Raw genomic sequence first — 1088364 nt, 5'->3', positions numbered from 1 at the left:
GGAAAACGCAGGATAACAAGGCAATCGCGTGCTAAGCCATGAAACCACCACTGCAATTTCAACGCAAAGCGTCTGCTCCGGCTTGCTGCCTCCCCAGCTTGCCGAAAAAGCAGCGCGCCAGAGAGCGGTGCTGCCACCTGGCGGCTGTATTGCATACCATTTCCCCTCGGCCGGCCCGTTCACGACACTAGGAGAAATATTCTAGGCACTCTAGTAGAGGTCCGTTCGATTCACCTGCACAGGTCGGAACCGGTTCACGGCTGTGCACGCGAAGTTCACAAATTGTGCAGCGTGAGTTCAGCGGTGCAGGCAGAGCACGACACCCGAAACAAATGACAATGTGCCGACAAGGTGTTGGCCTTATTTCTTTTCGGTTAATTTACACCGTTCATCAGACACTGACCTATTGCGAAACGCACATGCGGACAGTTTATGAGGCGCAAACATCTTGAAAATACACAGCGCGTTTGTAGAGGCAGGTACGGCGCCTAAGCCACCTACGTCTAAGTGCTGCGTCGTCTGCTCAGCTGCACGCGCGGCTGCACCTAGGAGGATATATATAAAAAAAATGCTGGAGTGGAAGCCGCCCATACTTACCCATAGAGCACAGTGAAGCCGGCGGCGGCCATCTTGTGGTGGGCAGGAAGGCGGCCGCGTAGCATATAGTGCACTTCCGCGGCCGTTTTTTTTTCGCAAATGATTGCTGCTAGAGAAGTAAAAACGTGCTCACATAGTCGCCGATACACTGGCAGTATTTAAAGAGACTACAGAACGGTTCGTTTTTCATGTGTTAAAATTTTATTTGTACAGCTTTCTCAGCCTTTAGCCAACATGAACGTTATGGCAAAGTTGTTTCACTGATTCCTAAAAATGACGAGTCTTGAAAGCAAAGACCTAACTTTGTCTTTCACGAGTTCCCGGCTTCGTTCCTTTGTCATGTGGTGCAGCCTGATCTTGATGTACAGCTCCAATACTTGCTTGCTCAAGTTGTAAATATGGTTGTCCAACACGTCGACGTCAAAAAGATGTTGTTCCAATTGTGAAAACCACCTCTTTTCCAGTGATTGACTCAAAATCTCCAGGACTAGTTGTTTGGTATTGGCATGTATGTTCTTAAGGCATTGAGTGGAAGCCTGCAGTCGACGCAGCCCCTTTTCCGCTGTTTCGCACAGTGACACAACGTCTTCGGAAGGGTAAAAGAGTCCACCTCGATTTTTTTGTCTCACCAATAGAGATGTATCCGCTCCATGAAGAGCTTCTATGCACAACTCACAGGTGTTTGTAGTAGCGATTTTGCGAGCGACAAAGCCTGCAATGTAAGGCACGACAGAGCAAACGAATGTGGAGAGGCTCTCTGGATAGTCAATTCGGTCTGTGTAATCGTGGTCCTCTGGTTGTAGGATGGCACACCTTCGCGATGTGACCTCAGTGGTTGCACAAAATGTAGTGGCAGAGGCAGATGCACCCAGAATAGAAACAATATCTTGCGAACAGTTGCCTGAGGTGGACGATCTCACTTCTGTCTGGACCAATAGACGCTTGTAAGCTGCCATGAATTGGGCAGCTGTAGGGTTGTTGTTGAACCCCCCACGTCCTCGCACACAGCCAAAGAAAGTTTCTGCGTGATCTTGACTCATCTTGTGCGTGAGCAGATAGTTAAGTTGACCTTCATGAACGAGTTCCTTGAAGATACTTTCTGTGCTCTGTATACACACAAGAAAACCCACAAATCCTGTCCTCTTTGTTCCCTGCAAAAGTGGTCGACCGAATGGGTCTTTTAAAGCACATATGTACTCTCGAGCGTCGGCAAAAAATGGTTTCCAACAAGGCTCATTTTGCTTTCGAAGGGGGGCTTTGTATGATTTTGCAAACGCATTTCTGGAGTTTAGCAAATCGAAGAGATGATCAAATACCCTCACAAATTTTGCCGTGGCACTAGCACCTCTAAACTGTGGCAGCTTCAGCGTTTGCTCGCAAAATTCAAGAGCGTCTGCGACTGAAGCGCTGAGTGCCTGAACTGCGAGCCGTACCTTCATCTTTTGCTTCTCCCACTGCATATGCACCTTAGTTAGCTTATTGCCAAGGCGGAGCCCTTCCTCGCGCTGTAAAGCCTCCAGTGCCTTTATGTAAGCCCATTTTATGTGGTTTCCATCAACATCAGTGATGTAACACATTGTTGCCAGTGAATTTCTAATCAACTTAATCATGTGGCATGGGTCAAGCAGGATATGCACATCCCTTGACTCATCAACTGGGTTTTTAAAGGATGTGGAGAACTCGACAGGATCAGGCTTCAGTTCTGCACCAAGGCATTTTGCCATAGTGAAATTTGATGACGCACCATCAAATGTTAGACTGACAACTTGAACTTTCACAGATTCCAGTCGTTCAATGCATTGTTTTGTTAGTTCAGCCCTCTCAGAACCAGTGAGCGAGTGGATAAGAAAGTAGCCGACTGGAATTTTCAGCCTCATGTTTATGCCAACAACAATATAAACACAAACATTTGTGGCTTCAGGAAGGCTGTCATCATCAAGAGATGCTCCAAAATCAACGTAGCCAACTACCCTGTCTCCGACAAGTTCAACATGTTTCCTAATCGACATATCATCGACAATCAGAGCGCAGTAAAGAGTTTCAGAGCGACCTTGAACCAACTTCTCCAAGAAAGAAAATGCTTCACCTGTAAAGCCTGGTTGGCCATCAACAGACCTATACCATTCTCTGATTGTGCGCTGCGAAGGGAGGGCGTCATTAAACTTTGATCGCACAAATTCGTAGGCTGCTGGTGAGTAGAAATGTAAAGTTAGTGCAAACGTTCGCAGCTCTGGAGGGTATTTACCTCCACTTTCTGTCCGTGCCCGGTGAAGCAGCTGTTGTATGTCAGGAGAAAATGCTGCATCGAACATCTTGGAGCCCTCTTCTGACAAAAGCTTTTGTTCTTCGATGCCTCTAATAATTTCTTCAGCGGTGATTTTCTTTTGTGTCAGCCTTCGTTTGCTCTGCTGCAACGTTTTAATTTTTTTCTTCAAGTGCAATCTTTCGTCTTCTGTTTCCTGCAACTTCGTCTTGTACCACTGCTTTGATGGTGATACAGTGACATGATCTTCAGTATTTAAGGCCTCTTGCTGCTGAGCAGGACTGCATCCTCGAGGTTTTGGTGCTGGCCGCTTCCTTTTCACCTGAAATAAGCACATAGTGGAAATTAACTACTTTTAGAATGATATATATACTTCAATTATTGCTCATAACATGAATATATGTATTCACGAAAGCATGTTCGGGAACATTCGACAATGATCATGCGCTAATCGTGTGTTGAGCGATATTGTAAACGAGCGAACGGGACGAAAAGCTCGCGAGGAAACACGCAGCAATGCAGTCACGTCGACAAAACACGACAGAAGAGATATGTCTACGTCATTCCAACCTCCTTGATGTCAGAGCACTATATCTGCGAAGTTCCGATGCTTACCGGTGCCTGGAGGTGGGCAGGAAAAGCAGCGAACGAAGTCGGCACACTTCCCGCTTTCAACCTTGTTGTTTGTCCGGTCCGGTCAAAACACGCCGGATCAAAGTGCGCAGAGCAAAGGCGATCTTTATCTGTCGGTTTCCAGTGTTCACGACGCACAGCTCGCTCCCATAGGTTCCGTGTCTCAGCATCTTTTGGAAACCTGCCAATAATTTCCAAATATTAATTCCTTAAGCCTACCAATGAAAAACACGAGTCAGCCGTATTAGACCGCGTAAGCACTACGTGCTTTCAGTACGCACCTGTGAAATGTGATCTTGGAAGCAGGAATCGCGCGATTTGTGCACCCATACGCTACGCAGGATTGTACCATGCTCGCTTGAATCGAGCCGCACGCATTCGAATGCACTGCAGAGACACACTTGTCAAGGAAAGACAGGCGCACGAACCGCAATCCACCGTCGCTGCAGGTGAACTGGCAGCGCTGGCCGCCACCGAGCCAGCCGAGCCGAGCTTTCTGCCCACCACAACATGGCGGCGCTGGCTTCACTTGAAGAGCGCTCCCTCCACTCCAGCAATTTTTGTATATATATCCTCCTAGGGCTGCACCAAGGAGGATACATAAAACTTGCTGGAGTGGAAGGGACGCTGTGCGAGTGAAGCCAGCCACCGCCATCTTGCCAGTGGCAAAAAGCGTGCTCAGCGCCCTCGCGAGCTGCTGATTTCGTCCGTTCTTGTTTCACCTTGTCGGCTTGTAAAGACAAATGGTTTACAATGGTTGCCTCTTGCGTCATTTACGGATGTGCCAACAGGTTGAAAAAAGGTTGTGACCTCACATTTCACCTGTACGTACACGAAAACGTCTTCGACATAGCCATTCCGTGCTCGTTACTAAAGGGAGCTATAGCTGACGCGATCTAAGCGTGCAAAACATAACAGTCCGGATTTGTTTTACAGATTTACTAAAAATCCCGTAACGCGGAGCCTCTCGGAGTGGGCCGTGAGAAGTAGAATGCGAAAGACGGAGATCACTTCGCTCTGTGCACTTCGCGCCAGAGTGCTTTGACCACCTCTTTGACATTGAAGGGAAGCATGTGAAATGGGGTTATGAAGTGGCATTGAAGGCACTTCAACGTGAAGAAGGGTTGTGGCTCGGAAACAAACTTACGAAAGTCCACGTCCAATGGGAAAAGCAAGAAAATAAGGGTGTGATATGCTGTACAACTGAACGAGTGCCTCAGTTGCCGACGCTTTGGACTTCTGCGAACAAAAGCTAAAGCTGCCGCAATTCAAGGGTGCCAGCACAAGATCTACGTTTATTAGAACTTTTGGTGGCTTGTTTGACATCTTAAACTCCAGGAACCCGCTGGATGGATGGATGGATGGATGTGGCTGTACCCTTTAGATCGGGCGGCGGCTAACGCTACCTAGCCATAATACTTAGTGAACTAACCATTACATTTATCTTTTTTTTTCTCTTTAAATAATGAAGTTGAGGATTCGTACTTCGCAGTGAAGGGTTTAATTTTCACTCGTGCCTTGACTTCAGCCACCAATCAGATAACCTCCTTCTAGTTAAGTCTACCCGCTTAAAGTCTATTTTGCCCTCGCTGTCCCTAAATCTCAGTGCTTTGAAAAACTCTGCGCCATCATCCTGAACTATAGGGTGAAGCCCTTTACAGAACATTATCAAGTGTTCGGCAGTTTCTTCTTCCTCTCCACACGCACTGCATACTGTGTCGACCCCTTCGTATTTGGCCCGATATGTCTTGGTTCGCAGTACTCCCGTCCTGGCCTCAAACAGTAGAGAACTACCCCGAGTATTATCCTTGGCAATTTCCTGCTTAAAAGTTCGATAGATCTTTAGTGCGGACTTCTTAATCATGCCCATTCTCCACATATCGGTGTCGGCTTCCTTCACCTTCATTTTAACCGATAATTCTTTTTGGTTTGGCCCCCTGCTGTTTTCTAAGTATTTACCAGTCAACTTCCTGGTTCGCTTCCTCCATTTTGTATCGACATTCTTCATGTACAAGTAGCTGAAAACCTTCCTAGCCCAACGCTCTTCCCCCATTTCTCTCAATCGCTTCTCAAATTTTATCTTGCAGCTAGCTTCCCTGCCCTCAAATGATGTCCATCCCATATCGCCTTGTACTCCCTGATTTGGTGTATTCCCGTGAGCTCCTAAAGCAAGCCTACCTATTCCACGTTTCTTAATTTCTAACCTTGCTTGAACTTCTGATCTCATGCACAAGACCGCATTGCTGAACGTCAGCCCAGGAACCATGACCCCTTTCCATATTCCTCTCAAAACATCATACCTATTGTAATTCCACAGTGCCCTAATTTTCATGACTGCTGCATTCCTGTTACCTTTAGTCGTCACGTATATTTCGTGTTCCCTCAGGTACTCGGTCCCATTGCTTATCCATACGCCCAGATATTTGTATTTATCTGTTATCTCTAGCGTGACCTCCTGTATTCTAAGCTCACTACCTTCGTTATAATTGAAAATCGTGACTGCTGATTTTCCCCTACTGAATCTAAAATATAACCTATCTCCCTCATTACCGCAGATGTCCATCAATCTCTGCAAATCTTCCTTGTTGTTGGCCATTAGCACTATATCATCTGCGTACATTATAGCTGGTAGTGCCTGATCAATAAGTTTTCCTTGTTTGAATAAAGAGAGGTCGAAGCCCAGTCCACTTCCCTCTAATTTTGCCTCTAATCCTTGTAGGTACATCATGAATAATAAGGGTGACAGGGGGCACCCCTGCCTAAGCCCCCGTTTTACCTCTGCAGGCTTGGATACCTGTTTTTCCCACTTTATAACTACCTTGTTACCTTTATAGACACCCTTTAAAAGATTAGTGACTACATGTTCCACGTCTAGTGTGTCCAGTGTTCCCCACAATTCCTCTTGAACCACGCTATCGTACGCTCCCTTGATATCCAAAAATGCTAGCCACAGGGGCCTGTGTTCTTTTTCCGCTATTTCGATGCACTGCGTCAGTAAGAACAGATTGTCTTCCAACCTCCTGTGTTTCCGAAACCCATTCTGCAGTTCCCCCAGCACCCCCTCATCCTCTATCCACGCCTTCAGTCTTTCCTTTATAATCTGCATCGCCAGCCTGTAGACCACTGATGTCACTGTTATAGGACGGTAGTTGTTTATGTCAGCTTTGTCCCCCTTTCCTTTATAGATGATGCTCATCCTGCTAAGTTTCCATCCATCGGGAACTTCACCATCGATTATTATTGTACTCACTGCCTCTCTCAAAGCCTGCTTAGACTTCGGACCTAATGTTTTTATCAGCCTAATTGGAATGCCATCTGGGCCTGTTGATGTACTACTAGGAACCCTTTTCTCAGCCCTTTCCCACTCTTGTTGTGAAAATGGAGCCATTGCACCACTTGATTCGTCTTTGTCTATTGTGGTACATAAAGTACTTCTTTGTTGAAATTTTTCTGTCACCCTTGTTCTTATATATTCAATAGCTTCGTCCCCTTCTAGCCTAGCACCTTGGGCTGTAGTTATAAAGTTCTGCTCTAGGCTCGTCTCATTTCTTAGGGAGTTTAGATGGTTCCAAAATTTCGCAGCTGCCTTTCTATCTTTTTTATGTACTTCTGCCAGCCACTGAGCTCCCTTCCTTCTAATCTTTTCATTGATCAGAAGGGATGCATCCCTTCTACAGCTTAGAAAGGTTGCCCATTTTCTTTCCACATCATCTGTCGGTTCACCCCGCTGCTTAGCATGTCTGTGTTCCCTAGAGGCTTCCTGACGTTTTGCTATGGCTCTCTTAACTTCCTCATGCCACCAACTTTTGGGTTTGTGTCTTCTTTTCCGGGGTGACTTGTCACGCGTCTTAGCAAGCTCTATCTCAAAGAGTCTAATTAGATTTGTGTATGTCCACACTGTCTTATTATCCTCCATGATTACTTTCTCAATTTGTTTAGTGGCTATTTCAATTTGCCTTTCTGGATAAAAATTTTCCTGTAGTTGCTCATCTTGTCTCCTTCCCACTTTCACTGCTCTTCCAAAACTTAGCTTGATACGTTTGTGATCGCTACCCAGACTTCTGGAGCCACCTTCATCTATGTGCATTTCCCTGAGCTTATCATACATCCTATGTGACATCAGTGCATAATCTATCGTCGACTGAAGCCTTCCTACCTCCCATGTTATTTGCCCTTCACACTTCTCGGTACTGTTGCAAATGATCAAATCAAGCCTTTCACACATATCCATGATCATTTTGCCTGTCGGGTCGGTATACCCATCTATATCTTCTATGTGCGCATTCATGTCTCCTAGTATAATTATCTCGCACTCTCTTCCTAACTCCTGAATGTCCTTTGATATACACTCTACCATTGCCTGGTTTTCCTCTCTGGCCTTTGCCCCCGTCCACAAGTACACGAAACCAAGGAGTGTCATTTGACCTGCCACTTTCCCTTTTAGCCATAAATGTTCCTTGCACTCCTGCTTGACCCTTTGCCAGTCTGTACTTTTATGAATGAATGCCCCAATACCACCCCCCTTTCTGCTGCCTTCTGTTCTATTACAATACTCCCACGCGTAGTCCGGATTGTTCGGAGGTTGTTCCATGTCCCTGAGATGTGTTTCTACAAAACCGTATACCATCGGCCTCTCTTCCCTTAGCTGTTCTTCTATCTCTTCCCACTTCAGCCTGTTCCTACCACCCTGCATGTTAATATACCCTATGTCTGAATTGGCTCGGCGCTCGTGGCTACGTCTATTTATGCCCCGGACTCTACGTATCTTAGATATTGGTGCCACTTTGGAATCGTATCTGTCCATACCACCTGTCGAAGAGTCTCCCTGGTTGTTTTCCTCGTTACTAGCTATCCTGCACCCCGAAGGGCTCGCTTGCCCCCCAAAAAAGCTACTGCGCGTCCTGCAAGTCGCCAACCCACCTCATGACCTAGCCGCCCATCGAAGTGAATTCTGTCTCGTTGAAAACCCCCCCACCTCTGCACCTCTCTGTTTATTTCCACCACCTCAAAGCCTTTCTCTCGACTCATCCGCCATATCTCTTGGTTTGCGTTGACCACCGCTCTTTGCAGGTTGCTATCACGCACCGGTACCTCCGGTATCGTGCATATCACTACCTGCACCTTAGGAGAAGTGGCGCGCATGTCATCGACGCCTTTCGCCAGTGTGGCTGCTAGTCCTGCTGCATCTTCATTAAGGACATCGTTTAAACCTCAGAAGAATGGTAAGTTGGGCTAGTTGGTACTGATCCATAAGGTATGTAACTGCGCAAAAAACTGACGGAAACAAGAAGGAGAGAAACAAGAAGGCGCTTGTCTGTCCTTTTTCTCTCCTTCTTGTTTCCGTCAGTTTTTTGCGCAGTTACATACCTTATGGATCAGTACCAACTAGCCCAACTTACCATTCTTCTGAAGTTCATTTCTTGTACATCGGGCTCTTTTCCTTGTGTTAATTTTCCTGTTAATGACCCGGCCGTTCTGACCTCGCTCATCGCCGTCGGTGTTGTGAAGGCTCGCACGGCTTCTTGGCACATCAGACATGGCACGTGCCCTACCGAGCTTCAAGCCTGGTGTGGGTGGATGCAGCCGTCCCCAGGCCACTCGAGGCGGCTTTGCCGCATCTTGCGCTCGGAGTGGTGGCGTCAGGTCCGGTACTACAAGGATTGCCTGAGTGTATGGTGTAGAGTAAGGAGTGGTACGCCGACCCACCAGTTCTACAGGAATCGACTCCACAGACATTGGTGTGCTACCGCCGACCTTGCTACTGAGGCGCTCTGGAATTTAGTCCGCCCGACATTGCCTCCTCGTGAAAGGACTTCTGCTTCAAAAGGACACGTTGTTACGTTGGGGAATGTGCATCTTCCGGACCAACACAGGCAGGTTCTTGAGCTAGGTCCTAAGTTTGCTTTCGAGCCTCGTCTGTCGAATGTTGAAAAGGTCAGTCTGGTGCACGATATTTCCCGCCATGTACCGGAGTGTGAAAAACAACGTTGTATTGGAGACTGCATGGATGCTATGGGTGTGCCGCCAGGCAGGCCTATAGGGCCGACTTTCAACTGGAAAGGAATGGTTGATTTTATAGCTAACAACGAACTTAGATTACTTGTTTCTGACAAAGAAGGTCAGTTCGTTGTTCTGCCGGAAGGCATGTATTGCGAGAAGGCATTACAAGCTGTGCAAAAGAATTTCCGGACCACGTCAGTCAAGCCAGCGGAAAGGAAAAAACAAGCTGTAGCCTTGTTGCTCGATATGAACCTGCAGAAACTTGCGCAGTCTGTAAAAAAGGCGGATAAATTGCAGCTTGAAGTATTTTACACTGCAAAAACGCATAAGATTGGGATGCCTTTTCGCGCAATAATCACGGAACGCGACACGTGGCAGTATTGTGTGTCTGGTTTCTTGCAAACATGCTTAACGTCTCTATATATAGACGACCCGTACATTGCACCTAATTCGGAAACGATTGTCCAGTTCCTACGTGATGACAACCCCGTTGATTGTGACGCTGTGAGCATTGACGTAGAGGACCTTTTTTATTCTCTACCCCATAATCACCTTTTGACCGCAGTGAAAGAATGCATTACGTATCACAATGATGAACCTGCCTTCATAGGTTTAAGTGGTATGTCAGTTGAATCTTTCACGGAACTTTTGTTCTTTTACCTGGGGTCTTTATTCATTTTTTTCCAAGGTGAGGTGTACCTGCAGAGGAAGGGTGTTTGTATAGGGTCTAGGGTGGCACCGGTTTTAAGTGATATTTTTCTAAGTAGAGTTGATCGGGCGCTCCAACCGGTCTTGCAGGCTTCTGTAATCAGAGTTTTTCGTTATGTCGATGACTACATTGTGTTTTTCCGTAAGGGAACTGAAGATATGTCGGCAGGTATTCTAAAGAGGTTTGAGCAGTGTGGTCTTGGCCTGAAGTTTACTTCAGAATACCTAAAGGACCAGTGTATCCAATTTTTGGATCTGCAGCTGCAGTTCTCGCCCACCCATGTGTGTTGGTGCTATGCCCCTAGGTCCGTAAAACCTGTGCTGAACTACAAATCCGGCCATACGAAACTGGTTAAAAATGCCATTGCACTCTCATGTTTTAGCTCTGCACTGAAGAAATCCTGCACTCATTTAGTCGGTAACAGTTTTTCTGGGCAGGTGCAAAAACTGAGACAGGCAGGATATCCACGGGACTTATTGGTAAAGGTCTGCGAGAAGTTGATTAAGAAGTATAAAGGAGGTCCAGGTAATGGTTGTGACCTGGATGAGAAGGCGCAGCATAAAATTTTTGCTGTTCTTCCTTATATTCATGGTTTTACCCACCGCCTGAAAAAGGTTGCATCAAGATATGATGTCCAAGTGGTTATTTCTGCCAGGAACAAGTTATCCACTTTATGTGCCAAAGTAGATAGACGAGTCGCGAATCAGCGAAATGTCCAGCAACACACATGCAATGTTAGTCATATTCATAATTATGTATCTTGTATCACCGGTGTTGTCTACTCCATACCCTTGTCATGCGGTCGTGTGTACGTGGGACAAACAGGTCGCTGTCTAAATGTTAGACTTCGAGAACATTTTAATTCTTTAAAAGGCCACTCCGGCCTTCATCTGGCAGCCCACTGTAAGAAATGCGGCTGCGCTCCGCTGTTCGGTGATACTTCTGTGTTGTTCCGGCATAAGAACCAAAGAGTGCGCGAACTTATTGAGGCTGCGCATATTCACAAGAAATCTGTGTCTTGTGTTAGTGTTCCCTCTGTGGCCATACATGATAAGGAGTTAAGCTATCTTGGTTTTGTATGACGGGTGTGCTATGCTTGATGTGCCTAAGTTTGGTGATTTGGTCCCTCGTGTTTTTTTCTCCTCCCCCTTTGCCCCCTCTTGCTTTTTTCTGCCTATTATATATATTGCCTCGTTCTTGCAATAAAGCGTCAGTTGATAGTCTGCGCTTGTCTGTCCTTTTTCTCTCCTTCTTGTTTCCGTCAGTTTTTTGCGCAGTTACATACCTTATGGATCGTTTAAACCGCCTGAAGTTATCACGAGGTTGCGTCTATCAGCTGTCGTTTTGAGCTTTGCGCTCGCTTGCTTCATGACTGCTTCCAGCTTGCGTCCTGGGAACGCCCCTACTGCAACCCTCTTGTCACCTCTTACCCTCTCTTTGATGGCTTCTGTGCATCGATTTAAGTTTGAGTCCCCGGCGATTATCACATGCTGTGACTTTTCCGCTGGAGCGTTCTGCACCTGGGGGCTACTTGCACCTGTGACGCCGGCTCTTTTGTTCCCTTCCTGCCCCACCACTACCTCGCTGAAGCTGGGCCTTGCGACAGTTAAACCGGCTAAACCTGTTTTTTCCAAGCTTGCTTGCTTTTCCTTCTCCACCGTTCTGGTTGCCGGTTCCCTACTGTTCTCTCGGTAGGTCGTTTCTTTGTTCAGCTTCGCTAGCACTTATTCGGCGGACTTCAGTCTTTCTCCCATTGCCCTCGTTTTTTCTTGCTCTGTCGCCAACGCAGTCTCGAGTTTGGCGATTCTCATCAGCTGTTCACTCTGGGCAACCATCATTTTCTCCATTTTTTCCTCGACTTCACATTGCCTACACTTCGAATCAGCCTCTTCTCCATCCGCTTCTACGCTTGGGTCCACTTTCAAACCCACTCCACATCCTGAACACTTTACAGTCTTTTTAACCATGCCTTTCTGACACCAATTGTCCCTATACTCGATAATTACTAAACTCGAGCCCTGCACTACGAAAAAAAAGAAAGTCCAAGCTCTACTACAAAAATTTGCGTGTTCAATGTACGCGCACCTCCCCAATGGGGTGGCAAAAGAAAAAGAAAACAACAACAAAAAATTCAAACACACACACCCGCACTAACTAATAAATACCTGGTGACTGGCCCCCGAAAAAGCCGTACCATAAAATAAGTGCTACGAAGATTTCAATCGCTGCCTTATAATTATAGAGACAAGCTCAAAACATGCAACAACACTTATCTGCGCAGTCGATCCGGAGCGCTCAAAGAACACGTCCATCCACCTTGACAGCCTGAACTGAACTCTCAAGGTCGTACAAAGCGCCTTTTCGGCAAGGGAACGAATCATTCTGGAAGTCGTTTTTTTTTGTGTGTGGAGACTCGAACGTACATAAACGGGCTGAGAGATCCGGCAGTGACAGAAGGACTGAAAAAAATGGATTCATTGGTTTTTGGATATGCATGGCAAGCACCGAAAGAATGTTTGACAGACTTGTCAGCCAGGGTCAGCTGAAATACTTACTGACACATAAACTCAGTCAAGACTATGCCGAAAACTTCTTTGAATCAATACGTGGATGAGGCGGCCATAACAACAACCCAACAGCTTCGCAGTTTATGGCTGCATACAAGCGTCTATTGGTTCAGACGGAAGTCACGTCTTCAAGTTCTGGACACTGCTCCCAAGATGTTCTCTCCGTATTGAATGCAACGACTCCTGCAGCCATGGTACATCCAAAAAGCAATCTCACTGACATGCGCTAGGCCCCAGTCCTGCAGCTCGATGACCACGACAATACGCATCGCATTGACTAGCCCGAAAGCTTTTCTGCTTTTGTCAATTCCGTGGTGCCATACATAGCAGGCTTCATTGTTCGAAAGGTCGAACTGCAACTACCTGTGAAGAGTGCATAGCAGCCATGCACTCAGATGAGCTGACACCTTTAATTAAATGTAAGAGGCGAGGTGGTCTTGTTTTACCGCCGCGAGATGTCATTAGCCCCTGTAAAGAAGTCGAGGACTGAGGTGGCTACAGGCTGAATGTGATTCCATCACAACAGTGAAGTCTAGAGCAAGACACCTCATCCTGAAAAATCTATGAGCTTCCTCCGAGAAAAACTGGTTCTATAAACTAGAGCAGCACGTCCTAGACTTTGATACGCTTGATAATCAGGTTTACAGTTTGTGCAGGCAAATCGCTGAACAATACGTAAAAGTGAGGATACAACACATGACGAAGGAAGAAAAAAACTGAGAATCGGTCAAAAGTAAGGTGGGACCACTTTTGACAAGGGCAATAATTTTCAACCACCAGTAGGGCACCTATGTTTTCGATTATATGTTTGCTTTAGGCATCGCGATTTGATGCATATGCACTTTAATTGAGTTCTCTACATGCCACTTGGCTGCGTGCAGGTCGCAATAAACATTTACAACCAGAGTTACTTGTTTTCGTTGCTTTATAAACACACGAGCCACTTCACCCGCAGCGCGGTGAAGCATTAAATTTGAAGCGCTCGGCTCTTTTCTGCCACTGGCAACATGGCCGCCGCATGCTCGGCGCGGCTTCACTCTCTCCCGTAGCGGCGCATAGGCGGCTTCCACTCCAGCAAGTTTTATGTATCCTCCTTGGGTACGGCGCTGTAGTCGAATAGAGAAATGGGGGAGGAGCGTTGGAAGGTTTTCAGCCATAGAGTTTCTCAAAATTAACTAGAGGGCACTCTGGCGCTGCGATCGTTCCCTGACCAAAACCCACCGGAGAGATATGGAGGAGCCACCAGTGATGGATGATTACGTATGGGTTGGGTGCAACAGGGCAGCGGGAGAAAGGAAAGGTGGAGGCGTGGGCATGTTGATTAGGCGAGGAGGGAATTGGCAGAGGGAAAATCAGGGCTGTAAGGAGCACTTATGGGTTAGTGGAACGGTGGGGGGAAAAAGACACGGTTGGGAGTGGCCTATCTGTGGACAGGGAATGACGCCAGAGAACAAAATAAAGAGTCGGTGGACTGCCTCAGGAAGAACATAAAAAAATTTAAAGAATCTGGCGAGGTGATATTAGTAGGAGATTTAAATGCCCACATTCAGGATCTAGATGGATATACAGACTATAACGGTGCAATGGTTATCGATATGTGTGAAAAACAGCAACTGGTAATAGTTAACCGGGAACATAAATGCGACGGGCAGATAACGTGGCAAAGCGGCAGTAGACAATCTTGCATAGACTACGGCCTGGTCTCAGAGCACACGTACAAGCGGTTGAACCAAATGACGATAGATGAAGAAGGAGAAAACAGTCTGGGCAGTGACCACAGGCGTATAATCCTGAAATTTGACAGTGGGGGGGGGGGGGCTAGGAAGAAAACACAGGAGGTTGGGCTCCCGAAAGTAAGCGAAAAGAAGATAGCAGACATCGTCAATAGCATCGAAAGAGAATTAGAAGCACAGCCAACAAAGGTGTGAGAATATGATGAGGTTGTTAGTTGTATACAAAAGGAAACAAACAAAGTAAGGAAAAAAACCGCTGGAGGGGTAAACGGAAACCACGAAGCTGGTGGAACAAGGAAATTAAACTGGCTATTGAAGAGCAACGACGGGCCTCTAGACTGCACAGAAAAGCAAAGCAAATGGGATATCAGGATGATGAGGTGCAGTTACGGTGGAGCCGGTACCGAGAAAAGAAATTTGAGGTGCAGAAACTAGTACAAGCGAAGATTAAAGCCACGAGTGAGAAATGGGTATCAGACATACGTAAGAAGGATAAGAGCGCCCCCAAAAAATTCTGGAACCATTTAAAAGCATTGGGAACGACGACTAAAGAGATGCAGACTCAGATACAGGACGGGGACGGTAACGTTCTCCTGGGGGACAGCGCATTAGAATACCTACATGGAGTCATAGGAAATACTTTCGGTCAAGCACACGAGAGGTCGGCTAACTGGACACAGGTGGCAAATAAAAGAGTGGCAGATGAAAAATTTAATATCAAATTCTTGGACTGGAAAAAGGCAGAACACAGTGTTCCCAAAAGTACGGCAACAGGACCGGATGGAATCCCGCTAGAGATTATCAACCATTTGGGACCAGCGGGACAGGCGCACTTGTATGGAGCCATCGAGCGCGCTATAAAATCCAAGAGGATTCCTTCGCACTGGCGCGAAAGTAGAATGAGTTTGATCTACAAAGGCAAGGGAGAAAGGGACAAGGCGAGCTCTTACAGGCCGATTACAGTCACGTCAGTGCTCTATAGATTAGCTATACAAGCCATCAAAGCCGAGTTGTTGAAGTGGGTTGAAAGTAACGGTATTTTAGGGGAACTACAAAATGAATTCAGGCCGGGTCGACGCTTGGAAGACAATCTTTTCGTCATAACCCAGACCATTGAAATTTCGGCAGCACAGGGCAGACCAACATGGCTACTGTTTCTGGACATAAAGGGTGCCTATGACAACGTGGACAGTGGATCGCTGTGGCATATACTGGAAGAGGAGGGGATTGGGTCGGAATTTGTAGGGCTGCTAAGGGCAATATATGAGGATAACAAGGCACACATTACATGGGAAGGGCGTACATACACAGAGCCCGTGTACATTCGAAGAGGTTTAAAACAGGGGTGCCCTCTTTCGCCATTGCTGTCCACACTGTACATTAGAGGAATGGAAAGACGACTAGAGGAGAGTGGATTGGGCTTTGATTTGTCACACCGAAGCAATGGAGTGTTAGTGGAGCAACGGATTCCGGGATTGATGTACGCAGACGATATAGTGCTGCTGGCGGATAATGCGGAAGAACTTCAAAAACTGGCTTACATTTGTGGTGATGAGGCAACGTACCTAGGCCTACATTTTAACCCACAGAAATCTGGAGTCATGGTGTTCAACGAGGAAGCTCAGTAGCACCAATAAGGATACAGCAGGAAGCCATACCATTAGTAAATAAGTACAAATACTTGGGGATCTGGCTTAATGAAGGAAAAGGCTACCTGAATGCTCATGAAGAACACCTCAAACTGAAAGGGCGACGAAATGCAGCAGTAATGAAACATAGAGCACTTTGGGGATACAATAAGTACGAGGTAGTACGAGGCATCTGGAAAGGGGTAATGGTGCCAGCGCTCACGTTCTCTAATGCCGTATTATGCTTAAAGTCAGACATCCTGTCGGGGCTGGAAGTTAACCAAAAGGCAGTCGGCAGGTTAGCTCTGGGATCTGACAGTAAGACTACAAACGAGGCTGTACAAGGCGATATGGGTTGGGCTTCATTTGAGGCGAGGGAAGCACAAAGTAAAATACGGTTTGAGGAGCGACTTAGACATTTAGATGAGAAGAACTGGGCAGCCAGAGTGCACAGATACATGTACCTGAAAAGTGTGGACACCCAATGGCGGAAGAGGACGTGAAAGCTGGCGACTAAATATAACTTGACCGCGGCAAATAAGCAAAGGGGGCCAGTTAAAAAGCAAGTGAGGGAAACAGAGACGCTCATGTGGAAAGAGAGGATGGAAAAGAAGGGATCGCTGGGAATCTACAAGGCAAGCAAACAAGAGATCCGGAAAGAGAACTTTTATGACAACAAAAAAGGTAGTGGGTTGCTCTTTGAGGCGCGGGCTGGCTGCTTGAGAACTCTAACTTACAGGAGCAAATATTCGTCACAGGATGAGACATGTGTTAGATGTGGCATAAATAAAGAAACAATCGACCACATAGTCATGGAATGCCAAAAGATTCAGCCGGATAGAAATGGGGGAAGGTCACACTTCCTGAGGCGCTGGTCTTCGCGGTTGATGGAAGCATTAACTGGTCAGCAGTAGGTATTACTAAGCAGCGGCTGGAGTATTGTGGAGGAAAAGCAGAGAAGTCGATAAAATAACATCCCAGCCAAGAGTAGCGGCTGGGAAAAATTAAAAAGACATCCGAGTTGAGGGACAAAATTTAAACTCGAACTATTAAGGTAGGCTAGATGGCGCATGCCGTCACCCCGATTCAAAGAGGAGGCCTTTCATCATCATCATCATCATCATCGTTCAGCGACCATGGAATTGATGGGTAGTACCAACGCCTCCTCTAGAAGATGCCTGCCACATGAGAAGAAAAACGGCTGCCACACCCTTCCCCTCCTTTATTTTAGAATGATGATGATGATGATTAAAGCACTCCTCTTTGAATCGGGGTGACAGCATGCGCCATCTAGTCTACCTTAATAGTTCGAGTTTAAATTTTGTCCCTCAACTCGGATGTCTTTTTAATTTTGCCCAGCTGCTACTCTTGGCTGGGATGTTATTTTATCGACTACTCAGCTTTTCCTCCACCAATACTCCAGCCGCTGCTTAGTAATACCTACTGCTGGCCAGTTAATGCTTCCATCAACCTCGAAGCCCAGCGCCTCAGGAAGTGTGCCTTTCCCTCCATTTCTATCCTGCTGAATCTTTTGGCATTCCATGACTATGTGGTAGATTGTTTCTTTATTTATGCCACATCCAACACATGTCTCATCCTGTGACGAATATTTGCTCCCGTAAGTTAGAGTTCTCAAGCAGCCAGCCCGCGCCTCAAAGAGCAACGCACTACCTTTATTGTTGTCATAAAAGTTCTCTTTCCGGATTTCTTGTTTGCTTGCCTTGTAGATTCCCAGCGATCCCTTCTTTTCCATACTCTCTTTCCACATGAGCGTCTCTGTTTCCCTCACTTGCTTTTTGACTGGCCCCTTTTGTTTATTTGCCGCGGTCAAGTTATATTTAGTCGCCAGCTTTCGCGTCCTCTTCCGCCATTGGGTGTCCACACTTTTCAGGTACAGGTACCTGTGCACTCTGGCTGCCCAGTTCTTCTCATCTAAATGTCTAAGTCGCTCCTCAAACCGTATTTTACTTTGTGCTTCCCTCGCCTCAAATGAAGCCCAACCCATATCGCCTTGTACAGCCTCGTTTGTAGTCTTACTGTCAGCTCCCAGAGCTAACCTGCCGACTGCCTTTTGGTTAACCTCCAGCCCCGACAGGATGTCTGACTTTAAGCATAATACGGCATTAGAGAACGTGAGCGCCGGCACCATTACCCCTTTCCAGATGCCTCGTACTACCTCGTATTTATTGTATCCCCAAAGTGCTCTATGTTTCATTACTGCTGCATTTCGTCTCCCTTTCAGTTTGAGGTGTTCTTCATGAGAATTCAGGTAGCCTTTTCCTTCATTAAGCCAGATCCCCAAGTATTTGTACTTATTTACTAATAGTATGGCTTCCTGCTGTATCCTTATTGGTGCTACATGAGCTTCCTCGTTGAACACCATGACTCCAGATTTCTGTGGGTTAAAATGTAGGCCTAGGTACGTTGCCTCATCACCACAAATGTCAGCCAGTTTTTGAAGTTCTTCCGCATTATCCGCCAGCAGCACTATATCGTCTGCGTACATCAATCCCGGAATCCGTTGCTCCACTAACACTCCATTGCTTCGGTGTGACAAATCAAAGCCCAATCCACTCTCCTCTAGTCGTCTTTCCATTCCTGTAATGTACAGTGTGGACAGCAATGGCGAAAGAGGGCACCCCTGTTATAAACCTCTTCGAATGTACACGGGCTCTGTGTATGTACGCCCTTCCCATGTAATGTGTGCCTTGTTATCCTCATATATTGCCCTTAGCAGCCCCACAAATTCCGACCCAATCCCTTCCTCTTCCAGTATATGCCACAGCAATCCCCTGTCCACGTTGTCATAGGCACCCTTTATGTCCAGAAACAGTAGCCATGTTGGTCTGCCCTGTGCTGCCGAAATTTCGATGGTCTGGGTTATGACGAAAAGATTGTCTTCCAAGCGTCGACCCGGCCTAAATCCATTTTTTAGTTCCCCTAAAATACCGTTACTTTCAACCCACTTCAACAACTCGGCTTTGATGGCTTGTATAGCTAATCTATAGAGCACTGACGTGACTGTAATCGGCCTGTAAGAGCTCGCCTTGTCCCTTTCTCCCTTGCCTTTGTAGATTAAACTCATTCTACTTTCGCGCCAGTGCGAAGGAATCCTCTTGGATTTTATAGCGCGCTCGATGGCTCCATACAAGTGCGCCTGTCCCGCTGGTCCCAAATGGTTGATAATCTCTATCGGGATTCTATCCGGTCCTGTTGCCGTACTTTTGGGAACACTGTGTTCTGCCTTTTTCCAGTCCAAGAATTTGATATTAAATTTTTCATCTGCCACTCTTTTATTTGCCACCTGTGTCCAGTTAGCCGACCTCTCGTGTGCTTGACCGAAAGTATTTCCTATGACTCCATGTAGGTATTCTAATGCGCTGTCCCCCAGGAGAACGTTACCGTCCCCGTCCTGTATCTGAGTCTGCATCTCTTTGGTCGTCGTTCCCAATGCTTTTAAATGGTTCCAGAATTTTTGGCGGGCGCTCTTATCCTTCTTACGTATGTCTGATACCCATTTCTCACTCGCGGCTTTAATCTTCGCTTGTACTAGTTTCTGCACCTCAAATTTCTTTTCTCAGTACCGGCTCCACTGTAGCTGCACCTCATCATCCTCATATCCCATTTGAACCGAGAATGTTCTCGGTTGCTAGCGTCACCTGTGGCGGGCGGTGCAACAACGCAACACTTTGCATAGCCTCCGAAATAGCAATGTACAGTTGCAGGTCTCGAAAAACTCTCGACTGACGCGCCCCTATGGGCCACTGGTGATTACGATTAGCAGACGACGTTCGCGCAGTGCGCAGAAAAAAAGCGCGGGGCGTGCGGTTCCGCTTGATAATTACTGCATATGAACAAGCAAATAACTCGTATTATAGCAAAATTGGACGCAGGAATGATAAATAATAAGTTTTCAGACAGTGGAAAGTATTTTACATCGTCTTTTCAACTGTTTTGTCGTTTCGTGCGAGAAATCATGACAGCTAGCAGACGTACATTGCATTGCAGCGCGAGTGCTAGGGGTGCGCACTGCGCACGCTTGCATTACTGGTAGTACTTGCACTTTTTTTATTTTGAAAGGTTTGTGCCTACTACTTGTGTGGTGCGTGCGTCCGGTCCAACCATATACACTCGGACATGCACTATTGTTGCATGCCAAAGTGCAGGTCTGCTCAGCAGCGAAAACAAGATGGCGTATCTTTTCATGAGATACCGGCTGAGAGCACTTCACGCGAGCGATGGTTAACGGCCATTTCAAGAGAAGAGTGGGTGCCAAGCAGTACCTCATACTACTCAGTGGTATGTAGTCTGCACTTTCTTCCGTCTGACTTCAAAGACGGTTGCACAAGACGACTTCTAAAACCGGGTGCTGTTCCAAGCGTGTTTGACGACCCGACTGGTGAGACTGTGGACATCTAAAGGGTCGCAGTAAAGCGGGATAGAAGAATACGGAAAAGAAAGCGTGAGCCTTCTCCGAGCAACGCCGGCAGCCACGACGACAATGATACCGCAGCCTTGTCGACAGGAGGAAGTGAGATGGAGGCAAGTTGTCCTAAAGTTAACGAGTCTCCAACAAGCGAGAACACGAACCTGAGTGAACACGTGCAAGAAAGTACCAGTTTATTGAGTGGCAACCACGACGTAGGTTTGCTCGCCATGACAGGGCCTGCAGTGGTGACGAATTTAACCTGCACCCAGGATGCAAACAATCAAGATGTGCTTGTCGTGGTTAGCACAAGAAAGAGCGCCATAAAAAAAGTGACCCTGCCCTACAAGCGCTCTGTGAAGACTCAAACAGCCCCAAGCGCGCCTTCATCGCATTTTTTTTTTGTTCAGCGCAAGCGATGGCGCGAAAAGGAGCGCACTCTGAAAGCTAAAATTGAAAGGCTGCAAAAAACTGTGAATGCCTACAAGAACGAGCTCCAAAAACTTAAAAAAGAGTGCTCTGTAAGCGCATTTTTGGAAGTTGTGGCCGATGCCGAGGAGGGAAGCACAAAAGATGTGTTACTGTTAGGTCAAATGAAGAATTATAAAAAGAAGAGACCGTTGTGGTCAGAAACAACGATTAGACACTGCATTGTCATTCGACATTTTTCTACCAAAGCATATGAATACATTAGGTCCGAGAAATTACTAACTTTGCCATGTCGCACTGCTCTTCAAAAATATATTGGCAGAAGCTCTGGAGAAGTCGGTTTCAGCGAGCTCGTTCGCCTGCGCCTCCAAACAGAACTGGAACGTTTAGACACGCCCCAGTCAAAGGTTTTCAGCCTCATTGTTGATGAGATGAGGATACAGCAAAAACTGCTGTATCACAAGCAGCGGGATGACTTTGTTGGCGACGTGGATATGGGTCCTGGATTGGAACAACTAACTCCTAAATCAGGAGAGTATCTGGCCAACTCGCTTTTGTGTTTCCTTCTTTGTGGCCTATGCGCCAGGTTCAAGATACCAGTAGGGTATTTTTTTACAAAGGGCTGCACCGGTCAGCAACTTGCTCTTGTCATAAGCCACGTGCTAAAAAAGACAGCAGACGCTGGTATTGACGTTGTCCGCCTTGTGACAGATAATCACAAGATAAACGTGGCAGCCATGGGCATCATGTGCGATGGCGAAGCAGCTATAAGAGCTCCACATCCCGCCGATTCTTCAAAAGAAATCTACCTCTCCTATGACCAGAGACATATCATAAATAAATGTCAAATCTCAGTTCTTGGCAAAGGACTTCGGTAGAATTAAGCAGGCGTCATCAAAACAATTGTATAGGGTGCAGAAGCATTCTTCAATGAGGCCGCTGAGATTTTTAACCCGCAAGCATGTCTACCCTTCAAATATCGAGAAAATGAGCGTTAGGCCTGCTGTGCAGTTGTTCTCGGCAGCAGTGACCGCAGCTGTCAGCTATCTTAAAAACCAGGCTGGACACACCTGTGACTTGGAATTCGCGTCAGCGGGCCCTACCATCGAGTTAATGAAAATGATGCGAAAATGGTTCGCCCTCATTGACTTGAGCAACTTCCAAAAGTATATTCACTGCAACAACGAAGACTCTCGGCCGTTCACAGACGTCGAAGACCCGAGGCTTGAATGGTTGGAAACTGTCTTCCTCGATTACATCGAATATTTGAAGAATGAAAGTTTGACAGGAAACTTTTTTCAGTAAAGAGACGTATCATGCCATTGTCTTCGCAACTAAATCAAACGTGGACTGCATACGCCATTTGCTCGCCGTGAAGCATTTTAAGTTTGTGCTCACGCGAAAGTTGTCAAGTGATCCAATCGAGTCACTTTTTGGCTTTTTACGGCGAAGTGCCGGCCGCAACGACATGTTGGACGGGAAGAGCACTGTGTGCGGTCTAGAGAAAATGTTGAAAACTGGCACCGTAGCTGCTTCCAAAGAAAGCAACGTTCAAAGCTCGACGTCCTTTGCATCGAGACAACTTCTTCCTTCTCAATTAAGTCCTACTACCAACCCGGGTGCTGCTGAAAAGATCTTAGACATGGCACCTGGTTGCCGCATTAAAGGAGCACTGCCTTTCGGAAGGACCATGTCATTCAAATCCCGATGTTGCAAGCGTGGCAATGGCGGGAGGGTTTATTGTCCGAGCTGCAAGCGAGAGTATTTCCTGTCAGAATTGTGTCGCACTGCAGCAAGGGCCCAAAGCCAACACTCCCCTTCTTGGGCTTATCGCGCATCAGGACCATGGTGGACTGCTATATCCAAGCCAAGAACTCTTGAAGCTTTTAGTAGGGCTCAGCAAGTTTGTAGACTGTGTTTTGGCGCACAGAAGAGACATCACAAAGCCCCTTGAAGTTTGCGTGAAGTGCACTGTTGAACTACTTGTGGTACTTCCAGTTCTGAGTTGTGGGAACGCAGACGTCGACCACCGAAAGCAGCTCTTCGAGCTCATTTCAAAAAAGTTCATAAAGCCAGTGCTCAGTAATTATGCACTCGGTGTGACTGACAGAAATGCTGCTGTGAGAATCTTGGAGAACAAGCCTCTCTCTCGAAAAGTGCTGAAGTTGTAACACAGCTTGACTCATTACCTGTGCGTGTTAATTTATTTTGCTGCTTGTGTTCCGATTTCTGAACATTCTTATAAAAATCATTGCTTTCGTTTTTGAAGCTGTTTATTGAATCTACTCAAATTTCACCCGGTGTAACAACTGAAAAACATAGGCACAAATACGTTCACTCTGATGTTCATTTCAAAGCAACGTATGAAGGCATTTCGAAACGAAACCTTTTGTCAGTGATGCTGAAAATACCAGCGTGGTCGCCCTGTTCTGCACGTATAGTTCAGTGCTTTTCTGGAAGTTGCGTTGACTGTCGCTACATGTAATATTTCACCACGACCGAGTGCTTGCTGCTCACAGCATGCCATTGCTTCTCCAGAGACAATTAAGCAACATTTAAAAAACGCGCTCATACAATCGTGAAGAGCATAGCGCGTGGCTGAACGTCAGCAGCAGCCGACGCGGTGTGGTACCGCCCGCTGCCGTGATAATTGATGGATGAATGGATGAATGAATATGGCTTTACCCTTTAGATTGGGTGGTGGCTAGCGCCACCAAGCCGTAATACTTACTGAACCAAAAACTAGATTTATTTTTTTCCCTTAAAAAGTGAGTATGAGGATTCGTACTTTGCAGTGAAGGTTTAATTTTCACTCGTGCCCTGACTTTAGCCACCAATCAGATAACCTTCTTCTAGTTAAGTCTACCCACTTAAAGTCTGCTTTGCCCTCCCGGTCCCTAAACCCCAGTGCTTTGAAAAACTCAGTGCCATCATCCTGAACTATAGGGTGAAGCCCTTTACAGAACATTATCAAGTGTTCGGCAGTTTCTTCTTCCTCTCCACATGCACTGCATATGGTGTCTACCCCTTCGTATTTGGCCCGATATGTCTTGGTTCGCAGTACTCCCGTCCTGGCCTCAAACAGTAGAGGACTACCCCGAGTATTATCATAGATCCTTTCCTTGGCAATTTCCTGCTTAAAGGTTTGCTAGGTTTCTAGTGCGGACTTCTTAATCATGCCCGTTCTCCACATGTCAGTCTCAGTTTCCTTCACTTTTTTCTTAACCGATAGTTCTTTTTGGTTTGGCCACCTGCTGTTTTCCAAGTATTTACCAGTCAATTTCCTGGTTCGCTTCCTCCATTTTGTATCGACATTCCTCATGTACAAGTAGCTGAAAACCTTCCCAGCCCAACGCTCCTCCCCCATTTCTCTCAATCGCTTCTAAAATTTTATCTTGCTGCTAGCTTCCCTGCCCTCAAATGATGTCCATCCCATATCACCTTGTACTCCCTGATTTGGTGTATTCCCGTGAGCTCCTAAACCAAGCCTACCTATTCCACGTTGCTTAATTTCAAATCTTCCTTGAACATCTGATCTCATGCACAAGACCGCATTGCCGAACGTAAGCCCAGGAACCATGGTCCCTTTCCATATTCCTCTCACAACATCATACCTATTGTAATTCCACAGTGCCCTATTTTTCATCACTGCTGCATTCCTGTTACCTTTAGTCGTCACGTACGTATATTTCGTGTTCCCTCAGGTACTCGGTCCCATTGCTTATCCATACGCCCAGATATTTGTATTTATCTGTTATCTCTAGCGTGACCTCCTGTATTCTAAGCTCACTACCTTCGTTATAATTGAAAATCGTGACTGCTGATTTTTCCTTACTGAATCTGAACTCTAACCTATCTCCCTCATTACTGCAGATGTCCATCAATATCTGCAAATCTTCCTTGTTGTTGGCCATTAGCACTATATCATCTGCATACATTAATGCTGGTGGTGCCTGATCAATGAGTTTTCCTTGTTAGACTAAAGAGAGGTTGAAGCCCAGTCCACTTCCCTCTAATTTGGCCTCTAATCCTTGTAGGTACATAATGAATAGTAAGGGTGACAGGGGACACCCCTGCCTAAGCCCCCGTTTTACCTCTGCAGGCTTGGATACCTGTTTTTCCCACGTTATAACTACCTTGTTACCTTTATAGATATCCTTTAAAAGATTAGTGACTACATGGTCCACGCCTAGTGCGTCCAGTATTCCCCACAATTCCTCTTGAACCATGCTATCGTACGCTCTCTTGATATCCAAAAATGCTAGCCACAGGGGCCTGTGTTCCTTTTCTGCTATTTCTATGCACTGCGTCATTGAGAACAGATTGTCTTCCAGCCTCCTGTATTTCCGAAACCCATTCTGCAGTTCTCCCAGCACCCCCTCATCCTCTATCCATGCCTGCAGTCTTTCCTTTATAATCTGCATCGCCAGCCTGTAGACCACTGATGTGACTGTTATGGGACGGTAGTTGTTTATGTCAGCTTTGTCCCCCTTTCCTTTATAGATCATGCTCATGCTGCTAAGTTTCCATCCTTCGGAAACTTCCCCATTGATTATTAGTTTGCTCACTGCCTCTCTCAAAGCCTGCTTGGACTTCGGACCTAATGTCTTTATCACTATAATTAAAATGCCATCTGGACCTGTTGATGTACTACTCGGAACCCTTTTCTCAGCCCTTCCCCACTCACGTTGTGAAAATGGAGCCATTGCACCACTTGGTTCGTTCTTGTCTATTGTGGTGCATAAAGCACTTCTTTGTTGAAATTTTTCTGTCACCCTTGTTCTTAAATATTCAATAGCTTCGTCCCCTTCTATCCTAGTACCTTGGGCTGCAGTTATAAACCTCTGCTCTCGGCTCGTCTCATTTCTTAGGGAGTTTAGATGGTTCCAAAATTTCGCAGTTGCCTTTCTATCTTTTTTATGTACTTCTGCCAGCCACTGAGCTCCTTTTCTTCTAATCTTTTCATTGATCAGAAGGGATGAATTCCTTCTACAGCTTAGAAAGGTTTCCCATTTTCTTTCAACATACTCTGTCAGTTCACCCCGCTGCTTAGCATGTATGTGTTCCCTAGAGGCTTCCTGATGTTTTGCTATGACTCAAATAACTTCCTCATCCCACCAACTTTTGGGTTTGTATCTTCTTTTCTGGGGTGACTTGTCACGCGTCTTATGTTGAATTCCAATGGCGGAGTGGGTGCAGCCGACCGACTCCGCGAGCGAGCACTCGACTCTGGCGTAGAGCAAATCCTCCAAATCCGCCATCGGAACACAACCCACCCTGCTGGAGCAAGGCGGAAGCTGCCGCGTTACCCAGGATACCTTGCGCGTGGTCTTTTCCGCTGTCTGTTTACCACGTGGCTTACCAGCATCGCCGCATCGTTCGTTTGCTTGTTCAGCGCTATTCACCTGTGTGAAATGGATATCACGCCAAGCGTGCAGCAGCTATTGTCCACGATGTCTGCGATGGTGACCACACAGTATGCGGAGCAACATGGTAAGTGTCTCCTCAATTTCAACACTGTGCTGTAATTGTAAGTTGAATGCAACACACGTGTTGGGTCGAGCGATTGTCTGCACGCGCTATGTTCATGTTGCAACGTTGCTCTACTGCTGATGCGATCATGTCACTGAAACGCATCGCATGCGTCATACCGTTGTTCGTTTGCCTGTGTCCGTAGAGAACGAAAACCTTCACCGCATTGATTGCACAAACACCGCTGTAAATATACAGCAAAAAGTAAACGTGTGCGCGATGCCGCTGTTCTTGCACGGAACGGCGTCATTAGTAAGAAGTGACTTCATATCACTTAAGAATGTAGCCATACGAATAGAAACGAACCGCGTTGGTGACAAGCGTGTTTGGTATAAGGGCAATTGGACCGATCATCCAAAACAATTGTTTTCTGCCCCCTACTCCGCTCCCGCGGCGAATCTCCCGATTTCAGAAGTCTCTAGGTTGGCAGGTACGCATTTGCGGCGAGATACCTCCAAAGTAACCCCCAGGAAATTTTAGCTGCAGAGGTAGCAGCGTGTGTGCATGTTCTGCTATCTAATGGGTTGGCAATGTTACCAAGTTCAGGACATTGAGCACATCCAAATTAGGAATCGGTCTCAGTCCACAGAAATTACGTTGCTTTTCCTGGAGTGTCACTGCCTGTTTCAGGCCTGAAAGATCCTGCTTCATTTTGATGAACAGTCAGCTGATCAGAAACTCTGTGCATCATGATGAGAGTGGGTAATTCAATCAAGAATGTGCACAATGTGTTGAGCTATTGTTGAAGAACTTGCATGCCACCATGTATGCTTACGTGAAATTGTTATTCAAAATTTTGTGTCATGATGAGATAGCATAGCTAACATAGAGTTACTGTTTTGTGAAGCTGTGTTAGGAAGCCTCACATGGCTTAGCTTAAGTGCATACATAGTTGCATGAAATTCACATGGTGCTTCAATGTACAGCAATTTGTGTCACAGAACACAAATCGGTCGTTATGTCGCTTCATGTATACCAGCTGTATGAATAACAATGCATTTGGTTTTTCCATTCACAGTGCCAGAACACAGCCAAATCAGCGAGCAACGCAGTGAGTCCATTTATTTATTTATTTAGAGAAAACTGCAGGCCCATTTAGAGGCCCTAGCAGGAGAGGATACAAATGCATTCAAGTAATGAATTATACATGATATATACAGTTAGATCAGTGCAAAGAACACCAAGCACTGTAACGACAAAAATCAAAGTAGAAAAATCGATATCAAGACAAACTAAAACAGGTTGGTGCTTATATATGCCTATAAGCTCTACATTAATACCAACACAGCAGAATACCACAACTCTCTAACAACTGTGTCGGGTGACGTGCAACTGGTAACGTCTGTACAAATGTCTCAAGCACTTTTTTTTTCAGGTACAGGCTGTGAGTGGACGGCGGGAGAAACAAAGCTGTTGCTCGAGTACTACCAGCAGTATTTTTCCCAAATAGGGCCGATGAAGAAATTAAAAAATAAAAAGGCAATGTTTGCCAAAATAGCGGCCGACATTACAGAGGCTGTCGGGGTCCCTAAAACAGGTGACCAGTGCTGCAGCCGCTACAAAACAGTCATGCGACGAAAAAGAAGCGCTGCAGCACATAACAGCAAATCGGGAAATTCTCCTTGCGACGTTCCTTTTGAAGATGACATAGCCAAAATACGCTGGCTAGATGACAGCCTTCAGCCAGAAGAGCTCAGGGACAGCTCTGGAATAGTCTCTATAAAAAGACCGCCCAGACAAGCGTCGACGAGCCAATCGTCGACAAGCCAAGCATCGGGGAGCCAGGAGCTGACAAGCCAAGGTTGTGCTGGTAGCCAGGAGTCTACCAGCACAACGAAGGAGCCTGAGCCCAAAGAGCCGAAACCCTCGGCTTCTAGATTACTGGAAATGAATCACTTCTTTGATGAAATGAGGAAAATTCAGGAAGAAAAAGAAAAAAAAACGAACTGAACGCGAGAAATAAAGAAGGAAGCGTCATGAAGAGAGGCAAGAGCAGAAGGTGCGCATTCGGCAAGAAAAAGCAAAACAGCACGAAGAAAAAATGAAGCTTTTGAGCCGCTTTTTTGGCCTAGACAATAAATAATTTCAGTGGCCTAAAATACTATTAGCTAGTTGAAATAAAATGTGCAGTGCAAAACATGTGTTTGTGTATATAAAGGGGGCTGCGCATTGGTGCACACACACAGCCTCCAAACTACTGTGGGGAACTAAAGGGCCAGTTCAGACAAAACAGAGAATTTCTTTTATTCACATACTGCAGCCCATTAAGTGCTATGGCAGGAGTGGATGAAAAAAAAAAACAGAGCAGAGAATTACAAAAGTACCACTTCCGGGAACACACTACAAAATAACACACGAACAAAATACAATATACATGGCAATTCCATTCAGTACAAAAATAAACATCCAATGAATGGGCACTGCAGGGCGTACATATTAATAGAACAAAGCAAGGAACTATTGGTTAGATACGACTTCTAAGAGAAGGCAGGAATTGAATTGAATTATTTGAATTATGGTGTTATTTCCCACAATCACTTTGCAGGAGCTTGGTCAATACTTTTGCACGCTTAATTTCGCCAAGCTTGTGCAAAGCTCGCTCCTCATCAGTTTTATCACTGTGGTTATCTGTGCAGTTCTCCCACTGAATAGCATTGGGTGCTCCATCATCATCATTATCATCATCTGGCTCTTCATCACCGTAATGGATGCACAAGTTATGAAGGATACAGCAGCTTATAATAAACTTATTGAGCCAGTGGATAGTGTGCAACTCCAGGTACATGAGCTGCCTGAAGCGCTTCTTGAGTGTGCTGAATGCATTTTCGATGAGCACTCGTGTGCCTGAAAACTTAAAATTGAAGCTTTTTTGTTGCTTATTCATTGCACCGTAATCCCTGTATGGTGTCAACAGGTACTCCCGCAGCGGATATGTTGCGTCCCCTAATATATGATAACGGCCCTGACATACTGAAGCTATGTTCTTTGAAAGAGGCGATAAGCTAAAGACATGAGAATCATGCATTTTACTGGAGGTTCCAGTGAACGCATCGAGGAAGCGCCTCTTGTGGTCACAGACGGCTTGCAGCGTTAGTGAAAGGTAATGGTGCCTGTTGCAGTATGTGGAGGCAACCTTGTTGGCTGGGCACTGTATCTTGACATACGATCCATCTATACAGCCAATAACAGCAGGCATTCCAGACACCTGCAAGCAAGTTGTACCCTTCTAATGAGTGATTTCATCCATGCCTGAGCAAGAAATGAGCATTTGCGAGGAGTTTTAACAGGAAATACTGGTGATCAAGCCCATTAACTCACAATCACAGCATACGCTTCATGACTCAGCACAATATATTTTATGGTAAAGATTCAAAATGCAAACCAAATTCAACTTTAAGAACTATTTAAGATAACATACATTGCTGTCCACACCATATACTACACGTTTTCTTGCTATCCACCTCTCTTTTTACAATAGTAAATTGGGAGAGAAAACAAAACAAAGCCTGCATATGTTTTTTTCCTAAAGGGAGTTGAAGTACGTAATTGCAATTTAATTCTTAAATTTAAAACCAAACCTCATCCATATTGTATCGTACATCTGAACAGAAATGACAAAGCATGCAGCATCATCCGCATGCAAGGAATCGACTGTGACTGCAGGAGAGACATAAGTTGAATGTTTCGAACACAACTGGATGAAGCTCGTTATTATCATCACGACCTATCACATTTTTGTTAAAGTCCCACCTCAGCGTAAAATTGAGCTTGAAATAACCCACACTCGTGTTTGTGATATGATCAACATAGCTTGGCCGGCCAATATTATTGGTCCTCACAATAAATAAAATCAAAACAAACCTTCTCAAAACTGCTAGTGAGGTTCTCCAAGTCTGCGGGAAACTTGATCACCGATGGTCCCAGCGTCATCAGGAACTGCGCTACTCTCTGAAGAACTCTGTACACGGTGCTTTCTGACATGTCGAAACGGCTTGCCACGTCTCGCATGCAGGTTTTGTTGGCCGCGTACCTGCGCAGGGGGATTACAGGTACCCGAAAGAAAAAAAAAACAGCTTCAGATCACACTGCACTGTAAGCAACAGGCTCATAGTCAAATGCGGTCTTGTGCAGGCATCGTACAAAGAAAAAGAAAGGGGGGGGGGGGGTGGAGGTGGGGAGGTGTAACTAACCAGATAAATGTCAAGACATGCGTTTCCGCGGATTTCGCTTGAACTCCTCCGTGTGTGCTCGAAGGGCACATTGACGAGACAGCAAACTCCGCGACCAACTTTTCGGCCACAGGTCGAGCCAGCCTAAAGTGCCTCCGGAACTGCTCAAGAAAAGAAACAAACGAAAACACCACAACGTGTTAAACCTTGAGCATAATGCTTTCCTTCTTTTTTTCTATTTCTTTACCTTGTGGTCCGAGTACTGCCGAACGACGTCCTCGATGAAACCGACGACTTTGGGCCTCTTCGCGGGAATGCGGAACAACTTGTTGAATTCCCGCTCGTAAGCGCAAGCTTTAGCGTCGCTGTCACTGTCCGACGAATCACTCGTGTCAGTACTTGAGCTTTCCGACTCAGAGCTGTCGCTATCGAGTAGCAGAAGCATTGCCGCGCGCTTTGCCGAGGTAGCCGAGCCGTCCATGCCGTCCGCAATTATCAACACAACTCGCGCCGCGCCAGCCGCGCCCCCACGCAGGCAAACGTGTTAAAGGAAATGCGTCACGCTGAGTTCCGGTCCACTCCACCGATTTCGGCGGAGCAGTTTTTCCTGCTCCACGGAGGGACTCCCGCTCTGAATCCACTCCGGCTTTCTCATTGGAACATTTGACTCTCGCTCTCACTCTGTCAATGGAACACACTTGCTCTGAAAGGAGCAGAAAAACTTGCTCCGACTCCGCCATTGGAATTCAACATTAGCAAGCTCTAGCTCAAACAGTCTAATTAGGTTCATGTATGTCCACACTGTCTTATTATCCTCCGTGATTACTTTCTCAATTTGTTTAGCGGCTATTTCAATTTGCCTTTCTGAATAACAATTTTCGTGTAGTTGCTCATCTTGTCTCCTTCTCACTTTCACTGCCCTTCCAAAACTTAGCTTGATACGTTTGTGATCACTACCCAGACTTTTGGAGCCACCTTCATCTATGTGCATTCCCCTGAGCTTATCATACATCCTATGTGACATCAGTGCATAATCTATCGTCGACTGCAGCTTTCCTATCTCTCATGATATTTGCCCTTCACACTTCTCGGTACTGTTGCAAATGATCAAGTCAAGCCTTTCACACATATCCATGATCATTTTGCTTGTCGGGTCCGTATACCCATCTATATCTTCTATGTGTGCATTCATGTCTCCTAGTATAATTATCTCGCACTCTCTTCCTAACTCTTGAATGTCCTTTGGTATACACTCTACCATTGCCTGGTTTTCCTCTCTCGCCTTTGCTCCCGTCCACAAGTACACGAAACCAAGGAGTGTCGTTTGACCTGCCACTTTCTCTTTTAGCCATAGATGTTCCTTGCACTCCTGCTTGACCCTTTGCCAGTCGGTACTTTTATGAATGAATGCCCCAATACCACCCCCCTTTCTGCTGCCTTCTGTTTTATTACAATATTCCCACGCGTAGTCCGGATTGTTCGGAGGTTGTTCCATGTCCCTGAGATGTGTTTCTACAAAACCGTATACCATCGGCCTCTCTTCCCTTAGCTGTTTTTCTATCTCTTCCCACTTCAGCCTGTTCCTACCACCCTGCATGTTATATACCCTATGTCTGAATTGGCTCGGCGCTCGTGGCTACGTCTATTTATGCCCCGGACTCTACTTATCTTAGATATTGGTGCCACTTTGGAATCGTATCTGTCCATACCACCTGTCGAAGAGTCTCCCTGGTTGCTTTCCTCGTTACTAGCTATCCTGCACCCCGAAGGGCTCGCTTGTCCCCCAAAAAAGCTACTGCGCGCCCTGCAAGTCGCCAACCCACCTCATGACCAAGCCGCCCATCGAAGTGAATTCTGTCTCGTTGAAAACCACCCAACCTATGCACCTCTCTGTTTAATAGTCTCGGTCGCGATCGCCACCGCGCGGCGCTTGCGCAAAACTGAAGGCAGGCCAAATCCACCGAGAGCGCGAGCCATTCCCATTCCCCAGGCATTGTTTAAAGGAGGCGTTGGTAGTACACACACTTGCCTATTCCTCGTACTTGCGGCTTCGTTTATGGCTGTGTTTCAGTTTTGTTTTTAAGAAAAAAAACAAAACTTTTGAACTTAGGGATTTGATTCCAAATAATAATCTTAAAATAATAAGGTTATGAAGTGCAAACAATAAACATTTGCTAACTCATGTTTTCATAAAAAAAACAGCTCTAAGCCACACGAACACACACGGAGCCAGATGCAGGCCAAAAGTACGAAAAATAAACAATTGTATGTACTACCCAAGGAGGATATAAAAACTTGCTGGAGTGGAAGCGACGCCCGTCAGGTGACGCCAGCGGCAGCCATCTTGCCGGAGGCAGAAAGCGCGCTGCCGGTGTGTCGCCTCCACGCTTCGTTGCTGGTGCACGCTGTTCTCTTCAACGTTTTCAATGAGTGCAAGTCTTGCTCTGGGATAATGGTTACCTCCTGCGTTGCCTACGGATGCACAAACAGGCTGAAGAAAGGTTCTGGCCTCACATTTCACCTGTAAGTACATGAAATTTAGCGTGTTCTACTCGCGGTCATTTCAGCCGCATTGTAGTTGCTTGCAGGCCCGCGCATGAAAGAGCAGCAAAATGGCATTGTGTGTACGTGTGCCGCAGTTGATTGTCGTATATTTCTTGACAGGTTTCCAAAGAATGCAGAAGTTCGGAGTCTTTGGGAGCGGGCAGTTCGCCGTGAAGGCTGGCGCGCTAAGGATGGAGACCGCCTGTGCTCTGTACATTTCACTCCTGAGTGCTTTGACCACACTGGGCAAACGACGCGACTGCGGGTGGGAAGTGTGCCCACGTCGTTTCCAGCTTTTCCGCCTCATCTGCAGAAACCTGTGAGTATTACTGCCATCGTTGGACGAGAAGCGTAATGTTTAGCGTGCATAATGCTTGTGGCGTTACGGCCGCTACATAATACTTGTTCCACGAAATGTTGTTGCGGGTATACGTGGCATTGATTGCGTGCCGAGAATTGGTGGTAGTGTGGAGGAGTAGCTGTAGTTTTAGCATATCGTTACCGTGTTTGCGTTACCGTTTACCGCATTACCGGACGCCGCCGGCGAAGGTGAAGTTACCGGTAATGGTAACTGCTTCACCTTCGCCTTAACTGGTGATCAAGATACATATTTATTTATTTATTACTGCTGACCTGTTTACCAGGTCTTAAGCAGGAATGGGCATGCAGCAATGTTTACTGCAAAAACATTATTGACATCCACAGCATACTGACAGTGGTTACAATTCAATACTTAAAGGCACATCCGGCGAATGGAAAGTATTACCAGAGTGGGTGCATGTCCTTTTTGCTGGCATACAATGTCTCGTGCACGATTATGAAAAAGCTTGTTGCTTAATACATTTATTATTTCTTCAAAGAAAATGTGTAGCTTAATTGTACCCACATTATACGTGTGAGGTTTCATTTAGTTTTTGCGCTTGCTGCCTTTTTAGCTCGTCTGAGAAAACGTATGCTTTCAAACCCAGGTCAAACGGAAGCGTCCCGACCCCAAGTCTCGAGATTTCCCGGCCCCGCCTGGTCCTGAGTGTTCTGGGTTGTGCGACCTGCCTGGAGCTGAAAATTTTCCTGAAGACTCGCCAACCAAACAGTTCTACAAAGACAAGGTCCTTTCCTCACAAGAAGAGATAACCCAGTTGAAGAAGAAGGTCAAAACACTGCAACAAACTAAACGAAGGCTGGTCAAGAGAAATGAAAGCGCCCAAGAAATCATCAAAGAAATTAGAGAGCAAAAACTCTTGTCAGAAGAAGGCTCACATGTGTTTTCATCTGTTTTCTCGGATGACATTCAGCAACTACTTTGCAGGGTGGGCAATGAGCAGAAGGGCAAGTACCCACCTGAGCTGCGAGCATTTGCACTGACTTTGCATTTTTACAGTCCAGCCGCGTACGAGTATGTACGATCCAAGTTCAACGAAGCCCTCCCATCCCAGCGAACACTAAGGGGCTGGTACAAGTCGATTCAAGGAGCTCCTGGCTTCACAGCCGAAGCATTTGCTTTCCTTGAGAAGTTTGCGGAAGCACGTGATGAACCCTTCTACTGCGCTCCAATTGTAGACGACATGGCCATCAGGAAACACGTAGAGCTAGTTGGAGATAAGATAGTAGGGTATGTTGACTTCGGAACTGGGCTTGACGATGACGGTCTTCCTGAAGCTGCAAATGCGTGTGTCTTCATGATCGTTGGAATCAACGTCAGATTTAAGATGCCAGTTGGATACTTCTCAATAGACTCACTCACAGGAGCAGAGAGGGCCGAGCTGGCCAAACAGTGCATTGAGAAGCTTGCGTCGGTGAAGGCTGAAGTAGTCTCTCTCACATTTGACGGAGCCTCGTCGAATTTCACTATGGCCAGGTGTTTAGGTGCTCAACTTCGTGTTGACTGTGAGCAAATTTCTTCAAGCTTTGTGAACCCAGCCGACGATGCTAAGAATGTTTACATTATCCTAGACGCCTGCCACATGATTAAGCTTATTCGCAATTCCTTGGCGAACTTAAGCTACATTGTTGATGCTGAAGGAAAGCACATAAAGTAGGCCTACATAGTGGCATTGGAGGCATTGCAGCGTTCCGAAGGGCTGCGGCTGGGCAACAAACTCACGAAAGTCCACGTGCAATGGGAAAAACAAAAGATGAAGGTGCGATATGCTGCGCAAGCATTGAGTTCCTCTGTGGCTGACGCCTTGGACTTCTGTGAAAATGTGCTGAAGCTACCCCAGTTCCGGGGCGCCAGTGCAACATCGAAGTTCGTGAGGGTCTTCGATCACCTGTTCGACCTTTTTAATTCTAGGAACCCTTTTGCAAGGTCGTACAAGGCTCCTCTGCGGAAGCAGAATGAAGCCTGCTGGAAGCCATTCTTTGCCTACACCCAAGCGTATATAAAGGGATTGAGAGATCCGGCTGGGCGGCCAGTTTTAGAAGGCTTGAAAAAAACTGGTTTTGTGGGCTTCTTGATCTGCATGGCGAGCACTGAAAAAATGTTCGACGAGCTTGTTGGCCAGGGTAAGCTGAAGTACTTGTTGACGCACAAACTGAGTCAGGATCACGCTGAAAACTTCTTCGGATCTGTTCGTGGCCGAGGTGGGTATAACAACAACCCAACCACTGCTCAGTTCATGGCAACATACAAGCGTTTGCTGGTGCAAACAGAAGTGACGTCTTCTAGCTCGAGAAACTGCACCAAAGACATGGTTTCCATCCTGAATGCCACTACTGTTGTCGCCCAGGTAGACGCAACAAGTGCGCTCACAGACATGCGCAGGTCCTCGATCTTGGAGCCTCACGATGACCACGACTACACGCACCCTGAAAACCTTTCTGCCGTAGTTGTTGCGGTAGTGCCTTATATCGCAGGCTTCGTTGTACGCCAAGTGTGCAAGACAACAACATGCGAAGAGTGCATTGCAGCCCTGTACTCAGATGAGCTAGTTCCCCTAGTTGAGCAGAAAAACAGAGGTGGGCTTGTGTCCCCGTCCAAGGATGTCATTGGCTTGTGTGAAGCCGTTGAAAAGGGGCTGCGACGGCTACAGATTGAGTGTGGAACACTTCAAGCAGTTAACTCCCAGTCAAAGCATCTCGTTTTGGAAGTGCTACGACTGTCTGTAGAGGAAAAATGGTTTCAGAAGCTAGAGCAGCACATTCTTGACCTTGATCCCCTCGACAATCATATCTACAGCTTGTGCAAAAAAGTTGCGGAGCTGTATGTGAAAATCCGCATCCACCATATGACAAAAGAAAGAAACCGCGAGATCATCAAGGACAGGGTCAGGCCAGTTCTTTCAAGAATGATCATTTTCAAACATCAGTGAGTCTCCCCGCACTGCTCGTTTCGGCTATACTGTTCGCATATATTTTTAATGTTTGTGTGATTGTGTTTTTTCTGCCATTTTCGAGTTTCTCAAAGCGTTATCGTAGGCCATTTCGTCACCAAAAAGCAAAGAATAAATGCTTACAACCTGACACAACTGTTTTTATTGCTTTGAAGACGCGAGAAACTGCACCTGCTGCTTAGATAAGCGCGAGCGCAGCTGTACCCGGCTGTTTCTTGCCTCTGCCAAGATGGCCGCTGGCGGCTGGGCGCGGCTTCACCCCCTCCCATGGGTAAGCATAGGCGGCTTCCACTCCAGCAGGTTTTTATATCCTCCTTGGTCAGCGCCCATGCGCCGCCGCAGGGAAAGCGATTCGTCGTTTCATGACACGGCCGCGGTAGCCGGGGTGGCGCTCCGGCCAGCTCTTCGATGCCTACACCCATAGCCGCAAGAGTCGAGGAAGAAGTAGGCGAAATACCAGGCAAGGACTGGGAGTATAGTGAGCTGTTACATCTAATGACGAAGGAGATAGGGAAAGAGAAGAAAACTGTTTGCTGGAAAGGAAAAAGGAAGCCAAAAAGTTGGTGGAACAAGGAAATCCGGGAGGCGATCGAGAAGCGACGCGAAGCATCACGGGAGCATAGAAAGGCAAAAAAGGAGAAGCGGCCGCAGGACGAAGTCAAAAAATATGGGAAATATATTTGGAGAAAAAATCCCTTGTACAGAAATTGGTAGAGGCAAAAATTAAAGGTGAAAGTGAACGCTGGATGACAGAGATACATGAAAAAAAGGAGGCCGCGCCTAGGATTTTTTGGAGCCACATAAAGGCGCTAGGTAGGAAGTCTGTCACAACGCAACAACATATTCTAGATGAAGGAGGAAATCAATTGGAAGGGTACGAAGCGCTAGGTTACATCCAAAAGGTAACAGCCGATTCGTTTCAAAAGAGCGTCCAGGGGATCTCCCCGGTGAGTAAAAGTGTGGCGGAGAAAGCAACAGAGGAAGAGCTAGTACTTGATAATTTCAACTGGAAAAAGGCCGAAGGAAAAATTCCAAAGCGCACTGCCGCGGGTTTAGATGGGATTCCCGTTAGCCTCATTAACGAACTAGGACATAACACTAAAGAAGCATTGTTAAAAGCAGTAGAAAAAAGCTTAAAGGACGGACAAATACCGGACAGTTGGCGACAAAGTAGAATGAACTTAATCTATAAAGGCAAGGGAGAAAAGGACAAGATTCGCTCGTATAGACCACTAACCATTACATCGGTACTATACAGGATGGCGATGCAAGCAGTAAAAATGAAAATAGAAACATGGGCCGAACATAACGATATTTTGGGAGAACTTCAGAACGGATTTCGAGTCGACAGGCGGTTAGACGATAACCTGTTTGTTCTCACTCAGTGTATAGAAATATCCAAAATAGAGAATAGGCCCTTGTACGTGGCTTTTCTAGACATCACTGGGGCATACGACAACGTTAATCAGGAAATTTTGTGGGATATATTGAAAGGAATGGGCATGGGCGACGACTGTATACAGCTTTTGAGGGAGATATACCGAGAAAATACAGTTTGCATAGAGTGGGAAGGAATGCGTAGCAAAGAGAACGTTGAGGTTAGCAGGGGTCTGAGACAGGGATGTCCTTTGTCCCCGCTGTTATTCATGCTGTACATGGTGAGTATGGAAAAAGCGCTAGAAGGTAGCAACATTGGTTTTAATCTGTCACACAAACAGGGCGGCATGATGATTGAGCAGAAACTTCCAGGTTTATTTTATGTGGACGATATCGTCTTATTTGCGGACAGTCGACATGATATACAGCAGCTGGCGAATATATGCGGAAGGGAAGGTGAAGCTCTTGGACTAGGATTCAGTGTAACGAAGTGTGGATTGATGGTATTCAATGATCCCTGTGATCAGACGGTGTCCATACAAGGCCAAGAAATACCGAGGGTAAGTGAATACAAGTACCTTGGAGTATGGGTAAATGAGAGTGATAGATACATGGAGGTACAGGAAAAAGCCTCGGCAGCAAAAGGAAAGAGGAATGCGGCAATAATGAAGCACAGAGCGTTGTGGGGATACAATAGGTATGAGGTGCTTCGAGGTCTGTGGAAGGGTGTAATGGTTCCAGGGCTTACTTTTGGGAACTCAGTGGTGTGCATGAGGGCAGAGGTGCAAGCGGGAATGGATGTAAATCAAAGGACTGTGGGACGCCTCGCGTTGGGTGCTCACGGGAAGACGACAAACGAGGCTGTAAAGGGCGATATGGGGTGGGCAGGTTTTGAGGCGAGGGAAGCGCAGAGCAAAATAAGGTTCGAAGAAAGGCTAAGAAATATGAAGGAGAGTAGATGGGCAGAGAAGGTGTTCCGTTATTTGTATAGGAAGAGCGTGGACACACAGTGGAGAAAAAGAACTAGAAGACTCACTAGTAAGTATACGGCTGGTATTGTAAGCCGTATGTCAACAAAGAGCGTTAAGGGAAAAGTCAGGGAGGCGGAGAGGATTTACTGGATGGCAGCTATGGAGAAAAAACCGGCTTTGAGTAACTACCGAAAGGGCAAAAATGAAATAAGGAGGGAGGCATTTTACGATAATTCAAGGGGAAGCGCTTTACTGTTTGAAGCGAGATCGGGTTGCCTTAGAACGCGTAGTTATAAAGCAAGATTCAGTAAAGAAGAAGAACAATGCACATGCTGCGGGAAAGATAAGGAAACGGCGGAGCATGTTCTGATTGAATGTGGAGATATCCACCCAGGTGTACGTTTGGGCACGAGCCTACAGGAAGCCTTGGGTTTTCGGGACAACAATGGAAAGCTGAACACACCCGCGATTGAAATAAGTAAGAGACGGTTAGAGTATTGGTGGCAGAAAATTAGAGAGAAAGGACAAAAATAAATATTGGAAAAATAAAATATGGACAGTGTGCCGTAAATGGCAGAGAACTTAAGCTGAAAATTTACCTTTTTTTCCATTAAGATAGAATTTATCGAAGTAGAGGCATTAGGCCAACATAAAAAAAAAAGGTTTTTTTTTCTTTCGAGCCTGGTGGCATACTTGCCACCACCCCGTTATAAAGGGGACGCTCATAGCATCCATCCATCCATCGATGCCTGCCGAAAGCGAAGCGAGGGGGTTGGCGCTGTTTCTTCCGTGGTTTGTTTACCGTTTCGCGCACGTGTTTCTTTGTTCCTTACAGGCTGAGTTCGTCGCTTTTTGTGTGACAAGTATGTCGCACAAACTTATTTCCAGTCAGTACTGAGTGCGGTGATCTAAAGCGCAATGAGCTCTGGCGTGAAACGGAAAGCGTCGCAGACGCACTGCTTCGCGCCCGGCTGTTCTTCGGGCTACGTCTCTGCGAGGAAGTCCGGTCGGCAAGTGTCGTTGTTTTCTGTGCCCAAAGACCCTGAACGCTTCAAAGCCTGGCATCGAGCAGTGCCACGTGCGGACAAACCACTGGAAGCAACCTCACTTCTCTGTGAGCTGCATTTCGACGAACAGTACCTCGTGCGGTTTTTCACCCACACTATCAACGGTGAGACAGTGCGAATTCCTCGTGACCGACCTAAGCTTACGGATAATGCAATCCCCACCGTTTATCTGAACGTCCCTGCGTATTTATCGAAGAAACCGCCCCAGAAAAGAACGTCGAGGACGTCTACGGGGGGCCTACCTGCAAAGATTCCGCGGTGTGAAGGAAGCGCCTATGTGCACGACAACGCTGCCAACTCCCATGAAGACGGAAGCTTTTCCAACTCTCCAACCGCGCTTGATATCGCGAGTTGTGAACCACCAAGTGCCTATTGGGTGAAGCACAGGATCGCTAGGGCGGACAGTGCTACAGCATTCACAGTTTGTGCCATGAATAACGGTAACCTCGCCTTAGAAAAAGTCGTTCTCTTCACTGCAAACGAGTGCAGCGTTCAAGCGAAAGTTTCCGTTCAAGCCCCGGTAGTGAAGAACGTACAGGTCAGTAGCACTGCAATGGCGCAAGAGCTGCTTGCGGAAGCGAATTCTCTGATACCGTGCAAAGGATTCGGCGAAAAGGGCGAGTTCGCTGCTAATCCCAAACGCCAAGAAAATACCTGTGGTGGGAAGACTTTCAGCATGTCTTGCCCCGGAGTGGCACAAGAACTAGGCAAAGCCTGCCCAAAGTGTAGATACCTAAGGAAGCTACTGCTCAACCAGGCCTCCTACAAACGAAGGAAGGCACATGCTTGCACCCGGCCCGATTCATAAAAGCTGAAGATTCGGAGCATGCAACTGAAGAGGATGAAATCGAAAATTCTGAGAGTGAAGTTGAACATCGAGAAACTAAAAAGGAAAAATGCAAGCGAAGATTCCTCGGTGTTTGTGGATGCCATCAAATCCCTGCCCTCAAAACAGCAGCAGCAGGTAAGAGCATGCCTAGCAGCGGCGAAGCACAAAAGCACCAAAGGAATGAAATATGACTCTGAATGGGTGCTTGAGTGTGCAGTCATGTGCATGAAGAGTCCACGGCTCTATGAGCACATAAGAAAGCATAAGATGATGGTTCTTCCATCACGTACGTGTCTTCGGCGCTACTTGAAAAAGTTCAGAAGTGGCTTTGGCCTCAGCAGCAAAGTTTTTGCTGCTGTAAAAGAAGATGAAGATGCTAAAAGAAGGGGAAGATGCTAAAATTAAGAAGAGTGCTGTGAATTGAGTGGATTAGTTGCTTTTCCTAACTCTACTTTCAATGCAGCCTTTGTATCAGTTTTGAAAATATGTTCAAAAGTGATCACCATAGTTGAAAATGTATGAACATGACTGACTTTTTTTTTGTCGTCGAGATGAATAGGTGCCATACTCAAATGCAAACGTTTTTACTGTAATTGTGCATGTTTTCAATGAAGTGAAGCGCTTTTACCTTTTCCCCCAATTGCAGACTTCATGTTTTTATTCTGCTTTCAGTAAAATGTGTTCTAAATACTTAAAAACTGAACAGTCTTTCTTTTATTAGTTAAAGTGATGTGCTGCAGTCGCAGATACAGACGCTTTCTGTTTACGTGCAGTTATTGATTTCTTGTCAGTTGTTCGGATTGGAAAAAATAAATCGTTTTTTATTCTTTGTGCACTCATGCAAACAGCGGGTATGGTCTCTTCCTTGTATTTTATCGAAACTAACGTCGAGTGCAAAATGGGAAGTGTGGAGTAAAGCATGGAAGTCGGAAGCGAGGGATCAGTGCCGTTCGGGATTGCATCGGTCATGCGTATCGGAATAGAACACTTCGACGTGCTCAGTACGAGTTCCGAAGTATATGCCACTTAAGGCCACTTGCGTGCTTAGTAAAATTAGACTTGCGCGTGCGGCGAACTTCTAATTTGCGCTTCCTCCGCGCGCCCAGCCGTAGAGCGAGTGGCCGAGCGGGCATCGATGGATGGATGGATGGATGGATGTGGCCGTACCCTTTAGATCGGGCGGTGGCTAACGCCACCTAGCCGTGATACTTAGTGAACTAACCATTCCATTTATCTTTTTTTCCCTTTAAATAATGAAGTTGAGGATTCGTACTTCGCAGTGAAGGGTTTAATTTTCACTCGTGCCTTGACTTTAGCCACCAATCAGATAACCTCCTTCTAGTTAAGTCTACCCGCTTAAAGTCTATTTTGCCCTCGCTGTCCCTAAATCCCAGTGCTTTGAAAAAGTCTGCGCCATCATCCTGAACTATAGGGTGAAGCCCTTTACAGAACATTATCAAGTGTTCGGCAGTTTCTTCTTCCTCTCCACACGCACTGCATACTGTGTCGACCCCTTCGTATTTGGCCCGATATGTCTTGGTTCGCCGTACTCCCGTCCTGGCCTCAAACAGTAGAGAACTACCCCGAGTATTATCATAGATCCTTTCCTCGGCAATTTCCTGCTTGAAAGTTCGATAGATCTCTAGTGCGGACTTCTTAATCATGCCCATTCTCCACATGTCAGTCTCCGTTTCCTTCACTTTTTTCTTAACCGATAGTTCCTTTTGGTTTGGCCACCTGCTGTTTTCTAAGTATTTACCAGTCAACTTCCTGGTTCGCTTCCTCCATTTTGTATCGACATTCTTCATGTACAAGTAGCTGAAAACCTTCCTAGCCCAACGCTCTTCCCCCATTTCTCTCAATCGCTTCTCAAATTTTATCTTTCTGCTAGCTTCCCTGCCCTCAAATGATGTCCATCCCATATCACCTTGTACTCCCTGATTTGGTGTATTCCCGTGAGCTCCTAAAGCAAGCCTACCTATTCCACGTTGCTTAATTTCTAATCTTGCTTGAACTTCTGATCTCATGCACAAGACCGCATTGCTGAACGTCAGCCCAGGAACCATGACCCCTTTCCATATTCCTCTCACAACATCATACCATCATATTCCTCTCACAACATCATAAGTTCGGCGGCCCCTGCATGAAATGACAAATTCGACGAATTAAGAAAAAATAAATGTATTATTGTGTAGTTCTTCACCTAACGTGCTGCATTTGTGCTGCACTGCTACCACTTCATTTCTTCTGTGTATACGCCCTGTTTAGGGCACGATCATAAGCTGCCATCTTGGACTGATGATGATGCCGTTTTACATCCATATGAATATTATATATACGTTGATGGTAGCATCTTGGAAGCTTGATGGGAGCTTGTGAGAGCTGGTTCAGAGCGTCTCGGTGCTCGTGCTTTACGCCCTGGTCTTCCAAAAATTCTCTGCAGGAGAAAACAATGAACAGTTTGCAAGTATAGGCAGCTTTTCTGTACGGTTAGTTTTTCAACCAAGAACTCTCGTTCACAGGCTGCTTTTCTCACTCAATTCGTTTTTGCCATTCCTTATTTTTATATCCTGTTGTGCTCGCGTGCCTTCGCTAGAATTTGGAGAGGTGACATTTTGTTGAACTCGCGTGCTCAAAATGAGAAATAAAAGCAGTCTGTGAACGAGATGAACGAGAGTTTTTCGTTGGAAAACAAACCTTACAGGAAAGCCGCCTTGCAGATCACTGTAAACTGACAGACTGCATGTCCATTCAGTTCAGGGCAGTTCGAAAAAATTGTCGTCTCTTCATCTCTGTCCGCCACGGGGAGGGGGGAGGGGGGGTACTGGTTAGAAGAAGGCGCCTAATTTCTGCAGCCCAGCAGGGAGCGCAGGGCGCAGCGAATAAGGATTAAAAAATCGAGAGAGGGAGAAAGAGAGAGAAAGTCAAACACTGCCTTCTTTTCAACCCAGGAAAGAGAGAAGGTGCATGTTCATTTGGTCACACGGCGAGAGAGAAACATAACGTAAGTCACAGTGCAATAATACGCACAACACACCACAGTGCAATAACATTGTATCGCATGCTCAGAATAGGGTCTGCAGCGCTAGGCATGCTAGGGCTTGTGAGAATGGAAGATTTGCAAGCACCACAGAGTGTGGGAAACATACCTGACCAGGAATCCCAAGCTCTCGGCTAATTGTTCAGCGCGTCTCGTGGCACGTGGAACAAATCAAGCAGCCTCGATTTCAAACAGCTCTTCCTAGGTCGTCAGTCAGTCAGGCGTGTCCAAAGAGTTTTTGACGAGGGGAGCCAACAGCCCTAAAGAATTCGAAGTATGACTTTTGTGTTATCGCCACTTTTGGCAAACATCGAGAGCGTTGACCCAGAACAAATCAGGGTAGGCTTAGCTGCAATCGTCCCCCGCGTCCAAGCAGCGCCCAGCCAGTGAGGCCGATCTTAACATCTTCTACAGACACATGCACATAAGCACGCACAATTTCGCTCCAAGAGGGAATTGGTAGTGTTCGCATTGACGTACGTAACGTGTATCTACTATAAAAAGGCGTGCAGTGTATGCGATAGCTTTTTTTTTCGAAAGTCTTGTAATTCTAGTTTATTTTCATTATATAGCTGAGGTATGAGGCGGTTGTTACTCGCATATATTTGGGTTAAAGTACTACAAATATTTATTCGCCGCGCATGACTTCTAGAAATGATACTCCGAGAAAAAGGAAATCGCTCCAACATTTTCGAAACTAAGTTTGCTCGTGGGAGTACTTGTTCTCTGTCTGCGCTTTTCCGTGGTTCATGAGTGTTAAGCCCCGCTGCCGCTTTTATAGAATGGTGTACAATAAGCCGTATCAACGCAGTTACAGGAATTTCTACAGATTTCCAAGCATACGATCACCAGGCATTTTCCCTCCGGTATATTTTGATTAAAAGAAGCGACATATTTTTGCTGAAAACCCGATTTATGCACTGGGGCCCGGTGCACAGATGTTGCATGTTGCAACTCTTGATAATGGCGAGTGCGAAGACGGCAAGCAAGGGTCTCTATGCTATTGTCTGTGCGTCCGGTGTAACGAAAACATCCAGTCTTGAGAGTGTTGGGTTAAACCATGCACTTTGCCCATTGCTATTTTTCATCATGGCGTTTCTGAATAAAATTTTTGAGTGGTGCTATGTGGAGTACGCGGCAGTAGTGCCGTTGTGCTATTTGGTGCTGGTAAAAAGAGAAAACTAGCTTGTATCTCTTTCAATGAGTCCTTGAATTAACCTTATTCTAGGGGGCTGCATAGAAGATGCCTGACACACTTGGAAAAGTAAAGCACATTATAAGAGACCACTTCTGCTAATTGAAGGACTTGTATACCATCACCATCTAGACTGTGGTGTTCTGCAGAAACATGTTGAGCCAAGGACGTGCCGCATTAGGTTCTAAATTTAACATTGATGTGTCCAGACAGAAATATACTCAGCGCATTCGTTAGCAGCCTGCCCTGTGCACCGACTGTAAGTTTTTTTTTACAAAAAAGCTTTTTTGTTGTTTTTAGTGAGTTAAATAACTTTGAATTGGCGTTCTACTGATCCCAGTCCTCGAACGTGTTTAAATGAAGGTGGTTGGTTGATACCTTAAGCAATGCGTCCTAGCATTAAGTGCAAGCTCAGCAGATACGAGAAATATCTAGACAGCATATCCAGCTGTCTAAGAACTTATTCAAGTTATTTCCGTGCAAGTATTAGCTTAGTCAATGAGGAATTCAAATACTTTTGGAGTGCACCACGTGGACATCTTGTGACACTCCGAAAGGATACCGACGTGTCAAGCTCCTCGTTAATTACACCCGCAGATTTATGAATATATACAGCACAACGATCATGCAAAGAATCCACGAAAATAAAAAAAGGTATGCTTCGCGGCGGATAAGTTGCACTTATAAACCAACACATGATTAACTGGTTAATTAAACATGGTCCCTCAAATACTATTCAGTTAGTTCATAACTGTGACTTCTCTGTCATGCAACATTTTTTTTATTTATGGATTCTTTGCTTTTGTCGCACAGGTTGTTATCACTTCCCGGTAAGCGGAGAGCTGCACTTTGTGTAAATGCACCTGGGTAGGGTTCGCATTTATTGTTGACTAAAGCGATAATAATGGGGCACTCGAAATGCCGAAAATTAAAATGACGAACTTTTGGAATGCTGAAATTTAGAACACCGAACAATCAAAAGATACCGAAAGTGTAAAATATAAAAAAATCAAAACATCTAACTATCCAAACGCCGAAATATCAAAAAGTCTGTGTCACCTAGCTATACCGAAAGGTGAAGTATCTAGCTAAATTAGAGGTTACGCCAGCACACTCGTTCACCCTCATTTCCAGTTGTCCTTTTACATTTATCTTAAGCCTTCATAAAAATAGCAAACTGTAAATTTTTCCACCTCCAATCGCACATCAGAGCGATTTCTTGCTTATCGCAAAGAGTTTGCTCTGTAAGCAGTGGGGTTGTCGCGCCCTTGACGATGTCTTCAAGTCTGGCTTGCTTCCTCTTCATGGTAGCAATAAACCAAAATTGCAGGGCTGTCGTAGATCACTTTCTTCGATATTGTCATGCGAGTACCTTCTACAGGAAGGTCGGTAGTCACTCTGGCGTTGCAGTCTCTTCACTTCTCGCACCTCCAATAGTGCCTAGAATACACCTTGTCAACAACATAAGCATAACCACAACTGCAAGAAAGTATTGGTTTTCCTTTTTGGTAACACACACCGCCACATCTTCGTCCATTTCCCTCCGAATCGGGGGTATTCGCGTGCGTGGTTCAAGGAATTTTCGACGATACGTCTTTCATTTCATTTCATTTCATTTCATTTATTTACTTTCAGGGCCCGAGGGCATTACAGAAAGGAGTGGGGTTTCATAACTAAAACGCGCAACAATGCATTCAAAGCACTTCTTGGTGGGTGGTGACCTTGAAGTTATTTACATCTGTGATGGAGGCGATGGCGGCAGCCAGGTGGTTTCAGTCCCTGCTTGTTCGTGGAATGAAAGAGTCATAATAAAGATTAGTTCGACTAGATGGCACACCAACTTTGAAACCATGATCCAAGCGGGATGAAATGTAGGAGGGGTTTGTGAAAAGCTGTTCTTTTAAAATGGGGTTGTGATGAAATATTTTGTGAAAAAGTGAAAGCCGAGAACATTTACGACGCAACGACAGATCGGGCAAGTTTAGCGACATCTTCATTGCAGTTACGCTAGAATGGCGGGAGTAGTTAGAAAATACAAAACGAGCTGCGCGGTTTTGAATCGATTCGAGGGCGAGGATTAGAGTATGTTTGGAAGGATCCCAGATGGTGCATGCGTATTCTAATTTCGGACGTACTAGCGTTTTGTAAAGAGTTAGTTTTAGTGATGAAGGTGCAGATGAAAAATTGCGACGTAAATATCCAAGCATGCGGTTAGAGTTGTTAGTTACATAGTCAACATGCATCTGCCAAGACAGATTATTTGTGATATGAAGACCGAGGTATTTATATGAATGGACGTGTGATAAAGAAGCAGCATGAAGACTATACGTGCACGTGTTAGCAGTATTATCACGACGCGAAATTCGCATGTATTTGCATTTGGACACGTTAAGACGCATGAGCCATTTATTGCACCACTCGGATAGGTTGTTAAGATCGGTTTGAAGTTTCAAGGTGTCAGCTGGGGTAGAAATTTTCAGATACAATACACAATCATCAGCAAAGAGTTTAATGGTTGAAAAAGTGATGCAGGCGGGAAGATCGTTAATGTAAATAAGAAAGAGCAACGGCCCCAGTACTGACCCTTGAGGTACGCCAGACGTTACAGCACAAGAGGGGGATAAACAGTCATTAGCGGTTACGTACTGGGTTCGGTTAGAAAGAAAGTCTTTAATCCAAGAGAGAACATTAGGGTCAATGTTGAGTTTGGTAAGCTTCAGAATTAGTAAGTCGTGAGATACAGTGTCAAAAGCTTTCGCAAAATCAAGAAAAATGCAGTCAGTATCGAAACCTTGATCAGCGTTAACACACAGGTCGTTAGTAAAAGACAAAAGCTGGGTGTCGCATGACACCATCTTCCTGAAGCCATGTTGACAGTTGTTGAAAAAGGAATTTTCTTCGAGAAAACTAAATGTGAATATATTATGTGCTCTAACATTCTACATGGAATGCTTGTCAATGAAATGGGACGGTAGTTCTCCGGTGAATTAGTGTTACCTGATTTGTGAACCGGAACCACCTTGCCCTTTTTCCAGTCGCCAGGTAGAGATGAACACTGCAAAAACTGATGAAAAATCTTCGAGAAAATTAGTGATGAGTACAACTCTGTACATTTCAATATTTTGGAATTTATGGCATCAGGACCCGCAGAAGAAGACATATTCAAGTTGTTGGTCAGTTTTCTAACTCCTACCCAATCTATTACAATATAGTCCATAGGAAAAAAATTATGGCTAGGGGCTGTTGGAACAGAAGACGAAAAACTGCGCAGAAAAACTGAACAAAATGCATTGTTTAAAAGCTTGCAACATTCATTATTTGGAACAGGTTCGCCACAGTGTGTTAATTGCACTATCTTGTTTTTGTTACCGTTCACAAGAGACCAAAATTTTCGTGGATTGTTTTGTAGATTAGAGGGAAGAGTAACGTTAAAGTAAGCATTTTTTCCATTAGCAACTTCATGGAGGTATTCGGCGTTAGCGTTTTGGTACTCTCTTGGCAGAGCGAAACAATCGCTTCTTTTTGTTGCGTAAGCGTCGAAGTGTAGCATTGAACCATGGCGAACGGGGATTAGTGCGGAAATTTCTTTGGGGAACGTAACGGTCAGCTAAATATAAAAGTTTATTTCTAAAAATAGACCAGTTTTCTTCTATTGATCGTTCTTCAAAGTTCGCCATGAATTCATCGACGAATCGCTCCATTTCTTCTGTTATTGACCTGATGTCTGCTCTAGAGTAATCCCGGATGGTTTTAACACTTTTGTTAGAAGAAACACGTGCCTTTAGAATAAAGTGTAACATGGAATGATCACTTATTCCTTGAAGGTAACTAAGGGAAGTAACCAAGTCTGGCTTGTTTGTTAGGATCAAGTCTAAGGTGTTGGAACAAGTAGCTGTAGTGCGTGTGGGTTTGTGTACGAGTTGGGTTAGATTGAAGTCAGAACATACGTTTATGAATTCAACACACTCAGACGAATTTTGAGTAAGGGTTACAATATCGCTTCGCCACTTTATGTTTGGTAGGTTGAAGTCTCCCAAAAGAAATAAGGGCAAATTCGGGTAACTAATAACGACACTGTTTAAAACATCATGTAGCTCGGCAGAAAACGATGGTGAGGCGGTGGGCGACCGGTAACATGCGCAAAGAATGAAATCTTGGCTTGGCAGACAGATTCGTACACAGATAATTTCTAGGCCGGAAGATACATTAACCACATAAGATTTCAGAGCAGCATTTTCAGATATCAGATATCAACATTTTGATTTTCTAGCATTCGTTGTTTTAGGTGTTTTGATTCTATGGCATTTAAATTTTTCAGCTTTTTGACATTCCACCTTTTAATACATCGGCGTCTTGATTTTTGACATTTTGATAGGGACCCAAGCTAATACTCCCTAATAAATCACTTCAATTAACCTGAACAAAGCTTAATTTGTTCTATAAATGCTCCTCGCTTCCACAAAGCTTGTATTTCATGCTAGGATCCATTGATAGAAGGTATGAACACGTGCAAGTACACAGATAACTTAGATAAGCCAAAGATAACTAGTGAATAATTTTCTAACCTGAAACAAAAAGTAAACAAAAACTTTCAGTCGCTACGCAATGAAAATCACTACTATATCGACTGTTCAGTATATTTTACCTGGTACACGTCAATGTAAACTTACCACCACTTATGAGCAAAAAAAAAGCTTTCTTTTTAGCAAAATTTGACGCCAGTTGTCCACACTATTTTGCATTACGTACGTTTAAAATTATTATTCGCTTACAGGAAAACTACTTGACAATTCGTTGATACAATATATTTTATGTCACTATTATCTGTCTATGGAAAAAATCTCTAATATGGGCCATATTTTTCTTCCTTAAGGCAGCAATAAACACCCATGAAAGGGTTCGTAAAAGGTATTTAAAGTTAAAGGGACACCTTTGTTCAATTGGACAAACTCTTCTTTATTTCAACATTGGAGTGAGTTAGTGAAAATATTATTGAGAATGTAGAACAGATTTTTTGGCAATACATTTTACGAGTCAAGCTTCAAGCTTTCCGAAAACAATTCGCATGCGTCTTACGGTACTGAAAAATGTATGTCAAGAAACATTTCAGGGGAAAATCCCTTGCTCTATAAATAGATGAACCTCAATTTTTTAAACCCAATCTCTAATGGTCGAGCGCCAAGGTTTGGTGAGATGGCGTGGAATAGCCCAGTGATAACACTTGCCACATAAAGCTGTTTGCTTTAGATTGAGGTATAAAGTTAATTTTCACTTGGAGCCCCATGTGGTGTAAATTTCGTCTTAATGTAGACCCAAATTACAATTTTCTTAAGCCCGTATTTTTTTTCACACAAAAAAAAAAACGTTAGTCTCCTAAAAATATAGGCACAATATACTCTCCCCAGAGCAAGCATTTTCTTACTCTGGTATTTATGCATAGCGCAACAACACAAAGAAATAAATCAGGGTCAGCGTCAGGATTATTTCACTGTTGAGGGGGCACTTATGATAAGTGAGTTCCTTAAGGGTGAGCAGGGAGGCAGGGAACTTAGCCATTGTGTAGTGACTATGTTCTATCTTGCGGGGGGGGGGGCAGTGGGGGCGAGTGAATATTGAGTGAGGGGGAGAAGCTCCAGCTCCCCCACGCGCAGCCCTTGCGCCGCTACTTGGAAAAAAATGTTAACAGAACATTTCGGCAAAATTTCTGGATGCTTGTACGACAAAAAAATAGCAGCAATATTGTTCAGCTTTTAACACCTGGCACAAACAATTTTGCTTAACATATGAAAACGAAATTCGCCATTCAAACGAGCAAGGTTATAGTAAATTTCGCAAACAACACTCGGACTACACTCTGCGAAATACGGAATGATCCCACGTATGGCATAGGTTGGCAAAATAAATAGAACTCAGCCAGACTAACTCAATAACCATATATAAAAATATTTTGCTTTGGGCTCACTCGAACTGAGACTAATGAAATTTCTCTCTATTTAAACTCACTCAGGCTCAGACTCACCGATGTTTTTGTCAGCTGAATCCACTAATATTTTCCTCAAATATATCCACTCATACTCAGACTGATTAAAATGTTCCTCCAGTGGACTTACTCGGACTCATAGACTCGCCAAGTGTTTCTAAAACAGACGCATTTGGACTAAAAGTGAGCGATATTTGACTTGGTCCGGCTCATAAAATAAACGTTGAAGGAGCACCATTAAAAACACATGTGAAAGAATTGCAATGGCCAAGCAACCTAGAAATATATACATATATATATATATATATATATAAATAAATATATATATATATATATATATATATATATATATATATATATATATATATATATATATAATAGCTTATAGCTTTCAACATACAAAAACAAGTTATTTCCACTGCCTCTAAATAGATAATAATAATATTTGAGAGAAACTTGACATTACATACAATTTCCGCGACAGGCACATGCGCGCTGGTAGCACTAAATACAATAAGTACCATATGAATTGGCCGCTGTAAATACCTGTGCTATTTTGAAATTTGGTGATACTATGCTGGTATATACCTTCGCCCACGCTTGTAATTTGGTCATTGTGCGGAATGCTGTTATATAAAATTTTTGTCAGCAGAAAATCTGAGAACCATGATTTAACAGGGTTGCGTTCTTTAAAAAGTCTGTTACCTGCCCCGAGTTTCGTATCAGGTAAGGTACATTCATGGTTCATTATTCATCAAGTCTTCCTGCAAAACACTACAAAAAAAAAACTTGTCTTCATTGGATCCACTGGTGTTAGTGCACATGTACGTGTTATCCTACATAAGCTGAGTTTTTCAACAATAACTCATCAGTTGCAATACAGCGCCTGTGTTTGCGTGTTTTAGGTATGCATGATTGTGTTGTATGCTGCTTCCTCAAAAGGAAAATAATGACTATGTCGTAAGCTACCTGCTGCAACAAATAAAAAAACAATATGCAACATTTTTTTTTCTTTCAGTACTCCTTTTCAGTACCTCCCCCCCCCCCCCCCGCACATACACGCACACCAGAGCTATAAGCGTCCAAGAAGGAAGAGGGGCTGTTTACGGTTGCGCACCTGTCATTGCTTCTCTAAATGTTTCTGTGTGAGGGGGTTTGTCGAAGCAGCGAGGATATAATGTACCACAGGAATCAAAGGTGAACATTCGACATAAGCCTGTCTGTTTTGAATAGAAACTGAAGGAATGAGAACTCCAACCACAATATATTTAAGGGGAAAAAAAGAACCTATGTTTCGAAGCTGGTCCGGCTTCTTCTTCAGGGGTGAGAGATTGGCTTCAAAATGTCGTTTTTTTTTAATATGTTTTGGTTGGACTTTTCTCATTACTTCAATGTACAAATAGAAGTGGGGATGGTGGTAAAAGAAAGGGTTGCCCTAGTGGCTTTCGCAATATTTCATTAGGCAAAATATCTTCTCTTTTCATCTTGCTGTGTAATCTAGCCTTCTCATGACTCTCGGCTAAGCTTTGTATTGTGATCGGTAGCTCAGGGTGAGGTGAGTTTCCGCGAACCTTACCTGCCTTTCAAACCAGTTACTGAATGCAAGCTTCCCCTGAATGGATGAATCTGTGGTTGAAGAAAAGGAAAAAAAAGACGCTATCTTTTCTTGCGAGAGCAGGGCTCAGTGGCTTGAAGGAAGGGGGGGGGGTGGATATAATAGTTTAGAAGTAGGAAGGAGCAGAAGGTTTTGAAGAACGTGACGGCCATCGCTGCCAGAGCAGAAAGAGAATATGGGTCGTTGGCAGGGCAGTCCCAGTCGTACGACTTGGAAATGTGGAGCTACAACCACGTACGCACATACCTAGGGCCATTCCCACAAGAAAAAAAATGTCCTAGATCACCTTTCTTGGGCAAGAATGCAGAAAACTAGCTAAACAAGAAAACTAAAATAAATAAAACCGATAATCCAACCACCGATTGTCACCACAGCTGCGGAAGGAAGGAAAAACGTAATCCGAGACCGGGGCAGCAGCGGCTACACAGAGGCATTTATTCGCAGAACACTGTGTATAAGAAAAGATACGGGAAACACGACACCAATGGCACTGCAACGACGCCCCATGTTGACCCAACTTGATCGCAGGGAACAGCGAACGGAGCACAATGGCAGAACACTGCGACACCACTCGCAACATGTTTGCCCTATACCAGTCCCGAAGGCACGGTGTAAAGCTCGTTGAGTTTGGTAGTCTTTCTGCATTCCTTGAAGAGCACAAAGAGCGCGAAAGATTGGGTACGAGAAACTTGAGCGTGGAAAACGACTTTGCCATCAAGCCTTTTGCAGTGTGGACTGAGAAAACGCAATGATGGGTGAGGTACGACAGGAAGTTCTTACGCGGAGTGGCTATGAAAAGAGAAAAGAAGAGAAAAGCGAGCCCCGTTATTGTCTGCTTCAATGAGCGACACCGCCACAGTAGCTCACGAGGGATGGGGGTGAGGAGGGATAAAAAGGATAGGAGTAAAGATGTGGGAAAGCCGAAGAAGGAGAAGAGAAGAAGAGACGTGTGGTAAGCCACAGCGAGCGAGGACAAATCGAGGGGATAGAAGAGATAGGAAAGATTGAGCACGGTCACTGGAGTCCGAGGACGGGGCGCACCTGCGAGAGCTCCTTTCGGCGTCGGTGGATGGCGTAGAACAAGTCCAGTAAATCAGAGCTGCACTGTCGTCGGAGGTGGGAGGTCGTCGGCGGCAGGAGATGACGTAGGGCGAGTCCAGTCCGCCAGAGCCACGCTGACGCGGGAGATCGCAAGCGCGCGGAGCGCGCGAGCGCACGACCGGTCAGCTCGAAATCCAGCAAGCGAGTCCGAAGTTCTTACGTGCTTCAAAGATGACTATGAATGGAAAAGTGTTTAGATGAGAATGAAAAAAAAAATCTGAAAAAAAAACATAATCATAAATCAAGCTCAATGTAAATTCCGATGTCACGCAATAAAGATGATCTGGAGTGGCACATGTGTCACAACAAGCTGCAGAACCCAATTCCATGCCTTCGTACCGTCATGCTCGTTTAATGCAAACGTTTGTAGATTGTATTACAGAAACAACATTAAAAGACCGCGAAATATTTAGTTCCTCCGTTCGTTAGTAACGCACTTCGTTATGTATTCTTCTGTTCTATGGGAGCAGATCACGTGAGTTTTGTAGCATGAATTAAAATAAAAAGCTGTTTCTATTTCACCACAGTCAGCGAATGGTGTACTCTATACAAACACATCTCCTACATTAAACTTCGTGCTAACACAATGCATACAATCCTCAATTACATCGCCAAAAAAAAAAATACGGGTTTCACGGAAAGAATTTTCTAATGTTTCGTTATATATTAAAACGTCAAATTTAAAAATAGCACCAACATGAACGGGATTAACTCCATAGCCAAATTTCACTGCAAAAAGCGCTCGAATAACTACACCTTCCAGGTATGCTATATACATTGCTTGAGGTTTTAGAGGTGTGGTGACATCATTAGTTCAGGTTACATTGTTTTATCGTAGAATTAGCTTTTTAGACACGTTTGCTATGCTTTTTAATGTTAATATTTCACCTCATCGGTCATTTAGTGACGGTCATTCAATTTTCACATCCTTAAAAGAGAGTTATGAATAGTTGATATCCAAGCATTTTTTAAAGATATATGACTGCTGTTTATCAAAGGACCTAGAATGAGTTCCGGGGGGGGGGGGGAGATATGAACAGTTTTATCATTTGAAAAATAAAGTTTTTGGCTTTACAAGCCGGAAGGTCAATACGACAACAAGGCACGCCATAGTAGGAGGTTTTAAATATTCGGAACCATAGGTCGGCAAAATAAATGGAGCCTATACGATCTCGCTCAGTAAATGTGCTTTTATCTTAGGACTCGATATAGGGCCCAGCCTATATACGGTATTTTGGTCACATATACAGGTGACCAAAAACATTTTTTTCTGCAAAACAATTTCGCAATATACTGCTTTCATGGAGTAAATCAGCCCGACATTTTTCGAATACACCTGAGGTAGTCACCAAAACGCCTTGGACGTTTGGCGTGGAATGACCGATCAAACTTCACGTCGATACCTATCACTTTTCGTCTCCACTGTCTCTTTCCTAGTTCGTGTACTTCCTTTCTTAACATTCAACTTCACAGTAATTTAACAAATCTGCATTATATTGTTTCTATAGAAGAAAATAGCTTGTGGTATACGCATCCTAAATAAAACTTGGCCGTGTACTCACGCCCCATCTCACTGTTTTGTATCAATCATTTCACCGTTCTCATCTCACCATATTGCCACGTGGTTGCGACGACAAAGAATATGATACTTGGGTTGCTCAAGACCACACTTTTTATTTCGTGAACGTGTGCCAAGAAAAGTACAAAGTACTAGAAATTCACGCTTTACGCAGATAGCGGTAATTAGAGCATTGGTAGACGGTATCATGGTCTGCGTGAAGGTACGTCGCTTCATATACCCGTGGCACCGAACATCATCAGTATTGTAGGTGTCTCAAGCTTATCAGAAGATTCTAAAATAATCCAGAATTTTCGCAGACACCCAAGCGTGCTCTGCGCAAGGCGAATGATGAATATGTGGTGTTTAACGTTTCAAAACCACCATATGATTATGAGAGATGCCGAAGTGGAAGACTCCAGAAATTATGACAACCTGGGGTTCTTTAACATGCACCCAAATCTGAACACATGGGCCTACAGCATTTTCGCCTCTATCGAAAATGCAGCCGCCACAGGCGGGATTCGATCGCGCGACCTGCGGGTCAGCAGTCGAGTACCTCAGTTACTGAACCACAATGACGGTGCCTTTGCGCTAGGCAGTGACATAAAAATACAAGCGAAGTGGCAGTATAATAATGTTGCGATAAAATTTCAGCAGATGTGACAGGTTCCACTGTGGATGCTATTTTCATACAGAACCGTCAGCGGGTAGCCACACGTTGCTAGGTGGATCGAAGTCTTTGGGTATTTTGAGTAGGCTAAGTTTCTACCTAAAACATACGGCGTGACGACAGCACTCACGTTGACTGTGAATTTTAGCGAAACGAAGTGCACGCTTTGGTTGGATGATATGCATGATGTTACGGGGAATAAAGTATACACTGGTGAGCAAATGCGTACTGGCGAATATACTGGCGAGCTAATGCGTACGACGTTGCTGCAGTCCGAGCACGTTCCCGTTCAGCACTTCGTCGTCGTCATCCTCGGGCATCTACTTAGCTCGTGACATTACCCGCCGACGGCAGAAGCACCGTCCCGGTGCGATCAATTCTCGAGGCGTGAGAAGTATGGTTTAAGCCGTGAGACGTGTACTATATCGGTCGGGACTGAAGCTGGTACTGACGTGGTATGGAGTGGAGCTATCTCATAGGTCACGCTGGTGACCTTGCGTATGACGTGGTAGGGGCCAACGTAACGGGACATTAGTTTTTCGCTGAGACCAACATGACGTGATGGTAACCACAGGAAGACGAGTGACCCCGGAGAGTACTGTACGTCCCGGTGCCGGCGATCGTAAGCACTCTTTTGGTTAAGCTGCGAGGCACATAAACGATCCCGGGCGACTTGGCGGGCGATGTCAGCTCGGGCCAGGGCATCACGAGCATAAGCAGTCGATGAGGGGGCGTCAGATTGGAGCATGGTGTCCATGGGCAAAGGCGGGTCATAACAGAACAGTAGGTAAAAAGGGGAAAATCCAGCTGTATCATGACGTGAACTGTTGTATGCGAAGGTAACGAAAGGTAAGTGGATGTCCCAATCTTTGTGACTGGCGAATATACTGGCGAGCTAATGCGTACGACGCTGCTGCAGTCCGAGCACGTTCTCGTTCAGCACTTCGTCGTCGTCATCCTCAGGCATCTACTTAGCCCGTGACAATATTATTAAGAAGCTGTTGTGTATTTCTCAAAGGTCGAGATCATCAATGGTCGAGCAAACCTTCACTATCACGTGCTGAATGAAAGGAGTATATCTATGTAATGTTTACAGCCAGCCTATAGACCGCAACCACAACTGACGGTGTGGGCCGACATCACTCCTGTAAGTCTATATATTTAGGGTTGTATCCGTTACAGTAAAGATAACTAAATACGTTACTCTAATAAAAAAGGGAACGTTTCACGGCTCCACGTTATATATATATATATTTATATATAATTATATATATATATATATATATATATATATATATATATATATATATATATATATATATATATATATATATATATATATATATATATATATATATATATATATATATATATATATATATATATATATATATATATATATATATATATATATATATATATATATATATATATATATATATATATATATATATATATATATATATATATATGTATATATATATACATAAAAAAGGTAACGCATTACCATTCCCGTAACCGAAAAAACATAACCAATGTTACCTCTGCCGTAGCTCCGGAATCATCAGTTTTAATCAATGTGTCTTTGCTGCAGAAACCCACAATAAGAATTTTTAAATTTCAAATTTATGCTTCACACATACTAAACCAAGCAAGGATTATACTCAATGTTCAATTAACCAGAATTATTTGTACAAATGTGCTGAACCTTAGCAATGTTATATAGAGGCCTAACGACGCCTGCCCTTGTGATGGCTTCTGACTCTGCAGTGACCCAGGGTGAAACCATTTTTTTTTCATTGGAGCATTATACACAAAGTGAGGTTCGATTATCTATGGTATTCACAAAGAAGCTATCATTGAACTCTAAAGAAATTTACAACAATCGGCCTTTTCTTGATCCTTCAGCACCTTCAATAAAGCATGTCGAAATCGGTACTGTTGGTCCTAGCAACCGAAATGGCCCGCCGTGCACCAGTAGACCATCACGCAGGCCTACGGAGGCCTACATTGGTGCCTTTTTATTGGGAAGGGGGTATTGGGAGATGTCGTGGGGAGGAGGTGGGGCACTTGCAAGTTTGTGACACCAGATGTGGCTTGCAGACGCGTAAGTCTAGAAAAATCACGAAGGGGGACACACATCTTGCAATAGCAGCCATTTTGTTTTAATATTTTGCAGGTTTTGTTTTTGTTTATGTAAGAATTAAAATCATGCCTAGAAATCAAATAGACAAACGAACATAGGTACCCAGCACTCGTAATTGCTTTCTTTTATTGAGTCTTTTCCGGAACCAGTCGAGAGTGGCAGTTGTGATTTTAATTGTCGCACACACCTGATGGGCATTGAGCACGTGTACACGCTACAAAAAAGCATTGAAAAGTTGAATGCTTTATACATACTTATCAAGCATTCTTATTTGTGACGTTTTCAAGAGAAATTTTAATGGGGCCCACTTGCAAGGGGTGTTCCCCTCCCCCTGCCGAGCACAAAAAGGTTGGGGAGTCAACGTTTTCTGCAGGCGTGGTCAACGGGCCTCCAGGTCGTGACCAGTGTGGACTGTGTATCTGAACAAATATTGCATTTGCTCTCATCTGCAAATATGGCCATCGACAGGTTTTTGTCTTGGGGGTAAGCAAACCCTTCTTTCAACTTGCGGCTGAAGGAGGGGCTCGTGTTGGTGTCGTTAGAGTGGGTAGCACGTGCTGGTGCGGCTTGAAGGGGTCAAGTGCCCCTTTTGCACCACCCGCCTCGCCCACGCCCATGTCTACACTTCATTTATTGAACACTGCGGTGAGGAATAGTTGACTAGATGCACAGATTTGTTTTTTTTTCGCATCTTATACCGCTACATAAAACATTCTCATATTGTGAAAAGTAGGTGTATCGATTCGTTTGAAGGAAAGTAACATTCAAGGCATGACAGATACTCAAAAGAGCGGTTTCCTGCAATCGCAATAAGAAAACTCGTAGCAGAGGTGCTTCTTTTTTCGTGACGCGTACAATGTAAAAGTGAGATCTGATTCGGAAAAAGGGAAGAGAGTGACGTGCGTGGTGCTTCCTCAATGTTCAATGAAAGAAAGTTTCTTGAAGTATGACGTAGCCAACAAAATAAACAAACTGCTGCATCCTAAATAAAAAAACAAGCAAAGGTCTACGTATTCGTGGTAGAACATGGACATATATTGAAATACGCGTATTTTATTATGAAAGCGAAATAAAAACTATTTTACAAAATGCTTTGCATTCATCGTGATGTCGACACATCTGTGTAGTGTCATTAGTGTTATTTGGATGAAAATCTCTGAATTTCAACTAATTCAGTAACCTGTGGCAGAAGAGCCTTTCAAATTTTAAGTTTTGGTTTCCGCGTCACCGGCGCCGCCGATGAAAATTGGCCGCGCGCCGCCGCCGATGAAATAACCGGCGTGCGCCGACGCCGCCGCCGCCGCCAACTCTGGACGACTCTCACGCCGCCGCCGGTCTAAATCGCCTCGGCGCACGCCTCTAGTTCTACCCACAGAGGTGTTATGGTGGCTAGAAGGGAGAGGTGACGCCAAGGGCCGGTCAAAAGCGATGCGCCGTTTCATTCCTGGCAAACGGTGGCGCTGCTTGTCGTAGCTCGATTCAGTTCAGGCGGTCAAGGTGGATGGACGTGTTTTTTGAGCGCTCCGGATCGACTGCGCAGATAAGTGTTTTTGCATGTTTTGAGCTTGTCTCTATAATTATAAGGCAGCGGTTGAAATCTTCGTAGCACTTATTTTATGATACGGCTTTTTCGGGGGCCAGTCACCAGGTATTTATTAGTTAGTGCGGGTGTGTGTGTTTAATTTTTTTCTTGTTTTTTTTCTTTTGCCACCCCGTTGGGGAGTTGCGCGTACATTGAACACGCAAATTTTTGTAGTAGAGCTTGGACTTTCTTTTTTTTCGTAGTGCAGGGCTCGAGTTTAGTAATTATCGTGTATAGGGACAATTGGTGTCAGAAAGGCATGGTTAAAAAGACTGTAAAGTGTTCAGGATGTGGAGTGGGTTTGAAAGTGGACCCAAGCGTAGAAGCGGATGGAGAAGAGGCTGACGCGAAGTGTAGGCAATGTGAGGTCGAGGAAAAAATGGAGAAAAGGATGGTTGCCCAGAGTGAACTGCTGATGAGAATCGCCAAACTCGAGACTGCGTTGGCGACAGAGCAAGAAAAAACGAGGGCAATGGGAGAAAAACTGAAGTCCGCCGAGGAAGTGCTAGCGAAGCTGAACAAAGAAGCGACCTACCGAGAGAACAGTAGGGAACCGGCAACCAGAACGGTGGAGAAGGAAAAGCAAGCAAGCTTGAAAAAAAAACAGGTTTAGCCGGTTCAACTGTCGCAAGGCCCAGCTTCAGCGAGGTAGTGGTGGGGCAGGAAGGGAACAAAAGAGCCGGCGACACAGGTGCAAGTAGCCCCCAGGTGCAGAACGCTCCAGCGGAAAAGTCACAGCGTGTGATAATCGCCGGGGACTCAAATTTAAATCGATGCACAGAAGCCATCAAAGAGAGGGTAAGAGGTGACAAGAGAGTTGCAATAGGGGCGTTCCCAGGACGCAAGCTGGAAGCAGTCATGAAGCAAGCGAGCGCAAAGCTAAAAACGACAGCTGATAGACGCAACCTCGTGATAATTTCAGGTGGTTTAAACGATGTCCTAAATGAAGATGCAGCAGGACTAGCAGCCACACTGGCGAAAGGCGTCGATGACATGCGCGCCACTTCTCCTAAGGTACAGGTAGTGATATGCACGATACCGGAGGTACCGGTGCGTGATAGCAATTTGCAAAGAGCGGTGGTCAACGCAAACCAAGAGATATGGCGGATGAGTCGAGAGAAAGGCTTTGAGGTGGTGGAAATAAACAGAGAGGTGCATAGGTGGGGGGGTTTTCAACGAGACAGAATTCACTTCGATGGGCGGCTAGGTCATGAGGTGGGTTGGCGACTTGCAGGACGCGCAGTAGCTTTTTTGGGGGGCAAGTAAGCCCTTCGGGGTGCAGGATAGCTAGTAACGAGGAAAACAACCAGGGAGACTCTTCGACAGGTGGTATGGACCGATACGATTCCAAAGTGGCACCAATATCTAAGATACGTAGAGTCCGGGGCATAAATAGACGTAGCCACGAGCGCCGAGCCAATTCAGACATAGGGTATATTAACATGCAGGGTGGTAGGAACAGGCTGAAGTGGGAAGAGATAGAAGAACAGCTAAGGGAAGAGAGGCCGATGGTATACGGTTTTGTAGAAACACATCTCAGGGACATGGAACAACCTCCGAACAATCCGGACTACGTGTGGGAGTATTGTAATAGAACAGAAGGCAGCAGAAAGGGGGGTGGTATTGGGGCATTCATTCATAAAAGTACAGACTGGCAAAGGGTCAAGCAGGAGTGCAAGGAACATTTATGGCTAAAAGGGAAAGTGGCAGGTCAAATGACACTCCCTGGTTTCGTGTACTTGTGGACGGGAGCAAAGGCCAGAGAGGAAAACCAGGCAATGGTAGAGTGTATATCAAAGGACATTCAGGAGTTAGGAAGAGAGTGCGAGATAATTATACTAGGAGACATGAATGCGCACATAGAAGATATAGATGGGTATACCGACCCGACAGGCAAAATGATCATGGATATGTGTGAAAGGCTTGATTTGATCATTTGCAACAGTACCGAGAAGTGTGAAGGGCAAATAACATGGGAGGTAGGAAGGCTTCAGTCGACGATAGATTATGCACTGATGTCACATAGGATGTATGATGTCACATAGGAGGCTAAGGGAAATGCACATAGATGAAGGTGGCTCCAGAAGTCTGGGTAGCGATCACAAACGTATCAAGCTAAGTTTTGGAAGAGCAGTGAAAATGGGAAGGAGACAAGATGAGCAACTACAGGAAAATTTTTATCCAGAAAGGCAAATTGAAATAGCCACTAAACAAATTGAGAAAGTAATCACGGAGGATAATAAGACAGTGTGGACATACACGAATCTAATTAGACTCTTTGAGATAGAGCTTGCTAAGACGCGTGACAAGTCACCCCGGAAAAGAAGACACAAACCCAAAAGTTGGTGGGATGAGGAAGTTAAGAGAGCCATAGCAAAACGTCAGGAAGCCTCTAGGGAACACAGACATGCTAAGCAGCGGGGTGAACCGACAGATGATGTGAAAAGAAAATGGGCAACCTTTCTAAGCTGAAGAAGGGATGCATCCCTTCTGATCAATGAAAAGATTAGAAGGAAGGGAGCTCAGTGGCTGGCAGAAGTACATAAAAAAAGATAGAAAGGCAGCTGCGAAATTTTGGAACCATCTAAACTCCCTAAGAAATGAGACGAGCCTAAAGCAGAACTTTATAACTACAGCCCAAGGTGCTAGGATAGAAGGGGACGAAGCTATTGAATATATAAGAATAAGGGTGACAGAAAAATTTCAACAAAGAAGTACTTTATGCACCACAATAGACAAAGACGAATCAAGTGGTGCAATGGCTCCATTTTCACAACAAGAGTGGGAAAGGGCTGAAAAAAAGTTTCCTAGTAGTACATCAACAGGCCCAGATGGCATTCCGATTAGGCTGATAAAAACATTAGGTCCGAAGTCTAAGCAGGCTCTGAGAGAGGCAGTGAGTACAATAATAATCGATGGTGAAGTTCCCGATGGATGGAAACTTAGCAGGATGAGCATGATCTATAAAGGAAAGGGGGACAAAGCTGACATAAACAACTACCGTCCTATAACAGTGACATCAGTGGTCTACAGGCTGGCGATGCAGATTATAAAGGAAAGATTGCAGGCGTGGATAGAGGATGAGGGGGTGCTGGGGGAACTGCAAAATGGGTTTCGGAAACACAGGAGGTTGCAAGACAATCTGTTCTCACTGACGCAGTGCATCGAAATAGCAGAAAAAGAACACAGGCCCCTGTGGCTAGCATTTTTGGATATCAAGGGAGCGTATGATAGCGTGGTTCAAGAGGAATTGTGGGGAATACTGGACACACTAGGCGTGGAACATGTAGTCACTAATCTTTTAAAGGGTGTCTATAAAGGTAACAAGGTAGTTATAAAGTGGGAAAAACAGGTATCCAAGCCTGCAGAGGTAAAACGGGGGCTTAGGCAGGGGTGCCCCCTGTCACCTTTATTATTCATGATGTACCTACAAGGATTAGAGGCAAAATTAGAGGGAAGTGGACTGGGCTTCGACCTCTCTTTAGTCAAACAAGGAAAACTTATTGATCAGGCACTACCAGCATTAATGTACGCAGATGATATAGTGCTAATGGCCAACAACAAGGAAGATTTGCAGAGATTGATGGACATCTGCGGTAATGAGGGAGATAGGTTAGATTTTAGATTCAGTAGGGAAAAATCAGCAGTCATGATTTTCAATGACAACGAAGGTAGTGAGCTTAGAATACAGGAGGTCACGCTAGAGATAACAGATAAATACAAATATTTGGGCGTATGGATAAGCAATGGGACCGAGTATCTGAGGGAACACGAAATATACGTGACGACTAAAGGTAACAGGAATGCAGCAGTCATGAAAAATAGGGCACTGTGGAATTACAATAGGTATGATGTTGTGAGAGGAATATGGAAAGGGGTCATGGTTCCTGGGCTGACGTTCAGCAATGCGGTCTTGTGCATGAGATCAGAAGTTCAAGCAAGATTAGAAATTAAGCAACGTGGAATAGGTAGGCTTGCTTTAGGAGCTCACGGGAATACACCAAATCAGGGAGTACAAGGTGATATGAGATGGACATCATTTGAGGGCAGGGAAGCTAGCAGCAAGATAAAATTTGAGAAGCGATTGAGAGAAATGGGGGAATAGCGTTGGGCTAGGAAGGTTTTCAGCTACTTGTACATGAAGAATGTCGATACAAAATGGAGGAAGCGAACCAGGAAGTTGACTGGTGAATACTTAGAAAACAGCAGGTGGCCAAACCAAAAGGAACTATCGGTTAAGAAAAAAGTGAAGGAAACGGAGACTGACATGTGGAGAATGGGCATGATTAAGAAGTCCGCACTAGAGATCTATCGAACTTTTAAGCAGGAAATTGCCGAGGAAAGGATCTATGATAATACTCGGGGTAGTTCTCTACTGTTTGAGGCCAGGACGGGAGTACTGCGAACCAAGACATATCGGGCCAAATACGAAGGGGTCGACACAGTATGCAGTGCGTGTGGAGAGGAAGAAGAAACTGCCGAACACTTGATAATGTTCTGTAAAGGGCTTCACCCTATAGTTCAGGATGATGGCGCAGAGTTTTTCAAAGCACTAAGATTTAGGGACAGCGAGGGCAAAATAGACTTTAAGCGGGTAGACTTAACTAGAAGGAGGTTATCTGATTGGTGGCTAAAGTCAAGGCACGAGTGAAAATTAAACCCTTCACTGCGAAGTACGAATCCTCAACTTCATTATTTAAAGGGAAAAAAAAGATAAATGGAATGGTTAGTTCACTAAGTATCACGGCTAGGTGGCGTTAGCCACCGCCCGATCTAAAGGGTACGGCCACATCCATCCATCCATCCATCCATCCATCGATGCCCGCTCGGCCACTCGCTCTACGGCTGGGCGCGCGGAGGAAGCGCAAATTAGAAGTTCGCCGCACGCGCAAGTCTAATTTTACTAAGCACGCAAGTGGCCTTAAGTGGCATATACTTCGGAACTCGTACTGAGCACGTCGAAGTGTTCTATTCCGATACGCATGACCGATGCAATCCCGAACGGCACTGATCCCTCGCTTCCGACTTCCATGCTTTACTCCACACTTCGCATTTTGCACTCGACATTAGTTTCGATAAAATACAAGGAAGAGACCATACCCGCTGTTTGCATGAGTGCACAAAGAATAAAAAACGATTTATTTTTTCCAATCCGAACAACTGACAATAAATCAATAACTGCACGTAAACAGAAAGCGTCTGTATCTGCGACTGCAGCACATCACTTTAACTAATAAAAGAAAGACTGTTCAGTTTTTAAGTATTTAGAACACATTTTACTGAAAGCAGAATAAAAACATGAAGTCTGCAATTGGGGGAAAAGGTAAAAGCGCTTCACTTCATTGAAAACATGCACAATTACAGTAAAAACGTTTGCATTTGAGTATGGCACCTATTCATCTCGACGACAAAAAAAAAAGTCAGTCATGTTCATACATTTTCAACTATGGTGATCACTTTTGAACATATTTACAAAACTGATACAAAGGCTGCATTGAAAGTAGAGTGAGGAAAAGCAACTAATCCACTCAATTCACAGCACTCTTCTTAATTTTAGCATCTTCCCCTTCTTTTAGCATCTTCATCTTCTTTTACAGCAGCAAAAACTTTGCTGCTGAGGCCAAAGCCACTTCTGAACTTTTTCAAGTAGCGCCGAAGACACGTACGTGATGGAATAACCATGATCTTATGCTTTCTTATGTGCTCATAGAGCCGTGGACTCTTCATGCACATGACTGCACACTCAAGCACCCATTCAGAGTCATATTTCATTCCTTTGGTGCTTTTGTGCTTTGCCGCTGCTAGGCATGCTCTTACCTGCTGCTGCTGTTTTGAGGGCAGGGATTTGATGGCATCCACAAACACCGAGGAATCTTCGCTTGCATTTTTCCTTTTTAGTTTCTCGATGTTCAACTTCACTCTCAGAATTTTCGATTTCATCCTCTTCAGTTGCATGCTCCGAATCTTCAGCTTTTATGAATCGGGCCGGGTGCAAGCATGTGCCTTCCTTCGTTTGTAGGAGGCCTGGTTGAGCAGTAGCTTCCTTAGGTATCTACACTTTGGGCAGGCTTTGCCTAGTTCTTGTGCCACTCCGGGGCAAGACATGCTGAAAGTCTTCCCACCACAGGTATTTTCTTGGCGTTTGGGATTAGCAGCGAACTCGCCCTTTTCGCCGAATCCTTTGCACGGTATCAGAGAATCCGCTTCCGCAAGCAGCTCTTGCGCCATTGCAGTGCTACTGACCTGTACGTTCTTCACTACCGGGGCTTGAACGGAAACTTTCGCTTGAACGCTGCACTCGTTTGCAGTGAAGAGAACGACTTTTCCTAAGGCGAGGTTACCGTTATTCATGGCACAAACTGTGAATGCTGTAGCACTGTCCGCCCCAGCGATCCTGTGCTTCACCCAATAGGCACTTGGTGGTTCACAACTCGCGATATCAAGCGCGGTTGGAGAGTTGGAAAAGCTTCCGTCTTCATGGGAGTTGGCAGCGTTGTCGTGCACAGAGGCGCTTCCTTCACACCGCGGAATCTTTGCAGGTAGGCCCCCCGTAGACGTCCTCGACGTTCTTTTCTGGGGCGGTTTCTTCGATAAATACGCAGGGACGTTCAGATAAACGGTGGGGATTGCATTATCCGTAAGCTTAGGTCGGTCACGAGGAATTCGCACTGTCTCACCGTTGATAGTGTGGGTGAAAAACCGCACGAGGTACTGTTCGTCGAAATGCAGCTCACAGAGAAGTGAGGTTGCTTCCAGTGGTTTGTCCGCACGTGGCACTGCTCGCTGCCAGGCTTTGAAGCGTTCAGGGTCTTTGGGCACAGAAAACAACGACACTTGCCGACCGGACTTCCTCGCAGAGACGTAGCCCGAAGAACAGCCGGGCGCGAAGCAGTGCGTCTGCGACGCTTTCCGTTTCACGCCGCCCCGCCGCGGTGGTCTAGTGGCTAAGGCAATCGGCTGCTGACCCGCAGGTCGCGGGTTCGATTCCCGGCTGCGGCGGCTGCATTTCCGATGGAGGCGGAAATGTTGGAGGCCCGTGTACTCAGATTTGGGTGCACGTTAAAGAACCCCAGGTGGTCAAAATTTCCGGAGCCCTCCACTACGGCGTCTCTCATAATCAAATGGTGGTTTTGGGACGTTAAACCCCACAGATCAATCAATCCGTTTCACGCCAGAGCTCATTGCGCTTTAGATCACCGCACTCAGTACTGACTGGAAATAAGTTTGTGCGACATACTTGTCACACAAAAAGCGACGAACTCAGCCTGTAAGGAACAAAGAAACACGTGCGCGAAACGGTAAACAAACCACGGAAGAAACAGCGCCAACCCCCTCGCTTCGCTTTCGACAGGCAACGAAGGGCTGGCCGGAGCGCCACCCCGGCTACCGCGGCCGTGTCATGAAACGACGAATCGCTTTCCCTGCGGCGGCGCATGGGCGCTGACCAAGGAGGATATAAAAACCTGCTGGAGTGGAAGCCGCCTAGGCTTACCCATGGGAGGGGGTGAAGCCGCGCCCAGCCGCCAGCGGCCATCTTGGCAGAGGCAAGAAACAGCCGAGTACAGCTGCGCTCGCGCTTATCTAAGCAGCAGGTGCAGTTTCTCGCGTCTTCAAAGCAATAAAAACAGTTGTGTCAGGTTGTAAGCATTTATTCTTTGCTTTTTGGTGACGAAATGGCCTACGATAACGCTTTGAGAAACTCGAAAATGGCAGAAAAAACACAATCACACAAACATTAAAAATATATGCGAACAGTATAGCCGAAACGAGCAGTGCGGGGAGACTCACTGATGTTTGAAAATGATCATTCTTGAAAGAACTGGCCTGACCCTGTCCTTGATGATCTCGCGGTTTTTTCTTTTGTCATATGGTGGATGCGGATTTTCACATACAGCTCCGCAACTTTTTTGCACAAGCTGTAGATATGATTGTCGAGGGGATCAAGGTCAAGAATGTGCTGCTCTAGCTTCTGAAACCATTTTTCCTCTACAGACAGTCGTAGCACTTCCAAAACGAGATGCTTTGACTGGGAGTTAACTGCTTGAAGTGTTCCACACTCAATCTGTAGCCGTCGCAGCCCCTTTTCAACGGCTTCACACAAGCCAATGACATCCTTGGACGGGGACACAAGCCCACCTCTGTTTCTCTGCTCAACTAGGGGAACTAGCTCATCTGAGTACAGGGCTGCAATGCACTCTTCGTATGTTGTTGTCTTGCACACTTGGCGTACAACGAAGCCTGCGATATAAGGCACCACCGCAACAACTACGGCAGAAAGGTTTTCAGGATGCGTGTAGTCGTGGTCATCGTGAGGCTCCAAGATCGAGGACCTGCGCATGCCTGTGAGCGCGCTTGTTGCGTCTACCTGGGCGACAACAGTAGTGGCATTCAGGATGGAAACCATGTCTTTGGTGCAGTTTCCCGAGCTAGAAGACGTCACTTCTGTTTGCACCAGCAAACGCTTGTATGCTGCCATGAACTGAGCAGCGGTTGGGTTGTTGTTATACCCACCTCGGCCACGAACAGATCCGAAGAAGTTCTCAGCGTGATCCCGGCTCAGTTTGTGCGTCAACAAGTACTTCAGCTTACCCTGGCCAACAAGCTCGTCGAACATTTTTTCAGTGCTCGCCATGCAGATCAAGAAGCCCACAAAACCAGTTTTTTTCAAGCCTTCTAAAACTGGCCGCCCAGCCGGATCTCTCAATCCCTTTATATACGCTTGGGTGTAGGCAAAGAATGGCTTCCAGCAGGCTTCATTCTGCTTCCGCAGAGGAGCCTTGTACGACCTTGCAAAAGGGTTCCTAGAATTAAAAAGGTCGAACAGGTGATCGAAGACCCTCACGAACTTCGATGTTGCACTGGCGCCCCGGAACTGGGGTAGCTTCAGCACATTTTCACAGAAGTCCAAGGCGTCAGCCACAGAGGAACTCAATGCTTGCGCAGCATATCGCACCTTCATCTTTTGTTTTTCCCATTGCACGTGGACTTTCGTGAGTTTGTTGCCCAGCCGCAGCCCTTCGGAACGCTGCAATGCCTCCAATGCCACTATGTAGGCCCACTTTATGTGCTTTCCTTCAGCATCAACAATGTAGCTTAAGTTCGCCAAGGAATTGCGAATAAGCTTAATCATGTGGCAGGCGTCTAGGATAATGTAAACATTCTTAGCATCGTCGGCTGGGTTCACAAAGCTTGAAGAAATTTGCTCACAGTCAACACGAAGTTGAGCACCTAAACACCTGGCCATAGTGAAATTCGACGAGGCTCCGTCAAATGTGAGAGAGACTACTTCAGCCTTCACCGACGCAAGCTTCTCAATGCACTGTTTGGCCAGCTCGGCCCTCTCTGCTCCTGTGAGTGAGTCTATTGAGAAGTATCCAACTGGCATCTTAAATCTGACGTTGATTCCAACGATCATGAAGACACACGCATTTGCAGCTTCAGGAAGACCGTCATCGTCAAGCCCAGTTCCGAAGTCAACATACCCTACTATCTTATCTCCAACTAGCTCTACGTGTTTCCTGATGGCCATGTCGTCTACAATGAGAGCGCAGTAGAAGGGTTCATCACGTGCTTCCGCAAACTTCTCAAGGAAAGCAAACGCTTCGGCTGTAAAGCCAGGAGCTCCTTGAATCGACTTGTACCAGCCCCTTAGTGTTCGCTGGGATGGGAGGGCTTCGTTGAATTTGGATCGTACATAGTCGTACGCGGCTGGACTGTAAAAATGCAAAGTCAGTGCAAATGCTCGCAGCTCAGGTGGGTACTTGCCCTTCTGCTCATTGCCCACCCTGCAAAGTAGTTGCTGAATGTCATCCGAGAAAACAGATGAAAACACATGTGAGCCTTCTTCTGACAAGAGTTTTTGCTCTCTGATTTCTTTGATGATTTCTTGGGCGGTTTCATTTCCCTTGACCAGCCTTCGTTTAGTTTGTTGCAGTGTTTTCACCTTCTTCTGCAACTGGGTTATATCTTCTTGTGAGGAAAGGACCTTGTCTTTGTAGAACAGTTTGGTTGGCGAGTCTTCAGGAAAATTTTCAGCTCCAGGCAGGTCGCACAACCCAGAACACTCAGGACCAGGCGGGGCCGGGAAATCTCGAGACTTGGGGTCGGGACGCTTCTGTTTGACCTGGGTTTGAAAGCATACGTTTTCTCAGACGAGCTAAAAAGGCAGCAAGCGCAAAAACTAAATGAAACCTCACACGTACAATGTGGGTACAATTAAGCTACACATTTTCTTTGAAGAAATAATAAATGTATTAAGTAACAAGCTTTTTCATAATCGTGCACGAGACATTGTATGCCAGCAAAAAGGACATGCACCCGCTCTGGTATAACTTTCCATTCGCCGGATGTGCCTTTAAGTATTGAATTGTAACCACTGTCAGTATGCTGTGGATGTCAATGATGTTTTTGTAGTAAACATTGCTGTATGCCCATTCCTGCTTAAGACCTGGTAAACAGGTCAGCAGTAATAAATAAATAAATATGTATCTTGATCACCAGTTAAGGCGAAGGTGAAGCAGTTACCATTACCGGTAACTTCACCTTCGCCGGCGGCGTCCGGTAATGCGGTAAACGGTAACGCAAACATGGTAACGATATGCTAAAACTACAGCTACTCCTCCACAGTACCGCCAATTCTCGGCACGCAATCAATGCCACGTATACCCGCAACAACATTTCGTGGAACAAGTATTATGTAGCGGCCGTAACGCCACAAGCGTTATGCACGCTAAACAGTACGCTTCTCGTCCAACGATGGCAGTAATACTCACAGGTTTCTGCAGATGAGGCGGAAAAGCTGGAAACAACGTGGGCACACTTCCCACCCGCAGTCGCGTCGTTTGCCCAGTGCGATCAAAGCACTCAGGACTGAAATGTACAGAGCACAGGCGGTCTCCATCCTTAGCGCGCCAGCCTTCACGGCGAACTGCCAGCTCCCAAAGACTCCGAACTTCTGCATTCTTTGGAAACCTGTCAAGAAATATACGACAATCAACTGCGGCACACGTACACACAATGCCATTTTGCTGCTCTTTCATGCGCGGGCCTGCAAGCAACTACAATGCGGCTGAAATGACCGCGAGTAGAACACGCTAAATTTCATGTACTTACAGGTGAAATGTGAGGCCAGAACCTTTCTTCAGCCTGTTTGTGCATCCGTAGGCAACGCAGGAGGTAACCATTATCCAAGAGCAAGACTTGCACTCATTGAAAACTTTGAAGAGAACAGCGTGCACCAGCAACGAAGCGTGGAGGCGACACACCGGCAGCGCGCTTTCTGCCTCCGGCAAGATGGCTGCCGCTGGCGTCACCTGACGGGCGTCGCTTCCACTCCAGCAAGTTTTTATATCCTCCTTGGCGCTGACGCCACCTCCCCTTTTAGCCACCATAGAGGTGTGCACCGAGGCGATTTCGACCAGCGGCGGCGTGGGGATCGTCCAGTGTCGGCGGCGGCGGCGTTGTCGGCGCGCGGCCAATTTTTATCTTCGGCGGCGGCGCAGAAACCGAAACTAAAAATTCACAAGGTTCTTCTGCCACAGGTTACTCAATTAGTTGAAATTCAGGGATTTTCATCCAAATAGCACTAATGACACTACACATATGTGTCGACATCACGTTGAATGCAAAGCGTTTTGTAAAATAGTTTTTATTTCGCTTTTATATTAAAATACGCGTATTTCAATTTATGTCCATGTTCTACCACGAATGTGCAGCACTTTGCTTGTTTTTTTTTTCAAACTTAAGATGCAGCAGTTTGTTTCTGTTGTTGGCTACGCCATACATCATGAAACCTTCTTTCATTGAACATTGAGCAAGCACCGACGCACGTCACTCAGTTCGCTTTTTCCGAATCGGATCTCACTTTTACATTGTACGCTTCACGAAAAAAGAAGCACCTCTGCTATGAGTTTTCTTATTGCGATTGCAGGAAACCGCTCTTTTGAGTATCTGTCATGCCTTGAATGTTACTTTCCTTCAAACAAATCGATATACCTACTTTTCATAATATGAGATTGTTTTATGTAGCGGTATAAGATGCGAAAGAAAACAAATCTGCGCATCTAGTCAACTAGTCCTCACCGCAGTGTTCAATGAATGAAGTATAGACATTGGCGTGGGCGAGGCGGGTGGTGCAAAAGGGGCACTTGACCCCTTCAAGCCGCACCAGCACTTGCTACCCACTCTAACGACACCAACACGACCCTCTCCTTCAGCCATGATGCAAGTTGAAAGAAGGGTTTGCTTACCCCCAAGACAAAAACCTGTCGATGGCCATATGTGCAGATGAGAGCAAATGCAATATTTGCTCAGATACACAGTCCACACTGGTCACGACCTGGAGTCCCGTTGACCATGCAGAGAACGTTGACTCCCCGACACCTTTGTGCTTGGTCAGGGGAGGGGAACACCCCTTGCAATAGGGCCCCATTAAAATTTCTCTTAAAAACGTCACAAATAAGAATGCTTGATAAGTATGTATAAAACATTCAACTTTTTAATGCTTTTTGTAACGTGTACATGTACGTGCTCAATACCCATCAGGTGTGCGAGACAATTGAAATCGCAACTGCCACTCTCGACTGGATCCGGAAAAGACTCAATAGAAGAATGCAATTACGAGTGCTGTGAACTTACGTTCGTTTGTCAATTTTATTTCTAGATATGATTTTAATTCTTATATGAACAAAAATAAAACCTGCAAAATATTAAAACAAAATGTCTGCTATTGCAGGATGTGTGCCCCCCTTCGTGATTTTTCTAGACTTACGCGTCTGCAAGCCACATCCGGTGTCACAAACTTGCAAGTGCCCCACCTCCTCCACACGACATCTCCCAATACCCCCCTCCCCAATAAAAAGGCGCGAATGTAGTCCTCCGTAGGCCTCCGTGATTGCCTACTGGCGCACGGCGGGCCATTTCGGTTGCTAGGACCAACAGTATCGATTTCGACATGCTTTATTGAAGGTGCTGAAGGATCACGAAAAGGCCGGTTGTTGTAAACTTTTTGAGAGTTAAATGATAGCTTCTTTGTGAATACCGTATATTATTGAACCTCACCTTGTGTATAATGCTCCAATAAAAAAAATGGTTTCACGCTGTGTCACTGCAGAGTCAGAAGCCATCACATGGGCAGGCATCATTAAGCCTCTATAAACATTGCTAAGGTTCAGCACACTTTTAAAAAAATTCTCGTTATTGAACATTGAGTATATTCCTTGCTTGGGTTAGTATGTGTGAAACATAAATTTGAAATTTAAAAATTCTCATTGTGGGTTTCTGCAGCAAAGACACATTGCTTAAAACTGATGATTCCGGAGCTACGGCAGAGGTAACATTCGTTATGTTTTTTCGGTTACGGTAATGGTAATGCGTTACCTTTTTTATGTATATATATAACGTGAAGCCGTGAAACGTTCCCTTTTTTTATTGCAGTAACGAGTAACGTATTTAGTTACTTTTTACTGTAACGGATACAACCCTAAATATATAGACTTACAGGAGTGATGTCGGCCCACACCGTCAGTTGTGGTTGCGGTCTATAGGCTGGCTGTAAACATTACATAGATATATTCCTTTCATACAGCACGTGATAGTGAAGGTTTGCTCGACCATTGATGATCTCGACCTTTGAGGAATACACCACAGCTTTTTAATAATATGCATATCATCCAACCGAAGCGTGCACTTCGTTTCGCTAAAATTTACAGTCAACGTGAGTGCTGTCGTCACGCCGTATGTTTTAGGTAGAAACTTAGCCTACTCGAAATACCCAAAGACGTTGATCCACCTAGCAACGCGTGGCTACCCGCTGACGGTTCTGTATGAAAATAGCATCCACAGTGGAACCTGTCGCATCTGCTGAAATTTTGTCGCAACATTATTATACTGCCACTTCGCTTGTATTTTTATGTCTCTGTCTTGCGCAAAGACACCGCCATTGTGGTTCAGTAGAGAAGGTACTCGGCTGCTGACCTGCAGGTCGCGTGATCAAATCCCGCCTGTGGCGGCAGCATTTTCGATAGAGGCGAAAATGCTGTAGGCCCATGTGTTCAGATTTGGGTGCATGTTAAAGATGAAAAAAGAACATATTTTGCCCAATGAAGTATTGCAAAAGCCACTGGGGCAACCCTTTCCTTTACCACCATCCCCACTTCTATTCGTACATTGAAGTAATGAGAAAAGTCTAATCGAAAAATATTAAAAAAACGGCGTTTTGAAGCGAATCTCTCACCCCTGAAGAAGAAGCCGGACCAGCTTCGAAACATCGGAGTTTTTTTTCCTAAATATATTTTGGTTAGAGTTCTCATTCCTTCAGTTTCTATCTAAAACAGACAGGCTTATGTCGAATGTTCACCTTTGATTCCTGTCGTACATTATATCCTCGCTGCTCCGACAACTCCCCTCACACCAAAACATTTAGAGAAGTGATGACAGGTGTGCAACCGTAAACAGCCCCTCTTCCTTCTTGGACGCTTATAGCTCTGGTGTGCGTGTGTGTGCGGGGGGTGGGGGGGAGTAGAAAGAAGAGTACTGAAAGAAAAAAAAATGTTGCATCTTGTTTTTTTATTTGTTGCAGCAGGTAGCTAACGACCTAGTCATTGTTTTCTTTTTGAGGAAACAGCATACAATACAACACAATCATGCATACCTAAAAAGACGCAAATACAGGCGCTGCATTGCAACTGATGAGTTATTGTCGAAAGACTCAGCTTAGGTAGCACTGCACTTCAGGTGTCGAAGATTGGCTCGTTCATTATGAGTTCGTGCCATGCACAACCAGTGGGACGACGCAGACAAACTGCGGCACGTCCATTTGAGTCTTTTGGACGGCGCACTTGTATGGTATGAGAACCGGGCAGGTATTCTTACATCGTGGGAAGACTTCAAACGCCGACTTCTCGGGACATATTCCAGCCCTGACCGGCGGGAGAGAGCTGAGCGCGATCTGCAGTCCCGCATACAACTGCCGAATGAAGGGGTTGCGATGTATGTCGAGGACATGACGGGTCTTTTCCACCGAGCTGACCCCGGCATGCCAGAAGAAAAGAACGTACGGTACCTCATGCGCGGAGTGAAAGAACAGCTTTTCGGTGGGCTTGTGCGCAGTCCTCCCAAGACTGTGTCCGAATTTCTCAGAGAAGCCGTGACCATCGAAAGCGCTCTTAGGCCCCGGGCCCCGTCATACGAACGGCACGTCAACGCTTCAACTACGGACTACTTGGGAGCTTTCGGTGGTCAAATGGATTTCTTCCGAGAGATCATACGTTCAGTCATCTGCGAAGAACTCCAGAAGCTGTCTATGCCCTCGCAGCCCACTATGTCTTCGTTGTCCAGCGTAGTGCGAGATGAAGTCCAGCGTGCCTTAAGAGAACCTCCTTTCAAGCGGGATTATCAACCACCCAGTGACTTCCCCCGCATGTCATATGCTCAAGCTTTGCGGCAACCTGTTACACCCGCAATCCCGCATCCCACCGTGGCCCCAGCCATGCTGCAGACGGTCCAAGCGGCGCCATATTACAGCGCACCTCGCTCGCCTGATTTCGCGGAAGTCAGACATCTGGCGTGCGCCAGATAGACGTCCTCTCTGCTTCCACTGTGGCGAAGCTGGGCATCTTTACTGACACTGTTCTTACCGGCAACTTGGACTACGCGGATTTCCGACGAACTCACCGCCACCCAGGTTCGATCAGCGGCCCCCTGAAAGTGAAGAGTATGCGGCTCAGCAGCGCGGAACTTCATCGTCCTTGCACCAGCCACGCTCCCCGTCACCGCGGCGATTTTCTCCTAATCGCCGTACCTATTCGAGCGTGGCGCAGGGTCGGTCACCCAGTCCACGCCGGGAAAACTAACCACAGCGACCTTCGGGGGCGAGGCCGCTCATACTGGACAAGCTCAAGGCCTCCTGCTGACGCTTCCGCAAACTGACGATACCCCGACGACGACGACACCAGATGGTTCCGCAAAGATTTCATTAGACATTCCAGTGCTGCTCGACGGTCGCAAAGTCAGTGCTTTAGTTGACACGGGTGCGGATTTTTCTATAATAAGTGAAAAACAAGCTGCTCTCCTGAAGAAAGTCACGATGCCTTGGAACCTCAGGCAAATTCGTACTGCTGGCGGGCACATCGTCACGCCACTCGGCGTTTGCACAGCACGAATACAGATTCGTGGTTCTACGTTTGTTGTCAGCTTGAGTGTTCTCCGTCAGTGTTCTCGAGACCTGATCATTGGCATGGACTTCCTGAGGGAGCATGGTGCTATCATCGACATTCGACAACGCCTCGTCACATTTTCAACAAAAAGCGCCACACCAGAGCATAATCCCAGCCACGATCGAGTATGTCTGCGTGTAATTGACGATGATGTTATGATACCACCGCGCTCAAGTGTTATGGTTCGAGTGGCGTGTAAAGAATCAGCACACGCTGAAATGGTGGCGGAGAGGAATCGATCCCTACTCTTTTTCCAGGGTATCTGCGTAGCACGAAGCCTAGTAGACCTCCAGGCTGGCCACTGTGAGGTTCTTGTTACAAACCTCAGCTACGAGCACCGACACCTATGCCTACCCAGTAACCAATGTGACTGAGTGGTTTGCTTCCAAGGCGACCGATAATGCCGAAGCACCTCTCCAGTGTGTCGACGTAAATCCAACGCTTTCTGACGAAAACAAACGAAGGCTTAACGACTTGTTGATAGAATTCCACGCCTGTTTTGCTCGTTCATCAAGAATCCGTCAGACATCGATTATCAAACACCGTATTATCACCTACGGCGACGCGCACCCTATACGGCAACAGCCTTACCGAGTTTCACCAACTGAACGACGCGTGATTCAAAAGCAAGTGAAGGAAATGCTTCAAGACGGTGTAATACAGCCATCAAGCAGTACTTTGTCATCGCCAGTGGTCCTTGTAAAGAAGAAGGATGGTAGACTTCGCTTTTATGTCGATTATAGGAAGCTGAATAACGTCACAAAGAAAGACGTGTACCTGTTGCCTCGAGTGGATGATTCTCTCGACAGGCTGAGGCGAGCAAAGTACTTTTCCTCAATCGACCTCAAAAGTGGTTACTGGCAAATCGAAGTTGATGAACGTGACCGCGAAAAAAACTGATTTTGTAACTCCTGATGGTCTGTATGAATTCCGAGTGCTCCCATTCGGTCTCTGTTCTGCTCCGGCCACATTCCAACGAATGATGGATACCGTTCTCGCTGACCTCAAGTGGAAAAGTTGCCTCGTCTATCTAGTTGATGTCGTTGTCTTTTCAAAAACGTTTGACGAGCACCTTCATCGCATTCGGAGTGTTCTTGAAGCTATACGATCCGCTGACCTTACCCTCAAGCCTGAGAAGTGCCATTTCGGCTACAAAGAACTGAAGTTCCTGGGTCATGTTGTGAGCGCTGCAGACGTTCAGCCCGATCCCGAGAAGACTGCCGCTGTGGCCGCTTTTCCAGCTCCGACAGACAAGAAAAGTCTTCGACGATTTCTGGGGCTCTGCGCATACTATCGCCGCTTTATCGAAAACTTCTCTGAGATTGCGGAGCCACTCATCAGACTTACGCGTGACGACACCCCATTTCTGTGGACTGACGAACAAGCGACCGCCTTTGCGGAACTGCAATATCGATTGTCTTCCCCTCCTGTGCTTGGTCATTTCGATGAGAACACTGACACAGAGGTGCGCACTGACGCAAGCAACATTGGTCTTGGAGCTGTCTTGGTGCAAACACAAGATGGTACCGAACGTGTGATCGCCTATGCGAGCCGCACTTTATCGTGTGCCGAAAACAACTATTCAACGTCAGAGAAGGAATGTCTCGCGGTAATATGGGCGATTACAAAGTTCAGGCCTTATCTCTATGGGCGCCCATTTAAAGTTGTGACTGATAACCACGCTTTATGTTGGTTGGCTAACCTCCGAGACCCCTCTGGACATTAGCACGATGGAGTCTGCGACTTCAGGAGTTTGATGTCACCATCGTGTACAAGTCGGGTAGAAAGCATGAAGACGCCGACACGCTATCACGAGCACCTCTAGAATCCGACCATACAGCTGTAGAAGATGACAGTGCCTTCCTGGGGACTCTCAGTGGGGCGGACCTACACAGTAAGCAACGAGTAGACCCCCAGTTAAGGCCCATCATCGACCATTTAGAAGGCAGCACCGTGTCGGTTCCTCGACAACTTTCCCGTACGTGGCCGTCATTTTGCTTACGACAGGGCATATTATACAAGAAAAACACCGGTGCCGGCAGCAAATCTTATCTTCTAGTCGTTCCTCAAGACCTTCGTGAGGATATCCTACTAGCCTGCCACGATGAGCCGACATGCGGCCATCTGGGATACTCACGGACGCTCGGGTGGGTACGACAGCTATATTTCTGGCCAAAACTTGCAGCTTGTGTGAAACGCTACGTGAAAGGATGCCGCGAATGTCAGCGTCGCAAGTCACCACCTGTAAAGCCTGCAGGCCTCCTACAACCCATCGACCCACCGCGTACGCTGTTTGACCAAGTTGGAATGGACCTTTTTGGACCGTTTCCTTTGTCTCACTCTGGAAACAAGTGGATCATCGTCGCAACTGATTATTTGACGCGTCACGCTGAAACTAAGCCACTGCCACGCGGCACAGCATCTGAAGTCACCCAGTTTTTCATGCACCACATAGTGCTTCGTCATGGCGCCCCGTCAGTCATCATCACTGACCGAGGGACAGCGTTTACGGCAAAACTGTTAGACGACATCTTCAAACTCAGTTACACGAACCACCGTAAGACAACCGCATACCACCCCCAGTGTAACGGCTTGACAGAAAGGCTAAACAAAACACTGGCTGACATGATTTCTATGTACGTGGATGTGCAGCATAAAACGTGGGACGAGATCCTGTTATACGTAACGTTTGCGTATAACACCGCAACCCAGGAAACGACAAGGTTCGCACCCTTCCGCCTCGTTTACGGTCGAGACGTGCAAACCATGCAAGACGCCATGATTCTTTGTGACATCGACCAGCACGAGCTGCTAACTCCTGATGTCGAGAATTACATTCAGCGAACAGAGGAAGCACGTCAATTAGCCCGCGTGCACATAAGATCGCAGCAATGTAAAGACTCCCGAAGGTACAACATCCACCATCGACGAGTTACCTATCAACCTGGCGACCAAGTGTGGGTTTGGACTCCTGTTAGACGGCGAGGTCTCAGCGAGAAACTCCTGAGCATGTACTTCGGACCCTACAAAGTATTACGGCGGTTGAACGAGGTCAACTACGAAGTCATTCCAGACGGAGGCTCGGCAACGACCCATCGCCACTCACCACGAACAGAGATTGTGCATGTCGTCCGCTTAAAACCTTTTTTTTACGCAGTAATACTCGCCTTATTGTGCCAGGGCAGCAAACGTTTCTTTTTCGTTGTCCATAGGGTCTCGGAAGAACTTTGAACTGTATTAATGTTTTTTTTTCTTATGACCAACCACATACATTTTTCTTTTTTTTTTGCACCTGCATATGCCCTGTGCACTATAAGTATTGTTTCTCCCTTTCTTTTTATTCCCTTATGGGCCCTGCTGTCACCTTGTGTATGAGCATCGAGTCGATGCTGTAATGGGAGGGGGAATAATGCCACCTAGAGTTGTGAGCCGGCAAGCCCTAGCGAGCAGAAAAGGGAAAAGAGAACAAAGAAGAAGTGTGTGTTAGCGCTTCGTTTAAAGATACACACGCTTGTGTCTTTCTGCCCCGCTGTTCCTGTCTTGTCTTCACGGCTCTTGGTGCATGACAATATATATATATATATATATATATATATATATATATATATATATATATATATATATATATATATATATATATATATATTTCTAGGTTGCTTGGCAATTGCAATTCTTCCACATGTGTTTTTTGGTGCTCCTTCGACGTTTATTGTAATAGCCGGACCAAGTCGAATATCGCTCATTTTCAGTCAAAGTGCGTCTGTTTTAGAAACATTTGGCGAGTCTATGAGTCCGAGTAAGTCCGCTGGAGGAACGTTTTGATCAGTCTTAGTATAAGTGGGTATATTTGAGGAAAATATTTGTGGATCCGGCTGACACAAACATCGGTGAGTCTGAGTCTGAGTGAGTGTAAATAGAGAGAAATTTCGTTAGTCTCAGTCCGAGTGAGTCCAAAGCAAAATATTTTATATATGGTAATTGAGTTAGCCTGACTGAGTTCTATTTTTTTGCCAACCTATGCCGTACGTGGGATCTTTCCGTATTTCGCAGAGTGTAGTCCGAGTGTTGTTTGCAAAATTTACTATCACCTTGCTCGTTTTAATGGCGAATTTGGTTTTCATGTTAAGCAAGATCGTTTGTTCCAGGTGTTAAAAGCTGAACAATATTGCTGCTATTTTTTTGTCATACAAGCAACCAGAAGTCTTGCCAAAATCTTCTGTTTGCATTTTTTCCAAGTAGCGGCGCAAGGGGTGGGCATGGGGGAGCTGGAGCTTCTCCCCCCCCCTCAATTTTTACACGACCCCCCTGCCCCCCCCCCCAAGAAAGAACATAGTCACAACGCAATGGCTAAGTTCCCTGCCTCCCTGCTCACCCTTAAGGAACTCACCTATCATGAGTGCCCCACCAGTAAAATAATCCTGACGCTGCCCCTGATTTATTTCTTCGTGTTGTTGCGCTATGAATAAATACCTGAGTAAGAAAATGCTTGCTCTGGGGAGAGTATATTATGTCTATACTTTCAGGAGACTAATGTTCTTTTTTTTGTGATAAAAAAAATACCGGCCTAAGAAAATCATAATTTGGGTACACATTGAGACGAAATTTACACCACATGGGGCTCCAAGTGAAAATTAACTTTATACCTCAATCTAGAGCAAACAGCTTTATGTGGCAAGTGTTATCACTGGGCTATTCCACATCATCTCTCCAAACCTTGGCGCTCGATCATTAGAGATTAGCTTTAAAAAATTGAGAATCATCTATTTATAGAGCAAGAGATTTTCCCCTGAAATGTTTCTTGACATACATTTTTCAGTACCGTAAGACGCATGCAAATTGTTTTCGGAAAGCTTGAAGCTTGACTCGTAAATTGTATTGCCAAAAAATCTGTTCTACATTCTCAATAATATTTTCACCAAGTCACTCCTATATTAATATAAAGAAAAGTTTGTCCATTTGAACAGGGGTGCCCTTTTAACTTGAAATAATTTTTACGAACTCTTTTATGGGTGTTTATTGCTGCCTTAAGGAAGAGAAACATGGCCCATACTGGAGATTTTTTCCATAGACAGATAATAGTGACATGAAATAGATTGTATTAACGAATTGTCAAGTAGTTTTCCTGTAGGCGAAAAATAATTTTAAACGTACGTAATGCAAAATAGTGTGGACAACTGGCGTCGAATTTTGCTAAAAAAAGCGTTTTTTTTGCTCATAAGTGGTGGTAAGTTTACATTGACGTGTACCAGGTAAAATATACTGAACAGTCGATATAGTAGTGATTTTCACTGCGTAGCGACTGAAAGTTTTTGTTTACTTTTTTTTAGGTGAGAAAATCATTAACTAGTTATCTCCGGCTTATCTAAGTTATCTGCGTACTTGCACGAGTTCATACATTCTAACAATGGATCCTAGCATGAAATACAAGCTGTGTGGAAGCGAAGAGCATTTAGAGAACATATTAAGCTTTGTTCAGGGGAATTGAAGTGATTCATTAGGGAGTACTAGCTTGGGTCTCTATCAAAATGTCAAAAATCAAGACGCCGATGTATTAAAAGGTGGAATGTCAAAAAGCTGAAAAATTTAAATGCCATAGAATCAAAACACCTAAAACAACGAATGCTAGAAAATCAAAATGCTGAAAAGAGGTATCGCCGAAAATTCCTTGAATCATGCACACGAACACTCCCGATTCGGAGGGAAATGGACGAAGATGTGGCGGTGTGTGTTACCAAAAATGAAAACCAATACTTTGTTGCAGTTGTGGTTATGTTTATGTTGTTGACAAGAAGGTGTATTCTAGGCACTACTGGAGGTGCGAGAAGTGAAGAGACTGCAACACCAGAGTGACTACAAACCTTCCTGTAGAAGGTACTCGCATGACAATCTAAAAGAAAGTGATCTACGACAGCCATGATATTTCAGTTTATTACTACCATGAAGAGGAAGCAAGCCAGACTTGAAGACATCGTCAAGGGAGCGACAACCCCACTGCTTACAGAGCAAACTGTTTGCGATAAGCAAGAAATCACTCTGATGTGCGATTGGAGATGGAAAAATTTATAGTTTGCTATTTTTATGAAGGCTTGAGATAAATGTAAAGGTACAACTGGAAATGAGGGCGAACGAGTGCACTGGTTTAACCTCTAATTTAGCTAGATACTTCATCTTCCAGTATAGATAGGTGACGCAGACATTTTGATATTTCGGCGTTTGGATAGTTGGGTGTTTTGATTTTTTTACATTTTACACTTTCGGTATCTTGTATAATCGGCTTTTCGATTTTTCAATGTTCTAAATTTCGGCATTCCAAAAGTTCGTAATTTTTATTTTTGGCATTTCGAGTGCCACATTATTGTAGCTTTAGTCAACAATAAATGCGAACCCTACGCAGGTGCATTTAAACCACGTGCAGCTCTCCGCTTACCGGAAAGTGATAACAACCTGTGCGACATAAGCAAAGAATCCATAAAATTAAAAAAAAAATGTTGCATGACAGAGAAGTCACAGTTATGAACTAACTGAATAGTATTTGAGGGACCACGTTTAATTAACCAGTAATAGTGTGTTGGTTTATAATTGCAACTTATCCACCGCGAAGCATACCCTTTTTTTATTTTCGCGGATTCTTTGCATGATTGTTGTGCTGTATCAATTTATAAATCTTCGGGTGTAATTAACGAGGAGCTTGACACGTCGGTATCCTTTCACAGTGTCACAAGATGTCCACGTGGTGCACTCTAAAGGCATTCGTATTCCTCGTCGACGAAGGCTAATACTTGCACGGAAAAAATTTGAATAAGTACTTAAAGAGATGGATATGCTGTCTAGATGTTTGTCGCATCTGGTGAACTTGCCCGTAATGCTAGGACGCATTGCTTAAGGTATTAACCAACCACCTTCATTTAAACACATGTGAGGACTGGGATCAGTAGAACGCCAATTCAAAGTTATTTAACACACTAAAAACAAAACAAGCTTTTTTGAAAAAAACTTACAGTCGGTACACAGGGCAGGCTGCTAGCAAATGCGCTGAGTATATTTCTTTCTGGACACATCAATGGTAAATTCAGAACCTAAGGCGGCGCGTCATTGGCTTAACATCTTTCTGCAGAACACCACAGTCTAGATGGTGATGGTATACAAGTCCTTCAATTAGCAGAAGTGGTCTCTTATAATGTGCCTTACTTTTCCAAGTGTGTCAGGTGTATAGTCTTCTATGCAGCCCCCTAGAATAGGGTTAATTGAAGGACACATTGAAGAAGAGATACAAGCTAGTTTTTTATTTGTACCAGCACCAAATAGCACATCGGCACTACTGCCACGTGCTCCACATAGCACCACTCAAAAAATTTATTCAGAAACGCCATGATGAAAAATAGGGCAAAGTGCATGGTTTAACCCAACACTCTCAAGACTGGATGTTTTCGTTACACCGGACGCACAGACAATAGCATAGAGACCCTTGCTTGCCGTCTTCGCACTCGCCATTATCAAGAGTTGCAACATGCAACATCTGTGCACCGGGCCCCAGTGCATAAATCGGGTTTTCAGCAAAAATATGTCGCTTCTTTTAATTAAAATATGCTGGAGGGAAAATGCCTGGTGATCGTATGCTTTGTAGTCTGTAGAAATTCCTGTAACTGCGTTGATACGGCTTATTGTACACCATTCTATAGAAGTGGCAGCGGGGCTTAACACTCATGAACCATAGAAAAGCGCAGACAGAGAACAAGTACTCCCACAAGGAAACTTAGTTTTAAAAATGTTGAAGCGATTTCCTTTTTCTCGGAGTATCATTTCTAGAAGTCATGCGCGGCAAATAAATATTTGTAGTACTTTAACCCAAGTATATGCGGCTAACAACCGCCTCTTACCTCAGCTATAAAAGGAATATGTACTAAAATTACAAGACTTTCAAAGGAAAGAAGCTATGGCATACACTGCACGCCTTTTTATAGTAGATGCACGTTACGTACGTCATTGCAATTACTACCAATTCCCTCTTGGAGTGAAAGTGTGTGTGCTTATGTGCGTGTGTCTGTAAAAGATGTTAAGATCGGCCTCCCTGGCTAGGCGCCGCTTGGACGCGGGGGTCGATTGCAGCTAAGTCTACCCTGATTTGTTCCGGATCAACGCTCTCGAGGTGCGCCAAAAGCGGCGACAACACGAAAGTCATTCTTCGAATTCTTTAGGGCTGTTGGCTCCCCTCGTCAAAAACTCATTGAACACGCCTGACTGACTGACGGCCTAGGAAGAGCTGTTTGAAATCGAGGCTGCTTGATTTGTTCGACGTGCCACGAGACGCGCTGAACAATTGGCTGAGAGCTTGGGATTCCTGGTCAGGTATGTTTCCCACACTCTGTGGTGCTTGCAAATCTTCCATTCTCACAAGCCCTAGCATGCCTAGCGCTGCAGACCCTATTCTGAGCATGCGATACAATGTTATTGCACTGTGGTGTGTTGTGCGTATTATTGCACTGTGACTTACGTTATGTTTCTCTCTCGCCGTGTGACCAACTGAACATGCACCTTCTCTCTTTCCTGGGTTGAAAAGAAGGCAGTGTTTGACTTTCTCTCTCTTTCTCCCTCTCTCGATTTTTTAATCCTTATTCGCTGCGCCCTGCGCTCCCTGCTGGGCTGCAGAAATTAGGCGCCTTCTTCTAACCAGTACCCCCCTCTCCCCCCTCCCCGTGGCGGACAGAGATGAAGAGACAACAATTTTTTCGAACTGCCCTGAACTGAATGGACATGCAGTCTGTCAGTTTACAGTGATCTGCAAGGCGGCTTTCCTGTAAGGTTTGTTTTTCAACCAACAACTCTCGTTCACAGACTGCTTTTATTTCTTATTTTGAGCACGCGAGGACAACAAAATGTCACCTCTCTAAATTCCAGCGAAGGCACGCGAGCACAACAAGATCTCAAAAAAAAGGAATGGTAAAAACGAAATGAGTGAGAAAAGCAGCCTGTGAACGAGTTCTTGGTGGAAAAACTAACCTTACAGAAAAGCTGCCTAGCAGATTATTGCGAACTGTCCATTGTTTTCTCCTGCAGAGAATTTTTGGAAGACCAGGGAGTAAAGCGCGAGCACCGAGACGCTCTGAACCAGCTCTCAGACGCTCCCATCAAGTTTCCATGATGCTACTATCAACGTATATATAATATTCATATGGATGTAAAACGGCATCATCATCAGTCCAAGATGGCAGCCTATGATCATGCCCGAAACAGGGCGTATTCCGCGTATACACAGAAGAAATGAAGTGGTAGCAGTGCAGCACAAATGCAGCACGTTAGGTGAAGAACTACACAATATTACATTTATTTTTTCTTAATTCGTCGAATTTGTCATTTCATGCAGAACCGCCGAACTTGTGCCGCTGTTCATAGTGGTACTCTCGGTATCTGAAGCTGGATTAAGATAACTAAGAAGCCTGCTTTTTACTGGCTACATAAAATGTGAAACGAAGCTATAAATCAAGATGAAAAAGAAACAGACAAATCTGTGAAAAGTCAGTACTGGCGCATAAATGGCGCGCAGATTGCGCTAATGAAAAACGGCGGCGGCGGCGGCGCGCCGATCAGTTCGCGTCAGCGGCGGCGGCGCGGCGAAAACTCTCGGGGGCGACGCGCCGACCAGTCGGCGCACACCTCTAACTACCCATCATTCCCATGCTCGTTTAAGCGCCGTGTGTTGCAACTCCCATAGACACTAGCACCAGAGTTCCCTCTAGTAAGTATTGTGGGAAACTCTATGTTTTCAGCTACTTGTACATGCAGAATGTCGATACAAATTGGAGAAAGCGAACCAGGAAATTGACTGGTAAATACTTAGAAAACAGCAGGTGGCCAAACCAAAAATAACTATCGGTTAAGAAGAAAGTGAAGGAAACGGAGACTGAAATGTGGAGAATCGGCATGATTAAGAAGTCCACACTAGAGATCAATCGAACTTATAAGCAGGAAACTGCCAAGGAAAGCATCTATGATAATACTCGGGGTAGTTCTCTACTGTTTGAGGCCAGGACGGGAGTATTGCGAACCAAGACATAACGGGCCAAATACGAAGGGGAAGACACAGTATGCAGTGCGTGTGGAGAGGAAGAAGAAACTGCCGAACACTTGATAATGTTCTGTAAAGGACTTCACCCTACAGTTCAGGACGATGGCGCACAGTTCTTCAAAGCACTGGGGTTTAGGGACAGGGAGGGCAAGATAGACTTTAAGCGGGTAGCCTTAACTAGAAGGAGGTTATCTGATTGGTTATCTGATTGAGTCAAGGCACGAGTCAAAATTAAATCCTTCACTGCAAAGTACGAATCCTCTACCTCAATATTTAAAGGAAAAAAAGATAAATATAATTGCTGAAATACGTGGTGCAAGGTTGACAAAGAGAAAAAAAGACGAGACAGAAAGAGCGCCAACTCACAACTAGGTTTATTTTCATGAAGAATTCGCAATATATAGGCTCTTGGAGGACATGCGGAGACCATTTCATTCACCGCACGTGCAGGCATGAACATTTTTATGATGTAATAACCGATAATTGCAATCATGAAATCTGGGAAGCACCAACAAACAGATATGCCTAATGTCAAGACGTTGAAAAAACCAAACACACCCAAGCCTGCGCAAAAAAAAATGCGAGGAAAAATCAGCAAAAAAGGACTGACAGACACTTCGTAGCACCCAACTAAAGTACATCTAGATCCAACAGTTGGAATTCACTGTTACGCAACACAACTGAAGGCACGCTGACGCACGAGTCACCTTTCTTCATCATGTGAAAGGCTTCGAGTAACTCCCGCGTCAGCGCATCCCGGCTCCTTCCAAGTACTCGCGTGCGATTGAACTGCGGCGTGCAGCCACACGAAGCACAGTGAAAGGGCAAATGAGACCCTGTTCCATTCCTAATTGATAAGGCATGCTCCCTTAGACGGTCATTTGTACAGCGCCCTGTCTGGCATATATAGACCTTGCCACAGCTCAGGGGAATTTCATAAACAGTGCCCACAGCACAACGCAGGAACAGCTTTACGTGCTGCTTAACGCACACCACCTTGGCACCTCTTGAAGAAATGCGGGCACAGAGCCTTGAAAGCTTATTTGAAGCAGATAAAACCACTGGCACATGGTGCCGATTTGCAACCTTTTTCAAGTTGTGGGAAATTTTGTGCATGTATGGTACAACATGCGGTCTTTTCCTCTGTCCTTGCAATGTCTCTGGCCTCCTGCGTTCCCCCTTCAGCCTCTGCAGCATTGTTTCAGACATACTGACTAAGACCGAATAAGGAAACCCGGCTGCAGTGAGCCGCGATACCTGAATGAAAAAAACGATAAAACACTGTGTGCTGGCATGACTTAAACAGCGCAGAACGAAAACACATAGCAGCTATAGACATCTTCACCACCTTAGAATGTGCAGAATCATAAGAAAGACGTCCTTTTCTCGTTCTAGGGCTGAACTTCCAGCAGACATGACCCTCGCCCAGAGTCAGGTTAATATCTAAAAACTGCAAGCTCTCGTCTATGGGCAGTTCATACGTAAAAATCAAGCCTTTTTCATGTTGTCGGAACAGGTTCAAAACCAAATCTACCTCGCCAGAGTGCGTTACAGGGTTAGTTGAGGTTAACACCACGAGAAAATCATCCACATATCTAAAAATCTTAGGGACTTTTCCTGGATCAACGGCATTTTCTAAAGCACGATCAATAGACGCCAAAAAAATGCTACAAAGGAGAGGTGCAACGCAGGAGCCAATACAAATGCCCTTTTGTTGAATGAACAACCCACTATTAAAAGAGACAAAGGTGCTACGAAGGTGAAATTCACTGCCACCAGAGTACTGGTGGCAGTGCGTCTTGGTTCGACTTCCAAAGTCTCTGACCAGACGACCAATGCCGGACAATTGAAGAGTTCTTGGGAACGTGGTTCTTCCTGAGAAGGTTGCTTTGGTGCTCAAGTATGGACCAAAGTTCAGCGTTGTTCCTAAGGTATCAGCCCACGAATTGCTTGCCCTGAACCGAGGCATTTCGCGCAGTGCTGACGAGGAAAATCGCGAGCGCTGCCTGCTTGAGGGTGTGGACACACTTTTGCGGATGACCGTCCCAAGTTGACCACAGGCGGAGTTGTCTCGTACTTCAAGGAGCATGAACTTTCCCTTCTTCAGGCAGACAAAGAAGGCGGATTTGTGGTGATGTCTACTTCCAGTTTCCAGGACAATACCAGTTCTGCTATTATGAAGAATTTTGAGTCTACAATTGTGGAAGCCTCAAAGGTAAAACGTCGTGCTGTTGAATTGTGCAAAAGTTTTAATTTAGCCAATCTGGCTAAAACAGTTCTTGAATACAAGAAAACTTCCTTTCAATGTAAAAACGCACAAAGTTGACATGCCGTTTAGGTCAATTGTGACAAAAATTGGTACTTGGCAGCTGCAAGTGAGTCGCTATCTGTTGAAAAATTTAAATACGTTAGCGTTTGTACATCCTTTTGCAACAAAAAGCTCCTATGACGTCATAGATTTCTTGAAAAGCAGTAGTGACATCAGTTATCGTTTTTTCTATTGACGTTGAGGATCTTTTTTATTCAGTGCCTCATAATGAACTTTTATCTTGTGTAAGGGACTGTATCGAGGAACATGGGGGCACAACTTTTATCAATACCTCTGGCGTATCTGTTTCCAACTTCATGTCACTTTTAGAATTTTACCTTCGTTACACCTTTGTCTCTTTTAATAATGGGTTGTTTATTCAACGAAAGGGCATTTGTATTGGCTCCAGCGTTGCACCTGTCCTTTGTAGCATTTTTTTTGGCGTCTATTGATCGTGCTTTAGAAAATGCCGTTGATTCAGGGAAAGTCCCTAAGATTTTCAGATATGTGGACGATTTCCTCGTGGTGTTAACTTCTACTAACCCTGTAACGCACTCTGGCGAGGTAGATTTGGTTGTGAACCTGTTCCGACAACATGAACAAGGCTTGATTTTTACGTATGAACTGCCCATAGACGAGAGCTTGCAGTTTTTAGATATTAACCTGACTCTGGGCGAGGGTCATGTCTGCTGGAAGTTCAGCCCTAGAACGAGAAAAGGACGTCTTTCTTATGATTCTGCACATTCTAAGGTGGTGAAGATGTCTATAGCTGCTATGTGTTTTCGTTCTGCGCTGTTTAAGTCATGCCAGCACACAGTGTTTGATCGTTTTTCCATTCAGGTATTGCGGCTCACTGCAGCCGGGTTTCCTTATTCGGTCTTAGTCAGTGTGTCTGAAACAATGCTGCAGAGGCTGAAGGGGGAACGCCGGAGGCCAGAGACATTGCAAGGACAGAGGAAAAGACCACATGTTGTACCATACATGCACAAAGTTTCCCACAACTTGAAAAAGGTTGCAAATCGGCACCATGTGCCAGTGGTTTTATCTGCTTCAAATAAGCTTTCAAGGCTCTGTGCCCGCATTTCTTCAAGAGGTGCCAAGGTGGTGTGCGTTAAGCAGCACGTAAAGCTGTTCCTGCGTTGTGCTGTGGGCACTGTTTATGAAATTCCCCTGAGCTGTGGCAAGGTCTATATAGGCCAGACAGGGCGCTGTACAAATGACCGTCTAAGGGAGCATGCCTTATCAATTAGGAATGGAACAGGGTCTCATTTGCCCTTTCACTGTGCTTCGTGTGGCTGCACGCCGCAGTTCAATCGCACGCGAGTACTTGGAAGGAGCCGGGATGCGCTGGCGCGGGAGTTACTCGAAGCCTTTCACATGATGAAGAAAGGTGACTCGTGCGTCAGCGTGCCTTCAGTTGTGTTGCGTAACAGTGAATTCCAACTGTTGGATCTAGATGTACTTTAGTTGGGTGCTACGAAGTGTCTGTCAGTCCTTTTTTGTTGGTTTTTCCTCGCATTTTTTTTTTTGCGCAGGCTTGGGTGTGTTTGGTTTTTTCGACGTCTTCACATTAGGCATATCTGTTTGTTGGTGGTTCCAAGATTTTATGATTGCAAATATCGGTTATTACATCATAAAAATGTTCATGCCTGCACGTGCGGTGAATGAAATGGTCTGCGCACGGTCCTCCAAGAGCCTATATATTGCGAATGATTCATGAAAATAAACTTAGTTGTGAGTTGGCACTCTTTCTGTCTCGTCTTTTTTTCTCTTTGTCAACCTTGCGCCACGTATTTCAGCCTAATACGTACCAACTAGCCCAACATAACGTACTGATATATATAATGGTTAGTTTACTTAGTATTACGGCTAGGTGGCGTTAGCCGCCGCCCAATCTAAAGGGTACAGCCACACCCATCCATAAATACTTAAAGAGCCACGCACTGCATGCACGAACTTCTTTGCGCTTCGGCTCCTCCATCGCACTTTCTTGGTGCAGATTTCTTCGTACCTGCCCATTATTCATGTCGAGCACATGATGCCATAACCCTCGAAGTATGGCACGCCAATTTACTGAACTTGAGCTCCATAAAAGCCCTTGTGAGAGATCGAAAGTGATTTAGAAAGGGTATGTCTTACACTAATTTCTTTTCTCTTAGCTCTTTCTTCGTTGGTTAGGCGACTACAATACTAATAATAACTGAGCCGATTTATTGAAAATTAGCTATGCTCAGAAAGCTATGATATTAAAAAACAAATACTGTGTCACACGCACGCAGAACCAGAAAGCAATAAGTAAAGAGGAGAGAGAGGAAGAAAATCTGAACCCTCTACACCACAATAAGTTTTCGAAATTTAACTTTTCAGGGTATACTAAAATATTTAAACGTATTCACAGCGATCACCAGGTGCCAAAGTTAGCCGTTCTACTGCACACCCTATCACCTAAAAAAAATAAATCTGTCATGGGTAGCCCTGCACCAATAGTGTATAGTTGGCGAAGCTGAATATAGCATGTAGATTGCACAATGTAGATTTATTCTTTTCGACCGTATGAGGTCTCAACCAGTTCAAGTCTAACGTTGTCGGACGAGAAATGCACCGCCTACCGCCTAAAAGTAGTAGCTATGTTAAGAATATATGTGTATATATATATATATATATATATATATATATATATATATATATATATATATATATATATATATATATATATATATATATATATATATATATATATATATATATATAATGCCACGTTCCATTTCCCAAGTTTTTGTTATCGTCCCAAAACACCACACGATTCTCAACGCAAACCGCGCCTGCAGTTTTCGAGAAGGTTACGGACTGTAGTAGATCATTTCGATAAGATCACGCCCACTGTGCGAACGGTACAGATTGTTCTGGAACCTACGCCACCACCAGCGATAACGCTAGAACATTCGACGGCAAGAGTATAAACGCCGACACGCTTCGCCGCTTGTCAGTTGTTGATCGAAGGCCGACGCTGCGTTCGCCGCTATCAGTCCGAGACTGCTATCTGTGCAAGACTGACGCTGTCATTGGACTTTCCGTTTACCGGGCACAGGTTCGCCCAAATAAACATTTAAGTCCCAACACGAAGTCTCCTGTCTTCGGCCACGTCCCGACTCCGTGACAACTGGTGGAGGTGCTGCTTCGTTCATGTACCGGACGCCCACGTCGCGGAGAAGACACCGACGCCAACCAAGAGCAGCGAACAAGCCGCCGACAGCAAGGTCTCCCACTGGAGTACGGCCTTCTACAAGACAAGGCGCGGAAGACCAAGACCATGACCTCGACTGCAGCGACAATGGCAACCAGAGCGTCACAGCCCGCGATCGTCATTCATCAACCCAGGGAACCACCAACATTCCATGGGTTATCGTTTGAAGACCCGGAAACCTGGCTAGAAACATACGACCGTGTGGCCGCCCTCAACCACTGGGACCACGAAGAAAAGCTCCGTCGTGTGTACTTCTACCTGGAAGACACCGCAAGGACCTGGCCGAGAGAATCGGGTGTCCACGCTCCGAACGTGGGATGTCTTCTGCGGCGCTATTCTAAAAACGTTCGCAAGCGTCGCTCGCAAAGAGAGGGCCGCTGCTCTACTAGAGACCCGGGTTCAGCTACCAAATGAAAAGGTTGGAATTTTCACAGAGGAGATGACCCGCCTATTCCGTCACGCTGACCCAAACATGCCTGAGGAGAAGAAAGTTCGTTTCCTCATGCGAGGGGTCAAACAGGAGCTCTTCGCGGGACTAATGAGGAATCCACCGAACACCGTCCAAGAATTGGTATCCGAGGCGACCACCATCGAAAAAACCCTGGACATGCGCACCAGACAGTATAATCTTTGCCTGACTCCAGAATGCGCTGCTGCTCAAGCCAGTGACTCCGAAGACCTGCGTGAAACGATTCGAGCGATCGTGCGGGAAGAGCTGCGCAAACTGTTGCCTTCGGCACAGCCTCAAGTGGATTCGATCGCCGACATTGTGCGAGAAGAAGTCGGGCAATCGCTTCGAATTCCCCAAACACCGCTGCCCGAGCCAGAAACTATGAGCTACGCAACTGCAGTGCGCCACAACGCTCCTCCCCGTCCACGCCAAAACGCCGCCCCGTCGCACTTCCGTCGCCAGACGCCACCGCCGCCACCACCCCCACCGACGTCCTACCGTTCCCCAGCGGGCCAGCGCAGTGCGCCGAGAAAAACGGACTTTTGGCGTGCACCGCTCTGCTACCACTGCGGCTAGGCCGGGCACACATACCACCGTTGTTAGTACCGACAGATGGGACTGCGTGGCTTCGCCGTCTATGCACCGCATCCGCAGCCAGGAGATCGGCCACGTGACATCGCCGACTACCTGTCAGGAACTCAATGGACACGACGAAGTCCTTCCCGTTCGCCGTCGCCCAGCCGCCGCATGTCACCGCACCCCCGGCAGTAGTCTGGCCCAACGCGGGGCTGGTCTCCTAGCCCGTATCCGGGAAACTAAGGGCAGCAACCGATGGAGGTGCGGTTGCTGTGCGACGAACTACCGAAGATCCTCCGACGACGACGACGCCGCGACGTAGCTTTCCGAACACAACGCCAACCAGGCAAAGCCCTGACGGCGAAAGCTCACTACCGAAGGTGGCCTGACGACGCAACATGGAAGCAGCGGAACAAGCCGACGCAGCCGTGACCCGACGCCACGCCCTAACTGTAATGCGAGACGGCGAACTAGCGACCTTGACGTTCTTATTGACGGCCACAGTGTGACCGCTCTTGTCGATACTGGAGCCGACTATTCTGTCATCAGTGGGTCGTTCGCCGCGAAGTTAAAGAAAGTTAGGACAGCTTGGAAAGGCCCTGAAATCCGCACAGCCGGAGGTCACCTCGTAACGCCTGCAGGAATCTGCACAGCGAGAGTCACCATTAACGGCCGTATTTATTCTACAGACTTCGTAGTCCTACAGCGTTGCTCGAGAGATGTCATCCTTGGCATGGACTTCTTATGCCTCCATGGTGCTGTCATCAACCTAAAAACAAAGTCGATAACTTTATCCACAGAAGAAGCACTACCGCCGCGCACATCGTGAGGACACCATGCCTTGAATGTGCTGGAAGAACAAGTCACCATTCCGCCTCGCTCAAGCGTCATTATTTCAGTCGGCGCTCCTAAATCACCTGACTTGGAAGGCGTCGTTGAAGGCAGTCAGCATCTGTTGGTCACCCGAAATATTTGCGTCGCAAGAGTAATAGCAGAGCTGCGGGAAGGCAAAGCAACGGTTATGCTCACGAATTTCAGCAATGAGTACAAACATGTGAACAAAGGAACAACGGTCGCATACATCGAAGAAATTGTCGAAGCCACCAGTGCTTTCACCCTCGCCGATTCTGCGGAACCTGCCCAGAGGAACCAAGCCCCTCCCATAGCTTTCGACGTCAATCCCAGACTTCCGAACGATAAGCAAGAACAGCTCAAGGCTCCTGCAATACGAAGATTGCTTTTCGTCGTCATCGAAAATTCGGCAGAACCCAATCACGAAACATCGCACCATAACCGAAGAAAATGCCAGACCACTCCGTCAGAGTACGTACAGGGTTTGGATGCGAGAACGAGAGGCCATGAAGAGACAAGTTGATGAGATGCTGCGGGATGACATCATCCAGCCGTCCAAGAGTCCATGGGCGTCCCCCGTGGTGCTAGTGAAGGAAAAGGATGGGACCCTACGCTTCTGCGTCGATTATCGCCGCCGGAACAAAATCACAAGAAAGGACGTGTATCCTCTCCCACGAATAGACGACGCACTTGATCGGCTCCATAACGCCAAGTACTTTTCATATGAACCTCAAGACTGGCTATTGGCAAATCGAAGTCGACGAAAGAGACTGAGAGAAGACGGCATTTAAAACACCAGACGGCCTCTTCTAGTTTAAGGTGATGCCCTTCGGCCTTTGCTCAGCGCCTGCAACTTTTCAACGCGTTATGGATACAGTACTGGCAGGATTGAAGTGGCAGACTTGCCTTGTGTACTTGGACGATGTCGTCGTGTTTTCCTCGAGTTTCGACGAGCATCTTCGGCGCCTTGAAGGAGTACTTCAAGCCATCAAGACTTCCGGACTCACACTGAAGCCAGAAAAGTGCAGATTTGCGTATGAAGAGCTCTTGTTTCTGGGGCACGTTATCAGCAAGTCTGGAGTTCGTCCCGATCCACGGAAAACAGCCGCCATCGCCAACTTCCCGCAGCCCACTGACAAGAAATCCGCGCGCTGATTTCTGGGCCTGTGTGCCTATTATAGGCGGTTCGTGAAAAACTTCGCCCGCATCGCCGATCTTCTCACTAACCTTACCAAGGCCGACGTGGAGTTTAAGTGGGAAACGCCGCAGGAACACGCTTTCCAGGAGCTTAAACATCGCCTCCAGACGCCTCCGTTACATGCCCATTTTGACGAATTCGCCGAGACAGAAATACATACTGGCGCAAGCAGTGTAGGTCTTGGCGCCGTTCTTGTGCAGAGGGCTGACGGACTTGAAAGGGTTATTAGTTACGCCAGCCGATCGCTATCCAAAGCAGAAGCAAATTTTTCCACAACAGAAAAGGAGTGCCTCCCATCATATGGGCTACGTCGAAATTTCGCCCCTACCTCTACGGCAGGCCCCTCAAAGTGTTGAGCGACCACCACGCATTGTTTTGGCTAGCCACCTTGAAGGACCCTTCAGGTTGCCTCGCACGATGGAGTCTGAGACTTCAAACTTATGACATTACTGTCATTTACAAGTCCGGAAAATAATACTCCGACGGCGACTGTCTCTCTCGTGCGCCTGTCAACCAACCGCTACCCGACGACCCGCATGACGACTACTTCTTAGGAACGATAACTACCGACGACTTCCCTGAACGACAGCGGGCCGATCCGGAACTTAAGGCCCTAATAGAATACCTCGAAGGCAGGACCGCCGAAGTCCCGAAGGTATTCAAGCGCGCACTTGCGTCGTTCTTTCTACGAAACGGTCTTCTACAAAAGAAAAACTTTTCACCACTTCGAGCTAAGTACCTCCTTGTGGTGCCTTCAGCTCTGCGACCACAACTCCTGCAGGCCCTGCACGACGATCCGACGGCAGGGCACCTCGGTGTTTCTCGCACGCTCGCGAGGATACAAGAAAGGTACTACTGGCCAAATCTTACCACCGAAGTCACTCGTTATGTGAGACCATGCCGGGACTGTCAGCGACGCAAGACACCACCGACAAGGCCAGCGGGACTTCTGCAGCCAATTGATCCACCTTGCTGACCTTTCCAGCAGATTGGTATGGACCTACTGGGGCCGTTCCCGACGTCGGCTTTCGGAAACAAGTGGATTGTGGAAGCTACCGACTACCTCACCCGCTACGCCGAGACAAAAGCCCTGCCAAAAGGCAGTGCATTCGAGGTAGCTAAGTTATTCGTCGAAAATATCGTCCTACGTCACGGCGCCCCGGAGGTCCTTATCACCGACAGAGGCACGGCATTCACTGTCGACTTAAATCAAGCGATCTTGGCATACAGCCAAACAAAGCACCGCCGGACGACAGCGTACCACCCACAGACCTACGGCCTCACCGAGCGGCTTAACAAGACGATCGCCGACATGCTGTCAATGTACGTCGATGTCGAACACAAGACGTGGGACGCCATTCTTCCGTATCTGACCTTCGCATACAACACGGCGGTGCAGGAGACGACGCAGATATCTCCATACAAATTGGTCTACGGATGGAGCCCAGCAACGACGCTCGACGCCATGTTACCCAACGTCACCGACGAAGAAAACCTCGATGTGAGCGAGTACCTTCAACGCGCCAAAGAAGCCCGACAACTTGCGCGTCTCCGTATCAAGAATCAACAGACGACCGACAGCCACCGTTACAACCTACAACGACGCTTCGTGGAATACCAGCCCGGTGAACGTGTTTGGGTGTGGACGCCGATACGCCGACGTGGACTAAGTGAAAAACTTCTGCGACGGTACTTCGGACCGTACAGGGTGGTTCGACGTCTCGGCCCCCTTGATTACGAGGTTGTCCCCGACGGCATCACGAACTCTCAACGACGCCGATCGCGACCTGAAGTCGTCCATGTCTCGCGCCTCAAGCCGTTTCATGCGCGTTAACAAACTGAACTACTGTTTTTTTTATTATTGTTGTATCGTAATTTAGTCATTGTACTTTCTTGCATTATTATTGTACTTTCATCTTTAGTTAAAGCATCGGGACGATGCCTTTTTTCAGAGGGGGTCAATGCCACGTTCCATTTCCCATGTTTTTGTTATCGTCCCAAAACCCCACACGATTCTCAGCGCAAACCGCGCCTGCAGTTTTCGAGAAGGTTCCGGACTGTAGTAGATCATTTCGATAAGATCACGCCCACTGTGCGAAGGGTACAGATTGTTCTGGAACCTACGCCACCACCAGCGATAACGCTAGAATATTCGACGGCAAGAGTATAAATGCCGACGCGCTTCGCCGCTTGTCAGTTGTTTATCGAAGGCCGACGCTGCCTTCACCGCTATCAGTCCGAGACTGCTATCTGTGCAAGACTGCTGCTGTAATTGGACTTTCCGTTTTCCGGGCACAGGTTCGCCCAAATAAGCAGTTAAATCCCAACACGAAGTCTCCTGTCTTCGGCCACGTCACGACTCCATGACAATATATATATATATATATATATATATATATATATATATATATATATATATATATATATATATATATATATATATATATATATATATATATATATATATATATATATATATATATATATATATATATATATAAAGTAATGAAGGGTATACTTAAGGGCTCGTTTTTCCGTGTCATTATTATTGTGTCAAAACACAGATAAACAAGCCTTTAGGTATACACTTCTTTCCCTTATTCATTAACGAGGGTCTCGTACTGGCAGACTTGGGTGTCATTAGGTTGTATACGAGGGACTATTGGTCAGCTACCCGCTCGTAATAAGTTCACGTGCTACGTGACGCCACACATTCGCATAAAAGGGTGTTTCACACTCGCCCCTGATGCTGACTGACACTCCTACTCGGTTCGGACTGTCACGGTGGACGGACGTGTTTTTGAGCGCTCCCGATCGACTGCGCAGATAAGTTGTTTTGCATGTTTTGAGCTTGTATTTATAAGTGTAAGGCAGCACTTAAAATCACTGTAGCACCTATTTTATCGTACGGCTTTTTCGTGGGTCAGTCACCAGGTATTTAGTTTGTGTGTGTGTGTGTGTTTTATTATTATATTGTTTTTTTCTTTTTCCACCCCGCGGGGAAGGTGAACATGCAAATCTTTGTAGAAGAGCTTAGACTTTCTCTTTTTCGAAGGGCAGTGCTCGAGTTTCGTAATTATCAAGTGAGACAAGTCATAGGGACAATTGGTGTCGGAAAGACATGGTTTGAAAGACCGTAAAGTGTTCAAGATGTGGAGTGGCTTTGAAAGTGGACCCAAGTGTAGAAGCGGAAGGAGGAGAGGCTGACGCGAAGTGTAGGCAATGTGAGGTCGAGGAAAAAAATGGAGAAAATGGTGGTTGCCCAGAGTGACCTGCTGATGAAAATCACCGAACTCGAGATTGCGTTGACGACAGAGCAAGAGAAAACGAGGGCTATGGGAGAAAGGCTGAAGTCCGCCGAGGAAGCACTAGCCAAGGGGAACAGAGGAGTGGTCTACGGAGAAAACAGTAGGGAACCGGCAACCAGAACTGTGGAGAAGAAAGATCAAGCAAGTTCGGAAAAAACAGGTTCAGCCGGTTCAATTGTCGCAAGGCCCAGCTTCAGTGAAGTAGGTGGGGGGGTGCTGGGAGGGGACAAAGCAGTTGGCGTCACAGGTGCAAGTAACCCCCAGGTGCAGGATGCTCCCGCTGAAATGTCACAGCATGTGATAATCACCGGGGACTCGAATTTAAATCGATGCATAGAAGCCATCAAAGCGAGGGTAAAAGGTGACAAGAGGGTTGCAGTAGGGACGTTCCCAGAACGCAAGCCAGAAGCAGTCATGAGGCAAGCGAGCAGAAAACTCAAAAGTACAGCTGATAGACGAAACCTCGTGATCCTTTCAGGTTGTTTAAACGATGTCTTTAAATGAAGATACAGCAGGACTAGCAACCACACTGGCGAAAAGCGTCGATGACATGCGCGCCACTTTTCTTCGGGTACAGGTAGTGATATGCACGATACCGGAGGTACCTGTGCGTGATAGCAACCTGCAAATAGCGGTTGTCAACGCAAACCAAGAGATATGGCAGATGAGCCGAGAAAAAGGCTTTGAGGCGGTTGAAATAAACAAAGAGGTGCATAGGTGTGGTGGTTTTCAACGAGACAGAATTCACTTCGATGGGCGGCTAGGTCATAAGGTGGGTTGGTGACTTGCAGGACGCACAGTAGCTTTTTTGGGGGGCAAACAGGCCCTTAGGGGTGCAGGATAGCTAGTAACGAGGAAAACAACCAGGGAGACTCTTTGACAGGTGGTATGGACAGATACAATTCCAAAGTGGCGCCAGTATCTATTATAGGTAGAGTCCGGGGCAGAAATGGACGTAGCCAAGAGCGCCGAGCCAATTCAGACATCGGGTATATTAACATGCAGGGTGGTAGGAACAGGCTGAAGTGGGAAGAGATAGAAGAACAGCCAAGGAAGGAGAGGCTGATGGTATACGGTTTTGTAGAAACACATCTCAGGGACATGGAACAACCTCCTAACAATGCAAACTACGCGTGGGAATATTGTAATAGAACAGAAGGCAGCAGAAAGGGGGGTGGTATTGGGGTATTCATTCGTAAAAATACAGACTGGCAAAGGGTCAAGCAGGAGTGCAAGGAACATTTATGGCTGAAAGGGATAGTGGCAGGGCAAATGATTATCCTTGGTTTCGTGTACTTGTGGACGGGAGTTAAGGCCAGAGAGGAAAATCAGGCAATGGTAGAGTGTATATTTTTTTTTTTTTTTTATTGATTTAATTTCAGACAACCCGTGTACACAGTTTGCCTAGGGGATCGGCGTAAAGGCAAAGAAAGCCTGACAAAGCGCCAACCCCCTATGTACACACATACATAAACAGGTTATATATAGCAGTACAAAAATTGAGAAATTGAGAATATCAAATGATATTCAGGAGTTAGGAGGATAGTGCGAGATAATTATACTAGGAGATATGAATGCGCACATAGAAGATATAGAGGGGTATACCGACCCGGCAGGCAAAATGATCATGAATATCTGTGAAAGGCTTGATTTGATTATTTGCAACAGTACTGAGAAGTGTGAAGGGCAAATAACATGGGAGGTAGGAAATTAGCTGCAGTCGACAATAGATTACGCACTGATGTCACATAGGATGTATGATAAGCTCAGGGGAATGCACATAGATGAAGGTGGCTACAAAAGTCTGGGTAGTGATCACAAACGTATCAAGCTAAGTTATGGAAGGGCAGTGAAAGTGGGAAGGAGACAAGATGAGCAACTACAGGAAAATTTTTATTCAGAAAGGCAAATTGAAATAGCCGCTAAACAAATAGAGAAAGTAATCACTGAGGATAATAAAACAGTGTGGACATACACGAATCTAATTAGACTGTTTGAGCTAGAGCTTGCTAAGGCACGTGACAAGTCACCCCGGAAATGAAGACACAAACCCAAAAGTTGGTGGGATGAGGAAGTTTAGAGAGCCATAGCAAAACGTCAGGGAGCCTCTAGGGGACACAGACATGCTAAGCAGCGGGGTGAACCGACAGATGATGTTGAAAGAAAATGGGAAATATTTCTAAGCTGTAGAAGAATTCATCCCTTCTTATCAATGAAAAGATTAGAAGAAAGGGAACTCAGTGACTGGCAGAAGTTTATAAAAAATAGAAAGGCAGCTGCGAAATTTTGGAACCATCTAAACTACCTAAGAAATGAGACGAGCCTTGCGTAGAGGTTTATAACTACAGCTCAAGGTCCTAGGCTCTAAGGAGACGAAGCTATTGAATATATAAGAACAAGGGTGACAGAAAAGTTTCAACAAAGAAGTGCTTTATGGACCACAATAGACAATGATGAATCAAGTGGCGCAGTGGCTCCATTTTCACAACGAGAGTGAAAAAGGGCTGAGAAAAGGGTTCATAGTAGTACATCAACAGGCCCAGAAGGCATTACACTTATGCTCATCAAAGACATTAGGTCCGAAGCCTAAGCAGGTTTTGAGAGAGGTAGTGAGCAAACTAATAATCAACGGGGAAGTTTCCGAAGGATGGAAACTTAGCAGCATGAGCATGATCTATAAAGGAAAGGGGGACAAATCTGACATGAACATCTACCGTCCTAAAACAGTGACATCAGTGATCTACAGGCTGGCGATGCAGATTATAAAGGAAAGACTGCAGGCATGAATAGAGGATGAGAGGGTGCTGTGGATGAGAGGATGAGAGGATGAGAGAATAGAGGATGAGAGGATGAGGGTGCTGTGGGAACGGCAGAATGGATTTCGGAAACACAGGAGGTTGGAAGACAATCTGTTCTCACTGACGCAGTGCATCGAAATAGCAGAAAAGGAACACAGTCCCCTGTGGCTAGCATTTTTGGATATCAAGAAAGTGTACGATAGCGTGGTTCAAGAGGAATTGTGGGGAATACTGGATACACTAGGCAAGGAAGATGTAGTCACTAATTTTTTAATGGATATCATTAAAGGTTACAAGGTAGTTATAAAGTGGGAAAAATAGGTATCCAAGTCTGCAGAGGTAAATGGGGGCTTATGCAGGAGTGTCCTCTGTCACCTTTATTATTCATGATGTACCTACAAGGATTAGAGGCCAAACTAGAGGAAAGATGACTAGGCTTCCACCTCTCTTTCGTCAAACAAGGAAAACTCATTGAACAGGCACTACCAGTATTGATGTACGCAGATGAAATAGTGCTAATGGCCGACAACAAGGAAGATTTGCAGAGATTGGTGGACATCTGCGGTAATGAGGGAGATAGGTTAGATTTCAGATTCAGTAAGAAAAAATCAGCAGTCATGATTTTTATTGACAATCAAGGTAGTGAGCTTAGAATACAGGAGGCCACGCTAGAGATAACAGGTAAATACAAATATTTGGCCATATGGATAAGCAATGGGGCCGAGTACCTAAAGGAATACAGAACATACGTGACGACTAAAGGTAACAGAAATGGAGCGGTAATGAAAAACAGGGCACTGTGGAATTACAATAGGTATGATGTTGTGAGAGGAATATGAAAAGGGGTCATGGTTCCTGGGCTGACGTTCGGCAATGCGGTCTTGTGCCTGAGATCAGAAGTTCAAGCAAGACTAGAAATTAAGCAACGTGCAATAGGTAGGCTTGCCTTAGGAGCTCACGGGAATACACCAAATCAGGGAGTACAAGGTGATATGGGATGGACGTAATTTGAGGGCAGGGAAGCGAGCAGCAAGATAAAATTTGAGAAGCGATTGAGAGAAATGGGAGAGGAGGGATGGGCTAGGAAGGTTTTCAGCTACTTGTACATGAAGAATGTCAATACAAAATAGAGGAAGCGATCCAGGCAATTGACTGGTAAATACTTAGAAAACAGCAGGGGGCCAAACCAAAAAAAATTATCGGTTAAGAAGATGGTGAAGAAAGCTGAGACCGACATGTGGAGAAATGGCATGATTAAGAAGTCCGCACTAGAGATCTACCGAACTTTTAAGCACGAAATCGCCAAGAAAAGGATCTATGATAATACTCGGGGTAGTTCTCTACTATTTGAGGTCAGGACGGGAGTATTGCGAACCAAGACATATCAGGCCAAATACGAAGGGGTAGACACGGTATGCAGTGCGTGTGGAGAGGAAGAAGAACCGCCGAACACTTGATAATGTTGTGTAAAAAGCTTCACCCTATAGTTCAGGATGACGGTGTAGAGTTCTTCAAAACACTGGGGTTTAGGGACAGGGAGGGCAAAATAGACTTTAAGCGGGTAGAATTAACTAGAAGGAGGTTATCTGATTGGTGGATAAAGTCAAGGCATGAGTGAAAATTAAACCCTTTAGTGCAAATTACGAATCCTCAACCTCACTATTTAAAGGGAAAAAATAAATCTAGTTTTTGGTTCATTAGGTATTACGGCTTGGTGGCAATAGCCACCGCCCGAGCTAAAGAGTACAGCCACATCCATCCATCCATCCAACCCAACGTAGAATTAGCCGAGAAGCGGTGCGGTCGCCTAGTTCACTCCACTGCACCCTTCTAGTACACTGTACTTTCACTACTGTTGCTACGCCAATGACTAGAGCCAGCGTTTGCCAGATCAGTGCTGCCAACCTGCGGAGCCTCTCTGGAGTGAAAAAAATGTTCTAGATTTCTCTAGATTTTCATGGAAAGCACTTTTTTGAAGATTAATATGTGTTTGTGCTGTGGAGAACGATTTCCAAGATCACTTTTATATTACATATGCGCATTTGTTTGAAAATATTTACTAAAACCACCGTGCTGAAGGTATTAAAATGTTGCCGTACAAATTGAAAAGCTTTCAACACGGAGGAAAGAAAGGTAGGAGAGGCCCTGACGCACCTTTCCTTCCTCTGTGCCCTGAAATCACTCGTTGTGAAGCCGCGTGTGAAGCCGCTATACAGTGTACTAAAACTTCTAATACGCTGTAGCCGCGATGAAGCCGGAAGTCAGCCATATTGACTGGGCAAATTCTCCTTTCTTATTTACATCGAAATGTAAAGCCGAAGGCGCGACTCTCTCTCCGGCTCGGAAAGCACGTGAGCTGCGCAGCGCGCATGTCGTGACGATCCGAAACTAATGTAACGGGGCTCAACACTCTGGGTCAGTGCAACAACTTCGGCGAAATCATTTCGTCCGAGTATTAACAGCAAGTAACAGCTCACCCACATCGAAGCAAGTACAAGAGAACGCACGCTAGAGCCACTGACGACGGTGAGTGTTTTCACGTCATTAATTCAGCAACTGTACAGACAACACGATCGGTCGTGCGCCTTCTACGCTTGCAATCCGCCACGCGGCCGACGCAGCGTCCGGCCACTGTGTCCAAGCTCCACGTGGAACTCACTGACGTCAGCATTCCGTGACCGTGGTGACTTTGAGCGTGGTGCAAGTGACACTTGAACGCGGTTGCTGTTACGTTGAGATTACATGCAATGCTTGGGGAGAGTATACGAAACGGAACAGAAAAGGTGTTTTAATACGCACATGCAAGTTGTTACTGTACACACAACATGAAACTACGTATATGCACATGGTCCTCATTGCGTCTTGCTGGGCTCAACAGCATCGTCCGTTGTCACAAGCACAGGAGCACTGCTTAACCGTCACTGACCTGCAAGGCGTTCGTCGTCGTTCCGCTTCGTCATGGTGCCCAACGCAATTTCGCTAAACACTAATTGCTTCATCTGCGTCATCCGCCACACGACATGTGGATATGCACAAGTTCTACGCACCTTTAAAACCCTATGATGGACAACAAGATTTGTAAACATTGCTAAGAGAACAGTAACTCCCGGGAGAACACTGCGTAAACAATAACGTGGCGCAGAGCACGGATATTGTCCGCCACGGCTCAGCACGAGACCTGGGGAGGCACACATGCCAGCCGCTCACTGCTAGACCAGCTCCAATGTATGGTGGCTAGATAGCCACCATATCCAATGTGCAACACGTAACCATAACAACGCCGCCATTGTGCCTAGTGCATATGGCCGCCATGATGTCATTTCCTCCACACTTTTCACGCCGCACGCCGGCTGGGCATGCCCTCTCCTACCTTTCCCTTTTCCGTGGCATTGAACAACATTTCATCCCATGAAATCGGTAAGCGGTCATCTCATTTAGGGAAGGGGGGAGACATGTAGTATCGCATTATTTTGTACAGGTCACCAAGAAAAAGGCAATGCATAAAGGTCAAAGAATAAATAAATTATCAAAATAATTCTTAGGAACACTGCTTGCTGTTCAATGCAAAACACGGAAATTTTACACTACAATACAGTGCGGTTGTATTAGCATGCAAGTTACAAATTAATATTAATAATAAGAATATGAATAATAATAATAACTAGAACGAGCATATAAAGTGCAGTACGTGAAATATTCTGGCGAGCTAGGTTTCAAAAATGAATCATCAATTCTGTTATTTTGCAACTCTCCTACAGAAAATGTTTGGTGGTGTTCATATAAAACATGAAGTGATGCACGCTTATTTATATATAAACAATGTCTTGAAAAATGTCCCTCTCAATCTTTGTCATACTTGATGAAGGACAATGTGACAAAAAATAGTTTTAACCATGAAAGCATATTATGCCGTGTGGCAGTCCATCCCTCGCAACCTGCTGAATGGTAACAAAAAGATATGTTTATGGCAGCGTCTCCTGCGCTGCGTGGCGCAGCAGCCATCCCCACACAGAAGTGGCTTCTGCGCCGCACGAAAGTGACGTCACTTTAAAAAAAGTTAACGTAAAGCTGGTCAAATGTGCAAATTATTACATTTTAATACAATAAACTTACAAAATGTCATTAAACAAGTGTGTAACGTGTTTTAATGTGCATAAAATAATTATTAACGCAATGTTTAAAAATGTTTTTTGTATAGTGTTTTTGTAAAATTAGTATATATTGCTCAGTTAAACAACCGAATAAATTATTTGTTAGTTTGTAAGTATTATTAAAAGGAAAATAAGTTGATTGTTTGTTCAGTGCTCGGGGGTGCAGCGGGTTTGCCCCTGGTTTCGGTTTGGAGCGTATTTTGATCCTACGACTACCCTAATACAGTACATGTGTACAGTATTGTACACATACAGTACACATACGTACAGTATCGCACACAATATTGTACAGTACATGTGTACGTTCTACATCGCGATGTGCCATGTCAACAGCATTCGCCGAACACCGTGTGATAAATCTGCATCGCAACGTCAACAGAGTGTTTCTTTGGTAGACCGAGAGGAAATCGGTGGTCTGGTGTCAAATTAATGGGCATCCTTGCCTTTCGTTCGCAAAATCTATGCGTCCAGTGACGCTGTTCTGGTACCACGTCTACTGCGGCGCGTTTTTCTGTCATCAGAGCCTCAATGAATAGCGCGAACAGCATTGCTTACCCAGTGGTGGAGGAAACGATGCAGTCAGCTGCGTCGTTTTCGCTTACGGGCCGGGGGTTCTGTGTGTCCTTGTACGTCTCGGCAAGAAAGTGCATAGATTGTTGAACAAGCGTATAAATGTCCAATTCTGCGAGGATAATCAAACATTCGAAATCAAAGGAGGCGGCATTCAGGAAGATCAGTCCAATATGTGCTTAGGAGAAACTTGTTAGCTTGTGTCGCAGACAGCATATTATTGTTATTGATTTCAGCAGTGCTCTGAGGGACGAGGATCTTTCAGTGCGCTGCTGAAATCAAGAATGCGTTCCAACTTGCGTATGCAATTTTCAGTTTTCATGCAGCACATTATTGATCACCTTATATGAAAAAGTTAACAAAAAAGTCACTTATGTACGTGCTATGCATGCCACGTTAAGCTTCTGTGCTAACTATATCCTTGCACTGGATATTAAAATGTTTACATGCTTACGCTCTGAGGAAGAGATGGTCCGCTCATTTCTTTTAAACATATCTGGAATGTTGGTCATGTTGTCGCTTGTGCCTCTAGACCAGGTAGTCGTGTCTGGACCACCAAGCAAACTAGCTTGACCTCCCTCATGCCCAGGTTCACACATCTTAATTCATGCGGCTACGATGTGCTGCTGCACTTCCACTAAGTGTGAGTTGAATATGTTCGCAAGTAGACTGCCATATAAAGCACTTGCAGGTGCTCTTCGGTTTTCTTTTCTTTTTTTTATTCCATTACAGTGCAGCGATTGGTTCGCAGGTAGGACTTGCAAAACTTGTACGGCTATGGACAGGGCTGACTATTGTAGCTTCGTATGCATGTAGAAACATTTTCCAAGTAGAAAGGTTATTATCATCAACATAAGAGAAAGGTATACAAGCTCTTTTCATCCAACCTTTCTTCTCAAATGAGATAAAATTGACTAACCCATTACTACTTGAATTACTAGCCAAACTGTACAGGTTACCATCAATTTAATCAATGCAACACCCAACCTTAAAACCACACTAATTCATTAATTTCACCTGTGATGGCAATGTTAGTACAGTCAGCATTAGGCTGGCAATCCTGGCACTGCACGAGAGCCTCTTTCAATGTTGCCTATAGCAGCTAGATTACAAAAGCACTACAATTTTGTCGAAAAACTCACATGATCAACAAGACTTCACGTCTTGCTATTGAGGTGACCAGGGCATGGTTGGAAGTGCTGCGATCATATGTCTCACTAAGGAGCTGAAGTGCTTGCTGCATGTGTGATGCCTGTATTGCGTTGATTTGCTTGCATCGGATCCATGCATTAATTGTGCACGATGACCTAAACTGATACGACACATGACCTTAATCTCTCATAACATAGACAGATTAAGAGATGCCCTTCTTGGCTACTTAGTCCATAACTGAAGCTCAACAGTGGCAGGACAAAAACATGTGGGTCTAAAGGACCGGGCAAAATCCTCCTGACCTTATATGATGGTCTACTGACAAATTTTGTCGCCTCCTCACCTACGCCAAATTTAGTGTTAGTTATAAACGTTCGGCGATTTTAAACTTCCAGGCTTCAGTTTTGTCACTTTATCTATCTTGGCTAGTGATAAGGTAGCCCATGCCTTACTATAAAAGCTTGTTAAGACTTTCGCCTAACTCAGTTTATCACGAAGCCTATACAAATTGTAGGTTCTGATTTTGATGAGATAAACCTTGAAACTTCTTTTTCTGAGAGCCTTTTAGCTCTATGTTCTCCCCATTTTTTTAAACAAAATTAGACGCCGTTCAAAACTACCCGAACTCATGATACGACACATACCTGTTACAAAAGTACGGTGTAGTAGTAAATGTGCATTTTTGCCTCAAAGAGCCAATAAAAAGAAGAAACAAAAATGTCTGTGTAGGTCTACACTGTACCCTATTGGTCTTTGGGAATTCAACAGCAAGTGATACGGATTACAGAAAAATGCTCAAAGCCTCAAGCCGTCAGTTGAGGTGCTGTCCACTATCATCATCATCATCAGCCTGACTACGTCCACTGCAGGACAAAGGCCTCTCCCATGTTCCGCCAGTTAACTCGGTGCTGTGCTTGCTGCTGCCACTTTACACCCACAAACTTCTTAATCTCATCTGCCCACCTAACCTTCTGTCTCCCCCTAACTCTCATACCTTCTCTGGGAATCCAGTTAGTTACCCTTAACGACCAGCAATTGTCCTGTCTACGCACTACATGCCCAGCCCATGTCCATTTCCTCCTCTTGATTTCAACTATGATATGCTTAACCCCGTTTTGTTCCCTGATCCACTCTGCTCTCTTCTTGTCTCTTAAAGTTACACCTACCATTTTTCTTTCCATTGCTCGCTGCGTCATCCTATATTCAAGCTGAACCCTCTTTGTAAGTCTTCAGGTTTCTGCTCCATAGCTAAGTACCGGCAAGATACAGCTGTTATATACCTCCCTCTTGAGGGATAGTGGCAATCTACCTGTCATAATTTGAGAGTGCTTGCCAAATGTGATCCACCCCATTCTTATTCTTCCAGTTACTTCAATCTCTTGGTTTGGCTCCGCGGTTATTACCTGCACTAAGTAGACATAGTCTTTTACTACAAACTGGCGCTCAGCTTGACGACTTAACTCATCGCCGCAGAACTGCCCGCCTTTCGCTTCTCCACAAACTCTATCATCACCCATACTGCTGTATTGGGGGCTGGCTGGTCCCGACGAAGCAGAAGAAGAAGACGCCCGACGGAGACGTACGCGGCCGGCGGGGACACCGACCAGCCCGAACACGGGGGTTGGCGCGAAGAGCCGAAAGAAAGCACAACCACCGCACTCCACGGTTACCCAACCCACACTGTTTATTTTACAGTCGCCTTGAAATCCTAGATGCCAGAGCGGCGCCCCCTGGCATCCTCACATGTCAATCCGAAACCGAAACCCAGAACACAACACATACCTTCACCGCATTTTCGAAGCACCAACAGTCATCTTTCCATGCACAGACCATATCTTCAAGATAAAACGTATAACTTGTCGCTCAGCTCATTACGCTAATTCCTTCATTCCTTGAACAATAGTTGCATGGAATAACTTGCCATCCCACATTGCCACTCAAGCAGATTTCACAACATTTCACGAACTTTTACTCAACATTTCCGACTAGATATCCACCACGCGTACTTTCATTAGGCTTCTTCATATGTACATCAGTGTTTAATTTTCTTGTTATCATGTGTTAATGTTTTTCACGACCATTGTACACACTTGATTTGTATTATTTATGCGTTAATTGCGAACTTTTGTATCTCAAAATCATGCCATCGTTTGAGCTTTTTTTCCTTGCATACTGTATTTGTTAGTGTCCTTAATTTATGTTTCCAGTATTCAATATTCTATCTCTACCTATTTTTCGTTTTTTCATAGTATCTGATTTTTGTTGTTGTTGCTTTTTGTATTTAGCTCGCTTTCATTATTTTGTATAATCTCGTTTTTAGATTCCATAAGCATACAAAGATTTGTTTCATGTCTCCGTTCCCCTATGTAATACCCCTTCGGGGGCCTTTAGGGGTATTATGAAATAAAAATAAATAAACAACTTGAAGTGCACTATTACCTATCTCGAAGCACTGCTCTCTTCCGAGGTTGTTGTGCATTACTTTCGTTTTCTGCAGAATAATTCTAAGACTCCCCTTTCTGCTCTCCTTGTCTAATTCTTTAATCATGAGTTGTAATTAGTCCCCTGAGTTACTCAGCAATGAAATATCATCGGCGAAGCGCAGGTTACTAAGGTATTCTCTATTAACTCTTATCCCTAACTGTTCCCATTCTAGGCCTCTGAAAACCTCCTGTAAGCACGCGGTAAATAGCATGGAGGAGATTGTATCCCCCTGCCTTACACCCTTCTTGATTGTTATTTTGTTGCCTTCTTTGTGGGTCCGGCAGCACGCTAACGATGGCCCGTGCTAACGTTCCTCGCTTCTTCCTGGTGCAGTTTCTCGGACTCTGGAGTTTGCAGCTACTGGAGTCTTCCGGCCCCCGTACCCCGTTCCCACCATCTGCTGTTAGGCCATGGCCGAACGCGACGCCTCTGCTGCCCGAGGATCATGCGGTGGGACTGTTCTGGTCCTCAAATCAACCTGTCTTCGGAGCATCCCGGTCTGCGCACTTCGTGCCCGGCCGTCGACCGTATCAACAAGCGTCGTGGCTTTCAGTCGGCCATTTGAACACCGGAACCTCCGCTGCACATTCCACGCATGCGTGGGATTTGGTTAAAAAGCAAGCTCAGAGCAACACTCCTTTCAGTGGGTCCGGCAGCACGCTAACGATGGCCCGTGCTAACGTTCCTCGCTTCTTCCTGGTGCAGTTTCTCGGACTCTGGAGTTTGCAGCTACTGGAGCCTTCCGGCCCCCGTACCCCGTTCTCACCATCTGCTGTTAGGCCATGGCCGAACGCGACGCCTCTGCTGCCCGAGGATCATGCGGTGGGACTAATCTGGTCCTCAAATCAACCTGTCTTCGGAGCATCCCGGTCTGCGCACTTCGTGCCCGGCCGTCGACCGTATCAACAAGCATCGTGGCTTTCAGTCGGCCATTTGAACACCGGAACCTCCCCTGCACATTCCACGCATGCGTGGGATTTGGTTAAAAAGCAAGCTCAGAGCAACACTCCTTTCAGTGGGTCCGGCAGCACGCTAACGATGGCCCGTGCTAACGTTCCTCGCTTCTTCCTGGTGCAGTTTCTCGGACTCTGGAGTTTGCAGCTACTGGAGCCTTCCGGCCCCCGTACCCCGTTCCCACCATCTGCTGTTAGGCCATGGCCGAACGCGATGCCTCTGCTGCCCGAGGACCATGCGGTGGGACTGTTCTGGTACTCAAATCAACCTGTCTTCGGAGCATCCCGGTCTGCGCACTTCGTGCTCGGCCGTCAACCGTATCAACAAGCATCGTGGCTTTCAGTCGGCCATTCGAACACCGGAACCTCCCCTGCACATTCCACGCATGCGTGGGATTTGGTTAAAAAGCAAGCTCAGAGCAACACTCCTTTCAGTGGGTCCGGCAGCACGCTAACAATGGCCCGTGCTAACGTTCCTCGCTTCTTCCTGGTGCAGTTTCTCGGACTCTGGAGTTTGCAGCTACTGGAGCCTTCCGGCCCCCGTACCCCGTTCCCACCATCTGCTGTTAGGCCATGGCCGAACGCGACGCCTCTGCTGCCCGAGGATCATGCGGTGGGACTGTTCTGGTCCTCAAATCAAACTGTCTTCGGAGCATCCCGGTCTGCGCACTTCGTGCCCGGCCGTCGACCGTATCAACAAGCATCGTGGTTTTCAGTCGGCCATTTGAACACCGGAACCTCCCCTGCACATTCCACGCATGCGTGGGATTTGGTTAAAAAGCAAGCTCAGAGCAACACTCCTTTCAGTGGGTCCAGCACGCTAACGATGGCCCGTGCTAACGTTCCTCGCTTCTTCCTGGTGCAGTTTCTCGGACTCTGGAGTTTGCAGCTACTGGAGCCTTCCGGCCCCCATACCCCGTTCCCACCATCTGCTGTTAGGCCATGGCCGAACGCGACGCCTCTGCTGCCCGAGGATCATGCAGTGGGACTGTTCTGGTCCTCAAATCAACCTGTCTTCGGAGCATCCCGGTCTGCGCACTTCGTGCCCGGCCGTCAACCATATCAACAAGCATCGTGGCTTTCAGTCGGCCATTCGAACACCGGAACCTCCCCTGCACATTCCACGCATGCGTGGGATTTGGTTAAAAAGCAAGCTCAGAGCAACACTCCTTTCAGTGGGTCCGGCAGCACGCTAACGATGGCCCGTGCTAACGTTCCTCGCTTCTTCCTGGTGCAGTTTCTCGGACTCTGGAGTTTGCAGCTACTGGAGCCTTCCGGCCCCCATACCCCGTCCCCACCATCTGCTGTTAGGCCATGGCCGAACGCGACGCCTCTGCTGCCCGAGGATCATGCAGTGGGATTGTTCTGGTCCTCAAATCAACCTGTCTTCGGAGCATCCCGGTATGCGCACTTCGTGCCCGGCCGTCGACCGTATAAACAAGCATCGTGGCTTTCAGTCGCCCATTCGAACACCGGAACCTCCCCTGCACATTCCACGCATGCGTGGGATTTGGTTAAAAAGCAAGCTCAGAGCAACACTCCTTTCAGTGGGTCCGGCAGCACGCTAATGATGGCCCGTGCTAACGTCCCTAGCAAAAATTCTGATAGAAAAACTGATAGGCTATCAGGTTGTTGACAGTTGTATCAGTCTATAAATGTATCAGTCTATGGGTGTATCAGTCTATGGGTGTATCAGTCTATGGGTGTATCAGTATATCAGTGTACCAGTCTATCAGTGCACCAGTCTATCAGTGTACCAGTACTCGTGTGCCAGCCTAGAAGTGTAGCATTCTACCCTGATCGGCCCACAAGCGAATCGGTGCTTAGCCAACTGGCAGGGGCACCGCTACATCAGAGCAAGCAGGACACAAATATGAACACAAAAATCAAACAAAATATTTTATTTGATGTGCCGTTCCTTGGTTAATCTTTTGATTTCATAAAGTCATTAATTTTGTTTGCCAAAGCTTTATTGAGGAGCTTCTTCATTTGCTCAACCTCTCCAATCAGAACGGTGTGCTTCAAAAAAATGGTTGAAGAAATCTGCATGATCAAAAGCAAAGCAAGTTACAGGCACTTATTAAGCGACAATTATGTGCACTCTAAACAGAGGAGTCATTATGACAAGGAAATAAGTAGGAGTTATATTAGAGAGGCAGACTACCAGTCTGCCTCTCTAATATTGTTTAAAATTAGTTTGTGGATTCTTGCATAAAAGCACCCAGCTCCAGTGGGCAAAAGCTACACTTGAAGCTTTGGTAAGTAATTATAACACAAGTTGGCAGTGAAACCTCGGCTGATTACATGCGAAAACGGAGCCACCAACTTCCATGAATTTTGGTCAGATTGCAAAATTTCACCTACCTGAAAACACGGCATATGTTTCTTTCTCCTAGGGAGATTTCGCCTCCCCTTCAGACCGATTCGAGGCTGGGCCAGTAACACTTCTACCGACTTGGCCTGCTGTATAAAAAATGGCAACGGCCGCCTCACGAACAAAACGGGTCTGTCTTTTCATGCCCATGGGGTGATTGTACAACCTCTTGGGAACGGCAATTCCTTTGCTCCGATGCACCTATAAAACAAGTCAAAGATGATGTGCACACATTAGTTTGTCAATGCACATTTTCTCATTAAAGCAAAGCAATATATCTTCAAGACAAAGCATACTAAAGTTTTATGATACCTCTCTGTCAGTGGGCACATAATTGATAAGTGGTACAGCCTCCATCTCACTTGAGTGGGCTACTTCAGGGCTGTCCGTGGTGGCTGTGGTGGTTCCAGCGTCGCAGCACATAGTGGTGGCAAAGGTGCAAGTCGTTTCTGTTTTTGAGGCTTGCGGCTGCAACACCCGCAAAGGACAAGGTTCCTTGCTACAATGAAAAGGTAGAGTGTGCAGAAATAAAGTATATTGCACCCTTAATTGTCGCGGTACCATTCTAGGTGTGCATGGTCAAATAATATATATGATAAACATAGCATGCAGTTGAGATATGCAATTAAAGTGTAATGATACGTTGCATGTCACGTCTCAAAACCACGGTGTGATTATAGGGGATGCCGTAGTGGAGGGCTCAGGAAATTTTGACCAAGTGGCGTTCTTTTTAATATCCACTACACTGTGAAAGTTGTAAAAGAACATTTTCAAGTGATTAGAAAAACATGCATGCATCCATGCCACCCATGAGCTTACATATCATTCTGCTTTTCAGCAAAATTGCACGCTATAAGAATAGAGCAACTTGCTGCTGCATACAACCCTAGCAGCAGTGCGTTACAACAGCTTATGAAGAAATGATAAACCTGTTTGGAAATTTTTGCTGCGAAGGGCATTTTCAAGTAGGCTTATTCTTTCTAATGCTTTTGTATTTTGAGCCCTGAGCATATATATTCACTTCTTTCTGAAGCTCTTTCTCTGTTGCCCCGCCGCGGTGGTCTAGTGGCTAAGGTACTCGGCTGCTGACCCGCAGGGCGCGGGTTCGAATCCCGGCTGCGGCGGCTGCATTTCCGATGGAGGCGGAAATGTTGTAGGCCCGTGTACTCAGATTTGGGTGCACGTTAAAGAACCCCAGGTGGTCAAAATTTCCGGAGCCCTCCACTACGGCGTCTCTCATAATCATATAGTGGTTTTGGGACGTTAAACCCCACATATCAATCAAATCTTTCTCTGTTCTTTTTTTCAGCATTAGCAAACAGCAGGCCTCCCTGCTGCTTCTTAAAACGGTTGCTGACATGCTTTGTCTTCTGCTTAACAGCAGCTTGACGTCGTGTTTCTTACAACTGCAGACAACCCAACACACAAATTTCACTGCTAGTTTGCAAGCACAGACAGGGCGTATATTTGCACAAGCAAAAATAATTTTAAACCAGTCAATGGTACAAAAAAATGTGACTAAGCTGCGCTCATACCACGATAGAATAAAACAGCGCTTAAGCATACTGCAACTTTACTAACACCTTCAATACGACGTTCCGGCACCTGCGCAGTAGTGGAGCAGCAATACTCTGATATATTTGCTAAGGGGGCGGGGAGTATATCAGAGCATTGCTGCTTCATGTGTGACACGGCACCAGTTGCACAGCAAAATTGGCTGTCGATTGTAAATGCGCCACAGTAGCACATCAGCCGCAATGTCAATAGCCAAACTTCGCTGTCGGTAATAATTACGCTACAAGTAGCATATCAGCTGCAGTGTCACCAATTTCAACTTACTTTTTTAAACGACTCATTGTCCACTTCATTTGAAGTGCAGCTATCGGAGGAGTCTCGACCGGGTCTGCGAAATGGATGGTCGTTTTTCTGTTGCATTCCTTGCATCATCCTCGGTACCTAAGAAAATATGACCAGTAAATAACTTCAGAACGACTGCTTCTTACTCTTTGTTTTCGTATTGGGAATACAAGAGGCGCGGACTTACCGTAAAGCTTAATCACTTGAGCGTGATAGTGGCCGCAGTGTGTGTTATCCTTCCAGAACACCCGGTACCACTTGTGAGGATCAAAATTGCCTGTATATTTCAGATTGATGTACTTACATGCACTTACCGGGACTAATACTTTTTAATTATCATCGCGAAACCAAACATCTTGGAGAATTGCGAGTGTACAGGCGCGATACTGAGCAATTAAGAGACGCAACAATGTTCACATAGCGTGTACTAGAACTTTTGAGGGGCGCGACCGAAACACTCTCCCCTTGCTTTCTCCATCCCCAACTTGCGGCGAAAGTAGCGGCGGCGCTGCCATCGCCCAATCTTCCCACTTGGTTTACTCGGCTGGCTCGGCGGCATGGCCGGCATCTCGGTTTTAGTCGCGAAATGACGAAGAAGCAGCGTCTAAATCATTGTTATGCGCCAGGTTGCACAACTGGATATCCGCGTGTGCGACAAAGTCGGAAGTTTTCGCTTTTTAAGGCCCCGAAAGACGAAGAACGACGACTTTTTTGGGAGCGGAACCTCCATCGGCTTGACAAGCCGCTTGACGCCGATTGTGGTGTGTGCGAGTTACATTTCGAACCGCATTTCATTGTGAGAGACTACGTACATGTAATCAATGGTGTTCAAGTCCGAATTCCTAGGGGAACGCCGACCCTTGCACCCGATGCAGTCCCGACGATCTTGCCCAACCTGCCTGCATATTTGACGCTCAAAACTCCGGCTCCGTAGACCCAAACAAAGCGGCGGCATCAGTGTGTGCCGGCTGAGAATGGCAACAGAAAACGGCGACGCATTAGCACTCCTGCACAGCTCCTTGTGGATACCAACGGTGCAACTTCTTCAGATGGCGACGAAGCTGACGAGGCAAGCTCAAGTCCCTCGTCTGACGCGTTTGTCACTCTCGGTGATCTTCGTGGTCTTGTCCTACCATCAAAGTCATGGGCGCTGCACGAGTTTCCTAGATTTGCCGGCGTGTCGTACGTAGCGTGCTCACTGAATCCTAGCACTCGTGAACTTTGCATTCAACGAGCCGTATACTTCACCTGTGCAGACAATGGAAGCGTGCAATGTGAAGCGTTCGTGCAAGAGAAACTAATCAGCAAGTCCAGTTTAGTAACTGTTCGAGAAGCCTCAGATGCTCTGCAGCTTGTTGCAAGCATCCCACTCTGTTGTGGAGCAGCAGAAACTTCATTTTTGCCACCATCGGACCTTACCCACGGTCTATACGCGCAAATGAAGTCAAGAGGAGAAATCTTCTACAGTGTCAAAAGCGCACAGCAGCAATTAAAATTGAGTAGGCTAATAATTGCTACAGTGGCGTAAAAAAGGATGTCATTTTTCGTGCATATTTTTTTACACTCTTAATTTTTTGGCGGTGCACCAAGAAGAAAAACAGTTTTTCTTAGAAGAGGCTTGTAAGCGAGAGAACGTGCAAATAATGACGCGAAATCTCAAAATAAATCTTTTATCTTGAATCTTTTTGTATCTAACCTGTGATGGTAAATTTAGCAGCATTAGGGATCTCGGTGCATAATTCACCGATCTAAACCAATTCATTGTTGCGCTTCAGCGTCCCTTCAAACGATCTTTCGACCATAACATCTTTTTTTATTTAAATGCATTTTGGAAAGACAACCTGAACTCTGTCGTTCTGTTTGCTTTGTTTTATGTGATCTTTTGTATCCTGGCTCTATATTTTACGTTTTTTTACAATTTACCTGATTGCAAATGTATTGTTTTATAAATATGTAGACCTTGCATTTTTATGTTATCAATTATGATGATCATTAGTTACGGCTCTGCTTTGCAGTGTTGTTGCATTTTTAAACTCTCAAAATCTTCCAGTACTATGTTTCATTTAAGACATTCTTGTGCAGTATTACGTATTTGCATTTCTGTGGGTCCTACAACAATGAATCTGTTCTCATATTTCAAAACCAAAGGAAGGTTTGGAAAAATTCTGCCGTTCTTCAATCAATATCAATAAAGTCTACTTTTTTGTCGTGTGCACAGGCAGCCACAAGCAACGAGCCTTTTATTTGAGTCTGCAGCTTTGGTGTTTTACGTGGAATGGACCAAGAGTTCTTCGTTTTGTGTGCAGCATATTCCTTTTTTTTTTGGGGGGGGGGGGGCGCTTCCGGCCAGCTGGTTGCTCGTCTAAAATGTGTACACTTTAAAGATTAAAAAAAGAACGCACTCGTTATATCGTACAATGTGCTATGCTGCTTCGGGCTGCAGTGTGGTCAGCAGCAACTTCAATAACAATAATGTCAAATAACCTTTATTTGCGCGAAAAAGGGGAAATATGTGAATAAGAAAAAAAATAGGGAGATCATCTTCACACTAGGCGCGACGGAGAGGTACCAACAGGTACGCGGAACGCCTGCCAGCCATCCGCCCGGGAAGATTGGTCGACGCGAGCGCCACCGCATCATTCCACGCCGAAATGGCCGCTCCCAAGCAGCCACTCGCGCCACTCAAAAGCTTCTAGTACACTCTAGTTCACATGCACTACACACGCACCAAGGCCGCCACGAACTTGCTATTGATGACGATGGCAGTGCCATTGCTGGATCTCCCAAGTAGTTTATGCAACCACGAGTCCACGACTTCTTCCTCAACACAACGCAATTTAGTTTTTGAAAACAAAAATATTTATTTGCAAAACATTTATTTCATGTTTTTACAACCTTAGAGGGTAGTTTTTTTAGAGCTCACAGCAAATAATATATAAACAATGAATGCAATTACTGTAAAATGGTGACGCTGTGCATAGCCTTCGAGATGGCAAACGCGCAATGACGGGCGCGCAGCGGCAAATTTAGAGGTCATGCGCTGTGTCGCCATATTCGCGTTGGTTAGGCTAGGTGGCGTTAGCCGCCGCCCAATTTAAAGGGTACAGTCATATCAATCCATTCATCCACTTATCTATCAAATTAATATGGCTACAATCATCTAGCCATAATGGCAGTCAGCGACCACCATGGCGACGATAGAGTGTACCAGAAGCTTCTAGTACACTCTAGCGACGACCACCTTCCTCCGTGGCGACCACAGTACAATACACCTTCACCACGCGAGGGATTCTGTAGAGTCACTACCTCGCGCCGTAATCTCGCGGCACATGTCATAGTTTTCGGCGAAATCCGCGCCGCATGCTTAACATTCAAGGCACAGCAAGCAGGTTGTGAATGTGAAGCCTTGGTCGATGTAATCGATCTTTACCCGTTCACTTATTATCAGTCCCGCAGCCTCACTTTGCGTGGACACCATCAAGCGCGCTATTTGAAGTTTGTGTCAAGTTCGACGAGAGATGGATTCAACTCAACTTCAAGCTCGATCAAAAAGAAGAAAAAAAAAACGCTATTTGGAGCCTGGATCGCAATATGTAGTACCTCGGACAAGGAGTGGTGGAGGCGCAGTCGGCCAACCAGCTACACTCAGCAAGAGCATTCCTCAGTCTTTAGCTGGTAATTGATGTTCTGGAGTAGCGGCCTTCGACACGTGAAGTCTGAGCGATGCGCATGGTGACAGCAATGAAAATCCTGATCCCGACGACACTTACGGCTTCGAGGAAAACTCGCTCAGCGATTCCGATCAGACTGCAGATGCTGCTCGCGACAATGTTGGCATGAGCGACACTTTTTAAATGCAACAATGGCATGTAATTTACACTGGTGCATGCCAATAAACTGCCAGGCTCTGTGTGTGTGCAAGGCTTACATCAAAACTATTCGAGAACTCATCTCACATTGGTATTTGCTCAGAAACAGAGAAAAAAAGTTGTGCTTGAAGGATGTGGCCAGTGTGTTTGCACATGAAAGTTGGATGTGTTTTCTATGTTGCTGATGTACCAAACTTGTTTAAAACTTGTGACATATATAGCCAGTCTAATATGAGTTTAGCAAGGTAGGACAACTAAATGTTGGCTCGATCCTTTCTATTGTTGTTCTCTTCACAACTGAACTTTTCTCATGGTAGGCAGTTTCTTGTGTGTGTGTGTGTGCGTGTGTGTGTTCGTGTTGTGTTTTGCAGTCAAATGCTTTAGCCTTAATTAGTACATGGTTTTTGATTTATCAATCTTGTGAGGATTACAGGCAAGTAATATAGCAGGTCTGTGCCACCGCTTGGGCTTTGTGAAAAGACACACCTGTGAATAACAGATGCTGCTATCAACATGTCAGCCAAATCTTGCAGCTGCAAGTGACTTTTTTCATATAGATGACTGTGCTCACTTTGAATTTTTGGATGCCTGTATGTGGTGTAAAACAACTGAAAGCATGCTATTGACCTATAGCCAAAATAAATCAAGAGCAGCGTTTTAATCGAATGTGCTTCTTGCCACAGTGTGCTGCCACATGCTGGCACTGCTGTCCAAAATCTTCTAACATTGCATAGTCACACTCGCACCTGGGAATGACAACACGAAAAAGCTACTGTGTTTCTTCAAGCATGCTCTAGCTCATAATGTGTGCTTACATATCGCACTTCTTTACTACCATTCCTCCCTGTAGTTTTCGGCGCAGCTAGTTGGGACCGACGAGAAAAAAAAGAAAGCGGTTGAAGTGCGCAATAAACCCCTCAACTTGCTTTGAAATATTTCTGGCAGTGGATTTGCGAGGCATTAAGTTTTGATGATGAGGTCAATTAATGATTACTCAAAGAATCATTTCATTGTTTATTTAAATTATCTCATCGAGTATGGATTGGGACACTAATGTAGTGGCTCGTCATTAAAGGCAAAGCACTATGTGGGAGAGACAGCTGGGGTTGGCTTGTGTTGTGAAAGGGAAAAACTGCAGCACCACCCGAGGCTTTCCAATCCACGCCGTTTGGAAAAATTATTGTATCAGCAAGCTCATTTCACAGTAGTGGACTGATTATTAAGTTATCTCCCTTGGAATGTTTACTGGCCCTATAAATTAAAATTTAGAAATTATGTTAATATTGCTCTGTGATGAGAAGTTTTGTTTGTATTGTTTCAAGTTATGTTTATACTGTCATCTGATAAGCTTTGGATACTAGTATCTTGAAATTTCTAGACGTCATCTATCATTGTCAGCATTAACTGTGTTGCTATCTGGCACCTGCAATCCCATTTGTACACAGAATAAAGCGTTCATCTAGGCTGAAAGATGCTTTGCATATTTAAAGCTCAGTTTGTCAATTATGCACCACCATGAAACATTGTACATTTTATTCTACGCATCCAAAAGCTGCCAGTTGCACTCTTTGAGTCATCATAATATTTCACACAATAGTCGTCAAGTGTTCAATAAAAACACTGATACACTAATATACATGCAGAAATGACCAATGACATATATGTGAGCAGTATGTTCAAAAAAAGAAGTACCGTTAAAATGACAGTAACGCATCTTGAAGATCCGATAAATGAACAAAAGACTAAAAACCTTAAGACTAATATATGCCATTGAAATTACCAATCAAACTTATTCAAAAGCTGATAGCACTGGTAAGACTGTGTATCAGTCTGATATGAGACTGGTAGCACTGGTAAGAAAATGTATCACACTGATATGAATGTCTATAAGAACTGCTAAGACTTTGTATCTGTCTAGTACAAGACTGGTACAACTTATAGGAAACTGTATCAGACTGATTCAGACCTCTATCAGAAATTTGGCTAGGGGTTCCTCGCTTCTTCCTGGTGCAGTTTCTTGGACTCTGGAGTTTGCAGCTACTGGAGCCTTCCGGCCCCCGTACCCCGTTCCCACCATCTGCTGTTAGGCCATGGCCGAACGCGACGCCTCTGCTGCCCGAGGATCATGCGGTGGGACTGTTCTGGTCCTCAAATCAACCTGTCTTCGGAGCATCCCGGTCTGCGCACTTCGTGCCCGGCCGTCGACCGTATCAACAAGCATCGTGGCTTTCAGTCGGCCATTTGAACACCGGAACCTCTCCTGCACATTCCACGCATGCGTGGGATTTGGTTAAAAAGCAAGCTTAGAGCAACACTCCTTTCAGTGGGTCCGGCAGCACGCTAACGATGGCCCGTGCTAACGTTCCTCGCTTCTTCCTGGTGCAGTTTCTCGGACTCTGGAGTTTGCAGCTACTGGAGCCTTCCGGCCCCCGTACCCCGTTCCCACCATCTGCTGTTAGGCCATGGCCGAACGCGACGCCTCTGCTGCCCGAGGATCATGCGGTGGGACTGTTCTGGTCCTCAAATCAACCTGTCTTCGGAGCATCCCGGTCTGCGCACTTCGTGCCCGGCCGTCGACCGTATCAACAAGCATCGTGGCTTTCAGTCGGCCATTTGAACACCGCAACCTCCCCTGCACATTCCACGCATGCGTGGGATTTGGTTAAAAAGCAAGCTCAGAGCAACACTCCTTTCAGTGGGTCCGGCAGCATGCTAACGATGGCCCGTGCTAACGTTCCTCGCTTCTTCCTGGTGCAGGTAATGAACTCTTATTGCCTTTACGCAAAACCAACTAGTCACCGAGCACTCCTGGTGCTGCCGGGCCCACGGCGTTTTTGTTCCATTGTGAGTGACTGTTCTCATATATTACTAAGCCTTGTCTTGCTAGGTGGTGATGTTGAATCTAATCCCGGCCCCGACAAAGAAATTCTGAAAGTTTTGAATGAACTGCAATCCGGGCAGACGGTGATGCTGGCGCAGCTAAAGTCGATCGAAAAGAAATTGGCTGATCATGATAGAACTTTCAGTGAAATAAAGCACGGCTGGACAAAATCAAGACATCTTGTTCTAGTATCGACGACATGCAGGCTAAATTAGTTAAAGTGAATGAGACATGTACCGAAAATACGGCACAGATAAATGCACTGTCTACCCGGATGAATGAGGCTGAAAATAGATCTAGAAGAAATAACCTTGTTTTCTATGGCATAGAAGATAAACCTAAGGAAACATGGCTTGATTCCGAAAAAATTGTCATCGAGCATTGTAAACAAATCCTAGACATACAGGTAGAACCGCGCGATATCGAGCGTGCACACCGCATCGGGTCTTACCAAACTGGGAAACGCAGGCCTATAATCGTGAAATTCGCTCACTTTAAAGGTAAAGAGCGCATCTTGTTTTCGGGGCGCAAATTCAAAGATACAGGCTATGCCGTCGCGCAAGACCTCTCCCCCAACACGAGCCTTGCCCATAAACGCCTCTCCGAGTTTGGAAGGGCCCAGAACATGCGATACAGGTTACGTCATGAAAAGCTTATCACGAATGATAAAACCTATTATTACGACCACATTACTAATAGGGTAGTTGAAGAACGCCGATAGCCATCATTGAGATCTCGAAATAAACCTTCTTCACGGAATCAGCCCCTCTCATTCTTAGTGGCTAACACTCGTAGTGTAATCCCTAAACGCGATGCACTGTGCAGCTTAATAGGCTCATCTTCATGCGATGTCTTACTATTAACAGAAACGTGGCTTAACACATTCGTCGATAATTCTGAGATTCTCCCCTTTCTTTCACACTTTGACGTATTCCGAAAAGATAGAGCCGATTACTCGCGCGGTGGCGGTGTATTAATAGCCACTAACCGGAATCTGCATTGTTCACTTGTAAACCTTCCTTCACCATTGGAAATGGTTTGGCTTCGATGCACAGCCACACACCCGCACATCCTCATTGGTGTCTGCTATCGGCCCCCTAATTCCGACAGTTCATTCACGCCTTTATTTCATGAAGGTCTGAACACATTATTAAACAATTACCCTAATAGCCCTGTCCTTTTGTTCAGCGATTTTAATGTCCATTGACTGGTGTGATCCCGCTTCTTCACGATCTAACAGCAACTCGGCAAGCGATTTCCTAAACACATGCATAACATTCGGCTTAACGCAGCTCGTCACTGATCCCATGCGCATCACTGATCACTCGTCCAACGTTTTGGACCTTGTGTTAACAACAGATCCTGATAACTTCACGCCTATCACCCTTTTGCGCGGCTTGAGTGATCATCTAACAGTGCATGCCTCGTTTTATTGCAACGTACTAAAGAACCAAAAAATTCGAAAAACACTTACCCTCTACGATAAAGGAGACTACGTTAGTATAAACCGAGAATTAACAGAATACTTTGACACTTTTTCCGCTAATTTTCCGCTAAATTCTCTCGAGTCGAATTGGTTGCTTTTCAAAGCAGAGATGCATCGTCTTATACGTATTTATATTCCTACCATCACAATAACAGAGAAAATGAATTCCCCATGGTTCAATGTATCCCTCAAACGACTAAATAATAAGAAAAAACGCCTATTTCGAGCTGCCAAACGAGCTAACTGCGCTTCCACATGGCAGAATTATTACGCAGTGGAGAAAGAATATTATAAACTAACCATCGAAACTAGGCACAAGTTCTATTCTAACACCCTACCAGCTATGCTGCAAAATAACCCGAAGCGATTTTGGAAAACAATTAATCCCTCTCAATGTAGTGAGATTTCACTTAATAATAGCTTTGGCCTTCCTATTTCTGAGAATGAAATTGCTTATTCTCTTAACACAGTATTTAGTTCTGTTTTTACTAATGAGCCACCTGACAGTTTACCCGATCTTCCATTTTCCGCATATCCGCTGATGCAAAACATCACATTTGATTCATGCGGCATAGTCAAAGTCATTGAATCATTGAATAACTCATCATCCACGGCAGTAGACGGCATCAATGCTAAAGTGCTAAAAAATACTGAACATATGTGTAGCCTGTTTTTGTCGCTCATATTTCAGGAATCACTCGACAGCGGTTCAGTTCCACATGACTGGCAGGTGGGCAAGGTCATCCCGGTCTTCAAAAAAGGAAGCCGAGCATCGCCGAGTAACTACCGTCCGATCTCTATAACAAGCATCTCTTGTAAAGTAATGGAGCATATCATATATTCGCATGCTGCTAACTTCTTAACATCTGTAAATTTCTTTCACCCAAGTCAGCATGGTTTTCGCAAACATTACTCCTGTGACACTCAACTTGCTCTTTTTCTGCATAATTTACACGTAAACCTAGACCGTAACATTCCGACTGACACAATATTCTTAGACTTCGAAAAGGCATTCGACAAGGTCCCCCATGGTAGTCTTTTATTAAAATTATCCCCTCTTAACATCCACCCCTGTGTTTTAAACTGGATACGAGGATTTTTAACCAACCGTCAGCAATTTGTTTATGCTAACTCACGCTCTTCATCTCTAACACCCGTTCTTTCAGGCGTACCGCAAGGTACCGTACTTGGTCCCCTCCTCTTCTTGATATACATTAATGACCTCCCCTGTAATATTTCTTCTCACATCCGTCTATTCGCAGATGATTGTGTTGTTTACCGCGCAATTATAACCCCTCTGATCATTCCATACTACAATGTGACCTCACCCGCATACAGAACTCGTGTAACACTTGGCTCATGTCCTTGAATGTAACTAAAACTGTGTTAATGTTTATTCACCGTCTTCAACATCAAGTTGTTTATAACTACAGCATCAATAACAACCAGATTACTACAGTCGATTCATTTAAATATCTTGGTGTGTACATCTCGCGTGACCTAACTTGGACGTGTCATATTAACCACATAATCAATTCTGCTAATCGTACTCTAGGAAATATACGCTGTAACCTTTCGCTCGCTCCTCCTTTTATTAAAAAAGTTGCCTTCGAAACCTTTGTCCGGCCAAAGCTAGAATGTGCTAACGCGACTTTTGACCCTCACCACATTAACCTCACTTACGCCCTCAAATCTGTCCAGAACCGTGCGGCACGGTTTATACTGTCTAACTATTCATACACAACAAGCATCTCTGCACTAAAAGCAGAGATTAACTTATCCGATCTGGCTAAGCACTGCAAAATCGCACGTCTTAACCTTTATCATAAATTCTTCCATTCTTTGCCTTTAGATAACCCATACATCAGAAGAGCCCACCGTATTTCCCGCAACAGTCACTGTAACGCAGTATATCCACCACAAGCCCATACTGTGACCTTTCATCAATCGTTTTTTCTGCGCAAAGCCCAAGACTGGAATGACCTGCCCACTGAAGTCACCACCATCATCGACACCCAAGCATTTAAACGGCTCATCGAAACTATCCCATCATAACTACCATTATATTGGTAGCCTTTGTAATACCCACTCCCTTATGTAAAATACCAACCGGGACCTTTGAGGTAATAAAATGAATGAATGAATGAAAGCATTATGGCAGCAGTTGATCCCCTGTAGATGTATTCCAGGATGTTTGTATATGCTTCATCGACATCCTGATTCCGCAGTGTCTGCATGACTGATGATATTTCTACTGAATAAAACGCCTTCTCGTAATCTATGAAGGGTGTGAATAGCGGTTGGTTATATTATGAGCATTTCTCTATTATTTGATTGATAGTATGAATGTGGCCGATTGTTGAGTAGCCTGTTCGAAATCCTGCTTGTTCCTTTGGTTGATCGAATTCTAATGTTTTATTAACTCTCTTAGCAAGTACCTTTGTAAATAACTTGTATACTACGGAGAGCAACCTGGTCGGCCTGTGATTCTTTTAGTCCTTGTCATCTCCTTTCTTATGTATCAAGATGATGTTAGCATTCTTCCAAGACTCCAATACTCTTCCCATCAGGAGACACCTCGTAAATAGGGTGGCTAGTTTTTCTAACACAATTTGTTCTCTATCTTTCAGCAGATCTGAGGTTACCTGATCCTCACCAGCAGCTTTGCCTCTTTGCATGCTCTCTAAAGCTTTTCTGACTCCTATCATTACTGGTGGGATGTCATCTGGGTTACTGCAAGTTCTTATAGTATTAAGGTCGTGGTTGTCCTGGCTACTGTACAGATCTCTGTAAAACTCCTCCGTTATTTTAACTATCCTATCCATATTGGTAGTTATTTTGATATTCTTTGTCCCTTAGTGCATATATCCAATTTTTCCCTATTTCAAATTTCCTCTTCACTGTTTTGACGCTTTCTCCGTTTTTCAGAGCGTGTTCAATTCTCTCCATGCTATACCTTCTTACATCTCATACTTTACGCCTATTAATCAACTTCGAAAGCTCTGCCAGTTCTATTTTGTCTGTTGTACTTGACACTTTCATGCTTTGACGCTTCTTAATTAGGTTCTTCGTTTCCTGGGAAAACTTGCCAGTGTCCTGTCTAACTACCCTGCCTCCAATTTCCACTGCACACTCCGTAATGATACTCGTTAGATTATCATTCAGTGTATCTATGCTAAGGTTCGTTTCCTCACTAAGAGCCGAGTACCTGTTCTGCAGCGACATTCTGAATACCTGTACTTTCCCTCTCAGTGATAGCTCATTGATTGGCTTCTTGTGTATCAGTTTCTGTCGTTCCTTCTTCAAGTCTAGGTGAATTCGAGACCGTACCATTCTATGGTCACTGCATCATACCCTGCCAACCACTTCCACATCCTGCACGATGCCTGGGTGTGCACTCATTATAAAGTGTATTCCGTTCTTACTTTCCCCATTAGGGCTCCTCCATGTCCACTTACGGTTTCCTTGCTTTCGGCAGAAGGTATTCAAAATCCGTAAATTATTGCGTTCTGCAAATTCTACTAGTAGCTCTCCTTTGGCATTTCTAGTACCGATGCCATAATCTCCTACTGCCTGGTCTCCAGCCTGCCTTTTCCCTATCTTTGCATTAAAGTCTGCCATCAGTATAGTATAGTGTGTTTTTACCTTACTCATTGCCGATTCCACGTCCGTCTTCATAGAAGCTTTCAACTGATGCGTCATCGTGGCTGGATGTAGGCGCGTAAGGTTGTATCACCTTCATCTTGTATCTCTTATTGAGTTTTATTACGATACCTACCACCCTTTCATTAATGCTATAGTATTCCTATATGTTGCCAGCTATGTTTCTGTGAATTAGGAACCCCACTCCCAGTTCTCTTCTGTCAGCCAAGCCTCGATAGCAAAGGACGTGCCCATTCTATAGCACCGTATAGGCCTCATCTGTCCTCCTAACCTCACTGAGTTCTATTATATCCCATTTAACACCCTCTAGCTCCTCGAATAGTACAGCTAGGCTTCCCTCACTAGATAAGGTTCTAGTGTTAAACGTTGCCAAGTTCAGGTTCCAATGGCGGCCTGTCGGGATCCAGAGATTCTTAGCACCCTCGGCTGCGTTGCAGATCTGACCGCCACCGTGGTCAGTTGCTTTGCAGCTGCTGGGGATTGAGGGTCGTGAGTTAATTGACGTATGCATGTGGGAGGTAGTGGCCAGATACTGCACCAGGGTGGCCAATCCATTTCTGGTGAAAAACCACCCCCCTTAGCTCGGGTCCGTGGTGTCACTACACACCAAACGCCTGCTTACGCAGATGCCCCTGCGTGTCCACTATTTATTTATTTATTTATTTATACAATACTGCAGACCAATTTAATGGTCCAAGCAGGACAGGCAGAAAAAAAGAATGTTCATGCACATACAATGCAATGCAAAAAAAAAAACAATGAAGCAACAAAACGCAGAATTCACTTAGAACTACAAAATAAACAAGCCAGGGTGAAACCGACTTTTCGCACAAACATAGCAGGGTTTCCAATCCAAATAAAACTAGAAAATCACGCACAACTTCAAGTAACATTGCTAAAAACCCGATCGTCAGTAATTAAAAGTTTCTAAAATGATCGTGTAGGGCTGTCATAAAATTTCCACCAAAAATTCTTTCTGGCAATTTATTCCAGTCATCTACCGTGCGTGGAATATATGAAAACTTAAAGGTATTTGTTCGGGCAAAGAATGGGGATAAACTGTGGCTATGTGTGTGTCGTGTTTTCCTCGTGGTGGACGGACTAGTGAATGGAGTGGGTGATAATCCAGTCTTACACTTAATTAGGGATTCCATAAAAGCTAAGCGGGCAATTTGGCGTCTAATGTGTAGTGGTTGGATTTTATTGAGTGTCATGATACCTGACGGAGAATCACTTCTTTTATATTTATTATAAATAAAACGGACAGCCCTCCTCTGAACCTTCTCCAATTCGTTAATGTTTTTGTTTGTGTACGGGTCCCAAACAACCGCTGCATACTCCAGTTTAGGCCTAATTATGGAATTATACGCTAAAAGCTTAACGTTACTAGGTGTACCTCGAAGTTTATGCCGTAAAAGACCAAGTTTTTTTAGCGCTGAAGAAGTTACCTGCTGAATGTGGTCGTTCCAATCTAATCTGGAGTTCAATACGATACCTAGGTATTTAAACTTACTAACCTCCTCGATTAAGGTGTTTTTATTTTTGTACCGGAAAGTTATGGGGTTTCGTTTCCTGGTTATACGTAAAAGAACTGTTTTTGTAGTGCTAATTTTCATGCCCCATTTGTCGCACCAAGATGATATGTCACATAAAGCCCTATCTAGCCGATGTTGATCAGAAGCAGACTGCACTTCAGTATAAATCATGATATCATCCGCGAACATTCCAATATTCACAGTATCACCAACCACAGACACTAAATCATTAACATACAACAAAAAAAGCAGGGGCCCCAGCACACTTCCCTGGGGCACACCTGATGTCACTGTTAGAGAAGAGGAACAAGTACCATCGATGTCTACAAATTGCGTTCGATCTTTCAAATATGAATTAACCCAATTTACAAGTGTAGAAGGAATTCCTGCTTGTTTAAGTTTTAAAAGAATGCTACCGTGAGGAACCCTGTCGAATGCCTTGCTTAAGTCTAAAAACAAAACATCAATTTGCCCGGAGTGATCTAAGATTGAACTAAAACTATGAACGGCGGTGACCAACTGCGTAACGGTAGAAAATCCCCTTCTAAAACCATGTTGGAAGGGACTCAATGTTTTATTTTTTTCCAGTACATTAAGAATATGGTTAGCTACAATATGTTCTATCATCTTGCAACAACAGCACGTTAAGGAAATTGGTCGATAATTGTAAACATGGAAACGGTCTCCTTTTTTAAAAACTGGAATTACCCTAGCCATAAGCCAATCATGGGGCAGCACGGACGTCCGAAAAGACTCACGAAAAATCACTGTCAAAAACCGAGCTAAAGATTCTGCATAGCGACGCAGAAAGGCGTTCGGGATTTCATCCGGGCCAGTAGTGCACTTAGGATCTAATCGCAGAAGCATTTCAAAAACTCCTTCAAAAGAAACAAGCTCGATCTGTTCCGAATGAGCCTCCATATAAAATTCATCACCTAGATCGTTTGAAAATACAGAATGAAAAAAGGAATTGAAAGCATTAGCAATGGAGAGACGAGATGTTTCCATCTTGCCATCAACCAATAATTGATCGACCGATTTACGTGCACTGCGGATGTGATTCCAGAACTTTCCTGGATCGTTTAAAATGAACTGAGGCAAACTTTCGCAAAAATACCGTTTCCTTGCGGAGTTTACGCTGCTCGAAAGTTTGGAGACTAACCTATTTAAGACATCACAATCGGGACTGCGACTCTTCTTGATACGTTTAATTCGCCGTTTTAGGTGAATAATATCTCGGTTAATCCATGGATTGACCCTTTTGGTTCGTTTTTTCTTATCAGGTATAAAAGACTTTAAACAAAATTTGCAATGCTCTTTAAACATTTCCCACAAATGCCGCACATCATTACCCTGAAAGCTTTCGTAAGCTATGTCAAGGTAATCCAAAACAGACTCATCCCTCTCCCTGGAGTAGTCTTTGACATATGTATGCTTAACTCCCGCTAAACGTTTTTTAGGTTCTAGAAAGACATTGGTAACTACAACCTTGTGATCAGAAATCCCGTCACTTACATGTAATGAATAATCAGAAAAACTGCGATCTAAGAACACAAGATCGAGTACGGACCTAGCTGTACCGCAAATTCTGGTGGGCTCAAGAACAACCTGGTTTAAATTATGAGTTAGCATAATGTCGGATAGAATATCAGAGTGCTCTGCGGCTCCGACACATCCAGTAGGCCAATCAATACCTGGTAGATTGATATCGCCAACAAGCATAAGCCTGGTTTTGCGGAAACTAAACAAATGATCTTGGAGCTTTCGCAAATAAGAAGAATCAGAACTGGGAGATCTGTACAGCGCACATAGGACGAAAGTAAAACTAGAAAATGTTATCTTGAGAAGTAGGCTTTCGTGGTCTTCTATTTGATTTAAAACCACAGCTTTCACATTTTTCTTTAACAGAACAGCCACACCCCCCCCCCCCTCGTGACCCACGTTCACGTCTGAAGACCGAAAACGATAAAGGAAAGACGCAGTCGTCAGTGATATCGCTGGTTAACCAAGTCTCAGTTATTACTGCTACGTCGGGGTTGTGCACAAGTAATGCAATTTCCAGCGATTGGGATTTATTGACAACACTTTGGGCATTCATATTCAATACAACGAGCCTGTTGCGATAAGAATCGCTGCCGGGATCATGTCACTTCGACTGCGACTGCGCGGGGGACAATATGAGCTCCATTCGTCTACCTGTTAAATCATCCCAAACATATGTTTCGTCATTAATTTTAAGTTTATCGTCATAAAGTTTTGGATCCAGCCCTTCATCCTTATCCTTGCGTGCCGACTCCCAGAGAAGTTTTCGCTTGCGGAGAGTTTCTTTGGAATAATCATTCTGAATGTAAATTTTTGAGCCTTTCAGCTTCTCAACGTTACTGAAAACAGCCATCTTTTCATTGAAGTCTTGGAAGTACCAGATTACTGGTCGTGTTTTTTGCTCGCCTCTACCGCTATCATTTTCACTGTTACCGGTCTTCTTGATGCGTTTTCCCAGTCTGTGGATACGCCCAACGGATGCAACCTTCACACCAAGCCGTTTATCAAAGATGTTGCCGATAACCTTCTCCTTCAGTTCATTTTCAGATTCTGATTTAGCCTCGGGTACACCAAAAACAAGCAAATTTGACCGCCGGCTGTAATCTTCGAGATTCACTACCTTTTGCTGTTGCGAAATAACCGATTTATGGAGCGACTGCAGATGTTGTTCGATTGGTGCTATAGGCTGCAGGGAAGTTTGAAAACCTGTCACATGTTTTTCGATCTGTTCAAGTCTAGCCATTACACTGCAAAGCGAAGCATCAAGCTTGCATTGCAAGGCTTTCATTTCGGATATATCGTTCTGCATTGACTCCTGGGATTTTATAATCTTATCTAAAGATTTCTGGATATCTGGACCAGGGTTACTCTCAACATCGCCACACAACAATATTTTGAATACAGAAAAACACTCGTACGCAATGCAAAGGCAGCGCCGAGGGCACGGCAGAACCACTAGTAGCATGTCATCACTTCGACAAGAAGAATCATGACCAACCGGGGTAAGCAAAACGGGTGGCATGCTTAGAGCCAAGTTCGACAGCGGTTCGCCGTGCCCAGTGAAGACGAAGCGATGCAGCTCTTCTTTTATACCCGGTGGCCCTGGTGACGTCACACCTCCAGCGAAGTGGCCGATAGGCGGACAGTCAGGCACCGGTGCGTCATGCCAAGATGTCACGTTCGTAGTTGATACCGGTGGATTGCCGAAGTTGCAGAGCACGTTGTTGAAACCAGCGAAACCAAGAAGAACCTGGATAAGCAAAACGGGTGGCATGCTTAGAGCCAAGTTCGACAGCGGTTCGCCGTGCCCAGTGAAAACGAAGCGATGCAGCTCTTCTTTTATACCCGGTGGCCCTGGTGACGTCACACCTCCAGCGAAGTGGCCGATAGGCGGACAGTCAGGCACCGGTGCGTCATGCCAAGATGTCACGTTCGTAGTTGATACCGGTGGATTGCCGAAGTTGCAGAGCACGTTGTTGAAACCAGCGAAACCAAGAAGAACCTGGATAAGCAAAACGGGTGGCATGCTTAGAGCCAAGTTCGACAGCGGTTCGCCGTGCCCAGTGAAGACGAAGCGATGCAGCTCTTCTTTTATACCCGGTGGCCCTGGTGACGTCACACCTCCAGCGAAGTGGCCGATAGGCGGACAGTCAGGCACCGGTGCGTCATGCCAAGATGTCACGTTCGTAGTTGATACCGGTGGATTGCCGAAGTTGCAGAGCACGTTGTTGAAACCAGCGAAACCAAGAAGAACCTGGATAAGCAAAACGGGTGGCATGCTTAGAGCCAAGTTCGACAGCGGTTCGCCGTGCCCAGTGAAAACGAAGCGATGCAGCTCTTCTTTTATACCCGGTGGCCCTGGTGACGTCACACCTCCAGCGAAGTGGCCGATAGGCGGACAGTCAGGCACCGGTGCGTCATGCCAAGATGTCACGTTCGTAGTTGATACCGGTGGATTGCCGAAGTTGCAGAGCACGTTGTTGAAACCAGCGAAACCAAGAAGAACCTGGATAAGCAAAACGGGTGGCATGCTTAGAGCCAAGTTCGACAGCGGTTCGCCGTGCCCAGTGAAAACGAAGCGATGCAGCTCTTCTTTTATACCCGGTGGCCCTGGTGACGTCACACCTCCAGCGAAGTGGCCGATAGGCGGACAGTCAGGCACCGGTGCGTCATGCCAAGATGTCACGTTCGTAGTTGATACCGGTGGATTGCCGAAGTTGCAGAGCACGTTGTTGAAACCAGCGAAACCAAGAAGAACCTGGATAAGCAAAACGGGTGGCATGCTTAGAGCCAAGTTCGACAGCGGTTCGCCGTGCCCAGTGAAAACGAAGCGATGCAGCTCTTCTTTTATACCCGGTGGCCCTGGTGACGTCACACCTCCAGCGAAGTGGCCGATAGGCGGACAGTCAGGCACCGGTGCGTCATGCCAAGATGTCACGTTCGTAGTTGATACCGGTGGATTGCCGAAGTTGCAGAGCACGTTGTTGAAACCAGCGAAACCAAGAAGAACCTGGATAAGCAAAACGGGTGGCATGCTTAGAGCCAAGTTCGACAGCGGTTCGCCGTGCCCAGTGAAGACGAAGCGATGCAGCTCTTCTTTTATACCCGGTGGCCCTGGTGACGTCACACCTCCAGCGAAGTGGCCGATAGGCGGACAGTCAGGCACCGGTGCGTCATGCCAAGATGTCACGTTCGTAGTTGATACCGGTGGATTGCCGAAGTTGCAGAGCACGTTGTTGAAACCAGCGAAACCAAGAAGAACCTGGATAAGCAAAACGGGTGGCATGCTTAGAGCCAAGTTCGACAGCGGTTCGCCGTGCCCAGTCATGCCCCATTACTATGCCTACTATGCTCTATTACTATGCTATGTAATAAACCCTGGAGACTTTGGAACGTGATATAAGCCACATTTATGTCCTGATGCATCTGAACATTGACTAGCTGAATGGCGTCTATTCTGCCTATCTTATTATAAAAGCGTTCTCATCTGTTTTCACTCTTGAAATGGTTACTCCTTTTCGAATCTTTAGTTCATTTCATGATTTCTCTATTCTATGCAATAAATTTGTAGTCATCAGTAAAGATGGTATTTTTTCTTTATTTACAAACAATAAAAACGCTGCAAGTATGGATCTCCTTGTTTTTAGCCACGATATATTAAAAATATATTTGGGAGTGTTTTTGAAGCCTTTACTGCACTGTTTTTATTGATCATTATCCTTTTGCTGCATTCCTCATGACTGGTGTGAAGCCAAGGTATGCAATGTTCTAATCAGGCACCTGCCCTGATTTTCGAAACTACAGACCCATTCCTTTCACTTACACCTTTTCCAAGCTCCTCGAAGGCATCATTCAAACTCAAATAAATAATTATTTCAAAGATTACATCATGTTTGAATGGCACAGTTTCTGTGAGGAATTTCCTTGCGATCATCAGCTGACATAATTTACTCATGGCTTATTAGTAGACACTGGCTTTAAAGTTGAAACCTTGTTTCCCAGTTTTTTCGATGCACTGATTGGGTCTCCGACCATAGGCCTGTATTCACTAACCATCCTCGGTGTTACCTCAAGTTTTTTTATCGGTTGTAAGCCTTTATTGCGCATGATGTACAAAGTTGGCCAGTATTCGTGAACCAGTCTTGTTGTAGTTTTTTACCTCCTTACCTTTTTTGTGCCTTTATAACACAAGTAGAGGGTACAGAAGCTTGAGGAGAACTCGAGGAAAGGCCCAAGGTTGGTTTGTGAATACGGACCATAGACTCTGTAGTTAACACAACTGAACATTCACACACACATCTTAGTATACAAGGGTTCCTCTGATATCGCAGTCAATAGGCAATATGCGAAATTAACAGCGCCATCTAGTGAACGCAGCAGATACCCTATCCGCCATTTTGATGCTGGCGAGGCTCGACCACTACGCACGGGCGACCCGCATGCGAGCGTACCACGGAACGTACGCGCTTCGACTGTCGCAGTCAGATTTTTTTTTGCTGGCGAAATGCCAGTACACTGCTGTGTACCGCTGTGCAAGCAGCGCGGAGTCACAGACAGCGATGGGAGAAAGGTATGTGGCATGAATTACGTTTTTGCAATGATCATTTAAACGCAAAACAGGGTATGGCGTGCAGAAGATTTATGGGCACATTCTAGGTTGCATGAATCTCCGCGGTGCACGGGCTTCACGAGAGCAATGCAGGACTAACCATTTTTCTGTGTTACTCAGACAGGCCGTTTTTTTATAGGTTTGTCAGCTTTGCGGCTAGGTGTTTTCACTATGTCGGCCCTCTCCACGACAGTGGTGCTCTTCGATTTACCGTCTCGGACTCGCCGAGAAGCTGTCCGGCATTCGAATTTCCCTATGGCTTCGGGGAATCCTCGGACTACCCGCGGTGAGTCCGAGATGGTAAATCGAAGAGCCCCGGTGATTCTCTGCAGTCGAGTGGAGAGTGCGCCGCTGCTGTTGGGGTAACTAGTGTGGTAGAACCGAATTCTTAGGACGGGCTGTTTTGTGACGAGATTACACCATGTAGGTAGACGACGTATAAATGTTATTTTTGAAGGTGATTGCGCACAGAGACGTGTAGTGCTTCCACTACTCCGAGTAACATACCGTACACGCATCCTAGAAAGGCAACTCGGTTGCTTGTCCGCGTTCAGACTCCGTTGTGTCCCCAAGTACGGTCACCGCGCAGCAATAAAACTGTCATTCGGAAGATGAGGGCTATGCCCACTTTCGAACAGAAAAGTATCTGCTCAGGCGCTTAACTTCAGTTACCCCAACGTGCGCGGACGCAACTTTTCCATTCAGTCCTCTCTCACCGATATTCCTTTACCAACGAAATAAAATTGAAAAGATAGCGGGGCGCGCTGCCGTAGGTTTGGAAAACTGGCACCATGAGTATCGCCAGGGCTTGACTGAATGACGTTCTGCATGAGTTCAGAGCGCGGCAGTTCCATTTATTCGTGAGACGGGATTCATTCTCTGCATTTTAGTCTCTTCGGCTCAGTTGTGTTGCAGCTGTTTGGTTGTGTTGCAACTCACCTCAACTAAAAAATGTTTCATGTTGCATTATCAAACATACAGCTGTGGAGGCAGCCATTACTTAGTTGTACGGGATTCTGCCTTTTGGCTGTCTTAGACTCGCAGATCACAGAAACCTTTGAAGCTACCTGGAGATAAAAAATAACTGATTTAAATTCCCCCCAGTGTCCACAAGTGACTAATGCCTCTTAAGGCTTGCTGTGAAGGGCCATATCTAGGAAAGGCTGCTAGAAAAGGGGAGTGTGCGCAGAAAAAACTGAGGGGGGTGGGTCACATTACAAGTGCATCATTAGTCCTGCAATGCACGTATTAGTGTGGCCTCTATTCTTTGTGAGATGAATTTGTGATAGTGCCTGTGTTTGTAAACAACAATCAAACAGCTAAGAGAAACCTAGCTTATGACGTCGCACTGAATGTTTGTTTGCTTATATCTTGTAGGTATCCTTCCACCGCTTTCCGAAAGATGCAATGATATACAAGAAGTGGATTGTTGCGATCAAGAGGGATGAAGGCCCGGAATTTCAAGTCGGCAAGTCAACGAAGGTCTGCTCGAAGCATTTTAGGTCATCGGACTTTATACCTAGCGTTGTGAGTGGCCGCAGCCTCCTTCGGGACTCGGCAGTTCCGTCAGTTTTTGCTTTTTCCAAGGAAAAGAAAGAACGGAAGCCCCCAAAGCCACGTGCTTCACCACAAGTAAGAAGCCAAAACCCGGTTCTAGGCCCAGGAGTGCTAGGCGATGAGCTTATGCATAGCCCAGATGAAGGGAAGGCAGCACCGATAGGTCTAGAGGAACCCACTAGGCTCAACAGCTCACTTGAAGGTGAAAATGCACGTTTGGCCGAAACGATAAAACAGAAAAACAACGAAATCGCGCGGCTCCGAGACGAGCTTTGCCAAATCAAGGAGCAGCTTGTTGCTGCAAAAGGAATCATCGGGCAACTGGGCTTCGAAAAGGAGTCCTTGAGTTGCCAACTTGCTGCTGAAAGAGAACGAACGGCTCCCTTCACAGTGGAACGGTTCAAGGACTGCGACGAAGACATGCTATTTTACACTGGGCTGCCAAGCTACAACCATTTCAAGAAACTTCTGGTCTACTTGAACCCCGGTGATGATGGGTGCAACGTTCTACGTTCAGAACGTACAGAAAGCAGTGAACCCAGATCATCGCGAGGGCGGAAGAGAAAACTAAGCACGGAAAATGAGCTGTTTTTGGTGCTAGTCCGACTGCACCTCGGCCTTTTTGAAGATGATTTGGCTCACAGGTTCTGCATTGCCCAGTCAACTGTGTCCCGAATATGCACATCGTGGATTAACTTCCTGTATGCCAAACTAGGCCTGTTACCTCTGTGGGCTCCTAGAAGAATTGTAGATGCTACAATGCCACCCGAGTTTAAGGAAAAGTATTCATCGACTCGAGTAATCCTGGACGCCACGGAAATACAGTGCGAGGTGCCATCATCCTTGTCCCTACAGTCTACAACGTACTCCCCATACAAGTCGAGCAACACATTCAAGGGACTCATCGGCGTCCTGTCTAATGGCCTTGTCGCCTTTGTGTCAGAGCTTTTCACGGGATCCAGCTCAGACAGAGAGTGTGTGATTAGGAGTGGTTTTTTAGACTTGCAGTTTGACGACGAAGATGCTGTTATGACAGAAAAGGGCTTTCGCATCGAAGATCTCTTGGAAAAGAATGGAGTGAAATTGAACCTGCCGCCGTTCCTGAAGGGTGGCACATTCTCACCTGAGGAAGTGAAATCTACAAAGGAGATTGCTGCTTTGCGGATACACGTGGAGCGGCAGATACAGCGGATAAAGGCATTCCACATTTTTGATAGACCCATACCGTTAACCTTGGCTCCACTGATTAACCAAATTTGGACTGTGACGGCAATCGTGAGCAACTTCCAGTCTTCTCTCATGCAACAGTCAAGTGGCAAACCGCAACAAGAGCCTTAGATGTGGCAAGCTAAAAAATTACGCCCTTTCCCACGAGGGGATTCCTGCAAAGGATGCGGAGCGTAACGGGGCTCCATCTGAACAGCACTTTGCGACTTATCACAAAGTATATATTTTTGCAATGCAGCAATGAAGTGCAAGAGTTTTTTTTTCAGCGCACGCACTTGCTTTCACGAGACGAGCCCGCTTCCACTTTAAAAGCTCTGAAGCGACAGTGTTGCTGGTGTCCTCCCGGGCCGGCACGAGCCCCGACCATGAGATGGCTCCTGGAGCGACAGTGTTGCCGGCGTCCTCCTGGGCGCAAGCGCAGGTGGCGTGCGGACGACGGACTATGGAGGGACAGAGCCCAAGCCTAAGATGCATTCGCAGATACGCTCCGCATCTAAAAGAACACACAGCACCTGGCACGTTTTAATGCACCGACGACTGATGATTGACTGGTTGTGAGGTGTAACGTGCCGACGCTACACAGGCGATGAAGCGCGCCGTAGTGGAGGGCTCCGGAGTAATTCTGATCACCTGGGGGTCTTTAACGTGCACTGAAATCTCAAACACGCAGGCAATTTCACTTTCCGCCTCAGTCCGAAAAGCGGCTGCTCCGGCCAGGAAACGAGCCCACAAATGGAGGATGACTGCAGGATCAAAAGGGAGATGACAGCACGGACCGTGAAACTGGTAATCTGCAGCTGTGTGACTTGAGCACTCAGGGGCGCCACGTGCGCGAACAAAAAGCCTTGAGCAAGAAGGCAATGTTGTGCGCTGTTAAGTTGTTGCTCACTGTGTGATTCGTTCAAAGACGTAACCACCAAACGTGTACTCACCGTGTAAATACTTGTGCAATTTTTTTTCCTGGTCATCTCCGGACACTATTCACGCTACCAAAAGGCTCCCGAACCTGGATTCACAGCAGTACTTTGTCAAGCTCTATTATTATTTCTTCGCTCATTTGTAATCCTTCCTTATTGTTCATATACTGTGTTGTGTTTGTTAACCTACCTCAAGTTGACTCTCATTGTAACAAATCTTGCAAAGATTGACTATAAACTGGTTTTGTTTTGTCCATGTGCAGCTCAATGGCAGAAGATGTGGTTGTGTCCAGTCATGACATGCTTTCGGTTACCACAGACTAAATTTTAAGTAATCTAGTCCAAAAAATGCTCACAAAGGGATTGAGTGGTGCTAGCATGTACATTATAACTTATTTGGATGAGATAAGAATTTAATTCGCAGCATTGCAATGTGGCCCACAATCATAGCTTTTCTCCCCCCCCCCTTTAGGCATGTTTCGTTGCCTTTTTTGCTTTTTTTGAGGCCGTAGCACTTCTGTGTATTGCTGTGTATCACATGTTAAAACATGTGGAGCTGTCCACCTTGAATGGCTTGAAAGGTGCACTCTCTGCGTGCGGAGTATTTCTCTATTTCAAAAAAAAGTGCAGGAACACAAAAGTACATGTCCCTTGTGACTCTGTAGCATGTGGTTAAGAAAACTGCTACGTTGTGTTTGCGTCTCTTCCTGCAATATCACTCAAACTGATGCGTTACAAAGCATCACTATGTCTGAAAAATGGTGTTTTTCTGAACTTTCATCGGCGAGATTTTAAATTATTCAAGATTAAATCGAGCGAGTGTGAGCTCACGTACAATATCTATATTCTCTTAGACGTATCCAAAACTTTTAAGGGCTCACTAAGTTCTGTATGAATACAAGCAACTGGATGCTGCAAGTATGTACTAAGATTCATTAAACACTGCTTAAAAAACCTTGGATGGGAGTCTAATAATAATAGGTATGGCATGCAATCTTTTATCTTTACCCAAAATATGATGCATGAGATTTTTCATTTCCTTATTGTGGTCTCCACAACTTGTGCTGTGGCAATGTGAAGTCTAGTGAAAAAAGTGAATCTGAAAAAATTCTTGCACGAAATCAGCCTGTGTATGTTTGGTTCACAATAAAGCAGCCAATGTTTTTATTTCCACATGTCCGCAAAAGGAAAATTTTTTGTCTCAAGGTATTATGTTGTGTTGCCTTCTCTGCGTTGAGATTTTGGTGCACGTTAAGATGCCCAGGCAGCCACGACAATTTGCAACCATCCATTACAGGGCACAGTATTGCCCAGATGCACAAATGGCAAGTAAAGCTCGGAGCGTTATTTTTTTAGTATTGAAAAATCCTCTGGCACGAAGGTAGCACCGAGTTACCTCTTGGCTAGGGTGTGCAGGTATTGTGCACGCCTCATAGGTTAGGTGTAGCTTTGGCGCACTAATCAGCCGAAATCTGCAAGCTTTACTGATTACCGCCTGGCAAGATGGGGCAGCATTTGCTCAAAGAAGAAGGCATCAAGCTTTTTGCGCATATCCTCCCACTCGTTCCTGTCGAACCAAATGCGCTCAATGCCAATCCACTTTTCCGAACACACGACAAAATCGCCCCACAAGCAGCCAGTGAGGGCCATCTGCCTGTGATATGTGTCGTGCGCGAAGCTTCAAAGTGCGCGCCATTCAAAGTGCGCGCCATACAAAGTGCGCGCTTGAAGCAGACAACGACGAAGGTAGCACGAGCGCTGAGTAGCGTGGCGGCGAAGGTACGAGAAGGAACGAGGAAGACGGGGCTCTCGACTCGGCCGTTGGGTTCCGGACTCGAGCCTAGTAACAGTCGAGCCCGGCCTACCTGCCACGTTCTACCTGCCACGGCCGTGCGTCGCTGACGTGCTGCGGCTTCAAGGCATCCTGTGCTTGAGGACACGCGGAGCTGTCGGGCTACGGGCACGAGTTCCAGCAGAGGTGTCCGGCCGGGACGCGGCCGGTGGTAGTGCCTGGTCTACCGCGCCAACTGGTCCACCTGGTCTACCGTGCGAGCAACGCGGAGCTGTCGGGCTACGGGCACGAGTTCCAGCAGAGGTGTCCGGCCGGGACGCGGCCGGTGGTAGTGCCTGGTCTACCGCGCCAACTGGTCCACCTGGTCTACCGTGCGAGCAACGCGGAGCTGTCGGGCTACGGGCACGAGTTCCAGCGGAGGTGTCCGGCCTGTACGTGGTCGGTGGTGGTGCGTATACCCTTCAAGTTGCCGCCTCGTCTACCGTGCGAGCAACGCGGAGCTGTCGGGCTACGGGCACGAGCTCCAGCAGATGTGTCCAGCTGCGACGTGGCTGCGGGGGCGGAGCCTACCCATCAACTAGTCGCCTGGTTGACCGTGCGGACAACGCGAGCCAGCTCAAGACGTAGCAACGAACCTCGGTGAGACCGACCTCATGTCTTGTGTCCATGTTTAAAAGGAGGGACGGTTAGTTTAGGACTTTGATAGTTCACAGAGACAGTGAAGGATTCTTTAAATAGCCTGTCCATGTTATGTGTGTTCGTTTTTCGTGTGTATAAAGTGTGGCGTACAAACGGCCTCGTCTTTTCGTGGGAGTCTGGGGCGACGGCTCGGACACCCATTAACTAAGAACCTGCACGTTGCTATAACACCCACTGCAATGTAACACTGCCCAAGCACCTGAGCATAATACTCATGGTCTCTGTCCAGCTGCGGTTCACCATTTTCCCCGAACACCAAGGAAATCTTTCTTTTCTTCGCTTCCTCTGGCTCAGAGTCTTTCAGAGAATGGGGGCACTTGACCTCCAACACACCATATGAAAGTTCTTCCGGGTCGTACACGAGTCCGTCTGGTGTTGCACCCAACTAAGGGCACACAGGGTCTACCACAAGGCCGCAATGCTGCACTGACACATTGTGCCCGTAGCTGTTCATGACAGCTATATGCCTATCTTTGGCCATGTTCTCATTCCTTATGCCATATTGCACCGGACGGACGTGCGTGAGGTCCTTCGGCTCAATGAGGTTACGGAGGCCCTTCTCCGTCCATGCCTGCCGCCTGACGACGCGGCCGAAAGTTGACGCTGTCAGTCGATTGGCCCGTGCCTGTCGCCAGCGTTCACTGAGCCGCTGCTGCCTTGAGTTCAGCTCGAGGTCCCGAGCTTCTTCTTGTGACAGCTGGATCTCCTGCACAATGTGGAAGTAAATATAGCATGAGAAAGCGCTAGAAACTTTTAACGGCTCAGAGCTTGCATACACTGTACTTTGATTACTAGCAAGACCCAATCAGCTTTCCTGCAGCCTAGCTGGTATGCCAATGTTTGTTTTTGGTACCGTGCTGCACTAAGATTAATAGCCAGTCATCAAAAGACAGATTTAGGAGCCACTTTTAGGAGAGTCAATGGCATGAATGGCAGAACAGCAGCAGCAATGAAATTGTGCTTTTTAATAAGAACAGGCAAGAGAGGAGCACAGTTCCCGGTTTTTTAAGCAAAGCTTGGATAGCTAGGGTTCCATATATTTTTTGCATTTGGATATAGAAGCTCATGAGGCTGCAAATGTTTTCAAAGCGCAATACAATAAAAAGAAGTCACACGTGTGTCCCCTCATGTTTAAAATGGCATATGCAGTGGATGGTGACCGCGCACAGAAAAAAAAACAACGGGGTGTTTGTCGTCCTCGCAAAAGTAGCTAGAGATTTGGGCTTGAGAGTGGCACACACCCCAACCGAGGCATCGGTGTTTGCACCACAGAATGAATGCGCACCTGAGTCGGGCTCCACCACCTGCCGCCGCAGCGTTAGCGCCCGGTCATCCCTATTCTAAAACTCTATTGTTATAATGCAGGTTTGACAAAATCAGAGGACATGCAATCGACAGTGGCCCCAAGTTCGATTAAGTGTAAGTCTTGGTTTACATTACACTGATGCATTGAAATGAATCAAAATACGGATATTGGGTGGTAAAGCTAGCAAATAGCAAATGTTAGCCTGTAGAAGCACATATGAGTGAGACTGTTTAATAACCACACAGCTTAACATCCTTCAAAGCGTAGAATATAAAGCAATGATCTGCACTGATAAAATAAAGCACAGCATTAGTGCTGGGTTTGCCTGTAGTTTAAAGTTGCTTAACCACTATCATCACTGGGGCCATTGTCTTGGCATTTGTAACATTTGGTGGAAGCAAATAGGGCATTCATAATTTTCTCGTTTTCTCTTTTTACAGAGGACTGCATAAGAATATTTCTAGGCTGCTTGTGCTCTACTTCTAGGTCCACCTAATCAGTTAAAAGCATCAATGGTACACATTCCACCAGTGCAGAGAGAAGTATCTTTTCTATACTGCACTTACAGTCAACACCCTCCATTCTTCAGCCGTGAATCTGCCGGGCAAGGGTGGCTGTGAGGCTCCGTCACTAAATAGAGTCAAAGCTGGCACTGGTGTCACGGTGGCTGCCCCTTGCGAAATGCTGGGTGACATCCACGTAGTGAAGCCTGCAGGGAGTTTTGCCTGCTGGTACGACAGTGCAGACCCCGCAGGCGCAGGCCCAAGCTTTGTGTCCACTGACGGCCCTCTAGCAGCAAGGAGAATGGCAGCAAAGTCGAAGGTCCCGAGGCTCTGGAGGTCCTCTCCCAGGCTATGGATCGCTTCAAGGTGTTGCTGCTCATTTTGCTCCTCAGCCCGCGCATCAAAAAGTCGCACGGGCATTGGCATGCCCATGCCACCCTCACGTGGACTCCGCCAGTCCACGTTCTGCACGGCCATAGGCCTGATGCTTTGTCGTCGGGGGCGCCTCCATTGCGGCGGCAACTCGGTGCATGAAAGCTCTGGTGGTGCCTCTTTGAAGCCCTTCTGCTTCAGCAGAACAAGGAGGCGCAGAGCCGCAAGAATGTGGCTGCAGGCACCACCAGCCCCAGCGGGGCACTCACAAGTGGAATCTGCCACTGCTCCACTGTCGCTTTTCAAAGCCAAGCTGACTTTGTACGGCCACCCACTCTTCTTCTGGCTTCGGTAGCACGTGGCACGTGCATAGACAATCCCGAGACTGTAAGAGCAACAACAACAACAAAAAAAGAACTTTGTAAGCTGCACACAGTCAAGTTTGTCATCTTTTTACCGAGTGCCATATCACAAGTACGAATAAAGCTGTCGTGGCACTTGCCATGACAGCTTTATGCAAAGCAACAAGGTTATGCAACCTACTCTCCACAAAGTAATGACTATGTCATTCGGGAAAACCCCTGCGCAGCTGACGTTACAGTGCAATAATACAAAACCTGCATGAAGTGCTTCGATGTGAACAACCTCTAGTGGAACATAAAAAAACACTGCTTTTTATTGACGAGTTGGAAAACCACATGCCAATGCTGCTGAAAAATCTCCCAACCAACATGCACTGAATGAATCAGGTTTTTAAGGAGTCCCACTCTTAACTTACGTTGACACTTGCGGTGGATCAGTTCCGTTCTTTCTAGCTGTCCGTGTAGAGCCGTTTAGTCTAAATGTTTAGTGAACAAATTAGCGTACGTCGTGTTTTATACAAAGCAGCATGCGCACTCGTAAAGGCAGCACATTATTATTAGACCAGTAATGCATACGTGCGGACGCGAGATTTGTTTGCGCAAAAAACTGTTTTCATAGTACGAGCGATGTCCTTCAAGGCATGCACACTGCACCACCGGAACAGCTGCGAAGTTCGTGTGCGACCACGCCTGCTGATCGGACGTGCTAAAAATAAACACCAAACCATAGCCTCCTCTTGCCAAGCCATAATGACAAGTTATCCAAGCACGTGAGCACGCGTAGTGAAAGAAACACGCAGTGACATGACCGACCTCGCCGAGAACGCCTGCACGACGTTAACATCGGCGGCACTATTTGTACGTTGCTCCAAAAGGAAAAGCACTGCATGCTTTCAGAAGGTCACACAAAACGTCGCTTACCTACCTTGTGTCACAGGTGTTGGTCACAACCGACGACGGCAAGGTGTACGCTTCCACGGCGAAGGCATAAGATTTTGTTTGCTGCTTGGATGACGTCGGCGCCTGGTTTATTAGGTCCGCTACAGTGTCGTTCGATATATGCGGCAAGTTTTCTAAACAGTTTGTCCACATCACATGTTCGGGCACTGGGAAACGTCTTGCTGTGGCCATCGCAGTAGCTCAGCGCAGTGAAGCGGGTGTTCAGAAGTCGTACGGCCGTACTAGCGAACGCGTTTCTGTCGACCGCTCGCCCACATTAAAATGGCGGCGGGGTCGAAGTGCACAGTGTTGCCAGAGCAAAAAGCAATTTCGCATATGGTCTATTCACCTCTGTTAATGGTTCTAACTCTTCGACGGCTCAAGTAACGTCTGGCACTCCGCGGGAAGTTTCCTTGGTGCCCTGTTCTTTTCTAATATTTAATAATGATTTGCCCAAATGTATTTTTTCTCAAACTAGACTTTTTCACTGATGACCACATTTGTAGTGTACTGAGCCATGAAAAGTAACTCTGGCTATCAGTTATTATAAAGCAACCTCTGTTCAATTACAACTTGGTGCTCATCATGGCTACATTTATAAATAAGTGTAAGGCTAAACTTGTCACGTGTACAAAAAGTTTCATGCTGCTTTCTGAACTTCACATACTCCTAATGACATAAATGTTGATTCAGCTTCCACTGACAACTATGTTCATTCTATGTTTGACCTGACATGGAACCGTCATACCTATTTCACTTTGTAGTTGCCACTACCTCTCTGCCTCTCAAATTGTAATCTACAACATGCTCCTGCACAGGTGCATAAACTCACCGACTTTACTTCAATTCATCCTAAAATATAGAGGATACTTCATAGATGTGGCACCTGGATTAGGCCTACTTCATAGGTAACATCGATCTCTCCAGAAAAATGCAACAGATTTTCTTTTTTTTTTCTGATTACTACCATTTCATTGGTGTGTCAGTCCTAAAGGCTTGTGCTGGTCTTGATAACCTTTACCATCATTGTACACTAGTTTGTTTACTTCTTTTTTGTAAAACATACTGCCACTGATTACTTCATTTTTTTTCAATCATATTTCCACATCACCATCGTCCTTTCAAATTAAACACATAGCTTGCTGTACTTCCAACTTTGCTAAATCATTCAACCCCAAAAACATTATCGAGTTGAACTGGCTGCCTCCTTATATTGCAACTGAAATGAATAGACTTAAATTTAAGAAACCTATTAAAAATATTAGCCATTTGTAGGCTGTCTCACTAGAGCTTTTATATTTTCAGAATTGCATTTTTGTATAGTTTGTTTGTTATGTCACACTTTTTTAGGTGTTTGTTCGATGAGTATTGTTATTCTGCTTTTTATTGATGCTACAGCTTATCTGTTTTTCCCTCCTCTTTATGTATTATATCCCTACAAGTAAGGGCCTTGAGGCATTTCTTGCAATAAAATCAGTAAATGACAACTCTAATGTACCGAAGTCTCCTTCCCTTTTAAATGAAACTGCTTTATCAATTTTTAGGTTGGTTAGTCATTACCAATAAAGTTTGTGAATGTCTTTTTTATGCCATTTCTAAGCCTGAAGAAAAATATAGGAAGTAAATACTTTAGCCACAAAAAAATCATTTTTTATTCAAGAGAAGCGATTGCATGTATTGGCTAGTGTACATGTATGCACTTATATTTTCAGAGGTGGTGCCGCTTCAGTGGATCATACATTACTCGCCTACTCGCCCAATAGATGCAGCTTTGATTAATCCAGGCACCACGGTTGCATTTCTGTAGAAGTGAAATCCTAGAGAACCACGTCAGGTGGAATACTAGGGCACAATAAAGAGCCTAATGGGGTTCAAATTGTCTGGAGGCTTCCAATACATTGTCTCGAAAAGGTCGTACTACTTTGTTAAAGTCTGTAAACCTAAATTTAGAGGCAAAACTCCAAAGTAAATCATAACAGTACACTGATGAAGTCATGCAATAAAAGTTTGGACACAGCATGGTAGAGTTGACGTGTCAGAATTAATGGTGTGAAAGTACTTGAAAAGTGCAAGTAATATTGTGCAGTACCATTCAATTTGGTATTTTGTTTAAATAACTCTAGGGGAATATTTTTTGATTGTTTAAAATTACAGCAAAATCTCAATAGTATCAAACAAACACGAGATAAAGGTATGATAAATATAATCCAAAATGCCAGAATTTGTCAGATATAGACAGCAATCACTTATACTTTTTAAGGAGAGTCACGAGATATTTTAGGCCCATGGCAAAGTAGCTCCAGAGCGTTACATGCCACAAAAGTGCTACTGACATTTTTTTGGGCCCCAAATCTGAATGAAACATCGTAAATAGTGTAGTGCACGTGTGTGAGTGCATGTGTTATGTATTTATCACTGCATATACCATAGTTATCACCCAGTATCTGGAGTAACATGTCAGGCGAAAAGCCAGACAAACATCTCCAACTCTCCACTAAAATGATTCTCACTCTCCAACAGCTTTTTGCAAAATCTGGCTTAAAAATCACCACATTTTTCTTTGTGTTTAAAACTTGCTCTGCTTGCTAATTTCTGTAGACGAAAATTTTCCTGCCTGTTCATGAAGTTTATAGCTTTTCGCCGACTCAGCTAGAGAGTATCAAACAACAATTTTCATTCAAAGGATGTCTATAGGATGTACTCGATAAAATGGTGTTTATGGCAAGCTAATGAGATAATGTATTTATAAATAAATAACTTTTTTATGTATATAAACTCATTAAGAAATTTTGGCACGAGCCAAACTGAATAAATTTGTGAAAATCGATATTCACTGTAGAAGAATGTCAAAATAAAATGGCACAAATAATATGTCATAGCAGCCTGTTCAACATGCTATGAAGTAAAAATGATTAAGGTGCTCAAGATATATCGTATGAAAAATAAATTCCAATTTCGCTTTTTTTTTAGAAAAAAGCTCAGTGTTCATTGAAAACCAACATTGCTTGTCACTTAGTGGACTAAAAGTATTCATAAAGTTATATATATTAGCTAAAGCTATGTGAAGTTACAGGGAAGTATTGTTTTTTGAACTCGAGAAATGCTTTTTTTTTCAATTTTGTAACACTGTAAGCTTTTTGACGATGTAATGCAAGTGGCAACACGCGTTCGCAACAGCAGCCTTCAGCCCAAGCCCACTGATCTGGGATGTAGGCAGTAAACTTGGCACTGTCTATGAATGAAATGGGGTTATCATTGGCGTTTTATTGCCAACAGAGGCAATACAAGCAATGTGGTCAGAGAGTGACAACATCCCAATGAGCCATCCAGCCACTACAGATTTACGATCATAGCATGCTACTTTCTTCAGAGGGTTCTGCAAATTAAATAGGTGTGTTTTGTATATTTATATAATAATAAATTAAATAATATGCATTTAATAAGCCAGATAGAGCACTGGGGCCATTCACGCAATATACTAATAAAAGCTGACCTTTTACAATTGTTTAACTTCAAATGCGATGCATTTCTTAGTGAACTTCTGTGACTTTGAATCAATGAATCATACAATCAAACAATCTCTCTCTCTCTCTCTCTCCACACACACACACACACACACACACACACACACACACACACACATATATATATATATATATATATATATATATATATATATATATATATATATATATATATATATATATATATATATATATATATAAGGGAAAGAAGTGTATACCTAAGGGCTCGTTTTTCCGTGTTTTTAACACAATAATAATGAGATATAACAGACAGTAATGCCAAGGAATGTACAGGGGAAGTTAACATATATATATATTATTAACATATATATATATATATATATATATATATATATATATATATATTGTTAAGGCGTTTATTAGCCGGCAACGAGCGAGAATACACAATGGCGACCGTCACAGCCAAGCACGGGCCCTCAGCGCGAGCGGCGTCCTTGTTGGGTAGCCCCACTAGAAGGTACTCAAGAGTTCGACCAATTTCATAGTTCGGAGGCTTCGCTACAATTACCCCGGGGTCGAAGAGGGAGCCGCCTGGCGACCTAACAGCTTGTTATTATGAGCGGGTCATAATAAGGCTTCCGGCGCTCCACGTTGACGATGTCTCGCCCACGGCGGCGCATGTCCGAAGATTGTTCAACGGGTTCGATCAGATAGTTGACGGGTGAGGTGCGCTCGATGACACGGTAGGGGCCTTCGTATTTGGGACGTAGTTTGGAAGAGAGGCCAGCGGCAGAGGTCGGGATCGAGAGCCATACAAGCGCACCAGGAAGGAACGTGGGCTCAGAAGTGGTGGAGCCATCCCGGATACTCTTCTGCCGCTCTTGTTCTTGCGTCGTAAAAGTCTTGGCAAGCTCGCGACACTCTTCAGCAAGCCTGGCTGTCTCGGAAATAGGTGTACACTCAGATGGATCCGGCGTGTACGGGAGTATCGTGTCCATGGTGTGCGACGGGTGCCTTCCGTACAGCAAGTAGAAAGGTGAAAAACCAGTTGTGCTCTGAGGGGCGGTGTTGTAGGCGTAGGTGACGAAGGGCAGTATATAATCCCAATTATTGTGGTTGGCAGCGACGTACATAGAAAGCATGTCGCCGAGGGTGCGGTTAAAGCGTTCGGTGAGGCCATTCGTCTGTGGGTGGTAAGCAGTAGTTTTGCGGTGGACAGAATGGCACTCCGTCAGAATGGCTTCGACGACTTCCGACAAGAAGACACGGCCTCGATCGCTGAGAAGCTCTTGGGGTGGTCCGTGGCGCAGTATAAATCGATGCAGCAGGAAGGACGCAACATCGCGCGCAGCAGCCGCAGGGAGAGCGGTGGTTTCGGCGTATCGCGTTAAATGGTCAACGGCAACGATGGCCCAGCGGTTACCAGCCGACGTCAGAGGAAGTGGTCCACACAAATCGATACCTACGCGCCCAAAGGGACGGTCAGGGCAAGGTAACGGTTGTACACTGGCGTGTGACATGTGGGCTGACGGTTTACGGCGTTGGCAAGTGAGGCAAGAGCGAGCGAACTGCTGCACATAGCGGTACATCCCGCGCCAGAAGTAGCGTTGTCGAATGCGATGGTAGGTTTTGAATACCCCAGAGTGCGTGCATTGCGGATCAGAATGGAAGGATTCACATATCTCTGACCGCAGACTGCGGGGTATCACGAGTAACCACTGCCGGCCGTCGGCGTCGTAATTGCGTCGGTGTAGGAGGCCGTCACGAATGGCGAAATGGCGAGCTTGACGACGCAATGCACGCGTGGATGGCGTTGCGGATGGATCAGAGAGCATGTCGATGAGCGGGCCGATCCAATGATCCTTTCGCTGTTCGGTAGCGATGATATCAACATCAATGGCAGAAACAGCAGCCGAGGATACTGAGCAGAGCACATCACCTTCAGGCAGAGGGGAGCGTGAGAGGGCGTCGGCGTCAGCATGCTGGCGTCCGTTGCGGTACAGCACGTGGATATCGTAGTCTTGTAAGCGAAGAGCCCAACGGGCGAGACGGCCTGAGGGATCCTTCAATGATGAAAGCCAGCATAGTGCATGATGGTCGGTGACGATATCGAATGGGCGACCATACAAATAAGGTCGAAACTTTGTAAGAGCCCAGACGATCGCCAGGCACTCTTTCTCCGTGACGGTGTAGTTTTTCTCGGCTCTCGTGAGCGTACGGCTTGCATATGCTACGACATATTCAGGGAATCCGGGTTTTCGCTGCGCCAGGACAGCGCCGAGGCCTACTCCACTGGCGTCCGTGTGCACCTCCGTTGGGGCTGTAGGGTCGTAGTGGCGTAGAATGGGAGGCGACGTCAACAAATGGCGGAGCTTCGCGAACGCGTCGTCGCACTCGGATGACCACGAATTGAAGGGCCCGTTGCTTCCATGGAGCTTCGTCAGCGGTGATATGATCGTGGCGAAATTTCGTATGAAGCGTCGGAAGTATGAGCACAGGCCCACGAAACTACGCAGTTCTTTGACAGGCGCAGGTTTGGGGAATTCGGCCAGGGGCCTGAAGCTTGGCAGGATCAGGAAGAATGCCGTCTTTGGACACGACGTACCCCAGTATGGTGAGTTGCCGCGCTGCAAAGCGGCACTTTTTCAGATTTAGTTGTAAGCCAGCATTGCTCACACGTGCGAAAACTTCTTTCAGACGTTGGAGATGCGTGGAGAAATCCGGAGCAAAGACAATGACATCGTCGAGGTAACACAAGCACGTGTACCATTTCAAGTTGCGCAAAACGGTGTCCATCATGCGCTCAAAGGTCGCAGGTGCATTACATAGACCAAACGGCATGACGTTAAACTCGTACAAGCCGTCTGGCGTGACGAAAGCGGTCTTTGGTCGAGCGTCGTCAGCCATGGGTACTTGCCAGTACCCCGAGCGCAGATCGAGAGAAGAAAAAAAAATCGGCTCCATGAAGGCTGTCAATCGCGTCATCGATGCGTGGCAGTGGATAAACATCCTTGCGAGTGATCTTATTGAGCCGTCTGTAGTCCACACAGAACCGCACAGAACCATCTTTCTTCGCAACAAGAACAACAGGAGACGCCCATGGACTGTCGGAGGGCCGAATAACGTCGCGTCGGAGCATATCGTCAACCTGATCATTAATTACTCGACGTTCAGCAGGCGACACGCGATATGGACGTTGCCGTAAAGGTGGATGGGCACCAGCGTCAATGCGGTGCGTAACAACGGACGTGCGACCGAGAGAACTTCGCCCGACATCGAAAGAAGAACGATATTCTTGTAACAGGTCCAGAAGTTGGGAACGCTGTACGGCCGTAAGGTTGTCAGCGATGGAGGGGCCAAATACATCAGCAGACGACGAATCAGAAGTGGAAACAGCATTGATGGTACACGACCTGGGAGCGCGCGTGTCATCGGGTACGTCCAGGACTTGTGCGTCGTCGACTGGTTCCACTCTGCCGAGACATTCCCCTCGAAGCAAGGTAACAGCGTACGGGAACTGGTTGGTTACAAAAATAGCAGTGTTGCCCTGGTTGACCTGCACGGTCGCGAAAGGTACTAGCAACCCTTTCCTGCTGCAAGCGCGGTCAGATGGCGAAACAAGTCCAATGGTGTCGGAGAGACCAGCGCAGTAGACAGACACAGCCGTCGTCGAGTTTGGAGGCACTGTTGTATCGTCTTTCGTTAGAATCTTGCTCAGTGTCGGGGGACTGTCTTCTGGCGTCAAATGCGAGAAGGGTGAGAGCTCAATTTCGGCGGCGGCACAATGGATGACGGCGTCATGGCGAGAGAGAAAGTCCCATCCCAGGATGACGTCATGAGAGCATGCCTGAAGGACGATGAACTGGGCGACATACAGAACGTCCTGGATGACAACGCGAGCTGTGCACCCTGCTGTAGGATGAATCCGGTGCAAACTTGCAGTACGGAGGAATAACCCAGAAAGTGGCGTCGTCACTTTTCGAAGTAAGCGGCAGAGTTTTTCGTCCATAACTGATACGGCAGCTCCAGTGTCAATAAGAGCCGATGCACAAACACCGTCCACAAGCACGTCAATGACATTCGAGGGGCTGCTCTGGGGGCTTTCACATTGCGATAGCGTCGCAGTCCTTGCCTCAGGGACTGCGACGACTAGTTTTCCCGCTCATGAGCTGCCGCACTTGGCCGCATGGGAGACAGGGAACGGCGTCGTGGAGACGGTGATCTTCGAGATGGACCTGGGCGAGATCGAGGTGGTATAGACGGCGGCTCTTCGCAAGAAGGACGGCTGAGTTGGCCAGCAACAGGTGAAGAAATTGGAGCCGGCTGTACGCGATGGCAATAACGGGCCACGTGACCGGCGTAACCGCAGGCAAAGCAGATGGGCCGGTTGTCGGGTGTGCGCCATCTGTTCACCGGGGTAGGTCCCACCCATGTCACAAGGGCTGATGGACGGAACGGTGGCTGCATGGTGGACTGAAGCTGAGGCTGAGGGGTTACGTCAACATACGTAGCGGGCATACCCGCTGCAACGGAAGGAGGTCGTGCAGCAGCTTCAGCGTAGGTCAGAGGGGTGGGTGCTTGAACGACTTGGGGTGGCCTGGCGACCACTTGCGCGTAACTCAGGGACGCAGGAGCCGGAGGCTGTTGGGGGTGGTAAGCAGGCATTACCTCCGCTATTTCCTGTTCAATCGCTCGGCGGATGGGAGGGAGAAGGGTAGTAGCCGATTGTTGAACAGCAGGTTGGTGGGAAAAGGGCAGGAGGGAGAACTGTCGCGCGATTTCCTCACGGATAAAGGACTTCAGTTCTGCCATCAACGCCACTTGGTCACAACTAGCCTCCAAGCCAGCAAGCGTTGCAGCTCGTGGTGGGGAGCGTCGGGTCATCGAACGCTGCCGGCGGAGCTCCTCGTAGCTCTGGCACAGTGTGATGACCTCAGCCACCGTGCCGGGGTTTTTGGCGAGCAGCATCGTGAAGGCATCATCGTCGATGCCTTTCATGATGTTTCGGATCTTGTCAGACTCAAACATGGTGTGATTGGATTTGTTACATAGGTCGAGGACATCTTCAATATAGCTGGTGAATGACTCACCAGCGTTCTGAGCACGTTCACGCAAGCGCTGCTCGGCTTGCAGCTTGCGAACAGCAGGGCGGCCGAAGACGTGGACGATTGCGGTCTTGAAATCGGACCAGGTGGCAAAATCGGACGCGTGGTTGTTGTACCACAAACTGGCGACACCGGCAAGGTAAAACACCAAGTTGGTCAGCTTGCCGTCCTCGTCCCATTTGTTGGGGACGCTCACGCGGTCGTAAATGGCGAGCCAGTCCTCCACGTCAGTGCCATCAGCGCCAGTGAAGATGGGTGGATCGCGGATTCTGGGGACACCGGGACAAGGGGGTGGCATTGGAGGAGGCGTTTGCTGAGAAGCGTCTTGGTACATAGTAGATGGCAGGGTACGTGATCGTAGCTCCAAAGGCATAGACAGGGATCGCAGCACTCTCCACCAAATTGTTAAGGCGTTTATTAGCCGGCAACGAGCGAGAATACACAATGGCGACAGTCACAGCCAAGCACGGGCCCTCAGCGCGAGCGGCGTCCTTGTTGGGTAGCCCCACTAGAAGGTACTCAAGAGTTCGACCCATTTCATAGTTCGGAGGCTTCGCTACAATATATATATATATGGGAAGTTATTAGAACCAATGGAATGTAAATAAGAAGAAATAAAGAAAAGTGGATGAAAAAATTACCAGCTGTGAGCAGGAATCGAACCTACGACCTTCGAATAACGCGTTCGATGCTCTAACCACTGAGCTATCCCAGCGGCCGTCCCTCCATCCACTTTCTGGGGTTTATATGTGAATTTAGAAGTAGGAGTGACAGTCAGCGCCATCTATAAGCCAACGAACGAGTGTGAAAACACTCTTATTCCCATGTTTGGCGTCACGTAGCACGTGAACTTATTATGAGCGGGCAGCTGATTAATTGTCCCTCTTATACAACCTAAACACACCAAGTCTGCCAGTACGAGACCCTCGTTCAATGAAAATAAGGGAGAGAAGTGTATACCTAAGGGCTCGTATTTCCGTGTTTTAACACAATATTAATGAGATATAACAGACAGTAATGCCAAGGAATGTACAGGGGAAGTTATTAGAACCAACGGAACGTAAATAAGAAGAAAGAAGAAAGAAAAGTGGATGAAAAAATTACCAGCTGTGAGCAGGAATCGAATCTACGACCTTCGAATAACGCGTTCGATGCTCTAACCACTGAGCTATCACAGCGGCCGTCCCTCCGTCCACTTTCTGGAGTTTATATGTGAATTTAGAAGTAGGAGTGACAGTCAGCGCCATCTATAAGCCAACGAACGAGTGTGAAAACACTCTTATTCGCATGTTTGGCGTCACGTAGCACGTGAACTTATTATGAGCGGGCAGCTGATTAATTGTCCCTCTTATACAACCTAAACACACCAAGTCTGCCAGTACGAGACCCTCGTTCAATGAAAATAAGGGAGAGAAGTGTATACCTAAGGGCTCGTATTTCCGTGTTTTAACACAATATTAATGAGATATAACAGACAGTAACGCCAAGGAATGTACAGGGGAAGTTATTAGAACCAATGGAACGTAAATAAGAAGAAAGAAGAAAGAAAAGTGGATGAAAAAATTACCAGCTGTGAGCAGGAATCGAATCTACGACCTTCGAATAACGCGTTCGATGCTCTAACCACTGAGCTATCACAGCGGCCGTCCCTCCGTCCACTTTCTGGAGTTTATATGTGAATTTAGAAGTAGGAGTGACAGTCAGCGCCATCTATAAGCCAACGAACGAGTGTGAAAACACTCTTATTCGCATGTTTGGCGTCACGTAGCACGTGAACTTATTATGAGCGGGCAGCTGATTAATTGTCCCTCTTATACAACCTAAACACACCAAGTCTGCCAGTACGAGACCCTCGTTCAATGAAAATAAGGGAGAGAAGTGTATACCTAAGGGCTCGTATTTCCGTGTTTTAACACAATATTAATGAGATATAACAGACAGTAATGCCAAGGAATGTACAGGGGAAGTTATTAGAACCAATGGAACGTAAATAAGAAGAAAGAAGAAAGAAAAGTGGATGAAAAAATTACCAGCTGTGAGCAGGAATCGAATCTACGACCTTCGAATAACGCGTTCGATGCTCTAACCACTGAGCTATCACAGCGGCCGTCCCTCCGTCCACTTTCTGGAGTTTATATGTGAATTTAGAAGTAGGAGTGACAGTCAGCGCCATCTATAAGCCCACGAACGAGTGTGAAAACACTCTTATTCCCATGTTTGGCGTCACGTAGCACGTGAACTTATTATGAGCGGGCAGCTGATTAATTGTCCCTCTTATACAACCTAAACACACCAAGTCTGCCAGTACGGGACCCTCGTTCAATGAAAATAAGGGAGAGAAGTGTATACCTAAGGGCTCGTATTTCCGTGTTTTAACACAGTATTAATGAGATATAACAGACAGTAACGCCAAGGAATGTACAGGGGAAGTTATTGGAACCAATGGAATGTAAATAAGAAGAAAGAAGAAAGAAAAGTGGATGAAAAATTTACCAGATGTGAGCAGGAATCGAACCTACGACCTTCGAATAACGGGTTCGATGCTCTAACCACTGAGCTATCACAGCGGCTGTCCCTCCGTCCACTTTCTGGAGTTTATATGTGAATTTAGAAGTAGGAGTGACAGTCAGCGCCATCTATAAGCCCACGAACGAGTGTGAAAACACTCTTATTCGCATGTTTGGCGTCACGTAGCACGTGAACTTATTATGAGCGGGCAGCTGATTAATTGTCCCTCTTATACAACCTAAACACACCAAGTCTGCCAGTACGAGACCCTCGTTCAATGAAAATAAGGGAGAGAAGTGTATACCTAAGGGCTCGTATTTCCGTGTTTTAACACAATATTAATGAGATATAACAGACAGTAATGCCAAGGAATGTACAGGGGAAGTTATTAGAATGTACAGGGGAAGTTATAGCTCAGTGGTTAGAGCATCGAGCGCGTTATTCGAAGGTCGTAGGTTCGATTCCTGCTCACAGCTGGTAATTTTTTCATCCACTTTTCTTTCTTCTTTCTTCTTACTTACATTCCATTGGTTCTAATAACTTCCCCTGTACATTCCTTGGCATTACTGTCTGTTATATCTCATTAATATTGTGTTACAACACGGAAATACGAGCCCTTTGGTATACACTTCTCTCCCTTATATATATATATATATATACATACATATATATATAGCCGCCTACGACCTCGTGCACTCCTTAGCATATCATTAAAGGGATGTACACCCCAAAATTGGTATGCATACCGTTATACATTGATTGGTACACTTGCAGCCATTTTATTATATAGATGTATGCCAAATATTATATGACGAGATATTTTGTACAAATAACATAAATTAAGGGTGTGGTAATGGGAAAACCATGACATGCATGTCACGAATGGGCTCACATGCATGTCACGTTCATGGTGTGATTGCGGTTATTTTGCTATAGCTTGGTTTATACCAAAATTAATATGACGTGACCATAGGTCAGCAAGACTTATGCAGCTCATTCAGACTGAGGCTCACGGCTTGATCTGAGCTTGATTGAGTCGACTCGTGGGTGAGTTCGTCAACCTATGGACGTGACTGCAGGATGAACATAAAGAGCAAATGGTAACATGTAAGTTATGACATACAATCATGCACCACGTGATTTACATGCCCGGCTCTTGGTGTGCTTGCGGCAATTTCGCTAGCTTAATATACAGTGAAGTTCGCATTGCATACCACTGTATGATGACCATAAATGACATTTCCTAACATGCGAATCGTAATATCCACATGTTAATTGTACAGCATGGTTTCCTCCTTTCTGGCTGCTTCGCATTATGCATCGATTCCTGTATACTGTGCATGGGATCTGCCTTTTCTTTTTCTTTTCAAGAAGAGCATCCTGCTCCTTGAAAGCCAAAGAATGTCATAAAACTAAAATATAGTCTAGCCTTATGACGCTGTTGTTTATGTTACAGTAACATGATGCACTGAGAGTGTCAACGAAAGCTACTGTGCATGCTCCTCACAGCAGCCAACCCATGAGTGGGGCCATGTGTATGTGTCAGGTTGTTAGAATGGCGTGTATGAATTGCTGTGTGAATATATATATAACAACTATATATATATATATGCACCTGCAGCAATGTTTTTCAGTGTTCTGCTGTAACAATGCTTCAGAAACAGGCGGGAACTCTGGATTAGTGTCCACCGTGTAAATTTACAGAAGATTTTATGGGCACATTTATAAAGTATACGTAGCTATAGTTCGTAGTATGCTCCATGTAAATTAACTGATATTTTTAATGTGCTGAACCGGATGGCAGCCGGTAATGTGATCTAGAGTCTGCAGTCTACATTTCTTTGGCGGAAAATCTTCGACTGCAGATCCAGCAATTTTCTCTCGTACACTGGGGCCATTTTAGATGCCAAGCATGTTATGGTCGAGTTCAATGCTGTGTGCGGCGAGACCACCCTTGCTGCGCATGCGCGTCCCCTCCCCGTCTCTCTTCTCTCATACACTCCCCCCTCTCTCGACTCGCACCACCGACGCAAGCAGCACCTGATAGCGAGTTCCTTGATAAAAAAATGACTGCTAGCGCTGCACAACCGTTCACTGGCCACCCCGCATTAGGCACTGGATATTGACCTCCAAGGTAGTGCTGGTGATAGATTTCTCTTCTGCGTTGTTGAACAATGAAAATGAGCAGAGTGCGCCTTATACTTAGTTAAAAGTGTACTGAGGGTCTCTGCATTTAATAAGAGCCTTGTGTCTCTCACCCATTAGCAGTGATTGGCATGTTACAGTAAGAAACACCGGTCCATCACTGCGTGCTTAGCGCCTCGTCCCCAGGTTGATCTCCTGCGCAACGCCGCGATGAGAGCCAGCGTCAACGGCCCCACCGGTGTAAGCGTTAGCGCCCGCTGCTTCACACGTATGCATGGTTCCCTTTAGTGGGAGAGAGTAATTTTTCTTCCACCATCAGCTTGTCTATCGGCGCAGATCGCAGACTGCGCAGCTCGTAAGCAGGAGCCGTACATTAGGAATAAGCCCTGCATGCCTGACCAAATGCATCGCGTACCACGATATTTTAAATATTTATTCCCCATCTGCAGCAGTTAACCTAAACAGCACTGCGCGCGCAATCAAAGCCACACCACGTCAATCTATCTATATAACTCTGTGACAGCTAAGACATCATGTGCAAAGATGGCACGTGGCTAAGTAACTCAAGGACTCATGCAAATTCAATTTGCAATCAACCAGCTATAGTTGCCAAAGTTAGCAATTAAAGAAATGTAACAGCTATTATCACATCAGGTATTGCCTCTCACTCACATAATAGCCTGCCAAATGTGAGCAGCTTTAAAACACCAACAGGTGGGTACGATGAATAAGGCATATATCCTTTGATTGCTGCACAATATTTACTTATAGGCTTTACCGCAATGCTTTCGCAATGCAGTGAAGCTTAATTATCTTTTGGTAATTGTCTTTTTGTCTGTTTAAAAAGGACACGCCAAGATGCATATTTGGCCTGAGCAGTCGCAAATGCTTATATTTGTTTGATGCACAAGTGGCCTGTGCATGCGTTCATTTCGTATCATGTTCGTATCATGTAATGCTCTTCTGCTCACGCTGGCTTTACCGCAGTGCTTTTGCGATGCAGTGAAGCTTAATCATATATTAGTATTTGTCCTTTTGTTTACCTGAAACGGACGTGCCAAGATGCATATTTGGCCTGAGCAGTCGCAAATGCTTTTATTTATTTGATGCACAAGTGGCCTGTGCATGCGTTCATTTCATATCATGTAATGCTCTTCTGCTCACGCTGGCTTTACCGCAGTGCTTCTTTGATGAAGGGAAGCTTGATCATCATATTGATGATGATCTCCACCGCCATGGCTCGTACCCACTCAGGGGGATCGCAGTGGAGGCAACGTCGTCTTCCTTCTCTGCCCACGCTTCCCTTGTTTTTCCTGGTAGTGATACTTTGTATCATTCCTCCTCTCTCAGACGAAGCCCTCTGGGCGAGTCATTCTTGCATCCTTCGTGTAAACGGCTTCAGGCGGGCAACATGCGTCACCTCTGTCTTGCATGAACGTCGGCCACTAGTGGTGACACGTGCAATTTCATAGTTGACCTCGCTGACACGACGGAGTATCACAAAAGGACCGGCATAGTGTGCCAGTAGCTTTTGGCTCAAGCCACGTCTGCGTATTGGGGTCCACACCCACACTAGATCACCGGGGGCATAGGTTACATGCCTGTGTTGACTGTCGTAGCGGGTTTTGGAGGACACTTGCGCTGCCAGTGTACGTAAGCAGGCAAGTCGACGGGTCTCTCCCGCACGATACAAGGTTTCCGCAATTGTTAAATCGTCATGGATGACAAAAGGAAATATAGTATCCAGCGTATGTCGAGGTGAGTGAGCGTAGAGCAGATAGAAAGGGCTGTAGCCTGTCGTTTCGTGTTTCGACGGGTTGAAGGCGTACGTGACTAATGGTAATACTTCATCCCAGTTTTTGTGGTCAGAGGCGACGTACATTGACAACATGTTGATCAACGTTCGGTTTGTGTGCTCGGTGAGACCGTTAGTTTGCGGATGATACGCAGTTGAGTGTCGGAACTTGGAGGCACACAAACGAGGTAATGATTCGACAATATCAGCGGTAAATTGTCGCCCACGGTCACTTCATATCACGCGAGAAGATCCGTGTCGGAGGATGATTGAATGCAACAGAAACTCCGAAACCTGGACTGCCGTGGCGGAGCATAAGGCAGCCGTCTCGCAGTACCGCGTCAGGTAGTTGGCGCATACAATTATCCACCAGTTACCTTTTGAGGAGCGTGGAAATGGTCCCATCAGATCAATGCCAACCTTTTCAAAAGGGGAACCGGGAGGCTTTACCGGTTGCAGGTGACCAACTTGACCCGAGGAGGGCCGCTTGTGGCTCTGGCACTGCGTACAGCTGGCCACGTAGTTTTGAATTGTTTTGCTCATTTTCGGCCAATAGAACCGCTCTTTCGTGCGACTAAGTGTTTGTGCGGTGCCTAGATGGCCAGAGGTGGGGTCATCATGCGTGAGACGCAGAACAGACGTTTGGAGGGACGCAGGAACAACCAGCAGAAAGCGGGCGCCCGTCGTGGACAAGTTTCTCTGGTAAAGAAGACCATTTCGGACGCAGAATCGGCCTTCGCCTAATGAATTTCTCGCTCCAGGAAAGAGAGGTTTTAAGCTTGGGTCATTACGCTGCTCAGCGGCGAAAGTCACGGCATCGGGAAAGCCAGACGACAGAGAAGCGATAAGGTGGTCAAAGTTATGGGCTTCACAATCTGTCGATGGTAGCGGCATTCTGGAGAAGCAACCCGCATCAACGTGTAGACGGCCAGTCTTGTATGAGATGGTGAAGACATGTTCTTGCAAACGAATGGCCCATCGTGCGAGGCGGCCGGATGGGTCACGAAGGTTGATCAGCCAACACAGGGAATGGCGATCTGTGACGATAGTGAACGGGCGACCATAGATGTATGAGCGAAACCGTTGCACGGCAAAGACTACCGCTAGGCATTCCTGTTCGGTCACTGTGTAGTTGCGTTCAGGCTTGCTTAAAGAACGACTTGCATACGCCACAATTAACGTGTTCCTTCTTGCCAGAACGCTGAACGAGAACGTACCGATACCGATGCCACTTGCATCTGTGTGAATTTCCGTGGGCGACAAAGGATTGAAGTGCCAAAGTATTGGCTGCGAAGTCAACAAACACTTCAGCTTGTGAAAAGCGGCATCACACTCGGAGGTCCGCTGAAACAGACTGTTCTTGCGTAGAAGGCTCGTCAAGGGGTGAACCACATCCGCAAACGTGGGTACGAACCGGCGGAAATACGAGCAGAGCCCGATGAAGCTACGCAGTTGTTTCACAGATTTAGGACGCTCGAACGATTCAACGGCCGCTGTCTTTTGTGGGTCAGGTCTAATGCCATCTTTGTCGACGAGATGTCCTAACACCAATGCCTGTCGCTCGCCAAAGTGGCACTTTTTTGAATTCAATACAAGGCCAGCTTTTTCAATGCAGCTTAGCACGAGGTCTAGGCGAGTGTTGTGCTCCTCAAACGTACGTCCAAAAATTACGACATCATCAAGGTAACACATGCATATATGCCATTTTAAACCACGCAATATGGAGTCCATAAATATTTCGAATGTCGCAGGAGCATTGCATAATCCGAATCGCATAACGTTGAACTCGTAAAGTCCGTCGGTCGTAACGAATGCCGTCTTTTATTTGTCAGCTGCGTGCATCGGAATTTGCCAGTAACCTGATCTCAGGTCGACAGATGAAAGTTAGGACGCGGAATGCAGGCAGTCTAGAGCGTCATCGATGCGCGGCAGTGGATAAACGTCTTTCTTGGTAACAGAATTCAGTCGGCGGTAGTCAACGCAAAATTTCCACGTACCATCCTTTTTCCTCACCAGAATGACAGGAGCAGCCCACGAACTTGCCGATTCCTGTATTATTCCCTTTTCCAGCATTTCTTGGACTTGCTCGTTGATGATCTTGCGCTCCGATGGTGCCACTCGATAAGGTTTCGGCCTAATGGGATGCGCAGACTCGGTGTGGATCTGATGACGTATCCGTGACGCTGAGACTAAGGGCTTTTGGCTATTTTTAGAAAAATCGAACACTTTCGAGTGCTTGGATAGAACGTCGAGCAGTGTATGACGTTTGCTTTGGTCAAGTGACTTGCTGACGATTTGTAGCAATTGGGCATCTTCTGAACCTTCAAAGCCTACATGTTCATTTTGGCTTGTAGCATCAAGAAGCGTAACCAGCGTCGTACATGATTCGGGTCTAAATACTGCAAGTTTCATGCCGCCTGGCAGAATTGCAGGCTCCATGGAACTGTTCATTGTCCACACACCTGCCCGTCCATCAACGACTGGCACTATACAATGGGGAATGAGAATGTTCTTTTTCAGGCATGCCAAGGGAATCGGTTCGAGCATAGCGCCAAACGTGCCACAGTTGTTGCTAGAACATGTCACGGGAACACACACAGCAGAAAATGCAGGAACGACTGTGTCCACGGAGACGAAAAAGATGCATTCCTCCGGACGGGAATTTTCCAAGAGCGCCGTTGGGAAAGTACCGTGTATAGAAAGATGCCCACTTCTGCAGGGCATCTTTCTATACGTTGCCCCACACTCATACAAAAAATCAATACCCAAGATAACGTCATGAGTAGATTGCGGAATAACCGCAAACTCTGTGCAAAACACCTTGCCACACAGCGAGACGTCCACATTACAATATCCCACCGGACACAACACGTCACCACTTACACCACGAAATGTCACCCCACGGTTCAGGCAAAACATCACTTTTGGTCCCAGCAGGTTTTTAAAATTTACACTCATCACCGAGACTGTCACGCCTGTATCCACAAGTGCCATAGTAGCCACTCCATCTTCAACTACATGAACTTTGTTCTTCAACATAAACGCTGACGGGGGTATATCTGTAGATAGCACCTGTGATCTCGCGGCCTCACCCCCACTGGCCGCACCGACTAGTTTTTCCGGCGGCGGTGTACGTGCGCGTCGCCGTGGCGATGACGATCGTGGAGCACGGGGAGCTGGTGGTGGTGTCAAACTTCGATCAGAGGCCGGCGAGGGGTAGCGTGATCCGGCAGGTGCGCGTGGTTTCCGTGACGTGGAGAGCGGATGGTCGAAAGGTTGGTGAGACATGTGCCAAGACTGTCGCTGATGTGGGCGGTGGTCACAAAAACGTGCGATGTAACCCGGGACACCACAGTTGTAGCATACCGGACTTGGTCGAGGGGCACGTTGTTGCTCAGAGTAACGACTCCTCTCGGAAGGCATGGGATAGTGGTACCATCCTTCGGGGGCCCTGTAGGGAGGCGATGTTGGGTAAATAGGTGGGCGAAAACTTCGTTAGTAGTTACGATGTGGTTGACGAGGGAATCCAGCCTGCCGTGTGCCTTGATATTCATAAGCGTCTGTTGCGTTGATCGATGGTTGCCATGGTGGAAGAGAAACAAGAGTCTGCACACGTTCTGGTTCGCTTACGTACCCATCCTGAAAATCGCTGGGGCGATGATAGCTCTGCTGACATCGAAGCAGCTCTTCTCTGACGATCTGTCGTATGGTCAAAGCAAGGTCGTTAGGCGGCACTGTTTCAACACTAGCCACAGTGGGGACGTCGGACAGGCGGCCGAATTTCGGAGAAATTCGTCGCATCTTGAGGGATTCAAAGGTACGACAGTGCTTCATCACGTCGGACACGGAGTTCAAGCAGTCTTTCCCAATTAAGAAATTGTACACGTTTTCGGCTATACCCTTGAGAACGTGTCCAACCTTGTCTTCTTCAGACATCCTCCCATTCACGATCTTGCACAGCTTCAATATTTCTTCAATGTATGTCGTACATGTTTCTGCTGGAAGCTGTGCCCTCTGAGACAATGTCTGCTCCGCGCGTTTCTTCTTTGCGTCCGAATCACCGAAGCACTTCTGCACTTCTTCAACAAAACGTTCCCAAGTCGTGAACATGTCCTCGTGGTTCTCGTACCACATAAGGGCGGTGTCAGTTAACGAGAATACGACATGATTGAGCTGTTCGTTCGAGTCCCAGCCATTGCTTCTGCTCACCCGCTTGTAGTTCTTGAGCCACACGTCGACGTCTTCTCCTGAGCTCCCGCAGAAGTTTGGTGGCACTCTGTAGTACGGCACGGAACCCATCGGAGTTGGCCTCGAAGCGTTGGATGGCTGCTCTTGGGCCATTACGATCGGCGAAGGTGGAAGTCCGGCGAGGCGGCGGCTGCGACAAAGTCTGGTAGTGAAGCTCCCGTCTTTGGGTTCGTCCTACCCAGCACCTCCACCAAATTGTTACACAAAGTAAGGTAACTTAATAAGGGGGGGGGGGGGAGTCCGCGATCACAGTATATTGATGATGATCTCCACCGCCATGGCTCGTACCCACTAAGGGGGATCGCAGTGGAGGCAACGTCGTCTTCCTTCTCTGCCCACGCTTTCCTTGTTTTTCCTGGTAGTGATACTTTGTATCAATATTTTAGTATTTGTCCTTTTGTTTGCCTGAAACGGACGTGCCAAGATGCATATTTGGCCTGGGCAGTCGCAAATGCTTATATTTGTTCGATGCACAAGTGGCCTATGCATGCGTTCATTTCGTATCATGTAATGCTCTTCTGCTCACGCTGGCTTTACCGCAGTGCTTTTGTGATGCAGTGAAGCTTGATCATATTTTAGTATTTGTCCTTTTGTTTGCCTGAAACGGACGTGCCAAGACGCATATTTGGCCTGAGCAGTTGCAAATGCTTTTATTTGTTTATGCACAAGTGGCCTGTGCATGCGTTCATTTCGTATCATGTAACGCTCTTCTGCTCATGCTGGCTTTATCGCAGTGCTTTCGTGATGCAGTGAAGCTTAATCAACTTTTGGTAATTGTTTTTTTTTTGTCTCCCTGAAACGGACGTGCCAAGATGCATATTTGTCCTGAGCAGTCGCAAATGCTTATATTTGTTTGATGCACAAGTGGCCTGTGCATGCGTTCATTTCGTATCATGTAATGCTCTTCTGCTCACGCTGGCTTTACCGCAGTGCTTTCACAAGGCAGTGAAGCTTGACCATACTTGCTTTTATGTGTATTGCGATTTATCAAAGTTTTGTAATAGCTCAACTGTTGACGCTAGAAGTGATGCATTCTATTTGAAAGTTTTATACCTAACTTCGGGGATTCATGTTTTCATAAACTTTTCACAATATTTCAGTAAGGTCGAGTTGGAAACTATGCATTCTTGGAAAACGGCCACGAACACGACGGAGACACGAGATGAGAAAGACTCAGTACTTCGCCTTTGTCTTGTGCCTCCGTCGTTTTCACGTTCATTTTCAAAGTATCCATCAAAATGCTGACAACGCTGTTGCACTGCCAGCAATCTTTGGCGCGCAAGAAAGGGAGCTAAATTTTCTCTCAGCCTGTAAACCAAGCAATCGCGGCTACTTGATGTGCGATAAATAAAAGACCAAAATTAAGAATGACCAGCTGATATTGATAACAGGTGCTCATAGCAGAACTTTTTTTGCTGTGCACTGGAATTCCTGTCTTATGTAATGTTATGGTCCGTGAATACACAATGACACTACTACAATCAAGAAAAATTTTACTAACATTTATTTGTAAAATAACTGCTACAAAATAGAATTATGATCCCCTTCTTAGTAGTTGCATAATTTAGCTGGAAGAAGACAGCATCATCCAACTTCCTGACGACTTGGCAACAGGGTGAGTCCACAATGTACTGGACCTGTACAAGATGAAGAAAACAGACGAAAAAAACAACACATAAATCAGAGTTTAAAAAATGGCACCTGAAACTTTCAACTTGCTCACCACAGCAGTGAAAAGACTCCTGTTGTCATATGTATTTTCTGCCTGTTGGTCCGCGGGCACAAGTGCCAGTTTTGTTTATTAATAGAAGCTGCTTAGCATCACTTCATTGCAAGACTTTTCTCTATCCGCCACCCGAGAACGCGCTCTGTAGCGCTCAGGCTCTGCCTAGAGACTTGTGGCAGTGTGACGTTAATGTGGGCAATATATACACAAACTTTGGTTGCTTAATTTGTAGCAAACTCATTGTGAGCAAATTTCATAATTGAATTCATAAAATAATTGAATGTAATATAACACCAAAATGCTGAGGCTTTAGAACATTACAAACTCAGCCTGCCTACATTAACAATCCCAGTGCCACAGGCATGCAAGAACTACTTGCATAATCATGAATCAACTAAACCATTTTGATATATTGGCAGGTTTTCAAAAATGACTATTTTTGAAAATTTGATATTCATATTTTTCTCCTAAAGGGCAAGTTACTGTTGCTGAAAAGAAAAAAAAGCAAATCATATACAATATCTGCTACTTTTTTTTTGCAGTTTACAGCTGCACATGGTAAAAGGCTGCATGCATGAGTGTTTTTTAAGTGCCTTTCATGGTATTATTTCCGAAATTCTTATTCAGTTGACATTTAGCGATCAGCCTATGAATTTTCTTGTTTTTTTTATTTTTCATTCCGTGCATTAGATATGAATATATTTTAGTTCAGGAAAATTTACTCAACCAAGGGAAGTTTTTCTACTTTTGGCAAAAAAACAAAACAAAGCAAGAACTAGTTCTAAACTTTTATGGAAGAGACAGGTTTGAGGTTTGACGTGATGAGAAGTCAATAAAGAGGGAATGCCACAGAAAGGATTGCCTCAACGAAGGAATTTGGTTTGTCGGGGTAACATACATTTGGCAATGTTTTTATGTACTTCTAGTTAACGCTTCACCACTAGCTTACAACAAGGGAGAAAAATTAGGTGGTGCATGCAGAAAGTTAACTCATCACATAACGTGAAAATTTGACCCAGAACAAGAGAAGGAACAAAGACGAGTGCTCACCTCCAACAAGATTTTTCTTGAAGAGCAAACATATATAGTCTTGAAATGCAAAAAACAGACAAATCATTCAAAAAGCCCACAACTGCCATGCACGAAAACCTTACATCCTCAGGAAAGACAATTCGTTTTGACAAATCCTTAGAGAGAGAGAGTGAGAAAAAGTGCTGATGCAGTTCAGCTCTAGTCTACAAATCTTTTTTGCCACGACAATTTCTCTTGTAGTTTTTTTCCAGTGATAATGGTGTCACATAAAAGTGGTTTGGAGCCACACCTGCTGCAGTGCAAGGCCAAGAAACTATTGCGACCATTCTTGAGGTTACAAGCGTGTTCATTGCAGCACGTGTGGCTGCAAAATGATTTTGCACGACACCATTATTGCGGGAAGAAAAAACAACAAATAAAATGACAAGAGAAATTATCGAGGCAAAGAGGATTTGTAGACTAGAGCTGAACTGCGTCAGCACTCTGTCTCGGGCTTTGTCAAAACAAATTGTCTTTTTTGAAAATGTAAGATATTTGCGCATGGCAGTTGTGGGCGTATTGAATGATTTGCCTCATTTTCACCTTTCAGGAGTATATATGTGTTTGCTCTTCAAGATAAATCTTCTTGGAAGTGGGCACTCGTGTTTGTTCTTTCTCTTGTCCTAGGTCAAATTTTTGTGCTATGTGATCAGTTATGCATTACCAACATGCCTAACTTTATACTTTCGCTCCCTGAAGTCAGTGCTTAAAGGGCCACTCACCAGGTCCCATAACAAATTTTAGTTAGACTGTGGAAGTTGTTGTGTATCTAACGGAGAGTATTATACCACAAAAAGTTTTTCGATCGGTTCATTACGAGCTGAGAAAACAGTTTCTTCTTTTTTTAACAGCAGGAAACAAGGATGAAAGAAGGCAAGCTCAAAACCCTTGCCACTCCCCCGTGTAGCCTTCACAAGCCAAATCTCAATCCTACCCTCTCCAGCATCCAACCAAGAGGTCACGTGCACATGACGTGCTCAAACAAGCCCAACCCTCGAGCGCGCGAGCGGTGTTGTTTTGTTGACCAGCATTGTTTTGTGTCTACTGCCTGTTTTTGCGAGATTGTTTGGAAACGCTGGCTTTTATGCGGTTGAAAAGATGAGCATAATGAGTGCTCGAATGCGCAGGACCATTAATTTCTTTTCCAGGACAGACGTCTGCTTGATGCAGTAACTGCGGAGACATGAACGCATGCCAAACGCCAGCATATTAGCTCGGCATCTCGTTGCAATTCACGGGGAAAAAATGAAAAAGACAAACAAATTCTCCTATTGCATCTCAATATGTATCCCAAGTTTTATTAATCTCTTCAAGCACAAATTACATTAACTAAGCATGTCACGCTAAATTATTTCCGCCATGTCACGTGCCACTGTTGGCAGCGTCAGAGCACAGTCGTCTACATAGAGGACCAACGTGACTGCACTGCTGTGTATGTAGGGCAATTCATACGTGCCCATCATACCCTCCTTTTCTGGGGGCGCGACCCGTAAAAAAAGGGAGAGAAGCGTTCGTCTTGAAATTTGACCCATTTCCGCGGCGCATAGAGTTGCAATGTTTGGCAGACGTGACCATAAACTCCCGATGTACGCATTGCACTTGTCAGCTCAAAATCGTCAAACCCGGTGAGTGGCCCTTTAAAGAAAAAGCAAAAGTTAGAGGAGGAGACATGAAGAATGGTTCGAAATTTTGCCATATGACTACACCAAAATGGAATGCTATTATTAATTAGGAGAATGTATCTTTTTCTTGGCAACCAGCAAATATGATTTAGAACACATGAATACTTTTTTGTCCAAGTTAGCTGCTAAAGAGCCGAGACAAGCTCCGTGAAATCCTCTTGAACAACCTGCACAAGTAACGTCCAATACTACCCCACTATATTGTGGTTGCCGGCAGACACAATGTAACTTGTAAATACTATCTCTTGGCTGCACGCGAGCAGCCAAGGAGTTTAAGAGGGGAAAGTCTTCGATCATACCATTCTGTATGCATTGCAGCAAATGTTTGCGTAGCATAACTTGGTTAAGGTTCAAAGTTTCTGGTTTTCTGCCTGACGCTATATAATACATGTTAGCAATTGCAAACAAGCCACAGTCAAGTGTGTTGCACTGGTTTTGTGCGTTCATTGTTTGAATGGTTAATGTTGGCGATTGTAATTTTAGAATACGACAGATTTGCCTAACAGCACCAGGAGGGGTATCTTGATCTATTGAATCATATATGAAGACTGTGTTTTTGTCCGCACCAAAACTTGTTACTGTAAGCCAATGATTGGGGTTCTGAACATGCAAGATTTGAACGAAAGGGCCTTTGATTTGAGTGAATTGTAAACATCGGCCCAGTAAGACATCTTGAAAGCCGACACAAGTAGGACATTTTTTCTGAATTAAATACTGTGCGACATTGATTACGCTATCTGATATAGAGGTGCCCTGTACGAGAACATTTTGGCAGCAGTGGTTGCGGCTAGAGGACGGCGCTCTAATTCCCTGCTTCTGCGCGATACAGGTTGGTGACAGCCAGCTCGTTTCAAGGACGATCACCTATCCGCCGGTCGATAACGTTCATTCAGCTGCCTGCTGATCGCAACTGCACGGTCACTACACGTGTCTGGGAAACCTGCGTCATCTGCGCTTGGTTACCCTCACCACCGACGGAAAAGACGTCACTGGACAGCTTGGCCTGCCACCCATAGGCGCCTTGGACCCTACATAAGGATTCCCTCTAGTCCTGGCTCGTCACTTTGGCAGCAGTGGTTGCGGCTAGAGGACGGCGCTCTAATTCCCTGCTTCTGCGCGATACAGGTTGGTGACAGCCAGCTCGTTTCAAGGACGATCACCTATCCGCCGGTCGATAACGTTCATTCAGCTGCCTGCTGATCGCAACTGCACGGTCACTACACGTGTCTGGGAAACCTGCGTCATCTGCGCTTGGTTACCCTCACCACCGACGGAAAAGACGTCACTGGACAGCTTGGCCTGCCACCCATAGGCGCCTTGGACCCTACATAAGGATTCCCTCTAGTCCTGGCTCGTCACTTTGGCAGCAGTGGTTGCGGCTAGAGGACGGCGCTCTAATTCCCTGCTTCTGCGCGATACAGGTTGGTTCCTTACTTATTGTTTTGTCTTGGAACTCCTTGCCGCTCCCACTGCTGCCAGCAGTTTTTGTAGTTTTTAGCGTTGTCTTTATTATACTCTTTTTTAGTGTTTTCTACTATTGCTGATGATTATTAGTGTTCTAAGCATTGCATCATGCCAACCACGGCCGAGCTTTCGAGGCAAATTGAGCTACTTCGTGCTGACCTTGCAGAAATGAAGAATAGCTTGCAAGTGCATAGCCAACTCTACGAGTCCGTTAAGAGCAGAAATGAAGAATTGTCCAAAGAAAACAAAGAACTCAGGGACGAGAGTAAACAACTATGTAATCGTCTGGCTGCCTTGGAGCAATACTCACGCTTAAACAATGTTGAGATAAAGGGTATCCCTGACACGAAAGGTGAAAACTGCCTTGCTATAATGCAGGCAATTGGTGAGAAAGTTGGGTGCCCCGTTGAGCCGACAGACATCGATGTCGTCCACCGTGTCCCGGCGAAAAATGGATCGAACATTATAGCGAGATTTTGCTCCAGGACAAAGAAAGCAGACTTTGCTTCCAAAGCACGGAAAGCACGAATCACGACAGGTGTCATTGGCTTTCGTAAAGAGACGGAAAAACCGGTGTTTGTTAACGATCACCTAACCCCTGAAAACAAGAGATTGTTTGCTCAGGCTTTGGAACTAAAAAAGGCGAAAAATTGGAAGCATCTATGGACAGATTCCTGCGTAATAAAGGCCAGAAAAAGTGATGACAGCCGCGTCTTTCGTATACGTGAAGCAGGCCATCTATCTGTCTTTCAGTAGATGGCTGCCTCTAAGATATCTGGAACAACCATGGATTCCTCTGTTTTGTCTTATCAGCAAACTAAAACATTTCTCAAGAATAAACCCCCAGCTTTATCATTGATTCATTTCAATGTCCGCAGCCTCAGAAAGCATCATAATGACCTCATACACTTCCTGACAGCAATCAATCACACGTTTTCAGTCATATGCCTCTCTGAGACATGGTTAACAAATAACGATGGTAATCTATATGGCATGTCGAACTATACCTCTGAGTACTGCAACCGCGATTCAGCCCGTGGTGGTGGTTCTGCGGTCTTTATTGATTCGTCATTGTCATATAGGCGTCGTCACGATCTTTCTTTTACTAACCTAAACTGTGAATCGGTCTGGCTTGAATTTGACCAAACGGTTTTTTCACTGAACGGCAGAAACACCATCATTGCATCAATCTACCGCTCTCCGTCTTCATCTATTGTTCATTTTTGCTCGCAACTTGAATCCCTTCTAAACCTTCTCGTTTTTGAAAACAAAAACGTCATCATATGCGGCGACATTAACATTAACATACTTGACCTTTACAGTCATTCATGCTCGGATTATGTTCGCGTTTTTCAAAGTTTTGGCTTCTCTTCGTTAATCACAGCTCCTACTAGGTGCGATCCATCAGGCACGAATACACTGATTGACCACATTTTGTCCAGTTTGACAACGAGCGCCTCTGCGGCTGTAATAGACTATCAGTTTAGTGACCATTATCCTGTTTTTCTCAGAATAGAATCCGCTCTCTTGCCCCGTGCCACAAATCATAAACAAGTCATGAAAGCGGTGTTTAACACAGAAACATTTGTTTCCTTGATTAACCAACTAGACTGGACTGATGTCACACAAAACGAATCTGCTGAGCAAGCCTACGACTCATTTTCTGCTCTAATAGCAAACTGCATAACACAGAGCACATCGCATGTCCCTATTTCTTGGCGGTTTAAAGAGCGAAGAAACCCATGGATCACCAACGGATTATTGCACTCAATTTCAAAAAAAGATAAAATGCATAAGAAGCTTAAGGACCAACCATTTAACACAGTGCTACAAATTCGCTATAAAAAATATTCGAATACGCTTGGTGCAATTTTGAAACGTGCTAAACGTGACTATTTTCAAACGCGCATATTGCTTAATGGAACTGATACTAAACGAAACTGGCAGCTAATTAAAAAGTTTCTGAACAAAACCGATTCCCATGCACGGTTAACGAAAATAAGTACTGCATCCTGCACATTCACTGAGCCAATTGACATTGCCAATGCTTTTAACGACCATTTTGCCAACACTGAAAACAATCAACACCGGCCATCACTTTCCCACTTATCGCGCTGTCCGCAATCTTTTTACTTATATCCTACTTCTAGCGCTGAAGTTCGCTCTGTCATATCATCGTTAAAAACAACCGGGGCGGGTTTAGACTCCATTCACCCTTCACGAGTTAAGCTGATAGTCGACTATGTTTCACCTGTTCTTGCTAACATCATCAACAAAATGTTCAAGGATGGCACATTTCCAACCTCCCTAAAAAACGGCAAGATAACTCCCGTCTTCAAGAAAGGTGACCGTGAATGCATTAACAATTACCGTCCTATTTGCATTCTTCCTTTTTTTAGTAAAGTAATCGAAAAGATTTTGTACAAACGCCTCATGTCATATTTCAAAAAATTCGACTTGCTCTCTCCCCATCAGTTTGGTTTCCGTCCAGGTTTCTCAACCGAACTGGCGCTCATTAGTTTCACGGACAAAATCAAACTAGCCATTGATGACGGTTCACTATTTGGTGCAGTCTTTGTTGATCTTACTAAAGCTTTTGACACTATTAATCATTCCATTCTTTTTCACAAGCTCGCATCTTACGGCATTACAGGACCAGCCTTGAGCCTTATTAAGAATTACCTAAAAAACAGGTCGCAAGTTGTACAAATCGACGGTAGTGTTTCCTCTCCCAAGGTTACTAATACAGGAGTGCCTCAAGGATCTATTCTAGGCCCGCTGCTTTTTCTACTCTTCATCAACGATTTGCCCCTAACACTTCGCCATACTGACTGCTTGTTATATGCGGACGATACAACCATATATTCATCTCATAAAAGCATCGCCGTACTGTTACAAAATCTAAATGTTGACTTAAAAAATGTAAGTGATTGGTGCAGTCGTAACTGCCTGCACATTAACCCCACTAAAACTACATTTGTAATATTTCATTCTCCATTATCAAAAGTGCCACCCGTGGTGCTCACGATGGGGGACAATGAAATACCCGTTACTAACAGCGCCAGGTTTCTGGGTGTGACATTAGATGAGCACCTAAAATATAATATTCATGTTCATTCACTAATGCATAAAGTTTCTTTTGGCATACACGTAATCATTAAATCACGTAATTATTTCGAAAGGCCCATTATTCGTTCACTTTATCACTCTTTCATTCATAGCCATCTGTCTTACTGTGTATCATCTTGGGCTAATACTTACTTTTGTCACCTCGATTCCCTTCAACGCCTGCAAAACCAAGCTATACGACTAATGACCTTCAGTAATGTTTTTACCCCCTCTAAACCGCTATACCAAAATCTAAATATTCTGCCACTCTCAGAACTACTTAAACAAAAACTATCTCTATTTATTTTTCGGCTAAAGAGATGTGGCACCTCCATTCCGGCTTACTCAAATGAATTTTTTGTCAACACTAACATTACGAGGTTCTCTTCAAACGACAATCTACTTCTTCCCGCCGCTCGAACAAATTACGCGAAACTAACAGCCCTTTTTTCAGGCATATCCATTTGGAATTCGTTACCATACGAAATTAAATCAGCATCCTCTGTACATACATTTCAAAGCCTTCACAAAAAATTACTGTCTCGGCAAATTATGTGGGCAGGCACACTAACTCAGGGATCTGCCATTTTTTTTTTTTTTTTTTTTTTTTCGCGCATGCTTGATTTGCTTCCATTACCGCTGAATATTTTGCTATCATTTGCTGAATATTTTGCTATCATTTGCTGAATATTTGCTATTATTACCGATATGAATTAATCTTGCTTTTGTTTTGTAGCCGTAATTATTATAGCGTTTGGTATTCACTATTTTATATGCTGCTATTGTGTTAAAACTTACTATGTTCACTTTGTTTTGATGAATTCATGACGCCTGTGTCATGAAGATTTCCCTTATAACTGTGTTTTTATTTTCCAGCGTATATTACAGTCATAGACTTAAATACCATGCCAGTTTTTTTGTTGCTTTTTGTCTTTTTTTTTTTTTTTTTGTTCATTTCTTGCTTTTACTCTTCTTATGTAGCTCCTTTAGCTTTCCTGTAAATTTTATACATGTATTTTTTTTTTTTTTGCTATCAGAGCACGCTTTTTTCATGCTGCCCACGTTATTCAACTTACACATGTTCTAGTATTAGGAGGTCCCCCCGTCAGTTCCTGAAACTATGGGACCTCCGAATGTATTACTTACTACTAAAGATGTTACATTGTATCCAAAGAAGCTGAATAAATTGATTGATTGAAATTGATTGATTGATTTAAATCTGCATCTGAAAGAGAATACCGTTTGTAGACATTTAGCATGTCTACTTTAACCGTCGCAAGGCCTACCTTTTTTACTTGATTTGGGAAAAATTTACGCTTGACAGCTCTCACTTTTTTTGGCCGCCCCCTTCTTGCTTTAACCAAAGGCACCACAAGATTTGTACTGTTAGAATGCCCAAGATAACTTGTGGCAGTAGTTTGTGCTAACTGAGCTGGTGCAGCCCTTATGGCTGCTGAAGTTTGGTTACGAGGGAATGTGGCTAAATTTCTGAAGAAAGCCTCGCAGGACAAAAGTTTTTCCATTAACTCCTTCTCACCACAATTAGATAATACGTTAGCCATGGTTTTCGACATTTCGCAAGGACTTCTATAAGCATAAGTATACTTCTTTTGTGCAGTGTCAAGCTTCACACAGGGTGGTGACTGAATGCTGCTTGTTACCACTGGTGTGGCACTAGTGGTTGTGCAGCTGTCACTCAGGAAATGATCCTTGCACCACCTGTCTGGTATGCAAGCCTTGTCGAAAAGATCTTGCTTAGTAAAGTCCCGCACTGCTAAAATATGTGCGCAAGGCAGAGTGTACTGGTTATAAAAAGCACATGTGCAAGAAGTCAAGCATAAGAAAACACTGTACTGTGATCTTGGTGAAACTACAACATAAGAATTAGGAGTGGAAGTGACTTGATAACTTACATTTTAAACTTCTCATACTGCTCTAATACTTTACTTGTAGTCTCAGAAGTGCAATTACAGGACAATTCTAGCTGAAATGGGTCATTGAAATCATTTATGTTTAGGTTCAGCTTCATTTCTTTAAGCTTAGAGAACTGTAGAGATAAAGAATCATTATCAATGTAACCTACCAATGCTTCTATTGCTTGAACCAAATGCACGCTTGAAGAGAGATAATTTTTAATCTTTTGATTGTGGCACTCAATACGATTATTAGTATTATTACCAAATGTAGGAAGGGCTTGCCGATATGCATGTACCCACATTTCCTTACACAAGTGCCAGTTCTGCATATAGTAAGAAATGAAATCTGTGCAAGTCATAGCTTGGAGGTCAGCAAGCTTATCGAAGTAGTCTTGCTCAGTGGGGAAATAAACTAAGCTTTTCAAGAGAGGAAGCAACTGATCACGTTGCTGTCTAGCTTTTTCATTAACCTTTTGCTGGAAACAATGCAACACATGCCACGTACACAAAAATATGTTAGAATTAGGAAGAATACTGGTTAAAATGTGCAGTTCATTGAGATCTTTATCAATCATCACTACTTTGCAAGCAGACACAACAAATGGGTTGAAATCTACAAACTTTGTGAACATGGGCTCAACAATTTCAGTCGTCTCATTTCGTAAGAAGGCATAACACACAGGTCTCCCACGACCACGACCATCTTGAACTAATATAGAGTAAAGAATACAACCCTCAATATTCACTTTATACGTTCCATCAATAAATAAAATCTCTGGATACTTTTCTAAAATCTCACGCATGTGCGTTGTTTGAAGAAGTATGAATAGCAGGTTATTATTTTGATTCATTTCATAGTGAATAACCCAGTTTGGATTATTTTTTTAGCAAGGTCTCTACCTTCTCTAAAACCATTTCACCGTGAGCCTGCTCATTGCGGATAGGAATAGAAAATCGTTGCTTGTAATTATTAATGTCCTTTGTAGTGAACTTCTTACCAGTTTTCTGCTCGACCAAGTTTTTAAAATCCTTTGCGCCAATATTACATTTAGCTTAGTCAAAGAATTCTTCTTTTTCTCCATAATTCAGGAACCTCTTCTGAGGATAAAAATTAAAATAATCTGTGGGATGGTTATGCTTAGCTTGTAGTTTAGTTATCTTGTAGTGCAGAGTAGGCGATTTACATAGGCTTACCGATACTGTCATTTCACAGCCAGTACCATTGTAAGCTTGCTTTGGTCGCTTTCCTATCTCCCTGGGCTTTATTGTACGACCGTGAATGCAGCTATATTTATTCCTAATATACTCGAAGTCCTTATCTTCTGATGTAAATGGACTTTTATTACTCTTATTTATCATGACTACATGCCTGCCTTCCCTGCACCACTCATCAAAGCTTTTCTTAAAAGAAGGAAAGTTATCAAATGTTGCATTTAAATAAACTTTGCTACCCCCCCCCCATATAGTGTATTTACTGGGTTATTGAGGACAGCTGGGTTGGCACCAGTGTTTACACAAATAGCCTGGGCACCAGGGCTAGCAGGCTTGCTTCTGGATGTCAAAGCAGCCTCACAATACTTGTACTGCACAGCTGCAGTGCACCCAGCTTCCATAGGGTCACCAGCCTCTGTGCCAGGATCACGCTCAAATCGCATGCAATCCCGAGTAAATGCTGGTAGATGGCTTTTGCAGACAGAAACCTCGTTCACAGCGTCATTCGTGACAAATTCACACTGAGTCGCGGAACTGACTGAGCAGTCTTTCAACAGCTTGCTAGGAAACACGCTGCACCTTTTTAAAACTATCACGAATGACGTTGTGCGCGACAATGGCTCGTCCTTCAGGCTTTCTACAACAGACAGCGGAAGAAGCAGACTGAATCTGTTTCTGGCTCACAACTGCTGTCATAAGTAAAGTGGACCTGATGGACTTGGCAGCTGTCACAGCAAGAACTTTGCCTTCACTGTCTCCACACAGTTTAGAGCTCTGTTCTTGCTTGTGCAGTGCCGCAGCCTTCCGCCGGCTTTTATTTGACTGCACCAGTTTCCACTCACTGTCACCACACTGGCCGACAGCCTGTGGCACAGCTGCTTTTCCAGCACTGGCCTCCTCTTCCCCCGCAAAAGAGCGCACAGGAGCACTCTCATGCTCCTGTGAGGCTCTCCTTATTTTCCTGTCACGAGTTGCGCTTGAACCTCGGCTATGGATCATTGACTGAACAGGCCTCTCCCCAGTGTTTCCCTTGCATGGTGCACTTGTGCCATGGAAAACGGGGGAAGGCAGGCTGTCCCAGGTCCACCAAGCCTTGCTTGCCTTGCAGCGAACGTGGACACCGCCAACGAGTGTAAAGCCAATACCATGAATGGTACTGGCCAGTTGGTCAGTGTCGTGTCTCTGCATGAGAGCACTGCTGGTTTTCCAGACAGGAGCTGGTGCAGCGGAAGGTCTACCTACTGCTGGAGAATATTGAACTGCATGCATACCAAGTGCAGGAAAATCGACTTCCAAGTTGATGGCAAAGTGCTCCTGCCGAGCCCACCCACTCCATGCAGATGCCTTAGACTCCTTGTAGGACTGTTGGATGCGTCTCCTCTCTAGATGGATGGACAAGGCACAGGCCTCCTGGTGCAGGAAGTCTGCCAGCACCTTGTTGTCAAGCTGGCTGGGGTGGACACCATCCCTGCTCAGGAATCGAGGCCAGCTGTCCACAAGACTATCCAGGATAGTGAAGCCCCTCTCCAGGCAAAGCTGTGTGAGTGCGGCATTCACATTCCTGTAGTGGTCATTCAAATTACAAACATCAGACAACTGTTCCCTTTCACGGTACCAATTCCGCCCCCGAGAAAGAATGGCAGAAAAAGCTACATGCAACGTGGGATTGCTTTCGATGATTCCCTGAGCGAGCTGGCGATATTTGTCCATGCACATGTTGACACTGTCAAAAGTGTTGTTCGTGCCAACATGTACAATGACAGCATCAAACTTGAACTGGTATAGCGCATTACGGGGAAGAAGAAACGGCCGAGCAGACCGACACAAGAGGACAGAGCGCTAACTTCCAACTGAGCTTTATTGTCAAATTGCATCAAATAAGTAGACCGGCGCAAGCATACAAAACCACCCTAACGCAACGACAAGATAACACACAACATCACACATCACATATCACACATTCATAGGCGGTTACCCTGATTAAGGAAGGCCACTTCATGTACAGATAAACCCAAAGAAGGGGCGCTAATACACGTGCTGCCAGCTCTTGCTATACAATGCGCTTCTATAATTTCTCGAGTTAATTGTGACGGGTGCTTTTTTATCACTTCACACTGGTCAAACATGGGGGTACATCCACAATCGCGGCAGTGAATTCCAATGTGGCCCTGGATTGCTTTGTGAGCATTATAATGGTGCTCTTTTAGCCTTTCATTAAGGCATCGCCCCGTTTGGCCGAAATACCACATACCACACGAGAATGGAATCGCGTAAACAACCACCACTACACACGGCACAAACCGAGTTTTGTGCTTAGTTGCGCAACCAGTGGTGTGTGATTTGAGAGGGTTGACAGCTTTGCAAAGCCGCTGTAACTAATCCGGCGCTGAAAACACCACTTTGACGCTGCATTTCTCCCCTATCTTTTTTAGCCGGTGGGAAATGTCATGCACGTAGGGTAAAACTACGGGTCTTTTTCGGTCGTTAGATTTCGGCTGGGCCTCGGAGTTGCATCCTTTCTTTATCTGTTTTAATAGCTTTTCAGCTATAGATGCCAGTAGGATAGCTGGGTACCCAGCACTCAAAAGCCTTTCAGCTTGAGCAGCAAAGCTGCGATGCATGACATGATGCACTGCCCCAGAAAGCACTGGAGCACTGCCCCAGAAAGTGGCCGCCATGATGTCATTTCCGCCACATTTTTCACGCCGAGTGCCGGCTGTGCATGCCCTCTCCTTACCTTTTCTTCCTCCGTGGCCGTCATGATGTCATTTCACATCGCCGGAATCTGGACTCTGTCGCGAATAGATGACGTCACTGCCACGTCTTTCACATGTGACGTCATTTGAATAATTTTTTAAATTACTTTTTACTTTCCTCTGTATCGTCACGGAGTGCCTAGTATGTCACGTGCTTGATGAATTTCATTCCTAGTGTCATCTTCACTACCAACGCCTCCTAGATTTCTTGTGCCTGCCAGATTAGCGCGAAACGTCGGTCATTTATGGTGACGCTGCCTATGTAAAGGTAAAGGTCTTTATACTCGGCCTTTAAGATCGGGCAGTTTTGGCGTTTGCTACTAATTTTAGAGGATGCCTTGTAATAAAAAAAGTTATTTGCTGAATGACGGCGTCACTTACGTAGTGTTAATTATACTTACGTTTAACATTTTTTAAATCTTCTTTACGTTATTTTTGTTGCATATAAGATCCAAAAACGTAAAAACGTCTTTAAAGACACCCATATTTGAGCAGCGCCACCACCTTAGTTCTGACGATCGCCACTTCCCAAGTGACCGCCGATAATCCGGCAGGCACAGGAAATCTAGGAGGCGTTGTCACTACAGTCCCTGAAAAATAAACTAAAGTAGCGCCATTCGTGTCAATGTGCAGCCTCCTCTCTCCTCGCGTGCATTGCAGATAGTAAACGATGCTAGTTGAGGGGCTGTATGGCTCCTCGCCGCAAAGATGAGCTTGTGCTCATGTTTCCGTTAGAGCGCATCTGGGCGCTGCGGTTGTAGGCGATGCACCGAAAGAGTGATTGATAAAGAAAAAAAAGTAACGTTAAATACGACTATGTGACGTGTATATAAGCAAGTGGCATGCAGTGGCAAAAGACATCACCACAAGCACGCAATACTCAACGCGATAGCCCACCGTTTGCATGCAGACGCGCTCAGCGGTGACGCTCTCAATGGCAGCGCCACTGCTGTCCGTGTAATAAACTCGGCGGTGCTAAGAATCTGCAGCATGACGCACTAGACTTTGTGAAGGTATCGCAAACGCCATTTTGTTTGTCCACTTTCGCGGTGTTTGTGGCTAGGCGTGCGCTTGGTATTGTTGTGTAGCCGAAGTTCGACCACGCGTGAGTGTGTGCACGGTAATCCTGCACGATTCGGGATGTCGACCTGCTGTGCCAGCGGCTGCAAAAGCAGGTACAGCAGAGGAAAGAAGCTATTTTCGCTTCCGCGAGGAAAAGACAATGCCGCTCGGCAAGAAGTGTGGCTCCAGCGTATCGGAAGGACTGACTTGGACCCTGTATCGTCGCGGCTTTGTGAGGTGAGTACCGGCGAGCTAAACTCTATCGTTTCGCTTGTATTCGTGTTTACAGTGTTGCGGTACTGTCAAGCTCGAGCATCACACAAAGAGAACAACCGCGTCGATGGTAAACGTGCATGCCAGTTGAAACGCGTGCCGCATTTAGTGCCGTGTAAACGTTGCGTCTCTGGCTTGATCCATGGCGACCGCGGCGGCTGCATTTTCGATTGAGGCGGAAATGTTGGGGCCTGTGTACTTAGCATTATATGCACGTTATTGAATACCGGGTGGTTAAAATTTCCGTAGCCCTCCAAAAGGGCGTCCCTCATAATCAAATTATATGCACGTTATTGAATACCGGGTGGTCGAAATTTCCGTAGCCCTCCAAAAGGGCGTCCCTCATAATCAAATTGTGGTTATGGAACGTTAAACGTAAAATATTATTATTATTATTATTATTATTATTACTCGTTTGATCCAGAAATAATTGTCGATTATGTTACAAAGTAAATGTAATGGATACATTCAAGTGCTAAACTAAACTTTGTTTATTGGCCGACGTAGTTAAATGACTCCCGCGTGTATGTGTGTATGGGTGTAAGGACTTTATGTATAAAGGCGTGGGCAGCGACCTGAATGTCGCGTCATTTCGTTTAAGCATGTGCTCCAGCGCACTCAGTATTCAGAAGCACTGTGGTTAAAATAAGGACACGCAAGGCTAAATGATGCGTATTTCTACATACTGTATGCACCGTGTGCTAGTCTGGTGGGAAGAGAATGTGGCAAACAGTGCGTAGTCGTGTACGTGTTGACACTAAACATTATTTTAGTTTCTTTTAGAGCGCGCTGTTTCATTGTGTAACAGTAGCCGCGAATATTTCCTTACCTAGGACCACTTCACTGCGGACCGATTCGAGCCGATACTGCTGCGCAAGTTTGGCACTGAAAAGTTGAAGAGAGACGCGGAGCCTACGATCTTCAGTCGAGAGCATTTGCAAACGTCAGGTAAGCCGATCGCGTTAAAAAACTGGAGAATGTTTAGTCCGTCCTCATTGTTTTCTGCATCACCCATAATTACTTCTCAGCCTTTCACTAACCTGAAACATGCCGTCTTGCATATAGGTGTTGTGCACTGTTTGTGTATAGCTAATGGCTTTTCTTTGGTATAATTAATGCATTTTTTTTTCATTCTCCAGAATGAAATGATTCAGCCCGCTCATCTTGTGGCCTTAATCTACTACTAACAGTAGCTGCTCTTGTTGATAGTGAGTTGACGGTTAAGCACATCTCACGCCTTTTCCCTCTTCGTTATCATTATTACATGTTTGGATTATGCAGAAGCCAAAGAGACACACTGCCCATCAGCTACGAATGTGCTTCTGACACCAGCTGCAGTTGATGGTGCATTTATCACTTACCGTAATTACAAACATGCTTTATGCCTTCATTGAAGTTTTATAATTTGCAGGCTATGGAGCCAACAGTGATGCCACTCAAGCAGGGTTAGGTTCTTCACAAGGTAACGTAGCTAACATACATGCTGCATGTAGTCGAAGCATTGTAACTTGTATCCATTGGTTTATATATTTTACAGTCATGTCTGTAGGGGTGTGCTGCAGATCCACAACATTTTGCTCCGCAGTATGGTGTTCAGCACATTGCAAGCATTGAAAGCATTGTCGCTTGGGTTTTGGCATGCATTCTTAATACTAAAAAATTGTAATGCACCTGTGCGTATTGTAAATGCTTCAAGTAGTGTTGATGCTTGTTTGCCAAAATGCGATGTAACAGAGATGATGGTCTTCTTCAATTTGTCTTTATCTTTTTTAGGTCAGACTGCCACTGATTCAGCACCATCGGATTTTCCAGAAGGTAATGGCACTTACATGTTGCTTTGAAATTTCACATAATTTATTGTTGATATCATGTTGCAGATGCACCTTCAAGTTCCGATTGTGACGCACTGCCAGCTTGTTCAACAACTTGTTCAGCAGGTGAGTGCTACTTTTCGTGATTTGTATAGGCATGTGTCTGCCAGATGGTTTTGTTGGTTCCAACTATCATATGTGCGCAGGTGTGGAAACCACTTATGAATCGAGCTGCCAGCCATTTCAAGCTTTGACGGTGCCTGTTGAGTGTGAGTGAAATTTCTGTTCAGTATCATATACATTTTTTAATTTTAGTCACTGGCCATCCCTCATTGCCTGTGCTGCAACTGTGCTAATTTAAAACTTTGGTGACTGTACCGGTCTTCAGTACTACTAATAAAATTATCCGTCATTTACAGCTCAGCAGAACTTTTGTGCTGCCTGTGGAGGATTTCTGTCTGCTGAGGGCACAGCTGATGTCACCGGTAAGTGTTCAGTGCTACTGTTCTCACACACTATGCAATATACACTTGAGCGTGACATATCGCCGCCTACAGGAAATTACATGCACGCTCATAACAGATTGATATATTGGTGCATTTAATAGTGCGGATGCGGTCCAAGTACTGGTACCCTGTTTTGTTTCTTTTGCTGGTAGGCTCATTCTTGTAAAGCGAGAGTATTCGCACACAACGTAAGTTTATTGGAGGAACATGTAAGCTGTGTTTTATGTACAGTAATGCATAGCACACTGCTACACACTGCGCAACATCATCACACTATCACTTGTGACACGCAATCAGCTGCCGTCTTGTAGCAACTCTGTCAAAAAAAGCTACAACAGTGGAACCATGGCACTCTCCCCACTTTGTTTGAAATAGCCACCGCCATTGATAACCTTACGTCATAACCGAGATTACGTGCCATATATTTATGTCTTTACTCATTACTAACTATTGGCATAGCTAGGAAGTGGTACACCGGACACTTGCTGCTCCCAAAATGTCTTTCTGCCTTCACACGCAGAGTACAAAATGAGACGTGACCACACTTGACTGTCCTGCCCCTATTTCAGATCAAGGACACGCCCCCACCAATAAAATAGTTCAGCTGCATGCATTGCGGGTTCTGCGCAGCTCCATATGTCCCTCTTCATTGAGCAACAGTGTCAGCTTATGCTGTTTGTTAAAACCACTGTTGTGTTCTCAAAAATTTACGCTTACACTTTTCTGCTGAATAATATAAAGTGGCACTGATTTTTTTTGTTTCTTTAAATATTTATAGTTCTCCCTCACATGCTAGCCTGGGTTAAATAGTGAAATTTTCAAACTCTTGTCACTTCCTGCCCAATCTGTGCTTTGCAGGCTCCAGTTCAAGTAGTTTGGATGCTGATCAAGCAGTAGTAGCTGCCCTTCACAAAAGAATAGCTACATTGGAAGAGTGCTTGAACAACATGAAGCGGAAAGTTGCTACACTGCAACAACAGAAAAGCAGAGCAAACCGTAGAAACCATGAACTCACGCGAAACATCAAGAAGTACCTGTCACCAGATCAACTGCAAGGCATGTGGACTTCTAGTATGCGAGGGAAGCAATGGTCTACAGAGACTATACAGAAAGGCCTCAAGCTCCGTTTGGCATGTGGATCCAGAGGCTGCAATGCGGTAAGGGAGCTTGCTGTACTCCTTCCGAGTGAAAGAACTTTACAACGTCGTGTTGAAAACTACAAGTTCTCACCAGGAATTCTACATGAGGTTTGAAGTCCCTTGCTTTAAAGGTGAAAGGATGGTGTAGCTGAATATATGTGTTACATTTATTCTCGTGAGCATCTCTTTCAGCAGTACACCTTGAGCAAAAGGTGAAACCTTTTCCAGAGCCTTCCACTATGGCATGTCTCATGATCGTATCATAGTTTTCGCACGTAAACCCTAATATTTATTAAGCTTACATGTGTTGCTAGTGCCAGTGTTAGTGCCTGTCACTGCGCTCTTTGTAGTGCACGTTTTAGCGGCCATTCATAAAGTTTCCACAACATATTCTCACCTTTCCTTCACTTTTGACTTCAGGTTTTCTAACTAGGCACAATTCCACATAAATTTCAATAGGTGATAATCTTCATGCATGCAAACATCGAAATACAACTTGCACTGTGCACTGCCTGTTTATTCTTGAAAACCATTGTATTTTAAATGTCTTTATTAATGCCTTTGTTGCCTAATGCATGTTGCATATTTCAGATAACCACCATGGAGGAGCATGAAAAGCATACAGTTCTGATGCTCGATGAAATTCAGTTGAGCTCAGGGCTTGCGTTTGACCAAACGACTGGCACTGTTATTGGAAGGCCAACTTTACCTTTGGCCGACGGTTCTCTGCCACATGCTGCAGTGGCAACGCATGGACTTGTTTTCATGCTGGGTGGGGTTACAGAAAGATGGAAGCAGACAGTTGCTTATCCTCTTACTGGAAACTCGTTTAGCAGTGCTGCAGTTCAAGAACAGTTGATTGAAATTATTCAGGAATGTGAAACAATCGAGGTTCGTATAGATGCAGTCGTTAGCGGCATGGGTGGTGGGAATATGGCGCTCTGGAGAGAATTTGGCATAGTTGTGGGAAAGCATTCTGTGTCAAGAGTTTCTTGTTGTCATCCTGTTGACCGAAATCGCAAGCTTTATTTTATGGCAGACACCGCACATTTGCTAAAGAACTTGAGGAACCATTTCACAAGTGGTCAATCGATTTTCCTTCCCGAAAATGTGGTCGAAAAGCACAAGCTGCCTTCGAATGAGGTTAACCTTGTGCCGATTCAGAAGCTGGTAGAAATAGACTCTGAACTGCAATTAAACATAGCACCGCACTTGAAACCATCCTTCTTGGACCCAGGACACTATGAGAAAATGAAAGTGGGGCCTGCATTTTCGTCGCTAAATCACGATACCGCAGCTGCACTACGTTTCCTGGTCCAAAGGGGAGGTTTGCCCCAAGAAGCCTTGACAACAGCATGGTTCATAGAAACCATTTATAGGTGGTTCAAAGTACTGACATCACATACAACGAAGCTTGGCATCAGCAAGTTAAATGATCAAAAATATGAGGACTCACTGATTTTTTTAAAGGATATGGTAACTCTTTTTACAGATCTGAAGATAGGCTCTCCATTGAAACACGTGTGGAAGCCTGTGCAGACGGGCATAATTTTGGTGTGTAAAGTTGCATTGGAACTGCAGCATTATTATCTTAATGAGAAGGGCTTCTTTTTTGTTTTGCTCAGCCGATTTGCCCAAGATGCTCTTGAGAATTTGTTCTCCACTCTGAGGGCGAAGAATGCAGTACCAAAAGCTTTTCAATTTCGTAGTGCTATTCGAGCTGCTACTTTGGCACAGTTCTTTCGGCCCAGTAGAAGTGGAAGCTATGCTATCGACGATGCTCCTTCCCTAGTTGGCATCGAAAATTGCCACGCAAGAGCTCCTAACAGCAATGATACAGAAGCTGTTGAATATCCCAGTAATCTTCTCGACATAAGCATGATGGAGCATGAGTCTTTTATTTACCTTGCTGGGTTTGTGGTAAAGAGTGTTGCAAAGCACACAAGGATTTGTGAGCAGTGCAATACTGCCACAGTGTCGAACGAAGCTAGTGTGCTCACAAAGTTAAAATCCTACACTGATGACAGCAAGCTCGTATCACCAGGGCCAGCAGTACTTCATTTGCTCGAAACAGCTGAGAATATGTTTAGAGTGAATAGCAACAAGCTTCTGTGCAATGAAATTACGATAGGGCAACTCGTGGCCACCACTAATGTGCAAGCTGTCAATTGTTTTTCACCTTGCCACAACACTCAGGAGAGGTTGCTGAGAGCATTTTTTAAAACCAGAATTAACATTCTTCTGCGGAAAGAATATGCGTTTGGCAGCTGATGAAGCTAAAGATGGAAAAACTGGTAGTCGTTGCATTGGAAAGCAGGCTGCTACAACCAATGTAAAATAGTGTGTATGCCTCATTTCTTTCGTGTTTTCTTTCCGTTTTTCTATGATGCATATGTGGTATGGCCTCTTAACCTAGTCTGTAGGTACAGTACTCACGGATTGAAATGCAGGAATTATGGTCTCAGTAACGCACATACTTTTGTTGACACTGCGTTAAGTTCGGGTCATATTGGCGTAATTTCGACTAGAACGTGTATATCAGAGCCAAAATTATTCTTAGAGACTATATTTATCACGACATGACGTGGTTATTTCGAGCAGGTGTGCATACCAGTTATCCCAAAAAAATTGATGTTGCGTTTGAATCCCCAAGTACCGTACATGAGGAACTGCAGTGTTTTGTCCTATTGTGATTTCATTTCAACAGTAATTACTTATCTTTGATGCGTACAGTTCAGAGCAGATGTTTTCAGTTGCCGTCATAATGTCATTGAAATTTCTAACACGTTTGCCCTGTTTGTTTCAGTGTGTACATTTTGGTCCTTTATAAGCAGTTTTCTTTAAATAGCTTGGGTGGTGTCTCGATCTCATTTACGTTGTAATTCTCTGTGACTTGAGTTCTTGATGAGAAGCTTTGTTAACTTAGCTAAACCTATTTTTAATATTCTGTGTCAAGTGTCCCCGTTTTTCATTATGTTTCTCGTCACTCGGGAAATTTCGCTTACTTTCTGCCTTGGTGGTTTACCGCCTTAAATTTCTGCTTCAGTTGTCAGTGTAGTACTGATTTTGTTCATTGCCTCTGTGTCTGTTTTCTCGTTTTTCCTCTCTTTGCTTTGCATTTTTTGCCAAACGCAATTCCAAGCTCGTGTATTTTTATTTTGACTTCTGCTAGGTTGGCCTGTGGCTGATTTTCCTCTTGTTGTCTTGAGGCTGAAGCTATTGTTGCCTTACGATTTTACAGCTTTGCACTTGTTGTTGAGGGCAATTATAAGCTCGTGTGTTTTTATTCCAACTACATCTGAGTTAACCTCTATTTTAGTGGCTAATTTTACTCTTCTTCTCTTCAGATAGAGCTGTTGTTACCCTCACTAGTCTATGATTAGGTCCGTGGTTTTGCTGTGCCTATTACATCTGTTTTATTATGTCTTTTACGTGTATGTCCTGTTTCATGCCTACATATCTGCATAATATGTTTTGCATATCTCCAGTAGGGGCTTTCTATATCTACTTCCTATTCCTGTGCTTTCAAAGGTTCAATATGTGTACTTCATTTCATTCGCTGAATTTCACATGTGGAGTGTTAATCTTGATAAAGGTGTTTGGCACAAATTGCATCCACTTGTCGCTAGTTGTGAGTGCACCACGAATGCCATCGCTTTTCTTTACTCTTGTCATTGTGATGTGCACGTATAGCAACAAGTCACCGTTAACACATATTTCATGTCATTTATTGTGTACACTGCATAATTACCATGTAGTATTGAGGCAGTCCTGCATTCTCATGAAATGTTGAATAAATGTCATGTTTTGTGCCCTTCATTCAGTTTTTGCATAGAATCAACTGTACTTGAACTTTGGTGTTTATCAATAAAGTGACATTATGGAATAGGGTTTCCTAATGAATACCAGGCCCTTTTGTTCGCTCGACACATTGCATGCTATTATGATGGCATATGCATAAACATGTCATGCCATGAACATCCCAAGTATACGTGTGTACTCAATGCTGCCTTTTTAGATGCAGTCATTCTTATGTATTCATGCTAGGGAAGACCGAGGTGTGATGGATGTTGAGTGGCCTAGAGCCGGTATGTAAGTGTAAAACATTATTTCAAGAGAGATGTATTCTGCTTAAACAATGGGGACAATCATATGTGCAAAGAAGGAACTTCATGTAACACTGGACATAAACGGTATGGACCTCACCAGAACACAGATGATAAACATTATGCACATCATCGCACTACCCCAACCTCTGTCCTTGTGAAATGCGAGCTGTTCGTACCTTATAATAATAACAAAGTAGCTTGAGATGCGTTATTGTTTATGGAGCAAGCTATGCTTACTCATTTTTATTGATTGTATTTTAACACACCTATTAAAAGAATAAAGGCATGGACGAGAACATAGGTAGAAAATTTCATTGGACACATGCTGGACTAACAACTGAGAGTCACCAATTAGAATATGTTTTATAGCAATCGCAAATGTTAGTATGGTCGGGCTGCATGCACCCCTTGTATGCAGATTTTTAGATCCTGTCGAGGAAGTTAAACTCTCAAACACGTTGGCAGATAGAAGAGAAATGCAGGGAAAAAAGGACCAAGTTCAGTCTTCATATATGTTTTATTTGTTGGGTTGCACATTCAGCTGCTGGAGAGAGATGCTAAAAAGCACTATGCATGCGCGAACGCTATCTTTTTTTGTACTCTTCAGATAGTATTTCGTTTGTTTACCGCCTGTCTTACGTAATACTTCTATGGGCTCTATTGCCTCCTCAGCTGCGCTTTCTTTTTTTTCCAATATGAGCGAACTCACCCAGTTTTACACTAGTTTACATATCAATATACCTTCTATGCGGACTGTAACAAGCCACGTCTGTCAATATACGCGCACGATGGGTAGTAGTTGTTTAAATTACTGTACATCGAATAATGTGAGCAGCATATACCCTCGCAGACCGAAGAAAGAATCAGCATGACCATGTGACCTGATTTTGTCAGCACTTGCCAGTAGTATCACATGGCCTAATTCGCCCACGCAGTCGCTTCATGCAATTGACGGTGAACTCGAACTGGTCGGCCCCGCGCCGACAACGTATATCTGAGTCTTTCCTTCGGCTGCGCATGGCGCTGTATTAAATATTGCTGCGGCGACCTTTTAAAGCTTTCGGTACCGACGGTGCAAGAAGAGCGTGCCAAAGTCATAGTTGCTTTTGTAGTTTTTTCTACAGTAGAAAGGTTGGCTTCTTCGCACAAAACGCTTGCTTTGAAAACGTAGAACGATCCATTGCCTGTTTTGCGAGGGGTAGCTAGCTTTCTATTCTATAACGAGTAATGTCACCACACTAACGATACAAAGAACTGTTCAGCGACGAATGAAAAGCAAAGGAAGTGTACCGAATACGAAATACTGGCAACGTCGCACACACGCTGGGGCAGCGATGAAGAATCTCGGAACGATGACCGCCGTAGACTTTGCTTCTGTGAAGCGAGCGCGCGCTCCCCGAACAGACGCCACCGGCGTACCCTTTCAGCATACCCGAGGCACGGCCGCTCGATGAAAAACGCACGGCGCAGCAGTGCCCGAGCTGCCCAAGCGTCTGGCACATCTAGTGCGCCCACGTGCTTTCGCATTCGTAGTTTCCTGGTGGACACTCTAGAGGCGCTGCTGTGGCTCCTGGGAGAAGAGGTAGAGGCAAAGGGGTGCGGTTGGTGCTACTTTAGTTTATTTTTTAGGGACTTTAGTTGTCACTACTCACGGGCACGGTGCAAGAATTTTCTCACGGGTATGGTAGCTCCCCCTCACCCCTACCCTCGTTTTTTGTTCTAGTCACTCACTTGTACCACCCCTCATGTAATGCCTCCTTCTAGGAGGCCCTTGAGGTATGAAAATAAATAAATAAATAAATAAATAAAAGGGGAGGTGGGAGCATCGCGCGCTGCGGAGGTTGGCGGAGAGGGTGTCAGTTGTTCATGCCGACGAGCGGTGGCGCGCGTGTCGTTTTTTAGATGCCCCTCTGGGCCAGGTGTTCTGTGTCTGGGCCGAAGCGGAGCACGTGCGTTTCCGCGGCTTGTGTTCGCACTGTTCGCACGATGCTCGAAGTTTTGAAGCCTCTTCACACCGCATATCGTGATGGCTAAACCAGTGAAGCGCCAGACTCACTGCTTCGAGCCCGGATGCTCTACCGGGTACGTTTCAGCCCGAAAGGCAGGTGTAAAAAGGTCTGTTTTTGCCGTACCGAACGATGAGGACCGGCTGAAAGCATGGCAGCGGTACGTTCCACGTGGTGACAAACTGCTCGACCAAACTGCAGTCCTGTGCGAGTTACACTTCGAGCAACGGTTTATTGTGAGAGATTACACCCACATCGTGAATGGTGAAGTTGTGAAGATTCCTCGCGGCCGCCTGTGCCTTACCGACGATGCAATACCGTCGATCTTCCCAAACACGCCGAGTTATCTCTCTAAAAAGCTTCCTCAGAAGCGCAGCTCCCGAACATCGACAGGAAAAGTGCTCGGCAAAAAAAAGAAAAGTGAACGATGAAAATGAACTTCCTTCGATGGAGCACGATTCTTCCTTAGACGTGACAACGAATGGTGAACGTGTTCCCGGCGCGTCGTGTACAGTGGAAAAACTGGAGCATATGAAAGATGAGAAGCTTCTAAGCAAATACTGGTCGATGTGCCTACTTGCGGATGCCCCGAACGCTGTTGCGTTTACTGTTTGTGCTCAAGATGGTGATAGTGTGTGCTTCAAGAAACTGGTGTTGTGCTCTGCTGAGGATACTTGCTATCATTGTGTAGTGTTTGTGCAAGGGAAAGTTGTAAAAAAAGTGGACGTGTTTGATGTGAATGCTGTGGAAAGCCTTCTCCACTCCATCAACGAGATGGTTGTGTGCTCCGGTTTTGAGCAAGGTGCTATTCCACTGGAGCGGCTTAACAGTTCCAATCAATCAAAATACAGAACGCATGGAAACAAGTTGTACAGCAAAAGTTGCTCAGGCATGTCTCAAGACTAAAGGCCTTGTATACACTGCAGGTATATAAGGAAACTGCTTTTGAACCAAGCATCCTATAAGAAGAGAAAAGCTAGAGTGGCTGCTGGTTACCGTGCTTCGAAGAAACTAATTATGCGGGGAAGACAGTTGAGGCGAGAAAAGGCAAAAGTCAGTGAACTAAAGCAAATGCTTGCGAAAATGAAGCAAAGTAATTCTGCCCTCTCTGAATCAAACCTTCAGGAGAGTCTGTCTAAGCTGCCTGAGAAACAGCGGCAGCAGGTACAAACATGCTTTGAAGCAGCGAAGAGGAAAGGAACACAGGGGATGAAGTACAGCGATGAATGGCTTCTGGACTGCATATAATGCGCATGAAAAGCCCAAAGCTGTATGAGCATATTCGAAAGCATAAAATAATGGTCTTGCCCAGCAAGAGTTGTTTGAAAAAGTATGTAAGAAATTATAAGAGCAACTTTGGGTTCAATGATGATGTTTTTGCTGCCATCGAAGAAAAAACCAAAAGTATAGATGAGTTTCACAGGCACGGAGGTCTCTTAATTGACGAGCTGAAGCTCTCGGAGAGCCTCAAAGTGACAAGCAGTGGACTCATCGAAGGTTTCGTTGACTTGGGCAAATACACTTCTCTAGATCAAAGCACACAAACGTGTGATCACGGTCTAGCAGTATTGTACCAGTTATTTTCAGGCAACTTTCAGCAAATCTTGGGGGTTTTCGGCTCCCATGGAAATGTCAAGGCAGATGTGCTTGCAAAAATCATTGTCGATGCAACACTAACTGCCGAGAAGTTAGGGCTTTTTGTGGATTTTGTGACCACAGATGGTGCATCCTGGAACAGGAGTATGTGGCGAAAATTTGGCATCAAGGGTTCTTCGAAGTCAGTTGTTTGCAAAGTGAAGCACCCTGCAGATCACAGCAGAAGTCTGGACTTCTTATCAGACTTTCCGCATCTTGTGAAGTGCGCCCGCAACAGCATTGTGTCGACGGGTCTCCAGGTGCCCGAAGGAAGGGTCAGGATAGATGTTGTGAAAGAGGCATGGAAGTGTGACAATAGGGACATTGTGCGGCTTAAAGCAATGCCTCGTGTCACAAGAGTCGTCATCGATCCGAACGGATTTGAAAAAATGAAAGTGAACTATGCCTTCACTTTTTTCAGTGATGAGATGGTCAGGGGTTTGTATGCTCATAAGGAAGAGATCGAGAGAGTATGGGGCGTTGGCTCTAGTGATGCAACAGTGTCATTTATCAGAAGAATGGCTAGGCTGATTGCAGCCATGACTTCCCGCTGCAGCCGCGGTGCCATGCGTCCCAACTCGCCAGTCCTGGCTGAAGTGGAGAAATTTATTGCATATCTAGATGCGTGGAAAGGAAACGTTGGAAAGCTGGGCTTCTTCAGCCAGGGTACTGCCGAAGGGCTTCGCGTTACTCTTAAAAGCACCATGTCGATTTTCGAATATCTCACAAAAGAGCTTAGTTACAAGTACTTGCTGACATCAAGACTAAGCCAGGATCCTCTGGAGAATGTGTTCGGAATCTTGCGGCAAATGTCGGGAAGCAACCGGACGCCAACCCAGTTTCTGCTTTCGGCAAATTGTCTGTCGTTCTGCAGTTTGGCGAAGGCACCTGCTAACGAAAATGTGTCACCGTCAGTGCTGAAGAGCCTCATACATGGCAGCCACAAAGACCGGAGAGAGTTCCAGACGAAGCTTGACGAGCTCATAGACATAGGGTGTCTCAATGAAGTACATGAAATCCTTGAATCGTCTGGCATCCCAACAGATCACTGCGCAATGGTTTCGGTAAAAAGCAACTCCCGAGTTATGCATTACGTTGCTGGATATGTCGCCCGAAGGATGCTGAGCCAAACCAAGTGCCCTGAATGTGCAAAAGCCCATATCCGACCACGCGATTCTGATATGCCCGCAGATGCCTGCCTAATCAGAGAAGTTCACCCATCTGATGAACTGCAGGCTTTTATCGAAAACATGAACTACTCATTCGCGCGCTGCTTTAGCTTCAGCAAGCTTAAAGCAAATAGCATAATGGACTTCATTTCTGCGTTGACAAGAAACCGGCTAACTCATCTTTGCTGCGAAAAACATTCCAGAGATGTTACTAACAGGCTCATCAAGTTTTATACAATGACAAGGCTGCACTTCATTGTAAAAGCGGAAAACAAGGCACGGGAGGGCAAGCGACGGCAGCGAATGCACTATTTGAAGCTTCGTCGCGAAACGTGAATATGCGTGGAGTTGCGCTTTCATGTGATTGTAATTTAGAGCTGCTTGCTGTATGAGATTGGCGATGTACAAAAATAAAGATGCAGGCTGTTAATTCCCTGAACGTTGCGCATGTATACAATTTTTATTAAAATCTCCTTGATTGAATATACGTCACTCGGTGTGTAGAAAATTCACCAGACACGAAACTCATCGAAAAAGTGAACAGCTGCGAAAACTACAATATGATAAAATCGTTAAAGGTTACGCATTGAAATGTAAAGGGAGGTACCAAACGTTGCGATTGTGAGCGTATGATCGTTTTACACTGACGTTTCAAATGGTATTTGAACTTATACGCACGGTCTTATCGTGGAGTACGCCGTCTTGCCTTTTGGGTGCTACCGCGTATGTTTGCATGCCATTAGAGGTAGTTCGTTGCCTTAATCTCGGTATACATTCCGTGCTTAAATTTTCGTTCAAAACACCCCATTGCTAGTGCACACAGCTGCATTCCAGTTATTACATGGAGGTCGCAAGCTCTGCAAAGTGCGCATACCTTCTCGTGCAGCGCCTGGCCTGTTTGGCCGTCAAGGACGCTCGCCCCCACCGACCGATCTAAAAAACTACAGCAGCGCCACCACTGCCGCCATGATCTGTTGCTACACTCCGCAGCTGGTGATGCTCCCACCTCCCCCTTCTAGCCACCATGTCACGGGGCAACGATGGCATGCCGTGGGTAATTGGATTCCAATGCCGCACGAAAATCTACAAATACAGGTGCTCGCAACTATGCCCGTTCTTGTTCACTCTGCTTTGGAATGGCGCAGGTCAACTGTGATAGAGCTGTCACTGACGACGAAAGCCGTCGTTGCGAGATTTGCAGTATGTCGTTCACCAAGAGAAAAAACCTGCTTCGGCATGTCAGGGACGTCCATAAAGTAACCCCAGAAGTCTATACGCGCGTGAAATGTGATGTTTGTGGCATCGGCCTGTCTTCACTGAAAGGGTATGTGAGGCACCACATCGCAACGCACATATGCTTCGCCGAGTACGTGCAGCGCACGTTACTCAACGAGTGACCCATGCTTTAACCGGTTGATAGTTGTTAGAAAAAGCAATTCTAGTACTATATTATCATCTTTTGTGGTACGGCTGTACAGCACATGATCGCTTGCACGTGTATTAACTGAGCCAGCTAGGTAATTGTCGTGTACTTGTCGCGTGAAAAATAAAAGAATGCACAGAAGGGCTAATTGCTGCTTGCGGTCGCACTGGAAGTACTGCGGCTTGCGTCACTTATTGTTTTTCTCTCTAAGCTCACATGCCTTTTTGGTGTTGGACAGGACGCACGTGCCCCTGTGAATAATACCGTCGATTTGATGGCGTCATTCTGGCAAATGTTTGAAAGCATTGATTGGGGCTTGATTGAGCTCTTGTGGTGCGCCATACTTCACCGGTGATTTTGCGTCAAGGCAATGAGAAAATAACGTTTTTATGAAGTATTCCGGCGGGGAACAATAGACAGGCTTAAGCAGCCAAGCGAAGGAAAAATGCGCTTGCCTCTTTAACGCAATGTAATATTAATCGGTCATTTGAGTCAAATATTTAGTAAGCTCGAGCGCAGTTCAAATCATAGTATGGTGTACTTAATATTTTTTTAACCAATTTGTGGGTTCAGCTGTACTTTCTGCATGTTAACTGGAGATATATTAGCATTATATTTAAAAAGCAAAACATTCCGTGAAGAACTTATCATATACCTGCTTCCACTACTTAAAAAAATGCAGAGCAAATATATTCGATAGACTTATGATGTATTGAAACTGGTGAGCACACCAGACCGGGACATCGAAAACGATACACAAAGGGCTGCTTCCAACTAACATTTATTGCAACTGAAACACACCATATATGTAGTTCCTACACTCATCACGTGGTAACATCCGAGTGCTTCAGAACATGAGCATGAAAGAAACTTTTCTTTTGTTCCTCAAGCTTTTTTACTCGCCGAAAATTACAGGAGTCAACATAGCCATGGAAACTAAGAGAAAAAAAATGCTTAAAAGGGCCCTGCGACACTTTTGCAACTGCCTTTTTTAAGACTGGAATGCGTGTAGTAATGTAAGCCCAGGTGAACTTAAAAAGAATGATGCAGGTTGTTGCACTAAAAGCAAAGCTAGTTCTCAAAACTCGTGCATGCGACGACAAGATACGTTCCATCTCGCATTTCACTCTCCCGCTGACGTTAGTGTCAGTTTCCAATCACTGCGTGCCTCTTACAGAGGCAAACCGGAAGACTCGCCTCGCAGTGGCTGTTGTGCAGCACTTGTAGCATAATTTTTTTAATGTTTTCAAGTTAGTATGTAAAAGAACAACTCCTTTTGTATTCAATGAAATATAAGGAATGCTTCTTAATTTTTCATGCACAATTGTGTGGCATATCTAAATCCTTATGAATATTACATGAGACTTATTACGTTCAACCAATCAAAATGCACAGTGTCGTCACTTCCGATCATGAATATAGCCACTGTGTGTGTTGCTGTATTTCAAATACAACATGGTTTCTCTGTTGAAATAAAACTATAACTGCTTTGTGTTTCGTGTTGTCACTCTCGCAACGATATGTGTGCAATCCACAGTTCTACAGGAAGTGGTGAAAACTACCCGCTTAATTTGTGTCACAGGTACCCTTTAATACCATACCAGAGAAGTTGCTGACCGAGTTCATGGATGTGCTATTAAGAAAATAATTCCGGCAAATCCCATGCACTGTAAGAATTGATGCAATGTGAAGCAGCCAGCAAAGGGATGTATACATCGCCTTGTATGTCTTTTGGCAAATGAAGTCATCCATGTCATGACATTTAGTTTCTTTGTCATGCACGCATCAGTGTACAATCTTTTAATACCATTCTAGCCAAACGTATACTCTAGCACGTACAATGTCATTATGTTCATCAAGCACTTATGTCATGACATCCATATTTTCACGTTAACACCTGTATTTTATGTTCCTCGTACAATAGCGTTCTGCAATACTAATTTTGGTGTGTCAAACTAGCGAGACGACCACCAGAAAATTCATGAAGGTTTCTCAAAAAGAAAGCCTCTTATTTGCCAAAAAATTTGTCTTGGTCTAAGTTGGAACTCGGGACCAATGCCTTTTCGGGGCGGTCACTCTATCATCTGCGCTAACTAGGAAGCTAACAGATGGCCGCGTGAAAATGAATTCATTGACAACTCGATGCTCAGGGGCACAAAGTGAAGCTTGGACCAGGACCAATTTTTTTTGGCATCTAAGAGGCTTTCTTTCTGAAAAATCCACGTAGATTTTCTTGTGGCTTTGTGCTAAAAACAGATGGTTGTTTGTTTTCCTTTTCTTGAACCCCCGTCCCACTGCCTTGCAGGATTCCGCAAAACTCATTTCCATTACTTTGATTTAATTTTTCTCTGTAGTACTGTGTCTTATTTGTATTAAGAATTCAGTGAGTGGAAAGCTAAGGAAGAAGCCAACGAGAACTGTTGGTTTGTACGTCGCACGGGTCCCAAAAAGCTAGCCAGTGGGCAAACAAGAACCCACGACTACTGTAATAGATCAGGAGTGGCTAGACCAAAAGAAGGTCATGGTAAACGTCGACAGAAAAGTCGGGGCACCTGCAAGTCCGGTAAGATATGTCTTTCATTTCTCATTGTGACAATGCACGAGAACACTCAGAGTCCAGCAGCTGAAGATATCTGCATAAATGTTAAGTACCAAAAGAAGTACTACGGCCATCAAGTAGAAATTCAGCACTTGATGATAACTGACAAAGAAAAGGCCAACATAGCAGAGCACCTGGAACGCGGTGTGCCCATGAAAACTGTATTGAAAAGTATAAGAACATCTGTTGCTAGCAAGTTAAGACCAGCACATTTGGCAGAGCGCGTAACTCTGCATAACATCAAGCGGCAGTTTCACATTGCTGCTCCTGAACAGTGTTACCCTAATGATGCTGTTAGCGTAGATATGTGGGTGCAAGCAATGCGAGACAAAGGTGAAACGCTTGTCTGCCTGTATAAGGCACAGGGTGCAGTGGACCCAAATGGTACTTTTGGTGCGACTGATTTTGCCCTTGCTCTGATGACAGAGCCACAAAAAGAGTGGTTGGAAGAATTGGGCACGGGAACTGTGTGTCTCGACTCAACACATGGAACTACAGGGTACCAGTTTGAGCTGACCACCCATCTTGTGCTAGATAAAGTGGGATCAGGTATACCAATAGCCTATTTCATCTGCAATAAGATGAATGAGGAATACTCAGCAGCTTTTTTCAGGTCCCTTGAGTTCACCATCAGCAAAAAAGTGGAGGCTAAAACATTTGTCTGATAACGCCTCACAATCTTATAAGGCATGGTCATCAGTTATGGGTGCTCCTCAACAGAAACTTCTTTGCGCCTGGCATGTGAATAGGAATTGGCAGGAAAAAAATACATGAGTGCGTTGAAAAGCAGCTGAGGCCGGACGTCTACCACAACGTGAGACTCCTTTTAGAGTTCCTTGACCAGCAAAAATTTAAAGAGTATCTTCAGTCATTTCGTGACATTCAAGAAGGAAAACTCAGGAATTTTCTGAAGTACTTCAAGGATAACTATGCTGTTAGACCTCAAGAGTGGGCCTACTGCTTTAGGACTAGGGCAGGTATCAACACCAATATGCACCTTGAGAGTATGCACAGGACGTTGAAGCACAGCATGTTGGAGGGAAGGAAGAATAAGCATGTTGATAAACTGACTTCTGCCCTAATGGATTTGACATATCATTTTTTGTTGAAGAGGGCAATCCAGATGATCAAAGGAGCAAAGGACAAAAAGTTGAGTGCAATCGAAAGATACCGCAGGTCTGGCACTGAAATGGTAGGCTGTGCAAAATTAAACGAACATGGCATGTGGACACTGCCTTCTTAGTGTACTAAAGGGCACTTTTATACCGTGATGAAATTTATGGGTGACGCTTGCTGTTGCTTGAGATGCAAGGAATGTGCAGTGTGTGTGCATATCTACAGGTGTACTTGCTATGTGCACCTGATACATTTCAGTGTGCAAGCACATTCACTGTGTCGTCATTGCTAATACACCATCAAGCAGTGACAAAAATAACTATGAGAACCCATCTGAAACAGCAAGTGAAATGAGCCAGGCATTGCACATAATGGAAAGCATTACGAAACTAGACGCAGCCACAAAAGTGTCAAGTGCAGCATTATTCAAAGCGAAGATGGAGTCTGTCAAACAAGCAATAGTGAATGGGGAAGTGTCGGAGGAAGTGGTTGAGAAGGCGAATAAGTTGTTTGAGCCAGTTTATCAGCTTGTTGAAGACAAGAAGAAAAGAAAAAAAGTGCCGCCATATCCACGAAGTGAATGATGATGAGTGGGCGAAGATCCGGAGGTAAACCTGGTAAACCATGAATCCTCTGTACATTTTGCCCACTCGATTTTATTACATCGCTCCCCCTAGCGTACGTCGCCGCACTAAATCGAACAATTGCCTTCAACCAATGACACGCGCCATAGGTGACATCATTCCTATTTTATAAGATCTCACGTCTTTCATCAACTACAAGTACCGCTTTCTGGTTTATAACATCTTGCATCTTTTCATCATCAGCTACAAGTACCACCATCTAGTAAACACTACAAGAACTAAACGAGAGGTGGCTACATACAGGAGACGGTACCGCCATCTAGTGAACACAGCAAGAACTAAACTAGAGGTGGCTACATACAGGGGACGGTACCGCCATCTAGTGAACACTGCAAGAACTAAACTAGAGGTGGCTACATACAGGGGACGCACAGCCCACGCCCTAAGGAGCTTCGCCCCTAAAATGCCAGACCAATCTAATGAACCAGCAAACAAGAAAGTCGAGCATCAGGTCAGATTCTATTCTACAAACAGGCCTAGATCATCTCAACTTTCATCAAGTCTTTCAAAGCCTATCGAAGCTCAAAAAGAAGTTCTGAAACAAGTTCTGAAACAGCAGCTCATGGACAGAAATGTGGAGTCTGCACAGATAATCACATCAGCAGGGCATGACTACAGTTAGCAAAAGAAGCTCTCAAAATGGTGAAGTGCTCAACCAATATTGGGTTACTAGGACTTATGAATAATGAAGCAAGTTGAGTGCTTGTCCACTAGCAAGCTTATCACGACAGCCATTCTCTTATCACCAGTGGTTTCCCTCCTTTGTGGTCGTGTTCAGCCGTACATAACAGCTGGATGGTACGTGTGTTAGAGCACGAGAGGTGTCTCCATGCTTGTTGTATGAGCTGTTGGTAAGTGTATAGTGAATAGATACAATCTCAGAATCCATAGCTTTGGTGTGCAGCCATACATAACAGCTGGATAGTACGTGTGTTAGAGCACGAGATGTGCCTCCAAGCTCGTTGTATGAGCTGCTGATAAGTATTCCTGTAAGCAGTGTAAGTGCATTTGATGGTGTATGTAGTTATATATATTCTAACGTGTTTTGTTGCTTATAAACGTGAGTAAAGTCCCTGTGGTTGCACAGTCGCTGTGCAGCCACACCACAGTGGCTGTGGTGTGGTTGAACAATGTGCTACATAGCTTAAGCTTGTGGTTCAATTCCGGGCTTAACAAGTCTATTCTGATGGGACATAAATGCACAACTGCTTGTGTATAGGAATTCCTAACAGTTCTAACATACGAGGCAGAAACTATGGAAGAAGAAAACTCTAGAAGAATGAAAGAAAATGGAAGAAACTCTGGAAGAATGAAAAATCGATGCGTCAATCTAAAAGATGGGATGACAGCAAAATGTATCTGGGAACACACAGGAGCAACCAATATCCTATTATATCTTAAGAGAGTACAAAGCGGACCTGGGCAGTTCGCAACATAAGGAAAGACTGTTGATTGGAGCCAAAAAATGTATACCAAAAGATGGGAAGGGCAGAAAACTGCAAAAAGCAATTCAGAAATAGAGGATTGAAACTTCAATCTGTTTGTTTGTTTGTGTTTGTTCCTCCCCTACTTCCCCAAATTTTTTTAGTTTTGCATGTGTATATACGCCCACACATACAAAGGTATGCACGAACATAAAAAAAAGCATTGACACGTGCGGTTCTTTTGGCTTACGAAGAAATCCGCTATCACTTTCCAGTGACACGCGCGCTCGTTGTGATTGTTTGCGGGGAGCATTGTTATCACTTTCTGTTAAGCGCAACGCAGGCCGCGTTTATCTTGCATGCCACTCTGGAACCGTGTGGATCATTCTTGAAACTTTGCATGCTTGACGCGCACATTCTAGTAACTTCTGGAGCTCCAGAAATAAATCGAGAACGCGATATGACGCGTGTATAAAAAGCCGGCGCAGTGCGCCACTAGTCAGTCTTTTTCCGTCGACCGACGACTGTTCACGCCGCTGTTGCTGTGAGTTGTGTTTGGCCTCGTTTTGCTGGGCACAAGTTCGCCCAATAAACAGTTCGCCCGACATCGCCCTGACTCCTGTGTGCTTCCTCTCAAGTGCTGCGTGTGTCACAACCGCGTGACATCTGGTGGAGGTGCTTCTCGGTCCATGTACCGTACGCCCCCGTCCAGCCGTGAGCCAAGCCCAAGCCGCCAAGAGGACGACGCCAACCCGGTCGTTCGAGTGAGCCGAAGACAACAAGGACTACCACCCGAATACCTGCCGCTTCCCGACAAGGACAAGAAAACAAAGGCTGCTACGAAGCCGGCATCCACGATGACGGAAGCAAGGTCTTCGGCAACCGTGGTCGTCAACCAGCCCAGAGAGCCGCCTACCTTCCGCGGATCGACCTACGAAGACCCGGAAAGCTGGCTTGACATTTACGACCGCGTCGCAGCCCTCAATAAGTGGGACCAGGACGACAAGCTGCGTCATGTGTATTTTTACCTGAAAGACGCCGCAGGGACTTGGTTCGAGAACCGCGAGTCAACGCTTCGAACCTGGGACGACTTCCGCGTTGCTTTCCTGCGCACCTTTGCAAGCGTCGTGCGGAAGGAAAGAGCCGCATCACTGCTTGAAACTCGGGTGCAGCTCCCCAACGAAAACGTAACGATCTTCACGGAGGAGATGACGCGACTTTTCCGCCACGCCGACGCCGACATGTCTGAGGACAAGAAGGTTCGCCTGCTTATGCGGGGAGTGAAGCAGGAGCTCTTCGCCGGACTGATTAGAAACCCGCCAAAGACGGTACAAGAATTCCTCTCCGAGGCTACCACCATCGAGAAGACTCTTGAAATGCGGACCCGCCAATACGATCGGCGCATGTCGCCAGACGTCGCAGAAGTCCGAGGACTCTGCCCCGACGACCTGCGCGAGACCGTACGCGCTATTGTTCGTGAAGAACTGCGCCGCACGTTGCCATCGTCTCAGCCCCAAGTCGCCTCTCTCGAAGACGTAGTCCGCGAGGAACTACAGCGCTCACTGAGCGTGCCTGAACGGCCACAGCCCCAACCGGAGGCGATGACCTACGCCGCTACTGCACCTGTCGCCGCTCCTCGCCAACGCCAGGACCCAACGTCTCCGCAGTTTCGTCGCCAACCACCGCCGCCACCCCCGACGCCTTCCCGCTCGCCAGTAATCCAGCGCTCGCCGAGGAAAACTGACGTTTGGCGCACCCCGAACCACCGCCCACTATGCTACCACTGCGGCGAAGCCGGGCACACCTACCGCTACTGCCAGTACCGTGAGATGGGACTGCGTGGCTTCGACGTGAACGCGCCGCGTCCGCGCCCAGGTGAGCGACCTCGCGACATCGCCGACTACATCGCCGGATCGCAGTGGCAACGACGACGACCATCCCGTTCACCTTCGCCTGGCCGCTACGCCTCTCCGGATCGCCGCCAGTACACCGGCCCTAACCGGGGCCGATCCCCAAGCCCCTACCCGGGAAACTAAAGGCAGCAACCGATGGAGGTACGGTTGCTGCACGACGCAATGCCGAAGATCCTCCTCCACCGCCGCCGCCGCTGCCGATGACGACGACCACGACGCACGAACTTTCCCGACGTAGTCGCAGTACGCCGCCTGAGCAGAGTCTTCACGACAGAGCCTCGCCGCCGACGCGACATAGCAGCGCCGGACCAAGGCGACGCAGCCGTGATCCAACGCCCCGACCTAACCGGAACGCCAGACGACGAACCACCGACCTCGACGTGATCATCGACGGCCACAGCGTCACCGCCCTAGTCGATACCGGCGCCGACTACTCTGTCCTCAGTGGTCTCTTCGCCGCTAAGCTCAAGAAGGTAAAGACTGCATGGGAAGGACCGGATATCCGAACAGCAGGGGGCCACCTTATAACACCGACTGGAACCTGCACGGCAAGAGTCACGATTCACAGCCAGACGTATTCTGTGAGTTTTGTGGTCCTGCAGCAATGCTCGCGAGACGTCATTTTAGGCATGGATTTCCTGGACCAGCAAGGCGCAGTCATCGACCTAAGATCCAGGTCAATCACGCTGTCCACGGATAATGCAACGGCGTCAGACTGCAACGTCGCTCACAATGCCTTGAATGTAACAGAAGAGCAGGTAACCATCCCGCCACTGTCGAGCGTCATCATTTCCGTCGGCACCAAAGCGTCTACCAACTTACAAGGTGTCATCGAAGGCGACCAGCACCTGCTCCTAGACCGTCAGATGTGCGTCGCAAGAGGCATAGCCAAGCTTCATAACGGCGAAGCCAAGGTAATGGTGACGAACTTCAGCAACGAATATAGGCACTTGAATAGGGGCACGACAGTAGCACATCTAAGCGAATTTGTGGAAACGAGCAATGCCTTCGCCCTCACCGATTCTCAGGGAGCCGCAACGTCGACAGCAGTTTCCGCGCCCGCCTTCGACGTAAGTCAAGGCCCTTCCAGGCAGCAACAAAAGGAGCTCAAAGCCTTACTCCACCAATACAAGGACTGCTTCTCGTCGTCATCGAGGCTTCGTCAGACCCCTTTCGCGAAACATCGCATCATAACCGACGAATATGCCCGTCCGCTCCGTCAGAGCCCCTACCGAGTTTCTGCACGGGAACGCGAGGCCATCAAGCAACAAGTCGATGAAATGCTGCGTGACGACATCATTCAGCCGTCTACGAGCCCGTGGGCATCACCCGTGGTGTTAGTGAGGAAGAAGGACGGAACCCTACGTTTTTGCGTCGATTATCGTCGCCTGAACAAGATCACGAAGAAAGACGTGTATCCCCTCCCACGGGTAGACGATGCTCTGGACAGACTCTACAACGCCAAGTATTTTTCGTCGATGGACCTCAAAACCGGCTACTGGCAAATCGAAGTAGACGAGAGAGACCGAGAGAAGACTGCCTTCATAACACCAGACGGCCTGTTCGAGTTTAAGGTCATGCCCTTTGGTCTTTGCTCGGCGCCCGCGACGTTCCAACGGGTTATGGACACAGTACTCGCAGGCTTGAAGTGGCAGACTTGCCTCGTCTACTTGGACGACGTAGTCGTATTTTCTTCCAACTTCGACGAGCACCTCCGGCGCCTTGAAGCTGTTCTTCGGGTAATCAAAGCCTCGGGACTTACCCTGAAGCCAGAAAAGTGCCGCTTCGCCTACGAGGAGCTATTGTTCCTTGGCCACGTTATCAGCAAGTCGGGAGTGCTCCCTGATCCACAGAAAACAGCTGCGATCGCCGACTTTCCTGCACCCACCGACAAGAAAGCAGTACGCCGATTTCTTGGCCTCTGCGCTTATTACAGGCGCTTCGTGAACAACTTTTCGCGGATCGCCGAGCCGCTGACGTACCTCACGAAGGCCGACGTCGACTTCAAATGGGAAACGCCGCAAGTCGAGGCATTTCAAGAATTGAAGCGACGCCTGCAAACGCCGCCAATACTGGCGCACTTCGACGAAGAAGCTGACACCGAAATTCACACGGACGCAAGCAGCACAGGGCTCGGCGCCGTGCTCGTGCAGAGGACCGACGGACTTGAAAGGGTCATCAGTTACGCTAGCCGGTCACTTTCGAAGGCAGAAGCCAATTATTCCACGACAGAAAAGGAATGCCTTGCCATCATCTGGGCTACATCAAAGTTCCGCCCCTACCTGTACGGCAGGCCTTTCAAAGTCGTGAGTGACCACCACGCCTTGTGTTGGCTAGCTAACTTGAAGGATCCATAAGGGCGCCTCGCACGGTGGAGTCTCAGACTACAAGAATTTGACATCACCGTCGTCTACAAGAGCGGACGAAAGCACTCCGACGCCGACTGCTTGTCTCGCGCCCCTGTCGATCCGCCGCCCCAGGACGACCGGGACGACGACTCTTTCCTGGGACCCATAAGTACCGACGACTTCGCGGAACGCCAACGAGCTGACCCAGAGCTCAAGATCCTCATGGACTACCTGCAAGGCAAGACCGCCGACATGCCGAAAGTATTCCGCCGAGGACTGGCTTCGTTTTTCCTGCGGAACAACGTCCTCCTGAAGAAGAACTTCTCGCCGCTCCGCGCCGACCACCTCCTCGCGGTGCCTTCAGCGTTACGTCCAGAGGTTCTGGAAGCATTACACGACGACCCGACAGCCGGACATCTTGGTGTTTCCCGCACACTGTCACGAATACAAGAGAAGTACTATTGGCCTCGCCTCACTGCCGACGTCGCCCACTACGTAAAGACATGCAGAGACTGTCAGCGACGCAAGACGCCGACAACTAGGCCAGCCGGACTTCTGCAACCCATCGAACCACCTCGACGGCCATTCCAACAAATCGGCATGGACTTACTGGGGCCGTTCCCGACGTCAACTTCTGGCAACAAATAGATTGTCGTAGCGACTGACTGCCTCACCCGCTATGCCGAAACAAGGGCCTTGCCCAAGGGCACTGCCGCCGAGGTTGCCAAGTTCTTCATTGAGAACATCGTCCTCCGCCACGGAGCCCCCGAGGTCCTCATCACCGACAGAGGTACGGCCTTTACGGCTGACCTAACGGAGGCGATCTTGAGATACAGTTAGACAAGCCACCGCCGAACCACCGCGTACCACCCACAGACGAATGGCCTCACCGAGCGTCTAAATAAGACCATCGCCGACATGCTGGCCATGTACGTGGACGTCGAACACAAGACGTGGGACGCCATACTCCCGTATGTAACCTTCGCGTACAACACGGCCGTGCAGGAAACGACGCAGTTTGCTCCATACAAGCTCGTCTACGGACGGAGCCCAACAACGACGCTTGACGCCATGCTACCGGTCGGCACCGACGAAGAAGACCTCGACGTCGCCAGCTACCTGGATCGCGCTGAAGAAGCTCGACAGCTAGCCCGCCTGCGTATCAAGAGCCAACAGACGGTCGACAGGCGCCACTACAACCTTCGACGACGCCACACCGAATACCAACCCGGCGACCTTGTCTGGGTCTGGACGCCGATACGACGACGGGGATTGTCTGAGAAGCTCTTGCGACGCTACTTTGGACCCTACAAGGTAGTCCGACGTCGTGGTGAACTGGACTATGAGGTCGTGCCCGATGGCTTAACGTCATCCCAACGACGCCGTGCACGACCCGAAGTCGTACACGTGGTGCGACTTAAACCTTATTATGCGCGCTGATTAGCTGTGGCGCATTGTTAACGTAATTTATTGCATGTACTCTCTCTTATGTTCTGTCTTAAGCATCGGGACGATGTTTTTTTTTCAGGGGGGGGGGGTAGTGACACGTGCGGTTCTTTTGGCTTACGAAGAAATCCGCTATCACTTTCCAGTGACACGCGCGCTCGTTGTGATTGTTTGCGGGGAGCATTGTTATCACTTTCTGTTAAGCGCAACGCAGGCCGCGTTTATCTTGCATGCCACTCTGGAACCGTGTGGATCATTCTTGAAACTTAGCATGCTTGACGCGCACATTCTAGTAACTTCTGGAGCTCCAGAAATAAATCGAGAACGCGATATGACGCGTGTATAAAAAGCCGGCGCAGTGCGCCACTAGTCAGTCTTTTTCCGTCGACCGACGACTGTTCACGCCGCTGTTGCTGTGAGTTGTGTTTGGCCTCGTTTTGCTGGGCACAAGTTCGCCCAATAAACAGTTCACCCGACATCGCCCTGACTCCTGTGTGCTTCCTCTCAAGTGCTGCGTGTGTCACAACCGCGTGACAGTATGGTAAAATTCCTCCCGAAAAAAAAATTCTGGCTACGCTCCTGCACGCAAGGGTCGGCACACCGATCATGAACAGGAAGTCTGCGAGCTTGTTTGCAGAGAACAAAACAGAGATGTCACTGTCCTTGCCAAAGCCATCCAGGCGAAAGCAATGGAAGAATGGAGATTACCCGTACAGCGTTTGCGACAGTGATCGGAACATTGCCACAACATGCATTTCAGACACATGGAAGCGGATTAAGGTCGACATTGCCATTAGGTCGTCTAAAAAGTGACCAAGGATGATCTCCTGTGGGACACCGAGAGTGGCGGCTCAGATGGTGCGTCAGACACAAGTGGTGCAACAGACTTGAACGGCAGTGCTAGTACTACCTCACAGCGAGTTCACGAAGTGCACTTTTTTTTACAGCAAAATCTGTTAACAGATCACAACTGCAGTGGCAGTGGGGCTTTTGCAGCCGCCGCCACGCGTAGCCACAATCGCATGAAATACGAAAAATGAAAAAAAATTTCTAGGAACGTAAGAAACATGAGGTGAGTAGTCAAAGTGTGCTCCAGAGTTTTACAAGTACTTGGTAGTTTTTAATGTTATTTTCCGAACCTTGTTTGTGAATTGGTATCACATTGGCACATCTCCAATCTGTCAGAACATCACCGGAGTGAAGTGACTTTGTAAATACTATGTCCAAAAGAAAAATGAACACCACTCGGCATATCGCCTTAGGAAGGTGTTGGTAATTTGATCAGGTCCTGGGCATTTTTTTTCTCATCTATTATAAGGAGCAGATCCAGAATGCCTTCTTGTGTTACAGTTAGCTCAGCTAGACTTTGTTCACAAGAAAATTGCCCTTGCGGGGTTGAGCCATCTTCCCAAATGACATTTGGTACAAAGTCAGTTTTCTTTTAAAAAGTAATGACTCCAATTTCGAATACATTTGGGTTGTTGCTCTAGATCAGGGGTCAGTAACCTTTTGAAGTGGAGGGTCAAGTCGCACGAAGTATACACTGTGGGGGCTTGCATGGCAAACTGGAGGGGAGTTGAATTTGCAGTAAAATAGGAAATAGGCGGAATAAAAATAATGATCTACGAAACCTGAATGGAAATCAAGTCGAAACTATATAAGCCAAAGGTGTTCACCAAACAGACACAGAAAGTTGTATAGTCGCTCATTGGTTACTTGGTTACCACATTGGTTACCACAACCTGTGTTGACTTGTCGGGATAATGTCTCTTGCAATCAGGCTGGCTTGCAGATGCTGAGGAATGCTAACTTTAAAACCAGAGTTAAATATCTTATACATGTTGTCTTGCTCCGGTGTGTGGAGAATGCTGACTGTGCTCACCATGGAAACAAAACAAAAAAATATGTCCCTACTGGGACATTACTGGGAAATTTAGTTGCACAGGAGTCTGCAAAGAACACGAAGCCAGGAGAATTTTTCGAATGTGTGCCGTAACAATATTGCTACATGCATTTGGTGATTTACAAGAATCTTTTTCAAGTTTTGCTTTTCCCTTCGCTATGCTTTGTTTATCGATTTGTCTCTTCCTCACCATGCAAGGACAAAGAGCAGTGAGCACAATTAACTGCGAGCAAACAAGTTCTTTCCGTGAATTACATGAGCAGACAAAAATGTTTATGTCTCAATAAATGCTCAGGATCCCCAAAAGGCTTGTAGAAGAGAAGAGACTATTTCTTCTTAAAATTTGCGGCGTGGTCATCGCTCTGTGGCGTCACATCCGGCATTGTTGATCGCAATGGCATCCTGAGTGCGATGCCCGCTTAGTTGAAATGTAAAAAATTATCGAAGGCAGTTTAGGGGTCTTTTAAAGAGGGTGAATGAAATATCCAATGTTATGGGCAGGCGCCAGAGAAGGAAATTTTTTTTGTTAGATCAAGAACTTTGTCAAATCTGATATCGTTAGATAAAGTATTAAATGTTAATATTTTACAGACCTTGCTGGTAGAGTAAATTCTAAAACACAGAGGCATTTTTATATTGATGACCCAATAATGACGACAGTGAAAAGGATGCCTAGCATCTACCCACTTCATACAATGCATCTGGCATCAAGCAAAGTTGTGCACGTGCTGCACCAAGCAAGAGGTGCATGAAGAGTAAATTTTAGAACCAAATGGAAGACTAAGGTGAATCAAATGCCATTTGAGTAGTTTTTGAGCAGCGAGGCGACTGTTTTTGATTGATATGTAGGGTTTAACGTCCCGAAACCGCCATATGATTTTGAGAGACGCCGTAGTGGAGGGCTCCGGAAATTTCAGCCACCTGGGGTTCTTTAACGTTCACCCAAATCTGGACACATGGGTCTAAAACAATTCTGCCTACATCGGAAATGCAGCTGCCACAGTCGGGATTTGATCCCGTGACCTGCGGGGCAGCAGCCGAGTACCTTAGCCAATAGACCACCGCGGCGGGGCAAGGCGACTGTTTTTGAAGAAGCACTAAAATGGTTATTATAACCATTTGCTAAATAGCCTAAGAATTTGACATTTTACTCGACACAATTATTCACAGAGAAGGATTATGTTTACTTATAGGCGATAAAAGCATACGAAAACTATGTAAAGTGAGGCAAAGTTGTATACAGCCGCAACTAAAACCATGGACATATTTTGTAACTGCATGTTGGAATACTGCAGTAGCTACAAGGTGGCACCTTGGCAACAGCTTTTAAATAAAACTGGCATATAAATATCAAACAACATTGTTATGTAGCCGTGACGTGTACGAAGGCAGCAGTCGGCAGGTTGAGAACAAATGTTTTATTTGGCGAACTTGTGCCGAGAAACAAAAATCACACTACAGCAATGCTCGCTGTGCTCTGATGGCAGCAAACAGAGCAACTTCCGTCAATAAACCGGCAAGCGGTAACGCGCGTCTGCTTTTATACGTGAACCATCGAAGCTTCCAGTGTTATCGCTGGTGGCTGCGTAATCACTCAATGAAGATGGACTATTCGCGGCCAGCATGCGATTTTAACGAATTTATGCGAACTCATGACTAAAATTCTCTGTATAACCAAGTAGTCCAACTATCAGTACTGCCCATAAAATTATATTGTATAAAAAATATTGTTGAAACGTAATAAAACCTTTGGCCAGTGCAACGATTACACCGAAATAAATTAGATATTCCTAAAAATACATTTTCCAACAATGGTGTTTTTGATCTATGCAGCCACTACTGTGTATGCCTATACGAACTTTCCTGCATCTTGTTGTAGCTGCAGTAGCTGTTCATAGTTATACGCTTACTGAAATTTCTTGAAAAAAAGAGGCATATAGTAAGGCTATTGCAAGGAAACTAGGGATGGAGGGATAATGTAAAATGCTTACATTATAAACAATATTCATCCTTATTTTGACAGAAAACTATCCCTGGCCAGGCAAGCCGACCAGGAAATCTCTAGAGAGCGTAACGGTTGGAAACATTCGAACCCGCGACCCGTGTGCTCAGATTTGGGTGCACGTTAAAGAACCCCAGGTGGTCAAAAATTTCCGGAGCCCTCCACTACGGCGTCTCTCATAATCATATGGTGGTTTTGGGACGTTAAACCCCACAAATCAATCAATCAATTCGAACCCGCCGGACAACAAATGAGTGGCCCTGAAAAGGGCCGTTTGATCAAAGTTCAGTGAGGTTGAAAGTTGGGCTGGGCAAATTGGTGACAGAGCATCTTAACGTGTGAAGATGCACAGAGAAATCAGACGTAAGGAAGAATATGAGTTGACAGGCCAACCACTGCACTTGCATCCAGCTTATTTTGAAGGAAAAAAAAGGTGGAGGTAAAACACATTTGCACAAGTACACCACTTGCAACAAAGAGCTTTGCTGATAACAATGCATAAAGTTGTTACATGTGGTGCACTTCTGCATGTGAGTGTTACCACTTCCCTTTTCCCCTTCAAAATAACCTAGTTGCAAGTAGGGTTGGCCTGTCGAATCATATTCTCCCTTACATGTCTGGTTTCTGTGCGCTGCTTCACACGTTAAGATAGTCTAAAGCTGACTTGGTTCATGACGAGAGGGCAGGTGAAGGAATTCGGAACAGTCCCAGGATTTGTGGCCTTTAGTGTTGCAGTGGCTGCACTTCAGCACCCTGTAGCGGGCACCTGGCTCGTGCGCCCATGCGACTGGATTCCGAGTCTAAAGTCTTGAACAAGAGAAGCCTCGATGATTTAGGCGAGCTGATTGATGCCCCGGGCTCTGTCTACATGGTAGCCGTCAAATGTGAAAAGCGCACCTCGTGGATCTTTTGAATAGTTCAGAAAGAGATGCTGTGGGAGCAAAAGATTACTGTGATCAGGAAAAATGTGATGCATTAAGGCAAGAAAGAAATCATAGGTCAACTTAAGTTGATGCGCACACACACACACTCACACACACACAAAAAAAGGTAGTGAACATAGGGCCACAGCATAGTTTTGTAATATAAGGGAGTATGCAAAACTTCTTGGTGGTACATTAAATTTCCTAACAGTGCAAGAAAGGACTAGCACAGCGCTTGTTTGTGTTTCCTTCTCGTCCTTTTTTGTGCTGTTAATCAATATAAGGGAGAAATTTGGCAACATGATGCTACTATACTCGGCCGCAGAAGAAATGTGAACGGAGCTTTCTCGGGCTATGTAATTATTATCGTGACTACGTGCCGATTTACTCTACGTTAGTGCTACCGCTAAACAATTTGACAGGGCGCCGGGTCCCACTGCTAATACCGTGGAGCAATGCCGCGCAAAAAGCGTTTGAAGCCATTAAGGAACAGTTAAGAGTGCCGACACTTCATGCTGCCAGCATAATCAAGGCTTACATACTGGCAACAGATGCATCCGACGTAGCTTTAGGAGGATGCATTGCTCAAATTGATGAAAATGGCAGAAAATTGCCAGTGGCTTTTCTCAGCAAGAAGCTAACACCAACCAAAACCCACTGGGCCACGACAGAGAGAGAAGCTTATGCTGTCATATGCGCATTACAGTGTCTTGAGACGTGGCTTTTTGGTGCAAATGTCACAGTGGCGACTGACCATAATCCTCCAAAGTTCCCCACTTTGACGTCTGCTCAGAGTGCATGGCTGATGTGCTGGGCACTGGCACCACAGAAGTTTGATCTCACAGTAATGCACAGAAGGGGTAGACTTAATGTGAATGTGGACGCATTGTCTCGGCTGGCAAGCCCGCACTCGTTGGGGCGGAATATGAATGCATGGATAGGAATTATACTGGTCATGGTACTGTGGGCTTTTAGTTTTCGTTTCTGCTACTTCGGCTGGTTGGTATTGCACTTAAAAGAAATATACTTTCTTAGCGCGCAGATAGGAAAGAGCACTTTTAGAGAGTGACACATCCCTACTTTGCACTTCCTCTGTGATTCAAGTGCATTATTCAGCCTCTACAGGAAGCAACAAATGCGGACGTCGTACATAGGTCAGTTGCATCACGAGATGTTTATGCAACACAGTGGCAGCACAGCAGTCATGGACACGTTACCAGCAAAAAAGTAACAATGTTACAGTTAGTTACCGTGAAAAATTAATGTCATTACTTTTTCATTACCACATAAAATAAGTAATTGCTTGCATACAAAATTATAGAATATGTTTAATAAAAACATACGAAGAGGAACGAGGAGTGCATAACCAGTAGAGCCGGCGTCCATTAAGTCTATTCCCTATGTTGTTCATTGTGTGTCAGAGGCTGTTCAGAGAGCTTTGCGTCCGCTGGGCATACAAACCGCTCTTAAGCCCCGCTATAACTTGGGACACGTGTTCGCGAAACCCAAGGACCGCACACCTGGAAACGATCAGTACGGAATCATCTACAAGTACGATGCGGGGATTGCGAAACGGTGAAATTGCGAACGATGAAACGACCAGCAAAGCACAAGGGAAGGACCATGGAAGTACCAGGAAGGCAAAGGTTGATAAAGTCGACCATACAACGCCGCGTTCTTGGATGGAGCTTGTTGAACACTGCTGGACAGGGTGTATGTAGCTTTGACCTAAACAATGCGATCACGCTGGCTCATGAGCAAAAGTGAGGGAGGGGAATTTCTTAAAAAGTCATTCATTTCCCACGATGAATCGGCTTGCAATAGCAACCGCGGCCCCTTGCCGGATGTTTGCAAGGAGATGAGTGACTGATGAACTGATTAAGTCCGCTAATTTTTTCCTCTTTCTTGTTTTTGTTGCCAGTGTATACTGAAGATGCCACCTGCATAGGAGGCGGAACATCTGTCAATATCTGAATTGTTGCATTAAGCTGGAGTAGACCTTTACAGTCAGCCACAAAGAAGCTTAAAAAAATTAAAACCACAGTATCTCAGTTGGTAGAGCATTGGACGCGTTATTCGAAAAGTGCAAGTTTGGTCCCTGCCAGCGGGAAGTTATCTCTTCGCCCGTTTTTTTTTTACTTTCTTGGCATTTTCATTATATTGACTACAAATAACATTCCCTATATTTTTCTTGGCTTATCTGTTTGTTGTAATGAATTATCTGTCTAACAAAAGAAGAGCCTTTAAAATTCTCCTTTTTTGTTTATTCGCTAGTTCATGGCACATCAGACTTTCAGCCGTTTCAAGCTGCCATTTTCTAGCCACCTGTCTGTCAAACACGATTAGCTCGAAGCCTCGGAAGGAGGCTCCCCTGGCACAAGAGAGCTAGCAGCTCAAGACTCAAAAAGAATATATATGCCCCCCCCCCCCCCTGAAAAGTGAAACGTGAACTTGGCAAGCTGTTCAATTGCAACAATATTGATGTACGACATGTAATTGACAAGTAAATTCCAAATACGGTCTTCTGCAGCGAACATATTCCTCTCTTACAATAACAGAAAGCTGAGCTAGTTGGTACGTATTCATTCTACAAAAAACAAGGCATACGACAACCACAAAGAAGAAAGAGTAGACATCACAAACGCCGACTATCAACTGAGGAAGCGCACAAAATGCTTGCAACAAATTAGTGGTAGCACATGCGAGATAAGTGATAGCGCATGCATAAGCCAACCATCAATTGCAAAAAGAGGAAATAAAATGTGTTAACAATTATCTTTCACGTAGTTTGCCACGTATGCCGGATCGATAGTGTAGCCTTGCACATGGACATGCGGAGATAAGTTTTTCGTGTCTTCTTTTTTTTTTCGTCTTTTGTGTGCTTCCTCAATTGCTAGTCGGCGTTTGTGGCGCCTACTCTTCCTTCTTGTGTCCTTGTCGTACGCCCTGTTTTTGTAGAATGAATATTCCTTTCAGCGACTTCTTCTTAACTATAAGTGAGCCCTCATTGGAAAGCTAAAACATGGAGAAAATGTGGTGAAGAAAGTTCGAAAAAGTCAAAAGCACTTAACATTGGCCTCTAATGAGTGTTCCTGCTAAATAATTTTTACAAAATTAAAAAAGTAACTAACGGTACATTCCGCTACTGTTACTGCGTAAAAAGTAACAGTGTTACAGTTACATGTTCCTCTAACTTAAAGGTAACTAGTTACCGTTGGAAAATACTGGAAAAAGTGACTAGTTACCGGTAACACATTACAAGCAACTAGTAATTACTGCCCAAGACTGTAGCAAAGTTGTCGGGTTGAATGACGCGGTGCCTGCGACTGGGATAAAAAAAAGTGATTTGATTGATTTGTGGGGTGTAACGTCCCAAAACCACCATATGATTATGAGAGACGCCGTACTGCAGGGCTCCGGAAATTTCAACCACCTGGGGTTCTTTAACGTGCACCCAAATCCGAGCACACGGGCCTACAACATTTCCGCCGCCATCGGAAATGCAGCCGCCGCCGCCGGGATTCGATCCCGCAACCTGCGGGTCAGCAGCCGAGTACCTTAGCCGAGTACCTTAGACCACCGCGGCGGGGCAAAAAAAATAGTGAGCAGTGGGAGAATGCTAAGGGGAAGCACCGTGTACCGTGAAAGTGACCCTCACGAGACCTCTGCGAATGAACTTAAGACCCTCGTGCAGCAGTGTTTTTAACAGACCCAAGAGGAGGCACCGTGCTGGGACCGTGAGAACGTGACCCTCATACGAGACCTTCGTGAATGAACTGGAAAAAACTCTGCGCAGCAGTTTTTTTAACAGACTCGAGGGGAGGGTCCGGGAGAGATGGATTTCAAAATGCGCCGGGTGCGCATCACGAATAAATGAACTAAATACTCAGTCTAAGTCCCCTCATCAGCGACATACGAGGGCCAGCATTCTCGGTTCACACTAGACAAAAGGGCACACGAACCTAACTGTGACCATATCCGCTTCCCACTAGATGATTGCGCAACTCTTCGAAGCTCATTTCAAAAACCAAGGCCATTCAGATTGACAGATTTTCTCCTTCATGACAGATTTTCTCCTTCATGATTGATGGTGCAGTATGTCCGCCAAAGACGCGAGATGTCTCGAATGGAGCAATTCAAACTTTCGATAGTGAGCTATCGAAGCCCTGTGGATGCAGTACAGAAAGAGTTAAGTGGGCATATGAGGTGGTTGCTGGCAGCGTGTAAGGCTTGCAAGGCTGCAGTAATGCTTGACAGAGCTAAAAAGTGGTCGGCTGAACACAGCATGGCCGGACGGACAGTCAGTTGCGAAAGAATACCTAAGGCCTGATACCGGCTCCCCCTTTGTATTAGCTGTGTCGAACATTCACCTCAAACTGGGGCTCAGTACGAAGCACAAAAAGAATTCTGCGTTGGAGACAAGAAAACGAAAGACGCCCAGGGACTGGTGGAATGAGAATGACAGTCTCCAGGCCACAGTGAAACACAGCCATAGTTTATAGCGCAAATATTGCAACACTGAGATGGTCACCGATCGACCAAAGACGCTTTATGACCTAATTTGTGAGTATTTAGCGTCATCCTGTCAAGCCCAAGATGTCAACCTCTGAGGCTGAGAAGGCACAGACATCTCAGAAGACGTCCTTTACTGCATCATGTAGGCCACATGAGAATGAAGCTGAAGCAGACGGCATAATCCGCAACCTTGTTCGTGCTCTAGCGTACATTGGCATGCAACTGAGGAATGAGCCTCCAGCGGCTTGAGGAGGCTTTGGCGAAGCAACGGAGAAAAGGAGCCGACGATCCGTCTGACAGGCTCGGAGACACCCGAGTAACTGTCGCCTAGTCGGAGCACAACATCTTCGAGGTCTAGGCTCTAAGGTTATCGGACCCTAATAGCTGTAGTCTTAAGATAGGGAACATCCGCGCCCTGCGAGGTCAGGGACTTCCTACACGCCGGATGTATATATAAATGTTATTTCTCTCTCTCTCTAGGGGACTTCACACACAAATACTATAAGGCCACGAAAACCATGCCATGAGGACGACTTCGGGAGATATCTAAAAGGTGCTTTTGACAAAGACAAGGTGAAAATCTACATTGATAGTGCGAGTCACGAGTGACCGGGTAGTGCCAGGCTTGCGGCGATAAGAAAAGGAACGCAAGATAGATGAGGATTATTGTTATGGGGCAAAAATAAGCCCTTATAAATTTATCTTTTTTTAGAAAGTATACTTAAGCAGACCATATACAATCCATCTTGATGACTGAAGGGTAGCAACTAATTGCTTCTGGGACTGAAAAAACTGTCCCGCTCACGCACTCAGCGATTCTCCCCGAAGGCAGGGTCACCAGCTGCGCGGCTCTTGAGGTAAGTCTAGAGCAGGGGACCGCAACCTTTTTCAAGTGTAGGGCTGCAGTATGGCATGAAGCTAGCTGAGACAGGGACCACACGTCTGAGCGAAGAGAGGGGGTGGTTGGAGAGGGGAAGGGAGTATGCTATGCACGTAAGGAGAAAAACATTTTGCAAATTGACAATAATGTAATGATGTCCAAAAGTGGAATAGAAGTCATGTTTATTTTCAGCACTCACCTCACAGGTTTCAAGTTATAAACACAGGTTACAAAAAAAAACTCATTTATCGCGACTTTAGATTCAGAACATTGTTAGCCAACTCGCGAATGCTATCTATATCAAGGTCGTGTGAGCAACAGATTGAACAATGTGGAAGTGATCCTAAGTTAGTAGAAGAGCAGGAAGGGGTGAGGGGGAGGGAAGGAGAGGTCCGCATTTGTGCCGGGGGCCGCATGTGGCCTGCTGGTTGCCGACCCCTAATCTAGAGTATCTACCTTCGACGAAGTGCTGCATGCTTCTAAAATTGTATCCAACAATAAGGACCGAGCATCACACTTGCACGGTCAACACTTGCGTGAATCGGATGTGCTTAATATAGTTACATCAGGATGTGCATTGCTTCCACTTTGCAGATTTCTCTGCCCATTTTGTGCATGTCCGCTGAGTCTGGCTACAGCCATGTCTTTCACATCTTACAGTCCAAGAGCCTTGCTGATTGAACTGGCCATTGCTTATCTGTTCGAAGCATTTACTCTGTTAACGTTGACCAAAACAACCTGATTCTCTCTCTGTTTTTACTGTAGTAGCACTGGACTGTGTCGATAGAAACTACGGCGATACCCGGGACGCGATACCCGGTCACCAAAGGCATACGAGCTGTCAGCGCGACGTAGGATGCTTGATAGGAAAGTGACCAGCGCAGTCTTTTCAAAAAAAGAAACGCGAGCAAGCCAGATGACGATTATTGTTGTCGGACAAAAAGACACCTTTTTTACTTGATATTATTTCAGATTGCAGTATCTGCAAGTGACATGTCGCCTTGAATGACGACAGCAACAAAGTGCGCGCGCAACTGCCTTACAGCTGTGGCACATGCGCGGGCCTTGCATTGAATGCAAGCTGGCAGTGACTTGAATGTCTGAGCTATGACTGTTAACTTGTTCTTTCCTGTAGTTGATTCAGAAATTTCACTGAGTCAGTGATTACGCCACTGCGCTCAAGACGCTAGCGGCAGAATGCAACTTGGGGACAAGCACAGACACTACGGCAGAGATTACACAACGTAATGCTGCGTCATCATTTCATTTGTGGTCTTCAGAATGAGCAGGGCCAGCAACGGCTGTTTGCAGAAAAGGATTTGACAGTCAAGAAAGTTCTTGGATTGTCAAGTTCTTGGATTGTCAAGTTCTTGGATTGTCAAGTTCTTGGATTGTCAAGTTCATGGTAAGTTCTTGGATTTTGAAGTCGTCTCGGGTGCAGCCTGCACACTCATCAGTGAGGCCACGTTCAACGCCACATGAACAGATGACCCATCACAGCTTCAGACTGACAACATTCTCTTACGCATATGGTCAGGACAGTCTCTTCGAGTTCTCAGGATGCTGAATTTCTACGACAGATTCCTGAAGAACAGGGCAACAGTTGCCAGCTGTCTCTACCAGCTCCTTCAAAAGGACGTCACGTGGAGATAGGAGCATTTGACAAGCTTAAGACAATTGCTTCTCAGTCAGACTGTACTGGCAGACTACAAAGAACAGAAGGAGCTTCTTGTCTCATGTGACCCTTCACCATACGGCATAGGAGCTGTTCTGTCTCAATGCAACGACCAGAATAGAGAGGCCCCAATCTCTTTTGAATCTTGGACTCTAAAGCCGGCCGAACGCAATTACGCTCAGTTGGACAGAGAAGGCCTTGCTATGGTGTTTGCAGCTCACAGGTATATTGAGGGTAGAAAGGTGACTTTCGCCACTGACCATCAACCACTGCTCGGTATATGGGTCCACGAAAGCCAACGGCTCAAGTCCTTTCTCCACGAATGACCAGATGGTGCATCAAGTTATCGACGTATGACTACAGCATCATCCACAGGCATGGCAAGAACCATCAGAACACCGATGCATTAAGCTGATTGCCATTACAATCACAGGTCTTTTTAAGAAATGAAACGCGAGCAAGCCGGAGGACCATTATTGTTGTTGGACAAAAAGACCCTTCTTACTCTATATTTTTTTAGATTGCAGTAAATGCAAGTATAGTGATCAACTCAACATTGTGATTTTAGCACTAAGCGCTTGCTCTTACTCTTACATAAGTTCATTTATTTAGCACTAAAATCATGATAAGTTCCCACCAACTCTTCCAAAAACAAGTTCTTACATAGTGGTCAAGTTCTTACATAGTGGTCAAGACATGCTAACGAGCTGTAGCTGAAGTACACTCAAAGTTGCTGCTTTCAATGGCCTTTTCGAGCCTGATGAAGGGAAGGCAATATCTGTAATCTCAATTACATGGCAAAGCTTTTACAAAGCAATTGTTGTCATAGAAATATGGAGCTCACGAACGAAACTTTCTCGAAACCCACATGACAGCATCGAAGTAAAGCTCTTCAACTGACACTCTCCAAAAAAGAAGTAATGTGAAGGCAATTCTGGTAAAACGCAAGCTCAGTATACTTTTAGATGTCCACGAAATGCTTGAAAGCCAATACTTCTGATGTCCAGTTTGACCACCTTGTAAATATTAAGCTGCCACAGGTGGTGGGCTTTTACAGACAACTGGTAAAAGCTGCTTTGTGTATATAACTCAAGGGCCGTGCCACGTAAGTAAAATAACTTTTTCAATTCCGCGCGGCATGGCTTTCGCAAAGGTTTGTCGTGCGAGACTCAACTGGCTATGTTTTCGCACGACTTGCATATTAACTTGGATTCTAACGTACAGACTGATGCCATATTCCTGGACTTTGCGAAAGCATTCGATAAAGCACCCCATAAACGCCTTCTGTTGAAACTTTCCCGCTCAAACCTACACCCCGACGTCCTAAAGTGGATCCGTGAATTTTTAAGTAACCGCACTCAAGCTGTCTTTGTTAACCATGCTACCTCTACTTCACTTCCGGTAACATCTGGTGTCTCGCAGGGGTCGGTTCCGGGCCCGATTTTATTCCTGATATTTATTAACGATCTCCCAACTCATGTATCCTGTAAAATCCAAATGTTTGCCGACGATTGTGTTATTTACCACACTGTTTGTAACGCTTCTGATCAATTAGCTCTACAGAGTGATCTTAACAATGTAAAACAATGGTGGGATGATTGGCTAATGGAACTTAACCCTCACAAATGCAAAGCCTTATCCTTCACCCGCCGCCGTTCTCCACTTGTTTTTCCATATTCCATCAGTAATGTTCCAGTTGAAGCTGTTAATTCTTTTAAATATCTGGGGGTCACACTCTGCAACGATCTTTCATGGGGTTTGCATATCACGAAAGTCATATCATCGGCAAACAAAACATTGGGATTCTTGCGACGTCATCTACGTACGTAACGCACCTAGAAATGTAAAATTATTAGCTTACAAAAGCCTTGTTAGAACTAAACTTGAATATGCTTCCCCAATCTGGAGCCCGCAACAGGCCTATCTTGAAGACGCCCTTGAGTGTATTCAAAACCGTGCCGCTAGGTTTATCAATAATTCTTACTCCCATGACGTCAGCGTATCTTCACTAAAGGCAGAACTTCAACTGCCCCTCCTTTCCCTCCGCCGCCGTATCGCCAGTCTTTCGTTATTTCATAAGTTTTTTCACAGCTCGATATGCATGCCACCTTATTTTGTTCCCCCAGCGTACATCTCTCAACGAACTAATCATCCTCTTCAAGTCGCACGCCCACGTGCACGCACCGTTACTTTTTCAACATCATTTTTTCCTCGCACAGCAGTTGCCTGGAATGGCCTTTCAGGCGACATTCCTGCCATTACTTGTACTTCTACCTTCACAACCAGTATCACTAATCATCTTTCACTTTAGGACAAACGATTGTTTTCTGCTCAATTTTTATGTACCCACCCCTTATGTAATGCCCCGCAAGGGGTCTTTAAGGAACTAAAATGAAATGAAATGAAAAATGAAACGTGTGAGTAAAACCATCTGCACTAAACTCTCCACAGATTGATATATGCTACACTGTTAAATGTAACGTCTCAAACAAAGGTGAAAACCAGCTAACATTATGGATATTGCCAGCAGTCTTGAATCCGTTGCAAAAGACTTCTCTGCTGAGCCAATTATTATATGACTACTGACGTACCTTCGTTTGGTGACTGAAGACATGAATTCACTTAAACAAAAGTAAAATGAACTACCTTAGTTATGCTATTTGCGCTAGAATGTTTTGGTTTCCCGTGCAACACAAATAGCACAAACCGGCTCTCCCAACACGAGACGCGTATAAATGAGACTCTGTCTAAGAGCATGTCCAATGTTGTTACCATTATCGTCTTCAGGGTTTGACGTGCTTTGTACCAGTACCTTCATTTCGCTATTTTACACTCCACTTTATTCGGGTCTGTTGGCAGTGCCGGTCGTGATCCACATGTCGGCATTTTAATCCTAAAGACCTCTATTACATCATTTTACCGCAAACAATGAGCGACTAGCACGGCTAAATAGTTTTTTCAAAGCTGCGTGCCGACCACAACGGTAAGGCATTTTCACGCCGGTGCAAGCTTACCTTGGCGTTCAAGATGAGAACACATGGCTAGCGCTTTAGCGTAGCCGTCAGCTTGCGGTTCAGCAAGCGCGCTTTCTTTTTGTTGCGCTCCGCATCGGCGTTTTCGGGGTTGAAGCAGCGTGGGAGCACCTTGAAGACGTAGACAATAGGGGCCACGTCGTACTGCAGTTGTAAAACTAACTTCTGAAATGTAAAAAAATGCAACCTTGAGCAACTCACGTCAAGCATAAAATACTAATACGTACCCCAATATTGTCGCATATCTCCCGAGGCTCGACGTTGACGTTGGCAAGGTCGTTGCCTCCAATGTATAAAATGGCAAAGTTCACACGCTGGAAGTGCATCGCACTGACAGCCTCGGCCGTGGGCACAGCGTCATAGCCAGCGAAACTGAATGTGCAGGTCTTGACGGAGGCCTTCACGGGTGTATCGTACACGTGGTGCAAGATATGCGCATGAACTGTGTAGAGATGTACCTGATACACACGCATTCAGCGCATATAACCAGCTGACGTTCAATAAACCGGGTTCTTTGCCCCACCGGCTACCAGGCGTATCATGTCAACGATACATGGTGTCAGAAGTGGGACTGCAAGCATGTGAATGCCTTCAGCTGGTTTCACGCCCAGTGCACAGCGTGGAAAAAAGCACAGCGGAAGGCGCAGTGGAGGATTTTCGGCACCTTTTAAGTGGCACGGGATGCGTCAAGCGCCATTACCACATGGTACTCTGCGACGACGCAGTTCTGGGGGTCCAACCAGCACGGCGGATTCCACTAGCCTAGCGAGAACCACTGCTTGAAGAACTGGAGCGTATGGATCGAGGTGGCAGCATTGCAAGGGTGACAGAGCCTACAGATTGGGTGAGTCCTCTCGTGATAGTACGTAAAAAGGATGGAAAGCTTCGAGTGTGCATGGATCTGAGGAAGATTAACCAATGCATAAAAAGGGAGCACTATCAATTGCTGACGCGAGAGGACATAGAAGCGGAACTAGCCGGCGCAAAAGTGTTCACTCACCCCGATTCTACTGCTGGTTTCCACCAGATACCATTGGATGGAGAAACTTCAAACATTTGCACGTTTGCAATGCCTTTTGGTCGATACCGCTTCTTCAGGCTACCGTTCGGCATTTCTTCAGCTCCAGAGGTGTTCCAAAAAGCCTTGAATGAAGTGTTTGAGAATCTGCCAGGGGTAAAGGCATACATTGACGACGTGATAATCTGGGGCTCTTCATTGATAATCTGAGGCTCTTCATTGAAGGAGCATGATGAACGACTCAAGTCTGCCTTGCAACGAGCAGAACGAGCTGGCCTAACTTTTAATGCGACTAAGTGTGCAGTGCATGTAAACGAAATAGAATTCCTAGGTGACGTGATTAGTCATGAGGGCATCAGACCCAATCCTAATCAGGTGAAGTGCATGACTCAGATGCCAGAACCAAAGGACAAGCATGCAGTTCAAAGGATGCTGGATGTCGCAAACTACTTCAACAAGTTCTTGCCGTCCTTGGCTCAGAAATCGGTACTGCTCTGGAGTTTATTAAAGCACGACAGACATTTTGAATGGACTAATGACCTCGGTAAAGAATGGCAGATTTTATGTGATAGCATGTGTCGCCAGTCCTTGCTATCACTTTTTTGATCCAAAAAAGGAAACCAAAGTTCCACGTGATGCATCGCAAAGCGGAGTAGGTGCTGCCTTGTTACAGTGTGAAAATGGCACGTGGAAGCCTGTGGCATGCGCGTCTAAATCGCTCACCGAATCTCAACAAAGGTATTTGCAAATCGAAAAGGAAGCCATGGCAATAGTGTATGGGTGCGAAAGATTCAACCTTTTCACATATGGTCGTAAGATTATCGTGGAAACAGACCAACGCCCACTGATAGCGATTTCTCAGAAAGCAATCGGAGACATACCATCAAGGCTGCAACGTTTTTTTTTTCGGCTGCTTCGATACGACTTGGAAATTACGATTATTCCAGGGAAACACCTCCTGCTGGCCGATATGCTGTCCCGGGCGACTGTCAACTGCAACAACGATTTCACCGACGACAATGCGGAGGTACACGCCGTGAGTGTGCTTTCATCCCGTATCAGCAACAGGACCCAGCAACGACTGGCCAATGAGACAAGTAAGGACAAATACCTGGCAAACGTTCTAGAAAGCTTAAGCAAAAACACACCTATTGATGGCCAGCTAAAAGTGTTTGACGGAGAGCTCTCACACGTGCAAGGTGTGTTGTTGAAAGGGTGCAAGATTGTGATTCCTGCTAGCATGAAGCATGAAATACTAGAAAAAATCCACCAAGGGCATTTAGACATCACGAAGTGCAAGTCCAGGGCACGTGATAGCGTTTTCTGGCCTGGAATGAGTCGTGACATTGAAGACTTTGTACAAAAGTGTTCAGTTTGCAGGAAATTTGCCTACAGCCAGCCCCGTGAACCATTGCAGATGCGCCTGATACCTGAGCAAGCATGGAGCCGAGTAGGCATAGACCTTTTCCACTACGGCGGCCAAATGTACCTATGCGTCTACGATGCATTTTAGAACTTTCCCAAAGTAGAAATGCTCAAAGGTGTATCGGCTGTCACAGTTATCCAAGCGACAAGTGCAATTTTTGCCAGATATAGTATACCAATGGAAGTGTGTTCCGACAATGGGCCACCTTTTTCGATCAAGTCTTTTGCCGCGTTCGCACGAAAGTATGATTTTCAACATGTCACTTCTAGCTCTGGCTACCCACAATCGAACATGTTGTGTTCTGGGTTTCGGTTTCGGAATGACATGTGAGGATGCCAGGGAGCGCCGCTCTGGCATTCAGGGTTTCAAGGCGACTGTAAAATAAAATCGGTGTGCGTTGGGTAACCGTAGAGTGCGGCTCATAGAGAAATAAAAAAAAAAAGTTAAGAGTGGACACTCCCGTAGACCCCAGCGGCCCAATCGACCCTAGCACACCTGGTGGTTGGTGAGAGCAAGTGGCGTGCTTCCTGTTTCGGTTTCACTGGCGCAAATTTTGAATTACTTTACGTAACCGACGTTTGGCTATGACGAAAGTTCATGATTTGAGACCACTTTTCATCGCCCAAATGGATAGTTTTTGTAGGTAGTTTTGATTTAGCGATTCCCTGTTTTGTTTTGTTCAGTGGCTCGTGCGAATCGGTCGTGACATAATTTTTATTTCGATTAAGTTATAATAAACAGAGATGCAGGTAATAATAATTCACTACGGTTTTATTCATCGCGCTTGTGTTTTTCTTTTGGAACAAGTGATCAATGTATATATCAGTCAAAGAGACATAGTATCCGCAATGTTTTATTCAAAGGCAAGGTAGAGTCTGAGAATATAAAAAGCACAATATGGCAAAGGTAGACAACAAATGCATCTCTCCTTACAAATAAATTATAACAAATATTGTAACAAATACAGAGAGAACACAGACAACGCACACATCGCTAGAGTTGGCAGAAGCCGAGAAGCTGGTGAAGTATGACACACCGGGCCAGTGGGTAAGTAAGGATCTATGGCAAAAAAACAGCGCACAATGCTGATGAAGAAGGAAGAAGTGACATATACACAGCAAAGAAGTCGCGAATCACGCTTGGGGTGATCCGAAATAATGCATAGAAAAAAAAAAGAGCGCACAGGAACCACACAACACAATATAGCAGAAAGGCAAAGGTGCATTGTGCTGGCTGTGCTTAAGAACAGCTAGCCCAAAATGAAAAAAAAAACGCAGACTTGATGCCTGCTTGTCCTCAGAAAGGTAGGGCTTTGCAGCTTGCTCACTACGTGAAAGACAAACTTTATGCTACAACACTGGCAGGTCTTGTGACTCTTCTTATGCGTCGCTTTCATCAAAAACTTAAGATTCCAAGTGATTTGCGTCTGGGTGTTGCTGTGATGCTTGCGAGCTAAAATAGATTATAGTCATAACTTATCCAGAATTGTGGACCTTAATTGGTGCTACGAGAGCGGTATTACAGGGCTAATAAATAGCAGAAAGAAACCACTTTGGCTCATTATTTTTCACAAAGGCTCTACATCGTACATTATCACTCACAAGCTATATAAAAATAAAATGGCAGCGTCCGCAGCCCCATCAAACGCTACAAGCTTGGGTATTCTTTTAAAAATTTTGATGGACGAGATGAGGAGGTTGATGAGAAGCTAAAATACGAAAAGCGTGACAACGTGAACTGTGCCCATTTCATACTGTGTTCCTTACCCGCTCGAAGACATTTCAACAAGCGGTTTTGTTATCGATATATTACTTGAGCTGGAGAGACAAAGCATACACAGTGACCAAGCGACCCACAGTAAAGTGTACAGTTCGCCCGCATTTGCTAGAAAAATACAGACAGGATACCCAACATTCTTTTTAAGGTAATGCAAATCACTTCGAGCGAATACACAGTGTCCCTACTCCTCATAGCGGGTAACCAAAACAATGTATGCAACGAAGGAGTGGTTAGTCCAGTTGAACTGAATATAAGCATGTAAGACCATAATGAAGTCTGCTGTAACGAAGTGATAACACAACAAAGCTATTGCAGGATTCGGCTCAACTCGAATACTTTAGTGTAAACCCGCCGCTAATTGCTAATCTTTGAACTTGTCAAGCTGTATGCCTGAGATTGAAAACTGGAATCTAACCCTATTTAAGTTTCGGTTCACAAAACGCACATGCCAACATAAACGAACCCGGGAAAACATTTTCAGAAACTTCGCGCGACACCCAGCAGAGCAGAAATGAAAATCGCCAACACTTGACAGATGGTGATACAAAACATCGCACACTTTCAGGTGATGTGCAATGGCCCCAATTATGGCAATAAAGTGAGATTCAAGTTGTTGTACGTATGCAAAAGCTGCTTCTGATGACACAGTGAGATTCCCAAAAGGTTTGCTGGGGACGTGGTATGCTTTGAGCATTGTGAAATACTGGTGGGTACCCTTAAGCGTCTCACTGTCGTCTTTCAGTAACTGTGGGAAACTGCAACCGTCACATGCATTCCGAAGGAAGTGTTTGATGAGAAAACCAGCTACATAATATGCAGCGGAGTCATCAATAATATGGGAGTGAATGTTGGTCGCAAGTTCAGAGAGATCGTCTAGAGCGGGAAAGTCGTCAGGCTGTGGCTGTGCACACTCCTCAGTATCCACAAGAGATGCACTGGTGAGGGAGAATGGCGAGAGCTGCTCCTGCAGGAGGTCACATTCATCATCCTCGACATTTCCGTATTCTGACAGCTTGAAGAGTTTTCTTATGCAGATGTGCTTCAGGCCACAAATAAATTGTGCTACACTGGGATTGGTGTTGCAACCCTGTTTTTGCCTAATGTGGCCAAATATGTTCTCCAGGGGATCTTGTTGAAGCCTGCGTGTTAACAGGTATTCAAAATTGTAATTTTTGGAGAGGTCGTCCCATAGTTGACAAATAGCCTGAATTGTAATTTGCCAACCTACGATCGTTTGTGGTTGACGTCTGCCAACAAACTGCCATGATGCAATCCAGGGAAGCTGGCCTCGGAGGAAGTCAATCAGCTCTGAATCATTTTTTATGATTGCATGCCGCAGCTTTTGCGGAGTTCTTTTTTACTCGAGCTGTTCAAGGCATCGAAAATCCTGTCCATACGATCACAAAATTGAGCTGTAGTGATGGCCGAGGCAGGCGGCACCTTCGCATACACCATTGCTGTGATAGCAATCGAAACTGATGCACTGAGGACCTGAGTTGCTCTGCTGACCTTCACATTAGAAAAAGGTTTCTGATGAACGTGCTGTTCAGTCAACTTTGGAGCCAATCGCAACCGCAACTCATGTGAGGATTGGTAAAGGCTTACAAAATGTGACCAGTTAACGATGCCATCCCCAATGTATAACTTGTGTGCTTGGACATTATTGTGCGTTGTTATAATTAAATGCGCAACATCAAAAATGTAATACACCCGCTCACCATTAACTTTAAAAAAAGGCTTTGCTACAGTCACTCTTAGCTGTTTAGCGAGACTTACATTTGAACTGCCCTGGTCACAAATGACTGCTTTCACTGCAATATTAATGCTCCTAAGCTCCAAAATGAGTGACACCAGCAAGTTATGTATAACAGATGATGGTGTTGATGTGTGCCCTATAGTAAAAGCAACCAGTTGAACTCACTTTCTCGAAACACCAACAAGAAGAAAAGCCAGAGCTCGATCAGCAATGGTTGAAGTGCGATGAGTGCCATCATCTGTAAAACCCCGGACAATGTCTCTTGCAGCATCATAGTACAATTTTTTTTTAGTGCTATTTCGTCGAAAACTAAAGCGCATACTCGGTCCCGTTCATTCCAAGCTTGAGTATTTGTTGCAATGAAAGAATGGATTCCTGGAATTATGCCTGAAGTCATCTTTACATTAGCTAGCCACCTCCTTAATGAACGCCGGGAGGGCAAAGAAAAATATCGAGCCAGAAATCGGTATGCTCGCAGACCTCGGAAAATTAAGTGAAGAGCGAATTTCTTGAACCACACGGGAAGCCGCTTGCCCTTGCGTTTGGGCCTCAAGCGAAAATGTGCAGAAAGAAGTTTAAAAACCTCCTCGGTGACGTGCGGTCGGATAACTCCAAGGGCCTTTGAAGTCGATGACGGTGCTTGGTGAGGCTGTCTCCGCAGTCTTTTGATAGTTTTCCGCTGTGCTGCTACTTTGGCTTGCAGATGTTTAATGGTTTGCTTGTACTTCATTAATGGAGACATTGTCGCTGGCACACAGGAACGCACTGCAATAAACAAAAAAAATGGATGTAAAAGCGAAGAACAACTAATTCGATACGAGCACTTTCCTCGCTCTTTCAGACCCAAGGTGCACAACTTTCTGTGGTGCGAAGTTTTCGATTCCACTACCTAAAAACAAACCATTCACAATGTTGACAATGCAAAAAAAATTAAAATCACTGAGAGCCCACCCTTACATTTTGTAAGTGCACACGTAGTGTCCTTTTGAGGATAGTTTCCTCAGAATGTTCTAAACATAAAATAGCACATTAAAACAGCTACAATGAAAGCATAGTCACCATTTTCTCTAGGGCACTCAGGCGTGGAGCTGTTGGCGGAGACGTCTTCTGGAGGGTCTTGTGAAGCTTGTTCAGTGCCTGGGACAGTGCTGTCGGAACAATCTTGCGAGCGGCCAGCGGAAGTCTCTATATCAATCCACTCTGGTGTTGAAGTGAACATACAAGTTACCGGCCACACAAGTTCCTTTTGTGACAGCTGAACGACTGGTTAAGCTTTTCTTCGGCAAGACGAAGTCAGCAGAAATTCTTTCACCAGCTACAAGGGAGCTGCTACCTGCAGAGGTTTCGTCACTAGTCTATTTCGGTAAAAAAAAAAAAGAAATCGCGACACTGAACGCACCCTGCTCATAGGGGCACCTCAATGTGTGGGAGCCGCTTTTTGAAGCCTCTACCGCAGGTCCTGAAGAAATGAAATTACGACAATGTGTCAGTAAGAGGCTTAAAATAACACAAACTGAAGCTCATCCGCACCTTGCAGTGCAGCTTCTGCAGTCATGTCGCAGTCACTATTTGAAGCGATGTTCAGAGAACCTGCATATATGTGCAGTTGGTACAAGTTACAAAGCTTGTAGCATGGGGAAACTTAAACAGCTCTTTCAAACGCATAAATTGGTCGAACGTGGAAGAAAAGAGAAGGCACTAACTAGGAAAAGTGTAATTTGTGAGTTTTGGAATTATCAACAGTGCCAGCTTTCACTGACGAAAGGTATATGTACATGTGCACTCAGGCTTGAAGATAACGTGAAATAGCCCTTTAAAGTCTTTCAAAACAAGTTGCGCAGGTCAAGAGCATCAAAAAAACGACAGAAATGTAAAGCTGCTGTTAGTAAGGTAATAGCTCACAATTCACAAAATTTAAGACTTTCCAAGTGTTGCTTCTATAGTGAGGTTTCTCCATCGGCTACAAAGATCTTCGCGGTTGACTGTCGCCACTGATTCAATACAAGTGACTGCTAATGCACATATTTGAGTTTCAGTCAATCACTTACATGGTGCAGCTGGTTGCACACTGGGAACAGCCATTCTTGTAAGCCTTGTTTGCCCAGGGTCCATGAAACTTTGAGCAGTAAAAATGGTCGCTACAAACCCTGTACGTTGCGTACAATAGGCTGGCCGGCTTACTCAGGAGATCATCGCGTCTAGCATACTGCATCCATGCTTTCATCCTGCACTGACAATGAACTATCAGCTGAAAGGGGAAGTGCTTAAATAGTGATTTTTTATTGTTACCCTCACTGAGCAAGTACGAACAGTAAGCCTAAAGACATGCAAACCATACAAAAACTTAAACACACCTGCCGTCCCGTGGTATGCGGAAGAAACTCGTCCCAGGCTTCTTGTGGGTTCTGCCATTGTTGAAGCACCACGATACACAGCAGTAGCTGCCGTAGCTTGAACCGTCGGACGGCGTGGCATCAGCGCGGTCTGAAAATGTTAGTAAGTGGATGCTTCGCTGTCAAATTACGAAAAAGATATGTGCACGTCATAAGTGTACCAGCAAACCCCTTTGAATGATTAGCTAATCAATGCACAATACAAAACCAGTGATACATCTCTTGCCCATAAAACTCACTTACAAAGATAGACGTCAAGACCACGTACAAAGATCTTCAGAAGTTTCCAGGCCGCTATCCTTTGCAATGCAATGGTATCGCAGCCTGGGAACTTTAGAACACCTTCATGCGTACGCAGTATCAGCAGTACATTGGGAAGAAAAATCGTAGTTGAAATTTGTGCGGTAAAATTATATTGGAAACGTCAAAAAAAAATTGTGGGCAGCTTGCACTAGTGGCACAAGGCTAGCGAAGAAACGAAGATGATGACCACTTGGCTAGTCCAGATTTGTCTCCGGCACACCAAGAATTATTCGTGTTCCGAGCCTTCGGGAAACGCGTCGTGAAGCATGCAAGGCCCAGCGAACGCTTCTCAGTGTTTTGCACCGAGCCACCGAGCCTATGACCTAGCTGCCCAGCTATAGGGGAGACCCGCTCAAGCTTGCCCGGCGACGCCAGCGCTTGCCTTTCCCCTGCCAGAAAAAGCGCACAACAGTAGAGCCTTCCGACCCTTCCGCTCCCTTTGGCTTCCACGCATTTGCGAAGCACGCGCTGCACGTGAAACGTCTCTCGTTCTGTGATGTCACCCCAACAGAAAAGGGGGTGACATCGCTGCGTCGTCAACTGTCACAATAACCATGCAAACACGAAGAGGTCGACTCCACCAGTGAAATTCTACTGATTCCCAAACCGATGGTACGAAACAAGCAGGCGACAGAAATGAATTAAAGCAGTGCGCCGAAAAAAGTATGTAAACAATTGTTTTTCATAAACATTATAACGCGCACAATACATTCAAAATTACGTGTGTTAATTCCAGCGTCACCGTTTCTCTAATCTATCGAGTTACTGGGAGATGCACGTCCCCATCTTAAAAGTATAGATTTTAAACGCCCGTCTTTAGAGCACTGTTAAAAAATAGTGAATAAATATTTTATGCTGCTACTATTATTCGATATTGTTGGGGACGTAGTAGTTGAAGCTGTGTGCACATGTGGTATTGGTAATGTGTTGTTATATATTTTTAAATCTACGTAGCACCGACGGAAGTGTGTGGTTGCCAAAAGCTTGGACAACTATGAAAAAAAGAAAAAAATGCATTAGCCGTTGTTGCACGTCCGTTGGCAGATACAGTGAACTAGTTGTTACTGAGTGTGCAGGGGCAGCCCGAACAACACGGTGCATTTTCGATACGTGACCAAGATAAAATGCCTTCATAGCAATGCGCTCTTCCCCTGCAGATTAGACACACACAAAAAAGTTTCTCTGAAAGCTGGGCGCTCATCATGATGGTACGCACGCTGTTCGTGAACTCAAAGTACCCGCGATGAGAACGGTGATAATGCAAGGAAAGACACGCGAGATAGATGTCAATTATTGTTGTGGGTTACAAAGAAGCCCCAAATAGACCATTTATTTTTGAAGTGTTGTGTATACACCGCACGATAACATGGGTAGGTGCTAGTAAATTAAGGTATCCCAACTAATAGCAGTCACAGCGCAAGAACCGCTTAACCTAAAGCACGAGAAGCGGCCTTACACCCCTGTCACACGGCCACCACTAAACTCCGTTGAACACCTTCAACGTAAATCTCCCCTAGGTGGTTCGACGGAGAAGGAGTTGTGGCAGTGCCACACGGCAATGAAAAGGTTGTAACAGTTGGCGCGAGGGGGCTCAGCTGGCGCTGTTTGATTTTTGGAAAAGTATTCTAATTTCATCTATATTGATTTTTTTGTGAATCCTCGTTATGGGGTTTTTACAAAAAACGCTATTAAGGAGGTAAGAGGCTAACAAACCATAACAATATTTTCAAATAAAAACGAATTTGCTAATTGTAGCGATGCTGCTAGTGACGCTGGCCACATTGTGCTTTTAGTTGTTTTGTTGCCTGTGTTCATGCCCGTGTGCGAAAGTTCTTGTGCTTCCTTGCCTCGTGAGCGCACATTTCGTGTTCTTCAGCCATGAGTGACACAGCGACGACCACAACCACACGCATGGACGAAATATTTTTCAATGGCGCCAGCCGGCCCGACTCGCGAGGCGCGGAGTGTAGAGCATCGGTGTTGAGAGTAAGTGAACTCTGCCGGGCGTAAATATATGTAAAGAAGCACGCGTTGTGAATGAGTAGTACAACGAAAAAACGTTTTAAGATTGCCAAAATGTATTATTCTTTCACTGCGGCCACTTAGTGCTTGAAATTTTTCTCTGACCTCTAGACTGCTGGGGACGAGAGTACCTCGTTTCGCTGCGAAGGGAGATCGTTGAACGTCCTTTGCGAAACGCTCCGTTTACCTTCGTTTGCGTAAGGGTGGCCGTGTGACACGGATCGCATTTTCGTAGTCGTAAGGACGAGGGAGTTATACCCCGGTCACACGGACACCCGTGAAGACCGTTTAACACCCTCGTCTTTACGACAACGAAGATGCGGTTGGTGTCACACGGCCACCCTTACGCCAACGAAGGTGAACGGAGCATTTCGCAAAGGACGTTCAACGATCTCCCTTCGCAGCGAAACGAGGTACTCTCGTCCTCAGCAGTCTAGAGGTCAGAGAAAAATTTCGAGCACTAAGTGGCCGCAGTGAAAGAATAATACATTTTAGCAACATTAAACGTTCTTTTGTTGTAGTACTCATTCACAACGCGTGTTTGTTCACAATATTTACGCCCACCAGAGTTCACTTACTCTCAACACCGATGCCCCACACGACGTGCCTCGCGACTCGCGAGTCGGGCCGGCCGGCGCCAGCCGATCAACGTCATTACTAGCGCAATATCGCACCACTTCCTCACGTCATCCGCTGTGTCACTCATGGCTGACGAACACAAAATGTGCGCTCACGAGGCAAAGAATCATAAGAACTTTCGTATTGGGAATGTACACAGGCAACAAAACAACTAAAAGCACAATGTGGCCAGCGTCACCAGCAGCATTGCTACATTTAGCAAATGCGTTTTTATTTGAAATTATTTTTAATGGTTTGTTAGTCGCATACCTACTTTATAGTGCTTTTTTGTAAAAACCGCATAACGAGGATTCACAAAAAATCAATAGGGATCAAATTAGAATACTTTTCCGAAAATCAAACAACGCCAGCTGAGCCCCCTCGCGGCAACTGTTACACCCTTGTCATTGCCGTGTGACACTGCCACAACTCCTTCTCCGTCGAACCCCCTAGGGGAGATTTACGTTGACGGTGTTCAACGGAGTTTGGTGGTGGCCGTGTGACAGGGGTATAAACGGTCTTCGCGGGTGCCCGTGTGACAGGGGTATTACCCATCCATCCAGGAACAAACATAGTGCATAGTACACAGACTAAACCAAATAAAACAAGTATATAATAATGAACGTACAGAAAGTTTTATTCACCTCTAACGTCGTAAACAGCGTCGTCTTTCACTTGCGAAACACACTTTGCTCTGACGAGGACGGCGTCGTCTGCTACAACTCGCTTCGCTGCCATTTTACTAAATTGCTGCCGCGAAAAAAAATCCTCCATTGCGGCATCCTAATAAATGCGGACAGAGCGCACCGCACGCGACGCGAAACTCTCAAAAACACGTGCAGAACGCGTGCAGCGCGCGAGCAAAGAAACGCGTTTTCAAGGCAGGTTGAATGGGACAGCGGAGGGGCGAAGACTCGAGTAACCAGTTTTCTCCCCGCACAGTTTTCTCCCCGCATTGACTGACAGCGCCACGCTCCGCAGAGCCTCCCTCGGCGTGGGTCTCCCCTATGCTCAGCGCACAGACGCTCGCGTCCGTGGCATACACAGCACGCGTCGCCTCGGCTTGACGCCATGCCGCCTTTGCTATACTGCATACGTTGCACAATGTTCCCGTCTAGCCACCGCATAGAGCCGCAAACTTTCTTTTTAGCGAACCTCCCCGTCCTTACAAGCTCCAGAAAAAGGTTACGACTGCGTGAATGAGACGCCACGTAAGAAACAAACTCGCACACACGAAGCACAACGTGTGTGTGTGCATCTTTCTATGTTTGTTGCATGGTGTCTTATTCGCGCAGGTGTAACCGTTTTCTAAAAAAAATGACCCAACAAGCCCAACAACATGTCATTCAACAAGCTTCGCTTGAAAACGTGCCTCACCTGTTATCTCACGCACGCAAACGCCGACGCAGCCGACGTTGACGAAAGCACAGAACACTTTGTCGCCTGGTGGATGGTGCTTATGACAGTATGGCTGAAGAAAAATAATCGCGTAAGGGGTGTTGAATAAATTTTTTTATGTATAAAGAACATACCAGATTTTGGCGTATAATTGTTATTTTGTAAAAACAATTCTGTTGCATTGATTATAACTGTTTTGTTTTTGCGCTTGCGTCCTCTGACGTTTGGTGAGAGCACTAGTTCGTTACGTAGTCGTGACGCACTTCCTGAGGCCAGGTTTCGCGGAGCATAGCCTCCTCTATAACTTTGTGCCCGAGCGGTCGGTCCCTCAGCGCCGTCCCCCGAGCTATTATGGGATGCGAGCGCTCCTGGCGGAGCGCCGAGGCGCAAAACGAGAGAATGGATGGCAGCTATGGAGAAAAAACCGGCTTTGAGTAACTACCGAAAGGGCAAAAATGAAATAAGGAGGGAGGCATTTTACGATAATTCAAGGGGAAGCGCTTTACTGTTTGAAGCGAGATCGGGTTGCCTTAGAACGCGTAGTTATAAAGCAAGATTCAGTAAAGAAGAAGAACAATGCACATGCTGCGGGAAAGATAAGGAAACGGCGGAGCATGTTCTGATTGAATGTGGAGATATCCACCCAGGTGTACTCCTGTATCCGTCAACTGAGCTCGTAATGGTTCTAAATTCTCTAAAGAATTACGCGGAAGTTTTCCTCGCAAGAGCGAGAAAGATGAATCAGCCACTGAAGGCTGCCGTTGACAACGCCGCGCAAATACTACAGAAACGTGACAAACTCAAGTGCTCGACCCCGGGACATCATAAAAAACTTTTGGAGGTTGTGCTCGTGAAGTTTCTCCGCCCACTTTTTCTGAACTTCGCGACGAGTGTGACTGACAAACACGACTTGGCAAAAGATTTTCATGTCAAACCATTGTCTCGAAAAGTGCTCAAGCTTTGAGCGCGAAATCAAATAACAAAGCTCACATTGCATTCTGCATACAGTGCTTGTGTTAAAAATTTGGTGTGTGCGCACTTCTTAACGTATACGCATAAACCAATGCAATGTAGACGGTTTCTAGACCGTCATAAACGCAAGCGTGCATAGGCCGCGTCGTCTGCTGTTATTATGGGATCGGTGCGGCGTCTGGCGGCGAGCGCCAAAACTATAAGGGACGGATGGCGCGTATGTATTTAGCGCTAATGCGCGGGCACAAAAAAATATAGGAGGCTATGCGCGGAGTGTCTTCTCTTGTCTTTTTCTTTCTCTATGTGCGGTTGTTGTTCTTTCTTTCGGCATTTCGCCGTAGGTGTTCTGTGGTTTCGCGCCAACCCGCGTGTTCGGGCTGGTCGGCGTCCCCGCCGGCCGCGTACGTCGGCCGTCTGCTTCTTCTGCTTCGTCGGGACCAGCCAGCCCCCAACACAGCAATGGCGACGAGGACCTGTAAGAACCCATTTGCTCTTTTCGATGAGCATTTTAAAGATGTCTCGTGCGATTATCTCGCACGCGTAAAATTCCAAGAAAGGCGACAATTGCCCGTCGCCGAGTTCATTACTTCTCTTCGAACGCTCGCCACGTCGTGCGGCTTCGGCCGTTACCCCCGGAAAGCTTCCGGGGGTGACGCTTCGGCGCGCTCGAGGACGATATGATCCGCCATCAGCTTTTCACCGGGGTAGCCTCGCAAAACGTCCGCTGCCGCATGCTTCAAAAAGGCTCCTCGATTTCATTATCCGAAGCCCTCTCGATTGCGCGAGAGGACGAGCTTATTCGCTCCCAGTTGGAGCAATTCGCTCCGCATTCAGTGCAGCAACTTTCTGCTGCGGGGGGCCAAGGCGGCGGCTTTGTTTCACGGGACGCGTCAACATGGCGGCCCTTCGTCGTCTCGGCGCGGCGGCCAACATGGACGCCCCTCTGCACAGTCCTTCCGTGGCGGCCTTTCTGCGTCGCGGGGGCGAGGAAGCCGGCAGTATGGCGACCCCATTCCGCCAAATTCTGGTTTTCAGGAACAGCACCGAGCTCCTAACTCGTGTTCGCAATTTACTTCTTCAAGCGCAACCACGCATTGCTTTCGTTGCGGATCGGCTCGGCATTTAGCCAATTTTTCGCAGTGTCCCGCGAGAAACCGCACTTGTCGTGCGTGCGGAAAAATCGGACATTTTCAGTCCGTATGCAATTCCCGTTCAGCAAATCTTCCGGAACCAGTTTCTTCGTCTGCTCCTTCGAGCACTGCACAAACCAATACGGTCACTGTTTTAAATGTGGATGGCCTCCACACTACGTCCGAGCCCAGCATCGTAGTTTCAGTGGGCCGTGTGCCCTTGTCATTTCTCGTGGACACTGGTGCCTCACTCTCTTTAATCAGTGCCGCTGACTTTCATAGTCATTTTTCCAACATTCGGCTTTTGCCTTCACACGTCGTTCTACAAACATATTCCAAGGAAACGATTGATAATTTAGGTCATTTTACAGCTCAAGTCTCCTATCGCAGTCGCACTGCTTCCATTACTTTTTATGTAACTGCCAATGGCAGCTCGCTTTTGGGACGTGATGCCATCAGGGCTTTGTCCATCAACATCGTCAGTGCGTCTATGACGTGTGCTCAAGTCGACGTCCAAGATAATCTTCCGGCCAACGTGCCTTCTGAATTCCACCACCTGTTCACCCGTGAGCTGGGTTGTGTGCGCGGTTTTGTGCATAAAGTGATGTGTCGACCAGGTGTGTGCCCTGTGCGTGCCAAGCTGCGCCGCATTCCTCTTCTTCTCCGTGAGCAAGTCTCTGCGGAACTGTCTCGCCTTCAAGCCAGCGGAATCATCGAGCCTGTCTCTGCTTCGGACGGGGTTTCACTACTGGTCGTCGTCAAGAAAAAAGATGGATCCCTTCGACTATGCATCGACTTACGAGAACCGAACAAGGCGATCGTCGTAGACGGGTTTCCACTTCCTCAATTGAAGAACTGCTTCATCAGCTCTCCAGAGCGGTATGTTTCTCCACGCTGGACCTCGCGTCCGCTTATCACCAAGTTGAACTTTCTGAGTGCAGTAGAGATTTAACCACATTTGTATCGCACGAAGGCTTGTTTCGGTTTTGCCGCGTGTGTTTCGGGCTTGCATCTGCCCCTGCAGTGTTTCAGAAAATGATGTCAATTATTCTTAAGGGCTGTAATGGCACCCCTTGTTACTTGGATGACATTTTGGTGTGATGACGTACTCGCGAAGAGCACGATGCTAACTTGCATACTGTTCTCAACCACATCAGTGAATGTGGTATGAAACTTAATAACAGGTGCATTTTTTTCTGTGAATGAGTTACAATTTCTAGGACATAATGTCAGTTCCCGTGGCTTGACACCTGTTGAATCTAAAGTTCAGGCCATTGTCAATGCCCCAAGGCCTACTGATGCCAAAACCTTGCAATCTTTTTTAGGTCTTATTGGTTATTATGCCAAGTTTGTTCCTCACTATACTGATGTTGTTGAACCACTGCGCACTCTACTCCGTCAAGCACAGCCTTTTAACTGGTCAGCTGAAGCTGAGCAGAGCTTCATTCGAGTTAAGTCAATAGTGGCTTCAAAGCCAGCTGTTAGTATTTTCAATGAGAAGCTTCCCATCGTCATCACGACGGATGCGTCCGATGTTGGACTGGGAGCAGTGTTTCAACAACTAAGAGGTGATCAGCTGATCACTATCGCTTTTGCATCTCGTACATTGACCCCTGCTGAACGCAGATATTCAGTAGGAGAGCGTGAAGCTCTAGCGTGTCTTTTTGCCTGTGAGAAATGGCATGTTTTCTTGTGGGGCCGGCACTTCACATTACGTACAGATCACCAAGCACTAGTTGCTCTTCTTTCTGCAGGATCCGAAGGCCGCCGTTGCATTCGCATTTCCCGTTGGTGTGCCAAACTCATGTATTGTAATTTCAGTGTTCAATATTGCAAAGGTTCTAATAACGTGGTTGCTGATGCACTGTCGCGCCTTCCTCTTCAGATACCGGTTACTGAAGAATGGGATGAGGAAGTTTTCTCATTAGTTACTTCTGCATTACTAAAGCTGAGCTTCAGGCAGCTACAGCTGCAGATTCCACTTTGTATCAAGTTCTCAAATATTTACGTGAAGGATGGCCTTTCAAATGTGCTCTTGCTTCTGAATTCTTGCCTTACTTCGCAGCCCGACAGGAACTGTCTTGTGTCGAGGACTTGCTTTTCCGCGATGAACGCGTGATTCCCGCTGCTTCTTTCCGTAACAAGCTAATACAGCTTGCCCATGAGGCCCATCCAGGCATTGTCCGCACCAAACAGAATCTTCGAGACAGGTACTGGTGGCCAGCCCTAGACAAGCAGGTCGAGCATGCTGTTTACAACTGCCATATATGTCGGGCAGCTGACAAGTCTGCCAAACCTGTATTTTCTCCGTTGCAGCCAGTCCAGTGACCTGATCGGCCTTGGCAGAAACTCGGCATGGACATCATCGGTCCTTTGCATAATGTTCCGCAAAATGCCCGGTTCATTGTTTCTCTCATCGACTACCATTCCAAATGGCCAGCAATTTGTTTCACACATACGGTTACTTCTGAGGTCATCATTGAGTTTCTGTCTTCAATCTTCAGCCGGGAAGGTTTTCCTGATGCCATAGTTACGGACAATGGTCCACAGTTTCAATCCCAACATTTCGAGGCTTTTCTTTCACAACGAGGAATTCAGCTCTTGTGGTCATCAGTTTTCTATCCCTAATCAAATGGGCAAATCGAGCGCTTTAATCGCGTTCTGAAGGAACATATCCAGATCGCCCAATTAGAGCACCGTCCCCTCAAGCAAGTCTTGACTGATTGTTTAGCTTCGTACAGGTTCACACCACAAGGCACCACTAAAGTGTCTCCTGCTCAACTTCTCCACAATAGGCAACCGCGAGTTGCTCTCGACATAGTCTCTTTGCCTCGTAACATAGCAGTGTCTTCCCCTGATCAAATCCGTACCAGGGTTTTTTCTCGTCAACAAGCAAGGAAAAAGTATGTCGACACCCGTCGAGGTGCAAAGCAGTCCAAAGTTCGCACTGGTGATCTAATCAAGGTTCGTGTGCCAGGCAAGCGCCCGAAGTATCAGGGTCCTTACGAAGTCTTGGGCCAGGTTAGCCCCACTTCTTTTCGCTTAAGTGATGGTAACATCTGAAATGCTTCGCGCCTTGTTATTTTTCATACGGATTCGCCTTCAACACCTAAAAGTCTTCCCCATCACGTTCCGTCCGCGCCTTTCAACTATCCATCAGATTATTACATGTGGCCTCCATGTACAGGCATTTCTTCAAGGGGGGAGGAGTTACCAGTGGGTGTCGCTGGTTCAAGTACACCAAGTCATACGGTTCACTTCGAACCTTCAAATACGGCTGAGACCGTTGAACCGGACTTCGGTCCGCAAAATTCTTCCGAAGCTCATGCTGCGAGCTCTGATGAGACCACGAATTTTAACGCTCGTTTAGAGCCTTCACAATCTTCCACTGCTCTTGATGTGTGACATCAGAGCACAAGTGACCAAGGTGGAGACACACCTGATTCTACACCCAAAAGGGCCCGCCCTAAGTGGAAGCGGCAGCCCCGCCGCGGTGGTCTAGTGGCTGAGGTACTCGGCTGCTGACCCGCAGGGCGCGGGTTCGAATCCCGGCTGCATTTCCGATGGAGGCGGAAATGTTGTAGGCCCGTGTGCTCTGATTTGGGTGCATGTTAAAGAACCCCGGTGGTCTAAATTTCCGGAGCCCTCCACTACAGCGTCTCTCATAATCATATAGTGGTTTTGGGACGTTAAACCCAATATATCTATCAATTAAGCGGAAGCGGCAGAAGCCGCGTCGGTTCGAAGACTATGTGATGTAAAACTCTTGTTCCGAACAGTTGTGTACATTTTTTTGTTTGTCAGTGCATTTTCAGGACTCGTAGTGTGTCAGTTTGGTGTGCCGTGCTCCGAATTTTCATGTTTTAACGTACATACCTTGTATATACTTTTGTATCGATCATGTATAAATATAAACTGTGTATAGATGAACTTTTTTCGAGGAGGGGATGGTTGTTGTGTTCTGGGTTTCGGTTTCGGAATGACATGTGAGGGTGCCAGGGGGCGCTGCTCGGGCATCCAGGGTTTCAAGGCGACTGTAAAATAAAATCAGTGTGCGTTGGGTAACCGAGGAGTGCGGTTGTTGTTCTTTCTTTCGGCGTTTCGCGCCAACCCGCGTGTTCGGCTGGTCGGCGTCCCCGCCGGCCGCGTACCTCGGCCGTCTGCTTCTTCTGCTTCGTCGGGACCAGCCAGCCCCCAACACAGCAGAACGGTCTAGGAGAACAGGGGGTACAAGTAGTGAAACGGATTTTAAAGAAAACTGATGAAGCAAAACACGACTTTTGGCTTGATTTGCTTGCCTACAGGAAAGCACCCCTGGAAGGCAGCGCGGCACCAGCGGAGCTTCTCCAGGGCAGAAAATTGAGAACAAGCATACCGGACTTCGGAGGTGATCCATGTCTCCGCATCATCAAGCATCGTCAGGCAGATAGCTAGAGGCGTACCCTGCCAGCTCTGAAGCGCAGTGATGTGGTGCGTCTGAAGAAGCAATCGTGGGACACAAAAGCGCGGGTGGTGGAGCACTGCACACAATCTAGATCTTACAAAGTGGTCACAGAAGAGGGGAGGACCCTACGACATAACAGGAGAGATTTGTTGCGAACCAGATAACATTTTGTTAGTGATTTTTCAGATGACAGCGAGGACGACAATGAGGACGAGCCACTCGACAGCAGTGGAGGTGCATCAGCACAAGAACAGTTGCTATCAACTGGGGCATCAGTAACAAACGCTCAAACACTCCGAAGATCACAGAGGCGACGTAGACCACCAAATCGTTTAAGATATGACAGAAACATTGAAGAAGTTCCAGAAGCGTGCTTTTTGGTGCATGCCACTACCAGTGTACAAACACTTCACTAACAATGTACTAAATCACTTATTCAAAAGTAATTCTTCACACAATGGGCATGTTTCAAAATCTAGTTGCATAACCACATGTAGTGACATGGCTTTCATATGTGCACTTTTGTGTGCAATATGTGCAATCTTTCCTTTTTTTTGCTAACAGTTGTAAGTATAGCGCGTCGTCGTTTGTTTTCTTGAGGTTGTCGGTTTATTTTTTTTTTTGCGCTAATATGCGTCTCAGTCTGTTATGCACCACCAACCATAGTGTCCTAATTTTAGGAAACTCTATGCCACCAACCAGCCCAGCAACTCATGTTTTTAGAGACACGTAGTCTTTTACAACACATTACACTTTCAGCATGCCAGACAACCCTTAATTGAGCAGACTTACCCTTTATAGAAATCATCTTGATCCATTTTTCACGGACCTCAGTCACTGGAAACTCATGAAAAGTCGCATCAGGAGTCTTCCCTTTGCTTGATTCGCAGAAAGGCATGCAGCGCACCACCATTGTGATGGTTAATTTGCACCAAGAAACCTCGCTTCGCTGGTGTACAAACCGCACCTACCTTCACGCTTCTGTCGCAGCTCGGCACGAGCAGACGGTAGCAAAAGATCGCCATTATACTTGTACGTTTATTCAAAAAGAGGCTTTTATTCATTTTAATCGTCCAAAGTGTATGCACGCATAAACATCGCTGCTTTTCTTCAAACGTTGCGCGAGCAGACGACAAAAAAAGCGTGGTGGTCGATGTTTTGGTCGCCAGCAACAGGTGTGGTTGAGGTAAGTTGCAGTGCCACAGGGCGCATATGGCAGGCGACAATACCAGAAAGGGCGTGCTGGCGCTTTGCTCGCTGGGCAGGTCAGTAAAATACAGTAGGTCGTGCACAAGGCATCAGTTATGTAGTCTCTTCGAATCGTTAATAAATCAGCTATTTGTCGTTCAATCAGTCGTGTCATCGTATGCATGAACCCCTGACATGGCGACGAGGACTTAACAACGAACCTATGGCCGACGTAGAACAGAAGACGAAGCGAAACGGTAACACTGTACGTACCGAGGCCTAGCAACAGCAAGTGCAGCCAGCGACAACGACCAGTATGGAGACCGACCACACCGAAGTGAAAAACTCCACGCTGATCGTAGACGAAGCGGTTTTCAGCACGAACGAGCTGAAGCTTGCGACGCCTCAAGGCGTCGTAAGCTTCGAAGACAACATCTCTCCAACTCGCTTGACACGCACGGACACCATCGAAAACCGAATACGCCGAACGAAAACGCAAACGGAGCTCGCGATGCTCAACACTACATTGCAAATGGTAGCGCGACTTCTCGAAAGACAGTTGGGAACACCGCCAGACACATCGAACGACAACGCCACCAGCGCTCAGCTGCAAATAACTACGACACCAGATCTCACGAGAACGCTGCCGACCTATTCGGGAACTGAATAAGACAACTTCGCTCAGTGGAAGATTGTCATAGAATCAATGCACGAGCGGTGCGCATGGACTTAGACAGCAACAATCAACGCAGTAATCTCGCGACTTAAGGGCCGTGCAGTCGCTTGGCACATGCATGCCGACTGGACATCATGGGTGCCCGTATTGAAAACTGAATTTGACAAGCCTCTCCTTTTCTGTCAATGGGTCGCCTACGTCGACGCAAGAGCGCAACGAGAGAACAAAACTATGACAGACTATATGTATGCACGCCTTCAACGCATCAGACGAGCCTCATATAAACTGTCCGACGACGATGTGGTCGACTGGCTCATACAGGGAGTACGGTAAACAAGCGTAAAACCCATGTTAGCAGCTTTTCACGACCTGCGACGCGAACAATTACCGAGTTCTTGCACTAAGCCCAACAGCTGGATTGACGAGATGTTGGAAGCGGCGACGAAAAAAAGCCTCTGGCAGTCAGCAAATCATTAAAGCTCAGCGAGAGAAATGCAGCTGAACCAACGACCACAACGACACCAAAGTATGCACGCTTGCCAACTGAAACGTGTGCACATTGCGAAAGGAAAGGACACAGAGAGATTGACTACCCTGATCCAGACACACGCACAGAAGATGAAAAAGCAGCAGCTGTGCGACGTCGCCAAGCGAAAAGCTCACCACAGGGCATCAATAGGATAATACTACTAATACTACAATAGGATAATACTAATACTACTAATACTACAATAGGATAATACTACGCCATCGCAGAGACGAGTGGGCGTAGGATAATACTACTACAGGCCAGTGTAAATGACATCACGTCACAAGCACTTCGGGACACAGGCTCTGTGGTAACACTTATCGACGAGCAGTTTGCACAAAAGCACCATTTCGAGATTGCTACTGACGGGGTCTGTGTATTGGGTGGTCTATTTGGCAACTTGTGCAAACCAACCAGAGTGCCTCAAGCGAGGATCACCATTGGTGATGCCTGTGCTACAGGCATCACTTACAGGCATGACTGGAGACAGGCCATTCCGTTTGACTATATTGAACGCTACGATAATGGCATTCACACTATTGAGTTCATACAAAAACTGAAAAAGAGTGCGTACATCAACCAGCAGTGACTCGGACACACAACCGTCTTTGTCAAACTTTCGTGACAGAACTGAGCACGGCCAACCTCGTAAAGAGCGAAAGTATCAAATACTCCAAAAAAATGTCCAGCCAACCAGAAGTCCACTCAACAGACGTCATCGAAGTGTGTGGAGCCATTGATGCGAAGACAACAGTGACACGTGAAGTGCCCCAATTACTATCAGTGGAAGAAATCGCCCAATTAATTCAATATAAACCTGTTCCCGAAGATTTCACAGAGAGTCAAACAAAAATGTTGAAAGCGTGTCTGCTGAACAACGTTATTGTCTTCACCCACCCTAACAATGACCTGGGTCTGTGGACACACGTCGAACATGCAATCAAGCTCACTGACCAAAAGCCCTTCAGGATGCAGCTCTACAGCACAAGCGATGCCAACAGGAGATTCATCCAGGAAGAAACACAAGAGTGGATCAGAAGAGGTATCATCCGCCCTTCGAACTCCACCTATGCCTCACCCATAATCGTAGCCGACCAACCACACCATGAGACTACACTGAAACGATTGTGTGTGGACTATCAATTTTTGAACGCGAAGATGGTCAAGCGAGCCTACCTGATGCCAAAAGTTGACACACTCATTCGGAAAGTGGCCAGATCACGATATCTGTCAAAGCTGGATGTCAATAAAGCCTTCTTGAACATACCACTACTCGAAGAAGACAATTCTAAAGCTGCTTTCGTGACAGAACATGGACATTTTGAACAACTACAAATGGTTTTTGGCCTATGCACAGCACCCGCAACAATGCAGAGCGTCATGAATGAAGGTCTTCAAGAACTCATCAACAGTGATGATGACGGGTATTATGGGTGATAAGCCGCCCACTACTGTGAAGGAACTAGTTAAGGCCTTGTCAGATTTTTCTGCTAGAATTGATACCAAACATGATGAGCTAAAGAAAGACATCACAAAGGTTATTGAAGGCGAACTACAAACTCTTAGACAGTCAATCAACTTCATGAATGAGCAATTTGAGCAATTCAGGGTGGAACTTGGCGAAACAAAGAAAGAACTTGCTGCGGTGCGAGCAGAAAACCACGCGATTAAAAGCGAAAACAGTCGCCTCGTCAAGAATATTAAGGAAATAAAACAGGAACTCACTGCTCAGCAACAATATAGTAGACAGAATAACCTAGAAATAAAGGGAGTTCCTGTGATGGAGGGGGAAAACTTGGTCTCCACAATGCAACAGCTTGCCAGCTACCTGAAAGTTGAAATCAAAGAAACAGATATAGACGTCGTGCACCGAGTGCCATCAAGGAACGCGTCAACACCTAACATCATAGTTAGGTTTCTTTCGAGAGCTGTGAAAGATAATGTTCTGAAGACTGCTAAGAAGCAACGACTTAACACGACAGCTTTAGGTTTTCAGGGCATCGCATCTCCAGTGTACATAAATGAGCACTTGTGTCCGGCAAACAAGGAATTGCTAACAGCCGCTCTAAAGACAAAGCGGGAAAAAAAGTGGAAGTACACCTGGGTAACTGGTGGAAAGATTTTGATGCGGAAGGCGGATAATTCACGTGTGCTTCACGTCACATGTGCTGAGGATCTTTCCAAAGTTGTTTGAGGATTGCCTGCTTGTTTCTGTAACCTGGAGTTTCCTATACTTTTAAATGGCGTTTTCTTTTTCTGAGGTTGAAAACATATGGCTGCAGCAGGATCATTTCGCAGTATTACATTGTAATATTCGCAGCATAAAAAAGAACTTCGATCATCTGCTTTCGTACTTATCACAGCACTCGTTTAAATATGATGTCATCGCTATAACTGAAACTTGGCTTCGAGAAAGCGAATCAGTTCATTTACCCGGCTACGTCATGCTTTCGCAAGCTAGAAACAGTGCTACACGAGGAGGGGGTGTGGCGCTATTTATCAAAGACTGCTTTAGTTTCGTTCACCTTAGCAATAGCTCATGCTGCAGTTCATCGGCAGAGACTCTTTTTATTCATCTTCAGAATGGTGTCATCATCGGTGTAATATATCGTCCACCAATTTCCAGTGTGGCTGATTTCATTACTGTGATGGAAAGTACCATGATACCCATTGTGGCCTCTAAAGCACCTATTATTGTCTGCGGTGATATTAACATAGACGTGTCTGGAGATACATGTGATGATTACGTGTTTTTGCTACAATCAGTTAATCTGAGAAATGTTATTTCATCACCCACTCGCATAACAGACCACTCGGAGTCGATTATTGATCACGTGTTGTGTAACGCTGACCTGGATGTATCGGCAGGCGTATACGCTGTTGCTATTGCGGATCACAATCCCACCTTTCTATTTTTACCCCAGAAATACATTTGTGCTCCTGCCATACCTGCCATTAAACGAACAACACGTGTCGACTATAATTCCGTGCAAAAACTACTACAAGGAACGAATTTTGATGCCCTCTATGATGAAGACGTGGACGTCGAGTGTGATAACATTGTAAAATGCATTATGGATGTCATTGAACGATCAACGCGTAGCTGTTCGCACCGAAATTATGACCATGCCATATGTCCATGGATGAATAGAAATATACTTGAGGTTTTGAAGCTGAAAGATTTTTACTACGACAAATGGAAAAATAACAGGAGCAAAGAATACTACCATCAAAATTTTAAGCTTTACAGAAACAAGTCAGTAGCAATGATAAGAAAATCCAAGAAGTGCTACTATACCAACCTAGTGAAAAAAAATGATGGTAACACGAAGAAAATATGGCAGATTGTTAAAGACGTCACTGGCATGGGTAGCAAAGAACGCATTACACCTGATAATCCAACTCGTGAAGTGGCCGACAACTTTAACGATTACTTTACTAATATTGGTCTCAGCCTTGCGAGGAAGTTCCCTACTCATATGCAGAATTTAAATGCACCCTGTACTGTTACCAATAATTTTGATTTATGTGATGTAACTGAGGATGACATCTGACAAGTAATTAATAAGTTACCAGGGAACAAGGCAGCTGGACATGACGCCATATCATCAAGGATTTTAAAGGAGAATATTGATGTATTGTGTGGTCCCTTATGCCATATATTTAATCATGCATTTTCCTCTAAAACTTATCCTAGTATACTTAAGACCGCCAAAGTAATACCAGTGTACAAATCTGGTGATCGGAATCTTCCGGACAGCTACAGACCAATATCTGTTCTGAGTAGTATTAACACTACGCTTGAAAAACTAATTTCGTCGCAATTAAGGCGCTTCCTGGGTGAACAGAATGTACTTTGTCCCCAGCAACACGGCTTTGTTGCAAACAGGTCCACTTCAACTGCTGTTTCGATGCTTACGCAATATATTAATTCCGCGCTACATGAAAACAACATAGCAATAGCAGTATTTTTAGACATACGAAAGGCATTTGATGCTATTAGTCATTCCATTTTACTGGAAAAAATGCATTCTTATGGGATAAAAGGTAACTCGCTTGATTTTTTTTCTAGTTATCTATCGGCACGCAAACAAAAGGTAGTCATTGGTGACATCAAATCATCCTACGGTTATATTAAATGCGGGGTGCCACAGGGTTCAGTTTTGGGCCCTATATTGTTCTCTCTTTATATTAATGATGTCCCGCGATCCCTACAAAGGTCAAGGGCACTGATGTACGCGGACGACACTGTTTTAGTTTTCACAGGACACTCCTTAGCAGATTTACAAAATGACGCGATGACCGATTTATCGAACATTTCGGAATGGTTTGCCAGGAATCAGCTGACAGTTAACTGTACTAAAACAAAGTATATGGTGTTTCACTCTCGTAGGAAACATATTGACGCTGAATCTCTTAACCTAACAATAAACAACACTCCTATTCAACAAGTTCCTTGTTTTAAATATTTAGGCGTCACTTTTGATGAACACTTACACTGGCATGAGCAAGTACAAAGTGTGTGCGCAAAGCTAGCCTATGGCTGCTATTCTCTAATAAAAGCTCGCCAATATTTTCCACAAGCTATACTCCGCACACTCTACTTTTCATTGTGTCATTGTCACATAGGTTACTGTCTGGAATCGTGGGGTGTGACGTACAACAGTTATCTAAAAACTCTTGAACGACTTCAAAAGCGTACACTGAAAATCATAAGCCAAGGTGAATCAGTAAGTAATATTTTCCAATCACAACGCATTCTCTCGGTTCCGATGTTGCGTGACTACAAAATTGCTGTTTCAGTAAATAACATAATTAATAGAAATTCACCTTTGCCTGCTGATCTTTTTTCAATTCCTAAACGCAATACGCGACATGCTTCGAATGGTAATTTCAATCTGCCCAAATGCTTTAATGTTTACGGAGAAAGACTGATACAGTTTAGTGGAACAAAAATATGGAACACGGTCCCCCTAGAGATTAAAACGGCACGTAATTTCAGCATGGCATGTAAATCATTTTTTCTGTGCAGTCAAGACATGTAAGCATGTGTGTGTGATTCGATTTTCATTGTATGTTTTTAATAAGTGCCTATGTATAGAAACTAGCTGCAAGCTAATAAGTATGCATATCTGCAAGAAAAAATGTATTACTGTGTTATCTGTATCACATGATTGTTTTTTTTTATGTTGTTACCTCAGAGCTGACCTGTACACTTTTTTATGTTGCACATTGTATTGGACCGTCCACTAGCCACTTTAGGCTATCGGTCCAAATAATCCCTGTAATTGCATATATCTATTTATGAAAATAAAGCTTCATTGATTGATTGATTGATTGATTGAACAGTGGTCATGTGATCGTCTACATTGATGATGTGTGCATCTTCACTGACACTATTGAGGAACACATTGAAGTGCTTGACAAGGTACTGAAGGCTCTTCATGACTTACGACTGCGCGTCGTATACAGCAAGTGTATGTTTGCAGAAAAGCAGATACCATTCCTTGGATTTCTGATATCTCAAGAAGGAGTGACGATCGACCCTCAACGCATTGCAGCGATAGAGAACTACACGGCGCCGAAAACAAAACGCGAAGTGAGATCATTCCTTGGTCTCGCATCACATTACCGCAAGTACATAAAGGACTTCGCAAAAATTGCTCGACCACTGACACTTCTCACGAAAAAAGATTCCATCGTTCAGTGGATGCCTGAATGTCAAGGTGCCATGGACACGCTGAAGGAACGACTGACGGAGCCACCTATCTTGGCGACGTTCAACCCAAACCTGCCGACACAAGTACATGTCGACGCCTCCCACATAGCGCTCGGAGCAGTCCTTACGCAGACACACGGTGACACCACACGGGTAGTGGAATATGCAAGCAAAAAGGTCTCTGACAGCGACAGCCATAAACATTCGACGGAACTTGAGGCAGTCGCAGCTCACTGGGCCATAACCGAACGTTTCCACTGTTACCTGCAAGGACTATAATATTTCGAGCTCATAACAGACAACTGGGCTGTTACGCACATTATGTCCAAAAAGAATCCCAACAGGCGATTTGCACGCATGGTCTTAGACCTGTCCACACACCATTTCACTGTGTGTCACCATCTGGCAAGACAAATACCGTGGCAGACACACTATCGAGAATGATGAACGTAGTGTTTGTGCTGAGGGCAAAGGATTCACGTCTGTGAAGTCCAGCACAAAGATGCAAAACTGGTCACTATTATCAAAGACATTGAAGCTGCCACTGAAACGGGAAACCAAAGCAAAACTGGCAAAAGCTACCAGATCGTTAATGGCATGCTCATGCACAGTATAACCCAACATGGGAAGACAATACAACGGGTTGTCGTGCCCAAATCGCTACAATCTGCTCTAATGCAAACTCACCACGATCATGCTGGTCACGGAGACGCCCTGCAAACGAAGTCCAATCTATATATCCAATTGTTACTACTGGCAGAATATGGACAAGGACGTTGCACAGTATGCGAGAGAGTGCCGGGTGTTTCCGCAGCACAACCACGCAACGGATGTACAACCAGGAACTCTCAACCCAAGGGAGATGCCACAAACACCCTTCCACACAGTGGCCATCGACCATGTTGGGCCACTCAACACAGCTGATGAGAACAAATATATCATAACAGCTGTAGACTCAGCTACGAGGTTCATTGTCACATGGGCAGGGCTGAGCAAGTGTGCATCACATGTGATCCAATTCATTGAAGAAGAGATTGTCATTAAATTCGGAGTTACAAGAACCATAATCAGTGACAATGACAGCGCGTTCACGTCCATGACAATGAATGACTATCTACATCATCATCACATTGAACACACGCTCACAGTGCCGTACGCACCACGGACAAACGAACTTGTTGAGAAAGCCAACGGTCGAATTCTCCCACCTTTACGCAAGTATGTTAATGGAGACGTCGACCACTGGAGTGAATACCTTGCCAAAACCATCTTCGAAGTAAATGCACAGTTCCATGCTGGACTCAAGATTTCACCATTCGAACTGTTGTTTAATTACACACCTCGAAGGATAACTGACAACCAGCTGCAGATAGACATCCACGAGCCCCAACAAGACATCGAGACGGTCCGGCAAGAAGCATTTGACAACATAACAGCCTACCCAAATGGTATAAAAACCAAACACAATCGAAAGCATCCGCCAGCACCCTATGAAGTAGGTGATCAAGTCTGGTACGAGAGATCATCCAAAGCCGGGAAGTTTGATCTTTGGTACGACGGACCATACACGATTACTGACCGCGACAAGGAAACTTTCACAATCACAAGAACGAAGAACAATCGTACAGAAACAAGGCTGGTCAGCACAACACAGTTAAAGTGCTTTCATGAGAAAACACAAGACACAACTCCACAACTGCACGATGACTCCGCGCAATCCACTAAAGCACCGTTCGCTACTGATTACCGGCGCAGACTGAGAAAACAACCACGCTGGCTTCAAGATTTCGTCACGGATTAATAATGCGAGGACGCATTACTTAGGAGTGCGGGTGTGTTAGGCAATTACATCCACCACGGACAGCTAGCGCCACCTATCGTGATGTGCAACTATTAGCGGTTGAGGAGAGCTGCCGCAAGGAGGACGACGGAGATGGTTGGGGCGAGCGCGAAGCGGTGCACAAGGCATCAGTTATGTAGTTAGTCTCTTGAAATCGTTATTAAATCAGTTTTTTGTCGTTTTTGTCATCGTATGCATCATTAAATCAGTTTTTTGTCGTTTTTGTCATCGTATGCATCAACCTCTGACAGAATGCTGACGCCCCTGGTAAAGTTGTTTGCGCCGCGTTGCACACATATTTTGAGCAGCAGAAGTCGTACTTCGAGGTCACAACTAATGAACGGTAAGTGGCGTTGTGTTCACGAGCGTGACCACCGCTATCATCATCATGTTTGTTAGAGCGGTAGCACCGGCGGTGACCCCTGGTGGCAGGCAAGCCTTGGTGACGGCAGAGAGAGTTGAGCGAGTCTCTTCGGCTGATGGCGGTTGGCGTGAACGGTTGTCTCTAGCGTGGGTATGCGGGTTGTCTGCGGTGGGCCCTCATGGTAAGCCAAACGTTGGCGACACCGCCTTGGGTGTGTTATTGTGTTTGCTATGTTGTTGAGTGTTGTATAATTTTGTTTAATGTTGTTTGGCGTGTGACGATATCGTCGATTAAACAGCAGTTTAAAAAATTGGCCCGAATCTACATGTTACACTGTAAATGTCGTCGAAAGTCTGGAGAGACTGAACAAAACGTTTACTTGATGTTCTGCGCAAGAAAATCGGTTAATGGTATTCTGAAGACGCTGCGTTAGAGTGCCTCGAGCATGTAGCGGAGACGAACAAGCACATCTAGGATGAATGGATGGATGAATATGGCTGTACCCTTTAGATCGGGCTGCAGCTGGCGCCACCAAGCCGTAATACTTAATGAACCAAAAACTAGATTTATTTTTTTTCCTTAATAAGTAAGTTTGAGGATTCGTACTTTGCAGTGAAGGGTTTAATTTTCCCTCGTGCCTTGACTTTAGCCACCAATCAGACAACCTCCTTCTAGTTATGTCTACCCGCTTAGTCTATTTTGCCCTCCCGGTCCCTAAACCCCAGTGCTTTGAAAAACTCAGCGCCATCATCCTGAACTATAGGGTGAAGCCCTTTACAGAACATTATCAAGTGTTCGGCAGTTTCTTCTTCCTCTCCACACGCACTGCATACTGTGTCTACCCCTTCGTATTTGGCCCAGTATGTCTTGGTTCGCAGTACTCCCGTCCTGGCCTCAAACAGTAGAAAACTACCCCAGTATTATCATAGATCCTTTCTTTGGCAATTTCCTGCTTAAAAGTTCGATAGATCTCTAGTGTGGACTTCTTAATCATGCCCATCCTCCACATGTCACTCTCCGTTTCCTTCACTTTCTTCTTAACCGATAGTTCTTTTTGGTTTGGCCACCTGCTGTTTTCTAAGTATTTACCAGTCAATTTTCTGGTTCGCTTCCTCCATTTTGTATCGACATTCTTCAAGTACAAGTAGCTGAAAACCTTCCTAGCCCAACGCTCCTCCTTCATTTCTCTCAATCGCTTCTCAAAGTTTATCTTGCTGCTAGCTTCCCTGCCCTCAAATGATGTCCATCCCATATCACCTTGTACTCCCTGATTTGGTGTATTCCCGTGAGCTCCTAAAGCAAGCCTACCTATTCCACGTTGCTTAATTTCTAATCTTGCTTGAACTTCTGATCTCATGCACAAGACCGCATTGCCGAACGTCAGCCCAGGAACCATGACCCCTTTTCATATTCCTCTCACAACATCATACCTATTGTAATTCCACAGTTCCCTATTTTTCATCACTGCTGCATTCCTGTTACCTTTAGTCATCACGTATATTTCATGTTTCCTCAGGTACTCTGTCCCATTGCTTATCCATACGCCTAGATATTTGTATTTATCTGTTATCTCAAGCGTGACCTCCTGTATTCTAAGCTCACTACCTTCGTTGTCATTGAAAATCATGACTGCTGATTTTTCCTTACTGAATCTAAAATCTAACCTATCTCGCTCATTACCGCAGATGTCCATCAATCTGTGCAAATCTTCCTTGTTGTTGGCCATTAGCACTATATCATCTGCCTACATCAGGCACGTTGGACACGAGCGCCATCTGGCAGTTATCTTTCTCCGCGCAACCGCGGAGAAAGATGCGCGCCAGGCTCGGGAGGTGATAAGGTGTAGAATTCAAAGCGATGGCAGGTGCCACCACCGTGTCGTCGTAGCAAAGCGTTGTAAACACTTTCTTGAGAATCGCGTTGCACTCTCAGCGCAGCGCGATAAACGCTACAGTCCTTAGAGTTCCTTGTGTGTGCTTCTTCTAGTATAAAAGCAGGCATACAAAACATAGACGTGTTGTTATGGCGCCTCAGATATGCGCAATATTTGTTTTTTTTTTAATTGACAATCGCTCAACTATGAACGCTAAACCTTGAGCAATATTGGTGAGCGCTGCGGATGGGGTTGACCGTTTGGTGCCGTTTGAGGTATCGTTAGGGCGGACAAACAGACAAATGGACAGACAGACAGACCAAAATTTTTCTGTCTAAGGTCCTCAAGAAAGACTATCGTCTTTAATAGATATGTGTTTGGTTTGGACCAACCGCGCCTGCCATGTTCGTTCACTTCAATATGTGTTTGGTTTGGACCGACCGCGTCTGCTGTGTTCGTTCACTCCAAGAGCGTGAGGCTCGCCAATTCGAGACCCCACAAAGCGAAACGGGCAGATTCGTATCTGCGGGGACTTCAAGGTCACGGTGAACACAGTGAGCATACAGGAGAATTGCCCCATACCCCGTGTTGAGGACCTGTTTGCCAAGCTAAGCGGTGGGGAGAAATTCAGCAAACTTCACCTGAAGGATGCAAAGTTCCACTTGCTGAGGAGTCAACTAAGCTGTTGACAAACAACCCACCAAGAGGTCTGTACCAGTGCACCCGCTTACCCTTCGGTACAACTTCAGCACCTTCGATATTCCAGAAGGAAATGGACGACCTTCTGCAGGGGCTGAGACACATTGTGTATTTCTATGATGTGTTTGTGACTGGGCGCATCGACCAGGATCACGTGGGAAACCTGGCCTGAGTGCAAGGTACTCTGAAGGATGTTAAACTAAAGCTGAAACTGAACAAGTGTGTGTTTGTTGCCCCACAAGGTCGAATACATTGGCCGTGTCGTTAATTCTGCGGGTTTCCTTCCAAATCCAAAGAAAACTGAGGCTGTGCTAAAAGCGCCCAGACCAAGTGATGACGATTCCTTGCAGACCTACCTGGGGCTAGTGAACTTTTATCGGCGGTTCCTATACCCGACTTGTCCAGCGTGTTGCATCCTCTAAATCAGCTCCTCCGAAGCAAGGCACCATGGGTGTGGAGAGATGGCCAAGAACAAGCTTTTCAACAAAGCAAGAATCTACTCGCATCGGCAGCTGTTCTGGTACACTATGATCCCTAGAAGCCTCTGGTGCTTATCTGCGACGCGTCATCGTATGGTGTGGGTGCTGTGCTGGCTCATCGCGATGAATATGGCAACGAACGGCCGATTGCATTGCGATGAGGAGTCTCGCACCTGCTACAGTCATCTAGACAAAGAGGCTCTTGCCCTTGTGTGTGGAGTGACCAAGTTTCGGCAGTATGTTTGGGGCCGAGAGTTCGAGGTGGTCACCGATCACAAAGCCTCTGCTTGGTTTGCTTGCCCCTGAAAAACTTGTGCCTGAGACATGCTCACCGAAAGTGCTGTGCTGATCACTGATGCTGGTGGCTTACAGCTACAAGCTGAAATACAGACCTGAATCGAGCATTGCGAACGCCGACTGTTTGAGTCAACTGCCGCTGCCTGTTTTTTTAACACACTGTCGAGTGGCCGGAAGACGTGTTCATGCACGAGACTGTGTACACAAGGTCATGACGCCGTCTGTTGTGGCTGAGGCGGCCTCCAAAGATCCTGTTTTGGCAAAGGTTCGGGAAGCACTGTGTGCTAGAAAAGAGCTGTGGAAACCCACGCTGAAACTTTATGCTCATCGAAGTACGCAAGTAAGTTTGCAAAAAAACTGCGATCTGCTAGGTTCGCGCATTGTGATTCCTTCTACACTACAACCGCAAGTGCTGCACCTGCTCTATGAAGGCCATCCTGGTATTTCAAAAATGAAAGCGGTGGCTCGTAGCCATGTGGGGTGGTCTACCCTGCCTAATATCGCTAATACGGTACGTCAATGCCGCGTGCGCCAGGAGAACCAGAGAACCGCGCCGCCAGTGGTAATGATGCCGTGGCCTTTCGCAGAGACGCCGTGGTCGCGAATTCGCTTTGACTTTGCCGGACGGCTCAAGAATCGGTACTTGTTGATTTTCACCGATGCCTACTCAAAAGGGATATAAGTCGCTCCTGCGACCACACCATCGACAGAGGTCACCATTCCATACTTGCGCACCTTGTTTAGCACCCATGAGTCACCCGACGTAATCGTATCGGTAATGATTCAGCCTTCGTGAGGGCCAGATTCAAGGAATTCCTCCAACGAAATGGCATTAAGGATGTGCTTACACCTCCATATAATCCCGCTTCGAATGATGCTGCAGAGTGTGCAGTTCAAACAATCAAGGAAAAGCTGAAGAAGGCAGTGGGTGGAAGCTTCGCATGCCAGCCCGCACGAATCCTACTAAACTACAGATCAACGCCGCATGAGCCTATGGGATGCTCACCGGCTGAGTTGATGATGGTACGGAAGCTGTAAACAGCTTTGACTCTCTTACACCCCGAAATGAGGTCCAGAGTCCTGACAAAGCAGCTCGTGCAAAAGGTAGCGCATGAGAAGACCGTCCACCTCATGTCGATTGCGCAACCAGGGGATGCTGCCTATGCAAGGAATTTTCGAGACGGTCCACCCTGGGTTCCTGCAACAGTTACGGTACTTCCCTGTTGGGCGACCAGATTGCTGATGTCACATGCGAGATGGTCGACTCTAAAGGCGACACCGGAAGCATTTGTGCCCCGACTTCGCCACACCTGACGCGCCCTCGGATGCCACCGTAGAGGCTCTGGACTTTCCACATAATATGAGTTCACATGACGAACAGAAATGGTATCGGACAACCTTATCTAGACGCCGACGGTCGGGATGAAGCTCAACCTGGGGAAGGTTCAGAAGATGTGCCAGTCGCTTCATCCCTCTCCACGTCTGAGCCACAAACTCCACCTATTCGCTATTCGAAGAAGCTCAAGAGCAAGACGTGCCGTGGAACTCTATTTGCCGTAAACGCCCTGAACTCGGTTTTTCCAGTGTGGGTGGGGAGGAGTGTGAGGTCTCGCCATGCATCTGGCTGAGGAGCACAACAGATGGCGCCACCGCACCGAGGGAAGAGCTCGCGTTTCGGCGGCGCAGTTCGCGGAGCACGCAGCGGAAATGAAAGAGCACTCAAAAACACGTTGAAAGTGCTCTTTTCGGAGCCGACGTGTTTCGAGTGGTCGAACAGGTGCAGGAGCACTGTCATCCATTGGTAGAGTGAGAGTGCTTTTGCTGCGCCAAGAGCAGCCAGGAGCAGTTTGCAGTGCTCTCGCCTGAAAAGTGGAGTAGGCGCAGTACGAAGAGTCACGTGGCCCTTGAAGATCAGCCTCCGAATTTTTTTTCTGCGGTAAGTGCGGCGGCAATGATAAGAACAATGCGTAGTTTGACACCGCTGTTTTGTTCGGGCTGGACGTCCGCCTAATGCGTCGTTAGCGGCATTGCACTAACATACTAGGTATTAAAATAGTACTACAAATACCTTGGTGTGGCACTGACTTCTAACTTATCTTGGAATCTCCATACTAATAATGTTTGTTAATCTGCTTTAGAAGTGCTCCCACTACTATTAAACTATTTTGTTACACTGCCTTTGTGCGACCGAAACTAGAGTACGCGAGCATAGTATACATGGGACCCTTATACACAACGTAATATATATCCTCTTGAGCGTATTCAAGGAAAAGCTGTTAGATTTATATTCAAGAAGTACTCCAAGTTAGACTCGCCCTCAGATTTAATGTTAGCAGATAACATTACCTTTAAGGTAGACTAGAATTTCTTGATCAACTTTTGAACGAAAAACTAGCTCTAGACCCATCTCCGTATTTGACACCCCAAGTAGCCGGCCCACCCGACACCACCGAAAAGCCTTGATCACAAAGTTTGCTTGCACCGACCTACTTAAGTTTTCGTACTTCCAAAGAACCATATGTGAACGGCCTTACATGTGATGAATGAATTGCCTTACTAGACAACCTTCTTCGCCCTTTATTGTTTCAGTTCTGCAATTGATATTTTGTTTACATCTGTATTTTATTTTATTTATATCTGTATTAACCACCCTGCTTGGGCCTTGAGTCTGCAGTATTGAATAAATAAATAAATAAAACATTCACCCGATACCCTCACCACTCTATGACGCATTTACTCCAGCTCGTTGTGTGGGAAGATGTGGGTGGCTTTTTTGTTGCTTCACGTGTTTCAAAGTATGCCTTGGAAACGTGGGCAGCCAGGCTGCACTACAGTGGACAGACAGGCGTTCACCACCAAACAGGCACGCTCATTCCATACACACTAACGCGCGTTCTATTGCCGCTACTGGCCGCGACACAGCTAAAACATGTGGTGATTTGTCGAAGAAGTTTGGACCGGACGTGGTGGATGCCCTGCAACAAATCGTACAGGAAAATCCATCCTTCATGCTGGAACAAATAAAGAGGGCTCTCAAAGAAGAGATTCCTAATATTGAAATGATCTTGTCGACCATTGATTGGCTTCTCGATGGCCATAGCTATTCGGTGAAGCTACCGACCCAGAAGCCAGTACATCGAGATCGCGCCAAAACGAAGCAGATGCAGCGCCGATATGTCCAGTGGCTTCAGAGCAAGTGAACTACACTAACACGAAACTACATCGACGAGACTAACTTCAACGTATGGTGCTCGAGCAGTTCCGGAAGGACGAAACGAGGTGCTCCAGCGTGCCGTTTGTCAACTAGCGCGAAAGGGGCGAACGTAAGTGTTATAGCCTGCATGTCGGTGAACGGCATTCTCCATTGGACAATTGCGGACAAGGTCCACTGGGCTGTCTTCAACGACTTTCTCGCAGAAGTGTCAAGAAACGGTACTCAGCAGGAACCGGGAATACAGGCAGTATTCCTGTTTGACAATGCACCAGCGCATCGCCGCACCGAACAGGCTGTCCTCGCGGCAAGCTACTACACCGTCAAATGGCTACCTCCATACAGCCCATTCTTCAATCCAATTGAAGAGCTTTTCTCAAATATTAAGGCAGGTGTGAAGGACTTCCTAAGCGAGCGTAGTGATGATCTCCTCACGACAACGGGAGGTATCTCCAAGAAAGAACATCGCCACGCTCTGCTGGTTGTTGGCCGCATGGCGCTCTATGAAGCACATCCAACGTGTGAACTGTGCCGCTTATGATATGCACAACTACACTTTTGTACAAGCTGCCCTCGACTGCCTTGATGTAAAACACTGCTCAGCAGCACAAGTATGATTGCGTGTTTATGAAAACTGCTTTGTCTGCATAATAATAAATTTAGTTTTCCATGCACTTGCCCTGGTTCTCTTTCTTAACCTATTTTATTACCGGTTTAACAAGCTCGACATTATAGGAACAACGATTGTTTCTTAAGGCCGGGTGGGTATTTTACCCAGGCATTGTCTTCGCGCTTTGTCATTGCGATAATATGCTAGGTAAGTCATAGCACTGTATATACATTATCAAGCATAGGACGCACAATCTGCCTGTTTCAAAACATGCTACAAAAAGATTTCAACCACTCCTTCGACTCAAATAATATTTGATCTGGTTATACTGTGAAACAAATCCATTGGCAGTCTCCATACTTGAAATACATACTAATGCTGCAAGTGACCAGTTGCTGATGCGCCGTTGAACGCTGTGCCTGACTCGTGCCTTTCTTTATACCTTCTACGCCACGCCGTTTCTTATAGGTTAGTATGCTTGGAATAAGCGTGCCTGTTTGATGGTGAACGCCTGTCTGTTCATTGTAGTGTAGCCTGGCTGCCCACGTTTCCAAGGCATACTTCGAAACACGAGAAGCAACAAAAAAGCCGCTCACATCTTTCCACACGATGGGCTGCAGTGAAAGCGTCACAAAGTAGTGATGGTATGGGAAAAATGCTGCGTATTTGAGTATAGTTTGGAAATGCTTATTCTTATTTCCCCTTTATTATTCTTATTTGTTGAATGACGGAGAAGCGTTGCCTTCAGAGAGTGGTGGGACGCTGATGTTGGGTTGTACCCCACTATTGGTTGAAGGTACTGTTGCTTCCATCGCATCTACTCGAGTCAAACAGAAGCCATGTAAAGACGCCCTTCACTGAATTCCAAACGCGCGGTGCAGTGCCTACATATACGGGTTGACCGATGAATGGCTGTGCAGCGCAAGAAGTTAGTTTTCTACTTGCAGACGCTGCCTGCAACAGCCTTCAAGTTATTACTTCAAAGCGCCGTTTGGTTTGATATGCATGAAGGCAGGTTAGAGTGTGTTTGCGTGGGTGTCAGGCGTGATGACGTCATGCGAGTCACTGGTACCTATATGGCACCTGGATTAAACTGACTGGTGCCTAGATTAATTTGACTGGCGCTTGGATTGAATTGAGTGGGAAAACCTGTAGTAACTCATTAATTGTTTTTTCCTCTTAAATTCACTCCAAAGCTATTCACTCCACACGTCCCCAAAAATTCTGTGTCGCTTTGAAGTCACGATGTCGTCAGGATTAAATTTGCTAGCGTCTGCATTAAATTGGCTGGCATAGGAATTAATTTCAGTGGCACATGGATTAAAATTAATGGCACTTAGATTAATTTGAGTGGTGGCTGGATTAAATTGACTGGTACCTAAATTAATTTTGCTGGTGCTTGGATTGAATTGAGAGGGAAAACCTGTAGTAACTCATTCATTGTTTTTCCCTCTTAAATTCACCCCAAAGCTATTCACTCCACACGTTCCCAAAAATTCTGGGTCGCTTTGAAGTCAAGATATCGTCAGGATTAAATTTGCTAGCGTCTGTATTAAATTGGCTGGCATCAAGATTAATTTCAGTGGCACTTGGATTAAAATTAAAGGCACTTAGATTAATTTGAGTGGCGGCTGGATTAAATTGACTGGTACCTAAACTAATTTGGCTGGCGCTAGGATTAAATTGAGAGGGAAAACCTGCAGAAGACAAATCAGAGGGGAGTCGACTTGGATTCAGCCTCTCTTTTGCCAAGGAAGGAAAACAAATTGAACATTAAGTACCAGCATTGATGTATGCAGATGATATAGTACTAATAGCCGACAACAAGAAAGATCTGCAGGGATTGATAAACATCTCTGGTAATGAGGTAGATAGGTTAAACTTAAAGTTCAACAGGGAAAGAAAGGCATTCATGATTTTTCATGATAACAAAGGCAATGAGCATAAGATACGGAAAGTCACGCTAGAAATAGTCGATCAATGCAAATACTTGGGCGTATGGATAAATAACGGGGCTGAGTATCTAAGGGAGCACGAAAGATACGTAATGACTAAGGGCACCAGGAATGCAGCTGTAATGAAAATCAGGGCACTGTGAAACTACGATAGGTATAACGCTGTAAGAGGAATTTGGAAAGGTGTCATGGCCCCGGTTTGACGTTTGGCAATGCAGTCTTGTGCATGAAATTAGAAGTTCAAGCAAGATTGGAAATTAAACAACGTGGCTTAGGTAGACTTGCTTTCGGAGCACATGGGAACACTCCATATCAGGGGGTACAGGGAGACATGGGATGGACATCGTTTGAGTGCAGGGAAGCTAGCAGCAAGACAGAATTTGAAGAGCGATTGAGAAAAGTGGAAGAGGAGTGTTGGGCTAGGAAAGTTTTCAGTTACTTCTACATGAAGAATGTCAGTACTAAAAGGAGGAGACGAACTCGAAAACTGTTAAGCAAGTATTTAGACAAACAGACTACCAAGCCAAAAGGAAACATCGGTTAAGAAGAAGGTGAAGGAAACAGAGAGGGACATGTGGAAGATGGGAATGCCTATGAAATCATCACTGGAGACCCACCAAACTTTTAAGCAGAAAACTGCAAGGGAAAAGATCTACGACGATTCTCGGGGTAGTTCTCTGCTCTTCGAGGCTACATCGGGAGTATTGCGGACTAAGACGTACCGAGCAAAATATGAAGGACCAGACACGGTATGTAGTGCGTGTGTAGAGGAGGAGGAAACGGCTGAACATTTGATAGCGTTCTGTAAAGGGCTCCATCCTATAGTCGTAGGTAATGGCGCCAAAGTTTTCAAAGCACTGCGGTTTAGAGACAGTGAAGGCAAAATAGACTCTATAAAAACGGGTAGAAATAACCAGGAGGAGGCTAACTGATTGGTGGCTACAATAAGGTGCGAGTGAAATTCAATCCTTAAACACACAGTGATAGTACTAGGTGGCGTGATTCACCACCTGATGTAAAGGGCACAGCCGCATACATATATCTATACGCTGTTTGCACGCTCCCAGCCACGGAGGGAGGAAATGTGCTTCCAGCTGTTTTGTCGAGCGCATTCAACCTTTTTTTTTTTATTGTGGAGGCACCCTCATGACCTGTCATGGCGCGAAACTGTCATGGCACCTGTCATGGCAAACTGTCATGGTACTGTAATGGCACCCTCATGTACTGTCACGGCGCGTCATGACATGTACTGTCATGGCGCGAAAAAAAATAAAGAAATTTGGCTTCGTCCCGTGTTGCGCTGCAGGCTACAAGTCAGGTTCGGCGTTCCGAAGGACGAAGCTCTGCGCAGTGGTGCAAAGCGATACCGCACGCTGACAAGCTGCTTCAAGAAAACTTGGCTGTGTGGGAGCTGCACTTCAACGAGTCCTACATCTCCCGGCAGCGACATTACATTCCAGCACCGTTGGATGGATGGATGGATGGACGGATATGGCTGTACCCTTTAGATCGGGCGGTGGTTAGCGCCACCAAGCCGTAATACCTAATGAACCAAAAACTAGATTTATTTATTTTTTTCTTTAAAAAGTGAGTTTGAGGATTCGTACTTTGTAGTGAAGGGTTTAATTTTCACTCGTGCCTTGACTTTAGCCACCAATCAGATAACCTCCTTCTAGTTAAGTCTACCCGCTTAAAGTCTATTTTGCCCTCCCGGTCCCTAAACCCCAGTGCTTTGAAAAACTCTGCGCCATCATCCTGAACTATAGGATGAAGCCCATTACAGAACATTATGAAGTGTTCGGCAGTTTCTTCTTCGTCTCCACACGCACTGCATACTGCGTCTACCCCTTCGTATTTGGCCCGATATGTCTTGGTTCGCAGTACTCCCGTCCTGGCCTCAAACAGTAGAGAACTACCCTGAGTATTATCATAGACCCTTTTCTTGGCAATTTCCTGCTTAAAAGTTCGATAGATCTCTAGTGCGCACATCTTAATCATGCCCATTCTCCACATGTCAGTCTCCGTTTCCTTCACTTTCTTCTTAACCGATAGTTCTTTTTGGTTTGGCCACCTGCTGTTTTCTAAGTATTTACCTGTCAATTTCCTGGTTTGCTTCCTCCATTTTGTATCGACAATCTTCATGTACAAGTAGCTGAAAACCTTCCTAGTCCAACGTTCCTTCCCCATTTCTCTCAATCGCTTCTCAAATTTTATCTTGCTGCTAGCTTCCCTGCCCTCAAATGATGTCCATCCCATATCACCTTGTACTCCCTGATTTGGTGTATTCCCGTGAGCTCCTAAGGCAAGCCTACCTATTCCAATTTGCTTAATTTCTAATCTTGCTTGAACTTCTGATCTCATGCGCAAGACCGCATTGCCGAACGTCAGCCCAGGAACTATGACCCCTTTTCATATTCCTTTCACAACATCAGACCTACTGTAATTCCACAGTGCCCTATTTTTCATCACTGCTGCATTTCTGTTACCTTTAGTCGTCACGTATATTTCGTGTTCCCTCAGGTACTCGGTCCCATTGCTTATCAATACGCCCAGATATTTGTATTTATCTGTTATCTCTAGCGTGACCTCATGTATTATAAGCTCACTACCTTCGTTGTCATTGAAAATCATGACTGCTGATTTTTCCTTACTGAATCTAAAATCTAGCCTATCTCCCTCATTACCGCAGATGTCCATCAATCTCTGCAACTCTTCCTTGTTGTTGGCCATTAGCACTATATCATCTGCATACATTATTGCTGGTAGTGCCTGATCAATGAGTTTTCCTTGTTTGACTAAAGAGAGGTTGAAGCCCAGTCCACTTCCCTCTAATTTGTCCTCTAATCCTTGTAGGTACATCATGAATAATAAGGGTGACAGGGGACACCCCTGCCTAAGCCCCCGTTTTACCTCTGCAGGCTTGGATACCTGTTTTTCCCACTTTATAACTACCTTGTTACCCTTATAGATATCCTTTAAAAGATTAGTGACTACATGTTCCACGCCTAGTGTGTCCAGTCATCCCCACAATTCCTCTTGAACCACGCTATCGTACGCTCCCTTGATATCCAAAAATGCTAGCCACAGAGGCCTGTGTTCCTTTTTTGCTATTTCGATGCACTGCGTCAGTGAGAACAGATTGTCTTCCAACCTCCTGTGTTTCCGAAACCCATTCTGCAGTTCCCCCAGCACTCCGTCATCCTCTATCCATGCCTGCAGTCTTTCCTTTATAATCTGCATCACCAGCCTGTAGACCACTGATGTCACTGTTATAGGACAGTAGTTGTTTATGTCAGCTTTGTCCCCCTTTCCTTTATAGATCATGCTCATCCTGCTAAGTTTCCATTCATCGGGAACTTCACCATTGATTATTATTTTGCTCACTGCCCCTCTCAAAGCCTGCTTAGACTTCGGACCTAATGACTTTATCAGCATAATTGGAATGCCATCTGGGCCTGTTGATGTACTGCTGGGAACCCTTTTCTCAGCCCTTTCCCACTCTCGTTGTGAAAATGGAGCCATTGCACCACTTGATTCGTCCTTGTCTATTGTGGTGCATAAAGTACTTCTTTGTTGAAGTTTTTCTGTCACCCTTGTTCTTATATACTCAATAGCTTCGTCCCCTTCTAGCCTAGCACCTTGGGCTGTAGTTATAAAACTCTGCTCTAGGCCCGTCTCATTTCTTAGGGAGTTTAGATGGTTCCGAAATTTCGCAGCTGCCTTTTGCATCTTTTTTATGTACTTCTGCCAGCCACTGAGCTCCCTTTCTTCTAATCTTTTCATTGATCAGAAGGGATGCATCCCTTCTACAGCTTAGAAAAGTTCCCCATTTTCTTTCAACATCATCTGTCGGTTCACCCCGCTGCTTAGCATGTCTGTGTCCCCTAGAGACATCTTGACGTTTTGCTATGGCTCTCTTAACTTCCTCATCCCACCAACTTTTGGGTTTTTGTCTTCTTTTCCGGGGTGACTTGTCACGCGTCTTAGCAAGCTCTAGCTCAAAGAGTCTAAATAGATTCGTGTATGTCCACACTGTCTTATTATCCTCCGTGATTACTTTCTCAATTTGTTTAGTGGCTATTTCAATTTGCCTTTCTGTATAAAAATTTTCCTGTAGTTGCTCATCTTGTCTCCTTCCCACTTTCACTGCTCTTCCAAAACTTAGCTTGATACGTTTGTGATCACTACCCAGAGTTCTGGAGTCACCTTCATCTATGTGCATTCCCCTGAGCTTATCATACATCCTATGTGACATCAGTGCATAATCTATTGTCGACTGCAGCCTTCCTACCTCCCATGTTATTTGCCCTTCACACTTCTCGGTACTGTTGCAAATGATCAAATCAAGCCTTTCACACATATCCATGATCATTTTGCCTGTCGGGTCGGTATACCCATCTATGTCTTCTATGTGCGCATTCATGTCTCCTAGTATAATTATATCGCACTCTCTTTCTTAACTCCTGAATGTCCTTTGATATACACTCTACCAATGCCTGGTTTTTCTCTCTGGCCTTTGCTCCCGTCCACAAGTACACGAAACCAAGGAGTGTCATTTTTCCTGCCACTTTCCCTTTTAGCCATAAATGTTCCTTGCACTCCTGCTTGACCCTTTGCCAGTCTGTACATTTATGAATGAATGCCCCAATACCACCCCCCTTTCTGCTGTCTGCTGCCTTCTGTTCTATTACAATATTCCCACGCGTAGTCCGCATTGTTCGGATGTTGTTCCATGTCCCTGAGATGTGTTTCTACAAAACCGTATACCATCGGCCTCTCTTCCCTTAGCTGTTCTTCTATCTCTTCCAACTTCAGCTTGTTCTACCACCCTGCATATTAAATACCCTATGTCTGAATTGGCTCGGCGCTCGTGGCTACGTCTATTTGTGCCCCGGACTCTACCTATCTTAGATATTGGTGCCACTTTGGAATCGTATCTGCCCATACCACCTGTCGAAGAGTCTTCCTGGTTGTTTTCCTCGTTACTAGCTATCCTGCACCCCGAAGGGCTCGCTTATCCCCAAAAAAGCTACTGCGCGCCCTGCAAGTCGCCAACCCACCTCATGACCTAGCCGCCCATCGAAGTGAATTCTGTCTCGTTGAAAACCACCCCACCTATGCACCTCTCTGTTTATTTCCACCACCTCAAAGCCTTTCTCTCGACTCATCCACCATATCTCTTGGTTTGCATTGACAACCGCTCTTTGCAGGTTGCTATCACGCACCGGTACCTCCGGTATCGTGCATATCACTACCTGTACCTTAGGAGAAGTGGCGCGCATGTCATCGACGCCTTTCGCCAGTGTGGTTGCTAGTCCTGCTGTATCTTCATTTAAGACATTGTTTAAACCGCCTGAAATTATCACGAGGTTTCGTCTATCAGCTGTAGTTTTGAGTTTTGCGCTCGCTTGCCTCATGACTGCTTCAAGCTTACGTCCTGAGAACGCCCCTACTGCAACCCTCTAGTCACCTCTTACCCTCTCTTTGATGGCTTCTGTGCATCGATTTAAATTCGAGTCCCCGGCGATTATCACATGCTGTGACTTTTCAGCTGGACTGTCCTGCACCTGGGGGCTACTTTCACCTGTGACGCCGGCTGCTTTGTCCCCTCCCAGCCCCACCACTACCTCGCTGAAGCTGGGCCTTGTGACAATTGAACCGGCTGAACCTGTTTTTTCCAAACTTGCTTGCTTTTCCTTCTCCACCGTTCTGGTTGCCGGTTTCCTACTGTTCTCTCTGTAGGCCGCTTCTTTGTTCAGCTTCGCTAGTGCTTCGTCGGCGGACTTCGTCTTTCTCCCATTGCCCTCGTTTTCTCTTGCTCTGTCGCCAACGCAGTCTCGAGCTCGGCGATTCTCATCAGCAGTTCACTCTGGGCAACCATCATTTTTTCCATTTTTTCCTCGACCTCACATTGCCTACACTTCACGTCAGCCTCTTCTCCATCTGCTTCTACGCTTGGGTCATCTTTCAAACCCACTCCACATGCTGAACTTTTACAGTCTTTTTAACCATGTCTTTCTGACACCAATTGTCCCTATACTCCATAATTACTAAACTCGAGCCCTGCACTATGAAAAAAAAGAAAGTCTAAGCTCTACTACAAAAATTTGCAGACAGTGACTGCAGCACCAAGGCGAGTCATGGCGCGAACTAATACGAGTGGCAGCTGGTAGGTGTTCTGTGGAGTGGCCGCGCCCTAGGTGCTTTTCTGGCGACCGCACGCTGCCTAGGCACCTAAATCGCGCGAACATCCTTAGGCACTTTAGTCTTTAGCGGTGAGCCGACGTCGACTGTCAGAGTTTCGACTAGTTTGGTCCTGGTTGATTTTGGTATTTTGCGGCGGGGTGTATGGATTACGGTATTATTCCTTGCGAATCTGGTGATGTAGCAGTGATTATCGGCCAACCGATCCTTCAAAAGGTGGGAGATCGAGAGCCGTGGGTGTTTCGAGCAAGCGGTAGCGTTGAATGACCAACATCCCGCGCCGATGTGATATGCTCAAGTGCTGGCTGTCTTGTGTGTGATGTGTGGTGGTTTGTTTGACAAATTTAGTTTCCTGCTCATTTGATGATACGTTAGTGTTGGCTGGTTTATGCAAGCCGTAGCGTTGAATTACACCCGCGTAGGCGTGATCATGTTCGTGAAGACATATTTCCAAATGAAAATTAAGGTCTGACACCCTGTACTGACGACACGACTGTCACACGGGTTCTTGTTTGCTATGTCGTACCCTTATATATTGCAGTTAGATGACGGCTGCACCGTATTTGATCCGATTAGTTTGGGCAGTTAGTGGTGACTAATACTGGTGTCACTCGAATACTTTTGATCGAGATCGACAGGTCTGTCGCTGCTGCGCCGGATAGATTTGGCGCAGACGCCCTAGCTGATTGCAATCAAAAGTGCCCGTGTGACACCGGTATGATCGCACGTGCGAATGCTCAAACCCTTTCTGTGCGCTCTTGTGGTCTCTAGCTTCTTGGCTGCTGGTTGCGTCAGTAGACGAGCATGCAAGAAAAACAGTTTACTACATATACAAAGCTATTCTATCGAAATTATGCAGAAAAGGTGCATCACACTGGGTAGCTAGGTATGTAATAATGGGACTTCCGCAAGTAAACACATGTACACAGAAGGACTAAAAGCTGGGCCAGTTGGTGACAGTACTTTAACATATTTTAACACTGGCACCACTATGCGGGCACAAGAGCGATTTGTCCCTCTCTAGTGTCTGTGTAGTCCTGCCCTGTGTTAAAATATGTTCAAGCACATGTATGTGTTCGGTCTTGCTAAATCAAATATCACATGTAAAATTGAAGGACATTTCATTCTTTAGGAAGTACAATGTCATTTTGGGTCTTATTACTAGTTTTCCTGCTTGTTATTTTTTAATCAAAAGGATGTGATGTTTACTTCACTATCAGATTAGCACATTTGTCCCTGCTTAGTAGTCGGTGCACGATACAAGCTTTTGGTCTTCGTTGGTACGTGTGCGCAATATTAAATAGCATCAAGTTACATTTCTCGGCTCCTCTATATTATACATAACTTCATTTCTTGGGATAGGCACAATGATAAAGTAATATGGTTCCTGTATTGAATGAAATTTCTCAAAATTTTGTTGGGCCTTGTAAAAGACAAGTCCACTTGTCAAAACGTCGTCTCCAGCACCCACCCCTGTTTACAAAATTTTTATGGCTCCCAAATGTGTAATTTTTACTAATAAATAATAATAAAACTCTATCTAGCAAAACCATCTTACGAAGTTTCTAATTTAGTGAAGAATTTCCATTCACCAGGAAAAATCTGTAGGATGTAATGTTGCCTTCAGACCGATTTAAAGTTTTTTTAAAATGACTATGTAAAAAAACAGTGTTTTTTTGATAATTTTTCTGCAACAGATTTGAGTATAAGCTCTGACACTACCACATCGAAGCATTTATGTGCCCTCGCTTTACTTTTATGGAGCTGCATGCCGTAAGTCTGTGCAGAAGAACAATGAATGCAGCCTTCGGTAGTGCTTTTACGTTCCAGATGGTGGCAGAGGTAACGGTGGTTGCTTTTGTTATTTCATGGCTTATGCGACAGAAGGCACTGGTCACTCTTAGCCTTTTTCTGGCTTGGAATGCTCGCACAATCACTGCATTCATTCTCCTTGTCATTGCATATCGATAACTTGTCATAGCCTCATGTCTCCCTACTCTGCATCACCTAGACACGGTGCCCCTCTCTGTGAAATTTGCCCCTACGAATTTTTAAGACACAAAGGTTAGGCGAGAAGTAATCTTTGCTATTCTAATCGGTCCATGTTCTTGTAGAAGCCACAAAGATGTGGCTGTTTTTAATAACCAAATAATGACAAAAGGGGTCTAGGGGAGTTTAAAGTTTTGACAGTTTATTCATCATATCCTGCTTCAAAATTTATAGGCACACATGTGTGGAGTAAGCTAGGCTTACATTGAGAGCATACTAACTAATCACAATCTGTGAACTTGTTCTCTACCTACCCGAAAGACAAAGTATCACTGATACCTAATGAACCTGGTGATTTTATACAGAATGCATCCATGCACTCTCGAGTAGTTGTGTCGCTGCTTCTGCCAATAATCCAAACCTTATCCAGGTGCGGCTCACACTTATCAGAATCGCAATGTGTCAGCAAATGTGCCCCATCTTTATCTTTTAACAAAAGCTCACGTTTCTGTGCATGCTCATTCACGCATATTCTTGCCCGGCCAACGTTCATCTTTTGCCGTAGAATAGTGCAAATTCATAAACGACCACGTTGACACATTTTGTGCATGATTGGCGTGCCTTTGTTGCTTCCATCAGACAGTATACATGAGAAAGCTGAGATGATTTTTGTGGCGCAGAAAAAAGAATCGGCATACCATCTCTGTTTGCAACCATTTTTAGGTCGTGCGCAGCTCGGTGCATACATGGTACAACCTCAGGTCTCGCTGTTCTGTGCTCTTGCTCTACCCCAGTACCGTGGTGTTCTCTCTTCATAGTCTGGTGGAGCAACTCAGCTACAGCGTTAAGGAGCATGCGAAGGAAACCGACCACAGACAACCTGTCCAATCGATTTTGAAAAGTCTTCTGCATAACTTGTGAGCACATGCACATGCATACTCTGGGCATTGTTCAGCTATGGCCCTTTTCACAGTTTTGGAATGCATCAACTCGTATGGAAGCAATTTTTCAACACATCTAGACAAAAAAGCCAACAGCCGTGACGACTCTGCAAGGTAATGCGCTAAGCCAAAAACTGCAAAAAGACACAAGCCTTCAACTCATGTGTAAACACCAATCCTTTTTCAGTCTGCAAAAGCCTGCTAGCAAAAGCCTGCTAGCAAAAGCCTGCTGAACATTGTTAACAATGGGCGAATATGTGATGGTGGTTAGTTTCTTTAAAATAAAAAAATTATCATCATGCGTAAGAGCTTCCAAAACCTCCCACAAATTAAAATTTTGGTGGAACATGACAAAAGCAGTTACGGTCAAACATAAGAAATTGCGCAACACAGGAGCAACATACGAGCTACCTTTAAAATAAAACTTGAGACGTGCCATAAAAGCTTATACTGCCATGCCCGCGGCATTTCTGAAGGCAACCACACCACTCTCATCTGTGCAACTTATGTAAAAAAACAATTCACCGTGCAGGACAGAATAAAATACGTCCTCAACATCAACCAATAACAAGTATCCATCGAAGAATTCTTTGAAGAAAGTGGATGATGCATTGGAAATTCTCAGTTTAAAATGGGTCTCTCATGACAACCGAGTCTAGCCGCTTTAATAAAAACTGACTAATCACGTTCTGCCAGATACCTCAATCACTCACAATTGTCCTGAATGAAACACCCGGCTTATGCGTCTTGGCCGTAAAGAACACAGACAAAGTGTTGTTTTTGCTAGCTGCAGTATGCAAGAGACTCTGCTAGTTGTGCAAGTTCCAAGTCCTTACTCAGAGCCACTGCCTTGCTTTCCAAACTCTTGTTTTTATTACTTTTAACTACACGAAGTTCATGTAGACTGCTTGTCTTGCCTTGAAGTTACACAAATCTACATCAATTGCTACGGAGCCACTACTTTTATCTTCTTAAAATGTACACAAATTGTTGCACTTGAAGACTGACAACACCCACCAATGTGTCCTCCTGACGATCACGAGGGTTTTTTCTCTGTTCTTGCTAGAGCTTAGACGCCGTCTTGTAAGCAATATAGTCCCTAACTGCGACATGTCTTTTGCCGCAACTCGTTGGTGCAGTGCCAGTAATTAGTGAGCCAGCAACAGAGGTTCGTGGCTAAATTTTGGGCCTTTGTTGAGTACATAGCGTACACTTTCTGCAATGTGAACATTTCCCAGCCCAGTGAGGCCTTCCTGGGTCATGCGAGCAGGCTTCTTCAGTATGAAACAGCAGGCATGCCTCCTCTTCAGGTTCCAGTTTGCCTCAGTGATGTGGGCTGCTGAACACTTGGCATCGCAAAACTTCTTCAGTGCCAGCCATTTCAGGTTTAAACTGAACCAAATAGAACAAAGCAGGTAAAGAAAGCACACCTGCTGCCACAAATTATGATTTCACATACTTTCGTAACATCACCAAATGAAGGTGCAACTTCCCCCAAAAGAGCACTCACTTCTTGTAGAACATGGCATTTCCGGGAAGTCATGCCTTCGTTTGCTTGTGTTAGCAAATATGTAAAATTTTAAAATCAGAAGTGTGGTGGCAGGCACGCTTATTTTTTTACCTCCTTCATGCAATGTGCTTTAGTTTAGAACTGGAGTGGTTGGTGCTAAAAAAGTTTTGCAATGCCAACCGTATCATACTTGACCAGGCACAATAACAAGTGTCTAGTCAGGCATGTATTATCAGTCGAAACGCGTCATCTCTCAGAATTCACATGCTGAAAGCACCCTGAGGAACCATGCATCTACGGTTAAACAGGCACACCTTTTAATGTGGTCACTCTTGTTCAAAGCAGCCCTGCAAGTGTATTAGGTCACGCGTGCTCCTGGGCACACCACGTCGGAGCCCACAACTTCTGCAAGGTACCACGGATTAAGCCTGGCTGCAGATGCACTGTACAGAGTCGAAGACATGGCTGTACATGGTTCTGGTAAATCTTCCAGATATGTTTCAACGTTGCTAGAAACATGTCGAAAAGCAATTGGTAGTACAACTACAATACGTAAGCAGTAGCAAAATGCGAGTTGAATAACCTGTTGGTATTGAAACCAACATGCGATGTGCAACAGCTCGATAACGCATGCTCTTCTTGTATATCAGCCTTTTTTTATGTCCAATGCTTTACAAAGGCTTCTCCCAATTACCTACAAGTTTCCCAACCCTGTTCAAGCTTATTCGATCTCATGCATGCAAATCCCATCTAGCCTTCTGCCTTTCTCAGTTATTTTTCCCATATTTTCATAGCCACACAATCTCTCTAATTGGTAATTTCTCTTTCCCTCACATTGCTTGAGCTGTCCAGGTCCACCCTTTTCTTTTTCTTAATGTCAGCTAGAATGTCATCTAGCCCTGTTTGTTCTCTATCGAGCTCTGCTTTTTTAATATCTCTATGTTATGCTAACCATTTTCTGTTTCTATTTTGCATAGTTCTTAATCTGTTCTGAACCCTTTTTTCTTCTTTTTTTACTATCATTCAAGTTTCTGCACCATATGTTAGTACTCAAAGCATATAATAGTTGACCACTTTCTGCTTTAAAGACAGTTGCAAATTGCCTTCTAAGATTTGAGAATGCCTGCCATTAAAGCTTTAGCCCATCCATATTGTTTGGTGAATTTCCTTTTCATGAGTAGTGTGTCCTGTGAATATCTGACTTAAATACATATATATTGTAAGGATTCTAGTGTGCCGTTGCGAACTCTCGCTCTCTTGTTTGGCCTTCTAACATAAGATCCTCGTCTTTTACTTATTTATCTGTAACCCTACTTGAATTTCTCGGTTTGGACCCTCAGCTCATTGTAGTTCAACGGCACCACCGCTAAAAAGCAAAATGTCATTTGCAAAGCGCAAGTACCGAGATAGTCCTTGTAAATGTTCATTCGTGTTTCTTATCAACTTGGTGGCTCAAATACTTCTGCTAAGCAAGCTGTAAATATTGCTCAGATTTCGTCTCCTTGCCAGATCCACTTCACGAATAAAACTTTTCTGCTCTGCGACAGCTCCTCCCCCATAAAGAGACTTTTGTAGTCGCCCCTCAAGACCTTAATAAAGTTCATTGTCTGTCTGTCTGTCTGCTGTGGACTCTCTGTAGCTGTTGGCTAGGGTATTTATGCATGCATTATTCACTAGCTACTCTAAGACTGCTGGTATCTCTACCAAGTCGAATGCCTTTTATTAGTTTCTGCTAGCTAAGTAAATGAATGTATTCCGTTTCGCAGATTTTTCAGTTTGACAGCGCATGACCATGATCCACAGTGGGACATCTGTTGATCTGTGTATAATTCTTCAAATCTTTCATTTCTTTTTTTTCTGTATTTGTTTGGTAATGGCATATTTACAGTTTGGTTGTACATTTGATTCGCCAGTACATGAGGCATTGTGCAGAAAGTGTCACAAGCTTGTTAAACACGAGATCTCCATCTTTGTTCGGGTCAACAATTTCGCTGCAGGATTTTTCGTTGGTCATGTTTGGTAGGGCTCTATTCCATTCTCTTAGGATAGGGTATCCAAGGAGATTCGTTCCTGGTTGAGCTTCTGATTCTATGTTTCTTTCTAACTTAGTTTATATTTACTCATGGAGTTTAAGTGTTTTGTTGAACTTTGGCTTGTTTCTTTGTTAGGTGGCTTATTCGTGAGCTTTAGTAAAAGTCTTCTGCCACCTTACTATAGATGTTGAGACTGCTGTTTATGTTACTCTCCTTGTTGGAGTGTGCATTCGCAATTAGTTTCCTGTTGTCATGCTCTGGCCTTTCTGTGAATTCTTCATCTAATTCTTTGGTGCTATAAATCCCCATGTCGGCAATTTTATTTTTGTTATTCAGCCTCTTTAGCTCAGTTAATTCAACTTTAGATCTTGAGTGGGTAGCTCTTGTAGATTGTTGTTTCTTTTTTCTATTTATTTTGTCATTTGGGAGAGTTTGCTTACTTCTTGCCCTAGTGCTTTAACCTAACTGCAGTTGTGTTTTAGAAATCAATGTAGTTAAGGTTTTGTTCATTGCCTCTATGTCATAATTTTTTTCTTGTTAAGGCCTCGCATACGAGTGTTCTAGAGCAGTGCTGAAAATGCGCGTGACTGTGGCTCTGCTCCATTTTCAGAGGAGCTTTGCAATTTCTCTGCAAGTTAATAATAATAATAATAGTAATAATAATAATAACAATAATAGCATTTTTGGGTGCCTTAATGTTCTGTATTCAATTTTCGCGGGCTTACTGATGATGATGACTATGGTATTCAAGCATGTGAAGAGATCGTTTTCGTCAAACATATGAAATCAAAGATTAAAAACAAAAACGTATTAAGCACGAATCGCCGGTCATCACTGCTGTATTTGAGATGGTAGCTGCATTGAACTTTGTTTGCTACAACTTAGGCTTATGTTAGGTCCGTTCGATTCAGCTGCACCATTTGGAACCAGTTCACGACTGTGCACGTGAAGTTCAGAAATTGTGCAGCGTGAGTTCAGCGGCGCAGGCACAGCGCGACCCCCGAAACGAATGACGATGAGCCAACTGTGTGCAGGCCTTATTTCTCTTCGCCTAATTTACGCCGTACAGCTAACACTGAACGATGGCGAACCACACATGTGGACAGTTTATGAGGCGCAAACATATTGGCAAAACACACCGAGTTTGTAGAGGCGGGTATGAAGCCTAAGCCACCTACTCTAAAGTGCTGCATCGTCTGCTCAGCTGCACATGCGGCTGCACCAAGCCAGCACCGTCAGCGTAGGTGGTGCAGGAAAATCTTGAACCAGTGCTGCCCCTCTTCTGCACCTTTTGAAATGAATGACAGAGTTCAAAGGTCGTCAATACTGCACCGCTGAAACGAATGGCAAAGTGCAGCACCCTGTGAACTGGTTCACGTGGTGCAGGTGAATCGAACGGACCTGTTGGCTCGTTGGCACTGCGTGTGTTTCCTCTGAGGAAAAGTGTCATGGCAACTTCCAGTTTTGTCACTGGGCCAGTGCAAAGTTCAAGCTACGTGTTTATTTGCGGCAAGCACTCTTCCTCGCGATAAATCTACTCTTGAGTGACGACAGTGATGAACACAAATGTACACAGGTTCATAGTGCACCTCGTGTCAAGGCTGGGTAAGCTGTCAACCTCTAACTAATCTCCTGGTGAACGCGCTTTCGTACCATTAATTTCGTGGCAGTGGTGGTAATGCTGCTCTGTGGTAATGTACCTAAATTCGAAAACGTTCTCACTGCGCAAGTTGCTGGGTTTGTACAGCAACCTGATGAGATTATCGTAAAGACTGATACAGTTCTTGACAATAAAGGTAAGACTTTCATTGTTTACCGTGCTTCCACCATACGTATTGCGCACTTCTCTTGTTGCAATACGTGTACTCATGATGTAAATTTATTGCGTGTGTAATTTAAACACGTTGCTGGTTTTAGGATCACGTGTCACTTTTCTGCTGTGCCCGATCTACAGCGGGAGCGTTTCGACCAGGTAAAATCGGCTGCGCTGACACTGAGTGACGGACGACTCAGCTGCTCAGTGCTGCATAACAAATTAGGGTGATATGTCACATTTGGCCCACTTTTCGAATTGTTATGCTACTTAAATTATTGAACCACTGAAAAAGAAATTGCAGATTAGCGTCGGCGGGGGGGGGGGGGGATGTTTTTCACCTTCGCCCAGGAACAAACTCTTCATTGGTAAGACAGCACTCATGCCTCCGGCACTTGACATGCTGGTAATAAAATAAAAAGACACAATTACTAAATATCCCAATTTTGGTGCTACCGTGTAAAAACATCATTCTTTTTGTTTCTTCCATATTTTCAGTCTTAGTATAGTACGTACTAGTCTGTAGACGCAAGATCGCAGAAAATAAACGAAGAAGAGCAATCGTTGTTTCACTAACTCAGTCAAACGATTGCTCTTAAGAAACCAAGACAATGGGCGCATTGAAAATCTACCAAAATACAGACAAAAATGAGCTATTATTAACATGGACTATACAAGGCAGTACCAATTTTAATATTTTTAAAAATCAGAAGTGTCATGTTATGAAACCAAAAACACAGAAGTTGTGAGGAAGACAAGCTTGAAGAGATGAAACATTTGAGAACACAGGTTGTTGCTAGGGGCATCGTCTCAACATGCGGACTTCTTCAAGGCTGCCACTGCCGACCTATCTGAATTGTGTAGGGCAGATTTATCAAGATGAAGGGAATGTGGGATACACTGGTGCTATCAACTGGTAGCCTCTCACCACGTCCACTTTGTGTTCGGTTTTAGCTGTTTAACAACTAACCGGGTGCACCGATCCTGTTCAGAACAGCTGCCACGCCGTTCACATGGTCAACGTCACTGCAATGTTGCCCGTGTCCTACACCCACAGTATTCGCAGTATTCGCAACACAAGTTATTGATTGGGAGAGAAAAAAAATGGTGTTCACAAACACGAACAAATAAAAGAAAACTTATCTCTCGTTGCGCGCTGCTCCTGCACCAACCAATCTGCTCGACCTTGCACGGCCTTGCAGACCCTTTTCATAAATGCAGTGACGTTGGATGGATGAATGGATGGATATAGCTGTACCCTTTAGATCAGGCAGTGGCTAGCGCCACCAAGCCGTCATACTTAATGAACCAAAAGCTAGAATTTTTTTCCCTTAAAATAGTGACGTTGCGGATTCGTACTTTGCAGTGAAGGGTTTAATTTCCACTCATGCCTTGACTTTAGCTACCAATTAGATAACCTCCTTCTAGTTAATTCTACCCACTTAAAGTCTATTTTGCCCTCCAAGTACCTAAACCCCAGTGCTTTGAAAAACTCTGCGCCATCATCCTGAACTATAGGGTGAAGCCCTTTACAGAACATTATCAAGTGTTCAGTAGCTTCTTCTTCCTCTCCACACGCACTGCCTACTGTGTCTACCCCTTCGTATTTGGCCCGATATGTCTTGGTTCGCAACCCTCCCGTCCTGGCCTCAAACAGTAGAGAACTACCCCGAGTATTATCATAGATCCTTTCCTTGGCAATTTCCTGCTTAAAAGTTCGATAGATCTCTAGTGCGGACTTCTTAATCATGCCAATTCTCCACATGTCGGTCTCCGTTTCCTTCACTTTCTTCTTAACCGATGGTTCTTTTTGGTCTGGCCACCTGCTGTTTTCTAAGTATTTACCATTAAATTTTCTGGTTCCCTTCCTTCATTTTGTATCGACATTCTTCAAGTACAAGTAGCTGAAAACCTTCCTAGCCCAACGCTCCTCCCCCATTTCTCTCAATCGCTTCTCAAAGTTTATCTTGCTGCTAGCTTCCCTGCCCTCAAATAATGTCCATCCCATATCACCTTGTACTCCCTGATTTGGTGTATTCCCGTGAGCTCCTAAGGCAAGCCTACCTATTCCACTTTGCTTAATTTCTAATCTTGCTTGAACTTCTGATCTCATGCACAAGACCGCAATGCCGAACGTCAGCCCAGGAACCATGACTGCTTTTCATATTCCTTTCACAACATCATACCTATTGTAATTCCTCAGTGCCCTATTTTTCATCACTGCTGCATTTCTGTTACCTTTAGTCATCACGTATATTTCATGTTCCCTCAGGTACTGGGTCCCATTGCTTATCCATACGCCCAAATATTTGTATTTATCTGTTATCTCTAGCGTGACCTTCTGTATTCTAAGCTCACTACCTTCGTTGTCATCGAAAATCATGACTGCTGATTTTTCCTTACTGAATCTAAAATCTAGCCTATCTCCCTCATTACCGCAGATGTCCATCAATCTCTGCAACTCTTCCTTGTTGTTGGCCATTAGCACTATATCATCTGCATACATTATTGCTGGTAGTGCCTGATCAATGAGTTTTCCTTGTTTGACTAAAGAGAGGTTGAAGCCCAGTCCACTTCCCTCTAATTTGTCCTCTAGTCCTTGTAGGTACATCATGAATAATAAGGGTGACAGGGGACACCCCTGTCTAAGCCCCCGTTTTACCTCTGCAGGCTTGGATACCTGTTTTTCCCATTTTATAAATATTTTGTTACCTTTATAGATATCCTGTAAAAGATTAGTGACTACATGTTCCACGCCTACTGTGTCCAGTATTCCCCACCATTCCTCTTGAACCAAGCTATCGTACGCTCCCTTGATATCCAAAAATGCTAGCCACAGGGGCCTGTGTTCCTTTTCTGCTATTTCGATGCACTGCGTAAGTGAAAACAGATTGTCTTCCAACCTCCTGTATTTCCGAAACCCATTCTGCAGTTCCCCCAGCACCCCCTCATCCTCTATCCATGCCTGCAGTCTTTCTTTTATAATCTGCATCGCCAGCCTGTAGACCACTGATGTCACTGTTATAGAACAGTAGTTGTTTATGTCAGCTTTGTCCCCCTTTCCTTTATTGATCATGCTCATCCTGCTAAGTTTCTATCCATCGAGAACTTCACTATCGATTATAAGTTTGGTCACTGCCTCTCTCAAAACCTGCTTAGACTACGGACCTAATGTCTTTATCAGCTTAATTGGAATGCCATCTGGACCTGTTTATGTACTACTAGGAACCCCTATCTCAGCCCTTTTCCACTCTCGTTGTGAAAATTGAGCCATTGCACCACTTAATTCATCTTTGTCTATTGTGGTGCATAAAGAACTTCTTTGTTGAAATTTTTCTGTCATCCTTGTTCTTATATATTCAATAGCTTCGTCCCCTTCTAGCCTAGCACCTTGGGCTGTAGTTATAAACCTCTGCTCTAGGCTCGTCTCATTTCTTAGGGAGTTTAGATGGTTCCAAAATTTCGCATTTACCTTTCTATCTTTTTTTTTGTACTTCTGCCAGCCACTGAGCTCCCTTTCTTCTAATCTTTTCATTGATCAGAAAGGATGCATCCCTTCTACAGCTTAGAAAGGTTTCCCATTTCTTTTCAACATAATCTGTCGGTTCACCCTGCTGCTTACCATGTCTGTGTTCCCTAGAGGCTTCCTGACGTTTTGCTATGGTTCTCTTAACTTCCTCATCCCACCAACTTTTGGGTTTGTGTCTTCTTTGCCGGGGTGACTTGTCACGCGTCTTAGCAAGCTTTAGCTCAAACAGTCTAATTGTTGGATTCGTGTATGTCCACACTGTTTTATTATCCTCCGTGATGACTTTCTCAATTTGTTTAGTAGCTATTTCAATTTGCCTTTCTGAATAAAAATTTTTCTGTAGTTGCTGAATGCGAGCACTGAAAAGTTACTAGAACTTGGACTGCACAACTCACTCGACGAGTTAATTGAGGCCCATGTCGTTTCACAAAACGAACGCTTGTCGGGGTCTAAGACGGGTCGACACATCCTCGAGTCACTTGGCATCCGGTACCACACTCAGCAGGGAGAAAAAGCGGATGTTCCTGCCTCGGTTTGCGACCGCCTAATTGTTCCGCCGCTTCCTAAGAATATGCACCCGACGCACCACGTCGGGCGCCGTAACCAGCGAGCTAGTGACCTTCAAAAGAAGTACGGCACTAGCGCCGAAGTTGTGTACGTAGATGCCGCGAGATATGGTGACGGGAGACACGCACACGCCGCTGCGGTCGTTGACCGTGCGGGCAAATGCCTCGTGAGCGCCACGCTGACCACGGGACATACGGAGGCGGCCGAAGAAGCCGCGATAGCCCTAGCAATCGCCACGGTGCCGAACGCTACGATCGTAATCAGCGACTCGCAGGCAGCAATCCGCGGCTTCGCGCGCGGCCGCGGGAAGCGGCCCGCATCCTTAAGAGGTGCGGTGATGGTGACTCAGCGTCGCGATCGCCACAACAAAATTTAACAGTCTTCCTCCTTTGGACCCCGGCACACACCGATGTCCCGCTTCCGGGCAACGAGGCGGCCCATGCCGCGGCTCGAGGTCTCACTCGCCGAGCTGTGGCACATTCCGTGGCCGCCGCCTCCGCTCCCGAGAACGGGGCTTCTGATCTGCCGGATCGAGACACCTTGACAGACACGCAGCGACAACACAGACCACAATGGTCGTGAGGTGATCGTCTCATCACGTTCCGAGATATTACGCAACACTACAGACTGGAAAGGCGAAAGTTCCCGCCACCGCATGACAAATTAAACAGACACGATGCCGTAAGCTATCGCTTACTACAAACCCACTCTAACCCCAGCCCGGTCGTCTTACGCCACTGCTACCCGCACTTACACATTACCGATCTATGTAAAGCATGATGGCACAGAGCAACGCTGCGCCACATGCTCTGGGAATGCGCCGATAACAATGGTCGAGAAACGGCCGCCGTTCGCGATGCGCCTATGGCGGCTGCCAATACCAGGCAACAGGAAGCCTCGAGCTCACTCGTTCCCGCCGCCGTCCCGTCTGCGGGTGCCGCGGGGGACCTTCTCCGTCGGCGACGCCGCCGCTGGGAGGCGGCGCTCAGAAGCTCGGAGCTCAACGACCAGCTCTGGGCTGTCCGGCAGGCCGAAGATGCCGCCCGAGTTCAGGGACTCAGCGCCGCCATCTGAGGCCACCAAGACCAAGCTGCCGGCCAAGTTCTAATAAAGTTTCCTCTCTCTCTGTAGTTGCTCATCTTGTCTCCTTCCCATTTTCACTGCCCTTCCAAAACTTAGCTTGATACGTTTGTGATCCCTACCCAGACTTCTGGAGCCACCTTCATCTATGTGCATTCCCCTGAGCTTATCATACATCCTATGTGACATCAGCGCATAATCTATTGTCGACTGCAGCTAATTTCCTACCTCCCACATTGTTTGCCCTTCACACTTCTCGGTACTGTTGCAAATGATCAAATCAAGCATTTCACACATATCCGTGATCATTTTGCCTGTCGGGTCGGTATGTCCATCTATATCTTCTATGTGCGCATTCATGTCTCCTAGTATAATTATCTCGCACTCTTCCTAACTCCTGGATGTCCTTTGATATACACTGTACCATTGCCTGGTTTTCCTCTCTGGCCTTTGCTCCCGTCCAGAAGTACACGAAACCAAGGAGTGTCATTTGACCTGCCAATTTCCCTTTTAGCCATAAATGTTCCTTGCACTCCTGCTTGACCCTTTGCCAGTCGGTACTTTTATGAATGAATGCCCCAATACCACCCCCCTTTCTGCTGCCTTCTGTTTTATTACAATATTCCCACGCGTAGTCCGGATTGTTCGGAGGTTGTTCCATGTCCCTTAGATGTGTTTCTACAAAACCGTATACCATCGGCCTCTCTTCCCTTAGCTGTTTTTCTATCTCTTCCCACTTCAGCCTGTTCCTACCACCCTGCATGTTATATACCCTATGTCTGAATTGGCTCGGCGCTCGTGGCTACGTCTATTTATGCCCCGGACTCTACTTATCTTAGATATTGGTGCCACTTTGGAATCGTATCTGTCCATACCACCTGTCGAAGAGTCTCCCTGGTTGCTTTCCTCGTTACTAGCTATCCTGCACCCCGAAGGGCTCGCTTGTCCCCCAACAAAGCTACTGCGCGCCCTGCAAGTCGCCAACCCACCTCATGACCTAGCCGCCCATCGAAGTGAATTCTGTCTCATTGAAAACCACCCCACCTATGCACCTCTGTGTTTATTTCCACCACCTCAAAGCCTTTCTCTCGACTCATCCACCATATCTCTTGGTTTGCATTGACAACCGCTCTTTGCAGGTTGCTATCACGCACCGGTACCTCCGGTATCGTGCATATCACTACCTGTACCTTAGGAGAAGTGGCGCGCATGTCATCGACGCCTTTCGCCAGTGTGGTTGCTAGTCCTGCTGTATCTTCATTTAAGACATTGTTTAAACCGCCTGAAATTATCACGAGGTTTCGTCTATCAGCTGTAGTTTTGAGTTTCACACACACACACACACACACACACACACACACACACACACACACACACATATTTATGAGATCTAACAGACAATAATGCCAAGGAATGTATAGGGGAAGGTATTAGAACCAATGTAATGTAAATAGGAAGAAAGAAAAGTAGGTGAATTAATAACTTGCTGTGAGAAGGAATCGAACCTACGACCTTCGAATAACACGTTCGATGCTCCTGAGCATCGAACGCGTAGTTACTTTACAGTACAGTAGTTACTTTACAATACAGTAGTTACCTTATATAAGACTTCCAAGCAATTCCTAGACTTAGCTCATGAACTGACTGTTTTGTGATAGCATACTTAAGCCGTATTTTCGGCGATTTTTAAAATGGAGTGTGCTGATTCCATTTTTTTTCAGCTGGTTGCGGAGAGATGCACCTAGAGGGTCCCTGCATTGATTAACTGAAGCTGCATTAGCATTTCTGCTACAGCCCAATGCAATAATAAGCACCATAAATTCAGGTATTCACCTTGCATATAGACTGCTAGGAGCTACAAGCTTTCTAGCAGCGCTTTTCCTCCTGATCCAATCGAGCATGCAACTGTCACTAGTGCACTGTTGAGCTGTAGCTAATTGTCAACATTATACTTGAATTTTTTGCTGCAACAACACTATGTATATCGGCCACTTAAATTTTCTCCAGTGCACTGATAAACAGTAAGCACTAAGAAGTATTTAGAGAAGTTAATCGAGACCATAAGCAATAAAAATTGTAGTAGTATCTTTGAAGGTAAAATAATGGCTGCACATGAGTGGATGCTGACACTTCTTTGATATCCCAGTGCTCACTCTACTGATTGGCCTCAACAACTCCTCTCGAAGGTTGCCTGGCATTAGCACTGATCATTAGATTTGTTGCAAGATAAAATGCAAGAAGGGCAGTCTACGAAGTTCAAGCACACTAAAAAGTATTACTTCATTCATGTCAGCTGAAAAAAAAAAAATCGGAGGCTATCTGGTAGGCTATCTGGTAGGCTATCTGGTATTGAGGAAATAGGGGCGAAAGGAAACCTTTCATTGGTGGGTCTGGCTTTTTGTTCTATTTCTCAAGTTTGGTTGTCGCCCAAAACACTACACGATTCTCAGCGCAATACGCGCCTGCAGTTTTCGAGAAGCTTCCGGACTTTAGTAGATCATTTCGATAAGATCACGCCCACTCTGCGAACTGTACAGATTATTCTGGAACCTACGCCACCACCAGCGATAACGCTAGAACATTCGATGGCAAGAGTATAAATGCCGACGCACTTCGCCGCTTGTGAGGAGTTGATCGACGGCCGGTGCTCCTTTCGCCGCTATCAGTCCAAGACTGCTACTGTATTCGGATTTTCCGTTTACCGGTCACAGTTTCGCCCAAATAAACAGTTAAATTCCAACACAAAGTCTCCTGTCTTTGGCCACGTCACGACCCCGTGACATTTGGTGGAGGTGCTGCTTCTTTGATGTTCCGGACGCCCCCTTCAAGCCGCGACCCCAGGCCAAGCGGCAAAGAAGACACGGACGCTAACCCTGAACATCGAACAAGCCGCCGGCAGTGGGGACTACAACCAGAGTACGGGCCCCTTCCTGAAGCAGCCAGGCAGACCCGGATCCCGACATCAACTACTGCAACCATGACCGCCCCCGTGCACCCTGCACCACTCCTGCTCCGACAACCCAAAGAGCCGCCAACTTTCTCCGGTTCGCCACTGGAAGACCCGAAAAGCTGGATCAAAAGGTTCGATCGCGTCACCGCCTTCAATGACTGGACAGACGATGACAAGCTCCGGCATGTGTATTTCGCCTTAGAAGATTCTGCTCGGACCTGGTTCGAGAATCAAGAGCGAAGCCTTACAACGTGGGACGTCTTTCGCGCCAGGTTCCTCACCACTTTCGCAAGTGTGGTGCGCAAGGAAAAGGCCGCAGCTCTTCTCGAAACCCGCATGCAGAAGCCAAACAAAAACGTGGCGCTATTCACGGAAGACATGATAAAACTTTTCCGCCACGCTGACTCCGACATGTCCGAGGAGAAGAAGGTCCATCTGCTCATGCGAGGAGTAAAGCAGGAACCCGCCAAAGACGGTCGCCGAATTCATTTCAGACGCATCTACGATAGAGAAGACGCTCGAGATGCGCACGCGGCAATATAACCGTAGCTTCTCGTCTACAAGCTACGCCGGCATTCAAGGGTTTGGAACCACCGACTTGCGTGAGACGATCCGAGCGATCGTGCAAGAAGAGCTGCGAAAATTACTTCCTTCAGCGCAGCCTCACGTGGAATCCATCGCGGACGTCGTACACCAGGAGATCCAGCAATCGCTGGGCGTTCCTCAGTCTCAAGAGCCTCAGCTGCAAGCCATGAGCTATGCTGTTGCAGCCCGCCGCCACGCCCCTCCTCCACGCGCACGCCAAAACGCCACCCCATCGCACTTCGTTCGCCCGACGCCACCGCCGCCACCACCCCACCGACGTCCTACCGTTCGCCAGCGGCCCAGTGCAGTGCGCCAAGGAAAACTGACTTCTGGCGCAACCCTTACCACCCCCCGCTCTGCTACCACTGCGGCGAGGCCGGACACACATACTGCCGTTGCCAGTACCGACAGATGAGACTGCGTGGCTTCGTCGTCAATGCACTGCGTCCACAGCCAGGAGAACGGCCACGTAACGTCGCCGACTACCTGACAGGAACTCAATGGACACCATGAAGTCCTTCCCGTTCGCCGTCGCCCAGCTGCCGCATGTCGTCGCACCAACGGTAGTACTCTGGCCCAACGCGGGGCTGGTCTCCTAGCCCGTATCCAGGAAACTAAGGGCAGCAACCGATGGAGGTGCGGTTGCTGTGCGACGAACTACCGAAAATCCTCCGACGACGACGACGCCGCGACGGAGCTTTCCGAACACAACGCCAACCAGGCAAAGCCCTGATGGCGAAAGCTCACTTACTGAAGGTGGCCTGATGACGCAAAATGGAAGCAGCGGAACAAGCCGACGCAGCCGTGACTCGACGCCACCCCCTAACTTTATTGCGAGACAGCGAACTAGCGACCTCGACGTTCTTATCGACGGCCACAGTGTGACCGCTCTCGTCGATACTGAAGCCGACTATTCCGTCATCAGTGGGTCGTTCACTGCAAAGTTAAAGAAAGTTAGGACAGCTTGGGAAGGCCCTGAAATCCATACAGCCAGAGGTCATCTCGTAACGCCTGCAGGAATCTGATCAGCAAGAGTCACCATTAACAGCTGTATTTATCCTGCAGACTTCGTAGTCTTACAGCGTTGCTCGAGAGATGTCATCCTTGGTATGGACTTCTTATGCCTCCATGGTGCTGTCATCAACCTAAGAACAAAGTCGATAACATTATCCACAGAAGAAGCACTACCGCCGCGCACGCCATTAGAAAACCATGCCTTGAATGTGCTGGAAGAACAAGTCACCATTCTGCCTCGCTCCAGCGTCATTATTTCAGTCGGCGCTCCTAAATTCACCCGACTTGGAAGGCGTCGTTGAAGGCAGTCAGCACCTGTTGGTCACCCGAAATATTTGCGTCGCAAGAGGAATTGCAGAGCTGCGGCGAGGCAAAGCAACGGTTATGCTCAAGAATTTCAGCAATGAGTACAAACATGTGAACAAAGGAACAACGGTCGCACACATCGAAGAAATTGTGGACGCCACCAGTGCTTTCGCCCTCACCGATTCTGCGGAACCTGCTCAGAGGAACCAAGCCTCTCCCACAGCTTTCGACGTCAATCCCGGACTTCCGAACCATAAGCAAGAACAGCTCAAGGCCCTGCTCCTGCAATACGAAGGTTGCTTTTCCTCGTCATCAAAAATTCGGCAGACCCCAATCACGAAACATCGCATCATAACCGAAGAAAATGCCAGACCACTTCGTCAGAGTCCGTACAGGGTTTGGACGCGAGAACGAGAGGCCATGAAGAGACAAGTTGATGAGATGCTGCGGGATGACATCATCCAGCCATCCAAGAGTCCATGGGCGTCCCCCGTGGTGCTAGTGAAGGAAAAGGATGGGACCCTACGCTTCTGCATCGATTATCGCCGCCTGAACAAAATCACAAGAAAGGACGTGTATCCTCTCCCACAAATAGACGACGCACTTGTACGGCTCCATAACGCCAAGTACTTTTCATCAATGAACCTCAAGACTGGCTATTGGCAAATCGAAGTCGACGAAAGAGACCGAGAGAAGACGGCATTTATAACACCGGACGGCCTCTTTGAGTTCAAGGTGATGCCCTTCGGTCTTTGCTCAGCGCCTGCAACTTTTCGACGCGTTATAGATACAGTACTGGCAGGATTGAAATGGCAGACTTGTCTTGTGTACTTGGACGACGTCGTCGTGTTTTCCTCGAGTTTGGACGAGCATCTTTGGCGCCTTGAAGCTGTACTTAAAGCCATCAAGACGTCCGGACTCACACTGAAGCCAGAAAAGTGCAGATTTGCGTACGAGAAGCTCTTGTTTCTGGGGCACGTTGCTAGCAAGTCTGGAGTTCGTCCCAATCCACGGAAAACAGCCGCCATCGCCGACTTCCCGCCCCCGACTAACAAGAAGGCGGTGCGCCGATTTCTGGGCCTGTGCGCCTATTATAGGCGGTTCGTGAAAAACTTCGCCCGCATCGCCGATCCTCTCACTAACCTTACCAAGGCCGAGGTGGAGTTCAAGTGGGAAACGCCGCAGGAAGACGCTTTCCAGGAGCTTAGACATCGCCTCCAGACACCTTCATTACTTGCCCATTTCGACGAATTTGCCGAGACAAAAATACACACTGACGCAAGCAGCGTAGGTCTTGGCGCCGTTCTTGTGCAGAGGGCTGACGGACTTGAAAGGATTATTCGTTACGCCAGCCGATCGCTATCCAAAGCAGAAGCCAATTATTCTACAACAGAAAAGGAGTGCCTTGCCATCATCTGGGCTACGTCGAAATTTCGCCCCTACCTCTACGGCAGGTGCTTCAACCTTGTGAGCGACCACCACGCCTCGTGTTGGCTAGCCACCTTGAAGGACCCTTCAGATCGCCTCGCACGATGGAGCCTGAGACTTCAAGAATATGACATTACCTTCGTTTACGAGTCCGGCAAAAAACACTCCGTCGCGGACTGTCTCTTTCGTGCGCCTGTCGACCAACCACCACCCGACGACGCGGGTGACGACTACTTCTTGGGAAAAATAACTACCGACGACTTCGCTGAACGACACCGGGCTGACCCGGAACTTGAGGCCCTAATAGAATACCTCGAAGGCAGGACCACCGAAGTCCCGAAAATATTCAAGCGCACACTTGCGTCGTTCTTCCTGCGAAACGGTATTCTCCAAAAGAAAAACTTTTCACCGCTTCAAACCAAGTACCTCCTTGTGGTGCCTTCAGGTCTGCGACCAGAATTCCTGCAGGCCCTGCACGACGATCCGACAGCAGGGCACCTTGGTGTTTCTCGCATGCTCGCGAGGATACTAGAAAAGTACTATTGGCCACGTCTTACCACCGACGTCATTCGTTATAAGAGGACATGCCGGGAATGTCAGCGACGCAAGACACCACCGACAAGGCCAGCGGGACTTTTGCAGCCAATTGAACCACCTCGCTGACCTTTCCAGCAGATTGGTATGAACCTACTCGGGCCGTTCCCGACGTCAGCTTTCGAAAACAAATGGATCGTGGTAGCTACCGACTACCTCACCCGCTACGCCGAGACAAAAGCCCTGCCAAAAGGCAGTGCATCCGAGGTAGCTAAGTTCTTCGACGAAAATATCGTCCTACGTCACGCCGCCCCGGAGGTCCATATCACCAACAGAGGAACGGCATTTACTGCCGACTTAACTCAAGCGATCTTGGCATACAGCCACACAAACCACCGCCGGCCGACAGCGTACCACCCACAGACCAACGGCCTCACCGAGCGGCTAGACATGCTGACATGCTGCCGACATGCTGGCAATGTACGTTGATGTCGAACACAAGACGTGGGACGCCATTCTTCCGTACGTGACCTTTGCATACAACACGGCGGTGCAGGAGACGACGCAGATATCTCCATACAAATTGGTCTACGGAAGGAGCCCGGCAATGACGCTCGATGCCATGTTACCCAACGTCACCGACGAAGAAAACCTCGATGTGAGTGAGTACCTTCAACGCACCGAAGAAGCCCGACAACTCGCGCATCTTCGTATCAAGAATCAACAGACGACCGACAGCCGCCGTTACAATCTTCGACGACGCTTCGTGGAATACCAGCCGGGTGAACATGTTTGGGTGTGGACGCCGATACGCCGACGTGGACTGAGTGAAAAGCTTTTGCGACGGTACTTCGGACCGTACAGGTTGGTTCGACGTCTCGGCCCACTTGATTACGAGGTTGTTCCCGACGGCATCACGAACTCTCAACGACGCTGATCGCGACCTGAAGTTGTCCATGTCGTGCACCTCAAGCCGTTTCATGCGCGTTAACAAACTGAAACAGTGTTTTTTTGCATTATTATTGTATCGTAATTTATTCATTGTACTTCCTTGCATTATTGTTGTACCTTCATCTTAGTTAAAGCATCGGGACGATGCCTTTTTCGGAGGGGGGAAATGCCACGTTCTATTTCTCAAGTTTTGTTGTTGCCCAAAACACTACACAATTCTCAGCGCAAACGGCGCCTGCAGTTTTCGAGAAGCTTCCGGACTTTAGTAGATCATTTCGATAAGATCACGCCCACTCTGCGAACTGTACAGATTATTCTGGGACCACGCCACCGCCAGCGATAATGCTAGAACATTCGATGGCAAGAGTACAAATGCCGATCACTTCGCTGCTTGTGAGGAGTTGATTGACGACCGACGCTCCGTTCCCCGCTATCAGTCCAAGACTGCTACTGTAATCGGATTTTCCGTTTTCCGTTTACGACCCCCTGACAATACTTTCTGTTGCATTGTGAAATGCTCCCTCCCTAATTTTTCCTTATGAAGCGTGGAAACTTAGGCAAGTTGGTAGGAAATAACTGAATGTAGGAACAGCGCAAGCTAGAAGTAGTTGCTTCATAACTACGGAAGCGAGAAAACAGGGACGAAAAGAGCGCTCTTTTCTGTCCTTGTTTTCTTGGTTCCATAGTTACGAAGTAACCACTTCTAGGTTGCGCTGTTTCTAGATTCGATTTTCACCCACATGCTAAGCAACGCAACACTTTTTACAGGCAACATAATCACTGAGGCAAAAACCTCTTCACAGTTACATTACAATTACTTTAATAACATTCCCTATACTTTCGTTGGCATAATTTTCAGTCAATTCTCATTAATATTGTCTAACAAAGAAGCCCTTGAATATGTCCTTTTTTTTATTATTCATACCGAGGGTCTCATTCTGGTAGACTTAATGCCAGGGAATATTAGTGAGCTGCCAGCCATAAGAACATCACCTGCTACATGACGCCTACAGGCAAAAAATGAGTGACCCACGCTCGTCGCAGTGGCAACAGGCAGCGCTGACTGACACTCCTAGCTTGAAATAAGTAAAATGAGCGGACATGTAATCTGAGGGTTGTAGGTTTGGTTAGTGCAGGTACAAAGTTGTCTTTTCATCTTTGTTTTTTTTTTCACACTGATGTCACAATTACTATTAAAGTACCAATAAAAGAAATAAAATAAAATACATGTCAAAGCAATGAAGGTGCTGCAACGCTTTTTCGAAGAAACAAAGATTTGTGACCACTACTGAGCGAACTATACTTAAAAGTGAGCGTGGCGGCTACGCATTTGTTCTCCCCATATGAGAACTTTTGAACTCATCTATGTAGGTCTGTGTTTATATGTGTATATGTTATATTGTTTTTTTTACTTTTTATTTCTAACAATCAAGTGGAAAGGGGTAGCCGGCACCTAGTAACGGTGACAACTACTTCGTTAATTTTCTAGTTTAATAAAAAAAAGTACAATTAACATTTTCTATACATTTCCTGGCTTCTGTATCAGCTAGTTTTCAATAATTTCACATAAGGAGACTTGAAGGTGACCCCTACTTTCTGTAATGTCACCACGGCAGAGGAGCTTTTACCTGGTGCAGCTAGTAATGACAGTTCAAAAAAGGGGTGCGCATATGGTAAGCAGTGTTGACTGTTAATTGAAGAGACACACTTATAACAAACTGTGGCACTCCAGATAGCAAGCAATGGCCAGGTAATAGCTAAAAGGAAAAAGCTTCTCCTAAACAAGCGTGCAATAAATATACGCTAAAAGCAGAACCTGAAGGGAAATATAATAATATAACCATGCCACAGCATGCGCGCTTCTCATGTTTGTGGCCGCCACAAGCTGCAATAGATTACATTTTTATTGTCACAAGAATCCTCCCCCTTCAAGTTTGGATTACCACTCATAAGGTAGGTTGACCGACCATCCAGTAAATACGGTAATTACTTTTATCTAGAAATGTGTCCTGACATCATAGTGACTTTGTCTCTCTTCACCATGCAGGATATGTTGAAGAGCTGTTGGAGCACGCTATGGACCTCCACAAACTTTCATCATACAGGGAGAGCTTTACAAGCAACGAGGCAGCAAAGCCGGGCCATATGTCCTTCACCTATAACCGGAGGAGCTCATTGCTCAGAGGCGCACACACTTTCTAACACCATCGATCTCGAATAAGTGACATACATTTGTTCATATGATGCTGGTTTGGGTTCATGTCCCAAAACAGTGATGCAATAATGAGGGACGTTATAGTGGAGCGTGCCAAGAATTCCGGTCACATGGTGTTCTTCATATGCCCCTAAATCATTTGGTCACATGGTGTTCTTCAACATGCCCCTAAATCTAAGTACAGGACTTCAACCATTTTAGCCTCCACTGAAAATGCAGCCGCCATGATCAGGTTCGATTCAGCGTCCTTCGGGTTATCAGTTCAGTACCAAAACAACTAGACCACCGTGGCGGGTAGTCACCAATACTTAGCACAGCATCAAAAGCCTACCGTCAAACTGGCATCAAATCTATTTTCACGTGTGTGTGCTTCGGCTGGCAGCACAAAGACAGCCACTGTGTGAATCTCGCGAGAGAGCTACACTGAATCGAAGCAATTGCTAAGCATAACGTCAAAAGCTCAGTGAAATAGATAGGATGAAACCAAAGAGACGACACAGCTGAAGGCTTCTGACACTGGTGAATGAGGCAACGTCGAAAGCTCATTGAAGCAGAGAGAATGCAGCCATAGCGACGACGCAGCTTAAGTCTTCTGACACAAGCGCAATGCAACGAACCTTCTTGGCAGTTGGGCAACCATGCAACCATGACTGATTTGTGGAAAGTGCCGTCAAATGTTATTTTCACATGTGCGCTATACGGCTGGCAGCACACAGAGGGTCACTGGGTGAATCGAGAGAGAGAGAGCCACATTTTATTGAAGAAACTGCCTTCCTGGCAGTCGGGCAACGATACAGCCATGATTGCTTTTTATGAAGTGCCGTGAAATGTTACTTTTACATGTGAGCTACGGCTAGCAGCACACAGGGAACCACTGTGTGAATCAAGCGAGAGAGCTACATCTTATTCTCCAGTCTGTGTGCTACGGGAGGCAGCCCAAAAAGAGTTCAATTTACTTGAGATGGCATAACAAGTTTGACAGAGTGACTAGATAGGAGTATTTGGGAAATGATTCTCGTTTCTTGCTTACATGAGTCCTGGAAAGAAATGTCAATCAGTTCCTTTGTATAATGCTTTTGTTTGTTAATCGTGCCTCTACTTTTAAACTGTTGACTATAAAAATAGTCTGTGATTATCATCATAAGCGGTAAATGCAATGAGCAAGATATAAATATTACTCTCTTAAACAACTATTTTGGAGCAAAAGATTGAATAACAAGTCTACTGGAAAAAACAAACCTGCACAAAACAGGTCAACCTAAAGAAAAAAATAAAAATAAATGCTGAAATCATTGATGTGAAGTTGATTGCATGGGCAGCTTGCAGTTTAATTTCAAGTTAAGATATGAAACACTTTCACGCGCTCACAGAGATGGACATCGAAAGCCCACGTAGTTGGCTGACGGGAACTGCTTCCGAATGGCGGTGACTGCGCACGCAGGTAATATAACTCTGCCACGTCGCTCAATCTTCTTCCAAATACATTGCCTGAAAAAGCGATTCGCCGAAAAGCGACATTTTCTAGAAGAAAACATATGATGACGTTGCTGGAACTGCAACTTCAAAATGTTTTTTTTATTACACTATTACCTGTGCACTTTTCCTTCAACCGCGACACCGTTCTCCTGCAGCTCACAATAGAGGGCACGCAGCACCGTGGAGCTCAGGCACACACTTCGAAACTCTTCGTGCCTAGTTATGCAGTAGTTCGGACTTTCGCGAGCAACTTGCGGTATGTCGCGACAGCAGACTAGTTCAAGGGCAATTGGCATTGCTCTACTAAGCTCGCAGTCACATTTGCATTCGCGAAAGTTGGCCTAAGTCATCGTTATTGTGGACGCCGTACGAACACCACGGAATGAAAGACAGTGTCATGACGAAATCGTTTGTATGCTTGTGATTATGCAGCACAACGTACAAGTTACACGCGAGACACAGCAAGCGTGGCAGCTACGCGAGGACGAACAAGTATCGAACAAAAAAAGCTACTTATAACATTTACCCTTACCCGTAGTCGTTGCTTTTGTTATGGAAATCCGGTGAGTCAAGTGGTGGTGGATCACTGCTGTCATCCTCGGCACGAAGCACAGCATTGCAAAATGATGTGCGACTGCAAGGTTCAAAACCCATTTCATCGCTAATTTGGCGCAAACGCTCTTCAAGCCCAGGATTCATAGTTGGCAGTGGTTCAAAGTGCCATGAAACGAAACACAGGCTTCTCGCATTGAACGCACAAACAGACGATCAACCCAGCAGCGGTCCAGCGCCTGACCACCGGTGGCTCCTGCTCTGGCTTCGACTAACGGGAAGTACACGGGACGTCACGCAAGTGCTCTCTCACGTCACATTGTGACGCAGGTCCTGTGAAGGCGAAGCTTAGCCCTGAGCGCTCGATGGAAGAGTTGAGGGCAGTTCAGAGTGAAAGGCTTCGACTATGACCCTTGACTATGAATGCAATAGAGTTTGCTACACCTGAAGAATGGTAATTATTATGTGGACAAGAATCAGTGACATAAATCAGAGTCTTGTTTTGAATAATTATTGTTTACATCAGCAACACAGTGCATGCCAGCACCGCGAAAAGTCACATGAATTATCATCAAGCACTACTGCACAGTGAGGTAAGAGCTCTGTACAAGCAGTTCAGCAAGGAGAGTCATTCCCTGATTACCAGACAGTACTCTCTCAAGGCAGAGACACATGAAAAAACACAGCACTAGACTGCCTGTATTGTGTTCTTCCCTATGTCTCCATCTTGAATGCACACTCTCCAGTAATAACACACCAACTTGCCCAGTTTTCTGCTTTGTCAGGTCATTTCCACTGAGCAAGCAGCATATGCCATAAATGAGCCCACCAAAATGGCACGCAGCATTTACGGCACATTTGCAAAATATCATACTCTTCTGATTATTACACTACAATAACAAAGTATTTCAGGCATGATCTCACAACATACTGAGAAACACTACATTTCATTTTTTACCGTGTAGAGTGCTTGCTAGGGAAACAGAAGTTGCATAACAATGGTAAAGGAAAACAAAGTAGCCAGACTTCATGAATACTGCTCCTGATAAGGAATGTGCAGCTGAAAAGATAGTTCTCAGATGTACAAAGAATATCTTCACATGCAGATTTTGGAAGAAGCCAAATTCTTTCAATACACAAATTCACGTGTGTACATCCCCACCACCACTGTGTTGCAGTGCGTGCCATGTGGCATTTATTGCTCACGGCAGCATGCCCAACTGTGACTAGGTGATGAGCCCGGAGCAATTATTTCAGGTTGCTCATACTTTAAAAGTTGTCGCACCACAATATATTACACAAGTAATGCCACAGTTTCAAAAGTTAGGAACTATCAATAAATATTTGTCAGTCTTTCTTTGGCCATGGGGTGGCTGTGCCCCAGGCTGCCAGGCGCCCCAGTAACTCAGTCCGCACTGTCGCCGTCACCTTGGTGGTCAGGCTAGCAGCAGCTGCAGCCACAAACACCACGTTGTACGTGAGCACCAGTGGAAAGCTGGCAAGCCACTTGATACGACCAAAGTCACCCAACAAGTCAAAGTTTGTGATGCCTGCAAAATTATAAGAATTCCCTATAACCTGACCTTGTTACCTACACAATTAAGAATGGTAATGGTGCACTAAAAACACAAAGAAGGCCCACACACACAGATACATAGCACAACTTTCAGCAGTTTTATTTTGCGATACCAAGGCTACTTACCAAAAATACAATAAATATGCGCCCATCTGTTGCACGGTAGAACAGGATTGTTACTAGGCGTCAAGACGAACACTAAAAAAATCAAATTATTTTCTTGTTAGTGCAATAGAGCACATGCTAATATGCTAATACAATTGTTACCCACCTCTCTATCTCCCTAGCTTCTTTGATTTCATGTGCAAGCTGATTTCTGTTTCGTGCCAAAATTCTGCATTTGTCAAACAAAAGAAAACAACCACACTTCTTACAGTGCACTGCTAAGAAACCACCTGCCACGTTTCTAACATTGTATTGGTGTTCACGCAGCACTTAATTTAGGCAACGACCAGTTTGACCAAATAAACCCCGACCACAAGATAGCAGCAGGCAATACACTACACACAGAGTGCAACCCACTAAGTTGTTTTTGTGCTTTATTTGGCACCCCCTCCTTTCATTTGCATTTCTCGCTGTGATCTTGCACAACCGTTCCAACTTACTTGGTACAGAAAAAAGCGCACGCGATTTGGCCCGCTGCGCAATCTTTTTCAGATTATGGGAAACCACGTGTACCTAAGGTATTAGCCTTCTGCGATTCCCTTGCTCAATTGTTGTCACAACAGGACAGGCTTCGTTTTTCCAGTCCTTCAAGATACATTCGGCCATGGAAACTAGCAAAGCCCTGCATCCAGCAGCCTGTTTCATTGCTGGTTGAAACTCAACTGGACCATATGGTGACACGACATCTTTAGGGCACTCTTAAAGCCAAGCTTAGCGATCCCTCTTTTCACTAGTTTTGAATGCACTGAGTGGTAGGAGAGAGTAGCGGTTTACTTGCACGTGGTTCATATTGCCAACAGGAGTGATCCCCGCAGAGCGACAACCAAAGGTCTGGAAACCTCACGATGCCATTCTGTGGAAGCTCATGCGTCATCTCTAATGGCACAAGACACCCTTTGATTACTGGCAAAGGACGTTGAACTCAATCTCTAGCTGGTCGAAAGGACAATTCATAAAGAACAGAAAATCATCCACATATCTAAAAGTTTTTTCAACTCTTGTACCCAGTAATCCTTCCAAAAGCTTCACACAAAGCTGAGCTAAAAATAGGTCACTGAGTCGGGGAGCGAGGCATCAACCAATACAGATGCCCCGTGACATTAAAGAAAGTGGAGCAGAAATCTGATTCTGGTGAAACAGGTGATCAATATATGCAACCAATTATCAGTTTTTTGTTGTCGTTATTGAGGAAGTTATACGTCAGTTCAATCCAGATATTCTTGCAAATAACCACGCTTAGAGTAAAATCAATCCTCTTATACGAAACATTGGAACAGGTGAAAAGTGCTGCTCCACCTTGGCTACTCGATGAATGATTATTGTGTTCAGCAACAAAATTAGGAAAGCAAAGGAGATGCTTATCGTGGTCATTCAACCAAGTTTCCGATATACCAATTACCAAGAGTGGAAAGATAATGCAGATAGGAAGTTCGAAAAATCATCGAAGTGCTTGCACAGGCTGCACGCATTGTAATGCAAAATGAATCGTTGATTGTTTGACAAAAGATTGTTTAGCTGATTGATACAGGAGTATGACGAAATCGTGATAGTTGCCCACTGGCACACAGTGAGCAAGCTCAGATGTAAAGTTAATCCTGGATATATCGAACTCGAAGGGGATTCCAAAATAGTTCGGTATATCGATGAATTAAACTACATGATATGCATATTTAAGGCTTAAATTAAAGAATTAGGCCACGGAAGCCAATATAACAAGCTAGTTACAAGTTAACAATATAACAAGCAAGTTACAAGCGCTAATATAACGATTCGCTCACAGTATTATAAAAAACAGGGTGGAAACTAGAAGTTACTGCACTTTATTTCGCATGAAGATAGTCCATAAACTTTTCTTGCTTCTTGCGCACCATAAAGTTTCATTTACTCTCAATATCACCGAAGCTTTTCAAGTAAGCACATTCAGATCCTTCGGCCACAACAGCATTGATTGACACAGAACGCCAATGAAACCTTTGTAGCTCGGTTAGTGGTTAGTTGGTTAGTGGCAGCAGCAAAGGCGTTGGCATATTCGTAGCCACAAGAGAACACTTCCACGGCACTGGCAACGGCAGCCATGATCTCAGTGTCGATGCAGTCAGAAACAGCTGCGTCGTCATATGCATCGATGAAGTAGCTCGTTGTCCAATATGGTACCCGGAAATGCTGATTAGTTGCAGAATTCACAACTCCTCTGCGAGTTACGGGGCCCTGCCTTTATTAACAAGCCGATGTATATATCTTCTTGCGAATAATAAATTAAATGAAATTCACTGAGGCACCGTTGTCCGTGGATGCAACTGAAGTTGTCACCTGGCCTAAGAGTATGCGATGCTATGCTGTAGGTCATTTCAAGTGCCAGTCATAATTTTTATCGCTATGTGTGGGTCAATGCTCAGTTCAACTCTCGAATGAGGATTTACCAGGAACGAGGCGAGAAGAAAGTTCAGTCTACATGTTGGTGATATCGATGCCACTTGTGGCTTCATAGCTGGCAGCTGCTGCTTCGAGCCAAAAGCTAGAAAAAGCGTAGTTTCCAAGACATGCGTTTTAAAATCAAAAACACCAAAAATATGTCATGAAGTTGCCCATCTCGATGGCCATGCTTTACAATCGCGCATGTCATAGTGCACTAACCATGGTGCCATGTTAAAGGGAATGGGAACATTGCAACAAGATCGAGGAATAACTGTGCGTTCTAATTTGGGTATCCTCAGCAATCAGTCTTTTTGAAAACCACCATGCTCACGCGTTAAGACCTGCAGATCCCACATCAAGCATACCAATACACTCGCAAGCACTGAACAAGGAACCAGGTAAGCTCGATAGAATAACACCGCCTTTTCGTCACCATGTAAAAGGATCGGAGCTTGTTGGAACGTGGCCAAAAATTATTCAATATTTACTAGGAAAAAGGCCCTTTACCGGCTTTGGCGTGCCACAGCGTTCCACATATGAGTGTGCACTGGTTCCATACATTTGCATGGGAAAATCAAGATTTCTAGACTGTTCGATACAGCCAATAATTCAATGTATACGAGTTTCATGTATCCGAGATTGACTGCATATCATTATCCATTCTCAGCATATTGTGCGCTGTTTATGAGGTAAAAATAGTCGCAAGCTGAGACTGTCTTCATGGCAACTAGTGAAACTTCACACAATGGTGAGCACGTGGAGTGCACACATGAGCAGAAAACTGGCACACAGACACCACCTCTGTTAGCAGCATTTCTGATGCATATGCGCGTTACAGTTGCCCCACATAGAAAAATTTCGATTACAAATGTTTCACTATGTTTTCCTCACTACTCCAATTGGTAAGCTTTCAGTTGCTCAAAAGAGAGCATCTACCATAAAAAATTGGCAGATCCCACGTACAGTGGGAATCGATGATATGCGAAGCACAAATGAGAAATGTTGATATGTCACTTTAAAATCATCGCAACGTTACGAGGTGGAGATAAATGATACCGTACATGACTTCCGTGTAATGATTATCACGTTTAGATGTGTCGTTTACCTTCTACATTTATTCACGTCACGTGATACCAAATTTAGTAAATGTGCAACTAGCAAAATCGTCTCAATACCGACATAGTGTGCGAAATAATCTGTTCAACTGTTTGCTGCGACAGAGACACAGAGAAATAGCCGAGAATGTCCACGTCAGCTGGGTCAAATGGCTTGTGAAGAGGGTCAATGGGTTGAAGCAACCAAATTGGCTTATTGAATAGTGTCTTCTAGTGCTGGCATTCCTGGCAGAACTTGATTTACTGCTTGATACTCGCCGAAAGTTTGGGCCAATAGTACATTTCGCCTCCTTTTGCAAGCATTTGTGAGAACCATTGGTGGCCAGATTTGGGCTCCTCATGGCAAATGAAGAAGACATCATCTTGATATTTCTCAGAATCACAAGGAGGTAAGTGCAGCTCATAGAATGTATTTTTCTGATATAGAACTCTTGTCTCAAAGGCAAGAGGATGTCAACACGTGGGACAGAGTTGTGGTATAACTCTGCTCTGACACTCTAAGCGCACGATTATCTGGCAAATTTGTGCATCTTCATGCTGTCACGTAATAAAGTGGGATGCAATAATGGTGCGCAAAAAGCCACCATCATCATCTCCTTCCTGACTAGCAGATTTGATGGCTGTGCAAGACAGTGTATCAGCTTCTTCATGCTTCTGGTGAGACTTAGACAAAAGTTATATCAAATTCTTGTAGGTACAAGTTCTGAGGTGTCTAGCCAAGCATGGCAGTCAAGCCAACAATGCACAGGTGCGCAAAACAAATCAAAGACAGGCATTTCAATCTGCTCATGACCTATCAGAACCAGCCATGCATCAATTAACATGTGGCAATAATCATCGCTCATCCCAGAAAACTTGTCTGCTTGAGGAGTACAGTAAACTGGGCAAGTTGGCAATCATTCATTATGTTACAGTGCAAACAGAATGAGGAATGAAAAACCTTACAGACGTAGCACTGTGTCTGTCTTATCTGTGTCTTAGTAATTAAATTTTCTTGTTCTTTCGGCCCTGTAACAATTATTGGTTTCCTGCTCCTTCTCGCATGATCCACACAACACAATAGTTGGCGATGAATATGCGATTCAAAGGTATTCTTAAACTTGCAAGGGAAGTGTTTTCGATATTGGCTCAGTAAAAAAAAAAAACAGTTTTTTGCAGCGTGCAACTGCAGTTCCTGTTATTAATAGCAAACTGAGGCAGTGGTGATGCACTTCGCCAGGCAACTAGGCGAGCTGAAACCCTTCGATCTGCCAGCAACTGCATTTCATATGAAGACCTGCTTATACCATTATAGCTTGTCAATGCTGTACAAGGCAACAAATAGGTGCACATCTTTTTGTGAACCTATGCGTTGTTAAAGTCAATGACAGCTCCAGTTTCAAGTAAAAAAAGTCTTGAGCAACCACCTGTCCCGCGCTGTCCTTTTCAGCCTCTTCTGTCCGTCTGTTTTTTAGTACACTTACTTCAACAAAATTTTCAAGTATCTCCCTGAAGCCCTCTACGACGGGAGAGTTTTACTAGAGGTGTCAAGAAGAAGGTGAGTCCTTATCTCGCTGAGCTTTGTAAACTGCTGCAAACGTGCTGGTTTGAAAGCAAGGTTCGCGAGTTCCTATGGAACCACTTCATGTGCAGCTTGCTGCGACAAGAAATTCACCAAACGCTTATCACAAAAGCCAAAGTACCAAAATGCAGTGGAGTGGGCTTTGGGCGTGAAAGCAGCCAAGAAGACTGCTGCTAAAGGATGTGGCAGCGATGCAGCAATTAGCAATGTGCTCAAGGTGCAAACCGTGCATCAGAAAAAAATGGAAAGGTTGCTTTTGCTGCAGTTCACCTCAGGAATGAAGCGTGCCCGCACTTGTATGCAATCTGTTTACGGTAACAAAAAAAGGACATAAATAGACAGTTTGCCGAAGTGGTGTTGGGACATTGTCTTGAAAAAAGCCCTTCTAAAAAAGGGAAGTGGTGATGAGAAAGCTCAGTCTCAATTGTATGCCAGTTGTTAAGCTTAGTTTGAAGATTAAAACACACAATATACGCAAGAAGCCATGATGCACTCTTACTAAGCTCGACGCATGCAGATGACTGTCGTCGGCATCATGGGAGTGGCTGTTTTGGTCAGGTCATTCCTTTCTGTGTTCCCCTTGACCGTCGTTTTGCGTGGCCTGTACAAGAGCTTAGCAATGAGTAGCTCTTTCCTTTGGCTGTACTGGTACAAACGCACTGGTACAACCCCATGGGGGGGTTCTTTTCGGAAAATGTGCAGGAGTGCAACAATCAAATTAATTTGGAGTGAGTAATTTTTGAAGCAGCAAGCCTTTAGAGCAGTAAAAGCCGAATTCGGACCAGGAAAAAAAAAACACGGCGGAAGAAACATTTAGGAGGTACAACTTTGCTGCTTGAGGCAAGCAAATAATGTCGTATTGCCGGAGAGCCAAATCATACTGCCAAGGTCTTGCGGCAGAAAAGGGAATTTTGTCGGCCTTTCGATTTCCAAACTAACTGGTCGCATGCATTGCTCGCGTTTTCCACAGTCACAGAGCAGGGACACTGAGCACGTTCGGCTGGTAGCGTTTATTCCTTTTCTTTTTTTTTTTTCGGTTGCAGCTTTGCGTAAGGCGCCGCCAACTGAAATCTCCCCCTTTGAGCGAGCATGCTATTTTTGTATTTATAAGACATTTTCTAGACGCCTGTGAATGCCTGTTCTAAAGAGAGCTTCACCTCCTAAATTTTTTTCCTTCGTGAAAAAAGTACTTTATCATAAAAGCAGTGGCGCACTCACAAAGGGGGGGGAGGGGCTCTACTTAACTCTTTCATTATGATGCCTACTCAATCATCGGTGATATATGCTTTGAACCATGAATTTCGGCATCTGAAATTTGTTTTTCGTGCATCTAGCAATTTCTAGCAGTTTATGCAGCCACTCAACTTTCAGAATCAATTTAAATTTGCCCATTTTGGCTACATACTGATTCTTGACAGATTTTCGCGCAAACTAATATGCGTGTGTTGTTGGCAAAATGCACTTGGCTGGCTAACTTGACAAAAGTGTGTGCCTCTCGAGGTTATGCTATAGTATCATCAAAGTTCTGTATTAAGAAAAACCTCTGCTAGTCAAATATCAAATTGATGTGCCAGCTTCGCAACATGGCAGTGCTCAAGAGTACTAATTGCCAGAAATTTATGCCAGCTAGTCAACAGAAAGCTGTAGATGGAACTCAGGGAAAGCTTACTCTACAAAATTATTTCTGATGGTTTGCCGCATGTATAAAGTGTGAAAGTGGCCTCCTCAACCACTTTCAAGCAGTTTTTGTGTTGCTTGTATCGTTATATCAGACGCAGGGCTACATCTAGTGTCACTAATCGCTCATATGGCAGCGGCATCATCTGCGCATGAGTGCGCACCTGTGCTGAAAAAAACAGGCACCGCTCGAAACTGTCTTGCAAACATACTTGAATTGAGTCAGGACGAACATAAAGCCCAAGGATGACAGCTCCTCAGCTTCAAGTTTTATGGGGATGGTGCTTTGTATCAACCAGAAACATCTGCAGCCATTCATGTGTTTGATTTGTTCACGGCCTCAAGTTCCCTTCTCCGCTGCAAGTGCATAGCTTCTGACCTTTGTGCACAATTTTATAGCTACTCTAGTTACCTGCGACGTCCATACCTCGCTGAGGCATAATGCGCTGGCGCCGGCTGCAGAGCTTCTCCTTATGACAAGAAGACCTGGAGCGCATTTTGGCCCTCACTTCAGAGCAGTGCGATGCGTTTTAGAACTGTGCGTGATGTTGTTTGTTTCTTTAATATGATGTGCAAATAAGCTAATAAATATGCTTTGATGCATTCAGTGAAATGCCAACCTCTGCAGAGTGAGGTCGCTCATGGAAAGAAGGTATGCTAGACGAAAAAGTGAAGTTATTGGACATCAGATTTATAGAAAATCATTCACATAATGGACATCCATATATATTGGAAGACATGCAGGCTCTTATCACAAAAAAACAAAAATTTATTGAGAAAAGTGTACAACTACACTTGTGTCTCGTGAAAAACCAAGCAATGCTTTACCACATGGCACGAGCAATGAAGCAGCACCTCGGTTCCCATTTTCTTTGTCTGCGTCAACAGAAACATTTTGTACACTTATTACTTTTTTAAATAACATTTTTTTGGTTATTTATCTCAAAGTGTATATTCTTAATTTTCTTTTCTTTGAGTATTTTTGCATATCTAGTGTTTTCATTGCACTGCTACCAGCTGGCAACCAAAAGTTACACACTTCATTCCAAAATATTTATGTTGCTCTGCAACATATATTTAAACAAACTCACGCGACAGTTCTGAAGGCAACTAGCTCTGAAGCATCAGTTCTAAAGATGCCTGGCAATATCTTAAGGTTTTGCCCCTAATGATGATTCCCAGACCTAGAGCTTATTCTTGCTGATCCACGGCTGTTGCTTCAGTTGTTGGTCACCGGTGATTTCCCTGGATGGTGTCTAGCGCTGTGTGTCTCTCTCTTTGTGTCCTTGTCGTGCTGCGCTATACCCATATAAATGATGAACCACAACCAACTAGCCCGGCAACAGGCCTGGATGATAGCTACAGGCTGTTGCCCCCTGGGTTTGGTACGAAATATGCGGAAAAGCCGACACAAACTCGAGACAGACATTTACTGCCATCCGAATGAGCCCAGATCGTCCAGATAGCTCGCTATTCCTTTATTCGAACGGGCTCACGAGCATGAGGGCTGGCCGCCAGAAGGCCACAGTGAATGGACGCGTTTCACACAGGCTCCCGTTTCAATTGTCCTTTTTGAGTGACAGTCAAGTGCAGCATTCGACCCATGTGCAAAGTTTGGCGTTCCGATTTACAGGATCTCCCGAGTAGTTCTGCGGACACTATGAGTCTATTTCTAGCGGATTCACACACCTTCAGAATCCCCCTGTAAAGCTTAACAGAGCTGGTGTCGGTACCAAGGCGCAGCAATGCCAATGCATGCCGCTTGCAGTGGCCAGGGTTCTATGTCGCGCTCTTGGAGACAGCCACCATTACCTTGAACGCAGGCAGCGTCTAAGATCACTGTCGCTATTATGCGCCGTTTTTGATAGCGACTGCGAGCAAACAATGCCAATGATGCTCAGCGATGCCGAGAAGACGCTCACTGACACCGACAAGGTAAATGCTTTCGGGGGCATTGTCCAACCCCCGACGCTACTAGCCTTTTTAACAAAGCACATGAAAATGACCAGAAGCTTGAAGAAGGCATGAACGAAAGTTCCACCACTTTCACTATCGTCCCAAACACAGTAAAAGAGGATTTTTTAAATTTATTTACAAATACTACAGGCCCTACACGAGCCCAAGCAGGAGTGGGAATATCATTAAGAACAATGTCAACAATAATTCTTAGAACTATTGACAACTTAAGTAGTAAACCATAATTAACAAGCAAAAGAAAATGAATAAATAAATATGCTTTGCAATAACAAACACGCAACATTATAAATGATAAATTATGCACATACAATATTTCAACACATGAGATGAACACTATGCATAAAGAAGTGAACGTGAGAATCAACCACACAAAGCTGTTCAGCGTAAACAGAACTTTACATATCAAACGGAAGGTTATTTAAAAACTGAACAAACGATTCAGCTGTATTAGCGTTTACTACTTCTTTGGGTAATTTATTCCCTTTTGATACAGCATGTGAAGAAAGGGAATACTGATGTTGATTAAGATTACTAAACGCCTGCTTGATCGTTTTGTTGTGGTTTGTACGACAAGACCGCATGGGGGCTCAGTTATGTAGTTTTTCACATGGTATTTTGTAGGGACTGTGGTACAGCTGATACAAAAACTTCAAGCGAGTTACAGTTCTGCGATGAGCTAGTTTTTTCCATTTGGCCCTGTCGGGAAGAACTGACGCACTAAAAAAACGCGAGTAGGTAGTGTATATAAACCCCAAGGTGAAAGTTTTGCACTCTTTCTAATTTCCTGATCAAGTACTCTTGGTGCGGGCTTCAGATCAGATCCGCATATTCTAATTTCGGTCTGACGAGAGCTTTGTATGCAGTTAACTTTACGGGCGATGAAGTACGACGTAATTTTCGTTTTGAAAATGCAAGTTTTTTTAGCGCACTGCTGGAAATGTTTTCTATGTGGATTTCCTAAGTTAAACTGTTTGTAACTGTAAGACCTAAATACTTTATTTGATCGGATTTTTTCAATGTGAGCATTATTAATAGAATAAGAAAATTCTCGCGTTTTTTTTTCTGTTGCTAAATGTAATAAATTCCATCTTCGAAGTATTGAGCTTCGATCCCCATGTTTCACACCATACGCCAATTGAGTGCAATGTATCATTGAGTTGAACTTGGTCGGAATGGTTAGTCACATTAGCATACACAACACAGTCATCGGCAAACAGTTGGATCTTCACAGGCGAATGAACAAATAGATATTTTATATAACCTAAGAACAATAAAGGGCCAAGTGCCGTACCTTGCGGTACTCCTGAGTGAGCATCCAATGTATCGGAAATACAATCACTAACGGCAACATACTGTTTGCTTGAGTACAAATAACATTCTATCCAACGAATGATGTTGTGTTTAATGTCCCCATAGAATGTAATTTGGTTACCAAATCAGCATGCGGAACAACATCAAACGCTTTGGAGAAGTCCAAAAATACTGCATCAATTTGACCCTTCACTTAAAAAGTCATTCATTACCTCAGCTAACTGTGTTATTGTAGATAAACCAGACCTAAAACCATGTTGACTTGCATGAATTAAATCATTATCCTCGAGATGTGTTATAATTGCTTCAAATAAAATATGTTCAAGCAGTTTACAAGTTGTGGATGTTAAAGAAACTGGTCTGTAATTATTGAATTCTAAAGGGGACCCAGACTTGTGAATTGGAACTATTCTTGTAGAGCGCCAGTCATCAGGTATCACGCATGATTCTAACGACTTTTTGTGAATTATATATAAGTACTCTGCTACTCAGATTTCATACCTGTTGAGAAAAACGTTCGATATTTCGTCCGGACATGGTGATTTTTTAAAATTACGCAAAAGATTCAAAATGCTGTTCTTGCTTAAATTTATTTCCGACATTGAGTTACAAAGTGTGTAACGTTGCAAGTGTGTATGCGATGCTGTCAAAGTAAAAACATACCGAAAGAACACATTGAACTCATTGGCAATGGTAAAAGGATCGTCAATGCTTATGTCAGACATTCTGATCTCTGTGATGCCACCTTTATCTTTAGATAAATATCGCCAAAATTTTCTTGGTTGTACCGACATAAAAGAGGTCAAGGTGCAAGAAAAGAACTGGTCTCTTGCAGCACGCACGTTATCCTGAAAAGTGCAAACTCAACTTGCAAGTTCCCTCCTATCACCACGTTTTCGAAATCGCTTTATCTTGCGTTTCAGATGTATAAGATCACAATTCATCCACGGGTATTCTCTGTTCACACACTTCTTTTTTAAAAGGAACGTATGTGTTTTCGCAATGATGACCATGTATTTAAAATTGGACCACAGCTGGTTAACATAATTTAACTCAGTAAAAGAAGGGAATAAGGATTCCATGCAACCAATGACCCCATCATCATCCGCATGCGTATAGTCTCTGACGAATGTGTCGGTAGATTTAACATAGGACCGCACACCAGTAATAGGACTCTCTAGAACAATCAACTGATGATCAGGTATGCCACCCGTAACACTGACAAAGCAATCTTGAAGCAAGCCACTTGCAAATACAAGATCAAGTAAAGAAAAACTGGAAATTCTTGTGCCATCAGAAACCAACTGGATTAAGGGAAATGTAAATGCCATTTGGAGTAAGGATTCAGCACTTTTGAAATCTTTGCAGTCATGAGAAAGGCTGCACCAGTTAATACCAGGAAGGTTGAAATTGCCTGTTACAAGAACATTGGAGTGTGAATTCGTATTTTGAAGCAAATAATAATATTATGTATCTAAGTATTCCGGAGGGGCATTTGGGAGACAATAACACCTCCCAGAAATATAGCTTTACCAAAAAACATTAACTTACATAATATGCTTTCGTGATCACTGATGTGATTTAAGCGAGTGAATTCAATGTTATTCATAATTGCGATTGCAACTCCACCACCCCTTGATCCTCTGTCTCTACATATGGGCATGTACGAAGGAGGCACTATTTCTGAATTTTGAACATGTGAATGCAACTAGGTTTCAGTGATCACTACGACACGCGTTTGATAAGTCAAAATTATATCTTCGGGGCGCTGTATCTTAATCAGTACGTACACTGCGAGCATTTAACGAAACAAGCCAGAGCGTCTTAATGGATTCTCGTCATTTGTTATCACGTTTACGTGTGGTCATACGCATAGAAGGATAAGAGGATTGTTCAGGTAGCGCAGGCGCAGTGGAATCCAACAATGCCACTCTCCAATCGCATATTGCATCCCATGTGTACAGCGTGCCATCAGCTATAAGTTTATCAGAATGAAGAGAAACCTTGGAACCATCGCTTCTTTCCTCAGCGGCGAAGCACCATAACTTTGATCGAACGTCCTGAACTTTCTTGAAAAATCTTTGGATATGGCTATATCCGTGCCTTTTAAGGGGGGACGCGGCTTTGGGATCGCAAAAAATGGCAAAAAAATCGATTTTTTGAAACTCAAGTTTTCAGTTTCTGGAACCCTTTTTCTATCTGGTTCTAAAATATCTACACTGAAAACCGCGCAGAAGTGCTTCGGAAAATTCGTTTCACCCACCTAGGTAGCAAAAATTTTTCTGGAAATGGCGAGAAAACGGCGATTTTCGAAAACTAATAGCTTCGGTATGCTTGGGCCGGGAGCCGGCTTCTTGGGCTCATCGGAAAGAGCATTTCTCCGTGTTTAACTTTCCCGCCTCAGCTGGCTCCTCCCTTTAACAACAAGCGAGTAAAAAGCAAATGTTTGAAGGTCGTTTTGAGGCCCTTGATTGGCCGTGGCCGCCATGTTGCCTCAGCTCGCCTCGCCATTGGCCCGATGTTCGCTCCGGGAGATCGTCGTCTGCTGCTTGTGCGTCGCGAGGACATGGCTCTCGAAAATCGCCACTTCGTGACGTGTTCATGGCTTGATAATCACTTAAGATATAACTACGCTTTAGTTACGAGCAGTAAGCGGATGCGCGATCAGGTTACTACGAGCGCCGCGCGTCATTGAAGTCGTCTTTAGCCCTAACTCCGCCGACTGCGGGCAGGAACGACGCGCTGGCGCATTCGTGGCGACGTGCTTCTTCGCAAGCAACGAAGCTGTAAGCGGCGGCACGATCTGATTACTACGAGTGGCCGCACCGGATGCACGATCAGATTACTACGAGCGGCCGCACCGGATGCACGATCAGATTACTACGAGCGGGCGCGCGGTGGTCTACGAGTGCGGCGCGTCATCGGAGTGGGCTTTAGGCATAACTCCGCTGACAGCGAGACTGCGGGCAGGAACGATGCGCAAGCGCACTCTCGGTGACGTGCTTCTTCGCAAGGAATGTACCACATCACTCGCTAGCTCCTCTGGATATTGTAGGGGCATTTTACGCATCGGCAGCGGACAACACAGTCAAGCTCGTCACCCCCCCCCCCCCCCTCCCCCTTCACTGCCAAGGATCGCTCGGAACAGCGGCTAGCAGTTTCGCGCGTCGTCATTCGAAAATGCAATGCCAAGTGCAGTGCGTGTCGATTTTTTGTCTTCGTAGTTACACATTTCGCGCATCGTCATCGAACGCCGCCGGCAAGTACATTACGCGCCGGCTGCATTGTCCACGCGGCCGCGCACCCCACGGTCGTATGGAGCGCCGTCAGTAAGCTTTTGTGATGCGATTCAGACGTGCTTGGAGCCGAGCTTGGTATCGCCAAGAACGTCTAAGAATATTCCCTGGTTAATAAATTGCTGTAGATTAGAGTTTCCGCGAGCGGCTGTATGATGATGCGTTTCACGGCTAGAGCGGCGAAAGAGCATGTGTGAATCAGGGGCACGAATTTTTATATGCCCGTTTCGTGTCATTGATTATACTGCTGGAAAATTCCCGTGCCACCGGTCTTCTGCCCATAACTTTGTTATTTAGAAAAAAGGCATAGGCCGTCATGGTGTGATCCATTTTTCTGATGCAATAAACTTCTCCCCAAATAAAAAAAAAGTTCAGTGAATATTTGTAATCAAGTACTTAATTACGCTAATTACAACTTCAGCACAAAAAAAAAGTATGTTTAATAATTTCAGTATATGGTTTCATTCAATTACAATCTTTTCTGTCATACCTATCACACCACTCCTTCATACAAAGAACTTGGTTTGAAATGCATACTTGTTCTTTGTAACTCATGAAATGGAGTAAATCATGAAAAGAAGTCAAATATCACAAGAAAAACCTGAGATCACAATTTTTAGGTGTCTTAGAGACGTAAAGAAAAGTTGAAACTTTAAACGCAGCTTTCTCAATACTGTTTTTTTTTTTTTTTTTTTTGACATTATGCTTAGCCCCTCCACATGGTTCAATGAAGAAATAATTTGTTTCTCGTAAAGTATTCGTGGTATCGCTTCAAAATTTTTATAGAAGCACTCTGCGGTTATTCTTCGTGTCTGTGCCAATTTTCATCAATATCCAACGAGAAACAAAAAAGTTCATTGAAAAAAAGCCTGTCGAAAACTTCGACAGGCTTTTTCTCACAAGTGTGTTTTGGACATTGTGCATTGCTCGTGGAAAGAGTAGCACGAGAATGACTGGACCGATTTTGATTCTGTTTTTTTTTTCCTGAATCCCTGAACACTGCTTGTGGGTACAGCAATTTTCAATTTCTGTTTTGTGGCCCTGTTATTTTTCTAGACGATGATTTGTCCGTGCCATTGTTTCTGACAATGTGTGTCGGCAGCCATGATGATCTCTAAAAAAAAAACGAGAACTTATTAAAAATTCCGAGAGTGTCATACCCTGTAGCTTTCTTTTGAGTAAAGATCAACATCATTCGCAGCTTCCTGGCATGTTTTGTTGCAGCGCTAGGCTTTCCACGAGCAGACCATGTAATTGGATGGTGTAGCATTATGTAACTTGAACACTACTGAAGCTATCATGATGAAACTGCATATTTCCCTATTCTAGACACTTATGAGTATGCATGCCAAATTTCATTGCTGTAGGTCAACAAATAAAAAAGTTTTTTTTCAAAGCCACCTCCCCCCTTAATTTGAAGCAGGCTGACATAACCTTAGTTTTGTCTATATAGCTGAAAAATTTCTAAATAATAGGACGATGTCACTGTTTACGTTTTCGTCCGATTCGGTGGATACGCTCTATAGAGTTAACTTTAACACCTATAGTTTTTTTGAAAATTTCTTCGTTAACTTTTCCCTCCAGTTCTTTCAAGTCTTTTCTTTGGTCTTCCTTTACTCCATTAACAACAATGTTGTTGCAATGACTTCTATTTTAGAAATCACCTACCTTTCCGGCTAACTCGATAACTAGTTTATCTGTTCACACTACTGCAAGCTTCATCTGTTTTCTGCAACCTTTGCTCACACTTCTCAATTCGGCACACATCTTTCTCTATATTTGTAATCCTGGTTTGAATATTTTCGACTGCCGATTCTAGATGTTTCAAATTGGTAATCAATGAAATGAGGGCCTTATTTGTTTTTGTTTGCTCTTTCAAAAATTTCTGAAGTAATTGACTGTTTAACTGTGTCTCAGACTGAGTCAAAAGAGAGACCAGGGTTCATCTCTATGTCGCCGGATGTTAGTAGCAATATATAGCCTTATCACATGCAGACAGTAACACAATAGACCAAGCAAATACTGTGGGCCTGGCAACACCATCAATGTGACAGAATTATTTCTAATAGAAGAAATTAGATACTTGTCGCCAGTCGAGACAAACGTCCGCATCCGGTGTCACCAAGCCCACTGAAAGAATTTTGCAAGGGGCTTCCGTACTTATGCTTGAAATGGGCGATATTTGATGATGTCACCGTGCTGCTACACTGATAAGTTTCCTTCACATGGAACGTAGTTTCTTGAAAAATTCATGGCACTGGCTGCATGATAGCAAAGTCAGCCGGTGCACGCTTGTCTGAGGTTCGCTTGAATGTCGGGTGAGTTGATCCCATGGCGAAATGCGCCTGTCAGACAATCTGAACAAAAAGAATCGGAGTCAGCATCCGTCCGCATCAAGTGTCAGCAAGCCCACTGAAAGGCTCTTGCAAGGGGTTTATATATTTATGCTGGGAATGGGCGATATCTGATGATGTCACTGTGCTGCTACGCTGATAAGTTTCGTGCACGTGGAACGTAGTTTCTTGAAGAATCCATGGCGGTGGCTGCATGATGGCCAAGTCAGCTGGCGCACGCTTGTCTGAGGTTCACTTGAATGTCGAGTGAGTTGATCCCACGGCAAAATGCGCCTGCCTGGCAATCTGGACAAAAAGAATCAGAATAAGCATCCGTCCGCATCCTATGCGGACAGAAGCCTATGTGTACAATAGTGCTTGCCCGCTGAAAGGTGGTTTGCAACAAGTGACGTGACCACAACGGCGCAGCTCTTGAAGCAGCGTCGCCACTCCCAACTGACTTGGAGAACTCTCAGGCCAAGCCAACGCCAAGTGCGGCAAAGCTCCTGCCTCCTCTTCCATTCAGAGATGAAAAGGTTGTCCTGCATCCTCTTGGAGGCCTCAGATTGAATCTACGGCCCAGACCAACCTTGGCCGCTTTGGGCCGACGCCAGAGTGAGTCTGAATGACGCCCTCCCGAAGGTCTAAAAGCCGTCACACGGCTAACGCACCTACCCTGTATCTGCATATCTGGCAGCCCCCGACGATTCGAGCAAAGGTATTGTTCCGGGGCTGGAACTAGGTACCACTTCATACACGCTGGTAGAGGAAGCGCAAGCGACAGGAATATAAATACTACAGGCTTAGATGATGGGTCAGACGAATATTGCACTGGTGACATTTAAAGGCCATTGTGTGCCTCGCTTCGTCTGTGTTGTATTGTTGCCAGGTGCACCGTCCAGCAGAAACGATGGGCCAGTCAGCACCGGACCGCTCTAAGGAACGTCACGCTGGGCCGAGATCAGGGAGGGGTCTCTTTATACAGAGAGTGCGCGTCAGCGCTTAGCAATGGTTACACAATATAGTCATTGTGTGGCGCTATGCGACACATCCTGCGAAATCGAAACTAATTGGAGGTCCATGGCTCCAAGATTGTCAACGAGAAAAGGATTGTTGCCTTGATCAACTTGAACAGTAATCTTCAGCGGCGAAGGACAGCTGGAGCATTCATCAATGTTTAGAATTGTAACTGTGTTTGTTACAGCAGTATCTTGTCCTTCAGCTACGTTCTGTTGAGACGTGCTGACATTTGATGAGAAACATACAGCTTGGTCGTGACCTCGTTTCCTGCAGGCAGAACAAGTGCGGCTGAGGGGTGAACAATTAAGAAAACTCGCGTAGTGTTGATGAGATCCGCATCTGTAGCAGACACCCGATTCAGATCGGTATGGTCCATCCTGGTGGCTTGAAAAATTTGATGTGGTAGGGCGGGAGTCATGATGCCTGCGGCCATGTTGGCTTCTTGCCGAGTTCTGTAAGGGAGGCTGTCGGCCATACTTTTGTTCTTGGCAGCTATGTTGTGGACCTGGATGTAATCTAATATTCTCAACCTGTGCGTTCACGAATTCCTGCATCTCGAGTTCGGTACGCACCTCTTCCTTCGCAATTTAAAATTGTGTGCTGTAAAATAAGGGTAGGACCCTGTTGCAAGAATTGTCTTCGCACATTTTGTGCGGCTAATCCACTGAACAGCTGATTGCGGATCATAAAATTGGCAGAGGTGCCAAAGTTGCATTTGCTCACTATTTTCTGTAAAGCAATAACGTAACTGATTCCTCTAGTATTTGCTTGCACATTTTGAAGTAGTGACGCTCAAGGACTTCATTGCTTGGAGCCTTGAAATGGTTCTCTTATTCATCCTACGTGCTTTCGTCCCGAGTCCCGTCTCCGCTTTCCGCCTAATCCTGTGCAGTTCGTAGTGTACAGAAGACATCAAGGCCCCCAGCAAATAAGGCATTCACCAGCAGTCCTTATTTTTGTCCTTTTCAGCAGCATCTCTACCTCTCACTAAAAACCAGTCTCACTCGTCTGCCTCCTCTGCTGTGTTTTTCGCGTGAGGAACACTTGCGCTGCACAGCGCTCAAGTTTGCAGGCTGTCCACTGGTCTTGCCACACTAGCCAGCTGCATTCTGTGACACTCAGTGCCGGAATGCGTGGCTGGCTGAGGAAAGATAGATGTTCGGTCACGAGCATAATACAATGAAGAACAGCAGTTGATTTCAGGCACCAGTGCAGCAACAGATGCATATAGGCAAGGCAGACGCACCCGTACTCCTGCCTGGCTACTTCCCCTCACGATGATGATGGCGTCCCTTAACCAGCAGCAAATCATGGTATGGCGATGCAACAGCCGGGAATGCCATTATAAGGAAACATCGCTGCAACAGTACATTGCTATGATCACCGACCCCCAGATGTATTTCCCCTACAGGAGGTGAACTGCTCACCTATCTGGTTTCAACTCTTCTGCGGGTAACCCTCCACTCATTGGAGCCTTAGCTTCAAAAAACATCACATGCAACACCCACACTACAAGCATCAATATTCTTCATTAAATCTTTGAAATAATCACCCAGGGTAAGAAAAGTTAAAAGTTGCGGTTTCTACATACTCAGTGTGTATAGTTCTTCTAACTCATGCATGCATTCATGTCATTAACTCCTCATTGAATTTGGGCGTCTTGGATGCACCTGTTTTGTGTGCGGAGATCACAACACTACGCACAGAGTTTGGGGTAGCTCGAATCTGTAGCCAAGAGAACTAGGCTCTGAGATGACATATGCAACTTGCTATACACATTACATACAGATGCCAGACACCCTACCTGCATAGGGAAGAGTGTCTCAAGAGAAACATGCTCCGACTTGACTTTTTTCAAAAACACTGGACCAGTAATAGCACCTGGCCCTCTTGACGAACATCTAGGCAGTGAACACTATATTGTGACCACAATACTGTCACGGGGTTGTGACATGACTGAAGGCAGGAGACTGGATCGTCAAATCAAACTGTTTATTTGGGCGAACCTGTGCCTGGCAAACGAAAAGTCGGGTTACAGTAGCAGACTTGCACTTAGAGTGGCGAACGGAGGATCGGCCATCGATAAACTGACAAGCAGTGAAGCGCGTCGGCATTTATACACTTGCCATCGAATGTTCTAGCGTTATTGCTAGCGGTGACATAGGTTCTAGAATAAACAGTAGAGTTCCCGAAGTGGGCGCGATTTTATCCAAATGATCTACTACAGTCTTGAAACTTCTTGAAAACTGCAGGCGCGGTTTGCGCTGAGAATTGCAGATTGTATTGGGAAGATAACAAACCTTGAGAAAAAGAACGTGGCATTGCCCCCCTTTGAAAAAAACATCGTCCCGACGCTTTATACAGAAGGTGAAAGTACAATAATAATGCAAAAAAGTACAAAGAATAAATTACGATACAGCAATCATACAACAAAAAATACTGTTTCAGTATGTTAACGCGCATGAAAAGGCTTGAGACGCGCAACATGGACGACTTCAGGTCGTGATCGGCGTTGTTGAGAGTTCGTGATACCGTCAAGGACAACCTCGTAATTGAGTGGGCCGAGACATCAAACCACCCTGTACGATCCAAAGTACCGTCGCAGAAGCTTTTCACTGAGTCCACGTCGGCATATCGGCGTTCGCACCCAAACACGTTCACAGGGTTGGTATTCCACGAAGCGTCGTCGAAGATTGTAACGGCGGCTGTTGGTTCTTGATACAGAGGCGCGCGAGTTGTGGGGCTTCTTCAGCGCACTGCAGGTACTCACTCACATTGAGGCTTTCTTCATCGGTGACGTTGGGTAACATGGCATCGAGCATCAATGCCAAGCTCCTTCCATAGACCAATTTGTATGGAGATATCTGCGTCATCTCCTACACCGCAGTGTTGTATGCGATGGGCACGTACGAAAGAATGGCGTTCCACGTCTTGTGTTCGACATCGAAATACATTGCCAGCATGTCGACGATAGTCTTGTTTAGCCGCTCGGTGAGGCCGTTGGTCTGTGGGTGGTACGCTGCCGTCTGGCGGTGGTTTGTCTGGCCGTATGCCAAGATCGCTTGAGTTAGGTCAGCAGTAAATGCCGTTCCTCTGTTGGTGATATGGACCTCCGGGGCGGCGTGACGTAGGACGATATTTTCGTCGAAGAACTTAGCTACCTCGGATGCACTGCCTTTTGGCAGGGCTTTTGTCTCGGCGTAGCGGGTGAGGTAGTCGGTAGCTACCACGATCCATTTGTTTCCGAAAGCTGACGTCGGGAACGGCCCGAGTAGGTTCATACCAATCTGCTGGAAAGGTCAGCGAGGTGGTTCAATTGGCTGCAAAAGTCCCGCTGGCCTTGTCGGTGGTGTCTTGCGTCGCTGACATTCCCGGCATGTCCTCTTATAACGAATGACGTCGGTGGTAAGACGTGGCCAATAGTACTTTTCTAGTATCCTCGCGAGCATGCGAGAAACACCAAGGTGCCCTGCTGTCGGATCGTCGTGCAGGGCCTGCAGGAATTCTGGTCGCAGACCTGAAGGCACCACAAGGAGGTACTTGGTTTGAAGCGGTGAAAAGTTTTTCTTTTGGAGAATACCGTTTCGCAGGAAGAACGACGCAAGTGCGCGCTTGAATACCTTCGGCACTTCGGTGATCCTGTCTTCGAGGTATTCAATTAGGGCCCTAAGATATGGGTCGGCCCACTGTCATTCAGCGAAGTCGTCGGCAGTTATCGTTTCCAAAAAGTAGTCGTGATCCGGGTCGTTGGGAGGTGGTTGGTCGACAGGCGCACGAGAGAGAGAGTCGGCGTCGGAGTGTTTCTTGCTGGACTTGTAAACGACGGTAATGCCATATTCTTAAAATCTCAGAATACATCGTGCGAGGCGACCTGAAGGGTCCTTCAAGGTAGCTAGCCAACACAAGGCGTGGTGGTCGCTTGCAACTTTGAAGGGCCTGCTGTAGAAATAGGGGAGCAACTTTGACGTGGGCCAGATAATGGCCAGGCATTCCTTTTTTGTTTAGGAATAATTGGCTTCTGCATTGGATATCAATCGGCTGGCGAAACTAATAACCTTTTCCAATCCGTCAGCCCTCTGCGCAAGAACGACGCCGAGACCTATGCTGCTTATGTCAGTGTGTATTTTTTCTCGACAAATTCGTCGAAATGGACAAGTAATGGAAGCGTCTGGAGGCAATAATTTAGCTCCTAGAAAGCATGTTCCTGCAGCGTTTCCCACTTGAACTCCACGTTGACCCTGGTAAAATGAGTGGATTGTCGATGCTGGTTTTTGACGAACCGCCTATAATAGGTGCACAGGCCCAGAAATCAGCGCACCGCCTTCTTGTCATTGGGCAGCGAGAAGTCGGCGATGTCGATTGTTTTCCGCAAATCGAGACGGACTCCAAACTTGCTAATCACGTGTGCCAGGAACAAGAGCTCCTCGTATGCAAATCTGCATCTTTTTGGCTTCAGGGTGTGTCCGGACGTCTTGATGGCTTGGAGTACAGCTTCAAGGCGCCGAAGATGTTCGTTGAAACTCTAGAAAAACATGATGTCGTCGAAGTACACAAGGCAAGTCTGCCACTTCAATCCTGCCAGTACTGTATCCATAACGCGTTGAAAAGTGGCAAGCGCTGAGCAAAGACCGAAGAGCATCACTTTAAACTCGAAGAGGCCGTCCGGTGTTATAAATGCCGTCTTCTCTCGGTCTCTTTCGCCGACTTCGATTTGCCAATAGCCAGTCTTGAGGTTCATTGATGAAAAGTACTTGGCGTTATGGAGCCGATCAAGCACGTCGTCTATTCGTGGGAGAGGATACACGGCGGTAGTGATTCTTCAGTGGATATTGTTATTGACTTTGTTCTTAGGTTGATGACTGCACCATGGAGGCTTAAGAAGTCCATGCAAATGACTTCCGGCTGTGCGGATTTCGGGGCGTTCCCAAGCTGTCCTAACTTTCTTCAACTTCGCGGCGAACGACCCACTGATGATGGAATAGTTGGCTCCAGTATCGACGAGAGCGGTCACACAGTGGCCATGGATAAGAACCTCGAGGTCGCCAGTTCGTCATCTCGCATTGAAGTTAGGCCGTGGCATCGGGTCACGGCTGTGTCAGCTTGTTCCGCTGCTTCCATGTTGCATCGTCAGGTCACATTCGATAAGTGAGGTTTTGTCGTCAGGACTTTGCCTGTTTGGCGTCGTGTTGAGAAAGCTCCGTCGCGGCGACATTGTCGTCGGAGGATCTTTGGTAGTTAATCGCACAGCAACCGCACCCTCCATGAGTTGCTGCCCTTAGTTTCCCGGATACGGTCTGAGAGACCGGGCCCGCGTTGGGCCAGAGTACTGCCGGTGTTGCAGTGACAGGCGGCGGCTGGACGACGGCGAACAGGAAGGACTTCGTGATGTCCACTGAGTTCCTGTCAGGTAGTCGGTAATGTCACGTGGCCATTCTCCTTGCTGCAGACGTGGTGCATTGGCAGCGAAGCCACGCAGTCCAATCTGTCACTACTGGCAACGGCCGTAAGTGTGCCTGGCCTTACCACAGTGGTAGCAGGGCGGGCGGTTGTCAGGTGCACTCTAAACGTCGGTTTTCTTCGGTTCGCGCTGGCCCGCTGGCGAACAGTAGGACGTCAGTGGGGGTGGTAGCGGCGGTGGTGTCTGGTGACGGACGTGTGATGGGGCAGCATTTTGGCGTGGACAGGAAGGAGTGTTGTGGCGCACTGCAGCGGCATAGCTCATAGCTTCCGGCTCGGAAAGCGGTGCTTGGTGCTTGGGGAATTCGAAGCGATTGCCGAACTTCTTGCACAATGTCAGCGATCGAATCCACTTGAGGCTGCTCCGAAGGCAACAGCTTGCGCAGCTCTTCCCGCACGATCACTAGAATATTTTAATACAGGTCTTCGGAGTCAATGGCTTCAGCAGCTGCACAGTCTGGAGTCAGGCGACGATTATACTGTGTGGTGAGCATGTCCAGGGTCTTTTCGATAGCGGTCGCCTCCGATACAAATTCTTGAATGGTGTTCGGTGGATTCCTTATCAGTCCCTTGAAAAGCTCCTGTTTGACTCCTCGCATGAAGAACCGGGCTTTCTTTTCTTCTGGTATTTCTGGGTCTGCATGGCGGAAGAGTTTAGTCATTTCTTCTGTAAAGAGCATGACCTTTCGTTGGGTAGCTGGGCGCGAGTTTCGAGCAGAGTTTCAGCCCTCTTTTTGCAGATGGCACTTGTGAAAGTGGCCAAGAACCTGGAGCGGAAAATGTCCCACGTAGTCAAGGTTGACTCATGGTTCTCAAACCATGTCCTGGCGACACCTTGCAAGGCAAAATAGACATGCCACAACTTGACATTGTAGCATCACGCTAGATTTGGCCAGCTGGCCACATCGTAGAAGAAGCGAGCTGCGTGGCTCGTGATGCGTGAGCCACTAGGAATTTCAGGACGACCTAGCTTCGGTTAACCTGGCTGGACACTGCAGCAGCGACTCCGCCTACGCCTGCATCCCAAATAAAGCTGTGACCTCGGCACAGGCTCGTTGCCGCTGTCTCACCTCTTCTTCCTCAACATATGACGACCACGGACCAACGAATAAGTGACCGGCGCTGCACCATTGCTATTGAGCTTCGCAACCATGTTCCAGCCAGCTCAAGAATCACAGCCGCACTTTTACCCGCCTCTATCACCATTCCACACCACCGAAATCAAGTCATGGTTTTAAGAGTTCGAGGTAACCTTGGAGCTCAACAGCATCTGGTTCCGAGAAATTCATGTTCGAGGTCCTGGAGTATGTTCTTCCACCCGACATCAAGCGACGCCTCACCTATTTATCTTGGAGCACCCACCCATATGACGGACTACAGGACGTCGTCCTACGGGTTTGCAGCGCTAAACATCGCCTCCAACAAGATACGGACCAAACACAAGGTCTGCCAACCGCAATATAGCCTTCGCAGATAGAAGCTCCCAAAAGCGACAGCATGGTGTTGACTACGCCTCCCACACCATGGTCCGCCCAGACTATTGCCCTGCCAACAACCACCGGCTACACAAGTGACGGAGATCACCCTGTCACTTCAAATGGCCCATCGATTGAAAGGCCCGCCACCCAGTGTCTCCGCTTCCCGTTTCCAAGGTGTTGGTTCTGCCACCAGAGCCACTTCCCCCTCTTTCTTTGGCACATTCGACGCCAGCTACAACTTCAGATTCTTCGCAAAATCCTGTCCTGCCGCACAGGCTCCCTGATCGCCAACGACAGATGAGCCAGCTGAGCCGCCTGGTGGCTTCTCGAGCACAACTGCCGAGCCCCCCCACTAGGACGGTGACGACAGGGTACAACGCACTGGGTCGGCCAGGTTTGGAACCGCCCGCGCATGCTACAACAGACACACAAGCAGTCAATGGGCATGCTCCCGTGCCCGAATGCTGCTCGTCACTAGACTCTCAACGAAATACTTCGACCACAGGTTCAAAGTCTAGTTTACCGCAGGGTCTGAACCTCCTTTGCGTGACATCCTCCTGGACGAGACCCGGGCATGCCAGTGGCCAGGCTCCAAAATGCAAGCGCCCCAGCTCCTAATGCACCAACACCCAGCCACGACCTCACACGTCACCAAGTTGTGACTCAAACACAGCGACGTTATCGTACCCAGAGGGAAACGTGCGGGCAGCTTTCCACCCATCCTTCCAAGTTACCCCAGGGTACAGGCATCCACCACAAGAAGGCGGAACTACGGCAAAGGCACCCTCTGACACGCCGTGAAATGCGGAAGACAGGCAGGTATCAGTGCTCCACACATCAGCAGTTGGCATCGCACCGACGACGTCGTGCGCAGCACCAGCAGAACCAGCAACATAAACACCACACTTCCAACGCTGCCTCGCCATTTCAGGTGCAGCCCACAACCTACAGTGGGTGTCGTGGGAACATTACAATGCCACGGTGCAGCAGTCGTCGGCCTGTGTTCGCACGCCTGCAGCATAGATGCTACGCAACGCGCTATTTGGTGTCAGTTCATCACCGAAAGCCACGCCTGCGTCGCAGGTATGCGACTTGCGCTACCCGCCCATACGGATGACCACCCTTGCTTCCAGCAGACGTCTCTTGCAATCCTTGCCCGCTGCGATTCTCCCAGAGTCGCCCCCTGGAGACCCACTGATTACTGACGGCCACTCCAGGTTGGCAACCTGGACTTCCCAATGGACACCTTAAGAATTGCCGTTCACGTATATAGTATTTGTCGTTCTCTTTTTTTTGTAATATGTTTTAGATTGTGCAAAGTGCTAGGGGGGGAGCCTATGTAGTGGCATGCTTGATTTGGCCAGCTGGCCGCGTCGAAGAAGCGAGCCGCGGGGCTCGTGATGCGGAATTTCAGAATGGCCTAGCTTCGGAACCTGGCTGGATGCTGCAGCGGCAAAACCGCCTATGCCTGCGTCCCAATAAAGCTGTTACCTCGGTACAGGCTCATTGCCACCGTCTTGCCTCTCGTTCCTCAACATCATCTTCGGTCCAATCATTGAAAAGGGAGACTCGGTCGAACCTTTCAATCTAGCTTTCCAGGTCTTTGAGTGGCAACTTGCGGAAAGTGGGCGGCTCCTTGAGATGCAGGAGCAAGATCGATGCCGGTGGTACAAGCGCTGTCATTGTTGCTGCGGTTGACACCAAAGGCTTGGTATTCTGAGTCTTGTCGGGTAGAAGCCCATACTTCGGTGGCAACCCTTGTTTCCTAGAGCTAACTCGCTGTTTGTGGGTTGCATCGGTGTTCGTGGTGTGGGCTTGGTTCACGGCTTGACAGAGGTGTCCAATACATCAAGAAAGCAGCACCTTCACCACATATCACGGGGTCGTGACGTGGCTGAAGGCAGGAGACTGGATTGTCAGATCAAACTGTTTATTTGGGCGTACCTGTACCAGTAAATGAAAAGTCGGGTTACAGTAGCGGACTAGCACAGATAGCGGCGAACGGAGCGTCGGCCGTCGATCAACTGACAAGCAGCGAAGCGCGTCGGCATTTATACACTTGCCATCGAATGTTCTAGCGTTATCACTAGTGGTGACGTAGGTTCCAGAATAAGCTGTATAGTTAGCAGAGTGGGCATGGTCTTATAGAAATGATTTATTACAGTCCTGAAGCTTCTCAAAGACTGTAGGCGCGGTTTGCACTGAGAATTGCGTAGTGTATTGGGGCGATAACGAACTTGAGAAAAAGAATGTGGCAATACTAACGCTACACAATGCACGCTGTCCTGAGCAGAAGGTGCTTATCACGAACTTCGTGCAGTTGAGAGAGCATTGACAGAACCTTCTCGAACAGAGTTCGAGAAATGGCTAAAGTCCCTTTCTGATGACCTAGATGCATGTACGCGCAGTCGTTACCCCAACCACGAACCTGGACGTGGACCCACATTTCTCAATCTGTGAGAAGTGCATAGAGGGCTCACACGGCATTGGTAGCGCCGCCACTTCAATCGCAAGCTTCGCTGGCGTATTGACCAACTTTCGCACGAGGCACAAGAATATGCACAGAACCTCGTCCGAAACAACTGGTGCTGTTTCTGCAAGCATCTTTCAGGCACCATGAGCACTGTGAAAACATAGTTGACACTTCGCCCCCTCATAAATCCATACGCTACCTGTTGTGTAGTGTGACTGTGGCCGCTAGGTTTGGCGGCAACAGGAGAGACAGCTACGAACATGAGTTGTGTCGCCGCTCCACCTGGTGGCGTTGAAGTGGTCCTGAGTTGTTTTTGATACGCATGTTCTCAGTTGGTGTTTCCCGGCGGAGTGTGGCCTGGCGTAAATAAACGTTAGTGTTCCTCAACCCACAATCTGTAACACTGGCGACGAGGATGGGATAAGTCGGCATGACGTCCAGCGCGGCAATGGAGGACGGGCGGAACCCCGGACAACGGGAGGCCTCCAGCAATGGCTCCCTCGAGCAATTCAACTTGTCACAGCCGGACGAGTGGGAAGACTATGCTCAGCGGTTCGAATTCTTTCTGGAGGCGCAGGGCATTACGGACGCTGGAAAGAAAAGGTCGACGTTTCTCAGCCGTTGCGGGGCCGCGACGTTCCAGTTGGCTAAGGCCCTCGTCGCGCCGGACCAGCTGAAAGATACGCCGTACGAGGATATCATCGCTGCCCTTCGAAATCATCTTTCGCCGAAACCACCGGAATTGGCGCGGCGATACGAGTTCCATCGCAGAGAGCAAGGAACCGGTGAGTCCGTCGCTGCATACCTCGCGGCTCTGCGAACGACTGCACAGCACTGCAACTTCGTTGACCTTGATAAGGCACTCCGAGACCGTTTCGTTTTTGGCCTGAGGAACGATAAAGCTAAACGGCGCATTTTGGCGAAAAAAGAAGTGTCGCTCGCCTGCGCCGTCGAGGAAGCTACCGCCGCTGAGGCCATCGACCGTGAGGCCAGCCAGTCGCGACTAAACGCAACCGCGCCGCGTACCGAGCCAGTGCACCAGGGAACGGTCGCCGACTGTGGAGAGGACCAGGACGGCCTCGAGGAATGTGTTCGTCAGTTACGTGCAGACACCAGTCAACGCAGGGACGCAGGACTGGGGGGCGGATCTTGTGCCGGTTGTGGGGGGCCGCACGAGCGCCGGTTGTGTCGTTTCCGTGATGCCCAATGCCGAGGTTGCGGAAAAACAGGGCACATAGCCAAGGTCTGCCGGTCTCAACGGAAGCGGGACCGCCGTGCAAATTTTGAGACAAACGGCAGGACGGACAATTCGCGGACCACTCCGCGTGCGAGTACCTCGTACTGCGACAACCTCACGAAGACCGCCATCCACGATGTGCCCCAGCCCGGGACAAAGAAGATTCACGTTGCTGTTGAAATCGAAGGTGTGGAATGCGAGATGGAGGTGGACTCGGGATCCACATTTTCGCTCATCTCCGAGGCTACGGCCAGGCAAATCTTCTCGAATGGGTGCATCCCGAAGTTGAAGCAACTCGACCTCGTTATGAAGGACTATCAGGGAAACTGCATAGCAGTGCAAGGGATGGCCACAGTTACAGTAAAATTCAGGGGTTTTGCTGGCCCACTGAAACTTGTCATTGTCAAAGGGCAGCGTCAAAGCCTCCTTGGACTAGACTGGTTTCCAGAATTAGGAATTAAGGTCACCGGAGTACATCGCATGGACGAACTGGCCACAGCATTTGACAAGCTGTTTGAGGAGTTTGCTGTTGTCTTTGACGGAAGACTGGGGTGCTACAAGGGACCACCTGTGAAGTTGGCCTTGAACCCGGAGGTGGTGCCAGTCCGCCTAAAGGCAAGGAGGGTGCCCTTTGCACTGCGCCAAAAGATCGATGCCGAGCTTGACAAGCTGCTACAGCAGGGTGTTCTGGAGCCAGTGGACTGCACGGAATGGGAAACCCCTATTGTCACACCATTGAAGGGAAATGGAGACATCCGCATCTGTGCAGACTACAAGTGTACCATTAACAAGGCCCTCCAGCAGCATGCATATCCGGTGCCGGTGGTCAGCCACGTATTGGCTTCTCTCTCAGGCGGAACCATTTTTGCAAAGCTCAACTTGGCCCAGGCTTACCAGCAGCTGCCTGTCACCGATGAGTCTGCAGCAGCACAGACCATCGTAACGCATCGTGGGGCGTTCAGGGTACGCCGATTGCAGTTTGGTGTCAGTGTCGCACCTGGCATCTTTCAAAATCTAATGGAAACCCTCCTACGTGGAATACCAGGTGTAATTCCATATTTTGATGATGTGCTAATTGCAGGGGCGTCAGGTCAAGAATTGCTCTCTCGCCTTCGCGAGGTCCTTCGCCGTTTCCAGGATGCTGGGCTGAAGGTAAAAAGAGAGAAGTGCCAGCTGGGTGTCGCCCAAGTCGAGTTCTTGGGGTTTCGAATAGACGCCGAGGGCATCCATCCGACCCCAGAAAAAACACAGGCCATTCTTGGTGCACCTCGCCCGTCAAACAAGACCGAACTCCAGGCATTCCTGGGACTGGTGAACTTCTATCATGCGTTCTTGCCACACAAGGCCACTGTTGCGGAACCACTACACCGACTTTTGGACAAGAAGGCCACCTTTGTGTGGGGCCAAACACAACAAAGAGCGTTTGAAAGCGTGAAAGAACTCTTGGCATCCAATCATGTCTTGACGCATTATGATGAGAAGCAACCTCTCATCCTTGCCTGTGATGCGTCCCCATACGGAATAGGAGCTGTGTTGAGCCACCGATTGCCCGGCGGCACAGAAGCACCGGTCGCCTTTTATTCAAGGACCCTGTCGAGTGCAGAGCGAAACTATGCACAGATCGATAAGGAGGCACTTGCCGTGGTTGCAGGCGTCAAAAAGTTTCACGACTACCTGTTTGGCCGGCCTTTTCAGATCCAGACGGACCACAAGCCACTGCTCGGGTTGTTCACGTCTGACCGCCAAACACCTCAGATGCTGTCTCTGCGGATGCTGCGCTGGTCTATCTTCCTGAATGGATACCAACATACGCTGCTCCACCGGGCTGGGAGGCACTTGGGCCATGCGGACGGCCTCAGCAGACTGCCCTTACAGCACCAGTGCCACGATGACCCCTCTCCTGCAGAGGTTGTCATGCTCCTGGATGCGCTGCCAGAACCACCCCTCCATGCAGCAGACATTCCCACCCACTGTGCCAAAGATCGCACCCTTTCACGTGTTCTTAACTGGGTCTGGAAGGGGTGGCCAAGGGGCAGCATGGGCCCAGAGTTTTCTGCCTTCACATCAAGGCAGCACGAACTGACTGCCCACAAGGGTTGCCTACTCTGGAGTGACCGTGTGGTGATTCCACAAAAGCTGCGGTTCCGGGTGCTGGAAGCACTGCATTCTGGGCACCCTGGTATTATCCGGATGAAGGCACTTGCCCGCAGCTATGTGTGGTGGCCAGGCATGGATGCTGCTATCGAAGAATGGGTCCGATGCTGCTCCTCTTGTCAGGAGACGCGGCCAGAATTGCCTCGAGCACCCGTCCACCCTTGGGAGGCGTCTCGGAACCCATGGTCCCGCCTCCATATGGATTTTGCCGGTCCCTTTCAAGGGCAGACCTTCTTAATCGTCGTGGATTCGTATTCAAAGTGGCTGGAGGTCATCCCAACATCCTCTATGACGTCACAGACAGTAATCAGTGCATTACGGAAACTGTTTGCCACGCATGGTCTCCCAGACATCATTGTCTCAGACAACGGAGCTCAGTTTAAGTCCACAGAGTTTCGAGAGTTCCTGGACAGCAATCTGATCCGCCAGGTAACTTCGGCACCATTCCACCCATCTACGAATGGCCAGGCAGAAAGGATGGTACGCACTACCAAGGAAGGCCTATCTCGCATCATCCAGAAGAACTGGGCACGGCGCCTGGCAGATTTCACACTGCAGCAGCACGTAACCCCACACATGACTACGGGGCAATCCCTGGCCGAGCTCCTGATGGGCCGCAAGTTGTCAACGATGTTGGACCGCCTGCACCCTGATCGGGCCCCAGAGAAGTCCACACGGTTGGCAGATTCCCCGTCCAAACCACGCACGTTTAAGCCTGAAGACCCTGTCTTCGCACGTAACTATGCTCAGGGGCCTCTGTGGATTCCAGCAGTGATCTCCCGTGCAACCGGACCAATATCTTATGAGGTCACGGCCCCTGATGGTCGAGTACTGCGCAGGCATGTGGACCAACTTCGTCGCCGGACGGTCGGGCCTACCCAAACGGCGGGTGCAGAACTGGAAAGACCGCAGCCTGAAAGACGACCGATGTCAACGTCTACCCCTGAAGGCTCGAGTTCTGTCCCGGTGGCCCCTGAAGGCTCGAGTTCAGCCCCTGTGGAGCCAGACGCACCTGGGGAGCAGCCGACTCCTGTGATTAGCAGTGTGCCCCCACAGGAGGGCGGAACAGTTCCACTGACTGTCCCAGTGGAGGCAAATGGCGAGCCTTTAGTGCCACCACTGTGCCTTCGTCGCTCGCAGCGTGCTCGGGGAACCCCGCACCATCTAAGAGACTACGTACTGGCCCTGGCTGACTGCTGAGTTCAAACTTGGAGGGGAGGGGTGTTGTGTAGTGTGACTGTGGCCGCTAGGTTTGGCGGCAACAGGAAAGACAGCTACGAACATGTGATGTGTGGCCGCTCCACCTGGCGGCGTTGAAGTGGTCCTGAGTTGTTTTTGATACGCATGTTCTCAGTTGGTGTTTGCCGGCGAAGTGTGGCCTGGCGTAAATAAACGTTCGAGTTCCTCAACCCACAATCTGTAACACTACCAAAGCGCAAACTTTTCACCAACTACACTGCTTGACACATATGTACAATAACAATCCATCCAGCCTCCTCAAAAAGTTTGAACGTTTCATTGTTACCGGCCCCATGACAAAGCATCCCGACTGCCCACATGAGGCAGAATATAATGAGAAACTTGACGCAGACATAACAGTTGATAAAGTTTGCATAGTTCTTCAAGATCTCTAGGAGCTGATTGCATTCGATATTCTGCCATTTGCAAGCTCAGTGACTCCATATGTCAATCGTTTAACGAATATTTTCAAAGACTATATTTGTGGTAGTGCCTTAGCCAAGAGTCTGCCGTTCTTGTGCTGACCACACTTACAATCCTGATAAAAATGTGGGCGTCAACATCCTTCGTTAAAGCATAGCCACCACTAAGTTATAGGAACATGATGGTGTTGACCTCCTCAAATTTTTCAACAGCATATTTTTGACTTGCATAAGCTTGAAAACTGACAAATTTTTTTTTCTTTACAAGACTGACAAGACTTGTTTATTGCTAGGTATCCAGTCTGGTAAGCCACACAAAAGCCACATCTGCAATGAAAAGTGTCACCTTCTTCTCAGACCATGAATGTTGTTCACAGCACTGTGCATTAATTTCCGTGACAACTTCAAGGGCGATCCTGAGCTCAGTATGCTTCCTGAGCATGCTGTAGTGAAAGAAAAAAAAAAAAAAACTATTAACCATCTTCCCGAAGGGAACCCTGATGGGATGCAAAGCAGCAGCGGTGCGCACGATTGAAACAGGCGTCCATGCCGGTGCTGGAAGAATGGTTTGAAGCGAAACTTGGTGTAGCATTTACTCGAGTAAACGTTTGTTTGAAATGCAAGGACACAGGAGGCAGAACGTGCTGAAAATGCTTGCGCTCAGCTTCCTTAGCTTGTGTCGCGTCAGTACTACCCGCGCGCCGTCTGTATTCTCAAACGCGATCATTGTTTTTGACTCGCACCTCAGTGTCGCTGGTCTTCCACTGCCGACACTTGCAATCGGCTTTCCTGGCTCAGGCCATGTCAATGTTGACGTCGATATTTCTGAACGCGATCGGCTTCGCTAATCCTTGCAACGCTGGCAGCAGCTAGAAAAGGTACGCGCACACTAGGGGGAAACATGCCGCAACGGCGTCCCGCCCGCCGGCCCGGTCGCGCGGCAAGCAGCGACACACTGTCCATTGTCGGCGCCACAAGATTTTTCAGGCGCACACAGCGCATGCACCCGCTGGCTCGCGGCTTCTCGCTGACAGATGGAGAGAAGTGGTGCGGGTGAGATGATGCCCACCAGAGGAGTGAGCTCGAGCATTTCGAACGGTGGAAAGGGTGAAGCGAGAGACAGCTGACACGCGGTGAGCGTGCAGCAGGCGAGAGAGAGACACGTCACTGCGTACTGCTAGGAGGGCGTGAGCTACCTGGCACCACTCCAGCACTTGCGGTGAGGAGAGTGGTGCGGATGAAGGGACAGCGTTACACAGGCTAGTCATAGTACTGCTTCGCATCTAAAAACCTAGATAGACATATATTTATTATAGAAACGTTCAACTTTATTGGTGTTATAGAACATGAAGCCCTGACATGAGAAAATTTAGAATATAAAAAAAAAATCCGACGGCAAGTATGACTTTGCTGCATCAAGGCACAACAAACAAATGCTAGTGGCACTGGCATGCACACGCACATCTTTCAGTATATAATGCAAAAATATTGCATATTCTTGAGCATGCTAAAAAATGTTTGTGGTAAGATACTTGAATTCAGAACAGCCATTCAGGTGAGCTAAGCACAGGACCGTCCTGTGCTTTGTCCCTTGTTCTTTGTTCAATTGTTAAAAACAATTGACGCCCGATCATTGAAATGGCAAAACATTTTGAGGAAGAAAATTCCCATTGAGAAGACTTACCCAGTGTCCTGGCAAGTACAGGCAGTGCAGAACTGAGCACAAGCAGGATGGCACAGTTGCCGATGATTTGCGTCACAGTGGCTGATGATGGCTTCAGTTGTAGCCGACAGAAGACAGGCAGTGAGAAGAAACCCACCACAGATGCCAGCCACAGGTAGCTGGTAGAGCTCAGGAATTATTCTTCAGAGAAACAGCATGGTTTTAACTTTGGGCATTTTTTATTACCTAAGATCACCAGGTTTCAAAATCGATTAGAGACTAGTTTTGGGTGGTGATATACATAAAAACATGTTGCAGTGCACTTCGCAGACGCTCACTGCGGGTGCTTGAATTCAATGCATGCACTAATACCATTTCCCCACCCACTCGTATTCAAGGTAACTGCGAAACTTTACTCGACATTTTTATTACAAATATTGATGCACAAAACATTGAATCAGGTGTCATCACGGCTCCGGCCTGCAACCACTTGCTTATATTTTTTATTGCGAATTCATCTGTGTTGCCCTCACATCACTCCACAGATCAGCATTAGACATTTCGAGATATTAACCCATTCGCACTTGATAAATTTTGCAGCAAAATTTTGCGCATAAGCTGGCAAGAAGTGTACGACGAAAGAGACCGCGATAAAGCATACGAGTTGTTCTTATCGGCTTTTACAAGCGCTTATGCAAAGTCATTTAAGCGTAAAACAATAGAAGCCATAAAAGCAACAAAACCATAGATTAATGACACTACGTTGAAATTATTAAAGCAAAAAGATGCTCTTTTTAAATGGTTCTTAAGCACAAGAGATGCAGCAGATTTAGCCACAGAAAAAAAACTCTAAAATAAAGTGAATGGGTTCCTAAGGGCAGCAAAGACACAGTACTTCGAGAAGCTGTTGCCTGCTGAAACGATAATGTGAACCGATGTCATATTGAAAAATCTAAATAGTTTACTGCATGGAAACCAACAGCCAGATAATCTACAGGAATTAACAGTAAACAGTGCGCTCATATAAGGCACGGCATTAGCTGATGCCTTTAACAACTATTTTGTGTCATTTGCAAATAGTTCCTATGATTCCCAACGCACAGAATGTTTAAAACCGAAAATCGTTCAAAGTGCATTCCTAAACCTGACTGACACTTAAGAGATACAAAGCGTGTTTCGCAGTATTCGAAATAGTAAAAACTGCGACATTGATGATCTGCAGATTCGTCCACCAAAACATGTACTAGATCTAGTCCTGTTTTGGAGCATGTGTACAATCTTTTGCTAGCGAATGGCACATTTCCAAAGTGCATGCAAATCGCGAAGGTAATGGCACTTATCAAATCCGACGACAGAAACAAGTTTTCCAACTATAAACCAATATCAATCCTGCCTGTTTTTTAAAATGTCTTGAAAAGGTGTTACATGTAAGGATAACGTCATTAGCACAATCTAATTACAGATTTTCAATTTGGAGTTTGAAAAGTTTGCTCGACTGAATTAACATTACTAACTCAAAAAAGAACTAATTCTGCGAGGCTTTGAAGAAAATTTGGTTACCTTCGGCATATTCATAGATACTTCAAAGGCCTTCAATACCATAAATCACAGCATTTTACTAAAAAAACTTGGTATCTACAGTTTTAGAGGTACATTTCTTAACTTCATCAAAAGTTATCTGCTGTATAGGTATCAAACTGTTGTTATAAGCAATCACTATTCAAAAATTTTATCAGTACGTTCTGGTGTTTCGCAAGGAAGCATTCTAGGACCACTATTGTTTAACATTTATATAAACGATTTAACAAATATCAACACTATGGCGTGATTTGTTATATATTCGGACGACACCAGTCTATTTCCGACTTCCAGAAACATTGGAGAGCTAGTCAGTACTGCCAATAATACTCTAGAGCAAATAAACAAGGGGAGTTATCAAACTATTACTGCAACCAAAAAAGCAAGTGTGCTTTTTTAACCAAAAAACAAAAAACAAATGACTCATGGATGTCTTTAAATAGGAACCTCTGTGATAGAAGTAGTGCCTTCAATCAAAAGTCTAGGTGTCATTTTTCAGGAAAACATGTTATGCAATGAACATGTCAACTATATTGCTAACAAGCTTGCTCGAGTTAGAGGTGTACTAGTAAGATTATGCTGCTTGTTTGCATTAAAAGAGAAGCTATTACTTTATTAACTCTTTTTTTCTATCCTATATCTTTTTCTATCCTATATCAACTACTGCCATCTCGTATGGGGCAACACAACCAGCTCAAACACAAACATTTTATTCATGTTGCAAAAGAAAGCCGTTCAAACGATTTTAAATGCTTCGTTCGATGGACACACTGATCCCATTTTTGACCAATTACATATCATGCTAATAAAGTCAGTGTACAATAAAATTCTGAAAAAATAGATTTTGATAGAAAGGAAAAATAGCATGGGTTTTCTACAGCATCTGTCACGGCTAACATTAAATTCAAGCACATTCAGTACATGACACAAAGAAACCTGGTTTGTCCCACATTGTTGAACAAATTATGGAAAACAAATGCTACGTCATGTCTTACCATCTTTACTTAACTCTTTTCTTTAACTGCCATACTTTCTCTTGCAAAGGATGTGGATGTGTTGATCACCCAGCTCATTGATTTTAATGAACATGCATTTTATATTTAAAGTATACGGTGATATGTTTGAACATTTTTTATAATTATTAGTGAATATTTATTATGCTTGTATATTTATAATGAATGTTATTTGTTTATTATGTTGAAAGTGTGTAGCGACGCGTTGCAAACTTTGTATACGAATCAGTTCGATGTTTCAGATACAAGCGTTTTTTTTTATGCATTGTACTACTTTTGATTTTGCCTGTCCACTGTTTCTTGCCAAAAAAAAAGGGATGCAGACCTTTTCAAGCCGTTATGTGACTTTTTGTCTGTGAAACCTTGCAGTTGCATTATTATTAACGTGAGGAGAGTATCAGTTAGGCTCACATGTATTCTAAGTACACATTAGCCTAACCTTTGAACTGTCACATGTAAAGCACCAGAAGCCTCGAAAATATTAATCCTCAGCTTATGCATAATCCTTCAACAGCATACCCGTCACAACCTCTTCCTTGTCCTAGTCGACCTTTTGATCGCGTCAGCATTGACATTTACGAACCCCTACCATACCCTCTAGTTGGTAATCGCTGGATTATTGTTACGATAGACCATCTCACACGCTATGCCAAAACAGCCGCACTGCTGACTGCTACAGCCCGTGACGTTGAAACGTTTCTCTCTTGTGACGTTTCGTTCTGTGTCATGATGCCCCTCGCGAGCTCTTAAGTGACAGAGGTCGTGCCTTCCTTCGTGATGCTTTGGAGGCATTACTCAACGAAGGCCGAATCATGGAGCGCACAAGTACAACGTACCACCCTCAGACGAATGACATGACAGAGCGCTTCAACTGTACTCTTGGCGATATGCTGTCGATGTACGTCGCCTCTGATCATTCAAATCGAGACCAAGTACTCTCGTTCGTCACCTATGGGTATAATACTGCCATACAAGCTACTACTGGGTTTTTGCAATACTTTCTTTTATATGGACGAGAACCTTCCAATAAAGTAGACACTACTCTTCCATAAAAGCCTGATGAGTTTGAAAGTACTACTTTGTCCGAAGCTACCCGACATGCTGAAGAATGCTGCCAGCTTGCCCACTCTTTTTCTACCCAGGACCAGCGGCAGCAGCAATCCCGTCAACCTGGGGACTGTTCGGCTCCAAACTTTCGACATAATTCATTGGTATGGCTTTAGGTACCTGCTACTGCACCTGGCCACTCCAAAAAACTTGTTCCCAAATACCTCGGACCATACCGCATTGTAGACCAAATGTCACTCGTTAAATACATCGTGGAGCCCATCATGCAATCTACAGACCTACGCTACTACGGCTGTGACATTGTCCACGTCTCTCACCTCAAGCCATACTATGACTCATTAGTTGTTTTTTCTCCCTAAGCTGCCAGGATGGTGCCTCTTTCTGAGGAGGGCAATTGTAGTGAAGAAGCGTGGCCTCATTGGCAGTGCTTTGCACCTCAGGGGCTGACTGCTTCTCCTTCTGCTTTGCCAATAAACCCCTTAACAATATGGACATTCCCAACTGGTTTTTGCCGCTGCCAGGGGCATAGGAAGAAATATTTTTCTTCTTTAGGGGGGAGTGGGGGGTGGACGTGAACAGTCTAAATTGATAACCTCCTCCCCTGCATCGTGTTTTACACGTGGCTAGCAGAGATGAAAAGAGCCGACTTATCTTCTTTGCACAGAGGACCGATGCGATAACATCACCCCACAGGGCAGGCCTGCCATCGATTGTTACTGAAGCAGAGAGCAACGTGCTGGCCGTCTTCAAGAAGCAGGAACGAACAAAGAGCGGGGGCGTTGTTATATGAATTTTGACTTCACAGGTGTGATCACTGGGACACTTGCTAATGCACCCTTCTACCTTGCACTCTCAACTTGAACTGACTGGGCTAAAGTGCCTCACTTTCTGGAGCGGCCATAGAGGGTTGTGTACTGAGACTTGATTGCAAGGTGCCCAAATCATAGTTGTGCCATTTTGGAGGTCCACTCATAAGTGTCATTCGCCGTTCACAGAATCACGCTTATCTAGAGCAGTGGAGCACATGCCTGTTGAGGCTGTTGTTGGCCATGGCTTCTATCTCACATTAGCTACAAGTTTTCGTTCAGTCATCCAAGTCGTTGTACGAATACTGAACACTGCGCGTGGAGCAAGATTTAAGTATGTGCGTGCGACGATTACGCGGACCTCCAAAATGGCAACCCTGCCACTAGTGCTGCTTGCGGATGATGCAAAGCCTTAATATATGGTATAACAATACAAGTTATTGGTATTGCATACACTGCTAAGAGTTTAAAAGAAACTAACAAATTGTACATTTTGGACCGAATGTTGCATAACTGAACAGAATGCTAGCTGAAGGGACAATGAGCACTTCAGTTACCGAAGTGGTTTTCGTGCTATCAGTTATCTCAATGTGAAGCAGAGGTTAGTGGCAGAAAAAGTTTATGAGCACTCTCGTTATGCCTCTAAAAAGAGCGCGTGCTAGCGATTATGCCCTATGACTGATGCAGCTTCCCCACCCCCACCCCTACAAAAAACGAAGCAATGATTGCGAAGCCATGATGTTCATTTTTTAACCCGTACGCAAGTGACCTTGGAAAGCGAAGGGTGTTTGTATAACATGGCGTAGCTGCTTTACAGTGGGCCTTACGACACCAGAGCCATTAGCGATGGCCCCACTACTGAAAGCTGCGTGTATTAAAACTGAATTTTGGCTGCTCTGACCAGGAGGCATGTTTTCATTCATAAGATGACATTTTTAAAAATGCATGTGAAAATTTTGTACTCGGTTGCTAGCAATCTCGAGTTCAAAAGAGCAGGGTCTTTTGGGGGTTGTTACTGCAACAGTGATTACAAACACGGATGTGCTAGTGAAAGGCATTACGAAAAGTTCTTCTGAATGAATATCCAGGAATAAAGTATATTAGAGAAAAAGTGTCAATGTGTTCCCACCGTTCATGTGACCGACATTCCGGCGGCATGCATGAAGTTAAAAGTGAAAATTGCTTCAATTATGTGGCACGCAAATCTTTAGCAGCGTTCAACAGCATTCCTGGAAAGGACGTCTGCCGATGAATTGCCGCCATAGTTTTACGCTACCAATTGGATTAGAGGTCACGAGTGCCCGCGGAGAATGCTTTTCTCTGTTAAGTGGATTTGCACAACAGAAGTTGCGTTAGCACCAAGGCGTAGCATCGTGCATTACTTAGGAGGCACACAGCACCGCTGTTTATTCAGCGGAATAATATTAAATACATGATTGTGACATTAGTGGACTAAAAAAAAAAGTGCACATGTTTGATGTGCCGGCGTGGCCATTGCCGGTGATAGGTGCTTCCGAAACCAAATTTGGCGCAGTTTGGCCCAATTTCGATTGATGTTATCAGAATAGCACAGTGAATCTGATTTGACACACTTTGGTGATGTTGGCAAAGGAGTGGGGTCACCGACAAGGGCACTAGACAGCTTTCACTGATAAATTGGGATTTTCAAAGTAGGCTTTTCAGAAATTCTTGCCATGTAATAAAAGGGGGTACTGACACAAAAGTTTTCACTTATCCTTTTCTTGAGCCAAATGATAGGCCGAGCTCCTGAGAGTGTAGAGTATGTACCGGTAAGTGTAAGTGCACCCTGAAAAATTAATTACAGCATGTCTTTCAAAGCTAGTTACAGCTCCTGCTGTACCCTGATATCACGACATGGTATGAGCAGCGCAAGTTTTTGTGACGTATCTCCATCCGCGCATCGCTTATTTGACCGCCTGCTTCTGCTGTGCACCGCACGTGTGGCAACTGTCGCAACAGGGGGCAGAATATTGGGATAGCATCACGTTTAACGTGCAGGTTTTCGTTGACCATACAAAGTCGCCCAGCAACTGAATGTTGCATGTGTGAAGTGCAACGACAGAGTAAAATCCGCTTGATTAGCGTCCAGTCTATGCCTCGTCTAGGTGCACGAAGTCGACCCAAGCTTGTCTCGGTGCTTGATCAGACGAACTTGCACCTATTGTCTCCCGTTTCACTGGCTCAAAACTTGACAGGGCAAAATAATGGCCCCATGATGACTTGATCAGACGAACTTGCACTCATCGTCGCCCGTTTCACTGGCTCAAAACTTGACATGGCAAAATAATGGCCCCATGACGACAAGTTTGAAATTAAAGGCTTATTTTGCCCTCTCATCGCGTGTACGTAAACTATTCCATGCTCTGCTAGCTCACTTCACAGGTACGCTGGATGACAGTGACCTAACGATCACACGGCACAAGCAGACAATCGACAAGAAGATGCGCAAGCTGCCTTTTCTAGTATTTTGGTAATTGATGTCGTACAACTAGCCAAACTACCGCTTCAAGTCACCAGGATTAGTGCCTGACGAGCAGCCTGATGTCAAACTAGTGTTGATGTCGGTAGGTATGCCGTGAGAAAATTGACTTCAATATCGAAATAAAATATCTTACCAGCATTTACTGAGTGTCACACTTGCTAAGAGCCGTCTCTGTTTACAGGAGATTTGCATGGCAGAGTTAACATGCCTACGAAAAAAGTTGTCGGTACCCCTTTAAAGTCGATGCTTTAAAGTTAAAATAAAGGCATTTACATGCAGAAATCGGTGATATGTATTGGTTATGGGGTAGAGTAGCTCCAGTTCTTAGTGATTTATATCTTAGCAAAACGAACAAATGTTTGGAAGGCACCTTAAATATTTGTTTCATAAAAAAAAACACTTTATTCAGCCAGACTCAAGATAAAATCACATTGATGATGATATCTATAAAGAATAAAGAGTCATTCACTTGTCCCACTCACACTTATTCTCTTATGTGATGGAAGTGGCTGCTTGAGAGTATTATGAAGTGTGTTGCAAATAAGGCTTTAAGCGAGATACGTGCACTATCTCTGTCCCACAAAAATGATGATCTGGAGGAATGCTAAGAGAAGAAATGAGTTAATTAGGAGGAAATGTCTGTTTGACCACTGCGTACGGCCCAGTAAAGAAACCGATGATTTTGTCGCATAAACCAGAGACGTGCAGCAGAATACATACAAGAACTTGATCTCCAAGGGTGAAAATCACGTGTTGAGATGAGTTGTAGGGATACTCTAGTTTTCTGGGACAGGCCGGTGTTAACAGGGGCCAGTAGCAGAGCGTAAGGCGAGAGGAAAATTCGTAGGAGAGAGCAGTTGTCAAGGCTGAAATACAATAAGACGTCCAGAGTGATGAGAGGCCATGAATGAGGAAAAAAGAAGAAAAGCCAGTAGTGCATTGAGCAGCCATGTTGTAAGCGAATATCACAAAGGATAGGATCACATACCAGTTCGTGTGGTCGGGGTGACTATACATTGCGATCATGTCTGGGAGAGTTTGATGAAAGCATTCTGTCAATCTGTTGGTCTGCGGAAGGCAACTAGAGTTGATGTGTTCGCTGAGGAGAATGCATGGGGCTTGATGGCTTAAAAAGATGTTGCAGAGAAAAAAATCGGCGACTTCAGTGGCAGTCCCAGATTGCACAGAAACCATTTGTATAATGGGAAAGGTGGTCGATGGCTTGACAATCCAACGACTTCCATTTGATGTTGTAAGAACAGGGCCACAGGGGTCAATTTCGATGACTTCAAAAGGCCAAGTGGGAGAAAGAAGAGGCTGTATCAATTCAGACGATGCAGTTGTGGGTCGCTTTCGCTATTGGCAATGGACACACGAGATGACGTACTTGACAATGGCTGAAGACAGGCCAAGCCAGGAGCAATGACTTCATATTTTGTTGCAAGTTTTGTGATAGCCAAAATTACCAGCAGTTGGATCATCATAAAAAGCTTCAAGAACTTTACACTGCAGAGAACTTGGTATGATGGACACCCACTTGTTTCTATCGACATGGCAAATATAGTGGTATAAAGCGCTACCGTGAAGCTAAAACTGTCTAAGTTGTAGATAGAGTCTGGCGCTTCAAGAAAGAGAAGAGCCATTCATGCTTTCAAAAACGGTGCTGTAGTATGCGTTGACGCGTTGTTGTGAAACGAAGATGGATTGGGTGCTGAATGATAGCGTACTTGGCCCTGTGATTGGAGAGGCAGCATCGTTTTGGAGATCCAACAGCAAGTTATCATTGTCGCATTATTATAAAGTTATCAGCTAGAGAGAACTCACCATCGATGGCGAATCATCATTTAGAGGGCAGAGTGCTGTATAGGCATCTTGGTGCTTCTTTTCGGATGTGTAGGCGACGTCGAAATCGTACTTCCGAAAGCAAAGCACCCAGCGACCGAGGAGACTTGGTAAGTTTTTCAGCCATGAATGCCAGCAAAGTGTGTTATGGTCGGTAATAAAGTGGAAGTTGTAGAGATATGGGCAAATTCTCTGCACTGTCCAAATAACAGCAAGGCACTCTGGTTTGTTGATGATGCAGTTATTTTTTTGCAGTGGTAAGAGAATGGCTAACAGAAGCATTGATGGGCAAAGGTATTGTGCTGCAAAAGTATCTCACGTAAGCCATGAGCGTCACTGTGAAGGATGGTGGGTATGCATGGATCGAAGTCACACAATACTGAATTGGACATAAGGGCTTGCTTCAACATCGTGAAAGTGCTTTCTTAATCTTTGGACCAAACAAAGGGCGCATTACTTGCAGCGAGTTGATAGAGTAGAGAAACAAGTTCTGTGAAGCTGCTTAGAAAGCGTCAGAAGTGAAGTTGACCTAGAAAAGCTGAGCAGTTTTTTTTTTTTGAAGTAGTAAAAGAGAAAAGTTGAGGAAAGTGGCAAACTTCTTGGGGTCTGGCCAAATCTTTTCTTTGCCGACTAAGTGGCTGAGAACATTGATTGTGTTGGTTGAGAAGGTACATTTTTTTTGTATTAAGCTGTAGACCGGCTTTCACAAGGCATGCAAGGACTTCGTCAAGATGTCGCAGATGTTGCGAGAACGTAGATGAAAACTCTACCCTGTCATTGTGATAGCACAGACATGTTTTCGTTTCAAACCCCACAATACGCTGTCTATAGATGTCAAACTCTAGAGTTTTGTAGAGAAGTAGCATGATTTGTCAGAGCAGTTTTGGATAGTACAAAGTATGACTACCTTGCACAGTTTGCTGAGAAAACAAGTGCAACTAGCGAGTTCAAAACAATGAGCCAATAATTAGGTGTGTTTAAGCATTGAACACCCAGAAAAAAAGCTACAAACTTCTTTCTGCTTGTCGGACGTGCAACTAAACCGCAATGAAATGCTTGCTAGATTGCTTGCCCGAATGATGGCGAAAGCAGATGCAACAGTTCCACGCGCTAGAAAGAAAGGCCTCAGATGACACTACTGTTACATTGTGAATTACCACATGCCTAAAGAACTTAAGTTTTACCAATTTCCATAGCTGTTGCAGGAACCAGTACCACACGAAGAGATGGGCAGCAGTAAGGTGTAGTCACTTTTCAAATGTGGGAACAAAAATCACCACGAATAATCGAAACAGTAGTGACAGTGTCTACAAGAGCCTCGATGCGTACACTTTCTATAAACACTACTAGTATCAAGTTCTTTGGTCGCTCGGGAGGAATTGTTGGTCCCCACTGCATAGTCTCTGGCCTGTCTTTTTCCTATTTCGGCAATAAAGTTGCCCATCAGAATAGTATACTGTGACTTTACAGGCAAATTCTACGTCTTCATAAAAGCGTTCAACCAAATGATCATCATGGCTTAATGTAGGCGTGTGGGCTTGTACCACTTTCATCTTGTACTTTTGTTAAACTTAATTATGATACTTGCCACCCTCTCACTGATACTATAGTACTCTTCTATGTTGCTCGTGATATTCTTAAGTATGAGAAACCCCACCCCTAGTTCTTTTCTGTCAATTAATCTACGGTAGCATAAGATGTGTCCGTTCTTCAGCACTGTATAAGCCTCACGTGTCTTCCTAACTTCCCTAAGCCCTATTATATCCCATTCAACACCTTCTAATTCCTCGAATCGGACAAGCCTTACTAGATAACGTTCTAGCGTTGAAGGTAGCCAAGTTCAGATTTCAATGGCGGCCTGTCTAAACCCAGAGATTTTTAGCACCTTCTGCTGTGTCACAGGTCTGACTACCGCATTGTACAGTTGCTTCGCAGCCGCTAGGGACAGAGGGCCTAGAGTTAATTGCTGTAGTCATGGGAGGTACAGTGGCCAAGTACTGCACCACAGTGGCCAATCCTGCTCTGGTGATGAAGTGCATTACTGGAAAGACGTCCCCAGTGAGGCTGCACCCCACACTTCTTATTTCTTTAAACAATTCTTTTATAATGCTTTTTAATTAAATATACCGAACAGGAATGTTCTCGCATCTGTATTTGATTTAAATTTTGTCATTCCATGCTAGGTTGCTGCGCTATCTCTAAGCAGGGGTTCTATTGAACTTTCTTGGCACAGTAGAACACCACCTGACCACCCATCAGCTCTCAACTTCATCTCAGTGGCCTTCTTTTCTTAACTGTTTAAAGGTAAAAAAAAAAAAACACCTCGTGTAGTTTTGAACTTCTGACCTTGCGATCTTAGGCCGGCTTAGTGTCCTGAATTACCCTCCTTCTCATGCCTTTATTCTTTCCTAACTTCTTCTAAACTCATTCAATTTTGACATTACAGTCGAATCTCGATAATTCGAGCTCAAAGGGGCCCAAAAATTTGTACGAATTAATGAAAGTTAAGTAAACGGAGGGTTCCCCATGCAGTGGCACATGTACACTGAGCTAACACACGAGGGGGTAGTTTCAGAAGACTTACATTTATTTACGAATTACAGGACATACACCATTAATTAAAGTAATTGGTTATGCACATCTCAACACGTTTGCCTTGCAACGAGTCAATCAATTCTGCACGCAGCTTGCAAAGTAAGTCTACTTCGGCTTCAGCATTCTCCTGGCAAGAAAACTTGCGCGCGACAATGTCTAGCGCCGACACTCTCTAAAGACGACGACAACGACTGCATCTCCGCTACTACCCTCTGCGCCAAAGCCGCAGCAGGGCCAGCACGTGACGAGAAAGGAGGAGCAGAGAGAAGCATATCGGAATTAAAGAGAGAAGCAACACTCTACGGCAGCTTTTTTTTAAAGACGATAGTCTTTCTTGGGGACCTTCGTTGCAAAAATTTTGATCTGTCTGTCTGTACATTTATCTCTTTGTCCATCCTTAATGGTACCGGGTACTCGAAATGAGACCAGCCGATACCCCTAACGGCAGACCCCATCCGCAGCGCCCACCAATGTTGCTCAAGCTTCAGCATTCATACTCATACGATTGTCAATTAAAAAAGCAATTATTACACATATCTGAGGCACAATAACAACACATACGTATTCTGCATGTGCGTCTTTTACTAGAAAAGGCATACATAAGTAATTCTCAGAACAGTAGCGTTTATCATGCTGCGCTGACCACGCAACGCTTGCTTGAAAAGGCGAGTGTTTCCAATGCTTTGCTAAGACAACATGGTGTACCCGTCGCCTTGCGTTCTACACCTTATCACCTCTGAGACAGGCGCACGCTCGTCTCGGAGCCATGCGCTTCGTTTTTCAAAAACACTGCCAGATAGCACTCATGTCTCACGTGTAACGTGACTTGTGTGCTCGTTCGCCTCCGCTGCATGCTAGGCACTCTAACGCAGCGTCTCCAGAATACCATTCACCGATTTTTTTGCGCAGAATATAAAATAAATGTTTTGTTCACTCTCTCCACATGTAAGACTATCGTCTTTCGATGACGTTTGCAGATTAACATGCAAATACAACACAGATTTTTTTTTTTGCTCTCTTTGTGCACGTTGTTGAAAGGAGAAGGGTTACCTGGCAGGAATGGGAAAGGGCGAAGTGTGGAACCAGCGCGTGAGAGAGAGCCACACTCCCCGACAGCTTTTTTTTTTTTCTTCTCTGTCTTTGCGCGCGGCGTAGCAAAGAGAAGGGTCTTTTGTGCCAGGGGCGGAAAAGAAAAAGCGTGGCACAGGCGCGCAGCAGATCGGCATTTGAGAAAGAGAAAACGTTCTACTGCAGCCTTTTCTTTTCTTTTCCTTTTCTTCGCGTGCAGCATTGAGGCGTCGGAGGTGCCGCCCCAGAATTGGGCGGGGTGCTGTGACCATTTTCAGAGCGCGGTATCTTCGAATTAACTGTCGCAAGTGCTTGCGCATTCGAATTACTGGGCATTTAAGCCCACTGGAATACACAAAGCTTTACCGGGACCTCATTGTGAGTTCGAATTACCCGGAAGTTCGAATTAAGCATGTTCAAATTAATTAGATTTGAGTGTATTAGCAAATGTCCACAATGTCGCAGTTTTGCTGATTTCGAGCGGTCGCACTTCTATTGCGACGTTTCCTGTCAACTGAGGAGTTGCGCGCACCTGTTTTGCAAACAAATTGGCTACTTCCATATCATTATTACGATGATCGTACACGTCCCGGGCAGGTGGAGCACATGAAAATTAAATGCAAAAAGTTTCTAACTGCTAAAGAATGGACAGGCACTGCCTTTAAGGGTGTATCTTATTTTATTAGCATTATGGAGTAAAAACTGAAACTATGATAAATACATATTGAAGATGACAGTGACCCTCAGTCGGAAAGCCAGATATACGTACTAGCAATTACATCTACAGCTAGTTTAATAACGTTAAATAGTGAATGAAAGGGTAAGGAGTGAATTATTTCTAGTTTCAGAGAGCGACAAAAGGCAAGGAAGTTCGTACGAAAGTAATGACTTGTTTGCGTCACTCACCGCAAAGCGTTGGCTTGAATTGCTAGACCCGAACAACTCTCGGCACCATATTCACACACAACAATAAGTCCACACGACACGTGCAGCTCGTAGGTGCTCCTAGGTAATAGACACCTAGATAGATAGACGACTTTGATTGTCCTACGTTTGGGCAACACAACTGGTGCTGGTGGACAGCAATGCTTTAGGGCCAATATTTTACATTTGCCTGTTTTTTTAGACAGTGCACAATTATATTAGGTGCGGGATGTAACTTAGCAAAGGACTTTTAGGCAAACGGTAATAAAAAAAATTATGTCTACTTACGTAACACCACCTCGTTAAACAGGTGCACGGCAAAGAGAAAAGAACAGTGTGCAAAAGAACCATTGCAACCTCTAAGTGTCTGCAATCTTACATAGTAAAAAGGTCACAAAAGATAGTAAATGACAAAGAAAGTTAGTAACAGCTCCTGTTCCTAAATCCATGGTTGTGGTTACAAGCTTTCTAGGATTTTTTTTGAGTGGTTACTTCAGGTACGGTGATTCAGCCGTGAACAGACATGAATTTGCTCAAATACAGCTAAAGTTTAGTGAGTGCCTCAAAACGAAACAGTGCAGGCCGCACCAGTCAACCTATGTTGCGGGTGAATTAAAATGCCAGCTCGGACGTCACGCAGCGGGCTGCATAAACACCTTCACGTAAATTCAAACTTTGTGAGCATTACGTAAGACAAAGCAACATACTGCAGCACGCAATGACTCGGGTACTGTGAGAACTGAAAAAGAAGAGCCGGAACCGATCGTCTGGCTACGTCAAAGGTGCATGGAAACTGAACGAGCCAGCGCCCGCGGCTCGTGCCCGCCGCCCCTTCTTCTTTATTTGTAACACACTCCCGCAGCCGGCAAATTAGCACACGTTTTAAGAAAGCTTTCAGTGAGTCTGCCAGGAGGTGTTACACAGAGATGATGAAGGGCTTCGGCGACGACGATGAAACTTGGGGAGGCGATGGCTTGTCTTGAGGGGGAAGCTCTCCATTCAAGCTACAGTATTTAGATGACTTTGCGGTGGCATTGTTTGATAACCTTAATGTTCCGTATCGAGACTTGGTGCGCTTGGTTCTCTGCTTGGCGCAGCTGATAGCGTCAACATGATGCCGAAATTCACGCTGGTGGCTTTTGTGCTCCTTGCGTTGCCTCTTGTAATAGGATGAGTCTGACTTTAGTCTGCTTTTGTAGACTCTGAAGACTTCCTGATAAGCAGCATTATCCTTTCATGTGAAGCCTCGGCAATTTTTCTTCCTCGCTCGACAAGGACAACGATACCACTGATAGATCGTGGTTCCCTTGCGTGGCTACTTCGCCAAGGATGGGAATCGCAGCCCCTTTAGAGGGCAGCGGAGATTCGTCCACGTGTTCTGTTGCTGGTAGCACATTGTCGATGTCCAGTATGGCATCTTGGACGACGACGTTCCATGAGCTTACATTTACGGGTGCGAGATTCTCAGCCATGGTGGCGTATTTGGTAGTATCATTGCAGAAGTTCCCCGACGACTTGGCGATCAGACTTGTCCCGCTTCGCGAGTGTCCTTGTTTGTGCCAGGTCCCTGTATGATACCCATGGCATAGTGTTGGAGCTGTGATGTGGCGCTTGTACATCCAGCGCAGGTATCTGGTGCCAGGCAACATCTCACGACGTGTGGTAGCATCGTAGATGGCCATAGTGTACACATACTTGGTTCAGCGTGGCTCGTAGCAGCACTGCTGCTCGCACTCCCTGTCCTTGACTTGCTTAAACTTAAGGAGAGACAAACTGGAGACTTTACTGCCAGGATCGGGCTTGAAGAGCCTGTAGGGAGAGTTGTACGACTCCACGTATTGTTGCTTATGGGGCAAGTCCTGAAGGCACATGGTGCCACATGACGAATGGCACATGTGTTCGCCGTCTGGGTCACGAGCGCCAATCAGCGGCTCAGGTTGTGGGAAGCCGCATCTTTGGAGTCGATGCGCATGGTGCACCTGGGGTTTTCCTGGGCGATCGAACTCTCCATGGCGCACCTTCTGAATGAGTCTTTACTCTGCCGCTTCTCACGCCGTGGATCACGTGAGAAGCGGCAGGTTTTTCGACGTGTGCTCAAAACTCATTCGACTTGTAGTTGGCGCTGAAGTCAGGAGGCCATTGGAAGGCGAAGTCATCGCTTGCTTCAACGTTGATGCGGAAGCAGTTCTGAGGCCAGTCGAAAGCGAAGTCGCAGTCTGCGGCGACGTCGAGGCAAGAGGAGCCGTGGGGCCAGTCGCAAGCGAAGTCGAGGCCTGCTGCGACGTCGAAGCGAGAGGGTTCGAGAAGCCGATCGAAAGCAAAGTTGTGGCCCGAAAAGGGGTGGTGCTGGACCCTGGTGCGTGATCTTGTCGTACCAAGGCGTTGTTGGTACGCTGCAAGCAGTTCGTTATGTTGTTGATGTCACACAGCGAAGTTAAATGTCGTACCGCGCATCAGCGACAATGCAGGATTTTGGCAGTGCGGCAATCAGTGGCCAAATGGTTGCGTTTGGCACAGCGAAAGCATAGCTTTTCTGCGTGAAGCCTCTTCTGCATCTCTTCCAGAGGAAGACGTTCAGAGCAATCCTGGATAGTGTGTTCGGGAGAGGTGCACAGGACGCAGGGGTGAGAGTACGGAGATCGAAGTTCTGCTGATAGAGCCGCTGCGAAAAGCAAGGGTGGCTGACAGGTTGGCAAATCTCGCTGACGAAGCCGTCGGCTAGTCAGCTGTGAACAACAGGCGCTCCCCAATGTCGCGACGGCTGGCATCCACTTTGAAACCGCGCGGTTTATCGAGCTCGGAGACAGTTCTCCATCGCTCGCCCGCGCCGCTAGTGAACCGACAGCTTCCTTTGAAGCGGGCGCACAGACACTGCTGCAAAATTCCACCCAAATGATTCAGGCGCTCACGGGGGCAGTCCAAACGCTTTCGGCCGTTCCGAAACGCCCTCATCCTGCTGTCATGTTGGCCGTTCCGACCTACAGCGGGTATGGTGATTTGCAAAGTGCAAGAGATTACCTGGACTCCCTCACACGTTATCAGAGAGCCATGGGTATAGACGACCAGGAAGTGCTCGGACGCGTCATCCCGGCTGCACTGACTTACACGGCAGCCAGGTGGCATCGGCTTTCCGGCCACCGAGCAGCAACCTTCGATGAGTTCCGTGCGGCCTTCCTGCACAAATTCTTACCCGCTGACTACGAGAGTAGGATGCGGTCCGAGCTCGGGCTCCACACACAAGCTCCTGATAAGTCGCTTCAGGAGTACGTACGCACGATGGAAGACCTTTTTTTTATCGCTGAGCCCAGAGCCTCGAACGAGGAGCGCGTCGAATGGGTGATTAGGAAGGCACACCCGACCTTTTCGGCATACCTGCACGGCAGTCGCTTCCGTGATTTAGAGGAATCGGCCGTTGAGGCAAAGCGCATCCAAGGTGACATTCTCGCCGCGCGTTCCTATTGCCCGCCACCGCCAGCCAGCGAGGCCCTCGAACCGCGCTGCGCGTGGGGAGGGGCCAGGACCCTTCCTCAGCGGCAACAGCCTGCCGGAACTGCCTTTGCGATTACCGCTACAGGTAGGCGCATGTGGGAGATAAGCAATCCAGCTTTAAATCCCTACACGTACGGGAGGCATGCAGCCGGTGCTGCATCGCAACTTGACGCGCGTGAGCAGGGACGAAATCCGACCCAGCGCATCACCGGTGGTAACGGTCGTCAGAGCGGTTCCTTTGATCGCGCGGCGAACCGACCCCTGCAGCTCGAAGCTGCTCCGTCTCGGGAAAGGGACCGCGATGGAGTGCGCTGCTTCCGCTGCCGCCAACGAGGGCACATAGCGAGGGAGTGCTCCGCGTTTGTGCCTCCTGTGAGGCAGGGAAACGGGGGCGCGGGCCGTTCGTGATGGCACGAGCGGCCGAACCCTTGCTTCTCGGATCTGCGTACCGGGCAAGCAGTCTTGCTGGTGCGCACACGCCGTTTATTTCGGTCATCATTGTCGGTCGCAAATTCTTGGCGTTGCTGGACACGGGCGCAAGCGCTTCGTTGTTTGGCGAACAGGTGTTGTCCCACTTGCAAAAGCGCTCGTTGCGCTTGCGGGACAGCCGAATGACATTCACCCTCGCGAAAGGCGTGGCCCAGTCGGCGGTGCCGCGAGGTTGACTGTCAGATGGGGAGGCCGAATGAGACGCACGCGTTTCGTTCATCTTCCAGGGCTCAGTTTTCCTGTGCTTCTCGGTCGGGAGTTTCCCAAAGGGGACGCCGACGAAGAAAAACACGTGCTTACCCGGCGCTGACCACCGAGAAGAAACCGCTCCCTCAGTGCGCGCGTACCGCGTGCCGTGCCCGCACGTGGCGCCATCTGTCGCGACGTGGTGTTAGCAGAGCAGAAAAGCAAAAGAGTGTGGCCGTGTGGCGGAATGCCCGCGAAATGGTCGCGGGTGCGCCTCAGATCCCCACACAGCTTACACGCTTTAGGCAAGGTCAACGTTTACAGCTAACAAACGCCGTCTTTGCCCAACGATTATTTAACCAAAATCTATAGCAGGTGCGGCCTCCTTCCAACACCACTGACGTCTGAGGTGAGCGCCACTACAACTCAGTTCAACTCCTCCGTCAAATAAAAGCTCACGTGCACGCTATGCATGTGAAGCTTTATTTTAATGGAGAAAAAAAAAAAAAGCTCTCCTGTGCTTAACTGTGCACAGCATTGCCTATATCTTAATGGAATGATACACACAACTCCCATACCATAGTCCAGCACACATAGGCCAGCTTAGCGCTCTGATAACCCTCTTTTTCACGCTTTTATTCTCTCCCAACTTCTTTTTATCTCACTCAGTTCTGACATTGTTGATATATATATATATATATGTATGTATATACACCAGATTTTTTGAACGTCGTTTACACTGGACCCGACGTATTGTATGCAAGAAGGAGACGACGAAACTTTCACGGAAGCGTCTTTACGTAACGTTTTCAGCTGGTGGACCAGCCTTCGTCAGAGTAATGAGACAAGAATTCATACATAGTTTTAAAAGCTCCTTTCAATAACAGGTGAGCGCCATCTGCGCTGGTTAGCATTACAATGCGCATCATAAAATGTCATGTGCTTCCGAAAAAGAAAAAACAAAAAGACAAAAATGGGAAAACCAGAAGGGCACACACATACTGAAAACACGGTGAAAGATTCCCTTGCGTGTACTGTGACATGATACCATGCTTATACGTAGTCAAGAGATGTAGAAGCACAGTGGTGTCATGACATTGCATGGCAGTATAAAAACATTCTTAGTGATATGTGAATGTATAATGGAAGCCACTGTGAAATGATTTACGATAAATTTTAAGTAAGGAAAAAAAAAAGGGGCAGACGTAGAAGGCGTAATTTAGGCGGTACAATGTGAAACCAGTGCATCATCACTCTTAATCTAGTGAAAGACAGGTCAGTTTTCCTTTGTTTTCGCTGATTCCAGCGGAAAAAGAGTTAAATTTATGAATGAGATATGATTCGCGTAGTTCACGATCATGGCTCGCGCGGAATCCCGATTCTAGTATCGTGACTTTGAGCTTACTAAATGAGTGGCCGGGCATAATCAGATGTTTTGATAATGGAAGGTTTGGTCGGGTTTCAGCATGCGATCTGTGATTGTTGAAACGTATTCTGAATAGGGTTTCAGTGTGGCCTATGTATTGCATGTGGCAGGTGCCACACTCAAGCAAATACACTGCATTGGATGAATCACAATTAAAGCTGCCCTTAATTGTGAAAATGAATTGGTTATATGTGCTGGTGGCTCTTAATGATGGTTCTTTATGAGGACAAACTTTACAACCAGTACGGTTAGTGGTAGCAATTTTAGATGACATCAGGATGTCACCTATGTTTTTTGAGCACTTATACACTACTCGAGGGGGCTCAGGAAATACCGCTTTTAGTCTGTCGCTTTGGGTGAGGATGTTGAAACGGTTACGCAGTATACCTTGAACTTTGGGGATGGACGCTGACTGTGTTAGTACCAAATTGACTGACTGCAGCCCATTGCTTTTTATGCTACCTTTTAAACAGTCCATCCAGTCGCGTCCTCTGGCTCGGTGTATCTCGTCGTCAATAATTTTTTACAAATATTTTCGCTTAAGAAGCTTCTTTTTCAGATCATGGCAGCAGGAATTAAAATCTTGATCTTCAGAGCATATGCGCCTAAAGCGCTGTGCCTGGCTATATGGAATTCCAGTCTTCCAATGGTGCACGTGGCTACTTTCAAAATGAAGAAACTGGTGATTATCGGTCGGCTTTTTAGAAAGCTCCATAATTAGGCGTCCATGGAAAATGGTAATTGTGGCGCTGAGAAAGGCTACAGACAAGGGTGAGTAAGTATAGGAGAGTGTTATGGCGGGATGTACCTGGTTGAATTTCGCTATAAAGTTTAGAAGTTCTGTTTCACCATGTGTCCAAATAAAAAATATGTCATCGATCTAGAATTTGAAATGCACAGGCTTTAGTGGCACACTCTTAAGGAACGAGTCTTCGAGCTCTCCGATGAAGATGTTTGCGTATGTAGGGCCTATCTTTGTACCCATCGATGTTCCACTGATCTTTACGTAATGAGAGCCATTGAATCCGAAGCTATTCAACTTGAGAATTAGCTTCAACAGTGTTTCGAGAGTTTCATTTCATTTCATTTATTTTGCCCTCAATCGCACATATCTTTACAAAGAAGGAGTGGGGTACAAAAAATAATAAACTATAAACAAGAGCAAACATAGTAGCATCAAAATAATAAAGATTACAAGACATGTAAATTTGATTAGGCAATACACTGAATGTATGTGTAAGTACCATCATAAACATGGGGGAAACAGGGTACAATAATATAAATGCACAATATACACTTCACGCGTCATCACGTAAGTACTCCTGTAATGTAGAAGAAAACAAGTTATGATTTGACATGGAAACCATGTCCGAGGGAAGGTGGTTCCAGTCGTTATATGTGCGTGAGAGGAAGGAATGATGGAAAGTGTTAGTGCAGCAGCTAATGACGTGTACCTTATGTTGATGATCTAAACGAGCTGAGTAATAGGCAGGAGTGGTAATGAACTGAGCTTTCAAAAGTGGATGATTGAACATCTTGTGAAAAAGTATGAGACGAGATGCTTTGCGACGCGATTCAACTGACTGTAGTGAAAGGCTGTGTTTCATTGAGGTAACACTGCTAGTGCGACGGTAGTTAGATAGAATGAAGCGTGTTGCGTTATTCTGTACCATTTCAAGCGAGTGAGTTAGGTTCAGTTGAAAAGCGTCCCAAATGGAGCATACATTTTTGGAGTTTTGGAAGAACTAGTGTTTTATACATTGTTAGTTTCACGGCTTGAGGGGCACGGCTAAAGTTGCGTTGTAGGTACCCTAGCATACGGTTGCTATTGTTAATAACATAGGTAATATGATGTTTCCAGTTCAAGTCAGATATTATATGAATCCCCAAGTATTTATACGAAGTTACAGACTCTAGATCAACGTCATTTAAGATGTAGTAAGCAGGGAGTCTTGTAGTTCGTGAGATATGTAAAACTTTACATTTGTTAGTGTTGAGGTCTATGTGCCAAGTTCTACACCAGCTGGCAATATTATTAATGTCACTTTGCAAAGAACTGGTGTCAGAGTTAGATAAAATTTCTCGGTAAACAACGCAGTCGTCAGCGAAAAAGTGAATCGAAGAAGTTACAACATCGGGTAAATCATTAATATAAATAAGGAATAGTAAAGGGCCCAACACAGAACCCTGGGGCACACCAGAAGTAACGGGAGAAGAGGGTGAGCTGTAGTTGTTAGCAACAACGAATTGTGAGCGATTAATTAAGAAAAACTCGATCCAAGCAAGAATGCTGCCATCAATATTAAGGGTCCTAAGCTTATATAGTTGTAGGTGATGATTAATCTTGTCAAAAGCCTTCGAAAACTCTAACAAAATGCAGTCGACCAGTGAACTCTGATCTAGAATGATATGTAAGAAATGGGTAAAACAAAGCAACTACGTTTCACATGAGAATGACTTCCTAAATCCATGCTGTGACGTGCTAAAGAACGAATTTGATTCTAGAAAGGTGACCAAGTTAGAGAAGATGATGTGCTCCAAAAGTTTGCATGGTATAGAAGTAAGTGAAATAGGTCGGTAATTAGTAACAGAATGCTTGTTTCCTGATTTGTGTAGCGGAACCACCTTTGCCTCTTTCCAAACGCGTGGCACGACACCTTCATTCAAAGACTGTTGGAATATTTTACACAGGAATATAAATGAGGCATGCTTAGTTTCTTTAAGGATTCTTGCGTTTATATTGTCAACACCACAAGCAGAGCACACTCGGAGTGATTCAATTAGTTTTACCTCCGTCACTATATGGGCCTCAGTCACTATAACAGACGTTGATGGATAGTTGCGCGCTGGTACAGAGATGGTAGCACAAGTGGATGATACTGAAAAGTTCCGGACAAAATTTTCGTTCAGACGTGCTGCACACATCTCGGAAGATACGGGAAGGCCATCCGAGTCAACAAGTACAATTTCACTGTCGTTGGTATTTGTAATAGTTTTCCAAAACTTTCTAGGGTTGCTGACAAGCATTGATGGCAGAGTGTTCGATAGAAAGTTAGCCTTAGCATCCGAAACTGCTGACGAGTAAACTCGCGCAGCACTCTCGTAGGAGCGCCAGCGTTCCTCCGTACTCTGGAGTTTCGCAGCACGAAACAAGCGTTTCTTTTTGTTAGAAAGTCGCTTTAAGTATGTATTGTACCAGGGTGAGCAAGAGCTCACAGGTATAGACTCTAAGGAAACAAAGGTGCGAGTAAGTTCATAGATTTTGTTAACGAATAGATCCCAGTTCTCCTGCACGGTTCTATTATCAAAGTCATGTAGATGAGCGTCGCAAAATAGAGAGAGTTCGTGGTTCATTGCTTCAAAGTTTGCAGCATCGTAGTTATAGATAACCTTGCGTTTCTTAGTAGCAGTTGGCATGCTGTTGCGTATGTAAAAATGTAGCAGACAGTGATCGCTGAGACCAGGAAGTGAGTTTAGTACATGAATGTTGTCGGGCATTGTTGTAAGAATCAAGTCAAGAATGTGCGATGAAGAATTGGTGACGCGAGTTGGGTTATTCACCACCTGCGTAAAATTGAACAGGTTGCAAGTATAGAGAAAACATTGGGCATTTGAAGAAAATGATACGACGTCTGGTAACGATGACGCCCACATTATGGTAGGATAGTTGAAGTCGCCGAGAACAGTTATCGAAGAAGATGGGTATCGCATTGTAATTTCATTAATGTTATCGTGAAACTCCTGAACAAAGCTGATATCCGTATCTAGAGGGCGGTAACAGACGCCAAGAACAAGCGTTTTATTATTCACAACCAACCCGCACCATCCATATCACTTTCAATGTAGACGTCACGTTTATAAGAAAGGACTTGAAACGCTTCGAAATGGCAAGTAAAGTACCACCGCCTTGTCTTCCATCTCTATCACGGCGGTAAATGTTCAACAATTCGGAAATAGTAAAAATTTCGTTATAGCAAACATGAGCATTCAACCATGTCTCGGTCATGGCAATAGACGTGTCAATTAGCTTGTCAGATTCAGAGTCGTCATATGAATCTAAAACAGCCTGTATACCGTCCTTATGGGGTATGTTAGTGTAGAGGGAGGTGACGTCCATCGTCACCAGAAGCGAACCATCAGGTACTGTTAGGTGTGATATTCCATTGAGAAAATCGTTGGTATCCTTAACAAAAGAAGCGAATGTGGGCGAAAGAAATTTTATCAAACTCTAAGCGTAACGAGATATGTTTTCTGATACTGTTCGAATGCCCGAAACAATGCGACGGCCTGGATTTCCTAACTTGTGTATCTTTGGGAGCAGGTAAAATCTTCCGACAACAGGGCTAAGCAGAATAAGGCTGCGTGCTGTCTTATCGTCGACCCTTTTCTTTTTTACCAATGTTTTAATGGTGTCTTTTATGATGACAAGAAAGTGAGTGGTAGAATCAGCGGAAAGTTGTTTGTAAAAAGCAGTGTCAGATAACTGTCATATGGCTTCTTTTATGTAACTTTCTTTGTCCATTATCACAATCGAGTTGCCCTTGTCTGCTGGTTTTATGATAATATCATCATGTGCATTCAAACTTCTCAGAGCGTCGAATTCACTGGCAGAAAGATTTTTTTGGAACGGGCTACGCGTTTTGTAAGCGTTGAGCACGTCACGCGAGACAGCTTTGATGTAAAGGTCTAGGCATTTATCCCTTTGCGAGGCGGGCGTCCATTGTGTCGTGGACAGTACAGCCGGGCGAGCTCCCTTGTTGCTAGCATGGTCGTGAAAATACTCTTGAAACCTGAGATTCCGAGCGAAATTATCTATATCCTTCATCAACTTAAATTCGTCAAACCCACCAGAAGTTGGACAGAAATTCAGGCCTTTTGAAAGAACCATTTCCTCTGCGGGTAGGATTGTAACGTCAGAAAGATTGACTATATTGGCGTCCTGTTGGCTTATCTCAGGCAGTGTTTCAGGTGTTCGAAATGAAGCAATTGGCGAACTCCTGATTTTTTTCATGTTGGGTGCTGCTGGAACATCGTCCTGCAATAGTTTCCGAGCTTTTATTTTGCCTAGGGCGTTTACCTTTCTTTCCTCATGTACACTCAGCAAATGTGCTTTGTGAGGGACGAGCTGCCTAGATAGGGTAGTTCCTTCTTTCAAAAGCTTACCAATTGACATTTCATAGTGATTTATGATAATGCGAATAAGCTCAAGTGAAGCATTGGTAAGCACACCCCGCCACCTAAACTTATTTCCAGTTGACAGTTCAGAGGCAGCGGGGTTCACATAAAGCCTAAGACCTTTGGAAATTTTGGAAGCATTTACATATTCTTTGAGGCACGCAACATGCAGTTCCGCACGAATGCGTTTTTCAGTCACCTTCCGGAACTTCAAAAAACATGCAGAAGCAGTACCTAAATTTTGATTATTAGAGAAGTCCTGGAGTCACTGGCTACTTGCGGCTAGGTTGTTCGGAGACTTGCAGTCCTGAACGTAGGTTGACACTCTGTCTCTTTATCTTGAACTCTGTTTTGGGGAGCTTGGGGGCTGTTCTGTCGAGTGGTAACAGCAGTACGACGTGGCGACAAGAATTTTCCTGGCGGAAAAGCTGGCAGGCAATTCTTGAGAATTCTTGACGCCACGTCGTCCTGGTGTGACCACTCGACAGAACAGCCACAAGCTCTTCTGGTGACGATAAACGTCACCTCCCTTTACACTAACATACCCCACAAGGACGGTATACAGGCTGTTTTAAACTCATATGACCACTCCGAATCTGACAAGCTGATTGACACGTCAACTCTTGAAACACTGCTGAAGCTTATTCTCGAGTTGAATAGCTTCGGATTCAATGGCTCTCATTACGTAAAGATCAGTGGAACATCGATGGGTACAAAGATAGGCCCTACTTACGCAAACATCTTCATAGGAGAGCTCGAAGACTCGTTCCTTAAGAGTGTGCCACTAAAGCCAGTGCATTTCAAATTCTAGATCGATGACATATTTTTTATTTGGACACATGGTGAAACAGAACTTCTAAACTTTATAGCGAAATTCAACCAGGTACATCCCGCCATACCACTCTCCTATACTTACTCACCCTTGTCTGTAGCCTTTCTCGGCGCCACAATTACCATTTTCCATGGACGCCTAATTATGGAGCTTTCTAAAAAGCCGACCGATAATCACCAGTTTCTTCATTTTGAAAGTAGCCACGTGCACCATTGGAAGACTGGAATTCCATATAGCCAGGCACAGCGCTTTAGGCGCATATGCTCTGAAGATCAAGATTTTAATTCCTGCTGCCATGATCTGAAAAAGAAGCTTCTTAAGCGAAAATATCCATAAAAAATTATTGACGACGCGATACACCGAGCCAGAGGACGCGACTGGATGGACTGTTTAAAAGGTAGCATAAAAAGCAATGGGCTGCAGTCAGTCGATTTGGTACTAACACAGTCAGCGTCCATCCCCAAAGTTCAAGGTATACTGCGTAACCGTTTCAACATCCTCACCCAAAGCGACAAACTAAAAGCGGTATTTCCTGAGCCCCCTCGAGTAGTGTATAAGTGCTCAAAAAACATAGGTGACATCCTGATGTCATCTAAAATTGCTACCACTAACCGTACTGGTTGTAAAGTTTGTCCTCATATAGAACCATCATTAACCGCCACCAGCACATATAACCAATTCATTTTCACAATTAAGGGCAGCTTTAATTGTGATTCATCCAATGCAGTGTATTTGCTTGAGTGTGGCATCTGCCACATGCAATACATAGGCCACACTGAAACCCCATTCAGAATATGTTTCAACAATCACAGATCGCATGCTGAAACCTAGATTAAGAGTGATGATGCACTGAAGAGTGATGATGCAGTGATTAAGAGTGATGATGCACTGGTTTCACATTGTACCGCCTAAATTACGCCTTCTACGTCTGCCCCTTTTTCTTTTTCTTATTAAGATTTATCTTCAACATTTCACAGTGGCTTCCATTATACATTCACATATCACTAAGAATGTTTTTATACTGCCATGCAATGTCATGACACCACTGCGCTTCTACATCTCTTGACTACGTATAAGCATGGTATCATGTCACAGTACATGCAAGGGAATCTTCAACCGTGTCTTCAGTATTTGTGTGCCCTTCTGGTTTTCCCATTTGTCTTTTTTGTTTTTCTTTTTCTGAAGCACTGAAGATTTTATGATGGGCATTGTAACGCTAACCAGCGCAGATGGTGCTGACCTGTTATTGAAAGCAGCTTTTAAAGCCATGTATGAATTCTTGTCACATTACTCTGACGAAGGCTGGTCCACCAGCTGGAAACGTTAAGTAAAGATGCTTCCGTAAAAGTTTCGTCGTCTCCTTCTTGCATACAATACGTCGGGTCCAGTGTGAACGACGTTCAAAAAATCTGTTTATATATATATATATATATATATATATATATATATATATATATATATGTATATATATATATATATATATATATATATACACATATACACAGACACGCACGCAATGTGCACTCAAAAATAAGCATTTCAAGTAGAGTCAGTGCAATATATGTGTGTGTTCTTTGTCGACGTTCAGTTGTGCTGTTAAAATTTATTATGATTGTCAACCAACAAGCTCAACACTGCATTATAGCCTTCTTTTAGACACTCATTTTTAGCGTATAGTAATTCCTATAAGTGTTCTACAAGTGAAGCAGCCCATAGACGGTAAGTATTTTAATGCATGATCTGCCAGCCATAGAAACCTACATTCAAGTGTTGCGTTTTGCTGCATACTGATAACACACACACACAAAAAAAAGAACACACCCACACACCTTTGATAAGGATACAGGATGAGCACAATCTCCAACGATGAGCCAACCACACCTAATGCTGAAAGGGAGCTGATACCCAATGAGAATTTCTGTAACAAATACAATGGGACAACTTGAACCATACTGAAAAGAATTAAGCATCTTAGTTATCATTACACATAGCCCTACTGTGATTAAAATTTAAGCCATACACTAATCAGATAGAATGCACTTCTAAAGCTGGTGTGTGAGCATTTCTCAAAATTTAAAAAAATACAGAATACTCATCATTGACTATCTTCTCAGTGAATCAAATTTGGAACTTAAATGTTGGCTATCAGTCCTAGCGCTTACAATACCTAACACCAAATTACCAACCAATGATGTAATAAAAAAAATACAGTAGATCTCGCACAATGCAGTAATCAGTTTCATGCAAAGCTGTTAGCAAGAACCTGTTATGCAGATAATGCAGCAGGTACCTGTTATGCAGATGTTATGCAGCAGGTACCTGTTACGCAGATAAGCATTACGAAAGAAGTACACTCGAACCTCATTGTACCGTAGCTGGATATAACGAAATATTGGACAAAATGAAGTAAACAAAATTCCCCTTGAAAGCTCCATTAGGAACCATGCATTTTAAGCCTTGTTGTAACGAAGTAAAGTTGACCGGTAGATGGGTACGAGCTGAATTAGTCTATTAACTAGACTATTAAAAAAAACCGATCGTAGTGTGTTAAGTATATCGTTTTCTGCGAAGTCTGACGCTGGTTCAGCACGGCTCTTTCAAAACTCCCACCCCGACCTCGCAGCCACGCCACGCGGGGCCGAGAGAGCCGCGCGTTGCAACTTCGTTAGAACGAGGTTTGTGTGTACATCGATGTGTATAAGATAAATGAAGTAGAGTGGAACCTCGCTGTACTGTTCCTTCCTAGATGCTGCAATTTCCAGGCTGTTATGCAGCTTTCTTCTGGCCGGATCCGACATAGCTCTTTTGGGATAAAGATTCTTAAAAATCCCAAGGCTATGTTGCAACTGTGGGACAGTTATCATGCAATACACAGCGTAGTGCCCACTGGGCCAGCTGAGTGACCACAGAAGAGAGCAGCGACATTGACGCAGCTTGGCCTGATTTGATTATCAGACTAGCCGCAAGCGTGCACAAGTGACTAAGCACCACGCACAACAAAACGTGTCCGAGCCTGCTTTACATCAGCTGCTTCAAGCTGTATAGTCCCTCCGGTGGGCATAGCAGCCCTTAAATATCCACTTCTCTAGTTATCTAACATTTCACCTATTTTCAGTGCTTCATATGGGCACAATGCATGATATTTTATTATAGTCGAATCTCATCAATTCGAACTCACGATGAGGTCCCGTCAAAGCTATGTGTATTTCAATGGGCGAAAACGCCCGGTAATTCGAACGCACAAGCACTTGCGACGATTATTTCGAACATACCGCACTCCGAAAATGCTCTCAGTGCCCCTTTTAATCCCGCCGTGGCACCTGCGACACTGCAATGCTGCCCGCAAAGGAAATGAAAAGGAAAGAAAAGGCTGCGATGCAATGTTTGCTCTCTCTCAAATGCCAATCTGCGACGCACCCATGTCCCGCTTCTCCCTTTTCTGTGCCTGCCATGTAAAGACCCTTCTCCTTCATTCCTTCCATTGCAGCATGCGAAGACAGAGAGCAAGAAAAAAAAGAAAGCTGTCGCTGGGTTGAATGAATGTGTGGTTGAAAGAAAGAAAAAAGGCACTATCTTCTGCAGCCCTTGCCCCTTGCGGGAGCACAGCTATGCGCTTTGAGGGAGGGGAAGGGGATTTCTAGCGCTGGTGCCACCCTTCCCTCTTTTCATTCCCTGCCACGTAACCCTTCTCCTTTCAAAGACGCGCGCGAAGAGAGCAAAAAAGAAAAGGCTGCCGTGCAGTGTTGGTTTTCTCTCAAACGCCAATCTGCTTCTCTCCGCGTCAAGACGCTCCTCCTTTTTCGTCACGTGCTGGCCGTGCTGGGGCTGCGTATCAGAGAGCGGGAGGCTCCGCTACGTAGTCGTTGTTGTCGTTGTCTTTAGAAAGTGTTGGCGCTGGACATTTTCCTGTGCAACTTCTCTTGCCAGGAGAATGCTGAATCTTGCCAGGAGAATGCTGAAATCGAAGTAGAAATGCTTTGCAAGCTGCGCACAAAATTGATTGTCTTGCTGCAAGGCAAATGTGTACAGATGTGCGCTACCGATAAATTCAATTAATAATGGATGTCCTGTGATTTGGGAAAAAATGTAAGTCTTCTGAAACTTCCCCCTCGTGTGTTTGCTCAATGCACATGCGCCACTGCATGGAGAGCCCTCCGTTTATTTAGCTTTCATTATTTCGAACTTCTTTTCATTCAAACTAATTTTCCGGCCCCTTCGAGTTCGAATTATCAAGATTCGACTGTATTAGTACGTACGCACAAGGTGTGCGTTGTTATATATACTTGATGAAAATATAATGTAGTGAAACCGAAAAACAAAATAGAACTTTCAGACGAATGCACTTACCCAAGTGATTGTTCAGCTTTTAAAAACTCTATAGAGCATTTAATAATTTAGCTGCTCATGTTTGTCATACATGCGCGTGAAAACTTTTGCAGCACTTTTTCGGGTTCACTACATTTGCCTTCAGCCAAAATATATATATTTTTTTTATATGGCCGAATTTTTCATATAGCTTTATCCTGTACTGTAGTGCGAGCGTTGTACTTTCATGCGCTTCTCCTTCATTTTTGCCAAAGAATAAAAAAAATTTGTTGCTCCACCGGCTTTGGAGATGGCAAAATTCCAAACTGCAAATCTGTCAGCATTCTGGCGCACAGAATAGTCACACCTTTGGCGTGCATGTCCTGTACCCCAAAGCGCAGCGTCTGACCCAAAGCATGTTTGCCGAGCTTTCTTATTTTCGTAGATGGCATTCCTCTCCATGCACACTAACACAAAGTACACGTATAACCACGTGGAATGCCAAGGAAGCTGACAAGCTCTCATCGCAGTGGCCTACACCCTCGCGTCTCCCTCATGTTCACGGGCAGCGCCTCTGACAATCATGCCATGTTTTGGCATAGCAGAGAGATCGCGCGAGGCGGTGCCTCCGGGCAAGAAAAACACGACTCTCATTTCACAACCCTTTATTCTGGCCACCCTACCCATGCCGTCGCCGGTCGAAACCGTCATGGGGCACACCTCTACTGCACATATGCACGACCCTGCCAACTAGCAGTACACACGGTGTTTCAGATTGGAATAGTCTGCCCGAGTTTGTTTGAGGTGCAGACATTTTTGATGAAGTTATTCAACATTATCTGCCATGATGAATATTGAATCGCTGAGACTGTTATATGTAATTGTGTTATATTATGTTATCGCGAGATTGTTATATTATATTAGTGCTGTCTTTTATTTATTTATTAATCACTTTAAAGAAAAAGTGATATATTGCATGTGAATCTAGTATTGTTATCAATTTTTCTCTACTGTTCTCCTTGATTTTGTAAACCTACTCCTGCTTGGGCCATGCTGGCCTGCAGTATCGTGAAATAAATAAATATTTTTTTAAAAATCGTAGGTAGAAAAAAAAACATCACAGCATATCTACCGAGTGAATGATGAGGAGTGGAGCGAAGCGTCCATCCGCCCATCTGTCCGTGAGTGGGTCCATGCGTGCGTTGGCGTTCGAGAATGCAGACGGTGCACGGGTAACACCGATGACACGCGAGCCAAAAAAGCCGAAAGCCGAGCGCAAGCATCTACAGCGTGCCCGCCGCTCTGCTTTGTCCACGCCCACCCAACGATACACCATGATGCACGGCAACTATCCAGGAGACTGAGAGAGGCACTCGTTCTCTGAGCACTCTGGCAAAGCGCGCGCAGCAGCCAATTGAAGAGTAGCGGCACAGTAACGCCATCTAGGAAATGGCTTGTGAACAAGGGACCTGTACGGGTCCCGAAACGTCATTGTTTTGTTTGACATTGGTCAGTGACCTGTTTTTTCAACAATGCCTTTACCTGACCAGACGGCATTCCGTCGAACTCTCGACTACATCTAGGAAATATGAAAATTGGTCATTCATTTCTTCTGCCTTCTTTTCTTTCTCGTCTGTTCTCTCAGTTACATGTGACCAGTCACAAGGTTAGACTAAGAAGAGCTTCGCCCCTAAAAATCATGTCGCTTTAAAATCTTAGCGGCCAGGAAACTGCATGCACACTTTCATGAGCAGGCAGACTGTTGTTCAAGATGCGCTGATGGGCATGGGATTATTACATCATGTGAAGAAGGTGTCACTTTAATCCATACTACTAATGCAGCCCTATATGTACATTTTTATGCAGTATTATATCTTCTACTATACACAAGCAAACGATATTTTGTGAATTGTTGACCAAGTAAACTTTTTTATGGGGACATGACAGGGCACATTAGATTATCGAAGTTCTGCCATCAGGTGGCACCACAGGTATTTTTGTTATCTTTAATCAAAAAATAAAATATAATTCCACTTTTTACTAGAAAAACAGGGTTGATTTGAGTCAATATAAGAGACAATCTTTCCATTCAAGCGGTCATCTTATTTATTATTCTGGGCAGTTGTCGGTTCTTTTAAGTTATGCCTTTAAGAGCTAGACACGATAGTGATGTCCTGTCCGTAGTGTGTACTTCAATCCCTTAGTGTATACTTTTAATTGCATGATGGTACTCAAGAAGTTTAAATTATGAATTACTGCAATATAATCGATAAACATGAAAGTGGCTTGTGTCAGTGAAGCTTTCGAATATGGCTGCGTTCTGTGTAATGGGTAACATGCTTTGAACCACGAGTAATGATGTACGTGAAGTCTTTTCCAGCTTGCTATGCATCTACTACGTGGTCTTCGGGCAATCCACGCACTAACATATGTGCTTTTTGTAATAGCTGCCTATCTTTAAACCACAAAATCATTATCACAATTATATGTTCTAACATCCAATGACAATGTACAATTGTACTATGCGATATTACATGTTGTATTGTAGAGCCTGTATACAGAACGCATGTATTCGTGATGTGTGAACGGTAATTTTGCTGTATTTTCAAGCACAGGAAGTTATTTTAACTGTATTTCCTATCAGAGGCTTACACCTGCTTGCCATTAAAGTTTGCTCTGCTTTGATACTTACTCAGACCTGGAATTTTTATTATTTTTTTACTTTTATCTTTGATGATTATTCGGTCATGTGTAAGATAGTGATTCTTCGCTCACAACCAACGATGCCCGTGCTGACGCCGACACTTATGCTAGAATTTCTGTGGAACGAGCTTTTGATGACTGTTGCTTTAAAGGGGTATTGACACAAAAACTTTGGCCTTGTGTTTTTTTGCTGCTATGTATTTCTCGGGGCCTGTTAGTCATAACACCACACATCGTTTGCTGTAGCATGCAGCAGATATTTAATTACAGGCCCATCATTATTGACCAGTCTCTGTTCGAGAGAGCTTGAAAAACGAGAAGTCGTCGGGTGCAACTATCGCCACCTAGTGTGCACAGCTTTCAACCATGCCAGCATGCAAAACTGTGACACACTTTCGCATGGTCTGCGTCAAGAATCACTTTAGAATGGTAAAGGGGACTGCGGTGTCGCCAAAAAAACTTTCAAAACGTGTGCCATGGCCACGTACTCGCGACCAACTTCATAAAACCTGTTCAGTTTGGAAACTCGGCGGTGTTGCGTGACGCCACCGCAAGCGGTGGCTGGAAGTGGTGCTGTGGTCGCAAAAGGCTTTAGCCAGTCCAGCAACTCCCGCCAGATAGAGTGTGTGTTTGGTTGCACTGTGTCCTCATATTGCAGCACACAGACTGAAGACGTTTTACGTGGTGTTGTGTTCTATGTAGCCTGCATGTTTATTCGTCTGCTGCCGTCTTGTTGTGTGCCTCCTTGCACAAGCAGCTATAACACTACCAAATGCCCCTTCTGGCCTCCACGTGATCCGACTCTCCAACCAGCACGGTATCGCACTATTCTTCCGTTTTGACAAAAGCTGTTGCGTTGGATAAATTGCGAGCTTGCGATGTGCCTTTTCATTTCGAGGACACCTTGAAAAGTTACAGCCGCATTGAAGAAAAAAATGTCAAAAACGCTTCTATGAGGAACTGTGCCTCAAGTTTTTCTTAACCTGCCGTGGTACCTTCGAAGCCGCAAAAAAAAATTCTAGATCGAGGGCGGATGGTTGAAGAAAAATCTTTGAAAGTGTGTTAAATCACCACGGGAGCCTGGAAACTGTGCAGATATGGCAAGAGGTGCACTCACTTTGAGTGATATTGAAAGTGTGCGGTTAATTTACCGTCTGCGAGTCGGCACAGCACTGACAGCTTTGTTATAAACAGTCATTTTGTGACTTTTAGTGCAATAAGGACTGAAGAGCACACACTAGTCAGTGAAAAATGCGTGAGCGAAGCTGAAGATATGTCAGTCAGTGTTAGTGCGCAAGAGCATGTTGCAGACATTCAAATCTGACACTATCGCTGGAATGAAGGGAACTCAGTGACATTTGTTGCACTGCAAAATACCGCCTTGTCTTGTCTATTATGTAGCTCCTGGGTTTCCGTGATGGGCCTAACACTGTTCCCTTCACGTTTTCTGTCCGTACCCAGACTTGTCCTACAGGAAGCTATATTTGATATCTGGCCTATGACGCTGATTGTAGCTCTTTTCCTGTTTTATTTGGTATGATGCATTTCTCAATGCTACTGTGCCTTTCGATGGCACGTTTGGATGCAGCAATTCTTCCTTCTTGGGGACTTTGGTCTTTAGCCAATGACCCATCAGAAGCTGAGCCGGGCTATGCCTGGGTAGCACAGGAGAGCCATGTAAAGGTTCTTTGCCTTGGTGAAGAGGTTTTTGTCTGTTCTGGTTATTCTCTCTACTTTTCCATTTATCTGGGCGTAGTGGGAACTGCTTGTCGTATGGACAAAGCCATACGAGGAAGTGAAGGTTGCAAAATCTCATGACAAGAGTGACGGCCATTGTCAGACCGAATTTTAGTATCCCATGGTGGGCAAATATGTTCTTTAGAACATACTCTTCAAAGTTATCACTTTGGGTACCTTGAGTAGCAATCAACTACTACCAGGAGGAAAGTTTGTCTACAGAAGTGAAACAGGTCCATACCGGAAAGCCGCCATGGACGATCTGGGAGAGGTTCGGTAGTGCCTCAGCGAATGTAACTCGTGTGAGAGGGTAAGTCTCGCAGTGTAACCAGAAAGGTAATGTCGATGGAGATTCTGGGCCACTATATCGAATCTCGCGCCAAGGCTTTGCTTTTGTTACATACAGCCTTTATGTCCATCGTAAAAAAGTGCCAAAAGTTGAGACCGAAGTGACAATGGGATCACCAAACAAGGTACCTTTGAGCAGCATGCCGTCGCAAACTGAAAGTTGATCGATCATCGAGGAATACTTGGAGATGTGCAACGGCAGCTTGTTTTTCCGAGGCCACCCCCACTGACAGAAGGAGATCAATGTAGAGCATTCGTGATTCGAAGTTTGTGCTCAATGCACCTCTTGCACATTTAGGGTCAAAACTTCAAATTTAGCAGCCACTGTTTCTGCAAGTCCTATCACATCAAAGGGTGTGCGAGCCAGAATATGAGCTGCACATCATTCATAGGAGATTCATTCGGGTTGTTTATGTGAGAGAGAGTATCTGCTGTAGCCAAAAGCTCACAAGGCACATGAATTACCTTAAATTAGTAAGGCATTGCTTTGATCTACAGCCTTTGTATTTTTGGAGGCAACATATTGAGCTCCATCTTACCAAAAAGGAGAGAAGAGGGGTAGGTGCACGAGAGTTGCTATGCGAGCTTGTTGGTAGTTCATCTTCAGTAAGTTTTCTTGTAGCGCACGTAAACAACAGGCATGTGCCCTCATTTCTTCCTGTTATTTACGTGTGCTACAAAGAAACTTACTGAAGAGGGGTGAATGGTCTGTCTCAATTTCGAGTGGGATGCCACGCACTAATTCGTCGAACCTCCAGAGAGCCCAGGTTATAGCTAATGCTTCCATTTACGTAGTTTGGCTATATCTCTGCTCCGTCTTTGTCATTGCTCTCAAAGCAAAAGCGACAGGACGGTGCTCTCCTGATGGCTACGTCTGAATCAGGACTGCCCCAAGTGCGAACGAACAAGCATCAGCTGAGACAGTGGTGGCATACAACGGATTGTACTTGGCCATACATCTATTGGATTTATCTCCTTCACTATGACAAATTCTGCATCTTGTTCATGCTGCCGAGTCCAAGTTGAAGCCTTGTTGAGGAGGGCTCTGATTGGAGCGTTATTTCAGAGATGTATGGCAAGAACCTGGCTAGATGATTGATCATTTCGAGAAGACGCCTGACAGCTTCAACGTCTTTTGGAGCTTCCATGGTCTTGAAGGCTGCAACTTTGGCTGCGTGCAGCCTGCTGCCTTGTGCAGACACTATTACTCCAAAGAACGACACCTTCAACACGACGAATAAGCATTTGTTATCATTTAGTGTGACCCCAGCCTTGGCAAGATGGGATAGAACCTGGTTCAGTTGGGCATCATGTTCCTCTTGAGTGTTTCTGATAACAAGTATATGGTCGATCGTATTTGCCAGTCCTCCCCGTCCTTCAAGAATTCTGGCCATCCGCTTTTGAAAGTACTCAAGTGCTGAGGCGATGCCAAATAGAAGGTGGCCGAACCAGCATTGACCAAAGGTATTTATGAAGTTCACCAAAGATGCGATGCGGGCTTGTTGGTAGCTCGTTTTCAGTAAGTTTCCTTATAGCGAGCATAAAAAACAAAAAGAAATGATGGCACATATAGACAGGCTGTCTATATGTGCCTTCATTTCTTCCTGTTTTTACGTGCACTACGAAGAAACTGACTGAAAAGGAGTTTCGCTGTGGCGTTTAGCTCGTAACAGACCATTGTGTCTCCGATAAGACCGAAGACTTGAGTTCAAGTGTTGGGAGAATGTGGTGTTCTTGAAGTATCACTTGATTTAGCCAGGTTAAGTCAACACAAAGGCAATTATCTCCCGACGCTTTAGGAACCACCACCAGTCTGGAACACCATGAAGTTGGACTGTTCACTCCGTCTTTTCACTCCGTCTCACTCCGTCTTTTTCTCGAGATTGTTGAGCTCAAGCCTCACAGTTTCAGTACTCAAGTGAATGGAGCCGACTTGTTGTTTCAATTCCTGCAAGCGACAAATATCTGCGAAGTGCCCCTTTTTACAAAAGTTGCAGAGCGAGATGCGGGCTAGTCATGGCGTTCGAAGATACAACGCGCGGCCACACAATCCGCAGGTTGGCATCTCTACATTGTGATGGGGAAAGAAGGCTTCGTGTTCTGGTAGTGTCGATCAGACTTCTTCCTTTTTGTAGCATTCATTTGCAAAGTTGCAACTTCTGCCAGCTTGCGAATGCCTGTTTTCATTTTCTGCGTCTTCCGCCTGGTTCGCTTACACCCAAGCACCCTTCAGAGTGAGTTTAGCGTTTCGGAAGAGCTGGTCTGAAAGACGCGACTCACGCAAGCCGATTACGAATCTGTCGCATACTAACCTTTCTTCTATTTGCACTGAAGGGTAGGTGCAGCGATTACCATCCTGCATAACTCTTCATAGTATCGGTCAATGCTCTCGCCTGGCGGCTGTACGCATCTGTGAAAACGAGATGACTCGTAAAGTTCATTGCTTGTATGCACTAAATGCTCTGTGAAACGGTCTGCCACGGTGTTGTAGGTTGTGAGGGACGCTCCATCAAACGAAAACTTAGCGAGGAGTGGACGCACTTCAGGGCTCATGCAGCGTAAGAGCGAGCATGCCTGTGTTTCCTCCGGTGCATTCTTGAGACCCGAAATGGCTGCGTAGTCCTCGAAGCTGCTTTTCCATGTCCACCAGGTCTCAGCGTTGGCAAAGTCGAACCGCTCTGTTGTCTGAAGGTTGATGCCCATCCACTTCGCTCTAACTGGTTCATGGCACGGACGATGGGTAAGTGTGACGTCAGTGCTCGATTTCACTTCTGACACCTTCTAGTGGTACCGGAGACCGTCATTGCACGAGCGTCCCGTGGTAGGTTGACCAGTTTACACTGAACCCAAACAACAACTCCCCTATATTCAGCATTGCATGAATGCATTACAGCTACGAGGGAGTGCCACTCTCTGACACAATTGTAGCAACCTCTACACTACAGGCATGAGAAGCGAGCATGCACAGTGGGGGTGTTCACGGCACCGCCAATGCCAGATTCGCGACATCGGATCACAGCATCAGAAAGTTCATGCTGATTTCTGCCGTTTCTTTCGCAGCACGTCACACAATGCACATAACAGTCGCACTTTTAAAGACGATAGTCTTTCACTTCACTTTCACTTTATTACCTTAAAGACCCCCTAAAGGGGGTATTACAAAAGGGGTTCGAAACATACAACAAATGTAATACATATGCAGGATGGATATAAGTATGAACAGTGGTAACCAATACAGAAATAAAATAATACATGTACAGGATCAGTATAGATATTATCAGACGTAACACAAAATGAGAAGACAAAGCGAGGACCAGTGGCACGAAAAGGAACAATGTAATGTATTCAAATTGAAAAGAAACGAGTAACATTTTGTGTAAATGTTGAGTGGCACATTATGGTGGCGAGATCAGTGAAAAGACCATTCCAGTCGGAAGCTGCACGAAAAAAGAAGGAGGAGGAAAATGCCGTGGTACGGGCACGTGGCCAGCCGACGTGAAAGGAATGAGTGGTGCGGTGAGATGTGCGGGCAGGAGGCAAGATATAGGACTGGTGGCCGAGCTGACTGTGATAGAGCTTGTGGAACAAAGCGACAAATGTTAAGGTTTGAAAGATTAGATTCTCGTTTAAGAGATGAAACACTCACATTATACGAATACGAGGAATGAATGAATCCAGCTGCTAGACTCTGGAGTGATTCTAGTGCTTCAGTTAAGTACGCTTGATGAGGGCTCCAGATAGGCGACGCGTATTCAAGTTGGGTGTGAATCAAAGATTTATAAACTTGCAGTTTTACAGGAGGGGGAGCATGACTTAAGTGCCGCTTTAAGAATCCAAGCGATCTGTTAGCTGATGATATGATATTGGTAATATGGACGTGCCATGATGAATCGTTACTCAAAGTGACTCATAAGTACTTGTAAGTGATGACATTTTCCAATGCAACTTTATCGATTTGATAAGAATAGGTGAGGGGGCTGCGCCGATAGTGAAACGAGAGGGACTTGCATTTATTAGGGTTTAGTGTCATTAGCCAATGATTGCACCAGTTAAGCACATAGGGTAGTTAATGTCATCTTGCAATGCAACTTGGGCTGATGTGTTAGTAATAGTACGGTATATTACGCAATCGTCTGCAAACATACGAATACCTTCGATGGAAAAATTTTGGTCTGTCTGTCTGTCTGTCTGTACATTTGTCTGTTTGTATGCCCTAACGATACCTCAAACAGCATAAAAACGGCCAACCCTATCCGCTGCGCCCACTAATATTGCTCAAGGTTTAGCGTTCACAGTTGTGCAATTGTCAATTAAAAAGCTATTATTGTGCATATCTGAGGCTCCACAACAACACTTCGTTGTTTTGTATGTCTGCCTTTATACTAGAAGAGGCACACACACAAGTAACTCTAAGGAATGTAATGTTTATCACGCTGCACTGACAGTGAAACGCGATGCTCAAAAAGGTGTTTCCTACGCTTTGCTACAATGTCGCGGTGGTGGCACCTGCCCGTCGTTTTGCGTTCTACACCTTATCACCTCCAAGACTGGCGCGCATCTTTCTCCGCGGGCTGCACGCCTTCATTTTCAAAGATGACAGCCAGATGGCACATGTGTCTAACGTGCCTCGATGCACTTGTTCGCCTCCGCTACACGCTCGAGGCACTCTAACACAGCGCCTCCAGAATACCATTCACCGATTTTCTTGCACAGAACATCAAATAAACGTTTTGCTCTCTCTCTCCAGACGCAAGACTATCGTATTTTGACGACATTTGCGGTGTAACATGCAGATTTGGAACCAATTTTTTGTTCGGCAGTGTTCACACACATGTATGAAAGCGAGGCCAACCTTAACTCCTTAATTCAAAATCACAGATAATCTTTTTGCTTTTCGCTCATTCACACAATTATTCTACTCTGCCAAATAACTTGGCAAGTTATTTGGATGAGTTTTGTCAAAGTAATGCTAGAATTTAACTTCTGCTCTTTATGCAGTGATTGGGCACAGCGGCAAGTGTTGTCAGATTTGCTCAAGAAGAATACTTCACTATTTTAGTGGTAGTTGTGCAAAATTAGCACATGAGTCATTTGAGTAGCTTTAAATAGTTACAAAGTCACTTGCCAACTCATTGTGTGTCATTTGACCCACTAAGCGAGTTACCGGCAAGAGTGTTTTGACTCCCTCAGCAGTGGCAATATGATCATTCAGATAAAGGTCCCTGCACTCTTCAGAATGAATGCGAAAGCAGCGCCTTTACAATTTGTCAATAATGCGATGATGAATAAACATTTTTTACGAGGTTAGCGTTTGCCAATTCGTGCTTCAGTTTCAATTTTCCAGCAACGCTACATTCGCCAAGGCAAGACATAAGCCTTCGTAAATTTTTTTTTTTGTCCTTTATAGTTCAGTTCCCACAGAGAGTGTTTTGTAGATAAAAGGCATAAAAATGTACATGAGCATTGACTTCGTGTTCCACCTCTTTGCCTGCGTAGAAGCTGCCTCTTCAAAATAAGTTCACCAGAAAACACATGCCACAATCTCGGGAAAAAATTAGTTCTGTGGCGCAGATAGCAACTAAACTTGATGAGCGTTATCTATAATGAACGAGCAATTGAAACTTTTGAATTTGAATTGTGCGAAAATTTGAATGTGCATGCTTTGTGCTATTTTATCCTCACACTGCCGTTAGGTGCTTTTTCTATGAATTCCATACATTTTAACGAACAAGAAGGCGAGAACCCAGTCTTGTAATAGGCACACGCTGTGCACCTATGAAGGGGCAACTGAATCACTTCACGACTTTTTAACGCCGTAAGCACCATGCTGTAAACGCCGTACTATATCTGCGCCTCCAATTTATTTTTAATAAACAAAAGCCATTAGATTTATTTAGTACGTCGTGGTGTTCTGCACGCTTTTCTGATATTTTTTGCCGCTGCACCTTGAATATATCAATATTGTTAGGGCTTACAGAAACTTCATTTGAAAGCGACATATTTTGCCTTCAGCTGTGCAGACAAAGCCTGCAATCAGCAAACAATCTCCCTTGATATGTGACTGCATCACTCGTATTATGGGAGCTCGTAAAAAGATGCGCAAAGCATTCTCAACTCGTCAATAGACCATTTCAGTTGGGTACAGAATTAGCACGTACTTTATCCAGTAAGATCTGGTCAACAGTGGTCTAGTCAGAATTGCTGAGAGACAGGTCTAAATGTGAATTATTATCCTGGATGCCGTCACCGCCCTCCAAAGTGCATTGTCCTCAGTTCAGTCCAGTGCGTTTGAATACCCTATTTTCTTCAAATTATTCTTGAAAATGCTAGAAGAAACTAGGTGCCATGAGAGGCGATACCGAAAGACGTAATTGCTCGCACATATGTGAAAAAGTCTTTTTAAATGGCAGGAAACGTGTACTAGCAAGTGTGCACTCTTCTGCTTTTTCACGTACTGATTGCGTCGATAACCACACATTGAAGAAAGGCAGAAGTGCTTGGCAGCGGCACGGTTCCCATTTGCTTTGGCAACCTTTACAACAGCGAGCTTTTATTCTGCCATATATATGTTTATTGTAGCCCATCGTATTGGAACAATAAAACCGTGACTAAAGAATGGCAAAACCAAAACTTCCGAAATCAACCAAGCATGCATTGAAGCGTGGACGTTGAGAACGAAGGGAACAGTTGGCACGACAAGGTGACAGGCCCTCGCACGCATCCAATACAAAAACTTGTCCAAGGCGTGACGTAAACAAGCATTCCATAGCATGGCACATTCACTCATGAATATATTCACTCACACTCATTTGAACGTGGTGAGTGTGAGTGAGCTCTCATGAGTGTGAGTGGAAGTGAATGTGAATTAGAGTGAGAACTAATTAGCGCGAGCAGTTGTGAGTATGAACGTGGGAGAGTACTCATAAGTGTGAGTGCAAGGGAATGTGAATATGAGTGAAAACTCGTGAGTGTAAATGCATGTGAACGTGAGTGAGGACTCGTGTGTTAGTACTCATGAGTATGAACCTGAGTGAGTACCCATTGGTGTGAGTCAACGTGAGTGACTTGAATGTGAGTGGACGTGAGCAAAACATGAAGGAGCATCAATGAAGTTGGGTAGCATGTGTATAAACAAGAGTGAGTACCCGTGAGTGTGAGTGGACGAGAGTGAGCACTTAGAGTATGAGAAGTTATCAGTGTAAACGTGATTGGGGACACATGAGGGTGATCGGGCAGGCGTGAGTATGAATGTGAGCGAGTACACATGAGTGTGAGTAGGCACGAGTGTGAGTGAATACTTATGGGTGTGAGTAGTTGTGAGTGTAAATGAGAGTGTGTACTCATGAGCGCGAGTCAGCATGCTGCAAAAAAAAAATGTGGCGACACACACAGTGAGTGGTTGTGCTGAGGAAGGGCGGAGCCATAATAGTGCTTATGTTGTTTTCTAGCAGCAGTTGACTAGACAAGCGGTATGAGGTCCTCCCAAAAAATTTTATTGTGATATCGTGTTAGCTAAATAACAGAGGTTTAGAGTTGAAAGAAAACAGGAATGGAATTAGCAGTCAAAAAAATGAGATTCAACTTTTCTTCGAGAAATAGCTGTCACTCGTGCAGTGCATCGCGTTCAACTAGCATGTCCAAAAAGTGTGCCGGATACGCCAAACATTACATGGCTGGCATTCTGATACTTGCCGTTTTGTATGCTATGTGTCCTAGCACCACGGCGCACCATTTCGTCAGAGCGCCTGTAGCAGCGCGGCGATGATTGCGGCGACGGCATCTGCGCTCTGTCTCTCAAAGTACGCTGCTTGTTTGTTATTACCGGGTTCAAGAAAGAGTTTTGAAAAGTTACGAAAATACAGAACACAGGTGCGGTACGGGACTAAGCTACTGCTCCTACACTCTCGCTCGTTGTGCTTTCACCACTCCTAACTCTAGTAAAAGCACTCAAATCCACAAAGGCCTTTTAAAGATTACTGAGCAAGGTGCCACGCCTTATTGTTGCCTGTCAGCCAATGCGTTGTTTATTATTCACCTGTTGATCGGGGTAGGTACTTTAATAAAATACAACATGAGCACTCGTATACTCATCTTGTTTTCGCGTATCTCATTTTTTTGCGGTCAAACCTGTTTGAGGACGCACTTTAAAAACAAGCTGGAGAGGAAAAGCACCACCACAGTCCTGTGTAGCATTTACGTACCGCATTTCATAACGTGCAGTGGCGTAGCCGAGGTGTAGCTTGCTGTGCCCCCTCCATTCCCCCCTTTTCTGAATTTTTTTTGCCATGGAATAAAGAGAAAAATAACAATTTTAAGGGGTGCTTTTTCTCAGAAAAAAATTCCACCAATGGGCCTGGTAACGTGCTTTAACCCTCTGACCTGCACATCTTCGGCATATACATGGAGCTGCAGACACAATGTGCACCCAGAAATGATCTACACGTATGTCTGTTGATCCATTGGCAGCCTATGCACACAAGGCTTTTGCAGACACCCAACTAAAATGGTCTATTGACGAGTTGAGAATGCTTTGCGTGTCTTTTTACGAGCTCCCATAATATGAGTGATGCAGTCACATATCAAGGGGGATTGTTTGCTGATTGCAGACTTTGTCTGCACAGCTGAAGGCAAAATATGTCGCTTTCAAATGAAGTTTTCTGTAAGCCCTAACAATATTGATATATTCAAGGTGCAGCGGCAAAAAATATCAGAAAAGCATGCAGAACACCACGACGTACTAAATAAATCTAATGGCTTTTCTTTATTAAAAATAAATTGGAGGCGCAGATATAGTACGGCGTTTACAGCATGGTGCTTACGGCGTTAAAAAGTCGTGAAGTGATTCAGTTGCCCCTTCATAGGTGCACAGCGTGTGCCTATTACAAGACTGGGTTCTCGCCTTCTTGTTCGTTAAAATGTATGGAATTCATAGAAAAAGCACCTAACGAGAGTGTGAGAATAAAATAGCACAAAGCATGCACATTCAAATTGTAGTTAGTTTCAATTGCTCGTTCATTATAGATAACGCTCATCAAGTTTAGTTGCTATCTGCGCCACAGAACTAATTTTTTCCCGAGATTGTGGCATGTGTTTTCTGGTGAACTTATTTTGAAGAGGCAGCTTCTACGCAGGCAAAGAGGTGGAACACGAAGTCAATGCTCATGTACATTTTTATGCCTTTTATCTACAAAACACTCTCTGTGGGAACTGAACTATAAAGGACAAAAAAAAAAATTTACGAAGGCTTATGTCTTGCCTTGGCGAATGTAGCGTTGCTGGAAAATTGAAACTGAAGCACGAATTGGCAAACGCTAACCTCGTAAAAAATGTTTATTCATCATCGCATTATTGACAAATTGTAAAGGCGCTGCTTTCGCATTCATTCTGAAGAGTGCAGGGACCTTTATCTGAATGATCATATTGCCACTGCTGAGGGAGTCAAAACACTCTTGCCGGTAACTCGCTTAGTGGGTCAAATGACACACAATGAGTTGGCAAGTGACTTTGTAACTATTTAAAGCTACTCAAATGACTCATGTGCTAATTTTGCACAACTACCACTAAAATAGTGAAGTATTCTTCTTGAGCAAATCTGACAACACTTGCCGCTGTGCCCAATCACTGCATAAAGAGCAGAAGTTAAATTCTAGCATTACTTTGACAAAACTCATCCAAATAACTTGCCAAGTTATTTGGCAGAGTAGAATAATTGTGTGAATGAGCGAAAAGCAAAAAGATTATCTGTGATTTTGAATTAAGGAGTTAAGGTTGGCCTCGCTTTCATACATGTGTGTGAACACTGCCGAACAAAAAATTGGTTCCAAATCTGCATGTTACACCGCAAATGTCGTCAAAATACGATAGTCTTGCGTCTGGAGAGAGAGAGCAAAACGTTTATTTGATGTTCTGTGCAAGAAAATCGGTGAATGGTATTCTGGAGGCGCTGTGTTAGAGTGCCTCGAGCGTGTAGCGGAGGCGAACAAGTGCATCGAGGCACGTTAGACACATGTGCCATCTGGCTGTCATCTTTGAAAATGAAGGCGTGCAGCCCGCGGAGAAAGATGCGCGCCAGTCTTGGAGGTGATAAGGTGTAGAACGCAAAACGACGGGCAGGTGCCACCACCGCGACATTGTAGCAAAGCGTAGGAAACACCTTTTTGAGCATCGCGTTTCACTGTCAGTGCAGCGTGATAAACATTACATTCCTTAGAGTTACTTGTGTGTGTGCCTCTTCTAGTATAAAGGCAGACATACAAAACAACGAAGTGTTGTTGTGGAGCCTCAGATATGCACAATAATAGCTTTTTAATTGACAATTGCACAACTGTGAACGCTAAACCTTGAGCAATATTAGTGGGCGCAGCGGATAGGGTTGGCCGTTTTTATGCTGTTTGAGGTATCGTTAAGGCATACAAACAGACAAATGTACAGACAGACAGACAGACAGACCAAAATTTTTCCATCGAAGGTATTCGTATGTTTGCAGACGATTGCGTAATATACCGTACTATTACTAACACATCAGCCCAAGTTGCATTGCAAGATGACATTAACTACCCTATGTGCTTAACTGGTGCAATCATTGGCTAATGACACTAAACCCTAATAAATGCAAGTCCCTCTCGTTTCACTATCGGCGCAGCCCCCTCACCTATTCTTATCAAATCGATAAAGTTGCATTGGAAAATGTCATCACTTACAAGTACTTATGAGTCACTTTGAGTAACGATTCATCATGGCACGTCCATATTACCAATATCATATCATCAGCTAACAGATCGCTTGGATTCTTAAAGCGGCACTTAAGTCATGCTCCCCCTCCTGTAAAACTGCAAGTTTATAAATCTTTGATTCACACCCAACTTGAATACGCGTCGCCTATCTGGAGCCCTCATCAAGCGTACTTAACTGAAGCACTAGAATCACTCCAGAGTCTAGCAGCTGGATTCATTCATTCCTCGTATTCGTATAATGTGAGTGTTTCATCTCTTAAACGAGAATCTAATCTTTCAAACCTTAACATTTGTCGCTTTGTTCCACAAGCTCTATCACAGTCAGCTCGGCCACCAGTCCTATATCTTGCCTCCTGCCCGCACATCTCACCGCACCACTCATTCCTTTCACGTCGGCTGGCCACGTGCCCGTACCACGGCATTTTCCTCCTCCTTCTTTTTTCGTGCAGCTTCCGACTGGAATGGTCTTTTCACTGATCTCGCCACCATAATGTGCCACTCAACATTTACACAAAATGTTACTCGTTTCTTTTCAATTTGAATACATTACATTGTTCCTTTTCGTGCCACTGGTCCTCGCTTTGTCTTCTCATTTTGTGTTACGTCTGATAATATCTATACTGATCCTGTACATGTATTATTTTATTTCTGTATTGGTTACCACTGTTCATACTTATATCCATCCTGCATATGTATTACATTTGTTGTATGTTTCGAACCCCTTTTGTAATACCCCCTTTAGGGGGTCTTTAAGGTAATAAAGTGAAAGTGAAGTGAAAGACTATCGTCTTTAAAAGTGCGACTGTTATGTGCATTGTGTGACGTGCTGCGAAAGAAACGGCAGAAATCAGCATGAACTTTCTGATGCTGTGATCCGATGTCGCGAATCTGGCATTGGCGGTGCCGTGAACACCCCCACTGTGCATGCTCGCTTCTCATGCCTGTAGTGTAGAGGTTGCTACAATTGTGTCAGAGAGTGGCACTCCCTCGTAGCTGTAATGCATTCATGCAATGCTGAATATAGGGGAGTTGTTGTTTGGGTTCAGTGTAAACTGGTCAACCTACCACGGGACGCTCGTGCAATGACGGTCTCCGGTACCACTAGAAGGTGTCAGAAGTGAAATCGAGCACTGACGTCACACTTACCCATCGTCCGTGCCATGAACCAGTTAGAGCGAAGTGGATGGGCATCAACCTTCAGACAACAGAGCGGTTCGACTTTGCCAACACTGAGACCTGGTGGACATGGAAAAGCAGCTTCGAGGACTACGCAGCCATTTCGGGTCTCAAGAATGCACCGGAGGAAACACAGGCATGCTCGCTCTTACGCTGCATGAGCCCTGAAGTGCGTCCACTCCTCGCTAAGTTTTCGTTTGATGGAGCGTCCCTCACAACCTACAACACCGTGGCAGACCGTTTCACAGAGCATTTAGTGCATACAAGCAATGAACTTTACGAGTCATCTCGCTTTCACAGATGCGTACAGCCGCCAGGCGAGAGCATTGACCGATACTATGAAGAGTTATGCAGGATGGTAATCGCTGCACCTACCCTTCAGTGCAAATAGAAGAAAGGTTAGTATGCGACAGATTCGTAATCGGCTTGCGTGAGTCGCGTCTTTCAGACCAGCTCTTCCGAAACGCTAAACTCACTCTGAAGGGTGCTTGGGTGTAAGCGAACCAGGCGGAAGACGCAGAAAATGAAAACAGGCATTCGCAAGCTGGCAGAAGTTGCAACTTTGCAAATGAATGCTACAAAAAGGAAGAAGTCTGATCGACACTACCAGAACACGAAGCCTTCTTTCCCCATCACAATGTAGAGATGCCAACCTGCGGATTGTGTGGCCGCGCGTTGTATCTTCGAACGCCATGACTAGCCCGCATCTCGCTCTGCAACTTTTGTAAAAAGGGGCACTTCGCAGATATTTGTCGCTTGCAGGAATTGAAACAAAAAGTCGGCTCCATTCACTTGAGTACTGAAACTGTGAGGCTTGAGCTCAACAATCTCGAGAAAAAGACGGAGTGAGACGGAGTGAAAAGACGGAGTGAACAGTCCAACTTCATGGTGTTCCAGACTGGTGGTGGTTCCTAAAGCGTCGGGAGATAATTGCCTTTGTGTTGACTTAACCTGGCTAAATCAAGTGATACTTCAAGAACACCACATTCTCCCAACACTTGAACTCAAGTCTTCGGTCTTATCGGAGACACAATGGTCTGTTACGAGCTAAACGCCACAGCGAAACTCCTTTTCAGTCAGTTTCTTCGTAGTGCACGTAAAAACAGGAAGAAATGAAGGCACATATAGACAGCCTGTCTATATGTGCCATCATTTCTTTTTGTTTTTTATGCTCGCTATAAGAAAACTTACTGAAAACGAGCTACCAACAAGCCCGCATCGCATCTTTGGTGAACTTCATAAATACCTTTGGTCAATGCTGGTTCGGCCACCTTCTATTTGGCATCGCCTCAGCACTTGAGTACTTTCAAAAGCGGATGGCCAGAATTCTTGAAGGACGGGGAGGACTGGCAAATACGATCGACCATATACTTGTTATCAGAAACACTCAAGAGGAACATGATGCCCAACTGAACCAGGTTCTATCCCATCTTGCCAAGGCTGGGGTCACACTAAATGATAACAAATGCTTATTCGTCGTGTTGAAGGTGTCGTTCTTTGGAGTAATAGTGTCTGCACAAGGCAGCAGGCTGCACGCAGCCAAAGTTGCAGCCTTCAAGACCATGGAAGCTCCAAAAGACGTTGAAGCTGTCAGGCGTCTTCTCGAAATGATCAATCATCTAGCCAGGTTCTTGCCATACATCTCTGAAATAACGCTCCAATCAGAGCCCTCCTCAACAAGGCTTCAACTTGGACTCGGCAGCATGAACAAGATGCAGAATTTGTCATAGTGAAGGAGATAAATCCAATAGATGTATGGCCAAGTACAATCCGTTGTATGCCACCACTGTCTCAGCTGATGCTTGTTCGTTCGCACTTGGGGCAGTCCTGATTCAGACGTAGCCATCAGGAGAGCACCGTCCTGTCGCTTTTGCTTTGAGAGCAATGACAAAGACGGAGCAGAGATATAGCCAAACTACGTAAATGGAAGCATTAGCTATAACCTGGGCTCTCTGGAGGTTCGACGAATTAGTGCGTGGCATCCCACTCGAAATTGAGACAGACCATTCACCCCTCTTCAGTAAGTTTCTTTGTAGCACACGTAAATAACAGGAAGAAATGAGGGCACATGCCTGTTGTTTACGTGCGCTACAAGAAAACTTACTGAAGATGAACTACCAACAAGCTCGCATAGCAACTCTCGTGCACCTACCCCTCGTCTCTCCTTTTTGGTAAGATGGAGCTCAATATGTTGCCTCCAAAAATACAAAGGCTGTAGATCAAAGCAATGCCTTACTAATTTAAGGTAATTCATGTGCCTTGTGAGCTTTTGGCTACAGCAGATACTCTCTCTCACATAAACAACCCGAATGAATCTCCTATGAATGATGTGCAGCTCATATTCTGGCTCGCACACCCTTTGATGTGATAGGACTTGCAGAAACAGTGGCTGCTAAATTTGAAGTTTTGACCCTAAATGTGCAAGAGGTGCATTGAGCACAAACTTCGAATCACGAATGCTCTACATTGATCTCCTTCTGTCAGTGGGGGTGGCCTCGGAAAAACAAGCTGCCGTTGCACATCTCCAAGTATTCCTCGATGATCGATCAACTTTCAGTTTGCGACGGCATGCTGCTCAAAGGTACCTTGTTTGGTGATCCCATTGTCACTTCGGTCTCAACTTTTGGCACTTTTTTACGATGGACATAAAGGCTGTATGTAACAAAAGCAAAGCCTTGGCGCGAGATTCGATATAGTGGCCCAGAATCTCCATCGACATTACCTTTCTGGTTACACTGCGAGACTTACCCTCTCACACGAGTTACATTCGCTGAGGCACTACCGAACCTCTCCCAGATCGTCCATGGCGGCTTTCCGGTATGGACCTGTTTCACTTCTGTAGACAAACTTTCCTCCTGGTAGTAGTTGATTGCTACTCAAGGTACCCAAAGTGATAACTTTGAAGAGTATGTTCTAAAGAACATATTTGCCCACCATGGGATACTAAAATTCGGTCTGACAATGGCCGTCACTCTTGTCATGAGATTTTGCAACCTTCACTTCCTCGTATGGCTTTGTCCATACGACAAGCAGTTCCCACTACGCCCAGATAAATGGAAAAGTAGAGAGAATAACCAGAACAGACAAAAACCTCTTCACCAAGGCAAAGAACCTTTACATGGCTCTCCTGTGCTACCCAGGCATAGCCCGGCTCAGCTTCTGATGGGTCATTGGCTAAAGACCAAAGTCCCCAAGAAGGAAGAATTGCTGCATCCAAACGTGCCATCGAAAGGCACAGTAGCATTGAGAAATGCATCATACCAAATAAAACAGGAAAAGAGCTACAATCAGCGTCATTGGGCCAGATATCAAATATAGCTTCCTGTAGGACAAGTCTGGGTACGGACAGAAAACGTGAAGGGAACAGTGTTAGGCCCATCACGGAAACCCAGGAGCTACATAATAGACAAGACAAGGCGGTATTTTGCAGTGCAACAAATGTCACTGAGTTCCCTTCATTCCAGCGATAGTGTCAGATTTGAATGTCTGCAACATGCTCTTGCGCACTAACACTGACTGACATATCTTCAGCTTCGCTCACGCATTTTTCACTGACTAGTGTGTGCTCTTCAGTCCTTATTGCACTAAAAGTCACAAAATGACTGTTTATAACAAAGCTGTCAGTGCTGTGCCGACTCGCAGACGGTAAATTAACCGCACACTTTCAATATCACTCAAAGTGAGTGCACCTCTTGCCATATCTGCACAGTTTCCAGGCTCCCGTGGTGATTTAACACACTTTCAAAGATTTTTCTTCAACCATCCGCCCTCGATCTAGAATTTTTTTTTGCGGCTTCGAAGGTACCACGGCAGGTTAAGAAAAACTTGAGGCACAGTTCCTCATAGAAGCGTTTTTGACATTTTTTTCTTCAATGCGGCTGTAACTTTTCAAGGTGTCCTCGAAATGAAAAGGCACATCGCAAGCTCGCAATTTATCCAACGCAACAGCTTTTGTCAAAACGGAAGAATAGTGCGATACCGTGCTGGTTGGAGAGTCGGATCACGTGGAGGCCAGAAGGGGCATTTGGTAGTGTTATAGCTGCTTGTGCAAGGAGGCACACAACAAGACGGCAGCAGACGAATAAACATGCAGGCTACATAGAACACAACACCACGTAAAACGTCTTCAGTCTGTGTGCTGCAATATGAGGACACAGTGCAACCAAACACACACTCTATCTGGCGGGAGTTGCTGGACTGGCTAAAGCCTTTTGCGACCACAGCACCACTTCCAGCCACCGCTTGCGGTGGCGTCACGCAACACCGCCGAGTTTCCAAACTGAACAGGTTTTATGAAGTTGGTCGCGAGTACGTGGCCATGGCACACGTTTTGAAAGTTTTTTTGGCGACACCGCAGTCCCCTTTACCATTCTAAAGTGATTCTTGACGCAGACCATGCGAAAGTGTGTCACAGTTTTGCATGCTGGCATGGTTGAAAGCTGTGCACACTAGGTGGCGATAGTTGCACCCGACGACTTCTCGTTTTTCAAGCTCTCTCGAACAGAGACTGGTCAATAATGATGGGCCTGTAATTAAATATCTGCTGCATGCTACAGCAAACGATGTGTGGTGTTATGACTAACAGGCCCCGAGAAATACATAGCAGCAAAAAAACACAAGGCCAAAGTTTTTGTGTCAATACCCCTTTAAAGCAACAGTCATCAAAAGCTCGTTCCACAGAAATTCTAGCATGAGTGTCGGCGTCAGCACGGGCATCGTTGGTTGTGAGCGAAGAATCACTATCTTACACATGACCGAATAATCATCAAAGATAAAAGTAAAAAAATAATAAAAATTCCAGGTCTGAGTAAGTATCAAAGCAGAGCAAACTTTAATGGCAAGCAGGTGTAAGCCTCTGATAGGAAATACAGTTAAAATAACTTCCTGTGCTTGAAAATACAGCAAAATTACCGTTCACACATCACGAATACATGCGTTCTGTATACAGGCTCTACAATACAACATGTAATATCGCATAGTACAATTGTACATTGTCATTGGATGTTAGAACATATGATTGTGATAATGATTTTGTGGTTTAAAGATAGGCAGCTATTACAAAAAGCACATATGTTAGTGCGTGGATTGCCCGAAGACCACGTAGTAGATGCATAGCAAGCTGGAAAAGACTTCACGTACATCATTACTCGTGGTTCAAAGCATGTTACCCATTACACAGAACGCAGCCATATTCGAAAGCTTCACTGACACAAGCCACTTTCATGTTTATCGATTATATTGCAGTAATTCATAATTTAAACTTCTTGAGTACCATCATGCAATTAAAAGTATACACTAAGGGATTGAAGTACACACTACGGACAGGACATCACTATCGTGTCTAGCTCTTAAAGGCATAACTTAAAAGAACCGACAACTGCCCAGAATAATAAATAAGATGACCGCTTGAATGGAAAGATTGTCTCTTATATTGACTCAAATCAACCCTGTTTTTCTAGTAAAAAGTGGAATTATATTTTATTTTTTGATTAAAGATAACAAAAATACCTGTGGTGCCACCTGATGGCAGAACTTCGATAATCTAATGTGCCCTGTCATGTCCCCATAAAAAAGTTTACTTGGTCAACAATTCACAAAATATCGTTTGCTTGTGTATAGTAGAAGATATAATACTGCATAAAAATGTACATATAGGGCTGCATTAGTAGTATGGATTAAAGTGACACCTTCTTCACATGATGTAATAATCCCATGCCCATCAGCGCATCTTGAACAACAGTCTGCCTGCTCATGAAAGTGTGCATGCAGTTTCCTGGCCGCTAAGATTTTAAAGCGACATGATTTTTAGGGGCGAAGCTCTTCTTAGTCTAACCTTGTGACTGGTCACATGTAACTGAGAGAACAGACGAGAAAGAAAAGAAGGCAGAAGAAATGAATGACCAATTTTCATATTTCCTAGATGTAGTCGAGAGTTCGACGGAATGCCGTCTGGTCAGGTAAAGGCATTGTTGAAAAAACAGGTCACTGACCAATGTCAAACAAAACAATGACGTTTCGGGACCCGTACAGGTCCCTTGTTCACAAGCCATTTCCTAGATGGCGTTACTGTGCCGCTACTCTTCAATTGGCTGCTGCGCGTGCTTTGCCAGAGTGCTCAGAGAACGAGTGCCTCTCTCAGTCTCCTGGATAGTTGCCGTGCATCATGGTGTATCGTTGGGTGGGCGTGGACAAAGCAGAGCGGCGGGCACGCTGTAGATGCTTGCGCTCGGCTTTCGGCTTTTTTGGCTCGCGTGTCATCGGTGTTACCCGTGCACCGTCTGCATTCTCGAACGCCAACGCACGCATGGACCCACTCACGGACAGATGGGCGGATGGACGCTTCGCTCCACTCCTCATCATTCACTCGGTAGATATGCTGTGATGTTTTTTTTTCTACCTACGATTTTTAAAAAAATATTTATTTATTTCACGATACTGCAGGCCAGCATGGCCCAAGCAGGAGTAGGTTTACAAAATCAAGGAGAACAGTAGAGAAAAATTGATAACAATACTAGATTCACATGCAATATATCACTTTTTCTTTAAAGTGATTAATAAATAAATAAAAGACAGCACTAATATAATATAACAATCTCGCGATAACATAATATAACACAATTACATATAACAGTCTCAGCGATTCAATATTCATCATGGCAGATAATGTTGAATAACTTCATCAAAAATGTCTGCACTTCAAACAAACTCGGGCAGACTATTCCAATCTGAAACACCGTGTGTACTGCTAGTTGGCAGGGTCGTGCATATGTGCAGTAGAGGTGTGCCCCATGACGGTTTCGACCGGCGACGGCATGGGTAGGGTGGCCAGAATAAAGGGTTGTGAAATGAGAGTCGTGTTTTTCTTGCCCGGAGGCACCGCCTCGCGCGATCTCTCTGCTATGCCAAAACATGGCATGATTGTCAGAGGCGCTGCCCGTGAACATGAGGGAGACGCGAGGGTGTAGGCCACTGCGATGAGAGCTTGTCAGCTTCCTTGGCATTCCACGTGGTTATACGTGTACTTTGTGTTAGTGTGCATGGAGAGGAATGCCATCTACGAAAATAAGAAAGCTCGGCAAACATGCTTTGGGTCAGACGCTGCACTTTGGGGTACAGGACATGCACGCCAAAGGTGTGACTATTCTGTGCGCCAGAATGCTGACAGATTTGCAGTTTGGAATTTTGCCATCTCCAAAGCCGGTGGAGCAACAAATTTTTTTTATTCTTTGGCAAAAATGAAGGAGAAGCGCATGAAAGTACAACGCTCGCACTACAGTACAGGATAAAGCTATATGAAAAATTCGGCCATATAAAAAAAATATATATATTTTGGCTGAAGGCAAATGTAGTGAACCCGAAAAAGTGCTGCAAAAGTTTTCACGCGCATGTATGACAAACATGAGCAGCTAAATTATTAAATGCTCTATAGAGTTTTTAAAAGCTGAACAATCACTTGGGTAAGTGCATTCGTCTGAAAGTTCTATTTTGTTTTTCGGTTTCACTACATTATATTTTCATCAAGTATATATAACAACGCACACCTTGTGCGTACGTACTAATACAGTCGAATCTTGATAATTCGAACTCGAAGGGGCCGGAAAATTAGTTTGAATGAAAAGAAGTTCGAAATAATGAAAGCTAAATAAACGGAGGGCTCTCCATGCAGTGGCGCATGTGCATTGAGCAAACACACGAGGGGGAAGTTTCAGAAGACTTACATTTTTTCCCAAATCACAGGACATCCATTATTAATTGAATTTATCGGTAGCGCACATCTGTACACATTTGCCTTGCAGCAAGACAATCAATTTTGTGCGCAGCTTGCAAAGCATTTCTACTTCGATTTCAGCATTCTCCTGGCAAGATTCAGCATTCTCCTGGCAAGAGAAGTTGCACAGGAAAATGTCCAGCGCCAACACTTTCTAAAGACAACGACAACAACGACTACGTAGCGGAGCCTCCCGCTCTCTGATACGCAGCCCCAGCACGGCCAGCACGTGACGAAAAAGGAGGAGCGTCTTGACGCGGAGAGAAGCAGATTGGCGTTTGAGAGAAAACCAACACTGCACGGCAGCCTTTTCTTTTTTGCTCTCTTCGCGCGCGTCTTTGAAAGGAGAAGGGTTACGTGGCAGGGAATGAAAAGAGGGAAGGGTGGCACCAGCGCTAGAAATCCCCTTCCCCTCCCTCAAAGCGCATAGCTGTGCTCCCGCAAGGGGCAAGGGCTGCAGAAGATAGTGCCTTTTTTCTTTCTTTCAACCACACATTCATTCAACCCAGCGACAGCTTTCTTTTTTTTCTTGCTCTCTGTCTTCGCATGCTGCAATGGAAGGAATGAAGGAGAAGGGTCTTTACATGGCAGGCACAGAAAAGGGAGAAGCGGGACATGGGTGCGTCGCAGATTGGCATTTGAGAGAGAGCAAACATTGCATCGCAGCCTTTTCTTTCCTTTTCATTTCCTTTGCGGGCAGCATTGCAGTGTCGCAGGTGCCACGGCGGGATTAAAAGGGGCACTGAGAGCATTTTCGGAGTGCGGTATGTTCGAAATAATCGTCGCAAGTGCTTGTGCGTTCGAATTACCGGGCGTTTTCGCCCATTGAAATACACATAGCTTTGACGGGACCTCATCGTGAGTTCGAATTGATGAGATTCGACTATAATAAAATATCATGCATTGTGCCCATATGAAGCACTGAAAATAGGTGAAATGTTAGATAACTAGAGAAGTGGATATTTAAGGGCTGCTATGCCCACCGGAGGGACTATACAGCTTGAAGCAGCTGATGTAAAGCAGGCTCAGACACGTTTTCTGCAAATTTTACCAGCACTCGAAGATAGTAGAAAGCTTGTTGTATACCTTATACCTCAATAAACAACGTATTATAGATTTTAGCTTCGTCGTACATAAGCAATTGGGAGAATTCATAGTAAAATTCGTTTGCATCATCATCCAGAAATTATTTTCTTTGATTGAGAATTTATCCCAGGCGTAAGCAAAACGAACATCTGCCAGTGTACTTGATCATAACATGGCACTAATTAAAAATGTTTGAAGCCATGAAACTAGTTACTACCACTCTTCCTATACAAATTTGAGAGCATCCTGGTCCGTGACAGTACAGCCTCAAGCGTAATTCAAGTTCAGCATTTATTAAAGGGCAAGGAACGAATAGACAAGGATACTCGTGCTATCAAGGTACAATTAATAGTACGAGACAATGCAATTTACAAAGGGACATAGCGGTGATAATGCAAGAATTCTAGAAAACTGTCGACTTTATATATTGTCTAGCATAAAGAAGTTTTCTTTTTGCTCCATAAATGTGTAGATAAATGTTATTAAGATGAAGATCATTTTGCCTTCACCAAACATGTAAACAGTAGCTCATTCAAGATAACACTTGATCAAAGAATGGTTGTACTACAAACCATTGAGTTATGTCCGATTTTTCGGGAAAATAGCGCTAACTTGGGACATACAGAAGCGACAAGCCACAAGCTGTGTTTCTGACGATACAGTACTCACCAACAAGCCTGCATCAATTGACGCCCTATTTATGTCTGCCTGTCTGACTGCCTAAAGATTCACACTAATGCCGTCAATTATTTTCCAGTGTGGCATAAGTGCATTGTAAATTCATAAAGTTTTTTATCATGTTGATAAAGCTCTTTCAGTGGTGAGAATCTAGCAACAACCGAAGCGAGTGCATGCGCTTCAGCAGAGGGAGAGGAGCGCTGTATAAAAGGCACTTGTGACCCCCCCTCCCCGCCAGGCAACATGCGCCAACAGGGTGTTGCACAACACCCTGTTTTCGACTTCCCGGTGTGTTGTGCACAAGCGCACTTTGCCCCCCCCCCCCCCCCCCTCTCTACAAATAAGGAAGCCTTCCAATGCCCGAGCAAGCTGGCAGAGCCTCCGACTACAACGCTACCGCTGCGAGATCGCAAATGAAAGCCAGCTTGGCGCAGCCGGTTTTCGCAAGTGGCGCTGTTCCTGCAGGCTCTGGGAACTAGCGCATAAAGTTTCGTAAAATTAACTAAAGAGAACTCTGGCGCTGGGGTCGTTCAGCGACCATGGGAATGATGGGCAGTACAGTAATTTGCGTAGTCTTCGTAATTGCTGGTGCAAATCGCACTTGTGGCTTCGTTTATTGCAGTGTTTCAGCTTTGTTTCGAAGAAAAAGACAAACTTTTTTGAACTCCGTGAGCTGATTTGAAATGGTAAGCATAAAAGAATAAGGTGGTGAAACACAAGCACTGAACACTTGCAGATTTTTGTTTTGTAAGAAAGCAGCTTCAAGCCACACGAACACACAGAGCTAGAAGTACGAAGATTACACAAACCCGTGTACTACACATCATTTCCATGCTCGCTGCAGTGCCGTGTGAGCATTGACGTTTTTGGTAACTTGGCTTGGGTCGTGTCTCGAGAGAGTAATGACCACAAGCCATCCACGACACAGGCGCAACAACCTTGAGAGCAGGCGCACCCAACACTGTACAAATACAGAGAAGTTGTATAAAGCCACATCGTCTTATTATAACGGCTTGTTATTTTCAAAATTAATTGTAAAGTTTAGAATAAATATTGTTAAGCATATCTTATTATAACGGCTTGTTATTTTCAAAAATAATTGTAAAGTTTAGAATAAATATTGTTAAGCATACAGGAACTTCTGCGAAAGCAGAACAACGGCATGCAGAAGTCGCTAGAAGGGCTACCGGCATCGCTATCAATTCTCAGCATTGCTGGATGAAAGGACTTATTTGTGCCAGAGCCTTTGTTGATAGTGGAAGTTTATGACTGGAGAGATTCGGCGTTGCTCTGCCAACAGCGACTTGGTCTCCCTTGGTTCTACCTTAGGATGGATGTTCCAAGGACCACTCTCTTTCAGAACATCGGTCAACTTAGCCACCCCAGTCAGCGTACTACGTGTGAACACTTTGACTGAAACAATTGACAAGGTTCTATGAAAGTTTTGGGAACTTGAGAGCATTGGAATCCTACCAGAGGACGACAGCGTAGACCAACAAGATTTTACGAAAGTTCTAAAAACTTGAGACCATTGAAATCCTACAAAAGAATGACAGTGAAGCCAAACTCAATGCATCAGTCCTGGAAGAGTTTCGAGAAAACTCGCATTTGTCGATGGTCGCTTTGAGATCAGTCTCCTATGGAAAGACGAAAGTACAAAACTTGACAGCAATCGAGTGGAAGCTTTAAAGAGATTATTATCACTCGGAAAGAAAATGAAGCGAAATCGAAATTTCACAGGGGAATATGTGTCGACTGTAACCAATCATATGAAGATGGGACACGCTGAACGGGCAACTAGCGAACCTGACGAAAGTTACAAGGTATTATTTAGGACTTATTATATGCCGCATCATGCCGTGGTACAAAGTGAATCTACGAATACAAAAGTACGTGTGGTATTCGATGCGTCAGCACACGAACCTGAATATTCTTCACTGAGCGACTGCTTATAAAAAGGTCCCAATCTGCCAACTTACATGGCGGCTTTTCTCAAATGGTTCAGGGTGAATCCAATTGCTTTAACAGCCAATATAGAAAAAGCCTTTCTACAGATCAGCATCATAAAAGAAGATAGAGATGCTCTGCGGTTTTCCCGGTTCAAGGACATTCCAACTACAGATGACCCAGAACCTGAGATAGAACAATGAAGGATGACCAGAGTTCCCTTTGGGACCACAGCGAGTCCCTTTCTTATAAATGCCACTTTGCGACAACACCTGATGTTTGTAAAGGCCAAACTATAGTCCACAGCCAAAGGAGTAGCTAAATCTTTTTACGTAGACGATTTTCTCATTGGACCTCGAACAGAGACAGATGCGCAACAAATCTACAGAGAAGCCAACCTCATGATGAAGTCTGCAGGTATGCGTCTAAAGAAATGGGTGTCAAACTCGACAGCTGCACGTCAACTGTTTTCCGAGACCGAACAACCTGACATTTTTTTGGGCTCCGTCAAAGTGCTAGGATTTATATGGAACCCATGCACAGTTGTTATGACAGTTGCTTCAAAGTCAGCACTTAGATATTCGCAGACAGAAAGAAATCCGTGCAAGAGGTCTGTGTTACAGACGGTTTCAAGGATATTCGAGCCTATGGGGATGATATCACCTTTCATGATCCAAGCGAAGATACTTTTCAAGAGCTGTGGAAAAGAAAATATGATTGGGATGATGAGCTAGCAGAAGATATTGATATACAGTGGAGTAACTGGTGCTCTAAATGACCACGTACTCGAGAGACGGCTATCAACCGTTGGGTGGATGCTTTGACAAGAACTGCACAACTACATTTGTTTTGTGATGCCAGTCAGAAATTTTAAGGAGCCTGCGCTTATTTGAGATATGTGGGACAGAAAAAAGACGTCGCTAGGGCCCTTCTCATGGCCCTTTACAGACAGAGTTGCCCCTTTACAGACAGTTACGCTACCCAGACTCAAACTCCTTGTTGCTGTGCTTGCAACTAGACTGGCGACGTTCCTTATTAAGACCCTCAAGACATTTCAACAGAACATAAACGTGACCTTCTGGACTGATTCTACCATCACCCTACATTGGATCCGAGGATTGACATCATAACGGCAACAGTTTGTAGGCAACAGGGTGTCAGAAATTCGACGTAGCTTTGACAAAAATCGATGGTGACATTGTCCTGGGACTGATAACCCCGCAGACTATCTTACACGGGGCACATCATTGCAATCACTGAGCCGCGACCAACTATGGCGGCAGGGTCTATCATGGTTAAGAGAAGAGGAAGAAGCATGGCCGACGAACACACTGAATGCGCCAGGTGGAGAAACCGACTTCCGCGATCCGAGCATCGTGCAAGCTCTACATGTGAAAACGTTTTCTCCAATATTCGACCTGGGAAGATACTCTATTTTTGCACGAGCCCTGCGAATCACAGCGTGGGTCTTTATATTCATGGAAAGTTGTAGGAACTCACCTATTCGGGAGAAATCATCGAGCATAACAGACAAAGACATGAATAAGGCTGAGTACTATTGGATTAAGGTAATGCAAGAAGAAGTATACTTGCAAGAGATTAACGAACTCGACAAGGGGAAATTGTGAAACCCACGTTCCTGTGTCAAGACACTCCATTTTTCTCTGGATGTGGAAAGGCGACTGCATATAAGAGGCAGGCTACAACTAGCACAAGAAACTGAAACGGTGAAACATCCTGTTCTTTTGCCTCTGCATCATGACTTCACTAAGCTTCTCGTCCGTGACTGTCATCAGCACATTCCTCATGGAAGTGTACAAGGCACGCTAACTGAAATTAGGAAAAACTTTTGGATACCCCGAGGTTGACAATTTGTGAAGAAAATTATTGGGGGACGAAACACATGTGCAAAGTACAGAGCCGAACCAGTGAGCGCCTCTGTGGCACGGTCACCACGAAAGTGTGTCGTTCCCATCCTTTTCAAACTGTGGGAATAGATTTTGCCAATCGGCTGTACGTGAAAAACAACAATTCATCTTCAAAAAGTTACATAGCTCTGTTCACGTGCGGGTTCACAAGAGCTATACACCTAGAGTTGATCTCGGATGTATCAACAGTTTCATGCTGGCTTTTCGTAGGTTCAGCTCCCGCTATGGATTGCCAAGTGTTATATTCACCGACAATGCACAAACCTTCAGGAAAACTTCGAAGCAAACTGCATCCTTATCAACTATGTTATTCAACGGTAAATTTCAAGAATACTGCCCTCAAAGAAGGCTCGAATGGAAGTTCATTGCAGAAAAGGCAGCGGGGTAGGGTGGCTTCTGGGAAAGAATGGTCAGGACAGTGAAGTCTACTCTACAAAGATTCTCGGCCAGCAAAGGCTCAGGTATGAAGAGCTGACCACTGTGCTATACGATGTAGAAGCCGTGGTAAATTCAAGGCCCCTTACTTATTTATCATCGTCAACAGAAGAATTGAAGTACTGACACCAGCTTATTTCTTGACTGGGAAAAGAATCAATGATAATCCTTACAACCAACAAGACGTCAACCTTTCAAGCACGAAAGCCTCACTTACAAGAAGATGGATGCATCGCCCATGGTTAATTGAACACTTTTAGAGAATACGGAGAAAAGAGTATCTGCTGAGCCTCCGTTCTACGCACCATGCCAGTATTCAAGCTCGAGATTCGAACTGTCTTAAAGAAGGAGAACTAGCGCTTGTCTAGGAAGATAAAGCACCGCAGCAACTTTGGAGGACGGGAAGGATCATAGAGCTACACCAAGGATGAGATGGGATCATCAGAGCCTGTTTAGTGAAGCTAGCCAACGGATCTGTCATACAAACAGCTGTCTAGCATCTCTACCACATTGAGCCTTTGGCTGTCTTAGAAGATTTGAACTGCGCGCCTTTTCGGGTGCGGAGAATGTTAATTATTTCTTTAGTGCGCAAAGACCTGAGCTCGTGCATGGACACCAGAGAAGACGACGAAGACCAGCGACAGCGTTTGCCACGAACACTATGGCAGCAATTAGTCTGTGCTGTAAATATCATCTTTAACTCTCAACTGGTGTGGTTTATTCTACAGCCTTTCAAATGGTAAAGTACTGCTTATAATATGACTATGTGCTTTTGGGATTAACTACTGCAGCTATGAACACTACGAAGGGTAAGCTTTCTGTCGCACTGGAAAACACTGGGTTGAAAAAAATCAGTTGTCAGTCCCTTTAGAGCTTAAGGATACCCCAATTTTCGCTTTGAAGCTTAGACTTAATGAAACTACTGCACAGCTCGTTAGGTAGTCCATGAGCAGCGAGAAGTCCCAGCGGCAGGGCCACTCAATGCTTGTTACTGTATGATTTGCGAACTAAAGGTAGCCTGGAAAGGAAGATTTGCAAGCTGAGTCAACTTTCTTTGAACTTTTTTTTTTAGTGATTGACAAAAACACTGATACTAGGAATGGGCTTTACACAACAGAGTACTTGTTCTCCATTTGCGACTGACTGCATGGCTCACTTCGACAAGCGCTGGCTTTTCCTGCGTTCTTGATCACGATGATATGCATGATTAATGCTGGGATGTGAGTGAGCAGTAGTTGCACCACATTGTGTGAACTCGCTCAACGTGGGCATTTAGGCTTAGCTTAACGATAGGCATACTGAAGGATGTTGCATAGCGTAACGAAAAGGCATCTACCTTTATTGCGTAACATCAAACTTTTGTACTGCCAAATGTTCATTTGCGAGAAGAAGTCGCAGGTAGTGCTGATAGGTGTTGCAGCTTGGCTGCAGTGCCGATATTGCCGTACGCAGAGTGACTTGTAAGCAATAAAAATCACTTTTCTGCATGTTCCCTAACAAATAAAATAACCTATACTGATGGCATGCTGCCTTTCAACAAAGAAGGCATACGCGGCAGTTCAGACTTTTGTTAGGCTGAATATAATGACAAAAATTACATCGCTAGAATGGATAGAGGGGCATCGAGGTCATTATGAAAAAAAAAAAATGCTCTAGGAGTGTTTGTTTCCACCAAAAATACTTTATGAGCCCAAAATGGTCTGATATCATGTAAAAAAAGTGGACTGGTGAACTTTGGCACAGTTGGCACAAACTGTATGTGTGCAACAAGGCACAGAAATATAGAAATGTAGCGAAATGGCGCAATTTCCGCAGTTGGACCATCATTGGTCAACAACCATTTCATTAAATGTCCTTGGCGTCGGGACTATGCATTCGTTCTAGACACAGCCTCCTAGATTTTACAGCAAAAACTGTTATGAGATAAGAACATAGGTCATGTGTGGCGCCGTAGATGCCTCCGCCGATGTCTGTAACGGATATCGGAAGAAATAAGAAAAAAAAAAACTTAGTAAATAAAAAACATCAAGGACACATTGGCATATGAATCCGAATCTGTTGCTTGCCAGCTCAGTATTCTACCGCTGAGCCACACCGGCACTTGAAACTCATTTCGAAACTGGCCTTAGGCAGGCTTGATGTCGCGAAAGAAATTGCGCTAATACAAGTAAAAGCGTTTTAGAAAATCTAGGTGCCGCACAATGCTGATTGCGTAATGACTGGGTCGTCCGATGATCCAACTCATTACAAATGCTTGTTCGTTTTCATCTATCAATTGTGGCGCATACACACTCCTGGCATAATTCTTCATCATCGTCAGCCACAGCATAAAAATATTGAACAATATTCCTAGCAAATGTGTAGCGAATACCACGCTTCTTTAAAAAATGATGAAGTACAGCATAGTGAATGCCAGTCTACTACACAAAAATTAAGATTATCTATGGCATAGTGGGTATCCAGGAAGCGTGCTTGTAGGATTTACCAAATGAGAGTTAAAAAGAAAGCTCTTAAAGACCGCTCTTCGAGCTTTCACTACAGTGTCTAGAAAAATTTTCCTAGTGCCGTGAACACGAGCTTTCCACAGTGGCAGCGGAGAAACTGGATTCTATTTACCATGCGGCAGCACTGTTCATTTCTGGCGTGTTGGGGATTGGAGGCTAACAGCAGGGTGCAGCCGGCATGGTAGCGCCACAGCGTCATTGTCTCAAAAATGATACCCAATACACTTACTTTAGAAGGAGATTTCATACTCACTGTTATCTCCTAGACTGATTAACGAGAGAGACAGAAAAATTTCAACTTTTTTTTTACGGGTCATATGAAATGTCATCTCGAGATCCACATATGCAGGCGCTGACTGACCGTCGTATTTCTCGCTATGCACGTAATTTTAGCTGTTTTGACATGGCATTTTTCTCGCAATGCATTTTAGATGTGCAGCATTTCTTTGAAGTGCTCAAATTGCAAACAAATGCAATTTGACCGTTTATATCTCTCACTAATCACCTATGTTTGAGTGCAGTAGTTGCCTTCTCCCTAACCTGGTATAAAGAGGTGATGCTAGATGAAATAGGGAAGTTCATTGGACACTTAATTTATAAAGGGATAATTCATATCATGGGTATTCATCTATATTCAAACACCTGGAGACTCTTATCACAAGACAACGAAAATTTTCTGAGAAAAGATTATGAGTACACTTGTGTCTCACGAAAAATTATGCAATGCTTCACCACGTGGCACGAGCAATGGAACAGCGCCTCGATTCTGATTTTCTTTATCTATGTGAAGAGGAACATATTGTACAACATTCATTATTTTTTACATTGTTCCTGCATCATTTATCTATAAAATTTATATGCTGAATTTTCTTTGTTTTGAATATTTTTGCATACATAGTGTTTTTTATTGCACTGTTTACATCTGGCAACTGAAAATTCCCCACTTAGCACATTTTTATTCATTCTAAAATATTTTTGTTGCTCTACAGCATATATTTATTGAAAAGAGCATTTGATTGTGCAAAGCTTGGTACATATGCTGTGATGAGTGCTGGAGTACTTTTTAAACTGGCAAAGACGATCTTCCTGAGACATATAAAAAAAAACCATTTTCACATGGTAACGAAAGAGTTAACATGCGATTGAAGAGTACGATTGCATATGTGAACCTAAAAGCATTCATAGTGTGCATCGACGAAATTACGTTTCCTAAAGCATACTAGGGTGCAAAATGCATGAGCTAGCAGTTAGCAGACCATTACAATTACAGTAAAAAAATGTTCTTGTAAAAAATGCTAAGGAATGAAAGTAGACCGCGAGTGTCACTGTCACCTGGAAGGCTTTTCGTGGACTAGCAGCTGCCCAGGACTTGAGAACTGCAGGGTCTTTTGGGGCTCTCAAGAAGTGCCGCCAATCGCAAGTGTTTTCATCAGAGGCATAGCCACTTCGACAGCCTAGCATGTTTATTTATGTGAAATGGCTAATTCACTCAAGCCTGCTTGATCGTTATGTCACATTTAAAATACATTTTGTGAAAAAACTTTTCAACATGAAAGTTATTTAAGTACTCTTCGTGTGTCATCTATTGCACTACGTTCTATTATTTCTTGAATTTTTCTTCCTTCACTTTCAAAGCCTTTCTCATAACTGCTCGGAAAATTTTGGTTACAATCCAAGGACTTTGTGTACGAAAGGCATCTTTGCATTAAAATTATATAATTTATGTCAGCTGTGCCAACTGTGAGCCCTACTAGCTCACTGATATAGAGCACAGCAGGGTTGGGGCACTAATTCGTGCACGACTGTCAGTGTGGCCTGTCCATTTTTTCTTAGCTATTCAAGAAGAAGCACAACCATTTCTAAAGCACGCAACTCATACGGTTTGTAACTATAACCGGCTCGTTCACTTAGAATCATCCACAACCTGAAGGCCCAGATGAACGCCATTTATTGCCAAGGCACAGGCAGAAATTTTTCGGAAGCTAGGGGCACCACCTTGATCAGAAGTGGGTGCCAGACAGGCAAGTGTGGTAAACTGTCACTTTTTGCTCTGTAAATAATAGCGGAAAATATTTTGGTGGGGGAAGGGGTAGGGGAGGAACGGCACAGGCCTGGTGTGCCACCCCCTGACCACCCCACTAATTCATTGCAGACACAGATGTAGTGTTACTCTTTTTAGGTACAGGCGCGGCCCTTATCTATCACAAAGTAGTTTTCATTCGGCCGTCATCTAGCTGCTTTGGCCGAAATCCGCGTATTCGGAAACAAATTTCCAGCTGTTTCACATTAAGACGTGGCAGATGATGCTCCTTCACTGATCCTAAAGCAGAAGCAGCGCCGGATATGGGAGGGGACGGCTCCTCGCTACTGCGAACGTGCAGGCTTATGCAACTGACAATATCTAAAAACGTTGATACAAGCGCACATAGTCGCAAACTTTCAAGCAGCGTGCCTTACACCTATATGTAAGCTGCAATCCCATCAAAAGATTCACTAACGACCACTTCAAATTGCTAAATTGACAATACAGTAACATAATGACGCATGTCTACATGTGGACGATAACGATGATGGGGCATTTAGTGGGCATGAGGTAATGGGCCTCTAGCTTCTCTCGAGGCTGAAAAAGACGATCTTGTGACTGAGCTGTCGAGGACACGCTGCTTTCGTCGTCCCTAGGTGTATCTGTGTTTTATTCGCGTTGTACCGCGACACTGGTGGAGGTGCTGGGCCGCAACCCTGTCTGATGCTCCACACGCCCGCTGGGAGCCGCTCATCGAGTCCAAACTCATTGTCACCTGTAGAAACACCGGTGCATCGCTCCAGTCGACGGTTGCGAGGCCTCGCGCCAGAGCTGACTCACTCACCGGAACCTGCTAGGCACCGCACAGCTCAACCAATGGCCAACGCAAGCTCGCAAACGGTGCCCCAAGGCAGCTTTCCAACGCACCCACCTCAGGTGACCCTGTTTCAACCCCTCGTTCCCGATCCCTTTAGTGGCGGTGCCCATGAAGACGTTCACGACTGGCTTGACCACTATGAGCGTGTTGCCAAGGCAAATCATTGGTCGGAACAGGAAAAGCTTTAACGCGCCTATTTCTACCTTGACGACGGTGCTCGTACTTGGTATGAGAATAGAGAAGGCAATCTGTCAGCTTGGCCCGACTTTCGAGAGAAGTTCGTCGATACCTTCGCCAATATCGATAGAAGAGACCGTGCGCAGCAGTTATTGGAGCTACGGGTTCAAAAACCCAACGAAACCGTTGCAATGTTTGCCGAGGACATGACTCGTCTCTTTCAACGAGCTAACCCGCACATGACGGAAGATAAAAAGTTGAGTTACCTCATGCGCGGTGTCAAGGAGCAGCTTTTTGCCGGGCTACTGCGCAACCCTCCGACTACCGTGGCTGACTTCATTAAGGAGGCTACGGCTATCGAGCGGGCCCTTCATCAACGCTGCAGGCAATATGACCACATGTCCTGCAATGTCCCAATCAATGCTATCGCCATGACATCTGAGAGTCAGGGCTGCTTGCGAGACTTGATTAGGGAGATAGTTCGCGAGGAACTGCAGAAGTTGCGGAATCCTGTTGCCGAAAATCCCATCGCATCGATCGCTGAAGTCGTACGCGATGAAATCCACCAAGCGTTGTCTACGGCTAGTCCTGATGCTCAGCAGCGTCGTATGAGCTACGCTGCCGCTCTCCGACGTCCACCTCCCGCTATGCCGACGCCGTACCACCAAGTGCCGATGGCCCCTTCGTATCCGCCGCAAGAGCAGACACTGCATCAACCACCTACGCTACAGCCATACAACCAGCCATCCACAGCCACCCCATGGGCATCGACGCGTCCACCGACCCGGAAAACAGATGCATGGCGCACCGTGGACAGGCGTCCACTATGCTTTCACTGCGGAGGTGCAGGACATATTGCCCGTCATTGCTGGCATCGAAGTGATTCATTCCGTCCTCAACGACCTTGGTTTGACGGTCGACGTGTCAATGACGAATACACTCCGCGCCGTGACGACACCTCTTTCTATGGAGCCCGTTATCACTTTGATGACGGCTCTACAACTGCAGAGAAGGCAATGCCTGCTCACCCTCCTGGTCCGAGACGTCAGTCCCGCTCTCCGTCCCCCGCGCGTTCGCCTTTGTCGCACCACCGCACCTATGCGAACCTTAATACAAGAAGGTCACCGAGCCCGCACCGGGGAAACTGAGAGCGGCGACCTCTGGGGGCAAGGTTGCAGGCCATAAAGATAATGACAAGAAGCCCCCACAGCACGACGCCATACAGCCGATAAGCCGTGAAAACGATGAAATTGTGACTGCTGACCTTAGTGTTCTTCTCGACGGCCAGAAAGTGACAGCTTTAGTCGACACTGGTGCCGACTTCTCCATTATCAGTCAGGACCTCGCCGACAGCCTCAAAAAAGTGAAGACGCCGTGGACGGGCCCTCATATAAGAACAGCAGGAGGCCAGTTATTGATGCCCTCGGGAAGATGTACCGCAAGAATTGACATCGGAGGTTTTCCTTTCACAGCGTCGTTCGTCGTTATCGCCGCATGCTGCAGAGACGTAATTCTCGGCATGGACTTTTTACGGGAATATGGTGCCGTCATCAACATACCAGAGAGCTTGATTACGTTTTGCAACAGTTTGGGCTTACCCGATTCCCCAGAGGCGCGACCAAACCAACTGCGTCTTACTGATGACGATGTGGTTCTCTCTCCGAGGTCATGCACGCTTGTTTCTGTGGCCGCCGCTGCTCAGTTTGACGCCGAAGGAGTTGCGGACCGAATTAGCTCGCTGCTCTTCACCCACGGTATTTCTGTCGCACGAGGTATCGTCAGAGTTGCTGCTGGACGCACGGACTTGCTGCTGACCAATTTTAGTGCTGAGCGCCGGCATCTTCCTAAAGGCACGGCTGTCGCTTACTTCGACGATGTCATAGATGCCGAAGGCTGCTTGGCGGTAGTCGACGAGTCGCTAAACCTTGATTCAGCGCCTGTCCTAGACGTTAGCATTACTTTGCCAAAAGACGACCGACGCAGACTCCTTGAGTTACTGGCCGAATTTCAAGACTGCTTTTCGACAACATCAAGAGTTGGCCGCACGACAACATCAAGAGTTTATTCGCGTTGTACCGCGACAATATAAAGGCATTTGTGCTCTTTAATACTTTTAGGTTGTTTTTTTTTTACAAATGAGCACCAACGTAAAAATTTTTTAAGGACAATCCTACGTGGGTGCCGCCACTGCTTTAGTTACGCCGACGGCTGCTTCCCTTGTATTCCCCGATAATCCAGCAGGCGAAAAAAAATCTAGGAGGCTGTGTTTGAGACTACGCATTCGGTCTGAATTGAACACGAATATAATTCATGCACTCATTCAACCAGAAAAATCATTTTCATCTAATGGCATTGGTTAAACCATGTGACATCAAACAAATGATATTATGAACTAATGCGGTTCGTCGTAAATGACAGATTTGCTGTGTTACAGTGATGCGAGTTGTGGGAGTGCTAACACACCTTGTAAAGTTGTTTCTGCCTCAATGGAGCATGTGTCTCGTGCATAGGTCGCATTCAGAGGTCACCACCACCATCATGATCATCATGGTTAGAATGGATGGATGGATGAATGAATGAATGGTGGATATGGCTATACCCTTTAGATCAGGCGGTGGCTCGCGCCACCAAGCCGTAATACTTAATGAACCAAAACCTAGATTGATTTTTTCCCTTAAATAGTGAGGTTGAGGATTCGTACTTTACAGTGAAGGGTTTAATTTTCACTCGTGCCTTGACTTTAGCTACCAATCAGATAACCTCCTTCTAGTTAATTCTACCCACCTAAAGTCTATTTTGCCCTCACTGTCCCTAAACCACAGTGCTTTGAAAAACTCTGCGTCATCATCCTGAACTATAGGGTGAAGCCCTTTACAGAACATTATCAAGTGTTCAGCAGTTTCTTCTTCCTCTCCACACGCATGGAAAGGGAGAAGGGGTAGACACGCACCATGTCTACCCCTTGTATTTGGCCCAATATGTCTTGGTTCACAATACTTCCGTCCTGGCCTCAAACAGTAGAGAACTACCCCCCCCCCCCCCCCCCCCCGAGTATTATCATAGATTCTTTTCTTGGCAATTTCCTGTTTAAAAGTTCGATAGATCTCTAATGCGGACTTCTTAATCATGCCAATTCTCCACATAATGGTCTCAGCCTGCTTCACCTTCTTAAGGGGAGATGCTACTCGAAAAACGATTTTCTTTAATAAGAGTCTGAATTTAACACAAATTGGCATGCTAATAGAGTTTTTTCTCCTCTTTTCAAATATGTCATTTATTTTCACGTAGATTGCTTGGTTTTCTTTCTGCAGGCCAAATACTGCAAAATTATGGCCATTGTTATGCAACAATTCTGACCTATAAAAATTTGAGATAAAGCATGCAGATATATTGATTGATTGATATGTGGGGTTTAACGTCCCAAAACCACTGATGATTATGAGAGACGCCGTAGTGGAGGGCTCCGGAAATTTCGACCACCTGGGGTTCTTTAACGTGCACCCAAATCTGAGTACATGGGCCTACAACATTTCCGCCTCCATCGGAAATGCAGCCGCCGCAGCCAGGATTCGAAAAGCATGCAGATATAGCTGACTATGATCCTTTGGAACTGTAGAGTGCAAAAAACTATATAAATTTTGTGTGTAAAAAGGTGAAATACAATAATAAAATAGAAAAATTTACTATGGTTCTAGTTGCCAAGGGCTTTAAATGTTATGTAATTTTTGAAAAACATAATCAAGCAGCACTGACAATCTGAATAGATACTTGCACTCTATGGGCCTTCATCATGCTATGTGCAAAATGACAATTCTAAGTATACGAACTAGCGTGTATAAGAAGCACAGATCACACAAAACTGCAAAAGGAGAAAAACGCATTTGAAAATTTGAAACCTTTTTTTTTTATCACAGAGTTGTTAGAAATGCATAATCTTTGGCCATAATGTTCAACAGGACTTTGAAAGCACTGCAAGGTACTAGAACTGTTCTGCAGCATAGGTTGTGCCCTCACGGTCCTTGCGAGCACTCTCTTCTAGCCAAGCCCTTTTCACTCCACGACGACGGTGGGCCCTTGCTTCTGCTGTCAGACGCTCGGACATTCTCTTGATGCGCCTCGCATCGCAGGAATCACTGAAAGTATGTTGAGCTCTTCCAGGGTGTGCTCGAAAGTAGCATGACCCTTGTTGAACCACAGGATTGCCATAGCTGCGGCAGTCTCGACAACCGTTCAGGAGACAAACTTAAGTCTTGGGGCAAAGTAGCCAAATTTTGCTGTTCAGGGATTCCGATGCGTTCTGGGTTTTCCCTTTGATGCATCGAGCAAGGAGCTTCTCATCCGTTAGCCGCTTATAAATGGGCAAAACAGCCAATCCCTGTGCTTTTGTCAGGAGAGGTGTGTGGCGTGGTGCAGGTTCACCAAGTGCTTCAGCGCGTTGATGTTTGCACCACGACTCTGTTCCTGCAGGGCAAAACTTGTGGCTGCCAGCATTGTCAGTAGAGCATGAGTGGAAGTACGAAGCCCATACTGCAGTGTACATATCCCGTACACTTTCCCTGTTGCTTGTTATGGCAATCTGATAGTATGTTTGGAGCTTCTGAATGGCTGGCTCTTTCACTTTCTGCCCTCGTGGTAATGGCACATGCAGCTTCCGTAGCGCGGTGCCATGTCTCTTGGCCACATGATTAGTGCAGTCTTCTTTTTCTATATTGACAGCACCATAGACTTTTGACTCTGCAACTGCACTAAATGCTTTGCTGTCACCGTCACTCAAGAATGTCATGAAATGCAGTGGGGTGTCATAAGTCAATGTTCTCTGCCAAATGCGCATTGCAGCCTCCGTTTCCATGGCATGGGAGGAACAGTCTGCATTTTTTTCACAGACTGGGCCATGGAATGCCTGCCACATTTCCTCGTCTGGGCCCATATCCTTGTGCCTACTGCAGGTCAGGCAGTAATTTCATATGACCTCGAAGTCTAAGCAGAGGCCAGTCAGTATCTAAGGAGATAACTGCGCCAATCCCGTTGTGGCTTTTGTGGCCCCTCTTCTGCCAAGTGCCGTCGAACATAACAGCCACATCAGTTTCGCCTGCTACTTCTTTCGTCAACTCTCTGGATCGGCGCAAGTTTTCACTCACAGCTGCCATGGCAGCGGTGTGCACCTTCTTTGCTATAGAAAAAAATCCTCGGTGGTGCATTAGCTTTGGAAGTCCAATAATGGAGCAAAATATCGACAGTTGCTCTCATGCCCAATGCCGACAACGCGTGCAGCCACCACCGCCTTCACATTTACAATGAAACTATCTCGGGAGCTCCCACTGTCGTACCGTTGGCTCACTTGGCTGCTGCCGTCCGCCGTAACACGCAGTGACGTATAGGAGCACAAAAAAACAGTCGCTGAGCATTCGCTGTTTTCGCAATGAAGTTCGAGGAGCGACGAAAGTCCCTTGCGCTTTTCTGCCGGCTCCCGAACGGCAAGTTTTTGAATACCGCAAGCAGGGCATGCCGCACCTGCCACAAGTGCCGTCAGCAAGAGGGTGTCGCACAAAACTGTCGTTGCACAAACCTCATCGCGCTGTCTTTCGTCTTTTTCGAAGAAGCCGAGCTTCTTTTCCGAAGCACTGACGAAAGAAAGCGCAGCGTCAATCCCTTCATCGCAGCCACTGTCGCTCGCGCACTCGTCGATGCCGCCGTCAGGCCTAGCACACGTAGGCGCATTCTCGTTCGTCGCCGTCGTTCGGGGCACTTTACGCCACCTTCCCTTGAACTTGTGCTTTATTCGAAACATCTGCGGTCTCACGTTGCACTTTTTCGGGCTTGTCATTGCGGAAATATGCGTAGATGCGCAGAAAAGCAGACGGACCAAATGCCGATGGTCGCCACCAACACAGCTGACCGAGTCGGTAGCCAATGGCGATGCGGCTTAGGGTGCCACGCGTTTCAAACCGCTCAAACCACGTGATAAAAAGGCCTCGTTTGTTATTTATTTTTTGCCCACGTACGAAACTGGCGGTCGTCGGAGCTGTAAGAAGAAGGCCGGACGCAACTTTCCCAACCGATCGCGATGGCGGGCGGCACTGCGACGGAAAGCAGCGCTTAGTCAAAGATGGCCAATATCGGCGCAAATTCACGAAATTTTGAGCCACCGCGATGCCTTCATACACATTTTTTTTTGCATTTTGCGGTTCGAATTTAGTTTTGAAATTTTCACAGATGAAAGAAGAAGGTTTGAAGATTACAATGCAATAAAAATCAGAAATACCAGAAATTTCGCTAAAAAACGCGATTTTTCGACTCGCATCTCCCCTTAACCGATTGTTCTATTCGGTTTGGCCCCCTGCTGTTTTCTAAGTATTTACCAGTCAATTTTCTAGTTTGCTTCCTCCACTTTGTATCGACATTCTTCATGTAAAAGTAGCTGAATACCTTCCTAGCCCAACGCTCCTCCTCCATTTCTCTCAATCGCTTCTCAAATTTTATCTTGCTGCTAGCTTCCCTGCCTTCAAATGATGTCCATCCCATATCACCTTGTACTCCCTGAAGGGGTCATGGTTCCCTGATGTCAGAGGAACCATGACCCCTTTCCATATTCCTCTGACAACATCATACCTATTGTAATTCACAGTGCCCTGTTTTTCATTACCGCTGCATTCCTGTTGCCTTCAGTCGACACGTATATTTCGTGTTCCCTTAGGTACACGGCCCCATTGTTTATCCATACGCCCAGATATTTGTATTTATCTGTTATCTCTAGCGTGACCTCTTGTATTCTAAGCTCACTACCTTCATTGTCATTAAAAATCATGACTGCTGATTTTTCTTTGCTGAATCCGATATCTAACCTATCTCCCTCATTACCGCAGATGTCCACCAATCTCTGCAAATCTCCCTTGTTGTCGGCCATTAGCACTATATCATCTGCATACATCAATGCTGGTAGTGCCTGTGCAATGAGTGTTTCTTGTTTGACGAAAGAGAGGCTGAAGCCCAGTTCATTTCCCTCTAATCTGGCCTCTAATCCTTGTAGGTGCATCATGATTAATGAGGGTGACAGGGGACACCCCTGCCTAAGCCCCCGTTTTACCTCTGCAGGCTTGGATACCTGTTTTTCTCATTTTATAATTACCTTGTTACCTTTATAGATATCCTTTAAAAGATTAGCGACTACATCTTCCACGCCAAGTGTGTCCAGTATTCCCCACAATTCCTCTTGAACCATGCCATTGTACGCTCCCTTGATATCCAAAAATGCTAGCCACAGGGGCCTGTGTTTCTTTTCTGCTATTTCGATGCACTGCGTCAGTGAGAATAGATTGTATTCCAACCTCCTGTGTTTCCGAAACCCATTCTGCAGTTCCCCCAGCACCCCCTCATCCTCTATCCATGCCTGCAGTCTTTCCTTTATAATCTGCATCGCCAGCCTGTAGACCACTGATGTCACTGTTATAGGACGGTAGTTGTTTATGTCAGCTTTGTCCCCCTTTCCTTTATAGATCATGCTCATCCTGCCAAGTTTCCATCCATCGGGAACTTCTCCATTGATTATTATTTTGCTCACTGCCTCTCTCATTGCCTGCTTAGACGTCAAACCAAATGTCTTATCAGCATAATTGGAATTCCATCTGGGCCTGCTGATGTACTACTAGGAATCCTTTGCTCAGACCTTTCCCACTCTTGTTGTGAAAATGGAGCCATTGTGCCACTTGATTCATCCTTGTATACTGTGGTGCATAAAGCACTTCTTCGTTGAAATTTTTTTTGTCACCCTTGTTCTTATATATTCAATAGCTTCGTCCCCTTCTAGCCTAGCACCTTGAGCTGTAGTTATAAACCTCTGCTCTAGGCTCGTCCCAATTTTTAGGGAGTTTAGATGGTTCCAAAATTTCGAAGCAGCCTTTCTATCCTTTTGATGTACTTCTGCCAGCCACTGAGCCTCCTTTCTTCTGATCTTTTTATTGATCAGAAGGGATGCTTCCCTCCTACAGTTTAGAAAGATGTCCCACTTTTTTTTCAACATCATGTGTCGGTTCACCCCGCTGCTTTAGCATGTCTGTGTTCTCTAGAGGCTTCCTGACGTTTTGTTATGGCTCTCTTGACCTCCTTATTTTCCTTCCTTCCTTCCTTATTTATTTGTTCCTTCCTTATTTGTGTCTTCTTTCTCGGGGTGACATGTCACGTACCTTATCAAGCTCTAGCTCAAACAGTCTAATTCGATTCGTGTATGTCCACACTGTTTTATTATCCTCAGTGATTACTTTCTCAATTTGTTTAGTGGCTATTTCAATTTGCCTTTCTGAATAAAAATTTTCCTGTAGTTGCTCATGTTGTCTCCTTCCCACTTTCACTGCTGTTCCAAAGCTTAGCTTGATACGTTTGTGATCACTACCCAGACTTCTGGAGCCACCTTCATCAATGTGCATTCCCCTGAACTTATCATACATCCTATGTGACATCAGTGCGTAATCTATCGTCGACTGCAGCCTTCCTACCTCCCATGTTATTTGCCCTTCACACTTCTCGGTACTGTTTCAAATGATCAAATCAAGCCTTTCACACATATCCATGATCATTTTGCCTGTCAGGTTGGTATATCCATCTATATCTTCTATGTGCACATTCATATCTCCTAGTATGATTATCTCACACTCTCCTCCTAACTTCTGAATGTCATTTGATATACACTCTACCATTGCCTGGTTTTCCTCTCTAGCCTTTGCTCCCGTCCACAAGCACACGAAACCAAGGAGTGTCATTTGCCCTGCCACTTTCCCTTTTAGCCATAAATGTTCCTTGCATTCCTGCTTGACCCTTTGCCAGTCTGTACTTTTATGAATGAATGCCCCATTACCACCCCCCTTTCTGCTGCCTTCTGTTATATTACAATAAATATTCCCACGCGTAGTCCACATTGTTAGGAGGTTGTTCCATGTCCCTGAGATGTATTTCTATAAAACCGTATACCATCGGCCTCTCCTCCCTTAGCTGTTCTTCTATCTCTTCCCACTTCAGCCTGTTCCTGCCACCCTGCATGTTAATATACCCTATGTCTGAATTGGCTCGGCGCTCGTGGCTACGTCTATTTCTGCCCCGGACTCTACCTATCTTAGATACTGGTGCCACTTTGGAAACGTATCTGTGCATACCACCTGTCGAAGAGTCTCCCTGGTTGTTTTCCTCATTACTAGCTATCCTGCACCCCGAAGGGCCCGTTTGCCCCCCAAAAAAGCTACTGTGCGTCTTGCAAGTCGCCAACCCACCTCATGACCTAGCCGCCAATCGAAGTGAATTCTGTGTCGCTGAAAACCACCCCACCTATGCACCTCTCTGTTTATTTTCACCACCTCAAAGCCTTTCTCTCGACTCATCCGCCATATCTCTTGGTTTGCGTTGACAACCGCTCTTTGCAGGTTGCTATCCCGCACCGGTACCTCCGGTATCGTGCATATCGCTACCTGTACCTGAGGAGAAGTGGCGCGCATGTCATCGACGCTTTTCGCCAGTCTGGTTGCTAGTCCAGCTGTATCTTCGTTTAACACATCGTTTAAACCGCCTGAAATTATCAAGAGCTTTCGTCTATCAGCTGTAGTTTTGAGTTTTGCGCTCGTTTGCCTCATGACTGCTTCCAGCTTGCGTCCTGGGAACGCCCCTACTGCAGCCCTCTTGTCACCTTTTATCCTCTCTTTGATGGCTTCTGTGCATCGATTTAAATTCGAGTCCCGGGCAATTATCACATGCTGTGACTTTTCAGCTGGAGCGTCCTACACCTGGGGGTTACTCGCGCCTGTGACGCCGGCTGCTTTGTCCCCTCCCAGCCCCACCACTACTTCGCTGAAGCTGGGCCTTGCGACAATTGAACCGGCTGAACCTTTCCAAACTTGCTTGCTCTTTCTTCTCTGCCGTTCTCATTGCCGTTCTCATTGCCGTTTCCCTACTGTTGTCTCTGTAGGACGTTCCTCTTTTCACCTTGGCTAGTGCTTCCTCGGCGGACTTCAGCCTTTCTCCCATTGCCCTCGTTTTCTCTTGCTCTGTCACCAACAAGTCTCGAGCTCGGTGATTCTCATCAGCAGGTCACACTGGGTAATCATCATTTTCTCCATTTTTTCCTCGACCTCACATTGCCTACACTTCGCGTCAGCCTCTTCTCCTTCCGCTTGTACACTTGGGTCCACTTTCAAACCAACCCCACATCCTGAACACTTTACAGTCTTTTTAACAATGTCTATCCGACACCAATTGTCCCTATGACTTGTCTCACTCGATAATTACAAAACTCGAGCCCTGCCCTACGAAAAAGAGAAAGTCTAAGCTCTACTACAATAATTTGCGTGTTCAATGTACGCGCACTTCCCCCCCGGGGTGGCAAAAACAACAATAAAAAAACAAAACATCAAACACACACACAAGCACAATCTAATAAATACCTGGTGACTGACCCCCGAAAAAGCCGTACAATAAAATAGGTTCTACAGGGATTTTAACTGCTGCCTTATAATTATAAAGACAAGCTCAAAACATGCAAAACAACTTATCTGCGCAGTCGATCGGGAGAGCTAAAAAAACACGTCCATCCACCGTGACAGTCCGAACCGAACCGAAAAAGTTCGGTGGCCCCAGCAGTGACACCTGGCAGCAAGCCTTGGTGGCGGCACAGGAGAGATGAGAATGTAGTGGCGCTAACACCCCCTGTAAATTTATTTCCCCCTCATGGTGCATGTGTCTCGTGCATAGGCCGCATTCAGAGGTCACAACTATAGAGCCGTAGGTGGCTTTGTTCTTGCGAGCATTTACCACCACCATAATCATCATGGTTAGAACAGTGGCGCCGGCAGTGACATCTGGCAACAAACCTTGGTGGTGGCACTAGAGAGAGGAGAATGTGGGGGTGCTAACACCCCCTGTAAAGTTATTTCCCCCTCATGATGCAAGTGTTTCGCGCATAGGCCGCATTCAGAGGTCACAACTATACAGCGGTAGGTGGCATTCTCACGAGCGTTTACCACCACCACCTCATCATCATGATTAGAAAGGTGGCACCGGCAGTGATGCCTGGCGGCAAGCCTTGGTGGTGGCACGGCAGAGATGAGCGGATCTCTTTTGGCGGGTGGCGGTGGACACGAACAGTTGTCTCTCGCGATGGGTCCCCCGATGCATGGTACCACGGGTCGGCTGCCTGGGACCCTCGTGGCGAGTCAGGCATTGGCGAAGTCGCCTTGTGTGTGTTATTGTGTTTGCTATGTTTTTGAGTGTTGTGTAATTTTGTGTAAGGCTGTGTTAGCGTGTGGATATCAGAACTGATGTATAATAATTCGGCTGATGATATCGTCGATCTAAAAGTAGTTAATTAAATGTGTGTTTGGTTTAATGGACTGCGTTTGCTGTGTCCGTTCCCACTAAACGCGAGGGCGCTCTCCACTACGAGACCCCACAAAGTCAGGACTAGAAGGACAACATTTAACAAGTGAAACTACTAAACTTGTACCAAGGCACCACACTAGACTGATAAGGAGGAGGGTGAAGCCTGCTTTCACAGTTCAGAGAAATGAGGCATTAAGCAGGTGCTCCTTTTTCACCATGAAAATTAAGTGTTTTATGCTAGAGTACCAAGGCTTCACTCACGTACCACACTTACTTGCATAATTTGCGCACCCCTGATGTTATTCCACCTTCACATATTTTGCGCTCCCCGACCACCTCAAGCCAGCTTACCAGCGCGCGCACAAAGAAAGTTTAGACCTTTGGTTGTTTTGGACGGGTGCACTGGGCTGGCACTTCGTCAAGCGGGCTGCGAGCGCGAAATCTCTTCATTTCGAGGACTTTCCCCTAACTAGACTCCCACGATTACTTTACACGAAGTATACCTTGACACTGAAACCTATTGACGAATCACCGGCACAGCTCAAACGTTTCCTTCCCTCTATCTGGCCATATAGATGGTAGACCACCACAACAATGCATGGTGAGAATGCACACTCGCGTCACGGCATGGACAACTTTCTGCATTGGAGACGTGCAAGGGCCTATCGTGCTGACTGTTTCCTTCATTCTCTGCGTCTGTATCGCAATGCGCGCTTTGTTGATTTTGAACATTTAGGTTTTGCCATTCATCCGTCACTATTTTATTGTTCTCTTGCGATGGTTTACAATGATTATATACATGTACCCACAAAATTTAAGCTCGTTGTTATAAAGCAAATGGGAAATGTGCTGCTACCAAGCACTTCAGGGTGTTCTTTAACGTGTAACGATCAGTGCGTTCGGAACATAAAAAAACAGAAAACGGTTATTAATACAAGTTTTTTACCGTAGAAGCCTTTTCAATTATGTGCAAATGCGTATGGTCCTCTGGCATTGCCGTGTCATAGAAACTAGTTTCTCGCAGATTTGTTGAGAAGAGTTTCCTGAAAATGAGGCATTTGAACACAATCAATAGAACTAAGGACAATGCGCTTTGGGACGGCAGTGACAGCGGCTGCAACGATGATTTACAATCGGACCTCTCGATCAGTGATTCCAACTAGCAACGATGATTTACAATCGGACCTCTCGATCAGTGATTCCAACTAGACCACGCGGGACCGGATCTGACTGGTTCAAGTGCGAGCTAATTTTGGTAAATTAACAAGTGTACTTCGTTTGTTCTCCAATTTTTTTTAATGCGAGTACTGCACACATTAGGACCATTACACATGATTTTGAATACATTCATGAAACTCTCACATAATTTGCACACCCTGTTTAACGAGCCCCAAATTCAAAAAAAAAAGGGAGCATGGTATGCGAGCAAATATGGTATTTCTGTCATAGATATGATGTTAAAAGGTACAGAACACAATAAAAAAAAAACAAAAAAAAAACACCAGTCCTGCACTGAAGGTGCAGCACAGTCACAGTGAAAGCTACAAGAGGAGTGTTTCAGAGCCTTTCAAAACACTTATTGGGTAACTACTGCAAGCACACTTGCTTGATACCCACTAGGGCATTAATAATAAAATTTTTCGGTAGTATTCCCTATGCTATCTTTCGTCATTCTTCTGGGAAGCGTGGTATTTGCTAAACACTTGCAAAGAATTTTGTGCCAATTGTTCATGCAGTGGCTGACGACAATGAGGAATTATGGCTGAAGTGAGTATGCGCCACAGTTAATTGGAAAACAAGCACAAGCTTTTGTAATGGGTTGGAGCATTCGAGGACTCACTCGTAACACTATTCGCATTGTGCGACGACTGGTTGTTCTTTTGCTGTTTTAAAACACTTTATAAGTCGTATTAACGCGATTGCTTTTCCGACATCAAGCCTGCCTAAGACAAGTTTGCCAACAAGTCACAAGCACTGGTGTGGCTCAGTGGTTGAATACTGGGCTGGCACCCAGCAGACCCGGTTTCGAGCTCCACTGTGTCACTGGTGCTAGGTATTTTTCTAATTTCACGCAATGTGGTAATGGACACCGAAAGCGGCGGCGGACGACTGTGTGTGACCCGAGTTGTGATTTCATAACACCTTTCGCTGTAAAAAAAAGTTAGGAGAACTCCGAAGACCCGATAATTGAATTTGCAACCTCTCAGTCCGCAGTGACAGAAAGCAGGCACTTAGCCGACTGAGCCATCAGGCGCTTGTATCTCTAAAAAAATTCAAACGAATGCACAAAGAAACATTGATAGCTAAACTGGGACGAAAACTTCACACATTTTTCGCACACTCACTGTGCTTTTCCGGTTGCGACAGTACGCCTGTCTGAGTTTGACAAATTCACAAACATGGTGGCGAAAATCTTTTTAACACGAAAGTGTTTTATGCTGTGGTCCACCATGGCTCCATTGAAGTATTTCCATCCCGGATACGACGTAAATTATATACTAACAGATTGCAAAAAAAAAGGAAAGATTCTGTTGCACGGTGCCGTACCAGCAATCTCTCTATTCACCGCGCGCAGTACTAACCACTATGTCAGGAAGTGAACTGTTGTGTTGCTAGTTTCTGTTTCATTGTGTAGTGTAGCAACATTGGATGTGCTGTTGTGTTATATATATGGGTGTTCTAAAATAAAGTGCCATTCGCTTTGTCCTGTTATGAAAGCTTGTCCGCTCTCTTCTTCGTGGCCCCAGGCCACGACACCACATTGGTGATGAGCTTTAATGAAAGTTTTACCTCACCTGTCGCCCCGCTATGAGCTTCTTCGGCCTCCCCCTACTGCCACCCTTTCTGCCCACACAGGGCCGTTTACCAGTTCTGTGACTGCAATAGTTTCGCATGTTTGAAACCTTTTTTTTTGGCCTCCCGGGCACTGGCTAACCTGTTGCTGCATTAACGCAGCATTTTGTCTGTACAAGCAATGTTGTCATGGAACGCCACTGCTTCTGCCGCCGCACCAAGCAGCCAGGAGAGTCATACAGGAGTATGTCGCCGCTTTACGGGAGCTTGCTGCTTAATCGTCTTTCGTCGCCACGAACGACTCACTCAGCGACCAGTTTATAGAAAGAATCTTGTAAGAGAATTTACGTGAACCTCTGCTTTTAGAAAGCCATCACCCCCTTTCGCATGCAGTACTCCCAGCACAGCAACTCAAGCAGGCCGCTCAGTAAGTTTATGAGCTTGTTCTCGGGTACGTTCTGCTTAGCGAGGCGGTCGTTTTTCACAAGGTTCAATGCCACTTCTTTACGCTTTGCGAGTGATGCTGGTCGAGTACTCTAAGTGCCGCATTCCCGTACTTGGTTGTTTTTTCATCCTCAACCGATCTCATCTACGTTGTGGCGCAAGGTAAATCCATCCACGGAATGGATGCTATCAGAGTTTTGGGCATGCACATTGAAAGCTCGTCCCTGCATTGCTTTGAGACGTCAGCCATGCCAGCGACACTCAACGCTGCTCAGCTGTCAGGCTCGTGCCAAGTTATGCCAGCCAACCCCTTTCTGAAAACCTTGTCCAGCGCGTTCGGCTCTCTCTTCGACCCTGGCCTTGTGTTTGCCAAAGGCTTTGTTCATCACATGGAGAATCGACTTGAGGTGCTTCCTGTGACATTGAAACTTCGGCACCTTCCACTGACACTCCGACCACAAAGTTTCAGAAGAGCTCCGTAGATTGGAAAAACTAGATGTTATCGAGTGCATTAATGCCTCTGTGTGGGTGTCCCCCATCGATCCAGTAAGAAAGAAGGATGGTGGCATTCGACTCTGTGTTGACCTTTGGGAACCTAACAAAGCTGTTATCGCTGATAGTTTTCCGCTTCTTTACACAGACGAGCTCTTGAACAGCCGAGCCGGTTTCAAGCACGTACGCTTTTGGCTGGCGTCTGCCCCTGCAACCTTCCAGCAGGTGATGAAACAGATTCTCCAAGAATCTTAGGGTGTTTTGTTTTACATAGACGATATTATTCTGTTTGGCCGCACCGAAGAAGAGCACTTAATAAATTTAGCCGCAGTTCTCCAGACCATTCCAGACCATCAAGGCCGCTGGGCTCAAGCTCAACCACAAGTTCACCTTTTGTGTCAAAGAATTGTCTTTCTTAGGACTCAGGGTCACAGCCAAAGGCATTTCACCACTGCCTAAATAAAGTGTGCTCAACAGTGCACGCCCTTTCCTGCTGGTAATGATGCTGCTGGTCTGCGTTCGTTTCTCACCTTAGTTGAGCACTACGCCAAGTTTGTTCCATGCCTTGCTGAAGTTGTGGATTTGATGAGTGCTCTGCTCCGCACGAACCTTTACGTGGAGTGATGCCGTTGACGCTACTTTCCGGAAGGTCAAGTTCTTGCTGTTACCCAGCAGAGTACTTTTGATGTTTGATCCCACACTTCCAGTAGTTGTCTCCAGGGATGTGTCTGACTGTGGCCAGGGCCGTACTTCATCAAGTGGATGGGCACCAGCCATGCACAGTTGCATTTGCATCTCGCACTGTATCCTCAACAGTATGCAGTTGGTGAATGGCAAGCACTTGCCTGCATCTGGGCCTGCAAGTGTTGGCACACATACCTTTGAAAACGGCGCTTCATACTTTGTACAGACCACCAAGCCTCGGTTTCCCTTCTGTCATCTCAACTGATAGCATAAGATGCTGCTACAACATTAGAGCAATGTTTAAAATGTTGTGTCACAATGTAACCACTATTTCTGACCATTATCTCTACCATTCTGCCACCAATACTCTAACTATCTCTTACATGCTTCTATCGCGGATGTGTTCGGCTTTCCCTGGTTAGACGAGCAGCCGTCTTGGCACCTGCATCGTATTGAAGTGCAGTTCGTTGACAGTAAGCGTGGCAGCGCTGCCGTTGCAGTGAATTGGTGGGATTTATACTGGTATGCTGGTATTGCATGTGTTCGCATGTAGCATTCAGCTGTTAGAAGCATTGGCTCGTAATGTGTGCATGCCCACTGCTACTATTTGTCTCTGTGTAGTGCTGTGCTGTGGTAAGAGCCTTGAATGCGGAAATGAGTGAGTGCGAACTTCAACATGACTAAAGCTAGGCTTTGACATTGCTACGTGCTGGGATGCTGAACAGGCTATGCCAACCTCAAACCAGAAAGGAAGCTGTTGCTTTTTAGCATTCCAAAAGATGAATAGAAAAAAAATCTGGGAAAGAAACCTCCATCGCAGCAACAAAGCTGTTGAGGAAAACTGCGCGGTGTGCAAGCGCTACTCCTAGGATCGCTGCATACTGTGTGACTACATTCACTTCATTGACAGCAAAGAAGTGAAAATCACCCTCGGTGTACCCGCGCTGATTCCAAACGCACTGCTCATAATCTTGCCCAACGCTCTGAGACATTTGACCATGAAAGTGCCTCCTAAATACGCCCCTCGTAAATGGGAAGCACCTATCGTGCCGGGATCCCAGAATAGCAAGAAAGCCTGCACAAACACGCCTGTTGACGAGGACATCGAAAGTCAAGGCGACCTTCACAATGTACCAACAGCATCGGTAAAACTAGAAATTTTGCCACAACTGAGGACTTTGTCTAATTCAATGGTTCTCAAATGGGGGTACACAGATCCTAGGAGGTCCGCGAGGCCAAATCTGTGATCCGGGAAACCCTCACCCACTTTTTTTTTACATTTGAAAAAAAAATTTACATATGCAACTCTGTTAAAGCGCGACTGTGACATGTATTAATGAGCTGTCCAAAATGAGTGATATGGCATGTTTGTTTAATGTTTTTGGTAGCAATAAAAGGCACCTGTTTCACGCTCCAGTTGTGTTACTTTACCTAAATCCCTACCGTCCCCTGCAAGGGGTCCCCCATTACTTCCACCAGTCCACAAGTGGTCCTTGACAAATACATGGCTGAGAACCACTGGTCTAGTTATTGGGCGTTGCACCAGTTTCCTGGTTATGAAGGGGCTGTTTATACACTATCAAAGTAGAAAGCATGCTCTGGCCCTGTTACTTCAGAAAGAGCAGTTCTTTTTCATATGAGCATGATCGAGCAGATACAAAACCTTTATAAATGAAAAGATAATTGCTGAGGGACTTGTAAAAACTGTATTGCAGGCAGAGAAAGCCCTTCTTCAAGCATCTAGGTTTCTGAAATGCCCAGATGCACTCAGATTTTCGTCTATTACCAAAGGGGATTTAATGGCATAGCTGCTCGGCCAAACAACTATGTTAGACGACAATTCTACATCAAGAAACACGCAGGAACGACGGATGCTGAAGGTAAAATTTTAATCAAAGTCGCATGCGAAGTGTTTCTTTGAAATGCAACAACCTTAGCATGCTTTTCGAAATGTGAATGCTTCACGTAGCTTAACAGATTTTCATTTAATTTCAGCACAAATATAGATAGAAAGACATTTGTGTTCATTTTTGTGTACAGCCTCTTGACATGCTCAAAATATCTAAATCAGACTGACCCTTGCATATGCTCATGCTAACTTGGTATAGTTTTTACTGCATACGTATGTAATGTGATAAGCTGCCCGTTCACTATAATAGGGCTTATTTGTAATGAAAAAGCACTACTCACTTGTTCGAATACATCTGGGATACAATATGTATTTCTGTTATAGAGACTGCATGCAATCTGTGGTTCTAGTCTAGGTTTTGTTGCATTGCATACCAAATGATGGTGTTCTGCTTTGTTGTGACCATAACCACTTACAGGAAAATCCAGATGTTCTAGGTATGCACAGTAACAAGGAATTTTTTGACATGTCTATAATGTTGTCCACGGGCAAAGTGAGGGCAATTTGTAACACGTTGCTTGTTCAGGAGCACCATGCCTGCCATGTCGCTACCTACACAAGTCCCTGCTGATGCATCTGAGGAATCGTCATTGCAAACAAGCTATCACAGCAGCGCAAAAGCTTAGATGTGCATTACAATGGCAAAGACCCTCGTGTCGGCAACTGTTGAGCTTACATGGCCAGATAGAAAGAATGAAGGCTCAAAATAAAAATGGTAGCACTACAAAAGAAGATAGCCACGCCACCAGACACATAACAAGAGAGTGTGCTTTGCTGCCTCAAAACGTGAGATTACTAGGGGCATGTAGTTCACGAAGGAATGAATGCTTGAATGCATGCTGATGAAGATCGAGAGCACCAAGCTTCATAGGCATATCAAGAAACGAAATATGCTAGTACTTCCCAACAACTTCACACTGAAAAGTACACAGCGGCATTTAAGACAGGCTTGCACAAAAATGTTAGATACCCTAAAAGCAAGAACAAGCTCAGACGACACCTTCAAACGTCATGATGAACTTCTAATTGATGGAATGAAGTTGTTGGAACACCTGTCTGTTGAGAAAACTGGTAAGCTGCATGGCTTAGTAAATTTAGAACCATTCACACCTGCCGAGGAAGATGATCTTCCATGGCACCATGGAAAGGTTGTGATGTTTGTACCGTTTGCAGGAAAGTTTCCCAAATTCAGAGAGTGTTTGCCGCAAATAGAAATAGGAAAGGAGAGCTTCTGAGTGAAATTCTCGTGGAGGCGACAATTCTGGTAGAGAAAGCAGGACTCTTTGTACACTTTGTGATGGGGCCACGTGGAAAATATGGACACTAATGGACATACAAGGATCTGCCAGCATGATTTTGTGTAAAGTCAAACACCCTGTTGATGCAAAAAGAGACCTTCACTTTCTTTCTGACTTTCCACATCTAATCATGTGCCTCAGTGATGAAGGGCGGTTTCAACACACCAGATGGACGGCTCTCTTTTGTTTTTCAGAGGAGTTAACCTTTAACTTGCTTTTCAGCTGTTTGGTGACTATGTGTGGCGTGGTCTGCACCACTAGAAAGCAGCAATAAAGTCAAGTTATAGAAAAGGAGCCATAGATGCAACAGAAGCATTCTTCAGGTATTGTGGTTGATTCTGTCACCAGAATTATAACCTGCTCAACTGCCATAGGGTGCTATAGTTACCTTGTTTTCCCAATCATAATACTTATAAAAATGTCATGTTGCTTTATGCGATCCACTTTTTTCAGAATGATCAATAAGCTGATCAAGGTTATGACGTCCCGCTTTAAATCTGAAGCACTGAGGCCAAACTCAAGAGGAGCTGTCGCATTATAAAACTTTCTCCAGTGCATTACAAAGTGGGACCAGCATGTTGTGAACGGTGTTCGATTTATCAGCTAATCAACAGCTGTTGGCTTCCGGGTGACGCTGTCTAGTATGCTGTCATTGCTGCAGTATGTCACGAAAGAGCTTCAGTACCAGTACCTGATGATAGCAAGCCAAGATTCAGAGGAGAACCTGTTCGGGATTGTACGGCAGTCATCCGGCTGCAATGATCACCCATCGCCAGAGCAGTTCTTGATTACGGTCAATTGCCTCAGTAGTATAGCAAGACCAGTAAGTGGCAGTAATGTGGAGCCACTGGTGTTGACTGCAGTTTTGGACACGGGGGATGCACAACTGCAACAAGCAAGCTTGAAAGAAACAGTTGAGCAGCACATTGCACTAGGCAAAATTGACAGCCACCTGCCAGGAGCCAATTCTCCTCATTGAGCATCACAGTCTCATGCAAAAAAATAGCAATTCCTGTCTAGTTTCACTTATTATGATCAGTGCACAAAAAGGAAAAGAATGTGCATGACACAAGCACTAGTTAGTGAAGTCCAGGTTAACACACTGAAAAGAGTGCGTTGAACTAGTGATGAATTAAAGTAACAAATTGGGTTAGTTGGAACATACTCATCACAATCAGTGCACAAAAAGAACAAAAAACATTATGGCGGAGTATGTTGCCAAGAAGGGTGCGGAGAAGACTGGATGTGACACACGTCACACCCTCCTGCTTGTTCCCGTGTCAGAAGGCAGAGTGGATACACAGTCTGCTTTTACAAACTTTTGGGACAGAGATGAATACTATAGGAAGGTTGCACAAGGGCGTGGCCCACGAGATGGCACCAGTGTCGAAGAGATAGCATATCCATCTTTGTGGTCTCTTTCTCAGCCACCGCCGGCAAGCAGTTGCAGAACGTACACTTACGGGCGTTCGTGCGAGATTCCTGTGGTCATAATAGTGAACTGTGCCGTATTTGGTTGCTACAACCATTCGAGTAAGAAGCCTGGTCGTGAGAATGCATCTGACGTCAGCTTTTTTTCCATACATAAAGTGATTGTAAACCAATCGAAAAGGTTTGTTGGATGGCTCACCATACACTATATTACGTGTGCATTAAACATTTAATTTCCAGTAAGTGTTCAGAACCTACGCAACATCATAGCAGTTTGCTTCTCTGGCTAAAACCTTAGGTTTTCGCGAGTGCATTCTCGTTCACCAATGCTTTGACGAGGGCGCACTGCGTGGCTGACTGTTTAAGAGAATGGTCAGCAAAGTTCATAAACGGTGATATCACATTAACGTCGATCAGTCACAATCGAGACCGTATGTGATCTCTGAATGCATAACTGTTCGATGCGCCTCATTGGATCCTGAAGCAAAGAGCATTTTTGATTGCAAGCGGCTTGGGCTACACCAAGAAACAAACTATGCCAATTGTATCACTTCGTGCTTTTGCAAACAGTAAAGCCCTTTCACACAGAGAATTTGTGAAGCGACACCCCTGCGGTGACAAAAATTATACGTCCAAGCAATGAGAAAGGGGAACCAGTCACGCATCCGACAATGACGAGGCGGCCGTCTCCGAGGTATCTAACTCGGTGCTATTGGACTCATCCGCTAGTCACATAGTTGTGGGTGCCCATCAATTTGTAGGCTTCAACCTTGTCCCTTGTGGCAAAGCTTGTGCCACGAACAAGGTGGTCCTCAATGTCCGTGAGCTTGACACTTCACATCACACACAGCTTCATCGCTGCTGAAGTCGTATGCGTCGAAATCGGCCGCAAAGATGAACCTTATGTTCGTAGCGAAGTTTCCCCGGACCTCGGGAATCACACACGTAAAAACTCAGTCGCATTTCACCATGTTGTTACCTTATGTGGCAGTTCGCACACAACCTCTCACTGCCGCTCGCCGCTTCAAGACCACTGACATGGCGCCAGACCACTGACATGGCGGTAGAGGCAAACGCCGCTAGCTCCTCAAGCGGGTGCCGTCACATGTAACCCTCCTATATCTGTGTAAAGAGCTGTTTGAATTCATCAGCTACCTAGAAGAAATCTTCAAGGGCTGCATTAGCATAAAGCGCCTGCAAGCCGACAACATTTTGTACGTGCTGTCACTTGTGAAGGGCAAGGACAGAACTATTGGCTGTGCTGTGCATGAAGCCGAAGTGAAAGCAAAGTTTTTGCACTTATACATTGTTATTCATCTGCACTTCCTAATAGAAGGTCTAAACAGGGCAAAGAAAGAAAGCTGTAACTTGGTACAGCTTTTTTAAGTACACAGGTGCACATGACATTCTGAGTGCAATAAGATTTGATTCTTGCAAATAAACACACTGAGCTGCAGTTTCTTGTTCTGTTCAGACAAATGGTCACAAGTTTTGTATACTTTGTTCAGAGCCAATGCATGTGGGCCTTGCTGTTGTAAATCCGGACACTTACTCACTTTCTCTTAATTGATGCAATTACAGCAATCTTAAAAACCATCATTGTGAGCCTTAAATTTTTTTGAAGCATTCTTCTTGATTTTTCATTCCCAGTGTGCACTCCCCCCTTTGGTAGCCTACATCACTGTGTTTATTATAAAAATTAAGCTTTACATTAATTTAAAGCCTTGTTAAAAGCGCTGAATTATTCTTAAAATGTCCCTGGTAGTTCGTTTCTGTGTAGCGTTTTTTCCGCATACCTGAGTAATCTTGCATGTGACCGCAGAATGCTCAAATAAGGTAAGTAATTGCAGCAATGAAAAGAATACAAAACTATCACGACCATTCTGAATAGTGCGCGAAAAGCTGCGCAAAAGCGGTACGGCAAACCAATGACTGGCGCTGAGAACTTCCATGATACAAATCGTAGCGCACCTACGCCGCATTCACTTCTAAATAACGGTTGCCACCCTGGCACCCTCAAATGCTGCATTTCGTAGAAAAATATGACCGAATCAGTCATTCAGTATCATTGACGCATTGCTGTCCTTGTTCTAGAAGATACACACAAAAAAAAAATACAGGCCACATTTTAGTTTGAGAGGCTTAAATGTCACTTTGAATTTACAGTCAAACTCTGCTACAACGAACGCCGCTTCAACGAAATTTCTGCTACAAGAAAAAATTCACGATTCCCCGTCAGCCGTCCGTAGGAGTGAATACACAGATATTGTGGCCAACACAAACACTCTTTCTTTGATCGTCCCACTTCAACGAAATTTTACGGCCAAATTCCAGGCTCAGATACTTATTGCTATGCCGTAAACTCAATCTTTAACATTTAGATGCATTTTCAGAGCCTGAAAATGCATCAAAATGCATCAAAATGCATTTTCAGAGCCTGAAAATGCATTAACGAAGTCTAAAACACGCGTTGGTACCACCAGAAACCACCGCTACACTGCTGCTGTTCAGCAAGCAAGGGCGCCGCCATTGCTCGATAGCGATGGCAATAGGACTGCCCTGCTTTTGTTTTGCCACTGGCCTGCTTTTGAGCTGCAGACGATCTGAAGCTGAAGCTCAGTTGCTCAGTCCATGTACAGTGGCTAGAATAGGGAAGTGTGATGAACGCGCCGGCTAGGGCATAACACCTTGGGAGAAAACCGCCAGGTGGCACTGGCACATGTTTGCATGTGCCAGTGCCACCTGGCGTTTAGTAATTATCGAGTATCGGGACAATTGGTGTCAGAAAGGCATGGTTAAAAAGACTGTAAAGTGTTCAGGATGTGGAGTGGGTTTGAAAGTGGACCCAAGCGTAGAAGTGGATGGAGAAGAGGCTGACGCGAAGTGTAGGCAATGTGAGGTCGAGGAAAAAATGGAGAAAATGATGGTTGCCCAGAGTGAACTGCTGATGAGAATCGCCAAACTCGAGACTGCGTTGGCGACAGAGCAAGAAAAAACGAGGGCAATGGGAGAAAGACTGAAGTCCGCCGAGGAAGTGCTAGCGAAGCTGAACAAAGAAGCGACCTACCGAGAGAACAGTAGCGAACCGGCAACCAGAACGGTGGAGAAGGAAAAGCAAGCAAGCTTGGAAAAAACAGGTTTAGCCGGTTCAACTGTCGCAAGGCCCAGCTTCAGCGAGGTAGTGGTGGGGCAGGAAGGGAACAAAGCAGCCAGCGTCACAGGTGCAAGTAGCCCCCAGGTGCAGAACGCTCCAGCGGAAAAGCCACAGCATGTGATAATCGCCGGGGACTCAAATTTAAATCGATGCACAGAAGCCATCAAAGAGAGGGTAAGAGGTGACAAGAGGGTTGCAGTAGGGGTGTTCCCAGGACGCAAGCTGGAAGCAGTCATGAAGCAAGCGAGCGCAAAGCTCAAAACGACAGCTGATAGACGCAACCTCGTGATAATTTCAGGCGGTTTAAACGATGTCCTAAATGAAGATGCAGCAGGACTAGCAGCCACACTGGCGAAAGGCGTCGATGACATGCGCGCCACTTCTCCTAAGGTGCAGGTAGTGATATGCACGATACCGGAGGTACCGGTGCGCGATAGCAACCTGCAAAGAGCGGTGGTCAACGCAAACCAAGAGATATGGCGGATGAGTCGAGAGAAAGGCTTTGAGGTGGTGGAAATAAACAGAGAGGTGCATAGGTGAGGGGGTTTTCAACGAGACAGAATTCACTTCGATGGGCGGCTAGGTCATGAGGTGGGTTGGCGACTTGCAGGACGCGCAGTAGCTTTTTTGGGGGGCAAGCGAGCCCTTCGGGGTGCAGGATAGCTAGTAACGAGGAAAACAACCAGGGAGACTCTTCGACAGGTGGTATGGACAGATACAATTCCAAAGTGGCACCAATATCTAAGATACGTAGAATCCGGGGCATAAATAGACGTAGCCACGAGCGCCGAGCCAATTCAGACATAGGGTATATTAACATGCAGGGTGGTAGGAACAGGCTGAAGTGGGAAGAGATAGAAGAACAGCTAAAAGAAGAGAGGCCGATGGTATACGGTTTTGTAGAAACACATCTCAGGGACATGGAACAACCTCCGAACAATCCGGACTACGCGTGGGAGTATTGTAATAGAACAGAAGGCAGCAGAAAGGGGGGTGGTATTGGGGCATTCATTCATAAAAGTACAGACTGGCAAAGGGTCAAGCAGGAGTGCAAGGAACATTTATGGCTAAAAGGGAAAGTGGCAGGTCAAGTGACACTCCTTGGTTTCGTGTACTTGTGGACGGGAGCAGAGGCCAGCGAGGAAAACCAGGCAATGGGAGAGTGTATATCAAAGGACATTCAGGAGTTAGGAAGAGAGTGCGAGATAATTATACTAGGAGACATGAATGCGCACATAGAAGATATAGATGGGTATACCGACCCGACAGGCAAAATGATCATGGATATGTGTGAAAGGCTTGATTTGATCATTTGCAACAGTACCGAGAAGTGTGAAGGGCAAATAACATGGGAGGTAGGAAGGCTTCAGTCGACGATAGATTATGCACTGATGTCGCATAGGATGTATGATAAGCTCAGGGAAATGCACATAGATGAAGGTGGCTCCAGAAGTCTGGGTAGCGATCACAAACGTATCAAGCTAAGTTTTGGAAGAGCAGTGAAAGTGGAAAGGAGACAAGATGAGCAACTACAGGAAAAGTTTTATCCAGAAAGGCAAATTGAAATAGCCACTAAACAAATTGAGAAAGTAATCACGGAGGATAATAAGACAGTGTGGACATACACGAATCTAATTAGACTCTTTGAGATAGAGCTTGCTAAGACGCGTGACAAGTCACCCCGGAAAAGAAGACACAAACCCAAAAGTTGGTGGGATGAGGAAGTTAAGAGAGCCATAGCAAAACGCCAGGAAGCCTCTAGGGAACACAGACATGCTAAGCAGCGGGGTGAACCGACAGATGATGTGGAAAGAAAATGGGCAAACTTTCTAAGCTGTAGAAGGGATGCATCCCTTCTGATCAATGAAAAGATTAGAAGGAAGGGAGCTCAGTGGCTGGCAGAAGTACATAAAAAAGATAGAAAGGCAGCTGCGAAATTTTGGAACCATCTAAACTCCCTAAGAAATGAGACGAGCCTAGAGCAGAACTTTATAACTACAGCCCAAGGTGCTAGGCTAGAAGGGGACGAAGCTATTGAATATATAAGAACAAGGGTGACAGAAAAATTTCAACAAAGAAGTACTTTATGCACCACAATAGACAAAGACGAATCAAGTGGTGCAATGGCTCCATTTTCACAACAAGAGTGGGAAAGGGCTGAGAAAAGGGTTCCTAGTAGTACATCAACAGGCCCAGATGGCATTCCAATTAGGCTGATAAAAACATTAGGTCCGAAGTCTAAGCAGGCTTTGAGAGAGGCAGTGAGTACAATAATAATCGATGGTGAAGTTCCCGATGGATGGAAACTTAGCAGGATGAGCATGATCTATAAAGGAAAGGGGGACAAAGCTGACATAAACAACTACCGTCCTATAACAGTGACATCAGTGGTCTACAGGCTGGCGATGCAGATTATAAAGGAAAGACTGCAGGCGTGGATAGAGGATGAGGGGGTGCTGGGGGAACTGCAGAATGGGTTTCGGAAACACAGGAGGTTGGAAGACAATCTGTTCTCACTGACGCAGTGCATCGAAATAGCAGAAAAAGAACACAGGCCCCTGTGGCTAGCATTTTTGGATATCAAGGGAGCGTACGATAGCGTGGTTCAAGAGGAATTGTGGGGAATACTGGACACACTAGGCGTGGAACATGTAGTCACTAATCTTTTAAAGGGTGTCTATAAAGGTAACAAGGTAGTTATAAAGTGGAAAAAACAGGTATCCAAGCCTGCAGAGGTAAAACGGGGGCTTAGGCAGGGGTGCCCCCTGTCACCGTTATTATTCATGATGTACCTACAAGGATTAGAGGCAAAATTAGAGGGAAGTGGACTGGGCTTCAACCTCTCTTTAGTCAAACAAGGAAAACTTATTGATCAGGCACTACCAGCATTAATGTACGCAGATGATATAGTGCTAATGGCCAACAACAAGGAAGATTTGCAGAGATTGATGGACATCTGTGGTAATGAGGGAGATAGGTTAGATTTTAGATTCAGTAGGGAAAAATCAGCAGTCATGATTTTCAATGACAACGAAGGTAGTGAGCTTAGAATACAGGAGGTCACGCTAGAGATAACAGATAAATACAAATATCTGGGCGTATGGATAAGCAATGGGACCGAGTATCTGAGGGAACACGAAATATACGTGACGACTAAAGAAACAGGAATGCAGCAGTCATGAAAAATAGGGCACTGTGGAATTACAATAGGTATGATGTTGTGAGAGGAATATGGAAAGGGGTCATGGTTCCTGGGCTGACGTTCAGCAATGCGGTCTTGTGCATGAGATCAGAAGTTCAAGCAAGATTAGAAATTAAGCAACGTGGAATAGGTAGGCTTGCTTTAGGAGCTCACGGGAATACACCAAATCAGGGAGTACAAGGTGATATGGAATGGATATCATTTGAGGGCAGGGAAGCTAGCAGCAAGATAAAATTTGAGAAGCGATTGAGAGAAATGGGGGAAGAGCGTTGGGCTAGGAAGGTTTTCAGCTACTTGTACATGAAGAATGTCGATACAAAATGGAGGAAGCGAACCAGGAAGTTGACTGGTAAATACTTAGAAAACAGCAGGTGGCCAAACCAAAAAGAACTATCGGTTAAGAAAAAAGTGAAGGAAACGGAGACTGACATGTGGAGAATGGGCATGATTAAGAAGTCCGCACTAGAGATCTATCGAACTTTTAAGCAGGAAATTGCCAAGGAAAGGATCTATGATAATACTCGGGGTAGTTCTCTACTGTTTGAGGCCAGGACGGGAGTACTGCGAACCAAGACATATCGGGCCAAATACGAAGGAGTCGACACAGTATGCAGTGCGTGTGGAGAGGAAGAAGAAACTGCCGAACACTTGATAATGTTCTGTAAAGGGCTTCACCCTATAGTTCAGGATGATGGCGCAGAGTTTTTCAAAGCACTGGGATTTAGGGACAGCGAGGGCAAAATAGACTTTAAGCGGGTAGACTTAACTAGAAGGAGGTTATCTGATTGGTGGCTAAAGTCAAGGCACGAGTGAAAATTAAACCCCTCACTGTGAAGTGCGAATCCTCAACTTCATTATTTAAAGGAAAAAAAAAAGATAAATGTAATGGTTAGTTCACTAAGTATTACGGCTAGGTGGCGTTAGCCGCCGCCCGATCTAAAGGGTACAGCCACATCCATCCATCCATCCATCCATCCATGTTGCAGAAGGCAGCAGAAAAGGGGGTGGTATTGGGGCATTCATTCATAAAAGTACAGACTGGCAAAGGGTCAAGCAGGAGTGCAAAGTACATTTATGGCTAAAAGGAAAAGTGGCAGGGCAAATGACACTTTTTGGTTTGGTGTACTTGTGAATGGGAGCAAAGGCCCGAGAGGAAAACAAGGCAATGGTAGAGTGTATATCAAAAGACAATGAGGAGTTAGGAGGAGAGATCGAGATATTTATACAAGGAGATATGAATGCGCACATAGATATAGATGCATGTACCGACCCAACAGGCAAAATGATCATGGATATGTGTGAAACACATGATTTGATCATTTGCAACAGTAACAAGAAGTGTGAAGGGCAAATAACATGTGAGGTAGGAAGGCTGCAGTAGACGATAGATTACGCACTGATGTCGCATTGGATGTATAATAAGCTCAGGGGAATGCACATAGATGAAGGTGGCTCCAGAGGTCTGGGTAGTGATCACAAACGTATCAAGCGAAGTTTTGGAAGAGCAGTGAAAGTGGGAAGGAGACAAGATGAGCAATTACAGGAAAATTTTTATTCAGAAAGGCAAATTGAAATAGCTACTAAACAAATTAAGAAAGCAATCACTGAGGATAATAAAACAGTGTGGACATACACGAATCTAAATAGACTGTTTGATCTAGAGCTTGCTAAGGCACGTGACAAGTCACCCCGGAAAAGAAGACACAAACCCAAGAGTTGGTGGAATGAGGAAGTTAAGAGAGCCATAGCAAAACGCCAGGAAGCCTCTAGGGAACACAGACATGCTAAGCAGCGGGGTGAACCGAAAAATAGATGTTGAAAGAAAATGGGAAATCTTTTTAAGCTGTAGAAGGAATGCATCCCTTCTGATCAACGAAAAGATTAGAAGAAAGGGAACTCAGTGGCTGGAAGAAGTACATAAAAAAGATAGAAAGGTAGCTGCGAAATTTTGGAACCATCTAAACTCCCTAAGAAATGGGACGAGCCTAGAGCAGAGGTTTATAACTACAGCTCAAGGTGCTAGGCTAGAAGGGGACGAAGCTATTGAATATATAAAAACAAGGGTGACAGAAAAATTTCAAAGAAGTGCTTTATGCACCACAGCATACAAGGATGAATCAAGTGGCGCAATGGCTCCATTTTCACAAGAGTGGGAAAGGGCTGAGAAGAGGGTTGGTTCCTGGTAGTACACCAACAGGCCCAGATGGCATTCCAATTATGCTGATAAAGACATTAGGTCCGAAGTCTAAGCAGGCTTTGAGAGATGCAGTGAGCAAAATAATAATCGATGGAGAAGCCCCTGATGGATAAAACCTTAGCAGGATGAGCATGATCTATAAAGAAAAGGGGGACAAAGCTGACATAAACAACTACCGTCCTATAACAGTGACATCAGATGTCTACAGGCTGGCGATACAGGTTATAAAGGAAAGACTGCAGACATGGATGGAGGATGAGGGGGTGCTGGGGGAACTGCAGAATGGGTTTCGGAAACATGGGAGGTTGGAGGCTGGTGATACATATTATAAAGAAAAGACTGCAGGCATGGATAGAGGATAAGGGGGTGCTGAGGGAACTGCAGAATGGGTTTCGGAAACACAGGAGGGTGGAAAACAATCTGTTCTCACTGACGAAGTGCATCGAAATAACAGAAAAGAAACGCAGGCCCCTGTGGCTGGAATTTTGTAGATCAAAAGAGCATACGATAGCGTGGTTCAAGAGGACTTGAGGGGAATACTGGACACACTAGGTGTGGAAAATAGAGTCACTAATTTAAAAAAAAATATCTATAAAGGTAACAAGGCAGTTATGAAGTGGGAAAGACAGGTATCCAAGCCAACAGAGGTAAAACGGGGGCTTAGGCAGGGGTGTCCTCTGTCACCCTTGTTATTCATGATGTACCTACAAGGATTAGAGGCCAAATTAGAGGGAAGTGGACTGGGCTTGAACCTCTCTTTCGCCAAACAAGGAAAACTCAATGAACAGGCACTACCACCATTGATGTACGCAGATTATATAGTGCTAATGGCCGACAACAAGGAAGATTTGCAGAGATTGGTGGACATCTGCGGTAATGAGGGAGACAGGTTAGATTTCTGATTCAGTAAGGAAAAATCAGCAATCATAAAAAAAGAAAGAAAAAGATAAATCTAGTTATTGGTTCACTAAGTATTATGGCTAGGGGTGGTTAGCCACAGCCCGATCTAAAGGGTACAGCTATATCAATCCATCCATCCACTCATGCGGCGGCTTCACGAATATGATGTCATGGCCTCCATAAACCAGTGGCTCGGCCATATCCGAGCCACTGGTTCATGCGCTGGGGGCCAGGGGGCGCCACAATCTATCGGAACGCCATGACCACGAAGCACGCATTATCGGCGGGGAGCGGCCTTCTATGGGGACGGCAGACTAGTGAGTATATTCTAGGAACTGTAGTTCAGTGTTTCCTTCTCACAGCTGCTGGGTGCAACCGCGGCACGATGCCTTTTCCGATTCCAATGCTTATGATTATGTTCGCGCTTGGCCAGTGTGGTAACTAGTCAGAGCAGCTGTGCGTCCGTATTATCAACAAAATCAGCTAGCCGCAAGTGATGGATGATAAGAATGGCATAGAATAATGCAAAGGTCGCCGCTCCACAATACCTTGCCTCCATCTCGGCGTTGTCGGATACTTTTGACAGCTGCTGGTGTTAACATGTTAGTGCCACTGTCTGGTTCGTTCAGGAAAGCGGTTTTAGGGGTTCTTTCAGCGTGTTTTTCATTATGACTCGCTATGCTTGGGTGAGAATCCAGTCATGACGCTGCTGGGAAAGAATAGGAAGCAGCGGACGTTTCTTGAATTTCGAGACTAAACATTCCTATGGTTTGCTTGCTCAAATCAGGTATACTTTTTTTGTCTCACTACAATGAAATTTTCCCTTCAACAAAATTTTTTTGCACCCTGTCAGTTTTGTTTTAGCGGGGTTCGACAGTATTCTTGCTCTCTCCTGTCCTAATGTGTGTTGCTGTAAATAAAAAAATCGGTCAAAACGTAACAATATGCAGCCGGTGCACTCGGTTGCGACTAATCCACTTCGTCGGCAGCACGTCCTTATCAGTCAACGAGCGCCACCTCAGCAAGAGAGCTCCGTACGTCCCACTAGATGATTCTAGTACACTCTACCATAGTTGCCCCTAAAACCAAAAGCCTCATGAAGCGCCACTTCTGGCAAATGTTGCAACTGACGTGAAACAACTTGATGATTTTTTTTCACAAATGGCACCATTATAAAAACACATTTTGCAAGATTTATTTTTTCTGAATATCTTTTCTTTCCAGCACTGCTTCATAAAGTAAGTGAGTAATGTAATTAGAAGAAAATGTATGGCTTTGGTAATGTGAAATTTGTTGTGAATCAGCCTTCAAAAAAAAAAAAATGCCAATTTGCACGAACATGGCAAGCAAAAAAATCAGCTGACTTCACTGCTGTTTTGCAAATTTTCCAATTAACTTACGAGAATTTTCTCTTCATAGAAAGATAGAAAAGAGCTTGCTATTTGAATATTGAAGATTTCAGAGTTTTAGCTTAAGATAACTTCGTCCCTTCGTCTGCAATACCTGAACAAGTATAAATTGCCAAATTCAAGCAGTAATATTTCAAGAACTGTTTATCAGAACATAAAACAACTTCTCGTAGCCATAAAGTACATTGTAGAAAGAAAACTCATTCAATATGGTTCTTCTACACTGAAAAAAAGTTATTAATTCAAACTTTCACTATTCTGTCAATTTTTTTATTAAAGCCTGCATAAATTGATTTCTAATGATTTTACTGGCATCTCTTGATATAAACCTCGCATAATGCTCCAATAAAAGGCTCAGCGAATTTCATGTCATTATGTGTAACAGTTTTGCCGCACAGAAAAAAGACATTGTTTTCTGCTCACTGTTTTCCTTGGCAGACTGGGGGACAATAACAGTTGTCATTACAAAGCAGAGAACGTGAGTTTTCTACTGCAGTAAAATTCACCTATATCTGATGAATGCAGTCACCATAGTGCATGAGCAAACAATGACAAAATTGCTGAACGGGTGCTGCCAGAGTGGGACCGCCACCTTAAAGTGCCTTTGGTTAGGTAAGAATTGCTCCGCATTTAAAAAGATCTATCTGGCATCTCGTTACGACCATCGTAGAGCATGACTGAAAGAGTTCATATTTTTCATGAAACTTGGTGCAAAATCTGTACAATAATTAAACAAAGTAAAGGCTTTACAGAATCTCAGGATAGTTGTTGGTTGTAGTACATTCTCTGAACCTGTAGATTTTCGCTGTGTTCTTGGCAAATGATTCAGCATTTACATCTAAAAGCAATACTCTTGCCATGCAGGCCTCCTGAGTATTCAAGTGCACTTACATAAACTTTACCTTGTTTTACAACAGAACACCTACCTCAACCTGAGGAGAGATTGGCAGAGCTTTGATACCAATCAGAAGCTGCAGCATGTTGTGGATTACCATCAAGAGAGAGATGATCTAGGGGAAGAAAGACAGGTAAGAGGCATTAAACCCAAGCAGACATTTGGTCTAGGTCAACCTTTTGTCAGGTTCTAGGTAAAGACCACAAGCAACATAGATCCATTCTCAGAGGCTAACTATGATCTTCGCACAGGAGCACTTGCAATCCTGTACACATTCTACAGGATGCTTTCTCTATTTTACACAACAAAAAATTTAATAAAAATTATATGACAGTAATGTTCTTCTTGTTTTTGAACACAAATTCAGCATTATGCTGAAGCAGGAATACTTTGCCACTGTTGAGACCAATTACCATAAAATTCCAAGCAAGCACCCCCACCTAAACAACAAGCGAGTGTTTATTCTGTTAGATACATTTGAAATATGTGCCAATATGACCCAGCAAGCCCCCTTCCACCCTATCTCATTACTCAAGTGTTATGAAATACAGCATAGACCACTCATAACGTAAGTCGCCGGAGATACAGACATCTGTATGCTAATGAACGCTGCAAATTTAACATTTAACACAAGAACAGAAGAAAACTGTTACACATCACGCAACGACTGCAAGGCTTCTGGCTACTAGATACAACTATGGCTTGCTGACTGAAGAACTCTTCCTCGACAGCATCATTGTGGAACAAAAAAACCAGCTCTAGCTACGAAAATTGCCCCCCCCCCCCTCCCAATCCCATCGGGCCAACTAGTCTTTCATATTTGGTCAAGCACGTTTCGCTACAATCATGCTGAAAAAGGGAGAGGAAGTTGGGGGAGGGTGGCATGGGAGCTATGGGTTTAAAACCAAAAAAAGTTACACGAAGCCCACATAAGCAGCGCTAACACCGGAATGTATTGCCCAGAGATATAAAAAAAAAGAAAGAAAAAAAAGAAAAAAGCATACGTGACATCACAGCACCAGCAAAGCCAAACGCACCTACTATCGGGTTCTTCGCCCCTACACCTGCTTCTTTTGTAACTTTTAGCCCTGTTCATGCTGGCTGTTTCACATTCAGTACGTACAAACTGGTTCGCTAACCAGCTGCGTTGCACGACTCAGACCCCTCGCCCTACCCCCCCCCCCACCCCCCAAAGGAAGTCTCTAGGGGCCCCCATTTTGAAAAATGCCCTCGCCAAATTTTCAGTGTCACCACATACGGTTATAACTTGTGTACGCTGGTGAACTGCATTTTTCATCGTATTTCACGTGCAATTAAAAAATGATAACATTGACTTTCTACAAGCACGTGCAAAGCAATTATCGAACATGATTTTTAAAAGGACGGCAATGAGGTTAAAACACGAACTTACAAACACGTGATAAGCAAGTGTTTTTAAGTTTATTAAGAGATTAAGGTGGCCTAGTTATTATGAAATTATTCTAACGAGAAAAAAAAAATGTTCTGACTTCATCCCAGTCTTTTTTGTGCCATGCCTAGTTACCTCAAGTAATGAACCAACCAGCTCAAGAACATGCCTTTCTGATCTTTTCTACTACTTTGATGGGGTAAAATTTGTTACCACACAGAAGTAAGCGCACTTCTAACACTTAAGCACCACACGTGCGTGTGTCAATACGTGCACAGACACAGATTGAAAACTGTCCGCATAGTTTGAGACCGCACTTGAAATGAAGTCGTCCGATTTCACTTTACTGTGTGAAAAATCTAGACACATTAGCACCACACCATCAGCAGCTGAAAGAATGTAATGAATATAGTTCTATAATTGAGATCTCAGGGTTTGCATGTGCACGTGAATTAGTATTCAAATAAAGCTTTTGACTAAAATTATTCGTGAGAAAATGTATGGATGAATACTGCCCTGAAATATATTAAGGTTTTTTATCGACCAATGGCAAAATCTTTTACCAAGGAGGCATACATTGAAATTGGCCCCTGAATTAACGTTGCATATAAGGAAGTGTTCCCCTAATGACGAACGGTTATCCTGTCTATGCGCTACATGCCCGTTCCATGTCCATTTCTTTTTCTTGATTTCAACTATTACATCCTAAACCCCTGTTTTCTCCCTAATCAACTCTGCTCTCTTTTGTCTCTTAAGGTTACACCTACTATTTTCCTTTCAATTGCTCGCAGCATCATCCTCAATTTAAGCTGAAACCTTTTTGTAAGCCTCCAGGTTTCTGCTCTGTAGCTAAGTACCAGCAAGATGCACCTGTTATATACCTATACTCTTGAGGGATAGTGGCAATCTACCTGTCATGATTGGAGAATGCTAGCCAAATATGCTCCACGCCATTCTTATTACTCTAGTTACTTCAATCTCGTGGTTTGGCTCCACGGTTATTACCTGTCTGAAGTAGACATTATCTTTTACGACTTCAAGTGCACTATTACCTATTTCGAAGCGCTGCTCTCTTCCGAGGTTGTTGTACATTACTTTTGTTTTCTGCAGATTAATTTTAAGACGTACCTTTCCGCTCTCCTTGTCTAACTACGTAATCATGAGTTGTAATTCGTCCCCTCTGTTACTCACCAACGCATTGTCATCGGCGAAGCGCAGGCTACTAAGGTACTCACCATGAACTCTTATCTCCAACTGTTCCCATTATGGTAGCAGTTGATCCCCTGTAGATTTTTTCCAACATGTTTATATACGCTTTATCGAAGCCCTGATTCCGCAGTGTCTGCATGACTGTGGATATTTCTACTGAATCAAACGCCTCCTCGTAATCAATGAAGGTCATGTATAGGGTTTGGCTGTATTCTAAGCATTTCTCTATTACCTGATTGGTAGTATGAATACGATCAATTGTTGAGTAGCCTGTTTGAAATGCTGGTTGTTCCTTTGATTTATTGAATAATAATGTTTTCTCGACTCTGTTTGCAATTACCTTTGTAAATAGCTTGTATACTACCGAGAGCAAGCTAATCGGCCTATAATTCTTCGAGTCCTTGTCATCTCCTTTCTTATGTATTAACATTATGTTAGCGTTCTTCCAAGACTCTGGTACTCTTCCCGTCAGGAGACACCTCGTAAACAGGGTAGCTAGTTTTTCTAACACAATCTGTCCTCCATCTTTCAGCAGATCTGATGTTACCTGATCCTCACCAGCAGTTTTGCCTCTTTGCATGCTTTCCAAGGCTTTTCTGACTTTTTCTATCATTAGTGATGGGGTGTCATCTGGGTTACTGCTAGTTCTTGTAGTATTAAAGTTATGCTTGTCCCGGCAACTGTACAGATCTCTGAAAAACTCCTCCGCTATTTTAACTATCCTATCCATATTGGCAGCTATTTTGCCTTCCTTGTTCTTTAGGGCATACATCCGATTTTTGCCTATCCCAAGTTTCCTCTTCACTGCTTTGACGCTTACTTTGTTCTTCAGAGCGTGTTCAATTCTCACCATGTTATACATTCTTACATCGGATACCTTATGTTAATTAATCGACTTACAAAGCTGTGCCAACTCTATTTTGTCTGTTGTACTGGAGGCTTTCATGCTTTGACACTGAGATTCTTCGTTTCCTGGGACAGCTTGCCAGTGTCCTGTCTAACTACTGTACCTCGAACTTCCACTGCACACTCCATAGTGATACTCGTCGGTTAGGGAAAGACAGAAAGTTAGGTGGGCAGATGAGATTAAGAAGTTTGCAGGTATAAATTGGCAGTAGCAAGCACAGAACCGAGTTGACTGGCGGCACATGGGAGAAGCCTTTGTCCTGCAGTGGACGTAGTCAGGCTGATGATGATGATGATGATGATAATTATAGAGTGTAAATATTATAGTAACGTTGACATCTGGTGGCCATCTAATGCGAGTCAGTCATACTATTGAAGGCCCTCCTTTGAGGCAGGAAAGTACCTGTGCTAGTGATTTTGGTTATTCATTGCCATAGCATGAACTAACCCAGACAATACTCTATGTCATGACGATAGTTATAACGAGAGAACACAATGACGACACAGAAACAAGAAGGACACGAAAGACACGAGCTTTCGTGTCCTTCTTGTCTCTGTGTCGTCGTTTTGTTTTCGCGCTATAACTATCGTAATGCTGTACCAACTAACCCAAGCTGCCACACTTCTAAGATACTCTATGTCCTGAGGTCATCCTCATATGGTACAATCATCCTCACACAGTTCTCATTGACCTTAGTACTTACTGAGGATGACACAAGCTGGTTTGACCCGGAAACGTTTTTTGGGGTGCTTTCCGAAGGCAACAATTGGTCCCAAAAAGGTCCTGCCAAGGATATTTTGGGGATGACAAAAGCATTGCACTGAGCACTTAGATATACTTCCTCAAGACCTTTGCGCACCAAGTAGATGCATTTCATAAGTGAAAACTTTCTCCACATGTTCGTTTAATACAGCCATAAAGTTATTGTATATTTTTGCCTTGTTTCTTTTTTTGGCAGAAAATTTTCTAGTTATGTGTTTCATTTAATGAGACACACATAATTAATTGGCTTGGGTATCGAACCTGGTATTGCGAAATGTCCATTTGAAAGTGTGTTCTTAAATGTCAGAGCCTTAAATTAGTCATTATACGCTGCTGTAGCACATAATAACAAACTAGCAGCTGGCAACCGTTGACCATGCGACACCATTTTGGATAGTCAACTAGCCAAGCCATTCCAAGTCAGCTGACTGTCAAAATGAAGTCTGTCAGGGAAAGTGCTGGGTACTAGTGGAGGTTCGCGTCCTTTGTTGTTTGTGTGCATGGTTAAAAGTAGGATATGTGTGTGAGTACGTCGCAGGTGGCGACGGGAGCTAAATTGCCGTGTTGATGGGTGCACTGGGCTGCTCAACGTTCACACTGATCATGAATGTATTGTCACCAGCCGACTGCGGCAAGGTGTGGTTCGAAGCAGCCTGGAACACTAGCCTATCACGATCAATTGTGCTTCGAAGCAGCCTGGTCTCAACGTGAAAGGATCGACTTCTGCATCTGGCTTGACTTGCCCATCCTCAGGCAAGTCAAGTCAAAGCCCATGTCGAGTATACTGGTAAGCTGTCATAGCGGAGCCTCTAACACTAGTAAGTGCATTGGGCACGATACACGTGGTGATGAGGACACTGTGTCAAACTTTTGAGGAAGATTATAAATGTGGTTGATTGAGCTGTGTTGACTGCCTTGATACTGCTTTTCTTTTTTCAGACTATACATGGACTCGGATGCCTGACAAAGCTGTCAGTTGGGATTATTTCCGTTAAATAAATTTTAGTCAACAAGCTTGTTTGTTTTGTCACCTCTCTGTTTATTGATACAGTATATGTACACGAGACCTCGCAGGTGGTTTTCTTTTGATGGATGAAAATATAATGAAAACAAGTAAATCCTAAGTAGTATCACTGCCCACAGTACCGAACCGGCCACGCAATCGTTGTTCTGAAAAGATACTGAAAAAGTCCAGAAGTGTTGTTTTGAGGATGTGCTGAGGTTGTTATGTGTATGGACAAGGAGACAGAATTAGTGTCATTCTAGTACCATAAGAGGACATTCTGAGGGCGTCATATTGTCCTCACGGAGGCATACTGAGGACGTTCTGAGCTTGTGTTTGTGTTGTCTGGGAAGAAGAGAATGTAGGCTATTCAGTCGGCGATACTTCGCGCCACAAATCATACGTGCAGCATTAGCACGACACCATAGAATCAATTTCATATTTCCACGAGTGTACCAATCCATGTATAGCTGCTTTTTGCAGGTTATATGCGACAGGCATTGAAGTGCCTAATGCTCCATCTCATTACCATATATATAATGTATTCCATATTGGTATATGTCATTGCTATAGCGTGAAGAAGCTAATGAACAAATCTACTTGTAATAATTAGTATGAGTAATTTCATTCATGAGTTTTTTCAGACTTACCTTCCCAAAACAACCCAAACTTCTCAACAGTGAGGCTTTCCAACCTACACCTAAGTCTAAGTACAGGGGTCAAATTTTTTCTTCCATCAGTAATGCGGTCGCGCAGCTGGAATTCGATGCCTTGATCTGCGGGTCAACAATAAAGCATAATAGCCGCACTACCACCATGATGTATAACAAAACTACTCTGAGGCGTGCATGCCTAATGTTCTGGCAATGAAACCCGTACATAAGATGCTTGACGTATGTATCAATCAGATCAATAAACAGAATTTTGGTAATGCTCGCCTCGATCCAATCCTAATAATTGTATGTGAAGAAGGCTTGCATTATTTCATCCATAAAATACGTACCTGTGTCGCTGACAAATAATTATGGAGTGTGCAACAAGGCAATATAACAGACTGAAGAAAGACGAGAAGGTATTTCAACATGGTAGATAAAATCCAGCAATCAATTCAGCGAACATTGCTCCAAGAGCGGCAACAAGACAAAAAAAAAAAAGGCACAATACTGCTTGAGAAAGCTTTCAGCCAACGATTCTTACACAGCAGCCTGACGGCTAGCTCGGTCCAACGTTACCAGTGGAAGTTATCGGCTAAGCAAATATCTGGGAAAGTATGGCGGAACAGTAGGAAACTAGGCGCCATGTTGCCAGAGAAAGTCACTGGCTAGGTCGATGTTGGTGGAAGACGACAACATGGCGGCAAACTTGACCCAATATTGCGGTGAAAGTTATTGGCTAAGCCAATATCAGCAAAAGTACTGCGGAACGGCGGCAAAATCAGCCCATTGTTGCCTGTGAAAGCCCAGCATTCACTGAAACACGGCTAAACCGGCCCAATATTTCTAGTGGAAGTCAACGACTTCCTCGATATCGGTGCCACGCCGGCCTGAGCTTGGGCCACACAAAGCTGCCCTAGAACCAATATTGGCCCGACACGAAGTACTGCTTGGGTACTTGCTGTGGCTCGTACCCACTACAAGGGATTGGCCATTAAACCGGCAGTTAATGTAATGGGGAATCAAGTTTTCATGAAGAATAACCATTTATTCAATCATCTAGGGAATATAAAATTGGACAATCATAAGGTTACCTATGAAAAAAGTGGGTAAAAACTATTAGTTGAGATGAATAAAGAAATTTCATTAGTAAAAGCTAACAACAAGCAAGCCTTCGTGTGTCTCTAAGAAATTTGCAAATAGCTATGCAGATGCTCCTGTTGCTGCAGCGGAGAGAAGAAACCCCAAGAAAAAGGATATTTTCAGAATAAAAATTAATGAATAATTTTCTGTTTCTTTTCAATGTGCCACTCTCCTTTATAATGCCTCTGGCCCTGGGGGTAATTACAGATAAATAAATAAATAAATAAATAAATAAATAAGTACACCTTTTTACTGAAGGCTCTCTGGGTGCTGCCATAAGCCTCTCTGGGCTGGTGCTGACATGTGTGACCCCCCAAAAAATGCAGGGCTGAAGCTGTGACATCAGTTTTTGTGCTCCCGTGTAACAGCTCAGAAAGGAGGGGATCCTCCTCGCTGTTAAAAAAGGTCTATAATTTCCAAAATGTTTCTTCATATTGCTTGTCTGCCATCATTCCAATTACCTTTTGTTCCTCCTCACCTGACTACCAGTTTATGTCCCAAGGGTGTCGTGCGAGAACAAGAAAAGTGTGTCACAATTGCTATAGCAATAAAAAAAAAGTGGTTCCTCCCACTCATCCTCCAACAGCTCCTTCCTACTGCTGTACAGGTGCACTGCAAATGGTTCATGCTCACATTCCGTGAAGGTTGTCCACTGCTACGGAAATTTGTAGGACTGTCATTGTCGAGCAGTTACTCTACTTCTAAAAAGAAAGCTCCAGAGCACAAAAGGCCTAGTTTTAAATAAAGCCCTTCAGCTAATTTCAAGCATTGCCGCAGGTGTATCACTCTCTAGCTTGGCGTTAGCCAATTCAAAGTGTCGGGTGAAGTTACTTTTTTCAGAACAAATAGATTAAAAAAAAGAGAACAAAATACACGTGCCACAAATGTGTTTTTTCCCTTCTGCATCGTTTGCCAGTGATGCTACCAAGGTCTTATTTGGAGAAATATTTGCAGCAGCAGATTTTTCATTTTGGAGTACTTTAAAGCAGCGAAAATTTCCTATTTTAGAGCACTTTGAAGCAGGTAATTCGGCATCTGGAAGCACTGGAAAGCAGATAACTTCACATCCTAGAGTACACTGCAGTGATTGAAGTGACATTTCACTTTTTATAGCAAGTTCCGAAGCAGAATAAAATGGTGTTTTGGGGAAGCTTCAAGTGTTTCTGGAGAGAAAACACGCCGACTTGGAGCAGCTATTGGTATTTTAGGAGCAGATGGCAAAATTTTTTTTAACGGCTCCTGCACATAATGCATCATCTAAACATGTCATAAACAGTAAAACTTGCGTTGGGTCTAGTTGGTACATAGCACAAAAAAAGAAGTTAACTTCTTTGGCGCAAACAATACGGAAAAAAGGAAAAAAGAAGGCGAGGACACTTGCAATCCTGCATTGGATGTTCGCCACGGTTTCATGATACGATGATTCTGGGCAGGAGCAGGAATGAAGATGCAAGACTTGCTTTGGAGGCTTATCATATTAAGAAAAGCGGAGCTGACTGTATCAGTGATACTTCCGTTTCTTTGCATGCCATCGAATATGAATTTTTGCGTACACATCTTGGTTAAGATATCGTGTTCTACAAGTGTAATATGACAACACGCGTGTACATTCAGGTGTGTGGTGTGATGTGTTAAGGTTTAGGAATTTTTCGTTTTTACGTATACGATACGAAGCTGTGCGTGCGCATGCAATGTATGTGGTTTCGGCATATATATGCGTTGCTGTGTGAAGAATAAAGTAGTTGTTAGTTTGGCGTCAATCTGTTTCTTTCCTCGCCTTCTTTTTTCCTTTTTTCCGTATTGTTTGCGCCAAAGAAGTTAACTTCTTTTTTTGTGATGTCATAAACATTAATACTTATTAACAAACGTATAACATGTACAATATTTAGAGCTAATTGTAAAAGAAACGATTAGGCAGATTGATGGACAATGAACACAAAATAAAATGAGCGACATATATATTTAAATGCCAGTACATGTGGTATAAATGACATAAAAGTGATAGAAGTTAAGCAATGAAACTAGGCACGATTACATGCAGCTATCGCCAAAGCAAATGTTTAAAATTGGTACGAGATCAAAAGAGTATGGGATTCTCACATGTACAAAAAATAGCCAGCCTTGAAAATTGTACGACAGCTATTTACATAAAATGCCAGTTCTTGTGACATAAATGAGATCGAATCTGACAACAATAAATGTGATCAGCCACACATCAAACAGACACACTTCCTAACACATACTGCTGAAGTTTACTTCTCGTTACTTTAATGAGTCATTATGCTCAATTATTTTGAATTTATTTGTCCTACTCCCTACAATGTTTGGGCATTGGTATGAGAACTCTCTTTGTGCCAACATACGCCAACATTTTTATCGGACACTTAGAATCATAACTGTTGAAAGCATCTCCAGTAAAGCCTTCCACCTATTTCCGCTTCATAGACGACATATTTATTATGAACTGGGCTTGTATTAGCGCGGCACATATGAAAAAAAGGAAAAAGACGACAGAGACGTCTAGAAAAGTAGGCGCTAAACTTCCAACTGTTTATTTCATGCCCTTGACATCCGTCTTATACATGTGTTAAAAACACAACCCATCTTGCACATGATGTCATTCCAAGAAACACCATTTCTTTATCCATCGGTGCAATTGATGGTGAACTCATACACAAGTTTTCAATTTCTGCTATAGCTTCAGCTTCTTTAACTTTACGTGACTGCAAGACCGGTTGATAACGATACAGCTGTACAGATCAGGGGAGCACCCACAAACTTTGCAGTGCGCGGCTCGGAACCCTCCCGCTTAAATTTCATTTCTTACGATGCAGTGATTTTCATGTAGTCTATCATAAAGACACCGCTTGGTCTGCCCTATATAATACTTTTCACACGATAACAAAAAACGCCAGGCCTGCACCTACGAGGCGCAGCACAGTCACAGCGAAAGCTAGAAGAGCAGCTTTTCAGAGCCTTCCCTTCATTTTCACTCATTGGGTAACTACTGCAAACAGACTTGCTTGATACCCACTACAGCATTATTATTGCAATTTTTTCGTAGTATGTCAGCATTTGCTATGCTATTTTTCGTCATTTTCTGAGAAGTGTGGTATTCACTAAACACTTGCAAGGAATTTGGTGCCAATGGTTCATGCAGTGACTGACGATGATAAGGAATTATGGCTGATTGATTGATTGATATGTGGGGTTGAACGTCTCAAAACCACCATATGATTACGAGAGATGCTGTGGTAGAGGGCTCCGGAAATTTCGACCACCTTTAACGTGCACGCAAATTTGAGCACACGAGCCTACAAGAAGTTATGGCTGAAGTGGGTATGTGCCACAGGTAATAAAAAACAGGAACAAGCTTTTTTAATGAATTGGAGCATTGGATGACCCACTCGTTACGCTATTTGCATTGTGCGATGACTGATTGCTCTTTTGCTGTTTTGAAACGCTTTATAAGTCATATGAACACGATTGCTTTCCATACATCAACCTGCCTAAGGCTTGTTTGCCAAAAAGTCCCAAGCGTCATGGTGGCTCAGTGATAGAATACAGGGCTGGCAACCAGCGGACCCGGGTTCGTGCCACACTGTGTCATTGGTGCTAGTTTTTTTATTGTAATTTCCGCGATGTGGTCATAGACACCGGCGACGGTGGCAAACTACGGTGGTGCGTGACCCTAGCTGTGATCTCATAACAACTTTAGCTGTAAAAGTCACAGCTTTGCCACAAAGGCTAAGCAATGAACGCGATAGCAACAAACTGGAAGGTCACGCGCAGAATGGCAAGCAGATCGAAACGTGCCCCCCGTTTCTCACGCACAAATGGCGCACGAAATGTACTCACAGGTACAGATGAACGCGAATAAGCGTCTCAGTTGTTATTTCACTGCGTCTGAAAAGTGCATCCTTTTCGGAAATGGAGACTGTACAAGCATTGGGGTGACCTTCGTACAGCCGGTAACTACAACAGAATCGTTCCGGTGAAAGCCCAAGTCTGGCCGGGACGAACGATTGTACCCACCGCGAGGTAAGCGCGCGTATTAGCGTCCACCCTACTCCTTCTCCGCCGGCCAAAATATGCGTGCAAGATGAGAGCGCGCCGCCCCGTCGTGACGATGTGGCGACGCACGCTCATTACGCCATCTTGGTCGTAATGCTGAAAACACGAGAGTTCCCCCCCGAGAAGCCGGTCACCAGCGGTAACTGGTAGATATAAATGGCTTGCCGTTTGAAAGTTGCAGGAGGTGCTCCTTCGTGGCTCAGTGGTTAACCCCTCGCACTCACACTTCAAAAGTTCAAGGTTTATTCCAGGCACCGGAGTCTATTTCTGCATTATTTTTCTTTCTTCCGTTTTCATATAGATACGCATACATATATGATGGGTAAGTTTGCAATAGCGTACTGGTTGGGGTATCAGCCTCGCGTGCAAGAGGTCTGTGGCTCGAGCCCCCGTGCCACGCAACTCCCAACCAGATTGAAAAATATATCCGTGTGACGGAATTGCATTAATAGGCTTGGGGTGTGGCCTCACTAGTCATCGACTCTGGTAACGCACTCCCTCTCTAGAGAAGGATTGGTTACCGTCGTGCAGTATCTGGCAACTACCTCCTACATGCATACGCCAATTAACACACGCCCCTCAATCCCCAGCGGCTCCGAAACAGCTTACCCCGGCGGCGGTCAGATCTGCAACGCAGCAGAGGGTGCTAAGAATTTCTGGGTTCGAACAGGCCGGCATTAGAACCTACACTTGGCAACATGTAGCGCAAGAACCTTACCTCGTGAGGCAAGTCTAGCTGTACTATTTGAGGAGCTAGAGGGTGTTAAATGAGATGTAAGTGCTCAGTGAACTTAGGAGGACAGATGAGGCTTATACAGTGCTACAGAATGGACACATCCTTTGCTATCGTGGCTTGGCTGACAGAAGAGAGCTCGGCGTGGGGTTCCTTATCCACAGAAATATAGCCGGTAACATAGAGGAATACTATGGTAATAATGAAAGAGTGGTAGGTATCGCAATTAAACTCTAAGCGATACAAGATGATGGTGCTACAGGCTTACGCGCCTACATCCAGCCATGATGACACACTAGCTGAAAGCTTTCATGATGACGCCGAATATGCTTTGGGTAAGGTAAAAAACGCCAGGCCTGCGCAATAGGTGCAACACAGTTACAGGGAAAGCTAGAAGAGCAGCCTTTCAGACCTTTTTCAAAACACTCATTGGGTAACTACTGCAAGCACACTTGCTTGGTACCCACTAGGACAGTAATAATAAACTTTTGAGTAATAGGCCGGCATTTGCTATGCTATTTTTCGTCATTCTTTTAAGAAGCGTGGTATCCGCTAAACACTTGCTATAAATTTTGTGCCAATTGTCCATGCAGTGGCTGACGACGATGGGGAATTATGGCTGAAGTGGGCATGCGCCACAGTTAATAAGAAAACAAGAACAAGCTTTTGTAATGGGTTGGAGCATTGGACGGCCCACTCGTTACGCTAATCGCACTGTACGACGACTGGTTGTTCTTTCGCTGTTGTAAAATGCTTTATAAGTCATATTAACGCGATTGATTTCCCAACATCAAGCCTGCCTAAGGTAAGTTTGACAACAAGTCACAAGCACCGGAGTAGCTCAGTGGTAGAATACTGGGCTGTCACCCAGCGGACCCATGTTTGAGCCCCACTGTGCCATTTGTGCTAAGTCATGCCTGCCTAAGGAAAGTTTGACAACAAGTTACAAGCACCTGCGTAACTCAGTGGTAAAATATTGGGCTGGTATGCAGCGGACCCAGGTTCAAGCCCCAGTGTGTCATTAGAGCATGGTTTTTTTTAATATCGCGCGGTGTGGTTTCAGACACCTGCGGCGGCTGACAACATGCAACTGCGCGCGACGCACGTTGTGATCTCATAACAGCTTTTGCTGTAAAACATGTACACAACGCAGCACACACAGTCTACATATCTTAACTGGTGTCTCTATTCACAGACCAAGTGAATGACATTATTTGGGCAGGTCAACTTGCAAAGCTCTCCTGGTTTTTGGGGGGCTGAACACACCACGCGTACGTTAGCCCACTGGGCCACTTTCTTCAAGTTAAGAGAGATAGTGTGCATATACAGTAATTAAGCTATTCTGCTGCTCAAATACTCCAACACTTGTTGCTTGTCTCTGTGGGAAACTTTCAGGATGCATTCAGCTACACAAACCTGCAGCAGAACTGGGTACCCTGCTTCGGTGAGATGCTTTCTCTGAGTCTCGAAACTGGACGCCATTTTGTGGTGACACAATTTGGTCAGGGCTATTTCTAAAACACAACTTTTTTTTCTATATCTGCCCCAATTTTTTTTTTCATTTGTGCTGCCATCATCATCATCATCATCATCAGCCTGACTACGTCCACTGCAGGACAAAGGCCTCTCCCATGTTCCGCCAGTTAACCCGGTCCTGTGCTTGCTGCTGCCAATTTATACCCGCAAACTTCTTAATCTCATCTGCCCACCTAACCTTCTGTCTCCCCCTAACCCGCTTCCCTTCTCTGGGAATCCAGTCAGTTACCCTTAATGACCAGCGGTTATCCTGTCTACGCGCTACATGCCCTGCCCATGTCCATTTCTTCATCTTGATTTCAGCTATGATATCCTTAACCCCCGTTTGTTCCCTAATCCACTCTGCTCTCTTCTTGTCTCTTAAGGTTACACCTACCATTTTTCTTTCCATTGCTCGCTGCGTCGTCCTCAATTTAAGCTGAACCCTCTTTGTAAGTCTCCAGGTTTCTGCTCCGTAGCTAAGTACCGGCAAGATACAGCTGTTATATACCTTCCTCTTGAGGGATAGTGGCAATCTACCTGTCATAATTTGAGTGCTTGCCGAATGTGCTCCACCCCATTCTTATTCTTCTAGTTACTTCAATCTCGTGGTTCGGCTCTGCGGTTATTACCTGCCCTAAGTAGACATAGTCTTTTACAACTTCAAGTGCACTATTACCTATCTCGAAGCGCTGCTCCTTGCCGAGGTTGTTGTACATTACTTTCGTTTTCTGCAGATTAATTTTAAGACCCACCTTTCTGCTCTCCTTGTCTAACTCCGTAATCATGAGTTGCAATTCGTCCCCCGAGTTACTCAGCAATGCAATGTCATCGGCGAAGCGCAGGTTACTAAGGTATTCTCCATTGACTCTTATCCCTAACTGCTCCCATTCTAGGCTTCTGAAAACCTTGTGTAAGCACGCGGTAAATAGCATTGGGGAAATTGTGTCCCCCTGCCTTACACCCTTCTTGATTGGTATTCTGTTGCTTTCTTTATGAAGCACTATGGTAGCAGTTGATCCCCTGTAGATTTCTTCCAGAATGTTTATATATACTTCATCTACGCCCTGATTCCGCAGTGTTTGCATGACGGCTGATATTTCTACTGAATCAAACGCCTTCTCATAGTCTATGAAGGCTATGTATAGTGGTTGGTTATACTCTGAGCATTTCTCTATTACCTGATTGATAGTATGAATGTGGTCAATTGTTGAGTAGCCTGTTCGAAATCCTGCTTGTTCCTTTGGTTGATTGAATTCTAATGTTTTCTTTACTCTGTTAGCAATTACCTTTGTAAATAGCTTGTATACTACAGAGAGCAAGCTGATCGGCCTGTAATTCTTCAAGTCCTTGTCATCTCCTTTCTTATGTATTAAGATGATGTTAGCGTTCTTCCAAGACTCTGGTACTCTTCCCGTCAGGAGACACCTCGTAAACAGGGTGGCTAGTTTTTCTAACACAATCTGTCCTCCATCTTTCAGCAAATCTGATGTTACCTGATCCTCACCAGCAGCTTTGCCCCTTTGCATGCTCTCCAAAGCTTTTCTGACTTCTTCTATCATTACTGGTGGAGTGTAATCTGGGTTACTGCTAGTTCTTATAGTATTAAGGTTGTGGTTGTCTCGGCTACTGCACAGATCTGTGTAAAACTCCTCCGCTATTTTAACTATCCTATCCATATTGGTAGTTATTTTGCCTTCTTTGTCCCTTAGTGCATACATCCGACTTTTGCCTATCCCAAGTTTCCTCTTCAATGCTTTGACACTTCCTCCGTTTTTCAGAGCGTGTTCAATTCTCTCCATGTTATACCTTCTTACATCGCATACCTTACGTCTATTAATCAACTTCGAAAGCTCTGCCAGTTCTATTTTGTCTGTTGTACTTGACACTTTCATGATTTGACGCTTCTTAATTAGGTTCTTCGTTTCTTGGGAAAGCTTGCCAGTGTCCTGTCTAACTACCCGGCCTCCAACTTCCACTGCACACTCCGTAATGATACTCGTCAGATTATCATTCATTGTATCTACGCTAAGGTTGGTTTCCTCACTAAGAGCCGAATACCTGTTCTGCAGCGACACTCTGAATTCCTGTACTTTCCCTCTCAGTGCTAGCTGATTGATTGGCTTCTTGCGTATCAGTTTCTGTCGTTCCTTCTTTAAGTCTAGGCGAATTCGAGACCGTACCATTCTATGGTCACTGCATCGTACCTTGCCAATCACTTCCACATCCTTAACGATTCCAGGGTGTGCACTCATTATAAAGTCTATTTCGTTCTTATTTTCGCCATTAGGGCTCCTCCATGTCCACTTGCGGTTTTCTCGTTTTCGGTAGAAGGTATTCAAAATCCGTAAATTATTGCGTTCTGCGAATTCTACTAGTAGCTCTCCTCTGGCGTTGCTAGTACCGATGCCATAATCTCCTACTGCCTGGTCTCCAGCCTGCTTCTTCCCTACCTTTGCATTAAAATCGCCCATCACCATAGTATACTGTGTTTTTACCTTACTCATTGCCGATTCCACGTCTTCATAGAAGCTTTCAACTGAAGCGTCATCATGGCTGGATGTAGGCGCGTAAGCCTGTACTACCTTCATTTTGTATCTTTTATTCAGTTTAATTACGATACCTGCCACCCTTTCATTAATGCTATAGTATTCCTCTATGTTGCCAGCTATGTTTCTGTGAATTAGGAACCCCACTCCCAGTTCTCTTCTGTCTGCCAAGCCCCTGTAGCAAAGGACGTGCCCATTCTGTAGCACCGTATAGGCCTCATCTGTCCTCCTAACCTCACTGAGCCCTATTATATCCCATTTAACACCCTCTAGCTCCTCGAATAGTACAGCTAGACTTCCCTCACTAGATAAGGTTCTAGCGTTAAACGTTGCCAAGTTCAGGTTCCAATGGCGGCCTGTCCGGATCCAGAGATTCTTAGCACCCTCTGCTGCGTTGCAGATCTGACCGCCGCCGTGGTCAGTTGCTTCGCAGCTGCTGGGGACTGAGGGCCATGAGTTATTTGACGTAAGCATGTGGGAGGTAGTGGCCAGATACTGCACCAGGGTGGCCAATCCTGCTCTGGTGAGGGAGTGCGTTCTCGGCGGTGTTTGCCGGTGAGGCCGCACCCCAGGCCTCCTAATGCAGTTCCATCAACACGCGGATTTTTTTTTTTTTTTAATCCGGTTGGGAACTGCGCGGTACCGGGATTTGAACCACGGACCTCTTGCATGCGAGGCGGATGCTCTAACCACTACGCCATCGCTGGATGACACTACGCCATCGCTGGATGACTGTGCTGCCATAATACAAGCTAAGTTCATGGATAACCAACTTGCCCGAGCCACAACACTTTTGACATTTTTTATTATATGGGAATGTGGCATAAGCGCACTAAACGCATTTACTGATTGCCGTAAGAAGTTTTATTCTAGTATATTAAATTTAGCATGCACCATTCTCCCAATGCAGTTAACTTCCTAGACATGACAGCATCTATTAAAACACTTTACAAAAAGCTGACAGAAAGCCAGGAATACCTAGATTACACTAGTCACCACCTGCGACACTGCTAACAAGAGAGTTTTTTCAAAGAAGTGAGGCTCTAAGAAGAATCTGTAACGTAAACGGTGAATACATGCTTAAGTAACCTAAAGAAAATACTAGTGGAAAGAAATTACCCACAAGACACCCAAAAAGGGGTCTACAACGAAGCATGTAAACTACATAATAAAACAACTCTAGCAAAAAAAAAAAAAAAAAACACCTGTAGCACAACAAGACCAGTTCCCTGCATTTATGACCAGATACTCAGAAATGCTCCCAAATATAAGTAATATATTGTTACGGTTGAATGAAAGGATATGTGGCTTTATTTACAGGGTGAGGATGAAGTTCGGCAGTCACGGTAAAGATGGAGTCCTCAGGCAGCACCAGACAACGTCGTCTTCCTCTTCTACCTACCCGGCACATACTACAACCCGGCTCATACCGTAGCAATTCCCGGTTCACAGACGAAGCCCGCTGGGCGAGTTTAAGTCACTGGAGGGATGAAATTTCTTGAGGCGAGCCACGTGCACCAACTACATTCGATTTGACCGACGAGAAGGTGTCGTCAAGCGTGCCACAACGTACGTCAAGTCAGTCAAGCGATCTACAATGACGTAGGGGCCTGTGTACTGTGGTAAAAACTTCTGACATAAACCAGGTTTTCGTTGGGGGGTCCACAACCACACGAATTCACCTTTTCGGAATGAAGTGGCATCATGGCGTTGATCGTACCGTTGCTTGGAGCGATCTTGTGATGCCAGTGTGCGCAAGCAAGCAATTTGGCGGGCTTCTTCAGCCCGGCACAATGTTTCGGCCACGGACTCATCGGTATGAAGCTTAAATGGGAGGATTGTATCAAGGAAGCTGCGTGGTGATCGAGCGTAGAGCAGGTAGAAGGGAGTGAAGTCCGTGGTCTCGTGCTTCGCTGTATTGTATGCGTAAGTAATAAATGGTAATATCTCATCCCAGTTTTTGTGATTGGATGCGACGTACATAGCGAGCATGTTAGTAAGAGTTCGATTGGTGCGTTCTACAGGACCATTCGTCTGGGGATGGTATGGTGTCGAATTCAGTTCAGTTCAGTTCAGTTTTATTTCCTTAAAGGCCCCCATTCAGGGGGTGTTACATAAGGGGTGGGATTACAATTCAAAACAGCGGAGATTCAATTAACATTGCAAACAAAAAATTGAATTAACATGGCAGATGATCGGTGAGGCGTTCCAGGAAGGTAGATGATGAGGCAATTGTGACAATGTCGTAGGGCAGGCCGTTCCAGTCTGAAGCTGCTCTGAGGAAAAACGATGCAGCAAACGTAGTGGTGCGTGATGGCGGGCGGGCAACTTGAAGTGAATGACTGGTGCGGTGGGAAATGCGTGAGGCGGCTGTTATATAAGGAGCTTGATTGAGTGAAGAATAAAAAAACTTATGATAAAGAGTTAGGCTAGCAATGCGGCGACGATAAGAAAGGAGTGATAGGCCAGATTCATGTTTCAATGGTGAAATGCTGATGTCATATGAATATGAGGAATGGATGAAACAGGTGGCCCGATTTTGAGCACCTTCCAAGGCAGTGATTAGGTATGCTTGATGGGGGCTCCAGATGGCAGATGCGTATTCTAATTTTGGTCTTATAAGCGATTTATACGCGAGTAATCTAACATGTGGTGGGGAAAGGCGAAGGTGGCGTTTAAGAAAACCCAGTGTTTTGTTCGATGCTGAAATGATGTTTGTAATATGGGCGCGCCATGATAAATTAGAACAAAGGGTGACTCCTAGATATTTATACGATTCTACTAATTCGATACATGATTTAGAAATAGAATACTGAAAGCGAGAGGGATTGTGACGACGAGAGAAGGACAAGAGTTTGCATTTAGTGGGGTTGAGAGTCATTAGCCAAATATTACACCAGTTTATTATATTGTTAAGGTTGCTCTGAAGGATGTGATGGTCATGACAATTAGTAATAGTATGATAGATTACGCAATCGTCAGCGAACATGCGAATGTTACAGGAAACATGCAATGGTAAGTCATTAATATATATTAGGAATAGGAGAGGACCGAGAACAGACCCTTGTGGGACGCCTGAGGTGACTGGGAGTGGTTTAGACAGGTGGCCGTTAAGATAGACAGATTGCGAGCGGTTAGTTAGAAACTCCTCAAGCCACCTGAAGATGTTAGGATGCAAGTTTAGTTTTGAAAGTTTCAGTAACAGACGCTGGTGAGGAACCTTGTCGAAAGCTTTTGCAAAATCAAGGAATATTGAGTCGGTTTGGATATTACAGTCGAGATTAGTCTGTAGGTCATGAACGAATTGTGCTAATTGGGTTTCGCAAGAAAGGCCCTTTCGAAATCCGTGCTGTGAAGGATGAAAAAATTCGTTGGAGTCCAAAAAATTGAAGATTTGTGAGTAGATGACGTGTTCCATGATCTTACAAGGCACGCTGGTTAATGAAATGGGGCGGTAGTTCAAGGGCGAGTTTCTGTTACCTGATTTGTAGACTGGAACGACCTTGCCCGTTTTCCAATCATCCGGCATGATTCCTGAGGTGAGTGACTGTGAGAAGATAAGACATAAGTATGCTGCGCAAGTCGATTTCACATTCTTGAGGAGTTTGGAGTTGATGGAATCCATACCAGCTGATGAAGAAAGTTTTAATTTGTGGATTATAGATGAAATGCCTTCTTCGAAGAAGGTAACAGCAGGCATGAAAGTTTCTACGCTAAATGATGGCGACTGTGAGGGCATGTCAAGTTCAGTAGTGAAGACAGATGCAATGCTTCGTTGAATATTTCTGCGCAATCATGGTCAGTCACTGTCTCGTGTGAATCATTCGTTAGTTTAATATCGGAAGGATGTGTGGGGTTTAGAACTTGCCAGAATTGCTTGGGGTTCCTGATTAAGAGATTAGGTAAGTCTATATGGTAAAACGAGTATTTAGCTTTACGAACAGATAGCAAATATGATTTTTCAGCTTCGATGTATTTTTGCCATGCAGTAGGCTTGCCGTTGCGTTTGGCGGTACGAAAAAGTCGTTTCTTTTTGTTTTCAAGTTTTTTTAAATGCCGAGAAAACCATGGTTTATTGCGGTTAGTTTGAAAAGTAATCTTCGGGATAAACATATCAGAGAGGTGATTTACTTTGTCCTTAAAGATCAACCAGTTGTCATGAACTGAGCGCGTGTGAAATGTAGATTCATACTGATTAAAAGAGTTACTGAGATCTTCAGATATTGCACTATAGTTACCCTTATCATAAAGAACAATTGTTTTATTAGTCGTCTGTTTTTTGGTCGAGGTAAATGAAAATAAAGCATGTATGACCTTGTGGTCGCTGATCTCAGGAAGGTAAGTAATAGATAATAGGTTCTCAGGGCTATTGGTTAATATCAGGTCGAGAATATTTGCTGATCCTCGTGTGACACGGGTTGGTTGGGCGACTAATTGTGTAAGGTTAAAGTTGAGACATACATCGAGGAAGTTTTTCGCCTCTGCGTGACATGATAATGTAGAAGTAACTATGTTTTGCCAGTCAATATTAGGGTAGTTAAAATCACCGAACAGAAGAATGCGAGCCTTTGGGTAAGCGGAAGTAAGTTTTTGAATGGAATTGTTCAGATGACATGGAAAATTTGGATCCGTTTGCGGGGGCCTGTAGCAGACGCCAAGTAGGACAGTTACGGTGTTAGTACGACAAATTAGCCACAGGGATTCGGTATCGTAATCGACGTTAACAACGGAGCAAGATATGCCCCGATGAACTGCGATAAGTACTCCGCCCCCCCGTGAGCCATTTCGGTCATTTCGGTACACGTGAAAGTCCTGTAAGTCAGTTAATATTTCCGCATCCGTTATATCGCTGGTAAGCCACGTTTCTGTTAATACGAGTATGTTGCTTTTTGATGACGAGATAATGTTGGATATGAGTTCACGTTTTGGAAGAAGGCTACGTATGTTAGTGAATATTACGGAAAACGAGAGAACATGACATGGGGAAGCCGTTTGGCGTTTTATTGCTCTTTGTTGGCGGGGTAACCGCTATGCAATTTCCTTAACCATGTGTGATGATGCGTCAAATATATAGCGCTTCGACCCGACGTGCAGTGTTTTGAACCGCAAGGAGAACTTGTCCGAACGTGCTTTTGCAAATGCAAGTAATTGCTTGCGCGCATATTGAACGGGGCGGGAAAAGTCCTCCCCGATGCTGTAGTTAGTGTTCTTCAGTTTCCTGCCGTTTGATAAAAGTGCATCTCTGGTTTTGTATGATGAAAATTTCACAATTATGGGACGATTTCGGTTTAGTGAATGAATACCGAGACGATGTGCGCGTTCTATGTCGTTAGGCTGCACTGTTAGTCCAAGGTTATTGTTGCAGATATCGATTATCATTTTTTCAGATTCAGCCCACGTTTCATTCCTAGTGGGGTCAGGGATGCCGTAGAATAGAAGGTTATTCCGGCGCGACCTGTTTTCAGCGTCATCCAGGGAAGTTTCTAGCTCTTGAATTTTTTTAGTCATGTTGATTACGTTAGCCTGTGTTTTTTCGATATCATTTCTGAGGGGAAGAAGAGTTTGGTAATGTGTTTCGAGATCGCCCATTCGTTTGTTTAAGTCTGTTATTCTTTTATCCGTTGTGCTTAGTTGAGATTTCAAACTCTGAACTTCGGCAATCAGCTGGGCCTGGCCGGCACTTAGCTTTTGTAGCTCAGTAAGAATAGCAGCGTTTCCGTTAGGGCCAGGATTAGTTTCGACGTCACCCGATAAGATCAGCAACGAGTGAATCATATGAGCACACTCAACAGCAATAGCAACACAGCAGTGGGGGCTCGGGAACTGCACCAGGAAGTAATTACTCGACTTTTTAGCGAAGAGGACATACGATTTACTAACCTGCATTGCAAAGGTAAGTGGATTAGATGGCTGCATTGTGGTGCAGTCACCGAGCCCACGAAGTGGCGTCAGCGGGTGATGTTCCTTTATACTTGATGATGCTGTGGTTGATGACGATGCGGCCTTCCATAGCACGGTGATTTCCGGTGATAGTAGTTCCTCCGACGTAATATCCGGTGGGGACGAGCAGTTGGTGCGTAGTAGGCGGCAGGAGCCTGGCTCGCTTTCGGAGCCCGGCAGCACCAACATAGATGACGCCCCCGAGGATAGGCCTATCATGTTCGACAGCTGCAGGCCGGCAAACACAAGTATGGTCGTCTGCATTGCAAAGGTAAGTGGATTAGATGGCTGCATTGTGGTGCAGTCACCGAGCCCACGAAGTGGCGTCAGCGGGTGATGTTCCTTTATACTTGATGATGCTGTGGTTGATGACGATGCGGCCTTCCATAGCACGGTGATTTCCGGTGATAGTAGTTCCTCCGACGTAATATCCGGTGGGGACGAGCAGTTGGTGCGTAGTAGGCGGCAGGAGCCTGGCTCGCTTTCGGAGCCCGGCAGCACCAACATAGATGACGCCCCCGAGGATAGGCCTATCATGTTCGACAGCTGCAGGCTGGCAAACACAAGTATGGTCGTCTGCATTGCAAAGGTAAGTGGATTAGATGGCTGCATTGTGGTGCAGTCACCGAGCCCACCGAGTTCAGAATGTCTGAACTGTGAAGTGCAGAGGCGAAGCAATTCTTCCACAGCGTCCGCGATGGATTGGCGACTACGGTCACTGATGATTACTTGAGGTGGACCATGGCGAAGAACAACGGAGCATAACAAAAAGGCAGCGATGCCATCAGCTGTAGAAGATGGTATCGCAGCGGTTTCGGCGTATCTGGTAAGGTGATCGACGCACACTATTATCCAGCGGTTGTTGTTTGAAGATCGTGGAAACGGGCCCAATAAGTTGATGCCCACTTGTTCGAAAGGTGTAGTAGGCGGTTCTACGGGGTGAAGAAGGCCGTGCGGTGCACTGGTAGGTCGTTTGTGACGCTGGCAGTTCTCGCAGCTCGAGACATTGTTTCGTAATATCTCGTATTCGAGGCCAGTAAAAACGCTGCTGCACTCGATGCAGGGTGCAAATGAACCCAAGATGTCCTGACGTTGGATCATCGTGCATAGTACGGAGAACGTCGCATCGAAGACTTTGAGGTACAACCAGTAAATAACGTGCGCCGGTTGCTGAGTAATTCGTTTTGCACAACAGTCCATCACGAATGCCAAAGCGACCACTGCCTTTGAGATTCCGAGCGTCAACGAACAAAGGCTCTAAAGATAAATCATTCAATTGTTCCCGTTTGAAGATATTGACGTAAGGAAACGTGTGAGAGATCGCAGCAAAACAGATGTCGAGGGTATCTGCACTGTCCTCCGTCGTGTTCATAGGCAGGCGAGAAAGGCAATCAGCGTCCGAATGACGTCGTCCACTTCTGTACGAAATGCTGAAGTCAAATTCTTGTAGGCGTAAAGCCCATCGAGCAAGGCGGCCAGAAGGGTCTCGGAGGGTAACAAGCCAACATAATGAATGATGGTCTGTCACAATCGTGAATGGACGACCGTAGAGGTAACATCGAAACTTCTGAATGGCGAATACAGCCGCTAAAGATTCTTGCTCTGTCACCGTATAATTAATTTCAGCCTTGCTTAGAGATCGACTCGTATAAGCAACAACATGCTCTGCATTATCATGGCGCTGAACAAGCACACCTCCGATGCCAATTCCACTTGCGTCACTGTGCACTTCTGTAGGAGCAGGAGGATCGAAATGACGAAGAATAGGCTCAGATGTCAGTAGAAGTTTCAGTTCAGAAAATGCGGTATCACAATCAGGTGTCCATTCAAATGGGCTGTGTTTTCGCAACAAGCTCGTCAGTGGGTGTACTACGTCCGCGAATCGGGGCACAAAGCAGCGAAAGTTGGAACATAGGCCCAAGAGGCTGCAAAGTTCCTTCAGTGTCTGGTGTGGTTTGAATAAGCCGACTGCTTCGATTTTGCGGGGATCCCACCTGACACCATCCTTGTCAACTAGGTGACCGAGGACTAAAGCTTGTCGTTCACTAAACCGGCACTTCTTAGAGTTCAAAATCAAGTCAGCCTTTCCAACACAGTCTAAAACAAGGCTTAAACGGACGTTGTGCCTTCAAAGGTATGCCCAAAAATGACGACGTCATCCAAGTGGCATAAGCACACTTCCCATTTAAGACCACGATGGACAGAGTCCATAAACCTTTCAAAAGTGGCGGGAGCGTTGCAAAGCCCAAACGGCATCACATTGAATTGGTACAATCCATCAGGCGTCACGAATGCGGTCTTCTCCTTGTCTGAAGGGTGCATAGGTATCTGTCAATATCCTGATTGTAGGTCAATTGAAGAAAAGTACGAAGCCGAGTGTAAGCAGTCAATAACATCGTCAATCCTAGGCAGTGGATATACATATTTTTTGGTCACGGCGTTGAGTCTTCTGTAATCAACGCAGAACCGCCAGGCACCATCTTTCTTCTTAACCAAGATGACCGGTGCTGCCCACGGGCTACACGACTCTTCAATGACACCCTTCTTCAGCGTTTCCTGAACCTGGTCGGCAATAACTTTTCGTTCTAATGACGACACTCGGTAAGGCTTTTGTCAGATCGGATGGGCAGTGCTGGTGTCAATCCTATGATGAGCGCGAGAACATGGTAAAGGTAGTGGCTTCTCCTCTTGGCAAAAGTCAAACACAGGAGCATGTCGCCTCAACAGATGGCATAATGTCTGCTGCTCGTGTGACCGCAAAGTGGCGCTAATCATGCTTAGGATCTGCGACTCGTAAGAGCTACTTCGCTTTCCAGAGACTGTATCTTTCTCGCTTCCATCGTTGTTAACGACCGCTACAGAACCTTCAGTGGAATCATCGAAGACGCCAAGCTTCATTCCTCGAGGGAGCATAACCGGCATTGGCGAACAGTTTAGTGCCCACAGAAAGGTTGCTCCTTCATCAACAGATACCAAAAAACGAGGGACGAGTATGCCTTTCTTAGCACATTGAACGATGGCAGGTTCAACGATGGCGTCAAAAGATGTGGCAGATTCTGGGGCGAACACCGCAACTGACCTCATTGACCATGGCGGCACTGTCAGCTCGTCGGAAACAATCACAGCATCCTTCGCGGCCTGCGGCGCCTCATTGACGGGGGCAGGAACAATGTCACCGCTGACGGAAAGTTCACCGCTTCCACAATAGACGAAAGCGCCACATCCTTGGAGAAAGTCAAGACCGAGAATCACATCGTGGGTACAACGTTGCAGCACAAGAAACTCTGTTGGGAACACCTTTCCTGCCAATAAGACATTGACGGCACAAACTCCGACAGGATGAAGTACTTCCCCACCAACACCACGAAACCTTGTTGATTCGCCTTAAGAAAACATAACTTTGCGGCCAATGCGACTTTTGAAAGAAAGACTCATAACTGATATCGTAGCACCAGTGTCCACCAAAGCACTTGTACAAAAGCCATCTATTTCCACACGTATCTTGTTCTTCGACATTATAACTGGCGGAGGCATCTGAGGCAAATCCTGTTGTGCGACCTCACCTCCATCGGTCGCGCTGGCTAGTTTCCCGGCGGCGGCGGTGATGACAGGCGTCGTCCCGGCGAAGGGGAACGATGCAGTCGGCCAGATGGAGGCGTCAAACTACGGTCCAAAGTGTGAGAACTGCCACGGTGATTTCCCCGCCGTGAGGTACTCCTGGAATAGGCGGCCAATGACCGTTGTTGTGACCAGTGCCGGTTGGCGGAAACTCTGATGGGGAATGATATCAGGATGTCGGCCCTCTCTCTCGACGACAGAACCGAGTTATATGCCCGGCAATACCGCAATGGTAGCACACAAGGGCTTGGCGGTATGCATTGTACTCCTGGAAGGCATTGCGCTGACGTGGTGGTGATACAGGTACATCTTCCTTTGGGTCGTAATAGGTGTTGGCTGGCTGAGGAGGGTAACTGATGCGGTCTTCGTACCTCGGCAGCGGGTAGTTATTGCGCTGTGACCTCGGTGGTGAGGGTGGCCTGTAGTTGCAGTCATCGATGCCTGCTGCTGCAATTGACACGGGAGGGCGAGAGGGAGGCGGTGCGGGTGTAGCTTCGTACGGCGTCGGGCGAGCGTGTCAAGTGAGCTCTTCTCGAACGATCTGACGTAATGTCGATGAGAGATCAAGCAGCGTGTATTCGTCAACACTTGCCACGGTGGTTACATTCGGTAGGCGACCGAACTTGGGGGTGATACGTCACATCTTCAGCGTCTCGAATGTACGACAGTGGTTTATGACGTCGGTTACCGTAGCAAGGCTGTTTTTGCTGATGAGGAACTGATACACATTCTCGGCAATGCCCTTCAACAGGTGGCCAACTTTGTCTTCCTCTGACATAGAAGGGCTGACAATCTTGCAGAGTTTCAAGATTGCCTCGACGTAGGTCGTGCACGTCTCTCCTGTGATCTGAGCTCTCTGCAGTAACGTTTGTTCGGCCTGCTTTCTCTTAGCTACGGAGTCTCCAAAGCACGCTCTTATTTCGAAAACGAAGCGATCCCATGACGTGAGGGTATCTTCGGGGTTGTCGTACCACACGAGTGCTGTGTCCGTTAAGAAAAATACTACATTGGTCAGCTGGGTTGCCGCGTCCCACTGGTAGTATTTGCTCACCCGTTTGTAGTGTGTGAGCCAGGCGTCCATGTCCTCGCCAGATTTGCCACCGAATGTGCGAGGCACTATCAGATCCTGACGCAACGACCAGCCGCACGCGAACCTGGCACTAGCGGTGCTGCTGGGACTGGTAGAAGGTCTGCAGCTGTGGGGATCCGGTTTCCTTCTTCGCCGTAAGACATCTCAGCTGCCAGTGGTAACGGGGGAAGTCCAGCAAGGCGGCGGCTTCGTCGTAGATCAGGCGCTTGAAGCGTCGTGTTGCTTGGTTGATTACCCAGCACCTCCACCACAAAACTGTTACGGTTGAATTAAAGGATATGTGGATTTATTTACAGGGTGAGGATGAAGTTCGGCAGTCGCGGTAAAGATGGAGTCCTCAGGCCGCACCAGACAACGTCGTCTTCCTCTTCTACCTACCCGGCACATACTACAGCCCGGCTCATACCGTAGCAATATTCTTCGTAAGCATTATTCAATACGGCACGGGTGGAACAGAGTACATGTGTTTCAGAGCAGTCAAGGGAGCAGGCAAAAGTACTTTTTGTAGCAGGCTTGGAGTAGCCAAAAAGATGTTTTGGAGCATACTTGGAGCAGGCAGAAATGCCTTTTGGAGTGACTTTAAAGCAGTAAGAACGTTCAGAGCAGTTTTAACCGCATTAAAAGCACTTCTGTAATTTTTCAAACACTCAGCTAAATTGTACGATAGCCTCAATATTATGGCAGAAATTATATGGACATTCTCGACCGGTTTTTGCCGTTGCTGTCATGCCCCATATAACTTCCAAATTCATAACATACCTCACACACCCTATTTTCTGTCCGCGAGTAGAACCGCGCTAGCGGGAATGACGGACGCGGTTGAAGCATAGATCAAACAATTCGACCCATCTCCGCCGCTCGAAAAGGGCGTGCAATAACATCCGATAGCCCCCCCCCCCCCCGGGAGGCCTCTAGTCGAAGTAGGAAGGAGGCACTCTGCCCGTCTTGAAAGAGTACGAAAAAAAGTCACGGTTTCACCGCAAGGGCAAACCAATGAATGCATAAGCAACACATTAAAATATCACACAAAGAATGGCAAGCAAAACAAAACGTGCTGAGCCCTGTTCACGCACTAATGATGCACAAAACATATTCGTAGGTACAGATAATTGTGAAATAACAAGTTTCACAGTTATTACTTTGCTATGTTTGAAAAGTGCTACCTTTTCGCAAACGGGCAGTGTGCAGCGAGCGAAGGGACCTTTGTGCACCCACAAACTACAGGACCATTGCCCCGGTGAAAGCCCAAGGCATACAATTCTCCTCCACAACAAGATAAGGGTGCGCACGCACAAGCGTCTACCCCTCCCCCCTCCCCTCCTTCCAGGTGAGAAAAGTATGTATGGGAGAGATCCGTATGAGAAATTGAATAGGAAATAGAAAGTACGTATGGGAGAGATCCGTATGGAGTGGGGTGTCGAGCGTGCGCTTTCTGCCATCTCATTGGTGACACTGAAAACTTGCTATTTCCCCCGAGATCAGCACCGCCAGAAGTAAGTGGTGAAAGCGTTAAAGGACATGTGCCTTCGTGGCTCAGTGGCTATCAATGATTAATGCCGCACACTCAGGAGGGAGAGGTTGCACATTTGATTCCTCGCGCCGAAAAACATCTGATTTGTTTTTCTTTGTTGCTTTTCTCTCTATATATAGACATATATACATATACAAGGCATGACGGAAGCGAGAGATGGCAATGCCGACGGCAAAAACCAGCAGAGTGTCCATTTATTTGCTATCGCAATAAAAAAATGAGAGAGAGGGGCAGGTGCCGCTCGAGCAGCAACTACGTACAATGCGCTTCTAAGGGCTTGGTTGTGCACGCTAGCTCAGTAGCCATCAGTGGGCGACTCAGATACATTTCTATGTGCTGCACTCTCATTGTGAAAAGACTGTGCAAAAAGTGTTGCCATCCTTGAATTGACCGTATTATCATATACCAGCAAACACCAGCGTGAGATGGAATCGAAATGAGTTAACTGCCAGCATCACTTCGCATAACAATTCAATTTGCTGCTATCGCATTCATTGCTTGTCCTTTGTGGTACATTCATGACTTCCTTAATTAAGTACAGCTGCCCACGTTTCTTCTGTTTTTTTACCTGAGCGCAACAGCGTCATCTGCCGAATTGATAAGCGCGAAGTACAGCGGCCGAATAATCGATAATACGTGCATATGCTCAATGAGCACTCATGTGCACTTGTCTTAAGGTATTCGCGGAAACAAACACCAGCCCCCTTTTTTAAGTACCTCTACTGCCATAATTTATGTTTTTTCCAAGCCCTGCCATAATGTTATAAAAAAGACAGTTTCATGGAAATAGGGAAGCAATGAATGTGATAGCATGGCCTCTGCGATGACGGGCCCGTGGCAGGTTTCTCTCCGGCTGTCCCAATCACACGGAGAGAGCATGTTTCTAGAGATGGGCGTGGCCAGCTTTTTTCTCTGCATTGCGACACTGCTTTATAGTGTAGAAAAGGCTGCCGCACTGTTGGAGAAGCTTGCATGTGGTGAGAAAAAAATGGTGTTGCGCTTTCCTTTGCACTCATTTGGGAATGTCAAGCCAAGGTGTGCGAGAGGCAAAGTCAATGCTCGGGAGTATATATTTTAAAATGAACTTCTTTTGCTGTAGGTTTGCACCACTCATATTAGAGCACTAACAATTGCGATGCCTGAGGAAGGGATCCGCATGTGCTGGAAACTTACTGTACTTGACAGCCCGATCAACAAGCTAAGTGAGAAGAGCACCGTATTCTACGCTCACAGGTTACACTCGATTTCATTGAAACGTCATTTCAAGAATTTTGCCATCGAGCCGCAGAAGCAGGATAATGGAAGGAGGGTGCAGGCGGTCGCCATGCGTCTAGACTGAATGTCGCTAGTTCTGCAACGACCACTGGCTGGTTACAAGCACGTTTTTGTCACTTATAGTTGCAGATTCGCACTGTAAATTTTACAGTGTTTAGTGGATACGTTGGGTAGTGCAAGAACGAACATAGAAATGTTTTGCTTGTTCAAAAAGTACGCTACACGCAGTTAGATTTTGATATACCTGGTATGAAACACTGCGGTATTACATAGCAGTGACAATTTGCTCTTTTTTTAACTGCTGTATGCAATATAATATAATAGTAAAATTATAAGTCCCAATAGGAAAGTAATACGATTCAATGGGCATAATTTGCCCAGTTTTCCCCATACAAGTCTAATAGATGAAAGAGGAAATACTAAAATGCCTCTATACTTCTCAAATTAAGGTATTTTGGCACGGAGACAAAATGAACTGTAATAAAAAAAAACGCAATACTGCCACAGACGAATTGATACCTCCTTACAATTATAGTCGAATCTCATTAATTCAAACACGCATAATTCGAAAGTCCGGTTAAGGGGAGATGCGGGTCGAAAAACGAGTTTTTTTCAAAATCACCGATTTTTTATTTTTGCCTGTTTTGATAAGATTAGTATCTCTACTGTTATGAAAAAAATACTACAGGTCGAGACTTAACTGGAAATGCTTTAAAATTACATCTAAAGAGCACAAGGTGTCTGTTGAAAGGTCGAAAGTGTGCAGTCTTCGAGCACCTTGCCGCCGATAATGCGCCGCCCCTGGCCATTGTTGATCGCATGAGTCAAAGAGTCAAGCCTCACTCTTCAAATAACAACAGTTTCTCTCGCTGATGCAGCGCAAGAAATAATAAAAAGCACTTTTCTGCGCATTTTTCGAGCACCGTGACTGGCTTATCACAAGGTTTGTATCGGGGACCGCCATTGGCCGCTGCGTGCCTGTATGTGCTGTGAAGCCTATTTGTCGGGTCCATGTCTTGTCGAGCAGCGCAGCTGAACAATGCTTTTCTCGTGTAATTATCTCCGTTATGAATGAAAAAACGGCATTGCTCGCAAGTGAAAGCCGTTGTGCTGCGCGCTCTGTAGGAATAGGCTACGAGCAGCTGGTCCGATTTGCGGCAGTTGTTGGCTTGCAAAAGCCAATGAATTAGAAGTCATTCACACCCGTCAGCCGGAAAGTTCGTGATGCGGCAATGGATGACGTCAGCGTCAATCTTGAGAGGTCTAAACAGCTCGCAGTGAGAGAACTTAGCAGGGACGACATTGCCATTATGTACGACGGTATGTGGCACAAACATGACTGCAAAATGGCATGACACTGGACTTTGTTTCGATTTCGCAGTCCTGTCGAACTTCTTCCTAGCTTGTAGTTGGCACAAGGCTCTGCCAGATAGAGTCGAAGTTTGGGAAGCGTTTCATGGCCCTGTCTGTGAGCGAAATGTCTGTGAGGAGTCGGCTCGAAAAAGCCGAGAGGGACCAACTCATGGTGCTGGCGTATTTTAGTCGCAGTAGCCACTACAAGAACGATTCTTCTTTTTGATGTGCGAATTTAATCTGATTTAATGATATCATCATAAATAAAACTTAATTTTTATTTCAACACTCGTTTTCCTCAAAACACAAATTTTGCCATTTTTTCCAAAGTGTCCCTCCTTTTTAGAGCACTTCTAGTGCTCGGATCTGTATGAAATTTTGCCCAACTTGTTTCCGAAGTAGGACAAATGCAATTATCTAGTTTAAATTTCAATATTTTATTGTATAATAAAAAATTACATGTATACCTTTATTAGGATAGGTGAAATGTGGACATTTTTCTGTCTACTAATTTTCACACCTATTGTATATTTTGTATGTGCTTTCTAATTAGTTATTTGCACTCTACACTTTATTTGAAGCATTATGAATTATGAATGGTAAAAAATTACAGAAATTTAGGGATGAAAAGAGGGGGGCAAAAGGGTTAAGGTTTTCACTTTGTCATGTTGCAAAGTTAAAAGTATGTAACTTGCAAGAAAACTGATTATATATTTGAAATCAGCATAAAAAGTTCCATTAACATCTCAAGTTTCATTGCTCTAGGGTGAATATTAAAAAAAAGTGTCTTTGAGTAGCATCTACCCCTAATTCGAACACAACTATGTGTATTCCAATGGGTGAAAACGCCCGGTAATTCGAACGCCCAAGGACTTGCGGTGGGTAATTCGAACATACCGCACTCTGAAAATGGTCTCAGCACCATGCCCAATATCGCGCCTGCACTTCCGACACCTTAACGTAGCGCGCAAAGAAAATGAAAAGGAAAGAAAAGGTTGCGGTGGAATGTTTGCTCTCTCTCAAATGCCGCTCTGCGACACACCTGTGTCGCGCTTCTATCTTTTCCATGTCTGCCACCCCGCAAAAACCCTTCTCCTTCCAACGCCCCGTGCGAAGAGAGAAAGTAAAAAAAAAATTGACCCAAATCTACATGTTACAGTGTAAATGTCGTTGAAAGACAATAATCTTGCACCTGGAGAGAGTGAAAAAAACGTTTATTTCATGTTCTGCGCAATAAAATTGGTGAGTGGTATTTTGAAGGTGCTGCGTTAGAGTGCCTCGAGAGTGTAACAGATGTAAACAAGCACACTTAAGCACATTAGGCACAAGCGCCATCGGGCAGTTCGAAAAGGGAGGCGTGCGCGACCGGGAAGAAAGATGCGCGCCAGTCACGGAGGTGATAAGATGTAGAATGCAAAGCGACGGGCAGATGCCACCACCGTGCCGTCGTAGCAAAGCATTGGAAACACCTTCTTGAGCATCGCGTTGCACTGTCAGCACAGCGCGTTAAACGCTACAGCCCTTAGAGTTACTTGTGTGTGCCTCTTCTAGTATAAATGCAGACATACAAAACATAGACATGCTGTTATGGCGCCTCAGATATGTGCAATATTTGCTTTTTTAATTGACAATCGCACAACTATGAACGCTAAACCTTGAGCAATATTGGTGGGCGCTGCGGGTGGGGTCAACCGTTTGATGCCGTTTGAGGTATTGTTAAGGCGGACAAACAGACAAACATTCAGACAGACAGACAGACCAAAATTTTTCCGTCGAAGGTCCCCAAGAAAGACGATCGTCTTTAAAAAAGAAAGCTTTTTCTGGGTTGAATGAGTGTGTGGTTAAAGGAAAAGAAAAAAGCACTATCAAAGGCACTGTTTTCTGCCGCCCTTGCTCCTTGCGGGAGCACGGCTCTGCGCCTTGAGGAGGGGGTCTCTCAAGCGTTGGTGCCACGCTTCCCCCTCTCCCATCCCTGCCACGTAACCCTCTCCTTTCAACGACGTGCGCGAAGAGAGCAAAAAAAAAAAAAAAAGCTGCCGTGAAGTGTTCGTTTTCTCTTAAATGCTGATCTCCTTCTCTCCGCATGGAGACCCTCCTCCTGTCTCGTCACGTGCTAGCCTTGCTGTGGCTGCCTCCGCTACGCAGTCATTGTTGTCGTCGTCTTTAGAAAGTGTCGGTGCTGGAAATTTCTGTTCCAACATTTCCGTGCGCAACTTGCGAGCTTGCAAAGCAGAAATGCTTTGCAAGCTCGCTGCAAGGCAAACGTGTGCAGACGCACATCACCGATTACTTCAATTAATAACAAATGTCCTGTGATTAGTGAACAAATGTGAGTCTTCCTAATCGTCCCCCTCATGTGGTAGCTCAATGCACATGCGCCACTACATGGAGAGCCTTCAGTTTATTTAGCTTTCATTATTTCAAACTTCTTTTAATTCGAACAAATTTTCGGGCCCCTTAAATTTCGAATTATCGAGGTTTGACTGTACCTATCACGAAAATGCAGCTGTTTCCATGCTTTTTTTTTTTTTTTTTTTTGCAAATTGGGCCAAAATGAATGTAGTAACCGGAAAAAAACGCTTTTCTTCAGTTAAGCCAGACGATCCTGGTGGCGATTCCTGCTTGTAGGTGAAAAAAAAAAGAAACCATGTGCACAGTGGAATCCCGTGCACACTGTTGTATGCCATGGTCTCACTCGTCGAAACCCTTACTCAATGTGCCCTCTTGTAATAGCCAGGCACATGAGACGAAGAAAGTGCTTAACAGCGCAAACGACAGAAGGAGATAGAAGAGACGAGAGCAGAGTGCTGATACCCATTGGTTTTGCTGGGGAGTGCAGCGATTGGGACGGTCATATGAAACCCGTTGCACGTCCACCATCTCAGAAGCCATCGTGATAATAACAAATTGTAAAGCGGAGGCCAACTCTTCTGGACCTGATATTGCATCACTCTACAAAACGCTGGTGTAAGAGAATATAGCCATGCCAGAGAAAAATGCTTCACTCACAGTTTCTTCATGTTGAGAGTGCAGCACGTAGACGAATGCATGAGCTATTTGCGCTTATGCCTGCTGTGATCATGCGCGTATATAGCGATCACAACCACGCCCTTTGAATCAAAGTTCACGGCTGCTCTTGGAACGATCACAGCATTAATGAAAGCGAAGCAAACTATAACTGTTTCGATGAAAAGAAAACGACAATGTTTCAGCCACGTTTCTGGGTATGACGCTTGATGGCTTTTGTACTTTGCGGCTAAATTCTGGTGCTGCAGTGCAGTATGGCGCTGATAGAGTTTTGCACAGCAGGGTGGTTCGGCGCAAAATGGTGCAGGTAAGCAACTTTGATGCACAATGGCGCAAATGACGCAGCTGTTCCACCCCTGAATACTGGCAAGCAACGAGCGCCTTAGACAAGCGTTTCCCAAAGTAACAAAAGCTGTATATCGCCGCAGTAGGAATTTTAAGGCAGGCTAGAGCATGCAAAAGTCAACGCTTACTTCGCTGCTCACATAACACCTGGCTCCAGTCCACCTTGCAAACAAATTCAAGATGACACGATATTCAAAAGCACCGGAAGTAACTATGTCCATCATATAAAATCTAATTTTACCTGCACTAGGAAAAACGCTATCTACATAATCTTCTTATGCTCTTCTTCTGATCTGTACATTATCATCCGTCTGGCTCTCTGTCCTCATCTTCACAGCATGTTTTCGCCGCCATCACTCCTTTTCGCCGATCCCCTAGACAAATTCTACCTTTATTTTTTTTATTTTTGCATGAAATAAACTTCTACAACTTCTACTTCCTCTGCTGCTTCTACCATCATCGTGTGTGTACGTGCTCCACCTAAGGTTGTCTGTACACTGCAGAGCCCTCAGGCTGAATAAATGCTATCTAAACCCAGACGTCATACATGATGGAGGTGTATTTTAGGTTCTCAGTCCTCTAACAGTTACCCCTACTCATTGGAGCTTCATTCAGGCCATGCTTGTACTCACTGTCGGCCAGCATGTCGCAGAACAAGCCTGACGGCGTTGCTGACGTTTCCACCATGTCATCGCAAGCCTCACCTCCTGCTTTTGTACACGGCCACCACCGTGATCCCCCTCCCTTCGCAGGGAAAACATGGAGGACTGGCTTGACAAATACGGCCACATGAATGCTGCCAATCTCTTGGACGAGAGTTCCAAGTTGCATTACGTCTCTCTCTATTTGATCCCCGTCACGGAGACCTGGTACTTAAACCACATCGTCGGCTTACCCAACAGGACAACCTTCAAACAGCAACTTTGTCATTTTTTTTGGCACACCAGCCATTCAGTGAGCAGTCACGAAGATAACTCTTAATACTCGCCAACAACATCACGGTGAGTCGTACATTGAGGACGTTCTTGCGCTCTGCCAGCGTGTCAATTCGTCTATGCCAAAGTCCGACAAGGTACGCCACATTTTGAAAGGTATAGGCCCTGTTGTTTTAATGCTCTGGCTGCTCAGCACCTGGCTACTGTCACCGACGTTGTCGCGACATGTCAGTGCCTCGATGCACTGAATTCGGTTCGTCTACAACCAGACGCTGGCCAACATAGGCATCTTCGTAACCTCATAAGGGATATCATTTAGGAAGAATTTGTCTTTCTCACCTCCTCCACCATGTTCCACAACTGTGTGGCCTTGTGTGATATCAACATAGAGGAACTCGCATATATGACCGTTCCTGCGCACGTTCAGTTACCTGCGTCTTGACCCATGTGAAACTACGTGCAAGTCACTGCCACCCCTCCTAGCAATGTAAACATGACATTGCAGCTACCAATGTATGCGCCAGTCACTGCCGCGCTTCCAGGTCAACTTCTTTTTGGTATTGTCTGTTCTGTCCACCTGACTACCCTCTCTCCACGTGCTCCGAATGCCTTCTACTCGCCACGCTGGTGCTCATCTCGCCCATTATGCTTTTACTGCGGTTATCACAGCCACATTTCTTGTTTCTGCCATAAACGCCAGCAGGACAATGTCACGATTACAACGTGCAAACAGGATTCTTTCTCTGGTGTCTTTTATCAAGGTCAGTATCCTTCGCCACCTCCACCCCGGTTTCTATCTCCACCCACATCAAGTGCACTACGGAACAACCGGAAAGGCAGACGCCACTCTCCTTCACCCTTTCACCACCCCTTCTCTCCATTTCGGCTTGCCTCATTCACCACTGACATCAATTGAGAAAACTAAGTGATGTAGTTTCTGGAGGAAAAAACTGTATTCCAAATTAGGACTGATATTTCTACATCGGGCTCGTGCAACATCGATGCTCTTGTGGACATGGATGCTGCATTTTCTGTTATGCATGCAGATTTGGGCCAACGTCTGATGAAAGCGATGACACCTTACGATGAACCCACGTTGGTTGCTGCCCAGGGGAACACCATTCACCTTTCCGCTTCCTGTATAGCACGTGTTTTTCTTGATAGTAACTGACATCATATTGCCACATTTCTTCATTGAGTTTTGTCATCACCAAATTACACTGTTAGTGATTCTCAGTGCAAACCAAGCTTGCAGTGTTTGAGAAGCTTCAAAACTGTAGTAAATTGTTTTGTTCAAATTACGTCCACTTCTTGAACATTACAGAGTATTCTGGAACCTGCGTGGCCATTTGCAATTATGCGAAAATATTCAACGGCATGTGTATAAATGCTGCCGTGCTTTGCCATTTGTCAGTTGATCGCCGGCACATGCTTTGCTGCTCGCTGCTATCAATGCCCGCTGCTTTTACGCGGGCTTTGCCACCTTTTCTGCCGTTCTCATGTCTCGACATGTCTCCCCTCCTCCGCTGTCTGCTGTGCTGGGAGAGCGGAGTGACATTTAACCCCCTCACCCTGTAGCGGATGTTGACTGTGGCGCCGCGCACTGAGTCTCCCGAGAGGTATTGCGCACGTGCGTCGGGAGCAGGCAGATACTCTCCCGGACAGCTGACGGTGAGCCACGAAATCTTATCTGTCTGTCGACTGCCGTCACTCGGGGCTTGTCGGACTTCGCTGACGGCGCCTCACGCTTGAGGCGAACGCTCAGTTTTTGTTGACCCTCTGCGTACACTCAGCTGAAGGTTGGTACAGTGTCCTAGTGCGTGGCCAGGCTACGCCGACCCGTATCCCTCTGAAGCAAACGCGAGCCCCTTTGCCCTCGCTCGAGCAACCGGGCCTTGGGCCCAGTGTCTTCCGTGAATCACCTTCACCACAAAGACGTGCTCGTGGCACCCTGTGTAGTACTTTTATGCTCGAGGTGTGGATAAGCCTATTTGCTTTCCCGCCACGCCTTTGCAACAGGCTGTATTGTGTTTGGTGTTGCTACAGACAATAAAGTGTTGCGATCTTGAGCAGTATCGTGTTCTCGCCACGGCGACGGTCAACGCGTGCCCTGCAGCTCGCTAAGACCGGACCCACGCTAGTGGCTGTATTCCTTCGGGATCCGTGTCACTACACTGGTGCCCATTGGGGTATCAAAAGCTCTAAGCTTTTGACTGCTCTTAGCGAGCCAGTTTGCCTGCGCGATTCGGGCTCGTCGCAAATGGCTGCTTCGCGGGACTTTTGTCCGCGCTGTCTCTGTTAGTGAATGCCGCGTTGCACAAGGAGGCCATTGCATCTATTGATGGGAACCGTTCGGCACCCCTTTTTGTGGTGACGACACGAGGTGTCTAGCCGCTCCCTTTGGAGATGACGTGTCGTTTCGCAATGGGCCTCTTGCCCTACCCGAACGGTACGCACAAGCACCTCTGACTGCTAATGTGCCCTTCGGCATGCATGGCAGTTCGTCGGCACAACGCTCGCAGTTGGTTCCCTGCGGAATTGATGGGGCGCAGGCTTTGGCCCTCGCCGACTTTTGCCCGCCATCAGCCGTGCAATTGACACTTCGAACGCACGCTGAGCAGGCGCCTGAATGGTCGATAGCCGCACCAAGTGCGCATTTTGTTCGACAACAGGCTAATCCCACAAGGAGCCTCTTTTGTTCTGGGAGTGGCGCGCAAGGCGGTGGTTCGTTAGAAAGCGCCCCACTGATCGAGCTGGGCGACTGCTCACCTTCGCTCGATCGCGCCGGTAATGCACCAACAGCTTCCTACGAAGCCGGTGCGACGACGCAGACGTTTCTGCAAAACACCGTGCAGATGATCCAACCACTCTCGGGAGCTGTGCAAACGCTTTCGGCTGGTCCGAAAAGCGGTCACCCGGCTGTTATGTTGCCTTAGCCAACCTACAGCGGATTCGGTGATCAGCTCACCGCCCGAGATTACCTCGACTCTCTGTCATGTTATCAGGGAGCAATGGGTTTGGATGATCAGGTGGTGCTCGAACGTGTTGTTCCAGCTGGACTGACTGACACGGAGGCGAGATGGTATCAGCTTACCGGTTATCGTGCAGCAACCCTCTAGGAGTTTCTTGCGGGCTTTTTGCACGAATTCCTACCCGCTGACTACGAAAGTAGGAAGCGACGAGAGCTCGAGCTCCGTACACAAGCTCCTGACGAGTCTTTATAGGAGTATGTATGTGCAATGGATAAACTTATTTCTATCGCTGAGCCCAGAGCCTCGAACGAGGAATGCGTCGAAAGGGTGATATGGCAAGCACATCTGACTTTTTCGGCATGCCTGCGCGGCGGCCACTTCGTGACTTGGAGGAGTTGGCGGCCGAAGCGAAGCGCATTCAAGGCGACATTCTCGCCGCGCGTGCCTATCGCCCGCCGCCGCCAGCCAGCGATACCCTTGAGCCGCGCTGCACTTGGAGAGGGGCAATAACCCTTCCCCAACAGCAACAGCATCTCTGTGCCGCCTTTGCGGCTGCAACAAGCTGTGCGTGAGAGTTGGGCGATCACGCTCTTGACCCCTTTACGCATGAAAAACGGGCAGCCTGCGCTGCTCCACCTGAAACCTCCACACAGGCACGCTTTCTGACCTAACACAATGTGGGAGGTGCGGCTCCCAGAAACGTATCCTGCGATAACGTAGCGAGCCGATCACGACAGCTAGAGGCTGCTCCCTCTGGGAAAACAGAGCGTGATGGAGTGCGCTGTTACCGCTGCCGTGAACGAGGGCACATAGCAAGGGAATGCACCGGATCCAGGCCTTCTGCGAGGCAGGGAAACGGGTTTACGGGTCATTTGTGAATGCACGAGCGACCCAACCTTGGCTTCTTCGCTCTGCATGCAGGGCAAGCGCTTTTATTGCTGATAGGCACGCGCCATTCATTCTGGTCACCGTGGCTGGTCGTGAATTTTCGGCTTTGCTGGACATGGATGCTAGCGCTTCGTTGTTCGGCGAACAAGTGTTGTCCCAGTTGCAGAAGCACTCAGTGCGTTTGCAGGACAGCCAAACGACATTCACCCTGCGAAAGGCGTGGCCCATTCTGCAGGCACTGCAAGGTTGACTGTCACATGGGGAGATCGAATTAGACGCTGCCGTCTTGTTCATCTTCCAGGGCTCAATGTTACAGTGATTCTCGGTCGGGACTTTCTCCTTAACACCGATATCATTGTGGACATAGCGAATGGCGGCTATCGTGATGTCCCTTTTTGCCAACTGAAGCCGTTCATCAGCCCGCCGGCGCTTACTGTTGCCTTTGCCGCAGAAGCATCAAAAACGTGCCCTGCGCAGAGTCCGGGGCCAAGCCCCTGCTCACCACATTTGCCCTCTCCTAGTCCCCTTTGGAAACGAGAGGCGCGGCATGAACGGTGTCGTGTGCCAACTTCGGGGTCATACCCTGGCATTCTGTGCTCGTTGGCTAGAAACATCTGTGTGGATCAACCGACATGACACGAAGAGGCACTACATTCTTTTGCGCGACTAAGTTAGATGATCCACAGAAGGCTCCTCTGTCGACAGTGTTACGTCAGTACGACGAGCTCTTCACCGACCAACAAGGCTGCACCGATTTAGTGAGCCATGTGATCGAAACTAGTGACGCGCTTTCTTTGAAGTGTAACCCCAGGCCCGTCAGTCTTGCCAAAAGGCAGATTATTGATGGGTTGCTAGACGACATGCTTACGGCTGGCGTTATTCGCCACTCCTCTAGCTCCTGGGCGTCTCCAATTGTCCTGGTGCCTAAAAAAGATGGCAGTCATCGCCGTTGCGTAGACTATTGCCGTCTGAATGGAGTGACTCATAAGGATGCCTATCCGCTGCCCACGATAAACTCCATCGTAAGTAACCTGGGTGATGCACGGTACTTTACCACGCTTGACGCCTCTAAAGATTACCTACAGGTGCGGATGGGTAACCGTGACCAGTGTAAAACTGCGTTCACGTCCCACAGAGGGTTGTTCGAGTTTACTCGTATGCCCTTGGGTCTTTGCAATGCTCCTGCGACGTTTCAAAGACTTATGAACCGCGTCCTCGGGGAAGCAAAGTGGTCATACTGCATGTGCTACCTCGACATCGTGATTTATTCACGAACGTTCGAAGAGCACTTGGCTCATGTTGCCGATGTACTCAAGAGGGTGAGGACCGCCGGGATGACACTAAGTCCCGCTAAGGTCCAATTAGCGCAGACCCGTGTTCAGTTACTCGGGTTTATGCTGGGTGAAGGCTCCACAGAGCCAGATCGGGAGAAACTTCGAGCTATTCTCGATTTTTCCCGTGCCCAAGGACGTATGTGGCCTTTGCCGCTTTTTCGGAATGGTCAGCTTTTAACGTTCCTTCATTCCGTTCTGTGCCCGACTGCAGGCACCCTTGAGCAAACTCTTGGGTAAGTCTGCTGAGTGGCAATGGGGACTTGTGCAGTACGAGGCGTTTTGCTGACTGTCTAACACCATAGCGGAGACAGCGCAGCTCAAGCTCCCCGACCTGACCAGACCGTTTTACAAACTGATGCGAGCGATCTGTGTTTAGGAGCTGTTCTCCTACAAGAATACGATGGCATGTTGCAGCCGTTGGCCTTTGCCAGGCGCTCCTTGTTCTCTGTGGAGAAAAATTATTCCGTGACGGAAAAGGAGTGCCTCGCCATCGTGTTTGCACTGCGGAAGTTTGTTGTCTACCTTGATGGGATGAAATTCGTGGTGCAAACGGATCACAGTGCGCTCAGCTGGCTGATGCGGCTCCGTGAGCCTGCCGGCAGGCTGGCGCGCTGGGCTTTCCTGATACGGCACTATGAGTTTTCAGAGCAGTATCAAAAGGGGAGCACCAACGTGGTAGCTGACGTGCTATCTTGTGCCCCATTGTCTGCCGAGGACCTTGATCCTGGTGCAACAGTCGCTAGCCGTGCCTTAGCACATGCAAGCATCGGGGGCGAAACAGCAGCTGCGCCGCCATTCGGCGAGAAGAGTGAGTCCCCATGCGGACAAACCTTGGCTGCTAACCAGGTAAGCGGCGCACCACGAAGCGGCCGAGCGGGGAAGCTTTCTGAAGGCCACGAGGTCGAGAGCGAACCCGTAATGCCGACTCAAGCGGTTGTTGCTGCGGTCCTGAGTGGGCATGATACCAGACACCCTCATTTTGATAAAATGGCAATCGCTTCCAGCAGAGAAGAGCTTCTGAGGGCCCAGCAAAGTGATCCATTTTGTCGCGAAATGTGCGACGGTCTCGGAAAAATAGAGCGCTGTGACGCTGCTTGCCCTGCAGTGGGTGCGAATAGGGGGCTCAAACCAGCGTGTGTCGCTCAGCCCCCGGCGGATTCACATTTTCTGGACCATGACGGGCTCCTGCTGAAGTATATAGCCCTGACGAGTCCATTGACCCGTTTAAGGTGGTTATGCCCAAAAGTCTGAGAGCCGCACTGTTGCGATCCTCTCATGACGAACCCATGGCCGGTCACCTGAGTGTCTCGAAAGTTTTTGCAAAACTGAGGCGCATTGTGACCTGGCCCGGCATGAAGCGAGACACTTTTCGCTAATGCCGTTCTTGCCGCGTCTCTCAAACGGTGAAATCAAGGGGTGGCAAACCACCTGGTTTCATGAAACCGATTGTCAGTGAGCGTCCGTGGCAAGGGGACACTTGCGATCTAATGGGACCATTTCCCAGAAGTAAACAGGGGTTCATTCACCTGATGGCAGTCGTTGATTACTTTTAGAAATCGGTGGAATTGTTCCCTCTTCAGAAGATGACAGCACGAGCGGTGCTTAAGAAGCTGCACTAAGTGTTTTGCCGGTTCGGCTTTCCGGAAAGGCTCATCACGGACAATGCTTGGTATTTCACCGCTCGGGTGTTCGGTGTCACGTGCCGTTCCCTCGGAATTGATCACTGCACCACTTCGCCCTACCATCCCTAGTGCAATTTGATGGAGCGCATCAATCGTACGCTCAAACTAATGTTTGTGGCCTTTGCCGAAAGTCAAAGGGACTGGGAGGCCATTTGAGTGAGCTCACGTTCGCTATTCGAACATCCGAGAGTCGCTCAACTGGTTTCTCGCCTGCCTTTTTAAGATTTAGAAGAGTGTTGGCAAATCCGGTGACCAGCGTCACTCAATGCCAGCTCGAGAACAAGTAGACGCCGGCAGACTGCGCTCCTTACGTGTCGACACTTCGGGACAGGCTTTGTCGAGCTTTCTGCAAAAGCAAGGCAAAGTTTGGCGTCGGCCAGGGCTCAGCAGAAGGCCCAATATGATCGCAAGGATCGTGACCTAGTTTTTGAGGTGGGCGACCTTGTCCTGAAGCGTAACCACGCTCTTAGCGATGCCAGTAAGGGGTTCTCAACCTCGCTCACTCCTAAGTAGCTTGGTCCCTATCGAGTGGAGAAAGCTTGCACTCCATTCACGTACTTGCTGAAAGATCCCCATTCAGGAAAATTCAGCTGCGCCCGTATCACAGACCTGAAACCCTTCGTAACACGGTCTGACGAGCTTCCGCCAGAGCCCTGCGGCACTTCGTGCAAGCAACGGGCACACCTGGAGTGGCGGACCGCATTCGAACCTCGCACCGGTATAATCTGAGAAAGCGGTCACCTTTGCGATTTCGTGCCAGACGGCGGACTTCTACGCAACAGAAGGCCCTCAGTTTACTGTCTAGCCTCAGTATAGGTTGGCTTCTTTACGGCCTTTTCTCGTAAAGAAGTTGAAACAGCCCAGTCTACTGCTAGTGTTTCTTTTTTTTAAGTGTTTTTGTGTATTTTATGTTTCTTTTGTCTAATAGTGAGTGTTATTTGTATTTTATGTTTTTATTTTATTTTGGCCAGAGATTAGGTGTCATTTTGCTCCGTTTTACTTTTTTTTGTGTTTATTCCGTCTACCGTGAAGGGAGTCGTTACCTTGAGTATCGGTGTGTATGCGTGGAGATACAGAAGAAGGACGCTTTGCGCCTACGCTCGCGCAGCCGTCGGAGGTGTGTGTGCGTGCTTCTGTGCATGTGTAAATGCATCACGCTTCAACGCGTGCCCGTGAAGAGTGCGCGTCGTGGCTTCGCCCCATTGACGTGGACACTAGAGCTGCCCGGGGCCCTGACTTACTGACGCGGTGCTCTGCTCTCGGCTGTCAACGAGAAGCCCTGCTGCCTTTTTCACCATGGCTCCTGTGCGAGGCCAGCTGTAAGCAGCTATATGCTGCCGGCTAATGCCAGGGTGCCTCGCAGCCAATTCCGGTTCGGCCTTTCTGATACCTGGAGAGGCCCGGCTTCCCGCAACGTCCCAGCTACGTCATCGAGCCAGGAATGCGGGGCCTCCAAACCACAACTGAAGCGACATCCGTCGGACTCTCGCGGCTAATCAAGAGCAGCAACGAGCCATCAGAGAGCCCCCTTTCATACCTCTGACCTCGCACTCGGGCATCGCAACCAGTGGACACTGTCACACTCTTCCGCCCCTCCACGCGGTGAACGCTATCCTTCTTAAGCACCACGAACACTAGTCCCACTTTCCTGTGCTCCCATTCGCAATCATTTTTATAGTGTCGTGTGTTTATTTTGTTAATAATGTTTTTTTCTCCTTTGTCATCATTTTTTAGCAGCAGTTACAGGGCTGGAATGAGGATAGCTGTCGCTGATAGCAGTGTCATTTTAACTGCATGGGTGACGTCCGGCTGCCTTTGCAGACCGGTAAAGGGCAAATTTAGGAGAGGGGGATGTGGGAACTGAGGCTAGCTCGCTGCCTTTGAGCGGACTTTGCCACCTTTTCTGCCGTTCTCATGTCCCGACATGTCTCCCCTCCTCCACTGTCTGCCACGCTGGGAGAGTGGAGTGACATTTAACCCCATCACCCAGTAGCGGATGTTGACTGTGGCGCTGCGCGCAAAGTCTCCCGAGAGGTTTCGCGCGCGTGCCTCTGGAGTGGGCAGATACTCTCCGGGACAGCTGACGGTGAGCCACGCAATCTTTTCCGTTCGTCGACTCCCGTCGCTCGGGGCTCTTCGGACTTCGCTGACGGCGCTTCGCGCTAGGGGCGAACGCTCACCTTTTATTGCCCCTATGCGTACACTCAGCCGAAGGGCGGTACGGCGTCCTAGTACCTTGCCTTGACATGCACATTTGGGAAACGCAAAGACCGCACACCTACGGACATTCAGTGCTAAAGTCAACACCATACGATGCACTCTTGCACAGCTTGAACACTTCTGAACAGGGCCTAGTTATGACCTGAATGACAAAAGGACACGGGCCCATGAATAAAAGCGAGAAGGGAGGGAGGACTTTTGGAAACGTGGTTTATTCTATACAACCCATCGGCTTGCAACAGCAATGAGGTTTGTGATCTTTGAGGATGCTACCTGCAAACGGGGTGAGAAGTCTAATTTTGCGAAGTCAGAGTAGATTTTAAACCATCAGAAATTCTGGCACTTTCATGTGTTAGTCATTTCGCATTGCAGTTTCCCAGCCACCGTTCAAGCACAACTAGCTCGGAGGCTCAGATAAAGGAATGCTCCACCGAAACATCAAGAACAGAGCTGAAAGATCAAGAAACAAAAAAAAAATATAATGCTCACCATAGCTACCCCTCCCAAAAGAAAAAGGCCTAGCTATCTGTCAACTAGGAACATGACTGATTTACAGCATGTAGTTTACAAGTGAACTCTGAACACGGTCTTCTGCAGAGAACAAATTTGGCAGCGTCTCCTGCGCCGCGCGGCCCAGCAGCCAGTCCCACACAGAAGTGGTTCCTGCACCGCAGTGATGTAAGTGATGGAAGTGATGTACGTCACTTTTAAAAATGAGCTTAAAGCTATTGAAATAAATGAATTTTGTATATAATGTATTAAACCTACCAAAATGTTACTAAATAAGTGTTTGACAAGTCAGTTAACGTTTATTTGTTAGATAAACACATAACACAAGCATTTTAAATCTACGGGGCACCGTGGGGCGGTGCGGCTGTGAAAGGTAACCTTGGCAATGATGGTAGCTGTGATGTGTGGTGGTGATAACTTTATTGAAAACTGGCAAATTCGTGGCCTGGGACTAGGCCACCCCTGAGGAGGAGCAGAGAGACTGTCTCCTCGCTGCCTAATGGGCTTGCTGAACGGCCCACAGTTGATCCTGGACATTGGAGTTACACAGCGCGGCTGTCCACTGCACCACAGCTTCATCTGGGCGTGCTTCATGAAGTTTCTAAATATGAATTATCGATTATTGCTGATGGACGTACTGAACATTCTAGATTGCAATGTCAAGACATTGTGTTGTCGCAGGTGAAAGTGTCCTTGCTGCCGAGTGCCTCATTTTGCTTGTCGTGAAGGGCAAGGTCGACGATGAAATGAATGTTTTGCACAGATCACGTGTGAATGTCCAGACACACATGAAACCCCAGTGTAGCTGCAAAGCGTTCTTATGAAGCTTGTGGTCTCTGAAGGCCAAAGCTCCTACATTGCAGGCTCTTTTGCTAAGGGCGAACACGAACGGCTGTTCACATCATTTGGTAGATAAATGCTGCCGTGCTGTCACAGACCATGCATGTTATTCAACAAGGTGAACTGTTAGGCACTGTTTTCTAGGTAAGTGGACTAACGTAGCCGGCAGTTGCCCTTGGGCATCATTTATGAAGTACTTATCGCCTAGAGCATTACTGTGGCAAGTCAGTATATTGAAGCAGCCTGCCGATTTCCTTGTGAGGTGGTGATGGTACGCTGAGCGGCATAAAAAAAGGTTTGCTGTAGCACATACAGCGTAGCTACGGTCCGGTGCACATTTGTCATCAGAACTCCAATAAACCGAGCAGATCAACATTGTTGACGTGTGTACCGGAGAAACCGATGCAGCCAGCTGCATTTGAATATAGTGCGTTCTTCTGCATCTCGCCCATGAAGACAATCAACTGGCAAAACAGTTTATTATAATAATATAGCCAATTTTGTGAGGGTCATCAAGGGCTTGCAGACAAAGTAGCGGGGGAAATTGGAGAGGTGTATCTCATCAACAAAACTGGTGATTCATGTGTCGCAAAACCCTCCGTGATGTTACTTGCCACTGAGGAAGCTTTTTTGGAAGCATATCACTAATACAACCTGTTCGCTCATCTAATCATCTTCTTTCACTGCACGTGTTCTCATAACTGCATATATATGTCTGTTTTCTCCTACTATGTTTCAGTTGTTAGTGAGCACCGTGTCCAGGTGTCTTCTTTCTGTACTTGAATTTTTTCACGCAACTAAGTTAAAATGAGGTTTTACGGCTTCTATCGTTATGTCTAGACGTAACACTAGACACTCCGACTATTCAAACGAAGCGCCTAATCGGAAAAGTGCATGAGGTCACTGCTGTGCGGTGCAGCAGCCGTTTCTGTGTGAAGATGGCTCGTGCGCTGCGCAGTGCAGCACTCTCGGTGTCCTCTTCTTCTAAACTGCGATGGGAGCTCTATTGTAGAGAATTGTAAGGTGGGGAGAATATGATACCATAGAAAATTGGAAAAAAAAAAGAAAAAAGTGTTTAACATCATCTTTGAACGAGTGTTGTCATTGAATTATTTGCTATAAAAACAGAAGTAACTGAAACAGTTTTTTCGGTTACACTAACTACTGAGTAAAAAGTAACAGTGTTCCAGTTACACGTTACTCGAACTGAAAAGTAACAAGTTACAAATACGAGTTACTCAAAAAAGTAACTAGATACCGGCAAAGTGTTACTACTACTACTCAAGATTGATTGAACATGAATGTTTGGCACTAGTTTGGGCATTCCGGAAATTTTGTCCCCATTTGTACGGCAAGGCCGTTAACAGTTATCACTGATCACCATGCTTTGTGCTGGCCTTCGTCCCTGAAAGACCCTTCAGGCCGCTTTGGCCATTAAGCGCTGTACCTTCAAGAATTCGACTACTCAGTCTTGTACACAACCAGCCCCTTCCATCAAGTTGCCGACTGCTTTTAGCGATATACTGTTGACCCACCAGATAATGACTCACCTGCATTCATTTAGTTTATCATCATCCCTCGGGACCTCAAGTGTCCCGAGAGATGTTAGAAGAGGGGTGAGCAAAAAAACATGATAAATAAAACAAAAGAAAGCAAAGCAGCACTAACAATAAAAACAAAATAAATAAACAGTAGTAGATCATTGCAAAGATAAAATACGGCTTTTTACGGCTGTTTCAAACTGGGGCAAACTGAGATGACATGGCAATGTGGGTGGGAAAGTTGTTTCAGTCTTGCGCTGTATGAAGGAAAAATTAATTCTGGAAGGTCTTTGTTTTTGGGCGTACAAGATATACAGCGTTAAGGTGAGAATGGCGCGATGTCTGATGTGCAGGTCTGATGAATGCCCTGCCTGGTGGCAAGGAATGAAAGAAGTTATGATACAGGCACAAACGTGAAACCTTACGGCAAGAGGCAAGATAAGAAAAATTATGGTGAGATTTGACTGCTGACACACTTATGTTAGTCGAGTAATTTGAGATAATGAATCTGGTAGCGTGGTTCTGGATGGATTTGAGCATAGTGGAAAGGTTAGCTTGATGAGGATAAAAAATGACATTAGCGTACTCAAGTTTAGGCTCCACGAGCGTTTTATAAGCTATTAGTTTAGTAGCAGCAGGTGCCAAGGCAAAGTTGCGACGAAGGTATCCAAGAACTCAATTAGAGTTAGCGATCATCATTTATATGGATATAGCGCACCACGACAAGGACATACAAAGAGAGAGACACACACACAGCGCTAACTTGCCACTAATATTTTATTTGCTGATGAACCCCAACCCCAACCCGACAAACCCAATGATAAAACCCAACCAACTAGCCCGGCAACGTGCCTTAGCAAGTTAATGATGCTAATGATGTGTAATGTCCATGTTCAATAAGATGAGATATGAACACCTAAGTGTTTGGTAGTGTTGGCAGCAGCTACGGGGTAGTTTTGTAGAGTGTAAGTGTTAGCGATGTAGTCTTTACGTCGATAAAAAGTCATTAGAAAAATCTGGTTAAGCCACCCTATCTGCCAATATTCTCTCTCTATCCACTTTTCACGACATTGAAATCGAGCATCGGCGGGATACTTTTTTGCACAGTATTATCTAAAGGCTAACATTAGTGATGCCCGGCTCTTCCCTTCAAATGTTTGAGGACATGATGGTGTACTTTATCACTGCAATATGCTTCCTGAGCGCCCCAACAGACAACTCATCGTTCCCTTTCAATTGTATCAGACTGTTTTCGCTCAGCTTCATAATGCCAATAGCCAGTCACCTCCGCGTGTGACGGACCTACGACAGAGACCGTCGGTGCTTCTTCTAGCCTGACATGTACTGCGACATCTGCCATTATGTTGCAGCCTCCGGTCTTTGTCAGCGACGGAACCAACCAAATACCACTCCTGCTGGATGCCTTGAATGATTCAACATCTCACCAGGCCCATTCTATCGCATTGGTGTTGACCTACTTTACCCTTTTCCTACTTGAGCTACGGGAAATTGGTGGATCGCAATAGCAACCGAATGTGTTACCCAATAAGCTGTGCGTGCCCCTCCAACTAGCTGTGCAACTGATGTTGCCAATTTCCTCTTGAAGAACGTCATTCTACACCACGGCACTCCTGAGCAGCTCCTTACCGACGGAGGCATTTCCAAAGTGGTTGACGACCTCCTCTGCTCCTGCACAACTAAACACAAGCTTTCGATTGTTTCTCAAACGAATGGCCAAACAAAACGCCTTAATCCCACTCTTACTGATGTGCCCTCCATGCATGTCTCCACCGACCACTACAACTGGGACATTACGGTTTCTTTCATTTGCCTACAATTCTTCTCACCACTAGGCTCTCTCCATATTTTTTGTTGTTCAACCAGGACACTGTGCTACCATGTGACACGCTCCTGCTGACTGGACTAAATGACACATCTGAGTACGCATGGGACACAATAATGAAGGCCTAAGGGACGGCTAAGTGGCCAGACGACGAATAGTGAACTCCCAGGACAATCACAAGCATGTATATGGCGCCCACCATCGTGACATATACTTCGCAGCTAGTAATTTCGTCCTGCTTTGGTCCCTCTTGCGCCACGTTGAACTTTCGGAGATGTTACTCCCACGCTATTCAGGCCCTTACTGCATATTACGCCACCCCTACGAACCCCGCCATCGCCCACCCCTCGTACTAACATAGCGCATGCTATGCAACTCAAGCCATATAACTTGGGTGCCTCCTGATTAGCATTGAGTCGACGCTCTTGCCACCAGGAAACCATGTAACAGGCAGACAAGAATGATGAAGAGGACAGAGAAGACGACGGTGTTGATAGACCTTGCAAGCTTGGCCCCATCTTGTCCGTCACCGAGTTAATTTTGTGTGTCTAACAAGTGAACATGTTCTCCCCGCAACAATATTGTCACGGGGTCGTGATGCGGATGAAGGGAGCAGACTGGATGTTCAAATAAGACTGTTTGATTGGCCAAACTTGTGGCTACGTAAAAGGCAAATCAGATTACAGCAAGACACTGGCACTAAAAGCGGTGAACAGAGTGTCGGCCGTCAATCAATTGACAAGCGGTGAAGCACGTCGACGTTTATATGTGAGCCATTGAATATTACAGTGCTATCGTTAGTGGGCATGTAGGTTTGAGAGCAATTTGTAATGTTCGTCTCGTGAGCTCAATTTTGACAAAACGATCTACAACAGTCCCGAAGCTTCCCAAACACTGCAGGTCTAATTTATGCTGAGAATTACTTACAGTGTAACGAGGCAATAAAATTACTTCAGGAAGAAATGTGGCAATATGTAACAAACATAAAAAACACCTTTATTGAGCAGGATGAACATGAGCCCTGCTATTTAAATAAAAGCAGTATTCCAAATTACACCACTGAGAACAATGACTTTGTCGTGCCTGTCGAATCCTTCAACAGACTCAGTGAATTCCAATGTGCCTCTGCCAAACTAGCTTCCTTGAAATTCGAGAGATTCATAAAACCGAGAAACAGGAGTGTTGAAAAAAAAAAAAAGAGCACAATTTTTGTTATTTTTTTCAGGGCAGCAGAAATTGCCAGCAAATGGCAATTATTCACTGCTTGAAATGATTGCCAGCAACTTTTTTCTTTAAGTGTGAGCGATTACACTAGTACTCACAATTATCCAAAGTAACCACGAATATCCACTGGCTGTCCATTCTGAATACAAATGTCTGGTCGTATAAATATCCAACAAGGTTAGCCAATGGACGTAGTGTGAAAACCCATGTCCCGTGTGGCTGTTTTCTGGACGTCTGAATTAAATGTCAGATAAGACTTCAAGTTTTGAACATTGACTGGCTGTCCATATAAGGGCATGCCAAGGATATGTGCATTTGCTCATCAATTGTTATAAAATTAGAATGTAGTGAAAATATATATAAATCTGCGGAATCCCAGGCGACAGTCTCGTAAAATTTAATTAAAAAGGCTACTATAAATTTCATTCCGATTTCGGCACACGCATTTGATCCTAGGATGCCAAATAATTTTGCTTCCTGAGGCAAAACAATCTGGTTGATTCAATATGTATATCGTATGTCGTAAGAAAGAATGCATTTAGTACTATTATTATCGCATGCGAACTCATAAAAATGCGGATCGAGTGCATCATAACTGTCATCATGTAGGCAAACTTCCATGCGCCAGCCTTGACACTTCTCAACAAGTGGTGCACCACAGTTGCTCAGATTCCTCGAAGTACACGTCATGCTAGTTGTGCCCTTCTGAATGTGTTGGGAGAAAATGTGCACCATTGTGTCTATTGTCCCGAAACCTGCTTGACCAGCGACGTGAACTGAGGGAAGGAGCATGAGAAAGAAGGGTGTTCATGTTGCATCAAACGTATGTATGCTGAGTTGGTCTCTGAGCAGCAGAAGGCAGATATTTTTTTTTCAAGTGGACATCAGCAGCAACATGTGAAGTTACAAACAATGACTTTTATGCAAGAAACACCGAAACGTGGCACGAGCCCACCAATGTTTTCGGCAGAGATTACTGCGGCAAGCAGCAGCAACTGCACTCACTCGCATAAGGCCACTTGCTACATATCTGTTCTTCAGGTCTCATATCGGAGATTTATTTGTTCTTATCATGTGTTAACTGATGTCCATCATTTGTATAAGCTCTGCTAATATGTGGCATGTTTCTAGCTCTTCACTTGCTCGCGTATTCCTTGATATTAACCCATTTAAGATGAGCCCGTGGTCAGTGCTTGTACACTTTCTTTAGAAGCATGTGCCTATTAGGTTTTCTCCTGTGCTTGTACGTATTGCGGTTACTAGAATAACTGCCATGAACACCTGCGAGTTAGGGTTTGTTGTTAATAACTTAATTTAATGAACTCGTAAAGAAGCAATTGCTGCAGCCCGAAAAGTAATCGCAGTTGAAGGCGTAAAGGCATTTAACACTGAAATCTTGTAAGACTGCTACATACATACTTTCACGATCGTGGCTGCAGACTGTGATTGATGTGTTTCTTATTCTTAGCCTTGATCATAATTTTAAAAAAATAATTAAGGTGTGGACACTCCGCCCGACGACACGTCCACATAATGTTCGCCTCTTTCCTTCTCTTGGCCCCCATGTCGCAGCGCCTGCCACGCAACCGTGGCTGGTGCATGTTCTGTAGAAGACGACCTGCGTGCGTAGCGTAGGTAATGGCGTTGCACTTGTGAAAAGTCAGCGAGCAGAAGGACTGCTATCGCGCTTCTAAGAAGTATAATCATCTTTTTTTCCAACGCCGTGCAGCTAATTCCGACGTTTGCCGCTCGTCGCATTTTTCAGTCGCGAGCACTGTCGCAAGAAATGCGGTATGCATTCCTTGCTCTAGTTGCTAGCCTCTAGTTGCTAGCCTCATCGCAATAGGTTTCTTAAGCCCCCATGTCGCAGCACCCTGCATGAAACTGCGGCCAGCGCATGTATTAAAGGCGAACATTATCTGGACGCGCTCTCGTTCGCGGAGGGCGGACAGTGTTCACACCTAAATTACTTTTCTTAAACCGTGGCCTTGATACATGTTGACAATAAAGGTTCGATTGTTTGTGAAAGCTCGCTTGGACTCTACTTTCTTTTTTAAGAATTCATTTGCAGCAGAAAAGCTCCCGCGGAAAAAAGACGGACTTTCGAGTCAGTAGTGTGGGCATGTTGTCACATGAAAGATTTTTCTTGAATATGCATTAACTATATACACACAGATTATATATATATATATATCTTTTGAAGGGCCCGTCAAGGCCCATGTTGGCTGTCCTGAAGGGAAGTCGAGCAAACGCATAAGTTTGTTACCTTTGTACATCTGACGTATGTCCATCGAATGCACAGTGTAAATTCGTGGACAGTTGATGAATGTCCGGAGTAGCTGAAATATACGTTTTGTCTTATGCCTCCCGGATATCCGTGGTTACTTGAGATCTGGCGCATACGCTTATGAGTAATTGAACAAAATGTGCCGTGTTCAGTGACTAGTGCTAACGGTCACTCGCAAATTACATTGTTATGGGGAAAAGGCATCTGAGAAATATATTTACTACAGATAAACAGGCAGGCATACAAGATGGAACCCAGTCTGCATAAGAGCTCAAACATCGTCTTCTTCCCTATTGAGTTCATCTGTGGCGCACTTAGCATCACCCTCGGTGGCGAAGGCGCCGTCTCGGTGCTCGATTGGTTCGAGTGGTATCACTTCAGCCGAGTGACGTGAACAACGTGAGAACACGAGCGTGCGCTGGTGCTGTGAAGTGGTTCAATTTCATAGGTCACGTCAGTGACTTGGCGCACGACACGGTGCGGACCTGAGTACAGCGAAGTCAGCTTTTCACACAGGCCAACTCGCCATGATAGCGTGCGGAGAAGGACCGTGTCCCCACATTAGAAGTTGACATCCGGTGGCGGGCACTATAGAGCAGTCGTTGGCAATCTTGCGAATCACTAAGATGAAGGCGAGCAATCTAACGTGCCTGTGGATCTCTAGAGATAACATCGCAAGCGTAGTACAATGTGTGGGCACCGGCAGGAAGAAGCGTGTCAAAAGGTAGCGTGGGTTCTCGTCCGTACATGAGAAAAAAAATGGCGAGAAACCTGCAGTATCATGCCGGGACGTATTGTAGGCAAATGTCACAAATGGGAGGGCTGCATTCCAGTTACGATGGTCGGAGGAAATGTACATGGGGAGCATTTTTGTGACAGTTTGACTTAGCCGTTCTGTGGGCCTGTTGGTTTGAGGATGATATGCTGTTGTGAGCTTGTGTTTTGTAGTGCAAGAATGCAATATGTTTTGAATAACCTGGGATAAGAAGAAGCGACCCTGGTCGGTAAGTAGTGGTCGAAGAGCGCCGTGGTGTAGTATGATTTTTTTGAGCAGAAAGTCAGCGACGTCGGTTGCACAACTGGTAGAAAGGACCCGCGTGATGGCATACGAAGTGGTGTAGTCCGCGGCGACTGCTATCCACTTGTTCCCACTGACAGATAAAAAGAAACCCTATAAAATGGTCTCGATGGTATCTGAATGAGCTGAAGGAGTCCCGCTGGAAGGATTGCTGGTTTTTTGTAGTGATGACAGGGTTTGGAAGAAGCGACGTAACAGTAGATGGGTCAGTACATAACAGGCCAAAAGAAGCGACGTCGAACGCGATCATAACTTCTTGAGACTTCCGAGTGACCAGCTATTAGAATGTCATGCAACTGCGCCAAGACAGTCTGACGCATATGTTGGGGTATGACCAGCAACAGCGTAGGTTCGCCAGAATGCATGCTGTAGCGATATAAGACGCCATCTTAGAGCAGCAACACACAGAGAGACGGAGGAGTCATGAGACCAGCCGGCCGAAGGATATCTCTCAAGTGAGGATCCCGACGTTGCTCATCTCTGATGTTTTCAAATGTTCAAAGTGACAACAGGCAAGTAGACTCGTCACTCTCAGTGGAACGTCCAGTGGGTCGACCAAATGACGCCACAAGCAGTCGGCATCTTCATAGTGGCAGCCCAATTTATAGACAACTGTGTATGAACATTCTTGTAGCTGCAGAGCCCACTGGCCCACATGTCCACTCGAGTCTTTTAAGGACATTCTTTAAAGTGATGGTAAGTGACAACTGTGAATGACCATTCATACAAATATGACCGAAATTTACCCACTGCCCAGACGAGCATGAGGCATCTACATTCAGTGATTGAGTAATTTCGTTCTGCTGGCGATAAAAGACGGCTAGCGTATGTGATGATGCGCTCACAGCCATGCTGTCTTTGTGCCAAAAGTGCTCCGATTTTGTGGCCACTTGCGTCAGTGCGCACTTTGGCTGGAGTGGACTTATCATAGTGGCCGAGAATCGATGGCATTGTAAGTCTGGTAGTCAGTTGAGTGAATGCTCTAGCTTGTTCAGGTCCCCGCACAAAAGTCACGTCTTCAATCAATAGTTCCGCGAGTGGGCGCGCAACGTCAGCAAAATGCTGCACAAATCTGCGAAAGTAGAAGCAGAGGCTAATAAAGCTTTGAACGTTGTTCGCGGACGTCAGCAGAGGGAAACCAATCTTTGACTGCATGGATTTTCTCAGGGCTCAGACGAACACCAGAAGAATCAAAAGAGTGACCGAGGAGAGTGAGTTCGGGGCGGCTGAAGCGACATTTCAACAAGTTTAGCTAAAGCCATGCCTTGCAGAAAACAGAGAGAATGGTCGAAATGCGCTCGAGATGGGTTTCGAAAGCCGGCGAGAAGACAACGAGCACATCAAGATAGCACAAGCAGATTGACCATTTAAAGCCGTGAAGGACAGCGTCCATCATTCTTTCGAATGCAGTTGGGGCATTGCATAACTTGAACAGCATTACTTTAAACTGGTAGAGTCCGTTGGGAGTTATAAATGTTGTCTTTTCATGGTCCATGTCATCAACTGCTATCTGCCAGTAGCTGGAACGAAGGTTGATAGAAGAAAAATAATTTGCTCCATTAAGGCAGTCAAGGGCATCATCTATGCGTGGCAGGGGATACACATCTTTTTCTGTTACCTTGATAACATTGCGGTAGTCGACACACAAACGCCAGCTGTTATCTTTCTTTTTGATGAGGATGACAGGGGAAGCCCAAGGGCTTTTAGAAGGCTCGATGTTGTTCCGAGCAAGCATCTTGTCGACTTCTTTCTGGATAATATGGAGTTCGGTGAAGAATATTAGATAAGGCCGCCATTACCGGGGATTTGCATCCCAGGTATTATTCTGATGCTTTATGACGGTCGTTTGGCTTAATGGTCGTGAAGATCACAGATGTCTTCATACGAGACGCAAGAAGGCCCAAAGCGAATTCACATGTTTGGCCGGGAGATCAGAGGTGATCATTTTCGTTATGGCGTCTGGTGGAGTGCCCAACTCAAGAGTGGCAGGTGACAGTGTATCGTCTATTAGGGCAGAAATGTGGTAGTCACTGGGCGAGGCAAGGGTTGCCAGGCATATTCCTCGAGGCCGTACTTGTGGGCAAAGTCCAAAGTTCACAATAGGGAGAGGTGCCATATTGTCCTTCACAATGATAATCGTGCGCGGGAACATTACATTAAATGAACAGAGGACGGTAGCGTTAGGTGACGCAGCATAATCTCTGTCGGCCTCAGGTGAATCAAAAGAGACGTCCATATACGCGCAGCTCAAGAGAATAGGCAAATGTAGTCAACAGAGGATAGTCTTGGGGGGGCGAGAGCAAAAGGGTCCACGGCATGTGGTAGAACGAGCTTAACAACACCAGAAGAACAGTCAATTAGGGCAGAATACATCGGCAGAAAATCCAATCTCAGAATGATTTCATTTGAGCAGTGGTCCAGGACGTAAAACAGCACATAAGTATGACATCCAGCCACAGTGTCGCAGGTGGCACATATCCCAGTGAAAGCTTGTGTTGCTCTATCAGCTACTCGAACTACAATGATAGGAGCAGGAATGAGCACTTTTTTTAGCCAAGCACGAAGGCTGGAGTTTGTTACTGATATGTGAGCGCAGGTGCCAATGAGTACATTGCAGGTGTGCCGTCTACATTTACATTGATCAAGTTCTTGTGTCCGGGTAGCGGGTGTAGAGGGATTTCAGGTCGGCTCATCGTCGCAGGATCACCTCTAGGAGTTGCGCCCATTAGTTTTTTGAGGACTGGCGGTGGTAAGAGGGTGAGAGAGAGCGGTGACGGTTAGGTGAAAGAGACAGGCGTCTGGATGGCGACGACGAGGGGTTTGGTCGAGCGGGCATGGGTAGCAAAGCATTGTCGTGGTCAACATGTATTGGCATGTGAGAACTATTAGGTGGGCACCAAGTGTTGCAATACTGCAGCCATGGCTGCCAATTCCAAGAACTACGGCAATGACGTGAAATGTGGCCGACCTGTGCGCAGCAGGAGCAGATCGGTCTGTCATCACAGGTTCACCATTCAGCCGACTTCTTGTAACAGGGACTGTTGTACAGGCCGCGGGACATAACAGGTACACTGGGTAGTCGAGCCGGTCTGTCACCTTAGCAGAGCGTCTAAAGCCCAGCGTTGGCCAGTTCCTGGTGCACAACAGTCTAGATTAAATCGTTGCGCGAGAATCATCAGTGGCACAGGCATGATCAGCAATAGGAGATGCGGCCTCAATTTTCCGATGGACGTTCACACAATATTGTCACGTAATACAAAAAGGGGAACACACACACAATGATTTATTAAGGGCGAACTTGTGCCCAGAAAAGTAGCTATGACACAAAGAAGAGTCTGCTAAAAGCGTTCCGCATATGCGTCCCTTTCTGAACAACTAACAGGTCAGTCTCTCCGGCTCGTGCTCATGCACGAGAGGCATGTGCTACCCTGCGCCAAGATGCGCAAGCACGCCCGAGGCACTGTAGACGGCCACATAGCATAATGTTGGTTGCAAGGCACTGTAGACGCCTACATAGCGTCTCGTTGGTTCTCTTCGTAAAATGATTCGTAGGAGCAATCTCTGCGGCATTACTCGCCCTCTGAAATGCGCATCGTCTCGATGTGCGAATTTGGAAGGTTAATTGTCGAGGGGGTAGATGCTTAATTCTCTTTCGTGGTATGGCTTCATACGGACAACGTAGACGACCTCCGCATAGTTTTGCCATTTCAAGCGCTATTGTCCGTCAGAGATTTCTTCATAAGTTAAGTGACTTAGCCGGCGAAGGACCTTATATGGACCAAAGTACCGTCGAAGGAGCTCTTTTGACAGGCTGCGGCACCGTACTAGTGTGCCGATGCATACTTGATCACCTGGGTGGTACTTAACTTCTCTGCTGTGCAAGTAGTAGTAGTCCACATTCTTGAACTGTTGTTGACGTATTCAGTGCCTTCCTAACTGGCGTCCTTCTTCAAATTTTTGCGAAAATTTCTCAATGTCGCATGACTCGTAGTGGCCATTGTCCACTGGGAGCATGGCGTCGAGAGTTGAATTGACTTTGCGACCATAGACAAGCTGAAATGGAGTGACGCGGGTGGTCTCTTGGAGGGCCGTATTATAGGCGAATATTGCGTAAGGCAGGATTTCATCCCACGTTTTATGCTCCAAGTCCAGGTACATCGACAGCATGACAGCGATCGTGCGATTTAGGTGTTCCGTTAACCCATTCGTTTGGGGATGGTACGCAGTGCTTTTCCTATGACCGGTGTTTGTCATTATCATCAAACACTGCATCAACTCCGATGTGAAGGCTGCTCCTCGGTCGGTGATTACTACCTTTGGGGCACTATGACGAAGAACTATGCTGAGCACGAAAAACTTGGCTACTTCAGCTGCTGTTCCTCGCTCAAGGCAGCCGGTTTCCGCGTACCCCGTTAAGTAGTTGGTGGCGACGACGATCCACCTCTTGCCCGATGATGACATTGGGAATGGTTCAAGAAGATCCATTCCAACTTGTTCAAATGGTGTAGCAGGCGGGTCTGTGGGCTGGAGTTGGCCAGCCGTCTTCAGTGGTTGTGTTTTGCGCCTTTGACATTCGCGACATGTGTTCACGTATTGCTCCACGAACGCCAGCACCTTGGGCCAGTAATACTTCTGATGAATTCTGGCAAATATCCTGCTGACGCCCAAGTGACCAGACGATGGTTCATCATGACAAGCTTCTAGGATTTTGGGTCTCATTGCTAACGGAACGACGAGTAAGAACTTCTCTTTGTTATGCCCGAAGTTTCCTTTGTATAGCACATTTTCACAGAGATAGAATGAAGAGAATGTTCTCTTAAATACACGTGAGACCTGGTCGCCACGCCTTTCGAGGTGTTTGATCAATAGGAGCAGTTCTGCGTCAGCTCGTTGATTATCCGCGATATCTGAGGCTTCCATCACACAGAGAAGTGTCGAGTCATCTTCTGAAGAAGTAGAGTTAAGTGGCAAGGGTGATAAGGAATCGGCATCGCTGTGTTTTCGCCCAGACGAGTATACAACAGTAATGTCGCATTCTTGTAGTCAGAGGCTCCATCTGGCAAGACGTACCGACGGGTCTTTTAAGTTCGCCAGCCAGCAAAGTGAGTGGTGGTCGCTGACAGCATGGAATGGCCTTCTATAGAGGTATGGTCTGAACTTGCTGATAGCCCATGCCACTGCCAAACACTCTTTTTCTGTCGCGGAATAGTTTTTTTTTTGGGGGGGTTTTGATAGGGTGCGGCTGGCGTAAGCTATCACTTTTTCTTCTCCATTTTGGCATTGTATGAGTACTGCGCCGAGACCAATATTGCTTGGGCCTGTATGGAGTTCCGTGCCAGCGGACTCGTCGAAATGGGCAAGGATCGGCGGGCTTTGCAGATGTTGCTTCAATTCGTTGAAAGCTGTCTTTTGTTCTGTACCCCAAGCGAACGATTTTTCATCTTTTGTGAGTTTGTTTAGAGGTTTGGCGATTTTCCAGAAATTTTCTACAAATCGTTTGTAGTAAGCGCATAAGCCCAAAAATCGACGCACCTCTTTCTTTTCGCTTTGGCTTTGCGAATCCTGCAACCGCTACAGTCTTGTCAGGATCAGAATCAACACCTACTGCGCAGATTACGAGTCCCAGAAAACGAAGCTTGTTCAATACGAACTGGCACTTTTCTGGTTTGATTGTCAAGCCGGCCGACTGGATAGCCTGAAGCACTGACCGCAGTGTCTCTACGTGTTGTTCAAACGTCGTAGAAAACACCACAGCATCGTCCAAGTAGACTAGGCATGACTGCCACTTCACCCCCGTGAGGACACTGTCCATCGTGCGCTGGAATGTCGCTGGCGCACAACAGAGGCCGAAAGATAGTGCTTTAAGCTCATACAAGCCATTCGGGGTTACGAAAGCGGTCTTTTCATGGTCTCTTTCATCCACTTCGGATTAGCCAATATCAGCTTTTTAAGTTGTGCGAAGAGAAATATCTGGCGGGCTGTAGCCAATCCAGTGTGTCATCAATACGCGGTAAGGGGTATACATGGCGCTTGGTTACGCTGTTTAAATTCCACTAGTCTACACAGAACCTTAACGAGTTGTCTTTTTTTCTCACAAAAACTACTGGCGCTGCCCACGAGCTGCTAGATGGCTGAATAACATCGTCCTGTAACATCTCTTGCACCTGACTCGTTACAACTTCTCGTTCTTTGGGCGAAACCCTGTAAGGGTGTTGATACACTGGCCTGATTATTTCCTCTGTTATGATCCTCTGCTTCACGATCTGCATGCGACGTACTTTTGATGAGGTGGAAACATTCTGCGGATTCACTTATGAGGTCTTGTAGAATTTTCCTTTTGGCTGGTGATAGACTTCGGTTGATTGAAACTGATGTTCCAAGGTCATGCGTAGTTTTTGAAGCAGGTGGCTCTGACGCAACGACACATAAGTCGGTAACTTCAGTAAAGCTGTGTAGAAAAGCGATGACAGTGTCTTTCGGGACATATTGAATTTCATTTCCGAAATTGGTGAGCAGCACGTTGGCAAGCCCACCACGTAAGCAAATAATGCCTCGAGCTATGCAAATCCCTTTCTTAAGCAGCAGCTCGACATTGCCATTCACTATTCCTTCAGAGGCGATGAATGCGTCATTCCTTACGCCAACCAGGATGCTGCATCCCAGAGGCACGGTTACGTCGCCGTCGATAACACTCAATGCAGAACTTCCTGTCTCCTCGTCTTTGGCCAGCTTTGTCGAGGAAGAAATACTAGAATTCTGCAGGTTTATTATGGTACCGTTAGCTAGCAGGAAATCCATTTTGAGTATTACGTCTCTCAAGCATTCTGGTAGAACTAGGAAATGAGCCACATAATTAGCACCCTGAATGCCGATCCTGGCGGTGCACCTTCCCAGAGGTGTTATCAGATGGCCCTCAGCCGTGCGTATTTTCAGTCCACTCTATGGCATCAAAACTTTTTCAAATCTTTTGCGATTGCATAGCTTACGACTGAATAATCAGCCCCCATATCAACCAATACGTCAAATTCCCACCCATCCATTACAGCACGCAAGTCTGAAGAAATTTTTTCTTCCCTTATCTTCGTCGTCGTTTTCTGCTCGTAGCTGCTTCGCTGGGGCCTTGACGGAGGATTTTTGCTCTGCCGGATATCAGCGGCCTTGCCTGCCCAGGTCACTGGCTTCAGTTTTCGTGATGCGAGCTCGTTGACTGATGGTTTCGTGAATTCGTTGGTGAACTTGACCGTCGCGGACTTGGCGATCGATAACCATTTGGTGCTGGTGATCTTGGCTGGTGCTGGAAGCTAGCCACTGGAGATCACTGCCTTGAAAGGTACCCCTCTATTTCTATAGGCCTTTCACCATTACGTGGGCATAAAGCATACGCAGAAAACCCATGCAGACCGACTATTCAGTATGGACAATGTCAGTAAAGATGTCCAGCTTCTCCGCAGTGAAAACAGAGCAGTGTCCTGCCACGTGTGCGACACGCGTCACTTTTTCGTGGTCTCTGCCCTCCAAGAAAAGGTGAGCTGGGCGAAGCTGACTGACGGGCACCGGGAGTCGCGGACGAAACATTATTCACGGCAGGTTGGTGTAAAGCGTCTGCGTACCTTAGTACATAGCGTTCCTGCAATAGTTGTTGAAGTTGAAGAGGTTAAACTTCTGGTTCCGGCTGAAGAATTACGTGCCGAACTTCATCACGGATTACGGATATGAAAGATGAAACTGTCGGCATGGCTTCCAGTTGCACAATGTTTCGAAGCTTCTCTTTTACGTTGGAACGCACCAGCTTCCTCAGTGTTTTGATACTGTTGTCTCGCTTTGCCAAAAGGACGTCTGCGGGCTCACTATTGGCATCGAGATTGTAGTGACGGGCGTGCTGCTGCAGTGTTCTTTCTATGGTCGTGGCTTCTGTGCGGAATTCAGCAACGGTACAAGGGGCATTGCGAACCAGGCCTGCAAAATAAGTCCTGCTTGACACCACGCATCAAATGGCGCACTTTCTTTTTGTCAGTCATGTTGGGATCGGCGCGTTTAAAGAGGCGAGACATCTTTTCGATAAACATGCCGACACTCTCGTTCGTGCGATGGTTCCTTAATTGAAGGGCATTTTTTGCTCTCTCCCGGCTATACGTAGTGGCATACGCAGTAAGCAAATGCTGCCAAAAGTCTTCCCACATCGTTATTGCCCCTTCGTGATTGGCAAACAATATTCTCACTCCATCCTGCAACGCAAAGTAAACGCGGCCTAATTTCCTTGCCTCATCCCAGGCATTGGTCCTCGAGACCAGCTCGAAATGCTCCAGCCAGTCCTCCACATCTTCGTGTGCGTCACCGTGGAAGAGTTTACGTAAGCACGGGAGAGACACGATGAGTTCAGATGTTGAAGCTAGATTGGCCATTTCTCTGAAGTTGGCAGTTACCGCTGCCTGTGTTGCTGGAGCAGTGAGGAGTGGTCTGAATTCAGGTGACTCACCTCGGAGGCGGCGGCTTGAACGCTGGTGTACTGTAGTAAGTTTGCCAGACTCCAGTCGCTGAAAGTCAGGGCTTCTTTCTCTTGTGCCAAGGTGACTTACAATCATACCCCGCACCTCCACCAAAATGTCACATAATAAAAGAGGGGGAACACACACACAATGATTTATTAAGGGCAAACTTGTGCCCAGAAAAGTAGCTATGACACAAAGAACAGTCTGCTAAAAGCGTTCCGCATACGTGTCCCTTTCTGAACAACAAAAAGATCAGTCTCCCCAACTCGTGCTCGTGCACGAGAGGCATGCGCTGCCCTGTGCCAAGATGCGGGAGCACGCGCGAGGCACTGCAGACGCCCACATAGCGTCACGTTGGTTCTCTTCGTAAAATGATTCGTAGGAGCAATCTCTACAGCAATATCCTCGAAAGCAGCAGTGGCTGGTGGGAGATGGGCATCTTCGCAGGTAGATGTGGCAGCCATGTTAGGAAAACGCGAAAATTGGGGACTAATACGATGACTTCTTGCTTCTTCAAAGTGTCGACATTTATTAATGACACCGTCCACGATCGTCCACGATCGAAGAGTTGCGGAACACGAAAAGAGTAAAGGCATCATCTGCGATTCCATTCAGGATGTGTGCGACCTTTCAGGATTCCGGCATCTTGTCGTAAACCGTGTGGCAGAGGGCAAGCACCTCTTGAATGTATGTCACGCATGACGCTGTGCAGAACTGTAGTCGGCACGCGAATTCTTCTACGTCGAATGAGGACGCCCAATGGGCTTGCCAAAGAGGTCAACGAGTTTGCGTTTGTAAATATCCCAACTCGTGATTTCATCCTCATGGTTAGAAAACCAAACTTTGGCCGTGTTCTCAAAATAAAAAAGAATACTGGCCAACATGAGTGTCAGGTCTCAGTTGTATAGTTCGCTCGCCCATTGAAGCCATTTTTCGACATCCTTGTTTCCGTTGCCGGAAATGTGCCTGGGTCATGTGTGTGGGTCAGAAGGATGGTGCGGTTCGTGACAGCTAGATGCGATGCTGTCAGACCCTGTGCAGTTGGACGAAGAATGCTTGAGGAAGTTGAAGAATCCTTGTTCTCGTCGTGATCAGCCATCACAGAGGCAGCCAAGGAACGTCCGCTGCGTAAAATTGTCGTGGATGTTGATTTCGATAGGACTCGCACTCTCCACTAAAATGTTACGAGGAAAGGGCGTTTGAGAAATATATTTACTATGGATGAACAGGCAGACATAGAAGATGGAGCCCAGTCCGTGACTGCCTCAAACTTTCGGCCCCACAGGTACTGGTGAAAACGCTCGATGCCAGACATGAGGACGAACGAGGTCTTCCTTGCCCAGTTGGCTGTATCGCTGCTCTGCTGTGCGAAGACGATGAGAAGCAACGACACAGAGCATTTTTGGCTATCCTTGTCTCTGTGCGCTAAGACGGCTCCTACATCGTATGGTGATGCATCTACAGTAAGGAGCACAGGCTTGGCTGGATCGAAGTGCAACAGCACCGGTGCCTGGGTGATTACCTGTTTACTGTGCTCAAAGGCCAGGTCGTGCTCCTTTTTTCATGCCCAATACTGGCCATCTCGAAGCAAAATATGCACTGGCTGCAGAGCAGATGCGCAGACAAGTTGGACAAAAACCTCCTATAGAAATTAATGAGGCCAAGGTAGCTTTGCAGCTTTTTCTTGTTTCGGGGCTTCGGTGCCTTCAGAACAACTTTGTGGGGGGGGGCCAGAGTCAGGCCGGCCTGGGAGATGACGTGTCCCAGGTATTCTACACTGAGAACCATCAACATGCCCTTTTTCCACTTGAGCTGAAGACCAGCTTCCTGAAGTCGGGCCAGAACGTTGTGCAGATTCTGTAACTGGTCTCCATCGTCAATACTGGTGACGAGGATATCGTTGAAGTACACTGCTACGTGCCTCATGCCCCTGAAGAGGTTGTCCATCTCTCTCTGAAAAATGGCTGGTGCTGAGGCCACACCAAATGATTAACACGTATACAGAAAAAGCCCTATAGTTGTCGATATCGTGACGTACTTTTGTGAGGCCTCCTGGAGCACCAACTGCTGGTACGCGTCGCTGAGGTTGCGCTTCGTGAATTTTCGGCCACCAGACAAAGCCGACCAGAGATCTTCAATCCGAGGCAGAGGGTACTTTTCGACGGTAGCGACTGGGTTGATCATAACCTTCAAATCCCCACAGATTCTGACACTACCATGTCGCTTGGGAACTGTAACGATGAGAGCGGCCCACCTTGCAGTCTTGACTGGTACCAGGATGCCTTCTCGCTGTAACTGTTGCAGCTCCTGGGTGACCTCGTCCTTAAGTCCTCACTGGTGCCTTCTCGCTATAACCGTTCCAGCTTCTGGGTGACCCCGTCCTTAAGTGCGAATGACAGTGCCGAGGCCGGACTCTCTCGGGTACATGGATGCCAGCAGTCATACCGGCGAATGTGCCCACCCCTGGCTTGAACAGTGATTGGAACTCTGTTAGGAGAAAGGTGATGTCTTCTACGCCATGTAGAGCTCCTTCCTGGCCTTCTGGCAGCCGAATACCCAATGCGCAAATCCAATTCCTGCCGAGCAGCGTTGGTGACGACCCCGTGGTCAAATACAGAGGAGGGTTGCTTCCCTGCATCCAAAATGAACGCTGACCTGGGCTTGGCCTTGAACCTAGGAAAGCTCTCCCGAGCAACTCCCCAGCATGATGCCTGAAGCCTCGTCGGCCACTCCGGAGAAGGTATTTTTGAAAAGTTTGCCAGCCATGATCAACACACACTCCTCCGTGTCCAGTTTCATAGAAATGGGGTGCTTGCAAACTTTGATGGTTAGTATGTACGGCGACACAGATGACGGAACAAGGCCTGTATACCACAAGTCAAAAATAGGCGGGTCCTTGGTTACGACGTTGAGCCTTGCTGTAGAGGAACCCGAGCCTGCTGCCGCACTTCCCCACCACCACTTGCGACGCCTACTCTGACCGCGGGCTGGTGTGGAACTTGGGTTTGATCCAAGCTGCTGCTGTAGTCTACTGTTCTGCTTCCCCGTTTGGCATACTCATGCAAGGTGCCCAGTTTTTCTACACGTGAAGCACGTGAATGTACGAACTGGCACTGTGAGGGGGAATCGGCATCATCGCCGCTACTGCATCTACCACCCTTTGCCACAATCTTGTTGACCGCTGCTTCCGATGACGTCGCAAACTCGACTGCTGCTTCTTTTGGCGCCATACGCGCAATCTCGCTGGCATCTTCTGTTGCTGCGTCCATCGCCAGTGCTGCTTTAATCACGTCATCCAGCAAGGGGTCGGGAAGTTTCAGGAGACATGTCTCCATGGCGGGGTTGTTTATGCCGCAGACGAAACGGTCCCGTATCAGTGAGTCCAGCTCGTCAACCGAAAGCGCAGGTACTCGCCAAACCTAGTAGTTCAGCGAAGAAATGCACGAGGCTCTCCCCTTCCCGGCGGCTCCAGTTGTTGAAGCGTAAACGCCCTATTAGCGTGGATGACGCCGGGCTGAAGTGAAATCGCAGTGTAGTGAGCAACTCGCTGAGCGTCATGGTAAGTGGTGTAGCCAGTTTTAGGAGGTCAAGCAGGAGACTGAAAACTTGGGTTCCCCAACTTGCCAGGAAAATGTTCCATTGTTTCTCCTCGGGCATGTTGTTAGTGCAGAAAAACACGTGGACTCGCTCCTCATAGATAGGCCAGGCGAACCCATCTCCCTCGAACGGCTCGAGCCTTCTGTACAACGGCATGGCGTCAGATGCGGGGGGCGTTGTTTTGCCGCTCTAAATGGCGTGGGTCGACTCGTTCGCTAAACTCGTCGCCAGTGTCACGATCTGCTCCGAAGACCGTGGACGAGAGGGCCGAGGTGCCGATCTCTAACAAAGACGACCCCACAAGTATGGTGAAGTAACAGCTACTGACTGCTGAGGAGCGCTCGTCAGTGTTCATTATCAAAGAACGACCAAGGTTGCCTGCCGAACTAGACGAGGCAAAGAAACTAGGCCAGGCAGGGCACCACACGCTCGTTACATCACTACATAAGCATCACTACATTGCGTAGCACCTAATGACCATCGTTTCGGTGGATTCGCCGCAAAATCGGGATTGGGAGTTCACATGTGCACCCAAAGTTTTCTAATTAGACAGTCTTTTGCTGACTGCCACTTCAAATTATCCACTCAAATTTACACAGTAGACTGTACGATCACAGAAGTCCTTCAGCTTCAGTGGGATCTTGATATAACCAATGTTGAATTAATGAGGTTTCACTGTATCTCGTAACTCGAAAAAGACCATGAGAAATAACTGATGCAAGCGCATAAACTCTTCTTGCAAAGAAAAAAATCTTAATGACTTCTTGCAGTGTAAAGCAAGATTACCATCGGAGCCAGTACGCGTGGTTCCTTTATGTTCCTGAGCACGTTCGATGAAGCAGCGACCGGTCTCATCAACATACAAGCGACAGAGGAACGAGTGGTGATGCTATCTTGCCCAATTTGGTCAACTTTTTCTGGGCTAATAGGTCGACCATCATGCCAGCAGTCTGTTGCTGAGATTATGTGACACGGTCCCAAATGTAATCTTGGACACACTATAGCATCTTTCAGAAAGAAGGATTATTTCACGTGTGAGACTGAGGAGGCTGCAGCAATTAATAGTAATTGTTATGAGTGCATCAGTTTTTTTTTTTTTCATTATAAGCATTAAGGGCAACTGGTAACAAATGCTATGTGAAGCACATACGTTGACCGAATCAGGTGCTTTTTTCTTTTTTTTTCTTTTTTTACTCTTCATACATTTAAAGTTTCTAGCGTCAAGCGTTCGATGAAAGTTATCACCTGTAAGAGGATGTATTTCCAACAAGCCTAAACTGATGCTTAGCTGCACCAAGTGGTACTTTACCGGTTTACTTTACGATGCGTCTACAATTTCAAAGACGCGCATACTGTCGAGTGAAACATGAAGGAGAAATTCAAGCAGTGTGTGCAGCATTTCACTGTCTCAAATAACGCAAAATCAAGAGACATCAAACTTGTTCAGCTGTACAGTCAGCATTATTTTGCTGATGACATTCAATACAATTAAGTTTATCTTTGGAACACAAAAGTGAGTAACTAACTGCTTTTCATATTTTAAAACAAGAAAACATATTTACAAGCATAAAAGATACTATTACTCAGACCTCGTTATAATGTAACAAGATATAACGAAATAATGGATATAATGAAGTAAATGAAATTCCCCCTTGAAAGTTCCATTCAGAACCATGCATTTTAAACCTCATTGTAACGCAGTAAAATTGACCGGTAAATGGATATAACAAACTAAATTAGTCTACAAAGTAGATTATAAAAAAACGACCATAGTGCTAAGTATATCGTTTTTTGCGGAGTTTGACGCTCATTCAGGCGGCTCTTTCAAAACTACTGCGCCGACCTAACAGCCACGCCACGCCCGGCCGAGAGAGCCGTTCTCCTCACACAGCCAGCGGAGGAGATAGAGAATTATGTCTGGCTGTCTGACTGTCAAAAGATTCACACTAATTTCGTTAATTATTCTTCAGTGTGGCATAAGTGCATTGTGAAGTCATAAAGTTTTTTATCATGTTGATAAAGCTCTTTCAGTGGTGAGAATCTAGCAACAACCGATGCGAGTGCACGGGCTTCAGCAGAGAGGGAGGGGCGCTGTACAAAAGGCACTTGTGACCCCCCCCCCCCCCCCTGCCAGGCCACATGCGCCAACAGGGTGCTGCACAACACTCTGTTATCGACTCCCCGGGGTGTTGTGCACAAGCGCATTCTGCCTGCCCCTCTTCCTCCCTACAAATAAAGAAGCCTTCCAATGCTTCAGTTGCCCACCGAGCAAGCTGGCAGTGCCTCCGACTACAACGCTACCGCGGCGGGATTGCAAATGGAGGCCAGCTTGGAGCAGCCGGTTTTCGCAACCGGCGCTGTTCCTACAGGTTTTGGAAACCAGCGCATAAAGTTTCGTAAAATTAAATAGAGAGAACTCTGGTGCTGGTGTCGTTCAGCGACCATGGAAATGATAGGCAGTACAGAAATTTGACTAGTCTTTGTACTTGCTGGCGGAAAATCGCACTTGTGGCTTCGTTTATTGCAGTATTTCAGTTTTGTGGCGAAGAAAAGAAGAAACTTTTTTGAACTTCGTGAGCTGATTTTAAATGATAAGCATAATATAATAAGGTGGCCCGGCCGTACATGACCGACCCCAGCCCGAGCCCGGCACGAGGTTCTAAGCCCGGGCCCAACCCGGGCCCAGCAGTACATGACCGACCCCAGCTTGAGCGCGAGGTTCCAAGCCCGGGCCCGGCCCCGGCTCGGGTGTTCATTGCTAAACTTGCTAAACTCACGATTAGGCCCGGCCCGGGCCCACTAAAGAATATCAGTTGTTGACTATGATTATTAATGATGCTTTGCGCTTTGCAGTGGGGAATCAGAGGGAAAATTCAGTGTGCACATGCGTTGAAATGTTGCTTTTCCCGCTTTCCCGCGGTGATGACTCAGTAATTAAGCTGTCTTACTGTTAAGTAGTAGAATGTGGGTGCAATTACTGTGGCCACAGCGGCCGCATTTTGATTGCGGGAAAGGCAAGAACACCCGTGTACTTATCTTTAAGTGCACGTTAAAGAACTCCAGGTGGTCGGAATCGATTCAGTCTCCATTATAGCGTGCCTCGTAATCATATCGTGGTTTGGGAGCAAGGAATATAGATTAAATGTTGCTTATATGTCACATAGCAAGTCATTATTATAGCAGTATAGGGAAAATAAAACATAGCAACAAAATGTATTGAAAAGTCTACAACTAACATGAAAAAGCGGATAGAATCAAACCCAGGACATTTTTGTTGATTCTCTTTTCTACACTCGCGTTACAAACATTATTTACACTATATTTAAGAGAATCCTGATTAATAATTTCTTGCAGCAAGATAAAAAAACTTTAACGCTATATATTGTGAACAGCCACCAAAAGCAGATGAAATAAACATTTTTCGTATTCTAACGCCATCACGGAAATGTAATCACCATTTACAATATAATTATGTAATCAAGCTGCTATATGCCATACTTGATGCTATTTCAGATAAAAGGTTTTCCCCTTCTTTGTGAAATAAAGATAAAAAATACGCCTGAAATAACACTCAATGGCACAAAAAAGATCACACTTGAAAACGATGCCACAAGAATACAAGTGCAAAAAAAATAGAAAAAGGCAAAAATCTACACGTTCTTGCGCAAAAACAGGAATTTATCCAGGCTCTCTGGCTTCAAGCAGGTCCTCCTGTCTTGGAGTACGTACCCAGCTGCACTAAACTTGCATTCGCTGCTGGCACTCCTGGATGAGATGCAAAGTACTTTTTCGCAAGAAATGAAAGCTTGCGGTATTTCCTACGATTGGCTTCCCACCATTCAAGCAGTTTTTCAATGTCCTCACACGAGTCACTGTCCTGAAAGTAAATGTCAAGCTCACTGTCGGCTGGTTGAGTAAATTCGTCAAGGGACATATGCTTCGCTGGGGCTTCATAATTAGGATGATTTGTGCTTGTTTCTTCTTATGGCAAATGCAGATGTACATCGATTAACAATTCGCGTACTCTGTCATGAACACTTTTCCTCTCCTGCTCATCAAGAACGCAGAGATGGCGGAAAGGCGGCCATAAGAACATTGCCACTTTATGAAGCTCTTCTAAGGGCAGTTTTATTTGAAGGAATTCAGTGACCTCGGCTTAAGCTGGCACACTTCTCATGAGTCTGTCGAATCAGCAGTAAGGTGCTTCTTCAGTTTTGTGTAGTACACGGTAACAAAAATGCCTTCGCTTGGTTAACATAAATGCCCGAAGCGTCAATAACAAAACTGAACTAATGGAAATTGCCTTACTTCAACACGATCCACATGTAACAGTTGTGTCTGAGACATGGTTGCTCCCCGAAATAGCTGATGATGATGTATTTCCGCCCTCGTATAAGGTGTTTAGGAAAGACAGAACTACAAGGGGAGGTGGAATAGCCATACTTGTGAAAGAAACACTGCAGGCCTCATTAATTGGTTACATTGATGACTTAGAATGTGTATGCATTAAGCTGTCTTGTTGGAGCCACATTTTCATCTTGTATGCACTTTACAGACCCCCAGAGGCTGCGTTTGAATCCATGAAAAAGTTAGCTGAACATATGTCTCAATTTTTCAACAACAAAATTTTGTTAGCAGGTGATTTTAACCTACCTTCTGTTGACTGGGAACGTTTTGCGACAGGACCATTGTACAAAAAAGAGACTGAGATTGTGTTTAACATCATGCTAACCCACAACTTGATGCAAGTTGTGAGGGAGCCAGCTCGTGTGCATGGATCCTCTAGTTCGATTTTGGATTTAGTATTTATAAGCCATGAACTCGAGCTGCACTCTGTTTCAGTAGAACAGGGCCTCTCCGATCATAAATTGGTTACAGTCTCTTTTCCTCTTAACAATTTTTCAAGTACTAAAAAATCTTCAGTGCGTACCTTTAAAGATTACTCGCGAGCAGATGACGTATCTATAATAGAATACATGGAGTCGTGTTATGCTGTCTTTGAGGTGGGCGATGTCGAGACAATATGGAATCAATTTAAAGAAATGTGTCATCATTGCATCAATCGTTTTATACCGAATAAACATAAAAAAGTGCACAAAACAACTCCCTGGATAACGCGAGATATAATTCACTTAAAACGAAAGATAAAACGCTTAAGGCAGAAGCATGCGCAGTCTCGTTCCCTCTCAGTCCTCAAAGACAGCCTTGCACGGGCTATACGCTCATCCAGAGATCGCTATTTTAAGACGCTACTGCCCAACTTCATAAAAACTGACCCGACTAAATTCTGGAACTACATTGGTGACAGAAAGAAACCTCTCACCGAAATGGCAATTGATAGCGTGATTGTAACCGATCAAATAAAAATTGCTGATCATCTTAATGCGTATTTTCAAAGTGTGTTTTCTGGCTCTAGTGTTTATGTTCCAAACGGTAGAGTGTTCGACCCATGCGAAGCCTCTTTCATGTCTTATTCTGGTGTTTTTTCGATGCTTCTGAATCTTAATTCTAAAAAGTCCTGTGGACCTGATAATCTCCCAAATATGTTCCTAAGAAGATATGCCGAACATGTCGTTAAATTCCTGCATGAAATCTTCCGTGCTTCATTGTTGTCATCAAAGCTACCATGTGACTGGAAAGCCGCACGCATAAGTCCTGTATTCAAGAAAGGTGATCGCTTGTCGCCTCAAAATTACCGACCCATATCCTTGACCTCACCCTGCTGCAAATTATTAGAACACATAATTGCTACACAAATTGGAAATTTTTTGACTCAACATTCAATCCTGACCAATTTTCAACACGGCTTTAGAAAGGGATATTCGACAGTGACGCAACTTGTTACAATAATCCACTCATTTGCACTTAACCTGGATAACAATAGGCAAACTGACATAATATTTTTGGATTTCAGTAAGGCATTCGACAGGGTTCCACACGACAAATTGATCTTGAAACTTAAACGTATTGGCCTTCCCGAGATCCTTGTAAACTGGATTGCTGACTATCTAAATAACCGTGAACAGTTTGTTGCTATTAATGACCAGCGTTCGCAGTCTCTACAGGTCACATCAGGAGTACCCCAAGGAAGCGTCCTAGGGCCATTGCTTTTTCTTCTATACATAAATGATATTGTAAATGTCATCACCCCTTCTGTACAAATAAGATTATTTGCAGACGATTGTGTTTTGTTCCGGGTTATTAACTCTTTAGATGATCAAAATGAACTTAACTCAAACCTTCATAATATTCATCTGTGGTGCAATGAGTGGGGAATGATCCTTAATGCAGAAAAGAGTGTCTGCATGCGTTTGACACGTAAGAAAGTTCCACTAAATACTACGTACCAGCTTGGGTCTTCAACTCTTAGAAAGGTTACAAGCTACAAATATTTGGGCCTAACTATAACTAGCAATTTGTCCTGGAACATGCATGTAGACAACATATGTTCAGCTGCCTTTCGGAAACTTGGTTTTCTAAGACATAAACTGCGTACCTGTCCTGCCAATGTAAAGCTTCTTAGTTATTATTCTTTTATACGACCTAAACTGGAATACGCCAGCATTGTATGGGACCCTTACACTAAGCTTAATATTAACAAACTTGAGCGGGTTCAAAGGAAAGCTGTTCGGTTTATATATTCAAAATACTTACCGTCGGATTCACCTTCCGCGCTGATGTCTGCAAACGACATTCAGACCCTTGAATCCCGCAGACGCGAACAACGGCTGGATTTCCTTCAATTATTACTTAATCAAAAACTCGCAATCGATTCATCGCCTTACTTATCTTTTCTGTCAACAAGGAACACACGACATCATCATCCCAATTTGCTATCCCCATTTTTTGCGAGAACCGATGCCTTTATGTATTCTTTTTTTCCTCGAACAGTGTCGGACTGGAACAAGTTATGCGACCCACATTCATTGTAACATATGTGTAACGTATTGTAAAGTACGACGTATGCAATGTATTGTCGTTGTTTGGCGTAAGTTACTACTTGTGTTGTGGAACATAGTGTAATGTAGTGTTGTAGAACCGGGTGTGTTGTTGCTTTGCATATTGAAGTTTATTGTAGTGTATAGAGCGAAGCGTGATGTTATTACATAACGAAGTGTATTGTAGCGTGTAAAACAAAGTGTGTTTTTCGTATGATGTACGTCATTACGCCTGTGGTATACGTGACGTGCCCTTCCTGCTTGGACCACTTAGTGTCCGCAGTATGTATTAAATAAATAAATAAATAAACAAGGGGCAGCGTTACCACTTTATCTTGCTCGAGCTTTTTGCTGGCCTCTTCGAAGGGCTCCAAGAATTCGGCGACCTCTGTCAACAAAGGCTTATTGATGTCTTCCAAGAGCACATTTACCCTTGAATCTAGGAGGTTCTCCATCGCATCGTACTGACTTAGCTCAAACTTGGTCATGGCGAGCTTTGAATTCCACTGCGTACATATCTCCTAGCACACACCGTGTGGTAGCTGGCTCATCAGTCCGCTCTGTTTTAAAAAAAGTCACGACAGCTTTCACTTTCTGCGGTAGTTCCAAAAAGTCGGGAAGTTCGGGAAGTGCGACATGTCGAGAAGGGCCACGGTCGGGAAGCGTCACATGTAGAGGAGACAAATTACGGACTATAGAAAGCCAGTAACTAACACAATAAAAGCATCAGTGCACTCTGCCGAGTTACAACACAACATCCAAAGCTTTCTCTTTTTTTTTCTTTTTCTTTTTCAGTAGATGGCGACACGGGTCCCACGCTACACACGCAACAGTTCCTTGCATGAAGTTTCTTATGGGTGGGCCGCGGTCTGCGCATGCTCCGCTTAGCCGGGTGTCGCCTAGCAACAGAGGCCGTCTTTACTCTCTTATTCTTCTGCGCTTCTTTCCGCGCGTGCCTCTTATTTCTACTCACGCATGAGGAGTTATCAAATCTCGCAGAGGTCGCTGCAAGGTGGCAGGGCCTTCATTTTCGGGATGGCACGAATTACACGCGCCTGCACCTTAAGATGCTTCAGGTGTGCGCCCTGTCAAGACAGTTACGAGCTTGCGATGTCAGTGACAAGTTATATCTCCTTAATTCCCTCACTGCCCAAGCGAAAATTAATATGACGCTTTGAAGGTGATTTACGGATTACAATTTGACAAGAAGGATAGCCACATACAATTCGGCATACACCTTTACAGGCGCAACGAAGAACGACAGTAATAAATATCTTTGTTTACTTGTAGATTGCATCAAATGTGTCAACCACAAATAAAAAAAAAAACGAAATCTTTGTTACTCCCGCAGCCTGAAGCCCAGGCCCGACCCCGGCCCGTAGCTTCAAGCACGGGCCTGGCCCGGGCCCGCCCGAAAATGCTTCAGACGGCCCGGCCCAGCCCATGGGCCGGGCCGGGCCTGGGATGGCCCGGGTCCATGCAGTGCTCTACCGTACCTTTCACTATCATCATCAGAATGCCCGAGCAGTTCTCTTTCAGCCTGTGCTATTCAAATGTGCAAAAGCCCTCTCACCATCATTGCCTGGTAACTGTTTTTCATGTCGAGCTTCACCACCTTGCCATTGTTTTTGTCAGGCAGCTCTACACACACACTTGTTACACAGCTGTTTTGTGGCCTTTTGGTTGGTAATTAAACGTTCAAGATGAGCTCCGGAAGCAGTACGAAAGGAATGCTACGACAGAGTGGAAAACGCGATGCGAGTGACTTATGGGACGAAATCGCCAATGATTACTTGGATATGCTTCACTAATGCTCGAACATTACGCATTGTGCGACAAGGTAGCGTGCACGTGAGCTTAACTGACTACTGATAATACCCACACTCTTTGTCGTGATAAGAAAACGGCTACGTGACCGAAAATCTTGAAACAGCATATGCGAACGAATGTGAAATATGTGTATTTAATGCCGACACGTTGTAGTGCGTAAGAATGATGAGCATGCTCAAGAGTTCATCTTTCAGTAGTCTAGGTGGCCATATTAGGATAGATCGCGCTCTTCCTAAAATATACGTGCCCTGGTTCTGTAATAGTTCGTGCTTGCTTTTTTTTTTTCACGCTCATTGGAACATATTGCGGTTGCAGCTATATACAGTGGAATCTCGATGAGACGAATCTCACGGGGTCACGGAAAATATTCGTATTAGCCGAAATTCGTATCATCAAAACAAATAAAACTAGCTAAATTAACAAAGAGTCAGACGTGAACTCATCCAGGCACAAGTACGTAATAAGCATTTATTTCTTGATGAAAAAGTCTCTGATGTCCTTCTACCTCTTTTTCTTCGCCAGGTCACCTAGCAGACTTTGACCGAAAGCATCACAACGCCTGCATGTGTCGTCGCTGACTTCATCCGCGGCCACAGCGCGCCTCAGAACGTCGAGCGCGTGCAGTGTTTCAGCCGGCGGTGGTGGTCCTTGGGGACTCGCTTGCTGGATTTCGGGCTGACCGGTCGCGAGCTCGCGCGCTCCGCGCGCTTGCGACCTCTGGCGTCATCGTGGCTCTCGCCGACTGGGCTCGCCCTACGTCACCTCCTGCCGCTGACGACCTTCCACCTCCGATGACAGTGCAGCTCTGACTTACTGGACTTGCTCTACGCCATCCACCGACGCCGAAAGGAGCTCTCGCAGGTGCGCCCCGTCCTCGGACTCCAGTGACCGTGCTTCATCTTTCCTATCTCTTCTATCCCCTCATCTTGTCGTCGCTCGCTCTGGCTCACCACCTCACGTGTCTTCTTCTCTTCTCCTTCTTCGGCTTTCCTACATCTTTACTCCTATCCTTTTTATTCCTCCTCACCCCCATCCCTCGTGAGCTACTGTGGCGGTGTCGCTCACTGAAGCAGACAATAACGGGGCTCACTTTTCTCTTCTTTTCCCTTTTTAAGAGTCACTTCGTCGGTGGTGGTCCTTCGCCGTCGACCACGTCTATGTCATCGCCATCATCATTGGAATCGGCAGCCCCGCACATGGCCTCCTCAACAATATCTTCGACCGTGCGCGCACCACTGGTGGCGAGATTGTCATCTGCTGTGTAAAAATCATCAGATGTGCCCTCTACGTTGAGCTGTTCCCAGTCCTCAATTGTAGGATCCTCCGGCTCTGGGGGCACCTCTTCTGGACTCTCGAAGAAGCCGCATTTGCCGAAGCAGTTTGCTACGGTAGTCGGAGTTACCCGATCCCATGCCATAGCTATAAAATGGATGGCGTCCAAGAGGCTTATTCTCAGGTCACCTTCGTCCTTTTGGCCAATTTTTGCGAGTAGGCGACGCACAAGAAGGCTCTTAAAATGGTGCTTCACATTCTTAATAATTCCAGCGTCAAGGGGTTGCAGGTGCGTTGTCGCATTTGCGGCTAAAAAGACGAGTTTGACGTTCTGAAGCGTTACTTGCCTCGGGTGGGCGGCGCACTGGTCAAGAAAAAGAAGAATCATCCGACTCTTACAAGCCATCCTCCTGTCAAGGAGTGACAGAAACTCTTCAAATAACGCCGCCGTCATCCACGCCTTTTTGTTTGCGCGACAGACGCACGGTAAATGACTCTCGCGCTTGAAGCACCGGGGCTTTTGAAACTTTCTAATTACGGTCAGCTTAAGCTTTTCCGATCTGTCGGCGTTACAGCACAAGAGCACAGTAATACGTTCTTTGCTTTTTTTGCCTCCTCTGCATGCTTCGCCTTTTAAACAGAGGCTCTTTTCGGGTTGCAGGTTAAAAAAGAGACCTGCCTCATCAGCATTAAAAACATCACGAGGCTCATACCCTGCAATGAGTGATGGCAGCTTCTCTAACCAGTTGCTGACAACTGCCTCATCAGCTTTTTTCGCTTCGCCGCAGACGCTTTTGTAAACGAGAGCGTGCCTAGTCTTAAAGCGCTGCAGCCACCCACCTGAAGCCTGAAATCCGTCGATATGCAAAGCAAGTGCAAACTCGTCGGCTTTCTCCCGCAAAACTTTGCCATCGATATTTACGCCAGCTGCGGTTACTTCTTTAAACTAAGTCAGGAGAGTCTCTTCAAGTTTCACGTGCTGAGCGGTCTTCGCTTGCTTTGCGTTGACGTTGAACGAAAGCACGTTTTTCATTATGGTCTCTCGCTGTCCAACAACTGTGCTCAGTGTTGACGTTGCAAGGCCTAGCTCTTTAGCCAACTCCGCCCCCTTTCTCTTAGGATCCTCATCGACCTTTCGAAGGATGTATAATTTCTCCTTAAAGGAGAGCGCTTTTCGCTTGCGAGACATAGCTCGTTGCGACTAGGCAAAATGGCGCAAACACAAAGAACGCGGCCCGAAGCACAGCACTGCAGCCACTCCGTCCAAGGCCACGCAGAGAAAGAGGAAAAGCACAACAGCAACAAAAGCATCACTGCTCCAAACTCGTCGTGCCTTGCCCCGCGCAGTCCGTGGCGTCCGCGCCGCCGCACCCAAAAAGAGAGGGAGAAAGAAAACCGTGGCCAGCGCCATCTCTAAACCTAAACCGAAATCAAAGGGCGAAAGCGGTCTCTCAGGTCTCCGATATTGCGCACGCCGTGCGCCGATGTTGGAAGCAGCCACGCGCTGCTGGCAGGCACCGTTGGCAAAATGCCAAACCGGCAGTGCAGCGCACATTCCGGCGCACGACTGAGCGCTGTTCTATTTCGCGGCCGTCAGTGGGGCGGCGTTCATTCATATAAAACGACGCAGGCAGAAAATCGATTCGTAACCAACGTACTTTAGCGGATTGCAAAGTAATGGGGCTCGGCAGGGACCACAGAAAAATTCGTATCATCCGGAAATTCGTATTAGCCGTGATCGTATCATCGAGATTCCACTGTACACAGCACAGGTAGGCAACTCACATGTTTATGTTTACATGCATTTTTACACAGCACAGGTAGACAACTCACATGTTTACATTTACATGCATTTTTACGCAATTTTTTAAGACTTTTACCACTGCGAGTTTGCAAAATACAGTCGTATCTCGATAATTTGAACTCGTAGGGGCCCGAAAATTAGTTTGAAATAAAAGAAGTTCAAATTATTGAAAGCTAAATGAACAGAGGGCTCACCATGCAGTGGCGCATGTGCATTGAGCTAATACACGATGGGGAAGTTTCAGAAGACTCACATTTCTTCACAAATCACAGGACATCTGTCATTAATTCAAGTAATCGGTTATGCATGTCTACACACACTTGCCTTGCAATGAGTCGATCAATTTTGCACACAGCTTGCAAAGTGAGCCTACTTCGGCTTCAGCATTTTTCTGGCAAGAGAAGTTGCACGTGGCAATGTCCAGCGCCGACACTCTCTAAAGACGACGACCACAACGCCTGCATCTCCACTACTACCTTCTGCACCAAAGCCGCAGCGTGTCCAACACGTGACGAGAAAGGAGGAGTGTCTCTATCCGGAGAGAAGCAGATTGGCATTTAAACAAAAAAACACTCCCCAGCAGCGTTTTTTTTTTCTCTCTTCGCGGGCAGCGTTGAAAGGAGAAGAGCCTTTACGTGGCAGGGACAGAAAAGGAAAAAGCGTGGCACAGGCGCGTCGCAAATAGGCATTTAAGAGAGAGTAAACATTCTTACGCAGCCTTTTCTTTCCTTTTTTTACCTTCTCGCACTGCATTAAGGTGTCGGAGATGCAGGCGCGGGATTGGTCATGATGCTGAGAGCATTTTCAGAGTGCCGTATGTTCGAATGAACCATCGCAAGTTCTTGCGCCTTCAAATGAATAGGCATTTTTGCCCGTTTCAGTTTCAGTTTATTGCTTTCTAAGCAAAACGCTACAACATCAACATATATACAGGCAAGGGTCCTATACAGGCAAGTTATATACAGGCAAGGGTCCCAAAGTAAGAAACTATGGTGGAACCCCTGGTTAATTAAACAAATACAGAACATAATGATTAATGCAGCAAGTGAACGGAATGTGGAGCAAGATGAAAACAAATGACATAAGGGGTCTACAATTATATCACTGGAACATCAAAAAGTGTACCGAAAGAGAACCAAGTGTACAAGTAAAGAAAAAAAAATTCGATTTCAAAAGAGATATGACATGAGACACTTAGTTCAGAGATATTGAAACACACATAGCTTTGACGGGACCCAAGCGCCAGTTCTATATAATTGTAAGTTAGAGTTAAGCGGGTTCGAATGAATGAGATTTGACTGTAATGAATGATTTTTAGAGACTGCTTGAGATTCGTTGCATCAATATTTCATATTATCTAGAGCTGCAAGTTACCACCAAAGATCTCCAAATGCACAATTTTTTGCGAGAATTCAGTTTTCGCTACCTACCTTTTCTGTTGCCATTTTGCATCGCCAATGGTGCTACTAGCTACAGCTGTCGGTTGCTACCAATTCCTTAAAGTTTTTTGCAGCTAGAATAAACTGGATCATGATGAAAATTTTCAAAACCTTTTTTGTTTCTATAAAAATCCCAATACGACTTGGAAGCTACATAAATAATTTTTTTTGTGAGCTCCCATTTCTGCTTGAAAACGTTATGAAGTGTGTCCAAAACTGCTGCTGTCACTCAAAATATTTTTCAAACAGCTCACCGTGAGGCTCAGCAGAACCAGCATGGCCAATGGGTAGCCCAGGTTTCTCCTCCAAGGTGATGCCAGCTGCTGCAGAGCTGCAGATGCAACCATGCATCAGTCATCGGAATACACTAAAAAACTATTTACTGACGCGACTCTTTGTAGCTGCACTAGGCGGTCTCCCCAAGGCAACATATTGAGAGGCAGACAACATAATGAGAGGCAGAGAAGCCTCCTCAAGTGCAGCACGAGCAGCGCTTGAGGAGGACAGAAGCCCGAGTGAAAGGACTCCTTTGGCGGTTGACGAGCTCTGTCGTCTACTAGAGTTCTGCGTCTCCAGTACGTACTTCTCCTACAAAAGAACTATTTTCAGGCAGAACAGTGGAACCACGATGGAAGCTTCCATCTCCGTCACGATGGTAAACCTGACCATGGAGTACATAGAAGTGAAAGCACTTGGCTCCTTCTAGCTGCGACCCAAGATTTTTCTGCGTTATATGGATGACTGCTTTTGCGTCATTAAAACGGCTGAAGTTACAAACTTCCGACAACACCCAAATTCCGTGCACCCAGCCATACAATTCACGACCGAGTGTGAAAGCGACCACTACCTGCCCTTTCTCGATGTCCAGGTGGCAAAAAAGCGCAACGGCCTGGAGTTCTCCGTTCATAGGAAGCCAATGCACACTGGCCGCTACCTTCAATTCGATTCTTCCCACCCCACCTGCCACAAGACCTCGGTTGTGACCACGCTACTCGAGAGAGCTAGGAATTTATGCTCTAATCACACCGAGCGAAAGAAAGAGGAAGCCCGCGTAATTGCTGACCTCAGAAAAAACGGATAGCCAAAAAACTTCATTCGAGCCGCCACCCGCTGCGCAGAGCAACAGAGGATACGAAAACCACAATCAGCCTTAATTATGAGCCCCCCGAAACGTGCACCGGTTCCATACGTTCCGGGAATCAGCGAGATCTAGGTGTGGACCTTCAAGGAGGGAGGGAGTTCGCATCGCACACATGCCTTCGTGTACGCTGGGTCGCCTCCTTCCCCGCCTGAAAGACCGGCCAACAATAGACAGGAGCCCCGGTGTCATTAACAAAATTCCGTGCGCTGAGTGCCCTTCGTCGTATATCGACGAGACGAAAAACCAACCGGAAGGACTGAAGCAACACGCCGACGATGTGCGGAAGTTCTACAAAGAGCGCAGCGCAGTTGCCGAACATGCTGAGACTTTGGATCACAAAATAAATTTCGAAGCGACGGCCATCCTTGCAAGTGAGCCGAACTGGAGGAGAAGGTTGTTACTCGAGTCGTGGCACATACAGAGGACAGCCCATAATATCAAGCGCTCTCTCAGAACCCCTCCCCCAGTGTATTCCCACGGACTGCGCTCCACGGCAAAACGAGGGAAAGAAAGAGGGGGTCATTAGCTACCCCGCGAGTGCTTTGAAAACCCCGCTGCTACGTAGCCTCCGCAGCCACCCTTGAAGAAGGAACCAAGTCGGTTCCGAAACGTCGGGTTTCTTCAAAACTTTTGGTTGGAGTCTGAATCATCTCCCAACAGGTCACTTGTACAACTGCAGCGGTAATCACAAAACTGAGAGTGGATGGCGTTTTAGATCCCAAAATCAAGATGTGATTGTGAGAGACACCATAGTGAATTTGGACTAACGTGCACCGATATCATACAGTATATCAGCGTTTACCATTTTTGCCTTCATTAAAATGCAACCATCGTGGCCGAAACAATACTTCTGAGTCAGCAGCTGAGAATACTAACCACTTTCCAGAAGAAAACAATGAAAGGCAGGACTTCGAATGAACACAAACCATGACACGGACTAACAACCAAATGTATTTAAATCTTTCAGCCCATAACCGTATTATAGACGTACATTTTTTCCCTGGTAAATCTGGTGGCAAGTTTGGGGTGCACCTATTACGAGGGAAAAAATTTCCGAGAACTTTATTTCCGACTACAGCATATAGTGCTGATCAACTGAGTCCCCGAAGTCACGACATCTGCACTATCATCAAAATAGCTCAAAACCTGTTGCCCATGCAGTCCCCGATGCGGTGTGCTTACATGCATTTAAATTTATCAAATTAACATTCACGAACTCGCCTTGCCAACTGAATCAATATGAAAAAAAAAACACGAAAAGAAAGCCCCATCGCAAACATTCGCTAAGTATGTTTCAGGCCACCTAGGTTATGCGCATTATCAGAATAAAAGTTTTGTGGGCTGAACGGCAGCAAATGTTCATTTCACGACCTCGCACCCCATATCCAGACATCACAAACAAATCTCGAACCACCATTCGAGTGTTACAAGTGCCATCTTTGCCCTCTCTCCTTTAAGTACAGCCACCATAAAGAGATTCTGTACAAAACCGCAACAGCTAGTAATTGCCTGCGACTGCTACCGAAAAGCTCATTAGGCTAGTCTATGATTCAGCATGTTGTCGCGAGAAGTTTGTACAGAACAACATGAAGATTGGGCGTCAAAAAGATGTACTCAAGCACTGATCCAAGAGAAGCATGCGTGATTCGATGTTTAGGTTCGCGGTCGGGAAATCAACGACGAAAAAAGTCTGCCGAGCTTGTGCAAGCCTGCTTTGTGGCAGCGAAAGGGAAAGCTCATGACGGAAAGCTGAAAGTCTCGTAAATTTGCGAAGTATCAAAGACGATAAAGACGACACTTTTTCTGACAGGAACCTCACAGTGCGCTTGATGAGGACGCCATCACACGTTACAAGCACAGCGTGCACGGCCGAAACCACGCCGGCTTGCTCCAGTTAATTGAAAGGGTGTCGAATTGGAACCATGCAACTACAGTACAGAACTACTGATCACGGCCAAGTTCCGGTCACACAGAAATAGAAAAACCCCGATTTCTCGGGAGCAAACTGAAGATGCACCTATTATGCGAGTTGACCCGGTACATACTTCACTATAAAAAAAAAAAAAAAAACGGATTATTCCCCTGCGCCGAGGCAAACAAATAAATAATGGGACAGAAATTCTAACTCCTTTCGAAAGAGGGAAATTAAGGGGAGGATGACAGATGCCTCCCCGCATAATAAATACGATACATTTAAGACAGGAGCTGAATGTGTTCATGATCATATTTTGACAGGAAATTGTGGGCATTATTATGTTGGTCGAATGAAGTGGGGTACTAATGATCGCATGTGAAATAAGGATCAAAAACAAGCTAGAGATAGTGAACTGTTTCTTCATTGTAATGATTACGATTGCCAGCTATTTTGAAAAATTCTACTTTCTTCTCAAACTACCATGATAAATGCACAAATCTGATTTCTGAGGAGTAACCTATCTATAACGGTGCATGCATTAGCCTTGTGTCGATTTTCCTCCTTCTGAAGGTGCATTTTTTTTTTCCTCTACGCAGGCTACAGGCTACTTAATCTACTTAATCATTACTTTTTCTGCTATTACGTGGTGGCGTACCTATGAGAACTGAAAGAATAAAAAACACTTGGTAGTCAGTGCTGTGCTTTTTTCTTCCCCTCCTTTTAAGGCTCATACACACTGAGTGTGGAGCGGCCAAAGTGGCGAGGCGGCAACGCAGAAAGTGGGAAACCTCCTCTCTGGGCGTTGAAAGCGAGAGAAAAACCTGGTGGAAAGGCCCATCGCTCCCCGACCAATTTTTTGCTGCCCGTCGAAGCTCACCGCTTTGCTGCAGCCAATCAGAACACCCCGCTGTAGAGGCGCTATGGTGTGCATTTGAGAGACGCATTGCCACGTAATAGCGACACATGAAGAAGAGCGCAAGATGCCAGCGTTTTCTGCCACGCGGCCAGCCGAAGTAGGCGTGCAGTCTGAATTGGTTCACGCACTCGCCACCTTGCTGCTTCGAAAAGCTCACTTGGTTGCTTTGCCGCGCCACCTTCAACGTGAAACTCACCAGCCAACCAGCCCGAAATCGTTACCTATCATAGGACTGGATGCAGCAGAGAAGCCTGCTCAGACTGGCGGCAGAAAAATTATGCATTCTGGCAAGCTTTCCCAGCTCTAGCTGTAGACCCAAGCTAGTAAAACAACCCCTAAATCTATATGAAGATCTCTACAAGTGCACCACATATATTTGCCGGTATGCATATATTTATGACTAAAGCAATGTCACTAGATGCAAGATGAATGAAAGAAGGATAGAAAGGGCTCATTTTTTGTTAAATAAAACCTAATCAATGCTACCGAAGATACTCCCACAATGCCATTCATACAAATACAGAAACGTGGAAGGAAAAACAACTGCCGCTGTAGTTTGACTGCGACATTATAATGCAAAAGTCGCAGGTGCGGTCCCTGTACCAGCGGCAAAGTTGTTTCGTCATCCACTCCTTCATAAAGTTTAATACGATAAAAAGTATAGGCCAACCAGGTTTAACTGCCCCCTGAATAAAGGAAAGTACAGCCTACAGGTCTTTTTCTGGAGTTTCGATTTTGTTGCTCGAGGGGCAGCCACAATAGGGCGTATGATGTTCTCATGAGTGGATAGCGAGATGCAGCCCAAAACACACAAACAGCGCTTTTGTAGTTGGAAGCGGCTGTAATGAACAGGGTCTCTCGGTTCCTAGAGGTGTTCCAGCTTTAAAGGTTGCATTTGACAGTTTCAGTAAAGTATTGTTCATGCACCCCTCAGCAGAAATGCAGAGTGCCATGCCAGTACAGGAAAGTGCACAGTACTCACGTTTCTTCTGTGGAGATAGGTTTGCTAATGGCTTACCCTACAAAGCGACCAGGAAGGGATGCGACAATCTTGACTGCTGTTACGCACGAAAACGCAACAGCTGGGTTCGTCGACTCTTCGACACGGCGCAGAGATGGCACTCAAGGCAGGTTGTCAACAAACACGGGTTTATTTACCCAAGATACAGCATAGCGTGACAATCATAGGCTTATGGGCTGGCTGAGAACTCCGCAAGACCGACCGAGTGTACGCTTGCCGGCAGGCACTAAAGCTATCACACAAAGGGCGGCAGCCGAGCACGCATATGAGAAGTCGCCTGCTAAAACAGCGAGTCCACCTCTCGTGCAGGCCAGTGTGTATCTGCTCGGCGGCGGTTACGCACTAAGTGAACGCTAGCTACCAGAAGAGGGGGCTCACAAACGGCCAATCAGGATCTGCGGAGCATCGGTGCTGATAACACAGACGGAGCACATGCTCCGGAGTTTCGTTTGTCGCACCACCACCGCTAGCTGGCTTCGAACTCCCATACTTTTGCGGCTTCCAGGACGACACCAGCAACTGGGCCACCATGGGCAATGCTCTCGAAGTGTGGCACGGCCATAGATTGCCTCCAGAATGCTGCTGTGGCATGACACTGGTGTGAGAATTGAAGAAGGGGACCCAGACCCGATTGTCTGGCTACATCGAAGGTCAAAGGAACAACTGAGCGAGCCAGCGCCCGTGGCTCATGCTCATGCCCACCGCCTCCTCTTGCTCCTTTATTTGCAACACACTTCCGCGGCCGGCGAATTTGAGCATGTTTTGAGAAAGCTCTGAGTGAGTATGCCAAAAGGTGTTAACCAGCGACAGAAGGGCTTTGCGAGAGATGATGAAGCTGAGCAAGGTGGTGGCTTGTCTTGCAGGGGAAGCTGTCCATTCAAGCTATAGTGTTTAGATGACTTTGCGGTGATGTTGTTTGATTTCCTTCATGTTTCGTCTCGAGAACGGGTGCGCTTGCTTCTCTGCTTGGTGCTGCTGGTCACATCGACACGATGCCAAAACTGACGCTAGTGGCTTTTCCGCTTCTTACGTCGCTTCTTGTAGTATAATGAGTCTGACTTTAGTCTGCTCTTGTAGACTCGCAAGGCTTGCTGATAACCAGCGTTATTCTTGGGCTGTTGTTGGCGTTTCATGTCAAGCCTCTGCAGGTGCTGCGCTAATATGCTCCACTTGACCGCTTTGGGTGTCAGGTGGTCCTGATCCTGTGCCTAGGTCCCAGGTGCTTCCGATCGGAAGGAAGAATCCAAGGTCAGCGACGATTCTTCTTGGTTTGACAAGAATGATGATGATGCCAAATGACTTTGGTTCGGTCGGGCAGTGACGTCACCAGGGGTGGGAATCTCGGCAAGTTTTGAGGACAGCAGAGGTTTGTCCACGTGCTCTGTTGCTAGTAGTACACTGTTGGTGTCAGCTTCGACACCTCGAACGACGATGCGCAACAAGCTTACGTTTATGGGTGCAAGATTTTCAGCCATGGTGGCGTATTTGGTAGCATCATTGCAGGAGCCGCCCGACAACTTGTTGATCACAGTGCATCCCACTTCGCAAGAGTCCTTGTTTGCGCCGAATCCCTGCATAATGTGCATGGCGTAGTGTTAGAGCTGTGCGGTGTAGCGCTCGTACATCCAGCACAGGTTTCTGGTGTCAGGCGCGATCTTGTGGTATTCGGCGTTGTCGTAGACGGTCATGGGGTGCAAGTACTGAGTTGAGTGCAGCTCGTAGCAGTGGTGCTGCTTGCACTCATGATCATCGCTTTGCTGGGATTTAAGGGGAGACGAACCGGAGACCCTATCACCAGGATCAGGTCTGATGCGCATGTGGGAAGAGAAGTAGGGCTCCGTGTGTTGCAGTTTACGAAGCAAGTCTTGGAGATTCATGGTGCCTTGCGACAAATAGTACATGTAGTTGCTCTCTCGATGATGGAAGTAGGACTGCCTTCGCGAGCTGCAGCTCACACCCCAGAGACCGGGTCCTTGTGGTCGATGCCCATGGCACAGCTGGGGTTTTCCGTAGACATCGAGATCTCCATGGCGCACCATGTGAATGAGTCTCTGCACCAAAGCGTCGTAGATCGCGTGGAAAGTGGCAGCTCTTTCGGCGTGTGCTCAAAACTTGTTCGTGTTGTGGTTGGCGTTGAAGTCGGGAGGCCACTGGAGGGCGAATTCGTCGCTTGCTTCGACGTCGATACGCAAGTAGTTCTGAAGCCAGTCAAAAGCGAAGCCGCGGCCTGCGGCGATGTCGGTGCGAGAGGAGTCGTGAAGCCGGTCGAAAGTGAAGTTGCGGCCCGAGAAGGGGTGGTGGTAGACCATGGTGCGTGATCTTGTGCCGAGGCGTTGTTGGTACTGTGTGGGTGGGTCGTTACATTGTTAATATTGCACAACGAAGTTAAATGTCTTCCTGAGAATTGGCGCCATTGCAGGGTTCTAGCGGAGGGGCAATCATTGGCGAAGTGGTTTCGTTTAGTGCAGCGAAAGCATAGCTTCTCTACGTGAAGCCTCTTCCGCATTTCTTCCACAGGAAGTTGTGCAGAGCAATCCTGAACAGTGTGTTTGTGAGAGGTGCACAAGACACAGGGGTGCGAGTACAGAGATCAGAGTAGAGAGATAAAGAGTACAGAGTACAGAGATAAAGCACCAGTGGAGGACAAGAGTCGCTGTGGTGTCCGCGATTCTCGCTGCAGAGTTTGCTGGCTTGTAGACGACGCCAGTTCCTCGAGACAGCTTTTTCCCTATACTTCCACTTGAACTTTGATAAAAGTCATCATGTCTTTCACTTGTTTCGACTGGGCGTCTTGAGGTGCTATGGCCTTCTCAGCTAGCAAGCTCCTTTTTGCCATAGCCGATAGAAGATACTGAGGTCCGGAGGTAACGCCTTCAAGAAGACGTGCCGCAGCATCGTGCAATACTCTCCTGGAGACACTCCAAGACCTTTCAGAACGTTGACGCGGCAGGTGGTTTCATCGTAGAGATTTCGTAGCATGGTCACGTCGGCGGTGCTTTGTGAAGTAGTTCGACTGACAGCAAACTGTCAAAATGGTCATCGACTAGCATGTTGCGATGGCGGAAGTGGTCCGACTGGATTTCAATGGCGACGTCATAGTTCACTTCGGTCAGGCGAATACCTCAAATGGCTGACTTCGCTGCCCCAGTCAGGTATGTCAATAAGTACTGGAACTTGTCAATTTTCGGGATTCAGTCGTTGTGGATGCTTGCTTGGATCTGGTCCCCAAATCCTTTCCAGTCGTGTTGTTCTCCAGAGAAACAAGGGATTTGCAGCTCGGGCTGTGCGATGCGAGAAGGCAAAGCACAGATCACCCGATCTTCGTATTCGCCGGCGGTTGTCAAGTCTGCCTAGAGGTCCTCACCGTGTAGTGCAGCTTGAATCTCCTTGTCGAAGCTGATGAGCTGGACGTGTTTCTCTACAATGTTGATGAGCTCCTAGAGCCTGTGAGCAGGGGTCATCGAGTCTGCCAATAGGGTGTTGAGAGTCGATATTGCCTTTGTGATGGCTGTCTGGTAAAAGCCTTGCTGTACACGGTGTTGGTCCATTGTTAAAAGTCGAGGGCCAGACGACCGGGAGGGTTTCGGCTCCAGAACAAAGTGTGAAAAACCAAGAAGGGGACCCGAGCCCGATCGTCTGGCTACATTGAAAGTCAAAGGAACTACTGAGCGAGCCAGCGCCTGCGGCTTATGCTCGTGCCCACCGCCCCCTCTTCCTCCTTTATTTGCAACAACCGGTATGAAGGCGTGCAGCAGCAGTCCTGGGCAGACTGGAGCGCCAAGCTCATCGCTGTATTTGAACGGATGGACTCCGACCTCACTGCCACCACCCATTCCGACCGCGCAGCTACTGAAGATGGGGCTCTAGATGGGGCTCTAGAAAAGCACCACGACGAGGCAGCTGTACTGTGCACAAACTTGCCCTCCCTCGGAGATCGACTTCATGAGGCGCCGTGGCCCCCTGGTACAGCTGTGCCCTCTACACTCTCCACGGACAGCTTTCTGAAGTGCCCTGTGGCAATCATAGACACAAGCAGCCGGCATACTCCTCTGCACAGACGCCCGACTCCGCATCGCCACCTGTTACACAATACCCTTGAAAGAGCTTAAGACTGTCTATAAACCACAGCAGACGGTGAGCCAGCCTCCAAGCTGGACAGCCCCAGAAAGCTTGGATCCATTGATACGCCGCGTATGATTGATATGCTGCGTGATGACTGCGTGTCAAAGCATTGAAGAGAAAACTAGGGATAGGCAAAAGTCGGATGTATGCACTAAGGGACAAAGAAGGCAAAATAACTACTAATATGGATAGGATAGTTAAAATAGCGGAGGAGTTTTACAGAGATTTGTACAGTAGCCGAGACAACCACGACTTTAATACTATAAGAACTAGCAGTATCCCAGATTACACCCCACCAGTAATGATAGAAGAAGTCAGAAAAGCTTTGGAGAGCATGCAAAGAGGCAAAGCTGCTGGTGAGGATCAGGTAACATCAGATCTGCTGAAAGATGGAGGACAGATTGTGTTAGAAAAACTAGCCACCCTGTTTACGAGGTGTCTCCTGACGGGAAGAGTACCAGAGTCTTGGAAGAACGCTAACATCATCTTAATACATAAGAAAGGAGATAACAAGGACTTGAAGAATTACAGGCCGATCAGCTTGCTCTCTGTAGTATACAAGCTATTTACAAAGGTAATTGCTAACAGAGTAAAGAAAACATTAGAATTCAATCAACCAAAGGAACAAGCAGGATTTCGAACAGGCTACTCAACAATTGACCACATTCATACTATCAATCAGGTAATAGAGAAATGCTCAGAGGTATAACCAACCACTATACATAGCCTTCATAGATTACGAGAAGGCGTTTGATTCAGTAGAAATATCAGCCGTCATGCAAACACTGCGGAATCAGGGCGTAGATGAAGTATATATAAACATTCTGGAAGAAATCTACAGGGGATACTCTGCTACCATAGTGCTTCATAAAGAAAGCAACAGAATACCAATCAAGAAGGGTGTAAGGCAGGGGGACACAATTTTCCCAATGCTATTTACCGCGTGCTTACAGGAGGTTTTCAGAAGCCTAGAATGGGAACAGTTAGGGATAAGAGTCAATGGAGAATACCTTAGTAACCTGCGCTTCGCCGATGACATTGCATTGCTGAGTAACTCAGGGGACGAATCGCAACTCATGATTACGGAGTTAGACAAGGAGAGCAGAAAGGTGGGTCTTAAAATTAATCTGCAGAAAACGAAAGTAATGTACAACAACCTCGGCAAGGAGCAGCACTTCGAGATAGGTAATAGTGCACTTGAAGTTGTAAAAGACTATGTCTACTTAGGGCAGGTAATAACCGCAGAGCCGAACCACGAGATTGAAGTAACTAGAAGAATAAGAATGGGGTGGAGCACATTCGGCAAGCACTCTCAAATTATGACAGGTAGATTGCCACTATCCCTCAAGAGGAAGGTATATAACAGCTGTATCTTGCCGGTACTTAGCTACGGAGCAGAAACCTGGAGACTTACAAAGAGGGTTCAGCTTAAATTGAGGACGACGCAGCGAGCAATGGAAAGAAAAATGGTAGGTGTAACCTTAAGAGACAAGAAGAGAGCAGAGTGGACTAGGGAACAAACGGGGGTTAAGGATATCATAGCTGAAATCAAGAAGAAATGGACATGGGCAGGGCATGTAGCGCGTAGACAGGATAACCGCTGCTCATTAAGGGTAACTGACTGGATTCCCAGAGAAGGGAAGCGGGTTAGGGGGAGACAGAAAATTAGGTGGGCAGATGAGATTAAGAAGTTTGCGGGTATAAATTGGCAGCAGCAAGCACAGGACCGGGTTAACTGGCGGAACATGGGAGAGGCCTTTGTCCTGCAGTGGACGTAGTCAGGCTGATGATGAATGATGAATGAATGATGACTTTGGCTCCCTCACAACCAGCCCGAGTTATAGCACGTCACAACAGCTGGTTAAGCCCACAGTCAGGAGCCACATCATCGCTGGCCACCCTCGCAGTCATTGGCCGAGTGCGTGGATGCTCGTCACTTGCCGAGTTACGTCTCCCTTAACAAGCCTAAAGTGCCTACTCTGCCTGAGGAGGATGTCGTCAAAGTCATGCCAGTGCAGTTCATGGTTGCTCCTGAAGACAAGAAAACTGACCAGGTTGGCTTGATTGCATGTGACACATTGGCAAGAACCACCACTTCGACCACCAATTCGACAGCGTGAGGCAAGAGCATGACTTGCCTTATAAGTCCACGCGTGAAATCTATACAGCGATGTCACAAATGTCTTATGATATAGCTCGTTGTATCTTCACTCGCCCTGAACAGCGCATAGGTCCCCGCTCAGTGTGGGCAGTCGCAGTACTGTAATCTGGATTACCTGCAATGTCATCCAAGCTGCGAAGGGGTAGTCCTCACGATGGTATGCGAAGCAACCAATGCAATCACTCTGCATCAGCCAGTATGACCTGCTGGGTTTACATTCTGCAGGTGACTATTCACAGCGTAGACGCGACCTGCAATGGTCACCTCGACGCAGCCAACATTGTCCACCACAGTACAGGACAGTTCAACAGCACAGCTCGAGGCGTACAAATGACCAACCACCACGGCGCTCTCAGTGCCGCCCTCCAGAGACCAAGCTACGTGCGCTCGCAGTCATGGACGTGTGTAATAATGATGAGCTGTAACGATGCTTCGGCCCTCGCACTTGGCCAGCAAGATGAGAAGGAAGACGAAATTAGATAAACAACAAACAGCCCAGCGAACGGCCGTTGTCGCTCTGTCTCATGCAGTCATTACAATATATGTATATATTGTGATGACGAAGATGACATCAGGGTATGGGCGCGTGGGCAGTTTGGGAGGAGCAGACGAAGACGCAAAGAACAAAATAGAACAGCTTGCCCGAAGAACAGGAGTTGTCTCTGTATTGCTCGTCATTACAATGGCACAGTCCGACAAGTGAACCCTATGGATGAAGCCGCGTGTCTTCGCGGGTCATCAACAGCATGGGTTGCTCCATCGAGGAACACCGTTCACGCTTCCTTAGAGATAGGGCCCAGACCGCTGCTTCAGCTGCCCTCACACCACTAGTGGATGGCGTCCACGCCTCCCCTGTGGTTCTGCTGCACGACCTGATGGACACGCTGCCACCGCTTCACGGCAGAGGTTCGCGCGGGGGGCTCCTTGTAGTGTCTGAAGAAAGACTACGAACATTCGGAACCATGTACTCGAATCCCTTTTATCGTGAAGGACACCGACATAATACAGGACAGAGATGCATATAAAACACTTCCTCTCAGGTAAAATGAACAGAACGAAACTTAAATTAAAATGACATCACAGCGTACTCCCTTCGTTAATTTAGTAGAAGTGTTCCAGGCTTCAATGACTTATACGCAGTGTGGGAGCAACAAGAACGAGAAGTGTTGTATTCACGATTGATTACAAGTATATATAGCTTTGATTGACTGATTGATAACAGACCTGTGTAATACTAGGCAGTTCACAAGACAATCGATCTGGGAGCGCATGCACAATGGGACGATACATCTTCACACGGGATAATGTTAGAAGTTCAGGGTAAGATTTGACACTTGTTTGAAATCTGTGTCATAGTGAAGACGTCTTAGTTGTTGCTTCTGCCGGGCTGACAGCCTTGGTACTGCTTGCGGAGGCGTAGACTGTGCTCTAGACTCTGGAACCGCAATCGTTCCTTGAAGTGACAACGAAGTTGCAGACGTCTGTGATGACGGCGATCTTTCAGACGTCATCAAAAAAAGTTCCCTACTCTCTGAATTGTTTTCATCTAAGCACGTCCGGAAAAATTGGTGTGTGGCTAGAAGGTATTGTCGATTGCGTCAAGTATCTGGTTGTCCTCTTTAGTGACGCGGAGGATCTCGGTGCCACCAGGTTGATGACTCGAGCCTTTCGGTCCCATGTGTTGCCTCATATTCTTACTATGGCATCTCTCTGAAGTTATGAGAGGTTTTTTTTTTTTAACGATCGCCGAGTTTGGTGCCAAAGAGGTGACTGGGGCTCGACTGGAAGTCGGGCAGTTGTGCACGCAGCCTTCTGTCTTGAAGCTATTCCCCAGGAGAGCGACCTTCTTCAAGGGGAGCCGAGCGGCAGAAGAGTAACCCGAGCCAAAAGTCCTCCCACATTTCACCTGCTTTCTTCATGATCTTTTTGATGATTTGGATGCCCTTCTCGGTGACACCATCGAACAGCATCAAGCTTGGGCTTGAGATCACATGCTTGAAGTTGTATGTGTCTGCAAACCCGGTAAATTCATGGGATGAAAACATTGGATCGTTGTCGGTGCATACTTCCATTGGAATTCCGTACCGTGCAACAATTTCACCTGCTTCCTTCATGATCTTTTTGACGATTTGGGTGCCCTTCTCGGTGAGACCATTAGACTGCAGGAAGCTTGGGCTTGAGGTCACATGCTTGAAGTCGTATGTGTCTGCAGACCGGGTAAATTCATGGGATGAAAACTGTGGACCGTTGTCCGTGCATACTTCCATTGGAATTCCGTATCGTGCAAAAATTTTGCTAAAATTACTTATGACAGTAGCTGTTATTGTGTCAGGTAGCTTCTGGACTTCTGGGAAGTTTGAAAACACATCGAACACGCGTAAGTAGGTGTCCCCGCTGTCCAAAAAAAGGTCATGGTACCAGGCATCTCCTGGAATAGGTCTGGGTAACATCGGTTCACTAGGCTGCCTATATGCATATTTTTGACAAATTACCACCCCCTTTCACCATATTTTTGACATCCCCTCAGTTCAGGCCAGAAAACCAAGCAGCGAGCTCTTTCTTTGCCCTTTATCATTCCTAAAAGACCTTTGTGAATATGAGTGAGCATCTCAGCTCTCATGGCCTTCGGAATAACCACATTTGGTCTCTTCATCACTATGCCTTGAACTTCGGAGAACTCGAGAGAGATTCGTTTCATCGCGCCAGTGATTCCTTTGCCATTTTTAAGGCAGCAAGTCACTCTTTGCAAGTCGAGATCAGCTGCTGTTGCTTCTGTTAGTCTGTTTAACATTCTCTTGCTCACCAATTCTGAATCCACATTCACTGCATGTACGTCAACGTCATCTGTGAAGTGATCCATGCAGGGTGAAGAGGCTGGCGATGATCTTGATAGCATATCTGCCAACAGCAGTTGTTTTCCTGGGATAAAGTAGAGAATATAATCGTATCTTAATAAAGCAAATTGCTGCAGTCTTGGTGGCATGTTTGCAATGGCTTTAGAAGAGATAGCTACCAAGGGTCTATAGATGAAATGAAAAAAATTTTCATACCCAAAGGCTATCGCCATTGCCTTTTTACCTATTTGGGCATATCTTTGTTCCACCTCGATCATTATTCGTGATGCATAGACAACCAGATACCCAACTGTTACCATACTGCCGAACCAGGTCTGAGCCCAGCGCATTCATAGATGCGTGAGAAGAAATCTTGATTTCTCGGGTCGGATCAAATATGGCTAAAAGAGGCACAAAATTCAGTATACGGCAGAGAGCTTGCCATTCAATAGTAGTTTTCACCGGCGTGCCGGCTGAGTGCCTGCGCTAGCCCGATGTTCCGAGGGCGCAAAACTGATTGTTTATATTCGAGATGATGTCGCTCTCGCTCCTTGGAGTTTATCTTTTCTCTCCTCCTCCCTCTTATATTTCTCTCTTCCCCGTACTCTCGTCTCTTTCTAACCCATCTTTCTCTCTTTCTCTTTTATTGAGAATACGTGATCGAGAGGACTACGGCTCCTAACAATGCCGACTGACTGTTTGACCTCTTGGTGCAAACGTAAGCCGAATGTATGCAAAAAAAAGAGCCGAAATATTTCACGAGACAGTGCCGATTTCAACGCACACATGTTTCGCTACGTCCGCCATCACTTTAATGTTTGCCGTCACATTTGCCTGATGCAGAGCTCTTGGGGCAAGCTTTGAGGCCCCTGCTAAATTTGAGAAATATCGTCCCCAACGTAAAACCGAAATGTGGTTTAGGTTTCGCGCATGCACCGTGGCCTTGATGCTATTTCTTTGGAGCCCCAAGCATTTGGGGCCCCTATTCGAGGTTTCCCTATTGGAGAGCACTCCAAGCACGAGCAGCGCTGTGACTAAGAAATAATAATTGGTGAGAACGAAGGCGCTACAAGTGTCTGGGTGTGTTGATAAAGTAATTTACGATGCTGAGTACTTCGTGTTATATAGGAGAGCTGAAAGCCGTCTCGTCAGAAAAAATCTTGATTTCTCAGGTCAGATCAAATACGGCTAAAAGAGGCGCAAAATTCAGTATACGGCAGACAGCTTGCCACTCGTTAGAGTGGTTTTCAGACCACTCAAAGATTGTGTCTTTCTTCAGTGGGCTTTGCAGTAATGTTGTTTTTTTCTGCCAAGTTAAGTATGTATGTGCCCAAGTAATTAATGACCCGGATCATTCTATGCACACCAGCCTTGTCGATTGGCTTAGGCATTTCGCGTAACACCATTGTCATAGAAGGGTTTGGACCTATTCCATTTCCGCTGATTGTGTCTCCCAAGAAGTCAATTCGAATAAAGTCAAATATACACTACTAAACGTTAGCCCAGCCTTCTTCGCTAGCTGAAGAACTGTTCAGAGGTGGTCATCGTGTTTTGCACTCGTGCTCCCCCACACCAGTGTGTCGTCAATATATATACCCACGCCTGGGGTCTGGTCAAACATTTCATTCATAGTTTTTTAAATACTTTTGGCACAGAGGAGATGAGGAAGGAAAGTCTCAAGAGCCTATAATGCCCGAACGGAGTTCTAATTGTTCATATTCTCGAAGTGGCCTCATCAAGAGGGATCTGATGAAAATGCAAGCACACGTTGAGGCGGCTGAAAAATTTTGCTTCTGTCAGCTCACCCTCAATATCTTCTCTTTTGGGTAACTGACTCTGCTCTCCTTTTATGCATGCATTGATTCGCCTCAGTTCAATGCATATGCGAATTTTGCCATCCTTTTTTTCTTGCTGTGACAAAAGGGCTTACCCAGTCCGCTGGCTCGCTGAATTTAAAGATTATGCCTGTGCGTTCCATGCGGTCCAACTCTTCTCAGAGTGGCTCGCCTAATGCCAGGGGAATACGTCGAACCGGCTGAACTATTGGCGTTGTCTGCTTCTGCAGGACCGTGTGGTAGGGGCGGTCAAAGCAGGCGATACCTTGGAACAACTCTGGTAACTCTTTCACAATCTGGTCAGTACTGTTTGCCTGTCTGAACAGAACCCACAGCACACGAAACCAGCTCTAAAGCCTCACTTGCGGACAACCCCAACATAGCCTGGTTGCTCTTCCTGACAATAAAAAAGTTAATCTACTCGCGCCGATTGTTCACAGCCACTGGTAGTGTTGCTACGCCTACATGCTTGATGACATTGCCGATGGGCTTGTCCTCAAATGCATCTTGACCTTGAGTCTCTCAAAAATGGTGCGAGGAAGCAAGTTGGCTTAGAAGCCTGCGTCTACTTTCTGTTCCAACGCGACTTTGGCGTCAATAAGCCAATAAGCTTTGTCGCCCATGCCCACATCAAGAATTTGAAAATCATTGTGTCCGTCACGCACAGTGCTTACTTGAGCACCCTTCCTACTTCAACAAGTAGAAAAGTGATTAGCGCCACCGCACGAAAAGCATATTTTCCCGAACGCTGGGCACTTGCCTCGTTCCTGAATGAGGTGCATATTTCTTGCACCTTACAGATTTCTTCCGTTTTGCGCAATGTAAGGTCCTTCACCTTCAGCATTTTTTTCGCAGCTCTGGATTAATGGTGCCGAAAATAATCTGGTCCCTGACCATGGAATCAGTAAAGTCTCCGAAATCGCAACTTTGGGCTAGCTTCCCGAGGTCCGAAATATTCAAAAAGCTCTCCCTCATCTTCACACCTTATGCTGAAGACATACCTCTCATGCACCTCATTCTGGTGTTGCTGACAGTATTCTTCAGACTTTTTCATCGCTGTGGCAAAATCTTCCTTGCTTTCATTTTCCGAAAATGAAAAATTGTTTTATATCTTTAGAACGTTCTCTCCGGCAATGGTGAGCAGGAGCGCAGTCTTAGCTGCCCCTGAGCTTGGCTCTTTTGTAGTCTGCATTGCCTGCAGGAACAGTTCAACTCATTGCTTGAACGAGGCCCAATTCTCCGAGGTATTCCCTGAGAGTACTAGCAGCTGCCGTGGCTTCACTAAATCCATTTCATCGGTACATTGTTACGCCTCTTTTAATATGTTATTGCTTGTGCGAACCACTTCTGACACCGTGTTCCAGGTCTCAGTGACTTGCACGCAGCGTGGTAGCAACAAGAACGAGAAGTGTTTCATTTACGGTTGATTACAAGTATACATAGCTTTGGTTGACTGATTGATGACCGACACGTGTTACGTTAAGCAGTTAACAATACGGGTTGATCCGGGATTGCATGTGCATCCAGGCAATACAATGGACACCCTGCCACTGCTTCACAGCAGAGATCTGCACGGGCTCCTTGTAGTGTCTGAAGAAGGACTACGAACATTCCGAACCATGGATTCGAATCCCCTTTATACTGAAGCACACAGACATATATACAGAACAGAGATGCATACACAATGCTTCCTTTCGGGTAAATTGAACATAACGAAACAGAAATTAAAATGACATCGCAACGTACTCCTTTCCTTATTTTAAGACTTTAGTGGTGTAGTAGATATAAGAACAATGTTAACACAACATATTTACATAATGTACACACGAACTACTTCTATGTGCAGTCCTTCACCCATGTAGGAGGTCCCCGACGTCGCTGCGGTTTCCCAATTGGTTGTGTGACAGCAGGCTGAACTGGCACAGGCTGAAGGCTGCGGTGCTTGCGACCCAGAAGAAGAAGCTGGGAGAATGGAAGGCCGATGAGTTAGCACTTCGTAGGAGTAGAAGTGGGCACATCACGAGAGCTCGTCACAGCACGGTTGTACAGAAGTGGCAGCATTTCAGCGGAGCACCCACGAGGATAACATTGGCTCTATTGAGAGACTTTGGCAAGCTCTGAGGCATGACAGGTCCTACCATCTCGCACACAGAATGAGGAAGGCCAATGTTCCTTTACAACTTTTGTCACCGGTGCAAAAACACTATCTCGCCTGAAACGAATGGCCAGCTTCCTGACACGAACAAAATCCCCTACTGTGATTGTAGTCTCCTTGGCATCTCTTTTGACCCGCATATTGGTTGCTGCTTTGCTGCTGTTTCTTTGTCAAAAGCTGGTGCTGAAAAACCGACCATGTTTCGCCTTGTGAAAGGCATCCTACCATGAAGCAACACTGCGGGTGCAACGCCGGCTGTGGCATAGGATGTGCACTTATGTACCCCCAGATACTCGGTGACAGCTTGGCGGAACGTTCGTTGCTCCAGAAAACACACTTGCACATAGTTCTTAAGTGTTCGATTAAAGCGCTCGACTTGGCCATTAGCCTGAGGATCGAAAGCTGATGAATGAGACAGGCGAATGACTCAATTGCGAAGAAATTTTGTAAGCCCACGAGAAATAAATTTTGGCTTGTTGTAGGTGACTATCTCCTTCGAATAACCTTCTCGTGAAAATACGCCTGTTAAGAATCACTTGATTATGCTTGTGGACAGGCTACCACAGAAATAAGCTTTTAGCCATTTGGAGTGATAATCCACGAGCATGATTATGAACCTGTCACTCTGACGTGCATGTTTCAGGGGGCCCACGATGGCAATGTGAATTTTCGCCAAGGTCGCTCAGGCTCCGTGGGTGCTGGATTCTCAGCCTCGCAGCTTGAAAAAGCAATGAGCATGGCCTGCGGAAGAGTCACACCTTCAATATTCAATTACAAGGCCTTAATGCCATTGTGTCCAATTACGAAAATGCCGTGACGAATGACAAAAAACAGAAGTTGTGCCTTGCGACCATTCAACATCAGCCCAGAAACAGCCACGCACAGCAATAGCATGGTTTGAATAATCATGCAAGGAAACACATGAAGCAGGAAGAAGTAAAATGCCAGAAAAATGTTTAGAGAAGGCTTCCTCGAAAAGAATTGAGACAAATGAACTTGAGCTTACTAACCGAGTCAATCTGACATTAGAAAGTTGCACAGGAATGTGAACCGCATCATCTACCAAATTATAGATGGCCAGAACTTGTTCAGGACTGTCGGGTGTCAAAGCAGCGTTGTGAAACTCAAGCTCACGAACCTCTCCTTGCGACAACTGTTTCTTGTTACAGACACGTTGAAAGTGACCTTTCCGATGGCAGAATGAACAACGCTGGCCTAGTGCTGGACATCAAGACCACAAAGCCTTGTGGTTCTGGGATCCACAACGTAAACAATGCCGGAACTGAGAACGACTCTGTGACGCATGTGGATCGCTATCATGCATTGATGCACTATCTTCAGTTTTCGGGCAAACACTTTCTTTTGTTGATAAATGTTTACCATGAGCATATGAATGCTCTGAAAGACGCTGCATCGATGCAGAGAACGCCTTCAATTTTTCGCTTGACAGTTCAAACTGCAGTGCAACTGCCTTGGTAAATGAAAGCGCTAAATAAACCTTCAAGTAGGAGACGCTCGCATACACAACCCGAAGAAACGCCTGTCATAAATTGGTCTCGAAGAGCATCGTGCTAGAGACTCGCCTGCACCACCTTGGTAGCAACGATGAAACTGGTAGCGTTCTACAATTACGTTGCTGGTAGACGCAATGTGTTGTCTCAAAGCCGCAACAGCTACATTGTACGCATTCGGTACAGTTGGTGTCCATGTTACGTCGGACTTGTTGCGTGTTGGGCATTGCAGTGGCATTGCGCTTGGCTGCAGACACAGTTGGCTTTTTGTTTCGTAGCTGTGAAGACTGGTAGTGTGTTCTGAGGCAGTCAATTTTCTCGCGAAAATTCGGTAGCATCAAAAGCGAGCAGGTGAATCTTCAACACGTGATGCCATTGCTTCCAAGGCACAACTGCATAGCCGGGGCTGAGCAGGAAGGGCTGTAGGGGGGCCAACCCAGAACAGATCATGGCAGATGAACCCTGTCACACTGGCGAAGAACATATCTACAGAGCAGGGCGCGGAAATGATTTCAAAGTAGTTTACCTTGTCGCCATTGTAATGTCTAAAGAAGGACAACGAACAGTCCAAACCATTGACTCGAATTCCCTTTATTTTGAAGGGGATATTTTGAAAGCTATACAGGACATGGATGGATGGATGGATGGATGGATGGATGGATGGATAGATACTATGAGCGTTCCCTTTGTGTGTGCCACCAGGCTCACAAAACAACGACAAGAAAACTTTCTTTTAAAGTTGGCCTACTGCCTCATCTCCTTTGATTGAATCGATCTTATTATAACAAAGCAAACTATTATTTATGCTCTGTCTTTCTGCCTCTTCAGGCAAATGACCTGATTTCCCACTATTTCTGTGCTTTATCTCTACCTTTCTGCCACCAATACACTAAATGTCTCTAATTTGCTTCTACCCCAGACGTGTTCAGCTTTCCAAGTTTGTCCCTTAAACCCAAGAAACCAAGCTCCATTAATGAAGCCCAGACAGAAAAAGCTAGCATCGGCGATTACGGCTACATAGTGTGCAATCTTGGTGACGACGACGAGGATGCTATTAAGACTGACGGCCGACATCCTGAGCAGAACACGGACAACCACAGAGCCGTTCTTTCCACCATAAAAACCACTACCAATCGTTTGAATAGGAACCAGCTTGGCGAAAACAACACGGTTCCATCGAAGAATTTCAATTATGGTGGTAGAGAATCTAAAAACGATTGTGTTACCGCACACAGACCTGGCAAGGTCCACAGCGACTACAGAATAAAGAAGCGCAATGACAGCCGCGAAGATTGAGCCGCCTCATGTGATCCCCTCCCGTAGTCAGTTCGGGCTCACGTACATTCTGCACAGGGAAAATGCCTCCTAACTGTGATACTACCACTACATCACACCCAGTGTCAACCGCCATATCTCGAAACCGAGTTGCAGCTCTGTAAGGACAGACCGCAATGGCACAACCAGTTTCATCAACCAGAGCCGTCATGAACCAAAGTACAAGCAAACGCTAATGTCCTGCTTCCACAGCGCCCCTGCAACCAACTACAGCGATATTTTTGAATCAAGAGACAGTGTTGCCGCATCTGGCCACAGCGAAACTGCCAGTGCCGCCCACTAGAGATATTGTCAACAACGCGCATGCTTGCAGTGATGGCTGAGTGTGATGACAAAAAGACACCATGGTTTGGGCATGCGGGCAGTTTGGGAGAAGCACAGGAAGACGAAGGACAGAAAGGAACAGCTTGCCCGATTACCTAAAGGTGTTGTGTATGTCTCGCTCATTACAATATATATATATATACATATATGTTTGTGACGCTAGACTTGAGAGACATGGCCTGGCTCATACGCCAAGTGGTTATTCTATTACACTTTTGATCCGCTTCTACTATAGCGTCATGCGCCATACGATTCCCCCTCCCCCCGAAAGAATGTTCGAGTTACAAAGAAAAAATGAATAGGCAGATTTATAAAGGCATAAAATGTTGAAACAAAGTCCGACGTCCTAGCCGAGTTCTGTGATCTAACTAAAACTAGTGGGTGCGGCTGGCTGTTCCATATCGGATCACATAAGCATGTTTTGCGCATGGATTCCGATGCTAACATGGCTTGATCTCTAGAGAAGAATCAATGAGCTTTGAAGTCACTGTAGCACTGGAAGACTGAATGTTCTAGGCGTCTGATTCTGTGTCAGGACTGGAAAAAAACAGGTCACTTCCACTTTGCGTTTTCGTTCATGCAGGCTGATAGGGTGGTGCCCAAGTCCTCGATGAATAGAAGGGGGATTTTTCGTCTTTGGTGTTTTCTGAAGTGTTCGAGCTGTAATTGGTGCAGTCTTGAACACTCGTGCTGAAAAATTCTTTGGCGTTCATATCTGCGAAGATGACTTGAATGTTTCATTCGTCCTTTTTTTTTTGTAGGTGTCTCTTCTGATGACCTTCTTTATTCTGCAAGTGTGCTGTTCATGTAGCTTTAGTTCTTTGCCGATAATTTCGGAGTTTCCATTAGAGAACTTTGTTTTGCCCATCACATCAGCAGCAACAGCTGCTGATGTGATGGTACTTGAAGAATGAAATTTCGGTTTACTGTAAAGTTGATGTGATGAACAGTTGACAATTGTTACACGGTTGCTTATAGTAAGGCATGTCTGATGACAATAGCTTTTTGTTCAGCAGAGCTGAGGGCTCTTTTGGAATGCTCTTCATTGTCAATATTTCTGTCAGTTGGCAATGAACTTCTGTAGTGCTTGGACTCTCATGTTCGTTATCACTGGACAATGATAGCCCAGCAGACATAGCTTGAGCTGATTCTGTTGTCGAAGGACTCTGGTCTGAAACATCAGGGTATGGTGTGGTATTGTGTGGTTTTATCAACTCAATCACGCGTGCATGCAGCCACCTTGAGAGACGTGCCACAGATTTCATCAGCAATACAGATGATCCAAATCCATGTGGGTTGAGTGTGAGACATGAAAGCTCATGATTCTGGTGAATTTTTAAGGCCTGGAGTGGTCTGGTGCTGTGGACAGGCAGATAGTGGCAATTCCATTGCCAACGAGAAACGCGGTGGTAGGTTGGGTCTTTCGGGAAACCAGTCCGGATGCCTCTTGGTCCGCAGATGCTTTGTCTTGTCTGTTAGAAAGCATAAGTTCTTATTCACTGTTCAAATGGGTGACAATATTGTAAAGATTCAAGTGTTGGTACAATTGTGGAAAGTTTCTTCTGATGGGGTCTTGTTTGCGAAATCAGTTTCACTGGCACAGTGAGTGCCCTCGTTGTGAAATGATGTCCAGGAAAACTGGCAACCAGGGAAACGAAGAGGGTGGCCCAAAGCTTCATTTATATGTTTCAATGCACTTGTGAACCGACACTTGGTGAATTCAACTCGAAGATAGTGGCCCAAAGCTTCATTTATATGTTTTAATGCACTTGTGAACTGACACTTGGTGAACGCAACTCTAGATACAGGAGCATTATTACCTGTATCAGCGACGTTGTGTTCAGACAACTCAAGGAGCAGTTGCTTAAGGATCCATGCATTAGTATCCAACAAGTTACCTCAACCACAAAAACTTTGGGCCGCATACACATACAGTTGGAAATAGGGAAGATAAAGCGGGTAGTCGAAGCACACGTCCTGCCAGGCATGAAGCCTGAATTCTTGCTAGGCCTGGACAATGCCTCCTTTTTCCACCTTTCAGTGAACTTGAATACGATGATGTTGCTTCAAGACAACGAAGCTCTGCACAACTTCTCTCGAACTCAAAAGTGTGTTTTGAGCGTCAATACAACCCCACTCTAAGCCGTTGACGTCACGCACTTTCCACCATTGCAACAAGCTGCTTTTAGAGAGGTGCTTCAGAGTTACGAGGACATTTTCTCAAAGTCTCAGATGAACTTTAGATGTATCACGTATGATCGACAAATTGCATTGCCCTCAGAAACAACATCCCTATTCCCAGACCACCGTATCAATGCTCTCCAGCAGACAAAGAGAAAATTGTCAGGCAAGTGGACTTACTTTTCAAGCAAGGTGTAGTGCTTCTATCTTTTTCAGCATACGCGGCTCCTGTCAATCTTGTGGAAAAAAACGGCAAAGAATGTACCTGTTTATGCATTGATTATCAAAAGCTTAATTCTGTTACTGTGAGTGACTACCAATCTATTCTGCATATAGACAATGTGCTAGACTAACTGGAAAAATCGAAATACTTTTCGACATTAGATATCATCTCAGACTACTGTAATGTCAAAATTAATCCAGAGGACACCCCGAAAACAGTTTATGTCATGCCGAATGGCCATTATGAGTGACTTGTTATGTCTGAGAAATGCTTCTGCTACATTTGAAAGAGCTGTGAAATCAGTTATCAGGAACACATAACTAGAGAAATGTCATTAATTATTTTAATGATATGATAGTCTTCTCCGACACAATTGCTGAATTACACCACCTCAAAGCTCGATTACATGCTCTAACAAAGGAGAATATAAAACTTAAAATCAGGAAGTGCCACTTTGCCCAAGATTATATTAAATATTTGGATCACAGAGTGTCACATGATTCAGTATCACCTAAACAAAGCAATATAGAAGCTGTATTGCGATTCAGAAGACCGAAGACCCCGAAAGAGGTTCAGCATTTTTTAGGCACCACCAATGTTACCGCCAGTTTGTACCGCATTTCAGGGACATAGTATTCTCACATACAAAACTATTGAAAAAGGACACACTATGGGAATGGGATTCTTCATGTGAACAAGGTTTTCAGAAAATGAAATATTGTCTGACCAAAGAGCCAACTTTCCGAATATCTTTTTGCGAGAAACCATGCATTTTTTATTGCGACGCATCTAACGTAGGCATAGGTACAGTTGTGAAGCAACGAGATTGTGATGGTAAGGAACACTCTGTACTCTCACTCACACAAGCTACTCACACAGAAATTGAGTTATGCCATTACAGAGCTCAAATGCCTCCCTATAGTTGACGCTGTTGACAAGTGGCACTGCTATCATTATGGAATACCGTTCACTGTTGTCACTGATCATGTTGCCTTACACTTGCTCAAAAACAAAAAAATTCCCCCGGCCGGCTTTTTCAATGCTCTCTGAAGGTGTCGATGTATGACGTCAACATTCGACACCAACAAGGCAATGAAAACATCGAAGCGGACACACTTTCCTGGAGCCCACTGGTTCAACTCCTTTCGTTACTAGAACTTTATCAAACTTACCAGAATGATCTTGTACAGAAGTCACCAACCCCGTAACATATTGGCGAGAGGTGCAGGGTAGAACATCAGGCAAAGGAGCTCCGCAGCGGATATCGCATCACTTTCCCAGCAATGGGCAATGTTGAACCCTCAACGTCAGTGTCTTCGACGAACACGGCGTCGCCACCATACAATTTCACGTCACTTAAGAATCCCGGTACATTCTGCGGGACCGATGACGTCGACGTTGTCAATTGGTTTGCCGTGTTTGAACGCGTAAGTGGGCCGTACAGATAGGATCCCACGCTTCAGTCGGCTAATGTGGTGTTTTACTTCGTAGGCACGGCCAAGGTGTGGTATAAAAACAACAAAGAAGAACTCACAAGCTAGAACCAATGCAAAGAAAAGATGCGAAAGGTGTTTGGCAAACCCGCCAGTCGCGAGATCGCCTCCAAAAAGAAATTGGCCTGCCATGCCCGATTCCCCACCGGAATCATACCTCTCATAATTCAAGACCTGCTGGCCCTCTGCCGAAAGTGACGTGACAAAAGGTGACAAGGTCGGGCATGTGCTGAAAGGGATTGCCAACAATGCATTCAATCTCCTGATGTGCCAGAGCTGTTCCACCATCGACGCGATCATCAAAGAGTGTCGTCAGTTCGAGCAAGTGCCACATTCTGAAAGTTGAAAGTTGCCACATTCTGCAAAGATTAGTCAGACTTCCAAAAACTGCTGCAACATTGACTTGCGAGAACCAGTCTGCACCACAATGTCCATCGCCACCTGAAGACCTAACACGATTTGTTCATCGCGAGCTGGAAGCAATGGCGCCCTCAGCATTCTATTCGCGCAGCTTCGATGCCACTCCAGTTACTGTTCCTTTTGTTCCAGCCATCGTGCCACCGCACCCAGAGTCAGCGAACACCCATTTGTAATGTCCTCCTCCAACAGACACTTTTCTCCACGTACTCCCAAACAGGCTGAGTGGCGAACGGCAGATGACCGCCCTATATGTTTCAACTGCAACCCGCATTGGACATATTGCTCTTACCGCCTTAACACATGGTCCTCGGCACCACGCACAACGACTAATATGACTCGTTTTTACAGCAGTACCCGCACCTTTCCACCTGCTCACAAGTCCCAAACAGGCTGAGTGGCGAACTGCAGATGACCGCCCTATATGTTTCAACTGCAACCCGCATTGGACATATAGCTCTTACTGCCTTAACACATGGTCCTCGGCACCACGCACAACGACTAATATGACTCGTTTTTACAGCAGTACCCGCACCTTTCCACCTGCTCACAAGTCCAACACCGCTGACAACTCTCGGAGCATTTGGTACAGCCGCTCGCCTTCACCACATGGGCACCATTCTCATTTGCCGCAAACAGGTCCCCCATCATCCCGTTCGCCGCAGCCACGACGCCTCTTGTACCCCATGGCTTCTGGCCGTGCCATCTCGAAAAACTGAGAAATGCAGCCTTCGGAGGTGGTGCTGCATTGGCGAATTTCGTAGTAAATCCTCTGTCCCTTCCCACCAGACGAAGTGTAATAGACGTTGAAGTAGACGACGTGCCTGTACAAGCACTTGTCAACACTGGCGCAAGCATATCGTTCTTGAGCTGAAGTCTATGCACACGTTTAAACAAAGTGCTGACACTGACGACAGGCACTACTCCGTGTGGCCGATGACGGCACACCGATGGTTCTTGGTGCCTGTACTGCCCGTTTAAGTATAGTCGACCGCACTAGTTCTGTACTCTTCACCGTGATTGACCACTGCCCGTATCACGACATCCATCACCTTCTCGCGCTATATACCGACATTTTTTATTACGACAACAGACCTCTAGAGCAAACATCCACCGTTCAGCACCGTATAAACAATGGTGACGCCAGTGCTATTCGCCGACACCTCTATCGTGTCTCCCACACTGAGCGCAGAGTTATCCAAACGGAAGTTGACAAAATGCTCAGCAAAGGTGTTATCGAGCCATCAAATAGTCCTTGGGCCTTCCCTGTCGTCCTCGTGATGAAAAGACACTAGCTGGCGCTTCTGCGTTGACTATCTTCACCTCAACAAGATTACGCAAAAAGATTTATACCCCCTACCACACATCGATGACGGGTTGGACTGCCTGCACGGAGCTACATACTTCTCGTCTATTGATCTTCGATCCGGCTACTGGCATATTTCTGTCGATGAAATGAACTACGAGACGACGGCCTTCATTATATCTGATGGTTTATACCAGTTTAGGGTCATGCCTTTCGGACTATATAACATCCCTGCAACAATCGAACAGATGATGGACTCTCTACTGCATGATTATAAGTGGTCTACTTGTCTTTGTTACCTAGACGATGTGAAAGTGTTTTCACCTACTTTGAACAGCCACCTGACCCATCTCGCTGCAATTCTCGCAGCTTTCAGAACAGCTGGGCTTCAACTGAATTCGAAGACATAACAATTTGGCCGCCGCCAGATTAGCACCCTGAGCCATCTTGTAAATGCCGATGGAGTCCAACCAGGTCCCAAGAAGATCTGCGCTGTCTGCAGATTTCCGGTGGCCCCCTCTACATCTGATGTTCGGACCTTCATCAGCTTACACTCTTACTTTCGTCATTTTGTGGAAAACTTTGCCAATGTCACTAAGCCACTAACAAACCTACTGAAAAAGGATACCACATTCTCATGGGGCCCTGAGCAGTCTCAAGCGTTCACCACTCTCATCGGCTACCTAACTACCCCACCCATACTTGCCCACTTCAATCCATCTGCTGCCACAGAATTTTGCAACGACACTAGTGGCCACAGCATCAGTGCTGTTCTCGCTCAGCGGCACCGCGGGAGACAGTGCGTGATAGCTTACGCCAATCACCCAATTTCTCTGCCCAATAGGAATTATTCCATGACCGAGAGAGAGTGTTTAGTTAGCTTTAGTTTGAGCTGTCTCCAAGAATATATATATATATATATATATATATATATATATATATATATATATATATATATATATATATATCGGCTAACTTCTCTGAGGACGCTGGGGCTAGGAGGCTCCAGGAATTTTCGTTTCGCTTGAGCTACAAGTCTGGCTGTTTGCACAAGAAAACACTGTTTTTTTCGTCATCTGGTGGGTCCTCATGATCTCGTTGCACTTGACCCGGACATTTGTGTAATCGCCTTTACTGACATCAGCGATATGCACACCGAACAACATCAGGATGAGTCAGTACGTCATTAACGCCATCTAGTCTGACAGCCGTGACGCTGAATCCTGTATGATATATAAAGTTTGTAATATAAAGTTTGCCCCAGGTGACGGTGTGGTCCTCTGGTCACCGTGTCGCTGTGTAGGTCTCCCTGAAAAACTATTGTCCCGATACACAGGACCCTCTGTTGTTTTACGTCATGTTAGCGACGTGAACTATGTGGTAGTGCCACTGCACTCAAATACGCCACCAAGTTGACATTGTCCATGTTTCGCACATAAAGCCCTACTTCTCTCGCACTTCTCTGAGCTCACACCGAGACCGCGCTCCAAGGCCCGGGGGTCCTGTTAAAGAGATGAAGTAAAGGAAGACAAAGGGCAGAAGCAGCTGACAGGCACGAAAGTGTGCTAATCAGCCATAGTGACTCTTGCCTGTGGTTTTCCTCTGTAAAGGCATCTTGTACAGAAGTCAACAACCCCGTAACAATATCACTGCTAGAATTCGAAATGGCAGTATAACATTATTGGCACGCTCAAGCAGGCAATCATTTAAACACATTCCAGTTCTGCCTGAAGGTGCACAATGGAATGCGGGAAGCCAAGCGACTGCAGTCTCTTGGCTTCCCGCAACTCTGCTGCAACGAAATTGAAGGGGCGCAGAAGAAATTTCCTTTAATCAAAAATTTTGTTGTAGTTAAACCGAGAAAATATAGTAGATCTGAACTAGAAAAAAAAGGAACGTTAATTCTCAAAATTCAATAAGTGTCCCCTGCTTTTTATTCTATTCCAGCAGCGTCACGACGTGATTTTCACCCCTGCATAGCGTGGTCACGGTGAAAAGCACGCTGAAACAATGGCTACAACCGCTTTCGTGAATGAACGAAATAGTTGCATTAACCCGCTAACATCAGCAGCTGTCCGGCGTCAAAATGCCGAGATGGCAGCAGGGTATCGTAGAGCAGTGACTTTTGCCTTATTTTATGCCATTCTTATCATCAGTCACTCGCGGCTAACTGATTAGTCACCACACTAGCCAAGCGCGAACAAAATGATAAGCATTAGAATCGGTAAAGGCATCGTTCCGCAGATGCACCCAGCAGCTGCGGAACGATGAGGGTGACAATCGTGCGTTCAGAGAAGAATACTTGCGATAAGCACTTGTGAATGCCAGTTGTCCCGGAAGCTAGCCGGCATGCCATGCGTTGACACGAACACAAGACTGCACTTGCTATTGCTGACCGAAGCCGTCGTGATATTGTGAGAATGATTGGCTAGACGAGATATTCTGTAGACCACAGCGTTCGCGCATACTGAGATTTCCCAAGAAGAGGAAGGGAAGCCACTAGTTGCGATGAAGATCTGTTAACTGTGGCAGCTGCATATCCGGAGCCAGCTCTTACTCTAGACGAAATTCGACAGGAAATGGCATTAATGATGTCAGTGCCCGAAATTCACCGTAAACTGCATGCGGCAGGGCTTCACAGTCACAGTGCTTGGCAGAGGACTTCGGTAAATAAGAGAAAAAGGCAAGCAAGAACGACTTCAGTTTGCCTACAGCCATATGTCTCATGGAGACGGAGAGTGGAAGCTGGTCGAGTTCACCAACGAGTCTACTTTTGTCACTCAATGGGACCAGCAGCAACACGTACGGAGAATGGTCAGAGCAAGGCAATAATTTTTACCAAAGTATTCTCATTAGAGTAGAATAGGTATTAAGCATCGAGCGTAGGTAACAGATTTAGGTGAAGGAATTGCACAGGGAATAGAACAAAATTGGTGTGACCTGTACCTTACAGATTAAGCTGCTGTTTCAGGTGTTAAAAAAATAGCATTGAAAAGATTTCAACCAATATCGAAAAGTGATTTGGTTAATTCGAACTTCATGGAAGCTAAATATCTCCTCTTTCGGTTTTACCGATTATAATTTGAAAAAAATTATATGAAAAGAAATTATTATACCGTACTTACTTCGTCAAACACGAAAACTCTTACAAAGAGGGTGGGTTCTGTGTTGTACGTCGTCATGGGACATTCATGGGTAAAGCACAATGTGCTATTGACTGTGTGTTGAACCGGAGCCTCGACATTAAATTGAAGGATGTTAAAGGAAGATGCTACACGAAGACACTTTTTTTCATTATTCACTCTGGAGCAATGAAACTTGAGCTGTTTATGGAATTTACTATGCTGATTTCAAATATATAATTAGTTTTCTTGCAAGTTGCATACTTTCAGCTTTGCGACAAGACAAAGTGAAAACCTTAACCCTTTTGCACCCCCCCCCCCCCATTTCATCCCTAAACTTCCATGTTTTTTTTACCATTATAGTTCATAATGTTGCAGATAGAGTGTGGAATGTAAATAACTAATTAGGAAGCACATACAGAATATGTATTGGGTGTGAAAAATAATGGACGTAAAACCTACCCTAGTAAAGGTTTACTTAGAATTTTTTATTATATAACAAAATATTGTCACGTGGTCGTGATGTGGCCGAAGACAGGAGACTCTATGTTGGGATTTGTGGCGTAATCGTTCAGCTGTTATCATATTTACGTTGTCCCAAGCCGCCCCTACTGGGGCAACGTCCTGCGCATGCGTGCCATACAGGCACATGTGTATATTCAGAGTAAATAAAGAGTACGGGGGCATTTTCCTGTTCGAGTTCAACACGGTGTCGTTCGTCACGGAAACCCGACATGGTGTCAGAAGTGTAGCGCACTGCTTTTCGAGCTAAGGCGAGTGCAGGAAATACGTGTTTCTGCCAGCCCTTCCCTGTACAATCGCCAACAAGCTTCAACTTTGAAAAGCTGTCAGAGTGGCCGGCGTGGGTGTAAGACTTCGATGATTATCGATTTGCATCCGGCCTTAGCGAGCGAACTGGGGAGGCCCAGGAATGTTCCGTTGCTGGAATATGCATGCTCGATATGGAAGCCATATACGCAAAATAATATCGCTAAATGTGAACAGGTTCAAAATAGAGCCTTAAGATTTATTTTTCATTCCTACCGTAGAACGCAGTCCGTAACAAGTCTAAGAACTAGGGCTCATATTCTTACATAGCACGAAAGAATGAATATCAATAGCATGAAATTCTTTTTTCAGATATTCCTTGGTATCTACAAAACATAGATGACAAAAATTTTCACTCTAGACACGTCACATTCGCGGACAAAGCACACCAAACACATTAAACCTCTGAAGCATAACACAAAATCGTTCAAGAATTCTTTTATTGTATCCGCTATTGACACATGCAATAAGTTACGGAATGACGTACTGTGTAACAATGTTAAAGATTTCGAATGTGGTTTCAAATGTTGAACTGAGCTGTGATAAGGCACTCACTTGCTCACCTGTGTTCTGCCGTGTCATGCTGCAGGGTGCGCATTGAATGTTAGATTTTTATTTATTTTTTTTGCATTGCTTTTGCTTTCTTTGTGTCAAATTTTGAGATGTTCCACTTTTGCACTGACTTTTGAAATTTGTGTCCCCAGATGAGCAACTCCTGTTTTGACATGTATGCTAACAGTATGAATAAAATAAAAATAAAATAGAAAAATGTACGCTAATGTATACGATGGGGCGACATGCTCGCAACGTATTCCGGACCCTTGAATTATCGGAAGAACAGTCAAAGGACTATGAAGTGGTGAAGAAACGCTTCTACGCATACTTCGTTGCCACACGGAATTTGGTCTATGAAAGTGCAAGCTTTCATCGTCGCCACGAAGCTGCAGGTGAATTGGTGGACCAGTACGTGACGGCGTTACATACGCTGGCAGATAGATGTGACTATGGCGTGATGAAAGAGAGGATGATCCTCGATTGTTTCGTCCTTGGACTACGGGACTCCAATCTGTCCGAGGCGCTCCAAATGGACGCAACACTGAATCTGAAAACTGCACTGTCCAGGGCAAGAACGAAACAAGCGGTACAACAACAACATGAACTTCACAGCTGTGCGTACCACCAAGCAACCAGCCTTGAGGTCGACTCAGTTCATCGAGAAGCTTGCGGGCGGGCAGAGCACCAACGGGTCAACAAAGACATCCGAAAGTGTGCGGCGTGTGGCAGAGCTCGTCATTGGAAGTCATTGTGTCCTGCAACAGGAGCAATCTGCTACGGGTGCCAACGACAGGGACACTTCGCTGCGGTGTGCCCACAAAGGCAGGACTCCACGAATGCCGAAGCAAGTGCATCCGAGGTAGGCCTGTGCAGTATTTGCCAAAGTCCTGCTTTGAGTGAGCAATTAGATCGAAGGGGTGTAACGTACTTTGTTGGGACTTTAGCTGGTACGTTTGCAAGAGCTCGCTTTGTTCAAGTCGCTATTGACGGGGTGACCGTATCTGCTAAAGTCGACACAGGAGCAGAGGTCAACGTTGTTCCAGCATCCTTCCCTGGTGTACCGAAAGATCTACAGCAGTCTAACGTAATTTTGAAGGGGCCAGGCAGGGAAGTGTTAGACCTAAAAGGAAAATTCACTGCCAATATTCTGTGGAGACGATGTCAGGTTAGACACAAGGTTTTTGTCAACTCGGCGAGTAATGTCATTTTAGGCTTGCCAGCAATAGAAGCTTTAGGAATTGTGAAATTTGTAGACGAGGCCTCAGTTCATGAAACTGTGCAAACGTGTTTCCCTTCTCTGTTCCACGGTTTAGGTACCATGAAAGGAGAATACTGTATTAGTCTCAAAGAAGACACAGTGCCCTATGCTATTCACACCACATGTCGTATACCCATCCCGCTGAGGGATGGCGTGAAATGCGAGCTGCAGGAAATGGAAAGAAACGAAGTCATTCGTAAAGTTGAAGGGCCGACCGAATAGTGTGCTGGCATAGTGCCCGTCTTGAAGCCTTCCGGGCAAGTTTGGATCTGTGTTGATCTTACGCAGTTGAATAAGAGTGTGAAACGTGAGCGGTTTGTGCTCCCCACTGTTGATGAGACACTCGCGCTGCTTAGCGGAGCAATGGTCTTTTCTAAACTTGACGCGAACTCGGGATTCCACCAGGTAAAGCTAAGCAAGGGCTGTCAGCTACTGACAACGTTTATTACTCCTTTTGGACGTTATTGCTTTGAGCATCTGCCGTTCGGAATAACATCTGCTCCCAAGTATTTTCAAAGACAGATGTGTGAAATCCTTGATGGAGTGCCGGGGCTCGTAAACCTAACGGACGATGTACTGGTTTTTGGTTCGTCTCAGAAAGAGCATGATGAGAGACTGTTCCAGATTTTAAACCAATTGGCAGAAGCCGGCGTAACCCTGAATCGGAAAAAATGCCAGTTCAGTGTAAAAGAGCTTTGTTTTTTGGGATGCCGAGTGAGCAAAGAGGGCATACGACTAGACCCAGCTAAAGTTAGGGCAATCAGTGATATGAAGCCACCGGAAAATGTAAGCGACATGCGCCGATTCCTTGGTCTCGCAAATCCTTGCTCGCGATTTATACCCGACTTAGCAGATAAGACCGCGCCGTTACGTCAGTTGCTGCAAAGGAACAAGGAGTGAAGTTGGGCTGCACCTCAGCAGATGGCCTTTGACAGTATAAAGACGGCCATCTGTTCCGATCGATGTATGGCAAAGTTTGATCCGCATAATCCAACTATTTTTTTTGCAGATGCATCTTCGTACGGTTTAGGGGCAGTTCTGCTTCAGGTACAATCAAAGAAAGACGGCCACTTGTGTTTATTTACAGATCATTGACACCAACAGAAATGCGCTATGCACAAATTGAAAAGGAGACCCTAGCTCTAACCTGGGGGGCCGAACGTCTTGAAAGTTACGTGCGTGGGCTTTACATAACGCTGGAAACAGATCACAACCCGCTAGTCACATTGGAGGGAAAGACCCCGCTTGATTTGTTGCCTCCGCGCATTCAGCGATTTCGAATGCGTCTGATGCGATTCAGTTTCGAGGTGAAATATGTTCCAGCGAAAATCTTGGAAATTGCTGCCGCACTTTCTAGCGCGCCAATGCGATAGCAAAACAGTAAGGGCATCCTTTCGGTAGAGGAGGTCAACATGTTTGTTTCTGGGGTGTTGTCAGAGTTGGGCGAGTCGGACCAGTTTCGACTCGTTGCCGAAGAACAGGCAAAGGACGAGACCTGCCGTATGTTGTGTCGTTATCTTCGTGAAGGATGGCCGAGACCAGCTTCGATGTCAAGCGTATTGAGGCCATATTGGCAGGATCGTGCAGCTCTGAGCGTCTGCAAAGAAGCACTCATGCATGGCACGCGCCTCATTGTGCCGCACTCGCTCCAGAAGAGAATGTTAGGTCTGCTTCACGAAGGCCATCAGCGTATAGTGAGGTGCCGGGCAAGAGCAAGAGAATCCGTTTGGTGGCCTGGTTTAAGCTCTCAGCTTGCTATCGTGGTTGGCGATTGCCACATTTGTTCACAGTTTCGAGACCAACCGAGTGAACCTATGATCCCAACCCAGACACCTAATCACCCATGGCAAAGGGTCGCAGCAGATATCTTTCCCCTCCATGGCCGGAACTACTTGCTTTAAGTGGACTATCTATCCCGCTTTCCTGAGTTGTGTTTGCTGACATCTCTTACCAGCACCAGCGTTGTTAGTCACATCAAAGATGTATTTCCAAGGCATGGTATTCTGGAAGTGCTGGTAACGGACAACAATGCTCAATTTGTTAGTGAGGAATTTAAGACCTTCGCGAGGGCTTATGGATTCCAAAGGGTGACGTGTAGCCCGAGGTACCTGCAGGCAAATGGGGAGATAGAACAAATGGTGAAAACAGCAAAAGGGCTACTCTTAAAGTCTCATGATCCCTATTTGGCTCTGTTAGCCTACAGGGACACCCCGGGACTACTAGGCAGAACACCAGCGAAGCTGCTCATGGGACGACGGCTTCGTACCACCCTGCCTCTCTATCCAGACAAGTTGATTCCAAGGACGCCCAACCTGAAAGAGGTGCGGGAAAAGGATGCGGCTGTATGGGACAAGCTGAGGCAAAATTACGATCGCCGCCATGCTGTCCGCCACCTTGTCCCATTGGCACCCGGGGACAGTGTCTGGGTTAAGGACTGCAGACGGGAAGGCGTCATCTGTCGGCGCGCTAAACGGCTGCAAAGTAGCAGTGCTTTAGTTGCTTTCTGCGCAACTGAGGCAGATGCCCAAGGTCCTAGTATCTTCTGCACACAAAATGGTCCGGGGTCAAGTCGATTCAAAACCATCCGTAGCTGGCATCGCTGTGTGTCGTAGCAAGCGCAGCTGCATAGGACGTGTTCGATGGTCTCTTCATCTCCGCAGTAGTCGCATGTAGGAGTGTCTGCCATACCAATGCGAAAGGAGTACACCTTTGTGAATGCAACACCCAACCAAAGGCGGCATAACAGTGTCGCATCGGAGCGGGAAAGTTGTGATGATAGCTTTAGCTTGAGCGAAGCATCCAGTTCATAAAATTGACACCTTTGGAAGCTGGTAGACAACCAGAACGTGCGTGTGAGATCTCGAGCCAGCAGGTAAAGTTGTCTTGCTGCATCATTCCTTAATAGAGGAATCGGGACTACACGGGTTTCTTCATGGGCTGAGCGGGCTGCATCATCGGCTAATTGATTTCCGGTAATACCGATATGTCCAGGCAGCCATTGATATATAATATCATGCCCTCATGCTAGAGCTTCATGATGGCAATGTCTTATTTCTTGTACCAGTTGGTCATGGCTCCTCCTACGCATGGCAGACTGCAAACTCTGAAGCGCTGCCTTCGAATCACAGAATATGACCCATTTTTCTGGACGTTCTTGAACGAGATATTGTAAAGCAGCCCTTTAGCAGCAAGCTCTGATGCCGTAGATGTAGTCATATGCGACAACTTAAACTTGATTGTCATTTCTGCAGCCGGAATTACAGCGGCACCTGATGAGTTGCTGGATGAGACGGACCCATCAGTGTATATCTGCGTTCGGTCTAAGTACAACTCATGCAATAATAGCAGTGTTGCTTGCTTCAATGCTACTCTGGAGTGACTGCTTTTCTTTTTGATTCCCGGAATTTCTAGACGTACTTGCGGCTGGTTGAGGCACCACAAAGGGCAAGCCGTTCTCGCAGCTGGCGTATATCCTGATGGAATGCTGTTTAGGTGCTTGGCTATGACGTCTGAAAACGTAGCACGTGGTCTTCCGGAAGGTAGAAGGGCCAAGTGGTGGTCGGGGACACGGCTAGCATGTCAAATGTGCGCTCTGAGGCAATCCACAACTATATATGTCCTGCCCGGATGGTCTTTGGCAAGCATGATTGTGGCATAAGTAGAAGCGCATCGGGGCAGTCCTAGGCAGATACGCAGTGCCTGACCCTGCAAACTCTCCAATGAATGAGTATTCGATTTGCAAGTGTTAGTCAGTACCGGCAAGCTGTAGCGCAATAGACCCAGAAATAGGGCCCTGTACAGCTGTAGCATTAAGGCCACAGAAGTTCCCCATGCTTTACCGCACAAGAATTTCATGATATGCACAATAGATAGCAGTCTCTTCTTCAAGTACGCACAATGTGGGCTCCACGAAAGACTTCTGTCGATTATTATGCCCAGGAAACGATGCGTCCGTGCATATTTGACACTCTGCCCATTGATGTAAACAGGGTATGGCGTCATTGGTTTGCGTGTAAACGCCGTCAACGCGTACTTCACAGTTGATATAGTTAGGCCTTGTTTCTGAAGGTAGGCTGTTGTGAGGGTTGCTGCCCGCTGTATTCGTGCACGCACCTGAGGGCGAGTAACTGCAGCACTCCAGAGGCAAATATCATCGGCGTATATGGATAGGCACACGGACTTTGGCAGAACCTTCACCAGACCAATGAGGGCCACATTGAACAATGTGGGGCTTAAAACACCTCCCTGAGGTACTCCGCAGTAGGTGTAATGTTGGGCAGTTGTACCCTCATATGTTTGTACAAAGAAACCCCTGCCAGTTATATAATCTTTTATCCATTGAAACATTCGTCCACCAATGCCCATTGCTGCGAGAGAAGTGAGGATGGCATCGTGAGCTACATTATCATATGCACCTTTCACGTCAAGAAAAAGTGCCACTGATATGCGCTTGCGACTTTTTTCTTGTTGAACAAATGTCGATAAATCAAGGACACAGTCAATGGAGGAGCGGCCCCGACGAAAGCCTGCCATGCAAGAAGGGTATTTGGTGTATCGTTCCAAGTACCACTCGAGACGAAATAGAACCATTCTTTCCATCACTTTTCCGAGGCAGCTTGCGAGGGCAATAGGGCTGTAGGTAACTTTTGGACTTGTGTGTGCAGGTACCTTTTCACTGGTGTGTGGCTCTTTTCGTTTTGTTCAGTTAGTCTGAATGCAATAATAAATGCTTTTTATGGTGTTTTTACAGTTCTTCTGTTTAAAAGGGGAGATGTGGCGTAATCGTTCAGCTGTTATGTTTACGTTGTGCCATGCCGCCCCTACCAGGGCAACGCCCTGCGCATGCGTGCTATATAGACACATGTATATATTCAGAGTAAATAAAGAGTAAGGGGGCGTTTTCCCATTCGTGTTTAACACGGCGCCGTTCGTCAGGGAAACCTGACAGGATTTACCTGTTTATTTTGGCGAACCTGTGCCCTGTAAACGGAAAGTCCGATTACAGTAGCACTCTTGCACGGAGCGTCGGCCGTCGATCAACTACTGACAAGCGGCGAAGTACGTGGGCATTTATACTGTTGCCATCGAATGTTCTTGCATTATCGCTGGCGGTGACGAGTGTTCCGAATAATCTGTACAGTTCGATGAGTGGGCGTGATTTTATCGAAATGATCTACTACACTCCTGAAGCTTCTCGAAAACTGCAGGCGCGGTTTGCGCTGAGAATTGTGTAGTGTATTGGGGCGATAACAAAGCTTGAGGAATGGAACGTGGCATTGCCCCCCTCTGAAAAAGGCATCGTCGCGATGCTTTAACTAAAGATGAAAGTACAACAATTATGCAAGAAAGTATAATAATTGAATTACGATATAGCAATAATACAAAAAACACTGTTTCAGTTTGTTAACGCGCATGAAACGGCTTGAGGCACGCGACATGGACGACTTCAAGTCGCGATCCGCATCGTTGAGAGTTCGTGATGCCGTCGGGGACAACCTCGTAATCAAGTAGGCCGAGACGTCGAACCACCCTGTACGGTCTGAAGTATTGTCGCGGAATCTTTTCACTGAGTCCACGTCGGCGTATTAGCGTCCACATCCAAACACATTCACCGGGCTGGTATTCCACGAAGCGTCGTTGAAGATTGTAACGGCGGCTGTTGGCCGTCTGTTGATTCTTGATACGGAGATGAGCGAGTTACCGGGCTTGTTCGGCGCCTTGAAGATACTCACTCACATCGAAATTTCTTCGACGGTGACGGTGAGTAACATGGCATCGAGCGTCGTTGCCGAGCTCCTTCCTTAGACCAATTTGTATGGGGATGTCTGTGTTGTCTCCTACGCCGCCGTGTTGAATGCGAAGGTCACGTACGGAAGAATGGCGTCCCACGTCTCGTGTTCGACATCGAGGTACATTGCCAGAATGACGGCGATCGTCTTGTTTAGCCGCTCGGTGAGGCCCTTGGTCTGTGGGTAGTACGCTGTCATCCGGCGGTAGTTTGTCTGGCTGTATGCCAAGATTGCTTGAGTTGGGTCAGCAGTAAATGTCGTTCCTGTGTCGGTGATGAGGACCTCCGTGGCGCCGTGACGTAGGACGATATTTCCGACAAAGAACTAGGCTACCTCGGATGCACTGCTTTTGGGCAGGGCTTTTGTCTCGGCGTAGCGGGTGAGGTAGTCGATAGCTACCACGATCCACTTGTTTGCGAAAGCCGACGTTGGTAACGGCCCCAGTAGGTCCAAACCAATCTGCTGGAATGGTCAGCAAGATGGTTCAATTGGCTGCAGAAGTCCCGCTGGCCTTGTCGGTGGTGTCTTGCGTTGCTGACAGTCCTGGCATGTCCTCACATAACGAGTGACGTCGGTGGTAAAACGTGGCCAGTAGTACCTTTCTTGTATCCTCGCGAGCGTGCGGAAAACACCGAGGTGCCCTGCCGTCGTATCGTCGTGCAGGGCCTGCAGGAGTTCTGGCCGCAGAGCTGAAGGCACCACAAGGAGGCACTTGGCTCGGAGCGGCGAGAAGCCTTTCTTTTGGAGAAGACCGTTTCGCAGGAAGAACGACGCCAGAGCTCTTGAATACCTTCGGGTCTTCTGCGGTCCTGCCTTCGAGGGGCCTTATTGGGGCCTTAAGTTCCGGGTCGGCCCGCTGTCGTTCAGCGAAGTCATCGGCAGCTATCGTTCCCAAGAAGTAGTCGTCATCCAGGTCGCCGGGCGGTGGTTGGTCGACACGCGCATGAGAGAGACTGTCGGCGTCAGAGTGTTTCTTGCCGGACTTGTAAACGCTGGTAATGTCATATTCTTAAAAACTCAAAATCCATCGTGCGAGGCGACCTGAAGGGTCCTTCAAGGTGGCTAGCCAACACAAGACATGGCGGTCGCTCACAACTTTGAAGGACCTGCTGTAGAGGTAGGGGTGAAATTTCGACGTAGCCCAGATGATGGCGAAGCACTCTTTTTCTGTTGTGGAATAATTGGCTTCTGCATTGGATAGCGATCGGCTGGCGTAACTAATGACCCTTTCACATCCGTCAACCCTTTGCACAAGAGCAGCGCCGATACTTACACGGCTTGCGTCAGTGTGTATTTCTGTCTCGGCGAATTCGTTGAAATGGGCAAGTAATGGAGGCAGCTGGAGACGATGTTTAAGCTCCTGGAGGCGATGTTTAAGCTGCTGGAGGCGATGTTTAAGCTCCTGGAAAGCGTGTTCCTGCGGCGTTTCCCACTTGAACTCTACATTGGCCTTGGTTAGGTTAGTGAGTGGATCGGCAATGCGAACGAAGTTTTTCACAAACCGCCTATAGTAGGGGCACAGGCCCAGAAATCGGCGCACTGCCTTCTTGTCAGCGGGCGGAAGGAGGTTGGCGATGGCAGCTGTTTTCCGTGGATCAGGACGAACTCCAGATTCGCTAATCACATGCCCCAGGAACAAGAGCTCCTCGTACACTAATATGCCTCTTTCTGCTTTCAGTGTGAGTCCGGACGTCTTGATGGCTTGAAGTACAGCTTCAAGGCGTCGAAGATGCTCGTCGAAACTCGAGAAAAACACGACAACGTCGTCCAAGTACACAAGGCAAGTCTGCCACTTCAATCCTGCCAGTACCGTATTCAAAACACGTTGAAAAGTTGCAGGCGCTGAGCAAAGACCAAAGGACATCACCTCAAACTCGAAGAGGCCGTCCGGTGTTATAAACGTAGTCTTCTCTCGGTCTCTTGTGTCGACTTCGATTTGCCAATAGCCAGTCTTGAGGTCTATTGATGAAAAGTACTTGGCGTTATGGAGCCGTACAAGTGCGTCGTCTATTCGTGGGAGAGGATACACGTCCTTTCTTGTGATTTTGTTCAGGCGGCGATAATCGACGCAGAAGCGTAGGGTCCCATCCTTTTCCTTCACTAGCACCACGGGGGACGCCCATGGACTCTTGAACAGCTAGATGATGTCATCCCGCAGCATTTCATCAATTTGTCTCTTCATGGCCTCGCGTTCTCACGTCGAAACCCTGTACGGACTCTGACGGAGTGGTCTGGCATTTTCTTCGGCTATGGTGCGATGTTTCGTGATTGGGGTCTGCCGAATTTTCGATGATGACGAAAAGCAATCTTCGTATTGCAGGAGCAGGGCCTTGAGCTGTTCTTGCTTATCGTTCGGAAGTCTGGGATTGACGTCGAGAGCTATGGGAGGGGCTTGGTTCCTCTGAGCAGGTTCCGCAGAATCGGCGAGGACGAAAGCACTGGTGGCTTCCACAATTTCTTCGATGTATGCGACCATCGTTCCTTTGTTCACATGTTTGTACTCATTGGTGAAATTCATGAGCATAATTATTGCTTTGCCTCCCCGCAGCTCTGCAATTTTTATTGTGACAGAAATATTTCGGGTGACAAACAGATGCTGACTGCCTTCAACGACGCCTTCCAAGTCAGGTGATTTAGGAGCGCCGACTGAAATAATGACGCTGGAGCGAGGCAGAATGGCGACTTGTTCTTCCAGGACATTCAAGGCGTGGTTTCCTAACGGCGTGCGCGGCGGTAGTGCTTCTACTGTGGATAACCTTATTGACTTTGTTCTTAGGTTGATGACAGCACCATAGAGGCATAAGAAGTCCATGCCAAGGATGACATCTCTCGAGCAACGTTGTAGGACTACGAAGTCTGCAGGATAAATACGGCCACTAATGGTGACTCTCGCTGTCCAGATTCCTGCTGGCGTTACGACATGACCTCCAGCTGTGCCGATTTCGGGGCCTTCCCAAGCTGTCCTAACTTTCTTCAACTTTGCGGCGATTGACCCACTCATGACGGAATAGTCGACTCCAGTATCGACGAGAGTGGTCACATCGTGGACGTGGCGTCGGGTCACGGCTTTGTCGGCTTGTTCCGCTGCTTCTATGTTGCGTCGTCCGGTCACCTTCGGCGAGTGAGATGTCGCCGAAGGTGACCGGCGACATCTCACTCGCCGAAGGTGAGATGTGAGATGTCGCCGAAGGTGAGACTTCGCCGGGTCGGCGTGGTGTTCGGAAAGCTTTGTCGCGGCGTCATCGTCGTCAGAGGATCTTCGGTAGTTCGTCGCACAGCAACCGCACCTCCATCGGTTGCTGCTCTTAGTTTCCCAGATACGGGCCAGGAGACCGGACCGGCGTTGGGCCAGAGTACTGCTGGTGCTGCGGTGACATGCGGCGGCTGGGCGACGGCGAACGGGAAGGACTTCGTGGTGTCCACTGAGTTCCTGTCAGGTAGTCGGCGATGTCACGTGGCCGTTCCCCTGGCTGCGGACAGGGTGCATTGACGGCGAAGCTACGCAGTCCCATCTGTTGGTACGGGCAACGACGGTACGTGTGTCCGGCCTCGCCGCAGTGGTAGCAGAGCGGGCGGTTGTCAGGTGCACGCCAAACGTCGGTTTTCGTCGGCGCACTGCGCTGGCACGCTGGCGAACGGTAGGATGTCGGTGGGGGTAGAGATGGCGGTGGCGTCTGGCGAAAGAAGTACGATGGGGAGGCGTTTTGGCGTGAACGGGGAGGAGAATCGTGGCGCACTGCAGCGGCGTAGCTCATAGCTTACAGCTCGGGCAGCGGTGCTTGGAGAATTTGAAGCGATTGCTGAACTATTCCTCGCACAATGTCGGCGATCGAATCCACTCGAGGCTGCGCTGAAGGCAAAAGCTTGCGCAGTTCTTCCCGCACGATCGCTCGGATCGTTTCACGCAGGTCTTCGGAGTCACTGGCTTGAGCAGCAGCACATTCTGGAGTCAGGCGACGATTATACTGTCTGGTGCGCATGTCCAGGGTCTTTTCGATAGTGGTCGCTTCGGATACAAATTCTTGGATGGTGTTCGGTGGATTCCTCATTAGCCCCGCGAAGAGCTCCTGTTTGACCCCTCGCATGAGGAAACGAGCTTTCTTCCCCTCAAGCATGTCTGGGTCAGCGTGACGGAATAGGCGGATCATCTCTTCTGTGAAAATGGCAACATTTTCATTTGGCAGCTGAACCCGGGTCTCTAGTAAAGCAGCAGCCCTCTCTTTGCGAGCGACGCTCGTGAACGTTTGCAGAAATGCGCCGCAGAAAACATCCCACGTTCAGAGTGTGGACTCCCAATTCTCGAGCCAGGTCCCTGCAGTGTCTTCCAAATAGAAGAACACACAACGCAGCTTTTCGTCATTGTCCCAGTGGTTGAGGGTGGCCACACAGTTGTATGTTTCTGGCCAGGTCTCCGGGTCTTGGAACGATAACCCAAGGAAAATTGGTGGTTCCCTGGGTTGATGCATGATGATCGCGGGCTGGGACGCTGCGGTTGTCGTTGTCGCTGCAGTCGAGGTCATGGCCTTGGTTTTCCATGCCTTGTCTTGTAGAAGCCCGTACTCTGGTGGTAGACCTTGCTGTCGGCGGCTTGTTCGCTGCTTCTGGTTGGCGTCGGTGTCTTCTTCGCGAAGTGGGCTGGGTTCACGGCTTGAAGGGGGTGTCAGGTACATGCACAAAGCAGCACCTCCACCAGATGTCACGGGGTCGTGACATGGCTGAAGACAGGAGACTTTATGTTGGGATTTAACTGCTTATTTGGGCGAGCCTGTGGCCGGTAAATGGCAAGTCCGATTACAATGGCAGTCTAGCACAGATAGCAGTGAACGGAGCATCGGCTTTCGATCAACTACTGACTAGCGGCGAAGTGCGTCACCATTTATACTCTTGCTATCGAATGTTCTAGCATTATCGCTGGCGATAACGAGTGTTCCAGAATAATCTGTACAGTTCGCGGAGTGAGCGTGATCTTATCGAAATGATCTACTACAGTCCTGAAGCTTCTTGAAAACTGCAGGTGCGGTTTGTGCTGAGAATTGTGTAGTGTATTGGGGTGATAACAAACCTTGAGGAATGGAATGTGGCAATATTTACGTTTGAACTAGATAATTGTAATCGTAATACTTTGGAAAAAATTTGGGCAAAATTTCATGCAGATACGAGTACTAGAAGTGCCCGAAAAAGGAGAGGCACAATGAAAAAAATGGCAAAACTTGTGTTTTGAGAAGAACAAGTTTTAAAGGCAAAATTGAGTTTTTTTATGAAATATGTCAGTAAATATAATCAAATTTGTAGATCAAAAAGACAATCCTTTTTGTAGAGGCCACTGAAACTAAAATATGCGAACACCATGAGTTTGTCCCTATCAACTTTTTCGAGCCAACTTCTCACAGACATTTCGCTCACAGACAGGGCCATGAAAGGCTTGCCAAACTTCTTCCGCTCCATCTAGCCGAGCCTTGCGCCCATTGCAAGCCAGGGAAAAGTTCGACAGGACTGTGAAATCTATATTAAGTCCAGTGTCGAGAGACATAAATAACAGTGCCGATGCCATTTTGTGGCCATGTTTGTGCCACATATCGTCGTACACAATGGCAATGTTGTCCCTGCTAAGCTTTTTTTGGCCTTGTAAGTATGGCGCTGACGTCATCAATTGCCGCATCACGAACTTTCCGGCTGATGGCTGTGATTGACTTTTGATGCATTGGCTTTTGCAAGCCAACTGCCGCAAATCAGACTAGTTGCTCGCAACCTATTTCTACAGGGCGCATCGCCACAACGACTTTCACACGCAAGAAATCGTTTTTTTTTCATTCCTAACAGAGATGATATACACGAGAAAAGCATTGTTCAGCTGCGCTGCTCGTTAAAACAAGGACCCCGCAAGTAGGCTTCACAGCACTTACAGGCGCGCAGCGGCCAATGGCGGTACCCGATTCGTACTACATGATAAGCCAGTCGCAACGCTCGAAATACGCGCAAAAGCGTGCTTCTTTTTGTTATTTCTTGTACCGCATCAGCAAGGGAAACTGTTATTTGAACAGTGAGGCTCGACTCTTTGCCTCATGCCACCGACAAATGCGAGCAGCGGCACTTTGTCGGCGGCAAGGCGCTCGAAGACTGCCCACTTCACAGGAACCTTGTGCCTTTTAGACGCAATTTCAAAGCATTTCCAGTCAAGTTTCAACATGCATTTTTTTTCCAGTAAAGTAGAAATACTAATCTTATCAAAACAGGCAAAAATAAAAAGAATGTGACATTTTGTAGAAAGCTCGCAGTTTTCGACCCGCATCTCGCCCAAGCGTAAAGCCAAAGACTTGTTAAAAAGGCCGAGCCTCAATACACTTGCCCAGTCCAGTGATGCTACTTACTAAGGTTTGCTGATTTGGAGCAATTTTCAGAGTAGAAAAATTTGCATTTTGGAGCACTTTGGAGCTGCAAAGTTTTTCATTTTAGAGCAATCTGAAGCAGCTAACTTCACATGCTGAAAGAGATACAAGTTTCATTTACATTCAAGGACATGAATAATTCTTTTGGGGCTCTTGTGAAGAGCTATAAATATTTTAATTTATTGTAAACGTCATGGAGCCAGACCTCTTAGGAGCACTCCCTATTTCAGTTGATGATGTACTGTTGAGCATTTTGGAAAAACTTGTTCAGTGATTATTTTCGTAGCGAATAAACATGATACTGGATGAATAAAGTAGTACTTTATAAAATAACGTTCTAAATACACCCATGTGGTGATCAGCAGATATGGTACCTTATGCATATATTTATCATACGTTGTGCATGTGGTTATCAACAAATATGGTACCTTATGCATACAGGATACCTTATGCATACGTTTAAGACAACTCAAAGGCAAGAGAGCCATTTCGTTTTTATTTTGATAGAAGTTACTAGGACATTCACGACTGGTTTTTGCTTCGCCAGGGGCGTAGGCAGAAATACTTTTTGTTTCAAGGGGGGGGGAGGGGCATGATTTGAAAGGGGGCAGTCAAATGGTCATTTCGCACTATATATGCCATGAAGAAAAAAAATTTCGAGAGAATTTTGAGGGGGGGAGGACTTTCCTGATGTACCCCTTCCTAGCTACTGGCCGTCACTGTCATGTCTTGTGCATTGTCCGAATTGATAACCTCGTTCTGCATATCGTGTTTTACATGCGAGTAAAAGCATGCGAGTAGGGGCGACATATGCGGCTAAAACAGAGATAAAAAAAGCTGACCTTATCTTTTTCGCACTAAGGATGGATGCGATAACATCACCCGTAGGCCTGTCATCGATTGTCACTCAAGCAAAGAGGAGTGCGCCGCCCGTCTTCAAGAAGCAGAAACAAGCCCCGCGACGAGAGGGGGAGCGTTGCTATATGAACATGAAAGGTGTGATCGCTGGCGTGCTCCCTATTTCGGCAGGCATTAAAGACGGCTGGTATACCCTTCTACCTTGTACTCGAGCGAAAGTGCTTTGCTTTCTGGAGCGGTAAAATACGGATGTGCACTGAATATTGATCACAAGGCTTCCACATCATATAGTCGTACGGTTTTGGAGGCCTATTTTTACGCGCCGTTAATAGAATCAGATTATGGAGAGCAGCAATTATGGAGAGCAGCGTGCCTGCCGACACTATTGTTGGCTGCGGCTTCTATCTCGCATTAGCTACAATCTTCCGTTCATGCTTACATTATCTGCAGTATGCAGTATGCAGTATGCCTTTTTCACATTTTATGCTTACTTAACATGCAGTACGACCATGTTTGAAATCATTACAGTGTCTCTCTCTACAAAAAATGGCAGCTGGAGCATCCAGCTGGGCGCTCTAGGCAAGCTTGATTCTATCTATAAGTGTGTCGGCATCTAAGAGCTGTTCTGGGGGTCCCTAGTCATCCAAGTCACTGTACAAATATCTAACACCGCGCATACAGCAAGTGTTCTGCACATGCGACGAGTGCGCGGACCTCCCAAATGGCAACTCCGCCGCTAGTGCTCCTTGAGGATGACGTCAAACCTTATTATTTGGAATAACAATATAATTTGTTGGTATCGCATTCATTGCTAAGAGCTTATGTGAAACTAAGAAATTGTATCTTTTGGACTCAATGTCGCATAACTCAACAGAATGCTGGCTAAAGGGACAATGACCACTCCATGCTGAAGCACTTTTCGTACTGCCAGTTACGTACACGCGAAGCAGCCGAAGTTAGTAGCACAGAAAGTTTACGATCAGTCTTATTATGCCCCGAGATATAGCGCGCGCCAGCAACTGTACTCTTCGAACGATACGGCCTCCTTCACCCCTAAAAAAAAAAAAAGAAACGAAGCAATAAATAGGACGCCGTGATGTTCATTTTGTTGTTTTTAACCATCAGCTGCTGATCCTGGAAAGCGAGGGGCGTATGTGCAACATGGGGTAGCCACTTCACCGTGGGTCTTCTGACAAAAGTCGTGGGCGATGGCCCCGCTACTGAAGCTGCTTCGCACAAGAGGCATTCTTTTATTAATGAGATGACATTAAAAAAACCACATGGAAATTTTGAGTCGAGACCCTAGCAATCGCGAGTTCAAAAGAACCGGGTCTTTTGGGGGCTTTTACTGTAATAGCGATTACAAATGCGAATGTGTTAGTGGAAGGCATTACAAAAAAGCTCTTCTGAATTATGAATATTCAGGAATAAATCGTATTAAAAGAAAAGTGTCAACACGTTCCCACCGCTCATGTGCTCTTCTCTGGATTCGAAGCATAGAAAATTAGTAGATCGGGATGTCAAGAAGTAGATGTGACAGACATTCTGGTGGCACGCGTGATGCTATTAGTGAAAATCACTTCAATTACGTGCCCCGCAACTCTATAAACGAGCTATTAACAGCATTCCTGGAATGAATGACGTTTGCCGATGAATCGCCGCCGACTGGATTTAGACATCACGAGCCCCTGCCGAGAGCGCGTTTCGCCGTGAAGCAGACTTGCACAACAGAAGTTGCGTCAGCATCGAACTGAAGCATTCTGCATGGCAATGAAGTATTTTACCACAGAGCTACAACAGGTTTTAGATCTACTTTTCAAATAGACGCTAATCTTCGTGAAATGTCAATAGTTCTCGCAGTGCTGCCTACCCAATTTTATAAACATTACATATGTACTCCTTTGATACAACCGTCACGTCGGGTTAATGTCAATTGGAGTTAGTTTCCATGTGCTGAAGCTTATTTATGTAGCAGCGTCCAGGGCCAGCATCCTCGCTAGCATCAGCGCTTCATATCAGCTGCTGGTGTTGCTAATACTCATTATCTATTTGGCATCGTTGCAGAAGTGCCAACATTTAGTTGTCGCTCAATAAAAAATTGCAACACGGTCACCTTCCCTTCACATACTTCGCATAAAAGTACGTGGGATCTGCCGAATATTTTTGTCGTTAAATCTTGTTATGAACGGTTTGTTCTGATGCTTCGAGGGTAGCTTGCTGCAATGTTGGTTACTTGCTACAATGTTAACCGCAGCGTGATAGTCGTCGTGTGAGGTTGCCGTGAAGTTGGCGAAGTGCGTCGTAGCGCACGGTTTTAGGTGCCCCTCGAGATAACAGCAGATACCACTGTTGCTGTTAAAAGATTGCGAGAAAAGATAGCCACAAAACACTTTTATGGCATGGGCGAGCGGCCTAGGGACAGCTTGCAAAAAATAGCGCCATCAACAACCGAAGATGAGTATAGTGCAACAAATAAGCTGTTTTCAAACAGTGTATGCGTACGTCAATTGCAAAAGGCTAAGCGACCAAACTTTTTTTGCATTACCGGATTTTTTTCTCCTTTCAAAAAAAAAGTTTTCATTAAATTTATCCTGCAAACTAAATGCACCCCCAATTTCGCTTCAATTTTTCTAGAAAAAAAGTACCTTCATTACACGAGTAAATACAGTAACTTACGAATCTTCCCTCCAAGGGGCTTTTGAGACTGTTCAAAGACTGCCTAACGCCACTCACTCTGATGCATGAGATCCCCGAAAATGGATTCCCGAGTTTCTTGGACCTGGGGCTTTCGTTTTCGAGTAGCCATATATGTTGGAGCTACGAGCCTCATTCTAAAATACCTTTGTTGCCTTGGCGCATAGCAAGCTTGTCAAGTGGAGTATTGTTCGTGCTTGTATTCAAAACACACTAAGTTATGCCACCATTCAACGCAGGAAAATTTCAGAGGGTAGATATACCATTCGAGGGCAGCTGGGTTAGAGTGACCTAGAATAGGGGGAGTGTTCATAGCGCTACGCGAGTACACGGGAGGATTGAGGGCCTTTTGCGGCGTACTTGCCCGCTCTGGCGCTGCCGTGCCGGACCCGTGGGCTTTCTGCTTGGTGGAAGCCTTGTCAAAGCGGTGGGTGTTTGCTACACGCGCAATATTTCGGCCGCTATTAGACAACGTTGCACTAATATGGACAAAATTTATTACTGCGTCATTCCAACAATATACTGTAGCGACTCACGACACAGATAGCACGCTTGGTAGCTCTGGAGAAGAAATCTTGTATATTTTCTTTTAGCTCCTGTGTCACGACAGTCATCCACACTTACGCGCCTGTTTAATGCATTCTGCATGCACCCATCGTGAGCGAAGGCACTTAAGTTAGTTTCATGTGGAATGGCAAACGTGAAGGCGCTGCAGAATAGAATAAGCTGCAGATTTCGAAAATAAACGTATGATGCGTTACGATGTGGGTTCGGTCGCCGTCCGGTCCACTCTGACTGCAAGTCGAATTGTCTCGCCTGCGTGACCCCCCCGCCCTTTTTTTGTCTCTTGAAAAATGAGCTCTTTCTTCTTCCTCGTGTGCTAGTGATTGACAGCTGCTTCGTATGCACTTGCTGGCTCGCCTTACATGCATCTTCACACAATTATATGCACGTAATAAACAAATGTCTCATTGTAACACGCTTGCACACTTCATATATTGCACAATTCATATATTTTACTTCATGCAATCAATTTGTTTAAATAGCAGCTAGCGTTCTACGCACTGCTGTTTCAAGCATATTTTTTTGCGAAGCGGGATGTCTTCGTTGACACAGACATGGTACAAAAAATAAAAATTTAATTGCGTAACTCTCGAGTCTTGTTTACTTGGTAATGTTATGGCATTACTAAATTGACATGCTTGTGTCTCGCATAACGAATGATGGTAATAATATGATGCTTGGCAGGCCAACTCAATTTCTTCTGTCACAAATAATTCTAATGATGCGTGGTCTAATGATTCATATCAGCCAAGAGTTGAAAATGTGGTGATCGGCAACACCAATCTGAAGATTTAGGATTCCTATACAATTTGGAGTAATGACAGTGTAGGTAAAACACTCGAAAAAAATAAAACTCCCTAGGTCCCTTATGCACTCGCCTGAAACAACTCCACGTTGAGAGCCACATTCATATCTGTCTTCATCCGATGCCTTCCCCCTTCCCTTCCCCCTAGGAAAGCTTTCTGGACCTAATGTGGTTTTGCACAGCCCCCATGATCGAACGCATTGAAAGGTTTGTGGAAGTCACCTCGTCTTGCATGACCTCCATGATTAGGCCACAGAGGTAACCGAAAGTGACTGTCAGGTGATGACATCATCATATGACACAGGCTGCAAATCGACATGATGCCGTCACAAATTTTATCGATCCGAGACATCATCACATGATGTTTTTTGCATCATTCATGGAGATGACGCGGTTCACCAATGATTAATTCCCCTGTTTGATGAGGCAGCTAAGGCTTCGGTCTTGAAAAAAACAGGAATAACCAAAGGAAAATAATCAACAACAAAGCACCACCATGTATACGCCTCAGTGCATGTTACAAGCAATCACATAAAAACAAACGTCATAATCAGCTGTATATGACAGTTGCACACAAGAGGCTTGATTTACATATCAGGCCCTCTCTTTATACCTATTAAAAAGATGACAGACACTCTGCGTCAGTTCATGGGAACATGTGCCGAACAGTTATCTTGGTCTCATTTGCTGGAGCAAACCAAAAAGAACAAAAGAAAAAAAGAAAAACACAAGCAAAAGAAAAAAAGAAAAAAAAGAAACAGGGGGTAGGAGGAGAAAGAAACAGAAGGGATAGGGCGGCTTCTGAGACGCGTTTTTTAAATGTCACGGAGGGACATTGTGGGTGAGCTTGGGTGGCAAGCAATTATCTGTAGTGAAACGAGAGACTCCGGCCGAGAGTGCCTGATTCGGCCCCTTCTGTGGTCAGTTAGAAAAGAAAAAGGAGAAACACATGCTTCGTTTTTGCTGAAAATATACTGGCCCATTCCATATGTGGGCGGAGGGGGGAGGGGCAGATTTCGGGGCAAAGATGGTGAAAGCACAAAAGGCCGTTTGGAAAGTAAAGCCGACATCTAGGGCGGGAAGGCACACGTTGTCAATATGACCGCGTGCATGTCTACAGCCCTTTTGTACCACTCCCCGAAGCGCCTGTGGATGAAATCAGGTGGTGCTGGTTGGGCTCTCCCACTTACAGATAATAAGGCAAACATAAGTTAAACAGAATGGCAAAGAAAATATAAAGAAAGATGAACAGTGATAATGAAACAAATATTAACAAGCATAATGGCATGGGTGATATTGTGCGAGAGATATGTGCCCAAATCTGGAAACTCAAGGAAATGCAGACAGACAAGAAGTAACGCAAAAATGAAATAATTATTATGATAAAAATATTATTAAATCAATAATGAAATAAAGATCACACAACAAAGGCACATATACGAATAGTACATGGAAAAATTTTTTTTGGTTGGTCCATTCCCTCGATAACTATTGGGCACCTCTGTTGAGCATACCGAGGAATATTATTAATAATACTATTATTAAAATAACAGTTATGCTTAAAAATGGAAAATTTTTAAAATTTAAAAATTAATAATAACATTTAAAAAATAAAAAAATAAAAAAAGAAATTTACACCAAACTCAATTCTTGTCCCATCTCACCGCTGCATGACCTAAGGAACGATAGGTTGCTGATGCTTTCATTGATACCGTGTGTTAGTGCTTGAAATTTGTGGATCAAGTATGACTCCCTTTGTTCCTGTTCACGAGTCCCAAGGGAGCCTTACTGGAAGAGGGTGACAAATATTTTCTCGAATGAGTGCCCTGGCAAGTTCAGATGCTTGGAAAAAGGCAGATTTGGCAGATTGCGTGCGTGGGCTCTGTGGTTATTGAACCGTTGTCTGAACTATACCAGTCTAACTGATATACTGCTGGCCACAGACATCACAATGCAGCATATATATTACGCTCTGACTGTCACAATTAAGCGTGTCCTTAATTTTGAATGTGAAGTCTGAGGACGAAGCTTCAGCAACAGAGGTTGTAGTCATGTGTTTGCAGACTTGGCAGCGTTGTTTCCCGCATGGCTTACAACCTCATTCACTGCTTTCAGACTCAATCGTCTTAGCTCTAACTAGGATGTCTTTTATGTTCTTTTCACGGCGGTAGACCATTCGCGGCGGCTCCATGAAAATTGAGAATAGACGCGCACTATGCTGTATAATGTTAAAATGTTTTGAAAGGATATTGTTGAGGTGCGGTAGTGTGGACGAGTATGTGATGACAAGAGTAGTTTGAATTTTGGAATGGCGTCGTTTCGAGCCCTACAAAATTACATTCCTATCTAAACTATGTGCCCGGCTTATAGCATCATCGATTATTTTCTCTGAGTACTCTTTTGCCACAAGGGCCGTTTCAAGATCCTTGGCATGACCTTCGACATCTGACACGTCCGAACAAATTCAACGGTATCGGTGTGCTTGCGAGTATGGGATGGCCGTCTTGCAGTGATGCGGATGTCTACACCTAAAATGTAGGTACAGATGGCGATCTGTTGGTTTTTTGTATAGGTCCGTGCAAATTCGTTTCTAATTAATTTGAACAGTGACATCGAGAAAGTTTATAGTTGACTTAGAGTAGGTGTGTGTGAACGAGATTGATGAGCGAGTTGAATTAAAATCATCTATGAATGACAGCAGACTTTCTTCTCCGTGATGCCAAATAATGAATATATCGTCCAAGAATCTTTTCTAAACGAGAGGCTTCAGTGTTCTGCTTGCAAGAAATGGTTCTTCAATAGATGCCATAAAAATATTCACGTAATTGGGAGCCATCTTTGTACCCATAGCTATGCCGTTTACCTTGAGAAAGTGCTTATTATCGAACTCAAAGTTATTGTGACTGAGTACCAACTCCAGTAAAGTCGACAGCGTGTCCTCATTCAAGCAGACCGGCACACTGGCCTTCTTGAAAGCTGCGACTGTTGCGTCAATGCCATCTGACTGTGGGATGTTCATGTAAAGTGACACTACATCCATTGTAACAAGGACGCTATCGTTGGGAACCTTGAGTTCGCTGATTTCACGGAGAAAGTGGTTAGTGTCCTAGTGTATGAAGGGATAGTTGAAACAATATACTTAATGATGAAATCTAGCGCGCTTCACATTCATTCTGTTACTGTGCTGTTGCTTGAAACAATAGGACGACTGGGGTGGTTGGCTTTGTGCATTTTACGGAGCAAGTAAAACCGGCCTGGAGCAGGCAGAATCGGTTGCATTGCCTTGAGCATATCAGCCGTGATCTTTCGATTCTTACGCAGTGAATTTAGTTCACAGATTATTTCTGTTTCGAATAATTTAGTGGGGTCATCTTCGTGTTCCGCATAGAAGTTCATGTTCTGCAGTTGCCGATATCCTTCTCTCAAGTAATCAGTTCTATCTTACTATCGCACCACCCTTATTCGCAAGCTTAATTACCCAATTCGCTCGACGACTTAAGAGCTCCAGTGACTTACGCTCTTCCGAGGAGAGATTGTTTCTATAGCACCTTTTTTGAACAAGCCGATATGATGTCTTTTTGTACAGCCGATATATACATGTCTAGGTGTCTGTCCCGCTGTTCAGGTGGTGACCAAGTTTTTTCTGAAGAACCAGGGAATACTGTTCGGCTCAGTTCATGGTGATGGAAGTACCCCCGTAGGCGCATACTTCTAGCAAAGTTATCTAAATCCTGATATATTTGGAATTCACTAAATTTTCCACTAGCCGGACAGAATGTTAGGCCCTTTGAAAGGAGTCTGATTTCGGTCGCAGATAGCTGTGCTGAAAAAAGATTATTTACACTTGGAGGCACCGTTTCCACATCCCGGTTGATAATTGTCGGTGGCACCGGTATAGCTTCATGTGTAGTAATTGTCTCAGTTACCCCATCCCGCTCTATTTTGCGATGCTTTCGCTCTTTTGTCACTGCTGTTTTTTCCAGTTTCATACTTCTCGAGATCATTAATGTAATCCTGGCTGAGATCAGACTGACATCTAAGTGACAGTTCTCTCTCCTTAAGTTCACAAGATTTCCATTCGCTGTGCTGAAGAATAATCTGCATGAGCTGCAGCGATGCATCATGAATTGTTTTCTCCCACTGTGCTTGTTCTTCTCGATTTATGTTGTCATTGCAAGATTATGCTTGAGAGATAAGCCTTTCAGTACCGAATCACAGGTTGAGTATGATGTCAGAGTCGAGTAGTGGAGGTCGTATTTTACACGTTTCTCAATTATCTTCCTAATCTGTTGAAAAGAGCATGATTGCGGTTTGGGGGAATGAACCATACCTGAACTCTTTGGCAGTCAGTCAGCGTTTGACTGTGCGGGTCGTCGTGCGGCTTCGCTATAACTGCGGAGGTTGTAGGCCATCGTCAGTGAAGTTGGGCCAGTGACAGGCCTCGGAGCAGGTGGCACGGAATTTCTTCGCGAGGAAGAGTTCGCGGACACCGTGTTTGCAGCAGGCGCTGGAGAGCCGGCACCAACGGGGGCAGCGTTCTTGGCTGGCTGCAAGTTCTGCGGGTGCCAGCGCGGCTTGTCCTGGTGGTGAGTAGCTCTCTGAAGTGTAGCGCCAGCGTCGCTACGCCCTTGAAGCTTAAATGAAGGCCACCGGCGGCGTGGACTCTCCAAGGCGGCATCTCGTGAAAGGCGTGGTACAGATAGAAAACACCGCGACCAAGTTCTCCTCGATAGCACAAGCGACGCACCTGACCTACGAAGTGGGATGCCTCCCTGTAAAGCAATGCTCGAATCTCTTATTCGCACCTAGGCGTCGGCGGTTTGGGGCTCTGGGTAGCGGCAAGCTTATACACAGTTCGAGGTTTGGTCGACTGGTGAATGCGCTAAACAAGTTCTTTCAAGTTCTTCACAGCCTGTGCACACCCAATGTCCGCAACGCCCATGGTTCCCACATAGATCACTAGCCTCGGCAGTGTTGGTGGCAAATGATCAAGTAAGCCAGGGACGTCGTTGAAGCCTGCTCCGCGGTATAAGAAAAACGCAGGGGTCCCAGGTTCCATGGTGTTTAACATTTGGTGTACATACTTGATCGAGGAATCTCCGATGACAGCACAACTGACTGGAACGCACGGGGAGCGCATCAACAACCGCTCAGAAGTGAGATGGATGGCAGCCATTGCTGTACAACTGAAGAAGTTTTTCCAATGCGCCAAACGTACTTGGAAAGAGAAGAAACACAACTTAGCGGTTGTCTTAATTTTATTACCAACAGTTTCGACCGGTGGGCCGGTCTTTGTCAGGCTTTGCGAACAAGTGCAACTCTATGCAAACATGCCGCATCGACATGGTGGTACAAGAAGGAAACGGGAGAGAGCGACTAACTAGTGGTGTTTTACAGTGGTGACATATGCTGTGCCAAACAGCTATCTTCGTCTCATTCGCTGGAGCAAACCAAAAAGAACAAAAGAAAAAAGAAAAAAAAGAAACAGGGGGTAGGAGGACAATGAAAGGGGGGCATAGGGTGGCTTCTGAGACGCGTTCTTTGAAGGTCACGGAGGGACATTGTGGGTAAGCTTGGGTGGCAAGCAATTACCTGTAGCGAAACGAGGGACTCCGGCAGAGAGTGCCTGATTCGGCCCTTTTTGTGGTCAGTTAGAAAAGGAAAAGGAGAAGCACATGCTTCATTTTTGCTGAAAATCTACTGGCACATTCCATATGTGGGCGGAGGGGGGAGGGGCAGATTTCGGGGCAAAGATGGTGAAAGCACAAAAGGCCGTTTGGAAAGTAAAGCCGACATCTAGGGCGGGAAGGCACACGTTGTCAATAAGACTGCGTGCGTTTCTACAGCCCTTTTGTACCGCTCCCCGAAGCGCCTGTGGTTGAAATTGGGTGGTACTGGTTGGGCTCTCCCACTTACAGATAATAAGGCAAACATACGTTAAACAGAATGGCAAAGAAAATATAAAGAAAGATGAACAGTGATAATGAAACAAATAATAACAAGCATAATGGCATGGGTGATATTGTGCGAGAGATATGTGCCCAAATCTGAAAACTCAAGGAAATGCAGACAGACAAGAAGTAACACAAAAATGAAATAATTATTATGATAAAAATATTATTAAAAAAATAAAGAAATAAAAATCACACAACAAAGGTACATATAGGAATAGTGCATGGAAAAATTTTTTTTGGTTGGTCCATTCCCTCGATAACTATTGGGCAACTCTGTTGAGCATATCGAGGAATATTATTAATAATACTATTAATAAAATAACAGTTACGGTTAAAAAATGGGAAATTTCTAAAATTTAAAAATTATTAATAACATTTAAAAAATTAAACAATAAAAAAAGAAATTTACGCCAAACTCGATTCCTGTCCCATCTCACCGCTGCATGACCTAAGGAACGATAGGTTGCTGATACTTTCATTGATACCGTGTGTTAGTGTTTGGAATTTGTGGATCAAGCATGACTCCCTTTGTTCCTGTTCACGAGTCCCGTGGGAGCCTGACTGGAGGAGGGTGACTCGTATTTTCTCGAATGAGTGCCCTGGCAAGTTCAGATGCTTGGAAAAAGGCAGATTTGGCAGACTGCGTGCGTGGGCTCTGTGATTATTGAACCGTAGTCTGAATGCCATACCAGTCTGACCGATATACTGCTGGCCACAGACATCGCAATGCAGCATATATATTACGTTCTGGCTGTCACAATTAAGCGTGTCCTTAATTTTGAATGTGAAGTCTGAGGACGAAGCCTCGGCAACAGAGGTTGTAGTCATGTGTTTGCAGACTAGGCAGCGTTGTTTCCCGCATGGCTTACAACCCCATTCACCGCTTTCAGACTCAATCGTCTTAGCTCTAACTAGGATGTCTTTTATGTTTTTTTTTTTTTTAACTAGGATGTTCTTTTCGCGGCAGTAGACCACTCGCGGCGGCTCCGTGAAAATTGAGGATAGACATGCACTATGCTGTATAATGTTAAAATGTTTTGAAAGGATATTGTTGAGGTGCGGTAGTGTGGACGAGTATGTGATGACAAGGTTAGTTTGCTCAGCCGCCGCGACGAGCACGTGGACCTCACGCTTCAGCTTTCTGTTTGCACCGTGCCAGCGCTTCTCAGATCAAGTGAACTCGGCAAGATGTTATATATTACTGCATGATTCACTCACAAACGTCAGTGTTTGGGTGCGATGACCTGTCTACAATTTGCACTTTACCCCCTGTTCAACCATCTGAGCAGCTCAGAAGCGTCAGTTCATTATTGTTACCCTTTAGCATCAGTTCGTCTTCAGCATAAATAAAAACAAAGTACAGCTTGGTTGCCTAAAAAGTGCAAGCACTGTCTATAAATTCACGGATGCATTAGGAATCAATGTCCTTTGACACTATTTATAAGTAAATTGTACGGTTCGGGTATATTCAAAGAGCGCTTTAGAAATAAGTGCGATTTCGTAAAATAAAATGCATTGACTAGACCACTGGGCCCCACTCACAGCGTATGCATCTACCAATTTCCCTTGACACTGTAAGTGTAGGTTGAAATAAAGCTTACATGCCGAAAAAAAAAGTATATCAAAAAAATAAATACTATGCACATTGGAAACGCTCACTCATGACTGAAAGGTTTCACACGTGTTAACACACATATATAAGAAAAAGGGAGTGGATCACGCACGTCAGAAAGAGGTACAAATATACTAATAACAGAGATTCATGTTCACCAATGATTAACATAGTTGTGTTCTAGCGATAGCGAAGGAAACAAGGTGCGGTGTTTTTTATGATATGTCTCCGAGATTTCTCGGATGGTCTGGTTAGGGTGACTGTGCAAGATTACCAGGCCTTCAAAGGTAAAATTGCATGACTGAAAATGTGAGGTGTGATGAGATGGCGTCATTCAATTAATTTTCATGCTCTCTGAGGCACGTGTTGATACATTAACCCATCTGACGGATGTATATATGTGAACACATGAGAAACTCAGCAACTCTTGCACAACAATTGAAAGAACAATTGCCATGCCTCTCATAGTACTTTTTCCTGCCCACTGCAGACCCCTGCGACCTTTTGTGCTCTACGGAAGAAATGTTACTAAGCATAAGGTGCCGAAAAGACAACCCTCACCTTGTATTGCTTCCCAGCTTCCTTTTAGACTGTGCAAAATGTATGCATGGAATAATTGCAATATTCCTAGTTCTTTCTTTTTTACGAATGAAGGTTGTCTGAATTCATGTGTGTTTGCAGCGTGAATGAGCTGTTAACAAATGAATGCAATTTGATATAGGCAGGACACCGTGCCTTCTTGCAGCTGGAAACTATATTGCTGATGTAATAGGCCGAAGTTTTTTTTTTTGACAAGGGTAAGTACATTATTATTCTTCGTTGAAAAATATTTGAATGTGCCAACCCGGGATTTAATAGTGGTCTCACTCAATGCGGAATATACTGCCAGCAAAGATGCTCGGCAGAGACCCTTAAGCTTATTATAAGAAACTGCAAAGTATCAAAGCAAGGTATCTCTCACGTAAATTCTAGTTCCATCCCTTCGTCTTGAAACACGTTGAGAATGTTTTCTTTTTTTTTTTTTCATTTTCTTTCAGCGCGTGACTTGTCCATAAAACTATTTTTAAAAATTTTACAGCGATAACACTTCTCTGCAGCTTTGTGTTAATGGCCCAATCAAACTGTGATGGTATTAAAGGCCATGGAACTTTATGAGCAGTTCATCATTGAATAACTATGAATTCTGTGTTCCAGCTTACATTCCTCTTGATAGCATGTTTTGATCACATGAACCGGTATGCAATAACTCGCATGCCGCTCATCATCTACGTTCAGTGTTCACCTGTCCAGTAATACCTGTACTGACTGCGCCATTCATTTCATACTTCACGTGTAGATATACATGCATGTGCGTTTGGACCCTATTCAACAAGCGGTGGCATGTTCGTTTCGTTTTGTGCTTGCTTGGCACCAACGAGCAATGGGCAGAGGAAGAGCCAGTTCTATCGGCGTACCAATTTTTCCAAAAGTGCTCCGTGCGCCCGGGGGTGTTGAGGGATTGTTTGAAAAAGGTCTATTGCAGAATTTTCATTCAGGCAGCTATTCAGCTTGTGCAGCAAGAAAGAGGTATTTGTAATTTTTGTGGTATCTGGATATTGGTAGTGTCTTTTATGCACAAACTTGTGAAGTAACGTAACTTTACCTGGCATTCCTTTTCTTTCAAATGCCGAAATTCAACTCAAGCTTTGCACTTGGTGAGCCTTGCACGGTACTTCAGAAGCGAAAATATGACAACAGTATTGCGTTTGTATTACCATCCTAACTCTTCCTTTTGTTTCTCTTACATCTTCTCGATTTGCTATATTTATAATAATTGGCGCTAGCTGAGGCTAACAAAGTATCGAGTAAAGCGGCCACATGTGGCTAGCAAACCAGTGGTAACCATGAAAACTGGTGCTCGTATATAGTGTTGAGCGAAGTGATCAGTGCGCGTATATATTTCAGCTGGCTGTGCGTGTTTTTTTTCTTGTTTTTGTTACCCTTTATTCTTGCATGCGCAATACCATTGCTCAATCAGCTGTGCGAACAAGTTTCTTTTGTTTATTTTTTCATGCCTGTTCATTTTGCGCCTTTTTACGCACCCACCAACGCTCTGAAGCTCTATCGCTAGACCAGGCCACACTGGTGCCGCTTGACATTTAAGTTTTTGCCTTTTCTTGTTGCCTCGGGCACTAACACAGTGCCTAAAGGTTGGTAAGTTCTATTCCACATCAAAGCTAAGTAGACTTCAAGTGCCCTTTGTGGAAAACCAGCACAAAAAACTACAGCACGAAAACCAGCACAAAAAAACTACAGCGTGTAGCAGATGCTCCTCGCTTTCAGCGTGCTCCCGAGTGGGGAAAGCCCACAGGTAAAGCACAGCAGCAGTGCAGGGCAGCAGTTCGCTGCAAAAGACCCAGGCAGGAGCCAGTGCGTTTGACACTCCCCCATTCTAGGTCACTCTAGCTGGGTATCCTAGCCAGTTGTTGGTATCAGTATAAAAAAAACTGCGAAAAGACTCAAAAGTCAGTGCCAATTGCGCTGATTCTCAAGCAGCCGTGAGTAAGAAGGTGGCTGTAATCCCATACTTTGATGGAGTTTCACACAATTCAAAAAAGATTGGTCAGAGGGCGAGGGTCTCGATGGTATTTTCTGCGCCGAATAAGCTGTCACAGTTATGTGCAAGAACTAGTCCTCTAAGAAGGCCTCCTAATCAGTGTAAAGCTAAGCACCGAAACCAGTTTCTGCTATGTGTGAAGAAAGCAGTATAGGACGTACCTTAGTTCTGCGGTCTAAGTTACGTCAGACAGTCAAGCAGATGCCTCAATGTGAGATTACTTGAACATAACGAGAAAGTAAAAAAAGGATCTAATGGTTTCCTGACATCTCATTGCGCAGAATGCAAATGTAAGCCGGTATTTGATAAAATAACTGAGGTGGTTACTCACTCTAATGATAGTGTAAAGCTCATCATTGAGGCTGCGGCGATAGCAAATCGAGGCTGCATCAGCAAGCCATCCGTCGCACTAACAAAAAGGAACTAGATTACTTGAATTCACCAGCACGTGGCTTTTCTATGTAAAATTCGTTGTTGCTTAGTTTTCGTTTTCATCTTTGTGGATTGATTGATTTGATTGTGATGTCATGTGACAGGTATATATTCTTGGCGCTTTTCAATAAAACTTCAGTTGGAAGTAAGCGCTTGTCCTCGTTTCCTTAGTTCGTTGTTACCTTTCTGCAATTCAGTAGCTAAAACTTGAATAAGAAGATTATTGTTCTACAATGTGCTTAACAGGTGTCCCTCATACTACTGTAGGTGTGTCCATGCCACGCTTCAAGGGCTTGGCATCAACGTGCTCGAATGGCCGCCGATGCAAATATAACAGAGAACGTATGGGGTTTGGTGGAACAAAACCTGGCGCTATAGAAATCCAAAGCAAGTACACCCTGTAAATTACTTTGCAAGAAGACTGAGAATGACTGTGAGTCGACCCAGACCTCAGAAAGAACCTCTATGCGTCTCTGCCTGGACCAATACACAATATTGTGAAGAAAACTTTGGTCCTCCTTTATTTTTGTGCCTCAATGCAGGCACCAAGAAGGTTTTGGGGCTGTTTGTGTATACAGCAATGTTGTTGAGCTGAATTATCTTCATTTGTCCAGCGCTTAATTTTGCTCGATGTCGGGCCAAGGCTGCCAGGCATCCATCGCTCCAGAAACACCTTTCAGGGTTCTCCACATGTTTTGCTGACCTTTGCGTAATCTATTTCATCAGTGATTGCTTACTTCTCCACATTTTAGGTCACCACAGATCCCAGCCTGAAGTGCCTTTGCACTTTTAGGTGGGACATAATAAGTTGCCGGGACACAAAAGTTCTGGATGGGACATGAATGGGTAGCTGTGGCATATCAAAGTTTGGTAAAATAAAATGCTGCTTTTGGTTGATGAACTATGGTAATGCTAGCTACAGTAACTATATGCGCTCAAGCATAAGATGTAACGAGCATAAATAAAAGGGACCACTAGAAACCAAGATTACTTTCCCCCAGTCTAGTTGAAAGATAGTGGGAACTAAGAAATCAACTTTTTTCTTTGCAATCTCTTAGTACATTTTTCAGGGCCACTTCCGTTTCCTTGACAGAAGTACGTTTATTATGCCTGAAATATCTTAGAAACTGAATAAAAGGCCCTTTACAGGTTTCATATGCACTGCTTCGAAAGTCATAATTACTTTGTTGTACATATATGGCTTTGTATTCTCGTCCTACCCAGCAAGTAGAAGTGCCCATCAAACTCATTGGCAAATAAACTCCAATGGATTAGCTTTTTTTTCGCGGCCCATGGTGGTTTCAGGGACAGTGTAGTGGGTTACGATTATAGCTCATCTGAGCATTGTACACAAATTGAGTTTTCAACACCTATGATACAATCAAAAATAATTATTGCATGGGGAAGCTGGCCGTGTGATTATTTCACAAGATTTTTTGATTTATTTATTTTTTAATGCCAGCTTGCTTTGCAAGCCATAAGCAGGAGTGGGTTGTATATAAACATAAAAGAGGCAAAAGTAGCGATTTGTGAATACACCTTGAGGAAAAAATAAAAAAAAAAGTTAAGCGATCTGTCTTGAACAGTATTTAGAGCATGCAAAACACTAGAAACAGTATAAGAGAAAAAACACAAAACATTGAAGGTGAAAATACCGGCAAGCTAATACATAAATAAAGAAACAGAACAGAACAAAAAAATTAGCTTAAAAAAAGAAAAAGAAGTAACAACAGAGGAATGACATACAAAAAACGTGACAAGAATTCACAAAAGAGCACTTGCTTACTAAGCGCTCAGCTCTGCAATGAAAAGAATATGTTTATGTTGAAATACATTATGTCATAGATTAACAAGAGCATGGAAAAATGATGATATAGTTGGGCTATGCAGTACATATTCAGGCAATGCATTCCATTCGCGGATGGCATGAAGAAAAAGACTGTTTGAAGAAGTTGGTTCGGCAGAAATATTCAGTTAGTTTGAGTGAAGGAGACGAGCGAGTAGGGTGCCGGCCATACAGTTGAATGTACACGATAAAATAAATTATAACGCAGCCTACTACAGTCGAGCCCGCTAATAACGAACCTGAGCGTGACGCGGCATCCATTCGATGTATTCCGAAGTTCGTAGTAAATGAAACACAGCTTTTAAAAAAGTTGCGTGTGAAAACACACTTTTTTTTGCCCCAAAAAGTCCGCGATGCACGTGTTTCAAAGAGCAGAAACGATAAGGGCTGTCTCGAGTTCATATAAAACGGCAGGCTGCTCGTTCGCCGAGGCCCGTGGCATAAGCTGCATGAGGCGCTGGCTTCAAAGCTTTGTCGTTCTCGCAATGCGTTTCCTCCAAATCGCTCTCGCCACGTAGTTCATTCACAATGCCCCAATCCGTGCGCGGTTCCGCAGTGTCGGCATCATCATCGCAACAAATGTCCCACCCGCTCTCCCAGGTCGGAGTCGACGACGGGCTGCCACAAATCGCCGCCGCAGTGATCCTGTTTGGAAGCTTCAGGCTCGGCATCGGGCCCGACGATCGACAAAGTCGGCTTCGTGAAAATAGTTTCGCGCACATGTAGCCGTCACCGCCGCCCACGAAATATTCACCCTCTCCACAGCTGAATACCGGGACGCCCGAAGCGGCAAGTTGGCTGCCAGGTGGTCAACAGCTATGAGCAAGCGCTCCCCAATGCGGCACCTAACACTCGGATTACGCTCAAGCGAATCGGTCACACTTTTGACGTTTTGTTGAGCGGCACGAAAAAGCGTGCTAGTCCTCCCGTCGGCCATCATGACCACACACGCACACCAAGAGCGAGCAAGGCGCGCGCGCACATGCGTGGAACAGCTGTGGGCGCGTTTCCAGTCAGAAAACGAAACTAATTCGAGCCAGCGTGGCGGGCGTCGCGGAGCGGTGGAGACGGGTGAAGGGGTTGTGATCAAGAGAGGAGAGCAGACTTGCGAGAGAAGGGCAAGGAGTTGCGATACAGCACGGAGGAATGAAAGATTTATTCCTCCGTGCGATAAAGAGAGGGGAGGATGCGGCGGGAGGGCGAGCTTGAAAACCAAAACACACGGGAAGGAGGCAGGCTGGGTAGCTTGCTTGAAAGGTCCGCGAAACTCACACGTAGAAAAACTTGAAAAAGAGTGCCAGCGCGCGCAGAAGCCAAAGCATGGCCGCCTTGTTCGGTGCGCGCGGCGGCGTTCAAAGAATCGGCGGCCGTGGTCAAAAATCGTTTTGTTGCGCCGGCGGGTTTGTGTGCCCTCACGAACTTTGATATTTCGCGATTCATTCCGCGCAAATTAACAGCCGTTTTCGCGCTTCCGCACGCGCGCGGAAGGCATGCTGAGCCGAGTGCGAAGTGTACGAGAAATAGTGTACGAGAAATAGAAGTGTAGAGAAATAGTCCTAAACACGAAACGAATCGCCAATTATCAGAGTCCGTGGGGTAGCGTACACGCGTGCACTAGACGCAGACTATCGGATACAGTCGGTGGCCGACGATGTTGGCAAATGGTCTGGTCACTCGAGGCCGGTGACACCAATTACAGTACCAGCGATCAAAAACAGGGTACGTGGTCGACCTGTCTTCGAAAGATCGGTGGCAGTGTGAAAACACGGGCCTCGTCTGGCGATGCGGGGTGCTCAGAGTAGCGGGGGGACAAAGGACAGAGGGGTGCGTAACAAAAAGTGGTCGGGGAGAACAGCAAATAGAGGGGCGCGGAGGCAGAATCGGTGTTTAACAATAATGTATGGGCACCACGCCGATGTCTGATGGGTGATCGAAATTGGTTTCCCGGGAAGTCGGCAGACTGCTGACTCCGTTCGCTGTAACCGATCAGCGGCGCTCGGAGAGGTTCGTTGTAAAAGTGATTTTGTGCCATTGAACCAGTGTATACTTTGACGGTCACGTGGATATTGTTCGTTTTAAGCGAAAGTTCGTTTTAAGTGGGGCCGTTATGTGTGGGCTCAACTGTACTACACTCATTCAGTGTGTGACACTATTCCTTCAGCTATGTCGGACACCATGCGAAACAGTCATTCTAAGAGACATTTATTTTGTACAGAAGATGAAGTGAAAGGCTACGGGAACTTCATAACGAAACAGCACCTTCAAAGCCGTGCATTCCTATGCGCAATAAATTTTTCATTCGAAGCATCCGTTGCCAATCCGTGGCAGACAGTGACATCGTAGTAAGCACATATATAGCCTAAATATATAGTCCTGTTTGAAGATTAATCTATCAAATAAAGGCCATCTGGCTGCCTCCACCGTCGTCTAGTCTTGTTTTTTACTTTGTGCGCGACGTGAGGGTGTTGCACCACAATGACAGTAAGTTTCTTCAAGTGACATAACGTCTATTATTACCATCTGCTACTTTGTAATTCTTGTATTGTTTCTTTGTTTTTTTAAACTCGCTTGAATGGGGGTGGTGCACTGCAACAAAACTTCTTCCCCGTCGCCCAGCCCACCCTGAAAAATCCTGGGCACGCCAATGCATGAGGAGTTTATTTTTTGGCATTATACAGCATGAGTCCGCTTCTATGTTTTCTGAGCACATAGATAGGTTGCAATGCTGGAAAGAAGCCTTTTTTTTTTTCAGAGGAAGATACTGCACACAAGCACACTGAACAAATCGCAAAAGTGTACCAAAACACATTCTATTTGCAGATGCCCCTTATGCCCTTTCATTTGTGCAGCCTTCGAAGAGGCGCGAAACATAATCAGGACAGCATGACAGCAATGTTGCAATGAATGCAAGCATACATTTATAGCCCCGAGTGCGTTGGTATGCGGCAAATTGACTTCCCAGATGTCTGACAGCTCCAGCATGCTCATAGCAAGATAAATGCCCGATAGTGATCTCGGCATAGAATACGGTATCTGTCTAAGTGTTGACGCAAGCATGATTCATCTGTTTCTGAAACACAGTCTCCTCGTGGCACGCAACACGATTGTAAAATTTGAAGAGCGAGCAGTGTGGGAACATGACGCATCATCCTTATTTTTTACTTTTTATCAAGGAGAGCAAGAAAGAGAGAGGCAGCGCACCCTCTCCCCAACGTGTGCCAAGGTGAGATTATCATAGCAGCACCCCGATAGTAGCGAGCCGCTGCCCCTCGGATGGATGCTGCAGCTGGGGAACTTTTCTTTGATACTGCACATTTCTGCCATACAAGGGGATATAATCAAGGAATATGAAAAGCAACGACCCATTGGCAACAATTTCTTCAAGGAGGTTGCTTTGCGCAGTTTAAACAGGTCACAAATCTAAAACTAGCCGATAAAAAGTGGTGCTGCAGTTGTACTTGACAGGACCAGCTACATAAAAGAAGGGCTTGGCGAACTGGCACATAAAACTTTCTACAATGGACTCCCTTGTGGTCCCACCGATAATTATAAATGAAAAATTCAGGCCTCATAAACCTCATTACATAAAAGTAGGAAGATAACACATCCTATGTTTAAAATGATGTCACCGGGCAATATATCTCCTGCTCACTTTTACCCAGCATTGCCAAGATTAACAATCCTGGACAACCTATAGTTTCCAGAAACGACATTGCCACTGTTTTATTGACTCTCTTATTAGGCACATGCCAGAATCATGCCACATTCCCTCCTCAAGTTTTGTTATTGCCCTGTTTTACTGTCAGTAATTCTCAGTGCAAATTGTACCCACAGTATTCGAATAGCTTCAGGACTGCAGTAGATCATTTTGTTAAGATTACGTCCACTTCGTGAACATTACAGATTATTCTGGAATCTACATTGCCGCTAGTGATAACACTAGAATATTCCATGAAAACTATATATGAATGCCGACACGCTTCACCGCTTGTCAGTTGATCGATGGTCAACGCTCTGCTCGCCACTATCAGTGCCAGTGTCTTGCTGTCACCTGACTTACCTTTTACATGGCCACAAGTTCAGCCCAAATAAACAGTTTATTATTCGACCAGCAGCCTGTTTTCTTCATCCACGTCATGGCCTCGTGACTGTTAAATATTGTGTGAACGACAACTAGAGAGCCCCGCTATCATCATTAGGAAGATTAGACTGGCATTCGTAATAAAGAAGAGGTGGATGGGTGGGCTTTGCCATGGACTCGGTAGTTCGTTCTTTCCTCAACATTATGGTGCCGTGAAACCTGGGAGGAAGGAGCGACGGAGGTGAGACGGAGCAGGTTTCACGACTTCTCAATTACGTCTGCAGCCAGGTGGAATTTGCGAAGCCGCCGTCCTGTCAAGCTTGGGAACGAGGCTTAACCACCCCTGAGACCTAGGAGCACGACTCCGGTTGCAACTGAGACTACTAGGAGACTACTAGGTTTGACGTGAGTGCAGGCATCGTCTGGAGGCTCACGATACGGGAGCCCTCACATCTTCTCCAGCTCAGTACTGACTCGCCCTTCAAGCCGATGGCTCGATATGCACAAGATCACGAAGAACGACAGCCCGACAAGTGACGGATATTCGTAGTGCGAACCTTCTGCGGTAAATGCCGTGTTGACTCCGACTTCACCTCGTGACACGGGCGACCAGTGAGTTCTAACGTTTCCGACACTGGACCAGATCATGGAGGCCCTCTATGAAAGGAGGAGTCAAACACGCAAGGTCGTCACGCAGGTCATCGCAGACGTCGAACATCTTCGGCAATTGGTTCGCCCACCAATCTGTGAGTTACGACATATTCACCGAGTTTTGATTGAGTCGTACGGGGAACTCAAAAGAATCGACAAGGAAGTAAAGGACGCAGTTGACATCGATCACTTGGAAGCAGAGATGGAGGAAGCTCACGTTTACGAGCACAAGATTATTCTAGCAAGGTAGAAGCAGAATATAAGATCGCAGATACATTAATGGCTCGGCAGATGCACCTAGACTTAATACGGCAACGTATGAGAACGGAGGCTCAGAAGAAAGTACTCTCTCCGACAATGTCACCGCAATCTAACAATTACATCTTCAACGGCCACCTTGTCCCACAGAACTTGATGAGTGTACCACAGGACAAACAGAAAGAAAAAATGGCAGCACACAAGCTAGAACTTCATCTAGAGAGAACGCCTCTTCCGCGCCGTTAGAGATCTCATCAGCGTGCTGCACCCATCATGCTATTGACAAAAAGTCTTCAACAACTGCAGGGTTCAAGGTGGAAAGCATTCTAATGATTGAGAATGAAGAAAACTTTGTAGATCTAAAAGGCCATTCACGAGATATTAATAATGCGTCCAAGCGAAAGCTGGCAGACTCAGAGGTTACAAAGCCCTCACCGCCGTGCGTACAAGTGCCCGATCGAGGAAAGTCAAGACCACTTCATAGAGCGAAAAGAAATGAAAGAGAAAAAGGAAAGTCCGTGGCGACAAAAAAGCAAGCCCTTTGTACAGCGCCAAGATCTATCCAATAAGAAAGGTGCACAAATCAAGATTGAAGGGAATATGTAAGGCCCATTTCCGTGAAGCGGTGAAATGCTTAGACAGTGTCACAGCGACAAAGGGAAAGGATGGGACGAGGACGGAGGCAATGTAAATGCAAGGTAAATGGAGGCAGTCCGCAGTATAACCAAAACAACTTTTTTCAAGGACAGCACTTGCTCAAAATGTTTTGAGCACGTAGCTCCCACATCCGGGAATTGAAACATGTTATGTGTGGTGCTTACAACCACTTAAATTTCCAAATGTTATAAAAAAATTCACATCCATGTCACCAATAAAATGGAAACGGAAATGGGGAGGGAGAGTCTAACAAAAGAAAGCACCTTTGCGAAAATTCCCGAACTACTTTTCAGACTGTCTTGATTACGCACGCTACACAAAAACTATGTCGAACCATGTCCGAAATTTGGTGCGCGGAAACATAGCAATCGTTCGATTTCACGGAAGCGCACCCAATTTCAAGACAACGCAATAAATCATTTTCAAGCACACGAGCGCCGCTAATGGGCGCGAGCGCTCAGAGAAAAAGATGATATGCTGCAGCAGCTGCTACAATGAGCGCATGGGCCTCACATTTTAGCTTTCTGTTCACGCCGTACCAGGGCTTCTCAGATGAAGTAAACCTGGCAAGGTGCGATATATAATTTTGTGATTCACTCAATAACTTTGATATTTAACAACGATGACCTGCCTTCTATTTAACCAGCCGGGCACCTCAGAGGCTTCAGTTCTAATATTGTCCTTCAGTGCCAGTACGCCTTCAGCATAAATGAAAAAGAAAAGAACACTATCTGGTTGCCTAAAAGGTCCGTCATTCAGAGGTGCATTAAAAATCAATGGCTATTGACACTGTTGACGAGTAAATTGAAAAATTCTGGTGCCTAAAGGGTGTGCCAGAATTGACCGTTGTGATAAAATACATTCACTAGATTGCGTGCACATCGCTTGCACAATATGCACATAGCAACTTTCATTAGCACTGTAACTACAAGTTGGAATAAAGTTTAAAAGGCAAAAAGAAAAGAAGGACAAGAAAAGAAATATGCACACTGCAAACGCTCACTCACAACTGAAAGGCTATTGCACCTGTTAAAAAACATATGTACGAAAATGGGGTGCGTCGCACATGTCACAAAGAGGTACAAAAAGGCAAACAAGTAAGGCACGGTTTTGCAGTCAATTATTAAATTTATGTTTCTTGTGTAGCAGTGATGGAAGGTTGGCTTACACAAAGTGCGGTGTTCCTTACAATACGCCTTCGAGATTACTCGCGTAGTCTTGATAGGGTGACTTGGAATATGAGGTTACATTTGCACGACTGACAATTCGAGGTACAATAAGACGGCTGTATTCAATGAATTTCAATGCTCTCTGAAGTGCGTGTTAACTGATCAACCAGTTTGGCCGGTGTGTATACGTGAACACCAGAAAAAAGAGTTCGGTTAGCCACTCTTTCACAACAACTATAGAAGAACAATTGGCGTGCCTCAGATAGCATTTTTCTCAGCCTACTGCAGACCCCTGGAAGCTTTTGTGCCCTGCGAAAAAAATTTAACTAAGGTGCGGAAAACACCACACTCAACCCGTATCGCTTAACAACGCTCTGTCAGACTGTGCAACTTATGTATACATGAAATAAGCGCCGTATTCCTAGTTTCTTGATGGGTATGCAATAAAATACACATATTACCCCATCTCCTTGAGGTGATCACTTAGCAGCTGGAAACTACTGCACGGGGATGTGCAGAAGTTTTATTGTTTTTCTTTTTTTTTCAATGCCAAGCATAAGCATGACATAATTATTTCTCATTGAAGAATATTGAAATGCACCGTGATGAATGTGCAACATATCGTCGGCACACATGCTCCATAGTGACGAAGGTTTTATTAGAAACTGCAAATTATACGAGCAAGGTACCGAGCAAGTGGATTCAAGTTCTATTCATTCGTCTTTAAACACTTTTAGAATGTGCTCACTGTTGTTTTTACAGCACATGAACTATCAATAAAAATAAAACATTCTGTAGCACTTTTTCGCAGTTTGGCATGAATGCCAACACGCCCAATCCTACTGTCTCTTGGCATGAATGGCCCACTCACACTGCGAAGGTGTTAAATGCCATAGCACCTTGTGAGCTGTTAATCGTTGTATAAATATGAGTTCAATGTCCCACCTCACATTCCTTACGATAGCACGTTTTGACAACATGTATCCATACGCAATACTGCAGTACCCAACAACTCGCGTGCCGCTCAGCTCATCCACCCGCTGATGCCTGCACTGACTGCGTTACTCTTTTCACATTTCATGCGTAGAGATACAAGCTGGTACCTTCGGACATATTCAGTCTTCAGGTTATTAACAAGATCGAACAAGTGGCGGCACATTCTTTTCACTAAGTGCTCGCAAGGCGCCAACGAGCAACGTGCACGCTGGGACAGCCGCTACGGCCTCGCTCGGCGCACACACTTTTCCCATAGTGCTCCGCGCGCTGGCAGGGCGCTTTAGGCTTGTTTGAAAAAGATGTATCGAATGGTGAACCACCATTCGAGTGCTGCACGTGCCACCATCATTTTTAATAACAAGTCGTATCTCTCCTCTTCAAGTAAAATTACAGCAAAAGCATTGCAATAGGATGGAAAGGTGGGCTAGTTGGTAATTCATGATGGTTCAGCGAACTGGGAGCGTGGGGGTAAACACAGACACAAAGCAAAGAGGAGGCACACAGCACGAGCGCTCAACTCATCTTTCTGGCAATATAACCCTCGATCCGCTAAACCTATCTTAAATTACTCATCCGGCCATTCCAAGCTTATAAAACCAGGAATTGTTCTGTCATGCCTTCGTTCAGCGATCGAAAAAAGCTGTATCCACATGGTGCACTATGGTTTCTTAGCGCAGCTAGGACGGTTATTTGGGGCTGGGTACCCGCCGTATCTAATCGCATTGGTGTGTGAGAGACTTCTGCGGATGGTGAGAAACGGTAATAAACGTGCGTGTGTTTCTGCAGAATGCAATAAAGGAAACAAACGCGTGGCCGTCATCCTTTACATTCATAAATTGGCGCACAGACTGAAAAGTGTGGGGAACCGGTTTGGTGTGCGCGTTGTTTTTTCTGCACCCAATAAATTGGGCCGTATATGCACCATGGTGCATAGGAGGGCACAGGGCACGTCAAAAAGCAGAGGATGTTTGCAGAAACATGCAAGACAATTTGTTAAGTGTTTTTTAGGAATGGTGTATAGCATACCGCTAACGTGCGGTCGCATGTACATCGGCCAGACCGGGCGATGTTTGAATATGCGCCTCAGGGAGCATTTGAGTTCCTTGATAAATAGTCCTTTTTCCGTTTTAGCTTCACATTGCAATTCTTGCAAAAGTTAACCGTTGTTTGAAAAAACAAGTGTACTTTTCCGGCATCCGCTTCAAACCACGCGTGAAATTTCCGAAGCATATCACATCTTTAGAAGTAAGAATCATTGTATTAGCCATCCGTCGTTATCACTACTTGACTCTGAGTTTAACTATGTTCATAATTCGTAGACAAGTGCTTCGAATAAATGCCACGCTTGCTGCTCACACTATCATCTTATTCCTGTTGACATGTGCACCCTTGTGTACTTATATGTCCTTCAAACATGAGAATAAACCAGTTGTTAGTTGAGCACTCATGCTGTGCGCCTCCTCTTTGTTTTGTGTCAGTGTTTATCCTTCCGTTCCCAGTTCGCTGAACCATCACAGCAAAAAGTTTCGTTCGTTTCGTACCAAACCCCCTAACTTAGCAGGCGACTGCTACCAAAATGCAACAGACACTGATTAAACCTAGTCTGCCATTCGGTATGCTGTCCAGGAAAGTTAGGCTAAAACATGACAATCAGGCATCGAAAAGATTCGACTCAAGCACAGAACCAAGAACAGCATGCGTGATACGAAGTTTGCATTCACAATTGAGAGATCAACATTGACAAAAACCCTCTAAGGTTATGTAAAAGCCGGCACAGGCAGCAAAAGCGAAAGCTCACACCATAAAGCCATTAAAGTTTACGAACGAGGAAGCAAGTGCTATATATGTAGCAAGCTTGATAACTACAATGCTTTCCAGAGGAAACTCTTAAGCGCAGTTCATAAGGATGGGACTGTACGTGCCATAGACAGGATAGGGCACCTGTGAGAGCACTAGTTCCCTTTCAACTCGCTCCATCGGCTATGGTGCTAGCAATCAATTATGCAGGTGTTTCTCCCAAAGATCTCTTCAACCACAGTGAGCTATTGGCGCTGGTTGTTTCACTCATTTCTGATCAGTGCTTTGTCATGCTCTCATGAATAGGCTGCATCACTTCAGCTGAACTAGGGGCCTGTGACTGAGTGACACATATTAGCGCAAGAAATAAAACGAACCCAGAAAATAAGACGATTCTGGCCGTGACGGTTAAAGTATGTGTTCCATGTGATGTCACTGCACGTCAAAAAGCACCAGATGGTTGAAAATTTCCTAAGCCGTTCACTTCGGCGTGGCTCATGATCACATCGTGGTTGTAGCACATAAAAGCCCCTACTATTATTATTAATATTATTTTTATAAGGAAAAAAGATCTGTATTGTTTTTATATCATTCACTCACTGCGATTTAGACTTTTTTATAGGCTACTTCAAGCCCAGCGAAATCCAAATTCACCCCTGAATGCCGATGATGGCAGGTTACGTACATATGTAGATTTCAACCGCAATATAGATTTGGAGGTATTTTAATGACATGGGCAGAATGACGAAAAAACTATGGGAGCAGGCCCAAAAATATTTCCTGCAGCAAAAACAATGGTGTTTTTTTCAGATTGGAACATTACCCGCAGCGCCATCTTAAGCATTAATATTGCGGTGGTGACGGTCCTTCATAGAATGAATTTGCAGTCTTGTGGCCAATCTAGTAGGCTGGTAACATGTTCAATTCAGCAATGGCTTGGGGAGTGGTGGGAGTGCCTTCCAGAATTTTTGAACCAGCCATTGGAGCAGGCGAAGTCTGCTTTTGAGCAGCTACTTCTGTGTAGCTTTCAATGACACAGACAAAGAAGGAAAATTTACCTTTAATTTATTAAGTTATCTTTTCATCCACTTTTCTTTCTCCACATTTGCATTACACTTAGTGCTTTTAACAATAACTCCTCTGCTTTCCCTTGTATTATTGTCTGTTAGTTCTCATTATTATTGTGTCTAACAAAGAAAACGAGCCCTTGAATTTACAGTTTCTTTCAATCAGTTTACCTAATCATTTATACAGAAGCTGCGAGCCTACAAAATAAGCACAAAAAAATAAACACAAGTAGGATTATGTACAGGAGCAGTGACCAAAGACAGTGAAGGATGATATATTGCACAATCAAGCTAGCTGCAGCACGAAGTGCATAGAAGCGTGTACACGCATGCACGAGAACACAGACACATTGAAGGCTTGTCAGAGTAAAACCTCATTAATACGTAAACACATGCCGAGAACCTGCCGGGAATGTGGCTAACTGCGCACTGAACTTAGTGTGAATCACCAAGTTCATAAGCGTGCGCAGGGTTCCTCTTCAAGCAGGGAAGGGGGGAGGGGACCAAGGTTCATCACAGCCCCCCCTCTCTATCATGTCGATGTATGGGGGCTGACTTTGTGGTCCCTTCTTACAACCTTCCCTATTATGTCAATGTATGGGGCTCCCCCTTTGTGCATGCCTAAGAAAAAATAGCAATTTGAGTTTTTTTATGTGTGCCATCACCGCTAAAAGAGAATGATCAGTGGTGGGAATGCCTTCCAGTATTTTGGAGCAGCCATTGGAGCAGGCGAAAATTGCTTCTGGAGCAGCTACCTCTGTGTTTAGAGCACACACGTGCTTTCCACGACACACTAAGAAGAAGAAAATTTAGCTTTTGTTGAGTTTGATCTAGCTCAGTGGCGTTGCATGCAATAATCGAAGGCCACAAGTATGAATCTTGCCGGGTGCAAGTTATCTTTTCATCTACTTTTCTTTCTCCACATTTGCATTAAAATTACTAGTAGCAACAACCCTTACACTTTCCCCAGTATTATTGTATATTAGTTCTCTACTGAACATTTCGTAACTGGTGCAAAACCAGGAACATGAATATGAGGGGCACTAAACTACCAGCTGCTTATTGCCGGCACAAGCTAAAAAAACAAGTAATCTTAAAAAAAAAACTAGGAACATGAAAATGAGGAGAGGAAAGAGATGGGTACCAAATGTTATGACTAGACGCCGGATCCACAGGCACTTAAAAATCAGCCTTTAGGCACCAAAAATAGGTGGGCAAAACACTGGTTTAGGCCCCCAAGATTGTAAATACAGGCACGATAAACTTTGAAAAATCTAAATTTTCGACAAAATATCTGTGGTATAAGTGTCAACGACAGGAAAGCAAACAGAAATGTCTTAGTTTACGATAGTACAAAGGCGCCAATGATTAGCACAGCCACGCAATTTTTTTTTTTTCACAGGATTTGCAGAATACAGTCTCTCGATTTATATTCCATCATGATAACCAAAGTGTCCACCGTTGAGTAAACACCCTCCTGGGTCTCTTTCATTTTGGCATGGCTGAGAAGGGCAACACAGGAGCAAATAGCCAGAGTGCTAATAGGCCAGAAGGGTCTTTTTGCCTCGTATTAACTTGGTTACACAGGGTCCATTTCTCTTCTGTCTGGGAACATCTTAAAAGGCACTTCACCAGGCTTGAGAATTTTGAGCAGACAAGAGGAATGCATGCATTAGGTGCTCACGATCTCATCGGTCAAGATTTGTAATGCAACGCGCCCTGGAAAGACGTGAAATGCCACACTGAATATTGCTTGACTTTCACCTCATGGAAGCGCACCCCTACAGAGTGAAGGTGTCTATAAAACAACGAATGGTCCTCTGTACGTCAAAGTATAGTACTCGACACTGCGAGAATCGATCAAAGTGATGTGTGTAATTTGTACAATCTGTTGTTTGAATAGAAGTACATTATAACCAAAAGAGCCTTTTTAAAGGACCGCACTTGAACCAAACCTGTTGGGCATGCAGCCTCGCGTATCCGAGAATCGAAGCATGCGATGCACTGTAGTGTTCGGGTATCCCGAAAGAGTATGGCTACTAGCGTGGGTTCGATCTTAGCAAGCTGCAGGGCACGCATTAACCATTGCCGTGGCGAGACCATAATACTGCTCAAGGTTGCTACACTATATTGTCTGCGGCGACACTAAAAACGCAGTACAGAGCCCATTGCAAAAGGTGCGACAGGAAAGCAAATGGGCTTATCCACGACACGGGTAAGAAATACTACACAGGGGTGCCGCGAGCACGTCTCCGTGGTAAAAGTGATTCATGGAGATACCGGGACAAAGGCCCGGTTGCTCGAGCGAGGGCAAAGGTGCTCGCATTGGCTTTGGAGAAATACGGGTCGGCGTGGCCTTGCCACGCACTAGGACACCGAACCGCTCTTCGGCCTAGCGTTCCATATGAGGGGGTGGGGAAAGGTAATCGTTCGCTACGGGCGCCAGCTGCTGTTGGCGAAGCCCAAACGAGCTCGAAATAAAGGGAGCTGACAGACGGAAAAGAAATGTGTGCTTACCCTATGTTGTTCACGGAAAGCTTCTCTCACTCCCGGCGCGCGCATGAAATGTCCCGAGAGACTTCACGTATGGCGCTACACTTGATATCTGCTACCAGGTGAGGATTAAAACTAAAAAGTCACTCCGCGCTCTCCCAGCGCAGCAGACCACGGGGGAGGGGAGTCTAGTCGGGACATGAGAACGCAGAAAGAGGCGGCCAAGCCTGCACCAAGGCAGCGAGCTAGCCTCGATTCCCACATCCCCTATTCCTAAATTTGCCCTTTACCAGTCTGCAAAGGCAGCCGGACGTCACCGATGCGGTTAAGATGACAGTGCTATGAGCAACAGCTAACCTCAGTCCAGCCCTGTAACTGCTGCTAAAAAAATGATGAAAGGAAAAAAAAAACATTATTAACAAAATAAACATATAACACTATAAAAATGTTTGCGAAAGGAAGCACAGTAAAGCGGAGGAGCAGAAGTGCATGACAATACCCGCAGGGTGCGATGCCCGAGTGCGAGGTCAGAGGCAAGGAAGGGGGCTCTCTGATGGCGCGTGGCTGCTGTAGATGACTAGTCAGCGTGTCCAACGAACGCCACTTCGGTGGTGGTTCAGAGGCCCCGCATTTTCGGCTCGATGACGGAGCTGGGGCATTGTGGGAAGCCGGGCCTCTCCAAGGACTAGAAAGGACGAACAGGAATCAGCTGCGAGGCGTCCTGGCATTGGCCAGCAGCATAAAGCTGCTGTCAGCTGGCCTCGTGCAGGAGCCATGATGGAAAAGGCAGCAGGGCTTCTCGGCGTGCGGCCGAGAGCAGAGGCACAGCGTCAGTAGGTCACTGCCTCCAGTACTTCTAATGTCCACGTCAAAGTGATGAAACCACGACGTGCATTCTTTACGGGCACGCACAGAAGCGCCATGCACATACGCACACATGCACACACACACCGCCAATAGCTGCGCGAGCAAAAACAAAAAGCCTCCTTCGTCACCCTCTCCACACCTAAGCTCAATGTTGAAGGTCGCAACTCCCTTCGCTAGTATACGAAATAAACATGGAAGAGAAAGTACAGCAGAGCATGAATGACACTCAATATATGGCCAAAGGAATATAAGAATATAAAATACATATAAACACTTAATATTAGACAAAAGAAACATGGAACATAAAATATAATGATGTTTGATGTTTTGTGGCGCAAGGGCCATTTCACGGCCAAAGAGCGCCAGTTCATCTTATTAAGATATGGGCAATGATTGTGATAAGCGGCTGTATAAGGGCCATAAAATTCCTCGCGGTAAGGCGGGTAAAAAGATACAAGTAATAAAATCATGACCATGCTGTGAAAGGTGTGTGTGGTGTGAATAGATGACAAAAGTTGGTGATAATAAAAAAACAATGGTGGAAATGTATGGCATTAGCACAAGTGCCTCACTCGTTCATACCCTTGCATCCAAGGGCCGTGAGGCAAGTGCTTTGTTGTGTAGCCATCGCAGCGAAAACCTCTCTCGAGAGGTCTTGCTACGGATTGCCCGGGTATATGATATGAAAACTACGAATTTCTTTTAAAAACGCTAACAATAATTTACGACTAAAAAGTCGTTTTCTACCGACGAACATTGCAGGGTGAAAAGGTATATGTTGTCAATAGGGTAATGGAAAGTGTTGTTTTCTTAGAGTTTCTAACTGTTTGCACTGGATTAAAATGTGAAGAACTGTTAGTGCTTCACGACATATGTCACACAATGGTGGATCGCCGCCGGACAAAAGATGTGCGTGTCGTGTCTGTGTGTCCTATCCTGAGCCTCATTAGTATTACCTTTGTATGACGTGATTTCGATACTGGCGGCCAATGGCTAAGGTGTGGCTTAATAATGTGTAGTTTGTTTTGTGTGCGTCTATCCCACTTGCCCTGCCAGTAGTCCCTGAGCATTCGTTTGAGAGGGTTAGTATTACCTCTGTATGACGTGATTTCGATACTGGCGGCCAATGGCTAAGATGTGGCTTAATAATGAGTAGTTTGTTTTGTGTGTGTCTATCCCACTTGCCCTGCCAGTAGTCCCTAAGCATTCGTTTGAGAGACGGCTTCAGATCAAGGGCCGAGATTGATATGGGTGTAGCGGCAGTGCTTTCGTAGACGGATGCAGCAAGCTTATCCGCCATCACGTTGCCTTGGATCTCACGGTGCCCTGGCACCCAGCACACTACAACATGTTGTTTGAGTGTGTAGAGTGTGCATAAAATGAAGTAAACTGAGACGAGGACAGGGTTTTTTTGTTTTTAAGGGTTTGCAGAGCCGTTACCACACTGAGGGAGTCCGTATAAATTACTGCTTTTTGTATTTGTAATTGTTTGATGTGTTTAGCCACCACAAGTATCGCGTAAGCTTCCACTGTGAAGATACTTGTGCCTGGATGAAGAGGGCCAGCATCGGAAAAGGATGGGCCGACAGCAGCGTAGGACACAAAGGAGTTAGACTTGGAGGCATCTGTAAAGAACTCAGGACGTGTGTATTTGTGTTGAAGTTCAGGAAGTATGTTTGGATATGGGCAATAGGCACATGTTTTGTAACTTTTAGGAAAGACACATCGCTGTCTATAGTCTGCCACTGCCACGGTGGCGGGTATGCTACAGGAGCCATTAAACTGTGTTCAAGTGACACTCCAGTTTCCTCAGCTAGACCCTTCAGGTGAACTGAGAAGGGCTGCCTCATCAAAGGCCTGTTTTGAAACAGAATGGAGCTCGACAAATCATTAATAGTAGAGTATGCGGGGTGCTTCTTGTCTGCTTTCACCTTAACGAAATATGCAAAGGACATGTAAGTTCTCTGCATATGAAGCGACCACTCATTTGACTCAATGTAAAGGCTTTCTACGGGGCTGGTGCGAAAAGCACCCGTAGAAAGGCGGATGCCCAAATGGTGCACAGGGTCCGGCATCTTCAAAGCACTTTGAGTCGCAGACTGATAAACAGCGGCCCCATAATTTAAGCGGGTGCGAATGAGGCTTCTATACAGACTCATGAGACATTGCCTGTCACTACCCCACGTAGTATGTGACAACACTTTTAAAACATTCATGGCTTTTAAACATTTTATTTTTAAATACTTGATGTGCGGTACGAAAGTCAACTTGTTGTCCAAGTTTAAGCCTAAGAATTTATGTTTCGCACTAACTAACAGGCGTTGACTGTTCAGTTCAATGTCGGGTTCTGAGTGCATGCCTCTCTTTCGGGAGAACAAGACACACGTGCTTTTTTGTGGGTTCAGTCGGAATCCGTTTTCCTCTGCCCGTTTGGAGAACTTGTTTAAACCTAACTGAACCTGCTGCTCACACATTGCCAGGTTGCATGACTTAAAGCCAAGCTGGACGTCATCGACATACGTGCAATAGAACATGTTGCGGGAGATGGACAGGTGCAAGGAATTCATTTTGATAATAAAAAGTGTACAACTAAGTACACCACCTTGCGGTACTCCCGTTTCTTGGACAAATGTTTGGGAGAGAATACTGCCTACACGGACACGGAATGTCCGATTGGACAAGTAACTCTCGATTATGGAAAGCATTCTACCGCACACACCCAGGTGAGACAAGTCTCTTATGCCAAAACGCCATGTTGTGTTGTAAGCCTTCTCGATATCGAGAAACACTGAGAGGAAGTATTGTTTGTGGACGAAAGCTTCTCCGATCTGTGCCTCAATACGCACCAGATGGTCGGTGGTGGATCTACCCTCTCGAAACCCACAATGGAATTGGTCGAGCAGATTGTGTGTTTCAAGGAAATGTAAAAGTCGGCGGTTTATCATTTTTTCAAAAAGTTTACAAAGGCAGCTGGTTAGTGCAATGGGCCTATAACTTGAAACTGAGGAAGGGTCCTCGCCCTGTTTCAAAATAGGGATAACAATAGCCTCTTTCCAGGAAGCAGGCATGGTTCCAGAAAGCCAGATAGCATTGTATAGGGAGAGTAAAGTTTTTCGCGTTTTGAGCGGCAGGTTTTTTAGCATTTAATACGTGACACGGTCGTAGCCTGGGGCAGAATTACTGCAAGAGTTTAGTGATGTTTGTAGCAGCTCAGCTAAGTTAAAAGGTTGGTTGTATGCTTCGCGATTTGTGCACTTGTATTCTAGTTTCCGATTTTCTATCCTTGCTATATATCTTTTGAAAGCTTCAGTATAGTGTGACGAGCTAGACACCTGCTCGTAGTGTGCACCGAGGGAGTTCGCCTGATCTTCCAGGCTGTCACCCTTTGTGTTTACGAGTGGGAGTGAGTGTACTTGTCTTCCTGCTACCGTACCAACCATGTTCCAGACATTAGCCTCTTGTGTATATGAATTTATCCGTGATAAAAACTTGTGCCAGCTTTCTCTTCTGGCCTGCCGACGCATTCTCCTCCCTTGAGACTTTATTTTCTTAAAGCTGTCAAGTTTTCGGCTGTCGGTGAGTTCCGAGGCAACCTCCATGCCCTGTTCTGCTCCTTTCGCGCATTCTGACACTCAGTGTTCCACCATGGGACACGTCGCTTGCAAGGCATTTCAGATGTTTGCGGTATCCACTTGGCACTGCACAGCTGCATCTATGCTTAACCTACACATGTCAGTCCAATCTAAACGGGTAGTGTTGCAAAACTGTTCCCAGTCCACTTTGTCTATCAGCCATTTGGGAACATGTGGAGAACATTCATATGTTGTTGTTGAACTCAACACAACAGGAAAATGGTCACTTCCATATGGATTATTTATGACTTTCTATTTCAGTAGGGGTAGAAGTGAAGGTGATACGATGCTGAGGTCTATAGACAAGTAAGTTTTGTTGGCGACATTATAGCATGTTGGCTCTTTCCTATTCAACAAACAGGCACCAGAAGAGAAGAGAAATTGTTCAATGAGACGACCTCGTGCATCACAGCGAGAATCGCCCCACAGACTGCTATGTGCATTTAGGTCCCCAAGGAGCAGATAAGGTTCAGGTAGTTCGTCTATCAAAGACTGGAATTCACGTCTTTCAAGACGGTGGTGCGGAGGTATGTACAGAGAACAGACGGTGACAAGTTTGTTTAGAAGTACTGCTCGGACAGCCACCGCCTCAAGGGATGTCTAGAGTAGTAAGTGTGTACACGCTACTCCTTGATTAACCATAATGGCCACGCCACCGGATGACGTCACAGCATCATCTTGGTCCTTTTTGAATATGACGTAATCACGAAGAAAATTTGTATTGGAGGATTTTAGGTGTGTTTCCTGAACACACAGCACTTTCGCTCAGTGTTTGTGTAAGAGCTCTTGGATATCGTCGAGGTTTTTAAGCAGTCCTCTGACGTTCCAATGTATAATTTGTGTTTCCATATTAAAAGTAAAGAAGTGCTGTGTGTTCAAAATGGGTGTGTCTGCTTTTTAAGCTGAACGTTAATACTCGGGTAACAGGGCGGTCATCGGGCCCTATTACCGGCTTTTTATTTCTCTTGGCGCGCTCCAGAGAGCTACGCCGATCTTTTGGCACCAGGGGTACCGTGGTGTCCATAGCCTCTTCAGAGGCACTGCGTGCCCGCATTTGCAAGCTGGTGTTTCGAGCTTGAGGCCTCGCCTGGTGAGCAGAGGCCTTTATATCTGCCGACCCTGGGGTCTCTTCCACCTCGGGAGGCGTAACTTTTCGTCCCATCGGGCCAGAGGCCGAGAGGACCTCCTTTGCTGCTGGGTTACCCTGGCTGCTGCAAGAGCTTGCAGCAGCCGCTGGTGTGGCTGTGGGGACGAGTGGCAGGGTAGCTTTGGCTGTTCCGACCGTGGAAGGGGGAGGGGCATTGACAACCGCCTGGGCACACTGTGCCTGGCATGGGCAGTTGCCGCAGGCCGTTGTAGTGCTGCCTCCTGTGGCACTACATCGGCAAACGATGGTTTGTTTGTGAAAAGACCAGATACTTGTTGTCGGGCTTCTCGGAAAGTAATGTTGTGTGTGATTTTGATTGTAACAATTTCTTTTTTCCTTTTTCCATGTTAGACAGGTTCGGGAGTATGCGGGATGGGCACCATCGCAGTTTGCGCAGTGGGCCCCATCCTCCACCTTACACTCGTCTGTGGCGAGCCCCGTGGTGGCACACTTTCCGCACGTGAGTTGGCCGCGGCAACTCTGAGAGCCGTGACCAAAACGCTGGCATTTGAAGCAACGCCGTGGGTTGGGAATGTAGGGTCGCACATTCAACATCAAGTATCCTGTTTCGAGATGTTCAGGCAGAGTACTGGTGCAAAACGTCACAATTATGTGTTTTGTTGGGACTTCCTTCTTATCGCGCCTAATTTCGATTCCTTGTACTTGTGTCACCTGCTAGTACTTCCAGCCCTCGAGGAGCTCACCTTCAGTCAGGCCAAGCAAGTCTTGATCAGATACAACACCTCGGGAAGTGTTGAGTGAGCGGTGTGATGTAATTGAGATAGGAATGTTCCCAAACGATTCTAGTTTCGAGAGGTTTTCATACTGGGTCTGACTTTTTACCTCGAGGAGGAGATCCCCACTGGCCATTTTTGTAGCCTGGTAACCTGGGCCAAGTGTAGTGGTGACACATTTGGAGACAACAAAAGGCGAGATTGTTCTGGCGTTCTTTTCAGCAGTTTTACAGTGGATTACATGGTAGCGGGCAAAGGTTTCTTTCGGTTTTCTGAAATAGTTGCAAATGTCTTCGGTGCGCCCTCTCTTCGAGAGAGGACGATCGTGCAATGAAGGGAAAGAAGTAAAAGCCATAAAATAAATATGAGTTCGGCAGCCATGCCAGCCGTCCATCATGGAGCCCAATACAGGGACGTGACGAGTCTTAAATTTATATGAGGCATGTCAACGTCAGCTGTACACAGCCACTATAACCAAACATATTGTGCCCAAGACAGAGCACATACACAAGGTTAACCCTTGCCGCCAGGAAAAATCGGAAGTAAATGGAAGAGAGAAGACAGGATAGATTTAAAGAGAAGAAAAGACTAAGATGTAGAGAGAGAGCGAGAGAGAGAAATAGGAAAAGGCGACTACTGATTTCCCCTAGGTGGGTCAGCCCAGGGGTGCCGTCTATTTGAAGCCGGGGCCAAAGGGGTGTGTTGCCTCTGCCGGGGGGCCTTAAAGGTCCGATCACCCGGCGTCGGCTCAACCCCCAGGATCCCCCTTTCCCCGGACACGACAAAGCCACGCACGGCTAGGCGTGGGAGGAAGTCGAAACTTCCCCGTTAGCTCGGGACCGTGGTGTCGCTACGCACCAAACGCCTACATACGCAGACGCCCCTGCGGGGATAAAACATAAAATACACATGAACACTTGAAAAAAAATCCCTGACAGCAAACCAGGCGGGGTCGACTTCTTTAGGAGGGCAGGCCGTAAAGAAGCTAACCTATACTGAGGCTAGACAGTAAACTGAGGGCCTTCGGTCGCAGAGAAATCTGTCATCTGGTGCGAAATCATAAAAGTGACCACTTCCTCAGATTATACAGGTGCGGGCTACGAATGCAGTACGCCGCCCCAGGTGTGCCTCGTTGCTTGCACAAAGTGCTGCTGCGCGCTGGCGTGAGCACGTCAGACCATGACAAAGGGCTTCAGGTCTGCGATGCGGGCATGGCTGAGTTTTCCTAAAAGGGCATCTTGCAGCAAGCATGCGCCACGGACGCTCACTGACAATCGGTTCATAAGACCGGGCAGTTTGCCAACCTTTGGTTCCACCGTTTGTCAGACGTGGCAGGCATGAAATAGCGATAAATGTCACGCTTTGTCCCGGGCCAGGTCACAACGTTGCTCAGTTTGCAAAAACTTTCGAGCTACTCAGGTGACTTTGCCACGAGTTCACAGTGAGAGGATCGCAGCAGTGCTGCTCTCAGACATTTTGGGCATAGCCACCTTAAACAGATCCGCAGACTTCTCGCCGGTGGCTATATAGTTCAGCAGGAGTCCGTCATGGTCACGCAAAATGAATCTGCCGGAGACTCAGTGACACATGCCGTGTCAGCCTTCTATCTGCGCCCACTGCAGAACAAAGCAGCATATTGGCACTTTGTCTCTTCGTGACAGTTTATCGGCGCCTGCCGCAGTGCAAGCAGCATATACGGCGCTCCGTCTCTCCGAGACCTTGCTGAGCCTTCAGTAGCTCTTCACTGCTGAAAGCCATTCCCATTCTTCCAAAGGGGGGAGTCTGGTATCGTGCCCACTCAGGAAGCAGCAACCGCAGCGTCCACGGCGTCACGAGATCGATGGGATCGCTCTCAGCATTGTGGCCTTCGGAAACCTCCTCCGTTCAACCGCTACGCAGTGCGCCGCTTACCTGGAAAGCAGCCAAGGTCGTCCGCATGAGGATTCCCACTTTTCGCCGCTGTTTCGCCCCTGAAGCTTGCATGTGCTAAGGCACCACGAGCAGCCGTCACATCGGAAATAAGGTTCTCGGCAGACAACAGGGGGCACGAGATAGCTCATTAGCTAGCACATTGGTTGTGTGTTCACCCCAAAGGGAGGTGACGACACGAACGGGTGCCGAAAAGTGCCCGTCGATAGAGACAATGGCCTCTTTGTGCAATGCGGCATCCGCTAACAGGGAAGCGGACAAAAGTGCAACGAAGCAGCCATGTTGCGACGAGCCCGAATCACACAGGCGATCCGACTTGCTATGAGCGGTCAAAAGCTCAAAGCTTTTGATACCACGTTGGGCGCCACTGTACTGTACGCATATCCCGAAGGAGTATGGCCACTAGTGTGGGTTTCGTCTTAGCAGGCCGCAGGGCACGCGTTAACGGTCGCCGAGGCAAGAACATGATACTGCTCAAGGTCGCAACACTTTATCGTCTGTGGCAACACCAAAAACGCAGTACAGAGCCAATTGCAGAAAGTGCGACAGGAAATCAAATGGGCTTATCCACGAGACGGGTGAGAAATACTGCACAGGGGTGCCGCGAGCACGTCTACGTGGTAAAAGTGACTCACGGAGACACCAAAACAAAGGCCCGGTTGCTCGAGCGAAGGCAAAGGCACTCGCGTTGGCTTCGGAGAGATACGAGTGGGCGAAGCCTGGCCACGCACTAGGACACCGAACCGCTCTTCGGCCGAGTGTTCGAAGGGGGGTGAGGGCAGCAAAAGGTAAACGTTCGCCGCGGGTGCAAGGCGCAGTTCGAACGAGCTTCAAACAAAGGAAGCCGACGGACGGAAAAAGAAATGCGCGCTTACCCCATGTCGTCCTCGGAAAGGTTCTCTCACGCCCGACGCGCGTGTGAAACGTCCCGAGAGCCTTCACGCATGGCGCCACAGTCGACATACGCTACCGGGTGAAAGGGGTTAAAATGTCACTCCTCGCTCTCCCAGCGCGGCAGACCACGGGGGAGGGGAGTCATTTCGGGACATGAGAACGCAGAAAAAGGCGGCAAAGCCCACACAAAGGCAGCCGGCTAGCCTCTATTCCCACAGTGTGCAGCTTACAATCATTCAAAGTTCAGTGTAACAAAAAAATGAACATTGAAAGATGCATTGCCAACGAAAAGAACGCGAAAAAGGGTGGGGTCTAACAAAATAAAGCACCATCACGTGAATTCACCGACTACTTCTGAGACCCCTTCGATTATGCGCATTACACAGACTATGTAGATAGACATTCGGAATTTCACGTGCTGAAAGACGGCAATCGTTCGATTTCACAGGCGTGCTTCGATTTCAAGACGCCGCAATCGAATTATGAACCACCATTCGAGAGCTACACATGCGACCCTCGTTTTCATTGACAATATGCATTCCTTCCTGTTAAGTGGAGCCACCGCAAAGAGTTCCATTGATTCCGTACCAAACTACAACTTAGATTGGACACGACCACTACCGAAACGTAACCAACACTGATTAGGCCTAGCCTGCTGTTCGGTATGTCATCAGGGGAAGTTTGACCAAGACATAAAGATCCGGCGACATAAAAATCGTATCACTGAATCAAGAACAGCGTGCATGATGCCAAGTTAGAGCTCGCGATGAAAACCCATGAAGTTTACGTATGACAGTGCTCTGGCAGCAAAGGCGAAAGCTCACTTAGCAAACACGATATCTGTAGCAAGTTCGATAACGACGACACTTTTCGGACAAGAAACTGTTAAGGGCAGTTGATAAGGATGGCATCGCAGGTGCCATGTTGAGCCACGCGCAGCTGGAGCCACGCTAATGGCACTATAATCAGCACTGGCGCAAAAGCTTATTCGTCCTCGAGGCAACTGCCCCCCTTTTTGGCAAGGCCGCGCAGTGTGCCGCGGTCTTTTTTTTCCTTTTCTTTTTCTTCTTCCCCCTTTTATTTGTTCATTTTATGTCCCTCCCCCCCTGTAACGACCTTGTCGCTTGCTCTCCACAGCGCATCCTGCGTGCCTCCTTTCAGACCCACACTCGCCACCGCATTCGTCACAAAGATTTTTCAGCAACCTCATTATAACTGGTCTTTCATCTTGATGGGACTCACAATAAGCGGAATGTGTGAACATGGGGTTCTATGGGAGGGTAAAGGGGAGTCGAAAAAGACCGCAATGTAACCGATTCCACACGACACTATAAAATATTACTTTATAAGTGGTCAACACTTACTAGGTGCCCCATGCTGTCTGTTCGTATTAAATGCGCTAATATGGGGTGGTGTTCTTAAGAAGAAAAACCCTGCACAACATTTTGCACAAATCGATGCAGAATAACACCTCTATTCATGCTATCGTCACCTATAGCTTCAATTACCTGGCAATTACTAATAGTAAGAAAAATACGGAGACCTAGAAAAGGAAAACAATTACAGTCGAACACAGATATATCAAACTCGAAGAAGATCATGAATTAGTACGATATATGTAAAATTTGATATAAAAAAATACACTCCCTGAGAGCTTACCTGTAATAGATCATCACCTACAACAAGTACATTCAAGAATGACAACTAATTCTGCACACACGTCGCAAAAGAATGATTTATTTGCGTGGAAAAAAATCTCTTAACTTGGCCTGCTTCGTGATTGAAATGTTGGAGATGCTAGTCTCGACCATATCAAGGTTGTCCAGGTGCGACAGTTCAGTTCTCTTTATGTGGCCGATACAACAGCGAATGACGCCAAATGCTGCCGCCACTTCAGCAGCAGAGTACACGATCCTTCTTGACACGAGCTGGCGGACAGGCTATCTCGAGTGCCCGCGATCGCAGCTACTATGTCCTCGTCAGCGAGGCTCGCAAAGGCCTGGACATTGCAGTCTGCTTCCACAAAGTTGTCCGCAGACACTTCGTGTATAACTGCTGCCAGGAAGCGGGATGACAACTGGAGAAACGGTTAGCCTGTGTGCTTGTCGTCCTCGTCTTCATCGGTTCCGCAAGTTCCGCCATCTTGAAGCCTGCCTAACGGAGCAGTTGACCAGTATCCGTCTTCACACCTCGCCAAGCATTGAAGATCTCTGCGAGGGAAAACTTCGCAGAGATTTTCGGCCACTGCTTTGTCATACACAGTTGGACGTCTTGACTGCTGACAGGTTCCCTTTTGCCAGAATTAGTTTTGTCAACCATGTAGTTGCGCTGCTTAAATCGGTGAAGACCCGGTGTTGTCGGCAATGTTTCACCGACTGCAGTGGCAAACCATTGGCCTTGGTGATCAGCATAGGGCCATCCACTGAAATGTTCTTCGTGTACACTTCTAAAAACCTGGCATAAAGTGCTTTTTCTACAATCCCGTGGGCAGGGCCGCACACATGACAGGCTCCTGAAGTTGGCTGCTCCGCCACCTTTGCCTTGATATCTGCTTCGTTTTTCAACAAGGTACTCAAGGTGCTCTGTGATATCCCAAAGTTGTACGCGAGGGTCAAGCATTTCTCGCCACCCTCAACATGCTGAATCGCCTTCAACTTCGTCGCAAAGTCAAAGAGTCCGCAGCGGCTTTGGACGCCACGCAAGCATTAAAGAAGTGCTGCCCATGCGGTGGTCCGTAGGCGACATGCCATTGATTGATTGAGTGATTCTAGAAAGGAGGGAAGAAGGCACCTAATTTCTGTCTGCCTCTTGGAGGACACGGCACAGTGCCCGACGCGCAAACGGAAGCAACACAGCGCTTGCGAGGCGATGGCCACCTGTGAGGGCAACAGCAAAAAGCGCGAGCTGTGGTTAGCTGATCAGAACTCCCAAAACAGCAACGAAAAAGCAAAAGAAAAGGCGAAAGAAGGAGGACGTCGGCTCCTTTGTTCCTGCCGACGGGTACGTGGATTGATTGATTGATATGTGGGGTTTAACATCCCAAAACCGCCATATGATTATGAGAGATGCCGTAGTGGAGGGCTCCGGAAATTTCGACCACCTGGGGTTCTTTAATGTGCACCCAAATCTGAGCACACAAGCCTACAACATTTCTGCCTCCATTGGAAATGCAGCCACCGCAGGACGGGTACGTGGAGAAAGAATGAAAGACCGAAAGAAAAACAAAAACAAAAAGAAAAAAAAGCCACTTCGCAAGTTTTAGATTGTGCAGTCGGAGCCCTCTTGCACTTACCTTTTCCATGAGCGTTTCAAGTTTCGGCAGAAGCATGGTGCTGCCCGGAGGTCGCCGGGCGCTGCAAGTGCCAAAGTGCACCTTCCAGCTCGCGCACGATGCCGCACTGACACAGATATCACGGGGCAACGCGAGTGCTGAAGCGCACCTTCCAGCTCGCGCAGCGTTCAATATATTCGAAGGCGGGTAAAAATACCGTTTGATACAATCGTGCGAATTTCTATATATTTACAAAGGAATTTCAAGGGGATAACTTACGAGTTCGATATACCCGAAAATTTGATATATATATATGGGTTCAAAATATCTGTGTTCTACTGAATAACTGGTGGGCACGGTGGACCCATAGCTGCCGTGTCGCTAAACGGAACGCTTCTCTGCTTGGTGCAGGTTTTTTTTGGCTTCGGTGCTTTTCAATGCGCGCAGCCACTTTATGCGTCTTGCGACGACACGAGCCAGCTCATCAGCAAAGGCCCCCAGTTTTCAACGCTGTCGTCACCCGACGACGCAGTTCTACTGGCCTTCCCTTTCAAGCATCACAGCGTGACGTCATCATTTGGCGCCGCTATAAAAGAGCACCAGCACGATTTCGTCTTCTGTGGGCACGGTGGACCCAAAGCTGCCATGTCGCTAAATAGAACGCTTCTCTGCTTGGTGCAGGTTAGTCCCAGTTCTAGTTCAATACGTAGTGATTGTCGAGGCTTAGTGGTTCTGCCGTGCCCACAGCGTTGTTTTGTAATGGCGTATGACTTTTGTCGTTTGCAAACTACTAATTTGCGGTGATGTCGAGGAAAACCCTGGGCCCACCCAGAAGGAACTGCACGAGCAACTACTTGACGGTCAGACAGAATGCGAAAGGAACTACTTTAAATTAAAACACTCATTTCTGAGCCAAGAGAACAGATGCTCGACTTTAGGCGTACTGTCGAAAATATAGCGACTGAGCGCTCAGCACAGCATGAAAACACCCATCAATTGCATGCCACATTAAAATCATTTTAACATGCAATGTCTTTTCAAACTAAACAGCTAACAGACCTTGAAGACCACAGCAGACGTTCAAATGTAATTATTCATGGAATGCCTGAGACCTCAGCAGAATCAAAAGAGGAACTAAAGGACAAGGTAGTGAAGGGTCTCTTTCAAGAAAAACTTCAGGTTAAATCTGAATCTGTAAAGTGTATTCATCGACTGGGTAAGCACGTAGGAAAGCGGCCTGTAATAGTGTATCTGCAAGACTTTACAGAAAAGAAAGAGATAATGAGAAACGCAAGCAAACTGAAGGGCTCAGATATCTTTGTTAAGAATGATTACTCAAAATCAATGCTAAAAAAACACAGTCTGCTCTGGCACAGCGCAAAGGCCGAGATAGAACAAGGGAAAAGAATCAACCTGATACACAATAAACTAAAGATCAATAAGGATATGTATTTTTGGGATGAGGTGCAAAATAGGCGGGTAAAAATGACCGGCTACAAGAACACTGCACCCCAACAGCCTAAACCTGACGTAATGTGCATGCGCACAAGCAACTTCGTCTACTTAATTCGAATGCCCGCAGTGTTATGAATAAAACAGAACCCCTCGAAATCCTATTACTGCAGTACGATCCTTACATTATTGTTATAACTGAGACGTGGTTACATGAACAGGTGAATGATGGCGACATTTTTCCACCTTCCTATACGGCTTTTCGTAAGGACAGGCAATCAAGGGGAGGTGGTGTGGCCGTCCTGATCCAACAAAAATTTGATGCTGTCTTGTTGGATAATGTACCGGAGCTTGAATGTATCTATACTAAAGTAACTTTGTGGGGCCACTCATTCATCGTATGTGCATTATATAGACCGCCGGGCTCAACTCTTGAATACCTATTAAACTAAAGGAACACAGGTCTAAATACCATGGCAACAAAGTTCTTTTGATTGGCGATTTCAATCTCCCCAGAGTAGATTGGGAGCATTTTGAAACCTTTACAGCCAATATCAGCAATGCGAATGCAGTGTTTGACATCATGCTCGCACATAATTTGGTACAATTGGTTCATGAACCAACGCATTATCAGGGTACTGCTAGGTCTATCTTAGATCTGGTATTTATTCCCCGTGATTTCAGTACACATACCGTAGTAATTGAGCAAGGGCTGTCTGATCACTTCCTTGTGTCAGTTTCTATCCCTCTGGTACCGCTTTCGGAAACTGCCAACTTGTCCTTTCATTGTGTGAAAGACTATACACATGCCAAGGATGCTTGCATTATCGAGTATCTAGAAGCCTGATTGATATGTGGGGTTTAACGTCCCAAAACCACTGTATGATTATGAGAGACGCCGTAGTGGAGGGCTCCGGAAATTTCGACCACCTGGGGTTCTTTAACGTGCACCCAAATCTAAGCACACGGGCCTACAACATTTCCGCCTCCATCGGAAATGCAGCCGCCGCAGCCGGGATTCGAACCCGCGCCCTGCAGGTCAGCAGCCGAGTACCTTAGCCACTAGACCACCGCGGCGGGGCGAGCATCTAGAAACCTGTCTGATAGATTTTGTAGCTACCGATGTTTGTAGATTGTGGGACCAATTTAAACGCATATGCTTCTACTGTATCGAAAAACTTATATCGTCTAAACGTAAAAAGGTGCATAAACATATGCCCTGGATGACGAGAAGCATCATTCATCTCAAGCATAAAGTTAAAAGATTAAAGAAAAAGCATGCTGACCCCAAAGTTATAGCTGACGCTCTAGATAAGCTTGCACATGCCGTACATACCTCGAAGGAATACTACTTCAATACGTCCCTCGCAAACTTCATAAAGAATGATCCAAAGAAGTTCTGGAACTATATTAGCGAAAAAAAGAAACCCGTATCACAGGTTTTTGTCAATGGTTCAATGGTATCTGATCAGGCTGCCATTGCTCAACACCTCAATGAGTATTTTCATAGTCTATTTTATACTCCTAGTGCTTCCCCATCTGTCATAAATGCGGACAATGCTGCAAATGTAAACTTTATTTCTTATTGTGGTGTCGGTGCTATGTTGTTGAACTCAAAGACTAAGACTTCTTGCGGTCCCGACAATATCCCCAACATATTTCTGCGTCGCTTTGCAGAGTCTGTTGCAAAATACTTACTCGTCAATTTTCGAGTCTCTCTGTTGTCAGCGGAACTGCCAGATGACTGGAAGTCGGCACGAATAGTTCCTATATTCAAGAAAGGTGACCCCCTAGTACTACAAAATTATCGACCGATCTCCTTAACATCATTAGGCTGCAAGCTTATCGAACACATAATAGCTCATAAATTAAATGCATTCTTAGAAGAACGCTCAGTCTTAACAAATCATCAACATGGGTTTCGAAAAGGATTTTCTACTACAACACAATTGGTTACTATCGTTCATACCTTTGCAGCTTGTCTTGATGCTAACGGCCAAATTGATGTAATATTCTTAGACTACACTAAAGCATTCGACACAGTTCCACACGATAAACTAATTATAAAGCTTCGGTTAGTTGGTATACCAGAATTATTTATCTCCTGGATTTCAGCTTATCTACTCAATCGCAACCAATGTGTTCAGGTAGGAGAAAAACAATCGGGCTGCCTTCCTGTGACTTCTGGCGTTCCGCAGGGGAGCGTACTAGGCCCCCTTCTGCTTCTGGTCTACATTAATGACATTGTCAATGTAATTAGCACCCCGGTACAAATTCATTTATTTGCTGACGATTGTGTTTTGTTTAGAGATGTAACCTGCATTAGTGACCAATGTGATCTTAATACTAACTTAGGCAATGTATCAAAATGGTGTGAACAATGGGGAATGCTTCTTAATGCAAACAAGTGTGTGTATCTCCCCATAACGCGAAAAAAAGTCCCATTAAACTACACATACAATTTAGCTGAAGCACCTTTACTTAAAGTAGCCTCCTATAAATACTTAGGCTTAACGTTAACAAGTACCTTATCCTAGAATTTGCACATAAATAACATCTGCTCTGCCGTTTTCCGTAAATTATGCCTTCTCCGCCACAAGCTCAAGACTGCTCCGCCTAGTGTTAAACTCCTCTCCTACTTTTCCTAAATTAGGCCTAAACTTGAGTACGCCTCCATAGTTTGGGATCCCCACATAAAAAATAACATTCAAAACCTAGAAAGAATTCAAAGAAAAGCAGTACGATTCATATATAGAAAATTTATGTCAACTGACTCCCCCACTGCATTACTAACGGCAAATGGTATAGAACTACTACAAATTCGAAGAACAAAAAGTCGGCTACAGTTTCTTTCAGACATAGTGAACCACAGGCTACCCTTAGACACCGCAGCATACGTATCCCCCTTGTTAAGCAGACCCACTCGACACCACTATCCTCATTCCCTAACGCCAATATTCGCAAGGACTGATACTTTTCGGTACTCCGTCTTCCCACAAACAATAGATGATTGGAACAAACTAACCGAAGCATTTCCTCAAGGCCCTTGACCATTTGTGTAAATACTCTTCTTCCATGACTTCCTTGAATTGTATTATCACCTTGTTGTTCAACTGTTAATTTTTTTTTAAAAGTCATAACCCCTCTGTCTTATAGCAAAGGAATTGTGTAAAAAACGCTTTGCAACCTTGTTTCATTCTGTTATCATCATCATCATCATCATCAGTGTTTATTCAATCAACGTAATACAAAAGCATGGTTACAAAAGTATTTGGACCATTAGCCTGTGTGGCTAGTCAGTGGTCCAATCTATTACATGATTATTTTATTACATGTCAGGAGCAGAGGTGCAGTTAATATGATTATGAATCTATACACAAATTCAATGACAGGGTAGCTTTTAAGGTATACTTTATCGAATTAAATACACATGACAATAAATGCTAAATTGCTGCAAATACTTTAGTACACAAGTGATAAAGAACTAAAGGCATACATTGTAACAATACAGAAGATAGTGATACCACAAAATATTTAGCACAATTTGTGCACAAAATTAACTGCGTTGAAGAAATCAATACAATCGAACTCACTTCAGAACTAGAAACAAAAAGAAGGAAAGAAAAAGAACTATGCCAGATGAGTCGTAAAAAAGTGTGGACGTGAGCTTAACTTTGGTTAAGAACATGAAAAACTTACAAAATGCATTTTACAAGTGAATTTAAAGTTGCGGGCAAGTTTAATTTCAAGTGGAATTGTGTTCCAGATTTTAGCACCAGTGAATTGTATTAACCGTTCGCCATACACATTCCTACAAGTAGGGAGGTTGAAGTTGCCGTTGCCTGCATGCCTTGTGTTAGGGGTCGGTGTAGAAAACGCACTCACAGGTAGTGGAAAATTGGTGTTAATGATAGAATTTATCAACACCGCGGTTTTATAATTTCGCTGAGACGTGAAAGGCAGTATCTGAGTAGATGAAAACAAATCTGAGCTTGGGCAACAAGAGGACGATGCCGTAATAATTCTTAAGGCGCGTTTTTGCAATCGTATGATCGGTGCTATATACGTTAGATAAGTAAAGCCCCATATTTCGCTACAATAACTGAGTTGAGAGTGAAATATAGAGAAGTATAATGATCGTAGCACGTTATATGGAAAGTAACATTTGGCTTTAATGAGCGTGAAGCATGCGAAAGCAAGCTTTTTGGATATGTAATTAACCTCATCTTTCCAATTCAGGTTTTCATCTATTAGAACCCCTAAGTATTTAAACGCGGAAACGCGCTCAATGGGCGCGTCGTTAATTTCTAAGTCCAGCTGACTATAATCGAGGTTTTTTCTTCTGGAATGAAATATGATATATTTAGTTTTGGCTACATTTAATGCGAGCTTGTTGCGGGCGAACCATGCGGAAATCTGTGCCAACTCTGCCGTGATTTCTTCTTTTAGCGTGCACAGAGAGTTACCTCGAAAAAGCAATGCAGTGTCATCAGCGCACATTATGGTTTTGCGTGAAAGTGCAGATGGTAGGTCATTTATGTATAGTGAAAACAACATAGGACCTAGCACGGTTCCCTGGGGTATTCCACATGTTATTTTTCTAAATCCTGAAGATATACGGTCAAACACGACGCATTGTTTTCTATCTGCCAGATAACTAGAAAATAACCGAAGTGTCTTCTCGGTGAAGTCATAATAAGATTCTAATTTCTTTAATAAAATGGAATGCAAAACAGTATCGAATGCTTTCTTTATATCCAAGAAAACGCTGACGGCAATTTCGTTATCATGAAGTACTGAGTTGACGAACTGTGCTAGTGTAAAAACAGCTGTGCTCGTTGACCTATTTGTGATGAAACCATGTTGTTCAGGGCAGATTATGTCGTTTGAGCTTAGAAATCGACAGAGACGGGACCTAATTACCTTTTCAAAAAGCGTGTTAACAATGCTGAGCACCGAGATGGGACGGTAACTGCTCGGATTTTCTCGATCCCCGGATTTGTAAATAGGTACGACTCTCACTATCTTTAGGATATTTGGGTAAGTTCCATTTTGCAGGCACTTATTCATGATGCGGGAAAGAGGCTCCGAAAGAAGGTCTACATTTACCTTCAGTAGTTTTGTAGTAATCCCATCATGACCAACGGCTTTATTGCATGGGAGTTTTAGGATTTCTGACCTAATTTCCTCAGTGGTTACGCTTGCAAGCTGAAAGTCTTCCTCAAATATTTTGTTTTGGCAAGAATGTAGAGGATCTGCTTGAGATTGAGCAGGAAAGTTGTTACCAACATTGGTAAAAAAATTATTGAAGTTATCAGCGGTATTTGTTGTAGGATTATCCGGAGCAATGTGCTTTTTTTCGCCTATTCCCGTAACTTCACGCACTAGCTTCCATACCTGCTTGATGTCACCGCTCTGTTGGACTATTTTAGCACTGTAATACTGCTTCTTGGCTTTCCTTAACATCCCGACTGATTTGTTTCTGAAGTGTTCAACTGCTTTTCATAGTATTCATTTGTTTTGTTTTGTTTCCATCTAGTGAAGTATGTATCTTTTTTCTTTATAACATTCAGTATGTCCCGCGTCACCCAAGGACATATTGCTTCCTTGTGTCTTCGGCCTGTGTATTCTTGGGTTGATTGGCTAATTGCCTCCATTATATGGCAAATAAAGTTTTCCCATTCAGTGTGAACATTACTGTGGTACAAGACTTCAAAATCCGTACGCTCAAGTAATTTGCGCACTACAGCGTAGTTTGTCCGCTTAACTCGTTTTGAGTTATGGCATGGAGGTCCTAAATTAGCATTAGGCACAAACAGAAAAGTGGGGCAGTGATCAGCAATAGTAACGTCATACACTCCGGCGAAAACACTCATATCAGTTCCACAAATAATATGATCAATAAGTGAGGAACAGTTATCACTTATTCGTGTAGGGGCATTAATAACGTTCATTAGATTATATGACTGGAGCATCAATACATAGTCAGGGTATTCATCTTTAAGTAGATCGACGTTAAAATCACCACATATAACCAGTGGGCGGTTGTAGGCTATCAAAGGGTCTAAGACAGTTTCCATAGTAGAAATGAATGCTGCTACAGACGAGCTAGGTGGACGACAAACAGCTCCGAGTATAACGCCACATTTCAAATGCACAAACAAGGCTTCACATTCAGGTTGGCTAGTAGAGTGGTTAGGCATGCACTGGTAATCGATGCTTTTTTTAAGGAACAGAGCAACGCCCCCACCTCGCGAACTGCTCTTCCTAGGTAGCGATAATAATGTGTATCCTGGAACATGCGCAGATTCTCCATCTTTCAACCAGGTTTCAGTAAGAGCGATAACGTCGTATACAAATGAATGACGCGACAAATGAGCGCAGAATTGGTCTAAGTTTCTTCGCGCACTTCGAATATTGCAATGAACAACAGACAAGTTTTCGTACTCATGCCAAGCTTGGTCGATACTTGAAAAATCAAACATCATTGCTCAGGAAATTTGCGATAGATCTTCTGCGCATGTTATGTGCAATACTCGCGAATTTTCTGTCTTTCTCATGAGAATTTTTCCGCTGGATACCCAAGTGAATTTCCAGTTATTTTCGCGCTTCGCCTTTAATGCCTTGCCCAGCAGTACCTTGTTAGCTGGACATAGGTGGTCATTAATATAGAGCGGGGTGGAACCTTCAAAGCCTATGATTGCAGTGGTCAATCTTTGCTTCTTCGTGGCATTCATGAACTTATCTCTGGGGATGCGGGAGATGAACTTAGCAATGATGTTCGATTGTGACTTTTCCCTGGTTGGAACACGATGTACAACCTCGAGATCAGATTCATTTATATCCACTTTCAAATAGGTTGATATGCTCTTGATCACTGCTACAAGGTTCTCTTTTTCTTGCACGGGGACACCTTTAATTTCCACATTGTTACGTCGGCTGTACTGTTGTAGCTCTGTTAGCTCTTTTCTTGTTTCCCTTAGCTCAGTCGTGAGCCTGCTGAAGTCATTCTTTATTGCCCTGTTTTCCGTTCTGACGATTGCAATTTCATTTTTCAAGTCACCGATTTCCGATTTAAATTCCTCAAATTCCTTATTAATGAATTCCATTGCTTCTTTGAGGGGTTTGAGCTCTTTTTCAATTAGCTTAGGCAGCTCTTTCTTTAGTGCAGCATGCTTATGCTCAATTGACTGTCTTATCGGTTGTATCTCTACTTCAATTATTGCCTTTAAATCTTCCTTCAGTTGGTCATTTTTAGGATCAAGTCGAGCACTCAAGTCCGCTAGTGCTACGTTAAGTTCCTTGACGGTTGTGGGAGTTTTGTTACTCATATCTCTGGCAGCAAAAAAAAAAAACGCGGAGCTATTTAGTGTGTTTCATGTATGCTCACCCTGCTTGGACTTTTTGTCCGCAGTATTCTATAAATAAATAATAAAATAAATAAATAACTATATGGGAAGGCATTCTGTTTCAAGCACTATTAGAGAATAACTTTAGATACACAATAAATCTGGTACTCGTGATAGCTATGACAAATAAGCATAAAGTATGAACTTACCCTTAGGGCAGGACAATAAAAAAATCAGTACCTATGAAAAATTGCCTGAAATGGCTCATTGGGAAGTTGATAAAAAAAACGAACTATTTGATATAGGCTGACAATCTTTCTTGAATGCCCTCCTAAATTCTCCAAGATGGCTCCAAATTTTCCCATTATTTTATTGCGAGCTCAATTTGGTCATTTTACCAAGTAGCAAGGAGAATGTTTGGCGCTGTATATTAGAGTGAAGTACAGTGAATATAAATGTCTGAACACTACCAGATATAAATCAGACAGTTTGATGTAAAGATAAAACAGAGAATTCATTTTGGCTCCCCATTAGAAAAGACATATGTCACTCATCAGATGAAAAAAAGAAAAAAACAACAGTTTGGAGGTCTAGGTAATGTATGAGGTGCAAGAGAAGGACACATGAGAAAGCACTTGTGCTAACTATCATAACATAACTTCAAAAGCTCCTTGAATAGAAATAGCAGTAAGAAAGCGACATGGTACTCCAAGACATTGTCTAATAAGTAGACTCGCGCATGACAAGCAAAAACATTGCAATACTCCGAGTCAAAGTAGTCTGATGAACAATTAAGAAACACTAAATAATTATCAAATCATCAAGGTGAGTGCCTTTGTCCACTAGAAGTTACTATCAGGATTCCTGTGTAGATAAGTATTAAGTTCTTAGATGTTAATACTACCTTCAGTGATGACTATGACATGCTGGTGGGACTTTCCTAGGGCGATTAAACCATCATTATCATATTACTCAGCCCATTCAAAATTAGTTAAAAAAAAGGAGTTTAAAAATGTGTTTCATCAATGCACTAACAAATCATGCATTCACTGTAACAACAAAGCATTCAGTCAGCATGATTTGCATCTACAAGATGCTGGTTATCCCCGACAGCTTTTGGTGTCAGTCGAAGAAGGAATACCTAATAAACCTTTCTATGCAGAAAAACAGAACCAGGAAAGAAAATTGCTGCGAACTGCCAAGTAAAACAGAGGAATAAGTATGTTGAGTGTAAGAACTCAGTCACATACAGCATTACCTCGACATGTGGAAAATGCTACATTGGGAAAATCGGGAAGATGCATTCATGATAGGTTACGTGAATACAAAAATAAAGTTGGAAGAAATGCTAGTGATGGTTTTCTCGTGCAACATTGTAATCAGCATCAATGTTCCCCCAGCTTTGAAAACACGAGAATAACAGCTAGAAGCAAATGTCAAATGACACCGCTTTTAACAGAAGTCCAACAGATTGCTGCACTTGGAGATATGTGTGTCAGCAAACTGTTGATAACACTATCGGAAAAAGAATCAACATATCTGCGCATGTTTTGAGATCGTTAGAGTATGTGTATATATTGTCACTTTGTTCACCAAGCTCATGTGACCGACTCGTTACACAAGTGCATAAATGTTCCGTGGCTTCGGAACTTTGTTGGAAGTTAGCGCTTTATCTATATGCGCCTTTATTTTTTCCTGTCCTTTAGGGGCGCGACAAGGAAACTTACTGAGGATGTTCCACCAACAAACCCGTATTGCCTCCCTCGTCAAATCAATGAGCTCATCCCATGCAACACACATTCATCCCAGAAATCTTGCTTAACCTCTGTTCACAACTCTTTCTTCTAACCAGTTTGAGGCCCTGTTAATTTACACCCTGTCGTCAGTTTCCATTAGCTCAGAATATTACCAAACTGAACGTGCACAATAGTACACCTGGGAGTAATGTTCAAAAATATGCACTTACCTAGTTCCCTGCGCACCTTGCCAACCTGCAAAAGTCTTTGTTTAAGTGCAGAAGCTGCACAGCCATTTCTTCTGATTCTTTGAACAGGTGTGGAATGGTGTATTTCCAACTCTGCAAGCAGATTGCCCCTTATACTTAGAAAACTATTCTAACAGTGAAGAACCCAAATGCAACCAAGTTTTTTAAATTTCATGAAAAAGACAAGTGATAGGTGATAATGAACTTGTCGTTTTCTTTTTTTCTCTAGTTATTTTGCAACTCTCCTAAGGCAGAAGCTGGCTTTGCAGCGATCATCAAATGCTAGTGATTACCCTCCTGGGAAGTAAAAAAAAATGTCACAAGATGAAGAATGATCTACCATCGGTTGAATGTTGGATGCCTAACTAGAAAGTAGCAGGTTTTGTACCAACTGGTGCAAAATGTTTGTTACAGCAAAAGCTGTTAAGATATCACAACAAGAGTCATTTTTTGCGCCGTAAATGTGCACTGCCACTGCGGTCCTTGTCTGTAACCACCATCGAGCGAAATAAAAAAAAAAAACTGCAATGGACTGGAATTAAAAGCCCGTCCCCTTGCATGCCAGATGCAACAGATGCAACACAATGTAAATTGCTTAACAAGTGGGTAATCGAATGCTCCAACCCATAACAATAGGCTCCGCCATAAGCTACATCCTCAACAAAGTGCAAATAATTTCTTGCAAGTGGGTAGCGGGTACTACTCTTCTGCGAAAAATGGCATAGGGGATGCCTTCCTTCTACACAGAAATTATGATTGTTTCTGGCACAGTGGGCACCCTGCAAGTGTGCTAGTTAAGGGGGGACGTAGGTTCTAATAAAAAGTGACTAGTTTTGAATCAGTATAAACCAAAGTTCACTATTTTGATCACTTTTTTACGCTGATTTCAAATCTTTATTTAGTTTATGATTAGCTGTACTACCTAAAAAATATTGAGATTAAAAAAATAATTGTGCCTACTCCTTTTGAGTCTTTTCGGCTGTTTGAACGTACTGAAACTAGTATTTAAGTGCATTAGTCCAGTGTCCAAGCTATGCTGCAGGGGATGATGGCATCTTTATTCATTTGCAAGCGCTGCGTAGGTAAAAAAAACAGCACTCACTACTATTTTATCATATTCACTCTTGTTAATATCCTCAATTATAATTTGCAGAATGACTGTACAGTAATACAAACAGCATCACCCCCTTGATCACTTCAGTACGAGTAAAATGATACTAAGTTTGTCACTTTTGCTCAACAACAAAGAAAGAACCCCCATAAAGCTGAGGGCATTGAGCAAAAACCTCTGAGAAAAATGCATTTGAAGTTTCAGACAGCGGTATCATCTGTGAAAGAACACCCACAGCACTACAAATTATATCATTGAATAAGTTGGTTCTTCTCGAAAATAGCCATATCAAATAAAAGGCAATAGCTAGCCAATGTATCGGCAAAAGTGTGTTATAAAGCCACGTAGTGCAGTCAGAACCAGAGTGATAGACATTGGCTTTATCATTTCATTGGCCTGTACCGATTCCCTGCAAGCTTACGTAGGCTAATGAAATAACAGAGATTAAGCCTGGTTTATTTATTGAACAAAAAGTTGGTTATAATGGTCCCGCAATAACATTTGGCTCACAAGCAGGCAAGGGCCGTACAAGGGGTTCCCTGCTAATTTGTGTCAATTTGAAAGCCCGTTCTTTGTGTCACAACTGTGAAAGTGCTCTTTTTGCAAACACCTCATGTCAGAATTTGTTTCTGAAGGCTGTAGCAAGGAAATCAATCTCTCAAAAGCTATCAAAGCATATTAGATACTCGAGTATTGCTGTCAGACTGTGGTTAAAATGACTCGCGTTGTGCCCTCGTCGACGATATTGGTTACCTTAAATGAAAGCATTTCATTTCACAAGGCATTATTTTATCACTACTATTCTAGCTACCTTCAGTGAGAAACTCTTCTTGCACAAGTCATAGGCTTCAAACGCAGACTTCTGCCTTAAAAAGGGACACTTGAGCCAAACTTGGAACAAAGCAGAAGCCCAAACATGCTTATCACGTTCAAGCCCATGAGGACAAATTACATGCTCCTTTTTTGCCACTAACATGCCATTGCTTCTGCTGTTTCATAACACACTACACACTGTGATTTCAAGCACTCATTCCACCACTGCATTTCGCACCCACTTGGTAGTCCCATATAGGTACCCAACGCTGGACCAGAGGGCTCTTTTGGGCCGCCTCAGCATTTGCTGGTACCGACCGCAAGGGATACCAAGGAAATGAAACTCTCGCTGAACTCATTGACATGCTGAAGTGTCTGTGCCCTTTTTGGCACGCTTTCAAAAACTTCCTGGGTGCTTCCATAATTACCCGTAATCCCCCTGCCTATTAAAAAGAAAAAATGTGCATACATCAGGTGCATACATCATACACAGTGCATACATCAGGTGGGTTCAGCCTCGCACCCTCAACCACACTCAGCCATAGGCACTACCGTGGCGTTTTTTAATCTCGCACTCTTGGTACGTCATTTTAATACCACAATATCCATACATGCCAGCACACACACAACTATGCTTCAGCTGTACGCAAGTGAAAGCCAAGGAAGACCACACTTCTAACATCACATGAGCATGCGACACCTGCGAATAAACAGGTAGAATAAAAAAAAAAAAAAAAGACCGCCTGTGGCTGTGCCGGCCAGTGGGAGGCTCAAATAGAGCGGCTAACCTTTTGCATGCGCTCTGAAAAATGAGCGTTTAGAAACTACTCCTCAGAAAACCGACGATGGCAAGCGTGTTTTGTTGAAGCGATGCCATTTTGCTACACCGCAAAATGCGCGCAAGGAAAACAGCTTCAGAACAGGCCCAAGTTGGCGGTGATCGGTGAGGTGCTGCACGAGCTGTTCGCACGGCAAATTTGAATAAATTCTGCTTCTTGTGATACATTTTGTGGCTTCTGCGACATCTAGAAACGAAGTTTTAACCAATTTCTCGGGTGAAATTGGTGATAATATTTACAGGGCAGCTGCCTCGAGGCAGAAACATGCCTAAAACACATTTTTTTCGCTATATTTTTGGCCATTTTTTTACAATTCTAAGACTTGCGACCCCCTTTAGCCAAAAAGTGTTTACAGAAGCTTCTAAAAAGGCACCCTTCTAGGTCACGCTGTGACTGTGCTGAGGGTTTTTCATTCACATTTTCTCTCATTCTTTCACATTGTAGTGGAGCATACGCACCAACGCGTAAGCGCCTTCGAAAAACAACGAAAAGCCCGTGCTCTGATTGCGCGAGAACCTGTGCCGCCTTCGCCAGACTTGCTGGTCGCCCATTTTCCGTCGCGACCTCGTTGCGACTCCTCTGTTCTAATAAACATCATCGCATTTGGTGGAGGCTGCTGAGATCCCTAAGCAGACCTGGAGCTCCGCTCTCGCAAGTTGGCCGAAAGACTACCGTACAACATGACTGACGCAGTCGCCAACCAGCCCATCCCAGCACAGCCAGCACCATTGGCTGCCCCGTCGACCTGCCCCGGTGCCACCCGTCAGCGGGACCCACCAATCTTCAGCGGCAGTGGTGAGCAAGACGTCGAAGACTGGCTCTCCTTGTACGAACGCGTGAGTGCCAGCAACAAATGGGACAACGACTCTAAGCTTGCCTATGTCATCTTTTACTTGGCTGACGTCGCCAAGCTATGGTTCACCAACCGCGAAACCGCCATCGCCAGCTGGTCCACCTTCAAGACCCTCGTGACCGAAGCGTTCGGCCGACCAGAGGTCCGCAAGCTCCGCGCTGACCAGCATCTGCGCCACCGAGCCCAGCAACCTGGTGAGACCTTTATTAGCTATATTGAGGATGTGCTCGACCTCTGCAGGCGTGTTAACTCATCCATGCCTGAAGAAGAGAAAATTCGACATATTCTCAAAGGCATCGAGGATGGCGCATTCCAGATGTTGCTGGCGAAGAGCCCGACCACGGTGGCAGTCCTCGTAAGCCTGTGCCAGAGCTTCGATGAATTGCGTCGTCAGCGTTCCATCGCCCGACAGAGTGTCCCATCACCACATTCGATCTCGGCCGTCGCACTCGCCAATGGCAACGTTCACCAAGGAACTCTGTCGAACCAGATTAAAGACTTCATCAGGGAGGAAGTCGCCCGACAGCTTTCCCTGCTGCCGCATAGTGACGCGCCCACGACAAGCCTCCCTTCGAATATGCAGCAGGCCATACGCACTGAAATTTGCAATGCACTCCCTACAGTTCCGGCCTCTTACCCGTGCACTTCGGTGCCATCTGATCTCTCAACTGCTGGCTACGCACCAACTGCGCCGCCTTCACCTCTCAGCTACGCAGCTGTGGTCGCGCGGCCCCCACCGCATCCAGTCGCCTTATCGGCTCCACCTCCTCCGGCCTCGCCTCCAGTCTACAGGCCCCCACCTTGCTTTTTCCGTCCATCTAATGAGTGGCGCACCCGAGACAATCGTCCCATCTGCTTCGCGTGTGGCATCGCTGGCCACATTGCACGCTTCTGCCGCCGCCGTCCCACGCCTGCGCACGCATACTTCGGAGCTCCTACCTACGCACCGCAGCAGACCACCACGTCTGCATATGAACAGAGGCATTCCGACTCGGATCGCCACCCATCGACTGCTCGTTTCCCATCACCTCGTCGCCGATCACCATCGTCTATGCGTCGTCGACCACCTCTTGAGGAGGGAAACTAATCAGTGCAGTTCCGGAGGCAAGAACTGCAACTTGTGCGCAATTCCCAAGGCCTCCATTTTCGCCGCAAAATGTTGTTGACGTTGATGTTGAAGGAGTCGCCACATTAGCGTTAATTGATACCGGTGCCGCCGTTTCTGTGATGAACGCAAACTTTTGTAGGAAACTGAAGAAAGTGACCACATCTCTCAGTGGCTTGGTGCTGTCCACGGCTAGCGCGCAACACATTCATCCCTCGGCTGTGTGTACGGCGCGCGTCGTCATCCGAGACGTTTTGTACGTCGTACAGTTTTTTGTTCTACCATCTTGCTCTCATGACCTTATCCTGGGTTGGGATTTGTTATCACGTCATGAAGCTATCATCGATTGTTCCCGTGTCGAAGTGTCCCTTGTGTCAACATGTGAATTTCCACCACCCGACCACTCTCCTCTGCTCTGCAAAGTCATCGCTGATGACGACATCACCTTGCCTCCTGAAGCTTCGGTCCCTATTAGCCTTTCATGTCTGGCGCAACCTGACGGCACGATAGTGTTTATGCCATCTCCGGTTTTTACTGAACGCAAGGGCATTGTTCTCCCATTTGCTGTTCTTACAATTGCGTCTGGTTTAACCGTAATGCTGGTCACCAACCACTGCAACTACCCCATTGACTTACTTCGTGGTGAAACATTAGGATATGTGCAACCTGTCGACCATATCGATGATATTATTCTTCCTGACGAAACGCCATGTCACATTGCTGCAATCACTCATGCGTCTGAGCCATCAAGTTCGTCAGCCTTCGACAATGCTATTGACGCAGACCTTCCCCTCTCGCATCGCCGCCAACTTGTTGCTCTCCTTAACAAGTTTCGTTCTTTTTTCGACTTTCAAGAACCTGCTTTGGGCCGCACCACCACTATCGCTCATACTATTGACACCGGCTCACATTCGCCTCTGCGACAGCGTCCTTACCGCGTTTCCGCCGAAGAGCGCCGCGTCATTACGGAGCAAGTAGATGACATGCTTAAACGTGGAGTCATACAGCCTTCTCAAAGCGCTTGGTCATCACCTGTGGTTCTGGTCAAGAAAAAAGATGGCACCGTACGATTTAGCGTGGACTATCGCCGCTTAAACAATATTACGAAAAAAGATGTCTACCCGCTACCACGAATAGACGATGCTCTTGACTGTTTACAAGGCGCCGAGTACTTTACATCTTTGGATCTGTGTTGTGGGTATTGGCAGGTGCCAATGGCTGAATGTGATCGCCCTAAAACAGCCTTTGTAACGCCGGATGGCCTATATGAGTTCAAAGTCATGCCATTTGGGCTCTGCAACGCGCCTGCCACATTTGAGCGCATGATCGACACCATCTTGCATGCCCACAAGTGGAAAACCTGCTTATGTTACCTGGACAACATCGTAGTCTTTTCATCTGATTTCCCGACACATCTTGCTCGCCTCCACGAGATTCTGACGTGTCTAACTTCTGCAGGCCTACAACTTAACTCCAAGAAGTGCCACTTCGCAGCACGAAAACTAACCATCTTGGGACATGTCAGCACGAGAGACGGTGTTCTTCCGGATCCCGATAAGCTTCGAGCTGTCGCTGACTTTCCCTTGCCCACATCACTGAAATCCCTAAGAAGTTTCGTCGGTCTCTGCTCCTACTTTCGTCGCTTCGTGCGCAACTTCGCGTCCATCATCGCACCTCTCACGAGTCTGCTTTCCAACAGCAAAGGCATATCTGCATGGTCACCTGCATGTGACGACGCATTTCGCCAGCTGTGCCGCCTGCTGACCTCACCACCTATTCTTCGTCACTTCGACCCTGCTGCGGCCACAGAAATTCACACCGATGCAAGTGGCATCGGTCTTGGTGCAGTTTTGGCACAACGGAAAGGCACCCAAGCTGAATACGTAGTCGCCTATGCAAGTCGCGCTCTCAAGAAGGCTGAATTGAATTACTCCGTGACAGAGAAAGAGTGTCTGGCCATAATCTGGGCGTTGACGAAGTTTCGCCCGTACCTTTACGGCCGTCCTTTCAACGTGGTCACAGACCACCACGCTCTATGTTGGCTGTCCACCTTGAAAGACCCGTCCGGACGCCTGGAGCATTGGGCACTTCGATTGCAAGAATACGACATCCGTGTCGTATATCGTTCCGGTCGCAAGCATGCGGATGCCGATGCACTTTCGCGATCGCTATTAACACCAGATGTGGCTTCTCTGTCTCCCCCTTTTACCACCTTGTCACCACTCGACACAACTGACATGCTTTCGGAGCAGCGCAAAGACCCACACCTTGCCTTGTTAGTCGACTACCTTACCGATCCGTCTGCTGTCCCTTCCACGAGAGCGCTACGCCGGCAAGCAGCCCACTTTTCCTTACGAGACAACATTCTGTACCGCCGTAACTACATGCCTGGTGGTCGGAAGTGGCTCCTTGCTGTCCCAACTCATATGCGCTCTGACATCTGCATGAATTTCCATGCAGATCCCCAAAGTGCTCACGCAGGTGTCCTGAAAACCTACGAAAGGCTGCGCCAACGCTATTACTGGCGAGGAATGTATCGCTTTGTGCAGAAATACGTTCAGTCTTGCACCACTTGCCAACAGAACAAGACACCTCCGCGGCACCTTACTGGCATGTTACAGCCGCTCCCGTGCCCGGCTCGCCCATTCGACCGCGTGGGTATAGACCTCTATGGCCCCCTCCCATATAGTATCTCTGGAAACCGGTGGATTATTGTCGGAGTCGATCATCTGACACGCTACGCTGAGACTGCAGCTCTACCGGCAGCGACCGCCCACGAAGTTGCACTCTTCATTCTCCGCAGCTTCATTCTACGCCATGGTGCTCCGCGGGAATTACTCAGTGATAGGGGTCGAGTGTTCCTGTCGGAGGTCATCCAAGCTATCCTCGCTGAATGCAACATCATCCACCGGAAATCTACCGCATACCACCCCCAGACAAATGGTCTCACTGAGCGGTTCAACCGCACACTTGGCAACATGCTGAGGATGTACACCTCCTCCGACCACACTAACTGGGACGCTGTATTGCCTTTTGTTACCTTCGCTTATAACACCACGACGCAAGCGACTACCAGCTTTTCCCCGTTCTTTTTATTGTACGGCCGCGAACCTTCCCACCCACTCGACACTATACTACCGTATCGCCCTGATGCATCTGAGTGCTCCCCGCTTTCGGAAGTCGCCAGATACGCTGAAGACTGCCGTCAGTTGGCTCGGTCTCTGACAAGTGAGGCTCAAGGCCTACAAAAGACTCGACACGACGACGCTCACCGCATAGCTCCTACATTTCGTGCTAGCTCCCTTGTGTGGCTTTGGGTGCCCCCGCACGTTCCTGGCCTGTCTTCTAAACTTCTGGCCCGGTACCATGGTCCCTACCGTGTCATTGACGCGACCTCCCCGGTGAATTACGTCATCGAGCCATTAACACAATCACCAGATTTGCGCCGTCGAGGACGCGAGACCGTACACGTCGACCGTCTCAAGCCCTACTACGACCCCCTCATTGTGCCTACTCCCTGAGTCGCCAGGATGGCTACCCTTCACCCCGGGGGTATTGTAGTGGAGCATACGCACCAACGCGTATGCGCCTTCGAAAGACAACGAAAAGCCCGTGCTCTGATTGCGCGAGAACCTGTGCCGCCTTCGCCAGACTTGCTGTTCGCCCATTTTCCGTCGCGACCTCGTTGCGATTCCTCTGTTCTAATAAACATCATCGCAACATTTATGTTGTAATTACCACACTAGAGTCTGACAACAAATAATGCTACTGCCTTAGCTTCATTGTCTGCAAGGCTCACTATATTGCATCTAGCAGTGAAACAAAGCCTTAATCTATCCTCACTCTTTCATCATCATGTGTGCTAAGATGACGCAACAGATTTGGTCAGCTCCTTCGTGTATCTTCTCATAACAACCCCCATGTGCCACACTATTCTGGTCAACTCTGACCAAAAATAGTTTTCATGATTATTTTGAGAGAACTTGCAAAGAACTGGAATGAAAAAGAAACAGGAGACCGTGGTACCACGAAAAACACCCTTTTTCAAGCAACATGTAAAAATGGCCACGAAAACTTGAAAATCACACGAAAAAAAACAAAAAACATGTACACTGCAGCCTGCTATACAGAAAAACCGCAGCTGACTTCAATCCACGTTAGGGTCCACTCTAGCCCTAAGCTAGCCACTACGGCTTCTCAGCGATTACTTCATACATGTAGTGCGTCCCAATCGAGCTTCCGTGACGTCCGCTCAGTGACCCACTGTCCCATTGCTCAGGCCTCTGTAAATGTTTCATGCTCATCGTCGTAGATCTGCATCCAAAGTGCTTGCTTCTTTGCTCTCACTTCTGTCGACATCATGTTCATCATCAAAAGGTTAAGCTTAGCTGTACCTTGCAACATACAGTAGACTCAGTAAACGGAACCTGAAGGAACCTGAGAAATGTGTTCCATTTAACAGGAGTTCCATCTACTAAGAGATGAACAAGGGTGCAGAATACAAGCCTGCAATGAAATATAGCAGAGGCATTTGTTTCGTTTAAGCAGTGGTTCCCTTTAACAGATTTTTGTTTACGGAGAGTCTACTGTACAACCTGGTGCTACAGGAATGCCATGTGGGTTATAGCCGTCGTATTAAGAAGCTTAAGTGCTACTGGTGCACCACAAACAGCTGTGATGAGGTGCCACAGGTTCGGTTAGCCTCACTGGGCGTCCACCAAGATTGACAGCTGCTTCCCGGCACCCTCATGCCACTGACCTTCAGAACCGAGCAAATGCTGCTATCACTGCGGGAATGACGCTGACTATTTTGGCCTTCTTCGTTCGGCGCTCCACAGGAAAATGCTTATTTTCCTCCCGGTGTTTCAAAAGTGCCGCCTCAAATGCGTCATGTGCTGTTCTGCGCGTATGTATTGCATCGTATGTGTGTTCCATTTATGTATGTTATGTATAACTTCGAGTTGCTGGTCACAATAGTACCGAGAAATTATCTCGAGACCTGTACGGTACTTCTTTTTTGCAAATAATTGTTTGTACTTCCACCCTGTAACGGCCCACTTCTGGGCTAACAGTATAAATAAATGAAATGAAATGAAATGAAATCCCGGCTCGGGTCGTGTTGCACGAGCCTGTCTGCGACAAATCAAGTGTGTGTACATAGCAGTGCAGCACATCACTGGTTACATTTTCATGGCTCCACACACCATCCCCACTTGCATATCGTTGGCACTTGCCTTATGCCCCTTTACTAATGACATTAGCCCCCTTTTTCGAGTTTTCTTTTTTTTAATTAAAAGCTGCTTGCTTCTTTCTCCTCAGCATTTTAGCCCTGTGTTCTGGTAATGTCATCCCTTGTGATCACTCATGCCAGGCTGGAGTATCACCTTTCATTGCCGTACATTTTCACTTGTCACAGCACCACACCATCATACAATTCACCATGCACGCACATCAGAAATATAGACAATGCTAACAAGGTTCACTGTCCAGAACATTACAGTTCCCAAACCCTACAAGACAATTTGCAAAGGACTGGAATACAAAAATTGCGAAAACGCTGAAACTTGTGGGAGAGTGCCAAAAAAGAAAAGAGTAGTGGTTCAAAGGTCAGACTTGCGCATGACAGAATTACCATTGATAACGAAGTATTCTGCTGGGACGATGAAAAGAACTGCAGAACTAAAATTGATAAGAAGAGGGTGAGCACTGATAAAAACCTGTGACAATGTGCACCGAAACCTGATGATTCCACGTTGATAAACATGAACGCGAGAAGCCTGGCTAACAAAGCCCTAGAACTTGAGCATTTTCTTATTGTGCACAATCCCGATATTGTCATAATGAGTGACACTTGGCTGCGTCCAGACATAAAAGATACCGAAATAATTACGCCCACCTACAAAATGATCTGCAATGACCGTGATTCTCACGAAGGCGGGGTGGCAATTATCTATAAACAGGGAATGAAACTCGTACTCATGAATGATTGTCCAGGCACAGAAAGTGTTTGGTGTAAAATAATGTCGGCTGGAATTACTTACATCATTGATGCTGTCTACGGACCCCCAAATGTTCCTGTTGCCTTTTTGGAAGCCATACAAGAATACATTTTGAACAGCGTCCCCTCAAACGCACGCGTAATCCTGGGAGGAGATTTTAACTTGCCCGGGATATGTTGGGATACTCTGAAAACGAGTTCCGTAGATGCTTAGCACAGCGAGATATTGCTGGATATTGCCTTTAATAATGACTTCACCCAAGTTGTAAATGAGACTACCAGGATTGGTCCAATAACAAACTCAATCTTAGACTTAGTATTGGTGAATAGGAAAATAGAGAAATATGCGGTAATGGTTCACGGCGGCCTCTCTGATCATAAAATAGTATTGCTCTGTATTAAGAAATTTATTTTACCCAGCCATGTTCAAAGAAAAGTAATCACGATAAAAGATTTTAGCCAAGCTGATCATGTTAGCATCTTGGACCATCTAGAAATATCTCTGGATTCATTTCACGTGGGAATGGACGTCAAATCAATTGTGGTGTACATTTAAAAGTATAGTTCATTACTGCTTGGATAAGTTTGTACCGCAAAGAAAGAAAACTGCGAGGAAATGCAATCCTTGGATAACTCGGGAAATTATTCAGCTCAAACGCAAAATTAGGCGCAAGAAGCGCTATGCAGAAAAAAATCAAAGCGAGATACCATCTATTTCATCTACATTAAAGCTCAAGCTGTCAGCTGCGAAGGAAAACAATTATTCAAACACACTTTCCGAATTTATGAAAGTTTCACCCCTACGGTTTTGGCGTCACCTTGCCGAGCCTAAAGAGAATGTGCAGTACTTTGATGTTCGTGGAAACATTGTTACTGACAGTGCGCAGATTGCTAATAGGTACAACGATTACTTTCATTCTGTGTTCTCAGCTCCAAAAGTTCCCAGAACAAATCAGGATACATGTAGCTTGTCTGTGTCAAGCACCAAGCCGGACGTTGTTATTACAGAGGAATGCATTCTTTCGATTCTTGTCGAGATGGATACAAAAAAATCTATTGACCCCATTTGTATACCGAGTGAATTCTTGAAGCGTTATGCAGAGTGGGTTGCAAAATACCTATCGGTTATTTTCAAAGCATCTCTAGAGCAAAATGCATTACCAAGTGACTAGTTAACTGCCAAGGTAGTCCCTGTTCATAAGTGTAGAACAAACTGCTGTGTTGACAATTACAGACCAATCTCAATTACATGCATATGCTGTAAAATACTGGAACATGTCGTGTAAAAATGCCTGTACAAGTACCTTGAGGATTCGAATATTCTGGTCCCTAGCCAACATGGTTTTCGGCGGAATTAATCAAGCAATTTTCAGCTAATTGAAACCACCTATGATTTTGCACAGTCTCTAAATGAAAAGGGTCAAATCAATGCAGTTTGCCTTGATATGTCAAAGGCTTTTGATCGTGTTCTCCACGCGCAGCTGATGGAGAAACTGGTATGCCTTGGCATAAATAAGAAGTTGATAGAGTGGCTTAAATTGTACCTTTCTAACAGGACACAATTTGTTGAAATTAATGGTGTGAAATCCCGTACTTTAGGTGTGACTTCTGGTGTCCCCCAGGGCTCTGAGCTCGGCCTGGTGCTCTTCTTGTGCGACATCAAGGACATAGCAAAAACAGTTTCGCCTAATATTAAGCTTCGCCTGTTCGCAGACGATTGCCTTATATATTCGAGAATAAATCATCGTAACGACCAGCTCGCTTTAAACGCTGCACTGAATAATATAGGCGACTGGTGCAAGAAATGGAAAATGAAAGTTGACTATTGCAAAACCTCGTACATGACAGTCACAAAAACGTAAAAAATGTGTTGGCGTTTTCCTACCGATTAAACAGCATGAGTTAGAGCAAGTAACGCATTTTAAATACTTGAGTGTCATCCTATCTGAAGGCTTTAGTTGGAAAACTCACATTAACCAGTTGTGTAGCGTCGCAGAAAAGAAGCTGTGGTTTTTAAGACGCAAATTGAAACTGGCATCAACCAAAGCAAAACTTATGGCATATTTGACACTTGTGCGGCCTACGCTAGAATATGCGAGTATTATGGGAGATACCAGATTGATAAGATCAAAAAAATACAAAGGCGAGCAGCTAGATTTATTCTGTTGCGATTTAGAGCCACTGATTCGGTTAGTGACATGCTAAGCAATCTTAAACTACCTCGCCTTTCAGACCGACGAAGAATAGCTAGGTTGAAGTTTCTTTTCATGCTAAAAAATAATTCCCTAAACTAAGACACTAGTTCGTATTTAAAACCAAGGAACACTCACAACGTCAGGGGTAGCCATGCGGGCCAGTTTCTCGCAATTAATGACAGGGTAGACAGTTTTAAATATTTGTTCTTACCGAAACAATAGAAGACTGGAATGCCCTTCCACAGGCTGCAATTTCCGCAGTCACAGTTAATCAGTTTGAGTCGTCCTTGCTTCATCATTACTCACTTATAAGTGATTGATAACTGCTGTAACGTTTTATTCGCGTGTTCTTGCAATTCCTTGTGCTCCTGTCTTGCGCGCGCGCTGTACACGTGTTTCTTGGTGCAATTCCTGTGCATTCCATTACAGAACACTTGCTGCACCGGTTGTATGCGGGGATGTTGTGCGTGGTCGATGAGACCTCGGTTGTTGAACACGTGTTGCTTGTCTTTGCTGTCGCTATAGCTTGCCACTTCGTGCAAATGATATCTGTGCTCAAATTTGCTTTTGGATTTGCCTACGAAAATGCGTCTTTGTATCGGGCTGAGAAGTTTTGCTAGTGTTATTTCTTTTGTTGTCTACCACTCTGTAACGGCCCCACTCGGGCTAACAGTATCAATAAATAAAATTTCAAAGTATCGTGACCTATCACTTCAATGGCAACACACTTTCACAGAGTGATTCACCTCTTTATGTATCCCAGGCTTAAATGCTTTTAGGGGCGAAGCTCCTTATGGCGTGGCTTGTGCATCCCTCGTAGTACGTAACCACCAGTGGCACATACCCGAAATAGGTATAACATTTGACCTCCAAGGTGGTGCCGGTGAGAGATTTCTTCTGTGCGTTGTTTAACAATAAAAATAGTGCTCAATGTACATGCCAATGGCTGCTAATGGGGAATGAGAGACAGGAGCATTCGGCTTTTAGTCAACGCGCACGCTGCGATCCCCATTAGCAGCCATTGGCATGTACATTGAGCACTATCAGACAAGAAAGGGTTGCTACATTATACTCGCTGCGTGCAACCTCCTTAGTTTTAGAAAGGTTTAGCGAGCGTTGAGCCGCAGGGCCATGAATACAATGAACTAGTATATACCATGAATGAATTCGAGGTGGTTAAAGGGGGGAAGCAGACACGAAGCACAAGCCGTAAGAAATTAAAAGCTGAATCTTCCTGTCTCTCATTTCACATTAGCAGCCACTGGCATGTACATTGAGCCCTATCTGACAAGAAAAGGTTGCTACGTTATACTCGCTGGGCGTAACCTTCTTGGTTTTAGAAAGGTTTAGCGAGCATTGGGCTGCAGTGCCATGAATACAGTGAACTAGTATATACCATGAACTCAAGGTGGTTGAAGGTGGGAAGTAGACCCGAAGCGCAAGCCGTAAGAAAGTGTGCGTGTGCCACCTCTCGTTTAGTCCTTGGAATGTCCACTGAATGGCGGTGCTTCTATATGGGGAATATATGATAAAAAGATGCGAGATGGTGGGAGATGGTGGGAAATGCGAGTGTTGAATAGATGGACGAACGGACACACAGACAGATGCATGGATGGACGCATGAACGGACGCAGGGGCAGATGCATGAACGAACGCAGGGAGGGGCGCACGAACAGACGCATGGACAGTCACAGAGACGGACGCATGGACGGACAAATGCTTTGCCCCACTCTCCATCATTCACTCCATGGATATGCTGCCATTTTTTTTCAATCACTTTTCTGTGTAGGGTCTTAAAGAAGTACTAACACAAACACTTTGGCCTTGCGTTTTTTTGCTGCAATATGTTACTGGAAGCCTGTTAGTCATAGCACGACACATCATTTGCTAAGGCACGTTGCCAAGCTAGTTGGTTAGGGTTCATCATTTATATGGGTATAGCGCACCACAAGGGCACAAAAAGAGAGACGCACACATACACACTACGATAACTTGGAAATAATGTTTTATTTGCATCACAAATGCTATTTATTCAATAATAGTAGACCGATAAAACCTGGAAAATATCATGTTAAGATACAGCACAGCTCATGCATGCGTGATCACCGATTGCGACAATCTACACTTGCCATGTGAAAGTGAAGATTGTAGATACTTTCCTTTGCTGACAAAGCTATGGAAGCCAAACTCAAACATTTTTCTTTCATTTTGTCAATTTCAAAGGCCTTAGTGATTTCATGCGTAGTTCTGTCACGGGCCCTAAAGAAAAGACGAGTGTTTTAAAACACAGGGACACAACCACACTTCTGACAGTGAAGGGCCAAATGACCAGATACAGCCTTTCCTGCGTTGTACTTATATTCCCTATGTCTTTCGTTCACATACCTTTCAGATTGGCTTATGTACATGCAATCACAAGTCAAAGGGGTGCCATAGACAACACCACGACAACAGTTCACGAATTTTTCCCAGTGCTTGATCTTAAGTTCCGTTTCCCGCTACTGTCTGCATTAGCCTTTTTGCACATTCCTTGCAACCGTTCGGGAGCTGAAAACACTACATCCACACCAGCCTTTCTCGCTATCTTTTGCAAGTTATGCGAAATAGCATGCATGCAGGGCCCTACAGCAACCTTGGCTGCCTTAGTGACGGCTGCCTGGTTTCCGACGTTTGCCCTTCATTTCCTGCTTATATTTTTGGCGACGGCGGTTAACAGGCACATGGGATAACCAGAGTTCAATAAACGTTTAGCTTGAGCCTGCAAGCGTGCACCAAGCTTGTGGTGGCACAACTTCATCAGTGAATTTTGAAAACAGGAATTTATCACCGTACGCTTTACCAATCTTGAGTGAGTGGACGCGAACAGAAGAACCCGTTTATTTCCTCGCGGTTCATACCTCAAGCATACTCCTACTGGCGAGAAATACAGCCCGAGGTCAAGAAATCTTATGAAATTGTCATTTGGTACTTCATGCGTCAGCACCAGGGGAGATAACATAGTCAAGAGCATGGTTAGAGTTTCTGTCACAACCGCATCAAAATTGTTATGATCATTATTGACAATGATCAGATTGTCATCTACAAATCGAAAAACAGCAGTCCCATCAGTGTGCTTCACACTCTTGTCAAAGACCTTATTACATTTTGCTAAAAACAGGTCGCCCGAGTACGGGGCTATGCAGGAACCTATACATATCTCGTTCCTTTGTTTCACAGTGTTCCCATTTCACGTCGCATAGGTCGGGTTAAGATAAAGGTAAAGGAGCTCTAAAGACTGTCCACTCTACACACTGGCAGTATATTGAAATTGAACCGCTCCTACGCTGTCGATACCTTCCGGCACACACGTCATCAACTCGGCCTGAGAGAGGGTGTAATAAAGATCTTGACCATCAATAGAAAATGCTAAATGATTCACGTTTTCTTTGCCTGCGAAAAAATCTAGCACTTGTTCCGACTTTTTCACCAAAAATGGGCCATTAGGAGATATCAACCTCAAATTTTTTTGTAGAAAGAACGCAATGCACTTTTGCCAGGATTCATTCTCCGAAATGATCACTCTGAAAGGGCAGTCAACTTTATGCATTTTTGCCGTAAAAAATATATTAGGAACAACTTTTTTTGCCTTCTCGATCGATTTAACATGGCCTTCAATATAAAAGCTTTCGCATAGCTTTTTCGGGACAGTTCGCACTTTTTCTAATGAAATATTATTATCAGTATCAAATACGAATCAATGGCCTCTGACACCATCGCCCGATACAACGATTTATGCATAACGCTAAAACACCGTCTTTACCGGCCAGTAGCAGCGCCGTCAACCGCCGTCGCCGAAAATATATGCAAGAAAAGAAGGACAAACGTCAGAAACCAGGCAGCCAAGGTTGCTGTAGTGCCTTACATGCATGCCATTTCACATAACTTGCGAAGGATAGCGAGAAAGGCTGGTGCGGATGTAGAGCTTTCTGCTCACAAACGGTTGCAAGAAATGTGCAAAAAAGTTAATGCATACAGTAGCAGGAAACAGAATTTTCAGATCAAGCACCGGGAAAAATTCGTGAATTGTTGTCATGGTGTTGTCTATGGCACTGCTTTGACTTGTGATTGCGTGTACATGGGCCGATCTGGAAGGTGTGTGAACGAAAGACTTAGGGAACACAAGTACAACGTAGAAAAAGCTGTATCTGGTCATTTGGCTCTTCGCTATCAGAGGTGTGGTTGCGTTCCTGTGTTTCAAAACACATGTATTCTCTTTAGGACCCGTGACAGAACTACTCGTGAAATCACTGAAGCCTTTGAAATTGACAAATTGAAAGAAAAATGTTTGTGCGAGGCTTCAATAGCTTTGTCAGCTAAAAAAAAGTATCGACAATCTTCATTTTCACGTTGGCAAGTCCAGATTGTCGCAATCGTTGATGACGCGTGCATAAGCTGTGCTGTATCTTAACATGATATTTTCCAGGTTTTATCAGTCTGCTGTTATTGTATAAATAGTATGTGTGATCGCAAATAAAACATTATATGCAAGTTAGGGATGTGTGTTTGTGCGTCTCTTTTTGTGTCCTTGTCGTGGTACACTATACTGATATAAATAATGAACATCGTTTGCCACAGCACACGACAGATAATTAATTACAGGCCCCCCCTTATCGACCAGTTTCAGTTTCGGTTTGAGAGAGCTCCAAAAACAAGAAGCCGTAGGGTGGAACTACAGTTGAACTCCGCTACAACCAACGCCGCTTGAGCAAAATTTCCGCTACAACCAAAAATTCACGACTACCCGTCAGCAGTCCATAGGAGTCAATGCATAAATATTGTCGCTACAACGAACACTTTTTTTTCGATCGTCCCGCATCAACAAAATTTTACAATGCAATTCCAGGCTCAGATACTTATTGCTATGCAGTAAACCCAATCTTTAACATTTAGATACATTTTTCTGAGCCTGAAAATGTGTCCACGAAGTCTAAAACAGGCGTTGGCTCCACCAGAAACCTCCGCTATACCAACACTGTTCAGCAAGCATGGGCGCCACCATCGCTCGATAGCGATGGCAACGAGACTGCCCTGCTTTTGTTTTGCCACTGGTTTGCTTTTGAGCCGCAGACGATCCAAAGCTGAAGCTCAGTCCATGGTTTCTTTCTCGCAGCTGCTGGGTGCAGCCACGGCACGATGCTTTTTATGATTCCGATGCTTATCATTATGTTCTTGCTTGGCCAGTGTGGTAACTAATCAGAGCAGATGTTCATCCGCATTATCAGTAAAACCAGATAGCCACGAGTAATGGATGATAAGAATGGCATAGAATAATGCAAAAGTCGCCGCTCCACGATACCCAGCCTCCATCTCGGCACTGTCGGATACTTTTGACGGCGGAGACCTGCTGGTGTTAACGTGCTAATGCAAATGCTTGGTTCGTTCACAAAAGCCGTTTTAGGCGTTGTTTCAAGGTGCTTTTCACCATTGTCTCGCTATGCATGGGTAAGAATTCCATCGTGACGCTGCTGGGAAAGAATAGAAAGCAGCAGACATTTTTTGAATTTTGAAAATAAACGTTCCTTTGTTTTGCTAGCTCAGCTCAGATATATTTTTTTCAATTTCACTAGAATGAAATTTTCGCTTCAACAAAATTTTTTCCGCGCCCCGTCAGTTTCGTTGTAGCGGGGTTCGACTGTATCACCACTTAGCGTGTGCAGCTTTTGACCGCATCAGCACACAGAAGTACGACACACTTCCGGATGATCTGCATCAATAATTACTTTTGAATAGGAAACAGGACTGTAGTTTTGCCGAATACAGAACTTTGAAAGTGTGCGCTGTGGCCACCCCACTCGTGGCCAGCTGCCAAGAAGTATAAAATGCCGAAACAAAAGTGGTAATTGAGAAATGGCAGCTATGACGTCATCATAACCTGTTTTATTGACTGCAGCGTGGCGACATGAGGGAACGCAAGGGTGTCAATGGCCCAATGGAGCCGAGCACTCTAGCTTAGTTTAAAATACTTGTCTGTGTTGACTTTTTCCCAGGTTTCTAGATAATCTGCATGAAGTATACTGTGCATCCACAAGCAGTGACATGTGCGCTTATATGTGCACCGTCCTTATTCGTTACTGTGAGAGTGTGTTCTCTCGCTCGATCATTGACACAGTGACCTGTGTGGCCAACATAGCTGTTCGCGCACGATAGGGATATTTTGTAAACCACTCCAGTAGCGCACTTCGCGAATGGCCACGCATGCTTCTTTTTGCAGCCTTTCGGCTGTTGAGCATGACTTCCATTGATGCGAGGGCACAACTTCGCCAGTTTGTTTGGGGCGGCGAACACGAACGGTACACCATGCTGATTTCCCACCTTTTATAGATTGTGTGAAATCTTAAGAATATAAGGCACCACCTTCGGCCATTCTTTATCCTTTGCTCCATGCGGCCGTGCTTTGCTCCATTTTGTATGCGATTGCAAAATGCCTTCCGCATAAGATAAAAAAAGACCGACTGAAGCACGAAAGAAAAAAGAATGACCGGAGGTGGTACCTTATATTCATAAGGTTTCGCACAACTTAAAAATGATGGCAAATCAGCAAGGTACGTGTAGCACTGGTGTTCTCTGTCCCAAACAAGCAAGCGAAGTTGTGCCCTCACCTCAATGGAAGTCATGCTCAACAGCCGAAAGGTGGCAAAAACAAGCATGCGCAACCGTTCACGAAGTGTACCAGTAGAGTGATTTACGAAATACCTCTATGGTGCGGGAACAGCTATGTTGGCCACACGGGGCACTGCATAAATGATTGAGTGAAGGAAGACGCTCTCAGGGCAAAGAATAAGCATGGTGCGCATCTAAGCGCGCATGTCACTGTTTGTGGATGCACACCATACTTTACGCAGATTATGGATCCTGGGAAGAAGTAAAAGCAAGTTAGCCAGGGTTTTTTTTGGATGTCTATTCCATAAAGAAGAGGGGTATTAGGTCTTTTAACAAAATCTCACTCAACCTGTACGAGTCAAAAACACGTTATCAAGAGAGCATGTGTCCGATAGTGCAATTAAGTAAGCGATGGGCTGACAATGCTGCACATGTGTCGCTGAGAAGTGTGGTTATAATAGCCTGTTTCCTCAAGAAATAAACACTTGTAATTGAGAGCTCGTGGTGTCCATGTGCTTTTCTTTATCTGTGTGATTGTGAATTTGGCGTGAAGTTGACTATTCAATTCCGACATACACCAACTAGCCCAACAGCGAGTTCTACTAGAGTATACTTCTTTGCAATACCTGATAATACATGACTGGGCCAAAAGATGAAAGAATCCTGGCACAGGCTTGCCAATTATGTCACAATTATCTTGAGAGCGCTTTCCGAGGATTGGAAGGTGAGAAAGAGATGGGAGACCATCGTAGTACGACAGACATCCTTTATCAAACAACATAGAAAACGTCCATAAACACTATACAATCACATATAACAAACATGCGTACAATAATAAGTAATACAGAAAAACCACAACTAACTTCAATCCTTATAATGGTCAAATCTAGCTTTACACAGGTGAATAACCACTATGGCTTTTCAGGGATTAGTTCATACATGTCACGTGCCTATTCAAGTTTTCGTGGAGTGTGCTCTGCGAAAAAGACTCACAGTACTGTCACTGAAGTCGGTGGAGAGATCTAATAGTCGTCGTCATTGATCTGCATTTGAGCTTCTTGTCTCCCTAACTCATACTCCAGCAAAATTCACTTTTCTAAATGTTATTGCTGGCTCCCTATCAAATAATAAAGACTGTCGACTGTATGCTAAACTTCTCACAACGAAGACACACTACCGCAACGACACACAATTTGCTCAGGCTGAATATAATGACAAAAAGTGCGTCACTGGAATGGAGGAAGTAAAGGACGACCAAGAATATCTTGGGCTATAAACATTCCGATCCTGTGGAACCAAGTCGCCTAGTGAACGTTGCCACAGTTGGCACAAGCTGTACTTGAATGTGCGCAGCAAGGCACAGAGATATAGAATTGTAGCCAACTGGTGCATATTGTCACGATGAGTCACAAGTACTGGGGGATTTATTAAACCACCAGGTAGCTAGCACTAGGACGATGCGTCAGTCGTGGTTGGCTCTCGAGCAAAGAAGAACGCGATCTTCTTTTTTCCTCTAGATTTTGAGCCGCTCTTGCTGTCAACCCACTACGTGCTGGCGGCATTATCCCCCCTTCCGAAAAGAAAAAAAAACAAGTACCAAAAAGAGGAAAGGAAAGTACATAGCAGCACCACGATGCTACTACATAGGCACGTGAAAAAAAAAAAGGAAATTCGGATGAAGTGAAAGTAAAAATTAAAGAGCGTGTCAACATAGGAAACGTCAATGAACGAGAAAGAGTTCACAAAATGAACAAAAAACACAAAGAACGCTGTACGGTAAAGGAAAAGTTACGAACAACGCGCAATAAATGGCTTCATGCGCAACACATGAACGACGTCCGGCCTCAGCCGTGTCCTGATTCGTGCATGGGGTGTTGAGTCCGGAACCACTTCGTAGTTCACGTCACTGACGCGGCGTAACACTTTATATGGGCCAAAGTACCGGCTCAGCAACTTTTCACTAAGGCCACGGAGGCGGACGGGCGTCCACACCCAAACTTGATCTCCGGGGCTGTAAAACACTTCTCTGTGGCGGGTATTATAGCGTCGTGCGTCTGCCTGCTGTTGCTGGCCGATGTGCAGTCGCGCGAGCTGCCGGGCTTCCTCGGCACGCTCTGCGAATTCTTCGGCGTCTGTTGCCAACTCGTTTTCGTCCTGACACGGTAGCATTGAATCTAGCATGGTCTGCACTTCGCGGCCGTAGAGAAGCCGAAATGGCGTGAATCGCGTGGTCTCTTGCACGGCGGTATTATACGCGAAGGTCACGTAAGGCAAGATCCGGTCCCATGTTTTGTGCTGTACGTCGATGTACATTGAGATCATGTCTGCGAGGGTCTTATTCAGTCGTTCAGTAAGTCCGTTGGTTTGCGGGTGGTACGCAGTTGTCCTTCGGTGTCTGGTGTTGCTCAGTTTGAAAACTTCGTCCGTAAGCTGCGCCGTGAATGCCGTCCCTCTGTCCGTTATTACACTGGAAGGAGCACCGTGTCGTAACACGATGTGGCGCATGAAAAATTGTGCTACCTCAGAAGCCGTGGCTCGTGGGATCGCCTGGGTTTCAGCGTAGCGTGTCAAATAGTCGGTCGCGACGATCACCCATTTGTTGCTGTCCGCAGACATAGGAAATGGCCCGAGAATGTCCATGCCGACTTGGTCGAATGGCGTGCAGGGTGCTTCAATGGGCTGAAGCAAACCAGCTGGCTTAACAGATGGTTGCTTTCGGCGCTGACATTCCCGACAGCTCTTTACGTACTTCTTTACGCTTGCTGAAAGTCCTGGCCAATAGTACCTCTCGCTCACTCTGGCAAGTGTCCTTGAGTAGCCCAGATGACCGGATGTGGGTTCGTCATGGCAAGCGAAGAGGACGTCGTCTCGCATGTCTCGAGGAACCACCAGGAGGTAAGCACGATTGTTCGAACGAGCGTTCCTCTTGTACAGCACACCGTCTCGTAGGCAGAACGACGTCAACGAGCGGGATAAATGACGTGGTATAATTGCGCCCTGGCCCTCTAAATGATCAATGATTGGACGAATCTCTGCATCATCTCGCTGTCGTTTGCTCAAGTCTGATGTACTAACAGCGCCCAGAAAGCCTTCGTCTTCCTCTGCTTCCTGACTGACGACATGAAGGGGTGCGCGTGACAGTGTGTCAGCGTCCTCATGCTTACGGCCGGACTTATGGACGATGGTGACATCAAATTCCTGCAGCCGCAGACTCCACCGTGCTAGCCGACCTGAAGGGTCACGCAGGCTTGCCAACCAACAGAGCGCGTGATGGTCCGTCACTATCTTGAAGGGACGACCATAAAGGTACGGGCGGAACTTGGTGATTGCCCACACGACGGCGAGGCACTCTTTCTCCGTAGTGGAATAATTCGCCTCGGCACGGGATAGAGAGCGGCTGGCGTAGGCTATCACTCTTTCGATGTCCTCTTGACGCTGAACGAGCACTGCACCGAGCCCAATGTTACTAGCGTCAGTATGGACCTCCGTGTCAGCATCATCGTCGAAATGAGCGAGAACGGGCGCTGATTGCATGCGCTGTCGCAGCTCATCAAAAGCTGCTTGTTGCTCGTTTTCCCAGACAAACGGCGTGTCGTCCCTTGTGAGACGAGTCAGAGGTTCTGCTATCTGTGAAAAGCCATGAATGAATCGGCGATAGTAGGCGCACAAACCAAGGAAGCGCCGGACGGCTTTCTTATCGACAGGAGTTGGTAATTCGGCAACAGCGGCAAGCTTGTCCGGATCGGGACGGATTCCTTCGGCGCTAACTACATGTCCAAGAAATTTTAGTTCTTTATAGCCGAAGTGGCACTTCTGTGGCTTTAGTGAGAGGTCCGCCGATCGGATAGCCTCCAGCACGCTGCGCAGGCGGTGAAGGTGCTGCTCAAACGTGGTAGAGAAGACCACCACATCATCAAGGTAGACAAGACAAGTCTGCCACTTGAGCCCTGTGAGGACAGTGTCCATCATTCGCTGGAAAGTTGCCGGTGCTGAACACAAGCCAAAAGGGAGCACTCGAAATTGGTATAGGCCGTCTGGAGTCACAAAGGCTGTTTTCTCACGGTCTCGCTGATCTACTTCGATTTGCCAATATCCGCTTTTGAGATCGAGAGAAGTGAAATAATGGGCACGACGAAGTCTATCCAGCGAATCGTCGATACGTGGCAGCGGATACACATCCTTTTTCGTCACGTTGTTAAGCTTCCGGTAGTCGACGCAGAAGCGTAGCGACCCGTCCTTCTTTTTGACAAGTACGACTGGAGATGACCACGGGCTGTTCGATGGTTCAATAACGCCATCGTCAAGCATCTCGGTGACTTGCGTACGTATTGCTTCACGTTCTTTGGCCGACACGCGGTAGGGGTTCTGGTGTATCGGACGTGCGTCTTCGTACGTGATGATCCTGTGTTGAGTGATGGACGTCTGGCGGATCTTTGAGCAAGTTGCGAAGCAAGACCTGAACTCGAACAAAAGCGCTCGTAGTGCAGTCTGGTTAACGGTGGGCAGATCAGGATTGATGTCAATATTACTCATTGACGTGTCGGCGGTATCCACTATTTCGGACGTGAAACAGTTGGTGACGTTTGCTACTTCGTGGGCAAACGCTATCGAAGTGCCACGGAAAAGATGTCGATGCTCGTTGCTAAAGTTGGTTACGAGCAATTCAGATCGACCATCACGAAGGTGTATTACACTTCTAGCTACACAAATGCCTTGCTGCAGGAGGTGTTCTAAATTTGTCTCAGCCACCACATCGCCATCGCCCAAACCACAGCATGTTACGTCGACTAGAACACTTGTTCGTGGAGGAAGCGTCACACTCTGTTCAGAAATACGGAGTACGTCGACACGCCTTCCACCATCTTGCACGTTGATTGCTCGCTGGGCTGAGAACGTGACGCGGCGCTCTTTCAGATCAATGATAGCTCCATTTTCTTGTAGAAAGTCAATTCCCAGAATGACGTCACGGGAACATTCGCGTAGAACAAGGCAGCTTGCTACGAATGTGTACCCTTGAATCTGTACTCTAGTTGTGCAGGCACCCAGTGGGGTAACGACGTGGCCACCAGCTGTCCGAATCTGCGAGTTATGCCACGGCGTGATGACTTTCTTCAGCTGCGTTGTCAGTTTCCCGCTCAGTATGGAATAGTCTGCGCCGGTGTCCACTAAGGCATTAACTGCACAACCATCAATTGTCACTGCTATGTCCAATGAAAGTCGGCCATCCTTTGCAGCAGTATGTGATGTCGGACCGGTTTCTGTACAGTTCTGCGTCAATGGGAGGTCTTCAGCGCTTCGACGTTCAGCGACCGCGACCCCGCCCCCAGAGGTCGCTTGGTCTAGTTTTCCCGACGGGGGCTGGGAGACCGTGTGGTAGAATACCGCTGGGGCGTTGATGAAAATCGCCTCGGTGATGGCGAGCGCGACTGCCGCCCGGCAGATGGTGGTGCATGCTGCTGGGAGAGGTAGTTTTCGATGTCGCGCGGTCTCTGGCCGTAACGGGGTGGCGGTGAGTACGCAGAGAAGCCACGAAGCCCAAGACGGCGATATGGGCACTGGCGGTACAAGTGATCAGCTTCTCCACAGTGAAAGCACAGAGGCCGGCGATCAGGTGTGCGCCAAACATCAGACTTTCGAGGAGACGTGCGCCGATCGTCGATGTACTGAATTGGTTGCACTGAACGATGGGCGACAGAAGCACCAGGGACAAAGGCCAACGGTGGTGGCGTGTACGTGTCTTCGTAGTATGGCATGTGCTGCGCTGACTGTAGTGAAACAGCAGGAACAGGATGGACGAATAATGGCGGCGATGCAGCAGGGCGTTTCAAAGCTTCTGCGTAGGTTGTCTCACGGCGGTATTCAGCAGGAGCTGGCACAGCTGTATCATGAGGCAAGGTGTCCCGGAGAGCCTGGTGCAGCTCATCCTTGATCACAGTTGTAATAGAGTTTACTGTAGGATGAGGTGTTACACCAGCCTTTTGTAACTCTTCACGTATTATACCACGGATGAGTTCACGTAGATAGTCGTTGTTGGTTCTAGTGGCGGTGAAAATGTCGGCAGTAGACATGCCATTGACTTGCCTGTTGTATTGGTTGGATCGCTGCTGCAGCATTTTTTCCATTGTCACGGCCTCGGACAAGAACTCCGCGACCGTCTTCGGAGGGCTGCGCACGAGGCCGGCAAAAAGCTGGTCCTTGACACCGCGCATCAAGTGACGCAACTTCTTGTCCTCCGTCATTCTTGAATCGGCCCGTCGGAAGAGGCGCGTCATGTCTTCGACGAACGTGGTCACAGTTTCGTTTGGCAGCTGGACGCGGGCCAGAATAGCTCGTTCAGCTCGTTCTTGGCGATCAGCACTGGCATACGTCTGCAGAAGTCTACGAGAGAATTCGGGCCACGTCGTCAGCTGTTCCTCTCGGTTTTGATACCACGTACGTGCCCCGTCTTCGAGATAGAAGTAGACACGACCCAGTTTCGCCGCGTCGTCCCACTGATTCAAGGCGGCTACGCGCTCGAAATCCGCCAACCAGTCCTCAACGTCTTCGTGCTCCGAGCCATGGAACGTCGCCGGTGCGCGTGGGCTTTCCAACGTGTAGCGGTTCGACGTCGTGCTTCCCGTGCCGGTCGCCGAGGTTTGCACCGAAGCGCTGGTCATGTTTGTCGACGTGGTGGGAGCAGTATCGTCGTCTTCCGGAGGCAATCCCCTGATTCGGCGGCTGGTCCGATGCACGGGAGTATTGACTGGCACTGGACTCGTATCGCGGCTTCCTGGGGGGGTCTGCAGCATCCGTGAGACTACCCAGCACTTCCACCAGTTGTCACGATGAGTCACAAGTACTGGGGGATTTATTAAACCACCAGGTAGCTAGCACTAGGACGATGCGTCAGTCGTGGTTGGCTCTCGAGCAAAGAAGAACGCGATCTTCTTTTTTCCTCTAGATTTTGAGCCGCTCTTGCTGTCAACCCACTACGTGCTGGCGGCATTATCCCCCCTTCCGAAAAGAAAAAAAAACAAGTACCAAAAAGAGGAAAGGAAAGTACATAGCAGCACCACGATGCTACTATATGATGCAGTTAGACTATCACTGCTTTCTTCTTGTGTCCTGTATCTAGGCACAGGTTTATCGTTTCCATCTGTTACGAATATGCCTCACCTTATGCTCCTAAAGCCACAACACTTCTCCTAAAGGGGCCCTCCAGCACTACTGAAGCACCTAAGTTTCATTTGTGATTTGCGTAGACCGATAGCTGTAGGTAATTTTAGCATAGGCCTAAGCACCGACATCATATGATTCAGTATATTACCGCGAACGTAATAACAGACAGCGACGAAACGATGTCTTGCTTGCCCTCAGACCAGGACGCAAAAGCCCTCTTCTTTCTTCACTTCCAAGGGATTCCCCTACAGTTGATGGCTCATACCCATTACCTGTGACAATATTATTCACGCAATAAAGTCACCACAATGCTGCTGACCCCATCACCATGTAGTGGCGCTCGCGAAAACTTTGTGGGCGGAGGTGACGCCGGAAGGTTGCCCCGATATCATTGGACAAATGTAACATTAAAAGCGATAGTGGTGAAAGATAAAAACTGAGGTTATTAATCTGTTTCATTTTTCTTCTATGTGCTTTTTCATCGAACCCTGAACACACGCAGACAAAACAAAAAAGATCACTGTGACTACAAAGCGCAACAGAGACGTTGGCTGCCATTTCATCACTGGAGATCAGGCTTGCGCGGGTCAGATGCCCGTAAGAAAAGCCTCTCTCTATTTCTTCCCTCTTCTTGCTTTTGAGAGTTTGCAAGCCGTCTCCTTCCCCACGTGCGCTGTTCAAGGCGCGCAGTGCACAATAATTGTTCATCGGGCAACTCACCAAACAACGTGCAAATAGTCAACAGTACTTCATGGTCCTGGTCATTCCACAATATCCTTTTCCAGAATAAGAAAAGTGAGTGACTCAGAAAGTGTTTAAAGAACAACAGAAAATACCTTGCTTCGACACTGTAGCTCCCACTCACATTCTGGTAAACCAGGCGTCAGGCACCACGTTTGTTACTGTGGTAAAGAGGTCAACATTACCGTGAAAAACAAACTGGTAACAGTGAGATGCGAGCTTCTAGTACGTAGGCGCTTCAAGCTTATTTCATTGGGGAAGTTCTCTGATGTCACAGGCGAGTCAAATGTGGTCAATGACCTCACTATAATCGAGCTGAGTGTCGGCATTTTTTTTTTCTTGTATTCTGAATTTTCGAAGTCGAATAACTTCAGAATGCATGCCGTTATCATTGCCACTTTTGGTGCATTAGTCTCCCTGTACTTCAGTCCACACAACCCATGAATAAAACATGGGGGGGTTGAAAAGTGTTGGAGAGCCCCTTTTAGGGGCCCCTCACCAAGTGGCATGAAAAATATTAGTTAGACATTATAAGTTGTTAGGTGCCCAATAAAGAGCATTATGTCACAAAAAGTTTTCTAGTCGTTATATTAGAAGATGAGAAAACCAATGTTTTGAAGGAGTGTAAGATCGTGCTCCGGGGAGGTAAGCTTGAAATCCTTGCCGCTTGCCCTATGTATCCTTGGCAATCCATATCCTCTCGGTGCACCTCTTCGGCAAGCAAGCGGGAGGATCACATCATAAGCATGAATAGGTCATGTGCGCACAAGGTCACAAGTGCATGACGTGCCTGAATCAGCCCAAGCCCCCAACAGATAAAGCATTGTATTGGCGTTTTCCGTGCTTAATCTCTGCAAGCTATGCCGAATGCACCCTCACCGATCACTTGGCTTTCACAGTGATGCTATCGAAGTCACCTGATTTAGAGCAAATGTCAGAGCAGCAAAATTTTCATTTCGGAGTACTTCAGAGCAGTAAAATTTTCCATTTTAGAGTACTCTATAGCAGGTAATTTTGAATCTGGGAGCACTCTGGAGAAGCAAGTTGCATTTACATTTAAGGACATGAATTATGATTATGGGGCTTTTGTGAAAATTCGATTCATTGCAAATCTCATGGAGGCAATCATCTTAGAAACGTTCCCTATTTCACTAAATGATGCAAAAGTAATGGATAATGCTCTTCAGCATTCTGGCATAACTTGTACAGCAACTAATTTCATAGCAAATAAACAGAATACAGTCAACTGCCAATTTTTCGGACACCGGAATTTTCGAACATGCCCAATAATTTGGACATCTTCGCGGCACTGCCACGAGCCCCATAGAATCAATGTATAAGGAAGTCTGAAATTTCGGACGCTCGAACCCCCCGGAGTCCAATTTTCCGAACTTTTCGATGCGACGGAAGGTCGGAAACTACCACTGACCTCTAGTGGAAACCACCACAACTGCGTCACACGCAATTACGATCGCATAAATGAGCGCACGGGTCTACTGTGGCCGCATCTGTTGCCTGGACTCGTTGATCGTTAGCGGAGAAACACACACGGCCTCCGAGATTCCCAACACTGGCCATCTTTACCGTGCAAGGGTGCTTCGCTGACAATCGAAACAATCCACCCGGAAATTTTTCGGCACTAATAAAGTTCCTTTCGCTTTAGCGCTTGTGCTCGTGCGTGCCACTCTGGCTTCCCGGGCAGCACTTTCGCGAAGCGTTTCACCACTTCGAACTAGAACTAGCCGTCACAAACCGATTTAGTCTGGCCATGTTTGCTATCTTGAATGTTTACCAGCACCACCTCCGTAGTACCCGAGGCACCGTCGCCTGCCGTCGCACCGTTTTGTTTACACAGCCCACATGGTGTTTGGCTAGCCTAGTGCGTGGTTGTGCGATCGTGTGAAGTGTGCTCTGCAACGCTAAGCCTGGGTGCTTCGACGCTCGTCAGCAAACTCCTTTGTTCACACCGTGAGGATTTCGCTTGCCTGCGATGGCCCCCACTCCGCCTTCGTCGTCCTCGCCGATGGCATCGAAGCGGAGAAAACAGTACCGTCGGTTAACGATGGAGAAGAAAGCCGCCATTATTAAGTTAGTGAAGAGTGGCCGATCGCAGGCTGATGTGAGCAAGGAGTTCGGTATTTCCAAGCAAACAGTTTCCGATTTCCTGAAGAACAAAGACAAGATCTTGGAAGCGGCCGAAAAACCATCTGGTGCCCAAAAAATGAATGCAAGCCAAGGTGTTCATCCAAAGCTTGAGGACGCTCTCGTCGTGTGGCTTAATTCAATGATTGCCAAGCGGTTGCCAGTCTCGGGCTGCATCTTGAAACAAAAAGCAAAAACTCTCGCGCTTCGTATGGACATCACGGATTTTAAGTTCAGTGATGGATGGCTGAGAAACTTTAAGCATCGGAATGACCTCAAGTTCAAGAAGATGTGTGGCGAAAGCGGCGCCGTCGACAGTGCAGTTATTGCGCAGTACCGCATTTACTGGCTAAAGTGGAAAAGGCGCGAGATAGATTTTTCAATCGTAGCCTTCCTGATTTTATTACAAACTCTCCTCAAAAGTTTTGGCGCTACCTAGGCCAGTCAAAAAAAAGCCGCACAAAAAGTAAACATTAATGGTAAAATTATAGAAGGCCCCCAAGAAATTGCAGAACATTTCAATGATTACTTCTGGAGTGTGTTTTCTGAATTAGACTGTTATGAACTAAGCAATGCAAGACCTGTAGTGCACGAGATTATTATCTTGAAAAGGTGTTTTGGAAATGCTTCTTAATCTTGATGTAAGTAAATCTGCAGGCCCTGACGGGATACCTAATGTTTTTATACGACGTTACGCGGAACAGATTTGTGTCTTTTTAACAGAATTTTTCAAGTTGTGTTTACGCTTAGAGAATATTCCATCCGACTGGTGCAAAGCCAGAGTTGTCCCAATTTATAAAAAGGGAGACTATCTAGCAGTTTCTAATTATCGACCAGTTTCTATTACAAGTACTTGTAGTAAATTAATAGAACACATTGTAGCAGGTTTTATTCGCCAGTATTTGAGTGATCACAAGGTCCTCTCTCAACAACAGCGTGGATTTCAAAAGGGATTGTCGACTACAACTCAGCTTTTGTCAGTTGATTGATTGATTTGTGGGGTTTAACGTCCCAAAACCACCACTTGATTATGAGAGACGCCGTAGTGGAGGGCTCCGGAAATTTTGACCACCTGGGGTTCTTTAACGTGCACCCAAATCTGAGTACACGGGCCTACAACATTTCCGCCTCCATCGGAAATGCAGCCGCCGCAGCCGGGAATCGAACCCGCGACCTGCGGGTCAGCAGCCGAGTACCTTAGCCACTAGACCACCGCGGCGGGGCAGCTTTTGTCAGTTGTTCATGATATTTCTCAGCTACTTGACTCGTCCGGACAAGTTGACATGCTATTTTTCGATTTCAGTAAAGCCTTCGATAGGGTGCTTCACGGAAAATTAATCTGCAAGCTGAAGTGCATTGGTCTCCCTTCAAACATTATATCATGGAATCATGGATCCAGGCATACCTACGGCACAGGCAACAGTTCGTAGAAATTAAGCAATGCTCGTCCGTTGCGCGCCATGTAACCTTGGGCGTGCCGCAAGGCAGCGTACTGGGACCACTCCTATTTCTAATCTATATAAATGATATCTCCGAAAAACTCCCTAGTGACGTGCATGTAAATTTATTTGCGGATGACAGTGTCATCTTTAAAGAAATTACCTCGCAGAATGATCACCAAAGCTTGCAGAAATCAGTCACAGCTATTTCAGAGTGGTAGAGACTTTGGGGAATGGAAGACTTGGGGAAATGGTACAAAAAACAGTTTTGATGCGAGTAACAAGAAAAAAAGAACCTAGCATATTTGCTTAAGTTCTGAACGACACCATAATAACCGAGGTTGACCAGTATAAATACTTAGACATCACGTTTAATAACAAACTTACTTGAACATTCCCCTTCACTTTTAATGCTTACTAATAAAATAAGTTCACTAGAACATCGCCGTAAACTTAGTCGCCTACAATTCCTGCACAACATAATAAAAGGGAAAATTGGCCTTTAGAAGCCTCATTTTTGAGTGCCCCTAAACACACGGTCGACTAGACACAGACACAGCTTTTCTGTCACGCCTATATTCGCCAAAACTAAATCTAACATAAACAGTTTTTTCTGCGCACCATAAAAGAATGGAACTCTTTACCTGTTCAAATCATACAATCGGAAACCTTTACAAGAGAATTGGAAAACCACTTCTTTTAATATTTAGTGTTTAAACCTTTCTTGCAATTGTGTCGTGAATCCCATGCGTCTTGCACTGTACGTTTTTCTTTTTGCATTGTTAGTCTTTTTGTGAATGCCTTGTCATTGTATTATTGTATTTGCCCCTCCTGCATGGGCCAGCATATTGGCCTGCAGTATCGAAAAATAATAAATAAATAAATAAACTAAACCACAGTCTTTGTTGCAGCGGTTCTCTGCTGACCACATTTTAAACTGCGACGAAACTGGCTTGTTTTAAAAGCTGCTGCCGGAAATAACACTCGCTTTTGGTGGTGACGCATGTTATGCTGGCAAGCATAGCAAAGAACAGCTGACCGTTCTTGTCCGCTGCAACATGTCTGGCAGCGAGAAACTTCCTTTGTTAGTAATCAGGAAGTCCAAGAGCCCGAGGTGTTTTAAAGGGACAAGGCTGCCCGTGTTATATTGTCACGGGGTCGTGACATGGCTGAAGACAGGATACTTTTTGTTGGGATTTACCAATTTGTTTGGGCGAACTTGTGCCCAGCAAACCAAAAGTCCGATTACAGTAGCAGTCTCGCACAGATAGCAGTGAACGGAGCGTCGGCCGTCGATCAACTACTGACAAGCGGCAAAGTGCGTCGGCATTTATACTCTTGCCATCGAATGTTCTAGCGTTATCGCTGGCGGTGGCGTAAGTTCCAAAATAATCCGTACAGTTCGCAGAGTGGGCGTGATCTTATCGGTATGATCTACTAAAGTCCGGAAGCTTCTCGAAAACTGCACGCGCATTTTGCACTGAGAATTGTGTAGTGTTTTGGGGCGATAACAAAACTTGAGAAATGGAACGTGGCAATATGAAGCCAACGAAAAGGCATGGGTAACGCAGCAGTTGTTGAAGAGTTACGTCGGCAGGTTGGACAAGAAGTTTGAACAACAGAACAGACGTGTTCACTTCGTTGACAAGTACGCTGCTCATGGTCACATCAATAACTTGAAGGCTATCCAGCAGGAATTCATGCCGCCCAACACGACTGCGATTCTCCAACCGATGGACCAAGGCGTTATCCGTAATCTGAAACTTTTGTACCGCTCTATATATACTCAACTGCATGGTGCTGCACTTGGAAAACGGGAAAGGCTACAACGTTGACCTTCGGTCTGCTGTCGGAATGCTTGCGGACGCATGAAGGGCAGTAGGGAGTTTTAGAATAGCACACCACGAGCCCTTGCGCTGCGGTTGCTGCCGCTGCGCATGTGTCGTATTGCGAGTCGGCGTTCACATTCGCGGACCGCACGCAAAAAATCCGAAATTGCGTGCGGTGATGGCGGCCCGCATGTGGCCTGCAAGCACTGGTTTCGAGGCTACGGTGTCACTGCGATCGTGCGTTGTGGTTCGCAGCAGGGAAAACGCTATTCTAAAACTCTTATCGCACTCGCTTCGACGGCAACGCCCACAGTGCTTGCAAACAGTATTCTAAAACTCCCTAGTAACGCAAGACACGCTTCGCAACTGCTTTCGCCACGCGGACTTCGTACTCGACACAGAGGCAGCAGACTTGCTTGAAGAAAGCGATAGCGCGACTGACTTGTGCACTCTCATGGACGATGTTATCAACGACCTCCGCTCTGCTGGTGCTTCCATGCCCCAGAAATAACTTTCGAGCGGTTTGTGGACGCGGACAACAAGCTCGACTTCTGTGCAGAGCTAACCGACAACGAAATGGTCAGTCAGGTTATGGCGGATTCAGACAAATCTGATGTCGAAAAAGAGGAACCAACATCTGCGCCACCCACGACCGCCGAATTGATGCGAGCATTGATGGCGCTGTCATTGATGTACAGTGATGACATGACCCTTGCTCAGATCGAGGCAAATGTGATCACATGCAAGCGGAACGCTGTTCAAACAAGGATCAACAAGTTTTTAATTAAAGCCACTGCAGCTCTAACAGTGGCTGCCCTGACGGCACCCGCTGTCGGCTGCATGCATTTTTTTTAATGGCTCTTTTCAGAGCCACCCCACTGATGGTTTGGCAGAGCTCCGGAAGTCTGGTACTTCGACCTTGACCCTCTTGATCCAAGAAATATCAATGAAATGGTGCGTTTTTTGCTTGCATTGAGAAATATTAGCAAAATGGTGCATTTTTTTTGCTTTCATTGAAAATTATCAGTAAAATAATGCGTTTTTTTGCTTGCATTCATTTTTTTTCAGACTGCCCGAATTTTTGGACGGTTTTTCGCTCTCTAGAGGGTCCAAAAAATCGGCAGTTGACTGCACTGTTCATCTTTTAGCTGAATAAGGGTGCACACTCAGACAAGGACATAGGAGATCGTTCGACACCAAAGATAGTTCACACTTACCCAAACATTGCAGTTCGTGCGGTTGAAACCTGTTTGGAATGCTATTGTTTTATCCCCATCGGACCACCAGAGAGCTGATAGAGGTGTTTCACATTAGGAGGAGTGGGAAGGAATGCGTAAGCGCACCCTCCATAATGTTAACAACAAAAAAAAATTTTCATACCTCATGAGCACTCTGAAAATTTGATCTGAGGTAAATTGTTTTAAAGCCCCATTTTTGTTTTTTGCTATTTTACCTGCCAGGTCATGTGACAGAAGTGGTATATATTGCCACAGGTATGGAACAACGTTTAGCCATGCCAATGCGAGTATGTGCCATGGTGTGAAAGAAGAAGAGGACAGTTGGGGTGCTCGTGCTCTAACGTTCGGTTCCGCTCAACGTCCAGTGCTGCTCTTGTGAACAGACGTTGTGGTCGTTCTGTAATCACGTGACATTTTCTGGTGGAGGTGCTGGGTAGTGTTGTATGCACTGCAATCAGCAGCAAGGTCCCGACACTAGTCGCGACTTGGAAGAACCAGCTGACCTACGGCGCAGCAGGCGACAACTAGGCCTACCTCCTGAATTCGGACCATTTCCACAACTCGGCAGTACTATGGCTAGTGCGGGAACGCAAACCCAAGAAACATCAATGCTGCCTCCTCCATGGTTCTTCAACATCCCGGGAACTCTGAGCCGTTCCACGGTGACCCTTACGAGGACGTCGACGACTGGCTTGACGACTACAACCGTTGGGGCAGCGTCAACGAGTGGAACGAGCAGCGAAAGCTTCAGTATGTCTACTTTTATCTCGAGGACTCTGCGCGCACTTGGTTCGAAAACCATGAAGCCACTATGACAACCTGGCCAGAGTTTTGCAACCAGTTGCGAAATAGCTTCCGAAGCTCTGACCGAAAGGAACCAGCGGAACGGCTCCTCAATTCCCGAAACCAGCGTGCGAACGAGAGTGTTGCCATGTTCGTTGAGGACATGTCGCGGCTGTTCAGGCGAGCCGACTCCTCAATGACGGAAGAGAAGAAGGTGCGCCTCCTAATGTGGGGAGTGAAAGAGCAGCTGTTCGCGGGACTAGTGCGGAACCCTCCCAGCACTGTAGAGGATTTCCTCCGCGAAGCCACGACAATGGAGAGAATGCTAAGGCAGCCTTCGTACCAGTATGAGCGTCCTGGCAGTCTTTCGTCAGTGTCGACGGCCCTGCCAACAGCTGACGTCACGACTGTAAAAGACCTAACGGAGCTCGTGCGCAGTATTGTGCGCAAGGAGCTGCAAAAGCTGCACATGGTGTCTTCTCCGCCGCATGTTGCTGCTCTAACGAATGTCGTTCGTGAAGAGGTCCGGCAGCTGGTGCACCCCATGACGACTCTGCGTGCAGCCGAAGTCCAACCCATGACAGCCCCGCGTCCAGCCGAAGCTCCGCTATTAACGTACGCGGAAGCACTACGTACTCCTGCACCGGCTGTTGGCTATCCATCCCGTCCGTCCACCCTGCAGACGGCACCGTCATTCTGCTCGGGACCACCGCAGTACGGCAACCCACCCCTTACACGGAAATCCAGTGTATGGCGTGCTCCCGACAACCGGCCTCTATGTTATCACTGTGGTGAACCAGGTCACATGTACCGTGAGTGCACCTACAGGCACATGGGTCTTCCTGGCTTTCGTCCGGATGCTCGTCGACCCAGAGATGGTGAGCGGCCCCGTGCTATCGCCGAATACTTGGCAAGCCAGCGACCCTCAACCCTTCCGCGTCGCCGATCCCGCTCACCGTCTCCACGGCGTTCCACGTCACCTGGCCAACAATCGACCTTTGCGGACGTCCTTGCAGGAAGATCGCCTAGATCCACAAGCCCGCGCCGGGGAAACTAAGAACAGCGACCTCTGGGGGTGAGGCCACTGTTGATCGACCATTACAAGACCCTCCCCCGATCTGCCTGCCGACATCCGATGACATTCTTTCACCGACGTGTGCCATCGACGACAAACGTGTCTCTGCTCATATCTCTGTCCTTGTCGACAACCACCCACTGACCGCTCTGGTAGATACGGGTGCCGATTATTCTGTTATATGCGCTGACCTTGTTGCACAGCTAAGAAAGGTAACGACACCTGGGGGACATGAAACCAACCTCCGGACTGCGGGAGGTCACATATTGACACCACTAGGAATGTGCACTGCTCGCCTTCAAATTCGTGAGTCGACGTACATTGTTTCCATCATTGTATTGCGCGAATGCTCCCAAAACCTGATTCTCGGAATGGATTTTCTCCGTAAGCATGGAGCCATTATTGACCTTCGCGACCTGCTCATAACGTTATCTAACGACCATACAGCCCTACGAAAGGATACAGTTACGCCGACCACAACACTTCGAATTGCTGACGACACCATCGCACTTCCGCCGCGAGTCAGTATGTTGGTAACTGTGGAGAGCGACTGTGACAACAAGAGTAGTGACATCACGGAAACTAACCTCTCGGTGCTCTTGGCTCGGCAGATTTGTATTGCGCGTGCTATCGGACTCAGCTTCCGATCACAAATTTCGGCGGCCAGTACCAACACTTGGCAAAGCGAACAGCCATCGCGAACTTTGAAGCCATTGATGACGAAGAATGTTCCACTATTGCTCCGATTGCCACCGCTGCCGAAGGTAACACTGCATTAGCCAGTACAGTTGACGTGAATTGCCAGCTATCCTCTGCGCAGCAGCAGCAGATACGCATGATTTTACGTACGTTGCTTTGCGTCCACCTCCAAAATCAAGCAGACCCCAACTGTGACGCACCGCATTATAACGAACCTTACCGAACGGCCTGTACGACAGCACGCCTACCGCGTGTCGCAAAAAGAACAAGAGGCAATACGTTTTCAAGTGAAACAGATGCTCGACGACGACGTCATCCAACCCTCGAACAGTCTTCGGGCGTCACCCGTCGTACTTGTTAAAAAGAAAGACGGCACTCTTCGATTTTGCGTCGATTACCGGAAGCTCAACAAAGTGACAAAGAGAGACGTCTACCCTCTCCCACCCATAGATGATTCACTGGATCGACTTCGACATGCCCGATATTTTTCCTCAATGAATTTACGCAGCGGCTACTGGCAGATCGAGGTCGATGAACGCGACAGGGAAAAAACAGCATTCATAACTCCTGATGGCCTTTACAAATTCAAAGTGTTACCATTTGGATTGTGCTCTGCACCGGCAACGTTCCAAAAGATGATGGACACCGTCCTGTCCGGTCTGAAGTGGGAATCCTGCCTCGTGTATTTAGACGACGCCGTTGTTTTTTCCAAAACATTTGAGCAACATTTATGACTTCAGTCCGTCTTCGTCGCTATTCAATCCGCAGGCCTATCGCTAAAACTGGAGAAGTGTCGTTTCGGCTACGAAGAACTAAAGTTCCTCGGCCACCTAATCAGTCACGATGGCATTAGACCAGACCCAGAAAAGACCATGGCCGTTGCTGCATTTCCTCCACCTTCGAACAAACGGGATTTGTGCCGGTTTTTGGGTCTCTGCGCCTACTACAGGCGCTTTGTCCAGAGCTTTGCCAACATCGCTGAACCCCTTACTCGTTTAACGATGAAAGATACTCCTTTTTTGTGGGGTCCAGAGCAGAGAGCCGCTTTTTCTAAGCTTCAACAGTGCCTTCAGAGTGAACCCTTACTAGGGCACTTTGATGAAGATGCCACCACCGAACTTCACACTGACACAAGCAACATCGGTCTTGGTGTAGTGCTCGTCCAGTGGCAAGACGGCGCCGAGCGTCCCATCGCTTATGCTAGTCGCATTCTGTCATCTGCGGAAACTAACTATTCGACCACGGAGAAAAAATGCCTTGCTGTTATTTGGGTAATATCAAAGTTCCGACCGTATCTGTATGGCCGTCCATTCAGAGTTATTACGGACCATCATGCCCTCTGTTGGCTGGCCAATCTCAAGGACCCTTCAGGGCGCCTCGCGAGGTTAAGCTTACGTCTTCAAGAGTTTGAGGTTACAGTCGTCTACAAGTCAGGCCGCAGGCACACTGATGCTGATTGCCTTTCGCGCGCGCCCCTCGCGACGACATCGAGTGACGATGATACCGATGGCCATTTTCTTTGTGCAGTCAGTGAATCTGTCTTGGCCCAACAACAGTCGAATGATTCCGAGATCCGACAACTAATCAAATACCTTCAAGGTCACATCTCGAGTCCACCATTGGCATTCGCACGTTCAGGGTCAATTTGTCTCCACAACGACATCGTCTACAAAAAGAACTTCGAACCTTATGCGACTGAATACCTCCTCGTCGTTCCACCAGGGCTATGTGCCGACATTTTATCTGCCTGCCACGACGAGCCTTCCTCCGGCCACCTAGGATTCGCACGTACCCTTGCCCGGATTCGGACTCGCTACTACTGGCCAAAGCTCACCCAAGATGTCAAGCATTACGTTAAAACGTGCAATCATTGCCAGCGCCGTATAGCTCCACCTGTGTGCGCTGCTGGTTTATTGCAGCCTGTTGCACCCCTGTCACAGCCGTTTGAACGAATCGGCATGGACTTGCTTGGGCCCTTCCCGAAGTCACATAATGGCAACCGCTGGATTGTAGTCGCTACTGACTATTTAACCAGGTACTGCGAAACGAAAGCCCTACAACAAGGCACCACCAATGAGATTGCGCATTTTTTCATCAACAACATCGTCCTCCGCCATGGAGCGCCAACAGTTCTTATCACTGACCGTGGAACAGCCTTTACAGCCTAATTGATGCAAGACGTTACAATACTTATGGGAACAGCTCATCGCAAAACGACCGCATACCATCTACAAACCAATGGTCTCACGGAGAGATTAAACAAGACGTTTGCTGACATTCTATCTATGTACGTCGACCGCGATCACAAAAACTGGGATGCAATTTTGCCATACGTAACGTTCGCTTACAACACTGCGGTTCAAGAGACTACGGGTTTCACTCCCTTCCGGTTGCTTCACGGCCGAGAAGCAATTACGATGCTTGATGCCATGCTCTTGCCTGACATGACCGATATTCCTACTGATGCGAACGACTTTATCCGGCTCGCCGACGCGGCCGCCAGCTTGCACTCGAGCGGATCCGAAAACAACAACGAATCGACTCGCAGAGGTACAACTCCCGTCATCGCCATGTTATTTACCAACCCGGTGATCTGGTCTGGCTATGGATCCCCGTTCGCCAAAGGGGCCGCTCGGAAAAGTTACTTCACCGCTACTTCGGTCCTTATAGACTACTACGGCGCCGCACAGATGTCAACTACGAAATTCTGCTTGAAGACACAGCTAAGCGATCTCGATATTCCCAGCAGGCCGACATTGTTCACGTGTCGCGGATGAAGCCATACTACCCCCCGAGCCACCTGGCACTGCTTCATCATGCATCTTTGTGCATGTACGCGATTACTTTAACTTTTAATCCGCATTGGTCATCGGGGTGGTACTTTTTTTTTTGAAGGGGGCGGGGGTAATGCCACAGGTATGGAACGAGGTTTAGCCATGCCAATGCGAGTATGTGCCATGGTGTGAAAGAAGAAGAGGACGGTTGGGGTGCTCGTGATCTAACGTCCGGTTCGGCTCGACGTCCAGTGCTGCTCCTGTGAACAGACGTTGTGGTCGTTCTGTAACCACGTGACAATATGTACCTACCTTTCTTTAGATTAAACTTTAGTTGCAAGTAAGTGCTTTTGGTCTGTGCAATTTCCTGTTCTAGTGTCCCTGTCTGAATGAATGCACGCCCTTATTTCGTTAAAAGATGAATCAATACCAACTAGCCCAATTATCTATGCTACTGAAACCGAATATTAGTTCAATAAAGTTGTACTTCATGAAATAACATTTTAAATACAGCTAGGTGGTTATCACCAGACATGGTAGACAAACGCTATTACGTACAACTCTAAAGACTCTCATCGTCTTAAATGCATTTTTCTAATACGACTCCAAAAAGAAAGAGGTCATTTTTCTTCACAATCATTTATATCGCTGGGTGTATTATGATGACGCTTAGCTAGCCTAACAAAGCCAACCTCCTCCGGCACTCCCTTCCATCTCTCTCAGGCATCTGTGCTGGGACAAATGATTTAACAAACTTAGTTTTCCTTTGGCAGCGAAGATTTACATGGCTAAGGCTGTCTGTACACTGAAAACGCCCTAGTTTAAAAAAATAAAGACAAAAAAAACCATGACAGTGTGCTTACTGCATACGCTTAAGAGGATTCAAAGCCAAAAGCGATTTTGTTTTTATTGAGACAGCAATTATATGGGCATTGTCGACTGGTTTTTGTCGTCGGCCTCATGCTATGTGTAATATCCAAATTGATAACATCCCTCCGCTAAATCTATGTTTTACACACGGGTCAAAGCATGCGTGCAGGGACGACGAACGCAGCTGAAGCAGAGATAAAAACAATCACAAAGTGAATGACATTAGAGGAGCTTGCTCTGGGTTGTACCATTTCTGTAGGAAGGCTTCTTAACTAGCATGATGTGTACGTCGAAGGCAGCGTTGTCGGGCACGTCAATTGACACATTAACCACCTGCTCCTTAATGCCATACTGGCCACTGCCGTGAGTCAAATACCTACACTCATAAATGGCAGACGTGGAGCTATCAGGCGTTCTTCAACGGGGTTGAGAGCAGGCAGGTGAGAGGGCTTGGAAGGATATCAGTACATGTGCATAACACCACAAGCATGCGCATGAAGGTGCAGGTGGGGGGGGGGGGGGGGGTCTGGCTGCTTCCCTGGTACCCTAAGAAGAGAGACACAAAATCTGCCCTATGCATTCACATGCTAAGAATGGGGAGGGGGGGCACACAAAGTCTGTCTTGTACAGTGACCTATTAGGGAGGGGGGTGCTGCAATGAATCTACGCCACCCCTGAAACGAAATTCTGCGCGTGCCTGCGTGTAACACCCATTTTTATTTTTTATTTATAGATACTGCAATCTGTTCCCAGATCTTATCAGGGTGATTATACATTAAAAAAAATACAAACAAGCACACGCAAATTGCAGGCTTTCTTCAAACACTTGTAAGAATTCAAAAGGAACAAACACTGGTAACGAACAAATGAAGTAACACCAAGAAATTAATAACATATTCACATGTTTTTCAAACATAGCTATCAAAGGAATATCAGGGGGGGGGGGGGGCAAGGGGGGTGCGAGCCCCTCCCTACTGAGAAAAGTTGGGTCGACTGAGCCTCCCCACTTTCGACAGTGGTCACCCTTGGTACATGCAGGGGTAACCAAAAAGTAAGGCGAAGTTTTCCATCCCTACAAAAATTTTATGTTCTTACGAGAGAATGAAAATGTTACGAGGCAATGTTAATATATAGTGAAGTTTTGTCAACATTTCTGCTGTGATGATTTTCCTTGTAGGTTATTTGCGGTGCGGGCCGCCTATGCGAGGTTTTCGCATCTCGCATCTTGTGCTGTGGTATTGCAGAGCAGGCAAGCGCTGAACAGGGGTTCTATAATATAACATCACTTGTACATGCTTTTATTCTGCTTTGTTGATGCAGTTATGAAGTGGAACAAGCAAATTTTTTATGGACAGGTCAAAATTGTTTGCTGCTTTCAGAAAATAATTTTCTTCAAAAGGGCATATCATCGCCGCTGCTCTGTGGAAGCTATTGCGAGCCAATGAGGGTGACAAATCATTTTTGATGTTTAAGTTTTTCCACACTGAAACGCCAAATATTGTTTCCCCTTTAGTCTCTGATAAACCTAATCAGCCTTGCTTATTGCAATTTCAAAGTTGAAGCTATAGTGGCAGTAAAACGTGAAAGTGAAATGCAACTTTACAGAATTATTTACTGTACATTGATGAATGAGGGTTTGCCGAATGTATGTTTTGGTGTTTAGCAGCTATAGCCCCGTTTATTGCCTATGTATCCTCGTCGACGCTTGGTACATTTCTATCCCGACGACTAACATCCGTGATAAATTTATTAAACGAACTCTCTGTAGATGTACCTCCTAAACATAATCAGAGAGAGGCAACATGAGCGTCGCATAATACAGGCAGAAATTGGGCTAAGGGTGCCATTCCTCGGCCTTGGCCTTTTAAAGTGTGAACTTCGTAGTATCTAAGAAAGCGCGTCGTGTCACCTCTGTGTGTGCAATTTATATCAAAGTGCAAGTGCGTCAATTAAGTTCTCTCTCTCTCTCTCTCTCTCTCTCTCTCTCTATATATATATATATCTTGACGCGTGTCTACAGTTGGATGAAAACGATGATGGGGGATTTAGTGGACACGAAGTAGTGGGCCTCTAGCTTCACTCGAAACCAAAGAAGACGATCTTGTGGCTCAGCTGTTGAGAACACCCTGCTTTCGTTGTCTCACGTTGTACCTGTGTTTTGTTCGCGTTGTACCGCGACACTAGTGGAGGTGCTGGGCCGCAACCGTCTGATGCTCCACACGCCCGCTGGGAGCCGTTCATCGAGTCCAGACGCATTGTCACTTGTAGAAACTCTGGTGCATCGCTCCAGTCGACGGTTGCGAGGCCTCGCGCCAGAGCTCACTCACTCGCCGGAAACTGCTAGGCACCGCACACCTCAACCAATGGCCAACGCAAGCCCGCAACAGGTGCCCCAAGGCAGCTTTCCGACGCACTCATCTCAGGTGACCATCTTTCAACCTCTCGTTCCCAATCGCTTTAGTGGCCGTGCCCATGAGGACGTTGATGACTGGCTTGACCACTACGAGCGTGTTGCCAAGGTCAATCAGTGGTCGGAACACGAAAAGCTTTCTTGCGTCTATTTCTACCTTGACGACGGAGCTCGTACTTGGTATGAAAATAGAAAAGGCAATCTGTCAGCTTGGCCCGACTTTCAACAGAAGTTCGTCGATACCTTCGCCAATGTCGATCGAAGAGACCGTGCGCAGCAGTTATTGGAGCTACGGGTTCAAAAACCCAACGAAACCATTGCAATGTTTGCCAAAGACATGACTGGTCTCCTTCATCGAGCTAACCCGCACATGACGGAAGATAAAAAGTTGAGTTATCTCATGCACGGTGACAAGGAACAGCTTTTTACCGGGCTACAGCGCAGCCCTCCAAGTACCGTGATTGACTTCATTAAAGAGGCTACGGTTATCGAGCGAGCCCTTCATCAACGCTGCAGGCAATATGACCGCATATCCAGCAATGTCCCAATCAATGCTATTGCGATGACGTCTGAGTGTCAGAGCTCCTTGCGAGATTTGATTAGGGAGATAGTTACCGAAGAACTATAGAGGTTACGGATTCCGGTTGCTGAAAATCCCATGGCATCGATCGCTGAAGTCGTACGCGACGAAATCCACCAAGCGTTGTCTACGGCTGGTCCTGATGCTCAACAGCGTCCTATGAGCTACGCTGCCACTCTTTGACGTTCATCACCTGCTATGCCGACGATGTACCACCAGGTGCCAATGGCCCCTTGGTCTCCGCCGCAAGAGCAGACACTGCATCAACCCTTCACGCTTCAGCCATACAACCAGCCGTCCACAGCCACCCCATGGGCATTGACGCCAGAGGAGATGCTCAGGCGTCCACCGAACCGAAAAACAGATGCATGACGCACAGTTAACAGACGCCCACTATGCTATCACTGCGGAGGTGCAGGTCATATTGCCCTTCATTGCTGGCATCGAGGTGATTCACTCCGTCCTCATTGACCTTGGTTTGACGGTCGACATTCCATTGGCGAATACACTCCACGCCGTGACGACACCTCTTTTTATGGAGCCAGTTCTCACTTTGTGGACGGCTATACCACTGCAGAGAAGGACACTGTGACTGCCGACTTTAGTGTTCTTCTTGACAGCCAGAAAGTGACAGCTTTAGTCTACACTGGTGCAAACCTTTCTATTATCAGTCAGGACCTCGTCAACAGCCTCAGAAAAGTTAAGACGCCCTGGACGGGCCCTCATATAAGAATGGCTGGGGGCCAGTTATTGATGCCCTCTGGAAGATGTACCGCAAGAACTGACATCAGAGGTTCTCTTTTCACTGCGTCGTTTTTCGTTATCGCTGCAGGCTGCAGAGATGTAATTCTTAGCGTGGATTTTTTACGGGAATATGGAGCCTTGATCAACATACCAGAGAGCTTGACTACGTTTTGCAACAGTTCAGGCTTACGCAATCGTGATCAATTGTGCTTCGAAGCAGCCTGGTCCCTATGTGAAAGGATCGACTTCTGCATTCGACACATGGCCCGACCTCGGGCAAGTCAAGTCAATGCCCATGTTGAGTGTACTGATAGGCTGTCAGAGCCGAGCCTCTAAAACTAGTGAGTGCATTGGGCACGATACACGTGGTGATGAGGACACTGTGTCAAACTTTCGAGGAAGATTATAAACGTGTTTGATTGAGCTGTGTTGAGTGCCGTGATACTGCTTTTCTTGACAAAGCTGTCAGTTGTGATTAATTACTGTTAAATAAATAAATTTCAGTCAACAAGCTTTGTTTCTTTTACTGTAATAGTCCAGCACTGTCACCTCTCTGTTGATTGATACAGTATATATACACGAGACCTTGCAGGTGTTTTTCTTTTGATGTATGGAAATATCATGAAAATAAGTAAACCGTAAGTAGTATCACTGCCCGCAGTACCGAACCGGCCACGCAATCGTTGTTCTGAAAAAGTCCTGAAGTGTTGTTTTGAGGATGTGCTGAGGTTGTTATGTGTATGGACAAGGGGACGGAATTAGTGCCATTCTAGTACCATAAGAGGGCATTCTGAGGGCGTCCTAATGTCCTCACGGAGGCATACTTAGGACGTCCTGAGGTTGTGTTTGTGTTGTCTGGGTAAGGGCGGCTGCGATCCCCGGCGTGCTTGCTAACTCAGTGAGTATCAGTGCAGTTTCAACGCGAAGGGACTATGTGAAAAGAGCATTTCACCCAGGAGCGGCCGTATGCTCACACCAACGTTTTTTTTTTGTAGGAGTTCCACAAAATCAGATCCCAAAGAGTTAGCTGCCAGCCTTACTCTTTATAAGATAACAATTTTTCGCTGTCGCGATCATTGCATTGCATTGAACGCGCCGCTATTTTCCAGAACTAATTGGCTAATCACGAAAGCTACCAGCCTGCGAACTTGCGGCTCAGAGCAAGAGAGAAGCGTGTGACGAGTCGACCTCCAAAGATCCGTCGTCATCATAGTCTCAAAAAATTTCCATCAGCGCCTAATCTGACATCCCCTCGATGGTGAGGACACAATAGTCCTGAATTAAGAAAAGTCACTGTTTCGCCGCAAGGGCGAAGCAATGTATGCGATAACAACAACTTGGAATGTAACGCTTAGAATGGCAAGCAGATCAAAATGTGCAGCGCACTGCTCACACACAAATGACGCATGAAAACAATATACAAAGGACGACAGCAAACTAACAAAGTTTACTGCTAGACACTTAACGAACTGTTAAAACAAAAACGAGGCACGAAACGTAATGAGTGCAAACTAACAAGCGCCTCAATTGTTCGCTGTGTTTAAAAAGTGCACTCTTTACGCAAACGACGCCTGTCCAGCAAGCGAAGTGATCTGTGTGCACTCGGCAACTAAATGCAATCGTTCTGGTAAAAGTGGAAAGCGCACGATTCTCCCCATCGAAGGATAAGTGCCCTCGCACACGCATCTACCCCCCTCCCCATTCGCAAAACAAAGTATGCGTGGGCGATTAGCGTGCGTTGGCGCACCGTGACAAGCTCGGCGCATAGCGCGGGTGGCTTTTCTTTTAGGGTTTTCATATATATAGACACGTATACATATACGATGACTGACGGCGCAGCAGCGGTGAAAAACCAGAGCCGAGGCTGTCCATAAACATGATTGCTATCACAATAAAAGAAAAGAAAGCAAAGGTGAACATCGTCGGGGGCCGCACCATGAGCGCGCAGTGAAACTATGCACACGTTAAAAAGTTAAAAAGAAGGCTGCTACACTTGCACGCTCGTCGGAGCAAGCAGGAGGGAAACCACCAAGGCGCAATGATCCACCGCCTAATCCAGAAGTTGTATTCACGAATATGAAACACTTTTCCCAGGAAACATCACCGAACATCATTTCACCACACATCAAAAATTGTACGAATATAAAAGCCTTCTCCAAGAAAAAATCACCACACATCATTTCACCCCACATCAGAAGTTGTATTCACAAATATGAAAGACTTCTCCCTGGAAAGATCCCCACACGTCATTTGTGAAGACTTTAATACCCACAATGAAATTTGGGGCAGCTCACACACTTGTTCTCGAGGAGCTAAGCTTGCAGGGCTGCTCTCAAAACATTCAATTGAACCTCTAAATGACGGCAGCATCACTTTCCTACGAGGCACCACGACTACCAGCAGCATTTACATGACCTTCGTAACAAGTTCAGTCGCTTGCCACTTTGACTGGTGGACAGACTTGGAAATGAGTGGGAGTGATCACTACCCAATCATAATATCAGCTGCTGGAGCAAATATGACATCAAAGAGAAGTGTCATGAGATCCACAGATTGGAATGCGTACAAAGACGCAGCAGGAAAGGGAATCACTGCCACTACAAAGGTTGATGAATTACTCGCTACGATGACTCATTGCCTAAAAGAATGCACACACGTTTCAACTAAAAACGACAGATTTCCGTCAAATGATGAAGAGCTTAAAAGACTGTGTGCTATTCGCAGGCGAGCTGAATGAAAATTTCTGCGCACAAAGAGTTTAGAAGACCTCCGAGTCTGCCTACGGACACAGCGTCATATTCGGCGCTACCCGGATAAACGTAGCTGGCAAAGATGGTGTGACTTTTGCTCAACATTAGATTTTCCCTCAACCTGCATCCAAAATCTGGCGGGTTTTTAGAGGCATGCGCATGCCACTCCAGCAGCTTCACTCTTTCGCCGCACTCTCCCTGCACGAACGAAAATGCCTTAAAGAGCTCTCAGAAGGATATTGCACGCTACTATCAACCAATTCAACGCTTTGGACCTCATCTGCAGGTAACCAGCCTGGCAACTCACGGGTGCCAGTGCCAGCACTAGACGTACCTTTTACAACTGAGGAACTGAACACTGCTATCGGTGAGTCAAACAGAAGCACATCACCTGGCCATGACGAAGTAACCTATGAAGCCATTGCAAAGCTACCCCACGCGTCCTGCCTACGACTCCTGGAATATTATAACTCCTCGTGGATGCCTGGAGTGGTCCCCACTGATTGAAATCTGGCGAAAATAGTGCCCATTTCGAAACCTCGTAAGCAGCCAACAAGCTACACCTCTTTCCGGCCTGTCGCTCTACTGAGTTGCGTTGGCAAACTCATGAAGCAAATGATTCACAAACGATTGACATGATTCCTAGAAAGCCGCAATGAGTTTCCGCAAGAAATGAATGGGTTCCGCCAAGGCAGCTTGGCTATCGACAATGTCATCGCATTTGTCTCTTCCCTTGAAAAGGACTTCTTGGCAGGTCGAATCTTGACAGCCGTATTCCTTGACATCAAAGCAGCTTTCGACCAAGTTTTTCACCATGCCATTCCCGCAACCATGGAAGATCTTGGCCTAGGAGGGAATCTATACAAATGGATTGAGGACTATCTAGAAGAGCGGCAAATATATATGAGCACTCCAAATGGTCGCACATAGTTCGATACAGTAGAGAAAGGTGTACCCCAGGGTGCCGTGCTCAGCCCGCTCCTTTTCGACCTTATCCTGATACACATAACGAAATCACTTCCTCAAGAAGTACACATCACGATTTACGCTGATGACATCTGCATCTGGAGCGCTTCAAGGTCACGTTGCATCACCAAACAGCAACTTCAAAAGGCTTTACAGAACATCTCCACATATCTAGCGCCCCGAGGCATGCACCTTTCACCAGAAAAGAGCACAGCCATTGCTTTCACGAAAAAGAAAGTGAGCAAGTACGCACTACTCCTTGGTGGATGGCCGTTGACTTATGTATGATCTCAAAGATTTCTGGGTAACATCCTAGACAGAAATCTTTCCTGGTCTCCTCAAGTGAAGAAACTTCGAACTAGAATAGTAGCAGCCACTCAACTCTTCAAATTCATGGCTCGAACACGATGGAGATGTAGTTGCCGCTCAATGGTACTGCTTCAAAAAACATACATTGAAGGAACATTATGCTATTGTCTACCGGTGCTTCACTGATTATCCTCAGCAAATAAGAGAATTTCGGAAGCCGCACGCAACAGCCGCCTACGAATATGTCTAGGGCATCGAAAAGCTCATCAGCATTGGGAACTGTAGCGGAAGCAGGATGTCTCCTACTGAATGTCATCTGTATTACAAGGTAAAAAGAATTTCCTGTACAGAGTTCACCTAACGCACAGCGATTCTTCGTTCAGCCAAGCTCTGTGAATGCTTTAACTCTCCCCTGTTAATCAGCCACAAAAATTAATGCCTGCAACATTTCCTCCCTGGACACTTTCGTCTCTAACTATAAAAAAAGCTGTACCTGGCATCAATGGGGCAAAGAGAAGAATGTCACCGGCTGTGCTGATGCAGACTACTCTCCTCTTCTTAGCCGAGAAATATGCTCAGCACTCGCACATTTACACCGACCCCTCAACCACCCAGGAGACTTCCGCTTATGGACTTTATATCCTTTCGACAAGACAAATGCTATCCTGTCGACTACAACCGAAGACATCCTCGACAGCAGCAGAACTGCATGGCATCAAAGAAACTGTTCTTTACATCTTGTGCCAAACGCCGGATCGATAAGCAATTTTCACCGACTCCAAAGGAACACTGCAGATATTGTCCAACCTCCTAAAGAAAACAAATTCTCACCCCATCTCATACGCCATAGCATATCTACATCACCTGGCTGTGATCTCAGAGAACTCTATCCCATTTCAGTGGATACCGGCTCATTGTGGAATATGCGCCAACGAAAAAGCAGATGAAGCAGCAAGAGTTTTCAACACCACAATTACAGACGAACTTATTTCACTAAATTAGATGCAGCTTTGATGGCCAAAACACTTACGATTGAAGAAAATAAGAGACGCTGGAACTTTCCGACCCATCATTATGCCTTCCTTCCCTCAATCGACCCCTATCTGAGAACAAGACTCTCATTGAAAATTCCTCACCATCTGGAAATGCTATACCATCGCCTGTGTCTAAACAGTGCCTATGTTAACAGCCTACGGTACCGCTTCGGTCAGTCAGCGAGTCCGTATTGCAACAACTGTGGCTCAATCGAACATATATTGAGTGGAACATATATCATGAAACATATATTGTTTGATTGTAGAGCGTGTGCAGCGGAGCGTGCGCTTTATGAACTTTGCATGCATTCTATAACAGAGAGAACTTTCCCCTTGACTGTGTATTCGGACCTTTCGACTGCCTCACTTCACAGAGGCGTGCTATGAAACTTTTGTTTGCGTACTTGGACAGTATCGGTCAGCTAGATAAGCTGTAGCTGTAGCTTGACACCACGAAAAAACTATTAACGCGCGTCCTCATTTAATGGTCAAAGAGATGGCCTTTTCCTTTCTTTTCTTTTCATTCTATCTTTTATATTAACAATTTGTATTTTTTTCTCTCTCTCTTTTTACTTGTACTTTCATTCCTCGATCCCCTTCCCCACGCAGAGTATCAAGTCAGCGAATTTCACATGCCGCTAAATTCTCTGCATTTCAATAAAGTGTTCTCTCTCTCATTATGGAGTGTTCAGTGGAAGTTGGAGGCACAGTAGTTAGACAGGACACTGGCAAACTTTCCCAGGAAATGAAGAATCTCATTAAGAAGCATCAAAGCAGAAAGTCTCAAGTACAACAGACAAAATAGAACTGGCAGAGCTTTCGAAGTTGATTAATAAGTGTAAGAGATTCGATGTAAGAAGGTATAACATGGAGATAATTGGCTCTGAAAAATGGAGGAAGCGTCGAAGCAGTGAAGAGGAAGCTTGGGATATACAAAAATTGGATGTATGCACTAAGGAACAAAGAAGGCAAAATAACTACCAATATGAATATCATAGTTAAAATAGCGAAAGAGTTTTAAAGAGATCTGTACAGTAACGGGGACAAGCACGACCCTAATAATATAAGAAGAACTAGCAGTAACCAAGATGACACCCCACCAGTAATGATAGAAGAAATCAGAAAAGCCTTGGAGAGCTTGCAAAAAGGCAAAGCTACTGGTGAGGATCAGGTAGCATCAAATCTGCTGAAAGATGGAGGACAGATTGTGCTAGAACAATTAGCCACCCTGTTTACGAGGGGTCTCCTGGCGGGAAGAGTACCAGAATCTTGGAAGAATGCTAACATCATGTTATTACATAAGGAAAGAGATGACAAGGACTTGAAGAATTACAGGCCGATCAGCTTGCTCTCCGTAGTATTCAAGCTATTTACAAAGGTAATGGCTAACAGAGTTAAGAAAACATTTGAATTCAATCAACCAAATGAACAAGCAGTATTTCGAACAGGCTATTCAACAATCGACCACATTCATATTACCAATCACGTAATAGAGAAATGCTCAGAATACAGCCAACCGCTATACATAACCTTCACTGATTACGAGGAGGCATTTGATTCAGTAGAAATATCAGCAGTCATGCAGACACTGCGGAATCAGGGCGTCGATGAAGCATATATAAACATCTTGGAAGAAATCTACAGGGGATCAACTGCTACCATAGTGCTTCGTAAAGAAAGCAACAGAATACCATTAAAGAAGGGTGTAAGGCAGGGGGATACAATCTCCCCAATGCTATTTACAGCGTGCTTTCAACATTCCACCGCGTGTTACGTGTATGACTACGCGCCTTCTTCACCTCATTCGCACATCGTATGGATGTCACGGCCGTCACAGCCCTGCAGCGACGAGCGGTTTATTAAAGTTGAAATGAGAGGTGAGTAAATATCAGCAGTACTTGTTTTTGCCCTTGTTCTCTCAGTGCCATATGCGAATTGGCGGTCAAGTTTACGGGGCGAAAAAAGCGCATGTTTTAAAAAGCGGGCGCTACGTAGTCCTAGCTCATCCCCGTGAGATTGACATGGCGTAGTCTCCTGTTACAAGTAATAGCCGGACATATTCGAAACATTCTTCGGTACAGTGTTTGAGCACCGACTTGATTCGGCATAATTTTTTAAATTAGCGATACACTGTTTTAAAACTTGAAATGAACTAAAACGACCCGGTCCGAAGGACAGGTGCCCAGCCGCCTGTTGTGTATGTTGACACGTGGTGCACGGCCATTTCGTGTTCGCTTCTTGCAAGACTGCCTGTCACTGACGACGAGTGCATCTCGCTAATGCACCATGCGATTCAGAGCTGACGCCAGCACTTTAATAATCAATTCGAAATTATAAACTGGTGCATGCAGTCATACTTAAAAGGTAAAATAGATATAAAGGCAGGTGACGAATGTGAGAAAGTCATGGGTCATCTACCATTGACATTCAGCCGCGCCTGTATCATTTTTTCTTTTACGTAATGCTTTGACGCAATAAGGTTCCTCTGTATTGTTGGGTCTACTCTAATGGAATTATACTTTTGAAAAAAATGTTATGATAAACTTTTAGCTTCAGTGACTTTGGGATTTTATTTATCGATATTGAGAAAGTTGTCATTTCAAATGTTGGCACAGTTCGAAAGATGTGGTTAGTCAATAATTACGCAACATTGGCGAGCGATGCTATTCTGAATATAATGATTTCTTCAGAATTTTCACTTTATAATCTGTCGTAAATGATCTATATTAAGCTAAATGTATTGTTAGTTACGGATATCTGTTCTATTTTCTTGCATGGAGTGAGTGCCACTCGTCAGACTATTTATAAATTACACAAAAACACACGATTCTTCCAGTTGTCAAACAGAATATTTATGAAATGTACGCCAAAAAGTGCTGTTTACAAGAAATAATTGGGCCTAAATACTTACTGGGTTTTGTGAATATTAATCACAATTTTCTACAACAAAGGCATTGGCAGTCCTACAAGTACTTCGTAAAAAGTGCAATGAATATTTTGATGAACTGATGCTGTTTTGTAAGGTCAAGATTATCCTTCTGTTGGCACCACAACCACTGCATATAGTAGAGGCTTTTTCAAAGCTTCTAAACATGTATTACATTTATCAATTTTCTAATTTATGCATTGCTTTTTTTTACAGGTCAGCTATTTGTTCCAAGAAAGTGTCAGCAGTACTGAATACGCTGTGCACAGAAAGCTCCATCATTTTGTACTAATGTGGTTACAAGGAAGTACTGCTGGGCCGCTGAGAACAATTTTCCATTTAAAAGCCTGAAAATTTGATGCTGCTTTTGCTTGGTGAGCATCAACAGAAAACAAATAAATTGGTTTTGCTTCGCCTTTTATTGGCAACATCTTTATGACCTTTTGTTATGTAGACTTCTCGATGCTGTGATATTTTGGTTGCTGTTCTTTAGAAAATGTTTCACTAGGACCAGAATATTACACATACTGCATCACTGATGTTTGTTTGACAACTTGACCTACTAATACAATTTTTTTTTTTCGGTTTATATATGCGGTCCTCCTGAAAAAAGCCAACTTGTGCCATCTGGAGCAAAATTGAGCATTGAAACAGTTTCACTGCCACCATATTCACCACCTAAATGTTGTATAATCTTATTTCCTGTTCTATCAGCTTAGCAATTTGTGGGAGCCGGGAGCCAGAGCACATAACCAATTTCATTGTTTAAACAGTTAGCTGCACGACTAAGCAGCAGGACTGCTCAATAATGAGCATTAAAATAAAATAAAGCATTGACAACAGAAGCTACACAACAAAAACAACCTTCATAAATAAAGGTGCATTGACTACTTCAGTAATGTTTATAAATATAAAGGTACGTGCATACAAAAAAAAAAAAACGTGGACACTAGACAGTGCTTCTGCGCCAATGCTGCTTCCAGAATGCTATCAGCAAAAAAAATTACCTTTTTTTCAATTGAAAGAATGTATGTTCTAAAATCAGTGAGGACAAGGAATTTTTTTTCAATTGTTTGTCTTCATAGGGATCTCTCATGACTGCACACTACTTTGTAATAAAAATGCATCATGCAATTCAAGTATTTTCTTCCCGTCTGTACAGGTGCTGTCATCCTCATAATCATGCATAACCAATTAATTTCGCAACAAATGTTCCTACTGTGTGTTTTGTTAAAAATTGGTGAAAGCGGTTGCCTAAGAGATGGCTTATTAAAGAAGAGGACTTCATGATGTTTTTTTTTCTCTCCGATCTTCCAGATGATATATACCCTGTTCATCAAAACTGACCCAGCTGTTTTGGACGTAACACAAGAATGGCTCATGTTTGCTTCAGATCAAGAAGGTGCACCTATGCGAGAAGGCATGCCACTACGATAGGTTACTTTAAGAGAAGCCCAAGCAACACTTTAGAACCACAAAAGTTCGCGAAATGAAAAAAATGGCATATTGCCTTATATATATTGCGTGTAAAATAACCCTGCAGCACAAAAAATATTTGTCTTCTTAGTTCTCAAGGGGGGGGGGGGGGGGGACATGAAAAATCTAGAAAAAACTAGCTGGGGCATCAAATTATAGCCAAGAAAAAAAACAAATAAATGAGCCAGAAATTAGCCAAAATGCTTGGCTCCCATGCAAGAACATGTTTGGCTATTGCATGATATTCCAACGCAGTGCACACCATGGAAAGGGGTGTTTTCAATTATTTTCCAAGCACGGCCTTCCTTTGCTTGGCCAATAGTAGGCTTATCACACTTCCCAAGCACATACTTCCCTTGGCCTCCAATAACTTTCCAAGCATGGACAGCTTGGTCACAGATGACTTACCATGCTTGGCCCTAGCGAATTTTGCTGGTATGGTCTCGAGGCCTTCCACGTTGCTAAAAGAAAAGATAAGCGATATACTGAATTATTTCATGATCCCCTTCAAGTTCGATGTGCCTGGGATCGACTATAGTGGGTACCTTGGATGTGCGGTGGCGTAACCAACATACAGTGGGTGTATCGTGTTTACCTTGCATGTGGTGGGCTCGACAATGTACAACGCACTATGGACAAACCTAGATGGTTCACCTCTAAAAGAGAAAGGACGAATCTGTCTCAATATCGAGTGGATTGCTGCATACTAATTAGTCGAACCCCCAAAAAGCTCAGGTTATAGCCAGAGCTTCCTTGTCAATACTTCAAGCGCAATTACTTCAAGATGAATCCCTTACTTTTCAATTTTGTAGTGGCTAAAGCACTAGGCTGCTTACTTGCCTGTCGCAGGATCAAATCCCGGCCGCGACGGTAGCATTTTTAATGAAGGTGGAAATGCTTGAGACCTGTGTACTTAGATTTAGACGCACGTTAAAGAACCCCAGGTGGTAAAAATTTCCAAAGCCCTCGTATCGCGTCTCTCAAAATCATATGGTGGTTTTAGAATGTTAAACCCCAAACGTTTTCATTACAGTCTACTCTCCTTACAATAGACCAATAAAATCTTGCAAAATGAGTCCGTTTTATCCAAACTACGTAATATTCAAACTTTCCGGAGCGAGGGGGAGGGTGCTTTGCCGTGTCACAATTGTTCTGATTTTGCTCAGCAGTATGGGGCAGGCTAGTTCTACTGGTGAACACTGAATGCATTCGCCAGCATGTTTATAAAAGGCCTAATTAATCACAAAATTGCATTGCAGTGCCATTACAGTAGATGCAGGGACACCATTTGGCTGCTGCACAGCAACAAAGCTTAGCTCGACAGTAAGATATCCTTGGTAGGCTATTTGACATGCTCCTGTTAATTCGCTTCGAATAAATTTTCATTTCTGAGGACGGGAAGGCATATTGGCTGAAGTGGGGCTGCCTACTGCCAGGAATGCAGCCCCCCACCCGTCTCTGTTCCAAGAATCCTCGGATTGCCCCAAGTTTGTCTGAGAGTTTTGAACTAAGCAGCACCAAGGTGCCTCTCGCATTAATATTTTTATTTTACACCAGAACTCACCTGCCCGGAACACCGAAATGTCTTCCTTTCAAAACATAGATAACGGTGCCTAACAATGTTGCTCTCTCAGTGATGAACATCTAATGCAAAACACAAACTTTTTTGTGTACTTTGAAAAGAAACTAGCAATCAGTGATTAACATGCACCCTTGAGCAATACTGTTATCACTTTTTGCCGCATTTCACTCAGCTGCAACACTTCAGGACTACAGTCGTCTTGCTGCAGCTGTAAGTACTTCTACACTTCATCAATGCGGTGCATCACCTGCTGCGAAGTCAGCCTGACGGAAGGGGACTCGTCTGATGACAGCTCAGAATGACTTTCGATTGTAGCTCTCGCCTACTTTTCAGTCAGCTCATCATTATCAAGAACATCATTGTCAAATGTGACGAAATCAGAGAAGCTGTCTGCCCTGAAAGCCTCCCTGACTCGAGGCCACACAGACAGGTCTGAGGTTTCGTCATCTAGGACAGATGACTTTTTGTTGGAACTGCCAACATTTTGCTGAAAACCAGCTTTCCTGAAGCAATTTTTCATTACTTCCTCTTTAACTTGCTGCCAAATGCTCGCCAACATTTCCGACAGCAAATCTGACGTCATTATTACTTTACATTCCAAGGGCAGGCATTCGACAAGGCAGGTACAGAAGGCAGCCTTAATAGAATGCAAAACTACTAGGTCAATCAGCTGCAGTACCGAGGTCGCATTTGGCGAAAAGTAGGCCAGCTCAGTTTCTGCGACATGGGGTGGCTTCACGTGGCTGGAGCAGTTATCAAGGAAGAGTAGCATATTCCTCTTCTGCTTTGTCATCTCCCAGTTGAACTGCAATAACAAGGCATTCAAGGTATGCTTCATCAATTAACTGCGAATGCCTTTACATTCGCAGTTAATTCGACTGGTATGTTCTACACGTGGCCCAAGGTGCGAGGCTATTTGGCTTTCCCAATAACCAGCAATTTTCATTTCTCGTTGCCGCTCATGTTGCAACAAAATAACACAAGCAAATGCTCCCTGGAGCACTTACCACCGTGACATTGACTCCCGGAAACTGTGTGCGTCCCATTCCGCTTGGCCCTATAAAATAAATCACTTTCGTCAGCATCAAATATCTCTTTCTCATTGTACCTTGCAAGAAGTGCTGGTAGTTCGTTGGTGATGGCGTCGACACTCACTCTGTTGCATTCACCACAAATTTGCATAAATGTGATGTCTTGCGTCGCCTTGAAGCGCTCCAGCGATCTGTCGCTGAAAGGGACACCGTCGTCGCGTCCGAGGACCACAGCTAGCTGCTCAACCCGCTTCCTCAACAATAGTTCGTTGACCGGAATATCACAAGATCGGGCATCCCGCGAGACCTGAAGCGCTTGGGATTCATTTCCCCTGCAATTTGCTTGCCAGCGATACTCTTGTAGTTCACGACTCAGCTCACAGTCTGCTTGTACAGACCCTTTGTTTTTGCGATGTCCGCCTGATTTTCACCGTGTGTGACTACAATCACTATCTTGGGCTTGTTGCTCATCAAAACTTGCTTCCACTTTCTGAATGCCATTACGTCAAAATATGCACATAGATAGAACAGTCATGCACGGGAACACAAAGACAAAATGGCATCAAATAGCTACGTCCTTGCATGACCAGTGTCACCAACAGGTTTTCAGACTGGCTTGGCTAGAGGCTTTTCTTGACCGGAAGCCACCAATGTTGCCAGCTGCCACTTGAAATTACTGTGACTTTAGCTCACAGAGAGCGGCATGGTGATGTCTGCTATGAGCTCGTGTCAACATAGTAAAACTCCGCTTTATGCACCCTATTTCGACAAAAAGTCTCACTAATTTCATCTCCTGTAAACGATAGTCCATTGCATTACAGTCGGTTAAAAACGAACTTCTCTCCATTATTTAGTACACAAACCAAACTTAGGCTGAATAATGGTCTGTTGTATCCGAAAGCCAAATGTATGTGGGTCGGACACAACTAGCGTAGACTGTATTACTATTCAGTTTGGCCATATGTCTGTTACATCTTCGTTATTGCTCTTGAGGCAAAAGTGACAGAACGTCACTCGCCTGATGGCCATGTCTCCAGCAGGTCCTCCGAAAGTCCGAACGAACTAGCATCAACCGAGACAGTAATGGTGCACAATGGGTTGTGGTTTGCAATACACCTTTCAGGTGTCAGCATCTCCTTCACCTTGACCAATGTGGCCTTTTGTTCATGCTGCCAAGTTTAACTTGAGGTGTTGAGAAGGGCTCTGATTGAAATGGTTATATCGGAGATGTCACGAAAGAATCTGGCTAGATAATTAATCATTTCAAGAAGGCACCTAATACCAGCAACATCTTTTGGAGCTTCCATGGTCTTGATGGCTCATAACCTGCCTGAGCCCTGTCTAATGCCTTGTGCGAACTCCAATGAAAGATACTTCAGAAGCATCAAATAAGCATGTGTTCTTGTTCAGCATGACCCTGACCTTGGCAAGACGAGACAGAACCTGGTTCAGTCGGATGTCATGTTCATCTCGAGTGCGTCCAAAGACAAGTATATTGTTGATAATAGTTCTTGCTACTCATTCTGACCTTCAAGAATTCTGGCCATCTGCTTTTGAAAATACTATGGCACTGAGGTAATGCCAAATGAAAGGCAACAAAAGCCATATCGGCCAAATAGGGTTATAAAAGTTGAGAGCTCGTGAGAGTTTGCAGTCAAATTTATATAGTGGAAACTTGCTGTAGAGTACAGCTTGGCGAACACTGTCGTGTCTTTGATAAGCTTAACCATTGGGCGAATATGGAGTTCTCGAAGTTCGACTTGATTCAGCCACGTTCAGTCAAAAGAAAGAATGTAATCTTTACTTTAGGGACCACCACCACTCCATAGTGAGGTTAGACATGCAAGTCACTCCATCACTATTGAGGTTGTTGAGCTCACGCCCCGTGGATTCGTGCAGCAGAATGGGAATGCGACGAAGCACGCTGAGGGAGAATGGTGTAGCATCAAGCTTCAAGAAGATTCGATATTGCAACAGGATAGACAGGTGGACTAGTTAATAGTTCACTGAACGAATTCTATATTCCTCGATAAAATATTTGTGGCGCAACTCATACAAGCAAGAAAAAAGGGAGATAGGATAGAGCGCCCTATCGTCTCCTTTTTTAACTTGCTTGAATCAGTTGCGCCACAAATATTTTATTAAGCTATGCACCAACTCACCCAACATCACACTCATCTAATGCATATATCTCCTTGAGTGTGCAAAGCCCCCGGAGCAGTTCAGCGTTAAGGGATGCGTTAAGGGATGCATCAGAACGAAAGACTAAATTTGAAGCAGTATGAAGAGAAGTCTTACATTTGGAAAAAACCTAAGTACAAATCATTCAACATGCTCTATATCGTGCAGTGTGACTAAGAGCACTACTATTTCAATAAAATTAGTATTATGAACTACGTCATTAAGCAACTAATTATAACAGTGACATTAGAATTTGCTGCGTCTGACTCTTCGAATTCAAATGTGGATCTCCCAAGATGGCAACTTCAAATTCATGGATTCGTAGGGGCTGCAAAAAGATAAAAACTGGCCCACAGTTTTTTAGGACTCCATAAATGTCATACAAAGCTCTAAATAATTGCCAGTAACTTTTTCAGATGTCATCGATCCTACTTTTACTCACAATTATGCACCATACACATGCATTAGTAGTTGAACAAAATGTGCTGCTGTGTCCAGTCATTAATGCTAACAGTCCCTTCAAAATCGAAATGTGCTTTGCCACAGGACACCAATGTACTGTGGCAAAGGTAGATTATGCAAAGTTCTGCACAAGTTAGAACAGTAAACAGCACTACGTCCCCCTCTATCTTTCTTTCTTTTTTTTTCTATAGGATTAGGTTTAGGGCACAACTTCTTGTCTCACTTACAAGGCACTTTCAACAAGATAAAGTAACAAGGGCTTGCTCTTGTTGGCCTGGTTAGGGCACCAGATATTTATTGCTGGGACGACGCAACTTCAAGACAGAAAAATATTCTATGTGCCAATGCTATGGCAACCGACATGGTCGTCGGCAGCACCGATGTTCGTAGCACGTCGAGTCAGCGGCATATTAGTCAAGGAAACGCGGCATATTAGTCGCTAACATGCCATAGCCACGTTTCATGACTAGGAAGCTTCATACCTCCCGTGAAACGTTAATGGCTACCTCAACGCTTTTTTTGTTTGAACTTGCGTAGTCCGCCGATAGATATCCGCAGCGGTCAGCAGACTGATGGCGCACGGCTTTGTTACTTTATCTGATCGATCGCATGTCGCGAGAGCCATAACCTAAGGGAATATATCTTAAACTGTGGTTTAAGGTTAGGGTCTGCGCGCTTGGATTGATTGGTGGCGCAAACTGCGGATAGCCAACATGGCCACGATTTCTTGCTAAAATTAGTGTAACTGAGAAAACTTTAAATCGAGTAGGGCATTTTAGTCCAGCCTGGCCCTATTTCAGCGAATTTCAAGGTTGTGGTGAAGCTCAGCCCAAGAATAGGATATTGTATCAAATTGGCGCAATTGGTGCAGCCGTTGCACCCCTGCTGCATTTGTTTGAGAATCAAGTACGCTGTTCACATTTGCATGCTCAAGCTTTAAAGGAAGTGTGTATCGTCCATCACTGTATTTCTCTTTTGAGTCGCAGTAAAAAGCATACCATCTGAAGTGTCCAACCGTGTAGCCGTTTCTCTAGAAACTGTGTATATATCTTTAAAGCAGCATTTTCGAACTTGCATTTGGTCTCCTCCCAACACTGGGATGAATGCCCACAACACTGGTCAGTGGAGGTGATGAGACTGATGACGATGGTGCTGCCAGTGAAAGTCGACAACTAAAACTGCATGCGATTTTTGCTGGCTCTATCAGGATTTGTTTGATAATAAAACATTTACCTTAGCGGTCATTTAAAGCTGGTAGACATTTTTTGTTGTTGTTCTTATGAGCGACAGCAAACGCAGTGCTGGCGCTTCTCTGCTAGTTGCAGGCAGGCATGCAGGCAAGCGAACACACCGCAGGCAGCGCCACCGAGCCCCTGTTTGAACGCGTGAGAGAAAAAACAAAACTTGCTCCCTGGTGCAACCTAAAGGTGCCTCAAGTGTGTTAAATACAATTTCAAGTTATAGATGTTTGTTTTTAAGCAAAGTGACTCTACCTACAGGGATTTCCTGTCCTGCCAATAGACTGAGCCACAATGCTGTTGGGTGACGCAAGTAGCCATTTTGTCTATTGTCAGCACCAAAATAAAATTATAATTCTTTTTGTATGAGACAAAACCATGCTCGTTGTCGTTGATATAATGAGCAATCTTCTCATTTTTGTCAAATTCGAAAAGAATTTTGCGAGCGGTAGACATTCCCTTTAACAGATGATCGTAAAAGAACCTGGAATGCTCTCAGACATTATGGCACTGTTTACAAAAGCTATGATTTACACGTGCAATAAACCGGTGACACAAGACATAGAAATAAAATGCCGTGTTAAGCACAAAACATAAAAATAACGTGGCGTGTTTAGCAATACGGTTCACTTGAAGACATTAGAAAGGGGAATAGTTGTGATTAGCCTTGGAGCACCAGGTGGCCTGTAGCATTATATACCAAGCCAAGAGAGTGCGAAGCACCGGGACCCCTAACAGCCCCATAGTGTCTATAGAAGAAAGCTTCATTTCAGAGGTGAAGCATGCACAGCTAAACACCAGACTCAGTGAGCATACGTGTTGTTTGTGAGCACTCAGCACTCGCATTGTCTCTAGTTCTTTTGCGTCCTCGTTTTTCGCACTGTAGTTCACTTTCAAATATGCAACACCAACTTGCTCAACATTGTATCCTTTTTCAGTGAGAACAACAACCAGATATGTAACTCAAAAAAGTGGAAGTTTGGGCTAGTTGGTGCGTAGTCATACTTGCAAGTTTATTCAGCGCACGAACAAAGGAAAAAGGGACAAGGTAGACAGAAAAATGCACTTTCTGTCTACCCTGTCCCTCTTCTCTATGTTTGCGTGCTGAGAAAACTTGCAAATATGACACAATCAGATGCACCATGTACCAGTGCCGAACATGCACAAAGGGTCACACAGTCTCAAAAAAGCAGCTCTAAAAGGCAGATTTTTCCTGCACCGAAAAAACCGTCTGGGATGTGCCCCATGGTGAATGCCTCAGAGAATGCAAGAGCCTTATAATAAAGAGCATGTTATGCATTCTGTAGAATGCTCTATTACAGTAGTTTACTCGACTTTAATGTCGTGCGGAAAATGCTACATTAGTCAGGTGAGTTATTGTACAAAGAAGCAGGCAGCTGTCAGTGCTGTCACGGCTGCAGGCTACTTCGCTAACTATTCCAGAAGGTGCATGTGTATAACACAGCTAAATTGCACTCGTGTGCTCAGGCAGTTGTCAGAGCGATTAGACAGGAAAATTTTCCAGGCTTTCTGTGTGCGAGAGGGAAATGCGTGACGTGTTCATCTCCGAATATCCGTCGTCACCGTGATCTCGGAAAGTTTCCATCTGCACCTAATCTGACATACCCTCGGTGATGAAGACACCGTTGTTCGAAATAAAAGAAAGTCAAAGTTTCGCCGCAAGGGCGAAACAATGATTACAATAGCAACAACTTGAAATGTAACGCTGAGAACGGCAAGCAGATCGAAACCTGCAGCGCGTTGCTCACGCACAAAGATGCCCAAAAACCAAATACACAGGACGAGATGAAACTAACATTTACCTGTCGACGCTTAATAGACTGTTTAAACAAAAACGAGGCACAAAACGTAATCACAGGTACAGATATGAGTTCTAACTAAGAAGTGCCCCAGTTGTTACTTCGCTGCGTTTGAAAAGCACACTCTTTTTGCAAACGGCGCCTGTCCAGCAAGCAAAGTGATCTTTGTGCAGGCGGCAGCTAAACACAATTGTTCCGGTCGATGTCGAAGTCCCACGATTCTCTCCACCGAAGGAAAAGCGCACACGCACAAACATCTAACTCCCTCTCCCCCCATTCGCGGGGCAAAGTACACATGGGAGATAAGCGCACAACAGTCAGCACATCGTGACAAGCTGGGCGCCAAGCCCGGGGGGCTTTTTTTATTCTTTCTTGGGTTTTCATACACACAAACACACACACAAATATATATATATATATATTGTAATGAATCTGAATGGACGCTCTGCTGGTACTGAAGAAGACGATGATGATCGGTGGTAGTAGTAGTAGCTCGCGCATGCCGCTGGCCAGTAGCCATACCTGCCTCTTAAAGCACCTTTCGCCAAGCTGCGTCTGAAGCTTTCTCGACGTACAACACCTCTATTTCAAGTGGTGGAGGAGCCGGGGTTCCCATCAATTATGAACTTCGCAATCGGACGACACCCTCACTGTTCCCCATCACTGCTCCTCGCCCTTCTCAAGCTGCCCCACGTTGAGAGTCTACTGTACTGGCGTGCCTCGGCAACGCGACCCGCCAATTTTTCGCGGAAACGACGAACAAGACGTCGAGGACTGGCTCGTCAAGTACAAAATCGTAAGCGCTCTCAACAAATGGAATGCTGCGACCAGCTCACGAACGTGCGCTTTTACCTTGCTGATGTGGCCAGCCTCTGGTTAAAGAACCACGAAGGCGAAATCACTAACTGGTCCGCCTTCAAGATCACCATCGCCGCGGTCTTCAGTTGCCCACTGTGCGCCGGCTTTGCGCGGAACAGCGTCTGCGCAGTTGAGTCCAGCGAAGGGACGAGACCTTTACAAGTTACATCGAAGATGTCTTGTCTCTTTACAAGCGCGTCGATGCATCTCTAACCGAACACGAGAAAATCAAGCACATCATCAAAGTAGTTGACGACGATACCTTCTAATTGCTCATCGCTAGGAACCCACAGACTGTCGCCGACGTTGTCCAGCTCTGTCAGGAGTAGGACGAGTTGCGTCAACAGCGTGTCTCGACGCGCGGGGCCGCTGAAGATACAGCTGAAGTTTCTGCCCTCGTGCACGACGTCGCTGCTGATCACAGCGTCTTACTGCCCCACATCAAACAATTCATTCGTGAAGAAGTTGCGCGTCAACTTTCGCTTGTGGCCCAAGCATCCGAACCAGTGACCTCGTTACACCCTAGTCTAGGCCAGGTCATTGAGACACAGGTCACACAGGCACTGCCTTCATCGCCATCTGTCCCTACGCCGCTGACCTACGCTGCCTTCGTTGCTAGACCCCAACCCCCACCTGTCTGCTGGCGCATACCGGGGCACCGGGTCCTCCTACCCCACGATGCTGCCTACATACACAGCACCCCATCATACTAGGCCCCATGCAACTTCTGTCGTTAACCCATCGCGCACTTTCGATAATCGACCCATCTGTTTTGCATGCGGTTTTGTGGGAGATATAGCACGCTACTGTCGCCATCGCAACTTCCAGCCACCGGACCGTGAGATTTCTGCCAATTACCAGGCTGCCCAGAATCCCCAGCGACCATCTTCCTTCATCGCCGACTCGTCCCCGTGACGCCCTGTCGATTCTCGCCGGTCATTACCACCCTGTCGCTGATCTGTCTCCCCAATGCTTCGGCGCACGAGTCCCGCTCGAGAGGAAAACCGCCAGCCGCAGTTCCGGAGGCAAGAACTGCGTCGTTGTCGAACTCTCCAAGACCTCCTTTTTGTCCGCCCAACAAAATTGATGTGCTAGTAGAAGGTGTTGCCATATGTGCACTTGTAAACACAGGCGCCGTCGTTTCTGTAATTAGTGAAAAACTGTGTCGCGATTTTAGAAAAGTTACAATGCCGCTTACGAATCTTGCTCTACGTACAGCCACCTCCCATTCAGTCGCGCCGACGACTCAGTCGCCTTGGACTGCCTACAGAGAGCAGAATTTTTCTCCTCTTTAGATCTGCGCTCTGGATACTGGCAGATACCCATGACAGAAGCCGACCGTGAAAAAACAGCTTTCATCACGCCCGACGGGCTTTACAAATCCACAGTCATGCCCTCTACGGCCTCTGAAAAGCGCCAGCTACGTTCAAGCGAATGATGGAGTCTATCCTTCGAGGTCTCAAATAGAACGTTTGCCTTTGTTATTTAGATGACATTGTCGTCTTTTCAACTGATTTCGCAACTAATTTAACCCACCTCGAGAAAGTGCTCGCTTGTATCTCCGCCGCTGGGCTGCAACTGAATCTAAAGAAATGCCATTTCGCCGCTCGAAAGCTTACGATCCTTGGCCATGTGGTTTCGAAGGACGGCATTCTTCCTGACCCTGCCAAACTTACAGCCGTTTCAGCGTTTCCCAAACCGACCACCATGAAACAGCTCCAAAGCTTCATAGGCCTTTGCTCCTACTTCCAGCACTTCGTCCGCGATTTCGCGACGATCATCGCTCTTTTAACCAAGCTCCTTGCCGGCTCTAGAGACCTTTTAGCCTGGTCTGGCACCTGTGACGATTCTTTCAATGAACTGCGCCGCCTCCTTACGTCGCCGCCCATTTTGCGACACTACGACCCATCGAAGCCCACAGAGATCCACACCGATGCTAGTGGTGTCGGGCTAGGTGCTATTCTTGTGCAGCAGAAAGACTGCTTCCAAGAGTACGTGGTTGCTTACACAAGCCGAACTCTTAGCAAAGCCGAAATCAACTATTTTGTCACTGAAAAGGAATGCCTCGCAATTGTTTGGGCGATAGAGAAATTTCGACCTTACATGTAGGGGCGCTCTTTTGACGTCGCGAATGACCACCACGCCCTCTGCTGGTTGTCGTCACTGAAGAATCGAAGTGGTCGCCTCGCCCGATGGGCGTTACACCTTCAAGAATATGATATTTGCGTGGCCTATCGCTCTGGCCGGAAATATTCAGACGCAGACGTCCTTTCCTGTTCGCACCTACCCCCTGACCGGGCCTGCTGTGAAAGTATCATCTGTGATGCCACTGCCGTCACCATCGCCGACGTGCCATTTGAGCAACGCAAGAACCCTTGGGTTGCTTCAATTCTAGACATCCTGGCTGGGCGGATGGATTATCCTCCTACTTGCACGTTGCGTCAGAAAGTCGAGCACTTCACCACTCGCGACGACGTGTTGTACCGACGCAACTACGCACCCGGTGGACATCAGTGGCAACTCGAGATTCTACGTCATCTGCAATCCGAAATTCGTTCCACGTTTCATGATGACCCCCAGTGTGGCCACGCAGGTTTCCTGAAGACTTATTCTCGCACATGGCTCCGATATTACTGGGATGGCATGTACCGTTTTATACAACAGTACGTTCGGGCTTGCTCGACGTGCCAGAGACGAAAGACTCCCCTTCATCATGCCCGTGGTACCTTATTACCCCTACCATGCCCATCCCGACCTTTCGACCGTGTCGGCATCGATATCTATGGTCCCCTTCCCAACACTGCAGACGGTAACCGCTGGATCATAGTTGCGGTCGACCACCTCACGCAGCATGCCGAAACTTCATCCCTTTCCTCGTCTACAACAAAAGACGTTGCGACTTTCATTCTTCACAACATCGTATTACGTCATGGAGCACCTCGAAAGTTACTGAGTGATCGTGGTTGCGTATTTTTGTCAGATGTCATCACAGCATTGCTGCATGAGTGCCACGTCGTTCACCGCACTACAAGCACCTCTCATCCCCAGACCAATGGAATGACAGAGCGCTTCAACCGCACCCTTGGTGACATGCTGTCTATGTACATCTCGTCAGACCACTCCAATGGTTCAAGTGCTCCCGTTTATCACGTTCGCCTATAATACCGCCATTCAAAGCACTACTGGGTTCTCTCCTTTTTTCTTCCTCCTTTATGGATGCAAACCTTCTTCCACTATGGACACCACTTTTTCATACAGACCTGACTCCTCAGAGTCCACGACTCTGTCTCAAGCCGCTACATACGCTGAAGAGTGCTGCTAACTGGCAAGATCATCCCCTACCTAAGACCAAGGACGCCAAAAGCACCACCATGACGCATCACTTAACACTACTTCTTACGATCCAGGTGCACTCGTCTGGCTGCATGTCCCTTCTGCTACACCTACCAAGTTGGTCCCCAAATATCACGGCCCATATCCTATGCTACAAAAAACGTCACCGGTGAGTTACCTCATCGAGCCACTGGAACCATCCTCTGACCAACGTCATTGTGGCCAGGAAATTGTCCAAGTATCAAGACTTAAGCCCTGCTACGACCCTCCCGTGTTTACTAGTCCATAAGTCGCCAGGACGGCTTCTTATTTCGCGGGGAGTAATTGCAATGAATCTGAATAACGGACGTTCTACTGCTACTGAAGAAGACAATGATGATCGGTGGTAGTAGTAGTAGCTCGCGCACGCCGCTCGCCAGTAGCCATGCCTGCCTCTTAAAGCACCTTTCGTCAAGCTGCGTCTGAAGCTTTCTCGACGTACAACACCTCTATTTTAGTGTGTGTGTGTGTGTGTGTGTGTGTGTGTGTGTGTGTGTGTGTGTGTGTGTGTGTGTGTGTGTGTGTGTGTGCGCGTGCATGTGTGCATGCGTGGGTGCGTGTGTGTGTGTTGAAAAAAAGATGCCCGAGCCTACGGGGCGCGGAAGAAGAAGGTAGTGGAGCGGCGCTTGGACTGTGTGGTTGGGTGAAGCGTTCTAGGCCTGTCTAAGAAGTACGCTGCTCTTTAACAACGCCATTTCACCTCATGTTTAAATAAACACAGTCACTAGTAACAGTTTGGTGGAAGGTGCCGGGTACATCGATCTGGATGACCCAGCTCTACTGATTTTGCGACGGAGCAAACGCTTAGCAGGCTTGCCACCGCAGCTACCAAACATGGAGGACGCGGGAGCAGGCCATAACAACCTCGTTGCTGATGAGCAACACGCTCACCCGCCAGGACAAGCTCGTTGCAGCATGCCGGAACGTCAGCCGAGGACCTTTTCGGGGCAGCCGGATGACGATGTTGACGACTGGCTCAAGCACTACCAAAGAGTGAGTCGCAACAACCGCTGGAGCACTGCTAACCAGCTCGAGAACGTAGTGTTTTTTCTCGTCGGCACCGCGTCTCTTTGGTTCGACAATCATGAGAGTGCATTGACCACCTGGGGCATTTTCTTGGACGAGCTGAAGAGGTGTTTTGGTGACTCAAAAGCTAAGGTCAAGCAGGTGGAGCAAACGCTTTCACACAGAGCTGAGTTACCTGGCGAAACATGCACCACCTACATCGAGGCCGTCTTGAAATTTTGCGGAATCGTGAGTGTGACCATGTGTGACGAAGATAGGGTAGGTCATCTGCTCAAGGGAATCGCGGAAGACGTGTACAATTTCCTTATCACTAAGGAAGACTTACACACACCTTCCGATCTAAGGAGACACTGCCGAGCGTTTGAAGCGCTAAAGAGGAGGAGAGTCCTACCGAAATTGAGACGTCTTGAGAATGTGCCCACGATTGCAAGTGTCAACCTTCCATCGCAGGACAACATCTCTTCTCTTATAAGACGAGTGGTTAAGGAAGAACTTGCTCAACTGCGAGCTATGGACACCGCTGGTGTCTGCCATCAATGTGCATTCGACCAAAGGCCCCGTGAACCACTGGTACCTTAGATGCGAAAGAGCTGCTTTGAGCCTCGCCCGAATTACACCGATCGGTTCGAACGAAGGAGTGAACGACCACTCGAAAACCAGGAACGCAGGCAAGCTGCATCATAGCGATTTACTCTTCGGCCACCATTGCCCGGCTTTTATCAACCGACGAGGTCTACTTCCCCGGGGACGACTAGACGCGACACCCGTACTTGCTACAACTGCGGGCTACCTGGACACATCGCTAGGTACTGCTACCGTCGCCAGCAGCGAGCTCCACCCTATGTACCTGCTGGCGAGTCTCGACCATATCAGGGCGTTTTCCAACGGCAACACGCAGCACGTGCTGACTCGCCTTGCTCCGACCGCAGCGCTACCCCACCACCCGCACACCAACAGTGATCCCCGTCTCCGCGTCGCCGCTCGAGGACGCCACCACCACTGGGAAACTAACTGGTGCGACCAATTAGGGCGAGGCCACAAAATCATCTTCCGCAAGACCCCCTTGTGTTGTAATGGTTGAGAACAAAATGAGTGTTTTTGTAGACAATGTGAGTACTGTTGCGCTAGTTGCTACCGGTGCTGCCGTTTTCATAATGAGCATGTCTTTAAAAAATCGCCTTGGGACGAAAGTAATGTTTGCTTGGAATCGGAGTGCTACGTTCCGCGGCGTAGGGGGAGAAACGTTGAGCCCGGTTGGAGTTTGTTCTGTTTTACTTTCTGTAGGACATCAAACGTTTCGAGCTAAACTAAGGTTGCTTGCACGAGCGACCCACGACGTCATTCTAGGTATACATTTTTGCGGGAATGTGGTGCAACTCTAGATTGTGGTAGTGGTGGGATTATTTTTCATCCCATATTGCCGTCTCCATTGACGAAAGATACCGTTGATGACTGCTTGGAATTGTTTTCCGTGTCTAAAGACGTCTGCTTGGCCCCGCATACCACAATGTTTGTGCGTGTAAACTCTTGGCGTTCTTGTGCGGGTTCTTACTACGGTTTAGCTGAGCCAAACTTCAGGAACGCACTTAAGAGAAACGTTATTGTGCCTCGTTGCCTCGTGCTCACTGTCGATGGTTGTGCCGATTTGTGGACTGTGAACATTTCCGCACAGCAATTTAAGTCCTGCAGTCTGCCTGCAGGACTTAAATTGGCAAGCTTTCAATAGCAAAGTACTCTTACCATGAGGTCCCTCCAACTGTCGGTGGATGTAAAGAAACCCCATGCCAACTCGTACCCCGACTATTCTGCCAGCATTGACCGTATGATTAACAAGTCAGTTCCTTCAACTGAACGGTCGCTGCTGCAGGAGGTGATCGCACGCTACGCCTCAGTCTTTGACTTTGCCCAAGACGAGACGTCTACCGTTACGCCACCGTCTTCACGTATGCAACACCACATCTATACAGGCCAAGCACCACCAATACGCCAGAAGCCCTATCGTGTATCACCTTCCGAAAGGAAAGTCATCGCTGAGCAAGTTGAAGACATGCTAAAGAAGGGCGTCATACAAGAATCGTGTAGTCCATGGGCAGCTCCTGTCATTCTAGTCAGGAAAAAGGATAAATCATGGAGATTCTGCGTAGACTATCGTCGCCCAAATGCCATCACAAAAAAAGACGTCTACCCTTTGCCACGTATAGATGACGTCGTGGACTGCCTGCATTCTGCCTATTTTTCTTCTGTTGACTTGCGTTCTGGGTATTGGCAAATTCATATGCATCCCTCAGATAAAGAGAAGACGGCCTTCGTAAAACCAGACGGTCTCTTTGAGTTTAACGTTATGCCCTTTGGTTAGTGAAATGCTCCAGCAGCATTCAAGAGATTTATGGATACAGTACTCCGTGGACTAAAATTGGAAATTTGCATGTGCTATTTAGATGACGTGATTATCTACGGCAAGATTTTTCAAGAGCATAACCACCGCTTGTCGCTGGTGTTTGAATGCTTACGCGAAGCTGGCCTTGTTTTAAACTCAAAGAAGTGTCATTTCGGAGAATGTCAAGCCCTCATATTAGGCTTTCTCGTGGATAAAGAACGGATAAAGAAGGCGTGTGACCAGACCCACAGAAGACTGCAGTGGTTCGCAACTTTGAACCACCACGAACAGTGAAGGACCTGCGAAGTTTTCTGGGTCTGTGCTCATATTTCCGCCGCTTTATTAAGAACTTCGCACAACTTGCCTCCCCACTGACGTCCCTTCTTCATAAAGACACACTGTACTTGTGGGATGATAAATGTGAGGCTGCATTTCAACAGCTGAAGTTTTTATTGACTTGAGAACTCATCCTGAAGCATTTTGATCCTGATGCTTTGACTGAACTTCATACTGATGCTAGTGGGCTAGGTGTTGGTGCTGTGCTGGTCCAACTCTGCAGCAGCCGTCAGCACGTCATAGCATATGCCAGTCGGACACTGACCCGAGCAGAGAAGGACTACACCGTCACCGAACTCGAGTGCTTAGCAGTCGTCTTCGCCATTCAGAAGTTCCGACCGTATCTACATGGCCGCCGAGTTCACAATAGTGACCGATCACCACTCACTACGCTGGCTTGTGGGACTTCGTGACCCGTCTGGCCGGCTGGCTCATTGGGCGTTGCGCCTCTAAGAGTAGAGCTTTTCTGTTACCTATAAGAGCGGATGATGTCACACAGATGCCGACTGCTTCTCCCGCCTTTCTTCAGTACACAGTAACGCTATGACTATTTAGTTTGTCTCGTCCGACTTCCCAGATACCAGCAGCTTCAAACGTGAGCAGCAGCGCGATCCTACTCTGAAACCCTTGCTGGAAGCTGCACATAACTCCATCGACAAGGACTTTAAAATTTCAAATGGCTTGCTGTATAAAAGAAACTATTCAACCGATGGCCTCCCGTCGCTTCTAGTACTCCATTACCTTTCTCGCATCAGGAAGATCTGTCCATCGCTCAGACGTTGTGTCGCGCTGAAGAAGCACGTCAACTAGCGCGCCTTCGAACATTGTCTTTGAAAGAACACAGCAAGAGTCGCTACGATGCCAAGCATATCCCCGTAGAGTTTTCTCCTGGTAGCTACGTGTGGCTGTGGACTCCTGTGCGTAAAAAAGGATTGTTCCGGAAGTTTCTAGCATACTATTTCGGCCCACTCGTGATAGTCACTCGTCTCAGTGACGTGAATTACGTTGTCGCCCGAGTCACAGCCAATAACCGGCGTTCGCGCACTACGCAAATTATTCACGTAGCCCACCTCAAACAGTACCATCATAATCCTATTTAACTCGCTCGGCGAGCTTCGTCTGCCGCCGGGGGAAATGAAACGAAGATACGCGAGCCTATGGGGCGCGGAAGAAGAAGAAGAGTAGTGGAGCGGCGCTTGGACTGTGTGGTTGGGTGAAGCGTTCTAGGCCTGTCTCAGAAGTACGCTGCTCTTTCACAACGCCATTTCACCTCATCTTTAAATAAACACAGTCACTCGTAATACAATATATATATATATATATATATATATATATATATATATATATATATATATATATATGAGATATGGCACAACGGGAGCGTTGTCAATAAGGATAAATATATTTATTTCCCAACAGTTTCGGAAGGGATTCTCCCTTCATCAGGGGATGAGTTATACTGACGTGAGCTTCCAAACTTCGTTGCTGCCGCGTCCCTCTCGCCTTGAAAAATGTTTGCGAGAGTGAGAGGGAACAAGAAAAAAAAGGGGGGGGGAGAAAAAAGACGAAAAAGAAAAATAAAGAAAAGAAAGAAAGTAAAAAAGAGGAAGAACCACTGTCAACACTGAGAACGAAGCCAACTGTCCGTCTACATCCACATACGGTTCATTTCACGTGCTGTTCAGTTCTTGACGTGTGTCGGGCCACCCAAGATTGTCGCTGCGGTGCCGGGAGGGTCCGTCACGGCGTGCATAAAGAAAGGGGTTTCCCCGTAATGGGTCGGTCGGCGGGCGGCGTGCGTAAAGGAAGGAATTCCCGTTAATGGGTCGGTCGGCTATTTACCTTTAATCTTCGTTGATGGCCATTGATGACCATTGATGACCATTGATGACAATTGAAGGGAAACGGACGAAGATTAAAGGTAAATAGCCGACCGACCCATTAACGGGAATTCCTTCCTTTATGCACGCCGCCCGCCGACCGACCCATTACGGGGAAACCCCTTTCTTTATGCACGCCGTCACGGACCCTCCCGGCACCGCGGCGACAATCTTGGGTGGCCCGACACAAGTCAAGAACTGAACAGCACGTGAAATGAACCGTATGTGGATGTAGACGGACACTTGGCTTCGTTCTCAGTGTTGACAGTGGTTCTTCCTCTTTTTTACTTTCTTTCTTTTCTTTCTTTTTCTTTTTCGTCTTTTTTCTCCCCCCCCTTTTTTTTCTAGTTCCCTCTCCCTCTCGCAAACATTTTTTAAGGCGAGAGGGACGCGGCAGCAACGAAGTTTGGAAGCTCATGTCAGTATAACTCATCCCCTGATGAAGGGAGGACCCCTCCCGAAACTGTTGGGAAATAAATATATTTATCCTTGTTGACAACGCTCCCGTTGTGCCATATCTCATACCTTCACGAAGACTAACTGGCCCATTGAATTATTACTCCCACTATATCTATATATATATATATATGCAATATATATATACGCCAACAGAGATCGACATCTGGATCTATATATAGACGCAGTTCAGAAAGATGTCATACACGCGTACAAGGTGCACAAACCAAGTATGAATAACATATCAAAGAAAGAAAGAGAGGCACTACTCCCATTGAGCAACCGCGAAGATCTAGTCATTAAACCAGCAGACAAACGAGGCGCAACTGTTGTTCTGAATAGATTGGACTACATCGAGGAAGGCAGGCGACAAATAAATGACAAACAATTCTACAAACACCTTGACTCGGACCCTACCACTGAGCACAAAAAGATCATTGTAACAACCCTAGAGGATCTCACATGTGAAGGCGCCATTGATTCAAAGCTTCAAAAGGCACTTACTACGGTACATTCGGCGCCTGGTCGTTTTTACATGCTGCCGAAGATTCATAAGGAGGGAAACCCTAGCAGACTTATTATATCTGGCACGGGAACGTTAACGGAACCCATTTCCAGTTATATTGACTCTTTAATCAAAGACATACCGCCAACACATGAGTCCTTCTTGCGCTACACAAACCATTTCCTTTGGGAAACATCGAACATGAAAATCCCTGAAGGTGCATTCCTCGTAACATTGGATGTCGATTCACTCTACACAAACCACATGACGATAATATAAGGGCACTTGTCGAATCGTATGGCACCCACAACCCCATCGCATATCCAAGCAAAAAAAATTGCCCGCAGCTTCCCTCGGGGGAACACTGAGGAGGATGCGGACCATATAATTGGTTAACGGGGTGTTATAGTGCGACTTACTTGGGTCGATGGCTAAATTGGTTAACGTGGTTGTGAAATGGGGTGTTAAATTGCGACTTACTTGGGTCGATGGCTAAATTGGTTAACGTGGTTGTAGGAGGGGGTGTTAAATGAGTGAACACGTACACACGTATGCGAAAGGGCGGCGCTGGTCGAAGGGACGTCGATCGTTGTGTTTGTGGATTCGTTGGAATTCATTTCACCGCGACCTTGGACGTCGACGCGCCGTACAAACCAACCGACGAGCGGCAACTGAGCGAGCGAGCGCCGACCTTGAGTATATTATACAGCACGACGGCGCATGCACTGTCAGCTGTTGAATGTTCTCGAAGCGCGACGCCACATGCGCGTCCACTGGAGAATCAGGAGAATTGTAGATGTCGAACGCGGTGTGTAGAGGAGGAAGGGTGCACAGATGGTGGAGGAGTGAAGCGCGCGCGGTGTGTAGAGGAGGAAGGGATGCACAGATGGTGGAAGAGTGGGCGACGGCGCGACGGCGCATGCGCGCGCGTCAGCTGTCGAATGTTTGAGAAGCGGTGCGGACGGCGCACTACAAGGCGCGAGTATAAGATGCTCCGCATCTAAAAGTAGTTGCAATTTTAACGACACTTGTACTCGAATTGAACAGCTTTGAATTTAACAATGGGTACTACTTTCAAATTAACGGCACGGCAATGGGTATAAGAATGACCCCAAACTTCGCTAACATATTCATGCACCATATAGAGTTAAATTTTCTTTCATCTTGTGATATCAAACCTTTAGTCTACAAACTGTACCTAGACGATGTATTCATGATTTGGACACATTCGAAAAACGAGCTGCTCAAATCCATACAGGCACTTAACCAAGTGCACCCGAGCATTTATTTTACACACTCCTACTCTAACACAGAATTAAGCTTCCTTGATGTACTTATTAGAATGAACGATGGTGCTTTAGTAACTAGCGTATACAGAAAACCTACGGACAGGCAACAATACCTGCACTTAAAAAGCTGTGACACTGCAAGACCAGCATTCCCTATTGCCAAGCACACAGATTCTGACGAATCTGCTCCCGTACCGAAAACTTCCACAAAAACAGCACACTTATGCGCGAAGTACTCCTTCATCAAGAATACCCGCCAGCTATTATTGATGACACCATCAAAAAAGCAGAAAATCTGGACCACCAGACTCTTCTACACGACCGAAAAGATACCGACCAGCACCGTAACACAAATTTGTTATTGACTTTAACGAGCAACCCACCAAACATAAACAAAGTCCTAAGAAAACGCTATAACATATTGCAACAGAGCGTGCGACTATCCAAAATTTTCACTTCTCCTGCTTGTGTTGTATACAGGCGGCCGAAAAGTATAAAGGATCATTTGATGAATTCAAAGATAGGCGTGAAACCTCAAACAGGGTGTCGTCTTGCGGAAAAAGCAGATGCAAGGTATGCAAGTGGCGGAAAGCACCCACTCGGATTTTAAGCACAGGATAAGAGGTGCACTGGACTGTGACTCGGATAAGGTCATATACCTTCTGGAATGTGGTATATGTAACATGCAATTCGTGGGCCAGTCAGACACTCCGTTTAGAATTAGATTCAACAACCATCGGGCCCATGTATGTTCCCTGCCAGGCCTTCCACTTTCAAAACCCAGTACATTAAAAGACCACAGCTCTGATTACATCACGGTTACACTATTGGAAAGCAATTTTCGAACAATCAGAGAGCGAGAACAACGGGATCTTGCTTTATCTACAATTTCAATATGTTAAAAACGGAATAAATGAACACCCAGGCACTCTGTCAGCGTTACGATCACTAAAAGACGCAAACGCTCCTATCTAATCAGCAAACTGCCCCTAGCCTCCCATTACAACAATAATGTTACGGCCTAACAAAGATTTTAGCGAATACATCTATAGAGAAATCATTTGGCGCTTCAAGCACTGCCGGAACGCACAGATTAGTGGTCCAGGATGTCGTACAGTTCTCCCCCCCGTTACTTCTCTTTTTTTTCTTTTTCTTCTCCTTCACTGACAGGAGCCAATGCATATAATAAATATTGATGGCGGCGCCACAACTACTGGCTCTTTCATATCTTCCGACGTTACCAACATGCACTTGAAGAGCTTAAGCTCCCCCCACCAATTTGTTGTAAACTTCAAACGAGGGCAAGCCGCCAGCGGATTGCACTGGAGGGGGAAATATAGAAACGGTGGGCCCAATGTCCACTCCAGGGAAGGGTGGGTTCTTTGGAGGTATTGTTGACAAAGATGGCACTGCTTGTTAACGGTCACCTTACTCTGTTGAGCTTCTTTGCCTTTCTAATCCCGCCGTGTCGCTCTTGCTTTTTTCTAACGTTTACTCCTCCTTTTCTTTTTTGTTTTTGTTGTTGTTGCTAATATTTTTCTTCTGTCTCGAGAAGCTATAAGAAGACACATGTGTAAATATTATCATGCCTTGAAAAAGACTGGGCTCCAGTCGAAATGTCGGCTGAATAAACAAGTTGTTATGCGAAAGCGCATCTACTTTTATACTTTATATATATATATATATATATATATGAGATATAACAGACAGTAATGCCAAGGAATGTACAGGGGAAGTTATTAGAACCCTTATCCCTTATCCCTTATTTTTTATATATATATATATATATATATATATATATATATATATATATATATATATATATATATATATATATATATATATATATATATATATATGTGTGTGTGTGTGTGTGTGTGTGTGTGTGACATATGAAGCGATGGTAGGTAGAGGCGGAGAAGGAAAAAGTGCTTAGAAATAAACATGGCGTAAGAGCCAGGCCACGTCGCCCATTCATCATAGCGTCACACGAATCCTGCAACATAAGAAGGTGGCGATGGTTGGTAGCAGCTGAGGAGGAAGAAGTCAGAATAGAATAAAGATGATGTATGAACAAGGTCACGTCTTTCATTTATTATAGCATCACACGAGTCGACAGGATGAAGACCTACCAGCTCATCAGTCGCTCATCGACACAGTTCCCCAGATCTAGCGTCACACGAGTCGGCGGGTCACACGAGTCGGCGGGTCACACGAGGGTGACGCTATGATGAATGGTAGACGTGGCCTGGTTCATATGCCATCTTTATTCTATTCTGACTTCTTCCTCCTTAACTTCTACTAACCATTGCTACCTTCTTACGTTACAGGATTCCCCCCCCCCCCCCAAAGAATGCGTGCGTTACATATTACAATACATAATGAACAAGCAATCTTAGAACACAAAAAAAAATGTCGAAATGGGCTGCCGTTCCACATCACATTGAAGTTCCGCAAGATCGCACAAAGACTTCACTGGAGAGGGCAGGAATCTGCGGTTATCAAGTGCGGCTCTGGTGGGTGAGGCTGGCTGTTACGCTCTCTGCCGTTCCACATCACATTGAAGTTCCGCAAGATCGCACAAAGACTTCACTGGAGAGGGCAGGAATCTGCGGTTATCAAGTGCGGCTCTGGTGGGTGAGGCTGGCTGTTACGCTCTGGACAACATAAGCCTGCTTTTAGCGTGGAAACAGATGGAAACGCGCGTTCTTTCGAGGAATGAAAGGGGTACAAACGCCTTGTAAGATGGACAGTTTTGTTGGCGTTGCATTTTTCGTCGTGAGTGATACAAACGCCGTGCATGCAGTTTGTGTGCCCGTTGATCGTGGCTGATTGGGCGCTGCTTGTGTTCCTGCAGAGTACAAGCGGTTGTTTTGTGGCATTTAGGGAGTTTTCTATGGCGATGGCACAGATAATCAGACCAAAAGCGCAATCTTTAACGCTGGTGCAAGAAAGTTCCTTGGCTTTTCTTTCTTCGAAGATGGCTCAAATGCGAAATCAGTCATTTCTGTAGTGGTCGTGATGGTGGTCGTTGTTCACGACATTTTTTAAGCTGCAAGTATGCTTGCGATGTGGCTTATGTTTTTCATTGTCCTTGTTGGTGTGGCCGTTTTAGCTGTTGGGCCTCTCCTTGTTGCTTTTGGTGGCATTACTGATGTTGACGTATTAAGCGATGATTGGTAGAGGCCGAGAAGGAAGAAGTGCTTAGAAATAAACATGGCGAATGAGCCAGGCCACGTCGGCCATTCATCATAGCGTCACACAGACAGAATGGAGACCTGCTTTCCCCTTCATCAGTCGCTCAGCATCGACGCAGCTCTCCGCAAGACAACTTGACGACACATGGACTGCCGTACAAGTGCCTAGCATTACGCATCGATCAGCATCATGACAGAACCATTGACTGACCTTCCCATTCCCAAGTACACCGGAGCAGCAGACGATGAACCTGTACAGGACTGGTTCGACCTGTTCGAGCTCCACACTACCGCTGCATCATGGTCGGAACGGGAAATGGTTACGAACTTCAACAACTACGTTACTGATGAAGGATTTAAATTTTACCTCACCCACATATTCAAGAACGACGAGTCTTGGCAAAAAAGTAAAGAAGTAATCATCTGGTTTTCAGACTATAATGAAAATTCGATTAGAACACGCACTCTTAGTGCATTCGAACTCAATCATCGCAGTCATAAGCGGCCTTCACGCATTCAAGCACAGCGCATGTATTTACAATTCCCGTCAGGTGAATTTAGCCACATGCTCATGGAAAGACCACACGGTCGTTTCGCCAACCTTCCACCTGGTTCCTTATATGCACCAATATCGCCAATGCTTAACTTTGTGCTGCATAAGAGAATTTAATCCACTATTGATGACCCAGATGCACTAAATACTTCGTGCTGCATGCGTACTTTGCAAATTGACTTGGCATCACCTGTCATCGACATTACTGGTAAACATGATGAAGCACCTCATAATATCGTCGCATTTACGCATGATAAGTTAACAAATCCGCATGAAACCAACCCTGACAACAAATGTTCACATAAATCTCATTTGTTCAAAATATTCAACTCAGCACTTCTACAAAGACAGAAGCATTCACAATCAGCATCTTTTGAAGAAAAGTCTTCTGCAGAAGCATCTAATGTTCATCAATCACAAGATCGAAGCAAAGCAGAAAGCCCAGACGCGTCGAACATCGCACGCTGCCAAGCGCAAGAGCCCTTTGTAGTGAACAGTGCAGAAGAAACCTTCAAAGACCTTTTTGTCGATTCTAGTGCATCACCTTCATTTTCTTTCGAGAATCACGACAACCCAACAACTACCAACTATTTACTGGTCACATCAACTATTGAAGAAAAGCAGGCTTGTGTTACTAAAGGCGTACCACCTCATAAGATTCCGCAACATCAGCAGTGTCATCAAGAACTCAAAGAACTTCAGAAACTATCGCAGTTGCGTCAAGCACAACGACACGACAACTAAAGTGAGACCACAATCAAAATTGTGGCTTAAGGATGGTCATTAAGAACGACACAAACTGAAGGAAAGACCAAGTCAACATCTGAGCCATATTCGTAGAAAGAAACGTCAAGTCTTCTGTACCAGATATAAAGGCATCATGTACAATCCTACCGAGGGAGATACCACCACAGAAAACCACAAAATAGACTAAACGCTACCATTTGCAAAATGCGGGAACACAGACATCGTACCAGCAACTGCGGTTCTCACAAACGGAAGCTGGAAGCAATACTTCTGTCTCAGTTACGGCACAGAATACACTGCCCATGACAGAAAATTCGACGCATACGACGTCCGACCTTCAAATGCTACAAGGACGTCCAAGCTCGTTCATTTTTCGCAGCTGCTGAAGCCATGTCATGGTCAGTGCAGTTGCGCAGGACGTGATTATCTTCTCCAGAATGCCACAGTCAGCCTCGCCCACCAGAACTCCTGCGATAATTGGACTGCTGCCCTCTTCCCTGAAGTCTTTGAAAGTTTACGGAACTCACCTGGAGCATAGAACCAATTGTGAATTTTGACATTTATGGGCTTTCAATCTCTCCTTGTTTACTTTTTCTTGTTTGTAATCCATGCCTGCTTTCGGGGGAAGGGGGAATCCTGTGACGTATAAAGCGATGGTTCGTAGAGGCCGAGAAGGAAGAAGTGCTTAGAAATAAACATGGCGTATGAGCCAGGCCACGTCGCCCATTCACCATAACGTCACATATACATATATGATGAATGATGGCGACGGCGGTGAAAAAACCAGGCAAGACTATCCATATAATTGCCATCGCAACTAAAGAGAAAGCAAAGCTGAAAGTCGTCAGGGGCCACACTATGCGTGGGCAGAGAAACTATGCACGCGCGCATGGCGTGAAAAACGAAAAGCAAACGACACGTACACAGACACGAATACTGCAGAAAACTATTCGATAAAGCGCCCTCCATATATATGACGCTAACTAAAAGTTATGTGACGCTAAATATATGTGACACTAACTAAATGTTTTAGTTCACCACATATGTGATGCTAACTAAAAGCTTGCACTGCCAATGCGCAAAAGAAGTTTTTTTTTTTCATTTTGATTTGGAGTGGGGGTTCATACTGCGCATGCTCCCGTGGCGGCGAGAACGGCGGCATTGCCGGCTCATGGGGCGCAGTGCCGGCCCGCCTGCCAGCCTTGCGCGTCGTGCACGCCGCTGCCACTTCACGATTTGGCAGCGGCAGGGCAGCCGCGGAAAATGCATGCTCGTATCAACATGCCAAAATCTGGAGCAAAATTTCAAGATTGTCTGTGGGGAAAATTCGTTATATCAAGGTTGTCTCCCACTGTTCATTAGTTACATAGAGTTCGCAAATACATGTGCTTCTATGGAGCAACGGCCGAGAATAGAAAAACTTCGTTATATCAAAGAACTCGTTATATGGAGGTTCATTATAAGCAGGTTGAAATGTATAGATCTGTCAGGAATTATTAGTGACAGGTGAAACAAATGAACGCTTTGGAGTCCACAAGATTTCAGTGGGCAATAAACCAGGTAAAGTCAGGAGAAGCATGGCAGAACTTTCCCCACAAGTCAATGTAACCTGAAGGAGGCCAACAAAGGGGTGGCTAAGGAAACTTGACAAGAGCAGTGAAGAAATCGATGCGGCAAAAAGTTTTCATGGTAGCAATATAGAAACTTGGTTAAAAAATGTGAAGAAACGACTAGTATTTGAACCACTTTTTCCAATTCAAAAAGACACAAGCAAAACAGCAGCACTCAATCATGACAATAACCCTGACACCGTAATAGGACACCCACCATGGCTAATGATGTGAGCCCTTCTTCGCAGGTTTTCCTCTTCCATCATAGCGCACTGGTGTTCGTCCTGAATGTCACGCAGGAACTGTCAAAAGTAATGATATTCACTGAAAACTTGCCCAGAGCACACGTCTACTATACCTTGGGCTTGATAACCAGCTCTCCAAGCACCGTGAACAGGCGAGCAAATCCGACTGGTGTACAAACTGCATGAACAGAGAAAAATATGGCCGTGAATCAAGTAACAGTGCCTCAATAGTGTTGTGCCAAAATGCAGGATCCAACAGTCTGCTTTTTAAAGTGTCCCAGTAGTTGTATAAGAAAAGCATTAACAAACAGAGGAGAGAAAAACTCATTAGTAAATACCGTATTTTCTCACGTAATTAACACACTCTCATAATGAGCACATTCCCTACCTTGACCTAGAAAAAAAAAAAGAACTTTTTTGTAATGAATCTGTTCATTTTATTTCTGTATTAGTGCTGTTGACGATCGAAATAGAGTTAAATCAAGCCATTATACCACAAAATAACAAAGCGATAAAAGTCAAAACAGTTTTGCAACCATGCGAAACAGTTGCGAGCAGCGCGAGCGTGGACGACAATCTAAATTTGAAAGTCGCACCTTTTACGGCAAAGTGCCATCTGTCTAATGCAGGAGAAAACTGTCTGCTGATAGTGCCACGCAAGCACAGTGGGACAAAAACAAAGCGCGCGGCCTTCAAACTAGCGCGTGCACGGCGTAGAAACATGCCGCGCACTAGTCATCTCGAAGGCCATGCAAAGTGCAACCGCACCCGCCACACTGATGATGCATTATGCACATGCAACGTTTAGTGTGCCGTCATCCGACGCTGCATTTATTGCGATAGCAATTATACTGACAGTCTCAGCTGGGTTTTGCCGCCGAAGTCAGCATCACTCACCATATATGTATATAAAGAAATCTGGGTATAACGAACTTCAGGAAGATGCAGCAATTAGTTAGTTATTTTGAAAGGTCATTAAAGTAGAAACCCAAAAATCAACTATAAATACTTATTTTCCACCGACCAAAACAACATACCTTTACAACAGTGGGTCCTTTAAATCGTTTTTAATGAGAAAAAAAACTAATGCACAAGTGAACACCAGGAAATGCACGTTAACTTTGATAAAGTCCGTTTTTTTTTTATTTTGTTTGACGTGTGCAATCACAACTTTCGCAGCACCAAGGGCCCCAGCTGATCCACATTTCTGTGGTGCCATTCGGTTCTTTGGTCACAACAGCCTGCTTTTTGCCTTCCAGTTGCCAAAGAATATCCATTTCCTCGCTTAGCGAAAACTGACTCCGCTTCTTTGTCGCAAGCAGAGACGAACTGATTTGTAGTAGCACCACAGTGCGAATGCCGACTTGCTTTGCAGACGCGATAAGTAATCCCCAAAAAGAGATGAACAAGATTGACAAACAAGGCCTCCAAGTACTAGAACACGTGTAGAATAGACAAAGAAAAACCCGAAGCGTCGCGGCTTCCATGGCCTCTTCCGAAGAAAAAAAAAGTGCTGAAAAAATTCCTCGCATTTCGTTTTCTGCTCCCTCGCTGTCTCAGGTTTTCCACGCCTATGCTTCCTGTTCTGCGACTCCCACTCTGCCCTCTGCCTCGCTGACCTTGCCCTCCCGTAATGTCCTCGCCTCTGCGCTTGTAAACCTCCAGGGTCAACGCTTTAATAAAAATAAAAAAAGTGTTTTTTTTTCCACCTCCGCACTGTCGCGCATTTTCTGAGAAGCCGATTGTTATAGCGCGAGAACAGAACAGCGACAAAAATACAAGAAAGATATGAGCGCTCTTTGTCGTCGTTCTGTTCTCGCACTATAACTATTATCATGTCCTACCAACTAGCCCAAACTGCCAGACTTCTGAGAAGCAAGGCGTTCAACGGCGACAAAAAGACAAGAAAGATATGAGCGCTCTTTGTCGTCGTTTTGTTCTCGCACTATAACTACCATCATGTCGTACCAACTAGCCCGAACTGCCGCACTTCTGAGAAGAAAGGCGTTCGTTCGCTTTGTTGTCTGCTTGCGTACCGCTCTAATGGTCGCGATGGATTTCAGAACATGAGTTCGTAGTACTGAGGCATTGTTATTATAACGCAGAACTAAAATAACGCTCGTTATTCTGAAAAGTTCGGTATTCTGAAGTAGGTAGTAGCGAAATAGTTTTACATTGAAACTATTAGCAGTCGGCGCAGGATTTTTTAAAGGTTTGTTAATCTGAAAAGTTAGTTAATGTGGTGTTCGTTCTACCACGATTTCACTGTACGTATCTATATATACGAAAACTCGAGAAAGAAAAAAAGCCACCCGCGCTCGGCGCCCAGCTCGTCTGGATGCGCAACGACGCACGTTTATCTCCCACATGTACTTTGCCCCGTGGATGGGGGTAGATGCTTGTGCGTGCACGCTTATCCTTAGGTGGGAAAAATTGCACGCCTTCGGCTTTGGCCGGAGCGGTTGCGTTTAGTTGCCGGGTGCACAAAGATCACTTTGCTCGCTGGCAAAAAGAGCGTGCTTTTCAAACACAGCAAAGTAATAACTGGGACACTAGTTTGCACTCACTTGTACCTGTGATTACGTTTAGTGCGTCGATTTTGTTTAAACAGCGCGTTACCTGTTGAGCAGTTAACGTTGTTAGTTTGCTCTTGTCCTGTGTGTGTTGTTTCCGTGTGTCAGGTGTGCGTGAACAGCGCGCTGCACGTTTCGATCTACTAGCTGTTCTCAGCATTACATTCTAAGTTGTTGCTATCACACTCATTGCTTCCCTCTTGCGACGAAACAGTGACTTCCCTCTTGCGACGAAACAGTGACAGTCATAGTGAAAGCTGGAAGAGAGGCCTTTCAGAGCCTTTTCTAAACAATTTTTGGGTAACTGCTACAAGCACACTTTCTGGGTATACAGTAAGCCATAAATTATCTTAATTTTAGTGTAGTAGGCCGGCATTCACTATGCTATCCTTCATGATTTTTTGCAGAAGCGTGGTATCTGCTATACACTTGCAAAAAATTTTGTGTAAATTTTTATGCAAGGGCTGACAACGATGAACAATTATGCCTAAGTGGGTATGCACAACAGTATATAGGTAATTAAGATTAAGATTTTGTACCAGGTTAGAACATTGGACGACCCACTTGTTATGCAATTTGCATTATGTGGCGCATGGGTATTCTTTTGCTGTTTTAAATTCATTTATTACTATTACCAACACGATTACTTTCCCAAAATTAAGCCTGCCTAAGGCAAGTTTGCAACACAGTTTCAAGCACTGACGTGGCTCTGCAGTAGAATATTAGGCTGGCATGCAGGAGGCACAGGTTCGAATCCCATTGTTTATTGGTATTTTTGTGTACTAAGTTTATTTCAAATTTTCTCCAACAGTGATTCTAATTTTCTCCAATAGCGGACAACTACGGCGCTGCACGCGTCCCTTGTTGTGATCTCATAGCAGCTTTCACTATAAAAAGAACAATGCACATGCCCTAGCTGGGGAAAATAATGAAATGATGGAGCATGGTTTGATTTAATGTGGAGATATACTAGCCTGTGTGTGTGTCTGGTTTATACGTGTGTAGCGCAGTTATCCCCTTTGTGTTGTGGAGATGTGCACCCAGGTGCACGTTTGGGTGCAAGCCTGTTGTCCCTAAAAGCCAAGGCAATGAAGCCTTGGAATTTAGGGACAGCTATGGAAAGCTGACACGACCATGATAGATATAAGTAGAAGATGTTTAGAGCATTCATGGCATAAAAATAGAGTGGGGACAGAAAAAAAAACAGTGAAAAAAATAAAACCAGCCAACCCAACCGCCCGCCCACCTGCTCTCCCGCTCTTTCACACATAGTGGCACTAGTCGCCAGCCCGTTATAACTGAAAGGGACAGTCAGAGCATCCATCAATCCATTCATTGCTAAGCTTACATCACCAGGGTGTCTCGTTACGGGCTAAGATGGAGTCACTCTTTGAAGGGCCAAATTGACTTTGGGGGAGAGCCGACACTATTTTCTTGCTTTTGGGTCACAGCGGATATCCCACTAGACGCACAAATCAGCTTTTGTCCTGCTGTCTCAGTGCAGAATGCCTGCGTACTGCATTCCGTAACGCACTATCAAAGCTAAAATGGTTTTTACAGTGTTTTAGTTCCCAAAAGAGCCAAGAACACAGCTCCCATGGACTGTGAAAGTTAAGGGGGACAAGTAACAGTCATCAAACTATTTTTCTACAGTTAAACCTCTTTATAGAAGACCCTGATATAAGAGATGAACGGATATAAGAGACACCATTTTGCCTACAGTAAAATACGGGTAAATGAGAAATCGCATACGACATACCCTGCTTATAAGAGACATCTCATATAAAAGACAATAATTGCTGTCCAAGGCATGCCTCGTATAAAAGGGTTCAACTGTATACGCAATGTGAGTAGGCACGACGTACGCAATCCATTATCATAGGCACATGCCAGAGGGTGCGCAATACTGTTTCTATGACGTAGACGTGCGGTTTTAACCCGATAAGTAGCTCTTTTTGCAGAAATTCCACCATCGTTGGTAGTAAGCGAAAAATCGTGTGTGACTGAAAAATCGACAAAGATGCAATGAAAATAAATAATAACAAATTCTGGGTTCGAGTGGGGATCGAACCCAGGTTGTTAGCATGGCAAGCGGGTGTTCTAGCACACAGGCACGCATCTCCTTGTAAATACAGTGAAAATAACTTCCTCTGCTTGGAAATTCAGTCAAAGTAACTTTCCTGTTTTACAAACACACACATCCTGCATACATGCTCCATAAAAGAAGATGAAATGTTGCAGTAATAATGCAGGGTACAAGCCTACATTGCTATCAAGTGTCACAACATGTGGTTATCATATTGACTTCATGGTTTAAAGCTGGTCACCCCTACAAAAGGCTATACTGCACTTATTCCCTTAAAAGCCAACTTCCGGGAGTTTTCGAGGTGAATAGATCTCAATGAAATTTGCTGGATTTATTCATTTGCACACTTTCATCATTCGTCCCTAATTACAGGATAAAGGCTAACGTCAAAGCGACGGAACAGAGGCGCCACTACATCGTCTGCTGTTCACAAGGCAATGATCACATGAGTTGCTTAGCCAACGTTTAGTTGGTTTAGCAGGCGAATTTCAGTTCGTTCTGGGCTTGCTACTGATGGGTGCCAGATGGCGTTGGGTTGTGGTTGCACACAATTCCCCGTATAATTCCCTGAACATCGTCTCGATATTATATATTGTTTCAGCTAGCAGTGCCAGCTCACTTCACGGAAACTGTGTTAATACTGCACCGGCAGAAGAGGGTCCATGTGTGAACATTACGGTAGTGTACTAAGCGAGCACATTACCTCATGGAAACACTTTTATAACATATACAGGGTGCACCATGTCCGGGGGCGTGTATACAGGGTGCACCATGAAAAGGGGGTGTGTACTTGGCCTAAATTAATTTTCCTCAGCCCTGCCAGAGCAATTTTAAACTCGACTATTGCCGCACATAAGCACTCTCTTTATAGCATTATTGAGAAGCTTCAGTTCACAAACTTTTCAGCGATAGCACTTCATCGAATATGGCCCCAAATACTTGAGCGACCTGGACAGGTCGCACCGCCTGACAGTAGAATGCAATACCAGCTATCGCCATTTTTCTAGGGCGATTTTACTTTGCCTTCATATGCGTAAGAATCTCAGCTGTCATTATTCAACACCTCCTCCAGTAAAAAAAAAAAATGAATGGGTCCATAGTGTCAATGGGTCTAATCGGTCAAACCGGTTCCCAGCAAGTGGTAATAAATGGAATGAATTGTAAACCAACTGGGATATTGTGCTTCCATGTGGAGGACCGATCCGACCACACAATTCTGATTGGTCAATCCAATAGGTCCACCAGTTTTCGATTGGTCTTTCAATTGAAGTGCTTGTCAGTCCAATTGGTCACACACATCCCAGTTGGTAAACCATTGAAGCAGTGAATTTCAATTGGTCTCCCAATTAAAATACTTGTTAATCCAATTGAATGTGCGCATCCAGATTGGAAAAGACTTTCCAATTAGAGCAGACTCTTTATAGGAAACATTAAAATTGTAAAGAGTTCATGTAAGTGTTCAACTGGTTGACCTGGTGGCAACCAGTTCATTTGAACTGGCTGACTGTCAAAAAGCAACGACCACGAGAGTGAAAGACGACGAAGATGAGCAGTGTTCGAAGGCATGTGCTTGGAATGTTCGAGAACTCGAAGCATGAGCCCCGGGTCAAAGAGAAGGACGAAGAGGTCATGAGCTGGCATTGTCTCTGGGAACTCGGTGACGAAAGGTCGTATCGTCGGCACGCACCGGCGACGGGTGCGAGGGGCGTTCGTGTCAGCTGCCTGAGACGCGAGCATCCAGAGATGGCTGGTGAAATTCGCGGTATCGAAAGAAGGCTCTTCGGAGACCCAGCTGTTTCGCCCGGCGAGGACGAGAGTTTTCAGCACAAGCCCCCTTTCAGAAGCAAGTCACCCAAGGCAATCTACAGAGGGCCACGTCAACAATGGAATGCCACGCCAGGTGAAGCAGTCGCCAGTACTAGTAGCCCGAAAGGGATCTGCGAGCGTCAGCGACAACCTTCTGCGCGCACAGGTGCCGACGGACGCATCGAGCTGCGGAGAGGATGTCAAGATCTGTCACAGACCAGACTGGCAACGAGCTAACCAAGTCAGTGGCATCATGTAGGCCAGCTCGAACCACCATAAAAGATAAGGTGGGAGTTAAGACATTAATTAGGACGAGTTAGAGATAAGACACTAATTAGGATGGTTTAGTCACTAATCTAGACTGTGGTTAGTTTTGTGAGTTTACTGGTTTTGTACATTTGTATATACTGTAACAAGCGTGTTCTTCAGAGGAGTTTTAGCAAATGGCTTGCCAGGGCAAGCAAGACAGCTGCAGCACAGAAAACAGGAGGTCGAGGGCACGACACACGAATGCCGTCTTTGCTCTCTCACTGGCACAGAACTGGCGTCGATGTGCACTGGTACAATTTATTCCTGCACAAAGAGGAATCATCCTGGCGGCTTAAGGAAAAGGCACTATAGAAGGGTCATAGCAGGGTTTAAATCCCGTGACGTAAACTGTTTCACGGCCTCGGCAGCAATGATCGAGCAACGGGTCGAGCGGCTCGACGACATAGTTTAAGGGAGATGCCTGCTCTAGTATGTGGTAAGGACCATGGTACCATGAAAAAAGCTTGGTGGAAAGTCCGGGAGTTGTGAACAGCACCCAAAGCTAAACCAGTTTTCCCAAGCAGTAATGGGCATCAGTCGCAGAGGTGTCATGACAGAATTTTCACCACGACTGATCTTGCGAGTGAACGAGCGAGCCAGTTGACGGCATTCTTCAGCGTACGCCGCAGCTTGAGGGATTTGCCTTCAGAAATGTCCAGTTGATATGGCAGAATGGTGTCCGTAAAACATGAAGGTTCACGTCCGTACAAGAGAAAGAAGGGAGAAAAGGCAGTGGTCGTTTCGGGCGCAGAGTTGTAAGTGCAGGTGACAAAAAGGAGTACGCAGTCCCAGTTTGTGTGGTCTTCCGACATATACATTGCCAGTATGTCGGCAAGGGTACGATTGAAGCGTTCGGTCATGCTGTTAGAGTGAGGACGATATGCGGAAGCGGTGTGGTGTACAATGCAGCATTCTTTGAGCAGAACCTAGATGGCATTTGAAAGGAAGACACGGCCACGATCACTAAGTAATTCACACGAGGCCCCATGGCGCAGAATGAGATGGCGAAGAAGGAACCACGCAACATTTTTTGCAGTGGCAGCAGGTAGCACAGATGTTTCTGCGAACCGGGTGAAGTGGCCGATGGTGACTATTATCAAGCGGTTGCCGTCAATAGTGGTCAGGAATGAATCGAAGAGGTCGACTCCGATGCGGTAGATTGGTTGGACAGGGCAGGGCAATGGTAATGGCAGGGCAATGTAGGGCAGGGCAGGGCAATAAACAGGGCAGGGTCAGGGCAGGGGTCCACAGCAATGGACAGGGCAGGGCAATGTAGAGGACTAGCGGTGCTGTGAGTACGAATCTTGCGATGTTGACATGCAGGGCACGACAGAACGTACCGGTGAACATATCAATACATGCCTCGCCAGTAGTACCTCAGGCGAAGATGCGAGTACGTCTTGAACGTGCCAGCGTGACCGCATTGAGGGTCGTCATGGAAGGCGCTGCAAATGTCCACGTGCAAATGACGGGGCATCACGAGGAGCCACCTGCGACCGTCGGTCATGTAATTGCGACGATACAGCAAGCCTTCACGAAGTGTTGGACTTGACAATGAAGGGTGCGTGATACGGAGTTTGGGGGACGCTTAGACAAAGTGTCAAGCGGAGAAGTAATCCAGGGATCTTTGCGCTGTTCTTCCGGCATGTTGGTGAAGTGTCAAGCGGAGAAGTAATCCAGGGATCTTTGCGCTGTTCTTCCGGCATGTTGGTGATGGTCAGAGATGATGAATAACAAGTGGAAGCTGGTGAGCCAATAGAGTCGGAAGGCAGTAGTGTCAGCGTCCGAGTGTTTTCGTCCAGAGCAATGAATCACACGTATATCATACTTCTGTAACCGTGAAGGCCAGCGAGCGAGGCGTCCAGTTAGGTCTTTCAAGGATAATAGCCAGCGTAGTGCGTGGTGGCTGGTAGCAACATAAACTGATGCCCATAGAGGTAGGTGCGAAATTTACCAATTGCCCAAACAATTGCCAAACACTCCTTTCCTGTGATGGAGTAATTTGACTCCGCCTTCGTGAGGCTACGACTGGCATATGCCACAACATACTTAAAGGCTGGTTTTCGCTGAGCGAGTACTGCACAACGACCAACACCCCTAGCATTCGTGTGTATTTCTGTAGAAGCCTTGGGATAGTAGTGGAGCTGTGTAGGAGACGTGAGAAGTAGGCGTAGCATTGTAAATGACTCATCGCAATCGGCATTCGAAGCTGAGAGGTCATTGCAGCCGGCGAGAAGCTGTGTCAAGGGTGATATAATGGAGGCGAAAATGCGGATGAAGCATCCAAAATATGAGCACAGCCCTATGAAGTTTCGTTTCTTTAGAGTGCTGGGCTTGAGATATTCGGCAACCACTCGAAATTTGGCAGGATCTGGTGAAATTCCTTCTTTGGAGAAGACGTGGCCTAAGATAGTAAGCTGACGGGCGCCAAAATGAGATTTGTTTAGGTTTAACCGCAAGCCGGCGTTACTGAGGCACTCGAGAACTTGGTCAAGGCGAGTAATATGAGATGAAGAATCCGCAGAAAAACCTTTATGTCATCTAAGTAGCATAAAGAGGTCTGCCATTTAAGGCCTCTGAGAATGGTGTCCATCATTCTCTCGAAAGTAGCAGGTGCATAGAAAAGGCGCAAGGCCTTACCTTAAGCTCGTATAAACCGTCAAGGGTGACGATTGCTGTTTTCGGGCAGTCGGCTTCAGCCATGGGCACTTGCCAGTAGCCTGAGCGCAGATTCAGTCATGAGAAATATTCGGCAGCTCGAAAGCAGTTCAGGGTGTTGTCAATGCGGGGTAGGAGATAAACATCCTTCTGTGTTATCTCGTTTAGCCGGCCGTAGTCAATGCAAGATCTTATCGAACTGTCTTTTTTCCACACCAGCGTAACAGGAAAGGCCCAGAGACTGTTCAATTTTTTAATCACGCCACGTTGCAGCATGTCATCGACGTTGTTGCTACTAACGCGGCATTCCGCCTGTCATACACTAAAGAGACGCTGTCGCAGGGGAGCATGATGACCAGTGTCAATACGATGATCCACTGCAGACGTCCGTCCCAATGATGGCTGGCCCACATCGGAAGAGCCAGGAAAGCGTTCAAGCAGTTGAAAATCTTTTGTGCGCTAGACTGGCTTAAGCGCATTATGAATGCTACGTAGCAGAATTTCTTGGACAGAGGATGTGGTAGCCGTGGCAGAAGTGACGGCATTCATTTTCAACGCTGTCTTATCGCACGTTGCATCCAAAGGGAAGATGGCATCAAAACTGTCGAATTGTCCAACACATTCGCCACATAACAGATTTGCCAAGAAAGAAAACAGATTGGACGCGTAGACCGCACCGGCACCATTCACAAAGGTAACGACGGAAAACAGGAGTACAATTAAACCTGCTAATAATGAACCTCTATATAACGAATTCCTTGATGTAACGAAGTTATTCCATTTCCCGCCATTGCTCAAAGCACATGTATTTGCGACCTGTATGTAACAAAGTAACAGCGGGAGACAACCTTGATATAACGAATTTTCCCCACGGAAAATCAAGAAATTTCACTCCACATTTTGGTGGAGTGTGCATGCATCTTCTGCAGCTGCCACCTCGCCGCCGAAGCACGAAGCGGCGATGGCGGTGCACACCGCGCCCCAGCTGAGAGAGCGCGAGGTGGTCAGGTGGGCCTTCATCTTACGAGCCGGCGTTGCCGTCGTTCTAGCCGCCGCGGGCGCATGTGCGGGTGTGCCCCCTTCCATCACTCCAAGCAAACAAACAAAAAAAGACCCTACTTTCGCGAACTGGCAGTGCCATGCTTTTACTTAGCCTCACATAGTGGGGCTGCGCTGCATATGAAGGGCGCTTTATCAAATAGTTTTCCGCGTTATCCGTGTTTGTATCCTTCGCTTTTCGTTTTCGACACCGTTTGTGTGTGCATAGTTTCACTGTGCGCACACGGCATGGCCTCCGACGACATTCAACTTTGCGTTTTTTTTTATTACGACAGCAATTATATGAACAGTCTCGGCTGGTTTTTTGCTGTTGCCGTCCTCATTCACTGCATATGTATACGTATATATATATATATATATATATATATATACGAAAGCTCAAAAAAGAAAAAAAAAAACCGCCCGCGCTCGTGGGCCCAGTTCCTCATGATGCGCCGACGCAAGCTTATCACCCACACGTACTTTGCCCGTGAAGGGGAGAGAGGGGGGAAGGTAGATGCTTGTGCGTGCGCGCTTATCTTTCGAAGGGGAGAATCGTGCGCCTTCGACTTTGACCGCAACGATGAGTGTAGTTGCCAGGTGCACAAAGATCATTTCGCTCGCTGGACAGGCGCTGTTTGCGAAAAGAGTGCGCTTTTCAAACACAGTGAAGTAACAACTGGGGCACTTGTTAGTTCGCACTCATACCTGTACCTGTGATTACGCTTCATGCCTTGTTTTTGTTTAAACAGTGCATCAAGTGTCAAATGGTAAACGTTTGTTCACTCTCGTCCTCGTGTGTCATTTGTGCGTGGGCGGCGTGCTGCACGTTTCGATCTGCTTGCAATTCTCAGTGTTACATTCCAAGTTGTTGCTATCGCATTCGGCGAAACTGTGACTTTTATTAAATTTGGACAACCGTATCACCACTATCGAGGGGATGTCAGACTAGGCGCTGATGGAAACTCTCAAAGACCATAGTGACGACGGGTCTTCAGAGTTCGACTTGACATGCCCCTCCGTTTTGCGCAGTGAGTTCGCAGGCTGGTAGATTTCGCGATTAACTGATTAGTTCTGGCAACACGACGTGCGCGTTGAATGCAATGCAATGAAGGAGATATAAAAAAAATTGCAATCTTGTAAGAAGTAAGGCTGGTAGCTAATATCGCGGAAATCCTGCAAAATGCTGGTGCGAGCAAATACGGCCGTTGCAGGAAGACGTGCTCTTTTCAGACATTCCCTTCACGTTGAAACCGTACTGATACTCACTGAGATAGAAAGCCCGCCAGCGATCTTGACCTTCCTTAAAATCAAAGTTCAATATTGCTACTGGGGCGAGCGACTACCCTCCTCCTCAGGTTGTTTAATGCTCGTTCAAGACAAGTGGTTTACTTTCTGTTTGAGCATACGACAGCAGTTGTGCGTCATCTTGAGCACTTTCCAGGCAATAGGGATAGGCTGACTCATTTGATTTCTGCTTCAGCAGCGCTCGCGCAACTTTACTCGCTCATAAAAGTTACGATGCGCGGGGGCATGTTATCGATTTGGACTTGTTGCGAAACGTGGCAGCGACGACAAAAGCCCGCCGAGAGTGTCCATACAATTGCTCTCACATTAATAACGCAGATTTTTTACTGTAAAATAAATGTTTAGGGCTAGCTCTGCCTTCAGCCCTTCAATCGTTTAATTTGCACGTTTACTTTCTGAATTTTCGTACCAAACCTGCATATAACGAAATCCTCTTTATAACAAATTTTTTTGGGAATTTATCAGTTTCGTTATATTCAGGTTTAACAGTATGAGGTTCTGTCGGCGTGCACAGACTGTGTAAACAGGGCAGTCGAATCACAGAGTCAGAAAAACGAGGTGGCAGAGAATGTCGAAATGATAGCGCCAGCAGCGACAACCAATTTAAGCACCGAGCTACTGAAAACAAAGTGAGTTGAACTCCAGCGCAGTCAACGACCGCATGATGTGTAAAAAAGAAGTTTCAACCGAGGATCACGTCATGGGACGCATGCGATAGGACAACGAATTCCACAATGTAGAATGCATCATTGATAAAAAGATGTGCCGTGCACGCTGTCGAAGGCTTGACATACTGCGAGCTCGCCGTCCGTAATATAGGATCACAAACGTACTGCGGTTTGCAGCACAAAAGTCCACTTAAAAACAGAATGAGTTGACAGAAACAGGATATGCTAGCTACTGTGGCATGTAGCCAAGGTCGGGGATGTCATCGTTGGGATAAAGACTACGGTGACGATGAAAGTGAAGTGCAACAAGGCCAGAAATATTGCAGGCGCAGCCGATGGGCCTGTTGTCTGGAGTGCACCAAGAGTTGTGAAATGGTCCGGGAGGTGAGAGGGGTTGTGCGGAAACTGGGCGTGTTGGGTGAAAAAAGGCGTGGTGGCGAGTAGAAGTTGTTGACTGGACTGTGGTGGATAGTGCTGGCATCGGTCGAGAATAGGAATGGGTAACGACCTCAGCACAAGTGAGAGGCACCTCAAGCTACGTTGGTGGTATTGGGATCAATACCCAGCACCTCCACCAAATGTAACAAGCATGTTCTTTGGAAAAGTTTCAGCAAGAGACTCCCCAGGGCAAGCAAGACAGCTACAGCACAGAAAACAGGAGGCCGAGAGCGTGACACACGAACGTTGTCGCTTTTTCTCTCACTGGCAACGAGCTGGCGCCGATGTGCTCCGTTTTAGAGTGCCATTTTTAGTTAGAGTGCCGTTTTTTTTTTTTCTGTTATAAAAGTGCGTTCCTCCTTCGAGTATTTCTGAGTCCATCGCACGGGGCCACACACCCCATAATTTGGACGATTGGCGAGCCTGCCAGGATTGTACTTCCTGCCCGCCACGGATTTTGGAGGTCGCAACGATGAACATTGTCAAGATTTCTAGCTTAGCGAGAGATCAGGGATATTCAAAGGAAAAGGCAGTGCAGTATCTCTAAACAGAGCTACAATGCATTAGAAAAGAGAGAGAACTAGCGCGAATAGAGCTTAAAGCTAAAATTGAGATAAAATGTGCTGAAGCATGTGAAGATGCTAGAGATGTAAGACAGGATAAATCACTTGAGGATAAATTGATTTTGACTTAAAAAAGCATTACGATAGAAGGAAAGAGAACAAAAGAGGATTTAACAGCAGAAGTTATAAACACAAGTTTCTTGTACTGAGAAGGTTGAACAAGCGACCCACGATAAAGGTCTTGATAGTCATCAGGACAGCCGAGCAATTAGTGGAAGAAAGGATGATGATGATATATGGTGTTTTTTTGGCGCAAGGGCCATTTGATGGCCAAAGAGCGCCAGTTCATGAGACAGGAATGTAGACAATGATTGTGATTAGCGGCTGTATAAGGGCCATAAAATTCCTCGCAGTAAAGCGGGCAAAAACATACAACTAATAAAATCATGACCATGCCGTGAAAGGTGTGTGTGGTGCGAATAGATGGCAAAAGTTAATGACAATAAAAACGATGGTGGACATGTATGGCATTAGCACAAGTGCCTCACTCGTTCATACCCTTGCGTCCAAGGGCCGTGAGGCAAGTGCTTTATTGTGTAGCCACCGCAGCGAAAACCTCTTTGGAGAGGTCGTGCTACGGTATGCCCGGGTATATGACATGAAAGCTATGAATTTCTTTTAAAAACGCTAACAATGATTTGTGACTAAAAAGCGGTTCCCTACTGACGAACATTGCAGGGTGTAAAGGTATATGTTGTCGGTAGGGTGAAGGAAAGTGTTGTTTTCTTAGAGTGTTCGATTGTTTGCACTGAATTAAAATGTGAAGAACTGTTAGTGCTTCACCACATCTGTCACACAATGGTGGATCGCCACCGGAGAAAAGATATAAGTGTGTCGTGTATGTGTGTCCTATCCTGAGCCTCGTTAATGTTACCTCTGTGTGACGTGATTTTGATACTGGTGGCCAATGGCCAAGGTGTGGCTTGATAACGTGTAGTTTGTTTTGTGTGTGTGTATCCCACTTGCTCTGCCAGTAGTCCCCGAGTTTTCGTTTGAGAGACGGCTTAAGATCAAGGGCCGGGATTGATAAAGGTGTAATGGCGGTGCTTTCGTGGGCGGATGCAGCAAGCTGATCCGCCATCATGTTGCCTTGAATCTCACGGTGCCCTGGCACCCAGCACACAACAACATGTCGGTTGAGTGTGTAGAATGCGCATAAAATGGAGTAAAGTGAAACGAGGACAGGGTTTTTTTGTTTTTTAAGACTGTGCAGAGCCGTTACCACACTGAGGCAGTCTGTATAAATTACTGCTTTTTGTATTTGTGATTGTTTGATGTGTTTAGCTGCCACAAGTATCGCGTAAGCTTCCGCTGTGAAGATACTTGTGCCTGGATGTAGAGGGCCAGATTCCGAAAAGGAAGGGCCAACAGCAGCGTAGGACACAGAGGAGTTAGACTTAGAGGCATCTGTAAAAAACTCAGGACGTGTGTATTTGTGTTGAAGTTCCAAGAAGTATGTTCGAATATGGGCAATAGCCGCATGTTTAGTAATTTCTAGGAAAGACACGTCGCAATCTATGGTCTGCCACTGCCACGGTGGCGGGTATGCTACAAGAGCCATTAAACTGTGTTCGAGTGACACTCCAGTGTCCTCAGCTAGACCCTTCAGGCGAACTGAGAAGGGCTGCCTCATTGAAGGCCTGTTTTGAAAAAGAATGGAGCTCGACAAGTCATTAATAGTAGAGTATGAGGGGTGCCTCTTGTCTGCTTTCACCTTAAGGAAATATACAAAGGACATGTAGGTTCTTTGCAGATGAAGCGACCACTCATTTGACTCAACGTAAAGGCTTTCTACGGGGCTGGTGCGAAAAGTACCCGTAGAAAGGCAGATGCCCGAATGGTGCACGGTATCCAGCATCTTCAAAGCACTTTGAGTCGCAGACTGATAAACAATGGCCCCATAATCTAAGCGGGTGCGAATTAGGCTTCAATACAGGTTCATGAGGCATTTCCTGTCATTACCCAATGTAGTACGTGATAACACTTTTATAACATTCATGGCTTTTAAACATTTTGTTTTTAAATACTCTATGTGGGGTACGAAGGTCAACTTGTTGTCCAAGATTAAGCCTAAGAATTTATGCTCGGCTTTGACGGACAGACGTTGCCCGTTCAGTCGAATGTCAGGTTCCGAGTGCATGCCTCTCTTTCGAGAGAACAAGACACACGTTCTTTTTTGTGGGTTAAGTCGAAATCCGTTTTCATCTGCCCATTTGGAGACCTTATTTAAACCCAGCTGAACTTGCCGCTCACACATGGCCAAGTTGCATGACTTGAAGCCAAGCTGAACGTCGTCGACATATGTACAATAGAACATATTGCGGGGAATGGACAAGTGCAAAGAATTCATTTTAATAATAAAAAGTGTGCAACTAAGCACACCACCTTGTGGCACGCCTGTTTCCTGGACAAATGTTTGGGAGAGCACACTGCCCAGACGGACACGGAATGTCCGGTTTGACAGGCAACTTTCGATTATATGAAACATTCTTCCGCGCACACCAAGGTGGGACAGGTCTCTTAGAATTCCGAAACGCCATGTTGTATCATAAGCCTTTTCGATATCGAGGAACACAGAGAGAAAATATTGTTTATGGACGAAGGCGTCTCTGATCTGTGCCTCGATACGAACAAGGTGGTCTGTGGTGGATCTACTTTCTCGAAACCCGCACTGAAATGGGTCGAGCAAATTATTTGTTTCAAGAAAATGTACAAGTCGGCAGTTTATCATTTTTTCGAAGACTTTGCACGAGCAGCTTGTAAGTGCTATAGGCCTATAACTCGAGGGTAAAGAAGGGTCCTTGCCCTCTTTCAAAATGGGAATAACAATAGCCTCTTTCCAGGAGGTAGGAATAGTGCCAGAAGACCAAATAGCATTGTACAAACAAAGTAAGGTTTTTCGGGTTTCGTTTGGTAGGTTTTTTAACATTTCGTACATCACACGGTCAGAACCTGGGGCAGAAGTACTGCAGGAGTTTAGAGATGTTCGGAGCTGAGCTAGACTGAAAGCTTGGTTATATGCCTCGTATCTAGTGGATTTGTGTTCGAGTTCCTGCTTTTCTATTCTTGTTCTGTATTTTTGGAAAGTGTCAGTATAGTGGGACGAGCTGGATACCTGTTCGAAGTGTGCACCGAGGAAGTTTGCCTGATCTTCCAAGGTATCACCCTGAGTGTTTACGAGTGGAAGTGTGTGTACTTGTTTTCCTGCTATCCTACCGACCATGTTCCAGACTTTCGCCTCCTGTGTGTATGAATTAACCCCTGATAAAAACTTCTGCCAGCTTTCTCTTCTGGCCTGCCGACGCGTTCTCCTGCCTTGAGACTTTATTTTCTTGAAGGTTTCAAGATTTTCGGCTGTCGGTGAGTTCCGAAGCAGCCTCCAAGCTCTGTTTTGCTGTTTGCGCGCGTTTCGGCATTCAGAGTTCCACCATGGCACACATCGTTTTCCAGGGTGTCCATTTGTTTGTGGGATGCATTTTGTTGCAGCATCAATCAAAAACGCTGTGAAGTAGTTCACAGCAACGTCAATGTTCAAAGTACAGATGTTGTTCCAACCTAGACAAGCGATAGTATAAAACTGTTCCCAGTCGGCTCTGTTTATGAGCCACTTGGGAACACGTGGTGGACACTCAGTTACTGTCGTTGTGCTCAAAACTACGGGGAAGTGGTCACTTCCGTACAGATTACTGACGACTTTCCACTGGAATAGAGGCACAAGAGATGGAGATACTATGCTCAGGTCTATGGAGGAGTAGGTGTTATTAGCGAGGTTATAATAGATTGGTTCTTTTCGATTTAGGAGACGCGCTCGATGAGATAAGGAACTGTTCGATCAGTTGACCTCGCGCGTCATACCGAGAGTCACCCCATAGCCTGCTATGCGCATTAAAGTCTCCAAGGAGAACATAAGGCTCCGGAAGTTCATCAATTAGAGAGTGTAAATTGCGTTTTTGCAGCTGATAGCTAGGAGGAATGTAAATAGTGCAGATTGTGATCAGTTTATCAAAAAGAACCGCTCGAACAGCCACTGCCTCAAGGGATGTTTGGAGTTGTAAGTGTGTGCATGCTATTTCTTGATTCACTATGATGGCAGCACCTCCGGATGATGTCATAGCATCAACACGGTCTTTTCGGAAAATAACGTATTTACGAAGAAAATTTGTGTGTTTTAAAGTAAGGTGTGTTTCTTGTACACACAGCACTTTTGGTGAGTGTTCATGTAAGAGTTCTTGGATGTCGTCAAGGTTTCTGAGAAGGCCCCTGACGTTCCATTGTATAATTTGAGTGTTCATGGTGAATGTGAAATAGGGCTGTGTGTACGAAAAGCGAGTGGCTGTTTAGACAGGGAGTTTGAGTTCACTTATCAGGGCCATCACCAGGCCCTGTTATCTGCTTTTTTGTTTTCTTGACGCGCTCCAGGGAGCCACGCCGCTCTTTCGGCACCAGAGTGCCGACGTATCCATTGCCTCCTCGGAGACACTGGATGCCCGCACGTGCGGGCTGTTAATTCGAATTTCGGGCCTCGCCTGGTGAGGTGAGGCCTTGAGACCGGAGGACTTTGGAGTCTCCGGTCTCTGTTTGGGAGTAGGCGGTGTAGCCTGGGCTACAGCCGCCTTGGGGGCAGGTGCCACAACCACCGGCTCGGTATGCGCGGGCCGAAGGAGTGGCGAGGGCTGGTGCGGCGGTGCCCCCTGACGCGCCGCATCAGCGTATGTAGGTCCATAGAATGGAGCGACTCTTCGCCGTGCTTCCTTAAATGTAATGTTCTCCTTCACCTTCATCGTAATTATTTCTTTTTCTTTTTTCCAGTATGTGCAGGAGCGTGAATATGGGGCATGGTTTCCTTCGCAGTTTACACAGTGTGGCGGTTGTTTGCAGTTCTCAGACACGTGGCCTAGGACTCCACATTGTGCACAAGTCTGGCGACCACGACAGGTTTTAGAGCCATGGCCATACCTTTGGCATTGGAAGCAACGACGAGGGTTTGGTATGTACGGCCTGATAGATGTCTTTGTGTACCCCGTTTGAATAGATTTTGGTAGTTTACTGGATGCAAATGTGAGTATTAAGTGTTTCGTCGGTGTTTCCTTATTATCTCTTCTAATGATGATTCTCTGTACATTAGTGACATTTTGGCTCTTCCACCCCTCCAAAAGTTCAGTCTCAGTCAAGTCAAGTAAGTCCATGTCAGATACCACTCCGCGAGTTGTGTTCATTGATCTATGTGGTGTTATGGTTATTGGTATGCCACCGAAATCTGAAAGACGGTCTAGCTTTTCAAATTGTTCTTTGTCACGGATTTCGAGGAGAAGGTCTCCACTAGCCATTTTGGTTACCTTGTATCCAGTGCCAAGAGTTTCGGTAAGACATCTAGAAACCAGGAAAGGAGAGACGGTTCTGGCTTGCTTTTCAGTTTTTTCACAGTGGATAACATGATAGTGAGGATATGTTTCTTTGGGCTGGTTAAAAAAGTTTATATCATCGGTGCGTACCCGCTTTAAGCCGGTACGATCAGACAGTAAGGGGAATGCTCTGTGCATTGATTGATTGATTTGTGGGGTTTAACGTCCCAAAACCACCATATGATTATGAGAGACGCCGTAGTGGAGGGCTCCGGAAATTTTGACCACCTGGGGTTCTTTAAATGCTCTGTGCATGCCTGTCTTATTTTTGTACAGCAGCCTTGGCGGCCACCCACCACGGAGCCCAACGAGGGGACGCTACAGGTTTGCAGATGCTGAAACCTGCAGACGCCAGCCGTACAACGCCACTATAACCCAATACCCCTAGACCAAGGTAGGCTATTTGCACAGGGTTAACCCTAGCCGCCAGGAAGTTTGGAAGTAAACGGAAGAGAGTAGAAGACAGGACAGATAAACAGTAAGAGATAAAGACGAAGATGTAGGAAGAGAGAGATAGGAAAAGGCGACTGCCGATTTCCCCTGGGTGGCTCAGCCCAGGGGTGCCGTCTACGTGAAGCCGGGGCCAAAGGGGTGTGTTGCCTCTGCCGGGGGGCCTTAAAGGTCCAATCACCCAGCGTCGGCTCAACCCCCAGGATCTCCTTTTCCCCGGACACGGCAAAGCCCTCACGGCTAGGTGTGGGAGGAAGTCAAAACTCCTCCATTAGCTCGGGTCCGTGGTGTCGCTACACACCAAACGCCTACCTGCGCAGGCGCCCCTGCGGGGAGTGGAAGAAAGGAAGTGGACGCGGATGCGTCAGAGCGTAGTAACTCAGCGAGTAGCGAACATTGAGCAGATGCTTATCAGTGTGCAAAGATAACTCTTTCGAAGGACTCGGTCACGAAAGAGGGAGACAGTAGCTTCAAACAGAAGGTCAGATCTGCAGAAATACGCATAGAAGAGCCTCATATGAGAGACGGATTTACGGATGTGTGAGAGGGTGTGTGGCTGGGATGAAGGTCGTATGACGGTCCACATCAAATAAAAGAGAAAGAAAAAAAGTACCTATGGCATCGTGACTCGGTCGTGAACATCCAGTCACCAGGAGTGTCATGCAACTACTTCGGTATAGCTGCTTAGTTAGGACGCATCCTAGGCGAGTTGTTTGGATGACGCGTTCAAATGATTGCAAAACAAAAAAGCAAAGGAAGTGAATGTATTGGGAGTTTGGGACTGCGCGCTGGAAAAAGATGCAGAAGAAAGCTGAGAGAAAAATGCAGAGCATGAGAACGAGTCAATTTCAGTTGAGTGTTTCATTTCTTCATGTGAATTAGAAAAGAATTCATGTAATGCCTAGGATAGATCTGCGTATAACACGAGAAGGAGTAGAAATATCTGTAGGGTTAAATTGCTTTATTGGCATAGGAACTAAGAGATCACTGGAGTGATGGGAAAAATGCTGTGTTGATGCATCGGGTTGCTGTTGTGGACAACGTAAAAGTCCGGCAAGTACAATGTTTCAAAAAAGTGCAATGCCAAAATATGCAAGTCTCAACGTTTGAAAAGAAAGATTATCCAAGGCTGCGCTAATGACAGAGAAGCAGTTTTTGGTAAATAAACTTTTCTAAATGGGGGTGTATGTCATGAGCAACGACCGCGCAAGTGAAAGACGAGGAAGACGACCAGTGTTCGAAGGCATGCGCTTGGAATGTTCAAGAATTCTAGGCATCAGCACCGAGTCAAAGAGAAAGACAAGGAGGTCGTGAGCTGGCATTGTTTCTGGGAACTCGGTGACGGAAAGTCGCATCGTCAGTACGCATCGGCGACAGGAGCGACGGGCGTTCATGTCAACTGCCTGAGATGCGGGCGTCCTGAGGTGGCTGCTGAAATCGGCGGTGGTTGAAAGGAAGCTCCTCGGAGAGGCAGCTGCCGTGCCCAGTGAGGACGAGCGTTCCTGGCGCAAGGCGCCTTTCGGGAGCGAGCCACCCAAGGCAATCCTCTGAGCGCCACGTCAACAATAGAACGCCACGCCGGGTGAAGCAGTCGCCAGTACCAGTAGCCCGAAACGAATCTGCGAGTGTCAGCAACAACCGCCTGCAGGCGCAGGCCCTGACGGACACATCGAGCTGCGGAAAGCAGGTCGGGATATATGACAGATTAGACTTTGGTAATGAGTTAGCTAAGTCAGCGGCATCATTTAGGCAAGCTCGAAACACCATAAGAGATAAAGCGAGAGATAAGACATTAATTAGGACAAGTCAGAATTAGGACTATAATTAGGACAGTTTGTTTCGCGAGCGAGTTTAGTTGGTTTGTACATTTGTATATACCATATTTACCCGCTTAATGAATTTACCTTCGCCTTGAAAAAAAAAAATGAAAAAAGCTTTTTTTGTAATTGATCTGTTCATTTTATTTCGGTATGATAGCCAGTGCCATTGACGATCGAAACAGTGTTAAATCAAGCAGTTATATTGCAAAATAACAACGCAATAAAAGTCAAAACATAGTTTTGCAAACATGCTAAACAGTTGCGAGCAGTGCGAGCGCAAACGACGTCCACCAAAATATTAGTCGCGCCTTTTACGGCAAAGCACCATCTGATGCAGGACAAAACTGTTTGCCGATAGTGCCCCGCAAGCACAGCGGCATAAAAACAAAGCGCATGGCTTTCAAACTAGCGCGCGCGCGGCGTAGACACACGCCGTGTGCTCGCTATCTCGAAAGCCATGCAAAATGCTACCGCACCATCACGCCGACAGCGCGTTGTGCACCCGCAACATTAGTGCCTTGCCATCCGGCGCTGCAATCAACTGCAATAGCAATTATATGGATACTTCCGGCTGGGCTTTGCCGCCCTACATGTATATGTATATATGAAAACTGAAAAAAAAAGCCGCCCTCACTCGGCGGCCAGTTCAGTCTCAATGCACCGACGCGATCTTATCTTTCAGTGGGGAATCCCTGGACCTTTCGCTTTGACCGGATCGATTGCTTTTAGCTGCCGGGCGCACACACAAAGATGCCTTCGCTCGCTGAACAGGTGCCGTTTGTGAAAAGAGTGCGCTTTTCAAACACAGCAAAGTAACAACTGGGGCACTTGTCACTTGTTATTTCACACTCATATCTGTACCTGTGATTATGCTTAGTGCGTCATTTCTTTTTTAAATAGCGCGCTACATGTCAAGCCGTAAACCTTGTTAGTTCGCTCTTGTCCTGTGTGCGTCATGTGTGTGTGAACAGCGTGCTGCACGTTTCGATCTACTAGTTGTTCCCAGCGTTACATTCTACCATATTTGCTCGCATAATCCTGGCACTTTTATTTTTGTGGAAAACCGAGGCAAAGTTGGGGGATGCAAGAATTACACAAGAAAAACTTTCCACGAAAACGTACACAGCCAAAAAGAAAACAAAGCGGCCGCATATCAGGATTCTCACACCAGCAACTAACGGCAAGCTTTGAGAAATACTAATTATAACTTACTTCAACAATAAACGCACAGGTTCAACACAAGGCAAGATTTATTTGAGATACAAAAAGTGCAGGCAAATAGTCGAGAATTAGAATACCATACACAAAGCTTGTGGGTGTTGCTGGCGTAGCGGTAGTGTTACTCTAGTGTTACTCTACAGGAGCCCTCGAAAGGTAAGCGTAGGACGTCTGTATTGGGCTGATGGCTATTTAACAAAATTGTCGGCAGTTTCCTTTAGAAAAAAAAAATAAAGTTTACCATCAATCCCAGTCTTAGGCACACGGCAGGCCCAACGAGTCTTGGTGGCTTTCAGCTGCCGTCACCAGTAACGAACACAAAACTCGTCGACTCCGAAGGGCCTCCCCGCGGCCCTGTTGCTGTTGTTAGTGCATGATCTATCACTTTCAACTTGAAAGCAGTCGTGTAGCTTCAGTATCGCCCCATAACATGTCAAGATTATCGACACACTATACAAAACACCCCGCAATATCACTTTGGCTTGGCTTGAATTGGATTGAATCTTCGTGGGTTAATAGTATGCTTGATTCTTAAGAGATAGCGCCAGATGGTGCGTGCTATCATCATCAATGGCTAGAACAGGCAGATGACATTATTGCGAAATTTTCTGCGGTGCGATAATTACTCGAGAAAAAAAAGAAATTATATTTTTGTTGGGCAATGCGGGGGGTGCGAGAATTATGTGAGTGCGAGGATTACGCGAGTGAATACGGTAAGTTGTTGCTATCGTATTCATTGCTTCGTTTTCACGACGAAACTGCCACTTCTTTATTGTCAGGTTTGTCGTTGAGAACCTAGTTGGGACACCTGCTGCGCATGGCACGTTCGGACGGTATGCTAGCTACACGGCTGGTTACAAACAGCAAGCGCTGGAGCATTTGAACCGAGCGGCTGGACGACACTATGGCGTTGATCTGTGTGCTTTCGTTACAAGAGGAAAAAAAAAAAAGCTTCGAACTACAAAAAAGATTTGTTGTGCATTTCATGGGCCCGAACAAGCGAAGCCGTCATGCTAAATTTTCGCCGTTGTGATTCCCGTGACTTTTTTTTTTTTTTTTCGTAATGAACCCTCTCTCCAAATTGACATGAACTTTTCTGAAAAAAAGGTGGGTTCATTACGAGAGTAAATACGGGAGTTAGCGTGCCATTTTTTTCTGTTATAAACGTTTGTTCCTTTTTCGAGTTTTTCTGATTCTATCGTGCGGGGCCACACACCCCGTAATCCACGACACTGACCAGCTCAACACTTCTTTACTTCAACTAATTAATACTAAAGAGTGCCATGTGCTAGTTCTACGAAGTCAGCAATGAGTGAGATGGTAAAAATATTGGAAAATTTTTTTTTCAAAAATCATAAAACACTTTACTACAGTACTATATCTGCTACAAACTTTCCTTGCCACTTCCCATCTTTCTGATGCGAGCAGCCACCGCAGTTAATTCACACGAGAACATACGGAGAAAGTGGCTCAACAAGCATTGGTTTAGTACAAACAACAATTGCAATAATGTTGCATTCGAAGCGATGAAGTAAGGTCAAAATAAACGTTAAAGAATAATTTCTTAGCACAAAATTTTGATTGTGTTTTGACGAAAGCCAATAGTCATGCAATTTATATTTTCATAAAAGCACATTGGCTCACTGTGCATGCGCTGCGACGAGTGCCATCAGCATGATCATCGTGACTGGACCACGATTTTTTCCACAGCCAGCCACAGCACACATAGGTCGCAAGCTTTACTAGCGTGTTTTATATCCTGTGTCTTTGCAGTAATCATGTTGGCATGATCCGTTGATTCAGCCCTGTTTCTTTACAATGAATTCAAGCATTTTACTTTTGAACCATCTTATTCATTGTATTATTAGCACTTTTTACACATTTCGTTTGCTTCTAAAACTAGTGTTGCCTCGTGACTGCAGCAGACATAAAGAACGGGCGCAGCAAGCATGACGTGTGGGAGCTACCGTCCGCGGTAAGTCTTGTTACATCGCTAACAGTTGCATTCTTCTTGCAGAGGTCACCACACCCATCTGGAGCACTCAAATGAGGCTTTCGAAATTACACTGTCCATGTTAGCATGCTAAGGACGAGCGCTCACGTTCACCTGTAGACCATCTGGAACTACTCGTGCTGCCTGTAGACTATCTGGAACTACTCGTGCTGGAAAGTGCCAGAGGATGCAGTTACAGCGTTTCAGACTGGTGTGTTAACCTTTTCCCTACAGCCGTGTAGTTAATTTTTCTCCCTGTCTTACCATATTTTTCTTTCAAGCAGCCTGCCTGCATGATTGCTGATACAACGCTGAACAAAGAAAAAACTGTGAGCAACAAGAATACTTCAGCGACCACCTTTCCAGAAGCTGCAGCAGAACGGACAGCAGTTTGACTACTGTGAGACTGCATGTGATGTGGCAACCTTGTGGTACATGTTGATCTAGTCGTGACGGCGTTTCGTAGTTGTTCTTAGACGCGCGCGTGCACCATGACTGTGTTGATGCCGTAGCTGCTGCTTATTAAAGTCAGTTTCATGATACCATCGGCTTGTCTACGTTGCCGAGTACTCACATTTGGGGCAGTCGTCGACGATTCATGCTGAAGAAACCAACGCCAATCGTCCATTTCGTGTGAGTTGGTGTTTTGTGTTATAGCTGCCCGCCTCACTGCCTTTGCCTGCCCTAAGCCTTCTTCGTTTTTGCCCGCTTATCCATCGACTGCAATGCCGCTTATAAACTGAAATGAGGCCACTGTGGAAGACCTTTATGGGTTTACAGCGGACTTTATACACCATGAACTTTCGCATCGTAACCTGGAGACGAATGGCTCTAAGGAAGACATGATTAAACGGTTGCTTCATGACATCGTCCGAAACTGTCAACCGTCTGGTGAGCCCGATTCGACAGCTGAGCAGTCGGTTTTAAGTAGGCAAGTGCTAAGTGACCTACTACAGCAGTTTTTGAGATTGTCGCAACGGCCGATGTTTCCAGTCCAAGTCACTACGTTTAGTCAACGTAGTAACTTAGCCAAGCCAATCTTTAGTGGTGACGATAGCATCTCAGCTCACCAGTGGCTTGAAAAACTCGAGTGTACTTAAGGCTTGGCGTCATGGACATCATCTACTCTCCTCACCGTAGCGCTTGGTAAGCTCCGTGGCCCTACTGCAGATTGGAAAAGCGTGGTGGGAAACCAGTTGGACATGTGGGAGAATTTCAAAGCTGCGTTCAAGAACCAGTTTGGGGACAAGCTTATGCTCTTGCAGTGGCAGCACATAGTCATCAGATGCATCTAGTCACCTAGTGAAAGCCTCGTTCACAACTCCTTGGTGAAACTATGCATAATTTCAAAATGTCCTGTCCAACTGACAGGTCCTCAGCGCATTGAATATGCACTACAGGGTGTGTATGACGCACACTTAGCAACAACCATCGCTGCACAACTGCCACCAACTGTGCGTGCATTTCTTGCCATTGTAACCCAACTTTAAAGCATGCCTCTGTTTTCCCAAGCCAGCCACCCATTGCAGCAAGAACATCGTCACGAGTGTCTTCCGTGCCTGTGCAGCAATTTGGTAATATGAACGACAGCTCTTTGTCACCAATCGATCCGGCTCAGTCGCCAGTCTAGGATAGCATTTCCTCATTGCAATTGGAAGAGCATTGATTAAGATGTGGCGTTCAATGTTCCAAAACCAGATTGGAAGAGTAAGAGAGTCGTTACTCTGCAATCAGCTCTAGAAATGGCGCATTGGCTCATCGCCCTGGGGACGAACCAAGCAAGGCCACATGCCATAATTGTCAGCAGACTGGCCATCTTGCATCCAAGTGCCCTCATTCCAGCTACAATGCTCAGAGCCAGCAAACAAGTTTTTCTTCCATGGCCTGCTTTCAAGCTTCAGAGGCGCTTGCAGAACCATTTGTGCAGTGTGTCGTAATTCAAGCATACATTCCACTTGTGTGCACTGTTGATACGTTTACCGACAGTGGATCCAAACACACAAGGCTCTCGCCGAGTTTTGTTGGATCTTCAAACCTGTTACCATGGTCCAAGCCTCCCATGTCTGTTCTAGGTGGTGGTGCCATCGTGCCAGATGGTACATTACATACTTGCATCACTCTGGGGCCTATTTATGAAGTGCTTGAGGTTCTACTTCTGGCTAGAAACTCCTTACCTTTTATTTTAGTAGGGGACTGGTTTGAAGACGCTCATGCTGAGCTTATTGCTCAGCCACCTCATCAAACAAAAACTCGCCATCCCAGCACTGGTTTTGGTATGCCATGGCTCGAGAAGCCGCTGCCAAGAATGTCTAATGCTGTTGTGCTGTCCAATAGCTCCACGCCTTTTTAACACAAGCAAATGTCTTCTACAGCCTGTTTGCCATTTTCACCGTTGCCGGGCAACACCCAAGTCCCATGCTTACACGTCAACGAGAATTCAGAGTTGCCTGAGCAGAAGCCACATGAACCGAAGGATGCAGCTCTTTGCATGATGAATGCTACGCTGGACATGCCATGGCTCCGTTGGGCTCAGATGGCCACCCAGCAACAAGAAGTTATTGCAGTTAACGACATCTTGCATCAGCCTATTAACCTGTTTGCCACAAATGATAATGATTCGAGGTACTGCAAAGGGGCTGAACGTTCCACCGATTTTTTGCCAGATGCATCACCATAAGCACGTCAGTCATGTAGATGTGGCAAAAAGGATCGTGATTTCATAGAGCGCCAATGTCAAGTGTTTCATGCTAAAGGCTCGGTCACCAAGACTGCACAGCTAGAATAAGGACTGTACCAGATGCACGTCAGCTGCTGCAGGCCAAAGACTTGAAAACAAAAAAACAACGAGACGCCAAGGCAACTATCCACTCAGCGGCATGTAAACTTCTCAGTTCTCTGCGTGAGCTTAGGCAGCGTCTCAGCCATAAAAATGAGGCTCTCCGAGTTAAAAGACCTGCAGAAAATAAGCGCAAGAAGAACAAACAAGCCATCAAGCCAGCTGCTAAGCCAACCCAGAATAAGCGACACAAGCTGAGTCAAGAAAGTCTAAGCGCTGCGAGCAACACGAAAGCGGGAAAGCACCACAGAGTGCAGCTGCCTTCTACCATGACAGCTATGACGTCTACAGTAAGCTTGAATTGACTGGCCAGTCAAGTTGTACAGATGCGTGACCTATGATTGAAAAGGAGGAGTAGGTTGTCCGTCAAGCAGAGATGAAGGCGGAAAAGGTGAAGCACCCTAAATAATGTGAAATGTGCCATGCGAAATGGGCTCAGGAGAAGTGAAAATCTCTCTGGGCTCCGGACAAAGAAGAACAAATCAAGGTCAGAGGTGACTATATTTTGAAGAAGGCACCACTGAAGTTGCGCGATAAGCGGCAGCAAAACAGGTGGAAGAAGTGGGATTCAAGCACTGAGAACATTAAGTAACGTCAGATAGAGTGCCACCAGAACGTCGGGACAATATCAAGGCACGCCAACAGGCCAAACTTTGGACAGAGATGAAGAGCCTTAAGAAGAAAAACCCCATCGTTCCGAAATTCGCCAATCATATAGATGTTTTGGTGACTGCAAGACTATGAGACATTAAAAAAAACGGGATGGAATGTGATGTAAAAAGCCAATCGAGCATTTTAGAAAAAAAGAGGGGTCAAATGCGAGGCTGAACGTAATGTGGCAACCTTTTACAACATGTTGATCTAGTTGTGACGCCGTTTCATAGTTGTACTTAGGCGTGCGCGTGCACCATGACTGTGTTGATGCCGTAGCTGCTGCTTAGTAAAGTCAGTTTCCCTATGTCATTGCTTTGTCTACATTGCCGAGTCCTCACACTACGAATACTCTTGCTAGTGTGAATTGAGAGTTGTACGACGAAGCTCGCTCTGTATGAGACATTTTCACTGACCTATTGTTGTCTAATACAGGCTCTTCGTGTTGAGCACCAGTTCGCTTGAAATGACCAGTTGCACACAGCCAGTTAACCAGTTGGGAACCAGTCTATTTTAACTGGCTGACCATTTGAGCACTACCTACCTTTTTTGAATGACCACATCTATTCAATTACTTAACCAACTGAACACCATGTACCTTCGACTGGCCGTCTAGTTTGACACCAGTTCTCTTCAACTTGCAAACCATTTGGACACCAGCTAGCTTCAATTGGATGACTACATCTATTCAAATTGGTTAAGCAATTGAACACCATCTAGTTTCAACTGGGTGATCATTTACGATTAACTAAATTACCAGTTGCACACCAGTTCACTTTAACTAGTTAGCCATATGGCCACCAGTTAGCTTCAATTGGATGACCAACTGGATACCAGCCTACATCAACTGGTCAGCCAATTAGCCACCAGTTGTGTCTAAATGGTTATAATTAATTGAATATTCAGTGGTTCACCAATTTTACACAATTGGTATGTTTCCAACTGGTGGCGAAATTTCAATGGGTTGAAAACTAATTGATACCAATTGGTATTTTTCGAATTGAACTGCCCGAACTTTTTTGACTGGGCTGGGTTAGGGGTTAAAAAAGGGTTAAAAACTGTTCACAAGGACGGTATTATAGCACAGTGTTAGCACATGGTCTTGGTGGGGGCCACAAAAATTTTTAACATGCAAAGACATAGGCACAATTTTGTTTCGGTGGTTGCACCAACCTTATCTGAAGTGTTGGTTGGGTATAGGCGGCACACAGTGTCGAGTGTAATTTTTTGCTCTGAATGGCACAGCAGAAAAAGATTTCAGAGCAGGGAGCCCAGCGTGCAATCTGGCTAGGCCATTGGTATTACTTGTGAGTGTATCATCTAGATTCGATCTTATGTCCACAAGAAGTGTCTCTTTGTGTCTAACTGCACGAAAATTAAGACATTTAGTAGAAGTGGACACGGCACAGCAATGTGCTGCGTCCGCTTCTGTGTCGTATCCACTTCTACTCTATGTCTTTACGCTGTTAGCCACAAAGAATCCGCCCCAACTCGTCCAATCTTGTTTAAGAAGTGTCTGTGGCTCATTAAAAAACACACATGAGGTACTCACTGAGCAGCAGCACAACTCCAAAGCATGACAGGCATGAATACAGGAAAGGCAGATAGCCACACCATAGGGCTGCAAAAGAATAAAGGTAATAAGAAAACAAAGTTATCACAGCTAGGATTGCAAGAGTTTCAATAGTACAACTACAACCAGGCCTACCTATGACAACAATATAACATCATGAGGTCACGACATTAAAGAAAGCAGTAATAGGCATGTCGAAAACGAGGTTTTTTATATGTTTAAACTTGTAGCTGGGAATCGGAAACTCAAACTACAGCAAGCAGTGCACTCTGTTCGCTGCTATCAGTGAACAGAGCATCAGCTGTATATTGCCATCTTCTCTCCTCGTGTTTTGTTATCACACCGTTTTACTGCCAGTAATTCTCAGTTCAAAGCATGGCGACACAGTTCGAGAAGCTTCAAAGCTTCAGGATGGCAGTAGATCATTTTGTTAAGATTACGCCCACTTTGTGAACAGTACAGTTTGTTCTCCAATCTATGTTGCCGCTAGAAATAACGCCGCAATATTTGATGGCAAGTGCATAAATGCTGACGCACCTTACCGCTTGTCAGTTGATCGACCTCTGTTCGCTGCTATCAGTGCCAGTGTCTTACTATCCTTTTGCGTGACCACAAGTTCGGCCCAAATAAACAGTTTCTTTTACGACCTCGAGTCTGCTTCATTCGTTCATGTCACGACCCCGTGACATCTGGTGAAAGTGCTGCTTTGTTTATGTACCGGACACCCCCATCAAGCTGTGAACCCAGCCTACATCACGAAGAAGACATCAACACCAGCCATGAGCACCGAACAAGCCGCAGGCAGCAGGTTTTACCACTGGAGTACAGGCCTCTACAAGACAAGGCTCGGTAGACTAAGGCCATGACCTCGACCGTGACAACAACGACAACTTCTGCGCCACAGCCTGCGATCATGATGCAGCAGCCAAGGGAACCACTGTTTTTCCAGGGGTCATCGTTTGAAGATTCGGAGACGTGGCTGGAGACTGAGTGGCTGCCCTCAACCACTGGGACATGTAAGAGAAGCTCCATCGCATATACTTTTATCTGGAAGACGCGCCAAGGACCTGGTTCGAGAATCGGGAGTTTGCCCTTCAAACCTAGGATCTCTCCTGGGGCGCAGTCCTGGAAACGTTGACGAGCGTCACTCGCAAAGAGAAGGCCGCTGCGTTTCTGGAGACCAGTGTGAAGCTGCCCAATGAAAATGTCTCCATTTTCACGAAAGAAATAACCCGCCTCTTCGGCCACACTGACCCTGACATGTCCGGGGAGAAGAAGGTCTGTCTGCTCATACGAGGAATCAAGCAAGAACTCTTCACCGGGGCTGATCAGGAACTCCCGAAAAATGGTCGCCAAATTTATTTAGAAAACATCTACGATAAAGAAGACGCTCGAGCCGTGAACACCGCATTACAACTGTAGCTTCTCGTCTACAAGCTATGCTGACATACGAGCGCTAAAAACTGCCGACCTGCGTGAGACAATCCGAGCGATTATGAAAGAAGAACTGCGAAAATTGCTTCCTTTAGTGCAGCCTCACATGGACTCGATCGCGAACGTTGCACAACAGGAGATCCAGCAATCCCTGAGCGTTCTTCAGCATCCAGAGCAGCAGCTGCAAGCTATCTACGCCCATGCCAAGACGCCAACGCGTCACACTTCTGTCGCCAGACACCACCACCTTCACCACTACCACCGAAGTCTTACCGCTTGCCTGTGGGACAGCCCTGCGCGCCAAGGAAAACCAATGTTTGGCGCATACCTGAAAACCACCTGCTCTCCCACTGCGGAAAGGCCAGGCACACCTACCACTGTTACCAGTACCGACACATGGGTCTATGGGGCTTTGACATCAACGCACCGTGTTCACAACGAGGTGAACGACCGCTATACATTGCTGACTACCTAGCGGAAGCGCAGTTGACATCCCGACAACCTTACCGCTCACCGTCGCCAGGGCACTACATGTCACTGCAACACCACCGGTACACCGGCCCTATTTGGGGGCGTTCCCCGAGCCTATAGTACTTGGAAAACTAAAGACAGCGATGGAGGTGCGGTAGCTGGACGAAGCACTGCCGAAGATCCTCCACTGCCAACGAAACCTCGAAATCTCGCTGCAACGTCAACGTAATCTCGATGTCCAAACACCACAGCCAGAGGACGACTTGACGACTCAACATCAAAGCAGCGTACAAACTGTTGTAGTCATGATCCGGTGTCATGACCTAACTGCAACATGAAGCAACCTCAATGTTCTCATCAACGGCCACAGCGTCACAGCTCTCGTCAACACCGGTGCCGACCATTTCGTCATCAGTGGCACTTTCGCCGCGAATCTGAAAAAAATGAGGACCGCCTGGAAAGGCCTCGAAATACATACAGCTAGAGGTCACCTAGTTATGCCGGCAGGAATCTTCACAGCCAGAGTCACCATTAACAGTCAGATTGATCCCGCACGGTTCGTTGTACTACAGCGTTGCTCGAGAGATGTCATCCTTGGCATGGACTTCTTAAGCCTTCATGGTGCTGTCATCGACCTGAGAACGAAGTCGACAACACTGTCTACCGAAAAAGCACTGCCGCTGCACACGCCATCATGAAGGCACGTCTTAAATGTTCTGGAAGACCAAGTCGCCCTTCCTCCTCGCTCCAGCGTCAGCATTTCCATCCGCACTCGAGAATCAACAAACATGCAAGGCATCGTTGAAGGCGACAAGCACCTGTTGATCAGCCACGAAATTTGCGTTTGCCAGAAAAATAGCGGAGTTGCAAGAAGAGAAGGCAAGAGTGATGCTCACGAACTTCAGCAGCGAGTACGAGCATGTGAGCAAAGGCACGACGGTCACGTACATCGAAGAGATATTGGAAGCCAGCAACGTTTTCGTGATCACTAATTCTGCCAAATCTGCGCTGACAACTGAAGCCCTTCAACCAGCTTTCCACGTTAATTCTAGCCTTACGACGCATAAACAGGAATAGCTCAGACACTCCTGAAATACAAGAACTGCTTTTCCTCGTCGTCAAGAATTTGCAAGACCCCTGTTGTAAAACATTGAATCGTAGCAGAAGAAAATGCCAGGCCACGCCAGGCGTTGTAAGCCTAGAGCAGCAAATGTGAACTCTGATTTTAAGGGGGCGGTCCCTGCCGCATTTTGCAGACATAACAGATGGCTCATATACCCCTCTACGTGCAGTACTTTCAATGCAAACAGACTTCAAAAAGTGCTTCCTTTCCTGGAGCAGCCATATATATAGGAGGTATGCTTGACCATCAGGTAACCACATCATTGCTGTGCCATTTCGAAGGTTCATTCGTACACCCTTTATGCATTACAAGCATCTGCGTGCAAGGGGTGTTCCAGGGGTCTGTAGTCATCCAAGTTGCGTACATATATCGAGCACTGCATGTGCAACAAGTTTTTTGCCCATGTGACAAGTGAGGAGTTCTTTGAAGTGGAAACTCTGCTGCTCGTGCTCCTTACAGATGACCTCAAGTCTTACTTGGCATAACAATACAATTGTTGGTATCCCACTCATTGTTAAAGCTCAACTTTATGATTACCCTGCGAAAATGATTATTTTTCTTATGTGTCAGGAAAATAATTTTTCTCAGTTTTAAAAGTACTCCAGCACGCAGCGCAAAATGCCAAACTTGGCACAATGAAATGCTTTTTCAAAAAATATATCTTTTAGAGCACCGAAAATATTTTAGAATGAAGAAAAATGTGAAGTGTAAATCTGCAGTGAAAGTTGTTATGAGATCACAACACAGGTCATGCGTGGCACCATAGTTATCTGCCGCTGTCTGTAACCGCTATCGCACAAAATAAAAGAAACGAAAATAAAAAACGCCAAGGACATAGCGGGATTTGAGCCCAGGCCCACTGCGGGCCAGCCCAGTATTCCACCACATAGCCATTGGGACTCTTTCAAATTTCCTTAGGCAGCCTTGATGCCGGGAAAGAAATAGTGTTAATATGAGTAATAAAGCGTTTCAGAACAGCCAAAAACAACAGTAGTCACACAATGCAAATTACATAATGAGTGGGTTCTCCAATGCTCCAACCCATTAGGAAAGCATGTTCTTCATCAACTATTAACTGTGGCACATATCCTTTCAGACGTAAATCTTCATCATCGTCAGCCACTGCATAAAAAAGAAAATTCACACGAAATTCGTGGCAAGTTTTTAGCAGATGACACGCTTCTTCGAAGAATGATGAAGAATGGCATAGTGAATGCCTGGCTATTATACAATGATTAATGATATAGTGGTTACCCAGCAAGTGTGCCTACAGAATCTACCCAAAGAGTGTTAAAAAAAGGTCCCTAAAGGCCGCTCTTCTAGCTTTCGCTGTGACTGCACTGCACGTTCAGCGCAGGCCTGGCAGTTTTTTGGTTGACACCTGTTAAGCAGTACAATGAAGACATTTTATATGCAAAAATATTCAGAACAAAGAAAATTCAGAATATGCATTTTGAAGATAAATGACCCAGCAACAGTATCAAAAATAATAAATGTGCAAAGTGTTTCCAGGCACATAGATAACGAAAATCAGAAAAGAAGTGCTGCTTTATTGCTTGCGCCATGCGGTGAAGCATTGCTTGTGTTTTCGTGAGATACAAGTGAACTAGTACACTTTTTCTGAGTAAGTTCTTGTTTTTTTTTTTTTGCAATAAGAGACAGCACGAGTTCTAATATATATATATATATATATATATATATATATATATATTGTGAGCATTGTTTATGCATCCCATCTTTTCATCTGTACATGCTCATCATCACTAATCAAGCTTAGGTTGTGGGGCACATACTTGAGACAATAAAGAAGAGTCTTGAGGGTACTGGACGCCATCTTACAAGTGGTGGAGAGTGCTGCCAGATTCCTGCGTCCTCTCTCGTTCTCGGACAACCCCAGCGTCTTCTAGAACACATCCCTGGAGCTCCGTTCAGGCCGCCGCTTAAACGACCTGGGTTCGGTAATGTCGCAAGCCGACCAGCCCAGCGCAGCCCAGCGCAGCCCAGCGCAGCAGCTGCGCCCCCGCTCCCACCGCCAAGAAATCCTTCTCACCTGGTCACCAGCCCTCAAAAGGATCCTCCACTGTTCGCAGGGTTTCCGGGTGAAGACGTGGAAGACTGGCTCGAGGAGTACGACCGCGTGAGTGCCATCAACAACTGGGATAAGCCTGCGAAACTCACCCACGTTGCATTCTACTTGAGCGGCGTTGCAAAAACGTGGTTTTTAAACCACGCTACAGATTTTTTGACATGGCCCGCCTTTACGCGCCAGCTCCGCCAGATTTTCGCCAACCCGTCGGTGCGCTCGGATATCGCCAAGAAAAGGCTCGGTACACGTGCGAGTCTTACACCTCTTACATTGATGATGTTCTCGCCCTTTGCCGCCACATCGACAACCATATGGCGAAAAACGACCGTGTGCGCCACCTGCTAAAAGGCATTGCGACTGTCGTTTTAATGCGCTTGTGGTGCAGAATCCCCAGACCGTAGCCGATGTTGTAGCTACCTGTCAGCGCCTCGAGAAGCTTCAAACCACTCGGATGCAACCTGATATGCCTAATCTCAGCTCGAGTCATGACACAACAGAGCTGCGTGCATTGATCCGCTCTATCATCCGCGAGGAACTTCATGCACAGGCTTCACACCTCACCCCCTTAATATCGGAACGACGCCACCTGCTAATAGTTTACGCGACGTCGTGAGGGAGGAACTGGCATTGATCACAGGTACACCAGTTCCGAGTTCACAACCTGTGCCCATTCCAAGTTATGTTCACGTTGCTGCAATGACACCAGCGCCCCAGCAAAGCCTGGCCTCGATGACAATCTCACCAGTTCCGAGCTCATATCCTGTGGCCATGCCAACTTATGCTCAAGTTGCTGCTAGGACACCTGCACCCCAGCAAAGCCCAATGCAGCTACCAGCGACCGAATTGCATGGTTCGCTCAACTCACTCGCACCGCGACCATCTTCCCAGCCTTACAACGACTGGCGCACTTCGCGGCCGACTTGCTTCTATTACGGCATCCGTGGTCACATTTCAAGGTTTTGCCGACGCCGTCAGCGAGACGAAAGACGAAGCTACGATAACTTTGAATGGGACGACTTCTACCCCACTGGACCACCCTATCGCCGACTGTATCAGAACAGCACACGTCGGTCGCGGTCTCCACAGAACTTTGGCTCAGTTGGCAGTTCCCGTTTTTCACGTCGTCGCTCACCTTCACCGATGCGGCGTTTCTCTTCTCCTCTCCGACCTTTTACTTCAATTCCTGACCGCCAACTGGAAAACTAAACAGTGCAGCTTCAGGAGGGAAAGCTGCATCCTTCGAACTGCGTCAAACTCCTCCGGACCGTCCATCGAATGTTTTATTAGTGTACGTTGAAGGTATACAGACCGAGGCACTGGTAGACACAGGCGCATCACTTTCCGTGATTCGTGCAGACTTTTGTGCTCGCTTGAAAAAAGTTAGGACGCCATACGATGGCCCTCCCCTTCGTTGCACAGATGGAGTCCCTATTCAGCCTTCAAGTGTTTGCACAGTCCGCGTTTTCATAGATGGCATACTTCACGACATTCAGTTTCTTTTACTTCCTTGGTGCACTCACACAGTAATTTTACGGTTGGACTTTCTTTCTTCGGCATCAGCTTTCATATCGTGTCGTCAGCGAGCCATTGAAATGTCAGCTACTGAGAGTTCATCCGATGTCGATCCTTACAGCTTCCGTTTCGTTGCTGCCGCTGATTGTTTCATTTCGCCAGGAGATGAACAAATTCTCACGATCACTTCGGATACTATAGTTAACGGTGACGTGTTCGTAGCCCCATCAGTTCGATCCATAGCTTACCATAGCACCCGGCCTTGTGCGTTTTAACGACAGTAAAGCATTGGTCACCGCCTTGAACCCAACTTCATCGCCAGTGATGCTGCCCCAAAGCACTGCTGTGAGCTGCTTCGCTGACAGCGAGCCTTTCTCGCTGGTTCCCCTTCACGCAGAATCAACGCCTTTGTCTGCTACAACTGATATGAAGGCTACCACTGTTGCTTTAAATGACACCATAAGTCCTCACCTCACTGCCGAGCAAAAGAGAGACCTCTTAGACCTTCTCCAAAAGCACAGCCTTTTGTTTGACGTACATTCCAAAGTTCTGGGCCGCACCTCCGTTGCAGAGCACACCATCGACACTGAAGGCAGCTACATTGTGCGCCGCCGCCCATATCGTCTGTCTTCGGCGGAACGGCAAATCATTGAGGAAAACGTCACCGACATGCTCAAACAGGATATTATTCGACCTTCATCCAGCTCTTGGTCGTCTCCTGTGGTGTTGGTCCGGAAAAAGGGTGGCTCTGTCCGCTTTTGTGTTGATTACAGAGCGCTCAATAAGATCACGAAAAAAGACGTATATCCGCTGCCACGCATAGATGATGCCCTGGACTCCCTACAAGGCGCAGAATATTTCTCCAGCCTCGACCTCCGATCCGGGTATTGGCAAATACCTACGCGCGAAGCAGACAAGGAGAAAACAGCGTTTGTGACGCCTGACGAGCTTTACGAATTTAACGTCATGCCTTTTGGCTTATGCAACGCTCCAGCAACATTCAAGCGCGTGATAGATACCGTCTTACGTGGTCTCAAATGAAAAACCTGTTTATGTTACTTAGACGACATCGTAATTTCTTCTTCTACTTTTCCTCAGCACCTTAAGCGTTTGGACGAAGTTCTAACGTGCATTTCGAACGCTCGTCTACAGCTCAATACAAAGAAGTGCCACTTCGCCAGCACAAGCATCAAAGTATTGGGTCACCTTGTCAGCAAAGATGGCATTCGACCCGACCCCGACAAGGTTGCTGCCGTAATTAGTTTTCCACGTCCGGGCAATCGAAAACAATTGCGAAGTTTCGTGGGCCTGGCGTCTTACTTCCGCCGCTTCATCCCTCGATTTGCTGCCATTGCGGGGCCGTTACACAAGCTTCTGACGTCAGGAACGGCTTTCACGTGGACTGACGAGTGCAAGTGTGCTTTTCAAGCCCTTAAGCGCGCTCTGACATCAGACCCCGTCCTCCGTCACTTCGATGAGAGTGCACTCACTTTCCTGCACACAGATGCCAGCGGCCACGGAATCGGTGCTGTCCTCCTCCAGCGCGATGAAACATCACGTGAGCGAGTTGTTGCGTATGCCAGCCGCGCACTAACACTTGCGGAGCAGAACTACTCGATAACAGAGCAGGAATGTCTCGTTGTCGTTTGGGCCATCCAGAAATTTCGACCTTATCTGTACGCACGCCACTTCACTGTGATCACCGACCACCATGCCCTATGCTGGTTGTCCTCGCTGAAGAATTTGTCTGGGCGCCTCGGTCGCTGGATACTGCGTTTGCAAGAGTACACTGTTGACGTTGTGTACAGGTCTGGCAAACAGCATCAGGATGCTGACACTCTCTCTCGCTGCCCTCTGCCACTTTCATCTCCAACCACGAATCCTCAATGCCTCTCAGGTGATCAAGCGGCTTCCTCTTCACCCCCGTTATCACCCCTGGCAGTTGCTGGGTCACTATCTTTAAACAGCAGCACCCGGTTTGCCGCGTGCCAACGTGACGACCCTTACTATAACCTCATCATCGGATACATGAATGGCTCGTCTTCTCCACTTAATGCCAGACTACGTCGTCAGCTACGGCAATTCAAGCTAGAGAACAACGTCCTGCAGTGCTATACTTACAATGCGGATGGGCATCGGTGGGTGCCAGTACTTCCCCGTTCGCTGCGAAAACAAGTTCTCGAAGCAGTGCACGACGACCCATCAGCTGGACACTTGGGATTCCAACCGCGTTAGGAGCCGTTTCTTATGGCCTGGTATTTCTACCTTTGTGGCTAATTATGTCGCTTCTTGCCTACTTTGTCAATGCCGGAAACGACCAACTTCAGCTCCTGCTGGCCTATTACAACCCATTCAGTGTCCCGATACACCTTTTGTCGTTGTCGGAATAGACCTCGTCGGGCCACTTCCCGTAACGCCAGAAGGCCACCGCTGGATCATCACAGCCGTCGACCACCTCACACGATACGCGGAGACTGCTCCCTACGCACTAGCTCCGCCTCAGACGTTGCCGCCTTCTTTTTAGAAGTCATTGTGTTGCGTCATGATGCACCTCGCACGTTGTTGAGTGACCGGGGCAAGGCCTTCATGTCCACAATTCTTGACGAAATTCTAAAAACTTGTGGCACAGTTCATAAGACCACCGGACTCTAATCCACCGGACTCTAATCGACATGATATCCATGTACATCGGACTGAACCACGATAACTGAACAAAATCTTGCCGTTCGTAACATTTACACACAACACCGCTGTTCAACGAACCACCGGGTATTCACCTTTCTTCCTCGTCTATGGTCGTGCGCCGACATTCACCATTGACGCCTCTTTCTTCAATGTAACGACAAAAACGTCCACGACTACGCCAGAACATTTGGTTTCCAGGCTCGCTGAGGCATGGCAACGTGCTCGACTCAACACGGAGGCCAGTCAAGAAGACCGCAAGCAACGCTATGACAGCTTCCGTCGAGACGTCACTTTCCGTCCTGGAGATGAGAAGTTACTTTGGACGCCTGTTCGCACTCCAGGATTGTGTGAAAAGTTTCAGTCACACTTTCTCGGACCTTACGTTATTTCTGAACGGACATCTCCTGTCAATTACCTTGTCACTCCCGTCGAGGGTTCCCCGGACCGGCGTTGCCGTGCCTCCGAGATAGTCCACGTTTCACGTCTTAAACCCTTTGTTCGCCGTACATTTCCCGCCTAAGTCTCGGCCGGGCCGGCTGCTCAAGTGCACGGGGAAAATAAGTGTGAGAATTGTTTATGCGTCCCATCTTTCCCATCTTTTCATCTGTACATACTCATCATCACTAGTCATGATTAGGTTGTGGGGCACATACTCGAGACAATAAAGAAGAGTCTTGAGGGTACTGGACGCCATCTTACAATAAGTATATATATATATATATATATATACATATATATATATATATATATATATATATATATATATATATATATATATATATATATATTGAAACGAAGATGCACAAGCCTACGGGGCACGGAAGAAGAAGAAGAGTAGTGGGGCGGCACCTGGACTGTGTGGTTGGGTGGAAGCGTTCTAGGCCTGTCTCAGAAGTACCCTGCTATTTCACAACGCCATTTCACCTCATCTGTAAATAAACACAGTCACTCATAACAGTTTGGTGGAGGTGCGGGGTAGATCGATCTGGACGACCCAGCTCTACCGATTTTGCAACGGAGCAGACGCTTGGCAGGCTTGCCACCGCAGCTACCAGACATGGAGGACGCGGGAGCAGGCCATAACAACCTCGTTGCTGATGAGCACCCTGCTCACCCGCCAGGACAAGATCGCTGCGGCAAACCGGATCGGCAGCCGAGGACCTTTTTTGGGGCAGCCGGATGACGATGTTGACGACTGGCTCAAGCACTACCAAAGAGTGAGTCGCAGCAACCGCTGGAGCACTGCTAAGCAGCTCGAGAACGTGGTGTTTTTTCTCGTCGGCACCGCGTCTCTTTAGTTCGACAACCATGAGAGTGCATTGACCACATGGGACATTTTCGTAGACGAGCTGAAGAGGTGTTTTGGTGACTCAGCAGCTAAGATCAAGCAGGCGGAGCAAACCCTTTCACGCAAAGCTCAGTTACCTGGCAAAACATGCACCCCCTACATCGAGGCCGTCTTGAAGCTTTGCGCAATCGTGACTGCGACCATGTGTGACGAAGATAAGGTAGGTCATCTGCTCAAGAGAATCGCGGAAGACGTGTACAATTTCCTTATCACTAAGGAAGACTTACACACACCGTCCGACCTAAGGAGACACTGCCGAGCGTTTGAAGCGCTAAAGAGGAGGAGAGTCCTACCGAAATTGAGACGTCTTGAGAATGTGCCCACGATTGCAAGTGTCAACCTTCCATCGCAGGACAACATCTCTTCTCTTATAAGACGAGTGGTTAAGGAAGAACTTGCTCAACTGCGAGCTATGGACACCGCTGGTGTCTGCCATCAATGTGCATTCGACCAAAGGCCCCGTGAACCACTGGTACCTTAGATGCGAAAGAGCTGCTTTGAGCCTCGCCCGAATTACACCGATCGGTTCGAACGAAGGAGTGAACGACCACTCGAAAACCAGAAACGCACGCAAGCTGCGTCACAGCGATTTACTCCTCAACCACCATCGCCCGGCTTTTATCAACCGACGAGGATTACTTCGCCGGGAACGACCAGACGCGACCCCCGTACTTGCTACAACTGCAGGCTACCTGGACACTAAGCTAGGTACTGCTACCGTCGCCAGCAGCGAGCTCCACGATTCAACGTGTACACGCCCTATGTACCTGCTGGCGAGTCTCGACCATTTCAGAGCTCTTTCCAACAGCAACACGCAGCACGTGCTGACTCGCCTTGCTCCGACCGCAGCGTTACCCCACCACCCGCACGCCAACAGCGATTCCCGTCTCCGCGTCACCGCCCGGGGAGGCCACCACCACTGGGAAACTAACTGGTGCGACCAAAGGGGGCGAGGCCGCAAAATCATCTTCCGCAAGACCACCTTGTGTTGTAATGATTGAGAACAAAGTGAGTGTTTTTGTAGACAATGTGAGTACTGTTGCACTAGTTGATACCGGTGCTGCCGTTTCCATAATGAGCATGTCTTTTAAAAATCACCTTGGGACAAAAGTAATGTTTGCTTGGAATCGGAATGCTATGTTCCGCGGCGTAGGGGGAGAAACGTTGAGCCCGGTTGGAGTTTGTTCTGCTTTACTTTCTGTAGGAAATCAAACGTTTCGAGCTGACCTAACAATGCTTGCATGAGCAACCCACGACGTCATTCTAGGTATAGATTTTTGCGGGAATGTGGTGCAACTCTAGATTGTGGTAGTGGTGGGATTATTTTTCGTCCCATGTTGCCGTCTCCATTGACGAACGATACCGTTGATGACTGCTTGAAAGTGTTTTCCGTGTCTAAAGACGTCTGCTTGTCTCCACATACCACAATGTTTGTGCGTGTAAACTCTTGGCGTTCTTGTGCGGGTTCTTACTACGGTTTAGCCGAGCCGAACTTCAGGAACGCACTTAAGAGAAACGTTATTGTGCCTCGTTGCCTCGTGCTTACAGTCAATGGTTGTGCTGATTTGTGGACTGTGAACGTTTTCGCGCAGCCCATATATCTGCCTGCAGGACTTAAATTGGCAAGCTTTCAAGAGCAAAGTACTCTCACCATACGGTCACAAACTGTCGGTGGATGTAAAGAAACCCCACGCCAACTCGTACCCCGACTATTCTGCCAGCATTGACCGTAAGATTAACAAGTCACTTCCATCAACTGAACGGTCCCTGCTGCAGGAGGTGATCGCACGCTACGCCTCAATTTTTGACTTTGCCCAAGACGAGACGTCTACCGTTACGCCACCATCTTCACGTATGCAACACCGCATCTATACAGGCCAAGCACCACCAATACGCCAGAAGCCCTATCGCGTATCACCTTCTGAAAGGAAAGTCATCGCTGAGCAAGTTGAAGACATGCTAAAGAAGGGCGTCATACAAGAATCGTGTAGTCCATGGGCAGCTCCTGTCATTCTAGTGAGGAAAAAGGATAATTCATGGAGATTCTGCATAGACTATCGTCGCCTAAATGCCATCACAAAAAAATTACGGCATATTCACGGGGTGAATGATGATGAATGGGCGAAGCTCCGGAGGGATTCATCGGTAAACTGTGAATCTTTCGTGTAATTCGCCCAGTCGATCATCATGTAAAGACGTGAGAAACGCTGTGTGTGTATATACACAAATCAACTTTTATTTGTTCTTAGACGATGGATGGCTTGCGATGTCCCTTCATTATGACGGCTTTATGGTCTGTGAAATGAAGGGAGAGCGGTTCCTGTATGGGTTGCAGTGGGCAATTTGCAAATACTAGGTCTATGCATGTTCCTCGGATCGTGGTAGGTTTCATATGGTCAAACGATATACGTCTGAGTGCATATCTAGAAGCCATATGTTGGATAAGCCAATTATTGTCTATGATAGCCACGTTAAAGTCTCCAAGTAGTACAAATGGTCCATTCTTGCATTTGTTCTCATAATTCCGTAACGCAGTGTCTATGAATGTCTTGATGTTCCCGGTCGACAGGTTGTGTGCGAGGTACATGGTCATGAGGACGATTACAGAGTCAAAGAGTTTGATGGCTGCATATTCTCCGTTTTGGCTTTGACTCGTGAGTGGTAGTCTGAGATCTTCAGCCGTTTCCGTTTGCCTCACGTAGATGGCGACACCACCTGCAGGACGTTCTGATTCATCGGTACACACGACGGGAACGTATCCTTTGATGAACAATCTCGTCACGTTCCACGTCTCGGTAAAGCACAGCACGTCGACTGCGGTCAGTATGCGGTCCCTTTCTATGTCAAGTGCGTGGGCATTGAGAGAGCGAACGTTGAGGAGGGCAATGGTAAACTCGTTGGAAGAGTCAACGTCTTCTCGCAAAGATCGTTGATACTGCTGCGTCACGGTCGGTAATCGATGTCGGCCTAGACGTTGAAACTCGTTCAGCATCGCCGTGTCCTCGTTCTTGTCTTTATGATAGAACCGCTGGTCTCCTTTTGCATTGGTGAGGTAGAGGTTATTTACGTTGGTGCAGCGGCTGAGCGCGACGTACACCAACTTCTGGGGGTGCGTTTTATTATATTCATAGACAATTGACGAGTACGTTCCCCCTTGGGACTTGTGGACCGTAATGGCACTGGCCTGAACGAGGGGGAACTGCCTTCTCTTGCAGGCAACGCCAGTCTTGCGATCCAAGGTTAGGGTGGTAACACGAGGTTCGATGGCGACCCAGAAGGCGTCGATGACGTGACCACTCCGCTTGGCCTCGTTCACCATTCGCTTGGACCGAAGACGAGTAAGCTTACCCGTGGTTGTGGCGTCGTCAAAGTGTAACCAGAGGCGTTTCGGCAAGTCGCCGTCGTTTACCGCTCTCTCGCACACCTTGAGAATGCCAACGGCCCCATTGACGAGACCGTCTATGACGTCAATGTTGGTGGTAATCATGTACGGTTTGCCGAGGACGATGAGAATTTCGCGAGGGAGGTTTGCAAACTCGGTGTGTGACATTTTCTCAACTTTTGCAATTGCCTTGTTTAGAGCGTCTTGGTTGGCGCACCCCAGGTAGGTATCTTCGGCTTGCAGTGAAACGACTTCTCCTCCTCCTCGCTGTGCAATGAAAGTATTGAATTTGTTGACCTCTTCGTTGGAGTAGAAGAGTCGTATCGCCGAGGACGACTCTTCTTGGTGTCGTCGTCACCACAGAAGAAGTCTTGGTGTCGTCGTCACCAAGACTTCTTCTGTGGTGACGAAGCAGCTCTCGAGTAGTCGGACCTCATCGTCCTGAAGTGCTCTTCCGTCTCCGATCTTTGTGAGCAGAGCCGAGAAGGAGGCATCGGATTGTCTGACGACTTGGACGAGCGGAAAGTAATCGAGGTAGTGCCATTTGATTGTGGCCCCGAAGAGCCCACCCGCTTCTCTGCACCTCTTGTACACCTCCTTTGCGCGGACGGGTGGTAACTGGCGCAAATCACCGCACATGATGACGTCGAGGCCTCCGAAGGGTTCGTCTAGCTTTTGGGTGATTTGCTTGAGGCGACAATCGATGGCATTGAGGTTATCAGACGACAGCATGCTAACCTCGTCAACGATGATGCACTTGACGTAACGGAAAGCAACTCGAAAGGTATTGAGTTCGCTGTCGCCCAATCGGAGGTCCTTCTTGTTGCGGGTGAGCTTGAAGGCAGAGTGCACGGTGGTTCCGCCTACAGCCACGGCCGCCTTTCCCGTGCTCGCGCAAATTACGAATGCATTGTATGGACCTGCATTATCGTTATAGCGGTTGTAAACGTCCATGACGAGCTTTAGGACAAACGTTTTACCGCATCCCGCAGGTCCTGTCAAGAAGACGCGCAACAGAAGTGCTCCGAGTGTCGTTTGCCTGTGGATGATTTCTCGGAGCAACTCGTACTGCTCCGCATTCGTCATGCGCATGAGTCTGGTATATTCCTCTCTATCCATGACGTCCTGCCTTTTGCGCACGGCAGCACAGAGACTGGTGTCTTTGACGGCACGCATCAGGTCTTCGTTGGGCAAGAGGTCGGCGTCTTCGTCGGCGGGAACGGCGGCAACGACCGCGGCGTCAACGGCGGCCGCATCTTCCTCTCGTTGCTGCTGTATCCTGTGCTCTTCAATCAACTGAGGCACGATGTCGTCGTCGTTGCCGATGTTGTATTGGCGATGTTTGGTAGCAATCAGGTCCTTGTTGGCCTTGAACGTCTCGAGGTATTTGTTATGATCGAGAACGTCGACAGCCTCTATCCTGAACGGTCCGTAAAGGAGGACCTGCTCTCTCATGTAATCCTTCGGTTGATCTGCGGCACTGTAATGGCGGTAGCGGATGATGATGGGGTGCTCGCGAAGACCGTATCCGCGTTTGTACTTGCTTGCAAAGTCGGCAAGGCAAACGTCTTCCATTTCGGGCGGCCTGCCCACGTACCTCTGGACGATGTTGAGCTTCCAGACGTCGGTGGACGAGGCGCCAACGTTTGCCAATTCCTCGTTGGTCTTGCGTACGCGCACTCGTTCCTCTGGGTAGCACGTGGGTATGTAGACGACCTCACAACTCTTTTCCGACATTTCCTGACCCAAGAGGAACCAGGCCGCCTCTTGCGCCGTCATTTCGACCCCTTTGAGCATGGTCACTCCCAGAGAGCGTACGATGACAGAGTATTCCATTTCTGGCTTTTCTTCTAGAATTTGCATTACGGCCTTGTGTAGGTTGGACATGCCGCGATCCGCCTTGTTGACGAAATCGACATACGTTGCACAGGCGTAGTGGTCTAGGATCACCTGAAGATCCATGTTGGAATCTAGGACCTTGGCGATCCAGGGGTTGAAGGGATTGACCATTTTTTGCGCCAGGGTGCGACGATGTAGAACGCAGGGACGCGTAAATCCGGCTCTCAAAATGTCCATGTATTCTGCGTCGGACCGAACGTCGAAGGTGGCGAGAAAGTCTTTCAACGAGACGAACGATTCCCTCTCCAAAGCGTCGTGCATCTTTTCGTACCGTTGCTTGAGTTTCGGACGATGTGCCTTCTCGGCCTCGTCCTCGGTCGGAGGAAAGGGGACTACAATCCTAGTGTCATTACTGGGCATGAACGGTGCTGCGAAACGGCACTTGGTGCGTCCCCGCTTATAGCAAGTGTGGGTATGAGCGTGCAGCTGGGTCCTGGGTCTCTTTAGAAGGTCTGTGTCGAGCGTGAGCAACGATTCGACCATTTCCAGCGTGCGCGGCATGTTGCCAAACACTTCCTCTTGCAGGGCGTTATCGAGCCACAGAATGGCGTGAATGTGTGCGCTACCACGCTGTTGGAATTCGACCCGCTTGAAGAAGTCTACCACAACATAGGGCTTGAACGGGGAGCATCTCTTATCTTTCAGTATGTTGAGAATCACATTGAAGATTCGATGGGTGTAAATTGCACACGCAACTGGGTCGTTATTGACCAGTTCGACGCGTTGCATGGAATTCAATTCTTCCAAGGCTCGTGCCACCCCTTCGGGACCCACTCGCAAGTGCTCCAACGTTTCGATGAGTCTGTCCCAGTGCAGTTCCGCGGCAGAGAGCGTGAGAAATGCGTGAGGCTTACCCAACTGGCGAATCATGGCGAAGAGTTCCTTTCTTCGATCTTGCCAGTATTGTACGGTGTTTGGTATGCCTCTCATGAAGCCGAGATCTCGGTTGAGGACTTCATCCATGAAATGTGCATTCTCAAGTTGCTGCGGCGTAATCGCACTGGTGATTGCGTTGGTCCTGAACGTCATGGTCTTGCTGGCAACGTTGTGACGCATGACCTTCATGGCCATGTAGAAGACGTGATCGGGGCACACTCCGCGACGATCGGTACGACGAATCTCGCTACTCGCCTTTGTGAAGGGGGTGGTCTGGGTCCGGTGATTCTACGAGGTATACCGAGGTATATTTGAGAAAACGACAACTCTTCGGCATACCCGTCAAAGAGCAGAGAGATGGGAGTCTGCCCTTCACCGGGGGCCACGTGGAGACTGTGCGTACCTTCGATTAGACCTATTTCATCAGCTGCAGAATGCGCCGCCTTTCCCGCCACAGATTCCGCCGCAACGTCGCCGCCGCTGTTGACGCAGTTAGTGATGGCGCAGGCTCCGTCGTCAAAGATCATGGTATGCGCTATTGCGTTGAGTGCAATCGCCGCCAGCATAGGTTCTTCCAGGTCGGTAATCTCCGGCACCGGCTCGATCTCGTCGTTGTCCACGTCACCGTCGTCTTGCACGTTCGCGAGGCGGCTCCAATCAATTTTGATTTTGAGGTACTTGTATAACGGAGAATGCTCGAGGTGTTTGAGCCACTCGTGGATGTTACGTTTCTTAACGAGACCTTTCTTATACGACGGTTTGCACACGAGCCGGCGCTTGAGATGAACGTCGATGGCCACGTCGTCCGGAACGTTCCAAGGTAGGCATTGAACCATGTTGGGGACGTTTATCGGAACGTTAACTACTTGCCCCTTGATGCCGTACTGTCCGCTTCCGTGCGTCAACCGCCTTATGCTCATGAACGGTAGACGAGGAGCGATCAGTCGTTCCTCAACGGGGTTCAGAGGGGGCAAGTGATCCGGTTTGGGTGGGTACGTGTAGCCATAAGATACGCTCATTGGAGGCACCTTTCCCGCCACTAGCGAATTCTTGCAGCTCGAGCAAACATTGTAGTCGCCGCCACTGCTGCTGCCGTCGTCGTCGGCGGGGAACTCGCGCTGAAGCACGGCAATGGCATTACCCCGAGCCTGGTCGTTCTTGATGGAAGATATCGTGACTAGACTGTTCGAGAACCACAGTCGGTCACACACACCACAGCTATGGCCAAACGAAACGTCCAGGAAGTAGCGCTTGCAACGCGCGTCGGCACCTTCGTGTTCTTTCTTGGCGCGTTTTGCAGAAGCCTCTCGAACTCTCGCTTCGGGGTTCGCCTGTCGATACGCACGCTTTCTCGCCGCTTCTCGTTGTGTGGCGTTCGGCAGGTCCTGTTCACGCCGCAGCCGTGCCGCTGCGGCCTCTTTTTCACGTACGGCAGGATCTTGGCGGCGGCGGCGCGCCGCTGCAGCCTCTCTTTCACGTACGGCAGGATCTTGGTGGCGGCGTCGCGCCGCTGCAGCCTCTTTTTCACGTACAGCAGGATCTTGGCGGCGGCGTCGCGCAGCTTCACGGAGCGCTTCTGCCTCGCGCCCTCGCACATCGGGATTCTGTCTGCGAGCGCGCCCTGCTGCCGCCTTGCGCTCTCTCCGCTGTGCAGCCTTATCCATCCGGCGACTCCGAGCGCGCGCCAACAGCGAACGGACTTTATTACAACGCTCCCCCTAGCGTACGTCACCGCACTAAATCGAACGATTGCCTTCAACCAATGACACGCGCCATATGTGACATCATTCCTATTTTATAAGATCTCGCGTCTTTCATCAACTACAAGTACCGCTTTCTAGTTTATAACATCTTGCATCTTTTCATCATCAGCTACAAGTACCACCATCTAGTAAACACTACAAGAACTAAACGAGAGGTGGCTACATACAGGAGACGGTACCGCCATCTAGTGAACACTGCAAGAACTAAACTAGAGGTAGCTACATACAGGGGACGGTACCGCCATCTAGTGAACACTGCAAGAACTAAACTAGAGGTGGCTACATACAGGCTACAGAGGACGCACAGCCCACGCCCTATGGAGCTTTGCCCCTAAAAAAGACGTCTACCCTTTGCCACGTATAGATGACGCTGTGGACTGCCTGCATTCTGCCTCCTATTTTTCTTCTGTTGACTTCCGTTCTGGGTATTGGCAAATTCTTATGCATCCCTCAGACAAAGAGAAGACGGCCTTCGTAACACCAGACGGTCTTTTTGAAATCAACGTTATGCCCTTTGGTTTGTGCAATGCTCCAGCGACATTCGAGAGATTTATGGATACAGTACTCCGTGGACTAAAATAGGAAATTTGCATGTGCTATTTAGATGATGTGATTATCTACGGCAAGACTTTTCAAGAGCATAACCACCGCTTGACGCTTGTGTTTGAATGCTTACGCGACGCTGGCCTTGTTTTAAACTCAAAGAAGTGTCATTTTGGAGAACGTCAAGCCCTCGTATTAGGCTTTCTTGTAGATAAAGAAGGCGTGCGACCAGACCCACAAAAGACGGCAGTGGTTCGCAACTTTGAACCACCACGAACAGTGAAGGACCTGCGAAGTTTTCTGGGTCTGTGCTCATATTTCCGCCGATTCATTAGGAACTTCGCACAACTTGCCTCCCCACTGACGTCCCTTCTTCATAAAGACACACCGTACTTGTGGGATGATAAATGTGAGGCTGCGTTTCAACAGCTCAAGTTTTTATAGACTTCAGGACCCATCGTAAAGCATTTTGATCCTGATGCTTTGACTGAACTTCATACTGATGCTAGTGGGCTAGGTGTTGGTGCTGTGCTGGTCCAACTCTGCAACAGCCGCCAGCACGTCGTAGCGTATGCCAGTCGGACACTGACCCGAGCAGAGACGAACTACACCGTCACCGAGCTCGAGTGCTTAGCAGTCGTCTTCGCCATTCAGAAGTTCCGACCGTATCTACATGACCGCGAGTTCACAATAGTGACCGATCACCACTCACTATGCTGGCTTGTTGGACTTCGTGACCCGTCTGGCCGGCTGGCTCATTGGGCGTTGCGCCTCCAAGAGTACAGCTTTTCTGTTACCTATAAGAGCGGACGATGTCACACATATGCCGACTGCTTATCCCGCCTTCCTTCAGTACACACCAATGCTGACGACAATGACATTGATGACTATTTAGTTTCTGTCTCGTCCGACTTCCCAGATACCATCAGCTTCAAACGTGAGCAGCAGCGCGACCCTACTCTGAAACCCTTGCTAGAAGCTGCACATAACTCCGTCGACAAGCACTTCAAAATTTCAAATGGCTTGCTGTACAAAAGAAACAATTCAGCCGATGGCCTCCCCTTGCTTCTGGTGGTGCCGAAAAGCCTGCGCCAGGTTGTCCTTCGTTCTGCGCACGATGACATAACATCCGGTCATCTCGGCTTGACACGTACACTACATCGACTACGTGAGAGGTTCTGCTGGCCGAAAATGTGGAAGACCACAAAACAGTACGTCACCAGCTGCGCTATATGTCAGCGCCACAAGCGATCCACCACTGCCGCGGCAGGTTATTTGCAGCCCATCCCTCCACCGACATCCCCTTTTGAAAAAGTCGGCATCGACTTGCTCGGACCCCTTCCTGAGACCCCATCGGGCCCCCGCCGATATGTTATAGTGTGCGTCGATTATTTAACGCGTTATACGGAAACGGACGCACTGACATCGGCCACAGCAGCCGCTGTTTCTTCTTTTCTGTTATAACGGGTCATACTGCGTCACGGTGCTCCAAGGGTTGTCATCAGTGACCGTGGATGACAATTTATGGCCGATGTGGTTGAAGAAATTTTGCGCCTCTGTGGCTCCTCTTATCGCCACTCCACCCCTTACCATCCGCAAACTAACGGTCTCACTGAGAGAACAAATCGAACTTTCACAAATATGCTATCGATGTACGTTGATGCTGACCACAGGATGTACGTTGATGCTGACCACCGCCGTCTTAACATTTGTTACTTACGCCTATAACACCGCCAAGCATGAAGTTACTGGACATCTGCCCTTCTTTCTGCTTTACGCACGAAATCCACAGAGTTTTCTGAACACTCTATTACCTTTCTCGCATCAGGAAGATCTCTCCGTCGCTCAGACGTTGTGTCGCGCTGAAGAAGCACTTCAACTATCGCGCCTTCGAACATTGTCTTCGCAAGAACACAGCAAGAGTTCCTACGATGCCAAGCATATCCCCGTAGAGTTTTCTCCTGGTGACTACGTGTGGCTGTGGACTCCTGTTCGTAAAACAGGATTGTACCGGAAGTTTCTAGCAAACTATTCCGGCCCATTCGTGATAGTCACTCGTCTCAGTGACGTGAATTACGTTGTCGCCCGAGTCACAGCCAATAACCGGTGTTCGCGCACTATGCAAATTGTTCACGTGACCCGCCTCAAACAGTATCATCATAGGCCTATTTAACTCGCTCGGCGAGCTTCCTCTGCCGCCGGGGGAAATGAAACGAAGATGCACAAGCCTACGGGGCGGGGAAGGAGAAGAAGAATAGTGGGGCGGCACCTGGACTGTGTGGTTGGGTGGAAGCGTTCAAGGCCTGTCTCAGAATTACGCTGCTATTTCACAACGCCATTTCACATCTTCTGTAAATAAACACAGTCACTCGTAACAATATATATATATATAAGTGACCGTGATGTGAATAATTTCTCTATAAATCAGATGTCACATGAACTTGGCTATTTTGTCTAACATCACCTCTTTCCATGAGCAATCTTACTCCCCATAGTTTGGCATTTCAACATATGCATCCAAACATACCTTTTTTTGCATTTTTGCAAATCGTATTAAGAAGAAAAATTATATCGCGAGCAGCTTTAAAATGCCTTACTCTGCTCTGTCATTAGGGTCATGATGTACTCTGGTAGCCTTCTTGTCATAAGGAATAACTCTGCTGCTGATAACCAACATGCCGCGTTCCAGCAATGTGAAGACTTCGCACGTAACCAGAAAAGCTATAGATTGTGCAAAAAGGTCAGTAGCTACACACGTGCAATGGACAAGAGAACTTGAGGCCATAAACAACACAAGCCCATGAACGGGTGTGGATGTCTGAGGTTGACGCGAAACACAGTTTCCATCAAACTTAAAGCTGAGGTGTTGTTATCATCAGACTCTAAGCTCGTCCTCATTCAAGTGCGGTAGCATGACAGGTTCGAGCGGTGTGTTTTTCGCAGCACAGGAGTGCACCTATGCGTGTGTAATCATGACGCCATAGGAGCGACTAGTGACACTAGATGCGGCCCTGTGTCTGATATGACGATACAAACGAAACCAAAGCTCCTGGAAACTGGCTGGGATGGCCACCTTCACACTTTATACTTGCGGCAGACCATTGTAAATACTTTTTTTATGAATAAGTTTGCTCTGACTCCTAGCACCAGCTCTCTATTGAATAGCTCACATAAATTCCTGGTAATTACTACTGCGCAACATTTTCAGATTTCAATTCTGACACTCCAATTTGATAATTGGCTTGCAAAGGCTCTTTTAATCGCAGAACTTTGATGTTACAGAAGCAAAACCACGAGGCTTACGCACTTCTGTCAAGTTCGCAAGCCAAGTGCATTTTTTGAACAACGCACACACATTAGTTTGTGCTAAAATTTGTCAAAAATCACCAAGTTGCAAAAAAAAAACAATTCAAATTGTCAATGTTTACCGACCACCAAACGAAGATAACCATTGCATATTGGCGATCACGAACTATAACGTTAAGCACAGACGGCAAACTGATCATATGCGGGCATTTCAATGCACCCCACATTGACTACGAGTCCTTCATTACGACTGGCCGTGACAAGGTTTCCTGTATTTCATTGATTGACTTCGCTGTATCCCATGATTTTACTCAAGTTGTTCACAGTGCCACCAGCGATTATTCAATCCTGGACCTTGTTTTCGTTACAGCTGACCTACTGAATGATGACTCAAGGTGCGAGGTTGTAGAAGGTGTCTTGGATCAGAGTGCAGTCTTTGTTAAATTTTATGTCCACTATTAACTTAAGAAACCAGAATACAAAGTTGTTACTAATTTCTTAGGGCCAACGATGAAGGCATACTTTCCCTGCTAGCAGATTATTATGTATATTTTCTTTCCAGCAACAATTGTGGGGTAAATGTGTTGATGGAGCAATTTGGCACGATTGCGTCCGACTGCACATCTAAATTTCGTGCCATACAGATGTGTCAAGCACAATCCTGAACACCCATGATATAATCAAGAAGTAATACAGCTTATTCGCCGCATGAATTTTCCTCCAATCCAAACCACCAATTTAATTTGTATGCATTAAAGGCAACATTAAAAATAAAATGCACGAAGACAGAGACTTCTAATAACCTGTTGTCAACAGTCATTAGAGAAAATCCAAACAAGTTTTGGAAAACAATTAATCCACCCTCCATGAGAACTCGCTCATTCATTATTGAAAATGAAACATGTTTGTTTAGAAGCTTAGACGATCTCAGAGGCCTTCAATAGTTATTTTAAGTCTGTGTTTATTGCTGATAACGGTAATGTCCCTTTTCTGTCACACCCTCTGTATCGGTAGCTATTTCAGATATTGAGTTAGTAAGTTGCTCTGGAGTTCATAATTTCTTACTGAATATAGAAATTCCTAAATGTGCCGGTCCAGATGATACCCCCAATGTTTTTTTTTGAGAAGGTATTATGAATGGTGTGCAAAATACCTCCTAATTATATTTAAAAAATCGCTGGACTCTGGACAGGTTCCACGAATTTGGAATATCTCTAATGTTTTTCCCATTTTCAAATCAGGTAAAAAGAAAATTATTTTTAACTACAGACCAATTTCATTATTATTCACATGCTGCAAGCAATTTAAGCACATTATTCACAAGCACATTATTCAACAGCTAACTGACAATATCCTTTTACAGCATCAGCATGGTTTTCGCAGCAGTTTTTCCACGGTCACACAGTTGGTCAGTAACGTATGCTGTCGGGCTAGTTGGTGTGTAACTGTGTAACTGTGCACAGTTACACAGTTCGTCGAATTTACACATGACATTGTCTCATTACTTAATAACCAGAAACAAATTGGTGCCACCTTTATTGATTACTGCGAGGCTTTTCACAAGGTATATCATAAAAAACTACTGTTCAAACTTTGTAACTGCCTCACAGGCCCATATGCTGACAAATTACTCAACTGGATTACGGATTATTTGTACCTGAGGAGTCAGTTTGTGCGCTACAACCACATTCATCACCAGCTTATATTTCCTCAAGTGTCCAACAAAGCTCTGGGACCCCTTTTTTAGGGACGAAGCTCCTTAGGGCGCAGGTCTGTCCATCCTCCGTTGTTGTCGTACGTAGCCACCAGGATGCGAAATGGGAGATGGTAGTACTTGGAGTGTTCACTAGATAGATGCATGGATGGACAGACAGACTAGCAGATGGACGGAGAGATGGACAGACAGATGGACAGACGCGCAGAGCGGGTTTCTGCAGAGCGGATGCGAGATGCAAGATGGCGGTACTTGGAGTGTTTACTAGTAGATGCATAGATGGACGGACAGACAGACTAGAAGACGGGCGGACAGATGAATGGACACATGGATGGATAGACGCACGGACAGACGGACGGACGCATGGATGGACGCAAGGATGGTCGAGCGGATCGACGGAAGCAAGAATGAATGTACGGACGCTTTGCCACACTCATCATCATGCATTCCATGGATATGCTGTGAATATTTTCATAATTTACATTAACAACGACATTCAGGTTGTCACTAACACTACAGTTAAGCTTCGTCTATACGCCGATGACTGTGTATTGTATTCCTACATACGTAGCGTCATTGACCAAGTTTTGTTAAATGATGTGTTTTCTTCTTTTTACGAATGAAGTAGAATTGCTAAATGGAGCTTAATTTTCAGAAGAACGCGACAATAACTTTTTTTCAAATAAAATAAAGCCATCACAATTTAGATATTACGACTTTATTCACACATTCGAAAACATTCTGAAACTCAAGTATCTTGGTATCGTATTCTTTCCAAGCTTAAAATGGCTCAAGCACATCGACCTTATTTTTGTAAAATTGCTTAAGAGATTAGGTTACTTAAGGAAAGCGTTAAAGTGGGCCACGAAAGAATGCAAGCTTATAGCCTTCAAATCACTGGTCAGGCCTCTTCTTGAATATGCATCTGTTGTATGGTCACCGCATCTAGCAAGTGACACAGATAAACTTGAGGCCGTCCGGCAAAAAGCTATTAGATTCATTTTAACCATTATGAGTGTAATTTCTCCCCTTCAAAGCACTATCATGCTTTATCGCTTAACTGTTTAGAACACAGACGTATGTGTCTTGGTGACACCAGATGCAGACGGATGCTGATTTCGATTTTTTTCGTCCAGATTGCCTGGCGTGCGCATTTTGCCGTGGGATCAACTCACCCGACATTCAAGCAGAGCTCAGATGAGCGTGCGCCGGCTGACTTGGCCATCATACAGCCACCGCCATAGATTCTTCAAGTAACTACGTTCCACGTGCATGAAACATCAATGTATCAGCACGATGACATCATTAGATATCGCCCATTTCAAGCACAATTATGGGAGCCCCTTGCAAGATTCTTTCAGTGGGCTTGGTGACACCGGATGCAGAGGGGTGCTGAATCCGATTCTTTTTTTCCAGATTGCCTGGCGGGTGCATTTTGCCGTGGGATCAACTCACCCGACGTTCAAGCAGACCTCAGATGAGCGTGCGCCGGCTGACTTGGCCATCATGCAGCCACCGCCATAGATTCTTCAAGTAACGATTCTTCAAGACGAACGATCGTAAGCAAATTGGCTGTCCAGCCTTGCGCGTTACCCGAGAGAATTCATATTGTAGTGCAAATAAAATTATACTTCCATTATTATTATTATTAATACAAGTGGTAGCAAATGGCAGATATGGCAGAGGTGCCGCCATTGAGTATTACGTATATTGCGTGACAACAATTACACGAGAGTTACAAACACAATTACAAAAGTAGGAGGGCGCTTGAGCTTCGCCTTCAAGAGTAGGCCACAATAACGTAATCGGGTCCTGTGTGAATCACCTTCTCAATTACTAGCCTAGCTTCGGATTCGGTGTATGCCTCAACCCTGCCGTGAGGAAACGATCGACTGTGTGTGCAACACTGGCCATTTCAAACTATGGTAGAATGTCTACTGCAAGTACAGTTGCGAAGTGGCCACTATGCCATAAACTTTCCTTTTGTGAATCAGCAAACGGGCCTTTACGCCTGCGTAAAGCAACACGCGAACATAAGTTTCAGCGCCCTATAATGGCTGAGCCTTTCTAACACCCACTCGTTGTGCATATCACATGTTTAGACGCCTGAGGCGATTCTACGCTTTTACCACTTATTATTGCGTGGATTGAAGAATTCTTTCTACAACATGAACAAAAGAAAAGTAAACATAAGGCCTCGCTTTTTCGGCTGGACACAGCATTGAGGAAAACTTCTACTATACGAAATTCGTATTGTTTCTTTTTTTTTTTTTTTTTTGTCAGTTTCGACCATTCGCCTGCCTCTGTGGTATAAGACCTGATTGCCACGCAGAGAGCCTGGGATCGATCCTCACTCGTACGAGATATTTCCCTACGTTGTGAGAGCAGAGGTAATGATAAAGTTGTTTTCATGGAAGTGACGCTGGAGGTGAGATGGTAGTTAGAAAGAATGAAACGAGCAGCCCGACTCTGGATGGATTCAAGCTGATGAATGAGTGTTTCTTGGCTGGGGTCCCACACAGATGCAGCATATTCCATTTTGGATCGGACTACTGATTTATACAGAAGTAATTTTACTGAAAAAGAAGAAAGATGAAAATTACAGCATATAAAGCCCAACGTGCGATTAGCGTTATTGGTTACATGCGTTACATGCATCTTCCAGGAAAGATCAGAAGTGATGAGTACGCCTAGATATTTGTAACATGACACAGGTTCTAGATTAGTATTAAGATGATAAGAGGGCAATGTTGTATCGCGACGTGAAACGCGCATGTGCTTGCATTTGTTAGTGTTTAACTCCATGTTACACGTGTTAGTCCAGTCACGAACATGGTTTATATCTGATTAAAGAAGATCTATGTCAGAGTCACTGTTATTAACACGGTATATAACACAGCCATCAGCGAACAGGTTTATTGATGAACAGAGATTATCAGGTAAGTCGTTTATGTAGATGAGGAAAAGCAAAGGTCCCAGCATAGAGCCTTGAGGCACGCCCGATTCAACTGCAGAAGTGATGGATGAGGTGTTATTCACAGTGACTAATTGGGAACGATCAGTGAGAAAATAGTGAAGCCAATGAAGAACGTTCGGATCAATGTTAAGTTTGCCGAGTTTTAAAAGAAGCAGTTGAAGAGAAACCTTGTCGAACGCTTTTGAGAAGTCTAGGAATATGCAGTTGACAATGGAACCCCTGTCAAGAATGGAATTTAGGTCATGTGTGAATGTCAAAAGTTGTGTTTCACATGAAAATGACATGCGAAATCCATGCTGGTGATCTGTAAAAAAGGAGTTTGACTGTAGAAAAGATGCCAGATGAGAGCAAATAACATGTTCCATAACTTTACATAGAATGCATGAGAGTGAGATTGCTTGATAATTATATGGAGAATGCCTATCCCCAGACTTGTGCAAGGTAATCACCTTCCCTACCTTCCGGTCTTCCGGAATGCAAGCGGTATGAAGCGATTGCTGAAATATATTAGTGAGAATAATGGCACTGTACACTTTAGTACTAATTAAAAACTTTGAATTGATGCCATCTACACCACAAGATGATGAACCTTTTAGATTTTTTATGATTTTTTCTATACTAACAGCATCAAAGCCAATGGGGTCCATTGTTAAGAAATCCGAACTAGCATATGTGAGAGTTACGGACCACACATTTTGTGAAAAAGCAAAAACAAATACAGAGTTTAGAACATTTGCGGATTCATTAAATTTGATTATGCCACTGTTTGCATTTTTAAGGGTGATTGAGGAATTGTCTCTTTTGTTCCCTACATTAAAAAATTACTTAGGGTGGGTAATTAAAATAGATGGTAATGTAGATGGTAATGTGCTAGCACACTGTTTGGGTCCTCAGGAAGTCTCCAAGCGCATGTTGAACGGACTTGACTCGACACTTGTGCTCTCAACAACCAGGTGAGACATTCGCCAACTATATCGAGGATGTTATTTACCTGTGCAAATGCATCGATGTGACCATGGCCGAGGCGGACTGATCAAGCATTTCTTGAAGGACATCAACGAGGACGCATTCCAAATTCTCATCTCGAGAAGCTCTGGCACTGTCGCTCAAGTTATTGAGTTATGCCAAAGCTACGACTCGCTTTGCCAGCAGCGCTTCTTCCCCAACCGCTCTGTTCTACATCGAGAATCGTCTGGCTTGACTTCCTTGCGGAATCTCATCTTTCTCAGATTAAAGCTTTTGTGCGTGAAGTTGCTCGTCAGCTCTCGCTCATCCTAACTTGCCAGAGCGCAGTACGATGCTCAGCCCCACAATTCAGCACATCATACAAGACCAGGTATCTGAATTTCTCCACCCGAGTTGGCGCCACCATTCACCAAACCTCTGTCGTGCACCGAGGCAGACAACGTTACTAGACCAGGTTCAGTTTACGAACTTTCCACCGGCGCCGTGCTTCGCTTGTGTCTTCGTTTTCGGTTTGGGCGACAGGTGGCGGGAGCGTTCTATCAAGATCCACCTTCACCGCACGCAAGACTGTGCTCGAGCACCCAATGTGCGCATAAATTTACATTTAACCATATTGTTACGAGTGACTGTGTTTATTTACAGATGAGGTGAAATGGCGTTGTGAAATAGCAGCATACTTCCGAGACAGGCCTACAACGCTTCCACCCAACCACACAGTCCAGGTGCCGCTCCACTACTCTTCTTCTCCTTCCGCGCCCCGTAGGCTTGCGCATTTTCATTGCATTTCCCCCGGCGGCAGACGAAGCTCGCCGAGCGAGTTAAATAGGCTTATGATGGTACTGTTTGAGGCGGGCTACGTGAACAATTTGCGTAGTGCGCAAACGCCGGTTATTGGCTGTGACTCGGGCGACAATGTAGTTCACGTCACTGAGACGAGTGACTATCACGAATGGGCCGGAATAATGTGCTAGAAACTTCCGGTACAATCCTTTTTTACGAACAGGAGTCCACAGCCAAACGTAGTCACCAGGAGAAAACTGTACGGGGATATGCTTGGCATCGTAGCGACTCTTGCTGTGTTCTTGCGAAGACAATGTTCGAAGGCGCGCTAGTTGACGTGCTTCTTCAGCGCGACACAACGTCTTAGCGATGGACAGATCTTCCTGATGCGAGAAAGGTAATAGAGTGTCCAGAAAACTCTGTGGATTTCGTGCGTAAAGCAGAAAGAAGGGCGAATGTCCAGTACCTTCATGCTTGGCGGTGTTATACGCGTAAGTAACAAACGGTAAGACTGCGTCCCAGTTCCTGTGGTCAGCATCAACGTACATCGATAGCATAATCATGAGAGTTCGATTTAATCTCTCAGTGAGACCGTTAGTTTGCGGATGGTAAGGGGTGGAGTGGCGATAAGAGGAGCCACAGAGGCGCAAAATTTCTTCAACCACATCGGCCATAAATTGTCGTTCACGGTCACTGATGACAACCCGTGGAGACAGGTGACGCAGTATGACCCGTTGTAACAGAAAAGAAGAAACAGAGGCTGCTGTGGCCGATGTCAGTGCGTCCGTTTCCGTATAACGCGTTAAATAATCCACACACACTATAGCATATCGGTGGCCCGATGGGGTCTTAGGAAGGGGTCCGAGCAAGTCAATACCGACTTTTTCAAAAGGGGATGTCGGTGGAGGGATGGGCTGCAAATAACCTGCCGCGGCAGTGGTGGATCGCTTGTGGCGCTGACATATAGCGCAGCTGGTGACGTACTGTTTTGTGGTCTTCCACATTTTCGGCCAGCAGAACCTCTCACGTAGTCGATGTAGTGTACGTGTCAAGCCGAGATGACCGGATGTTATGTCATCGTGCGCAGAACGAAGGACAACCTGGCGCAGGCTTTTCGGCACCACCAGAAGCAAGGGGAGGCCATCGGCTGAATTGTTTCTTTTGTACAGCAAGCCATTTGAAATTTTAAAGTGCTTGTCGACGGAGTTATGTGCAGCTTCCAGCAAGGGTTTCAGAGTAGGGTCGCGCTGCTGCTCACGTTTGAAGCTGCTGGTATCTGGGAAGTCGGACGAGACAGAAACTAAATAGTCATCAATGTCATTGTCGTCAGCATTGGTGTGTACTGAAGGAAGGTGGGATAAGCAGTCGGAATCTGTGTGACATCGTCCGCTCTTATAGGTAACAGAAAAGCTATACTCTTGAAGACGCAACGCCCAACGAGCCAGCCGACCAGACGGGCCACGAAGTCCCACAAGCCAGCATAGTGAGTGGTGATCGGTCACTATTGTGAACTCGCGGCCATGTAGATACGGTTGGAACTTCTGAATGGCGAAGACGACTGCTAAGCACTCGAGCTCGGTGACGGTGTAGTTCGTCTCTGCTCGGGTCAGTGTCCGACTGGCATATGCTACGACGTGCTGGCGGCTGTTGCAGAGTTGGACCAGCACAGCACCAACACCTAGCCCACTAGCATCAGTATGAAGTTCAGTCAAAGCATCAGGATCAAAATGCTTTACGATGGGTCCTGAAGTCTATAAAAACTTGAGCTGTTGAAATGCAGCCTCACATTTATCATCCCACAAGTACGGTGTGTCTTTATGAAGAAGGGACGTCAGTGGGGAGGCAAGTTGTGCGAAGTTCTTAATAAATCGGCGGAAATATGAGCACAGACCCAGAAAACTTCGCAGGTCCTTCACTGTTCGTGGTGGTTCAAAGTTGCGAACCACTGCGGTCTTCTGTGGGTCTGGTCGCACGCCTTCTTTATCAACGAGAAAGCCTAATACGAGGGCTTGACGTTCTCCAAAATGACACTTCTTTGAATTTAAAACAAGGCCAGCTTCGCGTAAGCATTCAAACACAAGCGACAAGCGGTGGTTATGCTCTTGAAAAGTCTTGCCTAAGTCTTGCAATCTTTTTTGCCAACAGCCATTGCAGAATGGAACACTTTGCCAGACTGTGTTGTCATTGAGCGAAACCCTATTGCGTTTAAGCAGTTGCTCACTGATCATCTTACGCTGTAAAATTCTTTTACAATGTTCTTTCTTTTCGCCTTTATATGCCTGATTCAAATTGTAACATTTTTTTTTTGTGCTTTTAAATAAGTCTGCATTCTATGTGTTATGTTTCAGTATTGTGATCCGATATGTTTTGTAACTCTTTATGTAACCTCCCCCCCTTATGTAATAACCCGAGAGGGGCCTTTAAGGGAAAAATAGATGATGATGATGATGATGAATCACGTCATCTAAATAGCACATGCAAATTTCCCACTTTAGTCCACGGAGTACTGTATCCATAAATCTCTCGAATGTCGCTGGAGCATTGCACAAACCAAAGGGCATAACGTTGATCTCAAAGAGACCGTCTGGTGTTACGAAGGCCGTCTTCTCTTCATCTGAGGGATGCATAGGAATCTGCGAATACCCAGAACGCAAGTCAACAGAAGAAAAATAGGAGGCAGAATGCAGGCAGTTCACGGCGTCATCTATAGAAGGCATAGGGTAGATGTCTTTTTTTGTGATAGCATTTAGGCGACGATAGTCTACGCAGAATCTCCATGAATTATCCTTTTTCCTCACCAGAATGACAGGAGCTGCCCATGGACTACACGATTCTCGTATGACGCCCTTCTTTAGCATGTCTTCAACTTGCTCAGCGATGACTTTCGTTTTGGAAGGCGATACGCGATAGGGCTTCTGGCGTATTGCTGGTGCTTGGCCTGTATAGATGCGGTGTTGCGTACGTGAAGACGGTGGCGTAACGGTAGACGTCTCGTCTTGGGCAAAGTCAAAGACTGAGGCGTAGCGTGCGATCACCTCCTGCAGCAGCGACCGTTCAGTTGATGGAAGTGACTTGTTAATCATACGGTCAATGCTGGCAGAATAGTCGGGGTACGAGTTGGCATGGGGTTTCTATACATCCACCGACAGTTGGAGGGACCGTATGGTAAGAGTACTTTGCTCTTGAAAGCTTGCCAATTTGAGTCCTGCAGGCAGATAGATATATGGGCTGCACGGAAACGTTCACAGTCCACAAATCGGCACAACCATCGACAGTGAGCACGAGGCAACGAGGCACAATAACATTTTTCTTAAGTGCGTTACTGAAGTTTGGCTCAGCTAAACCGTAGTAAGAACCCGCACAAGAACGCCAAGAGTTTACACGCACAAACATTGTGGTATGCGGGGCCAAGCAGACGTCTTTAGACACGGAAAACAATTCCAAGCAGTCATCAACGGTATCTTTCGTCAATGGAGACGGCAACATGGGACGAAAAATAAGGCGAGTCAGCACGTGCTGCGTGTTGCCGTTGGAAAACGCCCTGATATGGTCGAGACTCGCCAGCAGGTACATAGGGTGGATCGCTGCTGGCGACGGTAGCAGTACCTAGCGATTAACCAGGTAGCCCGCAGTTGTAGCAAGTACGGGTGTCGCGTCTAGTCATCCCCGGGGAAGTAGACCTCGTCGGTTGATAAAAGCCGGGCAATGGTGGCCGAAGAGTAAATCGCTATGATGCAGCTTGCCTGCGTTCCTGGTTTTCGAGTGGTCGTTCACTCCTTCGTTCGAACCGATCGGTGTAATTCGGGCGAGGCTCAAAGCAGCTCTTTCGCATCTAAGGTACCAGTGGTTCACGGGGCCTTTGGTCGAATGCACATTGATGGCAGACACCAGCGGTGTCCACAGCTCGCAGTTGAGCAAGTTCTTTCTTAACCACTCGTCTTATAAGAGAAGAGATGTCGTCCTGCAATGGAAGGTTGACACTTGCAATCGTGGGCACATTCTCAAGACGTCCAAATTTCGGTAGGACTCTCCTCCTCTTTAGCGCTTCAAACGCTCGGCAGTGTCTCCTTAGGTCGGAAGGTGTGTGTAAGTCTTCCTTAGTGATAAGGAAATTGTACACGTCTTCCGCGATTCCCTTGAGCAGATGACCTACCCTATCTTCGTCACACATGGTCGCACTCACGATTCCGCACAGCTTCAAGACGGCCTCGATGTAGGTGGTGCATGTTTCGCCAGGTAACTCAGCTCTGCGTGAAAGCGTTTGCTCCGCCTGCTTGACCTTAGCTGTTGAGTCACCAAAACACCTCTTCAGCTCGTCTACGAAAATGTCCCATGTGGTCAATGCACTCTCATGGTTGTCGAACTAAAGAGACGCGGTGCCGACGAGAAAAAACACCACGTTCTCGAGCTGCTTAGCAGTGCTCCAGCGGTTGCTGCGACTCACTCTTTGGTAGCGCTTGAGCCAATCGTCAACATCGTCATCCGGCTGCCCCGAAAAGGTCCTCGGCTGCCGATCCGGCTTGCCGCAGCGATCTTGTCCTGGCGGGTGAGCGTGTTGCTCATCAGCAACGAGGTTGTTATGGCCTGCTCCCGCGTCCTCCATGTCTGGTAGCTGCGGTGGCAAGCCTGCCAAGCGTCTGCTCCGTCGCAAAATCGGTAGAGCTGGGTCGTCCAGATCGATGTTCCCGGCACCTTCCACCAAACTGTTACGAGTGACTGTGTTTATTTACAGATGAGGTGAAATGGCGTTGTGAAATAGCAGCATACTTCCGAGACAGGCCTAGAACGCTTCCACCCAACCACACAGTCCAGGTGCCGCTCCACTACTCTTCTTCTTCTTCCGCGCCCCATAGGCTTGCGCATCTTCGTTGAAATATGAAAAACTTCAAATGCATCGCTGCAACATATCTCAGCCACCGCCCCTTCTTTTGTGCTTGTTTTAAAATGTGAGCGCGGCATGCTTTAGTCTCGAGCCCACAAGGCCCGGAACATCAGGCTTTTTACATTGCGTGCGTGTTTTCGCTACCTTTTAGTAAGGTTGTTCGCTACTTTCCTGCATGCCCTGCTCTTTTGCAATGCAATTTGCCTAAGGTTATAACGAAGCTCATTTGAACAAAACATTTTGCATTTGTATTACCATAGAAATTAGGGGCGCAGGCAGAAAAATTTTTTGGGAGGGGGGGGGGGGGTTCAACTCTCTTCATGTAGGTTCATGCGTGCATTTGTATGTGTAAGTGTATATACAGCAAGAAATATTAAAGTTTTTTTTTGGGGGGGGGGGGGGGTTGAACCCCCTAACGCCCCCCTCCTGGCTATGCCCTTGATACAAACGACTCGTGCAAAAACCAGCCGTGGCTTTGGTGCCCGTGAGCACCCCTCCCCCCTCTCATTGTAAATGCTGCTTCATGCTAACACGCCGGGCAAATCGTGCCCACTGGCGTCACTAGTAATTCAACATAAATTTGAAAGTAAAAATGTAACAGGGCTTTCATTCATCAGTTTAATCAGGTGCATTCATTTCTGTCTGCTACTTCTGCCATAATATAAAGAATAAATACACTGGTTGTCCCCTCACTTTTCTGTAAACACAAGTTCACACTACACAAATTTCAAATGCTAGCTGGTACATATGTCCACCGCATTGGTATAGTGGTACGGTGCTCGGCTGCTTAGCTGAAGGTTGCAGGTTCGATTCCGGGCCGTGGCAGTCGCATTTCGCCTCCGAAATGCAAGATGCCCGTGTACTGTGCAATGTCTAGCACATGTTAAAAAACACCAGATGGTCAAAATTTTCGGACACCTCCACTGCAGCGTACCTCATAATCATACCGTGATGTTGGCACGTAAAACCCCAGATATCATCGCTTTGTCCGGTACTTACAAGAGCATTGCACGCTTTCTGGCTACTTTAGCTTGCACGCTTGTGTCTTTGTGTTCCCGCAGAAACATTGCATAAAAATGCATGCGAATCCTAAAATGCATCCTAAATACTGCAGTTTGTTGCCAACCGGGTATGTATGCTAGTGCACTGATGGCGTTTGTCACATTTGTAATTTACTATAATATCACATTCCTAATTTATTGCAATATTCAAGGATTGCCACATGAGTTGGTTCTGATGTTATGATTGTCCTTTTTATTATACTCTGTAAGGCTGCATACATTTGTCATTAGCCTATAAAGCCCAGCAAGTCACTATGACATACTTTACATAATAATATACAACAGATGGCTAATTTGGGTGTGCAAATCTTATCTAAGTATACTCTCCATAGTGTTTCGAATGCCTTGAAAAGAGCCTTCTCATCAGAAGTTACTGTTGGGATGAGTTTCTTACGTAAAACATTTGTGTTTGAGAAATAAATGTACTCTCAATTACCTAGAAAATGCTGAAAAAGTAAAAAACTTTTACAGTGACAATGATATGTTCAAGCTTCATTGTGCTAAGGCTGATGTGTTAATCTTATTTAGTTTCAACCACCAGCTGATGTAAGTTACCTGTTCAAATATTGTCTGTAAAGTGCTCCCAACTGTACAGTGTAGATGAACATAAATAATTTTACAGTTTCACATGCTCTTTTATATACATTCCACTTATAACAGCCTCCATTATGCAGCACCATACAGGCTATCAACTGCCTAATTTCTGGTCTGCATAAAGGTAGGCTACTTATAGGACACATACAATACACACACTTGAGTAGACATAAACATGGTAGCAAAATTATGGCAGTTGGAAGACTTAATGGATGGTTACATATCAAATACATACGGGACGGTAACAGATGAGACACATACATGACGGATGCTATGAAGAGACAGAAAGCCGGCGGCCAAATCGTTACATTTTGGAGACATACACGCAGCTTCAGGGAAACGTGATTGGCATAAGTTATGACGCTTTTCAATTTATGACAGTTGCAATATAGCAGTTTCCAATGCATAGAAACATATTCTTTTGTATGAATAAATAAATGTGAAAAAGTGCGGAACGATGCAAGTCTCTTTATAGTTAGTAAGTTCTCATGGAAAGTGATGTGCGAACTCCACTAGATATTCATTGGGTAAATCACCAACCATTACTGGACACATAGTTGGACATTTATTTTTATTTACAATGCTTGATTGGTGCAGCTGGTCATATAGATAGAAGAGGGTCGGTGCAAAGACAAGCACGTGAACAAATAAAACACAAATGGTGTTTGTCTCCTTTCCGCATAAAAGTGAACGAGACAAGACAAACACTATTTGTGTTTTGTTTGTTCTTTTGTTTGCACCGAACCTCCTCTGTCATATATGACCAGCTGTACCAATTAAGCATTATAAATAAAAATGTATGGTCGACGATGCCCACTAATGATTTGTGATTTACTCAATGCTTATTTAGTAGAGATTAGGTTACAAAAACAATAATACAATGAAACGACCTATATGTCCGTTGAACATCCGCATATCCGGCCTGGACACCCGCAGGACTCCCGCTGGATTGCCAATTAAATTAGTATGTGCCTTAGAGTCCTGCGGATGTCCACTAGACGCCAATCACCGATTTGCGAACGACCAGTGGACGACTGAGACATCCGGAAGCGGTTGTCCAGTGGACGTCCATTGGTGTTTAAATGCCCATTGGGTTCTGAACTGAAGTCTTCGACCAGCTCTTGACAATTGTGCTTCTTCTCCCCGTTGTCAATCACTGTGCCAAATGCGTCAACGTCCACCTCCAACAGACTCAGAAAACTAACCGGCACAGTTCCCGAGGCAAGAACTGCCTCACCGTCGCAAAGTACAAGCCCATTTTTTTTCACCGCAAAGTCTTATTAATGTCATTATTTAGGGCGTATCTGTTCTTGCTGTAATTGATACAGGTGCCCCAATATCTGTCATTGCCAAAAAACTGCACTGCTCTATTCGAAAAGTGATGACCCCTTTCTTTGATTCGTTTCATTGCACTGCCATGGCACAGGCTGTCGAGCCTGTGGCAGCGTGTACTGCCTGACTTCTTAACCAAGAAGTGCACTACACAGTCGAGATCATCGTACTTCCGCCGTTTTCACAATATTATTCAAGCTGGGATTTTCAAACTCGTCACCAAGCTGTCATTGACTGTTCCTGTGAACAAGTCGCCTTTTCCTTCCTTTCCGATGCTTTATCTGCCAATGGTACCCTCTCCTGCGCAAGTTGGTTATCACTGATGAGACCCACATCTTTCCTCACTCTCTACTGTTTTGACACCTGTATCATGTTGTGTTCCCTTTGACGCTACCGCACTCCTCACGCCTTCCGCTGCCTTCATTTATCGTCACCTCTCACCGTTCCCAACCGCTCTGCTTACCCTGCAATGTGGTGCAACCCATGAACCTGTGGGCAATCCTTCCCATTCCCGATTACGCTGCTTCGAGGTATATGTATAGGCACCACGGAACCTTGTGAAATCGTAACTATGTTGGACGTTCCAGATGGTTCACCAGAAGTCACCCCCTTCTTCTGCAGTCCTCTGATTGGAACGTCAGTTGGATGCATTTTCAACCATGTCACCAACACCAGTCTCCCCCCACAGCAGCATCGTGACCTTTTAGACATTCTTGACAAATTTCAGCCAGCTTTTGACAGTCACAGCACTTGTCTAGGCCGGACAACTACTGTATGCTATTGGATCGACACTGGTACTCACCCATAACTACAGCAATGACCATACTGTGTACTGTCGACTGAACATCGCGTTATTGATGAACACGTATGTGAAATGCTTAGAGGCATCATTCAACTGTCAAACAGTCCGTGGGCATCCCCAATTGTTTTAGCGAAGAAAGATGGCACGATATGCTTTTGCGCAGATTACAGACGTCCCCTAAACAAGAAAAAGTCACAGTTTCGGCCAAAGGCAATGAACCCTATGGCAACACACCGAGACTTATACGAAGTAAGGCTGGGAGGTTTAGGAACCATACAAAGTGCAGTGAACACGGTCGAATATGTGTTGAGCTGCACCGTTTCTCGCACTCGCAGCAGCACGTGCACACGTGCTGCTGCGAGTGCCTTGGCACATATTTGAGCCTCGGCACATATTTGAGAGCCTCGGCACATATTTGAGCCTGCCTTGCTTATGTGCGACTAGCATTCCGTTGGAGCTGTTCGCACAAAATACTGCAGCATCACAAAGTCGAAATGACATACAATGTTTTCGTCGGCGTTTTCCTTCCTTGGTGTCAGTCAAAGTCGATACCGGCGACGGTAGTGAAAAGTACAGTTCCAATGCACTTCACTACCTTCCACTTGGACCGTCCCTGACATTGCAGTGTGGGTACCAAAGCTGGAAGCCAATGGGTGTTGGGAGAAGCTTGCTTGTTGGCTTGTTCCTTTATATAGGGCATCCCCCCACCATGGGGGATTAGGCACAAGAGTGGCGGTTAATATAAAGAAAACATTTATTTTAGAAAAGCGATGAGGTAGAAATCGATAGCCACAGGAATAAACAAAAATGTATAAATAATCAATGCGCAGCTGGCAGCCACTTCCTCCAGCTTTAAGCATAGTCACTGATAGGAAAATGGATCAGTTGTCTCTGTAAGCTTCGACAACAAAGGGCTCTTGATGGATTTAATCTGTTTCCGAGAACTACACTCAATTTATTTGGAATGCTTAGAAGGAATGGCTCTATTCGCCAAGCATGTAGTCTCAAGGACATGCGACAAAGGATGGCAAATCATTGAGGCTATAAGAAATACAGTCGAGCCCGCATATAACGGCCCCACTTAAAACTAACTTTTACTTAAAACGAACAATATCCACGTGACCGTCAAAATATACATCGGTTCAATGGCACAAAATCGCAATTACAACGAACGTCTCTGAGCGCCGCTGATCAGTTACAGCGAACGGAGTCAGCGATCTGCCGACTTCCCGAGAAACCAATTTCAACCACCGATCAGGCATCAGCAAAGTGCCCATACATTCTTATTGTTAAACGCCAACCCTGCCTCCATGACACTCTAGTTGCCGCTCTCCCCAACCCATGGAGAAAGGAAAGCTGTTTCCTTCCTCCATGCCCCGACTGCTTTTTGTTAAGCACCCCTGTGTTCTTTGTCTCCCCGCTACTCTGAGCACCCCGCATCGCCAGACGAGGCCCGCGTTTTCACATTGCCGCCGATCATTTGAAGACCGGTCGGCCATCTACCCTGTTTTTGATCGCTGGCACTGCCGTTGGCGTCGCCGGCCTGGAGCGACCAGACCATTTACCAACATCGTCGGCCACCGACTGTATCCGATATTCGGCGTCTCGTGCATGCGCATACGCTATCCCACCAACTCTGATAATTTGTGATTCGTTTCGTGTTTAGCACTTGTTCTTGCTCACTTCGCACTCGACTCAGCATGCCTTCCGCGTGTGTGCGGAAGCACGAAATCTGCTATTAATTTGCACGAAACGAATCACGAAATATCGAAGTTCGTGAGGCCACGCAAACCCACCGGCGCAACAAAAGGATTTTTGACCGTAACAGCCAATTCTTCGAACACCATCGCGCGTACCAATCCAGGCGGCCATGCTTTGACTTCTGTGCGTGCAGGCACTCTTTTCAAGTTTTTGTACGTGCAAGTTTCGCGGACCTTTCAAGCAAGCTACCCAACGTGCCCCCTACCTGTGTGTTTTGGTTTTCAAGGTCGCCCTCCCGCCGCATCCTTCCTCCTCTTTATGGCAACTCCTTGCCCTTCTCCAACACCGACTAAATTTCGTTCTCTCGCAAGTCTGCTCTCCTCTCTTGATCACAACCCCTTCACCCGTCTCCATCGCTCTGCGACACCCGTCATGCTGGCTTGAACTAGTTTCGTTTTCTGACTGGAAACGGGCCCAGAGCTGTTCCACGCGTTCCGGCATGTGTGTCGCGTGTGCGCGTCTTGCTCGCTTTTGGTGTGCGTGTGTGGTCATGGTAGCCGACGGGAGGATAGCACACTTTTTCCTGCCACTCAACAAAACGACGAAAGTGTGACCGCTTGGCTTGAGCGTAATCCGCGCGTTAGGTGCCGCGTTGCAGAGCGCTTGCCCATAGTTTTTGACCACCTGGCCGCCAACTTGCCGCTTCAGGCATCCCGGTATTCGGCTGAGCGTGGAGATGGTGAATATTTCGTGGGCGGTGGTGACGGTTACATGCGTGCGAAACTTCGCGAGGCCGACTTCGTCGATGTCGGGACCGATGCCGAGCCTGAAGCTTCCAAACTGCGGCAACGATTTGTGGCAGGGCGTCGTAGACTCCGACCTGGGAGACCGGGTGGGACATCTGTTGCAGTGGTTCAATTACGGCCGACGATGAGACCGACACTGCAAAACCATGCACGGATTGGGGCATTGTGAATCAAGTACGTGGCGAGAGCAATTCGGAGGAATCGGATTGCGAGTACGACGAAACTTCGGAGTCAGTGCCTCATGCAGCTTGTGCCACGAGCCTCGGCGAACGAGCACCCTGCCGTTTTAAATGAACTCCAGATCGCCCTTATCGCTTCTGCCCTTCGAAACACGTGCATAACAGACTTTTGGTGGCAAAAAAAAGTTTGCGTTTTCACTCGCAACTTTTTTAAAAGCTGTGTTTCATTTACTACGAACTTCGGGATACAGCAAACGGATGCTGCGTCACACTCAGGTTTGTTATAAGCGGGCTCGACTGTATCAATATAAATCACTGCGTCTTCACTCGCAACTTTTTTAAAAGCTGTGTTTCATTTACTACGAACTTCGGGATACAGCAAACGGATGCTGCGTCACACTCAGGTTTGTTATAAGCGGGCTCGACTGTATCAATATAAATCACTGCGGCTATACAATACGAGTTTTTGTTTTTTTTTTTAAATATCAATAGATGCTGCCCCAAGTAAAACAATGAGACAGAAACCTTTTTGCGAACTAGCTGTCTCATTTTTAATGCTGCTTAACTACAAGCGAGACATACAAGTCTTATTCAAGAGTGTTTCTTTTTTAAATGGTTTATATGTTGTCACCGGGTTGCAAAGCGGATGAAGGGAGCGGACTAGATGTTCAGATGAAAATGTTTATTAGGTGGAGCTTGTGACCCATAAACAGAAAGTTAAATTACAGCAGGACACTGGTACTGATAGCAGCGAACAGAGCATGGGTCGTCGATCAACTGTCAAGTGATGATGCGCGCTGGCATTTATACACGTGGCATCGAATATTCCAGCCCTATCACTAGCGACAACGTAAGTTCTAGAAGAATCTATAATCTTCTTGTTGTGGGTGTAATCTCATCAGAATATTCTACGGTTATCTTGATGATTTGTTAGTCAATGGGCGTGGTTGCACAATGCAAAACATACACCGGTAATGCGGCGATAAAGAAACTTAAGAAAGAAGCGTGGTATTGCCCCCCTTTGAAGAAGGCATCGTCCCGATGCTTAAACAGAAAGTGAAAATACAATAATAATGCAAAAATGTACAAGCAATAAACCACAATATATCAGCAACAAAAAAAAACTTTTAAAGTGCATGAAATGGCTTTAGGCGTGCCGTGAACAACTTCAGGTCACGGTTGGTGCTGTTGAGAGTTCTTGATGCTGTCGGGGACAAATTCATAGTCAAGTGAGAAGAGACGACGAACTACTTTGTATGGTCCAGAGTACCGCCACAGAAACAGGTTCACCTGGCTGGTATTCCACCAAGCTTCATTGAAGATTGTAACAGCGGTTTTCGATTGTCTGTAGGTTCTTAATGCGAAGGCGTGCGAGTTGGTGGGCTTCTCTCGGCACGCTGAAAGTACTCACTCACATCAAGATTTTCTTTGTCGGTGACGTTGGCTAACATGGTGTTGTGTCGTTACCGAATTTTTCCGTAGACCAACCTGTACGGCCTCATCTGCGTCGTTTTTTGTACGACGCTGTACGCGAAGGTCACGTACAGAAGAATTTCATCCTGCGAATTGTGTTCCCCGTCAACGTACATGGCCAGCATATCGACGATGGTCTTATTAAGATGCTCAGTGAGGCCATTGGTCTATGAATGGTAGGTGGCAGTTCAGCAGAGACTTGTCAGGCTGTACCTCAGGATTGCCCGAGTTAAGCGGGTGCTGACACAAAAACATTGGCCTCGCGTTTTTCTGCTGCAATGTGTTTCTGAGGGCCTGTTAGTCATAGCACGACACATCATTTGCTGTAGCCCACGACAGATAATTAATTACAGGTATCTCATTGTCGACCAGTTTCAGTTTTCGTTTGAGAGAGTTTTAAAAACGAGAAGCCGCCTGGTGCAACCATCGCCACCCAGTGGGGGCAGCTCTCGACCACGTCAGCATACAAAACTACAGAACTATGAAAACTTCCACATGATCAGCATCAAGAATTACTTTTGAATAGAAAACAAGACTGCAGTATCTCCGAAACTTGGTTATCACCTAGTCATGGTGACTTGTATGGCTTTCTCAGTTATATAAGCTAATATTCTCACCGAACTGATGATTGTCGTGGTGGCTCCGCCATTTTTATATCGAACAACATTTTGTATAAAAGGCGCAATGATTTAAACCTAAATGTGGCGAAATGTGAATCTCTTTGACTGGAAATTGATCTGCCGGGTCTTTGTCAGAATCAACGAAAAACTATTCTTGCTACTGTCTATCGATCCCCTTCCAGTGACACCTCTGCTTTTTGTAAAGCGCTTCATCACTTGCTTGATAAACTTACTGCTGAGCGCAAGAATATAATAATTATGGGCAATATGAACTTTGATTTACTAGATTCCTCTGACCATTCTGCTCTCGAGTATAAGACTTGTTTTTATAGTTTTGGGTTTAAATTGCTAATATCTGTACCAACACGCTGTTCTGATAACGGCTCACAGTCATCAATCGATCACATCCTCACAAACATTGATGACGTCAGTCATGCTGGTGTCATTGAGAGTGACATCACAGATAACTTTCCTGTATTCCTATATTTTGAACAGGTCATCACTCGTAGCAACGTAATACGTCAAAAGTATTGCTTTGATTCAGACAAGTACTGCATGCTCATTGCCGATGAAGATTGGTCCAGTGTATATGCCGCGAATGATCCTGAAGAGGCTTTGACCAGGTTCTACGGCACTGTTTATTCAGCAGTTGAGCGTTCAACTACATTGCAATCATCTAACAAACGCTATTTTGCCCCACGGTGCCCCTGGTTATTACAATCACTGATACAAACTCTTCGCAAATAAGAGAACTTGTATAAAAATACGAAACATTAGCTTTTTAATTCACGCTTGAAATCACGCTATAAAACTTACTCCAGCACATTGGCTACACTTTTAAGAAAGGCGAAACAAAGTTATTATGAGCGGGAACTACAGAATTATGGACATAACTCAGGAAAAAAAATGGCAGCTTTTAAAAGGATTTTTGACTTGAAAGAAAAGTCACTTTGAAAGAAAAGTGACCTCTATTCGTGTCGACAACGTCACGCTCACTGCGGCCAGTGACGTGGCCAACGCCTTTAATGTACACTTTTCCACTAGCCTTGCAGTTCCCTCCTCCTCAGACTATGTACCTCCGTTTTCTCACAGTCCTCAGTCGATGTTTCTTTTTCCTACTTGTGCTTCTGGAATTTCCTCAATCGTTTCAGGATTAAAAGCTACCGGAGCTTGGTTAGACAACATCCATTCAAAGCACATTAAACTTGTAAGATCTCTTGTAGCACCTATATTAAGCCACGTTTTTAACCGCTGTTTTAAGAACGGTGTTTTCCCGGATAAATTAAAAGTTGAAAAGGTAGTGCCACTATTTAAAAAAGGTGACTTGTGCTTCTGGAATTCCCTCAATTATTTCAGGATTAAAAGCTACCGGAGCTTGGTTAGACAACATCCATTCAAAGCACATTAAACTTGTAAGATCTCTTGTAGCACCTATATTAAGCCACGTTTTTAACCGCTGTTTTAAGAACGGTGTTTTCCCGGATAAATTAAAAGTTGCAAAGGTAGTGCCACTATTTAAAAATGGTGATCCCCTCAGCATGTGCAATTAGAGGCCCATATCTGTCCTTCCCTTCCTGGATAAAATTTTGGAAAAACTAATTGAAATAAGACTATCTAAATATTTAAGCCAATTTAACATACTTTCTCCTTCTCAGTTTGGTTTTAGGGCTGGTCTTTCCACTGATACCGCAATTGCTTGTTTCACTGACAAAATCAGATCATTAATTGACAATGATAATATCGCCGGATCTGTCTTCGTCGACTTTACTAAAGCATTTGATAGTATTGGTTATTTCATCCTATTTCCCAAACTCCAGTACTATGGCATAACTGGTCCCGCATTAACGCTATTACAGAGCTTTCTTCTTAATAGGTTTCAGGTGGTCTCTGTCGAAAATTTTACATCCAGTCCCAACCCCATTACCAAAGGTGTTCTGCAAGGTTCAATTTTGGGTCCGTTATTATTTTTATTATTCATAAATGATTTACCACATTGCCTTAATTATTCTTCTTGTTTACTTTACCCTGATGACACGACTCTCTTTTCTCATCACTTGGATTTAGCGACTCTCGTGTCAAGACTTCAAGCTGACCTTAATTGTCTTTTTGACTGGTGCAACGATAATAATTATTGATTAATCCTTCCAAAACCTGCTTTATGCTTTTTTATTCACCAAACAAAAAACTAGCATTCGTTCCTTACCTTTATGTGAACTCAGTAGTTATTTCTTTAGGTGATCATACGTCACTTTTAGGAGTTATAATGGACACACATCTGAAATTTCAGCAACATATCAATTCTGTTTGTAAAAAGATTTCATACGGTATCAGGGCATTGATCACGTCACAAATGTGTTTTAACATCGAAACTCTGAAGGCATAGTATTATGAATTCATACATAGTCATCTCAGTTATTGCATTACATCATGGGGTAATTCATATTCATTGCACATTTGGCCGTTGAAGGTATTGCAAAAACAAGCAATGCGGCTGATAACTTTCACTTCACGTCAAGCGTCATCACATGCGATTTTTTGCCAGCTTGACGTATTACCCATCTCCCAAATGTACGTTTATAATGTGTGTGTATTATTTTTCAAAAATTTCCACCGCACCCTCACTATCGACATATTTCCTATTGCCTTGTTGAATAATTCCAATAAAACTAGATTCACGGTCGCCCATAACCTGTTATTACCTAAGTTCGCACTAATTACGGAAAAATGAGCATTGTTTCTTCATCAGAATTTCATTATAGAATTCTTTATCACATGATGTGAAAGACTTAATGCACATTCATGTTTTTAAGAAAAAATGGCAAAAGTCTCTATTAAATGTATAACTGCTGCATTTTGTTAATTTTCGATATCTTGCTTTATTTGTAAAAAAAAAAGTTCGGAATGTTCTGTGACTTGCTCTTTCGTTATTCGTATTTTAGCTTTTTCATTGTATTAACATAGGAGGTCCCACCTGTGGTTTACTACCTTGGGACCTCCTCCTGCATACTTACTCACAATGTACATTTCTGATGCTAATAAAGAAACATTGATTGATTGATTCGCAGGAATCAACCCGTAGGCTATCTCAGCTATGAAACTTTGTGTCGTACCCCTTTAAGTCCGCCATAAAGACCATCCCTCTGTCAGTAATGAGGACATCCGGAGCTGCTTGACGCAGGACAATGTTCTAAACGAAGAACTTTGATACCTCCGTAGCACTACCTTTGGGCAGGGCCCTTGTCTCGATGTAGCATTTGAGGTGTCAGTGGCTACGATTTGTTTTTTCCCGGAAAAAACGTCGAGATCGACCCCAATAAGTCTACGACGATTTGTTAGAACGGCCAGCGTGGTGGCTCGATGGGCCGGGGAAGTCTGGCTGGTCTAGTCGGCAGTGTCTTTTGTCGCTGAGTCTCAGCAGATCTTGGCGTAATGAGTGACAGCGGAAAGTCATGGCCAGTAGTACTTTTCCTGTATTTTTGCGAGCGTACGAGAAACACCAACGTGCCCAGTCATCAGGTCGTCTTGTAGGGCCTCAAGATCGTATGATCTTACTGCTGAAGGAACCAGGAGACGGTGTTTTGCTTGAAGGGGCGAGAAGTTTGTCATTAGAAGAACTCCATTTCGTAGAAAAATGCCTGCAGTTCTCCCTTAAAAATCTTCGGATCAGTCGTGCTGGTACCGTAGAGGTATTCCACAGGGCACCTGAGTTCCCGAACAGCTCGCTGTTGCACGGCGAAGTTGTCTAGAGTTATCGTTCCCAAGAAGCTGTCATCATCCAGATCGTCATGTGGGGGTGGGACGTCAGTTGCATGAAACAGGCAGTCAGTGTCGGAGTGCTTTCTTCCAGAACGGTAAACGATGGTCAAGCAAAATTCTCGAAGTCTGAGGCTCCACAGTGCGAGGCAACCCAAAAAGTCTTTCAAGTTAGCCAACACAAGGCGTGATTGTCACTCACAACTTTGAAAGGCTTGTCGGGAAGTAGGGGAAAAACTTCGATGTAGCACAGATGATGGCAAGTCACTCCTTTTCAGCTTTGGGGTAGTTGACTTTTGCTTAGATAGTGACCGGCTCGCATAACCGATGACCCTAAAGTTCATCAATCTTCTGCACTAGAACAGCACCAAGCCTCACGCTGTTTGCCTCCTTGTAAATTTCAGTATCAGCTTTCGTTGAAGTGCACAGGTGTTGGCAGTTTCTGCAGGCATCGTTTTATACCTTGAAAAGCTTTTTCCAATAGCTTTTTCCACTTGAACTCAACCTCGACCCTTGTAAGTTTGGCAAGTGGCTTGAGAACACGGGCGAAGTTTTTGACAATCCACTTGTAATAGCCGCACAAGCCAAAAAATCAACAGACGGCCTTCTTGTTGGTAGGGGGGGGGAAGGCGGTAGGAAGAGGTAAGGGGGAACTTCGGATCTGCTGATGAAGTGGCCCAGGAACAAGAGCTCCTCTTATACGAAAAGGCACTTTTCTGCCTTCAGGGTGGGTTCGAAAGCCTACAGAGGCAATAGCACTACGCAAGCCTGTATTGTCTCCTCTCCGATGTTGTGTAGGTGCTCTACCCACTTTCGCCTTATCCTGTCAAGCTCCGCAAAGTGGACTCAATGCACCTTCAAGCCCTAGGTTGTCAACTGGACATTGACGTGTGAAGTACAGGTGGACTGAATATGCGCCGGCCAGTGTTGCAGGATCGGTGAAATGCTGGCCACTCAATGTAGAGAAGAAGTGGACAGGGGGCGGAATGCGGCAGACCGATGAGCGCCGAGGCTGTTCCCTGAGAACGAATATGCGTACATGGCGTATAAAGTATCACCTTCCTTCAGCTGGGGCTGCTCACTGCTTCAGGCACAATGTGTTCTTGGAGTACTACAGGCTAGCCGAGTCTGAACAACCTGGAGCCTACACGTCTGGTCCGTACATAAAGCATCTTAACCGTTACGCAGTGAAAGACAAAAAAAAAATAGAGAGAGAGGCTAAAAAAAAAAACAACGAACGGAGGGGCTAGGTGCAAAGCTGTACAAGAAGTACATGTGGACGTGGAATTGGGAACACCTGAACGCATTAGGGTGTTGTGGTAAAAGGGAAGGTTTGAGGAAAGGCAGAAGATGAAAGCAATTACTCGAAACTTGTATTCACATTTGTAGCAAAGCGCAAAAAAGAATCAAAGAAAAACTCAGGACGGGAGCTAGCGCCAGTTCCGTATATGTGTTTTTTCTGTGTCTCCGTCTGGTTCTTTTCTGCACTATGAATATGAACACAAGTGACTCAAACCAACTAGCCCACATCACCACTTTGAATGTCAAGAAAGTTGCAATGTGTGAAATACTTTGGCACCTGATGGTCATTCTGCAGGCATATAAGTATTTTAGTACCAGCCGAAAAGTTTAAGCATGAAAGAACCCCAGGCCTGCGCGGAAAGCGGTAGCACAGTCACAGCGAAAGCATGAAAAGCGGCCTATCAGAGGCTTTTCCAAACACTTTGGGTAAATGCTAGAAGCACACTTTCTGGGTACCCCCCTTACACCATAAATATTCATAAGTTCTGCGTAATAGGCAGGCATTCACTATCCTATCCTTTGTCATTCTTCAAAAAAGTGTGGTACTACCAAAACACTTTCAAAAAACTTTGTGGTTCATTCAGTGGCTGACAACAATTAAGAATTAGGCCTGAAGTGAGTGTGTGACACAGTTAATAGGTGATGAAGAACAAGCTATTGTAATGTGTAATGTAATGTAAACCGCGTTATTACTGATATAAATGCGATTCCTTTCCCGAAATCAAGCCTGCCTAAAGCAAGTTTGCGATCGGATCCCAAGCACCAGCGTGGCTCAGTGGTAGAATACTGGGCTAGAACGCAGTAAACCCAAGCTCGAATTTTACTATGTCACCACATTCTTATTCTTATTTGAATTTCTTTTATTTTGTGCAATAGTGGTTACGGACATCAGTGGCGGCGGCGGACAACTACAGCACTGCGAGTGACCCAAGTTGTGATCTCACAACAGCTTTCGCTGTAAAAATTTTGGGAGGTCAGAACTTTCTCAAACCCCCCCTCCCCCCCCCCTAGTTACAGCCCTGGCTGGCCTCCAACTAAACTTAAACAGGAGCAACACTGGGGCATACAAGCTGACCATACTGGTCTATGTCTTCTCGAAAGATGATGTACTCTTCGATTCCGCTAAGCTACGTGTTGTTAAAGATTTCCCGAGACCAGTGTGCTAAAAAAGAGCTGCATGGTTTCATTGGGCTCTGCTCGTACTTCCGCCACTTCATTCGCAATTTCACCTCAATTATGAGAGCTTTCACAGACCTGCTTCAGGGCAACCCTAATCAATTTTCTTGGTCCCCGGCTTGTGATCATGTGTTCGCAACGCCACGTCAGCTGCTCACAACACCACCCCTACTACGGCATTTCGATGCAAGTGCTCCTACAGAAATCCAAACAGATAATAGCAGTTTCAGTCTAGGTGCTGTCCTCGCACAAAAAAAAGCCTGACTTCCAAGACTGTGCTATTGCATATGCAAGTCGTACGATGCACAAAAAAAGCCCGGCTCCCAAGACTATGCTGCTGCATATGCAAGTCGTACGATTACTAAAGCTGGAGCAAATTATTCAGTTACTGAAAGAGAATGCCTCGCGATCGACTGGGGTTTTTTGAAATTTCAGCCTTACCAGTACAGTGGACCCTTCGCTGTCATTACCGATTATCACGCACTGTGCTGGTTGTCCTCTCTCAAGGACCCCCTCCGGCCGCTTGGCACTATGAGCTTTGTGGCTCCAAGAGTTTGACAACTGGGTTATCTACAGCTCAGGCAAGAAGCATGCCGATGCTGATACTCTTTCAAGCTCGCATATTCCCACCGACATTGAGAGTGTCTACCTTCCAGACAATCGATTTCAGCCGTTGAGGTCTATCAACATAATGATTTATGAATTGCGTCTTTGATGGATTAACTGTTTGATTCGCTACAAGCCCATCATTTCAAGCGCTATGCTGACAAGCCCCTCACTTCGTCATCCAGGATGGAATTATTCATCGCCGCAGCTACCAATTTGACGGTCACATATGGCTGCTTGTCATGACCAGGCAAGTCAGTGCTATCCACGGAGCACACACGCTGGCTTGCTTAAACCTATGCCGGACTACATCTTCGGTATTATGGGCATGGCATTCATACATTCGTACAAAAGTACGTTCTATCTTGCGCAGCATGCCAATGTAGCAAGTCTGATCCTTGTCACTCTTCTGCACCAATGCAACTGTTGCCGTGCTCCATGCGACCATTTGACTACATTGGAATTGTCCTCTACCATATACATACGCCTCAAACCACTTGGCTATTGTGGTGATAGACCATCTCATGAGACATGCAGGAACAGCTGCTCTACTAACCGAGACAGCACGTGAAGTTGAGTCTTTTTTGCATCATTGATTTATTCTACAGGCTCCTCGTGAACTCCTACGCGACCAAAGCCGCGTTTTTTTCACTACTATTATTCATAAACTTCTCAGTGAATGCCACGTGATTCACTGGTGTAGTACTACACACCACCCGCAAACAAGTGGTTTGACCGAGCATTCAAACAAACTCTTGGCGACACGATTTTTATGTATGTCATTTGCCTCTAACCACACCAACTGGGACCTTCTTCTTCCCTACGCAATTTAGGCCTACAATACGGCACTCCAAGCGATGACAGCCTGTTCTTTCTTTTCATTATATGGTCAAGAACAATTATCTAGCTCCGATCGACACTGTTCTTCACTACCGACCTGACTTATCACAAGTTACACCAGTTTTCGAAGCTGCTCGATTTGCAAAGAATGACAGCAACTGGCTCACTCCCTTACAAGCCAATAACAAGGACAACAGAAATATTGGTACAACGACGGACCATCACACAACCAGTTGTTTTCACCCAACTCTCTTGTTTGGCTGTGGGCGCCTCTAACTTTTGCCGCAGGTGTCTTATCAAAGTTCGTCAGCATGTACCATGGACCCTATTCTTCCCTACGGCAAACTTCACCATCAACTACCTCATCGAGCTCTTCACACCGACTGTGCACATGCATCGCCGAGGAGGCAATAGTCACCCATCAATTACCTTGTTCAGCTCCTCACACCTGCTGTGAGCATGCATCACCGAGGCCGCGAGGCTGTTCACGTGGGCCAGCTAAAACCATACCACAAACCACTTGTTCTCACAACCCCTTAACAACTGATTGGCTGCATTTTCAGTGAGGGGGAAAGATGTAATGAAGAGGAAGTTTACCTTGAAAAGAGCTTTTGGCAATGGCTCTAGAGCTGCAAAAGCTACCTTTGAATGCCCATAACGCTATCATAATCAGAAATTCCTTGTTAGTATGTACGTCAATTATGGCATCAACAAAATCTATGGCCTTAAAGACGCTCCTTATGCTGGTCCCTCATCAACTGCAACTACTGAAATTAGTATGGGTACCTAATCATTGCGACTTAGAAGTAGATGAAAGCCCCGACTCTCTAGCACGAGCAGCATTGGAAGGTCCGCTACTATCAGTCCTTCGCGAAGTGGCTACAATAACTGCGACAAAATACAGAAAACTTTCGCTTAGTGCAGACGCTATGGAAGCAATACTGTAATCGCCAGAATTTACTCACTTAAGATTTTCATGGAAAATCTATTCGTGTACTACAAGACATTTGGAAGTCATAATAACCAGATTTCTATGTAGTGTCTCCCCGTTAAATTTCTATTCACATAGACATAGGTCTGGCAATATCACCGCTATGCAACTTTTGTTCAGAATCAGAAACAATAGAGCATGATTTTTTATCATGTTGCCAATACAGATTGCTAAGAAAAAGACATTGAGTCATCACATTTGGTAGCCTGGGGCTGAACTTCAACATGCAGATTATGCTTTCTTTGGGTGCTTCGGATCTGGGCTTCAGCCATGAGATCGTTTTTGATGCAGTTTGTAATTACCTTAACAAAACTAAAATAATTAAGCTTTTAATTGCATGAGCAGTATTTCTGTAGAAATAATTCAACGTAAACAGGAGCTTTGTTTAACCAGGCTAATTTTTATTCAAGACAATTAATGCATTATCTGATCTGAAAGAGTGACAAACAATTATTGCACTCCTTTCATTCTACCTATGGTGTCTTTTTCTTTTTGGATGGGGGGTATAGATATTGATAATGGAAAAAGTCTCAATGAATTATGTAATCGATTCTTAGCCGATCCCCCTGAGTGGGTATGAGCCATGGCAGTGGACTCATCATCATTATCAAGAGCTCTGCAGCCAGCACTACGCAGGAGTGGCTCGTGCTGGACTTTGTCGGTGTTCACGCTGGTTAAGCTTACGATTGAATACTGTCTCATATTACAATATTTGTTGATGAGAACGTGCCTCAGCTCATTACTATTGTATTAGAACCAGGCATGCCGTGAGCATGCAAAGATGCAAGGTGCAGGTGACAGTGCTTCTATGAGCAGTGATTGAGACTTGAGAGGCCTCCTAAGTGGATGTGCCAAATACAACCATATGCGTATGATCCTTCCACTTTCTGGAGGAAATGGAGGAGACAGCACCAGGCTTTAGGTAATGCCAGTTCACTGACATGCTGATCTTGAAGGCTCGTCTCATGGTCACTATCCTCAAAGTGTTCGGAGCACAAAAAGTCATCCTTTTGAGGCACCCATGTCAGATGCGTTGGGTGTGCAACGCAAATCCATAACCTTGGAAGCTTTGACTCTGTCAGAAAGGTATTACAGGGCTTGTCTCTGCCGAAAAAGATTTTCGCACACCCTAACACAGAGCAGCGTTGAGGCATTCTGCATTGGCCAAGGTGCTTCACCCTTCACATTACAAAGCAGCACACAACACAAACACCAAATTGGTAGACGTGGACACAAGCTCCACTTGAGAAAACAAATGAACAGCCGAGAGCTACAGCGTGGCTATCCTGTCGTCGGCTGCTGGTTCAGAACACGTTTTTGAGAGAGATGCGCAAAAGCCGGTGGGGGTAGCTGCAATGGCTGTTTGCGATATCAAGTGCTGAGCAGCAAGCACAGTTGGCGTGTCAGTATCCAGCCGGCAAGTGTTGCATAACTTCCTGTCTAGTTCAGGCGTGGCTACTAGATGCGCCAATTTACGAAAAATTCATTAAATTCAGTATTTTTTGTCAGTCTCTGGATGCTGAAATGTGTAGACATAACCTTCATTTCAGCCAATCTTTCAATTCAGCCATTTGTTTTGGCGGCAAAAATTTTATTCAGAATCCCTTCAAGCCATCTACTTGTGAAACTTTTTCGTTTTCACAAGATTTTTTTTATTTGATATCACGTGTTTTTTTCTTGCTTTCAAGTTTCCTTCACTGAAACAATGCTTTTGTAGACATGTGTAGACATGTGATCATTCATAATTTCCAGGTAACTGGGCTTTGCTTGCAAAAACTGCTGTACATGTAATCACTGCTCAGTTTAGGCTGCACTGGTACGATTGAGAACATTCAGAATTGGTCTAGACTTCTGATAAGCTTGCACACACAACATTAGTGGTTTGGTTTATTCTAGAACTAAAACGAGTCTGAACATGTTGCAGAGTGGCATGAAGCTGAATCATAAGTGTGTCTATGGACTGATGTATTAAACAATGGGGCATAAAATTTTTACCGAGGTATATCTCACATAAAGAGTAAAATTCAGGCAATTTTCAACACCCTTCCTCCTACATGTCTGAAAACCCTTCTGTTCTTTCTTAACTTTACAGGATATGATGTCCAATTCCTTCACCACTACGCGGGTCCTGTTGAGCCACTTTGCAACATGCTCAAATCGGGCAACCGTTCTCCTGGTCGGAAGACGTGCAACACAGCTTTGATCAAGTAAAAGCTCGCCTTGCATATGCTCTTGTCATAAATGTGTTTGAACCTTCACTTCCAGAAGTTGTCACGACGAATGCTTCTAATGTTGGTCAAGGTGCAGTGTTACAGCAACCTGTCGGTTCTCAGCTACACATCATAGCATGTGCATCCTGGACCTTAACCCCTGCAGAACGGAAGTACTCTCTGGACGAGAAAGAAGCATTAGCATGTTTATTCTCATGAAAGAGGTGGCAAATCTATTTATTGAGAAGACATTTCATACTCATGACAGATCACCAGGCAGTCATTGCCCTGTTAGGGGCAATTAACTCTCGCAGGTGTGTAACTCTGGCAGATGTACTGTCTGTATCTCCATATGGTCAGCAAGGCTAATGTATTCCAACTTCCCATTGAGTACTACAAAGGGTCCAAGAACCGTATAGCAGACGGAAGTTTAAAGTTCGACTGAAGCCCGTCCGGTCGGGATGATACATGGTGAAAGGTAAAAAACCTGTAAACACTGCGCCGACCAAGGTAAAGGGTAAAAAAAACACTCAGAAAAAAGACATTTTGGCTCGCACAGAGAAGCTTTGTTCACAAGTGAAATGAAAACACTTGTAAAGCAGTTCGCCTTATGTACGTTTCAATATATGACGCAGGAAGCGTGCATGATAAAGACGCTGTAACAGTTGTTTTTTTCTAGTGAGAACACGTGCCTTTCCTCAGTCGATTGTGTGACCACCTGACGCATGCTCAGCCAGGGCACTGGACTTAACATTTCCTTTCTTAACGTCATAAATGTGCCGCTTGAGGTACCGTTCCCAATCACGACATTCTCCCATATTCACATCGTCACAATCTGCACACGGGCAGGGGACAGTGTACACCACACCAGGGAACTTCACTTTGGCTAATCTGTCCTTCACATTTACGAGTGATTGTCGTAGTTTTTGGTTCGGAACATGTGCCACATGGACATTGGAGGAACGCAGAATACGACCAAGGGCTTTGCTTATTGAGGTAATATACGGTATTCCCGCATGCTTTTGACCAGATTCAGCACACGGCAATTGTGGACGTGCAATCTGTCGTTCGACAGCACAAGAAAGAGTTCGAGTAACCACAGGCCGAGAATTCACACTCACCAAGCGTACGCCTGCAGTGTAGTCTTCTTTTTTGGTGCAGATTTTCTGCACGTGTCGTAAATGTGTAGAAACCACGGCCCTTTGTGAGAAGCAGGCTGCATGCTATCAAAATGCAAGTAACGACCTGTGTGGGTCGTTTTCCTGAACATGCCAAACGTCAAAGCGGGCCTTTTTCTTTCATGAGCAAATCAAGAAATGGGAGCTTTCGTTCTACTTCCTTCTCTACCATGAATTCAATAGCTGCTTCCATGCTGTTCAGGTATGAAAGGAACGCCTGAACCGCCTCGTGGTGAATGATGCGAAAAATGTCATCCACATAGCGGAAAAACACCTTCCCAGCTAGGCTGAATGAGGAGAGGGCTCAATTTCAATCGCTTCCATAGTCAAATTGGCAGCGGTGACCGATATAGAAGCACCCATAGCCGTACCGTGGATCTGTTTGTATAACTAGTTTTCGAAAGAAAAATACGTATTCGACAAACAGAACCATAAGAGCCGAACTAAGTCCAGCACTTCGACAGGCAATCTTTTCACTAGATTTGCATTCGATTCCAGAACTGTATTGCACATATCCATAGCCAGTTCTGCGGGCACAGTGGTAAAAAGCAATTTCACGTCAAAGGACACTAAAATATAATCTTCATCGAGGACGACGTCACGGACTTTGTCCATTAGGTCGTATGAGTTCCGGATGTGTTTGCCACGTGGCCCTACTAGGGGTGAAATGACGCGATTCAAAAGCCCTGATAGCTTGTACAGGGGTGAGCGTGTAAAATCCATAAGTGGGCGCATGAGAGCCCCTGGCTTGTGGACCTTCGACAGGCTGTACAAAGCCGGTGCTGAACCATTACGACAAAGTAAGGTGAAATACAGTGACTTGCGTTCAGGGGGAACCCCATGGAAGGCATCTGCCAAGAGTCTTTGGAAGTCTTTTTGCACCTTGGGCATCGGATACCGGTCAAGAGGCATGTACGCGTGCATATCCTGTAACAGCATCAACACCGTCCTTGAGTAGCCGGTTCTGTCTAACAGAACAGTTGTGTTTCCCTTTTTGGCAAGAAGGATCTCGAGCTCACGGTTGCCACGAAGCCACCTGACTGCTTGAAGCTCTTCTGAAGATAAGGAAGACGATGGGGGTGCCCAGAGTCTCGAAAGAACCGACAGGACTCATGTGCGGGCCTTATCACGGTGAGCGGGGTCAACTTTGCTGACGGAATTCTCTACAGCACATACAAGCTTCTGGACCTTAGGAGCCGAAACGCCTTTTTTTCTGTGTGTTTTTCAAAACTTTTACTTTGGTTGGTGCAGTGTTTCCAGGTTTTTTTTTATCCTCAACCGTGCAGCTGATGTTTTAGTGGGGCTTCCCTTATCAAATGACAGTTTCACTGTCCAAGAAGAGGAGATTGCGCTGTAGTTGACAAGCAGACTATTCAGGCAGCTACTGCATCTAATGAAACATTGCAAAAGGTCATTTACTAATCAAGGATGGCCCCCCAGAAAAAAACTATAGACACCGCAATGATGTCCTCCTTTCAAGTCCCGGAAGGGCTTTCTTTTGTCTACTGACTTGTGATATAAAATGAATATGTAGTTATTCCAAATGTTCCAATACCAAATTTCCTGCAGTCAGACCACAAGTCACACCTGGGTATTGTGCTTACTAAGCAGTTACTACATGAGCGCTGTTGGTGGCCGCACATGGATAGGCATGCGGAAGAGTTTGTGAAAAAATGTCACATCTGTCAGCTCATTGATAAGTCAGCCAAAACTACAGTATCTCCATTTCAGCCTGTACATTTTGGCATGAACAGCCATGGTAGTAGATAGGTATGGACCTTTCACGTTCTCTGCGTACGACTCCAGGTCATACATTGTGGGAGAGTACATGCCCCCCCACAATGACCCTTCCCTTTTACGGCAAGGCAACAGCCTGGTTGCGGGGACATGACTGTTCCTTCGAGAGTCAATAAAGCCTCTTGCGAGGGGATGTAACCACTCTCGCGGCCAGCATTCACGATTCCCCTTTTCCCGGCGTGCGGAACGAGTTTACCTCCCTCAGTGAGAAAAGGTATTATTCTCGTCAGGGAGAGGGAAACCAGGCCAGTGAACAAAACTAGCATGCAGACAGCCGCACGCTCTCTCTGACATCGGCCAGGAACGAAAGAGGTCGAACCCACAACCCCCTGTGAGCCGAGGACGTTAGAGACCAAAGAGTAAGCATCTGTTCTTATTTCTGTACTATCTCTTCGCGACATTTGCGTGCTATTGCTAACGCCTAGCAATAAAGTGTCGTTTTGTTGACCTAGCCTGTTGCCTTATTTGCCTGAACCCGTGTAGCTGCAATGAGACTAGCTACAGATAGGCGACGTTAATCGTGCACGGTACGACTGTGTGCGGCTGAAACATTAGCTAGGCTTCTGCGTCAGCCGTACACAGAACAGACCCCCTACATGTGGTGCCTAACGTAACGAATTTGGCAACGCGGCTAATTTTGTGGATGCAAGCAACTATCGACGCCCCTCCACATGTAGAATAACAGGCATGTCGGAATTTCAAGATTTGTCAATGTTGTCTGATGTCACATCGCAGAGTGGCGATCCTTTGGCTAATGCGGGGGCACTGTTAGGACTTTCCGACAGAGCAGATTTTGGTCGTTTCACGCGGGATAATCAAGAGGCTGCAGAGACCGCATTAGCACAGATTAGGCCTACAACGGAAAGCGTCACGCATGGCGCTCCAGCATTTCACAACGTGAAGAGGGAGGCACCGCCACAAGTCGCTCCGACACGCGCCGCAACTGTAGGCGAATCTGCGGGCAACAGTTTGCCCTAGAGCAAAATACTCTTATAGAATGCGCTTTCAGTTATGCAAAGCCTCGCGAACACCCTGCAGAACAAAGCGCAGGCCCTTGTGCAGACTGTGCGACCATGTGTCAAAGCAGACATACCTACCTACATGGGTTACCACGACTGCAAGAGCGCCAACGAGTATCTTGACCGGTTGCCCCATTATCAGCAGACGACGGCGCTTTCTGATGCCAAACTTTTTGAGCGCATGGTCCCAATGTTGCTCACAGAGCAAGCGGCCCGATGGTTCCAAATCGGACATCACACCCGCACGGTAGAAGAGTTCTGTGCCAGCTTTCGCGGTGGTGAATTCCGACCGGCTAATTATGAGTGGCGTTTGCGGAGAAAATCGGAGCTACACACCCAGCATCTGGACAAATCCATGCTGGAGTATGTACGGGCAATCGACGAACTGTATCGTCTTGCTAACCATCACTCCACAACGCCGAAAAGTCGAGAGCGTTAAGCGTCAAGTGCACCCGATTTTAGCGGCGCACTTCAGGGAATGTAATTTCGCAGACCTACAAGAGCTCGCCACCAAAGCGAATGCATACAAGACGACATCCTCGCTGCGCAATCGTATCACTCACCTCCGCCTGCAATGCAGTCAATCGAGCCTTGCTGTGCGTGCAATGGCGGCGCGGTAGCCTCAGAAGCGTTTAGGAGTAACGCGTCAGCATCGCTCGTTAATAAGCACGCACCATGCGCTTGAGAGCTGTCAGACCGCGCTTTGAACTCCTACGCGTACACGCTCCGTACGGCCCACGCCGCCCCCGCGCCTGACATTCCAAGGCAGGAGCATGCGGTCGACACGAGGCCTAACGAGAGGTGCAACCCAGAGCGAGAACCACCTGATCAAGGCGACTTACAATAGAGTCAGCGTGTTTCCGCGGTCCTTGCTATCGGTGCGGCGCACCGGGGCACATCGCCTGTGAGTGCAACCCCACACCGTGTCAGGAGCAAATGCGCGGTTCGAGAAACGGACGGCGCCGCCGGTGATCAACAACGAGCACCGCGCGGTGATCAGTAATTCCACTGATGCATTCGGATCACTTGCACCGTCAGTCTGTCGCACAGGTGAGGCCGTAGACTCGCCCACACCGCTAACAGTGTTAACGATAGCTCGAAAGAAGTTTGTAGCACTTTTGGATACTGGGGCAAGCGCTTCTTTGTTCGGCATGACGTGTTGCACCATAAACGCGAGAACAATATCTGCTTGAGACAAAGCAACACCGTATTCCCCCTAGCTACGGGCAAAGCACAATCCAGTGATGTGGGTAGGCTAGTGATCCGCTGGGACAGACGTGTGAGACAACGTTCCGTGCATCTTCCTGGGCTGTCAATGTCTGTAATCCTAGGGCGAGACTTTCACGCCAAGTCGGGTATCGTCATTGACATTGCAAACAGCGGTTACCACGAGCGCGACAAAGACACGCTAAAGCTTTTCTCGAAGGCCCCAGCATTGACAAAGGCATGCCAATTGCAGGAAAAAGCGCGAGTACGCACGAATAGCGCACTGAGAAAGTGCGCCGAGAAAGCGAGTAACTACCCCCCTGGAACAATGTGCCACACTGCAGGAAAGGTCAGTGCACCCGCTTTTGGTAGAGGCACAGAGCCAACTAGAAGGGTCCCGAACGCAGCTGTCGTTGCTGTTGTACGAGTATGACGCGATGTTTACTGACCATCGCGGCCGCACTTTGCTGGTCAAGCATAAAATTGACACGGGTGATGCACGACTTTAGAAATGCGAACCCCGACCGATCAGCTTGGCTATGCAGAAACCACTTGACGCCGCCTTGGACGAACTTGTCGACACTGGCATAGTTGAGAGGTCAAACAGCCCATGGGGTTTCCCGGTATTTCTAGTTCCAAAAAAAGATGATAAGTATCGCCATTGTGTAGACTACCGCAGGCTGAATGAGGTTACGAAGAAGGACGCGTACCCCCTTACCTCCATTTCATCGCTAGTATCGAACCTAGGTGGGGCAAAGTACTTCACAACGCCCGACGCTAGCCGTGGATATTTTCAGGTTGAGATGGACGAGCAAGATATGAGAAATTGACTTTCACATGCCACAGAGAATTTTTCATATATAGGAGAATGTCTTTCGGCTAGGTGGGAGCTAGCACTACGTTTCAGAGGCTAATGGACCGTGTCCTGGGAGATGCAAAGTGGCAGCACGCACTCGCATATCTAGACGACATAGTCGAAAACATCCGAAGAGCACTTGCCCCACTTGAGAGACATTCTAGAAAGGCTGTGGTCTGGGGGTATCACCCTGAACCCAAACAAAGCTCAGATAGCGGTGACCCGAATAACATTTTTGGGATTTACGCTTGACGAGGGTCGCATTTTGCCGGATAAGGGTAAGCTTGAAGCGATAGTCAGCTATCCACCGCCAAACAATATTGGTGAGCTGAGGTGCTTTTTGGGGATGGTGAATTTTTACCGCCAATTTATTCCAGACTGTGCGGCAGTGCAGGTGCCTTTGACGAAACGCTTAAGGAAAGGCGAGCGTTGGGCTTGGAGCCAAGAGCAGGAGGCCGCACTGCGTCGCCTCACCAAATTGCTGGCCAATACAGCCGAGCTGCAGCTACCCGATTTGAACAGGGAGTTTGTGATTCACACAGACACAAGCGACCTGGGCTCAAAAGCCATTCTGCTTCAGGGCAGGGAGGTTCCCTCCAACCGATTGCGTTCGCGAGCCGTACGTTGACGCCGGCGGAGTGGAACTACTTGGTAACCGAGAAAGAGTGTCTTGCGATAGTTTTCGCTCTCCATAAACTTGACTTTTATGTCAGCGCACTTGCGTTTGTGATTGAGTGTGACCACATAGATCTCACGTGGTTGAAGCGCTTGAACGAACTAAGTGGCCGCCTGGCGCTTTTGGCATTTCTGCCGCAGCATTTCTGCTCGGCAGCAGAAATTGGACATTTCTGCTCGGCAGCAGCTGGTAATGCTGTGAGCTCGCTGGATTCATATCTGCTGGATTCTGACGGCGTCCTGCTGAGGTATATCCCATCCGACGATGACACAAGTGAGTCATTCAAAGTCGTGATACCGCGCACATTGAGAGGAGAACTTCTCCGCCACTTTCATGACTCGTGCATTGCCGGGCATGCGAGCGGACCTAAGACTTACGCTAAGTTGTGTCGCCTCGCTACCTGGCCAGGTATGAAGCGGGATGTGATTCGCTACGCCCGTTCATGTCGTGTGTGCCACAGCGTCAAGCCACGAGGCGGATGTCCGCCCGGCCTCATGCAACCAATTAACAGTCAGATTCCCTGGTAAATCGTGGCATGTGATGTAATGGGCCCGTACCCCACAACTCCCAGCAAAAACAAATTCTTGCTGGTGATCACGGATCACTTCACTAAATGGGTGGAACTTTTTCCCCTTAGGAATTTGACCGCTCGAGTGATTTTAGAAAAATTGATGGAGGTTTTCACCAGGTTCGGCTTCCCTGAGCAGCTCATTAAGGACAACGCGTCTTATTTCACTGCGAGAATATTTGTTGACACGTGCGCTGAGCTGGGCATTAAGCACAAGAAAACAACCACCTACTCTGCTCAGTCGTATCCCATAGAGTGAGTCAATTGCCACGTCAAGCACATGCTTGTTGCGTTCTCTGAGAGACATAGGGACTGGGATACCTACTTTCCAGAGATCGGTATTGCTTTGCAATCGACCATGAACCGATCGACAGGGTATGCGCCTTTTTATCTGAACCTGGAGAGAGAACTGCCGAATCCAATGGAGACCGTACTTGCAGATCGTAGTGGAGTGCCAGTGGTGACATCAGCACGCGCTGAATGCGCAACACAGCTGCGCGAGAAGCTAGCGGAAGCTTTACATAAAGCTCGGTATAATCTCAGCACTGCTAGGCACAGCAGAAGGCGCAGTACGACCGCACGCATTGGAACGTACGCTATGAAGTGCGCGATCTGGTGCTGCGGTGCCATCATGTTCTCAGCGATGCTAGCAAACAGTTTGCTGCCTCGCTAGCACCACAGTGGTCCGGGCCGTACCGAGTGCGAGAGAACGTTTCCTCGCTCATTTATCCGCTCGCGAATATGAAAGGCAAACCAAGTGCGGAACGGTGCATGTATGTGACTTGAACCGCTATGCGTCACGGGAGGAACACGAGGACTACAACCAGTCCCCCTCCAAGCCACGCGCGGCTGGTGATATCGCTCGACACGAAGTGAGGAGCACAGAGCCACTTTTCTTCTTGCGTAACAGGCGAAGAGAACTCTCCACAGAAGGCCGCATTTGATATGTTCTAGGCGAGGTGCAAGGGTTTGCGCGCAACACATGTGCGATTGTTAACCTGTCCTTCTCTCTGTGTCGACTTTCACCGAGCAGATGGAGAGTCGAAAGAGAAAGAGGTGCCGCCGGAACAGCTCAGAGAGGTAAACCGCTCCTCTCGCCGCATCACCCCCAATACCATCCATGTCATCATTGTATGGCGGCCCCACCAAACCAAGTAACGCCACTTCCAACCTTCACCATCGCCCTCATCATGGGGCCTTTCTTCAAGAGACGCCAGGGTGACCAGCCGCCAGACTAGCCGGGAGGGCAAGCTGCGTCGGAGCCGCTGTCACAAGGACGAGCCGACCTAGCCGAGCCATGGTTGTCCGGACGCCCTTATGGCCTCTGCTACCTCGAGGCCATGGCGCGGCATGCCGAAGATGACTCTCGAGCCTGACGGACTGGGGGAGCCACGACCCGTTGTTGCAGCCCAGACTATGCTGGAGAGGACGAATGGGGCCAGTGCTGAACAAGACCCATCACAGACTGACCACCCCCAGTCGCCAACAACGACCTGAGTGGCTGGGGTCAACAGGGCACGGTCAGGACCGAAATCTTACCGGCACCTAATCCACGGCTGCAGTAATAGCCGCGAAAGCGACAGCAGTGGCAATAATGGAGGCAGAGGTGACAGCGGTGGCAATGACTGGTCATGTTGCAAGTGGGCACGGCATCAGTGGTAGTGGCTAGTTTGAATGCAGCGGAGACAAGTGGGGGCACCGGTGGCACCTACAGCAGAGGGCCAACCGCAGGAGGGCATGGATTGGGACCCACCGTCCTAGCCTTCCTCAATGATGAATAACGAAATATTCCCTTGTTTCAGTCTTTGTCGTTCGGGGCACTTCTTAAGGGGGGGGGAGGGGGAGAAAGATGTGGGGAAGCACGTGCGCCCAGCCTCCCTTTCCCTTTTACGACAGCATGATAGCCTGGTTGCGGGGACATGACTGTCGCTTCGAGAGTCAATAAAGCCTCCTGCGAGGAGATGTAACCACCCCCGCGTCCAGCACTCGGGATTTCCCCTTTCCCAGCGGGCGGAACGGTTTTCCCTTTTCTCAGTGAGAAAAAGTATTATTCTCGTCAGGGAGAGGGAAACCAGATCAGTGAACAAAACTAGCGTGCGGATGGCCGCACACTCTCTCTGACACCCGCAAGGAACGAAGGAGGTCGAACCCGCAACCCCCAGCGAGCCGAGAACGTCAACGACCAAGGAGTAAGCGTCTACTCTTGCTTCTGTACTATCTCCTCGCGACATTTGCGTGCTATTGCTAATGCTAAGCAATAAAGTATCCTTTTGTTGACCTAGCCTATTGCCTTATTCGCCTGAACCCGTGTAGCTGCTATGAGACTAGCTATGAATAGGAGACATTAATCGTGCACGGTACGACTGTGTGTGGCTGAAACATTAGCTAGGCTTCGGCGTCAGCCGTACATAGGACGGACCCCCTACAACATATGCCATCCCCTTAATGTACCACTACTTTTAATGGCCTGTGATGTACTTTTTACCAATTTACTAACAACGCAAGATGCCATTACGGGAGATACAATTTGGAAAAGAAGTTGCAATAATGTGTTGCCTAAAGCAATGAAATGTTTGCTCTATATACAAGACTTTTATGCTGATTTCAAATATGCAATAAGTTTTATAGTAAGTTGCATGTTTCATTTCATGCCATGACAATATGTAAAGTATACTTCGTTTTGAAAAAACTTTGTATGCCAATAAGCTTTCATGGTTCTAAGCCACTAATAGTTCATATTGCTCCAAAATAACTGTAGATTGCAAGTCACTATCAAGAAAGTGTGTATAAAACAATCTGATAGTCAAGAAAAATTATAACGTGAGAATACTCTCAGCCCACACAAATTGCTTACTTTAGGTTCGCAATAACTACATTGATGATATCAAGTTTCAAAGGTGATACTTGCACCCTCCAGATGTTAAAGAATACGAGGGCAAAATTTCATCACGATCCGGCTATCAGAAGTAGTAAAAACATTGCTTTTCAATCTCAAAAATTTGTCCATGAATGGATCTTGATAGAAACACATTTTAAAAGTATAAGTGAGAACTCATCTATGCATATTTCTTTTTAAGATGATTTCTTTCATCCCTAGAGCTAGGAAATCGTGGTTATTTCAAGCATGTGCCTTTGGTGAGCCCCTCATGCAAAAAGCAATGGCAAACAGCCCGGTGACAATTTCCAGGAAAGTCTACACAATGAGCTCTTGTTATTTTTAGTAACTTGTGTTCTTTAAAATGATTTTAGCCTTCTGTGAGCTTGTTTACAATATTCAGTTTTTTTCTTGTGAAAGTGGAGAAACTAAACATCACAAAGCAAATAAAAAAGGAAAAATGTAATTTTAGAAATAAACTTGCGTTTTTCGACTTGCATCTCTCTTTAGGTTACTCAATGCTGCTTTCAGTGATAAAGGTCTCCCAGAAACCTTAGTCACAGACAATAGACTCCAGCTTATGCCCAGACGATTTCGGGATTTTTTAAAAGATAGAGGTATTGTGCACCACTTCAAGTGCAACTATTACTCACAGGCAAGCAAGTTTCTCTATAAGCTTGCTTTTAGTCGATCTAGTCCTTTTATCCAGGAACACATGCAAGTATTACTTGCATGTGTTCTGAAACTTCTAAGCCGCAAGGCAAAGATGTCATTGGGAACCTTACAGAGTTCTCAGGATCTTACAGAATCACAACACATTCTACTACTGATTGTTCTGCTTTATGGTCATGATGAACTTTAGACATCAGCAAGCATAATCTTCCAGTTTAGCCACATACCTCGCTTAGAGCACTTCCTAAAAGGGTTGAGCAAAAGCAGTAGGAAACTAAGTCTTAAATAGATTCAAAAGGCGCTAAAAAACCTCATATTATCATAGACAATGGGTAAAGATTAGGCTACATTGAAAAGGCCTATTCATGTTCAGCAAACCCCTTACAGTTCTACAACAAGTCAATCGATGGCAAGTGGAATGCTTTAATGTTAATGTTATTTTTCACGTGAAACTGCAGCATATTATACATTAATGCCACATTCTGGCAATAATTCCTTTCATTCATAACTCATCTGCATTACTTGTGTCGTTCTTATTCGAGTTGTAGATAAGTTCACCTTCACACTGCCAATTACTAGCTTCCTTGTTAGCTCAATAGGTGACCGGTAAAATTGGAAATGGCAGGAAACTGTGGGATACGACAGCTTCCGGTTCAACGCACCATGCAAGTCAGCAGCGGCACGCAGGCATTTCTGTACTGCTGTGTTGAAAAAAAGCACCTGGCCGTGCCATGTCAGTGCTTTAAACGGTTTTTTTTTTTTTTTTTTTGCCAACCGTGATTGTGACGATGACAAGCTATGAAAGCCATGAACGGCCCGGAAACTTTTTTGTCACACTAAAATGATCTGTAGTGCTTTTATGCTGCTCGGGGGTGCTGTCAGTTTGGCTAGCAGATCAGTTGATACATAAAACAGTTTACCTTGTATGATACGGTACTGCAGATAAAAAGTCACCATTTTAAAGATCTCAGGGGATGGGAATGACTGCAGCAGTGTGCTAAGAGTTCATTTCGGGATCGCTGCTTCGGCTGACATCGTCAGTCGATCGGCATGAAGCGCAACACTTATTGAGCGCGTTGAGATAATTTTTTTTTTTTCTAGCCTTCAGCGCGCTGTAACACGCATTTTTTAGGCGAAGCCAGATGCTTATTTGAACACTGATTTTGATCAAGCTGCACGGCACCACGGCACTGAAACAATACAGTAAGACATAGACGGCGCCGAATAATCGAAACCCTGCGCTTGTTTAACGCACTTCTTCCTTTGAGTGCCGTCCTGGCGCACAGTTTGACCAAGACAAACGCAAATGAACTCGTCTAGGGCTTCGTGTAAACTTACTCTTGATTGAAGCTTTTGCGTCTTTTGTCATGTATACATCTTTTCACAGGAGAGAAAAAAACAATGCCATGATGGGCTGCGCGCAAAAGTAAGAAGGCTAAGGGCGCAGCCTTGTCAGTGCATTTTTGAGGGGTCACGCCAATTTGTGCAGCATAAAGAGGACTATGGTGGTGCCCAGGGAGGCGTTTTTTAAAAGGTCTACATGTGTGCAATGGCCGGCGCTAATCTTGTATGGCCAGTAGATTTTGCCTACTCGTTTCCATAATATCTTTGCTAGGCGTGCCTGAGCGACAATTTGTTTCTCAATATTATATTCGTAGCAAATTCATGCGTAAGCTTTTTTTAGTGTGGAATACACATGTACCTGTGATAAAATGATTTTCGCACACTCTGGCTTAAAGTTCCGCACTCAAAGGCTACCTGTTGCTGTGGCTCTCTTCACAGTCACGGCCCACTTCGTTTTTGTCTTCATTACATGAGAATTGGTACCTGCGTTTGCCTTGCACGCTCGAGTTGGAGCAGCCAACGGCTGAACAACCGACCATGGCTTATCAGGAGGAAGATAAACGGGCGACCAAACGCACGAATCCCGGATAATCTGAGGCTTGCGGCAAAGCGGTTTGCCGTCGTCTACTCTTCTCAAACTGGAAGCCGGTAGCAGACGGTGTATCCCACAATCCCTCGCTCTTTTACTGGTCACCTATTGGTAGTGCGACTGCCTCGAAAAAACATTTGTCCCTGGTTCGCTCCCCAGACCAGTAATAATGTGTCAGTAATTAAGAGCCTTTTTTTTTTCCAAGAAACAGATTTCCTAGCATCTATTTTCCCTATCTTAACCTTTCCGCCACCTAATTTTCATTACCTGTGACCTGTGCTTTGAGTTGTCAATGAATTCCCCTTGCGCTGCCAACTGCTAGCGTCATGGTTAGCTATATTGATAGAGCGATCATCCTGGAAAGGCATTGATACCGAGTTCGATCCCTGAACCAAGACGAATTTTTCGACATTTAACTTTCTGACAAATCTGTAGGGAATTCCTTGTGTCGATTTTCTCTCTCTTAACCATTCAGCCATCTTTGGGGGTCTTCACACAACTCATTTGCATTACTTGTGTCTTTGTGCTTCGAGTTGTCCATGTATTTGCCCTAGCACTGCCAACTGCTACCTTCCTGGTTGGCTCAGTTGGTAAAGCGACCGCCCAGGAAAGGCGTTGGTTCTAGATTCCATTCCCGAACCAGGACAAATTTTTTTATATTTAAGAGGCTTTTGTTCGAGAAATCCGTCAACATTTTTTGTGTGCATTTTTTTCTTATTTAATCTTTCCACCACCTTGCGGGTCTCCACAGAACTCATTTTCATTTGTAGCGTCTCTTCATGCAGCACCTGTCCAAGATAACAAAGCTGTCATTCGGTCGGGCAGCGCGTGCAGGGCGAGTAATAAAAAAATTAGTTTGAAACTCAACGCTCTCAGGACTGTACTTCTCTCGTTAGTCCCGACAGTAACGGTGACCCGATAAAAAACACGCAGCCCCAACCATCTCGTATGGATTTCACCTGCTCTTCCATCATTCATACCAGTTCCGACGCCAAGAAGACCTACAACCTAGTGGTCAACACCTTCAGGTCGGCATTTTTGTTATTTTGCACAACCTAGTGGTGCTGCTGTGACGGCGTTCCAGCATGTCAATCTGCCACCATATTGTCACGGGGTTGTGACGTGAACGAAGGGAGCAGACTCCAGGTTGAACAAGAAACTGTTTATTCTGGCTGAACTTGTGGCCACGCAAAAGGAAAGACACTGGCACTGATAGCAGCGAACAGAGCATCGGCCATCGATCAGCTAACAAGCGGCGAATCGTGTCAGCATTTATACACTTGCCATCGAATATTCTAGCGTTATCGCTAGCGACGACGTATGTTCCAGAAAATTCTGTAATGTTCACGAAGTGGGCGCAATCTTAACAAAATAATCTACTGCCATCCCAAAGTTTCCGGAGCAGTGTAGGTGTGGTTCGCACTGAGAATTACTAGCAGTGAAACGATGTGATAACAAAACTTGATGACAGAACGTGGCATTACCCTCCTTTGAAAAAGGCATCGTCCCGATGCTTAAAAGAATATATGAAAGCAAAATGCATGAAAAAATAATAAAGGAAAAAGTACAACAAATAGGCATTAGCAATGCACCACAATTATGGAGAAACAACAAATAATAGAGTCATCAAGTTCCTTAACGCGCATGAAACGGTTTGAGTCGCACGACATGGACGACTTCAGGTCGTGCACGGCGCAGTTGAGAGTTCGTGATGCCGTCGAGAACGACCTCATAGTCGACTGCACCGAGACGTCGAACCCTTTACGGCCCGAAGTACCGTCGCAAAAGTTTTTCGCTCAGTCCTCATCAGCATATCGGCGTCCATACCCAAACATGGTCACTGGGCTGGTATTCTACGTAGCTTCGTAGAAGATTGTAATGGTGGCTGTCCAACCTCTGCTGATTTTTTTTTGTGCAGGCGGGCGAGTTGGCGAGCTTCTTCGGCGCGCTGGCGGAAGACAGTCATATCGATGTTTTCTTCGTCGCTGACATTGGGTAACACGGCATCTAGCATCGTGGTCGGCCTTGCGTACACCAGCTTGTACGGCGTCATCTGCGTCGTTTCTTGGACGGCCGTGCTGTACGCAAAGGTCACATACGGAAGGATCGCATCGCACATCTTGTGCTCGATGTCGACATACATGGCCAGCATATCGGCGATGGTCTTGTTGAGACGCTCGGTGAGGCCATTGATTTGTGGATGGTAGGCGGTGGTCCAGCGGCGACTTCTCTGGTTGTACTTCAGGATTGCCTGAGTTAGGTCCACCATAAAGGCTGTGATGAGGACCTCTGGAGCTCCGTGACGCAAGACAATATTCTCAACGAAGAACTTTGCCACCTCGGTAGCATTGCCCTTGGGCAGAGGCCTTGTTTTGGCGTAGAGGGAGAGGTAGTCAGTCGTTTCGATGATCTACTTGTTTCTGGAATTCGACGTGGGGAACGGCCCCAGTAAGTCCAATCCTATTTGCTGAAACAGCCGGCGAGGTCGCCTAATAGGCTGGGGAAGTCCGGCTGGCCTAGTCTGCGGTGTCTTTCGTCTGCGGCAAGTTGTGGCCAGTAATACTTCTCCAGTATTCTCACGAGTGTACGAGAGACACCGAGGTGCCCAGCCGTTGGGTGGTCGTGTAAAGCATCCAAGACTTCTGGACATAATGTTGAAAGTGCTACGAGAAGGTAGTTGGCCCAATGTGGTGAAAGGTTTTTTTGACGAGGATGCCGTTTTGCAAGAAAAAAACGAAGCCAGTCCTTGCTTGAATACCTTTGAAACAACAACAGCCCCTCCCCCCCCCTCTAAGTATTCCACAAGGCCCTTGATTTCAGAGTCGGCATGCTGTCGTTCTGCAAAAATCGTCGATGCTTAAGGTTCCCAGGAAGCAGTCGCCGTCCTAGTTATCTTGCGGCGGTTGTTCAACACGGGCGCTAGACAGGCAGTCGGCGTCAGAGTGCGTTCGCCACGACTTGTAAATGACAGCGATGTCGAATTCTTGAAGTCGCAGACTCCACCGTGTAAGGCGCCCTGAAGGGTCTTTCAAGTTAGCTAACCAACAGAGGGCATGGTGGTCGCTCACAGGCCTGCCGTAGAGTTAAGGGCGAAACTTGGAGGTAGCCTAGAGGATGGCAAAACACTTGTTTTCTGTTGTGGAATAGTTGACTTCCGCCTTAGATAGCAACCGGCTCGCATAACTAATAAATCTTTCAAGTCCACCTATCTTCGGCACCAAGACGGCTCTGAACCCTGCACTGCTTGCATTGATGCGGATTTCTGTGTCGGCATTTGCGTTGAAATGAGCAGGTATTGACGGTGTCTGCAGGCATTGTTTTAGTTCTTGAAAAGCTTCCTCCTGCAGGCTTTCCCACTTGAACTTGACGTTGGTCTTTGTCAGGTGAGTGAGTGGCTTGGCAATGCAGGCAAAATTTTTGACGAAACGCCTGTAATAGGGGCAGAGGCCGAGAAACCGACGCACGGCCTTCCATGTCGGTGGGTGACGGAAATGCAGTGATAGACGTTGTTTTCTGCGGGCCGGGGCGTACTCCAGACTTGCTGATCACGTATCCCAGGAACAAGAGTTGCTCGTATGCAAAGCGGCACTTTTCTGGCTTCAGGGTGAGTGCGGAGGTTTTTATTGCTCGAAGTACAGCTTCAAGGTGCTGGAGATGGTTGTTGAAGCTTGAGGAAAACACAATGACATCGTACAAGTACATGTATATCGTGTCACAGGCGTCGAGCAAAGATCAAAGAGCATGACCTTGAACTCCAAGAGGCATCTGGTGTTATGAACGCAGTCTTTTCTCAGTCTCTCTCGTCTACTTCGATCTGCCGATAGTCTGTCTTGAAGTCCATCGATGAGAAGTATTTGGCGTTGTGGAGTCTGTCAAGGGCGTCGTCTATTCGAGGGAGAGGGCGTACATCTTTCTTCGTTATCTTGTTGAGTCGGCGATAGTTAACGCAGAAGCGTAGTGTTCCATCTTTTTTTTTACTAACACCTCCGGTGACGCCCATGAGCTTTTTGAAGGCTGGACGATTTCGTCCCGGAGCATTTCGTCGAAACTCTGTACGGAATCTGACGAAGTGGCCTGGCATTTTTTTCTATTACAATTTGGTGTTTTGCGACGGGTCTGTCGAATTCTCGATGATGACAAAAAGCAGTTCTTGTATTACAGCAGCAGGTTTTTGAGCTGCTCTTGTTTATACGCCGGAAGGCTCTGATTAATGTCGAAAACTGGTTGAAGGGTTTCAGTCGTCAGAGTAGTTTCGGCGGAATTGGTGAGGGCAAAAGCGTTGCTGGCTTCCAGTATCTCTTTGATGTGGGCAACTGCCGTGCCTTTGCTCACGTGCTTGTACTCGTTGCTGAAGTTTATGAGCACCACTGTTGCGTTCCCTCCTCGCAGCTCGGCTATTCCTCTGGCGACACAAATTTCGCGGGTGATAATCAGGTGCTGGTCACCTTCAACGACGCCTCGCATGTCTGTTGATTCTTGAGTGCCGACAGAAAAGCTGACGCTGGAGCAAGGAGGAATAGTAACTTGACCTTCCAGCACATTCAAGACGTGCCTTCCTGATGATGTGTGCGGCAGCAGTGCTTTATCTGATTGATATGTAGGGTTTAACGTCCTAAAACCACCATATAATTATTAGAGACGCTGTAGTGGAGGGCTCTGGAAATTTTGACCACCTGGGGTTCTTTAACGTGCAACCAAATCTAAGCACACGGGCCTACAAAATTTCCGCCCCCATAGGAAATGCAGCCACCGCAGCCGGGATTCGAACCCGTGACCTGCGGGTCAGCAGCCGAGTACCTTAGCCACTAGACCACCGCAGCGGGGCAGCAGTGCTTTATCTGTGGATAGTGTTATGAACCTTGTTCTCAGGTTGATGACGGCACCTTGGAGGCTTAAGAAGTTCATCCCAAGAATTACATCTCTCGAGCATTGCTGTAGTACGACAAAGCTTGCAGGGTAAATCTTGTTATTAATGGTGACTCTGGCTGTACAGATTCCTGACGGCGCAACAAGGTTACTTCCAGCAGAATGAATTTCTGGGCCTTACCAGGCTGTCCTAACTTTCTTCAACTTCGCGGCGAATGTCCCACTGATGACGGAATAGTTGGCTGAGGGTGTCGACAAGAGCTGTGACGCTGTGGCCGTCGATGAGGACGTCGAGGTCGCTAGTTCATCGCCTTGTGTTGCAGTTGGGTCGTGACGGCGGATCACGGCTACGACGATTTGTACTGCTGCTTCAACATTGCGTCGTCAGCTATTCTGCTGGCCGCGAAGTATCGACGTTGGAGCTGCGTTCGGGAACCGGCACGTTCTTGATGCTTCGTCGCTTGGCAACGGCGGCAGCAACAAAAAAGAAGGATCTTCAGCAGCTCGTCGTACAGCAACCGCACCTCCATCGGTTGCTACCTTTAGTTTTCCTGATACAGGCTAGGCGACCGGCCCCTATTCGGGCCAGCGTACCGCCGACGGTGCGGTGACATGTAGCGGCCTGATGAGGGTGAACGAGGGGGTTTCCTCTGCGCTCCAGCGAGATAGTCGGCGATTTCACGTGGTCTTTCACTCCGCTGTGGACGCTGTGCGTCGATGGCGAAACCATGTAGTCCCATCTGACGGTACTGGCAGCGGTGGTACGTGTGCCTGCCTCAACCCAGTGGTACCACAGTGGGTGGTGGTCAGGGGCGCGCCAGACGTCTTTCTCGAGACGTAGCGCTAGCTGGACGGCGGGCGGTATGGCGTCGGCAGTGGTGATGACGGTGCCTGGCGGAAAAACTGCAGCAGGGCTGTGTCCTGATAAAGGCGTGGAGCAACGTTGCGGTGCACTGAAGCGGCATAGCTCATTGCTTCCACTTCAGGCTGCGATGCTTCGAGGATTCCAAACGCTTGCTGCACTTCTTGACGAACAACGTCGGTGATCGAGTCCACTCTAGGCTGCGATTTCGGAAACATCTTACGCAGCTCTTCATGTACGACCACTTGGATGGTCTCACGCTGGTCACCGGTGCTGAAGGCTTGAACTTTGGCGTACTCCACAATCGGAAAGCGGCTGTTCTATTGCGTTGTTCTCATCTCGAGCGTCTCGACTATCGTTGTAGCTTGTGGGGTCTCCAAATGGCGAGCGCCACCACCACGCTCTTGGAGTGAACAGACACAGCAGACGCGGTCGCAACCAGCCAAGCCAACAACACACATTTATTTCACTGCTTTAGAACGACGATATAGCCTGCCGAATTGTTATAACATCTATTGTGATCAACCTGCTAAGACATACTTACACAATAATACCATACACTTCAAAACATGACAAACACAATAACACAGCCAAGGCGGCGCCGCTGATGCTTGACTTACCACGAGGGTCCCCCATGCTTTTGTCTCTAGCGTGGGTCCCCGGTGCCGCGCACCGGGGACCCACGCTAGAGACAGCCGTTTGCTGCAACCGCCACGCGCAGAAAAGACCAGATTATTTCTTGCGCGTCGACCAAGGCTTGTCACCGCCGACGCTATACCATGACGATAATGATGATGGTGATCACCACTCGCAAACTCAACGTTACCTATCGCTCAATAGTTGTCATCCCCGAAATACGGCTTCTGTGCGAGACACCTGCACCACGCGGCGCAAAACTTTACAGGGAGTGTCAGCACCCCCACAACCTCCTGTCAGGAATTCGTTGACATTCTTGGGCGGGTTGCGAATGAGTCCCGCAAAAAGCTCCTGCTTGACATCACTCACGAAAAACCGGATCTTATTGTCCTCAGCCATGTCAAGGTCGGCGTGACAGGACAAGCGGGTCATTTCTCCCGTGTACATGCCAACGTTTTAGTTTTGGAGCTGTACACGGCTCTCGAATAAGGTTTCAATTCGTTCCTTTTAGACAACGCTTGTGAAAGTGTCCAGAAAAGCGGCATAAAAAATGTCCCACGTCAGAAGTGTAGCTTCTAGATTCTCGAACCATGCCCGTGCTGAATCTTGTAAGGCGAAATGAATGTGCCGCAGCTTGTCATCGTTGGTCCAGGTGTTGAAAAGAGCGACGCGGTCGAACCTTTCCAGCCAGCTTTCCAGGTCTTCGAGTGGGGAACCGCGGATGGTTGGCGGCTCCTTGGATCGCCGAAGCAAGACCGGTGCAGGTGGCACAGGCGCTGTCATTGTTGCCGTGGCTAACGTTAAGGTTTTGGTCTTCTGTGTCACGTTGGGTAGAAGCCCGTACTACGGTGGCAGACCCTGTTTCCTACGGCTAACTCACCGCTCGTTATTTGTATCAGTGTCTTCTTGGTGATGGCTTGGTTCACGGCTTGACGGGGGTGTCCGGTACACGAACAAAGCAGCACCGCCACAACATGTCACGGGGTCATGATGTGAACGAAGGGAGCAGACTCCAGGTCGAAGAAGAAACTTTTTATTCGGGCCAAACTTGTGGCCACGCAAAAGGAAAGTAAGACACTGGCACTGATAGCGGCGAACAGAGTGTCGGCCGTCGATCAACTGAGAAGCGGCAAATAGTGTCGGCATTTATACACTTGCCATCGAATATTCTAGCGTTACCGCTGGTGATGACATATGTTCCAGAATATTCTGTAATGTTCACAAAGTGGGCATAATCTTAACAAAATGATCTAGTGCCATCCCAAAGTTTCTCGAACAGTGTCGGCGTGGTTTGCGCTAGGAATTATTGGCAGTGACACGATGCGATAACAAAACTTGACGATGGAATGTGGCAATATTGGCTCAACAGCCCCCGCACATTGTTCCTGAAGATTGAGGCGCACTTCCATCTACGGCAAATCACCAGCCAGCAGTCCAAGTACATGCACCTGCTGTCCTCCTCACCTCCGAACATAGCTGGGACTTGAACGATATACTAGCGTCGCTGCACCCAAGCCATCCAAATGACACGTTGAAGGCAGCGATCATTTCCCTCAAGTCTGAGCCCAAGCACAGCAGACTCCAACAGCTCCTCATGTTTACAGAGCTCGGTGACCTCCTTTTGCCCATCACAGCTCCCGCGACGCATGCGCAAGCTCCTTGGCAGGCCTTCCTCCTCTCAAGAGGAGAAGCTGTTGCGTGAGTTGTTCCTCCAGCGCTCAGCGCAGAGCACAGTACCAGCCCTCAGGGCTGCAGGAGATGTCGCATTAGACAGGCTCGCTGAAATGGCTGATTGAGTAGCCGACTACTCAAGAGGACATAGCCTCAATGCCGTCATCACATCGCCACCGGCCACCACTACAGACCCCGCCATTGCAAGCATAGAGAACTGTTTAGACGACCTTGCCAGGCATCTCGATGACTTTGTATCACCACATCGCCGACCATCATGCAGGCTGCTCCTCGACGCCACCACTCTTTCCGGGATTTCAGCCAACCAACACGCCGCATGGCGGCTCTTCCGCCACCGCGTGCTAGTACCACCGTTTATTCGATACCTCTGCTCGCAAGTGTACTCACCTGTCCTCCTGGTCAGGAAACCCGACGATCGGCCACTGACGGCAGCAAGTGGTACTGATCCAAAGTTAGGCCACCTTTTCTATGTTTCTCATAAGATCACTGGCGCTTGCTTCCTAGTCGACACCAGCAGCCAGGTTAGCGTGATACCAGCCTCATGTGCAGACCACTGTCACACAAACAGATGTGCCCACTCCAAGTGATCAACATACAGCCAACAGTCTCTTACACTTGACCTTGGACTTTGCCGTACATTTTACTAGATTTTCATCCTCGCTGAAGTCTCACAAGCTGTCCTTGGGCTCACTTCCTCAGTTTTTTTCAACCTTGCTGCGGACATGCATGCTCCTTGCCTCACCAATCTCAACACCCACCTCTCTATCAATAGTATACTCTGTGCTTCTTTATCAATGGGACTTCGAGCTCTCACACCCGCTTCGCCGTAAGCGAAAGTGGTCACGGAGTTTCCCAACATTGTGAAGCCGCACACGAGAGAGTCACTGGTGAAACATTCTATCACTCACCACATTATAAACACTCGACCTGTCGTGTCTACATGGCCCCCTCAACTGTCTGGAAGACACCTCACCATCGCCCACCTTTAGTTTGAGCACATGCTTGAGCTTGGCATTGTGCGGCCTTCCTCAAGCAACTGGGGATAGCCACTCCACATGGTGCTGAAGAAAGATCCCGGTGGCTGGCGACTGAGTGGAAATTACTGCACACTCATGCCCACACCTTACCAGACCAATATCCACTTCTCCACATACCAGACTTCACATCCAATTAGGCTGGGTGCACGATGTTCCCTAAGATCAACTGAACGAAGGCTTACCAACAGATTCTTGTAGAACTCGCCGACATTTCGAAGACGGCCATCAGCACCCCATTCGGTCCGTTTAAATATGTAAGGATGCCACTTGGATTGCACAACGCTGCAGACTTTTCAGCGCACTATCAACGAGGTCACGCAAGGTCTCGATTTCCTATTTGCCTACCTCGATGACCTTCTTGCCGCAAGCTCATCTGGCCCTGAGCATGAAGCCCACCTGCGCAATCTGTTCCACTGCCTGGATGATTATGGCCACGTAAGTAACGGCATCGCTACCATGGAATTCTTAAGATACTTTCTTCCTTCGCATGGTATAAAACCACTCGCCAGCAAAGTGAATGCTATTAAAGACTTTCCATGCCCAACTACTACTACTAACTTCTATTGTGGCTATCTTCCAAAGTGTGCCACATTTCTAAAGCCCTTGACTGTTCTATCGGCTAAAAGAAAAGACCCGGCTGCACAACTAGAGAGGACCGAGGGCATTGAATCTGCTTTCACCTAGATCAAGAAAGCTCCGGCAGATGCCGCTATGCTCATACATTGTTTCTGATGTGCCAATTCGTCTCATCACCGATGCATCGAATGTGACAGTTGGCGCTCTCCTTGAGCAAGACGTATCTAGCTGGCAGCCCCTTGGTTTTTTCTCACAAAAACTGAAGCCACCAGAAGCCAAAAAAAAGTACATTTGCCCAAGAACTCCTTGTGGTGTACCTCGCTATCAAACATTTTCGTCATTTCCTGGAGGGCCGGGACGACTTCTACGTCTTTACAGACTCAGCCCCTTACGTTTGCCTTCCATTGCAATCACACTGCATGGGAGATCGGTCAACTATGCTTTATGTACAAGTTCACCATGAATCACATTCATGGGCTGGAAAATGCTACCACTGAGTGCACTCTTCCACATCGATGCCTTGTGAACCCAGCCAATAATAGACAAGGAAGAATTTGCAGCTGCCCAGAGCAACAATCCTGAGCTACATCGTCTTCGTTCTTCATCCATGTCGCTATCATTCAGGGAGTGCCTGCTTCCATTTTCCACCTCATTCATAACGTGCAAAACATTTCCTGGTGGGCCTCAGCTCTTCGTGTTGTCAGCTTTTCGTCATGACATTTTTGATCAACTGCACAACATGAGCTATTCTAGTATTCTTGCGACTAAGAAGCTAGTCACATCTCATTTCCTTCGGCCAAGCTTGAGTGGCGACGTGCAATGCCGGCAGTGTACCTGCCTTCAGTGCCAAAATGTTAAAGTTGACAGTCACACTGTCATAGCAACATCCTCTTTTCAGCCTCCAAGCGCAAGGTTTTCCCACGTCCATCTGGACATTGTCGATCTTCTGCCATCACAAGGGGGCCTGTTACCTGCTGACATGTGTAGACCGCTTCACCAAATGGCCGGAAGTTTTTCATTTTCGAAATCACAGCCCTGACAGTTGCTAAAGCTTTCACAAACGGCTGGGTGTCGCGCGTTGGATGCCCTTCCATTGTCACCACTAATCGTGGTCGTCACTTTGAATTCACCCTTTTTCACTGCACTTGCCAATATCCTGGGCATTCGACACATTGACAATGCTGCCTACCATCCTTCCGCCAATGGCTTGGTCGAACAGTTTCATCGACGACTGAAGGCTGCCCTCACTGCTCACCAGCCAAAGAACGATAACTTGGCCACCTCCCCTTTGTATTTCTGGGCATACGACCAGCACTGAAGGAGGATCTCGGCTGCTCAAATAATTGAAAAGGCCTCACTAAGTTTTGAAAAAAGGTTATCAAATTCATCATGGTGCTTGCGAAGACTTCTAGCATTCAAGTGAATGACTGAATGACAGTCGCACGCCATGAATTTATTCAGTGCTAATGGTGTCAAATAAAAAGCCATGATTGGTGAAGAATGAATTTATGCGTGGTGATAGAAGCTATATATACAGTCTATATATATATATATGCTGTATATTAATATATACATACTGCCACGTTCCATTTCTCAAGTTTTGTTATCGCCACAATACATTACACAATTCTCAGCGCAAACCGTAGCCTGCAGTTTTTCGAGAAGCTTCAGAACTGTAGTAGATCATTTCAATAAGATCACGCCCACTCCGTGAACTGTACAGATTATTCTAGAACCTACGTCACCGCCAGCGATAATGCTAGAACATACGATGGCAAGAGTATAAATGCCGACGCACTTCGCCGCTTGTCAGTAGTTGATCGACGGCCGACCCTCCGTTCGCCGCTATCAGTCCAAGACTGCCACTGTAGTCCGACTTTCCACTTACAGGGCACAGGTTCACCCAAATAAAAAATTTATTATTCGACTCGCAGTGTGCTCCATTCGCCCACGTCACGACCCCGTGGCAATACAGTCGAATCTCGATAATTCGAACTCGAGGGGGCCCGCAAATTTGTTTGAGTTAAAAGAAGTTCGAATTAAAGAAAGCTAAATGGGCAGAGGGCTCACCAAGCAGCGGCCCATGTGCATTGAGCTAACACACGAGGGGGAAGTTTGAGAAGACATACATTTATTCACACATTACAGGAAATCCATCATTAATTCAAGTAATCGATAATGCACGTCTACACATGTTTGCCTTGCAGCGAGTCAATCAATTTCGCATGCAGCTTGCAAAGCATTTCTACTTCGATTTCAGCAATCTCCTGGCAAGAGAACATGTGCGCGGCAATGGCCTGCACGTACATTCTCTAAAGACGACAATAACGACTTGAGTCTCCGCTGCTACCCGCAGCCGCAGCATGGCCAGCACCTGACGCGGAGAAAAGCAGATCAGCATTTGAGAGAGAACCAACACTCCAAGGCAGCTTTTCTTTTTCTCTCTCTCTCTCTCTTTTCACGCAGCATTGAAAGGAGAAAGGTCAACGTGGCAGGGACAAAAAAGGGAAAAGCGTTACACAGCAACAGCCCCAATGATTAGAAGGTGTTGGGCACAGGAAAGTTGCAGATCGGCATTTGAAAGAGAGCGAAAATTGCGCCGAGCCTTTTCTTTTCTTCTTTTCCTTTATCGCGCGCAGCGTTGAGGTGTCGAAGGTGCCGCCACGGGATTGGGCGTGGTGCTGAGAGGATTTTCGGAGCGCGGTATGTTCGACCTGACATCCACAAGTGCTTGCGCGTTTAAATTACTGGGTGTTTTTGCCCATTGAAATACATATAGCTTTGATGAGACCAAAGCGTCAGTACTAATAACGAGAAGTTCGAATTAAGCGGGTTTGAATCAATGAGATTCGACTGTATATACGTATACATATATGGTGAGTGACACCGGCGTTGACGGTGGCAAAATCCAACTGAGAGTGTCCACATACATGCTATCGCAATAAAAATCCATTCGAAACTCGACAATGTCACAACTAAATATTTCTCGTGTTAGCCCCAAGACATTACTTGTGTCCTTGTGATTCAAGTTGTCGAACTCACCCTTGCACTGCCAATTGCTAGCTTCCTGGTTGGCTCAGTTGGTAGAGCGGCCTTGGTCCTGGGTTCAATACCACTCACGCTAATAACTGCTAGCTTCCTGGTTAGCTCAATCGGTAGAGTGACCACTCAAGAAAGGCGTCGGCCCCGTGTTCAATGCTCGGAGTAGGACAAGTTTTTCAGCAACCAAGATGCTTTTATTTCTGAGAAATCTATACAGATTTTCTTATGTCTTCGTGCCACAAGTAGATGTATGTCTATTCCACAAGGAGATGTATGTCTATTCTCCCTTTCTTTGGGTAATCTTCTGTCTACTTCCAATACAGAGGTATTGCCTCCGCAGCCATCCCTACTGTCCAGAGCAACTCTGCACCACCTGAAGAGTAGCTTCAGTTGCCTGTGGGCACGTGGCCTGTCGCTTGGCTACGTGCCCCTCCAGAATTGGCCTAGTGAGCAACAAGGCACGGAACCCTACTAGTCGCCCTTCATGCTCCTCAAGCCCAATCCTGGCGCCAGGATCTCGAGTTCGTCTTCTATCAAGCTCAAGGAAGTAGACAATTAGGATTGCGAGCTGCAGTGTTGCTACGAGCCGCACTCAACTGAGTACTTGCACCTTATGATTGTCTACAACGCCACCGAACATCACAAGAAGATGGCGCCTGATGCCAGAGACCTGCGCTGAATGTACGAGCGCCACACCGCACAGCTTCAGCTCTATGCCATGCGCATCATGCAGGGATTCGGCACAAGCGAGAGCTCTCATGAAGGGGGACACAAAGTAATCAACAAGCTGTCGGAAGACTTCCGTAGTGATGTTTCCAAAAATGCCGCAAAACTGAGACCGATGCACCAAAAAATGTCAGCTCGAGGTGCATCATTGATGGTGACACCGAGACGGACACTGACAAACCGCTACCGACAAGAGAGCTCGTGAATGAATTTCCAGTGCCTTCGAACGCGGCTGAGACTCCCGTCCTCAGTGAGGACACTGGCCAACAGAACCAAGATGCATCAGCGCCGTTGTTATCAATGTCATCCTCGTCAAGCGAGGAAGAAGAAAGGTCATCAGAAGAAAGGTCTTCATGCAGACCCTATGCACATGTGAGCTCTAATCGGATACACCTGTGTGGCGGTGATGGCTCCAAGTAGCTCAGAATCTTCCAAACGAAGACACCAGCTTGACGTACGTAATCGTTCGTGGCACCCAGACAGACTCGGACGCTCCACTGTCGAAAACAGTGCACGTGAAAGAGTCTCCGATGCCATCGAAAGCGACCAAGATGCCCCTGCTTGATGGGGCCGCTGCACAAAAGAGCCAGAATGCTTCTGCACCATCGTCGTTCTAATCGAGTGAGGAAAAAAAATCGTTAATTCCAGAGTCTTCATCCAGCTCCAATGCAATTTCGAACCAAGCACACGTGATGGACTACCCGACCCCCCCCCCCCCCCCCACCCAGTGGACAAGCAGCAAATGGCCGTGCAGCCGCTACAGAAGCTTCATATCCAACACCAGGAGCAGAATACTAACACCACTCGCAAGGGGTGCGCAAATTACCTGGAAACCTCGTGAAGTTTACGAAAACAGGCGAAGATCAGACTCTTTATAGTACAAGCGACATAAGAAGTGCAAAGGCCTCCAGCATGACCTAAACATTGAGAACAATGTGACCATGAAGTTTTCTGGACATCACAGCAATGTTGGATGACTTCCACCCTAAGACAACCCACCACCTCCCCAAGCTTCATCGACATTGGCAAAGCACTTCGTCTCCCTGTAACACCTCCCCCTTTCACTCACTTCACATATCCTTTCACACGTTCCCGTCTTGCTCGGAAACGTCTGCCTGAACTTCTGCTGCTGTGCACCCAAACATTTCCCCAGTTTCCCGGCTGCGGGAGTGTGTTACAAATAAAGGAGGAAGAAGGGACGGGTGGGCCCGAGCACGAGCGCTGGTTCGCTCAGTTGTCCCTTTGACCTTCGATGTAGACAGACGATAGAGTCCGGGTCTCCTTCATTTGTCACAACCAGGATCATCCACTGACACTGCAGGAGGAAAGTCCTGAGTATTTCCTAACCTACAGTAAATGCACCTATTCCAACACAGAGGAGAAAAGGAGAAAAGAAATGAGATTGGTTTTTCAAAGTCTACTCACAACAGCCACAACCCGCTGAGTTTTTCATGTGAGAGTGGTGAGAATGGGTCTTCACAAAGTCGGCTTCTAACAACCACAATCCACCAAGTTCATTTGGAACTTAAGAGACTGTTGAGACGAGCTAGTTGATATGGATCCATCAGAAACACAGTGCTTAAAGAACACGAAACACGCGAGACAAATACGAAGACGTGCGCTGACTGCCAACAGTTGGTTTATTATGCATTGACATACAGTAAAATCTCCTTATAACGAAGTTGAAGGAAGAGTCGTAATTACTTTTGTTATAATCATTAGTTCCTTATAGCCAATATCCATATCTACCAACAACTATCAAGCAACGAAAAATGTACTCACCAAAAAATATCACCGCAGCCTACGGCGCGGAGAAAAACGGCTGCCGGAAAGCAAAAAATAGCAAAATAATAAAGAGCAATGCACTTTATTTCCGCCAAATTTAGCACCAGCTGGCAGATCACTTCGAAGAAGAATAGTCCTTAACAGAATTTCGCCGACTCTTCCTCACGCGGATGACTGCTTTTTCAGCTGCAGCAGCTATTTGGAGTCTGCCCTCTCCATCATCGAAAAGCACCAAAAAAGCGGCACAGCAGGTCTGTCGCATCCAGCACTTGCGTGGGCGTCAATAGGCCGGGTTAGCCAGGATTAGGCTCCGGGATGTTGACACTGTCGTCATGCACGCCCTTCACCGCGGGCACAATTTCAGCATCTGACAACTCTTCGGTTTTTACCGCTAGAGCACTGCATGGGCCCCGGCCAGCCTGAAAGCCAGAGTCCAGCCCGATTGTGAGCCAGGTCAGGCCAGGGTAAGGCATTGTTAGATCGGGCCCGGGCCTGGCTCGGGCTCATGAGCTGCAGACTCGGGTCGGGCCCGGGTTTAACACAGGCCCGTATGAGGCCCGGGTTTCATATGCAGGGTGTTTCTGGAAATGGGTCCAATATTTTTGAAAAACTACATAAAGGAGACATCTGAATTCTACGTGTGGTGTTCCCTTTACTTTGGCAGAAGACCCCGTCGGGACGACTGAAAATAGCGCTAAAAAACGAGGACACAAGAAGAGGACACACAGCACAGGCGCTAACTTCCAACATAATGTTTATTACCACCGCACGCTCGCCTATATCACAAGAAATATCACATGACATGAAAGATGCGCACAAAAAATTAATTTCTTAGAAAATACAATTCTTTATCACTAAGCGTAAGAGAGGGAGTGCTGACGCACTTAGACCCCAATGAAGCGATAGCCTCAGCCTCAATAATCTCTCTAGTAAGCTTATCGAACATTCTCTTGATAACTGTGCATGCATTGAATATCGGCGCGCAGCCGCAGGATTTACAATGTATGGTCAACCAACTCCCCTGGCCGTTTTTCACATTATTACAATGTTCTCTTAATCGATCATTAAGGCAACGGCCACTCTGTCCAATGTACTCTTTACCACAAGAAAGCGGGATGCGATAAACAACGCATATGATGCAGGGGACATAAACAGTTCGATGCTTCTTACTACACCCTTTGGGTTTTTCGTCACGGTTATGAAGGCCACAAAGGCTGACCAACTTCTTGGGAGCCGAAAAGACAACCCTAACTTCAGAGCGCTTAGCTAATTTCTTTAGGTTGTGCGATATCTTGTGAAAGTACGGTATGACGACTAGGTGCTTCGGTTTCTCGGCATCACGACTTGCTGTACATCCTGGGTTGCGAAGCGTACGAAGCAAGCCTTCTGCAACTGAAGTTTGGACGTGCATAGGATAACCTGCTTTGAACAAACGGTCTGACTGATTATGAAAACTATTGGCGATTTCGTGCTCACAAGATTTGTTTAAAGCATGACGAAAACAATGACTGATGAAGCCTCTTTTCACTAGTTTAGAGTGAGCTGATTGGTGATTGGTGAGCTGATTGGTGAGCTGATTGGCCCACGTCGGGCCCGGGTTTAACACAGGCCCGTATGAGGCCCGGGTTTCATATGCAGGGTGTTTCTAGAAATGGGTCCAATATTTTTGAAAAACTACATAAAGGAGACATCTGAATTCTACGTGTGGTGTTCCCTTTACTTTGGCAGAAGACCACTTCAGATGTGCACAACTAATAATTACGGCAGTAATTATAGAAATTAAAACAACTCTTCATAAAATTCAAAACAATAAGATTTTCGTCGAGGGGGTTTGGAAGTAAATGGTATATGCGTTAGTTGGTGCGTTGGTTTCAGTTTTGCCAGCTAAATTAGCCAAATTTCATCGCTTAGTGATGATTACCATTTGCCGCATTTCCGAAATTTCAAAATTTATTTATTTATTCATCATACCTTACAGAGCTTAGTACAACATTGAGTAAAGGGGGCAAGTACAAAGTGAACACAAGAAAATACATAAGTAAATACAAAGAAATAAAGAGAAAAAGTGTACAGTGGAATAAGTTAGAGAAAAAATTGATGCACTGCAAAAATACACTGAAATAACTGAAGAAACCAAAAACATGTACGCATATATAATTTATACAGTGCAAAGCATATTCAAACAGAGCAACAGCATTTTTATTTCATAAAAAAATGGTGCACTTGGCACACTCTAACAAAAAAAAACAATAAAAAATAAATAAGTGCAAGAAGACTTTGCCGGAAAAAAAAACAATAAATGGTGACGACATGATGCTATTTCAAAAAAAAGTTTATGCAACCGATCAAGAAATGCCTGATGATTACTAATAGATGCAGTTTCATTCAGAAGATCATTCCATAAAACAATGGCTCGGGGAAATTCTGATGAATTGAAAGCATTAGTTCGTCTACTTATGCGTTTAATGCTATATTTATAATGTAAGCGGTGTGATATGCGTATGGGCTCTTCCAATGGAAAGGGAGATGGCCTGATGCTGTAGCGATATTTATAGAACAATGATAAAAGAGCAATAGAACAATGTACATTTAATGGCACAAGCGCAATGTCATGTTTGATCTGCATTATACTATGGCTATTAAAAAAAGAAAAAAAGAACTTTAAGGGGGGAAGAGGGTTTTAAATTTTTTTTTTATATTTCTTGACCAAATTCAATGAAAATTGTAACCCAGACAGAGTTTTTCAAGCTGATTTCAAAAATATAATTGCTTTTGAAATTGGTTGGCCAGTTGCAGAGATAATTAAAATTAATCCTATATTGTTTATCAGAACAATGGAAAGGCAATTATTGGCCAGAATATTAATATTGACATATGGCTAGATACTATGAAGTGTAATTAACACAAATGTAGGATTACTTTTTTAATATTACAAGTATTACCAATTTTATAGCAATTTGAAGTTTAATCTCCAGATATCTCTATCAAGCGATTAAATTAGTACCAAGAATAAAAATTTAGAAAGACTAGATTGAAAAATCTGTTCCTACATTTGTGTAGGAGACATATGTAGCTACATGCCACCACAAGAATTGTGGCTCTATGTGACCTCAAGACCAAGATATCGCTTTGGCAAGTTTCAAAAACATCGAAAATGACATTCTGAGAAAACGTCAAAAAACAAAATAGGCTCATATTTAATACAGAAAATCACAAACTATTTACAATGTTCACAAATGGCCTAGCATCAGTACCCTCCAGGAACATAGTCTGTCTGTTTAGAGTCATTTCGGTGTTGTTTTCGTAGCACACGCTGCAAGTTTTCTGCAGAAGCATGCTTGCGTGCGCATGCTTCAGCACGGTGGCGATCTTTTTCACTCATGCGCTTGGTCAACTGTTGGCCAGGGTTTAGCTGAAGTTCTTGAAGTATGGCTGTAGAAGCTTTTTCATACCCAGAATTGAACTTCATTACAGCCTCTGCCACAGCAGCTTGCACAGCAAACAATGATGCATGTTTCTCCTTCGGCGCCAGTGCCCAAATAATTGAGTGGAGACACTCGTTGTTATTTTGGGTCTTCCCTCTTAGGCATCGCCGAAGAAGCGATTCATCAGACAAACGTCTGTAAACTGGAAGAAGCGCCTCACATACATGGGGTGGCAGATTGTGGCGGTGTTTTGGAGCAGGCTCACCTTTGGCCTTTGCTGCGTTTTGGCGGCACCATGAATCTGGGCCCTCTGGACAGAGAGTGTGGTTAGAAGTGACATCGTTTGAGGTGATGTGGTAGTATGTGGCCATGACTGCTTTATGCATGGCCTTGACATCACCTTTGTGCGATTTCAAGGCCCAGCCATAGTAGCTGCTGAGCTTGGTGATAAGCTCACCAGTCAGCTTTCCTTTCCCACCGAGACTCTCTGTACCAGAGGACTTCTGCTTGGAAACTAGATTTCGCAGTGCTGTGCCCATTCTCTTGTGAATGTGGTTAACACAATCTTCCTTGTCCACGGGTATGTATCCATAGACTTTCGCATCTTGAAGAGCAAGGTAAGCGCGGCTGTCACCATCCGACAACAAGGTCGTGTACCGCAGCTTATGCTTCTGCAGCGATCTTTGGAAGAGGATCAGTGCCGCTTCCACCTCCATCTCCCCAGCTTTTTTGTCCGTGTTTTTCTGGCATGCGTGTGCCTCCTTCCAAGCCTGGTAGGCAGGGTCAACTTCTTTTGGTGCCCGTGCGCACCCAGCACAGAAATTGCTGAGCACTACATAATCGAGCACAAATCCTGTGTAGAGCTCAATTACGGTGCCGACGCCGATATGAGACGAGTGGCCGCGCGTCATCCATGTGCCATCGAACGATATAGCGATGTTGTCCGGGCTGTTTATATTTAGGTCACGGTACAAATCGCGCACTAATTGTGCACATGTCCCCATCAACTTTTCTGCCCCATCGGTTGCCGCGGGGACGAGTTTCGTTTTCAAGTGTCCCTGCCATGTTTTATTGTGCATTCCTCTCTCCGAAATGTTCATCGCCGCAAAAATGTCGTTCATTGCGGTTTGCCCGTTTCCGGTGCTCTGCATTGCACGCTCCGCAAGGATGTTTATGACAAAAGGCCTGAGCTTTGCTTTGCCGCTCACGCGCGGCGAGCTCCATCCCTGCACATTATCGCCGCAGATCGCACATTCGGCAACAAACTTCACAGCAAGGCCAAAATCCCGCTCACCTTTTCGCACCGTGAGGTTACCACCACAAATTGTACACTTGCAACTGGTAGACGCCAGCAGCGCGTTCATCGAGTCGTAACTAGCGATGAAAAAACTTGTAGCGAGATCGTTGCTAGCTTGTGTGGCAGCGTCATCACGATCCAAAAAGTCAGATTTTCGGGCAGTAGCAGGAGTTGAAGCAAGTACATTAAGTTTTTCTTGAGCTTCACTCTCTATACGCCGCAAATCTTCTGGCTGCAACATTGCAGTGTCGTGCCGAAACGACGACGAAGACCCGCGGCGGTTGTCAAGAGCGCTTTGGGGGACTAGGCCTAACACGCCCGCATCGGCGCCGCTCGACTCGGGAAGCACGCCGTTCTCCGCATGGTCAGGAACTGGTGGTGGCACAGCAGCGCATTTCTGGAAGTTGTACGGAGTCTTCCTCTTCCTTTTTGTTCCGAATTTGTACTTCGTAGCGAACTTCGGCGACGGCGTCGACATCGTTGCTCACGTGCGAAAACCAGTTGACGCGTACGGTGTGCGCACAGTCGCCGCGGAGTGATGCAGACGATGCCTGTCAGGCCAATGGCGTGACCCGCTGCGGGTCACGTGCCGTAACTGGCCAATTACTGCGCGTGTTGGGACTTCTTTTTGAATCGGGATATCTTCACAGCCAACGCGCGCTCGGAGCCGAAAATGGCGCGAAAATCAAGACGAGAGGCTGCGCTTTCAAACGATATATGATTCGCGGCTGTCGGACAAATATGACGGCCGTCGCGTGTCACGGAAAAGGCGCTTTATTTACCAAATTCTTGGCTCATATTTAGCTGGCACTGGTGCTAAAATTGATATTACGGCTAAGATATCGTTTCAAACTGCATAAAACTTGGCGAAATGGTAGAATATTGGATGGAAATAGCAAAACTGCCATTTCCAAAAAATCAACTTTTTGACGATTTTTCGGCTTTTAAAACCCGTGTCCCCCCTTAATTCACCCATTTCACTCGACTGCTTAAAAGTTAATTGTGTCATATTCTGTATTTACTGCCATAATTACAGTTTTTACACATCTAAAAACGCATTCAGCTAAAGTAAAGAGAATACCACAGGTAGAACACAGATGCCTCATTTTTGTAGCTTTCAAATAATATTGGAGCCGTTTATTGAAACACCCTGTATATCAATATAATGGCGTGTCTACACTGTTTGGCTTTGTTTTTTTGGGGGGAAAGGTGTTTAACAACCCGAAGTGGCCCAGGTTACGTAAGACGCCGCTGCTGATGACTTTGGCTAATTTAGACCAGCTGGATTGCATTAGCGTACACTGAAATCGGAAAATACAAGACTGTGGCATTTGGCTCCGTCGGTATGCTATACGTTTTTTCAAGAAACACGTAATATACGTTTTCGCTAGTATTTTCATACCGTAAGGAAAGGTTTGCCAAGTTGTACTGCTGCAAGAGCCAAGGTACACTGCTAATGTTATAATAGTGCATATAATATGTGCGCGCTGGAAACTAGGGAAAATTTTCGAGTATGCAGATACAAATGCATGCTCGCCAAGCCTTTCTCCGCCTGCATACTACGCGACTCGTGAGATGAATAACTCTGGAGCTGTTGTTGATGCACTTTAACTGCGAGTTAAACGAATCGTGTGACAGGTGCGCCAATCAATGAAAATGTTCCCAATTTTTGATGCTAGCAAGGCAGTTGCAAATACTTAGCACTTGGTAATTACCCAAAAATGTTAAGGATTTAACTGGAATGCCCATCATATAGAACAAGCATTTATTTATTTGTTTATTTATTGTATATTTTTACGGCCACCGTGTTTTCCTTATTTCGACGATAATTCATAAGCATCTTCCCATGTCGAAGCGCTGGTGTCCTCATGGCGCTCAAAAACGTGCAAGCACTCCCGCGGAGGAAGTAAGAGTTCTATATAAGGAAGCTCATGATTATGATTTTGATTTGCAGCTGTACACCTTGAAACAGCGGGACAGGGGTGTATAGACAGGGGTGCATTGGCACCTTTTACTGAATAAATGTGCGACGACTCATGCGGCACCTGGAGTTCAGGAATTTTGCATGCCTTCAGACTTCTTCTTCCAATTTCTGCCGTTCTTTTTTGAATATTAACAGATATATAATACGCATCAAAACTTGAAGCATAAGCCCCTACTCCTGTAAAAAATTTAATGTATACAGGTTGCACGCACTTAGTTTATTTTTTCTTGGTGTCTGCAGAGGACCAACCTGCATGCGTCGCACAGTTTAGCAAGCTGCATAGTTGCAAGGAAAGTATGCGCGCCGTGATAACAAACGTGAATTGAGTCAAATACGACGTGTCGTACTCGCGATTGTTGATTTGTAGTTTTCTTATTGGTTCGGGTATTCTGGATTCAGTGTTTGCTCATTATGTCCTTACGTCAGTCGTAAATTAAGGCTGCTTTTATAGATCAACACTTTCAGACTAAGCGTGTGTTTTTTTTTCATACAAACGTGCAACAAAAAAGTTCATTTTATTTGCGCCGAATGAGTTTTATCTTAGTTAGAAATCAGTCAGCTTAATTTTTGCCTATTTAGAAAACACAAACATAACAGATTAACAAATTTCACGGCTACAATGGCCAAGCAGCCAGCGGACCTGAAAAAATTGATGAGCGTATTGCGCATGCACGCACAGTGGCAAAGTAGAGCTTCCGCGATAACCCTCCTCCTCTCAATTTTTAAACATTTCCCTCTGTTTGGGGACCTCACCAGTGACGTCATGAAAGAAATTTTCTGTTCATGATTTATTCTTAGTAGGCTGCCCGGCAACCGCCAGTGGTAAAAGTGGCTCTGTCGTTGCTGAGAGTGAACACATGGGAGGTATAGAGGGTTTCCGCCCCTGGTAATCCTCTCAGAATTATCTAAAGCGTGTTTTTTTAATTGCATGGAAAATAAATGACGTTTGAAGCAGACTTGTTACATTCACTCGACAAACTCGGCTTACATGCAAATTATGTAGATAAAATATAAATGTCTGCCATTGTTTTTACCAATTTAAAGGTGTAGTATATTTTGCAGTGATTCCCTGAAATGAATAAACAAGATTTCGTGGTTGGTACTGCGTACATGATGCTGCCCAATTCTATTTTAGTTACCCTGCAATTATTTCCCAGAAGTGTTATGGGCATAATCACTTGACGGACTATACCACTTAAATTCATTATCCTTAATGTTCTCAAGACAGTCTGTAAAATATCTTGTTTGCGGCAAGTATCATCACAGTCACCGAATATCGGACTCTGCCTCGTTTATGCTCCAGGCATAATTCGCTGAAATGGGCCGGGCCGGGTTGGACCGGGCCCAAACTTTTCGTGCGCGAGCCATATTTGAAAACACAGGGCCGGGTGGGCCGAGGCATAAAGTTTTCGGGCCGGGCCACTTTTTTTTTTTTTTATTGATGCCAGACTTAATGGCTTTCAACATTGCCGACTTCTGCTAGATTGTTATATTGTTATATTGCCGCTGCCGTTCTCCATCTCCTGTCTAGCGACAGAAACTGATAGAAGTGGTGTTGCCCTTCCACAGCAAATGCCCAGGAAGAAAGCCACAATCTCCAGTGCCCCAGCGGTGCGCTAGGCCTCGGCGCGGAGCTGAAGGGTAGAAAGACGTCATATGCGCGCGCAAGTCAACGAGTTCTATACAGGAGAGAAGAAGCTGGCTGATGCGCACGCTTGCACGGGCGAGTCCATTAGTTCCAGATGAAAAGGGAGGCAAGGAAGACTTGCTTCCACGGGCATTTGCAAGCGGCTCCCGGAAACAAGTGCCAGTTTTGAATTACCAACCCCGTACCGTCGCGCTATAAGCTATTGAATTGATGTATACCAAAACGATCAGTAAATGCTCATTGTGGATGAATAATGGTTCGTTATATCCATTGTGTGGAAATTTTCACTTCGTTAAAACGAGGTTACAAATACATGGGTGTCTATGAGAATTTGGAAGTAATTGAAATCGCTTCATTATATCCATTAGTTTGTTATATACCAATTTGTTATAACGAGGTTTTACTGTATGTAAGAAGGGTGAAAACCAGGAATAACAGGGTTCAGACAGGTTTCCAAAGCGAAAATTCAAGGATATTTGAGAACTTCACAGAATCTGTTGCAAGTTTTTCAAAGACTGAAAGTGGCATGCTATATTGAAATTTCCCACCGTAAAATTTTTACAAAACTTACCAATTTTATTTCACTTACAATAAATATATAAATATCACAATTAAACAAGAATATTAACTTCTCTCAATAAAGTTTTCCCAAACCAAACTAAATTGACTTCTCGCACCCTCTCCCTCACTCTCCATAGGGAGAGGGCACGATGCCGTGTCATAAAGTAATGCACTGACGGGCTTCAATGCGTATGTGTAGTCAGGCCATAAAGGAACGATGCCACAATATTTCTGGCTTGCGCGCTCTTTGCTGCAAGCTTTAAATATATCTCCGACAAGAAAAATACACGCACCAAGGTTTATTTATTCTCGCCTTGGTAATATGAACAATTTTTAATTCCTGTTTGTGGGCAGTGAGTTGGGCAGGTAAGTAGCAGTGGAGCTGGCTTAGTTACGTGATCACACGCATCATGCTGAGTATCATCTGCTCTCGCACAGATGTGCCACACAAGCACCTGTGAAACAAAGGCACCGCTAGCTGCAGCAGCCGCGATGCTTTGCAAGTATGTACGGGGCGGAAGTTCGGAGGTCACTCACCTCACTACAGATCTGGTGTGACACCACTCCAACTTTCGTTGCACTTCCCATAGAGCTACATCAGTGTTGGACGCGCTTGCGATGAGTCTCGACTAGGAGAATGAGCATTTAGGTACGCTTGAGAAGCGACTTGAAATATACTCTAAATATTCTCTAGGTCCAACCATTCGTGTGGAGTGTCCTTGCACACAGAAGAAACACACACAATGCTTGCTATAGCCTTGAAATCGGATGGCACCACCCCATTAAGAGCAGTTGCTTGTGCAGTTGACACTTGTAGCAAGCTGCTGAAACACCAAGAAGTAACAACAGCCACAGTGGTTAATTTGCACTCACTCTGTGGTTACATGAATATTCTTTTCTAGCATCCTTCTCGGTGTTTAAGCAGCACACTTCTAGTGTGGATCTGTGACAGTTGTTCATGAGCACTCCTCCTGTGTGCTTTCTTTTCATGCATCCTTTGTGCTTGAACAGCATGTTGCATGTATGGAGTTGATTGCCCCCTTCATGTGGCATTCTAATATTTTGCTATCACATTCACTGCTTCCCCCTCGCCACGAAGCTAACATTTTTCTTTCCACATGCATTTTTGCAAAATGGGACCATCTGAACCCACAGTGCACTACTGCTTCAGAAATCGGAAGTTTGGCAGGTTGGCGCACCGATCTACCACAACTAGAAGGCCGCAATGTCGATATAAGAGTGACTGCTCACGAAATTCAAAGATTTTCGAAAATCGCGAAAAATTCCATGACTTTCAAGGGCCTTGAAAATTCTTTAAGTTCAAGAGTTTTCAAGGATTTCAAAGGCCTGCACAAAGCCTGGATGAGGAACATATGCGCATGGGTGTGATGACGACATTAGATTGACATGCTTCTGTTTATTGTCCGAGAAACCAGAATTCCTTGTCAGTTAAGATGAGCGAACGAGCACTGATAAACTTGGAGCCTTTGCGCATCATCGTGCGTGTTTCAAAAATTTCCCGTGCCACACTGTTCATATATCTGCACAACACCTTTGCTTTTTTTCAACATTAAAGAGCACCCACAGTCTGCACAATGGATAGCTATATTGCTGCCATGCTTGTTTTTGACTTTGTTGGCGTGCTGTCGCAGGCGATCAATGATACAGCATCCTTACTGACTGGTGTATGATCTGCCGCATGTCGTGAAAATTTCATCAACAATCTTTTTTTTTTGCACTGCATATAAAATAGAGCGTGGTTCTTGCAGGATTCGAAGTCAGTGGAATTTCCATCGACACATTTTCACAAAGATGATAGCTTATTATAGGGGGAGGGAGAAGCACCACACACAGCTGCTCGGCCATAGCTTTTTGATCTGATGCGTTTCTGTATGAAGGTAGGAAGTCACCACTAATTTTGATTTGTCGAGTTGAAGCCTTTCTTTGGCGCATCTGATCCGACCAAGCCTTCGGTGAGGGTAGAGAGAAGGGGTTTTAGGAATCCACAATCTCTCAGGCCCTTATGTTGTAGAGATGATGACGAGTCAGCCTCCGATGCCAGCAACGCTCAATGTCTTCCTCTAGTGCCTAGGTCACGTCGTCCACAGAGGGCACCTCTGATTTCTTGCCTACCTAAGGGACTACGTAACAGACATAACTTGTCCCCATCTTCTGGGGCTTCAAGGCCTTGCAGACTTGTAGTTTTTCCTCAGAGGACCTTGTGTGCATGTGCGTTTTCAGTGAACAGCCGAAATGACTTTCTTGTGTCTGCGCCAACGGATTTTATTTTCAGTGTATATTTTCATATACACTTCATCATTTCCCATGTATTATATTCTTGCATATGCTGGGAGGCAGTTAAGAATAATGGGGTAGTTGCTTATGCCAATGTCTCTGTTTGTTTCTATGCGTTCAGTGCTGATAAAACAATGTTTCAGCATTACTGACTAGTGACTGGAATATGCTCCTGCCTTGCATGAAGTTTTCTCTACAATGTATTTGCATGTGAACCTAGAAACCGGCAGGTGACTGCTGATGCCTTAAATAAAAACAAAAAATAATAATTTCTTCGGTACTTAGGAGGCATTTTCGATGTCTAGTCCTGATGCAGTATCCTATACAGTGAAATCTCGGTATAACAAACTTCAGGGGGCTGTGGTAATTCGTTCGTTATTTTGAAAAGTCATCATAATGAAAGCCCAAAAATTAACCATAAATGCTTATTTTTCACCGACCAAAGCAACTTACCTTTAAAACGGTGGGTCCTTGAACTCGTTTTTCATAAAAAAAAAACAAATGCACAAGTGAACAATAAAAAAATGCACGTGTACCAAAAAGATATGTTTTTGCTTTTTTTGACGCCTTCAGCACAAATTTTGCAGCGCAAAGGCTTGTAGCAGCCCATCCACATTCCTGTCATGCCATTCGGTGGTGTGATCCACTTTCTCGCTTAGCGAAAAATGCTTCTGCTTTTTGGTCACAAGCAGAGATGAACTCATTAGCGAGTTTAAGAATTTTGAAATTGTAGTAGCACCGCAGCACAAACGCCGACTTGCTTTGTGGATGCGATAAGTAATCACCGAAAGGAGATGAACACGACTGACAAGGCCTCCTGGAGCACATGTAGAAGTGACAAAGATAAGAAAAACCCGAAGCATATGGCTGTCATCGCCTCTTCCGAAGAATAGACAGAGCTAAAAAAAAAAAATTCCTCGCGTTTCGTTGTCTGCTCCCTTGCTGTCTCAGGTTTTCCGCGCCGAAGCTTCCTGCTTCGGAACTCCCACTCTGCCTCGTCGACCTTGCCCTTTCGTGTTGCCCTCCCCCTCGCCTCAGTGCTTGTAAACATGCAGGGTCGGCAACAACAAAGAGAAAGAAAAGAAAGTCGGCCTTTCGTTTTTTTCCCCTCCGCACCATCGCGCCTGTTCTGAGAAGCACGGCATCCGTTCGCTGTGTCGTCTGCTTGCGTACCGCTCCGGAGGTAGCTACGAATTTAACAACAGGAGTTCGCTGCACCGAGGCGTTGTTGATCTAATGCAAAACTAAATTAGCACTCGTTATTCTGAAAAATTCGGTATTCTGAAGTATGTAGAATAATTTTACACTGAAACTACTAGCAGTCGGTGTGGGATTTTTTAAAAGTTCGTTAATCTGAGAACTTGTTAATGTGGGGTTCGTTCTACCGGGATTTCATTGCAGAGGAATAGGGTTGTAATAGGAGCTCATATATCACAGCATCGGGTCATACTGTCATTAATCAATTACCTGTTCGAAATTCGCCTCATCGGAAGGCTCTAGTGATAGAATATCTCACATATGAAAGCCTTGACTTACCCTATACTCTAATAGTAAATAGGTTGATCACAATCACTTGCTCAGAACTTTTATTTCATATTTTCCTTCCTTATCTACTGAAATATTTTAGTCTCTTTCCCCACATTATACAGAGTAGCATGCCAGAAATATATAAACACCGACAAAAGTCTCTGTTTTTCTAATAAAGACTCTTTCTCTCTCTCATAAATCTACGTATTTTAAAATATTCAGGATATTATTTACGAATACATAAAGATGCAGTTTCTCCCAAGAGAAGACATTGTGTCGTGCGATTCCTAGTGTCGTGTAAATAAACCAGTGTGGTATTGTTTCCTGTACAGCCACCAATTTTTTAAAACTGAACACGGGAGCATCGACCACCGTGTCAATAAGCGTCAGTTTTCGGCATGCTGTTGTCCGTTTCTCGGAACAACCTGGCAGAAGACAACTCCACAGGACTGTTAATCAGGCGCGTGCATGCAGATTTATTGATTTCACCGCAATAAATTATTATATGGCACTTACTAACTGGGTGGTTGACGCTCACGCATTCAGGTTAAATCAAAATGAGTGGGTGTACATGCCACTCAATGCAGCTTGGCCTTCACCATGCCCGTTTTCTGTAGCCAACCTGGAATGGTCATGCCAGTCATGTTACCCATGTTTCACCACTCCATCACACCCCTTTCCAATAAATTAATTCAAGTGCAAGCACACGACACAAGCACACACACACACACACGCACGCACACCCAGGAATTAATTTTTTGAAATGTTGTACCAACTAGCCCTACATTAAGTTCTTTTACACCCCTTTCCCCCTCAATGAACATGGAATATCACTCTCTCATCAGTCTTGTCCGAAGCCGTCTACATGTGAATCACTCAGCCTTTGCATCGGCCTACCACGGGTTACACTAGCTCCTGTCCTACCCAACTGCGAACACAAGCTATAACGTTACAATGTTCAATCACGTATGCCAATGCATTTCACTTGCTGTCCAGATTACCAATGACTGTGTTTACTGCTGTCTCGACGTGCTGTGCAAGCTGAAAGAAAATCAGAAGAAAAGACAGGTTCCCTCAGCTTGCACAGCAAGTAGAGTTTTCAAGTATGAACCAACTAGTCTGCAAAGAAGTATTGCTCACTGCTGTCTGCTGTCGTTTCAGTGAGTGTTTTTCTAGACACAAAGTTTGCTCAATAAAGTTTCACCTTTATTAACTTAATTATGCCTGTGATTATGACTAACTACAGGAAGCAAACAACCACAATGAGGCAACGTTTCACTTTTGCCAACTTAATTATGCCCTTGATTATGACCAACTGTAGGAGACAAACAACCACAATGAGGCAACGCACCGAACAGGGACTGCATACTGGTTTGGCCATAATCCAAGATGGCTGACAGCAGGAAGGTCATGCCAAAGAGCAGGGCTGCCACCAGGGTGAACACAAGAAACGTCTCATAGAAGCGTGAGATAAGCCCCTGCAAGAAATTTTTCAGCACAAAGCAACATCAGTATGAGCGGAACAACAAGGTAATAAATATTACTGACAAAAATCACATTCGATGACTTGCACTAATAATAGACAACGACTTGCCTATCAGCAAATAGTTGTCAGAGTCGTCGAAACAATACCTCACGTTAAATACGCAGAATTGTTTGCTGTTCATCGACTCGCGTTTGGAATCTTATCCGCACCTGAAATTTTCCAACTTGAGGCTGCGCCGAAGGCAACAGCTTGCGCAGCTCTTCCCGCACGATTGCTCGGATCGTTTCACGCAGGTCTTCGGAGTCACTGGCTTGAGCAGCAGGGCATTCTGGAGTCAGGCGACGATCATACTGTCTGGTGCGCATGTCCAGGGTTTTTTCGATGGTGGTCGCCTCAGATACAAATTCTTGGACGGTGTTCGGTGGATTCCTCATTAGTCCCACGAAGAGCTCCTGTTTGACCCCTCGCATGAGCAAACGAACTTTCTTCTCCTCAGGCATGTCTGGGTCAGCGTGATGGAATAGGCGGGTCATTTCCTGTGTAAAAATTGCAACCTTTTCATTTGGTAGCTGAACCCGGGTCTCTAGTGGAGCAGCAGCCCTCTCTTTGCGAGCGACGCTCGCGAACATTTGCAGGAATGCGCCGCAGAAGACATCCCACGTTCGGAGCGTGGACTCCCGATTCTCGAGCCAGGTCCTTGCGGTGTCTTCCAGGTAGAAGTACACACGACGGAGCTTTTCTTCATTGTCCCAGTGGTTGAGGGCGGCCACACGGTCGTAATCCCAACACAAAGTACCCAGCACCTCCACCAGATGTCACAAGGTCGTGACGTGGCCGAAGACAGGATACTTTGTGTTGGAATTCAACAGTTTATTTGGGCGAACCTGTGCCCGGCAAACGGAAAGTCCGATTACAGTAGCAGTCTTGCACAGATAGCAGTGAACGGAGCGTCGGCCGTCGATGAACTACTGACAAGCGGCGAAGCGCGTCGGCATTTATACTCTTGCCGTTGAATGTTCTAGCGTTATCGCTGGCGGTGGCGTAGGTTCCAGAATAATCAGAGTAAGCGTGATATTATCGCAATGATCAACTACAGTCTGGAAGCTTCTCGAAAACTGCAGGCGCGGTTTGCGCTGAGAATTGTGTAGTGTTTTGGGACGATAAACTGTTTTTGTCCACCAGTACAGACGCGTCATTTGCCACCCTCTTAAAGAGCATTGCCCCGAAGCTACATCAGTAGTGCAGTTTTTTTTTTTTTGTTATTAAGAAATGTCTTGCACAGTCACTACCTGGCATATGGCTTCATGCATACAACGTGAACTAGTTCAGTATGGTGCTAGCGATGCCTCGTACTACACGAACTGTCGGGAATGACCTCGTAAGTAACATCACTCAGTCGTCACAGTACTAGGTATGGCCCTAAGTATCTCCTTAGCAGCTTTTCGGAGAGTCCCCGTTTCTGTATGGGTGTCCAAAGTCATATTCTGTCGCCGGTCTGGTAAACGACTGTTCTGCGGCGAGAATCGTTGCCCCTTGCGTCTTACTCTTGCTGCTGCTGGATTCGCAAGCGTGCTAGTTGCCTTGTTTCTTCCGTTCATTCTGTAAACACCTCGATGTCCGAGTCAATGTCGTCAAATTCGTGCGCTAGCATCGCATCTAACATGGTTCGTACTTCCCTTCCATGAATTAGGCTGAACGGAGTCATCCGGGTTGTTTCTTGCTTGGCCATATCGTATGCTAACGTGATATATGACAAGATTTCATCCCAATTTTTGTGTTCGACATTTACGTACACTGAAAGCATGTCTTCAATTGTTTTTTTCAGACGCTCTGTAAGCCTGTTCGCTTGCAGGTGGTAGGCAGTGGTCTTACGATGGGTTGTTCCCCTCAGCATGAGGACTTGATCCAAAAGAGCTGCTGCAAACGCGGTTCCTCTGTCTGTGATTACGACGCTTAGTGCACCATGCCGTAGGACAACTTTCTCGATGAAAAATTGTATCACCTCCACTGCTGTACTTCTCTGGATAGCCTTTGTTTCAGCATAACAGGTAAGGTAATCAGTAGCGACAATAACCCAGTGGTTCCCAGCAGTAGAAGTAGGAAGTGGGCCCAAAATATCCATGCCAATCTGGTCGAATGGTGTTCTTGCTACCTGCACGGGCTGCAGGAGGCCATCTGGTTTAGTCGGCCGTGACTTTTGTCGCTAGCAGTCAAGGAAAATAGCACATGGTGCTTTACGACTATGGTCAGTCTTGGCCAGTAGTAGCGTTGCCGTACTCCAGCCAACGTTCTCGGGTAACATAAGTGGCCTGAAGTCACCCTTTTGTGGCTTGCTTCGAGTACTTCGGAGCGAAGGGCAGCTGGGTTGACGAGCAAATAGGCAGGCTGACTGCCAGTTGGGCGTGTTGGTAACTTCTTTTCTGTCTAAGAGAAGTTTCTTTTGTATAATACTCCGCCCCATAAGCAAAATGATGACAGTGCTCTTACGAAAACGGTTGGTGCCTTCTGAGATCTTCCGTCCAGGTAATTAATTAGGGCAAGTAACTCAGGGTTGCCACATTGTTGCTGCGCAATGGCGGTCGTGTCGAGCACACTGAGGAGTGCTGTTTCCTCCTCATCGGGTAGAGTTGCTGATTCAATGGGTGAGCGCGATAGACAATCAGCGTCCATGTGGAGGTTCCCTGACTTGTGTACGACCGTCATGTCGTACTTCTGTAGCCTGAGACTCTACCGCGCTGATCGCCTGGTAGGATTTTTAAGATTCATCAACCAACACAGTGAATAGTGGTCGCTGATGACTTTGAAAGGGTGGCCATATAAATACGCGCGAAATTTTGTGACCACCCATACCACGGCGAGGCATTCTTGCTCAGTCGTGGAGTAATTAGTCTCGGTGCGTGTTAGTGTTCGGCTTGCATAGGTGCTTACTCTTTCTGTGCCTTCTTGCAGCTATAAAAGCACAGCTCCTAGACCAACATTGCTGGCATCAATGTGTAGCATCGTTGGAGCTTTCTCATCAAAGTGGGCAAGCACTGGAGGTGTCCGTAGTCGCTGGCGCAGGTTCTTAAAAGCAGCTTCCTCTTCGTTGCTCCATTCGAAGGCAACGTCTTCTCTCGTGAGGCGGGTTAACGGTGATGCGATGCAGGCGAAGTCCGTGATGAATCGCCTAAAATACACACATAGGCCGAGGAATCGTCGGACAGTCTTTTTATCAGTGGGCACCAGAAACTGTGCAACGGCTGGGCTTTTTTCAGGATCAGGACGAACGCCTGCGTGACTGAGAATGTGGCGAAGAAATCGCAGTTCTTCATAGCAAAAGTGGCATTTTTCAGGCTTCAACGCCAAGCCCGCGGACTGTATGGCTTGTAAAATTACCTCAAGTTTTTTAAGGTGCTGGTCAAATGTTGAGGGGCAAAAAATATGACATCACCAAGGTACACCTAGCAGGTTTTCCACTTCAACCCAGAAAGTACGGTATCCATGAGTTTTTGAAACGTAGCAGGCACTGAGCATAAACCAAAGAGAAAGACTTTAAATTCATATAAGCCATCTGGTGTCACAAAAGCAGTCTTCTCGCGGTCTCTCGGGTCTACCTCGATTTGCCAATATCCACTCCTCAAGTCCATGGATGAAAAGTAACGAGCATGTTGAAGTCTGTCGAGAGAGTCATCCATACGAGGAAGCGGATACACATCTCTCTTTGTCACCTGATTGAGTTTTCTAGAATATACACAAAAGCGCAGGCTGCCGTCTTTTTTTTTTTTTTTTAACAGAACTACAGGTGACGCTCAGGGGCTTTTTGAGGACTGAATGATGTCATCATCTAGCATTTTGTCGACTTGCTCTTGTATCACTTTGCGTTCCTTTGGAGCCACGCGATAGGGGGTTTTGGTGAATTGGTCTCGCCATGTCCTCGGTAATTATTCGATGCTTGGTTAGAGGCGTGCGGCCAACTCTTGATGTTGTCGAAAAGCAGTCTTTGAATTCGGCCAGTAGCTCAAGAAGCATCTTTCGCTCGTTCTTAGGCAAAGTAGTGCTAACGTCAAGAACTGGTGTCGAATCAAGTTTTGGCGCCTCGTCGACTACTGCCAAGCAGCCTTCTGCGCCTGTGATATCGTCGAAGTAAGCGACGGCCATGCCTTTTGGAAGGTGCCGGCGCTCATCACTAAAATTTGTCAGAAGCAAGTCCATGCCTTTTGGAAGGTGCCAGCGCTCATCACTAAAATTTGTCAGAAGCAAGTCCATGCGTCTAGCGGCGAAGCTGACGATACCTCTTGCGACGGAAATGTTGTGTGTGAGGAGGAGCGAGCTTATTCGCCCTGCAATTCTTTCGCTGTCAAACTGGACAGCGGCTGCCACAAAAACAAGCGTGCATGACTAAGGAGGGCGAACCACATCGTCATCAGTTAGACGCAATTGGTTTAGGCGCGCCTGTGGACAATCAGGTGCGCCCTAACTGTTGCGGAATGTAATCAAGCTGTCTGGGATCTTGATGACGGCGCCGTACTGTCGTAAGAAGTCCATACTAATAATTAGAGCCTTGCAGCATGCGGCGAGAACGACGAACGATGCAACAAAAGAACCTCCTATGTCGATTCTCGCTGTACATCTTCCAGAGGGCATCAACAATTGACCACCTGCCGTTCTTATTTGACGGCCTGTCCACGACGTCTTCACTTTCTCGAGGCGGATGGCGAGGTCCTGACTGATAATAGAAAAGTCGGAACCGGTGTCGACTAAGGCTGTTACTTTCTGGCCGTCAAGAAAAACACTAAGATCAGCGGTCACAATGTCGCCCGTCTAATGCCTTGTCGGCTTTACAGCGTTGTGTAATGGGGGCTTTTCATCGTCATCTTCATGGCCTACAACCTTACCCCCGGAGGTGGCCGCCCTCAGTTTCCCCGGCGCGGGCTGGGTGACCTTCTTGCGTTAAGGTCTGCGGAGGTACGTCAGTGTGACAAAGGTGAATGCGTGGGAGAAGGAGAGCGGGATAGACGTCCTAAATCAGGCTGGCGAGTAGGTATTCCCTCCTCGTCAAAAGTATGGTAGTCGTAAAAGTGAGAACAGGCTCCTTCGAAAGAGGCGTCCTTTAGGCGTGGTATGTATTCTTCGTTCGCATGTCGATCGTAAGACCATGTTTGAAGAGGGCGGAACGAATCACTGCGGTGCCAGCAATGACGGGCAATATGACCTGCACCTTCGCAGTTAAAGCATAGTGGACGTCAATCAATTTTGCGCCATGCGACTGTTCTTCGCAGCGGTGGACGTCTGAGCCTCCCATCTTGCGACGTACACGGTGCTGCTGTGGACGGCTTGTGGTACATCGGTAGGCTTGGCGGTCGGCTTAGGGTCTGCTCTTGTGGCGGTACCAAGGGGTCGTTGGGACTGGGCGGTATAGCAGGGATATAGCAGATGGTGAACGTTGGAGAGCGTCGACGTAGCTCATGGGACGGTGCTCGTCACCAGGACCAGTGGTAGAAAATGCGGGGCGGATTTCATCGCGTGCCAGATCAGCGACGGTTGCAACGGCGGTTTGAGCAACTAGAGCCCGGAACTTCTGTAGTTCTTCCCGAACTATCCCCCTAATGAGGTCTCGACGGGAACTTTGATTCTCAGGTATGGCGGCAGCATTGATTGGGGCCCTGCTGGACATTCGATCATACTGCCTGCATCGTCGATGAAGAGCCTGCTCAATAGGTGTAGCCTCCTTGATAAAGTCAGCTATGTTATTTGGAGGGTGACACAGTAGCCCGGCGAAAAGTCATTCTTTACGCCGCGCATGAGGTAATTCAACTTCCTATCTTCACTCATGTTCGGGTCAACTCGACGAAAAAAACGAGTCATATCTTCAGCGAACATAGCAACGCTTTCATTGGGTTTTTGAACCCGTAGCTCCAACAGCTGCTGCACAGGATCCCGTCAATCGACATTGGCGAATGTGTTGACAAGCTGTTGTAGGAAGTCGCCCCAAGTTAACAGACTGGCTCCCCTGGTCTCATACCAAATTTTCACACTGCTGTCAAGACTGAAATAGGTGCATGAGAGTTTTTCTTGTTCAGGCCACAGATTGATCTTGGCAACACACTCATAGTGCTCAAGCCAGTTGTCAACGTCTTCATGGGCGCCGCCACTAAAGTGATTGGGAACCAGCGGTTGAAATATGGTTACCTGTGAAGGCTGTGTCAACGAGGGGCCTTGGGGCACCGGTTGCAGACTGGCGTTGGCCATTTGGTGAGGTAAGCAGCACCTGCGAGGTTCCATGGAAAGAGTGAACTCTGGCACGAGGCCTATCAGCCCCCGACTGAACCAGTGCATGGGAGTTGCAATAGGTGGCAATGCGTCCGGGCTAGGTGAACGGCTCCCAGCTGGAGTATGGAGCATTAGGCAGGATTGCGGCCCAGCACCTCCACCAGTGCCGCAGTACAACGCGAACAAAAGGCAGATAGACGTTCACACAGCGATTCTCAGCAGCCCAACAGCAAGATCACCTTCTTTGTCTTCTATCAGCCGTGTCTGTCGAATCCCCTTATTGTCATTTTTGTCCACCAGTACACACCCGTCAATATATATATATACAGGAAGTAATAATTCAATGGGCAATTTAGTTCTCGTGAAGGTATGGGATATGGCACAACGGGAGCATTGTCAACATGAATAAATGTATTTATTTATCCTTGTTGACAACGTTCCCATTGTGCCATATCCCATACCTTCACTATATATGTTATTCTCTTTTCTTCTCTCATATATATATATATATATATATATATATATATATATATATATATATATATATATATATATATATATATATATATATATATATATATATATATATAATAAAATAGAGGTGTTGTACGTCGAGAAAGGTTCAGACGCAGCTTGACAAAATGAGCTTTAACAGGCAGGTCTGGCTAATGGCGAACGGCGTGCGCGAGCTACTACTGCAGCCACCGATCATCATCGTCTTCTTCGTTGCCAGCAGAGCGTCCGTTACTCAGATTCATTAATTCATTACAATTACTCCCCGCGAAATAAGGAGCCATCCTGGCGACCTATGGACAAGTAAACACGGGAGGGTCGTAGCAGGGCTTAAGTCTCGAGACGTGGACAATTTCCTGGCCACGACGACGTTGGTCAGAAGATGGTTCCAGTGGCTCGATGAGGTAATTCACCGGTGACGTTTTTTGTAGCACACGATATGGGCCGTGATACTTGGGGACCAACTTGGTAGAAAGGCCAGGTGTAGCAGAGGGAACATGCAGCCAGACGAGTGAATCTGGATCGTAGGAAGTGGTGTTATTTGATGCGTCATGGTGGTGCTTTTGGCGTCCTTGGTCTTGGGTTGTGAATGCTCTTGCCAGTTGGCGGCATTCCTCAGCGTATGTAGCGGCTTGAGACAAAGTCGTGGACTCTGAGGAGTCAGGTTTGTACAAAAGAATGGTGTCCATAGTGCAAGAAGGTTCGCGTCCGTAAAGGAGGAAAAAAGGAGAGAACCCTGTAGTGCTTTGAATGGCGGTATTATAAGCGAACGTGATAAACGGGAGCACTCGGTCCCAATTGGAGTGGTCTGACGAGATATACATAGACAGCATGTCACCAAGGGTGCGGTTGAAGCGCTCTGTCATTCCATTGGTCTGAGGATGATAGGCGCTTGTAGTGCGGTGAACGACGTGGCACTCACGCAGCAATGCTGTGATGACGTCTGACAAGAATACGCGACCACGATCGCTCAGTAACTCCCGAGGTGCTCCATGACGTAATACGATGTTGTGAAGAACGAAAGTCGCAACGTCTTTTGCTGTAGACGAGGGAAGGGATGAAGTTTCGGCATACCGCGTGAGATGGTCGACGGCAACTACGATCCAGCGGTTACCGTCAGCAGTGTTGGGAAGGGGACCATAGATATCGATGCCGACGCGGTCGAATGGTCGAGATGGGCATGGTAAGGGTAGCAAGGTACCGCTGGCGTGACAAGGGGGAGTTTTTCGTCTCTGGCACGTCGAGCAGGCCCGAACGTATTGTCGTATAAAACGGTACATGCCACGCCAGTAATATCGGAGACGTATGCGAGAATAAGTCTTCAGGAAACCTGCGTGTCCACATTGGGGGTCGTCATGAAACGTGGAACAAATTTCGGATCGCAGATGACGTGGAATCACGAGTAGCCACTGACGTCCACCGGGTGCGTAGTTGCGTCGGTACAGCACGTCGTCGCGAGTGGCGAAGTGCTCCACTTGCCGACGCAACGTGCGAGAAGGGGGGGAAGCCGTCCGCCCAGCCAGGATGTCTAGAATCGAAGCAACCCAAGGGTCCTTGCGTTGCTCAGATGGCATGTCGGCGATGGTGACGGCAGTGGCTTCACAGGTTATACTTTCGCAGCAATCCGGGTCAGGGGGTAGAGGCGAACGGGATAGGGCGTCTGCGTCCGAATGTTTCCGGCCGGAGCGATAGACCACGCGAATATTATATTCTTGGAGGCGTAATGCCCATCGGGCGAGGCGACCACTTGGATCCTTCAATGACGACAACCAGCAGAGGGCGTGGTGGTCAGTCACGACGTCAAAAGGGCGCCCGTACACGTAAGGTCGAAATTTTTCTATCGCCCAAATAATGGCGAGGCATTCCTTTTCGGTGACAGAATAGTTGCTTTCGGCTTTGCTAAGAGTTCGGCTTGCGTAGGCAACCACGTACTCTTGGAAGCCGTCTTTCTTCTGTGCAAGAATAGCGCCTAGCCCGACACCACTAGCGTCAATGTGGATCTCTGTGGGTGCCGATGGGTCGTAGTGTCGCAGAATAGGCGGCGACGTGAGGAGGCGGCGCAGTTCATTGAAAGAGTCGTCACAGGTTGCAGACCAGGCTGAAAGGTCTCTGGAGCCGGCGAGGAGCTTGGTCAAAGGAGCGATGATCGTCGCGAAATTGCGGACGAAGCGCCGGAAGTAAGAGCAAAGGCCTATGAAGCTTCGGAGCTCTTTCATGGTGGTCGGTTTGGGAAACGCTGAAACGGCTGTAAGTTTGGCAGGGTCAGGAAGAATGCCGTCTTTTGAAACCACGTGGCCAAGGATCGTAAGCTTTCGAGCGGCGAAATTGCACTTCTTCAGATTCAGTTGCAGCCCCGCGGCAGAAATACACGCGAGGACTTTCTCGAGGCGGGTTAAATGGGTTTCAAAATCAGTTGAAAAGACGACAATATCATCTAAATAACAAAGGCAAATGTTCCATTTGAGGCCTCGAAGGATAGAGTCCATCATCCGCTCGAAAGTAGCTGGCGCGTTGCAGAGGCCGAAGGGCATCACTGTGAATTCGTAAAGCCCGTCGGGTGTGATGAAAGCAGTTTTTTCACGATCGGCCTCTGCCATGGGTACCTGCCAGTAGCCAGAGCGGAGATCTAAAGAAGAGAAAAATTCGGCTCCCTGTAGGCAGTCCAAGGCATCATCAATGCGTGGCAGCGAATAGACATCCTTGCGCGTGATTCGGTTGAGACGCCGGTAGTCCACGCAAAACCTGATGGATCCGTCCTTCTTCTTCACCAACACAACTGGAGAGGCCCAGGGACTGCTTGACGGTTCGATTATGCCACGTGTCAGCATGTCGTCAACCTGTTCATTGATGGCACGGCGTTCGGTAGTTGACACACGATATGGACGCTGCCGTAATGGCGTCTCTTGACCGGTATCTATACGGTGTACAACAGATGACGCTCGACCTAAGGAAGGCTGATTGTGGTCAAACGAGGCTCGAAAACGCTGTAGGAGCTTGATCAGCTGTTTCTGCTGCCCAGGCGTGAGGTTACAATCGATGGACTTGCGGAATACATCCATAGGTTCATTAGCGTCAGTTGCGGGTGTAATGGCACAAGTCGGTAGAAATGGCTTGTCTGGATAGATCGGTTCTTCGAAAATACAATTTAAGGTCTCGAGGCTTCCCAGACACTCACCGCGTAGCAGGATGTACGGGCAAGCAGAAACGTTGCACGCATAAAGTACCGCCGAACCATTGGAAAAGTTGATGACGGCAAACGGGAGGACGATGGTCCGGTGTTGCGCACTAGCTATAGTTGGTTGGAACAGGAGCGTCGAGTTAGTGGCAGCAGGGGAAAACACAGGCACTAGGACGGCGGACAACGGCGCGATGCGGACGTCAGCTGCGGCAAACACTTTCGAGGGACTGTGGTGGTCGATATCAAGGCACGGATTCGTCAACGTGAGTTCAGCACGAGCGCAGTCGACGAGAGCCTGATGGGTAGAAAGGAAATCCCATCCTAGTATCACGTCGTAAGATGAACGTGGGAGAACAACAAAGTTGACGGCGTACCAAACATCTTGAATAAGAACGCGTGCTGTGCACTGAGCTGTCGGCGCGATGAAATGGGAGGTGGCTGTACGCAGAGCAAGATTCGTAAGCGGCGTTGTAACTTTTCTCAAATCGCGACACAGTTTTTCACTAATTACAGAAACGACGGCGCCTGTGTCGACAAGTGCACGTACAGCAACACCTTCTACTAGCACATCAATTTCGTTGGACGGACAAAGAGGAGGTCTTAGAAAGTTCGACGACGACGCAGTTCTTGCCTCCGGAACTGCGGCTGTCAGTTTTCCTCTCGAGCGGGGCTCGTGCGCCGAAGCATCGGGGAGACAGATCGGCGACGGGGTGGTAATGACCGGCGAGAATCGACGGGGCGTCGTGGGGACAATGAGTCGGTGATAGGAGAAGATGGTCGCCGGGGATTCTGGGCAGCCTGGTAATTTGCAGAATTCCCATGGTCTGGAGGCTGGAAGTTGCGACGGCGACAGTAGCGTGCTATATGTCCCACGAAACCGCATGCGAAACAGATGGGTCGATTATCCAAGGTGCGCCATGGGTTAACGACAGAAGGTGCAGGGGGCGAAACGGGATGGGGTGCCGTGTATGTAGGCAGCGTCGTAGGGTAGGAGGACCCGGTGCCCCGGTATGCGCCAGAGACAGGTGGGGCTGGGGGTCTAGCAACGATGGCAGCGTAGGTCAGCGGCGTAGGGACAGGTGGCGATGGAGGCAGTGCTTGCGCGACCTGTGTCTCAATGACCTGGCGTAGACGTGGGTCTAACGAGGTCACTGGCGCGGATGCTTCGGCCACAAGAGAAAGCTGACGCGCAACTTCCTCACGAATGAATTGTTTGATTTGGGGGAGTAAGACGCTGTGATCAGCAGCGACGTCGTGCACGAGGGCGGAAACTTCAGCTGTATCTTCAGCGGCCCCGCGCGTCGAGACACGCTGTTGACGCAACTCGTCCTACTCCTGACAGAGCTGGACAACGTCGGCGACAGTCTGTGGGTTCCTAGCGATGAGCAATTAGAAGGTATCGTCGTCAACTACTTTGATGATGTGCTTGATTTTCTCGTGTTCGGTTAGAGATGCATCGACGCGCTTGTAAAGAGACAAGACATCTTCGATGTAACTTGTAAAGGTCTCGTCCCTTCGCTGGACTCAACTGCGCAGACGCTGTTCCGCGCAAAGCCGGCGCACAGTGGGCAACTGAAGACCGCGGCGATGGTGATCTTGAAGGCGGACCAGTTAGTGATTTCGCCTTCGTGGTTCTTTAACCAGAGGCTGGCCACATCAGCGAGGTAAAAGCGCACGTTCGTGAGCTGGTCGCAGGCGTTCCACTTGTTGGAAGCGCTTACGATTTCGTACTCGACGAGCCAGTCCTCGACGTCTTGTTCATCGTTGCCCCGAAAAATTGGTGGGTCACGTTGCCGAGGCGTGCCAGTACAGTAGACTGTCGTTGGTGAGGCAGCTTGAGAAGGGCCAGGAGCAGTCATGTTGAACGGTGAGGGTAGCGTCCGATTGCGAAGTTCCAGGTTGATGGGAACCCCGGCTCCTCCACCACTTAAAATAGAGGTGTTGTACGTCGAGAAAGGTTCAGACGCAGCTTGACAAAATGAGCTTTAACAGGCAGGTCTGGCTAATGGCGAACGGCGTGCGCGAGCTACTACTGCAGCCACCGATCATCATCGTCTTCTTCGTTGCCAGCAGAGCGTCCGTTACTCAGATTCATTAATTCATTACAATATATATATATATTGAGTGTCTACATGTGGACAAAAATGATGATGGGGGGATTTAGTGGACACCAGGTAGTGGGCCTTTGGCTTGACTCGAGAACGAAAAAGAAAATATTGGGGCTCAAGGTCTGGCGATATCACCACGATGCAACTTTTGTTCAGAATTGAAAACAATAGAGCACTACTTTTTGTCATGTCGCCGATACAAATTGCTCAGGAAAAAACTCTTAGTCCTCCCATTTGCTAGCCTAGGGCTGAATTTCACTATAGAAAACATACTTTCCTTCGGTGCTTACGATCTGGGCTTCAACCACGAGAACGTTTTCTATGCAGTTTGCAAGTGTTTAAACGAAAGTAAAGGAATTAAGCTTTTAATTGCGTGATTATTATTTGTGCAAAAAAAAATTCCAACATACACAACAGCAGTATTTAACCATGCTGATTCCTATTCAATGTAATGAATAATTGTCTTATCTGAACGATGACAAACAACTATGGCACACCTTTCATTCTGCCTAGGGTGTCTGTTCTTTTTTCTTTCTTTTTTCTGGTGGGTGGTTTCGATATTAAAAAAAATGTGCCTGAATTAAGTCATCGATTCTTGGCCGATCCCCCTGAGTGGGTACGAGCCACGGCAGTGGAATCATCATCATCATCATCATCAGCTGTTGAGAACACGCTGCTTTCGCTGTCTCAAGGCGTACTTGTGCTTTGTTCACTTTGTACTGCGACACTGGTGGAGATGCTGGCCCGCAACCTTGCCTGATGCTCCACACTCCCATGGGAAGCCGTTCATCCAGCTCAGAAGCACTTGTCGACACTCCCGTGCATCGCTTCAGTCGTCGCTTGCAAGCCTTCTTCCAAAGTTCACCCTCTCACAGGAACACTCTACAAGGCACCGCTCACACCTACCAATGGCCACCGCCAGTCCACAACAGTTACTACGAGACAGTAGTTTGCCAACCCCATCTCAGGTAACCCTTTTTTACCGCTGGTGCCTGATCTCTTTGGTGGTGGAGCACATGAAGACGTCAAAGAATGGCTTGATCACTATGAACGTGTCCCTAACACCAACCAGTGGTCCCTTGAACACAGGCTTTCCCGCGCCTATTTTTATCTCGACGACAGTGCTAGAACTTGGTACGAGTACAGAGAAGGCAGTTTGTCAACATGGAGTGACTTTAAAAAAGGGATGATTGACACATTTGCCGATGTCGACCGGCGCGAACGAGTGCAGCATTTACTCGAGGTACGGGTTCAGAAATCCAATGAAACGGTCGCAATGTTCGCTGAGGACATGGCCCGTCTCTTTCATAAAGCTGACCCGCACATGACCGACGACAAAAAGTTGCGCTACTTCATGTGCGGTGTTAAAGAGCAATTGTTCGCCGGACTTTTGCGGAACCCGCCAAGCACCGTGACAGGCTTCGTCAAAGAAGCTACGGCTATAGAACGGGCGCTTCACCTACGATGCCGACAATACGATCGCTTGTCCAGCAGCGCCCACATGCAAGTTGCCGCTACGACATCTGACAATCAAAGCTCGCTGCACAATTTAATAAGAGAGATTGTTCGCGAAGAGCTGCTGAAGCTGCGGAATCTGGTCACGGAACCACCCACGGCGTCTGTCGCTGAAGTCGTCCGCGAGGAAATACGCCAAGCGTTTTCAACAACTGATCCTACTGACGATCAGCGACCTATGAGCTACGCAGCCGCGCTTCGCCGTCCACCGCCCATTGCGCCGTCGTACCGCCAGCCATCGGCAGCCGTTCCTTGGTCGCCACCGCAAGAACAGACACCGCGGCGCCCAGCCATCGCTCCACCGTACGAAATGTCACCGTACCAAGAGCCGTCTCCCAACGAGACACGGCATTTACAACATTACGAGCCGTTGCGGCGTCCACAGCTTCGTAAAACAGACGTCTGGCGCACTTTGGATAGACGTCCGCTTTGTTTTACCTACGAAGGTGTGGGCCACATTTCCCGTCATTGCTGGCACCGCGTAGATATGTTTCGACCTCTTCGGCAATGGTCTGATGATCGACGCGCCAACGACGGCTACGCACCACGCCGGGATGCTCATGCTCAAGGACCCCCCTTGTCTCAGTCCCATTTTGACAACCGCCATGCCAATAATGACGACAGTGTGCCTGATTACCAGCCAGGTTTGGGACGTCGACCACGCTCTCCATCTCTGGCATATTCGCCTTCGTCGCGCCACCGAACTACAGCTGACGTCAGTGAAAGGAGGTCACCAAGTCCACGCCGGGGAAACTGAAGGCGGCGACCTCCGGGGGTGAGGTTGCAGGCCGTCAAGGCGACGAAAAAAAGCCCCTGTTACTTGTACCACAGGACGCCGTAAAGCCGAGAAGTTGTAACACCGACGAAACTGTGACCACAGATCTTACCGTTTCGATAGACGGACAGCAAGTAACAGCCTTAGTTGACACCGGCGCCGACTTTTCTATCATAAGTGAAAACCTTGCCGGACGCCTCAAAAAAGTGAAGACTACCTGGACGGGACCTCACCTGAGTAGGCGGCCAGCTGTTGATGCCTGTCGGAAGGTGTACAGCAAGACTCGACATCGGTGGCTCTTCTTTCATGGCGACGTTCGTCATCCTCACCTCATGTTGCAAGGACTTGATCATAGGGATGGACGTCTCAAGAGAATATGGTGCCGTCGTCAACATCCCGGACCATTCAATTACATTCCGCAACAGCCCTGGTTTAGTTGACTGTTCGACGTAATACGTAACACTTTACGTATAATTGATGACCATGTGGTCGTCCCGCCCCGGTCATGCACTCTTGTTTCGGTGGAAGGCCACGAAACGTTTGATGGCGAAGGCATTGCTGACCGAATTGGCTTGCTGCGATTCAGTCATGGCATTTCGATCGCACGAGGTATCGTCCGTCTCACTGGTGGACGCACGAATTTACTTCTGACGAACTTTAGTGTTGAGCGCCGGCACCTTATGAAAGGCACATCTATCGCTTCGTACGACAATATTGTAGAAATGCGAGGCAGTTTATGTTTGTCGGTATTGGACGAAGCGCCTAATCAAGAACCAGAACCCGTTCTCGGTGTTGGCACCACTCTGTCAAAGGACGAGCGACACAGACTTCTTCAGCTGCTAGCCGAATTCCGCGACTGCTTTTCAACGACATCACGAGTTGGTCGAACACCTTTGACAAAGCACCGAATAATCACCGAGGACACGGTGAGACCTATCCACCAGAACCCTTATCGTGTAGCTTCAAAGGAACGCGAAGCCATACAACAAGTCGCGACAATGCTTGCAGATGACGCCATTGAACCGTCACAGAGCCCCTGGGCATCGCCTGTAGTGCTAGTAAAGAAAAAGGACGGCACCCTGCGTTTTTGCGTGGACTACAGGAAGCTGAATCGGGAGACCAAGAAAGATGTGTACCCACTCCCACGTATTGATGACTCCCTTGACAGACTTCGGCACGCTCGCTACTTTTCTTCGATGGACTTGAGGAGTGGATACTGGCAGATCGAAGTAGACCCAAGAGACCGAGAGAAAACCGCTTTTGTGACGCCAGATGGTTTATACGAATTTAAAGTCTTGCCTTTCGGTTTGTGCTCCGCGCCCGCGACTTTTCAAAGGCTTATGGACACGGTACTTTCGGGATTGAAGTGGAAGACGTGCCTAGTCTATCTAGACGACGTTATAGCGTTTTCGACCACTTTTGACGAGCATCTCAAAAGGCTGGAAGTTGTTTTACGTGCCATAAGGTTCGCGGGCCTAACATTGAAACCAGAAAAGTGCCATTTCTGTTTTCACGAACTTCAGTTTCTCGGTCACATCGTCAGCAACGCAGGCGTCCGGCCCGATCCTGGAAAAATTGCCGCGGTCGCACAGTTCCCAGTACCCTCCGATAAGAAGGCTGTCAGACGCTTCCTGGGCCTTTGTGCCTATTATCACCGGTTTATCGCAGACTTCGCCCGCATCGCGTCGCCACTAACTCGTCTCACAAGAGACAATGTTGCCTTTGAGTGGAAAGAAGAACAGGAGGCTGCCTTTAATGACCTGCGTCAAAGTCTTCAAACGCCCCCGGTGCTTGCCCACTTCAACGAAGAAGCCCCGACGATGCTTCACACAGACACTCGCAATGTAGGTCTTGGGGCTGTGCTTGGGCAACGGCAGAAGGACAGAGAAAGAGTGATCGCCTACGCAAGCCGGACGCTAAGACGCGCAGAGGCTAACTACTCAACAGAGAAAGAATGCCTCGCCGTAGTATGGGCAGTAATGGAATTTCGCCCGTACTTGTATGGCCGGCACTTCAAAGTTATTAGTGACCATCACTCTCTTTGCTGGTTAACTAATCTAAAAGATCCCACCAGCCGATTAGCGCGTTGGAGCCTAAAACTGCAAGAGTTTGACATGACGGTCGTGCACAAGTCAGGCAAGCGACATATGGACGCTGACTGTCTGTCCCGTTCACCCATTGAGTCGGCAACCCTACCTAAGGAGGAGGAAACGGCATTTCTCGGTGTCCTCGACACGACCGCCATTGCGCAGCAACAACGTGACGACACTGAGTTGCTTGGCTTAATTAACTACTTGGAAGGCAGATCTCAGAAGGTGCCAAGAGTTTTCGCAAGAGTGTTGTCATCGTTTCGTTTGCGGGGCGGAGTACTTTACAAAAGAAACTTTTCGTCGACCGGATCCGCCTATTTGCTCGTCATACCAGCAGCCCTTCGTACCGAAGTACTCAAAGCATGCCACAACGAGGTGACCTCTGGCCATTTGGGTTACATGAGAACGTTGGCCAGAGTACAGCAAAGGTATTACTGGCCGAGACTAACCACAGCCGTGAAGCACCACGTTCATACCTGTCTCGATTGCCAGCGACGCAAGTCACCACCGACTAAACCAGCTGGCCTCCTGCAACCCGTGCAGGTTCCAACAGCTCCATTCTACCAGATAGGCATGGACATTTTGGGCCCACTTCCTAGTTCTACTGGAGGGAACCGCTGGGTTATCGTCGCGACGGATTATCTGACCCGTTATGCCGAGACAAAGGCTATCCAGAGAGGTACAGCAGCGGAGGTGGCAAGATTTTTCATCGAAAATATTGTACTGAGGCATGGTGCACCAACCGTCGCGATCACAGACAGAGGAACCGCATTTACGGCACCTCTTTTGGATCACGTCCTGATGCTGAGTGGAACAACGCATCGTAAGACCACTGCCTACCACCCACAAACAAATGGGCTGACGGAGCGTCTGAACAAAACCATTGAAGACATGCTTTCGATGTACATAGACATTGAACACAAAAATTGGGATGAAATCTTGCTATACATAATGTTTGCGTACAACACGGCCAAGCAAGAAAGGATCCGCATGACCCGTTCAGCCGCGTTCATGGACGAGAAGTACGAACTATGTTAGATGCGATGCTACCGATCGACCCAGACGCCAACACGTTTACGGAACGCGCGGAAGAAGCTAGACAACTGGCACGCTTACAGATCCGCCAGCAGCAAGAGTACGATGCAGGCCGCTACAATGCTCACCGCAGAGCAGTTTTCTATCAAACTGGCGACAAAGTATGGGTTTGGACACCCGTACGGAAACGAGGACTATCAGAAAAGCTCTTAAGAAGATACGTTGGGCCATACCGAGTGCTGCGACAAATGAGTGACGTCATTTATGAAGTCGTTCCCAACAATTCGTGTAGTACAAAGCGTCGCCAGCACCATCCTGAACTCGTTCACGTAGTGCGCATGAAGCCTTACGTCAGCAAGTGATTGCGTGAGACTTATCTTTTAACAAAAACTGCACTATTGACTTCGCATCGGGTCGATGCTCTTTGAGAGAGAGGCAAATGACCCGTGTCTACATGTGGACAAAAACGATGATGAGGGGATTTAGTGGACACCAGGTAGTGGGCCTCTGGCTTGACTCGAGAACGAAGAAGAAAATATTGCGGCTCAGCTGTTGAGAACACGCTACTTTCACTGCCTCAAGGCGTACTTGTGCTTTGTTTGCGTTGTACTGCGACAATATATAACAGAAAGAAAGACAGAGAAAAGGTGACAAGAGCAAAGGGCACCTTAGCCTGACAGACTCCTGCTCCATTCACAGATTTGGCTGCAGCAAACAGATTATGTGCACAAAAAAGGAACATGGCAGTGTATTATCTAAAAACATAATACAACAAAGCAGAAATGCCAACTGAAATAAACCAACAAAACATATAGTGAACTACCATTAACACGAACTTGACTGAGACAAATTTTTACTTATACCAAACATGGGAACGATGGTGTGCTTTTACATCAGCTCAATGATAAAAAAAAATCTTCAGGGGAAACTCTGGTATTGTAAGAAAAAAATTTTTTATAATCATATCCAGATGAAATTTTTAGACTATGTATATTTTAACCTGCTATATACACTCCATTTTCTTTTATCTCAAGTAGTTTTAGACATATTTATTAAATAATGAATAGTCAGATTGGCCAATTATTCTGCAATTTAGTCATTGAATATCCCAGAAAATTTTATAAGGACATAATCTAAAACAATCAAGGATCACAACCATACTATCACTGCAATTTTAGCTCTATCTTTATAAAAGGTATTGCCATATTTATTGCAGTATTTGGAAACAAAACACTTTTCATCAGATTTATCAGCACATAAAAAAATGTTCTCCTGACAAAATATAAACGTTAGTAATTTTGTTGTGAATAAGAACTCATATACACTTTCAATTGCAACAAGAATCATTGAAATCTGATCACAAGATCAAAAAATACGGTGGGCAAAAGTATAGCACATAGGCAAAAAACAAATTTTGATAAAATGCAAAATGAAGTTTGAAGACTTGACATAGATTTAATTCTTGCCAAAAAAGCAACAGATGGGAATCTTTATTGCTCTAGAAATCACCAGGCACATAATATCTATCATTCTCCTTCACACGCCTTTTCTTCATGGCATTCTTGAAGTCTTCTGCTCTGGCATGCTTCTTGTCACATGCGGCTAGCCGCCGCTGGTCCTTTTCCAGACACCTTTCAACATCTGTGTAGCCTTGATTCAAATGCAGCCACTTCAAAATAGCCTCATAGGCACGTTTCCTTCCAGCATTGAATCGAGCAACTGCTTCTGACACAGCAGTTTCGACTTCTGACACAGCAGTTTCGACTGTGAAGAGAGAGAAGAGTTTGGTTTTTGGTACAAGCGACCAGATCATTGTATGGAAGCTCTCATTTGAATTTTAAGTCTTGCCTCTTTGACAGTGCTCCAAGAGCCTTCGCTCTGAGAGGTGAGTGTACAGCCGCAGACATGTCTGTGTAGAGCACGCGAACAGCCAGTTTTTGCTCTGCGGGTTGAAACCTTGGGGCAGTACCAGGCTCTGACGTGGTCAGCCTGACAACTAGGCCGTGCATGTTTCTGATACATGACTTAAGAGCCCGAAACTGCCTCAAGGTTTCGCCCGCAGAGCAATAACCTGCTGCTTGAGCGCTGTACACAATTGTGGCCGCGGTTGTACACTGTAAGAAGGGTTTTAGCGACATATTCAGGAAGGTTGTATCAATGTTTAGGAGGAGCCTGCTGCCTTGCCACTGCCTTGTTGTGTGCACACCATGAGTCTTGTCCCTTTGGGCACCATGACTGTTGTGGCTCTGTGGAAGTCATATGATACTAAGAGCCAAGGACAGCATTCTCCATCTCGTCGATGTTTCCCTGGTGTGCCTTCAGTGTCCAACCATAATTCGTAAGCTTTGTTACAAGCTCAGCCGTGAGCTTTCTTTTGCCACCGAGGCTTGGCCGACCTTCCCTCTTGCTCTTCTGCAGAAGGTTTCTCAGTGCAGCACCCATCCTTTTGTGCATGTGATTCCCACAATCCTCCTTTTCGATAGCCACGAAGCCAAATACTTGCTGTTCCTGAAGGCGATTGAAAGCACGGCTATCGCCATCACACAACATTGTTGGGTAGAGCAATCCATGCTTTTCGAGGGACCGGCGAAACAGAATTTCGGCAGCCTCCATTTAGCCAGGCTTGCTCGAATAGCTTTTTGGCACTTATGCCAAGCTCGCCACTCACTGTATCGAGGATCATCGTCCTTGGGGTCGATATCGCAACCCAAACAGAATTTCGAGAGAGCTTTGAAGTCCACCACATAGCCCGAAAACAGTTTTATTACAGTTCCCACACAAATGTGTGACAAGTTCTCCTGAGTGAACCAAGTCCGGTCGAACGAAACTGCGGTATTGCCGGGGTTTCCGAAGATCAATTTAGAATAGATGGCTTTCGCAGCTGTCACGCACTCACTCATAACATCCGCGGATGCATTCATTACGGCAGGGTTCATCTTGGTTTTCACGTAGTCTTGGTACATTTTGCTGTGCGTTCCACGAAGAGACACGTTCAGGGCCGAAGAAATGTTGATTAACACGGCCTGCCCACTGCCCGTGCTCATAACTGCACGAGCTGCAAGCACGTCGACTTCAAAAGGGTTGCAGGTCGCATTCGCCCCCTGTTCTCGGTGAGGTTCATCTGGTGCTGACATCTCTACAGACGACACAGTTCACCACCATATTAACTGACACTCCGTACTCGTGATCGCCAGACGAAAGGTTCAAAGGTCTGAAGCAGAATTTGCATTTCCGCCACCGGAGCAGTTTTGTTCAGCAGTGATAGGCTTAGCAGAGTAAACTCAGTGCCACAGCCCGCTGCTTCCAGGGACCCTCCTATAAGCGACTGCTTTCAGCGGATAGCTAGCTGACAACGAAGACCCCTGCTGTCGTCACTCTTCCACAAGATTCTCAATGGTCACTTTCTCTGCTTCTGTAACAAAGTGCGTATGGACGCACGTTGTTCTCCTGTCATTGACCACAGGCATCGTTTGAGCGACTGCAGCTTGGGTAGATATCGTACACTGGCTAATGCATGCCGCAGAGCTTGTCATCGTCGATTCACTCGACGCTTATTTAAATATCCGAGACCGACGCTTCAGTTTTTCGCAGTAGGCATGAGCTGTCATGAACTTGCGTCGACCGCCACCCATCGTCGCATTTAAACAATTTTTTTTCAATGGCGTCTCGCATCGTCGGGCAGACGAAATATTCAGTCGTCCAACCACAGAGCAGAATTCGCCCCACATGGTACAAATGTGCCAATGCTGTGCGAGTATTCCCCCTTTTTCGGTGGCATGTAGCTCCCCATTTGCCACACTTTGAGGTTTTTACTTGCTAAAACAGAATGAAGAAGTATTCAGCTTTCGAATTATTTCAAAATGGCCACGTTACGGCTAACGGTTACCGCAGACGACATTGAATTTGCCTATTATTGGGGAGGGGGCGTTTCAGAGGGAAAGTGATTATGAAACTCTCTTTAGAACAGTATAACAAAATAAATACCAATCATAATGCATTAATATCGCAGCAATAGATTTTTTTTGGATGTCCAGATTCCAAACACGTTATTTCGAAAAATCAATCTTTTTGGAATTTTTCGCTCTGAAGACCAGTGTCTCCACTTAAGATGAACTGTGGAGCAGGCTTCACCTATTAAGACAAACTTTTGCAGTGACTGAAAATGCTGGCAATTCTGCGCTACAAACATTGCAGTCTTGGTGAGACATCCAGGCGAATGGAGAAAGAGAAAAGCAAAAAGCGTTTCCTGGCGTAATTACACGAAACGAATCCTGACGCGGAGGAAGGGAGTGAGACAAGTGGAAAAGAAAGACAGTGTATAAAGCCCGCATCTCTCTTACTTCCAGTTTGCAAGTGGGGAGAGTACTGTCTTTATTAGTAAATCCAGCAACTGAATGAGTAGAGATCACAGTGGGGGGACCCAAGCCTCTGCGTCCTTTTGTATTCCCCTCACTTTCTTTGGTTCCCTTGCTAAGAACTGTTACTAGAGCCAACAAAGCAAGCTCTCTCATCATGAAAATAGTAGCATATGGACGCAGACGACAAAAAAGAAAAAGGAGAAGCACTCGGAACAAACACGAGTGCATGCATGGAGTAGCACACGGCTCGACGCTCATGATGTAAAACAGAACAAAAGACTACGGTTCGACAAGCTGGCATCGTTTGTGTGGCTACGTGAGAAGAAAGTCACATCAGCAGCTTTGAACTGTCAGCGAGAAGCAGGGGTTGTTCTGTTCTAGAGGCTGTGACACTGGCACTCCCTGGCATGGCCGTGGACCTCGACCATGTTTGAGCGAGGTTCCTCGGAGGTGCTGCAACTTCTTTGAACCGTTCTGAACGCATCTGCAGCAGTCCCCTTTCAATCGTTGGCCCACAGCGATTCCTGTGACACCAAGTCCTTCTTTCGAGAAGAGGCCAAGCTAATACAAGGCCCAACTGGCGAGGACACCCTGCCACGTCAACGGCGGCAACCGGGTAAAGGCTTATGGTAGCGTGACTGGCCGTCAAGCATCAGAACAATAATTTAAACAGGATCAACTGCATGTGGACGGGACACAAACAAGTTTGCGTCTTCGAGATGACAACGATGGCGCAATGGCAAGTTCAAAGTGGCCAGACTCTAGACAGAGACTGTTGTTAGAAGTAGCGAGAACTGCAGACATTGTAACTGCATTTTTGAAGGGTAGCGTTCTATGTAGGTTTTTACCGCTGCTTTTTTTTAAATTAAACCATGTTTGCAGTGCCTCTCAACATTCTCTCAATCCATCACCAATAGCACACATATCCGAGATCTGGGACAACAATTAACGAGCCTCTACAAGGATCAGATACTGAAACGATCAAAAGACTCCAAGATCATTTCTTTTCGTGCTATGTCACTGATACTCGGAGAATACGAAAGTGGACAGAGTGCTCGACGACAGTAGCTAGAGATGTGAGAGTGACTAAGTAGGAGACCTCGAAGTGACTTGAAAATGCCCAAAAAGAACAAAACAAGCAGATAGCACTGAAAGCAACAGAATGCAATTGGAGAAAAGAAACAGAAACGAGAGTTCAAACATGAAAAAGAGCTTTTCATATTAAAGTTGAGACTAGTGCAACAAAATGATTTTCTGCAAGACGAACAGAGTGTAACATCAGCATCCTTCGGCTAGCAGTTACCCAAAACCGCCCTAGAAAGTCAATGGCTTCACTTTGTGAAAGAAGTGATGACTTGGATGCCTACTTACATAGACAAGAACAGGCTGCCCTTGTTCAAGGATGGGAAACAAGAGTGTGGGCAAGAGCACTCAGTTTGTGCCTGGTTAGGGAAGGTTTAGGTGTTTTTGGTAGAATGCCCAGTCATGACTCCCTAGATTATGATAAGGTCAAGAAAACACTGTTGCATTATTGTTAGGTTGGTGGCAAAGGGATTCCGGGAGTCGTTTCGTCGGTGTAAGGCAGAGAATGCAGAGACAGTGAAGCAGCTTGTGTGCCACTTTTCAAAATATTTTGAAAGATTGATAGAAATGGCAAAATGTCGAAGAACTATACAAAGATATGTGGAATTGCATAGTTCTGGAGCAAAACTTGAGTTATTGAAATAAAAAGTGTATTCCTGAAAGAACGAAAGATAACCTTACTTGACAATGTAGCAGAGAATGCCGACCAGTACAGTTAAACCCTGTTAATACGTACCTGGCGAGAATGGCAGTATAACCACGCACTAAACATACTATACATTAGCCACCAGCTACAAATTTGCACCTCCTGGCATGCGCCCTCACTGCCAACAAAGGAAAAAAACTGAGTGCCACGGCAAATATTGCCTAAAGTGCCCACTTCAGAGCCATTTCTTTCTTTTTGCCAAAGTACAGAAAAGTTCCTGACTCTCGCACAATCCTCCCATAGCATGCAGTGGCGACGCCGATGTGCTTTTCGAAACTACAGCGGGATCCAAGATAGGCAGCGTGGTACAGCGACAGAACAAACATAATTGGCTGTCCGTGACAGTTTTTCTGTGGTCTGCTTTTCAGCGAAAACTGACACAGTTTTCTTTTTAAAACACGGTACACTCGCAGAGAGCCAAATCGTTTACTGCATAGCTAGTTGCGTGCAGCGCTTCGCTCACCCTGCGCACACCGTGACTGCCGATTTGCTTGCTCTAGAGTACACCTTCTCCGCTTAAGGCCATGCACAGATTCGGCGAGTAGCCTGCTGGGTTAACGCGGCGACAAATAGTTTTCCTCAGGTATTGCACTCTCGGCGATGCTCTACAGTCCTCGCAGCAGACAGAGACGCAACTGAGCTGTCGCTAAATAAGAACGTCCAGCATTATAATAGCTCTACGCTCGCTGTACGGTGCGCGGCTTGGCATAATACAGTAAGGTTTCTCGGTGCCCACGACCCGCAACGGTAAACTCCATAACAGCGAGCTGCTTGCGTTTCTATAAAGCGGTGTGCGCTTGAACACGGTCCCGCAAAACTAAGCGGCAGCAATCGGCGGCCCAGCGGGTTCAAGTAGTCGCCTACTAAAAGCGTGTAGTAGGCCTAAAGTGACACTACGCCACACGCGTGCCCGGGCAGATAACCAGAGACTGTGATAAGGCTTTTCCTTGGCAATAAATCATACCAGCGTGTTTGCCACTGGTCGCCAACTCGCCTTCGTTTTATCCCTGATCATTACTCGCAATGACATCGCTGCAATGGCGCGGAAGTTGGAATAACTTATCGGCTGATCCCCTCACTTATAAACACAATAAAAAACCATTTACCGCACACTGTGGCATTTGCGAGTTCAGTGGTGCAGTAAAATTTTGTGGCACAAAATGTTATCGTGGTACACAGTTAGTACGCACTAACCAGTAGGCATAGGCCAAACATTACGGCTCAAGCGGTCCGTCGAGCGGTCCGATTCTTTATGAAACCCGGTCAGGTACTCGTCACAACTACGTTTCAACCATAAGTACGCTTAAAGCGAATACGCACTAACGAGTAATACTGTATCTAAAGGCTCACGAACTTGGAAACCTAGAGAAGGCAAATGAGGATGGTGCCAAAGCAAAACCAGATGAGACTGAGGGTAGCCGTCAGGGGGTACCAAGTATGTCACAACAGCCACTCGGCTGTTTCTTGTGTAACCACATAGGGCACTGAGCCATCAACTGTTGAGCAAGAAATGCTCGTACACATCCTGAAGTAGTGTGTCAGTAGTGCAAAAGATGGGGACACTGTGCGAATGAGTGTAGGTCAAAGCCTACAGACAAAGTGGCCTGTATAGTGGACTCACAGGTGATGACATGAAAGAAGGACATTACAGTTAAACCTCGTTATAACGAGACGGGCTATAACGAAATAATGGATGCAACGAGCAAATCCTAATTCCCCTTGAAAGTCCCCATACAAACCAATGTATTCAAAACCTCGTCTTAACGAGGCAAAATTTGCCTGTTATGGGATATAACGAACAAATTTTGTTAGGAAGTAAAATTTTAAGCCGATGTCACGACAGTGCACAACGCGAATTTGAGACGGCGCGCAACGCGAGAACTGTATTTAGCAGTTCAAAACTCCCACCACGCACCCTCCAGCAACGCGCGCAAAGCAGATGGCACGTGCTGTTTCCGGAGGAGAGGTCGCTGCACGTGCGCCGCTTGGCTACAAGAAGCTGGCAAAGGCGAACCGCAAGGTGTGCCTTGTTTTAGATAACTGCACCGCCCACCATACCGCTGCCGTGCTTCAAAACATCGAGCTGCTGTTCCTTCCTGCCAACTGCCAGCAAAAAATACAGCCGCTTGACCAAGCCGTGATTATGTTGCTGTGTGAGGGCTGGGCGGGCTAGGCATGAAGGCTGAGAGGCGTTGTGAACGAGAAGAATGCGCTTTATTCGAACATGAAAACGTGCCGACCGCGCCGGAGGCGGGAGCGAGATTGATAAAACGTATCCCCGGCCCTCGCTTGGGCTTGGAGTTTATCTGAGTAAAGGCGCCGCAGGTGGCGCTGCCGATTAGATAGGCCGCTACGCTATAGTGCGCATGCGGGCGCTCACATCCGGCCCCTCCTTGTCTGACCAAGTCCCATTGGTCTAGGAAAGGAGCACTACTTGGTGGCTTCACTGCGAGAGAGAATAGTCCTTCAAGCGCTCGGGTGGGCGCTTTTGGCGGTGAGGTCGCGAGGAGGGTACCGCTGGAGGCAAAACTGCAGGGCCAAGGGAAACTGGTGGTTGAGATAACTCATTGCCAACACTGGGAGAGCCAGATAAGTCACACAAAGGCCACTCTTGGGTTTTCACAATGTAAGGCTCGACATAAGGTGGCACGTAGTGCTTGAGTTGAGAGACGTGCACTATCCTGTCTTGGAGTCGATCACGAGGACCTTGACCAGTTACGCGGCTAACGACAAACGTAACGGGTGTTTTCTGGTTGGTGATTTGGTATATTCCCTTGAATTTGGGTGCCAACTTTCCAGTTCCATCTGCTACAGGCTCTTGGCGGCGCACCCAGACGAACTGGCCGACTTGGAAGGAGTGGTCTCGATGGGACTGATCATATGCTGTCTTCCGTTTCCCTTGTGCTTCCTCGGTGTTACTTGCTGCTACGGCCCGGTTCTGAGACAGCATTAGGAGACGGTCTTGTAGGGTCCTGGCTGTGGCGGGACGGTGGCGTTGATATGGGAGCTTGGGGACGTATCCATACAGTAGTTCAAATGGAGAGAAACAGCTGCTGGCGCTATAGCTTGTGTTGATGGCAAAAGCAGCTTCTTCGAGTTTGCTTGCCCAGGAGGTCTGGTCCGTTGGACACAGCTTACGAAGAACGGAGACTAAAGTCCCATTGCTTCTCTCTACAAGACCATTGCTGGCTGCGCGGTATGCCACTGAATAATGAATCTCAGCACCGTGCATGTGCATGAAGTGCTTAAACTGGTGAGATTCAAAGGCTGCTCCATGGTCAGACATGCAGTCATCAGGACAACCAAAGCGGAAGAACACCGACTGTAAATGTGCTATAACTTCCTTAGCTGATGTTGAAGTTACAGCCGCTGGGACAATGAAACGCGTGGCAACGTCAATGACATTCAAAATGTACTTCTTTCCTGAAGCAGCCGGCATTGTGATGTGATCAATGGCAATTAAGGCAAAAGGAACATCCGACACTGGCATGAGACCCATTTTGCCAACACTTTTAGATATTGGGCGGTTGTTGCTTTGGCAGATCTGGCATGCTGTGACGTAGTGGGTCACTGAAGACGTAAGGTTTGGCCACCAGTAACGTTCTCTCACTTTGGTCAGTGTCCGGGTTACATCCATGTGGCCTCCACCGTCATGAACAACCTCCAGGACAGCCTGGCGCATCTTTGCTGGCACTACAATAGCTTGAGAACCTGAAGTCGCGTCACTATGGTACAGGATGTCATCAATTATGGCAAGGTCATGGTCCCACGATTCTGAAGATGACAGAGAGCGACGAAGGTCCTGGCACTCTTTGTCTTCTGCTTGCATAGCTGCGAGAGACTGTGTCTGATGGAGGACTGCTGCAGATAATCGTGACAGCATGTCAGCAACCACGTTTTGACGGCCTGGATGGTGCTGCACAGTGAAGTCGAACTCCGTAAGATCCATCAACATGGTCGTAAAACGACGTGAAGGCCTGATGTTGGCTGTTAAGCATGCAACGGTCCAGTTGTCAGTCAACAGGCAAAATTTCTTGCCGAGCAAGTAGTGTCGGAACTTGATCGTAACCGCCCAGTGGACACCAATACACTCCCAAACGTTGCTATGCAACTTCTTCTCTGCGGCCGTGAGTGCACGACTCGCATATTCGATCACAGTTTCTTTTCCACACTGTTTCTGAGAGAGCACAGCACCAATTGCGGTTCCTGAGGCATCTGTTGTGACTGTGGTTTGGGCGTCTGGATCAAAATGGCCCAGTACAGGTGCCTCTGTTAATGCTGTGCGAATTCGCTGAAAGGCTTCATTGCAGTCGCTGGTCCAGGCAAACTCCTCAGACCGTATGAGACTCTGCAACGGTGCTGCTATCCGAGAGAAATTCTTCACAAATCGGCGATAGAAGTTTGCTGTCTGGAGCCATGACAAAACTGCTTTGCTGTTTGCAGGCTGTGGGATTTTCATGATGGCTTCGACTTTGGCAGGGTCAGGCTGCTTGCCGTCCCTGCTCAAAATGAATCCGAGAAACCTGATAGACTTCAAAGCAAACTTACACTTGTCAAGTGAAACTTTGAATCCACTGGCAAGGAGTGCACCAAGTACTTCGTCGAGTAACCTTGCAAACTCGTCAAAAGTTGGCGCAAAAACCAGAACATCATCCAAGTACACCCGCACACCGCACTTTGGGCAATGGGGCTGCAGGTTAGCAAAAATTGACTGCATGGCTCGCTGGAAAGTGGCAGGTGCGTTCTTCAGCCCAAATGGCATGCGGGTCCACATAAAGGTGCCATAGTGGGTCACAAAAGCAGTTTTTGCCTGGTCTTCCTTACGAACGCGAACTTGCCAGTAAGCAAACTTTAGGTCAAGGCAGGCGAAGTACTGTGACCCAGCAATGTCATCCATGATGTCATCCGCATGTGGAAGTGGTTGCACGACGTTCACAGTCATCTTGTTTAGGGGCACATAGTTAACACAAAGGCGCTTCTTGCTACCTCGGCTGACAACCACTGCGGGGAATGCCCAAGGTCCTAAGGCTGGTAGAATGATGCCTTGCCGAAGGAGTGTGCTTATTTGAGCCTCAAGAAAACGACGGTCTGCAGCAGAGTAACGGTAAGGGGATCGACTGTATGGCACAGCATCGGGAAGAAGGTCGATTGAGTGTTCAACACCCTCGTACAGACCTAAGTCATCCTCTTCACGAGCGAATACTTCAGCGTGCTTCGAAAGAATGCTCGTGATTTCCCGTTGTTGATGTGCTGGCAAATGGCTACCAACCTGAGCGGCAGGCAAGGATGGGTCAATGCAAACCTCTATTGTTGAAGAAGCACCTCGCCTGCATTCAGAAGACGGGCCGTTGGTGTTTGAAACCTCATATTGACAAGATAGTGCTAACCACGGGGGTTCATCTGGGCCTGGGAGTGGCATTCGCTGGAGGCCTGCTGAGCTGTGGTGTCCAGATACATGGTAATTGAAAGATGACCCCTGGATCATAACAGCGTTCGACATCCTGGGCAACAGTCGCTCATAGCACCGCACACTTGTTCCTGTGGTGGGATGACGAATTTCAGTTGGCATGGGTGGCTGGAACACCAACTGTGCGTGACTGGCAGCAAACCAGTCTTCCCCCAATATAAGTGGCATGGCATTGTTATCGAGGACGGCGGCTTCCACCAAACCGGTGATGGGTCCCACAGAGATCTTCAAGCAGATAGCACCAGCAGGAGCCACTGTCGTTCCTCCAACGACAACTAGAGGGGGTCTGGTCCAGGGCAGGAGGGGCAAAGATCTGACAAGGTGACGAGAAACAAGTGTCACCTTGGAACCACTGTCTGGAAATGCGTCCACTTGGCCGCTTCCAGCAATTGTGGCGTTTACAAGGGCGCATTGGACCAGCGATCCATCAAGGGTCTCGGAAAGTGTGCTGTGAAGAGCTGGCGAAGGATGCGTTGTAGACTGTGTGGCAGTAGCTCTGGATGGGCACTTTGAAGCTAGATGTCCTTTTTGGCGGCATTGAAAACACACGGCTTCGGCCAAGTTCTGGCCAGAACGGTAGGCAGGAGCGCCGTGCCTCGTAGAGATGGTCAGGTACCGAGCCTCTTGTTGGTCTGGTGGTAGGGCTGCGATTCGCTGCGGCTGTCTTGTTTTGTCTGGTACCGCCTGAACATTCGTGCCCTCTTCACTGTGGTGGGGCACCTGTGGGCTTGGCATTACTAGTTTGGTGCTTGAATACCCTGGGCGTGGGAGTCGACGAGACAAGTGGCTCAATGTTTGGTCAAGCTGCGTTACGATGTCCATATAGGCGGCGACGGTTTCTGGCCGTTGTGCTGCTATAGTAGTGGCCAGGTTCTCGTCGGAAATGCCCTGAAGGGCGTACTCTATGCGCTGAGTGTCGGTAAGAGTGACTGGGCATCCCGAAATGAGCTTCAACTTCGCCAAAGAATAGTGGACCAGGTTCTCTCCGTGCGCTTGCACGCGACAAGTAACAGCTTGTTGCCACTGTAGTAAGGTTTGCTTGGCGCTGAATTGATCCAAGAAAGCTTGCCTGAAGGCGTCCCAGGTGGGACACTGACGGCCAATGACTGCTTTCCAATCCGCGGCTGCTCCACGGAGCTTTCCCAGAGCGACGGCGAGTACGGTTGAAGGCTCCCACGAAGCTAGGTTTCGAGTTCGTTCCAACTCTTCAATCCAGTGGGACGCTGAAATGCTGCCGTCTCCATTAAATGTAGGAAGCGGTGCGGACAGGTCTGGAAGGGTCGTGACCTGAACTGGCGCTGCAGCGCGTTGTGACACTTGAAGGAGCTGTTGAAGTAAACCCGTCAGCAACTCGGCACTTTGGGCTGCATCGAAGCTCGAAGGAAGCGGCGTAGTGTTCGGGCGCTGGCTGGACGCTGAGGAATCTGGGGAAGGCGACAAAGGCGTCATTGAGCGGTTTTGGGCTATATCGGCGAGGAGACGATTGATCACTTCTTCCTTCGGCCCCGTAGCGTCCAGGTTTCGGCGAACCAACTCTTCACGGAGGAAGTCTGCTGTAAAGCCGGCGAGGTCCTCAGGCGTAGCCTCGTTCCAGTTCACAAGCGGCATGGCGTTCACAAGAAATTAGCAGAAGGAGCACAAGACTCACGAGAGACGAAAAAGGCGGGCAGGTCAAGTTGGTTCGGCTCTGCAGGCGAGCTACTTCATCGGGCGGGTGGGCGTCAGCACGACGGTCGGCGAAACAAAAGGCAAAGGCACGAAATGACTCGGACGAAGCGGCCGAAAGGCGTATCGGGCGGCGGACGGTAAACGGTAAACACAGGACGGAGCGCCGCGCGGCTAGTCCGGCGGATCACTTCACGAGGCGGGCAAAAGGCGACGTTCCAGGCATGGTTCGGAGTCGACTGCGCCAGTTGTGAGGGCTGGGCGGGCTAGGCATGAAGGCTGAGAGGCGTTGTGAACGAGAAGAATGCGCTTTATTCGAACATGAAAACGTGCCGACCGCGCCGGAGGCGGGAGCGAGATTGATAAAACGTATCCCCGGCCCTCGCTTGGGCTTGGAGTTTATCTGAGTAAAGGCGCCGCAGGTGGCGCTGCCGATTAGATAGGCCGCTACGCTATAGTGCGCATGCGGGCGCTCACAGCTGAAGGCAGGTTACCGCAAGCGTGTGACAGACAGGCTCCTTTTCAACATGAGGATGAAGCGAGACACCGATGTTGACTTGTACGCTGCGCTCGAAATGCTTCAGGCGGCGTGGATGAGTGTGACGGCGACCACGATTGCAAACTGCTTACGACACGCCTCATTCGCCGCCGCGCCAGACGCCAGCGATGAGCCATCAGACGAGCCCACTGTGCCGGACGGTTTCGCCACATCAGACGAAGTCGCTGCATCATGGACGACAATTCGTGACGCCGGTGTCGTGCCTGACAACGAGTCGTTTTGCGACTATGTGAGTGCGGACTCGGAAGTGGTGGCAACGGAGCAGCTCCTGGATGACGATATTGTGCGTGCTGTCAGTGATCATAACGAAACCAGTGACGATGACTCTGTCGACAAACAGGAGACAAACATGCCGACGGCGTCGGAGGCATTAGATGCAGTGGACGTACTGCGCCGCTACTTCGGCGCTCACGAGGGCGGCGAAGATGGCTTGAACATTGTGGCCGCAGCTGAGCGAGCCATCGTTCGCATCAGGAAGATGCATCAACGTCCAATTACGGACTTCTTTGCAGCTAAGTCTGCCTGAAATGCAAGCTGTGTATTTTGAAGTGCATTAAAACAGGTGCATGACTTTTTCCTTTTTATTTGGGAATGCGGTTATTTTGTTGCATACCACCATGCGGCGGGATGCTATTTCGCCCGCTACTTTTTTGGGGTAAGTACAGTGCATAATATTTGCGGTAAATGCCTGCTACGGCTATAACGAAATATTGGTTATAACGAGCAAATAGCGGCGGCCCTCCAATTTCGTTATAACGAGGTTTAACCGTAGATGCTCATAAATGACTCGGGAAAGAATGACACTGAATTTTACTTGTAAGAAGATTGTTCACTGGTGGTTGATGGAGGGGTGCATGAACAAAGGGTAAGAGTGTTGAGACGTAGAAACACGACCATTATTTTAGAAAAAAGGAGCTTGGCGGCAGTTTACAGTTTAATGAGGAGGCTTCCACAGGCTTGGGTTAAAACTGTAAGCCAATATTACAAAGGTTGACGTGACTTTTGAAGCAAACAGGTGGGTTGACAGCAAAGCGCTTGCAGAAGCCCACATACGAACTGATATTGGGTAATATCATCGCGGCCACGAAAATAAAGAAGGGTGAAAACTGCAAGGCAGGCAAATCACTGGTGCCACGCATGCTAAGATGTGGCATACTTGCGAGTGCAGATGTCACTCGTGCTGTTCCCCGCACGACGCCCTGTCACTCTAGAGAAAAAAGTTGACCCCTGTACAAGTCAAGCCATGTGTATCTGTAATGCAGTGGAAGCAAGGAGACGTCCGCCAGTAGCAGCGCACGGGACCGCTTCACTAGGAATGTGGTCTTGGTGGTCATGGCATGCGCGATTGGCGTCGGACACAAGCTGCTTGCGCGGTTTTGTATTATACCTGGTGCTCTAAAACCAGTGCACTACAGGACTTTCAATCTCATTGGCAAAAAATTGCATGCCTCCACCGAAAACCTCGCACAAGCCAGAGAGCAAGGGCCCATCGCCGCAATGCTGCAAAAAAAGGCCTGCCTGAATGAAGGTGGCAGCTCGCATGGAATGCCAGGGTCCAACATATAGTGCTGGGTCATTCTTGAACTGTGAACTTTTTTTAGATAGCCTTTCTGGCATTCTGAGTGAATTTCATGCAGATTGGCTGAAGAGAATATTATTAAACATTATTTTTTACTCTCAGCCATATTTTTCTCTGTTCCTCGTGTTGCTCTGTTTTCAGAGTTTGTGAACTCAAGTTTGTGCGCTTTATGTAGTCTAATTATAATGAAACTTGGCATGCTTAAACTTTAATATGTTTGGAATTCAAAGAAAAAACTTTCAGAGGTCTCCATAAGCATATTGAACTAGATAATTTCAAAAGCTTGTTCATTGTGCATGGTAAAACTGAAACTCGGCATTCTAATTTATTTCTAGGCCAGCATACATAATTACACAGTGGCTCCTAGTTTTATTGAACTCATCAATTTGTTAGGAGCAATATTTGCTATTTTTTAGTGCTTTCTAGTGCTCACTATTTTGGCCTAAGCTGGCACAATAATGCATTGTTTTTACAAATGTATGATTCGAAAAATTTAACTAAATGAGCTATCAAAAAATGAAAGCAGATTTGAAAAGAGGAGCTCAACCTATAATGTAACTGGTGAAATTTTCATTGAACTGTCACAAACATATGCATAAAAAGTGTTTTGACAAGCATCTCCTCCTAACTGGGACATTTTTTGTTTCTGAATTTGTGCGGTCATATAAAAGCACATAAGTTACAGCATAGAGAGCAAAGCGCGTGTTCAGAAAAGCACTAGTACATCGTGAACTCACCTTTTGAGAACCCGGGAGTCCCTCTGATTCCGTAAACAGATACGCAAATGGCAGTAGAATGAAGATGGAGATGTTGGAAAAGAGAAATATCTCATTCCACAGTCCTGTAAATAGATGCAATATACAGAAGCTCTCAGAAAAGGGCGAGAAGGGTCACATAAAAGCTTCCATTAAGAAATTCCTTATTGTGCTGGAGCAGACATTTCGGCTTGTCATTTTGATATGTGGGGTTTAACGTCCCAAAACCACTATATGATTATGAGACGCCGTAGTGGAGGGCTCCGGAAATTTGGACCACCTGGGGTTCTTTAACGTGCACCCAAATCTGAGCACACGGGCCTACAACATTTCCGCCTCCATCGGAAATGCAGCCGCCGCAGCCGGGATTCGAACCCGCGACCTGCGGGTCAGCAGCCGAGTACCTTAGCCACTAGACCACCGCGGCGGGGCGGCTTGTCATTTTCAAAGCTGCAACTGATTTCCTTAGCACGGGTTTGTGTATGCTTCATACCCTCTCCTGCCCTCAAAGCACAGGAGCAGGAGGAGGAAAGGGCATCTGCAAAAAGGGGGAAGAGGACATGTGAGGGTGCCGTGGCGAATTGGGAGAGGCAGAGTGAAGAAAGTATGTGTTCCGGTTTCTTTAGCAATCTTTTTCACCAACTGTATAAAAACACAGCGTTACAGTACAATGATTCAACATTTCATTATCATCATCATCATAAGCCTGACTACGTCCAGTGCAGGACAAAGGCCACTCTAATGTTCCCCCAGCCAACTCGGTCCTGTGCTTGCTGCTGCCATTTTACACCCACAAACATATCTGCCCATCTAAATTTCAGTCTCCCCCTCACCCACTTGCCTTCTTTGGGAATCCAGTCAGTTACCCTTAATGACCAGCGGTTATACTGTCTACGCGCTACATGCTTGGCCCATGTCCTTTTCCTCTTCTTGATTTCAACTATGATATCCTTAACCCCAGTTTGTTCCCTAATCTACTCTGCTTTTTTTTTCTTGCTTTTTAAGGTTACACCTACCATTTTCCTTTCCATTGCTCTCTGCGTCATCCTCAATTTAAGCTGAACCCACTTTGTAAGTGTTCAGGTCTCTGCTCCATAGCTAAGTACTGGCAAGATGCAGCTGTTATGTACCTGCCTCTTAATAATCTAATAGTGCAATCTATTTGTCGAGATTTGAGAGTGCTTGCCAAATGTGCTCTGTCCCATTCTTATTTTTATAGTTCCTTCAATCTCGTGGTTCGGCTCTGCGGTTATTACCTGTTCTAGATAGACATAGTCTTTTTACAACTTCTTGAGCACTATTACCTATCTCGAAGTGCTGTTCTCTTCTGAGGTTGTTGCACATTACTTTCGTTTTCTGCAGATTAATTTTAAGACCTACCTTTCTGCTCTCCTCGTCTAACTCCGTAATCATGAGTTGCAATTCGTCCCCTGATTTACTCAGCAATGCAATGTCATTGGCAAAGCGCAGATTATTAAGGTACTCTCTATTGACTCTCATCTTTAACTATTCCCATTCTAAGCCTATGAAAACCCCCAGTAAGCACATGGTAAATAGCATTGGGGAGATTGTATCGCCCTGCCTTACAACCTTCTTGATTGGTATTTTGTTGCTTTCTTTATGAAGCACCATGGTAGCAGTTGATCCCCCATAGATTTCTTCCAGTATGTTTATATAAGCTTCATCGACGCCCTAATTCCGCAGTGTCTGCATAACTGCTGATATTTCTACTGAATCAAACGCCTTCTCGTAATCTATCAAGACTACGTATAGCGGTTGGCTGTATTCTGAGCATTTCTCTATTACCTGATTGGTAGTATGAATGTGGTTGATTGTTGAGTAGCCTGTTGGAAATCTTGCTTATTCCTTTGGTTGATTGAATTCTAATGTAGCCTTAATTCTGTTAGCTATTACCTTTGTAAATAGCTTGTTTACGATGAAGAGCAAGCTGATCGGCCTGTATTTCTTCAAGTCCTTGTCATCTCCTTTCTTATGTATAATGATGATGTTAGCATTCTTCCAAGATTCTGGTACTCTTCCTGTCAAGAGACACATTGTAAACAGGGTGGCTAGTTTTTCTTAACACAATCTGTCCTCCATCTTTCAGCAGCTCTTATGTTACCTGATCCTCACCAGCAGCTTTACCTCATTGTGTTTTCTCGAAGGATTTTCTCACTTATTCTCTCATTACTGGTGGGGAGCCATCAAGGTTACTCCTAGTTCGTGGTTCGGTCGTGGTTGACCCGTCTACTATACAGATCTCTGTAAAAATCCTCCACTGTTTTAGTTATCCTATCCATATTGGTGGTTATTTTGCTTTCTTTGTTCTTTCATCTGATTTTTTGCCTAACCCAAGTTTCCTCTTCACTGCTTTGATGCTTCCTCCGTTTTTCAGAGCAGGTTAAATTTTCTCCATGTTGTACCTTCTTACATCACATACCTTACGCTTATCGATCAACTTAGAAAGCTCTGTCAACTCTATTTTGTCAGTTTTACTTGAGGCTTTCATGCTTTGACGCCTCTAATGAGGTTCTTCGTTTCATGGGACATCTTCTCAGTGTTTTGGGTCTAACTACCGTAACTTTCACTGCACACTCCGTAATGATACTCATCAGATTATCATTCATTGTGTCAATGCTAAGACTGGTTTCCTCGATAAGAGGCGAGTACCTGTTCAGAAGCGAGACTGAATTCCTGTACTTTCCCTCCCAGTGCTAGTTCATTGATTGGCTTCTTGCGTATCAGTTTCTGTCGTTCCTCTTTCAACTTTAAGAGAATTCGAGACCGTACCATTCTATGGTCACTGCATCAAACCTTGCCAAGCACTTCCACATCCTGCACAATGCCTGGTTGTGCACTCAGTATAAAGTCTATTTCGTTCTTATTTTCGCCATTAGGGCTCCTGAGCATGTCCACTTATGGTTCCCTCATTTTCGGTAGAAGGTATTAAAGATCGGTAAATTCTTACGTTCTGCAAATTCTACTAGTATCTCTCCTCTGGCATTTCTAGTACCAATGCCATAATCTCCTACTGCCTGGTCTCCAGCCTGCTTCTTCCCTACCTTTGCATTAAAGGCTCCCATCAGTATAGTATACTGTGTTTTTACCTTACTCATTGCCGATTCCACATCTTCATAAAAGCTTTCAACTGACGCGTCATCATGGCTGGATGTAGGCGCATAAACCTGCACCACCTTCATCTTGTATCTCTTATTGAGTTTAATTACGATACCTTTCATTAATGCTATAGCATTCCTCTATGTTGCCAGCTCTGTTTCTGTGGATAAGGAATCCCACTCCCAGTTCCCTTCTGTCAGCCAAGCCACGATAGCCCAGAACGTGCCCATTCTGTAGCACTGTATAGGCCTCATCTCTCCTCCTGACCTCACTAAGCGCTATAACATCCCATTTAACACCCCCGAGCTCCTTGAATAGTGCTGCGTTGCAGATGTGACTGCCGCCGTGGTCAGTTGCTTTGCAGCCACTGAGGCTTGAGAGCCTGAATTATTGACGTATGAATGTGGGAGGTAGTGGCCAGGTGCTGCACCAAGGTGGTTAATCCTTCTATGGTGAGGGAGTGCGTTGTTTCACCACCGGAGAGCCTGCACTCCAGGTTTCCTAATGCAGTTCCATCAACACGCAAATTTTTTTTTTTAATCCGATTGGAAACTGCGCGGCACCGGGATTCGAACCACGGACCTCTTGCATACGAGGCTGATGCTATAACCACAACGCCATCGGTGCTACCTTTTGCGATTGTGAAGCAGAAACCGCAAATGCCTGCTAGGGGTTCGTGTGGAACACACGCGGCCTAGTCAGCTATTTCGTCGAGACACGCGGCCTAGTCAGCTATTTCGTCGAGAGAAAGATCAGGCCTCTTGTGGCAGATAAGGAAAGAACCTTTGCTCTCCTGCCGAAAGGGCTGTTCCGAGGCGAAAGCCAAAGAAGCGGTAAAAAAAGCACCTTAACTTTTTCCTTACCGTCCTATAGAGCATCGACCACTATGGATTGATGGTTTTAAAAGCCCGCCGAAAATAGAAATGCGCGCTCAAGGGCACTTAACGGCATTGTGGCCGGAAATATAGGAACTAATCTACACTTCTTTTTTCGTTGCGCTCAATGGACGAGAGCTCCCGTGCAAAAAGAAAAAAAAAAAAATTCCGCCATATCCACGAAGTGAATGATGATGAGTGGGCGAAGCTCCGGAGGTAAACCTGGTGAACCATGAATCCTTTGTACATTTTGCCCACTCGATTTTATTACATCGCTCCCCCTAGCGTACGTCGCCGCACTAAATCGAACGATTGCCTTCAACCAATGACATGCGCCATATGTGACATCATTCCTATTTTATAGGATCTTGCGTCTTTCATCAACTACAAGTACCGCTTTCTAGTTTATAACATCTTGCATCTTTTCATCATCAGCTACAAGTACCACCATCTAGTAAACACTACAAGAACTAAACGAGAGGTGGCTACATGCAGGAGACGGTACCGCCATCTAGTGAACACTGCAAGAACTAAACTAGAGGTGGCTACATACAGGGGACGGTACCGCCATCTAGTGAACACTGCAAGAACTAAACTAGAGGTGGCTACATACAGGCTACAGGGGACGCACAGCCCACGCCCTAAGGAGCTTCGCCCCTAAAAAGAGAGCGAAGGAGGCAGCTTTGTGTTTCACTACATGGCTCCAAAAGCGCATCACCTGCCGCCGAAGAAGAAACTTCAGAAACACGATTCCCCTGACTCTACTGCTCATGATCTTGATTTGAGCTGTAGTGAGGACTCTGTAGAAGAAGTTGAATCATCAGATCTCGACTCAGACAGCGATGATTCATCTCCACAGCCCGGACCTTCAACCCGTGTGTCAAAGTAAGTGTAGATTCGGATGTCGACGTTTTTATGCCGTGAGTGTGTTTTATAAGTGACGACACTTGTTTACATTTTTTTTACTAGGGTGTCAACTACCTATGGAGGCGATATTCTGCCGAATGCACCATCCAGAGTCAAGTTCTTACCTAAACGAACACCTGGGGTACGTTTAGATGTGACGGCCGGAGCAAGACGCGAAGTTTCATTTGCACACTGGACATGTTTATGATGTTTTTCACTGCTAAATTGGTCTCAACTGTCCGTCAATACGCCAACAAGTACGCTTGGATGAAAATTTCCTAATCTAATGAGTACAATCCACACAGCGAACGAAGACGTTTCGGCAAAAAGACGTCAAAAAGTGGGGAACCGATGGACTGAGAGAAAAATAAGGAAGCCCTTGTTAGTGCATGACTACAATGCAGGCATGTTGGGGGTAGACAAATCTGACCAGATAATTGGCACACACAATGTCCTTCGGAAATGCGTACGATGGTGGAAAACACTGCTCTTCCATTGCATCAACATAGCCTGCATAAATAGCTTTATTCTTTTTCAAGAGCATCGCAAACAGCATCCCAACATTCCTGAGCTAAATTTGAGTTCCCGATTAAATCAGCTTTCTTTCCGAGAAATGCTCATCCAGGAAATTTTGAAACTAAATGATGACCAACCTGTCAGAGTTTCTTAACTGCCACCCGACTGTATTCGGCACAAGCCAGAAAAGGTTGACAGCCGAAGAAGCTGCAAGTTGTGCTACGAGAACACTAAGAAAGAAGTGAAAACAATTGTTCTTTGCAGCACCTGTGAAGCACATCTCTGCTTTACCACCACGCGCAACTGCTTCTCCAAGTGGCACATGCGTCATGGGCGCTAAGATGAGAATCCACTAAAAATATACTTTTTATCTGAGAATATTCAAATTTGGAAATATTACACTTGATATTATAAGCTACCGTTTGTAAATTTCAGTTTTTTTTTATCTAAATGCTGTAATGTGTAACAGCAATTTTATATCTGCTCTTGTACAGCACATGCGTCATGGGCGCTAAGATGAGAATCCACTAAAAATATACTTTTTATCCGAGAATATTCAAATTTGGAAATATTACACTTGATATTATAAGCTACCGTTTGTAAATTTCAGTTTTTTTTAATCTAAATGCTGTAATGTGTAACAGCAATTTTATATCTGCTCTTGTACGTTTTCTTTCTTTTTCTTAAATTTCAATATAAATTATGAAACAATATGAGGCTGCTTGCTTCGAATTTTATTGCATTAGAAAGACGCGCGAATGGGCTACATCTTCATATAAAATAACCCATTGTACACGCAACAGTTAAAAAAAATATAATGTAGACACACATTGAAAAGGCCAGTTTTCTACGGTAAGAAAGAGTTAAGGCGTTTGAATATAGGCCAGCCGATGTTAAGAAGAAAGCGGTAGCGCTTCTGCAAGAAATTAAACTTGATAACCTGTACTCAGCGGTCAAGAAAGTGAAAGGCACCGTGTTAGAAATGTTTTTCCCCGTGAAGACGCACAAGGCTGAAAACCCTTTTTGGCTTATTGTTTCTGAGCGTGGGACTTGGCAGCGCGAAGTGTCTGGATTGCTTTTTGAAAATGTAGTATAATACACTATTATCTTGTGGAAAATGCTATGTCAGGCCGACAGACCGGTGTGTGAACAACAGATTATTAGACCATAAGGCTTTATTGAGAGGGACACCTTGTTTTAATCTTTCTTAACATTGCTGGGAGTGCAGCTGTGCACCCTTGCTATCAGAAACTAAGGTGCTCGCAAGATTAAAAGAAAAAGTTCCACGAGATAGTGAGGAAGCATATTGTTACGGGGATTAAAAGCACACGGAAGAAAGAAATGAGTGTATTACCAATATTTACAAGTAGGAGAGATCCACCAGGGCTGCCAGCCTTCCGTGAGCTCAGTCCGCTTCTTCCTCCTTGATTAGTCTACGACGGTGGGGCCATGCCCACTGCCTCGTAACATCACCCCAGGCGGACGAAGCGCCCTCACGGTGCCGCTAAGTCAATCACGACTGGCAGTATAGTATCGTTTTAGTCGTGACACATAAACAACATCAGTAGGTGGTGTGGCAGAAGACGAGTGTGGTTGGACGGGAGTGATGAGGTAGTCAACGTCGGTGACCTTGCAAAGAACTTTGTAGGGCCCTGTTTATTGTGGGAGGAGCTTCTCGCACAAGCCTTTACGTCGACAACAGTTACAGACAACATGTCTGTAAGAGCTCGGTTGAGGCGCTGCGTGAGACCGTTGGTCTGTGGATGGTAGGCAGCAAAGATTATGTTCAGTAGAGCAGCTACGGAGGATTTCGCCGATAACTTTTGCGAGGAAGCAGCGGCTACGATCCGTCAGAAGCTGGCGTGGAGCCCCATGCCGCAGAATGATGTCATTCAGAAGAAAGTCTGCGACGTCTGTAGCGCAGCTACTTGGCAAGGCACGAGTTATAGCGTACCTGGTAACATAGTCAGCTGCGACAGCGATCTATTTGTTCAGTCGTCGCGGACAGGTCGAAGTGAGCCAATATTGGTGGTGAAGTGAGCAGGTCGATCAGCGTGGCAAACGCAGCTGCTTGGTCTTGGCCCCACGAGAATGGCGCGTTCTTTCTGAGAAGATCAGTTAGTGGTCTTGCAATTGTAGCGAAATTCCGTATAAAACGTCGGAAGTACGAGCATAAGCCCACAAAACAACGAACACCTTTGGTCAAAGAAGGCAGATGAAAGTTCTTCACAGCGCTAATCTTGTCAGGGTCCTGATGGACTCCAGCAGCACTTACACGATGACCAAGGACCGTGATTTCTTGTCGGCCGAAATTGCACTTTTTCGAGTTCAGCTGGAGCCCCGCTCGACGGAAAACGGCTAGAATGGTCGACAAACGAGTTAGGTGGCTTTCATATGTTGGGGAAAGAACTATCACATCGACGAGGTAGCAAAGGCTGATGGACCATTTATAACCACGGAGGAGAGAGTCGATCATGCGTTTGAACGTTGCCGGGGCGTTGTACAGCAGATTCCGGAATTCTACCGGCGAGGGGGAAGAGCCTGAATGGGGAGGTGGGGGTCGACGACACAGTCGGTCAGGAACCAGTTCTCCCCGCAACTCCTCTTGCTTGGTTCCCTAGCGCAAAACCAGTGCGTTGACCTTTGTTCTCGCTTGGCTGCAAGGCCGTCTCAGGTGCAGGCTATCCCGGGAATGCGTCGACGATCTCCCAGAGGGGTTCGCAAACCTTCGGAGAATCCCAATGCTGGGGCCGGTCGTAACAGTGCATTAGGTCACATCCTTGGTCCGGGCATTTGAAAAACACCTGGGACTCGGCGACTTGCCAATAAGGAGGGGCAGCTTTTCGTCGCCGATAGCGCTGTCACAAAAAAATATATATATTATTTTGTGTTTGTGTTGCTTAGCGCCTGAGCACGCTTTGCTTTCAGTGTGTATGTGCGGTCAGGCAGCATCTTGTAAAAGAGAGCTGCTTTGCAGAGGTTAAAAGTGTCCTTGTCCGCGTACTCTTTTTGGCGAGGCGTAGGTTGCGCCGTGTTTGCAGCCTATTCGTCAACAATGCTGCTTTCACCGTGAATAGGCTTCGATGACACCTTATTTCGCTTCTTAAACCACTCGGACCGGCTACTGTTACAGCTGAAGTCCGTGTGACCAATCTACAGTAATAAAGTGTCTGTTTTTTCTATTATGGTTTGGGTTGTCACAGGAAGATTGGCTGCTCGAACATTTTCGAGCCACAGCAGAACTGCTGCTACGACCTTCGGGAATTTGGAAGCTCAAATGGACTTCTGCTTGCTTGAGAAGCTTGGCTCAAAGCCTTCCAGTTGCAATGCCAACTAAAGTGTTGGCGGCAAAGCGGGCGTTCACAGTCTGCAAGTTTGTAAGTTTCCAGCTTTAGTTCCTAATATGTAGTAGCCGTGTTTGCTCACTAGGTAATCAATACTTCCCGCTAAGTGTTGCTGGCTACAGCATCGCATTTTATTTTGAAGTTACATCTTCCCACCGATCGATACCCACTATGGTCAGTGGACCGATGGGCGCGTGCCATTGTTACTTCTTACTTCCTCTGGTCGATCACGCTTCGCGCAAGTCTTGGCCTAATGTGCATGGGCACACTGCATTTGCGCAAGCAGCGCCACGAACCCGGCGGTGTTGAGCATCATTGCGGTCGTTTCTACATTTTGGGTGTGTGTTCCCTCCCAGACCGCACGCGAAGCTGTTTATGAAGCGTAGTGTCCTCTGCCTGCAATTGTGTGCAACTGCAGGCTGGTTTTCCGGCTAGATAAATTTTTAGAAGGAAGCACACATTGACAAATGCAAGCGTACGTACGAGGCAGGCCATGTGCATAAGGTTAAAGAGCTTTTATCTGCAGACAGAAGCGTGCCGTGTCTGGTGACACGCCGGTGTGTGTCCCAAACATGCATCGACGCTCCGTTAAAGACCATGAAGTGAGCAACCATTATTATTCAATGGTTTCGCTTCATTTCATTGTTGCTTTTTAAGTGCTCCCACTTTTTTTAAGTGCTCTCGCTTTCATTGTTGCTTTTTAAGTACTCTCCGGGGGCAAGGTTACCAATCGTCGAGACACCGAAAAGTTCCCCCTATCATCGCAAGAAGATATGACAACAACGACGACAAATACTAATGCCGGTGAAGTTGTACGTGCTGATCTTGACGTTTTCATTGACGGACATTACGTTACAGCACTGGTCGACACCGGCGCCAACTTCTCAATCATGCGACAAGAACTCGCCGACCGCCTTAGAAAGGTCAAGACAACGTGGACTGGGCCACACATAAGGAGTGCTGGTGGTCAGCTGATGATTCCCACGGGTAAATGCACCGCTCGACTTCGCATTGGGGATTCTAGCTTCGTGGCCACTTTCGTCCTGTTGCCAGACTGCTGTAAAGAGCTAATTTTGGGCATGGATTTTCTTCGAGATCATGGCGCTGTTATCAACATCCCTCAACGTATGGTGACGTTTTGCGCACATCCGTATGTCGACGACAGCAGCGACGAACTACGCGGCAGTTTGCGAATAGCCGACGATGTGACGCTCCCACCGAGATCCTGCCACCTTGTGTCTGTGTCCAGTGGGTGGCCTTCCTATAAGGATGTGATAGTGGAGCAGATAGTCACTCTTTTGCTCACGCAAGGCATTTCCATCGCGAGAGGCATCCTAACGCTTACTGGTGGACAGGCAGAAGTGCTCCTTACAAACTTCAGCAACGAGCGCCGTCAAATCCAGAAGGGTACGGCAATTGCCTACTTCGACGATATAGACCAAGCCGGGGATTGCTGTGCTTTGCAACCAGATGATGCGACAGTCCCTGCCTCGACAACTTTGTCGGTGGACATCTGCTCCACGCTACCGCCCTCTGATAGGAAGCGTCTGCTTGGACTTATACACCAATTCGAAGACTGCTTTTCCCGTACGTCAAAGGTCCAGCAGACACCATTGACCAAGCACCGCATCATTACCGAAGACAACACGCGACGGATTCGGCAGAACCCCTACCGTGTTGCTCCGAAAGAACGCGAGGAGATTCAGAAGCAAGTACAGAAGATACTCGTGGATGACGTCATACAACCTTCTAAAAGTCCTTGGGCGTCCCCCGTGGTTTTGGTCAAGAAAAAAGATGGTAGCTTGCGTTTCTAGTATTGATTATCGCAAGTTGAACCAAGTCACGAAGAAAGACGTCTATCCACTGCCTCGCAAAGACGATTCACTCGATCGGCTGCGTCATGCGCGCTATTTCTCTTCAATGAACCTCCGAAGCAGCTACTGGCAGATAGAAGTCGACGTGAGAGATCGTGAAAAAAAGGCCTTTGTGACACCTGATGGTCTTTACGAATTTAAGGTGCTTCCTTTTGGGTTGTGCTCGGCGCCAGCCACTTTTCAGCGTCTCATGGACACCGTACTATCGGGTCTGAAGTGGCAAACAAGCTTGGTCTATCTGGACGATACTGTATTCTCAGCATCATTCGAGGAACATCTCAGTCGCCTATCCACCGTACTCCAAGCCATACGCTCAGCCGGCCTGACTTTAAAACCAGAAAAATGTCATTTTGGTTTCAACGAACTCAGCTTCCTAGGCCACGTCGTCAGTCACGAGGGTGTTCGACCTGACCCGGCCAAAATAGACGCCGTAGCTCAATTTCCTGCACCCCGTGACAAAAAGGCTGTGAGACGCTTCTTAGGGTTGTGCGTCTATTACCGGCGATTTATCGAGGACTTTTGTATATTGCGGCGCCATTGACACGACTCACACGTGAGGACGTCCCCTTCTTTTGGGGTGAACAGGAGCAAATGGCATTCAATGAACTGCGACAACGCTTGCAAACACCTCCAGTCCTTGCGCACTTCGACCAGGACGCCCCTACAGTACTTCACACTGACGCCAGCAATGTAGGTCTAGGTGCCGTTCTGGTGCAGTGGCAAGACGGCTGTGAAAGAGTAATAGCCTGATTGATTGATTGATTGATTGATTGATTGATTGATTGATTGATTGATTGATTGATTGATTGAGTGATTGATTGATATGTGGGGTTTAACGTCCCCAAACCACCATATGATTACGAGAGACGCCGTAGTGGAGGGCTCCGGAAATTTCGACCACCTGGGGTACTGTAACGTGCGCCCAAATCTGAGCACACGGGCCTACAACATTTCCGCCTCCATCGGAAATGCAGCCGCCGCAGCCGGGATTTGAACCCGCAAACTGCGGGTCAGCAGCCGAGTACCTTAGCCACTAGACTACCGCGGCGGGGCAAAGAGTAATAGCCTACGCCAGCAGAACTCTCTCTCGCACGGAGGAGAACTACTCGACCACCGAGAAGGAGTGTCTCGCCGTGGTGTGGGCAGTCATCAAATTTTGTCCGTATTTGTACGGCCGCTCCTTCAAGGTTGTTAGCGACCATCACACTTTGTGCTGGCTCACCAACCTTAAAGATCCATCTGGTCGTTTGGCGTGCTGGAGCCTAAAACTTCAAGAGTTTGACATGACCATCATCTACAAATCTGGGAAGCGGCACACCGACGCCGACTGTCCCTCACGGTCGCCAGTGGAAACTGTCGCTCCTGATGACGAAAATATCGACGCGGCATTCTTGGGAGTTGTCAACACGGCCACTATTGCACGAGAGCAGCGCAGTGACCCTGAGCTGTTACCACTCATTGAATATTTAGAAGGACGACGTAAAGACGTGCCGCGGTTATTTGCTAGAGGACTGCCATCTTTTTGCTTGCGAAACGATGTTCTCTGTAAGAAAAACTTCTCACCAACCGGTAACCTGGACTTGCTCGTCGTGCCTGCCTCTCTTCGAAAAGAAATTATGGAAGCGTGCCATGATGAAGCAACTTCTGGTCATCTAGGCTACACCCGAACATTGTGCCGACTACGATGCAAGTACTACTGGCTAAAGTTAGCTGCTGCTGTTAACCATCACGTGCGAACGTGCACCGACTGCCAAAGACGCAAAGCGCCTCCCAGCCAGCCAGCCGGTCTTTTACATCCAGTCGAAGCACCAGAAAAGCCATTCACCCAGATTGGAATAGATTTCCTGGGTCCCTTTCCAACTTCCACAACAGGAAACAGATGGATTATTGTGGTCACTGATTACCTGTCCCGTTATGCGGAGACTAAAGCTATGCAGCGTGGCACAGCAGCAGAAGCCACTCAGTTTTTCATCGAAAACATCGTCCTTCGGCATGGCGCTCCGACAACAGTGATCACAGACAGAGGACCTGCCTTCACCGCCGAGCTTTTGGAGTCGGTTCTCAGACTCAGCGGTACAGCTCACCGGAGAACAACTGCATACCATCCGGAAACAAACGGACTGACGGAGCGCCTCAATAGGACCCTCACAGACATGATCAGTATGTACGTTGACACGGAACATAAAAACTGGGATCAGATATTGCCGTACGTGACCTTTGCTTATAACACCGCTCGACAAGAAACCACTGGAATGACACCAGTCTGATCTATGGTCGCGAAGTCACAACAACATTGGACGCCATGTTGCCGCATGAGTGTGACGACATCCATGTAGACGCCGAAGAATTCCCTCAGCGTGCCGAAAAAGCCAGACAGCTCGTGCGCGTGCGCATCTGTCATCAGCAGCATCAAGATGCACAATGCTACGACACCCGACACAAGTTTGTTAGCTACTCACCAGGCGACAAAGTGTGGGTCTGGATTCCGATACGTCGACATGGACTATCTGAGAAACTGCTAAGACGGTACTTTGGTCCATACAGCGTCACGCGACGCTTGAACGACGTGAACTACGAAGTCGTTCCCGACACTAATTGTAGTTCTAAGCGGCAAAAGCGTTTGCCCGAAGTCGTGCACGTCGTGCGTATGAAACCGTATTTATCGAGTTAATTAGCTCCCGGTTACCGTTTTTGTACGACCACTTCATACGCCTGGTAGAGCACCTAAGTTGTGCATCGGGATGATACTTCTTTCGGAGGGAGGCAAATGTCACGTGCTTGCCCAAGAAAGACGATGACAGTTGTGCATGTGAGAAGAACTCGCTTGCGCGTTCTAATTAAAAAGATCGACCTGCTTCTGGCGTCTCAGTCTCTACGGCAAGACCTCTGTTTTGACGCCGTGACAATATTGTAATCACAGAACCGTGCCATGACATGCACCAGAGCATTCTGGCAATCATCTGCGTCCAAACTCGCCACAATGATGCCATCGATATAACACCCGACGTTCAATACCCAGCCACTCTAACTTTTTCTTCGGGGGGGGGGGGGGGACGGGGGACGTCTGTTGCCTGAGTAACAAGAGGGGGTCGTTGTTATGACTTTTACGACTAGAAAAGCCATATATGGCTAGGAAAAACAACAATCCGTCTGGCAGCGGTGTCATGAGCAGTCACCATTGGCTGTGTTATCAGTTAAGTCGTTCGCAGCCTCGTACCCAAGTATGCATGCCATTGGCTGCGTTGTGGGTGACGTCATCCATCCTGTCGCGGCGACGCAACAGTTTCTCCTGAAACCTTCCATTTGATCATGCCACGGACAACTCTAGAAGTGCACCGAAAGTGGAAGCGTAAGAGAGCTCACATACACCGAGCCAATGGGGCAGGCCGGGCACAAAAACAGGCACGGGGAGGCCAAGTGATGGCAGCTTTCGAAGCGGCGATAGATAGCGAATGGGAATTCAGGTGCCGGTGGCGGGCGGATCCTGCAAACCACGCCAAGAGTTCGCTCGTGATGTCAAGTGCTTGAACGTCATTGCCAACGTTACTAGAAACATTACTAGAAGAAACTCCGTTTTTCAATACCCTGTCTGTTTCAGGTGTCCGAAAAGAGAGAGGAGAAAGAAGGGACCAGAGCTATACCCGACGTGTATGACTTCGTGCTAGCAGCACTGGCTAAGCACTTCGATACGACCTGCAATCTGGTCGTCGAGCGCCACCAAAACCCCCATAAAATTCAGTTCCCTCGCAAGTTTATTCAAGAATACATGACCGCACTAACAAAGCTTGCCGCGATGTGCTCATTTACATCGCAAGAAGAGTCATTACGTAACCAGTCTGTTGCCGATGTGTCCTTACATCGTACTGGGGAATTCAGGTGCCGGTGGCCGGCGCATCCTGCAAACCACGCCGAGATATCACTCGTGATATCAAGCTCTTGGAACGTCATTGCCAACGCTACTAGAAGAAACTCGGTTTTGAAGCTCAGTACTTTCACCAGCGAAGAAGAGTGGGCGATTAGAAAGACAAAAACAATATCAATGTCAGTAGTAGAAGTTCTCATTATTATTGTGTCTAACCAATAAAAAGATTATGTTTACACTTATTTTCTTCATGTAGTAAGTGAAAGGAATCTTTTTAATGCACACAATCTTACGAGGTAGAAGCGTAGAATAGTGCCAGGCATCAAAACATGTGAAATGCTCCACAAGTGGGTGTTTGAAAGGCCCACCCATTACAGAGTGCTCAAACATATGTTTGCGTATTGCCTTATGCACGCATATGGGGCCCTTAATGGATGAGCTTCGTTGGCAGTTAACAATAGTACTTTCAATAGAAATTCTACGATGGTTTGAAAAGCTGTGCTGCATGCACAGTCGTTCGTTGCTTCACAGCATGGTTGACGCAAACGCCGAGACTGAAGCTAGGCTAGTAAACAGTGAAGAGATCGAACGGGTGAGGAGGCACCAGGTGTCGGTTAGTGGAATTGCAGATGATGAATGTAGGAGCGCGTTTATTATACGGGAAAAAAATCAAAATTTTGATGACTGAAGTTGGGGGTGCGTTCATTGTGCAAGTGTGTTCATTATGCGAGTAAAACGGTAATAATATTAATAATGGAATGAGAATTTTCATTTGCACAACAATATAAACTCTCGGATGATGTGCAAGGTGTTGTATCCTGCAGCTTTGGTTTCAGTGTTTTGGTTGGCAATAATGTCCTTGTGCTTGTATATATTTGTGGAACGTTTAATAAAATGGAAGTATGTATGCAAATGCTACCCGGGGCGTGTCGGTCACTTCACTCCTTCACTACAATGGCGACGAGTGTTTGAAATCCGTCCAATACGTTTCCCGGATGGCTTTCGCCCCATCGCCTTACTGGATCTGTTTGTTCCGACACCAGGTCGCCCCGTGCTGCCATGGTCCAGATGGCACGACATCTTCAAGGTCTACTGCTGGCTTTCGGTGCTTCGGAGTTCTCGCCAGAGCGACGCAAGGCTATTCCACTACATTCCTTGGGACCCGAGGGTCAACGTATTTTCAATACTCTTTCTGTTTCAGGTGGCCGAAAAGAGAGAGGAGAAAGAAGGAACCAGAGCTACACCCAACGTGTATGACTTCGCAGTAGCAGCACTGGCTCAGCACTTCGATACGACCTGCAATCTGGTCGTCGAGCGCCACCGATACCACCGTAAAATTCAGTTCCCTCGCAAGTTTATTCAAGAATACATGACCGCGCTAACAAAGCTTGCCACGATGTGCTCATTTACATCACAAGAAGAGTCATTACGTAACCAGTTTGTTGCCGATGTGTCCTCACATCGTGTTGGGGAACATCTGTTAGGAAGGTCTTCGCTTTATTTCAACAAGGCAGTTGCTCTCGCGAATCAAATCGAGCAGGCAGCAGTCAAAATTAAGGAATTTTCAGTTTCTGTGCAACCGGTATCAGCGCAGTCAGGCTCAAAAGCCAGTTCATCGTCACGGTCACCAAATTCACGGCCGCGTGCTTGCACTCTCAGTTAACGCGATAAGGCACCTACTTCTGGGAACCACCCCCCATTTCCACAGCGCTCTCCATCGAATCCGCAGCAACACGTGAATTCTTTGCATTGCTTCAGATGCGGTTCTAAGCAACATCACGCTTCTTGGAAACGCTGCCAAGCTAAAGGAAAAAAATCCTTCTTTTGTGACCTTATCGGACATCTCGAAAATGTTTGCAACCAGAAGTGGTCACAGAACCCTGTCCATGAGGCTTCACTAGATAGCCCATTGCAGGATGAAACCGTTGAGGTTCTTTCGGTTCAACAGCCTTTTCCATCTGGAATTCACATTAACATTCAAATTGGGCTGGTCGACATAAAGCTGTTAGTCGATTTTGGCTCTTCCGTTTCCATCCTTTCAGGCAAGGTGTTTGACCAATATTTTTCTAGTGTGCTACTTCTTTCCGTTCCTCGTGTAATGCCTTCTGAATTATTCCAAAAGACCAATTTCGGTTCGAGGCTGCTTCTTTTCTGGGATCTTTTTCGAGAATTGCAGTGCACCACTTTTGTTTTGTCGTCGAACAGGGTACTTCTCTTGTTGGCCTGAATGTTATTAAGGCTTTGAAGCTGCACATTGAAGGGTCTGAGCTGCAGTGTTTTCAAACCAACACGGTACTGAACGCCGAAGTATCTCGGAGATGTCTGATAGATCCATCCATACAACTGCCATCAGCATACTCATACTCATGCATCATATCATGCATACTGATGCAGCATCCATACTCATGTCCTGTGCTTGCTGCTGCCAATTTATACCTGCAAACTTCTTAATCTCATCTGCCCACCTAACCTTCTGTCTCCCCCTAACCCGCTTCCCTTCTCTGGAAATCCAGTTAGTTACCCTTAATGACCAGCGGTTATCCTGTCTACGCGCTACATGCCCGGCCCATGTCTATTTCCTCTTCTTTATTTCAACTATGATATCCTTAACCCCCGTTTGTCGCCTAATCCACTCTGCTCTCTTCTTGTCTCTTAAGGTTACACCTACCATTTTTCTTTCCATTGCTCGCTGCGTCGTCCTCAATTTAAGCTGAACCGTCTTTGTAAGTCTCCAGGTTTCTGCTCCGTAGCTAAGTACCGGCAAGATACAGCTGTTATATACCCTCCTCTTGAGGGATAGTGGCAATCTACCTGTCACAATTTGAGAGTGCTTACCGAATGCGCTCCACCCCATTCTTATTTTTCTAGTTACTTCAATCTCGTGGTTCGGCTCTGCGGTTATTACCTGCCCTAAGTAGACATAGTCTTTTACAACTTCAAGTGCACTATTACCTATCTCAAAGTGCTGCTCCTTTCCGAGATTGTTGTACATTACTTTCGTTTTCTGCAGATTAATTTTAAGACCCACCTTTCTGCTCTCCTTGTCTAACTCCGTAATCATGAGTTGCAATTCGTCCCCTGAGTTACTCAGCAATTCAATGTCATCAGCGAAGCGCAGGTTACTAAGGTATTCTCCATTAACTCTTATCCCTAACTGTTCCCATTCTAGGCTTCTAAAAACCTCCTGTAAGCATGCGGTAAATAGCATTGGGGAGATTGTGTCCCCCTGCCTTACACCCTTCTTGATTGGTATTCTGTTGCTTTCTTTATGAAGCACTATGGTAGCAGTTGATCCCCTGTAGATTTCTTCCAGAATGTTTATATATACTTCACCTACGCCCTGATTCCGCAGTGTCTGCATGACGGCTGATATTTCTACTGAATCAAACGCCTTACTCTTACTACACTCTTACTCACACTCACAATACTCCCTCACGTTCATACTCAATTCTACTCACGCTCAGAGTACTCACTCACATTCATACTCACTTATACTCACACTCAGAGTAGTCACTCACGTTCATACTCACTCCTATTCACACTCAGAATACTCATTCACGTTCATACTCACTCCTACTGACACTCATGAGCACCCACTCACGTTCATACTCACTTCTACTCGCACTGAAAGTACTCATTCACGTCCATTCTCACTCCTCATACTCATAAGTACTCACTCACGTTCTACTCACTCCTACTCACTCCTACTCATACTCATAAGTACTCACGTTCTACTCACTCCTACTCATACTCATCAGTACTCACTCATACTCACACTCACCAAATTCAAATGAGTATGAATGAGTGTGAGGGAGTGTACTCCTGAGTGAGTATGCCGAGCTATGCCGATAACGACTGTCTCAAAGAGACCGAGCGCCATTACGCTGCTTGTTCTGCAGAGGGCGCAAATAGTGGGCTGGAAATAGCGTGTGTTGCTGAGTCCCCAACGGATTAATTTTGCTGGACCATGACGGGCTCCTGCTGAACTATGTAGTCACCGACGAGAGGTCTGCGGATCCGTTTAAGTTGGCAATGCCCAAAAATCTGAGAGCCGCAATCTTGCAATCCTCTTACGACGAACTCATGGCCGGTCACCTGAGTGGCTTGAAAGTTTTTCCAAACTGAGCAACGTTGTGGCCTGGCCTGGCACGAAGTGTGACATTTATTGCTATTGCCGTGCCTGCCGCATCTGACGAACGGTGGAACAGAGTGTTGGCAAGCCACCCGGTCTTATGAACTGATTGTCAGTATGTTACAATGTTGGCTCAAATGCAGTGCCCCCATGCGGCACTAATAGTTGTGTTGAGCTGTGCAAGCCTGGCACAGCTGGGGGGTGGCCGTTTTGGAAACAATAAACCACAGTTTGTTCTAAGCAAAGGGCTCAACATGTTCTGATGTTCTTCGCGGGCCTGATGGCCTACTGTTCACGGTAGTCACTACCACCTGGCCATCTGCTAATCTACACATGTATCAACTGGCGACGAAGATGGGATTTTTCAAGTTCCAGCTTGAGGCCAGATTTCTGAAGCTTGCTAAGCACAGCACGAAGGTTGCGAAAGTGCTCAGCATTATTTGCGCCAGTCACAAGAATGTCGTCAAAATAGACTGCTACATGGGGCAGTCCCCTGAACAAGTTCTCCATCTCGCGCTGAAATATGGCAGGAGCAGATGAGACGCCAAAAGGCAACCGTGTGTACTGAAATAACCCCATATGCATCGTAATGGTGACGAACTCCCTAGAGGCCTCGTTAAGGACAAGTTGCTGGTACGCATCTCGCAAATCCAATTTTGTGAATTTCTCACCTCTAGCAAGCACAGTCCACAGGTCCTCGATCCTTGGAATGGGGTACTGCTCCACTGTTACTACTGGGTTTATGATGACACCAAAGTCTCCACAGATTCTGACGCGTCCATCCCTTTTGGTCACAGGAACAATAGGTGCAGCCCACTTTGCTGTCTTGACTGGAACAAGAATGGAAGCTCTTTTTAGTCTATGGATTTCTTGAGGTACTTCATCTGTCAAGGCATAAGGCAGTGGACGTGGCTTGAAGAACTGAGGCGGAGCATCTGAAGCAACATGTAAAAAGCTTTAGCATCCTTGAATGTACCCAGGCCTTCTTCAAACACTTCGACGTAGTCTTGGACTAGGTGTTTGACATCGGAAAGTGCGTGGATGTTCACTTCAACGTCTGAGATGCCGATGCCCAGCTAACGCATCCAGTTGCGTTCAAGAAGAGTGGGCGATCCGTCTCCGGTCAGAAAAATAAGTAGGTCGACCTCCCTGCCATGAAACTTCACACTGACGTCAGCTTTGCCCTGAACCTTTTTTAGTTCCCCTGAATAGCTTCCCAGAAGCACTTGTGACGGCTGCACAAGAACCGAAGGCAAAAGCCGAAGAAGACGCGACTTAGCCATGACAGAGACACTTGCCCCCGTGTCCACTTCCATGCGGAGCGGCTTGCCGTAAACGTCAACAGTGACAGTGAAAGGCGGAGGCGGCGTGGCATAGTCGACCGGCCACATGTCAAAAACTTCGTAAGATGAAGTGATAGCGGCTTCCTGCTTGCGTACAGTATTAACACGATGACGGTTACTCGACGACGGTGAACTGCAAGCCGAGAACGAACGTGCCTTGGTAGGCCTGTTGCTTTGGGCTTGGCTGTCCCTTCGTCTCGAATAGCCCACCTTCACCAAGTGACCTCGTTTGTGGCAGTAATTGCAGATTGTCTTCACATGCTTGCATTTTGATGCAAGATGTCCGTCCCCACAGCGGTAGCAGGTGACGCCCCAGAATCTGACGAGACACGGTGAGTCCAGAAAGCGCTGCCTGTGTTCGCTTGTGCTATCTCACCTGCATCCTTTTTTTGCAGCTTCTATTGCCAGGGGGGTCTGCACAGTGTCGTCGAAGGTGGGGTCCGGTTTTTCCAGAAGTCTTGTCTGGACAACCATGTTGTTCATGCCACACACGACGTGGCCGCGGAGCATGTTTTCGAGTTCAGCCCCAAAGTTGCAGTGCTCGGACAGGCTTTTTAGTGCTGCGATCAAATTGCTGACAGATTCCCCTTCCGCGCGAACACGCGAGCTAAAACGAAAACACTGCACGACGGCAGAGGGCTTCGGACTATAATGGCTTCCAAGAACTTGAAGAATCTCGTCCAGCATCTCGTCACTAGGCTTGGCGGGCTTGACCAAATTGCGGAGCAAAGCATACGTTTTCTGCCCGCAGCAGCTGATGAACACGGCAGTACGCTTGTCTGGGGCGACATCTACCAGGAAAAATGCTTGGAGCCGGTCTACGTAACAGGGCCAGTTGTCTCCTCCCCCCTCGAACGGCTCGAGATTGCTGAAACTTGTCATGGTGAACAGATGGCAGAGCGGTGCGGGAACGAAAACTTACATGACACTTCCTTTCATCCTCGTCGCCAGTTGATACATGTGTAGATTAACGGATGAAAAATGCCATTTTTTCGTGCCACAAGTTGAGTATCTCGGGCACATCATCAGCAAGGAAGGCCTTTCCCCGAATTTTGACAAGGTAGCAGCAATTCTGCATGCTCCTCTGCCTCAGGATGTCAGGGAACTTCAGAGTTTCTTGGCACTTGTAAACTTCTACAGGCTCTTCTTACCCAATCTTTCGTCACTCCTTCGTCCACTGCACTTGCTTCTTTGTGAAAGGAAGAAGTGGGAGTGGGGACATAAACAACAAGATGCATTCAATGCCTGCAAGCACTTGGTGACATCAGCTGGAGTTCTTGTGCATTTCAACCCTGCCAGGCCTGTTTGCCTCAGCTGCGACGCATCGCCTTATGGTATAGGTGCAGTTCTGGCGCACAAAGATGCTGATGGCGGGGAACATCCCATTGCTTTTGCCTCGAGGAGCTTGTCAAAAGCAGAACAAAACTACAGTCAACTCGACAAGGAAGCACTGGCTTTAGTGTTTGGTGTGGATCGGTTCCACCAGTACTTACTTGTGGGGCATCTCATTCGAAGCACACACTGACCAGAAGCCACTTCTTGGACTACTGGGTGCCAACAAGCCCGTTCCCGTGCAAGCTTCGCCTCGAGTGGTCAGGTGGGCTCTGAAGCTTTCTGCTTACAAGTACGAACTTGTATACAAGCCTGGCAAAGAGGTCGGCCACGCTGATGCTTTTAGTAGACTGCCTCTCCCAACTGACACAACTGCATTACCACGACCTGCTGAAATCTTCTTGATAGAGGAGGCATATTCGAGACTCCTTTCACCAGGTGCTGTGGCCCAAGCCACACGAAATGACCCAATTCTGGGCCATGTTGTTATTGCTGTTCTGAAAGGTGAAAGCCTCCCAGTAGGACCAGTGCGGAACCCTTTCAATACCAGAAGCTCAGAACTCAGTCTCCATGAGGGTTGCCTACTCTGGGGATCAAGACCTGCCCTGCCCTGCCCTGCCCTGCCCTGCCCTGCCCTGCCCGCCGTCCGTCCGTCCGTCCGTCCGTTCGTACGTCCATCCATCGATCCATCCATCCATTCATCTGTGGCATACTTTTCTTCTTCTTCTGGCACGACACACTTGGGACATAAGCTAGTAGTGGGTAGTCAGTTGAGGAGAGAAAAGAAGTAGTTGGAACAATGGCGGAGATGCATTAATAAACCACGCTGTGTTTTCGGAACCGCGTTTCAGAGTGCTATATTTATTGGTGACCCGGACTACGAACACGACCTTCCATGAAGCAGCGTGAGCATCTAGACAGCCTCAGCCCTGGTATTGCTGCCACTGCACCCGGCCATGTACCCTCTTTGGGTGTTGTAGGAGGTACGACTACCATGACGCTACCACAGCTGTGGCTTGCGGATCCCTCCTTATGGTTCATTCAAGCCGAGAACAAGTTCCGCATTCATCGCATCAAGTCAGAAGTTCACAAGCATGAGCTCCTCGCTGAAGCGTTGCCGCCACATGCAACGGCCGAAATACGCGACATCCTCGTGGGCCCGTCTGGTGACACTCCATATACGACAATCAAACAGGCTCTTCTTCACCCACTCGCCCCGCCTAAGCATCAGCGCATTCAGCAACTTCTGTGCAATGAAAAGCTCGGGGACCACTGTCCCACACAGTTTTTACGTCACCTGCGGCACCTGCTTGGGGATCAGCCGGACGGCTCGGAAACATCCATATTACGTGAGTTGTTTCTACAGCATCTTCCACCTACCATGCGAATGGCTCTTGTCCCAGCTCAGGATAAGCCGCTGTCGGAGCTGGCAGAAGTGGCGGATGACATGTGGACGTTGCTCCGGCAGTCATAAACGCTGCCCACACCTCTCCGATTTCCGAAGCAGATTCCCTTCGAGAAACGGTAAAAGAACTCGCAGCTGAAATCGCCAACTTGCTTCTGCTATTGCTGAGCATTCGCAACTTAAATGACCAGCCTCGTCCACATCGATCATCTCTCCCGTCGGCTGCTCCGCAACGGCCCCTCCACCAGCCCGAGCACTGCTTTTCACCGCAGAACACATGCTATTATCACCGGCGTTTTCAGGCCGCGGCTCGCAGATATGCGCCACCGTGCTCATGGCGCATGGGAAACGCTCTGGCCAATCGTCAATAACAGCGGCGGGCGATCAAGGCCAAGCATCAAGCCGCCTCTTCCACATCACCGACAAAACCACAGGTCTGTGCTTGCTGGTGGACACTGGAGCAGAAGTCAGCATAATTCCAGCATCCAAAACTGACCGGCATCTTCACGAGAAGTCAACTCCTTTACAAGCAATCAATTCTGCGGTCATCGCAACTTACATACAGAAGTCTCTGACCCTTGGTCTCGGTCTTAAAAGGAAACTGCAGTGGTTATTCTGGATAGCAGACGTACGCTACGCAATCTTAGACGCCGATTTCTTAAGGCATTTTTATCTGCTCGTGGATATGAACCGCTGTCGCCTAGTGAATAGCTATGCCGGCTTATCGGTCCTTGGTTTTCTCTCACGCGCTACGGCCCTAAACCCCATTTTCATGAAACCGCCCACCTCACCATATACAGCTCTGCTCAATGAGTTTCCGGAGATTACAACGCAGTCTCCCATGAATAAGACCCCCAAGCACACTGTGACCCACTGCATCGTTACCACAGGCTCACCGGTTCACTGCCACCCTCGCCGACCTGGCCCTGATAAACTTTGAATTGCTCGCAACGAGTTTGAGCATATTGTCACGTGCATCCCGCGAAAAAGACGAAGGCGACAGCCCATACGCGATCTGCACGCTTTTATGCAGAACGCAACAACGAAAAAGACGAGGAACTCTCTCGCGCGCGCGGTTAATAAAAAGACCGACCCGCTGCTGTTTTCTCAGCGTCTTCAAGTAGGACCTCTGTCTTGACGTCGCGACACTGGTGGAGGTGCTGGGGCCTGCAACCTGATGCAAGAAAGCGTTGTTCGGGACCGTACACCCAGTCCGGAGCCTCAACATCTTGTTGCGACTCCAGTACACCGATTCAGCCGGCGCCTACTAGGCCTAAGTCCAGAACTCTTGACGGCATCTCCTGTTACCAACATGGTGGCCCCTTCAACGTTTGCGAATCTTCCTCCGGCCCAGATGACTCATCCTTACCAGGTAACTTTTGAGACTCCTCGTGTTCCCAAAGTCTTCCGTGGAGAACTGTATGAAGATGTCAAGGACTGGCTCGACCAGTTCGAGCGGACCACTGTGGTGAATCGTTGAAGCATGCAAGAAAAACTTGGTCGTGCCTACTTCGCAATGGAAAATAGCGCTCGCACATGGTACGAGAACAGGGGGCCTACTTTCCAAACCTGGGACAATTTCCACCAAAAGCTTCTCGAGACGATCCTGAGTGCGGACCGACGGGATCTCGCACAACAGATGATTGAAGCCTGCATGCAAAAGTTGAACGAAAGCGTCTCCATGTTCACTGAGGACATGGCCCGTCTATTTCGCCACGCTGACCCTGACATGCCTGAGGCAAGGAAAGTTCGTCACCTGATGCGGGGAGTTGAGGAACCGCTTTTCGCCGGCTTTGTACGAAATCCGCCAACGACAGTAGATGAATTCATCAAAGAGGCGACTGTCATTGAGCGGGCGCTCCGGCAACAATGCCGCCACTTTGACCGCCTGCCCGACTGTTGGTGCTGCCGCTCAAAACGCTGCCGTTTCCGAAAACTCTTTACAGCAAATGATTAGACAAATTCTGCGGGAAGAGCTGCGGGCCCTCCGCCTTCCGATCCCCCAGTTGCTTCTGTTGCAGAAATTGTGCGCCAGGAACTACGGCAAGCCTTTCCATCACCGGCGCCACCACCCGAACCACGTCCACTGACCTATGCCGATGCCGTCCACCGTCATCGGCCTGCCCCAGAAGAAGCACCCTTTCAGCCACGGCCCGTTGCCTTGCCGTGGTGGCAGCGGGAACCTGTGCGGCGACCACCAGTACGTCGGACCGACTTGTGGCGTACTGCCGACCGTTGTCCCCTTTGTTTCCACTGCAGCGAACCAGGTCACATCTCGCGCTACTGCCGTCATCGAGAAGCCCGGTTTGGAAACTTTTCTCGGTCCGCTTCCTTTTATTCTGAAGACTCTCGTGACTATGATGCTGATCACCTGCCGACCAACCAAGTGTCTTCACCAAGTCGTCGCTGGCGGTCTCCCTCACCTGCACGAGGACAGAATTCCCCGAATCGCCAAAGATACGCTGACGCCGTCAGAAACCGCTCCCCAAGCCCGTGCCAGGGAAACTAACTGCCGCGACCTCTGGGGGCAAGGTTGCCAATCGCCGAGACGCCAAAAAGACCCCCTTACCTCTACACAAAGACGACGTGACGACGGTGATGACGAAGACGACGACAACCACGAGTACTAATGCCAATGAATTTGTACGTGCCGACCTCAGCGTTATTATAGACGGACACCACGTAACAGCACTGGTTGACACTGGTGCTGACTTCTCTATTATGCGACAAGAGCTTGCCGACTGCTTTAAGAAGGTTAAGACGCCGTGGAGTGGGCCGAGCATAAGGAGTGCTGGTGGGCAGCTAATGACGCCAACCGGTAAATGCACCGCTCGGCTCAAAATCGATGATTCGAACTTCGTCGTCACTTTTGTCATTTTACTGGACTGTTGTAAAGAGTTGATTTTGGGTATGGATTTTCTGCGAGAGTACGGTGCTGTCATCAACATTCCAGAACCTATCGTCACCTTTTCCGTCCATCCTTACGTCGACGCCACCACTTAAGAACAACTGCAACGTTTACGTGTAGCCGATGATGTGATGCTCCTGCCAAGATCTTGCTGCCTTGTGTCGGTGTTATATTAATGGCCGTGCCATAATGAGGTGATAGCGGAGCGAATAGACACGCTATTCCTTACGCAAGGTGTTTCAATAGCGAGAGGCGTTCTGGCACTAATTGATGGGCGGGCAGAAGTGCTCATCACCAACTTCAGCAACAAGCGTCGTCACATCCAGAAGGGCACCACGATTGCCTACTACGACGACGTGGACCAAGCCAGAGATTGCTTCGCTTTGCAACCGGACGAGGCGACCATCCCAGCCTCGACACCTTTGTCTGTCAACATTTGCTCAACCCTGTCAGCCTCGGATAAACAGCGCTTACAAGAGCTGATACACCAGTTCGAAAGTTGTTTTTCGTGCACGTCGAAAGTCAAGCAAACACCACTGACCCGGCACCAAATCATCGTTGAAGAAAATACGAGACCAATCCGTCAAAACCCATACCGTGTGGCTCCGAAAGAACGTGAGGAGATCCAAAAGCAAGTTCAGAAGATGCTCCAAGATGACGTAATACAGCCTTCTAAGAGTCCCTGGGCATCCCCCAGGGTATTGGTTAAAAAGAAAGACGGCAGCTTCCGCTTCTGTATAGATTACCGCAAGTTAAACCAAGTAACGAAGAAAGACGACTGCCCACTGCCACGCATAGATGACTCTCTTGATCGGCTGCGGCATGCACGCTATTTCTCATCGATGGACCTGCAGAGTGGCTATTGGCAAATAGAGGTCGACGAGAGAGACCGTGAGAAAATTGCTTTTGTGACGCCCGATGGTCTTTATGAATTTAAAGTCCACTGCAGGACAAAGCCCTCTCCCATGTTCCGCCAGTTAACCCGGTCCTTTGCTTGCTGCTGCCAATTTACACCCACAAACTTCTTAAGCTCATCTGCCCACCTAACCTTCTGTCTCCCACTAACCCACTTACCTTCTCTGGGAATCCAGTTAGTTACCCTTAATGACCAGCGGTTATCCTGTCTATGCGCTACATGCCCGGCCCATGTCATTTCCTCTTCTTGATTTCAGCTATAATATCCTTAACACCCGTTTATTCCCTAATCCACTCTGCTCTTTTCTTGTCTCTTAAGGTTACACCTACCATTTTTCTTTCCATTGCTCGCTGCGTCGTCCTCAATTTAAGCTGAACCCTCTTTGAGGTTTCTAGATTTCTGCCCCATAGCTAAGTACCGGCAAGATACAGCTGTTATATACCTTCCTCTTGAGGGATAGTGGCAATCTACCTGTCATAATTTGAAAATGCTTGCCGAATGTGCTCCATCCCATTCTTATTCTTCTAGTTATTTCAATCTCGTGGTTCGGCGCTGCGGTTATTACCTGCCCTAAGTAGACATAGTCTTTTACAACTTCAAGTGCACTATTACCTATCTCGAAGCGCTGCTCCTTTCCGAGATTGTTGTACATTACTTTCGTTTTCTGCAGATTAATTTTAAGACCCAATTTATGCTCTCCTCATCTAACTCCGTAATCATGAGTTGCGATTCGTCCCCTGAGTTACTCAGCAATGCAATGTCATCAGCGAAGCGCAGGTTATTAAGGTACTCTCCATTAACTCTTGCCCCTAACTGTTTCCATTCTAGGCTTCTGAAAACCTCCTGTAAGCACGCGGTAAATAGCATTGGGGAGTGTGTCCCCCTGCCTTACACCCTTCTTGACTGGTATTCTGTTGCTTTTTTTTATGAAGCACTATGGTAGCAGTTGATCCCCTGTAGATTTCTTCCAGGATGTTTATATTATGAGGAAGAGCTTTATTCGAAGCGAGCTCGAGCTGGCACCCACTGATGATGATATCTACAGATGAGGAAATTATACAAATGATGATGACACGTCCAATTGATAAGGAAGAGTCTGTGACTGCGCTCACACTAATTCCCCAATACGCTAGAAGCGGCCTACTGGCCGCGCAAGAGACAATATTAGGAATTGCGTCGGGTATGCAGTTTCAGCCGAGAAACGTGCACAATTTCTGTCCCACAGCAACGGTGGTCGGAGGGAGCGTTAAGTGGTGAGATGCGGTAATTAACGGGGGATGTTTGTTCAATCCCCGTATAAGGCCCTATAAAACGACTGAGGAATTTTTCACATAAGCCGTGCACACGCACGGGAGTCCACAGAAGAACTTCGTCTCCAGGAAAAAAGGTGACAGCACAGTGAGTTGAGTCGTAGCGAGACTTGCAAGCTTCCTGAGAGATGCCGGTGTTGATTCGGGCCAGATGACGGCAGTGCTCGAGGCGATACAAAAATTGTGCGGATAAAGGGCCTGCTGAGGTAGCATGAGCCGAAAGGAAGGAGATGTCCAGAGTTAGGCTTGGAGAGCGGTCATGGACCAGAAAATAGGAAGAAAAGCCGGTGGTGCGTTGCGTAGCTGTATTGTAGCCGAACGTTACGAATGGTAAAATGGTGTCCCAGTTCGTGTGGTCAGGGTTAACGTACATGGCAATCATGTCCGAGAGGCTACGATGAAATCGTTCCGTCAAGCCATTTGTTTGAGGATGATAAGTAGAAATTGTTTTGTGGATGGTGTTGGTGGCGCGTAGAACCTCAGCAACAATAGAGGAAAGAAAGACCTTGCCACGGTCGCTGAGCAGAACACGTGGAGCTCCATGGCGTAAAAATATGTTACGCAGAAAAAAAATCTGCTACTTCAGTGGCTGTACCAGCGTGCAGTGAGGCAGTTTCCACGTAACAAGTGAGGTGGTCAACAGCCGTTACAATCCAACGATTTCCATTGGAGGTCACGGAAAGGGGGCCGTACAAGTCTATCCCAACGGCTTCGAATGGCAAAGCGGGACAAGGAAGAGGTTGAAGAAAGCCAGAAGGAGCAGTAATGGTATGGTGGCTAGAAGGGGAAGTGTGACGGGCGCCGTATTCGCCCCGTGAGAGAGGAGGGCGCAAAATGCGATGACAAAATTTTTGCACCACTAGGGGCGCTGCAGTGGACTGAGGTGCCGGCACTCGCCTCCCCGAACACTGCGTGCGCCATCTTCGTGTTCTGTGGTGCGCTTGCTTCGTTTTGATACGTCAGTCACCTAGTTTGCCGAACGAGATAGTCGCTGGAGGATGTAGCCACGCAATGCCGTCGTCCAGGTCAAGTACGTGCTTTGTCTCGGCTGCAAAACCGGGTATAGGTCGTGCGTGGACAAGGTGTCGGTGTTTAGAGCTCCGAAGGACGCCTCAAGAAGAGAGCAATGGGCCCGAAATATCAAACGAATGACAAGGAGCTGACGCACGACTGTGTGGTTTGCGGGCGTCATTTTGAAGAAAGATTTGTCGAGAAGACATACCGCCACATCATCAACAGTGAAGTGGTTGAAACGCCGCGGGATCGGCCGCAGTTTGTTTAGTTAGGTTATAGAAACCCAACTGTTTGGGTTTCTATAACCTGGCTAGACCACCTAAACACGGAAACTCTCCTGCAAACCTTGTGAACGCTCTTCTTGATGCGCCATCACCAACCACCAGCAGTGCCATTTTTGGCATTCGAGACATTGTTGAAGACATGCTGGAAGTTGGAGACATTGATGGAGCTAGCTCTGTGCTCCAGTCACTGAGTACTGGCCACAGTGGCTATGTAGTCGAGAAGAGCGATAGCCGCCTTATTTTTTATATTGCTGGCTAAGTTGCTAGGAAATTTAACAAGAAAAGCTGCTGCCAAGAATGCATTTCATCCCTTGCCGCAGACAAACGAGAGAGCAAAGGGAAACAAGCTAGTCAGCTTGTTCGCCACTTTGATAGAGGAGGGCTGCTGTATCCGTGTGATGACTTGGCTAACTTGGTAAGCACGCTAGAGGAGGCCTTCACTTTCTTTTTTTCTACTGAACAGCTGCACGCTTTCAGTGCGCATGATTTCATGCAGTTCTTGGCAGGCTTCAAACTGCAACGAGTTGGCTGTGAGGTGCACAGCAAGGAACTGACGGCAAAAGTTGTCCAGTTTTTTGTGCTTACGCGGCTTCACTTCTTCACGAAGTCCTTAAACAGAGACAAGGGAGCTCAAAGAAATCGACAAAAACATCTAAAACTGAGAAGGTGCCAGTAAACTGAACTGATTGTACAGAAAAGAAAAATGTAAATAAATGTCGTGTACTGTCTTATGTGCCTCAAAATAGTTGTGTGGAGTGTTTATGCCAAGGCACGCAGTTGCAAACAACTGACGATCAATTTTGAATTAAAGAAGATATGCCTGCATGCATGCACACATAATAAAACTGAAGAAAAACCGAGGGCAAAATAGCTGGACTTCCATTACTGCTGCCTTGTATGATGCATTCGCGCAAATGCCCTTAAAATAACTAAGTGAAATGTTCCAGATCTGCTTTTCCGAAAGCAGCCGCGAGGATCCCTTGAATATTGTGCGCTTCTCATTCTTTCGTTCCCCTATGAACTGTGACTTCCATGAGCCATGCGTTGCAAAATGGAAAGGAAATAAATCCGCAGACAAGTTCATCTGTTGGCGAAGCGCGCGCGAGCGGCGCGTACATGTGTACATAATGGGGAAGCGGTGCGACAATACAAAGCGTACTCCCCCCCCCCCCCCCCTTTTGTAAATATGCAAAAGAACTGACAGCTGCCCGTAGGCAGGTGAGAGGTGAGTTTAGCATCTTAAAAAAACAAGGCTGCAAAACAAGGGAAAAGCAACGTCGAACACTTCTCGCACGTTTTCTCTGCTGTCTTCTTTCACGCCTTACCGACATTACTGCATGCATTGTAGTGTAATAGAAAAAAGGGCGCATCAGTACTGCATATTAGCGCATTACGTGGGAGAGTTCAGCCGTTCAAACAATCTGCCGCTCCACAATTCAGCGCGGTTTCGGAGAGCGACGGGGCGAACCCACGGAGCGACGGCACCTCAGAGAGAGGCAGCGCCACCTAGAACGCCCGGCGTTTTTCATCGCTATTTTGTGCGCTCCTCAGCTCCTGTCCCTCACACTTCCCCTTCTAGCCACCATAGTAGTGGGTCGTTTCCGCCGTTGACATAAGGCACGCGAAGAAACATATTTGGCCATCGCGGATGAGAGGCCAAGCCAGGTGAACCGACTGTTTATTTTGTCGTACGTTTTGTGATAGCCGAGATGCTCAGCAGCAGGATCATCGTGGCATGTATCACGAACCGGGCGTTGTAGGCAACATGGTATAACGGGGACCCATTTGTTTCCTTCAACCTGGTAAATATCGTGAAGCTTGAATTGTTGCAGTTGTCGGCGAAGTCGGGCATTCGGAGGAGTGGATGTGCCTTCTAAGCGTGCTGTTATGGAGCGGCAGTAACGGTCAACGCGTTGATGCGACACAAGGGTAGAAGGGCGGCCGGATCTTAGCCAACTGAGACCTGCGATAGGTAATGCTGCAGTGGAAATTGGTGACGATGGGCTATTACGGTTGGGTAGAGGGCAGCAAGAGAGAGCATCAGCATCTTGGTGTTTCTTACCAGACCTGTAGACGACATCAAATTTGTGTTCTTGTAAACGAAGCACCCAGCGGCCAAGACGACCCGATAAGTTCTTCAGCGACGAAAGCCAGCACAATGCGTTGTGGTCGGTGAGGACTGTGAAGTGGCAGCTGTGGAGGTATGGACGAAATTTTCGTACCACCCATACAACAACAAGGCACTCTTGTTCGGTTATTGGGAATTTTTCTTGGCAGCAGTCAAAGCACGACTGGCGTAAGCGATGACACGTTCGCGTGCGGTGTTGTCACGCTGCAGTAGAACGGCACTGAGACCATGACCACTGGCGTCAGTGTGAAGAATTGTGGGTGCACCTGGATCGAAGTGACATAGTACCGGGTAGGATGTCAGCGCTTGCTTCAACGCCAGGAAAGCCTTTTCACAGTCTTCGGCCCAGACAAATGCCGTGTTACTTGCGAGCAGTTGATGGAGCGGAAAGGCAAGCCCTGCGAAATCACGTATGAAGCGCCGAAAGTAGGATGCCAAGCCGAGAAAACTGCGCAGGTCTTTTTGACGTAACGGGCGGGGAACCTCGAGGACGGCGGCAAGCTTTTCAGGATCTGGTCGAATACCGTCTTTGCTGACTAATAGCCCTAGAACCTTGATCGTCTTGCTTGCAAAGGTGCATTTCTTCGTATTCAGCTGTAAACCAGCTTTTGCGAGGCAACCTAGGACTTCTTCGAGATGTTGTAAAAGTTGCGAAAAGGTAGACGAAAGCACTAAGATGTCGTCAAAGTAGCATAAGCAGGTTTTCCACTTCAGGCCACGCAGTACGCTGTCGATCATACGTTCGAAAGTAGCAGGTGCGTTACAAGGTCCTAAAAACATTACGTTAAATTCATATAGCCCATCTGAGGTGGTAAAAGCCGTCTTCTCTTTGTCAGATTCAGACACTGGTATTTGCCAGAAGCCCGATTGCAGGTCAAAGCTGGAAAAATACTCTGCGCCATGCAACAAATCTAGTGCGTCATCAATTCGTGGGAGAGGGTAAACATCTTTGCGCGTTATTTGGTTCAGTGCCTTGTAATCAACGTAAAAACGTACTGTTCCGTCTTTCTTTTGCACTAACACAACTGGTGAAGAGCATGGACTCGAGGAAGGACGTATGATATTCCGTCAAAGCATGTCTGAGACATTTTCCTCGATTATCTTCCTTTCTGCGAGAGACACGCGGTATGTGCGCCGGTGAATTATTCGGGAGCCGTCAGTCTGAATTCGGTGAGTCGCAGAAGTTGTCATACCAAGGACAGCAGAATGAACGTCAAACAAAGGGCGATGTCTGTTCAATAAATTCAGCAATTCTTGACTCTGGGCTGCTGTCAGATCAGGGCTTATCGTCACTGATAGAGGATTGGAAGAGATGAGCGACGGCGTGCTTGGCTCTGGTAGGTCTTCTTGACTTGGAAAGGCAACAATTGCAATGGAATGCGGGTCAATAGAGCATGTGACTGTTGATCCACAGGGCAACAATAAGGGTTCGGGGGTCTGATTTAACGCACTAATAAAAGCAGACGCTTCAGAAAAACAAACAAGGCCTGGAATTATCAGAATGCCTCGATGTACCGTGTGGGCATAAGGTAGTAGAAGCACGTCGCCATCCACAATGTTGATGCAATCAACGCTAATTACTTCTTCTCGGGATGGCCAAAGAACATAATCTGAAGTGGTGACGAGATGAATGCGCTCTTCGGGTTCCAATACAGAAGAGTCGGCGGGATCGAGGTGGATGAGGCACTGACGACAAGATATAGAAGCGCGTGCAGACGACAGAAAATCCCACCACAAAATGAGTTCGTGGGTGCACTCACGGAGAACTGCAACAGCAATATGATGACGAATACCGTCTATGAAAACACGAACTGTACACTGGGCGAGTGGGCGACAAATGGCGTTCGTCGCAGCACGGAGAGACGGGCCCGAGTAAGGTGTTGTTACTTTGCGGAGACGGGAGCAAAGGTCAGAGCGAATAATGGAAATAGCAGCGCCAGTATCCACTAGAGCTTGTACACGTATACCTTCTACTAACACTGTTAACAAGTTCGATGGTCTGTCTCGAGGAAATGCTGGCTGTCCCGTGGATGCAGTTTCCCCTCCTAAAACTGCATTGGGGAGTTTTCCGAGTGGGCACTCAGAACATTGGAGGCAGGTCGCAGAGGGGACACAGAACGGCAATCGGGAGATGGTGAGCAGCGGCGAGACTCACGGGAGTTCACAGGCAGACCACTACTGTAAGGTGGAGAGGGCGAACGCCGAAAAGAAGACCGGTAAGGTGTGCGCTGGTAGTTCGTGAGTGGACTGAAGCATCCCTGTTCCTCTGGAGCGTAGCCCCGTTGCTCGTCCTGTTGACGCATTCGGCAAAAGCGAGATATATGACCCCTATAGCCGCAATAATAACAGATTGGGCGTTGAGGATGCGGCATGGCATAATACAGCTCTGGGCGCATCGGTGGTGACACTGACGCCACAAATACATGGCCACCTGGTGTAGCCACTGGGATAGTATTGGGTGCTGAGAACCGGGCGACGTCTGGATTCGGCGGAACAACGTGAATGTGACGCAGATGCAATCTCTTGCCTAATGATGTCCCGCAAGTTGGTTGGAGCTGAGGCTAAAGTAGACGGTGGGGCGCAGGAAGAGCAGCGCCCATGAAGCTCCTCACGAACGATGTCGCGAACTAGGGCATGGATGTCGAGGGCTGCAGGAAGACGAATGTCCGAGGCATCATGGCAAAGACGAAGAGACTGAAGTTCTTCTAGTCTCTGGCAAATGGTGATGACATCTTGAGTCGTGGTAGGGTTTTGCGACGCAAGGGCGTTGAATGCGACGGTATTTATGCCTTTGATAATATGGCGTATTTGGTCGCTTTGAGGCATAGCTGAACTTACACGCTTGCACAAGGCAAGAACATCCTCAATGTACGAGGTGTACGATTCACCTGCCAGCTCAATGCGTTCAGCAAACTTCTTTGTTGCCACCTCAGTGCGAACACTGGGAGAACCGAAAATCTGATGGAGCTGCCGTGCGAACGTATCCAGTCGGAAAGATCTTGGAGGTGGTTCCAAAACCAGGTTTTGGCAACATCAGTTAGGTAGAAAGGGACCGTACACAACTTGTGTAGAATATCCGACCTGTTCAACTCGCTGACGAGGTCGTAGGTGTGTAGCCATTATTCAACATCATCCCCTTTGAGACCCGAGAATAATGGCAGATCACGCTGGTGGCTGTGGATGGCCAGGGTCGACGACGGAGGCTGCACTGGGCTGGCAGTGTTGGATGGACCAGGATTGTCTTGCACTGCCATGCCAGGTAATAGTAGACGACGACCCGAGCGGAGCTCCAGTGGTAACGTGTGAGAGGACTTGGGGATCGAGAAGCACCTCCACCACTTATGAGGAAGAGCTTTATTCGAGGCAAGCTCGAGCTGGCACCCACTGATGATGATATCTACACATGAGGAAATTATATAAATGATGATGACACGCCAATTGATAAGGAAGAGTCGGTGACTGCGCTCACAATATATACTTCATCAACGCCCTGATTTTGCAGTGTCTGCATGACGGCTGATATTTCTACTGAATCAAACGCCTTCTCGTAATCTATGAAGGCTATGTATAGTGATTGGTTATATTCTGAGCATTTCTCTATTACGTGATTGATATAAGAATGTGGTCGATTGTTGAGTAGCCTGTTCGAAATCCTGCTTGTTCCTTTGGTTGATTGAATTCTAATGTTTTCTTTACTCTGTTAGCAATTACCTTTGTAAATAGCTTGTACACTACAGAGAGCAAGCTGATCGGCCTGTAATTCTTCAAGTCCTTGTCATCTCCTTTCTTATGTAATAAGATGATGTTAGCGTTCTTTCAGGACTCTGGTACTCTTCCCGCCAGGAAACACCTCGTAAACAGGGCGGCTAGTTTCTCTAACACAATCTGTCCTCCATATTTCAGCAGATCTGATGTTACCTGATTCTCACCAGCAGCTTTGCCTCTTTGCATGCTCTCCAAAGCTTTTCTGACTTCTTCTATCATTACTGGTGGGGCGTCATCTGGGTTACTGCTAGTTCTTATAGTATTAAAGTCGTGGTTGTCCGGGCTACTGTACAGATCCCTGTAAAACTCCTCCGCTATTTTAACTATCCTATCCATATTGGTAGTTATTTTGGCACTGTTATTTTGGCACTGATCACGTACAGATCAATAATTTAAAGCACACTAGAGCTGAGCAATCCAACTCAACCGTCACGCAACCGTGTTCGATGCGCAAGAAAAAAGGAAAGGCAAATCTGTAGGTTGCCCATTGCTGATGACAATAGCAATGCACTGCCTTTCATTTTGGTTGTTTGAACCACGATGTGGTTTTTCTTTTGGGGGGGGGGGGGGGGGTGCCTCTGAGATGTACTACCCATAGACGAAGTTTTCAGTCTGAGAGGCCACAATCTGATCCCAAAAGTGTTTAGGTGCATTGCCGATTTGACCGGCAGAATCCACTGCTGCTTCCCCGTCGTGACTGGACCGCGGTCGGGCATTCGAATTAACCGAATGCACGATCAAATTTGTCCGAATTATTGAGTTTTCAGTCACAAAACAATGCACATTTCGAATGGGACCGGACGCCGTGGACGAATCAATCAAAGTTTCAAATTAATGGGGGCGAATTAACGAGATTTTACTGTAGTTAGGCAACTTGCAGAAACGGTGGGATCAAGGAGGTTATACTAAAACTTCTGGAGTGGGGGTTTTCACACACCCACCAATGTATCGAAGTGAAGCCACTGCAGGTGTATTGCTCAGGGCAATTTAGCGGCAACTGCCTTATAGCGCCGTAATGCTCTGGGCGCTTGCGACCGTGCATTTCGTTATAGCTACTAAAGCACCTGTAAAGCACCATTTCGTTATAGCTACTAAAGCACCGTAATAGCTACTAAAGGAGGCGAGCAAACCTGCAAGGCACTGTAATGCACATCTGCTCAAATTTTTATTTGACACTTAGCATTTTAAGCGTGTTAAAAAAAAAACACCACGCCTGCGTGAAACCCGCAGCACAGTCACAGCAGAAGCTAGAAGAGCGGCCTTTCAGAGCCTTTTCTCAACACTCTTTTGGGATGCGACAAGCACACAGCTGGTTACCTACAGCACCATCAATAATAAATTTTGTGTGATAGGCTAGCATTTACTAGGCTCTTCTTCATCAATCTTTGGAGAAGCTTGGCATCCGCTACACACTTGTTGGAAATCTTGTGCAATATATTTATGTCGTGGCTGATGAAGATGAAGAAATATTCATAAAATGGGTATGCGCCAGAGTTAATAGGTGATTAAGAACAAGTTTCCTAATAGATTGGAGCATGGAACGACCCATTCGTTGTGCAATTTGCATTATGTGATGCCTAGCTGTTCCTTTGATGTTCTAAAACACTTCATTACTCACATTATCGTGATTCCTTTCCCGACATCAAGCCTGCTTAAGGTCAGTGTAGTAACAAGTTCCAAGCACTGGCTTGGGTAAGTGGTAGAATACTGGGCTGGCACGCAGCGGACCGGGGTTCAAATCCTATTGTGTCGTTGGTGTTTTCTTTATTTACCTAGTTTTTTGTTGTTTTTTCGATACCGGTTACGGGCGGCGGCGGACAACTACAGCTATGGTTCCTAGAATTGTAAGAACCATACCACGGCGCTGCACGTGACGCGTGTTTTGATCTCATAACAGCCTTCGCTGTAAAAAAAGGTACTCAAGGATATCAATTCGAATTACGTGTTTGCACAGTTGCCTCACAGCAGAAGTAACCAGTGGGGAGATGCAGCGAAAATAAAAGTTTTACTCCCACACAACCATAAGCCCATCGCGAATAACAGTGCAGCATGTGTGAAAACTCTTTATTATTATGGGGGGAGGGGAGGGAGGGTATTCGTTTTTTTATGTAATCGTTTGAGAAGCTCCATGGATATACCGAGAAAACAATGCTTGGAAAACCTCCAATCCTTCATATGATAGCATGTTCTGCTCTATTATCTGGTCAATGAAATTCTGAGAAGCCGCAATACATTTTAGAAGGCTGCGTTGGTAATGCTACAATGTCTTACCTTTCTTTTCCAGCTGTTAATTGTACCTCATTCACGATTATATGCAGTTTTTTTTTTTTTTGCCTGTACCACTCCTTTTTGGGTTAAGTTTGAGTGTAATGGGTTTTGGACAGCCACCACCACCACCACCACCACCAACCTTACTACTACAACTACTGCTACATTGCTAGTTGAATGCTTTCCACATCAGCACCTTTATTCATCATGACCTTCGCGCAATTTTCCGTTCATAAATGAGAGGGTCATTTAGTCGCAATAAACAGTTGGTAGTTAGCGCCGAGTGTCATGTGTGTTTATAGGGTGGATGAGTGAGTTATTGTATGATTGTTTGCAGGAGTCAAAGTTGCACTAATTATCTTACAATATAATGAATAACCAACACCCCCAACAACAAGTTTTATTGAACCTGTTCATCGTTAAGCTAAAACTAGAACTCGTACTCTGAAAGCACCAACCTAGCTTGCGAGACAATCAAACACTTCAAAGTGTGCTTACCGTGAATGAGTGAACTGTTGAGCCATTGCACGTAGAAGCTAGAAGGGTAGAGCAGCAACACTTCATTGCTGATAATGGATACTGGCAGCAGCAGTGCTGCCCCCAAGGACACCGCAAGACTGAAGCAGCACATCCACAGGCTGCAAACATTTACATCTGATTGGGCAAGGAGATGTGCATTTTTATACTTGTTGCACAAGGTGGCACAAGAAGTAGCATCAAATTGAACAGTGATCAAGTTAACAGCGTAATTATAAGGTAAGAAAACAGAATTGAGGGATTCTTTTTCTGATAGAAACAATATAGACGCAGTTGTTAATACAGACACAATATTAATGAAAACTAATCGACAATAATGCCCAAAAAGTAAAGGGGGTGTTATTTCAAGTAATAGTAATGTTAACGCGAAGAAAGAAAAGTCAACGTAAAGATAACTTGCCATCAGCAGGCACCGAACCTGCAGCCTTCGAATAATACGTCGGATGCTTTACCACTGAACAACAACGGTCATCCATCTGTTCACTTCATAGAATACATTAGAACTTCAACTATATGTTCCCTGATTTCATGACGACCTGCATTTTACGATGAATCAGTTTGGTACCAGCAACATCCTAACAGAAATAATGTATTAGAATTATTGGTAATACGATACAGTTTTGCAGTAACCCCACATATTACGACAACATTCAGATCCCGTCTATTGCAAAAATCACCTTTACTCAAATGAAATGTCGTCCAAATGAATATTCATGAGTACAAAGGATGAACTTGCGTTCCCCCGTTTTATGATTAGAAAAGTAGAGATAAAAACAGGATGTCTCGCTCTCTTTTAGAAGAGCATGCGCTTTTCCTAGAAGTTCATGTGCTTCTACATACACCTCGATCGCATGCCTACCTATCCAGGGTCGTTACCTAGTCAAGCTCTATTTACACAGAGTAACTTCAGTCCGCCGAAAAGCTGATATTTTCATGTTTTCGGTTCATGGAAACTTTTCCTGGTCTACATACAGCTGATCTCCTGCCTTTGTCTCACCATGGCCTCCGTGAAGGCGCGCTGGGTTTTTCTCAAACCGCCCAAATCACCGTGCTCCCCAGCGAAACCAGAGAGTATTGCCTCACGCGCCGGCTGCCCCAAGAGGGGGCCTTCACTAAGAATTTCAACAGACTGCAGCAGACAGCAAAGAGCACTGGACTCCAGCGTGCGCAAGTTTTTTTTTCTTTTTTCTCCCATAAAAGTAAGAATCAGCAACAGAATCTTCAGGCTGCAATGAAGACAAATATTTAATTTTTGTTACTGCAGTTATTTTGGTACAATTTACAAAAATGCATGGCAACTGCTGAATTTCCCTGATATAGATCATTGCTATGTAAGAAGGCATGAATTCGTTTGTGGCAGTATTACTTTCTTTTAGTTATGGTGCATTTTGTTTCAGTGCTGAATTCCTCGAAATAAGAAATATAAATGCATTCTAGCACACCTCCTTTCGGGAGACGTGTATGGGTGAAAACTGGGTGAATCATCATCATTGCATCACATCGTGACACATCGTTGTATTAGTTTAACGCATACCGATATTTACGAGATGGTCAACGAAAGCAGAATTATGCTCTAGATAACCGAGTGCCCTGATCATGTCACTGAAATAATATAAGTAACCTTGTCTGAATATTGTAGAAAGCTTCGATAAGCCGACATACGTTTACTCCCCACATTTTTCATAATGAAATTTGCCTGAGTTGTCATTGTCTCCTTTTTCGTCATCTGTATTTTGATTATGCTCTGATAGCACAATGGATATACAGTCAAAATCTGGTTCAACAAACGTTTTTCGATTTCGCACAGGCCTGGCATTTTTTGACGTGTGCCTTCCTCAAACTCCTGTCTGTATATTTAAAGCCAACTGTTAATAAATGCAAAGCATTTATTTTCGTGCTGCAGGCGCTTTGAGCATCTATCTATTTACCTATCTAGCCATCTCTGTCTGGCTGCTCTTGTGATCACCCCTTTAACTTGGGGTAAGCCAAAATGAGTATGGGAGGGTAAGATGGTTTATGGAATGACTCATTGGTCATGACATGAATAATGTCACAATCCTGTCCTGTAATCCGTCGAACACTGCCCGCCAGCTGTGTGGCTCATAACTGCGGGAGGGTATCTGCCACAAGTACGCGGGTGTGTGTCACACATGATTGATTGTTTTACCCAGGAACTGTGAGAACAGACACAGGGTAATTTTCACGCGTGAGCAACAAAAAAAGATGACATCGGCAGCGTTGACCTGACAAATGCAAAGATTAAATGTCAGGGTCCCAGCAGGAATCGCACCCCAGCATCAAGTATTCTACCACAGAGCCACACCAGGTCTCAGAACTACTTTTTAAACACTAGACCCTAATGTACGTCACGTCAATCGTGGTTGCAGTGCTGGCTATTCAATTTTATAAATGTTACTATGTACCTTCTATGACACAGCCACCATGTCAGGTTAATGTAAATTGTAGTTAGGCACCATCTGTTGAAGTTTATTTACGTAGCAGTGCCTAGGGCTACCATCTTCGCGAGCACTAGCGCTTCATATCAGCTTACTGCTTTTGGTGTTTCTAATGTCCACGTTGCTGTTGGCATCATTATGGAACAGTAAATAACTGGTTATACAAAACATATGCGACTGTTTAATGTATGTCTGTGCGTGCATTTGTATATAAATTTAGCGCCACTTCATCCCAGTTTGCCACAACACAGTCATTTTCTATACACAAGCTTTGCATAACATTGATTCCCAAGGCACATGGGATCTGCCAAACTTTCAGTTGGAAGGGGTGGGCATATACTAAAGGTTAAGGGTTTGGATTGAACCGAGTATTGCACCAGAATAATTTTCTGGCTGCGATTGACCATGCCTAAGCAAGTGCATTAAAACTTGTGGTGAAGACTTTCAGACATCCGGATGATTACTTCATTTTAATTGAAGATTGTCGATGTGTGACTACTAGAATTGATGCATTGAAAGCGTTCAGGAAAGTGGGGTCCAGGCTGAAGTTTACTTGTGAGGTGCCCAAACACGAATTAGTATGCAGTTTTTACATGTCTCTAACATTTTCTGGAGGTCATGTTCGCTGAATGTACACCCCGCAGCATAAAGCCTATCACCTATTTCCACTCAGGGCTCTGTAAAAAAGTTAAAGATGGTATTGCGTGAAGGCGTAACTCAAAGACTCGCCCACATCGGGTGGAAGAAATTTTTAAAGGACAAGTGGACCGGTTCAAGCAGTCGTGATTGCCTGAGCACCATCCAGCTGCCCTCGCCGAGAGGATTTTTGCAGGCGGTGAAGATAAGAGTGAGGAGTAGAAATCAGGTTAAGAGCAAAGACGCAGCTCCTTTTGTAAGCATCCCATACCTGCACGGCATATCCTATTGGCAGAAAAATGTGGACTCTAGATTTGGATACTACGTGGTTGTTCCACTGAGAACAAACTTGGTCGGGTTTGTGCAGCTGTGGATAAAAAGTTGTTGGGGCTGAGCATGCAGGATCGTGGATGTGCTATCAAGCACTGAAAAATTGGTTGAATGTGGCATGGGGGTGGTATATCATACACAGTAATCGTGTCGAAAGTGTTCCACCGGGCCGCAGGGATGCGCCATCTTTTATACATCACGCGTCGAACTTTCCATTTCCAATCTTATCAGTGGTGATCCCGCAAGGTCTAGAATAATCTTGAGTGTTCACGTCCTATGCGCAATCTTAACAGATTTATCTACTACAAGCGTGAAGGTTCTCGAGCCACAATCTGCACTGAGTATTGCTTCCAGTCTTTGTTGGTTTAAACCAAGGGCATCAAAATACACTCGTGGCAACATATATCATACTGCCCGCTTTTGAATGCCTTCTATTTTATTAATGTCTTTTGATGAAAGGATACCAAATTATAGAAGCAGAATCTGATAAAGGCATTGCAATAGGATGGAAAGGTGGGCTAGTTGGTAATTCATGATGGTTCAGCGAACTAGGAGCGCGGAAGTAAACGCAGGCACAAAGCAAAGAAGAGGCACACAGCACGAGTGTTCAAAGGCTGCACAATTGCATTAAATGTGTGGTGACCCCGCTACTAACTGCAGCGGACGATCACTGCGGGTTCACGCTTAGCGAGCCACAGGGCCGCTACTCTGTTTACACGCGTGTAGCGCACCGCTCCGCGCGCGCTCATCTAATAAGGCGTTTAGCGCGGCGCAGCAAATAGACAGTGTTCTAATGCACAGTACACAACACTTTATTGCCTCTGGCGGCACCCCGAACAACAGTACAACGTCCGCTCCCGGGACGCTGGTAGCAAAGGCACCCGCACGCGGACGTTCACAATAAGGAGAAAACCGCGAGCACGTCGCAGCTGGCAATGGCGAGCTTTGACACGCCGGTCAGGAAAAAGGTCCCTCGCGGCTATGCTGCGCACTCTCACGATGGCCAATGGGCCTGGTCGCGAGTGTTAAGGCAAACCTCGTACGCGTAGGCCTACGGCAAGTGCGGCTCGTTGTGATACGACCACTTCAAGCACTAGGCACCGCTGTGGGCTTAGCGTACACTACCGAAGCTAGCACTCAAGTAAACATGCCTGCCGAGGTGCCCAAGGCCACCCCAGGCAGGCTACAGTCCGGAGATTCCCAAAGTGGACGCGGACGAAGGAAAACACGTGCTTACCCGGCGCCGACCACGGAGAAGAGAGCGCTCCCTCGGCACGCGCGTACCGTGTGCCGTGCCCGCACGTGGCGCCATCTATCGCCACGTAGTGTTAACAGAGCAGGAAAGCAAAATGCCCGCGAAATGGTCGCAGGCGCGCCTCAGATCCCCACATCCTCCTCTCCTTAATTCACCCTATATACCGGTCTGCAAAGGCAGCCGGTCGTCGCCCATACATACAAAGGCGTCATGCAATGGGGAGCCTCAGCCTCGCTCTGCAACTGCTGCTGAAGGGGAAAAAAAAAACAACACAGAATACACATGAGAAATAAAAAAAACATATATTTTGCCTGCTGCAGCGTTCTTGGGGAGGGGGGAGGCTCCGCGTGGTCTTACAGTTCCAAAAGACGGCCGACGTACATTGTGGCGACGCCGTCCATAGGTGGTCCGTCGGTGGCCGCGGGCGGTGGCAGCCCTGACAGCAGTGCCGCGAAATGGGGGTACTCCCCCATTCGCTGTCGGCACAGGGCCGCCAGGTCCGTGTCCGAGCGCTGGCTCAGCGGGGCTGGATCTGGCGCCTTCCTCGCGGTGGCTATCCCCTCAGCGGCCGCCTTTGTCCGCGCCACATGCATGGCACCCTTGTAGTGGCACTTGAAGTGCACGGTCACGCGGCACGTGGCGCAGAACCTCACCGCTGCATCGGTAGGTAGTTGGGCGCCTTCGGCTGCCTTCTCGTTCTCCGCCAGCGTGCAGCCCCGGAATGGCCACGGGACACGGTCCAGCGGCAGGTCGCGCCAAACACACCGCTGCGTTTTCCACAGCGCGTCGCTCACGAAGTAGCGCGGGACCTCCTGCCCCTCCTGCCGCGCCCAAGTGGCCTCGCTCCGCCCTGGTGTTTCGGGGACCGGTGGCGGTGCCGATGTTGTTGATCCCCGCCGCCGGGACGCCCGCCTGGTAGACTTGGGTGGTGCCGAGGTGGAAGGTTCTGGCCGCCGAGGCGCCCGCCGTGTGGGTTTCTGGCTGAAGGGCATGTAGCTGAAGGGCATGCGACCACGACGACCGGCACCAGAACAAGAATGGCGCACCGCTGGCAGTCTCCGGCTTCCCCTGTCGCCCCACCGACAACCAGCGCCACCTATGTTGACGTAGGGGTCATTGACCCGGTTCTTCCCCCTCTCCGCACCACACAGACACACACACCTGCACCACCAGAGCGTCCTCGAATGTTCCCGCGAGCGAACGGTCGCTACCCTCCGCTGGGCAAAACGGAAAAAAAAAATCAAGAAAACATGAACGCTCACAGACAATCAGCCGCAGTAACTGGGCGGGACCAACTTCTTTGCAAGCACTGGCTGTAAAGAAGCTAGTTAACTGAGACTAGACAGTATAAATGAGGGCCTTCGGTTGCGGAAATAAGCCCGCCGTCCGGCACGAAATCACTAAGGTGACTGCTTCCTCAGATTATACCGGTGCGTGGTCCGAATGCGGTCCGCCGCGCCGAATGTGCGCCGTTGTTTGCGCGAAGAGCCACTGGGCGCTGGCGCAGGCTCGTCAGACCTTGACGCAAACGGTTTCAGGTCTGCGATGTGGGCACGGCTGAGTTTTCCCGAAAGCGGGTCTTTCAGCAAGTACGCGAGTGGAGTCCAAGCTTGCTCCACTCGGTACGGACCAAGCCACTTTGGAGCGAGCGAATTTGAGAAACCCTTGCTCGCGTCGCTAAGAGCGTGGTTGCGCTTCAGGACGAGGTCACCTACCTTAAATGAAAGGTGGCGACGTTTTTGGTCGTACTGGGCCTTTTGCTCGGCCCTGGCCGATGCCAAACTCTGCCTCGCTCTACTGAGAGCTCGACAAAGCCTGTCCCGAAGTGTGGAAGCGTAAGCAGAACAGTCTGCCGGTTCTTCCTCGTCTCCGAGCTGGCATTGCATGACACTGGTCACCGGATTTGCCAACTCCCTTCCGAAATTAAGGAAGGCGGGAAAGAAACCAGTAGAGCGACTCTCGGAGGTTCGAATCGCAAACGCAAGTTCACTCAAATGGTCTGCCCAGTCCCTTTGACTTTCGGCAAAGGCCGCCAACATCGGTTTGAGCGTACGATTGGTTCACTCCGTCAAACTGGACTGGGGATGGTAGGGCGAAGTGGTGCAGTGATCTATTCCTAGGGAACCGCACGTATCCCCAAACACCCGAGCGGTGAAATACGACGCATTGTCCGTGATCAATCTTTTCGGAAAGCCGAACCGACAAAACACTTCCTGTAGCCTCTCTAGCACCGCTCGCGCTGTCACTTTTCGCAGCGGAAACAGCTCCACCCATTTGGAAAAATGTTCAACAACTACCATCAGATGTATGAACCCCTGCTTACTGCTGGGGAACGGCCCCATTAGATCGCAGGTGGCTACTTGCCACGGACGCTCACTGACAATCGGCTTCATCAAGCCGGTCGGCTTGCCACCCCTTGATTTCACCGTTTGACAGACATGGCAGGAACGGCAATAGCAAAAATGTCACGCTTCATGCCAAGCCAAGTCACAACCTTGCTCAGTTTCGCAAAAACTTTAGAGCCACTCAGGTGACCGGCAATGGGCTCGTCGTGAGAGGCTCGCAACAGTGCGCCTCTCAAACTTTTGGGCACAACCACCTTAAACGGGTCCACTGACTCCTCACCGGTGGCTATGTATTTCAGCAGGAGTCCATCATGGTCCAGCAAGTATGTATCCGCGGGGGACCCAGCGACACACGCCGGTTCCCGTCCCCCTGCGCCCGCCGCACTACCAGCAGCGTCTCGGCGCTCTGTCTCCCTGAGACCGTCGCTCAACTCGCGACAAAACGGATCATCTTGCTGGGCCTTCAGTAACTCTTGTCTGCTGAAAGCGATTCCCATTCTCCCAAAGGGGAGCTTGGTATCGTTCCCACTCAGGACTGCAGCCATCGCCTCCGCTCGCATTGGTGTTATGGGTTCGCTTCCCTTTCGCCCCCCCCTCACGCCCGCTTCGCGGCACGCTGCTTGCCTGGCCTGTGGAAAGGGTTTGCTCGTTGCCGCACTCACCCTTTTCTCCACTCGGCGGCTCCGCCGCCGTTTCGCCCGCGCGGCTTGCTTGCGCAAAGGCACCGCTAGCGGTTGTCGCACTGGGATCCAGGCTCCTGGTCGACACTGGGGCACGAGATAGCGCGTCAGCTACCACGTTAGTGCTCCCCTTTCGATACTGCACTGAAAAGTCATAATGCTGTATTAGGAGAGCCCAGCGCACTAGCCTGCCTGCAGGCTCACGGAGCCGCATCAGCCAGCTAAGCGCGCTGTGATCTGTTTGCACCACAAATTTCGTCCCATCAAGGTAGACATCAAACCTCCGCAGTGCAAACACGATGGCGAGACACTCCCTCTCGGTCACGGAATAATTCCTTTCCGCGAGTATCAACGAGCGGCTGGCAACGGCCAGCGGCTGCAACACACCATCGTATTCCTGTAGGAGAACTGCTCCTAATCCCAGATCGCTTGCGTCACTCTGGACAACAAACGGTCTGGTCAGGTCGGGGAGCTTGAGCTGCGCTATCTCCACAATGGCGCTAGACAGACGGCAAATTGCCTCTTGCTGCTAAGGTCCCCATCGCCACTCAGCTGACTTACCCAAGAGCTTAGTCAAGGGCGCCTGCACTCGGGCACAGGACGGAATGAACTACCGGTAAAAATTGGCCATTCCGAGAAAGCGGCGCAGGCCGCGTGTGTCCTTGGGCGCGGGGAAATCAAGGATTGCTCGAAGTTTCTCCCGATCTGGCTCAATGGAGCCTTCGCCCAGCGTGAAGCCAAGTAACTGAACTCGGGTTTGCGCTAGTTGGGCCTTTGCGGGATTTAACGTCATCCCGGCGGCTCTCACCCTCTCGAGCACATCGGCAATATGGGCCAAGTGTTCTTCGAAGGTTCGTGAATAAATCACGATGTCGTCGAGGTAGCACATGCAGTAAGACCACTTTGCTTCCCCGAGGACGCGGTCCATGAGTCTCTGAAAAGTCACAGGAGCATTGCAAAGACCAAAGGGCATACGAGTGAACTCAAATAACCCTCTGTGGGACGTGAACGCGGTCTTGCACCGGTCACGCTCATCCATCCGGACCTGTAGGTAACCTTTGGAGGCATCTAATGTGGTAAAATACCGCACAGTGCCGAGGTTTCCTACGATGGAGCTAATCATGGGGAGCGGATAGGCATCCTTACGAGTCACTCCGTTGAGACGGCGATAGTCTACGCACAGGCGATGACTGCCATCTTTCTTAGGCACCAACACAATTGGAAACGCCCAGGCTCTGGACGAACGGCGAACAATGCCAGCTGAAAGCATCTCGTCCAGCAAGCCGTCAATTACCTGCCTTTTGGCCTGGCTGACGGGCCTGGGGTTGCACTTCAAAGGAAGCGCGTCGCCAGTTTCGATCGAATGGCTCACCAAATCGGTACAGCCGGGTTGATCGGTGAAGAGCTCATCGTATTCGTGTAACGATGCCGACAGACGAGCCTTCTGTGTATCATTCAATTGAGTCGCACAGGCGATCAAATGATGCGGAGCCTCTTCGTGTCGTGCCGCTCGATCCCGATGGGGATTTCGAGCCGACGAGTGCATAGCGCAGGGGCCTGCCCCCGAAGTTTGCACGTGACACAGTTTCGACGCTTCAACTGTACAGGCAACAGAAAGCGCCGGTAGGCTGATGAACGGCTTTAGCTCGGAAAAAAGTCTGTTGCGATAGCCTCCATTCGCAATGTCCACTACGATACCGGTTTTTAGGAGAAAGTCCCGACCGAGAATCACAGGTACACTGAGCCCTGGAAAATGAACGAAACGCGCGCGTCTCATTCGGCCTCCCCATCTGACAGTCAACCTCGCGGCGCCCGCCGACTGGGCCACGCCTTTCGCGAGGGTGAATGTCGTTCGGCTGTCCCGCAAGCGCACCGAGAGCTTCTGAAAGTGGGACAACACCTGTTCGCCAAACAACGAAGTGCTTGCGCCCGTGTCCAGCAACGCCGAGAATTTGCGACCAACAATGGTGACCGAAATAAACGGCGCGTGCACACCAGGAAGACTGCTTGCCCGATACACAGAGGGGAGACGCGAGGGTTTGGCCGCTCGTGCCTTCACGAACGGCCCGCGCTCCCGTTTCCCTGCCTCACAGGAGGCAAAAACGCGGAGCACTCCCTCGCTATGTGCCCTCGTTGGCGGCAGCGGAAGCAGTGCACTCCATCGCGGTCCCTTTCCCGAGACGGAGCAGCTTCGAGCTGCCGGGGTCGGTTCGCCGCGTGATCAAAGGAACCGCTCTGACGACCGTTACTACCGGTGATGCACTGGGTCGAATTTCGCCCCTGCTCACGCGCGTCGAGTTGCAATGCAGCACCGGCTGCACGCCTCCCGTACGTGTAGGGATCTAAAGCTCGATCGCTTATCTCCCACGCGCGCCCACCTGTAGGGGTAGCCGCAAAGGCAGCTCCGGCGGGCTGTTGCCGCTGGGGAAGGGTCATGGCCCCTCCCCACGCGCAGCGCGGTTCGAGGGCCTCGCTGGCTGGCGGTGGCGGGTGATAGGAACGCGAGGCGAGAATGTCGCCTTGGATGCGCTTTGCCTTGACGGCCAATTCCTCCAAATCACGGAAGCGACTGCCGCGCAGGTACGCCAAAAAAGTCGGGTGTGCCAGCCTAATTACCCGTTCGACGCGCTCCTCGTTCGAGGCTCTGGGCTCAGCGATAGAAGAAAGGTCTTCCATCGCGCGTACATAGTCCTGAAGCGACTCATCAGGAGCTTGTGTGCGGAGCTCGAGCTCGCGCCGCATCCTACTCTCGTAGTCAGCGGGTAAGAATTCGCGCGGGAAGGCCGCGCAGAACTCATCGAGGGTTGCTGATCGGTGGCCGGAAAGCCGATGCCACCTGGCCGCCGTGTCCGTCAGTGCAGCCGGGACGACGCGTCCGAGCACTTCCTGGTCGTCTAGACCCATGGCTCTCTGATAACGTGTGAGGGAGTCCAGGTAATCTCTTGCACTTTGCAGATCACCATACCCGCTGTAGGTCGGAACGGCCAACATGACAGCGGGATGAGGGCGTTTCGGAACGGCCGAAAGCGTTTGGACTGCCCCCATGAGTGCCTGAATCATTTGGGCAGCATTTTGCAGCAGCGTCTGTGCGCCCGCTTCAAAGGAAGCTGTCGGTGCATTAGCGGCGCGGGCGAGCGATGGGGAACTGTCTCCGAGCTCGATAAGTGGCGCGGTTTCAAAATGGATACCGGCCGGCGCGACTTTGGGGAGCGCCTGTTTTTCACCGCTGACTCTTGGGGCAGCTTCACGGGAAAATGCTAGGTTGCTTGCGGCTAGCGGTGCAGGCGCGTGCTCGAAATGAGCTTGGCTGCTAGGTTGCGTAGCAGCCAGCGGGCAAAATTCGGCAACGGCTGAGGCCGCGGTGCCGATCTGCGTCCCGGAAGCTCCACTGAGAGCCGTTTCGGAGCGCTGTGACATGGAACTGCCATGCATTCCAAAGGGAGCAGTAGTAGTCCAATTTGCCCTTGTGCACTGTTCGGGTTGGGCAATGGCCCCGGACCCAAAACACGCTACCTCTCCAGTGAGAGCTGATACGTAGCGGCTCGTGTCATCCCGACTGCGGCTTGTGACAAGTGAGGGTGTGCGATTGTGATGCTCAAGGGGGGCACTGGCCCTGTTCTCGAGCAATGCGGTATCTGCTAAAAGCGTCAGCGGACAGAACTCACGCGGAGCAGACATAACGCGGGTAAACGCAGCGAGCCTGATTCGCAAAGGCGGGCTGACTCGGCTAAGACTAACCAAAGGCTTAATGAGCCTTTGATATCGCGTTGGGCGCCAGTGTGGTGACCCCGCTACTAACTGCAGCGGACGATCACCGCGGGTTCACGCTTAGCGAGCCACAGGGCCGCTACTCCGTTTACTCGCGTGTAGCGCACCGCTCCGCGCGCGCTCATCTAATAAGGCGTTTAGCGCGGCGCGGCAAATAGACAGTGTTCTAATGCACAGTACACACTTTATTGCCTCTGGCGGCACCCCAAACAACAGTACAACGTCCGCTCCCGGGACGCGGGTAGCAAAAGCACACGCACGCGGACGTTCACAATAAGGGGAAAACCGCGAGCACGTCGCAGCTGGCAATGGCGAGCTTTGACACGCCGGTCGGGAAAAAGGTCCCTCGCGGCTATGCTGCGCACTCTCACGATGGCCAATGGGCCTGGTCACGAGTGTTAAGGCAAACCTCGTACGCGTAGGCCTACGGCAAGTGCGGCTCGTTGTGGTATGACCACTTCAAGCACTAGGCACCGCTGTGGGCTTAGCGTACGCTACCGAAGCTAGCACTCAAGTAAACACGCCTGCCGAGGTGCCCAAGGCCACCCCAGGCAGGCTACAGTCCGGCGATTCCCAAAGTGGACGCGGACGAAGGAAAACACATGCTTACCCGGCGCCGACCACGGAGAAAAGAGCGCTCCCTCGGCGCGTGCGTACCGCGTGCCGTGCCCGCACGTGGTGCCATCTATCGCCACGTGGTGTTAACAGAGCAGGAAAGCAAAAGGGTGTGGCCGTGTGGCGGAATGCCCGCGAAATGGTCGCAGGCGCGCCTCAGACCCCGACAAATGCAAGATGACGAGCCTTGGAATTTGTCCGCCTCGAAGCCAACCTGACGAATGATGATGATGATAGCTAGGCAGGTTTTAATGTTGCAAGAGCCATGCTTGGCCAAAGAGCGCCATGAAAAAGGCATGAAAGATTCACTATGATCTGTAATTTAGCAATGGTATATAAAATATGTCAAGTATGAACTATGATAATGCTACGTGGCTGTAAAGGGGACTAAAATTTTGCGCCCTGAGGCAGGTTAAAACATTGAGGTACTAAAATCATGACAGTGACATGAAATGCGTGTAGCGCGAATGGATGATGATGCTCGTTGTAATAAAATTAGGATGAGAATGTATGGCAATAGCACAAATGCCTCGTCTTTGGGTCCAAGGGCCACAAGGCATGTGCTTTGTTCAATGTAGCCACGGCAGCAACGACCTCTTTTTGCTGGTCGTGCTACAAATCACGTCGGTATATGGTATGAAAATAGTATACATCTCTCCAAAATGCAAACAATGATTCATGCATAAAAAGCGTGCCCTTACCAATGAACATAGAAGGATGTAGAGGAAACTGTTGTTGATATGGTAATAAACAGCGCTTCTTTCCGATAGCCTCTAACCCATTGCATAGCATCAGGATATGGAGAACCGTCAGTGGGTCTCCACATCTCTCACACTATGGTGCATCGCCACCAGATAAAAGGTAAGAATGTGTACAGTGTGCATGTCCTATTTGTAGCCTGGTAAGTGTTACTTCTGTGTGGTGTGATCTGGATAGTGTTGGTCAATTTACAAGTTTTGATTAATAACATGTAATTTGTTTTGTGTTTACTTGTCCCATAGGTGCTGCTAACATGCCCTGACCTCTCGTTTAAGGGGAGATGCTACTCGAAGACACTTTTTCTTTAATATTCACCCCAGAGGAATGAAACTTGAGCTGTTTATGGAACTTTTTATGCCGATTTAAAATATTTATTAGTTTTCTAGCAAGTTACAAACTTTTAGCTTTGCAACATGAAAAAGTGAAAACCTTAACCCTTTTGCCCCCCTCTTTTCATCCATAAAATTCTGTAATTTTTTTACCATTCATAGTTCATAATGCTTCAAATAAAGTCTAGAAAATATGTGATATGCGTGAAAAATAATAGACGTAAAAAGTCCATATTTCACCTGCCCTAGTAAAGGTATCCATACAATATTTTTATTATACAATAAAATGTAAAGTTAAACAAGATAATTGCATTTGTCGCAATTTTGGAAAAAAATTGGGCAAAATTTCATGCAGGTCCGAGCACTAGAAATGCCCGAAAAAAGAGGGGCACATTGGAAGAAATTGCAAAATTTGTGTTTTGAAAAAAAAAAAAAAGAGTTTTGAAGTTAAAATTCAGTTTTTATTGATGAAAGATAATAAATCAGATTGAATTTGCACACCAAAAATAACAATCCTTCTCGCAGTGGCGACTGCGACTAAAATACGCCAGCACCATGAGTTTGTCCCTCTCGGCTTTTTCGAGCCGACTCCTCACAGACGTTTCGCTCACAGACAGGGCCATGAAACGCTTGCTAAACTTCCGCTCCCTCTGGCAGAGCCTTTTGCCAACTGCAAGCTAGGAAGAAGTTCGACAGGACTGCGAAATCCAAACTAAGTCCAGTGTAATGCCATTTTGCAGCCATGTTTGTGCCACATACCGTCGTACATAATGGCAATGTCGTCCCTCCTAAGTACTCTCACTGCGAGCTCTTTCGACCTCGCAAGATTGGTGCTGACGTCATCCAATGCCGCATCACAAACTTTCCGGCTGACAATGGTGAATGACTTTGATGCATTGGCTTTTGCAAGCCAACAATTGCTGCGAATCGGACCAGCTGCTCGTAGCCTATTCCTAGAGAGCGCGCCGCACAACGGCTTTCACTTGCGAGCAATGCCTTTTTTTTTTTCATTCATAACGGAGATAATTACACAATAAAAGCATTGTTCAGCTGCGCTGCTCGACAAGACATGAACCCCGCAAATAGGTTTCACAGCACATACAAGCGCGCAGCGGACAATGGCAGTTCCGCGATTCGTACCATGTGATAAGCCAGTCGCGGCGCTCGAAAAACGCACAGAAGAGTGGTTCTTTTTATTATTTCTTGCGCTGCATCAGCTAGAGAAACTGTTGTTATTTGAAGAGTGAGGCTCGACTCTTCGACTCATGCGACCAACAATGGCTAGCGGCGGCGCATTATCAGTGGCAAGGTGCTCAAAGAATGCACACTTTTGACCTTTTAACAGGCACCTTGTGCTCTTTAGATGAAACTTTAAAGCATTTCCAGTTAAGTCTCGACCTGTAATATTTTTTTCATAACAGTAGAAGTACTAATCTTGTCAAAACAGGCGAAAATAAAAAATCAGTAATTTTGAAAAAACTCTCGTTTTTCGACCCGCATCTCCCCTTAAGGAAAGGCTTCATGTCGAGTGCAGGAACAGACATATATGTATTGGCAGCGCATTGTCTTGGGCGGAAGCAGCTAGCTGGTCTGCCAACATGTTTCCACTAATCTCGCGATGCCCTGCCACACAGCACAGTACTACATGTCGTTGGAGAGCGTATATTGTGCATAAAAGAGAGTACAGCGAGACAAGAACAGGATTTTTGTGTTTTTTCAGGGTTTTCAAAGCTCTTATGACACTCAGGGAATCTTTGTATATAACCGCACATTGTAGTTGCAGGTTCTTTATATGCTTGACAGCCACAGATATCGCATGAGCTTCCACAGTAAATATGCTTGTTTGGGAGTGAAGAATACTGGAATCACAAAAGGACAAGCCTACAGCTGCATAGGACACACCAGTGCGAGACCTTGAAGCATCTGTGAGAAATTCTGGGCAAGTGAACGTGTGCTGGAGTTAGAGAAAGTGAGTGTATATATGTGCACTTGGTGCGTGCTTAGTAACTCCCATGAAAGATACGTCACAATCTATAAGCTCCCACTGCTACGGCGGTAGATGTGATATGAGAGCCATTGGACAGCTTTCTAGAAGCGGTACCTTGGTTTCTTCAGCTAGACCCCTCACGAAAAGTGAGAAAGGTCGTCTCGCCGAGGGGCGGTTGTCAAAAAGGTCAGACTGAACACATTGTGCAGTTTGTGGGGTGTACCTTCTCTAATAAAAAGTACATATAATATCTCTGAAGGTGGGGCAACCACTCGTTCCCGCATAGAGGCTTTCTATGAGGCTTGTGCGAAATGCACTAGTAGAGAGACAAATGCCCAAATGATGGACAGGATCCCATCTCTTCAATGCACTCAGTGTTGCAGGCTGGTTGACTATAGCTTCATAGTCTAGGCATGTACGTACAAGACTTTTGTAGAGGTATAGGAAACATTTTCTGTCACTGCCCCATGATGTACATGACAGGGCCTTCGAGACATTTATTGCTTTCATACACTTATTTCTCAGATATTTATTATGTGACACTGTCTAAGATTCAGCCCAAAAATATATGCACTACTTTTACAGATAGACCGTGACCCTGTAGGTCTAGGTCGGGATGGAAGCCCCTCTTTCTCGAGAAAAGGACACATATGCTTTTTTAAGGTTAAGGCGGAAACCATTTTCATCCGCATTTCGCCAACATGTGTAGGCCAAGCTAAACCAGTCGCTCACACATCGCCAAGTTGCACGATCTGAATCCTAGCTGCACATCATCCACATACATGCAATAAAACATAACCCTTGGGATGTGTAAACGCAGCAAATTCATTTTAACAATAAAAAGAGTGCAGCTAATGATACCGCCTTATGGTACTTCTGTTTCGTGAACACATGTTCGCGATAGTAAGTTTCCCAAACAGTCACGGAAAGTGCGAGTGGACATGTAATTGTTTATTATATCCAACATTCTACCTTGTACACCTAACTGGAACAAACCTCTCAGTATTCCGAACCGCCAAGTTGTCTCATATGCTTTTTTATGTCGAGGAACACAGAAAAAAGTTGTGTACGAAGGCCTCTCGGACATGGGCCTCAATGCGTACAAGGTGATCAGTAGCAGATCGACCCTCTCAAAACTTCACTGGTGTGGGTCAAGGAGTTTGCTTGACTCTAGCGAATGTATTAATCAGTGATTTATCATTTTTTGAAAAAGTTTACATACTGTCGCGGTTCAACGTAAGCAGATCACCAAGACGTTGAGTCCGAGAACTGACGGCATGTGTTTTTATGCAGGAGCCAAGAGCAAGAGACCTAAATAAAGGCACGTTGTATTCTTCAGTGTCCCTTTTCATGAAGCTGTTGACGTGCACATCGTTTTCGTTCGCTGTCTGTTTCGAGCGCGGCATTTGTCTCTCCTTAAAAGAACATCGCCCCGATGTTACAGCTGAGCCAGTGATTCGTGCATAAAGTCACTTTGTACAAGCGATGGTGCCTTGCAGATTCACTCGCTGACGTATGGCTTAATGCCCACTACGTGCACAAGTTCAGGTCGGTGCTGGCGACGCCTTGTACAGTTTGAGCTATCTGGAACGACTTCGTAGGTAATGTCACTTAGTCGTCGCAGCACTCGATAAGGTCCGAAGTATCTTCTGAGCAACATTTCAGTCTTCGTACAGGCGTCCACAGCCATACCCTGTCCCCGGTTTCGTACGTTACAGGTGTATGACGTAAGTTATAGCGACCTGTGTCGTACTCTTGCTGTTAGTATATTCGCAGATGTGCCAGCTGCCTGGCTTCCTCTGTGCGTTGAGTAAACGCATCAGCACTCGTTTTGTTGTCATTGCATTCGTGTGGCAGCATCGCGTCCAACATCGTCCTTACTTCTCATTCGTGAACAAGGCTGAATGGGGTCATCTGTGTGGTTTCTTGTTTAGCAGTATTGTGCGCAAACGTTATGTAGGGGAGAATCTCGTACCAGCTTTTGTGTTTGATGTCCACATACATTGAGAGCATGTCTTCCAGAGTTTTGTTGAGCTGCTCAATCAACCCGTTGGTTTGTGGATGGTAAGCTGTCGACTTGCGATGAATAGTACCGCTGAGCACCAACACATGATCTAAAAGCGCAGCCATGAATGCGGTTCCGCGGTCTGTTATAATGATCGACGATGCACCGTGTCTCAAAACAATATTCTCTATGAAGAACCTCCTTTGCTGTACCTCCCTGGATGGCTTTGGTCTCGGCGTAGCGAGTAAAGTAGTCGGTTACCACTATAGCCCAGCAATTATCAACACTAAAGGTGGGAAGTGGGCCCAAAAGGTCCGTTCCGATCTGGTCAAATGGCGTTGTCGGAATCTGGACAGGATGTAGTAAACCGGCTGGTTTCCTTGGACGTAACTTGCGCTGCTGGCAAAAGATGCAGGTCCGAACATGATGCTTCACGGCAGCGGTGAGTCTAGGCCAGTAATACCTCCCTCGAACTCTGCCCAGTGTGCGCGTGCAGCCTAAACGTCCAGATGTCACCTCGTTGTGGCACGCTTGCAGTACCTCAGAATGATGAGTGGTAGGGACGACAAGCAGGTAGATGGACCCATCTGACGAGAAGTTCATTTTGTAAAGGACATTGTTTCACAGACAGAACGACGATAGACCTCTTGCAAAGGCTTTGGGCGCATTCTGGCTTCTTCCTTCTGAATAATTAATCAAGCCAAGTAGCTCAGGATCATCATACTGGTGATCTGGGATGGTTGACGTGTCGAGGATTCCAAGGAATGCTATCTCTTCATCAAAAGAAGCAGCCACTCCATTGGTGATCTAGACAGGCAGTCGGCGTCGGTGTGTCGTTTTCCTGACTTATACACCATCGTTATATCAAATTCCTGTAGTCTAAGGCTGCAGCGTGCCAATCGTCCGAAAGTATCTTTCAAACCAACACAATGAATGCTGGTCTCAAATAACCTTGAATGGGAGGCCGTACAAGTATGGGCGAAATTTCATAACTGCCCACACCACGGTGAGGCATCCCTTTTCAGTGGTCGAGTAATTTGCTTTTGTGCATGACAGAGTTCTGCTTGCGTAAGGGATCACACTTTCCTCATCGCCCTGGCACTGCAAAAGCACAGCTCCGAGGCCAATATTGCTGGCGTCAGTATGAAGCACTGTAGGGGCTGTCTCATCAAAATGGGCAAGCACGGGAGTCGTGTGTAAACGTTGCCGCAAGTCATTTAAAGCAGCTTCCTGTTCGTCGCCCCAAACAAATGCAACGTCATCCCTTGTGAGACGAGTTAAAGGCGGCGCAATGTGCGCAAAATCTAGAATAAACCGCCGATAATATGCACAGAGACCTAGAAAATGCCTGACTGCCTTTTTATCTGATGGTGTTGGAAACTGTGCGATGGCGGCAACTTTCTCGGGATCTGAACGAACTACTGCGTAACCGACGACATGACCAAGAAACTGTAGTTCTCCAAAGCAGAAGTGACATTTCTCCGGCTTGAGCATCAGGCCTGCGGCCCTTATGGACTGTAAGACCACTTGCAATCATTCAAGGTGTTCGTCAAACGTTGTAGAAAACACAATGACATCGTCAAGGTGTACTAGGCAGGTTCTCCATTTAAGCCCAAAGAGAATGGTATCCATGAGACGCTGGAAAGTAGCAGGCCCGAAGCACAAGCCAAATGGTAAGACCTTAAATTCGTACTGTCCGTCCGGCGTCACGAAAGCGGTTTTTTCACGATCCCTGGGGTCAACTTCAATTTGCCAATATCCGCTCTTTAAGTTCATGGAAGAGAAGTAACATGCGTTTCGAAGCCTGTCGATCGAATCATCTATGCGGGGAAGCGGGTACACGTCTCTTTTTGTAACCTGATTTAGCTGTGCATAGTCCACACAAAAACGCAGGCTGCCGTCCTTCTTGACTAGAATAACAGGTGATCCCCAAGGGCTTTCCGACGATTGAATAGCATCGTCTTCAATCATTTTTGTTACCTGCTGTTCTATCGCTTCTCGTTCCTTTGAAGCCACACGGTACGAATTTTGATGGGTTGGTCTAGCCGTGTCCACTGTGATGATTCGGTGCTTGGTCAAGGACGTCCGGCCAACTTTCGAGCTCGATGCAAAACAGTCGTGGAACTCGGCTAGCAGCACAAGCAGGCGTTCCCACTATTGCCGAGTTAAAATAGGGCTGACGTCAAGGTTAGGTGCTAGGTGATGTGGGTCTTGTGTAGGCGTTGCTTGGAGTGCTGAAAAGCAGTCACAAACATCTGCGATCTTGTCAAAATATGCCAAAGTTGTGCTTTTTCAAAGGTGACGTCGCTCGGTGGTGAAATTGGTCAACAGCAAGTTCGCTCGCCTGTCAATGAAGCTGACTATTCCTCGTGCTACCGAAATGCCACGAGTGAAAAGCAGCGAGGTTAGTTGGACGGCGACTCCTTCACCGTCAAACAATTCGTCACATACATGATCGAGGCGGCACGACTATATAGTGGTCTTTGAGACCAAAGGATTTGTGCTCTGGTGAAGAATCAGTCAGACGAGCACTATCGTAAAACGAAACCATGCGGTCTGGGATGTTGATTATTCCACCATGCTCCCTGAGAAAGTCCATTCCTATAATTAAATCTTTGCAGCACTCTGAGAGAATGATGAAAGTCGCAACGAAAGGAGAATCTCCTATGCTGATTCTTGCTGTGCATCTTTCAGTAGGGAGCAACAATTGACCACCCCCTACTTTTATATGTGGTCCTGTCCATGGTGTTTTTATGTTTCTAAGATGATCGGCCAGCTAGTGACTTATTATGGAAAAATCAGCACCCGTATCGACTAAGGCCATCACTTGCTCTCCACACTGAGGTCGGCGCTTATTATTTCGTCGTTGTTGATACTCGTCGGCGTCGAGTCGTTCTGTAGCGGCAGTACTGGGGACTTTTTATCCTCTTGTGGTCGGGCTGTGACCTTACCCCGAGAGGTCACCGCCTTTAGTTTCCCCGTTAAGGGCTGGGCGACCTTGTTCCCCGAAGGTCAGTAAAAGTACGTCGATTTGGTGACGATGTCTGAGCAGGGGATGGAGAGCGTGTCCTGTGGGCGAAATTGGGCTGGCAATTAGGAAGCGACTCGTGATCGGGAGACCACGTTGTTGGAGGTCCTCGAAAACGAGGGTCGTTATGGCAAACAATGTAGCCGGTGTTGGCACGCCGACTGTCGTACCCTGGCCGAGACGGGCGAAGCGATGTGTCGCGGTACCAACAATAGCGAGCTATATGGCCGGCACCACCACAGTTGGAGCAGAGAGGGTGCCGATCGACAGTGCACCAAGCGTCCGTTCTGCGAAATTGTGGGCTTCCCATGCCCTCTTGTGGTGGTGAGTAAGGCCCTGCAAGTGGTGGCTGGTGACATGAAGACATCGAAGACATGGGCCAACGTCTGAAAGCCTCCTGCAAAGGTTGCGACAAAGGTGCACCTGTAGGTGGTTGGTAGTATGACTCAATAGGTGGGACGGGTGGTGGATGGCGGACAACGATGGCGTAACTCATTTGACGCTACTTGCGACCGAGATCTACTGCTGAAGAAGAGTGCCTAAGTTCGTCACGAACGACTGCGGCAACGGTGGTCACTGTTGTATCTACTGGAGGAGTGCAAAGCTTCTGAATTTCTTCTCGGACAATATCTCTGATCAGGTCACGTAGGGAGCCCTGATTGTCCAGAGTCACTGGAGCGGCGTTGATTGGGGTGGTAGTGGACGAGCGATCATACTGCCTCGATCTTTGGTGCAGAGCACGCTCAATGGCAGTGGCTTCTCTTATAAAATCGGCCACGGTAGTTGGGGCATTGCGCACAAGTTCGGCGAACAGTTGTTCTTTAACGCGGCACATAAGGTAGCGCAACTTCTTTTCCTCGGACATATTGGGATCAGCCAGACAACATAGGTGCGCCACGTCTTCAGCAAACACTGCCACAGTTTCGTTAGGTTTTTTGAAGCCTAAACTCGAGCAACTGCTGAGCCCGCTCTCGACGGTGGACACTAGCAAAGGTGTCAATCAGCTGCTGACGAAACTCATCCCATGTCGATATATGGCCTTCTCGATTCTCAAGCCATGTGTGAGTACTGTTATCAAGAGTGAAGTACGTGCGGGCGAGCTTCTACTCAGCATTCCACTGATTGATGTCGGCAACGCGTTCGTAATGCTCAAGCCAATCTTCAACATCTTCATGTGGGGCACCACAGAAGCGATCAGGTACAAGTGGCTCAAGAAGCGTTACCTGGGCTGGATTGGAAACGGGGCTGCCTTTTATCCCTTGGACCACCTGTGGTTGCTGGCGGAGGCCATTGGCAGAGGTACGTAATGCCTGGTAGAATGTTCGTCCAAGGAGGTCAGCTCAGAAGAGAGGCCTAGCAACCACCGACTGAAGCGGTGCACTGGTGTCGTAACAGGTAGCTGCGTGTCGGGGCTTGATGAACGGCTCCCAGATGGGGTGTTGAGCATCGGCAGGCTTGCAGTCCAGCACCTCCACCAGTGTCGCGGTTCAACGTAAGCAGCTCACCGAGACGTTGAGTCCGACAACCGACGGCTTGTGTTTTTATGCAGGAGCCAAAAGCAAGAGACCTAAAACCTAAACAAAAGCATGTTGTCTTCTTCAGTGTCCCTTCTCACGAGACTGTTGGCGTGCACATCGTCTTCGTTCTCTGTCTGTTTCGAATGCGGAAATACGCAACTCTAAGCGCAATCGGCCTGTAGCCTGCGACGGAAGATGGATCCTCGCCCTGTTTCAGAATAGAGATGACAATGACCACTTCCCAAGAGAAGGGGATGTTGCCAGAAAACCAGATGGCTTTGTAGAGGAAAAGTAACGTTTTCTGTGTTTTCTATTTAACATGTCGTATATAACTCGGTCAGAATCTGAAGCAGATTTGTAGCAGCAGTTCAGTGCTGCCAGTAGTTCTGCCAAGTTGTACGATTCACTATATAAGCCTCATCATTTGTAGGTATTCTGTCTAAACTTTGTCATTCCAATCTTGTTTTATATCGTTTAAAGGTGTCTGAATAGTGTGCCGAGCTGGATACATATCCAAAATGCGTTCCCAGAGAGTCAGCTTGGTCTTCCAGGCTTTTCTGAATTCCAGTAAGGGTGCGGAATGTGCTGGTAGACCTTTGATTTACTTTTTTTATATTCTTCGACACCTTAGCCTCCTCTGTATAAGAATTTCCATCTGATATGAACCTCTGCCAGCTCGCCGGCGTGTCCTCCGTCTTTGAGATTTGACCTGTTTAAAATTGACAAGGTATTCTGCTGTAGGGGCATCGTGCAGAAGGCCCCAGGCTTCACTTTGTTTGCTTTGGGTCTCATGGCAGCCATCATTCCATCAGGGAACACGGCGTCTACTAGTGATGCTAGTTTCTGGTAAACTTTTAGTAGTTGTGCAATAATAAAAGCAGTAAAATACTCGACAGCAGTGTGAATACTAAAATCAAACAAATCCACTCACCAGAGCGTACCGAGGCTGTGCAGATCCTCTCAGTTGGTTCTGTCAACATTTCACCGTGGAACATTGGATGGAGAGTCATAGTGGCTATGTGTTTGGAGAAGTATAGAGAAGTGATTACTCCTATAGGGGTTTTAAACCACTTCCCAGTTAAAATCATATAAAACAAATGAGGAGATGATGCTGAGATCAATGGAGGAATATGTGTTGTTTGCAGGGCTAAAAAATGTGGGTTCTTTCTTGTTAAGCAGGCATGCGCCTGTAAAAAAGATGAAATTCTCAATAAGACGGCTTCACCTGTCGATGTGAGAGTCGTCCCACCGCCTGCTGTGAGCGTTAAAATCACGGAGGACAAGGTAGGACTCCAGCAACTCATCTACAGTCGAACCCATTTGTAACAAACCCAAAAGCGCCGCGATAAACGGTCGTTATAGCAGTAGTTGGTTGTATATGGGCCCACCCATAAAAAGGTCCCCTTAGTAGCCAAACCTTTTTTTTGTATTTTTATTCAAAAGTAAGTACTCCTACGCTGACAAGTTAGGCATAACATGTGTTAAACAATACTTGTTTGCTCACGAGTGAATTCAAGCACATTCGCAATAAAAACTCACGCCGTTCCACTGTGGTTCTACTGTAGTTCCACTGAAGCACGGTACCGTGACGTCAAACCAATCACCTCTGGCTAGTTGCATACAGCACGTCAATTACTCGGCTCTCGCCACCCCATGCCACTTCGCTTGGAATCCAATGTACACGCACGTTCGCACTTTCATCACGCATGCTGCACTCAGGATCTTGCTTGGGTGCGGCGAGTAGCCTCTTCATTAATACAAAGAATTTTACGAGCAACGCACGCAAGCAGCCTCGCATGACGTGCTTTTATCGCAGTCACTCCGCTAAGCACCTATCCGCAGATGACTGTGATAACGTTGTCGGCGATGAGTCAGTGGCACCTTCATTACTACTGGCCACATCGCCATCATTCTTTTACGATGTTTATCCGTTTTTTTTTTTTTGCGGCATATTTTTACCGCAATCATGTAGTAAGTCCTCATTCTAAAACTAGAAGGCTTTGACAAATGTTTGTTGTATAAGGACTCAATTTCAAAAGATACCATAAGAAAATCGTAAGTGCTTCGAAATACGGTCATTATAGCTGATAGATCTCAGAATCGTTAAAAGTAAGTTGGACTGTATAAGAAATTGGAATTTGTGTTTGTGTAGCTGGTATTGTGGGGGTATGTATGTAGCAGATTATAATAAGTTTGCAATTATATCTTGGACAACTACTGCCTCCAATGCTATTCGGAGTGGAATGTGCTGGCAAGCTACATTTCCATCAAGTATACCGTATTTACTCCCGTAATGAATGCGTTCACATAATAAATGCACCCCAAACTTCAGTCATCAAGATTTAATTTTTTTTTTTCCGTGCGTAATAAACGCACTTTTTACATTCATCCGCTACAGTCCCACTAACCGACACCTGGCACCTCCTCACGCAGTGGATCTCTTCCGTTTTTGATTATCATTTTGCCAACCTCCCTCAACCACCTCGGCTCGCTCCTGCCCCTCTTCGCTGGTTGCGGAGTGCCCATTGCTTTCCTTTCTATCTGTTCGCGACACGTCCCCCCGTCTTATCTGTGCGCCACAGCGGGGGTTCACGGGCTGTGCAAGTATAGAGACATCGCAGCTCATAAGCACACAGCGAGCAAAGGTCACGAAAATGACCGCGGCGCTAACAGACGTCCGTGGCTTACTGCTAATCCCCCCCCCCCCCTTCTTCTTTAGCCTACTTTCTTTTTCTTTCACTCTAACTGTCCCTTTATTCCTCGTTCCCCACTGAGTATACACGTGAGTACACACGTGAGTACACAGCAGAAACATACCACTGTTGGTGAGAAAAGATATTCGCAAAGCATTTGTTTTTTTATGCCGTACGCGGGTGGCCAGGGGACAGCTTGCAGAAGATCGTGCCATCAACCACCGAAGATATGTAAAGTGCAACAAAGAAGCTGTTTCCAAACAGTGTACGCATATGTAAATTGCGAACAGCTAAGCGACCTAACCTCTTTTTTTTTTTTTTTTGCCCTCCATCACCGTATTTTTTCCTTCTCCCAAAAAGTTTTCATAAAATTTACCCCGCGTAATAAACTTACACCCCAACTTCGCTCTGATTTTACGAGAAAAAAAGTGCACTCATTATGTGAGTAAATACGGTAAGTGACACCGCCAGGATGCAAGAGCATCCTGGTGGTCCTTGCGTAAAACGACATATTAGGAAGGGAATTCGTGTGTTTTCGATCTAGGTGTGTTTTCTGCACACACAGCACCTTTGGGCGAAATTTTTTTAAGAGTTCTTGTATATCGTCAAGGTTGTATAGGAGTCCTCTAGTGTTCCATTGTAGTATGTTCTCCATCTTGAATGTGTATATGTGATGCGTGTCTCGAAGGAGTAAAGTGACTTATTTTGGAGAGCCTTTCCTCTTATATGTATTTTTTTGTCTTTGTTTGGAGCGGCCGAGAGTTTCTCACTACTCCTTCGGTGCAGTATGCGCCGGTGAGCAGGTTGTGTCCATTGCCTCTAGAGAGGCCCCGAACGGCCGTGAATGCATGGTTGGCTTCGTGCCGATGAACGAAGCCTTCAACCCCACCTGGCTGGAGGTCGATGAGACCTCCTTAGTTGGTGTGTTGCCCAGGCTGCTGCCAAGGTTCACAAAGGCCTTCGACGATGGCATCGTGTTCAGGAAGGGTGGGGCAACCGAGGCTCCTCCCCCATGGGTACTGATGGCAGTTACCTCGGCATTCAAGGCGATGTCCTAGCCCCCCCCCCCCCCCCCCACTTCTTCATATGGTGTGTGCCCTGCAAAGTGCAGGGAAACACGCTGCCGCGTATCAGTTTGATTTTTGTTGCTATATTTCTTTCTCTTCCAGGCCATGCAGGACCTGGAATATACCGGATGGTAACCTTCACGATTGGCGCAGTGGAATTCGAATTTGCATTCTTCAGTGGAGTGCCTAGTGGCACCGTTTTTGGCGCAGGTAAGCTGGGCTCGGCAACTCTGGTAGCCAAGGCCGAACCGCTGGCACTTGGAAGCAGTGCCGCGGTTTGGAATATACGGTCTCGCGGGTAGTTTGAGATGACCTGTAACTATTTCAGTGGAGAATGTAGTAGATCCAAAGGTAAGTATGAGGTGTTCTGTGGAAATCTCTCTGTTGTCTCTTCGCAACTGTCTCTTCGCGTCTTTCCAGCTTGCCAGCAGTTCTTAGTTCGATGATTCCAGTAGGTCGCCATCAGACATGACACCCTTCACGGTGTTAAGAGTATGGTGTAGTGTGATGGTGATGGCCTGATCTCCAAAAGATGTTCGGTTATGTAGTCTCTTGTACTCTTCGTGGTCTTTGAGTTCAAGTAGAAGGTCACCACTGGCGGTCTTGGTGGCTTTGTAGCTCACGCGTAGTGTTTAAATCAGGCATTTTGAAACAAGAAAGGGCGAGATGTTTCTGGCTTTCTTTTCTTTACTTTCAAAGTGAATTATGTGGTATTTCAAAAAATTGTCTTTTTTAGTTGGGGAGAATACTGGACAGTTAGGAAGAAAGTTGGAATATTACGTTGGTGTGCCACCTCTACGAGGGATCAGTATGAGAGGAGTTAGGTGATCCCATGCATTATGCTGTTTATTCAGTACAAAATTGCATAACTGAAATAGTAACACGTTATCTCAAATTGCCAGCAAGACCGTATATGCGAGACCGTATATATGGGGACACTACGAGACGTGGTGAAAACGTGGGCTCCAGCTGTACATGGCTGCTATAACTTAATATATTGTTACCTGAAGGCACATGGGAAACTAGGTGTTTGAAGATATATTTACACAGCGCCAACGCGCAAGCCAAAATGAAGAACAAGAGCTGCGCCCTACACCAAAATCACGTCATCTTTCTCGACGCCTATCTAACCGCTTTTGTGGGACATTGTCTCATAACATAACTCCCGGGTGCAGAAGCACTGTCTCAGTGCTTTCTATGATGTTGCAGAGTGGTAAGCTTAAGGCGAGATACATGAACAATGTCTGTAGACAGTGAAGGGGAGGAGGAGGAAGACTCAAGCAGGGCTACCTCGTAGGTCCCATCTGTCACCTGGCGCAATACGCGGCAGGGTCCCGAGTAGCGGGAAAGCAGTTTTTCGGAAAGTCCAATGCGCCTAGTCGGAGTTCGCAAAAGCACAAGTGAACCCGGAGTAAAGGAAACTTGGCGATGATGGGAGTTGTAACGCTGCCGCTGCTGATCTTGCAATGATAAAAGGCACTGACGGGCAACTTCTCGTGCTTTTCGATCTTTGGTGATAGCATCGCGAGCGTATTCGGTTGTCGAGTCGACGGCTGCCGGAAAGATGGTGTCAAATGGTGAAGTTAGATCAAGGCCAAACACGAGATAAAAATGTGAAAAACATCGTGGCGTGAGGAATTATAGACGAACATAACGAAAGGCAATGCAATGTCCTAGTCCTGGTGGTCGGACGATACGTACATGGCGAGAATATCGGTTAAAGTCCAGTTGAATCGCTCAGTCAGTCCGTTAGTTTGCGGGTGGTAGGCTATCGTAAATTTGTTTTCTCTCGCAGGAGCGAAGCAGGTCGTCGATAACTCGAGAAATGAAATAGCGCCCACGATCTGTGAGGAGCTGGTGTGGGGCGCCATGATGAAGTATAACGTCGTGCAGGAGAAAATGGGCAACGTCCGTGGCACAGCTGCTTTGTAGAGCCCGTGCAATGGCGTACCAGGTTGTGTGAGTCGTCGCAACAGCTATCCACTTATTCCCAGAAGTAAACGCAGGCAAAGGGCCTCGGAGGTCAAGACCAAGCCGAAAGAACGAATCAAAGGAAACGTCAAGTGTTTAGAGGAACCCAGCAGGGCTCACTGAAGGTTTTTTTCGGCGTTGACACTGGTTGCATGAAGCGAAGTAGCTGGAGACCGAGAGATAAAGACTGGGCCAGTAAAATCGACGCTTTACACGGTCATACGTCCGAGACAGTCCGAGGTGACCGGCAGTGGGAGCGTCGTGGAGCTGGCCGACCACGCTCGCACGTAAGTGGGAAGGTACCACAAGGAGCAGTTCGTGTCCATTAGGGCGGTCGTTGTAACAGTACAATGTTCCATCCTTGAGCACGAACAGTTGAATAGACGGATCGGGTGCCGCAGAATGAAGCTTCTCAGTGATGTTACGTAAGACAGGGTCTCGGCGCTGTTCTTCACGGATGTTGCTTAAAGCGGAGAGAGACCGGACACATGGCGCTTCATCAAACGCCTCAGGTGGGTCCACTGGATTTCGAGATAAGCAGTCAGCGTCATGGTGTAAGCGGCCAGATTTGTAGGACACCGAGTAGTTATACTCTTGTAGTTATAATGCCCATCGACCAAGGCGCCCAGTGGGGTCCTTCAAGTATGCGAGCTAGCAAAGTGCGTGGTGGTCGGTTGTGACGGTGAAATGTCGACAGTGTAAATAGGGCAGAAATTTCACTCGGGCCAAATGAGAGCAAGGCATTCCCTTTCAGTCGTTGAGTAGTTCCTTTCCACCTGCGAGAGGAGACGGCTGGCATAGGCGATAACGCAGGCGCAGTCGCTTTCATGCTGGACCAAACAGCACCCATTCCACTGCCACTGGCATCGGTGCGGACTTATGTAGGGGTGACGTTGCCAAAATGGGCCAGAACAGATGGTTCTGTTAGCAATGTAATAAGTGCAGAGAACGCTGTAGCCGCAGCACCCGATGTGAATGAGACATCTTTTCTGAGTAAGTTTGTGAGAGGACGGGCTACTTCCGCATAGTTGTTCACAAAACGTCGAAAGTAAGGGCACAGATTGAGAAAGCTGCGGACTTCCTTGGTGCAGGTCGGAATGGGGAAGTTACGCACGGCTCGCACTTTATCGGGATCAGGGCGTACACCAGAGGAGTCGACAAGGTGGCCCAACATGTTTAGTTGCTGGCGTCCGAAGTGGCACTTTGAAAAGTTTGGTTGGAGACCGGCATTACGAAAAACAGCCAGTACTGAGGATAGGCGGTCGAGGTGGGTCTCAAAGGTCGGAGAAAAGACGATAACGTCGTCAAGGTAACATAGACAAATTGACCATTTGAACCCACGCAAAAAAGAGTCTATCATCCGCTCGAAGGAGGCCGGAGCGTTGCATAACCCGAAGGGCATGACCTTAAACTGGTAAAGACCATCGGGCGTGACAAAAGCGGTCTTTTCGTGGTCCATGTGGTTGACAGCAATTTGCCAGTACCCTGATCTTAGATCAATGGACGAAAAATACTTAGCGCTGTGAAGACAATCCAGAGCGTCGTCTATGCGCGGTAGCGAGTAGACGTCCTTTTAATTTTGTTCAGATGTCGTTAGTCAACACAGAATCGCTAAGTGTTGTCCTTCTTTTTGACAAGAACTACAGATGAAGCCCATGGACTAGATGATGGCTCAATTATGTCTCTGGTGAGCATTTTGTCGACTTCGGCTTGAATTATGTGACGCTCGTTTGGACGATAGTTACAGCGCGAGAACAAAACGACGACACAGAGACAAGAAGCGCTCGTGGCTCGATTGGAGATACGCGGTATGGCCGTCGATGGACAGGGAAGGCATCGCCGGTGTCAATGCAGTGCTTTACAGCAGTGGTTTAACCTAGCGGACGATCGCAATAGTCAAATTCGTCCCAGTATGACTCAAGAACGTGAAGGAGTGCGTCAGCTAGATGCGGCAAAAGGTCTGGTGAGATCATTTTTTTAATGTCAGCAGACGGGCTTGCTTGCGAAGATCGAGCATGCGTGTAGCTACAGTGTCTAGCATCGTTCGAAAACAGAGCTGAGAAGACGCATTCATCAGAGGGAGTCATCATGGCAAGGGCAATTCCACGCGGGAGCACTTGCGTACACAGAGCAAAGCTGAGCACAGGAACGAAGGCGCGGTTTCCATGTAACAGTGTGTGGTAAGGTAACACTGTGAGTCAAAAGAATGGATGTGATGGGCGCGAGCACATAGTCGCCATCGAATACTGGTGGTGAGGGCATTACGGTGTTGCAGGTCACAGTTTTTGGTGACGAACGGACATGCTTAGCAGAGAACATACGAGCTTGGGGTAAACAGGACGGATCAATCAGACACGGTAGGTCAAGTTGCACAGTACCAGCTGAGCAGTCGATGATGGCGGAATGAGTGGACAAAAACTCAAGACCGAGGATCACATCATTGGTGAAGTGAGAGAGAACAGTGAAGAGAACTGAAGTTTCACGGCCGGCGATAGTGACGCGTGCAGTGCAGACGCCAATATCAGCAACACGAACACTGCGTAAAGGGGCTGGAGTAAGCACTTTCTTTAAGCGGTCACGAATGTGCAAGCTCATCACAGAAATATGGGCGCCAGGGCCCACCAAGGCTTTAACAGATAAACCGTCCGCTTCAACGTCGATCAGGTTCTGATTAGTCGGCAGCGTCAACAGAGGAATTGGAGAGCAAGTCGTATCAGCAGCATCACCTCCAGGAGCTGCAGCCGTTAGTTTTCCAAAGAAAACCGCCGGACAGAGGAAGAGGATGGGGAACGGGGCGGCGGCAGAGACCCGGAAAATCTACGTTGAGGTGAAGGTGAGCGACTGTACTGGGCAGTGGTCGTAGTGGTCGGGTCGTAATTAGCTGAGCCATCACGCCGTGGTAGTTCCTGGCCATAGAGATGTGCTGGTGAGTGGAGGTTGGAGAAGCTTGAGTTTGCTCGATACAGTGAGGTCCACATGCTTTGGCAATGGCGGGAAATGTGTCCCACTCGTACACATCGAAAGCAAATCGGCCTGTTGTCAGGCGTCCTCCACACATTTGGGTCACGGTTACGTGGAGCAGGGCGGCGATAATGCTGTGGGTGGCTAGAGGTGATGAACTGACAGCGTCGGGACGGTGTACAGAACAGACCGTGTGAATACCCGCGTTGGCTAGTTCTTCGCGAACAACGGTCTGTATTAGCGAAATGGTCGGATGAGGATCACTCGGTGGTAGTGCTCTCAAGGGTGCGGGTGATATGGCCTCGATTTCGCGTCGTACGATTCTCGTGATGTCACCGGAGTGTGTATTGAGCTGGGTCACTATACGAAGATCCTCGCAAGTTGACGTCGCAGCAGTGTTGGGAAGGCGTGTAGAGTGGTAGGCAATGCGATGGCTTTTAGCCTATTGAAAGCGTTGGCATTCCAAGATAACACCTTGCACGGTGGAATAGCCATTGCACACAAGGAGGTTAAATGCATCATGTGCGATGCCCTTGAGCACGTGTGCTACCTTGTCTGCTCCAGCCATGGTTCGGTCAATTTTATGGCAAAGGGTCAGCACATCTTATATATACGCAAGGTAGGACTCTGTGGACATCTGAACACATGTGCCAAGTTCTTTCTTAGCGGCCTGCTTGCAGCCGGCAGATTGACCGAACAACTTGCGTAACTTGGTCTTGCATACGTCCCAGCTCGTGATCGCGTCCACATTGTTATTAAACCATGCCTTGGCCGTTCCTTACAAATAAAGGATGATGTTTGCCAGTATCAAGGTTGGGTCCCACCTGTGGTTTTCGCTGATGATCTTGTAGAGTTTGAGCCACTCATCCACGTCCTCGCCTTACGTTGCCGAAAAGTTGCCGGGATCGCGGGGTGGAGCGGCCACGAGAAAAACAGGGGAGGTCGGCGCCGTTGATGTATTGGGCGCGGCAGTTGACGAAGCGTTGCTGCCAGTGGACATGTCGGACGCAGCGACTAAGCGTCCGCTGCGTAACTTCGTCTTGCGTTGTAACCCAGCACCTTTCACCAAAATGTTACGTGGAGGTACACGCGAAACTAGGCGTTTGAAGATATATTTACACAGCGCCAACGTGCAAGCCAAGACGGAGAACAAGTCCTGTGCCTTTCACAAAAATCACATCGTCTTTCTTGGTGCCTATCTAACCGCTTTAGAGGGACATTGTCTCATAACAATATCTACCCAAGGTTGGATATGTACACTAGGTTAACCTTAGCAGCTGAGAAACATGGAATTAAAAAAAAATTGAGGAGACGACAGGAAAGATCGAAAGTAAAAAAGAAAGTCAAAGGTGCAGAGATAGATGGAGACAAGAAAAGACGACTGCCGATTTCCCCTAGGTGGTCAGCCCAGGGGTGCTGTCTACGTGAAGCCAAGGCCAGAAGGATGTGTTGCCTCCACCAGGGGGCCTTCAACCTGAGGAAGAAAAGCTTTTGATTGACGGAATTCGACACTGTTTTGTTTCGTCTGAGATTTCTACAAATCCAAATACCAAGATATTTTATGGGTTCAACCTTAGACAGCAGGACATTACGTGCCGAGTACTGAAAATGACAATTGTTACGGTTGCACGAAACTTTCAGAAAAACTGTTTTGTCAAAGATGGTAGTTCTCTGCGAATATTTACACCATTTTACAGTATTTTAAAAGCTTCAATTAGTCATATCTGGTCACTGACACTATCCATTTCTCAATACATTACGCAATCATCCTTATACAGTTGAATTTCCCCGAGGATGTTAATATTATCTTTTATAAAAACAAGAAACAAAAGTAGTGAAGTAGTGAACCGTGTGGAACATCAGAGTCAATGGGAAGCATCAAGAGAAACGGTTTTAAGGGCGAAGCTCCTTAGGGTCTAGAGCGATGTTTCCTGTCCGTCGGCGTGACACGCTTAGCACATACCCGCTCTTGAGCTGGTATGTGCCACAGGGGATGCGAGATGCGAGATGATGGTACTTGGAGTGTTCACTAGATGGATGCACAGATGGGTGTGCGGACAGACAGACAGACTAGCAGACGCACGGACAGACGCACAGACAGACAAATGCACAGACAGACGAAAAGATGCACAGACGGATGGACGGAAGCAAGAACGAACGAAGAGACAGGCCTTGCCTGTCTGTTTTTCCCCACTCATCATCATTCACTTTGTGGATATGCTGCGATTTTTTTTATTTAACATACCATATTTACGCAATTCTAAGCACTCCCCTTGAAGTATATGTAAAAAAAAATTGCTTGCGAATCAAAGCACCCTTTCTTTTTTAACTTTCTGCAAGCGCAGCCCAGTCGGGACCGCCAAGCACGCCCTCTCGTCTTTAATCTCAGAAGCTGCAATGTGGTATGCTGCTAAGTTCAGACAAAAGATGGCGGCACAAGAGTTTGCGGATAATCCAATCCAATCCAGACAGGTTGCCCTGGCTTCGCTTTGGCATGCACACGTTTCTTTGTCAGTTACTACTTGATAGCCCTGACACTGATGAGAATGAATGCAAAGAGGGCTTCCTACAACTTGAAGTTTCAGCGAATTCTAATCTCGTTAGCCAAGGACAATGGCAATCACAGTGCTGCCGCAGAATTCGGCATGGACCAAGCCTGCATCATCAAGTGAAGGAAGCAGCGGGACCAGATTCTTAAGGGCGGCATGACTCTCAAGACCGCACAAAGCGGGCACCCTGAATTCAAAGAGAAAGTTTGCGAGTTTGTTCGCAGCGAAAGAAAAAGGGCCTTCGCTGTCACTGCCGATTCTGCCCAGACGAAGGCAATAAAAATCGCCAGGAGAATGGAGATTCCCTATGTGGTGCTCTCCTGGACCACACAACTGCCGGTCCCTGAACTAAATTAGGAAATCTGCCAGTTTTTTCGCAGCGAAAGAAACGGGCTGTCACTGACGATGCCATCCAAATGAAGGCGATAAAGATCACGGGGAGAATAAAGATTCCCGGTGCGGTGCTCTGTGTGGTGCTCTGTGAGTGGAGTGCATGAAGCAAGGGAATGAATTTTCTTTGAGATCCTGGACTACAATATCTCAAAAGTTGCCAAGTGATTTTGATGACAGACTCATTGTTTTTTAGCAACATGTGTGGAATCTTCGCTGACTAAACAGCAACGATTTCAGCCAGATCAGCAATGCCAATGCGACACCCGTTTTTTTGGACATGCCGAGAGCGTGCATCGTCAACAAGGTAGGGCCTCGGGACATGAGAGTGAGGATGACAGGGTACGAGAGGCAGCGCGTCACAGTGATGCTGTGCATCACAGCTGACGGCCACAAGCTTCTGCCATACATAATACTAAAAATTAAATCATGCCCTAAAATGAGTGTTTTCTGAAGGATGTCATCATCTAAGTCCAGGAGAAAGGATGGATGACAGCCGAGCTAATGGAAGATTTGATCCGGGTTGTGTGGCAGCGGCGCTCGGGGGCACTGCTTGGGGGAGCTTCAGGTATGCGGTCCATGCTTGTCTTAAATGCTTTTCGCAGACACTTTAACCTCCCCCCTCCCCCCGATATGAAAAGCAAGCTGCTCAAAAGCAACTGTAACTTGGTCGTGATTACAAAAGGCATGACACCATTGCTGCAACCCCAGGACGTAACAACAAGGCATTCAAGGCCCACCTTTGACAGGAGTACGAAAAGTAGGTCTGGAACCCCTATGGAGAAAAAAAAAACATCAACGGGAAACTTGGAGAAAGCATCCCCATTCACCATGGCAACATGGATTTCGGACGCGTCAAAACGTATGAAAGTTGACGTCGTTGCGAAGTCGTTCAGAAAGTGTTGCACCACAAACAATTTGGATGGCACTGAAGATGATCTGCTGTGGGACACCGAGAGTGATGGCACGAATTGTGCGATAAACATGAGCAGTGCGACGGATTCGAGCAACAGTGAAAGTGACTGACCTGCTACACGAATGGTGTGTTCACTGTGCGCACCTATTTTAGATGCGAAACAGTTATTTGACTAGCCTGTGTAACACTGTTCGTCCATGTCTCCGTGCCAACGCGCCACACTGCGTTCCCTTCACTGCAGCGGTTGGAACGATGGCAAGTAGGTCAAGTCACAGGTGCGTGTCGACGTCACTCCCTCCCTCACCCGCAGCAACTGCCGGTTCCTCCCAACACACCTAGGTGGTATTGCTCCTTCGCCGGCTCCCAACATACTTCTCTCTCACCTCACCCTCTCCACCACCCGCAATGCCCGACCACACGTCGTGCGGAAACACTGTTTTGGCTCATTTATCATTCCATTCGATCATGAGTATTTTTTTTTTTCATTTTATTTTTTCATGTCTTTCCATTACTTTTTTTATGACTGTTGGTTACTTTTTCATGTCTGTTGGGTACTTCTTTATGTCCATTGGTTATGCCACCAACAACAACAACGCTCAATGCAGCAGTGGACATGCCTTTAAAATATTTCACAAAACTTTAGTGTATTGTCAAAACTATGCGCAGGCCACAGATAAGCGAGTTTATTCTAGATCCAACACCAGCACCAGCCATAACACTGGAAGGTTAGGTAAAGCATGTACAAAAGCTGGTGCACTTCACATATGAGCAGATAACCCACAACAAGTCTGTGCTTGTTGCTTTAGCTGTGATTTCAGTGCTACTTCCATTAATGATGAGGAAACAAAAAACTCTACGCCTGCGCAAAAGGCACAGCACAGTCACAGTGAAAGCTAGAAGAGCAGCCTTTCAGAGCCTTTCTTTGACACTCATTGGATAACCGCAGCAAGCACACTTGCTGCGTACCCACTATGGCAATATTAATAATGATTTCTGGGTAGTAGGCCGGCATTCGCTATGCTATACTTTTTCATGCTTTTGAGAAGCGTGGTATCCACTTAACACTTGCAAAGAATTTTGTGCCAATTGCTCTTCTAAAACGCTTTGTTACTCAATATTAACGAGATTCCTTCGCCGACATCAAACCTGCCTAAGGCAAGTTTGCGAACAAGTCGCAAGCACCGGCACAGCTCAGTGGTAGAATACTGGGCTGGCACGCAGCAAACCTGAGTTCGATCCCCACTGTGTCCTTGGTAGTATGTTTTTTTTATTTTGTGCAGTAGTGGTTACAGACACCGACGGGGGCGGCGCACCACTACGGCGCCGCACGTGACTTGAGGTGTAATCTTATAACAGCTTTCACCATTAAAAAAAAGCTTCACACACACACACACATGTATTTATATTATAAGGAATGAGACAAAGAGACAATGCCAATACACTAGGCTGGCTGTTTTTTCTCTGCCTTTGTTCTTCTTTTTTTCTAGATGAGCATGTGCCTGTGCCCAAGCACTGCTTTGTCATCATTAAACTCGGTTACACTGCATGCATGCAGTCCTGCCGAAGCCGGCCCTTCTCTGGGGGGGGGGGTGTCTTTGAAGATGGAAACACTAAGAGGACTTGAGCCGTCAATGACCATAGGTAAAAATGATGACTCTGGTGGGCGGCACGGGCTGCCTTGCAGAGCCTGGTCACAACCAGTGTGCGTCCTGTTTTGAAAACTAGGCAGTGATGGCTCAGGTGGAAGCCAATGACTATACATGCTGGTCGTCACATGGCTATTGGGAGAGTTGCCAAATTCTTTCCCAGCGAACTACACCAGTGAATTCAGACAGGCTGCAATACGTGGTTTACATGGTTTGATGCAGGAATCTCTGTGCTGCCAGCATATCACGCTCCTGTCCCACTGAGTCTCTGTTCCCTGAGATTCTGTAACATGGCTTTCAGACAGGTGAATGCCACCATGGCTGCACACCAAGCTGCAGACGCCAGGGCTGCACAAAGACGTCATCTCCCTTCTTGTTGTGAGCTAGTTGCAGTCTCGCCAATCAGTGTCTGATTCCTCATCGACACAAACACTTTCAGGGTGATTCACACAGCATTCAGTTGGTAAGCTGCATGTCATAAGAAACTGTCCATCATAGCCAGTCGAGCCGCACGGCAGGAGCCACAAGGACTAACGCTGGCTTTATCTGGTTGCAGCGCATTGGCCAAGGCATGGTGGGCAGATGCCGACAAAACAGTCACATTTTCAACAAATGTGTCGTCGGCATTCATAAATTAACAGATCAAAGCACTCGCATACTCGGTCAATGAATGCCGTAACGTTCGTGGGTGTGGCTCAAATGTAAAAGGGCCAATTTTGTTCGCATTTTCTGACCGATCTGGCTTGTGGCGTACCCAAGCTGTACGGCAGCAGCTGGTGCATCGACGTATAAAAGTGATGAGGAACATGAGAGCAGCCTCCCTGACTCATGTTTGTGGCAATTCCTTTGAGTGCCTTACGCTATGGTGCTGGCATCGCTTACCGACGCACATTCAGAAGGCTGTAGTGATGTGCAGCATCTGGGGTAAGTTCTGCCGGCAGAGAAGTCGATGACATTCTCTGTGGAGGCGTCATAAACACAGCTTCAGCGTCTGGATGATGCCCTTTACAATCTGGGTCATCAAGGCATGGCAGGGTGATGGTGGTTACACTAGCCATGTCGTGAGTGTCACAGCCCTGAGCCATGGCAGACGATGATTACTCCAGAGGGGGAGAAAAAGACTAGTAAACTTCATATATCATTCAGATAAGAACAGCTTTAACATCTTCGTAGACATGCCCTACTTTGGCAGCATCGTGAAGGTGGTCAATGGCCGGCCGCCCACCATTTCTAATGGTCCATCCAGCCATGGCAATTTCCAGGCGAGTTGATGATATTGATCTACAGAAACACGTCTTGGAAGCCTCGGAATTCTGGCGATTCCCAAGCAGCCACTGATGGTAACATTGTTTGGCATAATCTGGAAGTTCCCTCGCCCAAACGTGCTAGCTTCTTAGTTATCAACGATGTCTCCTGCATGATGTGCGCATGCGACGTCGTCCACATGAAGTCAGTATCTGATACCGACATCAGTATGAAATACCACTGTCGCCACAATGATAAGTGGTACACGCTGTACACATTGATACTTGACACACTGCAATTTGGACAATAGATGTATGTAATCTCTTTATATAATCATGTCGCATCACTACTGATTGTCATTGTGAATGTCCTAAAACATCTTAGAAGTGAATATAAAGGCTACAAAAATTGCATTACATGTCACAGTGACAAATGCTGGAAGACTGGCCCACCAGTCGAAACATTTGCGATTAATAAATGTGTTTTGACATGCATCGTGCATTCCCGCCCCCATCACTTATATATATCATATATATTCTATACACACACGCACATGCACACACACACACACACTCACTGGGCATACATTCTTCACAAGGGAGTAGTTCGCCCAATGAAGCATTCCATCTTTAACGACTGCATCTTGGTTTCTTTACTGTCAATCACGTAACTATTGATTTTCCATTTAAGTTTACAGAGTGTGTGATATGCTTCCGTCTTAGATGGGAGAATTTAAAACAGAGGTTGTCGATAGCTCCAGCAACATTCTTTGTTCACCCATCTCCAAACCTCCAGTATACCCTGAACTATTAAATATTGTTTGGGCACCTGTCCTATACACGTTAAGGGGGCTGAGCACATAAAATATCATGTACTCACGATACTCTGCACACGATGGCATCTTCATCGTCCTCTGTAACCATGAAAGAATAAATAACAAGCAATTACACAATCAAGACCATGCAAAGCATAAGATATGCAAATATGAACTAAGTTGCAATTATGGCTGGGTCCATATTAAGTGCACCAAGTCAATTTTCGACCATCTCCGATCATGCTGAAAAAATCGTGCAGGTATATGCAAATATGAGAAGTAGTTACAGTCGAGCCCACATATAACGGCCCCACTTAAAATGAACTTTCGCTTAAAACGAACAATATCCGCATGACCGTGAAAAGATACATTGGTTTAATGGCACAAAATCGCACTTGCAACGAACATCTCCGAGCGCCGCTGATCAGTTACAGCAAACGGAATCAGCGGTCTGCCCACTTCCCTGGAAACCGATTTCGACCACCAATCAGGCATCGACGAGGTGCCCATGCATTCTTATTGTTAAACCCTGACCCTGCCTCCGCGCCCCTCTTGTTGCCGCTCTCCCTGACCGCTTTTTGCTACGCACCTCTCCGTCCTTTGTCCCCCCCCCCCGCTACTCTGAGCACCCCACATCGCCAGACGAGGCCCATGTTTTCACACTGCCACCAATCTTTCGAAGCCCGGTCGGCCATCTACACTTTTTTGATTGCTGGTACTGTCGTTGGCGTCGCCGGCCTGGAGTGACCAGACCATTGGCCAACATCGTCGGCCACCGACTGTATCCAATAGTCTGCGTCTCATGCATGCGTATACGCTACCCCACCGACTCTGATAATTTGCGATTCGTTTCATGTTTCGGACTTGTTCTCGCTCACTTCACACTCAACTCAGCATGCCTTCCGCGCGCGTGCGGAAGCACAAAAACGGCTGGTAATTTGCGCGAAATGAATCGCGAAATATCGAAGTTTGTGAGGACACGCAAACCCGCCGGGGCAACAAAACGATTTTTTGACCACGGCCGCCGATTCTTGGGAGTCTACAGGATTCTTGGGAGTACACCACCGCGCGCACCGATTCAGGCGGCCTTGCACTCTTTCCAAGTTTTTCTACGTGGGAGTTTCGCGGACCTTTCAAGCAAGCTACCTAACCTGCCACCTTCTCGTGCGTTTTGGTTTTCAAGGTCGCCCTCCCGCCGCATCGTCCCCTCTCTTTATCGCAACTCCTTCGCCCGATGATGATGCCGACACTGCGAAACCGTGCACGGATTTGGGCACAGTGAACGAAGTACGTGGCGAGAGCAATTTGGAGGAATCGGATTGCGAGAACGACGAAACTTTGGAGCCACTGCCTCATGCAGCTTATGCCACGGGCCTCGGCGAATGAGTACCCTGCCGTTTCAGATGAACTCGAAACCGCCCATATCACTTTTGTTCTTCAAAACACGTGCATCACGGACTTTTTGCGGCAAAAAAGTTTGAAAGTTTGCGTTTTCACTCGCACCTTTTTTTAAAAGCTGTGTTTCAGTTACTACGAGCTTCAAGATGCAGCGAACGGATGCCGCATCACGCTCAGGTTCGTTATAAGCGGGCTTGACTGTATTAAGTTAAGAAGTTATAATCTGCAAAAGAATTATGTGCTGCCTAGAGAGTTCTTCAAACTTTGGGCACCCAAGTGAAACTATGTCACGCTAAATGATTTATATATTACTGCTGTAAACAATTATTACAAAACAACTTTTTCATTATTCTTAAGGGGCTACTCTTTCATGACTATGATAGTTCATTCATTTATGTTTTAGTTTTTTTTTCTCTTTCACTTTGGCAAAAAATTGCTATACTGTGTGTTTTGCACTTTTTATGAAAAGTATTTTTTTGCCAATAATATATTTACATTTTCTGCTTTTCATATTCCTATATTAAATGACCGAATACTTTGGGAGCAAATGAAGCAAAAATGTTGTCAAAGTATTTTGACAGATTTGGGGAAAACAGCATTTCGAATCATACTGCAGCTTGATTTGGAATATTTTTAACGGTCCAAGTAAAAATATGGATTTTATATTTTTGCACAGTATTCTTTGTCCGTAAAGTAAACAAAAAGTTTTAAAAGAGTAGTTTTCGTTTTAAGGGAGAAAAAGATTCTCTAACTGAACAACCACAAGATAGTAGGAAGCCTGCCTCTGCCTCACCTTAAGTGAATAGCCCGTCAGTGCAGAATAATGCATGTCACACAACCACTTGTCACTTGTTTTAGGAATACTGCTGAGTTACTAAAACTATATTACTAAAACCTCAAAACTGGGTAGTAGTGTTCCTTTGTAGAACAGTATCTTTCCCCTGAGACCATCAAAAGGCCGGTTATATTTAACCGCTTCTTAGTCTGAAGGATCAGAATTAGAGTGCAGTCTTTTGCCTGCAATACAGTTCTGAGCCGTTGTGTTTGGTTTTTGAAAACTGTTTTCATGGTGTTTCAGATACAGGCCATTGCGTGATCACTTACCACAGGGGTGCATGATCCAAGACACATTAGAGATGATTTGATATCATGCGGATAATTGATACATTAGTCACCATTTACACAGGGATTATAACATCTTTATTCCCCCTTCCTTAATGGTTTGAATGTTTTGAAAATGTTTTAACTAAAAGCCCGTCTGGTAATGATGACGTGCTTTCAAAGTTTTCAACACCCTAGTACCATTGGAAAGATATGGATGAGAAGCTTAAATGACAAGCAAAAATGGCAAATTAACTGTCATTTACAAGCACCATATTGAATTATCTGCATGCACACCTAGGATACATCATTTCATCATGCACACCAGTGGTAAGCGATGACGGATTGGCCTACACCTGGAACATCATAAAACAGCTTAAATGAAGAATACTTTCATTATGTTGTTAATTATTATTAAAGCCACGTTAATTGTCAGAAAACAAACACAACACCTCAATACTGTATTGTGGGCCATCAACTGCATTATAATTCTGCTCCTTCAGACTAAGAAGCGGTTCAATACGTTTGATTCGCCCTTTGATGGTCCAAGAGGGAAGATACTGTTCCATAAAAAAAGCGCTACTGCCCAACTTTGGGGTTATATAGAGCAAAATTACAAAAACAGGTGACAACCAGTTGTTTTATATATAGTTATTAGTTGCCAAAAAGCCCATGCTGGAACCTCGCGCTGACTTCTATGCAGTGAAGGTGAGGCAAAGACAGGCTTCCCCCTACCTTGTGATTGTCTAGCAGGAAATTTTTTTTTTCTTCCTTAAAATGAAAATTTGTCTTTTCAAACTTTTTGCTAATCTTACAGACAAATTATACTACGAAAAAATATAAAAGCCATATTACGGGCATTCATTAGGCACATCTGCCTTCTTCATACATGTTCATCATCATGAGTGGTCGTCGTCTTCTTCTGCCGGAACTCGGCTGGCCTGTGTTTTGTGCTTCGGGTGTGGTAGCTTCATCATGTCTTCGGGGCCTTCACTGGTGTGTCAAAAGTGATATAGGGCGCTGAGCGATCTTCCGCCCTCTCCTAGCCCACTCTACCTCCTGGAGTCCCGCTCAGGTCGCTGTCTGTGCCAGGTGTTCGGTAACATTCCTCACGACAAGCCAACCGGCGCTCCTGCACCTACCTCCACAGCCCTGGCTGCCACAGTCTATTCACCGTGGATTATCACTGGGCAACAGCATAATTTGCCCATTTTCGTCGGACTCTGAAGTGAAGATGTGGAAGATTGGTTGGGCCAATTCAATCGAGCGAGTTCAACTAACAGGCGATGGAGATTACAAGGAGAATGGAGATTTCCCTCGCTGTGTTGCATGCTATCCTTGGCTGGGCAAAGCGCATGATGCGAAAGAATAGGTTTTCTTTAAGATGCCAGACCACGATATGCCAAAAGCTGCCAAGTGATTTTAACAACAAGCTCATTGCTTTTCAGCAACATATGCTGGATCTCCGCAGACTCAACACCTATGATTTCGGCCAGATCGGCAATGCCGATGAGACGCTCGTTTTTTTTTTCTATATGCGAGAGCAAGCACCGTTAACGAGGTAGGAGCCCGGGAAGTGAGGGTGAAGACTACAGGGTACGAGAAGCAGCGTGTCACAGTCATGCTGTGCATTACAGCTGACGGCCGCAAGCTAACACCCTACATAATTCTGAAAAGGAAAAACATGCACAAAAATGAGTGTTTTCCTATGGATGTCATCGTCCGAGTCCATGAGAAAGGATGGATGACAGCCGAACTAATGGAAGATTGGATCCGGGTTGTGTGGCAGCGGCGTCCTGGGGCACTGCTTGGAGGAGTTTCAGGTATGCGGTCCATGCTTGTCCTAGATGCTTTTTGTAGCCACCTCACCCCGGGTGTGAAGACCAAGCTGCTAAAGAGGAACTGCGACTTGGTCGTGATTCCAGAAGGCATGACATTAGTGCTGCAACCACTGAACGTCTCGGTAAACAAGTCGTTCAGGGCCCTTCTTCGACAAGAGAGTACGATGAGTGGATCCGGAACTCTGAAAAAAAAAAAATGCCGACGAGAAAGTTGCAGAAAGCGTCCTCGTCTACCGTGGCAACATGAATTTCGGATTAGTGGAAACAAATCAAAGCCGACGTTGTCGCGAAGTCGTTCAAGAAATGTTGCATCACGAACAACTTGGACGGCAAACGAAGATGATCTGCTGTGGGACACAGAAAGTGACGGCTCGAATGGTGCAACGAACTCAAGCGGCAGTGGTAGTGACTTAACTCATATACAAGTGGTGGGTTCACTGTGTGGACCTATTTTTCTTTTCATTTTTTTTTAATTAAATTCGATTTCTCATGTCAAGCTCGTTGATATGTTAAGGGGGTGGGGCTGTGCGGTCATTTCTAGATTTTTTTAATCAAAGCATTTGCTTTCATTGAAATTAGGTAGATGAAATAAAATTAACGGTAGAGAAGCTTGAAGAAGCTATGTGCCTCACATCGCGAAGAAATGAAGAGCTTAAGAATCGAAGCAGGCGAAATAACCTAATAATATATGGTATTGAAGAAGCCGTCTCCGAAACAACTGAAAGTCTAACCATTAATATTGAAGAGAACTTGTTCTTAAAATAAACTTGGAGTTACGATCAATGGCATAGAGCGGTGTCATAGACTAGGTGAGAAATCTGCTAAATATCGTCCTGTGATAATAAAATTATTAGACTATCACCAAAAAACATCAATACTTAAGGCATGTTTTAAGCTAAAAAGGTTGTTTGTTTCAGTCACAAAGGATTTTTCTTCCGGTGTTAGAAAAACCCGGAAGAAATTTTGGAAAACTGCGACACATGAAAAGAAAAATGGTTCAAAAGTCAAGCTTGTATATGATAAGCTGTACGTAAACAATATTCTATATGATTGGGATGAAACAAACAATAAGTGGTATAAGATGTAAAAGCGTAACAAATGACAACAAAAAGTGAGTACTCAAAATTTATCTGTCCTTAATGTAAATTGTCGTAGCATTGTAAATAAATCTGTCCTGCTTGAAGCCTTGTTTTTTACCCCTGAACCAGATACTGCTGTGCTGAGCGATGACATATCCGACAGGGAATTTGTTCCGAAAAACTATATGTGCTTTCGTAAAGATCGAGAAAAAAGAGGAGGAGGGGTTGCAATATTATTTAGGGCACCCTTAAAGCTTGTAAGAATCCCTAAAATTTCAGGAGTTGAAAGCATTTTCTGCACTACATGTCTTAGCAAAATGAGATACATTCTCCGAGCTATTTACAGGCCACCTGACTCCTCTGTTTCAGTTTTTGAAAATCTTGATGATTACATGTTCTGTCATTTAAAACCAGAAGACAGATTAATTCTTGCAGCTGACTTTAATTTTTCGAATATCGATTGTAACACTTTCTCTACGTAGTCTTCTGATCTAAGTGACACAAAAATGCTTGACATAGCTTTTAATTACGATTTGCTACAGATTGTATTCCAACCTACTAAAATTCAGTGCAGTTTCAATCCTAGGTCTCTTTTTTTTTTTTGTTAGTGGTACTGTTAAAAGTTATGTATTGTGTAATGTTGTACCGGGAATATCTGATCATGAATCTATGGTTTTAACTTTAACTGATGCTTCATATGATCGCCTCACTGTCAATCTCCAGTACCCAAACATTTCTTGCGCTTATGATTAGTCAATCATCTACTTTTTGGACCTCTCCTTTAATTCTTTCTCAGAAAACACGAGCAATATAAGTATCTATGGCTAGCTTTCAAAAACGTTGTTAAGGAATGTATAGTATGTTATGTACCACTAGCAACTAAAATATCACCCAGTAAAAATGCTTGGATCAACTGACAAACTCTCCAGCTACAACGCAAACTCAGGAGACTAAAAAATAAAAAGGCCAGAAATACATTTTGCTCTTCACTGGATGATTCTATTGCTACATTAGCAACAAAACTGAAATCACAAACTCAGGACGATAAGGCTAAATACTATGGTGTATCACGTCCCTTTTTTATTAAGGCATCCCCTGAAAAGTTTTGGAGATAAATTAAGCCGAGTTCATGTAGCACTACCTCGTTTTCCCTAAATGGGCATATCATTACTAATGACACAGCTGTGTCAGCTGCTTTCAACGAACACTTTAGCTCTGTGTTTACAACGAATAATGGTTTTCTTCCAATGTTCAATATGTCTTTGCCACCTATGCCTGATGTGGAAATCAGTGAGCAGGGTATTTTAAACCTTCTGATTAATGTAGATGTCAAAATATCCCCTGGTCCAGACGATATTCCAAATGCCTTCCTAAAAAGATATGCAGAGTAGTGTGTGAAGTATTTACTCATATTGTTCAAAAATCTCTCGCCGACTGTCCGTTGCCGGACGACTGGCAAACCGCCAGGATCAAACCACTCTTTAAATCTGGTGAGTAATCCAACATCGCAAGTTATCAGCCCATTTCATTGACATCTACGTCACGTAAAATCTTTGAGCACATAATTAATAAACATATAGTCGAATTTTTTTAAAAGTATAAAGATTTAACAGATCCACTACATGGCTTTAGATAGGGGTATTCTACAAGTACACAATTAGTTGGAATTTCGCATGATTTTGCCGAAGGTATAAATAAAGAATACCAGACAGATGCTACATACATGGATTTTAGTAAGGCCTTTGATAAAGTATGGCATAATAAATTACTTCACAAACTAGGTTTTATTGTAACAAATAATACTCTACTGGTATGGATTAGAGCTTACCTGATGAACCATTATCAATACGTTTCTCTAAATGACACCTGCTCAGGTCGAGTTAACGTTTCTGGTGTACCTCAGGGTTCCGTGCTTGGGCCTCTATTATTTTTGATATTTATAAATGATATTACCACTGATATTATTGTTAAGATTGTGGGAATTGAGGCTGGCCCGCTGCCTTTGAGCGGGCTTTGCCGCCTTTTCTGCCGTTCTCATGTCCCGACATGTCTGCCCTCCTTCGCTGTCTGCCGTGGTGGGAGAGCAGAGTGACGTTTAACTCCCTCACCCGGAAGCGGATGTTGACTGTGGCGCCGCGCGCGGGACCCCCCCCCCCCCCCCCCGAGAGGTTTTCGCGCGCTGCGTCGGGAGCGGTCAGATACTCTCCGGGACAGCTAACGGTGAGCCACGCTATCTTTCCCGTCCGTCGACTCCCATCAGTCGGGGGCTCGTCGGACTTCGCTGACGGCGCCTCGCGCCCAAGGCGAACGCTCACCCGCTAATGCCCCGCTGCGTACGCACGGCCGAAGGGCGGTACGGTGTCCTAGTGCGTGGCCTCGCTACGCCGACCCGTCTCCCTTCGAAGCCAACGCGAGCGCCTTTGCCCTCGCTCGAGCAACCGGGCCTTTGCTCCGGTGTCTCCGTGGATGACCTTTACCGCGGAGACGTGCTCGTGGCACCCCTGTGTAGTACTTTGTGCCCGTGGCGTGGATAAGCCTACTTGCTTTCCCGCCGCGCCTTTTTGCCTGTACTGCGTTTGGTGTTGCCACAATAAAGTGTTGCGACTTGAGCAGTATCGTGTTTCCCGCCACGGCGACGGTTAACGCGTGCCCTGCGGCTCGCTAAGACCGGACCCACGCTGGTGGCCGTACTCCTTCGGGATACGTGTACACCACAAGATTGAACTCTATGCAGACGACTGCGTGATTTATGAAATAGTTAGGTCAATCCAGAATCAGATTAAATTAAATGAAAACTTCTAAAGAATCACATCATGGTGTTATCAGCGGCAAATGACTATTAATTACGACCAAGACAGATTTTATGCGAATAACCCACAAAAAGAAACCACTTTTTTTATCTTATGGGGCAAAGGGAAACACCCTCTCGGAGGTCAATGAGTATAAAATACCTGGGTATTTGGTTCACAAATAATTTACAATGGTCAAAACATATAGATGTTGCAAATAAGGCATTGCATAAATTATTCTTTTTAACACGATCCTTAAAATCATCAACTCCTTCTGTTCGTTCCCTTGCATAGCAGTCCATTATATCTCCTATGCTTGAATATGCCGTGCCAATTTGGGACCCATACACCAAAACAAATATCAGCAAACTCGAAAGACTACAAAAAAGTAGTTCGTTACATATATAACTCATATGGTCGGTCATTAACTACTGCATTCATGAAACAATCTGGGTTGCCCCCAGTAAGCAATAGGGGTAGAATTTGCCGGCTAAAATTGTTTTACCAAATAGCTAAAGAGCATTATAACACAGACTCTTCTAGCATTATCAATTATTCTCAGGATTACGACACCAGACAAAAACATTCATGATAACCCCTTTACATCCACGAAATAACTGCTTTAAATATTCTTCTGTAGAACTATTGTTGATTGGAATAACTTCCTCAACAATATTGTAACACAACCCTCGCTTTCTTTGTTAGAAAAATATTTGCAGTAGCTCTTTAGCACCCTTGAATATACTTCTTTTTATTATTCGTTCCAATTTATTGCATATTCTTATTCGATTTGATAAATTTTCTCCTTAGAATTATATTCCTTTTTGTGTTTATTCAGCTTGTTCTTGTACTCTTGCATTTTACAGTTACTATTTGCTGTTAAATTCCGTTCATTCTGGTTCATTTTCTTAACCTTATTGTTTTATCTGTATGCATTGTATTTTTCATTTCGTGTGTTTTTTTAAAACTAATTGTGTTTTTTTTTAATACCATGTATCCATGTATCACACCTGCTATAGTCTATGCTTGAGACTGCAGTATCAATAAACAAATGCTACCAGATGGTCTAAAGTTAGCCGTCAGTGGACAACACGAGGCCTTATTGGTGACCAAGCTTAGAGATGCGCCAGAAGAGCATCGTAGTCACAGTTCAGAAATGGCTCTTTTGTCAATGGTGAATAGGTCGCTAAGCACAAGTGAACACTGAACATTGGTGAATGTACTTTTGAAGCACTTCTTTGCATTCAACTTTGCACAGAGAGACAAAGCACCCTCAATCCCAGTTCTCAGACATGTCATACCATCAATGAATTTGGCCAATTCCGATTAGACAAAAGCCACGTCACATTTCGCCATCCCAGTGGCAGATTATTAACGAGCAGAATGAAATGATGCAAAACGGAGTTCTTCAAGAGTCTGTGAGTCCATGGGCAGCTCCAGTGGTTCTGGTTAAAAAGAAAGACTGATCCTGGAGATATTGCGTGGACTATCACCAACTGAAAGCTGTAACAAAAAAAGACTTGTAAACACTTCCACATATTGATGATGCTATCGAACTGTCTACATTCGGCCTCTTACTTTTCCTCTGTAGACTTAAGATCAGACTACTGGCAAATTCCCATGCATCCTGAAGATAAAGAAAAGACAACCTTTGTAACCCCTGACGGCCTTTTTGAATTCAACGTGATGCCATTTGGACTGTGCAACGCGTCGGCGACTTCAAGCAATTTATGGACACTTTTCTTCGTGGCTTGAAGTGGAGAAATTGCATGTGCTGTTTCAAAGACGTCATCTTTGGCCAACACAATTCATGTCCGAGTATTGTACTAACTTGCATCACAAATGCTGGCCAAGAAATGCTACTTCGGAGACCGACAAGCCCTTGTTCTCAGACACTTTGTCGATCAGAATGGCATTCGTCCAGATCCCAAGAAGACAGCAGCCATTGAAGCATTCAGAGTGCCGCGCTCTGTTAAGGAGCTCCGTAGTTTTCTTGGGCTTTGCTCTTATTTTCGTCGCTTTACACCTAAATTTGCCAATGTCGCATATCCGCTGACATGTCTGCTATAAAAGAATATTCTCTTCGAGTGGACTGCGCAGTGCTACTCCTCTTTTCGTCAGCTGAAGTTCTTCCTGACGTCGCGGCCTGTTCTTCAACACTTCAACCCATCAGCACCAACAGAACTGCACACAGATGCCAGCGGCATAGGAATCAGTGCCGTCCCAGTTAAACGCAGTGGTAAACGAGAACACGTGATCACATACGCAAGTCCCTCCTTGAGTAAGCCTTGAGCAGAATTACACTGTCACAGAACAGAAATGCCTCACGGTAGTATTTGCGATTCAGCGGTTTTAGTCTTACTTATACGGACACCCATTTACAGCCGTCACTGACCACCACTCATTGTCTTGGCTTGTCAACCTTCGAGACCCTTGAGGCCGTCTTGCGCACTGGGCACTTAGGCTCCAAGAGTATAGCTTCACAGTCTCGTATAAAAGCGGTCGACGGCACACTGACACAGATTGCCTTTCAAGTATGCCACTGAGCACTACAGAATGTGACGCTGATGACCTCGACCACCTCGTAGCTTTTGTGTCACCAAAATTTCCCGACCTCAGCACTTTCAAAGATGAACAGCGAAAGGACACTAAACTATCATAGCTTTGCACAGCTCTTATAACATGTCATTTCTGAGTACACAACAGACTCCTGTATAATAGAAACTTTTCAAGCACTGGTGCACGTTTCCTCCTGGTGGTGCATGAAAGCCTTCGACCAGCGATTTTAAGTGCTATGCATGACGATCCTACGTCCGGACATTTAGGTTCTGCGCGGACGCTCTACCGTGCTAAGGAACGCTTTTATTGGCCTGGAATGCGACAGTCCCTCTAGATGTATGTGGCCAGCTGCACGCAGTGTCAACCCCACAAATGACCATCTACTACATCGGCTGGTCTTCTACAGCCCCTGCCATCTCTAAGCACACCTTTCCAAGAAGTGGGCATTGACCTCGTGGGCCCTTTTCCAAAGTCGGCTAAGGGCAATTCCTAGGTTATTGTATGCGTCAATTACCTCACACGCTACTGCAAGACGGCAGCCATGCCAACCGCAACTGCCAGCGACGTGTCTGTGTTCCTGCTGCAGCACATTATCCTCCAACATGGCCCACCTCACGTGATCATCATTGATCATGGACGAAAATTCACGGTAAATATGGTAAAGGAGCTGCTTCGGTTGAGTGAGTCTCACTTTCATCCATTATTACCATACCATCCGCCAACAAATTGGCTCACGGTGCGCACCAACAGAACGATTGTAAACATGCTCTCTTCATGTGGCATCCGACCACAAGAACTGGGATGATGTGCTACCGTTTATAACGTACACAATCAACACTGCTAAGCACAAGACAACAGGCTATAGTCCCTTTTTCTTGATGTACGCACGACCACCGCTACACACACTCAACACAGATTTGCCATTCTCAAAACACGAGAACCCCTCTGTCACTGAAATCCTCTGCCTTGCAGAAGAGGCACGTCGTATTGCTCGTTCACGCACTTTCGCGTCACAAGAGAACTCGAAGGCACGGTACGACGTTCGCCATCAGCCTGTAACTTACCATCCAGGCAACTTAGTGTGGCTCTGGAAACACTAAGTTGAAGATGTATGACGCAGGATATGCGAAAAGTTCTTGGCCTCATACGACAAATCATTTGTTGTTCTCAACAAACTAAGTGACGTACACAATAGCTCGCCTCACAAGAACTCGTAGAAGAGCCGCTAAAACTCAAGCAGTCCATGTCACTCACCTGAAGTTGTACACACCAACGTGAACCGATTACCTCGCCCCGCGGGCTTCGTCTGTGAGGAGAGGAATGTTGCTCATACCTAAAAAGAAAATGAAGGTGAATATGCTGGCCGCCTTGAGCTGGAACAAGAGGGAAGACGACAATGCCGCAATCATCCACCTGTTGGCCGCTCCGGCGCTTCCCTTCGCGACCGAATAAACGGCCCCTTCAGCCGTGTACGTCATGGTCTTCGTGCGTAGCAGTATGATTGAAACAGTTTTACGAGGCTTGAAATGGAATACTTGCTTGTGCTAATTGGACGATATGTTGATTTTCTCATCAACCTTCCTTCAGCACTTGCATTGACTGAATGAAGTTCTCACATGCCTTGCAAACGCTGGCCTTCGGCTGAACACCAAGAAGTACCATTTTGCGAGCAAGACAATGGAAGTGTTAGGCCACATCGTAAGCAAGGACGGTATTCGTCCCAATCCAGATAGGATTTCTGCTGTCCAACACTTCCCGCGTCCTGTAGAAGCCAGAGATTTAAGCAGTTTGCTCCGCCTCGCTTCCTATTTTTGCCGATTCATTTGAGACTTCGCCTCAATAGCTTCGCCTATGCACAAGTTGCTCAAATCACGCGTCCCCTTTGCGCAGTCTCCTGAATGTGAATCGGCGTTTGTCCAACTGAAGTGTGCCCTCACATACGAACCAGTCTTTTGCCCTTTCGACGACACCGTGCCTACAATCCTACATACAGATGCTAGTGGTCACAGCATTAGTGGTATTCTCCTACAGCGAGACAAATCTTCACGCGAGAGGGCTATGGCATACGCAAGCCATGAACTGATCGCTGCCCAAAAGAATTATACCATCCCTGAGCAGGAGTGCCTAGCGCTTGTTTGGTCTATACAAAAGTTTCGACCTTATCTCCACAGCCACCACTTCATTGTGGTTACAGACCATCACGTCTTGTTCTGGCTCTCGACACTCAAGAACTTGTCTGGCCGCCTTGATCACTGAATTCTTTGTTTGCAAGAGTATGTTTTCAGTATTACAAAAAGTCGGGGAAAAATCATCAAGACGCTGACACACTTTCGCGTTGCCTGCTTCCTTCGGAGCCACATAACAAACCCAACACTGCCGCACGCGACGAGCTTTCGCTCGTCCCTACCCCCAATGTTACATCTTTAGTTACTTTGAACCCGACTCACGTGTGGTTTGTTATCCCACAAACGGGCTAATCCTTACTGTCGCCGCCTCAGAGACCACCTTGCCGGGACTTCCGGGCCCTCTAACGCCCGTCTTTGCCGACAGCCAACACAATTTAAGCTCGACAACTGCGTGCTGTACCGCCATATCTACCACGCTAGGTGCCCCCTCTACCTCGCTCTCTTCGGGCTCAAGTCCTCAAGGCATATCACAACGACATGACTGCTGGACACCTGAGCTTCCAGAATACATACGACCGCATAAGATGTCCCTACAACTGGCCAGGCTGGTCCACCAGTGTAGTGAAGTACGTTGCCTCCTGCCCCTTTTGTCGGCATCACAAGCTCCCCACATCAGCTCAAAGTGGACCATTACAACCGCACCCGTGTCCCCTGCAACCATTTGAGGTAGTTGGCACTGACCTGTACTATTCGCTTCCTATGACTGTGCAATTGATTGATAGTTACAGTTGTAGACCACCTGACACGCTACGCCGAAAAAGCTTTGGTGCCTTCTGCATCAGCTTCGAAAGTTTCCGACTTCATCCTTTGAGCAATAATCTTTCGTCACGATGCTCCTCATGTAATCCTGAGCAACCGTGGAGTATTTTTTCAAAACTTATCGAAGTGCTAAAGAAATCTGGCAATACCCACAAAACAAGCTCCAGTTACCATCCTCAAATGATCGGGCTATGTATATCAAACCGGACCACAGAAACTGGGACGCAATTACGCCATTTTTGCGTACAATACCCCTGTACAGCGCACAACCGGTTACTCGTCGCTCTACCTCGTCCACGGTCTCATCCCCTCTTCTTTCCTCGATGTTTTGTTCTTCTCTACAACTGTATAACCATCTTTACCCTCCAGTGAAGGATTTGGGTGCACGTTAAAGAACCTCAAGTGGTCGAAATTTCCGGAGCCCTCCACTATGGCGTCTCTCATAATCATATGGTGGTTTTGGGACGTTAAACCCCACATATCAATCAGTCAATCAACCTCCAGTGAAGAATACGTGTCTCGTCTGCTTCATTGCCGCCAGCTGGCCCGCGTCAACACAGATGTCAAGCAACAGGATCACAAGCTTGACTATGATGCCTCTCATTGTGCAGTATCCTTCAGCCCTGGCAATGAAGTCTTTCTTCTCACACCCATTCCCACTACTGGCCTGTGCGAGAAGTATCAATTATGTTTTATTGGCCACTACACTGTCTTGAAGCAAATGTCTCCTGTCGATAATAGCGTAGCACCTGTTCTTCTTCCAACGAACCACTGCTGCCAGGCAGCAGATGTAGTATCCCGCATGAAGTTTTTCACAAGCCGTTCTTCCCTTTAAACCGCAGCCAGGAACTGCATTTAGGATGACCGCTTTCGCGTGGGAGGGAGGGGGGGAGACGATGTGGGCATTTATTAGGCACATCTACCTTCTTCATACATGCTTATCCTCATGAGTGCTCGTCGTCTTCATCTTTTGTGGAAACTCGGCTTGCCCGTGTTCAGTGCCTCAGGTGTTGTCGATACATTGTGCCTTCAGGGCCTGATAAAGGTCGCTTTCACCGTTGCGTCACAATATTTTTACTTGAACCGCTACATTGGGAAAACAAAGCAATACGAGTCAAAGTGCTGTCTGTCCCAAATTAGCCACAATATTTTGGCCATACTTTTGCTTCATTTGCTCCCAAAGTATTTTAAGCATTTATTATAGGAATATATTAAGCAGAACATGGAAATATGTTATTGGGAAAGAAAATTGTGCTTAAAAAGAAATGCTAAACATGCAGCATATTACAATTTTTAGCCAAAACAAAAATTATTAAACTCTCATATTCATGAAATAGTAGCACCTTAAGAATAATAAAAAGGTTGTTTTGTATTAATTATTCATACCGGTAATATATAATTTTTTTACCATGACAAAGTTTCACTAGGGTACTCAAAGTTTGAAGCGCCCTCTAGGAAACACAATTTTTTTTGTGTGAAATATAACACTTCAATAACTACTTATCACATTCATATATATACCTGCACGATTTTTTCAGCATATTCAGAGATGGTTGAAAATTGACCGGGCACACTTGATATGAAATGACTGAGCTGCTACATGAGTACCTAGAGAATGGACCAGAACAGCACTGACTGACTAAACAAACAACAAGAGCTGAAACCCAAGCACGTTCGGATGTCATACTTCTAACCCAAAGGGCGTGGGTTTGATTCTGTGCCATGAAGTCCACATTTTGAAGAAGGCGAAATGCTAATATCACCCATGTACTAGTGTCCAGTAGACATTAAGGCGTTCAACTCCGAGTGCGTTAAGGTGTAGACTCTTCTTGAGAGTGGCCCCGCCGTGGTGGTCTAGTGGTTAAGGTACTCGGCTGCTGATTTGCAGGTCGCGGGATCGAATCCCGGCTGCGGCGGCTGCATTTCCGATGGAGGCGGAAATGTTGTAGGCCCGTGTGCTCAGATTTGGGTGCACGTTAAAGAACCCCAGGTGGTCGAAATTTCCGGAGTCCTCCACTACAGCGTCTCTCATAATAATATGGTGGTTTTGGGACGTTAAATCCCACAAATCAATCAATCAATCAATCAATCTTCTTGAGAGTGGGCCGGGTGGTATCTCCGGCGGCGAAATCGACGTACGCCTGAAAGACACGGCGCAATTCAGCCCAAGGCTTGGTAGGAGTGCTCGGTGTTTGCAAGATGGCGGAGGAGCAAACGCGGGAGATATGCTGGAACGCTGAGGCACTGAGGAGTCCCAGTCGCCAGTATGTGTTGGCGAGTCACTGGTGTCAGCAAAATTGCCCAAATGTGCAGGGGTGGCCGCAGCAGGCCTAAGGCATTATGTGTAGCGTGTAAGTAGAGCGGTGCCCTGTAAATGCACCCAAAAAAGTGGCATCCGCACAGAAAATCGACGAAGGATGCCAATGAAGTGCGTAAGGTGCTCACTTTTAGTTCATCACATTGCCACTTTGTTGTATCGCATACGGATGCACCGTCCGACGGAGACAACGGGTACGTTAGCGCCGGTGCTGTAAGGAGCGTCACGCTAGGCCGAGAACAGGAAGAGGACTCTTTAACCAGAGAGTGCGGCATTAGCGCGTAGCGATGGTTACACAATATAGCCATTGAAAGGCGCTGCGCGACATATCCAGCGGAACCGAAACTAATCGGAAGTCCATTACACCAAGATTAGTATTTTTCATTTTAGAACATGAAATGCCCGACACCACAGAGAGTATGGCCAACTCAAAGAGATCAACACTTTTCGCAGTCTCTTTGTGATGAGAGTGCAGTAAGTAAAAGTGTACACGAGCCATCTGCTGGTGGCTGCCGAGCTAGGTTGCGTGCCAGCGATCGCGACCAACGCCTTTGAGCAAAGTTCACAGTTGTTGCTCGAGCGGTATCTCCTCACCCTAGTTTATTTTTATGCTTTTACAAGGCGGGCGGAGAACTTCCTCGGTGCTTCATCTATAGGCCTCCAGAGAAGAGAGTGAGAAAGGGTATGTTATCGCATGTGCCTGCCGAGCGACAGAAATGAGCCGCAACGTTTGATTTCTGCTTCAGCCACACTTGTCGCCTTTACTCCCGCGCTTTTATTATTTATTATTTATTTACAGATACTGCAATCACCTTTGGTGATTTTAGCAGGGTGGTACATGAAGTTAGTCATGAACAAATGGCAAGTACAATGTCATATAATATATACAGGTTATACAATGTCTATAGGGAAAATACAAACTTCAACTGGCAATATCATACAATAAAAAATAGAAGACTACAATTATACAAGCATGTACAGTGGTATGTAATACGATTCAACAATTCAACTGGTTAGTGCACTTTCTAATTTCGAGGAAAACAATGCCAATGAGGGTGCTGAAACAATTGCATTAGTTAGTTTTACCTGTGTATAGGACATACAATGCACAGGGGTATGTTTTTAATTTGGAATTTATACGATATGTGACGTCCCAGCAAACACGGACTGAACCCCGCTCCTTTCAAGATGTGCACGCTCGTTTCTCAAACCCACGCATAAAAAAAAGGAAAAGAAAACCTTCGGTGTAACGAATGGGCATTCCGGAGTGGAGTACCGGAAGGATTATTTCTACTATTCTCGCGGGCTCCCCCGCGCAAACACGAGGACCGGGCAGCGCCTTGTCCTCTACAGACCGTGTGACAGTGTACGGTGGAGATAATCCGCGCGCACCCTTCAGATTTGTGGCATGGGGGAGCAGCAGGGCGCCTTTTGTTGGTTCGGGGAATGCGACCTTTGCCGCAGCGCCTGTGCCGGGTCCGGCCTGACTTCTGTCAGCCTCCCTGGCTGCAGGACTCATTACTGCGTTCTGCGCGGATGGCCACTCCCGGCAGTGAATGACGAAGAAGCGGCGGCTACGGAGAATTTCGCGGGAGACACCGAGCTGCATGGAAACGTTGAGACTTGGTCTGGACATCGGCTCACCAAGTACCGAAAGCATCGGGACCATTGTTCGCACGTAATTAAAGTGTCTTCAGACGGCTCGCCCATCACTCTCCCTGAGGCTTGAGTTTGTACATTGTTACTTGCTCGGCTTTGTTTGGGAGAGGGTTTTCTACTGGTGTAGGTCACGGGGGTGGCCGCCGAAGATGATACACTCCGACTGAAAAGAAAATATGCCGCGTGGATAGCGGCGATTGGTTTGGTGCCCCGGTAGGGCAGAGTCGGAACCCGAGAAAAGCGACCACGTGTCAAGGAAGGGGAGAGGCGAGGAGAGTCCGAGATACGATGTGAGGAGTCAGAGATATGATGCGAAGAGAGTCGGAGATACGATGCCATGAGCTCGAGATGGTAGAGAGACGGCATGGAAAAGGAAGAGATAGCAATGAGAGTCGATGGGATGATGACTGAGGCAGAGATGATATGACGAGGAATGAAGAAAGTTAAAAATGGGAAACGAGGAAACGAGTGATTGCGGGACGTTATGAAAGAAGATTAAAATGGAAATCGCCGAGAGAGACAACGAAGACGACGAAGACGGTGAAGACTGACCACATGGACCATTCGTGAGACGAACTTCACCTCCTTTACTTAAACGAGCTTTGCGGGAAGGGATGCGGCATAGTGAGACATTGCGCGGTTTTATTAATTAATGACTTTGTCATTTGTGTCGGCCTGTTTTTACTTTGTATCGTCGCACCATTGTATTGTCAAAGTTATTTCTCTTATGTATCCTGCATCGCACGTCGCGAGTGTGTAAATCATGTGTTATAATTTTTTGTAGTGGTTGATGTACGCGGGTATACGATGTTTGCAGTTAGTATTAAATTTAATGAATCAGTAAACAGAAACAGGTCGTAGCGTCTCTTACTTCCTGGCCCCAGCACGAATCCCTGTATGTGGAAAGTGATTGAGACACGTAGCCAAGAGGGAACCGGATAGACAAGGGGTTGAGTAGTCTTCCCTCTCTTTGGTAATCGGTGGCGTAGAAGGGGACGTCTCAGATACATGACTGCAATGGCAAAAACTCGTCACTCGTGTCCATATAGTTTTTATTGTAATAATAAAGCATTCGCACAATTTGAATAATGCACAATTGAGGAAATGTGTCCCGCGCTGCCTAACAACCTTCTCTCAAGCGAAGCCGAATGGGAGGAGGCTATAAAAAGCACGGAACTCGGCAGGCAAATCCAGGCAGTCCAGAGGGCCCAGGAATGGGCGGAGTGTCATAGCGTTCTGTCCTCTACGTGGGCACGGCCAGCAGTTACAATGGCCCCTCGTTAGAGGGTCCTGCAGTAACTCCTCCGGTTATGTTAAAGTTCGCTGTCTGTCTGTTTGAGGAAATGTTGCTGGAAAAGTGCTTTTGAACAGGACTACGTCTGCTCTGAATGTTCTTACTGCTCTAAACTTGCTCGAAAAGGTCCTACCGACTGCTTCAACCCTGCTCTAAAACGTATTTCTGAGTGCTGCTTCTACAAAAAGCACTTTTGCTTGCTCCAAACCTATCTACTCTGTTCCACCACTGCATTGGACATGCAATAATATTTTAACGCTTTCAATACCGCACCTATTCAAATCGATCACCGGGAATCGATGCTTTGGTTAGTTGATATTGGCCTGCTAAATCTATTTCTCGTGCACCCAGCCCTTTCTAGTAGCTATTGTAGTTACCCAACTTTCAAAATCAGTTAGAATTTGGCCGTTTTGGAAACATTGTGAATTTTTAAAGACCTTTGCGTGAGCCAATGTGCATGTGCTGTTGGAAAAATGTACTAGGCTGGTGAACTTGACATAGTGCGTGCGCCTCGCAGTTATACTACAGTAACATCGAAAGGTTGTATTCAAAAGAACCATTGCAGGGCGAATATCGAATTAAAGTGTCATCTTCGCAATCTGACAGTGTTTAGCGGTAATAATTGCCAGAAATTTATGCCAACTATTCAATAGAGAGCTGTGTCTAGAAATGGGGGGCAATTCTTTCTACAAAAAAGATTTCCTAAGGTCTGTCACATGTTTAAAGTGACAGATGTTGCAATAGTTATAGCGCGAGAACAGAACGACGACAAAGAGACAAGAAGGTCTCTTTGTCGTCGTTCTGTTTCGCGCTATAGCTATCATTATGTCATACCAACTAGCCTAAACTGCCACACTTCTAAGTCGGATGTGGTTTTCACAGTCTATTTCCCGCAGTTTTGGTTTCGCTTATACTGTTAAAAAGACACAGGGCCACACGTAGTGTAACCAGTAGCTCCTATGGCGTCGTTGTCATGCGCGCACTTGCACTGCACAAAAGACACGCCTATCGAAACTGGCTTGCAACAGCAGCTGAATTAAGTGAGGACGACCCGAGGATGACAGCGCCTCAGTTTTATGGCAACAATGTTTTGCATCAGCCTGAGACATCCGTTCATGGGTTTGTTTTGTTTATTGCCCCAAGTTGTTTTCTCTGCCGCAAGTACGTAGCTGTTGATTTTTGTGCTCAGCCATAAGGCTGCTCTTTTCTGTGCGAGATCCACACTTTACTGGGTCGCGGTGTGCTGGTGCTGGCTGCAGAGCTTCTCCTGACAAGCAGACCACTGGAGCACTTCTACGAAGGAGCGTGAAACGTTTTATAGACTTTCGTGCGATATTGTCAATTTTTTTTACGATGGAAAAAATGCTAACAAATATGCTTGGATGCATTTATAGCACGGAGGAAGGAAAGGTAAGGAGAGGGCATGCCCAGCCGGCGCAGGGCGTAAAAAATGTGGCGGAAACTACGTCACGCACGGCCATATTCACTAGGCACAATGGCGGCGTTTTGTTATTTATTGATGTAGTGTGGTGCGGCACCGTTCAGCCGGTCCAGCGGCGGTGTGTGCGTTTTCGTGGGCCTCGCACCTAATCGTGGCGTACTGCAGGTGTTCGACACCGTCCATTCTTTGTGCCGCATTGTTAGCTACGCGATTTTCCTCCGGTGGTGGTTGTAACCAGGTGTCTGAACTAGAAACCAGGGAACGAGCGCGCGTATGCGTACTCCGAAGTTGCAGGCGTCCGTCAAAATTATGCTGAAAAGCCATCATAGAAGATAACAACTGTGCTCAAGAATTCGTTCAATGAATGCTTTGCAGGTTACTGACGGTTATGCAGTGTTGCTTCTTATGACAACAGACGATGAATTTGCGGACCACAGGCCCTTATTAAGACTGTAATCTAATCTTGCTTTTCATGTTCCTGAACCACATGCTTCTGCGCATTAAAGTTCCTGTTCTGCTTTGCTTAAGATGCTCCCTCTTCGCAATAGTGTCTCGCCCTCCGCAATAATGTCTGTATTGTAGCAAAACTCGTTAAAATGTCTACAGGCACCTGCACAAGGTAACTAGGTGCACCTCACTAGATGCGCGTGCTTGTGCATTCAGAAGCTGACAAAGCCGTTCGAACGATGTTGACTTTTTCTCACGCATTCCTTCGGCTAACTTTCTCACCTTTCGCCCTAACGCGATCTTGGTCTCCGTTCTCCGTAGCTACTAGTGCGTGTGAATCACGCTGGAGACGTGTTCCTACGCACTTTCGGGTGGTCTTCGCTGCTTTCGTCCTAATGAAATCATGGCCTTTAGAATATCCGTAGGAACCAGTGTACGTCGGACAAAAGAGGGGCGAAAACAGAGGCTGGCGCAAACTCAATGGGCTGCCACGCACACAAGCTCCACCGTGACGCCGACTTTACTGGCATAATTACGGACCTCTGGGTTTATTGCAGGGAGGACATTTTTTTTATCATTGTGTCTAGCCCACAGCCTGATCGAAAATTTCATAAAGCCTAAAGAGAAGCGCAAGAGGGGGAAGAAGTAATCCGAAAGAAGCTGTACTAATTTTGGTGCCTGGTTCATCGCGCGGCAATGTCCGAAATATCATCTTTATTTTCACAAAGAACACATCAAATAAAAAAAAGCTTAACGTGCAACTTGCCGTGTTTGTCGTAAACGACGGCAGCGCAAGAGTACAACTGCCACACGCAGAGATTTCGTCAACCGTATCGTGGCAAGACAGCGTGTTGAAATCCGTTCCGATGGTTTCGGATAGTACCAGCGCACGTGGCGCGCAGGCCACGTTCTTTTTGAGACAGAGAGGGAGTCGCACCTTCTGCTTCGCATTCATATGTAAACAAGAGAGGAGAATTTGCCCAGTCAATATGGCCGACTTCCGGCTTCATTGCTGCTTCATTGCTGCTTCACAACGAGTGACACCAGGGCCTCTCCTTACTTTTCCTTTCTCCGTAATTTATAGGAATACCAACCTATGGGGAGGGAGTGGTCTCATGAAAAAAAGTGACGCTAGACGAAATAGCGAAGTTCATGAGACATTTGATTTACAGAGGCATTTTTCGCATCATGGGTATTCATCTATATTGGAAAAGCCGGAGGCTTTTATCACAAAAAAAAATTTAAAATCTACTGAGAAAAATGCACAAGTTCACTTGTGTCTCACGAAAAACCAAGCGATTCTTCATTGCATGGCACGAGCAATGAAGTAGAACCTCGGTTCATATTTTGTTTCTCTATGTGAATTGAAACATATTATACAACATTTATTATGTCATACTTTTCCTGGGTCGTTTATCCTAAAAATTTATATTCTGAATTTTCTTTGTTTTGAATATTTTTTATATATAGTGTTTTTATTGCACTTTTTACCAACTGGCAATCAAAAACTAAACACTTTTCACAGTTTTATTCATTTCAAAATATATTTGTTGTTCTACAACATAGATATTTTGGAAAGAGCACTTGATTGTGCAAAACTTGATTTGCTGCTATGTGGGCTGGAGTACTTTTCAAACTGGCAAAAACAATCGTCCTGAGACAAATGAAAAATAACCGATTTTGCGCGATAACGAAAGAGTTCATAGGCTGACGCAGAAACGTCTGCCTGCGCAGCCAAACTCACATCTATATGGAGTTTCGTTTGTTGGCTTTGTTCACTTTGTATACCCATTGTTGGTGCATATGGTAGCGTGTGTGAAGTGGTAGGAGTTGCTGTGTGTGCTTGGGGCAGTGTGAACTGTGTTGCGAATGTGCAGTGTGATTTGTCTGCCCTGGACATGATTCGCTCTTTTTTTTAGGCGAGCGCAATGACAATGTGGCAGGGAGAAATGCCATAAAGCTTGTTTTTTGCGCACCCTGCATTTTGCTCAGCATATGCAAGCACGTTGTGAAGAATAGGTTAGTACATATAAGTGCAACACTGCACATGTGAACAGATTCAGTAGGTCTGAACAGTGAATTATCAACAGCGTTCCCTTGACCTATGGCAAAGAATATATTGGGCAATCGGGAAGGTGTGTCATGAGAGGATGCGCAAGCATGCCAATTTACTTCTTACGGGTGGAAATCTACCGATTCATTGCAAGGGGTGCGTTTGCGACCCTCTTTTCAACAATGTGTTGGTCACTGGAAGGGCTGATACGTGGAAGCAGCCCGAAATTATTGAAGCCTTTCAGATCTACAAACTTGGTCTTGATTAGTGTGTGAGCATGCCATCTATGTTCGTGAATGACAAAGAGCTCCGGTACCTTGATTATAATTCTATCATGTTGTGGCAGGAGGTCTTTCTGTGTGATTGCTGTGCATGCGCATGCTCATATCAGTTTCTTGTTCGCATTTTCATTGAAATGAAGTTAGTTCACAGTTCATCCTTCCTGCCCCTGTCTCTTTCTTTCTTGTCTCAGTTTCTTCATCTTCATTTAGTGCTAATGGTATTCCAACCAAGACCGACTTGCTCACCCTAATAAAAGCAGTTTTCACTTTTATGCTTAGTTCCTGCAAATCGGAAGGTCTATATTTGAGAGAGCCTAACGGAGAGTGCGCTATCAAATGTTATGTTGGAATGACACATCTTCGGGGGGAAGGACACTTGCAGAGATGTCCCCCAACCTGGACCTCCCTGTGACAGTCTGTGTTGCAGGGTGTCTACCAACAGGGAAAACCGGGAATCTCAAGGATTTTGGTTAGTCTGGAAAATCCTAGGGAATTTGGGCTTCTCTCAGAGAAAATCAGCTGAAACTTCAATGAGAGAACGAAAGTCACGGTGATGCTGGCTCTAACTATGCACCTTGTAAACGAAGGCTGCTAGAGCGCCGCTGAAATCCGCTTTGAGTTGTTACCGTATGTCACAACACAAGCACTCAAAAAGGTGCGTGCTCCGTCTTCGAACGACTGAAGGCAGCCACACTGCCAGCGGGTTTCCCTTCAAAGTGCACGCATTAAAATGAACGACCAATAAAGATGGTGCGATGACACATCAGACACTAAGCAGTGACGTCTCAACCTCCTTATCATTTTGGAACACCCGTCGGCATTGCCTAGAAAGACGGAGAAGGATCGAAAGAGAAGGAATAGCGCTATGGCTTGCAACGCCATTGTCGGCAGAAAGTACCAGAGAAAACTGGAAGTGTCCATAGCCTTCATTGTGCTGCATGCAAGCGAAGGCCCCACAACTGTCTGGAATCTAGGCGCAAAGCTATAAAAGTGTAAAAGCGGGGAGCAGACAGCGTCAGTCGAATACTTCGCTTGCGTGCAGCGCAGTGGAAGCTATGGACCTTTCCCATTTTCTCTGGAACATCCAGCCAATGGTGGCGTCGCAAGCCATGGTGTCCTTCCTTCTTTCTCGATCCTTCTCAGTCTTTTTAGGCTATGCCTGCGGCTGTTTCCAGTTGGTAAAGAGGCTATCGCGCCGTCTTTAATGGTTGTTTTTTTATTACATGCGCTGTAAAGGGGTACCCTCTGGTGGCGTGGCTGCTTTCCGTTCTTTGAAGGCGGCTGTGTTGCCTAATAGAGCGCTCGTTTTGTGACAATGACAGAGCTACAAAGTGACGAACTGTCTCTTGTGTCATCAGTCTAAGCGGATGGTTCTTAAAAAACTGCAGTAATATCGCAGGCAACTTTTGTTTGAGAAGTATGACGGCATTCAACTGTAGTTGTGCCCGGTACTGGATGAATCTTGAGCATTCAGAGTGTGCAGCTTGGGTAAGGCCCACTTAAAAGAATGTGAAAGCAGTGTGCTGTGTAGAAAACAGTTTTCACTTGGTAACATGGGAAAGAGAGCTGTCCTAAGCCATGCCAAAAGTCAAAAGCAGCGACTTATTGTGAGTGGAGCTGGCACACCTTCCGTAGCATCATTTCTGACGCAGCCGGCAAGTGTACAGTCGGTTGCTGGTGTGACCAAGACAAGGCCAGTGACATCAGGATCTGCATAGCCGTCAACTGCTACAACTAGGTCTACAGACTTCCAGCTCCCAAGTAGAGAAAAAGATTTGTTTGAACGTGACAAAGAGGTCATCTGGTGCCTCAATGCTGTCATGATGCCTTCATCATTATGTGCTACTGTGGCGTCGGCTTCTCTGTTTCGGCTGATGTTTCCGTCGTCAGCTACAGCCCGGAAAAAGCAACTTGGTAAATGCAAGGTGGGTTATACCATTGTCTACGGTCTCGCACCTTTTTATAAAGAAAGCCTTGTGTCGGAAGTGAGTCAAGCGTGCTACCTCGTCATAATGTTCGATGAATAGTTGTACAATGTTGCACAAAAGAAGAAAATGGACGTGTTCACTTCTGGTCAGATGAATAGGAGCGCATAAAACCTCGCTACCAGTTATCATGCTTTCTCAGGCACACTTAACTGAAGAATTGGTGTCTGCATTTAAAAGGGCCACAGAAGGACTCTCACGATCGAAATATCTTACAGATAATAATGAACGGGCCAAATGTCAACATGAAGTTTCTAGGCAAGATAAAGCAAGAGCTTTTTGAAGCGAATGACGGCCACCGAATCCTTGACATCGGTAGCTGTGGTGTTCACGTTGTAAACAGCGCATTCAAAAAAGGCCATGCGGCAAACAGGGTGGCAAGTTGTCGAATATCTGTAGACTATGTACCATTTGCTCAAATGTGTGCCTGCCCGACACGCTGAATGTGCACAAGTCACTGGGAGCAGATTGAAAATGTTCGTGTGCTTTCAAGGGCCGCCGAGATGCTGTCATACATGAAGGGCTTCATCGAGTCGTGTGAAAATGAGAACAAGTGGCCGACCAGCGCCAGTTACGTTGTGTTTGAGAAAGCCATCCGCGACCCTTGGCTGTGCGCGAAGATAACCTTCATGCCTTGTCACAGAACTGCAGCCGTTCCTGGTCTAGTTCCAGAGCTTCCACTGATGCTTCCATTTCTCGGAATGTCACTAGAAATGCTTCTACAATCCTTAATGAGCAGAATTGTAAAGAAAGAGGTGATGATGACAGTGAACAGTTCATTGAAGTTGATTAGGATAGCTATAGACTAGCCTGCAAACATTTTTCTGGCGCCCTTGGCTTCGCTACAAAAAATGCGCTCAGAAAGGCCCCAACTTTCTGACTTCTTTATCCTTCAGTTAAGAAGTGACTGCGCCTCATTTTTGAAGAATTGCGAAAAAAAAAAATGTGGAAAGGTCCCCGCTGCAGTTTCAGCTGACAAGGGAGTCTTCATCTCTAGATCCTCTAGAGCTTGGGGAAAGGCGTTTGACTGATGCCTTGAAGTGTTATTAGTAGAACACCAGTAGACGACTCGAACAGAGGCTGATCGGCAATGCAGGCTTACAGGCATGCATGTTCTTGTTCATTGATGCAAGAAGCATTGAGAAATTTTGATAGGGCTGGATGCCCTTTGGGTACAAATTTGTGGTCCAGACAAAGAAATGCTAACTTTTGCCAAAATGATCCTCACTCTTTTCCACGGAAACTCATCTGTTGAGCGGGGATTTTCTATGAACTAAGATTGCCTGGTAGCAAATCAGAAGGAACAATCTCTTGTTGTCCAACGAATCATCTTTGTCATGTTGTCAGCTAGAGAAGTTGCCCATGAGCAACTCATCACAAGGATGTTTCAAATAGTCCGCGGGGCGAATGCGCGTTGAAAGGAAGAGTTTGAGAAGGTTAGAACAGGGAGGGCTGACCCGTTACGAAAAGAGTGTGAAAAGAAGCGTGCCGCTGCTTCTCTGTAGGAGGCAGAGCTAAAGAAACGAAGTTTTGGCGTACGCCGAGACTATCACTCGGGCCAATGTTCGAATCTGAAGTTGATGAGGTTGCAATTATGCGATAAAAAGTTCAGGAAAGGTTGCTCATGTTGCACCTTCTTTTTATTCTTATTTAAATGCACTCTCTCATTGCGATGGGTAGTGTTCCTATTTTCAAAAATATTTATTTGCTGTGCAATAAGCTTGACAAACTTTTTTGTGTGTGAAATAAATACTTATTTACCATTTCAAGATGTCTTAGTCATTTTTTGAACTCTTAGAGGGCTTTCACCGTACGTGTAAGGCGGCAATTTTTCGTCCCACGAGGTCTGCCGCACGGGAACGTTTTCGACCCTCCGTTTGAAATTTCGTTTCATAATGGTAGGTGCTCATTTAGAGGTGCTGCCACCTCCTAGTACTTACGAGAGGCGTTTGCAGTTGGGTCATTTCGACCCTCCGTTTGAAATTTCGCTTCATAATGGTAGGTGCTCACTAGGAGGTGCTGCCACCTCCTAGGACTTACGAGAGGCGTTTGGAGTTGGGTCATTTCGACCCTCCGTTTGAAATTTCGCTTCATAATGGTAGGTGCTCACTAGGAGGTGCTGCCACCTCCTAGGACTTACGAGAGGCGTTTGGAGTTGGGTCATCTTCTTGTGGAAATAAGCAAAACCGATTTCTAGCATCAGCACGTCTCGCCGTCGGCGGAAACACCGAAGGACAACGCCCTGTCATGGTTTCAGCTACCCCGTGTGATAGCAAGAGCTAGGTGTGTGACAGTTTTTATCTTTATTGGCGGATCTCCTTTACAGGGGGCAGTGGAAGTTGATATTCGTCTTTATTGGGGCAGCTTTTAGCTTGTTTATCATAGATGCTCACGAGGTATTCTCCCTTTTCTTGATTATCAAGGTTACTCTGCCCAAGGCAGCCGCACGCAGAGGTGTCTCCTGTGTGCCAACGCAACTCCTTGCTCCAAGAGAACAGACATGTTTTATAAGAAATACCACATTCTGAGAAACTATATTTTGTGTTCAGATAAGAACGTCTGTGTATGTCTGGTGACACCCTTTAATTTCGCCACACAAAATATATTTTGTTTTCATAGTTCTCGGGACCACAAAACCACTTTAGGTTTTCCCAAAAAAAAAATTTTACCTTAAAAAAATTCCCAAGTGTCCACTGAGCTGTTACTGCTTTTTTCAAATTTCGGGAAAATGGGATTTTGATGAGATCCCGCAAAAAAAAAAAATGTTGTAGCTGCAGGCCTATTAAGTTTAGGCCACATACTAAGAATAGTCAGCCTTCTTTAAAAAAGTGATTACTTTGCAGTTTTGGTTCGAATTTCACGAAAGTGGGATTTCGATGAGATCCCGCAAAACAACTGTTGTAGCTGTCGGTCGAAAAAGTTTATTTCCTTGCTTTCATATGACATTTTTATTACTTCGCGATTTTGGCACTTGTATTTTAAACAAAAAAAATAACGAATTTGCCACATTAGTTCAATATCGGTAAATTTTTAGATTTTTTTCTCCCCGCACAAAATTCCCAAAAATTTCGAGAGAATTGCCACATGTCATGTCAACAAATTTGCGAAATATAATTGCTGAAATGTCAACGTTTAGCAGAAACATGTCTATAGAAATGCAATAGTATTGTGAAGACCATTTAAAAAAAAAAGTCATCTTCGATTTTCTTCAAACTTTTTAGAATTAAACCCAAGCACGTGCTCCAACTTGAGCTGTAAAAATATGTTGCAATATTTTTGTGAGAACGGAGTTACAAAGCACGAAAAGTGGTGAAAATGACGTAAACTGAGTAACCGTGGCATCGAGCGAGCAGGAAGCACTAGTTGTGATTATCAATATCTTTAATCTGTGAATGTGTTACGCAGATGTTAATAAATGACAAACTGAAAAAAGAGGAACAGATGTTTGCGAAGAGCAAAAAAAAGTACGTTTTTATACGCATTTTGCGAAAATTTGTATGTTGATTCGAGCCACTGTGCATGATAATATGACGAGTCACATTCTTCGGAAGAATCACTTTCTCAGTTTTTCACGAATGCAAACCTGCGCACGCCTCAAGAAGATTGTTGCTGTAGAGAATCAACCGCTGGATATTTATCGCTCCCCATGGCATGGTGGCAATCTGATAATGCAGAAGGTGCGTAGCGGCACAAGCGGTGCGCAGCGTAGCGGCACAAGCAGCGGTGCGTTTGCAAATTGACCACAACCCCACTGCCCTCGCCAGCTCCCTAAGAAAAAAAGAACACAAAAGGGAAGCAGCCTAACTAGCTTCAGAAAGGTCGATGTCATTAGGGAACGTCGACTTTCACTTCCGTTCGTCATCCACAACCTGGCTGTTATCTAATAGTCAGTGAACGTGAGCAAACGTGCGCGTACAGCACTCAACTGAGATTCATGGCAACGTTGTGGAGCAAAAAGCGAGCGTTTTGTGCTGACTACCTAAAAAGGCATAAGAAGAAGATTGCCTACAAGCGGAATTTTCGAAGTGTGAAAAATTTGAATGTCACCTTACTCAGAAAGCGCATGCCAGAAGAAGCTTCATCCATCAGAGAAACCGATATTTTGTGCCAGAACTGCATCAATCACTTCAAAGAAATTGCGCAGTGTCTTGGAAAGGATCTTAGTCTGATGAAGATTTTGTTCTAGAGGGAATTTTTGTTCAGGAGCTAAACGAGTTCAAATGTGCAGACCCCTGGTGATTATGCTATAGTAGCATCGAAATTCAAAAGAGCCTTTGCAAGCCAAATATCGAATCAAAGAGCCAGCTTCGTAATTTGACAGTGTTGAGTAGTAATAATTGCTTGTAATTTATGCCTGCTATTTATTAAAGAGCTGTTGCTTGGCAAAATTCTACAAAGAATGTTTCCGAAGGTCCGTCACATGTTTAAAGTATCAAGGTGGCCTTCTCAGCCAGTTTCTAGCAGCTTTAGTGTCGCTTGTAGCATTATTTCAGACACAGGGCCGCATCTAGTGTCACTAGTCGATCCTCTCGATCATTTAGTGTCACTAGGCATTGTCTGGCGCGAATGGGTGCGCACCAGCGCTACAAACCACGCACACCACTCAAAACTGTCTTGCAGCCCCACCTAAACTGAGTGAGGACGAGCTTAGAGTCTGTGGATGTCAGAACCCCCGCTTCAAGTTTGGTGGCAACGATGTTTCGCGCCAGCCTGAGACATCCGCAGCCATTCATGGGTTTGTTTTATTTACGAATCAAGTTCTGTTCTCCATCACAGGTGTGTAGCTACTGACCTTTGTGAACAATATTATTGGTACTCTAGTTACATGCGTCACTACGCTGAAGCATGGTGTTCTGGTGCCGGATACAGAGCTCCTCCTAATGACAAGGAGCCACCGAAGCACATCTTGGCCCTTACTATAGAGCAGTGGGAAACATTTTAGAACTTCACGCTGTATCGTTTTTTTTTAATACGATGTGCAACCTGCCAAGAAATATGCTCGCATGCATATATAGGGATGCCAACCTATGCTTAGTGAAGTGGCTCATGGAAAGAGATTATGCTAGAAGAAAAAGTTCATTCGATATCTGGTTTATAGAGGTAATATTCTCATCACGGATGTCCATATATATTTCAACACCTGGAGGCTTTTATAGCAAAAAAAACTAGATTTTTTTACAAATGCGTAAGAGTTTGCTTGTGTCTGAAGAAAGACCAAGTAATACTTCACAGCATGGCATGAGCAACGAAGCAGCACATCGGTTCCAATTTTCTTTGTCTATGTGAATAGAAACATTTCCTACAAAATTTATTGTTGTTTATAGTGTTCCTGGGTCATTTATCTTCAAAATGTATATTCTGAATTTTCCTTGTTCTGAATATTTTTGCATTTGTACTGTTTTCTATTGCATTTTTCACCAGCTGGCAACCGAAGATACACACTTTTCACATTTTTATTCATTCTAAAATACCTTCGGTGCTCTACAAGGTATAATTTTTGAAAAGAGCATTACATTATGCAAAATTTGGTATGCGGCAATGCGTCCTAGAGTAATTGTTATACTGGCAAAAACAATATTCTCGAGACATATGAAAAATAGCCATTATTGCCAAATAGCCAATTTGTACATGTGCACGTGTGCACACATACTAGTTTCTGTCCTGGCATAAATAGTAATTGTGAAATTTCTAAAAATATAGTCGAGACGCCGTCTCAAAAGCAACTGTTTCTTACCCCTCTGTACAGAGGGCGTCAGAGCAACAAGTTCACAGTCAGACAAGTTAGACATTCACGAACATCTTCGAAGCAGTTGTGTGTTTCTTGCTCCTGGTGAAGCATTGATTGATATGTGGGGTTTAACGTCCCAAAGCCACCATATGATTGTGAGAGACGCTGTAGTGGAGGGCTCTGGAAATTTCTACCACCTGGGGTTCTTCGTGCACTCAAATCTGAGCACACAGGCCTACAACATTTCGGTCTCCATCGAAAATGCAGCCGTCGCAGCTGGGATTTGATCGCGCAACCTGCAGGTCAGCAGCCAAGTACCTTAGCCACTAGACCACTGTGGCAAGGCCTCCTGGTGATGCAGCCTTCTGATTTTAGTTACGTGCAGCATAATGATTTGCAATACTGCTCCATTTTGTAATCGAAACTTTCAATGAGCGCATTATGCGTTGTGCCGGCTCTAGGCTACACAAGCTTTTATTTCAGGCTTAGCTTCACTTCAAGCCAATGTTTATAGAATCTGTTCACAGCTTGAAAACTCGGTGCTTTTGCGTGGCATCACCGCAAGTGGTGCTTGGAAGTGGCGCTGTTGCAACAAGCTTCAGCCAGTTCAGCAAAGCATCCCTGATGGAGTGTGTGTTTGCCTGCAGTTGCGCTGCACACTGGAGAGATTTTGCGTGCAGTTGTGTTCTATTTTGCGTGCATGTTTGTTCATCTACAACGCCGACATGTGTGCTTGTATGGACAAGTGGCTATAGCACTAACAAGTGTTCAAGACACTTCTGTTCTCCACATGATCCAGTTCTCTCTGCTGCCTGCGATCTCACTATTGGCCGGCTTCACAAAAGGCTGTAGGATAAATCGAGAGTTTGCTATGCGCATTTTCATGCCAAGGACACCCTGAAAACCTTCAGCCACGTTGTAGATGGAAAAAATGTCAAAAACACTCGCAGTATTAAAGTGGATTCTTGTGCACTAAAATTTTTCTTAAATTTTTCCTAGCGTCCCGCGATATCTTCGAAGCCGCAAAAGATTCCAGTTCGAGGCAGCATGGTTGAAGAAAAATGTTTGAAGTGTGTTGAATCGCCCTGATTGATTGATATGTGAGGTTTAACGTCCCAAAACCAAGATACGATTATGAGAGACGCCATAGTGGAAGGCTCTGGAAATTTTGACCACCTGGGGTTCTTTAACGTGCATTCAAATTTGAGCACACGGGCTTACAACATTTCCGCCTCCATCAGAAATGCAGCCGCCGCAGCCGGGATTCGATCTCGTGACCTGCGGGTCAGCAGACGAGTACCTTAGCCACTAGACCACCGCGGCAGGGCTGTTGAATCACCCTACGAGCCTGAAAATTGTGGATGCGGCATGTGGTGCACTCACTTTGAGTGATAATAATGTGTTTGTTTGCTGACTGCGAGTTGGCAGAGCATTTACAGTGCTGATAAAAACAGTCGTTTTGGGGCTTTTTGTGTTATAAAGCAGAGAGAGGGAAAGTACAGGAATTCAGAGTGTCGCTGCAGAACAGGTACTAGGCTCTTAGTGAGAAAACCAACCTTAGCGTAGATACAATGAATGATAATCTGACGAGTATCATTACGGAGTGTGCAGTGGAAGTTGGAGGCAGGGTAGTTAGACAAGACACTGGCAAGCTTTCCCAGGAAACGAAGAACCTAATTAAGAAGCGTCAAATCATGAAAGTGTCAAGTACAACAGACAAAATAGAACTGGCAGAGCTTTCGAAGTTGATTAATCGGCGTAAGGTATGCCATGTAAGAAGGTATAACATCGAGAGAATTGAACACGCTCTGAAAAACGGAGTAAGCGTCAAAGCAGTGAAGAGAAAACTTGGGATAGGCAAAAGTCGGATGTATGCACTAAAGGACAAAGAAGGCAATATAACTACCAATATGGATAGGATAGTTAAAATAGCGGAGGAGTATTACAGAAAACTGTACAGTAGCCGAGACAACCAAGACCTTCATACTATAAGAACTAGCAGTAACCCAGATGACACCCCACCAGTAATGATAGAAGAAGTCAGAAAAGCTTTGGAGAGCATGCAAAGAGGCAAAGCTACTGGTGAGGATCAGGTAACATCTGATCTGCTGAAAGATGGAGGACAGATTGTGTTAGAAGAACTAGCCACCCTGTTTACGAGGTGTCTCCTGACGGGAAGAGTACCAGAGTCTTGGCAGAACGCTAACAACATCTTAATACATAAGAAAGGAGATGACAAGGACTTGAAGAATTACAGGCCAATCAGCTTGCTCTCTGTAGTATACAAGCTATTTACAAAGGTAATTGCTAACAGAGTAAAGAAAACATTAGAATTCAATCAACCAAAGGAACAAGCAGGATTTCGAACAGGCTACTCAACAATTGACCACGTTCATACTATAAATCAGGTAATAGAGAAATGCTCAGAGTATAACCAACCACTATACATAGCTTTCATAGATTACGAAAAGGCGATTGATTCAGTAGAAATATCAGCCGTCATGCAGACACTGCGGAATCAGGGCGTAGATGAAGTATATATATAAACATTCTGGAAGAAATCTACAGGGGGTCAACTGCTACCATAGTGCTTCATAAAGAAAGCAACAGAATGCCAATCAAGAAGGGTGTAAAGCAGGGGGACACAATCTCCCCAATGCTATTTACCGCGTGCTTACAGGAGGTTTTCAGAAGCCTAGAATGGGAACAGTTAGGGATAAAAGTTAATGGAGAATACCTTAGTAACCTGCGCTTCGCTGATGACATTGCATTGCTGAGTAACTCAGGGGACGAACTGCAACTCATGATTACTGAGGTAGACAAGGAGAGCAGAAAGATGGGTCTTAAAATTAATCTGCAGAAAACGAAAGTAATGTATAACAACCACGGAAAGGAGCAGCGCTTCGAGATAGGTAAAAGTGCACTTGAAGTTGTAAAAGACTATGTCTACTTAGGGCAGGTAATAACCGCAGAGCCGAACCACGAGATTGAAGTAACTAGAAGAATAAGAATGGGGTGGAGCACATTCGGCAAGCACTCTCAAATTATGACAGGTAGATTGCCACTATCCCTCAAGAGGAAGGTATATAACAGCTGTATCTTGCCGGTACTTAGCTACGGAGCAGAAACCTGGAGACTTACAAAGAGGGTTCAGCTTAAATTGAGGACGACGCAGCGAGCAATGGAAAGAAAAATGGTAGGTGTAACCTTAAGAGACAAGAAGAGAGCAGAGTGGATTAGGGGACAAACGGGGGTTAAGGATATCATAGTTGAAATAAAGAAGAGGAAATGGACATGGGCCGGGCATGTAGCGCGTAGACAGGATAACCGCTGGTCATTAAGGGTAACTAACTGGATTCCCAGAAAAGAGAAGCGGGTTAGGGGGAGACAGAAGGTTAGGTGGGCAGATGAGATTAAGAAGTTTGCGGGTATAAATTGGCAGCAGCAAGCACAGGACCGGGTTAACTGGCGGAACATGGGAGAGGCCTTTGTCCTGCAGTGGACGTAGTCGGGCTGATGATGATGATGTGTTATAAAGGCTGAATAACGCACACTAATCTTCGAAAGATTCGTCATCGTTGCTGAAGGTGTGGTAGTGATTATATTTAAACTCAATCGCCATGCATTCACAACTGACAGCCCCGCACGCGTTGACGCACTGAATGTGTGGCCAGGTCGTGGAAGAGTATGAGCGGGGGCGATACTATATGGAAGAGAAAGCAGCTGCTGTGCTGTGTGCCGAGAGTTTGCGGTTTATACGCTGCATACTGTTCGAAGCTAAACATCTCGACCTTCATGAGCTTCTTTCTGCAACTTGCACAGGTAAGCCAGCAAAAAAATTCGGTCCCGACTAAGCTTGATCGCTATCTAAGTGTGCACACGCTGAACTTAGTCATGCGCTCTGGAGAGCTGATTTCTGAGAATTCTCTGTGCTCCACAGTCCACCTGCATAGCAACATTAGCGATGTTACCTAGTGTTCTTGGCTATTCTTGGGCAATATTAATATTAATAGTAATAATAATAATAATATTAATAATAATAATTAAGGTATGACATTTCAAAACCATGACATCATTATTAGGGACGCCATAGTGATGGGCTCCTGAAACTTCGAGCATCTGGTGTTTGACATGCACTGATATCATCGCACAGTACACGGGCCTTTACCACTTCGCCTTCATTGAAATGTAACCATCACAGTGGGATGGAACCTGCAGGAGAATGAGCATGTTGCATAGACGTTGTAAATATAACGCTATCATTGAACTTTCACATCTGACAGAACTGCTCGCACATGTTGAGACGCTGAATGTGTCCCCTGCAGCTGCGAAATCAGCAGCTGCTGGGAAGTATTAACCCAAAGTATAAGCTGCACACTTTGTTCGAAGCTGAAGCTGTCGAGCCCAATTGGCTTTCTTTCCGCAATTTGGGCAGATGAGCGAGTCAAAACATCCGATCCCAATTGGGCTTGATCGCTATCAAAGTGTGCACATGCATAACTTAGTCATGCATTTGCAAGGGTTGATTTTTGTGAACAGGCTGTGCTGCATAGCTGATCTACCCGAAATTGTTGAGTGATGTTTCCTAGTCGTTTTTTCAGCACTTACCAAAGGTATAATGGGTAATGCAAAGGATGTATGTGAGCAGATACCACTGCACGACTCCTGCCGCTCCAACAAAATTCTGCCGTTAAGTACTATCACAGAGGCTACCAAAACCTTTGGAGTCTTCCCCGTTCGCTGAAAAGAATTGTCGTCACAGCTTGTTGCTTAGACAATGGGCAAAACTTATGCCTGTCTCGCTGAACTTGATGAGGGCTGCAGAATCCGCCAGTCACCGAGTGGTCACTCAACATATAAGACCACATAACACTCTTTCAGACGTTCCTGCTAATGTATTAAACCTTCACAACTACCTAAAGATAAAAGCTATTTTTGTAGTTGCGTTTCAATTCAATATTTGCGAGGATAGCAGCTGCATGCGCGATGTTCGCTTGTGCTTCGTTGTCTGCTGCGAGGAGCCTGGTGTGGCAGTGGTGCCACCTGGACCGGAAGTAAGTTTCGCGCCACTTTCAGTGTATGACAGAGGCGGAGAGGGTAGCAACTGAACAGGTTCTACAAACGTTGGTTCGACTGGTGTTTCGGTCAACAGCCATTCCGCAGTGTGACTGGCCTACCTTTTTTTTTCTTTTTCAACAAATCTGGCCTTTGTACGTTCAGCGGTTCGTTTGCGTGAGCACATTGTTGAACTGAGGTGCGAGCGTGTTGCGCGAGTCATGAAGCGGCACAGTTGGCAATCACAAGTATTATCGGGAGTTCTAACTTGTTCATGAACAGTGATGGCCTTCGATAATAAAGAAAATAGAACAGGCCAACATAGGCAGTACTCATAATGCGTGGCTGTGCACGTCAAGAGGCCTTATCACCTAGTGCAGAGCCACACGGACACGCTTTACGAGTTAGTTGGTGCAGCGAGGTTTTTTTGCTCCCGCCCCGCACTCTTGAAACTGATCCTGCATGAGATGGCCGGGAACAGTGATGTAGTGTGCTTTTGCTGTTTGTTAAAAGTTGCAATACACTTGACGCTATGCCAGTCACGCAGCTGAGCAGTGTAGGGGGTCCGTCCTATGTACGGCTGACGCAGAAGCCTAACTAATGTTCCAGTCGCACACAGTCGTACCGTGCACGATTAACGTCCCCTATCCGTAGCTCATCTCATTGCAGCTACACGGGTTCGGGCGAATAAGTCAACAGGCTATGTCAACAACAACACTTTATTGCTAGGCGATAGCAATAGCGTGCAAATGTCGCGAGGATATAGTAGAAAAAACAAGCGTAGACGCTTACTCCTTGGTCATTATCGTCGAAAAGTCGCGGTTTATTAAAAAAAAAAAATCACTTTTTTGGTTTACTTTGTACTGTCACCTTTGGTATATGAACCATTATTTCTATGAATATTAAGCCGAAGTTTGCACTAGAAGTCACCCAAAGGTGCGCCTAAGTGAGCGGCGGTGACACCAGAATTCAACAAAAGTCACAAAAATTCGCGTCATTTGCATTGTTTCGACGCGGGCGGGCAGCGCCGCCCGGCATTTGCAATCATCGGGCCGCGCAGAGTCACCTCTCTCCTCCAAGATTCTATGACCGCTTGTCTCGTATATTCTCGGAGAATAAAGGAAAAACGAGAAAGAAGACGCGACCGTCGCGTGTTATGAATTGCGCGCCAACCAGCGCGGCGCTCCTTACGTGTAGTGAGGCCGTATCACCGCTGCTGCGCGTTCTTGCTAGCAGCAGTTTTCCGTGTTCACTCCGCGTTTTCTTGAGATGACAAGCCTGAAAAAGAGCAGTTCCGAAGTCCAAAAGTACAGAACTCGGCACAAGTACCGAGGAAAACGACGTAAGCCGCTCCGAAGAACGACAGGCGCGAACAACGCCTGTGATGCTCCGGTTAGGCATACTGCTGACGGCAAAGTTCTGTTTGGCGTTGCATAAGTTGTTGCCAGACTTGGAGAGTCAGTGTTGCCAGACTGCTGTCAAATTTGGCAGAGAAATTGGCTCCTGTAGTTGTGGCTTCTCTGTGAGGGTTTGGTGTAGTCCGCGGTGCATTATGCAAGTGCATGATCGACGCTCGCCGTTTTAATTAACGAAATGAACTGCGCCTTGCAGACATTGGGGCACGTTCTTTTGCTGTGTGCGCTGCTGTGCAATTAAGAGATCGTGTCTCAGAGTTAGGTAATCAACGACACGTTGTCCGCCGTGAATTTCGCGAGTGCGATGAACTTGTCCGCGAGTGCGTGTGAACGCAATGAACCGTGCGTTACGAAATTCGGGGCGCGTTCTCTCTTTGTGTGCGCAGCTGTAGAGTTAAGAGATCGCGTCTCAGTATTAGGGACGACAGGAAAAACTGAATAGAGTCGCAGCAGGCGGTGCGCTGCTCCCCCCCCCCCCCCCCCGCTTTTTTTTTTTTTTTTTTCAGAGCTGATCGTGCCGCGTCGACCGCCGACGGGGACCCTACGCTTCGCCTAGCTGTGTGAACACAAGACATATCGTTCGGACTCGTGTAATGTGACAAATAAACGTCCCAAGGCTGACTAATCGGGGTGTGTCAGATATGCTACAGCTATATACGCCTGGAAGGCTGCTTTATCGACACAGTTGCAGCGAATTAAGCGCGACTCGCGCGTACCTGTAAATCACCCCACCTACGAGTCGCCGTCGCTTGCAGGACCCCACCCACAATTAGCACAAACGACCGAAATTTCAAATAATGAATGCTTATGCGGGATCCCATTTACAGGTATGCGCGAGTCGCGCTTATTTGCTCCAACTGTGTCGATAAAGCAGCGTTCCAGGCGTATATAGCTGTAGCATATCCGACGTACCCCGATTAGCCAGCCTTAGGACGTTTATTTGTCACATGTACACGAGTCCGAACGATATGTCTCGTGCTGACACAACTAGGGGAAGCGTAGCATCCCGGTCGTGGCACGCGGTCGACGCGGCACAATCAGCTGTGAAAAAAAGGGGGAGGGGGGAAGGGGCAGCTCACCGCCTGCTACGACTCTATTCAGTTTTCTATGTCGTCCCTAATACCGAGACGTGACCTCTTAAGGGGGGAGGTGGCTTTGAAAATAAACTTTTTTATTTATTGACCTACAGCAATGAAATTTGGCATGCATACTCATAAGTGTCTAGAATAGGGAAATATGCAGTTTCATCATGATAGCTTCAGTAGTTCTCAAGTTACATAATGCTACACGATCCAATTACATGGTCTGCTCGTGGAAAGCCTAGCGCTGCAACAAAACATGCCAGGAAGCTGCGAATGATGTTGATCTTTACTCAAAAGAAAGCTACAGGGTATGACACTCTCGCAATTTTTTAATAAATTCTCGTTTTTTTTTTAGAGATCATCATGGCTGCCGACACACATTGTCAGAAACAATGGCACGGACAAATCATCGTCTAGAAAAATAACAGGGCCACAAAACAGAAATTGAAGATTGCTGTACCCACAAGCAGTGTTCAGGGATTCAGGGAAAAAAAAACAGAATCAAAATCGGTCCAGTCATTCTCGTGCTACTCTTTCCACGAGCAATGCACAATGTCCAAAACACACTTGTGAGAAAAAGCCTGTAGAAGTTTTCGACAGGCTTTTTTTCAATGAACTTTTTTGTTTCTCGTTGGATATTGATGAAAATTGGCACAGACACTAAGAATAACCTCACAGTGCTTTCATAAAAATTTTGAAGCGATACCACAAATACTTTACGAGAAACAAATTATTTCTTCACTGAACCATGTGGAGGGGCTGAGCATAATGTCAAAAAAAAAAAAAACAGTATTGAGAAAGCTGCGTTTAAAGTTTCAACTTTTCTTTACGTCTCTAAGACACCTAAAAATTGTGATCTCAGGTTTGTCTTGCGATATTTGACTTCTTTTCATGATTTACTCCTTTTCATGAGTTACAAAGAACAAGTATGAATTTCAAACCAAGTTCTTTGTATGAAGGAGCCGTGTGATAAGTATGACAGAAAAGGTTGTAATTGAATAAAACCATATACTGAAATTATTAAACATACTTTTTTGTGCTGAAGTTGTAATTAGCGTAATTAAGCACTTGATTAGAAATATTCACTGAACTTTTTTTTCTTTGGAGAGAAGTTTATTGCATCAGAAAAATGGATCACACCATGACGGCCTATGCCTTCTTTCCAAATAACAAAGTTATGGGCAGAAGACTGGTGGCACGGGAATTTCTAGCAGTATAATTAATGACACGAAACGGGCATATAAAAATTCGTGCCCCTGATTCACACATGCTCTTTCACCGCTCTAGCCGTGAAACGCATCATCATACAGCCGGTCGCGGAAATTCTAATCTACAGCAATTCATTAACCTCGGAACATTCATAGACGTTCGTGGAGATATCAAGCACGGCTCCAAGCACGTCTGAATCGCATCACAAAAGCTTACTGACGGCACTCCATATGACCGTGGGGTGCGCGGTCGCGTGGACAGTGCAGCCGGCGCGTAATGCACTTGCCGGCGGCATTCGATGACGATCCGCGAAATGAGTAACTACGAAGACAAAAAATCGGCACGCACTGCACTTGGCATCGCATTTTCGAATGACGACGCGCGAAACTGCTAGCCGCTGTTCCGAGCGATCCTTGGCTGTGAAGGGGGGGGGGGGGGGGGGGTGACGAGCTTGACTGTGTTGTCCGCTGCCGATGCGTAAAATGCCCGTACAATATTCGGAGGAGCTAGCGAGTGATGTGGTACATTCCTTGCGAAGAAGCACGTCACCAAGAGTGCGCTTGCGCGTCGTTCCTGCCCGCAGTCTCGCTGTCAGCGGAGTTAGGCCTAAAGCCGACTCCGATGACGCGCCGCACTCGTAGACCGCCGCGCGCCCGCTCGTAGTAATCTGATCGTGCATCCGGTGCGGCCACTCGTAGTAATCAGATCGTGCCGCCGCTTACAGCTTCGTTGCTTGCGAAGAAACACGTCACCACGAATGCGCTAGCGGGTAGTTCCTGCCCGCAGTCGGCGGAGTTAGGGCTAAAGACGACTTCAATGACGCGCGGCGCTCGTAGACCGCGCTGACGCTCGTAGTAACCTGATCGCGCATCCGCTTACTGCTCGTAACTAAAGCGTAGTTATATCTTAAGTGATTATCAAGCCGTGAACACGTCACGAAGTGGCGATTTTCGAGAGCCATGTCCTCGCGACGCACAAGCAGCAAACGACGATCTCCCGGAGCGAGCATCGGGCCAATGGCGAGGCGAGCTGAGGCAACATGGCGGCCACGGCCAATCAAGGGCCTCAAAACGACCTTCAAACATTTGCTTTTTGCTCGCTTGTTGTTAAAGGGAGGAGCCAGCTGAGGCGGGAAAGTTAAACACGGAAAAATGCTCTTTCCGATGAGCCCAAGAAGCCGGCTCCCGGCCCAAGCATAGCGAAGCTATTATTTTTTGAAAATCGCCGTTTCTCGCCATTTTCAGAAATATTTTTGCTACCTAGGTGGGTGAAACGAATTTTCCGAAGCACTTCTGCGCGGTTTTCAGTGTAGATATTTTGGAACCAGATAGAAAAAGGGTTCCAGAAACTGAAAACTTGAGTTTCAAAAAATCGATTTTTTTGCCATTTTTCGCGATCCCAAAGCCGCGTCCCCCCTTAATTGCACAGCTGCGCACACAGCAAGAGAATGCGCCCCGACTTCTGTAATGCGCTGTTCATTGCGTTAATTACGTCGCACACACACTCGCGAACAAGTTCATCGCACTCGCGAAATTCACGGTGGACGACGCGTCATTGATTCCCTAACTCTGAGACACGATCTCTTAATTGCACAGCAGCACACACAGCAAGAAAACGCACCCCGACTTTTGGAACGCTCGTTTTACGTTCATTTTGTTAATTAAAACGGCCAACGTAGCTCACAGACTCTCGAAACGCACCGCGGACTACACCAAATCCTCACGGAGAAGCCACAACTGCAGAGGCGAATTTCTCCGCTAAATTTGATAGCAGTCTGGCAACAACCAGCCCAAATTCTGGCAACTGACTTATGCAATGCCAAACAGAACCTTGCCCCGCTGACATCGGTCACCACGACGTTGGCAACCACAACGTTTCTGAAATCGACGCTGTTGTGGAGCTCGTCAGCGCATCACAGGAGAAGATGGAATTCTTCAAAAGTGAGGCACGGTCGACTGGTGCTTATGCTGCTAGCACGTTGCTGTGCGAGATTGGCGCATTGACAGCACTGATGGCAGGTTTGGCATGCCCCGCTTGCCGCGAACGGAAACTCGCCATCCGAGTAGTAGCCGAGAAACGCAAAGGACTTTCTTCCTTGTTAGAGCTACGTTGCGACAATGCTGAGTGCCCGGAGTCTGTGCTTTTGTCTATGCATACATCGAAGCAGATCATCTCGGCCGGTGAGTGCGGTGACCCCAGCCTGAACATTTGCTATGGCAGCGGGAGCTCGCGCGACAGCTTCGCCATAAACGTGCGGGCTGTTTTGGCAGCACGTGCCATAGGTGCAGGACATGACCAGCTTTCGCGATTTTGTGCGATCATCGGCCTGCCAAAACCGATGCATCAGAAGACATTTCATGGTATTGCCAAGAAGCTCCATTGTGCTGCTATGAATGCTGTTAGCCAAAACTTGGAAGAGGCACGAAGGATCACGAAGGACGCCGTCGGCGGCGGCGATGTGCCGGTCATGTTCGACGTCATTTGGCAAAAAAGGGGGCCATAAAAGCCACAACGGAGGGGGCACAGCTGTGTCCCTGGACACAGGTCTTTGCCTAGACTTTGAGGTCCTTTCGAATTACTGCCTCTCTTGCAGTATACACAAGGACAGAGGGAGCGATGAAGAAATGTGGGAAGCCTTCCACCGCCCTGTATGTGAAAAAAAAAAACACAGTGTTCATTCCATGCAATGGAATATGAAGCAGTGCACATATGAGAGAAGACATTGTTATACAATACCCCAGTGTGCTTCACAAATTTTTTTGAGTGATGGCGACAGCAAGGCCTACACTGCTATCTGTGAGGCAAACGTGTATGGCAATACTGTCATCGAAAAAGAAGAGAGCACCAACCACATCTCAAAACGCCTAGGCATTGCTTTGCGAAAAATGGCACCACTGCCACCAGGGGAAAAAGCTAAATGTCACAGCCATTCAGAAGCTGCAGGCATATTATCATATAGCTATAACAAATAACAAGGGCAGTGTCTGCAGCATGTACATTGCTATATGGGCCTACTATTTTCATTCTTGCTCCAGTGATGGAGCCAGTAGCCATAAATTTTGCCCTGCTAGACCAGACTCGTGGTGTAAGCATGGGCGTGCTGAAGCACTGAGGGAGCCTACACCAGGCCACACCCCCTTGTTGACTAAAGCACAGGGCTTGGCAATTATGCCTATTTAAAAGCGTCTTACTGATGAGAAGCTCCTGGCTCGGTGCCTCCATAGAAAGACGCAAAACGCAGCCGAGTCACTCAACAGTAAAATATGGCTGCTGTGTCCGAAAACGAAATTTGCTTCCCAGACATCTGTGGAGACAGCCACAGCTATTGCCGTGCTGTGGTATAATACTATTGCCGTGCTGTGGTATAATAAAGGCCATGCTAGCTTTGAGCATGTCCTACAAGAGATTGGGGTACTTCCCCAGAAGAGTTGGCCACGCACACTGACCGTTGTGATGACCTGCGCATAAAGAGAATGAACTTGAAGTGCACTGCAGAAGCAAGGGCACAACATTGGAGTGCAGTGAAAAGGGCTCGCACTGAAAAGACCAACCCTAGGAGCCATGAAGGGCCAAGCTACAGTGCGGGAGGGTTCTGAACACTTTGTATGCTTTCCGTAAAGGCTGCTATTCAGTGTGATCGAAGATTCACATTGTTACAATTTAATTTTTAAGAATACATGCTTTTGTAACTTTCAAGCCTGTTTTCCTCATTTTCAAATTTTTGGAAACTTACAATGTTTTCCGGGAAACCTTTCATACACTTAGAATTGGCGCATACTAACGAAATTTGGCGTACCTACTCTTGAAGGTATGTAGAGTGCCGATATCTACTTGAGATTGCGCTACCTCTCAGTAGTAATTACAATAAAATAAGGTTATGTTTCAGGGAACTGAGAGAAACAATGGTTGAAATGTCATAATTTTTTTAGCACTTTCTAGTAACTGTACACATTTCTTTGCTAGATATCGGCACTCTATGATCTACAAAGAGTTAAATAAACCATAGCACGATACTTTTTTTGTGAAAGTTTAGTACATGAAAATGTGCCTGTACAGACAGCTTTAATTTGTCATTTAGTATAATATAACTCAATAACTATATCAGCTACCCAAAAAACTAATTGTGGATTTGAAATCTACATGAAGAACTCTCTAATTATCTGAATTTCTAAGTCTCTAGCACAAATAATAAAAAAAAGTTTTTTCAGGGAGTGTCACCCCTTAAGGAGGCCCCCGAATGACAGAGACTGTAACATGAGAATATTTTGTTATTTATCACTATGGGTCCCAATCAGTGCCCTCCTGCAGTTGGCCCTCTGCCGTAGGTGCAGCTGGTGCCCCCACTTGTTGCCGCTGCATCCAAATTTGCCACCACCACTGCTGCCGTGCCCACTTGTGTCATGGCCAGTCATGGCCACCACTGTCACCTTCTTCGTTGTTACTGCCACTGCTGTCGCTTTCCCTGCCGTTACTGCCGCCCTAGATCCGGTGCTGGTATCAATCTGGCCCGGACCGCACCCTGTTGACTCCTGCCACTCAGGTTGTTGGTGGCGGTCCTGTTCAGCACTGGCTCAGGCCACCCTCTCCAGCATGGTCTGGGCTGCCGCATCGGGTCGTAGCTGCACTGATCTGGCGGGCTAGAGAGTCATCTTCGGCGTGCTTCGTCATGGCCTCGAGGTAGCAGAGGCCAAGGGGTGCCCAGAGAACCATATAGGTCAGCTAGGTAGGCTTGTGATAGCAACTTCAAGGTGGCTGGGCTGAGCTGGTGGCTGGTCACCCTAGCGCCTCTTGCGTAAAGGCCCGATGATGAGGGCAATGGGGTAGCTTGGAAGTGGCGTTGCTTGGTTGGGTGCGGCCGCGATGATGACATGGATGAAGTTGGGGGATCCGGCGAGAGGAGTGGTTTTCTCTCCGAGCTGTTCCGGCGGCACCTCTTTTTCTTTCGACTCTCCATCTGCTCGGGGAAAGTCGACACAGAAAAAAAAGGAACAGTTCAACAATCCCACATGTATTGTGCAAGAACCCTTGCCCCTCGCGTCAAACATATCAAATCCGGCCTGCCTTGGAGAGTGTCTTCACCTGTTACGCAAGTAGTAACGCGGTTTTGGGATCCTCCCTCGGTGTCGAGCGATATGACCCGCTGCGCCCGGCTTGGAGGGGGACTGGCCGTAGTCCTCATGCTCCTCCCAGTACACGTAGCATTTCAAGTCACATACATGCACCGGTCCGCCGCTTGGTTTGCCTTTCATGTTCGCGAGCCGATAAATGAACGAGGAAACGTTCTCTCACACTCGGTACGGCCTGGACCACCGCGGTGCTAGCGAGGCAGCAAACTGTTTGCTAGCATCGCTGGGAACATGATGGCACTGCAGCACCAGATCGCCCGATTCGTAGCGTACGTTCCAATGTGTGTGGTCGCACTGCGCCTTCCGCTGTGACCTAGCAGTGCTGAGATTATACCGAGCTTTTATGTAAAGCTTCTGCTAGCTTCTCGCGCAGCTGTGTTGCGTATTCAGCGCGTGCTGATGTCGCCACTGGCACTCCACTGGGATCCGCAAGTACGGTCTCCATTGGATTCGGCAGTTCTCTCTCCAGGTTCAGAGAAGAAGGCGCATACCCAGTCGGTCGGTTCATGGTCGATCGCAAAGCAATACCGATTTCTAGAAAGTAGGTATCCCAGTCCCTTTGTCTCTCAGAGAATGCAACAAGCATGTGCTTGATGTTGCGATTGACTCGCTCCATGGGATACAACTGAGCACGGTAGGTGGTTTTTTTCTTGTGCTTAACGCCCGCCCGGCGCACGCGTCAACAAACGCCCTCGCAGTGAAATAAGACGCGTTGTCTGTAATCAGCCGCTCAGGGAACCCGAACCTGGTGAAAGCCAAACCTCCATCAACTTTTCTAAAATCACTCGAGCCATCATCTTCCTAAGGGGAAAAAGTTCCACCCTTTTAATGAGGTGATCCGTTATCACCAGCAAGAACTTGTTTCTGCTGGGAGTTGCGGGGTATGGGCCCGTTACGTCACATGCCGCGATTTGCCAGGGAGTCTGACTGTTAATCAGTTGCATGAGGCCGGGCAGATGTCCGTCTCGTGGCCTGACGCTTTGGCACAAACGACATGAACGAACGTAGCGAATCACATCCCACTTCATACCTGGCCAGGTATAAGGCGGCACAACTTAGCGTAAGTCTTAGGTCCGCTCACATGCCCGGCAATGCACGACTAATGAAAGTGGCAGAGAAGTACTCCTCTCAAAGTGCGCGGTATCACGACTTTGAATGACTCACTTGCATCATCGTGGGATGGAATGTACCTCAGCAGGATGCCGTCAGAATCCAGCAGATATGAATCCAGCGCGCTCACAGCATTACCAGCTGCTGCCGAGTGCTCAGCACCGACAGCAATACCAGCTGCCCCATTGTGCGCGGTGGCCTTACAACCACCCGGCTCCTGGAGCCCGTCGAACACCTTCCGACAAAATGAATCTTTCTGCTGAGCTTCTAACAGTTTCTTTCTACTAAAAACAATCCCTGTGCTAACGACAGCCTCTACCTCGAACTAACGTTTGCTCGGCTGGTTGCGTTAGCGCGAGTGTCTCGCTCTCAGTTTGTTTCCAATTAGTCGCGTGACTTGCCTCGTGTCGGGAGGGAGCAGGTAATAGTGCGTCGGCCGCCACATTGTTCCTAAACTTGTGGTAGCGAACGGTGAAGTCGTAACGCTGCAGCAGCAATGCTCAACGGGCCAGGTGGCCACTTGGTTCGTTCAAGCGCCTCGACCAAGTGAGAGCCATGTGGTCAGTCTCCATCACAAACGCAACTCCGTCGATATAAAAGGAAACTTACGGAGAGCAAAAACTATCGCCGGTTACCGAGTAGTTCCTCTCTGCCGGCGTCAACATACAACTCGTGAACGCAATCGGTCGGAGGGAACCTCCATGCTCCTGAAGCATAATTGCTCCTAAGCTCAGGTCGCTTGCTTCTGTGTGAATCACAAACTCCCTGTTCAAATCGGGTAGCTGCAGCTGAGCCGTGTCGGCCAGTAACTTCGCGAGGCGACGCAATGCGGCCTCCTGCTCTTGGTTCTTAAGCCCAACACTCACCTTTCTTCAAGAGTTTCGTCAAAGGCACCTGCACTGCCGCGCAGTCTGGAATGAATTGGCGATAAAAGTTCACCATCCCCAAAAAGCGCCTCAGCTCATCAATATTGTTTGACGATGGATAGCTAATTATTGCTTTAAGCTTATCCTTATTAGGCAAAATGTGACCCTCGTCTAGCGTAAATCCCAATAATGTTATTCGGGTCACCGCTATCTGAGCTTTGTTCGGGTTCAGGATGATGTCCGCAGACCTCAGCCTTTCTAGAATGTTCTCAAGTGGCGCAAGTGCTCTTCGAACGTTTTCGAGTAAACCACTATGTTGTCTAGCACTATGTTGTCTAGATATGCAAGTGCGTGCTGCCACTTTGAATCTCCCAAAACACAGTCCATTAGCCTCTAATACGTAGCAGGAGCTCCCACCAAACCGAAAGACATTCTCCTGAATTGGAAAAGTCCCCTGTGGCACGTGAAAGCTGACTTCTCTTTATCCCACTCGTCCATCTCAACCTGAAAATATCCACGGCTAGCATCGAGCGTAGTGAAGTACTTCGCCCCGCCTAGGTTGGATACTAGCGATGAAATGTAGCGAAGGGGGTACGCGTCCTTCTTTGTAACCTCATTCAGCCTGCGGTAGTCTACACAAAGGCAATACGTATCGTCTTTCTTTGGAACTAGAACTACCGGGAAACCCCATGGGCCGCTCAACTACAGCTGTGTTGATGAGTTCGTCTAAGGCGGAGTCAAGTGCTTTCCGCTTAGCCAAGCTAATGGGTCAGGAATGCATTTCCAAGGTCGTGCATCACCCGTGTCAATTCTATGCTTGACTAGCGTAGTGCGGCAGGAACAGCCGGTAAACATCGTGTCATACTCATACAACAGCGACGACAGCTACGCTCGTTCCCTTTCTAGGAGGCTCCGTGCTTCTACCAAAAGCGGGTGCACTGCCCTTCTCTGCAGCACAGCACATTGTTCCGGCGGGGCGGTTACTCACTTCTTCAGCGCGCTTTCCTCCTCGCGTACTCATGCCTCTCCCTGCAATTGGCATGCCTTTGTCAATGCGGGGGCTGTCGAGAAAAGCTTTAGCGCGTCTTTGCCGCGCTCGCGGTAACTGCCGTTTGCAATGTCAATTACAATAACCCACTTGGCAAGAGTCTCGACCCAGGATTAGAGACATTGACAGCCCAGGAAGATACATGAAACGCTGTCGCCTCACGCGTCTATCCCAGCGGATCACTAGCCTAGCCACGCCGCTCAATTGTGCTGGGCCGGTAGCAAGGCGGAAAATGGTGTTGCTTTGTCTCAAGCGGATATTGTACTAACGGAGATGGTGCAACATGTCGTCGCCGAACAAAGAAGTGCTTGCCTCATTATTCAAAAGTGCTACGAACTTCTTTCGAGCTATCGTTAACTCGAACAGCGGTACGGGCGAGTCTACGGCCTCACCGTCGCCACAGACTGACGGTGAAAGTGATCCGAACGCATCGGTGGGATTACTGATCGCCCCGCGGGGTTCAATGTGGATCACCGGCGGGGACGTCTGTTTCCCGAACCGTGTGTTTGCTCCTGACCCGGTGTGCGGTTGCATTCGCGGGCGATGTGCCCCGGCGCGCCGCACCGATAGCAAAAACCGTGAACACCATTCCGGCCCGATCGTAACTCGCCTCGATCAGGTGGTCCTCGCTCCGGGTTGCGCCGCTCGTTAGGCCTTGCGCCGACTGCGTGCTCCTGCCTTGGAATGTCATGCGCAGGGGCGGTGTGGGCCATACGGATTTCGTAAACGTAGGGGTCCAAAGCGTGGTCTCACAGCTCCCAACCGCATGGTACCTGCTCATCAGCCAATAATACTGGCGCATTACTCCTAAACGCTTCTGAAACTACCGCGCCGCCATTCTATGCACAGCGAGGCTCGATTGACTCCGCTGTGGGTGGAGGTGGGCAATACGATCGCGCAGCAAGGATGTCCCCTTGTATGCGCTTCGCCTCGGTGGCAAGCTCTTCTAGGTCTGCGAACTTTCATGAAGTGTGCCGCAAAAGTCGGGTGCACTTGTTGCGTAAATCGCTCGACTTTTTCTGCGTTGGGGGCGTGAGGGTTAGCGAGACGATACAGTTGTCCGTTGCCCGTACATACTCCAGCAAGGATTCGTCCGGATGCTGGGTGCGTAGCTCCAATTCCCTCCGCAAACGCCACTCATAATTGGCCGGTAGGAATTCGCTGCGGAAGCTGCCGCGAAACTCTTCTACTATGCAGGAGCGACGTCCGATTAGCTGGAACCACCGGGCCGCTTGCTTTGTGAGCGACACCGGGACCACGCGCTCGAGAAGTTCTGTGTCAGAAAACCCCGTCGCCTGCAGATAATGGAGCAACTGGTCGAGATATTCGTTGCGCTCTTGCAGACGTGGTAACCCATGTAGGTAGGTATGCCTACCTTGACACGAGGTCGCACAGTCTGCACGAAGGCCTGCGCTGTGTTCTGCAGGGCACTCGCGAGGCTTTGCATAACTGACAGCGCATTCTGTAAAAGTACCTCGCTCGAGGCCGAAATGCCGCCCGCGGACTCGCCTACAGTTCATTTTGGCACAGTTCTACAATACTCCAAAACAGGTCTCTGAACATCTCCTTTGATTGTGTTGTGAGGACTCTGCAAGGTAAACAAGGGGGCGACAAGGCAAAAACAACTTTAATAAGTAACAGCTACACCATCAATGCAATCTTGGAGCACGCGCACACCTAGGAACGACTACGATACCGCGTCCCGACTAGCTCAACATTGGAACGCAGGGCTGCCAGATTACGTGAGGTCTCATATCCGACCCCTCTTTTTTTTAAAATGGCCGATGGACTTTTGAGATCAGACCCCACCCCGTTTTTTTTTTTTCGTGTCTCATAGTCTCGCAGCAACGAAAACACCAACATCTTCCCAGAATCTTGGAACAATGTGGTCCTCCTTCTTGAAACTCTTCATCTTTGAGGCTTGGTCTTTCTGCGTGCCTTAATGTTGTCCCGAAGTTTCTGCTGGCGCTCTATCTGATGTTGTTCCACTTGCTCATTGCATGAATCCACATTTTGCATTGGTTTGCGTCCTCTTTTCACACCGTTTCAGTGATATCTTAAAAAAAATATGGGCACCTCTGACCTTGATCTTTTCTTTCTTGTCCAGAGCCCAGTGACATTTCCGCTTCTTCTGAGCTTCTTCCGCACAGCTGTCACGGCAGAAGGCAGCTGCCTCCTGTGATGCCTTTTCTTCTTTCATGTTGCGCGCAGCAGCTAGACCTCCTTGACTCAGCTTGGGTAGCTTATTTTGGGTTGGCTTAGCAGCTGGCTTGGTGGCTTGTTTCTTGGCCTTGCGCTCACCACCTGCTGGTCCCTTATCTTCGAGAGCCTCAATCTTGAAGCTGAGATGCTGTCGGGGCTCATCCAGAAAACTGGCAAGCTTTAGTACGGCTGAGTGCATGCTTTCGTTGTCTTTTTTTTGTGTCTTTGTTTTCAATTCATTGGCTTGCAGTGGCTGGCTAACTTTCTGGCAATATGTATGGTAATATATCTGGCAAAAATGCAGTGGAGCGGTCGGTACCTTTGTAAAGCCCCGAATCATTGTCATCATAGGCAGGGACGTCTACATGCTGGTGCGATGCATGTTCAACTGTAGTGTCTTCTTGTTGTAAGACTTGGGTGGGCATCACGTAGCTGGGGCCATAACGATTTCAACCTGGTATCATTCGAGTAAAGTTGCGTCGCGTTTGCTTCATGTAGCATCACATTAGGTAACCCTTCATTTGATCGGAAAAATAACCATGTGGGCTGGGGTTTGTGCTGCAACGGTGAAAACAGGGAACAGGCTGTAGAAGAGGTCGTCTGTGTAAAAAAAGGCATAGAGCTATTGGACAGCACAGCAGCATTGGACATTCGTGGTAGTACCTTTCCCAGGCATCACATGACAATACCCGTGCCAGGATGGGGGATTTCTGTTGGATGAGGTGGTCGGACAAGGTGCTCAGGGCGGGCGGCCTCAAACCAGTCCTCTCCGAGGATTAAAGGCAAGGGATTTCTAGCCAGAACGAGAACGTTAAGTATTGCCAAAATAGGCCCCACAGTGATACAAGTACAAAATATACCAGCTGGCATGACGGTACCATCACCTACAACAGATATGGGAGGTTTGGTCCACGGTAGCAGGTTGGCAGATCCAATGACGTCTAGCAATAATATGGTGTGCTTTGAACCACTGTCTGGAAATTCATCTACAGTGCCGATAAGTGTAATGTCTGCTTGAAGCACAGCGCACTGTACAAGAGATCCTTCGAATGGTTCTGAAAGCTGGAGGCACGCCAGAGAGGGAAAGCTTGTTTGCTGGCTGGGTAGTGGGGCGCTGGTTCCGGAACGGGGGCACTTTGATGCAAGATGGCCCGGTTGGCAACAGTTGTAACATATGGCCTTGCTTATATCTTCCCCGGGGCGATAAGCAGGGGTGCGATTTCGTGAACTAATTGAAAGATAACGAGTGTCTTGTTGATCCAGGGGCAACGACGAAATTCGATGTGGTGCTGATAAAGCAGGCGGATGGACTTGTGAAGACGCTTTGTCATTCCTAGAACCAATTTGCAGCACCGGAAGGGAGGCACTCGTAACGTTGATGATCTGGCTGCAAAGGGCGGCTGACTTGGAAAAACAGAGGCATGCTCTTTAGTTCTGTGAAGTTGGGTGGCGATGGCAAGAAATGCGCTCACAGTTAGTGGTCGTTGTGCAGCGATAGTTGTTGCCAAGTGTGCGTCGCACACACCCAGTAAGGCATATTCAATGCGCTGAGGATCTGTTAGTCAGACTGGACATCTTGAAATCACGCGTAGTTTCGCCAAAGAGTAGTCCGCCAAAGAGTAGTCAACTAGGCTCTCACTGCATGACTGCACGCGTCTGGTCAATATGTGCTGCCACTACAAGAGCGTAAGGTTGTCCCCAAATTAGCTCTCAAAGGCAGTCTTGAAATTTTCCCACGTGTCGAAACAGTTTCCGGCCACGCTCTTTCAGTGTGCAGCCGGGCCACGGAGCTTGCCAAAGGCTACGGTGAGGAGAGTGGACGGTGTTCATGACGCCAATACTTCGGTACGCTCGAGCTATTCAATCACTGGTGTACTAAAATACTACCGTCACCATTAAAGGTTGGCAGTGAAGCCAAGAGGTGGGGCAACATAGTAACTTGGACTGGAACCATCGGCCATTGTGACAACGTCAAAAACTGTTTCAGTGAATCACTCAGCACTTTCGTACTTCAAAACGACTACTCAGCTGTCCAGTTCGACCCACCAGATGGTTGACGGTTGTGGGCTACGTCATGAAGCAAGCATTCAATCATTTCATCCTTCGAGCCAGCCGTCTCCAGATTACGGTGCGAAAGTTCATGGTGAATGAAGCCCGTTATGAACCCTTGAAGGTCTTCTACAGTGGCCTCATTCCAGTTTATAAGCGGCATTGCGGTCGATGGATGGGTGGGGAAGATCGAAGAAGGCTTAGGGCAGGCAAAGACAATGAAGCGGGCAGCCAGCAAAAGAACACCAACTCACACGAAATGGACGAGTGGCTCCGGTTTCTCCGCATGGTTCGTCGACGACTGCGCCAAATGTGAGGACTCAGCAATGTAGACAAGGCGGCGATAAGGCGAAAATGACTTTAATAAATAGGAGTTACGGCATTAATGCAGTCATGGAGCACGCGCCTGCCTAGGAACGACTTCGAAACTGCGTCCCAACTAGCTCAACATAAAGCACAGGGCTGCCAGATTACATGAGGTCTCACAGCGTCTTTTCTTCAATGACGCCCTCAATCCCCGAAAGTAGATACGCTGCCAGCTTTTTCTCACAAATGCAAATGCGTTTTTCTATTTGAACGACCCCGCTTAATGGTGAGCTTACTGTGAAAAATGCAATAAACTTTTTTCTGCCATCTCCAATCCTAATCGTGTACCACAAAAGTGGCAGCTCAACAAGCTCTCTGTCATTCAGGGTGAGCTCGTTTGTGCCGGCAGATTCGATGTCTGTAGTGGTCTCAGCGTTTTCTTTGTTGGAGTCACACTGCGTTCTGTTGCCATGTATAGCACCTTGATAAGTTGTATTCAGCAAGCTCTCTTTTCTTTTCCGCTTTTTTTTTTTTGCGGCGGTTTCGAGAGGTAGGCAGGCACGCTGGGAAAAATCTTCGGAAGAGCACCATCAATGAGGCTCTATTTTCCATATGGCGTTTTGACAACAGTTTCCATTAATGACATGCACCTAGTTCTTGTAGATATCTTGTTCGTGAAAATGGATGTCGCAAACTTTGGACTTCACCGAGAGTTCTTTGTCAGCGTGGAATGGCCCTGTTCCATGTGAAGTGAAGCATCTCGTTGCTGGGAGCGGTGAAGAAATGCCGGCCTGACTTCTTGATGTCCATCGGATAGCTGCTCGTGTGTTCAGGGATACAGCACGTTGGCATCATTCACTTTTTTACCACTGTCATCACTACACGGCTAGACCAAACAATGGTCACAAAACTGAGCAAAATATGCACAAACACATAACGCTCAACCGCGTGTGCAGCCGCCGACAGACTACGTAGTGCATTTCTGCTTCAACCATGCCGTGCTGGCCGAGCAAGATGGAACAGCAGCGCGGAGTTCAAAAACTGAACCTAGTCTAGTATCATTGGCATTCCCGGCCGGTACAAATCATCGAGGTTTCGCTGTATTATTAAATAATTAACAGTTACTGATGTTGGTGCCGCCCCTTTTGCGGGTAAACTACGGCGATAACAGCAATGCGAGCCCCACGAATGAACTGCTTTACAACATGATCAAACTATAGTGGATGTGGATGCGACCGTGTCCTTGGCCGCATCTAGATCGGTCGACGATAATAATGAGCTGTCGACGATAATAATGAGCTGGATTGGAGGGTTTACACTTACGGTCAATGATATCACGGAAATGGCCATTTATGTACAGCCTGGCGCAGTAGGTCAGATTGGCGCAGTATGGTGTAACTGGCCCAGCACTTCCCCTGCTATAGGCTTCTAACACATCGCACCATCTTTGAAGTGCAACAGCTGCATAAAAATGCGCACTCGGAAATTCAGCTGGCTGTCAACAACGCGGTCATAAAAGTGATGATGCAGACGACACTAGCACTGGCATGCCCACCTATTCCTACAACCCCCTGCAAAAGCACGTGACTTTCGCCAAACTGTTCGCTCTGCAGCTCACATTGCGAGGGCCTTTCCTTGGCTTTCCTTTCTCTATGCCACGAGTTCCCACTGTCGACATGTAGGCCATATTGATGTCACTCATGGCTTTGTATCTGGCAGCTGCTGCTTTCAGCTGCTTTGATTCGAAGAGCTAAAAAAAGGTAGCCTCCAAGGCATGCATTTTAAAACTGAAAACTTTAAAAATATGTCACGAGGTACCACATCATGTAGGCCATGCTTTTCAGGCTAGCATGCTTATTGCTTGCGACTGTGTGCTAACAAACAAGGTCGGGAATGTGAACATTGCTACGAGATTGCAGAGTCACTTCGTATTCTTATTTTGGTGTCCTCGACAATCGGTCTTTTTGTATAATACTATGCCCGCGCGTTAAGATTGGCAGATGGCAAATAAACATACCGGTGCACTTGCAAGTGCCGTGCAATCAACATAATTAGGGTGATGGAATTACGCCGCTTTTTTGTCACCTGCGTGCAAAAAGGGATTGAAACTTGTTAGAGCGCGGCCGAATATTGATCAATATTTGCTAGGTAAAATGCACTCTCTGGGCTTTGGCGTGGCGCAGCGTTCGATATATCGGATGCCTCATGGTGTGGGAGATCGACATACGGGTGCACCAGTCTTATACGAAGAAGAGACTCGGGACGAAGGCACACAGGATGAATACATCACAGCACTCACTCTACTAGAGAACAATTTCAAGGCTCTAAGCAATGAAGTCCTAAAGCGTTACAATTTCAAAATGCGCAAGCAAATACCGGGAGAATCAGTTACTGACTACGTTTCTGCTTTACTACCAAACTGTATGCCGCTCATGAAATGTCAGCATGTCTCAACAGAACAAGCTTAGGTGCAACATACTGCTGCAACGAAATCGAAAGCTTAGGTGCAACATACTACTGCAACGAAATCGAAAGTTGGGCTAGTTGGATACGCATGGTATAACTATCACTTAAAGCGCACGAATAAACAGAAAAGAAGAGAGGACAAGTGCTTAACTTGTAACTTGAATTGTAACTGCGCTGCAACAAACACAGTTACAATTCCAAACATTGATGAACCCTTTAGCCGTCCTTCGCCGCAGAAGAGAACTGTTCAAGTTGGTCAAGTCATCATTCCATTTCTCGTTGACACCGGTACGACCGTATCATTGCTTAACTAACAAAATTTAAAGAAGCACTTTTCGGGGACCAGGCTACTTGACTCATATGTTGTTCTTCAGGACTACTCGAAGAAATGCGTTCCCAACCTTGAATACTTCTCTGCAAACGTTCGGTACAATGATACCACTGCTACTGTCACATTCTACGTGATGAAAGAGGGCTCTCCACTTCTTGGGTTGGATGCCATTCGAAGCCTCCACATAATTATCGACAGTGCAACATTGTCCTGCTCACAAGTTTCAGGTTCAGAAACCTTAAGAATTCCTGCCAATACTCCTTTTGAATTTCATCACTTCTTCACCCAGGAACTCGGACTCGTGAAAGGCTACATGCACGAAGTGGAACGCCATCTAGGTCTGCAACCAGCCGCTGCCAAACTTCGCCGATTGCCATTCTTGCTCCGAGAACAAGTCTCTAATGAACTTTCTCATCTCTAAAAATCGGGCCTCGTCAAACGAGTTTCAGCCTCAGATTGAGTCTTCCCTGGTCGTGGTAAAGAAAAAGAATGGCTGGTCGTGGTGAATAAAAAGAATGTGGTGAAGAAAAAGAACAAAGCCCGCGCATTGGCGGCAGGCTAGCCTCAATTCCCACATCCCCCTCTCCAAAATTTGCCCCTATCCCGGTCTGCAAAGGCAGCGGGACGTCACCCACACAGTTAAAATGACACGGCTATGAGCAATAGCTAAACACATTCCAGCCTTATAACTGCTGCTAAAAAAAGCTGATGACAAAGGAGAAACATTATTAACAAAATAAACACATGACACCATAAGATGTATGCGAAAAGAAGCAAAGTAGTATTCGTGATGCTGAGGAGGAATAGCATCCACCGTGCGGAGCGGGGGCGGAAGAGCGTAATAATGTGTGCCAGATGTGATGCTAGTGTGCGAGTTGAGTCACGGAAGGCGCTCACTGGGGCTCATGGCTCACGACAACAAATGGACTGCGAGCCCGACGAATGCCACTTCGGTGGAAGTTCGGAGGTTCCAAAGTTTTCGATGGATGACGGGCGGGACCTCACTGGGAAACCGGGCCTCTCCAAGGATCAGGGAGGCTGACCCGAAATTGGCTGGGAGGCGCCCTGGCGTTGGCTGGCGGCATGTATGGCGGCTATGTCAACTGGCCTCGCACAGGAGCCATGGCGAAGGAGTAGCAAGGCTTCTCGGAAACGGCCCAGAGCAGGGCTTAGCCGAACTGTCTGACATCAGTAGATCAGTGCCCTGAGCACCTCTAGTGTCTACATTGATCGGATGAAACCCTACGCGCACTCTTCTTAGGTACGCAAGGACGCATCACGCACGTACATACACACATAAGCACGCACACACACACACCTCCGAAGTTTGTGCGCCAGTGAAGGCGCAAAGTATCATTCATCCCTCTCCACACGTTTAAACACCAATGTTCACAACTGCCTTTGCTGATAAACGAAATACAGCACAAAAAGTGTTGAGCAGAGCACTCATACAAGAACACTCATACAAGAAACACTGGCAGCAAACTGGGCTGGGTCAACTTTTTTATGAGAACAGGTCGTAAAGAAGCTAACCTATACTGATGCTAGACAGTAAACTGAGGGCCTTCGGTTACAGAAAAAGTTCACCATCCGCCGCGAAATCACAAAGGTGACCGCTTCCTCAAATTATACCAGTGCGGTGTCCAAATGCGGTCCATCGCCCTGGGTGTGTGTATGCCCTATTGCTAGTGCGAAGTGTTGTTGGGGGGTAGCGCGAGTTCGTCAGACCATGATACAAAGGCTTTCAAGTCTGTGATATGGGCACAGCTGAGTTTTCCCAAAAAGGGGATCTTTCAGCAAGTATGTGCCACGAATGCTCACTGACTATCGGTTTGCAAGACCGGGCGGCTTGTCAATCCTTGGTTCCACCATTTGTCAGACGTGGCAGGCACAGCAAGAGCAATAAATATCACGTGTCGTGCCGGGCCAGATCACAACGTTGCTCAGTTTGCGAAAACTTTGGAGCCACTCAGGTGACCAGCCATGAGTTCATCGTGAGAGGATCACAACAGTCTCAGACTTTTTGGGCACTGCCACCTTAATCGAATCCGCAGACTTTTCATCAGTGGCTATATAGTTCCGCAGGAGCCCATCATGGTCCAGCAAAATGAATCCGCCAGAGACTCAGTGACACACACTGTTTTCAGCGCCCTATTCGCCCACGCTGCAGAACAAGCAGCATAACAGCGCTCCGTCTTTTTGAGACAGTCGTTATCGGCGCTTGCTGCAGGGCAAGCAACGTATACGACGCTCCATACAGCCAGCGCTCTATCTCTCCGACACCTGAAATGCATCATTTTGCTGAGCTTTCAGTAGCTCATCGCGCAGTTGAAAGCGATTCCCATTCTCCAAAAGGGGGGGGGGGGGGGGGGGGGAGTCTGGCATTACACTTACTCACTCAGCATTGCAGCAACCGCAGATTGTGTCAGTGTCATGGGACCGCTCTTGGTATTGTTGCCCTCGGTAAGCTCCCCCCACTAGGCCACTTCGGGATGCGCCGCTTACCTGTATAGCAGGCAAAGTTCGTCCGCATGCGGACTTGCCCTTTTTGCCGAACGGCATGCTTCGCCGCTAACGCTTGTTTGTGCTAAGGCACCGCTAGCGGCTGTCCCACTGGGATCAAGGTTCCCAGCAGACAACAGGGGAATGAGATAGTGCGTCAGCGATCATGTCAGTCGCACCTACTTCACAGGAAGCCGTTGATGCTTTGCAGCACGGAGGAGCGAAGGTAGGTAAACAGTGTCCCAGCTCGGTCAGTGGCGCGGTTTGAAAAGGACCACCACCCAGCACGCCATTCCCTGAGCAAAAACAGGCTCCTTGCTTGCACGCATAGTTCGGGTAGGGCAGCGGGCCCATTCCAAAATGACGCGCCATCTCCAAAGGGAGTGAATAGGTGCCTCATGTATTCACCACAACTGAGGGTGATAAAATGTAAGGGTGCACAATGATACCCGTCAAAGGAGACCTCGTTGAGCAACGTGGCATCTGCGTCAAAAGGACAGCGGACAAAAATGCCACAAAGGGGACATGTTGCGACAAGTCCAAATTGCACAGGCGAACTGACTCGCTAAAAGCAGTCGAAAGAATTGAGCTTTTGACACCACCTTGGGCAGCAGTGTAGTGTACACGTACCCAAACGAGTACGGCCACTAGCGTGGGTTCGGTTTTAGTGAGCTGCAGGGCCGCATTAACCGTCACTTGGCGTGACCAGCGCCGCTGCACACGCATGTTTGGAAAGCCAACGCGCTGAGGGCCGGGTGGCAAGAACACAGTAGTGCTCCCAAAATAAGTCGCAAAACAAGTCGCAACATTTTGTTGCCGGCGGCGACACCAAAAACGCAGTATAGTGCCCGTTGTAAAAGGGGTTGCGAGAAAGCAAACGAGGTGTATCCAGGCCGCGGGAAAGAGGTACAACACAAAGGGTGCCACACGACACGTCTCCGTGGACAAAAGAGATTCACGCTGACACGCCAGTGAGGAAAACAGGCCTTCGCAACTATGCTGCACGCTCTCGTGATCAGCGACAAACGGCCCGATCGCACGAGCGAGGGCAAACTTTGCTCGGGTTGGCTTCGAGAGGTATGGGTCGGCATTGTAGGGCCACGCACGAAGACGCCGCACCACTCTCCAGCCTAGCGTTCAAACGGGGCAACAAAAGGTAAGCGTTTGCCGCGGGTGCAAGGTGCCATTGATGAGTCTGAGCGAGCTCCAAACAAAAAAGTCGACGGACAGAAGGTAAACGTGTGCTTACCCTTTGAAGTCCCGGAGAGGTCTCTGATTGACTCCTGATGCACGTGCACGAAATGTGCTGAGAGACTTGAGTGCAGCACCACGGTTGACACCCGGGTGAGAGGGGTCAAGGTCACTCTCGCTCCCCCAGAGCCGACGAACCGCGGAAGAGGGGAGAGTCAAGTTAGGACATGAGAACGGCAGAAATATGCGACAAAGCCCGCACAATGGCGGCGGGCTAGCCTCAATTCGCACGTTGCGTGATTTGCAGTGGCGACACAGTTATCATTGAAACATAGAGAGCGCAAAAGAAAATGGTTATCAGTACCGGTTTAGTGACTTATGCGTAAACAACTTCTGGAGTGGCCTCCCGCAGGGCATTCACGTATTCCACTCGCACATCTGGTTTCGCGCAACCTTAGTGCACGCTCCAGGATTTCAGCAGCCATTCCAAGCCTACCAGTAAAATTTGCCGTTATTGCATAAGAAGTGGAAGTTGGTCAGGTCGATGCCAATCTACCACAATGTCAATTGAGAGTGTTTGGGAAATTCAAGAATTTTCAAGAATGAGAAAAAGTTTCCAGACATTTAAGGGCCTTGAAAATGCATTTTCAAGGCAAAGGGTTTTTCAGGAGCTGTATGCACCTGCTAATTTTCTATCATTCCATGAAATTAATTTATGCACTGCCATATATGTGAAGTGGCAGTCAAAATCTTAAAACACCTCAGGCGAGCCTGGCATGCAGCACGGTGGCACCTTCTGATGGCAACTTGCAAAGCTCAAAAATGTACACTGCACACACGTGCTTTTTTCACCTCACAGCTTGCTTCAAGTGGACGCCTACCAGACCCGCCACAGTAAGCACTAGGTGCCACTTCTGCAGTGGCCATGGAAGCATGGAGAAATGTTATTGTAATAAAAACACGGAACTTGTATTGGCAACGCTCAATGCGCGCAACACTCCACAAATTGTTTAGAGAAGCTTTGCAATGCACAAAACTTGCCTCAGTTTTTCCCATGTCAACATATGTTGACAACGATATATACCATAGACATGCACCAACTCGCAAAAAGTTCTTAAATATGTGATAAAATTGTCCAAAGGTTCATTTCTGGGACTCGATTATGCATACCCCGATTTCTTGTAGCGCTCGAAGCAAGTATCGCATGCTCATTCTTAAGTGCAATTTAAAATAAGAAACTTGCATCTGGCTGTTTATAGTACAAAGCTACAAGAAAATACATAAGTATTATATAAAAGAGCGCTGACCAAAAATTTGCCATTTACCCCAGATCACCATAGAGTTCTCATCAAACAGAAATCTTTTCAATCAAGCTAATCGCATGGTGGTTCTGTATGACTACATAAGCGGTGCCTTATGAGAAAAGAGAAAAAGGCAGAGAGAAAGTGAGGCCAAGATAGAAGTCGGACAGCAGCAGCCCGAGAATGTGGGTGTCCATGCTGCTGAACCGACGAACGTGTTTTAAATCAGCTTTTTAAGTTACTTTCACGAGTCCTAAATTCATGCACATCACCTAATCTTGGTGCGTGCAGAAGAAATCACACATCACTTGAACAAAGTGATTGGCAGCAGTGTGATCAATAAAAAGCGTGCGGGAAACTGTTGTCACAGAACGAGCGCTAAAAATAGGCGCGCCGCAAATTCTTGCGGTAACGCGCGGAAGAAACGCCGCGAAGTCAAAAAAGAAAAAAAAGGGAAAGAAAAAGAAAACAAACGGCCAAGGCTCCCCGGGCGCGCGCTCTCCCCGCAGAAGCGTGGCTTCATCGACGAACCTCCTCACCCCACAACGGCGGCCGAGCAAGCCCGCGATTTTTCTAGAACGAAGGAGGCGTGGCCACGCCGAGATGAGTCATCCGACGCGGAGGGCAGTCGAACCGTCTCGCGCCTCTCCCCAGCCTTCGTTGCGCATCGCGCCGACGAAATGAGGAGAACTTTCTGGAAGGTGGCGCGGAAGGTATTTAATCGAGCCGCCGAGACGAGAAAGCAGGAGGAGACGGAAGTTAACGCCAGAGCGCGTAGGGATTCCGCCGTGTAGTCGGCGAAGGTTTTGGTCCGTAGGGACGAAGCCGGAGATGAAGAGGATTTCCACCTGAGGGGTGAAGGCTCGGGCTACAGGCAAGAGCGTGTGTTTACCGCTATTGAGCGAAGACCCGTGGCAACAGCTGCGGGTGTAAAGCCGACGTGTTCCGGCGAAGAAGTTGAAGTTTGAAGAGTGGCCAATTGAAGACGGGAGGTTTCCTGGAAGAGAAACTTCGAGGGCTGCGGAACGACAACAACGCTGGACTTTGAGTGAGTGATTCTCGGAAGAGTATCATCTCGACTTTGGTTCCAAGAACTTTGGACTGAATAGGTTTTCTATCTCTTTAGTCTTTAAGTGTCTTGGTTGTTCAATGCATGCGACTGCATTGTAGCTCGTATTGTTGTCCGAGTCCGTTGTTTCAAGTGTGGCTGATTGTATTGTGTAGTACGTTGATTGATTGGTTTGATTGGTGACATATTGTATGCAACTATTGTGGAGTGTGCATTTTTGTGTATTGTTTCTGATCTGCCATTATTGAGAATATAATTTTGTTTGTTTATCAACTCTCGGCTCTGACTTGTTCTTTGGGCCACAGCCGGCGTCTGCTGGCGCGCCAATAAGGACCACTCCTAAATTGTCCACGCTTTCGTGGTGCGGTTCGGAGGGCCGATACTTCGGCTCTTAGAATTAGCCCGGCGATCGCCTCCCTAATTAACGGGACAGGTGTGACAATTAATCTGGCGTCCGCGACAGGACTTTTTGGTGCACAGTGTGTCCAAAGTAGTGAGAAAGAGCCTCGAGTTGTTGATAGTGCTATCGGAACGATTTTGTGTGTTGTTCAGTGTTCTCGTTAACGAGTGCAGGGGAGTGTTCGGATAGACGGATCTAGGCAGATACTTTTTGCACGCGGCAAGGTTTTATTTGCGAGACACAATGGATCTCGAAAAGTTAGTTGCTCTTGGCGAGAAGATGGGTCTTTCTGGCGCCGAACTACGGAAGTGGGTAAGCCAGAAGGAGAAAGAGGCAGCGGAGAGAGCCAAGGAAGAAAAAGCCGCTGAGTTAGAACGAGAGAGGTTGGCAGCTGAGAGGGCCAAGGAAGAAAAAGCAGCTGAGTTGGAGAGAGAGAGGTTGGCAGCTGAGAGAGCCAAGGAAGAAAAAGCAGCTGAGTTGGAGAGAGAAAAGCTGGCAGCTGAAAGGGCGAGAGAAGAAAGAGAGGCAAAGGAGCGACAGCTGAAAGAAGAAAGAGAGGAAAGGGAACGGCAGCATCAGCACGAGATGGAACTCGAGCGGCTCCGTTTGCAACAGCGAAGCGAAACTCCCGTCCAAGCTAGAGTTGAAAGCAGCGAACGGGAAGATCACGGCTTCCGCTTGCACCCAAGCAAGTTGCTCGTGGCGTTCGATGAAAGGAAGGACGACCTAGACGCGTACCTCCACAGATTTGAGACGATTGCGAGGAGCCAGAATTGGCCGGAACATCAATGGGCAACTGCTTTGAGTACTTGCTTGAGTGGGGAAGCGCTCAGTGTGTACAGCAGGCTGACGCCGACCGATGCAGCCAACTATGCAAAGGTGAAAGCTGCTTTGTTGAAGCGATTTAGATTCACTGTGGAAGGATTCCGGGACAGATTTCGCACAGGAAAGCCAGCTGATGGTGAGACGGCTACGCAGTATGCCGCCCGACTTTGTCATTATTTCGACAGATGGATTGAACTTTCAGGGACAGTGCAGGAGTACGATGAACTTAGAGAGCTCCTAATTAGAGAACAATTTCTTACTAGTTGCCACCCAAGCCTGTCGCTGTATTTGAAAGAGAGGAAGGCTGAGTCACTTGAAGGAATGCTTGAATTGGCTGATCAATTCTTGGAAGCGCAAGGTGGAACTAATTTGGCCAAGGTCAAGAAGGATTGTCCCGATGATTCGAAGAAATTGGCTCCCGAAGAAAAGAAGCGTGCACCAGAGAGCATTCCGCGATGTTTTCTGTGCAACCGAGTGGGTCATCGCGCGAAAAACTGTCGAACGATCTTTACGAGCCCTACGGTTGTAAAATGTTTCAAGTGTGGTCAGACTGGGCACAAAGCAGATGCATGTCGGAACGGAGCGAGTCAAACTCACCAGGTATCCTGTGTGCAAGCGGCACCGAAATCTGATAATAATGCCGTCACTGATGGATTCGTAGAGTTGAAGAATGGGGAGAAAATTCCTATTGTGGGTGCTGTAATGTCAAAACAGCCAACCGGTGTTACGAAAGGAATGCCAACGCTGCCTGGAAAAGTTGCGGACAAAAAGGTTACAGTGTTAAGAGATACCGGTAGCTCCACGGTTATCGTGCGGAGAGATTTGGTACGGGAAAGTGAGTTAACAGGCAAAACGAAACCGGTTTGCTTAATTGACCGTACGGTTCGGATGCTTCCCGAAGCAGAAATTGAGGTTGAAACCCCGTACTTCAGCGGGAAGGTTACTGCTTTATGCATGACGACCCCCCTGTATGACCTTGTCATCGGAAACATCGACGGGGCGCGAGGGCCAAGTGATCCAGAATGTTTGGGAGAAGACCCGAAGATAGAGCCCTCGCCAACACAGGGTCCGCGAGATACAGTGGAGGAGCATCCCATGACGGATCCCACTAGAGCCCAAGGTGAAGCTGCGGCGCAAGAGACAGCGAAGGAGAAGACGATCGTGTCGAATAAGTTCACGGGCCGAGCAACCGGACTTACGTCGGCACGACCTCAACCGACCGACAGTGTAAAGGAGACGGAGTTGGCCAGCCGGGCAAAATGTAGAGGCATGATCAAGCGGGTAAATAAACAGACAGGACCCGTCGAATGTAATGACGCGTTAACGGTGTCGGAAGAGACAACGATGGCTGAGACGACGCCTCAGATATCGTCGTCGGAAAAGGCTCGCCGAAAAGGTACAAGGAAAAACAAGAAGAGATCGAGCGAGCACCGCAAGAAAGGGCGCAAGCGCCGCTCAAAGTACACAGTATAAGTGCTGAGGTCAAAGCAGAATGTGTTTGGCAGTGTTGAGTGCCCTATGTTGTGTTAATGTTGTGGTATCCTGTGTCACAAGTGTCGAAGTGTTGTGCTGTGATGTGATGTATAGTATTGTACCATTGTTGTAGTGAGAGAACTTTGTACATTTGTATATTGGGAATGTGTGGTGGAGTGTTGGACTCATGTGCTTGTGGTTGTGTTTTCACGTATTGTGTAATTGAATTACAATGTACAATTGTATTAAGTGATCTATTGTGAATGTGACGTGTCATGAGCGACGGACTATGTTACAGTCTGTGAGAGTGTGTGGTGACTGATCGCGCTCGTTTGTGTGGTTTTGAATATTATGAGATAATATTCTTAAAGTGGGGGGCAGTGTCACAGAACGAGCGCTAAAAATAGGCGCGCCGCAAATTCTTGCGGTAACGCGCGGAAGAAACGCCGCGAAGTCAAAAAAGAAAAAAAAGGAAAGAAAAAGAAAACAAACGGCCAAGGCTCCCCGGGCGCGCGCTCTCCCCGCAGAAGCGTGGCTTCATCGACGAACCTCCTCACCCCACAACGGCGGCCGAGCAAGCCCGCGATTTTTCTAGAACGAAGGAGGCGTGGCCACGCCGAGATGAGTCATCCGACGCGGAGGGCAGTCGAACCGTCTCGCGCCTCTCCCCAGCCTTCGTTGCGCATCGCGCCGACGAAATGAGGAGAACTTTCTGGAAGGTGGCGCGGAAGGTATTTAATCGAGCCGCCGAGACGAGAAAGCAGGAGGAGACGGAAGTTAACGCCAGAGCGCGTAGGGATTCCGCCGTGTAGTCGGCGAAGGTTTTGGTCCGTAGGGACGAAGCCGGAGATGAAGAGGATTTCCACCTGATGGGTGAAGGCTCGGGCTACAGGCAAGAGCGTGTGTTTACCGCTATCGAGCGAAGACCCGTGGCAACAGCTGCGGGTGTGAAGCCGACGTGTTCCGGCGAAGAAGTTGAAGTTTGAAGAGTGGCCAATTGAAGACGGGAGGTTTCCTGGAAGAGAAACTTCGAGGGCTGCGGAACGACAACAACGGTGGACTTTGAGTGAGTGATTCTCGGAAGAGTATCATCTCGACTTTGGTTCCAAGAACTTTGGACTGAATAGGTTTTCTATCTCTTTAGTCTTTAAGTGTCTTGGTTGTTCAATGCATGCGACTGCATTGTAGCTCGTATTGTTGTCCGAGTCCGTTGTTTCAAGTGTGGCTGATTGTATTGTGTAGTACGTTGATTGATTGGTTTGATTGGTGACATATTGTATGCAACTATTGTGGAGTGTGCATTTTTGTGTATTGTTTCTGATCTGCCATTATTGAGAATATAATTTTGTTTGTTTATCAACTCTCGGCTCTGACTTGTTCTTTGGGCCACAGCCGGCGTCTGCTGGCGCGCCAATAAGGACCACTCCTAAATTGTCCACGCTTTCGTGGTGCAGTTCGGAGGGCCGATACTTCGGCTCTTAGAATTAGCCCGGCGATCGCCTCCCTAATTAACAGGACAGGTGTGACAACTGTCAAAGGCAGATAGACTTCTGTGGATCTGTGGGATCAGTCGAAAGCATCTTCGTGGCTCTGGGAGACACAACTACCACAGTAACAGTGTGAAGATATGAACGACTTCAGGAAGCTTGAAGAAAGAGCAGCGAAAGGCAGTCCTCATGATCGATGATCGGCGAACCTCGCAACCTGGCTTCAGGAAACATGATCTTCGCAAGCTCGAGAGTGGACGATGTGGGGTCTCGAGTTGGCGAACGAGCGCCACGCTACGCTCTTAGAGTGAACGGACACAGCAGACGCGGTCGGTACAAACCAAATGACACACACACGTTTAACTAACTTTTGAACGACGATATTGTCTGCCGAATCGATACATCAATTGTAATTACCATGCTAGGACATTGTTACACAATAACACGACAAACAGACAACATCACAAGCACACTAATACACCCAAGGCGGCGTCGCCAACGCTTGACTTACCACGAGGGCCCCCGGCGCACAGGCCCGCGGTGCCACGCGCCGAGGACCAACGCTGAAGACAACCGTTCCGGGCAACCGCCATGCGCAGAAGAGACTCGCTCAACTCTCGCCTGCCACCAAGGCTTGCTTTCCGCCAGGGGTCACCACCAGAGCTACACCATGATGATGACGATGACAGTGGTGGCCAGCTCTCGCGAATACAACGCCACTTACCGCCCGGCGATTGTAACTCGAAATGCGGCTTTTGGGCAAGACACGTGCGTCACGCAGCAAAAACAACTTTACAGTGGGTGTCAGCACCCCCCCTTTGGGAAGAGCGAATTCCGAAGATCCGGGATCAGCAGAGAGCCTCTTTGTGGCTGCTGGAGCCACAACCCTAGCAACAGTAACACCCTCGCAGTGACAACGTGAAAGAGTGAGGGAGCTCACAAACCTTGAAACAAAGAAAAACAGAAGGCAGACCTGATAATCAGGAATCGACAGACTTGGCAACATGGCTCCAGGAGACACGACCATCGCAAGCTCGAGGATGGGTGAGTGCTTGAGCAATTACATTTTGCTGGCAAATAAAAACACAGTTCTATCGGGCAATAGGCTCCGAGTTTACCACCACTGGTGCATGGTTAATATTAAAGTAGTAGTCTGCTCTCGTAAAGGCATGGACATCAAAGTGTTGATGAAAGAAGAGCGGTTGCTGATGGGAGCAGAGCTCGGTATGAATATCAGTAATAGGTTGGGGAAACCCGAAATTTGTATTGCGGTGGACAACGTGGGTTTTGATGAGGACGAGCTCAGCAAAGCCTGGGAAAACATATGTCCTGAGAAGAAAGAGCATCCTAGAAAGAGATGCTCGAAAGGAGAGAAAAAAGGTAGGCAGAAATTGAGCTTGAGAAAATAAAGCTAGAGCAGGCAACATTACAGTGCAGAGTGATTGCGGTGACACCGCAAACAAAGTGTGAAAATGACGATTTCATTTCAGTCGTGCAAAACAGGTGATGACATCGGTCTCTACCCGATTAATTTTGAACGAATCTGTGAAAAACATTCATTTCACCCGGACAAGACATAGCCAGAACGGCTGCTTGCATTGTTACCAGGAAAGGGCTTGAGAGTCATGGCCAGACTGAGCGCAGCTATCTGTTTTTCACACTGAGTACACCTATCTGTTTTTCAGGTTTAATAGACCGGGTACTTGAAGGACAAGAAAAATTTGCTGTGTCATATCTGGATAACGTGGCCGTATTTTCTAATGATTGGGAGTCTCATTCGCATCATATTCGAATGATGCTTGAAAGGATTAAAGAGGCGGCCCTGACTATCAAAGCCGAGAAGTGTCAGTTCGACCAAGCCTGTGTCACGTATTTGGGACATGAGACAGGACTCAACGGGAACCTATGAAAGTCAAAGTGACAGCAATAGTCAAGTTCACAAGACCCGTAAGTGAAAAAGATGTGTGAGCTTTGCTGGGAATGGCCAGGTTTTATCAGCACTTTATTCGAAATTACTCTGAGCTTGCCCGCTTAGTAACCGACAGTCTCCGAAAGCATGAATCTGAAGTGGTCGCTTGGAGTGCTGAAAGAGAGGAAGTTTTCGGCTTGTCTTCACAGCCTATGCTTGTCGTGGCAGACTTTGGTAGAAAATTCATTCTGCAATGTGACGCTAGGAAACGAGGTCTAGGGGTCGTTCTTGCCCAATTAACGAAGGAGGTGAGGAACATCCCATGCTCTGTCTCAGTAGCAAGCTGAGTGCCCGAGAAAAAGCTTTCAGCACCTTCGAGAAAGAATGTTTGTGCTTTGTGTGGGCCATTCAAAAGCTAGGACGTTATGATCAAGACACAGAATTCACAGTCGAGACTGACCATTGTCCTGTTTCGTGGCTGAAGCTGTGGGAATTGAGGCTAGCCCGCTGCCTTAGCGCGGGCTTTGCCGCCTTTTCTGCCGTTCTCATGTCCTGACATGACTCCCCTCCGATGTCTGCCGCGCTGGGAGAGCAAGGAGTGACGTTTTAACCCCTCTCACCCGGTAGCGGATGTCGACTGTGGTGCCGCGCCAAGGCCTCCTGAGAGGTTTGCGTGCGTGCGTCGATGCGGGTCGGAGATTTTCCGGGACAGCTTATGGTGAGCCACGCATTCTCTTTTCCGTCCATCCACTCCCGTCGCTCGGGGCTCGTCGAACTTCGCTGATGGCGCCTCGTGCCCTAGCGAACACTCACCTTTTGTTGCCCCTTTGCGTGCGCTCGGTTGAAGGGCTGTACGGTGTCCTAGTGCGTGGCCAAGCTATGCCGACCTGTCTCCTTCCGAAGCCAGCGCAAGCGCCTTTGCCCTCGCTCGAGCAACCGGGCCTTGGTCCCGGTGTCTCCATGAATCACCTTTCGCACGGAGACGTGCTCGTGGCACCCTGTGTAGTACTTTTCGCCCGCGGCGTGGATAAGCCCATTTGCTTTCCCGCCGCGCCTTTGCAACGGGCTGTACTGCGCTTTGGTGTTGCCACAGAGAATAAAGTGTTGCGACCTTGAGCAGTATCGTGTTCTCGCCATGGCGACCGTTAATGCGTGCCCTGCAGCTCACTCAGACTGAACTTACGCTAGTGGCTGTACTCCTTCAGGGTACATGTCACTACAAAGCAAATGATGAGTAGAAAGGGGAGGCTGTTGAGAAAGAGCCTCATACTGCAGGAATACAACTTAGAGGTGAAGTATAGAAAAGAGAACCAGAATAGAAATGCTAGTAAATTGAATCGCGGATTTTAGGAGTTGAACATAGATTGCTGTTTTTTTTTTTAGAAGACCTGTTTGTATCGCCGACCAAGCCGGAAATAGTGGCTTGGTCGTTTCAAGAGCTGACCACAACTGTAGTGAAAACAGAGAGGGTAGCATTTCGTGAAGTCATGGGGGAAGTTATAGCGCCCCGTGAACGTGTCACTCAGGCACGCCGACCAGAGTTGGTGTGTGCGTCGTGTGTCCTAAGGCCTAGGTCACAGGTGACACAAATGCTATGGCCACAATCAGCTGAGTGTCTCAGTTTTCATGCCGAGGTGGAGCCCCCGAGCTTCGGGCAACCGGACAGTTGGCCGCCCTAAGGTCAGATCTTCCAGTGAAAGAGCAGTTTGTTGTGTTCTGTTCCCCTAGTCAAAACGGAGAGGGCGAGCTCATGCCACAATGGCGGGCGCCACAGAGGACGAGGTTCTGGTGCCAGGGGACAATATGACTCGCCGATCGACGAAATGCGGCAGTTCTTGGTATTGCTGAGAAACCACGCGAAAAGCAACTGGACTGGTCGTCTCTGCCTCGGCGCAGTGCGGGTGCTTCAGCACAATGGCAGAGTGGTCTAGATGGATGACCAAGAAGTTGCTCTGACGCATTGGACATTCCTGCGTGCAGGCTACAACTTTTCTTGTGAATCCGCTGGGGAGAAAGAAAGGGGGAGAGAAAAAGCGGGGGCATGGCAGAAGACTGGCAGCAGCAGCCTGACCTGAGAAAGTGGGCGTCCGCACTGCTGGACTGATGGACGTTTTTTTAAATCAGTTTTCCTAAGTTACTACCTCGAAGTCATGAATTCACACACATCACCCAATCTTGGCCTGCGTAGAAGAACTGACACGTTACCTCAACAGGACGATTTCTCGGCCAAACTTATCACGCTCTGTCATAACAACAGGCCTGTGAGAAGCGTGGGAGACATTTTATGGCAGGAATTTTTAAACGAAGAACATACGCATTCAGAAAAATAATTTTATTGAACAAAGAAAAACTAAAGCACAGATGCTTCCCTGAAATGCTTCCCTGACACAAAAGAGGCAGAACGTTAAAACTAAGTTTAGCAAGCAATTTCAAAGAATGCCATTGCCAATTCTTTCACCGTACAGTAGAAGTCAATGCAAAAGAAAAAAACATATAGCCTGGCCAAAGAGAGCGGTTGATGCTACAATTTTCATGTGTCGTGTTTTTTTCCGTGAACAGAGTGATAAATACGTCAATACTGACTTGTAGCCGGTGAATGGACATTGGGGCCAGAGCATCAAATCACTCCTCAACCGTATGGTTTTTCGTGGAGTGTTTTTGTGCAATAGTACGAAAAGTACCAGTACGTGCCGTAATCAAAAATATTCAGCCCTTGCACTATCGTATTCGAACTCACCCGACAGTGACTTATGCGTCCTGATAGGCGTAAAGTCTTTCTTATCCTCTCTTGTAGCCCGATCTCACGATCTACAAGCTGATTAACAGTTCTTTGCTCGTATATGTGGTGTCAGTGTAGTATTGCACTGTTTTAAAAGCTTAGTATTCGTGCAACCGCAACATAGTCCTTGACGTAATTTCACATTGAAAAGAAGACACCACAGTAGTGTATACACGACCGTGCTTGTAAAGTTTATAATTGCAGTGAGCATACAATTAACACGCAACGAGCGCACATGGCACAATACATACACAAAAAGTCTGATAATAAAAAAGAGAGCTTATTACCCTTCCCTATAAACGACACAACTTCTTACAACGTGATACGGTATCTACGACACCAAAAAACAAAAGTTTGCACATGTTCTCAATTGACACAATGAATAAGAAGCAACGGAGCGTACAGCCGAGAGTTCGGCATGCAAATACCATGCATTAGTGAACAGCGATGAAGTGAACGTACATGAAAAAAAGATACCAGGTACTTTAAGCAGTGCACGCAGTTCGCACAGAGTATAAACAACAGCTGGGCATTGCATAGCTCTGTTAGAGAACACGCAAAAGAAGCAGCATTCACGAATCCAGGGGTGGAAGCAGACTTCAGTCTTTTGGAGCAGCTTTGGGAGCAGGAATAATGGTAGAAGCCGGATTTTGAGGCACTAAATAAGTGTGCTCTAGGCACCAGACAGGCAGGTAAAACACTGTTTTAGGCTTTTAATATCATATAGGCACAATAAATTTCCACAAAAATTGAAATATTAAAAAAAAAGTCAGAGACATATCTACGACAAGAATAAAAAAAATGATATTGTTTACGATAGCACAAAGACACCAACAGTTGAACATAGGCCTGCATTTCCCGCTTGATTTGCAGATTACGGTGTCTCATTTTACTCTCTAGCATTGCAAGTCTAGTATCTACCGTCCAATTAACGCTCTCTTTGGTCTTTTTTGTTTCGTCGAGGCTGGGAGGGGCAGCACAGGAGCAAATAACCAGGCCACCGAAAACCCAAAAAAGAGGCATGCAAGGTCTAATCGCATACGATCAATTTCTCCTTTGTCGGTGAACACCTTAGGGGGCATCTCACTATGTTCGGGCATTTCCAACTGAAAAGTGTAATGGATGCACTGGGCCCCCAGGCTCATGCCTGTTAAAATTTGCGACACTACATGTCGCCGAAAAAAATTGGCAGATCCCACGTACATTGAGAATCGATGATATGCAAAGCTCGAATGAGAAATGGCACTTTAAAATCAGCACAACGTTACGAGGTGAAGGTAAATGATGCCGCACCTGACTTCCGTGCCATGATTATCATGTTTGGATGTGCCGTTTACCTTCGTCGTCTATTCACGTCCCGTGATACCAAATTTAGTATTTGTGGAGCTAGCGAAACAGCCTCGAGCACGCTATGAGCCTGGTATGTTATCACGTTCTTACATGACACGCGTGTCAGAATCATCATGTTTGCACCAGTCATATATTTCGTCGTTCATTGACGTCACGTAACACCAAATTTGGTACATGTGGAGCTAGCAAAACTACCGCGAGCGCATCATGAAGGGCCCAATATACTCCGATGTAGCATTGACGCGCGCACACAGCGATGCTAAGTTAGCAAAACGCGAGCACTTTATAGTCTAACGCCAGGCACAACCAGAGTGCATCGGCGCGGCCCGACGGCAACCGGCGCGAAATGCGACATGCTGCATTTCACACCAATGGGTTACCCAGAAAATACTGCGTCTCCCTCTTTGCGTGACGGAGGAACACCGGATGCGCTGAAACGCGCATGCATCAAAGTAACGCAGTGCGGAGCGCGCCTGTGAGTATATGGCAGGACCGATGACTGGCGTGGCAATGCTGGGGTAACGCGACGAAATGAACGACGGTGAGCACACGACCCGCGTCACCTCGAAATGTATTGGCGCCTTGACTGTGGCATGTAGTCACGTTCTCACATGACACCAATTTCATGATTATCATGTTTGCACCATGATTATCATGTTTGCACCAGTGATACCATGGATGACCTTTGTCATCCACTGGCCTCGCATAATACCAAATTTGGCATATGTGAAGCTAGCGAAACGGCTGCAAGCGCATTATGAGCATGGCATGTAGTAATGTTCTTATAATAGGATGGAAAGGTGGGCTAGTTTATAATTCATAATGGTTCAGTGAACTGGGAGAGCGGGGGTAAACACAGACACAAAGCAAAGAAGAGGCACACAGCACGAGCGCTCGTGCTGTGTGCCTCTTTTTTGCTTTGTGTCTGTGTTTACCCCCGCGCTCCCAGTTTGCTGAACCATCAGTAATGTTCTTACATGACACGCATGTCATAATTATCATGTTTGGATGTATCATTTACGTATGACGTCCATTCGCGCCGCGTAATATTGAGTTTGGTAGATATGAAGCTAGCAAAACGGCCGCCAGTGTATCATGAGCATGACACATAGTCATGTTGTTACATGACCCCTATCTCATAATTATGATGATTGCACCAGTCACATACCTTTGTCATCCATTCAGGCACCGTAATACCAAATTTGGTGTATGTGACGCCAGCAAAACGGCCGCGAGCGCATCGAGAGCGTAGCATGAAGTCATGTTGTTACATGACACGCATGTAATGATTTTCATGTTAGGGTCTGTCACTTGTGTTCGCCATGCAATCATGTCATAATAAAGAGTGCTTACCAGCGCAAACGACAGAGCAGGAGGGGACAGGAAAAGAAACGAGACAGAGCGCTGAACTGCCAACAATTTATTTCTTGCGAAGGTCTTTACTTTTATACAGTTACCAGTCACAATAGTCATGTGCGAAACACAATGACAATGCATAAGTACATCACACCACGCACAATCTTAAGAAAGTGGCACAGCGAGTTAATGAGAAGGTGGTCTCTACGGCACCTCAAAAATTGAGTCGCCTATGCAAGCTGTCCGTTCCTCCGTCCAGACCCTATCTCGGTTGCACTACAAAACATGCAAATAAATTTAGAGATTCCATATCTAATGTGGTGTATCAGCTGCTGTTATCGTGTAGAAGGTATTACGTCGGTCAAACAGGTCGTTGTATAAATTAGAGGCTGAGGGAACATATCTACAATGTATATCCCTATAAACAAGGATGGCTGTCCGTTCACTGCAGCACGTGTGGCTGCCAGCTAATATTTTCAGTGTACTATTGTTGCTAGATGCAAGGATCACACCACACGCGATCATAGAGGCAGAAAAGATTCGCTCATTGAAAGATGCTTGTATTAGCACCCATTCTGTCGGGCTCACTGATAAGGAAAAGTTGTGCCTTTGCTTGTCGGTGTGATGTACTTATGCATTGTCATTGTGTTTCCCGCATGACTATTACGACTGGTAACTGTATAAAAGCGAAGACCTTCGCAAGAAATAAATTGTTGGCAGTTCAGTGCTCTGTCTCTTCTCTTCTGTCCCCTCCTGCCCTGTCGTTTGCGCTGGTAAGCACTCTTCAACATGTTATACCAACACGCCCAATCCAACTGTCTCTTGAATCATATCATACCATACCAGTTTTGCAACATGCCATGTGAACAAAACCACTGCAAGAGCTGCAGGACCATGAAATGTAAATCATGAAATTCATTATGTACATATCATTATTCTCATGTTATGACTAATCAAATATCTTCTTCATACAGTCAGGTTATGTCATAACACGTTTGGTGACACCATTATCGAAACGACCAGGAGAGCTAAAAGTCGTCGGCGAGCAGGTGGACGAATGGACGGACGGACAGATAGATATTAGATAGATACGCTCAAAGTCACCGAAGTTGCCTAAGAAATGCTTCGCATTTAAAAACACTAAATTTCTACCGAAAGCCACTTGCCGTTCTCGCGAGCGCGTGCCCCAAAATGGAGGGAGTGATGGTCCTGCTTTTATGTCGCTCCTTTATGTTTACATTGGTACTCTGACGTCGCTTGCCAAACACTGAACATGAAAAATAAAAAAACTGAGAAATTGATAAATGTGCCAGAGGAGTTGTGCACCAAATCCCGCTCACGTGTGGTCATTTGTACGTGGGACAAACAGGGCACTGCATTGATGAACGAGTTGGTTTATTTATTTATCATTGTACCCACAGCACCCAAGGGCATTACAGTGGGGGGGAAAAGAATACAAAATTTCAACATTGAATACACATACTCACACTTCTACAACACAATAATAACACAATTCATTGTCTACTATACATAGCGGCACATGGGAGTAGGCAATACAAAGCAGCTTCGCAGTACTGTTTCGTCCCTACACATCCTCGCAAGTACACTACTCTAGATGCTGAAGTAATCTTAAAAATACTGAAATGCTAGCTATATCTAGAAAAATCAACGAATTATCCCCGTCTCGTGAATACATCCTGCATTTCAAACGGTACTTCATTAAGAGCATTGCACGTGACATTATTCTAGTTGGCATGTGTAATTTGTGTCTTCTGTTGTATAGCACGAATGAGGAGTACTTTTGTTTGGGCTAGCTGTTTCATATCATTTTGAAAGGGAAGCACAAAGACAAAGAGAAAAGAAAGACAGCACTCTTTGTCTCCATGTTTTTCTTTTCCCTGTGTCATTGCGCTGCCCTTTGAAAATGAGTATAAATAACTAAAGCTGAGAAAAATAACAAAACACGTAAACGGAATGTCAGCTTGTTATTATACTTATTTTTGTTATCAATGCTATTCAGTTATCGGCCCTCGTTTCGCGTATGCCTCGGTGGACCAGTGGCTATGGTGCTGTTCCGCAATGGCAGTGCAGCTTAAAGAAAGATGGTCAAATTTCCGGACACCTCCGCTGCGACATCCCTCATAATCATACCGTTGGTTTTTCACAGAAAACCACACATACTACTACTACTACTGCTACTGCTACTGCTACTACTACTACTACTACTACTACTACTACTACTACTACTACTACCCCATTTCGCTCGTCGTTCCTCCATCATGCCTTCGCCAACCTTTCAAACGCTTAGCGTGTGTTTGGTGCGTCGTCTCTGAAAGCAGTTTTAGCAGAGCAACGTCGTGTACAGTGGTCACGATACATGATCCATGCCAGCCTCTGCAAAAATACATGCACCAACTGATCCATCCCACAGAAACGGGTAACACACAACAAAGAACACCAAAATGACACAACATCAATGACGTGCGTGCTTGAGTAGACGGCAGCACGTCAAGCGCACATAACCTTGCTTACGCATGATCTTGTTGCGCATGCATTTTGTGATACTATAGCACCAATACCGAAACAGCTGTTATTTTTTTAGTAATGGCTTAGGACAAACCTTTCAGCCCTGCTCCGTATTTTTTCATGTTTGTCACTTAAAGACATATGCTAAGAGATTTTATATAGCACAAGCGTATTCAAGCATAGGGTGAATGTATGCTAAATACACCACTGATTGTAAACATGCTGGCGCCTGTCTGAGGTTTCGCTGTATAAAGTATAACGATTTGGAGGCCTTCACAACCACTGAATCAAAATGAGAATTCCATGAGTGGCCCTCCATGGTTTTTCATTGGTTTTCCACCTACCCATGGCTTGACAGAAAAACCTGCTGTTTTTTTTTGGCACCCCAACACCCAGGTTTTCAGGGCGGTTCTTCAGCTCCTTCAGGACACTGGACAGCTGTCTGTAGAAAATGGTCGCGGCGCCCTCGGCCATAGACGCCACTCTCATTTCCTTGTCCCATCATTAATTGTCTCTCATTCGCCTGCAGACGCTGAGACGTGCTTCCACTTAGGACTTTTGCACTCCTCATGTTCCTCCTCCAATCACTCGCAGCATGTCAGCTCTTTGGCAAATAGCAGCCATTTCACTGTGGTTAGCAGTTGTTTTGTGGAAGTTGCTAAGACTAGATGACTTCGTTAAACCTTATAGTGTTTGGAAATATCAATGTTACCACTTTACATGAATAATGGTTTTAAATAGTGCTCAGAACAAAATTTGGACTTCAACAGCGCTCGTATAGATGCTGATTTGAAAAATTGGCATTGATAGGCACTTATAGGCATTTAGGCACAAACACCGAAAATGGGCATTTATAGAACTCTGCATCGGGTGAGGATGTCCGATCTGGCAACCAACACATTCCTCCTCTCTGGCATGCGACCAACGGCTTGGAGTGTGCGTGTTGATGCTGGTATGCGTTGTGTTACCGAGCAATTTGCCGTGTATTAAGCCAACCTACAAATATTGTTTTTCTTCATTGCTATGACAGCCAAGAATTGGTCATCAAGAAACCACTGCACTGTTTTTGGGTGCAGTGACAACTACAGAAAAAGGAAAATGCTGTCTGAAGAAAGATGCCATGTGCATCACCAGACACAGAAATTTTGTGGCTGTGGACTCAAGTTGCATTCTTTTCCTGTTGACAAGGAGCAGCAGTTTCTATGGCTTGGAAATTTAAACAGGAAAAACTTTGTACCTTCCGCGGGTACTTGGGTATGATCAGAGCCCTTCTTCTCAGGTGAAATAACCACAACGATTTCGACACCGATGCTCAACCTCGGCTATGAACAGATGGTACGCAGCCTATACAGCTATTCCAACGATGACAATATTTCCCCGATAAATAGCCCCACGTAACATTTCCCTCTATCGCAAGTCAAAGTACCATGGCGCCAAGAGTTCCTCAAGTATTGCGATTAAAAAAAAAGGAGATAAAAAGGGGACGCGCAGGCATGTGCGTCAGCATTGTTTGATGTAAGACCTGCATTCAAGTGCACACCTGTAAAAACAAATGAGCGAGTAAGATACGGCCACTCCTTAAGAGTTAAACAACTGAGACAACAGTTAGTGCACAGTTAACAAAAACAGTCAGTGCGCGAAATAAAGACGTACTACACTCCGACGCACGACTTCATGCAAGAGTGGTAGCCAATGCGACGGTGTGGCTTAAATAAATCTTGTTAGAAAAGCAGATGACTACGGCTCAGGAAAGTTATTCACTATGTTCTCGAAATGTTGTTGCTCATTCTGGAAAAGAAAGACCTGAAAATACTGCGCATTCTTCGAGCAGAAAGTTGGTGCTGCGAATAACTGCATCAACGGAGGCAGACTTGTTCGCGGCACTGTAAATAAAACAATTGACCCTCACGACTTGAACCTTGTCAGAACATCTCATAGACTCATTTTCTGAAGAATCTGCAACACTTCAGTCGAAATTCACTGAATAAAAACTAGAAAAGAACGAGAAACTGCAGCCGCACGCTTGCTTTTATGCAAACAGCGGGCTTCCCGCATGCCAGATGGGTTGCCAGACCAGAAAAGGGCCGGCCCCTTGCAAGATGGCGGCGCCCGCAGAGAAACGTCTATAGGCACTATTGAAAACACTATAAACAGCCTTTTTAACCTCTAATTCATCCTCATACATCAAAATGGCACGATTGTAATACAAGGAACAAAATAGGCCTTTGCCTATAATACAGCCTCTACTAATGAGGTTTTAGAGCAGCTTTGGAATAGTAAAAATGGAGTTTTGAAGCAGCTCTGGAGTAGCAAAAGGTGTATTTTGGAGCATCTAAATTCAGTTTTGGGGCAGATTTTTTGGGCCAAACATCACTGTTAATTATTGCTTTTTGATAAACACAAAACACTCCAATGTTTTTTACTAAGCATGCAATGCTGATCAAGCAACCAGACTTACTCTAAATTCATACTTATTAAATCTTAAAACATCAAAGGTGAAAGAAAAAACATAAGTGGCGTTCTGGACTGCTACTAGACCTCAAACGAATAAAAAAATTATTCGTAAAGTATTGCAATGTTCAAAACGTGTTTAAAACGCCGCATCCAACATGAACAGCAACTCAAGACTAGAGATGAGCTACTATATTGTTACGCACAATCCAAATGGTGTACGAGTAACTGTTTATTGGGGCTAACTTGTGCCCGAAAAGTAAAAAAAAATGTAGCGGCGTTTCTAACAGGTGATCAATCTCTGAGAAGCCCTCGAGCAGTGCACCACTTCTTTTTCATCAAAATCCCGTGCTGAGGAGGCGCGCGCCGTCACGGCCTTTTCTTGTTTCATCATCAAGCCGCTGGTGTCTTGGGGGACGCACAAACTAGAGCGCGTAGTTTGAATACTGCGTTTGCCTTGCGTCATTATCTCTCCTCCAAAAACGCATCATCCCGATGCGTAAAAGCAGTGTTGCTGAGATGGTCTGAACGCGTGGTTTCCATTGGAGAAATAGGTATTCCTCGATTTCAAAAGGTCGCTCCCCCTTCCGTGGAAAGGCAGCGTTTACGGGAAAACCCTGAAGTCCAGCTCGGCAATATTCACACATTCGGTAAAGATGGCCAGCTTCACCGCAGTGATAACAAAGCGGATTTCGATCAGGAGTGCGCCATATATCAGCATTTCGGATCCTCCTCTCGGCTGGGGACGGCATGAATCGAGGTTTCGGCAGATGCGTGCTTGCTGCGGCAAAATAAGGTCCAGGGGCGGCGAAAGGAGGTACAGGGGCGACGAAAGAAGGTACAGGGGAGCCTCTCAGCACCTCGGCGTACGAGACTGTGGGCTGCATCAGAACCGACGCTTGAACAGGCTGGGCTTGTGGCTGCTGCTCACAGACTGCCTGTCTCATCTCCTCCCGAACAACTTCCGCTAATGACGAGACCGTTGAGGCGTTGCCGTTTAGCTTCTGGAGCTCTTCTCGAACCACCGATCGAATGAGCTCTCGTAATACGTTGATGCCATTCCCGAAGACTACTGACACCGCGTCTACAGATGCGACGTTAACATTTCGATTGTAGTGCCTCGCTCGCTGTTGCAGAGTCTTTTCAACCGCTGTCGCCTCGGTGCAAAATTCAGCGACGTTCCGCGGGGGGCATCGGAGCAAACCAGCAAAAATCTTCTGCTTCACCCCACACATCAGGTGCCGAAGTTTCTTGTCCTCGCTCATATTTTGATCAGACCGGCGAAATAACCGGCACATGTCTTTCATATACATTGCGACGCTTTCATTGTTGCACTGGTTTCTTGCTTGCAAGGCAACTTCAGCTCTTTCCTTGCGGTCTGTACTCGGGTATGTGGCCAGTAGCTCCCGTCGGAAATCATCCCACGACCGAATGGCACCTTCATAATTTTCGAACCATATTCGTGCGCTGTCTTGCAACGCGAAATAAACTTGGCGGAGCTTCCGTTCTTCGGTCCATCCATTGCAGTTGGCGACGCGCTCAAAACCCTCCTGCCAATCCTCGGCGTCTTCATGAGGATTGCCATGAAAAGGGTCGGGCGTCCGTGGCTCATCGACAACGACGTGCGTGGCAGCGACTGGAGCAAAACGTGTGCGGCAGCGGTTGGAGACGACATTTCGGTACTTTCACTGGAGACAGCTGGAGACACTCAAGGCTCTGGTGGCAGGGGAAATTCCGGCGGCTCACCACGTAGACAACGGCTGGAGCGCTGATGAACTGGCGTGAGCTCAGTTGGTTCGACTGCTCGCGATTTCGGGCTGCTTCCTCGAAGTCCAACTGAATTTGGGATCATTACCCGGCTCCTCCACCAGAATTGTTACGCACAATCCAAATGGTGTACGAATAACTGTTTATTGGGGCTAACTTGTGCCCGAAAAGTAAAGGGAAATGTAGCGGCGTTTCTATCAGGCGATCAATCTCCGAGAAGCCTTCGAGCGGTGCACCACTTCTTTTTCATCAAAATCACGTGCTGAGAAGGCGCGCACCGTCACGGCCTTTTCTTGTTTCATCATCAAGCCGCTGGTCTTTTGGGAGGCGCACAAACTAGCGCGCGTAGTTTGAATACTGTGTCTGCCTTGCGTCAATATAATGAAACTTGTCTTCATACTCAACTTATGGCTCTATAAAAATAAATGCAAAAAATCTTATGTCCGGTCATTGATGGGGGACAGCAGACATGAAGGATGGATGATGGATGAAAAACATTTATTGGGGTCCCGAAGGATTCCACCCCCGTTTTATAGGGGTAGGATCGCGGGCCGCTCCCACGATGGGACAGGGAGGCCCAGCCTCACCGCCGCATCGTGGGCCTTCTGGACAGCCTTGACTTGCTGTATGAGAACCGGACTCGTGAGCATTAAATGAAAGGAGTTCTCAGAAAATTCTTCATTTTTTCTTTGTAAAGAGGGGCACCTCCAGAGGATCTGGTTAAAATCACTGCAGACATGAAAACCACGAGAAAATATAGATGCACTCACCACGCCATTGCTAGGTAATTAGTGAAAACTTTTTATTACGATAGTAATTATATAGACACTCGTCAGGTTTTTGCCGTCGACGCCATGTTTCGTGTGAACTACTGTTAATACCATCCCCCCCCCCCCCCCCGCCGCATCGTACGTGCGACCCATGTGTAAAATTGCGCAAGCTGATGTGATGAGCGCTGCTTAGGCCGAGATAAAATGAGATTACACAAGACGGCCGATCTTTGTCGCTAGGAGGACGACGCGTTAGCATCCCACCACATGTTAGAACAGCCGTCTAATACTCAAACAGAGGACAAAAAACACGCAGCCCGTCTTGAACGAGCATGAAAAGAGGTGGGGGAAAATGGGGTTGCTCGAGCAGCAGTTGTGAACTTTGATTCTAATTAAAGGAATGGTTACGATAGCTGGCGCGCGCAATATCGGCAAGTATCAGTGCACGGCTCATAAACTGTTCTACATGGTGTGCTTTCAACATGAAGAAATTGTGCAATAAGAGCATTTCTTCCTGGAGCAGACACACTTTTTCTTTTACACCAGCGATTTGTAGTTGTGAGTGTCACGATGTCGGATCCAAAAGCGATAGCTGTCAACCTTCGTATTGTCGGGGTCGCTAAGTCGCCGAAGCCAGCAGCCGCTGTTTTTAAGAGTGGACTTTTTATTTGGGCTAACCTGTGCCCGGAAAGTGAAACGTTCCCTTACAAGCGATACTCACTGTAGATTGATAGCAGCGAACATAAAGCATTGGCCGTCGTTAATCTGCCATGCAGCAAGTGCGGCAGCATTTATACATGTGCCATCGAAGATTCTAGCCTTATCACTAGAGGCCGGATTTTTAGCCACTAAGAAAGTGTGTTTTAAGCGCCAAAGAGAGCCGGGTAAAACACCGTTTAAGCATTCAAAATCAAAAATATAGGCACAATAAATTTCTACAAACCCTATAACAAAGAGGTGGGTGACTTGTATCTTCGACAAGAAGCGAAACAATGATATTGTTTAAAGGGCCACTCACCAGGTTTGACAATTTTGAGCTGACAAGCGCAATGCGTAGACGAGGCGTTCATGATCACGTCGGCCAAAATTTGCAACGCTACGCGTCGCAGAAATGGGTCAAATTTCAAGATCGCTGCTCCCCCTCCCCTTTGCCGGCGCACGCCTAGAGAATGAGGGCATGACGTGGGCATAGGAATGGCCCTACGTAGACGGCAATGCAATGACATCGGTCCTTTACGTAGACGATTCTGCTCTGACGTTGTCAACAGTATACCACGTGACATGGCAAAAATTATTTAACACAACATGCAGAGTTTATGTATTTGTTGCTTTAGGAGACTAATAAAACTTGAAATAAATAATGAAATGCAATAAAAAATTGTGCACGTTTTTCTTTAATTTTTCCCGTGAGATGCTACGAGATGCGGGCCTAATGTGCCAGCATTTTACATGTGTTTGTGTCCCCGCGGTCAGTGCACTGAGCAGACGACCAGCGTGAAACGCTCCTACGCAATCGCGCACTCATTGTGCACATCTACTCTACCGCGTCTAAGCCAGCGTTTCCATACCATTCTACAGAAACAAGCAGAAGACCACAAAATAACGCTGGTCAACAAAGCAACGCTGCTCGCGTGCTCGGGAGTTGGACTTGTTTGGGCACATCATGTGCACATCACCTCTTGGTCGGATGCCGGAGAGTGTGGGGAAGAGATTTGTATTGTGAAGGCTACACAGAGGAGCGGCAAGGGTTTCAAGCTCCTCTCCTCTCATCCTCGTTTCGCGCCGCTTCAAAAAACCTGTTTTCTCTGCTCGTGATGAACTGATTCGAAAAATTTTTGTGTCAAAATGTTCCTCATCGGACACCCAACAACTTCCACTGTCCAACTAAAATTCGGTATGGGGCCTGGTGAGTGGCCCTTTAAGATGGCACAAAGGTGCCAACGGTTGAACGTAGGCATGCATTTCCTTCACGATTCACAGATTATGGTCCTTCATTTTATTGTCTAGGATTGTGAGTCTAGTATCGTTTAATCGACGCTCTCCTGGGGTTCCTTTGTTTCGTTGTGGCTGAGAAGGGCAGCGTAACAGCAAATAACCAGAACACTGATACCCCAGAAAGGAGGGATGCCAGGTCTAATCATGTAGGATCAATTTCTCTCCAGTCGGTGAACACCTTAGAGGGCTCCTCACCAGGTTTGAGCATTTCGAGCTCACAAGCGTAATCCATGTACTGGAACTTAGGATCACGCCTGTTAAGATTTGCAACACTACAAGTCGCGGAAAAACGCTAACTTTCTACTGAACACCACTTTCCCTTCTCTCGGGCGTGTGCCCCAAGATGGAGGGGGTGACGTGCAGTAAGGAATGGTCCTGCTTTTACATCGCTCTTTTACGTTGACATTGGTGCTCGCACGTCACCATACACTCATCAACACTTGATTAAATGCTAGCTATATTTAAAAAAAACAACAAAAATTGTCCCACTTTCTAATTATAACCTGCATTTTAATTTAAAGAGTACATATTTAAAGCTTTGCAAGTGGCATTATTTTAAGTGGCATGTCGTGTGTTCTCTTGCGTAGCATGAAGTAGGTGTACTTTAATTTGGGCTAGCTGCTTTATATCGTTTGGAAAGGAACATGCAAAGACAGAGGGAAAAGAAAGACAGCGCTTTTTGTCTCTATGTCTTTCTTGTCCCTGTGTTCTTGCGCTGCCCTTTTAAAATTAATATAATGAATTAAAGCTGAGAAGATTAATATTAGGCGCAAAAAGAATATCAAATAGTTATTTTTATTTTCATTTTCAATGGCCGCAAGATGCTGTACACTAATCGACCCTCGTTTCAAGTCTGCCTGGGTAGACTAGTGGCTAGGGTGCTCGCTGACCTGAATGTTGCGGGTTCGATTCCAGCAGCGGCGGTCACATCTAGACGGAGAGGAAAATGTGGATGCCCGCATACTGCGTGACATCAGTGCACGTCAAAGACCACCAGATGGTCAAAATGTTCAGAGATCTCCTCTATACGGCATCCCCATAATCATATCGTGTTTTTTTCCCATAAAACCACACATACTGCCACTACTACTACTAATACCATACCTGCCAAGTTTAAGGATTCTGAATCCGGGAGATTTCTGCAACGGCGGGGGGGGGGGGGGGGGGGCTGAATTATTTGCTTTTTTTTTTGGCACCAAAAAAACCCATAGAATACAAACAAACAAAAAACATCACAAAAAAACAAGAGGAGGTGGGGGGGGGGGGGTCTTAATCGCAAGTGCCAACATCACCGTTGCAGTCTTATAGTGGTTTGTAGCGGCCAAATACAAGAGGGTAAGGTTTCCCACTAAGGTGAAAGTCTCAAAGGATCAACAAAGCTAACAGAATCTATTTCCATAGAAACAACTCGCGTATGTCTTCCTGGGACACACGTGAATGGACGGGACGGCGCAGCTGGCTGCCGTAAAAGCGCAGGTCACAGCTTTGATCACTACTAGATTCTTTTTACAAGAACGCCAAAATGCGTCTGGCTCCTTTTATTTATTACAATAACAATTATATGCACAGTCTAGGCTGGTTTTCTTGCTGTCGCCGCCGTTATTCACCCTATATGAGTGTGTGTGTGTGTGTGTGTGTGTGTGTGTGTCTATATATATATATATATATGAACACTCAAAAAAGAAAAAAAATCCTCAGCTCGTCACGATGCGCCAAGGCGCGCTTATCTTTCATGCGTACTTTGCCCCACGGATAGGGGGGGGGGGGGGGGGAATTTATTAAACACTCTTATTTTCTTATCCCATCTTTGATTCTCTTTCCTTATTGCCCTCAGACGCTGAGACATGCTTTCATCTAACAACCAAGTAATCATCGTCAAAACGCACCATGAACAACATGTGTGCCAACGTTCTGAAGAAAATCTATTTCTTTTGGCGATCAAAGCACTATCAGCAAACTAAACGCTTTACTGAGGCTGGTTTCCCGATGTACGTTTTGACCGCCGTTGCTGAGTGTCTACTCCAAGAAATCAGAAAAAGCCCAGAGAATAATGCTCGAACCGGTACAGAGGATAAGGGACGAGAGAAATGAAACTTCGTTGTTATTCCCTATATCTACGGCATCACCCACAAACTCATAAAGTGGCCAGCAGGTGCGACGTAGACCTGGTTTTTTCTGCCCCAGAAAAGCTGGCTAGGTTGTGCAAGGCCGTAAATCCTGGTTCCAGGGGAGAGCGAGGCTGCAAAATCAAGCATTGGAAGAAATACGTTCCATGCATCGAAGGGGTGGTGTACTCTCTACCCCTGTCCTACGGCAAGTGGCACATCAGCCAAACAGGCAGGTGTTTAAATGAGCGGCTGAAAGAGCCCGCTCACAACGTCTCCTCTACAGTTTCGGCCCACCTCGACATTCATTGCCGAGACTGCGGGTGTGTCCCCGATTTTCAGCATTGTACCGTCATTAGGCTTCATCGGGACCAGATGATACGTGAAATTTATGAAGCTGCAGAAATGGAAAGGCTGGGCAGTGCATGTGTCAACAGGCCTTCGATTGCTCTATCACAAAAAGAATTAGAATTTCTTCAGAACACACGTTTCGTTCATGGCGCGATATCACGATGATTACTCGGGTCTTAGGTGAATGCTGTTTTTTTTTTTGTATTTTTCTCTTTTTTGTCAGATACTGCCTAAGTATATATTGTGCGGTTCAAGCAAATAAATCTTGTTGTAAGTCAGTGCCACTGTCTGTCTCCTTTTTTTCTTGTCGCTCGTTATCGGCGCTGTTTTTTGTGTGAATCATGTCGTGCCAACTCGCCCAAGTAACCACGTTAGCCACTTATAGGCACTATAAAAACACTAGAAAAGCCCTTCTTAACCTCTAATTCGTGCTCATATATCAAAATGGCATGATAAGAAGGCAAAGAACAAAATAGGCATTTGCCTACAATCCGGTCTCTACTTATCACTAACAGCCGCGTGATTTCCAGAACAAACTGTAATGTAGGCGTTGTGAGCGTAATCTCACGTGTTCTCCTCAGTCATTCGAACAAGGCAGCGTCACATGGGTAATGGTGCGGTAACGAAAAATAGAAAGAAAGGAGAATGTGCGGCATCACTATTACAACATCAGCAAACGTTGCTGTTGCAGTCATTACTACGCGGGTGACACTAGCTTTTTTGCTACTTTTCTATAGTCATCATCATCATCATCATCAGCCTGACTATGTCCACTGCAGGACAAAGGCCTCTCCCATGTTCCGCCAGTTAACCCGGTTAACCTCCCACATGCTTACTTTTCTATAGTATAATGCGGCAAACAACTTGCCGCATCATTGCCCAGCAACCGCCGAGCAACCGCCGAGCACAGCATGCGCTCGGCGGTTGCTCAGCAACGGTGCAGCAAGTTTTTTGAAACAGCCCTGCTATCTTTATAGCTTGCGAGACAGTCTTGCTGTTAAACATGTATAGAGTTGCATAATGAGGTATGCACACAAACACCCCCTTAACAAGAATCATGCATTGTCTTCACATGGTGCAAGATTTATGCGTGATCCGAAATATGACGTTTGATATAGACACGAAATTTTATATGGACATGGTAGCGTCTTTTGAGCGTTTGGTTTATTATAAAACTCTGGACTAAATGTGGCATTGCACGTGCAAATTGCAGTTTAGACGCGGCTTGGCGCAGTAGGTCAGATTGATAGCCCAATTGGCGCGGCCCTTCCACTCCTGCAATTCGACTCGCCGCTGACGCCGTTTCCAAGGCCGCCGCTCGGCGAGAATCCCAAAGTGTTTATCTGCTCCTCCCCTAAAAGGCGGAGCAGGTGTTTGCGATGTGGCGGCTTCACGAATGACGTCAGGGCCTCTCCTTAGTATTTCTTGCTCCATGGTTACCCATCATCTTTTTGTTCTTGATAACATTTTCTTTTGGCTCATAGCAACCTCTTGCTTTTCTTTTCCTTCTTCCTTCTCCTCTTCTACTTTATCCTCATGATATCTAAATAAACCTCCCTCTGTCCTGCAAGAGTACATCTCCTCACTACTAAGGATGAGTCCGGTGAGAAGAGCCAGCTACCAGTTGAGACCAACCAAACCTGGTCCCAACAAACTGTTGGCAGCGATGGGATCCTCCGAACCCCCAAACCTAAACACCATGCAAGATCGGGAGAACTCGAGAAATTGAAACTGCAGTATCAAAATTTGCTGTCCATGGTTGATTAACTCGCCTCTTGTGCTGCATTCCACTTTGCTCTCATCTTTTTTTTAATAATCAGGCACCTTCTATATTCCCGGGCAACTTTATTTATATTTGCCGTGAAAACACTTTCTAACAATTATACCTTGTTCTCCTCTCCTCCCCTCTCCCCCCACTGAAAAAATACAGAATACATGCCTGTCTCAGTCTATAGATGCATTTGGCTTTCTCTCTCGGTGGACGGTCTTTGGTAATATAGAGAGAGCTTGTGGTCGCAGGCTTGTAAGTCACTCGGATATCTTTTTTCCTGTACGGGTAACGGTTTCTCTGACGTCTGAGACATGAGTGAGTGGTGTTTCTGTTGTGGTGTTGATTCCCGGGCCGGACACTGAATTTTTTGGCGAGCGTTCAGTGCTTTCAGAATAAAAGTTTTTTGGAAACTGTCCTTGGTTATAGTTCCTTAAATAGTGTTCACTTTTCATTTGTTTATATGCGCACACCGCTACTTGCACTCGTGCCTCTACACTCTGGCATTACTGGCCGACCGGACAAATTTCGGGAGGGCCCTCTCTCTTTCGCCTACATGCCTGGCCTGAAGTGCCTGTAGAGCTGCCAAGATCCCCTCTCTACCCCCCCCCCTCCCTCCCCAACATCACCAACGAAGGAAAAGTAGAGACAAAAAGTGAATGAATTGGCAAACCAGGTACAACGGCTAAAAAAGAAGCTTAAGACATCGTAGCAGTACAAACAGGGCTTAGCATTGAGGCTTTTCGGGATTTTGTTGAGCAGCTAATGGAGCAGAATATATTATGAGATGAAGGATTAGAAGTTTTCTAAGCATCATTTTCTCCAGACATTCAGGAGCTTCTCAAACGACTCTATGAAAAGACGAAACCCCACCCCCACACCCCCGCCAGAGAATATTACAAAGAGTATCATAAACACACGACACAATCACTCACTAGAGTGAGTGATTGTGTGGTGTGTTCGCGCTCGAATCAGCTTTTAGAGATGTTGTACCAACTAGCCCAACAACGAGTTCTTTTACAATACATTTCTCGTTTCTAGTACAGTGGGCCTGTCTTATAACCCGTTAGACCTTGTCTAATTAATTGTTGGACTTGTGCGCAACATCATCGAGGCCACATGCCAAGCTAGAAAGTGTGCTTTCTGCATATGCAAGGCGCAAACTTCCCCCTGAGGAAGTTTGTGCCTTATTTAGAGGTATTCAACCGTCCTGGAGACACGTCGAAAGGGTCAGCAAGATCCTCAAGGCGGAACTTTGACGTCAGGTGCGTTTGTTTCATGACTGGCTCCGCGTGGTCCACTACAATCTTCTTCTGCAATTGCTGGTTGCTCAAAATCTTCAAAGGCTGAGGCAGCAACTGGGCGTACTCACGAAATTCAAGTGGAGGCAGGTCCTGAACCCACTGCTCAAGGTGTTTGAGGAGCTAAGAAGGGAAGAATGGAGGCGTACTGTGGTGCTACTGGACGCATACATTTCGGCTGAAATAGAGAGATGGCTTCGGAAGGGACCGAAGTTTGCCGTTCCGCCTCGCATTTCTGCCCATGAAGTTGTCAAACTAAACAGGGACCTGTCTGCAAAGGCCGATCAAGACCGGGACAGATGCCTACAAGATGGTTTATCGAAAGGTGCACCGCAGGATCAAGATAGACCTAAAGTTAAAGGATTAAATAACATTTCATTTTTTAAAGACCACAAATTAACGTTATTGCTAGCCGACAAAGAAGGTTGCTTTGTGGTCATGCCTGAGGGAACATACAAAGAAAAGGATTTAGCGGCTATTAAGAAGAACTTCCAGCCAGTTAAGTTGGGAGCGACTCGCATCAAGTCTAAGTTTGCTGGTTTTTGCAAGAATACGGGGCTTACAGTGTTAGCCAAGGACATAAAGACCAGCAAAGGGAGCAACCTAAATGTTTTTTTTTCGGCCAAGACACACAAACCGGATGTACCTTTTCGCGCTATTGTTAGTGAAGAAGGATCATGGCAGATTAATGTTAGCAGATTTCTTCAGAGCAAGCTAAATAATCTTGTGGTGAATGACCCTTTCCCTACGAAGGGCTCAAGTGATGTGTGCGACTTCTTGCAGTCTCCTGATAGTACAGGCAACGCCTTTTCAGTGGATGTCGTAGATCTGTATTACTCCGTGCCACATGAAAAGTTTCTAGCCTCTGTACAATCCTGCATTGAAGAGAATGGCGGCGTTGATTTTATCAATGACGCAGGCGTGAACGTTGACAATTTTTTATCGCTTTTAGAATTTTATCTGAATGTAACCTTTATAATGTTTGACGAAGAGCCCTTTCTTCAGCGGCAGGGAATCTGCATTGGTTCCTTTGCAATATAATTTTAGCAATGTAGATAGAGACTTGGACAATGCGTTTAAAGAGGGGGAGGTTTGAAAGATATTTAGGTATGTTGACGATTTTTGAATTCCCTTAGATAAGCAGGGAGACCTTACACCCCACGATATTATTTGAAACGTTTTTATAAGACTAGGACAAGGGCTTTCCTTCACTGTTGAATTGCCACAAGAAACTTGTCTGCAGTTTTTAGACTTAAGCCTCACGTGGAACGGTGAGCATTTTCGCTGGTCTTATCATCTTCGTGGTGAGAAGAAGTTGTTGTCGTACGATTATGCCCACTCAAAGATTGTGAAGAGAGACATTGCGTCTCTTTGCTTGGAGTCAGTTTCTGAATAGGTCGTGCCCACACAGCATGAAACTTAGTTTCCTCAATCAGGTGAGCCGCTTAGAGGCTGCTGGGTTCTTTAAATCGGTCATTATGGCCGTTCCTGATTCACTCCTGCAGAAGTTTAAGCCTGGAACACGGGAAGCGATGACTGCTACCCAGCCCTTGAGGATTAGGCCACAAGTTCTGTCAGCCACAAGCCATGTCACCTGTAACTCCTCCTCTGTTCTTCGAACAGATGCTGTTCATCTGTGCATCGCCATCATCTGCGCATCCCAGCGCATTCAACGGCGCGTGTATCGCCGGACGGGGTGCTGATATGGCCCTTCTCAACTGGGAAGTGACTGTCAGCGATACCCTCGGCGCCAGATATTACAGAAGCATCATGGGAACTTCGTCCTGTGCTATAAAGGCAGTGCCTTTCCTAGCCTGCATCAGTGGGCACGGTGGCACCGCAGAAGCTATGTCACTTGTAACTCGTCTTCTGTTCCTTGAACAGGTGCTGTTCATCTGTGCATCGCCGTCGTCTGCGTATCCCTGCGCAGTCAACACGTGTATCGCCATACCAGGTGCTATTATGGCCCTTCTCGACTGGAAGGCGACTGTCAGCGATACTTTCGGCGCCAGATACTATGGAAGCATCATGGGAACTTCGTTCTGTGCTATAAAGGCAGTGCCTTTCCCAGCCTGCATCAGTGGGCACGGTGGCACCGCAGAAGCCATGAAAACCTGTAACTCATCTTCTCTTGCTCGAACAGGTTAGTTTCTATTCATACTATGGTTACAAGATCGACGATCGCTTCATTATTGTGCTGTCGTGCCCCGAAGTGCTTTTCTTGTCATTTGCTTCCCTGTGTCTGTTGCTATCTGGTGACATTGAAACAAATTCAGGTCCTAATACACCAGCGCTTTTGAAGGAGCTGCCTGAAGGTCAACTGACTATCAAAAGTGATTTATCTGCATTGAGCGAGAAAATAAAACAAGTTCAGAAAGCGGTTCAGCTTGTTAAAGATCAAGGCAAAGTGATAGCAGAGTTGAATAAGACAAACAAAACTTTGAGCGCGACTATGAAAATGCTGCACGATAGGCTTGCGTTCGTGATGATGTCTCCTGATAAATTTTGGCGTCACATGTCAGACAATAATGACCAGTCACTCAGCATTATAGTGGATAACATTCTGGTTACTGACTCTGACATGTCAGAAAATATGACCAGTCACTCAGCATTATAGTGGATAACATTCTAATTACTGACCCTGCGAAGATTGCTTTTTCTTACAACGAATTCTTTCAGTCGATGTTTTCAACTCCATCACAGTCTATTGTGAAATTCACTTTGTCTTCATTGTTTCATTCGGAAAGAATGCCAGATGTCGAAGTCTCATATAAGGAAATTGTAGCCCTGCTACTGAGTATGAACGTAAAAAATTCTGTAGGCCCCGATGACATACCGAACGAATTTCTCCACAGAATGCGGAATGGGTTGCTCATTACTTAGAGGCTATATTTGATGCGTCACTCGCAGAATGCTGAATCTCTGATGATTGGCTTAAAGGCTAAAGTTAGACCTGTACATAAATCTGGTGATAAGTGGGTAATTGAAAACTATAGTCCAATATCGCTGACCTGCAAGTGCTGCAAGCTCCTGGAGCACATTGTATACAAGTAAATTGCCGCGGACATCGAAAATGCCAACAAATTTTTTCCCTACCAACATGGACTCAGACAATACCTTCCCACAACAGCACAGCTTCTTGAAACACTTAATGACTTTGCCTTGAACTTAGACGAAAAGAAAGAGATAGATGCCATATGTCTTGATCTGTCGAAAGCATTCGATAGAGTGCTACATACAGAATTGCTCGTGAATCTAAGAGTTATGGGAATAAATGAGGAAATGGTGAAATGGATAACCGCATACATTAAAGGCAGAACACAATACGTAGAATAAAACATATTAAATAAAGACCATTGAACATGACGGCAGGTGTTAAGGGGTCTGTGTTAGGCCCGGTGCTATTCTTGGTTTATATTATTCATATTTCCTCTGAAATAGACGTAAGAATCACGGTGCGACTTATCCCTGATGATTGTCTTCTGTACAAAGAAATTAATAGCCCGGAAGATCAACAATTGCTCAGTGATGCTCTAAGGGCAGTAGAAAAATGGTGCCACAAATGGAAAATGAAAATAAATGAGAATAAAACTGTATTATTACATGTAACGAATAAAGTAAATAATATCGTTGACTTCAATTACACCTTGAATTCATCGGTACATTCTACTGTTGATGTGCTGAAATACTTAGGCGTAAACATTTCCAAGAATTTAAGCTGGCCCTATCATGTTTCAAAAGTATGTGAAACTGCAGAAAAAAAACTCTGGTTCTCGCAAAAAAAACTGCATTGATCCTCGCAGTCAGTTAAGCTAACTGCTTATTTAACCTATGTACAGCCCACGCTGGAATATGCCAGCATAATCTGGGACCTTTATTAGTCAGGTTTGATTCTAAGACTGGAAGGAGTTCCAACGCTGAGCTGCAAGGTTCATCCTATCAAAATACTCTCGTACAGATTCTGTCCCCGAAATGCTCAATTCGCTCAACTTGCCCACGCTTGCTGAACCCAGCCGCATAGCAAGGCTCAAGTTTTTTTAATATTTCACTAAAAACAAATTTAACATCAATAGTTACCAGTACTTGAAAGCACTGCAAAGAGAGAAAGAGAGTACCTTCGAAGTGTCTCAGATGCACATAAACAGCTACGTGTTTTCTTTCTTCCCAAGAACCATAACAGAATGGAATTAATTGCTGCTACTAACTTGATATAGCACCAGTACAGATTAGTTTCAGAATAGCCTCGCACAAAATTAAGGAAATATACGCATGTACTCATGTTCCATCTGTGGATGACTCAGTGATTATTCTTAAGCATTCCGTCTTCATTTTTGTGTCATGTATGTACGGAATATTTTCCTTATGTCCAGCTGCGTATCCTTGTACGTAGTGCTCGGTTATGGTTTGCACCACTGCTGGCGGACTTCGCTTGTATGGTGTAGTGAAATTTTATCAACCTATCAACGAACTATTATCTTCTGTATGCCTACGTTTGTTTCATTTATTGGTTTCTGTTCTTGTTTTATTGTTACCGATGTATTTTTTCTTTGTTCTATTAAGTGCCTTTCGTAATTTATTACGTAATGTATGTTTTGCATAGTGCTACTTTTGACCCACCCTCTGACGGCCGACAGGCCAACAGTATGAGTAAATAAAAATATCCATAAGTTCTTGCACAACCTCAAGAAAGTCGCGGCCAGGCACGGCGTACCGATGGTGTTTTCCGCACCCGAAAAAATCGGAAGACTGTGCCAACGTGTGTGCGATAGCAAAAAGCGCAGCTGCGAGAAGCATGAGAGTTCCTTTGTTAAGTGTTCAACAGGGGTCATGTGCTCCATACCCTTATCCTGCGGAAAAGTGAACATTGGCCAAATTGAACGATGTATTATTGACCGGTTAAGGGAACATGCCCAAAAATTAACAAAACGAGATGACAAGTATGCACACCTGGTTGTGCATGTCATCTCGTGTGGTTGTGACGCACAATTCTTCGAGACGAAGATTCTAGGCAGAAGCGCAAGTAACACTGCACGTGAAGTGTTAGAGGCCTTTTTCATTGAAAAAAATAAAGATCACTGTGTAAGCGCCCATTTGCTATCATTGTTACCAAGCAAATTCCAGCTTATCGCTTTTAGGCTCTGACATTGATTAACTGTATATATTGATAATGTATGCTGTTGGCCTTCTATAGTGTTAGTGTGCACATGTGTCCTATGTATATATTCAAGCCTTCAAGCTATGAATAAATCAGTTGGAAGTGAGTGCTGTGCGTGTTTGATGCCTGGGTGTGCGCGTGTGTGAATGATTGCGTCGTGTGTTCGCGCTCGAATAAACTTTTAGAAATGTTGTACCAACTAGCCCAACAACAAGTTCTTTTACGAAGAATGTTTTGAGTGTTGGACGATAGAATGTTTCATTGTAAACAAATGCTTCAGCACTACTCTTCATGTGATAATTTTGTGTATGGGTTTGTGCAGAGTGGCTGCAAATTCACTTTCTTGGAGTATAACAGAAAACAAGTTTCGTGCAATACTTGTATGCTGAACAACACACTAAATAACTATGATGTATACCTAACTCTGTCCACGTCATGGAAAGGTGTGTTTGCCCTACAAATTAATGTTTCCGAACCTGTCGCATGTGTGGGCATGTGAATTTGAGCAGAAATCATGTTGATTTCACCTTACTGCCCATAGTTTTTTTTTTTTTTGCCGATTAGGCAAGGAACGAAATCGAATTTGTATCTCTGCAGACAGTGGCATAGAGCTAACTTTTAGACAGCTGGTCTGCTGTGTGAATATATTAAATCGATATGACTTTTATGAGATGCATGTAACATGTTACTTCGTATTTTGCAGCAACGCTCCTCCGTTGGTCACAGGTGAATGGCACAGATGCATCAGCTGCAGCATGATACTTCGGGACTGCATAAAAGCTGAGCGGAGCAAGGATTTGCATTGTATGTGCAACCACAGTGCTGGTTCAAGTCGGCTACACCACAGCAATTGCTTATTGGTCGGTGTAACGTTTATTTTGTAGTATCAATAAATCATGATCATCTACACTTAACATGGAATCCTTTGGAGCGTTTGAAGTGCTTAGAATGAGAATTATTTGCACGTTGAAGATTATTTAAGCTAGCTGGAGCGCATGTACAATTAGGCAACAATGGGTAATGGGGCCTGCTCTCGAGTCGGAATATTTTTCCAATTGGAAAAGCCTTCCCAACTAGTCCTACAAAAAGAATTGCTCTATCACAAAAAGAATTAGAATTTCTTCAGAACGTTGCCACACGTTTTGTTCATGGTGCATTATCACGATGATTACTCGGGTGTTAGGTGAATGCTGTTTTCTTTGAATTATATTTTCCCTTTTTTGTCAGATACTGCTCAAGTATATATTGTGCGGTTCCAGCAAATAAATCTTGTTGTAAGTCAGTGCCGCTGTCTGTCTTCTTCTTTTCTTGTCTCTGGTTATTGGCACTGTTTTTTATGTGAATCATGTGGAACCAAATCGCCCAAGCAACCACGTTAGCTAGTCCCAGTAGCCAACTGGGAATGTATTCCCAACAGAAAATGTACTCGTTAAACCAGTGGAACTGGAACCAGTTGGCTTCACAATTACAAATTTTCACCTGGGCATACATGATTATGCCAGCATTTCCCAGAATAGCAATCATGAGATAATTGTGTATATCGATCAGATAAAAAAATGCTCACCGGCAAAGTAGTACTCCTTTTTCTTCCTAAACTTTGAAACCAGGATGTGCGCAAAGACGTAGAGGATAAGGAAAAATAAAGCGTGAATCTGAAACAAAGAGCAGATAAGCATGTCACACCTAAACATCGAGAAAGGACACCACTGCGAGCCATGCTCGCTGGGCTACGACACATCAAGTACGGGGCGGGAACTGAACGCATGCACACAACCAAAGAGGGTGAAATCAAAAGAATAACGCCGGGCACACAGCGATGTGCTTGAATACCAAAGTAGTTGCTCAGTTGACACGCACCAGTATTTCACGGATCGCATTGTGAAAGAGGCGCTCCCTGGCATCGGTGTCATTCTCCATTCTTCATGCAGGATTAAATAAACCTAAATGGCAGCAGTCTCTCGCAGTGAGCGAGTTGAAAGCACACATGTTTGCAAGAGTATTTTGCCCCGGCCAAACTTCGGCGCGCGGTTGTGAACCACAGGAAGGCACCGGCACAAACTTCGGCACTAGGCAACGCGACGCGTGCGTTGGAGCAGTCTGACCGCGCGGCGTTTACAATGTTCGCTTTGACGTTTTGGAGCACTCGAGTGCGCCTGTGAGTGCGCTCTCGCGAGCGGTGGGTTGAAAGTAGAGGCACAGAACACTGGTGTGCGCCGAGGCGGTTTCGACTAGCGGCGGCGTGGAGGTCGTTCCGAGTCGGCAGCGGCGGCGTCGTCGGCGCACGGCCACTTTTCATTGTCGGTGGCGGCGCCGGCGGCGTAGAAACCAAAACTACCATTAAAAAAAAATACTTTACTGTGTTTTTTCTGCCTATTTAGTTGAAACTCACTACTTTTAACAGTAATGCCTAAGAGAACAGCTTGAAGATGCAAGAGAACTGGCAAAAGTTCCGTAAATGTTTTGTTTTCGAGCATACAAATTGAACATGTTCTTTCAGTGCACCCCGTTTGTTCACATAGCTAACACAGTATCACAAGGAATTTCATTTCTCTTTACTATCACAGCGATACTGTTATATCTGCTAGGTAATTTTCTCTATTAACTTACACTTTATGTTGTTTTTGCTTCCAAGTAACTGCTAGTCTTTTATTTATTGGGAATGGAAGCACTGCAGCCGGAATGGAAGCACTACAGCCGTCAACATGTTTCAAACACCGTTCCTTTGTTGGGTGCAGGTGAGTACAGCAGTAATAGCAGTATTTGTAGCGGTTGAACTCCTTGTATCTTCACGAACAAATAGACACCACTCTGACCCTCCTAGAACCAAAATTGCTAAAGTTATAGGTAGATGTGCAGAACTCACTTACCCGTGTTGCTGACGCGGCCGCTCCCCTGGGGAGCGGCCGCTACAAATACTGCTATTACTAACGAAAATTTCAAATTTTAGGAGCGGAAAACAGGGTGAATCTTTCAAAACAACAACAGTCAGACCACGTGTTTTTTTTTTTTTTACGATCGCTTGTAGCTTCGTTATTATGGTACCGGGAACTTCTTACTTATAAAGTTGAAAGTCCTTAGGGTAGACCTGACGCTGCTGTAGTTTGATTAGGCTAGGTTTAATAGTTCCAGAGTTATTCCCCAATCAAAATTAAGCCTAATCACTAAAAAGAATAAATTGGTAATACCACCTCGCAAACGCATTTAAATTTTGTCCGCTTAATATAATAATAAACAGCACCCCATAGGCTACCATGCGCCCCAATTCTATACACTCTAGGCCCTTAATTAAGGTGGTAATCAGCAAAGTGCTCATTTCATTAAAACAATTTTTCAAAAGGAGCTACAAACGCCACCGAAAAATAGCTAATACCCTCTTTTAGAACACAACAGTCCGTTTTTTTTTTCGTGTAAAAATAATTTTGATAGCTTAAGGTAACCGGAAGATACGGAGTTAGAAAGAATTTAACGAGAACTGCTAATAAACGTGTGGCGCCCGCGTCTTCCCTCGCTCAGAGGGGGAGGGTGGCTCACTGCTCGGGAGAAAGGTACGCCCGTCAGATCAAAGTCTTGAACCACGTGTTTTTTTTTTCCCCTTACGATCGCTTATAACTTTGGTAATAACCTACCGGGAAACTTCTAACTCATAGAGTGCAAAGCCCTAGTTGTAGACCTGTCCCTGCTCAAGTTTCTTCAAGATAGGAGTAATAGTGCCGGAACTATTTCGTGACCAAAATTAAGCCTAATCACTAAAAAGATTAATTTGGTAACATCACCTCACAAACGAATTTAAATTTTGTCCGCTTAATATATTAATAAACAGCACCCCATAGGTTAAGCGGAGGCCCAACTCCGTAATCTCTAGGCCCTTAATTAAGGGGGTATTCAGCAGAAATCTCATTTCATTAAAACATTTTTATAAAGATAACCACAAACTTGACTGATACACCGCTGAAACCTACCTTTAAAACATAACAATCCGTTTCTTCTTGTGAAAAAAGTATTTCGATAGGTTTAGCCAATTAGAAGGTATGCAGTTAGAAAGAATTTAAAGAGAAATGCTAATACAATAATAGGGCAAGCTGCGATGGCGTAGTGGTTAGAGCATCCGCCTCGCATGCAAGAGGTCGGCGGCTCAAATCCCGGTGCCGCGCAGTTCCCAGCCGGATTTTAAAAAATTAAAATTCCGCGGGTTGATGGAACTGCATTAAGAGGCCTGGGGTGCGGCCTCACCGGTAACCACCGCCGGGAACGCACTCCCTCACCAGAGAAGGATTGGCCACCCTGGTGCAGTATCTGGCCACTACCTCCCACGTGCATACGTCAAATAACTCGCGGCCCTCAGTCCCCAGCAGCTGCGAAGCAACTGACCACGGCGGCGGTCAGATCTGCAACGCAGCAGAGGGTGCTAAGAATCTCTGGATCCGAACAGGCCGCCATTGGAACCTGAACTTGGCAACGTTTAACGCTAGAACCTTATCTAGTGAGGGAAGTTTAGCTGTACTATTCGAGAAGCTAGAAGGTGTTAAATGGGATATAATAGGGCTCAGTGAGGTTAGGAGGACAGATGAGGCCTATACGGTGCTACAGAATGGGCACGTCCTTTGCTATCAGGGCTTGGCAGACAGAAGAGAACTGATAGTGAGGCTCCTAATTCACAGAAACATAGCTGACAACATAGAGAAATACTATAGCATTAATGAGAGGGTGGTAGGTATCGTAATTAAACTGAATAATAGATACAAGATGAAGGTAGTACAGGCTTCCGCGCCTACAACCAGCCATGATAACGCTTCAGTTGAAAGCTTCTATGAAGACGTGGAATCGGCAATGAGTAAAGTAAAAACACAGTATACTATAGTAATTGGCGATATTAATGCAAAGGCAGGAAAGAAGCAGGCTGGAGACCAGGCAGTAGGAGATTATGGCATCGGTACTAGAAACGCCAGAGGAGAGCTACTGGTAGAATTCGCAGAACGCAATAATTAACGGATTTTGAATACCTTCTACCGAAAAAGAGAAAACCGCAAGTGGACATGGAGGAGCCCCAATGGCGAAAATAAGAACGAAATAGACTTTATAATGAGTGCGCACCCAGGAATCGTGCAGGATGTGGAAGTGGTTGGCAAGGTACGATGCAGTGACCATACAATGGTACGGTCTCGAATTCGCCTAGACTTGAAAAAGGAACGACAGAAACTGATACGCAAGAAGCCAATCAATGAGCTAGCACTGAGAGGGAAAGTACAGGAATTCAGAGTGTCGCTGCAGAACAGGTACTCGGCTCTTAGTGGGGAAACCAACCTTAGCGTAGATACAATGAATGATAATCTGACGAGTATCCTTACGGAGTGTGCAGTGGAAGTTGGAGGCAGGGTAGTTAGACAGGACACTGGCAAGCTTTCCCAGGAAACGAAGAACCTAATTAAGAAGCGTCAAATCATGAAAGTGTCAAGTACAACAGACAAAATAGAACTGGCAGAGCTTTCGAAGTTGAGTAATAGACGTAAGGTATGCGATGTAAGAAGGTATAACATGGAGAGAATTGAACACGCTCTGAAAAACGGAGGAAGCGTCAAAGCTGTGAAGAGAAAACTTGAGATAGGCAAAAGTCGGATGTATGCACTAAGGGACAAAGAAGGCAAAATAACTACCAATATGGATAGGATAGTTAAAATAGCGGAGGAGTTTTACAGAGATCTGTACAGTAGCCGAGACAACCACGACCTTAATACCATAAGAACTAGCAGTAACCCAGATGACACCCCACCAATAATGATAGAAGAAGTCAGAAAAGCTTTGGAGAGCATGCAAAGAGGCAAAGCTGCTGGTGAGGATCACGTAACATCAGATCTGCTGAAAGATGGAGGACAGATTGTGTTAAAAAAACTAGCTACCCTGTTTACGAGGTGTCTCCTGACGGGAAGAGTACCAGAGTCTTGGAATAACGCTAACATCATCCTAATACATAAGAAAGGAGATGACAAGGACTTGAAGAATTATACCCCTGTCACACGGCCACCACTAAACTCCGTTGAACACCGTCAACGTAAATCTCCCCTAGGTGGTTCGACGGAGAAGGAGTTGTGGCTGTGCCACACGACAATGAAAAGGTTGTAACAGTTGGCGCGAGGGGGCTCAGCTGGCGCTCTTTGATTTTCGGAAAAATATTCTAATTTCATCTCTATTGATTTTTTTGTGAATCCTCGTTCTAGGGTTTTTACAAAAAACCACTATTAAGGGGATAAGAGGCTAACAGACCATAAAAATATTTTCAAAGAAAAACAAATTCGCTAAATGTTGCGATGCTGCTAGTGACGCTGGCCACATTGTGATTTTAGTTGTTTTGTTGCCTGTGTTCATGTTTGTGTCGAAAGTTCTTGTGCTTCCTTGCCTCGTGAGCGCACATTTGGTGTTCTTCAGCCAAGAGTGACACAGTGACGACCACAACCACACGCATGGAAGAAATATTTTTCAATGGCGCCGGCCGGCCCGACTCGCGAGGCACCACGTGCGAGGCACGGAGTGTAGAGCATTGGTGTTGACAGTAAGTGAACTCTTGCGGGCGTAAATATATGTAAACAAACACGCGTTGTGAATGAGTACTGCAACGAAAGAACGTTTAAGATTGCCAAAATGTATTATTCTTTCACTGCAGCCACTTGGTGCTCGAAATTTTTCTCTGACCTCTAGACTGCTGGGGACGAGAGTACCTCGTTTCGCTGCGAAGGGAGATCGTTGAACGTCCTTTGCGAAACGCTCCGTTTACCTTCGTTTGGGTAAGGGTGGCCGTGTGACACGGACCGCATCTTCGTTGTCCTAAGGACGAGGGAGTTAAACGGTCTTCGCGGGTGTCCGTGTAACAGGGGTATGACAGGCCGATCAGCTTGCTCTCTGTAGTATACAAGCTATTTAGTTTCAGTTTCAGTTTTATTGAGCATTTTCTTCACAGAGTTGCGAAAAAGAAAACGCAAGGATAAGAGCAAAAAGCTGCTATGTTAGCAGCTTGACGAGGCTCCTGCCCCTTTTCACTTGGCATTACAAGAAAATCAGCAGAGCACAAAACATGAAAAAACAATTTGATGTCGATTTTCAAAACTTCAAGAAATTAGGAATTAAAAAGAAAATGCATCAAAATTACACCAGTTTCAGGTTTACATAAGATAAGAAAACCACAAAGAGAGAAAAAGAACAAAAAACAAAAGAAAACAGCGTGCGTTCAATCATGAAACAATGCACACGTTGCTAAACGGCTACCAAAGTATTACAAAATGATTATACAACGTTTACAACACTGGGTATGCGAAAAGCACAAGATTTAATGCACAAGGAAAACACTGAAGAGTGAAATGTTGCACGTTTTACTCGTAAAAAAAGCAACGAAAAAAATGTCAAAGAAAGCAAACATCATAGGATGCCATGTTACACACGAGCACTATTATAGGTTGTTTCTTTTACATATAGTACTGTAGCCGGACAACTAGAAGAAGCTAAACTACACGCCGCCATTTTCGATGAGAAGGTTCTTAAGTTGTTTTTTATGTATATTAAAGATGTCGATGTTTTTATTTTCAAACATGTTAAAACAAGCTGGAATACAGTGTTCAAGTCTTCTCAAACCGTGATTAGTTCGCGAATAAGGAACGAACCAGGAAGGCCTTTTCCGAGTGTCATAATAGGATTGTGTATTTTTTCTGAGGTTACACAGTTTAAGAAAACAAGCGTTGTTCGATAGCAAGCTTTGGTTGTATTTCATAATAAGGTTGAAACTGTGTATGTGATCGATCGGTAAAATCTTATATTCTCTGAATAAATGACTTGTATGTGCGTCGTATGGTACGTTTGCAATATGACGAATCGCTTTTTTCTGCGGTAAAAATATTTTGTTCCAATTTGCTTTAGATGTATCTGCCCACACTAGACTACAATAGTTTATGCGAGACGAAAACAACGTATTATAGAGTAAAAGTTTAATGTTTGCTGGAAGTATCTGTCGAAGTTTAGAGAGAGCACCACACGTCCTAGCTATATTTCTAGTTACTTTATTAACGTGTTCGTCCCAATTAAGATTTTCATTAAAAATTACTCCTAATGATGAAACTTCTTTGACAACCTCAATTTTTTCGGGCCCGAGATATATATCCAAACCACGACAGACAGCCTTCTGAACCGGTGCGAATACCACAGCTTTGGATTTTTTTGTGTTGATCATCAAATAATTTGCAGTACTCCATATGAAGATGTCGTTAAGAATGTTGTTGGCTGAGTCTGCAAGCTTACCTAATTCATTACCATGAAAAAATATACTAGTGTCATCTGCATAAATTATAAAGTCCACATATTTATTTATTTATTAGAATACCCTCAGGGCCCGTAGGGCATTACAGAGGGGGTGGGTACAACATATATAACACACAAGAAAAAAAAATTGCCCGCAGCTTCCCTCGGGGGAACACTGAGGAGGATGCGGACCATATAATTGGTTAACGGGGTGTTAAAGTGCGACTTACTTGGGTCGATGGCTAAATTGGTTAACGTGGTTGTGAAATTGGGTGTTAAATTGCGACTTACTTGGGTCGATGGCTAAATTGGTTAACGTGGTTGTAGGAGGGGGTGTTAAATGAGTGAACACGTACACACGTATGCGAAAGGGCGGCGCTGGTCGAAGGGACGTCGATCATTGTGTTTGTGGATTCGTTGGAATTCATTTCACCGCGACCTTGGACGTCGACGCGCCGTACAAACCAACCGACGAGCGGCAACTGAGCGAGCGAGCGCCGACCTTGAGTATATATACAGCACGACGGCGCATGCACTGTCAGCTGTTGAATGTTCTCGAAGCGCGACGCCACATGCGCGTCCACTGGAGAATCAGGATAATTGTAGATGTCGAACGCGGTGTGTAGAGGAGGAAGGGTGCACAGATGGTGGAGGAGTGAAGCGCGCGCGGTGTGTAGAGGAGGAAGGGATGCACAGATGGTGGAAGAGTGGGCGACGGCGCGACGGCGCATGCGCGCGCGTCAGCTGTCGAATGTTCGAGAAGCGGTGTGGACGGCGCGGACGACGCGGACGGCGCACTACAAGGCGCGAGTATAAGATGCTCCGCATCTAAAAGACAAAATAAAGAAACAAGTGTCAGATGCGCAAATCAGGAATTTGCTGACACTTCTTATGTCGTTTATATAAATATTAAACAGTAGGGGCCCTAATATGCTGCCCTGAGGTACACCTGACGTTATGGTTAGTAGGGAGGATTGGCTGTCATTTATAACTACAGATTGCTTTCTTTGTGATAAATAAGATTTCAGAAAGTCAAGTGGGGTTCCCCGAAAACCATAATGACGCAATTTTGCATAGAGTACTTCGTGGTTGATTCTATCGAACGCTTTGGATTAGTCAATAAAAACACCCAGTGTTAACAGTTTCTTTTCAAATGAGTTAAGTATGAGTTCTTTTTGTGTGAGGAGAGCCAGTTCCGTGGACATGCCCCGTCGGAAGCCAAATTGATGCGGTGATAATATAGAGTACTTTTCACAAAAAGACATGACACGTTGATATATGATTTTCTCTAGCCCTTTAGATATAACAGGAAGTATCGAGATCGGACAATAATTAGAAAAGATATTTCGGTCACCAGATTTGTATAAGACACTAACTCTCGCATGATTCATTTTTTCTGGGAAAACTCCCTTGGATAAGCAGATATAAACAGATGGGTAAGAACAGGTAACAAAAAATCAAGTGCTGCTTTAATAGGTTTAATTTGTAGGTCATCTATGTCCCGAGTAGTAGTGTTCTTTAGTGACATAAATACAGACAATACTTCTTCAGGAGTTGTGTTTAAAAAATATGCGGTGCTCATGTTTGGCACACCTAGAAAGTCCCTGTAATCACTATTACAGGCACGAGAAGGGTTTGATAAATCAGAGGACACCAGCGTTGTGAAGTACAAGTTAAATTTATTAGCAAGTTCTTGACCCTTTACTATCTTGTTATCTGTGTTTAACTCAAGTGCGTTGTCTCGAGAGCAACTTCTATTTAGAAGCTTATTTATTTCTCGCCAAAGCACGTCGCCACGAGTGCTAACCCTCTTAAAGAGAGCTTCATAGTACGCATTCTTAGTTTTTCTCAGTTGCTTCGTTACAAAATTTCTATACCGCTTGAATTCCGAAAGATCGTTATGGTGTCTTGTTTTCACGAATTTCGCGTACAGTAGATTTTTCTTCTTAATCATTTCCATACATTCTCGCGTCATCCATTGTTTCCGACCTTTCTTTAGGGTTTCGACAGTTTTATATTTAAAACACTTATGGTAAGTTTTTCTTAACAGGCACATGAATGTTTCATACGCCTCATTAGCGTTAACTGATTTATAGACAGGATTCCAACAAATCTGCGCAATTTCACGCCTAAATGTGTCTAATGTTTTGTTACTAATTTCCTGTATTTTGTATGATTCTGGAGTTAATACTTTTGCACGATTAAGATACTCGTTGCATTTTTGAAACATGTATATAGGGTAGTGATCACTAATATCGGCAAAAACAGTTCCAGATACGGTTGAATCACTTATGTCATTTGTAATAAGTAAGTCGATAAGGCTTTCAGTATCTGAAGTGACACGTGTAGGTTCAGTAATAATATTAGCACACGCAAAGGAATCAAGTAGTAGTTGGAAGTTACCAGAGGTTTCAGTTTGCTGTAAAAGGCTTATGTTGCAGTCGCCCCCTATGATAATGTGCAACTTGTTAGTGCACGCATACGTGAGTAGATTTTCAAGAAATTGAAAAAAACGCTTCTGTTTTTCCGTCAGGTGGACGATAAACTACCACATATACATACTTGTGACATGCTAGTGATAATGCCTCATAGTCTGGTGTAATAGCTGAAAAGTCTGAGAGAAGGCTGCAAACTAAATGGTCAGCAATTAGTTGCAAAACACCTCCCCCTCGACGAGAGGGCCTGTTTAGAAAGAACGATTTATACGTTGGCAAGCATAGTACCTCGTCATTGCACGTGTACCAAGTTTCAGAAATCATGATGATGTCGAATTTAAACGAGAATTCGTCGAGAAACGTAGTTATAGCATCGTGCTTGTTGCGAGCTGAGCGAGCATTTAAGTGCATGATACTGCAATATCCACTAGTGTAAGGTATATTGACATCACGTGGTAATATCGCCATCTTAACAAAAGGAAAAAAAGAAAAAGAAAAAAAAAGGTCGCGCCGAAAAAACGGAAAGTGCTAATCAGATAAGCCAACGGCATGCTAGATGCCCCGCGGCTGCTTGAAGTGGCCGCGTGCATCTTGTGCAAGTCAGCTTCACATGTAATTTGAACTGCACGAGATGTTTCCGTTTCACGCGCAAATATTTTGCCACCACTTGCCCACGCGAAGCGCCAGTTCATTTCCCGTTTCCGAGCAATCGTCATACCCAGCAATTTTTTCAGTTGGGGACAAAGGTGCTCATTTACGAAAACAGACTGTTTAGTTGTGAGACCCAGTTCCTCAGCTGTGAATCGAGTTCTCCTTGCTTTCTTAACGATGACATCCCTCTTAGCTCGGCGATTGAAAACAACCACGATGTTTTAGTTCAGGGGGGCATCACTGCCTGCTTTGCTACCCCGATCGGGAACAGCGCTTGCATGAGGGCGTACCTCGTTGTTCTTTGCAACACCTGGGTCTGGTGCCGTGTTACTTTGCGAAGTGGCACTCCTCGCTGGCAAACGGTGGCATATTTCTATGTCTTGTTCACTTATTGGCTCCCCCAAGGCGTCACCAACTTTGGCAAGCAATTGCACAAGGTTTTCATTAGGTGTGCGTGGGATCCCTTTAATTTCTATATTTTTGTTTCGAGAGTATTGATCCTGAGCAGTTAGGCGCGTGGAATTTTCGTGCACCAACTTTCTCAAGCAGTCTATCTCACATTGCACTGCCACTTGGGACGCCCTGCGAGCAGCGTTTTCCTTTCTAATTTCAGCGCACTCTTGTTTTAAATTTTCGTAGTCTCTGTTCATGTATTCAAGGCTTTTGTTTAACTCTCTGATTTCTTTCCGAATGTCGCGTTTGAAGTCCGCGAACTCAGTACCCATGATTAAAGGCCAAGTTACAGATTCAACAGTGGGCAAAACAAGTACGAACTTTGAAAAATAGGCAACAGAGACAGCGCTAAGATAGCGAATGAACTATACAAAACAGGAGGGCAAATGCTTAACCTGGGAAAACAACAGCAATAAGCGTCCCTGCCGTATGCTGTCCCTGCTGCCAAGTGATCGAGGGAGGCGTTGCCGCTGTCTTTTTGAAGGGCCAGGGGTGGCCGATGCCACTTGGTATGGTGCCGGGCGCAAAAAACGTAGCCGGTCGGTCAGCGCGGCACTTCCACAAGGCGCTGGATGCAGCACGCTCCGCTATCAACGCCGATAGTCAGCCACGGTACGCCTCGAACACCTGGGAAAACAACGGCAATAAGCGTCCCTGTCGTATGCTGTCCCTGCTGCCAAGAGTCGTATGCTGTCCCTGCTGCCAAATACAAGGGTAATTGCTAACAGAGTAAAGAAAACATTAGAATTCAATCAACCAAAGGAACAAGCAGGATTTCGAACAGGCTACTCAACAATTGACCACATTCCACGGAGGAAGGAAAAGGTAAGGAGAGGCCCTGACGTCACTCGTTGTGAAGCGTCACCCCCGGAAAATCTTTTCAGGCCTGCGCCCAGCAATCTGACGTCATTTCCGGCCGGCCGACTCTCGGGGAAGCCGCAGCGGCAGCGAGCGCAGCGCGGGCGGCGGTGGTGACGGTTCGGCGGCGTGGTGTTGACGGTGTTTCACGTTTGTTGCTTTCCGTTGTTGTTTTGCGGCAATTTCGTTTCCGTGCGTGATGCTGGAGTGATGCGACAATGCCGAATAAGTGTTGTGTACCCGGATGCACCGGCAACTACAAAACAGGAAAGAAGATACAAGTGTTTTCCTTCCCTAAAGACGCCGACGCTCTCAAACAATGGCTACGCGCCATTCCTAGGAAGGACTTCGTGCCGACTTCGTGCACTAAGGTAAGAATTTGAGATGCTCCTGTTCTTAGCTTGTCGTTGCTTGTTCGGGTAGAAATCACCTATGATGGGAAATACTTGAGCGTGTGGCCGCCGGGCCTCGCGAAGCGCTGACGCCAGCAGCGTTCGCAGCAAGGATGGTCAGCTGCGCTTTGTTCACTAACAGTGCCGTGGTGTCGTCCATTCTTGCAAGCTCTCGGTGGAAGCGCTTCGTGGAGTGCGGTGACATCACGCTCCCGTGTTTCCTTTCATGTTGCTTGTACCGCTTAGCGCAGCGCTTTTATTTAGATGCTTGCGAAACGTAGGTAGACTTTGTTTTAGCTACACGGACTTTACTGTAAACACGGTCATGCAAACGGGAGCGCATTTTTTTCTTTTGAGAAGTGGCGTCTCAGACGTTCTTGAAACGTTTGTGCAGGTGTGCGCGGATCATTTCGACGCTTCATGCATTGAGAAGACGACATCGTAGACGGATCCAAGGACAGGGAGAGTTATTGAAGTTGCACTCCCAGTACCACGGTTGCGTCCTGGATCTGTCTCAACGGTATTTCCCGGCTGTCCGTCCTACCTATCAGTACGAGACCAGAGCACGAGAGAAACCCCTGACGCCAAGAGGAGCCGACAAGAAGCCTCCCAACTCGCCCGTGCTGTAGAAGAGTCGCTGGCGTCATATGAAGCGGAGCAAGAACGAGACCGGTTTTCGTCCCTCGAAGAACTAAGGGCTCGCCTGCAAGGGGTGTCAGTGTCTCCGAAGTGGACTGTGATTCATAAAGAAGAGTGCTCCATGTTTTTGAACATTATCGACTATCGTGAACCTTGTTTGAATGCGTCATTGACCGTGTTTGCAAACCTTGAAGTCTTTGCCTGCTATCAAGGTTCACCAATCAAGAACCTTGGTAGCGCTGTTGTACCAGACTCAGTTCAAAAAGTAAGTTCCTTGTTGGAAATTTTGAACAACCTGTCGATGCTGTCTGAGGAGCGCTGCACTTATTGCCACCTGGCTCAAGCAATACATTCCCTTGTTTGAGCCTTGTTTCCAGTTTTGTATCTCTTTACAAGTTGTTAGCTTTTAAAGGTGCTGTACTTTTTTCTTTTTTTTTAACTCGAACTGCCTCGGTGCCCACTGTAGCAGTTGTACAGTCCGTTTTGGTACCTAAGCTGTGTACACTTTCCTTGTGCACTCTGTGTACAGACATGTTGTGCACTGTGATTTGTTTTTCTTAGATTTTTGTTTGATTTTTTCCCTAGAACATGCACCTACCTGTGGCAGTACAATTACTTTTCTTTCTGTCATTTATCATGCTGTGGACCACAATTTAGTCACCAGTGTTCTTATGTATTGTATTTTTTGGCAAGTGTTTGAACCTGATACCTTGTGTTGCTACTGCTACTATGATAAACGAATGGTATGTTTTCCTCTAACCTACAATTTAAATAAAAGTGTGCTTTTTCTGTTCCAAAGCTCGGGGATGTTTTTGCTGTTACAATCTGTTTTGTTTTCTGAGTTTTATGTGGCAAGATATTGTGTTTTGTACTTTTGGCATATTTTCAGCATTAAGGGCAACATCTTGTGTTGCCTGTCGTCTGCCTGGACCGAGAACAATGTGCACTGTGATATTTGTACAGACGGCGTCTGGCTGTGATAAATAAATACGCATTATTCCATTCACGATATTCATTATTTCTTGATACTTGATAAGTTCCCCCGCAACGGTGGCTCAGTGGCTAAGGCGTAGCGCTGCTGAGCACTAGGGCGCAGTTTCGATACCCGGCTGCGGCGGCCGCATTTCTGATGGAGGCGAAAAGCAAAAACGCCCGTGTGTACGAGATTTCGGCACACAATAAAGATTCCCAGGTAGTAAAACTTGATCCTGAGCTCTCCCCTACGGCGCGCTTCATCGCCTGCGTTGCGTCGGCGCGTTAAACCATACAATCAATGGATACCTTGATAAATCGTGCGGACATGGTGTCAAGGAACCTCGCCCGAGTCGGTAGGCGTGAAGGGCGCTCGCGGCTGGCGCAGCCACCCAGCGAAGGGCGGCCGGCCGGCCGGCGCGATGTGACGTCGTCGACGTCACGTCACGTGACGCGCAGGCCTGAAAAGCTTCCGGGGGTGACGTGTGAAGCCGCGATGAAGCCGGAAGTCGGCCATATTGAGTAGGCAAATTCTCCTCTCTTGTTTATATATGAGTGCGAAGCAGAAGGCGCGACTCCCTCTCCGGCTCGGAAAGCACGTGGGCTGCGCAGCGCGTGTGTCGTGACGATCCGAAACTAATGGAACTGGGCTCATCACTCAGAGCCAGCGGGACACCTTCAGCGCAATCGCTTCGTCCGAGTAATAACAAAGAGTAACAGCTCGCTAACAATGAAGCAACTACGAAAGAACGCGCGCTAGATGCATTGACAACGGCGAGTGCTTTCACGTCATTAATTCAGCAACTGTACAGACAACACGATCGGTCGTGCGCCTTCTACGGTTGCATTCCGCCACGCGACTGACGCAGCGTCCTGCCACTGTGCCCGTGTTCCGCGTGAAACTCACCTGCGTCAGCATTCTGCGACCGTGGTGACTTTGAGCACGGTGCTAGTGACAGTTGAACGTGGTTGCTGTTACGTTGAGATTACATGCAATGCTGGTGGAGAGTGTACCAAGCGGAACAGAAAAGGTGTTTTAATACGCACATGCAAGTTGTTACTGTACACACACAACACGAAACTACGTATGTGCACATGGTCCTCACGGCGTCTTGCTGGGCTCAACAGCGTCGTCCGTTGTCACAAGCAGGAGCACTGCTCAACCGTCACTGACCTGCAAGGCGTTCGTCGTCATTCAGCTTCGTCATGGTGCCCAACGCCATTTAGCTGAACACTAACTGCTTCATCCGCGTCATCCGCCGCACGACACATGGATATGCACTTGTTCTACGCACTGTTGAAACCCCGTGATGGACAAAGAGATTTGTAAACGTTGCTAAGAGTAATGTAACAGCCAGACGAACACTGCGTAACCAATAACGCAGCGCAGAGCACAGATACTGTCCGCCACGGCTCAGCACGAGACCTGGGGAGGCACACATTCCGCCGCCAGCCGCAGCCGCTCACTGCTAGACCAGCTTCACTGCGCAACACGTAACCATAACAACGCCGTCATTGTGCCTACTGAATATTGCCGCCATGATGTCATTTCCGCCACATTTTTTACGCCCTGCGCCGGCTGGGCATGCCCTCTCCTTACCTTTTTCCTTCCTCCGTGCCACATTCATACTGACACGTGCGGTTCTTTTGATTTACGAAGGAAGACGCTATCACTTTCTGTTAAGCGCAACGCAGGCCGCGTTTATCTTGTATGCCACTCTGGAACGCGTTATGACGCGTGTATAAAAGACTGACACGTGCGGTTCTTTTGGTTTACGAAGGAAGACGCTATCACTTTCTGTTAAGCGCAACGCAGGCCGCGTTTATCTTGTATGCCACTCTGGAACGCGTTACGACGCGTGTATAAAAAGCCGGCGCAGTGCGCCACTGGGGGTCTTCTTTTTCCGTCGGCCGACGACTGTCCACGCCGCTGTTGCTGTGAGTTGTGTTTGACCCTGTTTTGCTGGGCACAAGTTCGCCCAATAAACAGTTCGGCTGACACCGCCCTGACTCCTGCGTGCTTCCTTTCAAGTGCTGCGTGTATCACAACCTCGTGACATCTGGTGGAGGTGCTTCTCGGTCCATGTACCGTACGCTCCCGTCCAGCCGTGAGCCAAGCCCAAGCCGGCAAGAGGACGACGCCGACCCGGTCGTTCGAGTGAGCCGAAGACAACAAGGACTACCGCCCGAATACCTGCCGCTCCCCGACAAGGACAAGAAAACAAAGGCTGCTACGAAGCCGGCATCCACGATGACGGAAGCAAGGTCTTCGGCAACCGTGGTCGTCAACCAGCCCAAAAAGCCGCCTACCTTCCGCGGATCGACCTACGAAGACCCGGAAAGCTGGCTTGACATTTACGACCGCGTCGCAGCCCTCAATAAGTGGGACCCGGACGACAAGCTGCGTCATGTGTATTTTTACCTGGAAGACGCCGCAAGGACTTGGTTCGAGAACCGCGAGTCAACGCTTCGAACCTGGGACGACTTCCGCGTTGCTTTCCTGCGCACCTTTGCAAGCGTCGTGCGGAAGGAAAGAGCCGCATCACTGCTTGAAACTCGGGTGCAGCTCCCCAACGAAAATGTAACGATCTTCACGGAGGAGATGACGCGACTTTTCCGCCATGCTGACGCCGACATGTCTGAGGACAAGAAGGTTCGCCTGCTTATGCGAGGAGTGAAGCAGGAGCTCTTCGCCGGGCTGATCAGAACCCCGCCAAAGACGGTACAAGAGTTCCTCTCCGAGGCTACCACCATCGAGAAGACTCTTGAAATGCGGACCAGCCAATACGATCGGCGCATGTCGCCAGACGTCGCAGAAGTCCGAGGACTCTGCCCCGACGACCTGCGCGAGACCATACGCGCTATTGTTCGTGAAGAACTGCGCCACATGTTGCCATCGTCTCAGCCCCAAGTCGCCTCTCTCGAAGACGTAGTCCGCGAGGAACTACAGCGCTCACTGAGCGTTCCTGAACGGCCACAGCCCCAACCGGAGGCGATGACCTACGCCGCTACTGCACGACGACCTGTCGCCGCTCCTCGCCAACACCAGGACCCAACGTCTCCGCAGTTTCGTCGCCAGCCACCGCCGCCACCCCCGACGCCTTCCCGCTCGCCGAGGAAAACTGACGTTTGGCGCACCCCGAACCACCGCCCACTATGCTACCACTGCGGCGAAGCCGGGCACACCTACCGCTACTGCCAGTACCGTGAGATGGGACTGCGTGGCTTCGACGTGAACGCGCCGCGTCCGCGCCCAAGTGAGCGACCTCGCGACATCGCCGACTACATCGCCGGATCGCAGTGGCAACAACGACGACCATCCCGTTCACCTTCGCCTGGCCGCTACGTCTCCCCGGATCGCCGCCAGTACACCGGCCCTAACCGGGGCCGATCCCCAAGCCCCTACCCGGGAAACTAAAGGCAGCAACCGATGGAGGTGCGGTTGCTGCACGACGCAATGCCGAAGATCCTCCTCCGCCGCCGCCGCTGCCGATGACGACGACCACGACGCACGAACTTTCCCGACGTAGTCGCAGTACGCCGCCTGAGCAGAGTCTTTACGACAAAGCCTCGCCGCCGACGCGACATAGCAGCACCGGACCAAGCCGACGCAGCCGTGATCCGACGCCCCGACCTAACCGGAACGCCAGACGACGAACCACCGACCTCGACGTGACCATCGACGGCCACAGCGTCACCGCCCTAGTCGATACCGGCGCCGACTACTCTATCATCAGTGGTCTCTTCGCCGCTAAGCTCAAGAAGGTAAAGACTGCATGGGAAGGACCGGATATCCGAACAGCAGGGGGCCACCTTATAACACCGACTGGAACCTGCACGGCAAGAGTCACGATTCACAGCCAAACGTATTCTGTGAATTTTGTGGTCCTGCAGCAATGCTCGCGAGACGTCATTTTAGGCATGGATTTCCTGGACCAGCAAGGCGCAGTCATCGACCTAAGATCCAGGTCAATCACGCTGTCCACGGATAATGCAACGGCGTCAGACTGCAACGTCGCTCACAATGCCTTGAATGTGACAGAAGAGCAGGTAACCATCCCGCCACTGTCGAGCGTCATCATTTCCGTCGGCACCAAAGCGTCTACCAACTTACAAGGTGTCATCGAAGGCGACCAGCACCTTCTCCTAAACCGTCAGATGTGCGTCGCAAGAGGCATAGCCAAGCTTCATAACGGCGAAGCCAAGGTAATGGTGACGAACTTCAGCAACGAATATAGGCACTTGAATAGGGGCACGACGGTAGCACATCTAAACGAATTTGTGGAAGCGAGCAATGCCTTCGCCCTCACCGATTCTCAGGGAGCCGCAACGTCGACAGCAGTGTCCGCGCCCGCCTTCGACGTCAATCAAAGCCTTTCCAGGCAGCAACAAAAGGAGCTCAAAGCCTTACTCCACCAATACAAGGACTGCTTCTCGTCGTCGTCGAGGCTTCGTCAGACCCCTCTCGCGAAACATCGCGTCATAACCGACGAATATGCCCGTCCGCTCCATCAGAGCCCCTACCGAGTTTCTGCACGGGAACGCGAGGCCATCAAGCAACAAGTCGACGAAATGCCGCGTGACGACATCATTCAGCCGTCTACGAGTCCGTGGGCATCACCCGTGGTGTTGGTGAAGAAGAAGGACGGAACCCTACGTTTTTGCGTCGATTATCGTCGCCTGAACAAGATCACGAAGAAAGACGTGTATCCCCTCCCACGGATAGACGATGCTCTGGACAGACTCTACAACGCCAAGTATTTTTCGTCGATGGATCTCAAAACCGGCTACTGGCAAATCGAAGTAGACGAGAGAGACCGAGAGAAGACTGCCTTCATAACACCAGACGGCCTATTCGAGTTTAAGGTCATGCCCTTTGGTCTTTGCTCGGCGCCTGCGACGTTCCAACGGGTTATGGACACAGTACTCGCAGGCTTGAAGTGGCAGACTTGCCTCGTCTACTTGGACGACGTAGTCGTATTTTCTTCCAACTTCGACGAGCACCTCCGGCGCCTTGAAGCTGTTCTTCGGGTAATCAAAGCCTCGGGACTTACCCTGAAGCCAGAAAAGTGCCGCTTCGCCTACGAGGAACTATTGTTCCTTGGCCACGTTATCAGCAAGTCGGGAGTGCTCCCTGATCCACAGAAAACAGCTGCGATCGCCGACTTTCCTGCACCCACCGACAAGAAAGCAGTACGCCGATTTCTTGGCCTCTGCGCTTATTACAGGTGCTTCGTGAAGAACTTTTCGCGGATCGCCGAGCAACTGACGTACCTCACGAAGGCCGACGTTGACTTCAAATGGGAAACGCCGCAAGTCGAGGCATTTCAAGAATTAAAGCGACGCCTGCAAACGCCGCCAATACTGGCGCACTTCGACGAAGAAGCTGACACCGAAATTCACACGGACGCAAGCAGCACAGGGCTCGGCGCCGTCGGACTTGAAAGGGTCATCAGTTACGCTAGCCGGTCACTTTCGAAGGCAGAAGCCAATTATTCCACGACAGAAAAGGAATGCCTTGCCATCATCTGGGCTACATCAAAGTTCCGCCCCTACCTGTACGGCAGGCCTTTCAAAGTCGTGAGTGACCACCACGCCTTGTGTTGGCTAGCTAACTTGAAGGATCCATCAGGGCGCCTCGCACGGTGGAGTCTCAGACTACAAGAATTTGACATCACCGTCGTCTACAAGAGCGGACGAAAGCACTCCGACGCCGACTGCTTGTCTCGCGCCCCTGTCGATCCGCCGCCCCAGGATGACCAAAACGACGACTCTTTCCTGGGACCCATAAGTACCGACGACTTCGCGGAACGCCAACGAGCTGACCCAGAGCTCAAGATCCTCATGGACTACCTGCAAGGCAAGACCGCCGACGTGCCGAAAGTATTCCGCCGAGGACTGGCTTCGTTTTTCCTGCGAAACAACGTCCTCCTGAAGAAGAACTTCTCGCCGCTCCGCGCCGACCACCTCCTCGTGGTCCCTTAGCGTTACGTCCAGAGGTTCTGGAAGCATTACACGACGACCCGACAGCCGGACATCTTGGTGTTTCCCGCACACTGTCACGAATACAAGAGACGTACTATTAGCCTCGCCTCACTGCCGACGTCGCCCACTACGTAAAAACATGCAGAGACTGTCAGCGACGCAAGACACCGACAACTAGGCCAGCCGGACTTCTGCAACCCGTCGAACCACCTCAACGGCCATTCCAACAAATCGGCATGGACTTACTGGGGCCTTTCCCGACGTCAACTTCTGGCAACAAATGGATTGTCGTAGCGACTGACTACCTCACCCGCTATGCCGAAACAAGGGCCTTGCCCAAGGGCACTGCCGCCGAGGTCACCAAGTTCTTCATTGAGAACATCGTCCTCCGCCACGGAGCCCCCGAGGTCCTCATCACCGATAGAGGTACGGCCTTTACGGCTGACCTAACGCAAGCGATCTTGAGGTACAGTCAGACAAGCCACCGCCGAACCACCGCATACCACCCACAGACGAATGGCCTCACCGAGCGTCTAAATAAGACCATCGCCGACATGCTGGCCATGTACGTGGACGTCGAGCACAAGACGTGGGACGCCATACTCCCGTATGTAACCTTCGCGTACTACACGGCCGTGCAGGAAACGACGCAGTTTGCTCCATACAAGCTCGTCTACGGACGGAGCCCAACAACGACGCTTGACGCCATGCTACCGGTCGGCACCGACGAAGAAGACCTCGACGTCGCCAGCTACCTGGATCGCGCTGAAGAAGCTCGACAGCTAGCCCGCCTGCGTATCAAGAGCCAACAGACGGTCGACAGGCGCCACTACAACCTTCGACGACACCCCACCGAATACCAACCCGGCGACCTTGTCTGGGTCTGGACGCCGATACGACGACGGGGATTGTCTGAGAAGCTCCTGCGACGCTACTTTGGACCCTACAAGGTAGTCCGACGTCGTGGTGAACTGGACTATGAGGTCGTGCCCGATGGCTTAACGTCATCCCAACGACGCCGTGCACGACCCGAAGTCGTACACGTGGTGCGACTTAAACCTTATTACGCGCGCTGATTAGCTGTGACGCATTGTTAATGTAATTTATTGCATGTACTCTCTCTTATGTTCTGTCTTTAGCATCGGGACGATGCTTTTTCAGAGGGGGGTAGTGACACGTGCGGTTCTTTTGATTTACGAAGGAAGACGCTATCACTTTCTGTTAAGCGCAACGCAGGCCGCGTTTATCTTGTATGCCACTCTGGAACGCGTTATGACGCGTGTATAAAAGACTGACACGTGCGGTTCTTTTGGTTTACGAAGGAAGACGCTATCACTTTCTGTTAAGCGCAACGCAGGCCGCGTTTATCTTGTATGCCACTCTGGAACGCGTTACGACGCGTGTATAAAAAGCCGGCGCAGTGCGCCACTGGGGGTCTTCTTTTTCCGTCGGCCGACGACTGTCCACGCCGCTGTTGCTGTGAGTTGTGTTTGACCCTGTTTTGCTGGGCACAAGTTCGCCCAATAAACAGTTCGGCTGACACCGCCCTGACTCCTGCGTGCTTCCTCTCAAGTGCTGCGTGTATCACAACCTCGTGACAATACTATCAATCAGGTAATAGAGAAATGCTCAGAGTATAACCAACCACTATACATAGCCTTCATAGATTACGAGAAGGCGTTTCATTCAGTAGAAATATCAGCCGTCATTCAGACACTGCGGAATCAGGGCGTAGATGAAGTATATATAAACATTCTAGAAGAAATCTACAGGGGGTCAACTGCTACCATAGTGCTTCATAAACAAAGCAACAGAATACCAATCAAGAAGGGTGTAAGGCAGGGGGACACAATCTCCCCAATGCAATTTACCGCGGGCTTACAGGAGGTTTTCAGAAGTCTAGAATGGGAACAGCTAGGGATAAGAGTTAATGGAGAATACCTTAGTAACCTGCGCTTCGCCGATGACATTGCATTGCTGAGTAACTCAGGGAACGAATTGCAACTCATGATTACAGAGTTAGACAAGGAGAGCAGAAAGGTGGGTCTTAAAATTAATCTGCAGAAAACGAAAGTAATGTACAACAACCTCGGAAAGGAGCAGCGCTTCGAGATAGGTAATAGTGCACTTGAAGTTGTAAAAGACTATGTCTACTTAGGGCAGGTAATAACCGCAGAGCCGAGCCACGAGATTGAAGTAACTAGAAGAATAAGAATGGGGTGGAGCACATTCAGCAAGCACTCTCAAATTATGACAGGTAGATTGCCACTATCCCTCAAGAGGAAAGTATATAACAGCTGTATCCTGCCGGTACTTAGCTACGGAGCAGAAACCTGGAAACTTACAAAGAGGGTTCAGCGCAAATTGAGGACGACGCAGCGAGCAATGGAAAGAAAAATGGTAGATGTAACCTTAAGAGACAAGAAGAGAGCAAAGTGGATTAGGGGACAAACGGGGGTTAAGGATATCATAGTTGAAATAAAGAAGAGGAAATGGACATGGGCCGGGCATGTAGCGCGTAGACAGGATAACCGCTGGTCATTAAGGGTAACTAACTGGATTCCCAGAGAAGAGAAGCGGGTTAGGGGGAGACAGAAGGTTAGGTGGGCAGATGAGATTAAGAAGTTTGCGGGTATAAATTGGCAGCAGCAAGCACAGGACCGGGTTAACTGGCGGAACATGGGAGAGGCCTTTGTCCTGCAGTGGACGTAGTCAGGCTGATGATGATGATGATGATGAACCACCTGCCTCTGTAATGCCTTCCGGCTTTGAGACCATTAATAAATAAATGAATAATGATGGAGTCTCTTTTCAATGGGTAAATTGGGGCAAGTGGAGTTCGCAGTGTTCGTGTGTAATGTACTGCTTTTTTTTTGTAACAGACAGGTTGGGAATTCATGTAGGTGACAGTGGCATATTTATGAAACACACGAGAAAGGCGCTAATTCGTTTCCCATGAGGGGACACTGCTCAGCGACTTAAGATGGAAGTGCTACAACGCAACGAATACAAAAAGAGCGAAATGAATATGGGACTACATGCGCTTTTTTTTGTTTCCATTTTCAAAGACTCCATTCTTGTAAGACACAAGGAGGGGCGGGTGGAGTGGAGAGTGGTGCTTGAGTCTCGTTTGTCTGTGAAACCCCTCTGTATCTGAATACCAGCCCTTACTATCTCCCCCTTTCTTTCTCTTAAAAGAAGCACTGAAACAAAATTTTGAAAGCAAGATAACCTGACAAATAGATTTGTGTAGATACACACATCATCTACGAAATGTAAACAAATATGGTCACCCAGAAAGTATTCAAAATTAATTTTGAATCGCGTGTCACCCAATGGCATACTAATTATGCCTTCGTCATTCAGGTAAACAAACAACCACCCCCGCGTCACGAGTTTTTGTGTTGGCTGGTTCTGACGAACCATTTCAACAAAATTTAAGAGGGGCGGACTTGTACGGGCTGGTGTTCGAGCCCACAAAACCTTCGTTGAAAAGACTTGTCGACGTGGTGATTCACGTGCACGTGGTTTTGTGCGTCCACCTAGCCAGTTAGCTTCGCACGAAAACCCAGGATTCCTTTCCTCTATGCGAAAATCCCTCTAGGTCCCGCCTCACTTGGCGCTCGATCTGCATAACCAGACTTCAACAATTAACATCGCGTGCTCGAGCAAACGAGCTTTCCAGCCATGCATCGCCAAAAAAGTGACATTTTTTTGTGTAAGTGCCTATTGCTCATAGAGTCCAAAAATTAGAGGCTATTTATGACGCGCACCAGTCTTCTCCTATCACTGCAGTGTGTTGGGGACGGGGAGGGGGGCGTAATGTACCGCTGGAAGCGGGGATGGTCGTAAATTAAATAGCCCTCCGTAAAAGAAAAGGGGAAAATGTGACACCACCACGCCGCAACAATGCCACTTGTCAATCCCCTACATTGTGGGCGCCAAATAAGTTAAAAAGGCAGCCGTCGACGTTCCCACAAGCTTTCCACCACCATCGGCAGTTTACCCGCTGGTCCAAAGACCTGCGGGAAAAGCGCAAGGCGTCGTGTGCAGGATCGCGTGCGCCAACTAAGCTAATAACTTCCATGAAATATTTTGAATGAATGTGTGTGGTTGAAGCCGTTGCGGGAGCACAGCTCAGCGCGTGGGGGGAGGGGGGGAGTGGAAAAAAAGTTTGAAGTAGCTAGGTAGAAGGAGAATGTTCGGAAGAATCTCGCGGCCATGGCTGGTAGAGAGAAAGCGGATAGGGGCCGACGGCAGGGCAACCCGAGTCGGAAGACTTGGAAGTGTTGGGCTGCAGGAGACATCAAGTGGTCCTACAGCTTGAAAAAATGTGGCAGCACAGGAATTACTTCGGTCAAATGAACAGTGAACCGAGCGCAGAAGCAGAACATTGTAAGCGGGTTGGCCATCATACCAGTCCCGACACCGCGGTGATCTTCTAAACGAAAAGAAACCTTCGCCGGCGGCTGCCCTTTGAATCCTGGCACAGTCAGCAGATAGTGGGAGACAACAACCACGCCACTGAGGACACTCCCTCTACTTCCAGGGCTTGCAACGAGTCGTGGAAAGCATCTCGGGCCTTCTCACTCCTGAAGAGAAAAGCCGATCAGGCTTCAAAACATCGGGTTTCTTAATGTAAATATACTGGCGGGAAATTTATGTTTTTTCTATTATTTTTCGGTTATCCCAACCAAGTAGAGGTGTCCGCCGAATGCTCACCTTCGAAATAATACACATATCTGTGCTGCATGCCCTAAACCCGTAGAGTAGAGCTCGTTGCTGCGTTTTGCAGCCTGCCTGCTTTCCTTCGGGCATACAAAGAACGCAAAAGCTCAGGTATGAGTAACTTGAGCCTTGGAAAAGCCCGTGTCGTCAAGCTTTTCACCGCATAGACCGAGCGAACACAATGGCAGATGAGGATACTTTGCATTCGCACTGTGTATACTTGTGCGCAAGTATCCACAGTGCGAATGCAAAACTGAAGTATAGTCCGTTAAAATGAATTTCATAATGTTTTTGTCGATAAAATTACGGGAGGCGTAATCTTTGTCCCTACTTCGAAACATATGATCTAAAGCATTGCCTCCGAGATGCGGCGCACAGCAATTCATCTGTAGAGCAGACGACGGATGACAACTTGCCCTAAAGCGTGTTCTTCAGTCTAATGCGGCAGTCTTCGTGCCCCAAATGATAAAGATTTGTTATGAATCGTTTATGAACTCATTCAACATTCAATTCTCTTACCCAACGTGTTGCAAACACATGGCCGTCACTGCAGCTCCATCTTTGTGTCAGTAATGGAAGGGCACCACATATTAGAAGTCTCAGTGCTCTACGTACAAGAGTGAATTCAGATAGTGTAGAATGCCGTGTTCAAAATAGTTACTCCTATCTGCTAAAACAGCGTTTCTTCACCAAATGCGGTCACGTTTACTCGCGTTTGAAGCTCATTGCCGCTTTTCCGTTACGATTTCTAGATTTCTCAACTTATCAGCATACTCTCGAAAAGCTCTGATTTGTACCACAAATATTGTCGCTAAATCAAAATAATGCAACATGTTTTTCTATATTACTGTATGATGACCTTCGGTTGTCTATTTAGGAGATTTTAAGAAAAATCGAAGATGGGTTTTTTTATTATTCAAATTTCAGTGGAGTACACTTCCGCCAATACGAGAACTTTGAGGCAATATATAAAAAATTACATTTGCCCTATGGCAGCAATAATTTATGTGCCTAACGAACACACTATATTCTTAAATCGTGTCAAGTTTGAAAATGCTGCTTGAATTACTTTCGGAGAAAAAAAATGGGGAATACGGAACTTATTTTAAACTGTCGCAAAATTTGACATTTTTAAAAGCTATTTTCTTAAGGTCTACAAACTTGAAACCGTATGAATTCATTCTTCATTAGACATGCTTTTCAGGTAAAAAATATCTTCTTTGAAACAAAAATATTTGTCTTTTTATAGCATCTGCAATTTTCGAAAATGACAGGTGACGAAATTGGTGCCTCCGTGTTGGTGAAGTTTGATATTTTTTTTCTCGTAAGTTATGCCGTTAATCATGAAACTAAGTTGACTTTCGGGCTGCCTGGTGAGAGGTGCACGAAATATAAAATACTAAATGCAATATAAAATATCAACTTTTGGACCCGTGTCGATCTCTCGTGGAGTCTCCCACGGGATTCAACGAAAACTTAAAAGCATGTGTTGTGTTCTGGGTTTTCAGTTTCGGTTTCGGATTGACATGTGAGGATGTCAGGGGGCGCCGCTCTGGCATCTAGGATTTCAAGGCGACTGTAAAATAAAGGCAGTGTGTTTTGGGTAACCGTGGAGTGCGGTTGTTGTTCTTTCTTTCGGCGCTTCGCGCCAACCCGCGTGTTCGGACTGGTCGGCGTCCCCGCCGGCCGCGTACGTCTTCATCGGCCGTCTTCTTCTTCTTCTGCTTCGTCGGGACCAGCCAGCCCCCAACACAGCAGCATGGCTTCCGAGATTTTGGCGAATAAGAGAGAGTGTGGTCACTCGCCTGCGGTCCTCGTCCGCTGGCTCGCAAAAAAAAAAAAAAACTGAAAGTAAACGATCCTCGGTCGGCGGGAATGAGGTTGCTTTGGGATACAAATGTACTTTTCTTGTACATCTGATTTGTGTGAACGCATACGTTTTGTCCTTTAAAAGCATATTTAGCGGTGCACACTTTGTACATACAACCGATGGTCTCTAACGTTCATTTTAGGGATGGCGTGGCACGGAACAGTGCTTAAGACGGGACGCAAATTAGTAAGAATGACAGATATGTCAGATAAGAATGACAGATAAGAATGACAGATATGACATATCTGTCATGACAGATATGTCATGACAGATATGACCGTTCCATTAGCGTACCAGCCAGGCGTGCCCATTACAGTTGTGGAGGTAGCCTTACGGAATCGGGTTTGCTGTCAATGGCACAGCAATCACCAATTTTGATGTCGTGGAAATGATAGAGGCCCGCGTTCTTGGATGTTGGCGCTAAGAGACACAGGTGGTCATAATTTGCGGAGTGCTATACTGAATAGGGCGAGCCTCACGCGGTATATAGTTTTACCACGCAAAACCTTTGTTCTTGTTGTTGTTGAAAGTGCTTTGGTTCTTTTCAGACGCGCAGCCTAAAATGGAGACATGAAATGATATCCGTAGTTGCATGGAAACCGCGGGAATTTTCCTCGTCAGCCGTAAATGTGAGCTCTCGTAATCCTAAGTAGCATTCTATGCCAAAGGCAAGCTATAGTGGTCGTGGTTAATTGTTTTGCCTTTTTAGTGACGCATATGAAAAACACGTAGCAAGCACATAGTAACGATTCATTCGTTCAACGCTTAACCACATAAGTTGTGTTCAACTGACGGAGTCGTAGGTATACAGCAAACAATGAATGAAAATTCTCTGTCAAAAGGTATATGTGCAGCCATGTGCCCCGTACGTATATCTCATGATCGGGGGCCCGAACCTCTGTCAGATCACTTTCTCTGTTTTGTTTACTATCAGCGGCACATTTTTAAACAACGATTACTGGAAAATAAGTTGTTCTAAGCCACGTCATCCACCTGTCGCGTTTTGTTGTCTGACAAGTACTTGAGCGCTTTAAAAATATTGTTACCACATGTGTAATTTAGGTATGTGCACCTGTGTAGCGGGGAACATGGTGGTGGGAGAAGAAGAGGACGTTTGGTTGGTGGCAAGAGCTCGCTGCTGCGCGTTCACTGCTGTATACCGTCGAGTCGACCGTTAGGTCGGCTCTGAATAAACTCCTCTCGTAGACGTAACAGAGTGGTGGAGGTGTGGGGTACGGCACGTCGACGTACCACGGAGCCCAGGGGCGGTGCCAGAGGGGGGCAAGGGTGGGCTGGAGCCCCCCCAAAATTCTCGCCTGCCCCCCCTATGCCCACCCAAGTGCCCGGAAGCATATATTGAAAACCTAGTAGGAGCAGAGCTAGCTTGCCCCCCCGGAGGAACTCACTTTTCGTGGTTGCCCCCCCCCCCCCCAGTAAGAACATCCTGGCGCCGCCCCTGACGGAGCCACAGCTGTTCGGAGTTCGCCGGAGCTGTCGTCTTGCCGGTCTGCCGCACACAACCGTCGTCATGGCCCAGAGCGAAGATCAGGAATCAACCGCCTCGACTTCGCGCAGGTCTACGCTGGCGACACCTAGGCATCACTACATGTAACCCCGCCCGTTCGCGGGAATGGCAGGAAAAGATGTGGACGCGTGGCTAACGCACTACAAAAGGGTGAGCCGGTACAACCACTGGAACTCTATCGATCAGCTGGAAAACGCCGCGCTGTTTCTCGCGGACACTGCCCTGATGTGGTATGAAAACCACGAAGAGTCCTTGACAACATGGGCTCTTTTGCTCAAGAACTGAATAAGTGTTTTGGTGACTCCGACTCAAAAAAGAAAAGCGCGGAGCGGACTCTTGCTGGAAGAGCCCAGACCCCTAGAGAAACATGCACTGCTTATATAGAGGACGTTCTCAAGCTTTGCAAGATTATAAACGCGCAGATGTCTTAAGAAGACAGGGTCAGACACCTCTTGAAAGGCATAGCGGAAGACGTTTACAATTTTCTGATAGGCAGGGATGAGCTCACCTTTGCCTCCGACGTCCAAAATCACTGCCGCACGTTTGAAAAATTGAAGACTAGTCGCATCGCCCCGAAATTTGGTAGGCTGGCAAATGTGACAACGGTCGCCAGCGTCGACGTGAGCCCACCCACCGACCTTGCCGCTACTATACAGGAAATTGTGCGTGAAGAGCTGCAGCGACAAGGTGGTAGGGTTGACGAAACCATTCATACATCTACCAATCCACCCTACTACACGGCGGCGCCATTAGCTCCTTTGCCACCATCGGTATGTGTGGCAGACATCAGCGAAACTGGAAATCCGCGGCCACGTCGCGACTCATTCACGGCCGACCAGCGATATGGCCAACGCCTTCGTCATGGCCCCGCCACACAGAGGTGGGCAGCCCCCGCTCAGCAAGCTCGTCACCGACCCTTCACAGCTGCGTGGTCTCAGCATTGGTTCGGCGAGCGTCCTCTACCAGTGTGCTACAACTGTGGCTTCGAAGGACACATTGCCAGGTATTGCAACTACCGGCAGCCGCCAAGGTACGACCGATCACATATTTAACCGTTCTGGCGTTACCCGAGCACCGACATTCCCGGGAAGCGTGTCTTACGAGATCCCAGGACCACTACGAAACCAATCTCCGGCCTCTGACCGCAGTGTGACACCACCACCTGCCCCTCGCGCCAACCGATCACCGTCTCCTCGGCGCCGCCACTCCTCGCCTCCTACGGAAAACTAGCCGGCGGCGCCGTTGGAGGTGAAGTTGCCGGACAGTCTTCGATCTCAACAGATATACCTCCGTTAGCTTCCATGTTTAGAAATAAGGTTCGACTGCTTATCGATGGTGTAACAACAATTGCGTTGGTGGACACAGGTGCAACCGTGTCAGTAATGAGTTTAGTTTTGACCCGCCTTCTTGGGTTAAAAGTTATGTTTCGTTGGGACCGTCCTGATACGTTTCGTGGAGTGAGTGGAGAGGTGTTACAACCTGTTGGTGTCTGCACTGTGACTGTTAGTTTGGCGTGCCAGAACTTTGTCGCAGAGTTTGCTGTTCTCCCTCATACTATGCATGACGTCATCCTGGGACTCGATTTCTTGAAGCTATTGCCGCACAGTACAAATTACAGTAGATTACGATATCTTAGTTGCGTTTATGGAAAACTCGCCCTCTCAAGAAAGTGCTCTTTGCGTGCCTGTGGACACAACTGTGCCGCCGTTGTCTGCAAAATGTGTCCCTGCTGTCTGTTCACCTGCAAGCGAGAAAACATTTGACGCAACTGTGGAGCCCGTGCATCTCAGTTGCATAAAGAAGACAGTTTTAATACCCTACTGCACGCTATCGGCTGCGCAAGGGCATACTGGCTTATGGGTGATTAACTACTCTAATGAACCTACAGTGCGGCCGAAGGGTCTGAAACTTGCAGAGATTCGTGAACACCAAGTATTCTCGCTTGCCACCCTTGCAGAAAGCAATGATTCCCCGGATAAGACCCGTTGCAATAATCTGCACCCCAGGGACACCACTATTACGGCCATGATTGATAAGTCACTCAGCGCTAATGAACGTAATTAACTGGCGAGTATTCTGCGCGAACATGCCGGTATTTTTTATTTCGCTCAGCATGATTCGCCGTCATTCCCTGCTTCTCGTATAAAGCACCGAATCGACACGACATCTCACAGACCTCTCCGACAGAAACCATATCGTGTATCACCTTCCGAACGCGCAGTGATCAATGAACAGGTTTGCGAGATTCTCAAGCAAAATGTAATTCAAGAATCATGTAGTCCGTGCGCCGCTCCAGTAGTTCTAGTGAAGAAGAAGGATGGGACATGGCGATTTTGTGTTGACTACCGCCGTCTCAACGCCATCACTAAAAAGACCTATACCCACTCCCGCGGATTGATGATGCTATCGACTGTCTATCATCGGCCTCTTACTTTTCGTCTGTGGATCTGAGGTCAGGCTACTGGCAGATTTCAATGCACGAGGAAGACAAGGAGAAAACGGCATTTGTTACAACAGATGGACTATTTGAATTCAATGTGATGCCGTTCAGACTCTGCAACGCGCCCGCAACTTTTGAGTGATTTATGGACAACATTCTGCGTGGATTGAAGTGGGAAGTGTGTATGTGTTACTTGGACGACGTTGTAATTTTTGGGCGCACCTTTTGTGAGCACAACACATGCCTTGGCTTCGTACTGGACTGCCTAAGCAAAGCACGCTTGGTGCTCAACTAAAAAAATGTCGTTTTGGAGAGCACCAAACACTCGTCCTTGGACACTTAGTAAACAAAGAAGGCATACGACCGGATCCCGCCAAGACGGCTGCAGTGGAGGCATTTAAGCAACCAAACTTGGTGAAAGAACTGCGCAGCTTTTTGGGGCTTTGTTCATACTTTCGCCGATTCATTCCTGGCTTTGCCAATATCGCGTACCCGCTCACGTGTCTGCTCCAGAAAGGTGCGCAGTTTGACTGGACCCTGGAATGCGAGTCTGCTTTTTCGGAGTTGAAGTTTTTTTTGACGTCTCATCCAATTCTTCGACACTTAAATCCTCTGGCTCCCACTGAGATTCACACAGACGCCAGCGGTATTGGTGTAGGTGCTGTCCTGGTTCAACGCTTGGATAATCAAGAACACGTCGTAGCGTATGCAAATTTCTCGCTCAGCAAGTCCGAGCGTAGCTACACTGTCACAGAGCAAGAATGCCTTGCAGTAGTCTTCGCAGTGCAGCGCTTCCGGTCCTACCTGTACGGACACCCCTTTACCGTCGTGACACACCATTCTCTCTGATGGTTGGTCAATCTGCGTGACCCATCTGGTCGGCTGGCGCGCTGGGCACTTCGTCTACAAGAATATGACTTCACGGTTTCCTATAAAAGCGACCGATGTCACGCTGGCGGAGATTGTCTTTCGCGACTACTGCTTCCAACGACGGAATGTGACGCGGACACCTTCGATACCTACATTGTATCACTCGACCAACCATTTCCCGATAACAAAACCGTTAAGAATGAGCAACAAAGGGACAGCACCATACAACAGTTTCTTGCTACCAAAGCAAAATCATCGCCTACGCGTTTCTGCATCCGAGACGGGCTAGTTTACAAAAAGAACTACACCAGCACCGGCTCACAATATCTTCTGGTGGTTCCGATGATTTTTCGCGATTATGTCTTGCAGGTTATCCATGATGACCCAACATCCGGTCATCTAGGCACAGCGAAAACTCTTTGCCGTCTTCAAGAAAGATTCTACTGGCCCAAAATGCGCCAGACAACGGAAAAATACGTGTCTAGCTGTAAGGAGTGTCAACGTCATAAGCGCCCAACAAGTGCTCCTTTAGAGCGATTACATCTGGTGCCGCCCCCTAGAACTCCATTCGAGCAAGTCGGGATTGACCTCCTTGGACCCTTTCCCCGGTCTTCTGATGGAAATCGCTGGATAGTCGTTTGCACCGACCACTTAACAAGGTACTGCGAGACAGTTGCCATACCATCGGCAACTGCAGCCGATGTGTCTTCCTTCATGCTACGTTTTGTATTTCTTTGACATGGACCTCCCAAAATTGTAATCAGTGACCGTGGTTGACAATTTACAGCAGACGTGATGGAAGAGACGCTTCGTGTCTGTGCTTCAAGGTTTCGGTACTCTACGCCATATCATCCCCAAACGAACGGTCTAACCGAACGAACGAACAGGACTCTCTCGAACATGCTCTCTATGTATGTTGCATCAGGTCACAAGGACTGGGACAGTATTCTACCCTTTATCACATGCATTCAACACCGCTCAGCATGAAACTACCGGCTACAGTACTTTCTTTCTTCTATATGCTCGACCACCTCGTTATACCCTGAATACCATCTTTCCATGTTTGAACCACCATAATCCCTGCATATCTGAGATCACCTGTCGGGCTGAAGAAGCTAGACGCCTTGCTTATTTGCGCACTCTTGCTTCGCAAGACCGCTCGAAGGCACATTTTGACCGCCGACGCCGACACGTGACGTACAATCGTGGCCACCTAGTGTTGCTGTGGACACCAACTAGAAAACGCGGTTTGGGTGAGAAACTGCTAGCGCACTATGCGGGACCTTATCTTGTTGTAGACCGTATCAGTGATTTAGTTTACCGCATAGCGCGTCTCCATTCGAACGGCCGACGGTCTTCAAAAACTGAACTTGTCATGTTGCACGTTTGAAGCGCTTCATTCCTCGAGAGACTGTTTGACTCGCCCAATGGGCTCCGTCTGCGCGGAGGGAAATGTTACCACATGAGTAATTTAGGTATGTGCACCTGTGTAGCGGGGAACATGGTGGTGGGAGAAGAAGAGGACGTTCGGTTGGTGGCAAGAGCTCGCTGCTGCGCGTTTACTGCTGTATACCGTCGAGTCGACCGTTACGTCGGCTCTGAATAAACCCCTCTCGTAGACGTAACAATATTTCCATCGTGTATTCAGGAAGCAGTCTTTATATATGGATATTAACTGTGATACAAAAAATGGTGATGCGTGATGACTATAGTGTTATTGTACACCAAACTATGAAGGTTGATTGTCACCCGATTTTACTTCAAGAGGCGGTTGTATTTCAATAAAACCTATATTTGATGTGTTTTCAGATACAAGATTGTTTGCATATGGCGCGCTTCACCGACTTAGCGAGAAGTAGCAGTAATTGATGACGTGGTTGCCTTATCTGTGCACACAGCAGGCTAGTGAAATGTCAAACAGCCCTTGGCAGTTTCTAGACCACTCATGAAGATGTGATGATGGAGGATATCAAAGGCATTCGATGATTAAGGAGCTATATAGCACAAACATCAAACATGCTCGCCGCATGCGACCAGCGGTCCGCCCGAAAATGTCGCGTCACATAATTGTTTCTTGTTTTCTCATTAAGTTTGCATGAGACGACTCAGACAATACTGGTCGCAAGCATGTTTTTCACGAGATATCTCATGGTGCCACCATTTGCTGAAGCATAACCGAGAAAAAAAAACTGTATTATGTCGGAATCGGCACACAGATTTTGCTCGTTTCGATAATCAATATCGGTATTTTTTTAATCCTGACAATAAGTGCCTTTCTGAAATGGCCCACATAGAATATATGTGAAATAGCTTCTTTCAATTGGCAACTATAGCTAACTTTTTGTTCAGGCTCCTCCTGTTAGGCAATTACATCCGATAAATGGATGAATGAATATGGCTGTACCCTTTAGATCAGGCGGTGGCTAGCGCCACCAAGCCGTAATACTTAATGAACCAAAAACTAGATTCATTTTTTCCCTTTAAATAGTGAGGTTGAGGATTTGTACTTTGCACTGAAGTCCGGATGGATGGATGGATGGATGGATGGATGGATGGATGGATGGATGGATGGATGGATGGATGGATGGACGGACGGACGGACGGACGGACGGACGGACGGACGGACGGACGGACGGATGGATGGATGGATGGATGGATGGATGGATGGATATGGCTGTACACTTTAGATCGGGTGGTGGCTAGCGCCACTAAGCCGTAATACTTAATGAACCAAAAACTATATTTATTTTTTTCCCTTAAAAAGTGAGTTTGAGGATTCGTACTTTGCAGTGAAGAGTTTAATTTTCACTCGTGCCTTGACTTTAGCCACCAATCAGATAACCTCCTTCTAGTTAAGTCTACCGGCTTAAAGTCTAATTTGCCCCCCCCTGTCCCTAAACCCAACTGCTTTGAAAAACTCTGCGCCATCATCCTGAACTATAAGGCGAAGCCCTTTACAGAACATTATCATGTGTTAGGCAGTTTCTTCTTCCTCTCCACACGCACTGCATACCGTGTCTACCCCTTCGTATTTCGCCCGATATGTCTTGGTTCGCAATACTCCCGTCCTGGCCTCAAACAGTAGAGAACTACCCCGAGTATTATCATAGATCCTTTCCTTGGCAATTTCCTGCTTAAAAGTTCGATAGACCTCTAGTGCGGACTTTTTAATCATGCCAATTCTCCGCATATCGGTCTCAGCTTCCTTCACCTTCTTCTTAACCGATAATTCTTTTTGGTTTGGCCTCCTGCTGTTTTCTAAGTATTTACCAGTCAATTTTCTGGTTCGCTTCCTCCATTTTGTATCGACATTCTTCATGTACAAGTAGCTGAATACCTTCCTAGCCCAACGCTCCTCCCCCATTTCTCTCAATCGCTTCTCAAATTTTATCTTGCTGCTAGCTTCCCTGTCCTCAAATGATGTCCATCCCATATCACCTTGTACTCCCTGATTTTGTGTATTCCCGTGAGCTCCTAACGCAAGCCTACCTATTCCACGTTGCTTAATTCCTAATCTTACTTGAACTTCTAATCTCATGCACAAGACCCCATTGCCGAACGTCAGACCAGGAACCATGACCCCTTTCCATATTCCTCTGACAACATCGTACCTATTGTAATTCCACAGTGCCCTGTTTTTCATTACCGCTACATTCCAGTTACCTTTAGTGGTCACGTATATTTCTTGTTCCCTCAGATACTCGGTCCCATTGCTTATCCATACGCCCAGATATTTGTATTTATCTGTTATCTCTAGCGTGACCTCCTGTATTCTAAGCTCACTACCTTCGTTGTCATTGAAAATCATGACTGCTGATTTTTCCTTACTGAATCTAAAATCTAACGTATGTCCCTCATTACCGCAGACGTCCATCAATTTCTGCAAATCTTCCTTGTTGTTGGCCATTAGCACTATATCATCTGCGTACATTATAGCTGGTAGTGCCTGATCAATGAGTTTTCCTTGTTTGACTAAAGAGAGGTTGCAGCCCAGTCCACTTCCCTCTAATTTTGCCTCTAATTCTTGTAGGTACATCATGAATAATAAGGATGACAGGGGGCACCCCTGTCTAAGCCCCGTTTTACCTCTGCAGGCTTGGATACCTGTTTTTCCCACTTTATAACTGCCTTGTTACCTTTATAGATACCCTTTAAATTAAAAGTGTTTACATGTTCCGCGCCAAGTGTGTCCAGTATTCCCCACAATTCCTCTTGAACCACGCTATCGTACGCTCCCTTGATATCCAAAAATGCTAGCCACAGGGGCCTGTGTTCCTTTTCTGCTATTTCGATGCACTGCGTCAGTGAGAACAGATTGTTTTCCAACCCCCTGTGTTTCTGAAACCCATTTTGCAGTTCCACAGCACCCCCTCATCCTCTATCCACGCCTGCAGTCTTTCCTTTATAATCTGCATCGTCAGCCTGTAGACCACTGATGTCACTGTTACAGGACGGTAGTTGTTTATGTCAGCTTTGTCCCCCTTTCCTTTATAGATCATGCTCATCCTGCTAAGTTTCCATCCATCGGGAACTTCACCATCGATTATTATTTTGCTCGCTGCCTCTCTAAAGCCTGCTTAGACTTCGGTCGACCTAATGTCTTTATCAGCCTAATTAGAATGCCATCTGGGCCCGTTGATGTACTACTAGGAACCCTTTTCTCAGCCCTTTCCCACTCTTGTTGTGAAAATGGAGCCTTTGCACCACTTGAATTGTCCTTGTCTATTGTGGTGCATAAAGTACTTCTTTGTTGAAATTTTTCTGTCACCCTTGTTCTTATATATTCAATAGCTTCGTCCCCTTCTAGCCTAGCACCTTGGGCTGTAGTTATAAAACTCCGCTCTATGCCCGTCTCATTTCTTAGGGAGTTTAGATGGTTCCAAAATTTCGAAGCTGCCTTTCTATCTTTTTTATGTACTTATGCCAGGCACTGAGCTCCCTTCCTTCTAATCTTTTCATTGATCAGAAGTGATGCATCCCTTCTACAGCTTAGAAAGGTTCAACATCATCTGTCGGTTCACCCCACTGCTTAGCATGTCTGTGTTCCCTAGAGGCTTCCTGACGTTTTGCTATGGCTCTCTTAGCTTCCTCATTCCACCAACTTTTGGGTTTGTGTCTTTTTGTCCGGGGTGGCTTGTCACGCGTCTTAGCAAGCTCTAGCTCAAAGAGTCTGATGAGATTCGTTTATGTCCACACTGTCTTATTATCCTCTGTGATTACTTTCTCAATTTGTTTAGTGGCTATTTCAATTTGCCTTTCTGGATAAAAATTTTCCTGTAGTTGCTCATCTTTTCTCCTTCCCACTTTCACTGCTCTTCCAAAACTTAGCTTGATACGTTTGTTATCGCTACCCAGACTTCTAGAGCTACCTTCATCTATGTGCATTCCCCTGAGCTTATCATACTTCCTATGTGACATCAGTGCATAATCTATCGTCGACTGAAGCCTTCCTACCTCCCATGTTATTTGCCCTTCACACATATCCATGATCATTTTGCCTGTTGGGTTGGTATACCGATCTATATCTTCTATGTGCGCATTCATGTCTCCTAGTATATTTATCTCGCACTCTCTTCCTAACTCTTGAATGTCCTTCGATATACACTCTACCATTATCTGGTTTTCCTCTCTGGCCTTTGCTCCCGTCCACAAGTACACGAAACCAAGGAGTGTCATTTGACCTGCCACTTTCCCTTTTAGCCATAAATGTTCCTTGCACTCCTGCTTGACCCTTTGCCAGTCTGTACTTTTATGAATGAATGCCCCAATACCACCCCCCTTTCTGCTGCCTTCTGTTTTATTACAATATTCCCACGCGTAGTCCGGATTGTTCAGAGGTTGTTCCATGTCCCTGAGATGTGTTTCTACAAAACCGTATACCATCGGCCTCTCTTCCCTTAGCTGTTCTTCTATCTCTTCCCACTTCAGCCTGTTCCTGCCACCCTGCATGTTAATATACCCTATGTCTGAATTGGCTCGGCGCTCGTGGTTACGTCTATTTATGCCCCGGACTCTACCTATCTTAGATATTGGTGCCACTTTGGAATCGTATCTGTCCATACCGCCTATCGAAGAGTCTCCCTGGTTGTTTTCCTCGTTACTAGCTATCCTGCATCCCGAAGGGCTCGCTTGGCCCCCAAAAAAGCTACTGCGCGTCCTGCAAGTCGCCAACCCACCTCATGACCTAGCCGCCCATCGAAGTGAATTCTGTCTCGTTGAAAACCCCCCCCCCCCACCTATGCACCTCTCTGTTTATTTGCACCACCTCAAAGCCTTTCTCTCGACTCATCCGCCATATCTCTTGGTTTGCGTTGACCACCGCTCTTTGCAGGTTGCTATCACGCACCGGTACCTCCGGTATCGTGGATATCACTACCTGTGCCTTAGGAGAAGTGGCACGCATATCATCGACGCCTTTCGCCAGTGTGGCTTCTAGTCCTGCTGCATCTTTATTTAGGACATCGTTTAAACCGCCTGAAATTATCACGAGGTTTCGTCTATCAGCTGTCGTTTTGAGCTTTGCGCTCGCTTGCCTCATGACTGCTTCCAGCTTGCGTCCTGGGAACGCCCCTACTGCAACCCTCCTGACACCTCTTACCCTCTTTTGGATGACTTCTATGCATCGATTTAAATTCGAGTCCCCGGCGATTATCGCATGCTGTGACTTTTCAGCTGGAGCGTCCTGCACCTGGGGGCTACTTGCACCTGTGACGCCGGCTGCTTTGTCCCCTCCCAGCCCCACCACTACCTCGCTGAAGCTGGGCTTTGGGACAATTGAACCGGCTGAACCTGTTTTTTCCAAACTTGCTTGCTCGTCCTTCTCCACCGTTCTGGTTGCCGGTTTCCTACTGTTCTCTCCGTAGGCCGCTTCTTTGTTCAGCTTCGCTAGTGCTTCGTCGGCGGACTTCAGTCTTTCTCCCATTGCCCTCGTTTTCTCTTGCTCTGTCGCCAACGCAGTCTTGAGCTCGGCGATTCACATCAGCAGTTCACTCTGGGCAACCATCATGTTCTCCATTTTTTCCTCGACCTCACATTGCCTACGCCTCGCGTCAGCCTCTTCTCCATCCGCTTCTACGCTTGGGTCCACTTTCAAACCCACTCCACATCCTGAACACTTTACAGTCTTTTTAACCATGTCTTTCTGACACCAATTGTCCCTATACTCGATAATTACTAAACTCGAGCCCTACACTACGAAATAAATAAAAAAAGAAAGTCTAAGCTCTACTACAAAAATTTGCGTGTTCAATGTACGCGCACCTCCCCCATGGGGTTTCAAAAGAAAAAAAAACCACAACAAAAAAATTTCAAACACACCCGCACTAACTAATAAATACCTGGTGACTGGCCCCCGAAAAAGCCGTACCATAAAATAAGTGCTACGAAGATTTCAACCGCTGCCTTATAATTATAAAGACAACTTTAAAACATGCAAGAACACTTATCTGCGCAGTGGATCCGGAGCGCTCAAAAAACACGTCCATCCACCTTGACAGCCCTAACCGAACCGACTTCAGCCTGCTATGTGATGCGAGTTTACTACGGACAACTGGCGCCACCTATCGTAATGTAGTGAAACTACTAGTGGTTGAAGAGAGTGGCAGGTGTTCTGTGGAGTGGCCGCAAGGGGAACGGGAGGGATGGTTGGCGAGCGCGAATCGGTTGACGAGGTATCAGTTATGTAATGTCTTTCAATCGGTAATAAATAAGTTGTTTGTCGTTCAACCAGTCGTGTCATTGTATGCATCGACCCCGGACACCCCTCCAACCCTTCATATTGCCACCTGATATGCTTGGGTGAGATCCAGGAGTGGAAGAAGACAAAGACGATCTGTCTTAGCTGCTGCTTGGCTAGTCGACTCAACGAACCCAGTAAACCAAGTTTGTCTTAAGAAACGTGACAAGACTGGTGGAGGTGCTGGGTAGGTTCTTGGGCATCGGTTGGATCGTGAGACGTTGTACCCAGCAACTCGCTGTACGGCAAGAGTGAAAATTCGTGCGTCAACGTTTGTGCTCAGCTGCCTCGTTCTGCGCGACTGTTCACGTCAGCTGATTATCGGCATGGACTTCCTTCGGGAATACGGTGCCATCATAAATCTCTGTGAACGCATCGTGACCTTCTCGACACAAGGCACAACAGATCGAGATGCTGATAACTGCCGTAGACCTACGTTGCGTGTTGCTGACGACAGCGTGACGCTGCCGCCTCGAGCGACTGTTCCCATCGAAGTCATTTGTGAAGACCTCCGGGACGGTGACGTGGTGGCTGAAAGTAACCTATCACTTGTGCTACTCCAAGGTGTATGTGCCGCCCGAAGTGTTGTGCGTGTCCGTAACGAACTGTCGCAAATACTAGTTACGAACTTCAACTACGAGCACCGGCATCTTTTCCGCGGAACCACCGTAGCCTATGGAGACCCTGTTGCCGACGTCATGGAGTGCTTCGTGTCCAAGAAAACGCATGAGGATGAAAAATTTCTAGACCACATCGACATTAATTCGACGCTGTCAGACAAGAGAAAGGCTGTACTTCATGACCTTTTGAGGGAGTTTCGGTCTTGCTTCGCCTCTTCTTCCAAAGTCCATCAAAAACACCTCGCCAAGCATCGAATTATTACCGACGATGACGTCCGCCCCATCCGGCAGCAGCCTTATTGCGTTTCTTCCAAAGAACGTGCGGCTATTCAGACACAAGTAAAAGATATGCTCGATGACGGGATTATTCAACCATCCAGCAGCCCTTGGTCCTCGCCAGTCGTTCTAGTGAAGAAAAAAGACGGAACACTGCGATTTTGTATTGACTACAGGAAGCTTAATAGCGTCACGAAAAAAGACGTTTACCCGCTTCCACGGGTCGACGACTCTCTCGACAGATTACGACGCGCGAAGTATTTTTCGTCCATCGATCTAAAGAGTGGCTATTGGCAAATTGAAGTGGATGAACGAGACCGAGAAAAAACTGCATTTGTGACTCCAGACGGACTTTACGAATTCCGTGTTCTTCCCTTCGGCCTCTGTTCTGCTCCAGCCACTTTTCAGAGAATGATGGACACAGTTCTCGCTGGCTTGAAGTGGCAAAGCTGCCTTGTCTACCTCGATGATGTGGTCATCTTTTCCGAGAGCTTCAAAGAACACCTAAAGCGTCTGAGAAAGGTTCTGGACGCCATTCGCACAGCTAAACTCACGCTGAAACCCCAAAAATGCCATTTCGGCTACGAAGAGCTGAAATTTCTGGGACATGTCATTAGTGCGGATGGAGTGAGACCTGATCCAGACAAAACTGCTGCTGTCGCCGCCTTCCCTGTTCCATCAGATAAAAGAGCAGTACGCCGTTTCCTCGGCTTGTGCGCGTATTATCGCCGATTTATCGCCAACTTCTCGAAGATAGCTGAACCTCTTACGCGACTCACCCGAGATGACGTGCCTTTTACTTGGAGCGCAGAACAAGATGCAGCGTTCACAGAGCTACGGCAGAGAATGCAAACAGCCCCTGTTCTTGCCCATTTTGATGAGGACGCTGCTACAGAAATTCATACAGATGCCAGCAACGTCGGACTTGGCGCTGTCCTTGTACAACGACACGGTGGCGTTGAACATGTAATAGCTTACGCCAGTCGTACTCTTTCTCGAGCCGAGACCAACTATTCTACATCGGAAAAAGAATGCCTCGCAGTCGTGTGGGCGACGACCAAGTTTCGGCCTTACCTCTACGGTCGTCCCTTCAAAGTGGTGACTGACCACCACTCGCTCCGCTGGCTGGCAAATCTCAGAGATCCATCCGGCCGTCTCGCTCGGTGGGGTTTGCGTTTGCAGGAGTTCGATATTACATTTGTGTACAGGTCAGGGTGCAAACATGAAGAGTCCGATGCGCTTTCTCGAGCGCCTGTGGGGCACGCGCTGAGGAGCTCCGCGGATGAAGATGCCTTTCTCGGAGCAGTCAGCGATTCCGAATTTATGTCAAAACAGCGGGCAGACGACGAATTACGCCCAGCTATTGATTCCCTGGAAGGCCGGAACTCTCAGGTCTCTCGACACATTGCTCGCGAACTGTCCTCTTTCTGTCTAAGAAGAGGCATTCTTTACAAGAAAAACGCCCGTGGTAGCGACAAAGCCTTCCTACTCGTTGTTCCTACCGAAATGCGGGACGAGATCCTCCTTGCGTGCCACGACGAGCCCACGTCAGGACATTTGGGCTATTAGCGAACTCTCGCCAGAGTACGCCAACAAAATTACTGGTCACGACTATCAACTACTGTACATCGATACGTGAAAGGCTGCCGTGAGTGCCAGCGTCGCAAGACTCCGCCTGTGAGACCCGCGGGCCTGCTCCAGCCGATCGCATCACCACAGACACCGTTTGACCTCGTGGGAATGGACCTTCTTGGACCCTTCCCTTTGTCGTCCTCTGGGAACAAATGGATTATAGTTGCGACAGATTATCTTACTCGGTATGCTGAAACAAAAGCGTTATCCCGTGGCACATCCTCTGAAGTCGCGCAGTTCTTCGTGCACCAAATCGTCCTACGGCATGGTGCCCCGTCATGCGTGATTACGGACAGAGGGACGTCATTTACAGCACGAATGATGGAGGACATTTTTAAATTGAGCTGCACAAGTCATCGAAAAACGACGGCTTATCACCCGCAATCGAATGGACTGACAGAGAGGCTTAACAAGACCATAGCGGACATGCTGTCAATGTACGTTGATGTACAACACAAAACCTGGGACGAAATTCTTCCATACATAACGTTTGCATACAATACGGCAACGCAAGAAACAACGCGATTTCCGCCTTTCCGACTTGTTTACGGACGCAACGTGCGAACCATGCTCGATGCTATGCTTCCGTGTGACCAAAGCAATGAAATCGCTCCAGACGCTGAGCAATACACTCAATACGCCGAAGAAGCTCGTCAGCTAGCTCGCATAAACACCAGTCACCAACAAGACGAAGACGCACGACGTTACAACCTCCGCCATCGAAACGTCACCTACCACCCTGGGGACCGAGTGTGGGTGTGGACTCCTGTCCGGCGACCAGGTTTATCCGAAAAACTCCTAAGCTGTTATTTTGGACCGTACAAGGTACTTAGACGTATCACCGATCTTACCTACGAGGTATTTCCGGACGGCGCAGCGTCTTCTCGTCGACAGCTTCGGCCCGAAACCGTGCATGTCGTTAGGCTGAAGCCCTACTTCACACAGTAGCCCTTGTGGTTCACGTGTTGCGACATGCCGTGACATTGTGCTGCTGCTGCTGCTGTTCGTGTTCTCCTGTGTTTTTATGCCTTTTCTTTTTGCGCTTGGCGCAAGCATTGGCGAAATTTCCTCATTTGCGCTGCGAGTACTGGCACTCTCCCTCGTTTGGTTCTCTGTATCTGCGTGTGTATGCCTTCATTTTTTTTTCGTTACGAGCATCGAGTCGATGCTTTCAAAGGGGGGACTAATGCCACCTGATATGCTTGGGTGAGATCCAGGAGTGGAAGAAGACACAGACGATCTGTCTGAGCTGCTGCTTGGCTAGTCGACTCCACGAACACAGTAAACCAAGTTTGTCTTAAGAAACGTGACAATATCAACCTCCTGTACTACAGTGAAGAAGACACTTGCTGGACTAAGTATCTCGACTGCAGCCTGCTATGTGAGGTGCGTTTGGGATTCTTGTAATGTGGTCTGTAACTGTACTAAAACAATCCCAGATGTAAAAAAATTAACACACATCAGCACAATATCATGTTCTTAGAAGAACAATCGAGGCATTTCACGATGCAATCGTGTATGTCTGTGAGAAAGCACCAGACAAAGTATTTATTCAACAGATATAAAAAAAATGTATTACGCAGTCTTGGTTTGGAAGACCTTTGTTAGGCCGGAGGAACCGGCAGCCAACAGCTACGTTGAACGAACTAAGATGATGATGCTAGGCGACAACAATGAGGATGCATGAGCAACACATGATAATGTACAGCTGAAGAGGATGGGTATACTAAATGCCCACACTAATTCCCCCCACGTGAAAACGGCCAGCTTGGCAGCGGCAAGTCAAGGGGACAAAGAACATCGCATGAAGGGCTTCATACGGGAAACAAGGACGACCTCAGTAGTTCGATAACGGTGATCTGCTGGGGGCGTCAAGCGATAATTCACTGGTGAAGTCTCTTCAAGAACTGTGCACGGCCCGATAAACCATGGCTGAAATTTGTCACACAAACCAGGTGTGCGAATAGGCGTCGAAAGGAGCACTTCGTCTCCAGGTTGAAAGGATACAGCACGATGTGATTCATCGTAAACTAGCTTTCTCTCTTGCTGTCAGGCTTCAGTATTTATACGAGCACGTTGGCGGCACTGTGCGAGTCGTAAAACGTATTCCTCTGAAGAGGATGGCGATGAATTCGATTCGCGTGGCAGGTAAAGAAAGAGACGTCCAGGAAAGAAGTATGGGAGCGTCCATAAACTAGGTAAAATGGTGAATAGCCGGTTGTCCGCTGAATGGCCGTATTATAGGCGAAAGTGACGAATGGTAGAACTACATCCCAGTTCTTGTGGTTTGGTTGAATATGGACGGCGATCATGTCAGCAAGAGTGCGGTGGAATCGCTCAGTGAGGCCGTTAGTCTGGGGATGATAACTAGAGGCAGTCTTGTGAGTTGTGCCGGAGGTGTGAAGAAGTTCGTTCACTAGTTGAGAAAGGAAGGCCCTTCCACGGTCACTGAGCAATACACGTGGCGCACCATGACGCAGTATAATGGCTCGGAAATTTAAATCGGCAATTTCAGAAGCTGAACCGCTAGTGACGGATGCCGTCTCGGCGTAGCGCGTCAAATGGTCAACGGCTGTTACTATTCGCCGGTTTCCAGCAGCACTGACTGGAAGGGGGCCATAAAGATCGACGCCTACAATTTTGAATGGTGTAGCTGGGCACAGAAGAGGCTGTAGTGTACCGGCTGGAGCAGATGAGGGTAGTTTTCTACATTGGCAGGGAGTGCAGGACCCGACGTACCGAGCTACACTAGTGGTAATGCCTAGCCAATAAAAGCGACTTCGAAAGCGATCGTAGGTTTTATGGTAACCAAGGTGACCAGCAGTCGGATGGTCATGAAGCGCTCTGAGGACTTCAGACTGAAGCGATCGGGGAAGAACGGGAACCCAGCGCTGACCGTCAGGATGGTAAATTTTGCGGTACAGCACCGAGTTGTCCAGCTTAAATTGCAAGAGTTAGCGACGGAGCCTCGCATTAGGTGGACGGGAACTGCCAGTGAGGTAGCCTATAATACGTCGACAGTATGGGTCAGCGAGCCGTCGAGAATGAAAATCGTGGGGGTCGTCTGAAGGCAGCTGGTCCATAGAGGCGAGAGAGGAAACCGCCGTAGATTTGGACTCTGGCGGTGTGTTGAGCAAAGTGATTGCGGAAACGCAGAGTGGAGCCGCTGGTGGTGGGCAGTGAGAAAGAGCATCGGCGTCACTACGCTTTCTGCCAAACTTGTACACGATGTCAAAATTATACTCTTGGAGGCGTAGAATCCAGCGGCTGAGGCGTCCCGACAAGTTCTTTAGTGTCGAAAGCCAACATAAAGCGTGGTGGTCGGTCACAATGGTGAAATGGCGGCCATGCAGATAAGGACGAAATTTCTGCACTGACCAAACGATGGCGAGGTACTCCTGCTCAGTGATCGTGTAGTTCCTCTCGGCTGCGGAGAGGACGCGGCTGGCGTATGCAACGACTCGCTCTCGCGAAGAGTTGTCACGTTGCACGAGCACGGCTCCTAAACCGCGGCCGCTAGCTTCTGTGTGCAGGAAGGTCGGTGCGTCATCGTGAAAATGAGAAAGTACAGGGTCGGTCATGAGGGCACTGTTCAACCTGTCGAAAGCCGATACACACTCCTGAGACCACAGAAAGGGCATACCGGAAGCAAGTAGCTTATGGAGAGGTGCGGCTATGGAGGCAAAGTTTTGCATGAATCGCCGAAAGTTAGAGGCGAGACCAAGGAAACTTCGCAAGTCTTTCGGTTTGTCAGGGCGAGGAAAGCGAAGCACCGCAGCAGTTTTCTCAGGGTCTTGACGAATTCCCTCCTTGCTCACAGCATCACCGAGAACCTTGATAGATCTGCTGGCGATATGGCACTTGTTGGTGTTGATTTGAAGACCAGCGCCCGCAAGGAAAGTCAGGACCTCGTCCAAGTGTTGCAGATGTTGAAGAAACGTCGATGAAAAGACAACAATGTCATCGAGGTAACATAGGCAAGTCTTCCATTTTAGGCCATGCAGCACGGTGTCAATCATGCGCTCAAAAGTTGCGGACGCATTGCGTAGACCAAACGGCATAACATTGAATTTGTATAGGCCGTCCGGGGTTGCAAACGCAGTTTTTTCTTTATCATCTTCGTGCATGGGGATTCGCCAACAGCCGGAACGCAAGTAGAGGCTTGAAAAGAATTCAGCACCTAGTAAGGAATAGGGGGAGTCGTCGATGCGTGGCATGGGGTATACGTCCTTTTTAGTGATCTTATTGAGTGCTCAGTAATCGACGCAAAATCGTACGGAACCATCTTTTTTCACGCACCAGAACGATGGGAGACGACCAATGACTGGTTCAGAGTCGGATTATCTCCCATTGCAGCATATCGACTACGTTTTCCTCAATGATTTTTCGTTCGGCTAGAGAGACGTGGTACGGATGGTGGTGCTGAATGGATGTTCCGTCGGTCTGAATACAATGCGATGTAGCGGCTGTCTGCCCAAGGTGGATGAATGAACGTCAGAAGAGTTTGCATGCTTTTTCAACAAATCAAGCAGCTGTTGCTTCTGTGAGTCTGTCAAGTCTTTGTTGATGGCTGTTGTAAAGGCCGAGGAAGCAGCATGATCTGCAGCATGGCCTTTAGAGAAGACATGGGTAAGAGGCACGACGCACACAGGCTCCAGATCGGCAACGCAGGCGACAGTACGCCCCGTGGTAGTAAAAATTTATCTGGTGTGGTGTTCGTAGCAGCGAGGACAGCTGATTCATTGTTGAAGCGAGCCACACCTGATGCGAGAGCTATGCCTTTATTAAAGCAACGGGGCGTCCGAGTGACGAAAATGTCACCAGAGTCGACGTCGTTGGACAAAACTGTGACTAATTGATGTTCGTGTGGTGGTAACTGGATGTCTACAGCAGCGATGAGTCGAAGTGGCCTGTAGGTTTCGTCGCTGAGCAAGTGGTCTGTGTCAGTAAGATGGACGACACGTTGTGCACAACAAATAGCCGTGGAAGCAGAGGAACGAAAGTCCCAGCCTAAAATGAGTTCGTGGGAGCACGGGGATAGCACAGCAAATTCTATATGATGAAGAATGTCCTCGATTAGCACACGGGCAGTAAAGAGAGCGGAAGGGCGAATCATTGTTCCCTGGGCTGTAACCTGTGTTGGTCCATCATAAGGCGTCGTGACTTTTCGAATGCGGGTACACAAATCAACACGCATAATATAAAACGCAGCCCCAGTGTCCACCAGATCATCGACGTCCACTCCCTCAACTGTGACTGAAATCATATTGTAAGGGCACGCTGGAGGAATCAGAGTCCTGTGTTGGAATGCAGTTTGTCCTCCAAACAACTGCATCGCTTAGTTTTCCGGACGCCGATTAGAAGCGAGGGAAGCAGGCTGAAGAGGAGAAGAGGAGCGACGGTAGGACGACGGTGAACGGCGTCGGGTTGATTGATGACTACAGCGCAGTTCACCCGATGCTGGTGGAGATGGAGACCGATGCGGCGTTGACGAATAACGGCGGCCCTGGTACAAGGCTCCTGCGGTATAGTCCCGTTCGCGTATGTCGTACCCTCGAAGCTCGTCTTGCTGGTGCTTACGGCAAAAGCGTGAAATGTGACCACGATAGCCGCCATAATAGCACGTAGGGTGAGTTGATCGATAAGGATGGTAGTAACTTGCGTTAACTGCACCGGGAGAGAGAGCATTGAGAGGGACAGATGACGGCTGAGGTGGTGGTGACGGAAAGCTCGTGGGAAAGCTTATAGGAGATGCGGCAGCAACCGACACGTACGTTCGTGGCGGTGACGTCGAGCTGACGGTGCCTGATGGTGCGGCGGCGTCAAGCGAGAACGATGGGAGAGTACGAGCGACAGTGGGCTGCAGGTGGGCCATGTGGGTCATGGACGTGAGCTCCTCTCTGATGACATCTCGCAATGATGTTGAAGAAGACTGAATGGGACACATTGAAGGTAGTGTGAATCCCATTGATTCTAATTCTTCGCGTATAATCACCCTTATTGTGTCTCGTAGGTTTGGATCCGCGGTAATACGGGACGCGTCACTGTCTGGTTCTAGGCGCACAGACTCAAGTTCTTCGAGGCGCTGACAGGTTGTCGCAACGTCAGCAACGGTAGCCGGATTCTGGATTGCAAGGGCTTTGAATGCTACAGGTGCAATTCCCTTAAGAAGCTGGCGTACTTTGTCTGACTCTGTCATTGATGTGTCGACCCGGCGGCAAAGTGAAAGAACATCCTCGATGTAGGATCTATACGACTCCCCGATGTGATGTTTCCGAGTCGCGAGAGCTTTCTTTGCGAGAGCCGAACGAACAGCCGGTGTGCCAAAGACAAGGCGAAGCTGATCTTTTAAGGCTGAGCAGTCGGGGATGTCGATGAAGTGGTTGAGGAACCACGTCTTGGCGACACCCATGAGGTAGAATGAGACGTGAGCGAGTTAGTAGGTGTTATCCCACCGGTTAGCAGCGCCGACACGTTCGAAATCGTCAAGCCATTCCTCCACATCTTCCCCGCGCATACCAGCGAAGGGATGGTGCTCACGCCGGAGGCTGTTAATGACGTGAGAAGGTGCAGCACGCGGTGGCGAAGTGGGAACGACTGCAGCACCGACTTCATCTTGATGCGACATATTTCCGGACACCTGGCCCAAGCGGTGACGTGGACGTAGCTCCAGGGGTAGGGTGGTCGAGAGGACGACGGGAAATCTAACAGCACGCTACACCACGTATGAAGCCTTGGTTTGGATATAAAATCTCATCAAATGCCGGAAGAAGAAGAAAGAAGACTGCTGCCTAAAGCGAGCGCGCGCTACTTCGCTTCTTCTAATAAACCGTATTCATTCGAAGCAGTCCCTGGTATCGATCGTCTTAATAATGGTGCCGTGAACCAGGATACTACCTCCTCTCCAGCAAGAAAGGTCAACCTGCCACGGAGCAGCAGAGAAGAAAACGGCGGAGGAGCAGAGGATCGACCTGGATCGAGCGACGAGACCACTGTGGACAGTACGAGCATCAGAACGAACGATTGACAAGTAAGGAGTCATTGTTAACCACCTCAATATGAGCAAAGAAGTGATAACGAAGAAAAGGAAAGCGCTTCGCTCTCAGATCACGCGACTGATTAACGCAGCCGAGCAGCAAATTAATGATGGAGCTAACCGGGAGCAGCTGCTTACAGTGCAGGCGCAGATCAAAGCAATAAGCGACAGTCTCAAGAGCGCGAACAAGCAAATGGAAAAGTTTCTAACAGAAGACAATGCCGAAGCTGAATTCGAAAGCATCATAGAGTACGACATGAAATTAACGACGATCTTATCTGCAATATAAATCAGACTTCGACAGCCTGAACAATTGGATTCAATCAATAGGACAAGGCAGGTGACGCCCTCAAGTACAGGACAAGAAGCAACTGAACAAGTTAAGCTACCAAAGCTTGAAATGATAAAGCTTGGGGGAAAAGCTTTAGAGTGGAACCGCTTTTGGTCTCAGTACGAGTACTGTACGAGTACGAGTAAGAGTCGGCAGTTCACCTGAGACCGAACATGAGCAAGGGACAGAAGTTCAATTACTTGTTAGCATCACTAACCGGAAAAGTGGCGGCTGATATATAAGGGCTTCAGTACTCGGCAGAGGAAAATTATGATGACGCAATCAAAATACTGCAAAAAAACGTTCGGCAATTGAGAACATTCCATTGAAATGCACATGAATGAGCTATTGAGTTTGGAGAAAGTGAGGTCTGTTCAAGATACCGATGGCTTAAATAGGCTAGTACAGAGAGTGCAAGTTAACATATTGGCACTCAAATCACTAAAAGTGGAAACCAAGAGCTATGCGCCGATGTTGTTACCGGTATTGAAAAGAGCGATTCCACCAGAATTATCAGTGCAGTTCAAGTCAGAAGAAACAGCTCAGCTTCAGAAAACGGCGAGCAAAACAACGCAACGGGAAAAGCGTGCGAGGAAAAGCTGGACAGGCTTATGTTATTCTTAAGAGAGCAAGCGGTTTTCGTGAAGAAACACAACGTGAACAAGAGAGGATAACTGCAAAACCAAGAGAGAACTGTGGACAGATGCGCACAAGTTCAAGCTTCTATAGCTCAGCGGATAGAATATGCTTATTCTGCAAGCAGAAAACCCACGCAACCGAAAACTGTCGTACGAGCATTCCAATGGATGAAAAGAAAGCTATGCTTACCGAAAATAGAGCATGATTCAGATGCACGCGACCAAACCACACTGCACGCATTTGCAAGGCACGAGTAAAATGCAAGCAATGCAAGGGACGACATGCCACGTCTGTGTGTAGAACGGTGATGCAAAAAACAAAGGCAGAACTGATCTCGACAGCGCAAGCCGAAGCGGCGACGTCTACGCTACACGCAACCGAAAACATCAAGCATAAGTTTGTGCTTTTGCAGACGGCTGTAGCATGCGTAGAAGGAGAAACATGTGGCCGACATTGCCGTTTGTTATTAGACAGCGGAAGTCAACGTTCATTTATTGAAGCGGGATTAGCGAAAGAAATAGGTGCGAAAGTGTTGCGACAGGAAAGGCTGACGATTGGTTCACTTGGAGGAGACGAAAAGGTCAAACTAATGAACGTGGTGCAAGTGACGGTAGAATCACGAGAAACAAGCATGACAACAGTGATTGAAGCGTTACAAGTCAACATCATCTCGCACAGTTGTATACCCACTCCAACTAAGAAACTCAGCGAGAAAATGAAACAGCTAAATATGCAAGTGGCTGGTCACAGGACCAAGGCGACTGCAACAGATTTTGTAGAACTACTGATCGGCTCAGACTATTATTGGGAATTGTTTACTGGTAGAACTCAAAGAATCGAGGACAGGCTGATGGCTGTACAAACTATACTGAGATGGGTACTGCAAGGGCCGTCAGAGCAAAGCAAGACAAAACTAACACATAATCAAGCAGTCATGGTTCTGAAGGTCGAAGCTGTGGAGACAGAACTCCAGCAAGAGCTACAGAAGTTCTGGAGCCTGGAGTCAATAGAGATCACAAGAAATAGTTTGGATAACACCGGAAAAGGAGTGGTCGAAGAATTCGAGCGCAAGATTGTACAACAAAACGGTCGCTATCAAGTCAGGTTACCATGGAAACAGGACGTAAACTTGGAAAGAAACAAGAAAATTGCAATAAAAAGACTACAGCAACTGACTAAAAGGCTGCAGAAAAATGAAGACATGCTGTATCGCTACGACAAAGCTATATCAGAGTATATGACATTAGCAGTCGCAGAGGAGGTCCAAGAGCCATCAGAACAGCCAAATGCACCTTGCTACTACATGCCACATCATGCGATCATTAGAGAGGACCGAGCCACAACAAAAGTTCGAGTAGTGTTTGACGCCTCATCACATTCTCGAAAAGGCATGTCTTTAAACCAGAACCTAGAGGCAGGACCCAAATTGAATGAGGACATGCTATCGCTGCTAATTAATTTCCGAAAAGAAAAGGTGGCATTAGTTGGAGATGTTGAAAATGCATTTCTACAAATCTCTATAAATGAAGAGGACAGAGATGCAATGAGATTTTTGTGGTGGAAGCATGACGCTGAGAAAGGTTAATGAATTAAGTGCAAACGTTCGTAACAACACCAAGCACGTTTATACTGGCAGCTACAATTAAACACCTTTTGAAACAAGTGGAAGACCAGTTTCCAGATACGACAAGGACACTGCAGAAAGCGATCTACGTGATGATGTCATTTTGGGAGCAGCATCGCTTGATGAAGCAGTCAAGTTGTCCAAAGAGGCAAATCAAGTGTTCAGAGAGGCAGCGATGAATTTGAGAAAATAGACATCCAATGAATAGCGATTAAACAAAATAATTGATGAAAACGAAAGGGACGATTCTCACATAGATATTCGATCTAGAGGATTTACAATGCTTCTGGGCTTGATATGGAAACACTCAACGGACATGATTTGCTTCCCTATGGAAAAGTGGAATTTATTAACAAATACAACGTACTTGACAAAAAGGGCTGTGTTACAAACCACAGCGAAGATATTTGACCCGCTCTGTTTGTTGTCGCCATTCACAGTATGCGCGTAAATAGGACTACAGAGACTGTGGAAAACGAACGTTACGTGATACGACCAGCTCCCTAAAGATGAATGCGACAAATGGAAGAACCTTATGTCTGAAGCGGAGGACTTTCGAGTTCTAGGAATCCCACGATGCTACGCAAGCAAGAATCAACCAGTACAAGCATACAAGCTGCATGTATTTGCCGACGCGAGCCCATTAGCATACGGAGCGGCAGCATACTTGATGGCCGTATACCACGATGGAAGCAAAGAATCAAGGCTGGTAACAGCAAAAAGCCGCGTAGCTCGAATTAAAGAGCTGACATTGGCGCGACTTGAACTGATGGCAGCGGTGGTAGAATCAAGAATATGTGACTACATCAAAGGTCACTTCAACGAAAGAATTCAGGAAATACACTGCTGGACGGACTCGGTGATTGTGCTTCACTGGATCAAGAGAACAAGCAAAAGGGATTCGTTTGTTGCCAACAGAATCGCAGAAATTAGAGAAAAAACACTTGAAGCAAGCTGGTCATTCGTTCAAAGTGACGACAACCCTGCTGACCTACTTACACGAGGAATAAGCGCAAAGGCATTGATAACGTCAAAGTTATGGTGGAACGGTCCCGAATGGATAACATCACTGGAAGAGAACTTAGCATAATTGGCACAAATACAGACGTGGAAGACCAGAATAAAACACAATGTCACCAATGCATGGGAAGAGCCGAAACTGAGCCAATCTTGGAAATCGAAAGGTATTCATCATACGGACAGCTTATAAGAGTGACAGCATGGGTGTTCAGATTCATAAACAACACAAGAAAGGAAAATCACAAAGGGCCGTGTTGTGTTCTGGGTTTTCGGTTTCGGATTGACATGTGAGGATGCCAGGGGGCGCCGTTCTGGCATCTAGGATAGAGTGCCTCGATGCGCGCGCCCCCGCTTAGAGTGGTGTCAGCTTTTGCAAGGGCAGATGCCGCCGCCTCGGCTTCGGCGCCAGCGCGACCGCCATTTTGGCGCCTCCGGCCGGTAGTTCGTGCTTGGCGTGTGAGGTGTTGTTGGGCAGTGTTCATTCCCTTACAGTTTTATGCACCCATCTCCGCATCACCATGCCCGGCTGCTGCGTGCCGCAGTGCTCGAATCACTCGAGAAACGGATGGAAGTTGTACCGGTTTCCAAGAGACCCAAAAAGAAGGCTTCTTTGGACCGTTAAAATCAAACGAGACAAGTGGCAACCGACTAATACGTCGCACGTATGCAGCGTAAGTAAACATTTTTTTTAGTGCGTCGTATTCTGACTGGTCAGCATTATTTAGGGCGCCGTTGTTTTTCATTTAGGTGCGCAATGTAAACGCAGGACAGCCAAACGTCGTGCAGGGTACTGTGCGGCGTGCTCGTGTTAAAAGATCACGCTTTAAGAAAATGCGTCAAGTACGGGGGCTTCGGAAGCCCCCGTGTCGATAACATTTCATGCTGGTTCAAGGGCCTCGAGTGTGCTACTACATTCATAGGAATTGCGACTAGTTTCAGTGCCCTTGCACGGGAAAGTGTTACCTTGGCAGCAGCGTTGTGAAATCGTTCCCACCCCCTACCCGAGGCTGTTAATTTCGTGCACTGCGCTTCGCAGCTATTTTGCTCGCGAGACCGGCTGCCGCTGTCGTGACCGTCCGCCTCGCAGCCCGAAGACAGACTTCGTGAAATTGCCGTACTCGCTCGCCAACTCGCCCCGACAGCGTACGCGTCGACCGGGTGCTGGCGGAGTTGAGCTGAACGAAAAGTAGGCAAGAGATGGGGATGCAGGAGGTGTAGTTAAACAGATGAGAATTTAGAAAGTGGAGGAGGGAGAAAATTATATGCAAGGGCAGAAAACGGGGAGTGAGTTCAGGCCGCGTGCCGGCGAGCGAGTACGGAAATCTGACGGCGCCTGACTGCTGCCGAACTTCAAGAGTACGGCACGTAGAGTTCACGTAATTCACATAAGAGGAAATTGGACGTGAAATGCGCGCATATAGCCTCGCAGGGAATTAACATAGGCTCGGGTGCGTGGTAGGGGGATTTCACAACGCTTACGAGGCCTGCCCATGTTTATTCGTGCACGCGTTGGCACTGATCGGTCGAAATTTGAACGCCTCTTGTGAAATCAAGCCGTTTGAACATAAACATGCTGTTCCTGCGAAAAACTCGTAATATTACGAGGCCGGACTTCTGCCCGTCTTGTGTGTATCGTCGTATGTATACTTGGGAATCAGGAACACTTCAGTGACGAACAAAACAAGCGCTGTTACGGAGTGTTGTCATTTTTACCTGACAAATAAATTCGATTGCATTGGGAACTTGGAGGCTTAGGTACAAAGCTTTCGATAGAACGAAATCTGTAACGCTCGCTATAAAATCAGACCTGGTCCTTTGTCGGCACAATAGACTAATATTTTATTCACATGAATTCAGGAATCCTTACAGATTTTCAGTGCGAAAATTGAAAGGGTTATTATAACAGCAGGCTGGGTCTATGATCGCGCTCACTGAAGTGGCTTACGTGAAAGCGCGCGTGAGCTCAATTAGTTTCCTTCTTTTTGTGCTTCAAAGTTGCTGCTAGTTCCTGCTGCGAATCATACTGAATGCATACATGAAATCTTGTTTATTGACAGTGACAGACATTCGTTTTTCTTCTGCCAGTGTGTTAATTTCCAATTCTGGTTTTATTTGCAGGCTCACTTTGAAGAGAACAACTATGAGCAACATCGTGCGGATGGCTGGAAGAAGTTGAAACCAAATGCCGTCCCAACTTTGTTCACATTCAAACGTAAGATTGAACTTTTTTCTTGCATTACATAAAGCAGCACCAGTTGCAAGTACTCTATGTACCTGGGATTTCTACGAAGCTAACACCAAATAGGTCCTCATATGCTGCGTCCACATTAGTGCATAAATTCTGGAAATGCAGTCACGGACAAAGCTAGGAAGTGCGAACACAAAAATGTGAACCAGACCACGCAAAATCGAAAAATACTGCTAATATTAGACGGTCAAATAATGGCACGCTATTAGTGCGTTTGGAAAGCTACATTTCCCAACTTTGTTTTTGTGATTACGTTGCATCACTTTGACTTGCATGTAAAAAAAAATTGCGATACTTGAGTGTTGTGGTTTATATTTCTTGTTTGCATTTTTTGGCCATGACTGTATATACGTCTGGATTTCAGTGTTTACAGGCATGACCCACTGCACAACAGTTTTCCGCTACTTAGCACACGGTCGTGTACTGCTAGGATGTCAGGTGCAGTGGCTATGTTATTTACAAAGGGGGAAAACGGAAACCATTATGTATACGAGATCCACGATGCACGAGCCCCCACTACAGTGCGCCTCATTACCTGCGTTGCGTTGGCGTGTTAAGCCCTACAATCAAATAATCAATAAACTGCATAGGGAGCGAATGTCAGTTGAGCCCTCCACAACGGCGCACACGTGTAGCTCTGGCATATGAAGCTCCAATTTGAATTAGAGCCATTTATTGTGGGGAGAAATTTTGAGCACAATTTAATTATGGTATTTTAAGACCTTCCCCTATCCCTTGTGGAAAGGGCGGGGGAAGGACAAGTGTCTTCCTCACGTCAATAACTAAGCCGGTATCTGCTGCATGTGTTACATTTGTAAAATTAACAAGCTAGACATGAACTGGCATTGCTTGAATATGTTCATGAATACATACATTTCTGCTTGCAGCACTGCCTAAGGAACGAAAGCCACCAAAAGAAAGAACTGTGCCTGCACCCTCCAGCAACGAGACCAACAAATCTCCTCCTGGTCTGCGTCAATATCCAGCTGCAGTTAAAACTACCCTAGAGACCCCACAAAACCACGCCGTTCCTGAATCTACACGGCAAGGAACATCGTGTTATGGGCACGACACCATGGAAGTTGACGACGCCGTTGTTGAACTGTCAGCGAACACTAGTGATGCAGATTCAAGAGAAGTTAATGCAGCGGCTGGTGAGACATCAAATTCTACTGCAGAATCAGCAGAACTGAAGAAGAAGCTTGCTGACCTTACAAGAAAGTACTCTGAACTTCAGCAACATCATGACACAGCCAAGAACACCATTAGTGGTCTCAAGAAAAAAGTGCAAAAACTCGAGACTGAGGCAACAAATATTTCGCAAAATATGAAATTTCTCAACGACGATCAAGTACGCGCTCTCTCAAGGAGCAGCAGCTTGGGGAACTCTTGGTCTCCGCACACTGTCAAGCAAGGCCTTCAAATTAAGTTTGCTTGTGGAACAACCGGATATGAAACTTTGAGAAAAATGGGATATCCTCTCCCATCCAAAAGAACGCTCGCACGGAGGATTCAAAATTTGAAGTTTCTCCCAGGCGTTCTTCACGAAGTGATAGACGTTATGAAATGCAAAGCCGAGACCATGGAGGATGTAGAAAAGGACTGCGTCCTTTTTTTGGATGAAATGGAGATAGTGCCGGGGTTTGAGCTAGATCGGGCTGAAGACGCACTTCTCGGAGGAATAACTCTTCCTCCGAAGCCTGAAGAGCCTGCGGTTCATGCTCTGGTATTTATGTTGGGCGGACTTAACAAGCGATGGAAGCAGGTGATTGCATATGAATTTACCGGAAAAAACATCGATGGCGGCTTGCTGAAAAACTATGTGTTGTAACTAGTACAGCTGTGCAGTCAAATATATCTGAGAGTTCACGCAATCACATGTGACATGGGCTCGGCAAACCGCGCAATGTGGAGGAAATTCGCCTTTTCCAGTCACAGAGATTCTTCCACGGTGTGCTCCATACCTCATCCGTGCATGGACGGGAAGGAACTTTTTTTCATTGCTGATCCGGCTCACGTCTTGAAGAACCTCAGAGGCCAGCTCTTGAGCTCAGAAGTTTTCACGTTGAGTGAGGCCACAGTTGCCAAACATGGCCTGCCTTCTTCACAAGTCAACTTGGAATATGTTCAGGCTGTGCTCGAAGAAGATTCTAAAAGAGAACTGAAGGTAGCCCCAAACTTATCCGAAATGCACACCAGCGCAGGCCACTTCACCAAAATGAAGGTTGGTGTCGCTGTACAACTTTTTCGGGAAGCTCCCCCAGCTATCAGATTCCTTATAAAGGAAGGAGTTCTTAAACAGGAAGCAGAAACAACAGCTTGGTTCATGGAGCTGATTTCAAAATGGTATGCACTGATGTCTTCGCGGCATCCAACACTGGCCCTGAGTCGGAGAAGTAGGGCTAAGTACTCCGAAGCCCTAGATACATTACACACAGCAATAGAAACCATCAGAACTATGAAAATGGGTGCCACATTCCATTGGAAACCGTCGCAAGCAGGTGTACTCATATCAACTACAGTTGTACTTCGCCTCCAAGACGTTCTTTTAGGAGACGAAGGCTATGAGTTTTTTCTTACGAGCAGGCTCCTGCAGGACTGCTTAGAGAACCTCTTTTCTGTGGTGCGGCTTATGAAGCCGGTTCCCAATGCCTACGATCTCAAGTGCGCTCTGAGACTGGTGAGCGTAAGCCAATTTTTGCATACACCGAGGACGACCAGCTACGAGCTTGATGACAGGGAGTACCTGGTGGACCTGCTATCCCAGGGGAAGGAAGCCTGCGTCGAGAAGGAAGCTCAAGAAATCGATGATTCAGAGATTTTGTTCATCGAAGGATTGTCGTCCACAGAATGCAGTATTCTCTTTTACCTAGGAGGATTTATTTTGAAGGGAATTTTGACATCTGTGAAGTGCGCAAAATGCAAAGATGCTCTCCTTGGAACTGCCAACGACGAGCATGCTTCGCTGACAGCACTGAAAGAGTACGTTTCAGATGGAGGCAACCTCATCTACCCCAGCAAGGGAGTTATGAAAGCCTTGATAGACTATGAGGAGCATTTTGCTGCCATAAACTCTTGGTGCACGGACAAAGTAGTCACGATGAAGTCGCCGCTTCGTTCACTCACCGCATACCTAAACAAGGTGCACCGCCGCAGCTTGTGTGTATGCGCGGAGCACGAGGACAGTATATACCGACTGCTCACAGAGAGGTACGCAAGAATAAGGCTGCGCATTCACCTTCGGCAGGTTCCAGTCGGGAGTTGCAATGGACATGCAAGCAAAACATGTGCCGGCGTCAACCTCTCATGAGAAATGGACACGCCAAGATAAGCTGTATGCTTAAAAGGTTTCGGCTCACGTGGGCACGCTTTTGACTCTTGCATTTTTTATTTTTAAACATTTCATTTCGTACTGCATTTGGTTTGTCTTGTATCTGACTTTGATTTTCACTAGTGGGACAACGCAGCATTAAGGCGCACAAATAAATGGCCTGTTCACTGAAATCGTGGGTGTCGTTTCATAAAGGTACACTGGTAAAGCATGTTACTCTCGGGTATGCTGCCTGCACAGTGCATGAAATGGTGAGGCAGGGGAAGGTGCTACCGAATGTCAGATAATGTGTGTGTGTGTGTGTGTGCGTGTGCGTGTGTGTGTGTGTGTGTGTGTGTGTGTTATATATACACACACACGCAAGTATATAAAGTACAGCGATTCCTGCCTTTGCTATTCGGCTGATTCACAAAGACCCAAATATTGCATTCCTTTCAGCAAGCGTAGTAATAAAAGTTCATGCGCCCCTCCGTCTTAACGACGACAACGGTTTAACGCGAATCTTTCTGGTGTGGGAGTTCGTGGCTCATTTCATTCAGTCTATGTCAGCCCCTGGCGCATTGTACAAGCACAGGCCACCAGTTTGTATGACGTGCGTTGTTCCATTTAACAATTAGGCAACAACAGCACTAAGAGGTGTCCAAGTTGCACCAAAAAAAAAAAAGCTCGCCAACGAGTACTTCTTTCCTACCATACGCGAGCACCGCAAGCGGTAATGCGCTTCGCATGCTGCCCCACTACGGCAGGAGCCGTAATGGCGGCCGTCGTAGCAGACGACGCGGCTGTCCTCACCCTCAGCGGAGCGCGCGGGCATCAAGGCACCCTAATCTAGGATAAGGTCCCTAGATGAAACAAGGTAGCGTCACTCATTGTTCTCGAGCCGCCCTCCTCACTCTCTCGATTACTCCTCTTTTTCTCTGCCATCCGCGTCTGTAATTGGTACATTACTTGCACGTGATCTTGCAAATGGCTGGTGGTGTTATTTATTATTATGCAAAAGGTTCAAAACGAGTACGCATGCGCATATGGCTCCAGCTGGATTCTCGCCATGACCAAAGAACAAATCGTAGCCAGAACATAAACTGAAGAGGAGGAGCGTTTCGGTGTGCGCTAAGTCGACCAAGATTGTTTCACCATGCTCGTTCAATGCAACATCTGCGTTTTTCAGCAATGCTGCGTTGCCGTAAACAACAAAAAATGGTTTCGCTCTCTTTAACTTACCTCGTGCTTTCCGAGACGAAGCGCACCATGAAGTGCAACTATGAACCATTTCACGCGAATGCTTTCGTGCAACTCCGTCAACGTATGTCGACGCGGACCTGCGAAGCGAGTTCACTTGTCGGTTTTTATTGAAACGCCAAACGCACGTCTAATGCGGGTCTAGTGCATGCCAGTTGATACAAATACATGTGGGTGTGCACGTATACAGAGCAGCTGTAGGTTGTAATCAACGCACCTTCAGAAACATTTCACTCTTGACCAGTTCCCGCTTGAGCCGAAACGCGCTGCTTCGAGACACCTCACCAGTAGAACTCTCACTTTTCAGGAAGTTCCCAGCACCGCATCAGAATCACTTGGCATCACGATTGTCCAAATGGGCACATTTAAAAAAAACGTCATCGCAGTGCTGCTGCACGAGTGTTCGTACCAGTCTGGTCATAGTTTTTTTTTTCTTGCGAGTGCACAAGCCGGTTGTAATCAATCGTCACAACGTCACGCCCTGTGGCCACTTACAGGATCCAGCAAGAAGCACGTTAACTGTGTCACAGCACGAACAAAACACAATCGGAGAAGTGGACTAGTTAGAACTGGACGAAATGCCGTGGCCGTGGAACTTAAATGTACTACGCGAGACGCCATGGCTAGTGGTGTAAAGTATAGAACTGCACAACGTTGCCGGTTGAGTAACGCACATCCCGCTTGCTCTTGTGTTGTGCCGTTTATGTTCATAAAGGTAACTGTTTATTCTACGTCTTATTTCGTTCCATTTTGTTTCATTTACATCTATTCACAGTAGCAACGGAACCCAAACATTCGCTTTTGGATGAAAGTTTTAAACCTTCTAGGGGGCGCTTCAGGAACATAGGCGAAGAGGAAAGGGAAAGGTGTCGCTACCTTGGAAACTTGTTTCATCTAGGGACCTTAATCTAGGATTTCAAGGCGACTGTAAAATAAAGAGAGTGTGTGTTGGGTAACCGTGGAGTGTGATGGTTGTTCTTTCCTTTTGCGTTTCGCGCCAACCCGCATGTTCGGGCTGGTCGGCGTCCCGCCGGCCGCGTACGTCTCCGTCGGCCGTCTTCTTCTTCTGCTTCGTCGGGACCAGCCAGCCCCCAACACAGCAATGGCGACGAGGACCTGTAAGAACCCATTTCGTTTTCCGTATTCGTCTGTTTCGTGCTTCTAACGGACCTACTCTGATAACCCTAGACGCTCTTTGTTCCTAGCAAGGTGGCTCCTGCGTGCTGCGTCGCTTCATTCCTTCTTCATTCAGCTACGCCGCCTCTGTCTTCTTCAAACAGTGTACTGGCAGCATTTTCTTCTCGTCAGCACCTCTCCATTCTTCTTGCTTGAAATGGCGTCTCCTATTCCACCTCCCCTATTTCTTCATTCGCCCGGACACCCGCCACTTCCGTGGGCGGACTGGAAATTGGTGTTTCAGGCCTACGCAGACGCGGCCGGGGAGGACGCCAGCAAGCCCTAGCGTCGCAAGGCCCTGCTGCTCAACGCGTTGGGCCCTGCCGGGTTAAAGCTCTTCGATACTTTGGAAGCAACCAACGCGTCGCCGACGCCAGCGTCGGGCGATGCCTTCAAGAATGCTGTTGCTCTTTTCGATGAGCATTTGAAAGATGTCTCGTGCGATTATCTCGCACGCGTAAAATTCCAAGAAAGGCGACATTTGCCTGGTGAGCCAGTCGCCGAGTTCATTACTTCTCTTCGAACGCTCGCCGCGTCGTGCGGCTTCGGCACGCTCGAGGACGATATAATCCGCCATCAGCTTTTCACCGGGGTAGCCTCGCAAAACGTCCGCTGCCGCATGCTTAAAGGGCTCCTCGATTTCATTATCCGAAGCCCTCTCGATTGCGCGAAAGGATGAGCTTCTTCGCTTCCAGTTGGAGCAATTCGCTCCGCATTCAGTGCAGCAACTTTCTGCTGCGGGGGGCCAAGGCGGCGGCTCTTCGTTTCACGGGACGCGTCAACATGGCGGCCCTTCATCTTCGTCTCGGCGCGGCGGCCAACATGGCGGCCCCTCTGCGTCACGGGGGCGAGGAAGCCGACACTATGGCGACCCCATTCTGCCAAATTCTGGTTTTCAGGAACAGCACCGAGCTCCTAACTCGCGTTCGCAATTTTCTTCTCCAAGCGCAACCGCGCATTGCTTTCGTTGTTGATCGGCTCGGCATTTAGCCAATTTTGCGCAGTGTCCCGCGAGAAACCGCACTTGTCTTGCGTGCGGAAAAATCGGACATTTTCAGTCCGTATGCAATTCTCGTCCAGCAAATCTTCCTGAACCAGTTTCTTCGTCCGCTCCTTAGAGCACTGCACAAACCAATACGGTCACTGTTTTGAATGTGGATGGCCTCCACACTACGTCCGAGCCCAGCATCATAGTTTCAGTGGGCCATGTGCCCTTGTCATTTCTCGTGGACACTGGTGCCTCAGTCTCTTTAATCAGTGCCGCTGATTTTCATAGTCATTTTTCCAACATTCGGCTTTCGCCTTCACACGCCGTTGTACAAACATATTCCAAGGAAACGATTGATAATTTAGGTCATTTTACTGCTCAGGTCTCCTATCGCAGTCGCACTGCTTCCATTACTTTTTATGTAACTGCCAATGGCAGCTCGCTTTTGGGACGTGATGCTATCAGGGCTTTGTCCATCAACATCGTCGGTGCGTCTATCACGTGTGCTCAAGTCGACGTCCAAGATGATCTTCCGGCCAACGCGCCTTCTGAATTCCACCACCTGTTCACCCGTGAACTGGGCTGTGTGCGCGGTTTTGTGCATAAAGTGATGCGTCGACCAGGTGTGTGCCCTGTGCGTGCCAAGCTGCGCCGCATTCCTCTTCTTCTCCGTGAGCAAGTCTCTGCGGAACTGTCTCGCTTTCAAGCCAGCGGAATCATCGAGCCTGTCTCTGCTTCTGACTGGGTTTCTCCACTGGTCGTCATCAAGAAAAAAGATGGATCCCTTCGACTATGCGTCGACTTACGAGAACTAAACAAGGCGATTGTCGTAGACGGGTTTCTGCTTCCTCACATTGAAGAACTGCTTAATCAGCTCTCCGGAGCGGTATGTTTCTCCAAGCTGAACCTCGCGTCCGCTTATCACCAAGTTGAACTTTCTGAGTGCAGTAGAGACTTGACCACATTTGTATCGCACGAAGGCTTGTTTCGGTTTCGCCGCGTGTGTTTCGGGCTTGCATCTGCCCCTGCAGTGTTCAGAAAATGATGTCAAATATTCTTAAGGGTTGTAATGGCGCTCTTTGTTACTTGGATGACATTTTGGTGTGGGGACGTACTCGCGAAGAGCACGATGCTAACTTGCATACTGTTCTCAACCGCATCAGTGAATGTGGTATGAAACTTAATAACAAGTGCATTTTTTTCTGTGAATGAGTTACAATTTCTAGGACATAATGTCAGTTCCAGCGGCTTGACACCTGTTGAATCTAAAGTTCAGGCCATTGTTAATGCCCCACGGCCTATTGATGCCAAAACCTTGCAATATTTTTTAGGTCTTGTTGGTTATTATGCAAAGTTTGTTCCTCAATATGCTGATGTTGTTGAACCACTGCGTACTCTACTTCGTCAAGCACAGCCTTTTAACTGGTCAGCTGAAGCTGAGCAGAGCTTCATTCGAGTTAAGTCAATACTGGCCTCAAAGCCAGCTGTTATTATTTTCCGTGAGAAGCTTCCCATCGTCATCCCGACGGATGCGTCTGATGTTGGACTGGGAGCAGTGTTGCAACAACTCAGAGGTGATCAACTGATCACTATCGCTTTTGCATCTCGTACATTGACCCCTGCTGAACGCAGATATTCAGTAGGAGAGCGTGAAGCTCTCGCGTGTCTTTTTGCCTGTGAGAAATGGCATGTTTACTTGTGGGGCCGGCACTTCACATTACGTAGAGATCATCAAGCAATAGTTGCTCTTCTTTCTGCAGGATCCAAAGGCCGCCGCCCCATTCGCCTTTCCCGTTGGTGTGCCAAACTTATGTATTATAATTTCAGTGTTCAATATTGCAAAGGTTGTAATAACGTGGTTGCTCATGCACTGTCGCGCCTTTCTCTTCAGATACGAGTTACTGAAGAGCGGGATGAGGAAGTTGTTTCATTAGTTACTTCCTGCATTACTAAAGCTGAGCTTCAGGCAGCTACAGCTGCAGATTCCGCTTTGTCTCAAGTTCTCAAATATTTACGTGAAGGATGGCCTTCCAAATGTGCTCTTGCTTCTGAATTCTTGCCTTACTTCGCAGCCCGACAGGAACTGTATTGTGTCGAGGACTTGCTTTTCCGCGATGAACGCGTGGTTCCCCCTGCTTCTTTCCGTAACAAGCTAATACAGCTTGCCCATGAGGCCCATCCAGGCATTGTCCGCACCAAACAGAATCTCCGAGACAGGTACTGGTGGCCAGCCTTAGACAAGCAGGTCGAGCATGCAGTTTACAACTGCCATATATGTCAGGCAGCTGACAAGTCTGCCAAACCTGCATTTTCTCCATTGCAGCCAGTCCAGTGGCCTGATCGGCCTTGGCAGAAACTCGGCATGGACATCATCGGTCCTTTGCATAATGTTCCGCAAAATGCCCGGTTCATTGTTTCTCTCGTCGACTACCATTCCAAATGGCCAGAAATTTGTTTCACACATACGGTTACTTCTGAGGTCATCATTGAGTTTCTGTCTTCAATCTTCAGCCGGGAAGGTTTTCCTGATGCCATAGTTACGGACAATGGTCCACAGTTTCAACCCCAACATTTCGAGGCTTTCCTTTCACAACGAGGAATTCAGCACTTGAGGTCATCAGTTTTCTATCCCCAATCAAATGGCCAAATCGAGCGCTTTAATCGCGTTCTGAAGGAACATATCCAGATCGCCCAATTAGAGCACCGTCCCCTCAAGCAAGTCTTGACTGAATGTTTAGCTTCGTACAGGTTCACACCACAAGGCACCACTGGAGTGTCTCCTGCTTAACTTCTCCATGGTAGGCAACCGCGAGTTGCTCTCGACATAGTATCTTTGCCTCGTAACATAGCAGTGTCTTCTCCTGATCAAATCCGTACCAGGGTTTTTTCTCGTCAACAAGCAAGGAAAAAGTATGTCGACACCCGTCGAGGTGCAAAGCAGTTCAAAGTTTGCACTGGTGATCTAATCAAGGTTCGTGTGCCAGGCAAGCGCCCGAAGTATCGGGGTCCTTACGAAGTCTTGGGCCAGGTTAGCCCCACTTCTTTTCGCTTAAGTGATGGTAACATGTGGAATGCTTCGCGCCTTGTTATTTTTCATACGTATTCGCCTTCAACACCTAAAAGTCTTCCCCATCGCGTTCCGTCCGTGCCTTTCAACTCTGCATCAGATTATTACATGTTGCCTCCATGTACAGGCATTTCTTCAATGGGGGAGGAGTTACCAGTCGGTGTCGCTGGTTCAAGTACGCCAAGTCATACGGTTCACTTCGAACCTTCAAATTCGGCTGAGACCGTTGAACCGGACTCCAGTCCGCAAAATTCTTCCGAAGTTCATGCTGCGAGCTCTGATGAGACCGCAAATTTTAACGCTCGTTCAGAGCCTTCACAATCTTCCACTGCTCTTGAGGTGTCACATCAGAGCAGAAGTGACCAAGGTGCAGAGACACCTGATTCTGCACCCAAAAGGGCCCGCCCTAAGCGGAAGCGGCAGAAGCCGCGTCGGTTCGAAGACTACGTGATGTAGAACTCTTGTTCCGAACAGTTGTGTACATTTTTTCTTGTTTGTCAGTGCATTTTCAGGACTTGTAGTGTGTGAGTTCGGTGTGCCGTGCTCTGAATTTTCATGTGTTCTAATGTACATACCTTGTAAAATATGTCGGTATCGAGCATGTATAAATATAAACAGTGTATAGATGTGCTTTTTTTGAGGAGGGGATGATTGTTGTGTTCAGGGTTTTCAGTTTCGAATTGACATGTGAGGATGCCAGGGGGCGTTGCTCTGGCATCTAGGATTTCAAGGCGACTGTAAAAGAAAGAGAGTGTGTGTTGGGTAACCGTGGAGTGCGGTTGTTGTTCTTTCCTTCGGCGTTTCGCACCAACCCGCGTGTTCGGGCTGGTCGGTGTCCCGCCGGCCGCGTACGTCTCCGTCGGCCGTCTTCTTCTTGTGCTTCGTCGGGACCAGCCAGCCCCCAACACAGCAGGTAGTTGACAGGAAAAGAGGTAACAAATGCAGAGAAATACTGGATAAGACAGACCCAAATATCGCTGAGGCAAACAAAGGGTGAGGCCTATTCAAACACCCAATCATTTGAATTTAATGGACACGAAGGAATCACCAAACAGAAAGGACAATTGCAGTGTAGCCAAGAATTCAAAAAACACGTAATAGTAATTCCAAAGGATGAGCACTTCACGGAACTGCTAATACGTCATGTGCAGAAAATGGTATCACACGGAGGAGTTCAAGTGACGCTAGCGCAACTTCGAACTAAGTTCTGGATATTGCAGGGTAGACAAGCAGTGAAAAGGGTTCTAAATAAATGTGTTGTCTGCAAGAGGCATAACTCCAGACCGGAGACTCAAGACATACCTCCACTTCCGGCAGACAGAGTCACTGAAGCAGAGCCATTCAAAGTTACGGGAGTTGACTTCACAGGATCTCTTTACGCAAAGGACAATTACCAGATTGTGAAGAAATATGCACTGATATTCACCTGCGTGGTAGCAAGAGGAGTACACTTGGAAGTTACCAACGATTTGTCATCGTCAAGTTTTCTACAAGCATTCCGACGATTTACAGCTCGACGGGGAATGCCAGCAGTAATCTACTTGGACAACGCCAAAACATTTATAAAAGCTGGAAAGGAAATCAACAGAATGCTCGAAACAATTAAAAACGAGGTCCTAAAGAATTACTAAAGTGGCCTGCAGTGAACTGCAGTGAATTACTGCAATTCAGTGGAAAATGATAGCCGAGTGCGCGCCATAGTGGGGAGGATTTTACGAGCGCCTCATAAGAAGCTTGAAGAAGTCGATGCGAAAAATGATATCGAAAAGCACAGCTTCGATAGAGGAGCTACGCACTATTGTAGCAGAAGTTGAAGGAACACTCAGCAATCGACCATTGACTTACGTATATGGAGAACCTGACGAGCCAATGCCACTAACGCCGGCAGACATCATAGGTGGACGGCGACAGCTTCAAGACGGACAAACAAGACTGTACAATGGTGACATTGAAGACGCATGGCGACGCAAATGCAAACTCGTGCGCGCTTGGTGGAAAAGATGGCATCAAGAATACATCAAGGAAATATGAGCTACGGTCAAAGCCAAGACGCGGCAAGCAAAACCACTCTTACAGGGTGACGTCGTGTTGGTTGAGGACAAGGCTCCAAGAACATTTTGGAAAATGTGCCGGATTGAAAAAATCTACCCTAGGCGAGACGAAATAACAAGAGCTTGTCTCCTTCGCACAGGCAAAAAAGAGCTTCTAAGAAGATCGGTGAACCACATATACCCTATGGAAGGTTGTTTCAAATAGCCCGCGAGAGCTTATCACATTTCAACTTGGGCGGGCGGGAGCCTATAAAATATCATCATCAAACGCAGGAAGAAGAAGAAAGAAGACTGCTGCCTGGAGCGAGCGCGCGCTACTTCGCTTCTTCTAATAAACCGTATTCGTTCGAAGCAGTTCTTAGTCTCGATTGTCTTAATATTGGAAGATCTTCATTAGGCCCGAGGAACCGGCAGCCGACAGCTACGATGAACGAACCAAGATGATGATGCTAGACGACCACGATGAGGATGCATGAGCCACACATGACAATGATGATAATGTACAGGTGAAGAGGATGGCTATTCTAAATGTCCACAGTATGTAGAACGGTTGGAAACCAGCAAACAACGCTGAACAGAGTTTTTCTGGATCTTGTGCAGTCATATATGTAAAAAAGAAATTAGAGAAAAAAACTAACTTTGTCTGACCAGTTCGGATAGTTTGCTGCAGAATCATAACATATCAAGAAAGTTTTCTTAAGTAATGGTTCGTCACAACAGTTGTCAACATGTGTGACTGAAAAGAGAAGTTCATGCAACTCAGCATCAGCTTCTAACTTCACGGCTGTTCTTTTAACGAAATGCGGCTTGCAAAATATAAAACACGCACTGCATGAGGACTCACAATGCACATCGAAACCGAACTCTCGTTGTGTTGTTTCCGAGCTCGTGTAATAATAAGAAGAATAGCTTACTAACACATGATAAAACACACGCCACACAGGCCAAACTGCACGTGAGTCTCTCTGTCAAGTCGACGTCTTCTTTCACTAATTCACAAAAGGGCACGTGCATTTCTAACAATTCCATTTTTTATGCCCACTGCTTTATTTATAAACGACGCTGGCTCCTAGCTTACGAGCACCTGTTCAGTTTTCTTTGTTGAGCAGACTTCCACCTATAAGGTTGTGCACGGTTCAAGGCTTTTATGAAGAATCTCAGCCTTGTCAGCACATAAAACCCCACCACTCACTGAGTGACATGTTCACGGTGCTCCTCGCATCCAATCAGTTTCACTTTGTTCACCTTTAGAAGCTCTATGAGATCCATGATGCTGCCTTGGTGCACGCGGCGGGTGCTAAAACAATCGGTGAATGTGTCCTCAAGAAATCCAACGAAGTTCACCAAGGTCGAAGATGGGAATAAAAGGCCCCCGTAATCACACTGTTGGGTGAACTGCGCGATAGCGCTTTCAGATTCTCGCGAAGTCAACAAGTCGTTTTCGCAAGCAGAACAGTGCAACGGCATGATGCATTTCCTCGCAACAAACCCGCTAATGTAATGGACCAGTCTGCGGTCACTTCTGATGGACACGTATCCTTCATGGTCACTCTCATGTGGCATCACATCGTCGTACATATCATTTTCCTTGCTTTTAAACTGAATTTCATTTAGTGCATGAGTGAAGCCTGGGTTCTGTGGTGGCGGTGACGGGGGCGGGAACAGTCCAGGGGACAAAAGAGAGTCAAGTGTGTCAGGAGCCACATTGCTCTTGTCCGGCGAGCGCACAAGGTTGCAAAAGCTGATGCATGACATTGTGTCGACGAACTGCTGCGGTGTAGGATGATCGTTATTCCCGCTGCACTGCCGCATTATACCAAAAGTGTTCTCCAGGGGGTCTTGGTTCAGCCGGGTTGTCATTAGGTAGGCATAACCTGCTTCCGTCGTCAGATATTTCAGCAATAGCAAGGTGCTTTTGATGGTTACTCGAAACCCTGCTGCTGTGGACTGACTCAGGAAGCCCCGCTTGCCTTTTGCGTGCGACTCCCATTCTGCCAAGTAAGCAAGAAAGGTGTAGAGGCAGTCGACCGCACTCGAGTTCAACCGCAGCGCTACTCTGGCGTATCGAGGGGACATGATGGTGATGATGCTGTTTATCAACCTGCATAAAAGAAAAGAAAGTAAGAAGAGCGCTACTTTATGCCCGTGTGCAAGATATTTTTAGCAGGAACGAGCAATGCTCATGACACTGCATGTTATCGTGGGGATTCGTGCCTCATTATTTCAGGTTCATAAAGATGTTGCAAAATTACTGCGATATAATTATGCTGTTTTGTTTCTGGACAGAGGTACACTGCTCTAGTACAACTTAGCACATGTAACGTTACAAAATTTACTACTAAGTTTGCAAGAAACGCTGTGAGTTTGGACGTGAAGAAACGCAGTAAATGTCACATGATATAATCTGCGTAGAGAAAATTTTGCTTTATATTTGTGAGCTTGAAATTTCAGTAACATGTTATAAAAACTTATAGGAACGTTTTATGTGGTTTCGAAGCTTCTCTTGCAGCATGTTCGAAGTGTCCTGCAATATGCCGTTTCAGGTGACTCTGATGTATATACACACTCAGAACGGTACACTCACTCTAGTGTATATTGCTTGTTCAAGTACCCAGCTGTGCAAACAAATATTTCCTTTTACCTGACTTTCCAAACATATCCTAAGCATTGCTGCTGAGACCAACACAATTAAGATATCGGACACACTTACTCAAAGAACCGCAAAGTCGCCTGTATGCAGTTGCGTCTTGATGGATCGACATCTTGTTGATAGAAGCGCAGACCACGGGTCACTTGTGGACCAAACAATCGGTAGGTGTAGGAAACGCGCATCTTCTCAAAGTTATTGGGATTGCGGTGGGCCTCCCGTATGCCATGCATCACGCGAAGTGTCACAATATTTCCATCCATCGCGTAGACGTCTTTGAAAGCATCCAAGGAGACCTGAAACATAAATCATATATGTAATTGAAACTCCTTCTATTGAAGTGATTGGGACGCTCAAATTATTCGGTAAAACCCGGAAACTTTTAAACTTGAGGAAGTAATTTTATGGCTCTTCAAGGTCTCAAATATTTAACGAGCTAGGCGACAAATAAATGCTATCAGGTCATCGTTAATGCCAACGATCTTACCGTGCGTATTTGAAAATTTGCTAGGGGGCTCTGACATGAAGCCTCCTCTAATGTCACCCGGACTTAAATGGAACCGTGTCCGGCCCAGGTGGCATTGACGGGTTAATTCACGATATGCAAAGACGCGGTAAACGGATGAAGTTACTGTGTGAGTAGGGACGGATCCAGCCACTCATTTTACGGGAGGGGAGGAGGGGGGGGGGGTCGCCTGAAGTAACATTGGAGAGGTGGGAGTAGTCATGACTTTGTTTTTGCTAGCAGAGAAACCTTTTCATTGCACAAATTATGTCAATATGTGCTCACAGTGGTTTCACTCATTCGTCCTGATTGATGATATGAGGTAAACTCCGAGCCCTATATTGAGAGGGAGGAGCGCCGACAGATATTTTTTTGAAAGGCGATCGCCCCCCCCTCCCCTTTTCACCCCGCTCTGGATCTGCCACTGAGGCCGGTGCACAAGGTTGGAACAGATGGTTATTGCCATGAAATCATGAAACCGACCATAGCCGCACGCTTCATACGGTACGTAAAAGCTCGGCTACCGAGTCCAATGCTCAATGCTTGTAGGTGGCGCGCGGCTTCGTCAAACGAAATCTAACGTGGTAAGAAGTACAGACTTTCTCACTGAAGGCTGCCTGGGCGCTCTCATAGTCCTCTCTGTGGGCCGTTGTTACCCCCCCCCCCCCCCGCTACCCCCAAAGGAAAAAAAAAGACTGCTGAGCATGAGACGTCGGATTTAGTGCTCCCATGCAACAGCCCAGAAAGGACGGTATCCTCCTCTCCATTAAAAAAAAAGAGTGGGTCTGTATACATTATAGTGCGATAGCATGATCAAAGAACAAACTGTATCGACAAAATAAAAAAATATCCTCTGTTATATTGGGTTTGGCGGACAAATTCGTTCGCTAACTCTTGAACTCCGCCAAACAAAGTATATATATATATATATATATATATATATATATATATATATATATATATATATATATATATATATATGTAGACCCAATCATTGCGGAACAAGTGGCCATCGCCTTAGCACTCAAGATGGATACATTGAAGTCGTCTACAGTGATTCCATGGCAGCACTACGGGCGTTCGCCAAGGGGACGGTCTGTGAACAAACGCTGAAAATACTGCAAGGCAAGAACATAACACATCATCTTCTGAGTTGGTTCCCAGCTCACCTTGGACAAATCAACGATTCTCCTCCCAATCTCAATGAAGCAGCACACGAGGCGGCGCGAGAACTCTCCAACCGCGCCTCCCCGGGGATGCATTCTACCGGTGAAGGGGATAACCGGAAAATTCTTACAACATATAACGAGCTCACTAAACATTTCTACCTGTCTAGAAGGATTTTCCTTCCACCTCACAAAAATCTAACCCGGCCCCAAGCACTTAAATTAAGGCTTTTGCAAACGCAAATGTACCCTACTTTGAAAATGTTACACATCATGTACCCTGACCTATACCCAAGTAATCTTTGTCCACATTGTGGGGAAATAGCTTCATTAGAACACATGCACTGGCAGTGCACCAAATTCGCTCATTTATCGCACATCACCTCTGCCAGATGGGAGGCGGCAATCCGCAGCTCGTCCTTGGCAGATCAGCTCTGGGCTGTCCACCAAGCCCGCGAGGCGGCTGAGGAGCTTGGCATCTCAGTCCCCACGTGGGAGCTGCCCGCAACACAGTGATCTGTGTTTTGGAGGACCAAATAAAAGTTTATCCAATCCAATATATATATATATATATATATATATATATATATATATACATATATATATATATATATATATATATATATATATATATATATATATACATATATATATATATATATATATATATATATATATATATAGTCTAGTAGATCCTCCGTGAGCGGTCACAACGTGGTTTATTTCGACGTTTCGGCCTAGAGTCTGGCCTTCATCAGGAATAAAGATACAGTTTGTCGGTGCTCACCTTTATACAATCTCAAATCAGAGGGCAAGGTAAGAGGGAAAAAAAGAAAAGAAAAAAAAAGAAAAAAAAGGAAAGAAAAGAAAAGGAAAGAAAAAAAGAAAAAAGAGAAAAATATTATACGGTGAACGCCCCTCGGGTGCCCCCCTTCCACTTTTCCCTCCACTCCCCCCCATCTCTCTCCCCCCTCTCCCATTCACCTTTCTGATGTCAGCGGTCTGTGTATGTTTCCGTTCACACAGACCGCTGACATCAGAAAGGTGAAGGGGAGAGGGGGGAGAGAGATGGGGGGGAGTGGAGGGAAAAGTGGAAGGGGGGCACCCGAGGGGCGTTCACCGTATATTATTTTTCTCTTTTTTCTTTTTTTCTTTCCTTTTCTTTTCTTTCCTTTTTTTTCTTTTTTTTTCTTTTCTTTTTTTCCCTCTTACCTTGCCCTCTGATTTGAGATTGTATAAAGGTGAGCACCGACAAACTGTATCTTTATTCCTGATGAAGGCCAGACTCTAGGCCGAAACGTCGAAATAAACCACGTTGTGACCGCTCACGGAGGATCTACTAGACTATATGCAACGCTACGGCCACTCAACCACCATGCCTGCCTATATATATATATATATATATATATATATATATATATATATATATATATATATATATATATGGTGGGGGGAAATTCAATGGATCCGGTGGAAAATGCGGTAGAAAAAGAGGTCGACAAACGTGCGAAACAAACACTAGCTTTACTAACGTTTCGGCAGGTGGGTCTGCCTTCGTCACTACGACGAAGGCAGGCCCACCTGCCGAAACGTTAGTAAAACTAGTGTTTTTTTCGCACGTTTGTCGACCTCTTTTTCTACCGTATATATATATATATATATATATATTTATATATATATATATTAATATATATATATATATATATATATATATATATATATATATATATATATATATATATATATATATATATATATATATATATATATATATACACTTATTTGTGTACCTGCGCTACTCATACATTAAGTAACGTCGAAAAAAGCTGTTTTTTCGTGCCTCGTGCCTGCTCCGATCACGCTTCCCCGTTTGTTTTCCCCAGCAGTAGTGTGCGAGTTCTATCTTAAATCGACATTTATTCAATCAATCAACTGAACGCGAGGTATACATTTCACGACGAAGTGTATCCCCATAACAAAAACGCAAAAGTGATAGCAAAGCATTCGTTCAAGTTCTACAACAAATACACAACAATAAAACAACAGAAGAAAAAAAAGAATAAAAGGGAGCTGCAAAACCTACCAGGCCATCAGGAGTGTTGAAGTCGTGGAGGAGCAAGTTGTTGCGAAGACACTTTATGAGATGAGGAAAGTCGGAAAGGAAGTGTACGTAGCGACTGCTGTCTTTGGGGTGCCTCATTCTGCATTGAATGTTCTCAGACGTTGGTTGAATTCCCAGTACCTTCCACATCTTTCTGTTCCAAGTCGCACCGTCGCAAGTGACAAAGTCCACGAAAAGACCTGCATCTTCTGCAAGTAATACAGCCTCCACCACAATTTTCGTGAGGAGCTCTCCTTCAACGTTTCCGTGTGTTGCGAACACTGCTAGGACTTGCGTCCACTTGCCTGTGAAAGGTGCAAACATAATCACCATGCCATGATCGCATGGCTCACTTTTATCTTATTTTGATGTAAACTGACCTAGATCAACCAAACCTTAATAGTGGCGGAGGATGTGACTGACAAGTGTTCCGATAGTTTCAATTCATCAATTCATCAATTAGCAGTCCTCAGTGTTGCTTAAATACGTCCATCGATCTCGTCTTCTTTTTTTTTTTTTGGAGCACTCAGAACCCTTGTGCAGAAACCGAACCCCGTCTTGTACGAGTTCAGGTATTTCCTCAACGTGTCTTCACTTGGTAGGACTAAGATCTTGTTGCTTCTCATGTATTTGTATAGCTTTGGACTTTTCATCTTCATTAGCAGACACTCTAAGATCCAATTCTGAGTGAATTTTAATCCCCTGGTACTCGCTCGCTTGGAAGCATGGAAAAAATGTAGTGCTGCTTCTCTTTGCTTTGGAGGCATGTCACCAACACTTTCTTCAAAAGCGCCTTCTTTTATAGCTTTGTTCTGCTTCACCATATCTCTCAATTTTTATTTCAAGTTTGATACCCGTACAAGCAGTCGGCGATTTTGCTGTCTCAAGTTTTTCGTTTGGCGACAAATGGCTCACTTTGTAGAAGTGGCACCAGTAGCGGCAGTGGTACGTATCACCTTGCATTTTTTCCTGATCAGGATGCTTTGGCGCATGGTCGAAATTTTATACCCGCACAGTTAAATAAAAAGGTCTGACTGCAAGTTTACGCACCACAGAAAGACACACGAACACGCGTGCACACACAAACGCCTAACCACAAAGACTAGCATTAACGCACATACCCTCATCCATCAAACTTACTCGATTTGAGAGGAGTAATGGGAAGAACATTAACTCACAGTAATGTTAACCAGTGATAAATTTCACTCTTGTTCTTTTTCTTATATTTTCGTTATATCAATTATATACAACAAATGTAAACTTGTGCGATCTTTTTTTATATACCTCTGTAATAGAAACACCTCTGGCCGTTAGCAATTACAACATGCAAATGGAAATAAGATGCACAAATTAATGCAGTTTCGATGCATATATTTTGGCAACTCGATCAAAATAACCATAAATTTTATCAAAACGGCCCCTTCCTATACGCTTTAATTTAAGCTCTGTCCGTATCGGTGAAGTATATAGACCTACTTACCTACGTCAGGTACCACACCTTCACAGCTTCTGCTGTAAAACGCTTCTCAATGGCATCTGAAGTTCCGTCCAGAGTCAAATGTCTCAAGTGGACTATAATGTGGTTCGTTTTTCTTTATGGCACCAGGACATAGAGAAGCTATGCCGATTTTTTTCGTGTGTGCCTCTGCCTGTGCAAAAGATAGACCCCGTTTTTCGTCGTAAGGACTGCCGTTTAGATGTGTTCGGCCGAGAAGTCCGTCTTCTTCTTGTTTCAATAATATAACTTTGTCATGAGATATTTTCGAAGGCGGTATTAGTGTGGAGGCGACATAGAAGACACCATCAACATGCGGGAACTGAAGGGCTGATTACCTGGAGGTTGACGGCATCGTCAGAGAAAGAAGGTCTCGTCTTCCTTCATTTGTGTTGCCGCCTTGTGTCTCCGAATTGCAGTCCATCACGGGATGCGCTGCCGACTTCACAGACTTTGCATGGCTCTCTGTCAAGCTCGCAGCGCTAGAGGACCTTTTTTTTTCGCACTTGGCCGTTGATGACCCGGGGGCATCTTGTTTGGCATGCTAGGATTTGTCATATTATTGGTCTCCTGTTGCCCCCCTTCGGCACGTTGTTGCCCGATGAATATAGCAGGCACTGCTCCGACGGCAAGCTTTGGCCGGTCACGGGGCAACCTGACCTCTCTACCACCTATAATGTGCACGAAGTCTTGAAGCACATGATGGGGCTCGAAACGTGCATCGCAGACCACACTTGAAGTTTTCATATGCCCTCTTGGCAAGCGTAAGCTGTATTCCCATTTCTCCCTCTGGGTCGGATATGTTGGAACCGCGAACGGCGAACACTTAGTGCCTTCAGTCGATCCTTTGTAGGTAACCCTGCAGCCGGGCACACAGCAGTGGTCCTCCTGCGTCGGTTTCATTTGCGAAAAGGTGTAACAGGGCGTGAGACTCACACTTGTACAGAGGGGTTCACATTTGAAGGGGAACACGCGTGTCGTCTGCTCGGCTCCACCGTCAGCCCACTGCGGCAACTATGAAGTTTCGCGCACGAGTGCTGTGGACGGCGCTTTTTTATCGTCTGCTACAAAAATATCAACACGTTCATCTGTCTGTTCCCGCACACCTGGTGATCGATTTAATTAATGTTACACGCCAATAGCTTTCGTCTTTTGTGTCAGAAGGAACACTGAAAACTCAGACAGACCATCGCTGCTTTACGAGTGTTCAAACCTGCGCGATTTCCCGCTGACCGAAAATCGTTTACTTTCAGTTTTCTTTTTTGCGAGCCAGCGGGCGACGACCACAGACGAGTGACAACACACTCTCTCTCTTATTCGCTAAAATCTCGGAAGCCATGCTTTTAAGTTTTTGGTGAATCCCGTGTGGTGACGCTAAAAATAAATGCGCTCGCAGATTATAAAGGAAAGACTGCAGGCATGGATAGAGGATGAGGGGGTACTGGGGGAACTGCAGAATGGGTTTCGGAAACACAGGAGGTTGGAAGACCATCTGTTCTCTCTGACGCAGTGCATAGAAATAGCAGAAAAGGAACTCAGGCCTCTGTGGCCAGCATTTTTGGATATCAAGGGAGCGTACGATAGCGTGGTTCAAGAGAAATTATGGGGAATACTGGACACACTAGGCGTGGAACATGTAGTGACTAATCTTTTAAAGGATATCTATAAAGGTAACAAGGTAGTTATAAAGTGGGAAAAACAGGTATCCAAGCCTGCTGAGGTCAAAAGGGGGCTTAGGCAGGGGTGTCCCCTGTCACCCTTATTATTCATGATGTACCTACAAGGATTAGAGGCCAAATTAGAGGGAAGTGGACTGGGCTTCAACCTCTCTTTAGTCAAACAAGGAAAACTTATTGAACAGGCACTACCATGCAACATTGATGTACGCAGATGATATAGTGCTAATGGCCGACAGTGAGGAAGATTTGCAGAGATTGGTGGACTTCTGCGGTAATGAGGGAGATAGGTTAGATTTCAGATTCAGTAAAGAAAAATCAGCAGTCATAATTTTTAATGATAACGAAGGTAGTGAGCTTAGAATACAGGAAGTCACGCTAGAGATAACAGATAAATACAGATATCTGGGCGTATGGATAAGCAATGGGACCGAGTACCTAAGGGAACACGAAATATACGTGACGACTAAAGGTAACAGGAATGCAGCAGTGATGAAAAATAGGGCGCTGTGGAATTACAAAAGGTATGATATTGTGAGAGGAATATGGAAAAGGGTCATGATTCCTGGGCTGACGTTCGGCAATGCGGTCTTGTGCATGAGGTCAGAAGTTCAAGCAAGATTAGAAATTAAGCAATGTGGAATAGGTAGGCTTGCTTTAGGAGCTCACGGGAATACACCAAATCAGGGAGTGCAAGGTCACTGCGAAAAGGATGTGGCCGGAACGTCTGCATGTCCAACGAAGGATGTATGAAATGTTTCAATGGTATTGAAAGGGTCGGGAAACAAAAATGAAGCTGCCCTGCAGGAAATTACCATTTTTCAATAGAGATGACCCATGCAGATCCCAAAGTATCTCTCTATGATTAAACATGCCCTTTTGAACCTCTCGAGCTCCTAAACGTCCAAGGGGTCTTGCCTACCACCATAGGCAATGACATGAGATGTCAGTCGAATGTCATGGCAAGAAAAGTTAACACAGCGGTAGCCTTCGTTTGCTCCAAAATGACAGATTTTTAGGAAGCTAGGACATAGCCATGTTTTTGGAAGCTAGAACATAGTAAAAAAATAACAGCAATTCTTGTCTCTCAGCTGTGTATACTATAGAAGTACAGCGAGTGATCTGCTTATTTCTGATTTCAAGTACATCTGCGCTCTGTCACGCGTTGCCTTCACTCGCTTGGTGCCGCATCTAAGTTTTTTTTCTTGCTGGTTTCGTTGGATTGCATTCTGCAGCGTGTTCTGGGTGCCTTCGTCCTCACTGTGCATACCGCATGCGTCGTCATACGATGCCGCACAACTTATCAAAGTGGAAACAACGTTCGTGACTACTTTGTGGTGCTCCCATCGAGACGATGTGATGCCGCGAACCTCGGTCAACTGTGGCTGGGTCGCCATGTTTTGTCGACGGCAGAGACTTTTGCCGACCTAAAGCAACGCGAGCTTGGAATTGAATGTAACGATTAAATGAACTTTGTCGAGGTATAGTTGTGAATGAACGGCCACGATTCTGAATACACACGCAGTTGAAGCTTTTCGGAAAACGTATCATAACACCTTTTGTTCGAAATGGCAAGTGATGTGTCTTCACATACTTCTGTCTCAACACAGCGGTTTCAGTGACATCAAAGCATGTCATCTATAAGTGCAACCTATTAAACATGCTCACTAATTGACTGTGGTGAAGTCATGGCTAATTATACGTTGTGCCTGGCTTACGGCTGCGCTGATAGTAGTTTGAATTCCGCGTTTATTAAGACGAAAGCCTTAAGCGCCCCTTGTGAAGCATAAGGTTTGCCTTGAAAAATGTTTTGTGGAGTACGAAAACTCACATGACCTTGGTGAGGTTAATAAAAGATAATAAATTAGAAAAGGTGGAGATCAAGCCAAAATCGAACCTGGGCATTCAAGCATTCTACTACAGAGCCACGTCAGTGCTTAAAAAGCGCTGCAAGATCCTATAGAGTATTAATTGAGATTAGCTACAAGGTGGGGCCAGTGAGTGCCCACATGTGGCCAAAATAGTCGTCGGTCTATGATCTGACATATGACACTTTGATGTCTTGTTAAATGATGGGGAAATAAAAATCCACCAACAATATACTCGGGCCAAGCACCTTGGTCGTGGTATTAAGATGACGACTGCACGTGACCACAATTACGGCGCTGTGGCACTAGTGCTCCTTATGGATGACTTCATGTGAATACCTTCTGTACAGTTGTCACACACAAGTAGTCTTGTTAACAGATGTAATATCACGTGGCACAATTGCACCTGGCAACAGGCTACATGAATGCAGTTGGATCCTGACAACACGTAGCCGGGATTCTATCCTGCGACCCAGCCACCGTATGCCTTAGCCACTATACGACTGTCAGGGGTCCAACACGATATTGAGCCGTGGGCTTGTTTACACTCTGGTCGTGTTGATGTTGTCGCAAGGGGCTCCACACCTGCAGCCATGTGGCACACACTTTAAAATTGATTTTGAACATATTCTAGGCTATATTTGCCTTTGGTATTTCCTAGATGTGTGTGTCTCGAGATAAATAGATCTCGCTCATTATCTTGCCTTCAAAATTTTGTGTCGGCACTCGTCTAAGTGCATTGTAGTAATAGTTACATCTATAGTTATATCTGTGTGTGTGTGTTGTGTGTGTGTGTGTGTGTGTGTGTGTGTGTGTGTGTGTGTGTGTGTGTGTGTGTGTGTGTGAAGAATGTAAAAGGCACTAAAAGTAAGACAACTTGCATCCAGCAGAAACTGGACCTGCAACTTTGACAGGGCCTGCCATATTTCAATACGAAAGTTGGAGGTTAAGCCTCTGTATGATGCAAGTTGTTTTTTTAATCACTTTACGTTCTTCACACCTATAACTTGCAACTTTTGGATGCGAAGGTAGCAGTTTATGGAAAATATTGAGAAACATGTGTCCATTTCGTTCGGAAATTACAACCGAGTGATTCTAACTCAAAAACTATAACATTCCCCGAAACGAATTTATAATATCACTGTGATAAATGACTACCGCTTGCTAAATTTCATTAACGTATTCATATTGGTGACAAAAATAGAAAACCAGGTGCCAAGATGCTGCTGTTAATTATCTAATGGTTTGCTTCATCTGGGAAACTGTTCCAGGTGAGGTGGTGGTCTTCTGTACCAGGGCACCATATAGGCAAGATGTTCAACTGATCTTGATCCAGCTGACTCTTTTGAGGCCGCTGTTGATGACAGCCTCTCCTCTGCTCCTGCTGCCAACTGTCACAGGGATCTGGCTGTAATGCATGGACGAACTTTGTGTGCCGCAAATGTGTGTTAGTGAAACTTCGGTGAAATTTGGTAATGTTAGTGCGGGCGTACAGGGAAAAGAAGGATGAGGACAAGAAGCCGAGCCAGCGACAGGTGGCACAAGAGGAAAAAGGAGAGAGGTGCGTGGGGAACGCGCAAAGAGCCGATCAAGACCTAGCCGAAGGACACGCCGTACCAGGGTGCTGTCCTTGGAGGTTTTTGTGGTGTGCTAACAGAGGGCCTGGTGCTCGCCTGGTGGTCCTGATGGTAGCTCCGGGTGCAGCTCCTGCTACATCGGCGTGCGCGACAGGGACGAGGGATTTCGGATTGCCGTCGCCACCTAAGACGGCTGAAAGCAATTTACAAACGTGAGGCCTGACGGAGGGCTTGCCTTCTGCTGCTCGCTACGGGCAAGGGTCGTCGCCGTGCGTGGATTGTCACCTCCTCGGCATGCTGGTTCAACAAACTGTGAGCTATTGTGTAGCCACGTAGCTTAGACAGTAACCACGCAGAGCTTAGGTAGTTTAAGTGTGTACTTTTGTGCTTGTCGTTGTGAAAGTCGATCGAGTCCCTTGTTCTTATGAATGTTGTTCAAAATCTACTCTGGCGTCATCTCATATCGTTCATTTCATCGACCACGCACGGGCAAACGTGACGAACCACCCCTGTCTTTACACTGGCAATGTGACTGCTGTGTAGGTTGCAGTTGTGGTGAACTCTAAGTGCGACACACTGGCAGCGGCACAGTTTGCCATGGTGCCTTTGAGTGACTATTGCTGTTCTTGTTGCCATTGATGAGCAGCTCAAACTTGAGTGCAATTTCCGAAGCTTCATTGGTGGCGTTATTGCCACTGCTGCGACTCAAGCTGCGCTGTCCCATGGGTAGGCCTATGGTCATCTCACGATCCAGGCAATGCTTTCACGCAACGTTCCTCTCAACGTGTCAATAGACTCCCATAACAAAGGAAAGCCTGACAAGAGACGTTTAAATTTTCACTCTCATATAGCCAGAGGGACTACACAGTCCATGTAAAAAGATTTGCAAACTTGTAAGCATATCTACTTCAATGAGTGCACTCCATTGTCTGTTGCATTCCTTCTTAAATAGCCTACAGCCTCAAATATTTCATGTGAGTGTGAAAGCATGTTTGTTTCCTTTGTGCTGCTGTATTGTGTAACGGCGTAAGTCATTGCCGCGCGCATTTACCCTCATGAAGTTTCCTTAAAATGAGGTATTGGCTTATGCTTGAGAATTGAGGCATGTATTCTTTCCCTCACCGTCCTGTATACGCCACATCATACACATATGTAGTGCAGCACTATGTGTGTTTCATAATTCGCATTACTTGGTATGCATTATTATTATTTCTTATATTACACATTTAGGTTACTACAATGTGGGCTACTGCAATGTACATATCAATCTACCGTGTGACCTCGTTTATACATTCCTCCAGTTATGCCGACACCTATTTATGACGAATTTGCTTGGTCACAGGAAAACATGTCAAAATATGTAAT

The 1088364-nt window shown here is 46.4% G+C and overlaps 7 protein-coding genes, 2 long non-coding RNA genes and 1 other non-coding gene across 41 annotated transcripts; 4 read left to right on the top strand and 6 right to left on the bottom strand.

The window, feature by feature from the left end:
• Positions 1 to 775: 775 nt before the first annotated feature.
• Positions 776 to 4061, bottom strand: LOC142814785 (uncharacterized). Its single transcript, XR_012895094.1, has 2 exons — positions 3476 to 4061; positions 776 to 3182 (listed from the first exon to the last, which is right to left on the bottom strand). It is a non-coding gene; the product is annotated as an uncharacterized LOC142814785 (long non-coding RNA).
• A 24818-nt stretch (positions 4062 to 28879) lies between these two features.
• On the bottom strand, positions 28880 to 31194 carry LOC119172957 (uncharacterized). Its single transcript, XM_075892047.1, has 3 exons — positions 30708 to 31194; positions 30379 to 30547; positions 28880 to 29722 (listed from the first exon to the last, which is right to left on the bottom strand). The coding sequence occupies exons 1-3, from the start codon at positions 30776 to 30778 to the stop codon at positions 29039 to 29041; spliced, it is 924 nt and encodes a 307-aa protein (XP_075748162.1). The 5' UTR covers positions 30779 to 31194; the 3' UTR covers positions 28880 to 29038.
• A 4651-nt stretch (positions 31195 to 35845) lies between these two features.
• On the top strand, positions 35846 to 36668 carry LOC142814781 (uncharacterized). The gene has a single exon (XM_075894085.1). The coding sequence runs from the start codon at positions 35846 to 35848 to the stop codon at positions 36536 to 36538; it is 693 nt and encodes a 230-aa protein (XP_075750200.1). The 3' UTR covers positions 36539 to 36668.
• A 98513-nt stretch (positions 36669 to 135181) lies between these two features.
• LOC142814780 (uncharacterized) lies at positions 135182 to 138707 on the top strand. Its single transcript, XM_075894084.1, has one exon. It carries the CDS (start codon positions 135239 to 135241, stop codon positions 136724 to 136726), a length of 1488 nt encoding a protein of 495 aa, XP_075750199.1. The 5' UTR covers positions 135182 to 135238; the 3' UTR covers positions 136727 to 138707.
• On the bottom strand, positions 138668 to 143757 carry LOC119172469 (uncharacterized). Its single transcript, XR_012895091.1, has 4 exons — positions 143492 to 143757; positions 141896 to 142589; positions 140215 to 140729; positions 138668 to 139186 (listed from the first exon to the last, which is right to left on the bottom strand). It is a non-coding gene; the product is annotated as an uncharacterized LOC119172469 (transcript).
• Positions 143758 to 164278: 20521 nt separating this feature from the next.
• LOC142814782 (uncharacterized) lies at positions 164279 to 182377 on the bottom strand. The gene is made up of 2 exons (XM_075894086.1): positions 176242 to 182377; positions 164279 to 164428 (listed from the first exon to the last, which is right to left on the bottom strand). Exons 1-2 carry the CDS (start codon positions 176684 to 176686, stop codon positions 164376 to 164378), a joined length of 498 nt encoding a protein of 165 aa, XP_075750201.1. The 5' UTR covers positions 176687 to 182377; the 3' UTR covers positions 164279 to 164375.
• Positions 182378 to 266346: 83969 nt separating this feature from the next.
• Positions 266347 to 1009110, bottom strand: lili (LMBR1-like protein lilipod). 32 transcript variants are annotated; one of them, XR_012895090.1, is made up of 19 exons: positions 951007 to 951630; positions 913909 to 913942; positions 875843 to 875982; positions 838028 to 838131; positions 810579 to 810657; positions 804276 to 804402; positions 708972 to 709040; positions 679656 to 679720; positions 679515 to 679599; positions 599264 to 599374; positions 518464 to 518571; positions 500919 to 500995; positions 421838 to 421921; positions 351048 to 351136; positions 337604 to 337717; positions 324246 to 324425; positions 291503 to 291565; positions 291358 to 291429; positions 291074 to 291205 (listed from the first exon to the last, which is right to left on the bottom strand). XR_012895090.1 is itself a non-coding variant. In XM_075894067.1 (18 exons), exons 3-18 carry the CDS (start codon positions 913934 to 913936, stop codon positions 322851 to 322853), a joined length of 1614 nt encoding a protein of 537 aa, XP_075750182.1. In that variant the 5' UTR covers positions 913937 to 913942; positions 1008421 to 1008508; positions 1008714 to 1009095; the 3' UTR covers positions 322832 to 322850. The 32 variants fall into 32 exon arrangements, 31 of the variants coding, with proteins under 31 accessions (XP_075750168.1, XP_075750189.1, XP_075750177.1 ...); XM_075894067.1 differs by lacking the exons at positions 291074 to 291205; positions 291358 to 291429; positions 291503 to 291565; positions 951007 to 951630 and adding exons at positions 322832 to 323004; positions 1008421 to 1008508; positions 1008714 to 1009095; XM_075894053.1 differs by lacking the exons at positions 291074 to 291205; positions 291358 to 291429; positions 291503 to 291565 and adding an exon at positions 266347 to 272871 and having other exon boundaries at positions 951007 to 951631.
• On the bottom strand, positions 437628 to 446678 carry LOC142814779 (uncharacterized). Its single transcript, XM_075894051.1, has one exon. It carries the CDS (start codon positions 444900 to 444902, stop codon positions 442791 to 442793), a length of 2112 nt encoding a protein of 703 aa, XP_075750166.1. The 5' UTR covers positions 444903 to 446678; the 3' UTR covers positions 437628 to 442790.
• Positions 1009111 to 1019547: 10437 nt separating the features above from the next.
• Positions 1019548 to 1021570, top strand: LOC142814116 (uncharacterized). The gene is made up of 2 exons (XR_012894816.1): positions 1019548 to 1019901; positions 1020317 to 1021570. It is a non-coding gene; the product is annotated as an uncharacterized LOC142814116 (long non-coding RNA).
• Positions 1021571 to 1060191: 38621 nt separating this feature from the next.
• LOC142814778 (uncharacterized) lies at positions 1060192 to 1065524 on the top strand. Its single transcript, XM_075894049.1, has 3 exons — positions 1060192 to 1060535; positions 1061983 to 1062076; positions 1063000 to 1065524. The coding sequence occupies exons 1-3, from the start codon at positions 1060383 to 1060385 to the stop codon at positions 1063941 to 1063943; spliced, it is 1191 nt and encodes a 396-aa protein (XP_075750164.1). The 5' UTR covers positions 1060192 to 1060382; the 3' UTR covers positions 1063944 to 1065524.
• Positions 1065525 to 1088364: the final 22840 nt, after the last annotated feature.

The sequence above is a fragment of the Rhipicephalus microplus genome, chromosome 4 (assembly GCF_043290135.1).
Source record: "Rhipicephalus microplus isolate Deutch F79 chromosome 4, USDA_Rmic, whole genome shotgun sequence".
NCBI classification, from domain to species: Eukaryota; Metazoa; Arthropoda; class Arachnida; order Ixodida; family Ixodidae; genus Rhipicephalus; species Rhipicephalus microplus.
The sequence above is the reverse complement of the archived record's forward strand: the minus strand, read 5'-3'. Positions and strand labels throughout refer to the sequence as shown.

What these genes read in the sequence shown, in the direction of transcription:
- LOC142814778 (XM_075894049.1), top strand. Translation starts at nt 1,060,383, where the DNA reads ATGCCCGGCTGCTGCGTGCCGCAGTGCTCGAATCACTCGAGAAACGGA. An exon ending in ATACGTCGCACGTATGCAGC is followed by an intron (nt 1,060,536 to 1,061,982) that starts GTAAGTAAACAT and finishes TTTTATTTGCAG; the next exon opens with GCTCACTTTGAAGAGAACAA. An exon ending in AACTTTGTTCACATTCAAAC is followed by an intron (nt 1,062,077 to 1,062,999) that starts GTAAGATTGAAC and finishes TTCTGCTTGCAG; the next exon opens with CACTGCCTAAGGAACGAAAG.
- LOC119172957 (XM_075892047.1), bottom strand. Translation starts at nt 30,778, where the DNA reads ATGTGCCCTTCGAGCACACACGGAGGAGTTCAAGCGAAATCCGCGGAA. An exon ending in CATGTCTTGACATTTATCTG is followed by an intron (nt 30,548 to 30,707) that starts GTTAGTTACACC and finishes CCCCCTGCGCAG; the next exon opens with GTACGCGGCCAACAAAACCT. An exon ending in TCACTAGCAGTTTTGAGAAG is followed by an intron (nt 29,723 to 30,378) that starts GTTTGTTTTGAT and finishes ACTTGCTTGCAG; the next exon opens with GTGTCTGGAATGCCTGCTGT.
- lili (XM_075894052.1), bottom strand. Translation starts at nt 951,216, where the DNA reads ATGCCTAACCGGAGCATCACAGGCGTTGTTCGCGCCTGTCGTTCTTCG. An exon ending in CAACAGTTCACTCATTCACG is followed by an intron (nt 838,132 to 875,842) that starts GTAAGCACACTT and finishes ATCTATTTACAG; the next exon opens with GACTGTGGAATGAGATATTT. An exon ending in TGTACTTGCCAGGACACTGG is followed by an intron (nt 323,005 to 324,245) that starts GTAAGTCTTCTC and finishes CTTTCACTACAG; the next exon opens with CATGCTCAGGAAGCATACTG.
- LOC142814779 (XM_075894051.1), bottom strand. Translation starts at nt 444,902, where the DNA reads ATGGACTGTTGTGCAAAACGAATTACTCAGCAACCGGCGCACGTTATT.
- LOC142814782 (XM_075894086.1), bottom strand. Translation starts at nt 176,686, where the DNA reads ATGTGCATGGACAAATATCGCCAGCTCGCTCAGGGAATCATCGAAAGC. An exon ending in AGTCGATTTTCCTGCACTTG is followed by an intron (nt 164,429 to 176,241) that starts GTATGCATGCAG and finishes CATCTTGTACAG; the next exon opens with GTCCAGTACATTGTGGACTC.
- LOC142814780 (XM_075894084.1), top strand. Translation starts at nt 135,239, where the DNA reads ATGATATACAAGAAGTGGATTGTTGCGATCAAGAGGGATGAAGGCCCG.
- LOC142814781 (XM_075894085.1), top strand. Translation starts at nt 35,846, where the DNA reads ATGGCAACATACAAGCGTTTGCTGGTGCAAACAGAAGTGACGTCTTCT.